General features: G+C 38.4%; 6 protein-coding genes across 11 annotated transcripts; 2 read left to right on the forward strand and 4 right to left on the reverse strand.

Moving 5' to 3' along the window:
- Positions 1-22,768: 22,768 nt before the first annotated feature.
- Positions 22,769-610,550, reverse strand: Trpm (transient receptor potential cation channel, subfamily M). 3 transcript variants are annotated; one of them, XM_083130634.1, is made up of 20 exons: positions 610,362-610,550; positions 525,235-525,384; positions 478,707-478,786; positions 183,154-183,316; positions 162,150-162,363; positions 151,591-151,747; positions 151,281-151,417; positions 149,778-149,934; positions 137,196-137,343; positions 135,093-135,279; positions 101,462-101,592; positions 76,621-76,748; positions 54,707-54,899; positions 51,934-52,123; positions 50,925-51,136; positions 43,476-43,673; positions 37,006-37,062; positions 33,102-33,299; positions 30,457-30,614; positions 22,769-26,701 (listed from the first exon to the last, which is right to left on the reverse strand). In XM_083130634.1, the coding sequence occupies exons 2-20, from the start codon at positions 525,271-525,273 to the stop codon at positions 24,379-24,381; spliced, it is 5,070 nt and encodes a 1,689-aa protein (XP_082986760.1). In that variant the 5' UTR covers positions 525,274-525,384; positions 610,362-610,550; the 3' UTR covers positions 22,769-24,378. The 3 variants fall into 3 exon arrangements, with proteins under 3 accessions (XP_082986760.1, XP_082986761.1, XP_082986762.1); XM_083130635.1 differs by lacking the exon at positions 37,006-37,062; XM_083130636.1 differs by lacking the exons at positions 183,154-183,316; positions 478,707-478,786; positions 525,235-525,384; positions 610,362-610,550 and adding an exon at positions 165,740-165,797.
- A 30,257-nt stretch (positions 610,551-640,807) lies between these two features.
- On the forward strand, positions 640,808-667,133 carry LOC145994600 (tubulin polyglutamylase complex subunit 2). Of its 4 annotated transcripts, XM_083130642.1 has the most exons (6): positions 640,808-640,874; positions 648,738-648,829; positions 652,675-652,842; positions 662,551-662,993; positions 665,508-665,621; positions 667,022-667,133. In XM_083130642.1, the coding sequence occupies exons 2-6, from the start codon at positions 648,754-648,756 to the stop codon at positions 667,058-667,060; spliced, it is 840 nt and encodes a 279-aa protein (XP_082986768.1). In that variant the 5' UTR covers positions 640,808-640,874; positions 648,738-648,753; the 3' UTR covers positions 667,061-667,133. The 4 variants fall into 4 exon arrangements, with proteins under 4 accessions (XP_082986768.1, XP_082986764.1, XP_082986765.1 ...); XM_083130638.1 differs by lacking the exon at positions 667,022-667,133 and having other exon boundaries at positions 665,508-666,213; XM_083130639.1 differs by lacking the exons at positions 640,808-640,874; positions 667,022-667,133 and adding an exon at positions 640,917-640,935 and having other exon boundaries at positions 665,508-666,213.
- Positions 667,134-667,178: 45 nt separating this feature from the next.
- LOC145994599 (neuronal acetylcholine receptor subunit alpha-7-like) lies at positions 667,179-714,268 on the reverse strand. The gene is made up of 10 exons (XM_083130637.1): positions 714,176-714,268; positions 698,522-698,974; positions 696,593-696,741; positions 694,992-695,036; positions 691,356-691,465; positions 686,754-686,967; positions 677,244-677,424; positions 672,992-673,144; positions 669,792-669,961; positions 667,179-667,364 (listed from the first exon to the last, which is right to left on the reverse strand). Exons 1-10 carry the CDS (start codon positions 714,249-714,251, stop codon positions 667,179-667,181), a joined length of 1,737 nt encoding a protein of 578 aa, XP_082986763.1. The 5' UTR covers positions 714,252-714,268.
- A 35,850-nt stretch (positions 714,269-750,118) lies between these two features.
- On the reverse strand, positions 750,119-807,398 carry LOC145994601 (acetylcholine receptor subunit alpha-1-A-like). The gene is made up of 10 exons (XM_083130643.1): positions 807,311-807,398; positions 798,106-798,552; positions 796,334-796,503; positions 793,063-793,107; positions 789,180-789,289; positions 760,446-760,662; positions 754,973-755,159; positions 754,229-754,381; positions 752,257-752,426; positions 750,119-750,839 (listed from the first exon to the last, which is right to left on the reverse strand). The coding sequence occupies exons 1-10, from the start codon at positions 807,384-807,386 to the stop codon at positions 750,645-750,647; spliced, it is 1,770 nt and encodes a 589-aa protein (XP_082986769.1). The 5' UTR covers positions 807,387-807,398; the 3' UTR covers positions 750,119-750,644.
- Positions 807,399-835,714: 28,316 nt separating this feature from the next.
- LOC145994602 (limbic system-associated membrane protein-like) lies at positions 835,715-1,013,745 on the forward strand. The gene is made up of 6 exons (XM_083130644.1): positions 835,715-836,593; positions 892,092-892,324; positions 942,252-942,353; positions 964,684-964,792; positions 989,182-989,460; positions 1,013,091-1,013,745. The coding sequence occupies exons 1-6, from the start codon at positions 836,449-836,451 to the stop codon at positions 1,013,267-1,013,269; spliced, it is 1,047 nt and encodes a 348-aa protein (XP_082986770.1). The 5' UTR covers positions 835,715-836,448; the 3' UTR covers positions 1,013,270-1,013,745.
- A 79,811-nt stretch (positions 1,013,746-1,093,556) lies between these two features.
- LOC145995357 (uncharacterized) lies at positions 1,093,557-1,093,976 on the reverse strand. Its single transcript, XM_083131965.1, has one exon. It carries the CDS (start codon positions 1,093,974-1,093,976, stop codon positions 1,093,557-1,093,559), a length of 420 nt encoding a protein of 139 aa, XP_082988091.1.
- Positions 1,093,977-1,153,433: the final 59,457 nt, after the last annotated feature.

Genomic DNA, 1,153,433 nt, shown 5'->3' on the forward strand with positions numbered 1-1,153,433 from the left:
AAATATATATAACTTCACCCTGACATATCTTGAAGATGAAAGTGACATTAGCTCTCGAAAGCTCGGAAGCCTATCCAAAAATCACCTGGCTGATTGCCCAAGAAAACCTCTTCAATTTTCACTTTACGTTCAAAAGTGATGGGTATTTCATTGAGATGGAACACAATATGGTCCAATGCTTCAAAACTTCACAGAAAGTTTTGTTTTAAAATTGAACATGCAAAATGTGATCGCTTTCACTACATTGTTTTGTCAGGTGAAGGGAACTGCCAGTTTCAAAAGTAACCAATCCTAGCTGGAGTTCAAACGGTATGCTGCCATATTAATGAATTCTGGATTTAGAAATATTTTGAGGTGTAAATTCCCACTGCTATGCTTGACTGGTTCTCTAAAACTAATTTCACTAAGGAAGATTTCAGACCGAAGCAACACGATGCTTGGGAATGAGCCAATCAGCAGCAACGTTTCGCACCATTGCAGTATAACAGGCCACAATTAGTGAAATCCTCTAAGCAACAAATGTTGCCTGTCACTTCAGTGTGAATTCTTCCTTAACCTCTATTACTTAATGTCAAACTTACTTGCTTAAGCTAACGAATGCATCTGGCACGTCTTCTCAATCCTTCCTTCAGATGTGATGCAATGAAACCAGCAGCAATTGGAGTTGAAAGTGCAGCTCCTAAATTTATGCATTGTCACAAGGTGTCGTCATATTGCTGTGGATGCTGGGAAAATACTGTTGTCACTTTGGATCTTCTGTAAACAAGAAAGTGGCTATTATAGTAAACAATTAACAAAATTGGCATTTATTGCCAAATGAAACAGTAACAAGAGTATTATTTTCTTTGCATGTAAAGTTATTTACACAAATGATGAATGCAATGTTAAAATTGTGCATCAATGTTATATTTCAAGGAAAGAAAAATACAAGCAAATTAATGTACTGAAATGAAATACTCACTTGTGTATAAAACTGGTTTATTTGATGTTCTATTAACTTTGGTGGTGGCAGCGGCTACCGAAATTAATACATCATAAAAACCAGTCTCACCAATAAATAAGTACTTCTCTTTAGTATAGAACTCAATTATGGAAGATTACTTCCTAAACTTAAACTATTGAGATAGTGCGATTCAAAAAGTGTGAAAATCTAATTTTTTCAATATTTGCCCACTAATATTCCAGACAAGTTATTATTGAGAGAATTAATTTGATTCACCCTGTACTATAAATACATCTCTAGAATACTTTCAGTGCAGCAGTTGTTTTTGTTATTCTGGAACTTTTTTTTTAATACTGCCACTTTCATTTTTTTTTCAGTTTCTCAAACCATTCATAAAATTGTTTTCTTATTAATTATTAACATAGAGCTGTAGCTCTTTCAAATAAAAAAGGATGAAATGTATCACCTTTCAGGCTTAAAAACAAAATATCCCAATTCAACCACAAACTAACGTATGTGTTCTGCAACAGTGCCGATGCTAAAAATCTGGTGACGTCAATAGTGCAAGCTAACAGTGTGAAATTAGCTAGCAGTGACATAGTGGACATGTACAATTCAATCCCCATAGTCCTAGCTCTGCGTTCAGTTGAAAGATGGTTGACAATAAACAGAATTCCTGCTCTAGAAGTACATGAAACAACCAGGCTGCTGGAAGTTTGTTTAAAACACAACTATTTTTCAGTTTTGCGAATAACTTCTACAAACAGTCCGAGGGCCTTGCCATGGTCAATCCGTTATCAGTTCCTTTAGCAAACATAGTCATGAACTTAGCTGAGAAAGAGATACTCCAGAACTGCAATACATCTGATATGGAAGGTACGTGGACGACACAATAGTCATACCTGTATACAAAAAGGCAGAAGAGCTCAATCTTTTAGTGAAGAAACTAAATAGCATCCACCCCAGGCTCATTCACCACAGAACAAGAGAAACATGGCAAGATCAACTTCCTGGACATCACCATCAACCGTAAACTTAACAAATTCATAACCACTGTCTACAGAAAACCGGATGCAGGCAACCAGTACATACACCATCCCCCCAAAACAAAAAGCTAATGTGTGGCTGAACTTTTATCGAAGAGCCTTCTCCTACTGTTGCAAAGAAGAAGATCTACATGAAGAGATAGCCACCATCACCGATCACACCACATCCAACCGCATATCCAAAGCCCTTCTCCCATATGGTATCAAAGGTGCTGATAAACTAAACAAACACAAACGGTACTTCCTCTCCCCCTTGATAACCCAGGTGTATACGATGCAGAGTGTAAGTGCAAGGCACATTACATTGGCAGGTCCATCACATCTGTCAATGAAATAATCCAACAGCACCTAACAGGTCATTAAAATATCAGCTCTTCATATAAGTACTTCATGCTTACATTTTGCCTCCATTTTGCCCCTGAAATATAATGTTTTAACAGGTTAACAAAATATACAAGACAAGATAGTTTAGCATTTAGCATGTGGTCTACTATCAATTTATCTATCGAATTTAAACTCTAAGTTGGTCGATTTTGTATCAAATTTGTCTCATTGCAATCAGTCACTCCTATTGATGAAATTACTTTGGCTGATGACACGTCGAATTTCCTTCTTGATTTCTGTGATAGGGTTCAGGGATTGTTTTGATAAACTTGCACATTCACATACCCCATTTCCACCCTAAAGAAGGAAGTAACAGGGTGTCAGGTCACATGACCTCGCTGGTCAGTTCTGGTCTCATTAGGTGCACTAACATTATGACAGAGGATCACACAAAGCCTCTGCTTAACATTCATCATACTTGTATTTAACAGTGCTGCCAACCAACTACAACAAGACAATGGCACAATTCAAATCTTTCATTATTTTTGGGATACCCTTTAGTTAACCATATTTTTTCACCCTTTTGGAATATTAATAATTAGCAACTTCTTCCTCATTTCTTGTGAAGACATTCCAAGCACACCCAACCCTGTGGCCGAGTAGTTAGCACATCGCGCTGCGACGCCAAGGGTCCCAGGTTCGAATCCTGGTCGGGCTTGGTTGTTTGTGAATGTCCATTCATCAATTTCATCATTTCATCAGTCATCCCCATCTTCGCAAATTAGCCAAGAGGCACAAAACGCAAAGTAAAATAAACTAAATCAATCGATCAATCAATCAATTCCAAGCACACAACAACCACTACCTGGCAGTGAGCTACAGTGGCGACTGCAGAGGAGTCTTGTTCAGATGGAATAAAACAGCCTCCCAGTTCTACATGACCTGTCTCTGGGCAATGTCAAGAAGTGGAAGGCTGTTAATGTTGAAGGAGGAGTGTATGTGGTGATGTCAGGACATGATTCACCAGATTGGGAAAATGAAGGGGAGAACGTGTTGCACTTTGATGGAGACAAGTTCCAGGTGAGGACAATAAGTTATGTAGTACAGGGTGGCTACTCACAAGGAATTCCAGGAATTGTGGGAATTATGCATCAATTATTGGCTCCGGAAATTCATTGTGATTTTTTTCTTTGTAGGCATGAAAATTGCAACTTTTATTAATCCAACCCATTGAATTTATACTTATTTGTAAATGCCCTGAGGCAAGTTTTTCACAGTTTAGCTCTTAATTGTATAGAGGAACTAAAGTAAAGCTGCATGGAAGATACAACAGAATTCTCTCGATCTGTTTACTTAGATTGTTCTGAAAAGAACACTAGCAATCTGAAAAATGGAAGATTATTACAAGATAAGATATCATGAAGTTGATTAGGTAAATTTGAGTTTGAAATTCTTACAAAATTAAAAAAAAATCATTTGCATTTGAGACTTGCGTTTTTAGATGTATTTAGTCTGAGTATGTGAAATGGCACCTTAAATTAAATATTTTAAATATGTAGCAGTTTTGAATTTAATTAAAAGATTTTTTATAGAAATTAAGAGTTATGAAGAGGGGATAAGTAGTTGAGTTCTCCCACGCTATGTGGTGTCAAGGCTGTGATTCAGAGAGCATCGAGAATCTGCTCAATAGTTAAGCCGGTTCCTTTTAACTGATTGCCCTGTAGAGAAGGGTGTGTGATAGAAAAGGCAGCTTCCAAATGTGAATAGCAACCGTGAGGACGTTCTCGAGTCAGGGCCGGAAGGGTGAAGTGACTTGCAGCCCAAGCTGGTAACAAGCTGCAAACACCTTTTGTTCTACTTTGAGTGCAACAGGAAATGTTTTCATGACAATGGCAGTCCAAATTTGAATGGGCATCATAGTCTATGTAGTTTGCGCAGCAATTTTCATTATCAAATATATTGAAGTGGAAATATTCTGATTAATTTGAATTCGCTGGTGTCCGAAATGGAAACAAACCAATGAAAATTACCACTAACCAAATTAATTAGTGATTGATTTGTTGTCTACTTTATGCACAGAAAGACTAATCGGGACTGGACCTACAGTTTAAAGTGGGATCCAAACCACTTATGCCACCACCCGGGACCCATTGATTACAAGGCAACAACATTACCATTACGCCATCGGGGAGGCCAATTAATTTAGTGATATTGACCAGAGGAGACAATGTTAATTAATTTAAATCGAATTTTATATTTGACAAGAAGCCTAGACATAATCGAACTAATGCTCTCTATGATTATGCCATAATTTATTTATTTATAATAAATTACAAGAGTAGGCATTAACGTACAAAGTTTAAAAATTGTAAAGCTACTTACGAGTAGCCAGACCACGGGCTCACAAAGGTTGAAAACCACTGCTTTAGGATGACTGAACCAGAGAACCAACCCTGATGGGAGAGACGACCAGGCTGGGGTGAGTACTGTGCATGTTTTCTTTCACCTTCTTACTTGTTTCGGATGTCCTGTACTGTTTATTGAAATGTGAACACTTGAAAAAATTTATTTCCTTTTAAAGTTTTAGGCACACCTCATAACTACTCTGCATCATTTGGGTGGGATGAACAATTTTATATAAATGAATGAATACTTGAAGCTTATCATACGGAATATTAAGTAAGAAGACAGTTTCTATCTTGTATCCACAAAATGACAGTCTTGCAGTTAAAGTTAGAAATATCAAAGCGCCAATCAGACATGACCAACAAACGTAATGCAATGATCGAAGTAGCAGCAGGTGGTTGAGTATTTAACGAAGCATCAAGATTGTTCGAGGCTACGTAAGTACAAGTGAGCATGTGCACTTACAGAGAGGGTGAAACGGGGTCAGTTGACCCTCCCCTTCTTGGAATAAGGTTAAAATGTCTATTTTTCTATCATCTTTATTTGTAACTCTTTTGTATCATCCTTTCATTGCATCTTCTTTCTATCTTAAGATCTATTCTCAGTTTTAGTTCCCCTTTGTTCATGTTTACACAGGGAGTCGTAACGAAATGAAGCGGTATTTCCATTATGGTTTCCGTTACGTTGCTACCAGAAACAGAGTAACTTTTTCATAAACAGATATGTTACCTCAGGTATATCAAACATCACGTTATAGGTGAGCATAACGGTACCAAACCATAACTGATCTGTAGTCCTCTACAGGTAGTCCTCTTAGGTTGTTACGTGATGCTTTAATGTTACATCCTTTGGTGGTAACCAGTAACGTTACAGGGTAAGAAAGGGGTTAGTCACGTATTGACCAGTAACTTTAGTGTGTGTGGAAACTGATAGTAACGTTACAATTAACCAGTAACTTAATTGTGGTCACGACTGTATAAATGGTACACTCCTTGCTCCAAAGCAATAACGTAACTGATAGCTGGTATCATACAGATGTTCTAATATGCAGTACCATTTCTGATGCTGTGTTCAGGGAAGAACTTAGGTCTGTTTTGTGTTTGTTGCTTTGGTAATGATTTCACACAAATTGTTTTCATAAAATGGAACCACGTATGTTATGAATAGCAAATGCCATTTTTGAAGTTTTGCGCGGAAGCATAGTAACGTTACAGTATTAAAAGTCATTAAGTGATAATATTATTTTCGTTTCGGTTAACCGTACAGAGTATTTCCGTGAATTTGTTCACATCTGTGTAACTACACAATATGAATTGTACGTGTGTGTTCACTTTTAACAATAGGAAAACATACCAATAGTGTGTTGAAGTCAACAATTTCCTTCCCCCCACTTCTCTCTCCCTCTCTCTCTCTCTTTCTTTATCTGCTTTTACGTTAAGTTTATAAATATTTAGGTTATACGTGAAGATGAGGATGAATCATGCAGACATTAAATCGACAAAGGGTCAAACATTAAGAAACATCCATGACCTAGCCAAAGAATCATCGGTACCACATGTTAGGTCACTGAAGTGGAATGCAAGCCCTTTTCTACAGTGGAAGGCAAAGATATATCGCTTGCTGTGCGACCTTGAGATAGTGAGATGATAATTCCTCCACAGAAGCAACACTTTTGAAAATCCGAATACTTAAGCTTTGCTCACATGGCATTCATTAAATAAGCATCCGAAGAGACATAAAAGGCAGTTGAAGCACTGCAATGTTAATAACAGACAACAGAAACAAAATGATAGCTACGAAACAACTGAAACCACGTTTGTGCAACAGGCCTACAAGAATTGTATGGAAGGTGGTTTCCGCAGGAAGTGCATTGAACTCTTATTAGAAAGACGCATAGAGCCAGAGCTAGGGGGTGCTCATTCGTGAGCGCAGTTGTCTGTGGATGCATTATGTCACCGAGAGGAGGCTCGGTGCAGAGTAAGCAGATTGTTGATTAAGGATGTTGGATTTCTATTTAATGTACTGTGTCTTCAAAATATTTTTTTGTTGTTGTCAACTGAAATCATGCCTACTTGTCCTGTGGCCAAACTGTGAAAATTATATTCTCAAAAGGACAGGAGGTCTCAAAGGAACACGAGGTCTCAAAAGGACATAAGGTCTTAAAAGGACTGGAGGTTTCAAATTAACAGGATGTCTCAAAAGGACACAAGGTCCCAAAAGGACAGAAGGGCTTATAAGGACGGAAGATCTCAAATGGACAGGAGGTCTCAAGAGGACAGAAGGTATCAAGAGGATAAAAAGTTTCAAGAAGACACGAGGTCTCAAAATGACAGGAGATCTCAAAAGGACAGAAGGTATCAAAAGGACAGATGGTCTCAAAAGAACTGGTGGTATCAAAAGGACAAGAGCTCTCAAAAGGACAGAACGTCTCAAAAGAACAGCAGGTCTCAACTGGTCAGAAGGACTCATAAGGACACAGGGTCTCAATAGGACACGAGGCCTCAAGAGGACACGAGATCTCAATAGGACAGAAGGTCTCAAAAGGACACGAGGTTCCAAAGGACAGAAGGTCTTAAAAAAGACAATGTCTCAAAGGGGCATAAAATCTCAAAAGGACATGAGGTCTCAACAGGACAGGATGTCTCTAAACAGAGGTCTCAAAAGGACAAAAGGTCTCAAAAGGACAGAAGTACTCCAAAGGACAGAAGGTCTAAAAAAAACTGGTGGTCTCAAAAGAACTATTGGTCTCAAAAGGACAGAATGTCTCAAAAAGACAGGAGGTCTCAAGAGAAAGAGAATGTCTTAAAAGGACAGGAGGTCTCAAAAGGACAGGAGATCACAAAAGGACAGAACATCTCAAAAGAACAGATGTCAAAATGACAGAAGGTCTCAAAGGGAAATAAAGTCTCAAAAGGACATGAGGTCTCAAATGGACAAAAGGTCTCAAAAGGACAGGAGGTATCAAAAAATCTCAAGAAGACAGGAGGTTTCAAAACGACAGGAGATCTCTAAAGAATAGGAGATCTCAAGACAACAAAGGTCTCAAAAGGACACGAGGTCCCAAATTGACAGGAGGTCTCAAATGGAGAGAAGGTCTCAAAAGGACATGAGGTCCCAATGGACAGAAGGTCTTAAAAGGACAGAATGTCTCAAAAGGACTGGAGGTCTCAAAAGGACAGAATGTTTCAAAATGACAGGAGGTCTCAAACGGAGACAAGGTCTCAAAAGGACAGAGAGACTGTAATGGACAAGAGTTCTCAAAAGGACACAAAGTCTCAAATAGACAGAAGGTCTCAAAAGGACGGGAGATCTCAAAAGGACAGAAAGTATCAAAAGAACATGAGGTCTGAAAAGGACAGAAGGTCTCAAGAGGACAAAAGGACTCAAAAGAACAGAAAGTCTCAAAAGGACAGAAAGTCTCAAAAGGACAGAAAGTCTAAAAAAACAGAAGGTCTCAAAAGACAGTATGTTTCAAAAGAACAGAAAGTCTCAATAGAATAGAATGTCTCAAATACAGGATGTCTCTAAAGGACAGGAGGTATCTAAAATACAGGAGGTGTCCAAAGGACAGGAGGTCTCAAAAGACCTCAAAAGGACAGGAGGTCTGACAAGGACTGGAGGTCTCAAAAGGACAGGAAGTCTCAAAAGGACAGGAAGTCTCAAAAGGACAGAAGGTCTCAAAAGGACAGGAGGTCTCAAAATGACAGGACGTCTCTAAAGGACAGGGCATCTCAAAGTAAAAGAAGGTTTCAAAAGAAGAACAGGAGGTCCCAAAGGAGAGGAGGTCTCAAAAGAACAGGAGGTCTCAAGAGAACAAGAGGTCTCAAGAGGACATAAGGTATGAAAAGAACAGGAGATCTCAAAAGGACAGAAACACTCAAGGGAAACGAGGTCTCAAAAGAACATGAGGTATCGAAAGGAAAGAAAGTCTCAAAAGGTAAGGAGGTGTCAAGGACAGGTCTCAAAAAGACACAAGGTCTCAAAAAACAGGCCACAAAGGACAGGAGGTCTCAAAAGGACATCAGGTCACAAAAGGTAAGGAGGTCTCAAAAGAACAGAAGGTCTCAAAAGGAGAGAAGGTCTAAAAAAGGGACAAAAGGTCTCAAAAGAACAGCAGGTCTCAAGAGAGAGAACAGAATGTCTGAAAAGGACAGAACGTCTCAAGAGGAAACGAGATCCCAAACGACAAATTGTCTCAAAAGGACAAAATTTTTCAAAAGGGCAGAAAGTCTCAAAAGAACTGGAGGTCTGTAAAAGACAGAGGGTCTCAAAGAGACATAAAGTCTCAAAAAGACACGAGGTCTCAAAAGGACAGAAGGTCTCAAAAGGACAGGACATCTCTAAAGGACAGGATGTCTCAAAGTAAAGCAAGGTTTCAAAAGAAGAACAGGAGGTCCCAAAGGACAGAAGGTACCAAAGGAGAGGAGGTCTCAAATGGACACGAGGTCTCAAGAGGACAGAAGGTATCAAAAGTAAAGAAGGTGTCAAGAAGACACAAGGTCTCAAAACGATAGGAGAACTCTAAAAAGACTGGAGGTCTCAAAAGGACAGAAGGTCTCAAAAGGACAGGAGCTCTCAAAAGGACAGAAGCTCTGAAAAGGACAGGAGTTCTCAAAAGGACAGGACGTCTCAAAAGGACAGGAGTTCCCAAAGGGCAGGAGTTCTCAATTCAACAAGGTATCAAAAGGACTGATGGTCTCAAAGGGACACAAGGTCTCAAAGAAGAGAAGGTCTCAAAAGACAGGACATCTCAAAATGACAGAAGGTCTCAAAAGGACAGGATGTCACAAAAAGACAGAATGTCACAAATGGACAGAAGGTCTCAAAAGGTAAGGAGGTCTCAGAGAACAGAAGTTCTCAAAAAGACAGAAGGCCTCAAAGGGACAGAAGGTCTCAACATAAAGTCTCAAGAAGGACAGAAGGTCTCAAAAAGATGGAAGGTCTCAAAATAACATGGGGTCACAAATGGACAGGAATTCGCAAAAGAACAGAAAGTCTCAAAAGAACAGGAGGTCTCAAAAGAACATTAGGTCTCAAAAGAACAGGAGGTCTCAAGAAAACAGAAGGTATCAAAAGCAAAGAAGGTATATAAATACAGAGTCTCAAGATGGTCTCAAAAAGGCAGAAGGTGTCAAAAGGACAAGAGTTCTCAAAAAGACAGAAGGTCTCAAAGGAACAGGAGGTGACAAAAGAACAGTCTCAAGAGGACAGAAGGTCTCAAAAGGACAAAAGGTATAAAAAATACGGGAGGTCTCTAGAAGGTCTCAAAAAAGGCAGGATGTGTCAAGAGGATAAGAGTTCTCAAAGTAAAGGTGGTCTCAAATGGACAGGATGTCTCAAAAGGACAGGAAATATCAAAAGTACAAAAGGTATCAAAAGGACAGGAGGTCTCAAAGCGACAGAAGGTCTCAAAAGGACAAGAGGGTCAAAAAAGAACAGTAGGTATCAAAAGGACAGAAGGTCTCAAAGGGATAAAGTCTCAAAAGGACAAAAAGTCTTGAAACGACACGAGGTCTCAAAAGGACAGAACGTCTCAATGTAACACGAGGTTTCAAAGGACAGGAAGTCTCAAAAGAACACGAGGTCCCAAGGGACAGGTCTCACAAAGGAGAGAAGGTGTCAAATGGACATGAAGTCACAAAAGGACACGAGGTCTAAAGAGGACAGAAGGTATCAAAACTATAGGAGGTGTCAATAAGACACGAGGTCTCAAAACGACAGGAGGTCTCTGAAGGACAGTAGGTATCAAAAGGTCTGGAGATCTCTAAAAGACAGGATGACTCTAAAGGACAGGAGGTCTCAAAGGGACAAAAATCTCAGAAAGACACGAGGTCTCAAAAAAACAGGTCTCAAAAGGACAGGACATCACAAAAGAACAGGAGGTCTCAATAGGTCAGAAGGTGTCAAGGGGACAGGACATCTCAAAGAAGAGGAGGTTTAAAAAAAACAAGAGATCTCAAAAGGACAAGAGGTCTCAAAAGAACGGTTGGTCTCAAAAGGATAGTAGTTCTCAAAAGAGCAGATTGTCTCAAAAGAACAGGCAGTGTAAAAAGGACAGGCGGTGTCAAAAGCACAGGAGGTCTCAAATGGACACAGGGTCCCAATGGACAGGAGGTCTCAAAAGGACAGGAAGTCTCAAATGGACAGGTCACAAAAGGACGGGAGGTCAGAAAAGGAGAGGAGGTCCCAAAAGGTAAAGAGGTCTCAAAAGGACAGAAGGTCTCAAGAGAACAGAATATCTCTAGGTCAGAAGGTCTCTAAAAGACAGGAGGTCTCAAAAGAACAGAAGGTCACAATAGAACAGGAGATAACAAAAGGTAAGGAGGTCTCAAAAGGATGAAGTCTCAAGAGAACAGGAGGTCTCAACAGGAGGTCTCAAAAGGACAGAAAGTATCAAAAATACAGGAGGTCTCAAAAGGACAGAAGGTATCAAAAATACAGGAGGTCTCAAAAGGACAGAAGGTATCAAAAATACAGGAGGTCTCAAGAGGATAGAAGGTATAAAATATAAAGGTCTCAAGAATGACAGATTGTCTCAAAAAGACAGGATGTGTCAAAAGGACAGGAGGTCTCAAAGGGAAATTAAGTCTCAAAGAGACATAAAGTCTCAAAAGGACACGAGGTCTCAAAAGGACAAAAAAAGGTAAAGTGCTCCCCTGTGCATAGCACCATGCCATGAAGGCGTATAGGGGGTGTGGGGGTAACGCCACACACTTTCTTGATCCGGTCGTGAGTGGGGGTGATGTGATCAGCATCACGCCCCTGACCACCTTTACCCCCCAGGGTTACCCCAGGAACCCATGTTATTCGACACTGGGTGGGCGCCGGGGCCGCTTCCAACGTTAGAAAAGTTCCCGGATTTGAACTGGCTTGGGATCGAACCCGGGACCTTTAGCATGGTAGTCAGATGCGTTACCGACTGAGCCACCACAGCCAAGTGGTCTCCAAAGGACAGGAGGTCTTAAATGGACAGAGGTCTCAAAGGAACAGGAGGTTTCAAAGGAAGTTATGACTCAAAAGAATGGGAGGTCTCAAAAGCCAGGAGGTCTCAAAAGGACAGGAGTCACAAAAGGACAGGACATCTCAAGAGGACAGAAGGTCTCAAAAGGACAGAAAGTCTCAAGAGTACAGAAAGTCTCAAGAGGACAGAAAGTCTCAAAAGGACAGAAGGTCTCAAAAGGACATAAGGACTCACAAGAACAAGAATTCTCATAAGGACAGTGTCTCAAAAGTACAGGTCTCAAAAGGACATGAGGTCTCAAAAAAACACAAGGTCCCAAAAGGACACGAGGTCTTAAATGACAATCTCAGGACAGGATGTCTCAAAAGGACACAAAGTCAGAAAGAGGAGGAGGTCTCAAAAGGCTGGAGGGTTCAAAAGAATGGCAGGTCTGAAAAGGACAGAATGTCTCAAAAGGAGAGGAGGTCACACAAAGACTGGAGGTGATCAAAGGACAGAATGTCTCAAAAGAACAGAGGGTCTCAAATGGACAGGAGGTCTCAAAAAGGACAGAAGGTCTCATAAGGACAAGAGTTCTCAAAAGGACACGAGGTCTCAAGAGGACATTAGGTATCAAAAGAATATGTGATCTCAAAAGAACAGAAGGTATCAAAAGGACAGGTCTCAAAAGGACACGAGGTACCAAAGACAGAAGGTAAGGACAGGAGGTCTCAAGAGGACAGAAAGTGTGAGAAGAACAGGTCTCAAAAGGACAGAAAGTATCAAAGGACACCAGGTCTCAAAAGGACAGAGGGTCTCAAAAGGTAAGGAGGTCTGAAGAGAACAGAAGGTCTCAAACGGACAGAAGATCTCAAAAGAACAAGTGGTCTCAAAAGGACAGGAGGGCTCAAAAGGACAGGAGGGCTCAAAAGGAAAGAAGGTCTCAAAAGAACAGAATGTCTTAAATGGAGAGGAGGACTCAAAAGAACATGTTTCAAAAGAACAGGAGGTCTCACAAGGTCGTTTCATGAGAACAGGTCTGAAAAGTACAGGATGTCTCAAAAGGATACAAGTTCTCAAAAGGACAGGAGGTCTCAAAAGAACAGAATGTCTTAAAAGGAGAGGAGGACTCAAAAGAACAGGTGTCAAAAGGACAGGAGGTCTCACAAGGTCGTCTCGTGAGGACAGGTCTGAAAAGTACAGGATGTCTCATAAGGACAGAAGTTCTCAAAAGGACAGGAGGTCACAAAAGGACAGATTTCTATGACATATGTAGTCAAAATTTTTCGATTTCTTAATCACGTTGGCACTACCCATCATACTAGTTGCCAGCCGCCACTGGCAGCATTCATAGGGCAGACACTAGAAATGAAAGTCCAGAAATTGTTTGTGTAAGCTGGAAACACTGAAATCTTATACATTATTAATTTTTCCCCAAGAAGTATCAGCCAGCTTTAAACAAAACTTTGCACGGTTGTAGGAATGTACCACTGCTACGTACTGCAATTTTTTTATTCACTTCAATCTATTGTCATGGCCACAGGGGCATGCCAAATACCAATTTCTTTGTTCAATTTAGATTTTCCTCCTCTTTTTCTTTCCTTTATTGGGAGGTATATTGTATAAACTTCACCTCTGCTAAAAATCCTGTTATTCCGGAAGAAATGAAAAAAAAAATTTCATCCGTTTTGTTTTGTTTTTTTGTACTCCACAAGTTTGAAAAAGCACACTCCGTGAAATGTCCCTTCCGGAGAAGTTATTCACATGCATGAGAGACTGTCCAATAAAGGTTAAGATTATACCCCAATTTAACAGATCCATTAAGTATTCAGAAGAAGATAATTTGATGTGCTCTTTTTCCAATGCAGTTCTAAATTAATTTATAACATATTGTAGGAAGTGTTGAATCAGCAGCATGTTTGAAGCACACTACTGTTCTCTGAAATAATAGATGTTTATTTTTGCTGGACAGAAATGACAGCATGCAGTGGTTATTTTTCTGTAGTTAGTTTTTAAAATTGTTGTAAAACATTTTAGTTAAAATGTCCCTTTGAACACTGTAAAGGTGTGAAAATTATTAACTACAAGGTTCATTCAATGTTGACCAAGACTTTTATTTCTAGACAGGAAATGTACTCTTCACAACATGTTCATTGACTTTCAACTAGATGAAAAACGCTGTGGTGAAAGGTTTCCAATTTCGCACATTCCATGAATTTATAAACTATAAATCGCTAATATAATACACAATCAAACAGGAGTAAATAGAAATAAGAATAAGAATCTTGTGGAATTGTAACAATTTTGCGTGCTCGACATGAAATCACATAGGTTTGAAACACTGAACAGGGGTTTTCTCCACCTGGAGAAAATCGCCATCAAGTTTGAGTAGAAAGAGGTAAATTTCTGAGGAGTTTCTGCGAAATTTTATTTACAATACCCTGCGCAATATCGAACAGTTCTCAAAAAAATCATTTCTTTCATGACTTGTGGAGAAAACATGCTGAAACACAGGAAGGTCGATTTTATCATAAACGTCAACTTGTTTTTAAGGGGATGTTGTCAGTAATTTAATGTAGAACAGTTGGTCCGACGCTGGTATTCTTATTCTTCAACATGCTTGAAAGATCGCGGGTTCAAATCCCACCCTCTTTTTATATATATATAACAGTTGGGCTGAAAAGTTCGTAGGCTAACATAGTAAAAAATATTTTTTTGACAAAATTCGATTTTATTATTCAATATAGTTGCGTTCGAGGGCGATACAACGATTATAGCGGTCATACAATTTTTCCATGCCATTTTTATAGTACGATTTCTCTTTAGCCTCAAAATAGGCCTCAGTTTCAGAGATTACCTCTTCATCAGTGCTAAATTTCTTTCCAGCGAGCATTCTTTTAAGATCTGCAAACAGGAAAAAGTCACTGGGGCCAGATCTGGAGAATATGGTGGATGGGGAAGCAATTCGTAGTCTAATTCATATAATTTTGCCATCGTTTTCATTGATTTGTGACACGGTGCATTGTCTTGATGAAACAGCACTTTTTTCTTCTTCAAATGGGGCCGTTTTTTCGTGATTTCATCCTTTAAACGCTCCAACAACGCTATGTAATAATCGCTGTTGATGGTCTGGCCCTTTTTGAGGTAATCGATGAATATAATACCATGCGCATCCCAGAATACTGATGCCATAACCTTGCCAGCCGACTGTTGCGTCTTTCCACGCTTTGGATTCGGTTCATCACGTGCAGTCCACTCGGCTGACTGTCGATTGGACTCTGGAGTGTAGTTATGGAGCCATGTTTCATCCATTGTAATATATCGACGGAAAAATTCGTGTTTATTACGGTTGAATATCACTAAACATTGCTCCAAATCATCAAAACGTTGTTGCTTTTGATCGATTGTGAGCATGCGCGGCACCCATTTTGCACACAGCTTTCGCATGTTCAAATATTTATGCACAATATGTCCAACACGTTCCTTTGTTATTTTTAAAGTCTCAGCTATCTCGATCAACCTCACTTTACGATCATTTAAAATTATTTTGTGGACTTTTTTGGTGTTTTCGTCAGTAACAGCCTCTTTGGGGTGTCCACTGCGTGCATCTTCTTCGATGCTCATTTCGCCTCGTTTAAATTTAGCAAACCACTTCTCAACGGTTGATTTTCCTGGTGCAGAGTCCGAATAATGTTTATCAAGACAAGCCTTGGCTTCAACAGTATTTTTTTTCGCCAAAAAGCAATGCTTTATTAACACATGAAATTCTTTTTTATCCATTTTTTCACAATAACAAAAGCTGCTTCACTCACAATGCTATATCTCACGAACTAATTATCCGGCAGCTGTGAAATTTATACAGGTATCTTTTGAAGGTTAGTACTAAGTAAAAATCACATGGATTTAATTCAAGTAACGCCATCTATGAGTCAGCCTATGAACTTTTCAGCCCAACTCTTATATAGCTAAACAGACACAGTTGATATTTCAACACTGTAAAAATATCTGATGCAGATTTCGAGGGATGTCTCTTCTGCACATTATTTCCCTAAGAATGTTAATGCTTATTCAGTTGCTTGACAGGATTTAAGGTTAAAACCTTTTGTATTTTAGCTATTCTTCATAAGCTGAGTTAACGCACATAATGACTAATTTACATATCATATATATATGCATTCAGGATGCTGTAGGTAATGGTATTTAATCCTGGGTTCGAAATCTGGTCAATCATGGGTGTTCTTTGTAAGTGTTTTTTCATAAATTTCATTATACCATCTCCCATTCTCATCTTCGCGATTAACCAAAATTGTCACAAAGGCGAAGTAAATTAAACGAAATCATCAATCATGTAATGGAATTTAAGATAAATATTGTGTATGCTCTTCACTGCACATCTAAAACATTAATTATTTCGAAATACTAACACACAAATACACACAATTATAGTAGGAAATAATCCACTACATTGATGTAGTGAATTTTTGTAACGAACGAGAGAGCTTAATGTGTTCAATTCGCAAAGATTGGAATGCAATACAAGAGAATGATCATTAATTCGCCACTACTTTATATCCAAAATACTTGTCATATTTCAACAAAATATTTGTGTTATTTCAACAGAAAGTATGTCTAACGAACTTTCCACCAAATTCGCAATATTCAAAACAACCACCCTCAGATTTTCCTATACGTTAATTGATTCTGCCATTCCACATGGCACGTGATTGCATAATATCATTGAAATGTTGTTTCCGGAAATGCTAAACGCTTCATCATTACATCCATCTCGTGAAATACACAGAGATATCATCCAAGAAGAGTATATATATTTTACGTCCAATGCCATACTCCTTTTGAAAATAAAATTCTGCAGCATGAGCACCACACTTACCAGGAACAAGCACGTTATCAGTCATCACTTCAATCCCTGAAGATAAAAGAGCTCTCAAAACCTCAGAAGCCTATCCGGAAATAACCTGGTTGATATCCCGGTAAATTCTCTTCATCAAAGTCTAAGCAAAATTTGAACTAAAGTACACTGCACAATACCGGTCATTTCTGTAGAGAGCAACTTATCCACAATCTGTGGCAAATAAATGTTTGGAACACTGGCAGGTGGTTGTTGCCGCAACCGTGTTAGGAAACTTTTCGTCCATTTCCTTGTAGAATAATAGGTAAGAGGCGTAAATGTTTTTTTTTAATCTAAAATGAAAGATCACAGGTTCAAATCCATTTCTTTTCTGTAGAAGTGAACACAGAAGTACGATATTTACTGAACACAAGAATTTTGAAATAATTTAACCTTGATTATAACATAATATATATTATATTTCTGTGAAAAACTGTTTATCGTTCAATTTCTAACATGAACATTGAAACATGAATGTTTTGGTGATGTTGCATTGAGAGCCGAAGGAAGGAATTTTGTTGGGTGGAATAGATTTTTATGTGAATAAATATGATGTTTCAATCATTGTCTTGGGGAAAAGATCGTTTAATTATTGCTTTTCTTGTTTGTTGTGGACGAAAAAATTGTGACAAGAAATTTACATTAGGTATTACATAAAAAAAAGTGGAAGCTGACCCGGTATTGAACCAACACATCAAAGAGAAAAGATGAACGTAAGAGGTATGATCGTCTGACACGTTACCACTATACTTCAGATGTTCTGAGCGTGTGTGCGTGTTTAGTAAAACCAAATACTTTTACACATGGACGTAAAGGGAACTGCTCGTTGTAGCACATTTGTCATAATTATTCTTTATTTGTTCATTAAATTAAACTAATGTAATTGTACATAATGGTTAATTTATTTTATTATTCTTGACATATTTTTCTGGTATGAATTCGTACGAAACTTTTCATGGTTGAATGTTGTCTTTGAACCAACTTCAACATAACGTGATCAACTATACCAATAGAGGACCTTATTTCCCTTGAACTATGCTCTAAACAGAGGCATGCAACATTTCTTTCTTCAATCTCGAGAAGAATGGAGCTCTACGACAAATCCACACGAGAAAAAGTGATAGGTTTAATCGCTGCCACTGAGCATGAATCACATAAATATTTAAAGTAATATCATATAATCTTATATTACATTATTACAACACTTAGTACTTGGTAAATAAAATGGAAAAAATAATCAGGAAAGGGTGGGATTTGAACCTACGATGTTTCGATCATGACGAAAACAGTAAAAAAAAAGTGTCGTCATCTAACTAACTACTCCAGGAGATTACTAACGGAAGACTCAGTAAAGCACGTTGATCTCAGTTGAAGCAACCTTATGCCGGAGTTTCGAACCATTTTTCGCCAAGAACCAAGGAAAAGACACACTTTGCAGAATCGTTTGGTGTTGTGCAAGGTATCTTTACTACAGATTTCGTATAAATCATCAGAAATTTGCCTCTTTGCATTCAAATGTGATGGCAATTCTTTCCAGGTGGATGAGAACCTGTTCAGTGTTTCAAAATGCACATAAATTTTCCTATTTTCAAATTCAGAGCAAATAATTGTGAAATATTTTCACCATTTGTATTTCTACTGAAGTTTTGTTTGTCAACTCATGTATTTTATTACTGCCTTTGGGTATCTTAACTTAATGGAATATGAAAGTATGAAAAAAAAATCACAAGAGCGTTTCTATTTAGGAAGAAGAAATGTTGCAAAGTTAGCTAGTTTTAGTTGGCTCCGAAGGGCTATGCTATCAAATTTACGAATTCCGGACTTTGAAATTTTTCAGGGCGGTCAAATAAGATGTTGCGAAGTGTACATACATAGAAGCACCAAACTATGTCGGTTATTCAAAGTTTTCCCCCCGAACATCTAGACACTGTTGCTATCGTTGTGGAAATTCCTTGATGCGTTTGGCATCTGTCTGGAAGTGCATCCTGCCCAAATGCTCCTTTTAAGAGCCCCAAACAAGTGGAAATCACTGGGGGCTAAATCTGGACTGTATGGTAAAACCTCCCAGTGCAAGTTGGCCAGTGTTGTTTAAGTTTGGACACCCATCTTGCACAAACCTTACGGAACATTAAATGCTTGTGAATGATTGTCTATACACTGCCAACACTGATATTGACTGTATGCACTATATCATGTACTGTTACTCGCCGGTCTTCAAGGATAACTTGCTCAACATGCACGATATTCACCGGAGTGACTACAGTTGGGCAAAAGTGTCCGTGGGTTCATTTGCTACCAACTCCCGCCCTTCACTGAACTGTTGACACCATTCGTACACTCTTGCCAGTGACAGTGTTTGTTCACCATACTGTGCCTGCAGTCTATGCCAAATTTCAGCAGGTTTCAACTTCGCCTTCACGAGAAATTTCATTATACACCGCTGTTCCACAGCAACAGATACACTGCCACCATCTTTGTTTACACTACAAATGCATCGCAAAGGATCATGGTTACTCGCAAGGAATCATGGTCTGTCCTGCCGAAGTAATACAGCACTACATTGATTCATTAATAGTTTACACACGAAAGTCTTGGTTAACCTTGAATGACCCTTGTAGTACATGCAGGTATTGTAAAAATATTTCATATGCCACGATTTTCACAGGTTCGAACAATTCTACAGAATTTCCCATTCTTTCATTGATGTTTCTTATCTAAGAACATTAATTAATTCAAAGTTAATTTCCTTATCTTTCCTGGAGTTACTGTAAGGAAACCTCATAATATGGCAAGAATATCAGGACATTAAATAAGAATGCTTTAGCATTTTTAGGAATTTTATTGCTGAATAACAATTGGGTTATAAGAATAAATTTCAGTACATATTGAAAAACAAAGTTAATTAAAAAATTCATTATTTCTTTTATGTACATTAAAAGTAAATATCCAATAAGATTTTGATGTTTATTTTTTAAAAAAATTAAATAATATTTACAAAGGAATGTGGACCCCAATGTGCATTATTATTTTTTTTACAGGAATAACTATTATTCCATTATTAACTACTATACAGGTTTGTTGATGTATTCAACAAATTTAATTTACAGCACTTTCAAAATTGACAGTTAGATAGTTTGTTCACACATAGAAAAATAGAAGACAAAATAAACAGGCATATTTATTTAGCAAGAATTACAAGTTTGCTAAACATCATGAACTACATTTGCTAACAAATTGCCAACCTATAGAAAGAGTTATTACTAATACATATTTTTAATCATCATCATGACACATTCTAAAGCAATATTATATACTGCTCTACAACATTTGATTGTAGTTCTGTTTGACTTGGGAGTTTATATGTATTGCAAATAAGAGCCTTCTAAGTAATAACATTTACAAAAATATCTAAAGTAAACATATATTCAATTTATATCTTCACTCACAAGAAAATAGCCCATGTCATATTTTTATCAATCTCGCAGCAAACATTAATATTACCAAATTTCTGCATTTAAAGAATGTGCAAAAATTTACATCTGTAGTATCTAAATCAGCACTTTCAGAAAATTCAATTAAAAATAAATATTCAAAAGATTTCATTTCAAAAATAAAAAAAATGAAAAAACTCTTCTATCACATAAGATAAATTAAGAGAATGTGAAATGCAAAGTAGAAATCTTTGTATCAGAATGGTGAAGGTTGAATAAAATATTTAATCAAAAATGGAATTAGATAGAGAAAATAGGCATTAAAAAAACAACTGAAATCTGGAACACAACACAGATAATTATACTTAGTTTGAACATTGAACATCCATGTGTCGTTAAAGTAAATAACCACTGCAAGCTAAGCTATGATGCCAGAGGTTCTTGGTTCAAATTCCAAGCAGGACATGGGTGTTCTTTGCGAGTGTCCCTTCATCATATCATCACCCATTCTCGTGATTAGCCAAAAATATCAGAAAAGCAATGATAAATATGAAAAAGTTGAAATTAAAAGCAGATAACTAAAATACATCATGCTAAAACTTTGGAGTAAAATTTGACGGCACAGGGAGCGGGTCTTTACTGCATGCAATCCCTTTCTTAAACTTAAAAGACTACATAACTGGCAATGAAAAATCAGAAAACATGAATGGAATGCTCCCTTGAGAAGCAGAGAGAATATTTAATCAAACCCTAGCTCCAATTGGTGTATTGCTTAATTATTCTCAATTGTATACACAACTGACGAATTTCCCATTATCCATTTTGAAAACAAGGAAGTTCAGTATTGCATGTTGATTAAAAAAAACCTTAATTGATTTGAAAAAAATCCTACTTCATAGTAAAACAAACTTTGAATCACCATCAGGGACACGATATTTTTAAAGGAATGGATATACAAAGGCTGTTGCAGAGAAGGTGAGACAGATTTTTTCCTGGCTTGGCAACACTGCCTATGATTTCGGCACTAGTCGCGTCATGTAGGATGACTCATTCTGTTTCCGTAGCAAGTTGTCACATGTTGCGAAACCGAGTTAGTGAGCAGCTGTGTTGATTTACGTGGAACGTGTTTCGTTTACCCCTCCAGGTTTTTGTGTATAACATTGCTTTTCGTGATGAGTATTCAAGATGAACAGCGACATGCCATAAAATTTTGTTGGCATTTAGGGAAAAGTGCTGCGGAAACATATGCAATGTTTTAACAGGCATATGCCGATCAAGTCAGACTGAGTAGAGCCACAGTATTACCAAGGAGTCATTGAGACTCTGCACCAGCACATAGGAAAAAAGAGGCCACATTTGAAGAACTCCATCATATTACACCACGATAACGCATACCCCGCATACCGCACGGGCTTTTCAGGATTATGCGATGAAGAGAAAAATATAAATTTTCCTGCATCCAGCATACAGCCCGGACCTTGCACCCTGTGACTTGTGGCTATTTCCACTTTTAAAGGCCGCTTTACGTGGTCATCATTTCATGACGAACAAAGAAGTGATCACTGCTGGTAAACATTTTCTTTAGTTCACAACCTGACGACGAATTTTCAAAGACATTCACAAAGTGGCAGGAGCATATGGACGCTTGCTTAGCTGTCAATGGTGCCTACTTTGAAAAAGATGTACGTCTGCTCAATATGGCTGATTCTGAATAAAAATTTTGTGGTTTGTAATTGTTTTGTTTCATTTTTATGATTCTTGGAGGGGTCCATGTACATGCTTGTCTTTTAACTGCTACACAGTAACGACTTTTTGACCTATTGCGCTCATTTTGGTCTCAATCGGCAGCTAATGAATCAAATTTGCACCCTAATACATTTGCTAGCCAATGGAGATCGCTGTTTTCCTATACAGGAATTAGTCTCACCTTCTCTGCGACAGCCTTTGTATATATACGATTTGTATACAAGGGAAAGTCACTAAATAACTATGGGAAAGTTGATAATTGTAGTTTGTAGTATCGAAAGTTCTCAGTTTATATCAGTAAAACCCAGTTTCATACTATATTAAGTACAAGTAGCAGATGCTGGATATTTGCTACACATGTACAACTCAGTATGACATTACATATACATAGAGGCACATATTTTTGGTAAATAAAAAAGAAAAATTTCGGTACAAAAACAGTCAATTTTGGGTTTAAAAGCGGTACATAAAATGAAATTTCGCTGTTATAGCGGTGAAAAAGCACCATATAAAATGACATTTTGGTTTTAAAAAATTTGAATATAATCCCAAATTTGATTTAAAAACTGCACTATTACACAAAATAAACATATCCCTTCTAATAGCACATTAAATCATTACCAGAATATTAAATTTATTCCTGTATAAAGGGGTACATTTTTGCTTCTCAAATATTTACAGCAGAATTAATCAATTTTCCGTGAATTGTGTAACTCACAGGATACTTCAGACTTCAGAAAATGTAATGTCTGTATATAACGGTAAATTTCGTGTTTAAGAGTCTATTTTGCATTTTGAAGTTCATTTCGCATCATTTTGTGACAAAACAGGGTAGGGAAATGCACCTCACACCTTTCAGAAACATGAAAAATTAACATTAGAATGTGTTATTTCAAATTTCGTGTTATCGTCAAAAACAAAATATGTATGCCTCTACATATACAAGGGCCGGAAATGTTGTAACCAAAGAGAATGTTTCGTGGGGAGGGGGTAAAAGAATTTACTGCAAAGGATATTTCTTAAAAAAAATATTCCTGTTTCATGTGGGGAAGTGTTTAGCATGCAGAGATGCACTTCTGGTTCTATAAATTTCCTCAAGAATTTTCAACAGTTCCTGATGAAGACTGGCCTGTTGAGATTGTGATGCAGATGATTCCAGATGATAAACAGTTTACAGCAGTCAGTGTAGCAACTGAAATAGTATGTTCTCATGGTTTAGCCTACAACAGAATGTATTTACAAAAATGTGATCAGTTCTCATGGTGGGTGCAGTGAAGGCACCACTGGTGGGGTTAGGCAGTCAAGAGTGTGCCTCATCCGAAGCAAGCATTTTTTGTATGCTACTACCTTCCCACTCATTTTCCTTTCTGGCACCATTGCTGCATGGATGATGAAGAGATTGAGTGTGATGGACACAGCTCAACAGAAGTGAGTCTTGAAGCTTGTCTGGCGATGAATGATGAATAAATTCTCTCAGGTCAGTTCTGGAATGGTTTCCAAGCTTTCAAGAGATAACGTCACTCTCATCTGCCCTGAAGATAGCCTGAGAGAATTGTGGATATCTGGGCACTGGTAAAGTGATCAACATTGGTGGGGATTACGCTGAGAAATAAGGATAGAAATCTGATAATAAACAGGTTTCAAGTTTGTATCTGCTTTAGTAATTTTTACATAGCTATTTACGACAATTACTGACATGTCCTTGGTATTTTAAAATAAATATATCAAGTTCGAAGAGCCTCTATCAATAAAGTAATATATGCTATGTAGCTTATTTTCAAAGTAGTGGCCACATGTTAGATATCAGTAAAATTCAGTGACTGTGGCAAAGGTGTGGATCCCCCCCTGCACCCCTCACTCCAAGAAAACTACAAATAAATGCCATTTTAGCTTAAATATGCATTTTATGTGAGTACTCCAAGAAAATATTCTCCCTCTGCCTCATCACTCTTTCTTTCCTGGCTCTGTCACTGATTAAACCCAACCTTGCAACTCAGTATGCAACTTGAGTATAATATTGGTGTTAACTTCAACTAATATTTGAAAAAAAAATATGCACTATCTAGATTTGCATTTTGAAGAGAAAAAAAGGTTGAAATTATTATTTAATATTACAATTTATGCAACAGAAAGTTTAAATGTTTTTATTGATTAATGCATCTATTTTAAACTGAAAAATTATTCTTGCATGTAAAATTCTACTTCATGAATGTAATTGGAAATATTGAAATATTGCTAAAAACCCCAAATCTTACAAAAATATTTGATCGGTTAATCAAGTAATGTAATTTCAGATCATGTAGATTAGTTCATTTTTCATGATTAAAAATAACACTTGCTTACTTCAGTTAAGAATGATTGTTATATATTTCAGACACTCTCATACATTTCTAATGCACACTGTGTGATTAATCTTTCCATCACCAACTGTAGTTTCATCACATGTGATAGCTTGTGTAACAAGATAGAAAAAGAGTTCAATTTATATTTAGCAGGATAGAAGTATAAATATACAACACACACTTGCTATGTACAGAGTGACACATCACTTGCATTGAAAATCCACTTTTAAAGCTGTCGCTACTAGCAACATTATAAAATCTTCATATGGAGGTAACTAGATTATCAACATATTAACATGAGGTTTCTACTACAAGGCTGGGTCTGCTTCCACTTTTACTCTCATTCGAGGGTCTGCGTTCTAAGCTCTGTCCATCTGGTTTATTGTTATCACTTTTATTATCATCTGAATCTATGTATGTGCAGAATATAGAAGGACCCTGTCCATTAATATTAGTCTCATTGTGGCTGGCACTGTCGCTGCCATCATTTATTTCAATGGCACTACTTCTGCGTAACCGAGGTGGGAATCTAAATTCTGGTACATCATGTTGTACTGTTAAAAACATTTTTCCTGAACTTTGCGGAGCACACTGTGTTGGTGGACAAAGATCTTCCAGTGAATCTCTTATGTTCTCTGAGCTCGGGTGGAATCTTCGATGTATCATCCCTTCAAGAAGCTGGTAATCGCTCTCTTCTGCCTCTCTAAGGTGTTCCTTTTCCATGTGAATAGCAATTTCTGGATTGTAAATATTAGGAGGTCTCTCATTAGCTTCATCAGGACGGGGAGGTGAAAGAAGGCGAGGTGTTCTAGGTGGGCTCAGTAAACTGCAAACTGTCTCTAGTTCATCTGTGATGCTTGTGTATTCAGAGTGCATTGCCATTAGCATATTGCGAGCTGGTGGTATAACTTGTATCTTAGGTTCGGCCCACGTCACGTGTGGTGATTCAGCTAGCGAGACACTCCTTCCTACTCGCTGTCTTTTGGTGTGTATATCAGTGTCAGGTTCTGAATGTGTTAGGCTTAGCTGGTGACGTGGTCCTTCGTCAGATAATTGACGCTCTTTGTGGCTCTCGCTGCTACTCCTCCTCGGCAAAGTGTCTCCAGATAATTTTCTCTCAAATGTTTTTAGATCTGACGGCATTTCACTTGGTTCTTCAATTTCCATACTGGAATCGTGCCTCGGCTCATGCTCTTCCCTTGAAAACTCCTGGTCTACTTCAGTTTGATCATGCAAGGAAGATTTTGACAAAGCGAGCTTCTTGTCATCCAGAGACAACTGTTTGTGGCTTCTCTTGCTGTTTGTTCTGGAAAGCTGTTTCTCCTGGTCCTCGTGTGTGCTGCTTCCGTACGATGCTTTTCTTACATTTTCCACAGGTGCTTGTTCCGTTGGTCTCATTTCATCAATTGGTTTAAAAGCTGCTGCAGCAAGGAGCAAGGAATCCAAAAACGAATCTGGTCTCACCTCTGTAAGGGATCTAGTTGGCCTCCTTTTTGCAAGGTAACTAGATGTAGGACGTAGAAGCTTATCGTCTCCAGAATCAGTCAATTTTGTTGGCACTTCCAAGGTTTCTACATCAGGAAATGGATTGTCGTCTGTCGTAATACGTGTAGCCATAAAACGATGTATAACAGCAAGGTGACTTATGGTCTGCTCTGCCCGCTCTTCCAATTTCCTAAGACGAAATTCCAGAGTTTGCATAGAAATGCTTTGAGTATTTTCTTTTTGATTAATATCCTCAATTTTCTGAGACATATTTTCGACTCGGTCAGTTGTTACTTTGATTTTCTCTTCCGTTGATTGCTGAAGCTCCCTTTCCTTTTCTTGGAAGTAACCCTCGACACATTCTTCTTCATAATCATATAAGCGTTCTAAGTCAATGTCTTCGAGAAATAACTTTAGACCACCATTGTCATATGTTTCCTCCAAGCCCTTCACTTTAGCTGTACAGTACTTGTACAGCAAATAAATGTGGCAACATATAATCAACGGAGGTGGTAAAACTGGCTTCTGCTCGTATTCCATCACAACAGTAAATCTCTGAAACATCCACACTTGATGAGACACGGCGTTCACTTCAATAAAAATATTATTAAAGACTGCAATTAAAAGATTAATGAGTAAAATATTGGCAACAAGGAGATAAATTGACATGACAGCTGGTGTAATCCAAGCACCCGTTTGACAGTCATCCTCTCCTGGTTTAGTACCACATGCAGGATCAATTTCACTTGCAAACACTTCTCCGTACAGCATGAAGTAAGGTTGGAAGAAAATTTCTTTGGCCAAATTCCAACTGGGCTCACTGTTTGGATATCGTATTGACTGTCGACATATACCAAAACTCATGAGCACAACAAGTAACAACACGACAAAATATATCATGTTTTTCACCATTTTGCCCATCATTGTCACCAATGGACCCAAATACTTATTCACACCAAGAATGTTTAGAATACGAAGGTACCAATACACGACGTCAACACAATAGATAACACGGCCTACACTTTTGGATGATGGCTCTAATCGAAGACTAAATCCCACTAAGAAAAATATTATTGCCATTGCATCACAGGGATTCCACATGTTCGAGGCCCAGACAGAAAACTTCTGACTAAAATGAAAGTAGAAAGAAAAGTTTTAATGCATGTACAATATCACATAAAATACATTATCTAGAAATATGGTTGTTTAGCACATAATATTCAAAATTCTGCATTTAGTTTATCTGAATTTTCCACTTTAACATTTTCTACAAATTTAAATTACGAATTAATAGAATTCTTAGCTCACATTTCCCTACCATTCCTTGAAATAAAGGCAATATGTATGTAGCAAGTGTGGTGTGAAAGTCATTAAAATATATCCCCGCTGTACATTTCATCATTGTTTGGAAAGTTACTTTTTAAAAAGGTATCTACTTGTTTTTCAAAAGTAACTGTAAGTTAATTTTACAGTTACTTTCTGCTGGAAATTTTCTTGCAAACAAATTACACACATCAATCATTAGTAAAATAATTTGTGAAGGCTTACATGTGTTTTACTTATGTTACTGATACATAGGTCTTCATATATATTATCAATGTATTTAAGAAATTTCCAATTGGGGGGGGGGGATTCTAGAAACTGCACAGAAATAGCATGATTTTTACCATCTAACATACCGGTTTCTCTCACTCACTGCTCACATGTTTGTGTCTTTGTGCCTGCTAGAGGGATCCAGGGGGTACTTCGACAATTTACAGGGGTTGAACATTTCCGTTTTACGAGTCACTTAACTTCAAATGAAGCTTTGTTTTAAAATATGGTCATTTTTTTTAATAGTTGAAAATAAGTTGCTGATTTAAGTTTGTATGCTGACTAAAAAAAGTTCAAGGCTAATTTACAATCAGAACAGTTGCAATGACTGGGAGGCCGGTTACTGTGTACATAATTTCATAATTCATACCTGTTCTGAGGTATGCATATTGCTTTGGGTATTTCAGGACTATCTAACGAAAGATTAAACATGTGATAAACCTGTCACCCTGGCACCTGGAGCCTACCGACTGGCCACTGACAGGACACAAATTTAGTTTTGTAAAACTTTCTCTCTTCCTCTTCATCTATTGCTTGCAAGAATTAATGTAACAGAGGATGGCTTTTGTATCACAGCAGATACTGAGTTCCAGTCCTAAATCGCCAAAAATTTACAACACTTACGTAGCAATTTAAATGTCGTAAAGTAACTGTAAAAGTAACTGTTTCTGTTGAAACATTGCTTCTATCAGAAAAAAGTAACTCTGTTACAGTTACAGTTACTTACTTTTAGAAGTAATTAGTTACAGTTACAATTCCTCAAAAAGTAACTGTTACTTGTAACTAGTTACTTCCAAACACTGCATTTCATACATGTAAATCAGTTAATTATTATTTTTTAACTAGTGAAAGTAACACACAACATATACGAAAATATATTTCCACCATGTGCCAGATCTCATGTTCTAAGTGTATTCACAATACACCATTTTTGTTGATTTCAAACTTAACTAAATCTTTGCTTGAAAAATTGTTAAACTTTCCATGAATATCTCACATTTTACAATGTATTTCCTTTTATCCTGTCATATCTAACTGCACACCACTATAAAAGTAAAAGAATGAATGTAACAAAAGTACTCCAAGTAGGAAATAATTCTACACAATTCCAATTCTGGCTCATGTGCAGAAATATAAATATAAATGAAAATTACAAAGAAAAACAAGTTTGACATTTGAATTTTTTATCTTTTGACTTCAAAATTAAATATTTTCCAAATTTTTTTTTTTTCCTTTTTGGATTGCTACCTTGATGTTAAAATCTTGTTTAATCCCTTGAAAATTTAAAAATTTGTCACGAAAGAGAACAATATGCAAATTCCAATAATCTTGAATTACTGATCACTGTGAAAAACTCACGTTTTTATGGTTTATATGTACAACATGAATAGGAAATAATTAATGATTGATAATTCAAGTTAAACTTTCAAAGAAAATTGGCCTAACTAAGTACCAGAGATAGCAGAACAACTCAGGACTGTAACACAGTCAACATTTTCAGAAATACTACTACTACCACAAACAATAATTTTCCAATGCAGTAACACTAATATCAGTCTCATGATAAACTAATCCACAAAGGTGGTGATATTTTTTTTTTATGTAATAGCAATTCAAAGGCATGCTCATTCACGTTCTTCTGCAGCCAGGAATAATTTTATACCTTCCGTTACTACTGCTATGATGATGATAACAATAATAACAACAATTTAAAACAAGTTTGTGAAACAAAAACCTGAAATAAAAAAAAGGAAATGAAAGAGTTCCAGTCAGATATACATTATTGGCCTACAATTTAAAATGTTGCATTACAACAACAGTAGTAAAAAATATTCAATATTAGTGGTATATTTATATAAAAAAGGGCAGTCTTTTGTGGGTTGGGAACACATTTATAAATTTAATACATTGACTGCCATGTGAGTTATATTTAACTCATGCTAGTTTTTATTTAGTGATGCTGTTATTGTTACATTTAATAATAATAATAATAATAATAATAATAATAATAATAATAATAATAATAATAATAATATCGTCTTTATTGAGAGGGCGTGTTTCGGCCTCGCGGGCCGTTCTTACAACAAACCCTTAAAAAAAAATAACACATATTACAATTGACACTTTAACACTTCTTGAAAAATCATTGTTGCAGTAGAAAGAATAAAAGTAAAAAATAAAAATAAAACATTCATACCTATAATGTAAAACAATTAATGTACTGAAGGTACAGACTTAAATCTAAAACCACAATTAGAATAGAATTATTACAACTAATACTAAAACCAATACCTCATTCCTATTCATTACAGAAAAGACAAATCCAGACACTATTGTTTGGACAGTAGATGCTTCTTTAGATTAATTTGTGTGTTCCAGGGTGAAGCTCCCCTGAGGTCAGTGGTGGGGGGAGGTTATTCCATTCTTTTATTGTGGTGACTATGAAAGAGTTTCCATAGAATGTTGTTCTGTGTACAGGAATCGTGAATTGTGTTTTTTGACGAAGATTAATTTGTTTTCCTCTCTTCCTGTACGGAGCAATTTTATCATATAAATATCTTGGTTCCTTATTGTACAGGATCCTGTACAATAACGACAATGCCAAAAATGTTCTCCTATTCTTAACATTTAACCAATTAAGTTCCTGTAAGTACGGGGAAATATATTCTCCTCTTTTGACATTCAGTCAAAATAAAAACAAGCGTGGATCAAACGAATCGATGTATATTAACTTTTTCTTTTATATTTATTTTTGCCTTTAAATATTACTTAAATTTAACAAGTAAACAAAATAACATTTTCACTCATGAACTATTTTCAAGTTTTTCTCATTGTGCACTTGGCCTTGAATTATTGCTGGCCAGCTCCTCGAATGATGTCGATACAATAGTATGCAGCAGAATCATGTTACAAATAACAAGAGAGTCAATGTTCAGAAACATACAATAACAATACTCAGAAAAAAACAATAAGGATGCTTGAGAAAAACAATAAATATAACTCATATGTCATGCAGCATAATAAATTATTCTAGTGCCACATGACTCACGCACATAAAATAAAATTAAATAATGAAAAATAACAAATTTCTCATCTAATCATCAAGAATTAAATTGCTTTCAACATTTTTATTATATTCTCGCAATAAAACATGGTGCCTCCACGGAAAAATATTGTTTTTCTATTGTGGCAGTCAATGTGTTAAATTGAAGAAATTACATGTAGAAATGTGAAACTTCTCCCTTAATTCAAACTAAGATTAAGTAAGATTAAAAAAAGAAAAACATTTACTTTATTGTCACAGGCTCCGATGATGCAATTTCCCGTATCTTCTCACAGCCCAATGTACATATATAGGAAACGATGAAGAGCTCTTGCCAAGTCGGTAGCTGGGCCATCTTTACCAATACAACATAACTGTAGAAACACAGGAAGACCATGTAGGCTATCTGCAATCAGTGAAAAATGTTTTAGTAATCAATCATCATTTCAAACGTTACAGGTTAGAATTGATTAATGTACAAACACATGATGTAAAGCAATCATACATGGAAGAGATGAATCTACATAATTTAATTTAATCTCCATAACTTTATATTCTACAACAAGTATATATTCAGATGTAGTGAAACTGAAAGTAAGTGCAGTTTGTAGTAAATTACAGTCATGGGTGTAGCCAGAAATGTTTGGAGGGATGGGTTCAAGCAATGGATGAAACTTGAATAGTACATAATAATAATAATAATAATAATAATAATAATAATAATAATAAATAATAATACACAATAATATTTATTATTACTATTATTATTATTACATCCTTGGGGAGACTTTTCGAAGTCGATCCATCAAATTTGTAAATATCCAGCACAACTGTTATTTGATATTTCCTTTTTACATTTCAAACAGTGTACTGAAATGCATAGTTATTCTATTTCGTTATTAAGTTTTAAACACATCATTGAAAAGTAAAATTTAAAAGCTAGGAGGACATTTTAGCCACAGAGTTTGTTGTGCCCTCTCACAAAGTCTAATTCTTAACATTTTGATAAGTGTGAAGCCATTTACTTTTTGGTTAAAATAGCAGAAGATGTAAAAATATACTGGTTTCTTTATTTTTTCGATTTAATGCAATGCAGCTAACTGAACTTACTCTAATAAGAACTAACTGAACTTTATATCGGTTAGTAACAGTAAAAGTAACAAAGTACAGTTCCAAATCAAGAAAACCTACAACACAAAGGTTTTTCAAATTTGTTTATTCAAGTGTTGGCAGAAAAGTCTTAATGCAACGCAGCTAATATCATATAACACATAGTAAATAGTTCTCCTAATTAATTTAAGAGTATAAATATTTTATTTGGGGGGTAATGGATGACTTTCTGGCAAGGCATTCAAACGTCAACCTCTTCCTTATAGTACACCAAGATAAACTGCATTTGTGCAGACAAGGCTCTGGCATCTAGAACCACAGCCAGTATAGTCCTTTGTGAGATTGTGTGTTGTCCTCTTGAACTTGATAATCCTCAGAACAAGAGAATTTTTAACCAAAATCGACATATTTAACTACAGCGTGAAATTTAATAAAAAGTGCAACTCATAATAACTATTGACAAGAAGTTTAGCCTGCTCTAAGAAGCTATTGCCTTACAATTAACAGATTTTTCTCAAATGGTTTTCTCAAAGAATAATGTTACATAAAAATAAGCAAATACTCTTTTTAAAGAATAGCGTTTTTTAATTATATGAATGAAATACATGAAAAGAAGGAAAATAAATGGCAAGCTTAAAAATACAGTGGAATCTCAATTTTACATTTTTTCAGGGACAAAGCTGAAAAATCTTAAAATGCGGGAAAATGTAAAATTGAGGAAAAATTTAATGTAAAATTGAGGAAAAATTGAATGTAAAATCCAGGAACGTAAAATAGGGATTTCATTGTATTTGCACCACCCTATAATGGAACTGTAAAATAAAGTTTGTAATAACATGCAATTAAAATTTCCAAAAGCTGATATATTTTCTTAAATAGAAGTACTCGTAGAATACACAAGTTGCTCCCATGATGGGATTGTTGATTGTTGAACACTGACATGCAATTAATTCTGTAATTAGGGTAGACCTGTGGCTAAAGTAATACATCCACATTTACATTCACAACTATGCAATCAATGACAGAAGAAAATGGTTACTCATGAAGGAGGTAAATACATAATGGTAAGCTAGCCTGTACTTTACATATTTCATTTAAGCAAATTAAAACTGACATGCATCATTCATTATTTATGGATTTTTCTTGATGGTACTGATTGGCAAATATCCCAATTCATATGATTTTATAATACAAAAAAAAAAGAAACGTTTAAAATTTCATGTTATAACATTGACATATAAATTTAAATGTTTTCCCATTACCCTGCAGATATTTGATTTGTAATTTTCTGTGTTCATTAAAATGACAAATTATACTAACAGTAATATTAAAAGTCATATCTGAATCAATGTTTTCAATTTTTCCTACCCTAAAACTGGCTTTTTTTAAATGAATAATTACATTCCTATTTTTTATTCTCTCATAACATAGATTTATGCCAAATTGCAGTTTAAAAAATCAATAATATGAAAAGGGATTAGTTTAATTGTATAATTCATATTTTAAACAGTTGCATAATTATGCTAACTACTAATATTGTCAGGAAAAATCAGTTTTTAAAAAATATTGGTCAATGAATGTGTAGTGTAGAACTGGGTTGTAAACAGCTATATTAAAAAGTCAGTATAATCCTTTGTGGTATTGTGTGCTGCCCTCTTGAACTTGATAATCCTTAAAACAAGAGAATAATCAAAATCGACATATTTAACTATAGCATTGTGAATGGTTTTCTTTATTTTGAATATTCCTGCTTGCACATTAAAAGTATTATTAAGAAACTCACTGAATGGGCCCAAAACTTGGTAATGGGAGATGTGTAGAACTCATATAATTTCTTCTTTAGTCTCAAAGGTCTGTGTTTTTTCACTTCAAAGTAGTCCATTGGAAAATGATATGGTTGAACCCCATTATCTTCATCTGCATGAATTTTCCCGTTTTCTTGTACATCTTTGATCATAAAATGTTCTTGGGTTATTAAGGCCTGAAACATGAGACAACATTTAGTGCACATATTTTCATTGAAACATACGAACACCAAAGTCTTCAGTGGTTGGAAGTTTCCAGGGTAGGCTGCCAAGCAAGTAATATGAAAAGTAATTACTTGTTTTGAATAATTCATATTATAAATAGTTCAGTGATTATGCTAACTCCCAATACTGTGAAGTATGAGAGATATAAACACACACACACACACACACACACACACACACACACACACACATATACACATGTGTATACATACATAACTATACAATTAATGACATTGAAAGCTGAAGGAAGGAGGTCAATACACAATGGTAAGTTAGCCTGTACTTTATTTTATTTAAGAATAGCTCTAAGCTAATTTAGTACAGTTATGTGCAGGATGTGTTAATATTTGAGTTATATAAACTGCTAGAGCAACTAAAACTTGTAACAAAAATTCATGCACAAAGCAGGTGAAAGAGCAGTACCTACACATTGCATTGATCTAGAAAGAAGAAAATCAGAAATTTTGAAACATTTTTGAGACTTCTACTCAAGAAAAGCCACACCCAAAAATCACCATTCTTACACAAAATATGTATATGAAAGCATTGTTTACAAAATTCCTTTGCTGATAAATCTATTAGCATCTAATCTAAAAGCTTCTCTATCTTTCCATGAAATTCTAAAATATATAAAAAAAAATATCATTTGTATACTCAATTTCTTCATTGCAGTTTATTTTCTACTGTTTAATTTTGTATACTGCTATAACTTATCATATTTGTAGGGATAAATTTATGTACTTCTAGCTCAATAAACTTGAAGAGTCCTCACTTCAGAATAAGTAACCATAGCACTTTTTGTTCACCCAAACACCAAATGTTTAATTAAATAATTAAAAATGTTGAACAAAATTTACAATAAATATATCTAGCAACGGTAGAAAAATTCTCAAAGCTTGTATCACTTGAATAATATGTTCAGCACAAGGATAAATCTTACAACTGTAGTCTGTCCCAGATAACTGTGGAGCAAGGCCGTGCATAGCGTCAGAGATGCGACGGAAATAAAGTGGCAGTCTTCGTTACTGATGCACCAGCTAAATGCACTCCAACAATCTGCCGTATGGAAATCCAATAGGTCTCCCATTTTATATAGTGGGCAAATCAAAAAGTAAGTTACACCCGAGCCAAGTTCCTGTACTAAAAAAAAATAATCACGCTTAGTGGCAACACTGTCTGGAATGTATTCTCATACCCAAAGCAGCCATGCTGCAGCTGATTTAGTGTGCGAGTAGTCACCATGTGAGTATGGCACGACATATTGAGGTAACGTGCAACATTGAGGTGCACTCTGTCATGTAATTTTTGTGGGCACGAAGGCATAATCGAAAGGAAATCCATCGCAATGCAATGTCACACCCCATGGTCAGGAAATGGTGCCAGATGTTCGAAGAGGAAAGAACAAACGTGAACGACGAACAGTGTGTTGGGTGGCCTGCAACTGTGAACACTATCGACAAAACGGAGAGTGTGAATGCATTATCCTTGCCAACTACCATGTCAAAATTAAAAGAGACTGCAAGTGAGCTGAACATATCCTACAATAGTGTGTCTATGCTGATTCATCACCAGTTGGCTGTATGGTAAACTGTGCTCTCACTAGGTGCCACGATTGTTAACTGATGAGCACAAAAGTCAACTCAATTGAAATTGGGTGGAATTTTTACACACAAGAAATCAAAAAACTGGTCACATGTTTCGAAAAGTGCTTGGAATACTTTAGTGACTATGTCGAAAAAAAGTTAAATGTTCATACCTTTATGTCCAATAATTATTTTCTTCCTAATGTATCTTGTTTGTTTTATACAGGGGGGAGGGAGTGTAACTTTCTTTGTGATTTGTCCTAGTAGCTTTACATTTGTTATCACCACATTTGAGCAGTGCTGCCAACTCAGAACGAATTTGCTTTCCCTTACCAGTGTGATTCCTTTAATCTGTCCACCTCCTGTGTGTTTCATATGTGAGTGGGACAACAGAGCAAGGTCCCAGCACTGGCATCACAAAGATTGGCCAACACGACTAAGGAATATTGAATTCAAAGCATTATGAAGATCTATCTCATGCTTCTTAGCCCCTTCACAATTTGCCAAAGCCTTAAGCGAGGAGGGTGAGTGCTTCAGGTACATTTGTGAGAAGTTCCCAGTCTTAGCAAAACAAAAGTAAAGGAAGACATATTTACAGGCCCAGGTACCAGGAAGCATGGCAATCATTTTGAGATATTACCAAGCTTTTGGGTAATGGAATTACTTCACGGAATTGGGATACAACTTATGCTCTAAGGTCTGTATACACTCACACTTGGAAAATTTCCCCTAGATACTTGGGGACTTAAGTGAAGAGCACGGAGAAAAGTTTCAACAATAACTGCCACCTCTTCGTGTTGCCAGGTGATCCCTTCATATACTCTTGATGATCTCCTTCTGTTACATCTTGCTGGTAAGCATCACTGGAGACAGAGGAGAAGGTGAAGGTGAAGTGAGCTGGGCTACCCATTAGGGTATTATGCTTCTGCAGGGGAATCTTCGACTGTCGGACTTGACCTGCTAATGCCTGCCAACTTGTCACTTGATGACACTGCTCACTACAGTGAGAGGCACCAAACTACATCTAGCATTTCCTAACATCCTTAATTAAACCTAGCTAATCTGGGCAGACAGAGCCAGTGAGTCCCAAACTAGATTCTACTTTTTATTTTACTAAGTTTCCCCCAAAAGAATCAATCCCCCATACCAAAACCCAGTGTCATCTTAAGACACGTTTTTCGAGTAGGCCTCGTCACCAGGAAAGTATCAACTCTGGGCAAGCTCCGGCATCTACTGACCTGTTGGGTGAAAATGAATCAAAGCAGAGCTCCCCCCAAAATAGGCAATAGTTAGGCTGGAACTATGAACTAACCGATCTCTAACTGAAGTGTTCTATGAAACCTGGTGTCTACATTTTTTATTATTTTCAGCAATAATTATTATGTAAGTCAAATTGTTTGTGCAACACAACTGCTTTAGCACCGACTTCTCCCTTTCTTCGTGATTTACAAGGATAATAATGTACTACTACTACTATATGAAAAATAATAACAATAATGCCATTATTATTATTATTATTAATGACACGTTTATTCTGGTACTCCCCCCCCACACACACAGACAAATATTTATGGTTGTGTGTCTGCTAAAATTTCATGCTTTCTTTATTTTCAACATCGCACCCCTAAATTTTATTCTGCACCCCCTCAGAACCTCCAGATGATTAATCCTGGCACCACCACTGCCTCATGGTCAAGTAGGAAAAATACTCAATAAATATCTAATAATATTAACCTATTTTGTCTGCACTCTAATAAAGAAAGCAGCAACAAATTTATCAACATATACCAAAGTAAGTTGTACATGAAAGAAGAATATTTAGATAAGAATTCTCAGTGCATTGCTTCTAGAAAGGGGATAGAACAAGAAAATACATCGGAATCAGGTTTCACAATTACTTGAAAGAAGGGAAGAGAACTCCATAACCTAAGAAATCTTGCTATGAAGTAAATAGAATTAATCAGAGGAAAAGGGTACATTCAATGACAAATGAACAACATTGGGGAAGCTCAACACCCAAGGGTACTCTTGTGTGTGATGCAAAGGTCATTTGTGTTATACAAAGATGAATTACCTTAGCACCTTGTTGACTGGGTGATTTTCGCCTGATGCTTATACCCCTGGGCCATTTCTAAAAGAAATTTTTCATTCACATATAATTTACAAAGAAATTAATAATTAGGACAAAATTCACTTACTGTACAACAATTTATATTAATAACATATATACAAACAAAAATATAGCAAAAATGAAATATGTAAAATTTCCCTGAGATCTTATGACATTTGAATCTGCAGTAGTCACAAAGGGATTATATTTGGAATATTAATTAATATCTGCTTCTACTATAGGTGAACCATGGCTAACTGATTGATAACAGGAGAGTGTTGAACCAGTAGGTACACAGGATTTTTATGAGACTTGAAGGAGGGTGAATATTATTCATTTTCTTGGTAGCTAGTATAATATTTTTTCAATCTTTTCATGTACGAATTTTTAAAAAGAAAATTGAGCTCAAGAGGAGTTTGGGGAATGTTACTGATTTTGGTATATAAATACAGGATGGTGCAAAATAAGTTGATGGATTTGTTTTCTATGCGATTGTTGAAAGAAATGAAATATGTGAACCATCTACATGGCAAATGAAAGCTTTATTCTTCGATATTTTTTCATTAAGGATGGAAAACCATGTTGGTCAAATGACCTACCCCTTCCTGATTGCAAATCTATGCTCTTCTCATGGCATTTTATATGACACCTCTCAGAGTTTTAGGAGTTATTGCATCTCCCTCGTTCCTGATGTTCTCATTCAGTTCCTTGATGGTTTGCAGGCTGTTTTGTTTCTTTACAGAACCACTTAATTGAAAATGTGGTTCTTTGTTCATTAACAAATTTGCAAGAAAGTTTTCCTCATCTCTGGGATTAAGGGCTTGAACTAATTTAATTTTATACGGAAAAAGTGCAAGTCTTGCTCAAAAATTAACGACAGATCTCCAGCTCCGACGAGCGCCTTCTGGTGAATGTTTGAGATTGAATTTGAACACTGCCGACACGTTCAATGTTTTGAACTGATCGACCACTATGAGGTGTTCTGGTATGTATCCTACAGCTTCTGTCTTCACACTTTTTAACTAGACTGACAATTGTGTTTAGGCCCAGCCTTACGTGGGTGCAGGGCCTGGAACATACAATATATGCAGGACCTATAACCAAAATTTTTCAGAGATCTGAAAAACACTGAGATTTTTGGTCCTTAGTATGAAGTACAAGTGTCCTACATAATCACAATATTAACATTATTACAATTAATAAACAATTAATTTACATATTTTGTGTAACGGCCTAAGAACAAAAAGAAGACCATGTTTAAGATTAAAACCGAGAATTATGGGAGGCTAATAAGTTTCTAAATTAGTACTATTTTCATTTCCGATGTTCCACTGGTGTGACGTCCATTATACATCATTAAAAAAACTGAGAATGTTCAATATAAAACTATTATTTTACCTATCAAAGTGGCAACTTTTAATCATATCCAATAATGTAGTGAATTTACAATTTGTTTCAAATGAAATAATATTTTCACTTCATAATTTCATTCTACAATTAAACTAATAGTGCATATGAACTATTATTGAGTGAAATATTTTAACACTGTTATATCGTTTTTATAATTTGGGATATTTTTAAGTAAGTCAAAACAATCCATGAAGTCAGGAAAATACCTTTAGTTGCTTAATACGAACCACCAGCATCCTACAAACTCGTAATAAGCTTCACACAAACAATTATCTGGTGCAGGGCCTCAGGTGAGTGCCCTAGTTTCCCCTCCCTAGGACCAGGACTGATTGTGTTCCTAGTCTGTGCCATGCAATCATTATAAAATCATCTACGTGCTAGTTGTTTTAAAGCTATCAACTGATTATTTTCTAAGAATATTGTCACAATTTTGGTTTGCTGAGCATAGTTAAATTCCCATATCTTACATAAAAGAAAAACAGAAATGAAAAATTGTTAGTAGAGGCATCCACATTCAGTTTCTTATGGATACAAGAAAAATGAAATAACATGCTGTAATGTTCATTTTGACTTTTTTTGAAAGGTGAGAGATACATTTTCCTATAATATTTTGTCGTGAAATGATGCGAAATGAACTTCAAAATGAGAAATAAACTCTTAAACCCGATTGATTGATTGATTGATTTGTTGTTTTAAGTCCACTTTATGCACAGTAAGGCTAATCGGGACTGGACCTACAGTTTAATGTGGGATCCGAACCACTTGTGCCTCCACCGGGTATCGACGACTTCTTATTAAACACGAAATTTGGAGTTTATTTACCAATGTGACACTTCCTGAAGTTTGAAATATCCTGCAAGTTGTGATAATCATGGAATATTGATTAATTATGCTGTAAATGTTTGAGATGCAAAAGTGGACTCCTTTACATAGGAATAAACTTGACATTATGACTTGATCGATTGATTTAGCATTTTAAGTCCACTTTATACACAATAAGGCTAATCGGGACTGGACCTACAGTTTAAAGTGGAATGCGAACCACTATGTGCCTCCACCTTGAACCTGGGACCCCTTGATTACAAGGTGACGACACTACCACTGCACCATCAGAGAGACCCTTTGATATTCTGACAACTACATAAACATACCATTAGAAGGGAAAAGTTTATACTGTGTAACACTTAGGTTGGGTCAATGGTGGTTGCCAACATTTTCCCAACCATGGAAAAGTGAGTCAAAATCAGTTTTAAAGACAACTTTTCATGCTAAGACAACTTTCATGAGTATGCTTTAAATTCTAGCGTATAAAATAAGTGACATGTAACAGTGTTCCTTTTTGAATATTTCAGTCACAGCACATACTGGAAATATATTTTTTTAAATGAAAGTATAAGCTATTTTTAACTTGCAGTCACTCATCAGTCCTTTGTCAGCTGCCATGGATGAAAGATGTGTTGGGAATTGCTTACTGTTTGTCTCTTTAGCTGTAGTAGAACAAGAACATTCTCACAGGTATTCTTATGAAAGTGGTTAAGCAATGTTGTGTGCAGACTAAATTCCATGGAAAGTGGAAAACTAAGTAAACTCTAGAAGGTTTTTGTAACACTTGAAGGTATGGTGCCTTGAAAACAATGATGCCATGTGACTGAGAAAGTGCTGGATTTGTTTTTATTTTCATAAATAATTTGTAGTATTTTTTTACATTTGGCCTCAATAAATTATGTATATATCAGAACACAAACCTATCATTAGCTTTCAGTATGTTGGTCCAACGTAAAACCATATGTTGGCCCAACATAAAACCACACGTTGGCCCAGTGTAAAAACAATGCATTGGGCCAACGTTCGAACCACGGCCAAAATTACCATTGCCCAATAGTATATTCTTGCATTTTGCCAACCATTTTCAGTACAGTTGGCCCAAAGTTTGGCCAACCACTTTTGGTTACTTGGGAAATGTGCCTAGTTTTTGTACCGAAATCTTGATCCGTTATTCACCATAAATATGTGGCTCTAATTAAATTAGTAATAACGTAGATAGATTTATAAAAAAAAAAAAGAAACACCAGCTTATTTTGCACCACCCTGTAGACATATAAATATTAAGTAATGCAAGAACTTCTAGGATATTTCAGAAGCATTGTCACTGTAACTACATATAATACAAATAAATAATACATGCATAGACTTTGAGTAAATGTTTATGCTAGTAATGCAATTAATACGAAATGCATTGTTCATTTCTCTATCTGTTTATTTCTAGTAATTTCACATTTCATGTACTTGTGCATGCAGTTTCAAATGCTTATAATTCATACAAAAAAAGCACTATTATACATTAGCAACCAATTGACTACAATGTTTTTACAGTCTTAATAAGCAGCAATACCATTCTTCAAACAGCAGAACACGAATCAGTAAATTGCTCAACATGCAAGCCTATATATAGCAAAAGCTCATTTTATAAGCCATAAATTAATGATTATATTGACTTTTCTACATACAAGTAGGTGTATAACTTAGCTTATCATTTGTATGCAAAATGTACTTTCTGTCAGAGAAAGCTATTGAAGGCACAAAAAAAAAGAAGTACTGTACCTTCAGAATTACCACCTGATACACTATTCTAAGTGAAGGAGCACTGACATTATAACTTTCCTTTAATGCATTTCATACTTTGATCCCATTTGATCAGAAATTTCAAACACATTAAAGCAATTAGGTCCACCCAGTCCCAATGCACACAAGTGGGATTTTTATGCAGCAAGTTTGCCGCAAACTCAAGCTTGCATACAGCTTTACACATATTGGAACAAGATTTTTCCCACTCATTTGCAATGCTCTGAAAGAACCAGTGGAAGCGAAGTGCAAGTACAGGTTCAGAGCAAACTAACTGCACCATGTGAACTGGGACTTAAGTGGATATTGCATCAAGTTTGAAACATCAACATCCCTAAACCTTAGAATTAATAATCATTTTCTCCCACCCATACCAACAAACCTCCATCAACAATTGAGAGATAACAATCCTTATTGAATTGAGTTAAACTGTAGGCTACATTGGAATTACACAGATCCAATATTTCCTCTATTTCAACCTTACTTATTACCGCCCTTCCCAACCCACACAAATAAAGGATCTGTGTAACTCTAATGTATCCTACAGTATAATTCAATTCAACTACAAGATTAATCAATCCTGATTCATTGTCAAGTGTTATATTCAGGTATTCGATTAATACTTTAATAAGAAAAAAAAACTTGCCCCACATTTCGTGAACTCAATATTTCCAGCCATGTCCCTCCATAAGATGTCCTGGGGCTCACCAGTCTCTCACCAACTGATACCTGGAGGGTAAAGGTAGCCTAGTTCTGATGATAACACTTCCAGTGAGGCCGAGATCGAGAATGCATGGAGCTCTATCCTTCACACCCTTAATATCTCTGAATTGCATGGTGGAATGCACAAGGAAAAGTTTAATCTTTTCAATGTTTCTTGTGTTACAGAAGCAATAGTGAGAAAATAACACAAAAACATACAATACTGATAAGTGTATTGTATTTATAAAATTCAGAATCATATGTTTTAAGTCTGGGTTTATCTTTGCAGAATTTTGGGACACAAAATGAGGTTCGTCCAGGATTTAGCATGGACCCTTTTGCATTCAGCTATTTCCACTAGAGTGTTTAACCCTTTATAGAATTAATTACTAGAATGAACATTGATGCTTCGAAGTTGGGCCTGGCCAACTAGATCACAAGCAACTAATTTCAAAATTTCAAAGTTCAAATCCTGATAAATTTATAATGTGCATGAAACAATACTTTTTTGTTCAAGGAAGCTTGGATAGGCCATACGTCCCCTCTCCGGGGATAGCTACACCCTGACAAGAAAATCACAATTCAATGAATTTTTGCTCTTAATATGCAATTTACTCATGATATTTATGTATTATTTTAAATGATTCTGCCAGTTCTTCCAAAAATTTCTCCACTACCCTAATCCTCAGTCACCTTTTCCTGGCATGGTTCCTGATACACTGCATCTTTCAGATTATTCTTCCTCTTGCATTCAAAAGTTTTTTCAGTAATCTTTATAATAACTAGTAAAAATTAAAGAGATGTTTATGATTGCCCAAAATAATATTTAATACACTCCCGTCTACAGGTCTCCTACTCCAAGAACACACACGTGAGGAAACAACAGACAATGAACTGATGCTAAACGTAGTTGAATTTCGGTCATAAAGGAACATGTAGCTTCGAAGCTGGAAAAAGGTTAGACTTGGTCCCATCCTATGACCTGCTATATCTCTCAGATAGATTGTTCTGTGAAGGACACTTATAAATATGCATAGATTCAATGGTATTTGGATTAATGAACGTTGCAATTTTTCACGTCTACGGAGAAAAATCCATGCAGAATTCCCAGAGCCAATAATTCACACAGAATTTCCAATGAGTAGCCACCTTGTCATAGTGCTTCCTTCCAAATACATGTACTCAATTTCTAACCCACACCAATTCATTACATACCTCCGGGATTTTATTCCCTCACCAGCATTACATATTCACCACTCATAGTGGAATCTATGCACATGAAAGAACAGAACGTTTCATACTCCTGCAATGCTACCCACATGTCTACACAGATCCTACACGTCATTGTAAATCTTCCTACCCTTGTCCGGTGGATGTTTCTTATCTCCTTTCTTTTTTTTTGTTTATACAATGAACCTAGCATATATTATAATACATTTTGTATTAGATTTGTGTGTAACGTAGAGAGGACAGGTGAAAAGTGACCAATGAAAAGTAACCCCTCCTCTCTTCACCACACAAATAATATACTAATGTACGAATTTCTACTTGTAAGTGTTTGTATGATTTTTTTATATCCTTTATGTGTATGAAGCAGAGGTTTATGTATGTATGCATGTATAATAAAATTCAACTTTATCCAGGACTTCTATTATGCTGGTACGAAGTACACAATAAAAACAAAAGCATTGAGTATCTACCTCAACATCAGCAGCTTCATTACGAAGTCCAAAATCTCCTAGAGGGTCACTAGAACTTTTCTTTTCATCAAAACTTTCATCATTATCTTCTAGCCCGAGCAAATGTTCTTCCTCTGTCTGTGGCATTAACTGCAATTCTTCTTTAGATTTGAATTCCAACTGAATAACGTAGAGAGGACAGATTAGGCCAAGCATCACCTGGAAATACAAAACAGTTTCTTGAATTCTATTGTTTGTTATTATCACAAAAAAAGCAATAACGAAATTTTTTTATAACCCTGTGCTATTTACAGCTATGAGGAAATATTAGAAACAAACTGATGAAAATTGACTTTTTATATCAAAATTTTTAAAAATATGCATTCTTAATCAACCCATTGAAAGATACACATCCAACATAGTCATAACACTTTTTTACAAAAAAAAAAGGTTAATGTACTGTAAATAAATACAATAATGGCAAAGTGTCAGTTTTGAAACATTTGAAATTTCTCTGAAATTATGGAACTTATGTTTATGACTTAAAATGAAATTGATAACTCGCCACAATCTTTGTACTAATTTTGAATCTTTTAAGTGAAAAAGAAAGGGACTACTTCATAGTATGTTCAGAGATAATATAACGGAGACCACACCTCACAAGTTTGGTCACAGTAGCTACTCACATTACATAACTCAGTGTAAATTGGAAAGAAGTGCATCCAAAAGTAAAGGGAAAATCCTATATGTATTGTTATGAAAGACATGACAAATAGTTTACTTTAACCCTTAACTTGTGAGGTGCTTATACTGGGACATACTTTGTCAGACCGCTCTGAATTTTTTCACCCCTGCCTCAACACAAATTACCAATTTAACTTTCTGATATTGAATAATAATACATTATGGGTATTACTGACTGATTTGACAGCAATTAGTGCCAGAACGTAAGTTATATAGCTACTATATTCAATAGTTTATTCATCTACAAAATATTAGCATAAATGTAAACATATTCATTTAACTTGTACTGTCAAAAATATACATAAAAAATAACCTTTTATGTTATATTTAGCAACTAGTAAGTGCAATTTAACTACAGGAAACAAAAAATGTTCAAAAATATTTTTAGTTTTTCATTTTCACAACACTTCAAAAACAGTATATTTTATAGCGTGCAAGGAAACAAATATGAAGAATGGCTCACGTTTTGTGCATCATTTCTTGAATAGAGTACAACATTGACTTACCAGAACTTGTGGCATGCAACAGTAAAATTGTTCAGAGATAATATAACGGAGACCACACCTCACAAGTTTAGATTAATTTTACGCCGATACGTCAGTCAAAATTGTCGAGTTTTCTACAAAATTTTACATTGATTGCGCATCACTCACCATAACGCTCCTTGTGAGGTACGTCAGGCAGACCGCACTTGGCAATAAACAAAGCTTCACTCCTTGCAAGCAATAAGCTGGTGCTGTGAGGAGGGCCAAGTATACTATTGTGTAAGGTAGACGGAGGGTGGTAACACTAGCTTGAACGAAAGGCGGTAATCTGAAACTTCCAGAACCTCAAGTGGTCTGTGAAACCGCACGTCACAAGTTCAGGGTTAATCCTAACATACAAATCTGTGTGAAAATTACCAGTGCTACTTGATGACTAACTTTTTGACGAGTTCCCCAAATTTCCATGTGAACATACTACATGCAATGTAGAGACCAGAATTTTGATATTACTCTAGTCTTATAAACTACAAAAACAAACTGCATTTGCTGTGAAATGTAAAGTTGGTATTAAACATTGGTAAGGTTTTAATTTTAAATGTGCTTTACTTAGGTACTCTATTGATGTTGGCTGATATAGGCATATTGGTGTATTGCTTTACTGATAAATTTGCCTCCCAGCAGTAGAAGCCTCTATGAAGCTATTTTCCGATGCAAGCCTCAGCAACTGGGTGGGTCGCAGGTGGTAGATAGCGAATGGCCACCAGATATGGTGGTTAGCTGGGAATAAGGCAATGCCAAATAAACAGTCCCGGACCGAGGCAACAATGCAACCAGAGTCTGGGGAGGATGGTCTTTGGCAGGTCCATCCTCAATAAAAACCCAGAAAAGCTCGATGACAGCATTGTGACATGGCGAGGAACTGCCGCCATTAAATAAGCACTGCCCCTACTGCCTTGTAGGGAGGGGAGGGATCTCCAAAGGCTAAGGGAAGGAACCCTAACAGAAAACCGGCCAACGGCTCTAGAGATGAAAAAGACGGTAGAGTCCCAACATCCTAAGAGGCGGAAGATCCACAACCCCACTGCCTTGTGGTAAGGGGTTTGACCCGAAGGCTATGGGAGCAAACCCAGAAAGAAAACCAAGCAAGGGCAGAGGCTTAAAGGGAGCACTCCTCCCACTGCCCTAGCTTCATCGTAGGGCTAATAACCCACATGAAGTGAAATAATACATATTCAGAGAAACTCAGGAATAGAAGCCGAACAGAGTAAACAACGACGACAATGCAAGGTAAAATGGACTATGAAATTTGGAACCTGGAACATCACCTCCCTCTCAGGAAAGGAAGTGGAGATTGTAAAGGAAACGGAGAAATACAAACTAGAAATATTAGGAATTAGTGAAGTCAAAAAGAAAGGATCAGGAGAGGTAGACATGGAAAATGGACATGTTCTCAGGTATTCAGGAATAGAAAGAAGGAGTAGAGCAAAAGAAGGTGTGGGAATTATTATTAGCGAAAGATTGAACAGTAGAGTAACTGACTGGAAAGCAGTTAACTCTAGGATAATAAGACTGAACTTGGAATTGGAATTAAACCGTAGGATTCCCATTGTACAAGTATATGCTCCTACAGAGGATCTAGAAAAATAACTGTATTACAACTCCCTCCAACAAACATTAGATGAGGCTAGAAATTCAACGAAAACAATAATCATAAAAGGAGATTGGAATGCTAGAGTGGGGAATGAAATTAGGTGAGGACATGGAAGTTTGGGAAGATATGGTGCTGAAAAGACCCGAAACAGCAACGGAGATAAAATGCTTGAGTTTTGTATTGATAACGAGTTCCGCATCGGAAACTCCTTCTTCCCTCATAAAATAATACATCAAATTACATTCGAAGCAATCAGCAGAGGAGTACGGAGTACAATAGATAACTGCGTATATACAAAAAAAAAAAAAAAAACACCCACTATGATGTAATGGATGTAACAGTTTTTCGCAGCGCTGAAATTAGTACTCAACATAGATTACTAGTAATGATGACCCAATTCAAACCACTACCAGCACCAACTAAGATAAACCTTCCCAAACTCAAAATATCAACATTAGAGAACCAAAATAAAAGAAAGAAATTTCAGAGGAAACTGAAAGAAAAATTTAGAGAAAAAGAACAAAACAATAGACAAGAATGGAACGTGGAAAATAAATGGAAAGTAATGAAAGAAAGCCTCATTGAAGTTGCAAGAGAAATATGTGGAATAGTAAAGATAACAAATAAAACGAAACAGACAAGATGGTGGAACGACAATGTGAAAGAAAAAGTTGCAATTAAAAAGAAAGCATGGCAAAAATACATGGAGGACAAAGAAGCACATATAGAGGCAAGAGATATAGCAAAATAGATAGTGAGAACAGCGAAGAAGGAAACCTGGGAACAATTTGGAAAGGAAGTATAAGAAAATCATAAAAAGAATCCAAGAAAATTTTTGCATGTGTTGAAAAACTTGAAAGGAAAACGAGGAAAGAAAATAAGGAATATCAAAAACAAGAATGACGAGGTGAAAACCAATATGAAGGAAATTTTATATACTTGGAGTGAATATTATGTGGAAACCTTTAGAGGAGAAGGGGAATTGTAGGAGGAAAGACCCATGAGTGAAGAAAACGAGAACGTGGAAGCTGAGGAAGAAATTTAACTAAAAGAAGTACAAGAGGCAATTAAATCCTTAAAAACTGGTAAAGCACCCGACTGGGATAATAACCATCCACAATTTATAAAATATGGAGGAAAAGAAATAGAAAAATGGATATGGGATTTATATAGACTAATCTGGGCAACAGGGAGGATACCAAAAGATTGGGAATATAATAATCCCTATACATAAGATATATGCTCAAATTATAGAGCAATATGCTTAGCACCAGTGGCCAAGAAACTATATTCACACATTATAGATAAAGATTAAGGCAACAAGTGGAACACAAATTGGAAGAAGAGCAAGCAGGCTTCACGCCTCATCGCCAAACTCAAGATCTAATCTTCTCCCTCAGGAACACAATAGAGAAGATATTAAGCAGAGGGGGAGAACTATTTACCTAAAGTCTGCCTTCGACAGAGTACCAAGAGGACAAATATGGAAGGCCCTTGATCAGTTCCAAGTTACATAATCAATGTAAACGAGACTAAAGTCATGCATTTTACTAAACAAGAACCAACGAAGATGGGCATTCATTGGAATAATAAGGCCTTAGAACAAGTAGAACAGTTCAAATATTTAGGATGGGAAAATGGACTCTGAAATTAACCACAGAATTCAGAAAGTAAATAATCTGTACTATAATATTAGTAACACAATTATAGGCAAAAAAGGAGATTAGTAAAGAAACAAAAATGAAAATATATAAAACATCTCCCTACGCTATTATATGGATCAGAAAGTTGGATAATGCAAACCAAATCGGAGAGCAGACTTACTGCTACAGAAATGAAATTCTTAAGAAAAACAGTAGGAAAGACAAGGTACGAAACACAATATTAAGAATAGAATGCTTGAATCAGGAACCATTGATTGAAACCATCGAGAAGAGGGAATTAGGCTGGCTGGGACATCTCATTAGGTTGAAGGAAGAGAGAAAGGCGGCAGACTTTTATGATGCAGGTATACAGAAGTTGGTCCCACGCTTTGACAAGTGCCTGAATTCCGGCAGCAATTATGTTGACAAGTAACTGGACAAGTGCTGTATCTGTGGCAATAAATCATTGAATGAAATAATGTTTCCTTTTTGTGCACAACCCCAGGGAAACTTACTTTCTGGATGCGCCTAGTAGTACAAAAATCTTCCATTCCATTAGACATTTTAATCAATATAAAACATGCCTGGGATCCACATCTCCATAAAAGCATGTCAGCCAATATAACACCCATATCCAGAGGGAACCAATCACAGGACAGATTTTAATCTCCAACTCGCCATCCACACATATTTAATCTCACACTTTGTATGCAATTAACATTGCCTGATGAAATGTATGCTCTTGAAAAGTTGGATGTTTACACAGACTTAACCTGACAGGTAGGGATGTGACGAAGCTGAAAATTTACCGATGCCGATGTACTCACCAATAATTTTTGGAACCGATGCCCATATTTAACCGATTCCGATACATAAGATTATTAAACAGAAATGGAATGTTATTTTCAGCATGTCAAAAATAAATTTGCTATGTACATTTCTATTGCATATCATACGTATATACATATATATTCTCAAGAGATGCGAATGTACATTTGCATCTACAAAATATTATGTGAACCTTTAAGAAGAACATGGATTCTCAAGAGATTTAACATTAGTACACAAGCAGTATGCACAATGAATTCCTGTTCTGCCAGATTCAACTTCAGAAACACGAGATTTGGAAGCACTTCAGGAAGTAACCTACTTCTTCTATTATCGCATATCTTCTCAGCAACACTGAACACTCAATCACTGAATACTGATGCAGCAGGTATCCCCAAGTATTTTCTCAGCACTTGCTTCAGGTTTGAATATTCATTTTTGAATTTCCAATACAACACCAGATCCTGGTTCAGCAATGTAATGTTTCATTTCCGATTTATAGTTGATCCTCTGAATGAGAATTTGCAATAATTTTATTACAAAAAGTTTACAATAATGACGATTCATAACCAAATTATCAATAAATCTTACAAAACTAAAGTATAAAACTTATTAGAAGGTAAAACTCTAGTATAATCTGTACCGGTTTAAATATCGGATTTTTGCCGATGCAGATGTGTCAATTTCTGCCGATTTTCATACATCTGTAATCGGCTTCGGCACATCCCTACTGACAGGTAATTCAAGAACAATTGTTTCAATCATGTACCCAGGAAAGCTACAATTCATGTAATTTTATTTCTCTTCCTCAAACAGTTTTTTCAAGAAAATTGACTCCTTATGTGTGGAATTTTCTGAACAAGTCACTACTGGAAAATGTAGACTTTTTAGCAGAATTCCATTGAACAAAATTACCTGAAGTAAAACACCAGTATTTCCTATATTATTTTTTATCAAACTGCTTTCAAATTTCACAACAAATGCAAATAATACAATGATACACAAATGCAATTATACAATAATACAAAAATTCATAGCATGTCGGCATGTATGTACTTCAGGTTTATGTAGAATAAATATTTCTAGTGTGGAAGTCTTTGAAACAAGTGCAAGCAAGAAGAAATAAAAAGCAAGCTTAATTCAGGAAATGCATGTTACTTTTCTCTTCAAAAACTTTTGTCTTCTCGTATAATATCTAAGAAACTAGAAGTTAAAATATACAAAACAGTAATTTTGCCTGTAGTATTATATGGATGCGAAACTTGGTCCCTTACATTGAAAACAATGTATTTGAAAATAAAATCCGTAGAAAAATATTTGGACCTAAAAGGGATGAGGAGACAGGTGAGTAGAGAAGGTTACATAATTTAGAACTACATAATTTGCATTCATGTCCAGATATTATTAGAAAGATTAAATCATGAAGACTTAGGTGGGCAGGCCATGTGGCACAAATGGGAGAGGAAAGGTTAAGTTTACAGGATTCTTGTTGGGCAACCTGATGGTAAGAGACCAGTAGGGAGGCAAAGACGAAGATGGACCTAAAGGAAATCGTAGGGATGGAAAAAAGGTTGCTCAGGATAGGGACAGATGGAAGGTCTGTGTTGCTGCAGCCATAAACCTTCGGGTTTAAGAAGGCTAGAGAGGTAGTTGGTTAGTTAATTAATTAATTAGCAAGCAACTCAATTTCTGTGTCACATAAACTTTGATTTTGATCCATATTTTGGTTTTCTATTACACACAAGCTATATCACATGAGAGCAGACAAAGTTTCTTATATCTAACTTAATATTCGCTTTCTTCATCATCTTCTTCTTCTTCTTCTTTTTCTGCTGTTTTCTTTTTACTAGAGCTAATACAATCTCACAAAATATAATATTAAGTTCCCAACATCTGCAGTCAAATCTAGTCAAAGCAAACACAAGGCACCTTCCACACTACAATAGCACACTGTGGATGCCATCCACACTTAAGGGGTTAAGCAATTCTTTTAACATGTAATAAGGAGGAATGTGCATGGAAATATCTCTATGGATTTCCTTTGTTAGATTATGTGTTGCATTAATTTACGAAAAGAAAAAAAATCAAGTGTTTTCAAGAAATATCACAGAAGAATTACCTTGAGATTGGTGTTTTTTCTGGTACGAAGTCCTCCCATCCACAAATCAGCGAGAATTATCTGGCTACATGGATGAGCCAACAAGGCACGGTGATTAGCTGCCACAGCCAGACTAAGACATGTTTGTCCACTCCAATTTTGTAATTCACAAGTTAACAATTGCTGTGCCTGGACATCGTCTTGTCGATAGCAATAGTCAAGTAATTCCAGCGCTGTAAGATACATTAGTAAATTTATTGCATAAAATGTATGAAAGTATGATCTAAATTATCTATCTAGATTAGAATTTTAGTACAGTCGCAGCAAAAATCTTTAATGTGAATTATCTCTGATAATATATATTGTGTAATATGGTGCTACAGATATCTCACAAATATGTCATCAGTTTTGCCAACCTGACGTAGCAGTCACAGAATTATATTACACAAACATAATAGTGGCAAAAAAAGTTTTTCTTTGAAATGTGTGTTAGTTATCTACATATAATTACTTTTATCTTTCTTGTAATAAGATTAATTATTAGTTGAACACACTTTGTGAGATATGTTAGGCTAGGATATGCACAATACACAGGTTAATACTGTACCAAACATTGATCATTAGGTGAAGTAGAAAATGTGCATCTTTGTTTTTACACGTGATTATGACTGAAAGAATAATGTTGAATCATATCACTGAGTTGTACCAATCTTCAATTCTGAACATGATGAGTTAAGGACACTATTTGTTATTAATTCTAGATATTGTCTTTAGTACAATGTCTGACTGTCATGCGGGACACGCAGGTTTGATTCCTCAAGATTTTTCCACCAATGACCATGCATGGAGTGACTTTGAGGTTCATGCTGCATCTAATAAATGGGTACCTGGGGACAACCTCCACCCCTCTCCACAAGGTGCATGTACAGGGGTGACTTTACTTTTTATCTTATTGCCTTTAGCACAAGCCACCAAGAACTCATACACAGCATTTATGCTGCTATTTTGTGATAAAAAGAAAAATAAGAACCTATATTTTCAAACTCCTTTCCATAGTTTCGTAGCTCCTCATAAACTTCTGTTTCCAGATCATCTTCTGCAGCTTCGTGGGCCATAGCTTTGTACAGTTTGCAGGCAACAAGGGCTTTGGCCAGAGCTTCTTCTCCATGTTGCCACATTAACAGTGCCATCTGCTGTCTTTTCGTAAGAACTGCCCATATCTAAAAATAAGAAAAACAATTCTATTATGTTTCTATTTTATCATCACTTAATCTATGAATTTTATATTTGATATCCTGTAAACAGACATGGACGTCTGGAAGGAGGGCCCATGCCCCGCTCCCCTGGAAAACGAATGTCCACCTAAAATGTATTTATTTCACACATAATTCCATTTCACTCACAGTAATTTATGTTAATTATTATAAAGATATTGAAGAAACATGATAATTTCAGCCTAAAGCATGTTTTTTTGAGGGGGAATTATGGGGGAAAATGTGACTTCTTTGCTCCCCCACTCGAAAAAAAATTACCTTGCTTGCCCTTCCCTGGGAAAAATCCTGCGGATGTTCATGTAAACAGATAATGTTAACTTGAAATGTTAACTTCAAATCTAAAAGCAGGAAGTAAAATAATATAAAGGTAGCCAAGAAATATGTTAGTTTCTAACAATAAAGAACGTAATGAATCCTACACACTGCAAGTTCCAAGGTTAGACAGATTAAGACAATAGTAGTTGGTGGATGTATACACATTCAACCAGCAAATGATGGTCAGTGCAGTGCAACATGAATGTCGGATCAAATGCGATAGCAGCCAGCAGGATAGAAAATATACCAGACTTTCATCAATGATGTGGTGAATGACCGAACAGTGCAATGTTGGTTAACAAGATTCAGGAACCATAATGAATCCTTTGAAGTTGAATCATATGCTGGAAGACCAACAGCCATAGACGATGCTCTGCAGTTGGCTATTGGGTAGATAATGGTCAAATATAGGACAACTCTGAAGAAGAATGCAATATCAGTGCAGAAACCATTCAACACTACCACTCCACTTTGATTGATTCATTTGGTTAATTTTATCTTCACTTTTCTGCCACTTTGGGCTAATCATGAAGATGGGAATGAGTGATGATGTAATGAAATTGATGAATTGACACTCACAAAGAACACCCATGCCCAGGCCGGGATTCGAACCTGGGACCCCTGTCATTACACCACAGTGTGTTGCCACTCCACCATGGAGGCTGGCTTCCATTCTCATTGAAAATGTTATAAGCTGGGTCGATGGGTTCCACATGCCTTGACTGCAGCTCAGAAGGTGATATGACCAGATGCCCTGTTTCCTTGCTGAAATATTTGGAAAAGGATCCAGAGTGAGACAGAGTGCTGGCATGTGATGGGAAGTGGGTTCTCTCCAATACTCCACAGTGCCATCATCATATGAACCCATTTCAAAACAACCAAAATCATCGCTACATAAAAAAGATTATGCTCTGTGTTTGGTTGACTTCTCAGGGTATACTGCACTGGAAACTGCTGTCACCTGGCCAGACATTCAATGCAACATGTACTCTCATCAGCTGGAACTTGTTCGTGAGAAACTTCAAAACATGGGTGTCAGCACTCATGAATCGCAAAGAGGTCCTCTATTTGGTGGATAATGTGAGGACACATGTGGCCATTATCTGTTCCATTCACTTGACAACTACATTAATCGACAACAGTTCTTAAAACCTAGACGAGGTGCAAACCACACTTGATGACTTATTTGGTTCATGTTCCACAGAGTTCTACCACAATGGAATCCATGGTCTTCCAGAATGTTGGAGACCAGTCATTGCTGCTAATGGGGACTGTGTATGACCTGTCACATCCATTTCACATCACATTTTGGCATTTGAAGGTTATAATCTTGGTTACATTTATATAAAAGCGAAAAATAAGAACACTGCTATATCCATTCTCAAGAATCAGCATTTGGCTTTATACATTTTTATCTTTCCCTCTTTTTCAATATTTCACACATATCATTATAAAGTTTTAAAAAATATAAATTAGACCATGTACCTGAAATTTTGAGTACATTACAGAATATTTCATCACATTCAAAAACCTTTTTAAATTGGGAATACATCTGAATTTTTGAGCCTTCAAATTTTTAACACCAGAGTTTGATATTTCAACTCATAATGGAACTTGCTTAAGGTCATCTTTTAACAAACAGAACTCAGATTTTACATTCCCGGATTATATGTTTTCCCGCATTATACATTTAATCTTGATGGTTCAAACATAGCAAAATGCTGTAACATTTTCCTCGATTTTACATTTCCCAAATTTTAAGTTTTTCAACTTAGTCCCATGAAAAACGTAAAATCGAGGTTACTAACTAACTAACTAATTCTCTAGCCTAATTAAACCCGAAGGTTCATGGCTGCAGCAACATAGGCCTTCGAGGTTCCACTGTGTTATATATAAATAATAAATATAATAATTATAAATTATACTCTTAAGGAAGAGAGGTGGCAAGGGAGGACTCTACTGGCATGACCCTTTCCAAATGGTTCAATGATTGATTGAATTGTTGTTTTAAGTCCACTTTATGCACAGAAACGCAAATGGTTCAATGACTGTAGGCTCATCTGTATTCTTGAAATCCGTTCTGAGGATTATTCTATGGGATAAAAACAAAAAGTTCTTTGCCATGAAATGAATGTACAGTATAATGGCAGAAAATCATGTCATTGATAAAGTAGTATACAGGTATATAAGTACTATTAAAATTTTGTAACTTACCAAGAGCTCATTGAATGGGTATTCAAACAATGGCATTTCCTTTGAAGCTGGAAGTGCTTCTGCTAGAAGACTTAGTGTTAAACCAGCATGGCCATAATTACGGATGAAGGATGCACTGTTTCTATGCACATGTGGAGACTTCTTCATAACTTTTGCATAAATCAGTCTGAATTTTCGCCTTGTATATTGTGCTCTATTTGAAACAATGAAAAATGAAGAAAATTACATAACCGCTAAACAAAAACGCACACATTTTTCATTCACAAATATAATTCTTAACCCTACATCAGTCTCTGAGATACAAGCAGTTAAAATTTTATATTTGGTTAGTAACTACTAGGTGTTCCATTTAGAATGCAAGCCGGAGTTGTGGATAGTACAACTTTTGAACCGGAAGTGGTACACATATAATCCTTATATCAAATTACAGCCTTGCTCATGCATATGCACATGCACACCACACAGGAATGGAATTTTCAGATTTACAGCAGATACTTGAAGTGCCCGCAGTTTTCATCTAAAAAATGTAATTTCATCGCATGGTTGCCAGGTGCATGTACGTAACACTATTTTCATGAAAATTTTCAAGTTTCTTTTTTGTTGTTTTGGGTAATTGCATGATGTATACAGTTTCAAAACACACCTTTTGTGGCACTGAAACACCAGCAGTGTTGCCAATGCACAGTCTTAATTACTAAAAACAACGATTTTTCTAGTTACCCCTTAAAGATGCCTCATCCGATTGCCTATCGGTAGAAATGAACATTTCTTTTTTCACTGCCATAGATGCCAAGCTAATCCACCTAGCCAAACTGAAAATTACTGTCGGCATGTCCGTACATGTGTGTTATGTGCCACTTTCCATGCTTTGTAAAAAATTTCATTTACACTTCCCATTACATCTGGCAACACTGCATGGACACTAAAGAAATCCAATCATTGTTCCCTGGTTTAAAAATATATGCATGAACAAGGCTTCAATTTGGTATAAAGATTATGTGTGTACCACTTTCGGTTCAAATGTTGTACTATCCCAACTCCAGCTTGCATTGTAAATGGAACACCCTGTATTAGGCATGTGGTTCGAAGCTTCTTGGTTGCTTCTTCTCTCTTTATTTGAACATAGACAACCACAGGCTCTGCCCAATGCCACTTCATGTCTGAGCTTGGTAAGCTGTTTGTATCTGTGAGATATAAAGCAACCAATTTCGCTTGGGTTAGTGGTAACACAGTCTGCTTGCAGAATGGACCATCTCGATCCAGAAAAAAAAAAATGCTGGACTCATTCCTTCCATGCTCTGCAGCAGGGATGGGGAATCCAGTGAAGATGATTATGTCAGTCAGCGATTGTGATAATGTAAAGAGAAAGTAATTAAGAGACTAAACTGGAATGTGATGGCAAATGTGGTGAAGAACAGAGTGACACAAGTAAATAAATGATTGTAGGGTGACAATAAATGTCATATTTAGTGCTAAAAGAAGGTTTTTAAGATGTTTAAAAATAATTATATGTAGAACCAAAATAAAGTACACTTACACAGTTAGTAAACAGGGTTGCTACGATTTTTGATTATGAAATTCTCTGACATTTCCAGGTTTTCCAGTCCAAAAATATTTTTTTCCAGACATGTTTATCATCAAGATTTTTGCTTTTTAGCAAATTTCATTCTACACACACAAGAGCAGGTGAAAATTCGAAGAGCAAAATGTAAAATTACAATCGGCATCAAATGTATTGGCTAGGCTAAGGTAACAAGAGGTACATTATTCACCATAACAGATCTCCACAATAAAGAACAACAGAAAAAGTTCATAAACCATACACAATATTTCATTTTCTGGCAGATTTATAGTGTCGTAGAGAATGCTGAAAAACTAAATATGCTGACCAAGGCAGTAATTTATTTTATTAAAAACATAAACTAACGTAACGTTTCAACCTTCTAGCAAGGTCTTCTTCAGACTCTGTATCAAGTACAAAAGTAACCAGATACAACAAGAAGGGTAATATATATACACAAACATTACTCCCTCCAGACTATTTAGAAAGTTGTTTTGAACTTTCTAGCAGATGACTTTCACTTTCCAACTTTACTTTCACCTAAAAGGCTAAACACAATTACTTCCATATAGAATGTGGTTGGACTTTTTAATCTCACGCTCTTTTCCCTTCATTTTTCTTCCTTCTCCTCTCCTCTTTTTCTCTTGTCCTTTCCACTCTTTCCAACATCTTCTTCCATTCTTTGTTTAACTTCAGTCCCCCATTCCAGTTCATTGTGTCTTCTTCGCCTTTCTTCTCTATTTCCTTGGCTTCCTTCCATTTTCTCACTAGCATTCTCTTCTCCCTTCCTATTTGCTTAGCCTCATCCCACTCTATGTCATGTCCTGTTTCTCTCCTGTGTTTAAATATTGCATTTCTGTCTCTCTTAAGTCGTACATCATCCCTATGTTGTTTCAACCTGTCTTTCAGCCTTTTTTTCGTTTCTCCTATGTACACACTCTGACATTCTTTACATTTTACTTCGTAGATAATCCCTTCTTCTTCCTCTTCTCTGTTTTCCTTTTTCTTGTTAGCATTCCTCGCTATTCCTAAGATGCTTCTCCCTCCCTTCCTGTAAGTTTTAATTCCTGCTTTCCTAAGTACTTTGCATATCTTTTCTGTGGTCTTCCCCATACTCCTTATTCCAAACCTTCTCTCCTCTTTTTCTTTCTCTGCCAATTCTCCCCTGCCCGTTTTCTTACTTCTTCTGTTTATGTCCAGTCTATCCTGCTTCTCATAGCCATTCTTTTCCAGCTGTTTCCATAGGCTATTTATTTTGCCTTCTTTTTCACATTCTTTCATGCATATTTTCTTGATTCTGTCCTCCATATTCTTTATAAAATTTATTTTTGTCACCTCACTTACATCACTTCTTTTGTGGCAGAATACCCCTGCTGCACACTTCTTCTGATGCCAAGCGGTTTCAATTTCTTGTCCTCTTTTCCTTTTCATCAATATATCTAGATAGCTTAACTTGTCTTTTTCTTCTATTTCAAGTTCCAATAATATCCCTCTTTCTTCATCTTGAATTTCTTTGGCAAAAATGTCAAGCTGCCTCTTCGTTCCCTTCCATATGCCAAAACAGTCGTCCACATATCTGCAAAACAGAATCATTTTGTCACCTCCCTTTTCTATCACTTTCTTTTCCCATTCATTCATAACCAATTCAGCCAATGCTGGGCTTAGACTGGAACCTATATTTAGTCCTTCACTCATTAACATTATTTTATCTCCCATTATACTGTAACCGTTATTCCAAATGGTTTCCAGCGCCTTCACTACCCTTTCACTATCCCATTCTCCTATAATTTCTTGTCCCATTCTCTTTTTAATAATGTCCAAAACGTGTCCCCTCTTGATGCTCGGGAACATACTTTTCACGTCTAAGCTGGTAGTCTTCCTGTCGTCTTCATCTCATTTAACTTAAGTCCTTTTATGAGGTCTACTACTTGTTCACTGTTCTTAACTGCTCTGCTTTCTTGCTGTGTTACTAAAACGTCAATAACTTTCTTTAATTTCTTTTCTAAGGGTTCCAAAATATTGTTTCTGCAGTTCATTACTGGTCTTAACTTTATCTCCTCTTTGTGTATCTTTGGAAAGCCTTTCAAACTTGGTAGTCTTCCTGTCTCCTTTATGCATTTCTTGAAACCACTCCTCCTACAGTCTTTAATGATTCTTTCTTTTATAGTTTGTTCTTCACCTGTTCCACAAATCTCCTCATATCCATTTTCTTTTAGGTCTTCAAACTTCCTCTCGTACCATTCTCTTTCCATCACCACAATTGCTCCACCTTTATCTGCCTGCTCTATCACCACATCATTTCTTGTTTTGATTTTCTTCATCCCTTCCCTTTCTTTTTGACTCAAATTATCTACTTTTCCTTGTTTTGCCATTTCTTTCTTCAGTATGGCTGCTGTTCTTCTTCTAATCTTGTCTCTTTCTGGTTCTTCTTTTATATGGAGCACTGCTTCTTCAATGTCATATATAACTTCCTCATAATCTACATTTCTTTCTTTAACTTTGAAACCTCTGCCTAGTTTTAAAAAAGCTTCCTCTTCTTTTGTTAGATCTACATTCCCTATTACCACAACTCTTCTTCTGGTATCCTCTTCTTCCTCCTCTTCTCCTCTTTCTTCTTTCCATCCTAGTCCCTCTCCTTTCTTCTTCAATTTTATTTTCATTTTCTCTCTAAATTTCTCCTGCCAGATTTTCATTTCATGAAATGTATATTCTCTCGTAAAAATGGTGAGACCATCTTCAATAGCTTTTTCAATTCTTGTCAGGTTCTCCTTTATTATCTTTATCTCCTTTCTTCTTGCCCTTATTTCATTCCATATCAGTTCTTTTTCCATTTTCTGAACCAATATGGATATGAGGAGATTTGTGGAACAGGTGAAGAACAAACTATAAAAGAAAGAATCATTAAAGACTGTAGGAGGAGTGGTTTCAAGAAATGCATAAAGGAGACAGGAAGACTACCAAGTTTGAAAGGCTTTCCAAAGATACACAAAGAGGAGATAAAGTTAAGACCAGTAATGAACTGCAGAAACAATATTTTGGAACCCTTAGAAAAGAAATTAAAGAAAGTTATTGACGTGTTAGTAACACAGCAAGAAAGCAGAGCAGTTAAGAACAGTGAACAAGTAGTAGACCTCATAAAAGGACTTAAGTTAAATGAGATGAAGACGACAATGTTTAGCTTAGACGTGAAAAGTATGTTCCCGAGCATCAAGAGGGGACACGTTTTGGACATTATTAAAAAGAGAATGGGACAAGAAATTATAGGAGAATGGGATAGTGAAAGGGTAGTGAAGGCGCTGGAAACCATTTGGAATAACGGTTACAGTATAATGGGAGATAAAATAATGTTAATGAGTGAAGGACTAAATATAGGTTCCAGTCTAAGCCCAGCATTGGCTGAATTGGTTATGAATGAATGGGAAAAGAAAGTGATAGAAAAGGGAGGTGACAAAATGATTCTGTTTTGCAGATATGTGGACGACTGTTTTGGCATATGGAAGGGAACGAAGAGGCAGCTTGACATTTTTGCCAAAGAAATTCAAGATGAAGAAAGAGGGATATTATTGGAACTTGAAATAGAAGAAAAAGACAAGTTAAGCTATCTAGATATATTGATGAAAAGGAAAAGAGGACAAGAAATTGAAACCGCTTGGCATCAGAAGAAGTGTGCAGCAGGGGTATTCTGCCACAAAAGAAGTGATGTAAGTGAGGTGACAAAAATAAATTTTATAAAGAATATGGAGGACAGAATCAAGAAAATATGCATGAAAGAATGTGAAAAAGAAGGCAAAATAAATAGCCTATGGAAACAGCTGGAAAAGAATGGCTATGAGAAGCAGGATAGACTGGACATAAACAGAAGAAGTAAGAAAACGGGCAGGGGAGAATTGGCAGAGAAAGAAAAAGAGGAGAGAAGGTTTGGAATAAGGAGTATGGGGAAGACCACAGAAAAGATATGCAAAGTACTTAGGAAAGCAGGAATTAAAACTTACAGGAAGGGAGGGAGAAGCATCTTAGGAATAGCGAGGAATGCTAACAAGAAAAAGGAAAACAGAGAAGAGGAAGAAGAAGGGATTATCTACGAAGTAAAATGTAAAGAATGTCAGAGTGTGTACATAGGAGAAACGAAAAAAAGGCTGAAAGACAGGTTGAAACAACATAGGGATGATGTACGACTTAAGAGAGACAGAAATGCAATATTTAAACACACGAGAGAAACAGGACATGACATAGAGTGGGATGAGGCTAAGCAAATAGGAAGGGAGAAGAGAATGCTAGTGAGAAAATGGAAGGAAGCCAAGGAAATAGAGAAGATAGGCGAAGAAGACACAATGAACTGGAAAGGGGGACTGAAATTAAACAAAGAATGGAAGAAGATGTTGGAAAGAGTGGAAAGGACAAGAGAAAAAGAGGAGAGGAGAAGGAAGAAAAATGAAGGGAAAAGAGCGTGAGATTAAAAAGTCCAACCACATTCTATATGGAAGTAATTGTGTTTAGCCTTTTAGGTGAAAGTAAAGTTGGAAAGTGAAAGTCATCTGCTAGAAAGTTCAAAACAACTTTCTAAATAGTCTGGAGGGAGTAATGTTTGTGTATATATATTACCCTTCTTGTTGTATCTGGTTACTTTTGTACTTGATACAGAGTCTGAAGAAGACCTTGCTAGAAGGTTGAAACGTTACGTTAGTTTATGTTTTTAATAAAATAAATTACTGCCTTGGTCAGCATATTTAGTTTTTCATAATCATGGAAACAAGGCTTAATGGAGTTATAGAGAATGCTGCTTTTTTACTTACATTTATAAGTACACATCATCTGGATAAATTTTTGTTTCATGTAGGAATTCTATAGGAAATGTCAACAAGAATAAGATCTATAAAATAATAGATGATAACCTCATCTTCATCAACCTTTTCGATAATTATGGTCCTATCGTCAATGTAATTTAGTTATCAACCAGATATCTGGACTGCAAGTTTTACTTTGATATTCTTTCTAATATCTAGTATTACAAAAGTGAAAATTTATTGCAGAAATTCGAAGGAACCATAATTTTTCCAAAAACTGAGAATCATAAGAACGAAAGAAGAAAAGTTTCTAAACTGAATATTTTTTGGGAGTGGAATCACAAGAACCAAATCCAGAATTATGAAAAACTAAATATGCTGACCAAGGCAGTAATTTATTTTATTAAAAACATAAACTAAAAGTAACGTTTCAACCTTCTAGCAAGGTCTTCTTCAGACTCTGTATCAAGTACAAAAGTAACAAGATACAAAAACAGGGTATTATATATACACAAACATTACTCCCTCCAGACTATTTAGAAAGTTGTTTGGAACTTTCTAGCAGGTGGCTTTCACTTGCCAACTATACTTTCACCTAAAAGGCTAAACACAATTACTTCCATATAGAATGTGGTTGGGCTTTTTATCTCACGCTCTTTTTCCTTCATTTTTCTTCATTCTCCTCTCCTCTTTCTCTCTTGTCCTTTCCACTCTTTCTAACACCTTCTTCCATTCTTTGTTTAACTTCAGTCCCCCCTTCCAGTTCATTGTGTCTTCTTTACTTTTCTTCTCTATTTCCTTGGCTTCCTTCCATTTTCTCACTAGCATTCTCTTCTCCCTTCCTATCTGCTTAGCCTCATCCCACTCTATGTCATGTCCTGTTTCTCTCGTGTGTTTAAATATTGCATTTCTGTCTCTCTTAAGTCGTACATCATCCCTATGTTGTTTCAACCTGTCTTTCAGCCTTTTTTTTTGTTTCTCCTATGTACACACTCTGACATTCTTTACATTTCACTTCGTAGATAATTAATTCCTCTTCCTTTTCTCTATTTTCTTTTTTCTTGTTTGCATTCTTCGATATTCCTACGATGCTTCTCCCTCCCTTCCTGTAAGTTTTAATTCCCGCTTTCCTAAGCACTTTGCATATCTTTTCTGTGGTCTTCCTCATACTCCTTATTCCAAACCTCCTCTGTTTTTCTTTCTCTTCCAATTCTCCCCTGACACTTTTCTTCCTTCTTCTGTTTATGTCCAGTCTATCCTGCTTCTCATAGCCATTCTTTTCCAGCTGTTTCCATAGGCTATTTATTTTGCCTTCTTTTTCACATTCTTTCATGCATATTTTCTTGATTCTGTCCTCCATATTCTTTATAAAATTTATTTTTGTCACCTCACTTACATCACATCTTTTATGGCAGAATACCCCTGCTGCACACTTCTTCTGATGGCAAGTGGTTTCAATTTCTTGTGCTCTCTTCCTTTTCATCAATATATCTAGATAGCTTAACTTGTCTTCTTCTTCTATTTCAAGTTCCAATAATATCCCTCTTTCTTCATCTTGTATTTCTTTGACAAAAATGTTGGGCTACCTCTTCGTTCCCTTCCATATGCCAAAACAATCGTTCACATATCTGCAAAACAGAATTATTTTGTCACCTCCTTTTTCTATCACTTTCTTTTCCCATTCATACATAACCAATTCAGCCAATGCTGGGCTTAGACTAGAACCTATATTTAGTCCTTCACTCATTAACATTATTTTATCTCCCATTATACTGTAACCGTTATTCCAAATGGTTTCCAGCGCCTTCACTACCCTTTCACTATCCCATTCTCCTATAATTTATTGTCCCATTCTCTTTTTAATAATGTCCAAAACGTGTCCCCTCTTGATGCTCGGGAACATACTTTTCACGTCTAAGTTAAACATTGTCGTCTTCATCTCATTTAACTTAAGTCCTTTTATGAGGTCTACTACTTGTTCACTGTTCTTAACTGCTCTACTTTCTTGCTGTGTTACTAACACTTCAATAACTTTCTTTAATTTCTTTTCCAAGGGTTCCAAAATATTGTTTCTGCAGTTCATTACTGGTCTTAACTTTATCTCCTCTTTGTGTATCTTTGGAAAGCCTTTCAAACTTGGTAGTCTTCCTGTCTCCTTTATGCATTTCTTGAATCCTCTCCTCCTACAGTCTTTTACGATCCTTTCTTTTATAGTTTGTTCTTCCCCTGTTCCACAAATCTCCTCATATCCGTTTTCTTTTAGGTCTTCAAACTTCCTCTCGTACCATTCTCTTTCCATCACCACAATTGCTCCTCCTTTATCTGCCTGCTCTATCACCACATCATTTCTTGTCTTGATTTTCTTCATCCCTTCCCTTTCTTTTTGACTCAAATTATCTACTTTTTCTTGTTTTCCCATTTCTTTCTTCAGTATGGCTGCTGTTCTTCTTCTAATTTTGTCTCTTTCTGGTTCTTCTTTTATATGGAACACTGGTTCTTCAATGTCATATATATAACTTCCTCATAATCTACATTTCTTTCTTTAAAAGAAATAAAATCGACGCCTGTTACAGTTGCTTTAATTAACGGAGCCCTGGGTAAATTTTCCTTTCTAACTGCCTGTTGTAGTGCTCTATCTAAACTTTGTTCTCCTTCATTGAGAGTCAGCACAACAAAAAGATGATTATCTTCACTATTTATAATGCTATCATGTGTTCCCAGAGAAGTCCAAGATTTTAGCCCAACCATGATCGGGAACGAAGAATTCACGTTGGGTGACTGGCTAAATCCGACTGCATACCACTCGGATTAGCACTAGTCAATGGTGCCCAACAAAAGTCTCTTGTTATGTCGACGCTTTGACTTTGCTCGTTTGTCAAACGTGAAGCAGAAGGCTCAAACGGAGGTGCCGTCGCTCTGAAGTTACTGGGTTACGTGAGGAGTCACGGGAATGGTCTTCTGGATCAGATCTGGAACGACGTGGCCCACGTGCGTAGTTGTTCCTGCCATCCCTTCTCGGAGGATTACGCCGCCTGTTGTAATTGGAATAACCATTTCTATGGTTCTGCGTAACTTGTCTGACCCGGTGGGGTTGGTTTCCAATTCTATTTTGTCTAGGAGCATTTCCCTGACCAGCACCTTCTCTATTCCACACCAGCTTCCAACTGTCCTGCTCCTCAAGCACCTCGAATCTTTTCAAAAAATCAGCACGCTGTCGTACAGTTCGAGGAGAATTAGCCAAACTCAAACTGCTGGCTCTATATGGAAGCTGGGAGATGATTAAGTTCACTATCTCTGGTTCTATTATACATAACGGGCAGACAGATTGCGGTAGGCTGAGTAAATGGACCATGCGTATTCTTCCATACTCATATCAGACTGCTTTGAATATCTGCGAGATCTCACTGCCGTCAGCTGCCTCTCTTTGGCCTCTTCAGAAGCATATTGCTTGCAAAAACGGTGGCAGAAATCAGAATAGGACCTGAACTCCAACTGATTTGCTCGAAACCAATGCTCAGCCTGGCCTTTGAATAACCGAGGAATAATTTCCAATCGGTATTCGTATGGAACTTGCATTAAATTAAAGTTGATATTAAGTTCTTTTAAATACTATTCAGCATTCTGGGCTTCCAGGTCTCCCTTGAACTTGGACAAGGAATTAAGGTCTGCCATCCTTGGGGTTCCTGTCATTCCTGATTGCTGAGTTCGCGGTGGTGACTCATCTGACCCGCTCCTCACATTTCCATGCCTTCGTGTTCGCTTCCTGATATTCGCTTGACACTGAGAGTCAGAGCTGGTGCTGGAAGAGGAGGAACTGTGATCTTTCTTCCATTCTATATGTTTCCTCTTTGCCCCTTCTTCATAAGGACGATGCTGTGCCCTGTGAGATTCATGCTCTCTGTAACCTCTATCATCGCCCGAAAGACTAAAGGTAGGTGGAACAGCAGATGCCACTCCATTAGCTCTTGAATCAGCAGTAACTCGTGGGTGACAGACTTGTTTGTCTTCTCTAGTTCTCTCTCCACCGGCTCTGTCCATCGCTTCATTTAGTTCAATGTTCATGGTTGGCAACGCTGCACTCTCAGCAACTGCAGACGGATGACCAGCTGTTCGCGATCCAGTTTCTGTTTCTGTTTGCCGGGTGACGTTCATAGTCTCTAACTGATTCGTAAGCTGTTCTACTTGAGTCTTTATTTCTCAACGTCCTTGCTTCTTTGAGATACAACCACGGAAATCTGACCAATATTTTCTTGAACCTCAGATCGAAACCATATTTTGTCAGTCTCGGCCTCGGCCTCGGCCAATATCTGTTCCATTGTCAGCTGTTTTTCAACAATCTTATGGCACTCCTCAGTGAATCTCGAATTAATATCCTCTACATCGATGCGAACACTTTCCGTGGCTTTATTAACATCAGCTGCTAAGCTACGCCGGAAGTCATCAAAGTCTATCTCCATAGCCTGCCGGATTTCCTCAGAGAATCGCATCCTAGTTTCCTCCTTCTCAGACTTCAGTTGTTGAATCTCACAGGCCATCTCGCCTATTTCAGCTCTTAATACTTTTATAGATTCATTGTGCTGCTTACCGATATCATCCTTTAGCAATGCACATTGTCTGAGGATATCTTCCTTTAATATGTCAGATTGTCTACAGATATCAGCCTTCAGTGCTTCAGACTGTTTACACATATCAGCCCGCAATGTTTCAGACTGTTTGCAGATATCAGCTTTCAAACTGGTAATGGAATCAGCTTGCTGTTTAATAACAGCCTGCAATGTTTCAGACAGTTTGCAGATATCAGCTTTCAGTGCTTCAGACTGTTTACACATATCAGCCTGCAATGTTTCAGACTGTTTGCAGATATCAGCTTTCAGTGCTTCAGACTGTTTGCTAATATCATTGTTAATATCAGCCTTCAAGTTATTAATGGAATCAGCTTGCTGTTTAATATCAGTCTGTAATGTTTCAGACTGTTTGCTAATATCAGCCTGTAATTTTTCCATACTTTCGACTTGTTGCTTGCTAATTCCTTCAATCATGGCTTTTAATGCTTTGAACATATTTAATGGATCAGATGAACTCTCCGTAGACAATGATTCACAATCTTTACAAACCAAATTGGTAGCATCGTGGCTTTCAGTTCGAATATCTAAGCCACAACATTCATAATGTAGAAGCCTTGTACATTTCTTGCATACAAATGTGGTTCTTTGTTTATCAATGGCCCGACAACAATCGGGAACATTAAGCTCTGAACTTGAAGTAAGATTTTTATTTGCGCTACGCAAATGCTTCTTTTCCATTTCGAAACGAAATAGCTCTGTGCTTTTCTACAACTATGAAAGTTCAGTGCTCTTGCACAATTAATCTCAACTTTAAACAATTGTCTTGCCCTTGTAAACTACAATATCGAGCCAACACGTTGAGCTGCCACTTGAAACGTTCTTGCAATTAGACGCGTCGTATTGTTATACTATTAATATTAACTTAATAATACTCAGCGGTGAACGATGAGACTTGGTGAAGTACCCAGACTCCTCTCAGGTACAGGGATAATGTTAGGCAAAGACAATATTCACAGCACAGAGAAATAAAACCACATTACTGCAGTATGTATAAACTGAAAGGTTTTATTCTTTATTTATTGCAATTATAATGCAAATATACTTGAGATGAAGGCGAGGACTTCGCTTTGTTGATGAATTGACTCAACTAAAACGCATAAACTCAATGCGTGGCTATCGGCAAGCCTATGATCACATAGACCTAGCTTGCGCCCCGAACTACCACACCAAGAGATATGCAATGATAACTGAGCCAATATTTGCTCTTTAGCCTTTTATTTCCAAATTAATCCTTAGGCTAGCTTTATTATTTAACGTAGAATGCTTGCAGTATTGTGCATATCATCAATGCATGGCTATCGGCGTACCTATGATCACATAAGCCTAGATTGCGCCCCGAACTACCATACAAAGATGTATGCACAACCATAGGCGTAGCTAGAACTTTATATTTGGGTGTGCACAAAGAAAAAAAAATGAGGTCTTGTACCTTTTTAATATCATATTTTGCAACACAATCACTTGGCTCTTTAACTGCACCGATGTTTGTAAAGGAATATAAATTCACTAAATGACAGTGTTGAAAATTTCTGAATATATGTAGTAGAAAAAATCAAATTGCCTAGAAATTACACACACACAAAATGTTCATAAATGTTACAAACAAATACATCAAAATACACGTCACCTATAACAAGAGACGTCTGTCAAACGGTACAATGTTCTTAAACTCATCAATAACTTCATTTACATCAATAGACTAAGCTTTTTCCTGTTCCACAAATAGCAAGAGCAGAGCTTCCAATCTATCCTGCTTCTGAGTTGCACTTAATTTAGTCTTAACTTGCGTAAGCTTGGAGAAAGCTCTCTCTCACACGTCTTGTGACAGGTATAGAAGAAAAGCGCTGTAGTACAGAGTATAATTCAGTAAATATCTTCTTTCTCCAATGACATAAAAAAATCGAAAATCTATAGACACTCGTTTCATCAGCGATAATGCACACGTTTGTACCAAGTAATGACATCAACTTCTTACAAACTGCCGCTTATTTTCTCTCACATTGAAATATATTACTTTAATTCTCTTTGATAAAGCAGCCCATTAGGGTGTGCCTAGGCACACCCGGCACACCCCGTAGCTACGCCTATGTGCACAACACCGAGGAGTTCTTTTTAATTTTAAAAGCTTCGTCGATCCGTGGCGAAAAAGTGTTATATTTCTTACGCGATATCCTCGCTTTTATACTATTTTCGAGAACATAGATTATAGTACAGATGAATCACTCACTATCTACAAAAGGATACTATCAACAAAACTGACATCTATACATCTTTAGAAATACAAATTCGTATAGTGCACTCTCGCAAATATGAAGATACATTAAACTACTCATAACAGAGCATAAAATACAATAAACATTAAACAAAAGATATACATTACAAACAGGGTGCAATATTACATATAATAACACAACATTTACGTGTCCTTTTATAAAAGTATAATATCAGTGACATATTTTAAAGTTGTGATGTCACATAAAAATATGGATCGTATCACGTATTTAAAACTCAGTTTATCTTATGATGGATTGATTGATTGATTTATTTATTTTATTTTACTTCGCATTTTGTGCATCTTGGCTAATTTACGAAGATGGGGATGAGTGATGAAATGATGAAATTGATGAATGAACATTCACAAGCAACCATGCACGAGCGGGATTCGAACCCGGGATCCCTGGCATCGAGTTTATCTTATGAATAAATGCAACTAATATCCAAGGCATAAAGGAAAGAGAACTATATGGGGAGGTTACTTTGCTCCAAGGAGTTACACGTACCACACTAAAAGCCACTATGAAATGATAATGTGATTAATTCTGAAAGAGTGATGCTGTTGGGCCAGTGGGTGGTGGGGACCAAATTGATATAAATCATATTTCATATACAGAAAGTTGTTCGGGATATAACAGAAGGGCTTTGCGATGCCACTGCCATCTGTGGGATTGAGCTGGAGTGATGGTGCAGCTATTATCAGTCTTATATCACAGCTGGAGTGTCGTGCACATAGCTGTCATATGGCACCAAAAGTGAACCGTTTTTGAGAAGCGTACATCATGGCCTTCTTTCATGCAGATTTCTTGTATGACCGAATAGTAAAAGAGTATCAGGAGAATGGATTATCCATCGGGTAAACCACAGTGTCGTGGTGCACACAACAGGGGCCCATTGATAAACATTCGTCCACAAAAGGCACCCGCAAGAGGACACCAGTGAAAGAATCGCTTGTTGTACTCCGAGACATTCGGCGAGTGGCATGCCAGGAGGGTGCATATGGCTCCTTTCACTGTGAACATGACCATCCATAACCATCTCAGGCTGCGGTGCATTCGTAAGGCATGCATGCACCACCTCCTTTCGTGCCACATTGTCGAACGAAAGATCAACTGCAGAAAAACACAAAAGACACCTGGCAGGGTCCAAATTGAAGACTGTGGTCACAAGGAATGAAGCATACATTTATATTTACCTCACTAGCAGTAGTTGCATTCGGTCGCTTATGTACAACAATATTGATGGCAAGGGGTGCAGGGACAACTTTTCCAAGGTTTTGTCACGAGATTCAGTTATGAGGGAAAGTTACAGATACGTAAGGTGGAGAGAAATGTGAAGGTATATGCTGCCTACTTTCAGTCATTTATTATGACCCCCCAGCTTCCATACAGACATCCCTTGTTTGTACGGAGGACACTCGACAGGAGCGCATTCATATGGACAAGGCCTCAAGCCATACTGCCCGAACATCTCTCCACTTTTTATCAGGAGATGGAGTGGGAAACAGAGATTCACGTTATCTCATTTCAGGACATTGAGATGAAAAGTTCTGATGCCAGTCCTATGGATTCCTGTGCATTTAGACTCTTGAAATGACGTTTGAAACATCCACATCCATGCACCTCCCCTGTTTTTGGAAAGCCTACCGAGAGGAATGGGAAAGGATTCTCTGCTACTTCTCCAATGTAGCTTGCTACAATCGAAACTCCAATGTAGGGTGATAGTCCACAATGTTGGTAGTTTGATAAAATACAACCAATGGTGGCAGGTTGGCATTTCATGAGGTCAGTATGCCTTGAAAGTTGTTTGGATATATCCTGAACGACCTTCTGTATATATCTTCCCTTTGGGTGCAGAAAGTACCAGCTCCCTCCTTTCCAAGTCTGCATCCATGTTTTATGGTGCTAATTCTCTCCATATCTTTTATTTCATGGTTACTTGTGCAGTAGTTTAGGAGCAATGTGTTCTCACTTTGTTGGATCTATCTTGCGATGCAATTTTTGCACTCCACATCAAATACCAAATTTATGACTACCAAATAGATACAGATGCTTTCATAAACAATGCATTCATTAGATACATATACTTTGGATGCTTGCTCTGAAAGAATAGTGGGAAATGTTGTTGCCTTGTAATCAAGAAGTTCAAGGTTTCATTTCTAACGAAGATATGCTTTTTTTAGGAGATATGGAACCTATTTAAATCTGTAAACCCAGACCAGATTATTTACCTTAAAAAAGCTATGTGCTTTTTAGAACTTATTTGCAGGTATCAGGTGATATTTAACAAGAATGTACTTTTTACAGTTATACTCCCATGTTCACATGAAACATTCCTTGAATATGACTGGTGCGTGCAGATGGAATCTACCCTTAAAACAGGGTGGCTACAGACAAGCAGAAATGAAATTCCCTGACTTTTCCAGGTTTTCCAGGACAAATTTTAAATTTTTTGACAATTATGAATTTAATCCATAATTTAGTAAATAGATATAATAAAGTCATACAGATCCAGGTAGGATTAATTAAGTAATAATATTATCTTCAGAGAAATTAACTTCATTTCTCTATGATTTGGATTCAAATGGCAAAAGAGTGAATTTGGAAAATTATTACAAATCACAAGCAATTCGCAGCTTATTCAATGCACACATGGGAACACATAGTGTCTGCTTGGCACCAATACCCCTAAAATCCCTTAAACCTGATTATCGAGAGTAAATGTTCTAAAAGTGATACAATGTAATTGTACAAAACAAGGTGTCATATTGCCTTGTATTATCAATAGAACTTCTCCTTCAATACAAACATTCACAGTATATCCAGGTACTGTAAAACTGACAACACACAGTTATACCATTATTGCTGGCGAAAAGGGTATTTACATAAATGGTATATACGTACTAAAAATTTAAGGCAAGATAATTATAGAGGGGAATCTACTGCATTGTTGTACAGGTGCCTGATTTAGTTAATGAAATATTAAAACAAAAACACGCTGTTGATAAGTTTCTGAAAGTTTATATACGAGGGGCATCGAGAAAATAAATTCAAATGGCGTTTGTACGCGGCACTAGTGGTCAGAGCAGGAAGTTTCGAAGTCTAAGTTTTACTATTCTGTTAATTTTTCAAATTTCGCATTTTCATTTTAGTGCATTTTCTAGCAAATATATCTTCACGGTGTTTTGAAACTAAAGGGTGACCACTCTAGGACCATGATAAAATTCAAGTATAATTTCCGGTTTTCAAGGCGAACTTTCCAAAAATTCAAGGTTAAAAGCAGATGTTTTCTCTATTTCAACCTTGCGTATTACTGTCTCTCACCACCTCCTGACCCCTGCCTCAAATACAGTATAATAACAATAGAAAGGGTCTTTGAGATTCCAATATATCAAAAATTTCTAATTCAATTCAATAAAACTGTATATATATTTAAAATATTTAATTTCAGGTGCAGAGTTTACATTTGCCATTTCACATACTCAGACTCGAAATACATCTACACACACAAGTCACAAATGTTACGGGATATACGAATCTACGAAAAATTGTTAATTATACATGAATTTCAAACTCAATTTTACCTAATCAAATTCAAGATATCTTATTTTGCAATAAGCTTCCGTCTGTCAGATAGATGTACAACAAAGTAAATTGATTGAGAGAATTCAGTTTTATTTTCCTTCCTCCATAAAAATAAAAGCTAAACTGTGAAATACAGGGTGGTCCATATTGATGGGACACATTTCAAATGTATATTTATTATGCACCATGTGAAATACAGAGCCAAGATATGGGAGTTTACTGCACTGTTCATCATTTGAATATACATCCCGTAGATGGGCACCACTTTGAGGAGAACTTTCTGGGCTTTCAAAGTCATACTGTCCATACTGTTGCAGCATATCGGTCGGAATGGCCTCTATCTCCCTCCAGATGTTTCCCTTGAGTTGAGCAGCTGTTTGGGGTCTTGTTGTGTGCACGTCCTTTAGTTAATCCTGCAGGAGTGGTGTTATATATGGTCAACTGCATGACCAATTGATATGGCTGAATCTGGAAATGAGGCGATCGGGGAAATTGTCTTGAAGGGTTCTCACTGCCACTAATCGTGTATGAATAGTGACACCATTTTGTTGCATTCACATTAAATGTAAATACAAATTTTGTGTAGGACCCAGCCTCATTTAGGGAATGAAAAACATGATTAACATGACGTTGTGGCACTCAGAAGTAACTGCTACAGTTAGGGTATTGCTCGGCTGTATTCGCCAGGTGATCACTACGAGATGTTCAAGGTCGTCCAGGTGAACGTTTCCAGTCGGTATTAGCTGCTTCATGGATGTTTTTCACAGCATGCAGGATTACTTCCTGAGATTGTTCTTTGCGCTTCTCGAATTTTTTTTCTCAATCGCCTTTGTGATGTAATGATGATGAAGCTTCCAATAGTGAGGAACGATTTCCCATTTAAGCAATTTCAACCGGAGTCCACAGCACCATACTTCATTAGAACAATATAATGTAAATTGAATTAATATAAACTCCCAAGCTCAGGTTTCCAAATACTATGCATTAGAAAAATGTTGAAATATTCATAATGTCTGAAAAAACAAAGTAAAATGTGACCCATCAATATGGACCACCCTGTACTTCCCTCAGGGCATTTATAAGTATATATAAACTCAATTGCATTTGGATTAATAGAAGTTGCATTTTTCATGTCTACCGAGAAAAATTCACGCAGAATTCCTGGAGCCAAAAATTCACGTATAATTCCCGGAATTCAAGAAATTCCTGGTGAGTAGCCACCCTGAACTAGTGTTTTAATTTGTATGTCACATGGCCTACCTGTTCATGAGAGTGATATGTTGGAACTGATAAACTCAATTGCATTTGGATTAATAAAAGTTGCATTTTTCATGTCTACGGAGAAAAATTCACGCAGAATTCCTGGAGCCAAAAATTCACGTATAATTCCTGGAATTCAAGAAATTCCTGGTGAGTAGCCACCCTGGAGAAGTGTTTTAATTTGTATGTCACATGGCCTACCTGATCATGAGAGTGATATGTTGGAACTGATAATTGATGTTATTTTTCCATTATTTCCCGGTTGACAAATACTGAATGTTACGGCTCTTGTGTGGCGGTAGATAAGCACTCGATCTCCTGTCAGAACCCCGTCACTTTGCTCTGTGATGTAAAGTGTTCCGATAGAAGTTGAAAAATCATGGGAAACACGTGGTTTCATGTAGCTGTCGGAATTATTCAATGTATAACATGTATTATACTTTTCTCTTAGTTAAATTGTTGGAAAACGTGCACATTCTACATGTACAAATGTGGCACATTTTGTTTTTTAAGCCTAAAAAACACAAGAGTGTTGGATTTCACAGTATTTTTAGTTGTTTGATCACCTTTCTTTAAATTCGTGAAAAACGCAACAACTCAAATTTTATGCCAAAGTCATGTTATTTTGACATTTCGGATGGGTGAAAAATGTGTCCAGATATTACTGCAGATTCATAAACACTAGTTTTCATCAATTAAAATTTTTCAATGTTGTTGCGTTTGCGAAAAATCAAGATCCCTACCAATCGGAACTTCCTTTCTGGACTCCCCTTGTATAAATCAATACAAAGAACGTGAAACTTTAGCAGGGCTGACAGAGAAACATCGATTACTGAAGAAAGTGATAAGCTTTTAGGATTGAAGGATTCAAGTAATTACTATATTAAAATATTTACCTATTTATTATTTTATTTCATAACGTTGGACATCAACTTCACTCAGTGCCAGATTAACAATCATTTCTCATGAGTTTAAATGTACAGGGCCGGGGGGGGGGGGGGGATGAATTGTAATGCGAGTGTAGCAGAATACTGAGGTTCGGAGCATGCAATTGTCAAATGTTTATAACGTTTAGGAATGCATATATCTGTTTGACTTTGTCGCAATATTATTCAACAGATATATCCCGATTTGTTGGATTCTTCTTGACATCGAGTAACAGTTCAATGTCATTGTAACCATATGTAAACCTGTGCAAAACCAGTATTATGCTGGGAGGGGGGGGGGGGGAAGTGAAAGAAAACCTTCATACGCATTGCTACATTAACCCTTAAAACCCCAAGCTTAGAGAAATGACCAAGGTGGATCCACAGGACCACCTATCCCCTTTCTAATGTTTAGAGATCAAATTTCCTTTATTTATGTATTATTAAGTGAGCCAGGGGAGTAATAAAATCCTAGTGGCATAGTGAAGCAGTGTAAGGGTTCAGTTTATGAACGTGATTTTTGTTGGATGTTGCATCCGACAAACGTCGTAAACGACCGACAAAAAAAACAACATACTGGGACATGTTGAAATATTCATAATGTCTGAAAAAACAAAGTAAAATGTGACCCATCAATATGGACCACCCTGTACTTCCCTCAGGGCATTTATAAGTATACATAAACTCAATTGCATTTGGATTAATAAAAGTTTCATTTTTCATGTCTACGGAGAAAAATTCACGCAGAATTCCTGGAGCCAAAAATTCACATATAATTCCCGGAATTCAAGAAATTCCTGGTGAGTAGCCACCCTGAACTAGTGTTTTAATTTGTATGTCACATGGCCTACCTGTTCATGAGAGTGATATGTGGGAACTGATTTTTGATGTTATTTTTCCATTATTTCCCGGTTGATTTGTGTGATTTGTGATTTTTGTGGGATGTCACAGATGACAAATTTACTTATTTATTTATCATAAGATTCTAAATACGGAATGAACTGACAACCGAAAATAACAAGAAAAATAATAACATGAACTAATATTACATGTGATGAAGTGACATATATTTTTAATCAACAGCTTTCAAAAATGTGCCCGATTTTCAAAAATGTCTATTTGGATCATTAAGTTATTGAATTGGCTGGGCAGTCTGTGGAACAGGGAAGAAATGTCCAACTGTTATGACCGACAGAAATTGCATGCATAAAAAGTTTGTTCAATGAACTGTGGTACCACACCCGAGAAACTAGAATGTACAGTCGTGGACACTTCTGGGTTGTAACTATCCCACTGAAAGTCAATGAATCAAGACTGCTTAGAACTGTCTGTGACTGTACAAGTCTCTATTTATGCATGCGATTTTTTCAGATGTCGCAGTCTGAAGACATCAAACAAACATTAATTCCATAAGAGTGCCATGCATGCAATTTTTGTCGCATCTTGTAGCGAGATATTGTGTCAAAGTTTGACATTAGTAAACAGGCGATATAGCACAAAAATCACATGCATCAATGAAACCTAAATGTTTGTCCGACAAGTGCTGTACCATGACATTCGACAAATTACAGGGTTGCATAATGTCCTTATTTGTCTCCATGTTCTTTCAGAATGTCTCAAAAAATGCCGTACCATGAGGTCCGACAACTATCGGATGACCCCACAGTGATGGTGCACCCCTCCCCCCCTGCCCACCATTTGTTGGCAGCTCTGCCCCCTTACTCCTCCCATACAGACAAGGGAAAAAAAATTAATTCAATGCATTTTTCATCTAATATTTATATTCAGACGCTTATCAAATGTTTCCGCCCTCCGGACATTTCTCTCTTCCCACCTCCCATGGTGGCTGTGGTGGCTCAGTTGGTAACGCATCTGACTACCATGCTAGAAGTCCTAGTTTCGACCTCCGGCCGGTTCAAATCCGGGAACTTTTCTACCATTGGAAGTGGCCCCGGCACCCACCCAGCGTCAAATGACATGGGTACCTGGGGGAAACCCTGGGTGGTAAAGGCAGTCAGGGGCATGATGCTGATCACATCACCCCCACTCACGACTGGATCAAGAAAGTGTGGGGCGTTACCCCCACACCCCCAATATGCCTTCATGGCATGGTGCTAAGCACAGGGGAGCACTTTATCTTTTTTTTTTATCTTCACCTCCCATCACCGGTTTCTGGCACTATGGTTGTGTTGCGCATTAAAGGTTACAAGGGATCTAAGAGTTGACGCCGAGACTTGGCAACAAGATTTCCTAAGATTTCCTGTTCCCATGCAGCGCTTCATAACATCTTTCATAGAAAATGCCTGGGACATTCATTCAATCACTTGAGAAAAAAAAAACCCTGACATTTCCCTGACTTTTATTGACCTCCCAAATTCCTTGACTTTTCCCGGTTTTCCAGGTCTCTCACCACTCTGTAAAAGAACCTGACAACTTGGCTACATTTCCAACATTAGCACTCACTGGCATGCAGTTGCTATTGGGGATAAGCAAGTTATTGTAAGAATCGTGGGCACTGTAATTAAAATAAGTGTTTGTGAAATATCATAGATTTAAAATAATAATGATCCCTGGGATGAATCAATTCAAAAAATATTGGGAGAGAGGTTTGGCGGAATCAAGTTCTAGCAACAATTTGTCCTTTCGTGAAGGGTATAATCTCCATCTCTCTATATATCACACACGGACACATGGCCAGAATACATAGAAAGAGAGAGAGAGAATGTAGTCTTTTATTTGGTGCAAGAAGATAAATATATAAAACTATAGAATATTTCTATTAATTCCCTATTTGCTATTGTGTAACTAACACTTTTTTATAAAGTCTCAAACATTTTGCTATTAAGCAAAAATTGTGTTAACTTAAAAAGTTTATAACAGTGTTATAAAAATTACTGAACCTGTAAGCTCCTCCCATCAACTTGTTTATGACGAGTCCAATATCATGAAGAGTATAAATGTAACCTGTTGGTAAATGAGGTCGAACATCCCTTAGAATGTATCTCAGGGTGTTGGTGGGACCTTGTTTCTGGAAATAAAAGAAAGCAAACTGTTACAATCTCAGAAATGATTTTTAAAAAGGGGGGGGGGGGTTTAATTTACAATTAAATAAAAATTAATAATGCAAGTTTATTAAATTATTATGTATACTAAATGTATGACATAATACATACTTTTGTTTTAATAAAATATTTTGCACATTACAATGATATACTATTAAGTAAATTAAGGTCGTAATGATTATACATTTTACTCATTCACAAAATTTTCTCCATGTGCACACTATGTATACAAAAATTAATACAATACCAAAATAAGTAATTTGCATTTTTTTCTTTTGCTGTATTTTATATTTGGATATACAATACCACCAGGAATCAAACTGAGGGCCCCTTACTTACAAAGGAAGGATACTGTTTTATAAGTTTTGCTTCTTCTAAATTTGAACTATGGTTAATATGCAACACCCATGGAAGACATGCCAAATATTTTGTTCTGCTATAAAGTAGAGGAAAAGAATCAGATTGACAGCATGGAAATTCCAATTAAATTATATTTATGTCCATCAAAGGAAAATCTACTTCAAGAAAATTTGTTCTTGATCCTAGAATACTAATACGTTTTTGCCAATAATTAACAGTGAATTTTTCTGTTTTTGAATGAAGAAAATTCGCAAAACAAAATTAAAAACAATGTACTATCGAATTTCAGTACATTACCATCTTAAACAGATCTGCTTCATAAAATTCAATTTTTGACAATCGCTAAATATAATTTTTTCTTTTAAAATTTGCACAAAGGTTATGATGATTTTGGAAAAACAGTATATCATAATATATCCCCAGATTTTCAAAGAACTATTGTCCTGTCTTTTCATGACTTTCCCTGACCAAATGCATCAAAAATCCCTGACCTCACTCAAATTACATTGTCGAGTTTTCATAAATGTGCAATGCTCATATAATTGCATTGATTAAAAAAGAAATCCTTAAGTCAGTAGGGTTTTAGAATAGTTACAATAATATACTATAGATCGATATTATTTGGACTTTTTTTTTTGTGTAAGTTCATACATGAAAGACATTATAACAAGAATAATACATTGCTTTCGAACACAAATTGTACCATAGCCATAGCAAGAATGTAATGCAGTCATTCCAATAAACACACTGTAATAAGAAAAAAATAGAATACTTGATGGATTTATACTATTCAACAATACTATCACAAAAATGACACATCAAATTTCTTCTTCAAATATGATATCTTCATCTGCAATGCTGCCTATTGCAACTCTAGTTCCCTCCTTACTTTTTCTTGTTTTGTTGTGTTTCATTAACTTCATTATCCAGCTTTCTTTTTTCTCCCCTTTGTGTTCTTTCTTCCTCCATGCTAAGATCACTTTTTCTTGTTAATTCAACGTGATTCAAAAAGAATATACTTATTTTAAAGAGGTATATTTTAGAAACCGTAAATAGTAAATGCTGGAGATGCGCATTCTGCTTTGAACCTGCAGAATGATCTATTGTTGCCAATCTGAAATATTACTTTTTAAATTTGGTGTATTTGCATCCACTGCTCATTATAATGTTATCAGAGCTTCAGAGAATTTATACATGATATATAAAAAACTAGTATACTTGTATCTGTAACATTCAAATTATTCAGTATATTGCAGACCTCTGTGACAGAATGGTTAACACTGCATGCTATGTTGTTAGTTGTCCTAGGTTCAAATCCCGGAATGGTCATGGGTGTTCTTTGAGAGTGTCCCTTTAGCAATTTTATCACTCATCCTCATCTTCGCGATTAGCCAAAAGTGGAAGAAAAATGAAGTAAAATAAAGCAAATCAATATTTTAACAAACTGCTGATGAAGATAATTTTCATCATAGGAAATTAGCATTTGAGTGTGATTTCATTCACACACTACATGAAGCATCAAACTTTTTAAAATTTATAATAGAGATGGCCAATACCAATATAAAATTTACCGATACCGATCTGATATAAAATTCTAAATGTTCCTTGAAGAACCTGAATAGTTCATTGACCCAGTAAGCGGCTTCTGCCTATTCGCATGTGCACACCCAAATAAATCTGTAATGCAAATTTTTTATTATACTTATTCACTGAACACAGGAACAGTCGATCAATGTAAACACAATTTTGAGTAGAGTATAGAGTCTGTGCTGTCGTAGACTGTGGTGAGTTTGCTTATTATTAATTGTAATTGTATTTAAAAAAAAGTCAACCATGAACAGGCGATCCAAGTCCGACAGTTTGTAGAACTGTACCGTGAATATGAGTGTCCAAACAAAAGAAGCAACGGGTGTATGAGGCCATAAGTTCATAAGATGAGATTTGATCAGGCCCGTAGCTAGAGGGGGGCAGGGGGGGGGGCTTTGGGAAATGATTTCGCAATTTTTAGTATCTAGAACAGTTGTGACATTTTGAGAAGTCTTGTATGAGTTTGTGTTTATATTGTGTTATAGTTGTGATGTGTTTGTGTGTGTCTTGTGTAGTAGTTGTCCTGTCTAATGTGTTTGTGTCCATCTTGTGTAGTAATTGTGCTGTCTAATTGTGTTTGTGTTTGTCTTGTGTAGTAGTTCCTCCATTCATGTTGGGGGTTAGGCGTAGAGCTGACAACTCTGCACTGTAAAAAGACATGTCAAGAAACAGCAATATAAGGCCATGGATGTTCCCAAGGTAAAATATTCCGGAGGTAAAATAGTCCCCCGTTCGGATCTCCGGGTGGGGACTACTTTGGGAGGTCCCTGGACTAAGGATGAGATCTACGTTAGGAATAAGGATATTAAATTAGGCACCTGGAATGTTCTGAGCCTTTACCGGCCTGGGGCATTTCAGTGTACAGTTAATCAGATAGTTAAGTATAAATTAGATGTAGTAGCTGTCCAGGAAGTTAGGTGGCCAGGAGAAGGGAATTGTAAAACAAAAAATTATACTTTTTTCTGGTACTGAAAATCATAATTTTGGAACAGGCTTTTTCATTATCTCGACTCTTAAAACAGTAGAATTTATTAATGATAGGATATCATATGCAGTTTTACAGGGTAGGTGGTGTAACATTATTTTAATGAACATACATGCACCAACGGAACATAAAGATGATAATACTAAAGATGATTTTTATGCAGAGTTAGAACAGGTCTTTGATAAGTTTTCTCAGTATGATATGAAAATTCTGTTAGGTGACTGTAATGCACAGATTGGCAAAGAAGAGACATTTAAACCCACGATTGGTAAAGAAAGTCTTCATGAATTAAGTAATGATAATGGTATAAGATTGATAACTTTTGCAACCTCAAAGAATTTAATTGTGAAAAGTACCACTTTTAAACATAAAGATATCCATAAATATACCTGGTCTTCTCCAGATGGTAAACCTCATAATCAGATAGATCATATTCTCATTGATAAGAGAAGGCATACTAGTATAATTGACGTTCGTACACATAGAGATGCTGACTGTGCCAGTGACCATTATTTAGTAATTGCTAAATTAAGAGAAAGACTCTCAGTGATAAATCATAAGCAACACAATCTAAAAGTTATAAAATTTGATACAGGAAAGTTTACTGATGAAAGAATTAAGAAAGATTACCAAATTAAACTGTCAAATAGATTTGATGTTTTGCAGGATTTAAATGATGATGAAAATATAAATGAAACAGACGTAAATAAGAATTGGGAGCACATACGTAATGCAATAGAATCAGCAGCTAAAGAAAGTATAGGATACCATAAACCGAGAAAAAGTAAGCCATGGTTTGATAATGAATGTCATAATCTAATAGAAATAAGAAATCAGGCTAGACTTAGGTGGTTAAATAACTCTGATGATACAAATCTAAACAATTATAATAGAATAAAGCGAGAAGTTAACCGCACGTTTAGAAGTAAAAAAAGAGATTACTTGAAAAGCAAAATTAACGAAATTGAAACAAACAGCAAAAATAAAAATATCAGAGATTTATATAAAGGTATAAATGAGTTTAGAAAGGGGTGGCAACCTAAAGTAAACTTGATAAAAGATAAAGACGGTGATTTTCTAGCTGACCCAAGCGATATTCTAAATAGATGGAAGAACTACTTTAATGACCTTTTAAATGTCCATGTAGGAGATAAATCAGAAGTAAATGAAGTACACACAGCAGAACCTTTAGTCCCAGAACCTAACTTGACTGAAGTTAAAGATGCTATTAAAAGGCTAAAGAATAACAAAGCACCTGGCATTGATTTAATACCAGCTGAGTTAATTAAATATGGTGGAAATTCATTAATTTGTCAGATTCATAAATTAATTTGTTTAATATGGAATAAAGAAGAAATCCCTCAACAGTGGAAAGAATCCATAATTGTTCCTGTGTTTAAAAAAGGTGATAAAATGAACTGCAATAATTACCGTGGAATTTATCTACTCTCAACAACATATAAAATATTATCTAACATTCTTTTAACAAGACTAACCCCATATGCTAATGAAATTATAGGTGATTATCAATGTGGATTTAAACGCAACAGATCAACTACAGATCAAATTTTTCACATCAGACAGACACTTGAAAAAAAGTGGGAATATAATCAAAATGTCCATCAGCTATTCATTGATTTCAAAAAAGCATATGATTCGGTCAAAAGAGATAAATTATACATATATTAGTAGAGTTTGGAATACCTAAGAAGCTTGTTAGTATGATAAAAATATGCACCAGTGAAACAGAAAGTAAAATTCGTGTGGGTATTAATATGTCTGACAAATTTACAATTCATGATGGGTTAAAACAAGGAGATGCATTATCTCCATTGCTCTTTAATTTTGCCTTAGAATATGCTGTTAGGAAGGTAAACGAAACTAAAGACGGACTAAAATTAAATGGTGTGACTCAGTTGTTAGCATATGCAGATGATGTAGACTTACTGGGGGATGATGTGAATACAATTAAGAATAATGCTAAAATATTTTTCAAAACTGCTAAAGAGATAGGTTTGGAAGTTAACAGAGAAAACTAAATATATGCTTACAGGCCGAAACCAAGTGTTAGGTAATAATCAAAATCTAGTTATTGATAACAACTCATTTGAACCAGTTTCCAAATTCAAATACTTAGGAGTAATATTAACAAATGAAAATTATATTAAAGAGGAAATAAAAAGTAGGCTTAATTCAGGAAATGCATGTTACTTCTCTCTTCATAAAATTTTGTCTTCTCGTTTAATATCTAAGAAACTAAAAGTTAAAATATACAAAACCGTAATTTTGCCTGTAGTATTATATGGATGTGAAACTTGGTCCCTTACATTGAAAGAGGAACATAAATTGAGAGTATTTGAAAATAAGATCCTTAGGAAAATCTTTGGACCTAAAAGGGATGAGGAGACAGGTGAGTGGAGAAGGTTACATAATTTAGAACTACATAATTTGTATTCATGTCCAGATATTATTAGAATAATTAAATCAAGAAGACTTAGGTGGGCAGGCCATGTGGCACGAATGGGAGAGGAAAGAGGAGTTTACAGGATTCTTGTTGGGAAACCTGATGGTAAGAGACCAGTAGGAAGGCCAAGACGAAGATGGAAGGACAACGTTGAGATGGACCTAATGGAAATCGGTAGGGATGGAAAAGAGTATATAGAACTTGCTCAAGATAGGGAAAGATGGAAGGCCTGTGTTGCTGCAGCCATGAACCTTCGGGTTTAAGAAGGCTAGGGAGTTAGTTAGTTAGTTAAGTAGTAAATTTGTGAAACTTTGTACATAGACTCACAAACACTACAAGTTTTATCTACAGATGTTCAATATGTTCTCCACCAGCGGCACGAACAATATCACAGCGGTAATCAAGTTCGTCCCAAACTCAGGCAAGCATGTCTTTCGTGACTCAAGCAACCGCAGCACTGATTCAATTTTTCAGCTCATCCAGTTCATTTATGGTAGTGGTGGTACGTAAACGGTTTCCTTAAGGTACCCCCAGAGGAAGAACTCATATGGATGCAAGTCTGGTGACCTTGGAGACCAGCTGCAAAGTGCCAAGTCGTTAACTGCCTGACGACCAATCCAACCTCTTGGAAGAGTTTAATTGAGAAAAGTGTGCACTTGGCGATGCCAGTGTTGGAAAATTATGTTCTAAAAACCTTCTTCATGCAGCCTTGGAAACAACCAATTTTGTAACATAGCAAGATAGTTCTCACCATTAACTGTTTGTTCATTGAAGAAGTACAGACTGTACACAGATGAATGGGATATTGCACAAAAGACATTGATTTTTGGTGAATCTCTTTCATGTTCAATATACGCATGTGGATTTTGTAGGCCCCAAATTCTTACATTCTGTTTATTAACCTTACCACTAAGGTGGAAAGAAGCCTCGTCACTAAACAGAAGTCTTTCCATGAAACTGTTATCCTCTTCACCAGCTTCCAGTATCTTGCCAGCAAATTCCATTCTTTTTCCCTTGTCCTCATGCTCCAGCGCCTGTAAAAACTGTAACTTGTATGGCTTCATCACCAAACGACGCCGCAAAACTCTCCACACAGTTGTCTGAGGCAGTTGCAACTCCTGACTTGCATGACATGTTGATTTGGAAAGCCTATGTTGAAAAGACGCTTGGATTCTCACAACATTTTCTTCAGACACACGTGGCCTCCCAGTGCTCTTTCCTTTACATATGCAACCAGTATTTATGAACTGTCTATACCATCTGCGAATGTTCCACTCACTTGGAGGATTCACTTGGTAACGCAAGCGGAAACGTCTTAGCACTGTAATCACAGAGTTACACTTACCGAACTCGACAACACAGCATGCCTCTTGCTGCTGCATCACCATTTCGACTCGAACTGAAATAGCGGGATTGAGAGAGCACAAGTGCTGCACTCGTGATCTAGCAGCAATTGAACAAAACTATGTGCAGTTATCTTCCGTTCAGAAGCGCTGGACTGTAATCCAATGAGTAGTTTCAACAGCATACTGGTTTGTAATATGTATATTCTTCTTGAACCACTGTGTATAATCCTCACATCTTTGGAAGCTCTTGAAGAAAGTAGTAGTCTCCAGTTACAGCAAACTTTTAACTGTCGTTGCTCCCCTCCATCACCAAAATCTGCTCGTGCCTCCCCTCAATAATAATACATGTAGTTAATACATGTGATATGACCATAAAAGATCAACACAAAATCTCTTCATGTAAAAATATAATGTGTGTAATGTGCACAGGTGGTGTAAAATTGTTTATTGATAGTAATCTGGTGTCAATTAATGTGGCGATATGATATTCATGATATAAAAAGGATAAATCCAGATAGTAAGAAAAACTGGATAATAGATCTTTAAAACGACATACAACAATGTTTAAATTTCTTTCAATAACTTGCTCAGTGTACAAAATCACTTACAAATGCTTTTATCTTTAAACTTTCTATTACAAAGCAGCAACTTCCTTTTGAAGGCTGACACCTTGCCTGAACATTCAGTTTGTGGAAATTATCAGAACAGTATGCCTGCCCATTTTTGTACAAAGGCATTATCAACGAAGTTTTCAGCATTTAACAACTTTCTTCTAGAAATTACAAATGTTGTTCCTGTCTCCATTCAAACACACGATAGATGACATTGCAGGGAACAACTAATGAGAGATGCAAATAGAGAAGATGATATTGATTTTTATATAACACATTTTAAACTTTCAGAAAAAGAAAAGTTTTATCGGAAGTTCTCGTGCCTCCCCTGCGAAAATTCGGCACCTCCCCAGGGAGCCATGCCACACAAATTGAATACCGCTGAGTTACAGTAATTGTACTGTGCTGTACTTCTTCCATATTTGAAGGCCATTAAGGGATTCCTCCAATTGTTTTTCCACAAGAAACTTATTCACAGAAAATCAACCTTCCACTGAAGCATTTCCATGAGACTTAATGAGACAGATTTTTATGACATCACATAGATCACTGAATTGATTTCCATCATCAAGTAAGGCTACAAATCAACAGAGTCATCATGATGGGACAAAAACTCTGACAACTGAGTCTTTAAAATGTTATGTGCTTGCAGGCACAACAAAGTTTAACATATCTTAGCCTTTTCAGCATAATTCCCTGAAATCCAGTTTGCTTCCACTGAGTAAAACTTCGAGCAAAACTTGCTCTCCTTTGTCCTAGACTCAGCTGGTGGACAATAATTGGATCCAAGTTACACCATGAAGAGGTTGAGAATTTAGGAGGCTTTTCTTATGAAGCTTTTCAGTCATTCTGATGAGAAGCTCTCTAAATTCAAGCCTAAATTCTAATTTCCCCCTTTCTGATCACACTACTTTTTAGATCCTGAACAGTTAGCACGGAACCCCAATATCATTTTTTGCAGCTGGTAGGATATTTTCACATATTGAAAGATCTAAAGTTAACATCTTTGAAACAGTATTCGATTCACCCAACTTGTCAGCATTGTACCATCAAATTTTTCATGGGGTATGTGGGATCAGTGTGAAGCAAAGGAATTAAAGGTTTGTGCTTTGGAACCTTCTCAAAAGACTGCCTGACGTCTCATGTTGCTGAGCTTGAATGATTTAGAGCATACTTTACAAATTGCTGCTTCGTTGTCCCCTTTCACAGCAGGTACCCAACCAGATAGCTCAGGATATAGTTGCTCATCCAACCACTTTGCATTACGTATACACTGCTGCTTCCATTTTGACTTTCCCTTTCTGATATAAAACTACAGGTTTATGTACCCCAACTTACATCAATTGGCACAATTTTACACAACTTTCCAGATTGAGAACGCCTGTAATATTTTATGTAAGTGAAATTTTTTTTTTTTCAAATCACATTAAATACAATTTTACAAAACAAACAAAAGAAAATATAGAAATTTCCCAAATTATAAGGCTAGAAAAATGTGCATATTTGGAGAAATTATAAATGATTTTCATTCTCAGATTCCCTTCAGCTATCTTCTCTACAACTGATGTGTAAGATGAAACAGTGACGTCAGGAATATTTACAATTTCAACATGGACATATTCTATGTATTGGAGCACTGGAGGGGCCAGAACAAATTTTTGGGGATCTACTATTCCATAGGGCTTTGGCAGAAGTTGCCTTTCTTATAAATTACTAGGTGTATATATGGTTTTGTATGAAATGAGTGGAGAATATATTTGGAGCATTTACTACCAAGGAATGTTTTACTCTCTCTTTCTGCAATACTTTTATCTGATGACATATCTCCTTGCATGGAATGGAAATCTGTATCTTCATCCAATTCCCTTGCAGTAAATTAATTCATTTATATCTCAAGATCTTCCATCATTTTAAAACATTTTATTCTTAATTTTCAATATCCTTTTCCAGTTAATCTTTACACTGTTACTGCATATCCAAAAAGGTAAAAGATCATCACATCACCACCATCATATCATTTACAGCATTAACTTCACTAGAAAGTCTTCAATTTCTTTATGACTTAAGTCATAACTGTGGCAAAAAGTTTTTGTCATACACGGATTCTCAATGTAACTTGCAAACAAGTTACACAAATACTAACATGGAGAGAAAATCACCCACAAGGCATAGATGCAGAGAACCACATTGTACACAGACTACTTTCTCAAACAGTTGCAGAAGAAATAGACTGAAAAGTGTGAGAATGCTTGGAGTCACAACATCCTGCCATATATGGCAATTTGAAATTTCTTCTGGGTGAATTTTCACTCACGTCAGTATTCTAGGATTCAATTATCAGATTAGAAAATTTAATAAAATGGTAATGAACTAAACCTTGCATGAATTATTAAAAGCAACTCAAGCACGAAGACAAAAGTTTAGACAAAAATACAAACAACAAAGTAACACAACATTTTTTGTGTACTATTTAAATTTAAATTGAACTGAAATTTTATAGTAAATTTCATAACTACAGTTTGTAAAAAAGTAATAGCGACACATCATCCTCTGAGCAGTTTTCATGAATATCAGTATGTAACACCAGCATATAAAAAAAAACAAATGAAAGCAGAATACTGTTGGGTTTTATGGGATGTCTTTGCCCATGAGTGGTTCTAGTCACTTTTTTCTGTATTGTTAATACATCCTCCAGATGGTGCTGAAATCATACAACCATTCAGTTTCTGAGAAAGCAGTTGCTGTGAAGCAGTAAGAAGTCTGTATGAGGAGCTTTCTGTATTGGTGTTTACTGACCGCGTGGCGACTTTCTATCGTTTGTGCAGTGACTGCGTATTGCTTCAACAGTGTTGCTTGATAACATTGTTGCTGTTTGGAAAGTGTGAATGAGCCGAAATGGATAAAAAATGTGACATTTCACCTCGTAAGCAAGGGCAAATCCTTGCTTTGCGTAGTGAAGGCAAATCCCTGAGAAGATTGGTGGAATACTGAAAATTCATCATTCAACAGCAGTCAGAGTTATTAAAAAACATAATAAACATCACAAATCGTCTCTCCGACAATGTTGTGGCAGAAGGAAGAAAACATCACCTAGGGCAGATTGCAAAATAAAAACAACAGCATTGAAGAATTGAAGACTGAGTTCCAGCCAAATTGAGTCTATTTTGCGAACGGACCTTGGAATTGATCTCAGTCATACCAGTGCAGTGTCTCGATTGTGAGAAGTGGGTATTACCAAGAAAATATCACGCAAGAAGCTGCAGCTGACACAGGCCCAGGACAGCAAGACGTGAGTTTGTGAGCCGATACGCAAGCTGGACTAAGGATGACTGGAAACATGTGATTTTCTAAGTTGTGGTTAAGAAAGGGCGAGGAACTTCAAAATGATCGTATTTCTGAGACACAGAAATTTTCTGGGGGAGTAACGGTATGGCTTGTTTTACAGCTAAAGCTGTCAGAAGGATCAAGATATGTGAAGGATCAGTCGATTCTCAAAAATATCTGCACATTCTACAGCACAAAGTACAGGTAACAGCCAGAAATCACTTTCCTGGGTCAAATATGGAGTTATAGCACAGATCGTGAGGTTTTGGTTTCATGAAATTGAGGGTGAACTTTGCCGTAATCTTGTTACAAGCATGCCTCGACGATTGTATGCATTGAAGAAAGCCAAGGGAGGCCTACTAAATACTAGTGAACTGTTTTGTACCTGTTGGTAAACCAATTACCGTGTGTATTATGAGCAAATTGCTCCTGATGATTTTCAGTTGATGTTTTGATGTTTATTTGCAATTTTAAAATTACACCATATTGTATTATTATACGCCACATGCATAATTACATATATATGCATATAAATTCAATATCATGTGTTCATTTGTTTCAAATTGTGGTGTAAATGAGGAGATTGTAACGGTCATTGACAATATACATTGTACTGTGATCAAAAATCCCTGTCAACCTTCATTGTGGGTAATATATCCTCTGTAAACCATGTGCGAGCTAGTGTCGCTATTTTTTCTTTACAAACTGTAATATCAGAAACACTAAGTTCAATTTACCATGCATTCCTTCCAGAAAAATGCATTCTCAAGAATTCATTTCAAATATTTCATGTGCATTTTTCAGCAAGCTTTATGCAATTGTAAAGTACTTGTTTACAGTAAGGATAAAGTTTCATGCATTCAACATTAAGGATAAAGTTTCATTCAGTTCCCTGGTTTGATTTATTTCGTGAAATAAACTTACTTGAAAATTAATGCAGAACATAATTATAAACTATATACAGAAAAAGGTTAAAGATTAATTTTAAAAGAATGGTGGAAGCAAGTATAAAATTTATTAAAAAAATCTAATACCTAAATGTAAGACAAATGAGATAGAATTATAATATTAATTCGAATCTCTGGTCTTGAAGTAGAATTTCAAAGTGCATATTGTTACTATAAGCAATATTAATCTGTCAAAAAGTATGAGCGAGACAGTGAAGAGCATCTGCAAAGGAGTGGGCAAAATTATATGGTGTTCAACTTTTGTAAGGTTTTTAACTTTTACATGCGTATGTGTGAAAGCTTTTCATGGCCAATTTAATGTGAACTTTCTAAGGTTCTCTCTCTAGCATTTATAGAGCTTTAGTCTTTTTTAACATTCTACTATTTAAGTATTTAATGCCTTATCAATTAAAAAAGAAACAAGAAATCCATATTGTTTGAAAAAATACATTAAGAACCTATTCTATCTTAGCAATGTTCTACTCTCTCGCCATCTATCACTGGTTGATTTTGTTACACTTAAAAAGGTAGTATTTTCTATTTTGAGTTTCACCAGTATATACCAATGCTTTGATTTTCTGATGCTAAACTGCATAATATAAAATATTTTGCCCGATTTTGATAACATCAAGAACACAGAAATACAAACAGATAATAATTCAAGACAGACAAGAATAATAGATTGAAGCATAAGTAAAGGGAGAAAAAAAATAGTAAGGAAACAAATATGACAGAAAAAGGCATGCACAGTCAGAATATATAAATTCCAAACATTCTTCAAATGAACATAGTACTTTACTGTTTGTCTCGAATAAGACTCATCTTGCTGTGGCGAATGCAAAGTCTAGAAAAAGAGGACAAACGGGAACTTGTTAGAAGGAATGCATATCTTTATTATTTCCAAAATAATATTCTCTTTATTATGAAAATATATTGAAAACTTATCGTTTTAGTACTCATGTATCTGTCGACTTACCACTGTGTAATGCTGCAAGAGGTTTTTGTACTTTATTGAATCTAGCATATTATGTATTTTCAGCAAGTCTTAACCTCAGTCTAAACAATTAGTTCAGATGTATGAATGTATGAGAGTAATACTACATTCACTAACGTAACTTATGTTATTAGTAAAATATAGATATTTAAGAAAATGTCTGCTTAAAGTGAAATGTAAAGTCTGCTTCCCTTCCCTAGCTAAGTTTTCAATAGCCTAGACAGATATTTTGTGCTCACAAAACATGGTCCTGGGTTTGGATTCCATCTCTGCAAAAATGTACTAAAAAGTACACTTTTGAAGGTAGTTATCTACAAGCCTCCTCTGTATCAGAAGTACATTTCTAAGTTGTAGTAGTTAAAATCATAATGTCAAAATTTACAAAATCTCAAAGTACACTACGATTATACCTTGCTTCTCCAGGAGTGGGAAGTCCTTTCCAAAGGAGGGATCATGTGTGTGTGTTATGTTTCTGTACACTGCCTTTGTTTAGATATTCACAATATTTTCGTGGCTATATAATCTTATCGTATCATACCCAAGGCGTTGGGTAAAAGTGACAAGTCTGCTATTATCCTTAACATAGCAGGAAGCAGAGAAAGGAATGCTTAATGAGGAATTACGTAAACGTTAGGTGACTGACTTGAGAGATGGCTCTGTCTCGGGACTAAGACAGTTGGCGAGTGAATGGGTTTGTGAGAGGATCAGGGATGAAAAGTGCAAGGGTGTGAGGAGAGTGAATTGTGACAGGGGGTCAGATATGTGACAATTGAGATGATTGAGAGGACGATCAGTGGAAATAACCTACATCTGGACGAGAGGCAGGTAAAGTCCTTTTCCTAATTACATCCATATCGGTTCAATCGTGGAGAGTAATAAACCCATTTATTGTACATGTCAATTCTTGCCATTCTTCTCGAGTACAACCTCTCGCACATCATACTTTAGGCCAAGCGAGTGATAACCATCTGGAAGATGATTGATGAATAGCTACGCCACCCAGGAGACAATTCAGGGTCTCTAGTTCGATCCCAACGCAGCAACAAGGTTGCGTTATGTTATTTAACAACTGTGACTATCTAAACAACAGCGAAGACAAACCACATGGAGATTCATGGGAAGGCTCTAGAAGGAATTCTAAGCAGATGTTATGTTTCAGAAATTTGAATATCGTAGCAGGGCTTCGAAAGGAGAGAAAATTTCTTAAACTGCTTTCGCTGGCATCTGTCGAAGGCCCTGCTGAGCCTTAAGTCTTATGTATATTGTCATGGGAATTCTGGTGAGGACTTGAGTATTACATTTTTGGAGAAAACATCCAGAATTTGAATATCAATCTCAGGTTGTCACTAGATTTCTGTTAGGCACTGCATTTTTTTGACACTCCTGGAGCAACCCCTGGTACACATGACCTCCATTGTTCACACATTGTTAAGTTCCACACAGTCTGCTCTTCTATTTGTACAGGGTTTTCCAATAAGAACAAAATGATTTTACAATTAAATAAAATAAAAAAAGTGTCGGCATCTCCGTCAGCGCTGCCCGCCATGCTTCTCCCGCTCTCTCGGCTGAAGATCAAAATGAACGCACAGTATTTCAGATACAACCAAACTTTTTATATTGTTTTGAAGCATAGTTTATTACATTATGTTTTGAATAACACATCATTTAAGTGTCCACCTTGACTTCATGCACACTAGTGAATTCGATGAATCCAATTTTCGATGACTTTGCGCAATAACTCGGCCCTAATGTCACGAATGCAGCGTCCGATGTTCAATCTTAATGCATTAAGGGTTCGTAGTCTGTTTGCATAGACTATAGATTTCAAATAACCCCACAAAAAAGCAATCTAAAGGAGTTAAATCACAACTTCTTGGAAGCCAACTAACAGTTGCATTTCTTGAAATTATCCTTTCACCAAACTGTTCTAGCAATACGTCAATAGTGGCATTAGCAGTGTGACATGTGGCACTGTCTTGTTGGAACCACATGTCCTCCAAATCAATTTAATCTAAATTTGGCCAAAAAAAATCTGTTAACATCAAACGGTACTACTCACCAGTCACTGTAACTGCATCTTCTTCCTCGTTTTGAAAAAAAAAAATGGTCCGATAATGTCACCATGCCATAAACCACATCGTACAGTGACCTTTTGTGGATACAAGGGCTTCTCGTGAATCTCTTATGGATTGTTTTCACACCAAAAACAACAATTTTGTTTCTTAACATATCCACTTAACCAGAAATGAGGTTCATCTGAGATGATAATTTCTTGCCCAAAATTATGATCCGTTTCAAGTTCAGTAGAATGTATCTTTTCCTAAATTTTTTGGATAATAACGAAACTTCCTTGAAGCATGTATTAAGCCATGATGAATTGCCACAGTATACTAAACACAAATGACAACTAGTGACAGTTATAACATTTCAAGCATAGTTGCCAGTTCATTTCAAAATCATATCATTCTTATTGGAAAACCCTTCATATTTTGAATTTTTGTGCCTGTTCTGGAGTCTTGTGAAAAAAATAGTTGCCATGACTTGCCCTTGTATTAAGGATGTGTATTTGGATATTTCCTAAGATAGTCTTTTTGTACATTATATATCATAAATTTTCTTCTTTTTGCTTTTTTTAAAAAAAATCTGTCACAAGATTTTAGGTTCTGAAATGGTGTCGGACAACCCTTCCCAGGTAGTTGATTGCAGGTGCGAATTTTTCCATCAATGTCTCTGCAAAGCTGCTCTGGGTATCTGGGGCAACCTTTAAAAGTAAAGGCTGTAGGACAGCTTATTGAGGATGTGCAGACCCATAAACCTCAACATTTGCTATGTGCCTTCATGGTACAAGGGACAGCTTTACCTTTGCACCTCTGAAGCATTCCGGAATAATGTGTATTTTTATATACAAATACATATGGGACTCTAACATTAAGTCCATGAAACTGGAACACTATTAAGCTTTCGGATATTAAGAAAATGTCATTGGAGAATTGAATTAAGGAAACAAAGAATTACCGATTATTACAAAATTGAGAACCTCCCAAGTTACTGATTTATCGCGAAAGGTGATTTCTATGTAGACTAAAGGATAAATTAATTTCTTTTATTAAAAAATTACCATTTGTGTCTGAAAAGAAGGTCTGAATGAATCAAAATATAAAAAAAGAACATGCACTAGTAAGTGATGGCACGAAGGATGTAGAAAGATGCTATTTATAGGTGGAACATTATTTAATTAAAGTAACTTCAAAAGAACACCAATTATGACATTCAAAGCAGGTTTTATATGATCACTTTGCCTATGCATTCAAATTCAATAGTTTAAGCCTGTTTGCTCGATGCCTGACTTTTACTATTACTAAACACTCTATTAAAAGAAATGATTACTCTATTATCTGTGCCTTAATTTAACAAACAGTATGAGCACAACATCAAAGAATGATTTTCCGGAAATTTTCAATCTCCAAAACATGATTAAGATTTCTTGTTGTTACATAACCAGCATAAGCACGTATCCTTCCACGATAATCTTTCCGTGGGTTGCTTGAAACAACAAATAAGCATTTTATTACCTTCACAATAACACAATAATCAATTTATCTTGAGACTCCAAGAGATAGATGGCCTCCCCGATGGCCCAGTGGTAGCATCGTCACCTTCTAATCAAGTAGTCCCGGGTTTGATACCCATAGTAGTTCGGATCCCACTTTAAAATGTAGGTAAAGTCCCAATTAACCTTACTGTGCATAAAGTGGATTTAAAACACCAACTCAATCAATCAATCCAAAGGTAGATACCTGAGATTTCTGTCATCCCTAGAAGTGATCCACAAGATTCACCCTTCACCAGAGGAGTTGAACACAACTCTTAACTGCACAACAATGGGGGGAAAAAAATCCCATCCATCTGCATACATATTGATGATGCGGTGCAGCATACACAAAAGACTTGGAAAAGAGTGATTTTGCCAATACACTATAGTGATAACATTTAATAAAGCAATTACGTGCAATTGAATTGCTTCCACAAGAACGCCACACATTCAGGCGATATTTAGGCGTACATCTTTAAATGTCCCACACGCAATACAAATCCACAGGAACTAAATTCACTTCTTTGAACTGAAGCCTTTTTCCTATCAAACATGCTATTCTGTTCAAGTCTATACAATACTGGCTTCTCTTTTTCATGTTCAAAAAACACAATTGTAGGAACTCATTGTTGAAGGGATACATTTATGTAAACACTGGATTCAATTCCACTATTGTTTGAATGTAACAATGTTTAACTAGCGCTCCAAGGTGGAAGATAAAAATAAATCACAGTGATATATTTTCTTTGAAATCTTGTCCAGAACAAATGGTTCCCGTAAAAAGGCACCTGCACTCCAACTTTTATTGTATTCTACATCAGGACATAATTTGAAATTCTTTACTTAAGTGATATTGTCACACTACAAGAGTAACACATGAAAGTTTCATGAGCATTTTCAAATTTCTGCGTGCAGTTTCTCTTTCCTTAATTATTTTATGCATATGTCGCATGCGTCTGCGGAGCTAATGTCTGGTTGTGGGGGAGGGGGGAGGCTAAGGCCCCTTAGCACCTACCTAACTACACCCATGTATACAACAGAGCCATAGCTAGGGGAGAGGTGGGGACTTGGGAAAGTTATCCTGTTGCTGAGGCAATAGAGGCATTAAAGGAGTGAAAGGAGAAAAAAGTTGTAAAACAGTGAATGTTGCAATCCCATGAAAGTAATGAAAACCCTGTTCAATTAATGCAAAAAATAATCTAAAATGATTCCTCCCCTCTTTGCTCACAATGCGATGAAAATAAAGAAATAATATTTGGCATTTTGATGAAGTGGATGTGAAGGATTCTACTGTAGCTGCATTGTGAGACATAAGTCATTCCATGCCAAATCAACACAGATATGTGCAATTTTCAACCCGACCTTCTCCTATTTTCATGAAATTTGGGGAGTTGAAACTATGGATGTAACTTAGTAACTATGAAAATTTTGAGTCTCGTTTGTCATGTAATTGAAAAATTATTCAAGGTCAAAGGTTGAAGAAATTGCCCTTTCTGAATTCGTTTAGCTATACTAAATGTGCTGAAACTCTGCTCCTATTTGGCCTAGAAAGCTGAAATAAAGTTGTTGTTTTTTTGTGCAGGGAATGGAGCAAGCTTTCCAATGATATGTAACATGCCTACCTTTGGATAAAAATTAAATTTTGTCACGTGACGTTGAATATCTCAAAACATGTCATCGCCAAAAATGGTGAAAAAAATATATTTGGTACACTATGTTATGCTCTAACACACATGAAAAAATCAAACTGGGACTGCAAATGGGATCAGAAGATACAAAATAATATGTATATATATGTGACTCATAAAGGCTTCATGAAAATGTACTTGGGTGAGTCAAAAGACCCTTAACACCCCCTATAAAATGTAAATTATTTATTAATAGAAAGATGTTAGGACCAGGGGGAACCATAGTTGTGTGTGTCAAGATGAGGTCCGTCATTTTTGTCCACCATATTGAATTCAACTCAAACATTTTCAATGGAAATGAGGTGATGTGAATATCAAATCACGGTAGAATTTCATGAGGTTGAATGTGTTTGTTTCATTAAGACTTTCAGAACACACCCACAGACAGGCCTGTACCCGAGAGGGGGCGGCAAGAGGGTCATGTTTCCCCTTCGAGCCATGGAATATTTTTATGCAAGCCTACAAAAATAACATGGATCATTTTCAAGATTTTGCAAGAATTTAGATTTTCTTCTTGCATAAATGAATGGGTTGTCTCTGGAGAGAGGCAGACTCCTGAAGTCTACAATTTGCTACATTTAGTAATTTTAGTTTTATAAGCTTTTATGCGAAGCTACTAAATATTCCAATTTGGTCGGGACAGTTTGCCACATTTACTCCCTGTTTTGACTTTTTCGAACTGTAGTCTTGATGAGAAAATGTCCTCTTTTTGCAGTTAATTCACATTCAGACATGTTCTTCATTATACGGATCATTCCATTGCGTTGTTGCCATATTCACGGTATGAATTCCCACCAACAAACTTGTTCTATTAAAATTTTTCCCTCTCATCAAAACTTTCCAAGGGTAAGAGTTTATGTTATAACAACAAAGATAAGCAATTAGTTTGGACTTCAAACATATTTTACTAAGAATAACATCATAAACGCATACAAAGAAGGAATAACAAAGAATGATGTCAGCCTGTGTGTGAATGTTGGATACATCTCTTGTTCTCTTTCTCTCTCTCTCTCTTTAGGGCTGGTAACAGCATGGGGTAAAAACGTACTTCTAGAGTCATAGATAAGATTTTAAAATTATATCAAATTGGACTAGTAAGAAATGGAGCCGTAGCTGCGAAGGTGGTTGGCATTGTCACCCTAGGCCCCTGGAACATAGAAATTAGATCGACCTGTCATTTCTCCTCCATTTCTCACCTCCTTTCGTCGGGAATAAAACATAGCACTTGCATGTTAATTTAATTGGAAACGAATGTCTTCTTAAAGTTTCTAATTTTTTGTCCCTCCACTTAGTTATCTTTAATTTGCAATCGAATTTGAACAATAACACACACTGCTTCAATGAAGATGGTGTGGGATGCACAACCGAATGTCCTTTTATTAGCCACATTTCTTGAATGCTAAGTTTTCTTTTCATCCGATTCAACGGAAAAGAGTAAGTACATAAAATTTCTAACATGTCTAAGTATGCCAGCTACATCTAGGAAAGGGGGATGCAAATTCGGTGCAGGGGGTGCAAATATCATTCTCGTCCTAGGTCCTGAAATCTCTAGCTACAACTCTGATAAGGAAATGTTTCCTTTCGAGAGACCATTAATAGATTTACACCATTATAAAAACATCAATACAATAAAAATTTGAACATTTTGGAAATCTGTGCGTTTACTCACTAAATATATTCTTTTACAGTAAAAAAAATAAAAAAAATGTTAAAAACTTACGTGAGTGAGTATAATGGTTGCAGACGACGTTTCGCGAAGCTACGCATCGCTTCTTCAGGTCTCTTTTCAGTATATAAAATACTTCATCATATAAGTAAAAAATCCAGGATTAGGTAAAAGAGGGTGATGTGATATGGAATTTAAAAATAGATGAAGTTAAAAATGCCATGAAGGCTAAGAGATAATTCTAAAAGACCGGTGTGCCCATATTACCATATAGAATGAATGACTACTGTAGCGTACGAATGCTACATCCCCTCCAATGAGAACTCCACAGATTCCGACGCAGCGCAGGTCGAAGCGAAGCAAGCGTAGCTTCGCGAAACGTCGTCTGCAACCATTATACTCACTCACGTAAGTTTTTTACTTTCTTTTTTTTTTTACTGTAAAAGAATATATTTAGTGAGTAAACGCACAGATTTCCAAAATGTTCATTACTTCCGATACGGGGAGAAAAGTGCGGCTTTTTCAGAAATCCTGGATTAAATTGGTACATGTTATCAACAGGGTGTGGTTTCTTAAAAGATGTAAGAAATTTGACATAGTACCACAATTCTTAAAATGGGGATACCGACCATTAAGTCAAAGGGGAACTGAACAAAAAAATGCAATATTCAGGTTAGGATGTTAGGGAAATGTGTTTGTGAGGCCTGCGCCGAATCTGAAAGGTTAAATAAGGAATGTTTAGAATTATATTTCCAACTTAGCGGGGAACTTGACGGCTTGACATGGAACAGGGTTGAGGAAAGGCACAGTAAATACGTAGAAGCAGTGAAGATCCAAAGCCGAATAACTGTTTTGAATAAGTTTAATAGGTTAGTAAGGAATAGCGAGAATAGTGGTGAAACAGGGAATATGGGAATAAATAGCTCGAGAGAAGGGATGAATGGGAATAAGACCTATAATGTTTTGAATCTGACACAATACGAGCTGCCTCGTGAACTATTCGAAATAACTGATAAGGGACATAAATTTGCTATAGGTCAGAATAAAATAGAGAAGGGAGAATTTGTTATAGCCACCGAACGTACCATAGGCATTTTGTCAGATAAGAATGAGAAAAATGAACTTAGGCATAAAATGCACGACTTCATTGAGGAAAGGATTAGGAAAGAGTTTAGAAAGGAAAGGGGAAGGGGGAAAATGAGAAGCCATAGGGAGGAACGGCATCGAATCCTAGGTGAAAAACTTAAACGAGTGAGGGTGTGGGTCGACAAACACGATTTATTCCTTATTAGATCTGATAAGGAAAATAAATTGGTAATAATGGAGAAGAATACTTATAGGGAGAAATTGGAAAGATGTTTCACTAATGATGATTTTGAAGTAATAGAACGAAACCCAATAAGTAAAGTAAAAAATGTAGTTAGAAAGGGAGTAGAAACCAGTTTGACAATTTTGAGATCAGAAAAGAAAAAACTTATTGAATACTGTAAGAGGGGTGAACTTCCTACCGCTTTCGGTATTCCGAAAACTCATAAGGAAGGGATCCCGATGAGACCGATTATACCCATGTATTCTCACCCTGGGTATAAACTGGCGAAAACATTAGTAGAGAGGTTAAGGGAGGTTGGGGGGAAGACCGAATTCAGTGTTGAGAATTCTTGGAAAGTGAAGAAGGGATTGGAGGGGATAAACCTAGACGAGTAGGATGAAATTCGTAGTTTTGATGTCATTAATTTGTATCCTAGCGTGCCTCGAGATAAAGCCGCGGATTGTCTTCAGAGGTGGGTTATGGATAAGGGAACTGAGGTTGTGACAGCCTGGGAGTTCGTTTGGTGGTTCCATTTAGTATCAGGATATAATTATTTCTGAACAGGTTTTAGAATTTAATCACAAGGTTAGAAAAAGAGAAGTTGTAAAAAGAGTTCATAAACAACCTGATATGAACGTTCACGAGGCTGCAAATATTTGTGTTGATAGGGGGATGACGGTAACTTGAATGAAGCCTGGATTCACTTGTTTAAACGGTGGGGAAAAAATAGTGAAGAGTCTGTTAAATTCCATGTCACGCCGGAAGTGACCCGCGCTACATCGGAATCTGTGGAGTTCTCATTGGAGGGGATGTAGCATTCGTACGCTACAGTAGTCATTCATTCTATATGGTAATATTGGCACACCGGTCTTTTAGAATTATCTCTTAGCCTTCATGGCATTTTTAACTTCATGTTATTTTTAAATACCATATCCCATCACCCTCTTTTACCTAATCCTGGATTTTTTACTTAAATGACGAAGTATTTTATATACAGAAAAGAGACCTGAAGAAGCGAAGCGTAGCTTCGCGAAACGTCGTCTGCAACCATTATACTCACTCACGTAAGTTTTTACTTTTTTTTTACTGTAAAAGAATAAAAGTTTGAAAATTTACTTGTCACTTTTAATAAAAGCAATAATTAAATAATATCTAACACCTATTAAAAACATTACACCTACCTTCTAATTTCTTGACATTTTGAACCAGTCGTTAAAGGAATTAATTTGCTAGTTTATAAATGTAGGAATTGATTTGTTTATATATGTTTATAAATATAAATATATACATAAATAAATAAATAATGATATTAATTAATTATTTAATAACTGACATATTTATATACATACATAATATATATGTATATATATAACCAAGGTTTCGAGCTTGTCCCCCACCCCTCAAAAAATCCTGGGTACGGGCCTGCTAACAGAAATACATATTGTTTTTTATCTTCTGATCCCATTGCAGTCCCAGTTTGATTTTTTAATGTGTGTTAGAGTATAGCATGGTGCACAAAATATATTGTGTTTTCACCATTTTTGGCAATGAGATGTTTTGAGATATTCAAGATCACGTGACAAAATTTTAATTGGAAAGCTTGTTCCATTCCCTGGACAAAAAACTTTATTTCAGCTTCCTAGTCCAAATAAAAGCAGACTTTCAGCACATTTAGTATAGCTAAACGAGCTCAGAAAGAGCAATTTCTGCGAACTTTGAACTTGAATAACTTTACAATTACAAGACAAAGTAGACTCAACATTTTCATAGTTACTAAGTTCCATTCATAGTTTCAACTCCCCAAATTTCATGAAAATCGGAGATGGTCAGGTTGGGAGCTGAGTTGATTTTGCATGGAATGACTCATAAACAATATTCTCAGTAATGATTATTAAAATCAATTCTAAAAATATAATACTTTATGTTGGTAAAGCAGGTACATCATTTTAATAATGTTGTTCAATTAGGAATATTAGTGAATTATCCAATCAAAGTGCTATTCTGTGCTTGCAGAGATTTGAAAAACTATAGAACATAAATTTTAAACATTTAACAGACTATTGCATTAAATTAGAAATCAATTAATATGTACAGTGGAATCTCGATTATTATGCTTCTCAGGGGACCATGCTGAAAAACTTAAAATATGGGAAAATGTAAAATCGAGAAGAATTTTATAAATTTTGCCATCTTATACGTACCCAATAGGACCAAGTAATGTAAATAGTTTGCCAAAGAGGAATAGAGATGGTAGCACCAAGCGGGCAAGATTAAGAATTAACATAATATATGTGAATAACTTTATAAATAAGAACAAAGCAGATTGGAAAGATGAAAAACAATAGTAGTATAAGAAGATAAAGAATAAATATAAAAGAAAGAAATTAATATATATATGCGATAAATCAAACCAGTGATCATATGTAAATTGATCAGAAAACTAAAGAAGTCAAAGTACTGATACAAATATGTGTCTTTGAACAGATATTGCATCTGTCTGATTGATTTACCACTCCCACAGCAGAAATTTTGTTTACATCAGTGGCGGCACGTTCCAGTCGACGACCCACAGCACTTTTGGGTGCACGTTTCAGCCGTAGCACCTACTTGGATGCGCGTGTCAGTCATTTGGCACCAAGTATACACTCTGTTGTGCCCAGTTAGTGTTGGCACATTCCCATTGCAGCCACAAGGGAGGAGATTAGTATATTTCCCAAAGCTTAAGGGAAAAAGGATATACGAATTTATAAATCATCAAAAGCTGAAATAGAAGGAAATCCAGATGGAAGTCCAGATCCAGATCTCTCCATTAAGAAGGAAGTCCAAATCCAGATCTGTCCATTAAGAAGGAAGCTCACGTAGGAAATCCAGAAGGAAGTCCAGACCTGTCCATTAAGAAGGAAGTCCATATCCAGACTTTCCATGAAGAAGGAAGTCCAGATAGAAGAATATACAAATTGAAGAAAAGAAATAATAAAAAAACATATTGAGATAAAATTTGACTGTAGATGAGAATTGTAGAGAAAAGTAGTTCATCATGTAAATATTCTATTTCAATGTATCCTTGTTTATATAATACATTCGTTTAAATGTCTCCATTGGAAGGCATCCTGTCTGGTTTCGGTGTCTACAAAGAACCCTACCCTGTAGATATTCTAGCTGAGGTTTAAAGTTAAGATTTATGCACCTTGTACCAAATGGAGGCAGCACAATTGAATGTATTATGTGGGAAAATATAAAATCCAGGGGGAAAAAATTGGGGTCTACTGTATTTATCAAAACATTTTTGGGGAGATTGGATTGAATGATTTTGGGAAGAACTACATCCATGATCTTGGAATATCGTGGGGATAGACACCCCTCCCAAAGATCACAATGCAAAGTTTGAAGAATTAAAAGAAAACCGACAAAGATAGAATTAACACCTTGATGCACAAGCATCAGCACAATTCCATTTCTTAAAAACACAGAGGATACAAGAGAAGACTTAATGAAAATAAAGTGAAAAATTAGCCTAGCATTATTTTAGTATCTCCAACTGTACTTAATTCTTTGCATTTTACCTTGAAAGTGAATATTTTCCATTAAAAGTATTTAAATATCATTTTCTAAACATTATATGGCATTTATCCCATAACCAACTGTAAATTACTTACCAGGTATAAGTCTTAGAATCACGTATTAAGGAAAGCAATTACCACATTGAAATCTTGATAATTTATTAGGAGAATAAAAACTAAAGTGCACCAGAAACAAATATACAGACAGATAGATTTTGGCAAAATAATAATTTTGAAAATGTTTACCGTATTGTAGAGCTCTTCTAGCCGAGGGATTGAAAGGAACTTTCTCATGCTGACCCCATTCTCTAAAAGAAGCTTCACAAAGTCAATTCGGTCATGCTCCATTGCTTCCATCATAGCTTCATCCAGAGCACCTGACATTTAGAGGTAACAAAGCACAATCAAGCAATAATCTCTAAAACACAAGGAAAACTATGTTATATACTACTACTATAAAGCATGTAAATTGGAAATAAATATCTGCAAAGTGTGGTCATGTGAAAGGAATACAATGTTTCATATACAAACTATTTTTAACTACTAATTTGCATAATACTTGAGAACATTGCTAAAGTTGACATGCTTTGCAGAATTTCTTAAGACTGCAGACATGGCTGGTCACATAATTTTTGTGTTGACAAAAATGTTTATCTCATGTTAATCACCTTTGCTTACATCAAGAGAACGGATTTTTAGGTGCTAAGAACAACAAAAATATGTGGCTAAAAATCTGAAATATTTTAATTAAAAAACTGTTAAACAAATAAATAGATATTCACAAGTGAGAGCAGGACGTTACATACTTGTATTCTATTTATTACAATGCACAACAAAGCACATTTCAATTGTCCATTGAAAATGAATGCTGATTATCTCTGAACAATGTCTTGCATGGTGAAAAGGACCTTTCTACATCGCACACAATCAGATGAGTATATTTGAAGTGAAGGGTGTCTGATTGGTCTATCCGAACCGATTGGTCTATTCGAACTGATTGGTCAATTGTAATGAATCAGTTTCTATTGGAAAATATTTTATTGTTTTCAGTATATTGCTTATGAAAAATTCTTATCTAAACAACTGTAAATGCAATGGAAAAATCATATAAAACAACTAACATAAATCTCTGGTAAAGCATGTGGAATTTGTAACTTAGAAAAAACTTTCACATACAAAAAAAAATTTCAAATATATGAACGTTTTAACTCTGTACCTTCATTGTGTTTAACACACATATAGAAAATCAAAAAACGTGCTGCTTCAGTCATAAACTGACATGTTGTTCTTCCTTTATACATGAAAAAACAGCAGAAAAATTAGGTTAAACAAGGAATCTGACCCACAACACTTGAAAAGGTGATGAACAAACAAAACACTGTCGAGATAGACATAGTTCATCAAAAGATTGCTCATTTTTCCAATTGCATTACATACACATAAGATTAACCATGGAAATTCCACATTGAAAAGAAACCAGAACTAATGTGAACATTTATTCAAACTACTAGCTGCTTTCAGGTTGAGGAAATAATTCTTCTTAGCTATTTATTAAGATAAATCTGACTTCAGTAGTATGCATTAGAATTCAGAAGAAATTCAGATCAAGTGTGTTGTTTTTCCAAATAACCTCTAAATTACAGGAAATGTGGTGTCAAAAATTAAACTACATATGCTTTGAGTCAATCAATCAATTAATAACATATTGATTTTACAATATACACAAACTTACAATTGGATACAATTCATCAATGGAAATTTTCTTGATTTTCCAATTGGTTTCAGTTCAGATTCCAATTGAAACAAATATATTCCGATAGCTGTATTAGGCATCCGATAGAATCAGCTTCATTCCAATTGGAACCAATAGAAAATTCCAGCTGCAGCTACTGTACTCTACAATGGACTACTGTAGTGTACAGTAAGGCTACTGTACTGAAAAAACAATATAAATAATAATGCATAATACACTTGCTACAATATATTATAAAATCATGACTCCAAGAATAGACAAATTAATTCTTGACACCATATTTTCAGTTATTTTGAAGTGCATTGGAAAAACGGTACATGAACTGAATTTCTACTGTTTTCTAATGAATACTACTGAAGTCCGATATATCTTAATGAATAAGTTACTACAATTATTTCTTAAGAAATAACTCAACCTTAAAGCAGCTAGTAGTTTGAATATATGATCATATTTAGTTGATTTTTTTTTCGGCATGGAATTTCCATGGTTATTATTATATCTGTGTAATGCAATTGCAGAAAGGAGCCATCTATTGATCAATGTAGTCAACATTGTGTGTTTGTTTTGGTTTTTCAAGCATTCAGGGTCAGGTCTTCGTTTAAACTAATTTTTTGCTGTTTTTGTGTGATTATAGGAAGAACAATATGTCAATTTATGTATAAAACCATGTTTTTCAATTTTCTACAAGTGCGTTAACCACAATGAAGCTACACACTTAAAACGTGTTCACTATATTTGATTTCTTTGTTGTATGAATGCATTCCTAAGTAGCAAATTCCACATGCTGTACCATTCATTTATTTTAGCTGTTTATATGATTTTTCCATTGCATTTTCAGTTGCATAGATAAGAAAATTTTCATTACTGACAAGAGTACTGTTTTCAGACAGCAATATACTGAACACAATAATAGAAGTTAGTTGTACAATCATATTACTGAAAACGTTAAGAGTACAGTTTAACTACTTAAGATAGAAGAAACAGTTGGACTACAGTAGTAACAATAGTAGTACAGTTCAGCTACTGAAAACAGTAGAAACAGTTGGGCAACTAAAAACAGTAGAAAACATTAGCATTACAGTTCAGCTACTGAAAACAGTAGATGTTTCAAAACACCCCATTGATCTACTGAAAACAGTAGACAGAATTTTAAGTAGGGAAATGCATATTTCTGTTGTGACGATGCGATTTTATATGTAAAATTTCGCATCGACACAGTTCATAAAAAGGAACTTACGTCATATAGTTGTGATGGCACCTGATGGTGACAGGCTGTGCATATTTCTGTACATGTATCTACATTTATTAGGCAAGTGTCGCCTCCATATATACTGTATGGTGTAAAAAGCATGCTGAATTAGCACTGATTTGATTTTACACTTGAATCTTTCCACTTTTGGTTCATGTCCTAATTTTTTGGATAACTTGTTATTCAGTTGAACTGTTGAGTGTTTTGTCCCTTCTAATAGACACAAATTTTATCTTTATTTCTGATGTTACAAGTTATATATACCGTCATTAGTTTCACAAGTATTACTATTTTGTTTGATGTACAGTAGGCATTCATAGATATATAGACAGGGCATGAATATTTCCCAATGACACTTGCCATAATTTGTGAGTGCTCTTTTCTATAATGAAAATACTATACAGCTATGTGCCTTGTTACCCCAACTCATAACTTCATACCTTATTACTGAATCAAAGTTTGCTACATAGAGGCTTCTTACCGGTCAATAGCTAGAAATGTTTACCATTACATGGAGTGCAAAACAGACTTTACTTAATTTTTGTTGAAGCATGTTGTTACTGACCCAAACATTCACATTTATTTAATTTATTATTTATTGTTCTATTTTGTGTTTAATACGCACCATATAATTGTGTTATGAATTTCTATTTTGTTATGTTTGCAAAACGTGATGTATAATTAATGATGATCACATTATTGATAATGTAAAATTATGATGTATAAATTTCTATATACATTTTGACCATAGCAACGATAAAGAGAAAAAAAGACAGTAGATCAGTAAGTGAAAAATATGTATATTGGAATTTTATATAGTGACGTCAGAGTTTTCTTTCAATTTAGCAAACTGTAAGCAGACTTGGATAAAGGAAAATACTAGGATGTTTCGTTGAAGTGTGTACGAAAGACTTGATTCAATGTTAATGTGGTTTGTGTATTTCAGATGTTGATCCAACATAATATCAAAAAATTTGGCTTCTGTTGTTAACATTAGGTCTGAACTTTGTGACTTTACATTAATATCTAAGAGATTTTTTGTTCAAGATGATGTAAAATTTATGCAGTGTGTTTTGTTTTATTGAGTCAAATTATTTCTTTAAAACCAGCTATCTTACTTTTGGTAAGGCAAGTTCACACATACAGTTAATATAATGTTTGTATATATATATATATATATTTCTGTTGTATGAATATATATATATATATATATATATATATATATATATATATATATATATATATATATATATATATTCATACAACAATATATATATAAAGGAATAACTTTTAAGGCTCTGTGATAAAAGCATCGAAGTTGTAAGTGGGCAATATAAATGAAAGTCATGTTAGGGACTGGCGTTAAATTATGTATTGAGATTGCAGTGTTGACCACTGGTGAGTTTAATTGGATTTTCTTGCTGAGCGAGAATACAATTTAGTTTTAAGCAAAATTATAGATGCTGTGTTCTTAAAGTTTTTGAAGTGCCCTGAAAAAAAATTAACCAACTTATATAATTGTAAAAATAGCATTTGTTAATTGAACGCACGATGCATTGTTTAATACAGAAAAGGTATTCCATTAGGTTTATTGAAGATTATTGATTGTAACATGTGACGGTCCTGTGGATCCTCACAATATAATTAATTATATGTTTATTGAAATTATTAATTTCATATTATACAAATCACTTTATATTAACGGTTCAAAAAAATGTATAATTATTACTTTGTACAACGTTAATTATATTTTATGTTATTCATTGCACTATACGCTGTATAAACGAGATATTTGGAATTCTAACGTTGCTATAGCAACGAGAATCAATAGTCATTATGTGATAGTGTGTCTGACAAAAATGGAAATATAAGTACTAGTGAACTGCATATTGCTCAGTTATTTCACTAATATATAGACCCATAGAAGTTGTATCTTCACCTTCACGTTTTAGTTTCAAATATTTATGAATGAAATATAATCATGCAAATGATTGAATTGTGAACGTCACAGTATAATTGGTGGTCCAGTATTGTGGAACGTTATCAGCACGATCTTGAGTGATGTGTTTTGCTTGTTAACTTACACCATTGTTCTCGTGAATCTAGTTTGTACATAAAGTTATATTATGTACGCATCATGTAATCCTTATAATCTGAGATCCAAAACAAGTCTTACAGCAAGATCTATCAATTGTGGTGATGAACCTGATGAATCACAAAATAAGAATGGTGCCATGAATATGGTGAAGTGCTGCAAAGATCCCGATAAGGAAAGGTTGGTAGCTTGTGAAAATTGTAGCCATTGGTATCATTTACAATGTCCGATAAGCACTGGGAGTTATACCAGTTAAATGAAAATTATTTCTGTACAGATTGTGATCCATCTTATGATCCGTTCAGTATTGAAGCTTTTGTGCAATGGAAAAGAAGTCAAGAAAATGTTCAAGAAATTGACATTCGTCCTTCTGTGTTGGCAGAGACGTCAACGGAGCAAAGTAATGTTCCTTTTCAAATGTTTGATCTGCTGGCAGAGTTAAGAAAAATCAGCGAGTCACAACAGATGGAATTTACAAAAATTAGGGAAACTCAAGATTCTATGAAGCAAACTCAAGATTCTATGAAGCAAACTCAAGAGTCTCAACAGCTTGAGTTTACAAAAATGAGGCAAACTCAAGAGTCTCAACAGCTTGAGTTTACAAAAATGAGGCAAACTCAAGATTCTATGAGGCAAACTCAAGAGTCTCAACAGTTTGAGTTTACAAAAATGAGGCAAACTCAAGAGTTTCATCAGCTTGAGTTTACAAAAATCAGGGAATCTCAACAGGAAATTCAAAATTCACAGCAACTACTCAAGCTTGACTTCCACGAATTGAGTACATCGTTACGAAAGGAATTAGCTGAAGTTGCCGAGTCCTGCAAATTAGCAACACGTTCATTACATCAGGAAATGGAAAGAGAAGTGCAAGGACTAACAGAGAAAATCGAGGAAGTCAACACTACTTGTACAGAGAATTCTCATAAACTTGCTGGGTTGAATGATCAGATTACAGAATGCCAGAACAATGTTTCAGGGTTGTCTTGGCAAGTTCAAAGACTTGAAGTCGTTGTGAGCAAGGATGAAATAACTAAGCACGTGGAAGCATGTGAGGAAAATATTACTAAGTTAACATCTAATATTTCGACTAATGTTGAATCAAGTAATCCTGTACAAGTTTACAGTTCTCATGTGAATAGTAACTGTCAACCTGGTATTCCTGCACGGAACCTAACCTCTCCTAAATCATCTGATTCTTCAGCGTGTGATGTTTCTGATGATGAACACAATCACATTGCTTCACAAAGACACAAACGTTCTAGAAATAATCAAGTGAGAACTAGTAATACTAACAAGTTATGTCAATCAAACCGTTCTTTATATTCTGATGGTTCTGGTCAGGAAAGAAAGAGGCAAGTAAACCAAAAGTCAGCAAATCCGCAGAATCATCGATGTGACTATCCTGACAATTGTATGCGTTTGCTTACTCAGGAACCTCGACGGTTGGTAAGATTGAATGAACTTACTGTTCTTCCTAAATATTCTGGAGATCCTGAAAAATCAAGCCCACGTAAGTTTATTAAAACTTTAACGTCCTACTTAGACTTACTGCAAGTTCCTGACATGCAAAGGCTTGAATGTATTACTAATTGTTTTCAAGGACCTGCAGAAGGTTGGTATAATACTCATGTCGATTTGTTTACATCGTACAAACAGTTTGTTGACGAATTTCTGAATCACTACACGTCTTATTCGTTAACTCAGGCTCAATTATCTGAACTTAGAAGTCGTAAATATGATCCTAAATCGACGAGTAGTATGGAAGTTTTTGCTATTCGTATGCATTCAGCATATTATAATTTAGTTGATCGTCTGAATGATGCAGAAGTTATTGATATTTTAATCAATCAGTTGCCCACATCTATTGCACAAACAATATTAGCTGCTAGATTAGTTAAAATGGATGATGTAATTGCTTTACTAAAGAGGTTGGATTTAGTGAATTCAAGATCAAACAAGAGTTTTAATGTTCATGATAATGTACGTGAAAAAAATTTCCGACATGATGGGAATAATTCTAAAAGTTTTACCGACAATAATAGTGCAAGGGCAAAACTGAGAGTTCAAAGTGTTGCTAAAAGTTCATCGTTTGTGAACGATGATGAACCTAATGGAAATCAAGGTTTAAGATGTAACGTAAGACCTAATGATAGTGTTCATTTTGTTTCTTCTAGCGATGAAAATAAAAGAATTAAGATTCCACGTACAGATGTTCCATTTGTTGCTGAAAACCAACAATCAAACTCCAGCCAGAAGACGATGATATTTAATAGAAATAATAATTTTGGGAAACCTAACCTAACTAACAGACCATATAATCGTTACAGACGTAATGGTGCAGGAACTCAAAATTTCCGGCAAAATAGAAGTCCACAAAGCTCACGATACTTCAACAATAATGGTAGATTTATGAGCAACAGTTTCAATGCCAGAAACGAGCAAGAACAACAGCAATTTACACTGCATCCTAACTCTCAGTTCTCTAACAATAATTTCCACTCATTCCAACCATGCAGTGTATGTGCCAATTGCGGATATTTGTCTTCTCAGTTGTCAACGGGAAACAGTTGCAATGCAACTGCAGTGGCGAATACTCCATTAAATGAAAATGCTCCATCTTTCGATCTAAGAGAAACTTCTTGTAAACAGTTCATTTCTTCTGTCCCTGAAGCAACATTAAATGAACGTCGCGGGTGAACGTGGACCAGTTTGCTCGCACCAACATAATGGAGGGTCCGTCTAAATCATGTCGTAGTAATAATATAGGCACAACTTGTCAGTATGCTGTATTAAGTAATTCCGTTTTATCTGAAGTTGATCATTGTTATCCACTTTCAATATTTTTTCAATTAGATTGGTACGAAGATGAACCTACTTGGATTTTAAATGATACTGGTATACCTACTCCTATTACTGATCAACCTTTGATCACAGGAACAGTTTGCGGTATTACCATACAGTGTGTCATCGACAGTGGAAGCCAGTGTAATGTAGTCAGTTATGAATTATGGTGTAGTATAAAATCAATTATTCCGAGTGCCAAACTGGATACAGTGGATCAACTTAAGTTATTGCCGTTTGCAGGACATCAGAAGTTTCGTGTTGCTGGTCGGAAGATTATAAGTATTTCAATTAACTCGGAAGTGTTTTCTTTGGAGATGTTTGTATTGAAGCAACTGCATGCTGAATTAATTCTCGGAATACCATTTTTAAGGCAATACAAAGCTGTACTCGATTTTAGAAGAACAAAATTAGTTTGATGGCGTCTACAGGTTCCGAATTGGTTCAGCCATTTAACTCTAGCAAAAGCACAACTGATAGGGATCGCTGCCAGATGCAGGAAGTTACTATAGTCAAAGAAGCAGAAAATTTACTTGTTTCTCTAGATCAGATCACAACGAAGGTGCGGTCGTGTGAATCACTCAACACGGAGCAGCAGTCTCAGCTTGAGAATCTAATAATGGAATATCATAGGTTGTTTTCTGATCGACCCCGATCTGCATTCGTAGAACCTTATCAAATTGAACTAGACACAAAGGAACCAATCAAGGCACCTATATATCCGGTACCGTTCGCCAAAAGAGCAGCGTTAGAAAGGGAACTAGAGAAATGGAAGGCCTGGGGAATAATTAAAGAGATGTCTTCGCCTTATTTAAACCCAGTACATATCGTTCCAAAATCTAACGGTGAGTGGCGTCCAGTAGTAGATTTTCGTCGCCTAAACCAACATGTAATTTCACCACTTACCCATGTTGAACCTATAAACGAGCCACTTCAACATTTTAAGGGTGCAAGATATTTTTCTTCGATTGATCTCTCCTGTGGATATTTTCAAATACCACTTACGCCCGACTCATATAAGTACACAGCTTTTTCGTATCGAGGACGACAGCACGTGTTTTGTTACTTGCCATTTGGTATAAAATCAGCTGTTTCTGTTTTTGTTGAAAGAATGAATAAGGTGTTTGGACCAGAGACTCATTCATTTCTGATGATATATGTGGATGACATTTTAATATTTAGCCCAACAATAGAGAAACATTTTGAACATCTTGATTATGTTCTACAGACATTGCAGAAGACGAACATGTCCATAAAATTTGCCAAATGCAAATTTTTCCGAACGGAAATTAAGTTTTTGGGTCATGTGGTGTCTGGTTCCGAGATTAAGGTCGATCATGATAAAGACTCAGCTATTCTACAGTTTCCTGTTCCTCAAAACAAAAAGTCACTTCGCAAATGTTTAGGACTGGCAAATTGGAGGAATCGTTTTATACAGGGATTTTCAGATATCGCTAGTCCATTATATCATCTTTTACGCAAGAATGTGCCATTTTATTGGACACCTCAGTGTCAAGAAGCTTTCTTGTTATTAAAGAATGCTCTAATTTCAGCACCAGCATTGAGTCAACCCGACTTTGAGTTGAGGTTTTGTGTTTCTGTTGATGCAAGCCAGAAAGGATTGGGTTGTGTACTTTGGCAAGTTGATAATGATGAAATTCGTGTCATACAATACAGCAGTCGTGCTCTTAGGGGAGCAGAGATTACATATAGTACACACGAATTGGAATGTTTAGCTATATTATTTGCTCTGGAGAAATTTGCTATATATCTTAAAGGAACTGATTTCAACTTATATTCAGATCATAAGTCGTTATCTTGGCTTAAAACTGCACAATCACTTAATTCTCGTCTTACGAGATGGGCTCTCAAACTGCAGTGTTTTGATTTCACGTTATATCATGTACCAGGAGTTTCGAATAATATTGCTGATACGTTGAGCAGATTTCCGCCTTGTACTACTTATTCTGCAATTGATGATAAATTATATATCAATCAAGTAATTGTGGAAGATTCACAAGATGATACTTCTTCTATTTGGTTAAAAGCTCAACGAGCAGATGAAAAATGCAATAATATAATTTCTCACTTGGAAGATAGTGCAACTGATAAAAACTTTTCAAAGTATCTTCTTCACAACAAAATTCTTTTTCATAAACCCAATTCAGATGAAATTTGTAAACTTGTAGTGCCACGTGAGCTTATACCTTTGGTATTACACAAAATGCATGATTTAAATGGACATTTTGGTTATCAGAAGGTTTTAGCAGCTTATAGAAGGGCATATTTTTGGCCGTACATGAGAAAATCAATTAGAAATTACCTGAAAGATTGCTTAGAATGTGCACGAACAAAGATTGTAGGTCGGCCGTTGCGGAGAGATGAATATCACGTCGTTTCTCACCAACCTCACGATTTCCTCTCTATTGATTTAATCGGAAAATTACCAAGATCACGTACATATGAATATCTCCTCACAATTGTAGACGTTATGTCAAAGTTTGTTATGATTTATCCATTAAGAAAAGCGACTGCCAGGGAAATTATCAATCGTTTTGAAGAACATTATTTTAAACATTACCCTGAATGTAATGTATTATTATCAGATTGTGGAAGCCAATTTACATCAAATGAGTGGAAAGCCTACATGGATTCAAGGAAAATTAAGCATATTACTACTACTACATACAATCCGAAATCTAATCCTATTGAGAGGTACAATAAGGAGATTGTTAGGTTACTGCGATTATTCTGCAATGATAATCACACCAGTTGGTATCCAAAAATAAATTCTATTATTCAGTTATTAAATCATTCATGCTCTTCAGTTACCGGATTATCTCCTAGTGAACTTTTCTTACATGAAGATATGAAGGACTCAATATTTGAAGAAATCAGCTGGCCAGAACAAATTAAATCTTTGCCATGGAAACGCAAATTGTTTTTAGCAGAAATCAGGATTAGACAATCTAGAAGAAGTAGAAAGATTAAGAATGCATTGAACTCGATCAAACTTCAAACAGGAGATTTGGTTCTGATAAAAAATAGGCAAGCTAGTTCTAAAATTAACAGCCAGATTCATAAATTGTTCAACTTGTATATTGGGCCATTCCTTGTTAAGGAAATTAAGGACAATAATGCAATTCTTTACACAATGAACCAGCAATATTATGACAAAGTGAACTTTTCAAATCTTCGAGTGTTTAACTGTTCGGAAGAAAAGAGGAATCAACTCTTGTCTGAAAATTAAATTTATGAGAGTAGAGAGTAGATACTGAAAAATTGAAACCATTCTGTTTATTATTTTGTACAATTGAATGTTCTATTATGGTCTGATTTGTAATTACCTGTTAGGCACTAATCTGTTTATGTGCACATTGTTGTCGAATGTCAGATAATATTGTGCATTTGTAACTTGGTTTTAGTTATGTTGATAAATATCTGACTGATTTTTAAATGAAAACTCCTCCTTGCTGTTTCGTAGTTTTCATTTTCCCGGAGGAGGGGAATGTTGTGACGGTCCTGTGGATCCTCACAATATAATTAATTATATGTTTATTGAAATTATTAATTTCATATTATACAAATCACTTTATATTAACGGTTCAAAAAAAATGTATAATTATTACTTTGTACAACGTTAATTATATTTTATGTTATTCATTGCACTATACGCTGTATAAACGAGATATTTGGAATTCTAACGTTGCTATAGCAATGAGAATCAATAGTCATTATGTGATAGTGTGTCTGACAAAAATGGAAATATAAGTACTAGTGAACTGCATATTGCTCAGTTATTTCACTAATATATAGACCCATAGAAGTTGTATCTTCACCTTCACGTTTTAGTTTCAAATATTTATGAACGAAATATAATCGTGCAAATGATTGAATTGTGAACATCACAAACATTAACATTGTTACTCGCCAAGAGGGAAAGTCTAGAATTGTTGCTTGGTTAGTGTAAAAAAACAGCAAATCTGAAATTTATGATATGAATGCATGTTTTGCATCAGAATATTGATGCTTGTAAAAAGAAGTAATGTAATTGTTTTAAAGGTACACATCACTATTATAATCTTGCTGTTGAAGGATAATACATTTTTTAATAAATTTGTTATTGAGTTAAAAAAGAAACATGACTACAGTAATTTAACCTTACATAACAAATACTAAGTGTGGCCTAATTTTATATGTGTGCATATATTTATACATGTGTAGATACATAATTGGTAACCAGTGCTAAATGAAATTTAGTTGTAAGGAATAACAGTACATTACGCATGCGCAATTTTGAAATTCTTGTCGCGACACTTATTTTGCAGCTGGACGTAAAACCCATACGAGAACATAAGCATAAGGTATTATCCCTTTTGTACAAATTGCATTTTATGTATTCTGCAGTATTTGGAGATATGACTTTTGGGTCCAGCCAAACAATGTTAATATTGATGTGCTGTGAACAACACGCCTTCATAGCGTGGTGCTATGCACAGGGGAACACTTTACCTTTACCTTTTGTGAACAACACGGCGAATACATCACGTAAGTTCCCCTTTATTTTCAGCAATTTTGCACGGTCTTGCTAGTAATACTTTTCGATCCCGGCCTCAAGCCATTTTTGTAATTTTGGTAGCAATATTATTATTATTATTATTATTATTGTCCTAGCAAGTCAACCGTTACATACCTAAATGTTGCATGTCCAATTGAAAAGAAATATATATATTAAAATAAAATAAACAAAATAAACAAATATTGGGTCTCAAACAAAATTCTGCAAAAAAAAAAATGAACTAAAAAGCATCCATGACAAATTCATATCTACCAAAGAGAAAATTATAATGACATGTATAAAAGTAAGAAAAAATAATATTTAAAATTAATTAAATCTGAGAAAGCTCGCCATGACCCAAAAACTATAGCAACAATATTCAATAACTGTCTTGAGAATGATAACCCAAACACCAGATTGCAAACAAAACACAATGAAAATTTGGGATGACACACTAATGCCATTCAAAACTCTATGATACTGGAAGAAATAAGTATAAATGACCTTGAGAAAGCTATTAATTCCATAAATAACAAGAAATCATGTGATATTGATGGTTGGTCTAACCATCTGGTAAAAAAATGTACACCCTGTCTACTCCTGCCTCTACAATTTGCTATAAACTCAACATTAAGAAATGGTATTTTCCCAAAGATCTTAAAAAAGAGTGTCATAAAACAGATTTACAAAAAGGACCCAAATCCGGGAACTTTTCTAACGATGGAAGCGGCCCCGGCGCCCACCCAGTGTCGAATAACATGGGTACCTGGAGAAATCTGGGGGGTAAAGGCGGTCAGGGGCATGATGCTGATCACATCACCCCCTCTCACGACCAGATCAAGAAAGTGTGGGGCGTTACCCCCACACCCCCTATACGCCTTCATGGCATGGTGCTAAGCACAGGGGAACACTTTACTTTTTTTTTTTTTAGGGACCTAAAACGGGCACCTTAAATTACAGACCAATAGCAATTGAAGGGTTTGTTGCAAAAAGCAGGTAACTCCAATTTGATAAATTATTTGCAAAGTAAAAAAAAAAGTTTAGAAATCTGAAATGAAGAGTTATTTGAACAAAAGTTGTTTCAATACATTCTGTAGGTCTTCCTTCAGAATAGGGACATCTTCACCCAAAACATATGTTCTAGATGACCTGGTATATGTTTTGTTGGTGGAGCTACCTCTTTGTTGCCACAAAATGGATGATCTGCTGATTTCTAGGGAAAAGATTGGTGCAAACAAATGATACCATGTGTAATGTTGTATTGGAAATATACAAGAATACAGTTGTATAATGAAGTCAGAACAGAAAATAACTATTTTCAGTCATCGAATTCCCCTTCTGTAACATCTGGCTCATCTGGTGCGTTGTCAGATCAAACACGTCCAAAGACCATGGGTTCGATACCCGGCGGAGGCACAAGTGGTTCGCATCCCACTTTAAACTGTAGGTCCAGTCCCGATTAGCCTTACTTTGTATAAAGTGGACTGAAAACACCAAATCAACCAACCAACGTCCGAAGACCCCGGGCTGCACAGTCTTTCCACTTCAGAATCATTCATAATCAGTCTTTTCTTACTATTGAACGTTCACAGCAAGGATTAAACACACTATACTGTAGATGCCTAACATCTACCCTTCATTTCAACCAACCACACCAGGCATTTTGGCGCAAAACACAGGCAGCTCCAAGGAGGTACCTTCTTCTTGCACCAAACCAACATGACAGACAGCTCCATCTTGCGAGTAACGCGAGGCAGCTCACGTACATACATAAAGAGTGTTCACACTACAGAAAAGGGCTGTTAGACTTATTGCAAAACACCATCCAGATCCACATGCAGAATTTCCTTTCGCGAAAACAAAATTATGACTGCATACTCGCTCTATGTTTATAAATCTATTATCTATGTACTTAATGACAAGACACAAATAAAAAATGAAGAAATTCATGGACATAATACAAGACAAAGACAAAATTTCCATATCCAGACTAATAGATTAACTCTGACAGACAGATCACCATATTCTTCAGGTTTAGAATTCCACAACAACCTTCCCCCTTGGATAAAAAACACCACTCCCTTACAGAAAAAATTGCAGCTAATCAAAAAATACCTCACAGAGGGAGCTCTGTATGACATTATTGAACTAAAAATTAGACAGGGTACAAGTATCAAATATACAATGAAATTCAATAATGCCATAGAAGGAATAATGTATCACTAATTTAAAAAAACCATGCATGTACTATATATATATATATTTTACAAGTATATATCTTTATCCTTGTTTTCAATATTGTGAATATAATGTACTATTTCTGTAAACTTCTTTATCACATATGTGCAGCATGTAAAAATTTTTGTAAAAGATTAATTTATATTATATTTTCATGTATCTTACGAAATCCATACCCACGCAAAATGGGTCAACGGATGAATAAAGATTAAGATAAGATTAAGGTGCTTTTGTGTGTGTTCCACTATAGTAATTATAGTTACGATAAAATTGAAGTCATTCAAAATGAAAATTCAGTTTTCTAGAGTGCTACTATGCCATTTCTGAAGCTGAACATCCTCAGTAGAATGACAGTCCAAACAAGAAAATAATTACTTTCATTCTGAGATACAAATTACTTTGCTCCAAAGCAAGTATATTGATTTTTTTAATGTTTGCTAATTTGATGGAAGAAACAAATGGAACATATAAGGAGCAACTACTGCATCAGGTTAGAGCATTCCCTCCCTCCTTTCTCACTAAACCATGAACTTGGTCTGGTGTGCATCACCACCACCTCCATGCAGACATGAAATCAGGACAGTTGAAGTTGCAACCACTGGAGGACTTCCACAACATAAATTGTGTATGTTGTGCAAAATTTCCTTACTTTTAGGCTTTGTGTCAAAATATTTCACTAATTCAAAACTTTTGGTTGTTATTAGGGATATGTACTTTGAAAACAAATTAATTAAACTTGTAAGTTGTGGTTGTAAGTTTTACTTCAGTAGTAAGTAATGCAGATGAAACAGCTCTTATGTGGAAAGGTAGTTGAGATCATTACTGTTGGATCTCATATATTAAGTCCATTAATATGGAGCATTTTGATCTTGACATGCTCTTCAGAAATATTCATAGGTTTTTCCCATGTATTTGGTTTAGGAATTAATTCGTGCGGTTGTTACGCACACATTGAAGCTGTAGTTCAAACACAAAATACATAAATACCTTAAGAAAAATATTGTTCATCGCGAGCCACCACTTTTGCCCATCTGTAAGGCAAGTTACGGATTCCATGGCGAAAGAAGTCCTAATCCTTTGAAGCAATCCAGTCAGAGACCCATTTTTCGATATCTTCTGAAGAAGTGAACCGCTGTCCAATCAAATCATTATTCATGCAATCGAACAAGTAGTAGTCCGAAGGAGAAACGTCTGGTGAATACGGCAGGTGGGGTAAAACTTCCCATCCGACATTTTCTAAATAGGTTTTGACCGGTTTTGCGACATGTGGGCAAGCGTTATCATGTTGAAAAATAAGTTTATCATGTCTGTTCTCCCATTCTGGTCGTTTCCTGGCCAGAGCTTGCTTCAAACACATTAATTGTCGTCGTTCTCCATTAATAGTTTCACCCGGTTGCAGCAGCTCATAGTACACCACACCTTTCATATCCCACCATATGCACAGCATATCCTTTGCACAGTGAATATCTCGTTTCGGTTGTGATGGACCTGGTTCACCTGGCTTCACCCAGGCCTTTTTTCGTTTCGGGTTCTCGTAATGGATCCACTTCTCATCGCCAGTAACAATGCGATGCAAAAACCCCTTTCTTTTCTGTCTTTGAAGCAGCAATTCGCAAATGGTTTTTCGGCTTTCAACGTCTCTGTCTTTCAATTCATGTGGAACCTAATGTGACATCTTTTGAATCATTCCCATGGCTTTGAGGCGTTTGAAAACTGTTGTTTGATCAACGCCTAATGCTTCTGCAAGTTCTTCCTACGTTTGACACGAATCCTGATCGAGCAATGCTCTCAATTCTTAGTCTTCAAATTTTTTTGGCTGTCCAGGTCACTCTTGGTCTTCCAGGCGAAAATCACCACTTCTAAACCGTGCAAACCACTTCTGACACGTTCGCTCAGCTAGCGCATGGTCACCATACACTTCCACCAAAATACGATGACTTTCGGTAGCATTTTTCTGCATGTTAAAGTAATACGCCTATACTCGAAGGTCAGTGGCGAGTTAGAGGAAGAACAGTTTGGTTTCAGGAAAGGGAGAGGTACAAGGGATGCAATTGGTTTACTGAGGACCATTGGGGAAAGATATTTAGAGAAAGGAAAGGAGGTGTTTGTAGTATTTGTAGACCTGGAAAAAGCCTTTGATAGAGTGAATTGGGTTAAACTTTTAGAAATTCTGAAGAAAATTCGGGTAGATTGGAAAGAGAGGAGACTTCTAAGCAACTTATACATGAATCAACGAGTTAAAGTGAGAACAGGAGACGAAATGACAGAAGGCTGTGAAATTGGAAGAGGAGTATGACAAGGATGCTGCCTATCACCTACTTTGTTTAATATCTATTTAGAAGACATAGTGAAAAATTGTTTCCAGGGAACAGGAGGTATCAAATTGGGAGGAAGAAGAATAAACTGCATAAGATTTGCTGATGACATGGCATTATTCGCTGAGGATGAAATAACCATAAATAGTATGTTAGAAGAGTTAAACAGCAGCTGTGAGCAGTATGGGATGAAGATTAATGTAAAAAAGACAAAGGCAATGGTTATAGGACGGAAACCAAGGAATATTAATGTCAGAGCAAACAGTGAAAGAATCCAGCAAGTGGATAGCTTCAAGTACCTCGGATGCACTATAAGCAGTGACATGAGCTGCAAACAAGAAGTGAAAATGAGAATCGCAATAGAAAAAGAAGCTTTCAATAGAAGAAAAAATGTTTTTTGTGGACCCATGGACATAGGTCTAAGGAAGAGATTAGTGAAATGTTTTGTGTGGAGTGTAGCACTATATGGTGCAGAAACCTGGACGTTGAGAAGAAATGAAGAGAAACGACTCGAAGCTTTTGAAATGTGGACATGGCGAAAAATGGAGCGTGTAAAGTGGACGGACAAGGTAAGAAACGAAGCCGTACTGAAAAGAGTTGGTGAAAAAAGATCTATACTGGAGACCATCAAGAAGAGGAAAAGAAACTGGTTAGGACACTGTCTAAGAAGGAACTGCCTGCTAAGGGATGCCTTGGAGGGAATGGTTGAAGGAGGAAAAGTCCGTGGAAGAAAGAGATATCAGCTTATGGATGATATTAAATTAACTGGGTCGTATGCTATTACGAAGCGTAAGGCGGAGAATAGGGAAAGCTGGAGATCGCAGTGAAAAACCTGCCAATTAGGCAGAAAACAATGAATGAATGAAAGTAATGAAGCAGAACACCCCGCAAAAACACTTTATCTGGCACGAACTGCACCATGCTGTTGTTGACGCGTCAATCAACTGCCCTATACTACGAACGATGCACGCTGACAGGAGTTTTCAACGCATGTGTGGATACACGGAACTGTGGGACGATACGCTCGTTATGCCATCTCTTGTCCAGGCGCACGAATTAATTCCTACACAAAATATTTGGAGATCATTCTGGTGAAGTACTGTGCAAACATGTGAAAATTCCAAGATAATTTAACTTATTTGAATTTTTATTATACATATTTCATTAACTTATTTGCTACAAAATAGGTAGCAACATGAATGTGCAAATATAATCAAATATTAAATATATGTAATACTTAATGATTTATTTATTTAATGTCACATTTCTTCCATTTTTGGGGCCTCCCCGATGGTGAAGTGGTAGCATTGTCGCCTTGTAATCAAAGGGTCCCAGGTTCGATACCCAGTGGAGGCACATAGTGGTTCGGATCCCACTTTAAACTGTAGGTCCAGTCCCGATTAGCATCTCTGTGCATAAAGTGGACTTAAAACAACAATTCAATCAATCAATCAATCAATCTTCCTTTTTTGGCTAATGTGATGATATATGTAATACCATCCTCCATTCAGTAATATAGATATTTCTTTAAAATTGATGTTAAACAGCATGCCCTTTATGAAAATCCAAGATTCACCTCTAAATCCAAGATTCACCTCTAAAATGTATCTTTCAATGATCAAACAATATTACAGCTACTGAAGAACAAAAGGAATTTATCGCACATTCTTGTAAATACATATTTCTACCTTCTATGTGATCATGCTGCATTTTATTACAATTTTAAGGATTTTAAGGTAAGAATCACTCCTGCTAAATATGTAATCTTTGGTCTGCAGCACAGAATTATTATGCATTATCAATGTTATGGATACTTCAGAGAAAATGTACAGGTGGTGGACATTGAAACTGAAACGCCAGTAATTATATAACATGCTGCTGGAGGGCTACCTGCCCCTCCTGTTGGTCATGCACATTGTAGCGGGCATTCGAGTGTATAGGTGTGTGCCTGCCAGCAGTGACATGTTGTGACGTAGACACTTGCGGTAGCAATCAGTTCCCCCCCCCCCACCCCTTTAGGGCCTAGTATTCCTAAAAAAAGAACGTCAAAGGTGGGGAAAAGATTGCAAATTGAGGAATGACTACTAAAAAAGGTACATGTAACTCCTATTTCGATAAACAAAAGAGATTTGATTTGACTACTAATCCATAAATTCTGGGTTCGAATCCTGGCCTGACCATGGGTGTTCTTTGTGTGTGTCCCTTCATCAATTTTATCGTATCATCTTCGCGATTAGTCAAAAGTGACAGAAAAGCGAAGTAAAATAAACCAAATCAAACAATCAATGAGTGATTTTATTTTATTTTTGTTACTTAGAGTCACTTTTTGTTACATTTGATTAATTGTGATGATGATACAATAAAATTGATGAAGGGACACACACAAACAACACCTGTGGACAGGCTGGAATTTGAATCTGAACCCGTACTGTTGTAGCACGCTGTGATAACCACTCCCCCACAGATTCAACTGCATTCTTCCTCAGTGGTATTTTACAATTGGATTTTTGAAACACCATCTTTATACGAGATTAATGTTCTTTGAAAGAAAAAATGAATTGCTTGATTTCCCTAATTCCTACATCACATGATGTCATTATTGAAGGATTCAGGTTTGAGCCCTGGCCTGTCCATGAGTGTTTCTCTTGTAACCAGCCTTCACCCATTCAATTGAATCTACATTCATTGTCATGGCAGAAATTAGGTAAAGTGATGGAAGAGCTGCGTTAAAAAAATACAAATAATTTCTTCCCAGTGCATCTGCAGTGCACTGCAAAATCAGAAGTCCAGAGTTCTTTGTTCACGACTGTCCCTCATGAACTGCAGGTGAACTGCAGGTTTTACTAGAACAGGCACTACAGCGTAGAGATCTAAAATTGGACCTTGATGAGGTATACAAGGACTTTGCCAGGGGATATGGAAGAGTTGTTCAGGACACCAGTAAACCATGGCCATCGTGGACTTCGATATTAAGGCATTGAAGGAAAATAAAATAGGCTGCCTACAGGTGAACTTAAATGGGGCTGAGCTGGCCACAGAGGAAATTTTCATCTATGCCAGAAGAAACAATGTGGATTTACTAATGTTGCAAGAACCCTACACTCGAAATGGTAAAATAATTCATGCACCACTTAGTGCCACAGCAATATACAACCCATCTTTAAACGCAAAAGCAGCAATAATCTCACTGAACAAGAAAATTAAAATCTTAAAAATTGCTCAATTATCAGACTCCCATGTCAATTGTGTGGAAATTTGCTATGAAACAATAAACTTTATAATAATTAACTGTTACTGTCAATACAGTCACAATATTGACAAGTACATCGCCTGTATAAGAAGAGCCTATGAAGCCTACCCTAACAGGAAAATTTTGATCACACTAGACAGCAACTCTTCCTCCCCCCTATGGTTTGGTAGGGTAATCGATGCCAATGGAGAGAAGATGATGGATCTCATTGCTGAAACTAACCTAAATATAGAAAATCAACCAGACAATCCGCCAACTTTTAGAGGTAGAGCTGGAGCATCCAGCAACATCGACCTAACACTATCAAATAGAAGTATGTGTCCATTAATAGAAGGATGGCAGGTACTGGACATGATCACGACCAGTGATCATAATGCCATACATTTTAATATAAGACTGGATGCTATTCCAAACATCCCAAATGCTCCAACAGGGCAAAATCTTTCGTACAACTGGAAGAAAACAAACATGGAAACCCTCCTCGATAGTATTGTGTTGCCGGATTATCCTGGACCTGAGCATAGTCTGGATGAATGGGCAGAGATACTTACTAAAGAACTCCAAACTGCAATACAAACATCCACCCCAATGAGAGGTATGGCAATACAAAAGAGACCATGGACAGAAAAACTCACAAAATTAAGAGCAAACATGCGAAGATGTAGGAAGGCATATCAAAAATCAAATATTCCAAACACTAGAGCGATCCTACTCGATGACTACCGCAGGGCCAAGGCTAGGTACGCAGAGGAGCTCAAGGATTTTAGGAAGAAAAATTGGCAAAAATTTGTAAATAAAAATCTCAATAAGGACAAATGGGGAATACCGTACAGGATTGCAACAAATAAAATTAAACAGGATTCAGGAATTACTACTCTCAGGAAACCTGATGGGTCCATAACCATGGACTTAAAGGAAACTGCCATAGCATTGCTGTATGGACTATTGCCAGATGATGATGAAGACATGGACAACGAGGTTAATGCCATAATTAGAAGCGAGATGGGAAGGTACCCAAATAATAACCCAATTCTTCCTTTTACACCTGAAGAAGTGTTGAGCGAACTGGCTACAGTACGAAATGGCAAAGCTCCAGGGCCTGATGGCATTCCGGCTGAGATATTAAAAATGTCTCTCCCTAAGACGCTTCAATTCATTACGTCACTCTTCAACTTGTGCCTAATTGAGAAACAATTCCCTACCCCATGGAAGGAAGGGAGATTGATAGTAATTAAAAAGGAGGGAAAACAAGATGAGCTGGCATTAAAAAACCTATAGACCTATCTGTCTCTTAAATAGTATTGGTAAACTACTGGAAAAGCTTATAAATAGAAGACTTCAGGACTTCCTCAAAATGATTGGTAACACTGGAAATCAGTACGGCTTCACGAAGGGTCGCTCCACCGAGGATGCCGTAAATGCACTAACAAAAGCAACAAGGGAAATAGATGGAAAATATATCATAATTATTTTTGCCGACATCAGTGGAGCGTTCGACAACTTATGGTGGCCGCACCTTTTCTCCACACTATACAAAATGAATTGTCCCGTGACCATAATCCAAATCCTGGAGAGCTATTTCAAAGACAGGAAAGTTAAATTAAATTTAAATGGCGAAACTGTGTCCAAAATGTCAACAAAAGGATGCCCACAAGGATCAGTGTTGGGACCACATTTGTGGAATATAAACCTCGAGCCCTGTTTGAGACTATTAGGAAGGAACAATAATGTCGATAGAGTCATAGCCTATGCAGACGATGTTGCCTTCATTTGTTCGGGAAACACGAGAGCTCAGTTGGAGAGAAAAGCAAATAACGCTCTAAGTGAACTAAACGGGTGGTGCCGTAATGCTAAACTTGAGATATTGGCTGCTAAAACAAAGTATCTGATCGTCAAAGGTCGCCTCAGCAGAAGTAGAAATCCAACAATCAGAATATCAGGAAAATCTATACAGCGAGCAAATGCAGTAGAATATCTGGGAGTAACATTGGAAGAGGGGCTAAAATTTGGAGCTCATATACAATCTATTACAAGTAAAGGGGAGCTAGCCATGAATAAACTGACAAGGTTGGCCTCCCAGAATTTTAATCTACATCCTAGCATTATACAATCTTACATTAAATCCATATATGCACAAATAGTAACATATGCGGCTTCAACGTGGGTAGATGGCCTAAACAACCAAAAAAATTTAAGGACACTAAGAGGCTCACAACGAAGGATACTTTTAAGAACGACAGGTGCCTTTGGTACAACATCGACTGAGGCGCTTCTGGCTGTCACAGGACACCTGCCAATGGATCTGGAAGCGAGATGGAGAGCCACTAAATACCATTTCAAGAAGGGCAATGAAAGAGACATAATAAGAACTATAGGGACCTTCCACCCGACACTCCAAGAAATTCACGACAAAATAACCACGGACTGGCAACGAGAATGGGAAAGAGCGAAAAACGGGAGAAGAACATATGAATTCATCCCGAACATAAGAGCCAAAATTCCTACTGGTGATCTCCCCATAAGAGGACTTATTCACCTGCTGACAGGCCATGGTCCTTATGGAGTTCACTTGCACCGAATTGGCAGCAGGCAAACAACAGTATGCGCCACATGCGGAGAGACAGAGGATACTCCAGAACATAAGGTCTTCTTCTGCCCGGCAGCTGGAGACTACATCAAGAATCTGAGGAAGGAACTACCAACGACGAATATCAAAATCCTTCTCTGTCAGCAACAAATAGACAAATTGAAATGCTTGACAAACGCAGTTTCCTTGGAGGAAATGAAACGGTTCAACTCACAGCTGCAGACTCAACCTACTACACCTCTCATTACTCCCAGCCAGCCTCAAGATAGAAGGGTGACGAGGTCCCAAAATGCTCTCTCGACGCGTAGAGATCACCCACAGTAGTTCCCGGGGAGAAGAGCGATAAGGAGGACGCACTAGTAAATGCCCCCAGAAGGAAATTCTTCGTGACATCTACAGGCAGAAGTGAAGCAGCCGAAAGAAGAAGATTTCGTCTCATGTGAATGCAAGGAGAAATACACAAGGACTACCTTCTGAGGGAGACAGCCTCAAAACAACACTACCCAAATTCATAAAATTATCAAATAAAACCCCTCTGTAGATACACGTACTGGTACGCCAGTAAGAACATAGCACCGGAAATCCGGAGCTTCATAAACCATTGTATTCATTATTAATATTCATAATAATATAGTATCTTATTTTTGTATTATCATTGTTATTTTCATTAATATTTTATTAAAAGTTATTTTACTTTACATTTACTAGTTATCTGATTGTAATCATACACGTCGCCATGAATTAGCTGAAGTGCACACATTTCGGCCTACACATACACAACATGGCGACGATTTTTTCTTTTATTTTATCTACAACTTCTGTTTTTTTTTTTTGTTTTTTTTTCTCTTTCTCACTACAAATTGCAATACTCCACTATAGTGATGGAACTCGAGTGCTCTATACCTTGTCCACTTCCTCCTAAAGGAAACGGGACGGGACACCGAGGGCGGAACACCTAGCCTCTGGGGTGGAGCAAACGACGAAACAATACAAACTAAAATGGTCTTCAACCATCAACTCACCCTCTCTCGGTGGCTGGTCCAGGAGCCTAATCATACCTTTAAAAAACCAATTATATTAAATAGAGAACTCGAGCCATACAAATCCTCAATTTCTTAGATTCTGGTACCACAGAATCCGGTACTTACAGCCATACCAAACTACAATAAACTGCAAACACTTTCATACAGAATCTCCATCTCACGAAGAAATAATTGTGTACTGTAATACTGTGTCCATACACTATTTTATGTAATAATTTCATGTATGTAGTAATGTTATTTTCTTGTATACTTTCAAATATTGTAATGGGAAATTTAATAAAGTGGTAGAGCAAAACAATAACGGGGGAACCGTAATTCGAGCAAAAGACGTCCCAGTTTATTCACAGAGGCACTGGGACAAAGCGTATGCCCTCGAATGCATACGGGTGGAGGTTTGGTAACATTCGGGGGTTCCCCCTTTAATGTCCCTCATGACTTCCATAAGCTCATTAGCTACTTATCGCGATTAAATCTATACAGCTAGAAAAAAGTGATGGGAGGTGGCAAAAATTCAATATATTCAAGGAGGATAAACTGGTAACAAAATATACTTTTTTGTAACACAATTAAGCCTTGTTTCCATGATAACCAAAAACTCAACATGCTGACCAAGGCAGGATTTATTTTATTTTAAAACATAAACTAAGCGTTATATTTCAACCATCGAGCAAGGTCTTATTCAGAGTCTGTACCAAATACAAATGAAATAAGGTACAAAACAGGAAGATATATATATATACACACAAAAATAACTCCCCTACAGACACAAGATTATTAGAAAATTATTTTTCTGGAACATTCCTTTCCAAGTGTTCCAGCAGGGACTTCTCCTTCAACTGTTGTTTCATCTGACAGGCGATTTAGATAAATGGGAGGGAAGAAAACATCAATATTTAGCTTAGATGTGAAAAGTATGTTCCTAAGCATTGAGAGGGGACACGTTTTGGACATTGTTAGAAAGAAAATGGGACAAGAAATTATAGGCGAATGGGACAGTGAAAGGATAGTAAAGGCGCTGGAAACCATTTGGAATAACAGTTACAGTAAAATGGGGGATAAAATATGTTAATGAGTGAAGGACTGAATATAGGCTCTAGCCCTAAACCCAGCATTGGCTGAATTGGTTATGAATGAATGGGAAGAGAAAGTGGTCGAAAAAGGAGGTGACAAAATAATTCTGTTTTGCAGATATGTGGACGATTGTTTTGGAATATGGAAGGGAACAAAGAGCCAGCTTGACATATTTGACAAAGAAATATAAGATGAAGAAAGAGGGATATTGCTGGAACTCGAAATAGAAGAAGACGACAAGATAAGCTACCTAGATATATTGATGAAAAGAAATGAAACCACTTGGCATCAGAAGAAGTGTGCAGCACAGGTATTCTGCCACAAAAGAGATGATGTAAGTGAGATGATGAAAATAAATTTTATATAGAATGTGGAGGACATAATCAAGAAAATATGCATGAAAGAATGTGAAAAAGAATGCAAAATAGCGTATGGAAACAGCTGGAAAAGAATGGCTACAAGGAGGAGGATAGACTGGACATAAACAGAAGAAGGAAGAAAAGTGGCAGGGGAGAAGATGAAGGGAAAGAAAAAGAGGAAGAGAAAGGAAAAGAGAGGAGGTTTGGCATAAGGAGTATGGGTAACACCACAGAAAAGGTATGCAAAGTGCTTAGGAAAGCAGGCATTAAAACTTACAGGAAGGGAGGACGAAGCATCTTAAAAATATCGAAGAATGTAAACAAGAAAGGAAAACAGAGAAGAGAAAGAGGAAGGGATTATCTATGAAGTGAAATGTAAAGAATGTCAGAGTGTGTACATAAGAGAAACAAAAAAGAGGCTGAAAGACAGATTGAAAGAACATAAGAATGATGTATGACTTAAAAGAAAGAGAAATGCGATATTTAAGCACACAAGAGAAACAGGACATGACATAGAGTGAGATGAGGCTAAGCAGATAGGAAGGGAGAAGAGAGTACTAGTGAGAAAATGGACGGAGACCAAGGAAATAGAGAAGAATGGGGGAAAAGACAATGAACTGGAATGGGGACTGAAGATAAACAAGGAATAGAAGAATGTGTTAGAAAGAATGGAAAGGACAAGAGCGAAGGAGGAGAGAAGAAGGAAGAGGAATGAAGAAAGAAACGATAAGGAAAAGGAGCGTGAGACAAGGAGTCCAACCACGTTCCAGATGAAATGAAATGTTTGTCTGAATCGCCTGTCAGGTGATCCAACTGTTGACAGGAGAAGGCCACCTGCTGGAACACCAGGAAAGGAATGTTCCAGATAAACAACTTTCTAATAATATTGTGTCTGGAGAGGAGTGATTTTTGTGTGTATACATGTCTTCCTGTTTTGTACCTTATTTCATTTGTATTTGGTACAGAGTCTGAAGAAGACCTTGCTAGAAGGTTGAAACGTAATGTTTAGTTTATGTTTTAAAATAAAATAAATTTTGCTTTGGTCAGCATATTGACTTTTTTGTAGTTCCTTCAATAATATTCATTTGGTTTCTTAAGTTCTGGGATACATTTTTCATTTCAAATTATTTCATTATTCACTGCAGAGTACAACACATAGGAACAATAATTCATGCTCGTCATGGGTTCGAATCCTGGCCTGGACATGGACGTTCTTTGTAAGGTCCCTTCATCAATTTCATCATATCATCACTCATTCTCATTTCTGCGATAACGAAATGTGACAGAAAAGTGAAGTAAAATAAATAAAACCAACAACAATAATAAGAACATGCCCAAATAAATACATCCATATTTATGACCGTTAGCTAACCCATTTTATTTTTAATGGAGGTCAAGACTACTAAGATGACAGCAAGAGAGAGCATGATATTTGTTCTCTCTTCCATATTTAAAAAAAAAGTGAGAGAAAGCAGAACATTTCCAAGTATTATTGTCTGCACATAATATGTTCCCATTTCATAAACAATAAAACTATATTCTTACATTCCACTTTATACATACATATTATAAAACGTGTATAAATTTGTGGTGTAAATACAGAGAACGTAAGTACTACAGAAATTTCTCCTCTGAGTTCTTCAGAGGATTTATAAAGGAACCGAAGGGAAACCAATCCCCTATCTGTTCCTATAGGAGATAGACCAGGGTACCTTAAACAACGACCTTTCAACCAATGCAGCAGGCTGCAAGGTGGCAAGAGAGTTAGATACAGAAATTTTCCCTTTCCCTTCTGACGGATATTTCTACCTGAAACTGGTGAGGTGGAGGAAAACCTAGCTAGAATAGCTACTTCCAGTCTTACCGAGGGATGAGAAGGGCATGAAAAATGAAGTGTTGTATGTGAACTGTGGCTTCAACAAGACAATAAATATTGTGATTTGAAAATAATTAGAGATGCGAGATTGATTGATCTATCTCTACTATACTAGCTACTCCTCAGTGCACGTCCCTGGCTGCCAGTCACATTGGTACAGTAGTAGCAGGCTGCACATCAAATATTTGGTTTTGCACAGAAGAAAGGCGGACATATCAAAGTTCCAAAGAGGGCTTGTTTCGCTGGTGTACCAGTAACGGAAATTGCAATAATTTGTAGGGAACCGATACACACTGCTAAACAGGTCACAAGAGGCACAGTATCAAGAGTCATGGCAGCATACCAGAATGAAAGATGAACCACATTCAGGAGTAGTATCTGTCGTGGCAAGCAGAAGCAGTTTGACAAGGACGTCAAGGTATTGAAGAGGATTGTGCCCAAAAAGCGTAAAAGCACCACTGCAAAAGTCACTGCAGAATTGAATACACACTTCACTGAACTTGTTTCTATCAAAACCATCTATCAGGAACTTCATAGATCCAACATCCATGGTAGAGTTGCTGTACTGAAACCCTTGGTCACCAATGCCAAAAAGTGGGTTGACTGGTGTCAGCAGTGCAAATCGTGGACATTAGAAAACCTGAAACATGTCATGTTCTCAAGATGAGTCCACCTTAACTGTTTTTCTGACATCTGGAAGAGTTTATGTGTGGAAAAGTCCATCCAAAGCATACCAATCAGACTGCTTAGTGCCCACAGTGAAACATGGGGTTGCAACCATGATGATCTGGGGTGCAATATCATGGCAGTCTTTATGACCACTGATCGTTGTAGAGGGACATGTCACTGCCAACGACTATAGGGCCATTCTGGAAGACCATCTGCACCCTATTGTGCAAATATTGTTCCTGGATGGTGGTTCAGTAATCCAGGATGATAATGCACTGACACATACTGCTAAACATGCTGCAACTTTCAGCCACATCAATGCCATATGAAGTAGTACACACATGTTTACAGGTACATGTAAAGTAAATTATAATCCTGATTAGGGATTATATAAAACAGTGGCATATTGAAAACAGAATATTTTCAACTTCTGCGTGACATTTCCAAAGGAAAACAAAGGTGCCTATTTTGCAATGGACTGACTCATTCAAGAGCATGAAGACAATAACAGTATTCCAATGCTTCCTCCTCTATTCTCGCACATATTCATTGATAATATACCATGATTTTTCCTTACTTCATTGTCGGTTTGCAAAAGGAAATACTGAAATAGTAAACGCCGCACAAGCACAAGAAAGATTCTCAAACTGGGTGATAGTCCCACATTATTGATTCCGCCCATTTCAGAGCAGGATCCTGCTTAATTTCCCACCTGTTGTGTGCGAAGTTCCTGTGTGCAAAAGTTATGTAATATATTGAAAGCTATGTTATACATTGGGCCCCTATAGGGGGAAGGGGAGGGCAAATGAGGAGTGGAAAGGCCTGGGCCCCTATAACCGATGTACCAATTACCAGTTACAATTACCATCGGTCTTTCTACGCATTTCTCCCAAAGATCTCATTTTTCTGCTCTCCGAGAAAAGGACAACAGTCTCAAACAAACCAGTATTCTTTCCCATGAAGCCCTGCATATATCACCGCCCCTACTTCGAGATAAAGAAGCCAGTGTGTTCCCGCAATAAACCTTGGTATCCATCCAGTCCACATTCGGCTCACATCACAATAAATTCAAGTTCAGCGTGATGGTTGAAATTTAGAGATGCAGCTAATCATGGAACTTCAGGCATTTTAAAATTTAAAACCCCCAACGAAGACTCTCACCCTCGTCCTGAACAAGGACCCTCTGTTCTCAAGGGAGTTCGCAGCCGGCCAGGCTCAGAATCAGAACAATAGGCTTACACATAACAGGCTCTCGCAGATGGACATAACTTCTATGAGTGTGCCAACCAGTCTGGCTCAGTGACAGTGAAGTGACAAGGATAAATAGTATGGAATCTAGAACTACAACCCTGCCCGAAAATATCTCTTCGTATCTCTTCGCCTCAGTGAAGTTTCGACAGCCACAGAAGCATAACTTTTAACAAACTGTCTGCATAACTCTAACGAAGTATCCGAGTTGTGAGCAATAAAAATTAATTAGAACGAGATACTTTTCTCCTCGAAATCAGCTCTCAAACAAGGTGTTATTGTGTTTTTGTGCTACGCGATTATCACCCTTCATGCCCTTCAGAGTATGCGATTCTCACCCCTTCAGTGTAAACATAATCACGTGTGGGAGGAGTTAAAAGTTCGACGACCAATAGAGAAAAGGAACAATTCTTCTGGGAACGAAGGAACTCGAAGGAAAAGGAAGAAGTAGGGACTTGAGATACACAGTTCAACTTTCACATTCAGACTCTTTTCAGCACCTTTACAGGTCGGGGAGGAAATTATTTTCTCCTCTCTTGACAAAGTCTAGATTCTTAGCTTTGAACTTTCAACTTTTAACTTTTTAACTTGTTAGGAAAGGGTGCTCAAGTAAAGACTAGTGTTTGCGTGCAACGCGGACCATCAGCGGTCACTGCTGCTAAATTGTTTATACCCAAAAACTTATGGGTCGGCAATAGTGTTTTGTCCGCATGGTGCGTGTGTAGATGAGTTGCAAGGTGTTGTAAGTATGTCAACTGCAGTGCATTAAATACTATGTCATAATATGTTTCAGTGTCTTGATTTCTGATTTCTTCTTATAATAATAATTTTGGCATGTACTTGGCTCGTAAATGAAGACCAATGTATAAGGAACCTGTGCATTCTTGTCCATTGGCCGAACTGATTGGACCATCGACACGACGAACAATACCGTGTCTTAATTGCTTTGGTTCATTTATTTCTTTTACATGAGTGAACATCTATGCCTAACTAACGTAAGACCAGATTCGAACCAGAAACAACAGCCATGAAGTGTGGAAATGTCCTATTGTGTGGCGACTTCAATCTTTCAATTGACTGGGAAACTCCAACCACCGGAAGTGCAAATTGCTCAAATGACAAATGGTTTATCGACACTTTCATACACGGCATTGGTTTGAAGCAACATAACATGCACAAAACACGAGGTGAAAGTAATTTGGACTATGTGCTGGCAACACTGTGTGAAATGGAGATAACTCCACAAAGGAACTTGCTACCCTCAGACCATGCGTCTTTAGATGTCGCTGTGCACCTCCCATCCGCTGAGAAGGTCAAGAACCTCCAACCCCAGAATGGACCTCGCCGCCTGTGGCGAAAAGCCCCCCTGGAATGAAATTCGCAGAGCACTAGATGCCTACCCCTGGTTTCTGCTGGAACAGGAAGAGATCAACGACGCCGTGAAGATGTTTGTGGAAGTTCTGCATGCTGCAATAAATGACTTTGTTCCCACCAAGAAAGCATGCTCTGCGAAGTACCCGGTTTGGTTTGATAGTGAACTAATTCATATTTTGAAAAACAAGAAATAGGCTTGGAGCTTGTGGAAACAGTGCCTTAATGAACACACTTATAAAACATTCTGTGATATTCGGAGGCACTCAAAAAATCTATTCAAAAATAAGTATATTGATTATGTAAATAACTTAACATCAGAGTGTATGACTGATCCAAAGAAGTTCTTTTCGTTAGTTAATTCAAGAAAGCAGAACCCGCGTGTGCCGATGGAAATTGTGCATAATTCTACCACCGCTGTACAAGATGAGAGAGCGCAACTTTTTAATGTGTTTTTCCATGAAAATTTCTCCTCAGAGACAATTTCTGAACCTCTTCCTAACGTCAAATCTGTCAGTTCACACACTCTCTATTCGATTAAAACCTCCCTTGAAGAAGAAAAATCTCTCCTCTCCTCTTTGCCGTTTCGCCGGTCATTAGCCCCTGATGGAATTCCTACAATTTTTCTTCGTAAAACTGCTGACTCCTTGGCTCACCCTCTGTGCCTCTTACTTAATAAGTGTTTTTCTACAGGTGTGGTTCCCGGCTTTTTCAAACGTGCCAATATTGTACCTATCTACAAATCTGGAAACAAAAATTCCACAAATGCGTACAGACCGATCTCTCTTTTGTCACCTCTCTCCATTGTCTGTGAGAAAATAATTAAAGACAGGTTGCTAAAGTTTACATCTCCCCTTATAAATACTGCTCAGCATGGTTTCCTTCCAGGCAGCTCTTGCTTGACCAATCTATCCATATTACTTTCACATGCTACTCAGTCTATCTCAAATAATTCCCAGCTTGACGTTATATATTTGGACATTTCAAAAGCTTTCGATAAAATAAATCATGATCTCCTTCTTCATAAATTACAATCCAGATTTAACATCCATGGGAAATTTCTATCCTTACTACAAGACTATCTGAGTGCACGAGAGCAGCGTGTTATCCTTCCTGGCACCTCTTCCAGCTTTCTTCCTGTTTTGTCTGGAGTTCCCCAAGTGAGCGTCTTAGGCCCACTTTTGTTTCTTCTTTACATGGATGATCTCCCCGACAGACTGTCCTCTCTCTCTATAAATATACTACTGTTTGCCGATGACTGTAAACTCTTCACAGAAATCTCATCAGAACACGATGCTTTAATCTTAGAGCAAGCTCTTACAGAACTGCTTGTGTGGTGTCACCAGTGGAAACTTCAATTGAATCCTAAAAAATGCTCCTGCTTCACCATTTCCCTAAGAAGGAACAAACTCGATTCTGCTTACTATCTTGAAAACAATCCCATCAAAAAAGTTTCCTCTCAAAAAGATCTCAGAGTTATCATCGACGAAAAACTAAACTTTAATGAGCACATTACGAACACTACTAAAAGAGCAATGCGTCTTCTCGGTCTTCTTTACAGGTTCACTGAAATACAAAACCAATCATCAATCAGCATATTTTATAAATCCCTTATCTCCCCCATTCTTGAATACTGCTCTCCTATCTGGACCATGGCTTCAAAAACAAATCTTTCCCGGATTGATTCTGTTCTCAACTTTTTCCTCGCCATTGCTCGCCACAGAATACCTTCTCTGAGGCACCTTCAGAAAACAGATATTATGTCTGTCTTCAATATCCAACCACCACACACTCGTCGTGAATTAGCAGACATGAAATTCTTGCACACAATCATGAATGGTAAAATTAAATCCGAATTTCTGCTCAACAAATTTCATCTATGTGTTCCCACACGGCCAACCCGCAATGTTAAGCTATTTCACAATCCCACCACAAGGCTCTCCCTTCTACAGCGGTCTCTTTTCTACAGGCTTCCTCACTCATATAATAACCTGCCTCCAAATGTGGACATATTCTTGCCAGAAAAAAGTTTTAGAAAATTGTTAACAATATATGTATAATTTTGATTTGTTTTCAGTGCCATCTTGTACTCTATTTTGTTGTTGTTGTTATTGTTGTTTTCCTGTTGTTACTGTTTCAGTGTAAAATGGTCATTCAGTACTGTATCTGAAACTTTAGGTAAAATAAATAAATAAATAAATAATGTGCCTTCATGACATGGTGCTATATGCACATGGAACTTTAACTTTACTTTTACCTGTATATATTGTATTTATTTCTGTACCCCTGAGTAAACTATGTTCATTTCTTACATATGCAAATATGAACCTTCTACTATGTCAATGGATGAGGGGCTCCTAAAGGCTTACTTGTCCCCCCCCCCCCACCGCACTGTGGGGTTTTGCAGCTTGTAGATCCCGCACTGGTGCGGACACACAATGGTTTGGATCCCACTTTAAACTGTAGGTCCAGTCTGTTTGTTTCCGTTTTTGTTTTAAGTCCATTTTATGCACAGCTTGGCTTATCAGGACTGGACCTACAATTTAAGTGGAATATGAACCACTATATATCTCCATTGGGTTAGGTCTAGTCTGGATTAGCCTATTTGTGCATAAAGTGGACTTATGTGCAACAAAATTGTGCAGAAGAGTGAGGAGGCGATTTTTAAGGGAATTCCCCACTGTTTCTACTCCAGACAGAAATATTGCATGTCATAATGTTATTAAATTTGGATAAATTACATCTATTCCTGATAGAAAGCTGCAAATAAATCACCATGTGCTTACTAAGGAAAAATTTGACAAAACCCCAGCTTTGAAAGATGCGAAATGCACTGTGTACTTGAGTTGAGTGGATACATATATCCAATTTCACCAGCTAGTGGCATAATTCAAACTGCTAGGGAGGCTGCATTATAGCGACATAACAAAATGAATGTGCTGTATTTTAAAACTCTTGGTCCCAGTTTGAATAAATTTACATCCATCAAAGGACTTCTTCAAGCAAGACAATGCCCCTTTGGTTTCACAATTCACCAGTTGGCAGATATCAACGTAGAGCATCTCCGGGATCAAGTAGGTTGTCAAGAAACAAATCAACATCAGAAATCTGAAAGATATGCATAATGCTATACTATCTGCTTACCTGAAGGGGAGTTTGAAAAATCTAGAGTGCATTCCTGATATCACTGAATCTGTTCTTGAAATGAAAGAGTGTCTTACTACTTATTGTTCCGTGTGTTATAAGCAAATATGTGCTAATCAAATTATGCCATTGACTGATATCTGTATTATCATAATTCCATAGAGGATAAAAAAATAGTTATACTTTAAATATTTTGCAATTAGTACAAACCTGGAGGCCATTCTTGTCCATAGACAAAGATTTCAGATCTGGCGATATCTACCCTGTTCCAAGTAAGTGCAAGGCTGAGTTGCTCTGAAGGAGTTAAATGCTGGCTCTTGAAAAGGGCTGTCAGGATTGTTTGATCCAATTCTTGTGCTTTCTGCTCTCCTCTATCTGTGATTCTGAATACTGTTATCTATGTTTGGGAGAAAAAAAATATGAAAATTACACTTTTGCTCTAAATGCAAAAGGCATTACAACTTTATGGTATGATTTGTTTCTTCTTACTTTCTTACAAAAAAGACAAAAATAATTCAAATTATTCTATCTTCTATTTATGTTAGAAGAAGATTTAAATTTTCAACCAACTTTATCAAGAAAAGTTATTAAGCGTTCAAATCCTCTTTAAGCTTTCAGATAGAACACACATTATTATTTATTTCAAATTAATAATACATAAGTGTGAAGAAAGAAAACCTATTTTACTTTATTATTACTTTCTTGATAAATAGGACAACTGGTTGATGATATCAGGAGCTTCATCTGGTTATATATATATGCCTGATTAGCACTCTGTTAGGCACATGGGGTAAGTGTCCCCATCCATATTTCTTGAGAGATTGCAACACTGTGAATGTTGTAGTGTTAGTGGTGAAAGTGAACATGAAAGTGACTGTGTGACTGAAGGTGAACATGACACTGCTTTGGTTGTTATGTACTTAGGCACATGGGGACAACTGTCTCCTGAGCATGCAACTGACATTAACTTTATATTATTATGTCACTTAGGTAGTGCAGCATAAAATTGCAACTGATCTTATAAGAAAGACAAAAAAAGAACATTTAGCATGTAAAGTAAAGTAAAGTGTTCCCCTGTGCTTTGCACCACGCCATGAAGGCATATAGGGGGTGTGAGGATAACGCCCCACACTTTCTTGATCCGGTCGTGAGTGGGGGTGATGTGATCAGCACCACGCCCCTGACTGCCTTTACCCCCCAGGGTTTCCCCCGGGTACCCATGTTATTCGACGCTGGGTGGACGCCGGGGCCGCTTCCAACGTTAGAAAAGTTCCCGGATTTGAACCGGCCGGGGATCGAACCCGGGACCTTTAGCATGGTAGTCAGACGCGTTACCGACTGAGCCACCGTGGCCACCTACATTTAGCATGCATTCGCAATATAATTCACGGTGTATTTCATATCTTAAAGGGTTGGGGGGCAGGCATATCCCATACGCCTATGTATGTTACAAAAAATTACATGCCCTAACACAGAGTTAAAAAAAGGTAAAATGCTCCCCTGTGCTTTTCACCATGCCATGAAGGCATATAGGGGTGTGGAGCTAGGGCCCCACACTTTCTTCACCACAGCAGAAGGTGGGGGTGATGTGATCAGCACCACAGCCCGGCCGCCTTTACCCCCAAAGTCTCCTCCAGGTACCCACTTTATACGATGCTGGGTGGGCGTTGGAGCTGCTTGAACAGGTGGAAAAAAATCCCGGTTCTTCCCTGGCGGGGATCAAATCCAGGTCTCTCACATGATAGTCAGATGACCTAATGACTGAGCTACCGTGGCTTCAGTTAAAGGAAAGTTTAATTAAAAGATATGAAGAAAGAGTGCTGGTATTCTGTTATATTATTACTCTCAAATAAATTTAAAAGTTACAAAAGGAGAAAGAATTTTACTTTTTCAGTTTCCTAAGAAATACAGATTTTAGTTGTATGTGACTTCTAAGTACTTTAATTTTTAATGTTCTACTTTATTTGCACAGTTCTCAAGATATTGCACACTTGCAAATATTTAGGGCACTTTTCTACCCCACATACAAATAAAAATCCGACAACTGCTTTGAATTTAAGTAACTGAAGAAAGAATTCTCTGGAAACATAGCATTACAATAAGTATAATTCCAAAGCACTAGACAACAGAGAATGTCTAACACTGCATGCTCATGGCTAACAATACTTGATGTTGGAATAGGTTAGTGTTGAGGCATTGTACTCTGAAGGTCAAGGAGAATGAGATATCTTTACACAAAATATATCATTGCATTATTGCTGAACAGACTATTAGCTTAGTTTTAATAAGAGAATCATCTTTTAACCTTCTTACCATATTTTTCTTGCGAGCACACTGAAGAAGTTCTACATACAATTGTTCTGCTTGTTCTACACCTACTTCAAAAGTACGAATGATTGTCATTATGAGTTGGTCCTTCATACTCTCCAATACTTTCAGCTCCCCAGTATCTGATGCATATCTGCAATAGAACCAATAAAAATGCAAATATAGAGTTCACACTAAAAAAATTCTACAACCGCAAACTTTTAACTACAAAGGATATGGAGGAAAATCACTAAGGAAGAGGAAAAATAAAATGAGCAGTTAGGGAACTATGGATAACTTGGAGGGGAATTTTTCAACATCCAAAGGTAAATGAGACTACACCACGTGATATGGAAACCAATTAAAATACCAATTAATGAAACTATAAAAGGCAATTTTACAAAGGGGCATTAAATTCTCAATTAGCTGCAAATTTTAAAATCAACACTCTTCCAAAAGTTAAACACGTGATGGTAAAATCAACAAAAATGGAAAAGTAAAGCTTGCTTAACACAAAATTGCACATGAAGGTAGCAAATGTGTTTATGCATTAAAGAAAACAAGAACTGTGTACAAAGATGAAAAAAATATTTACTTTTCGTAAATACCTTCACACAAGCATTACAACGATTTTCCATGCATTCAATGAGGTGATCAAAAATCGCAGATGCGAGCAATGGCCATTCCTCCTTTAGGGCAGTTTCCAACTCCCTGAGACTGGCTGGAGGAGGTAAACATGCAGAGACAGCATGCCCGAGGGCATCCCAAAGGTTTTTAATGGGATTAAGGTCGGGGGAATATGCTGGCCACTCCATACAAGAAATGCCCTCACTTTCCAGGTACTCGTCAACGATGTTGGCTCGAAGGGGACGGGCATTATCGTCCATAAGGAGGAAATCAAGACCAACTGCTGCAGCGTAGTCTCACAATGGGGTCTAGGACTTCATACCAATACCACGCAGCCGTCACAGAACCGCCTTTAAAGATGTGCAGCTTGGTGCGATATCCCATTGAAATTCCAGCCCAAACCATGATGCTGCCACCTGTGAATGTGTGATGTTCGATGATGTTCTTGGCCTGATTGCGTGTGCCTTGTTGTCTAAAGACCTTTACATGCTTCTTATCAAATCTGGACTTGTCCGTGATGAGGACGTTGCACCAATCTGAGACAGTCCAATTGACATGTTGACAAAAACCACTTTAATCTTGCCCCTCTGGCTTGGACGGTTAGTGCAACACAAACACGTGGTACTCGGGCATACAATCCCTTCATGTGGAGCCTTCGGCGCACAGTACTGGCAGATATTGTCTTACCAAGTGCCCAAGTGCCGCTCCAACCATGGATGTAACAGTTGTGGAGGTCGCTCGTCGATTCAGCTTGGCTACTATAGCGATATATCGATCATCAGAGGGGCGGTAACCCTTGGACGACCGGGCACAGGTCTCCGGACAACTGTTTGACTTGTTTGGAACTGTTTCCATAATCGAGAAATTACCAAATGATTGACACCAAAGAAAATAGCGACATCTTTGATTGACTGTCCTGCTTCAATGCGTCTGACAGCATGCCAGCGCTCACTATCTGTCAATCGTCTTCTTTCAGCCATAGAAACACGAATATTATCAAAAATAATCCTACAAAAGTTATAAACATTTCGTATCAGCTTTTAAATACACCTCAAACCCTTCAGAATGCTGGCGTCTTCAACGAAAGTGTGATGATTCTTGCACGAAATCCTCGCTTTTATGCTATTTCAAGAGCACAGATTAAGAACCTAGGTACAGATGATTCACTCTCTACTTACAGAAAGGAAGCTACACATAAAAACTGACATCTACATCTGCAGCGATTTTCAGCCAGTAAAATTCAAATACGCTTTTGAAAATATGCATTGCGTGCTTAACTTTTGAAAGGCAGTGTATTTACAGAAACAAGCTTGTAAATGCACCCAAATTCATTCAAAGGTTACAATTTATTATTTAAATAAAAAAGGAAAGAAAATAGCATAAAAGTCAGCTCCTCTATGAATAACGTAAAGGTAAAAAAAAGGTAAAGTGTTCCCCTGTGCTTAGCACCACGCCATGAAGGCGTATAGGGGGTGTGGGGGTAACGCCCCACACTTTCTTGATCCGGTCGTGAGTGGGGGTGATGTGATCAGCATCACACCCCTGACCGCCTTTACCCCCCAGGGTTTCCCCCAGGTACCCATGTTATTCGACGCTGGGTGGGCGCCGGGGCCGCTTTCACCGTTAGAAAAGTTCCCGGATTTGAACCGGCCGGGGATCGAACCCGGGACCTTTAGCATGGTAGTCAGACGCGTTATCGACTGAACCACCGCGGCCAGTATGTATAACTCATGAAGAATTTAAATCTGTGTTGATTAGTTTTTGGTTAAATTTTATTTCAAGCTTTAACCATGACTAAATACTTCTACAGCTGTATTAATGAAAAACTTGTTACTTCTATATCATGTTGGATGAGAGGAAAACAAACACTAATTCAAACACTGCTGTTTTCACTGCCATTAAATAGCTTGTCAAAGCTGAGAAATGGCAGGAGGTGTACATCAAGAAATAGCAAGAAAATGTTAAATGTAATAGATTATTTTAATCAAAAACCAAGAAAGAAATATTCCAATTATAGAGGTTTCATGCTTACTTTACGACTATTGTTATTAATCAACATTAATCAACTTTCTGTGTTGTTCACCACTTAGGGAAAAATCCCCTCCCATCGACCTGCTTAGAGTTAGACGTCTGATCCACGAGTCTCTGCTGCATGGTGCAACATAACACGAGAATCAGTGTCGCTAATGGTACAGAAAGAGAAATCGCTACAGTGCACCAAAGCACAACTGTTACGTAGAACAAGGAAATTAGATTGAGTTGGTTGGTGTTTTAAGTCCACTTTATGCACAGTAAGGCTAATCAGGACTGGACCTACAGTTTAATGTGGGATCACCTACAGTTTAATGTGGGATCCTGTGACGCACAACGGGGAGAGGCGAAAGGGATGGCATGAGACTCTTTATGAAAGTTTACGTAGGTGTTAACCCTTTCCCCACCTCGCCGCCGTGAGCACAATAAGATGTTCAAAAAAAACAATTAGTACAATAATATTTATACAAATATTGAATTTATTATTTCTGCGTTGTTGAAAAAATATGATTAAATGATTGTGAACATTATAAGTATATACTTTTGCTTCTTGTTGTATTTACAGTTCCGTCTTAGTTATTAGAGGCCTCTACTATTTGTTTTGTTTACCCCATGCACACACACTAACTAAGTCCCGGCGCCTTACGTTGGGGCCCTTATTCACTGCACTCTCACCTGCATATTCCTTCTAAGCTAGTCCAGTCCTCTTCTTTACACACTTTCTTTCTGCGGCTTCATTCTTTCACTGTGTCCAATCCTTTCCTAAGATCCTTGCTTCGATATTACACATGTCAAAAAATCCTTATCCGCACTATTTGCACAATGCACACTCGCACACTCTCTACAGGCTGTTTTACTATGTCCTTCTATTCCGCCATGTTATATCTTTGTTGTCTTTTTGTAGCCTCTCTCCTCGAAGAGAGAGAAAAAAAAACATACAAAAAAAACTTCCCCCTTCTCCCTCCTGGGGTGGTTCTTGGACTGACCGGCAGAGGGGGTGTCCAACAAGAGTCCTTTTTGGTCAGTCACACGAGGTGCTGCCCTCTTGCGTATTTTGTTACACTACATGTTAAAATTCCACATCTAGCTGCCCGTAATCTGTTATGGACCGTATATGAGGGTACACTGGTAGTACTGGACCTCAACTAATCCCTAACTATAACCCAAATATCCCAGGAGAATAGGAATAGATTAATATTTAATATAAACCCAAGAAAAAATATATAATTAAAATACAAAATTTCTACCCGCACCTTCTCGCCAGAGTCCTCCTTGACTGGATCACCTACACTCCAGAGAAGAGCGCAAACTACACACGAAACACATACAAAAAAAAATAATATGTATATAATTATTGAAAAAGAAATACTAAACTGGTGGTTGCCTCACATCCCCCCTACGTAATCATACAGTAGGGCAAGCCCTCTACAGTATGATTTCGTACTCCTTGTAATTTAATAAATGCTAATGTTATTATTATTTTTTTTTTAGGGGGACATAGCCCCTGCTACCTATAAGACTACGCCATAATAACTAATTAGAAATATAGATGTAAATTGATATTACAACATTATATTACACACATGAACAAGATTATAACACTAATATTCTTTAAAATTGTGAACTTTATTTTGTTTCTCCTTTTTTTTTTCTTTTTCTTTTTCCAATGCCAGCGGCACAATACGGTCCCTTGTATGACCAGCTCTTCTCACTTCGACCCTCCTTGGCTTTCTCCGGCTGTTTCCTGGGCCGTGACGTAGGGCTTTAAATGGCTGCTGTTATAAACCCCGCCGTCTTTGTCGTTTCTTATGTCCCACAGCTGATAGGAATTAACTCTTACAACATTTCTGACCGAAAAGGGCCCTTCGTACAGCTGGGCGAACTTCTTAAAGACCCCTTTTGCAACCTCCGAGGACACGTTGGTCTTGCGGAGAACTAGATCACCAGGTTTGTAGGATATTGTATGATGTTTGTCATATATTCTCTTTCTTCTCTCTGCTTCTAGTTGTATGTTCCCTTTAACTTTGAGAAGTTTATACTCATATGGAGGGGAAGCGTTCAGCTGAGGCAAGCGAAACAGCTTCATGAGTTCCTGATCAGGTTTCCGGTTGAAAAATATTTCATACGGAGATGCTTTTGTGCTTGAATGTGTAGCCATGTTGATGCATCTGGCAATATCTGGAACGTGCAAAGGCCACTGCTTGTGATTGTGGCTCGTGTAAGCTCTAAAGAGGCGCCCTAACTCCTTCATTACTCTTTCCACCGGGTTTGCTTTCTGGTTTCTTACGCTAACAAACTGAGCTTCTATACCTCTATCGGCTAGCGACCTCTTCCATTTATGCGCCTTGAATTGAGTTCCCTGGTCTGTTATGATTGTTTGTACATTTGGGCACAGCAGTAAAAACTCATTCAACACTTTGTTAAGTATGGCACTGGTGGTAACTTTCCGCATTGCGTAGATTGCAACATATTTACTGAAAACATCACAAAGAACCAAGCAATATTGCAAGCCGTATTTTGCCTTAGGCAGGGCCCCGTAGACGTCGGCGGCAATTAGAACTCCTGGCTCCTCTGCCAACACTGCTTGCATGGGTCCTTTCAGCTCTTTATTAGGATGTTTTGTTCGTTGGCACAAATCACACTCCGAAACAAATTGCCTGATTTGTTTTCTCATTTTCCGCCATGTGAAGTGCTCTGAAATGGCCATGAATGTTTTCCACTCTCCAAAATGACCTCTTTTGTGGTAAAAGTCTATCACTTCTCGCGTAATACTTCCGGGCACACACATTTTTAGCAAGTATCCTTCCTTTCTACACAATATGCCATTCTTGATGGTGTATCGAAACCCCTGCCTCACTACATCTTGACACCCTTTATCAACATATTCGTTTATAATATGACCTAATACTGGATCATCCGCCTGCAGCTTAGGCAACCTATGCATGGATTGCACAAGCTCTGTCGGGGGGTTGAAATGCACGGCCGCCACGACTATTCCAGGGGCCTTCAGATCACTACAGGGACCCTTTCTTACAGCACTAGGGTATCTTGACAAGTAATCAGCCATATTTTCCGACCCTTTGATATACTGTATTTCGAAATCCAAGCCTTGCAAAAGAAGAATCCAGCGCGTTATCTTTGCATTTGCGAGTTTGCAGCTTAACAAGAATTTCAGAGCTTTGTGATCAGTTCTTATTATGAAATGCGTATCTGTCAAGTACAATGCATTTTTTTGTATGCCATAAACAATGCTCAGTAACTCTTTCTGTGTAATTGTGTAATTGCCCTCACAATCATTTAGAACCCTGCTACAGCAACTTATTATACGAGGTTCACCATTATCGTCTCTTTGGTATAAAATCGCTGAAATAGACCTGTCACATGCATCGCATTCTAGATAGTACTCTCTATCTTGCCACGGCTGGTGCAATATCACATCACGTAAAAATGCCTCCTTTATTCTCACGAATGCCTCTTCCTGACGAGATCCCCAAATAAATCTCTTATTTTTCTTCAGTAGTTCTACCAAAGGTACAGTCAGCTCTGCATGATCGTGCTGGAATGCTCTGTAGAAGTTCAGAAAGCCAAGGAGACTCTTTAGCTCCCGCACATTTCTTGGCCTTCGGAAATCTTGCAACGTTTGCATTTTTTCTGGGTCTTTTCTTATGCCCTGTGAAGATACTTTCATTCCCAACAACGATACTTCCTCTTGAGCGAAACTACATTTTCTTAGCTTCAACGTTAGTCCACTATCCCTCAACTTATTGAAAACAATCAGCAAATGACGCAAGTGCTCTTCATAGTCATCATCAGCAACAGTAATATCGTCACAATATGCGTCGCAGTATTCTCTAACATCTTCACCCAGTACAGCTTTCAAGCATCGAACTGCACTCGCCATGCTAGTTTTCAGGCCAAAACACATCCTCTTGTAACAATATGTAACATTATTATATATGAATCCAAGATACTTCTGATGTTCTTCCTTGACAGGTATTTGAAGGAAAAACGAGGTCAAGTCAATGCAAGTAATGTAGCGTTTACCTTCAAACTTCTGTAAAATCTCCATTGGAGTGGGCGGGGCGTCATGCTGTGCTTTCAGCACTTCATTCGCTCTCCTTGCGTCAAGACAAATTCTAACATCATTCGTTCCGGGTTTCTTCACGCATACTAGAGGGTTCAGGTAGCATGTTGGTCTCTGCTCTATTATTCCCCAACGAAGCATTTCTTGAATTTGCTTGTCAGCTTTCTCTCTATGTTGCATGGGTATAGGATAAAGCTTCTGTCCCCAAGGTCTATCATCAGTAATTTCAAGCTCGTGCTCATAATTCTTGACCAACCCCGGCTTCTCATCGAAAATATCCCTAAATTCTATTAATAGACCTTGAAGCGCTGCTTGTTGATCTCCGGTTAGACCTTCTGTAGCCATAACGTGATCCTCAATCTGTCGTCTTGTAGCTTTCGTGATATTGTCTTCCATTGTGCCCACGTACACGGCAGCCTCAGTCACTTGAGGTTTCGCTTCCTTAGAGTTCATGTTTTTTGTTAAACTGTCATTTACATAACTCCTTAACGATTTGATCTCTGCCTCGTCACAACAACATATAGGCTCATTGCATTCATAAGATAGAAAAAGGGTCGGCACCCCGTCGGCTATTTGCACCTCTTCCTGCGACAAGAATTTAATTTCAACACCTTGTTGCTCTATTGTCATCGCCACAATGTTTCGATCATAATCAATGACAGCTCGACACGCCTTCAAGAAATCTGATCCTAATAGAATTGGTTTCACTAGATTTCGAATTACAAGACACACGACATCAGTGGTTACTTCCCCAAATGACAGCGGAACGTATGCTTGCGTCACCACCTTTGATGCTTTGTTGCCGAAGGCTGATATTACTTTGATGCTCCCTACGCTTAACTGAGGGATATCAGGCTTCCATTTTACTATTTCCAACCACACTTCTTCTGATAAACAAGTGACCATAGCCCCTGAGTCGGCCAATGCTTGATAATGGCTTCCACCTATACCAACTGAAATAATAGGCATTCTTAGCACCTCGCTTTTCGAAACTTCATTTTCATTCGGAATGAGCTGGTCAAATATCGAACAAACAACGTCTCCATTTCCATTGTTATCGTGGTCAATATTTACTGCATCTCTTGTATGAACTTGCATTACTTTAGTTTCATATTCTTCCATTTCATCCTCACAATTTGTATTTTCTTCCCCAGATAAATCAAAAGATTCATTTATCGCAGTCCGGTTTCCTAAGTGTCTTTCCGCATTTCGGATATTTCCCTTTTGTCATGCTTCATTATTGGAGGGACAGTCTTCCTCATTTTGCCTTGCCACTGATACACTGTTGGCAGAAAAGAACCGCGAGCTCTGTTGTCCGCGACTCGCCTCTTCCTCCCCCCTAGACCCGTGGTTGCCACCATTACGTCTGCCGTAGCTCCCCCCTCCTCGGCCTTGCTGCGCGAAGGGTCTGGGGCCCTGAGGCGGTTGCCTCTCGAACCTATTGACATTCCTCTCATTGTCGCGAGAATAACTGGCACTTGGGCTGACGTAATTGTTCCGTCTGTCTCTAACAGTTTCTCCGCCACGCACAGAATTTACCTGTCTCATCCTCGCTCTATTGTTCGGTTGAAAAGTTGCAGCATGCGACGTTTCTTGGATTTCCTTAAGAAGGCTAATTAGCTGCTTACAGGTGTCGACCGGTGACCCAATGAGGCACCTCTGAGCGTACGCAGGCAATTGCTTGATAGCCATTTTAGCTAACATCCTGTCATCGAGCGGCGAAGGTAATATTGCGTTCTTCTGGACAAGGGTCATAACATATTCACATAAAGATTTCCCGTCGACTGGATTGTATCGAGAAGTAAAGAGCTCAGCACGCAGTCTCAGGAGTCTCTCTTCACTCAGGTACTCTTGAGAAAAACAACTTTCAAACCCCTTGTAATCCGTAATATTGCCTTTGTGGATAGTAAACCAATTAGCAGCCGCGTTTCTCAACGACAGCCCCGCGACCTGGGCTTGTTGCTCATATGGTACCTGAGACAACGCTAAATATGTCCTCATTTCTTGCATGTAATTGTGAGTTTTTAATTCATCCTCTGTTCCGTGATAGGTGGGCAATTTCAAATCTCTATGTAAGTATGCATTATTGCCATTGTTAGAGGGCGTAACTGAGCTTGGCCGTGAACTTTGCCTCTCACCTTTATCTATGAAAGTATCTAATCGTCGAGTGACCGCGGAGATAGCCGATTCTGTATCCTTTCTTACAGATACGATGTCCCTTTTAAGGCCCGACACTTCCTCTCTCAACAAAGCAACCTCTTGATGGAATGCGTCATACTGTTGCTGCAGTGCGTTGTTGAATTCTGCCATCGCTGCTTGTATTACATTTTCTGCAGTTTTCTCGCAGTCACCTCCTGTGTGGATGCGTATATCCTCCGTTATATTATTGTGGAGAGTGGTGACCCTTTCCTCTAATTTATTTGCCCTATCGCTTACGCAATCTATTCTGGAGCCAGTGATCTGATTAATCTCAATGAATTCGCTCTCAAGCTGACCCATCCTTTCCTCAACAACCCTATTGGATTGGGACAAATCTTTAAAATTTTTCTTCACTTCCCCTTTTAGTTCTTGGTGACCTTTTTCCAAGCGTTTTACATCATCTTTTAAATTGTTATGATTTTTCTGGAGCTCTTCCTGATTTTTTTCTAACCTCTTCCGTGTTTCCTGCTGATCCTTTTTCATTTCCTCCAGGGTACCTTGGACATTTTGGAGTAAGGCAAAAATTTCTTCATTAGTTATCTGGCCTCCCCCCAAGCAATTACCACCGACAGATTTATGAACCGCCCCTGTGCAGTTAGCACTCCTCTCTGGACCCAGCGTTCCCTCCACAGCGGTGTCTTTAGGAGGACCCTTTGGAGAAGGAATAAAACTAGACGTGACATTATCTCGCGTACGCCTCCCCATAATGCTAGTCATGAATCTATTCCTTTTCTCACTTTAAATAAAACACTAACAACAACACAAATTTAGAAATACCCCACAAAAATATAAAATTGCTTAAGTCCTGAAATAAAGATTTAAAATTATCTATAAAATTTACTTTCTATTCTACACTACAGCATGCATCCTCACATACGATCCATGGCAGATACAACGGAACTGGCATTTTGATTTTCATTTTTTCAGATTTAAAACTGTGTTACTAATCTATTGTTTCCTTCTTTTGACTTTTTCTACAGTTTACGTGGATTCGCGCCACGCTATTGGGCGCCATGTGACGCACAACGGGGAGAGGCGAAAGGGATGGCATGAGACTCTTTATGAAAGTTTACGTAGGTGTTAACCCTTTCCCCACCTCGCCGCCGTGAGCACAATAAGATGTTCAAAAAAAACAATTAGTACAATAATATTTATACAAATATTGAATTTATTATTTCTGCGTTGTTGAAAAAATATGATTAAATGATTGTGAACATTATAAGTATATACTTTTGCTTCTTGTTGTATTTACAGTTCCGTCTTAGTTATTAGAGGCCTCTACTATTTGTTTTGTTTACCCCATGCACACACACTAACTAAGTCCCGGCGCCTTACGTTGGGGCCCTTATTCACTGCACTCTCACCTGCATATTCCTTCTAAGCTAGTCCAGTCCTCTTCTTTACACACTTTCTTTCTGCGGCTTCATTCTTTCACTGTGTCCAATCCTTTCCTAAGATCCTTGCTTCGATATTACACATGTCAAAAAATCCTTATCCGCACTATTTGCACAATGCACACTCGCACACTCTCTACAGGCTGTTTTACTATGTCCTTCTATTCCGCCATGTTATATCTTTGTTGTCTTTTTGTAGCCTCTCTCCTCGAAGAGAGAGAAAAAAAAACATACAAAAAAAACTTCCCCCTTCTCCCTCCTGGGGTGGTTCTTGGACTGACCGGCAGAGGGGGTGTCCAACAAGAGTCCTTTTTGGTCAGTCACACGAGGTGCTGCCCTCTTGCGTATTTTGTTACACTACATGTTAAAATTCCACATCTAGCTGCCCGTAATCTGTTATGGACCGTATATGAGGGTACACTGGTAGTACTGGACCTCAACTAATCCCTAACTATAACCCAAATATCCCAGGAGAATAGGAATAGATTAATATTTAATATAAACCCAAGAAAAAATATATAATTAAAATACAAAATTTCTACCCGCACCTTCTCGCCAGAGTCCTCCTTGACTGGATCACCTACACTCCAGAGAAGAGCGCAAACTACACACGAAACACATACAAAAAAAAATAATATGTATATAATTATTGAAAAAGAAATACTAAACTGGTGGTTGCCTCACAGATCCAAGCCACTATGTGCCTCCACCGGGTAATGAACCCGGGACCTCTTGATTACAGGACGATGACGCTGCCACTCTGCCAATGGGGAGGATCCAAGGAAATTAGAGAACTCAGCTCTATCTAATGTTTAACTTTAAACACCATGCATTATAACCAGGGCTGGGATCAATATGTATTAACAAGTGGCGGTACATACATATGGACTAAAACTTCGCTAATATGGACTAGAATATGAACTAACACATGCATAAAATTACCCAAAATGGTGCAAAGAAGACTTCTTCATAGTGATTCACTATTTGTCTAATTTCAAATAAAGTAAACAAAGTATATTTTTTCCATTCCATTAATTGACCTGGTTGTATTTTATCTGTTCACTCCCAATAAGCCCTTCCACACTGGTACTGGAACTGCAACATGTGATACACGACTGACACTTCCACTGGTTTGAGAAATAATAACCTGCGAACGTGTTAATCCTCAACAATTGGACCACAAACACCCCTTCTTAAGCAGTATTATTGCCTCTCTGTGATGGGTGACAGTCGGTTGCTTTTGTTGTACATTTACAAATGATGCCAGCTTCCGCAACAAAAACAAGAATAACAAGTACATACCAGATGATAAGCCACATGGCATTTTCTTTTGTTATGAACCTGTCACCCATCAAAGCATGCCAACTTGAACAAAGAAAACAACATGCATCGCATTAAGCAACAAAAATAACAGCTTCCTTCATACAATTCCTACAATAACATGTGCCGGAGCCAAGAGTTGAAATACTCATGCATCCACATAATTTATTTCTTTTTTGCAATTCTAAAGTGATGAAATATGAACAATATTACTGGAGGCATTATGGAATTTAACGTTCACTAACCAAGCACATGCACTTTCATACACACACACACACAATGTCAAACTGCTCAAATACTAAAAATAAAAATATGGTGCTTACAATCCAACAAAACTCACTTTGTCTTTCTCCTTCCATGACAGAAATGGTGCCACATATTTACAGTTGGCAACACTAGTTACTAGCTAGGCAATGAACATGCACTGCATAAAAGATTGATTGATTGATTTGTTGTTTTTAAGTCCATTTTTTGCACAGAAATGCTAATCGGGACTGGACCTACAGTTTAAAGTGGGATCCGAATCACTATGTGCCTCCACCGGGTATCGAACCCGGGACCCCTTGATTACACTACCCCTTGATGTTACCACTTGATGTTACCCCTTGATGCTACCACTGCACCATCGAGGAGGCCCACTGCATAAAAGAAGCAACCACTACAACATACTATATTGCCACATTAACGTCCCTGTCGAACAGTGTGAACTGAGCTGGAGCGCTATTCAATTGTTTTCAATTATGTTTGCGTGAGTGTGTCCAGGAATGGAATGACAATTCGCAACAATGGCGAAGGTGGGCGAAGGAAACACGTGATGCTAAGAGGGAGGGAGACGAAACAAAAAATTGGGATATGCGCCGCAGCCGAGGCTGGTGTGTCGGCCTCTAACTACCATTCAATGTTCCATGCTTCACATGGATTTAAACCACTTACTTGTGTGTAAAGGCAATAAGGTCAGCAGCTCGCCCTGATCCATCACAGACAACCACAGGCACAGGGGGAGAATCTGTAACATACTCCAGCACAGCCCTGACAGTGTTGGTCCCCCCTTCGATGACCAAGCACACGACAGGAGTACTACAGTGACTAGCTGGAAACAAAACAAATGTATTTTGTTAAGTAAGGAAGAATTCACATCTTTTTTGTAAGCTACTACAAAAAGTAACTTCAAACTTGCAAGTCAGCTGACTGATTAAAGATTAAACAGTACATTATCTTACATTGAGAATAACTGCAACTAAATCCTCTGTTCTAAGTAAGAATTATTTATTGTTAGAAAATGGGCATATGTTAAAATTAGTATTGTTAGAAACTCATGCAACAAAATACCATAATCTTTTCAACAGTAGTGGCGATTAGGTGGCAAAACTGGGAGGAGTAGGGGATGGGGCAAGGATAGTTTACTTTCTCTTGGTAGATAAGGATTAGTGTTAAGTGCAGGGATAAGGGGTGGCGGAGAGTTGCCCTTGCACCCCCCCCCCCCTTCTTGCGACCCTGGTTATCAATTTCACCTCGTTTCTTCTGGATTTGTAGTAATGTAATACAAGATGCATAGCACTATAGTATACATGTCTCTCAAAGCCATTAGAAAGATGGAGAAATCAACCATTTTAGTATAACAATACATGAAACCATGGGCGAGTGAAAATCAGGTTTATGATATCCTTGTAACAAGCCACTTTCTTTTAGGTACAACAAATTGTACAATCTTGCTTTGAATCCATACAATGTACAGTGTGTTTTTAAAGTCCAGCAGGATTCTAAAAACCTATAACTTTTAAAGAAATAGGTTTATTATAACGAAATATTATTTGTTACCCATAGGAAACTTTAGAAATAATGTTTTATGTGATTTAGTTAATCGCCAGATCTCCAGCTGGGCACCATTCACATCCAAACACTCTTCCAATCTCTGTTTGAATCTTAGATATTATGTTCTGACTGATCATCCAGAAAGTTGTAAATCACAACACTTATCTTGAACTTCAGTTAGTCAAAATATGTCTGTTTCTGTGCATACACCTGAGTCTTGACATGTCCCCACAGCCAGTAATTGGAAGGCATAAGGCCCGTGGTGACCTTGGAGGCTAAGGTGTGGGACATGCATAAAAAGTTGCACTTTTTAGAATCCTGCAGGATGTTTAAAACACGTATATTTGTACATGTATTTCATGCTATTCTGTTGTGTTTTTATCTTTTTAAGGTAAAATGATAATGTATCTATTGATTTCAATTAGTCAATTAGGGCCTCCCCCATGGCGCAGTGGTAGCGTCATTGCCTTGTAATCAAGGGGTCCCGGGTTCGATACCCGCTGGAGGCACAAGTGGTTCGGATCCCACTTTAAACTGTAGGTTCAGTCCCGATTAGCCTCACTGTGCATAAAGTGGACTTAAAACAGCAACTCAAACCAAACTCAATTAGTCAATTTTACTTACATGGATGTACTCGTTGATTCGATATGTATTTTTCAAGTCTTCTTCGCAGAATGATTTCAGCTCCATACCTCCCAGCAGTTCCGTTGTCCACCAACAAGAAGTAGGCATGGCGATTATTGAGCACAGCAAGTTTTGACCTAGAAATTTTATTAATTTATAAATTGTCTACAAATTGTCACATCTGCATTAAAATGTTTGTAAATTATTTGAAACTACAAGCCCAGATCTACTGCAAATCAATTTTACACTTTCCTCATAAGACCAAATATTTTAATCGAAAATTTGCCAGGGAAAATTATAGTTTGCTTACCTTGGAGATGAAATTGAATGATATGGGACATCCCTGTTGTGTCCAATGAGCTCGTGGTTGTTCTCAAGGATGCCCCAAGGAGCTATACCGATGCTGATGATACCTCCACTTCTTTGAGAGCGTTCCAGAAGAGCATCGCCAACATGGCGTGTAACACCTGGAAATTAATGGGAAATAGCACTTTATAGCTAATGAGAATGAGCATTAAAGAAAAGTTGAATATAGTGGAACCCCGATTTTACATTTTTCTGCATTATACATTCAATCTTGAAGGCCCCAACGTAGCAAAATGTTACAAAATTTTCCTCCATTTTACATTTCCCTGCATTTTAAGTTTTTTTCAGCTAGGTCCCTTGAAAAACGTGAAATCGAGGTTCCACTGTATAAGTAATGTTTCACATGAAAAATTCCGTAAGACTATATAAATATACTGTATATAAAAATACTGTAAAAATATATATTTCGTTAATAGTTTTGTGTGTACTTTTGGAAGTAATCTATTCCCAATTCTATGGAATATGGGAGATTATTAACAAACAAGCAAATAATGACAAACTTGGTCACTGAAAATATTTCGTAGACTAATAATAATAAGGAAATTAAAGAACATAAAATAACTACATCATATACTTGAGTTTTACCTAAAAATTTTCATTGTAAGTCCATATTTAGTGGGTTGTAAGGGTAAATTTAGTCAAAATGGTCATAATTTTGGCCATTGTGAAAAACTCATGGGGTATGTTGAGGAATTTTTTAAGGGAGTGTTGGGATGTGTGGAAAAATCACTGTTATAAATGCTACAACAATAATAGTGTGTTAAAATGAAACACACAAAGAGAACAAGAAACAACAAAAAGGAAAACCCTAAGTACATACACACACACACACACATGGAACACCATCCCTATCAGCTTTCCAGGACCAACTCAACCAATTCCGTTCCATAAAGTTCATCTGGACCCACTCCCCCAACCAGATCACATGTGGATGTGCACATCAAGGAGAACATCTGAAAACCTCAATCCACACAAAACCCACCAACCACATGCAATACCTGCACTTCTCCAGTTCCCACCTGTTCCACACCAAGAAAGCTATTCCATTCTCCATGGCCCTCAGGGGACAGTGCCTCAACACTTCACCCACCTCCCATCAAATTACAACCTCCACCTACACCAAGCTCTGGTCAACCGTGGATATCCCTCCACCCTGGTCACCAAACAAATATCCGGAGCTGCCTCACACAGCACCACCAAGGAACCTGCCACCAACTCGCCTGCACTCATCACCCAATATCACCCCGACTTCAATGCCCCCCCCCCCCCACAACCTCCAAAACATCCTGGTGCAACCATCCTAGGTGTAAAACCTGCCCATTCTCATCACCTCACACCCTCCAGGTGCAAAGGGCCACTGGCAAATTCACCCTCCACCCCAAAGGAACCTGCCACACCTCAAGCCTAATTTACATCCTCATCTGCAACATCTGTGGTGACTTTTACCTGGGGAAAACATCAACTGCCCTCAACCTCAGGATCAATAACCACTGCTCCTCCACCCACAACCTGGACTTCACTGTCGCTGTCCATACCAACCACCACAATATCCTTTTCAACGACTGCTTCCAGGTAGCGATCATCCATATCTTACCCCAATCAGCCAACACCTCAGTTCACAAAAGATGGGAGATGGCCTACATATCAGCCATGAGTGCAGCCACACCGCCTAGCCTGAAAAAGGCCACCCAGTAACTTCCCCACCCCAACAATCTCACCACCCACACCCAATCTCCCCCCTGCCCTCACCTCATCCCACCACTCACAGTTTTCGACAAGCCTGGTGACAGAATAGTGTTTCTTCTGTACTTCTACTTCTTTGATCAAGACCTGTCAACTCTTCAGGTCTCTAACTTCCGGTTCAGTCTTTTCTTTTTCAACTGATGATGCAGCTCATGTCTTCAAAAATTTGACTATTTCTACTGTATGGTGAGTGTTTCCTTTCTCCTTCTTTGCTATATATATAAACCTACATTATTCCAGAAGAAATAAATGTTTAAGAAAATGAGATAGACATAAAGAGTTTAAACAATGAGAAAATCTATGTTCAAAATGGATTTCAAATTGTCTAAGAAACAATTATCTACTCTTGGCCTTGCAATTTGCAAATAATTTGTTTATTGAAAATCATATTTTATCACTTGCCTTATAAGAACCAAAAAATATAATTCATTAAAAGGTATCAAAAAGTCATTTCCATAAGAAGTTGGAGAAAGATCCACCAGATGGGAAGAGTATTTGGCGATCGTGTGACAAACTTGTGAGCAGTGGTAGCTTTGTGTAGGAGCAAATTCCCTGGTCAGCCATCAGTGTCAGAGAAAACAGCTGATGTCCACAGAATAAAAAGAGGAGCACCTATCGACCACTTACATATATGGTGAGTGAACAAACTTTTAGGGTGTGTGAAGAAACTTTTTGTGTACACCTCCACCCCTTGTGTTTAATTTTTCTCTCTGTTTTGTGTAATGTGTGTAATAAACTTTTACAATCAGGGCACTAATTTTGATACATGATGTATATAAGTATATAAGCTAGTTCACTCTAATATACTTATGGTTCATTTTTCCATGTTGTGGTCGATTTCACAACCTGTCTTGTAGCTTCATCAAGCATGTACTGTGTGGAAAAATGAACCATACGTTTCTTACTCTCTGCATAACGGCCTAACAAATATCTACAGATACAATTTCTTAAAAACCAGTTATTAGAGAAAGGCATACAACCTTAAGAATCATTCGGACAAGAATCATAGGTGGCAGGGGCATCTGGAATCTAGGGTTGGGAATAGTGTGTGTGGAGCTTACCATGAGAGGTGCAATATTTACATAATCAAAAAGACATCATTTTTTACATACTTAATTATCTAATATCGCCGTATAAGAACCAGAGAGACATAATTCCAATTTATCAAATTTACACAAATCAGAAAATTGGAGATATGAGACTCAACCTTACTGCTAAGGACGAAAGAAAAGGAGATATTTAGATCTGACTTCAGATGAGTTTATTTAAACAAAATTTAAAACTGAATTTTTGGTTACCTTCCTCTGGTTCTCATACGTCAATATATAATATGCTAATACTGTATGTGCAAAATATAAATAATGAAAAGGGGCGGTAACATAATCACAAGATTTATTATGATTGTTACGTATGTAACTTTGTAACTAATTTTTATAGGCCTACTAACTGTACAAAACAAAAAAAAATCATATCTGGTTAAAATTGATTGTTTTTTAATGGTAGTTGGATAAATGAGACTGGAAGTACACTTTTGGCATGTCTATTGGGTTGGTGCGAATGAAATGTCCGGCCCAGGTGCGTCATTGCCAAAGACCAAAAAAATCAAAACTACAATACCTGGTTAATTAAAATAGTCGCCGTCTGCAGCCACACACTTTTGTCATCGCTCAGCCAACAATTGGATTCCATGGCGAAAGAAGTCTGGAGTCTGCGACGCAAAGATCTCCTCAACGGCATGTTGCACCGCCCGATCATCAGCGAAGGTCTTCCCTGTTAGGAAGTGATCGAGATGCCGGAAGTGATGGTAGTCAATGGAAGAGAGGTCGGGAGAATATGCTGGATGAGGAAGGGTTTCATATTGCAACTCATGGAGAGCCTGCACCGTCCTTTGCGCGACATGTGGGCGAGCATTGTCGAGCAACACGAGGACACCATGTCTGTGGACCATTGCTGGATGCTTGTGGAGAAGTTTGTGGTGCATTTCATGGAGTTCAGCACTGTAACAATTTGCATTGATGGTTTCACCTCGCCTGAGAAAGACATGATGGATCACACCCACCATAGACCACCATACCAGCAACAACACCTTCCGTGGGTAGAGAGGTGGTTTCGGAAACTGCCCTGTACGTTGATCACGATTCAACCGTTGTCCTGATCGTTTCTGATTGTCATAGCAGATCCATTTTTCATCTGAAGTGACAATCCGATGCAGGAAACCATCCAGGTTATTCCTTACACTCAGAATACTGCACACCTCAAGACGGCGAGTCTTGTTGACCGGTGTCAAATCATGTGGTACCCATGAGTCCAACTTTTTCACTTTACTGATCGCAGGGAGCCGCCAAACAACAGTGGTATGGTGTATGCCTAACTCGTCTGCAATGGCACGAACACTTTTTCTAGGGTCCGCTTCCACGGGGTTCCTGAGGAGCTCATCCGAACATGATGTTGTTCGATGGCCACTGGGTTCATTTTACATATATTTAGACAGCCTCCCCAACTTCTCCGATTTGCACCAAAATGGTGCCAAACGTTAGTGCATCGTTTGTGCACGAATGTGCACGCAAAAATTTCGTTTGTGCACAAGGGGAAATCCGAGATATTAACACCTTAACTTTTGGGGTCAGCCCCCCCACCATCTCCGATTTTCACTAAAATGGTGCCAAACGTTAGTGTATCGTTTGTGCACGAATGTGCACGCAAAAATTTCGTTTGTGCACAAGGGGAAATCCGAGATATTAACACCTTAACTTTTGGGGTCAGCCCCCCCACCTTCTACGATTTTCACTAAAATGGTGCCAAACGTTAGTGCATCGTTTGTACACGAATGTGCACGCAAAAATTTCGTTTGTGCACAAGGGGAAATCCGAGATATTAACACCTTAACTTTTGGGGTCAGCCCCCCCACCTTCTCCGATTTTCACCAAAATGGTGCCAAACGTTAGTGCATCGTTTGTGCACGAATGTGCACGCAAAAATTTCGTTTGTGCACAAGGGGAAATCCGAGATATTAACACCTTAACTTTTGGGGTCAGCCCCCCCACCTTCTCCGATTTTCACCAAAATGGTGCCAAACGTTAGTGCATCGTTTGTACACGAATGTGCACGCAAAAATTTCGTTTGTGCACAAGGGGAAATCCGAGATATTAACACCTTAACTTTTGGGGTCAGCCCCCCCACCTTCTCCGATTTTCACCAAAATGGTGCCAAACGTTAGTGCATCGTTTGTGCACGAATGTGCACGCAAAAATTTCGTTTGTGCACAAGGGGAAATCCGAGATATTAACACCTTAACTTTTGGGGTCAGCCCCCCCACCTTCTCCGATTTTCACCAAAATGGTGCCAAACGTTAGTGCATCGTTTGTACACGAATGTGCACGCAAAAATTTCGTTTGTGCACAAGGGGAAATCCGAGATATTAACACCTTAACTTTTGGAGTCAGCCCCCCCACCTTCTCCGATTTTCACCAAAATGGTGCCAAACGTTAGTGCATCGTTTGTGCACGAATGTGCACGCAAAAATTTCGTTTGTGCACAAGGGGAAATCCGAGATATTAACACCTTAACTTTTGGGGTCAGCCCCCCCACCTTCTCCGATTTTCACCAAAATGGTGCCAAACGTTAGTGTATCGTTTGTGCACGAATGTGCACGCAAAAATTTCGTTTGTGCACAAGGGGAAATCCGAGATATTAGCACCTTAACTTTTGGGGTCAGCTCCTTCACCTTTGTGTTTGTGGGGGCGAGGGATGAATGACTTATTTGAATTCCTCCTGGTTAATATTCTTTATTCTACCAAGCTAAAGGTCCGGGGTTCGATCCCCGGTCGGTTCAAATCTCGAAACATTTCTAACGTTGGAAGCGGCCCCGGCGACCACCCAGCATCGAATGACTTAGGTACCAGGGGGTATAGCGGTCAGGGGCGTGATGCTGATCACATCATCCCTAGTCACGACCGGTCAAGAAAGTGAGGTGTTACCCCCACATCCCCTATAGCTACGCCTTCATGGCGTGGTGCTAAGCACAAGGCGGCACTTTACCTTTTTTCTTCTTTTTAATATTCTTTATAACTGTGATTTGTAAGTTAACCTATATTGTTTATTTGTTCTATGCGACCTGTTTTGCAGCTACAGGGGACGAATGGAACGGTTGTCGATGTAAGGTGAGCTCAGACCGAGTAAAAAGATAATTTATATAAGATAGTGTCGATCACTTTGTCTTAGAGCCACTTGATTTTCTTTTGCGCATTATTTTAATAATTTGCAAAGTAGATGAAAGGAAAATCTTGTTTCTTTTGCTCCTGAAGCAGCTGTTTCGTAAGACACCTGTATGCCTAATAACTCCACACCACGGTATCAGTTCTTGATACACACGGTGATTCAAAAGTCCGGTGCAGAAAGCGAAAAATGTAAGGACGGAAAACGTGTCGTTCGGAAATATATTGTTTTCAGTCTAAAGCAGTGGCGGCGATTAGGGGGTTGAGGGGTGCAATTGACTTCCGCCACATTTTGCCACCTTTGCCCCCGCACTATGTTAAACCTTATCTAAAAAGGGAAATATACTGTCTTTGCCCCCCAGTTTTGTCATCTTGTACCCCGGTTTTGGAACCCAGTCTCCACCACTCGTCTAAAGTGATTGAATTTTCAACTTTGGTTCAGCGTGGAGGTTGTATATTTGTACGAGTTTTAATGGAAGCAGAAAATGTCATGTTGCCACATGCTTCGTTCGAAATACCGTGCATCGTCGCAGTAGCGTTCTGGATAAATTAAGAATTGGTGACGATTATTATGGGCAAAGTTAAAAATTAATCAACGTGATTACTTGAACTGTTACACGCGCAGATCCTCCACCCCTCCTCCCTGCACCACCGCTATTAGAAAAGGTGGAGTGTGTTTCATGTTGTAATTTTACGAATGTCTGTGGCGTCAACTTTTAGTTTTGCATGACGTCGTCTGTCTTTCTCTGCGATTAAGCAGACACTTATGGAGTCAGCCATTTATCACGGGTGTACCCATATTATCACTTGTGCGTGTTTAGTCTTTTCTAGTGTACGAGGGAAGTGGAGGGGGATGCACGTGTCACATGTTTATTTCTCACTTTTTACAGTGCCTATGCTTATTGTCAATAATTATTAATTTAGCCAGTACAGTATATTGCAATAAATATGATATTCTGGACAAAGCACTTGGCAAAAAAGTGAAATAAAAGTAAAGTGCCCCCTCCTGTGTTTTTCACGACGCCGTGAAGACGTATAGGGGGTGTGGATCACGGTCGAACGTGGGGGTGATGTCATCAGCATCACGCCCCTAGCTGCCTTTACCCTACAGAGTTCCCTCCACTTTACACGACGCTGGGTGGGCACCGGAGCCCCTTGAACAGGTGGAAAAGAATCCTGCCTCTCCCCGTCGGGGATCGAACACGCGACTATCGCATGGTAGTTAGATGCCATAACACCTGAGCTACAGTGGTGAAAATAAAGCACGTGGCAAAATTGTATTTTGGACTACCATTGAGACTCATAGCATTGTACAGCTCAATTGTGAAATGTTTAAATTCAAGCACTTCATATTTAATCCAGCATATTTTCAACAAATTTACACTTTCAATTTTTCACTGTACTAATAACAGAGTTGGCCTAAAGGACCGTTTTAATCACTTAAAAGATCGGTTGCGAAGCTAAATTAGTTCAAGGGTTAGCTGCGGCTCTATAAAAGCGGCAGTCCTCTACGTAAACCGCAAGTTTTCAAAAAAGGCTATTTCCAAGATTAATATGCGTAATGTCTTGAATATTACCACATACAATAAACTGTTTTAACTTCGAACATTTGAGAGGTTTTGCGTACTCCCGTCTCCGTCTTTGGTCTCGTCGTCGTAACTGATATGTACAGCTTTTTGAATGGGGCTAGCATTGTTTGCTAAAGAGTAAACAATATAATGTTTGGAAGTGGTTTGGTTAACCAGGCACTATCCCTGTGATCGGCCATACGCCGAGAATTCACCGCACCTTTGAATTTGGACCGACATGTTTGTGTCGGCAAAACTTTGAAGTGTGAAAATAATCACATCAATTTTCGGTGTATTATGTGACTTACACATCCGGTGTTAATATCTCTGATTTCCCCTTGTGCACAAACGAAATTTTTGCGTGCACATTCGTGCACAAACGATACACTAACGTTTGGCACCATTTTAGTGAAAATCAGAGACGGTGGGGGGCTGGAATTGAGACAGCCCCCCCAAATTGACTTGCTAATTTTGGTGTTTCCGTTTGTGCACAAACGAAATTTTTGCGTGCACATTCGTGCACAAACCATGCACTAACGTTTGGCACCATTTTGGTGCAAATCGGAGAAGGTGGGGGGGGCTGACCCCAAAAGTTAAGGTGTTAATATCTCGGATTTCCCCTTGTGCACAAACGAAATTTTTGCGTGCACATTCGTGTACAAACGATGCACTAACATTTGGCACCATTTTGGTGCAAATCGGAGAAGGTGGGGGGGCTGACCCCAAAAGTTAAGGTGTTAATATCTCGGATTTCCCCTTGTGCACAAACGAAATTTTTGCGTGCACATTCGTGTACAAACGATGCACTAACATTTGGCACCATTTTGGTGCAAATCGGAGAAGGTGGGGGGCTGACCCCAAAAGTTAAGGTGTTAATATCTCGGATTTCCACTTGTGCACAAACGGAATTTTTGCGTGCACATTCGTGCACAAACGATGCACTAACGTTTGGCACCATTTTGGTACAAATCGGAGAAGGTTGGGGGGCTGACCCCAAAAGTTAAGGTGTTAATATCTCGGATTTCCCCTTGTGCACAAACGAAATTTTTGCGTGCACATTCATGCACAAACGATGCACTAACGTTTGGCACCATTTTGGTGCAAATCGGAGAAGGTGGGGGGGCTGACCCCAAATGTTAAGGTGTTAATATCTCGGATTTCCCCTTGTGCACAAACGAAATTTTTGCGTGCACATTCGTGCACAAACGATGCACTAACGTTTGGCACCATTTTAGTGAAAATCAGAGACGGTGGGGGGGCTGGCATTTAGACAGCCCCCCCAAATTAACTTGCTAATTTTGGTGTTTTCCGTTTATGCACAAACGAAATTTTTGCGTGCACGTTCGTGCACAAACGATGCACTAACGTTTGGCACCAGTTTGGTGCAAATCGGAGAAGGTGGGGGGGCTGTCTAAATATATGTGAAATTTTTGCGTGCACATTCGTGCACAAACGATGCACTAACGTTTGGCACCATTTTAGTGAAAATCAGAGACGGTGGGGGGGCTGGCATTTAGACAGCACCCCCAAATTAACTTGCTAATTTTGGTGTTTTCCGTTTGTGCACAAACGAAATTTTTGCGTGCACATTCGTGCACAAACGATGCACTAACGTTTGGCACCATTTTGGTGCAAATCGGAGAAGGTGGGGGGGGGGGGGGGCTGTCTAAATATATGTGTTCATTTTGCAATGCTGTGTCACCGGAACGCAATTTGACAAACCGGCGGCGAATGGTGCGTTCATTTACCATTCCTAGCCCAAATGCACTGTTAGTGTCTTTGGCGGCTTGCTGAGCAGAATGTCCAAGTTTGAATTCGTAAAGACAAATCACTCGCAATTGTGTGTTCTGCATGGTGCACTTTCAGATGACCCTGTTTAGCAACATACTGCCTCCTGACTGTCTGGGTGCTCCAGCCTGTTTGCTGGACGTATACAGAGTTTATGACGTTAGACCTGTGACCTCAGTCAATACCTGTGTTGTGTGGTTGAGCTGAGTTTCCGACCAGACGTCAAAGCAGACATTTCATTCGCACCAACCCAATATTAACATTAAAAGCTGCATTATGTACTATAAAAATGCTTTCATATATACTGTATACGGTGGTCCAAAAAAGATTTTACAACTTTGAAGTGTATAGAAATGTAAGAAAACTTGCAGAACTGGCTGTGGTGTCATTTTGTAAGGAAATATATCAAGTTTGACTAGCGTTGTGGAATAGTACTGAATTCTGCCACCACAAGCGCCAGTGGCAGTTCCATTAAAAATGGCTGCTTTTACAAGTCAAGAGCGAGCTTGCTGAGACCATTGTGCAATGGAACTTCCATACCCGCTATGGAAAAGATCTTCCCAGTAGGCTTACCATTTACTATTGGCATCAGTGTTTTGTTCTGTTTCACATAACAAATCCCCAGGATATCCACATGTTTCCGATGCTATTGTTGAGCAAGTGAGGGAAAGCTTTGTTAGTGACTACCTACAAAGTCAACCCAGCATGCATCTCATGAGACCGGGATTCCACACATGACAATCTGGAGAATTTGTTACTAACTTGGCAGCTATCTTGAAATCTGCCATTTTAAGAATCTCAAGAAGTCATGTGACATGAAAATGGGCTAAAATTTCATGAGAAAATGGTGGTATGATTAATTTCAATGCAACTTATGCCACATGAATCCCAAATGTTTTTCTTTACACATGGCTTGATTAACAATGATGTTATTCAAAGAAAATGGTGGATTTCAAGATGGCTGCCAAGTTGGTAACATACCCTAACAAATGCATCCTCTTTCTATATTGCCATCTTGCATTCAAGGGGTATGGGCCAGGCAAAATACCCAAGTCTAATGTGACAAAGATCCTCATCAGATACTTTTCCTTCTAGTTCTGGAAATTACTGATCAGAAAACTTGAGGAAATATTGAAAGACATTTGCATACTCACAGTTGATGGTACTTTACATTTTTGTAACTCACTTACCCGTATTTGTTCCACCAGTAAAGATCCAAGCACCAGTTGTTTTTGCAGCTTTCAGAAGTCCTTTCCTTAGAACCTTCTTTAGTTTTGGTTGAAGTTCGAAGTTTGGCTTTCCTCCCTGAACAGTGATTAACAATTTTGGAAGCTCTAGATTCCACTCGCGAGTGAATAGCTGCAGAATAAGTTCAGGTCGTGTGTCATATGCAAGCCGAACATACTGTGAAAAAAAAGATAAACATTGGAAAAGGAAGAAAGAATTTCAAAATTTTCACTATAAATCAATCAAAATATAAATAAATTTCAATAAAACATAAACAAGAATACTTTCTTATATTATTAGAACATTCTGTTATCTATCATGACTGTAGAGGGTAGGCCCTCATTCTATTAGGTAAGTTTTCAAAGTACTGAAGAAGAAGCATCAGGAAATAAAATATAAATAACCATTTACTTTCAGGGAATTTAATGTAAGCGGTGGTGGCAGTGGTTGCCCCCTCTCCCTTCCTAACTTTTTGCCACTTTTGTCCGAGCACTATGCTAAACATTATGTACCAATGGAATGTAAGCTGTCCTTGCACCCCCCCATTTTGGGACTTTGCCCCTCCAATTTTGGAACCCAATCGTCACCACTGAGTGTAAGTCTTAAATGAACATAGGGATGTAAGGGGTGATCTTCCACGTAGTACACCCTGGACTGCATTTTGCAGACAAACGAGGCTCTGGCGACTGGCCCTATGGCCAGTATAATTCTGTGTGTTGTCCTGTTTTTTGTCCTTATGTGTGCTGAGTGCCCGTTTACAGTCTCAGCCTTTAACGGAAGTCAGAATATTTTAAGATTTTAGTTACGCAACGTTAGAGTTGTTATTTGTAACGGTAAGGGGCTGGACCCCGTATAATGTGATGGGTGCAAAATAGCTAAAGTGCTGATGCAACCAAAATTTTAAAATCAAACTAAAAAAAATTAAATTAAATAAAGAGAATAGTGAAAAAAAAAAGTTGTGTGTTTTTGTGTGGACTTGAATACGTGGGCAAATCAAAAAGTAAGTTACACCCGAGCCATGTTCCTGTACTAAAAAAGAGATAAATAATCACGTTTGGTGGCAACACTGTCCGGAGTGTATTCTCCCCATACCAAAAGCAGCCATGCTGCAGCTGCTTTAATATGAGAATAGTCACCCTATGAGTATGGTGCATCGTATTGAGGTGACGTCCAAAATTAAGGTGCGCTCTGTTGTCAGACTTTTGTGGACACGTAGGCGTAATCACAGTGAAATCCATCGCCAAATTGTCGAGGTGTACGGCGAGAATTTAATGTCACACCCCATTATCAGGAAATGGTGCCAGATATTTGAAGAGGAAAGAACAAACTTGAAAGACGAACAGTGTGTTGGGCAGCCTGCAACTGTGAACACTCTCAACAAAACTGAGCATGTGAATGCAATCATCCTTGCTACCCGCCACGTGAAAATTAAAAGAGATTGCAAGTAAACTGAACATATCCTACGATAGTATGTCTATGCTGATTCATCACCAGTTGGTTGTATTGTAAACTGTGCTCCCACTGGGTGCCGCGATTGTTAACCGATAAAAACAAAAGTCAACTCAATTGAAATTGGATGGAATTTTTACACACATGAAATAAAAAAAACTGGTCACACATTTCAAAAAGTGCTTGGAATACTTTGGTGACTATGTCGAAAAAAGTTAAATGTTCATACATTTTTGTACAATAATTATTTTCTTTGTAATGTGTTTTGTTTGTTTTATACAGGGGGTTGTAACTTACTTTTTGATTTACCCTAGTAATTAATATCATGTGATATTATATATTTAGATGAAGTAAACTACAAAAACGTGGTGTTTAATGATTTGTATCAGGGTTGTTCAAGGTCCTGGAATTTTAAATTAATTCCATTATGGTCCAGAAGAGAAAATCAGCAAGTATAATTGGGTTCTGCTCTGCAAATAATCTTTTTTTCTGGATCAATTTAAATATGGTCCAGGAACCTTCTTTCCGGATCAATTCAAATATGGTGCAGGAACATTTTTTCCAGATCAATTTAAATATGGTCAAGGAACCATTTTTTCCGATCAATTAAATATGGTCAAGGAACCGGTATAGGTGTAGTATGTCCCCACATTTAATCACGGCAGTATGTATCCACATTCTCGACATACGAAAATCGGAAGGACTGATCCTTTCTTTATTTTACTTTCACGTAGGTAAGGCTAGGTTAGGTTCGGTTAGGTTAGGTTAGTAGTGTTCACTGGTGATAACTTTTCTGTCATGTTTTGGAAGTCTCTTAATCATGTTCTTTGCAAACATTTTCATCATTCTTCTAAAAGTCCTGATTCAGTCAGTTTTCTGATTTGCAGTGTTCACTGAACACTCCTAACCTAACCTATGTGCAAGTAAAATAAAGAAAACATACAAAAATGAAGAAATTCCTACCTATTCATATGTGGAGACATACTACACTTATTGTCTTTCTTCTTCTTCCAATGTGGAGACATACTACACCTATACCCCAGGAATCTATTTTCCAGATCAATTTAAATCCGGTCCAAGTTCGATATTGAAAAATGAAACAATATGCAACTTGGACCGAATTTAAATTGTGCAAGAAAAAAGGTTCTTATCCTGTTGCAGAACCCATTAGAATTTATGGTTTCCTGGACCTTTAACAGCCCTGATTTGTACAATTTTAAGATTAGAAAACAGCACTGTACCACTGACATGGACGTCCACAGGATTTTTTCCAGGGAGGGGCAAGGAAGGTATTTTCTTTCCAGGGGGGCAAACAAGTCACATTCCCCCCCCAAATAATGTTGTTCCCTAAAAAAACATTGCTTAAATTTGAATTTATGGTGTTCATGCAATAATTAACACATATTATTATATGGCTAAAATAAAATTTTATGTGTGAAATACATAATTTTTGGCTGACTTTAATTTTCCAGGGGGGGCCATGCCCCCCCCCCTTGCCCCCCCCTTCCGGACGCTCATGACCACTGAGTAGGCTATCATTATCATCAATAATCCGAAATGTGAATACTGCAATTAATAAATAAACGAGGCATTGATCGGAGTCTAATATATAGGATCAGTGGCGGCGATTATGGAGGGGCGAGGGGTGCAGTTACCCCCCACTTTTTGCCACCTTTGTCCCCCGCACTACGCTAAAACTTATCTAAAGTAATACGTCTCAAGGCCTGCTGCAAGTTAACATGAAACTTTGAAAGTTAACATGAAACTTGCAGCGGCAGCTGGTGGGTCCGAATAAGGTAAAGAACTAGTATGAAAAAATGATGTATTAGAGAAAACTAAATTAATTTTTACACATACTTATTACAAAACAGGGTTTCTAATGAGTGTGTGTAACTATTCATCTAATTTTCTGTATTACATCATTTTTTCCACTAGCCCTTCACCTAATTTGGACCTATTGCCTGCAGCAGGATATAGGTAGAGGTGGAAATCCAAATATCCCACCTCACAGACCCTATTATCCCTGGCAGTCACATTTTTAACCAATATTGACAATTAGTTCTAAATCTAAGCACAAATGGGACATAAAACTGACAGTAGCTACTTTTTGATAAAAGAGTAACATATTAATATATGCAAAAACTGTTTGTCTAAAAGTTCCATTCCTTCATTCTATGTACACAAAGCATATAAGAACTATATTTTGTAATTCTTATGCACAGATCAAAGAAACCAAAGAGAATCCCATTCTCTTTGAAAGAAACCGTGCGCGGTTTTGCATTCTTGTTTCATTTATGAGCAATTCTTCTTTGATTAATGAGCAATTCTACATGATCAAAGTTTTAAACTTTGGGCGCGTTCCGAAAGTCGCACGAGTTTAACGCGTTAAACGAGTTATGGTAACTAGCCGTCCCATAAGTGCTTCCGTGCGTTTCGTGAGGTTCATTATGCTGTCCAAAAAGTTGCATTCCGTGCGTCTCGTGAAAGAACGAAATTCACCAAATGCACGAGCCAGGAGGCTGGTTTGTTCTGTGAGAATCGTCTGCTACCTGCAGACAACGCGAGTGCTTGTGCCTTCAAATTACACTAGTTCGGGAATTGTATTATAATTTTAACAGAGAGCGATATGAAGCAACATGCACAAGACGAGTGTGGCTCAACTGTTCTTACAATGTGATTAGAATGAGTAACAGTGTTCACAGTAGAATTTATTTCTGCCAGAAGGAAATGTATTCCTCAGGACGCCATGCGGAGACTCAAAACGCTGCGCCTGCGCTTTCGTCTAGAGCGTCCCATGAGTCTGTAAAATAACTAGTTTCACCAGGTTCACGAGGCCAGTTACTTTCGTTCGATTCGTTCGTTTTATATGACTTTCGAAACGCACCCATATTCATTCTATCTTGGCCAGTGGCGGCTGCTTAGTATAGTGGAACCACGAGCAAAACAACCTGCGCAGACCAGCGAGTCATGTGCACCGTACCCCCGCGAGTAGGGGAGGGGGAGAGTTGACCATGCTACGTTATGGACGTATATTTAGACAGCCCCCCCACCTTCTCCGATTTGCACCAAAATGGTGCCAAACGTTAGTGCATCGTTTGTGCACGAATGTGCACGCAAAAATTTCGTTTGTGCACAAACGGAAAACACCAAAATTAGCAAGTCAATTTGGGGGGGCTGTCTAAATGCCAGCCCCCCCACCGTCTCTGATTTTCACTAAAATGGTGCCAAACGTTAGTGCATCGTTTGTGCACGAATGTGCACGCAAAAATTTCGTTTGTGCACAAGGGGAAATCCGAGATATTAACACCTTAACTTTTGGGGTCAGCCCCCCCACTTTCTCCGATTTTCACTAAAATGGTGCCAAACGTTAGTGCATCGTTTGTGCACGCAAAAATTTCGTTTGTGCACAACGGGAAATCCGAGATATTAACACCTTAACTTTTGGGGTCAGCCCCCCCACCTTCTCCGATTTTCACTAAAATGGTGCCAAACGTTAGTGCATCGTTTGTGCACGAATGTGCACGCAAAAATTTCGTTTGTGCACAACGGGAAATCCGAGATATTAACACCTTAACTTTTGGGGTCAGCCCCTTCACCTTTGTGTTTGTGGGGGCGAGGGATGAATGACTTATTTAAATTCCTCCTGGTTAATATTCTTTATTCTACCAAGCTAAAGGTCCCGGGTTTGATCCCCGGTCGGTTCAAATCTCGAAACGTTTCTAACGTTGGAAGCCGCCCCGACGACCACCCAGCATCGAATGACTTAGGTACCAGGGGGAAACCCTGGGGGTATAGCGGTCAGGGGCGTGTTGCTGATCACATCATCCCTAGTCACTACCGGTCAAGAAAGTGAGGTGTTACCCCTACACCCCCTATAGCTACGCCTTCATGGCGTGGTGCTAAGCACAAGGCGGCACTTTACCTTTTTTTCTTCTTTTTAATATTCTTTATAACTGTGATTTGTAAGTTAACCTATATTGTTTATTTGTTCTATGCGACCTGTTTTGCAGCTACAGGGGACGAATGGAACGGTTGTCGATGTAAGGTGAGCTCAGACCGAGTAAAAAGATAATTTATATAAGATAGTGTCGATCACTTTGTCTTAGAGCCACTTGATTTTCTTTTGCGCATTATTTTAATAATTTGCAAAGTAGATGAAAGGAAAATCTTGTTTCTTTTGCTCCTGAAGCAGCTGTTTCGTAAGACACCTGTATGCCTAATAACTCCACACCACGGTATCAGTTCTTGATACACACGGTGATTCAAAAGTCCGGTGCAGAAAGCGAAAAATGTAAGGACGGAAAACGTGTCGTTCGGAAATATATTGTTTTCAGTCTAAAGCAGTGGCGGCGATTAGGGGGTTGAGGGGTGCAATTGACTTCCGCCACATTTTGCCACCTTTGCCCCCGCACTATGCTAAACCTTATCTAAAAAGGGAAATATACTGTCTTTGCCCCCCAGTTTTGTCATCTTGTATCCCGGTTTTGGAATCCAGTCTCCACCACTCGTCTAAAGTGATTGAATTTTCAACTTTGGTTCACCGTGGAGGTTGTATGTTTGTACGAGTTTTAATGGAAGCAGAAAATGCCATGTTGCCACATGCTTCGTTCGAAATACCGTGCATCGTCGCAGTAGCGTACTGGATAAATTAAGAATTGGTGACGATTATTATGGGCAAAGTTAAAAATTAAACAACGTGATTACTTGAACTGTTACACGCGCAGATCCTCCACCCCTCCTCCCTGCACCACCGCTATTAGAAAAGGTGGAGTGTGTTTCATGTTGTAATTTTACGAATGCCTGTGGCGTCAAATTTTAGTTTTGCATGACGTCGTATGTCTTTCTCTGCGATTAAGCAGACACTTATGGAGTCAGCCATTTATCACGGGTGTACCCATATTATCACTTGTGCGTGTTTAGTCTTTTCTAGCGTACGAAGGAAGTGGAGGGGGATGCACGTGTCACATGCTTATTTCTCACTTTTTACAGTGCCTGTGCTTATTGTCAATAATTATTAATTTAGCCAGTACAGTATATTGCAATAAATATGATATTCTGGACAAAGCACGTGGCAAAAAAGTGAAATAAAAGTAAAGTGCCCCTCCTGTGTTTTTCACGACGCCGTGAAGACGTATAGGGGGTGTGGATCACGGTCGAATGTGATCAATGTGTTGGTCACTATGGATCATACTGAATTCTCTCCTTAGAATAGCTATTTAGTTATATGATGATTACGCCAGGAGAAGACTTACTTCAAGAGATCATCAGCTGTGAATTGCCAAGTTCTTGTTTATAGCATATAATCTGAAGATAGAGAAACAAGGATAGAAACTTGCATATTTTCATTTTCTTGATGCATATCATTTTTTTTTATTTTGAACTAAATTCTTCAGAAATAGTAATCAATAAAAAGTTTTAATGTAAATTATAAGTGTATTGTATTTACAAATTAAATCTGGTATATAAAAATATGAATCAAGTAGTTAAGGAAAATGTGCTAATTGAAACATAGGCACATATTATGTATAAAACACAATTCAATATTACAATTTTAAGTTAATTGATCATTTATTATTGTTGTTAAAGACGAATAAAATTTATTACATTGATGCAGTGAATTTCTCGTTTCTTGTTAGTGTATCTCATTAAGAAATCTTTCATATCATTCTTCCAGTCATCATCATTATAAAATTATTTCATATTATACTTGCAGTTTGCAAACTAAGTAATGTCAATATATCACACTAGATTTGATATATTTTTTTTATAACGGCATACGCATATACCTGTGAGTAGATGCAATATTTATGCTACTAAACAAGTAGAAGAATTCTAGGATTATCAGTTTCATCTAGAGTGATCTAGCATGCTAACTGATATGAGTACAGGTTCAATCAAGCAGGAAAATGTATTACTTGCTGGAAGTATGGATATGTAGGTGTACACATGGATAGACGTCATTATTGAAATTGATTTTTCATATTTTTTCCGTAAAGGAAAAAATGATTTAGTGTATTTTACTTCTCTCTTAAGACACTTTCGGCTAATAGAAGGGGATGAGTGATGATATGATGAAACTGATAAATGGACACTCCCAAGAGCCCATGCCCAAGCCAGGATTCGAACCGTAGACCCCTGTAGTCTATCCATGTTCTAACCACTCCAACACTGGGCCCGGCGTAAGAGAAAAGATATCGTGGTACAGTAGCGAAGCGTAGTCTTACGAAGGAGGCAAGCAATGTTTCAGTACAACACAACATGTAGTACAATGGCACGCCAAGAGGGGGATTAAAGGTTTATAGCCTCATTGGCCCGGTCGCTGGATTTGTCAAAATATCATAATAAAGTGACGGTTCTAAAAATAAACCATATGATCCTCAAACGTCACATTTACTTTCAAAATTCCAGGTAACGTTATTCGTATGGTAGTAAACGTCTTACATATGCGAACTTTCCGCATACGACTAAAGGGGTACGTATTTTCTTATTTATATATTAGTACTTTTATTTGTTCATAATTTTTTAATGTGGACAAACGGTGACCAAACGGATTTAGGTAAAATAACTCATTTATTTAATTTACACTGCGTGATTGTAATTTAGGATTTGTGGGCACCCTAAAAATCGCATTCGGAGTCAAACATTAAAATAAAAAGTTAAACACAAACTTTAAAAAATCCATTTCAAACAAAAGAAACACATGCATAGACGATGTACTCACCACAAAGAATTCCAAACTCCTTTGCATATATAGGAAATTTCCCGCTATCGAACAATTCAACAAATCTTAGGGCTTCAAGGTTCTCAAAACGTGAAGACACTCCCATGCTCTTTCCACAACTGGAAAGCATCCACGCAAGATCACTTTGAAAATCTCTGAAACGACCGAAATTGATACCAACCTATTTCCTTAATTTTAACCCTCATGAGAAAGGAAAGATATATCAGTATGGAGATAGAAATTAAGCGGTGGAATCAGAATCATTACAGCAGAAAGAGTATATACATAATATTTAAGTAATAAAGTGTCATACAGAGGCGGGGCCGGGGGAGGGTTGCCCCCCCTTTGGCCCAGTATTCCTAAGAAAAGGAAAGTCAAAGGCAGGAAAAGATGACAAAATGAGGAGACTACTACAAAAAATCCTGGGAGCACCACTTGTGTCATAATAATAAAACTTAAAACATGTTCTTGTGTTCATATTGTGTACAATGTATACGATTTAATTGTGCTGTGTAAATATCAGTAGAGAGTTCTTTTTAGATAGCTTTATTTTCACCCCAAGTTTTATTCAAAAGCAGTCAATTTATTGAATGTAGTTGTAAAATTTGTGAAAAGCTCACTTGAATTACTGTGTAAATAATTTGGCAGTTGCAAACACTGGTGCGGTCAACACTTTTGACGTAATTTGAGCTGGACCGAGCTGGACACAGGCTGCAGACCAAGGTTCGTCGAATCTTCCCTCCCTCCCTGCGGAAACTCTGGGGTGCAGACATCTCACTTCCTGGAAACACAAACCCCCGCCCTTTACCATCTCGCCCGAACTCCCAATATCCATTTTTTTACGCGTTTTACAATTCGCGAAATCTAAAATAAATTGTAATATAAAATGATATATATATATATGGAATTTAGAACAATGATAATAACTTATTTTAGTTATTTTATGACTAAGAAATATTTTTATATTCCCGATCTTATTTACGTGTTCATGAAGACAAATATTCTTTACTCCTAGTTTTTGGTGGCAATACTATATCCTTCTGCTTTCGGTTGAGCTCGGCTATTTTCGGGAATAACGCAAGCTCAGCAAGCAGAGCTTTTGGTATAAGCGTTGTGGACGGGTTCCACTCGAATTTCAAGCTTCGCCATGTGACTCCTTCGGGTGCGTTATTTTCCCGCAGAGCAGCCGCAAGCATTGAGGCTGGTGCTTGCTACAGAGCTGCTGAGGGAGTTTGCGGCCGTAATTTTTCGCTAAATCGAGTGCGATGGAAACGAAATAAGGCTAAAACATTAAGTACATTAAATGATATTCGAATAGTGCAAGCAGTACTTGCATTGCTTGTACTATATCTTCGCCTCTGTCGTGGTACAGTGTACCAAGAATATAACCGTGCAAATTGTCCATAACCATCTTCATTAATTTTTATCTTATATCTTATGTGATTTTAAGCAATGAATTATTGTGTGTGCTCGTGCAGAAGTTGTCAACAGTTTCTTTGGACTTTTTTTTAAACTTCTTGAAGCTCTTATTGCCTCGAATAAATTGCACCAAAATGGTGATGGACAATTTTTACGGTAATACATATGAATCCCATTGCACATGTATTCCATATCGCACACATGAGATAGAATAGATGTACGCAAATTCACAAACGATGCACGAACGTTTGGCACCATTTTGGTGAAAATCGGAGAAGGTGGGAGGCTGACCCCAAAAGTTAAGGTGTTAATATCTCGGATTTCCCGTTGTGCACAAACGAAATTTTTGCGTGCACATTCGTGCACAAACGATGCACTAACGTTTGGCACCATATTGGTGAAAATCGGAGAAGGTGGGGGGGCTGACCCCAAAAGTTAAGGTGTTAATATCTCGGATTTCCCGTTGTGCACAAACGAAATTTTTGCGTGCACATTCGTGCACAAACGATGCACTAACGTTTGGCACCATTTTGGTGAAAATCGGAGAAGGTGGGGGGGCTGACCCCAAAAGTTAAGGTGTTAATATCTCGGATTTCCCGTTGTGCACAAACGAAATTTTTGCGTGCACATTCGTGCACAAACGATGCACTGACGTTTGGCACCATATTGGTGAAAATCGGAGAAGGTGGGGGGGCTGACCCCAAAAGTTAAGGTGTTAATATCTCGGATTTCCCGTTGTGCACAAACGAAATTTTTGCGTGCACATTCGTGCACAAACGATGCACTAACGTTTGGCACCATTTTGGTGAAAATCGGAGAAGGTGGGGGGGCTGACCCCAAAAGTTAAGGTGTTAATATCTCGGATTTCCCGTTGTGCACAAACGAAATTTTTGCGTGCACATTCGTGCACAAACGATGCACTAACGTTTGGCACCATTTTGGTGAAAATCGGAGAAGGTGGGGGGGCTGACCCCAAAAGTTAAGGTGTTAATATCTCGGATTTCCCGTTGTGCACAAACGAAATTTTTGCGTGCACATTCGTGCACAAACGATGCACTAACGTTTGGCACCATTTTGGTGAAAATCGGAGAAGCTCGGGGGGCTGACCCCAAAAGTTAAGGTGTTAATATCTCGGATTTCCCGTTGTGCACAAACGAAATTTTTACGTGCACATTCGTGCACAAACGATGCACTAACGTTTGGCACCATTTTGGTGAAAATCGGAGAAGGTGGGGGGGCTGACCCCAAAAGTTAAGGTGTTAATATCTCGGATTTCCCCTTGTGCACAAACGAAATTTTTGCGTGCACGTTCGTGCACAAACGATGCACTAACGTTTGGCACCATTTTAGTGAAAATCAGAGACGTAGGGGGGGCTGGTATTTAGACAGCCCCCCCAAATTGACTTGCTAATATTGGTGTTTTCCGTTTGTGCACAAACGAAATTTTTGCGTGCACATTCGTGCACAAACGATGCACTAACGTTTGGCATCATTTTGGTGAAAATCGGAGAAGGTGGGGGGGCTGACCCCAAAAGTTAAGGTGTTAATATCTCGGATTTCCCGTTGTGCACAAACGAAATTTTTGCGTGCACATTCGTGCACAAACGATGCACTAACGTTTGGCACCATTTTGGTGAAAATCGGAGAAGGTGGGGGGGCTGACCCCAAAAGTTAAGGTGTTAATATCTCGGATTTCCCGTTGTGCACAAACGAAATTTTTGCGTGCACATTCGTGCACAAACGATGCACTAACGTTTGGCACCATTTTGGTGAAAATCGGAGAAGGTGGGGGGGCTGACCCCAAAAGTTAAGGTGTTAACATCTCGGATTTCCCCTTGTGCACAAACGAAATTTTTGCGTGCACATTCGTGCACAAACGATGCACTAACGTTTGGCACCATTTTAGTGAAAATCAGAGACGTAGGGGGGGCTGGCATTTAGACAGCCCCCCCAAATTGACTTGCTAATATTGGTGTTTTCCGTTTGTGCACAAACGAAATTTTTGCTTCCACATTCGTGCACAAACGATGCACTAACGTTTGGCACCATTTTGGTGCAAATCGGAGAAGGTGGGGGGGCTGTCTAAATATACGTTCCTTATGGCCCTAGGTGGAGGGAAGAAGGGAAAGTTGCGCGGGGACTTCTCGTCCAAAGGTTTTTTTCCTTGTGGTCGATCTATACGTGCTACCGCACGTTGCTAAATTTGTTACAGTGAAAAGAAAAAAAAAAGCAAATCTCACAGATTAAAGAAGTTTAATGAAGCCCTAAAGTGAAATGAAACTTCTCATGTTAAGAGCCTCAACATTTACCAGCAGCGCCACGTATTTCTCTCACGCTGTGGGGGCTATAAGGAATACCGTACCGTGCTAGAATCTCAAAAGCACGTTTTCGTCCGGTATTCGCCACTCCGCGAATGAATACTGAACCCCCCCCCCCCCTCGTGGATCCGTACGGCGGATAGGGTCTCGGCCCGGGAATATCGTCGGCTAGCATGCTAGAGGAAAACTCAGCACGGTAAGTTTGCCATCTCAGGATAAGAAGAATGTATACGACAACTTATTGCCTCTATAACAACGTTTTTTAATGTCATTTCCAAACGTTCTGTATATTATTAGTGTAGACCAGCCATGTCAAACTCGCGGCCCCCACCATCCCTTGGCCCTGCGTACAATTCATGCATGCAATATTATTTATACAATTGTAGGGCCTCCCCCATGGCGCCGTGGTAGCGTCATTGCCTTGTAATCAAGGGGTCCCGGGTTCGATACCCGGTGGAGGCACAAGTGGTTCGGATCCCACTTTAAACTGTAGGTCCAGTCCCGATTAGCCTTACTGTGCATAAAGTGGACTTAAAACACCAACTCAAACGTTATACAATTGTAGTTATCCCGCACTTTCTTATGTCGAAAGACAAGCCCCGACTCAACCGAACTTCGCAAGATTCACCTATTTTTCCTGGGCAGATACATTCTTGCATTCCATTAAGGTGAAGCAAATTGTTTGATAATTTAGTTATGGAAGTGCAATAATATATTGCTGGTTGGGAGAAGGAAGCGTGCATACTTTCGGTTGCCAATGAGTCAGTATTTCCACTGTGAAGGGTTTGTCTAGAAGGAACGTCATTTTTTAAAAAAAAGTTTCAGACAACCATGTCGATTCCTAAGCCTTGTGGTAGTTAAAAAAAAAAGAGCTATCGAACTGGAACGTAGACTTTTTCAAGTAAAATGGAAGATTGACTACTTCTTTTATAAAGTAAATAGTGAAGAGCGTGTACATTTTGTGCCCTGATAAGTGAATTAATTCAGAAATATTTCTTTCTCACTAAATACAGTTGCCAATCTCCGTGGCGGAAGGTTAATACAGCGTTCTACGACACCAGCGGTCGGGTTCAAATCCCAGCCTCGGCATGGGTGTTCTTTGTGTGTCCCTTCATCAATTTCATCTAATAATTGCCCATCCTCATCGTCACTATTAGCTAAAATTGGCAGAAAAGCGACGTTACATAACAAAAATCAAAACAAAATTAAAAACAAAAGAATCAGAAATACAGTTGAGGAGAGGATTGATGACTTAGCAGGCGATGGCAAGGAACAATTGAAAGTGAAAATTGTTGCATTTGTTGCATTTTCGCTCGCAATGGATGAAAGTATTGGACGTCTGTGGGGTGGCTAAGTTAACTGTATTTATTCGTGGATGTGATTCTCATGTAAATTTGACAGAATATCTGCTTGATATAATTTCTCTCCTTAACACAACGGAAGATATTTTTAAGGAAGTGGAGGCCATTTTGCAAAGGTACAGTCTTCCTTCATCTCAGTTAGCAACATATAATTTATAATTGCAGTCATTTCCCAACTTGTCAGGAATATCAGTGGTCAATCTGTGAACCTCGTTTAAGTCAATACTTGTCCAAAGTAAATATACTACTTAACGAGTTTGAAAATAGGTTTCAAGACTTCAAAGAGTGCGAATGGGAATTTCTTGTTCACTGCTCTGCTCTTTTCTCTTTTGATGCTGCGAATGCAAATCCGACATCCAAATGGAATTTATTGAATTACAATGTGACTCGTATTGATAGAGAAATATCTCGGGGTAGTTCTTTCTAGATCTTTCTCAAATCTCTCAGAGCAGTAACCTCCGATTAGAGATTTTGCTGTTGGAGTTTTAGTGATTTTGGCAGCACTTGCCTTGGTTGGTTGATTTGGTGTTTTATGTCCACTTTATGCACAGTAAGACTAATCGGAACTGGACCTACAGTTTAAAGTGGGATCCGAACCACTTGTGCGTCCACCGGGTATCGAACCCTTGATTACAAGGCGACGATGCTACCACTGCGCCATCGGGAGGCCACACTTGCCTTGCTGAACTGCTGTTCTTCATTATGAAGATTAATAAAATAGCCCAACAATAAAAAATTACTGATAAACATTTGTTGTCTGCATTAAGAGTTTGTTGCTCACAAAAGAATAATGCGGACATTGAGAAGCTAGTTTCTAAAAAAATGTGTCAAATCTTTGGGAAACGAAACTAGAATTATCCATAGAAGGCTTCTTGCCAAAATGTTTGAACAATTGTAATCACTTTATATAAACGCGCAACCTGCAACTCTTCCACAACCCAACCACTAGGCTATCCCTTCTACAACGCTCCTTGTTTTACAGGCTATCAGAAATCTACAACAAACTTCCCCTGGATGTAGATATTTTCCTTCCAGAAATAAGTTTTTGTACATTACTGACTAAGAACATATACGTGTACATCTATCCCATATTGTTATTGTTTTTATCTTTCGTTATCTTTTCTTTCTACTTTATGTTGTTTCAGTGCAAAATGGCTAAATAAGACTGTATCTGAAACTCTGAGTAAATAAATAAATATAAAATACTATCACAGACTACGAACAAATATTTCAAATTAATATATTTCAATAAAACCAATAAGTATTGTAATTAAAATATTTTTACTATAATTACACACATCAGCACACACACATACAAGTAATCGTGCAATTATTCACTTCTAAGCAGGGTGGTACGTGAAGAGGAATTAAGCCTTCTGGTTTTTGCATCCCCTGCAGTTGCTTATTTATGGCACTTAGGACGGGGAGACTGTGCATATTTTTTACAACATATACCGATTCTGCAATAGTAATGACTGGAATCCCCCCTGTCAAGGGCGACTCCTTAGTTTTGGATTTTAAGGGGTTGGGGTTCGAGATATGCGGCCCGGAGAGTTTTGACATTAACGTCATGCGACCCTACTAATAAATTGAGTTTGACATGGCTGGTGTAGACTTATGTAATGTTTTAACATGTCGTATACATTAGCATCAGCTGCAAAAAGTTGGAACCCGAATGAGGCTGTTCATTGCCAAACTTTTTCGCTTTTCCCTGTTGTATCCCTAAAGAATTTCGTTCGTCATCTCGTTGCCCTAAGCTTTAGATTGGAGCGCGATAAGATGGCTATTCAAACATTATTTTCAACGAAGGTAAGAATTTCTCGTGTAAATTGATAGCAAAAATGTGTTTAGCAAACCTTTACGATTATGTAGCAATTCATAAGTTACCGAAAATTACATTCTCCTGAATCTAAGAATTATTATATTAAAGCGCAACGGCAGGGTAGCTCCGACGAGCTAAATATGGTGTGTTTATGAAGATAGAGCATTAAACTTGACGTAATTTGGGTCGTGCCTAGCTGCCCGAAAATACAAAAAAATTAATTTTTACACTACGCTTTATGTTTTTTCTTGTTGCGAGTATGTGTAATTCAACGGGGGAAGTACGGTCCGAAAAAACTCTCTAAATTATAAAGAAAAATGTATTAAGTGCGTAAGCGCATTATATGTTTATTATAATACACTATGCCCTATCAGTTAATTTAATATTAACGTATGTTTTCTTGGTATTAAATGTGCTTTATGGTCAAGAAAGGCTATTCGGAATTAGCCCCACACTGTGCAATATGCCTCAAAAGAAGATCGAACATGACGCCTTGAAAAAACAGGTTTTTCTTTTCTTTGCTTATTTACTTTATTCCTCATATCTAATCGTTCAGTTTACCGTGGCGATAGGGGGAATTACATAACACATAATAATTACCATCTATGTAATGCAAAAGAAAACTGTAATATCTAACGCATGGAAGTTCCTCTTGACAGTAGGATAAATATTGTTTACATAAAACAGTGCAAGTGTAGGTTAGAATTGATTCTCGGTGAGGCGAGGTACCCAACTGGAATTTGACCCTCCCAACTACACTGCGTTCGTTTTGACTCTGGGCCGAGATAGCGCGTGAACAACTTTGGAAAACTCTTATAACACAGGTTAGTACTCGTTATGCAATATAAATATAATGGTCTACACGCTAAAGATATGTGCGTAAATAAGCGAGACGTTAAGGAACGAAAATGCTCGCATCTGCGCCATGTCACACTATCTCGACCCAGAGCCAAAACAAACACACTGTATAACATCTGGATCCGCCACTGACCGGGATATACACGAAAAGGAAATAATTAGAATGGAATGGCACCGTTGATGATAATTGATCGGTGGTTAGGAAACGCTATTCGATTCACTTCGCTTTCAAGCCTGGTTCCTAAAACAGAAAAAAAAAAGAAAAAAAAATCGGAAACAGCTTAGCTTTAACATTCGCGAATTTATCGATTGCCTCTTCGCGTTAGAACGTGGAGTACCAGACCTTCAACCAAAGATATACACACTAATGGTCTATGTAGATTCTTCATATATCAGGACTCGCAGCGTATGCTCTTTTTCAGAATCAGTTCCAAAAAATTGCAACCACAAATTTTGAGGTCTCGTTGACTACATTACATTAATCATATGGACATTTTTTTTCTAAATTCCTTAATTCTTCCGATGTGCTCTACACAGACTCGGTTTTCAATTACAGATGTACTGCTCTGAAATTTTAGTGTTATGTTTGGTGGTTTTCAAAATCGGCCCTAGGTGGGTTCAGGGTTTAGAGTAACTAATGTGAACGGAGATTTTAACCATTTTTTCCCCAGAAAATTCAATACATCCTAAAAATCTAAGATTTTGGCTCCAGATTGAAACAATTTGATATTTAATAAATAATTAATTTATATCTTAGGTATATTTACCGGGGACTCAATAACATAGAGAGTCGCGGTGGTCTAGTCAGTAGGGTGTCTGACTGCCACTCTGGGACCCAGGTTCAATTCCCGGGGTGGGTGATCTAAGGTCGGAATTTGTCCCCGCATAAAGCGGCTCTGGGGCTCACCCAGCCTTAAATCAATGGGTACCTGAATGTAACTCTTGAGGTAAAGCGGCCGGAGTGTGGTGCTGATCACATCACCTCAAAAATGTCCGCGATCGAGAATGTGTGAGGCCTTACCTCCACATCCCCTAAATGTGTCTTCATGGCACGGTGCTATATGCGCGGGGAACTTTAACTACCAATAAAACAAGTGGAGGAATTTTATCGCCGTTAATAAACAATATTATACACTTCTCATTTTGACGGAATAATCATGCATGAAAACTTATAAGATTAATCCTGTTAAGAAACGTATCGGAATGCAAATTTCTGAGCAACGCTTGACAGTCTCCAGAAAAATTCAAGCGATTTCGCACTTCCTTCCATAACCACCGATGACACGTGGATGCACCACTATACGTCAGACACAAAACAATAAAATTGTATTTGTTTGCCACCTTCAAAGAAAGTAAGGCCTGCAAGATCCGCTGGAAAGATCATAACTTATTGTCGGATTAAAAATTATGGATACTTGAATTTGGACTCCAATTAAAAATTAACCAGCAAACATACATAAAAACGAGTTGCATCAAAATTTAGCTTATTCAATTCTACGTTAATCTATGCTAACCAACTTTTTTTTCGGGCATGCCTTCAATTTTGTATGGTCGAGAACAAAAAAGTGTCTTTTTTTAGTATTGCAAACGATTATTTTGCAAATCTGTTAGCATCGTTGGTGAAAGTATAATGGCGCGAAGGAAGAATAATGTTTAGAACTTTTCAAACAATCTTGTACATATTTACCAATGAATTTACTTACATATTCGTATCTTCTTTATATATATATCAAAGAATAGTACATGGGAATTGGTTTTGATTGTCTGATATTTCGTTATGCTTTTAGTGTAATACTTTGATAAGAATATATTTTAGTGCAATGATACGTTTAGAATATGATTTCGGTAATCTTGCGTATTTTAAAGTGTGTCAAAAAAACTTCTATTTTGGTATGTTTACAGTGAGGACATCCCTCTCACCGGCAAAATATTCTTAAGTGAATACTAAAATTATTCATATATACTTATATTTTCAAAAATCGTTCATGAAAAGTATTTTCATATTTTTGATTATCACCACCAGAAGTCAAATTAAAGTTTTCAGACTCGTAACATTCACCGTCCACTATTAGAAGATTAAAATAATTTAATTTTTAATGTTGTTTATTTACAAGTGAAACAGGTTGATGCTTCAGCAAATGTCAGTAGATATGAATGATGAAGTGCTTCTGAACATGGAAAATTGTTTCCGGGGGAGAGGAGAGCGGTGCTTGGAATTTTTTGAACTGCTGTGAAATAAACGAGATTGGGTAAGGAATTTGGCATTGACGAAAGCGCAATTTCACGCTGTTCATTCTCATGCTTTTCTGTGCAAGTAATCAGGACATTCTCCAGACCCTTGTGTCTGTTAGGTGTTAAATTACACTCCATCCAGAAAGACTATCCGGCAGCTAGCTATCGGAACTTCTGGGTCAATAAGGATGATTGTAACACTATGTAATCGACGATAGAACCGTCGTTATAGGTAGATTCTCGTAAAATTGTTATCTTAAATTCACACAAAAATCCCGAAAGAATTTTTCATTAACAAATAAGCAGGTGTCTCAGCAAATACTTTACATACCTTAATTAAAAAATAACTCGTTCACAAGCACTTTTATCTTTACAGTAGCACCAAGATTTCATGATAGCTAATATGGCAGTCATTTTGCTGGGCTGAAAGCTACAAATAAGTAGAAAATAATTTTTGTAGGTGGAAATGCAACTACACGTGACTTCAAACGTTTCTTTAAACATGTTTGACGTTAAACGAGGAAGTTGATTTCAACAATGGGAAGGTGGGAATGAATTCTAAGTTAAATGTATAAATCAGTGGCGTGCGGTGCTAAATCAGGCAGGGGAACAGGTGACCTGCACTTGCCCCCCCCCACCTCCCATGCCTGTCGTAATATAATGCAGAAGACCAAGTAAAATTCAACCCTTACTGAAATGAACTAAATAAATATACGATACATATGTTACAAATTGTCAGAAGTGACATACATGAAGCACGTTAAAATTATGACAATAACATTGTTAAAGCAAATATAATATAATGTAAAGAAAACATTAAGACACAACAAAGAAAAAAATAATGAAAGCAATATATGAGTGATCAGAGGAAATAAATGTTTGGTCGAATCCTTTTTCATCTCTCTATTTGTAGATTACGTTGACATTTTTTTTTTTTTGTAGAGTTGAGCATTCTTGTAATTCAACGTCCTCAATGCAATAATGGCAATCAGATGGCAGAGTTTTTTCATGACGTCCGCTAGATTTGTAGAAATTGTGACAAAACCGGAACTGTTCCAAACTCCCTTCTCAGGAACAAACAAGGACAACAATAATTTGCCACTGAAAGAGTATCCAGTTAATCATTTACAGAGTTGTTGTAACTTGTTTGAAAATGATGTGTGTACCATTTCGTTTTAGTTTTTAATTCGGTTAGGATAGGTGTTGGTTTGCTGTTTTTTCTGTAAAGTTCAATGAACTAAAAGCTTTCGTCTTCGTCTTCAGCCGGTCGATCATACAACATTTGCAACCCTATGCTCGGAACATTCGCTTTCTTGTCCTGCCGCTGCGTGCGTCTTGGGCCTTGGCTTGGGGCTGGTGGAACAGATGGATGCGAGCTGTTCCCTCGGAAGCTATTTCGCAGCGTTTAGCCAAAGCATTTAGCAGACGCTTAGACTATAGAACATTTTTCCAGTTCGTTATGAATGACAGACGCAATTTTGCAATGAAATTAGGAAAATATGGACTTAATACACTCAATACTATCACTACGACGCAATTAAACTTTAGCACATAGCAAGAATTCGAAGGAAAAGGAATTCGCTATGTCTCTCGCAGGGAACAGCTAGAGAGTTTAGCTTCCGTGGTGAGGATCGTTTACCTTCGCGCGTGGTCGGAAATACTCGGCATCAGGCCGTAGAGGGATGAACGACGAGGGTAGGTGAAGTAAACAAATGCCCAGTCACGGTGAATGTTTATCTTCGGCGTTACTTTGGAAATGTTGATTTCGGGAGAAAGAAGTGTTCTTATTATGTTAATATAGATAATTTAAATAGCTTCAATGGGAGATAAGTAGGAGGGAACAGCCTGTTCCCTCTGTTCCATGGAGGGACCGCCACTGGTATAAATATCCACGTGGAGATCAACTGATTATGTTAAATCTGTGAATGGCGATTGATGGGGAGGGATTATGCTCAATCCAGGGAATCTCTACAGCAAGCGAGCGAAAACGAGTCTCTGTGCAAGTAGTGACTCGAGAAGGCTCGACCAATGAGTGCGTGGGAGTGGAAATGCGGCTGCAGCTATCAGTCGTTATCAGCAGCGCGTACTGCTTCGCTCCACCCAATTGCCTTCTTCGCTTCACTATCGTTATGCTCGGCCTTGCTCCACAGATTCCCATACAGAGTATAGTCGGCAGAGCGTCTGGCTGCAACACGGGAGACTCGTGTTCGATTCTTGAGGTGGGTGATCTAATGTCGGAATTTTTCGGCCTTGTCCCCGCGTAAAGCGGCTCTGGGGCTCAACCAGTCTCAAATCAATGGGCACCTGGGGGCAACCCTGGGGGGTAAAGGCGGCCGGAGTGTGGCACTGATCACATCACCTCCAAAGTGGCCACGATCGAGAATGTTTAGGGTCCTACCCCCACAACCCCTAAATGAGCACGGGGAGCTTTACCTTCTACTTTATGATATGTTATTAACGATTCCTTCCATTTACTTAGAAGCGTTTTCTACCCTGTATGAAGATAACACTCCAGAGACATTAAATGGACAAATAGTAACAGAGTATATCTTCACTGATCAAAGTTATCAACAAATATTTCGTTCGCATTTTGAAATATGAGTTTATTGTGCTCATTTATGTGAAATAACGATAGCATTTTCCCTCAAATGCAATTATCGTATCTCTTGCAACATCTTTTAACAGCAAAAGTTACCATTTGAACAAATTTAATATTCACATTTTTTCACACAGCACGTATCCAAACACACTCTACGAAGCTTCCAAATAGAAGAAGAGAAAAATTACCTGCGCTTTGCTTGGATGCGGTCCGCCTTGGAATTCGATGATGCCATACGCGTCCGTCGGCGAGGGTTTGGTGTGGCGAGGAGGGTACCACAGCTCATCAGGCTGCACGTTTACATCGATCCCTGTTCCCGAGTGGAACGTGAGCGAGAGGCCACAGCAACACCTGCGACAAAAGAACAAACGAGAAATATTACTCTGCGAACTGGCGAAGATGTCGTCACACAAAACATTAGCACAAAGCTTGGAAGCAATGGATCGGGCGCTTCCTGGTGCACCCAACGGCGAAAGAAATAGTAGGTGAATTGTCCACCACCATTTTCATTCGCTCTGAATGACACAATATGATAACTAGACCTCGGTCGGATTTTAGGTTTTTAACCTATTTTCCCTTTGCAGGTAAATAAGAAATAACAAGTTATATCGGCGTTTCATAAAAAAAACGAAACAACTAAGTTTCATAGTGCCTAAAATAACCTATTTTGCTTGTTAGAACCTATTTTAGGTTTATGTGCCAAAATTAAACCTTTTTTAAAGTTTTTATACATTTTTTAGGTTTTACAGGATTTTTATATCTCACAGAGGTATTTACTAGGTTTGGTGGCGAAATAATTCAATGACTGGCATGTTTGAAACATGTTTTCTGTCGATTTCCCTCCCTCCAAGTATATGATGTTTATCAAAGCTTTAAACAAAACAAAATGTCTGACGTCACTCTTACCTGCAGTCAGTGGCGGCGAAAGAGGACAGTTCCCCCCTACCTTTTACCTGCACTATAAAGTAAACTGTCCTTGCGCCCCCCTCCTCAGTTTTGGCACCCAATCGTCTCTACTGCCTGCATAGTCCCAGGTGCAAACTTCTGATCTGTGTGGCCTTCCTCACTTTCGCGTCACTTTGTTCCTTTTTGGCATTCACGCCTTGCGAAGTAATATTTCAGCATTCAAATTAGAACTACTGAGTATGTTTCTGTTGAAAGATAATTTTCAGCACATGAAATGATACTCGCAGACAAAAGGTGGAATTTGAGTGTGTATAACGCAAAAAGATTCATGGTGGTCACTAGGACCATGATAAAATTCAAGTATAATTCCTGGTTTTCAGGTGAAGTTTCCAAAAATTCAAGAATACGAGCAGATGTTTTCGCTATTCCAACCTTACGTATTACCGACTCGCACCCTCCATTCCACACACAAAAATATTGACAATATAAAAGGTTTGGATGATTCCAATGTAATAAAAAATTTACCTAATCAACTTCAAGATATATTATTTTGTAATAATCTTCCGTCTGTCAGGTATATTGTTCTGTAAAAGACACTAACAAAGTAAACGGATTGAGAAAATTTTGTTTTATTTTCTGTGTACCTTTCTTTTTCATCCTCAAAAAAATGAATGAAATAAAAGCTAAACTGAGAGAAACTTGCCTCAGAGCATTTATAAACATGTATAAATTTAATGGGATATGGATTAATAAAAGTTGCAATTTTTTCACGTCTACGGAGAAAACAATGGAATAGAGAAAACATCCGCTTGTACCTTATTTCATGTCTTGCCAAAATTCATGAATAATTTCCAGAGCCAATAATTCACGCATAATTTCCGGTGCCAATAATTCACGTGTAATTCCCGAAATTCAAGTAAATCGAAGTGAGTAGCCACCCTGATATTGTGCAGCAAATCATACATACGTAATTCATTTTTCATATCAACAAGTAACTTTTTCTAACAGCACAAGTGCAGCATTATAATATTACAGTAAGGTTCTTCGCTTTATATCCGACCATTTTTGACGGGTACTCACCTTAAGAGATACCGCGCCGCCACCACCGATCATGTTCTATTGGACCCCCAGCATTGTATAAGGTTTTGAGAATCTATTTTAGGATTTTTAGAGCCTATTTTAGGATTTTTAGAGCCTATTTTAGGAACCTAAAAGCACACTTTTTAGAACCTAAAAATCAGAGGTGTAGTGATGACAATGAATCGAAATAATGACTTCAATAAGCAGAGAACAATGCCTGCTTCGAACCAACATTGTTTCAATTCCTTAAAACAACACAGGATGTAGAATAAGGAAGTAATTAAAATAGCGGTGCACAATTTGCCTACCATTATCTTTGCCGTTGACTGTACCTAATTGTCCTAGTCGAAAATTCTGACATATTTTGAGTAAACACTTTTGAGTCAATATGTAAAACGATTGTCAAAATTAGTAATTTGGACTTTGATACATACATTTGTAAATCACTTCAATTGAATTTGGTTATATGTTGTTTTACATTTTTGTTGTTCATATCTATACTCTGTACCATCTCCAGTGGCGCAACCACAGCGGGCATTGTCCCCCCAACCTTCGACGGAAGTCAATTCTAGTTGGACCAACATTGACGGCCAAGGGCACCTGTAGGGTGGCACGGAGGAGCAATTATCCCTTTCCTTTTAAAATTTTATGCAAATAAAAATACATTTCGTAAAATTTTTCTTGCTCGCAATACCTAGGCTACTTCTCTCATTTTCGTCAAGTTCAGAGCCGTAGGTAGGGGGCGACGGGAGTCGGCCATGGGCGCTGAATAATCTAAATGAATAGAAGTTGTGTGAGAGAGATAATGCCTTGGCGATCCGTGATATTATTTGCACCCTATTAGGGTCAAATAGGGGAGGTCAAGGGGAACAAATATTGACGGCCAAGGGCAGCCGCGGGGAGGGAGAAGAAACAATTGCCCCTTTCGATTTCAAATTTTATGCAAATAAAAATACATTTCGTAAAATTTTCTTGCTCGCTTCGCTCGCAGTGCCTGCTTTTCTCAGTCTTGTCAAGTTTAGAGCCGTAGGTAGGGGGCGGTGGGAGTCGGCCATGGACGCTGAATGATCTAGATGAAAAAAAACGTTGTGAAAGAGAGAATGCCATGGCGTTCAGTGAAATTATTAGCATCATATTAAATCAATATTGCTTTCAATTGCAAAAGTTGAATCTAAAAATGTTCTTGTTCGCTTCGCTCGCAATATGATTGTTTTCTGTAATGTATTTAAATAATATGTGTTGTATATATGTATTGAATTAACTTAGAATACGTATACAATTTAGTGTTAGCATATATGTTTTCTTATTTTATGTCGCTCCATGTGTAAAACATACGTTGTACATGAAAGTTATGCATGCTATACCTACAAAATGAATTATCTTCGGAATGCATTTATCATTCATTTTCTGCCATACAGTTTGTGTGCTTGTTTTCTATTATTCGCTAATGTGAAATTGACGGTGTTGAAAAAATATTTTAAATTGTTTGTTCCAAATAAATGCTTTAGCACCGACTTCTACCCCCTTTTGCAGAATTTATAAGGATAATAACGTCCTCGATACTACTACTACCAGTAGTAGTAGTAGAAATAATAATAATAATAATAATAATAATAATAATGACATTATTAATGTTTTTGTTATTATTTTTGTTTCGTTTATCCTGATACTTGCCCCCACCCAAACAAAAATTCGTGGTTGCGCCTCTGCATCTATCTCTGCAAGTCTCTGCGCAAGTAATGATGCGAGACTGCCCCACCAATGAACACGTGAGAGAGAACGGGACCGCGTAGAAGAAAGAAAGCAACTGCAGTTACCAGCCTTCGCAGCAGCATATTCTAATATTTTTGTTTTTTTAGCGTCGCTTTTCAGCCACTTTTGGCTAATCGCGACGTTGAAGATTAACGATGATATGATAAAATTGATGACTGGACACTCACAAAGAATGCCCATGACCTGGCTGGGATTCGAACCCGCAACCCCTGGCATCGTAGCGCGCTGTGATTACAACTCTGCCCCGGAGATCTGCTCTAATATTATTACAGTTAAACCAAACAATATATTATGTGGACGTTTTGAACATCCGTGTCAAGAGTTTGCTGTAAAATGTATATATAGCAAATAACGTTAATGTCGCAACGTCATGCATAGTTGTATTGTAAGCTCATATAATGTTTATTCAACCGGAAGCATTAATCAGAAATGTGAGAATGTTCCTGATATTTTATGCGAAGATAAGAGAAATTAGTAGACATAAAATTTCCTAATCTTTCCCCTTCATTACAAAGGTGGAAAATCCCTTAAAGAACCAAAATAGGAAACATAAAGAGTAGAAGGTTTTCCGTACATTGCACTCTCGTGGGGCAATTACCTGCGGCCTGCACTGATGTCATTTTGCGTATGTGTGACGCTAAGAGTTTCTGTGATGTGGTTGGGTGCATGTATTAGCGGCTCCATTTAGACCAAGCCTTGGTCTTGCTCCTACAAGAGGTAAATACAGACGGTAAGGCGGTCAGTGGTTGCGGTGAACTCCTTCTCATTTGACGGCTTGCCTAGATCCAGAGCGCGTGTAAATATACGAGGTGGTATCCAAAATTTCCAGGAATGGTGCTATGAAGCTCGAAAAAACTCACCGTAGGCCTTGGTGGCCGCCGCTTTCATCCTCTAAGCGGTCCACTCCCGAACGTACACTTGGCCCCTGGTGGTGCTTTCGTTTTTGGAAGACGCACGGAAGAGTGAAAGTCACCACCTGCGATTCTGACTTAATCTTCTCAGTGGTGCTGAAAGTATGACTTTTCATGTTGGCCTCATTTTCGGGATTATAAAGAGATGTTGTACACAAAGTATTCTCACAAAAAAAGACGAGATAAAAACTTGCATTATTTGGCGAAATAATACTATACTCTGTCCCCGGAATCTGTGAAGCAAGGTCGCGCATAGCGCCAGAGAAGGAGTGTGGGGGTGTGAGTGGGCAGAGTAAAGCAGTACACGCTGCTGCGAAGGGTGGTACTGCAGTCGCATCCCTTCCACGCAATCCCATTCTCTCTCTCGTGTTTTCATTGGTGGAACCGTCTTGCGTCACTACTTGCGCAGTTACTTGTTTTCATTCGCTTGCTCCAGATATACCCGGGACAGAGTATAGTTGTCTATTAGCGAAGTGGAACTTGTATGGCAGAAAAAAAGTATGAAAATTTTCCAGACGTATGACACTGTACCATGAAGAAGACACAAGCATTGGAGATACAACCTGGGCACGGTTAGAATTCAACAAAATGTATAGTTTGAACGGGGAGGGAGGGGGTGAGAATTCTGTTCTATATTTTCAAATGTTTATGACCTATTTAATAAAATTTTATTCGTATTGTGCCTTTACAATAGTAATAAAGTGTACTATTTAAAGTAATTTGAAAATATAATTTATAAATTACAGATTTCCAGGAGTTTCATTATTTGCACGAAGATTAGATATGGCAATTGTACTTTGCTACTTATTTATCTTAAAATTAAGTTCCAACACTAAGAATTACTATACATTTGCAGAGGATGAAAATTTTATTTCCGCGCGGGGAAGAAAATTTAGAAGAGGGAATCGCCCCTCCCCCTCCAACTCGAGCAGAACTATTTACTCCACGGTAATCACTGAATTAAGTCTGAAAAGACGCCAGAGATGGTCTAAATTAATAATAATAATAGGGCAATTTTACAGAATGTCAGAACTAGTCCAGTGTATTTAATGCCAAAACCACGATTCGAAGAATAGCTTATTACCGACATTTGCACAGAGCCATAGAGGGCCTTCTCTTACATTGGAAGTAATGATCAATTAGCCGATAAGCTGGAGCAACCTTTTATTATTTTCGTTTTGTTACAGCAGGAAAAAAACAAGGTTAAAGATGTAGAACAAAGCAAGCCTATGTAATGTAATTCTTTCCTTCCGACCACTTCAAAGTCCAAACTACTAATATTAACTTCACGGTTACTTCTGCTAATCTGTTTGAAATTCGACCTACGTAACCGCCTTGAAATCCTCCATTAGCTGTGCTAATATTGAATTTACACAAAAGTTGGACAGTTAACCCGATCGCTCGTGTAATTCAGTTGCCTAAAGAAGGATATTCTATTATTTCGAAATTTAAAATAAAATAATTTTAAAACAGACAATCACTGCAGATATATTATATTAATGTCTTAAAAACATAAATGTAAGCTACAACGATCGTATAAGTGAGCAAATCATGTGCAAGACTGTGTTTTTCTGCAGCTTTTTACGTGAGTAACAATAATATTTTAAGGTCTGTTGTCTGGCATGATCGTGATAGAAGTACACGTTTTGTTCAGATAGGCCAATCGGGACGAGCTGCAAATAGATTCAAACTACTGTGAAATGTCCGTCCATTGGGAATCGAACCCGATATAGGCTATCGAAAAGGCCCGTTCAGCAACATTGTAAGCAAGCATATCAGAAACATGGACCACTACATGTGAAGTAAAGCGACCATCTGTTACCATCCCTCCGATGTTGAATAAATTCACAGCACTTGTTCTTCCAGTCCCCTGAGCATTCACGCATTTTACGAATTACTTCATTTCAGGTTTATGGAAAACGATATACGCTTTTAGTCGATTAGCTCTGCTTCTAAAAGACAGGCCTCCAGAGAGAGGAATTTAGAGCATTTGGCAAAACCAAAATTTCGACATTTTTAAAATTGTGTACATTATTCATCCCTCTTCCGATAAAGTGCCCCCTGAGATATCTGTAAACACTTCACACAATTCGACTAATGAAATTGTAGCGTGAAAACATGGGCGCGAGGTACCGTTAAAGACAGTAGACAGTAGATATACGAGGAATATGTAATAAAAATAAAAAATAAAAGAAAGGGCCGATAATTTTTTACTTGGGACTGACAACAGTGACGAAGCTACGCGTGCACGGAATCACGCTTTAGTATTCTGTGCCTGCAACAGAGGTATATTTCTCAGTGTGGAGGTGCGTACGTGCAAGTATCAGGAAGTTGAAATGGCTGCTGTAACAGAATATCCCGCCAAATTCGAAGGTGAGGTCGGTGATTACATTTCTCAACGCAAAAGGACTGAGTGCAGCTGACATTCATCGGGGATTGTGTGCCATTTACGGACCAACAGTAATGAGTGGAGAAAAGGTAAGACAATAGTGCCGTGCTTTTCGGGAAGGACGTCCAAATGTTCATGATGACAGCGGAGCGGCAGGCCTAGTGTTCAGACGGACGACCTTGTGCAACGTGTTGATGAGAAAGTCCGATCCAATCGCCGTTTCTACTGATCTAGGCAAGGAGTTTCCTGAAGTGTCTGATAAAACATTGCGCCGAATTGTAACGGACAATCTGGATTATCGCAAACTGTGTGCCAAAAATGTTGACAAACACCCACAAAGATGAAAGAATGAAATCAGCACGTGATTGTTTGACCCGCTGGGAGAAGGATGGGGATGACTTGTTTTCTCGCATAGTGACTGGAGACGAAACCTGGATATCGTACGTCGCTGGTGAGTCGAAGCAGCAATCCATGCAATGGTGTCACTCCGGTTCACCGAAACCGAAGAACTTCAAGCAAACACCATCACATTGCAAAATCATCAAAATCATGGCAACCGTGTTTTGGGATCAAAAAGGTGTAATCCTCGTGGAATTCCTGGAACCGGGACGAACCATCACAGCAGATGTGTATTGCCAAACACTGTAATCTGCAACGTGCCATCCGAAACCGGTGAAGAGGAATGATATGGTCTGGAATTCTGCTTATTCATGACAACACCCGCCCACACACAGCTGACCGTACTCTTGCGACAATTCAAAAATTCCAATGGGAACGTTTTAATCACCCACGTGCAGTCCCGATCTTGCCCGAAGTGATTACTTTCTGTTCCTTCCTCTAAATAGTGGCTTGCTTCGCAACGTTTCGATGATAGTGAAGTTCTCAAGATATCATTTCTCGACTGGCTGAGATCCCAGGCGGTAGATTTCTACGAAGAGGGTCTACGTAAACTTGTCCCACGGTACCAAAAATGCTTGGAGCGTCATGTAGAAAAATAGCCAGGGTATGCACTTGTATAGCATCAAAATAAAAAAAATTCTCGCTTGATTTTATTCTCTGTAATAAACAATCGGCCTTTTTTCTCTACATGCCCCTCGTATAATGTTTCTTTGAGAAATTTCTTAACTGGGGAAGGCATCACCCAAGGCCCCTACCGCTTTGAGTGTTGCTGCCTAAAGTGGACAGTGACTGCCCTATGCTTCCCTAATCGCCGCCACTGCGTATCATTTAATTTATACTCTGTCTCGGGAATCTCCGTAGCAAGACCGCGCAAAGAGGCAGAGAAGGGGCGGGCATCGAGTGGGCAGAGCGAAGCAGTACACGCTGCTGCGAAGGCTGGTAACTGCAGTCGCTTTCCCCCTCCGCACAATTCCGTTCCCTCGCGCTTGTTCGTTGGTGGAGCGTCTCGTTCGCCTGCTCAAGAGATACCAGGGACACAGTATATAGTGGAACCACGAGCAAAACAACCTGCGCACACCCGCGACTCCTATGCACCGTACTCCCGCGAGTAGGGGAGGGGGAGAGTGGACCATGCTTCCTTATGACCCGAGGTGGAGGGAAGAAAGGAAAGCTGCGCGGAAACTTTTCGTCCCAAGTTTTTTTCCTTGTGGTCGATCTATACCACAATGTGACTAATTGCTCTTTTTAAAAATCACGTTACGATTTCAAGTTATGTGTTTCGAATTGCAGAAGTGGTACAGCCACGTACACTTCTGGGTTGAAACAATCTCATTGACTTTCAGCGACATAATTTGTCACCTTCCAACTTCTAACGAAACTTTTGTAAGAAGTGCCATTTGGAGACAAGAAGCAATGCCTGAATCATACGAGACTAGATTTCCTGCTGGCTTTTCTAGTTGGACTTGGACACCTGCCTCACACGATACTCGTTACCGTACTTGTCGGTATACTTTTGTGTCCACATGGCATTGCGCAGAGCAGACAAGCTATAAAGATGAACGAGCGATTTAAAGAACGTTGTGAATGAAGCAGCTTGTTTACTTTAAAAATTAAAATTAAGGCGAAGAGTGACAGTTTTGCACCACGTATGAGTTTATTTCAATATCGTCGGAATAGGCACTGCTACTGAAAGAAAACATAGCAGAAGAAATTCTTCCTATGTTGCTTCGGTTTTTTAAGTTATTAAACTAGATACGATCTGTAAAAAATCAATGAATAACTATTTATAAACTCCCGTGTATTCCTTATGGACAAACAAGTTCAAGTTACGGCTAATCAAATTGACGTTTCGACTTTTCTTAACACAAACAAAATCTTCCATATGTCCTGTTCTAGCTGATGTGTTTTTCTACACCATCGGAAGTTTCGTATCCCCAAGAAAATAAGTAAAATAATACTCCTATAAGAGCAATGCATTTCTATGACGCACAACTCCTCTCCGCAGTAGGGTTACCAACCTGATGCGCATTAAAGAGTTAAATTTCATCTTAAATGGAGCTAAAACTGACTTTCAACGAGCTAGGTTTTTGAAGACTCGATAAAGTGCCTCCTAGGGTAATGTGAGATGTCAAGGGGGCGGGGGGGGGGAGTTTTCACCGCCTAGATCTGGCGGCATCACCCATTTCAATAATCCACCGATGGTCATATGAAATCGAAAATAAAGGATTCCCGAATAACAATATTATGTCATCTTCACGACAGCCACGGCGATAAAAAAAAGTAGCTGGGGAGATAAGAGGTGGTAGGACGACACAGCCAATATACTAATATCACGTGCAAAATGTATATTTATGACAAATGTTGGTCTATGTGGGTCGGAGCCAGTGATGGCACCATATGGTGCAGGGGGTTCACAGCCAAACGAGTACACGAAGGAGCCAGATCTGGCTCCGAAAGAGCTAAGTTGGCAACAGTGCTCCCAACTGCTGCCGAGAGAAGATCCTCGCGGAAACCCTCCCTCATGCACTTTAGTTCGAGAAACGCAGTGACGTAGAGCCTTAACTAGTCTTGTCTCTCTGGTTCCAATATTTTTACCCCCCGGGTCATACTCTATAAAAAATACCTGTGCTTCCAAAGAAGTTGCCGAGTCCTCAAGTTTTCACTGGTATAGTGGTTGTATTCGTGCAGAAGTGGATGTTGTGGCAGTGCGTATTGCTCAAGATTTCTGCAGAGCGTTTTCAGTACTAGGAGGTTACCGGGAGAGCTGAATTTGTGTGCATGCTATGTATACGCTCAAAACATTGAACGCCAACGCCGATTTAACCTGGCTGGTAACCTGAGAACAACAGTAGTTCAAAAATAATTTAGTTTTATTGTAGTACAAGAATTGGAAATTATTCCATTTGATAGCCTTGTTTGCACGAATGGATGTTAAAACTTTAGATGGTTCATGAAACTGACACTCCATGGCGAAGTAGCCCTCTGACGGCCAGTGACCGCCAATTGGGTTTTCATTGGACGACATGTGGTCAGCGCATCGTGTCCCAAAGATAGGCGCACGAGTGGGAAGATGCCCCCTCCCCCCCTCCCCAATGCACTCAGTTAGAAATTTAGTTTAGAGTAATCTTACCTCAAAAATATAATGCTCTTAAAAATTAGTATTTTTAAACCGATGAAAGTTACATGCAACTACGGACGGGGAGGAAGGTGCATTATCCCCTCTAGAATTGAACTATCCAACTTCGTTCCCTGCCAAATTTCATGTCATCAACACTCCCACACGTTTAATTCGTTAGTTGTAATGATAAATATTGAGTTTGGTTTTAAGTACACTTTCTGCACAGAAAGGCTAATCGAGACTGGACTTACAGTTTAAAGTGGGATCCGAATCACTTGCTTTATCTCTATGTGTTTGCAGAGTAAATTATCCATGCATTGGAAATCAATATCGGCCATTGGGTGACAAAAGTGGGGAGGGGAGCAAGGACAGTTTACTTGTTCTTTGTAGACAAAGCTTAGTATAGAGGCCATATTGCGGGGGCAAAGAGTGGCAAAAACTGTGAGGAGTAACTGCTTCCCCCCTCCCACGCCTCCCTAATCGCCGTCACTGTTGGAAATGAATAAATTGTGTGTAGTTGTTTTGAATCTGCTGTTCGAAACCATTTTTGCATGTAATATAGTATCTGAACCACAAGAGGAGAAATAAAGTAGGGGCCAAATGTGGTGCCACTGAAGTTTGAATTCTTTTAATGCAGTGATTTTCGGCCAGTTCGGACACACACTACGCCCCCGTTCCATACCCTTCAATACAATAAAGCAGTGAGATGAAGTGAGGGTTTTCTTTTTCCGATTGAACTTTCATCAAGGCTTTTGCCATCCCCCAAAATTAGAGGGTCTCGCACGCCATATGGTTTTCTTCTTTTCAAGTAGCTCCCCAATTGTCCACACGATGCTGGGGCAACACCTAGAGCCTCTACCGGGAATCGAATCCGAAGCAGTTCGCGCCAAAGCGAGAGTAGTAACCAGTTGGCTACGCGGGAGCCCACACGGTAATGGCAGAAAAAATCGGGAGAAGTTTAGACAGGATCAAATATACTTTTACTTTGCATTAGAGCTGGTCGACTCTAAATTCTTATTAATTTGGTGGCATTACTGCTTTTTAAGTTTTTATCCAAACACAGGGCACAACGGTTGCATAACAATTTTTGGAATGTCATTGGTAGGGTGGCCTTGAGTAAAGTATCACCCACTCCCTACAAAAAGTTAACCCGTCGGCAACGTTAGTATTTCATTAAGCTAAAGGTTACACTGGATTAAAATAAGCTCAGTTAAAAAGCAAAGCCATGGATTCATTAACCACTGACTCTTCGACTTTTCTTATGGATTTGTGGAGAAGCTATTAGTTTAGAAGAGTTGGATTCACACTGTAAATTATTATTATCATTCAATTAATTACACATAATTTGTTTCTCATATCTTTTAAAACTCAAAAACTTTGTCTAAATATGTGTAGAATACTTTGTACTTTTTCGTGATGTTTTTAATCAAAAAATAATATCTTGTGCCGCCATCTAGGGTAAAAAAAGAAGTTTCTTGTATTTAGAGCGTAATTTCATTGTCAAATATTATCTAAAATCTACTGTGCAGGTTGAAGATAATAGTATAAACTATGCTGTTCTTGTAGCAAGGGTGTATACTGAGTCTATATTTTCGGCGCCTTTCTTGAGACAGGGCGGCATAGTACAAAGTAACCATTTTTGACGTCCCATTAATCATGCACTCACAGAGAGGAAACGAAATGACGCACGTGCCTGCCAAGCGATCGAGAGTTAGTCTGACCATCGACTGTCAGTAATCCAGGCACGTTGCGCACACACAGCAGTCATAGCTCGTCCAGTGTCGAAGATAAATGGAGGTATCGAAGCAGCTTGTTCGCATGTGTTTGTTGTATGACTTTAAAGTGGGCCTGTCAGCTGTCGCATCAAGTCGCCGCATTTGCCAGGCATTTGGCGAGAATGCCGTGAACGAACGCACTGCCAAGCATTGATTCCAGAAATTCCGTTCGGGAGATGTGAGCCTTTCGGATGAACCTCGCAGTGGACGACCACATGTGTTGGATGAAGAGGCCCTGAAAGCAGCCATCGAGGAGGACAGTGGTCTAACGTGTGATGAACTTGCAGAAAGGCTCAATGTTTCCGCTGAAACAGTCAAACTGCACCTGCATGGGACAGGGAAGTCATACAAGTTAAGCAAGTGGGTACCCCACACATTGTCGGCAGCCAACAAGGAACAACGAGTGACAGCCTGTTTGTCCTTGCTCACTGGACACCTGAACACACCCATATTTGATCGCTTGCTCACTGGTGACAAAAAGTGGGTCCTCTATGACACTCCCAAGCGTACCAGACATTGGTTGTCGCCACGTGACCCTGTTCCTCACACCTCAAGAGCACCTCTGCACCCTCAAAAAGTTATGCTCTCTGTATGGTTGAATCGTCGGCAAGTGGTGCATTACGAGCTCCTTCCACCTGGTCACTGTTGACCGCTACTCTCAGCAGTTGCAAAGGGTGCACCGTGCATTGCGGCAGAAAGAGCCGCCATTGGTGAATCGCGAGGGTGTGCTGTTCCTGCACGACAATGCCAAGCCACATGTGGCAAAGAAGACCCAGGAGACCCTTCAGCAACTTGGCTGGGAGACACTGTGCCACCCACCATATTCACCGGACCTTGCACCAACAGATTACCACCTGTTTCATTCCCTCGACAACCACCTCCGTGGGAGATCCTTCGCAAATGAGGGAGACCTGCGAAACGCACTCACGGACTTCTTTGCATCCAAGCCCGCCGAGTTTTATCGCCAGGGTATTGTGCAGCTGCAGGAACGTTGGCAAAAGGTGTTGGATGCTGATGGAGATTACTTCGAAACCTAAAGGTACGTACCGTCCACTGTATTGCTCTTTGTTTATCACAGCTATAGAATGGCAAGAACTGTTTTGGTTACCTTGTAAAAGGAATCTTGACCTGATTGGCCAGTCCGACCCTGCTACAGACCGAGTAAGTAAAACTAAAAAAAACTTTGTACGCATATAACGGCCATCTTGCCCTGATAGCACATTTCGAAGACATTTTGAACGTAAAGATTCCACAAAATATCTTCGTTATATGGTTCGTAGAAATTCTACAGAGAAGAAATGAAGTAGCAGACATTCATGTTGGAAACTGCTTGACAAAAACTGTTTCCCGATAACTAGGTAACTGATTTCAAGGTGCAGCAAATTTTTGCACTTTTTCGTGAGATTAGCACATATATCCCCTTCTACCCCCCCCCCCCTTTTCTTTGATGCTTGAGCATCTTTATTCTTCCTTTTCTTTCATGTTTTGTTAGAAAATTGAACAGAAAAATTAACGATTTTCACTCTTCTTGAGCAGCTACATAAAATCCTATAGTCTCATTTTGTAGAGAACGAGAGCTATAAAAGGCTATAAAATAATCATTGCAGCCCCAATAGTTCCCAAGATAATACAGCAAAATCCGCGAGAGAAAACAAACTTCAACAAAAACTTATTCGGCAGAACCAGTTCTCTATGCGGCTCGTGCTCATCATATTATACAGAAGGCGCAATTGAGGAACAATCCGGATGTGAAAGCCTTAGAATCGTCGACTGAACTCCCTTTTCGTGTGCTCCATTGGTTTCAGTGGATGTTGAGCGGGGTTTCTCCACATATGAGGATCTCCTGAGCTGAAAGTGTCAGCGACTTACATTCGAAAACAGAGATGTTGAGCGTATAATCCAGTATACGAAGTTGGTTGAAACGCAGTAAATGTCGCATTTACTTCCTCAATATTGATTACTTTATGCAGTTACTAATTATGTTATTTGCTACAGTCCTGAATAAAGAACGTTAATGTAACTGTTTTTGAACGTGAGTAAAGGCATCTTATCAGCACCTTTTCTTGCACCTTTTTGGAAACATGATGACGCCAATGAATTGGAATGGAATGAAATCAGCTGTTAGTCGCCTCAAAGCTCCCTCTATACAGCTATTTTGCATTCATCGATTGATTTGGTTTATTTTACTTCGCATTTCTGCCACTTTTGGCAAAGCTCGAAGATGAGGATGAGTGATGATGTGATGAAATTGATGAAGGGCCATCACAAAGAACACACATGCCCAGGACGAGATTCGAACCCGGGACCCCTGGCATCGTAGCGCGCTATGATAACCACTCCGCTTTAAATGTTTGAATAGTATTACTGCTATGGTTATGGAGTGAATAAAGTGTGAGGGATCATGTTAAATTCGAATACTTATTTAAAATGTCTAACAGAAGTAATACACGCATACACAACGCACTGAATTACTTTCAAGCAAACGATTGAACTTTCTTTTTGAAAGCTCTATAAATACCCTATTCTAAATGTAATGTGTCTCACGAATTCAATAAGGTTGGAATTTCTTCCTTTTCAAGATGGCAGGAAAGTTTTCACTAGCATAACTGCTATACATTCATTGCTAATCCTTGAACTAACGTTTCCGTTTCAACAAAAAACAATTATTGCATAATACATTCAGACAAATTAACGTTGTATTATTATATTGACAGGTGGCATATCTACAGGCATATTCTATCATTTTATCGACAAGTGTAGACGAATTGTGTCAGTAATGCTTTCTCCGAGATCCTCTGAATCCAAAAGGATATGGGATTGATTGAAATGATATTTTTGACGATTTTATCAATGAATCACTAATGGGTTTTGGCATTGTGATGAATTTAATGATCAAATCATGATTTGCAAACGGATATCTAATCCTGCTATTCAGTGAACTAACAAAATTGTTATCTTTCTAACGATTTCATGTTCGACCAACGAAGCCTTAAATCACTGACAATGAGTAGCATTGAAATTTGGAAACTCCACGGTCATCATAATCATCATCATCATAAAAAAGGGGGGGAAACTTGTGAAGCTTTTCAATCAGTTAGGTTCTTCCAGTGAAGAGGAAAGTTCAATATCACGAAACTATTTCTCTACTGCATCTCAAAATAGGGGGAAAATTTCCTGGAAGTTGTGTCTTAACTCAACCCATCCCGAATTTCCAGGTTCTGCGCTAATGTATTGAGCGTGAAAGACCTCCTCCTTCCTGTGACCATAAAAGTCGCCCTAGAGCTCTTCGGGTCTTCACCAGAGATCAAGAGATTCCCTTCGGCACAAAATCATCTCCCTCCATTGTTAATGTGCTGCATTTATTACATCGCAAAGCCCCTTCCACGAAAGATCACGGTCTGCAGAAAATTTTGACACGACCACAAAAGAAAATATAAGAAAATATCGGACTTATGCACCCATAATGGTGCAGAGTGGAAGCTGACGGCAACAGCGAAACGCTATTATTCGAATTCTATGAAGATTTCCTCATTATCTTTCTCGCGTTTCATGTCCTGTTTTTTATATGCCTCATCTTAAATGCATGAATAATTGATTGATTGATTTTGCTTTATTTTACTTTGCTTTTTGTGCCACTCTTGGCTAATTTGGGAAGATGCGGATGAGTGATGAAACTGATGAATGGCACTCACAAACATCCATGCAAAGGCCGGGATTCAAACCTAGGACCCCTCCGCCACGGAGGACGGCTAAATTCATGAATAAGAAATCAATTTATCACTAGTGTTCATTTCAAATGTAAAGTAGGTCACATCACACAAAGAGCATCATGGGGTGCAAGGGGGGAGGGTCATTTGAGAAAACAGCCAAAAGTCAGCCTCACTTGCTCCAGTAACTACCTCTTGCTTGCAAGAGGTGCCTGAACCCAAGGCCAGTATCATGTATTGTCAGACCCCTTACCAACCACTAAAGGTCTCTTCTACTGTTACAACGGGCGCCCTACATGCTGGCAAGGGAAGTGGGAAGCGGGGAATGCGCAGCAGACCAACCAGACAACAGCAGTGGCTCCGAGAGTTACGACGTCGAGTGGATGAAGTTTTGCCCACACGTCGTTCTACAGGCTGCTGCGTTTCTTATCGCGCTGGATTGGTCGTTTTGCCGCTCCCAACTTGCCTTGCCAGCATGTAGAGCGTCCGCCGTAAGACTGGAAAAGAGCTATAAAACCAAACGTCTCCTTGGATAAAATTTCCATACCTAGGTTAGAAGCTGAGGCTGTAAAAGGGCACTCAGCACCCTTACGGAAAAAACATGGCCTCATAGATGATTATGTTGGCCGTGTGTTCAGCCTTGTTTCCCTGCAAGCAGTAGTTACGGTACGGGAAAGAGAAGGATGACTTTTAGGTGAACACCCTATATTGCTAATTATTCATTTTTTTAAAGGACTGTAAAACTTTTTTAAAACCAGCATGCAATGTAGAACTACAGGTGTTAGAGAACAACTAATATTTTAAACATAATTTCCATATTTTACAGCTTTCCTCTAATAAAAGTAATGTCGCACGATATCACTATATGTCTCATAACTCCCGTTGCTTCTCGTAAGAATAGAAGACTTCGTGGTAGCTATTCATGGTCACATCAGAAACGGGGATATGGTGACAAGGGTGGTTATGCATTCTTTCAACACTCACTCCTGTATTATACCATATTTTCACATATTGAGGACGATATTTCTTTTAATATCATTGCATTAAAGTAGAGGTATCAAGCCGTCAACGAAACCCCCCGACTACGCCACTGTTTACTCGGCACGAACAATAGTTCATATTAAGCATCTGATACCGAACCTCATTCCGAGGATTTCGATTAAACAGACAAGTTGTTGTTGCAGTTCTGTATTCTTGCAATACAATCATTTAGGATAGCAATTCCCAATATTTGCACCCCGTCCATACACACATGCATGGTTTATTCTATCATTCGAAATATGATGTGATGTTTGTTCATGGGTTTAATTGCATTTGTAAGTTATTTTACAAAGGAGTACAATTTTTCGGATTTTATGAAATATGAAATTTCAATTCGATGAGGCTCTGCCAAAAAATTCTGATTTTTTTCTGTGAATATTATGGACAAGACGCAACTTTTTCCCCATATAAGTCTTTGAATTTCCAAAAAGAAAGTCGATACTGCCGAGTCCACACTTTCTCGATGTGGGCACAAACAGACCTTATGTGATCAGTAACTAAAAGAAGGATGGGAAATTCTGCCCCGGGGAATCTCTGGAGCACGCGAACGAAAGCAAGTCTCTGCGCAAGTAGTGACTCGAGAGGGCTCGATCAATGAACGCATGCGAGGGCAGGATTGGGTGGAGGAGGAAAAGCGACTGTAGCTACCGCCCGTTTGCATGAGCGTGTACTGCTTCGCTCCGCCCAATCGCTTTATTATAGTTCAAATCCTGATTGAACGCCACTTTACTTCAAAGAAAGTTATAGTCCACGCGTTTACTTCGTTAACGTCGAAGAACTAAAGAATCCGCCGCCAGAAACGTGGGTGGGGATAAATAGCGGGCGAGTTGTTTTCGTCCAATGACACTCAGTCTTCGGCCAATGGGCGCAGCTGTTATTCTGCTCGTCTACTCCACGTGGAGTCTCAGTCACATGACTGCGGATACCATGGGAAGGTGGTTGTGAGCGGAGGGACAAGGTGGCTTAGAGTAGATGTGTGGCAATACTGTGCGTTGAATGTGATTGTTGCAGCTAGTGGGCGCGCTCCGTCGACTTCAAAGCCAACCGGTCGTTAACGTAGCTAGCGAGTCACTATACGAGAGATCAGTTTCTCTCTGACAACCATATGTCAAATGCACGTGATGTCCAGTAGATCCTCTCCTCAAACCTTTCCCGCCAATAGCGTCCGTTTTAGGAACTGGCAGTACAAGTTCACGTGGAGTAAAACAGGAGCTGGTTCGAAACGAGATACGAGTCCCGTCGGCTTCCTCTCGAACTATGTCAAAGATACCGAACTGGCGTTTCAATCAGGACTTCAACTATACCTTCTCTGTCGTTATGCGTGGCCTTGCTCCAAAGATTCCCGGAATAGAGTAAACAAATAAAGCTCTATGATATTAATCCAACACATCCAGTATATTCAGTTTTACAGTATATTCTCTGCAACTGCGGAGCAATGTATTGCACAGGAAAATGACGTTAATTTGCTATAATTTACAATTGTGTAGTAGACACATCGAAGGCTCACCGAACCGGAAAGAAGCGAGATTTCAATAACGTAAATTTAATCTGCGCCAGGTGGAGCTTGGGGCACAGTCAATTTTTCATTAGCTGCAGCACAGAATGGGTGGCTTCGACTCTGAGCTGGCAACTGGAAATAATTATCTCGAGCAACGGTTGCAGGTTCTGCATTTACATAAAAAAGGGTCCGTTCTTTTTTTCATTTCACAACTAGCTGCGTAAAGCGATTAAAGTGATAATAGGAAGATTATCTCGGAAATGGGACTTTGCAGATGGACCCCATTGAGCTTGTTTATGACGTTTCAATAAGAGCCTAAACAAATTCATCTCAATGTTATGAAGTTCTACAATATAGGGGAGAGCGAGTATGGTAATAACACTTTTTGATCTCGAGTATATTGTCGACGTATACATGGCAGTACATAAACGAAATTCTGAATACATTGATGTATATATATTTCAACTTTAAAATTATACAGTAACTGCAAACAAACTATGAACCGTATGTGAGAATTTAAAGAACAAAAGTAACCTTGCAATTGTTATAACCTACACAACGTACACAAAATACTTGGAAAAGAGTGATTTCACCAATCAAATGTAGTGATCACCATTTAATATCAACCTTCTCATGGTGTAGAAAAATGCATTAATGGAAAGAGGACAGGTTGAAGGTTTTGGGATAGGTTGAAACTTCCATTTGATTAGCTGTAACTTGAAGGTGCTTGTCCATAAGGAATACATGGAAATTCTGTAGATACTTATTCATCATACATCTCCTGTGTGTGCCTAATCTTCAATAATTATCATTTTTGTCTGAAAACAAGATCTGAATGAAACAAAATATATAAAAAAGAACATGCACTAATAAATGATAGCATGAAGGATACAGAAAGTTGCTATCTATAGGTCAAATATTATTCATTATCCCGAAAAATAATCTTTTAAATTAGGATCGTCAACCAAATAACTTCAAAAGACACCCGATTATGACATTCCAAGCAGGTTTTATATGATCACTTTGCCTATGCATTTTTTAAATTTCTTTCTGAAATACAATAATCTAAGCTTGTTTGCTCGACGGCAGACTTTTTTACCACTAATAAACTCTCGATTAAAAGGAATGATCATTCTATCATCTGTGCTTTAATTTCACACACATCATCATCAAGTAATTATTTTACGATAATTTCTAAACTCCAAAAGATGATTAAGATTTCTTGCTGTTATACAACACGCATAAGCACGTATCCTTGCATGATAATTTTCCGGTGTGTTACTTGAAAAATAGATAAGCTTCTTCTTACCTCAAGAAGAATCAATCTATCCAGAGACTCCAAGAGATACCTGTGATACCTGAGATTCCTAGAGCAGCATCCCTAGAAGTGATCCACAAGATTCACTCGTCACCAGGAGAGTTGAGAACACAACTTTGAACTGCGTCGCCTTAGTGCAATGTAAAATCCATATAAACCTGGCACATCTGCATACATATTGGTGACGCGGTGCAACGCACACAAAAGACTTGGAAAAAGAGTGATTTCGCCAATCAACTGTAGTGATCTCCATTTAATAAAGCAATTATGCCCGATTGAATCGCTTGTACAGGATCGCGACACATTCACGTAACATTTAGGCGTATATCTTTAAATGTCCCGCACGCAATACATATGCGCAGCGTGTAAAAATCATTTGTTCTTATACTGCAGTTGCTTGTATGCCATACCGTATATTTTCATGTATCTGGACGAAATCCATACCCATAAAGAAATGGGTCAACGGATGAATAAATATTATGATTATTATGACAAATCCACAGAAACTATTCACTTCTTTAAACTGACGCCATTTCCCCCCCTCCCCCTATCGCAACTGCTATTCTGTTCAAGTCTCTACAATGACGGACTTCTCTTTTTCATGTTCGAGAAAAACACAACCATAGGCGCCGACTCCATGGGGCTTGAGGGGGCTCGAGCCCCCCCCCCAATCTTAACGATGTGGGGGCAGAGCCCCCAAATAATTTTGCTTAAGAGGATCTAATGTATTATTTTGCTTCTCTTGTAAAGTTTACTCTGAATTGTGTCACATGAACATAACATTAAATACACATTTGAAATGTTCTAGACCATCAACGTTGGGGGGCTGAAACCGCTAAACCATCAACTTTCAGGTTCCTATGACCAGAGACAGCAAATCACATGACTTATTACTATATACTAAGTATAAAATTATGAGTATTGTTAACATTTTTACTAAAAAAAAGTTTCAAAAGAAGATGTGCATGAACTAGGGAATTGGATGGGACATTCGGGCTACAAATGGCTCTCACATGACATTCAGAACGAGATCATTGATATAAGGGAGATCTGTTTTACGCTCCGTGGTAGAAGATATTAAAAGTCGGGAATATTTTGCTATTATGGTTGACGAAACTTGTGACATATCCAACCGTGAACAATTAACATTTTGCATTCGAACTGTAAATGAAAATGTTAATATTTTTGAGGAATTCATGGGCTTTTACGAGATTCCGAACACTGAGGCCAAAACTTAAAAACGGGAGTGAGCAGTGAGCAGAGCCCCCCTAATAATTTTGACAAGTCGGCGCCCCTGAACACAACTGTAGTAACTCATTGATGAAAGACTACATTTATGTAAACACTGGATGCAGCGGCGCCACTTCTCTCTGACGCCGCTATTGTTTGAATGTAACATTGTTTGCCAAGGTGGAAGGTCAAAAGAAATAACGGTGATATGTTTTCTTTGAAATCTTGTTCGAAACACATGGTCCTCGTAAAAAGACACATGCACTTCAACTTTCTATAGACCCTATATTCTACATCAGAACATAATTTGAACTTCTTTCCTTCTTTGTGACTGCCACCACAAGAGTAACACATGAACGTTTCATAAGAATTTTCTAATTTTTGTAACACCATTAAGCCTTGTTTAATGTTTAATTAAAATAAGTTACTAATTTTTGTGTGCAATTTCTCTTTCCTTAATTTTTTTATGCATATGTCACATGGGCTAGTTCAGGGGGGCTAATGGCTGGTTCAGGGGGGCTGATCCCCCTATCCCTACCTAACTATGCCTATGGGTAACACACGACTGGAATGTTCTGTTTCTCAAAGTAGTAAGTAATAGTAATTTTATAAAGATTTCTTCAGGCACAAAGACATAACTGAAATATTCGTAAATATGCTATTTTTTTAAAAAAATCAGAAATGCAAACTACGAATCTTTCATTACTACAGAATATTATTTTTCATGAATTTTTATTTGTTTCCTTATTTCAAAATTTGTACGATGTAAATACAACAAACCATATCATAAGAAGAAAATATCGAAGGAAGCACATAAAATGTCACTGGGAATGGGGAAGTAGGCGGGGGGGGGGGTACCAAACCACAATTCTGCCTAGGGCGCCAGATTGTGTAGCTACGGTGCTGAAGAACACCCATGCCCAGCCCGGGTTCGATGCTCGGACCCCTGGCGTCGTTGCCCGCTGTGCTAACCACTGAGTCACGGAGGTGGGCTCTCGTTTTCTTATATCAGATCAAGCAATTTGAATTTTGAGCAGTGGAAGTGGACATTTGGGATATGTTACCCACGATATCTTCCCTGGGGATTCATCGGCATTTGAAGTGGCTTTCAAATTTACAGGCTGAAAGGACGAAAGAAACGCCTTTGGCCGAAACCGCCCACTCGCAGTTGGAAATGTTACTTTTTTCCCCGTGGAGCTGTTTTCGCAGATGCTCTTTAATTGAGCGTTAAACGAGCAGCAGCCCTCGTTAGCCTCCCGGCTGCGACGCTCCGAGCGCCTCGACGCCGAGGAGACGTGCTGGCGTCTCGGGAGACACATCGCTTCCGCGGGAAAAGGAATGGAGCCAAAAAAGGACACTCGGTCCAGACCAAGGCACCATATTAGTTTTCCGCGAGCGAGAATAGCTTCTACAAGAACAATTTATTACTGAAGACCTACTCTGGATTTTGATCATGCACTCGCACTTTAGTTCTTCTGTCTTCATTTGCTCTCTGTAGCTTTGACATGGCTTAATTTAATATTCTATTATTTTTAGTTTTAGTGGAATTTTTTCGTCTTTTTAGGGTATTCAAAGCCATCGTCACTATAGCTCACCTTCGAATCGGAGTTGCAAACTTATGATAATGAATTTTCACGCTGTATTGGGATCAGTAGTGGCTTCTGCCTATTCGCACATTTGCACGTGCACACCCAAATAAATCTGTAATGCAAAACATTATTATTATACTTATTTATTGAACTATCTCCTTCGAAACATCAAGCGTTCCCACGCCGCTTCACCAAGAGAGATGGTGGAGAAGCGTGCGATCAGTGATATCAACCTGCGTCGACCGAGTCGCGCTTGGGGCTTGAACGCAATGTTAGTTTCGCTCCCTATGACGCTGTTGAAGCAGTCGCGTAGAGGACGCTGATTGGGTCTTTTGGCTTGAGCGCCGTGTGAGGGCAGGTTCCATCATTTACGAAAGCTGTGAACGCAGCGATCGGTCTGCGAGCAAATGTAGTGTTGCAAACCCATTCCATTAGAGATCGTGTAACAGAGTCGAGCCAACCCATACATCATTGCAAATTGAGGGATTTTAAAAGGGAAATTTCGATGGTATATTTTCCCTCCGCTTGTGTCCCGTGCATGATAGGAGAAGAAAAGGGGGAAGGTGAGGAGGACAACTGAAAGCGAGACGGGCGTTTTAAACATGCCTGATATTGCCTTTGCTTAGTGCATCTTGGCCAAAATAAACGGTCTCTATGGCGCAGTAGCCGAATTATAAACCCACGAGGAGGGAGCGTACATCAATCAGCCAGCTGTTTTGCATCGTGTGTTTCTGTTACTCAGTTGCAACATTGCATAGCACTGTCAAAAGCTCGTACCTGTTTCAGTGCACATTGTTTGATTTCATGATGAATAGAGAAACTGTACATAGCAAAAGCAAAGACTTAATATTTAACGTTGTTGAATTTTTGGAGGGAAGTTAGCTACAAAGCCTGTAGCAACTGCAGCAATATATAGATACGGCTGAAGGGAAGGAAAAATTCTGACGTACGAAGCAAGGCAGTGTGAACCGAGTGAGTACTGTAATTTTCTTTAAGATTTATTATTATCTTGATTTCGCTAGATTTGCTTGGTTCGATCAGTCTTGTCATTAGAAATAAACAACAGCTAGATAGTTTACAATTGATTTCCTCCATGTCGTATTTAATGGTGTACGCCAATGTTATTATTTCCTTGTTCAGCGGAGCAGAGGAGGAAGTTTTTATGAAATATTTTGCAATTCGACAATAGTATTGATATTGTATATTGGTATTTATATGTATTGAGTGATTTTGTCAGATTATCGAATGCTGAATTACATATTGGACAATAACATCGCTCTTATCGTGAATTGCTGGATAATTTCAGAAATATTTGAAATTTGTAAAACATCCGTTTCTTCTAAAAGAAAAAAATATGAAATATAACTCTATCATAGCCTCATTTTCAGTGAAAGTTTATCAAAACTTGGGTTTCCAATATATTAAGCATCAATATGTGCTCAAAAACGAGTACTACTATTTGACAGGGGTGTTATAACACTTCTGGACGCGAGACTAATGTGCACACCCATAGAGCCAGACCACGAGCAGCCACTGATTGGGATATTCATTTCCCTCTTGCGAGATATTAGATTTGCTACTATTTTGTGATATCTTGCTTCTACCGCCCTTTACTGGTTTCTTATTCACTACTTTCTGTGTTTTTGCAAACACTAATTCTTCTTTGGAAGCATCTTTTCTGGCCTCGTCCGTGATTGGTCGATTGACCTGCAGCTCTCCTTCACGTCCGCGCTTCATTATACACTAAACCCTCTCTCCTTTTTTGCTGAGGCGGGGTTACAGGGGAAGGGGAAGCGACCCCAACTGATCTCCGGGAGGTGCCGGCCGTGGTCGGGATAGCTCTGCGTACCACCCAGTCACTTCTGACTGTCCACCGAAGGGGTACGAATACCCAGACTGACCTGACCCAGACTCCTCTAAGTCCGACAAAGACGCCTATCTCAAAACTCACATTAACCCATCCCAAAATTACACCAAACCAACCAATCATGTCAACCTAATAATACCAACCAAACCAATTAATAATAGTTTTTAGTTTCATACCCAATTAGCTTGAAATAATTAGAATCTCTCTTCATAGGATACCTCAACTACCAAAACCTACCTCAATCCATCCTGACCAGGGGAAACTCGCAGGGGTAAACAACCACCACCTAACCAAATTATATCATCCAAACATAAAGCCACCGTCACTGTAACGCCCAGGTTTTCCTCCCTTCTTCGGGAGGTTTTTACTGGATTAAATAATCTAAAAGTATACCCGCACACGAATGTTGCGATTAGTTACATTTGGAGGTTTTTTACTGCCAATTTATGCATGCGGCAGGTTTTTTCCTCTGTCACGCAAAAAGCTACTTGTATCTTTCCTCTCTTCTATCTTCACCTTCACTTTCGCCTTATCCGGTAAGTGCCACACCAGGCAGACACCGTTTGATTCATACACACTAGGTGTGCTTTCTAGGTATTCCCTAAGAAGCATGCTATGGAGGGCCCCGAGGGGGAAGGACTCACTCTGAGAACCCCGAACCTTAGGGGGACGCTTACAAGACGAGGCGTTGCCCCAGACCTGTGCTGGGCCCCACTCATCCCGGCGGGTCCTTTGGGGGCCGGGAAAACTTAAAATTTCTGATTTCTGAGCTCATAGTAAACACATTCGCCGCTCGCCTTGCTACCTAGAACAGTATGATCATGCAACTTTACGATACAATTTATATCTGTGAAACGGATTTCAGTCTTACTGTTCTTATTTACTACGTCGAGAACATATATGATGATAATTCAGAATTGGCCGATTAAAGCTAGAACAACAAAAGTTGAAATATCACACAATATATAGTCAATAGTTGATGTGAAAGATTGAAAAAGAGAACTCCCAGAAGCTTCCTTAACTTACGACGTAAAAATAGGAAAGGTACAAATATTGGTCAAGATTCGGAGAAAAATCAACTACAACTTGAAGTTGTTTATTCTTCATGTCAATGTGTGTTTTAGGTCGACTTTATGCACAGAGAGGTACATCGGGACTGGGCCCACAGTTTAAAGTGGGTTCCATTGTATTTTGTTTATCCTTGCAAATAGTTTCATGTAAATGAAATGCTTCGGAGGAAATCGGATCTCGCGGGAATTCGGGTCGTTTTGAATTTACGCGCTTATGACAGGCAGATCAAACGGAAACAGTTTCCAGATACAACATTATGCTTACAAATTCTTAGAGAAATGAACACTTCATGTTACGAGCCCAGGAAGAGCGTGAGTTGAGGTTCGTCTGCCTTCTTTCTTGGTGGCATTCTCGAACAGCATGTGAAAAAACAGTCAATATAAGAGTCATTCCATGCGAAATCAACACAGCCTTTGACCTGACCATCTCCGATTTTCCGAAATTTGGGGAGTTGAAACTATGCATGGAACTTAGTAACTATGAAAAATTTTAGCCTCATGCGTCTTGTAATTGTTAAATTATTCAAGGTCAAAGTTCGCATAAACTGCCCTTTTTGAGCCCGCTTAGCAATACTAAAGGTATTTTAACTCCGCCCCTATTTGACCTAGGAACCTCAAATAAAGTTTATTGTACAGGGAATTGAACAAGCTTTCCAATGATATATTACAAGTCTACATTTGGGTAAAAATACAATTTTGTCACGTGACCTTGACCTTTGACCTTGAATATCTCAAAACACGTCATCACCAAAAATCGTGAAAAATATATATTTGGTTCCTCATGCCATACTCTAAAACATATGAAAAAACATTCTGGGACTGCAATGGGATCAGAAGATACAAAATAACATGTGTAGCTATGTGACTGATAAAAGCCACATTTTGTTATTTTTTGTCAATCTGAGCAATGAATTGGTGTAATTTTGTTGTTAATTATATTGAAAGAGACGAAAATAATATCATTCCAATATATACTAAACAATGATGGTCGTAATTAAGGTCACTCAATGTGATCTTTAATAATATCCCATTGCTCTTATGGTCAATTCCAATAACTTATAAATTTTGACTACTCAAATAGCACACATTCCTATTTCGCCTAATTACAGTAAGCTTGCCATGCCAACAAGCCAATCATAGGCATTCTTTTTTTCACCAATCGCAGCGAGCTAACAATGTCACTAAGCCAATCGCAAATATTCTTATTTTCACCAATTACAAGAAAGCCAATCGCAGGAATACCTAACTTACCACATATTACCTGTCAGTCAATATGTAGTCAGGGTTCCAGAAATAGTATTTTTAAGTTACACAGGACACAGCAGTTAAGCTGTTAGTGAGAAAACAAACCCAGAAAATGGATTTTGAGAAGCTGCTATACTGTTGTAATCCTTTCCGGGAAGATGGCCACAAAAGATACAAGAAATATCTACGTAATGTGCAAGTGTGGATGGTTCGTATAGCCAAGGGTATAAGTATGGAGCAAAAGATATGCGACAAATGTCGAAAGAAATTATCACAAATGAAAGGGCCATTGTCATCTTCAAGTACATCCAAGGATGCAGGAAGCACAGAATTGCAGGACGCTTCTAGTCCACTGTCACCAGAGACGTATGAGACTTATGTAGCCTCAAGTGTTGCTTTAGATTCATTAAATGCAAGTCTTACATTTCTCGTTGAGTCGCCAGTAAAAAGGAAGAAATTGCAAGGAAAACAATATCCAAAGGAAAAGTTTAAGAGAGTTACTCAGGTACTGACAAATACGTACGTATCCAATGTGGAAAGAAATGAAAGTTGTGAAAGAAATGTGGAATCCGAAATCGTGAATCAATTGAAAGAGAATTTCAATAGTAGTGTTACAAACAGTGAAAAGGTTGAGATATTGACAGTTCTTCCAAAAAGCTGGAGCATTCGACAGGTTGAAAACGAATTCAAAGCTTCAAGCTATTTAGTAAGGAAGGCGAAACAGTTAGTAAAAGAATGTGGTATACTAGCAACCCCTAATCCTAGACCTGGACGAGTCCTAAGTGAAAATATTGTACTCGAGGTGACAGCATTCTATAACAATGATGACATAAGCCGATGTTTGCCTGGAAAGAAAGATTTTGTGTCCATGAAGGAAAATGGAACCAAGGTTCACAAGCAGAAGCGTTTGGTTTTAGGAAATCTGAAAGAAGTCTATCGAGCATTTAAAGATGAGAATCCGGAACTGAAAATAGGACTGTCTAAATTTTGTCAATTACGACCCAAGAACTGTGTTCTGGCTGGTGCAAGTGGTACCCAGTGTATGTATTTGCACTATACACCAAAACGTGAAGCTAATATTGCAGGATTCGAGAATAAGAGAGTTGACACGGGATGCACACTGGCCACTAAACACGTATAAACACTGTCTTGAGCAAATAATATGTAATCCTGCACAGCCAAAATGCTACCTGTCATCGTGTGAGAGCTGCCCTGGTACATCTCATTTAATAGAATATATAGCTCAATTGTTTGAAGTAAACGGAATTGATGAAATAACATACCACATGTGGACATCTAGACAGGACAACTCTCCAATCAGTTATCTCTCCTGTGCAAGACATTTTGGAAATTCTTGAAGAAAAATTGCAACAGCTCCTGCCTCATTCTTTCATTGCAACCCAGCAGTCTCGCTTCCTAAGGGATTTGAAGGAGAAGGTTTGCGACATTGAATACATTATTTTGTGTGATTTTTCAGAGAATTATGCATTTGTTCTTCAGGATGAAGTACAGAGGTTTCATTGGAACAATGCACAAGCAACTATTCATCCTTTTGTTGCTTATTACAGAAATTGTGAAACCTGTGCATTAGATCACATTTCTTTTGTTATAATATCAGAATGCCTTCAGCATGATACTGTCAGTGTGCGTCTTTTTCAGCGCCATTTGATAAAGTTTCTTATATCCCACTTCAATAGAACACCTAAGCATATTTATTACTTTTCTGATGGTTCTGCAGCCCAGTATAAGAACCAGAAGAATTTTGTTAACATATGTTACCATTATACTGATTTCAGTGTCTCGGCAGAGTGGCATTTCTTTGCCACATCACACGGCAAAGGAACATGTGACGGTATCGCTGGTACTGTCAAGAGACTTGCTGCCCGTGCAAGTTTGCAGTCTTCATACAACTCTCAGATCATGACACCAAGACAGCTATTTGAATGGTGTTCACAAAATATTACATTGTGTTATTTTCATTTCACCACTAATATGGAATACGGTGAACAGGCTTCCTTCCTTCAACAGCGATTTGAAAAGATTCTGCAATTGCAGGTACACAAAAGATACACTGTGTTGTGCCAGATAGCCACACTACTATTCATGTAAAAGTCTTCTCACATTCTGTTGACATGAAACAGGAATCACTGACGAGAAAGCGACATGAATCAGAGTCCACTGATATTAGTGGGTTTGTTACGTGCATGCACGATGGTCACTGGTGGCTAGGATGTGTGTTAAATATAAACGAAGATACACATCGGGTTACACTCAGCTTTCTCCATCCTCATGGGCCATCCACTTCGTTTACATATCCTGAGAAACCTGACATATTTGCTGTGGACAAGATAGCCATCCTTACAAAGGTTGATGTCAGAGCGCCAACAAGAAGAACTTACGTTATGACGCCACAAGAAATACAAAGGGTCGAATATCTTGTACGTCAGTATTGATGTTGGTGTAAGTTCTGTGTGCATTCTCTTATTTTTTTAGTTAGTTTGAACTTGAAGTTATTGTTCATACCTTCTGCAGTTTGAAGGTTCATTTTAAATGAAATATGTTTCTTGAACTTTGATATTCTGGGGATTCATACCAACTGTATTTTTGGCATGTTTTGTAATGTATTTTTATATTATTTATGGTCAAACGTCCAGTTATGTTACTGAAATAGTTATAGTCACAAGTGTGTTGTTTAATTTACTTCTCATTCTAGTTGGTTGTCCATTGTAATCGCTAATCACTTTCAATTCATTTAGTTAATTTAATGCTTTAGTAAATACCTCAATAAATAAGCTGCTGCCTTATGCACCAAACATCTTAAATTTTCTATTTGTTACCTTCGAATCCTTGCATAATAGTGTAATCGGCCCTGAATACCACAGTGCTCCTGGCAAATGGTGTCTTACTTCTTACCTTCCTTGGTTTGCAGGATATGTGGATCTTTCCAAACATTCGGGCCACATTCTACAATGTAGTAATTAAGCATTTATTAGACACATAGCTACACATATTATTTTGTATCTTCTGATCCCATTGCAGTCCCAGAATGATTTTTTCATATGTTTTAGAGTACGGCATGAGGGACCAAATATATTTTTTTTCACGAATTTTGGTGATGACATGTTTTGAGATATTCAAGGTCAAAGGTCAAGGTCACGTGATAAAATTATATTTTTATCCAACTGTAGGCTTATTATATATCACTGGAAAGCTTGTTCAATTCCCTGTGCAATAAGCTTTATTTGAGCTTCCTAGGTGAAATAGTGGCGAAGGTACAGCACATTTAGTACAGCTAAGCGGGCTCAAAAAGGGCAATTTACGCGAACTTTGACCTTGAATAATTTAACAATTACAAGACGCACGAGACTAAAAATTTTCATAGTTACTAAGTTCCATCCATAGTTTCAACTCCCCAAATTTCATGAAAATCGGAGATGGTCAGGTTGGAAATTGCACATATCTGTGTTGATTTAGCATGGAATGACTCATAAGTTTTACGTGTACGAGGGACATCTTCGTTACAAAGTGTTGGAACTGGAATGGAATGAAAACTGGTCGAAACAACCAGGGAATTTTTTGTATTTTTTCTGTGCCATATTTATTATTTCATTATTATTATTATTATTATCATAATTATTATATGGTACTTACTAATTCATGTTACATTTTCTCTTTCCCATAATATAAGGTCTGTATTAGTTTTATGTAACTTTCTCCGTGTTTGTATTATTGCTACTTATTAATCCTGTATTTTTTCTGTTATAATTCCTCCTGTATTTTTCCTTCTCCCTCACTTTCTTCATGAGAACGGTTAGTTGTAAGAGCAGTCTAAGAGGTCGAAACACGCCTGCTTTAAAAGAAACTATTATTACCATTAATGTGTAATGCCAGTAAAACACTGTATGTTATAGAGAGAAAGAAATATGAAAACGCACACTTGGCTTTTCGGCTTCTATTTATAAATCTGACGAGAGATGGAATTTATCCAACGATACTCATGTTATGTGAAATAATCAAGTCACCTGAACTCGTGGTTCGATGGCGTTTCGAGAACCAAGATTTTTCGTCAAGCTGTGAAACATAGCTAAGAAGCGCCTTCATTCCCGTCCATTACTTAATCCACTCAATTTCTTTTCTAATAATGTACCAAGTTGGATGAGCGACGAGAATAAGTTATTTATTACGTCTTGTTTTCAAGGCGAAATTAAGGCCGTGGAGCCTTTTCCTATACTTAAACATAGTGACATCTACTTCTTTGTTCTTACAGTCGGCGAGCTATATCTTTGCGGGTGACCTTGGCAAATAGATACGAGATTATTTTTTGTAGTTTTCACCTCCTCGCTGTTTGAGTTTTCGACAACCGGTACAGAACGCAACGAGAATGACTGTCAGTGGCTAAGGCAGCCTGCAGCTCCTCCCCTTGCTACTGCTCAGCCGGGTTTGCACAGGGTTCACCCGCAAAGATACAACTCGTCAACTTTAAAATTAACAGACTACAGTTACGTTATTACATAAAGGATATCCATAAAAAAATCATTACAAAGAGAAATATATATATACAAGAATAACAGTGTAACTTACACGCATGGGCACTTAACAATTAGGGCTGAGCCGATACAGATTTATTTTCCGGCAATTTGGTCTTTTACGGAATCCACAAAAATGCTGTGCGATACTTTCGCGAAGTCTAATTAATTATCCTGGAAATTATGCAAAATTCGAAGTTACTTTTCATTACGCACCAGTTTTGTGTGTAAAACTGAATTTTGTGATACCATAACATGTAATTCAATGTTCTGATGTAATTATTGAATATTTTAAAGCTAAAATATTGGTAAATTGTAGAATATAATTAAAGTGGAATACTTGAACACTAATATTAATCAATATTTTGAACATTTTTTTAAAATTATTAGAATTATCAAGTATCGGTATCGGTGGGAATAGGTGAGTGTATCGGTTCAAAGTGGTATCGGCTCAGCCTTATTAAAAAGTACTAAAACGCCCGAACGCACAAGCTCAGGTATCCCTAACAAAAAGCTGGAATATTATGTTGATTCACGAGTTCCAGCTTTTTCTGCAATTATACGTATTCAATTTGATCACAGCGTAATCGTCGGCTTATGTATTAACCTTAGCTTACTCGTGCCGTACGAGATATTTACTTCCCTAGGGGCGGGAGGAGGGGGGAGGGTGCTCACAGGCCCACTAAAATTCAAGAAACCATTTTGTTATCGAATGAATGCTTTCTTTCTTGTTTACATAACTTTAGTTATTTATTAATTATACCAATTACAAAAAATACAATAATTAATAAACATTAATAACTAATTATTGCATGAGTGTCACATATGGTTACTAAAACGCATTAATTTTTTATCAATGCTCTTTGTGTATATAGGTGCAGTTTTATATTAATTATAGTAATGACAAAAATTACCTATATTACCAACCAATTGAAGACTGTCACTGGCACCCCAAAGGGGGTGCTTAAGAGACCCACCAAGTAAGTTTTGCCCGCTATGAGCGTTACATTCATATTTTTATGAAAACAACTAATACATAAATACTGGGAACATCCTATGGAACAATGCAATTTATTTTCATTATTTTCATAGTTGAGAAATGAAAAACATTGTGGTGGTGCGTTTGACAAGCGGCCCCCCTCGGGCAAGCTAAGGTTAACTGTTTGTGCCCAGTATCAGGGCTCGAACCAGGACCGCTGGCCAAGTAAAGTGCTAAGCATTTAATTAACTAACCAATAGCAGAGAGAGAGAGAGAGAGAGAGAGAGAGAGAGAGAGAGAGAGAACGACATTCAACTGCTCTCAGTTTGGTGATTTGGGTATTTACTATCTTTCCCGTCAGTCTGAACTGGAGCAACTGAGAAGGCGTTAATGACCGGCATTGCGGCAGGAAATGCGACGATAAAAGGCTTAAGTAATTCGTCTAGATTAGGCGACGTCCTGTGGCCGAGGTAGCAGGTGTTCACGCGAGTTCTGACGTAACATGAAAATTCTCAGAAACGTTATTCCCCTTCTGAGAACCAAGGGAATTTCTATCCACTCAATTCGACGGAATGTACTAAATTCTGTCCCGCGAATCTCTGGAGCAAGCAAACGAAAACAAGTCTCTGCGCAAGTAGTGACGCGAGATGGCTCCACCAATGAACACGACAGAGGGAACGGGATTGGGTGGAGGAGGGGAAGGGACTGCTTCGCTGTGCTCACTCGATTCCCCCTCTTCTCTGTCGCAATGCGAGTCCTTGCTCCGCAAATTTTGGGGATAGAGTATAGGTCAGTGCTAATGAACATTTCTACCGTCAACGAACAATGGCAATTGCGCGGTATACAGTGACGGTGTTCGAATAGCTAATACACTTGTTTCCAGCGTGAGGAGCTATTTATTGAGATAAAGTTCTTAACATTATGTAGTATACGGAGCGTGTTTATGGAAGAATGGTTGAGTCTGACGGGCGTATATTTTCTGCACTACTTACCTTACACATTTATGGTATCTCGATCGAAAGTGAAACTATGAAGGTGTGATGTGAATTGCTCTAACGAAGATTTCAGACCGAAGCGAGACACGACAGACGACACGTGTCGCTTGGAAGCAAACCCTCAGTAATCAATGCAAATTTCGAACCTCGTAAGTGGCAAGACAATCTGCAGGTCTCGCTTGCGTGTCGCTCGGACCGTGCAGTTTTCTCAATATCGTGCATCGTGTCGTCTGTTGTACGCGCATACGCATTGAATGTTTAGACTGCACAGGATTAGGGCAACGCCTCACATTACGATGGATATAGGAGGAATTTTCGGAGTCTGCGCCTCCAAAACAGCCTTGCGAATAATGAATGCATGCAATTACATTACGGAAGCTGACGCAGTCGCACGTCTCTGAAACTTCTCGATTCCTTTATAAACACCCTGTATAATATCTAAGAAGGAATGTCTTAGACACAAAGTGGCTCTTGATGATACGGGAACTCAAAAGTACATTTCTGTGCGTTGGTAGACACGATTTTCCATACTACAAGTAAAGTCTCTTGAATTCAAATTTTTATGTCAAGATGGAAAACACTCATCCCTTTTTGTTGATCTAAATTGGAAGCTTTCATGTACAGATCATACTAAGTGTAGGATCTCACGAAGGCAAATTGATACTTTTACGTGTAGGTAGGTAGGTAGTATGTTGAATACAGACAATTTTCTAATTCACTGGTTCTTCTTCAACTTTCTATAACCCATTATGATTCAAATTACTAAGAAGAACTCAAAGAAAGGAGCGTCTCAGAAGAATGGCTGAATTGAAGGATATCGGCGCTTCAGATTGGCAGCGCCTCCGTGATCGAAATTCAGCCAGCTTATTCTAAGAGCATTTTCTTCTTCCTTCTCTTCGATCGGGTGGCAAGGCGGCCTTTTGTGAGGCTCCCGGTGCAAAAACACAGTTCCATCTTCCTCCAAGCTCTTATTGATATGATTATGCGATTTCCTCTCTTCTGCAGTGAATCTCGGTTGCCAAGTTCTGGAGTTTTCAGGATCACTTCCAGGAACGAACTTCCGCACGTGTTGCTGAATCAGGAACATGAAAGGGAAAGATAGCGAGTGACAAACGGCAACACTTTATCTATTCAAGCCATAAGCCTCGTAAGGAGAAAGTTGTTTTAGACGTAGAAAATATTCATGTAACATCATGATAATAATTCGTCCTTCCGTAACTGTTCGTCGTTTTATGCGGATCCTTCCGAAACTTTTGGGCACTGTTTGGGCATATTTCATGCTGCAGGAACTATACAATAGTAAGATAGATTCAATTTTGCAACACTTCAAGCGTTCTTCTTGAGACTAGTATTGAGTATTACAGAATATTTTCCTGTAAAATTAAAATGATAGGTATGCTCACAGTTTTCTTTACAGGCAGACCTAGACCTAATTTTATATAGATAATTTTCCCCATACAAATTAATCAGAAGTGAGTTTTACATGCATGTACTAATTCATCTGTATCAACACATTAGATAGACCTGTACTTTAGCTACTCTCCTTTACAGATTCACAAACACGAAGTTGTATTGTTCAAAAAACACTATTTGAATTAGATTACGATCAAATTGCTATCAACATACAGTTTTCGTTCAAATGGTTACAGACTTAGAAAAATGCATCGGGTATGTATAATAGAAATACTTAATTTGCTAAAAAATATAGAGAAAAGCGGGGAAAGATCAGTGATGGATATTAGTCAAGTGTGCCTGCAGGGGATAATTACCGCCCACAACTTCAAATTTTAAACAAATAAAAATACTTTTCGTAAAATTTTCTTCCTCGCTTCGCTCGCAATGCCTGCCTGCTTTTCTTAGTCTTATCAAGTTCAGAACCGTAGCTAGGGGGCGGCGGGAGTTGGCCCTGGCGCCGAATGATCTAAATGAAAATAAGTTGTAAATTTAATTGATTGATTTGTAGTTTTAAGTCCACTTTACGCACAGAAAGGCTAATCGAGACTGAACCTACAGTTTAAAGTGGAATCCAAACCACTGTGCCATGTGCCTCCACCGGGTATCGAACCTGGGACCCCTTGTTCACAAGGCAACGATGTTACAACTGCACCATCGGGGAGGCACAATACTTGTAAAAGAGAGAATGCATTGGCGTCCCGTGAAATTATTTACGCCCTATTAAATCAATATTGATTTCAGCCTGCAAAGAAATTGCATCCAAAAATGATCTTGCTCGCTTCGCCTGCAATGTATCATTCTTCTCTGTAATGTATTGTAAATTACCAGACAGAGAAATAAGACTTGTCTTAATTGATTTTGTTTTAAATGCATGAACAATTGTTTCGAGGAAAGGGAGCGTGCACATTTGAGAGACAATTTATGTAATTTTTGCTGTTGGTTTATTGTGAGATAGATGAATTGGTTGTGTAATGTATTTAAATAATGTATGCTGTGTATACCTGCATTAAAGAAACTTTGAATACGTACACAATTTAGTGTCCACGTCGCTCCATGTTGCATAACGTGAAACATGTATGGTGCATGAAAGTTATACATGTTAATGTAAAAAATAATTATATTTGGAATGCATTTATCAATATTTTTCTGTCTTTCAAGAATAGTTTGTGTGCTTGTATTCCATTATTAATGTCATATTGAACGTGTTGAAAAAATAATTCAAATCGTTTGTTCCAACACAAAATGCTTTAGCACCAACTTCTACCCCCTTTTCGCATAATTTACGAGGGTAATGACGTCTTTGGTACTACTACTACTACTACTACTACTAACAACAATAAAAATAATGTTGGTCCCGGGTTCGAATCCCGGCTTGGGCATGGATGTTTGTGAGTGTCCATTCACCAAATTCATCATACCATCATATCATCACTCATCTCCATTCTGACAAATTAGCCAAAAGTTGCGCAATAAGCTAAGTAAAATAAATCAAATCAATAATAATAATAATGTTATTATATTTTTATTATTATTATTATTGGTACGTTTATCCTGGTACTTTCCCACCGGACCAAAAATCGTGGTTGCGCCTCTGGAATCCTCCCCCCTAAAAAATAGATTTCAATATCAACAAATCTTAAAATGATAGTAATTTGCTCAATACGTGCGCAATCCTTGGTACAAGGATCAATCAACTGATACAACAGGCCCATAATGAGGGGTAGGTTAGGGGTGCTGAAGACTAAGGCGGCATTCGAAGCTCTTTTTTCATAAAGACAACAAAATCAGAACATGCGACGGAGAAACTGAAACTTCAAATATTCTCTTTCCCAAAGTAGTAATAATAATATGCTTTAAAGATGTACTTCAGACACTAAGACTTAACTAAAATAATCTTAAATATACTACATTTTTAAAAATATTTACATGCACCCTATATTTTTTAATGAGTTTTCTTTATTTTGTCATTTCAAAATGTCACAAACTATGATCAAGAAGAAAATGTAGGCCTACTAAGCTAAGTTGACATTTTCAACACTCAGTCATGAATTATTTTTCTCATTTCTATTTATTACATTGTTTTGTATCAGTTCCATCGGACGCGAGGCCCCGGGCGGGCGCCCACTTAGCCCACCCCTTGCTAATTCTCGTATGGAAGGGAAATTTAGAGTCAAGATGACCATAAATTGGACCTTTGAGAAATTTTAGGGGGGCGTTAGGATTTTCGGCATGATTTAGGGAGCGTTGTGGGTATATCACTAGTCCGAACCTAAAATTTCACTTTTCAATGCGGAATTTACTCTATTATTTAAAATTTATTTCGAATAATAAGTTGTTATTTGGATTACATAATAACAAAACCAATATGAACACGCAATTTTTCTGTGAAAATTCACATCACCAAAGTCATTGAAAGCCGTATGTTAACCGTCCCATACAGAATAATCTATCGCCGCCACCGGTTGTTCCCCCTCCTCCTCAAGGCTCTGTCCGAAAGGTACAAAGTACATACTTGAAGTATGGTCTTGACGGAAGTGACGTCACTAAGTACAGTTCGAAAGCGTCATGTTCGCGAGGTATCAAGACCACAGGGCCGACCACACGAAGTTGGAGGCTTGGTCACGTGACAAGTAGACTTGTTGTTCATTTGTTTGAAATCGCGGAGGCAGAAAGCCAGCAAGTTTGTTGCAGTTCTTCTAATGTGTGGAAATGTATGTCAAATGCTCTGTGATTTCTGTGGTGAAAAACAAGTGTTTAAAACGTGGAAAACCAACGTGTCCTCGGTTATATATCTACTGATCGTATTTGGCGCTGCAGTCGAAGTGCAGTTCGAAAGATCTTCACTTCCAGTCCACGACTTCAAGAACGCCCTGCGAGACCATTCTCGAAGTATGCTCGCTTCAAGTACGGTCTTGCAACTTTCGGACACGGCCTATGGGTACTCCCTCTATCCAACATAATACCAGCTGGAAGCAAACCAGTGCCTAGCTTACGATTGACTTAATCAACAAGAGTGACGAGCATTTTATTCCTTAATTTTATACATACCGGGTGGCCAGAATTAAAGTTACCAAACTCAGAGCTCTCTGTAGCCTGTTTGAGGCATCGTCGAATTCTGAAATTTGCTGAATCCACTATGCAGACCATGGGGAAGAGGATGGCGATAAAAAAAATAGTTCGATTTTCCGCCACCAGGTTGAAATGTGCTGCTGTAAAAATGAATATTGAAAAACATAAGTGATTTAGCTGAGTTATTAATTAGAAAGACATTTGTTAGTGGCTGGAAGTTGCAAGAAAATAATCTCTCGTTTATTGCAAGATTGCAAGGTAGAGGCAAATCCATAACCAATTGGAGAAGTTTACGTCATTATTACAACCCATCATGGAAGTACAGCGCCACATTTCAACCTGGTGGCGGAAAATTGAACTATTCTTATCGCCATCCTCTTCCCCATGGTCTGCATAGTGGATTCACCAAATTTCAGAGTTCTACGATGCCTCAAACAGGTTACAGAGGGCTCTGAGTTGGGTAACTTTAATTCTGGCCACCCGGTATCTATCAGCTTTCAATCAATCAAAACCCAAACTGGCGAATAAGCTAAGTAAAATAAACTTTAGTGAGACCCGGTTCACCTACTCATGTTGTATTGGTAGAACTACCCAAGTTTTTTCACAATATTGACAATATTGATAAGAACGGTTTTTTGACAAATTTTAAAAATCTGAAAATTTAGAAATGATCGTTTGGGAAACTGAAAAAAACTACACTTTTTTGTTCTCACGACGATAAAGCATACTCGAAAGAAATGGTTAACATAGATTAAGGTAGAATTGAATAAGTTAAATTTTCATGTAACTCGTTTTTATGTATGTCTATTGGTTAATTTTAGAGTCCAAACTCGAGTATCTATAATTTTTAATCCGACAGAATATTACTCGAACGTACATAGATGGTCATTTTCGTTTAACCTCCCTAACCCTCACGGCTTGCCTTCACCCTCACAGCTTTTCCCTCACGGCTCGGACTCACCCTAACAAGTCATCAGAGGGTGAGGTCTGCCCTGATTAAATTCCAGTATGACATCTTTCAGGCTGACTCATTCCTGCCAGCCTAACTTCCAATGGGACACGAATATTTGCACCTAGAACTTAAATCGTGCACATTATATTTAATATTTTTCTATTATACTTACTTTTTTCTGTGTGCTCATAGACTTAACTTTGGATCAAACTTGGTAGGGGGGGGGGGGCAGAATCGAACTTTGAGCTTAATTTTGGATGGCAAAATAAAAAAGTTTTCCCGCTCATAAAAATATCATCTAGACTATTTTGATAAATAACTGTTACATTTGAAAAATCATAAAAAATACTAGTTACTTTGCTTTTCACGTCCCAGGAGGTTAACAAAAGTGCCATTAACTTGTAAATTTTCATAAACCTGAAAATTTGAGTAGAAGTTCCCCCCTTGCCCCGCCAAGTTACGCCTATGTATGTACTCATTGAACATACGCTTTAATATTTTCATTACGTGTTCCCAGTAAAAATACTTTTGGAAATAAATGAATATGCAGCTGAGTAATAACGAATACCCTGAGTTTTAATATAGACAGTACTTGGAAAGTTGAGTAACCAATACGTCATTTATTTTGTCCCTCAAAGAAAATTCTGCGTCTATAACAATTTAGTGTCAAGGCAGTACCACGTTGGAATTTATTGGGATGTAATAATTTTATCGACAAAGAGCGTCTTTTGTCCTCGAGAAGGTTTTTAGGTAATGTACATACTGCATTTATTCTTCGTAGTTTCTATGCGAGTGACGATGTTTATTTCCTTAACGGAGATCCATAGAATCACTGAGAATACCTGTGTGCTTATTACATTACCCCATTAAATCTGGGGTTCTTAAACATTGTCTACTTGAATACGTACCGTCAAACGAGGTAACTTCGTCACGAGACTGATAGATGTCGGTTGGAGTCAGATGCTGGTGGAACAAAGGGAGTGTGAATCCCACACACGTGTAGTTGTGGAGCGGACATCAAGGGAGGAAGAGTGTTGTGTGCAAGTGCATTGGCGCGTGTTGCTTATATTTTTGTAACTACATAGTTACAAGAAATATAATAAATATATTTTCACTTGCTTTTTATTAATAGATAATACCTCTGGAAAATTCTGCTAAACGAATTCTAAATCAGGATATGGACAGTATTTTATGCTCAGAACCTCCGTGGCGGCCATCTTGGATTCCCAATGCCATGTACCTTCTCTTAACACATTGTCCAGCAAAACACCTAGTATTATACTTATGATTGCATGCCTCATAACGAAGGCATTCTCCATACACATGTCTTCCCTTCATTCAAAAACCCAACAAACCTACAAATGGTCAAAATTACTTCTGAAGGAGATAAGGAGACATGGTTGATTTTCTTTGGTAATGTCTTCAGAGGCAGTCATCTTTGATGTATAAAGTCACACAGGCCATGCGCCACAATAGTAGGCATCAACATAGTATCACAGCCAGTAATTGTTCTGCCCTTTATATGCCAGAATGTCAAGTAAAATGTAAAATATTTCTTAGAATCCTTGTAGAAAAGGGTACGGAATTATTTCACTGGGTATGTATCTCCGTAACAGTGCAAAATATGAAAAACACTGTAAGAATATTTTTGTTCAGTATTCCATTCTGGGCAAAATATGTCTCTATGCAAAATTGTTAAAAAACAATTTTAAAGGAGTTATGATCGATTTCATTTGTAGGTGTTTGGTGAAGCGGTGACCATCTTGAATTTATGGGCCCCTAGAAATCTTAGGCCCGGTATGCCAGATGTCTACCCAAGATTTGTTTCTTTCTTTAGGCATGCCCTAACAGGATCAAAAGAGAAAACTCGTCCACATCAAAAATTTATGAGGGTCTTATGGCCAGTTGCTGGCAATATAAAATATTGCTTAGAATCCTTGTAGAAAAGGGTACGGAATTCTTTCACTGGATATATCTCCGTAACAGTGCAAGATATGAAAAACACTAAGAATATTTTTGTTCCGTTTTCAATTCTAAACAAAATATATATCTATGCAAAATTGTCAAAAACTAATATTAAAGGAGCTATGATCGATTTAATTTGTTGGTCCGTGAAGCGACAGCCATCTTGAATTTAGGCCCCTAGAAAACTTGGGCCCTGTGTGCCAGATGTCTACCCAAGATTTTCTCCTTTCTTTCGGCATACCCTAACAGGATCAAGAGAGAAAACTCGTCCACCTCAAAATTTCTGCGGGTCGTATGGCCAGGGACTGGATTCATTCTAGTAGTCTATGCGTCTGCTCTTCTATACTAAATAGCTGTGCTGCAAAACTATAACTTTAAGGATGACTCCCAATTCTTTATGAAATCTTTCCACGCGTAAACCAACATATACCTGCTTTACAAGAAAATGAACATACTGTATCTTGTAACAGCATATAGGATACAATCTCAACAATACTGTAGCGATTTCCAGTGTTGTGCATACATAAGCATTAAGCGATGAGGCTTTTGTTCCTTTGATTTGCTTTCGGAGCGTTTGAACGAGCAGTCACGACAGGGCAGGTTGTATGGAATCTTATGCACGAACCTCCCTCAGAATCCAGCGGAATAATTTCGTGCTTTCACGCAAGGCCTGGTAACAATACAAGCTTCACAAATGCGCGACAGGCATGAAATATGTATGGACAAGCCGGTTGCAGCATGGTTACGGTCGAGGAACAAAATGATGGATGCGCAGGAAGGAGTAATTTCTGAACGCTTAATTAATTCTTTTTATTTAATGAGTTCCAAATACAACTGGGCATGTCTACATAACTCTTATGACCATCATATATATATATTTTTTGAATATGCCACAAAATTTACTACACGTGAATCAAATCGATATTCAGATGCATATATACGGGGTGTTTCACTCGCTCTCTGCCCCTGCTTTTGGCTTATAAAATCAAACTATTGGCCATAATGAAATTTGCTGCTGACATACCATGGTGTATGAAAAGCATGGTGACGTCACAGCGAGTGTTGAAAGTGGTCGCCATTAGCATCAATGCATGTCTGCAGTGCACACATTGTTTCCAGTTTCTTCACCAAATATTGAATGGAAGACTTTTCAGGTGGTATCCTGACTCCAAACTGTGCAATAGATTGTCGCTGGCACGCCTTTATGAACTCCGTTTTCCAGTAGGTGCGAACGATAAGCACGAGCTGTTCCACTGAGTACGAACTCATAACTGTACTGCTTTGTTACTGTACTGTAATCACAAACTACTGATTGTAAGCACGAACTTTCAACCGAACCGAAGAAAAACGAACCACTATCAGGTGGGCAAGAACAGCAGGGGCAAGAACCTAGACTGAAATCACACGTCCGTACGGTTGGCAAAATCGCCCAGCTGCACGCGCATGTCCACGCAAGAACTAAAGAGACTGTGACGCCATCTCCAAAGACGTCACCACACACTCATACATCAAGGTATGTCCGTAGCAAATTTTATTACATTATGACCAATAGCTTGATTTTTATAAGCGAAAATCAGGGGCCGAGAGCGAGTGAAAACCCCTGTAGAATTTATATACACCTATTCAAGCAGTAAATTTGATGAAAAATTGAAATCTACATCTGATTATCATAAGAGTAACTTAAAACGTGACCAAGTGCCAACATGCACAAAGAATATGGAAGTCTGAGAATTGTATCATATATTGCTTTGTAATGAAGGTATGAATTTCGATTCCAGGTGAGAATAAATTCGTCATTCGAAAGTGTGGGGCGTTACCCCCACACCCCCTATACGCCTTCATGGCGTGGTGCTATGCACAGGGGAACACTTTTTAAATTGTAGATTCAGTATCGAATAGCCATCTGTGCACACTTAAAATAAAGTTCTTTTCGGGTTTTGTAATTTTGGTAAAATATATGTCTTGTGGATTCCCCATCTTTTCGGGATCTTGTTTCCTCAATTCCCTGTCTTCTTGGGTTCCTGTTTTCTTGATTCCTTTTCCTTCTACTCCCTGTGTTCCGGTTCCTTGTCTTTTCGATGCACTGGCTTCTCAATGTCACATACAGAACGTGCTAATTCATTGATTGATTGATTGGATTGAGTTGGTGTTTTAAGTCCACTTTATGCACATTAAGGCTAATTGGGACTGGACCTACAGTTTAAAGTGGGATCCGAACCACTATGTGCCTCCACCGGGTATCGAACCCGGGACCCCTTGATTACAAGGCGACGATGCTACCTCTGCACCATCGGGGAGGCCCATTGATTGATTGATTGATTGATTTGGTTAATTTTTCTTTGCTTTTCTGCCACTTTTGACTAATCGCGAAAATGAGGATGAGTGATGATATGATGAAATTGATGAACGAACAATAACAATATACACCCATGTCGGGACTCGAACCACGGACTCCTAGCGTCCTAGTGCCCTGTGCAAGCCACTTCGCAACAAGGTGTTAGTTTAAGAAAATCTATCTAATTGATATGAGATAATGGAAACGTGCTAGGAATGGGGTGATAATTACAGCATTTCTATCTATAGCTGATATTCCAAAGCCCACATCGTAAGGGGAGATTACTTGGAACTTCCGTAAACTTAGAAGTAAGTTCCCTTCTCCATGAGAACATTCAACTATTGTATTCATTGGCGGCGATTTTTCGACATCCACTTTTCGACACTTTTGCACTCGCACTATGCTAAACCTTATCTACAAAGGGAAATATACTGTATTAGCCCCGCCCCAGTTTTGGAACCCAATCGCCACCACTGATTGTATTTATTTGTATTTTTGCTATGTTACTTATTTATACTTGAACTAAATGTAAATAACCAAAGAATCCTCTTCAGAGGAGTGTATCGACCCCCAAAAACAGATTATAAAAATTTCTGGAAAAAATTTCAAATTTTTACCATTATTCGAACATTGTGTTACCTCAGGCGACCTGAATTTCGACCTGTGCTCAACAAACCAGAAGTACGGGATTAGAAAGACACTACATTGTCTCTCAACATATCAGTAAGCCCGTTAAACACTATACATCGGTTCCAACAAAACGAGACTCTTATTAACCATATATTAACAACTAACCCACTAAAAATTCTAAATTTGTAGCACCAACATTCACTGACTTTTCTGTAATTTGAGAATATTTGTTATGTGTGTGTGTCTGTTCATGTTTTATGTGTATTCTTTCTACTTTTCTACCAGTATATATCGTGCGCTCCTCTTTCTTTAGATTTATGTTGGCGTTTTTTCCCTTTTCGCCAAATATTTCTGATATTGAGGTGCTAGCTACCAAAACTCTTCATGCGAGGTGGATTACTCGTCGACATTCAGCCGCTAGGACACTTCTGTGAAACCGGTATGGATAAACTTGGCAACGTTGCACACTGATAACGCATTCTGCTAAACAGGAAGTAATCGTGTATATGTGTTTTTTTCTGTCTCTTTCTTTTCTTTTTTCCTTTTTGTGTTTGTTTTCTTTGGTATATTAATGTTTTTAGTTTTTATATATTTCGCAAACTGTTAGCTGTTATAATTAATTTATAAAATGTAAAGTAGAGATGGTTAAGTGGAAGGAAAGGATTGTGCCTGAACTTTGCCATCCAAAACAAGAAATAAGTAAATACATAAATATTAAAAATTTTCCGTCCCTTTTTGCTAATATGAAATTGATGAAAGAACACGTGCATATAAACAAATACCCATCTGGGATACGAACTCGAGAACGTTTCTAGCAAGATATGAAATAAGATACTCGTATTGTCACCAGCATGCTATCTACACTATCCTCCATGAAGGTGTAGTGGTAATGTCGTCGCTTTGTAATGAAAGTATCCCGGGTTGGATACCCAGTGAAAACACATAGCGATTCTGATCTCACTTAAAATTGTAGGACAAGTTCCAATTAGCCACTCTGTGCATAAAATGGACTTAAAAAAGAAACTCAAACACTGTGATAAACCAGTTTTAACTTTTCAGTTCTACCTACTTTCACTCTTCTGTCAGCTGAAAATCTGAAATATGTTCGAATTGTAATTCATACTGTTGCAATTTAGAAAGAAATGAATAACATAAAATTAAACGGGAAAATATTGGGAATAAAATTTCAACCAATGCTGTATTGACTGTTTTCTCGCCTTGTTCTTCGAATGAAATGTGAGCTCTACTTTGATGTAACAGAATTGGAGGAAAGCCTTTCAGAGAGAGGAAATGTACACATCAAGCAGTGTGTCTCTTTTAAAGGGAGGAACTCGAGATATATTTTGGAGGCTGCATTTTAATGAAATTAGCATCATTTCTGCAAAGTTCCATGTAAAATGATATCATATTTCGCTCTCTCTGCAGCAGAGGTTTCAAATTACACCACCCTCCACTTTTCCTCGTTACAGGTTTGGTTTAATTGGCATTATGAATATATGGCACGTATCTCTTCTTAATTTTCTTCAATCACGTATTAATTATCCATAGTGCTTGCACATTAAGTCTTGGAATGATACGCAACAACAAAAAAACTAGTTCATTTTTAATTTACTGTGGTAAACTTTGAATGGTGTATTTAAATGAGGGTTTTTAAAGGTCCAAGAATTTTAAATAAATTCAATTCCGGCCCAGGAGAGAAAATCAGAAGTGTAAATGAGTTCTAGACCGCAGAGAACCTTCTTACCTGTAAAATATTTCAATTCGGTCCAGGAATCTTTTTCCGGATCAATTTAAATACGGCCCATGGAACCTTTTTTCCGGATCAACTGAAATACGGTCCAGGAACCTTATTTCAATGAAACAATACGCAACTTGGACCGAATTTAAATTGTGCGAGAAAAAAGGTTCCGTCCCGTTGCGGAACCCAATAGAACTCATTAGAATTTATTGGCTCCTGGGTCTTTAACAACCCTGATTTAAATAAATGACATACTTGTATAACTTGCCTGTTAATATAACCAAAGAACAATGTCGCCACACAAGTTTCGAGGACCTGGCCTGGGCAATTCTGAGTGTACACTAATTTCTTCTAATCATTTTCATCCTCGTCGTCGCGAAAGTCGGTGGGGTTGAAGCATCCCTGACTCTACGTTGGTTTTGTCACCTTCTGAGTTTTGGCTTCGTATTACACACTGTGGCTAAATTCAGAACCTTCGAGCCCTGTAGTAAAAGGTAAGAGATTTGGAAGTAGGGGAAAAGGGGGGGGGGAGAAAGAAAAGAAAATTGGAACAGACTGTGGAGTATCATCCAAACACGGATATTATTCTAAAGAATGGTTCCACGTAACCACAAAGCAAAAATCGAACTGGATAGGCTGGCCCAAGAGCCTCTTCAAACGAGGCCGCTTTTCGAACAGGGTTGAGGTAAACCTGCCCAGAAAATGAGAAAGGAAGGGTCGATTGTGGGAAGGAATTTACAGAGTCAAGTGTCTATCCCTTGGAAAACTATTTGAATTTCAAGCTAGGTTTCATTTATGTGCTACTAGTAAAACACGAATTTGGTTGCAGATAGTTCACTTATTTTATCGAATAACTGCATGTAAAGATTAACACATCCTTTTCCAGTTGGACGAGTATATAATTGTTAATGTTATTTGTAATTTTTGTAACAAAACATATGATTGTTATTTTGTTTCTAAAAATTTAGTCGGGGGTGTAAGGGGTGATCCTTCCATATAGTGAACCTAATTGTCAACCTCACTTCCACGTAGTACACCCTGGACTGGATTTCGCAGTCTCTGGCGTCTGCCCCTATGGTCAGTATAATTATGTGTGTTGTCCCGATGTGTGCTGAGTGCCCCTTTACAGCCTCAGCTATTAATCCAAGTCAGAATGTTTTAATATCTTATTTGTACGACAATACAGTTATTTTATTTTAGTTATGGAAAACGTATAACGTGAAGGGTGCAAAATAGCCTTACTGCTGACGCACTCAAAATTTTGATTTCAAATTCAAAAGGTTTACTCCAATTGTGATGACGTCAGAGTAAGTAGGTAAATGTATCTAAATCTCTACATCTTGGGATGCCTCCCCGATGGCGCAGTGGTAACGTCGTCGACTTGTAATCAAAAGTCCCGGGTTCGATACCCGGTGGAGGCACATAATGGTTTGGATCGCACTTTCCAGTCCCGATTAGCCTTACTGTGCATAAAGTGGACTTAAAACACCAATTCAATCAATCAATCAATCTTCATCTTGTAACCTTCTTCTCATGATAATGGATGATATTCAACTTGACGTCATCACGCAGTGTACTCTGGGAAGAAATCGGGCAAGCAGATTTACGTGTGTTAAGGAAAGCGTGTGGAAAGTCTTTTACAGCAAGAAAATTTGCATTTCACCACCTTACATGCTTTTCACTGTTTCTGTAGTGATTCCGAAAAGGTAATAGGTAGGCTATACATTTCTCATATGATCATAATAATCATCATACCTTGAATCACTTCGGCAAAGTGTCATCGCCTTGTATTCAAGGGATCCCGGGTTTGTTACCCGGTGGAGGCACATGGCACGGTGGTTCGGATTCCACTTTAATCTGTAGGTCCAGTCCCGATTAGTCTTCTGGTGCATAAAGTGGACTTAATGCAACAAAGCAATCAATCAATCAACTTCGGCAAAGACCATACGCACAATGCTTATCCGGCATGTTTTCAACGCAGGATTTGATCTGTTTGCTCAAAATATGGCGCAAGGAATTATGGAGGAAGTTGTTTCCCGAATATCATTCATTAGAAGGTCTTTTTGTTTGAAGTATAAAGTAAGGAGTATGGATTAATGTCGTGAAAACGAAATGTGTTGTTTTGGAAAATAAGAGCTTTAACACATGAATTGCGTGTTCTACAGATGAGGGTGGAGCGTGTTAACAAGAGAAATGCAGATACTAAAATTCCTTAAAACTTGGATTGAATTTTTTAGTAATCGACAAGGGAAGAATTTTCCACTCGCTGAGTGGCATCTTGTGTAGGCTATGTAGTCTCATCTTCGTGTATTCTTGTGTTTTAAAATAAGTGTGTTTTGTAAAAGGAACGTGTCAAACAACGTGAAACTAGTTCTAGTTACAATTAGTTACAATTAGTTTGAACTAAATTCCGGTTACAATGCTACGACATACGCGTTTATATTGATTGATTTGCTTTATTTTACTTCGCTCTTTGTGCCACTTTTGGCTAATTTGCGAAGATGTGGATGAGTGATAACATGATGAAATTGAAGAATGAACACTCACAAACATCCATGCCCAGGCAGGAATTCGAAACCGGCCCTCCTGCCGTCGTAGCGCGACGTGCTAAACACTTCACCACGGTGGCCGGCGACATACGCGTTCAGAAAGACACATCCAGATGCATGTGCACTTTTTTATCTCTTACCCAACATAATCCTTTCGAGAGTGAGAGATTAGTTTTCGGTTGGACGTGTATAAAAATTGAGGTTGTGAATAGAAGGCCGGGTTTTTTAATGCCCTTTGATATTTTTATATACAGGGTGATTCTAAAGGTAGGGTACAAACGAAAACCACAGATGCCTCCCATGAAGTAGAGACGAAAGTGCCCCTTCCACTTTGCCGAGAGATGCCTCCGTGAGGAGCTAGACAACGCCGAAAACGTGTGAAAACGAACTTCACACAGCTGTACAGCCAGTACCAGTGAAGATAGAAAGGCGGAACAAAAGAAGTCAAAAGGAACACCAAAGTCGCCCATCCGAAAAACACCAGGCGGCAGCTGCGCAACGCATGCGCATGGGGTATCACAAAGGAAATAGGAGTGTCCCGCAAGACAAGTGAAGGGAAAGGGTAGCGATCGACAACGGTAGGGACAAAAGAAGCAATGAAGCATGAAGTAACAATTGCACAGCGGGAAACAAACACCATGACTGAAGCAGTGCAGTCGAGAAAAGTAGTGCGAGGTTGCAGAACCACGGGAGGACGACGTAGGACGAAGAAACACACCGAGAATGCAAGCAAAGTGGTCCGTGACACTCAACAGGCAAGAGACGCGTACATGGGTCGGGGCAGAAATGGCGGCGCTGTCGGTGCAGAGCATGGGGAGTCCCCAAACATAGTGTACAGACACCGCAGCAAGAACAAAGCACGGTGCAACAAAAGAGAAAGAGGACCGGACGGGGAATGGTACCTGCCAAGGAGACAACAAATGCGGGACGAGGGATTCCCCGTAGCAGCACCGAGGGGATGTCACACAGAGGTCGTGCGCCAGCAGGACAAACACAGCAACTACGGGCACAGGAGGTTATTGTCAATGAAAAGTGCACGTACAGATAGGACCACGTTCCTCGTACAGACGTTGTTACAAACGTCGTGATGGGGCCCAATCAGCCTCTTAGAAATGAAGCCGGAGGCACATAGCTGGGTGGGAGGGGGCGAAAGGCTGCTGGGTCGTACGGATCCCACCACTCCACTTTGCTTGCATTCTCGGTGTGTTTCTTGCTTCTTTTGTCTACCGCTACCCTTTCCCTTCACTGGCCTTGCGGAACACTCCTATTTCCTTTGTGGAACCCCATACGCATGCGTTGCGCAGCTACCGCCTGGTGTTTTTCGGATTGGCGACTTTGGTGTTCCTTTTGACTTCTTTTGTTCCGCCTTTCTATCTTCACTGGTACTGGTTGTACAGCTGTGTGAAGTTCATTTTCACACGTTTTCGGCGTTGTCTAGCTCCTCACGGAGGCATCTCTCGGCAAAGTGGAAGGGGCACTTTCGTCTCTATTTCATGGGAGGTATCTGTGGTTTTCGTTTGTACCCTACCTTTAGAATCACCCTGTATATATATGACACCGTAATTATTTCAAATCTGGAGCCTCTCCAATGGCGTAGTGGTAACGTCGTTGCCTTGTCATCAAGGAGTCCCGGATTCGATGGATGGAGGCACATTGCACAGTTCTTCGGATTCCACTTTAAACTGTAGATCAAGCCCCGATTAGCCCATCTGCGCATAAAGTGAACTTAAGACAACAACTCAATCTATTTCAAATCAATGTGTGTTAAAATAGTAGTAATATTGCATTTAAATTACCCTAGTGACATTTATAGATGTTACTACCATTCAATGGTATATTGAACAATGTTTTTTAATTTACAATTGAAAAGCATAAAACTATTACTTTGAGTTTTTTACACTTCATATAGGCAATGTTACTTTTCGGTTTTGGGTGTGAATACGAGGCCAGGGTTTATAATGTCCCTTGATATTATTTTTATATAATTGCACACTACAATTATTTAAAATCTTACCAACGTGCGTAACTCCCATCTCACTGATGGGAATTACTTTTTTTGGAGACTCTTTTTCTTAGAAGGTAGGAAATAAGTCATGGCGATACTAGCGACAAAGCAACAGTCATTATATTATTGTAATTATAAAATACTAATAAACAGTCTTATTGGTAATTTTTCTGGTATGATTATCATGGGAAAATCACCATGCTTTGTAATCGCGTACTAATTTCTTGTATAGAAATAGTTATAATCTGATTAAATATAACAGTTTTTGAGAACTACAAATATGTTGTGCTACGAGTCACAGATTTGAAAAGTTATATCTGTATTTATTTAATATCATATGTTGAAGACGTGTCAGTGAAAAGTAATTTGCATGAAAAGGAACCCGATTTCAAGTATCTTTCCACACACAGCATTTTTCAACCGCAATTGATTTACCTTACAAAGTAACGTACGATATATCAATTTGAAATACGTTATATCAGATGATGGTAACAGTTCACTGTACCGGTTCGAAATCCATGGCTCAATAGACAGGAAGGTGCAATGGTCCATAAAATGTTACGCGCCCTGGGAATATCAGTCGATACAGCAATCCGTGTATCTATGACTTTGTGAAGTGAATTATAATTTCCAATTTGTTTCCGGGATGTCGGACATTACGTGCTCCAATAACACTGTATTGAACCACATCAATTCAAAATGAGGTTGGGGACTTCGTGTTGTTCGTGTAGACAAAATTTAAAATTAACATCGTACATCGTAGATGTAGACAAAATTTAAAATTAACATTGAAAGATGCATCTTAAAATAAAACACCTGTCTTTATCATTCTATTGATTGAAAATTTTAGCAAAGGAAATTTCACCTAATAGAAAAATCTCTCAGGCATGAATACATGTAAACATAGAAATGAATTATATACTATAGAGAATACTCATATATTAGTGATTTCACTGCAGAAGTTTAATAATGTGGTGCAGAAGATTTTTACGACTCGGTTATGCCCAAATTGTGGCAGATCACACGACTCTAAAGAGATTTCAACCTAAGGCATTATATTCCAATTTAACCATGTACGGTTGTATGTATGTTATTTAGCGTCGCTTTGTTTCTATTTTTAGTAATCGCGACGATAAGGATGAGTGATGATTATCTGAAATCGATGAAGGGACACTCACACATAACACTCAGACCCAGGACGGGATTCGAATTCGGGAACTTCTGTGGCGAGTCCAAGAGTCATCCACCTAAACGCACTCGATCTCAGCACTGCCCTGATTTTTTTTAAATATACATATATAAAAAAAAAGGGACCGAATAAATACCGTAAAAATAAAAGATAGGCATATCTTTGGAATACTAATTAAAAGTATTCTTATGGTTTGTCTTGTCTACTTACTAAAATAAATATTTTTTGGTTTCGTCCTGGCCAAGGTGAAAAAAATAACCAAATGCTATAAGGAACTTAGTAACTAGTCAAAAATGCTTATGAAAGTTGGGAATTTATTTACTATTTTCTTGATTGTTTCTTTCACTTCCAAGTGATGTTTCTAATCCTTTCTAGAAATTTACAAAATAAAAGGTGCCTTTTCAACGGTTTGATGTTATTGCACGGTTTAGCAATGGAGTAAAATATGTGCATTACCGACGACACAAAAATGCTCGCAATTCGCCAGAGGGAAGGGAGAAACAAAGCGTAGCCTGAAATCTGCAAAAGGCATTAAAAAAGGAATCCAGGAGAGAATTGTGAATTGTTCCGTGTGTGCGTAAAGCCCCCGGCAAAAGAGCATCTCGACAAAGCACCAGAGAAACTCCGCTTGCTTGGCTTCCAACATGCATGAGTGGGGGGAAGGGAGGTCACGACGTTCGCTTCTTCCTAGCTGTAGAGAAATTTGTAAATAATTAATGATGCTGGGGAAAGGCTTATGCCTAGTGTTACTTCCTCCCATTGGGTGCTTTTCCGAGCGGCACTCTCTCAGCATTGAAGTATATTTCAAAGGAATTTGATATTTTTTCGTAATTTCCTTTGTTCTATTCATGCATCGCCAGGAAATAGTCACTTTTGCGTGTAGATGAATTTCTTTGCATGTAGAATTCAGATGTAGGTGTGTATATATTCAAAATGAAGAAATATATATGAGATATATTTATTCTCCAGATCCTACTATATAAGTAGAGATATAATGTCATTAGATTTTCACATTATAATTTGAAATTGCAATTTTTTTTCGATTGTTACAATGTCAACATTTTCAGCACATTTATGAATTACTAATATGAGCGTTTTTCTTATGTTAATTATAGAGTAAGAAGAATGTTCCTTTATTCTGGACAAATTAGGTGTACAGGTTCACCTTAACCGATATGAAGTTACGCCCGAGTTTAGACAAATTTGTGCCAATTTTGGGGAGAGTGAAATTTTGGATATTTGCTTTACATACGAACTTTCGAAAACTCGTATCTCAGTAACCAATAAAGGTAGGAAAAAGCAGTATGCCTCTCTTTAAAGTACACGAGATGTGCAATTTTAGAAGTCTTGGTTGGAAGTTTCAATGAAAATTTACAAAATGCATGTTTTTACAAAACTTGTGGCATAACTTCATTATGGGTGAAGGTGAAACTTTACACCAAATTTCATCAACATCGAAGATGATAAGGGTCACTTTGGCGTGGAATTACTTGCGTGAATTTTGTTTCATTTCTGAAATGTTAGCAACCAATAATAATAGTATTTACTACCAATAGTATTTTACAGCCGCCCGTTATTTGCTATATCAATTGCATGCAACTGAACTAATCGCTAACTTCCTATGACTATTTCGGTTATAATGTATGGTTTCGCTACAATTCAAATTAAAATATCTTGTTAACCTACTATTGACATGTTGCGAGATATATATGAATTTTCATTACTCACACAAAATTAAATTTGATGGATCGAGCTATACGAGTGTTTTATTTATGTTATTAATGTAACAAATATTATTACCACAAATATATTTGAACGTAATTGTGCCAATAACACTTGTTTTGTGTTTATTTTGTTAATCTTAGTTCTGTTTTCTAGGACTTCCCGATGGCGCAGTGGTAGCGTCATCGCTGTGTAATCAAGGGGTCCCTGGTTCGATATCCGGTGAAGGCACAAGTGGTTCGGATCCCATTATAAACTGTAGGTCCAGTCCCAATCAGCCTTTATGTGCACAAAGTGGACTTAAAAAACAATTCAATTCAATTAGTTCTGTTTTGTGAGTTTTATAGAATTTCGGAAAAGCCGAAACATTTATGCTTCGTGATTTTGTTTCAAATTCCTAGTTTGGTAGTTTATCTAATTATTAGCATATATTCTTCGGTAATACCTACGGCCGCTAACAATTGTAAACTGGCCTTATATTTTTGAAAACATCACTTGACTGAAGTTTTAGTCTTTTATGTCGTATCAGCATGTATTTGAAAAGCAGGCAGGCACAAAGATTTAGGATTTTAAGCTCAATGTTTAGATTACCAATGTAAATTAATTTTATTAAAATATCAGACAAATACAAATGTATTCAACTTATTAAATAGTTTAGGATGAAATGTGCATTTTTCTCCATCTGAGTCCATCTACATTTGCAAAAAATGTTATACTGTTTTATCTATAAATGGTATATAAGAAATTATTACGTTCTGTTGTTAGAGATTGATTACATCTCGTTGTTTATTTCTCTTAATTCTTACAGCGCCAATTGCCCATTACAGATTCACGACAATGATTTAAACATACTCTCTTCTAAGGATAAGACGGAATCACGAAAATCCAGTTCACACAACACAGCAAGAAAAACTCGTTGAAATTATTGATTTTCTGAATTAACGAGGCTGCAGGAAAGCATTTCGAGACACGCTTGGATCAGGGAGAGGGGGGGGGGGGCTTTTCGGTCCTTGGCTATCCCCAAGTGAAGTTTGATCTTACACAATGGAAACTGAGGAACGATTGGTTTGCCAACTCAACTGAAATGCGGAGTCATTCTGGTTGACCTTTTCCTTTGTGATCGTGCCGGACAATAGACCGACACATTGAATCCCCAGTAGTTGGTTCCTATGGCTGATAGCAAGGGCCGCGTTCAATGGGATAACACTCCTGTGAAAGAATATGGATGTTCAGTGAAAGCTGGATGACGTGCTTGGTTTTAATATTGGCAATATTAAAAGATCGAATACACAATTTTAAAAACTTTTGAAATTTTCTAAAGAAATATTGACCTTATGATTACCACTCTGTTCCACAATAAATTATTTTCACGTTTTCCTATCTCTGAAGAAATGGCATCACCACACTGTTCTTCTTACAATTAATACTCGAAAATGCTATTGAACGTTGTGTGAAATATAATTTTCCTTGCTTTCAATCGCTTTTCTATCGCTTAAGATTAATCGTGACGATGAGAATCGTTGAGTCGATGAAATTAACGGAGTTATACTCTATCCTAGGAATCTCTGGAGCAAAGCCGCGCATAAAGGTGGAGAAGGGGAGAAAGCTAGTGTGCGGAGCGAAGCAGTACTTGCTGCTGAAAAGGCTGTAGCTCAGTCACTTTTCCCCTTCCACGCAATCTCGTTTCCTCGCACGTGTTGATTGGTCGAGCCCTCTCGAGTCACTACTTGGCAAGAGAGTTGGTTTCGTTATCTCGCTCCAGAGAATTCAGGGACAGAGTATAGTAATTAGAAAGAGACAGGAATGCAGTTTTGTCAATAAAAGATCGTGAAATGACAAAAAAATATAAGCATTACAGGTATGTGCAGCACATTACATCTATAAAAGTATATGAAGCAGCGGTACATTTTATATTCTTCAAGTAATTATACTGTGTAAATAAAGTTGAATCTTAGTACAGAATGTTGCTGTCAAATTCGAAAACTGAACGTAATGAGAATTGCTTGAATTAACAGCTGCAATATATAATCATCGTGTAAATGTAAATACACTGGGTGTAACATTTAATTCTATTGCAACTTTTTGCACATAAATTTGAGTTTTGTTTTTACGTCCACTTAATGCATAGGTGCGCTAATAAAGACTGAACTTACAGCATAAAGTAGGATCAGAACAACACTGTGCCTCCACCGAGTATAATTCCGGATCCCTTAATTACAAGTGACGACTTTACCACTACGTCATCGGGATGCGCTAATTTTTATTTGTACAAACAACGATAGTAGAGAGGCAGCACTTCGTTCCTACGCGTCAGCAAAAATTCGATGCGACTGGTGTTATGTTACATCCGGTGTAGCGGGGTACGAGCTGTTTTATTGTTGAGTCAGCAGAACGTGTCTGATCACGTTGAAGACATCGGAAGCGGTGGGGGGAGGGGGTCAATGGATTTGTCACGTTGTTTCTTGATGTATGCTAACCTAACACGTGCGTATGTTTGTGTGTGTGTGGAGGAAATGCGCGCGCAACCATTGCGTATGATTCAAAGACATGAAGAAATGATTTAAAGATGGCGCCGAAGGTGCTTTACCCCGAAAGCTTAGCGGCTAAGGTTATTGCTCTGTAAAACAAGAGGCGTCGAGGGTTCGATTCCTGGTAGAGTCAATATTGATTGATTGATAGATTGAGTTAGTTTTTTAAGTCCGTTTTATGCACGGCAAAACTAATCAGGATTGGAGCTACAGTTGAAAAGTGGTGATTCGGACCACTATGTGCCTCCACCGAGTATCGAACCTGGGACCCCTTGATTACAAGGCGACGATGTCAATATTGAATGGTCTCGATTAGCCTGTGTGTAAATAAAGGCAACAAAATGGTTGAGTTCGAAAATCGAGTTGGGTTAGTGGTTAATGTTGTCACCTGGCAATGAAGAGGTCGCGGGTTCGATTCTCTAGGTAGTTAAATTAGGCCAATTGTTTAGTCCCGCCATTATAGGTCCCCGATTAGTCCATCTGTGCATAAATAGTGTTTGAATAAAATCAATATGGCGGCCTTGGGTTAGTGGTTATTGTTGTCGCCTGGTAATGAAGAGGTCGCGGGTTCGATTTTCTAGGTAGTTAAATGAGACCAATTGTTTTGTCCCGCCATTATGGGTCCCGATTAGTCCATCTGTGCATAAATAGTATTTGAATAAAATCAATATGGCGGCCGCGTTTTGTGTTTAGCGGCGGCGGCACGGCGCGGGGCGGAGCGGAGCGGCGCGGCGCGGGGGGTGTTTTTTATCCCGCGAGATGTTTTAACCAAGTGGTTGAGGGTTCGATTCCCAATGTTGGTGAAAATTGGATATTCAATTGTATTTGTTTAAAAGTTCCGATTAGCTTTTTGTGCACAAAAGAGAAAATGAACTAATTGGAAATAGGATGTTTATGCTGTAATGAAAAGGTCCCGGGTTCGATTTACAATGTCAAATTGGCTGATAATGATCTTGTTTTTAAAATAAAAAAAAGAAGTGTGTTGAGTCCCCATTAGTATTTATGCAGGAACAGATATTAAAAATCAAAACAAAATGGCTGTGACTAGTGTTTAGTATTCGAAAGGTTCCAAGTTCGAGTCCAAATGTTGGCTAATTTTTAATTTAATAGTTATAATTTTTTTTTTAGTTTACAGAATTCTTCCCCATTTATTGCATTTTGGCGAACATGTCCCAACCCCCTTTGTGGCATTTGGACATGATGGAGATATACATAGAAATTGTTGTCAAAGTGCCTAATAATGTTTTTCTGTTTAAATAAAAAAAAGTGTGTTATCAGTCCCGATTAGCATGAACAGATATTCAAAAACAAAACAAAATAGCTGATATTGTTGTTTAGTATTCAAAAGGTGTTGGGTTCCAATGCTGGCAAATTGCAGAATAACATTGATTTGTTTAAAAAGTGAGTTACTATTCCCGATTATCCTTGATACACAAATAGAAAATGGGGGTGTTTTTGGAGTTTTGCAACCAACGGGGGTCGAGGGTTCGATTTTCACTAGGGGCTAATGTTGGCGTTTTTTACGCAGTCCCGATTAACCGTAATGCATAAAGCTGTTTCAACGAATATCGAACCTGGAACCTTTTGATTACAATGCAAAGATTTTACCACTAATGTATGCTATGTTTTAAAACCAAAAATAAATAATAGTATCGAATTTTTTAAAAGATGCGTTACCACTCTCGATTAGCCATTATGCACAAAGATATGTGTTTTGAAACCAATGGGGTCGAGGGTTCGATTCCAACTGGGTATGTGTGTTGAGGAAACTAAAGGTCAACAGGCATGGAAAGTTTTTACTCGCCATCTGAAAATAAGTTTTTGGGCTTGGTACAGGTAGCTTTTCGTAGAAAGCCCCACAACGGCATCAACGTGGCTACCATCTGTGGGGGCCTCTTTTTTTTAAGTTGGAGAGGGGCACAAGGCCGCTTGTACCATACAACGTTGCACCGAAGAACCAACTTGTCAACTAGTCACTCACTCCATCATTAAAGTGCACAACATAATATCAGATTTGCACTGATAATAAGCAAAGAATTATAGCGGCTGCATAATTATATTTCAATGACAGCAAATGGTTTCAAATGAATGGTTTTCATTTTATTTTTCACTAAGTAACAGATTTGATAATGAAAAGCTTTAACATTTGCATATAATGTGAGATTTCTTTTGCTATCCAGTTTGTATGTTTACCAAATCATAGATATACTATTACTAAGGATAGCATTAACTTAATCTAATAAAAATATATTCCACTGCATTACAAAATTAACTCATTCTGTTTTCTGTTGTTTGAATCCATATGGTAAAGTCTCGAAACTTGATGCACATCTTTTTCTTTTGGTATATACCACCTGAAAAACCCTTATTTCCGGCTTACTAACAACGGAATGTCTTTTTGTGCGTACGATTTTGTTCGAGTTGAGTAAAGTTAAAGAGGAGGTGTTGTTGAGAATAGCATTGGTGAGTGATTCGAAATTGATTGTGCTGCTGTTTTTATGGTTTAGACATATGCCTTTCACCTTGCAAACAGTAGTAACATTAGTATTGTCTGGATTTACTACCTCAAATGCATAACTTTTCGGCCCACTGGATGAAAATGCTCTGATATAAGCATTTTTCCCATAGAGTTCTAGTTCATTTGTCAACTCCCCTAGGTAGTCTCCAACAGGCAGATCAACATCACCTGGCCTTTGAATATAAATAACACTATCGGTATCATAGTACAATACATTTTCGCCTAATGTATCCAAATATTCATAAAGCTCTAATCGTGCATGGGTTGTAGTGTATGCTGCAATAACTACATTTACAGTCGATAATGGAAGTGCAGATTCTTCGAGATATTGCCAGTGAACTATCAACATATCTTCATTTATAGGTATAACTTGATGTACTTCAACATTGGGACTTTCTAGTTTATCGAAAAAATCCTTAGGATTGTTGATAATACTAACTTGACCAGGGTTTTCTCTCTGTCCAAATTTACCCAAAAATGAATTCAGCATAAGTTTTGCTAAGCTTCGTAATCCAGGATTAGCACATATTCTGTTTTCATCCAACAACACACCCTCCTTTTCAAAATAGTCAGCTATGTATTTTTTTTTGGATTCTTCATCAATACACCACAATGGCCAGCCGCTTGCTTCAACTTTTGCTTTGAGAAATGTATTGATGTACTCTGCAAAAACATACAAACTGGATACCAAAAGAAATCTCATATTATATGCAAATGTTAAAGCTTTTCATTACCAAATCTGTTACTTAGTGAAAAATAAAATGAAAACCATTCATTTGAAACCATTTGCTGTCATTGAAATATAATTATGCAGCCGCTATAATTCTTTGCTTATTATCAGTGCAAATCTGATATTATGTTGTGCACTTTAATGATGGAGTGAGTGACTAGTTGACAAGTTGGTTCTTCGGTGCAACGTTGTATGGTACAAGCGGCCTTGTGCCCCTCTCCAACTTAAAAAAAAGAGGCCCCCACAGATGGTAGCCACGTTGATGCCGTTGTGGGGCTTTCTACGAAAAGCTACCTGTACCAAGCCCAAAAACTTATTTTCAGATGGCGAGTAAAAACTTTCCATGCCTGTTGACCTTTAGTTTCCTCAACACACATACCCAGTTGGAATCGAACCCTCGACCCCATTGGTTTCAAAACACATATCTTTGTGCATAATGGCTAATCGAGAGTGGTAACGCATCTTTTAAAAAATTCGATACTATTATTTATTTTTGGTTTTAAAACATAGCATACATTAGTGGTAAAATCTTTGCATTGTAATCAAAAGGTTCCAGGTTCGATATTCGTTGAAACAGCTTTATGCATTACGGTTAATCGGGACTGCGTAAAAAACGCCAACATTAGCCCCTAGTGAAAATCGAACCCTCGACCCCCGTTGGTTGCAAAACTCCAAAAACACCCCCATTTTCTATTTGTGTATCAAGGATAATCGGGAATAGTAACTCACTTTTTAAACAAATCAATGTTATTCTGCAATTTGCCAGCATTGGAACCCAACACCTTTTGAATACTAAACAACAATATCAGCTATTTTGTTTTGTTTTTGAATATCTGTTCATGCTAATCGGGACTGATAACACACTTTTTTTTATTTAAACAGAAAAACATTATTAGGCACTTTGACAACAATTTCTATGTATATCTCCATCATGTCCAAATGCCACAAAGGGGGTTGGGACATGTTCGCCAAAATGCAATAAATGGGGAAGAATTCTGTAAACTAAAAAAAAAATTATAACTATTAAATTAAAAATTAGCCAACATTTGGACTCGAACTTGGAACCTTTCGAATACTAAACACTAGTCACAGCCATTTTGTTTTGATTTTTAATATCTGTTCCTGCATAAATACTAATGGGGACTCAACACACTTCTTTTTTTTAATTTTAAAAACAAGATCATTATCAGCCAATTTGACATTGTAAATCGAACCCGGGACCTTTTCATTACAGCATAAACATCCTATTTCCAATTAGTTCATTTTCTCTTTTGTGCACAAAAAGCTAATCGGAACTTTTAAACAAATACAATTGAATATCCAATTTTCACCAACATTGGGAATCGAACCCTCAACCACTTGGTTAAAACATCTCGCGGGATAAAAAACACCCCCCGCGCCGCGCCGCTCCGCTCCGCCCCGCGCCGTGCCGCCGCCGCTAAACACAAAACGCGGCCGCCATATTGATTTTATTCAAATACTATTTATGCACAGATGGACTAATCGGGACCCATAATGGCGGGACAAAACAATTGGTCTCATTTAACTACCTAGAAAATCGAACCCGCGACCTCTTCATTACCAGGCGACAACAATAACCACTAACCCAAGGCCGCCATATTGATTTTATTCAAACACTATTTATGCACAGATGGACTAATCGGGGACCTATAATGGCGGGACTAAACAATTGGCCTAATTTAACTACCTAGAGAATCGAACCCGCGACCTCTTCATTGCCAGGTGACAACATTAACCACTAACCCAACTCGATTTTCGAACTCAACCATTTTGTTGCCTTTATTTACACACAGGCTAATCGAGACCATTCAATATTGACATCGTCGCCTTGTAATCAAGGGGTCCCAGGTTCGATACTCGGTGGAGGCACATAGTGGTCCGAATCACCACTTTTCAACTGTAGCTCCAATCCTGATTAGTTTTGCCGTGCATAAAACGGACTTAAAAAACTAACTCAATCTATCAATCAATCAATATTGACTCTACCAGGAATCGAACCCTCGACGCCTCTTGTTTTACAGAGCAATAACCTTAGCCGCTAAACTTTCGGGGTAAAGCACCTTCGGCGCCATCTTTAAATCATTTCTTCATGTCTTTGAATCATACGCAATGGTTGCGCGCGCATTTCCTCCACACACACACAAACATACGCACGTGTTAGGTTAGCATACATCAAGAAACAACGTGACAAATCCATTGACCCCCTCCCCCCACCGCTTCCGATGTCTTCAACGTGATCAGACACGTTCTGCTGACTCAACAATAAAACAGCTCGTACCCCGCTACACCGGATGTAACATAACACCAGTCGCATCGAATTTTTGCTGACGCGTAGGAACGAAGTGCTGTCTCTCTACTAACGATACTCTATCCCGGGAATCTCTAGAGCAAGGCCGCTCATTGCGGTAGAGAAGGGGAGAAAACGATTGGGTGGGAAAGAAGCAGTACACACTGCTGTAAAGGCTGTTAACTGCGGTCGCTTTTTCCCCTCCAAGCAATCCCGTTCCCTTTCACATGTTCATTGGTCGAGCCCTCTCGAGTCACTGCATGCGCAGATACTTGTTTTCCTTTAATCGGTAAGTATTATCATATTTCCGTTTTGTGTTTAGTTTTTATCGAGTGCTGTAGGAACATGAAGTTTGGTTCAGAGGAAAAAATAACTGAAATGTTGACTGGTCAAACTCTCTAAATTTATCCTGCTTTTGCGACTTTGTGTAATGGATTTACAAGGTTCACAGCGTTGTTCTTTCTACATTATGAGCTCTCATCTAGCTGGCATTTCATAAACTTTTTGAAATGTTAACGGTGGAGAGTACTTTTTCCACTTGGCAACAATTTACGGAAAGTTTAAAGTAGTAAAGGGCAGAGCCTCATTGTATTTCTCCGGATTTTTCTTCTTGTGGTTAGTTTAGAGATTAGATGTTCATTTTAAGGGTACTTTTGCTTGATTATTTTAACGTTAAGGGCTACAGTATACGCAGAAAAGAAGAAAAAATTGGCAACTTTAATTTCTCTTTCTTTTTCAGCGACTCCAGTGCTGTATTTGAAGTAAGGCAGGTTGCACAAAAGAGGCACTACAGGAAGAAGCAGGAAAAAACGAAGCCAGAAGCAATTAAAGTGAGAGCGCGCTCTCCGTTGGGCGAGAGCTTGAAGCAGGGGGAGAAGAGAAGCGACGCACGTGTCCTTCACCTCAGGTATTACTCTTGAGATACCAAAACAGAGGAGGAATTTAAAATTAAACTAATATTACTCTGAACTTTACGAAAGCCTGCCGACCAAAGATCAAAGAAGTATTCACGAACCTGACCCCGGAGATTCTTTTCATAATGAATGAACATTTGTAATTTTTCCAATACTTTAGGTCGGACACGAATGAAAGATTTCTTGATGACGTATACGAACCTCAACTACTTCCATTTTCCAGCAACATAAACCACAAAGAAATTCAATATTCGTAGCAATGTTTGAGATCAAGTATTAGTAAATCTATCTTTCCAAAGTTACTTTTTAAAACTTAGTGAGTTACACATTTTAAAAAATAACTTAATTGCAGATACCGTTACTTCAAAAGTAACTAAGATAGTTGTTATAGTTACCTCATTCTAGACAAGATATAAATCGAATCATGAATTTTCATTAAACTATAATTAAGTCCATATATTTTAAAAATGAAAATCTAGAAGTAAGAAAATTGAAATTAAGCCCGTATTTCGAGATATTGCACCGTGAAAATTAACAGTTTTTATTGATTGAATATTTAGGAAACCATAATTCAGTATTACAATGAGCTAAGAAGCATTGTCACATCCAGGATGTATACTCTGTCCCGGGAATCTCTGGAGTGAGTGAACGAAAGCAAGTCTCTGCGCTGGACCAATGAACAGGTGAGAGGGAACGGATTGTGTAGAGCGGAGAGAAGCGACTTCAGCTATCAGCCTTTTGCACCAAGGCGTATTATTAATTGGACGCTTAATGAAGGCCACCCGCAAGATTTTTTCAGGGGGGAGGTTAGCAGTACTTAAAGTGGAGGAAAGGTGGGGTGATGGTTTTCTCCAGTTTAGAGAATTCTCATATAGCGTCCCAACTACTAGGAAAATTTGCATAGGTACTTAATCTGCTGTCTTTCACCGCACCCCATCGTCCACGTTTTCACACAAATTTCAAAATTTGAATTGTATGAGGTCTTTCCAAATATCTCCTCCCCCTCTGCGGGCGCCATTGCGCTTAATATACATACATGTATAATCGAACAGAAACCAATTCCATTCTAAGTTTCGTTAATTCAGATAATAGTTCATTACCACCTATTGGCAAATCAGAAACCATATAAGCAACGTATACGTTTTGGCAACATTTACTTAGCAGCGACGTATCAACACAAAAAAAAGAAGAAAATGCTTAACGAAATATTGTGTATTTTGATATGTAGATACATATGGGGCTCAGAAAGTAGGTGCACTAAACTGGAACACTGTAAGTATCATGACGCTTTCGGATCTTAAGAAATGTCTATTGAAGAAGTTAATTAAGGAAACCAAGAATTACGGCTATTACAAAATTGAGATCCTTGCAAGTAGGCTTAAGGATAAATTCATTTTTCTATTAAAAGAATTACCATTTGTGCCTGGAAACAAGATCTGAATGAAACATTAAATATAAAAAAAGAACATGCACTAATAAATAATGGTATGGCAGATGTAGAAAGTTGCTATAGCTGAAATATTATTTAATTATCCTGAAAACTAGGCTTTTAAATTAGGATCGTCGACCAAATAACTTCTATAGAACCCTGGCCAAGTGACTTGAAAATAAAACCGATTGACATTCGAAGCAGGTCTTAACATGATTTTGTCTTGCATTCTTTAAATATATTTCAGAAATTCAATAGTCTAAGCTTTTTTGCTCAACGCATGAATTTTACTATTAATGAACTCTCTATTAAAAGGAATGATCATTCTGACAGCTGTGCATTAATTTCACAAACAGTATGAGCACAACATCAAAGAATGATTTTCCAATAATTTCCACTCTACAAAAGTTAATTAAGACTTCTTGTTGTTATTCAACCAGCATAAACACTTGCCCTTCAACGATAATCTTGCTGTGGGTTACTTGAAAAACAGATAAGCTTCTTCTTACCTCCAGAAGAATCAATCTATCCAGAGACTCCAAGGGATACCTGAGATTCCTAGAGCAGCATCCCTAGAAGAGATCCACAAGATTCACCCGTCACCAGGAGAGTTGAACACAACTTCCAACTGAACGCCTTCGTGCAATGAAAAATCCAAATAAACCCGGCACATCTGCATACATATTGGTGACATGGTGCAACACACACAAAAGAGGAAAAGAGTGATTTCACCAATGAACTGTAGTGATCACCATTTAATAAAACAATTACGCGCGATTGAATCGCTTGTACGGGATCGTGACACATTCACGCGACATTTAGGCGTACATCTTTAAATGTTTCCCACGCAATACAAATCCACAGAAACTTTCACTTCTTTCTTTGAACTAACGCCTTTTCCCTATCAAAATTGCAATTATGTTTAAGTCTCTTTTCTTTTGCATGTTCGAAAAACACAATTGTAGGAACTCATTGTTGAAAGACTTCATATAGGTAAACACTGGTTGCAACACCACTATTGTTTGAATGTAACGATGTTTACTTAGCGCTCCAAGGTGGAACATCAGAACTAATAACGGTGATATATTTTCTTTGAAATCTTGTTTCGGAACATGGTCCCAGTAAAAAGGCACATGCACCTCAACTTTCATTGTATTCTACATCAGGACATAATTTGAAATTTCTTTCGTTATCTGTGACTGCCACACCATAAACGTAATACATGAAAGTTTCATGAAAATTATCTAATTTGTGTGTGCAGTTTTTCTTTCCTTAATTATTTTATGCATATGACACATGCGTTTGGGGGGCTAATGTCTGGTTATGGGGGGGCTTAGCCCCCTAACCCCTACCTAACTACGCCTATGCTTGTCACAAGAATGTTTCTGCACAAACTCTAGAATTAGTGTCACTTGCAGCATTGCCTGTTTCCCATATTTCTTCGTTTCAATCTGATCATCTGGTGGACCTTCTCAACATTATGTCCCCATCACGTGAAACAGCAGAAGGCATATTCTAATGAGTATGGTTAACCAGAGGGTATACGGTGTATTCCACCGTATAGCCTTGACTCATGGTGGAATGACAAAAAGGTGGATGCACGCGCATGGCAGGGGGTGCTCGTTCGGCGGCGCAGATCGTATGCGCAGTTGTCCGTGGATGCATGACGTCACCATCGAAACACTCGGCACGGAAAAGGCTGGTTCCTTATGCAAATATTGAGAAATTTGACACCGAATATCTTCTAAAATATAGTAGCAAGGGAAAAGTTACAACTTTTACTCTTAAGATTCATCCTTTCTAATCAATTTATCACAAAGTTGATTCAAATGTGTAAAGTGGTTTTCAAGGAATCGTGTTACGAAGGAACCCCTGTTTTGTTCTCTCCAGGCTTACAATGTAAGGGAGTTTTAACTTAAGCGCGTTGGATTTCTTTTTGCTCTATGTTTTGAAATAAGATTATTTTGTTCTTGTCAACTGAAATCATGCCTAAATGCTATGGAAAGCTGTGAAAACTATTATCAGAAAACTAACGGAAGAAAACTAAAATATCACAGCTTGATTGATATAAAAAATGCGAGATTGCCTATTTTTGTGAAAAAGGCATTGTGCGAGATCTAAAAGCAGAACTTTACAATATTGTATGTAAATGTAAGGGTGTAATAAACGTAACTGCTTCCCAGGCACGTATCCAAGGGGGGGGCTTAGGGGGCTCAAGCCCACCCGAAAGTTTTCGGTTTACACAAGATAAAATGAGATTTTTTGTTTCTTGTGGTGTCAAATAAAATAATGCGACGTTAATTTAAGGAGAGAAATAATTATCGAGGCAAGACGGAGAATATTCTATAACCCTGTTATTGGTAACAGCTCGTATCCAAGGTGGGAATCAGGGGGCTCAAGCCCCCTTCAGAAAATTTTCAGTTTACGCTAGATAAAATAAGGTTTTTGGCTTCTTGAATAATATGGTGATAATTTGAGAGAGATAATTATCTAGGCAAGACGGAGAATGTTCTATAAGCCTGTTATTGTTAATAGCGCGTATCCAAGGTAGGGATCAGGTGGTTCGAGGCTCCCTCCCCCCGCTCCCCAAGGAAATTTTTCAGTTTACACTGATAAAATTAGGGTTTTGACTTCTTGAATAATGTGACGATAATTTAAGGAGGGGAATAATTATCGAGACAAGACGGAGAATGTTCTATAACCCTGTTATTGTTAATAGTGCATATCCAAGGTGGGCATCAGGTGTCTCGAGCCCCCTCCCCTAGGATATTTTTCAGTTTACACGAGATAAAATTAGGTTTTTGTCTTCTTCAATAATGTGACGATAATTTAAGGAGATAAATAATTATCGAGGCAAGACGGAGAATGTTCTGCGGACCCTGTTATTATTTATAGCGCGTATCCAAGGTGGGGATCGTAAGTCGTGGACTCCCCCCACCAGGAAAGTTTTCATTTTACACTAGATAAAATTAGGTTTTTGTCTTCTTGAATAATGTGACGATAATTTTAGGGGAGAAATACTTATCAAGGCAAGACGGAGAATGTTCTATAACCCTGTTGTTGATAATATTGCACGTAAACTTTTCTTACGCTTTCGGTGTTGTCGTAGTGAACTTGAACACTATGTAGAAGAGACTTGTCAGCATTTGGAAGCTGCACAACAAAGGTAGCGCCGCAGCGATTCGGATTTATTGTATTTTTTTAATCTCTGGAAAGCGCGAGAGGGAACGTTCTTGAAAAAGAGAAGGAGTCGAACTACTGGCAATATTTACGAATCGTGATATCTGCGAAACGTTCTAGAATATAATGAGGATATTAATACGCGGCTTCAATTTCCCGGTTGATCTGTACAACAGAATAGGTGGAGACTTCAGAGGTAAGTGTGACAATTCATACAGTCGATTAGTGATCAGTCAGTGTCCATTGGTTGCTTTATAAGTTCTAGTGATTCGAAAATGAAATGGACTAAATACCGTAAAGTAACGAAGTCTACTACTAGTTCCAGTTCGGTCCAAAAGCTAAAGACATTGACGACAGCGGAACTTCGAGTAGTGCTACGAGTAGTTCGGTTCGAAAGACGAAGAGATCGAAGGTTTCTCTCTCTAAAGTGAATATTTCGGAAGTATTGAGCTGGGCATTAGAGCGATTTATTAAAAAAGAAATAAGCTGCACAGATCAACTGAAAATCAAAGTTTTGAGTGATGATTTGGTTGTGCCAGGACCAAATTTTGTGTATGCAGTCCGAGAATTTCATGGCATAAAAAAATACTTTTGTTTAAGGCTAGTGGGTTCGACACACACTCAACAGACAATTTTGGACACTTGCAAGTGCTTAGGCTTGAATCTGAACAATTTGGTGGGTTTCGGCTTTTATAAGAGCTCCAAACATGGGAGGACAAGACACATTAGTGGTGTTCAGGCTCGAATGAGAGAGAAATATTCGTGAACTGTCTGATTCCAGTTCCCTGCACACAGTTTGAATCTTGCGTTGTCGAGTGGATTGTGCATTCCGTGCATGTGTAACACCTTCGTAAAAACACTTCTGGTACATAGATGTTTTGATGCCTGATGAGAAGAAATGGACAAACACACATACTGAGATGGTTCCGGCACACAATATTAATGCATGGAAACAGAGGAGTTGAGTGGTAGAAAATGTCCCGATTTCACGTTTTGATTAAAATGACAGCCTTAAACAGTGGCGACGATTTAGGAGATAGTTGCTCCCCATTCTTTTGCCTCCACACTATTACACTATGGCCTCTTAATGCTTGTCTCCTTGTCCACCCCCCCCCCTACATTTTGGAACCCAATTGCCACCACTGGCCTTAAACATACAATTGTGATACCCCTTTAAAAAATGGTGTTCAGCCGCCGCCCCGAAAGGAATTCCTGGATACGTGCCTGCTGCTTCCCGTAAAATATCTCTCCACGTTTCTCTTCTGTCTTTTCTTTGGCGCCGTGAATAGCTTCAACACGTTGCTTTCTTTATATATATATTTGTCACATATTTGCTTTAATTAGTATTCTGCTCGTTCCGCCACCTGAACGCAGCAGCTAGGGCTCAAAGGGCAGTGCAGTCACACCGGAAGAAGTCTCGGAAATGGCAGGCTTTAGAAGTTAACTCATTCAAATTCAATTAAACAAGTAGGTGCTCTCTCTAAATTTAAATCATAGTTCACAAATAATTTGATTAAAAGTTTTAAAAGTATCTGTTTCATTTAATAGCGTAGTAATTGGTGCATTCTTCTCCATCATAGCTATAGGCAATGACCACACTACAGGGGGTGGGGGAGCAGGAAGGCCCACCTATTCACGTTCGACAATTTCTCTCTCTTTCTTATCTGCCCCCAGTAAAACGACAAAATAAATAAATGAATGAATGCTGTTTTAGCCAAAATATGCATTTTTGTGTCGTATGTAACGGAATAATAAAAATGATTGCCCCGGGAAAATATGATTTACCCCTCCATCTTTACTATTGCGCTGTCACTAGCTACAACATATTTTGATTTCTATTGTTCCCACATATTTATTTTAATTTTAGTATTGTGAATCATATTCCACTGTGTTACCTCACGTAGCCCCCCCCCCCCCACACACACACACGTACGACTTCAGTTGTAAGTTTTAGACTAAGCTTGTCAAATATCCTCTTATATCTTTGTATTCTTGAGCCATTTAAAAAAAAATCATTTCGCCCCTTCTTCTGGACTATTTCATAGGAATGTTTTCCCACTGGAAGCCCCTTTGCAGATCGAGATCTATAGCCTTCCCAAGCCAGCGTCCCCTCCAAATATTCTCTTGGCCTCATGAAAGACAAATATATGTATTTCTACGAAATATTAATTTGACTTGGCAGTTTCTCTTTTCGAACAGGAATAAGTTTTAAATTTTAATAGCTTATAAATTTACACTAGCAATTTTGAGTAAAGGTTTTGCGTAACCCTAAAAGTACATTTAGAGACTGCAAGGTCAACTCTCGATATTTCAGATATATATTAATAATTTTCATCACAACGTCTTGTAATAATTATTTGTTACTTCAATAACCTCCTCGCAAATGTTTCTCGCATATTAAAACATAGATGCCATATGATTGTCATTTTCTGTTTATTTCTTTGTAATGCTGACCTCCGTGGTGAAGTGGTTAGCACAACGCTTTAAGATGCCAAGGGCCCCCAGGTTCGAATCCCCGCCCGGGCATGGGTCTACTTTCCTTTCTTCAATTTCATCATATCATCACGCATCCTCATCTTTGCGATTAGCCATATGTGACAGATAACCGAAGTAAAATAAACTAAGTCTATTAATCAATTATTTTTTTAAACTCTTTAATTCTTCTTTAGCATGCCACGTTTTTGTTAAAATTATATTACGATTTGTAAAATGACGAAATTCTAAAGGAGAACACGCAACTTTCTTTGTAGCGCATCGGTCAGAAAGTTTCAGGAACATGGATTTTCAAAATACATTTTTTCACATGTACTTTGCCCCCTTTTAAAAGTAGCGCGTTTTCAATTATGTTACTAATCATTAAAAGGATGCCTCGATACCATCTTAGAGGATGACAATTATTATTTCCCCCCTCCTAAAAGTAATAATATACTTTCGCTCTCTCAATCTCCCATTTAAGTGCTAGGGGCCGTCTGCTTCAGCCGAGCTCACTGCTTCTCCGGTGACGTCACGCGTTCGTGCAAGATCGGCAATCTTCGGATGGCTTTACCTAATCTCTATATTCCTTGCGCGCATGGCTCTCAGCCACATAGTGGCCACAGCCAGGAGGTGGGGTGCTTTTCAGAGGGTGACCAGTGGAGTTTCGGGTTTTGTTCTTTTCTGTAGACCATTGAAGAGTGTTTCTTTTTTTGTCGTCTTCGTTTCACTTCTAGTGAGAAGAATCTAAAATCTAAGTGCATTGCGAAAGAAAATATGCCTAACTGTGCTAGCTATTTGCGACTGTAGCAATCATTACAAAAAGACGAAAGGCACGAATATCAAGTATTTTGGATTTCCTGTTAAAGAAGAAGAATTTTGTCACAAATAGGTATTAGCTTGCAGGCGGAAGGACAAAATAATCCTCAGAAATGGTAGTTTTTATCTCTCTCTCCTTATATTTATATGTGCATATATATATATATATATATATATATATATATATATATATATATATATATATATGTGTGTGTGTGTGCATGTATTATGTATTATGTGCTTTCACGTATCACATTTTACGTTGTTTTTGCCTACTGAGGCTAATTGCGGTGATAAGACTTGATGATCATATGAAATTTGATCAAGGGACAAACACAAATACTCTTACCCAGTTCAGGATTCGAACCCGGTAACTTCCGTGGCAGTATCACGAGTCAAGAACCCGGCGCCCTCAGTCACCGAAGCGACTCACGTATATGCAGCCTGTGTTATATGTTCTTTCGAGCCTCAAATTTATTTCTAAGTTCGCCGTGCATATAGTACCGTACCATGAAGGTACATTTTAGAGGATGTGGTAGGTAGGGACCCCCACATTCTCGATCTCGGCCATTTTGGAGGTGTAATCAGTACCACGCTACAGCCGCCTATACCCCCTCCCCCTCATGGTTGCCCCCAAGTACCCATTTATTTAAAGCTGGGTGAGCTCCGGAACCGCTTTATGCGGTTACAAGACAGGAAATATTCTGAACTTAGATCACTCACCTCGGGAATCGAACCCGGTTCTCCTGCGTACCAGTCAGATTCCATACCGACTATGAAAATATATCGTATATTTTATGTTCTCCATGGAGAAAATCAGGTACACGAAGATAGGCAACAACTTCCAGTCCCCAAAATGAAAAATTGGTTCTACACATTATCACATAGAAATGCTCAGGAGGTGGACTTCACTATTTGATATCTTGGTGTAGTGACCTGATCATCACCATAGGTTCAGAGAATGTATCAGTGTACCAAGAGGATCGAACCCACATTCCGTATGGAAACTACCAACTTGACCATCCGAATTATGGCTGTTTCTAGGCTGTGAAGTGAAGACTATAATATTTTTCTCGCCTTTACTGTGCTTACTTTTACTGTCGACAACCAGCCTGTGCAGCTGTAATGAGAGTAACACTACACGAAAATAGGTTTCCAGTGCTTGATTTCTGTTTAGATACGAATGTGATTCTTTATTGTTGTTATCTAGCGTCGCTTATTTGTTACTTTTGGCTAATCGCGACGATTTAGATGAGTAATAATTGGATGGAGTTGATGAAAGATCACTCACAAAGAACACCCATGCCCAGACCGGAATTCGAACCCGTGACCTTTGGCGCCACAGCGCGCTGTGCTAATCACTCCGCCACGGAGGTCAGTAGGTACAAATTTATGAAGAAATTGAAAAAGACTTGTATGATACCGTAGATATTTTCTTGCTATGTAAATAATGTTAAAGGCCTCTATTTTTTTTTGTGCTGTTAAAGATTTGTAAAAGTATCTCAATTTTCCATAAAATTCCTGAACTTCATTTTTTCGAACAAGCAGCAAATGTAACAATAACAAATTCTTCAGAAAAGTAAATTTAAAAGCTTAATTTTCCATTTACATATTGCTTTTCCATTAACTAACTAACTAACTCTCTAGCCTTCTTAAACCCGAAGGTTCATGGCTGCAGCAACACAGGCCTTCCATCTGTCCCTATCTTGAGCAAGATCTATATACTCTTTTCCATCCTTACCGATTTCCTTTAGGTCCATCTCAACGTTGTCCCTCCATCTTCGTCTTGGTCTTCCTACAGGTCTCTTACCATCAGGTTTCCCAACAAGAATCCTGTAAACTCCTCTTTCCTCTCCCATTCGTGCCACATGGCCTGCCCACCTAAGTCTTCTTGATTTAATTATTCTAATAATATCTGGACATGAATACAAATTATGTAGTTCTAAATTATGTAACCTTCTCCACTCACCTGTCTCCTCATCCCTTTTAGGTCCAAATATTTTCCTAAGGATCTTATTTTCAAATACTCTCAATTTATGTTCCTCTTTCAATGTAAGGGACCAAGTTTCACACCCATATAATACTACAGGCAAAATTACTGTTTTGTATATTTTAACTTTTAGTTTCTTAGATATTAAACGAGAAGACAAAAGTTTATGAAGAGAGAAGTAACATGCATTTCCTGAATTAAGCCTACTTTTTATTTCCTCTTTAATATAATTTTCATTTGTTAATATTACTCCTAAGTATTTGAATTTGGAAACTGTTTCGAACGAGTTGTTATCAATAATTAGATTTTGATTATTACCTAACACTTGGTTTCGGCCTGTAAGCATATATTTAGTTTTCTCTTTGTTAACTTCCAAACCTATCTCTTTAGCAGTTTTGAAAAATATTTTAGCATTATTCTTAATCGTATTTATATCATCCCCCAGTAAGTCTACATCATCTGCATATGCTAACAACTGAGTCACACCATTTAATTTTAGTCCTTCTTTAGTTTCTTTTACCTTCCTTACAGCATATTCTAAGGCAAAATTAAAGAGCAATGGAGATAATGCATCTCCTTGTTTTAACCCATCATGAATTATAAATTTGTCAGACATATTATTACCCACACGAATTTTACTTTCTGTTTCACTGGTGCATATTTTTATCATACTAACAAGCTTCTTAGGTATTCCAAACTCTACTAATATATTATGTAATTTATCTCTTTTCACCGAATCATATGCTTTTTTGAAATCAATGAATAGTTGATGGACATTTTGATTATATTCCCACTTTTTTTCAAGTGTCTGTCTGATGTGAAAAATTTGATCTGTAGTTGATCTGTTACGTTTAAATCCACATTGATAATCACCTATAATTTCATTAGCATATGGTGTTAGTCTTGTTAAAAGAATGTTAGACAATATTTTGTATGTTGTTGAGAGTAGAGAAATTCCACGGTAATTATTGCAGTTCATTTTATCACCTTTTTTAAACACAGGAACAATTATGGATTCTTTCCACTGTTGAGGGATTTCTTCTTTATTCCATATTAAACAAATTAATTTATGAATTTGACATATTAATGAATTTCCACCATATTTAATTAACTCAGCTGTTATTAAATCAATGCCAGGTGCTTTGTTATTCTTAAGCCTTTTAATAGCATCTTTAACTTCAGTCAAGTTAGGTTCTGGAACTAAAGGTTGTGTTGTGTGTATTTCATTTACTTCTGATTTATCTCCTACATGGACATTTAAAAGGTCATTAAAGTAGTTCTTCCATCTGTTTAGAATATCGCTTGGGTCATTGCTTTTCCATTATAATTTCTAATACTTTCTCTTTCGATTCTACTCATGTGGTTGCAATAGCGTACCGAATATTTTGGGGGAAGCTGAAGCTGGAGACTATTTTACCTGTAGGAAATGCTTGTAAAATTATCAAGTACGAATGAATTTCCCCATCCTCTCTCTCTCTCTCTCTCTCTCTCTCTCTCTCTCTCTTCCTCTATCTGTATTTTTTCTAGCCCTTAGAAAATCAGATAACAACTGTAATGGGATTCAATACGCTAATATGAAAGAATTAAAACTACTTTTCAAATGTAAGAGAGGTAGTCAGAATTGTGACAGTGTATGGTTAAAACTTGAATTTGCATTTTCCAAAAACAAAGAAGAACAAGAAGAAGACATAAAGGTAAGACTATCATGATGACGAGAATTAATTATGATACATGAAATCCATTAGAGAACACTGAAAGGAGTGCCCAAGTCTGGACTGGATGTCGAAGCCTTCGCTAAGTCTGACACTGAACATGCTTGGACACGAAGGTTCCTGTGCGTGTGTAAGACTAATAGGAAACACAGAAGAAAGCTATGCACTAGGCTCATGCTGACCAGTAAGGCTGAAAAGAGATTTATTACTAAACGACACTTTTTCACAACATTGTATTTGATATTTGCAAGATACGCACATTCTTAACTATTCCCTTAATTCTTTCTCAATTTCTTGGTTCGTGCATTTGGACGGCTGCAACCACATCACGCCCTCCGATCGGTACACTATTATATGGTTATTCTGCCAGCCTGTTTTGAAGTTATATTGAGTCTGTAGTTGAAATTTGTTTCACAAAGAACGCTTCACTGTAGAGCGAGCGGACTCCCCGTAGTCCTCTCCGGCAACGATGATGACGTCATGCGCCGGAAGGGACAGTTTTCAGGATGCCCTTGACTACAGCCCAGATTTTAGGTTAGTATGATACCTAGTGTTACCATAAATACTGTCACAAAGTTTTAAGTAAATTGACACAAAATGCTGAGAGATATTGTAATATCCTAATAACATTACTGAAATGGATGCATGACAAATCAAAATCACAAATCAGTATTCTTAATGGCCGCCCTTAGCACGCACACATTCCGTAATCCTTTGTGGCCACGCATCAATTGAATTACGCAACACATCGACTGGAAAATTAGCAATCAGAAAATCAGAAGAGACCGACCGCTTTAAAGTTTCAATATTGGGATGTCTCTTCTTACAAGCCATCTCCTGAAGCTTGGACCACAATTTGTAGTCCAAAGGGTATAGGTCCGTACTTGCAGAAGGCCAATCCGAAGTGGAAATGAAGTCTGGAACATTTGCTATGAGAGCACGCTCCATTTCTGTGAAAAAGGGGTCAAAACATCAGCCAAAGTGTACCAGCAGACAGTGCTTGAGAGACTAGTCAAGAATGTCAACAACACTCTATTCCATGGTCAGAACTGGAGCTTCTTGCAGGATTCAGCCTCAACATATGTGGCCCGAACAACACAGAAGTGGCTGGAGGCAAATGTACCAGACTTAATTTCCACTTCGGACTTGCAAGAAGAGACATCCCAATATTGAAAGTTTAAAGCGGTCTCCTCTGAAGGCAGTTGCTCATTTTCCAGTGGATGTGTTGCGTAATTCAATTGATGCGTGGCCACAAAGACTTACGGAATGTGTGCGTGCTAAGCGTGGCCATTTTGAATAATGATTTGTGATTTTGATTTGTCATGCATCCATTCAGTAATGTTATTAGGATATTAAAATATCTCTCAGCATTTTGTGTCAATTTACTTAAAACTTTGTGACAGTTTTTATGGTAAGACTAGGTACATATATATATATGCACTACTGTGTCTCTAATGTAGGCTCTTGTGAGTTTCATTATTTAAGAACTGATGAAAACGAAATGCAAAATTCTCTAATGGCAAGTTCCAGAATTCGTCCTCCAATTCCCAAACTTCTGTTCAAACACTCTTAAGATGACCGGCATTTAATTAAAACCTTGTCCTTCATTGAATTTTGTGAGAAAAAGATCGACGGACGTGCAGGCCTCACTTTCCGACGAGCACCCCTCAAAAAAGATGGAGCCGTTTCTTCCCAAGATGCAATTAATGGAAAGGGGGGAAAAAGCAAGGCGCTAATTGCCTATCTCCCTGCAATTTCATATCAATTTCCACGAGACGAAAAGAGAGCATTCATAATTGAAACTGACAATTTCCCCCCGTCGTCGGGGTTGCGATAGAATGTACATTTTAATTAATTAGCATGTTCCGATTCTATTCCTCGTGCTAAATGGAGTTAACTCGGATACTGAGTGAACTTTTGACGATAAGGAAAAATAATAAAGTGAACTCTTGTCAGTAATTATTTGATTACTGTGGTGCTTTTTATGTTAGTTTCTTTATGCATCTTTGATATTTTTCAAGTTAATAGGAACGATGAGGATGAATGCTGATTATACTCTATCTCGGGAATCCCTGGAGCAAGGTCTTGCAGAAGGATAGGAAGGAGGTGGACGAACGGAAGCAGTACACGCTGATGCAAACAGCTGCAGTCGCTTTTCCCCTCCAGCAATCCTATTCCCTCTCATGCGATCATTGGTCGCGGCCTCTCGAGTCACAACTTGCGCAGAGCCTTGCTTTCGTTCGTTCGCCCAGAGATTCCTCCAGGGACAAAGTGTAGATGGAAAGGTATGGTGAGCGAGCATACAAGGCTGGGACTCGTACGAGGGACCTTTGGAGACAATATCGTTGAGGTAACACTCATTGAGTCCAGTGGCTAAGCAGGTGAAGATGTAACTTCATGAAATTAATATCTGCAGCTTGGGGTAAATTTAGATGTTGGATTGCACATATTAAGTAAGTGCGAAGGCAATGTTGAAACATGTGCCTGCAAAAATCAATTGATCCAGCATAATCCAACAGCGTTAATTGATCAAAAGCTTAAGTTGTGCCTGGAAAATCGAAACCATTGCCAAATTACCTTACGAAATTAAAGTCGGCACACGTAATTCATGCAGAAGATGGTGTAAAACTTGCAAATTTACGTCGTTGAGTTTTACGTCCGGCCAATATTCTCCACTACTTAATACGCACATTATAGTGGGTGTTTGTCAAAGGTTGGAAAAGTTAGTTTTAAGTCCATTATTGCTCACATAGGCTAATCGTGAAAGGATCTGAACCACTGTACACAGGGAGTCGATCCAAGCACTCCCTGATTACAAGACGGCAGCGTTAACTACCACTCTACCACCGAGAGCCCATTGCGTGGTCATAAGAGTGGCTTTACTATAAACCAGATTACATTTTGGCATTAAACGTTTAGTACTTGATTAGGCTTAATACAGAGAAATAGTAGTTTCCTTCGAACAGTATACGATTTTTCCACTTTTGTAAAGTCACCGAGGTTTCCATTTAAAATGGTTTTGGACATTAATTTCTTTGGTAGGACAGTTGCTTTTATGCAAATTTTAGTGGTCTTAACTAGACATAAGATAGAGAATGAATATATGCTCTTATATCTCTATTCTTATATCAGAATTTTACGTGTTCATGTAATAATAACAATTACTAATTGACTATAATAATAATATAATTTTATTAACTTATTAATTATACATTGTTATGATTATTACAAGTGAGGCACTTGCTTCGAACCCCTTTCCGAAATAGTGTTCTAAATACGTGCCTGTTTTAAGAGTGGTTTTACTATATTCTATCCCAGGAATCTGTGGAGCAAGGCCGCGCATAGCGGTAGAGAAGAGGTGGAAATCGAGTGGGCAGAACGAAGGCTGCTGGGAAGGCTGGTAACTGCAGTTGCTTTTCCCCCTACATCCAATACCGTTCCCTCTCACGTGTTCATTGGCGAGACTTGTTCTTGTAGGCTTCCTCCAGAGATAACCGAGACAGGCTATAAAACCAGGGTTACAAATCCTCGCATATCGCACCATCCCAGCTGCGATCATCCATTTGAAGCGAGGGGAGGTAAAGTTGCGTGTTAGCGAAAGAGACGGAGCTGCAGGATTGGCTGATTCCGACCGTTGTGCAACAGTTGGAAGCTGGAGTCCAGGAACCTCTCTGCCCGCCCTGGGAGCAGGGCGATCGATTTAAGGTTGTTGGAAATTTCGACCCAGCGCAGGGACCCGACAGGCACAATGACCCTTGCCTGGTCAATTACAGGCACGGACGTATTAAAAGGCCCTTCGCTCGCTGATTAGGTTATCGTTTCTTAATTGCGTTTCGAACCTCTTTTCTTCAACGTCTTCCCGAGTTTCTCTGCTCCCTTGCAAAACTCGTCTCTTTTAACGGACGAAAATCAAATTACCTCTCAATCGACTGGACATCATCCATGACATTTGAATTTCGGAACGGATGACATTTCACCAGTTCTACTAAACGTGAAGTATCAACATCATTACTTGCTAAAAACAGTTCTTTTGTTTATTGAATTTTAAAAAAATAGCAATCTCATTATGTTTGGAAACTGTGTTTGAAATAGTACGATATAATGGAGCCAAACAGAGGTTAAAAAATTTTGATCAATATGGGGGTAGAAAATTATTACCTGGTGCCTAAATTTTCAAATTCAGTGCTAAAAATATGAGTATATATATATTAATACTTCGAGTTTACTTACAGAAATTTCCATCACCATTTTTTTTAAATATAGAAATAACGAATACAGTATGTGTTTCTTTAATGTTTGTGTGTTTTCTGTACCGCGTGTGCCATTAAATGAGAATAATAAACATGTGATTATAATATTTTTTCACTGTTTCTAGCCAATTTTAAAATCTGCGGTGATATGGTATTGTCGGCAACATATTAGAATGTATTGCACAGTTATTCATGCTGTTTCCAGTTGAGTCTTCTTTAGGAATGCTACTGTGGCGAAAGAATTAATTACTTTTAATTCATTAGTAAATGAAATATTTTAAGATCACATATCTAAACGTGTAGCTTTATCTTAGTTGGATTCATGGCTTTCTTAGATCACATTTGAAAAAACAAAAACAAAAAAAAAGCTGGGTCCTGAGAAGAAAGGGGCTGGCGCCTGAATTTGTTTTAGTTTCTTCTACCACTGACCATAAGATACTCGGAAATGAAATTATTTATGAAGTGAAGGAAGTATTGAAAAAAAGTAGTGCTCGAAATGGTGGAACACTTGTGATAGTCCCCAGTCAAAAGAAAATGATTAAAGCCTATTGCCAACTAGAACAATTTGCTTAAGTATTCCCAACGTGATTCAACGAATCACCCCCACCAAGGAATTTTCACTTCGAGCACCAAAATATAAAAGAAATAATGCGATTGTGCAAAATTAAAATTGCAATGATGAGGAAAAGACCAAGTAAAGGATAAAATTAGAAAAATAATAACTGTTTCACTGGAGAGGTGATAAAAAACTAGAGATAATATTTTTAACTCATCAAACAAACACATCTTCATAACAATAATTTAATGAAAGCTGGCAATAACGTGAAATCTCTTGTGCTGTTATTCTCATTTGCAAACGTTGAGTTTCTTGCTGAGGTTGATTCTCTGTCTACTCTATTGGGTACGTCACCAATGATTTACAGCCATTAGTCAGCTCTTTTAGTACCACTTCCACACGGCGAACTACATTACAAACCAGCTCAGGTGCACACAAAGTCATTAATGTCCCATAGAAGATACTTCCAATATTTTATGAAGTTTACTGTTCGCATCTATTAAACATCCCGGGTAAAAACAGCCTCCACATATCGTACATTGGCTTGGGGGACGGGATTGTGGGAAGGAACATATAATTTTTCACTAATGTTATCATGAAACCTACAGAGTCAGTAATTTCCAAAAAATGAAATAATACAATTAAACATGAAAATCTACTATAAATATCAACATGACTATTAAAATAAATTGTAGGGCCTGATTTTTTTATATAACTTGTCACGCTATGTAAAATTCGAGTGGTGGCAGAATTAAATTTAACACTATTTCAAATTTCAACAAATTTCCCTGAATACATTCAATTTGCAATTGTGAAATAAAATTTACAAAGGTTTGTTCAAGTTCATTACATTTACGCATTTTCAAAGTTATACACACTTATACACCGATTTGAAATATAACGAGCGTAACCGTATGTACGATTGTGTGTTACAGTTGAAAAAGAGACTGTACCAGAGCTCGAAATGAACCTTACCGGACCGGAACGCCGTTCCGGTCCGTATATATCTGCACCCATTCCGTTCCGGTTCGTTTAATTTTTTAGATATTGCACTACATTTTCCTTTTGAGCCTGAGTAAAATTGTCAATACTTTCTAATAATACATAATAGAGCATGCATGTAAGGCAGGAGCGGATGCACGGAGAAAGAGACAATGGCGATAGCCGCTCACAACTGACATATTATTATGCCTAATATTTTTGTAAAGCTTGATTTATGTTCACTACATGCTCATGATAAGCTAACCAGAACTAGACATCCAGTTTAAATTTGGTTCTGGTCAGTGCCGGATCTACAAATCTTGCCCCCCCCCCCCCCAACCGCAAAATATTACCAAAGGCCTCCCTCAACCTACCTATCCCCCACACACAAATTATAAATATATGATGCATGCGTGTGTGCAATTCTTGATCTCATGTTGACAAAGTCACATACAAGGGCCTACAGGGTTATTCAAACGTCCCTTAACACACCCTATAAAAAGTAAATGAGTTAGGCTGGGTAGAATTAGTCATGAACGTCCGCCATAGTGAATTGAACTCAAAATTTTTAAATGGGAAGGGGGTGATGTGCATGGGTGTCCGGAGGATTTTTTCCAGGGAGGGGCAAGCAATACTGATTTTTTTTTTCCTGGGGGGATCAAGGAGGCATATTTTCCCCCATAATAGTTATGCCCGCATAATAGTTATGCCCCCTGTAAAAACACGCTAAAGTCATAAATTACTGTGACAAATGAAATTGTGCGAAATATGTAATTTTTAGGTAGACATTCATTTTCCGGAGAGCGGTGCCGTTGCCCATCCTTTCCCCCTCCTTCCGGACGTGCATACTAATGTGCATATCCGCCGATTTCTTTATAGATGGGGGACAAATCTAAGTAAAGCATAAATACTGATTTCATTCTGTTTGCGGGGGGGGGGAGTTGCTTTATTTTTTTATTTATTTTTGTTGGGAACTAATACACTTGAGTTAACCTCTGAAGAATTGTAATTGCAATAACCAGCTTTTGCAACAAAACATATATATACTTTACATGTAACTTTTTACTGAGAATTTGGTTATCACATTCGGTTTATAATACTTATTCTTACATCCCTCATAGGAGTTTAATATCTTGACAAGTATTTACAAAAAAAAAAAAAAGGATGGCCCAAGAAAAAATTTTCATCCAGACGAGGTCGAATTTTGGCATCGCAACTGTCCACCCAGTCATAACATACCATTCATAATATACATGCGTTTTTCTTGATTCATTGTCGGTTTGAAAAAGGAAATACTGAAATAGTAAACGCACAATCACAAGATATACACTCAGACTGAGTGATAGTTCAACATTATTGATTCTGTCCATTTCAGAGCAGAATCATCCTGCGTAGTTTCCCACTTGTTGTGTGCGACGTATCTGTGTGCAAAAGTTATGTAGCTAATATGTTGAAAGTTATATATTGTGCCCATGGACGTCCGGAAGGGGGGGGGGACTAGAAATTATATATTTCACACATAATTTCATTTCAGTCACAGTAATTTATGTTAGATATTATAAATTCATTGAAGAAACATGATAATTTCAGACAGAAATAGTGTTTTTTGAGGGGGCATCACTATTATATGGGTGAAAATATGCCTCCTTGGTCCCCACTGGAAAAATTTCCTTGCTTGCACCTTCCTGGAAAAAATCCTGCGGACATCCATGATTGGGCCCTCTACAGGTAGAGGGGGTCGCAAACGAGAACTAGAGGGGCCTGGCCCCTACGGTTTAGCCCGTTGTGACGTAATATATATGTGACACAGTTTTATTTTATCACAACTGGAAAATGATACATTTGTTACAATCATGCAGTCATAACTTTTCCTGATAAATAAGTTGAAGAAACCTTCATCACTGCATTTCCCGTGAAATTCTAGCCTGCGAAACCGGGGTGGGAGATCTAAGGTCGGAATTTTTCCAGCTTTGTCCCCGTTTAAAGTGACTCCAGGGCCCACCCAGCCTGAAATCAAATGTTTTGGTTTGGTTTGATTTGCTTTATTTCACTTCGCTTTTTGTGCCACGTTTGGCTAATTTGCGAAGATGGGGATAATTGATGATATGATGAAATTGATGAATAGACACTCACAAACATTCAAACCCAGGCCAGGATTCGAACGAGGCACCTCTGGCGTTGTAGCGCGATGTGCTAACCATTCCGCCACGGAGCCAGTTGTAATCAAATGGTACTCGGGGGGGGGGCAGGGGGTAAAGGCGGCCGGAGCGTTGTGATGATCACATCACCTCCAAGATGTCCGACATCGAAAATATGTGGGGCCCTACCCCCACATACCCTAAATGTGCCTTCATGGCACGTCGCTATATGCACAGAGAACTTTACCTGTATATATTGTATTTGTTTCTGTACCCCTGAGTAACTACGTTTATTTTTTTACATATGCAAATACGAACCCTCTACTGTTTCAGTGGCTGAGGGCCCCCTAAGGGCTTACTTGTCTCCGGGCCCTCCCGCACTGCGGGGTTTTGCGGCTTGTAGATCCGACCCTGGTTCTGGTGCCTTCCCAGACGGAGCACTGAAAACTTTATCGTCTTCTAGTAATCAAGACGTCTTGGGTTCAATACCGGCTGGAAGCACCTGGTGTTTCAGATCCCACTTTAAACTGTAGGTCCAGTGTCGATTAGACCATCTGTGCATAAAGTGGATTGTAAACGAAAACTCAAAAACTAAAATTTTGATCCGAAACACTGTGCAATATGCCTGAAAAGGGAATCGAAACCGAGACCCCCTGAGAAAATAGGTTTTTGTTTACTTTATTTACTTAACCCATATCTAATCTTTCAGTTTATCGTGACAATGGGAGGAATTATGATAACAACACCACAATAAGAACCGTATGTCTATTCCAACCCTGGATACCTATTTTTGCAACACAATACTCAAATCCAGTGTGTGCCGGCCAAAGTGGTGGAGTGGTTAGCACATCGCGCTACGACGCCAGGGGTCCCGGGTTCAAATCCCGGCCTGGGCATCGATGTTTGCGAGAATAATTATCTTGGAAATTAGATGAATTCCAACCGATACCGATACCACAGCTCTACTTTTTAGAATTAAAATGTTTTTGAATTTGAAATATGTGATTATTTTGTAACTTCAGGCAAGCAACCAAACCACACTAATTGAGCGTTGCAAGTGTTTGATATGCCTATATTCTGACTTGGGTTCCGCGAAAAAATCTGGAAACACTAAGGGCGCCGTGAAACGAAATAGTTTGGGAAATCCTGCTCTAATCTCCAGAAAATTAAAGTCAAGTGGTTCCTGTTTACATTACGACATATTGTTTATATATAGAACAGTGCAAGTGTAGGTAAGAATCGATTCTCGGTGACGTAAGGTACCTACCTGAAACTCACACCTCCCAACTGTAACTTCTGGATCCGCCACTGAAATAAGGTCACCTTCTAACGTTCTTACAACATGATTTTTCGCTGAGAAGACGTTCTGAAGAACAACGCTTGGCCAACGTAAGCGAAGCAGTTTTCTAAATTTCCCCTTCTTTCAAAAAAACGCCGTGAAAAATTACACCTGGTTAGAATTTCTTCTAGAGCATTTACGTGACTCTTTATGTGGCTATCTTTTACTGTTGTCTAGATCTTCTTAAATGTTTAATAGGATTACGTAGCAACGAAGAAAATACGTAAGAGCAACTGTAAACCAGCACCCTATGTACAATATTTCCTTTTTTCTTGAGTTTCCTTTTGTCATTGTTACTCTGTTGGGTGCGGGGATTTTGCGTCGGTGGTTGCGCCGCTTAGAATTTGCGCCGGGATGGATTTTGCGTTAAGTGTTGCCAACCCCACTTACACTCCTTTACCTGTTCTACTCATGTTTTTCTAGGAATAGAATTGGGTAGGCCAATAGAAAAACACCTGTCACTTTTGCATACGAATAGAAATACACGTCTCACTTTTCCTATGCATAGAAATACGAACAGGACAATATATATAAAGACCAGACTTGTAAGTACTTCAATACTTGTATCGTGTGAGAAATTGAGTTCGAAGTAACGGAAACTACCAGTGGGAAGCCACTGCTCATTCGCCAGGGGCATCAATTTCGCCTCAAATGGAGATCAGAGATATGGGCAAGTTTCTTTAAAAATTGTAATAATCATCTCTTTGTTTCGTTGTAATTAATAGAATTAACCAATTAATTAATAGATACCGTACACCATACAAATATTTTTTAAATTTTATTTCAGGCCTGCCTGAACAAGAAGAGGGGATGTCGGGCGACAATATCAACAAATGGAGAAACTATTATTTCGCAGAAGGTCCATACCTGTGTACCAAATATAGCATAAGCTGAAGTGAGGAAGGCACTGACTGTTTGTAGGAAGAGAGTACGGGAAGATGTAGGTGTACCTGTTCCCGAAGTGTTCTCGCAAGAGATGAAAACTGTACAAGATAACAGTTACGAAATGATTACCAAACTTCCCCTGTATTCGTCGGTAAAATCGGGCTTGAACAAACTACGGAAAACCTCTCTGGGTGTCAGGAATGAACGAGAGAAGGCAGAGGAAATTATCATCCAAGAGGAACAAATGAGGTTTTTGATGGAAAGGTTTTCTGCAGTTTGATTCGACTGATGGCTCCAGAATTCTCATGTTTGCTACGGAGGAAGTAAGGGAATTTTATTGACATTTTTTTAACAAGTATTATTATTGCAAAGTGTTGAGTATATGTAACATCTAATTCAGAAATTTTCCCTCAAGTTGGGCAAACTCACTACCATTCACGATTTCCGTCTTTTAAAATTTTAAAAAGAGAAGAACATTTCAGAAGGTTCGTGTCCAATGTATTTTTTATTAATTGTAATATTAACTATTATTAATTATAGTTCAGCACGTCATTTCACTAGTCGTTAATCTGGTCGCTGTAGTAATCAGAGGCAAAAAATGGAAGACAACACAGTGTTTTAAAGTAATGCGTTCCGTTTCGTGAAAATTTCCATTTCGGGCCCTGGAATACTTATAACTATACTCTGTGCTGGGAATCTCTGGAGCAATGCCGCACATAGCGGCAGAGAAGGGGAAAAAACCGCTTTTGAAATGGCTGTAAACTGCGGTTGCTTTTCTCCCCTCCACGCAATCCCGTTCCCTCGGACTTGTTCGTTGGTCGAGTCACTACTTGCACAGAGACTTGCTTTCGTTATCTCGCTCCAGAGATTCCAGGGACAGAGTATACGAATAAAATATGATGAATGTTAATCTTTCCAGTTAAATATATTACCGCTATACAATACAACAGGAGGCTATTATTGTGTTACAACTACTTTTTAAAATAAATATTGTGCGAGACCCACAATACACTGGACAGAACCCCATCATTATTGACCTGAAATGTCTGTAAACAAGCGACCCATCTTCGAGAACAACTTCCGTGTCCACACGTTCCTTGTCAAGATCACGTGCTGTTCCGGTGGAAGTTCTTTAACAAGTTGGGAGTTCTTGGAGCACCTGTAAACTTTGTCCATTAACCACTTCTGGCTGGGGGCTCTCTCAGGAAACCAATCGCTTTCAGATATCTCAGGATTCAAGTGTCTTGTTAGATTGTATTTCCTACAGTCGGAAGGGCTACTTTAGAGTAAACATCAATAATTTACTTGGCTGCTTTGTTTGTAAATTGCAGATTCCTTTCACCTTCTAAAGTGCGTTCCTTAAGACAAAGTCTTCGCATCATATCTTGAGTGCAGTTCCTCTCGTTTGTACGCAGCAATGGACACACAAGAGGATTCTCGAATATACCCCAATTTGCTCTTGTATTTTCCAGAAAATTATTGTATTGATAAGTTGCCTCCTTCTATCTACCAGTATAATGAGGGTGAATTGGAGCATAAGATTGGCACAAACATTTTAAGATTGGATTAATTTATAATACGCTAGGTTTTCTTTTTATCTTTCTTCCTACTCCTGGATATTTTTTAACTTTCTCTTTTATTCTCTCGAAGAAGAGAAAAATAGAAGAGGGGAGAAAAGGAATATAAATACATGAGAAAAGGAGATTTCAGTAACATCTTCATGTGTTAGGACAGTTAATCTCTCGTCATAATTTAACACATGGTAAGAGTTGAGTTTCAAACTATGAATGTTATAATACTCAGGTTGAAGAAATAATTATAAAAATACTCCTCCACTATCTCTAAGACGGAACCTTCGCTAGGATGCAAAAGTCGATATATCTCATACAGCGCATCCTGATAGGACATATTTGCATCTAGAAAAAGTATATTTAATGCCCAACAGACAAATTATCTTCTGTCAATACTGGTATTTCAACTATAGATAATAAATCAAGCTTATATACATCATCCATCTTTATTGATTCACCGGAAGATTGAATTTTCGAGGAACTAGCGCTATAAATTAAAGTTTCTGCAATGAGTAAACCACATATAGAGTTAAAAGGCACTAGGTACCCTTTCATCATCATGAAGCTTATTAGCCAGCATTGAGCTTCAGCAGCATTGAGCAACGAGCATTTCATGAGCATTACCTTTCAAAATATAACCTAACTCCCTTAAACCTGTCGCGAATGAAAGGTATTTTCCAGCCATCCCTATACTTTATCTTTTCATAAAATGTATTGAGTGTCATTGTTCGGTAGACCCAATGCCTTTAATAAAAGAGGAAATGAGGGGAAAATATTATATTCTCCCTCTCTCTCTCTCTCTCCCTCTTTTCTCCCTTCCTCATCTTTCTCTCTTTCTCTTTTAGAATTCCACGGTAAGGCATAGATGCTAATATTTGTTTGCTCATTATTGTTCGGTACTGACAATGAATGGTATCATATATTCACTTATAACACCATTAAGCCTTGTTTCCTGATATGAAAAACTCAATATGCTGACCAAGGCAGACATTTATTTTATTAAAAACAAACTAAACGTAACGTTTCAACCTTCTAGCAAGGTCTTCTTCAGACTCTGCACCAAGTACAAATGTAAAAAGGTACAAAAAATATATATACACAAAAATTACTCCCCTCCAGACTATTAGAAAGATGTTCTGGAACATTCTAGCAGTTGGCTTTACCTTGTCAACTGTACTTTCACCTGAAAGGCTAAACATTTTTTTTGCTCTCTGGAATGTGGATGGACTCTTTACCTCACGCTCTTTTTCCTTCAATTCTTCTTCCTTCTTCTCTCGTCTTTCTCCCTTGTCCTTTCCACTCTGTCTAACACCTTCTTCCATTCTTTGTTTATTTTCAGTTCCCGATTCCAGTTCATTGTCTTGTGTCTTCTTCACCTATCTTCTCTATTTCCTTCTCCTCCTTCCATTTTCTCACTAGTATTCTCTTCTCCCTTCCTATCTGCTTAGCCTCATCCCACTCTATGTCGTTGTCCTGTTCCTTTCGTGTGTTTAAATATCGCATTTCTCTCTGTCTTAAGTCGTACATCATCCCTATGTCTTTCAGCCTCTTTTTCGTTTCTCCTGTGTACACACTCTGACATTCTTTACATTTCACTTCGTAGATAATCCCTTCCTCTTCCTCTTCTCTGTTATCCTTTTTCTTGTTTGCATTCTTCGATATTCTTAAGATGCTTCTCCCTCCCTTCCTGTAAGTTTTAATGCCCGCTTTCCTAAGAACTTTGCATATCTTTTCTGTGGTCTTCCCCATACTCCTTATTCCAAACCTCCTCTGTTTTTCTTTCTCTTCCAATTCTCCCCTGACACTTTTCTTTCTTCTTCTGTTTATGTCCAGTCTATTCTCCTTCTCATAGCCATTCTTTTCCAGATGTTTCCATAGGCTATTTATTTTGCTTTCTTCTTGACATTCTTTCGTGCATATTTTCTTGATTCTGTCCTCCATATTCTTTATAAAATTTATTTTTGTCACCTCACTTACATCACTTCTTTTGTGGCAGAATACCCCTGCTTCATACTTCTTCTGATACCAAGTGGTTTCAATTTCTTGTCCTCTCTTCCTTTTCATCAATATATCTAGGTAGCTTATCTTGTCTTCTTCTTCTATTTCGAGTTCCAACCATTTCCCTCTTTCTTCATTTTGTATTTCTTTGGCAAATATGTCGAGCAGCCTCTTCGTTCCCTTCCATATGCCAAAACAATCGTCCACATATCTGCAAAACAGAATCATTTTGTCACCTCCTTTTTCTACCACTTTCTTTTCCCACTCATTCATAACCAATTCAGCCGATGCTGGGTTTAGGCTAGAGCCTATATCAGTCCTTCACTCATTAACATATTTTATCCCCCATTTTACTGTAACTGTTATTCCAAATGGTTTCCAGCGCCTTCACTACCCTTTCACTATCCCATTCTCCTATAATTTCTTGTCCCATTCTCTTTTTAGGAATGTCTAAAACGTGTCCTCTCTTGATGCTTGCGAACATACACTCACGTCTAAACTAAACATTGTCGTCTTCATCTCATTCAACTTAAGTTCTTTTATGAGGTCCACCACTTGTTCACTGTTCTTAACTGCTCTGCTTTCTTGCTGTATTACTAACACTTCAATAACTTTCTTTTCTTTTCCAAGGGTTCCAAAATATTGTTTCTGCAATCCATCACTGGTCTCAACTTTATCTCCTTTTTGTGTATCTTTGGAAAGCCTTTCAATCTTGGTAGTCTTCCTGTCTCCTTTATGCACTTCTTGAATTCTCTCCTCTTACAGTCTTGTATGACCCTTTCTCTTATAGTTTGTTCTTCTTCTGTTCCAAAAAATCTCCTCACATCCGTTCTCTTTAGGTCTTCATACTTCCTCTCGTACCATTCTCTTTCCATCACCACAATTGCTCCTTGTACCTTGTTACATTTGTACTTGGTGCAGAGTCTGAAGAAGACCTTGCTAGAAGGTTGAAACGTTACGTTTAGTTTATGTTTTTAATAAAATAAATTTTTGCCTTGGTCAGCATACTGAGTTTTTACATATATTCAAATTGCTTCTATAAATATGTATAGTCTATGCCATAGGATTGCCAGAAGACCTTTTGAAGCTTGAAATGGATATAAGTACTGGAACAGAAACTACATTGTTCTGAAAATCCATAAAAATATTTTTGTTATATGCAATAGATAGGAAAATTGCGCAAATATATAATTTTATGTGGTAGTACGAAATCGTCAACCCTGCTAGAATGTTTTAGTTAAGCCTACTTGGTTTCTCCAACGCTGATGTAAATAGATTTTAGGAACTCTCTTGGTAGAAAACAACCTGCGTACGTGATGTGCACCGCAGCAAAATGCTTTGCAAGAAGCTTACATTGGATTAGCTGCATGAGCTTGACGATGATGCTTACAGTCTCCTGTGGGGCGACGATCGAACATCGTGGCAGTCGGAAAATCGGATTGCAGGCGTTAACAACCTCCAAATTCAGAACAGATAGCGCTGCTTCAGTGAAGGGGGGCAAACCAACATGTTTACAAAGAAAAGTATACATCTATGTAAAGTTCACAGACAGGAAATAGAAAGTTTGGAATCGTGGCGTGATGGGAAGTTTGAGAGTAATAGTTATGCAGTATATATTTACAAGTGGTTCTTAATAGTCCATTATCAATTATAATGTGATATGAAGTGCATAGTGGTAATTATCTGACTTCCTTAACAGGATTAAACATCTTGTATAATGATAAGTTGTACGACACTGAGAAATTCATCTTCAGGTCTTCTACCCCCTTAACGTCTCGCCTTTATATGTCGCGTGCTGAATACGGATACCCCCCCCCCCACCTTAAATAAAATTCTGGCTACGGGCCTGTCCAATGCATATTGTAAATGATGTAAGGTTGTATAAACGCTAATTTTTACAAGTCAAGTGTGCATATCTACGTGAAAATGCTATTTGTGTCTGCGTAACCGTCAGACAACTACGACTCTGGACATAGACATTTTCATTCACTTTGTTCAAGCTAATGAAAGGTTCAAGGATTGAAAACAAAAGACAACGAAGCATTGGACACCAGTATCAGTTCGATTCCATTCCTTCGAGACCTTGACGCAAGAGAAGAAGGAAGGAAAATAGCGATGAACAATACTTATGTATCGCACGGTGCAAGAAAAGCAGGCGCTGTGTTAAACAATGCTACTGCTTGGCGTTGAAAAAAGAAGAAAAAAATCACATTTTCCGCTCGGACCGCTAAATCAGCACGCATCGATTCAGTCTGCCGAATGCGAAATTGCTTCTCGGCGGAAGCAAACACAGCCTTCGGTCCCTCTGTTTGTTTCCATGCCGTGACTTCGTTTGTCGCCGGAAACTGTTGCCAGTCCCAGTTCAGTCCAAAGCAGCAGCGCGTTTCATTTACACGACTTTTTTTGCTCACGCCGGTTATTCTTACAATTACGTTGTTCCGGACTTGAATCCCGACCCTGGCATGGGTTTCTGTTTGAGTGTCCCTTCTCAATTTCATCACTCGTACTCACCTTCGCGTTTGGCCAAAAGTGGCGGAAAAGCTAAGTAAAATAATCCGAATTAATCAATGAATACAGTGATTGTAGCATCATATGAAGATATGTATTTTCATATAAATTCGTTCTCTGCTTATATTTTACATTCTATCCCGAAACACAACCTGGAATCGTAAATTCCCTCTTGACTCTTAAATACCTAGGTAACTTGTGTGCAAAAGACAGATATGAATTACAGGAAGTATTACGATGTTTAATTTAATTTAGTTCGCTTTTTGTGCCTCTTTGGGCTAATCGCAAAGATGAAGTTGATAAAAAAATCAACCACCAAAGCACAAGGACAGAACAAAACACAAGTTCCACACAGGATATTGGCTGTCAGCCCAGACGACAGAGCCTCGTTACTATGCAAAATGCAGTCCAGGGAGTGAATAATGTAATAATGTAATTTTCCTACTGCGTGATACGTAATGAAGGCAATTTTCTCTGTTTCACATTTATTACGCTCACGAAGTCGATAGAGATTGTACAAGTGAAGCAACTAGATTAATTAACTCCTCATTTCTGCTTTCTTGATTCGTTATTTGTACAAATATTTTGAGGGTAGTTGAACAAAAGTGACGAAAATGTGACCGGGATCGATAGCAGCTCTCGTCAAAAGTGACATACCATTTCAAGATTCGTTTGGGGTATCTGAAGGAACAAAGTAAGATAAACACCAGCCTTAATAACTGGTCGTGAGGTTTTAAACGGTACATGAATGAAATATGCGGATACTCGTCACTGGCGAATTCAAGATCAAGTGATGTGGCAAAAAGAAAACAAAAAAAAAAACCTCTTTCCTTCCGAATTGAGACAATACAATGTAACGAACCTTCGTTGCTATAATGGAATATTTCATCCGCTCGAGAGGAACTGCAAGGATTTTAATTTCAAGCAGAAAGTCATTTTCATGATCGCAATCTCCACGGGTTTCCACACAAAAGTTATGTGATGAATACAGTGGCAATTTCAGTTCTTTTATTACGTCAGCGCTAACGTTGATTAAAATATCTCGATTCGCTTCTTTCTATGTTTTCTATCTCTGTGTGGGCCATATTATGCAAATAGTGCTGCCCGAAGAGAGAGAGAGACAGAGAGAGGGAAAAAAGCTTCTGGAATACAGCGAATTCAAGTCACTTCACGAAACGTATTTCGATTAAAAAGCGATAGAGTTTCCCAGGATTTACATCTTGATTTCGTGACAGCAAATATCCTAATAACCCTGTCTAATTCGCTGCACTTTTTGACTCTCTCTGCACTCACGCGTCTGGTTGGTTACACGGTGCAACACAAAAGCTTGAAACCCACTGAGACGCGGCAACAGAACGCAACATACGCGTTTCCGATGTCTCAGTGGGCGATAACCTTTAATATAATCTGCAGACTTCTGGCACGGAAATTCACGCTTCGGTTCCGCGCGCTTCCCTGAAGTGGGCGTTACACTATTTGATTTCAATAGAAACATACAACAGAAATTCTGTTTCTTTCTGTTGCTGCGTTTCTCCGCGTCTCGGTGGGCGTTAAGCTTAACTCGTCTACACTCTGTCCCAGCATCTCTGGAGCAGGCCAACGAAAACAAGTCTCTGCGCAAGTAGTGACTCGAGACACCTCTACCAATGAATACGTGAGAGGAAAGGGATTGCGTGGAGGGGTGGAAAGCGACTGCAGATACCAGCCTTCCCAGTAGCGTTTACTGCTTCGCTCTCCCCACTCGACCCCCCCACCTTCTCTGCTTCCTTGATTTGGTGTCAAGTAGTGTATTTGGTGTCTGAACCGTTTGCACTACGTTCTGGGTGTATGATCACGTGGTGAGTGATAACGTTTAAAGTAGCAGACAGGTATTTGTTGAATCTTCTGAACTTGAACACCGCTATCCGTCTACTTGGTCGAACGTCATTTCCTTGCACCAGCCTGACACCGGGACACACCTGCAGTGCACCTAATGTCAAGACGTGCAGCGAACTAGATGGAGCTAAGAGTTACTGATTTCGTTGTTGTGGTCACTGAACTTTAAAAAAGCTGAGAAAGTAATTGAATGACTCGGATGTAAAGCATGGTGACATTTTGATCGTTTTTGAGTTACAAAGTAGAATGTGCCATCCTTCAATTTTTGAGTGGAATTGCCATGTCATATAATTTACATTGGACTAAGTGAAGCCTTCTGAAACACAACACAAGAACAATTGATCTACAGTATAGCTTCTAATAGCCTTTTTCTTAATGACCTCAGAAATGACCAAGATGTCACCATGTTTTACACCCGAGCCCTTGAATTAATTAAACAATTTATTCATGAGAAAGTCAACCAATATTTCCGTGAGATAGGATCAAGATTAAGAGAGAGAGATTGATTCATTTTCCTTGAGTGCGTACTTTGATAAACTAAATGCATTGTGTGATGTTACAGCACTTGGTGAAAGAAACATATGTTTCTGTTACGAAAGCTAGAATTCTTTCGAGGTACAGTCAACCACAATGAAAATGCAACACCTATATCCTGAAATACCCGGCTCCCTGCAATGCGTTACGTGTTGCCTACCTCTACGGCGACGAACCAACTTGAATAGCAACTTTTCCTTCAAACGTATGCAGGGAAACCAGTATTTCAGGATACAGATGTCCCATTTTTATTGCCGGTGATTGTACATCCCGCTCGGAAACAAAACGAAGTGTGGCTGTGTACATAATATAAATTTAAAGTAACGTCCATTCTCATAACGACCTCTCCGATGGGGCATGATAGCGTCGTTGTCTTGTAATGAAGGGGTCCCGGGTTCTATACCCGTGGAGCCACATAGTGGTTCGGATCCTACTTTAAACTGTAGGCCCTATTCCTTAAAACATCAAATGAATGAATGAAACAATCATTCTCATATCATAAGACACGCTTCAGCGAAAACTAAGGTGAGGATAACACATATGTTAGTGAAATATCTTAGATAGTTTAATTTTTTGTACTTTCATTAGCCGCAACTGACAATCGAAATGTAAGATTTCTAAGTGAGAGTGAGTCTCCCATTTTTTTTAAGTAACTGACGGCTTTGTGGCCGAGAGCGTTTGGTGATCGATTGCGGATCTGGCCAACGAAGTTCTCGATAGCTCCCTGGTGTGAGTGCACCCTCATCACTTTCAGCTAATCATGACTCATGTTTATTCTTCGATTAGGCAAAGTGGTAGAAAAGAGACGTATACCAATATTTCAAATGTGAGGTATAATTCTATTTATTATTTCAGAAGTATTATTTTTCGTATCATTCTTTTGAGCATTTTTCCATAGAAGTTTATCCCCAACAATTGAACTAGGGATATTATGACCACCAAGGGGAATCACTCCATTTAATCCGTCTAAATTTCGAATAAGAGGAGAGAGAGCAAAGACTTTGATCTACTCCGTTTTTAGAGACAATTTGCTCTAGTTATCCCACTGAATCAATTTAAGGGAGCTTTCAGAACAAATCGGCAGGCTGCAAGCGACAAGCTATACGTGTCATTTAGAAACGAAAGTTCAGAAATTTATGCAACTTTTTGTACCGCACCGACACGGCAAGCTGCACTGGACCGTTTTCTCAATATCGTGCACTTACTTCGGTCTGATCGTCGCGCATGCGCAGTGAGTGATAAAAAGAAAGCTATAGGTCAATTGTCGGTGCCAAACCCCCTAGTTACGTGCCTTTTTTGTCCTTGAAGCCCCAAGCAGGGTGCGAATCATTGAAGGCTTGGCGGGGGGGGGAGTCTTAATCTGCACACACACACACAAGTTCTTATATTCAGCCCGTATCCATCAATCTCATTTGTAATTTTTCTCGTATTTTTCAATGTACACCTACTCTTTACTCCATCTTATTACAACAGACTCTTGCCCCCTCTAATAAAGACGAATTTATTATTATTATTTATTTGTCACGAGAACGAAGCCATCTTAATATTTGTTTTTCACGGCTTCAGCCGCGAACAGGATGATGAAACAATGAGGAATTTTGCATCAGCTTGCCAGTGCACTCGTGCCGACTTAAAGGCGCATTGCGTTATGAGATTGCAGACACACACTGTGAAGGCCTTTGAAATTAATCCCATTTGAAGGCCATTCCAGGTAAAGGCAAAATGGAGCTTAGTAGCTGCATATCGATTAGCAGAACATGAAATAAAATGCATCAAAGCTCCTGTCATTTCCGTCAATATACGTATCTTCAGGTGCAATTCCACATATGTCGTTGTCCTGTTCCTTTCGTGTGTTTAAATATCGCATTTCTCTCTGTCTTAAGTCGTACATCATCCCTATGTCTTTCAGCCTCTTTTTCGTTTCTCCTGTGTACACACTCTGACATTCTTTACATTTCACTTCGTAGATAATCCCTTCCTCTTCCTCTTCTCTGTTATCCTTTTTCTTGTTTGCATTCTTCGATATTCTTAAGATGCTTCTCCCTCCCTTCCTGTAAGTTTTAATGCCCGCTTTCCTAAGAACTTTGCATATCTTTTCTGTGGTCTTCCCCATACTCCTTATTCCAAACCTCCTCTGTTTTTCTTTCTCTTCCAATTCTCCCCTGACACTTTTCTTTCTTCTTCTGTTTATGTCCAGTCTATTCTCCTTCTCATAGCCATTCTTTTCCAGATGTTTCCATAGGCTATTTATTTTGCTTTCTTCTTGACATTCTTTCGTGCATATTTTCTTGATTCTGTCCTCCATATTCTTTATAAAATTTATTTTTGTCACCTCACTTACATCACTTCTTTTGTGGCAGAATACCCCTGCTTCATACTTCTTCTGATACCAAGTGGTTTCAATTTCTTGTCCTCTCTTCCTTTTCATCAATATATCTAGGTAGCTTATCTTGTCTTCTTCTTCTATTTCGAGTTCCAACCATTTCCCTCTTTCTTCATTTTGTATTTCTTTGGCAAATATGTCGAGCAGCCTCTTCGTTCCCTTCCATATGCCAAAACAATCGTCCACATATCTGCAAAACAGAATCATTTTGTCACCTCCTTTTTCTACCACTTTCTTTTCCCACTCATTCATAACCAATTCAGCCGATGCTGGGTTTAGGCTAGAGCCTATATCAGTCCTTCACTCATTAACATATTTTATCCCCCATTTTACTGTAACTGTTATTCCAAATGGTTTCCAGCGCCTTCACTACCCTTTCACTATCCCATTCTCCTATAATTTCTTGTCCCATTCTCTTTTTAGGAATGTCTAAAACGTGTCCTCTCTTGATGCTTGCGAACATACACTCACGTCTAAACTAAACATTGTCGTCTTCATCTCATTCAACTTAAGTTCTTTTATGAGGTCCACCACTTGTTCACTGTTCTTAACTGCTCTGCTTTCTTGCTGTATTACTAACACTTCAATAACTTTCTTTTCTTTTCCAAGGGTTCCAAAATATTGTTTCTGCAATCCATCACTGGTCTCAACTTTATCTCCTTTTTGTGTATCTTTGGAAAGCCTTTCAATCTTGGTAGTCTTCCTGTCTCCTTTATGCACTTCTTGAATTCTCTCCTCTTACAGTCTTGTATGACCCTTTCTCTTATAGTTTGTTCTTCTTCTGTTCCAAAAAATCTCCTCACATCCGTTCTCTTTAGGTCTTCATACTTCCTCTCGTACCATTCTCTTTCCATCACCACAATTGCTCCTTGTACCTTGTTACATTTGTACTTGGTGCAGAGTCTGAAGAAGACCTTGCTAGAAGGTTGAAACGTTACGTTTAGTTTATGTTTTTAATAAAATAAATTTTTGCCTTGGTCAGCATACTGAGTTTTTACATATATTCAAATTGCTTCTATAAATATGTATAGTCTATGCCATAGGATTGCCAGAAGACCTTTTGAAGCTTGAAATGGATATAAGTACTGGAACAGAAACTACATTGTTCTGAAAATCCATAAAAATATTTTTGTTATATGCAATAGATAGGAAAATTGCGCAAATATATAATTTTATGTGGTAGTACGAAATCGTCAACCCTGCTAGAATGTTTTAGTTAAGCCTACTTGGTTTCTCCAACGCTGATGTAAATAGATTTTAGGAACTCTCTTGGTAGAAAACAACCTGCGTACGTGATGTGCACCGCAGCAAAATGCTTTGCAAGAAGCTTACATTGGATTAGCTGCATGAGCTTGACGATGATGCTTACAGTCTCCTGTGGGGCGACGATCGAACATCGTGGCAGTCGGAAAATCGGATTGCAGGCGTTAACAACCTCCAAATTCAGAACAGATAGCGCTGCTTCAGTGAAGGGGGGCAAACCAACATGTTTACAAAGAAAAGTATACATCTATGTAAAGTTCACAGACAGGAAATAGAAAGTTTGGAATCGTGGCGTGATGGGAAGTTTGAGAGTAATAGTTATGCAGTATATATTTACAAGTGGTTCTTAATAGTCCATTATCAATTATAATGTGATATGAAGTGCATAGTGGTAATTATCTGACTTCCTTAACAGGATTAAACATCTTGTATAATGATAAGTTGTACGACACTGAGAAATTCATCTTCAGGTCTTCTACCCCCTTAACGTCTCGCCTTTATATGTCGCGTGCTGAATACGGATACCCCCCCCCCCCCCCACCTTAAATAAAATTCTGGCTACGGGCCTGTCCAATGCATATTGTAAATGATGTAAGGTTGTATAAACGCTAATTTTTACAAGTCAAGTGTGCATATCTACGTGAAAATGCTATTTGTGTCTGCGTAACCGTCAGACAACTACGACTCTGGACATAGACATTTTCATTCACTTTGTTCAAGCTAATGAAAGGTTCAAGGATTGAAAACAAAAGACAACGAAGCATTGGACACCAGTATCAGTTCGATTCCATTCCTTCGAGACCTTGACGCAAGAGAAGAAGGAAGGAAAATAGCGATGAACAATACTTATGTATCGCACGGTGCAAGAAAAGCAGGCGCTGTGTTAAACAATGCTACTGCTTGGCGTTGAAAAAAGAAGAAAAAAATCACATTTTCCGCTCGGACCGCTAAATCAGCACGCATCGATTCAGTCTGCCGAATGCGAAATTGCTTCTCGGCGGAAGCAAACACAGCCTTCGGTCCCTCTGTTTGTTTCCATGCCGTGACTTCGTTTGTCGCCGGAAACTGTTGCCAGTCCCAGTTCAGTCCAAAGCAGCAGCGCGTTTCATTTACACGACTTTTTTTGCTCACGCCGGTTATTCTTACAATTACGTTGTTCCGGACTTGAATCCCGACCCTGGCATGGGTTTCTGTTTGAGTGTCCCTTCTCAATTTCATCACTCGTACTCACCTTCGCGTTTGGCCAAAAGTGGCGGAAAAGCTAAGTAAAATAATCCGAATTAATCAATGAATACAGTGATTGTAGCATCATATGAAGATATGTATTTTCATATAAATTCGTTCTCTGCTTATATTTTACATTCTATCCCGAAACACAACCTGGAATCGTAAATTCCCTCTTGACTCTTAAATACCTAGGTAACTTGTGTGCAAAAGACAGATATGAATTACAGGAAGTATTACGATGTTTAATTTAATTTAGTTCGCTTTTTGTGCCTCTTTGGGCTAATCGCAAAGATGAAGTTGATAAAAAAATCAACCACCAAAGCACAAGGACAGAACAAAACACAAGTTCCACACAGGATATTGGCTGTCAGCCCAGACGACAGAGCCTCGTTACTATGCAAAATGCAGTCCAGGGAGTGAATAATGTAATAATGTAATTTTCCTACTGCGTGATACGTAATGAAGGCAATTTTCTCTGTTTCACATTTATTACGCTCACGAAGTCGATAGAGATTGTACAAGTGAAGCAACTAGATTAATTAACTCCTCATTTCTGCTTTCTTGATTCGTTATTTGTACAAATATTTTGAGGGTAGTTGAACAAAAGTGACGAAAATGTGACCGGGATCGATAGCAGCTCTCGTCAAAAGTGACATACCATTTCAAGATTCGTTTGGGGTATCTGAAGGAACAAAGTAAGATAAACACCAGCCTTAATAACTGGTCGTGAGGTTTTAAACGGTACATGAATGAAATATGCGGATACTCGTCACTGGCGAATTCAAGATCAAGTGATGTGGCAAAAAGAAAACAAAAAAAAAAACCTCTTTCCTTCCGAATTGAGACAATACAATGTAACGAACCTTCGTTGCTATAATGGAATATTTCATCCGCTCGAGAGGAACTGCAAGGATTTTAATTTCAAGCAGAAAGTCATTTTCATGATCGCAATCTCCAAGGGTTTCAACACAAAAGTTATGTGATGAATACAGTGGCAATTTCAGTTCTTTTATTACGTCAGCGCCAACGTTGATTAAAATATCTCGATTCGCTTCTTTCTATGTTTTCTATCTCTGTGTGGGCCATATTATGCAAATAGTGCTGCCCGAAGAGAGAGAGAGACAGAGAGAGGGAAAAAAGCTTCTGGAATACAGCGAATTCAAGTCACTTCACGAAACGTATTTCGATTAAAAAGCGATAGAGTTTCCCAGGATTTACATCTTGATTTCGTGACAGCAAATATCCTAATAACCCTGTCTAATTCGCTGCACTTTTTGACTCTCTCTGCACTCACGCGTCTGGTTGGTTACACGGTGCAACACAAAAGCTTGAAACCCACTGAGACGCGGCAACAGAACGCAACATACGCGTTTCCGATGTCTCAGTGGGCGATAACCTTTAATATAATCTGCAGACTTCTGGCACGGAAATTCACGCTTCGGTTCCGCGCGCTTCCCTGAAGTGGGCGTTACACTATTTGATTTCAATAGAAACATACAACAGAAATTCTGTTTCTTTCTGTTGCTGCGTTTCTCCGCGTCTCGGTGGGCGTTAAGCTTAACTCGTCTACACTCTGTCCCAGCATCTCTGGAGCAGGCCAACGAAAACAAGTCTCTGCGCAAGTAGTGACTCGAGACACCTCTACCAATGAATACGTGAGAGGAAAGGGATTGCGTGGAGGGGTGGAAAGCGACTGCAGATACCAGCCTTCCCAGTAGCGTTTACTGCTTCGCTCTCCCCACTCAACCCCCCACCTTCTCTGCTTCCTTGATTTGGTGTCAAGTAGTGTATTTGGTGTCTGAACCGTTTGCACTACGTTCTGGGTGTATGATCACGTGGTGAGTGATAACGTTTAAAGTAGCAGACAGGTATTTGTTGAATCTTCTGAACTTGAACACCGCTATCCGTCTACTTGGTCGAACGTCATTTCCTTGCACCAGCCTGACACCGGGACACACCTGCAGTGCACCTAATGTCAAGACGTGCAGCGAACTAGATGGAGCTAAGAGTTACTGATTTCGTTGTTGTGGTCACTGAACTTTAAAAAAGCTGAGAAAGTAATTGAATGACTCGGATGTAAAGCATGGTGACATTTTGATCGTTTTTGAGTTACAAAGTAGAATGTGCCATCCTTCAATTTTTGAGTGGAATTGCCATGTCATATAATTTACATTGGACTAAGTGAAGCCTTCTGAAACACAACACAAGAACAATTGATCTACAGTATAGCTTCTAATAGCCTTTTTCTTAATGACCTCAGAAATGACCAAGATGTCACCATGTTTTACACCCGAGCCCTTGAATTAATTAAACAATTTATTCATGAGAAAGTCAACCAATATTTCCGTGAGATAGGATCAAGATTAAGAGAGAGAGATTGATTCATTTTCCTTGAGTGCGTACTTTGATAAACTAAATGCATTGTGTGATGTTACAGCACTTGGTGAAAGAAACATATGTTTCTGTTACGAAAGCTAGAATTCTTTCGAGGTACAGTCAACCACAATGAAAATGCAACACCTATATCCTGAAATACCCGGCTCCCTGCAATGCGTTACGTGTTGCCTACCTCTACGGCGACGAACCAACTTGAATAGCAACTTTTCCTTCAAACGTATGCAGGGAAACCAGTATTTCAGGATACAGATGTCCCATTTTTATTGCCGGTGATTGTACATCCCGCTCGGAAACAAAACGAAGTGTGGCTGTGTACATAATATAAATTTAAAGTAACGTCCATTCTCATAACTACCTCTCCGATGGGGCATGATAGCGTCGTTGTCTTGTAATGAAGGGTTCCCGGGTTCTATACCCGTGGAGCCACATAGTGGTTCGGATCCTACTTTAAACTGTAGGCCCACTTCCTATTAGCCTTACTGTGCATAAAATGGACTTAAAACATCAAATGAATGAATGAAACAATCATTCTCATATCATAAGACACGCTTCAGCGAAAACTAAGGTGAGGATAACACACAGGTTAGTGAAATATCTTAGATAGTTTAATTTTTTGTACTTTCATTAGCCGCAACTGACAATCGAAATGTAAGATTTCTAAGTGAGAGTGAGTCTCCCATTTTTTTTTAAGTAACTGACGGCTTTGTGGCCGAGAGCGTTTGGTGATCGATTGCGGATCTGGCCAACGAAGTTCTCGATAGCTCCCTGGTGTGAGTGCACCCTCATCACTTTCAGCTAATCATGACTCATGTTTATTCTTCGATTAGGCAAAGTGGTAGAAAAGAGACGTATACCAATATTTCAAATGTGAGGTATAATTCTATTTATTATTTCAGAAGTATTATTTTTCGTATCATTCTTTTGAGCATTTTTCCATAGAAGTTTATCCCCAACAATTGAACTAGGGATATTATGACCACCAAGGGGAATCACTCCATTTAATCCGTCTAAATTTCGAATAAGAGGAGAGAGAGCAAAGACTTTGATCTACTCCGTTTTTAGAGACAATTTGCTCTAGTTATCCCACTGAATCAATTTAAGGGAGCTTTCAGAACAAATCGGCAGGCTGCAAGCGACAAGCTATACGTGTCATTTAGAAACGAAAGTTCAGAAATTTATGCAACTTTTTGTACCGCACCGACACGGCAAGCTGCACTGGACCGTTTTCTCAATATCGTGCACTTACTTCGGTCTGATCGTCGCGCATGCGGAGTGAGTGATAAAAAGAAAGCTATAGGTCAATTGTCGGTGCCAAACCCCCTAGTTACGTGCCTTTTTTGTCCTTGAAGCCCCAAGCAGGGTGCGAATCATTGAAGGCTTGGGGGGGGGGGAGTCTTAATCTGCACACACACACACAAGTTCTTATATTCAGCCCGTATCCATCAATCTCATTTGTAATTTTTCTCGTATTTTTCAATGTACACCTACTCTTTACTCCATCTTATTACAACAGACTCTTGCCCCCTCTAATAAAGACGAATTTATTATTATTATTTATTTGTCACGAGAACGAAGCCATCTTAATATTTGTTTTTCACGGCTTCAGCCGCGAACAGGATGATGAAACAATGAGGAATTTTGCATCAGCTTGCCAGTGCACTCGTGCCGACTTAAAGGCGCATTGCGTTATGAGATTGCAGACACACACTGTGAAGGCCTTTGAAATTAATCCCATTTGAAGGCCATTCCAGGTAAAGGCAAAATGGAGCTTAGTAGCTGCATATCGATTAGCAGAACATGAAATAAAATGCATCAAAGCTCCTGTCATTTCCGTCAATATACGTATCTTCAGGTGCAATTCCACATATGCACGGTTCCCAGCTGTAATAAATTATTCCGTTAGGTATCGCAGGAGGAGGAGTAATGGCGACATGAATTTTTCGTTCCTGTATTCTTCTGAAAACCGTAAGAGACACACACACAACGGGAGTGTGGTGAATCGAACGCAAGAAAGTTCGAGAAAGCTTTACATGTTACACAATTTAATGACATATGAAGCCTTAGAACTTTGGTGCTGGGTATGAGTACGAAATTTAGGTAAGGCATGTACTTCTCAGCTACTTAAAGTTGAGGGGTGTAGTGAGCGAACATTTCAGAGAGCACTCAAATGTCGATATCGCTTGCACGTAGTACACCCTGTCAATGCCATTCTTGAATGATAACGGGGCTCTGGCGAATGAAACCACCACCAGGAATTTGTTGTGTGTGTCCTTTCGTGAATTTCATATCACCAGCCTCGTAGTCGCGATTTGGCAAAAGGTGACAGAATACCGACATGAAATACTAAAAATTGTTTGGTCCTCATTAGAACACAACGATGTTCCTTAAAATAATTGCATTATAAGTTTTCTACAAGAACGTACGACATTTAAAAAAAATGAGAGTTTTGTAAATAACACAATGGTCGTATTTGGTGTAGCTTAACACTTCTTTGGTATTACGGCGAAATCGGTGTGGTTCAGCACCAGTGCCACCACGGTGTCTTGTTGCACAATTGGGCTGCCCAACAACATGGGGTGTAGAAGAATTTAGCAGTCGATTAGGTGTTCTGTAGCACAAATTATGGTGAATTCCAATTATCTCTTAAAAAATATCTCCAGTTTCTGATTCCAACGGGAAGTTGACTTACTGGCCGAAACCTGTCTGTTGTTCCAAAATTTGCCGCATGAGGACAATATGTTTTGCTATAGTTTAAAAGGCTTTCATTATATATTTTGGCCGAAAGCAAACAGAAATACATCTATTTTTTTTAACCCAAACCACTCAATTATGTCTTCCTCCTACATACAATGTTTAATACAAATGAATACAGAGAAGAGTGAAGTTCTGAAATCTCCACATTTCTCTCTCGAAATATGTAAATGAAACATTAATTAGGAACAACTACTGTTCAAATTTTGGATTTTTTTTCTCGCGCCGACCTCCGTGGCGAAGTGGTTATTACAGAGCGCTACGGGTTCCGGGTTCGAATCCCTGTCTGAACATGAGTATTCTTTGTAAGTGCTCCTTCATCAATTTCGTCATTTGGAAGAAAGTTATTCAAATGGCAAAATAAATTATATCAAATCTTTCACCTCGGAGACTGAAAATCACGAAGAAAGATTCTAATGATTTGACTCAGGATTCATTCTTGGTTAAGAACTTCCAATTACCTCAAAAATTTACAGCAACGCTCTTACACACGTGGACCGATTTAAAAAGGCTGTCCAAAAATTAAACCATCAGGACGTCCCTCATACTCGTATAAATTAATCTTATAGGTTCATTTTGTTTCTTGTTGCAAGAAATTCTTGGTGATGTCTTTGATTATTCAAGTCTCGCATATCAATGAAATCCAAACATTTTCCAAAAATGCCCACGGCAACTTATGGTGACGCAGACAGCCCCAAAACGCGAAACGGTCATCAACTGCACAACAGTACACGTATTGTGTTGTTTTGATGCGACAGAGCTCTACAACATATTATATTGCTCCAGAGAAACCATATTGTTGATTTTGCGTCTGGCGGACTCGTAGCATATGGCGAACATTATGACCAAATGGCAAAGCAGCTAGAACAAGATAGTTAAATACGTGCGACAGCTGCCAGATGACGTAGTCAGGTAAAGTAGGAAGCTGGAACTTTTACACCATGTATCAATTAATATCGACTTGTGTTTCCACTGTTCCTCGCAGTTTTCTTGGTATCATCATTAGCATATTATTATTACGTGCATACGCGTACTTTTTGTGGATTTCCACGCAAAATTTTAGAATCAGTACTCGTCCATGATGTGACGCCAGGCGCGTAGCCAGGGGAAGGGCTCGGGGGGATGAATCCCCACTTCTGAAATCCTACGAATATATCTAATTTACGTAGATAGTGTACAGTGGTAATTAATTTTACTTCCTTAGCAGAATTAAACATCTTGTTGTTGTTGAGTTGTTGTTTTAAGTCCACTTTATGCACAGTATAAGGCTAATTGGAACTGGACCTACAGTTTAAAGTATAACACCATTAAGCCTTGTTTCCATGATATAAAAAATTAAATATGCTGACCAAGGCAGAAATTTATTTTATTATAAAACATAAACTAAACGTAACGTTTCAACCTTCTAGCAAGGTCTTCTTCAGACTCTGTACCAAGTACAACATTTTTTTTAGTTTAAAGTAATATCCGAACTTCTATTTGCCTCTTACTTGTATCGAAACCGGAATCCCTTGATTACAAGGCAACGATGCTACCACTGCGCCATCGAGGAGACCCTTAAACATACTGTATAATAAGTTGTAATACACTGGGAAATTCATCTCCAAAGCTCCTACCCTCCACTTTTTCGCCTTTAGATTGCGGCTGCTGAGCCCCCCCCCCCCAGCGCCCCTTCGAAATAAATAGCTGGCTGCGTGACATCACCACTTTCTGCATCAGACAGCATTAACCACTGTTGCCAAAACTGGTTACTAGAATAATTACAACTTTCAGACGTCATTTATGTTGTACTCTTGCATTGTGGACTCGACTCTGCAGTTACTTACTGTAAATCTCGCGACAGAAAATTTGACTAGACGAACGTTTTACTACACCGCATATTTCTTCCACCAACGATAAAGAAATGTCTACAAAGTGTCGCTATTCAATCGTGTATGTAGGATCAGAGCAAATCGGCGCTTTTATGGAGATCGAGAGTTTTTTGTGACTGGCAACTCGCTCTTACGCTGCTGCTGGAAATCAGATTGTCTGAGAGATGTAAAAGTTAGCATCCAGTTGTTCGAAGATAAAGAAAAGAAAACTAAATAATAATTCAATTGCGCAGTGGTAGCGTCGTCGCCTTCTAATGAAGGGGTCTCGAGTTCGATACCCGGTGGAGGCACATAGTGGTTCGGACACACTTTAAACTGTAGGGCCAGTCCCGATTAGCATTACAGTGCATAAAGTGGACTTAAACACCAACTCAATCAATCAAAACGATCAACAAGATAATATTTAACAATTTTGCATTCAGCCAACTCGGTGACCGAGAGCGTTAATTGGTCGAATTTCGATCTTTCCAACAAATGTCCCGGGTTCGATTCCCAGCCTGGGCATCGGTGTTCTTTGCGAAATTGAATTTAATCAACATTCATCTTTATCGTCTCGATTAATCAAAAGTGGTGGAAAAGCAACGTTAATTAGAAAAATCAAATAACGAAAATTACATTTTCGTTCCAGAGCAATGTAGGGACGAAAAATACAATTTCTTGACATTGCAGAAGGGAAATATACGTTATTTCCTGGCGATTTCAATCTGGGCAAATATTGTGGATATTTCATAACACTTCAGTAATTTTCAATTTGTACATACTATTTCTCTTAAAAAAGAACTTGCCTATATTCGAAAGTTTATCAAAGTTGTAAGGCGGAAAACTTTTGAAAAATCCATCATTTCTACAGTAATGATATATGAACTATTCTAAATTTTCCACTGTTCGAAATGGCGAATTACTTTGCCGAAATCAGATTGACACAATTTCTTCTCGATCTGTAACCAATGATTTGCTTACAGGTAAATCCCTAACAAACACATTTTGCTTATAGATACAGTAGAATTGGCAACTGCATATAACCATCCCCGTTGTTAATTTCTTCATACTTATTGATCGGAATCACTACCTACAGTCTACGAATGTCGCAAATGTTTGAAATGTTGGAAATCGTTTCGAAATCGACAGGAAAGACAACCTTGGGAGCCAGCTGTGAAATATTGAACGTTTTCTCCGTAACGGTCGCGTCAGAAAATTTCAATTTGTCATTACGACACCCATAATGCTCCGAGATTGCATTCATGCAGTCAATAATGCATTTTCCGATATCTTGACTTCTAACATTTCTCGGATAAGTCGTGGAACTAGAAGGTAGAGACTGCGAGAAGATAAGTTTCTGCGTCGAATGTTACCTTATTCCAGAGTGCGAAATCCTGGGGAAGACAGGATGGGATTTCCCCCCACCAACAGTCTTGGGCTCAAAAATACCCCCCCCCCCCCCACCAAAAATGACCAGGGGAAGAGAGTTTTTGTTAAAACAACATAAAATGAGCAATTACTGTAGTTTTTATTTCAAAAATACTTTACTAAGTATAATATCGAAAACACGCACAAAGTAGTGTGTTTGTGCGTGTTGCATGCTCTCTCCCTCTCACACACACTCGGTCATTAACAGATCTACACAATAACAATATACGCGGTTCAATAAAATGAAAACAAGCTTGAAGGAAATTCATAAATATGAAATCTAATTGATTTGTATTAATTGATTGTATTGTGTTTTAAATTTTTTAGTAATTTATTTGCAAATATAACATTATAAATACGTATATAATAACATTATAAATAAGGGAGAGAGGAGGAACATGAAACAGAGGTAATAAGAAACTGATTTTTTTTTTTTGGAAGTATACACAAGCTAGCGCCATTAATTGTCTATTACTGTAAAAAGAATAATCAAGAAGATTGTGGTTATGATTAAGATTATTCCTTCATTTGTTTATGCTTGTGTGAAACTTTTCCATGGGAAAGTAGTGTTTTCACACAAATAGAGTATACATTCTTGATATTTTTTACGTAATTCTGTGGACAAAAGATAGGATTTTCTGGTATATTTTGTTAATTTTATGTCACAAAAATAGAGAGTGATTATTGTCATGTATCTTATTACCCCAAATATGAAAAGCTACTAAAGATACTAATGTATCTTATTACCCTTTCTGAATGATGAGGATGATGATGTCGACTTTGATTCCTCATCATGACAAGCAGAACAGTCATCTCATGAAGATCATGAAGATAGTGAAACAGATACTATTATGCCAAAACGATACTATGCCATTTACTATGACATCAGCTGGTATGTGGGACGAGTTACTAAAGTGCAAGAAGACAGCTGCATAATCAAGTTCCTCAAAGATTCTTTGGGTACTTTTAATTGGCCTTCTCACGACGACGTACAAAGTGCACATAAAGACTTTATCCTGTGTGGCCCTATATCTTTAAACGGACCATTTACTATAAGCCGCTCAGACCCAGTTCGAATCAAAACATTATATGCAAAGAAGAAAAAAGTACCTTATAAAGTCACAAATATGTTTTTCTTGTTTTGTCTTTGTTCATTTACCATAAAACCTATTGGAAATAAGCATTTGAGATGTCAGTTGATTTAGCTTTGAAAATATAGATCTGTATAAAACCTTTTGCCATTACATTTATTTTCTTGCATTTTCATTCCTTTGTAGTAAAAAATACAAAAAAACAATATGCACAAAAATTGTTTAGTGTAATTTTTTTTACTCCAGCCAGTTTAATAGATAGAATGCATTAAAATACACAGCTTGTTTCTTATTACCCCTATTGAGGTAATAAGGTGAAAAAAATATATAATTTTTGTGTGCTCTTTCTATTGCAGAATTGTACTCATTATTTTTTTCTGGGTACATTGGGTTACCAACTATGCAAGAAAAAAAAATCAATGCTAGAAATTTAAAATTGTTGGCTATGTTAATTTTTCATGTTTCTTATTACCCCATGTGTTCCTTATTCCCCCACTCTCCCCTACGTATATATATATGTATTTATAATATTATTATATATGGAAATGAAAATAAATTACTAAAGAATTTAAAATACAATACAATCAATTAATACAAATCAATTACGCGTAGATTTCATATTTATGCATGTGTTTGTGTGTGTGGTGTGAAATGAAAAAAAAAGGTTACATGTTAATATGTTAACATCTTCTGTAGGCAACTTACCAGTACTGAAAACAAGGAAAGAAAATAAAATGAAACCTTTCTTGATCTAAATTTGTAGGACAAACACCGACCGACTTTTCTGTATTTTAAGTATATTTGTTATGTATGTGTTCATGCTGTACGTGCATTTTTTACGTTTCTTACAGCATATATGTGTATTTTTGGGTTTTGTCTTTTTGGGTTTTTTCTTCTTTTTTGTGTTTTTTTCTATTTTTCTTTGGTATTTTGATGTTTTATATTTCGCAAACTGTTAAGATATTTCAACTAAATTTATAAAATGTGAAGTAGAGATGGTTAAGTGTAAGAAAAGGCTTCTGCCTTAACTTCGCCATCCAAAAGAAGAAGTAAATAAATAAATAAATAAAATAAATAAATAAATAAATTATAGCACATAATTGTCTAATGTTTGTTGCTTTCGTCTTTAGTACATATATATCTTTCAGTAATCCGGAAAAATGAATAATATAATAATAATAATAAAATTGTAAGATTAATATGGACGCAGTTGCTAGTTGCTACAGTAGGTGTTCTTATGATTGAAAAGTTGCTCGTGATTAAGTGTTTTGGTGCCTTGCTAATAAATAATAGATTCTTTTTAAATAGCTTATGGCTTTTGATGGATGTTAGAGAGGTTCGGGGGAACCACATTCTTTATTGGCAGTTACGGTATACGATTTTCCGTAGGAGGTTGTAATATGTACTGTGAGTGACAATACATTTTTCGTCGTGTTACAAAGTGGATGTCCCAAGCAGGACTATCCTAAGTAGGAATACGACTCTGTTTCTATCGTGATGATGATATACTTTTCCACATTCTTATAAATACGGTATACTTAATCAGCTCCGTGACGCGCCGCCACACTAAAGGCCATCTTTCGTTATTTTGGTCGTGAGTTCAACTGTAATTCATATGTAACAGTATCCACATCTAAGGTATCCCCAGAAGCCTTGAAAAGGCTCAACACTGATTCGCGTTATAAATTCTGGACCGGTTCATGCAGTGGGATTGATTAACGCACAGCGTGGAACTGTACACATATGAGCTTGGAACCGCAACGTCAGAAGTTCTGGCAAACAGTCCCCAGAGAACCACAGTTCTGTGTGATGCATCGATTGCCAGACGAGAAGCAAAATTGTCGTTTGCAATGCATGCAAATATAGCGCTCGTGAATATATAGCTTGTCCATTTATATTTCGACTACAGAAACTATTGGCGGTTCCGTATACGACTAAAAAATACAAAATTTATGACTCTGTTACACGAGTAGGAAAGTTTCAAATTTTTTTACATGTTTTCTCCCGCATTTATTTCCGAAAATCATGACGATTTTAGCAGTACATGGATTCATGTGGAGGTTCTATCCATATCGCTTCCTTGAGTTTCTTGATAGCAATTGTGCACGTACATGGACGTTGTGGCAGTTACTTCCTATATAAGTTCGAATGTTGTGATGATGCTGAAGCATGACTTTAAAGGTAAACATCTTCAACTAGATTCTGCCGAGGAGCTTTTCAAAGATTAGACCACAAATTGCGACCTTAATCTATGGGAATGCCTACAGCATATTTTGTCACATCGTATATCAGCTCCGATGCTGCTTTCTCCAAACACGAAACGTACGTTACACAATACGGTAGAAAAGCCACTCCCTGAAGAGCAATACCTTTAGTACAGAATTGCATCAGGGAATTCAGAGAACGAACGTGCACCGACACATGTCTCTTTCCTTGATATAGCAAAATTCCCTGTGGATTTGCAGGAGAAGGCAAAACAATTTACATATGGACAAACTTTCAAAACCGAGCGAGGTTGGTAAATGTAAGCATACAGAGGCGTAACTTTTCTTTCTGATAGAAGTTTATTTTTTAGATGACGCAAGAGATCACTCACGGAATTAGCCTAAGATCAGTAGCTCTTCAACTGGCCTGTGTTACTAGTCATGAAGAGTAATTCGTTACTGCTACAATGTATACATGTGTAGTTTACAACATGCCAATCCTGGAACATATATCCAGCGCTCTGCTTGTACCCTATCTTCTTATATTAATTGTCTGAGATAAAAGAGCTTCCGAAAATTATTTTCAAAATATTTTAAATGAAAAATGGATGTAATTAACTTAAATTAATTAGGCATCCACAGCCGATGATACCCAGGCATGTCATAAGTTCTAATACAAAGTGATCCTGTCTGCTGGCACTGCAAACCCAGCACGATCTACTGGCAATATGGTAAAACACACGTAGACACATAGGTTTTGCCTGTTCAAGATTGGTGTAGTCTGTAAGAACTACGAAAGTGTGTCAAATGGACATCGAACAGAAGCGTGCAGCAGAAGTTGCAAAGAAGACGCCGCTGAGATTTTCAAGGACCTGAAACATCTGGGCATTAACAGATTATTTGTTAATCGCACGATCAAAAGGTCTGCTGAGACCAATGGATTGCGGACCGTGTTAGAAGTGGTCGTCTGCGGTCAGTCCGAACACCAGCTCTCGTCAAAGTCGTCAGATAGCGAAATGGACGGAATCCCTGTCGCAAGAAGTCTCTCCTTGCAAAGCAGATGAATGTGTCGACAAGAACAATGTGCCGCATCATTAATGAAGACCTCAGACTCAAAGGTTATCGACGAACAACTGGGCATTTCCTCAAAGCAGGCCTACAGCGTAAGCGACAGCTGAAAGCAAAGACACTCTTCCGCCGGCATGGTCGAAACAGCCACAGAATAATCCTTTTTACGGACAAGAAAATCCTATAACCGCCAGAATGATCGTGTGTATGCTCGGAGTGCTCAAGAAGCTAAGTAGAAGAAGAAATGTGTGCCGCGTTCCCATCATCTTGCATCCATAATGGTGTGGTGGGGCGTTAGCTTTGAAGGCGTCACACAGCTGCACTTTTGTGAGAAAGGTGTGAAAACCACTGCAAAAGTGTATCAAGATACCATCTTAGAGCCTGTGGTAAAGCCCCTCAATGAAACCTTGTTCCATGGAGAGGATTGGACGTTTCAACAAGCCTCGGCCCCGGCACATAAAGTGAAGACCACCCAGCGGTGGCTCAGGAACAATGTCCCCACTTCATACCAGCTGATGATTGGCCCACGAGCAGTCCTGATTTGAACCCACTGGACTACAAACTTTGGTCTGTGTTGGAAGGCAAGGTCTGTCAAAAGAGTCACCCTAATTTGGAAAGTCTGAAATGGACCTTGACGAAAGCAGCCGCTGAAATTCCGATGGAGGTGATCTGTGCCGCAATAGATGCATGGCCAGACAGACTTCGGGCTTGTGTCAAGGCAAAAGGTGGCCATTGGTTTTATTACTGTACATCTGAGAGGCACAATAAAGCTCTTTGACCTTTCAGTTGTCAATCTGCATGTACTGTGTTTTATTTCTACTCCCTGGCATGTGTATCAGAACTTATGGCACAACTAGGTATTAATTAATCGGATTACCCGAAAATAACATAAGAAACACGAAAGATGCTGACCAAGATAATCTTTATTACCTAATAACACACTTTACACGTAAAGTTTCAACCCTATATTAGGGTCTTCTTCAGACTAAGAGCAAATTCCAGGAACGACTTCCAGGATATATTTTAAAAATAGCAAAATCGCTGGTACCAGTGTGTACGTGCGGTAGCGAAGGGGAAGAGCTATTTGGATTGCGACGGTGGCCCAAGTTGAGTTTTTGACCAGATGGTTGCACCAGTCCCGAAAATTCTAGATACCACTTTCTGGGACTTAAATTTTGTTTAACTCCACTTAATGCAGAGTTAGGCTAATCGGAACTTGGCCTCTAGTTAAAAGTGGGATCCGAACCACTATGTGCCTCACCGGTTATCGAAGCCGGGCCTATTTGATTACAAGACAATCCCGTAGTGTATGAACGAGTAAAATATGGTAATAGTAAGCTACATGGATAATAATAAATAATCCAAGTATTATTGATAACGTCTGTGAACGTCCGATCATTAGTCTGGCCACAATATCTTGAATGCAGAACGGAAGAATAAATACAGAAGAAAGGATTATGCATGAGAAAAACAAGTTCGTGACAGAAGTCAGGAGAAGGAGGCAATATTTTGGAAGAGGTCAAAGTCTACACAGAACTTGTTTCATTATTCTGAAATTTCAAAGTCGTTTGTCATTTATGTACTAAGTATTATATCATACCGTTATCCAACAAGATTGGAAATCTCACACGTTTCTACGCATATCACGTGTTTTGTTTTTGCCTGCTACATTTCTCACGTTTGCAGTTCTGAAATTGGCACAGGAATCGCTAGGAGTTGACTGTTCTAATACAGTAGATCTCACGACCTTCTTCTGCATTATAAAACAAAGACAGAGCCCTCTATCTAAATCTCCACACGGGCGTTCCCATTATCTGTTAATTTTCTGCAAATGCCTTGCGTTGTTTCAACACAGAATCCTCGAGGGCACAATCAATGCTCTTTCATCTTGCTTCTTCAAATATTGCCTGTCCGGTCAAGTTTCTGCAAATCCAACACAGACCAGAAATTCTATCTTCGGCAGGACAACATTACAAACCCCAAGAGCGAGTTTGCTGTCGAGACGTGCGTGGGAGTTGAAGGTAATGTTTTCTAGACCTTAACACTAATTAGCTGAGAAAATATTGCCTCATTAATCACACCCAATAATTAGCTTTGTATTAGATGCTCTCAACGTACATAATGAAAATTCCACCTGATTTTTATACAGGGTGCGGCAGAAGTAAAGCCATTTTTTTCGGGTCATATTGTCGAGATGTTTTGACTGTAACCGGCGTATTCAGCTACATTCTGTCCCGGAAATCTTTGGAGCAAGACCGCGCATAACATCAGAGAAGAGGAAAAAGCAAATGGGGGAGCCAAACAGTGAGGGAAGCTGCTAACAGCTGGTGCATGCAGCTGTATTTTCCTTTTCATGTGCTCACTTCCCCTGTCGCGCGTTGAGCCCTCTCAAGCCACTATTTACACAGACACTTATTTTGTTTACTTGCTCCCTGGATAGAGTATAGTAACCTTTGTTTCCCACGTTTCCTGAAGTAAAATAGATACGGCGAATTGGGCCACTTGATTGACCGCCTCGATCGCCAGATCTAATGCCACCAGATTTCTTTTCGTGGCATGTCCTTAAAGATCTTGTATGCCAGACCAAATCTCGGAATTATTGCTGATTTGCATGACACAATTCTGGACAAAATGTCTGATAGGAACGAAGAATTATGTTGTAAGGCTTGCTCGAGTGTAGTTGGTACAAGAATTGCAGACATAATAAATAATTCCAAGTGGTCAAAATACTGAAACGCGAAATGTTTAAAACACCTCTGTAAGGCACGCAGTTCAATTATTTTTCTCTACTTTTCTTTTTCCCTGGTACTTTGATACTTGAATTTTCGTTCAGTGCTCAAGTTAACCGTACAAGCCGAGAAAATAGGTTTTTGCTTCATTGAACATAAATTGGTCAAGCCCCGTGGGTGCCCTGAATTTGTTTGTTCGACTGCAAACTCCCTCCAAATGTCTCTGGGACTTGTTCATTCACTTCGGTCTCTCGTTTGAGAGGACTTGAACCGAAACTTGATTTACTACAAAGTTGACTCTCAATTCACTTAGCCAAGGGCGAAAGGTTTAGGGACAACTTTTTGTTCAATGTCTCTTGCAAGAAATATGGTACGTCTACCAAAAGATACAACCAAACTATAAATATTTCTTCGTCGATCTAATGTTTCGTGAAGATAGGGGCTGCAGGAAAATCCACTTGGTCGATACATTATATAAAGAAGTAAAAGCGGTGTCGGATGCTTTCAGAACGTACAATAAACCAGACAGACACGATGCCAGGAGGAGGGTTCGCGGGCAGAAGCCCCCTCCGAAACCTAACAAATATCTAATTTAAATAGTCTATTCTGCGAATTAATTTTACTTCCTTTGCAGGATTAAACATCTTGTATAATAAGTTGAAATATTTATCTTCAGAGCTCCTATCCCCCACTTTTTCGCCTTTAGATGACGGCTGCTGATAAGGGATGAGCGAACCTCCCCCCCCCCCCCCGAAAAAAATTCTGTCTACGGGTCTGAAACCAGATGACGAAAAATGTTCCTGTAGATTTTATTTTCGTCTACTGTTTTTTTAGTCTCCAAACTTCTATTATACATTTTCCTACCCGTTTTATTTGCATTGCCATGTCTATACCGTCACCTTGGAATTTTATTTAACTTCGTATTGAAAAAAATGTTAGTGTTGCGCAACGCTCGAAGCTTACAAATAATGATACACAAGTCTATGAACTGGACCTTTCCGATGTAGTAGTAACGTCGTTGACTTGTATTTAAGGAGTCCCAGGATCAATCGCCGGTGGAAGCACATAGTGTTTCGATATTAATTTTCAACTGTGGGCCCAATCCCGATTAGCCTTTATGTGCATAAAGTGGACTTAAACTCCCCTTTTCCGATCTCGTTATTCCTTCCTTTGTTTATCTCTTCCTTTATATCCATCGATCTGTATCTTTTCCTCTCTCTTTCCACCTGCCTCTCTCCCTTCTTTAAGAAGCAAACGATCCGCCTTATTCTAATTTCCAATCGAAAAAAGAGAATATTTGCCTAAATATTCAAGTTACAACGGTATTGATTGATTGATTTGATGTTTAAGTTCACTTTATGCACAGTAAAGCTAATCGGGACTGGACCTACAGTTTAAAGTTGGATCCGAACCAGTATGTGCTTCCATAGGGTATCGAACCCGGGACAGCTTGATTACAAGGCGGCGACGCTACCACTTTGCCATCGGGAAGGCCCTTACATAGGTATACAAACTGAATAGTAATTTATTAATAAAAATTATACAAGAATCGTCAGATGACTGAAAAGTAACTAATGGTCTCTTAAACCAATAAATAGTAATTTAACAAGTACTTCTGATGAAAAAAATAGTTAACAATTATAACATTGGAATGTCAAACTTAAATTATCCATAAAGATGCTTTTCAATTCCACAAATATATCCGCTATCTGTTGGGAACAGACGCTGTGCTGTCGTCACTAGAGTGAGCAGGGATCCAGCAACTGACGGCCTGTTGATCCACCTGACAGTGCAGCGTGTTCTCTGAAACTCAATAAGCATAATGAGATTCTGTTTTTTTCTCTTAGCGACAAAACGAGAATCAAACCGATACTGAACTGGATTTGTTGCAGACAATTCCACATTTCTGCGAAGGTCTACCGCGATATAATTCGAATCATACTGTCTATTTCCAGGCAGGAATCAATATAAACTAACTCACTGTAGGCTCAGAGTTCGATTCTGTCCATGCTTGTCCCTTCGTCAGTTTCATGTAAAATCATAATTTATCATCATCGTTGCGTGTAGCCTAAAGCTTGACGCCCACTGAGACGCAGAGGAACGCCGCAACAGAACGCAGCAGACCCATTTCCGGCGCCTGAGTGGGCGATAACCTTCAAGATAACCTGCAGACTTCTGGCACGGAAATTCCCGCTTCGGTTACAAGCGTTTCCATGTACTGGGCGTTACAACATTTGATTCCAATAGAAGCCGACAACAGAAGTTCTGTTGCCTTGTTTCTCCGTGTCTCAGTGTGCGTTAAACTTAAAGCGATAGAAAAGAGTCGTAAAATAAGAAAAATATGAATGCTGAAATAGCTGCATTTAAGGTTCTGATTTCGCCTTCCTAGAGACGGGTATCGCAATGTAAGTGCAAGCCATCGATCTGTGAGGAAATTCTGTGATACCCAGCTGATGCCAAGAATGAAAAGTGTGAAAGTACAGACGCCTGTTTGTTGAAGTGCCTCAAGAGGGAATAGAGGACAATGCAATGTGAAATCCAACACACAGGCTCGGGGAAACTTTCGATCTCGGTGCCGAAATTACCGGGTTCGAGTTCTGGCCTGGACATGGTAGTCTTTTGCGAGTGTCCATTCATTTTCCCTTCTCTCCCTTCAAATTCATCTAATCATCACCCATCCTCATTGTTGCGATTAGTCAAATGTGGAGAAAAGCGACTCTAGAAAAAACCAATATAATTCCCTACACAATGTGGGGAAAAGGTGTTGCGAGTTATCGTCCAAATTCCAGTCTGTCAGCACCACCCATTTAGTAAGTGCAGAACGATTCCGGGTTAAAGACAAGAACGTGTCCGGAGGTATTAACTCATATCCACTCCCGATGGCGAGCGTTGAGAAACTTACAACTTGCAGAGACAGAGGACATTGCTCCGCACATCAATATCGCCAGTGGTATGCGTGACTGATTAATAACAACGCATGCCTTTTGGCACTCATCAATTGCCGTTTCTTCAATACCGAGTCCTCGTCCATAATTTGACAAGTTATTATGGAACTTCAGAGGTCACACTACTCGAGCACGACGTCACTGTTTACGTCAGAGTTGAACTGAAATTATATTGAACCTTAACCCATGTCTCTTTCACCATCTTCAGAACATGCGGTCGATCTATAACGCGCATCATACCCATATCTTCTTTCTACCAGTTGTAATACTCTTCCTTAGCATCTGCATTGTTCATGATAAAGAGTTCAATATTTCCTCCCTTTCTTCTGAAGTGAAAAGTGGAATAACAGGCGTGAAATAATGGACACGTAATTTACAATTTTATGTATTTAAAACTATATTTTCATTTCCAGAGCACTCAAAAAAATTAAAGGACGCAACTGTTTCACGGTTTGAAGATCACCTGTTGGTATCGAGACACGGAAGAACACATTCCACCTGGCTCGGCGCACCTGTTGGATCCTCTGAAGTGGGACAATGGGACTTGGCGATCATCCAAATCCTCTCATAAGGTAAAAATTCAGCACAGATTCCAAGCTTTATCTAGAAGGAAGAAGGGGCTATAGTAGTAATTATGAGAAGTTTTGTATAATGTCCAAATTAACTAAATTGGTCATGAGCCTTTTATTCGAAACACCGTTTCAATTTTTATTTAATTTAATGCAGAAGCTCCGAGGCTTCAAACTTTCTACTTCAAGCCAAATACTTCTTCGTTTTTTTGTCTCTGGGTTTGTTAATAACAAAACCTATTTACTGAAAACAAATACCATAGATATAAAGGTATTTATTCGCAAAGTAATATATTAAACTCATGGATGTAAATTCACCAGCGTTCTTCCTTTGTATACCCTGTATCAGTTAATTCTGGAGTAAGGGCGCGCATAGCATCAGAGAAGAGGAGGAATTCCAGTGAGCAATACACGCTGCTGGGAAGACTGGTAACAGCAGTCGCTTCCCTCCCACGCAATTCCGTTCCTTTCACATGTTCATTGGTGGAATCGTCTCGCGTCACCACTTGCGCAGATACTTTTTTTCGTTCGCCTGCTCCGGAGATAGTTGGGACAGAGTATATCTTATCTAACGTATTCCTTTATCGATTTTAATATACATTTGGTATCATGAGAATATTTCGAAATGAGCTACTATCAGTTTTCAAGTAATTAATTGTGTGAATTCTATTTCGTATTAGCGAAATTAGCCTGTGGAATATGTATTTTTAAAGAACTTCTTAGCAGTTAGCAATTAAACATTTCCCAACAGAGCCCAACCTCAAAAAAAAAAAAAATATCTTCCAATCAAGACTCGGGTAAAAAGCGAGAAGCATGCCTAACCAAATCGTCCAATATTGATTGGAAGAATGCTTTGTCTGGCAGCAATTTAAATATCTGCAGCCGTGAAATTGAGAGGAAACGAAACTGTTAGGGATCTGGATGGTTAGAGAGGTGGAGCGAGGGGTCGGGGTAGTAATTTCTGAACACGAATTCGACAGGCATTTCAAGACAACCTTATAGCATCGGAGAAAAGGGGGGAAGAGAGAGGGAGAAAAGGGGGAAGAGAGAGAGAGAGAGAGAGAGAGAGAGAGAGAGAGAGAGAAAGAAGAGAGATAGAGTTTATGTGCATGGGAGGAGGAGAAAAGTAGCGGCCAACCCTTTTTTCGAATACTGTGAAAATTACTCTTTTTTGTGTGCAGTCAATTTCTAGTCAACGAATTTATAGTACTGTAATAATTTTACAGTGCAATTTTGATGCGCCCATTTAACGTTTTGTAAAATTAATTAGAAAAGTTTGAACGTTCACACATAATAGAAAATTCTACGAAAAAAAAATAATTGAAGAATGTACGTCGAAACTGAACCTTGGATTTTGATTGAGTTGGCGTTTTAAGTCCACTTTATGCACAGTAAGGCTTATCCGGACTGGGCCTACAGTTTAAAGTGGGATTTAAACCACTATGTGCCTCCACCGGGTATCAAACCCGGTATCCCTTGATTGCAAGGCGGCGACGCTACCACTGCGCCATCGGAGAGTCCCTGATCCTTGGACAAACATTCTGTATAAAGAAGCGATTTCCAGCCCTACGCAGAGAGACGAATACTTCTACTCAATTTCTCCTCCAGCATATTCATTCATTTTTTTGTGTGCAATGTGGGTTTCAAAAATTGAAACAAAATCTTCGCTAAAGCAAAGGGTACTCTCCATAACTCCCACAGTCCGAGTCCTGGCCTTGATATTAGTTTCTTTGAAAGCGTATCTTCAATTTCATCCCATCGTCCCTCATAATCGTGATTAAAGAGAAGAAAACTGACGTAAAAATGAAAAAAATACAATTTTTGGAGTTCAAGTCTTATTAATCAAAGAGCAATGTTTTAATAATAACAATAATAATAATTTGGTGCAATGCTGTTATTAACTACATAAATAATTTAGTCTTAATAAGCTTGATGAAATCACATGTAAAATATGTATCTACCGGCTCAGAGTTTTGATATTTTTGTTACAAGATACAAAAAATAGATATTCCTTTTCTGTACATTTTAATAACAGTATTTTTTGTCTTGCTTTTTTCATTGTTGACAAAATGGCCATCTGTGCTATATGTGGAATTTTCTCAAAAAATAAATAACCAATCTTGTTACGCACATATATGTACGTATGTGCTTGGAAAGGCGGACTGTTGCCCAGTTTTAAAAAGGGGGGTGGCATAAAATTTCAACATCAAATACATTATCATTTTGCCTACGTTGAAACATAGTGTTCTTCTGACACTATATAGAAGTATGTAACAAGGCTAAATTAATGGTTGAAGAGGCAGCGTCACCCTCATTATATTGTGCCACTGCCGTGTTCCAAACGGGCCAACCAACCACACGACAATTAAATCAATCGATAGGGACAGAAAACCTTACTGATGAAAATAACCAACGGTTATAATTAATTTTAATTATTATCCATGAGGCTTTCAAATCGCTTTCAGCACCGCACAGGTGAGATGCTCTTGCATATGATATTTTCAGATTTTCTGTACGAAAATCTGTAATTATAAACATTTCATTACATTGTTATTCCTTTTTGCCTTACATTAATTAAAAGCAAAGCAATGTAACCTCGTTTAAAATGTGATAGATTTTGCCTGCTGCTTTTTGCTTTCTGCTGCGAAGCCAAGGTTAACAATTACTATTGTCTATCCCTCATCCATCATCCTTTCCGTTTCAATATACTTTACGTATATACAGGGTGAACAATTTAAGTTGATAACTCGAGAGATCTTAGATACGAAGCGTTTTCGAATGAAATGTTTCAAATAAAAGTTAAATAAATATTTCGATGCTTATGAAATAAAACCAATTTCTGTTACCACTTTTTACTTGTCAAATATCTGTGAAACTACGCGATGAATAGAAAAATTGTTTCTACAAAAGTGGTTTATCAAGAAGAAAAAATATTAAACAAAAATGAAACAATTTAAAACATTTGAGTGACCTTCAAATTACCTTAAAAAATGCCGCTTACTAAAACATAACATAATTGCATTCTCTTTCTCCCTTGAAGTCAATTAACTTTTATTTTAAACATTTCTCTCGAAAAAGCTTCCTTTGTAACACATTTCGAGTTATCAACTTAAATATAGTTAACTCTATATATTATATATATATATATACACACACATCTGTGCATACACACATATTATATATATATATATATATATATATATATATATATTAATATAATGTGATAGAGAATAGATAATGAATTCATGGAAGTGATAATAGTCAAGGAGAATTGTTGAACCTAGGGCTTCATTTGCATTGGGATTTGAACCACTGAGGATCGAACCAGGGAACCATAGATTAGAAAGCACCGGCTACAGATCAGAGGACTGAGGTGTGTATCCCCGGACGTCATGAAAGGAAAATTGTCAATGCTCGCTGTGCACACATTTCCTCGATCACCTACAGACTTTCCATGCTCACAGATTTAGTTCCGTAGTGGAACACGTAAAACATACATACTACAAACTTTCAATTTGTAAACATTACCAAGAAGTTTCTTCCATATTCATTAAAGTTTTGCTCTATGTTTCTGTACTCTGATTTATCTATGTCTCTAATAAGTGTATAGATATATCCTATCATAAAAATCAGTTTCCCGACGTATTGCTTACTGTCTTGAAAGTATGCTAGTCATATTAGGCAGTGAGATAGAGGAATACAGATAGAGTAAAAGTGTTTTCTATAGGCCCTGTGGCTTATATTCATTCAGAGGTGGTGCCAAAGGAAGGCCAGAGTGGGCCATGATCCACCTGTTGACCAAGCTTGTCAAAATGTTAGAGGAAAATTCCGTGTTTATCATGAAATGAAAATGTATACATAACATGAATATGATGAGAAACCTCTGAAGATTCGAACCCAGGATATCTGGACCTAAAATTTAACCCATTTGCACGGCAACCTTTGAATCTGTATAATTTTTGTTTACTCCGATTGAAACTTCCATTTATTTGATAATAAATCCTTGTTTGAATCATGTAGTAGCAATGTGAATATCAAAATAAATTTTTATTTCATATTGTGGTTCACCCACATATCTTCAATAATTACCATACCAGACAGTCGGGCGTCATCACTGATAGTCTGTTCTCTTGGCATTTTTCCACCCTGTATTCATATTTTCATTTCAGATCTTTCACTCACTTTTAGGACGATATTGTTTGTACTCTCAGTATCTGAGATCTCAATATGTTAACCTAGGGCTGAACATAGCGTTTGCATTGGAATATGAGACGATGCTGAGACTAAAATAACAACGAAAACAAGTTAATATGATTTTACCAACTCCTTTTTTTCAAAAGCAAGTAAGTTTCTCATACTTTAGTTTCTCATAAAACCTACTGAAATAAATAAAATAAAAATTGCATATATTACAACGTTGAGTCTGTGTGTGCCATTTGAAAACAACTCGCATTAATACGCACTGTTGAATGTTTGCCGGGAATATGCAATTGCAATGTCAACTTCAGGGCTTTGTTGGTTCAACCCTGTTTACATGCTCCACGACTTTTTTTAAACAGCGCTCGAAATGCAGAGCAAATAATGAAACCGTGTACGCAGCAAATCAGAATAATTGAATTTAAAACAAGTTACAAACTGTCGATGGGGCTGAAAATACTGCCTCTCAAAATGCTATCTTGACAGCTGTAAAAGGCCAAAGAATCTTCAAATTCTTTGAAATTAATTCAAAACCAATAAACAGAAAATAAACCATGACGAAAGGAAAATACCTTTCAAAAGTTTAGCACGCAATGCAAATTTTCGAAAGCGTATTTGAATCTGTGACGGTTGCGTGGTATCGGGATGAAGTCATAAACCCCATTGTGAGACTCTACGCTGCCCGTCCCCATCGAACCAACATCGTTGACGAATACCTGGAAAGTGAGGGCATTACTCGTATGGAGTGGCCGGTGTATTCCCCCGACATTAATCCCATTCAAAACTTTGGGATGCCCACGGGCGTGCTGTCTCTGCACGCTTACCTCCTCCAGCCAGTCTCAGAGAGTTGGAAACTGCCCTAATGAAGGAATGGCCATTGCTCGCATCTGCGATGGTTGATCACGTCATTGAAAGCATGGAAAATCGTTGTAAAATTTGTGTGAAGGTCTGGGGTGGTCACATACCATATTAATGTAAGTTTTGTTTGGTTTGTTTGGATTTGAACATCTTTATGTTAATGACCCAAATGTGACGTCATAATATAACGTACGAAAAGTAATTTTTTTTTCATCTATGTACACAAATCTTGTTTTCTGTAATTCATAAACACATTTGCTACCTTCATGTTTATTCAGAGCATTACTTTTCCATTTTGGTTGATTTTACCATCGCATGCTTAACTTTTGGAAGCGTGTTTTATTTTTAAAATATTTTCAATGAAGCTGGTTATGAAGTTGGAAAGTAATTCTAAAAAAATGGTAAAAATTTAAGAAAAACAGAAAATTAAAAGAACTGAAAGTAAAGAAGCAAGCATAAGAAAGAGGTAGATAATAGGAGATAATAGTAGGAACGGGTCAGAATAAAGATTTTCCAAAATACAAATGTAGAAATTATGTTAAAGATAATAGGAATATTGGCACAGATGTTTACGAGAGAAATGATAGTTGTAAAAAGGTAGTACACAATACAGTATACTGAGAGGAGTTGAATATCTGCTAATAGCTGTAAAACTATACAAATTTAAAATTCACAATAAAGTGTGTGAATTATAAAATGATTCTAGAAGTAAAACTTAACATTATATTGTAATAATCAGTTTAAGAAAAAAATGTTTTTTCGTGAGCTAGCCATTGGTTCCGAAGTTAAGAGTTCATAATCGGTTATGCCAGTGCTTTGTGAACCTTACTGCTTAATTCTATTAAGGATGGAAATCAGTTTATCTAAGTGGGTGGACGCGCTAGGAAGGGGCTGCCGTGAATATTCTCAACAAGAATCTGATGGAGGCATGCGAAGTTGATTATTTATTAGTATTCTACACACACACACACAGAGGGAGAGAGAGAGAGAGGTTTAAAAGTGGGAGAGAAAACTTGGGGAAGAAGAGTTCGGCTCAGTGTAAAAATTGCACTAATCAAGAATAAAATAAAGTTGTGCACAAGTCAAAATTGAAATGACAGTAGTTCATCTAGTGCGTCAAAACTAGGAGACACTTTTACGCTTTGACAAAGAAACGGCAGTAGTTAAAAAAACATTACCTGGTGCTACAATTTACTTCTAGGTCAGCAGCTTATGTACTTGTATTTTGCGAGTCTCTCTACTAGCGTAGTTGCCTCCTAATCAAGAGGTTCCGGGTTCGATCCTCGGAGGATTATTACGCAATGATACATATCCTACTTTAAATAGTACGTTCCGAGTCGAAGTGAACATAAAACAAAATATGCGAAACTTTTTACTAGTATTTTTATTGTTATTTGGCTTTTCATGAAAACAATCGCGACGATTTGATTGATGAAGGAACAAACATAAAACATCTGACTCTGAAGCGTGTGTTATCTTGAGTATAAGATAGGTTTGTAGGAATGGACTACAAACGGCAGTAGAATTTTCTGATACGAAGAATTTGAGTCTTTCTTCGCGGACGGAAGAACAAAGCGACCCGAGAGTGGTTTTCTGAGCATCTCGATCTTGTTAGCAGGAAACCTCCATAAAGAAGTATTGATCAACGATCGACCTGTTCTTAGCTGCAATCAAGGTTTCTTCCGGTTCGTTTTTCTGGAAGTAATTCACTTCCAACGGCAGAATATGAGCTCTATCTTTCTGTAATCCAGAGAAGAAAGGAAAATCCGATAAATCCGCTAACAGTGAAAACCTACTATTTCAGGTTTTCGAATTATCCGATTCACATCTTAGCAATCTCCTGATTCACTTGAGAAGATTTCAGGATATCAGAATTCAGAAAATTGTCAAGAGGCAGAAGGAGAGTCGAAATTAAAATATTTTATCCATCAAATAATAGGAATTATTATAAATTATATGAAAACCTTTATGACGTGAATATTTTTAACACGCAAGCAGTGACAACGTCGGGAAGCTTATATTTAAGGATGGGTAAATGCATACATCTTGTAATACTTTTAAGCAATAGTATGTCACAAAAGATTATCCTTTTTGTGATTAAAATATATCTACAGTCACCAATTTCCGTTTATCCTCACTCTAAAATAATAAGCATACTTGTTGGTAATGTTTACAATCAAAATAAAAAATACAAATACAATAGGCTATCCCTTGGGGGTTCAACAACGGAACTTAGGGAGATTTCACACGGAAGCGACAGGCGACAAGTGTTTCTTGGAAGCGAATCCTCAGGAATCAATGCAACCTCTCGAACCGAAGCGACACGACAAGCTACACACGTCACTTGTATGTCGCTCGGACTGGATCGTTTTCTCAAAACCGTGCATCGTGACGCCTTAGTTTGTTGTTCGCGCATGCGCAGTGAATGCTTCAACCCAACCAGTTATATTTAAACTCTAGAAGAGAGCCCAACCGGAAACCTTACAACATTTTTGAACCTATAATTTGTGGATATAATAAAGTTTAAATATGTATAATGTTACATGATTTAAACACAACGTTATTTTTGCTTTATGAATCTCGTTGGCACAGTAACCGGCTGTCTTTTGCCTCAAAATCATTTAAAGACGTGTTTTGGCCATTTAGGAAATGATTGCTTTTGTTTGAAGCAGCCAGCGTTTGAGGCACGTTAGCCCAAAGTAGGTTAGTCAACGTGGTATTTCTCAACCGCCGGGCCGCGGCTCGGTACCAGACCCTATATCTATGTTTTTGTTGCGTGAGAGGTTGTGTTGAAAATGATTGTCCAGTTTATGCACAGACTACTCAAGACTGAATCTGCAGTTTAAAGTGGGATCCGTGTGCTTCCAACGGGTATCGAATCCAGGATCACTTGATTACAAGGCGACGCCATCATATTTTTATATTTGTTAACATGCCTAATCGTAATCAAACTATTTTTCTTTATGATTATGATTACTTATCAATATTTAATTTCAAAGGTACATGTTAATTTCAGTGGCGGCGATTGGGTTCCAAAACTGCGGGGCCAAGGTGACAAAACTGAGGTGCAGGACAGTTTACTTTCCCTTACTAGATAAAGTTTAGCATAGTGAGGGGGGCAAAAATGGCAAAAGTGGGGAGGGAACTGCCCCCCCCCCCTAATCACCGCTACTGGTTATTTCATTTACGAGTATAACATTTTGAAAATTGGAAAGGTATTCGCGAGAAAAATTCTTGGAATCGGGATATCGACTTTTTAACAAATAATTTACCGGGCCACGGTCTCAAGACGGTTGAGAACAACTGCTCTAGTGTTTAGGTCTTCGCTTTATCCAGGCTGGAAAGGAAAACGAAAAGTCAAGCGTATACAGTTTGAGGGTAGTGCATAGTTTTCTCGTGGACAACATACCTCTACAGAGTTTCAATAACTTGAGCAAATTTTACATGATTTCTATGTTGCCGATGGGAGCTGAGCAGAGAAACAAGTGTCGCTTGCAGCTTGTAGCTTCGGTGTGAAACTCTCGTGTCGCTTGTCGCCTGTTTGCTTCGGTGTGAAACCTCCCTAAGTCTGAAGGCGACTGAGAAAATGTGAGCACAGCGATGTGTGACGAACTTGATGGATGGCAGAAAATTGAAGTTTCCTTTCGCGTCATCCGGGGACACGCACCTCCTCCGTCCTCAAAGCTTTGGCCTGGCCATCGAGTGAAAGATGCAAGATCAAAGTGAGTTAATGGACCTTTGAGGAACGTCGTCATTCCGATCCTCTTTGTGACCGACCGTTATTAGGTGGCCAGGTCCTTCGGCGGATGCATCGGCTGTTTTTGGAAGCAAGTAATTACAGTTCGCTCATTTTCTACTAAAGAAAGGAAAGGATCGTTCTCCTGAATGGTCATCTAAACGTACATTACTGAATCTACCGCACTTCCTTCTCAAGCATAAAAGGCCAAGACATTAAGTAAATGTATTGCAGAAATGTTTGAGGCATCATAAACAAAAGCGTAGTAAGAGAAAATGGGCCATCGATGTACACTCCAAGCTTTTCGAAACAAGTAAGAACGAAAGAATCAAGATAATAACATTGGCATGTACATGATTCTAATGGTCTAAAAGGAGATAACAAGCACTCTTTATCTTGAAAATTAAACTTATTCCTCACTCCAAGCATTGGCATTCTTATTACTGGGGCGCCTTGTAATCAAGGGGTACCGGGTTCGATTTCCGGTGGAGGCACATAGTGGTTCGGATCCCACTTTAAACTGTAGGTCCAGTCCCGATTAGCCTTACTGTGCATAAAGTGCACTTAAAACACCAACTCAATGAAAAATATTACTATGGCCAGGATAATTACATAACTAAATCCTTTTTGTGTTAACAATTCAGAACAAATTAGTGAAATGGCCTCCCGACGACGCAGTGGTAGCGTCGTCACCTTGTAATCAAGAGGTCCCGGGTTCGATACCCGGTGGAGGCACATATTGGTTCGGATCCCATTTTAAGCTGTAGACCCAATCCCGATTAGCCTTACTGTGCATAAAGTGGACTTAAAACATAAAATCAAATGAAATTAGTGAAATGTTTTAGTTTCGTGTTAAATAGCACCTAAAAACACTGCATTTTAAAGTACATAAAATTACATACAGGGCGTCCGGCTTAGACCTTTAACATTACAAAAGAGCATAATTTTGCAGAGAAACCCAATTTTATTACCAAAATATACATTTTGGTAGAAAAACTAATGCATTTTTTTGTCCCAGCACCAGCACTTCACACAACCCCGATATGAGCCCCCCTGTGGCACGGCAGATGTCGAACCGATATTCCAATTCCGTCCAGGTATTCACTAGCAATTGAGGGGTCACATTGATAATCGCCTGACGAATTCTGTTACGCGGATCTTCCAAGTTCTCGACGGGCATACTGCAGACTTGCTCCTTGATGAACCCCTAAAAGAAAAAGTCTAGGGGGAAAAGATCCGGCGAGCGCGGAGGCCAAGTAAGTGGTTTAGAACCTCTTCCTATACATCTTCTAGGAAAATGCTCATCGAGAAATTCTCGTACAATGATAGCAAAATGTGACGGGGCTCCGTCTTGTTGGAAAATGGTTTCTTGAGGCATTTGAGGCACAGCGTAATGCTGAAGCATGTCTAAATAGTTCGTTCCTCTCACTGTTTCTTTAGCAAAGAAGAACGGGCCTATTATCGTCTCTCATAATTTCACGAAACTCATGAGGATTGTCACTTCTCCAAATACGGCAATTTTGCTTGTTAACTTTGCCACACGTGTGGAATGCAGCACACCTTGTCCAGAAAAGCATTGTTGTTGTTAACATTTTGCCCGGAAACGTCTGTCTTTAGGCTTATCATCAGGATAAATTCCTTGATGTAACTGGATCTTGTACGCCCGTAGACGTAACCTTTTGTGCACAACGTCATGGATAGTACACCGAGGAATGTTGAGCTCTAAACTTGCACGTCTTATTGATTTTATTGGACTTCTTGTGAATGCAGTGCGAATCACTTCAATGTTTTCCTCTGATACCTTCCGCTTCGCGTACTTCACGCCCACTGACACAACAAATCCAGTTTCTCTTAGTTGTTTATTCCACTTAGCAATACTCAAATAGGAAGGAACATTGTCGTGACGTTGAAGATTGAATTCACGCCGAAAAGCACGTTGAACAAGCTTCACAGATTTTTGTTTTCTGCCAGTGAAAGAACGCAGAACACTTTCTGCTGAACCGTCAACTCCGCCATCTTGGAATTTATGAGTTACACGCGCATGCGCGTCACGTGAACTCGAAGTGCTGGTGATTCTCGCAAATGGCCACAATTGCCAGTCCATTACAAACAATAAGTTTCGTTTGAAATTGAATGTAACTAAAGTTATACTGTTTTGTAATGTTAAAGGTCTAAGCCGGACACCCTGTATTTCCTGACATTTTCGTATTTAACCCACAACTTAACCATTGATTGATTGATTGAATTGAAAATGTTCGGTGCGTTAGCACTTAGGCTATTTTGCAGCCGACACATTATTCGGGGCCCAGTCACATACCGTAGCTATAATCTCCTTACCTAGTTAGAAGCTGAGACTTTAAAGGGGCGCTCAACACATTATAGGGTCTACCAATTTGAACGTCATATAAGGACAAACACAGGCCAACACAACCGTACAGAAGATTATACCTGGATGTACTTGAGTGAGTTTGACTTTGGGCGCCTTCTCAAAAGGTCATCCATTATAAATGTAATTTAATTTGATAATTTCGAGATATATTTGCTTTATGTGTACAGGACGGAATATATTATTTCTCATATTAGACTAGACAGCCGTGAAATTGATCACTCAACAATCGCTTCTCAGGAAAATTTGGAAGCTAGTGAAGAAGACGTTTCCTTCAGTTTTAGAGAAAAGCCCAGGATTGTAGCAGGGTTCTAATTAAAGGGCTGCATATTCTGCCTTTTACCTACCCACTGCCCGCTTGCTCGCGTGGACAGTTATACCTGCTCGCCTGCCCGCGGCAACGAGTCGACTTGCGTCTTTACCCGGGTTCTTGGTCTTCAAGGCGCTCTGCGCTTACAAGGTAACTGGGCATTTAACAAGACCCGGGCGCCTGCAAAACCTGCTGGAAGGAAACAGCCCTCCGGCAGCGTGTCGCTCCAGGTGTTTCATCACCACGTGGACGGCTGCAGCCAGTGTTGCCTACTTACGTAGCTCCTAAATCCTACGAAGTCCTAGGAGGAGCTCTCTGCTTTAAGGAGAATTTACAGTATATACTTAGTGATTTCAGTTCATTGTAAGCAGTTTTTATCTTATTGCCAGGAAATGCACGCAATATTACAGCTTCATTTATCTAAATGAATGATCGAGCAAACAAAAATCTCCTCACTGAAAACTAATTGTTTTTCATTGCATGGTGCCTTAACCAGGCACGCAGTGGCGCAACCAGAGGGGGGCAGGGGGCATTGCTCACAACCTTGGACGGAAATTAAGTCTAGCGGAGGGGTCAGGGTGGGGGTCAAACATTAAAGCACAAGAAAAAACAGGCTAGCAGAATTAAAGAGTAGCAGGGCTAAAGGGTACTCAAGATGGAATTAAATTTCATATTTTTCTTGCATTTTCCTTCCAGACGTCCAAGGGCACCTGCAGAGGGGGAATGGAGGGGTAATTGCAACCCCTTGTTTTCAAATTTTATGAAAGTAGAAATATATTATAAAATATTATACAGTCTCATCAAGTTCAATGCCGTAGCAAAGGGGAAGCGGGAGACGGTCCTGAGCGCCGAACGATCTAAGTGAGAAAAGTTTTAAAACAGAGAATGCTATGGCGGCCCGTGATATTATTTGCTATTAATGTTGGTTTGTTACGAGTTGGATGAATTCATTATGTAATACGTCGCTCCATGTGAAAAGAAAATATTGTAGATGGAAATTTTACATGCCATATGTATGTACATTCGGAATGCATTTATCATGCACTTTCTTTCTTTCAAAAACAGTTTGTGTGCTTGTTTTCCATTATTAACTAATGTGAAATTGACGTGTTGAAAAAAAATATTTCCAATCCTCTGTTTCAACACAAATGCGTGAGAACCGACTTCTACCCCCTTTTTGCATGATTTATGAGGATAATAATGCCTTTCATGCTACTTTATTACTATTATTGTGATTGTTGTTGTTGGCACGTTTATCCAAGTACTTGCCTTCCCCCCACCCCAAACGAGGGTAACGGCAATGCCCCTGGCTGGCTACGGCCCTGGTGTTCGCAGTAGAACAGTGTGTTGTTCGACTCGCGACCTCAGCGTCGAACGTGACATGTTTCAGTCCTGCACTATATCACTATATATACGTATATTGGTTGTTTACGACATATACTTATGTATCCTGTGCCACGCAAAACCTATTTCAATGTGTGTGTGTGTGTGGGGTGGGGGGTAGCAACATTCGTAAATCTCATTTCATTGGTGATGTGGCTTACGAAGCTTTGAGTTCCCTTTTTTAAGTAGTGAAAATCTATTGCAGTTGGCAACACCGCAGAACGGTGTGGGCCAGGTGCAGTTTCTACTCGAAGCAACTACGTCATGCAGAGGGAGGGGCCTGCAGTTGATGGAAAGAACGAACTGAGACCTACTAGGTATCGTAAAACTGCGGGTACCCGGCGGGTCTACAATGCCTGCCAGGAACGATCTGGGCAGGTGAGCATACAAGCTGCTCAAGCGAGGGTGTTGCGCAGGTTGCATGGTATTTTAGGAGCGATGTCTCGCGAACGGGTCTGCTCCAGGTCTTGTGCAGGCCTCTGGTTCTAATTGGAGGCAGCTTAGACGCCTTGAAAACTGAGTAGGCTGAACACCAGAAGATTAGTGCAAGTTAAAAAATGCATCATTAGTTCGGGCGAAGTGGAAAGTTCATTTTGTCAATAGTGCCCTACTACGCGATAGCAGAAGTTTCGCATTGGAACATATGAAATACATTTTTGTCCTTCACAGTTGTATGGGAATTGTGTGTAACGTGAATATGTAAAATATTATGATATATATTATATTTGATATATTCTTATCTTCGTTTGTCTCATTTGAGAAACAATAGGACGGAAATTTTGGTAATATGATGTTCTTGATGTTACATATTTCTTACTTTTGGAATGGTTTCAGTACATATTTTTTTATTATCAATATATATCATAAATGTATATATTTTACTGTTTCTTACTCCATAATTGTCCGAACTCTACCTATTTGTATTATCAATTCCACCGACAATAGTTACTGTATATTCTTTGTTTTATTATGTAACTTGACTATTGTAAGTATCTACTATATCTAGTAAAGTCAAGTGCTAACCTGTCCTTTGCACCACGCCATGAAGGCTTATAGGGGGTGTGGAGTAAGGGTCCCACACTTTCGTGATTATGGCCGAAGTGGAGGTGATGTGATGTGATAACCATCATGCTCCTGCTCGCCTTTACCCCCGAGAGTTTCCTCCAGGTGCCCACTTTATATGACGCTGGGTGGGAGCCGGAGCTGCTTGAACAGGTGGAAAAAAAATCCCGGTTCTCACCCGCCGGGGATCGAACCCGGGTCTCTCGCATAATAGTGAGATGCCATATTAGAATTTGGAACACTCTTGCAGGAAATCCAAACATTATACATTAATCTAAGTTAACAGTTGTTAAATCAATATTCACATAAATGGCTATTACAGAAGCTAAATGTCACGACATTCCAGAAGAAGTGGCGGCGATTAGGGTGGAGTTGGGGGAGCAGTTGCCCCGCACTATGGTTTCTTAATGCTAAACTTTGTCTACCAATAAAAAGTAAACTGTCCGTATCCCAAAGTTTTGACACCCGATCACTGCTACTGTCCAGTAGTATCGCATAAGTTGCTTGGTTGGCTTCAAATGCTGTCTTTTGGTTTTGCACTGCATACCTTGAAGGCGAGGCTTCATTTTATACCTCGCAAGATAAAGTAAATGCAGCAGGACGTCATAATAGTAAAAATATAACCACTGAAAGTATTGCATTAAAGAACTCACTGGTACGACAAAACAAGAAAACTCTTTTGGCCTTTTTCACCGTACATGATATAATAAGCTATTTTCCAAATAAATGTTTCTTCATTTTATCAATTGTTCTGGTTTATTCAGTATTCTGTGCTTATAACAAAGTTTATGGTGTGCACAAGTAATGTATCTAATAACATTTATTGAACAAGCAGTGCCAATGACCTAGGGGGAATGTGCGTGCAGAAATGTACATGCGATGGATGACTGAAGATTATTATCGTGTGTGTAGGGAGGATGAGGTACCGTACGGATTCGAAATGCTCGTATCCTATGTGTCAACCATTTTCATGGAATGTTTTCAATTATTCATGTGTTCTACTCAACCTTCTCTGGTGGTTGCAACCAACATTCATCTTAGGGGAATTCCTCCAGTCGGAATAGGACTTCGACCCCTCCAGTTCCTGCGGCTGCCTGCAAAAAAGTGTTTCATTAGTATCAGAAGCACGGTCTTGCATTCGTCGGAATTGCCTGAACACACAATAGTGATTAATCTGTGGGTGCAGCTGCTCGTAAGTTCCTTCCCCTCTCTGCTCCGTACGACGAATTTTGTCGCACCTGTTTCCTCTTTGCAGTTCAATATCTCGGCTTTAATTTGAGGCACATGCGCAGAGACCACCCATAAGTTCTCCGTTTAGGATTTGGCCGCAAACTCATTTAAGTTAGGTGAAGCACCGCATTTCTCCAGCAAAAGCCTTCGAGATTACGGTAGCTTTATCATCTTGCGTTCTCGAGTAATATGTCCTCAAAGAAGCATACCTTATACATCAAACGTCCAACCTGCCTATCTCCCAATTCTGAATTCAAACTTTAATAAGGTTACACTACATTTAACAGAAAAACTGGGTTGTCTATTGTCAACAAAATACAGTAATATTATAACTATAACTACTTCTTCCTCTTGCAGATCTGGCTTTTCTGGAACTACAAAAAAATTACATTACATCGGCGATATTGTCTTCCTAAATGTTTTATCCCTTTAGGATTGTTTTTTAAATTTCTTCCACCATTGCTTCGACCTTCCATTTATTTCGAATTTATTCACTTCTAATTTTGTCTTGTAAGGTTACTCCACTTAAAGACCGCCAAAATCTCATTTGTGAACAATTTATTCTTGTTTTATCATGTTGACGAACAGTCCAACATTCACTACCATGTAGAAGAGCCGGATGACTATCTCGTCGTCTGCAAATATTACTCTTTGTAGTATTGTATTTTCGTCAATATATATTTCTGAGAACTTTAAAGATTTCCATTCCTGAATTATTTTAACTTATTTTTAATGATAAAGGTCGTCAGATACTGTTTGACAAAGTGTTTGTTAATAACAAATAAGTATTTTCACAAAATATGGAAAGAAAGAATCTCTGTTCATAATAATGATGACGTACATAACATGCAGTAATACTATAATATATTAACGGAAAATTTTACATTTGCGAGAACATTACATTGCAAAAGGTTTATGAAATGCTCTCGACACTGAAAAATAAAAGACTTGAGGGCTAGAAGGCAGAAGGGTGGTGTTGGGCGCCATCAGACCTTGGCAAAAAGTTCAACACTACAGCAGGGAGAGCGGCGAAAAGTTCACCAATATAAGCTAACTGTAATCAATCGTAGGTATGAAAAGTCAAAGTGTGTCAGGGTGATGGTTAATACAGTGAATAAACAGGAAAACTATAGCTGCTCTTAAAAAACTTACAAGTTTATTGAAGAGCAAAGAAGTGTGCGAGGCAATTTACAAATTACGATTTAGAGCCCAGTTTTACCTAAATTCAACACAAAGTGTATCAAAACTCTGATTTTCAAGAAAATGCAATCAACTGTCAGTTCTCCCTATATAAATTTATCTCAAGTAAATAGGGTTTAACTCTTGGTTTAAAATTCATGTCATATAGGGGAACCCTGGGCAGAAGGGGGCACGTAACTTTCAGTGTAAATAAAAGTTACACTATTAAATTTAAAATTATTAAAAAAACTAATAGATTTCTGGCACAAACCATTAGTTACAAAAATGCATTGAAAAACTTTAAGAATATAAAGTACGTTATTATTATTTTTTTTTAAATATAAGAAACTATGCAAATTATCTCTGATTTTTGAGCGGGGTAGAACTGGGTACCATGCAAAAATTCAGTTTTATGATGCACACAATTCACAAGTTAATGCCGCTTTGTCGTCATCACTCTCTACACCAGCACACAAAATGAGTGACTACTTTTTACATAGAATACACGACACCCAGCCTTCCGAAGCAGAGTAAAAGTCTCCACACTAAAGACATGCTGTATCTTCCTGATCATCATCTTCATTTGACTAACTGTTCTAATAGAGCCTTCTTCTTCATTCACTTCTTTTCAATTGTTCTATATTTTGGTTCTTCGAAAAGTTTTCTTCTTTTTCCCTTCTTTCATGTTCTTACTTTACTACGCCATTCTTCCCCGGGTGTTGTTGTTTGGTTATGGTAACTAAAAATCAGTAATACCTTACGTTAAAAATAACTATTTGTCATAATAGAGAGCTAATAGTATTGGGATTTACATCCTGCCATTGTTAGGTATATAGTATTAACACAATTCAGTTTACCTGCAAGGAGATATTCTTCAAACTTATAAAAATTCATAAAAAAGATACGAAAAGCACAATCCTCGTATACGAACAACTCTACAACACGATTCACGACTTCCCGTGATGCAACAGAACAAAATAATGAATTGCACAGTCTCCACAGGATGCATAATCTACCAGAGGTTTTAGGCAGGATACCCCGTTCTGCCCCGGCTTCCGCTATATTTCCAAAATCTTTAATTTAAAAATAAACATTTTTATAAAAACCTCGATTGGACACTATTTTTCAAACCTCAGATAAATATACATCCGTTAAATGAGAGAGGCCTACCCTCGTAATAATACCAAAAAAAAGAACACCTGCCAGAGGATTTGAACTCTTATACCACGCAAAGTAACAAACATTCCATAAGAAAAATACTTTATTGACAGCGAGAGAGAAGAAGGTTACGTAAAAGTTTGGACGTCCGTTGAAGGGTCCCATTACCGGGAACGAAGGGTTAAGAACATGCAAGAAGAATTGATTGGGGAGATTCGCAGGGTTGGGGGATCGTCGCCCTTAGGTTGCACCAGGCAACCATATTATTCGCGGTTGAAATTTGACAGTCAACTGAGCTCCACCGCTTCGATAGGCGCGCTGACGTAAATGGCTAGTGAAACTACTACTGAATTAGTCTTGTCTAATGCAAAACATTTTCATCTATAACCTATCACTAGTGAATTGCACCATGCCTTGAAGGTACAGTCACCGGCAATACAAATGGGACACAGAGATCCTGAAACACTCGCTTCACTGCAAGGCATTACGCGCGTTGCCTAATTCTACGGCAATAAGTGGATTTTCATAGCAAATTTTCTATGACAACTTCTACCACCACTTTATACAGCGCTTGTAGTTAGACAACACACATAACGCCTTGCAGGGAAGCGAGTATTTCAGGATCTAGGTGTCCCATTCTTATTGCCGGCGATTGTACATAAGGGTGCGGAGGTAGGGCTTCATTTATTCTCCATCGCGGCCGTAGGGCGACCATACCCCACTCCGGTCACCTTTACCCCCCCTCCCCAAAGAAACCGAGTGAGCCTCAGAGCAGTTTCGTGCAGACTGAGGTGCGCCAGTCCGGAGGTGACTCGCGTGGCTACCTACTGAACCATCCCGGTTCTTTTGTTTTCAATGAACTACACAAAATAAACAAATTATAACATTGCTCTTGACATTAGAGCATCCATTCGATTGGAAAGGCTCGTTGGCGTGTCTACGGTCCGGAAAGCGGGTTGGGATTCGCATGCAACATCCAACTAAATAGGTCACATCTATTTGTTTCATGCAGAAGCCTACGCGTTTGTAACTTGTTATGACCACGCATATATCTAGCGTCCAAGGTAATATAATGCGTGTGTGCATTATGCAGCGAAGCTGTTGCAAATCGATACCACGTCACGTGCATAGAAAACATTCATACGGCAGATCGCATTCCTTACTTGAAGGTGGTGGCTTTAGTGCGGACGCTCTTCGAACTGCCTCCATTCGCACTTTGGGTCGAAAAATAAGAACTAGAAGCTGAAACGATAGAGAATAAAGGCCAAGTGAGAAGAGAAGCCAAATGTTTCTTTTTTTTTGGGGGGGGGATATGGGAGAAAATTCTGGAATGTAACCCACGCAGCTTGTTGTTGCCGGCCCCCGTTGCGGAGTGGTTAGCACATCGCGCTACGACACCTGGGGTCTCGGGTTCGATTCCCGGCCTGGGCATGGAAGTTTTTGAGTGTCCATTTATCAATTCCATTGTGTCAAGAATCATCCCCATCATCGAAAATTAGCCAAAAGTGGCACAAAAAGCGAAGTAACATAAATCAAATCAATCAATCAATCAATCAATCAATAGATGTTGCCATTCAATTGACAACCGCAGATTGCTTTTAATAGGGAATCTTCTGAAGTAAATGAACGCTTCTATTTCGAGATACTATTTAAGTGTGATGTTTCCATCTTATATCCCTTCACTTTTCTTCAAATTGTAGGCCTCTCAATACGTTTCGCATAGTTACAAATAAGAATCTTTTGTTCTGGAAATCTAGTAATAATAAAGCAAGGCACCAAACTTACCTGGAACACACATACCTACACACGTTTAATTGTTATTTTAAATCCACTTTATGCACATATAGGCTAATTGTGACTGGACCTACAGTTTAAAGTTGTATCCGAGCCACTGTGCAATGTACCTCCACCGGGTATCGAACCCTGAACCCCTTGATTACAAGGCGGCTACGTTTCTACTACGCTATCGGGGAGGCCCTACGCACACACATGATAGCTATCTCTGTTAAACGATATTAGATTTCGATCATACCAACTAACTACATCATACTAAGATTCTCTCTTTTCAGGGAAACAGATATAGGAATGAAAACCAAGCACGTCCTCTAGTATATAGACAGTAAAATATATCGGAGTTCTAAGCAAATTGGTCTACCTTATCCCCATAGTTACACTCCTACTTCATTGTGGAACAAATCCTAGACATTAGTGATTACAATAGTCGAACTAAAGCATATGTAGATCATAAACCTTAACCATATTATGGTTTCAAAAAACGTCATCAAAGAACACAGAACTGTCCAAATATGCGTCTATCTACCTGTTCAGACCCAAGATCGATATCACAAAAACGAAATCTATGTATCATAAATGTTAATATACAGATCCATTTTACCTCGTACAAGAAGTGTCGACTCCTTGCAAAAAAGAAAGAAAGAATAAGCACGATTCACATGTTTTCTCCTCGGCACATTTCCAATCTCTCAGAAGTAGGCAGCAATCCAGACAAAGCAATATCCGCCTGGAAACTCGGCATCATGTAAGAAGAAGTAGATAAACTTCTTATCGGGAGACATGTAGTCGGGCGGGTCCCAAATTTACGCCGAAGGAGGACGCACGGTGGACAGGAAATCTATCGCCCGTTCTGCTCGGTTGGCTCTCAAGAAAACTATGAGACAAAACTAGGAAGAAAAGTTATCTTCAGGGAGAACGAGGAACGAAGATGCCAAGGAAAAATTTAATCCGAACTTTCCTGGGCGAGAAATTGGGAAGTGGATGAAAAGTTGTCCCTCTGCTGCTAACAAATGGACCGATTTATTCTGCACGCGCACCTCGAGGGAGCAGAGTCGCAGTTCGAACCAGAAGGAAATCCATGATTCGTGATCAAAAGAAGTGGACTTCAAATTGTTCGTCAATACGTATGAATCAGCCATGATGCTATAGGTTATTCAACTTGAGGGAAGAGGGAACAAAGTTCCTTCAGCTTCCAGTATTAATTCCACTGTTTTAGGAGGACAGAAGGATATTATCTGGAAAAAGAATTGCTTTGGAAAAATGCAAGCCAACTGAAAATCGCAGGTAATTGAAGCAAACTTTTCTTACAAAAATGTACTGCACAACAATCAAATATAGATTATGTATGGACAATTATTTGCGAATTGTGGTTTAATACACAAGTATACACTGTCCCATCTATATCTGGAGCAAGGCGGGCATAGCGTCAGAGAAGCAGAGGAAATCGACTGGGCAGAGCGAGAAAGTACACGCTGCTGCGAAGGCTAGTAACTGCAGTCGCTTTCCCCCCTCCACGCAATTCCGTTCCATCTCACGTGTTCATTGGTGGAGCCGTCTCGCGTCACTATTAGCGCAGACACTTGTTTTCGTTCGCTTGCTTCAGAGATGCCTGGGACATACAAGAAATTTCATGTAGAAACAAAACACACCCTAAATATTTTTACATCGTCATGCTCTTATACAAACATAAAATTCCTACCAAAGTAGGAGACTAAGTGGTGTGGAAGTGAGGTGCAAAGTAGAGATAAGGATTGTTCTTTGAAAGATGTAGAAAATTAGTCCAATACGAGAATGAAGTAGAAACGTAGGAAAATGGGGATGTAGAAAAACAGAGAAGTGGGAAAATGAAGGAACAAGGCAGGGAGGAAGAAAAAACAGGAACCGAAAATTCACATAAAGATTACACATGCAGTTAATACGAGCTGTTACACAGCAGCATCAAAGTTGTACGTCATGTAACTAGCGCTTGCTGAAAAATTATCAAGTTTGGGTGAAGTGGGTCCGAATGTGGAAAAATTGGCACATTTGGAGTTATGTTACTATACTTTAAGTACTTATCTGAACGGAACGGAAGCACTACAAATCAGAAGATGAACACTTACCTAAAACAGAAGAGAATAAAATAAATTAATTTTAACAATGATAGTCAAGGAATCGAAATATGATCAATAAAACTTAGAATGTAAAATACTACTGATGTAAATTTGAAATATACATAATTTCAATACACTAATACAACGCATGATCTAATCGATTCATTTTAAATTTCCATTAAAGTAAACACTAGTTCAATATCAAGTGTAAGTAATTGTTCAACAAATAAAAGCAAGTAACAAACTGTAACTTTTATGCATTTCAAAATACAAAGGAAACTTATAATGAACGATGAATTAGGTAATATGCAATTCTGAGGTGAACTATGAACAAAAGTCCTGGAAAAAAGCAACAGAAAACTTAAAATGTAAATTTTGTGCTTGTAAAATTAGAATGTATGGATCGATGGTACCATAAGTGGAAGCCACGACACTTTTCTCAACCGAGAAATATTGTGCACACATAGTCATAGACTCATAGTGTATTATAATAATAAAAATTATAGATACGTAATCTGGAAATCGTGGTCGGAAAAGAGTGAACGAATATTCATAAATAGCATATATGTGATTTCCGATATAATGATACATGCTGCTATTCATTTTTAAAACTGACAGGATGAAATTTTGCTAGAATCCATCTGCAGTGGATTTCGTTGATTGGTTTGGTGTTTTAGCGTTATGCGCAGTAAGGTTAATCGGGACTGGACCTACAGTTTAAAGTGGGATCCGAACCACTATGTGCCTCCACCGAGTATCGAACCCGGGACCCCTTGATTACAAGGCGAAGATGCTAACATTGCGCATCCGGGAGAGGCCCCCATCTGCAGTGGAGGGGCAGCAAAGGAAAGTTCTCTTTCCTGGTGAGCTCGCCCACTGCAAGAAAGGAGGGGATTCTTTTTTCATTTCGAGACACGGCAACGGTTGTCTATGCTGAGGAAGAGGCAACAGATATGAAGAAACTGACAAAGGTTCTCTTGACGAACTAGTTTTTATGCATCGAGTGTTAGCACATGAAGAGAAGGACGAGGGAATTGAAAAGAAGAGACATGAAATTAACACTAGAATGGCCGAATTAGGGGAACTCATCGTCCATTTCCAGATCATATTAAGGACGTAAGAAAGTTAAGAAAATGTCCAAAGAATTGTGAATTCCCCGCCCTGATATGAAATAAAACGGAAGAACGTAAAATGAAGAACACTTTTATTATGCTCTCTGACATCCCGAGACTTCCCCAATCAAAAAACCTTGTTCTCATCGTCGCACGCTTGTCTCAGTGATTGGTGGATTTTTTATTGTGTTTTCTTCAATTAACGTTCTACCATACTTGTCGCTTCGCCTCGTCTCTGTTCTGTCCCATCTTAACACATTCGGTGACACTGATATCGCATAGCGCTGCAAGGTTACAACTACAGAACATTCCACTGAACAGTACATACAGTATGCGAAAGATGAGCAGACTTTTACAAAATGTTAAAATTGAATTTCAAACCCTCTGTGCTCAACTGGGTCTCCATAATACAACCTTGGTGACAATGAAATTCGACCAGAAAGGAATACGTGATTAAATGCACAGAGGCATAGGCGGTGGAATGGGTGACCCGCAGAAGTGACGCATGTGTGTAAGAGGAGGCGTGTGAGCAGGCAAGAATCGTGATCCCAGCATGTTGCACCCAAGGTCACGTAAAGAACGAAAACGGGGAACTATACGCGTGACATTGAACTTCGACCAGGCACCAGACCCATGCGGTAAATTCCAGATAGTGGCGCATTCGACGGAAGCATGACGTCACGGACACGATAAGGGAGTCCGCCGTATATAAGCGCGTGCTGTGCACCCAGGAACCGCAGTGCATCATCACCATGGCCAGGGGCAAACCTATTGACAACACCGTGAGGAGAAGAGTGGTGGAGTTGCAACGGGATGGACTCAGTGAACGGGAAATAGGGCGCCAACTGAACTTACCCAAGTCAACCGTCCACTGCATCATCAAACACCACCAAAATATGGGTACTACAGAGCCAGGTAAGGTCCCCGGTCGAAAACGCCTGCTGAGCGTGCGTGACCTACGGATATTTAGGCGCTTTATCCAGACCAACAATCATGTTTCTGTGGCCGAATTACGACTGTGGACTCGAGAACGCTTTCACATTGAAGTGTCAACCAGAACCATTCGCCGTTACCTACGGCGATGCGGTTACCGAGTGTACAAGGCGAAACGTAAACCCTTCCTTTCCATGTTGAACAAAGGCAATCGACTACGGTGGGCACGAATGTACCGGGGATGGACATTTCGGCAGTGGAACAGGGTTTTGTGGACGGACGAATCCATTTTCAATGTTGCGTATGGGAAAATACGGAAAACAGTCATTTGTCGGAAGGAGGAACAGAATGAAGCAAAATGTTATGCACGTCGGGTACAGAAACCTGCGTCAGTGATGGTATGGGGATGCATGACGGCATCTGGGGTTGGCCCACTACACGTCTGTGAGGGCATCGTGAATGCACACGCCTATACACGCATACTGGAGCGGCATCTTCCCACAGTGCGAAGGCACCTGTTCCACAGGCGGCGTCTCATCTTTCAACACGACAATGCCAGGCCTCATACAGCGCGGCTGACAAGAGAATGTTTGACTCGCCATCACGTGCGAACTCTGCCATGGCCACCATCGAGTCCCGACCTCCCGCCCATTGAGAATGTGTGGCGTGTTCTTAAGCGACGTGTGCAACAGAGGGGTCCCACGACAGTGGCTGCTCTTATCGCCTGCCTGCAGGAGGAATGGCACCGCATCGATGTGGAATACCTTGAACGACTCGTCCGCAGCATGCCCCGACGCATTGTCACAGTTATTCGCCGACGGGGCGGCGTCACACCATGGTAAACAGGATCCCCTCTAACAGTGGTCGAACTTCAATGTCACGTGTAGATGGACGAAAATGTTTTATTTTGTGTGGACACCATACATTGCTGCGTTCCAGCGGAAATGTATGTTTTCCTTTGTTCCATGTAGCCTGCTGAATAAAATATGTTCAGCATATGCATGTGTTCTCCTTCTTCCACAACGCACTCCTATATTTGTGACTGGTCGAACTTCATTGTCACTAAGGTTGTATTTATAACTTAGGTTGCAAGAATTTAAATGACACAATTTAACTTCTTAAGGTATCATTTCACTTTAAACAATCCGATATAAACTCGTTTGCAACTTCTAACACAAGACATTTTAAATCAATCTTCCTACAAAACAGAAACGAATCGAAATCAACAACTCTTATAATATTGACACTGATACAGCGTTCTTAATCTCAATGGCTCCCTGTTAATTTTATAAACATATATGTGCACAGTGGCGGCGATTGGGTCCCAAAACTGGTGTGGGGGTCAAAGACAGTAGCCTATATTTCCCTTTGTAGATAAGATTTAGAATAGTGCGGGGGCAAAAGTGGCGAAAATTGGGGGGCACTGCCCCACCTCGCCCCCGCCCTAATCGCCTCCAAAGTGCACATACAATAGAAATAAAGTAAACACTTGAGCTGCATGTGACCTTTCATGTCGCTAAGGTGACAAACCTTTCTGTTGATTGGTTCATCCCCAGGTGACACGTGCCACTTCGATGTGAAATTTCCGTAACAGTTTGTGGCAGTAAAAAGTGAGTAAACTTTAATCAGATGGAGCAGAATTTGATTATACGTTTCAATGTTAATATTTTCCGTGCACATTCGTAAGCGCAAGCAGGGCAACGGCATGAAATTACAAGAAGAAATCTACATGGTGGTTCCCCACAGGTACGTCCGCTGCACTTCTATCAAAGATAACGCGAAAGAACAGGAGCAAACATCATTAAACTAGTTTCATTTCTTAATGCTCAAGAGAATGCACCAGTCTTGGAAGTTGTTCTGGTGGAAGAGGAACTTGTAACTTGCAGCCAAGGAACCAGGGGAATATGCTTGCAATCAGCTGCATTTCGCACTGCCCAGAGGCGTAGAAAGCCTCTCACTTCAAGGACCAGGCTTTGAAGAGAAACCAGGAGCGAACGTTGCTGTTATGATGAATTAGCGGCGAGGTAAATCAGAGTGAAACTACACTTCCGCATCAGTCAGTAACATTTTTTGCTGCAGACGTTAGGTTTCGTGCAAGATGATGGAAAATCGATGTCGAAGATATAACGTTACGGTCAGTTTGAGCCAGACAGGCTTGTTCCCAGCAGTAACAAAAGAAACGTACTAGGTGCGGAAAATCAACAGGGAAACAAGATAATTGATCTTGTATGCTGCTGGTCGTTGGTTCAAATCTGAAATATTCACCCAGTGTGTACAGTCCCGTTCACAACCACTATCACATTGGGAAAGGTTAAAGAGGAGCGACTTCATCTGAGCAGAAGTGCATCTTTAAGTGTGATAGTATGGTGAGTTATTATTAAATTACATACAAAAGCCGAGATTTATTTGGATTAGAATGATATTTCAAGACATATAAATTTTTTTGTGTAAATCGCATTGTGATGGCCTACACATTTAAGAAAATCACAGTCTGGTATTGAAGGATGTTTGAAGTTGTCATAGTGTCAAGTAATGGAATATATCGCAATGGATGAGGCTTTATAATGCAGAAACACTGGTATAAGTATATCTTGCAGTTTTCGTATTATAAACGATCAAAGTTAGGGTTGCACGACATTTCAAACACACTGCACAACTGCATTTTTAACTTATTGACACGCACCTAATGACTTTTGTGTAAATTGTCATAAGTTTGCTAAAGTCCCTCAATCAGGCATCTCAGCATTTTTTTGTGAGGCAAAGAACTACGACAACTTAAGTTACATAAACTCCTATGCGTGCAGGGGAAAAAATGTTACTTTCACAAATAACCCACTTCAAACACATTTCAACATTTTCCTTCCTCTATTCAGAGAAACCAATATTCTTGTACCCAATATTACCTTTTATCAACGTTAATCACATTAAACACTGAAAAATTCATTAACAAATGACTTACAGATTGTTATTTTAATTTCAATGTCGTCTGTACCCGCCAACATTCTAGCCTTTGGTATCGTGTTAACTGTGCGTCGTCAGTGAGCGAATTTCGTATCACGTGTATGTGGCGCAGTACCGGACAGTAGGTCGGCTCCCAGTATCGGATAGATGAAAGTAAACACCATTCGTCTTGGAATTGTGTAATTGGGAGTTTTTCTTTGTTTGAGTTGGAATATCACATTATCAATGAAAGAGAGAAAGAGAAGTGTAATGAGGAGACATGAAGAGTGCAATAGAGAAAATCAGGACAAATGTTTTGTCGTTTAGGAACACGTGAACTTCCTGACTGCATAGGTCTGCCTGAGGTTCTCGCAAAATCTGCACCTGGACCGTCCACAGTGTCTACTTCAGATCATCTTCAACTTGAAAGAAATTGTTCTCTTGATTATGAACACTCATCTCCTGTGACAACACAAACCAATCACGACAGCCCTACTTCATTTAGACACAACACCCAGACGCCTCACGGACGTACCCAAGCACTCCACCAACCTCTTCCCACTTGTAACATGCCATCAATGAAATGTCTTCACTTTCATCCAATTCTATGAGAAGGCTGACTGAAAGGAAAATACTTTGTGAAACAAGTGAACTTTTGACGTCAAGCCCCTACAAGATAAACTTGAAATTAAAGCAGCCGAGGCCGAACAGAAGAAATCAAATTCTGAAACGAGGAGAACCCACAGAGATCGAAAAAGTGAAGAAAAAAATCCAAGTGCCAACACAGAAACCACTCGCATTAGACAAGAAAAAGAAGGCAGCAACAGGACAACAGGTCTCACTCAACAGGAGTTCAAAGGACACTACAGTTACATATTGATGAAAACGTAACTATACGACGCACGCTTTTAGAAGCGATATCGGGTGGGGCCACGCAGAGGGTGTGCGTGGCGATCAACCAATGGCAGGAGTGCAACGTTGTACAGTTAGGAGACTGCGGCGCGGAAGTTAAAAGCCGTGTTCTGTATTTTTCTTGTGCGCAAGAAGATTTCATAAAACTCGCCACTTTAAGGTTCATCATAAGATGGGGAAAGACATTTTGAACCTGACTGTCCAAATCCCATGAATTTCCGTCGCCTACAGCCGGAGTTATCGTTCCTTGCAGAAACAAACACCTTTCATTTCCTTCAGCCTGTTTTTTTTTCGCTGCCACCGTGTTGACGCAGCTGAGTTGTTGTGTCTAGCGAAAACTGTGGGTGTTAAATTCGCCTCGATATAAACAATGACCCTTCATTGTTCTGGGCGTTCTCGAACATTGCAAGCCTGGGTCAGTTTGAGTTCAGCGTTTTCGTAGCAAGGCCGGTGTAAAATTATTCGCTTATCGTTCACTCGTGCGCCACAAAGAGCAGTTTGTGAAAAGATTAAATATAGCCCTTTCGTGCGATAGTGTGTGTTCCGTGTGTTATTTTAATTTTAAATAATGTCACTCTCAAAACTAAGCACCAGTAGTACAGGCACCAAGGGTGCAAAATCTAATCATTAACCTCCAGGAGAGTGATTCGGAAATGAGTGAAATCAGTGACACGGAGACCCATGGGCGTCCGGGAGGGGGGCAAGGGGGGCCGTGGCCCCCCCTGGAAAATGAAAGTCAACATAAAATTATATATTTTTCACATATAAATTCATTACAGCCACAATAATATGTGTTAATTATTGCATGAATATGATATTCAAATTTAAGCAAGGTTTTTGAGGGAACAACACTATTATGGAGGAAAATGTGCCTTGTTTGCCTCCCCCTGGAAAAAAGCACCTTCCTTGCCCGTCTCTGGAAAAAATCCTGCGGACGTCCATGCGGAGACCGAGGAAGACGACGAGAGCGGTTGCAACGTCCCACCTACACACAATTATCACACTCTAAACACATCACTTAGGAGGACGGCAAAAGTCTACCCATAGGCGCTAACTTTTTGTCAGCCGTAGAACATGGACTCAGAAATATCTCAGGGCTTGCTGGGTGTAAGGAAAGACTATACCAGCTTAATATATATATATATATTTATATGTTTATTATAGTCTCAACACAAGGGTGTCCGTTTGCACACTTACACACGTGCTTTTACCTGTACCACGCACGTTCTTTTACCTGTACCACCTTTGGTCTCGAAGAGATAAGGGGGGGCAGGGAACATCCAATTTATTCCTCGCTGTGAGGCGCCAGAGGGAGTATGGGGACCTAATTTTATTTAGGGCCTTGGTCGCCGCTGACGTCACGGGTTGCCCTGTAAAAGAGAGTAGGTTGTGCGTAGTACCCCAACCACAGCCGGGAATTGGCCGAAACCAATCTGTACTCCCGAATAACGGGCGCAGGGTAAAGGATTAAAGGATGCCGCGACACCCCCGGCGTTAGCTGGGAATTGGCAAGCCAACCGGTGTCTCCTATGAAGGGACGGCAGGTTAGAAAGGAAGGTCCGGGTGCTCCCAGACAAGCCGGGCAGGTAGAACCTGGGCACCTATCAGCCTAAGCGAGCGGACCAGGTAGGTAGGTTGCTGCTAGGCTCTTCTTCTTCTTTCTTCTTTCTCCGTCCTTCCTTCTGGGATGGCTTCTAGTTCTCAGGCTGGGAGGCCAGTTAACCCTGGATGTTTGCCTGTTGACATCAGGGAGCCAACTGAGCTCCGGGCCTGGCTGCGCTGGCTTTATACTCGCAGGGGCGGCGCATTGGTGGTGAAAATTTTAACTACAAGTACGCGTTGCTAACTCATTTTTTTACATATAGCAACCTTCGTACTGAGAAACATCCAAGAAGTGACATTAAGAAAACACTAGTTGGAAAATCACTAGATGCACGCGTTAATATAAAGTAAAACTGTGTGCATTCAGACAATACAATTTATAATGAGCCTCGCAGGACTCTGCAATTTTAAACAACGAGTTGAACAGTGTAAATGACAATAATTAATAACATTTACTGAATACAGCAACCACGCAGGGTCTAATAATAAGCAAAACTAATAAACATAGAGGTGGATCCGTTAACGTTTACAGAATACGGCGACCACGCAGGGTCAAATAATAAGCGAAACTAATTATCGTAGAGATGGATCCGTTAACACATTTAAACTAAAAGCGTACGCCTCGCAGGGACATTTAGCATACATTCTTTATCCAAATCTTAATAAAATATAATATGGCGACCACACAGGATCGTTAAATGTGGCGACCACGCAGGGGCGTTACATACGCCCCTTCCTCGGGCAAAAATTTTGTAGAAATTTAAAACGTACAATTTGTGGAAAATTTTTCTGGAAATATTAACAAACTGGTAAGAGTCTCTGTCTCTTCTACGCTTCAGTCACTTGGGCCTCTTCTTCCCCTACTACTTCTCTTCTTCGCTCCGGAGAACATCTGTAGAGTCGAAGGTTGTCGAAGTTGACTCTGTCGACTGGGTTCTTGGTCGTCGGGTTCAACAGCAGGGCAGTGTTGCTTCGAACTTCCGTGGCGACATAGGGGCCAATAAACACCTCAAATAGCTTGGCGATTGTTTTATTCTTTCTGGAACTCAGCTTATGGTTCCTGACAAGAACCAAGTCACCCTCTTGCAACTGGAATGCATTTCCTTTTACTTTAAACTTTCTTTTCTCAGTTTTGGAGCGTTCTCTAGTTCTTGTCATGAATAACTTTTGATCCCAGTTGTCTATTTGGGAATCGACTTCGTCGATTGGCCAGTTGAAGTGGTCAAGAACTTCATTAGGCACAGGCCTGTTAAAGAATAACTCTGAAGGTGCATATCCTGTAATGTCTGAAACAGAGTTGTTTAGGAGCCATGAAATTTCGGTTAGATACTTTGACCAAGACTGGTGCTCACGATGACAGAACAATCTGAGTAACCGCACTATTTCTTGGTTCATTCGTTCGATGGTATTACTGCTGGGGTGATAAGCGGTGGTGAAGTAATACTTAATCCCTGTCTTATCTAAATACTCCTTCCACAATCCAGAAGTAAACTGTGTTCCTCTATCAGATAGAATTGCTATCACCTTTTTGGAAAATGGGAGAAATATCCTCTTTCCATTACATTAAGGATTTCCCTGGCCGTTCCTCGTCTCAGAGGGTAAGTGGAGACAAATTTGGTCCCTACATCTACCATGGTCAAAATATACTGGTACCCATGAGACATAGGCAACTTTCCGATTAGGTCAACTGATAAAAGTTCATGAGGACTTTTCTGATTAATGTGTAGCTTATCCTTCATAATACCTAATTTGTCCATTTTTGTTTTAGCGCAGGTGAGACAATCCCTAACATGTTTGGTTATATCCATCTTCAATTTAGGCCAAAAATATCTACTCTTAATTCTCTTAAGGGTTTTAGCCATGCCAAACTGACCTAGCTCGTCGTGGTTCTCCTTTAGGACCCTCTCCTTCAGATTCTCGGGGACACACAATTTCCAGGAGACTTCATCTCCAGATGTTTTCCTAAATAAGAGGTTTCCATACACTTGATACAATCTTTTCATCCTGGATTCAACTGGGGAGTCGTTAATTTCCTCTTGCCTCAGAACCTTTAAAACCGACTTGCAGAAATCATCCTTTTCTTGGGCCTGGGTCCAATTCTCTACATCCTCCACTTCTCCCCTTTCTTGCCAAACGTAGTTCACATGGAAAAATTTGGTGTCCTCATCCTTCATGCTCTCTTCCGCTGGATAACGGCTGAGTATATCGGGAACCGTGTTTTCTTTTCCTTGTATATAAATAATTTCAAAAGAGTAAGATTGTAGTTTCAGGGACCATCTGGTGAGTCGACAGTTCCAGTTCCTGGAATTTTGGAGCCAAACTAACCCTCTGTGATCAGTGTAGATTTTGAAATGTCTCCCGCGAAGATAAATCTCAAACTTGCTTACTCCAAAAAGTATGGCCAGGCATTCCAGTTCGTGAATGGAGTAGTGTACTTCATTGTTCTTTAACTTCCTGCTAGCATACTGGATTACAGCTTTCTCTCCGTTCTGCTCCTGAAATAAGACACATCCTAAGCCTTTGGTCGAAGCGTCACATTGTATGCAGAACTCCTGGTCTAAATCAGGTTGAGCCAGGGCAGGAGCGGTTACCAGTTCTTGTTTAAGCTGGTCGAAGGCGGATTGCTGCATTGAACACCAATTCCATCTAGCGGTTTTAGAGAGTAACTTCAGCAATGGTTCTGTCTTAAACGAAAAATCTTTTATGAATTTCAGTCTCCAATTTGCGAGTCCCAAAAATTTCCTGACATCTTTCTTAGTTTTAGGTTGTGGAAACTTCAGGATGGCTTCGTTCTTTCTCGGGTCTATTTTAATCTTATCTCCCGAAATTAAATGGCCTAAATAAACCAATTCACCTTTTGCAAAGTTACATTTTCGAAGTTTCACCTTAAGTCCAACCTCTTCTAATTTGTGGAGCACCTCTTCTATATGTTGAATATGGCTGTCGAAATCCGCATCGAAGATCAGAAGATCGTCTATGTACACAGTCAGATAACTTTCAGTTTCAGGTCCAAAAACTGTATGCATAACCGACACAAAGGTAGACACAGCATTAGATAAGCCGTAAGGCATCCTCAAAAATTCGTACTGGCGACCTTTGTACGAAAAAGCAGTGTATTTTCGGCATTCTTGTTTCAAAGGAATTTGTAAATAGCCTGAAGCTAGATCTAAACTTGAAAAATACTGGGCTTGTTTAAATCTCTGCAATGACTCATCAATAGGTGGCACTGAGCTTTTAGGAACAATCATAATAGCATTTAATTGTCGAAAATCCAGGCATGGTCTTACACTGCCATCGGGTTTGTCTACTACTAGTAATGGATTTAGATAGGGTGATACCGATGGTTGAATAATGTTCCAGCTTTTCCACAAGCTAAGTTCTTTTTCTAGAGCGGCCCTTTTCGAAAGCGGCACTGGATATTGCGGGCGATGAACTGGTTCGGTACTTTTTAAAAGGATCTCACATTCTGCACTTTCCATGGTACCGGGCTTCTTTGAGAACACAGCTATATATCGATTCAGCACTTGCAGCAACTCCTGTTTCTGGGAATCATTCAGAATGTCTATAGTCTCGACCTTCTCCTCGAGGTCTGCCGGTTTATACATCCACACTTCGTATCTTTCTTGGACCTTTTGGATGTACCGCACAATCTCAACATCCAGTGGATTCCCTACATCTTGATCCGGAGTTTTTCCAAAATACAATTTTACCGAGTCTCTTCTGAAATTTATCTCGGCCTCGTGCTGCTTCAAGAATGGCATGCCCAAAAGAAGATCTGTACCAAAACCTCTGAATATAAAAACTTCAGTACTGAAAACCATACCTTCAATCTCCAGTTCCACACGTCTGCTGCCAAAGACACGCTTCCTATGGCTTCCAGAAAAATCCACCAATCTTATCTCTGGAACCTTCTGTACTTGAATACCTGGTATTTGTTCCTTTAATTTTGTCCAAATTTCATAACTCAAAATAGAGCATTCGCTCCCAGTATCTATTACACAAGTCACTGGTATATCTATTAACTTTGCCGCCACTGCTGGTGATTTGTATCTAGTCCTTGATTCCCTTGCGGATTTCAGTTCACTCTGTAATTTTACTTCTTCTGTTTCAGATAGTTGAAAGTTAACCTTCAGTTCTTGGATAGCTGTATCAGGTCGCTCCTCAGAGGCCCCTTGCCTAAATGGGAACGAAGCACCTAGACAAGGATCTAGTTTGTTTGGCAGGATTGAGACCTTTGATTACGCAGGAAGTCTCGGGTTGTTTCTAGGGCTTCCTCCTGCTCAAAGGTCATAACTTCTCTGGAGGGTGACTGCCTTCCACTTGGTCCCGTGTCTCTAGGTGAAGGTCGCCTAGGTGAATTGGGATCACTGCATTCTTGATTGTTTCTCCTCCTATCGGGAAATCTAAGATCTGGCCCTAGATTTGGTCGATAAGGTTCCCATCGGCCATCCTGGTTACGGTTCTGTCCTCTGTTACCTCCACCCCTATTAAAATTTCGAGTTCTCCAAGAGTTTTCTGGTCTAGTGTTACTCCTGGTTTCAATGCTTCGCACTTTGAAATTCTTATTGGGAAGTTCTTTACCTTTGAAGTCCTCTTTATTTCTCCAGAAGTCGGGGTCATCATATATTCAAAGTCCTTGAGGAAGCTGGTCAATTCGTCAACTGATCTGGGAGCGTGCGCAAGGCAGAGATTTCGGGTTCTATAAGGTAACTGACCTATAATTAAATTCAGCACCTCACTCTCGCTGAAGTTGTTCGCTTAAATTCCTATAGGCGGCGTAAATGCTCCAAGCGAAGCTCTCCATATTTTCATGTACCGGACGGGAATATCTTCTATTTCTTACTGCCGTTAATTGTCTCTGCTTAGCCTTGTCGGAGGCAAACTCTTCTTTAAACTTTATGCAGAAATCAGCATAGCTAACAAAACTGTCCATGTTACCTGCCAGCCAATGTTCAGCTTTACCTGTGAATACTCTAGGTAGCAATTCGAGTCTGTAATTGTCAGGTACTTGCATGAGCTCGAAGCTTACATTGAGCTCACGAAGATATTTCTCTGCTGACTGAGCTTCGATATCACCCTTGAACTTGGGGATGTGTGCGATGTCAGCCATTCTAGGCATCTTAAATCCGGTTCTTTGCCGAGGAGATGTCCCGTCGAAACTATCTGCTTCTCTAGGCCGCTTACGCTTATCCGATTGAAGGGTTCCCAGATAGAAAGGATTCTGCACCACTCCAGGAGGCTCATAAGAGGCTGCTTCAGGATTCAAATTTCTATCTCGTTCAATGGAATCTGGAAGAACATCAGAATGGACCCCCGGTTGTATCTGTAACCGTTCAATCTTATCTTGCAGTTCGCCTACTCTTCTGACTATAGACCCAGTCTGCTCATGAATTTCGTGCCGAAGAGATACTTCCAGTTTCTGTGTCTCTCGGCGAAGAGAGTTCACCTTTTCGCCGGTTACTTTAGCCATCGTTTCTGCAGCTACTTTGTGTTCTTGGACCGCCTTCTCCATAACTACGGCCTGCTCACTCAGAGTCTTTACTGCTGAACTTATGCTTTCTACCGATGCCTCTATCTGCTTAACTCTCTCTGGTTCTTCACTTCCACTTTCCGTCGTAGACTGCGCTACTAATTGTAGACAGACATCTAAATTTTTATTCATTTCTTCCTGCTCTTGCTCCATTTCACCACGCCAGACAGCTAAAGGTTGTAATTGTTCCTCTACTATTCTCACTACTTCCTGCTGACAAGAGATGCTAATTTTATCTAATTCCTCCCTAAGACTTTCTAACTGGTCTGTCTTATGTTGGGAGAAAAGAGTCTGTAATTCTGCTCTGCTTCTTTCAGCTTCTTGCTGTCTCCTCTCGTCTTGACCTTGAACTAAGGCATGGAGAGTTTCTAATTCTCTTTCTCTCTTCTCTTCAGCTTCTCGTTTTTCCATTTCTCTTTTCTCTTCTGCTTCTCGTTTTTCCATTTCTCTTTTCTCTTCTAGAGACTCTATTAGAGACCTAAGTTCTTGTGTCTCTAGTTTTCTTTTAGCTTCTTCTTCTGCTTTTTCAAGTGCCTTTTTAGCTTCTTCTTCTGCTTTTTCAAGTGCCTTTTTAGCTTCTTCTTCTGCTTTTTCATGAAGCCTTCTCTCCTCCATGGACTCCACTACTTGTCTTAGCTCCATTACCTCTTTCTTTCTAACTCTCTCTAATTGAGCCATATCTTTCTTTCTCTGTTTCTCTTCCATAAGTCTACGCTCTTCCTCCTCTCTAGTTCTCCTTTCGGCTTCTTCCGCTTTCTCTATCTTCCTCTCCTCTTTATCTCTAATCAGCCATTCTAATAACCAATGGTCTGATGGGGTCGTACTAGGAGCACTTGGTTCTTGCCCGGAAGCCATCAAGGGTACTGATGAGCAAGTCTTGCATCTGGACTCTGCAGTGGACACTGAGGTCTCTTCTAGCCCCTCACATCTCCAATGGAACTTCTGGAGACATTGGCAACACTGGAAATACTCCATCTCTCCTCCGGTATCCTCACAGCATCCGAACCCAGTCTCTTCATCTAATGTTTTCCTCCCTCTGCTTCTTAAGTTCATACTTGACACGTCCCTTTCCATTTTGACACACCGTCTATGGTTTCTTCCCCAACACTATATCTTCTCCTTCGTGAATTCTTTGGACGAACACTAACACTGACACTTATGAGCCCCTTCTAGTCCTTGCAGCTAATAGGACCCCACTGGCTTGCTGGTTTCAGTCTTTACAATCGGGCCCCACGTTAAGGCGCCAAAAACTTTTGCAACGTCCCACCTACACACAATTATCACACTCTAAACACATCACTTAGGAGGACGGCAAAAGTCTACCCATAGGCGCTAACTTTTTGTCAGCCGTAGAACATGGACTCAGAAATATCTCAGGGCTTGCTGGGTGTAAGGAAAGACTATACCAGCTTAATATATATATATTTATATATTTATTATAGTCTCAACACAAGGGTGTCCGTTTGCACACTTACACACGTGCTTTTACCTGTACCACGCACGTTCTTTTACCTGTACCACCTTTGGGCTTGAAGAGATAAGGGGGGGCAGGGAACATCCAATTTATTCCTCGCTGTGAGGCGCCAGGGGGAGATGGGGACCTAATTTTATTTAGGGCCTTGGTCGCCGCTGACGTCACGGGTTGCCCTGTAAAAGAGAGTAGGTTGTGCGTAGTACCCCAACCACAGCCGGGAATTGGCCGAAACCAATCTGTACTCCCGAATAACGGGCGCAGGGTAAAGGATTAAAGGATGCCGCGACACCCCCGGCGTTAGCTGGGAATTGGCAAGCCAACCGGTGTCTCCTATGAAGGGACGGCAGGTTAGAAAGGAAGGTCCGGGTGCTCCCAGACAAGCCGGGCAGGTAGAACCTGGGCACCTATCAGCCTAAGCGAGCGGACCAGGTAGGTAGGTTGCTGCTAGGCTCTTCTTCTTCTTTCTTCTTTCTCCGTCCTTCCTTCTGGGATGGCTTCTAGTTCTCAGGCTGGGAGGCCAGTTAACCCTGGATGTTTGCCTGTTGACATCAGGGAGCCAACTGAGCTCCGGGCCTGGCTGCGCTGGCTTTATACTCGCAGGGGCGGCGCATTGGTGGTGAAAATTTTAACTACAAGTACGCGTTGCTAACTCATTTTTTTACATATAGCAACCTTCGTACTGAGAAACATCCAAGAAGTGACATTAAGAAAACACTAGTTGGAAAATCACTAGATGCACGCGTTAATATAAAGTAAAACTGTGTGCATTCAGACAATACAATTTATAATGAGCCTCGCAGGACTCTGCAATTTTAAACAACGAGTTGAACAGTGTAAATGACAATAATTAATAACATTTACTGAATACAGCAACCACGCAGGGTCTAATAATAAGCAAAACTAATAAACATAGAGGTGGATCCGTTAACGTTTACAGAATACGGCGACCACGCAGGGTCAAATAATAAGCGAAACTAATTATCGTAGAGGTGGATCCGTTAACACATTTAAACTAAAAGCGTACGCCTCGCAGGGACATTTAGCATACATTCTTTATCCAAATCTTAATAAAATATAATATGGCGACCACACAGGATCGTTAAATGTGGCGACCACGCAGGGTCGTTACACGGTGATGAATAAATAAATAAATGCCTTCAAGCTTCTTTCAGGTATGGGTTTCTCGTATATGCTACAGTGATATGATATTATAATCATGTGTAGAAATATTCACTATATTATTTCACTGTACTCATATATACCGTGCATGCATTATCAAAAATAATGGACACATCGCAAATTTTCTGTCCTTCCCTTGCGTTAGCCGTTAGTTTGGCAACAGCGCAGTAGCACTGGCTGGGTATTGGCAGAATTCATGTTCCTTCTAAAAGCGTGCGTCGTATAGTAGAAATCAAACTACATGCATCATTTGCCAAGAAACTTTTGATGAAGACTGCGTTCAGTGTCTTAAGTCTGAATGTATGGGCCTATGTTGAATGTGCTGATACAAAACATATTTGCTTTTATACTTGTGATCATTGCCAGGAGTGTCTTTATAATATAATAAAACACAATTTGCTTACTTTTTATGTTTCATAATGATGATGATAATGACGACTTCATGTTTGATGTCCGGTACTGGGAGCCTGTTTCTTAAATTTGTCAATTTTCACTTGAGTTACAACCACTTATTTTTGTCACTTCCTTTGCGTCTAACATTTGTGTTCATGATAGCTAATAAATAACTTGTGTAGCTATCGTTTGGTAATTTTTCTTTTTAGATAAACAATATAGTGTCTGAAAAATACTTTAAACACCTTAGGTGCCCGATATTCTTCTGAAAGTACGTTACTTTCCTTCCGTGCGATTAACGGTTAACGTAGAACGCTAAGAAATCATGGTTCATATTTCTATGCGAGTGTGCATGTTTGTCAGACCATTCATTACAAATCTATCTCTCAGCCAGTCTATTGGAAGAAAAAAAATACAAACCTTCCTTTCTTTCTCGACGTCCAGAGAGAAAGCGCAAAAGTTGTATCATTGTCTTATTTGTATTATTTTCCTTGAAACCAGTGACAGCGCCAGAGTGAGGCACTACCACGAAGCCGGGGGGGGTTATAAAATTTGGACTCCTAGGCTATCCTTTGTTCTTTGGGCCCTGCCGACATATTATTTATTGACAGTTTTGTTATCATGGCACTTCAGTCCCACTAATTTCATGCTCTGCATTAATAACACTTGTAAAATTTGAAACATTGACACACATCTGATTAAAAACTATTCATTTAACGTCCTTTTTTGCTTTATAAGCATTATGCGTTTCGCCACACAACACTAATACTGCACACGCACCAAAGGAAAAGAAACCGACACCACATTACGGTAGTCACACTGCCCGCAAACTGAGAAACATGGACGTTTATTTTAACCATCAATATCCCTACACTTGACTTTCAATTGTTGGCAGTCAAAATGTTTACATTCGCTTTTTCGAGATTATGATGTAAGAAGTTATTTAAACGCTAGGAAGTTCTTCCTTCTACCTTCTGTCATGAAATAAGAAAGTAAAAGGACTTGACATGTTGTTTTATTTTGCTATTATCACAATATTAAGGAATTTTATTAGTCAATGGTCTTTGCCACTTCTGCCCATTCTGTCTCTTATTTTTGTGCGGCCCCCCTAGACATGCGGCCCCTAGGTTATAGTCTACGATAGTCTAGTGGCAAATCACCCTCTGCCACTAAGCACCATACAAAAATGTAAATATCGGGTTAAATAGTTTGCTCTTGCTTGCTGAGGAGGGGTTGAGTTTGAGAAAAGGAGTCCTCGGGGGGGGGGGTTAGTCGCCTGCCCCCTCTGACCCCATTATTGTTTCAGAGAATGAGCCATTTACATAACTGTGATTAAGCAGGGAAACTGTGTCAAGTAGATAGTATTTGTAGTCGCCTTCATATTGTGAAAGAGAATGGACGTAAGAGCAACCAGGTTGTTGACGTGTAACGCTAACTACAAGAGACAGAGATCTGCACTTCATGTGCTGAAACAGGACCTGCTAAAAGCGACATCTATTTTTAAAGATTTTCCGTGTATGTGACGTGTTTTGCGAAGGACGTATTACCATATGGTTTTTACATGTTGCAGCATGGGTGTGGCGAGTGATGAATCTCCTCTGTTCCCATTTCCAGGAACGTGTGCCCAGCATGCGACGATGTAAAACATTTGCAGTGACAAGGGAGTAATCAGCAGATTGAACATCACTAGCTTGTGCAGATGCTTGCCTTTGTGCAATCTAATCTGAAGGCTGCAATCGTGACATGTAGTAAGAGGACCGAGTTAACAGTTTATAAAGATTCATATAAGACTCGTATAACTGCAAGAATGTACAGATAAAATATCCAGATTTAAAAAAAAATACCATACCAAAAGCTCTTCATCTTCGAAAATACCTAAATATGTCAGTACTCTTGACAATTTCCATTTATTTGTAAAGGTTTGTTTCCAAGCGACATGTGTCGCTTGTCGCTTCGGTCTGAAAGCTCCCTAAGACTATCACAGCTGTTACCTAGATATTTCCAATTGTTTTATGGCTATGCAAGTCTGTTAAACTATTGATAATATATACGCAACACCGAAAGCTTACCACATGAAGATTCACTTGAATGCTCTAGAAGGAATTCTATGGATAATATGTAATTTTTTCAGATTTTAGAATATCATAACGGATTTTCGAAAAAGGAGAAGAAAATTGGAAAACAGCTGCCCTGGCGTCGGCGGAAGGTCCCGGCGAGCCTGAAGGTAGTTGTGCCACGAACAGAAAGCGTTTCAAGGAACAATTTTCCACGAGCTGAACACGTTCCTACAACAAAATCCGAACACCTGTTTTAGTGGAATTTCATGTTTTATCAGCGGTGTACGAACTTTCCCGACAATTAAATTTTTCAGTTAATTTTTTATCGAGAGATGCTACTGAGATATCTCCAGAAATAGTTTTCAAATAATGCTCAATGCACATAAAGCTATTTATTTAACCTTGTTTACATTCCATTTTCTCATTCATTATTAACAAATGGTGCCTCCCCGATGGCGTAGTGATAACGTTGTCGCCTTGTAATCAAGGTGTGCCGAGTTCGATATCCGGTGGAGGCACACAGTGGTTCGCGTACCACTTTAAACTGGAGGTCCAGTCCAGAATAGTCTTACTGTGCATAAAGTGGATTTAAAAAACAAAATCAATCAATCAATCGATCAATCGACCCCTTCAACTTTCAACGAGATACTCGTTCGGCACTTCACGAGGTTGCTCCTTCAATTAGTTTATCCAATCACTATTAATTTTCATCGTACTGTTTCAACTAACAGAAGTAGAAAAGTGACGTTAAATAACAAAAAAAGTACAAATACATTATCCTTTATTTGAGAATATTTACCAAATTGAGTTAATTTATTTTATTTCGCAAATAAACATTTTAAAATTGTAAGTTTTGAAGTATAAAGAAACTACCGTTTACGTTCACTGTATGTTAATCGGATAATCGGAAATGAATCTACAGCTTAGGTTGGATAGGAATCACCGTGCGATGTGCCTCCACAGTGATTCGAACCGGGGACAAATGATTACAAAGAATGGGTATTAATCACTATGCTGTAGAGAAGGCTCTGATTATGATTCTGACATGTCAATTTTTAGGTCTTTCCTCCCATTTTCATCGTATGTGTTTTTTTTTGTCTTATTCAGGATCGTTTATTTTTGTTGTTATACTAAGAGCCATGAACTAAATGTGAAGAATGTGATATCTTAAATTCCAATCACGAATGATTTTTTAAAATAACATGGAAATTTGAATTAATTTTTCTAACTTTAACAAAATATAATTCTAATGAATTATATATTTGCTGTTTTATATTTTTCAACGAAAGTTCTGCATAACAGAATTAAGTGAACAAAAGTATTCTAAACACATTAAAAATATTTTAAAATAATGTCCTTTATAAAGATTTATCGCCTTGTACACAAAATCTGGTTCTTGTTATTTTTTTCCTTAGTAAGCCAAACAAATTGAAAGAAATCTTTGATATATTTTTTAACTACGTTGAAGCTGCCGAAAGGATGTAAGGGGTGTTTTGGAGACTCCAATTACATTAACTCTTTACTCAATTCTTGAAATAGCATCTCGGAAGAAGTTACTCGTCAGAAATATGAAGCGCAGGTATAGAAAATTAGTCTTTCGTCGCTGCACGTCAAGTGCCTGCTAAATGAGTTTAGCTCAAACAGGATATCAAGTGAATTTTTAAGGAGTGCGAGAAATGAATGATAACGTTGACCGCCAGTTCAAGAGAAGAATTATTGAAATTTGTTGTTTATCTACGATTACGTATTACGTGAAACGAATTCATTATTATTTTAGCTAATTTTACGTCAAATTTACAAGACCAATCAAACGAAAATGAAATGGGAATCTCAGCAGGTATGAACATTATGCAACTAGGGAGATAAAAGGATTGCCAGGTGAGTTAACTTTTCTCTTCAGTAATGAGACATTAGACATATAATCTTCTAAATACTCTGATTTTCTAGTAAGTTGTAACTCAGAGCCAATATTCAATTCATGAAATATTCCCAACTATGTGCATCACTTATAATGAATGTATTCTAGAAATAGTAGTTAATGTGTAAAAGATGTAAACTAGTTGAATCTCACCTAAAATTCTAAGGTTTATTGTTTAAGAAATCTCAGATCTTGACACCGGAAAACACGAACTTATCTTCTTGTGATTAATTCTTCAAAGTGCTTAGTGATAGGAGACTGGCAGAATGCCGAATAGTTAAAGGAGATTAGCAACAATTCCAGGGAATAAGGATTTAATATTATCGCAACCAGTGCACTAGACTCTCCTTTGATATGTATTGTGTTTAATTCAATTTTGATTATTTTCATGAATCGATGAAAAGGGTGAATGGATAAACACGCTAACCAGATATCGAACCTGTAATCTCAACGACGCACGTACAGTCACGGACTCTTCTGGACTGTATCGATTTTAGTGACTTTCAATGGAGTTGTTACAACCGGATTGTGTCCGCCACTGTACATATATACTTGTACCGTCGCTGTTATCCGGCTTTTGTAGTCCGGTATTTTACATATTAATACTTATAATTTTTAAAAATTTTGAGTATAGATTACGATTTTTACTGATCGTACTTAAGAATTTGCGAAACAAGTTAACAGGGAAACAAGCTTCTTGCAGTCCGGATTAGTTCAAGCAAGAGTGCTCCCTCGTTTCTCTTGTTTGCATATATCCCCCCTTCTTGTGCTTTGATATTATAATTAGAGCTTGGATTTCAGGAAATCCAGCGTAAAAGATCTGAAAGTATCCAAACTCTAAACTGCACAGAAAACGAGAAAGAGAGAGAGAGAGAGAGAGAGAGAGAGAGAGAAAGAGAGAGTCAGGGCAATACATTACCAGATTACGAGCCTTCGAAATGCTCGAAATACCTTCGTTGACATATGCAAATGTTGTCTCCACGGGAAAGACTCCTTCGAAACTAGAAGCTTAAGTGCATTTGACTGAGAAGAGGGTAAAAACTGTGCGATTTCCCAGCCAGTGGAAACCTGTTCGAATACAGTTCGGAGTACACAGCAGGACATAAACACACTATTACTTTACACGTTGTTCTTTCATATATTTAAATTAAGAAGGTAAAGAGAACAAGATACGAGGTTCACAATGTGGGTTTAGTCAGAATTCTTTTTTATTCGACTTCATCCTCAAGCGATTACGAATCAACATTCGATGAAAATTAATCTCCATTTCAATGATATTGTCTAAGTTGTAATATGAATCACTGAGTGATTGATTGAATTGGTTTATTTGTTCTCCGTTACTTTTGCCTAATCGCAAAAATGAGGATAAGTGATAATATGAAGAAATTGATGAAGGAATGCTCACAAAGAACACCCATGCCCGGGTCGGGATTCGAACCCGGAACATCTGGCACTGCAGTGTGGTGTGCTAATCACTCCGCCACGGAGGTCGTCACTAACACGAGTCGTGCCATGCGCCCTAACTGATATGATTAACATTTGCGTTACTTCTTTCATTCATTATCAATTTCCTATCTCCTCTTTTTGTGTTTTCTCCTTCTGTCAACCGCAGAGGTTTGTTGCTTTCCTCTTTACTTGCGCTTACTAATGTCGTGACTTCATGTCTATTTCAAGGAGCATAAATTTGTGTATTTGTATTTGAATTCTTGTTATTTATTCTGCCACTTTTATCTAATCTCAACAATGAAAATGAGTGATGATTAAATGAAATTGATGAAGGAGAAAACTCATCTTTGGTGGCGAGATCGAAAGGCGACCACGTAACGTGCACGGACACCTAGCCTGCGAGGATAAATTAGTTATAAACAAAACTTTACTTTCAAGTCAAATTCACTGCTTCTTGAACATTTTATTGTTAAAATCGAGAATATGCTTAAAGATGTTCTTTCACGTAGTAGCCGTCATCGTAGTAGTTCAAGTGCCAGTTTCACATAAGGCTCCTTTGGGTAATAACGTCGTTAAGGTTCTGTCAATTGTATCTACTTCTGAAAGCTCTTTTTCACAAACAAGCACAGGGTAAAATAGAGTAGCTTACGTAGTACACACAGAAGAGCAAAACTGTGGTTAGAATCCAAAACCAAGTCTTGTAGGGAACTTTAAAGAAAACGTTGCAAACTGGCGTTATTACTAAACTATATGGGTAATGACGCCAGGTTCTTAATTTGAATCCTAATCAAAAGTACTATACTTGGATGCATTTCGGACAAATGCCAATTATTTGAACAGGTTATATTTTAGGATTTTCTGTAGTGCAAACATCGCGAATGAAATGCGAAGCATTCATTACAAGAGATCTTTGCAGTAACACTATTGGATAGTAATAATTGCCGTCTATGTACGTAAGAAATGAAGACCAATGAGAGACACCTTATTTTTCTCCTTTTTTGTTAATCCAATAAAGATTTTATGAACATAAACGTTGCACATTAGATATTTCTCACATCGAGAACTTTGTCCTCACAGCAAACTAAACCGTACCATGATTCGACAGCTTATTTCGACGATATTTTTAGTTTTTAATGTGAACTGTTTTTCTTCTTTTGAGCAGTTTCCAGTAGAAGTTAATGAATGATTGATTTGTTGTATTAAGTGCACTTTATACACAGTAAGGCTAAATCGGGACTGGACCTACAGCTGAAAGTGGGATCCGAACCACTATGTGCCTCCACCGAGTATCGAACAAGGCGAGGACGCTACTACTGTGCTATCGGGGAGACCGTAGAAGTTGATAAATATGTACTACCAATCACATGGAAAGTCTTCTCTTTTTGGAAGATATCTGTCTTTAGAATTGTGGGAAAACTATCAACAGTAGCGTAGCGTCCTAATACGCCCATACGCCCGGCGTTCCCTGATTTAAAATTTTAAAAATGCGTAAATGCTGTAAATATAAAGTAAAACGTGACTAATTATATACATGTTTGAGCATAATGGCATTATAAAAGCTATTTTTCGCGATCCGTCTACAACGCTCCACTAACAGCTCTCCTTGTAGCATTTCTCTAATGTCTTTGCTTGCCGGACGCCGGCTAGGTTTGGCGTACAGGACCATGCCTGCCTGTAGGCAGAGAGAAGGAGGGAAAGCTCGTGGCTTGGATCTCTACAGCACGGGCGAAATGCTCTCGCCATACGCTGGCGTACGGAGCGGAGCACCTGATTGGTTCTAGGGGCCATGTGACCTTTCCTGCCTTCCGATTCAAGGCTGTACTTCCGATGCAGACGACAGAAGTAGAATTTCTACCCGGTTTTTCGTGCTCGTGCCTCTGCTCGTGCTGTGTGATGCTACAATACGCAACATTGACTGACGTATCTTTAATGACCACTGCATTGGGTAATTTATCGCAAGAACAGTGAAGTGCATTAAAAATTAAAAGAACAAAACAGTTTTTGTCAATCAAGTTGATAAAGTCCTCGTGGTAGAAGTTCAGCCTGTGGCTGCTCTACCACCTAACCCACAAAACTATTTATTTTAAAAAGATATTTTTTTCGTTAGTATCTAACTGCCTAATATTGTGCGAGTGGAAATGTTTAGCATTCGTTTCAAAACTCTTAACATCGTATGATCTCTTGACAAAATTATTTTAAAATGTTTATCAGCATTCTCAAGATACAATAAACAGTGGTCTGAAACTCTGAATTACTACTAATAGGCACTGTTACGTCAGTAGAGTGTACGATTGTTGGATCATCCACCCACCTTCGCGTCAGAGTGTTTTGCACAGCGCGCTAAGACGCCAGAGGTTTCAAGTTCGAATCCCGGCCTACGCATGTTCTTTGTGAGTGTCTCTTCATCAATATCATCACTCATATTCATATTTGCGATTAGCCAAAAGTGGTAGAAAGTGAAGTAAAATAAACCAAATCAATCAATAGTTGTATCATCCACAACAATGAAGTCTACTGTTGTTCTAGAGGCGCTTGTGATTCAGGTAGGTTTTTTTAATTACTTGCGTCATGCCGAAAGGTTTCCTTGATTATAAAATACTGTTTTGCTACACATGTGTTACGTGTGGAGCAAAATACTCCGAATGGTGTACGGTGTTTCTGACTTGAGCAATCTAATTAAAAATGGTATAAAACACCAGTGCTCCAAGCATTTATTGCACACTGAGGCATCTTATTTTCTAGATAAAACAAGCATGGGTCATGTTTTATCGGAACCCGTCTGACTTAATGTAATAAACACAATGAGATTTTAAATAGACAATACATATGTCGGCTAATTCCATAAGTAAACTCTTAAGCAAAAAAAAGAAGGCCTACCCTTCCTTCTAACTTGGCGTTCCCATCCGAAATGCTCAAGCTACGCCACTGACTATCAATAACCTCTAGCACCTCTTCGGGCATGCAGTCTGACAATTTTATTTTTTGTAGATTATTGGCATCTAAAATAACAAAACAACACTGATTTCAGGCTCCCAATTTCATAAACTGAAAGCATCGAAACGTTGAGCTATTACTCCATCTCACTTATTACACGTTCTATATCAAATTACGAGGTCGTTCTTGAACACATTCACGATCACTTAGTACATAACGATATTAAATATACTAGTAATATATGTGCAATGTAACTGATAGACATTTAAATTACAGTCTCACATACGCCGGACTTACTTTGGCTATTTTACAACAGACTGGAAATCAACCGTCTTCTGCACAGCATAGAGATATACTGGCGCCACAGAAAATATTCCAGAACGGGTTTTGCTTTCGTGACTTCAGATGCTTCAATCAAGTTACTCTCGGATTTCTTCTTTACCAGCACTTTGCGTTATTACCCCAAAGGGACCTTAGTTTGTTTTAAATCCCATTTTCTGCACAGAACTCAGTTGACCCCAAACTGAATTGAGAACAGAAGCACGAATTTTAAAGTTTCTAATAGGGATACGGAATTTGCGTAGAGAACTACATGCGGTCAAACCATAGGGTCCCCTAAGGAAACACACCAAGGAACGTTCGATTACGCTTTTTACCGAATTGGAACATCTCTACTTGATGAACAGAATGCACTGGTGACTAATTATTTTCGAACCATCCATTCGCTTTAGTTAAGATGTCATATTGTGTATGTGGGTGGATATGAAAGGTTTTCAATTGTTAGTCGGGGTGTGAGGAGCGACCTCTCTATAGGGCACAGGAGACAACGTCTCTTCCACGTCGCACCTTGTTGCAGACTACGGAGGCTCTGGCGTCTGGCCTCACAGCCAGTATAATCCTCTATGTCACACAGAAACTCGACAGTCTGTCTATGTGTGTTTGAGATTGTCCTTTCGTCAATTTCATCTTATAGTCATTCTAACTTTTCGCTCGAGAAATCCGTATTTCCCAGGAAATGGAAAGAACTTTGATAACACCACTCCCTAAGACGACCCGACCAACTAATATAAACGACCTTCGACCTATTCGTGTTCTGCCCGTGTGTTCAAAACTACTAGAAAAAATAATCTATAAACAGACATTTAGCTTCCTTGCCCAAAACAATATTCTTCCACCCTCACAGTCAGGATTTCGGCCGGCACACAGCACTGCTACGGCTTTGCTGAAAGTCACAAATGACATCCTACAGGCTATGGATAAGAAATTCCTCACTGCATTAATATTATTGGACCTGTCCAAAGCATTTGATACGGTACAACATAAATTACTGCTCAGTAAATTGAAATATTACAGTTTTTCACAATCTACCCTTAACTGGTATTTTTCATATCTAAGTAACCGAAATCAACGTGTAAAACTGTCGCCTACTTTGTTATCTAATAATTTATATATTTCATCTGGTGTTCCACAAGGATCTATACTAGGTCCCTTATTGTTTACGATTTATATTGCAGACCTACCCTCAGTTGTCAAATACTGTAACGTACATTCATATGCTGATGACACTCAACTAACCAAATCATTCAATCCAACAGAAATTGCCATAAGTATTGAATACATAAGTAATGATTTCGGTGCGATAAAAACATGGTGTGATGCAAATGGCCTTAAAATTAATGCTAATAAGTCATGTTATACATTTATTGGAACTCGAAATGCTATTGGTTCGGTCGAGCACACTAATACAACAATTACAATAAATGATGATGTCATACCTAGAGCTCAAGTAGTTAAAAGTCTTGGACTGATATTTGACACTCGTCTATCATGGAATGAGCATATTAGCCGCTAAATCAATAAATCATTTGGAACACTTAGATTCTTATTTAAATTTAACAAACTATTATCTTCAGAAATCAAGCAGCGATTAGTTGAAACACTTATATATCCATTTCTCGACTATTGTGACGTAGTGTACTCTGGTAGAATAAATAAAACTTTACAAGCAAAGATTCAAAAATGCCAAAATGCGTGCATGCGGTTCATATTTTGCATCCCGAGACGTGAACATATTTTACCTTCCATAAATAATAAGAATATCCTCAATATGTACCGTAGGCGGCTACTGCATACATATTGCCTTATACATAAAATTATTACATCTGGCAAGCCGTCGTATCTGGCAGACATGTTGATCCCTCGCACCAGTATTCACAGCCATCATACAAGAAATAATTTCAAATTTAACCTTCCACTCTGCAACACACAGGCATATCAGTCGTCGTTTTCATATTTTGCTGCAAAAATATGGAGTGCCCTACCTAAGACCATGTCGAGCATATCTAAAATAGAATCTTTCCGAAATGAAGTAAACAATTTTCTTTTGGCAGAGCAGAGATTGTGTTCAAATACTATGATGTAACTTGTATGTTTATGTTATGTATTTTGTCTACATGTTATTATTTTTACTTATTTTTCATTCATTTTATTTTATTTTTATGTAGTTGTCTTTCACAATTTTTGTATCATTTTATTCATACAATTATTACTATTATTTTATCAATAGATTTTGTAACTAAATCATACAGTTTATTGTACACTGTATTAATACTGTAATAACATAAGAAATGTAAATTTAAATGTAATCGATGACACGGGTTAGGTGGCAGAACAGCCTCAGGCTGAACCTCGGCCACGTAACAGGCCCGTAGCCAGGAATTCTTAGTAGGGGGGGCGAAGTCAATCCTAGAGGGGGCAAATTTTTAATATATTGTGTTGCATTGACAGATATAGCAAGGTACAGAGAGGCACTTGCCCCCCCCCTCCTCCAAAAGTAATAAGTAACAGGAAAGGGATGTTATCTTGAAACTCCAAGGAACAATAAAAGTTCAAGCAACATCAAATAGCAATATTTCGATTATAACCTTTCGGACTACCAAAGAATACAAAGATAAAGTTTAACATAAATAGGCTAATCGGGACTGTATCTAATATTTACAGGTCAATAATGTTAACAGATGATTAATATGTACCAACAACTTTGGGCTTCTCTGCAGAACTGATTAAGGAAGTCATTTATAAATCGTGCTTCATAATGTCTCCCACTAGTTTCCAGTATGCAAGATTTTTATGCACAAAGGAATCTAACGAGAATCCAACAACACCATTGTGTTGTGTTATGCAAGAAAAATCGAATTAATTAAATAAGAATGGTTACATATTATCTAGACTTTGATGAATTGTGTAAAAAATTGTAATAAATTGTTTGTAGGCCTACTTGCTAAAACATTGAAACATGGGTCTCTTAGTCCACCACGGATGCTATTTGCATCAAATGAAAGACTCTTGCATCACTACAGACAATGTTTGCCTACTGGTTACGTTAACCATTTTGCAAAATATTGTGTTGTTGAAATACATGTGTTTGACACCTGACAAACATATAGGAATCCCTTGATTGATCTATGACTTCTTGGATTACAGCGTCATCATTAATATTTCATATCAAGTTTTATAGAGGGAAATGTTGTATCCTCTTTACATTATGAAAAATACCTTCCTTAATGACTATGGTACGAAACCGAACGATATAAGGAGCCTCCTTCGCCTTACCCCATTTCCGCGGCACGAGGCCTCTGGGCTGCTTATCGTCACCACTTTTTGAGCAGAAGAGTACAAACCCCAAACATCAGTTTCTTTATACTGATACTCTTCTCAGTCACTATTTACTTGTATAATTCTACTTTCGATGTTACAAGCAATCGAAATATGGCATCTTCTGTTCTTAATGTATGCAATCCCATTGATAGCTTCGCAGTTGCAAATGGCATTAATTTTTACTACCGTTTAAAATTCTGAGAGCAATATATAACATAATATGGAAACGATATCATGCAAACAGTAAGGGATGAAACTTAAATTTTCCTTTATAAAATGGATATCATAACACACACCTATGTTGCTTATCATATTTGATGCGTTTGCATAGAGAAATGATTCATAAGATTTGAAATTGATATTTACACTCCATAAGATGCTTAGTGTAACTCTTATCAAACTACAAATTTTATAGTTTTCTAACCGAAATAATAAATGTAAAACACTGTCACATTTTCATCATGTTTGATAATAATTTGAGCCAGTAAGCTGTCCCACATCTTTCATTAGCCGACCTCCAACATAACACACAGGTTCGAGCCTGGGCAATGAGTGTTCTTTGTGAGCAGACGCGAAACCACAAATTTTTATCTCGAGAGGGGGTCAAGTACCATGACAAACGTGCCAATAATAATAATAATAATATAGTGCTGGTAGTGGTAGTAATAATAGTAGCATTAAAATACGTTATTATCGTCGTAAATCATGCAAAAGGGGGTAGAAGTCGGTGCTAAAGCATTTGTGTTTGAACAAATTATGTGAAATATTAGTCCAACACATTCAATTTCATATTAGCTAGTAATGGAAAACAAGCACGCAAACTGTATTTTTCAATGACAGAATATGCATGACGGACATTATTCTTTTTGTACATATGACACGTACAGTATAACTTCCATGTACACTTCATTTAGATCGTTTTGGCTCCCAAGGCTGACTTCCGCCGCCCCCTAGCAATGGCTCTGAACTTGGACTATATGAACAGTAGGTATTTTTATTGCGAGCGAAGCGAGCAAGAAAATTTTACGAAATGTACTTTTATTTGTATAAAATTTGAAATCGAAGGTGCAATTGCCCCTCTGTGCCCCCTGCAAGTGCCCTTAGCCGTCTGGAAGAAAAGTGCAAGAAAGACTTGAAAATTAATTCCATCTCGAGTATCCATTTGTCATGCTGTTCTTAGATTCTGCTAGTCATGTTTCTTTACTTCAATGTTTGCCCCCCCTAGATTGGACTTCCGTCCAAGATTGGGGGGACAATGCCCCTGCCACCCTGTGGTTGCAACACTGTTTGTGAGTGTCTCTTCATCAATTTCACGTCATCACTCATTGTCACGATTAGCTAGATGTGGCAGAAAAGCAACGCTAAGTAACAAAAATCAAATATCCGCTCCCTCTCTCTATCACATGAATCGCTATTACCAAAAGGTAGACTTGGGAAACAAGAAATTATGCAGTTCAAACCTCATAGCAACACATCCAAGAAAAACACCCAAACACATTAGGCACCTTTAATACAAGACTACTCAAATTGTCACAACTGTTCTATATACTGAAAATTGCGAAATCATTTCCCGAAGTCTGAAACTGGAAGGGAATTCTTTCTCCCCAATTCTGATACGACATTATACGGAATCCACCTTCATAAATCACAAAATCAATAAATGTTTTTGTTATGTTGCTAGAGTAATACAGAATATAATTGTAAAGATTAGTGAGAATTCCAGGTAGGAATATGTTCTGTATTTTTCACAGGGGGGGCAAGGCGGGCTCTCAGGGGGGGCAGTTGCCCCCCCTGCCCCCCCTCTAGCTACGGGCCTGCCACGTAAATAAAGAATTTGAATTTGAATCCTGATCGTCGCAATTAGTCAAAAGAGTCAAAGAATCAACGTCAGATAACCAAATAAATCAATCATATTAGACACACTAAAAAGTAACGAATACTTCCTTTCTGGAAACTTTGTTGCCAAGAATAATCTTTGTGCACAAGAAAATATTTTCTTGTTAAAGAAGCATTCCGTTTACTACAATAAATTAATAAATTACTACAATAAATTTTCTTCGCGACGAAGTTTTCAAAGAATATTTTGTAAAGTCCTTCGTTATACTCTTCAGAGTGTGGGTAGTAAAAATGACGATATTATTTATGTTACTTCAGAAAAGCTGAAAATCTTTGTTCAGCCATTCATTATTTTGTTCCACAAATACCATTGAATTAAATTCTCCTTAGCCTAAAACAGGCACATGCCTACAATTATTTGTCTTATCTAACCCCGCAAAAGTGTGTATGGTAATGAGGTAATAACAGGTGAAATGACTGCGTGTCTCGGATATTTACTTCCAAAGCATGCAAGTACTTCAGCTATTCAAGTTGTTGCTGAAGATTTGAGATCCTTAACTACCATGCATTATTCACGGTTTTCTGTATTCATCATGCCACGTCACGAATTAGCAGCACACAAGAAGCCAAGGACTGTTGCAGAGGAGCGCTTTGTAAAGTTACAGCTTAGCGCCCACTGAGACGCCGCCACAGACCAGTTTCCGGCGTTTCAGTGGGCGGTAACCTTCAAGATAACACGTAGACTTCTGGCACGGAAATTACGCACTTCGGTTCCGCGCGTTTCCTGAAGTGAGCGTTACACGATTTGATTTCAATAGAAGCAGACAACAGAAGTTCCGTTGACGCGTTTCCTCTCGTCTCTGGGCGTTAAGCTTTACTGTGTTGACTTCTCGCTACAAGGGAAGATGTGAGTTCGTCGGCAACAGCGTCCACGTGATTTATTGGCGGGAATCCAACATAGTAACGTTGAAAGTTTTGATTCTTTTCTTCTACTTTTGGTTAATCTCAGTCATTAGAATGAGTGATGATATGATGAAACTGATGAAGGAACACTCACAAAGAACATCCATACATTGGAAGCCTGAAAATCTGAGGCACGATAAAACGTCAATCATTTAATGCTTTCGAACGGACAACAGGCTTAATGCGAATGCTGTTAACATCAGCCTGCTTCAAGCTTGAACACAGAGTTGAAACTATTTTGTATGCATTTCGTGCAAATTAAATTTCATGTGATATATTTCCATGTATACTGAAAATGTATATTTCTCCCTCCACAAACTTCAAAGATAAACATAAAAGAGAGCTACAGAAATGCTGCATAGAATTAGCCGAAGTCAAGGCATACCTACAATATCAAGGTGTAAATTTAGGCAAGAACAGTTTTTTTTTACTTGCTCACTTCCTCAGTAGCTGAAGCCCAGTATAAAATAACGTAACAAAAACATTAAAGTACAGAGCCTTTCAGATGGTGTTCTCGTAACACCGTCGTCTTTTAATCAATGGGTCGTGAGTTCGTTCCCCGGTTAAGGCGTACGGTAAAGTGGTTTGGATTCCACTTTGAACTATAAGTACAGTCCCGATTAGTCTATTTTAGCACAAAGTGGACTTGGTAATTACCAAACACAAACATTCAAATCTATAACAGAAACGTGCGAAGTTTAAGGGATGACTGCAACCCAGTTCTAAGCCACTTGAAATGAAGTTTTGAAGGTTTATATAGGTATCAACATATTTACATAACAATTCCACAATATTCTATTCAAGTGATTTACATTTCATTTATATGGTAGTCAAGTTATTAACAGGAACTGCCAAAACAATTTTAAGAGATAGAGCTCTCATATTTTGTCATGAACGCTGTGTTGGGTGTTGGATCCTGACTTTTGTCATCCTCCCAGTCACGAATAACTTGCGAAGAACGAAATACAAAGGGCAAGATATAAAGGAAGAGAATTATTAGTTCTTCAGAGTGGATTTGCTGGAAATGATACACTGGGAGTTGGTAGTCCAAGTTATGGAGTATATTATAGACGCGGGCTCGACGCAACTTGCGACGTCCCCGCTCCCGGCAGAATGGTTTGCACTGGGCCGAGCGCAGAACCACTCACGCGTCCGCACGGCGGGACCCGATGCGTGGTAATCGATAGAACTCGCCGGAACACGCTCCTTACATAATCATATAGTTCTCGAATAATTTTGTTTATTTATATATTAACTTATCATCCAAGGCAATTTAGGCAAGAGTATTATTATCGTGTCCGCACCATACCTTTAGATATTAATGTAACTTGCAGCTATTATGTTTACCTCTTCTTTCCCAGTGTACGGATATGGAATTTTTAAAACAGATGTTTCATTAGTCGCTATATCCAAAGTTGAGCCTGTTTTCATTCCACAACGAAAATCATTTAGAATTTCTATCTTACTACAACCGGCAAGCGGAACTAGTAATATCTGTCAAATTTTCTTACAATAACCTATAAATTATATCATTTTATGACATATTTTCCTTCAAGAACAAAGCATTTCCTTCAAGAACAAACATAATTGGCCTCCCCGATGGCGTAGTGGTAACGTCGTCGCCTTGTAACCAAGTGGTTCCGGATTCGACAGCCGGTGGAGGCGCATTCCGCAGTGGTTCGGATCACACTTTAAACTATAAATGCAGTCCCGATTAGCATACCTATGCATAAAGTGGACTTGAAACAACAATTTAAACCATAATAAAAATAAACTCATTTCAGTTCCTCTGAACAAAATGAGACAAGTGTGATATGTTTCTGCTTTAATTCAATTCAATTTTATGCGCAAATAGGCCAATTGGAACTAGCCTTATAGTTGAACATTGAATCAATGAGGTAGAATAACGCAAACCATGCAAAGCTTTGAGTCTTGATGAGCAAGGCAGCTTGTATTTGAATGGTTAACTCTGTCGCCTAGTAATTAACGAACCCAGAGTTCGATTCTCGGTGGAGACAGTGGTTCGTAACCTACTGTAACTATACTACGGCCACCGTAACAACCGGTTCCATTCACAGCGCAAAACTATTATTTTCACAAAATCCTGCTTTCCTGCTAGCTACTTCTGGCAGGAGAGATTGCAAAGTTGCTGCTTTTTGCTCAAACAGGGGAGCGGCGGTAGGCCTCATTGGATGCTTGACCACAAATTCTTTCGTAGGTAAACGCGGCAACAGCAGATGACCGATAAGAACGTTCTCCGCACCGGCTGTTATCGTGATGACAGTATAATCGTATCAGTTCTGTTTAGACTACAGAAGCATAAAGTGGTCTTATACCTTATATCTCCTTTTGTTTTATTGCACCAGAGAACTTCTGACAATCTCCATTTGCAACTCAAACTATACCGTGTCCCATCTATCTCTGGAGCAGGCGAACGTAAACAAGTATGCGCAAGTAGTAACGGCACCACCAATGAACAGGTAAGAGGGAACGGGATTGCGTAGAGGGGGCGGGGAAAGCGACTGCAGTTACCAGCCTTCGCAGCAGTTTGTACTGCTTCGTTCTGTCCACTTGATTTCCTCCCCTTCTCTGACGCTATGCACGGCCTTGATGCAGAGATGATTGGGACAGAGTATGCAACTGTAGAACTTGAATCCCCAATTGCAAATGTACAATAGTACATACCACTAGGTATGTTACAAAGCAGTACCATCATCTAATAAACCCGGGTACCGGGTTACATACGTTCCAGCGGAGAAGTAATTTTGGCTCTGAAGTTGCACCATCATGAATTTGTGTTCATCCACCTCAATTCCGAACAACGTCGCTGTAATCAATGGCATTGTTATATGCTCTTTCAGCAAACTCGCGCAATACATTGGACGAGGGGCAAAGTCCTGAATAGCAGGAAACCATTCTTCGGTGATTTCAGGGAGCGTTGCCTGGCGCAACGCTGTCTTCGACTCTCAGTGCGAAGAACTTAAAGACGACGTGCTCTCGTGAGCATAGCTTCTTACATCCGGCCATATGAAGATTTACAACCGATTAATATATTAAACATTTCTATATGCATGCATGTGTGTGTACATTCATACAGAGAGACAGACAGGCGTACACAAATTTATAATACGTTAACCGTTTGTAAATATGGAATCTATTTTATCTTGATAGAAAATAATGGAAAATATCTAATAAAGTGTTCAAATGTTTACCCAAATGAAATTCTTCATAATTTTATTGTAAAGCCTACGGTACATTTCCTGAATAGTAACTACATAAGTGTGCTCAGTTTGATAGAATGAATGTGCATAAAGTTCGTAAGAGTAAGATGTAATTATGTGACAAAATTTGTCTTTGATACATATTCTTTTCAATAGGTATCATTTTTACATGCTATTGTCGGAAAGTAAATTAATCAGTTGATAATTTAAATTGCACTGAATGTATTTCTACTCTAAAGAACAATTTATATCCACGAGAGAACTTTTCTTGGAGAAAATACATGATGTAATAGTAGGAAAAAATTTTAGGAACATCAGACAGTGTTGAAACAAAACATTCAGAAGAGAACGTCCAAGTAACAATGATCGGCAAACATGTTTATCATAATATACTAGAATGTATGGAATACATAACGTTTAGAATTAGACTGTTTTGCACTTAAATGACGCGATATAAAATATTGAAATAATTACACTTTTGCAATTTTCAGCTTTGCAATGTATTTTCTTCTACGCGTATAACATGGTTAAGCATTGTATTTTAATTTAAAAGAGGTGAACGGTGAAGTAAATATTTTCTGCAGCCAAAGTGAATTTTCGTTTGTCAGCACCCCATGTTTTCGTTTTGATCGTCTAATAAAATGTTTATTAATATACTTCCATATTCGATCCTTGAGCGGCGTCGTTTTGTATGGAAACCGAAAGACGTGTAATAAGTTGGAAGCAACGACAACTTGACCAGAATCACGGCAGCCCTTGCTGTCTTCCTCATCCGCGTTTCCCTGCGCCCTCCAAATTGTCTTTTTCCACAGAAGAGGTATTTCATTTATTTTTCCTATGGCGTTGCCCATCCATTTGTCTATCTTTCCATTTTTTATAACTTTCTAATTTGGGTTTGAAATCAGGACATGTTTCTGATATTACTTTTCGTTTTCTTAAATACAACGTGTTACGCTTAGAGGGATCGAGAAAGAAATGCTCACCGTTTAAAAACAGAGGAAGATATTGTTATGATTTTCATTTTACAAGATACAGAAACTATCCGAGTTTATACACTAATAGTTAACACACGTGCTTACGCATGCGCAAGCATTGCAATCGCAGCTGAGCTAGTCACTCCGCAGATGCTACAGAATACTTGGCGGGAACTTGAATACCGTTTAGATGTCTGCAGACAAACTCAAGGCGCACACATAGAGTTGCATTGAGCATTTTCCTGAACTCGGAACGTTTATACATCAAAGTATGTAAAAAGATGTGTTAATAAATCATTATTTACACTTCAAATTATCAATTCTCGATCCGTCTAAGCGGAACACTCTGTATGTCATGAGTTCATAATCCAGCATCGCATCAGGTTAGATTACTAGTTTATTGTATTTCTTATTTTTTAACATAGAGCCGCTTTTCTGCCACTCCTGCCTAATCGTTTAATTAGATGAAATTCATGTACAAAGAATACCCGTGCCCAGGACGAGACTCGAACCGGGAATTTCGATGGCTAAATCGAAAGTGGATCACCTAACATGCTCGGCCACCGACCGAATATCAACGAATTGGAACGATGGAACTAAAAATTTGGATCCAATATAATAAAGAAATATCGCCTCAGCTTAACCCTAGCTTACCCGTGTCGTACGAGAAACTTACTTACCTGGAGGGGGGGAGGACGCACAGGCCCACAGTTTTTCTTATGACTAAAATTCAAGAAACAGTTTTCTTATTGAATCATTGCTTCCTTTTTGTTGATTATACAACTATTGTTATTTATTAATTATTACAATAATTACCATCATTAATAAAAAATAATAACCAATTTTTGCATCAGTGTCACATACATACTTTATCATTCACTAAAACTCGCAAAGTAAAAGTAAAATAAAGTGCTCCTTTGTGTTTTGCACCACGCCATGAAGGCGTGTAGGTAGGGTGACCATACGTCCCGTTTTGACCGGGACAGTCCCGTTTCGGAGACATGTTATGTCGCGTCGCGGTTTTTATTCTTTTATGTTGCTTCCGTTATTTCTAGAGCAGTGAATAAGAATTAACAAGAAGCGTACGTGTACTTTCATGTGGATCTACACCAAGAACTTAAATTCCTGGGTCTCGAAACAAAGTCAAAAGACAATCCTAATAAATTAATGAATGGTAATATTTTCTAGAAAATAAGGTTTGTTTATTGGATAAATAGGTACAGATTTTTGGTAAGTTGGAATTGGATCACATAAAATACGACGCCCTTCTGAAATCTGTGTAAATGGTGTTAGGCTTGCCTAGTACATCCACTCCTGTTGAACGTGTTTGCTCAATCCTGAACAATATGGGAGCGCATAAAAAATCTTGCTTACATGTATCAACAATGAAGCCTATCTTGTTGATACCAGTAATTTTTACCAAGAGTTAGGGGGCGGGGGTTTATGAACAGTTCTGGCATTCTTAAACTTCAGCATAGGCCTATGATCAAGGGTTTATCAGGAGAGAAGGAATCACTATATGTCATACTGAGATTACAATTATCCTTTGATAACGGGATATCATATTCTATTTGTTGTTTATAATGTAACAATACTTAAAAATAATAATGATACTTCTGTGATTGCCGATTTTTCAGGACGGGGTAAACCGACTTCATTGAGACGTCCCATTTTTTGGTCAAAATATTATGGTCACCCTACGTGTAGGGTCTCTCAGTTTTTTCATCACGGCCGAAGGTGGGGTGATGTGATGAGCAACACGCGCCTGGCCACCTTTACCCACCCAGTTTCCTCTAGGTATCCACTTCATACAACGCTGAGTGGCCGCCGGAGACGCTTGAACAGGTGGGAAAAAATCCTGGTACTCCTCTGTAGTGCCGGATCTACAAGCCGCAAAAGCCCGCAGTGCGGGGGGGGGGGGGGGGCGGACACAAGTAAGCCTTTAGGGGGCCCTCAGTCATTGACATAGTAAAGGGTTTGCGTATGTAAAAATAAACGTAGTTACTCAGGGGTACAGAAACGAATACAAAGGTAAAGTTTCTTGTGCATATAACACAGTGCCATGAAAGTACATTTATGGTATGTGGGGGTAGAGCTCCACATATTTTCGATGTCGGACATCGTGGAGGTGATGTGATCAGTACCACATTCCGGTCGCCTTTACCCGTCACCGGGTACTATTTTATTTGAGGCTGAGTGGGCCCTGCAGCCGCTTTATTAGGGGACAAAGCCGGAAACATTCCGACCTTAGATCAAATCCGGCTAGAATTTCACGAGAAATCCAGTGGTGAAGGTTTCTTCAACCTATCTTTATTCAGTAAAAAATTATGCCTATATGATTGTAACAAATATATCAATTTCCAGGTATAAGAAAACAGTGTCATACATCAAATCACCACTGGCGCCGAAATCGGTGGTCCAGGGAGTCCTGGGCCCCTCCAGTTCTCGTTTGCTCCCCAAATGTATAACTTTCAACATATGACATAACTTTTGCACACAGAAACTTCGCACACAACAGGTGGGAAATTGCGCAGGATTCTGCTCTGAAATGGGCAGAATCAATAACGTGGGAATTTCACTCAGTTTGAGTATCTTTCTTGTGCTTGTGCGTTAACTATTTCAGTATTTCCTTTTTCAAACCGACAATGAATTAAGGGAAACGCATGATATATTATGATTGAATATGTGTGAAAATAGAAGAATCATGGGAATACTGTAGTTTTCATGCTCTTGAATGAGCCAGTCCATTGCAAAATAGGCACGTTTCCCTTCGCAAAAGTCAAGCTGAAGTTGAAAGTATTCTGTTTTCAATATGCCCCTGGTCTATACAATCAGGATTTTTTTTTACATGTAGGCCGTAAACATGTGTGTGCTACTTCATGCTGCATTGATGTGGCTGAGTGTAGCAGCGTTACATATTTATACTAATGCTTAACCAACGTTCAAAACAATACGTGTATGTGTGTGTGTGGGCGGCTTAAGGGCCTGGCGGCCCACGCGATTCCCGGGGCACCGCCAGACCGGGACGTCCCGATTTAGTATAGCCAAATCCTTATTTCTGGTTACATAAATGTGGATATTTTTTTTATAAAGATTTGATTTGTGTAGAGAAAAATTAATTGACGTTACTTCCCAATGAAATGTATATTGCAAAATCATGTAGGAATTTAAACTAAAATACTATTGTTATTTTGATATCAAGCTACAATATGTGTTCCTTGACATTAAGGCATTGAAAAACAAGGCTATTATTTATCGTCATTAAAACCGTAAATATACAACACGGTCATTTTTTTTCTTGGCCGAAGATGGAAAGTAGTGGGATCAGGGTAAGAAGTTGAGGCGGGGGTTGACAGGGTGGACAGTTGGCTTGCCAAAAATCGACCTCGCCTGGATGAAAATTTTATATGTGTGAAGATATTAAACTCCTGTAAAGGATTGTAGTAAAAGTTACATGTAAAGTATTATGTTGTATAATTACATAATCAAAGTAGTAGAGTGAATTTTTTGTCCACCTAATAATGTTCGATGTACCTGATATATATGTTATGTTGTCAAAGATAGTTATTGTAATTACAATTATTCAAAGGTTAACTCAAGTGCATTAGGTCCCAACTTTAAAAAAAGAAAACTTTGCCCCCTCCCTCCGCAAATAGAAAGAAATCAGTATTTATGCTTTACTTAGCATTGGGGTCCAACCAAATCTCTGAAGAAAGCGGTGCCAATGCACATCACTCCCTTCTCATTTAAGAAAAAATGAGTAGATTTCAATATGGTGGACGACAGATTGGAACACACCAATGTGATTCCCCCTAAGCCTAACTTGTTTTCCTCATGACCAATTATACCCAGCCTAACTTCTTTACGTTTCAAATAAGATGTTAGGGGACTTTTGAATCAGCTTGTAGGCCCTTGTATATTACTTTGTTAACATGAGATCAAGAATTACACACATACATTATACATCGTGAGCACAAAAACACTCCCTGGTTTTGAAAGGGTATAACTTTAATACCAAAATTAGTATTCTACAGAAATGTTCACAGTAGTTGTAAAAACTCACAAAGTTTTCGTGGTGTTCATTGGAATTACAAATGCTCAATGTGCGCGCCACCTGTTACGCGGGAAACATCGAGACGATAATCCAGCTCCAACCACACCTTCTCAAGCTTATCGGGTGTGATGAAGTTGACAGCTGTACTGATGCGTTCCTGAAGATGATTCAAGGTTGTGGGTAGTGGAGTTACATAGACCTGGTCACAAAAAAAGTCACAAACTGTATGTCCGGTGATCGTGGGGGCCACTTTCATAGGTTTTGACCATTGAGTCCAGCTCGTCCTATCCAACGGTGTGGGAGGTTGTCATTCAGAAAGCTGCGTACAGATTGACGCCAGTGTGGGGGGCGCTCCATCTTGTTGTAGAATGTAGTCACCTCTCTCTGCAGCAAGTTGAGGAATTAACCAGTCACGTAGCATTGTTAAGTAGCTTTCACCTGTGATTGTTGGCCCCTCAAAGAAGAACGGACCGTACACTCGACGCTCTTACACTGCACAAAAAAAATTCACCTTGGGTGAGTCACGTTCCACATCAAGAGTGGCATGCGGATGCTCGCTTCCCCAGATCCTAACATTATGCCTGTTCACTTTTCCACTCAAGCGGAAGGTCGGCTCATCACTAAAAATGATCTTTGTCAGAAAGGTTTCATCGTCCTCCATTAAACTGTGGATAGTCTCGCAAAACTCACGTCGCTTTACCTTGTCTTGTGGATATAACTTTTGAACCAATTGCAGCCGGTACGGCTAGAATGTTCTTTTCTTTGATCACAAATGCATCCTCTCTCAACAAATGTTTTATGCCACTGCAGAATGGATTTGTGTGTAGGTGGATCAACATTAAACTTCCGTTTAAATGCACGCTGCACTCTCACAACACTGCTTGTTTTGGCAAATTCTAACACGCACCAGCTTCTTTGCTGCGGAGTGAAGGCCATTTTCGATGTTACTGCCCTCTAGCTACCGAATTCACAACTAGCGATTCTGAAAAGAAAGATATTAAAATATTTTGAGTTAACTGAGCTTTGGATATCAATTTTGGTATTATATCAAATACCTTTGGTATTATTTTGTGGGGGCCCAAAATTTGTAGATCCGGCACTGCTCCTCTGCCAAAACTCACAAAAAATATACTAATTTTTCATCAATACTTTTTATCGTTTATATAGTTGCAATTATATACTAATCCTAATGATTATAAAAAAATACCATCATTACTAACCAATTGAACAGGAGTGTCATAGGTAACACACATTCAAAGGCGGTAGCTGATAGGACCACCAAGTGAAATTTTCCTCCTATGTATGCTACATTTGTGTGTTTTGTGAACAATAGTAATACTGAAATACTTGGAACGCCCTAGGGAACAACGTATTTTTATATATATAAACATGTTCACATTTGAAAAATCGAAATACTAGATACGGTGGACCTGACAGCCCCCCCCCCCTACCTTTCGGGTAAGCTAGGGTTAAGGTTCATTGAATACAAACCAATCAGCATTTCCTGTGCAGTGGCAAAAGAAAAGCAAGAAGCTGTATATTAACTCCGGTTTACCTATTATGGCTTCTTCATCCCACATGTTATTCGATTAAGTGAACCTGTTCATTTGTCATTTTAGTTGGAACCCATTTATTTCATCAGCTTTGCTCACAAAATAACGCTGTTCGCCTAGTGCAGATAAATACCTCCCCGCAAGCTATATAATTTCTGAGAGTGGCACGAGAGAAGATGAAAAGCCAAATTTGACATGAGCCGCGTTAAACTTGGTTCTCGGGGCAAGTGATCGATGATCAAAGGCAATTAGGCCGCCGAGTAATTGGACAATTAATTTACTCAGTGATCTCTCAGTCTCCTAAACTCACCAGGGTATCTTTACAATAGCCACACATTACAATCCACGTCAACGATGTAATGCCATCTCCCTTGTCAACATCAACGCATAAAGTATTAATACTTGAAAGACTAAGAGTGGTGGAGTGAGGAAGAACTTCTTCAGAGAAATTAAATGCGTGAGAATTGGCCTTGCATTACGCAAATGGAGGCATCTATCTTGGGTAGAGTAATGTACAGCATTAAGCACCAAACATCTACGTGATATCCATTTCCATCTTTTCTCTCTTCATAATAATAACTCGTGTCTTTACAGCCCTAGAGGCGCCTTGGCCTATCTCCCTTCCACAATCCTACCTCGAGGTGTGGAAATCTTCAAATAGTAATGGGGTGACGGGGTCAGCACGTCGAACCCTCAGCCGTCCCGCAGTCGGAGTCCAAAGCACAGCGCCTAAGACCACTCGGCCACGGAGGACTTTCTCTCTTTATGTTGAACCGATATTCCGTAATGTATTGTTCCATACTCACACAATATATATTTGTAAGTTTCCCCAAAAGACCCGAATAAGCAATACTTTTGGTCCATACAACCATTGGCGAATTTAACTGGAGGGGCACGGGGGTACATGCCTCTCCCAAAAATAAAGACTAACTATTTTTAAAAATATTGATAGTAGAACAATGTTCGAGCAATCCTTTTTCAGACAGTAAAGGAATAAAGAAAAGTTTAGCACAAATATGCATTAATCGGAATTATATTAGTCGACACCGCAAATGAAATCCAGGGAGTGTTGATTACAATGCAATAACGTTAACCAATGGGCACGAGAGCATTCTAGGTTAAATATTTCCCATGTTTTTGGCCTGAGGAAAAAACTCTCAAGCTTATCTCATTCTACTATCATTGTTAATACGAATAACTTAGAACTGTTATCTACTATCGTTATCACCTTATAATTAAAAGGTTTTGTGTTTGTTTTCTTGTGAACGTTCGGATTACACTTTGAAAGTCTATTCCCGATTATTTCATCTGACCACAAATTGGACCTAAGACAAGCCATTGACGTAAATACGTTGTGCACAAACTCATGTGAAATGTGTGTGCATGAGGTTGTGTTAATATGTAGAAGATACATTAGTGTTACGATGTGTATCATATGCTTACAGCATAATTGTGCCCCTTCAAGAAAAAATTCTATCCGCCTAGGCACATAGCAATTAATAAGATAATAAATTATACTGTTGCACTGCGTATCAAGTGAAAGTAAATCTTGATACCATACCATCGTAAGTTAATATAATAATGTTGCCGAACATACTGTAAGTTACACGATGCTTCAGTCGTATCGTCGAAGAGTTGTACGAGTATTGGGGGTAGTGTGTTAGTAAACCCCTACAATTAGAAGCATCTCCATCATCTTTTCCACCCCAAATGTATTTTCCAAAGTTTCGAGGGCTTAAATCCGCCATCTTGAAACTCGTGGGCCAATTTGACTCAAATGCAATGAAAAATCAGTTTTCTGTGGTATTTCTATACTGTAAGAAGATCAGTTCGAAAGCTCCGAATTTACGATAATTGTGAAGGCTACAGTGTTAAAGACTGGAATACAATATGCACCCCTTAATCACAGACTATTTCTCGATATGTTTATTACCGCTGATGCCTCAAAATTGCTGAGAGTTGAGTTTGTTAAGATCTTAAAATCAATTTAGTAAAGTAATTTCTGCAAGTAGTTAAACCATTCTACCCTGAGGCGCTCAAACAGTGATTGCCTAATCTGCTTTCAAGCAATTCAAGAGAAACCATTACAAAAATCGTGTCCAATTGATTCTTGGAAACATCAGTTTTCATAAAACCAATTAACTATTTTGCAGAGATAAATGAAACTGATGCTGGAAACAAATAAGGCAAGATAGGCAGGAATTCCCATTCTTACTGGTAGCGACTACCAGTTTCAATTTCACCCCAAAAAACTATACCTGATGCTCAAAAAAGCGAAGCGTTTTACTTTTGAAACTTACGCGGCTGAGGAAGCGAAAATTGCGAATAAATTGGCGACGATGATTGCTGCAAACTTTCTTTAATTAAACCCCGTGTTAATGAAGTTGCTTATTATGAGTTGCGACGAGAACGTCACGGCTCACCAGCGCACACGTTTGTTCCATGTTGAAGTTAGATATTACTTCATTAACAGGATAGAGGGAGACGGGTATAACCCTACCCTAAACAACGAAAGCCTTGATTGGAAGTTGTGAAGTGATGCAGCGGATCTCGAGTCTTCCCGACTTCGGAGAACAGAAATGATCTGAACAATGAAATGTAGGCTAGTGGAAGAAATACGGTCAGTACAATTAGGTAGTGGTGGATGCAATGACACGTATTATTTCATTGAATCAATACTCAATCGGCGAAGGGACGTTTAAGGAGCGTCCTGAGAAGGCATCCAATCCTCCTTTCACGTACACAGTACACAACGGTAACTGCAGTCTTACAGGCTAACGAAGCTCTGTTGTCTGGACTCGCGGCCAGTATAGTACTCTGTGGGGTCGTGCATTCCTGTGTTTTTCCATACGTGAGCTGAGTGCCCTTTACAGCCTCAGCATTTAACTACGGTATGGATATATTATCCTCGGAGACAGGATAGTTATATTTGTTGGCAAGGAGTTTCCAGTTTTAGATATTGAGTGAGTATTATATGTAAAATTACTGAACGCAAGTAGCCTACGTTACATTTTAGAACAGTTTATAGAATCTTGCAAACCGCCTACAAATAGAAAACTGTTTATGTACATGAAGAAGTTTGGTATGAAACGAATGTGGCAAAAGCTGGAATATGTTGATGAATATACATAGATTAGTGTGGCAATAATTTCAAAACTTATTAACACCATTACACATTGTCAATTTTCAATTATGCACTTTGTAAATGTTTCCTATCTTGGAGAAAGAAAACCGATTATATTTTCACATTTCCATTCCTCATAATAACACGAATTTCATTCTGAAAGCATTCCCTTGGTTCTGTCTTCAAGAACCATGAATTTCAGGAGAGAATCTTAGCGTCGAAATTACGGCCAGAAGATGGTGCACCAAGGAGTTATCAAGGTTTCCGCTCGGAAAAAGGGGAACAGAGGGATAAGATCCCATCCTCTACAACCTCATTATTCCTTGGGATTTGAAGCAGAAGAAAGTCAACATGGCCGCCCGAGGAGATCCAAACATTTTTCACCAAATTCCATCCCTCTCTGGACTTCAAAAGTTCTAAGTTAATAAGAAGCGGGATTATTATAAAGAACGCAACAAGGATGAGTTGAGCTATGACCTCTAGGTATTCGCGATCCGTATTGTGAAGTATGTAATTAGGAAGGGAATTTCACAGAAGACATAGGCTGGAATCCTTCTCACTTTTCAACACCCCTCTTCCATCAGAAGAATTCCATGATAATTATGCAGTGAAGCATAATTCACAGTTGTACTTCAAACTTTCCTTTATCCTCAAGTTCGTAGAGATACGTAGAAGAACTCTCCCAAACAACGCTATGCCTCACAGATAAATTATGTAGGGCTGGCCTTTTTGTGAACAATTAAAAACATCCTCCAAATCCACGTTGCGAAAGTATTTGAAAGGCGTTGCTTTAACCTTGCAGACTCAAAAGTCATTTTTTTAATTTCTCGCAATTTGCATTAGTTGATTGATTTGTTTTTTCACTTCGCTTTTCTGCCACTTTGAACTAATCGCGGGGATGAGGATGAGTGATGAAATTGAACACCAATGCCCAGGCCGGGATTCAAACCCTGGACCCCTGGCGTCGTAGGGTGCTGTCCTAACCGCTCCAGCGTCGTGCATTAAGAATTGTAGCAACGACTCCAGTATGGGTCACTGAAATCAAAGTCAAGATTTCACAAAATTCCCCAAATATATTTATTACAAGGTATATTTATAGCTTCGTAAAACCTTATAAACACTTTACAGTTTCATTTGTTTGTAAAATACTCAGGCGATCATTCCTCATCATGCACGATTCTACTCAATCATCTTATAGAAAATATTAAAATCCTTAGAAACATATTTGGACCTAAAAGGGGCGAGGAGACAGGTGAGTGGAGAAGGTTACATAATTTAGAACTACATAATTTGTACTCATGTTCAGATATTATTAGAATAATTAAATCACGAAAACTTAGGTGGGCAGGCCATGTGGCAAGAATGGGAGAGGATTGAAGAACTTACTGGATTCTTGTTGGGAAACTTGATGTAAAGAGACCTGTAGGAAGGCCAAGACGAAGATGGAGAGGCAACTTTGAGATGGACCTAGAGGAAATCGGTAAGGATGGAAAAGATTGGATTGATCTTGCCCAGGATAGGAACAGATGGAAGGCTTGTGTTGCTGAAGGCCATAAACCTTCGGGATTACGAGTGCTAGAGAGTAAGTAAGTTATAATCATTTTATGCAGCAATTTTATCTGTTTAACGACCAGGTGAAAACTCCAAATTTGAAGTTAACGTCACTCAAGAAGCTGAAAGGAATTGAAGTCCCTTAAGACGTTGAGCGATAATAGGTTCCAGATTCGAGCCTTCTTTTCCAGCCTTTATCTAGATGTTGACCCAGAGAACCTCTTCATTACCAGTCGCCATGAAATTTGCTGTTCGTACTTCATTTAATAGTTTTCCTTGAAAACGTCTTATTCTCTAACTTCGTTACTTAGCCAAAAGCAACCCTTGGTTTATGAAAGCCTTCATCTCACCTTGAAGTTCAATTATTTTCATTCCATAACATTTAGACTTCCACATTTTTGATCCGTGGTTCTAGTTTACAGAAATCAAAAATTTAACAGTCGCTAATTATTCCATATTTACTTTGGATAATGAAAAATTTCAAATCCGCTGGTTTGGACCTGACCTCGACAAAATAAATTCACCGGGTCGAATTAATAACCTCCCCATTTGCTCCGAAGCGCTGAGAGAAACTTCGAATCGCGAGACGCCTTCAGCAAAAGCTCGACGGGAGCTATTGATTCAGCCAGTAAGTCGACTGTGAACAAATTTCACGAGGTTTTGGGTTGAAAGCCCGCTGGGAATGCGTCACGCTATACTGATTAATATTCTCGTTACAATCGTTGGTTTCTTTCTAGAGAAAAGCTAGGCGACTACACTACTATCTTTTTAAGTGCGTCTTTGTGACTGTTAATAGTAAGTGTATTTTGCTACAATACAAAAAACCCAAAACAGATTTTTGCCATGCTAAAACACTTCTCCTTACACGGCACATATTTACATTATAACCTGAATTCACTAACGCTATGGTAAGGAGTGAAAGTTATCGCTGGAAAAAAGGTTGAATCAACCATTAAAAACACCTACGTTTCCTAAGATTCTTCTGAAAACTTGCAGTCTGATTGTACCGGAAGCCCGTTAGAGCTGTGTTTACTGCCTAACCACGAGATACTGCACGCATCAGAATCTGTACCATCCACATGTTACCAACCGATTGTTCTGAGTTCAGTACTGTGCCATTAAACTGACAGGCACTCTTTAGATAGATAGCCAAAGGGCGGTACACGTCAGATAATCATCGGCCGACTCTCCGTCAATCAGCAGCTAATCGGGCAGATGATTTGAAACCAAACAGTTAATGAAAAGTAATTATCAACTAACAACGATAACAGATTTTACAGGAAACTATTTTGCAGAGTATTCCCACTGAATTGCACGTAAGCATGGAGAAATAATTTTGTGGGTTGAATTCCGGCTGGATGTGCGCTGGCAGAAAATCGGTGGCCGGCCGCAAGCTTGCATTTTGAGGGGAATTAATGGATTTCTCTCGGGGGGGCCCAGAGCGAAAATTACTCACAAAGAGAAAGGCCTGGATTACTCCCGGATCCAGCCAGCCACGAGGCACACGTGGAAATTTCTTACCTGATTAAACCATGAACATTGAAATCTGGAACGTGAATACTTTTAAAGGGATCACTCGAGCGGGTTGAAATTACGCGACTGTTGCAGTCTCGGGCGTCGAGTTATAATAAATTCAAACGGGTGGACTTAACAGTACCTCGCTGCTCAAACTCCATATACCCAGGGGTAGTGCGTGCTATACCTGTCCAACGGGTGGGTGGTCAGCCGTAATTAACATTTTTGTCAAAACAGTGGGTGTGAAAAGAAAGATAAAGTGCCATACATACATACTACGAGTATATGCTCGATATATGAAGGGGCGAGTGTTCTCAGTCGTATTGTCGCAAGTAGTGTAATCAACCCGGTTCACCAACATTAAGTGAGGATCAGTGTTACCAACCCACCCCAAAGAAAATCGCACTAAAACCTCAAAAACGCACTTTCTCTCCACGTTTCGCGCCTCATTTATTGCGCTGACGATGTTTCACAGCGCAGAAAAAAGCCGGTACGAGTAAATGCACTGAAGTGAGCCACAGTGTTGCCAACCTACGAAAATTTCATCAAATCCTCAAAAACTCACTTTCTCTGCACGTTCCGCGCCTAATCAACCCGGTTCACCAACATTAAGTGAGGATCAGTGTTACCAACCCACCCCAAAGAAAATCGCACCAAACCCTCAAAAACTCACTTTCTCTCCACGTTCCGCGCCTCATTTAATGCGCTGACGATGTTTCACAGCGCAGAAAAAATCCGGTACGAGTAAATGCACTGAAGTGAGCCACAGTGTTGCCAACCTACGAAAATTTCATCAAATCCTCAAAAACCCACTTTCTCTCCACGTTCCGCGCCTGACGATGTTTTACAGCGCAGAAAAAGCCGGTACGAGTAAATGCACTTTCTCATTCTTGAAGGATGAATGCGCCTTATCGTAATTTTCCAAGTCCGGGACACCATGTTTATATATCGTGACCTTTTGTAAACCTCTCGGGAACGATGTGCCACACACACACACACACACGCGCGCGCGCGCGCGTGTGCCTGTATTGTGATGCAAGCAAACAAACCTACGAAAATTTCATCAAATCCTCAAAAACCCACTTTCTCTCCACGTTCCGCGCCTGACGATGTTTTACAGCGCAGAAAAAGCCGGTACGAGTAAATGCACTTTCTCATTCTTGAAGGATGAATGCGCCTTATCGTAATTTTCCAAGTCCGGGACACCATGTTTATATATCGTGACCCTTTGTAAACCTCTCGGGAACGATGTGCCACACACACACACACGCGCGCGCGCGCGCGCGTGTGCCTGTATTGTGACGCAAGCAAACAAACAAATAATAATTGTTTTTTTTAGGATTCCTGGCCCCTATAACCCCGCCAGGAGTGCGTGGTGCCCAACCAAAAAAAAAGGTTCTAACGGCTGCGGTTATAGATAACCACACCTCTGTAGAGTTTCACGCGTTTTTTTTTCTCAAACTTCCATGAAACTCTACAGAGGACCTCCGTAAATGCATGCAACGTGTACTAACGACTCTAGTGTTATTTGATGATGTATTTTTTTTTATATAAAGTTTTATTTGTGAGATAGATAAAAATTATGTTTATTATAATATTTTCTTGATGAAGAAGGAGAATGTGTGTGTGTTACAAATAAAGTTGCATGCTTCTTTTTTCTAGTGTGTGTGTGTGTGTGTGCTCGTTGTTCTGCAGCACCTGAAATGAAAAAAAAAATTCATTGTCTAGTGCTATAGTGCAAACTGATGAAAAAAAAAAGACATTGTAACTGATAACTGGTGAAATTGACATTGTAACTGATCTGAACTAGTGAAATTCGTATTATTATTGTAACTGATTGTGATAGTACAAAATTTTCTTATTGTAACTGATTGTGCAAGAAAAAATGTTAAACCTGTTAAAACTGCTCCGTGACCCTCTCGTTCTTCAAGTCGTGGATGAAGGACTTCTCGGCGACCAGGATGACGCTGCATAGAGTATCGGCAGGCAAAGCATCGTGGAACTCGCAGACGATCTTGATGTTGGTTCGATCGTTGACCACCACCTGCTTTCTCTTAGATGTGTTGATGACGAACATCGGCCTGCGTGTTTTGAATTCGCTGGGCGTGTAGTACATGTCGATGTTTCCCTCGGTCACGCGCTTATAAGCTGTGTAAGCTTCGTAAAGTTTTAGGTAATCATCTTTGGTCATGTCGAGGTTGTAATTTTCGCGCGGGAACACTTCGTTGCGTCCATTCTTGAGATAAACATTTTTGATCTTGGAGTCGTCGAATTTACTGGAATCTTTTTCCTGATTGTTATCGCGTCCGGTCTGAAAGAGCACTACGACGAAATCTGGCATGTCGAACTGTATGTTGTTGAACTGCGTCGTCACGTCGAATTCCATGTGACTTCCGGACGCTATCTTCTGCACGCACTGGGAACCGTGAAAGTGAATGGGCACCTGTGGACTTTTCAAGATCTCCGCTTTGTACTTGAGGGCGTAGTTCGTTTCGTATTCCACGATCGGCATTCTCAACTCCATGCTCCGGATGACGCACTTGGCTGCTTCGGGTAAAGTGTTGGCTATCGGCGTGCCGTCTGCGTTCAAGTTGGTGTATCGCATCAGTGCGTCGTTGTCGTTGGCCGCTCTTCGAAATGTGATCCTCAGTCCTCCCTTCCACATGATCTCCTTGTAGTCCGAGAAGAATCCCGGGAGTAGACGCATGGGAAAGAGCACCGTGTGACTTCTCGTCGATATTTTGGTTCCCGCTTCGAATCCTCCCGCTTGATAGTATGCTGCGTCCGTTTTGGATAATTTCAATGTTCCCACTGCCGTCGACGTGATGCCTGGATAATCGATTCTGTCGACGGTGTTGTGTTTCCTCACCTCCACCTGCGAGAATAGGTGAGGAACGAAGTTGTCCACGAGTATCAAATTTGCTGCAGCGGGGAACGCGTCTCCGCTTTCTTTCTTCACCACGTCGAATTGAAGGTAGAGGTCCGCTCTGTGAGGATGAACGAACCCGTCGCCTATGTCCACGTCGTATTCGATCTCCCTGTTCGCTTCGTTCAAATTGGCGAACGTGCGACGGTTCGGAGGGAAAGATTGCAATTCGTAACTTTCGATTTGCTCCATTTTACTATGTGTTATTTATTATACGTTGATCTCCAGGATGGCAGTGGTCGTGGCACCTGCGAAATCCACCACGTCTCCTTTCACGTCACCAACTCTATGTTGTCTATGCGGTTGCGACATACTGGAAAATAGATTGGCGAAGAGGGTGTGTAGATGATCGGTTCCATGAATTCGGAACTTGGTTTGAACGTGGCTATGATTCCCGTCTGCTTGTGACTTCCCAGCAACCCGTCCGAGGATTTCGTGATCATTCCTTCCGCTACGTTGCAGTGAACGTTCAGAGTCTCTATGGCCAAGAATTTAGGAATGTTTGTTGCCGTATGTTTGATGCCAGCTTCGAGTTTTGGGTGATTGTTCTCGAAACCTAAAAGTTCTCCTATGGTGCCCAGGTCCACGGTCTCCGTCGCCGATACGATTTCCACTCTGTGCGTGACCGAATTTTGAGAAAGGTACGTGCCTTTGGGTAATTGAGCTTGCAAAGTAGAAAGATTGTATTGACCTGGCGTGACGACGATATGTTCGCTTCCGACGCTAATTTTGTTGTTGTGCTGCGTGACGTTAGGTATGAGGTACATGCTGTAGAATGCACGCAGAGCTATGGATTTAGGATAGACGATGTCGTCGTGCAGCGTGAGTTTCAAGATCGAAGATTCGCTCGTGAGATGGAACACGCCCGTCGTGATGCTGTTTCAGGTTCCACAATGCTTTCTGGAAATCTTTGATCGTAGGCTTATTTATTTTAGAGAGAAACGCGAGCATGGAGAGACAGAGATGACCGCAGTTCACGTCTCCGAAATTTTGAATGCGTTCGTCGTTGTAGTATATAGGATTGTTCGTTTTCAGATAATGAACTAAATTTGTAGGTGGAACACCTCCGAAAGAATCGAAAACGAATGCTTTGTTATTGTTTGCATTTTTGTGGTAACATATCCAATGCGTGCCTGGATTTTCTTGACTGTCCAAGTTGACTACTCCACATTCTCTATTCCTAACGGTTGAAGGTAACGAGTCGGACATGAAAACGCCTCTGAAGTGTTTGATTTGTAATGGTTTGATCAGAGATTCAATGGCTCGGTTGGTGAGTGCTGTTTTTTTTTTTTTAAACTTCATCATGACCCCCTTCCCTTTCTTCTCCATGGCCAGATTGTGACGTTTCTGTTCTTCCAATTCCGCCTTGTTCTTCTTCGAGTCGATGACGGTTTTCGCGATGGCGGCGCTACCCCCAGCCAAACTTCCCACGGCCCCCAATGCTGCCAGGATGGCCGGGATGCTGAATATGAAACCTCTGATCTTTTGCTGTTTTCGCGAACGCTGCAATCTTTTCAATTGAGGTGTGCTGAGAAGAAATTTCATTCCGTGTCCTTTCGACAAGCAAGAACGTTTCTTCTCGCGTTGTTTCTTGGTGAGTAAGCCATCGAGGGCACCTGATTTTTAGATTCGAGTATGGTATCTGGTACACGACACCCTTGGGCTTCATTTTTTTTTTGATGCTATATGTTATCTGGGAAAGAGAACAACTTTTTTTTCCGTTAGGTTTACGATGTGTGTTATTTATATCGTCTCACTCAGAATAGGTGGCGATGTGTTATTTATATATATGTATTCTGGGAAAGAAAAAAGTTTTTGCTTCGCCTAATGCTATCATGTGGTTTACAAGATCGACAGTTTCAATGTTCGACGCGTACCAGTCTTCGGTAAATCTTCTTCTCCCCTGCCTCCACTCGTGCAGCTCGTCTAACCTATCGTCAATTTTTTTGTTTGCGGCTCGAAAGAGAGTCTCTGCGGATCGGAACATTTTTTCATTCCGCTTATTTCTCGGAGGTGATCCATTAAAATCATTTTGCACGGTGAACGAAATTCTGGCGTTACTTTACACAAGTCTATGAGTTTAGTTACATCCCCGTCGAACGTGAACGTAAATATTTTGTGCAACACTTCGGGAGGAAGTTGAGTTATACAAGTTGTCATTTTTTTCATGGTATGTTATTTATATGTACCGTATATTCCGGGGGTGGGTGTCTGTGATTAAACAAATTCTATGACGTGCTTCGTTTTCTTGCCAAGAAGTTCCTTTGTCCCCTTGTACACGATTTGAGTTTTGTTCTCGATTATGACGACGGGAAGTAATAAGAATCAGTTTCCTTGACTTACTATTTATTCAATACGAACACGTAATTACAGGTATTATACCCCGTACAAACGTCAAGGCACTGCTCGATTCCCAGTCCGACGTCAAGCGATCTGCCGTTTCAACAGCTAGCCCCGCCCCCTTTCCACCTCGCTCGAGCCACGAGGCATGAGGAGCTCTGAGGTAGTCTACCACGTCACAGCGACGATCCTACCTCAATACACTCGAGTACAAAATTAATCAAATAATACAACTGTCATAACTCCCCTCTCTTGGGAGAAAAATTTCCTTCAAGTGAAATTTTTACAAAACAAAATACCCATTTATAATTTACACATTGTTATCTTATCTACACTCATACTTTGTGTAGTTACAGTTAAACTGGTATACATCATGATCAAATACACTGGGTATAATCAATACCGCAACATTTATGTTAAAGAAAATATAAAAATAGCAAATAAATATAAATAATTTGAAACGAAATCTAAATCTTTCTTTGATCTACCCAAAACAAATGTTTGTACAATTTTGGATTTAGTTTTTCCAATTGGCTTAAATAACAACTTCTCTTTTCAATGGTACAATTCCAGATTTTTAGATTATCACTGTGATGGTTACCACTGATATTGCCAGTTTTCAAATCTATTACAATGTATACATTAGTTGCTTGTTTGTCAATTACCATATACGGGCCTTCATAGACCTCACAGTACTTTTTAGTGCGATTTTCTAGGAGGCTGCTAAGATAATGTGTTTTTACAAATACCAGGTCTTTTATTTTAACTTCAGGTCTATTTTCTTGTTGTAAGTTGTACTTGTCATTTTTTCTCTTCCTTGCTTGGAAACCTTTTATAAAAGCCATGTATAGTTTGTCTTTCCACAGAGAAATTTCATTAGGCGGTAAATTAAAATGATTCAAAATACATGAGTTAAGATCTCTGTTTAGTTGTAACTCTGAGGGAGTAAATCCTAGCTGTGTGTGTACACTATCATTTAATAAGCTTACCACTACATCTATATATTTCGGCCAATCTTTGTGGTTGTTTTTACAAAAAACACGCATAAGCCGGTTGAGTTCGGAATGAATTCTCTCAACTAAATTAGAACTAGGGTGATATATTGGGGTATACGCCAATTTTATACCTAAGCTTGTTAAAGTGTCCACATATTTGTTAGAATGAAACACCGTGGCGTTATCACTAACCAACCTGTGTGGAATGCCAAAATGCCTGACATATCCTTCTAGCAAGGCTTTTACAATACTGTTGGCTGTACTTGACCTCATTGGATAAGCGAACAGATATTTAGTGTTAGCATCTTGTAAGGTTAGAAGAAACCTTTCTCCTTGTGAACCTTTAATTAATGGTCCTTGTATATCTAAAAACAAAATAGTTTCACCCTGGTTACAATGTTGTTGGAATATGCCCTTGGGCGGATGTCTACTCGGCTTCGTTCTCATACATAGTTCACAATCTTTGATATAACTCAGAATACCTTTTCTCATACCAGGCCAAAAGTACAGTTTCCTAACTCTTCTGAGTACCTTTTCACAACCAAAGTGGCCCATATTGTCATGATAATTCCTCAGTATTACCGAAACTAAAGATTGAGGTATACATATTTTCCAGATGTTCTCAAAGTGAAAATCTCTTATCATCAAAATTCCATTGCATACTTTATAAAACTTTTTCCAATTTCTACACCTTTGAGGTAAACTTACATTTACATTTTCACAATTGTTCAAATAATCAATAATAGGTTGAAATAGCTTATCATTGTACTGTTCTTGGACTAACAACTCTACAGGTATATCTAATACTTCATTTTTAAACCTTACATTAATGTTTATGTGCATCAAGATCGGCTCTGATTCTGAAAATTGTCTGGACAATAAGTCCGCTAGACCATTGTCAGATCCTTTGCAGTATTCTACAATGAACTGGTATTTTTGAAGTTGAAGGGACCAACGCAATAAGCGAGGGTTCCAATTCTTCGAATGGTTCAGCCAAGTGAGACACTTATGATCACAAACTAAAGTAAATTCTTTACCCAAAAGATATTGATTACAATTCTCAATACAAAATAAAAGACTTAAACATTCTAGCTCGGTTATGGTGTATTGTTTCTCATAACCTTTCAGTGTACGACTTACATAACTTATTATTCTTTTCTCACCATCAATTATTTGATACAAATATCCTCCGATGCCAAGTAAGGAAGCATCTCCCTGGACATAAAACCTCTGATTAAGATCAGGATGAAATAGTTTAGCCTCATTAGAAATTTCTTGTTTGAGCAAATCAAAACTCTCTTGTTCCTTCTTAGTCCATATCCATTTCTTACCTTTCCTTAACAATTCATATAAAGGTGCACATATGGTAGCAAAGTTTGGAATGAATCTTCTCATCCAAGAGAAACAACCTATTATTTTTTGAAGTGTCTTTACATCCTTCGGAGTAGGAAGATTGAGAATAGCCTCTACTCTTTCTGGATTTACTCTTATACCTGTTTTGTCAATAATGTGACCCAAGTACAATAACTTTTCTTTACAGAGGAATGTCTTTTTGAGACGTACAGTCATACGAGACTCTCTTAATTTAGAAAATACACTTCTTAAATGTTCTATGTGACTTTCTAAAGATTCACTTCTAATGCATAAATCATCAACATAAATGATAACATTCTCTGACAGAATGTCGCCTAATACTTTGGTCATTGCCATCGTAAATGCTTGTACTCCATTACATGTACCAAATACTAAACGTTTGTATTGGTATTGTCTACCTTCAAACAAAAATGCAGTATACTTTTTAGATGACTCTGACAACAAAATCTGGTGAAATCCAGAGGACATATCGATCAGTGATACATATGGTCTACCAACAAATCCTTGTAACGCCTCTTCAATATTAATTGGTCTAATTTGACTAACTTTTTGGTGTTGATTAATATTCCTGAAGTCGGTACATACTCTTACACTTCTATCAGACTTAGGAACTATTACTAGTGGATTTAAATAAGGTGAATCAGAAAGTTCTATAATGTCCCACTCAAGTAATTTTTGAATATGATCTCTAACATTTTGTCTGTAATGATAAGGTATTCGATATGGCTTAGAAACTAAAGGTTCTGTTGTATCTAATTCAATATGATGTTCATATTTAGTACATAAACCAGGTTTTTCATCAAACAACATCCTAAATTCAAGTAACAAATCAAACAGTTGCTTCTTTTCATCTTCATCGAGTATTTCAGCTTGCATAGCTTTTAATTTAAGATCTTCTACACTAGCAACAGTTATTTCCTCTTTTGACTTTCGTTTTACATTAAGACAACTACTCTCTGCCTCTTCACTCACATCAAAAGTTGGACAAGATATAGGTAATAATTTAACTAACCTTTCACCTTGTTTGGTGTGTAACAATAAAGAATTTTCCTTGAAGTTTACAAGAGCCTCTACATTATACAAAAAATCTAAACCTAAAAGAATTTCTACTGTCAAATCTTTGACGACAACAAACTGAACAAAAAACATAATATCTTCAATTTCTATATCCACACAAAATTTTCCAAGTACTTTCTGTTTTCTTTTTCCAGAATAGTCAACCAAAATAATATCTTCTATTGGCTCTAATTTAGGTCTGGTGACTTCGCTAGTAATACGTTTCCATTTGTTCTCTGACATTAAACAAATGTCACTACCACTATCTACTAAGCATTTACTCTCTATCCCATTAATATTTGCAAAGATAGAAGTTGTATTCTTGACTTTGTTCCTGAGGTTTACAGGTAACATTAAGTTATTAGAACTATATTTCGCTTCATCTTCTAACAAGTCTTCATAAAAATTAATATCTACCCTACATACATTTTTAAGGCATGATTCACTGTTTGATTTACTAGAATTTTCATTACAAAGTTTGTTTCTTAAATCTTCAGTATTAAGATTGGCTACTGACACAATATTCTCATCTTCGTCTATGCTATTCTGTGTCACAATAACAATAGACTCACTATCTAGTTTAAAGGTTGTTCAGGTACAAACCAGGGCGCATTCACTCTAAGTGAAGACCCACCATTACCATTTTCTATTTCTTCCCTAGTACTAGATCTAGGTTCACTTCTTTGAGGATTGTTTTGAACATCATCGTGTGACACAGTGTTTGTACTAGTATTTCTATACCTAGGCCTACTATTATCAGCATTTATACGATTTTGGTTACTATAATTGTATCTACCTCGAAAGTTACTATTTCTATAGTTATTACCAGAATATGGAAAACGGTTTACTCTCCAAGACCTTTGACCAGATCTACTATCATTACTACTATTATTATCAGTGGCATATCTCCTGAAATTACCAGAATTCCTTACATTAGTCTCATGGCTTGTATTAGAATTTTGCATATTGCTTACTCTAGATTGATTATTTCTTTTAGTTTCATTAACAACTTGTACTTGTCTAATACCAACAGGCCTTCCATCTCTCCTACTTTCACCTTCAACACTTGCATACAAAGCTTCGTGACGCGCAACCAATTCCGCAGCGGTACCAAGACTAATATTAGGTTGATTTAAGATTGCTTCTCTAACTCTATTTGGTAACTGTTGGGCTACTAAAATAGTTTTTTGCTGTTCTGGCATGTCTGGCTGAATGGAATTTAGTAAATTAATCTGTGACCAGAAATAATTTAACAGAGTTTGTCTACTTTCTTTGCTGTATCTCTTGCACAAGACATTTGCAAGACATGTTGACTTCCACGATGCACTTTCAAAGGCATTAAGGAAAAGAACCTTAAAAGAACTATAATCTACAATGTGTAGTTTCTCCTGAGAGAACCAATTTTTAGCAACACCTTTCAAAAGCATTGGTACATACTTCATGTAATCTTTTTTGGGAACATTTAACATATCCAGGCGATCCTCAACCTCTAGAAGAAATTGTGACGCCAAATAATCCATCCTAGTTGCAGTAAATTTAGGTAACCTATCTAGATCAGAGTACTTAAGTGTACTAGGTACAAACTTCCTTCTGTAACTACTACTTTTGTGATCAGTTCCACTTTCCGAACTACTATCATGAAATTTATCTCTTGACATGCTTTTCGCAACTCTACCTGTCTTATAGCTACTTACAGATTTACGTTTAAGCCCCCTTAACTGAACTTTAGTTTCAGAGCTAGAAGATTTTACATCTGAATCAGATTCTCCTTTACGTAATGGTCTTTGCTTTCTAAACGTGATATATTCAGTTTTTTCAATGGGTAAAGAAGCTTTCCTTGCTTCCCTTTGCTGTTCAGACAATCTAGAAACATCAGGACTAACTAAGCCTTGTACTCTAGTGTCTAATCCTAAAGAAGATTTTGCCGGTTCAGCACTTACTCTAAAAATGGAAAAATCATTCGTTAAATCTCGAACTTGATACCGAATATTCTCCAGCTTATCATCTAGAACCTCATATTTGTTAGTAATCTCTGTAAGTTGTTGTAAGCAACCCTTAACAGTAATGTCATTACTAGATATTTTCTGTTGAACGGTTTGAACGCTCAAGTTTAGATCTTGAATAGTTTGTCCAGACTTAACACTAATTTCGTTAAATTTACTATTCAACTCAGCAATAGCAACTTCATGTCCACTAATGTTATTAAACAACTCCTTCATACTACTTTCATTTCCATGTACAAGGTTGACTAAACTTTCAAACTTCTTTTGATTTATTTCGAGTGTTTTCTTAATTTCTACGCATTCATTTTCTACCTGTTTTACATGAGAATCGAAAACCTCTCTCAATTTTTTATGTTGATTTACACACGTAACAGAAACCTCGTTTATCTTCTCTTCCAATTTCGTGCTCAAGTTGACCACTTGTTCCTTTAGTTCATGGGCGCATTCTTTTGTTTCGACCAAATTATCAGACACTTTCTTTTCGACTCGTGCTTCCAATAATTCGAAGTCTTGCCTTAAGAGACGTATACTGGTGCCTACATTACTTACACTGGCCTCAACACTATTAATATCCGCTTTGACGTTCCTTTCAACACTGTTAATATCAGCTTTGACATTAGCTTCAACACTATTAATATCAGCTTTGACGTTAGCTTCAACACTATTAATATCAGCTTTGACGTTAGCTTCAACACTACTAACTTGTTCCGCGAGTCTAGCTTCAAATTGTTTAAAGAGAAACTCCAATTCCTTTTTTGTAGCCATTTTCAATTTCAGTTACTGCTAGCTAAGAATTTTAGTCGCCGTATTCAGTACAACTATTTTATAGTTTCGGTGCTACAATCACAGCGCGATAAAGTTATTCGTCATTCTTCTTTTCCACATAGAAAAAGTTCAGTACTTACGTCCCAACATCACAGACGAAAAAGTTGAATTCTTCCATCTAACAGCTACAACCAGATTCTAACGACGTAGACGATCGAGTCCTCCTGTTCGTGCGCCATACTTATGACGACGGGAAGTAATAAGAATCAGTTTCCTTGACTTACTATTTATTCAATACGAACACGTAATTACAGGTATTATACCCCGTACAAACGTCAAGGCACTGCTCGATTCCCAGTCCGACGTCAAGCGATCTGCCGTTTCAACAGCTAGCCCCGCCCCCTTTCCACCTCGCTCGAGCCACGAGGCATGAGGAGCTCTGAGGTAGTCTACCACGTCACAGCGACGATCCTACCTCAATACACTCGAGTACAAAATTAATCAAATAATACAACTGTCATACGATTAAAATAGCTAGCTTCTCGTCGGATAACATGATAGCGTATCGATCTGGTAAAAATAGACTGTATTGTCCGTTGAGCAACAGACGCACCTTGGGACCATACTGGGTGGAAACAATTGAACCGGAAGTTATCGTGTAAGGTTTGTCCACTTCCAATTCCTGAATTTTTACATATTCGACTGATGAATTTAGCATTTGTTTTAATGCTTGGGCGTCTAGTGATTGTTTACTCATTTTATTTTTATTATAAGATGACAAACACAATTGGAGTTTTTTTTCACGTAGTGTTATTTATATACCGAAGAAATTTTTTTTCACGGTTCGATAATTTTTTTCATTTCTACACACCCCATCCAAATTTTTGTTTCGTGTTCATGGCGATGGTGGTGCCCAGTGCTGCAACTCTTTCACCCAAAGAAGCGTCTCTGCTGACGAATCTTTCGAAAGCGGCATGTTCCAATTTCTTGTCTGCTTCGTGACGTGCATCCAGATCGGTGCGAGTGTTGTTGTAAGCGATGTCGTGATCTTTGCATGCCGCGTCCAACGGATTCAAACCCTTGTATCCTCTCTCCAATCTTTTCTCGAGTTTGGTACCCGGTCCGCAGTACTGGTAGCCAGGTAAATGCATCTCGAAAGGTAACTTGTTGATGATGTCGTTCACGAGTCCCTTTCCTTCGGCCACGTTCCAGAATCTCGGAGGCAGCGTGTTGATGATTTTGATCAGGTAACCGATACCCTAGTCGTCGTTCACGATGAAGTTGGAAAGTTTGGCGCTGATCATGTGCACGATGCAAACCTTCTCGTTGTAAAAATTACGATTGCCTGCATTCTCTTCACCGGCTATCACTAACAATCGGTCCACGAGCTTCCTCACGTCGTCCACCCAAACGAATTCTTTGGGTAACGTGTTGTAGCGTTTGACGCCGCTTCCGCTCTTCACCTCGTTCTAAATCGGTTTGATGAGATTCCTGTACTTCTCACCGCTGCTCGATTTCACCATATTCTGCGAGGCATCGTTGTTCTGGTACATGGCATCCGTCATGATTAGAATTTCCCTGTAACTCTGGTAATCTTCGTCGGTGTAATCTTTCGGCTGCTTTTTGGCAACGAGTTCCCACAGTCCCACCGTACCCGGATACCTGGTCCAACTGTTCTTCTCGCCTAAATTAACTTTAATGTCGTTGCCTTCAAAGGTTACTTTCGATTTCCCAATCTTCCACCGACACACTCGTTGGTTTCCATGCTCGGATACAATCCGAACAGTTCATCCTTGTCGAACTTCCCCGTGCTCAAGTATCGTGCCAAAGGTCCCAACTCAATCTTATCCGAAGACGACGACGTGCTACCTATGGCTTGACGTCGTGGTACGTATATCAGTTCGAACGGCGTCGAAGGAATGCTCGAAATGGGCGTGGGTACAATGTAACTTTTAGCTGAAAGTGGTACGAGTTCGTTGATCAAATTTTTATTTTGTTCCGTGACACTTTTAATTTCTTTACCTAGACCGCTGATGGCATCGATCACAGGTTGACCTTGACGTTTCTTCTCTTCGTAGGATCCGCGATTCTCGGATTTCCAACCTTTGAAGCGTATCACTAGATATTTACGCAACTTGAAATTGTCCTCTTCTTGAAATTGACGTTTTGACATTTTTCTATATACGTTGAAACGTTTCTGAAACGTCGAATTCTCAGCCTATACGTTCGGTTCTCGTAGTTTTCTGCTGTCACCCGCTTGAGACTATCCACTTTTTCTAACACTCACTTTTTGTTGTAATGGTTATTTTATATATGCTTGTCAGACGTTTGAAAAAAAAGAACGTTTTTTCAAATTTTATTTTTTAGATTCTCGACCTTTGATTTTTTTGAATTTTTTTTTTTTTGCAAATCTGAAATTGTCCTCTTGTTAGCCTTTGAGACGTCTAGATAAACGTTTATTTTATTCCTATATTTTCCATGGTTTGCTTTTCGAGTCATGTCAATGGTCACGAATCCGAAATCACCTTGGTTCCAACAGTGGGAGCAGAATTTAGAAAATAGATTGTAATTCATGTCAGCCCCTACGTAATCATCGTGTGCGTGTTTTAAATTGGTGTGGTCTTGTCGAAAGAAGCAAATAAAATTAGCATTATCGCGTAGCAGTTGTTTCGGAACCTTGGAAAAAGTTTGTGCCAGGTAGAAACAATCTAATCCTTTGAGACGACCTCGAGTGAAAAAATTACGAATCTCGTTTTGATTTTCCAAGATCATGTCGTCGAACACCACAACGGAATTCTCGAGACAATCGTCCAGTGGAATGATTTCAGATGCGAAAGTTGCAATGTCCAGTCCCTCGTACAGTTTCATAAGTTGCTGGTATTTCGGTTGTTCGAGACTTTTCGAAAATACGTAGAGGTGTCTGTTTTCCCAGTCTAACCAATTGGGTGCGAGGATAAAATTATCAATGAGCAGTGTCTTCTTTCCGCACCCCGAAGGTCCTACGATCAGACACCGTATGCTGTCGGGAAGCAATTCCCCGTTCCTTTTTTTCGTTCGACTTTCCGAATCAGGTAAACGTTTCACAACATTCCATGTACTCATAGAATCACTTCGTTCGAATCGATCCAACTCGTTTCCGGAAGTCCCAGCCTTTTCACCAAAAGTTTGTCACCTCTCTTACGCAAAATGTTTTCGATAAGGTACATGTCGGGGTATTTAGTTTTAGAGAGTTCCTCCTCGTAGAAGCGCCCCAATAAAATTTCACCGCCACTGCCCTTTATTATATACGTGTGACGGTTCCCGGGTAAAACTCGAACCACGGTAAAAAGTTCCGTGCTCCAATTTCGTGTGAAACCCCTGTCGAACGTTCGCTTCAATTTACTGATCCTCACCTGGTCTCCAATTTTGTATTTAAGTCTTTTTGTCGTGGGTGTGTACTTTGGACAGTAAACGGTAGAAATTAAACGCTGCTCGTCGGATTTCGTAACGTCAGCTGGCTTCATGCCTATCGTTCTGTGCCGTGTTTGATTATAGTCGTTAACGAGTTCCGGAAGAATGTGACCCACTTGTAGCTTCCCTGAAGCGTAAAGCGTGACCACATGCGCGATTTCAGAGTGCGATTAAATCTTTCCACGATGCTGGCTTTGACGTCACTCAAGGTCGAATAATGTTGAACGTCGTGTTTCCGAATAAACTTTTGGAATACGGCATTGTAGAATTCCTTCCCCTTGTTCGTGTGCAGAAACCGAGGTCGGCTGCCGCTTTCGCGAAAAATTAATTTGAATGCTTCCGTGATGCATGTTCCCGTTTTCGCCTTCAAAGGTAGAGCCCATGCGAATTTCGAAAATGTGTCTATGACGGTGAGGAGGTACTTGTTGCCCTTGTTCAATTTATGTACGTTTTTTAACTTGCCGCTACTCATCTCCACGAGGTCACTTTCCCAGAGGTCGTCGATGCCCTTGGTTACCACAGCCAAACGTTCGTAGTTGCGGCGTGCAGGTTTATGCAATTCTTCGACGATGGCTTGCCTAGACATTTTGAAGATTACGTTTGAAGAGAAGCACGAGCGTGATGGGATTCAAAGAGGGTGCTACCTCGCTCGTGTTTTGAATGATCAGCTTATCGCCGGCACTCACGTCGAAAACGGTAAGATCTTCGTCTTCGTGTATTTCATATATGTTGCGCGTTTCATTCCAACGTGCCAGAGGAATGTTTCCTGCTTTCTGGACACCACGATTCGATATCAACGTCATGGTGGGGACGCTAGCTTTTCTGCCGTGAGACCAGTACGAAAATTCGTTTATCTGAATCGTGCCATCGAGGAGAAACTTGTAATACGGATGATAAAGATGTAACATGTACAGTTTGTTACCTTCGACGAACGTGGAGATTCTCTGTTGATTGGGTACGCTGTTGATTTCGATGGCTTGTAAGGTGAACAATTTGGCGATTTTAGTATCGACGCTGAGCAGATTACTGTGAACGTGTCCGAGTTTATTTTCAATGGGCAGCAAATGCTCGACTATGGTATCCGTTACGGCAGAAAATGACGGTTTGATTTTCACTTCCACGTTCAACTGCTTGTAGTTTTCGTTCAGTTCTTGCAACTTGGCACCGAAAGAGGCCAGCGTCGATTCCTGCGTGGATTCCAGCACTCCAACTTGATCTCTGATGTTGACGACAATGTTCTGAAGGTTCTCAACTTGATTCAATTTCGAACTTTTCTCGGTAAGATCGTTCACGATGCTTCGCATTTTGGTAAACTGCGTGTGAAGATCCGCGACGCTCTGCGAAGTGGGCAGCGTCGACACCAGCGAAGTAATTTCATCTCGAATCTGTTCCACGTTTCCCGTTTCCGTTTCTAGTCGTTTCAGCATTCGAGATATGTTCCTTTTCAAAGCGTGTAATTCTTTGGAGGTGGGGAGATTGGCCACTGTACTTTCGAGATCGCTCAATGAACCTTTGATGTCGCTCGAATCGGATAGTGCCGTCACCTTCGTTTTCAATTTTTCCAAATCTTCCTTCGAAGGCACGCTCGTCCGTAACGATTCCAAGTCACCCTGTATGTTGTCCAGTATGTGATGAAAATGAGCAAGGTTCGATTCGACGTTCAAATTTTCTAAATATTCGATCTTCTGCTGAACCGTGCTTAACGTGTCTTGGATGCTCGTCAACGCACTAGCTTGAACGTGAATATTTTTAATTTCTTCGTTGATCAACTCCAAAGACGCCTGAAGCGTAGCGATGGTGGTTTGAATGTGTTCGAAATCTTGATAAGCCTCCAATTGAATTTTTATGTTCGCAACGCTTTTACTGATGACCTGCAGTTCGTCTGACGATGGTAGGTTCGTCATGGTATCTTCCAAAGTCTGTAAATTGGATTTAATTTCTTCCAACGTGCTGGTGAATTCTTCTTGTAATTTGGAAACGACGACATGCAAGCGTTCTACATCAATATCGTTCACGACGGTTTGAAGTTCAGAGAAATTCTTTACGATTGCGGAAGTTCGTTCTTCGATTTCGAGTTTCAATTTTTCCAAATCTTCATTCGATTGAAATTGCTGTAATTTGGCCAAATCATTTTGAAGCGAATCCACGCTCAACTGTATATTTTGAACGTTGTCGTAAGAAGGTACGTCAACATAATTTTTTATGAGCGTTTTCAGTTCGGAATCGATTTTCAGAATAGGATCGAGACATTGCGTTTGGAGCGTAGCGATCTCTGACTCTAAACTTTTGTTTAAGGTCTCCTGCAAAGCGATCAAATTGCTCCTCAACTTTTTAACTCGAACGTCCAACATGAGAATCTCTTCTGCGTGGTCTACACGCTTGGTGTGGCCGAAAATGTCGTTAGGCATTTTGTTAACGGTTATTTATTAAAGGATAGACGATTCGTAATTCTACGAAGAGAGGAATGAGCTTGTCGTAATCTCCTAGGAGTTCCACGTATAAACAATCTCCTGCAGAAACATCGTATGCCATGTTAGAAAATACCTTGTCGTGCTTCATTCGAAAAATGTTCTTGCCGGTAGAAATTTTGATTTTTCGCCCTTCGTTCTCCGGATTCACGGTGATCCGAAGTTTCCCGTCGATCGGAATTTCGTAGAAATGTAAATTGTTATTGAAGACGTAAAACATCTTGCCCACATCATCATCCAATTTCTTCCAAATGCTGTTGAGGTGAATGATCAGTAGACCGTTGAGTTTAGATAACACGGAAGGTAAGAGGTTATTGGAATTTTGTGGTGCAGTTTCCATGATGGTCTGCTTTCTGTATCCGAACAAGTTCATAGGCATGGTTATTTATTTTTTTGTACGTGCAAGATTTTTTGTCATTTTCAAATTTTTGGTTTGATGTTAGGTATACTTTTTTCAAATTTTTGGTTTGATGTTAGGTATACTTTTTTCAAATTTTTGGTTTGATGTTAGGTTTACTTTTTTTTGTCATTTTCAATTTTTTTTTAGTTTGATGTTAGGTTCACTTTTTTTATGGACATTTGTAACATTTTTTCCCATGTCTCAAACGGTTGTGTCCCCATGGGAGTGTGTGAATTCCACATTGGAGAACGCACCTCTTGTCGTCGTTGGGATCCAGGGCAATCTTCCTCACCTCGTTGGTGGTCAACACATGGTCGACGCTCTGGATGCGCTGTTCTGCTCTTAGAACCGACGACCTGGTCTTGAGGCAATCGACGAAGTCCTCGAATGTGAGACGCTCCCGAACCACCTGTCTGCCGACACCCTTGGCCTTCTTGGTAACGCTGCCCTCGGCTTTGATGGCATAGGCCTTGGCGCGAAGACCTGCAAACTCAAGAATCACGTCTCCGTCCTTCTCGTCTTTGAGTTTGCCAGGCACCTTCTTGTTGCGGGCCAGGATTCCGTACTTGTTTTGCTGGGGATAGCCCGAGGTGTCGAAGAGGTTAACCAAAGATGGAACTGTGGCTATATCCCTGTACGTATCGGCTGAGCGGACGTGGTACACCAAGCTGTCCGTGTCCGTGTAGAGAAGCGAGATGTTGTGGCCGTAGTGTGGACGTAATATGTCGTAGTACGTCTCGAACATGTGTAGCTTGCTCAGATCCAGAACCGTGGCTCCAACGTAGATGGACTTGGTGAGCCTCACCTCACCTTGCTTCATGTGAATCAGAGCCAGCTGCTCGTTGTAGATTGTTCGAGACTTGAACAATGGACTCGCGACAAGCTGACGACATCGCTCTTTCCTCGTCACCAATTTTATGTCCACGCGATTCCGCACATTCTCCATGGTCTTGCCAAACACCGCATTATTCATGAGCTTGAAGAAATCCTTATCAAGCTCGGACGTGGCTGCGGTGCGGTATTTAGTGTTGACTTCAATATATGGACGCAACCATGGAGAATGGTTGAATTTGAGGATGCGGTGAACTGTGTGGACCGTGACCCCTCGCTGCATCAACCACCGGAGATTCTGGTAGTGCAGGACGTAATTCTTCTTGGGTTCGAAATCCATGACGAGCTTCGTCTGGTTCGAATCGGGTGGACACTTGAACTCGGGTGCAGGGGGAAGATCGCAAAATACATGATGTAGCTTCTCGGAGAATTGCAGATCAACCTCGGCGTAGAACCCATGTTCCGAATCGTCGAAGCATTCGATGTCGAAGTTGGAAGGATCAGTAAACTCGAAGCTTCCGTAGGGAAGTCGCTGCATCATGGAGTGCCCGTACAAGTTATTCACGTCCGTGTGCATGATGTAGCTCGACGGTTGGGAGGAGTCGTAGCCAGTAGCCATGTGACGGTTGTTGGCGCGCGCGTGCCGTTGCGACACCTGGACCATGCCACCCAGGATAGCGCGTTCCACAAACAGCACCATGTCATAATCAGAAAGAAGCTCCAGCTCGATTTTCGTCACCAGAAACATGGCTGACCACGCCAGTCCGGGGAGACTATAGAAGTATGCGGGGTCCAGCTGGTAGATCTTCATTGCGGTCGCACGGGACGTCTGGAACACGTCGGCGAGGAGCGTCACATCAAGTTTGAGGTAGGCGTCGTGGTAGTCCCCGAGAGTTCGACAACCCAGCTCGCGCCACATGGACTGGGCATGGTGATATTCTTCGTCGGTGATGTTCGAGCCTCGTAGCTGACTGTAGAACTTCGCCTGGGGAGGTAGCGACTCTTCTTCGAACTTGGCAGGGTCTGTGACATATTCGTAGGGGTAGACCCCGTTACGCCTGAAGAGACCGGCGTCCAAGTTCGGAAAGTTTGCAGAGGTGATGAGTATTTGCTCGTCGCTAAGCTTCCCCGCGAGAGCATCGAGGCTTGCCGGGAGGAACCTCAGGGAGTGGAGGAAGCGAAGCTCGACGGTAGAGCGTGATCCCGGGATTGACACTCGTTTGCTCACACTGATATAACGCTCCTCGTTCTGGGCGAGAACGTTGGTTCCCTCGTTGTCATACCCAAGATGCTTGATCAGGTGGTGAAAGTCGTACCCCGAGCCGTTGTGGAAGAAGATCGGAATAAATCGCGGGTCCCGGGCCATGAGGTTGAATCCGTTGCACCAAGGACCAACATACCTACCGTTAAAGTGATCGTGGTGTTGGACTTTACGGTTGTTGGCGGTGTACTCCTTGACGCAGACAGGGCAAGCGATGGCCTCGTCGTGTCTACGTTGATCGTCGGGGGACAGTGGGAGCATAGACTTGGGGGCCAACAGTACCTTCCCTATCTCGATGGCCTCGACAACCATCCTCTCGAGGAAGTGTTTGGCTGCGTTGGGACCACGGTACACGTAGGGCTCGGGGGCAACACGTCGGTCTCGCCGCACCACAACGTAGGCGTAACTCGAGGCCTCGTGGAGTTGGTAAGGGGTGGTGGAAGAAACTTCGGGATCGGGATCGCATGTGGAGATAGGTTTGAGGAAGGCCTCGAAGTCCGCTACAATAATGGCACAATGCTCTACCGTGGCACCGTGCATGTTGAAACGCTCCACGGTGCCAGGTTTGGGCAAGACTGCCACAGCCGGCTCGTTGGCATTGCAGTAGAGCTTGTGGCGAGCGAGCTTCTCGGCAGCGATGTTGGAGCCTCGAACATGTTGGTAATTGCGTTGATCCTGTCCGTCGAACATTGACAAGCACCTGCGACACACCTCGACGTGGTGACTATCACTGCTCCGTTGGCTCGAAACAAGCCGAGAGAGCGAGCGAATGAGGGTGTAGTGGTGATGGGTCTCGTCCTTGATGAGCAGGAGGTGAATTTCCTGCGCACCATCGTCGTCTACATCGCTCACCCGGATAGGGTACACCACATTTTTCTCAGTGAGGCCATAAACGTTGATGGGCAACCGCGCACGAGCCTCAAACTTTCGAATGTCCGGGACCTCCACCGGGTAGTCGATCCCAGCCATCGCATCTTCCAGCTCTGGCTCGTAGGGTAGGTAGTGGTTAACTCGGTGTGGTTGTTTTTTCCAGTCGACAGGGTGCAACGCTGCAAGCACCGACCAGAGAAAGCACTTGGCGTCACTGTTCTGAATGTTCAGGACGGCCTTCTTTGCCGCAATGGTAGGTGGTAAGGGGACGTAGCTGGACGCGGAGAGAGGCACAAACTTGCAAAGTTTGATGCACAGTTCGTGAGGCTCACCACACAGCGAACCTCCCGAGCCCTTAGCTTGAAGTTCTTCTTGCTTGGTCACCAGTTCATCCGCAAACTCGTTGTAGATGACCTCGAGGTTGTCGACATCAGCCAGATGCAGCGTCTTCGCCTTGGTGTTGTGGCAGAAGCTGTAAATTTCATCAGACGGCTTCTTGTACTGGCAACGTAGCGATGCGTAGAATTTGCTGGAGTGCGTTGCGAGCGCATCGCTGAGGATGGAAATAATTTTGGCTTGCTCGTTCTCCAAAAAGCTACGCACGTCACATGAGCCCTCCGAAGTGAGAACAAAGTCCTCTAACAAACGCTCAAAAGCAGACTGGTTCGCTTTCGCCACAGGCTTGACACGTTTGGCGGATGGTGGCGAGTCGGCTTCCGCTTTCCTCTTGGTCGAGCTGGTCGACGGTTGTAGAACAGGTGCTCCGACGACTTTGCATGATGTTATATGCTTTTTCACATTATTAATAGTTATATGTTTACCGCACCTGGGACATGGTTTTGTAGCGGTCACATGCTTACCAGGTGCGCAGGTACGACAGTGCCTTTGGAAATTTTTCCTTGAAACACCAGTTTCACACGTAGGGCAAATTTTCACAGATTGCATCTTGGTGAAAATATTTGTGGGTATGTTTAGTGGAGTGTCAAAAAATAAATACTTTTGCAATTAAAAGAATCTTGGAAGGCTAATTCGCTATAATGAAATATTTGTGGGGTATGTTATTTTATATATTTAGTGGAGTGTCACAAAATAAATGCTTTTGCAATTAAAAAAAACTTGGAAGACTAATTCGCTATAATGAAATATTTGTGGGGTATGTTATTTTATATATTTAGTAGAGTGTCACAAAATAAATACTTTTGCAATAAAAAAAACTTGGAAGACTAATTCGCTATAATGAAATATTTGTGGGGTATGTTATTTTATATATTTAGTAGAGTGTCACAAAATAAATACTTTTGCAATAAAAAAAAACTTGGAAGGCTAATTCGCAATGGTGCTGATATTGTTGCTCCGTAATCAATCCTGTAAATACATGGAAAAAAATATGTTTGTGGATAGAAAACACAAAAAATATTATGTGTACATAATTCTATTTAAGTTGTTCTACCAAACAATCTCTTTCTAACCCTCAATCCTCTTGGCGTATGAAGTATAAATCATAATTTCAGAAAACAGAGTTATTTCCGGTCGCCATTTTTGAAATCAAACCATAAGCATTATTTATGTTTATAGTATTCGTCGAGCAATAGCAGATAGAGCAAGAATTGTTTTCCTACAACTCATAGTTTATGAATTACAAAACATCTTAGAAATTACATCTTGAAATTTTAATCTAAAATAACTCGGAAACAGCTAGCACTAATCATCATCCCTCCAATAAGTTGTAGAGTCTTTCCAATTTTTTTATCGAATGCTATTAAAATTTTTGAATTAGGGTCAAAACTAAGCCAAGACATTTTACAATACGTTGATTATCTCGACTCCTATGGAACCTAGAACCTTGTAACTTTGGTCTATGTATATACTAGTGCTTTTCCAACATGTTCACAAAACCTTAGAACCTTCACAGACAAAAAGATAAAGTTTCCCCCTGTGCACATGTATAATTCGGATCCCATTGTAGGTCCAGTTTCGATTAACATTACTGTGCATAAAGTAGACATAAAACAACAAATCCAACCCAGAGTATCAAAAAAATACAAAAAAGATAAAGTTTCCCCCTGTGCACTTGTATAATTTAAAACACCAAGTTCGATACCCGGCGGAGGTGGTTCGGATCCCACTGTAGGTCCAGTCCCGATTAACATTACTGTGCATAAAGTAGACTTAAAGCAAAACAAATCCAACCCAGAGTACATGCGTCAATACCAACCACCATGAGTAAACTAATATGATCATAATCATCGTCCCTCCCCTCCCTCCGATTGTTACCTCGCTTTTATGTTATTCGCGATGAAGAATAGTTTTTTCAAGCGCACGTTATGTATGCTCATATTTTTTGTTTAGCGTAAATGTCGATGTTTAATCAAAACACCACTTCGTGTTCACTAACGCAACTCGCAATTATTATTATTAACACACACACACACACATGCAAGAGAAATAACAAGAAAAAAAAACTTACCTACAAAAAGCTGCTAGCTATTTAACACACACACAAACCGGTTGTATAATCGCGTACAGTTGCAAAAACGTTACTCTTCTGTACAGAAACTTTCACGCTACTGTGTTTGATCTGACCTACATCCACACCACAAAACGAAAGTCATCTCTACCACACCCGTCGTCACATCCGATTGCGATGACAATATAAGCAAAACTAGGTCGTATCAGTATTGCCAACTCACTAGGCCGTATCAGTGTTGCCTCTGAGTTTCGGGGCAACTCGAACTGGACGGCATCGAAGTGGTGCGTTACCTTTTCGGGAACCTCTCCTCGTACACGCTGAAGTACGTGTCGTTGTATTTCAACCTGGGAGAGAAAATGATGCCCGAGGGCGAAACCGTGCAGACGCTCTACGAGAAAAACAAAATAGACGAGATGCTGCAATACAACGTCCAAGATTCCATGCTGGTGCGGGACGTGTGTTTTTTGAAAAACGGACTCGTGCAAACGATCGTCTCCACGTGCTGCCAGAGCGTGTTGCGTGCGGACCAGGTTCGAGGGGACCAACTCAACTTGCATCTCTCGCATTATTATTTCAACGAAGCGTTGCAGAACAGGCGATGTTTGTGCTTCCCACGGCAGCATCTCGAATACCACCACAAGTTGGCCGGGGGATACGTGCACCGCAACCCCCACATGAACGTGGCGCTCAAGAACAGGACCGAGAACGAAATTATTTTGGTGCTGGACTTCACGTCACTCTACCCGAGCGTCATGGTCGCAGCGGGACTTTCTCCCCCTTCAACGTGAACTGGGAGTGGCGCGAATTCCACACCGGAACGTCCGTTCCACCAGGCACGGAAGTGGATGTTTATCGCGGCAGTACGAATCCCCAACCGGCTGCACGGAAGCGGATCTCCACGTGTATTTTTTCGCCCGATACGCCCAACGCCATGTGCATCCGCAAGATCATGACCTTGCGTAAAAAAAATCAAGGAAGCCAACAATTGCAAGAAGACCTTGCCGCCGGGCAAAAATTGCTCGAAATGGACGCGAAACAGAATACGGCGAAGTTGATGATGAACAGCATGTACGGTCAGATGTACGAGTTGAAAGACATTCCCGAAGAAATTCGCGCTCACGTGAACCAACCTTACGTTCGAAGGCCGTACGGGAAAACGTTGGGGGCTCGTTCGTTTCGAAGAACCCCGCTTGTGCGTTCCCATCGTTACTTTTCTGTCGAGAAGTTTGAGAAAAAAAAACACGTGAAACTCTACAGAGGTGTGGTTATCTATAACCGCAGCCGTTAGAACCTTTTTTTGGTTGGGCACCACGCACTCCTGGCGGGGTTATAGGGGCCAGGAATCCTAAAAAAAAACAATTATTATTTGTTTGTTTGCTTGCGTCACAATACAGGCACGCGCGCGCGTGTGTGTGTGTGTGTGTGTGTGGCACATCGTTCCCGAGAGGTTTACAAAAGGTCACGATATATAAACATGGTGTCCCGGACTTGGAAAATTACGATAAGGCGCATTCATCCTTCAAGAATGAGAAAGTGCATTTACTCGTACCGGCTTTTTCTGCGCTGTAAAACATCGTCAGGCGCGGAACGTGGAGAGAAAGTGAGTTTTTGAGGTTTTGATGAAATTTTCGTAGGTTGGCAACACTGTGGCTCACTTCAGTGCATTTACTCGTACCGGATTTTTTTCTGCGGAGGCGCGGAACGTGGAGAGAAAGTGAGTTTTTGAGGGTTTGGTGCGATTTTCTTTGGGGTGGGTTGGTAACACTGATCCTCACTTAATGTTGGTGAACCGGGTTGATTACACTACTGTCGCACTTACTATTCACACATTTCCCCAGAGAGTTTATCAAATTCATATATAGGGGATCAATTGTGTACTGAATGGTCTATACGGAACACGTTTTTCTTGATTGATTTAGTTTATTTTACTTCGCGTTTTGTGCCTCTTGGCTAATTTGCGAAGATGGGGATGAGTGATGAAATTGATGAATGGACATTCACAAACAACCATGCCCGAGCGGGATTCGAACCCGAGACCCTTGGCGTCGCAGCGCAATGTGCTAACCACTCGACCACAGGGTCCGGACGTTTTTCTTGAAATTGAATATAGAAAAATATTTCATTGTTGGTTCTTAATTTCAATGAATTTCAGTTTCACTGTTAAACCCATAATTATTTGTGAAAATTAAAGCGAAAAGATCAAATTAGTTAGTTTTTATATTGAAACTAATTCCCTAGAATAATGGACTCTGACCACAGCAGGATTTCATTGTCCCTCTGTATGGTAGATCTTGCTTCAAGCAGTTGACGCAGAAATTTGAGATATGGGCGGGCCCTTTTAACAGCTACGTTACACTCTGTAGGCTAATGGAAGCGATGACGATGAAATATGATGAGGTGAAATTGACGAAGGAAAGTCCAGGCCGAGTATCGAATGTCGAACTTTTGGAGATGAGTGGAGAGACGGGGGTGAGATATTTAGTTTAACATTCATTGCTCGCTGCCACTGAAGCAATTACTAAAAGGTTCACTCCCGCTTATCTGCACGCTATTATTTCCATCTCACGTCTGGCTAATATTACAACGTGAGAAGTTGAAAACAAAGTATCAAATCACCTATAAAGAACGGTAGAGGAAACTATCATATTAGTTCATTACTTAGACGCTGCTCTATATACAAAGTATTTGACATTGAACAATTTCTTATTACTAGGGAAAGGATTTGAAGGTGCAAAATTATGATAGGGAAGGAAAAAAAGGTTCTGAAAATGGTGCAGAAAAAGGTGCTGATAAAATGCCTTTATTCAATGCGCCCTTTTTTCTTTTTGCGCCTTCTGTGTAGGGTGGCACGGAGCCGACTGACACATTTGAAAGTTGAATATATTACGCATGCGCGATAGTTTGAAGTGGATTGCGGTGGAAATGAGAAGAGGATAGGATGCCATTTCATATGAAGACAGCAACAGTCATAAAGGACCGTTGGAGCGTTGAACATCGCGTTTTCTGTGTTCGTAGTTATTACGAAACGAAGTCAGTAGTTAAAGTTCTGCGATTGTTCAGAAAACAATTCATTGTTAGCCGACATAATAACGTACAGTCTCAGAATATCATATTGGCTTTGGTGAAGAAATTTGAAGAAACTGGATGTGAAACATGGAGCTCCAACAACAGTGCGTACGCCCGAGAACTTGCAGAGAGTGAACGTAGTCCACAATGCTCGGCACGCGAGCAGTCTCTGGGGATTCTTGAAAGACCGTGTGTTCAGAAGGCATATTACGACTCTTCAACAACTGATAGAAGCCATTGTTGAGGAAGTAACGGCTATTGATGAGGAACTACGGAGATAACTTCCGGAGACGTCTGCAACAATGCATTCATACCAAAGGAGGCCACGTGTCTGATGTAATTTTCAAAAAATGAACTTGTAAGTTGTTAGTAATAAAATTCCATACTTCAATGTACCATTACATACGGTTTTCCTTATTCTCCTTCCTTTCTTTCATCATATATGAGCATATCAAATGTGTCAGTCGGCTCCGCGCCACCCTGTATAATGCGCGGACCGCATAGAGAACTGTGATTCTGCCCAATAGGTTCTGTTCAAGATCGTGTTTCTCTCGCGGGTTTTGCTACATTATCTTGCGATCTAATGCGGCTGCAATAGCATTTGAGAGTTTTCGTTCTGCTCTACAAAATGAGACTATATGATTCTATGTAGCTCCTCAAGAAGAGTGAAAATCATTTATATTTGTGTCCAATTTTGTAACAAAACATGAAAGAAAAGGAAGGAAAAAGGTGCCGAAGTATCAAAGATAGGGTAAAAAGGGGATAATTGTTCTAATCTCACAAAAAGGTGCAAAGAGGTACAACAAAATATGTTCATTTTACTTGATTTCATGTCATAAAATACATATCTCAAACGATCGGTATGAAAACAACTAGCCTATATTTTTGGAAAGGTGCTGCACCTTAAAATCCGTTCCGTACTTATTACTAAGCAGGTGTGAATTCTGGCAACAAATATTTAGTCCAGCCCGAATCACCGTTAGACTGTAAAGCGTCTTTAACATAAACACATGGAAAGTCAGTATCAAATATTAGGACTCTTGGTTCACCTGTAAACACATACACAAATGTAAGCATGTGCAGATCTTTGATCTTTGCAAATGGAAACAAGCCTCACAGGTTTCTGTAAATGTTGGGACCGGTGGGTTCCAGGCATAAAGGACGATGATGAAAACATGTCCAGCTCGAATGAAACCGTCAGAAGCCTTCCAGAAGGGAACGCTCTTCACATGTACCGTCAAAGAGAGTGTATGATGAAAAGTGTTGTTAATTCTGAAACATTTCTTTCGCTCAGTGAGCACAATAAATCATTTTTTCTCATGAAGCATGCATTAACTAACGCTTCAAAACGGAATGTTTTCTTCCGACATATGCGCCGAGTACATTTGTTATTCCTTGTCTGTGTAGTTTGCTTATCGCAACGAGAACGTATTCTTTGACAGAGAAATGAAAAAGAAAGTTTTCTTTCATCTCTGTGTCACACGCAGAACAACTTCCTGTGTTTAATATTTTGTTGGGTTATGATACTCGTACGGTCTATATAACTTCCTGAACACACGACCACAACTCACTTTCAGAAGCAGGAAACATAATTTAAATGCATTAAATCCATCCCACAAAATTCAATCTGTGAATTCAGTATTGAGATAAAGTTAAGAAAATAATAACTATCATAAAGAGCAATACTATTGAAGGTAACCTCAAGTCCAAAGATACTCATAGATGATCTATACAGTACATTTCTGTGGAATGTATTCTCAGAAGCTACAACAATATGAAAAATGACTTTTATGTGTTTTCCTCTCTCGAATATATCGGTACAGTAGACTAGATACTACATCTTTGACTTGAATTTGATTTTTGTTATTTAGCGTTGCGTTATCGTTCTTCCACCTTTGTATAATCGCGAATACGAGGATGAGTGATGGCAGGCCTGTTCCCAGAGGAGGACCCATGGGGACCATGCCTCCCCTTCGAACTATGAAATATTTAAATGTGAACCTAAATAAAACTACGAAAATAATATCAACGATTTTTTTTTCAATTTGTAAAAAATTCGATTTTTTCCTCACATAGATTAATGTGTTTGTTATCTAGAGAGGCAGGCTCCAGAAGTCTGAAGTCTGCGATATGCGGTAGTTTTAATTTTATAACCATTGATGCCACATGTTCCGATTTAGTCGAGACAGTCCACTCCTTTTAATTACTGTCCCAAATATTATCGTACTGCAGTCATGACGCTAAAATGTCTCGTTCGTTTGTTAACTCACATTTAGAGTTCTCTATTATAATAATAATTGCTAATACGTATAATTTAATTTATAAATATATTATTTTCCAAACATAGAATTATCATGAGTAGTGGGGTTTGTGGTGGGGACAGTGCCACTTACAAGTGTAGAAAAGGCGAGGCTATTTGATTGAACAATCAGATTTGCTTACACTTAAAACAATGCCAAGATGGGGCCTGTACCCCAATTCTTCAGGTGTGATATGCTCTGATTTTTAAGAAATTCTGAATTTCTAGTGTAGAAAAGGCGAGGGCTCAACAGATAGATTTACCCATACTTAAGACAATGGCAAGAGGGGCTTATACCCTAATTTTTCAGGTGTGGAGGTTTGGGTTTAAGTCCTCATAAAATATGAAGCCTCCCCTGATGGCAAAATGATAATATTGTTGTCTTGTAAACAAAAGGCTCGGGGTTCGAGTCCTGATAAAATATTTAAGATTGAAATACATGTGGCAAAATAATATGTCCACAAGTGAGATTTTGAGAATAATTACTGCTAGTTGATAGCCCCCAAATCTGAACCCCCCCCCCCTCCTCTGCTCAGACAGATTCGGCCATGTGTGTAAAAGCTATATCTGTGTGATTGTTGTTTATAAACTTGTCAAAAATATGGCCTTTTTGGCAATATTTCTATGCTCTATAACTTACAGATCTAATTTAATATACAAATTTGAGCTGTTGCCTGCTTTTTTCCAATCTCTGATCAATTCCATTGCTTGGGGTAAGCAATTATAGCTCGGAAATGCATGAATCTATCAAAAGACTAATGTTTTGCCTCCATGCCTTGCCGGCACGCAAGAGATAAAATCTACACGCTAGAACGGAACATTAATGATTTTTCTGTACGATTCACTGAAGGGGCCATTAATCTTTCTGTGCGACAGGGGGAAAAAGTGTAACATGTCTGCAACATGTAAAAGTGTAACAAAGATTATTGAGATAAAAATACATATTTTCACACAGTGGCAATGAACTGCCCCCCCTTCATTCTGAAAGCAATTCTATTCTGATAATATGAGCCTAGGCAAAGACTTAGAAAATATTATGGCAGTTCAAAATCCAATTTTGTCTGCATTAAGGTCTCAGAACCCAGTAAAATGTGGGCATATTCCATATTGAGAAGTGTTAATAGTGTTGCATTGTAATCAGGGGCTTTGGGTTCGAGTCCTGATAAAAGATTGAAATACATACAACTGCCCATACATAAGATATTCACTGCTAGCTGATAATACAGTTGAGGTTTCAAAGCTGGTAGAGTGTCTGGGGCCTCTCTGACAGCAAAGTGTTGGTATTATTGTTTTGTAATCAAGGGCCTCTGTGTTTGAATCGGATTTCTAGAATTGCTCCGTGACTCTCTCATTTCTTACATCACAAACATATGATTTTTCACCTATGAGAATAACACTGCATATGGTGTCATCGGGTAATGCCTCGTGGAATTCACAGATAATTTTAATGTTTGTTCTGTCATTTACCACAACTTGTTTCCTTTTTGAGGTATTGATTACAAACATGGGTCTCCGTGTTTTGAATTCATCTGGTGTGTAATACATATCCGTATTGCCTGTAGTGACCCTTTTGAAAGCCGAAAAAGCCTCATATAATTTAAGAAAATCATCCTTGGAAATGTCTAAATTGTAATTTTCTCTAGGAAAGACCTCATTTCTGCCATTTTTAAGATATATGTTCTTGATGTTGCAGTTATCAAATTTACTTGAATTTTTTTCCTGATTATTGTGTCTTCCAGTCTGAAACAATACCACTACAAAATCCGGCATGTCATATTGTATGCTAGAGAATGAATTTGTAGCATCAAACTCATAATAGGTACCAGTGGCAACCTTCTGTACGCATTGATATGTATAAAATTGCAGAAGAACCTGTGGATTTTTTAGGATATCAGCTTTGTATTTAAGAGCATAGCTGGCCTCATATTCAACAACCGGGATTCTTAACTCCATAGTCTGAATAATGCACTTGCCCTCATCAGGTAGGGTATTAGGCAGAGCTTCTCCTGTAGGGTTTATCGCACTGTACCTCATCAAAGCATTATTATCATTGGCAGCTCTTCTAAATGTAATTCTTAACCCACCCTTCCACATAATTTCTTTGTAATCCGAGAAGAATCCTGGCAACAGGCGCATAGGGAACAGCACTGTGTGGTTCTTGGTTAATATCTTATCACCAGCCTCAAATCCACCGATTCTGTAGTATGAAGCCTCGGTTTTGGATAATTTTAGTGTGGCCAAAGCTGTGGAGGTAATACCGGGATAATCTATTCTGTTTATAACAACACCATGCTTTCTGATCTCAATTTCAGAGAACAGATGCGGTACAAAATTGTCCACCAATCTTATATTTGAATTTGCCGGATAATCTGTTCCATCGAGCTTTACAACATCAAATTTGATGTATAGATCTGCTCTGTGAGGGTGTATAAAGCCGTCCCCTACATCAAGATCAACCTCGATTTCTGTGTTGGGTTGATTTAAATTTGCAAATGTCCTCCTGTTTGGAGGGAATGATTGTAGCTCATAACTCTCAATATTTTCCATTGTATGTATTTTTATTTAAATGTTAATCTCTATGATTGCAGTTGTTGTGGCTCCAGCAAAATCAACTAATTCTTCTTTTTCATTAGTGACCATCAATTCAATGTAATCTATTCTATTATGACACACAGGAAAATATAATGTTGGGGATGGATTGTAGATGATTGGCTCCATAAATTCAGAATTAGGTTTGAATGTTGCAATGATGCCAGTTTGTTTGTGAGTGCCTATGCCATTTGATTTGGTGATCATACCCTCAGCCACATTACAGTGAATATTCAGAGTCTCTATGGCTAAGAATTTAGGTATATTCATAGCAGTGTGTTTGATTGCTGGTTCAAGTTTCGTGTTGTTCTCAAAGCCTAACAGCTCTCCTATAGTACCCAGATTCACTGTTTCCGTAGCAGATACAATCTCTACTCTGTGAGTGACAGAATTTTGACTTAACACTACACCTCTGGGTAATTGAGCATTTAGAGTGGACAGATTATATTGCCCTGGAGTGATGACAATATTTTGATCCCCTACTGCAATTTTGTTGTTGTAGTGAGTAATATTGGGTATCAAGTACATGCCATAAAATGCTCTGAGAGCTATTGTTTTGGGATACACTATATCATCATGCAATTTGAGTTTCAATATTGAATTTTGGCTGGTGAGATGGAATACCCCCATGATGTTTTAAATACCACAAGGCCTTTTGAAAATTTTCAATTGATGGTTTATTTATTTGAGACATATATCTGAGAACAGATAAACACAAATGTCCGCAATTAACATCTTTGAAGTTTTGAACACGGGCATTATTGTAATAAAGATTAGCTGATTTTAGATATTTTACTAAATTTTCAGGTGGAACACCTCCAAATGAATCAAACACAAATGCCTCATCGTTTAAATATTTAAGATAACAGATCCAGTGAGTGCCCTGATTTTTGTACTCATCCAAATTAACAATGCCACACTCTTTGTTGAGTGGTTGTTCCGGTAAAGAATCAGACATGTACACACCCCTAAAATGTTTGATGCCCAGTGGCTTGATCAAAGCTTCAATATCTTGGTTTGTAAGCGGCTCTTGTTTTTTTTAAACTTATTCATGGCTCTCTTAACACCTTTGCCTTTTTTCTCCATGGCCAGGTTATGGCGCCTCTGCTCATCTAATTCTGCCTTATTTTTCTTGGCATCTATTACTGTTTTTGCTATGGCAGCTGATCCCCCAGCCAAGCTCCCCACAGCCCCGAGAGCAGCTAAGATGGCCGGGATAGTAAATATGAATCCCCCCACATGTGATTTTTTTCTTGATTGCTGTAATTTTTTTAATTGGGGGGTACTAAGCAACAATTTCATACCATGTCCCTTTGCAAGACAAGAATTTTTTTTCTTGCGCTGCTTTTTGGTCAAAAGACTGTCAATAGTTTTAAGAGATTTGAGACCTGCATAAGGTATTTGATACATAACACCCTTGGCCTTCATCGTAGGTTTATTATATATATATTCACAACCCCCACCCCAGTTTTTGTTTGGTGCTCATAGCTATGGTGGTTCCCAATGCTGATATTCTCTCACTTAAAGATGCATCTTTGCTTACAAATCTACCAAATGCAGCCTCTTCTAATTTCTTGTCTGCAACATGTCTCTTGTCAAGATCAGTATGTGTGTTGTATGCTATGTCATGGTCTCTGCAAGCAGCATCTAGGGGATTTACACCAGGATCACCTCTGTTTAATCTATGCTCCAATTTTGTGCCTGGACCACAATACTGATAGCCTGGAATATGTAGTTCAAATGGCAGCTTGTTTATAATGTCATTAACAAGCCCCCGACCCTCAGAGACATTCCAAAATTTAGGTGGTAGAGTATTAATAATTTTTATAAGATATCCAATCCCCTTAGGGTCATTCACTATAAAATTAGACAATTTGGTGCTTATCATGTCCATAATTCCAACCTTTTCATTGTAAAAATTGTGGTTCCCAGCATTTTCCTCCCCAGCTATCACCAGCAACCTATCCACAAGTTTCCTGACATCATCAACCCAGACAAATTCTTTAGGCAGGGTGTTGTATTGTTTGATTCCACTGCCAGTCTTCATTTGTGACCATATTGGCTTGATTAAATTGTTGTATTTTGCTCCACTGCTAGACTTGACTCTTTTTTGTGTGGGATCATTGTTCTGGTATAGAGCATCTGATTTTATTAATATTTCTTTGTAATGTTCATAATCTTGATCTGTATAGCTGCCAGGCCTTTTCCTAGTCATCAGTTCCCACAATCCAGGTGTTCCGGGGTACTTAACAAAAGCACCTTTTTCTCCGAGACGAGATTCTGAATAAACAATCAGATCATCCCCCATAAAAGTTACTCTGAAATTGCCAATTCTGTGTATGATGCTGCCATCAAGCTCTGTGTCAGCATATAAGCCAAACACCTCATCTTTGTTGTCTTTAGATGTGGTTAAATATTTTTGAGCAAGAAGACCCAATTCAATAGGATCCTGAGTAGCTTCAATTCTTCTAGGAGCAACAGGACTAGGTGTATGAATACTGGAAAGTGGGGTGAATGGATAATCTAATATGTTCCTAGCAGCTACAGGTACAAGCTCTGTGATCAAATTTTGATTCTGCTCTGTAACAGTTTTGATATTCTTACCTAAATTATTAATAGCATCAATTACGGGCTGTTCTGTTTGTTTGTGTTTTTCATAAATTCCCCGGTTCTCTGATTTCCATCCCTTAAATCTTTTTACAAGATAATCTCTTAACTTAAGATCATCAATGATTGGCCTTTTCATGGTTATTTATATACGTCTCAACGTCTAGAAAATCGTTGATTTTATTTCTGTATTTGCCACTATTGGGTGTTCTTGTCATATCAATTGTGACAAACCCATAACTGTCCTGATTCCAGCACTTGCTGCAAAACTTGGAAAAATCATTGTAGCTCAAGTCCCCACCTACATATTCATCATGTATGTGTTTGAGGTTGGTATGATCCTGATGAAACACACATATAAAATTGCTGTTGTCTCGGATCAGTTGCTTCGGTATTTTTGAAAAAGTCTGTGCCAGGTAGAAGCAATCAATGTTTTTGTGCCGGCCCTGTGTGAAGAAATTTCTAACCTTGTTTTGATTATCCAGTATAATGTCATCAAACACAACAACAGAATTATCGAGACATTCATGAAGTGGCTTAACTTCTGATTCAAAAGTGGCAATATCCAATCCATCATATAGCTTCATCAGCTGCTGATATTTTAATTGTTCCAAGCTCTTAGAGAAAACATACAAGTGCCTGTTTTTCCAGTCTAACCAGTTGGGTGCCAATAAAAAATTATCAACCATTAGTGTAGTTTTACCACAAGCAGATGGCCCAACAATAAGACACCTAATATTATCAGGCAGCAAGTTGCCATTTCTCTTATTCTGCTGTTCAGGTTCTGGCAGCCTTTTTATAACATCCCAGGTGCTCATATTATCACTTTGTCTGCATCGATCCAGCTGTGTTCTGGAAGTCCTAGCCATTTGACAAATAACTTGTTGCCTTTTCTGCGGATGATTTTTTCTATGAGATATGTGTCAGGCTGTTTAGTTTTGTTGAGTTCTTCTTCATAGAACCGGCCTTTGAGAATTTCTCCTCGGTGGTCTTTTATTATTTATGTGTTAAGGGTCCCAGGTTTAATTTGAACCACTGTAAATAATTCAGTGCTCCAGTTTCTTGTAAAGCCTTTTTTGAATAAGTGCTTATATTTGCTGATTCTTACTTGATCACCCACCTTGTATTTGGCCTTTCTTGTTGTTGGCTGGTATCTAGGATAATAAACAGTCCTGATCAATTTTTGCTCATCAGATGAAGTTACTTCAGAGGGTTTCATGTTGATTGTAGAATGGACCGAGTTGTTATATTTATGTAGAAGTTCTGGAAGAATATTAATCCATTTATAATTACCTTGAAGTGTAAATTGTTTATACATAAGATTTTTTAAGGTTCTGTTGAATCTCTCTACAATTGAGGCTTTGAGGTCACTGTAACTCGAGTAATGTTTTATTGCCCGGCTTTTAATAAATTGTTGAAACACTGAATTATAAAATTCTTTGCCATTATCTGTTTGCAAATAGCGCGGTGATCTTCCACTCTGATTGATGATTGTCCTGAGGGCTTCTGTAACACATTTTCCAGTCTTGGATTTGAGTGGCACAGCCCAGGCAAATTTTGAAAATGTATCTATGACAGTGAGTAGATACTTGTAGCTCTTGTTGATTTTGTCTAAGTTTTTCAACTGCCCACTTGCCAACTCAATCAAGTCGCTCTGCCATAAATCATCTATGCCTTTTGTGACTACTGGAAGTCTCTTAAAATTATGTCGGGCTTGTCTGTGTAATTCATCAACAATAATTTGTCTAGACATAATATGAAAACAAGAATATTGCAACTATGGGGTGTTCAGCAGCTGATACTACAGGATTTTCTAAATATAATTTGTCTCCTATTTGTATATTAAATTCCAGAGAGCCTTCATCTTCAGTATAGGCTGTTTCTAATGTATTGGGGTCTGTAAAATCCTCTAACTCTACACTGGTGATTTTCACTTTGTTCTCAGCATTTGTTATTGATAAGGTAGGGTAGTGGTGTGCCTGTGGCTGATGCCAATATTTGATCTTGATTGGTCTCAGTGTGCCCCCAACAAAAAACTGGTAATAAAATTGTGCAGGGGACAGCATATATATTTTGCCACCTGGTGTAAATGGAGAATCATATTCTTTGTTGGGGATGCTGTACAATTCAAGAATTACTGTATGTTTTGGATTCTCGATTATGCCTGTTATTTCCTTTTCTGCTGTGAGCAATCTGCTTGTTACAGATTCAAGGTGCTCATTGATGGTCCTAACAACATCATCATGGCCTGGCTTGATTTTTATGTCCACAATAAGTTTCTTGTATTGTTGCACAATTTCTTGAAGCTGGGTGGCAAAAACAGACAGAGCATTTGCTTGATTGGATTCCATGGTCCCTAGCTGTTGCTTGATATTAGCTACAATTTGTTGCAAATTTTCAACAACTGCCAATTTTGAATTTTGAGCAGTAAGATCATGGACCTGTCTTCTTATATCTTCAAACAGGGCATGCAGTTCATTAATATGTTGATTGGTTGGAAGAGTGGCCACTGTCTGAGTGAGATGTTTGATCTCTGTCTGGATATTCTTGATATCTTCTGATTTCAATATCCTATTCACTGCCCTCTTAATATTTTTAAGTTCCTGTGATGTAGGAAGATTTGACACAGTATTCTGCAAAGATTCAAGTGCCAATTTCACATTGTTTAATTCAGTAGCATCAGCCACATTTTGCATAGCATTTTGGAGCAGGGCTATATCTGCCTGAGAGGGTGTTGATTGTTGTAAAATTTCAAGCTTTGTTTGGATATCATCTATCAAGTGATGAAAATGAGATAGCTCAGATTCAGTGTTGAGGTTTTCAAGCTTTGTGATTTGTTGCTGGACACTGACAAGGGTATCTACAATTCCAGGCAAGCGGGATTCTAGTACATTTGCCAAATCACTTTGCACTGCTGCTATTGTACCTTCAAGATGGGTTATGGAACTTTGAATTTTTCCAAAATCTTCATATGTTTCAAGTTGCAGCTTGATGTTTGCTACACTCCGAGTTATTGCATTCAAAGCATCAGAAGATGGCAAGTTGTTCATAAAATTTTCAAGTGTCTCAATTTTTTCTTTAACCTCGGCTATGGCATTGTGCAGAGGATCCAGATTAGGTATCTGGAGGGATTGAATCTGTTCTTTTAGAGTGGAAATCACTAGATCAAAATCTTCCTGTGATTTTATGCTTTTGACAACTGTTTGGAGCTGTGCCTGGACATTATTTATTTGCTCTTCCAATTGTTGTTTCAATTGCTCAGAGTTGTTAGCCTGGGTCTTAAATTTGGCTTGAAGAGCTGCTACAGCTTCTTCTAAACTTTGAAAATTATCTAATGTTGCCAGATCAGTATATTTCTGAAGCAGCACTTTGAGTTCAGAATCAATTTTAAGAAGAGGGTCCATGCATTGTGATTGTAAATTTGTAATTTCTAATTGAAGACTGGCATTGAGTGTGGTTTGTAAAGCTTGCAAATCACTTCTTAATTTCTTGACTCTGACATCAAGCATCAGAATCTCATCACTGTGATCTTCATGTCTTGTATGGCCAAATATATCATTAGGCATTTTTGTTTTACTGGTTATTTATTATAGAGTATCTGATTCTTAATTCTATAAAAAAGGGTATAAGCTTGTCATAGGATCCAGGGACCTCAATATATAAGCAGTCACCAGCAGAAACAGTATATACAGTGCCAGAAATCATGTTTGAGTGCTTAATTCTATAAATATTTCTCCCTACTGAAATTTTAACATCACCCTCAGGGGTTGTAATAAATTGCAATTGCCCACCTATAGGTAATTGGTAATAATTTAAATTATTGTTAAATATGTACAATGTTTTACCTGTTTCATCATCATTATCTGTAAGTATGCTGTTCAGATGAATAATTAACAAGCCACTCAGTTTAGACAGCATATCAGAAGAGGGTTGTGGTGTTGGCAGCTCCATAATAGCCTGTTTTTTGAACCCAAATAAGTTCATAGGCATGTTTATTTATTTCAAATCATGCTCTGTAATTGGGCATTGTTTGCCATTTTTCAAATCGCAATGACCCCAAGGTAAAGTATGTATGCCACATGATAAAATACATCTCTTATCATCATGTGGGTCCAGAGCCACTTTTCTTACAATATTTGAAGTCAGCAAGTGATCCACACTCTGAATTCTATTTTCTGATGTTCTGATTGAATTCTGGGATTTGATGCAATTTTTATAATCTTCAAATTCAAGATCTTTTTCCACAGCTACTTTGCCAACGCCCTTGGCCTTTTTGGCAGCAACACCACTACATGTTTTAAAACTGTACACCTTGGCACTTAACCCAGCAAATTCCACAATAACATCACCAAGTGTGGCATCTTTTTGTTGTGGGGTTGAATTCTTGTATGTTCACTGGTATCAAAGTATTGAAACAATTCAGGCTGTGCCATATCTTGATAAACATCTTCTGTTTGAATATCAAGAATAAAACTATCCGTGTCCATGTACAATAATTTTACACGATCACCATAAAAAGGTTTCAGCACATCATAATACAATATTAACATATGTAATTTGGACGATTCCAATATTGCAGCCCCTACATAAATAGGTTTATCAAACTTAATCTTTGTTTTCATCATGTTGAAAAGTGCCATGTGCTCATCATAAATTCTTCTATAATTGAAGTTGGGCTTTGCAACCAATTTTTTGCTCCGGCTGGGGTCAGTAATTATTTTAACATCGGTATGTTTTCTGACATTTTCAATAGTTTTACCATACACAGAATTCACCATCAATTTAAACAAGCCCTTATCAAATTGGCTCTTTGCAGATGTTCGAAGCTCCGTGTTTGTATCAATGTATGGTTTCAACCATTCTGAGTGCCTGAACCTCAAAACTTTGCCAACTTTGGTCACTTGAACACCATGTTTCATCAGGAACTGGAGGTTTTTGTAATATGCAACATATCCCTGTTTCGGCTCCAGAGTCATCATGAGCTTCTTCTGTTTAGAGCCAGGTGAGCACTGAACCTCGGGAATTGGGGGCAGATCAGAAAATTTATTGTGCAAATAATCAGGAATTGTCAGATCAACCTCTAAGAAGAGGCCATAGTCACTGTCATCATAATTCTTAAGATCCTCAATATTGAAATCTTCAACCCATTCAAGCCCTGCATATGGCAGTTTATCCATCATGGCATGACCATAGAGGCTGTTTGCATCTACATACAGTATATAATTTGATGGCCGTGCTGGATCATAATCAGGCAGCATAATATGCTTGTTATTTGCTCTGGCATATCTCTGGGAACATTGCACCATCCCTCCTCTTATACATTTCTCCATAAACAGATACATATCTTGATCGTGGATCAGATCCAATTGCATTTTAGTGTTCAAAAACGTTGCGGCCCATGCTAGGCCCGGGGCACTGAAAAAATATATTGGATCCAGTCCATAATTTTGCATGGAAGATTTTCTGAATGCCTGAATTATATCAGCTAAGAGAGTGACATCAAGTTTAAATATGCCATGTGATAATCATCAAATGTCTGGCAATTTAAATTGTTCCACATCAATTGGGCATGGTGATAATCTTCATCAGTGATTCCAGATCCTCTGATTTTACTGTAAAACTCTTCTTGTGGTGGCAGGGAACACTCATCAAATTTAGAAAAATCTGTGACATAGTCATATGGATATACACCCTTCCGCCTAATTAATTTCAGGTCCTGATTTGGAAACAATGCACGTGTGATTTTGAATTGATCATCAGATAATTGAGTGGCCAGTGTATCCAGGCTAGCTGATAAAAATCTGTAAGAATCAAGAAATCTTATGTGAATAGGAACACCATCAACTTTAATTATCTTGCTAATAGATATATATTTCTCATCATTTTCAGCTAAAATATTTAAATTCTGCTTCTCAAACCCCTCGTACCTGATCAGATGATGGAAATCATAATTGGATGCTCCATGGCAAAATATGGGGACAAATCTTGGTCTCTTGATCTTAATATTATAGCTATTACACAGGGCCATTAAGAATTTACCATCTGTATGAGAATGGTGATGAACCTTGATATTTGTATCTGAAAATTCACAATCACATACCGGGCATTTTTCTGCATTGTTGAAATCTTCAATCTCTTCCTCTGTTAAAGGCAACATGGGTTTTGATTTTAATAAGATGTTATATGCTATGTCACGGCACTCATTTTCTATTCTATGTGCAAATATTTTGATGGCATCTGGTCCCATGTATGAAAATTCTTTACTAACAACACCATCCTGTACAACCACATAACAAAAGCTGGAAGGTTCATGTAGCTGGTATGGTGTAATTGAAGATTCTTCGGGATCTGGATTGCAGGATGCAAGAGGATTGACGTTCGATTCAAAATCACAGACAATATATGCTGGGTGTTCCAACAAGGCATCATTCTTTTTGAATTTGCAATTTTCACTTGGATTAGGCATCACCATATGAACAGGTTTATGATTGCCACAGTATTTCAGATGCTCAATTAACTTGTTTTTGGCAATTTCTGCATTCACTTCCCGAACCCCTTTTACCATTTTTTGACCATCAAATACAGTTAAGCATCTTCTGCACAACTTGAATATTGTATTGGATTTGTCTAGTTGTGTTCTCACTAAAGCTTCAAGACTGTGTATCAGAGTATAATGATATGTGCCATCCCCTTCAATTAAGAGCAAATCAATCGGAATAGCAGATTCATCATCAATTGTACTGATTCTGAGAGGTGCTATCGGGCAATTGCCAGTGGAACAAGTAAATACATTAATAGATAATTGTTTGCCATTGATGTGCCTGGCCCTTTTTTCAAATTTATCAATATTCTGAACAGACATTGGATATTCCAAACCCTCCATTGCATCGTCAAAATCATGTTCATGCTGTTTGTAATAACTTATTCTCTCAGGATGCCTTGAAACTAGAAACAAAGCAGCTAATATACACCACAGAAAACATTTCTGGTCGGTATTTTCTATATTAACCACGGCTCTTCTGTTTTTGATATTGGCAGGTAATGGCACATATGTAGATCCTTGTAATGGGCTGAATTCAGAAATATTGACATATAACTTGTGCGGAGAGCCGCATAGGCTCCATCCGGACTCTTTTGCCGCAAATTCAGAGTGTTTGATATTCAGTTGATCCATCAAACTGCTTATTATTTTGTCCGAATTTGCATTTGAATATACAGGTACAGTTTCTGTTATGTGGGGCTGCGTAAATTTTGTGTCATTTGGTTTCTTATATTGTACAAACAATTTAAGGGACAGTTTATAAGAGCCATTTTGTGCATTAAGAATTGCCTGCAGATCAGAATTTATACTGTTCAAGAAATTCTCAATGCCACATCTTGGCTCTGATACAAACCGATAATCCCTAAGTTGGGCATTAAAACTGCTACGGATAGGTTCATGGCGTGGCTGCTTTGCTGCTCTGGCATTAAGAGGTGCTTCGTGCCTTCTTTTCAGACCAGATGTTGATGGTTGTGGAGGCAATGTTGATAATTGTACAGAGCAAGTATCTTTATGTGTATATGTGAAGTATTGCATGTTATATTTTCTATGGCATTTGGGGCAAATTTTTGTGGGAGTTCTGTATTTGTCTGGGTTACAAATTTTTTGGTGTCTGGCCCAATTAGAGCTGGATATATTTTTATTGCACTGATTACAATATTTTTGATTTGGCATTTTTGCTGTTGTTTATTATATACAATTTCCTGGGTTTCAATTCAAAACTTTATACTGAATAAAAAATATCAGTTGGGTTCAGCTGTGTGATTTGTATGTGTATGTATGTGTGTATGTGTGTATACACTTAATATTTTTGGCTTTGGTATTTATATACAATTTCCTGGGTTTTAAATCTAATCTCTATGCTTATTATGACAGGTTGTAAAGCCAATAGCCCACAAGTGTAAAAAGAGAATAAATATTCATTCACACCAACCTTCCGCAAATGCCTGCACGGACATGCATGTATAGAATGGCAATAACCTTGTTATGTATAACAGGCTGGGACAAATATAAGCTTGACTCTAAATATGAGTGGATTACAACAAATATCAGATTTTATATTGTTCAATATGAATTTAAACCAGTAAGTATGAGAAGCACTGTATCAACACGTCTGTTCTCCTCAGTCAGTCTCACAATACTGGCTGATGCAATATTCGGGAATTTCTGTAAATACTGGCGCTGAGGAGAACATGCAAAACAAAAATCAATACTACCGTCTCGGGAATTCCACACACTGACACAGAGAGGAAACATGCAAGCAGAGGGGGTCTCTGCATATTGCATTGTTTTAATATTAGATAAGCAAATTGAATGGTATCCAATTAAACTTAAACCTGAAGTAAATATGTGTATGTGTATGTATGGATACAAGTTTATAGACAAAAATCTGCTTGAGGGGGGTTGATACTTTCCGATTACAAAACTCTTGGGTTAGGCAGGTACTACACTTGAACAAATGAACATGTTGAGCAAGTTTTAAGTATAGACAAATCAATCTGAGAAAGCTCTTCCTTTCTGAAAAATTCCCGAGGGCATTTTCACAAAAATCTTGGATTAGGCAAGGGTTCCACACTTGAGCAAAAAGCTCATATGGGCATGTTGAGCTTGTTTTAAATATAGCAAATCTGCATGAGAAGAGCTCTTCCTTTCTGGCGCTCATCCTATTGTAAATACATCTACTATCATGGCTGTTCAATGGTGCTGGTAAAAGAAAAAAAAGTCTGAAACGTTTCAATTCTCAGTATTAGAATAGTTCTGAGAATTGAACATAGCTGTACGCCGTGTGACAACCTTGGTCTGTAAGCGACTGTGTAGATGATTGTTAGCATGAAGGGGCGGGTGGGGGGAGCCTATATCGGTGAGTTGATTTCTTTAACCGTTACTTTGGACCATAATGTTGCAGCTCTACAATTGTACGTTTAGCCTTAACAGTAATATTTCCATGGCATTAGTGGTCATATCTAATACTCCAAGAGCATTTCACAGACAACAGTGGCGAAGTGCTTAGCACGGCACGTTATGAGGTTACAGGTTCGAATCTGTGCATAGGTGCTCCTTGTGAGTGTGTTCCTTCATCAATTTCATCATGTCATCTCTCATTCTCACCCTCAAACTTGGCAGAAAAGCATCGCAAAATAACCTAATTCATTAAACCTCACAGCATATCTGATCGTCTCTTTGTTGCACTATTTCGAATTTACCCTCTCCCCCTTATAAAATTCTGAGTACGGGCCTTATAGCAACATATACAAAATAAATATAAAACACGAATGCAAGACTAATGTACGTAAGTATGAAATCTTATTGATCCTTATTAATAGAAAGGAAGAATTATATAAAATATAACACTTAACAATAACATTTCGAGTATTTTCAAATATCTTTACATACATACATATATATACATTATAATGTATGCAATGTATGTATGTACACAAAACATTTTCGAATCTGGCCCCTCTCAAAAAAAAATCTGGATACGGGCCTGAGGGATGGAAATTGATGCATGAACGCTGCTCGAACGACCTTTAAAACGAGGTATTACTCGACCCCCCTTGCCATTTGAAATTTTCGAGTTTTTCCCTAACTTTACACTCGCTTTTTTGGGTCATCCGGTTTCATCCTTTTTAGTCCCGCAGTCATCATGTGGCATATCGTTGGAAAGCTTGTGTCCTGCACTTTCCGAAACTGTTATGGTGCTGCACTTTTCTTAATTGTTCAGCTCGGTATACTCGATTTGGCTCACCTTCCTTTTTTTTGCAAAACCATCTTCTACACGGAAAACGGTAGGTGGCACAAACAAATGTTTCATATGACAATCGTATTTTTTCCCCGCCTTTCCGAATCTGCATTCCAAACATACCCTTCCCATTTGAAAATCGCACGAACGGGGCATGTGCTCCCCACTAAAACCACAAAGGGTGGCTTTCGGGCTGTTGCAAATACTTTCTACGGATTCTTTGGGTCCAACTTAGTGGTGCATTTTTTTGTTTCAACTTGATACGATCTCTCGTTCTCGAGGAAAAGGTAGTGTGTGGTCGTTCTGAAACACCCTGTATACCAATGAAATAAAGAAAGTTTGAGAGTTATAGAAATTTAGAAGAAAGGAAAGTGTAAAGGTGTGTGGGTTTTGATATGAGTGTGTATGGAATTACTGTTCGAAGTAAAGTTCGATGAAAATTTTAAAATGTGTGTGTGTGGTAGGAATGGTGGTGGTGGGGGAGGGTAAGCACTGAAAATAATATTACTGGAGTTAGAATTTATATGCAAGTGAACGTAGAAGACGACAGAACTGCGTTTTGCTGGTACTGAGTTTGACCTTCGTCGGGAGTGAATTCCAGGTTACCGCTGCTAGGTACGAGAAAGACTTCGGACCAAATCTGCTTTTTTCAGGTTTGGGTATCTGGTGACGATCTGGTGTTTTGGTGCTGAACTCAGAGCGGAACTTAATCCTATGATGCAATGGAGATGATTTGTTATGTAAACTATGGAATACCTTATTCAGGTAGATGTAATGTATTCTCGAAGCGACCGTGAGTATGTTGTAAATCTTGCGCAATTGTCGGGAATTATTTTCTTGGGGGTGCATGTAAATGGTTCTTAAGCACCATACTCGAATGTGCTAACCACTATGCCTTGGAGGTCGGCAGAGCTAACATCTTAACAAGCAGATAATAAAAATCCGTAGAGAATATCAGGATTCAAATCTTGCCACGTATTGATTGCACCAAGCTGTTACCGAAGAGAGTATCAAATACAAACACACTGTTCTTCAAATAGATACACATATGCACGTTCTCATTTTTTAATTTTATTTTTTATTTTTTAAAGTTAGCGAACCCACAGGACACACTGGTAGTTATCAATTTTAAGTGTAGTAGGGGTTTGATTGCTACTACGTGCCTTGATTAGTAGCAGTGAGAGAGCTTCTGGAAATACGGATCCTCGAAATAGGCAATATTTCCTCCAAACGACCACGCTTCCCTTGAGAAAGGCGGACAAACACATTGATATTCCGTGGACTCTCTAAGGCCACTCGCTCCACTGTGTCCGGGCGACTTAACGCTTTAACGGATCGGAAGAGAAGAATGGATGCAACTCTCGCTCTCTCTCTTTTTCCATGTTGACGTAGAATTTGCAAATGTCCCATGAAAGGCTTGAATATTTGGAGACCACCTCTTTGGCTTTAGTCCAAGGCGACAGTTCCCAGCTCAACCATTCGGATAAAAACTCGATGTTGACTCTGGCCTTGATTTGCGAACGCTTCAGTGTCGACATTTTCCATTTTTGCTAAGGCCTTTCGGTTTGGTTCCCAGGACGATACTTTCTGCTGAATTTGCAACCAACAAGAACAGAATACTGCAAGTTTCCCTTGATTTTAGTAAGAGTCAAGGTTGGAGAAGTCGTTAATGGTGAATTAATGAAGTAGGTGAAGGACAGAACGAATCTTCAATTCTTAAAGTAGTTTCTGTTACCACATTTGTCGACGTACAATTTTTTTAGGAAAATTCTTGATCACTGAATTTATAATCGATTCACAGTATTTCAAACAAAGTAATATATAAGTCTACTTTCAAAAAATAACTTACTTAATCTAACTAATACATTTCAATCTTCTTCGTCACACATCGCAAGGAAGCAAGAAAGACACCATCTAACTCAGAATAGAGAAAATTTCCATAAATGAATGTAATAGAAAAACCGAGTATCGGCGTGCAAGACGCAACCTGTTTTTCAGACCTATTCTAAATGGAAAAAGTGCGTCTTATACGCCGGCAAATACGTAATAACCGGAACGCCAATCACAAATGAATGGACACGTGTGCTACTGCTGCTGCTGTTGTTTCTGCTTCTGCTACTACTACTACATCATCAACTAATAATAATAATAAATAATAATAATAATAGTAATATAATATGACATGCATATTAAAATAACAATGTTTATTATTATTAGTATTATTAGTTGATGTTGTAGTAGTACTAGGAAGGAAGGCTTCGGTACTCTTCAAGTTGGTTTGTTATTATTATTATTATTTATTGTGTTCATCTTAATATCTACTCTAAATACTGTGTTATGCTTATAATAGTGCATCCATGTAGATACACACATCGTTAAAATGTTTTTTTTTGTTTTATTCTCGCCTATAAAAAGATGTGTGTAGGGCAATGTGGTTAACACACGACGCCAAGTGTCCTGGCTTCGAATCCAGGTCTTGGCATGAGTATTCTTTGTGAGTGTCCCTTTATCACTTTCATCATATCATCACTCATTCTCATCTACGTGATTAGCTAAAAGTTGCAAAAAAGCGAAGTAAAATAGATAAAATCAATCAAACGGCATATATACGGCATATATACTTGCAAGGCCAGAAACAATATTGATTATTATTATTATTATTGCATCAAAAATAAATATATAAACACAAGATTCATCATTCTGTCATTTCAGGAAATTATGTTTTCATTTACACCTTAAACGAATTATTTTTCTAAATTTCCGGACGGGACAGGAGACAAATTTAGAACAAACACTTTCTCTTTTTCTCTTCATCTATTGTTTACAAGAACTAATGTAACAAAGGATGGACTTTTGTATAGTGTATTATGCAAATAAAATCGGTTCCCTATGTCACAGCAGGAACTGAGTTCTGTCACCAAGCTGATTTGCCAGAACAGAGTTTCGTTGCGTTCCGGCTCACTTTAAGCCTTGCATACCTTTCCCATAGCTTGAACACTCGACCCCTGTCTTCGTAACCAATCTGCCATCGGAATTGACAGATGTTCGCTGACAATAATTACGATTACTATTCTTTTATTTTTCACAACTATCTTCGAAAGATTATTGCAATAGTACAAGATATTTCGTATTAAAAGCACGGCCAAGAAAATAGGCGGCTGGACAGAATTGCGCTGGTGAAACATAATATGGGAAAAGAAAAGCGAGAGCGGGACAAAAGTCGCTAGTTCCCGCGCACCGTGTAGCAACGTCAACCGGGCTGCGTCAGACCATCTCTCCGGGGCATTTTTGTGTCATCCCTGACCTTTCGAACAAATACTGCCAGTTTTTATCACATGGGTTACAAAGACCAACTCTACAACGAGATCTTTCATTCTCTTAAACCCCCAAACGCACGGGGTTGTGCTCCGATGTGGCAACAGCGCGAACTTCTGTCACCCGCCTAGTTTCATAGCCGAGCATATTACACATTCATTTCTTCGTGAAGTGACTGAATTTTGTAAATCAATTCCTGCATTGAGTTCAGTCGTAAAGTTCCAGACCAGATTTCCTTCCACTACATTCAAATAGTCTAGTAAGTTTTAAAGGATGCTTTTGTACTTTTAAATCCGATATCTACTTCTGTGTTCCAGTGTAGATATCATCCACTTCAAGAAGGGACGCACATCACACAATACGCTCTATCGAGAACTCTGTGCTACCCTTTATGACCTCATAACCATATCGTAAAGCTGAAAGTAGGTCTAGGTACACATGAAACCAAGGGATATTAGGTTCTTCAAGTCTCTCGTATAATCGATCACCCAGGCGTTCTTGAGCTGCTTCCACTGTATGTAAGCATCACGGCTGCAGTTCACCTCGCAGGTAATGACGCGAAGGAAAGAGTAGACTTCACGCATCACCGAGCCTTTCTTCGTATCTTTTCACATATTCAAAGCCGAGATTATACCGTATCCAGCGTTCCTTATTCTGCAGATTGCCCAGCCAGTTCAACCGTGTTCCAAGAGACGTATACACAATCTCACTAATGAAAGATGCTTTCATTGTTAAGTTAATATATGTTGTGGCGTTTGTGGTTTATTCCGTAAATTAGCTTAAGTGCTGCATTTGGAATTTTGTTAAATATAATTTAAAATGCGGCGCAGTGTGTTTTGATTTCGTCCCACCTTTTAATTTCTTTAGTCTGAGTTTTTGTCTGTGCATGAAGTCCACTTAATTCACAGACAGGCTACAGAGCCATGCTTAGTTTCTTTACATAATTTTTATCACCTTCTCGTAATTAATTCATATAAGCCAGATACTACATTAGATGCATTGTCACTACGCCTATAAGTATTATATGGGTCAAGTGAAAGCCTTAAAAGTCTGACAAAATTTACAGGACAAACTGTATAGAGCTCAAATTTACACAAGGTATCAACTGTTATTTACAAGACAATTGCATGGCTGCAGCACTGCTCAAGTGGCTTCCAAACGCTACTTTTGTCATTTTAAATATGGCGCCTCCTCTACACGCTTGCACCAGTTAAGAGAAGTTATTTCTTGCCCTCTGTCACCCTAAAACTTACAGAAATGTCTCGACAAATGAAAATTCAATATCTCTGTGCATGTTTAACGCACCAAACACAACAGGAAATTGACTAACGGAGGAGAAAGTTCGACAATGGCCTCAGTTCGCTGGCAGATGGGTGGAAAGGCTTTCGAAGTGGCTCATCATAGGTAAGTGACTGCACGTGGACCTCAAGGACATACAGGCACTAACTCTAAGTTGTATATATAGCTAGGTCAGCAATAGATCTGTAATAAAATGCAGCAAACTTGTACAACCCTACGTACAGAAATCTACTAAATAAGAAACAAAAACAAATTAACGTTTTCATTTTACTCTCGCTCGTACTCCCATCTTCGTAGTAGTTAAATGTCTATGGGAGTGTGTTCTCTATCTTTGACTAAAATCTTCAACTACTCGGAGAAAAAATCAAGAAAACTCGTAAGAGTGCCTAAAATAAAATAAATAAAATAAAACATTGAAAATGGTACGTGAATCTTTCCTTACACACCATGACTTATACAAATACTTCCCTATAATTTACAATGCTTTAACGTAACTCGTGATTTTTACAGCTTGCTTCGTGCTATCTCGTTTAACCTGTTTTCTCCCTCCGTTCCTTAAGAGATGACCTGTTGTCCTGTGGCAGCAATCACCTTGGATAAACTTTAAGCGCCTGAGAAAACTTCCGACCTTTCCTCTTCCAGCGAAGAGGCATTTTGAGAACTTGCTCATTTTTTCCGCCCTGGGCATCAGGAGAGAAAAATGGATTTTTAATGCCACGAATTTTCTTGTCCTTTTTTCCAGAACAGTCACTTGGTCCAGACCGTAAATATATTCTTATGGGAACTTTCCTCAAGTGTTTAAAGCCATGTCCATCAATTAATTACATCGCTAATATTTTAAAAACTGTTAAAGAGGCGACATTGCCACGTTCAGGAAAACTATGCTTAACAGAAGTGTAGGTTAACGTATGTTAAAAAAACAAAATCAACATTTTTGAACTTATTGTCTAAATCTTTAGGCTCAGACGCAATTAATGCTCACGTTACTTATGATTCAATATTCGAAGACTAACTCGAGGAAAGCACAGGATAACTTAATATTTTCATGTTTAAAGACGCAAAATTTCAGGCAGTCTTAAAAAAAATAATCGAGTAGTATCCACAAAATATGTAGTTCACCATTTTTCTAAAACGGTTACACTTGATCATATAAACATTTTTAAAGAAGTTCCCCGTGCAATTTGAAACGCGGCATAAAGGGAGACGTAGAGGTAGGAACCCACATATTCTCGAAAGTTTTGTAGGTGATGTGATCATCACCACACTGCGCCGTCTTTACCTCCATGGTTGCCACCAAGTTCCCATTTATTTGAGGCTGGGTGAACCCAAGAGTCGCTTTCTGCAGGAATAAGGTGGGAAAGATTCCTACCCACGTCGGAAATCGACCGTGGATCTCCCGCCTGGCAGTCAGACGCCCTACCGACTAAACCACCGCGGCTCCGGTCATCTGACTAGTGTACAATTTAAAATAATATTTGTTAAAACTGCACGAACGAATAAAGGCCGAATCACACGGAACTGGATTCCAGGAATGTGCTGGAATGGCTACCGGTCTGAAAATTATGGCCGCCGGGCTGGCTGCTAGACTGGTTTTGACGACTAGACTGTTCTAATTGCAACTGGGTTTCTCTGCTATATTCTGTGGAACAGGCAAGATGAGCTAAAGTTTGGTCATGTGAAGATAAGATAAGAAAAAAGTTTTTTTTTTTATTTCTGTGTTTTTCGTGTGTTGGTTGTTTTCTTTTTCGCTGCCCCATGAAAGGAAAAGTAACAGAAATGATGTGCATTCGTGTTCAATAATATTTAGGAATTTATCGAAAGCGATGAGATTTGTACACGACAGATGTGATAAGCCGATAATGTCTCATGTATGAATATGAGAGTTCATTAAAAGTTTGTTGAGTATACCTTCATTCCATATTTTGTTTCGAGCAATTATATAATAACAGTAATAGCGATTCTACTACGAATTTCTTCCTCAAGTTGCTCGTCCATATTTTTAGCTTGTCTGCTGTGCGCAATGCCTTGTGGGAACAATAGCATACCGTCAATTATGGTAACGAGTATCGTGAGAGGCCAAAACTAGCAGATGAGCCACTACCACAGAACTAGTCCAAGTCCAACTGGAAAATTCAGCAGGATATCTAGTCTCGTGTGATTGAGGTATTAGTTTTTGAAATGCGGGTAAATATGAGTACATCTAGTAGAAGGAAGTTCGGATTTTACTTTCTTTCACTGAGTGATAATGGAATGACTAAATTATATTCGGAAAAAAATCCTCTACGTTTCAGTTCTTTGTGTTCGAAAATGCACTTTTTACAAGATATAATTTCTGCAAAACGTGCACCAGAAGGAATTTAGTTATCTTGCAAGAGACAACCACTGCGGAGGGAGCGAAGGAGCTCCTCTTAACATCTCTAAATTTGAAATTCCAATTAATTTTCAGCCGTGTATATCGATCGTTCCTTAGAAACCGGAGTCGGACTGGAGGATGGAATTGCAGCTGGAACTAGGTGGAATGCAGGAACTTTGTTTCCTCTGGAAGCGTAATTAAAATTCTTCTGCAGAGAGGAAGATGGACGGAACTATTTTTTTGTCGACCTGTGCGTTTGCGTATTGATACGATCTAAGAGGAGTCAACGGGAGATGGTGAAACTCGACCCAGCATCGTGCATGACAATACAAGTGGAATGTGATACTTCGGTGAATTACCAGTAGACCTAAACTACAAAAGGTTTTTGAGTTACCAGATAAATTATTTGCAATTTTGTTATGTGAAAGTTTCAAATTATTGTACGTACCTATGTCCTCTGACAAAGACACTTCACAATTTAATCTACAAGATAAATGTCGATTATATTACTTAAAAAGGGCGTTTCGAAGACATGATAATTATTGAATATACGCAAATCAAGAGCCAGTGAACAAAGCGAACAGGAGAATAGATCATAAGCATAAACACCACCTTTAACCATTTTATGTTCATGTTTCAGTCAATTTATTCACGTATTCTACACAGTAGAATCGATATTCTCTTTCTGTTACATGTCATACATCTGTTACATCTTGTTTTTATTCATCGTAGCATTTTAATATGCAAATTGTTTCTTATAGATGCTTTTTCAATACCTACACTACGTATATCTAAAAACGTTTAGCTTTAAAAAGAGAATACGAAATGTTTAAGCCACTGAAACTAAATACTGATTTGCAATCATCTCCTGTTGCAAATACGCGTAGATCAAATCTTCAGATTTCATGGCCTCCCCAATGGCGTAGTGGTAACGTCGTCGCCTTATAATGAAGGGATCCTGGTTTAGATATCCTGTGGAGACACATAGTGAGTCTGGTCATAATTTAATCCGTAGATCCACCCCTGGTAAGCCTTTATGCTCATAAAATGCACTAACAAGGGAGGTTATCTAAGTGACCCCCTCCGATTTCCATGAAACTTGGCAGGTGTATAGAGGGGCCCAAAGGAAGAAATACGTGTTTTTTTGATTCGGCTAAGAAACGGTTTTAGGGAGGCGAAACCCCCGTCAAATGTCAAGATGAGGACAAATTGAAGTGGGGATTTGATCCCTGTGCCCCCCTCCGATTCCCATGAAACTTCGGAGGTGTATAGAGGAGCACAAAGGAAGAAATACGTGTTTTTTGTGTTTCGGCTAAAAAACTGTTTTAGGGGCCAACCCCCCCGCCTCAAATGTCAAGATGAGGAAAACTTGAAGTGGGGATCTGACCCCGAAACCACGTAAATATGGCATAGGAAGAACAGCACAGAACTGTAGGATTGTCGGTACCAAACGCAAGTGATATCGTAAAGGACGATGGCGGTTAAAGTTCTATGCTAATAATACTGACAGATACACAAGTGGGACACTTGAGATATGTAGTGCATATCACTGGCCAACACAGCTCTGTGCTGGTGCTGTGTGTGTTCCAATTGTATGTGCGTGTTCTTCCTATGCCATATTTAAGTGGTTTAGGGGTCAGATCCCCACTTCAATTTGTCCTCATCTTGAAATTTGAGGTGGTTTTGCCCCCTAAAACAGTTTTTTTTAGCTGAAACACAAAAACACATATTTCTTCCTTTGGGCCCCTCTATACACCTGCCAAGTTTCATGGAAATTGGAGGGGGACACAGGGGTCAGATCCCCACTTCAATTTGTCCTCATCTTGACATTTGAGGGGTATTTTACCCTTAAAACAGTTTTTTAGCCGAAACAAAAACACACGTATTTCTTCCTTTGGGCCCCTCTATACACTTGCCAAGTTTCATGGAAATCGGAGGGGGACACTTAGATGGAGTTCCGACATTTCCGACACCGTCATTTGCGACACTAAGGCAAAAACTGTTTTTTTTCCGTCATAAGCGACATTGCTTGGATTTTCCCCTACGATTTCTAATTTGATCACCAGAATTAGCGACATTTGCGTACGTGCAGCAGCAATAGCGTCTCTGAGGAAAGTATTTCCCGAGGCTCAGATCAGTGGTTGTAATTATCACTTTAACCAATGTTTGTGGCGAGAAATGCAGGAGTTGGGACTGACAAACGATTACAAAACAGATCCAGACGTGCGGCTGTGTATAACAATGTGTTGAGAGAATACAAAGAGCGTTTGCCGACTATGAAATGCATAGAGTTCTTGAGCGCTTTTTGAGGAGAATGGCGTACGTTCAGAAATTAGAATGAAAATAGTAAGATGTTGGTTCAACTACAAGAGAAACGACGCATTCTACATTTCTACATTGACAAGGGATTGCAGTCTGCTCCTATACTGACAAGGGACCTAAACAATCCGTCATTGACAAAGGATAAATACATCCAGCTTTTAAACACCCAGCTTCCATGGTGCCAGTGTGAAGGAAAACTAATAAAGGTTTTAAAAAACACCAGCTTCCATGATGCTGCCAGTCCTAAGCCTGGAAGCTATTTACACTTTGTGTCGCAGATGACGGTGTCGCAACTGTCATGGAATATATTTTCCATACAGTGTCGCATATGACGGCAGAAATGCTAGTGTCGCATACGACGGTGTCGCAAAAGTCGTGGGTTCCACTTAGATAACCTCCCTTGTAAGAAGAAACGCCAATCTTCAGATATCCTCCTTCTGCCACAGAAATATGCTCAACTACAATTGAATCGTACGTACAGCAAAGCTCTATACATGGACATAAGCTGAACTTAAAAGCATCAATGGCAAGGGTGTTTTATTCCAGATTTCATTTTAATTATTGTGCACTCCTGTTCACATAAAGTGGCACATTTTATAAGCATGGACAGTTGACTTCATCTGAACAGGAGTGTAACTGGATTTCCGACGTTTGGTACATGCAATTGGTACAATTTTATATCACACGCATTCTTTAATTATCATCTTCTCCATATTTGTTCATGTAGCTACTATCAGATACCAGTAAATAAACTGTTTTTCAATACAGGAGCATTTCGATTTTTATAGGACATTAATAAAACAGCCGTGATTCACACTTACTTTGTATTTCCAAGTACGACAAAGTGAATAACTTGTGTAACGTCAAAAGTTTGTTTCATTGTAAAAAAAATATAAATACACGCTTCAATGCCTAAGAAACTATTGCAGAAGGGAAATAGAATTCAATAGCATTTCCGAGCACGTACGGAACCGTCGTCAGCGCCTTTCGCACCATTGAAAGACCTTTTCTCAACGTCTACCGTCGATGGCTACGAAAGAAAATTCTGAACGGGACCATCTTCAAAATGCGAATCGCGTGTTTGAGCTTGTTTAGATACGGCTACGAAACTTCTCTACAGTCAACCAATTTCGCTTCAAGGTAAAGGCAATGTTCCTCGTGCCACTGCGCCGAGTCCCGAAGACCAATAAGGGGACGTTGAGGTAGGGTCCAACGTATTCACGATCTGTACCATGTTAGAAGTGATATGATCAGCACCACGCTACGGACTCCTTGCTCCCTAAGTTTGCCCCCATATACCCATTTATATTAGAGGCTGGAGGAACTCTATAGCCACCTTAAGCAAGGACAAACTTAAATTTCCCACCTCCATGATCGAACCTGGGGCTCAGACGTAGAAAGACATCTCACTGACTGAACCGCTGCGACTTAAAAATTAAGTTTTTACTAACCTGCAGAATGCAACTTTTTGTCGCCGCATAAAGCGGCTCTAGGGCTCCCCAGCCTCAAACCAATGGGCACCTGGGGTAAAGGTGACCGGAGCGTCGTATTGGTCACATGACCCCAAAATGTCAGAGATCGAGAATGTGTGGGGCCCTACTACCCCCACATCTCATAAATGTGCCTTCATGGTACGGTGCTATATACACACACCTTACCTTACAATGTTACCAGTAATTATTTATACAAAGAAAAATCAAACCTGAATCAAAACTTCAAGCAACATCAAGTTGAGAACAATTATGAAAGAAGAAAATTAGTAATGGACGAACCAAATTAATTAATTCTTGCCAAATAGAGATTCTTCCTTTTGAACGTTTTGTGTGTGCATTTCAACTTTCTTTCCTCGTTTTTCCAATGTCTGCTTACCTCTTCATCATGGAATAAATGAACAACATTGATCAAAATAACTTGTCTTCAATGGCGCACCAGATCTTTGTCAATCATAACAGGAAGCATTTCATTGCACGTCAAATGTATCTGGCTTTCGGAACCAGAACACGCTTCAAGCACATTCCTCATATTTAGCAGAAATGCGTCATAATTTACAATGAATAATGCAATCATACGCAGTAGCAGTATTTGAAACGGGAGTGTCGAGATTATTAATTTTATCGAATGAAGTTGTAACAAACCCAATAAGTAAAAATATAACACTGTTTTGTAAACGATTATTGTAAAATAATAATGGCTTCCGATAATTGAATGATGCAACAAAGATCTAGCACAATATCTGACTTCTTGTTGGATTTGATACGATGAGAACAACCAGCTGATCTTCAGTCTACCGTTATGATCCGTTGAAATGTCGATTTAAATTACTATTAACTCAAGTCAGTTACTGCAAGTCGATGAAAGTAACCTTCATATTTTAATACAGAAATTATAATACCCTGGTAACTATGTCATGAATCTTATCCTTCAATACTCAGTATTTTCAAAGTGTATGAAAGTTAAGTGTGTTCTGTGTTGAATTCCTGGCTGGAGCATTAATGTTTGTGAACGTCCCTTCTTGATTTATTTTGGGTTTTTTTACTTCACTTTCCTGTAACTTTTGGCTAATTGCGAAGATGATGAGTGACGATATGATGAAATGGATGAATGGAAATTCACAAGAACACTTATGACCAGCCCGGGATTCGAACCCGGGACCCATGGCATCGTAGGGCGAAATGTCCCTTCTTTATTTCATCAATATCATAATCGCGATTAGACGAAAGGGGAAGAAAAGAGAAGCAAAATAGGGGAAAATTCCAGTTAAGTAAACTAACAGTACCACTGGTCATACATTGTTAAGAAACTCACGAGATACACCTTAGTTCTTGCCAGCCTCGACGTCAGACTCCAATGCATTCACCATAATCCGGTGACCTTTTAGGTACAAAATTCAAAAGGCAAACAGAAACTTAAGCCGGATTTCACAGCATCGATCTACAAACACCAACCAAAGCCTTGTCTCCAGGTCTCAAGCAGCATTTACCTCCGTAACAAAAGAGCAAACAAATATCTGAGGCTGTTTCCAGTAGCTCTCTTAATACAAACCATTAGAGAAAGCGTACAACAGCCTAAGGCACAGTTTAATCTTTTAAATGAAATTCAGTTTTAAAATGAAGTTGCTTAAAAAGTCAGTTGGTGGAATAATCTTCGCTCCATCAAATCCTCTATCTCTGGTGGATTACTTCGCACGCCAGACAGGTGTTCCTTTTTCTGACTGGCTTCTCCTCCGGTCCTGGCTTTCTTACTTAATATTTCATTTTTTGAGGTAGACGCTATTTCATTTTGACTCACCTCCCTTCACTAACTTCTCATGAATATTTAAAAATGCTTTTCCTTCCCAACTTCTCAAGACATTTTATCAGAGTATATGCTGGGTAAACCTTTCTGTTAGAAAAACTCAATATGCTGACCAAGCCAGAAATTTATTTTATTATAAAACATAAACTAAACGTAACGTTTCAACCTTCTAGTAAGGTCTTCTTCAGACTCTGCACAAAGTACAAATGTAACAAGGTACAAAACAGGACGATATATATACACAAACATTAGCCAAAGCAGGGAATCAAGATTTTTCTGTTGGAAACAGAGGGTAGGTGGAGATTCGTTGTCCATGGTACTTCCTACGCTCAACTCGTATAAGTGAACATGGGACGTACCTTCGCGACACTCGAAGATTTCCCTTGCTCCTTTCGCAGTAAGCAAGACTACTCTAAGGCTTTTCATGTGTGGAAATTTACTGAAAATCATACATTAACTTTGTTATCTCACTTGCACAGATGAATAATAATATTCTATTTCACTCAAGTTCACTCACTAGACACCGTAAAACTCAAAATTGTTCATGCTTCATTTCCCCATCATCTTGACAATTTTTTTCTTCAAAATCGCCAGGCAGGCATTACAACGAGTAAGGATGTTGACGTCACCGCAGCAGTGCTTGCCGTAATTTTAAATTATTAGTGAAATTAGATAACTATACTCTATCCTGGTGATCTCTGGAGTAAGGCCACGCATAAAGGCAGAGAAAGTGAGATAGTGAGTGAGCGGAACGAAGCAGTACACGCTGCTGCAAAGGTTGGTAGCTGCAGTCGCTTTCCCCCATCCACGCAATCCCGTTCCCTCGATCTCGTTCATTGGTCGAGTTTTCTCGAGTCACTACTTTCGCAGAAACTTGCTTTCCTTCGCTCGCTTTAGAGATTCCCGGGATAGAGAAAAAATAATCTTCCGTCTAAATAATGTTGTCTGTGACACAATACAAGAAGCAATAAATGTTGAATTAACTGAAAATTCCAACAAAATAAAACCTGAAACTTCGAGTGTTATGTTTAAGGGCATCGCAAATAATTTATATTTTCGTATTCTTATGTTGAGTCGCTTTTTTGCCACTGTTAATTCATCGTGACGATGAGGATGAAACGGCGATTATGTAAAACTGATAATGGGATAACGAAAAACAAATATCTATATCCAGGCCAAGAATCGAGCATGGAATCTTCGGCAGCGAGATCAGTAGACGACCACTCAACGCATTCGACCAGCGGCATGCTTTTACAGGAAAACATATTAATTTCAAAATTGAAAATGATTGAATGTTATTCGATTTTATAATTTCCATGGTCTTGTGTTTTCCAAATAACATAAAGCTGTCTTCGTACGGCGTGCTCACAATGAAAAAATGCTATTATTACACATTTATCCGCTACGATTGTTCTGACTATTGCCACGCGTGTTTTATGTATATACAACCGTCAACACTTGTAAGCATATAATTGCTTCGTTTCCATGACCATTAGGGCTTACTTGTATCAGCAGTATTCTTTTTTAAAAAATTGTATCTCTTTCTGCATCGGGAAGGATGAATAATGATTACACGAAATCGGATTTTTTTTCGGGATGGGCTTTAATTGTAAAGGTGTAAAGTACAGTGCGTCCATTTCGATCTTCAGCCGAGAGATCGGGAGAAGCGTGGCGGGCGGCGCTGGCGGAGATGCCGACATTTGCAGCCTGTAATGCCCGCTTATTTTTATGGACATATGCAGATATTTCTATAAATATTGCAAAACTAGCACTAACCTGTGTTATAATTTATCATCTGTAATTCATCCAAGTTCTGCCCTTATATACACAAAAAAATAAGCTTTAGAAACGATGTTAAGAGCCACAGATAATAAAACATTTTAATCATAGTTTTGACCAGTTACGTCCTGCTTAAGTTTATATCCTTGAAAGAGTTTTGTGTCGATGGGGATCGTTTGGAGGTTTCGAATGTGCAACACTGTATCAAGATTACGCTGTAGACGAAACCGTTAAAAGTCAATGGTGTTCGTGAGCTTCCTTGCAATCCGAAATCTCCGAGCTCGAGTTTTTTTTGTTCCTTCCCGACAGAGCTATGAATATAGTGGCGAGCAGATGTAAACCAAGAGCGTGTTAATTTCGTACTGTGCGCAAGAGTGTTATTATTGGTTACTTGCCGTTACTTGTTTGTGTTATTGCAGTGTGTATGTGTGTTGTATCAGTAAGAGGATTGGAATGCCAGCCGCAAGGTTCACGTTACGAGGGGGGCTGATAAGTTCTCGGCCCGACCTAGAAGGACTTTAGCTACAGGCACGAAAGTTTCAGGCTATTCAACGTATTCTCCCCGAAAGTCTACACACTTGGCACTTGGTGGATATCAGTTTGAACAACTCTTATAACACAGGTTAGTGCTCGCCATAAAAATAAGCGGGCATTACAGGCCGCAAATATCGGTATCTCCGTCAGCGCCGCCCGCCACGCTTCTCCCGATCTCTCGGCTGAAGATCGAAATGGACGCACGGTACATAGCTTCGTTCTAGGGGCCTGGATACACAATCAAATATTTCGTTTTTGCTATATTAAAATTATACCCGAACACAGAAATGATAATCCAGGTCATTTGAAGGGGATTTGCATTTATACCTTTCATTTTTTCGAGTTCTTAATGGATTTTCATTTGAAATTTTATTTTCCTCAAACTTTCGGAATGGGTTGTAGCCCCATCAGTCCTGCGTACGGCAGTGGACGGAATGGATGAATGGTCACAAAATAATACTCATATCCAGAACCAGGGGCGTATTTAGGCAGAGGCCGACTAGGCAGCAACCTATGGCAACAGATTTGGAGAGGGAGGGGTGGCAACTTTAAGCTAGTATGTTTCATTACTAGATAATTCTTAAAATCTCTTTCTGTGAGTAGAGAGGTTTATCAAGAGGAAAAGAAAGGTTAACTCACATTGCAAGGGAATATCTATGATCAAATCAGAGTTTATATACATACAACAGCACTCCCTTTATTACGCAACATTGTACCTGTACTGGTATTGCAGTACATTAATTGTTAAGCAACATTACAAACATGAAACTGATCTCCTTTACTGCCGACAAAAATGAAGACTTGGTAAGTAGGAAGCGTAAAGCGACAGTGAAATCTTTAGGGGCCAGACAGCGGTGATTCAGTTAATTTATAACGTTCAAGAGTGCAGTTGTGTGGTTTTAATTTTCGTTCGTGAAAAATGAGCAACATTCGAAAAATAATAAAAGAAAACCTTAGTGATTCTCAATACCGGAAATTGGCGAAGGATATGGCAATATAAACTATGGAGGTAGTAAACGAGTGCAAAATTCTCAGCGCTCTTTAAAAAAAAACACAAAATTTTCCTTGCCTGACCTACTTGGCGAGTCAAAACCTTCTTGCAAAAAAGTGGGGTGCAACCATTATGCAAAGCCTTTTTCAAAAGAAAATTGTGTCGGTATTACCTACAGGTACTTAAAAATATTTTTTTGCAAAACTGTCTTAGGTGCACGGAATACTTGTAAATGTACGTTAAAATTGAATCCGGTAGTCAAAATTGACGTAAATAATATCTTCATGACAGTTTAACGAACAATTTTCCGATTTGAGAAAGTTAACACTTATTGATTTGACATGTAAGTCAAAATATTACACTCCAAAAAATTTACTACAGTGTTGGGAAGTACCGACTTACAAAATTGATCTTCTGTGTTCAAAGATTCTCGTTTGGTTTCATTGGTTTCGTTATCTGACTCTAAGATTACGCGATGAGAGGTTACAAAATAAGTTTTGAACTGAGAAAAGAGGGTTCGACGAATATTCGGTGAAAGATGGTAATATTAATTTCTAAATAAGGGGCGGCAAAGTTTTCTTTTGCCTAGGGGCGCCAAGTAGCTAAATTCACCCCTGCCCCGCACAGGAGTCGAACCTGTAACCTTCGTGGGCGAGATAGGAGTTTATCTCGGAGGCGGCTCTTATCAGAATGTGTTACTTCATATAAGGTTTGATGTGGAATGAAGAGAACATTCCTCATGAGCGGAAACTATCGATTATTACCAAGGTCTTCAGAAAAATGTTACGGTGGAATTTAATCATCCAGAATTCTATCGAACATTCTTGCGCAACGACTGACCAAGCAATGGAATGTATAGTCAATTATATGAATTATAAATGTGGCTGTAAACATGGTAGAGTTTCAAGCGAAGTACTTTTCACCTTTTACTTAAGCTTCCTTCTGCAACCAAGTTTCGTGTTAGAAACTCATTTCATTACGAACTTAGGTGACTCGTACTTTCATTGCAGTTGAAAGCTGAAACTTGAAGCTAAAACTTCATAATTACGCACTGAATCTTTAATTATAAGTTAGCCAGTTATTCCCGACCCGAGTGCCGCGAGATCGGACTAGGGGTGTCGACAGATATTTTAGGGACAAACGAATAAAATATTATTAGGAAGTAGGCAAAATAAATATTAAGTCAAGTTACAAAACAATGGACGTACTTTTGTCCTTTTCAACTTCATATTCGTGCGAGCAATCCTTCTCTGCTATGGCGACAATAAAATCCAAAGCAATAAATATACTGCATAACCTTGAGGATGATATGCGTTTGAATTTGAATTTTGAATTTAAAATTTTGGGAGCGTCAGCACTTAGGCCATTTTGCTCCCGTCACATTATACGGGGGCCAGCCCCTTATCATTACAAATAACAATTCTAGCGTTGCATAACTAAAAATGTTAAAATGTTCTGACTTCTGTTAAAAGCTGAGGCCGTAAACGGGCACTCAGCACACACAAGGACAACACACACAAAATTATACTGGCCATAGTGCCAGTCGCCAGAGCCTCGTTAGTCTTTATTCCAGGGTGCACTACGTGGAAGTGAGGTTGACTTTTGGGCGCCTACGTGGAAGGACACCCCTTACACCCCGGATGATATGCGTGTTTCGTTGCCAACTGAAATGCTTGATATCAAACATTTGTGCTTTAATCAGTCTCCTCACATGAATTAAAGAAAACTGTTTTGAGTGATTTCCATTTATTAAACTGTATTCTATTCTGATGCTTGTTCCTTATATTATCTTTCAATAAATGAATAACATTAGTACTGGAGTACAATAAATTTAACTTGTTCGACGCGCTAGCTTCGTTAACGACCGGGTGGCTTTGAAGTCCACGGACCGCGCCCACGAGCTGCAACAATCACATTCATTGCACATTGTTGCCACACATATACTATCCACATCTACTCTACGCCACATTGTCCCCCCCCCGCACTAGCACCCTCCCACAGTTTCCACATTGAAGTTGAAAACTACGGCAACAGCGTATCCGCAGTCATGTGACAGACTCCACGTGGAATTGACGAGCAGAATGACAGCTGCGCCCGTTGGTTGAAGGTTGAGTGTGATTGGACGAAAGCAACCCGCCGCTGTTTAACCCCACCCACGTTCGTGGCGACGGCTTCGTTCAGTTCTTGGACGTTAACGAAGTAAACGCGTGGACTATTAACATATTCCACTTCGATTTAAGATTGAAAATTGAAAACAAAATTCTAACAAGAGCGTCATTTCCAAGGGTGCCGTGAACGTGAAAAGGCTTGGAAGATCTGAGTTTGACGTTAGCATTCTGCAAAAGGATCATACTCTCATTCTTTTCACCGGTAGCCATGCGATTTACTCATAATGGCGACACTGTGTGCGCAAAATCAACTAGCAACCTAACAGTCTGGTGAGCTTATTATTAAATTGTGGTATCTATTGTATTATGTTATAATTATATATTCAATTTTGTAAATTTTATCTCCTATTTTGACAGTGATGTACTTAGTTGTTATACTGTGTTCATCACTTAAATAAATAAATACAAAATATTAATATTATTTAGGATTACCTCATTTTGTAGTTTTTTCCCATAATTCAGAGGAACTTAGATGGTAAATTCTGTTGCTTTAACCCGCAGTGGCTCGTTTGCATGCAGCTTGATGCTTACAGAACTCTGAATTGTTACGCTAGTTTATTTTTTTATTCAATTTGGATTCACTGCTCCCGTTATAATTTCGAATTTTGAGTTGAATTTCGAGTGGATGTTTACGTCGTAGGAGGAAGACACCCCTGAGCATTCAGGTTTCTAGGTCCATGGGATTGGGCTCTATGTTGATGAGTCAGTGAGGGATTGAGTAAAATATACGTATATTCGTGTCCTAGAGGATAAATTCTTTCATATAGTAACGTAAGAACGTATTTACTAAATATACGTATATTCGTGTTCTATGTAGAAAGTGCACAGGATTTTTTGGGAGGGGACCAGAAAGTGGAACAAAAATATGATCTGAAATGCTGTGGGGTTGATTGAATTAGGTTGTTTTACGTCGATTTTCTGCAAGTTTGCCTAATCATGAAGATGAGGATGAGCGATGATATGATAAAATTGATGAAGGAACACACAGAGAATACCCATGCCCAAGCCGAGATTCGAAGCCGGGTATCCTTGTATCAATGGTTATAAAACTACCCAATATTGCAGACTTCTGGAACCTGCCTCTCTCCACATTCATTTATGCCAGAACAAAATCGAAATGTTTACAAATTGAAAAATCATAGCTTCATAGGTAGATTCACATTTAAATAATTCACAGATCGAATAAGTGGCATAGTCCATTCTCTGTGTTCATATTCCAACATGAGTGTCTCCGAAATGTCTTTTTCTCGATTAGAAAACGTACTCAAAAGGAACGAAATGAATGAACAAATACAAAAACAAATTGGTAAAGAAAATTTCTGCTTTGACATAGCCTACATATATGGGATATGCACTATGTATTTCTACGAAGGTAAGAAATGAAAAATATATGTCAGTACGTGTGCTTCAAGCCTACGAAATTTGAAAAGACAAGAGATTTGACGATCATTTAATTAAATTAATTAAACTATAATTTCGAAAATATAAAATCGTTAGAGCTTAATTCTTGGTTATACGGCGACACACGTCTTCCTAAACCAGTACATAACAAGCGTTAGTCCTCATTGGTCGTTATCAACGTTCCCAAAGGAAACTTGGCAAACTCCAGCGAAGCGAACGCCTTTGTGACGAGGCGCTTTCAGCTTTCATAAATACGACAGATGACGCCAGCCGCGGAATCCTCGAGAACAAAGCAAGAGTCTTTAGTTTTTTCAATATTCAAGTAGTGACAGCTCTCAGCATTGCAAGAGGAACCGTCTCGTATAGCCAAGAGCTCTTAAAAGCACTCAATGTCAAGATGAATATCTGGTTGCCTCCTGTATCGACCTTTTGCAGCATCAGAGCCATTTTGCATCTGCAGATACCACAAACCCATAAACTCTCGTCCTGTGGATCGATTCCAAGGTATTTCTGATTTTTTACGACAGCCATTGTGTGGCCACAAGACCATGGTTATCAGTTTTAATGCCATTCTGCTTATCAATATTTAGCCTTTCTAGCTGGTGGAGCATTCATGAAGTTTGCACTGGCAATGCAGAGGTACTTCATTCCCTTCACTCTCGCAGACTTTTAGTACGTCGCATTCTATGCAGAACGTTATATCAGTGTTCCTCGTTATCATTTGCACAAAGTGTATCTCATTACGAAAATGTCGGCTGCGTGGGATGAGTTGCAAAGCTCCATTGCTATTTGAAACTGATTTTCAAACTTTTACTTTGAATAATTTGTTTCCATTGCAACGTCTCTCGCACACCATTACCATTCTCTCTCTCTCTGCTCTGTTTGTATTCCATGAAAGCGAGCTCGACTACATTTGTTCCTGTAATATATTTTTGCAAAAGCCATGCAGCCATGGACCGAAAGTCATAAATTCAAATTGTATACATACAGTATTTTTTGTTGTTGGTGTAATGAAGTTATAGAAATGAACGAACCGAAGTGTTTAATTTGGTATTATACAAATTGATTGATTTGCTTCATTTTACTTCGCCTTTTGTGCCACTTTTAGCTAATTTGCGAAGATGGGGATTAGTGTTGATATGATGACATTGATGAATGTACACACAAGCATCCATGCTAGGCCAGCAACCGAGCCCGGGACCCCTGGCGTCGTAGCGCCATGTGCTAACCACTCCGCCACGGGGACCGGCTATAAAAATTGTGTTAATAAAACACAATATTAAAGAGTATGAACATGATTGTCCCCCTAGTAGATTTTTTTTCATATATAAGTAACTCCTGAGAGAAGTTTCTGGTCATGCGTATATCATGCTCCTTAAATAGGGGAGCGGAGCTTTTAATGATGTTGTGAAACGTAGCTACAACGCCACACGTCGTTTCTGGAAGCACAAAGCATGCCGTTAGAAGAAAACAAATGTTAACATTTACGCTGAGGTAATGCAGCGCTATGTGACCTCCGCATGCGACCTACCTTGAAGTACTAAGAAGCAGGTGATAGATAAACTTACCACACAAATCATAATCTATCTATGAGCGAAGTGTCACAGCGGAGCGACAGGCGAGAAGCGACACGTATCATTTGGAAACGAACCTTCCTAAATAAATACAGTCTTTCTTCCCGAAGTGGCATGTGTCACTCGGACTGGGTAATTTTCTGAATGTCGTGCATCGTGTCGTCTTGGTCTATTGCGCATGCTCAGTGAATGCTTCTTACAGGCTGGAGGTGTCCTTGTCGCTTCGGTGTGAAAGCAGGGTCTCTCTTGTCTCTATGGTCTAAAAGCTCCCCGAGAGAAAACTATCGTGAAACTAAAGACGAGAACCTATTGTTGAAGAAAATCCCAAAGACCATATTTTTTTGAAAGGTCACTCCTACATTGTCGGTTAATGTACATAATTTATTTGTGTCACAAAATTATCAGCGAACATAAAATAAAGAAATTGAGAATGTGTCACAAATTCGAAAACGCTGTACTATAACGAGGTCTGTTTTTTCTTCTTTCCAAATTAACTTAACCGTAGCTTAACTGAATGGGAAGTGGGGGTACTGTCAGGTCCAACTCTGAATATTTTTAGAAAAAAATGAAAATATATTACGTTGTTGCCTACCCAATATTTCTGTATTACTTTTGTTCATACAAACATACATACATACATAACGTACATAGGAGACAAAATTAACTTTGTTGGGTTATGAGGCATCCCGTTTGTTCCAGGCACCTATGCCAATGACAGTGTACTGCAAATGGTTGGTGATGGTAATATTTATAGTTATTATAATAAATACATAAATAAAAAAGCATTGATGATAAAATAATGTTTTTTGTGAGGTTTAGTGAATAATAAAATATGTGTGTGTGACACTGGTGCAACATTTGGTTATTATGTTTTACTAATAATGGTAATTTTTGTAATTAATATAATTACTAATATAACTGTACTTACATAAAAAACAAAAGAGGCAGTGATTCAATAACAAAATGGTTTGCTAAGAGTGTGGACCTGTGAGCGCCTGTAAAATGACAAGCGCACGTTGTGTACAAACAAGCAAGTCAGTGGCGGATCGAAACCATGTGTTAAGTGTGCATAATATCTGAATCGATATTCAATTGTTTGTAAAGTTGTTATTGATAAAATGGGAAGTACAGCCATCTTAGAAATGGTTATTGTAAGTTTAGTATTAAATCGTTATTTTGTATCCTCGTTTTTATCCTTATACTGTGAAGTACGCGTACCTACGTGTGCGAATCAATTAACCTCTGCGTGTGAATACACGTCAGAGATTTATACATGGCGACGAGGATTTAGTTAGAAAACGAGGATACAAAATAACGATTTAATACTAAACTTACAATAACCATTTCTAAAATTTATTAGGCACGAATATAAAGAGTTATTCGACAATGATTTGTCGCAGCCAATTAAACATTTTACTGCCACGATTCCAATGAAACAAGGCATTACATCAATTTTTAAGAAATTTTATAATGTTCCGTATGGTTTACGTGACAAAGTTAAGTCTGAATTAGACAAATTGATTGAGCAATACATTCTAGAAAAGATTGACTCAAGTGATTGGGCGAGTCCTATGGTCGTTGTGTGTAAGAATGATGGTAATTTGAGGCTTGGGTGCGATTTCAAGAACACTGTGAATAAATATGTTGAAAACGTAACTTATCCATTGCCCAGGATAGACGAAGTGTTTCCAAAAGTTAATGGATGCGATGTATTTGTTACCTTGGATCTCAGAAGTGCTTACCTTCAAATAAAACTTGATGATCAAGCCAAACAGTTACTAGTAATGAATACCCCATGGGGATTGGTACAACATACTAGATTGCCATTTGGTGTACGGATTGCATCACAAATATTTCAAAGAACTATTGAAGGCATACTTCAGGGATTAAATTTTGGCATTCCATACCAAGATGACTTACTTATTGTTAGTAAGGGTTTAGAACAAGCAGTATCCAGAACACTTGAAGTTTTAAACCGTTTGTAATGACTACAATGTTAAGGTTAATTGGAGCAAGTGTTCATTCTTCAAAAACAAAATTGATTATTTAGGATATTACTTTAAGTAAAGAAGGAATACATCCTTCTGAAAAGAAGCTGCATGCATTGATACAATGTCCAAAGTCTTGCAACACCAAACAATTAAAGGCTTTCCTTGGAGGTATTAATTTTTACAGAAGATGTGTGCCTAGTCTGTCAGTTATCTTGTCAGATCTTATTGAAGAAAAATGTGCGATGGCAATGGACAAATGATTGTCAGCGGCAATTTGAGGCAGCTAAACTGGCTTTGCAAAATACCAAGGTCCTTGTTCCATACGACCAGAATAAAGAGGTTATTATACAGTGTGACGCATCTCAAAATGGATTAGGTTCGCAATTATGCCATAAAGTACAAGGGGAATTGCGTACGATTGAATGTATTTCATTCATACGTTAAATAAGCATGAGGTTAAGTATCCTATGCATGAAAAGGAAGCTTTATGTATCATATATGCAGTGAGGAAATTCCAAAAATACGTACAAGGTAGATCGTTTTAAATATGGACAGATTCAATGCCAGCTAAGCAATTGTTAGCTATGGAAAAAACAATTCCTATTATGGCGTCGCCGCGCATTCAAAGGTGGTGCTTATTTTTGGCTTCTTTCACATATAAACTAATATGTACTAAAAAGGTTGAACTTGCAGACATGTTATCAAGGTTGCCACTTCCTGACGTACATGATGATGATCCTAGGCAAGAAGAATTTGTGTACCAGGTTACACTTACGCCGAATGCAAAGCAGGCAATTTTGCCGTATTTGAAACGAGATGAAATTCTTAAGTTAACGAAATCTTATTGCAAGAATGGATGGCCACAAGATGTGAAAGGGTTCAAAGGAGATGAATTGAAGGAACTGTTGGCGTACAAGAGAAGACAGGCAGAATTGAGCATTACGGATGAGTTACTGTATTGGGGTCGGAGACTGGTTGTTCCCAAAGGAGTGCGAAATTACATTATACAGAGAGCCCATGAAGATAATTGTGGTATTGTAAAAATGAAAGTAATGCTCAGAGAGAGATATTGGTGGCCAGGAATAGATAAGGCTATTGAAGAGTAAGTAAATAAATGTGAAGTTTGTGCAGCAGTCAAGCGAAATACAAGTGCTAAGAACTATAGTGCATGGACTGAATGCAAACATCCGTGGGAAAGGATGCATATGGATTTTTTTGTGTATAGAAGTATTATTTATATTATAAAAGTAGATGCCTACAGCAAATGGGTAGATTGTGATAGAGTTTCGTCTACTTCATTTAAAGAAGTAAAGCGTTATCTAATCAAACATTTTGCTATTTTTGGGCTACCAAAGTGTATTATGGTAGATAATAGTCCCCCATTCTCATCTTCAGAATTTAAAACATTCTGTGATGAACGTCACTTCAATTTGTATCATTCTCCTGCGTACCATCCTGAAAGCAATGGTCAGGTCGAGCGCTACATGCAGACAGTGAAAACAAAGCTAGACTGTGCTGTACGGGAGCAATTGAATAAGAATACGCATGTCAACGTTGAAGAATTGTTGCAGAGAGTATTGGTAGCTTTGAGAAGCGAATATAACGCATCAGGTGACAAAACGCCACACCAAATGATATTTTCCTACATTCTCAGGAATAAATTTGATGCCCAAATGGAAGAAATAATAGATCAAAACTGCGAAAGGGATAAAGGAGAAACAGATGAATAGGTGAACCAAAGAGGCGATATTGTATGGGTTATGTTACCATTTAAGGACAAGAGGAATGCTATGAGGTATGTCAAGGGAAAAATTATAGCACGGAAAAGCAAAGTTACATGGCTGGTGAATGTTGAAGGTAGAAACCGGGTCGTGCATGAAGGTCAGTTAAAATGGATGCAAGACAAGAAAGATAGATATCATTTTGGAAGTCAGAAGAAGGAGGAGAAATAATGATGAACGAATTCATGGACCAGATACAGGTCAAGACGGCGAATCAGTTTTCTACGATGAAGACTTATTCATTACAGGGAAAAGTGGAAGTAATGAGAGTGGTTCTGTGGCGCCGGAAGCTTCTACGCCAAATGACAAACCGTCTACATCGTACTTGGATGATTCCTGCAGCCAACATCAGCGACAACAGCAGCATCAGTGTAGGAGGTCCTCTCGACAGAGAAAACCGCCTGATAGAATGAAATATAACTAAGTCAAATAAGGAAGGGGGGAATGTTAAGTATGCATAATATCTGAATCGATATTCAATTGTTTGTAAAGTTGTTATTGATAAAATGAGGTGTTCAGCCATCTTAGAAATGGTTATTGTAAGTTTAGTATTAAATCGTTATTTTGTATCCTCGTTTTTATCTTTATACTGTGAAGTACGCGTACCTACGTGTGCGAATCAATTAACCTCTGCGTGTGAATACACGACACCATGCATTCGCAATTATCTCGCAAACGGTACGTTTGAGACCCCATGTTTACTGAGACATTTTTGCTTCTACTATCGTGTACTTTTCACCGTTTCCGATTGCGCTATCACTTCTGATACACCCTGCATATGTGGGATATTTCATAGAACACATTGATATAGCGATTCTGCTCCATTCTAAAGACAAGTTGGTGCTTAGAATGTAGATCTCTAAAACTTTTCCAGCTAGGTGGAGAAAACAAACTAGATGTACCTGCTTTATTTGAGGAGAAGATGTGTCACAAAACTGTCTCTTTAAACGAAACCTCGCAGCTGCCGGTGACGTCCGGCAAGTTGGAAGAAACACCTTGATGCTCCACGAGATCCCTCGGCACATCAAGGATTTACGAAGTTTGTTACGAGGGGTTTAACAGCCCTAAGTTTCACTTGGTCGTCACACTTGCCGTGACACGAAAAAGAATGCGCTTACGAGAAAGAGGGGAGACTTAAAGTCAGTAGATGGAGAATAAAGTGTAATTAAACGTACTTGAAATGACACGAAAGGACTACTACTGCAAACATGGCGGAAAAACAAAACACGCACGACTGGAAATTAACTTGCGCGTTGCCTAATCCGAGAGAACATCCAAATCCGCGAAGTAAATTAGTAAACATAATACAGAATACATTTCTATTAATGTAATCATTTTAATTAAATTTAATGGAATGCCGAAATATTAATATGAAGTGTAACCTAACAATACATTAAAATTAATAATTTGTGTCAATTACAGTATCTTATGCAAGTGAGTGCGCTTGAACACAGCCTGGTTGAAGTTTTCATTAGAAATTACTGACAAATAATAAAACAAGCTTGCAGAAAAAAAAACTGTGGCCATGATATTACCAAAGAAGGGGTTTCATTGGCTTTTCCAGCACAATACGTACGTAAGGTTAGTGGCGTGTCAGAGTTTCCATCCACTTAAAAAAAGACAAGTCTGATGTGTGGAAATATGATAAAAACAGCATTAATTGATAATAACAAAAATTGTAACCAAGCTACTTTCTACAAATATACTTGTACATTTATAAATGAAGGTAACGTTGATAGGCCTGTCAAATATTGAAGTTGGTATAATTTAAACTTTATGATAGAAACAATAAACAATAAAGTTCTGTTTTTCGTTCCTATGTTCGTATTTTAATGACAAATTAAGAACAATGTGATTTGAAAAAACAAGAGTCATAATTTGCAACTATCTTCATTTTGAAGTTTCTTAAAGTCTACTTTATGTCCAGACAGGCTAATCGGGATTGAACCTACAGTTTAAAGTGGGATACGAACAGTGTGCAGGGGGGGAAGGGGGCAAGGGGCGAAGGGAGAGGGGTTGTGCACATTTGTGTTAGCGGAAAAGCAGGTAATTTCGAAATAGCCAATAACGTCTCGAAGTAAAAAATGAAGCTACTTTTACATATCCAAATATATTGTACATTGACTTAAATGGGTCATTCTAAAATTTGAAAAAGTTTCAATCAATCTCAAACACGCACACCTTTGATCCGTTAAGTCCAATGTCACATCGCGAAGATATTGGAGCCTTCGTCTCGGACTGAGTATACGTGACAGGAACAATCTCCCCCTCAGAACGAATGAATGCAATTTCCATTTCTGTCACAAACGGTTCTTTCCCCATCTAACGCTGTGATGAATTGCTGTTTTTCCTGTCTACATTATTTGCTTTGGCTGTCAGTCCAGAATCAGGAAATAGGGGGAAAACGAACAAACAGTAATAGCGGCCTAGCGACACGTCTATATCTCCACGAACTGCACATGAGCAAAAGAAAAGACAGTATACAGTCCAGTGTTACTAATTCGAACCCCGGTCATCCTTACGCTACTCTTTTCTGTACAGTAATTGTTTTGTTCATAATGGGTAACTGCACCATGTTTCTTCTCTCTATTAGTTTTCCACACTTTCTTCTCTACTGTTCTTCCATAGTCGGCGGTAAAGGTAAAAATATTACATAATTGAAGGGCTCGAGTGTAAAACATGGTAATTGACATTTTGGTCATTTCTGAGTTCATTAAGAAAAAAATGTTATTAGAAGCTATACTGTAGATAAATTATTTTCGTGTTGTGTTTAACAATTGCACAAAACTTCACTGAGTCCAATGCATATTGTATGACATGGCAATGCCACTCGAAAATTGAAGGATGGCACATTTTACTTTGTAACTCAAAAATTACGAAAATATCACCATGTTTTACACCGGAGTCCTTCAATCAAAATATTAAATTGAGAATATTTCAATTCTGAAATCTAAATGCCTCTTATACGTGAGAGGGACACCCAATTTTCAAGTTCCCTTGCGTTCCCTTCTGTATCACTTAAATAAGAGAGAATAACTAATACTTCTCCCGCACCGTGTCTGTGTAGTCTAAGGTTTCGGCTACGGGATGGGAGCAGGTTCGAGTCTCCTGGGGGAATAAAAAATTAAAATGCTGACGAAGACAAACTTTTAAAGTATAAAAAATATACATAAATACGTAGATGAATATTCACAATTGTAAAGACCATGTTAGAGGGTGGAAACATTACGTTTTTATGTATATTTTTTATACTATAAAAGTTTGTCTTGGTCAGCATTTTAATGTTTTATTAACATGGAGCCAAGGCTTCACAGTGTTATCCAGGGGGAAGCGTAGCACTTTTCTCCTGAGATTTACGCCTGTGTATGGGACCGATGGGCACCCACTGAGGAACTTGGAGAGCTACGAATGACTAACGTAGCCCGTCACGAAAATCTACATGAACGACTCGAGATTCGTCGTGCTGACCACACGTCACCCTGTAACTGTTTCGATGATCTCCCACCTCGGTAGGTGGGAGCGAGACCGGTAGTATGTAGGTAGGCCCTGGCCCTCAAGGGCTGTTGCGCTACAGGTAATTATATTATTTATACTCACTACTTGCTTGTTAATTTATGATTCAATAGCTCATTTTCGATGGTACTGAGGCAAGACGGTACTCAAACTACATAAATGTATACCATTGCAGCAGATTAACACTCCCCTACGTGCATTGTTTGTAATACAAGGAACGTAAAGTGGAATTCCTTCCTCTTTATGGTGAATGTGAACTGTAACGACTTGCTATATTAGGCAGGAAACTCATGAAGAACGGTCGGTGAGACTCGGCTCTCGGCTCGGTAAATCCATTTTAAGGTGGAGGGTGACTCATTACGAGCGCTCATTCGATTCTGTAGACTGAGCTTCAGCTCACAAGAGGGGGCGGTCAAAATGCCTCCCCGAGAATTAAAACTAGTACCGGGAGTTCTTCCAGAACAGCCAGCTCCACCCGGACCGCGCTGGTGCAGATTCTTTCTTCACTGTATACGTACGTCATTGTGCTGTTGTGTGAAAAAAAATTGGCAGGAAAAGTGATGATTGGTCTTTAATAGAAGCCACGAGATACTGCCCCGTCCCCTAGCAGATGTACAAATTCACCACATTCTCTCCTCGAAACAAATAAGGATATCATTAGCCGATACATGTGTTTCTCTTTGCGTCGTGTTCCCATTCCTTTCCACAACCACTAGCATAACTCCTCTTCTGAACTTCTCCGTTGCAACTGCTGGCCAGTGTTGCCACAATCTAAGGGCACAATTTCTCTTTCACAGGTGAAACATTTCGCTTTTTCGCCAAATTTTTCCCCTTATCTACATTAGTACTGTATTATACGCAGGAGTAGCAACAGTGTTACCAATAATTTCGATTTCCCTTGTTTATGTACACGAAAATGTGAAAACAAAAGTAATCACATACCTACTTATACCCAGCCTCACTGCTACCTGGTCAGATGTGTCAGCATCGAACTCCGGTCAGGCATGAATATGCATTTGTGTCTGTTCCATCGCTTATTTAATAAGTTTATCATACATCCTATTTCGTCGCTTTTAACCGAAGATGTAGAAATGGAACGTAAGAAAATAGAAATACATGTAGGAATATAAGCTTACACTCAAAGATGTTGCATCAAGAAAATTAAATATAAACTGGAAGCTAATATAATCTGTACTGATCCTGAATCTGAAGTTTTCAAATTTCCCTGAAATTTTGGTTATTTTTCTTCGAAATTCCCTTTTCCCTAAAAAATGTGGTCTGAATTTCCCTTCAAAATGGGAAATTTCCTTCATGTTGCAACACTGCTCCTGCCTGGTCCATAAGGTTCATAAGGTTATCCTGCCTTGGCATGAACTTTCTTTTAGGAAGGATCAAACTTGAACTGTAGCTAGTACATTTTAGAGCAATTTGCTCATAGAACTTATGGACCATATTAGTGGTGACGTCAACAGCAGCCAACTGAGCACGATTGAGTCCAAACAATGTTGCCAAGTGGTTTTGGCCTATTCTATAGTATTAGAGTTTTCATCGCAAGGGGTATCTTTAAGGATTGCGACAGCAGTTATGAAACAAAATTGTGATAATCATCGTACATGCCTGTAAAGATGAGATTTCGGAGAATACGTCGATTCTATTACACATACCTTGCAGAGCATAAGGTAAAGAATAAGTGGAATAACGAAATCGTGCATTTTTAAAGAAAGTTTAGCCATTCTGCTTCCGAACACAACCGAAACTCAACCGAGCTTAACTCGTAGCCAACGTAAGTAATGCTGCCGATAGGGATGATGGGAATTCAGAAGCCTCACGTGGCTGCAGCGGCGCCGCCTATTGGCTGCGGTTCCTGATCGGGCGCCGGCTAGGAGCATTCTCTTTATTCGGTTTCTTACTCCAGTTATTCTTTACCTTATCATCTGCAAGGTATGTGCAAAAAATATATAGACGGATTCTCCGAAATCTCATCTTTACATTGAAGTACGATACACATCACGATTTTGTTTCATAACTGCTGCCACAATCATCAAACCTGCCCTTTCCGATGCAAAATCCAATGCTATCGAATACGGAAAAAACACGTGACAACTTTCTTTGGACTCAATCTTGCTCAGTGACGTCACAGTAATATGGTTCATTGCCGCATTGTGAGTTCTAGGATCGCTACGGCAGAGATTTTCACTTTATTCTTCCCGAGCTCCCTCCTGAGTCTTCGCTCGAAGCTGTGTCGGGTTTTGGCATTATTGATGGTTGGTTTATAACAAATTCAGGCTCCTAGGCACACACGAGAGGGTGAACGCACTCCCGATACGATTTGGAAGCCAGAAGGTCTCCTGGTAATCTCATTGGAACCTCTTCGCTCCTTAGCCACAATGGAGAAGGCGGGGAGGATCAGCAGCGGATGGGGTCGAAACGAGAGATTCAACGAAGCGCTTTTGAGACTCGGTTGCAGAGATAGGGAGTTGATGCGCAGGAGGGAACCCAATGGGAAGCTGTCATTCATTTCAACACTCTCGGCTCGAAGAAAGCAATCCAATCGGAGGAAGTCGCTCTCCTCGTCAGTAAACGGCCGTGTTCTTTGCCCAACTTCGGCATCGCCAATTTTGAAAGCACATTCCGTTACGTGGCTACTTTAGGACATCGTTCAGCGGGGCTGTTTCTTAAGATACTCCGCGGGGCTTCCCCATTATGAATACAGCAACATCCTTAAAAACGGAAATCCCTTTACTGCAGAAGCTATACCAATTTCAGGACGCAATCTCTTGGATATCCAAAGTCGTTAAATTCGTCGGAGTGCTTAACGGGGAAGACGGCGAGAAGGATGACGATTATCACCTTACAACAAAATTGGTTTCTGGAATCTACACTTTCCTTAAGCCTTTTTAGAATGGCGCCACTTATCTGGATTTAGTCGTATTTACATCACCACCATAAGCACACGAAGAGGAAGGGTTATTTATGTAATCGTGCTTTTTATAAGCTTGTTAACCATAGCAATATGTTTTATACGTTTTCCACACATGGTTTATCTCATCCTTGGACGTCTGGGAGGTTTAATTTGCAGCATTTTAGTTACCTGGCGTTACTTTCTTTTACGTTTTCTTAGCAGTGATAAGGAATTGATAAAATGGATGAAACAACCACAACTAAGTAAAGCTAAGTATCTTCCGGTGTTTGATAAATTCCTGAGTTATTAACAAATTATGCTGTTTCTTTAGTGACAATTTTAGAACAACTATTGTATTATTAGCATCATGAAGGTGGTTTCAATTCTCTCTATAAATTCTATGTGAAAAATATTTTGCTCAACTCTCAGATATGTGTGTGTGTGGGGGGGGGGGCTGACAGAGAGAGAGAGAACAAGGAGTGAGAAAAAAGGGGAAAATAGAAAATAAAAGGAGGAAAGAAAAATACATAAAGGTAGTGTAAATTTTATACTAAAGAAATATAAGAAGAATATTAATGGAATTTCATCACTAGAGATGAAAGTTAGAAGCTTTCTTTCAATAACATACTCCCTTAACTGAGAAATAAATTATTTTTTATTAACAGAAGGAAAAAAATAATAAGAAAGGGAGAGGAGAAAATTTTGACATTTCATATAAATTTATCAACTTTAATAATTATTATTATGATATAGTAAATCAACCAATGACCAAGAATTTGACTTTTACCTGCATACAATTTTAATGACATGCACCACAGAAATATTAAAGCGAATGCCACTAAAAAGTTGACCTTGAAGGTAATTTAAGGTCATTGCGACCCAAAAAAGGTCACGTCACAAAGTCATCCAAGTATAGTCATGTAATATATCGAAAGATAGGTATGGACCAAACAGTTTGGTAGGATTATAAATTTTAAAATATTAATATTGACATTCAGACAAGAGCCATTACCGAAGGAGAAAACGCATTTCTAGGAATTCTCGTCGCCAGAAGTCTTAACCGACAGTTGGTACCTCCGAGTTAATTAAAGCGTTACCTTTTTAGATTGAGAGGAGGATGCTTTATAAGAGATAATGCTAGACAAACACTTGCATGATGAATGCAATAACTTGAGACGACTCGCGCGTCGTAATTGCACGGTGCTGTTAGAAACTGAGCCCCAGAATTTCTCCATCTTCCGAAATACGAAAGATAAGGATTTCCATTTAGACGTCCTGCTCTTCGCTCCCTCGATCCGGGAGGTGGGAGCAGGGGATGAAAGCAGCCTGCTCCTGCTCTCATGACAAATCATTATGCGCCGCTTAACGTGCAGAGGGAAGTGGCTGAAGAAGAACGCAGAGAAACGAAGATGGAAAGGTTACATAGGGTGTTCCCATGTGGCTAGTTAAAGATGAACTACCTCTCTATATGTGCTATCCACCGGACGGAGGTGTCATCGCGCAGACGCAATAGTTTAGCACGACAACTTCCGGTTCGTAGGTTCACTACATGTAAATAAACGGAGAGTGTCATGTAGGAAATAAAACGAAAAGTTGTCTGGCAGTAGTATGTAAAATTCGATCAGGGTTAAATTTTTTTTTTTTTGCAGATGCACCTTCATTAATTTCCTCGAGATTTTGAAATTATTGGTTTCAAGTTGCCAAGCGTGAAAATTGGAAGCCGACAAACAGCAGTAGAATCTGATGTAATCACTATGGATGTGTGGAATCTCGATACTGGTGTCAGAAAAAAGTCATCCGGATTCCGACTTCCGGGACAGAGTAGAGTGCATAAAGAGGATGATGCGGCTACAGCTACCAGCTGTTACCAGCAGCACATAATGCTTCGCTCCACTGACTTCCTTTCTTCCCTTCACAACCGTTATGCGACACCTTTGCCCACAGATTCCCGGGACAGAGTATAATCGATTTATTGCCCCATTCCATGTCTCTTCCCTTTCAAATCGCAATTCAGAATAAGCAAATTAAACATACAAGAACCACTGAAATATGTAGGTTAGATTACTATCAACTAGTTAATTAATACAATCACGAGGTATATTTGTAAAATAACTGATTGATTTGCTTCATATTACTTCGCTCGTTGTGCCACTTTTTGGCTAATTTGCAAAGATGGGGATGAGTGATGATATGATGAAATTGATGAATGGACACTCACAAACATCCATGCCCAGGCCATTATTCGAACCCGGGACCCCTTGCGTCGTAGCGCGATGTGCTAACCACTCCGTCACGGGGTCGGCTATTTGTAAAATATTTGGCAGGAAACCGTAAATAGGTCATGCAGAACAACCCCTGAGCAAAATATGTCACGAAAGGAGCACCAGGCATGCACAAAATGACAATTAGATGTTGCTGTATACAGCGTAGCTTTAAAAGCTCCTGGCAAGGACTGGGACAAAGTACGCACGGCATTTCCTGCGAGATCGGGCACGCAGTGAATATGGGCACATCCACTTTACGGCAGGTATCCGCAGTGCGTGCAGCAGGTAGGCTGGTGTAATCTGCCGAAGCTGCCGACGTTTGCATCTGCCCGCGAGATGCTAAAAGGGACGGCAGCGAGGCGTTTCCGAGCGAGCATGACTCACCCGCAGCGGAAAGCTCGTTGTGACTTATTCATCCACAACTTTTTATCACTTGTCTTTCGAACATGTTAAAGGGAATCTAGCGAGTTTGTCCGCTGGAATTTGGCAACCCTTGCACGCAGAGTTCATTAAAATCTTCTCCTTGCCATCAACCTTAGCCGCGAGAAAGGACAAAAAATGCTGATTAAACGTACTTGTGCCATATTTCAATAACCTGCTTCATTTCACTTCGCTTTTCTTCCACTTTCGCTAATTGCGAAGATGAGGGTGAAAGCTGATAACCAGGGAACGGACTGTCCTATTCTAAAGCAAAGTTTAGAGCATTAGAGGCGAGGCAGACTCCTGTCACATGAGTTCCTACAGTTTTCAATGTATATGATACAACAATAAAAGAAAAATCGACCTTCGTCGAGTTTGCCCTTAATATCAATTATTATTTTAAGACTTCTTAAATGTAAAATTCGTAAATTAAGAGATTCACACCTTCACTTTTGGATATGGCTGCAATAGCTAAAAGCGACGGAAACCTGTTTTCCAACGCAAGTAATGATAGAACATTGACGCATGTAGCAACAATTTATTTATTCTTTTTCTTTTATGAAAACGTTCCAAGCAACAAGACGGGTGCCGCTTTTAGCAATCCCCAATAGCAATTTCCTCCACATACAATTCTTGTTCGTTGGCAAGAACTTCTGTCGTTCAAGCCAAGGACATTTGCTAAATGCATGGAACTAATCGATACGATGGAATACGTAGAGGCGTGATTTCTTTCTTTCAAGAGCTAGAAAACTCCGAAGGCAATTTATAAAGCTCAATTTACCACAACAATGCAGCCGCCCCTTCGCAAACATATCAGAGGACTCGACACTCAGCAGCCCTGCGAAGGGAAGGAGATGTCAGCAGCAGAAAGGGACGACAGAATTGCCTCCACTGGATCTCTTTCACCAGAGGAAAAATTTATTTCGTTGCATTTCGTGGACCTTCGGAGATTGTGAGGGAAAGGAGAGGAAATATTCTTGCGTTGGCAATATGTGTGGATTGGATTGCTGCTATTTCTCAGTACTCCTTTTAAAGTAAATCCATTTTCTACGCAGGCACTTTGTAAACAGGTGTCTAGTGTATGTAGATTCAAGGAAAACAGAATTTCTGCGAACGTTTTTCCTGAGCAGACGTTCAAATCCTTATGCTGACGAAAGAGTAAGCTAGCAATTGCAAACCAAATTTCTACCACGTTAATGGGGTCTTCCGATGCGTAGTGGTAATGTCATCGCCTAGTAATCAAGGGATCCCGGGTTCGACACCAGGTGGAGGCACATAGTGGTTCGGATACCACTTTAAACTGTAGGTCCAGTCTTGATTAGCCTTCTGCGTTTACGTGGAGATTTTTATTCAAAAGTGAAAAATTAACCGATTTAAATAATAAGAAAAGGCATTTAGACTATCACTTCTTTGCTTGAATGTTGACTGAATTCAAAGTCTGCTGAAGTGGCTCCGGTGTCACAGTGTAGAACGTCCGCAATGTTCATTGTGAACTATCCCTCTTCATAGTAGAATTTCCCCCTCAGTAAACACAAGGTGGACGAAAGACAATAAACACTATAGGTTTTAATTATTGTATATCTTCCTCCCGGAAATTCTACCATATTTGGCCCATGATATTTCGTCCCCTTTTAAATTCATAGTTTGACGTCTAACAGTAAGAGGACGTTTTACATCAGTGTACTTTATCTCCCTAATGTATGGCATCTCTTCCGAGGGACATTTTACTTTGTCCGGGGGAACATTTACCACGGGGACATTCTACACTGTGACACCGGACATCGTGGTTCAGCAGTTTCTTTTCATTTGTTGTCTGGTCCCCTACGAGAGTTTATTTATTTATTTATTTATTTATTTCGTCTTCTTTTACATGGCGAAGTTAAGGCTGTGGAGCCTTTTCTTCCACTTGACCATGTTTACAAAAAAAAATTGAATATGAAATAACTAAAATATTGAAAAAAAATAAAGAAAAAAATATAAAAATTACAGAGAAATAAAAAATACAAAGAAAAATTACATATAAGAAAGGTAATATAACCTATAGATACGGGCACACACACTCACACACACACATACATATTTTTGCCCTTACACACGTACAAGCATATACATAACACTACACTTTCTTAAGCAGAGTCCAATATTAACCATACTTAAAACACAGTCCAAAACGGTATACTTTGACGATAATTCATCTTAACTATTACGCTAAATAATTTTTGTGCCTTACGTCCTTCTATCATTCTCTGCACCCGCCAGTTCATTCAGTCGATCGTGGAGATGTAGAAAGGGGAGTATTATAAAAATTGCAAAGGTTGTGTTCACTACGTTTCAAATCAGAAACAGCTATCCGTGCACTCTCTGCCTGCCTGTCGTTGTGACCAACATGTAAAGTTATTAATACGTATATTAAAAGCAAATACTCTCTGTCAGGGTTGTTAACGGTCCAGGGACCCATAAATTCTAATTGGTTCTATTAAGTTCCTCTGCAGGACCGGGACCTTTTTCTCGCACAATTTAAATTCGGTCCAAGTTGCGTATTGTTTCATTTCAATACGGAACCTAGACCCTATTTAAAATGAACCGGAGAAAAGGTTCCTGAACCGTATTGAAATACTTTACAGACAAAAAGGTTCTTTACGGTCCAGAACCCATTTACGCTTGCTGATTTTCTCTCCTGGACCGGAATTGAATTTATTTAACATTCCTGGATCTTTAACAACCCTGCTCTCTGTATCCCTAAACTCATTATTTCTTGTTCTACTCGTATTAAAATCGGCAGCGGCTATCGCCATCCATGAAGCAACCTCTTCCGGGGGCTACCAAAATTAATAGAACAATCAATAAATCAGTTTCGTAGAGTACTTTAAAATATTACCCCCCTTCCCTTTTCCGTTACTAGTTTCTAACATAAAGAACAATTACTTGACCTACATGTGTGCGAGAAGTACAGTACGTGAGTGTTGTGTGGGAAACCAATAACTTCATACTTATCTATAGGTACAATTTACATCAGAAACTGTCTAAATCATTTATAGCAGAGTTAGATTCGCGGAAACGTACAGAGAAATAGAGAAAGAGAAAAATAGAATGGAACAGGGAAAGAAAGGAAGAGATATAAAAGACAGAGGAAACAAGGAGCATAGCAAGAATTCAGAAAATGCGAGAAATAAAGTGATAGAAGAGAGGAAGAGAGAAGAGATAGAAAAGAGAGGAAGGCGGAAAGAAATGGAGACAAAGAAAGAGATAGAAAATAAGGTAAAAAAAGAGAGATATGGAGGGAGAGAGAAGAAAACAGATAAACAGAGTACAAGAGAAATATAGGCATAAAGAGAGATAGAAGAAAATAGAGAACAAAGAGAAAGACATTTAAAGAATGAGAGCGTAAAGAAGATTGATTGACTGAATTGTTCTAATTCGCCCTTCTGCCACTTTTGACTAGTCGCGAAGATAAGAGTGAACGGTGAAAATATGAAATAGATGAAAGGGCAATCGCAAACATCCAAGGACAACACATAACGTAAGTCCCACAGACGGTTATAGTAACTGTGAATCCACTCGCCAGAGCCTCGGAAATCTGCAAAATGCAGTCCAGGGTGTACTACGTGGAAGAGGTTGACATTCTGGAAGGTCACGCTCAGGGACGGTTCATGGGCCGAGCGTCTGCCCTAGAGAGGGCATCGTACTTGAGTAGTGGTACAAACCACACTTTTCAATAACACAAGTTCGAAAGAAAAGTTTCAAAAAAAGAAACAAAGATGGCAGAACAAGATAAAAGAATATAAATAAATTGTTGGTGGATAAGTAAAAATATGATAGGAATATGTGGGAAAAATTACAGCAACGTACAAAAATTTGACAATAGATGGAATGAAAATTTAAGTGGTTTCCATTATTCAACAATTTCAAGCCCATAGTCAATTGCTAGACATGCATCAATAAATAGGCAAGTAAAACGTTTGAGAAGCACAACTCAATTTAGTACTCTTTCTTCTTTCCAAGAAGAAAATCATTGAATTTACTGCAGCATAATTTAATAGATACATTGCAAAATTATCTAGCAATTTCAGTTAAGGGATTACTGTTATTTTGATATCATTATGTAGGTATTAAATAAATGCACACCTTCATTAAACATATTCTTTAACAGTAACACGGAAAGTATTTAAAAATAACGTTATAACTTTTCTTATTTAAACCCGTAAATATGTAATCTGGTCAAGGTTTTATTGGGAGTGGAAAGTAAGTAGACTACGGTGGAAAGTAGAGAGGGTGAAAATTTTGTCGAGTCGCTCATGGTTACACTTTAGAGAGACAGCTGAAGTGACTAAGCAGATACGAGATTGGGGGAGACTGACAAAATGAAAGACGCAGGGAGGGAGGAATGATTAATAAACGTAGCCATGATCATCGAAGCAGGACCCACCTTGAGCTGTCCAGACCACAATACCTTGGCGACCAAGCTAATATAATCAAGACGTTTGTATGCTTCAATAGGCGGCTCCACGAGACTCGACTCCCCAACTCTTCCATCCAGATACACGTTTCATGAAGAACGACCCGCAATGCCTAGATGAAAGCGCCCGCAAGTGTCGCATCCGACCATCAAGCTGCACCGAATTAGCGTCTGCACAATAACCTCCACAGACCACCATTTCTGCCGGGTGCCATAAACAGCGCAAGTGGCCAATAAAGGCGTCGAATAGCATTCACAGCCTGTTCACGCTTCGAACTGTTGAAGTTTCGAGAAAACAGCACTCCCTCCCCTCCTCCTCCTCCTCCTCCTCCTCCTCTCTCTCTCTCTCTCTCTCTCTCTCTCCCCCCAGTGCAACCAGTTATACGGTTTTAAATCCCACAATACTCTGTCTCGTTAATCTCTGGAGCAAGGCCGTGCATAGCTGCAGAGACAGGGGAGGAATCGAGTGGGCAGAGCGAAGCAGCACACGCTGTTGGGAAGGCTGGTAACTGCAGTCGCTTCCCCTTTCCACGCAGTCCCGTTCCTCTCACGTATTCATTTATGGAGCCGTCTCGCGTCACTACACACTTCGCCAGCTCCAGAGAAATGTGGGACAGAGTGTAGTTAAATATTCGGTTTATGGTTCCCCTGAGAATGTTCCGAGTTTGAATCCTGGCATGAGTATTCTTTGGCGAGTGTCCCTTGACTAATTTCATCCAATCAGCATTGATTCTTATTGTCACAATTAAACTAAAGTGCAAAAAGCAACGTACAATAACAATAATAAAAATTAAACCGCAGCGAATCTCAGCCTGGTTCATCAGCCAATGTGCAATTCTCTCTATTTATGTCGGTGTTTCTGCTATTTTTAGGAGTCGCGGTGCTCTGATCGGTATGGCGTCTGACTGCCACGCGGGAATTCCGGGTTCGATTCCCGGGGTGCGTAATCTAAGGTCGGAATTTGCTGATGAAAGAATTAAGAAAGATTACCAAATTAAACTGTCGATGTTTTGCAGGATTTAAATGATGAAATTATAAATGAAACAGATGTAAATAAGAATTGGGAGCACATACGTAATGCAATAGAATCAGCAGCTAAAGAAAGTATAGGATACCATAAACCAAGAAAAAGTACGCCACGGTTAGTGTTGCCCACGGGACGAGACGGGACAGGCTTTTAAAAATTCGAGACGATACGAGATTGATCATGTGTCCCGAGACAAACGAATATTTTCGAGACGAGACTGCATTTCCACGAGACGAGACAGGCCAAAGTCTCGTCCCGTTGGCAACACTAGCCATGGTTTGATAATGAATGTCATAATCTAATAGAAATAAGAAATCAGGCTAGACTTAGGTGGTTAAATAACTCTGATGATACAAATCTAAGCAATTATAATAGAATAAAGCGAGAAGTTAACCGCACGTTTAGAAGTAAAAAAAGAGATTACTTGAAAAGCAAAATTAACGAAATTAAAGAAACAGCAAAACAAAAAATATCAGAGTTATATAAAGGTGTAAATGAATTTAGAAAGGGGTGGCAACCTAAAGTAAACTTGATAAAAGATAAAGATGGTGATTTTCTAGCTGACCAAAGCGATATTCTAAATAGATGGAAGAACTACTTTAATGACCTTTTAAATGTTCACGTAGGAGATAAATCAGATGTAAATGAAGTGCACACAGCAGAACCTAACTTGACTGAAGTTAAAGATGCTATTAATAGGCTAAAGAATAACAAAGCACCTGGCATAGATTTAATACCAGCTGAGTTAATTAAATATGGTGGAAATTCATTAATATGTCAAATTCATAAATTAATTTGTTGAATATGGAATAAAGAAGAAATCCCTCAACAGTGGAAAGAATCCAAAATTGTTCCTGTGTTTAAAAAAGGTGATAAAATGAACTGCAATAATTACCGTGGAATTTCTCTACTCTCAACAACATATAAAATATTATCTAACATTCTTTTAGCAAGACTAACCCCATATGCTAATGAAATTATAGGTGATTATCAATGTGGATTTAAACGTAACAGATCAACTACAGATCAAATTTTTCACATCAGACAGACACTTGAAAAAAAGTGGGAATATAATCAAAATGTCCATCAGCTATTCATTGATTTAAAAAAAGCATATGATTCGGTCAAAAGAGATAAATTATATAATATATTAGTAGAGTTCGGAATGCCTAAGAAGCTTGTTAGTATGATAAAAGTATGCACCAGTGAAACAGAAAGTAAAATTCATGTGGGTATTAATGTGTCTGACAAATTTACAATTCATGATGGGTTAAAACAAGGAGATGCATTATCTTCATTGCTCTCTAATTTTGCCCTAGAATATGCTGTTAGGAAGGTAAAAGAAACTAAAGAAGGACTCAAATTAAACGGTGTGACTCAGTTGTTAGCATATGCAGTTGATGTAGACTTATTAGGGGATGATATAAATACAATCAAGATTAATGCTAAAATATTTTTCAAAACTGCTAAAGAGATAGGTTTGGAAGTTAACAAAGAGAAAACTAAATATATGCCTACAGGCTGAAACCAAGTGTTAGGTAATAATCAAAATTTAATTATTGATAACAACTCGTTTGAACTAGTTTCCAAATTCAAATACTTAGGAGTAATACTAACAAATGAAAATGATATTAAAGAGGAAATAAAAAGTAGGCTTAATTTAAGAAATGCATGTTACTTCTCTCTTCATAAACTTTTGTCTTCTCGTTTAATATTTAAGAAACTAAAAGTTAAAATATACAAAACAGTAATTTTGCCTGTAGTATTATATGGGTGTGAAACTTGGTCCCTTTCATTGAGAGAGGAACATAAATTGAGAGTATTTGTAAATAAGCTCCTTAGGAAAATCTTTGGACCTAAAAGGGATGAGGAGACAGGTGAGTGGAGAGGGTTACATAATTTAAAACTACATAATTTGTATTCATGTCCAGATATTATTAGAATGATTAAATCAAGAAGACTTAGGTGGGCAGGCCATGTTGCACGAATGGGAGAGGAAAGAGGAGTTTACAGGATTCTTGTTGGGAAACCTGATGGTAAGAGACCTGTAGGAAGACCAAGACGAAGATGGAGGGACAACGTTGAGATGGACCAAAGAAAATCGGTAGGGATGGACAAGAGTATTTAGATCTTGCTCAAGATAGGGAAAGATGGAAGGCCTGTGTTGCTGCAGCCATGAACCTTCGGGTTTAAGAAGGCTAGAGAGTTAGTTAGTAGTTAGTTACTTTATTGTGTCTGCTAACAAATTTAAAAGGACTTCACTATGGTGGCAAAGGCTGAATGTATGAAAAGCATTAACAAAAGTGAATTACTGTGTCAAACTTTAAAAATGTAGCAAATTTTGACTTCATTTGTCTGTGGGGCAGATGCTAGTAACTTTCATTGGTGATATGTGCAAATCACATGCATTCACAAACATCTAAACCTTGATGAAATTAAAAACAATAATAATTGCCATATTAATTCGTTTTGTTACTTACATGGAGTAGGACCACTGTTCGTGGAATGCCCCAAAGAGTGGAATCTATATAAACTAATTTATTACTAGGTAAACTGTGTTTGGTGCAAGATTAGGATCTGCGGAATTCTCTGCATATACGTTACAACTGAATAATCGAAATCGATACATGTCGTTTGTTCGTGGCAGTTTAGATAAATTTTTCCCCCTCTGAAAAGGTTAACACAATAGTTATTATTGATTTGTGCATTATAGTCGAAATATTGCACTTGAGAAAACTTATTATGGTGTTGCGCAGTACGAACTTTAAAAAATTATCATCTTTTTCCGTCGCTATCATTGGTTTCGTTATCTGTCGCGACGATTACGCGATGAAAAGTTATAAACCAACTTTTTGAATTGGTATTTGCATATTCCGAACATTCAAGAAACATTGGCCATAGAAAAAATATACGAATTTAAGGTTATCAAAGTTAAACAATGCAATATATTGTAAAGTGGGAATCCTAGATTCTAGCCCTGTAAATTCATACCCATTGCCTCGTATAACTTACAAAATTACAAAACCTACGTAATATGATTTCAATATTACAAATATAGCATTCCACATAGGGTTTTATAGGCGCCGTGCTTCAAAGCAAACATCTTTGGAAAAATGGTGGATAAAATCGAACCTGTTGCTAGAGAGACAACTTGCCTACAAGAAGTTCTTGCCCCGAAGGGTGGTTCAGAAAAATTGTCTCTTTAAGCAGCTAACGAGGTCCCGTCCCGTCGGAAGGGAGTAAATGAAAGCAATTACTCGTTCATTAACGTGATCCGGCGCCGGGACACGAGAATTTGCCGATGAAAATGCAGACCCGTCGACCCCGACCTAACCTGGGCAAACTGTTTAAAGAGAAATTTAGCAGACACATTTATACATAATAATCCAATAAAGGATTAAACGTGTGAAAACTCTTGTGTCCCTGCACACAAGCTATTTGTATGAAGTATCGAAGTGTTGCAACTAGGAAGCTGATTTTTAGGTGAAAACAGATATATTTTCGCGTTCCTTCAGAAATTAGCCATATTCGGTGGAAGTGCCGACCATTTGGCTGCAATGTAATCTGCGGAGTCTTATTTCACATATTTTTTTTTCCTTTAAAAATTTTAACTTTAGCACATAAAACACATGCAAAAAAACCTAAAATGTACGTATTTTAGACATTACAGACAAAATAAAGTTTCCAAATGTTTGTGAAATACATATTTTAGAGTTAATGCATAAAATGGACAAAATATGCGGTAAATTAGTAACTTATTAGGCTATCCTATTTTAGACTTAACAACACACCGGACACTACTGCCCTCTACCGGAGTCATACTGAAGTTCACAAACGTTTTGCTGTTTAGCAGATTGCACATTTTGGAAGAAACATGCGGTAAATTAGTAAATTGCTATTCTGTTCGAAACTTCACAATATACTGGTCACTACTGCCAGTGTTGTTTTTTGTCGACCATGTGGCAAGGCAATTCATGCAGAGTAGCATTCCTAAGTCATCCAAAGGCGGACCCAGTAGCGGAGTGGTGGTTAGCACATCGCGCTACGACGCCAGGGGTTCCGGGTTCGGATCCCAGCCTGGGCATGGATGTTTGTGAGTGTCCATTCATCAATTTCATCATATCATCACTCATTCCCATATACGCGATTATCTAAAAGTGGCACAAAAGCGAAGTAACATAAAGCAAATCAATCAAGTCATCCAGTATGTCAGGAAACAAACATTGAGATGCACCTATACACGTACGTTCACGGCAAGTGGTAATAGGAGCCCCAATATATTTAAAGGAAGCACGTTCTAGTGATCGCAATATTATTTAGAATTAAGTAGAGCATTTGTTGCAATAGTCATCCCGCTGAAGAAAATAAACCATCCGGTTCTGAAACAACTTTGTCAAAATTCATGCAATTTGCGCTACCCGATGAATCCACGTTACGTAAACAATACATCTGAATGTGTTAAGAAGAAACTGTGCAAGAATTTAGCTTTGTGCGTGAACATAAAAAAGTGTTGGTCATTTTGAATTAAAGTTTTTTTTACTTAGCTTACACTGTTTTTATAAAAATTAAAAATACACATTTTTCAGTTTTTTAGCACCTAAAAATCCGCTCCCTTTCCTTGCATTTCTGTCTGTCTGTCTTGGTAATCTTTACAGCGAGCTACCGAAAGCTACCTCTGTGCACGCAGTGACTGAAGTGGGCTCATCAAAGAACAAGTGCGAGGGAACGGAATTGCGTGGTGGAGGCAAAGCGACTGCTGTTACCAGCCTTTGCAGAATTGTGGACTGCTTCCTTCCGTCCACTCGCTTTCTCCCCTTCTCTACCGTTATGCACAGACTTTCTCCATAGATTCACGGGATTGAGTATAGTCGACCGTAAATAGATAGTTAGCAGATGCTCCATCCACGACCCTTTATAAACCATGCCTGTTGCAGTAATTGAAGATAAAGAGTAGATTTTTCTATAAACTAAGCAATGAGTATGCGACGAATTATTGTATTTGATCTCTCATCAATATGACTAATACGTATTTAATCACCATAAATAAGGAATCATTAAATTGATTGATTTGCATTATTTTACTTCGCTTTTCTTCCACTTTTGGCTAATCGCGAAGATAAGGATGAGTAATAATAAGATGAAATTGATGAATGGACACTCGCAAACATCCATGCCCAGGCTGGGATTCGAACCCGGAACCCCTGGCGTGGTAACACGCTGTGCTAACCACTCTGCCACGGAGATCGATAAGGAATCATTAAACTCAGTGTCGCAAATCAAAAAATAAGTTTCTCGAGCGTATATTTATAATAATAATCTCCATTTTGTTTCTGACAGTTGTCATCCAATCAAATATTTTCTGTTTCCCTTCGTTGAAAACAACGTCCAAATCAGTTGCAGTGTTGAGTGTTCCGTTCCAACTGACAACTACGATGCTTTTCCGTCGCTCAATTTACACCACGTGTTAATTTGACAGATTACCAATCATCTCCTAAGGGGAATCGCAAATGAACGCTAGCAAGCTACGCACCTTTGTTTCTGATAAGTGATTTAATGCTTGTTTATGAACCCAGTCAAGGATTCGGAGTGTATGTGTTGCTTAACGGACACTGCAAATATCCCTTGACGTTTTCATGGCGGCAAATAATTAAGAATTCTCTCGGGGTATCAGCCAGGTCAGTTTCAGATATGTTCCAGCTTTAGAGAACTGACGTCACTATCACATTCAGGGATTGAAGTTGAGCTGAGAGTGACGACAGCTATCGAAAGCTGACTAATATCACGAGAGCCTCTTCACTTAAAGTAACCAATTTCTGAATTGTCAATGTTTTATGCATAAGTTAGAAGGTATATTTTTGTCAAAAACTAACACCCGTCCGTATTGCATTGTATTTGTATGCTATCATGATGATAGAAAACGTCGGTATGAATAATTGAAAACCAAATCATCAAGTTCAAGCCACGTTGTCCAGATGTAATGAATGAGTAATTATGAAGCATTAGATTCGTACAATACCAATCTGTATCAGAAATTTGTATTCGTAACAAAAATAGGCGTCCATAATCCGTTCATATTGATATGCGCAAGAGAGAACCATGTCGAGATGTATAATACACCCAGTGCCATCTTTCCAGAGCTTTTGTTTACAGGTATTTTCATTTTTCTATGTCTGGACTATCAACGTATCAAAATGAAAACAGCTTAACGCCCGTTCACCTTTGGGACAGAATCCTTCGTAGTAAGTGCTTACGTCATAAGAGGATAACACACCTACACTCGGAGTGAGTGAGAAAACTCCTCTAAATTAAGATCAAAAAGACACTATTGGAATGTCAAACGATATCTGCATATTATATACTTAGAGAGCCAATTTTTGTTGTAATTATTGAATGATCTGCAGGGAACGGATTTATATGTAGTAAAAATGTGCTAAATATGTAAATACATATTTAGTTATTTTCACCAAAATATGGAGTTAAATATGGACTTAAAATTTTAAAAATGTACCTTTTTAATATTACAAGACACTACCCGAGCTACATAAAATACAGTACGCTTACATTGACATTAACTGTAAAACAACACAAAATGTGTTTTCTGTTTTCAAAACAATGAACAACAAAATTGTGTTGTAAGTGTTCGAGCGTGAATTTCTTTCTGTTGTCTCTTAAGATGGATTTATATTCACTAAAACTGCGTTCAATATCGCAAGAAGTAATTGGAGCGTATTTTAATTTGTTAGTTATTGACACGAAATTCACCCAAATCTTTCGATCACACGGAGACATGTAGTTATTGCGCGAACATGGAATATATGTTGAGAAATATTGTGAAATATCGAAATAATATGTAAAAAAAAAAAAAAAATATGTAAATTATGAGCTAAAACTTAATATATGTACAAATATGGAAAATAAAAACATAATTTTTCAAAGTGTACATGCGCTGTTAATACAAAATATAGCTGATTTCAGCTTCGTACATAAATATATACTTACATATAAATCCGTTCCTTGATCAGCAAAGGGAATACAAACAAAAGTCAACTGTGAAGGAATAAGTTGCATTTGATCAACTTGAAGTTTCAGCTCGTCGTTGGAAACTCCAGACGGAGGAAGTTGTTGCATTCATATCCTGGCTAACGTACAAAGTCGGCTCGTTGGCCCAGTCGATCTTCCCACCGTAGTTCCTAGGTTTTTATATTGTGGGGAGTCTCTATTCATCAATTTCATCTAATCATCACTTAACCTCATCGTCGTGATTAGCCGAAAGTGGAAGAAGAGCGATGTTAAATAACAAATACATCAATAATCAAATCTTGACTGTGACTCACTTCAGCAGTGCGTAGAGTGGTTTTAGTCAATAGCTGGAACGCCAAGCACACATGAATAGATAGATACGAGAACTACTACTGCCAATAATAATAATAATAAAATTAGGGGAAGGGGTACAAATATGGAATACCATTATGTCTCGCCTGGTAATTGAGTAGTGGTATTGATACTACGGACAGCGCGAGAAAGGAAGAGCACCTCTCCAGCAGCTTTGGCCATACTTAAAACAAGCTCAACATGAGCATATGAGCTTTTTGCTCTAGTGTGGAACCCGCCTAACCCAAGGATTTTTGTAAAAATGCCCTCATGGATTCCATGAGAAAGGAAGAGCTCCCTCAGATTGTTTTGTCTATACTTACAAAAGGCACTTCTGTGAGATTGTTGTCCATAAACCTGTCAAAAATATGCCCCTCTTGATATTTTTTTTGGCCACACTTAAAACTAGGCCACCTACACCCATACACACCCACATACACCCACACCCACCCACACATATTTACTTCCGGTCCACTTCCGGTCCACTTCCGGTCCACTTCCGGTCCACTTCCGGTCCACTTCCGGTCTACTTCCGGTCCACTTGTGGCCAAGTTGTGGCCTATTTCTGATATTTTTATCCAGCATAGAGTTTTGATTTGAATCCCAATAAATTGTATATAAATACCAAAGCCAAAAATATTAAGTGTATATACACATACACACACACTCACACACACAAAGCACAGTGATGAACCCAACTGATATTTTTATCCAGTATAAAGTTTAGAATTGAAACCCAGGAAATTGTATATAATAAACAACAGCAAAAATGCCGAATCAAAAATATTGCAATCAGTGCAATAAAAATATATCCAGCTCTAATTGGGCCAGACACCAAAAAATTTGTAACCCAGACAAATACAGAACTCCCACAAAAATTTGCCCCAAATGCAATAGAAAATATAACATGGAATACTTCACATATAAACATAAAGATACTTGCTCTGCACAGTCATCAACATTGCCCCCTCAACCATCAACATCTGGTCTGAAAAGAAGGCACGAAGCACCTCTTAATGCCAGAGCAGCAAAGCAGCCACGCTATGAACCTATCCGTAGCAGTTTTAATGGCCAATTAAGAGATCACCGGTTTGTATCAGAGCCAAGATGCGGCATTGAGAATTTCTTGAACAGTATAAATCCTAAAGTGCAGGCAATTCTAAATGCACAAAATGGCTCTTATAAGCTCTCCCTCAAATTGTTTGTACAATATAAGAAACCAAACGCTACAAAATTTACACACCCCCACGTAACAGAAACTGTACCGGTATATTCAAATCCAAATTTAGACACAATAATAAGCAGTTTAATGGATCAACTAAATATCAAACACTCTGAATTTGCGGCAAAAGAGTCCGGATGGAGCCTATGCGGCTCTCCGCACAAGCTATATGTTAATATTTCTGAATTCAGCCCATTACAAGGATCTACATATGTGCCATTACCTGCTAATATCAAAAATAAAAGAGCCGTGGTCAATATAAAAAACACCGACCAGAAATGCTTTTTGTGGTGTATATTAGCTGCTTTGTATCCAGTTTCAAGGGATCCTCAGAGAATAACTTATTACAAGCAACATGAACATGATTTTGACGATGCAATGGAGGGTTTGGAATATCCAATGTCTGTTCAGAATATTGATAAATTTGAAAAAAAGGCCAGGCACATCAATGGCAAACAATTATCTATTAATGTATTTATTTGTTCCACTGGCCATGGCAATTCTTTGATAGAACCTCTCAGAATCAGTACATTTGATGATGATTCTACTGTTCCGATTGATCTGCTCTTAATTGAAGGGGATGGCACTTATCATTACACTCTGATACAAAATCTTGAAGCTTTAGTGAGAACACAACTAGACAAAACTCATACAATATTCAAGTTGTGCAGAAGATGTTTAACTGTATTTGATGGTCAAAAAATGGTAAATGGGATTCGTGAAAAAAATGCAGAAATTGCTAAAAACAAGTTAATTGAGCATCTGAAATACTGTGGGAACCATAAACCTGTTCATATGGTGATGCCCAATCCAAGTGAAAATTGCAAATTCAAAAAGTATGAAGCCTTGTTGGAACACCCAGCATATATTGTCTGGGATTCTGAATCAAATCTCAAATCTCTTGCATTCTGCAATCCAGATCCCGAAGAATCTTCAAGTACACCATACCAGCAACATGAACCTTCCAGCTTTTGTTATATGGTTATACGGGATGGTGTTGTTATTAAAGAATATTCATACAGGGGACCAGATGCCATCAAAATATTTGCACATAGAATAGAAAATGAGTGCCGTGACATAGCATCTAATGTTCTATTAAAATCAAAACCCATGTTGCCTTTAACAGAGAAACAGATTGAGGATTTCAACAATGCAGAAAAATGCCCGGTATGTGATTCTGAATTTTCAGATACAAATATCAAGGTACATCACCATTCTCATACAGATGGTCGATATAAACAGGCCCTGTGTAATAGCTGTAATATTAAGATCAAGAGACCAAGATTTGTCCCCATATTTTGCCATGGAGCATCCAATTATGATTTCCATCATCTGATCAGGTACGAGGGGTTTGAGAAGCAGAATTTAAATATTTTAGCTGAAAATGATGAGAAATATATATCTATTAGCAAGATAATTAAAGTTGATGGTGTTCCTATTCACATAAGATTTCTTGATTCTTACAGATTTTTATCTGCTAGCCTGGCTACACTGGCAAATCAATTACCTGATGATAAATTCAAAATCACAAGTGCCTCGTTTCCAAATCAGGACCTGAAATTAATTAGGCGGAAGGGTGTATATCCATATGACTATGTTACAGATTTTTCTAAATTTGATGAGTGTTCTCTGCCACCACAAGAAGAGTTTTACAGCAAAATCAGAGGATCTGGAATCACTGATGAAGATTATCACCATGCCCAATTGATGTGGAACAATTTAAAATGCCAGACATTTGGTGATTATCACATGGCATATTTGAAACTTGATGTCACCCTCTTAGCTGATATACTGCAGGCATTCAGAAAATCTTCCATGCAAAATTATGGACTGGACCCAGTATATTTTTTCAGTGCCCCGGGCCTAGCATGGGCCGCAACGTTTTTGAACACCAAAAAGCAATTGGATCTGATCCACGATCAAGATATGTATCTGTTTATGGAGAAATGTATAAGAGGAGGGGTGGTGCAATGTTCCCAGAGATATGCCAGAGCAAATAACAAGCATATGCCTGATTATGATCCAGCACGGCCATCAAATTATATACTGTATGTAGATGCAAACAGCCTCTATGGTCATGCTATGATGGATAAATTGCCATATGCAGGGCTTGAATGGGTCGAAGATTTCAATATTGAGGATCTTAAGAATTTTGATGACAGTGAATATGGCCTATTCTTAGAGGTTGATCTGACAATTCCTGATGATTTGCACAATAAATTTTCTGATCTGCCCCCAATTCCCGAGGTTCAGTGCTCACCTGGCTCTAAACAGAAGAAGCTCATGATGACTCTGGAGCCGAAACAGGGATATGTCACATATTACAAAAACCTCCAGTTCCTGATGAAACATGGTGTCCAAGTGACCAAAGTTGGCAAAGTCTTGAGGTTCAGGCACTCAGAATGGTTGAAACCATACATTGATACAAACACAGAGCTTCGAACATCTGCAAAGAGTCAATTTGATAAGGCCTTGTTTAAATTGATGGTGAATTCAGTATATGGCAAAACTATTGAAAATGTCAGGAAACATACCGATGTTAAAATAATTACTGACCCCAGCCTGAGCAAAAAATTGGTTGCAAAGCCCAACTTCAATTACAGAAGAATTTATGATGAGCACATGGCACTTTTCAACATGATGAAAACAAAGATTAAGTTTGATAAACCTATTTATGTAGGGGCTGCAATATTGGAATTGTCCAAATTACATATGTTAATATTGTATTATGACGTGTTGAAACCTTTTTATGGTGATCGTGTAAAATTATTGTACATGGATACGGATAGTTTTATTCTTGATATTCAAACAGAAGATGTTTATCAAGATATGGCACAGCCTGAATTGTTTCAATACTTTGATACCAGTGAACATACAAAGATTCAACATCACCACAACAAAAAGGTGCCTGGCAAGTTAAAAGATGAGACACTTGGTGATGTTATTGTGGAATTTGCTGGGTTAAGTGCCAAGATGTACAGTTTTAAAACATGTAGTGGTGTTGCTGCCAAAAAGGCCAAGGGTATTGGCAAAGTGACTGTGGAAAAAGATCTTGAATTTGAAGATTATAAAAATTGCCTCAAATCCCAGAATTCAATCAGAACATCAGAAAATAGAATTCAGAGTGAGGATCACTTGTTGACTTCAAATGTTGTAAGAAAAGTGGCCCTGGACCCACATGATGATAAGAGACGCATTTTATCATGTGACATACATACTTTACCTTGGGGGCATTGTGATTTGAAAAATGAAAATCAATGCCCAATTACAGAGCATGATTTGAAATAAACAAACATGCCTATGAACTTATTTGGGTTCAAAAAACAGGCTATTATGGATCTGCCAACACCACAACCCTTTCCTGATATGCTGTCTAAGCTGAGTGGCTTGTTAATTATTCATCTGAACAGCATACTTACAGATGTTGATGATGAAACAGGCAAAATATTGTACATATTTAACAATAATTTAAATCATTACCAATTACCTGTAGGTGGGCAATTGCAATTTATTACAACTCCTGAGGGTGAAGTCAAGATTTCAGTAGGGAGAAATATTTACAGAATTAAGCACTCAAACATGATTTCTGGCACTGTATATACTATTTCTGCTGGTGACTGCTTATATATTGAGGTCCCTGGATCTTATGACAAGCTTATACCCTTTTTTATAGAATTAAGAATCAGATATTCAATAATAAATAACCATTAAAACAAAAATGCCTAATGATATATTTGGCCATACAAGACATGAAGATCACAGTGATGAGATTCTGATGCTTGATGTCAAAGTCAAGAAATTAAGAAGTGATTTACAAGCTTTACAAACTACACTCAATGCCAGTCTTCAATTAGAAATTACAAATTTGCAATCGCAATGCATGGACCCTCTTCTTAAAATTGATTCCGAACTCAAGTTGTTGCTTCAGAAATATACTGATCTGGCAACATTAGATAATTTTCAAAGTTTAGAAGAAGCTGTAGCAGCTCTTCAAGCCAAATTTAAGACCCAGGCTAACAACTCCGAGCAATTGAAACAACAATTGGAAGAGCAGATAATTAATGTCCAGGCACAGCTCCAAACAATTGTCAAAAGCATAAAATCACAAGAAGATTTTGATCTAGTGATTTCCACTCTAAAAGAACAGATTCAATCCCTCCAGATACCTAATCTGGACCCTCTGAACAATGCCATAGCCGAGGTTAAAGAAAAAATTGAGACACTTGAAAATTTTATGAACAATTTGCCATCTTCTGATGCTTTGAATGCAATAACTCGGAGTGTTGCCAATATTAAGCTGCAACTTGAAACATATGAAGATTTTGGAAAAATTCAAAGTACCATAACCCATCTTGAGGGTACAATAGCAGCAGTGCAAAGTGATTTGACAAATGTACAAGAATCTCGCCTGCCCGGGATTGTAGATACACTTGTCAGTGTCCAGCAACAAATCACAAAGCTTGAAAACCTCAACACTGAATCTGAATTATCTCATTTTCATCACTTGATCGATGATATCCAAACAAAGCTTGAAATTTTACAACAATCAACACCCTGTATTACACACCAGATGAATTCAAAACACAGAGACCCATGTTTGTCATCAACACTTCAAAAAGAAAACAGGTTGTGGTGAATGACAGGACAAACATTAAAATTATCTGTGAATTCCATGAGCCATTACCTGATGACACTATATGTAGTGTTATTCTTATAGGTGAAAAATCATATGTTTATGACGTAAGAAATGAGAGAGTCACGGAGCAATTCTAGAGGGTCTCTGCATATTGCATTGTCTTAGTACTAGATATGCAAGATGAGCCTGGTGTCCAATTGAACTTAAACCGGAAGTAAACCGGAAGTGGACCGGAAGTGGACCGGAAGTAGACCGGAAGTGGACCGGAAGTGGACCGGAAGTGGACCGGAAGTAAATATGTGTGGGTGGGTGTGGGTGTATGTGGGTGTGTATGGGTGTAGGTGGCCTAGTTTTAAGTGTGGCCAAAAAAAATATCAAGAGGGGCATATTTTTGACAGGTTTATGGACAACAATCTCACAGAAGTGCCTTTTGTAAGTATAGACAAAACAATCTGAGGGAGCTCTTCCTTTCTCATGGAATCCATGAGGGCATTTTTACAAAAATCCTTGGGTTAGGCGGGTTCCACACTAGAGCAAAAAGCTCATATGCTCATGTTGAGCTTGTTTTAAGTATGGTCAAAGCTGCTGGAGAGGTGCTCTTCCTTTCTCGCGCTGTCCGTAGTATCAATACCACTACTTAATTGCTGCACTCTAACAATATCTACGTGAAATGCTGGCCAGTGTCCCTCACCACCACATAAAGCGGTTAGTTCGCAGCTCGAGGTTCAACAGTGCGCGTTAGAGCGATTATTGTGTTTCCCGCTCTAAGTTAAAAGTTTGGAGGTAAGTACCTTCTTGCCTTGTGCTTCTTATTGGTGGTATACAGAATTAAAATACATAGCATACAGTTTTGTAGCATATCAATCGGACTTTATTCTGGTATATGTATGTACATTGTTGGGTTGAGTTTTAATACACTTTTGGCTTTTGATTTTCGAACGTAACAGTGGCTCAAATATGGAATAGTAGTATTCAATATTTATACCGCATTTATGTAAAAAAATATTAAAGTAAAAACAATGGATTTGTTGTTCCGAAGACAGTACTTGAACCGCATGGGAGTCCTGCAATTAAGAAGAGGCAAGGAAGTAGGGGAAGGAAAGCAGGTACCTCTAATTACCTGACTTCATCACCATATAAGAATTCAATTGAAATATCCACTGCTGTTAAGAAACAGCCTGTTAAAAATAATGAAAAAAAAGGAAAACGCCATTACCAAAGGACTGCAAATCATCAGAATCGGACAGTGTCGGCGTATTCAGCGTTTCTCATCTCAGGATGTCAGATGGCAGCACACCAACTAGTGACGATGCTGAATGTTATTTACAAAAATTACCATAATGTTAAGTAGTCTAAACCTTATATTCTATTAAAGAACTGATAAAGGAAGAGGAGGGTAGTTTCTCACATAATTTGTTTTTAAAATGTGTCGTTGAATGGTTAACAATAATCTGGTAATCCATATTTATACCCCTTCCCCTAATAATATTCATGATAAAATAAAATGGTATTTAATATTATTATTATTAACTCTTTTTTTCTTGGAAGAAAGGTTTCGGTACTCTCCAAGTTAGTTTGATTGATTTGGTGCCTTAAGTCCACTTTATGCACAGTAAGACTAATCGGGACTGGACCTAGTTTAAAGTTGGATCCGAACCACAATGTGTCTCAACCGGGAATCGAACCCGGGACCTCTTGATTACTCCACGTTGGTTTGTTGTTATTATTATTTGTTTTTGTGTTCATCATAAGAAGTCCTCTAAATATTGTGGTATGTTCATAATCGTGCATCTATATATACACGCGCGCGCATGTACACACACACAGAGAGAAAGAGAGAGAGAGAGAGAAATAAACACACACTATTATTTCTTTCGTTAAAATAAAAATGTTCTTAATTTTATTTTCACCTACAAAGAGAAGTCGGTAGGGCTTACAGTTGCGTACCGCCAGAAATAGAAGCACCGATTATTATTATCATTGCATCCGAAGTAAATGTATAAACACAAGATCTATTTCGTCTGTCTGACTTACGAGCGACACATCCAAACGCACACTGGAAATCACAATGTTTAAAATCCCGCCACATCCTTCCGGAACACCACGCCAAATAGAGCGGAACCGCAGCGGAACGAAGAGAACTTTTCGCCTTCATAGCCTTCTCCAGCGGAAGAAATTCTTCTCGGCCGCTTCGCCTCCATGGCGACTTCCGCTCCGCTTCTCGTCTTTTCCGCTTCAAGGGGCGCTCAGCATTTGTCCAAGAGCCCTATCTGATTAAAATATTCACAAAAAATTTATTGTGATCCTCGTCATGGGTCTTCCCGTCATGGTCACGATGAAAAATTGTGGAGTCTTAATATTGACGACATTAGGCGCAGGGTAAACCTTTAAATTTGATGTCTAAATTTAAGAGTTCAGTATGAAGCTAGAATTTTAAAAAAATAACCTCTGAAAAGGTACAGGCAGGTCTACTTTAATACTTTTGGTAACTTCCTCACAACAAATTCATTTGGAGGGTTTCCCGGTTCTCAGAAACTAATAATTGAGAACAAACAAGGAAAGAAACAAGCCAAACATGAAACTAATTAATTATTCGCCTACGTCAAGCTTATTCAAGAAGTGCAAATTGCTTCAACGGTCAGTTTTTCGCGGCATGTCCAGGCAGTGCGTACATTCTATCACATTCAGTTTCGTGTACGAGAGCAAAATTATAGAATTATGAAGCTGTTTTACCCTGGATTCTAACCAATCGTATAAATTTTTGTATAATTTCAGTATTGGCAGCAGAATGAACTTTTGGAAAGAGGCTTCATTGATTGATTGTATGGTATGGTTTACTTTACTTGACTTTTCTACCACTTTTGGCTAATCGCGAAGATGAAGAAGAGTGATAGGGGCACTAATAAAGAAAACTCATGCTAGTGCCGGGATTCGAACTCTGGATCCCGGACGTAGTAGAGTGCCGTGCTAACAACTCCGCCACGGAAGTTGATAGAAAAGAAAACTTTGTGCTGGGTACAGTAACACGCTGTAAAGAATATTTTCATGTTTGTGTAAATTTATGATTTACATACTGATGGGAATTTTTTTTAAAAGTTCTCAAAACATTATTATAACATTATAACATTACAGAGGAAAATATATTTGGAATTCTAATGCATATAAAATGTCAGCATATCATTTAACACGTTCTGCTATAATAACAATCCTTATAAAAGAGAGATAAAGGTGGAATATATAGAGCCTCTTTATCATGATCAATGTCAACGACCTGTGTGAGAGAGAGAGAGAGAGAGAGAGAAAGAGAGAGAGAGAGAGCAAATGAAAAAAGGAGATAAAAGAAAATGTGGAAAAGGCGTAGGATAAAAGTAATCAAGTTAGGTGACCTAATTTGACCTTCCTTGTTCGTGCCCTTGTAGTCATGGGCATCGCCAGAAATTTTTGTACGGTGTCAAACAACAGATGAAACTTGAATAGTAGAAATAATAATAATGTTTATTATAAAATAACTATTTAAACTAATAAATCAAATTTAATTCCAAAATATTATGTTGTTGTTGTTATTATTATTATTATTATTATATCTTTAGGGAGACTTTTCTACCACGATCCAGCAAATGAGTGAATATCCAGCACAACTGTTTTTTTGTTACTTTTTTGTATTTACACAGTTAGTGCCAGAATACAGTTATGCTATTTCGTTATTAACTTTTAAACACCTCGTTCAAAGAAAAAAAGCTTTAAAAGTTAGGAGAAAAGTTTAGGCACAGCGTTTGTTGTGTGCCCTCTCACATAAAAGTCTAAGTTTCGGAATTTTGATAACTGTGAAACCATTTCTTCTTCGGTTTCAATGGCAGGAAAAAATATACCGGTTCCTTTACTTTCCCCCAATTTGTTTGATTTGTTCTTTTTTTTTTACTTTGTTAATCTGTTCGAATAAGAACTAACAACTTTATTTCGGTTATTAACAATAAGAGGAACAACGTTTCTGTCTTTTTGCGACTCGAAGCGAACGATGGCAATTTCCAACCCGGGGGGGGGGGGGGGGGTGGAGGGGACGTAGTTGAACCTGTTCAACCCTCCCTCCCGACTCCTATGCTTGGAGTTCAAAATATTGCTTTTTTTCAAAGCGTGAAGAATATTATTTGAATTCCTGCTTGATATTCCAGTGCCTTTGCAAAGGAATTCAATTAGACTCGAAAGCCGATATAAGCGAAGACACCAAGTGCATTTCTCCAGTTCACTGTTGCGAGTAGATTTGCCTTATGGGGTTGTCTCGAAGGCACGTGCTGCAAATATTGAACGGAGCGGATCCATTTCGTATTCCGGCCAGCCGTAAAGGCAGATCTTCCATAACAGATATTTCCATTGGGTCATTACAGCTGTTGCTGTCATTATGTTTTAAAACAAAACTTTTCGACTGACCTACTTAGGTTCTTTTAATGGTAAAAACAAAAGGAAGTAAATCCCACGTAATCGCAAGCGAACATTATTCTGTCTGAATTGTTTTCAGTTTTCTGAAGAAGTCGAAGTATGTCGGCGGGAGGGGGTGGGGTAGTATTTCGCATCCATACTGTTCCACCATCTCTATTATCGTTCAGAAAACACCCAGCTTGGCGTTATCTTGCAAAATGTCAACATCTGCAGGGAACATATTCGCTTTCCTTTGCAAATCATCGTTCGTATGACCTTCTGTAGTGAAAGGCCGTTCCAATGGTCTCTTAGGCACTTCATTCTTGACATTGACACCCCCCCCCCCCACACACACACACATCATTGGTGGTCTCATTTCTTCGGAGGAAATATGTTCATATTCGCAGAGAGGGACCTGCGATTTCAGTTCTGTTATAAAATCTCTCATTTCAAAATTATGGCACTCCACTATCCCCCAAACTTCAACCAAAAACATTACGTTACGTTTAGTTTATGTTTTGTAATAAAATAAATTTCTGATTTGGTCAGCATATTTACTTTTTCAATATCATGGAAACAAGGCTTAATGGTGTTATAAAAACATTATGTATTTCGGTGCTGATTATTTTCCTAAGTGTCAATTTTAATATAGGATCACTGATCGCTAGTCAAGATCTAACTTCACCGATTTTCTTCTTCCATTTCCAAGCCAAAGCTTATCGGAACATGGCAACTTAGCCAACAAGCATTGTAGATTAAAAGATTATTAGCTAACGCAAAAATCTAAGATATTTCGTCATCAGCCTGCATCACTTTTTGATTGATTGATTGATTGACTTGGTATATTTTACTTCAATTTTTCTTCCACTTTTCGCTAATTTGCGAAGATGGGGATGAGTGATGATATGAAGAAATTGATGTCTAACCCGGGACACTTGGCGTCGTAGCGCGATGTGCTAACCACTACGCCACGGGGCCTGGCTGCACCACTTTTGAAATGGCGTTCGTACATAATACATATTTCTGGATAATTCGAGATACAAACCACTGAAAGCGAGTATGTGACATATTATGTTGATGCATAAGTTCCTAGCATTTGTGTTTGGTATGGCAACACTGCGGTGTTAGGCGTTAGTTTATCGTTTAATGTTCATCAATTGGAGTGGTATTGTTGTGCTTGTGAATACGCATTGAATTTTACAGATTTGAAAAAAAGACTGGGTTACTTATGGGCTTAAGAACAATAAGTGTTCAGTGGGGGAAAAAAATTCCAACATGTTCTTCTGTGTGAGTTTAACATAGGGGCAAAGGCAGCGGGGAGAATGCCAACGGGGAAAGCAGGTAAGAAAATAGTTTTGTCATTACTAGACCTCACATTTAGGCTTTTAACCTGTTTTTTCCTGTTATGTCAGCGTTTCATTAAAAACAAAACAAATGACTAAGTTCTATAGTGCCTAAAATAACCTATTTTGCTTCTTAACAATTACTTCGGAAGTCGGAACATATAAATATCGATTTTACTGTATTTGTATATCTTGTTTTACGCCACTTTATATTAATCGTAACAATTAGAATGAATGATGATTACATGAAATTTATAAAAACTCCGAAAGTGACACCCATTCCATTCCTAGTACAAAACTGGCTCCTCCTGACTGCAGATATGCTGAGTCGATCAATTAATGTGTTCTAGTAACGAGGAGACGTGTAAAATACGAAGATCATAAAACAGAAACTATAAAAAATATTGTGCTGGAAAATAATTATACAATAAGGAATAACCAATGTTTTAAGCTCTGGAAGTCCTAGAAGTATCACGAGATTAGAGAGAGAGAGAGAATTGATAGAAACGACATAATACGACTTTACATTAATTAATTTAGCCTAGCACTTCCAGTTCATGGTACTGGATCTCATTCACGAAATGTTACAGTTCGATTTGGTTATGGTGTGAGTGTTTCATTGGATTTGGTATTTGAGTAATATTCTATAATCATCCTTCTCTCGCTTCTTCGTGATTACCTTCGATCAGTGGCGGCGTGGAGGGCAGTTGCAACCCCTCCCCCCTCCTTATTGCTCCCGCACTATGGCCTCTTAATGCTAAGTCTTGTCTAACCCATCCCCCTTTGTTTTGGCACCTAATCGCCATTAGTGCCTTTGATAAGTAGAAAACTGAAGATAACGCTACGAAATGACCAAGTTCTGTATTTAGTATTATGTTAATTTTTTTTCAGTTTCTTCTTTTAGTTTGTGACATTTGAGGATAAATTTATTTATATATTATGTAGGATATAGGTAAAAGAGTTGTAATTTCAAATTTTCCGTTTATCGCACTAAAAATACTGTTTTAAATATATAAATAGAACATTGGTCTCAAATCAAAGATTAAATACAGAAATTGCTCTTTTCCAGGCAAACGTTTCGTATCGTATCCCCACGAACTTCTTCCTGTTCTGTATGCAACCAAAATTGCATCCATTTTCTCAAGATATGACTCGGGAGGTCTGAGGTACCCTGGGAAATTCAGAGACAGACTTGGACTGAAATTTCCATCATTCCAGAATGAGATAAAGTTTTCTCATAAGCTGACGCTAGAAGCAGCAGACAGATAAACGGATTCAACAAATATTTAAACGAAAGCAGGAAGTTGGTCTTTTCACCTCTTTCTTCCGGATTTCCGGGTATCGATTCTCTGCGGAGCTTCCAGTTTTGGTGTATATTTGACAGCTCCCTCTACTTTACGTTGTTCAAGAAGATATGTGGACCTATATAATACACAATGCCTCTTTATAAAATTCGCACCTCTCCAGTTACTTTTGAATAAGCCTACGTCAAATGAAGGTTTAAAGATCATAATGCCATTTTGAAAGTTTCATAAATGCAATTCAAACATTTCATCAATATTAATATGCTTATCCAATATGACTTATAACGATTACATTAGCAAAAATCTAAACTTGAATTCTATACGGCAATATGTTATATCCAAGATCTAAAGCAGTTGTTCACAAAGTGTGCGCCGCGAAATGTTCCAATATTTTCACTGAAATGACAATTCACGGTACTTGTTAGTCTACACAGTAGCGTACGCAGGATTTCATCAAGGGGGGTGTTATTTCGAAAACTTTCTACAAATTCACATTACCATTGTTTTATTATACTTTAATTAATTAATAATAATAATAAATTAATAATTCTTATAATTAATTAATTAGTTTAATTACTACTAATAATTACTACTAATTCAGCTGCTATTTATGAAAGAAATAGAACAAAATTACATTTCTTTTGTTTCAAAATAATTGTCTAGTCAACGGTTATTTGTATATGATAAGTGAGACATTTTAAGTGTGAAGAAAATCCATAAAAACAAGCAAATATATTAAATTTATTGAAATAATCGAATAATGAAACTCATTCAAGGAGCCGCGCTGGTCTAGTCTGACAACTTCGTGGGATATTCGGGTTCGATTCCCGGAATTGGTTGGAATTTATCCAGCCTTGTCTCCGCACCCAGCCTCATAGCAATGGGTACCTGAGAGCAACCTTGGGGGATGAAGGCTGCCGGAGCATGGTGCTGATCACATCACCTGCAAAATAGTTCGAGATCGAGAATCTTTGGGGCCCACCACACCACTATGTGTGCCTTCATGGCACGGTGCTATATGCACGGGGGAATTTACATTACCTTTACCTATGGAACTCACCCAGGATGATGATGAAGCGCGAGAATACATGTTGCTAAATTCCACTGAGTCTATGTTTTCGTTGAAAAGTAAATTTATAGACATTCCAACACATTTATCACTTCTAGGTGATTCACAAAGGACTTCTTCAACATTATTTAATGATTTGGATGTAGACTCAGCATCACTTGAGAGTTCACAAGGGGATGTGAAATCAGTACCGGGAAGAACGTTTGCAATAAGGACGAAGCAAGGAATTTTCACAATTCTCGCGAGAGTCACTGCGCGACTTTTTGCAAAAAAAATTGCAAAATTGAACTTTGCGGCCGCTTAGATTGTGTTTTTCTTCATGCTACATGGGAATAATAATTTAAATTATTATTATTATTATTATTATTATTATTATTATTATTATTATTATTATTACTGTCGCAGATCTTTGACTGTGATAAATTAGCCATTTTTAATTTTTTCTACAGCATTTTCCAGAATATTTCAAAAGCTCAAGGGGGGGGTTTAAACCCGGTAACCCCCCCTTGCGTACGCCACTGAGTCTACACATGCTTTAAGTACTTTTTACATACAAAATGTTTCTGTATTTGAAATATGTGTTTAGTTTTTAACTTAAGGCAAGGAACCTAACCACATTAACTGAGCGTTGCAAGTGTTTGATAGGTCTACATTCTGACTTGAACGCCGCGGGAAAATCTTGAAACACTAAGGACACCGTGAAACATAAAGGTTTGGGAACCACTGATCTAAAGAATTATTTTGCAATTACTAGACTCTGTATAGATAGTTCATACGTATAAAACATTTTGGGAGAGGTAAAAGCCAAGTGTCTCACATGTAATAATAAATAATAAAGCTTAAATTGATAAGTTAATAATGTTAATTCATACATTAAAAATATAATATTAAAATAGGTCAAGCAATAATAATTGCTATTGTTATGACTTGAGCATGTAAAAATATGATGTAAGAATATATAACACCATGTATTCATTACATAGTTTTCGCCTTAGTTCTAGTCTTATGTGCATAAATCAAATTTGTCATCTTTTGAAATGGCTTTTATTGAATACCAGAAAGGCTGTTAGGCCTAGCTGATGAATAAATGTAAAGTCCCCAAACATTATTTTATACCTACATTGCTAGTAGTAGTGGTGGTACACATAAATTTTCGTGGGCGCTTTCAACGCAAAGTCGTAATATCACAATCTAACCTTTATTATATAAGAGTAAACTATTATTTTGCTTATTTCCTTTGGATTTCGTAAGTATTTCGTGCGGTTCCCATGCCGGGATTCGAACCCACGAGTCCTAGCGTCGTAGCGCGATGTGCTAACCACTGCGCAACGGGGGCCGGCTATCTGAGCACGAGTTTACACAATATATTTATACAATTACATTAAAATTGCTGTCCATTATTTCTTACTAGAGCAGTGCATTTGACACTGTCGCATATTACAGAGTACTGAAACTCTCCCGCAGAACAAAGACCCATTAATATTTCATCTACCCTTTGTCATGTCCCGAGGATCGCATCGCTGCGTTTCAACAAGTGAATATATTGACAGGAGGCGCCTATTCCTTGTGTGTTTATGCTATTCTATGCTTCATTAGGAAAAGGGATGGGGGCTCTGTAAACCCATGTGAACGATATGTGCTGAAATCGGAAACGAAACCAGACCCAGGATTCTCTGCAAAGAGCTCAATCTACCTTCGAAAACGTCCTGTGGTTTAGTCAAGCAAAGTGTTTTGATCCGAGTCCCGAAAAATAATCTTCATATTGAGAACATTTCACGGAAGGCTGTCTAGTTTCATCAATGGATGATATTCAACTTGACATCATCACGCAGTGCACTTTGGGATGAAGCAGCATGAAGTCGGGCAAACAGATTCGCACGTGTTAAGGAAATCATTTTAGAAGCTTTCTTACAGCGAGAAATTTGCTATACTTTATACGTAAAATTTCCTCATATGAACATGATAATCATACCTTGAATCACTTCAGAAAGACCACTTGCACAATGCTTACCCGGCATGTTTTCAGCGCAGGATCTGATCTGTTCGCCCAAAATATTGCGGTGGAGCGTGATTTCGTGCAATGAATTGTGGGAGAAGTTGTTCGCTGAATATCATGCACTAATGTGGCCAGATAATAATTTATTGTTGGTACGATAAATGATAAACAGCGCACCCCAGGTTTGCCACGTACACGCGTTCGGCTCCATTGGACAGCACAGGTATCGTTACCTTCTTTAATCGGACACTGTTCTTGGCTAAGGTAACACATAGACCGTTGCCAGCGATACAGGTAGGAATCTTCCGTCCTTAATACTTGAACGGCTTGTTCTATTTATTGATTAATAGATACTCGAAATTGTTGCTGCTTTCACGATCACAAATCTTTGTTTTGATATCACCAGCTTTATGTGATACCGCTATTCCAAGCTGTAGTGTTGCGTAGGATATCTTGAAGTTGCTGCTGCCTGCGAAAAGACCAAAATGCTTGTTAGCGGTGAGAAAAAGGTACCCGAGTGAAACCACAGGTCGCCTTAGTACAGACTCGGCTGGTGATTATCAGTCGAAAGGTCCTGGTTGGGTTTAGGTGAAAACCTCGTTCCCCTTCCAGGTTTCCGAAGAGATCCTCAAACAGCGATGTTTTCAACCAACGAGTAAAAACCCAGTTGTCGGGTTAGTTTGGGTGGAGACCACACGAGTAAAAACCCAGCATGTCTCGATATATGTATAATTTTTTTCGCTTTTATAGCGAAAGTTTGTTGATTTTATTGCCATTTGACTTTCAGCTGTTTGAGGTAACTAAGGAAGAATTTAGCTCAGTCATTCTGACTATTCATAATTTATAAGTAATATATCAATATTATCCGTCCTCCTCCGTAGTCGAGTGGGTTAAGGCGTTCACTCGTCTTGAGATCGTTCGCTGCGGGATGGCGTAAGTTCGAATTCGGCTCTGGTCGGAATTTATTCGGCCTACGTATAGGGCCGGTGGCAACCCACCATCGTGAGGAAATTGGGAAGCTCCGAGTGAGTGAGCGTAACCCGATCGAGAAGACCTGCAATGGCTGGGGGCTCGTCGGGCTGATCCCCCGACACTCCAATACTGGTCTAAGATCTCCACGCTACAACAGGTGACGGAGGAACAGTGTGGGAGGGAGACCAGCAGTCGGTAGGTAAGCCAAGGCCCTCATCGGGCTGTAGAACTATGGGTTATTATTATATCAATATTATCCTTTGAATTTTATTAATCCTTTAAACTCATAATTTTATTTAATATTGGCAGTGTTATTTGTTCTGCTAAAATATAATTTCCATGTTTTCATACTGATCTCCATAATGTTGAAATTTGGAAAGCGACCGTAATAGAGGAGCGTCCTGAACATATATACTAGATAAATCGGCGTTCTTATAGGTGAATCCTCATAACTATAAAAGTAACTCTCTAGAGGGGTACCTGTCGGGTTGTAACAGCAGAACATTCACTGCACAGGGAATCTGACAGCATTAACATATAGGTCAGAAGGTTTATCCTAAAATCGCTCCCGTCCAGAGATATTTTGTCGTCCACGGCCCGTTATGTGCAAACATGGCTTAGGACCGTTCTGTTGCTCGAGATCTTTTAAAGGGCAAACAAATAATATCATTGAGCTATTCAAGCCGTTAGAGGGAAAATTCCTTTCATCTCGCCATCTAAATTCATCCTATCTGTGTTGCCTGCCCCTCCTTTCGCTATGAAGCTGTCTCAAGAGCTCCTCTTAGTGGGTGGAAGTTCTCACGTGGCGGCTGCCAAGGTCTTCCAGCAGACAACCGAGTGGCGGGAGCGGTACTAGCCCCGTCTAGGTTTGCTGCACTTTTTTCTCTCTGCGCTCACTCGTCTAGTTGATTATACGGTGCAACACCGACTAGTCTACTTCGTTGAATTGGTGTCAGATAGTGTATTTGGTGTCTGCACCGTTTGCACTACGTTCTGGAGTGGTGTAGCGTGTGGTATTTGTTCAAGTGGCGCGTGCTAACTAATCAAATAAACGTTTAAAGCAGCAACAGGCATTTGTCGAATCTTCTGAACTTGAACACCGCTATTCATCTGCTTAGTTGAACGTCATTTCCTTGCACCAATTGGGCCTCCCCGATGGCGGAGCGGTAGCGTCGTTGCCTTGTAATCAAGGGGCCCCGGGTTCGATACCCGGTGGAGGCACATAGTGGTTCGGATCCCACTTTAAACTGTAGGACCATTCCCGATTAACCTTACTGTGCATAAGGTGGACTTAAAACACCAAATCAAACCAAACCAACCCTTGCACCAATCTGACAACGGGATATGCCTGCACTGCACCTAGTGTCAAAAAGTGCAGATAATTAGATAGGCCCACTATAAATCTTCTAAGCTATAGAAGCTAGGAAGTCCCTAGTGTATACGCATGCAAAATTAGCCACATAGCAAATACAGCGGAGTGGTTGCATACGATATTCCATTAAATATTTCAAAGTGAAAAGAATCCCTTTTCTTATTCGTACATGTAGTTTTCAAACCATTTGCTTGCCTACAATTGTAGGTAAGTGTTTTACTTTAATATCAAGAGAATTCTCGAGAGGTTTCCTTTCTAATTTTGGTTATATTACGTTGCTTTTCTGCCTCGTTAAACTAATAGCAAGAAAGTAGCATAGTCCTCATATTCAATAACGGGACACGATTCCTGATGGGGATATTCTTCCTTTCGTGTCCAACTTTAGGTCTGATCCTCATTAGCTTTTATCCAGATAAAATTTTCTGAAGAAAAGCTTTACCAAAACTTCGGCAAGCGAAATCGAATTCGATACCTTCAACGCGGTTGGCTCATTCTGACAAAATTTTTGCATTAATATCTGTAATTTGATATGTGAGCGAGTGTGTTTGCCAACCGGGCCCGCATTTAAATTTGCAGCATCCCAAAGGAAGAGGCATCTGAAATTGTTCCGGAGCGGCCAGAGACGCATCCCCGAGGGACATAATATGCAATTTCCTGAATCTTCTGCAGCAAAATTCGAGGCACCACAGGAACATTCACTTTTTGTCCCTATTTCTCTGCGGTACTCGGAGACAATCACCAAGAGGTCCTTTGTTCGTGAGCGGGCACAGGGGGGATCAGGTATCAAAGCATGGTTCCACCGCGCACGCGCCGAGGCAACGAAAGGTAAGGAGCAGGGATCTCTCACTCCTCCTCGCTTCCACACGCAAGTTCTTTGGGCTATGAAAGGTGGAAGGGGTTGACCTTACAGAGGAAGAGGACGAAGCCGCTCAATTTTTGAGGACGGAATTCCGCATCTTCGCATTGATCTCCGAATGTCGTCTGGAGGGAATGCGTTTTGAATGGAAAGATCAATTCCAGAGAACGCCAGTCTCACAATACCAGTTCCTCCAGTCGCATCTTCGGAACTTTTGATGAGTGCTGCTTCGTCTTTTAAAATGAAAACAAGAAAAGCGTAAACAAAAACGAAGAGAGAACTAGGTGGAGAATATTCTCAAAAGGAGCAAAAACGACAACACAGAAATATTAGAATGGAATGCAATTTCTCTTATGGAAAAGGACATCCTGTCAAGCTCTTGTGGAGCAGTGAACCGAAATTAATTGATGCGACTAAATAGAGCTATGCATTCCTATTGCAACTGTGATTATTTTGAGCTCCTTAATTTGAAGCCAGAGTATAAAATGATACCTTTGAAAGTCTTGGCTTCCATCAAAGATCCTTACATCTTCACATTCCATTCCAACTGCTTCGTCCCGTTTACTTTATCGAGAGAGCATTTAATTTTTTTCCCTTGCTCTCTTCTTGTGGTCCAATAAACCTTGTGCAAGAATAATAAACATCGCAGAAGCAGTAAGGAAACTTAAGCTTCGTAAATAATTCATTTGGTATACGCAAAGCGATCCTAACTCCACACTCCCTTTACGCCTTCATGGCGTGGTGTAAAGCACAGGGGAGCACTTTATGTTTTTTCATAGACAAATGGATTATGAACCTACAGAGTTTTCCAGAGAATTCTCTGGCTTGAATCTAATCAATATATTGACACGGTCGTGCCAGGTTCAACCATAGGATATTAATAGCAATACGAATATATTTATCTCAATACAAATTGAGAATGAGCAACATGAGACTGTATATTGGTATACACATGATACCTCCCAGGGCACGGGAAAATATTAAGATTTGCAGTAAAAGAACAAAACTCTAGACTTACGTTTTAACATATAGATTCAGAATCTATTTATCTTGATTATGCAATTAAGAACAAAATTGTACATTATAACGAAACGCACTAAAAGTCACAGTAACAGCAGCACAAAAATTATCACATGCACTTCCATCAACTTCCAGCAACAAGATTCATATCTATCAGGCGGGATGATGTACTTCAACAGTCTGTTCATACGTCCGGGAAGGACATGTCAATATTTTAATGCCTTTATGAACACGATATGCACCGCATTATATCATGCCATCTTTTGAAGTATAGGATGGGTGTTGTAAGCAATGTTAATTAAATGAAACGTTCAGATACAAGTACAAATGTTAAGTCTATGACAGTGGTATCCTTGTTGACAGGGGTGTCAGTATTGAAGCATAATTGAGAGTTATCTCTAAAATTTGATCACGTATTATCTCTACTTTCCACAATTTGTTGGAAGTTCATTACAAACTTTACTTACTAAAACATAGATATTTTGCATTCTAGAATTCTATAAAAGTTTTAGGCCGAAAATTACTGTAGTATTTGTTAGAAAACAATGAGAGTCGACGGTTGCCGTGAATCCCTTGTATACATAGCACACCACGTAATATCCAGATAGTGTAGCTTTTTCATCATAATTCATGTACGAAACCAAGTTGACCAAGTTATATATGCAATGTCGTACAATATGTATACATTGTTGACTTTGCCCAACCTGATCAAATACTAGTTTCAGCTTTCCGTAGTTACATTCTAGAAACCGATATTCAATGCGAAATTTCCGATGAAATTATGACAGAGCTTTCAACTTACCTGTGTGGATCTTTGGGGTTTGGTACGAACTTGATGCATTCTCGCTTCTGGAAGTTTGCTTCAATCCAACTACGCGCAACCTGCAATGAGAAGATATACAAAGTTAAAAGGATATCGTCGCCAAAGACTTTGCATTGAACATATTTTTTCTGCAGGAATGGTGACCACAATGTAGCACGAAGATAAATTGGAAAAAGGACAATGTTAAAAGTCAAAATGTCTAAGTGGTTTGAATCGCAAATAATATGTAAAAACGAACTACAGATGTGTGCCTGATAGGTAATACTAGGATCTAAGCTTCGGCTACATCGTCCATTCATACTCTAATAATTACTAATATACTCGTACATCGTATAAGACAATTGAAGGGTTTATAAGTTCGTGAATGTGACATGGATTTGCAGGTTATTATTGGGAAAACAAGACAACAGAACCGCACATTGAAGAAAGAACACATTTGAATCGAAAACTGTACGTAAGCTAGAGACATTAACCGGCATACTACATATTTAACTCCACACTGAAAGACAACAACAGAATATATCTATATATGGTTTCTTTCCTTATTTCCTAGTAAGCAAACCCCGTAGCTTGTACAAATTCCAGAACCGTATGAACAGTTTTCAAGTTTTGATAGGTGTTAGAAAATAGACAAATAGTTTTGAAGCAAAATAAAACTATGAAAGACTTAAAGTAAAATACGTTAAAAATTTATATACGTATAAGTAAGGTGAATACATTACCATGTAAACTAAAAGCATGTGTAGTGCTCCAAGTGGTGGGGGTGAGGGGATATCATATCTCATTTAAGGAAATGTGCATCAAAGATTATAAGGGTAAGAATCTCCCTACTGTTTTATTGTCTCCGTGTAACCATATTATCCCCAAAATCGATTAACCATACCTCACCTATGAATTTCCACTTTGGGCAATGTCCACATGTGCATTTCACAAGGTCCTCACCAGTCCTATATACTATGAAGAAAAGCGCCAATGTTCATAATATACTGATAGAAATAGGTATCCAGAGGCCCACGTTATTTTAGATTGAACTTACAGAATCGTTTAGCTGATATGTATCTTCCACGCAAGTGAGGGAATCTGTCGTTTTCATTAAAAGCTGGAAAGATCGAACAGCAAACACCTGAAGGCCTTGACACACAGAACTGCCTCAGTCATGACCCGCAGTCTTTTGCTTCCGCGTCTGTTGCAAAATTCGATACGTTGTGTTTAATTCTCTTATTGCGGTTGAGGAGGAAATATCTCGAAAACAAGTGAGTGAATTCTGAACACGGAAATTGCAAGACCATCGCCATTCGATTACTAAGTACTGTGTTTTGTTTCAGTCGCAAAACTCAACGTTGAGTGTTTTCGTCTCTTTCTTCTTAATTTTAATAAAGTATTCACAGATTATTATATGAAACCGAACTTGTACTAAAGCAAAGAGTTTTTCGTGATAATTTTGTTTGCATGATTATCCAAAATGCTAACATATTTTTTTTCAATTTTATGAAATTAACGGCTATGTTATAGCCGTCAATCAGGTTAGTCGTAAAGCCAAGATTTAAGAAATGTAATTCTTGTAATACTAGTGTAATATTTGAGAAATATTCATCAACGAATTTATATGAATCTTGAAAAATAATACGTTATGAGGCAACGACAGCCGGCCTGAGTGGCGAAGTGGATAGCCCAGCACGCTACAACGTCCAGGTTTAAATCCCGGCCTGGGCATGAATGTTCTTTGTGAGTGTCCCTTCGTCAATTTCATCATATCATCATACATTCTCATCTTCGCGATTAGCCATAAGTGGTAGAAATGCTAAGTGAAAAAACGGAATTAATCAATCAATGGAGCAGCGACAGAAATGAAGTTCTTGGTTGTTACCTCACTTTGTAGTTCCTGATTGCATTCACATCATGAGAATAACATACATACTATGTGTTTACCGTCAAGGACTCTAGTTACATAACAAAATTATCATTATCATTACACTATTGTATGAGGTAAAGAAACTAAATTATTGAAAAAAATGTGCAAAAGTATGGAGCATCAGCTTCTGGCGAAAGTTTAAGCTTGCCAACACTCTCTCGTATCATTAGCAAGCTTGAGAGACCATAACATTTTTAATGAATTTGAGATTTGAATGTTACAAGCATTGGTTAACTCTATCGTCGCGTATGGAGCTCCAATATGGACATCATAACTAAATAAAGTAATAAGGATCAACAAACTTCCATCTCCTCAAAGGAAGGCGATTCTATGGATGACTGGAGCCTTCCGTCACGACATAGACACTGGCACTTCTAGTTATTACTGGTTTGTGGCCGATAGATAAGGTCGTCAAGATGAGAGCATTTAATTACTTTTTCAAGAAAGAATCAAATATAAAATAATCGATATGATTGGAGCATTCACCCCAACAACTCTTAATATTAAAATTCAAATCATACGGGAATGGCAGAAGGAATGGTCCCACGCTGATCGGGGCAGGAGACTGTTTAATCTACTACCAGATGTCCAGGAAAGGCTCTCCATGGATCACTTTGCACCTACAAAAGAATTGATTAATTTCTTAACAGGTCACTGACCTTATGACCAATACCTTTACAGATTTAACTTGAAGAGAACGGAGTATTTTGATGACTGTGTAGACGTGGTAGACACCCCGGAACACAAAATACACGAATGCCTCTTCAATAATCCACAAATTAACCAGTTAAGACAGGCCTTACCACAAAAAACCCTTACCAAATTATAAGATCAGAAACCTTCAACCTTCTCAATACATTAGTGGACCTAGTGTCTAAAGAAAAACTTACCAAATTCCTATCCCGAAACCCCATATCTCCCCCACCTACCCCACCACCCCTCCCTCGGCAGCAACAGGGACCCAGGAGATCTGAAGGACTACGCAACCCAGTACCTTAGAGTCCGCTACGTACACCAAATCAAGAGCAGGAAATCGACCCTGAAGGACACTCCAGAGAAAGACAATACGTGCCTTCAACCTGAAGACAAGAGGCTGCTAAGGAAGACGAGTGGTGGAATGTTACAGGGAATAATTGGACAGAATTCAACTGATAATCAATTGTGTATCTTAAACACTAAGCATTCATTACTTTTACCAACTTAGTAATATACGTACCCTACCATTTAACTTTTCGCTAATTTCAATAACCAACATCTCATGTGATAACATACAACTAACATATCTAATTTGACTAAATTATAATTTTTTACCACTTGTTCCACAACTGAATTAACACTTCACCAAACTTCCTGAAGCTCCCCAGGACTTCTATCCTGAAGATTCCAGGAACATCTAATAATCAACAATAACCAATAATAACCATCTACAATCCAACTGATGATTATTCCCAGTTAGATTATCATCATTTATTATTATTATTTTTAATTTACTTATTATTTTATTATTTTCTTTCTTTTTTTTATCTTTCTTGCTGGCTTCCAGTAGATATACTTCCTTACTTCTTGCATTAGCTAACTCGATTTTGATCTTCTTTTTCTCCTAGATCACTATTCAACATTTGATATAATCTCATTTCGTACTTTTCTTATCCACTATCAACTCAACTACTAACAATAGTCAGTATATTGTTCTGGTTACCCGAATATCCGATCCAGTATATTATATTGTTTTGTGGTATCATTGTGTTGTATTTTATTGTACTGAATTATGAATTTGAAAAAAAGAGAAAACTAGGAAACCGTAAAATTCCGCGGATATGACGCCCTGGTTTATTTTAAAGACACCAGGGCACTAAGTGCATACCCCTGAATGTATGCGGGTGGAGGATGGGCTACTTCGGGGGTTACCCCCTTTTCCTGTCTATTTCAAGCATTGGTTAAGAATTTCAGTCAATACTTTATTTATCAAAATTATATCGTTTTTGTATATGTTGTGAGGAATAGTTCAAGGAAATTAATTTATTGTAATGCTGTTATCGAATATTTCATTATCTTTTTAGACTTAAACATATATCAAGGTTTTGAATTGAACGAAAAACACACTCACTCACAGTTTCTCAACTCAGAAATTCTTTCCACCGGTGGATCACACCCATTATTCCAATTAAACCTTTCCATGCAAGTATCTTCATAAATATTATATATGTATTTAAGAACGTTCATAATGTAGCCAGCCAGCAGTAACTGTTTTGAAAAACTCCAGTATTTTCGTTTCTAATACTACCAAATTCCTTAATTGTAAATAAAATATGCATTGTGCAATATTTGTTCAACAAATGGCAACTAACCCATTTCTTTACCACGTTGAGTCAAGTTTTCTTCCAGAATTGAAGTTCTGTCGTCTTTCTTTGCCATTCTGTTCCATAAAATATTCCAGCCTTTGCTCGAGGTAAAAATGCAGCAAGACCTCTGAATAAGTAAGCGTATCTCAGAGAGCGTTTCAATTGATGCGTGAAAACAGAGGCTCCCGTGGAGAAAGAATTTCAGATGAGTTCCTATCTCTGGAACAAATAATGTCTTTCAAAACTGAATTCATGTCTACCAACTATAAACGTTATATAAATAAATAAATAAATAACAATAATAATAATAAAACAGATCTACCGAACATAATTATGGCTAAATTAAATTGTTTGCCCTTCCCACATAGATTAATGGTCTTACAATGAACGATTCGTGGGTTTGATTCTCGGCTTCAAGCAATTCTTACAGCCGATTGGATCTCGATTACAATTGTATGATTCTCTTTGACTAGCTATTACACCTTTGCATAGCATGAGTAATTCGACGCTTAAAATGTTAAACGCACGGCCATGAAAATAGGCGGATGGGCAGAATAACTCAGTAGCTCAGTGATGTCGGCCTCCGTGGCGGAGTGGTTATATCAGCGCGCTACGACGCCAGGAGTCCCGGGTTCGAATCCCTGTTAGGACATTGATGTTTCTGTTTGTCGAGGGATACTACCGCATATGGGTATTCCTTTAAAACAAAAAAAAAAGTTGTTAAGAGTAATGGCGTGTTCGAGTCCTGGTCGAGCCTGCATTTTTCGTTGAAAATTCTACCGTGTAATTTGTATGGCGACTCGTTAATTAGCAGTAGATAAATTTAGCTCTGCTCTTAATCCACCTGACTTCAGTTGTGAAAAGTAATATTACACTAAACAGAACAACTGAAGAAAAACAAGTTGAACTTTTGAACTTCAAACTAAGCTGTGAACCTTGTGAGAGTCATGCATCATTGTTTGAAGGAATTTGTTGCAAGAATAGCCAGATATTTTGTGTTTTTGTTTTTCAAATCTACGTCTTTACTAATCAACTTACAGTTCAAAGTTGTATAAGAGACTGAAATGTGAATTGAGCCGCGGACTCTACAATCATAAAACATAACTAAAACCGTTACTGAATCATAAATTTCGGGCCACCTCGATAGCATAGTGAAAATATTTTCACTTTGTAGTAAAAGGATACCGAGTTTGATCCAAAGTGGAGGTACAGTGGTTCGGATTGAACTTAAAACTGTAGGCATAGTCCCGATTAACCTATTTGAGAATAAAGCGGGCTTGCAACAAAAAAAACATAAATTCCGTTCCTGAAATTCGAACCCATGACCCTTGACCTCTCAGAGTTATTCTATTCTACTTGACATTGTCTACTTGACAATGGGAACCTCAAGATGAACTATTAGAAGTGTGAACCACAGGCGTGCCTAGAAATATCAGGAGAGTTCATTTGCGATTTACCCCACACGCTCTTTAGTGAAACATCCGTCTGGAAGTTTTATCAAAACCTTACACATGAAAGGCTTTGGTGTTAAAAATAACTTCTGCACCTTTACAAAATTATCCTATTACCGCCAGTGTAAAAATCTCTGATAAACCTCCAGAATACATCAATTCTACCTGAAAAAGGTTTACTGGAAATAGAGTGTTAGCCTTCTCCTTTAACACGTGGAAATGAAAATTCTATGCTTCCGCCCAAGACATCTTTTACCTTTAGGTCTCATACCCCCATCCTTATCTTTTATACTTATTTTTCTGAGAAGAAACCGCAGACTACAAAGTTACTGCTTCTGACAACATACTGTTGTAATTAGTATTATATACCCCACATTTGGATCTCAAGAAAACCTCTGAAAACTTATGTCTTGCTCATAATTAATTGCTCTTTCCGCAGCACATAGGGTATTTGTGTTGCAATATATTGTTTAAAAACACTTCATGAAGTATATTAACTTACTAGCTACTCAGGGGATACTCTTCGATCGTCCACCAGCCACTCCTTACGTCACCCTTGCTCTGAATAACCAAAAGAACATTTTGAAACTCTGGTTCAATAACTACGCAATATCCGAGCTTTAGCAATGGATTCTGATTGACTCATTGAAATTTGAAAAAAATATGAAATCAAAGAGAAGTAGTGAAGGCTCCCATTGAAACCAGACAATTTGTCTTTTAAAAAAAGTTGATTGACTGATTGAAATTAAAATGTTGGGTGACTTCAACACTAACGCTACATGCATATACAAGGAGAAGCGCCTTATCAATAACAATATGAATGACAGGTCTTTAAAAAAAAAAACTCTTAATTAAAACTCTTTATGTGGAGATAAACTGTTTATCCAGACTAAAAGAAATTGCATACCTGATGGCTAATATGTTAACATTTACGTGAAATGCTGAGGTTTTAATGGCCACTCGGCACACAAAATGGATAAAAAACAATACAACACATCCCTACAAAGGATTATACTGGCGTGACATCCTCAGTTCATTTTGCACGATTTCGGTTAGCAGGGTGTACTACTTGGAAGTGAGATCTATTTTGTTTCCGAATTCATCCTTTGAAAATGAACTGAGGATGTTCGGCCTCTTCTAGAACGCTTACATAATATATGGAAGGGCATACATGATGTGGTATAATCAATAAACAAATACAGACAGCTCTGCCTCTACGTGTAAAATCCACTACAGCGATACTTACAATTTTCTTGGAAAGGCCCACATGCAAAACGATCTCCGAATAGGATTTCAATTCACTAATCCAAGTATTCATGGTTCTGGTACGTCTTTCTCTCGTCATCGCGAAAACTTTAGGCACAAACAATATATTCGAGCACGACTCAATCCTTGCAGACCTCTAGGTTCCAGATTACTGAAGGCCAACACGTCGAGGCGTATTTTCGTTTCGCTTGTAGCAGATAAGTGGACAAGTTGACAGGAAATGAAGAAACAAACGTGACGTTCTAGTTTTACCATCCAATAGGTTATTTACGGCATATATATCTAGGTTATGTACGATAATGGAAATGTGCGAGCTTGTCTAGATAAATCAAAACGATAACATTTGACATTTATGTTATATGATTTGTGGTATTATAAACTCAACAAATGATGAACCCCCCTCAGGCAGATTTGGCTACACTTAAACCTTGCTCAAGATGAGCATATGAGCTTTTTGCTCAAGTGTAGCACCCTGTCTAATCCAAGATTTTTGTAAAAATGCCCTCGGGAATTTCCCGAAACTACAGTGTACAAATGATGAGCCCCCTCAGATTGATTTGCCCATACTTACAAAAGTTGCATCAGCCAGATTGTTGTCCATAAGCTTGTTAAAAATATGCCCCTTCTTGATATTGTTTTGGATACACTTGAAATTAAGCCAAAATCCTCATAAAACACACACCCACACACACATATTTACTTCCGGTTTAAGTTCAATTGGACACCAGCCTCATCTCATATATCTAGTACTAAAACAATGTAATTCTTCTAGAATTGCTCTGTGACTCTCTCATTTCTTACATCATAAACATATGATTTTTCACCTATGAGAATAACACTACATATGGTGTCATCAGGGAGTGTATCGTGGAATTCACAGATAATTTTAATATTTGTCCTGTCATTAACCACAACTTGTTTTCTTTTTGAAGTGTTGATAACAAACATGGGTCTCTGTGCTTTGAATTCATCTGGTGTGTAATACATGTCGGTATTGCCAGTAGTGACCCTTTTGTATGCCGTAAATGCTTCATATAATTTAAGGAAATCATCCTTGGACATGTCTAAATTATAATTTTCTCTAGGGAATACCTCATTTCTGCCATTTTTAAGATATATGTTCTTGATGTTGCAGTTATCAAATCTACTTGAATTTTTTTCCTGATTATTGTGTCTTCCAGTCTGAAACAGTACCACCACAAAATCCGGCATGTCATATTGTATACTGGAGAATGAATTTGTAGCATCAAACTCATAATAAGTACCAGTGGCAAGCTTCTGTACACATTGATATGTATAAAATTGTAAAGGTACTTGTGGATTTTTTATTATATCTGCTTTGTATTTAAGAGCATAACTGGCTTCATATTCAACAACTGGGATTCTTAGCTCCATACTCTGAATAATGCATTTGCCTTCATCAGGTAGGGTATTGGGCAGAGCTTCCCCTGTAGAGTTTAATGTACTGTACCTCATCAAAGCATTATTATCATTGGCAGCTCTTCTAAATGTGATTCTTAAACCACCCTTCCACATAATATCTTTGTAATCTGAGAAGAATCCTGGCAACAGGCGCATAGGGAACAGCACTGTGTGGCTTTTAGATATAATTTTATCACCAGCCTCAAATCCACCTATTTTGTAGTAAGAAGCCTCGGTCTTGGATAATTTTAGTGTAGCCAAAACTGTGGAGGTAATGCCGGGATAATCTACTCTGTTTATAACAACACCATGTTTTCTGATCTCAATTTCAGAGAACAGATGCGGCACAAAATTGTCTACCAATCTCATATTTGAACTTGCCGGATAATTTGTACCATCGAGCTTTACAACATCAAATTTGATGTATAGATCTGCTCTGTGAGGGTGTATAAAGCCATCCCCTACATCAAGATCAACCTCAATGTCTGTGTTGGGTTGATTTAAATTTGCAAAGGTCCTCCTGTTTGGGGGGAATGATTGTAGCTCATAACTCTCAATATTTTCCATTTTTTTTGTATGTATTTTTATTTAAATATTAATCTCTATGATAGCAGTTGTTGTGGCTCCAGCAAAATCAACTAATTCTTCTTTTTCATTAGTGACCATCAACTCAATATAATCTATTCTGTTATGGCACACAGGAAAATATAATGTTGGGGATGGAGTGTAGATGATGGGCTCCATAAATTCAGAGTTAGGTTTGAATGTTGCAATGATGCCAGTTTGTTTGTGAGTGCCTATGCCATTTGATTTGGTGATCATACCCTCGGCCACATTACAGTGAATATTCAGAGTCTCTCTGGCTAAGAATTTAGGTATATTAATAGCAGTGTGTTTGATGGCTGGTTCAAGATTTGTGTTGTTCTCAAATCCTAATAGCTCTCCTATAGTACCCAGATCCACTGTTTCTGTAGCAGATACAATCTCTACTCTGCGAGTGACAGAATTTTGAGTTAATACTATACCTCTGGGTAATTGAGCATTTAGAGTGGACAGATTATACTGCCCTGGAGTGATGACAATTTTTTGATCCCCAACTGCAATTTTGTTGTTGTGGTGTGTAATATTAGGGATCACGTACATGCCATAAAATGCTCTGAGAGCTATTGTTTTGGGATACACTATAACATATGTAATCTAAGTTTCAATATTGAATTTTGGCTGGTGAGATGGAATACCCCCATGATGTTTTAAATACCACAAGGCCTTTTGAAAATTTTCAATTGATGGTTTATTTATTTGAGACTTATATCTAAGAACAGATAAACACAAATGTCCACAATTAACATCTTTGAAATTTTGAACACGGGCATTATTGTAATAAAGATTAGCTGATTTTAGATATTTTACTAAATTTTCAGGTGGAACACCTCCAAATGAATCAAACACAAATGCCTCATCTTTTAAATATTTAAGATAACAAATCCAGTGAGTGCCCTGATTTTTGTACTTATCCAAATTAACAATGCCACACTCTTTGTTGAGTGGTTGTTCTGGTAAAGAATCAGACATGTACACACCTCTAAAATTTTTGATGCCCAGTGGCTTGATTAAAGCTTCAATATCTTGGTTTGTAAGCGGCTCTTGTTTTTTTAAACATATTCATGGCTCTCTTAACACCTTTGCCTTGTTTCTCCATGGCCAGGTTATGGCGCTTCAATTCATCTAATTCTGCCCTATTTTTCTTGGCATCTATTACTGTTTTTGCTATGGAAGCTGATCCCCCAGCCAAGCTCCCAACAGCCCCAAGTTCTGCTAAGATGGCCGGGATAGTAAATATGAAACCCCCCACATGTGATTTTTTTCTAGATTGTTGTAATTTTTTTAATTGGGGGGTACTAAGTAATAATTTCATACCATGGCCCTTGGCAAGACAAGAGCTTTTTTTCTTGCGCTGCTTTTTGGTTAAAAGGCTATCAATAGTTTTAAGAGATTTAAGACCTGCATAAGGTATTTGATACATAACACCCTTGGCCTTCATTGTAGGTTTATTATATACATATTCACAGCCCCCACCCCAGTTTTTGTTTGGTGTTCATAGCTATGGTGGTTCCCAATGCTGCTATTCTTTCACTTAAAGAAGCATCTTTGCTTACAAATCTACCAAATGCAGCCTCTTCTAATTTCTTGTCTGCAACATGTCTCTTGTCAAGCTCAGAATGTGTGTTGTATGCTATGTCATGGTCTCTACAAGCAGCATCTAGGGGATTAACACCAGGATCACCTCTGTTTAATCTATGCTCCAATTTTGTGCCTGGACCACAATACTGATAGCCTGGAATGTGTAGTTCAAATGGCAGCTTGTTTATAATGTCATTAACCAGTCCCCGGCCCTCAGAAATATTCCAAAATTTAGGTGGTAGAGTATTAATAATTTTTATAAGATATCCAATCCCCTTAGTGTCATTCACTATAAAATTAGACAATTTGGTGCTTATCATGTCCATAATTCCAACCTTTTCATTGTAAAAATTGTGGTTGCCAGCATTTTCCTCCCCAGCTATCACCAATAACCTATCTACAAGTTTCCTGACATCATCAACCCACACAAATTCTTTAGGCAGGGTGTTGTATTGTTTGATTCCACTGCCAGTCTTGATCTGTGACCATATGGGCTTGATTAAATTGTTGTATTTTGCTCCACTGCTAGACTTGACTCTTTTTTGTGTGGGATCATTGTTCTGGTATAGAGCATCTGATTTTATTAATATTTCTTTGTAATGCTCATAATCTTGATCTGTATAGGTGCCAGGCCTTTTCCTAGTCATCAGTTCCCACAATCCAGGTATGCCGGGATATTTAACAAAACCACCTTTTTCTCCAAGATGAGATTCTGAATATACAATTAGATCATCTCCCATAAATGTTACTCTGAAATTGCCAATTTTATGTATGATGCTACCATCACGCTCTGTGTCAGCATATAAGCCAAAGACCTCATCTTTGTTGTCTTTAGGTGTGCTTAAATATTTTTGAGCAAGAAGACCCAATTCAATAGGATCCTGACTAGCTTCAATTCTTCGAGGAGCAACAGGACTAGGTGTATGAATACTGGAAAGTGGGGTGATTGGATAATCTAATATGTTCCTTGCAGCTACAGGTACAAGCTCTGATCAAATTTTGATTTTGCTCTGTAACAGTTTTGATATTTTTACTTAATTCACTAATAGCATCAATAAAAGGCTGTTCTGTTTGTTTGTGTTGTTCATAAATTCCTCGGTTCTGTGATTTCCATCCCTTAAATCTTTTTACAAGATAATCTCTTAATTTAAGATCATCAATGATTGGCCTTTTCATGGTTATTTATATATGTTTCAATGTCTAGAAAATTGTTGATTTTATTTCTGTATTTGCCACTATTGGGTTTTCTTGTCATATCAATTGTGACAAACCCATAACTGTCCTGGTTCCAGCACCTACTGCAAAACTTGGAAAAATTATTGTAGCTCAAGTCCCCACCTACATATTCATCATGTATGTGTTTGAGGTTGGTATGATCTTGATGAAACACACATATAAAATTGCTGTTGTCTCGGATCAGCTGCTTCGGAATTTTAGAAAAAGTCTGTGCCAGGTAGAAACAATCAATGTTTTTGTGTCGGCCCTGTGTAAAGAAATTTCTAACCTTGTTTTGATTATCCAGTATAATGTCATCAAACACAACAACAGAATTATCGAGACATTCATGGAGTGGCTTAACATCTGATTCAAAAGTGGCAATATCCAGTCCATCATATAGCTTCATCAGCTGCTGATATTTTTATTGTTCCAAGCTCTTAGAGAAAACATACAAGTGCCTGTTTTTCCAGTCTAACCAGCTGGGTGCCAATAAAAAATTATCAATCATTAGTGTAGTTTTACCACAAGCTGATGGCCCAACAATAAGACATCTAATATTATCAGGCAGCAACTTGCCATTTCTCTTAATCTGCTGTTCAGGTTCTGGCAGCCTTTTTATAACATCCCAGGTGCTCATATTATCACTTTGTCTGCATCGATCCAGCTGTGTTCTGGAAGTCCTAACCATTTGACAAATAACTTGTTGCCTTTTCTGCGGATGATTTTTTCTATGAGATATGTGTCAGGCTGTTTAGTTTTGTTGAGTTCTTCTTCATAGAACCGGCCTTTGAGAATTTCTCCTCGGTGGTCTTTTATTATATATGTGTTAAGAGTCCCAGGTTTAATTTGAACCACTGTAAATAATTCAGTGCTCCAGTTTCTTGTAAAGCCTCTTTTGAATAAGTGCTTATATTTGCTGATTCTTACTTGATCACCCACCTTGTATTTGGCCTTTCTTGTTGTTGGCTGGTATCTAGGATAATAAACAGTCCTGATCAATTTTTGCTCATCAGATGAAGTTACTTCAGAGGGTTTCATGTTGATTGTGGAATGAACCGAGTTGTTATATTTATGTAGAAGTTCTGGAAGAATATTAAGCCATTTATAATTACCTTGAACTGTGAATTGTTTATACATATGATTTTTTAGGGTTTTGTTGAATCTCTCTACAATTGAGGCCTTGAGATCACTGTAACTCGAATAATGTTGTATTGACTGGCTTTTAATAAATTGTTGGAACACAGAATTATAAAATTCTTTGCCATTATCTGTTTGCAAATAGCGCGGTGATCTTCCACTCTGATTGATGATTGTCCTGAAGGCTTCTGTAACACATTTTCCAGTCTTGGATTTGAGTGGCACAGCCCAGGCAAATTTTGAAAATGTGTCTATTACAGTGAGTAGATACTTGTAGCCCTTGTTGATTTTGTCTAAGTATTTCAGCTGTCCACTTGCCATCTCAATCAAGTCGCACTGCCATAAATCATCTATGCCTTTTGTGACTACTGGCAGTCTCTTATAATTATGTCTGGCTTGTCTGTGTAATTCATCAACAATAATTTGTCTAGACATAATATGAAAACAAGAATATTGCAACTATGGGGTGTTCAGCAGCTGATACTACAGGATTTTCTAAATATAATTTGTCTCCTATTTGTATATGAAATTCCAGAGAGCCATCATCTTCAGCATAAGTTGTTTCTAATGTATTGGGATCTGTAAAATCCTCTAACTCTACACTGGTGATTTTTGCTTTGTTATCAGCATTTGTTATTGATAAGGTAGGGTAGTGGTGTGCCTGTGGTTGAAGCCAATATTTAATCTTGATTGGTCTAAGTGTGCCCCCAACAAAAAACTGGTAATAAAATTGTGCAGGGGACAGCATATATATTTTGCCACCTGGTGTAAATGGTGAATCATATTCTTTGTTGGGGATACTGTACAATTCAAGAATTACTGTATGTTTAGGATTCTCGATTATGCCAGTTATTTCTTTTTCTGCTGTAAGCAATCTACTTGTTACAGATTCAAGGTGCTCATTGATAGTCCTAACAACATCATCATGGCCTGGCTTGATCTTTATGTCCACAACAAGTTTCTTGTATTGTTGCACAATCTCTTGTAGCTGGGTGGCAAAAACAGACAGAGCATTTGCTTGATTGGATTCCATGGTCCCTAGCTGTTGCTTGATATTAGCTACAATTTGTTGCAAATTTTCAACAACTGCCAATTTTGAATTTTGAGCAGTAAGATCATGGACCTGTCTTCTGATATCCTCAAACAGGGCATGCAGTTCATTAATATGTTGATTAGTTGGTAGAGTGGCCACTGTCTGAGTAAGTTGTTTGATCTCTGTCTGGATATTCTTGATATCTTCTGATTTCAATATGCGATTCACAGCTCTCTTAATATTTTTAAGTTCCTGTGATGTAGGCAGATTTGTTACAGTATTTTGCAAAGATTCAAGTGCCAATTTCACATCATTTAATTCAGAAGCATCAACCACACCACGCATAGCATCTTGGAGCAGGGCTATATCTGCCTGACTGGGTGTTGATTGTTGTAAAATTTCAAGTTTTGTTTGGATATCATCGATCAAGTGATGAAAATGAGATAGCTCAGATTCAGTGTTGAGGTTTTCAAGCTTTGTGATCTGTTGCTGGACACTGACAAGTGTGTCTACAATACCAGGCAGGCGGGATTCTAGAGATTCTTGTACATTTGACAAATCACTTTGCACTGCTGCTATTGTACCCTCAAGATGGGTTATGGTACTTTGAATTTTTCCAAAATCTTCATATGTTTCAAGTTGCAGCTTGATGTTTGCAACACTCCCAGTTATTGCACTCAAAGCATCAGAAGATGGCAAGTTGTTCATAAAATTTTCAAGTGTCTCAATTTTTTCTTTAACCTCGGCTATGGCATTGTTCAAGGGGTCCAGATTAGGTATCTGGAATGATTGAATCTGTTCTTTTAGAGTGGAAATCACTAAATCAAAATCTTCTTGTGATTTTATGCTTTTGACAATTGTTTGGAGCTGTGTCTGGACATTATTTATCTGCTCTTCCAATTGCTGTTTCAATTGCTCAGAGTTGGTGGCCTGGGTCTTAAATTTGGCTTGAAGAGCTGCTACAGCCTCTTCTAAACTTTGAAAATTATCTAATGTGGCCAAGTCAGTATATTTTTGAAGCAGCAATTTGAGTTCTGAGTCAATTTTAAGAAGAGGGTCCATGCATTGTGATTGTAAATTTGTAATTTCTAGTTGAAGACTGGCATTGAGTGTTGTTTGTAAAGCTTGTAAATCACTTCTTTATTTCTTGACTCTGACATCAAGCATCAGAATCTCATCACTGTGAATTTCATGCCTTGTATGGCCAAATATATCATTAGGCATTTTTGTTTTAGTGGTTATTTATTATTGAATATCTAATTCTTAATTCTATAAAAACGGTATAAGCTTGTCATAGGATCCAGGGACCTCAATATATAAGCAGTCACCAGCAGAAACAGTATATACAGTGCCAGAAATCATGTTTGAGTGCTTAATTCTATAAATATTTCTCCCTACTGAAATCTTGACATTACCCTCAGGGATTGTAATAAATTGTAATTGACCACCTACAGGTAAGTGGTAATGATTTAAATTATTGTTAAATATGTACAATGTTTTACCTGTTTCATCATCAACATCTGTAAGTATGCTGTTCAGATGAATAATTAACAAAGCCCTTAGTTTAGATATCATATCAGAAGAGGGTTGTGGTGTTGGCAGGTCCATAATAGCCTGTTTTTTGAACCCAAATAAATTCATAGGCATGTTTATTTATTTCAAATCATGCTCTGTAATTGGGCATTGATTACCGCTTTTCAAATCACAATGACCCCATGGTAGAGTATGTATGCCACATGATAAAATGCATCTCTTATCATCATGTGGGTCCAGAGCCACTTTTCTTACAATATTTGTAGTCAACAAGTGATCCACACTCTGAATTCTGGATTCTGATGTTCTGATTGTGCTACATGATTTGAGGCAATTTTTGTAATCTTCAAATTCAAGCTCTTTGTCTACAGTCACTCTGCCAATGCCCTTGGCCTTTTTGGCAACAGCGCCACTACATGTTTCAAAACTGTACATCTTGGCCCTTAACCCAGCAAATGCCACAATAACATCACCAAGTGTCTCATCTTTTAACTTGCCAGGCACTTTTCTGTTGTGGTGTTTAATTTTTGAATGTTCAGTGGTATCAAAATATTTAAACAATTCAGGCTGTGCCATATCTTGATAAACATCTTCTGTTTGAATATCAAGAACAAAACTATCTGTGTCCATGTACATCAGTTTTACACGATCCTTATAAAAAGGCTTCAACACATTATAAAACAATTTTAACATGTGTAATTTGGCCAATTCCAATATCACAGCCCCTACATAAATAGGCTTATCAAACTTAATTTTTGTTTTTTTCATGTTGAAAAGTGCCATATTCTCATCATAAATTCTTCTGTAATTGAAGTTGGGCTTTGCAATCAATTTTTTGCTCCGGCTGGGGTCAGTAATTATTTTAACATCAATATGTTTTCAGACATTTTCTATTGTTTTGTCATACACAGAATTGACCATCAATTTAAACAAGGTCTCATCAAATTGGCTCATTGCAGATGTTCGAAGCTCTGTGTTTGTATCAATATATGGCTTCAACCATCTTGAGTGCCTGAACCTTAAGACTTTGCCAATTTTGGTCACTTGAACACCATGATGCATCAGGAACTGGAGGTTTTTGTAATATAAGACATAATTCTGTTTCGGCTCTAGAGTCATCATAAATTTCTTCTGTTTAGAGCCAGGTGAACACTTAACCTCAGGAATTGGGGGCAGATCAGAAAATGTGTTGTGTAAATTATCAGGAATTGTCAGATCAACCTCTAAGAACAGGCCATAGTTACTGTCATCAAAATCCTTAAGATCTTCAATGTTGAAATCTTCAACCCACTCAAGCCCTGCATATGGCAATTTATCCATCATAGCATAACCATACAGGCTGTTTGCATCCACATACAGTATATAATTTGATGGCAGTGCTGGATCATAATCAGGAATATATTTGTTATTTGCTCTGGCATATCTCTGAGAACATTGCACCATGCCTCCTCTTATACATTGTTCCATAAACAGATACATATCTTGATCCTGGATCAGATCCAATTGCATTTTAGTGTTTAAAAACATTGCAGACCATGCTAGGCCCGGAGCACTGTAAAAATACATTGGATCCAGCTTATAATTTTCCATGGAAGATTTTCTGAATGCCTGTAGTATATCAGCTAAGAGGGTCACATCAAGTTTTAAATAAGCCTTGTGATAATCACCAAATGTCTGGCATTTTAAATTGTTCCACATCAACTGGGCATGGTGATAATCATCATCAGTGATTCCAGATTCTCTGTTTTTGCTGTAAAACTCTTGTTGTGGTGGCAGAGAACTCTCATTAAATTTAGAAAAATCTGTAACATAATCATATGGATATACACCCTTCCACCTAATTAATTTCAGGTCCTGATTTGGAAACAAAGCACATGTGATTTTGAATTGATCATCAGATAATTGAGTGGCCAGTGTACCCAGGCTAGCAGACAGAATTCTGTATGAATCAAGAAATCTTAAGTGAATAGGAACAACACCATTAACTTTAATTATTTTGCTAATGGCAATATATTTTTCATTATTTTCAGCTAAAATATTTAAATTCTGCTTGTCAAACCCCTCGTACCTGATCAAATTATGAAAATCATAATTGGATGCACCATGGCAAAATATGGGGACAAATTTTGGTCTCTGGATCTTAATATTACAGCTATTACACAGGGCCATTAAGAATTTACCATCTGTATGAGAATGGTGTTTCACCTTGATATTTTTATCTGAAAATTTAGAATCACATACCGGGCATTTTTCTGCTTTGTTGAAATCTTCAATCTGATCCTCTGTTAAAGGCAACATAGGTTTTGATTTTAATAAGATATTAGATGCTATGTTATGGCACTCATTTTCTATTCTATCTGCAAATTCTTTGATGGCATCTGCTCCCATGTATAAATCTTCTTTACTAACAACACCATCCTGTACAACCACATAATAAAAACTAGAAGGTTCATGTAGCTGGTATGATGTAATTGAAGATTCATCAGGATCTGGGCTACAGAATGCAAGAGGTTTGAGATTTGATTCAAAATCACAGACTATATATGCTGGGTGTTCCAACAAGGCTTCAATTTTTTTGAATTTGGCATTTTCATTTGGGTTAGGCATAAGCATATGAACAGGTTTATGGTTGCCACAGTATTTCAGATGCTCAATTAACTTGTTTTTAGCAATTTCTGCATTCTCTTCACAAACACCATTCACCATTTTTCTACCATCAAATATAGTTAAACATCTTCTACACAACTTGAATATTCTATTAAATTTGTCTAGTTGTTTTCTTACTAAAGTTTCAAGACTGTGTATCAGAGTGTAATGGTGTGTATCATCCCCTTCAATTAAGAGCAGATCAATCGGAACAGCAGAATCATCATCAAATGTACTGATTCTGAGAGGTGCTATGAAGCAATTGCCACGGCCAGTAGAACAAATAAATACATTAATAGATAATTGTTTACCATTGATATTCCTGGCCTTTTTTCAAATTTATCAATATTCTGAACAGACATTGGATATTCTAAACCGTCCATTGCTTCATCAAAATTGTGTTCATGCTGTTTATAATAACTTATTCTCTCAGGATTCCTTAAAACTGGAAACAAAGCAGCTAAAATACACCACAAAAAGCATTTCTCATCATTATTTTCTATGTTAACCACGGCTATTTTGTTTTTAATATTGGCAGGTAATGGCAGATATGTAATGGGCTGAATTCAGAAATATTAACATAGAGCTTGTGTGGAGATCCGCATAGGCTCCATCCTGACTCTTTTGCTGCAAATTCAGAGTGTTTAATATTCAATTGATCTATCAAACTGCTTATTATTTTGTCTGAATTTGCATTTGAATATACCGGTACAGTTTCTGTTATGTGGGGCTGTGTAAATTTTGTGCCATTTGGCTTCTTATATTGTGTAAACAATTTGAGGGACAGCTTATAAGAGCCATTTTGTGCATTTAGAATTGCCTGCACATCAGGATTTATACTGTTCAAAAAATTCTTAATGTCACATTTTTGCTCTTATACAAACCGGTAATCCCTAAGTTGGCCATTAAAACTGCTATGGATAGGTGGTGCATAGCGTGGCTGCTTTGCCGGTCCAGCATTAACAGGTGTTTCATGCTTCCTTTTCAGACCAGATGTAGATGGTTGTGGGGGCAATATTGATGACTGTGCAGAACAAGAGCCTACATGTCTATTGAAATATGCCTTGCTAAATATTTTATGGCATTTGGGGCATATTTTTGTGGGAGTTCTATATTTGCCTGGGTCACAATTTTTTTGGTGCCTAGCAAAATTGGGGCTGGATATATTTTTATTACACTGATTGCAATATTTTTGATTTGGCATTTTTTGTTGTTGGTTTATTATATAAGATTTCCTGGGGTTCAATTCAAAATTTTGTACTTAATATATATATATATTTTCTTCAGCTGTGTGCTTTGTATATTTCTTGTGTATATTTAATATGTTAATATTATGAATTTTTATTCTCGGTTTATTATACAAAATGTTTTGGGTTTTAAATCAAAACTCTATGCTTATTATGACAGGTTGTAAAGCTAATAGCCTACAAGTGGAAAAAGAGAATAAATATTGATCTACACTGACCTTCCGCAAATGCCTGCACAGACAGGCATGTCCTAGAAAGGCAATGACCTAGCACTGTGTTATGTATTGATTTTTGTATAACAGGCTGGGACAGATATAAGCCTGACTCTAAATAAGAGTGGATTACAACAAACAAGCTGGATGCAACAAATATCAGATTTTTTATACAAAATATAGGCCCTTTTTGTTCAATATACCAGAAATATATTTAATATGAATAATAAGAAATATTATATATTAAACCAAACAGGCCTGTAAGTATGAGAAGCACTGTAACAACACATCTGTACTCCTCAGCCACTCTCACAATACTGGCTGATATGTAATGCAAAATCTCTTTATATACCCTAAGCATGGATTAAAACATCTGAAACAACAAAGCAATCAGAATATAACACATCATCACATTATGTCATAATTAACCAATCAGAAAACAACACATGCATAATATTGGATAATAATTTGTTGCACAGCATGATGCAATAGAAATATACCAGAAGTAAGCATGTGTGTGTGTGGGTGGGTGTGTGTGTGTATGTGTGTGTGTGTGGGTGTGGGTTTTATGAGGATTTTGGCTTAATTTCAAGTGTATCCAAAACAATATCAAGAAGGGGCATATTTTTAACAAGCTTATGGACAACAATCTGGCTGATGCAACTTTTGTAAGTATAGGCAAATCAATCTGAGGGGGCTCATCATTTGTACACTGTAGTTTCGGGAAATTCCCGAGGGCATTTTTACAAAAATCTTGGATTAGACAGGGTGCTACACTTGAGCAAAAAGCTCATATGCTCATCTTGAGCAAGGTTTAAGTGTAGCCAAATCTGCCTGAGGGGGGCTCATCATTTGTTGAGTTTATAATAGGTCAAATCATACTACTTACGTCGCAGGGCAGAAGGTTTATTCTCGCAAGCTGAGGTCTATCTTCTGTGGGCTGTTCTTGGCAAACATATGTTTGGTACATTAATGGCGACCAAATGTTATTTACAAGGGTCGTTCGAAAGGTCAGGCAAAAATTGTGAACAGAGGCGTCCCCCTAGTCCCCCCCCTTTCCATTATTTTCCGTGGCTTTGGTAGGTAAAATTAAAGTTCCCGGTGCACATTGCACAGTTCCACTAGGGTACATAAGGCCATATACAGGTGATGTGATCAGCACCACGCTCCGGCCGCCTTTACCAGCCAGGGTTACCACCAGGTTAACCAGCAGGCAGGGTTGTTAAAGGTCCAGGAATTTCAAATAAATTCAATTTCGGTCCAGGGCTAATCGAACCCGGGTTAATAATAATAATTTAATATATTAACTTAAGTAACTACTGCTCCATATTAATGAATGTGTAGGAGGCTAATGCATTTTGTAGCGAATGCTAATAACATATACATGTAGTAAACAATATATACTTTACATACCATATCAAGTTATAAAATATAATTACATATACAGGGTCCCGTACTCACTTTCCGCAACAATCGCCTACTCCCTTCAAAAAATAATAAAATAAATAAACATTCACATTACTTAATGTAAAACAAACTAGTTCACTCCTCATGTAAACTAAGCCTGGACTGGTTACCAGAACAGATTTGGTAATTAATTAGAAAAAAGTATTGTAACATTCTGTAACCATATTAATAGTTAATAATAAAAAGTTAATAATAATAAACGGGGGAAACTTACAACTTCCGCGGCACAGACGTCCTGGTTTATAATATTAAGGCACAAAGACAATAAGGGCACACCCCAGAATGTGTGCGGGTGGAGGATGGACACAACTAGGGGGTTCCCCTCCCCCCTTTACTTATATACAGGCTGTCGCAAAACAACTTCAACAATGGTTGGGTGCTGGTAGTTATCGTAAAAGCAAAGAACTCTTTCTAATGAACATTAACTCGAAAAGCACTTAATTTCTGCGCTATAAGCGTTTAAAATCCAACCTGTGTGCATACAACCCAACGCAGCAAATGATCGCTCTTCCATAATTTCCAGGGACGCGTGCCAGGCTTGCCACTAGCTTCTCTTGTTAAGAAAACAACAGTTTTGGAGTCTAACCTGATCAAAATACAAAGGAGTAATTGAATTTGCGATGTTGTATGAAGTATTTACAGTATATACAAAAAGACCAAGACAATTTCCAACTACACGACTCGACACCTAAGAAACTTCATCTGGACAGATTCTCAAAATCCATATTCCTGTCATCCTTCAAAGTTGCTTCTGCATATTGTTGGAATGCGCTGCCACCAGATGCTACCTAGTGTGCGACATACAACAGCTTCAAAAGGACAGTAACATAAATACTTCTACATGAGCAAGGACAGAGCCTCAGTACACATGACTAGATTCAGCATGCTTACGTTGAAATCAAAACAAAAAATGAGCAGATTTGAACCCAAGATGAACATTTTGATGTGTGTGAATGAGTACAATTGTTTTTATCTTTTTAGAGTGTTAATTACTGAAATATTTAGAAGTGAAAATGTAATGAAATTCCTATGTTATAGTAGTAATTGTATTTTGTTTGTTTTATTGTACTAGATTTTGCGGATTAAGTGATAGAGCAGCCACAGGCTGAACTTTGCCCATGAATAAAGAATTTCTAATTCTAAATGCGGACTCAAATTCAAGAGTGTTTATTCTAAAATGCCTCCATCCTGTTTCCTGTATCATTCTGTTGAACGAAATATCTTATTTACATGCAAGTAAAATATTCTATGGACATTCGGCGAAACAGGATTTTTGGAAACGGGAGTAAATTGTACGGTACGAAGAAACCTCGGGGCTGGAGTCTACAGCGCCGCGTAAGAAAAACAGTGCAAAGCGTTATGAGGCCAAGATCACAGAATAACCAACATACCGGTACAATAGGTACAGTCACGGACACTGCCGGCTTGTAACGATTCCATTGAAAGTCAATGTATTCATTACAAGCCGGCAGTGTCTGTGACTGTACGTATACTAGAAAACAGTGGCAACAAGGATTCACTAAACACGTACTGCCTAAAAACTTCATTCATAACTTGAGTGACAACTGATATGCATGTGAGGAAAATTATTTGGTGTTACAAAAGTGCGTTTCAAGAAATGTACACCGATATTTGTAATAATAGGAACATGCTCAAAGTTAGATCAAACTCAATCTTAGCTCGCGCTCTCGGTCTACCTATCTAGACAAACTGGGTCATCTCAAATGCTCTATTCATGAAGCTATATCAAGAATTTAATTTTTTATCGAAACGAATTATAGAGAGTTCGGTGTCTGTGCGTGTTTATTCAACAATTCAACTTTGGTTCATACACAGAGATTCTCGTAATTCATACTGTATTTACATGTGAGAATTAGTTCCCTAATTTTGTGTTACTGTAGCTGATTTTTAAATCGAACGAGAAAGATTGTCAAGCAAAAGAAAACTATTGAGAACACGTCTTAAATTGTTCATATTTTTCATTAAACATTGGAGTGTAAGGGTGACGTTTTCGAAAGGCGCCCAAATTTCAACCTTTAATTCACTCTGTTGCAGAAGACGAGCGAGTTTGTGACAGACAAAATAATCCTTATGTATTTCTAATTTTCTCATTATTCTTAACCTTTCTGCTTTTTCAGGTAACTCGCAACCACGACGACGAATGATTCAGTGACACCTTTCTCCAGGCAGGATCTCGAATCCGAGACCTTGGGTAGCGAGATCGTGTGTCGATCATTAAACGTAATCTGTCACTGAGAGCCGGCACAAGAATATTCCTTTCCGGGGTTTTGTGTTTTGTCATTGTGCATTTGGAGCACCCTGTACAGCTCAGCGCTTCACATAAACATGGATGATTTGGCTTTAATTCTTAATAAGGATCCCTTTTATTAGTTTTATTTTGAATTAATTAATTTTTATACGACCTTTTTAATTTTATTGCAAGAGCCCTAAACATTATTTTCATTTCAGTAAAGAACATGTCCCCGTATTATGTGACCGACTCGATTAGAATTGCACGAACATATCTACGTATAATTCCCAAATAAATAAATTGTCATAATATTCAAGTCTGCGTGTTCGAAACGAGGCAGCGAACACATTATCATCAACATATATCGCATGTGTCTATTGCCATTATTGATATTGTATTATACTCGAAACAGGATTGAGACATTTTAGAATGAACAATTTTGAACGTCAGTCGTCATTTATTGGAAATTATTTGTCTTGGTCTGTTTGTAAATACCGTAAATACTTCTTACAACATCACAAATACCATTACTCTTTTGAAAAAAAATATAAGGCATTAGATTTTATTTTAGATGTCTGTCTCTCTCTCTGTTTTCTCTTCTCTCTTCCCCCCAAACATTGTGAAATCGTTTACAACGATAGAGGCTTATTTGTGTATTTACATTTATACTCAACAAGAAGATTGTAGTGGCAGTCGAAACCACACACACACACACACACAAGAAAAATAAATGCAAACCAATTTGTGGACTAGCTCTGTGCAATACATGCTAATAATAGTGGTATAATAACTGTAAATAGTAATTATGAGAAGTACATTTTGTCGGGTAAGATGGACAAAGATTTTCTTTGACAATGTATCTTTTAGTGGATCTAATGTGATAACTAACACTCAGATAATGTAGACAGGTGTACCTATTAGTTTATGTGAAAAATGTATTCGAAATTACGATAATTAGGCTAACCTTATCCAGATAGAGAATTGAAACCTTACGGCACCCCCAAATAAAGTAGTCTACGTACGCCTATGCAGAGAACAAAGCACGTGCTGTCTCTATCGTTCCTGTCAGTGGGTAGAAGCATCCTCGTGATAGCAGGCAAGGTTTTCCAGTAGAAGACAAATCTCTTACTCGCGGAAACTGTACCAGGAAAAACATTCTGGCCTGTAGACCATGTTACTATGCATTCGGGAATGGATTCTTGGTTGAAAAAATATTGCTCTACACTACACTTTGCTGAGGCACACCTGTGCACGAAAAGTTTGATTTACTCTGTACATAAGTCTTATGTTATTTCACAGCCTGAAGATATAGCACATCTCATCATCATCATCATTAAAAATTCACTATGAGAGTTATTTGAGCTCATATATTTCATGCCACAATGTACACAGCTTCACACGTGATTTAGTAAATGTCGTTTCAATGATTGTGATTAATCCTGCACCGCCAAAATTACTCGTGTGGTAAACAGGCTCACGCCAGGTCATAAATAAACGCTGTCGGATGATTTGTGAGGCAACAATTACAGAGCATACAGAATAATTGTTTTTGTGTTTAATTTGGCCCTAAATTTTATTTGCACACGCTGAAAAACAGCTAACAAAATGTAGGAATATTTCTGAATTTTCCAATGTCAGATAAAGTAAGGTGAATAATAAAGTTTATATCATTCCTAATTTCGAATGGATCTGGAGAGTAATACAATATGAATTACTTGAAATTATTGAATGAAAAAAAAGACTAATTTTCAACTGTTTAGGAAATACATTTGCCAATCCGAGCTTTGTCTACTTGTATCACGGGGCGCCGGATTCCACTTTAAACTGCAAGCCCAGTCCTGAATAGCCTTTGTGTGCGTCAAGTGGACTTAAAAACACGAACGAACAATCAATGCATGTGCTGAACCTCATCAAGCGATACAACTTACTGTTGTGTTGCTTTCCACCGACCGTGACAATCAAAGAAATATCATATCAATATCACAGAAATCAAGTAATAGTCTAGATTGGTACATCCTCGTATCAAAATCAAAATCAATCAATCATTCATAGGTGAAATTATTCACTTGCATTTTAGTTCATCGTTTACGCGATATTATCATTACATTGAATATCCACTGAGAATGTAAATGTTCCATGTCCATTTTTTCAGGAGAGACCTTTAAAGTTCGATGATGTTTGTCAACATTGCGCTGAAAGTTTGTATCATTGCAAAGGTTGATATATTGAAGCCTCTCTAAGAAGCAGAAGTTGTTTCGTTTGGAACTTATGTTGTAATTAACTATTGAAATTTCAGACAGAACAATTGCACACAACACTAAAGTCGATTTGAGAGTGCCATGGTTCTATCTACCAGAGAGAACACTACATTTTAGAAATTAGGTAGTTGTTGTGTTTCAGGAAACGACCATATGCGGAGAGGTGAACCCCGCAATTTTCTCAGTCAAGCAATGGAACACGCTCAGTGCCGGATCTATGAACCGCAAAACCCCGCCGTGCAGAGGGATCCGGAGATGAGCAAGCTTTTAAGAGGCCCTTTACATACTCAAATATGTACGTGTAAAACAATAGACGTAGTAATTTGTCCAGCGCCGCCTACGACTATAGGATGAAATTGATGTATGAACACTCACAAAGAACACCCATACCCAGGCCGGGATTCGAACCCGTTACCGCTGGCGTCGTAGCGCGCTGTAATAACCACTGCGCACGGAGGTCGATATACCTCTGTAGTTCTACAAGAATAATTGTACTTTTCATTTAAATTAATATTTTATTCAAGAAAAATTGTAACGATTACCCAAAAGTGACAGAAACGCGACGCTAAATAACTCAAATTAAATCGAATCTTTCCAGAGGTGACATTTCCTTCCTCAAGTACGTGTACGTATTTTTATATAAGAGGCCTTCAGTACGTAACATTTTGCGGGAGGGAGAAAAATTTGTAGACCCGGGATTAACTGATCCACTAACGACGCTAGCATAGTACTCAGAGTGGATGTAAAGTAGTATAAAAATATCATACGTACAAACAATGCATTTATATGGATAATTGGAAGGATGTTTGCCCCAATGCCCCCTCTTCCAATATCCGTGCATTCCTAACACTCTGGTTACAAAATGAACCCTTCGCTAACCGGGCTACATCACAGGTATCTTTAATTAACCATGTCAGAATAAACACAGCCTTCGCTGTCATTTGACGTAAACATGCTCCAGCGTAGTCCATGTTTGTTTTAAGAACGCCAGCCAAATAACATTCGTTGGAGGAAATGTTTGCAACGAGTACAGCCTGACACTTCGCAAATATGTTTCCATGACCTCTTCGTTGGAGGAATTTAAATATTTATAGATGCGGCAGAGTGAGGTAAAACCACAATCGATATTTGGGGTTGTTATAGGCAAAACATTCTTCTCAGGAAGGGTCATATTATTGGTTGTTAGGATTATCGTTAACGTTCAGCTACCGGCTAAAAAAATGGAGCACCTAGATCCTGAAATACTCTCTACCCTGCAAGGCGTTATGTGTGTTGCCTAACTCTACGGCGATACTTGAATTTAAAAGCAAATTTTCAATGGCAACATCTAACATCACCGTAGGTTAGCCAACACACAACAACACCTTTCAGGAAGCAAGTATTTCAGGATCTAGGTTTTCCTATTTTTATTGCCGGTGCTGTACGTCTAGCATCAAAGACATGAAGGAGGAGGCAGTAGTACCAGATATTCAAAATATAATCTTTTTCATGATTTGTCAATTTCGTTGTGAAGTTACTATTTTTGTAACTTCATGTTTTTAGATATAGCACAGAAGAACAATGTTACCGGAAGATCCGAATTAGTCGGGGAAGTCCTTACCATTTACACAGTGTGTAATCCATGTCCAGACATTTTTTGCTGTTATAGTCAGTTGTGGGTAGGCAGTTTCATCTATGCAATTTTTGTTACAAGAGCTCGGATGATATGCACCTGTACCATTAAAAAATTGTAATTTTAAATAAGTTAGTTCAAACGTATGAGTGGAAAATGCTGAACTAAATTTGTAGTTAAATAAAATAATTTGAACTTCGTATTTGTTTCGTCGCTCAACAGAAAATATATCACAAAAATGAGCGATAACTTCCTCTTCTATTCAAATCGTTTTCAAGAAAATTAATTTATTGTAATGCTGTTATCGAATATTTCATTATATTTTTACACTCAAACACACAGGTTTTGAATTGAAATAAAAACACACTCACTCAACTCAGAAATTCTTTCAACCGGTGCCTTGTTCATTTCGCGTTATAAAAGCAGAAAGTTAATATTTCACGATTTATTTCAGTGATGAGCATAGTCTTACTTCAAAGTGAAATAAATTCTTCTGTGTGAGTTTAACATAGAGGCAAAGGCAGCGGAGGCGGCTCGAAACATTTGTCTCTTGTACGGGGAGAACGCCAACGGGGAAAGCAGGGCAAGAAAATGGTTTTGTCATTACAAAGAGGGCATTTTTTACTTAAGCGTTTCTCCACGTTCAGGAAGAACATTGGGCTTTAATGAAGATAGTTTAAACGCTTTAATCCACGAGGATTCACATAAGTCGACTCGAGAATTAGCAAATGTGATGAACTGTGACCATTCAACCATTGTGCGACATTTGCATTCCATGGGTAAGGTTCAGGATACCGCACACGCTTTAAATGAAAACAACCAAATCAGTAGGCCAGGAAGACAACATCAAGTGCTGCGACAGGATAATGCACACACACACTCCGCTAACATGACAAAAGCTGTTATCCAGGGGCTTGGTTGGGTAAATATTCCACATCCTCCTTACTCCCCCCGATCTTGCGCCCTCGGAATGTTACCTTTTCAGCTCTCAATCCATCAATTCAAGGAAGCTCCTTTGGTGACGAAAATCTTCTTCAAACTTGGCTTGACGACGCTTTTAACCCCGAATCAGCTGATTTCTTCAGGCGTTGAATTGAAAAACTGCCCCATCGTTGGTAGACAGTCATAGACAAGGAAGGAAAATATATTACTGATTAATGTATGTATTTTGTTCATCTCAAATTAGTATCAAATAAAAATATTTTTGCCACGGTGAAAAAGACGCTACGAACGTATCCATCAACCCAATAGAATAGCAAACATGTCATTTCATTTTCCCCCTATGTTCTTTACCATACTCCACCCTCAGGTTCGTCGGGTTTAACATATATTGTATTTGAAAGGCGGAGTTCCTAAGTAAATCCTGTTTCCATTTTTTCGAAACTCTCACGGATAAATGGTAATGTTTCCATTTGTACCGCAGCTACGATAGCGGCTCCCTTTATATGATTTTGCTGATTATATTTTATGATAAAGATGGACATTACAAAGCTGTACGGAAAGGTCACTACTTGGTGGGTAAGGGTGGTTTTTAGCCTACCGTGAAAAATCTTGGTCCCTCGTTCTGCCTACACAAAATGTAAGAGGGGGGCAGAAGAAGGAACGAGAATGAAAAATTGAGAAACCTAATAAGGAAGAGAGAGAGAGAGAGAGAGAGAGAGAGAGAGAGAGAAAGAGCTCAACCAAGATAAGAAGAGCACTGAGAAACATGTGAACTAAAGTGGACGGTCATTTATTTCTCTTCTTCTCTCGTTTTCCATTGGCTTATGACCGAGTGTCCCGTGTTAGTTCAGTCACGGACACTTTTTGGTTGTAACATTGAGTTTCCATGGGAATGTTACAATCCACAAGACTGTCCATGTATAACACTCTTGCTTCGTTGTCAAAAAAATTAACGAGGTAGCTGTTTTCGCTGTGTACGTTTTTCCCTTCACGAAGATACAAACACTTGGCACTGATGTATTGAAGAACGCCGCACATTTTGGCAACGCAGGGGCAGGATTATGTGATAAACAGCTGATTGCATGACCAACGCTCCCTTCGCTCGCTTGGGGTTGAAAATTCTCCGACAGCGCCAGAGAGTTTGTCTTTTCTTGGATAAGTTGTAGCCATTGCCACCAAACTAGGCTCCACCTGAATGTATATCACCCAACTTTGAACCCCACTGATTTCATTTTGGTGGTGCCACTGACGCTGCATTGGCAATGCATTGTAGGTAGTAATACATCAGACAGAGTTGTTGAAGGTTCAGAAACCCATAAATTCTAATGTTTTTTTGGGGGGAGGGGATCCGTAACAGGACCGAGCCTTTTTTTCACATAATTTAAATTCGGTCCATGTTGCGCATTGTTTCATTTTACGTAATACCGAATTTGGACCGTATTTAAATTGATCCGGAAATAGGCTCCCGAACTCAATTGAAATACTTTAATGATAAAAAGGTTCTTTACGGTCCAGAATCCATTTATGCTTTCTGATATTCTCTCTCAGACCGGAATTAAATTTATTTACAAGTCCTGTACTTTTAACATCCCTGACATCAGAATCTACGATTTCTACCTTGAATTTGTTGGATGATATTGGGCATTTTTGGTATGCCTCTGTTTCGAATGCATATTTCAAGAACAAGAAATTACCAGTGCGCAGTTAGAGTCAGATATCGGTTAGTTCATTGAACTTTCCAGCCTAAATATTGCCTACTTTTGCGGGAGCAGGAAAAGGTGTATTATCCACTTGCCTTGACTCATCTCTCCCAACAAGTCGTTAGGTGCCGGGGCTTGCGCTTGCCCGAGTTGATAGCTTCCTGGAGATGAGGCCTGCTCGAAAAAGGTTTATTGTTATCTCATATTTCAAGTACAGACAATGATACGAAATATAGGGTTCAGGCAAGACATTGGGCTCCAAAAGACATGGTATCTAAAATACAGGGATCAGAAAAGACATCGTCACTGAAAGATAGTCAGAATAGTCGTTGGCACTAATAGACAGAAACCAGTTAAAACTTTTCTTTCGGAAACGATGTCATACTCGGTCTTTGGCGACCACCATGCGTTTCGGAGACCCTGTCTTTTTTAACATAGGTTAGCTTAAGTTAGGTTGAATTCGTTAATTTGGTTTAGGTTAGTTTAGTACAGAAAAGAGATGTTAAATAACCAAATACAAACTTCAAGCGTATACTTCGGTTGATTGAAAATACTGTTGGGAGATGGTTACGAGGATTGAGAGACTCCGTCCACCATATTGTCTCCTGTAGGAAGTAATTTAGTATTGGAGAAGCTATATTGAAGAACACATCCAAAGTGGCATCGGCGAGTAAGTAGACTTATCCAAAGAATAGTTTTCATCTTTTGCCTTTTTTAAATGTCTAAAATACACTAATTACTAAATAAAAAAAATCGGTTCTATTCGAACCTGCGAACTTCAGACAACTGGACCAGCTCTTTACCACTTTATCACTCAAATAAACTAACTTAAAATTTTGTTTTAAGTATCGTCAGCAATCTTGCAAACTTTGTTAACCTATCTGCTGTTTCTCATTAATTTATTTTTACAAACCGGAATAGACTTGAGGTATTCCAGTCAGAACTAGACTTCTGTGGTAACTAATTCTCTCCAGTCTACTCTAATGTGACAAATCTCGTGTATTGTAAATGCAAAGTGGCATTGTTACATGTTGCAAATAATTTCTCATACCAACGTTAGTTCCAGATTTAGCCACAGGCGCCGAGCATTTACATTCTGGAATACACTGGGTACAGTTCGTCTGTACGTAACCTCATATTGTGCTCATCTTGCTACGCCTACACGGGTCCATTGGATTACATGAACAGACAAATGAACACGGTCACCTACACCTCAACTGCTCTCTGTTGTTAACCTAATTCTCGATATGTTATCTCACATCGCGACCGAGGAAGGAAGCGATTTGCAGTTCCGATTGGCTCCGAGTGATGGTTGTCGATTGTTTATCTTGCAATTAAAGCGCTTGCCTTTGTTTAACTTGACAACACAACCGGATGCACACCTTTTTGTAGTTAACTGCACAGAGTATGCAATTCATGAAATATATAGTGGGTGGACGAAATAGCCTCATTTGCACAAGACAACAACATTATTTATTTATTCAAAGGGACTACACTGGGAATCCTACTTCAAGATCATTTTCAAAATCACGTAGAATCCATCCCTGAAAGAATTCTACACTCTGTCCCGGACATCTATGGAGCAAGGGCGCGCATAGCGGCGGAGAATGGCCGGAGAAATGGAGTGGGTAGAGCGAAGCACACTGCTGCGAAGGCTGGTAACTGGAGTCGCTCCCCCTTCCTCCACGCAATCCCGTTCCCTCTCACGTGTTAATTGGTGGAGCCGTCTCGCCTCACGACTTGCGCAGAGACTTGTTTCCGTTTGCTTACTCCAAAAATATACGGGACATACAGCTGTTCTAAAAGTAAAATGGCCCTGTTCTTTACTACGTAACACTCTTATCAATGTTGCCTCTGAATGTTCTAATACCTTCCTTAGACAGGCCACGAAACACATCAGCCCCTTCTACGTAGTTCGCTACACTTCTTGACACCAGGTGTAATGCAGGTGCATCCCAGTGTCAGGCTGGTGCAAGGTTTGGTTTGGTTTGATTTGGTGTTTTAAGTCCACTTTATGCACAGTAAGGCTAATCGGGACTGGACCTACAGTTTAAAGTGGGATCCGAACCGCTTGTGCCTCCAACGGGTATTGAACCCGGGACACCTTGATTACAAGGCGGCGACGCTAACTGGTGCAAGGAAATAGGCTTCAACCACAGACAAATGTATATATATATGTGCGGAATCCGGAAAAGTCCGGATCGAGATCGGAAAATGACTTCCCGACTTTTCGGGATCCAGAACAGTCGGGAAATACCGAATAGTAATTTTAAAAAGTCGTTAATTCTGGACGTTTTCTGCACTTCTGGAACGTATTGGAAATGGTAAGTTTTTGTACCAGAAATGCAAAAACAATCAGTGAAGGTGAAAATGACGTGTAGAATTCGAGATTTTGAGAGCGTCGGGAAATTTCGAACATTTCCCGTCCCGAAAGTTTATCCCGTCCCGAATATCGGGAATTTAAAAATTTCCCGTCCTGATCTCATTCCGACCCAAAAAATTCTGTCCCGCACACCCCTAATATATAAGAAACTGTAGTTCAACCAAGTACATCCTGTACATAAACTGTAGTTCAACCAAGTACATCCTGTACACAAGTCTAGCGGTGCAGATTCAACAAGTGTCTGCTGCTTTAAACGATTAGCACGCACCACGTGATTATACACCACACCGTACACCGCTCCAGAACGTAGTGAAAGAGGTGCAGACACCAAATACACTACGTGAAACCAAATCGCCGAAGTAGACGTCTCGGTGTTGCACTTTGTAACCAACTAGACGCGAGAGTGCAAAGAGCAAACTAGACGGGCTAATTGTGATCGAAGAGTAGGTAGCTTCACTGAAAAATTAACCCTTATACCCTGTCCCAGACATCTCTTGAGCAGGCGAACGAAAACAAACTCTGTGCAAGTAGTGACACGAGACGGCTCCACCAATTAACACGTGAGAGGGAACGGTATAACGGTATTGCGTAAAAAGGAGGGGGTCGACTAAAGTTAACAGCCTTCGAGCAAGCGTCTTCTGTTTCGCTCTGTCCACTCGATTTCCTCCCCCTTCTGTGACGCTATGCACAGTCTTGCTCCTGAGATAACTGAGACAGGGTATAGTAACGTTGAGAAGCAACGAACCATTCCTTGTGCCACAATTGAAAAGTTAATGCTGAACTGTTTGTGTCCTTCAATTGGTAGAAAGCGCTAAATTAAAACACCAATTGACAAGGCTTTTGGACGTCATGTGTACTTAATAGCCCATTGACAACCGTATCGCGACAGATTTCTCATCTGAAGTAACAGCTCTGAGAACTTTGTGCACATCTGCTGACCAAAAGTATATAAGGATTAAGCACTTGTATCTTGTGGAAAGTTCTAAATGGCCCAGCTGTTGCAAGAGAGAAAGATCTCAAGCCAAGGCCATTCCAAGAATAACAGCTCTCGAGCCCTTACGTCTGTGTTCGGAATTCCGCCGGTGCCTTTTAGTACTCGCAACATAAGTTCCCTCAGAGAAACTAGGGATTACCATTGTTAATTAGCTTTTGCTGTCAAAGCCAACAGAATTCTTATAGGACAGTGTAAGCGGCTGAAAAAGGTTAAAGAGAGAAATCTCGAAATGAAAAGCTCATCTTGAATAGCTACATGTAGTGTTATTAGAAATCCCTACAAACTTACATACGGAAGATTGTAACAATGTTTTATTATTTCGGATGGACGTTGCCACCACGTGGTAGAGGTCGCACTCTCTACCCACACAGAGAATTTGAGAATTTTTCAGATTTATTTACACACACAAAACAGAAATGCAAGGAGAGAGAGGAAAATAGATGTGGAGAAGAGAGAAGGAACTAGAACAAAAATAAAGGGGGAAGTGATAGAGAAACAGAAGAAGAGAGAGAAATATGAAAAATAAAGAGAGAAGAAGAGAGAAGTGTAGAAAATAACAGAGATGGAGGTAAAAAGAGAAACAGAAAGAAAGAAAGAAAAGTACAGGAGAGAAAGAGAAACGGAAGAAGAAAGAGAAATATAGAAACAAAAAATACGGAAGGACAAACAGAGGGAAAAGGGAGAGACGTACAAAAAAAAAGATATCGAAGAACAGACGGAGAAAGGAAGATAAAAAAGATCCAGAGAAAATGGAAGAGAAATAGAAAAGTAGAAAAAAGGAACAGACCGAGGAAAAATATAGAGAAACAGGAAAGAAAAACTGCTTAGAAACAAAGAAAGGAAATAAAAGGGGAGGAAGAAAAAAAGACAAGTTAAAAAGGAATCAGAGGAAGATAGAAGTTAGAAAGAAACATGAAGGGAAAAGGGAGAAACAGAATATGAAAGAGAGATGTACAGAAATAATGAGAAAAATTAAGAGAAACAGAGGAAAGAGGTGGAAAGTAAAGCAAAGGAAGAAAGAGCCAAAGTAGAAAAAGGGCGATAGAAGAAGAAAGAAAACGGCCATGACAGTGAACGAAATTATTTTGGAGATTGCACTCCTCTTTCGCAGAGGGTACATTTTTTTCGTAACTAATCTGCGGATGCTTCAAACCTTTGAAAACTGATGCTTCTAACATGTTTCGTGTTAAATACGAGTAAATGTTGGGGTGAACCTGTAATACAGATTTCAATAGATGAGAGGAAGATTATATTGCCGAGAAGCAAGAAAGTTTAGGTTTAATTTCGGACATGGCAACTGTAGTCTTTTCATTTGTTATATTTTCTCTGGCTGTAGTGACTGATTCAGATGAGTCCAAGAAGGACGCGCAGTATCAAAAGAATAATCCTATACATTATGAAATATATCCGCAGGAACTTTTCATATCCATAAACGAACATAAAGCAATGTACAATGTAGTGTTTTCGTGTACGCCAAGAAACTTTTACAAGAAGGAAGGTAACATTTTTAGAATACTACGTTGAAATGTAGTTTCACGAAAACAGCTAATTACATTATTCTTTCACTTTTGCAACGTCATAATTGATGCTATAATAATGATAACACTAGAGAACAATTTGTTTATTGCATTGATATCAGCAATTGTTCTAACCTAATTTGGGTGCTCTGATCTCAAATCTGAGGTTAGTTTTTCTCTGTAAGCTCTAGTTTTTTTTGCAATTCAACATTTTAATTTTGCCGGAACTTTAGTATTATACGGACTACCTTATAAGAAAAACAGTGGTAAGACGAGGAATGCCTATGAGGTTAGGTTAGTCCTGTTAGGTTAGGTTCCATTAGCATAAATACAATGAAAAAATATTATTTAGGCTAAGAGAACTAAACCTAGCTAGCCTATTTTATCGTAGACAAATAAGGTAGTCTGTATAATACTAAAGTACCAATTTTTCGCCTTGATATTCATTTTACAAAATTCAATTCAACATTTTAAAGTTAGGTGCCATCTTGGATATCATCCTGGCGATGATATTCTTCATGTATTCACAAACACGCGTAAGTGCATCACAATATGCATTACAGTTTGAAAATATGGCAAGATAGAAGCACTTTTTGGAGTATTAAACGTGTATTCAATGTAGTAAAATATGAGTATGAATTTAAGGCTTTTTTTAAAAAAACAAATAACAAATATGTCTACATGCAGAAGGAAGGGAATATAAGAAATTTGATAAGAATGGCATGCAAAGTTCAAATAGGTTTTATTCAGGCAAGAATTTGAGCCTGTAGCTCTTGCGTTGTGGACTTGCTCAGGGCAGTCTCGCTGACAGCAGTAGTCTGCCATAATATTCTTGTTCCATCGCCTTTGACATGTTCTTTTATGGCATTATGTTCTTCTGGCAAATGCACCGAGTGACCAACTGGAACTGTTCCATAAACATTCCCGTTGTGCAAGAGAACGCACATGATACTCTGCTTAGAGCTATCGAGAAATAATCACCATTCTTTGGACTGTACGAGGTAAGACCTAATTGGGCGTGAAGACCTGGGGTATTATGGCAGTAAACAGAATGCTTGTCTTCTCAAAAGTAGTCCACAAATATCTGTTCTAACTTTCTGAAATATGACACTTTTGCTTACCCGTGCAGATATTTTTTTATTGCAGCCTGGATGGTAATAACAAGACTAATTTCTTATATCCAAGTGAAGATGATCCGATATGTAAAACCGAAAAAGAGGTGTTTCAGGCCCTCACCAATGACGTAGTGGAAAAGTCGTCGCCTTGTAATCAAGGGGTCCTGGGTTTGATACCTGGTGGAAGCACATAGTAGGCGGATCTCACTTAAAACTTTGGGTCTCGTCCCGATTAGTCTTTCTGTACATAAAGTGGAGTTAAAAACACTCAATCAATCTATCAATGGTTAAAAAACACTAAGTTGCTGACCAAGGCAGTTTATTAAGATTTAAAAACACTTAACATGTAACGTTTCAACCCTGTATCAGGGTCTTCCTCAGACGAAGATCAGTTTAGTTTAGTTCTTCGTCTCAGGAAGACCCCTGATACAGGGTTGAAACGTTACATGTTAAGTTTTTGGTTTGAGTTGGTGTTTTAAGTCCACTTTATGCACAGTAAGGCTAATCGGGACTGGACCTACAGTTTAAAGTGGGATCCGAACCACTTGTGCCTCCACCGGGAATCGAACCCGGGACCCCTTGATTACAAGGCAATGACGCTACCACTGCGCCATGGGGGAGGCCCCGTTACATGTTAAGTGTTTTTACATCTTAATAAACTGCCTTGGTCAGCAACTTAGTGTTTTTTTTAATATGGAAACAAGGCTTAATTATATTACAACTATCAAAGGTTGTTTAGCGCGTGGTTAGGGTACATCTAAGCGTCGCTATCCACAATGTAAATACCAATGGGTGTCTTTTTTTCGCAAAAGTAAAAGTTTCAAATTGTATGATAACTATAGCATATACGGGAAAACCTGTTTTATATTTGAAATCAGCGTTGAAAAATTACATAGAAACAATTGAGAAATCAAATGCAGCAGAAAATGAGAAAAAAATATTTCTCTGTGTAATCATTGTATTCGTTCTCTGCTAAAAATCCATGGTCAAATTGAAAACTCGGGTCCAAACGACGGTGTAACAGAGCGCCCGGCTGCGTTACGTTGAAAGGGTGTGTTTCTTCCCTCGCTGCAGCCATAAGCGTAAATCTCGCGCCTGAGACAAGGGGAATCCTGGAACGACACTTGTTGAGGTGCGAGGGCGTCAGGAACCTCGGGGAAATTGATTTAGACACGGAGGAAACCTCAGACTCCCACAAATGGAAAATACAAGGCGAGCGTGAATCAGGACTGATGTTTGCAACTCTTTATATTTAAAGACGGCAAATTCCTCTCAGGAGAACTACTTTCTTCTCGACACATTTTTACCAATACAAAAGATCGCCGAAATATAAGACATTTTACGCCATTCAGCTGTCAGTTTCGAGGGCTGTATATCTCTATTGTCTCGAAGGGTTTAGTATGTTCTAACCCAACGACTTTCATCTGACTTATTTTACTTCGCTTTTCTATCACATTTGGTTAATCGCGAAAATGAGGATTAATTGTGACAAGATGAAATGAACGAAGAGACAATAAAAAAACAGAACACAAACCCTACAAAGATTTACACTGGCTGTTAGTCCAGACGCTAGAGCCTCTAGAGTATGCAAAATGCAGTCCAGTGCATAATACGTGGAAGAGAGGTTGACATTTCGATGCCTTCACTAAGGGTCACCCCTTACACCTCGAAGCTTCATCTGCTACATCACCCAAGAATTCCAAAGAACGAGTTTTACTATTATAATTGGAAAAGCAACAATTGAGCGTTACGACATTTACATCTACTAAGCAAGAAGGAAACCAAGTAGCAAGTATTTTGCGAACAGTTTCATCACACTACGAATATTTCAAATTGTGTATATATTATTTTAGTCACGATTTTGAATGAGTGAATGTATGTGTGCATGGGCTTATATATAGTTCACGTAAAGAGAACGGGGTTCAACTTTTGAGTTGGTTTTTTAAGTCCACTTTATGCACAGTAAGGCTAATCGGAACTGGACCTACGGTTCAAAGTGGGATCTGAACCACTGTGCCATATGCCTCCACCGGGTATCGAACCCGGGACCCGTTGATTACAAGGCAACAACGGGGGTCAACTTTTGGTAGGGTTCCTATATTTCATAAGTGAAAATCCGGGACATTGCTGACCGGAAGCTTGTTGAGGAGCGGGGGGGGGGGGGCGGGCTGGACGTGAAAAACTTGTATGTATGAACAACATAATTATTATTTAAATTTCTACAGTCCCATTATCATACTATTTACACTTCTTAATAAAAAGAACAGAAATTCACTTCGAAATCAGTAACCTTGCATTCCTTTTCGGTGCCATAATGAACTAAGCTACTTTCTCACAATGTTCGAACTTTATTTGAAAGGTCTTTAAAGTAAGCAGGTTACAATACAATGGAAGAGAATCGGAACTGAAATTCAGCCCAGCTAGCAGACGGCGGTGCCATCATGGAGTCAAATATATTTGCAGCATCTTCTTGTAACTCGATAACTCTTGTATTATTTAGAGGAAACGGTTCATTAAGATGGTTTTGTAAAATGAGCATTTTAAAATTACGTCCACGCATTTAAATATAACTACAGTTCAGAAAAGCAAAGTCTTAATGATTTCTTCTTTCGCACCCGATCCCAGGACATTTATGCATCCCGAAGAAACTATTCAAACACCGGTACAAATTATACCATTCCGGGATTGTCCCGGAAAATCCGGAACGTATACCACATCACCCCTAGGCTATCAAAATTCAATCTGCCACCACATGAAAGGTCAGAACTTTATTAAATTAAGTCCATCTACGAACTTCAAACTTCTCCTCATAAAATGAACAGACAATGCTTTTGGAAAGTTATTCCAACCCTCGCTTTCAAAAATAATTACAATTTTAGAATTAGTATTTTCCTTATTGCTACAAAATTGAAAATAACATCATTGGTGTTGTTTTAATTCCTACGTACACTTAACAGTGCATGGTCCATAAGTCGAGAATCTCCCGTTGACTTGAAACATTATTTCAACAACTTTAATGTTGATTGAACCCATCTCTCGGGTGTTGAAGTTGAAACTGGCAGTGTAGCCGAGATCACCAATAGTTTGTACACATTTGGGTAAAAGAGCTTGTCACAATTTTCCACTGCCTGTTATGCTGACCCTGGACGTGTCCTTTCAATTACTGTTTGCCACTTTCTCGTCATTTATATTATTATATTATTGTCTTATAACTTGAATATTTAGTATATCAGTACTTTCATCTCAAGAAAGACGATGGAATATAAAATGATAAATGTCTTCCAATACTGAAATTGAAATACGCTACTAGAAACAACGCAACTTGCGGCAGTTCCCACGAATAAAAAAAGAAGAATTAATGCCTTTATTAAAGCGAATCATATTGAGATTAACTCGTAATCAAAAAGTAAATTTAGACAGAAAACGTCCACTCTGAATAATGGAGAAACACAAAACACCATACATAAATATAATAATAATAATTATTATAAGTATTATTATTTATATTATTATTATTATTATATTTCGAGTTCGGGCGTTTTAATGTGACTGCCCCCCAACAATATTTTGTCGCCCCCTTAAGACGCACCCAGTCACTTTTCCCTGGCGCCGTCACTGCTTCACACTCTAGTGTAACGTATGTCTTCATCCAGGGCCTTCCTCTGCCATTAAGCGTTAACTTCCGGAAAGGCGACTCTGGTAATAGCGTTTGAAGGTCAACACTGATAAGATTCCTGTTCAGTTTCATACCAAAGTCACGCTTGAACCTGCTTTTCTCAGCCTTCAGATTACTGTTTACCCTTGTCATGTTATCATCTCAGCTTTCCTATTGTAAGTAGGCCTATTCAAGTATTCTCAATATATTCAATGAAGTGCCATATATACGACTTTACTTTGGTGGGAGCTAAGGTTTAATATTAATAGTATATTTATGGAACCAATTAGTGTGCGTGGCCTCAGTTCTGCATTTAGGGGACTTGGAGGTCCCTATCTGCAGAGGGCCCTCGACTGTGGGGAAATTGCTTTGGCAAGACAAAATATATCAATTAGATATCTCCTAGGTACTTGTGTGCTGTATGGCTATTTAGTGCACTTATGAATTGTATACTCTACGCAGTGATTCAGCGTGTTATTTCTCTTGCCCTACATATTTGTGAAATACAAAATGAAGGCTACATGCAGGATTTTTTTTCTGAGGGCTAAAATTGGGAGAAACGTTAAGTGACGCTTTCCCCCCATTTAAAGAATTCTCATAAATCATCTCCAGCACTAGATCTTTCACTGCACCCATCGCCCATGTTTTCACGCTACATTTTCAGCATTGAAATTGCATGAAGTCTTGGACAGGATATAATATCCATTAACTTCTGACCTATGGAAGAAAACGTACCGGTACGAGGTAGTGACAAAAAAATAGATATTGCTTATAGTAAAATTAATTTTCAATACACTTAGTGCGACCTTATCTTCTGTAAAAGTATAGATATCAATTTCACAATGTAATTTCAAATCACAATTTAACAGATATACGTATTTTTTTAAAAATGTATCGGTGTTATGATTAAAAATAATATAGACATTCTCCTGTTGCTCACTAAAATTTCGCTGATTTAAAAATGTTTTCCATTAAACTAGCTAAGGCGAAACTGGAATCCCTATTGCAGATAACTATCAAGTTCATGTTTTTATTTTTGTTCGTTTGAGTTGGGTTTTAAGTAAACTTTATGCACATATAGGTTAGTCGGGACTATGCCTACAATCTAAGTAGAATCTGAACCACTAAGCAATGTGCCTCCACCCGGTATCTATGCCGGAACATTGATTACAAGTCAAGGACGTTACCACTACGTCATCGGGGAGGCTCAATCATTTTATTCTGATAAGGTGAAACTAGTTGGGGGGGACTGAAAGCAGCCCCCCAGTAAACGTAGCATTCGCGTAGTGACTTCGAAGCGTCAATGACCTCTAAACGTGGTTGTAATCGTTCGTGTCAGACAGAGGCGATTAAGAGTGTTGTCGAGGAACACCAGTTGCTCCCAATGCGCGTCGCGTGCGCCTGTTGAGTCTGTGATTCCGCCGTCGCCCTCAGCTGGTCACAGCGACCGCGCCCCGTTCCTTTCTGGTTCCGTGACCCAAGGCTTTTATCGCCTTATCTGTGCGAGGAAAGGGCGTCGCCCGTGTGCCATATTAATCAGAAAGAAAAATGACTATGGAGTACCGCTCCAGATTGCATAAACTCTAGATTCGCTAACATTATGGGCGCAAAAGTTTTAGTCTTGGCATAAAAGTGTTGAAGATTGACATCTTTGCTATGCTAACTGTGCATGTACAGAAGAATTTAAAAAAATAATCATATTTCAAAAAGTCTATCATTTCAGATTACACTGCAAAGATTGGTCACGTAACAAATCACAAAAGTAGCCTCTTCATTTTACGTTTCTTTAAATTGAAATGGTGATTTCTAGAATTACGATATGCGTATATATACGTATATTTGCAAAAAAATGTTCTAGTTTTTCTTAGTTTTAAGTTCAAACTATGCACCTACATGCATGGAGACTGGGTCTACGGTTTAAAATGAGATCGGAACCACTATGTGCTTACACCGAATATCGAACCCTGGGCCCCTTGATACAAGGCTCTAATAGCATGTTGGACGCAAGGATTCAACATTGATTTATTTATTTAGAGAGGTTATTTTATGTCGCTTTTCTGCCTCTTTTGGCTTATCGCGACAATGGGGATTAATTGTGATGAATGGAGAATCAAGTACGTATGGAGGATGGGTTTGGGTTTGTGTGTAGAAGGCTAATTGGGACTGGACCTATAGTTTAAAATGAGATCCGAACCACTATGTGCCTACACCGGGTATCGAACCCGAGCCCCCTTGGTTACGTATGGACGACACAACACAATTTCTACAGAGGATTACCAAAGTGCCAGAGCATCATTAGTCTGCAAAAAACAGTCCAGGGTGTACTACGTGCAAGAGAGGTGGTCATTTGGATGCCTTTAGAAAATGATACCCCTTACACTCAAGAAGGTTTCAGCAAGGGACGCATCATCTCAGTTATTCTCCACAGGAAAAAAAATCGAGAAATGGAATAACGGAATTTGGTATAATACCTGGAATATCTCTCTCTTAAATTATGGTCAGACCTATTCATAGTTACTAAGTGTGAATCAAGCGTTTCACAATCAATATGATTTAGTTTTACAAACAATTCTTATTTTTATAGCAACTGCGGTTCGTAAGGCACAATAATAATCTAAGGTGTATTATGTATTAATTTCATTTTGTGTATTTTATTTATATTTCTATGTTGGTTTACGCCACTTTTCTATCTCTTGGTTAATCGCGAAAATAAAGATGAATGATGAGACAAACAGACTGAAACATTCTTAGCTGACCCAGGATTCGAGTTTAGGACAGCAGGGCTCGCAGCTTGATACAGATAAAAGGAATTTGTTTGGATTAAGAAAAATAGTTTGTTAATATTCTTGCTAATCATAATCAATTTGGCAACATTTACTACAATTGTTAATTTTCTTCAAATTATTTGGCAAGTGTAAAAACAATGTGTAAGGTTACTAAAAAAATGGTTCCGGTGAACGATCATTTTATTTGTCTTCCATTTAAACAAAGATTTGGTTACCAGAAACTTTTTTTTTGTTATTCCAAACTTTTTTGTGAGTGTAACCATTCTTCCTCAGAAACAGATAGTTTTGTGTTTTTCTTCCATTTATCCACCAGCACGGTATTCTCAGTTTTCTAGCTCTCCAATGGCTTTGAACTAGGAAAGAGAAAAATAAAAATATGGAAAGAAATGTGTCGTAACATTATAAAGAAAAATTAATGGACAATGGAGCTCCAGTCTCGTATAGCACTTTAAAAATAGAACATAATTTTAGACTCTCGGGGTTCATTGTGTATGTAATTACTGCTCATGTAATACATTGCGAAAACCTTTCAGTGCACTTTGATTTGTCTGATTAAATAATATTACAAATATGCGGCCAAATTTATTGGTTTTCGTCTATTTGTTATTATACCGCAAATAACGTGCACGGTTCTATAGCTTGTATTGATGTCAACTTGTGTCGCTTTGAACTGGAAGCTTCTGGAATGCACAAAATGTGCTTTATGGTAAAAGCAGTCTGTGTTAGCAAGCACGCATGAAAATAAACTCACTTGTGTGTTCTTTGTTGCAAGGCAAATTGAAGTATATCCCGAAGGGTCGAATGTTCAAACACAGCGTAAATGGATTCTGCGGAAACCATTAAGAGAATGCACACTGCGGGGAGAAGAGCACAAACAATCATCAGATCCTTTGAAAAGGAATGAAACGCTGGCTGGGTGATAACAGATGCTTCTGGCACCCAAGTGAATACGCGCAATCTCTCTCTCTCCTCCCCTCCTCTCTCTGAGCTCAAACGATACAAATATATCTTCCCATGGTTGCCACATTAAATAAATTACCGCGGTCAATCGGAATTTTATTTAGCATCATTAGTCGGCTTTCCTGGCTTCTGTTAATTACCAACATCCTACAAACGTCCCCAGATTTTCGCACCTCTCATATTTTTCCAATGCTGACGACTCTCGACTACTTTAGTCCCCGATCGAAGTACTCGTACAGATGGAATTCACACTCACTGGTGCAGGAAAGAGGATTTTGCCATCCCAAATTTCTGGAAGGGCGTAGAGTACGTTACGTTCCTAAATCATTCGATCAAAATTGCACCTCTCGCAAGTAATTTAACAGAAGTAGAAAGCAGGTCTCGGAAACCTATTGCACTAAATTATGGTTCTGTTAAGATCGATTTATCTCTGCATTCTAAAAGCGATGGAAAATAGTTTAAGACGAGTGCGACACATGAAATAATATAAAATTTAGTTTAAAGTCACTTGTGTAAATAGGGGAGTACACACGTCTATAATATCACCAATTGAAAGATTACTAAGTAAATCGGCAACTGATTTTCCCTTCCTCAAAAGTTTGTGTCCCTCCTATAGAACATAGTTTTCATAACACCATTAAGCCTTGTTTCCATGATATGAAAAACTCAATATGCTGACCAAGGCAGAAATTTATTTTATTACAAAACAAACTAAACTTAACGTTTCAACCTTCTAGCAAGGTCTTCTTCAGACTCTGCACCAAATACAAATGTAATAAGGTACAAAACAGGACGATATATATATATATACACAAATACTACTTCCCTCCAGACTATTAGAAAGCAGTTCTGGAAGATTCTAGCAGGTGGCTTTCCCTTGTCAACTGTACTTTCACCTGAAAGGCAGTTTAGCTAAACATTTTTTTTCATCTGGAATGTGGTTGGACTCTCAATCTCACGCTCTTTTTCCTTCATTCTTCTTCCTTCTTCTCCCCTCTTTCTCTCTTGTCCTTTCCACTCTTTCTGACACCTCCTTCCATTATTTGTTTATCTTCAGTCCCCCATTCCAGTTCATTGTGTCTTCTCCACCTTTCTTCTCTATTCCCTTGGCCTCCTTCCATTTTCTCACTAGTATTCTCTTCTCCCTTCCTATCTGCTTAGCCTCATCCCACTCTATGTCATGTCCTGTTTCTATCGTGTGTTTAAATATCGCATTTCTCTCTCTCTCTCTCTCTCTCTCTCTCAAATCGTAAATCATCCCTATGTTGTTTCAACCTGTCTTTCAGCCTCATAGTTTTCATGTATTTCCAATATTTTTGGCATACATGGAGAGAGAGTCATAGGGTCAATTTTGTACAATCCAAAACTATAAACGTTTTTGGGCAATTGTATATACCTGCTAAAAAGGACAGCACAGTGGAACCAGCACTTGAAGAGGGAGAGTGGAGAGTGTTTGTTCGAGCCTTAGGGCTAGCTGAAGGAGATGCTCGTATAGTGAAAGTGAGGACGCTAGGGAATTGCTTAGTATAGATTTTCCTTGCGGGCGATACTTTCCCAGCAGTCTGTATTACCGACATGTTTCGTGGGCCTTTCAGAGGTGAAATACGTCGCCAAAGTCCTGCTTTGATCAGAGTGGCAACTCCAACAAAACAATTCACTTGCAAATGCGTTGACTTGTATTGGCGGCGATTGGTTCCCAAAACCGGGAGGCAAGGTGCCAAAACTAGGGGGGGGGAGACAGTACATTTCCCTTCGTAGATAAGATTTAGCATAGTGCGAGGGCAAAAGTGGCGAAAACTGGAACGGGGGGGGGGACTACTGCTGCAAAGCATCACATTTCCACATGTGCAACAGCAGGGGCGGCGCCAGGGGAATGCGAAGTAGTGCTTCCGCACCTCCTTCAGCATCTCTTTTTCAAAACCAATTTTCAACCGAAAATACTGTTAATTCTTCACAGAGGAAAAAGTATAAAATAAGCAAAAATAGTTATCTGGCAACCAAACACTTGTTTAAACAAGCAACAATCAAATGACTATTCACCAGTAATAAATGCTCTTTAGTAATCGAGCACATGTGTTAATACTTAATAGTTACCAAAGAAATTGTTCAAAATTACCGACTTTAATAAATAGTACTATATTTATTATTTACAGTTAACAGATAGCTTAACCAAATGTGTTGTGTTAATTCAACCAAATTGTTTTTCTCTGTGTTGCAGTGTCTTTCACTTTATGACTTAAGAAAACAATGTCGTCGTGACCGTGTCTAATATTGACTATTGAAGAGAGACTACTATTATTGTATACTACAGGCAAGCTATTGATACTAATCTCAAGAACATGTTGTGGTCAAAGCAAGCAAGGAAAAATGAATGATGTCATTGGCATATTTTCATAGAAACCTACTAAATGTTGATTGGTATTTGATGTAGTGGCTAAAGCGCACATGCATGTTTCATTGTTCCTTTATCTTCTGAAGGGGACTATTATGAAGGCGATTAATTTACAGCTCTATAGCTCTAGTAATGTTAAAAGCAAATCCAGTCCGGATACTTGTGGTTCACATCTTGCATGAAAAATAATATACAACATTCAGTCATGGCTTCCCTGTCCATAAATATTCGAGAAACAGAGAGTCGCATCCACAGTTTGCTCTTACGACAGCTTTCGAAGTAACTCTATCCCGAATCAATAATCTGCTTGTTAACCTCAGTTCCCTAAAAAAAAAAAAATAATCACATTACCATGATAAGAAGTTTTGTGTAATGGACAGTATTTATTTATGATGTACATGAATAAATAGCACGTAAAATTTATATACAACCTGGAGTACAATCATAGTTTTAATTTCACACATCACATTATATTAGTTAAATAAATGTTGCAAGAAATACGAATTTAATTGCTGTTTTAACATGCACATAGATACGTCCTTGGTGGCAGTGCGTTGAGCTTGCCTCCGAAAACTAAGCTGGACACGTGTGTTCCTTTTTCATTATTTTTTATGCACATTCATTTAATCGTCATTTATTTTCATTATCGCGATAGCAGAAAGTAATGCTAAGCAAGAAAAATATTAAGATCACTAGAATTTTCAATAAATTAACCAATTCATAATTAAGTAACTAAATATATCCTGTTCATCTATATTTGGTAATAGTAACTCCTGGCAACATTTTTAAGTTACTTAAAACGAGCAAATAAATTTTACATGCTGCATACGTAATTCGAGACACTGTAAAATATTAGTGTAAGTATAATTACTCACAGTTTTCGACTTGAATATTGTAGATCTTTTGTTCTTCATTTCTAGTCTCTCTAGATCCAAATATTATTGCTAAGAAATTCCCAAGAAAAATCCGTAGCATCGTTTCCACACCAGTTATAACGTTAGCCTTCCTTTGCAGAAATGACTTATCTGTAAAAAGAAAGGGGAAAAAAGCAGTAATAATGAGGTGGGCTGAGTGAAAAAAACGAACATTGAAATATCGTCATACAAGCACAAGAAAACGTACCTAAATACAATTAAATTGTCTATCATACTGTTGTTTTAGTTTTTAAATCCATTTTATGTAGAGATGGGCTAATCGGGACAGGATCTACAGTTTATAAAGAGGGATCCGAACCAGCTTCATATTGTGTTAAAAGTGCACAATTAACAGTTTTCATTTCCTCCATCACGGAAAGACAGAACTAACATGTAAAAAAATAATAAGTGCAGCAATGGTTACCTTACCATAAACCCACGAGTAACGTCTTCTATCTCGCCAGATAAAATAATTTCATCGTCCTTACTATCATACCATTCCCTCATGATCTCCTTCTATCTTTTTATCAACACCCAAAGTTTATGTATGCCACGGACTCGCAATAATAATTACAAACCTAAACAATCAAACGACGAATTTCAAATTGAATACATACTACACAGCATGGAGAAAATATGAAGGAATCTATACATTATGTGAACAATTAAGAGTTTGAACTTCCAGTGAAACTTATAATAACCATTAACCAACGGATACCAACCCAAGAATGGAGAATATTATATTATTGTATTTTTTAAAAAATATGATAGTCCTGTTGATTATTACAACTTGTTTTATCTGTGTGACGTCATGCAGCAAAACGCCATGGGTTCATGTCAAGTACATTACTAAATAAGAGGTCGAAATTCAAAAAATGTTAACGATAACTTAAATTAAATTGCAAAGTTTGAAAGGTTTTATGACCTTGCGTATTTTACCCACATGTCTTGATAAACGTTTTTGCGGTTTTTGAGTGGCAAGCGGTTAAAATTTACATAAGTAAATAGGTTTTCTTAAGGTTATGCAAAATGCATAACCTACCAAAAACTACATGTAGTAAATATCGTTAATTGCTGGTTTTTAAATACTGATTTGAATACAGAACCACTGAATATATCCTGAGATATGTAGTGTTTCAAAATGTTAACATTTGCGCGTCACAACTTCATCCTCCCTCACAGGTAGACGTTACTCCCGTGTAAAAGTTAATCAGAAGAGCATAAAAAGTATTGGGAAGATACATTCTAGAAATCTAGAAACTGCTTGTAATAGCTAGCGCCAGCTGATGCTCTGTATGCATCATGGCATCCTTTTGAAAATTCAGAACATCTCTGGAATCTTCATTTCCCTGGAGTAATCCAATACCTCGTGCATAACTTTCTTTGTCAAGGAAGATACGAACACAACAAAAGGCTTAACCTGAAGTTTTTTTTCCATTATAGCCACATCCCAACTCAAAAATAATAAAAACAAATGAAGATTCCTTGCTAACTCACAGAATTTATTACATTCCTCTTGTTTGTGAAAAAGCCAATCAGTTTCTATCAGGCACACTGTAAATTTCCGCGTCACTTTGGAGCATCATTACTTTAAAAGATATGTTTTTCGTTTCATTTTAAGTTTGTTTATTTGCAAATAGTGGATGACCCTTTCGTTTTGTGTGTGTATTATACATATTTCCTTTTTGGAGAATACAAAATTCACTTTCTCTTGTAGGAGTGCGTTTTCTACTCTTAGATAAGCTGCGGCGATGAATATGAATTGGGGAAAAACGGAATGGCAAGAAAGACCAACTTTAGGGAGCCTTCAGACACGGGTGACACGCGTCACTTGGAAACAAACTTACAGATATAAATGCAACCTTTCATACTTAAGCGACAGAGGAAGCTGCATATGCCACTCGGACTGGGCCGTTTTCTCAACCGTGTGTCTTTTATTTATCCCAAGAATTTCCTTAGCATCCCTTGACCACGAGTACGCACGGGAAGCGAAACATTTCTCTTCACTACGCTTCTGCTCCATTGGGCGCCTGGCGTAAAGAACTGCACGCAGAATGTTAGGCAGAATTTGAGCCAATTAAATGTGAACACACTCGCAATAGATAACTTACATCTACATGCCGATAACTCGGGTAAATCCTCTGTTGAGAAAGAAGAGCTGTCAGCTGAAAGTCGTTTTCAGCTATCGATATTCGTCGTCCATTACATGTTCAGTGGACCGGACTAATTTCATTATCGTCATTCGCTTGGTAAACGTCGACTAAATTAAAGCAGTGATATCTGGAACAATGAGGTTCCAATGGAGCCAAATGCTGTAATCTATAAAATAGTGCAGCGAAATAAAATCTCTTAGGATATAATCCCTAGCGTGTGCATTTTGTCCACCATGAAATGCCCAACGTTATCAGTTTCCATCTGTCAAGTTGAACACGTGTTTCTTCCAGCATGGGACATTTGCATGGTACAGGGAGGAATTGGCACCTGAAGAAAATTTGCTGCGGGTTTATCCAAATTGAGTAATAGTAAGCGGTACATGGAAGCCTGCCTTTACGAGGCACATTATGTTCTTACTTTGAATGATGGATGTCATAGCATGCGGTGAAACATATCGGGAGATGTGAAGGTAGGGACTATAGATTGTCCAGCGAAAAGAATAGACTGTTGCTTCAAATGGGCTTTTACTTTCCCTACATCCCCCCCTCTTTTTAAATATTGTTTTCACTACTGAGCGCAAAGGTGAACACACATTTGCTTTTCTTTCGAATGCAAAACGCTATTCTGGAACTGGTTAAGCTTTCAGACCAGCAAAAGTTCCTTCCAGCAGCGCGTGTTTTTAATTTTGTTCGTGCAGGGGCACGTGAACGGAGGGGAACGGCGAGCCCAGCGTTGTCGACTGTTTTCCACCCCACCCCCTCAGCCAGTACCGCGGTAGACAAAATTTCACGGAAGGAGAGGGTGACTGACCGTTGGTTTCGACGAGGAATGACTGTGGCGGATCTGTGCTTTGGGTTGTGTTGTGTTGTGCTGTAAAAAACTGTTGGTTTTAATACTGAAATATGAGCGAAAGTAGTGTAAAGAAGAGAAGGCGTGGTGAGGTTCTCAAAAGTAAAGAAAGGCAAATAGTAATGAATATTTTTGTTTATTTAAAACAGAAAAATCCGGATCGCAGTGTAAGTTGGTTAGCCAGCGAGACGGCGAAAGCAACTGGAGTTTCTCGGGCTACTGTGTATAAAATTCGGGGCGAGGTTTCTCAAGGTCCTCTTGAAACACCAGGTAAGAAACGACCCAGGAAAAGATCGCCAATGACAAGTAGAAATGTAAAATATAATGATTTTGTCAGAAGTGCTGTGCGACGTAAAGTTCACGAATTCTTTTTTAAAAACAAACCCCCAACACTTAATTCTGTTCTTGTTGCTGTTAATTCTGACTCCACATTACCGAATTTGAAAAGATCAACGTCTCGTGTCTTTCTCAAAGAAACTGGCTTTTCGTATGAGAAAAGGGGGAACAAATCCACGTTAATGGAAAGAGAAGATTTAATTTCTCTTCGCCATAAATATTTATGAGAGATTAGGAAGTTTAGGCGTGAAAATAGAAATATTGTTTACACTGATGAATCCTGGGTGAACACCGGAACCTCAGTCAATTATGAATGGAAAGACAAGACAATTACAACTGCAAAACAAGCGTTTCTGACAGGTCTTTCCACTGGTTTAAAAAATCCAACATCTCGCGGAGCGCGATACGCTTTAGTGCATGCGGGTAACGAACGCGGTTTTCTGCAAAACGCCCAACTTGTGTTTCAGTGCAAAAAGAATACAGCAGATGCCCAAGATGAAATGGATGGAGAAACGTATGAGATGTATTTTCGGGAACAGTTGCTCGTCAATCTCCCTCCAGGATCTGTTATTGTTGTTGACAATGCCTCTTATCATAGCCGCAAGCAAGAGCCAATGCCGACAACCTCGTGGAAGAAGAATGATTTAAGAGAATGGTTGAAATCTCATGCCATACGTTATGATGACGACATGTTACGGAAAGATCTTCTGGAACTTACAAATATTCATAAAATTAAGTACGATAAGTATAAGATCGATGAGATGGCAAAACAGATGGGGCATACGGTGCTTCGTTTGCCCCCATATCATTGCGAACTGAACCCGATTGAACTTGTGTGCTCACAGGTTAAGCATTATGTGCGGTGTAACAACACTACATTCAAAACTAAAGACATTGAAAATTTAATCACTGAATCATTTAAGACAGTAACAGTTGAAAACTGCCAAAATTACGTAAAACATGTCATGGACATAGAGAAGGAAATGTAGAATGCAGATGAATTGCAGGATGACGTTGATCATCCACTTGGGTGAAGATTCCAGCGAGAGTGATGATCTGACAGAAGAAAATGATTCTGGTAATGATTCTGCAATGGAAGGAATTAACCCCCTGGAGTGACATGTGAGAGAAATGTAAGTTCATTAAGAATTATTTTTTTCAGTTTATGTAATTTTGTGAATTTGTTTCTTGTTTTTAATAATAGCTCACCGTGAACTTATTTCTTTAATTTGTACGTACCCGCGATTCAAGCGCCACGCACGTTTGTTTGGTCTTGTACTTTCACTGCCAGCAGGTCCGTTACTCGCCCCTGCGGCAAGCGGCAACGCTGTTCTCATATACCCAACAGTCTATTCTTTTCGCTGGACAACCAATAGAGTACTGTATTGGACCACTCTCGCTCGCTCAAACTCGATCGAACGCTCGAATATATAGAACATCAAATATCATTTCAATGTGACAATAATCGTACAGATATATGTGTAAAGTTTGTGCTGGTAGTTTCAGCCCATAATCCTTTCCATATATTGCTATGTATTGGTAACATAGGCTAAATTACATTTTAACAAGGAGACGATGACTATGTTCACTTTAGTTTCAATTTCACTGCGTCTTTCACTTCACGAAGCATATATGAAGGCCCACAACCACAGACAAAAGCTTATACATGAACTACTGGGCTTCGAGGGTATACCGCTCGTTTGAATGTTCGAGCATTATTCGCTCGAGAGAAGAAACAGTCGTGTCCGTAACCCATCTAGCGTCATCCGTGCGAACTATTACACGATCGAGCAAAATAGCCTCTATGCAGCACTCTAGTAGGGACCCATATACCTAGGTATTCACAATCTCAGTCATTTGTGCATGTGACATAATCACCACCACGCTCCGGCCGCCTTTACGCATCAATGTTGCAGTATCCATTTATTACTTTGGGGAACACCACAGCCGCTCCATGGGATGTTGGAAAAATTCCAATTTGAAGTCACTCACCCCGGAAATCGAACCCGGGTCAACCGCGTGACAGTCAGACGCCGCATCGGTTAGACCACAAAGGTTCTTATTATTATAACCATTACTCGGGTAAATTAAAGTATTGAAATGTACAAATCAACAATACCACCATTCACTGCTCTGTCGATTTTTTTTTAAAAAATCAGCTGGTTTCTAATTCAATATCATCTGAATCAGAAAGGAGACTTTAAAATGTACGACAAATGAACAACAACATCCAGAAGGTTCATCTAAGAGCAGTACGAGACACATACAAAAAAGAGAGACAAAATAAATAAAAATTGTGAGTGAAAGGGACGAAAAAAATATAGACAAGGATAAAATAGGAGAATAGAAGGAGACAGCGAAGAGACACGGAAGAAGAGATGTAGAAAGAAAAGAATTAAGCGAATGAGGAAAGAGATAGACGGAAGATGAAGATATAAAAGAAAGGAAAAATGAAGAGAGAAAGAAGACTGAAAAAGTCTTGAGAGAGAAAGAGATGGAAATAGAGTAGATACAGGGGTGGGGAAAAGTTCGTGGTCCGACCATGTTCCCAAACGAATTGAAGGAAGGTCATATTATGCCTTGAAAGTTCATATCCTTGTATGTTCAAGTACCAAAAGTCAAAGCATTAATTAAGCATTTTTTAAAGTCCTGTGAAGTGAGCGTATCTGCCCAGCAGGCGAGATTTACGAACACAGCAACCAGGGCTGTGATGAAGTTATCGTTTCTCCAGGCCAAGTTTCCAAAGGAGATCCATGGGGAAATGAGAAAACCCTACAGGACTATGCTCCTTCATACGCACCTGCGAACAAGTGGTGGCGGATTAAAGACGTTCTCTCGGAGGGGGCGGGCAGCCATTACGACGCCCCCCTCCCCCGAACTTTCGGCGCCAAGCACACTTCCCTCACAAATTACAGTCCTACCATATGTCATAAAATCACTGTCGTAACTAAAATGTTGGATACCCAGCCGTGTGTAATGTTTTTTAAAGACACAAAATGCATGATAAATGTATTTCGAATATAATTATTTTTTTAACACATAACATATACCGTGCGTCCAATTCCTTGCGAAATCTGGAGAAGTGTTGAGGGCGGCGTTAGCGGAGATGCCGACAATTTCGATCAGTAACTCCCTAACTACGGCTCGGTACTTGTTAACAGTAAGGAAAGGAAGCACTGCCAGAGAAGCGAGCAAGAAAATTTTACAAAATGTATTCTTATTTGCATAAAATTTGACATCGAAAGGGACAATTGTCCCTCTGTGTCCCCCTGAAGGTGCCCTTGTCTGTCAATATTTGCCCTCCCTAGAATTGATTTTTTTTCAAGATTGGCGGGCAATGCCTTCCTTCACCCTGTTGTTTCGCAAATGATGTAATATAGAGCGACGTGAAATATAAAATACACACGCAACATGTGTAACCTAAATTACATCAATTTTCTCTCTTCCAAACAATTGTTCATGCATTTTAGACAAAATCAATAAAGAGAAGTAAATTACAATGTGTTACAGAAAAGAAAATACATTGCGAGCGAAGCGAGGAAGAAAATTTTTAGATCCATTTTCTTGCAATCTGAAAATAATATTGATTTAATAGGGCGCAAATAATTCTACGGGTCACCATGGCATTCTTTCTTTTACAACTTTTTTAATTTAGATTGATCGGCACCCAGGGCTGACTCCCGCCGCTCCCTAGCTACGGTTTTGAACTTTATGAGACTAAGAAAATTAGGTATTGCAAGCAAGAACATTTTACGAAATGTATTTTCATTGGAATAAAATTTGAAACCAGGGAGGTAGTTGCCCCCTACAGGTGCCCTTGGCCGTTAAAGTTTGCCCCCCTAGAATTGATTTCCGTCCAAGTTTGGGGGGAGCAATGCCCTCTGCCTCCCCTGTGGTTACGGTAACTGTCGGGAACAGTGGAGCAGTTTAACCCATGTCTTGCCCCAAACAGGCAAGAAGAGCACTGCTGTGTCACCTTCCATGGCTGCTAAGCTCTTGGGTATCTCATAAAATGCCAAAATGTTTGATACATTTCGTTCCAACTTTGTGAATTTATCAATATTTTTTTTAAAAAAAACCTCTTGCGAGAGGCGCAGGAGAGAAATGATTGCCCCCTCAAGCCTTTAATTCGCCCTTGCAGCAAGCTACTAAGATTGAAAGTTGTAGTTCGCCTATTTTTTTTCCTTGTCACCCTAGTAGCGCTGGGGTATATGTAAGCTGTTCTCTCTCCCTGGCTATGGCCTTTCCACAGTGACTGTGCATGAAAATATGAGTGAGAAGGCAGAGGTGGCGGGAATATTTTCTACATCCTCTGTGAAGGGGTGGTCACCTCACGACTCCTTTGATCCACACTAGTACCTTCATCTTAAGTTTATTTCATGCTTATCTTTCGTCGCCCCTTCCTTCGTCATCCTTACCTTTATTCGCCCCTTCTTCGCCTCCTATCTGTCGTCTCCCTCTGTCGGCTGCCATCTTTCATCGCACGCATCCATCTTAATTCTTATGTTTGCCCCCTGTCTCTTTTGCTCCTTTATCATTCGTCGCCCCTATCCTTCGTCGTTCTTATCTTTGTTCACCCCCAGTCTCACGTTGCCCCCTTATCATTCGTCACTCTTATCTTTGTTAGCCCCCTGTCTCTCGTCGCTCGAATCTTTCGTCATTCTTATCTTTGTTCGCCCCCTTACCTATCATTCGTTGCCTCCTATCTTTCGTCGACCCTATCTTTCGTCATTCTTATCTTTGTTCACCCCCTGCCTCTCGTTGCCCCTGTCTCTCGTCGCCCCTACCTTAGTCACTCGTTACACTCGCCTTTAAGCTTTCTGCTCCCTATAATGGTAGTTCTTCGTAAAATACTATAACGTTTTTTCTTTGGTTTTGCTAGTGTATTTTTTTTTATTCTGCCGTCGAACAACTTCAATAACACAAAAGGAGACTAGCAGTGAATTTTTATATTTAACTATCTAAGTATTCATGCACCACAAAATACAGTATTAATATTTATTAAAGGCCCAGGCACCTGACGTCTGTGGTTTACAAACGATTCCGGAATACACAGATTAGTCAGCTTCCGGTGTGAATTTGTTGAGATATTAGACCAAACTTAGTGGTTACTTCACTGACTACTTACGTCTTCGATGTAACTACTTAGGTATTCAATTCACGTGGCGATAATCACGCTGTAAAACACTAACGCTGAACACTTAGGGGGAGTTAGGGGAAAAGCACAAATCTTGCTGATAACGAGTTCGACGTCTTCAATCTTCTAACCCTCCTGTCGTTAGTTCATAATAAACATGTAGCCTCTCTTCTTTAGTAACCTTTTCTCAGGTTCTGGTAGAGATACTGCACAGGCCGATAGTTCACTCGCAGTTTATTCTATAGACACTATCTCTCTTTCCGGCTGAGATCATGACCGTTAGTTCACTTACAGTTTGTTCTTTGGCCCGCGAAACCAATAACCAACGTAACACGGATCCCAACCGTGTCAATGCTTGAGCCGGACTGTCTTCTCTGCAACGCACATCAACCGTTCATCAGAAACGACGTTAACGTCTCTTGCCGCCCTTTTTTCCCCCCAGCAAGGGCGGGTCAACTTTTATAGGGGTGCGTCAACATCGGTTACAATACAACAATATATGCCATATTGAAGAAATAATATGAGATCCTTAAGGGTCTGTCGCCCCTCCGTTCCCCCTTTTTCCACTCTTGTATGTTTCTTAATTGACACTACGTCTGATATATTTCATTCCAACTGTGTCTCGTATTTATCAGTATGTGAAAAAATAAAATAAGTCGCCCCCGACGCCCCCTCAAGAGCCGCCCCCCTTTAATCCGTACTTGAGTGGGTGGCATAATTTAGACATGGTGAACTGCCAACAGATGATACTCCCAACGCAGGAAGACCAAAAACCCAAAAACAGTGACAGTTCCGCAAATCGTCGAACAAATTCATGACCCGATTTTCGCAGACTGCCACATATCAGCGAAACGTGTGGCAGACACACTGGGCATTTCACGCGTTTGTGCCATAATTCAATATGATCTTCACATGACCAAACTCTCAGAGAAATGGGTGCCAAAACAATCTGTCCGCGGTCCATAAGCGCGAAAGAATGGAGGAATTCAGAGAAACCATGCCCCATTCTAACACACCCAACAATTCGTGTCAAGATTCGTTACCATGGAAGAAAGAAACCTGGTTACATTACTATGATCAGGAGACAAAGCAACAGTCGATAGGATGACTACATCGAGCATTGCAAACATAGCTGAAACTGGGTGACTTGGTCTTTTAGTGTCTTGATGATATCTGTCTGTTAGACTACCTTCTCCTACCCAAACTAAAAAAAAAAAAAAACATATGAAGGGACCCCATTTTGCACCCGATCTGCGGAACGTTTGTGAGAGGAGCGAACTTCCGATATTTTAAAGCGGTCTTTTCAGCACACCTTAATAAAAAGTAAAGAAGTAATATTAACAGAGAGAGAGATGAAAGAAGAGGAAATAAAAACGAAAGAGAAAGAGCGGAAAGATAGTAAAACTATGAATAGGTAGTAAGTAAGGCTGTAAGAAGAGGGAATAGGGAAGTGAGAAAGCAAAGATGAAAATGTGGATGGAAGAAAAATGGGACGGATAAATGAGAAGGGTGTAATTGGATGGCATAAGAAATGGAGAAATCAAAAGAGAGGAGATGAAAAGGGGGGAAAAATCAATCTATAATTTTTGTGTCTTGAGCTCCTTTCTGCGAAAATGTTTTCTACCATTCGAATGTGTCTGCCCCACCCCCAACCCAACCCAACTGCATGGTTAGTATTATGAACATTGTGTAGAATGGTCACGTGAAATAAGTGACCGGGCCCACCCAATTCCCATTTCTTTCTTCGCATCACATGCCCCGGGACCTATATCGAACCCAAGTACACACTTCCCAAATGAGCGCCATTAGGATGCAACATAAATTCCGGCAGCTCTCTCTGCCGAGGGACATTTCGCGATAAAACCCCCCATTTTCTTTCCACTTGCCTCGGGGCTACATTTGCACAACCGATGTTTTCATTTGACAGCTCATTCCTTTAGGTGCATCCAGGGCTTCCTCCGGGGACTGCTTTCGGCGTGATTTATCGCACAGATTTAATGCGTGAACATACTCGCGCCTCGACACCCTGGCCCAATGGGAAGGCATTTCTCATGCTGGACGAACGATCGAAGGCTGAAGAAGGAAGAGGAACCCAACTGAAGATACGCAGAGTGAAGGGTGGTGGAATAACCGCGAAAGGTTTGATTGATTGATTGATTTAGTTTATTTTACTTCGCGTTTTGTGCCTCTTGGCTAATTTGCGAAGATGGGGATGAGTGATGAAATGATGAAATTGATGAATGGACATTCACAAACAACCAAGCCCGACCGGGATTCGAACCCGGGACCCTTGGCGTCGCAGCGCGATGTGCTAACCACTTGGCCACAGGGTCGGGCTAACCGCGAAAGGAACAAGAGCGAAACGGAATAAACGCGAAGGAACGAGCGCGAAAGAAATTACAGCGAATCGGATTAATTCCGAAATCAAAATTGAACATAGGAAGAAGAGCGAGACGATTAAGCGCGAAACGGATTGAACGCGAAGGAATAAGCGCGAAAGCACAACTACGAAAATGTCACTTTCTCGCTTAATCCCTTTCACGATTGTTCTGACGTCCCCAGAGTGACACTCACGTGCTTTCCTATCAGCGTTGTTGAAAGTCTAAGAATTGTAAATATATTGAAATCTGATCCGGGAGAGAAGATGAACAAGCGTAAATGGATTCTGGACCGTAAAGAACCTTTTTATCTTTAAAGTATTTCAATTCGATCCCCAGAACCTTTTTTTCGGAATGAAACAATACGCGACTTGGACCGAATTTAAGTTGTGCGAGAAAAATGTTCTGGTCCTGTTACGGAAACCAATAGAACCCATAATAATTTAAGGGTTCCTGTAACTTTAACAACTCTGCATTCTGTCATAAACAAGAAGCTTAGGCTTACAGCCTGAGAAATACGCAATAAATTTACAGAAATAATTATTATGTGTTTTTCGTAATTACATTCAAATAAATGAAATATATGTACGATGGAGGGTGTCAATCTCATTTCCTTGGATTGAATATCTGTACCTGCTAATGGAATTTTGTATTACCTTCTCTAAACTGGCAGACGAATAAGGTATAACAACACTTTACATTGTGGAGAAGTTATGAATTACAAGTGGAATTTCTTCGCTATTCATTTCAATTGGTTGACTAACTAAAACACATTGAAAATCACAGATACAGTAGAACGTCGTTTATCCGCATTAACTGGGACCGAAGGTTATGCGGATAACGATTTATGGGGATAATCAAACATGTGTTTATTTTAGAAAGAAAAGCACGTACAGTACAGGTTTATTTTATACATACAGTACACAATACTACATACGTATAGAGTACAAGAAAACAAAAGACATGAGAAAACACTCGTAATATACGTACAGTACCTACCTAAATTACAGTACTGTACCTGTTATTTGAGTATGCGGATAACTGACGTTGCGGATAATTGATGTGCAGATAAACGACGTTCTACTGTAATGTTATGAGCCAGTACCTAAAATGCGTTATTAGATTTTCTTTTTCTGAAATAATTATCTCATTAATACATTTAATTTAAAATATTCATTTGAGCTTCTAGAATGTTCACCGTTAAGATGCTTGAATTACAGAGCATTTTTTTATCAATTTGTCTTGTGTTTGTGTGAGCCTGAGAGGACAATCGATACAAGACAATCGTAAAAAATCTAACCACACGTTGCCCACATCGGATTCCTCCAGGAGATGAACCAGCATCGTTCGCTTAGGTCTTCCTTCATGTTCTCCTAAATTTCTACGAGAACAATGTTTGGATGAAAGTGGCAAAAAAAAGTTTGACACTCAAGTGCACTCAAATGTTTTATCGAGATCAGACTTAGTTCCACGTTGGAACAATCTACTGAGATCCAACAATCAATCGTAGCTACGCCACTGTGACCTTTTTACTTGTATGTTCTATCTACTAAGACATTGATCCATTTGAATTCCTTGTTTATGGGGTCGAAACTAGTTTACATAGTCTTGCACAAAGGAAAGAAAAGGTGCGTCCTGAGAGAAGTCTTTCTTCCAAACGCCCTTTTATCCTGAAGTATTGCATTTACTAGAATTCGCTTTCACTGTATGCCACTGACTTGCTAGCTCTATTTACCGAGCTCTCCTTTCATCTCGACCTTTCAGCATCTTCAAGAGTCTCCGAATGGAATCCCTGAAACACAACATCGACATTCAGTTCACCCAACGTATCTCTGCTTTAACGTGAAGATTTAGAATTCGTTGTTCAGCGTGGCATAAGAACTCCATTTGTCCAACTTTCGCTTCATGGTTAAACTTGTGGCACATATGAACAAACAAAAGTGACTTGTGGAAATAGGCAATGAGGTAGAATAATTGCAATTGGTACAAGCGCGGATCCACGGGGAGGGCGATAGGGGCGATCGCCCCTCCCAAGTGCCATGTTTTGGTTTATATTATTATAAAGTCAAATTATCATTATTATTACACAGTCAAATATAAAGCTCCTTTACACAATTATTGTAAACCAATCACAGCAAAGACATACTCGTGGGACACTATCTAAATTTCAATGTTAAAAAATGTCCTCCGGACTGCGAAGTAGTCCTCCTCAACATCCATTGTCAGTATCCTATCAATCGCACGAACACTACGAAGTGTAACAATCAAATTGGTCTTAGTGCAGGAGAAAAGTCAATAACATAGACATTAAGAATCATGTGATATTCCCAAACAATATACCGTATACACGCAAATATGTCATTAGTGGATATGTCAACTGAGGGAAAAATAATTGTCTGGATTAAGCTATGAAATTAATGCTGTAGTGTTTATTATTGATGGTAATTAAAGTAAGAAATTAAATGGATACGTAAATAGAAAATTAAGGTCTAAATAGGAAAAATAAGTAATTTCACAATTAATTCATATAGGAAAGGGGTAATGAGTTGAAAGAAAACAAAGATCTAGATGTTTCTATCTGCTTAAAAGTATACTTAATTTTCAAATGTTCATGTTTATCCCATTAATACATCAAAGCTCATTCTCAAACAATTTAAATTGTTCTGTTTTAAAAATAAACAAATGTTAAATTATCAATAAAATTTAACATTTTTCAGTTCTGAATCCTGTTAATGAGAATCACAAAGCTTCAAAACAAAACGTCTTATTTGAACACATTGTGATTGTTTCTCCGACAATCGCTTTACCACCATAAAGAAAATAATGTGCAAGTATAAGGGAGTTTCTCAATCAATAACTTTTAATGCTCCTGTTTGCCGGCGAAATCAGTGTTTCCATATCTGAAATCCTGGTCCGAGGGTGAGAGAGGGCTGGGGGGAAGAGGAGTGTGTGTATTAATAATTCCCATTTCGACCCCTCATTTTCTCAACCAAGCAAAGATAAAGCAAAGGATTTATCTTCTGAATAAGTTATTTGAGGCAGCCGCAATTCTCGACTTCTGCGATGCCTCTGACACGTGTCTCCCCTTCGCCAATTACTTCACCTCTCACCCGAAGCCTGAGAAACATTTCACCTGAAAAGAGATTTATGGCGTTAACGTCACAAAGTGGAGCCAATAAATCTCTTCTGGCTTTTCTATTGGCTTCCAAAGACTTCGATTTGCTCGACAAGGTAACAGGTCGATCCATAGGCGTGGGCAGACCCTCTGATTAGGGGGGCAAAGCCTTGATGAAGTTCAGTCGGGAAAGAAAAACCTCATTTCTTCTCACTAGTTACTATATACATTATATGTATACACACACACACACACACACACATATATATATATATATATATACACACACACACACACACATTATATATATGGTCTAATGCAGCAACATAGAGGCACCATAATGAATAAATAAATTGTCTCTGAAATGAACTGCGCTCCTTTTCCTCCAAGCAATTGTGTTCAATTCTTCTTTGTAGATGATCAGTGGTGATTCGTTCATTCTTATTTTTCGACTTTTAACCACTGTGTTATTTTTAAAATTACCAACGTTTCTGAGACTGATTCTGCCTCCTGAAGACGGAGGCATAATCAGCATCCGAAACGTCGGTAATTTTATAAATAACACAGTAGTAAAACGTCTAAAACTAAGAATGAATTATGTTCATGCATTTTCATGGGCATCCGGAAGGGGGGCAAGGTGGGCTCCCGTGGAAAATGAAATTCAACAAAAAATTGCGTATTTCATACATATAATTTCATTTTAGCCACAATAATATGCGTTAATTATTGCATAAACACTATAAATTCAAATTTAAGCAATGTTTTTTAAGGGAACAACACTATTTTTGGAATAAATATGCCTAGTTTGCCCCCCTGGGAAAAAAAATAATTTCCTTTCCCCCCCGGAAAATATCCTGCGGACGTCCATGTGCATCTAAGACAAAACTGTTTACCAGCAAGAGCCTGAAGTATTTGGTAGTTATAACTTCTCTCTCTGGTAATTTACAATGCATTACAGAAAACAACGAAAACTGCGAGCAAAGCAAGCAAGAAAATTTTTAAATCCACATTTTTGCAAACTGAAAACAATATTGATTTAATATGGCACAAAAATTTCATGGGCCACCGTATCATTCTTTTACAATATTTTTCATTTCGGCGACCAGAACCAACTCCAGCCGCCCCTAACTACGGCTCTGAACTTGAGTAGACTGTATGAAAAGCAGACATTGCGAGCGAACCGAGCAAGAAAATTTTACGAAATGTATTTTTATTTGTAGAAAATTTGATATCAAGGGGGGCAATTGTCCCTATGTGCCCCTGCAGGTGCTCTTGGCCGTCTGGAAGAAATAATGCAAGAAACACGTGAAAACAAATTCCATATTGAGTATATTTTTCTCCTGCTATTCTTAGATTCTACTAGCCTTGCTTTCTTTTACTTCAATGTTTGCCCCCCTAAAATTGATTTTCGCCCAAGGTTGGGGAGGAACAATAAGTATAATATCGTTTAATAACGGCGATGAGATTCCTCTACATTAAATTTCTACGTGAAAGTATAATAGTGTAGAGACATAAACGTCTGGAAGGAGGGTCAAGAATGGTCACACCTCCTCCTTACAAATCGAATGTCAACCTAAAAGCAGTGGCGTAGCGTTATAGTACGCCCGTACGCCCGGCGTTCCCAGATTTAAAATTTCAAAAATGCTAAAATGCTGTGATTATAAAGTAAAACGTGACTAATTTCAAATATGTTTGACCTTCATGGCATTATAATAGCTATTTTTCGCGATCCGCATGCAAACGCTCCACTCTCAACACTCGTTCTAGCATCTCTTTTCAATGCCTTTCCCGGCCGGACGCCGAGCAGGTTCGGCGTACAGGACTCCTATATTCCTTGCTGCCTTTATGGAGGGAAAGCTTCCATTTCTACAGCACGCGCGTAAATGGGCTATCTTACGCCGGCGTACGAAATGTCTACCGTGATTGGGTCATGTGTCCCTTCCTGCCTTCTGAAGCAGACGACAGCGGTAGAATTCCTACCCGGTTCTTCGCTCTTCGCGCTCATGCAACTCGTGGTATGTGATGCTACAGTAGTGTAAGTGTATTGTTTCAAAGTCGCACTTTGTAGGTATGCATTTGTAGCCTCTGTTTTTTACCAATCGAATATCAGTAGGGGAAGTGCCCGGGTTCTGCTACCGAAAATGGGGCTCGCCTTAATGGATTTCTCTTGTAAGGCATGAGCCCCATTTTCTCGCAGTGTTGCCAACTCCTCACTCGAAAAAAAATCACCAAGGTTTTTTTTGGTCTAACCTAACCTAAAGCAAGGAGCTGGCAATCTTGCTTGAGGCTTCTTAATGGTTTGCTCTTGTAAGGCATAAGCCTTATTTTCTCGCAGTATTGCCAACACCTTACTCGAAAAAAATCACCAAGGTTTTTTTTCGGTCTAACCACCTAAAGCAAGGAGCTGGCAACTTTGCTTGAGGCTTGTCTTACAGTGCATAAAGCAAGGTTGCCAACCTACTGCTTTTGCCATAGCTTTTTACAAAAAAAAGAGAGAGGAGAGAAAGAGAGGGAAGAGTTAAACAACCGACAGCCTACCTACAGCTTTTCTTGGTCTAACCTAGCCTCAAGCAAGGAGCTGGCAACTTTGCTTGAGGCTTGGCTTACAGTGCATAAAGCAATTTTTGCCAACCTACACACACTGGGCAAGGAGAGTTGGTACTGCCGTAAAAGAGAGAGATGGGCGGATGGCAATACAGTATGTGTGTGCGTGTGTGTGTATAATAGGTAGCATTATTAACTAGAGTTTGTTGGCAAACCACCTGCAACTAAAAAATAGAGATGTCAACGTTGCTGTAAGATGAAGAGAGAGAGAGACCTACGGCTGGCAACAGTAATAAGCGAATGCGCCATATCGTAATTTTCCAACTCCGTATATCGTGATTTTTGTAAACCTCTCTCGGGGGAACGATGTGCCACACACACACGCACACACACACGCGCGCGCGCGCACACACACACTTATATTATAACACAAACAAACAAACAAAATAATAATAATTGTTGTTTTTTAGGATTCCTGGCCCCCATAACCCCGCCAGGAGTGCGTGGTGCCCAACCAAAAAAGTAAAGGTTTACAAATAGGAATTGGCAACACTGACGAGGCTCGAATTATTATTTGAGGCTCGAAATTATTATTTGATGCTCGTCGGTGTTGCCTACCCACTCTACAAAAATTCTACTATATGATTTTTCACAGGCTAAGCTAACCTACAAATAGGAGTTGGCAGCACTGACTTATAAACCCACTGGGTCCTCTTGGCATGTTTTTTCATGATGTGTTGCTAGGCTATTGAGCATCTTGGCGTATACAATGTATATATTTTGAGAGGGGGGGTTATAGCTTTTTATGCTGTACGAATACTGGAAGCTTGACAGTGACAACCAACAGAGTAGGTAAACCTACATCCAGGAACTGGCAACACTAGTTTCTGATAGTGAATTTGAAATAAAATATTAAACAAATAGTACCAGTGTTATGCCCCTCCAACTCCAACTGGGCAACTGGGGGAAATAATTGTACAACAATTTGTACCTAACTGTACAATACTTGTACCTAATTGTACAACATACATATACGCAGGCATAAAAGAAAAAGCCTTCCCGTAACTTACTTCATGTACAATTTATATGATTTTACAACTGTGAAAAGAAAGCATAAGTGTTCTGAATGCACATATTTATTCTTATTTTTCGAAGTTGAATGAAAGCACATGTTTTTACGTTCTCGTAATACTAACCTTGCTCCACTGATTTTAAATTGCTTCCATCCGCTTTTTTTTTCTGTGTTATTTCCGTATGCACGCAACATTCGCTTTCAATAGTATAATGAAACACAGAAGGAGTGTTAGTATAGCAGGCTTCGAGTTTACAATTTATTAAATTAAACAATAATTTATGTAAGAATATACTTGTACTTACCGAACACAAAATAATAAAAGCACATGTGAATGTTTGCGTGTGTTCATGTTATATGACGACTGAGTAAAAAAATAATGTTGACTCCCCGAAAGATAAAGTTCCTAGTTCGACATCAGATGCATGCAAATTTTATGGTTTGCTCTCCAAAATCTTGATTTTATGTTTGTGCTATTTGTCATACAGCAGAGGAGGAGGAGAAAGAGGGGGGAGAGGAGAAGAGGGGGGAGAGAGAGAGGAGGTACTATCAGCGCCATCTATTAGGAAACAATAGAAATAAAAAAGTAGGTCAAACTTTTTCAACACCCAAACATTTTAAACGTCCTCACTTAGTAATACGATCTAGCTGAAGACGTTTAAAAGAGTACTCTTAGTCGACGAAGCTAATTGCTAGGGCCCTTATATTACTAAAATATTCTTTAATTTGCATATTTCTCATACCGCCATATGTTGTTCTAGTTGACTTCTTCCAAAAAAATGCTAATTAGCGAGAGTTAATTAAGCAAGGCAAGTAAAAGAAGCAAAATAGAACAACATATGTGCCGGCGTGAGAATATGTAAAAATTCGATTCAGAGGTGGATCGAATTAAAATTGGGGATATTTTGCATTTTTTCCCTATAATGTACAAAACATTTACCGTACATAATCTTATCCATTTACAACAGTATAAAATAAGAGGAATGTGTGACAATATCCATATTAATTAGGAAAGTATGTTGTATGCTAGGTTAGCTAATTGTGTCTTCTACAGCTTCACTGTATAGAGGGAAGATGGAAAAAGAGAGCTCTACGGAAACTGACGCTCTTAACAATATTGTACGCCCGTGAAAATTATATATAAATAAGACTTAAGCGTATTATCTGCTTTCATGTCAGATTTTGCCAACCTGTGAGCTGTAGTGTTTAGGTGACAAGCGACCTGCTCAAATATGATACTGTTGACAATATTGTACGCCCGTGAAAATTATATATAAATAAGACTTAAGCGTATTATCTGCTTTCATGTCAGATTTTGCCAACCTGTGAGCTGTAGTGTTTAGGTGACAAGCGACCTGCTCAAATATGATACTGTTGACAATATTGTACGCCCGTGAAAATTATATATAAATAAGACTTAAGCGTATTATCTGCTTTCATGTCAGATTTTGCCAACCTGTGAGCTGTAGTGTTTAGGTGACAAGCGACCTGCTCAAATATGATACTGTTGACAATATTGTACGCCCGTGAAAATTATATATAAATAAGACTTAAGCGTATTATCTGCTTTCATGTCAGATTTTGCCAACCTGTGAGCTGTAGTGTTTAGGTGACAAGCGACCTGCTCAAATATGATACTGTTGACAATATTGTACGCCTGTGAAAATTATATATAAATAAGACTTAAGCGTATTATCTGCTTTCATGTCAGATTTTGCCAACCTGTGAGCTGTAGTGTTTAGGTGACAAGCGACCTGCTCAAATATGATACTGTTGACAATATTGTACGTATATTGTATTGTATAGGAGACTAGAAGCATATAATTTGGCGAAAAAAAAACAAAAAACCCAAGTAAGGTCATAGAGAATAGTTTAAAAAAAGTGAACAATTATATTTTGCATTGCACAGCATTGGATATTAAATAACATACCCTCAAAAAATCTCTGCATTATACGTTCTGTAAAAAATATTGACCTACGTACCAAACTGCTGTGTCAAGTAAACATTTTCAAAGGCACTGTCGTACTTGTGTGCCGGGAAAACAAATATGTGCGACCAAACTGTGCTGTAAGTGTGGAAAAAATATTTCTATTGCCAACTTCAAGCGACACCAGCTTACTTGCCACTTACACTTACTTGTAGCTAAAATAAGGTTGACTAAAGCGCATATTTGAGGAAGACAACACCACCCATATATAAATAAACCCCCCAAACTAACGCTAATTAGAATTAGCTTACAAAATTTTTCTCATAAGGCATTTTTCGTAAACACTCTACCACCAACAGATCACATATAAATAAACATACCCCCAAAAAAATGCGCTCCATGAAAAGTTGCCCTGTGTGCAAAACAAGCATATCAAGCAAACATTTTGCAAGACATTGTCGCACCTGCGTGCCAGGCAAGCATTTGGCTGCCACCGAACTGTGTTCCGGATGCAATAAACGCATCACAATTGCGTATGCCAAGAAGCATAAGCTTACTTGTCTAAGCGAAAGTACATCTGGGGCTCAGCCTTCGACCTCCACCAAGAGGAAGGCAGAAGCAGCCTCCATCAATGCACCACCCACGAAACGCGTCAAGCCTGCGATGAAAGCGAACCAATCTGCTTTCGAGCGTTTGTTGGAGGATTTTGTCCTCACTTCGGAGGGCTTATGCAACGTTCGTAGCTTTTTAGAGGAGAAGCGAGCAGAGATAATTTCTATTCTTTGTAATGCACTGGCTACGTACTCCTCCACCAAATTCTACGCATCGCTACGTTGCCAGTACAAGAAGCCGTCCGATGAAATTTACAGCTTCTGCCACAACACCAAGGCGAAGACGCTGCATCTGGCGGATGTCGACAACCTCGAGGTCATCTACAACCAGTTTGCCGAGGAGCTGGTGGTTAAACAAGAAGAACATGAAGCTGAGGGCTCGGGGGGTTCGCTGTGTGGCGGGCCTCACGAACTGTGCGTCAAACTTTGCAAGTTTACGCCTCTCTCCGCCTCCAGCTACGTCCCCTTACCACTTTCCATCGCGGCAAAGAAGGCCGTCCTGAACATTCAGAACAGTGACGCCAAGTGCTTCGTGTGGTGTGTGCTTGCAGCTTTGCACCCTGTCAACAGGAAAAACCAACCACGCCGGGTTAACCACTACCTACCCTACGAGTCGGAACTGGAAGATGCTATGGCTGGGATCGACTACCCGGTGGAGGTCCGGGACATTCGCAAGTTCGAGGCCCGTACACACAACCCTCGGTTGGCAATCAACGTTTACGGCCTCACTGACAAAAATGTGGTGTACCCCATCCGGGTGAGCGATGTAGACGACGATGATGCTCGGGAAATTCATCTTCTGCTCATCAAGGACGAGACCCATCACCATTACACCCTCATTCGCTCCCTCTCTCGGCTTGTTTCGAGCCAACGGGGCAGAGACAAAACCCGCATAGAAGTTTGTCGCAGGTGCTTGTCCACATTTGATAATCGAGAACAGCAGGATTACCAGCGCATCAGAGGTCCCAACATCGCTGCAGAGAAGCTCGCTCGCCACAAACTTTATTGCGATGCCAACGAGCCTGGGGTGGCAGTCTTGCCCAAACCTGGCACCGTGGAGCGTTTCCACATGCACGGTGCCATGGTGGAGCACCCCGCTATCATCATCCCGGACTTCGAGGCCTTCCTCAAACCCCTGTCCACTTGCGATCCCGATCCCGAAGTTTCCTCCACCACCCCTTACAAACTCCACGAGGCATCCAGTTTCGCCTTCGTTGTGGTGCGACGAGACCAGCACATCGCCCCCGAGCCCTACGTGTATCGCGGTCCCGACGCAGTTAAACACTTCCTCGAGAGGATGGTTGTCGAGGCCATCGAGATAGGGGAGGTACTGTTGGCCCCCAAGTCTATGCTCCCACTGTCCCCCGACGATCAACGTAGACACGACGAGGCCATCGCTTGCCCTGTCTGCGTCGAGGAGTACACCGCCAACAACCGTAAAGTCCAACACCACGATCACTTTAACGGTAGGTATGTTGGTCCTTGGTGCAACGATTGCAACCTCATGGCCCGGGACCCGCGCTTCATCCCTGTGTTTTTTCACAATGGCTCGGGATACGACTTCCACCATCTGGTGCATCACTTGGGGTACGACGACATGCGAATCAACGTCCTGGCGCAGAACGAGGAGCGTTACATTAGCTTGAGCAAACGAGTGTCGATCCCGGGATCACGCTCTACCGTCGAGCTTCGCTTCCTCGACTCCCTGAGGTTCCTCCCGGCCAGCCTCGATGCTCTCGCGGGGAAGCTCACCGACGAGCAAACACTCATCACCTCTGCGAATTTTCCGAACTTGGACGCCGGTCTCTTCAGGCGTAAGGGGGTCTACCCCTACGAATACGTCACGGACCCTACCAAGTTCGCGGAGACGTCGCTACCTCCTCGAGCAAACTTCTATAGCAAGCTGCGAGGCTCGGACATATCTGAGGATGACTATAACCATGCTCAGTCCATGTGGCGCGAGCTGGATTGCCAAAATCTCGGGGACTACCACGATGCGTACCTCAAACTTGATGTGACGCTGCTTGCTGACGTGTTCCAGGCGTTTCGTGCAACTGCGAAGACCATCTACAAGCTGGACCCTGCATACTTCTACAGTCTTCCCGGACTGGCTTGGTCGGCCATGCTGCTTCTTACGAAAATCAGGCTTGAGCTTCTTTCGGACGTGGACATGATGCTGTTCGTGGAACGTGCCGTGCGGGGTGGAATGGTCCAGGTGCCTCTGCGATACGCACGCGCCAACAATCACCACATGGCCACCGGTTGCGACCCTTCTCAACCGTCCAGCTACATCATGCACACGGACGTCAACAACCTCTACGGATACTGCATGATGCAGCCACTCCCCTTTGGAGGCTTCGAGTGGGCCGATCCCTCCAACTTCGACGTTGAAGGTTTCGACGATTCGGAACGCGGATTTTTTGCCGAGGTGGACCTCGAGTTCTCCGAGAAGGTGCAGGATTTGTTCTGCGATCTTCCGCCAGTCCCGGAATTCAAATGCCCACCCGGCTCGATCCAAGCAAAGCTCATCATGGACTTTGTGCCCAAAGAGCGTTATGTCCTGCACTACCAAAACCTCCGGTGGTTGATGAAGCGAGGGGTTACCGTCCGCACGGTACATCGAGTTTTGATGTTCGAGCATTCTCCATGGATGAGGCCATACATCGAGCTCAACACCGAACATCGCACAGTCGCCACTTCTGATTTCGATCGCGATTTCTTCAAGTTAATGAACAATGCGGTGTTCGGGAAAACTATGGAGAATGTGCGAAATCGTGTAGATGTGAGGTTAATATCAAACAAAGCACAATGTCGCAGGCTCGTAGCAAACCCGTTATTCAAATCAAGGACCATTTACAATGAGCAGCTGGCTCTGATTCACATGAAGCGAGGTGAGGTGAGGCTCACCAAACCAATCTACGTTGGAGTCGCGGTTCTGGATCTGAGCAAGCTACACATGTTCGAGACGTACTACGACATATTACGTGCACACTACGGCCACAACATCTCGCTTCTCTACATAGACACGGACAGTTTAATATACCAGGTTCACACAGCCGACGCGTACGAGGATATGGCCACGGTTCCATCTTTGGTTAACCTTTTCGACACCTCGAACTATCCCCAGCCGAACCGATACGGCATCCTGGCTCTCAACAAGATGGTGGCCGGCAAAGTCAAAGACGAGAAGAAAGGTGATGTGGCTCTCGAGGATGTAGGTCTTCGCTCCAAAACCTATGCTATTCAGGCAGAAGGATCCATCACGAAAAAGGCTAAGGGTGTGGACAGGCGAGTCGTCCGAGAGTTACTCGAGATAGTGCATTACCGCGAAGCCCTTATAAATGGGACGTCAATTGCAGGAGTGGAGCAGCGCATCCAGAGCGTCGACCATGTGTTGACAACCAACCAGGTGAGAAAGGTTGCCCTGGACGCACGCGACGACAAGAGGTGCGTTCTGAAATGTGGGATTCACACGCTCCCATGGGGCCACTATCATCTAGAAATTAGCTTAGAATGTGGTAAATGGCATGTATGTATGTATGTATGAAAAAAAAACAATTTATGTAACAGAAGTTCTAATTTAATATAGCCAAAATATTAGAACAATAGTGTTTATCTTCAAATGCCAAAAAAAAAACAGGTGGAGGTTTGGAATTTTTAGCGGGACTAACTCCCTGCCGCGCCCTACGGGGTGAATATGGGGCACACGCAGGGCCAAAGGGGAAGTTCCTTTGTGCGTTCAAGTGTGATTTATTATAAATGCATTAAAATTATTTTTTATTATTATTATTTTTTTATTACAGATTATTCTCACAAATGTAAGAAGGTGTTCCTCGCAGTACATCCTAAACATTGCGTTGCAGGTTAATCTAATATTTGAACCTACGGTCAGTATAATTTTTTGAGAATTATGTGATTTTTTTTCTTGTACTTAAAACTGTTCGGTCACTCTTTCATTTTTGACATCATACACAAAAGACTTCTCTGCAATCAGGATGACGCTGCACAGAGTATCGGCAGGCAGCGCGTCGTGGAACTCGCAGACGACCTTGATGTTGGTTCGATCGTTGACCACTACCTGCTTTCTCTTAGATGTGTTGATGACGAACATCGGCCTGCGTGTTTTGAATTCGCTGGGCGCGTAGTACACGTCCACGCTCCCCTCGGTCACGCGTTTGTAAGCCGTGTAAGCTTCGTAAAGTTTGAGGTAATCGTTTTTGGTCATGTCGAGGTTGTAATTCTCGCGCGGGAACACTTCGTTCCTACCGTTCTTCAGATAAACGTTCTTGATCTTGCAGTCGTCGAACTTGCTGGAATCTTTTTCCTGATCGTTATTGCGTCCGGTCTGAAAAAGCACCACGACGAAATCTGGCATGTCGAACTGTATGTTGTTGAACTGCGTCGTCACGTCGAATTCCATGTGACTTCCCGATGGCACCTTCTGTACGCACTGGTAACCGTGAAAGTGAATCGCCACCTGCGGACTTTTCAAGATCTCCGCTTTGTACTTGAGGGCGTAGTTCGTCTCGTATTCCACGATCGGCATTCTCAATTCCATGCTCCGGATGACGCACTTCGCCGCTTCGGGTAATGTGTTGGGCAGCGGCGTGGTGCCGTCCGGACCCAAAGTAGCGTATCGCATCAGTGCGTCGTTGTCGTTGGCCGCTCTTCGAAACGTGACGCGCAGTCCTCCCTTCCACATGATCTCCTTGTAGTCGGAGAAGAAACCAGGCAGCAGACGCATGGGAAAAAGCACCGTGTGACTTGTCGTCCATATTTTGGTCCCGGCTTCGAATCCCCCGGCCTGATAGTACGCCGCGTCCGTTTTGGATAATTTCAACGTTCCCACTGCCGTCGACGTGATGCCTGGATAATCTATTCTGTCGATGACGGTGTTGTGTTTCCTCACATCCACCTGCGAGAACAGGTGAGGCACGAAGTTGTCCACGAGTATCAAGTTTGCTGCTGCGGGAAACGCGTCTCCGCTTTCCTTCTTCACCACGTCGAATTGAAGGTAGAGGTCCGCTCTGTGAGGATGAACGAACCCGTCGCGTACGTCCACGTCGTATTCGATCTCCCTGTTCGCTTCGTTGAGATTGGCGAACGTGCGACGGTTGGGAGGGAAAGATTGTAATTCGTAACTTTCGATTTGTTCCATGATGTATGGTTATTTATTATACGTTGATCTCCACGACGGCCGTGGTCGTTGCACCTGCAAAATCCACCACGTCTCCTTTTTCTCGTTCGTCACCACCAACTCTATGTCGTCTATGCGGTTGCGACATACTGGAAAATAGATCGGCGAAGAAGGTGTGTAGATGATCGGTTCCATGAATTCGGAACTGGGTTTGAACGTGGCTATGATTCCCGTCTGCTTGTGACTTCCCAGCAACCCCCCGTCCGAGGATTTCGTGATCATGCCTTCCGCTACGTTGCAGTGAACGTTCAAAGTGTCGATGGCTAGAAATTTAGGAATGTTGGTTGCTACGTGCTTGATGCCAGCTTCGAGTTTTGTGTCGTTCTCGAAACCTAAAAGTTCTCCCATGGTGCCCAGGTCCACGGTCTCCGTCGCGGACACGATTTCCACTCTGTGCGTGACCGAATTTTGAGAAAGGTACGTGCCTTTGGGTAATTGAGCTTGCAAAGTGGAAAGATTGTATTGGCCTGGCGTGACGACGATATGTTCGCTTCCGACGCTAGTAGACCCAGTGTCCGGGTACTGAAACAAGATTTGGGGCTCGGTGGGGCTCGCAGTGTTGACAACAGTTTACTCGAAAAAATCACCAAGGTTTTTGGTCTAACCTAACCTAAAAAGCAAAGGAGTTGTCAATTTTGCTTGAGAGTTCACAAACCGGAAGTGGGGCTCGATCGCCTTAATGGATTTCTCTCGTAAGGCATGATCTCCACTTGATGGCGCAGTGTTGTCAACTTCTTACCCGAAAAAATCACCAAGGTTGTGGCGCTCGTTGTAGCTTTTTATGATGTATATTTTGAGGGGCAGAGTTGGCAACACTGTGGGCTCACTGTAGCTTTTTATGAGGGGGGGGGGTTTATTGCCCTCTGTTTACATCTGGCAACACTACCGTAGATTTTTTGACAGTGTTGTTAACCTACTGGGTTTTTCACTGTAAATTTTCATCAAAGGACCTGAGGGGCCTATGTATTTTTTATGTCTGGCAACACTGTTGGGGGCCTAGTGTTGGCGACACTGTGGGTTTTTACTGTAGCCTTTTATGAGGGGGGTCTATTGCCCTCTGTTTACATCTGGCAATTTTATTGGATGTTTTTTTTTTTTTGAGGCTCGTTGGTGTTACCTACCCATCCGAAGAAAATTCCACTATATGATCTTTCACAGGTTAAGCTAACCTACAAATAGGAGTTGCCTACCCACTCTACAAAAATTCCACTATATGATATTTTAAAACTTTTGAATGCAACTTATCGTAATTTTCCAACTGTGGGACCAAATATTTATATATCGTGACCTTTGTAAATCTTTTTCGGGGGACAATGTGTCGCACACACACGTGCGCGCGCGTGCCTGTATTGTGACGCAAGCAAACAAAAAAATTTTGCCTGTTATTACAAAAAAAAAACTTTGACCGTATTCTTAAATAACTAACAAAGACAATGAATCTTTTTGGCTTCCGCAAACAGATCAACATGGAGACTGCACCACCAAATTCCAATAACCTCTTACCTTCCGTATTATCTAAACTCAATGGTTTACTGATTGTTCATCTCAACAGCATTTGGACGAAACTGAATGACGATGTGGGCAAGATGTTTTACGTTTTTAATAACAATTTACATTTCTACGAAATTCCGATCGACGGGAAACTTCAAATCACTGTGAATCCGGAAATCGCAGGCGAAATCAAAATTTCTACCGGCAAGAACATTTTTCGAATCAAGCACGACAAGATGCTTTCTAACATTACGTACGATGTGTCTGCAGGAGATTATCTTTACGTGGAACTTCTCGGAGATTACGACAAACTCATTCCTCTTTTTGTAGAATTACGAATCGTCTATCCTATTATAAATAACCGTTAACCAAAAATGCCTAACGACATTTTCGGCAACACCAAGCGTGTAGACCACGCAGAAGAGATTCTCATGTTGGACATTCGAGTTAAGAAGTTGAGGACCGATTTGATCGCTTTGCAGGAGACCTTAAACAAAAGTTTAGAGTCGGAAATCGCTACGCTCCAAACGCAATGTCTCGACCCCATTCTGAAAATCGATTCCGAACTGAAAACGCTCATAAAAAATTATGTCGACGTACCTTCTTACGACAGCGTTCAAAATATACAGTTGAGCGTGGATTCGCTTCAAAATGATTTGGCCAAATTACAGCAATTTCAATCGAAAAATGAAGATTTGGAAAAATTGAAACTCGAAATCGAAGAACTAACTTCCGCAATAGAAAAGAATTTCTCTGAACTTCAAACCGTGGTGAACGATATAGACGCAGAACGCTTACATGTCGTCGTTTCCAAATTACAAGAAGAATTCACCGGTACGTTGGAAGAAATTAAATCCAAGTTGCAGACTTTGGAAGATACAATGACGAACCTACCATCGTCGGACGAACTGCAGGTCATCGGTAAAAGCGTCGCGAACATAAAAATTCAATTGGAGGCCTATCAAGATTTCGAACACATTCAAACCACCATTGCCACGCTTCAGGCGTCCTTGGAATTGATCAACGAAGAAATTAAAAATATTCACGCCGAAGCGAGAGCGTTGACGAGCATTCAAGACACGTTGAGCACGGTTCAGCAGAAGATCGAATATTTAGAAAATTTAAACGTCGAATCCAATCTCGCTCATTTTCATCACGTACTCTACAACATACAGGGTGACTTGGAATCGTTACGGACGAGCGTACCTTCGAGCGAAGATTTGGAAAAATTGAAAACGGCGGTGACGGCACTATCCGATTCGAGCGACATCAAAAGTTCATTGAGCGATCTCGAGAGTAAAGTGGCCAATCTCCCCACCTCCAAAGAATTGCACGTTTTGAAGAGAAACATATCACGTATGCTGAAACGACTAGAAACGGAAACGGCGAACGTGGAACAGATTCGAGACGAAATTACTTCGTTGGTGTCGACGCTGCCCACTTCGCAGAGCGTCGCCGACCTTCACACGCAGTTTACAGAGATGCGAAGCATCGTGAACGATCTTACCGAGAAGAGCTCGAAATTGAATCAAGTTGAGAACCTTCAGAGCATCGTCGTCAACATCAGAGATCAAGTTGGAGTGCTGGAATCCACGCAGGAATCGACGCTGGCCTCTTTCGGTGCCAAGTTGCAAGAACTCAACGAAAACTACAAGCAGTTGAACGTGGAAGTGAAAATCAAACCGTCGTTTTCTGCCGTAACGGATACCATAATCGAGCATTTGCTGCCCATCGAAAATAAACTCGGACAAGTTCACAGTAATCTGCTCGGCGTCGACACTAAATTCGCTAAACTGCATTCTCTGCAAGCCATCGAAATCAACAGCGTACCCAATCAACAGAGAATCTCCACGTTCGTCGAAGGTAACAAACTGTACATGTTGCATCCTTATCATCCGTACTACAAGTTTCTCCTCGATGGCACGATTCAGATAAACGAATTTTCGTACTGGTCTCACGGTAGAAAAGCTAGCGTTCCCACCATGACCTTGATATCGAATCGTGGTGTCCAGAAAGCAGGAAACATTCCTCTGGCACGTTGGAACGAAACGCGCAACATATATGAAATACACGAAGACGAAGATCTCACCGTTTTCGACGTGAGTGCCGGCGATAAGCTGATCATTCAATACACGAGCGAAGTGCCACCCTCTTTGAATCCCATCACGCTTGTGCTTCTCTTGAAACGTATTCTCTAAAAAAAAAATGTCTAGGCAAGCCATCGTCGAAGAATTGCATAAACCTGCACGCCGTAACTACGAACGTTTGGCTGTGGTAACCAAGGGTATCGACGACCTCTGGCAAAGTGACCTCGTGGAGATGAGTAGCGGCAATTTGAAAAACGTGCATAAATTGAACAAGGGCAACAAGTACCTTCTCACCGTCATAGACACGTTTTCGAAATTCGCATGGGCTCTACCTTTGAAGGCGAAAACGGGAACGTGCGTCACGGAAGCATTCAAGACAATTTTTCGCGAAAGCGGTGGCAGACGACCACGGTTTCTGCAAACAGACAACGGTAAAGAATTTTACAACGCCGTATTCCAAAAGTTTATTCAAAAACACAAGATTCGACATTATTCGAGCTTCAGTCACATCAAAGCCAGCATCGTGGAAAGATTCAATCGAACCTTGAAAACACACATGTGGAAATGATTCACGCTTCGGGGAAATTACAAATGGGTCGACATCCTGCCGGAACTCGTCGACACCTATAATGATACGGCACACAGAACGATAGGCATGAAGCCAGTTAACGTTACCAAATCTGACGAGCAACGTTTAATTTCTACCGTTTACTGCCCAAAGTACACTCCCACGACAAAAAAAGCTAAATACAAAATTGGAGACCAGGTGAGGATCAGCAAATTCAAACGCACCTTCGAGAAGGGATTCACAAAAAATTGGAGCACGGAACTCTTTACGGTGGTTCGAGTTCTACCCGGAAACCGACACACGTATATAATAAAAGATAGTAGCGGCGAGATTTTGAAAGGAAGATTTTACGAAGAGGAACTCTCTAAAACGAAACACCCCAACACGTACCTCATCGAGAAAGTATTGCGTAGGAAAGGTGACAAACTGTTTGTCAAATGGCTGGGACTTCCAGAAAAGAGTTGGATCGACGCGAACGAAGTGATCTTGTGAGTACGTGGAACGTGGTGAAGCGTCTACCGGATCCGGAAAGTCAAACGAAGAAAAAGAACGGCGAGTTGCTTCCCGACAGCATCCGCTGTCTGATCGTAGGTCCTTCGGGGTGTGGGAAAACGACACTGCTCGTGGACAATTTTCTCCTTGCACCGAATTGGTTAAATTGGAAGAACAGGCACCTGTACGTGTTCTCGAAAAGTTTGGAGCAATCCAAATACCAGCAACTGATGAAACTGTACGATGGTCTGGACATTGCAACGTTCGCCTCGGAAATAAAACCACTCGACGATTGTCGTGAAAATTCAGTTGTTGTGTTCGACGACGCCATCCTGGAAAATCAAAATGAAATTCGCAACTTTTTCACGCAAGGTCGTCACAAAGGAATGGATTGTTTTTACCTAGCTCAAACGTTTTCCAAAATTCCAAAACAGTTAGTGCGCGACAACGCTAATTTCATATGTTTGTTTCGCCAAGATCACACCAACCTCAAGCACGCGTACGATGACTACGTAGGCGGAGACATGAACTACAATCAATTTTCGGAAGGCTGCTGTTCTACTTGCTGGAACGGTGACGATTTCGGATTCGCGACGATCGACATGACGAGGAAACCCAACGACGGAAAATACAGAAACAAAATCAACGATTTTCTAAACGTTGCAACGTTGTGAGAAACGACGTGTATAAATAACGTCATGACGAAACGAAAAATCGAAGACGAAAATCTCAAGCTTCGCGATTACCTCGCGAAACGCTTCAAAGGTTGGAAATCCGAGAATCGCGGATTCTACGAAGAGAAGAAAGGTCAGGATCAACCTGTGATCGATGCCATCAGCAGTCTAGGTAAAGAAATTAAAAGTGTCACGGAACAAAATAAAAATTTGATCAACGAACTCGTACCGCTCGCAGCTAAAAGTTACGCCGTACCCACGCCTATTTCGAGCATTCCTTCGACGCCGTTCGAACTGAAGGATGCACCGGCGCGACGTCGAGCCATTGGTAGCACGTCGTCGTCTTCGGATAAAATCGAGTTGGGACCTTTGGCACGAGACTACCTGAGCACAGGGAAATTCGACAAGGATGAAGTGTTCGGATTGTATCCCAGCATGGAAACCAGCGAAGGCGGCGGTGTGGTGTGGAAGATTGGGAAATCGAAGGTGACCTTCGAAGGCAACGACATTAAAGTCAATTTAGGCGACAAGGATAGTTGGAACAGGTATCCGGGTACGGTGGGACTGTGGGAACTCGTTGCCAAAAAGCAGCCGAAAGATTACACTGACGAAGATTACCAGAGTTACAAGGAAATTCTGATCATGACGGATGCCTTGTACCAGAACAACGACGCCTCGCAGAATAGGGTGAAATCAAGCAGCGGCGAGAAGTACAGGAATCTCATCAAACCGATTTGGAACCAGGTCAAAACAGGCAGCGGGGTCAAACGCTACAACACGTTACCCAAAGAATTCGTTTGGGTGGACGACGTGAGGAAGCTCGTGGACCGATTGTTGGTGATAGCCGGCGAAGAAAATGCAGGCAACCGTAATTTCTACAACGAGAAGATTGGCATCGTGGACATGATCAGCACGAAACTTTCCAACTTCATCGTGAACGACGACAAGGGCATAGGTTACCTCATCAAAATCATCAACACGCTGCCTCCGAAATTTTGGAACGTGGCCGAAGGAAAGGGACTCGTAAACGACATCATCAACAAGTTACCTTTCGAGATGCATCTACCTGGCTACCAGTACTGCGGACCGGGTACCAAACTCGAGAAAAGATTGGAGAGAGGAGACAAGGGTGTGAATCCGTTGGACGCAGCATGCAAAGATCACGACATCGCCTACAACACCACGCAGACGGATCTGAATGCACGTCACGAAGCAGACAGAAAGTTAGAGCACGCAGCTTTCGAAAGATTCGTCAGCAGAGACGCATCGTTGGGTGAACGGGTCGCCGCACTGGGTACCACCATCGCCATGAACACGAAACAAAAATTGGGGTGGGGTATATAAATAACATACAGTAAAAAAATAAACATGTCTCGTATAACTGATTTGCCGCACGAACTACTATCTAAAATATTCAAAAAGGTAGTTAACGGAGATGTTAATAAACTTCTAATCATGGCAAGAACAACGCCGGAATTTCGCATCCCTTGTGAAATGGTTCTCAAGGACCATCTTCGGGAGATCAGCGGCCTGAGGTGCAGTGATCTCAACATTCTGCTTTCGGCTGCAGGGGAGAAATTAAACGAGAGGTCGGAGGAACTGCACGAGGCGATGCAGGGAAGAAGACGGTATACTGATGATTGGTACAAGTCTATGCAGGAGAAGGAAGATATCATTACGCACATCATCGCGTTTTCCGAAGCACGGACTTTCTTCCTCTGTTAAAAAATAATAATATATACGCATCAAAAAAACTTGATATATAAATAACGCACATCGTGAAAAATATAATCTTCGGTATATATAAATAACACACATGGTGAAAAAAAACAATTAAATTTCCCTAACACACACACTGAAAATTTCTCTTCTTCAATATGACAACTGAAAAAATAAGTGATCTCCAAGCATTAAAACAAATGCTAAATTTGTCAGTCGAGTATGTAAAAATTCGGGAATTGGAAGTCGACAAACCTTACACGATAACTTCCGGTTCAATCGTTTCTACCCAGTATGGTCCCAAGGTACGCCTGTTGCTCAACGCACAATACAGTCTATTTTTACCAGATCGATACGCTAACATGTTATCCGACGAGAAGCTATCTATTTTAATCGAGAACAAAACTCGAATCGTGTACAAGGGGACAAAGGAACTTCTTGGCAAGAAAACAAAGCACGTAATAGAATTTGTGTAGCGACTGCGAGGCCTTGAAAATATATAAATAACATACCGTAAAAAACTACACAAGAAAAAATCTCAGAATATATATAAATAACATACTGCGAAAATAACGCATAGAGCATCAACATGAAGCCCAAGGGTGTTGTGTACCAGATACCATACTCCAATCTTAAAAATCTAGGTGCCCTCGATGGGTTACTCACCAAGAAACAACGCGAGAAGAAACGTTCTTGCTTGTCGAAAGGACATGGAATGAAGTTGCTGCTCAGCACACCTCAATTGAGACGGTTGCAACGTTCGCGGAAACAGCAAAAGATCGGAGGTTTCATATTCAGCATCCCGGCCATCCTGGCAGCATTGGGGGCCGTTGGAAGTTTGGCCGGCGGAAGTGCCGCCATCGCGAAAACCGTCATCGACTCAAAGAAGAACAAGGCGGAATTGGAAGAACAGAAACGTCACAACCTGGCCATGGAGAAGAAGGGGAAGGGCGTGATGAGAAAGTTTAAAAAAAAGAAACAGAAGCACTCACCAACCGAGATATTGAATCTCTGATCGAACCGTTACAAATCAAACACTTCAGAGGAGTTTTCATGTCCGACTCGTTACCTTCAAGCGTTAAAAGAAGAGAATGCGGAGTAGTCAACTTGGACGGTCAAGAAAATCCAGGCACGCATTGGATATGTTACCACAAAAATGATGATAAAGCATTCGTTTTCGATTCTTTCGGAGGTGTTCCACCTACAAATTTAGTTCATTATCTGAAAACAAACAAAACCTCCATATACTACAACGACGAACGCATTCAAAATTTCGGAGACGTGAACTGCGGTCATCTCTGCCTCTCCGTGCTCGCGTTTCTCTCTAAAATAAATAACCCTACGATCGAGGATTTCCAGAAAGCATTGTGGAACCTCAAACAGCATCACTAGGATGGGCGTGTTCCATCTCACGAGTGAATCTTCAATCTTGAAACTCACGCTGCACGACGACATTGTCTATCCTAAATCCGTGGCTCTGCGTGCATTCTACAGCATGTACCTCATACCTAATGTTACGCAGCACAACAACAAAATTAGCGTAGGAAGCGAACACATCGTCGTCACACCAGGCCAATACAATCTTTCTACTTTGCAAGCTCAGTTACCCAAAGGCACGTATCTTTCTCAAAATTCGGTCACGCACAGAGTGGAAATCCTATCCGCGACGGAGACTGTGGACCTGGGCACCATAGGAGAACTTTTAGGTTTCGAGAACAACACAAAACTCGAAGCTGGCATTAAGCACACGGCAGTCAATATTCCTAAATTCTTGGCCATAGAGACTCTGAACGTACACTGTAACGTGGCCGAAGGCATGATCACGAAATCTTCGGACGGATTGTTAGGAAGTCACAAGCAGACGGGAATCATAGCCACTTTCAAACCAAGTTCCGAGTTCATGGAACCGATCATCTACACGCCCTCTTCGCCGATCTATTTTCCAGTATGTCGCAACCGCATAGACGACATAGAGTTGGTGGTGACGAACGAGAAAGGAGACGTGGTGGATTTCGCAGGTGCCACTACGACGGCCATCGTGGAGATCAACGTATAATAAATAACACACATAGTGAAATGGAGCAAATCGAAAGTTACGAATTGCAATCTTTCCCTCCCAACCGTCGCACGTTCGCCAATCTGAACGAAGCGAACAGGGAGATCGAATACGACGTTGACGTAGGCGATGGGTTTATTCATCCTCACAGAGCAGACCTCTACCTTCAATTCGACGTGGTGAAGAAAGAAAGCGAAGACGCGTTTCCCGCAGCAGCAAACTTGATACTCGTGGACAACTTCGTGCCTCACCTGTTCTCGCAGGTGGAGGTGAGGAAACATAACACCGTCATCGACAGAATAGATTATCCAGGCATCACGTCGACGGCAGTGGGAACGTTAAAATTATCCAAAACGGACGCAGCGTACTACCAGGCGGGAGGATTCGAAGCGGGGACCAAAATATCGACGAAAAGTCACACGGTGCTCTTTCCCATGCGTCTGCTGCCTGGTTTCTTCTCGGACTACAAGGAGATCATGTGGAAGGGAGGACTGAGAGTCACGTTTCGAAGAGCAGCCAACGACAACGATGCACTGATGCGATACGCTACTTTGGGTCCGGACGGCACCACGCCGATAGCCAACACTCTACCCGAAGCAGCCAAGTGCGTCATTCGGAGCATGGAATTGAGAATGCCGGTGGTGGAATACGAAACAAACTACGCCCTCAAGTACAAAGCGGAGATCTTGAAAAGTCCGCAGGTGCCGATTCACTTTCACGGTTACCAGTGCGTGCAGAAGGTAGCATCGGGAAGTCACATGGAATTCGACGTGACGACGCAGTTCAACAACATACAGTTCGACATGCCAGATTTCGTCGTAGTGCTCTTTCAGACCGGGAGGGACAAAAATCAGGAGAAAGATTCCAGCAAATTCGACGACTGCAAGATCAAGAATGTTTATCTCAAAAATGGACGCAACGAAGTGTTCCCGCGCGAGAATTACAACCTCGACGTGACCAAAAACGATTACCTCAAACTTTACGAAGCGTTTTCGGCTTACAAGCGCGTGACCGAGGGAAGTGTGGACATGTACTACACGCCCAGCGAGTTCAAAGCCCGGAGACCCATGACCGTCATCAACACATCTAAGAGAAAGCAGGTTGTGGTCAACGATCGAACCAACATCAAGGTCGTCTGCGAGTTCCACGATGCCTTGCCCGAGGATACCCTATGCAGTGTCATCCTGATTGCAGAGAAGTCCTTCGCCTACGACGTGAAGAATGAGAGGGTCACAGAGCAGTTTTAACAAGTTTTTAACATCTATTTTCTTGCACAATAAGAAATTTTCTGCACTAGCACAATCAGTTACAATGGCACAATACGAATTTCACTAGTTCAGATTAGTTACAATGTCTTTTTGCACTATAGCACGAGACAATCAGAAAATTTGCACAAAAAAAATTTGTTGTTTTTTTTTACACATGAAAATTAACAATAAAATTTCTTTTTTATCATTTCAGATGCTGTCGAAACGTCAAAAACACATACACACACACTAGAAAAAAGCATGCAACTTTATTTGTAACACGCACACATACATTCTCCATCTTCATCAAGAAAATATTATAATAAACATAATTATTTTTATCTATATCTCACAATAAAACTCTATATCCAAAAATATCACAACATCAAATAACACTAAAGTCGTTAGTACACGTTGCATGCATTACGGAGGTCCTCTGTAGGGTTTCATGGAAGTTTGGGGGAAAAAAAAAAACACGTGAAACTCTACAGAGGTGCGGTAATCTATAACCGCAGCCATTAGAAAACTTTTACATTTTTGGTTGGGCACCACGCACCCTGGCGGGTTAGGGGCCAGGTATTCTAAAAAACAACAATTATTATTTTGTTTGTTTGTTTGCGTTACAATACGGAAAATAATAAGAGGCATACGCGCGTGTGTGTGTGTGTGTGTGTGTGTGTGTGTGTGTGTGTGTGTGTGTGTGTGTGTGTGTGTGTGTGGGCACATCGTTCCCTCCCCGAGAGAAGAGGTTTACGTAGGTCACAATATATAAACATTTGGCCCCGTTGATTCCAGCACTCCAACTTCATCTCTCTAAAATGTTGACGACAATATTCTAAAGGTAGAGAGAATGAGAGAATGAGAGATTGAGAGATTGAGAGAATAAGAGGATGAGAGAAGAGGTTTACGTAGGTCACAATATATAAACATTTGGCCCCGTTGATTCCAGCACTCCAACTTCATCTCTCTAAAATGTTGACGACAATATTCTAAAGGTAGAGAGAATGAGAGAATGAGAGATTGAGAGATTGAGAGAATAAGAGGATGAGAGAAGAGGTTTACGTAGGTCACAATATATAAACATTTGGCCCCGTTGATTCCAGCACTCCAACTTCATCTCTCTAAAATGTTGACGACAATATTCTAAAGGTAGAGAGAATGAGAGAATGAGAGATTGAGAGATTGAGAGAATAAGAGGATAAGAGAAGAGGTTTACGTAGGTCACAATATATAAACATTTGGTCCCAAACTTGGAAAATTACGATAAAGTGCACTCATCTTTCAAAAAAATAAGAGAATGAGAGAATGAGAGAATGAGAGAAGAGGTTTACGTAGGTCACGATATATAAACATTTGGTCCCAGACTTGGAAAATTACGATAAGGTGCACTCATCTTTCAAAAAATAAGAAAATAAGAGAATAAAAAAATGAGAGAATAAAAAAAAATATAAGAGGATGAGAGGAGAATAAAAAGAGAATGAGAGAACAACGAGAAAGATGAGAAAGATGAGGAGGATGAGAGAACGAGAGCTCATCTTTCACTCATCACTGCCTTTTTGCCCCCGTGAAACGTCGTCAGCGCACTAAATGAGGCGCGGAACGGGGAGAGAAAGTGAGTTTTTCAACTTTTTGTGGTCGTTTGGTCAAGAAATCAAAGTTGGCCTGGGAGTCACAAAAATACTCTACTGACGCTAATTTTGTTGTTGTGCTGCGTGACGTTAGGTATGAGGTACATGCTGTAGAATGCACGCAGAGCTACGGATTTAGGATAGACGATGTCGTCGTGCAGCGTGAGTTTCAAGATCGAACATTCGCTCCTGAGATGGAACACGCCCATCGTGATGTTGTTTCAGGTTCCACAATGCTTTCTGGAAATCTTCCACCTGTGGCTTATTTATTTTAGAGAGAAACGCGAGCATGGAGAGGCAGAGATGACCGCAGTTCACGTCTCCGAAATTTTGAATGCGTTCGTCGTTGTAGTATATTGAGGTTTTGTTCGTTATCAGATAACGAACTAAATTTGTAGGTGGAACACCTAAGAAAGAATCGAAAACGAATGCTTTATTGTCGTTTTTGTGGTAACATATCCAATGCGTGCCTGGATTTTCTTGACTGTCCAAGTTGACTACGCCGCATTCTCTTCTTTTGACGGTTGAAGGTAACGAGTCGGACATGAAAACTCCTCTGAAGTGTTTGATTTGTAATGGTTGGATCAGAGATTCAATTTCTCGGTTGGTGAGTGCTGCTGTTTCTTTTTTTTAAACTTTTTCATCACGCCCTTCCCCCCTTTCTTCTCCATGGCCAGGTTGTGACGTTTCTGTTCTTCCAATTCCGCCTTGTTCTTATTCGAGTCGATGACGGTTTTCGCGATGGCGGCACTTCCGCCGGCCAAACTTCCAACGGCCCCCAATGCTGCCAGGATGGCCGGGATGCTGAATATGAAACCTCCGATCTTTTGCTGTTTCCGCGAACGCTGCAAGCGTCTCAATTGTGGAGTGCTGAGAAGTAATTTCATTCCGTGTCCTTTGGTCAAGCAAGAACGTTTCTTCTCGCGTTGTTTCTTGGTGAGTAACCCATCCAGGGCACCTAGATTTTTAAGATTCGAATATGGTATCTGGTACACGACACCCTTGGGCTTCATGTTGATGCTCTATATATTTTTTTACGGTATGTTATTTATATATATATAAATGTTCTGAGATTTTTTTGTTTCCCTCTCGTGTAATTTTTTTTTCGGTATGTTATTTATATATAAATGTTCTGAGATTTTTTTTGTTTCGTGTAATTTTTTTTTCAAGGTATGTTATTTTATATATACTCCGTGCAGCCGTTACACAAATTATATTACGTGCTTCGTTTTCTTACCAAGAAGTTCCTTTGTCCCCTTGTACACGATTCGAGTTTTGTTCTCGATTAAAATAGATAGCTTCTCGTCGGATAACATGTTAGTGTATCGATCTGGTAAAAATAGACTGTATTGTCCATCGAGCAACAGACGCACCTTGGGACCATACTGGGTAGAAACAATTGAACCGGAAGTTATCGTGTAAGGTTTGTAGACTTCCAATTCCTGAATTTTTACATACTCGACTGACAAATTTAGCATTTGTTTTAATGCTTGGAGGTCACTCATTTTTTTTTCACTCATATCGAAGAGAAAAATTTCAGAGTGTTAGAGAAATTTAATTTTTTTTACACGATGTGTGTTATTTATATATAGGCTACTTTTTTTCACGAGATTTTTGAATCGAAGATTTTTTTGTCTGTGTTAGAGGAAGAAGGTCCGTGCTTCCGACAACAAGATGATGTGCGTAATAATATCTTCAGTCTCCTGTTTAGACTTGCGCCAATCATCCGTGTATCGTCTTCTCCCCTGCCTCGCCTCGTACAGTTCATCCAACCTATCGTTTAATTTTTCCCCTGCAGCCGAAAGAAGAGTGTCGAGATCACCGCACCTCATGCCACTGATCTCCCGAAGACGGTCCTTGACAACCATTTCACAAGGGATGCGAAAATCCGGCGTTGATCTCGCTATGATTAAAAGTTTATTAACATCTCCGTTTACTGCGTGTTTGAATATTTTATATAGCAGTTCGGGTGGTAAGTCAGTTATACGAGACATGTTTTTTTTAACTGTATGTTATTTATATACCCCACCCAAATTTTTGTTTCGTGTTCATGGCGATGGTGGTGCCCAGTGCCGCAACTCTTTCACCCAACAATGCGTCTCTGCTGACGAATCTTTCGAAAGCTGCGTGCTCTAACTTTCTGTCTGCTTCGTGACGTGCATCCAGATCCGTGCGAGTGGTGTTGTAGGCGATGTCGTGATCTTTGCATGCGGAGTCCAACGGATTCACACCCTTGTCTCCTCTCTCCAATCTTTTCTCGAGTTTGGTACCCGGTCCGCAGTACTGGTAGCCAGGTAAATGCATCTCGAAAGGTAACTTGTTGATGATGTCGTTCACGAGTCCCTTTTCTTCGGCCACGTTCCAGAATCTCGGAGGCAGCGTGTTGATAATTTTGATGAGGTAACCTATGCCCTTGTCGTCGTTCACGATGAAGTTGGAAAGTTTCGTGCTGATCATGTCCACGATGCCAACCTTCTCGTTGTAGAAATTACGATTGCCTGCATTCTCTTCGCCGGCTATCACCAACAATCGGTCCACGAGCTTCCTCACGTCGTCCACCCAAACGAATTCTTTGGGTAACGTGTTGTAGCGTTTGACGCCGCTGCCTGTTTTCACCTGGTTCCAAATCGGTTTGATGAGATTCCTGTACTTCTCGCCGCTGCTCGATTTCACCCTATTCTGCGAGGCATCGTTGTTTTGGTACAAGGCATCCGTCATGATCAGAATTTCCCTGTAACTCTGGTAATCTTCGTCGGTGTAATCCTTCGGCTGCTTTTTGGCAACGAGTTCCCACAGTCCCACCGTACCCGGATACCTGGTCCAACTATCCTTCTCGCCTAAATTAACTTTAATGTCGTTGCCTTCGAAGGTCACCTTCGATTTCCCAATCTTCCACACCACACCGCCTTCGTTGCTATCCATGCTGGGATACAATCCGAACACTTCATCCTTGTCGAACTTCCCCGTGCTCAGGTAGTCTCGTGCCAAAGGTCCCAACTCGATCTTATCCGAAGACGACGACGTGCTACCTATGGCTCGACGCCGTGCCGGTACGTCCTTCAGTTCGAACGGCGTCGAAGGAATGCTCGAAATGGGCGTGGGTACAGCGTAAATTTTAGCTGCAAGTGGTACGAGTTCGTTGATCAAATTTTTATTTTGTTCCGTGACACTTTTAATTTCTTTACCTAGACCGCTGATGGCGTCGATCACAGGTTGATCTTGACGTTTCTTCTCTTCGTAGGATCCGCGATTCTCGGATTTCCAACCTTTGAAGCGTTTCACGAGGTATTCCCGCAACTTGAGATTTTCGTCTTCTTGAAATTGACGTTTTGACATTTTTCTATATACGTTGAAACGTTTCTGAAACGTCGAATTCTCAGCCTATACGTTCGGTTCTCGTAGTTTTCTTGCTGTCACCCGCTTGAGACTATCCACTTTTTCTAACACTCACTTTTTGTTGTAATGGTTATTTTATATATGCTTGTCAGACGTTTGAAAAAAAACCGTTTTTTTCAAATTTTATTTTTTTAGATTCTCACGACCTTTGATTTTTTTTTTAGGATTTTTTTTCTTCTTGTTGCAAATCTGAAATTGTTCTCTTGTTAGCCTTTGAGACGTCTAGATAAACGTTTATTTTATTTCTATATTTTCCATGGTTTGCTTTTCGAGTCATGTCAATGGTCACGAATCCGAAATCGTCACTGTTCCAACAGTGGGAGCAGAATTTAGAAAATAGATTGTAATTTATGTCAGCCCCTACGTAATCATCGTGTGCGTGTTTTAAATTGGTGTGGTCTTGTCGAAACAAGCAAATGAAATTAGCATTATCGCGTAGCAGTTGTTTCGGAACCTTGGAAAAATTTGTGCCAGGTAGAAACAATCCAATCCTTTGTGACGTCCTCGAGTGAAAAAATTACGAATCTCGTTTTGATTTTCCAAGATCATGTCGTCGAACACCACAACGGAATTCTCGAGACAATCGTCCAGTGGAATGATTTCAGTTGCGAAAGTTGCAATGCCCAGTCCCTCGTACAGTTTCATAAGTTGCTGGTATTTCGGTTGTTCGAGACTTTTCGAAAATACGTAGAGGTGTCTGTTTTCCCAGTCTAACCAATTGGGTGCGAGGATAAAATTATCAATGAGCAGTGTCGTCTTTCCGCACCCCGAAGGTCCTACGATCAGACACCGTATGCTGTCGGGGATCAATTCGCCGTTCCTTTTCTTCGTTTGACTCTCCGAATCAGGTAAACGTTTCACGACATTCCACGTGCTCATAGAATCACTTCGTTCGAATCGATCCAACTCGTGTCCGGAAGTCCCAGCCATTTCACCAAAAGTTTGTCACCTCTCTTACGCAAAACTTTTTCGATAAGGTACGTGTCGGGGTATTTAGTTTTAGAGAGTTCCTCCTCGTAGAAGCGCCCCAATAAAATTTCACCGCCACTGTCCTTTATTATATACGTGTGACGGTTCCCGGGTAAAACTCGAACCACGGTAAAAAGTTCCGTGCTCCAGTTTCGTGTGAAACCCCTGTCGAACGTTCGCTTCAATTTACTGATCCTCACCTGGTCTCCAATTTTGTATTTAGGTTTTTTTGTCGTGGGTGTGTACTTTGGACAGTAAACGCTAGAAATTAAACGTTGCTCGTCAGACTTGGTAACGTCAGCTGGCTTCATGCCTATCGTTCTGTGCACCGTGTGATTATAGTCGTTAACGAGTTCCGGAAGAATGGTGACCCACTTGTAGCTTCCCTGAAGCGCAAAGCGTGACCACATGCGCGATTTCAGAGTGCGATTAAATCTTTCCACGATGCTGGCCTTGACGTTACTGAAGGTCGAGTAATGTTGAACGTCGTGTTTCCGAATAAACTTTTGGAATACGGCATTGTAAAATTCCTTCCCCTTGTCCGGGTGCAGAAACCGAGGTCGTCTGCCGCTTTCGCGAAAAATTAATTTGAATGCTTCCGTGACGCATGTTCCTGTATTGGATTTCAAAGGTAGAGCCCACGCGAATTTCGAAAATGTGTCTATGACTGTGTGGAGGTACTTGTTGCCCTTGTTCAATTTATGTACGTTTTTCAACTTGCCGCTACTCATCTCGACGAGGTCACTTTCCCAGAGGTCGTCGATGCCCTTGGTTACCACAGCCAAACGTTCGTAGTTGCGGCGTGCAGGTTTATGCAATTCTTAGACGATGGCTTGCCTAGACATTTTTTTTTTTTTAGAGATTACGTTTGAAGAGAAGCACCAGCGTGATGGAATTCAAAGAGGGTGGCACTTCGCTCGTGTTTTGAACGATCAGCTTATCGCCGGCACTCACGTCGAAAACGGTAAGATCTTCGTCTTTGTGTATTTCATATATGTTGCGCGTTTCGTTCCAACGTGCCAGAGGAATGTTTCCTGCTTTCTGGACACCACGATTCGATATCAAGGTCATGGTGGGAACGCTAGCTTTTCTGCCGTGAGACCAGTACGAAAATTCGTTTATCTGAATCGTGCCATCGAGGAGAAACTTGTAGTACGGATGATAAGGATGTAACATGTACAGTTTGTTACCTTCGACGAACGTGGAGATTCTCTCCTGATAGGGTACGCTGTTGATTTCGATGGCTTGCAAGGTGAACAATTTGGCGAATTTAGTGTCGAAGGTGACGAGATTACTGTGAACTTGTCCGAGTTTATTTTCGATGGGCAGCAAATGTTCGACTATGGTATCTGTTACGGCAGAAAACTACGGTTTGATTTTCACTTCCACGTTCAACTGCTTGTAGTTTTCGTTGAGTTCTTGCAACTTGGCACCGAAAGAGGCCAGCGTCGATTCCTGCGTGGATTCCAGCACTCCAACTTGATCTCTGATGTTGACGACAATTTTCTGAAGGTTCTCGACTTGATTCAATTTCGAGCTTTTCTCGGTAAGATCGTTCACGATGCTTCGCATCTCGGTAAACTGCGTGTGAAGGTCGGCGACGCTCTGCGAAGTGGGCAGCGTCGACACCAGCGAAGTAATTTCGTCTCGAATCTGTTCCACGTTCGCCGTTTCAGTTTCCAGTCCTTTCAGCATTCGAGATATGTTCCTTTTCAAAGCGTGTAATTCTTTGGAGGTGGGGAGATTGGCCACCCTACTCTCGAGATCGCTCAATGAACTTTTGATGTCACTCGAATCGGATAATGCCGTCACCGCCGTTTTCAATTTTTCCAAATCTTCGCTCGAAGGCACGCTCGTCCGTAACGATTCCAAGTCACCCTGTATGTTGTCGAGTACGTGATGAAAATGAGCAAGATTGGATTCGACGTTCAAATTTTCTAAATATTCGATCTTCTGCTGAACCGTGCTTAACGTGTCTTGAATGCTCGTCAACGCGCTTGCTTCAGCGTGAATATTTTTTAATTTCTTCGTTGATCAACTCCAAGGACGCCTGAAGCGTAGCGATGGTGGTTTGAATGTGTTCGAAATCTCGATAAGCCTCCAATTGAATTTTTATGTTCGCGACGCTTTTACCGATGACCTGCAGTTCGTCTGACGATGGTAGGTTCGTCATGGTATCTTCCAAAGTCTGCAACTTGGATTTAATTTCTTCCAACGTGCTGGTGAATTCTTCTTGTAATTTGGAAACGACGACATGCAAGCGTTCCACATCAATATCGTTCACGAGGGTTTGAAGTTCAGAGAAATTCTTTTCTATTGCGGAAGTTCGTTCTTCGATTTCGAGTTTCAATTTTTCCAAATCTTCATTTCTCGATTGAAATTGCTGTAATTTGGCCAAATCATTTTGAAGCGAATCCACGCTCAACTGTATATTTTGAACGTTGTCGTAAGAAGGTACGTCGACATAATTTTTTATGCGCGTTTTCAGTTCGGAATCGATTTTCAGAATGGGGTCGAGACATTGCGTTTGGAGCGTAGCGATCTCCGACTCTAAACTTTTGTTTAACGTCTCCTGCAAAGCGATCAAATCGCTCCTCAACTTTTTGACTCGAACGTTCAACATGAGAATCTCTTCTGCGTGGTCTACACGCTTGGTGTTGCCGAAAATGTCGTTAGGCATTTTGGTTAACGGTTATTTATAATAGGATAGACGATTCGTAATTCTACGAAGAGAGGAATGAGTTTGTCGTAATCTCCTAGAAGTTCCACGTAAAGATAATCGCCTGCAGACACATCGTACGCCATCTTAGAAAGTACCTTGTCGTGCTTCATTCGAAAAATGTTCTTGCCGGTAGATATTTTGATTTTTCGCCCTTCGTTCTCCGGATTCACGGTGATCCGAAGTTTCCCGTCGATCGGAATTTCGTAGAAATGTAAATTGTTATTGAAGACGTAAAAAATCTTGCCCACGTCCTCATCCAATTTAGTCCAAATGCTGTTGAGGTGAATGATCAACAGACTGTTGAGTTTAGTTAACACGGAAGGTAGAAATTCATGATCTGTCGTGCGGTGTACAGTTTCCATGTTGGTTTGCTTTCGGAAACCAAAAAGATTCATTGTCCTTGCTAGTTACTTATTGTGTATGTGAGACAGTTAAAGTTTTTTTTTTCATTTGCATTGCCTACAATTTTTACTAATTTCTAAACGATAGTGTCCCCAAGGCAACGTGTGGATTCCACAAGACAAAATACATCTTTTATCGTCATGCGGATGTAATGCACTTTCCTAACTTTGTTTGTTGTAATCACGTGGTCTACACTTTGGATTCTTTGTTCTATACTTAGTATCGTCGATTGTGAGTAAAGGCAATCGACGTAATCGTGTAAGGTGAGTTTGTTCTCCACCGTATTCTTGCCCACACCTTTTGCTTTCTTCGTGACGCTACTCTCTGTTCTCATGGCATACATCTTCGAACGCAAACCCGCGAACTCGACAATAAGATCACCGTTACATTCATCTTTCAGTTTACCTAGGACTTTTTTGTTCAGGGAAGGAATCCCAAATCTGTTGGGTTGAGGATATGCAGAAATATCGAAATACTCTAGCATGGAAGGATTTTTTATGTCTTCATAAAGGTTAGGTGTTTGTATGCTGTAAATGAAGCTGTCGGTGTCCGTGTACAAAAGTGATATCTTATCATTGAAGAAGGGTTTCATCACGTCGTAATGAAATTCGAACATGTAAAGTTTCGACAAGTCGAGAACCGTTGCGCCAACGTAAATTGGTTTTCTGAATTTCATCAATTTTATATCTAGATTGAAAAGTGCCAAATTCTCATTGTAAATTTTTCTCGACTTGAATCTAGGATCGGCCACCCACTTCATGCATTTATTTTTATCCGAAACCAATTTCACGTCTACGTGATTCCGCACGTTTTCCATCGTCTTGCCATATACCGCGTTATTCATCAATTTAAAAAATCTTTGTCTAAATCGGAAGTGGCAACCGTCCTATGTTGCGTGTTTGTTTCAATGTACGGTTTGAGCCACTCGGAATGTTTAAACCTGAGGACTCTTCTAACATTCGCTACCTTAGCACCCTTCCCGATCAAGAATCGGAGATTCGAGTAATGAACAACGTATCTCTTTTTCCCCTCTAGAGTCAATAAAAGCTTGCATTGATTAGAATGAGGCGAAGATTTGCACTCGGATGCCGGTGGTAAATCGCTGAACAGATCGTGTAAATGGTCGGGGAATTCGATATCCACCTCTGCGAAGAAGCCATACTCACTATCATCGAAATTTTCTATGTCTGTTGATGCCCATTCGAATCCCCCGTAAGGAAGTTTCTGTACCATGGCATGCCCGTAGAGATTATTGACGTCGGCGTAGAAGATGTAATTCGATGCTCGATTTGAATCATAATCTTCTTTCATGTGCACGTTGTTGGCTTTTGCATATCTCTGCACACATTGTACCATCCCGCCCCGAATCCCCCTCTCGATGAAAAGTAACATGTCCACGTCCGATATCAGTTCCAGCTTGACCTTTGTCTGGAATAACATTGCCGACCACGCTAATCCCGGTAGGCTGTAGAAATACGCTGGATCTAATTTATAAATATTCGTTGCCGTTTTCCTGAACGCTTGAAAAACATCCGCGAGTATCGTCACGTCTAATTTTAAGTATGCGACGTGGTAGTCTCCGAGTGTCATACATTCTAATTTCTCCCACATGAGTTGCGCGTGTTGGTATTCTTCGTCCGTGATTCTTTTTTCTCTGAGTCGACTGTAAAATTCTCTTGGAAGTGGGAGAGCGTCGTCGTTAAATTTAGAATCATCACTAACGTATTCGTAAGGATAAATCCCTTTACGTCTAACGAGTTCTATGTCTACGTTGGGAAAACTAGCTTTTGTAATTTTGAATTGTTCGTCTAAAAGTTTGCTGGCAAGAGCGTCCAGGCTGGCAGAGAGAAATCTGTACGAATCCAGAAACCTCATCTCGATGGTATTTTTAGTCTCGGGAATCATAACTTTCTTACTTATGGAGATGTATCGTTCTTCGTTTTGAGCAAGAATATCTATTTTTTGAGCGTCGTATCCGAGTTTCCTAATTAAGGGATGAAAGTCGTAATTAGAGCCATTGTGAAAGAATATGGGGACGAATTTTGGTTTTTGGATTTTGAGGTTGCACGCATTACAGATTCCGCCTACGAAGCGACCGTCCGTATGCGAATGGTGAAACACTTTACGATTGTCGTCCGTGAAGTGGTTATCGCACACGGGACACTTGACGGTGTCGTAGTAATTTTGAAGTTCGGAAGCATCGGTTTCGATGTTTGCAGCATGCATCCAATTTTCCCAACCTCCTCGATCATCTTTTCGAAGAAGCGTTCGATTGCATCGGGTCCTCGGTATACGTACGGTTCATCTATTTTATCCCGTCGCACGACAACGTAACCGAAACTGTTTGGTTCGTGTAGCTGGTAAGGTGTGGTGGAAGAAACTTCGGGATCCGGATCGCAGTACGAGAGTGGTTTGAGGAACGCCTCGAAATCAGCAACGATGATGGCCGGATGTTCCAACAATGCCTTGTGCATCCTGAATTCTTCCACTTCGTTCTTTTCGGGCATCAACATTCGAACCGGTCTGTTGTTGCCGCAATATATTTTATGTTCGACATGTTTATCGATAGCAATCTGACGTCCGGTGTAATTTCGATAATCGGATTGTTGTCGATCGTTGAACGTGGTTAGACATCTCGGGCAAACTTCGATGTTGTTTGCATACTTGGTTGATTGACTTCTGACCAAGCGTGATAGTGAACGAATTAGTGTGTAGTGATGAACACTGTCGTTTGAAATAAGAAGAAGATTAATCACACGAGCATCGTCATCGTCGACATCGCTTATCCTGACGGGATGCACGACATGTTTATCCAACGTATAGGAATACACGTTGATGATTAAGCGTTTTCCTTCTGCATCTCGTGCTCGTGTTTCGAATTTTGATATATCAGAAATGGTCACCGGATATTCGATGCCAGCCATTGCATTTTCCAGTTCAGGTTCATGCTGCTTGTAATGATAAACCTGTTCTGGATGATTTGACCAATGAATCGGATGAAGTTCCGCCAACACACACCAAAGAAAACACTTGTTATCGCTGTTCTGTATATTTAACACAGCCCTCTTGTGTTGAATGTTCGGTGGAAGAGGAACGTAGCTGGAAGCGCGAAGAGGCGAGAATTGGTTCACGTAAACAGTTAACGTGTGAGGACTTCCACACAGAGACCGTCCCGACCCTTTAGCCTCGAAATCGTCGTGTTTCTTAACCAGTTCATTTGAAAGATCAGAATAAAATTCGTCCAAATTATCGACGTCCGCCAAATGAAGAGCCTGGTTTTTTGTTCGATGATAAAAAATACTTGTTGTACCGTCGACTTTTTCGTATTCGGAAAATAGATCAACGTATACTTTTATGGAATTATTTTTCAATTTATTTTTTAGAATATTTATCACGGATGTTTTCGTTTCACGCAAGAAACTAAGAATGTCGCAGCCTGGTTCCGAAGTAAAAGAGAAATCCTGAATATGACGGTTGAATGCAGATCTAATCGGTTTGCGTTCATCGGATAATTTTACTTGTTTGGAAGTGGAAGCTTCCGTTTCTGGATCATCGATTTTTCTTTTCGATGTTCCTCGTTCGGTCGATGGTTTGCAAATTTTCAGGTGTTTACTTAAATGTGTAATGCTGATCATCTTTCCGCATCGAGCACAAGGCTTAGAAGGTAACGAACGATTAATTCTCGAACCTGTTTCGCTACATCTTGCCCTGTGTACCGACAAATTGTTCCTTGAGATTAGCTTCCCACAAGTAACACATTCAGTTTTATCATTTTTACGATTGAAACTGGTGGTGGATGCCATTATGATTTCTCCAAAATCACAGAAATCAAAAAAAAGTCTAGTATATAATAGTGATACAACTTTCAGATATGTTATTATTTTATATAGAATTTCTTGGGGGTGATTACAAAACTCAAGAATTCAATCTATACAGTGAATAGAATTTTCAGGTATGTTATTTTATATAGAATTTCTTGGGTGCGAATACAAAAAAAACTCAAGAATTCAATCTATACTGTGAATACAATTTTCAGGTATGTTATTTTATATAGAATTTCTTGGGGGTGATTACAAAACTCAAAAAATTCAATCTATACTGTGAATAGAATTTTCAGGTATGTTATTTTATATAGAATTTCTCGGGGTGATACAAAAATCAAAAATTCAATCTATACTGTGAATATAATTTCCAGGTATGTTATTTTATATAGAATTTTCTCGGGGTTCACATACGCTCCCTCTACCCGAGCGTCATGGTCGCAGTGGGGCTCTCGCCACTCCAAGTTCACGTTGAAGGGCGTGAATTCCACACCGACAAACGTCCGTTCCACCGGGCACGGAAGTCGACGTTTATCGCGGCAACACGAATCCCCAAACCGGCTGCACGGACGCGGATCTCCACGTGTATTTCTCTCCCGACACGCTCAACGCCACGTGCATCCGCAAGATCATGGCCTTGCGTAAAAAAATCAAGGAAGTCAAGAACTGCAAGGAGAAGACCTTGCCGCCGGGCAAACTGCTCGAAATGGACGCGAAACAGAACACGGCGAAGTTGATGATGAACAGCATGTATGGTCAGATGTACGATCTCAGGTGAACCAATTTTACGTTCGAAGGCCGTACGGGAAAACGTGGGGCTCGTTCGTATCGAAGAATCCCCAGCTTGCGCTTCTCTAGTTACTTTTCTCTCACGAACCATCTTATTGAAATCGCGCGACGTAGTTGAAAATTTCCCCTCGAACCCCAGCGTCCGCGCATGATGTACATGGACACGGATTCGCTTTTCATCCTCATGGAGAAACGCCATCAGGCTAACCTGATCGATCACCTGCACGAGCGGTTGGTTCCCGAACTGCGGGTGAAGGTCGAATTCGTACTGAAAAACTTTTTCGCGCTGACCAAGAAAAAATACGTCGTGCAGCTGGCCGACAGCGACGAGGTGCAATTTAAAGGGTTGAGGACCGCCATAGACGTGCGAGAGAGGAATTTTTTACTTACAATCTTGAAGAAAGCGTTGGGGGCGAATACTTCGACACGGGATATCGAACCACCGACTCGGTCGATCAGATCGTCACGAGCATCGTGTGGCCCACGGCGAAGGCTTACTTGGAGTTCGTGGAAAGGCACGCGACTCAATTCGATCTGGGGAGGAAGCTCGATCTGTCAGCGCTCCGCTGGCTAGTTTCAAAAGCGACTGCATCAACGCTCTGGCTTGGCGTCACGTTTTCGAGAAGGTTTTCGGAAAGGATCCGGCCATGTACCTGCGAACGATTTTTTCCGAACACCGTCTGCGACGGCCACGTTCTGAACGAATTCACGTGGACGACCCAGCATCGTTTCCACACGCATTACTTTCTCGGCTGGGGTCTTATATATCGATTCTGCTGCATCATCCCGACGTTCTTCATCATACACTGCAACATCAATTACCTGGTGTTGCATTATACGGTTCTGGAAAACAAGTTGAACGTCCTGAAAGATTTGTACCAGGACGTAACCGAAACTGACGCGTTCAAAACTCAATTTCTGCGCCTCCTGAGGACGGAAAAGAGAATATCGAATCAGTACAAAACCTTCGAACGGACGATCCTGCCCGATAATTTTCGTTTCCACCAGATCGTGGAGGGTGGCAGCGAGCAGCAGCAGCAGCACCACCAAGTGTGGTCGTGGGCCGCGTACATCGATTCTCTCAACCTGGACGCGAGCAAAGAACGCTATTTTCCCAAAAAGGATTCCGCGTTCGTTCGGGAGCGTATCGAGCTCGTAACGGAGGGAAGCGTGGACGTGTACTACACGCCCAGCGAATTCAAAACACGCAGGCCGATGTCCGTCATCAACACGACGAAGAGGAAGCAGGTGGTGGTCAACGATCGCACCAACATCAAGATCGTCTGCGAGTTCCACGACGCGCTGCCTGCCGATACTCTATGCAGCGTCATCCTGGTCGCAGAGAAGTCCTTCGTCCACGACGTGAAGAACGAGAGGGTCACGGAGCAGTTTTAAAAAAAAAATCCTAAAAAAAAATTGTCATATACTAAAAAAAAAATCAACAAGGTTATATAAAATATAATGTAAGTTAGTTCGGTGTGCAAATAAAAAAAAATGATAGGTTAAGTTATATCACTGAAGATCGTAAAAAAATTCGTAAGATAGGTTAAGTTATATCACGTAAAACCATTAAGGCGAGCCTCACCAAGGCTCACTTCGAGGCGCAACCCCAAATGAGTAAAGTGAGTTTTTGATGTTTTGGTGCTGTTTTCTACGCTGCGAAACATCGTCAGCGCAATAAATGAGGCGCGGAACGTGGAGAGAAAGTGAGTTTTTGAGGTATTTTTGATCCCCACTTGATGTTTGTGAACTGTCCATTTGGGTCTACTCTAAAGTAGGTCAAAGCACGTAGAGGCTCTCGTGTAGTTTTGCACGAAAAAAAAAATAAATAGGTTAAGTTATATCACGTAAGATCGTGGTATACCTACAAATGCGAGTGGGGAAAAAAAGGGAAATTTTACTAAAACATCGCTAAACGCTAAAACATCGACAAAAAATTGTCAAAATATGTCAAAAACTGATATTCAATTGATAAAAAAAGAGGATACCTACAAAGTGCTGCGTTGAAACAATCAATTTACACTATCTTGCGTGGTATACCTACAAGTGTGAGTGGGAAAAAAAGGGAAATTTTACTAAAACATCGCTAAACGCTAAAACATCGACAAAAAATTGTCAAAATATGTCAAAAACTGATATTCGATTGATAAAAAAAGAGGCTACAAATGCATACCTACCAAGTGCGAGTGGGAAAAAAGGGAAATTTTACTAAAACATCGCTAAACGCAAAAACATCGACAAAAATTGTCAAAATATGTCAAAAACTGATATTCGATTGGTAAAAAACAGAGGCTACAAATGCATACCTACAAAGTGCTGCGTTGAAACAATACACTTACACTACTTGCTACAATACGCAATATTGACTGACGTAACTTTACCAATCTCAAATATACTGCTTCTTAATGGCCACTGCATTGTATGATTTATCGCATGAACAGCGATGTGCATTAGAAACTAAAAGATCAACACAGTTTTTGTGAAGTAAGTTGGTGAAGTCCTCGTGGTAGAAATTCAGCCTGTGGCTGCTCTACCACTTAACCCGCAAAACTATTAATTTTTTTTATTGTATTTTTTCGTTATTATCTAACTGCTTAATATTGTGTCAATGGAAATGTTTAGCATTCATTTGAAAACTCTTAACATCGAATGGTCTCTGGACAAAATTATTTTAAAATGTTTATCAGCATTCTCAAGATGTAATAAACAATGGTCTGAATTACTAATCGGCACTGTTACGTCAGTAGAGTGTACGATATTTGGATCATCCACTCTGCTTTGCACAGTGCCCCAAGACGACAGAGGTCCCTGGTTCGAATCCCAGCGTGAGCACGGGTGTTCTTTGTCAGTGTCCCTTCATCAATATCATCACTCATATTCATATTCGCGATTAACCAAAAGTGGTAGAAAAGCGAAGTAAAATAAACCAAATCAATGAGTAGTTGGATCAACCACAACAATGACGTCTGCTGTTGTTCAAAGGCGCTTGTGATTCAGGTAGGTTTTCTAATGACTTGCGTCATGCAGAAAGGTATAAAACACCAGAGTTCAAAACATTTGTGGCATAGTGAGGCATCAAATTGTCTAGCTAAAACATGCATGGATGATGTTTTCTTGAAAACCCAGCTGACTTCAGGCAAATAAACAATACATGTGGCGACTAATACCATAAGTACGTTATTAAGTAAGAAAGGGCCGACCCTCCTTCGGACTTGGCGTTCCCACCCGAAATGTCCATGCTACGCCACTGCCTAAAAGTATATATATTTCACACGTATCATTTTATTTCAGTCATAGTAATTTACATTAATGCGAGAATTTTAAATTCAAGTGGTGTTTTTTTGAGCGGTCAACAGTATTATCGGGGTAATATGCCCCATGGAAAAATACCTTGCTTGTCCCTCTGTGAAAAAAATCTGCGGACGCCCATGATCAGGGGGGGGACAATTGCCTCCTCTTGCCCCCCCCCCCCCCGTTCGCACGCCTATGTTCATTTCTTAAAGCAGTCCTCAGTTGGCCAGCGGATCTGCTCGAAAAGAAATGGTCACTGTTTTTTCCTGTCAGTGTGAAGGTAATCAACTACAAAGCTACGTGTGAATACCTTTACCAACACATTCCAAAATTGCTGAAGCAATATACTTACTGATAATACCGCCGATGTATTTCCATTACGAAGACACATTTGTACACGGCAATGTGCCTGTCATTCGTGTTTACAGGTGCAAGCCAGTGTCGGCGCCAGAATTAATCCACTAGGGGTGCCGAGAGGGTGCGGAATGAAATTTTGTGGGTGCGACCTTGAAAATAAAGAAAACATGCATGCTTTAGCCATTACATCAAATGCCAACCAACTTTTAGCAGGCTTCTATGAAACGATGTCAATGAGACTGAAGACTACTATGGTGACTTGCTTCATTTTTCCTTACTTTGACCACAACAACCACATGTTTTGTCATTTAAAATGAACAAAGCATGTTTTGGCATGCCAATGGCGAAAGAGAAAAAGGAGCCCCTGATCGAATCTGTCCTCAGTACAGGAAAGTAAATGCGGCTTCTTTTTCAGATTATTGATATGGTTTGTCTTCTATGCAATAACAGCAGCCTCACTTCAATACCACACATTCTACGCTCAATACGACGACATGGTTTTACTGTCATGACGTAATTTATGACAATGGAAGAGTTAATAATGTTCTCGGTTTAAAAATATGTTTTGAAAAGGGGGTGCGCAAGCAACCCTTCGCACACCCCCATAGCGCCGTGCCTGGTGCAGGCCAAAGGCATCAATCAGCAATACCTTGATCCGTAGTGCTGCAAACACAGTCAACTTCAGTGCATATGTGATTGTGATTGCACATAAAAAGTGAAATAATGATTACAATAAAATATTATGGAGCCGCGGTGATCTAGTTGGTAGGGCGTCTCACTGCCACGCGAGAGACCCGGGTTCGATTCTAGAGATTTTTCCGGCCTTGTCCCCGCAAAAAGCGGCTCGTCTAGTTTCAAATCAACCTGGGGGTAACCCTGGTGGTACAGGCGGCCGGAGAGTGGTGCTGATCACCTCCAAAGTGACCGAGATCGAGAATGTGTGGGCTCTACCCTCACATCCCCTAAATGTTCCTATATGACACGATGCTTAATGCACGGGGAACTTTACCTTTACAATAAGATATTTTTCTTCTGACTTGTCAAAAATACTGCACATTTATGATTAACATGTATTTATATCGATATCATGCTTTATTTACTCTCATATGGATTTGATATTTGTACAAATTGTGTAATTAATCTTAGTGTTCATCGACTATTGTGCGATGTATTATATGTTTGTATCTGAAAGTATTTAGCAGTACTCTGTTGTGATTGTACTATATTGTGTTTGTATTTTGTTCTGTTACTTTGTGTAACATACCTACTGCCATTTTTATCTTTTTATCTTTTTTTATCTTTTTCTTGTATTTTGTAATATTGTAATTCTGAAGTTTTGTATTTTTGTAATTTTTAAAATGTATTTTTAATCTTTATTATAAATGTTTTTAATATGATCCTTTGTATTGGAACTATTGGTTCTGTTAAGGAGTTTTTGCTAAATAAATAAATAAACATATCAACGCTCTACAACTGCACAATAAAAAGAATAAAATAAATAAATAATAGCATTTCTGTCACCGAAGCTGATGCCAAATGTATTTAGGCTACGACTACTTTTTCTGGAGACAAGCTCTGGAAATGAACAAAAAAAAACCACATGATCTTCGAAATCGGGTCACCGAAGCTGTCTCATAAAATGGCCTTCGGCGGTATCACCACGTCTCGTCACCAGTTGAATAGATCGCTGACAGTCTTTTTCTTGTAACTAGAGCTCTGAATGACAAAAGTTCTGCAACTTGGGCATGAGAAATTGTTCTCGCAGCCTCCCTCGCCTTGTCTTGGTAAAAGAGAAGAAGAGCGCTGAAGATCGATGAAGACAGTTGGAGGAAGTTCTGATGGATGGAGCCTTTGTCAACAAATTTCAAGTTAGTGACAAGGTCCTTCGAAGAAAGCGTAATTAGGGCACTCCTCTAGATTTTCTTCAATTTCCAATGAAATATTTTATGAAAGAAACATTGTGCAGTCACGGATACTTCTATAGATAGCTAGATAATAAAAACTCCATGAAATTCAACCGGGCTGGTAAAACCCACAAATGTCTGTGAATGTACTCTGCGGTGTTTCTTAAGTTATGTCCACCGCTCGAAACACCGATAATTAAAGAAAAACGTTCCAAATCCTAATGCCATAGTATATTTATATAAAAAAACATAGGTTATTGTTTATATTAATTTTATTTGAGCCTTGGCCCATGACTTGCACTACTATTGGAGTAGATGCTACCACGCAATATCCCTTACCGAACCTCCGCTTCACACACGTAAACTAATTTTAAAATATGTAGTGAACCGGTTGGATAAGTGAAGGCGTCAAGTGGTCGACATCGTCACAGAGGTTTCCGGATTCGAGTCCCGGTCTGGGCATTCTTTCTGCATCAATTCCATCTCATCGTCGCGAATAGTCAAACGTTGCAGAAAAGCGACATTAAATAACCGAAATACAAACAATGAAGATATTTATTTATCTACTTAATACTTTGTTGAAATGTATACAACAGAAAATGCTATAAATGCTATGTGGCGGGTATAATATGACGTTTGCCTCCTCATGGCGCTATAATACTTCAGTATATTACAAATTCTAAATTGTACAGAAATAATACAATTTACTGAATGTATTCTAGATTTTATATGATAGAAAATGCATGATTATTGAACTGCACACGTGACAGTTTGCTGTTATGAAATCGATACAAACAATTATATCAGTCCCAAAATGTCCATTATTTGTAACTTTGAACGCGCTTAGACTGATCGAGGATAATCATCATTTCATGACTTCACCATCTCAAATTTTGGATTAACCATTTTGTATTTTTAACAGAGAAACTCTTAATAGAGAATCACGTTACAGGCGATCAAATAAATACATACATACATTTATTTTGTCAGAATGCATGGAAGTTAAGAGTTCATACATTATATCAATGTTCCAATGCAATGTTATACGTCTACTTTGAGATCGTACAGACTAGCTATTCTTGTAGAGTTGCGAATCTCAACCTAAGCCGGGAGAATGTAATTATTTTCCCTCACGTCTGGTGTTCGAGAAAGTCCAGATTCCAACTATTCTTCCGAATTGTCCCATTCCGTGCTTTTAAAGTTCCATTTACTTCTTCTTCGTCCACGAAATCTACTTACATTGCTCTGGAGAACCAACAGAAGTCCCCAGAACGAGAACTCCATTTCGAATTCAGGTCTTCTCGTGCAACAGACAGCGGTTTGAGGGATGCTCGCGAAAGTCTCAAATATCCAAGATGTGCCACGTTACCAGGGCAGGAACTAAGGGGTGCAGGGTACATAGTATCCTCTGAAATTTTTAGAAGTGGATACCGTATTTCACCGCATGATCGTCGCACACTGTTTTTTCAGTGCAAAAATTGGTTTATACTTTTTCATCGCGTAAACGTCGCATCGGCGTGTCAGATAACATAACCAATGATAGGGACGCACTACGCAACACTAGTAAATTTTCTCAAGAATGCACAAATCAATAGCAACTAATGCGTTAACTTTTTTTCAGACCGGAATAATGTTCGCTAAACTGTCGCGAAGAAATTATCTTCGTCGATTTGAATTACATTCCATTTTAACATATATTCACGAGTATTCCCTGCATCGCATCCTAATCTTGCACAAAAGACAGTTTATTACTAAATTATTTTTATGTACCAGTAATATCGGCATATTTTTTGCAAAAAAATAAACTTCACATAATGTTCGCAACCTACTTTTTCGGGGGGAAAATTTTACATAAAATCTTCGACGATGATACGGTAAAATACGGTACTTCTTACAGATATCAATGCAAATTATACCTGACGATGAAAACACTACACTTAGAAAAGTAAGGTTTAGCAATTATAAACATAATTTGGGCACAGAGTTATTTCAGCCACGAGAATTCGCATACTTCCATTAAGATTTTTTTTTTCAAACTTTATGGCATATTTTTAATATAGTAATTTTTTGTGAGAGATTTAAGTCAATCGATAAAATGTGATGAAGGAGTGAGGTCTGAGCTAAGTTTAAAACTCAAATAAGCCGAGTACGTACTCTCCAATTTTACTCTCATAGAAGTTACGCCAGTATTTTTTAAATGACAATCACCAATACGTGGTACGAGATTTTACTATAGTGGCAGCAAACTGTTTTCGCAAATTATTTTAAAATTCGAAGGAGAGAAGGTGCTCTCTCTCCCCATCACTCTCTATCTGTCTATGAACGTGCGTGCACGTATGTGCAACATTTCATGTGCTCCATAAGTAGAAACGCTCCTGCGTCACCGAGTAACTACTACTTAATGACGTAACAAAGCTCCATCTACGTAGAGATTAAATCCAAAGCAACATTTTTGTTTTGGCCACCCATCTCCTTGACGTCATAGTTCGTCCTTCTCCATCTGCGGTCCACGTGAAAGCAGGATTATGCGAAACAAAATAACCATATAAGCTCGTTCCGGTCCTTGTTAGCTTCCAAAGCTAATGGCTCGCAGCAGACGTTCGCGAGCGCAAACTCTCGTCGTAAACATGGCTGCCCGAGCATAAATCGTGCTAAAACTGACGGGATTTGCCGAGGGTTGCGCTACAGAGACAATTAACGCTTATAGCTGCCATAAAATCTCTCGCTCGTGTCCCTTCTGATGCAAAACACATTTCGCCACTATTAATCCTTCCAATTGACGTGTCCTGCCAATAATTTGAATCTATCAGATTTTACCCTGTGTTACAAAACTACCTTGTTTGTTCGGCCCCACGTGAACATTGAACACTGCCCTACTGGTCATTCAAACCATTAACAATGCTCATCCCGATTATAACATTGTTTCGTCGCGGAGAGAAGAATAATATGTTTCATTAAACTGTGAACTTGAATATTGAGTGTTTTAGATAGTACTTGCAAACAACTATGATACTTGTTATTCATGAATCATGATTTTCGACTGTTGAGGTGTGGAAACTCCATATATAAAAAGGGTAAAAAAAGGTTAATGTGACACTTCCATCCCGGAAAGGCTTCTGTAAATGAGCTGCTTCTTTCATTTGTGTCATTGAAGTTCTGAATCTAGTGGTCTCGTTGGCGTAATGGTAATGCTGTTGACTTGTGATCAAAGGAGCAGGAATCCATCCCTGGTGGAGGAAAAGTTACTTACTTCTTTAAATTACTTACTTTTATTCTCACGTTGAACTATAGGTCCTGTTTCAATTAGCCTATTTGAGCATGAAATGAACTTGAAACCAACTTCAAACATCTCAAATGATCAAAGAAACAAGACTTAGTACGAAAAGTGCATGAGGCAGTTTTCATAGTCATTACGGCTCTCCAAGGAAATGTAATAACACGTCAATTTCTGGTTAGTAAGTACATAATGTATTTTAATAATCAAAGAACAAATAAACTAGTCGGTGACTTTCTTTTTCAAGTCGATTACGTACCCACATTTTCTTAAAAATTTCTACTCCCTGGAAATTTATCGTACATCATCATCATAGCCATAAATTAAAATCTACAATAATTGAGAAAATATTTCCCAACATTCAATAAGAACTGCGAGATTTTTTCAATTAATATATTAAAGTTAGAGGCAAACTATAATTTTGTGCATGAATTTTGTGTCCGACACATGTAACTGGTAAAATTCAAGAGTCGAAATGGTTAAATGATAATCTCACTTATATTCATATTTATATTATTTATGTTATATTAATGCCTCTGTAATTGGAAATATCCTTCTCTGTAGATGGCAAAGAAATAAATAAATATTAAGAACTAGAAGAGTTGAAGAGAGCACCTAATTTGAACTTTGCAAAATATTTATCGATGTGTGGTTATCATATTTATATTTTGAAACATTTTAAATATGTTACGCATAAGCTTTGAATTTGGCTTCAAAAAATTTGTTTCTTTCTTTTCTTCGCACTTATTGACTGGTGAACGCACCCAGCAATTACCGTTACTACATTTCCTTTACGTGCAGACGATTAGATAACAAAACTGGCTTTGATAAGTGTCCTCGTGAAGCAAAGGAGAAAATAATTAGGAATGTTTTTTTTCCCAAAGATTAGCAATAGGTATAATTTGATTGAACTAAGTTCCTTTTTGGAAAAGGAATCCTAGTGTAGATATACTTTCATAGTTTCCGATGCTTGTTTGTATGTGTGATATCACATAACGTTGTCGACTTCATACAAAATAACCCTTTTATACAACGTGTCTTCAAATACTTTCCATGGTTAGAAATGGGCACAATTTCGTAGCGGCAGGTAGGTTGCATGTTGCAACGTTCAACGCAGCCCAGTGTGTGTATGTCGCCATGACCTCGTAAACCTTAATGCAAATGTTCTTTTTTTTCTTTCTTAGTACCAGTTGGTAGCACAGGAATCAAGACTTACTGGATATAAACTTTATTAACGAAATAAGTCTTTTTTGAGTTTGAGTTTTGGTTTCAAGACCACTTTATGCACAGGAAGTGTAATCGGGACTGGACCTACAGTGTATAGTGGGATCCGAACTTCCACCGGGTATCAAACCAGGGACCCCTTGATTACAAGGCGACGACGTTACCACTACGCCAACGAGGAGGCCCTAATATTAATTTTTTATGCTTCGAAACTACATTAAACACCAATAAAATAAGTTAGCACGATCTGGTATAGCTATTATTTCGATGTACTTTGACACCTCTAGACCTTCCGTTTACTATGCACTGTTCACTTGACGGTGAATGGTCTCTTCATATCCTGGTCTCGACGATGGGAGTCAAAGCAGTAAGGGAATTGAGTTATGGCATCAGTTTTTATGGAGTCCATACAGGCCTCAGTTGCCGAAGATCGATTTCATCCTGTATAATTTCTCTGATCCAGCCGTAGTTTGGTTTCGTTCAATCGCCAACAATGAGTTTGCAATTCGTATGAGAATTCATCGTGGGGATCAATCAGCGCTTGTATCCCCCAAAGAAGTGCCCTGGTTCCACTCCTCTTCTCTCTGTGTATTATTCCTGGTGCATTCGAACACTGTAAATATCCCATTTATGTCAATGATGTTCAGCTGTATTTGTCCTTTCGTCCAAATATTGAAATTTTATTCGCGATCTAAATTATGATATAAACGAATTCAGTACCTGGTCAGCTAATCATTGGCTGCAAATTAACCTTTTGAAAACCCAAAGTGTAATTGTAAGCTCACAAAAAATGCTTTCTGTGTTTGAAGTTTCGTCCCTCCCGGCCATAAAGGTGTTGGGGAAAGACATACAATTGACCAAAATAGCAAAACTTCTGAGCCAAATATTTAATCAGCATCTCTCCTGGTCAGATCATATAAATTCAGCTAGTAGAAGAACTTTCGGGACATTACACCCCTTGTTCGGCTTAAACATTTTCTACCCTTAAGAATGAAGCTTATCGTTCACTGAGACGCGGGGAAACACGGCAACAGAACTTTTGTTGTCTGATTCTATTGAAATCAAATACTGTAACGCTCACTCACCCGTGGAAACTAAGCGGGAATTTCCGTGCCAGAAGTCTGCAGGTTATCTTAAAGGAGACGCCGGAAACGCATCTCTTGCTTTCTGTTGCCGCGTTTCCCCGCGTCTCAGTGGGCATTAAGCTTTAAAATCAAACTCGTCCAATCACTTGTCTTTCCACATTTCGATTTCTGCGAATCTGTCTACTCCGACCTACACTGTAAAAAATGTTGCTGTTAAAACGACACAGAGTGTGGTCCCTGGAGGTCTACACCACATTTTGGTCAACGTTTAACCTCACTGCTGTTGAAATAACACAGACAACTGGTTGCAATCAACACCTTTTTGACACCACTAAGGTTAAACGTTGACCAAAATGTGGTGTAGACCTCCAGGCACCACACTCTGTGTCGTTTTAACACCAACAATTTTTTCAGTGTATCGGCTCAACATCTTCAGAGAGCGCAAAACGTCTGTATTCGCTTTATCTACACAAAACTTAATTGGCTCAAATTAATTGATCGGCGAAACATACACAACCTTACCCTCCTCTACAGGGCAATCACTTGAAAAGAACCTGCTTTTCTCTCGAGCAGATTTTGGTGCTTTCTGACTCCCATAGCCTCGTCACCAGATCGCGAGAGAGATCTCAACTACTCATTACCCCCCCAAAATTCCAATTTCTACTAAAAATCTTTCACCATTTCCACTTCCCGTCTTTGAAACTCCGTACCCCCCGATATCCGGAACCCACCTGCGGTACACCTTTTCAAGACGCAAGCGAAACACTTTTCACTAGGCGCAAATTGAATTTACTGAATTGCACGAAAGTGCTGAAACCCATAATTCAACACATCTTTCCAAAATCCATACTATTGTCAGGAATGTGTGAGTGTGTGTGTGTGTGTTTCCTTTGTTCTTGTGTGCCGCGTCTATAAATGAGACTTCTATACCCTGTATATAATATTTTATTTGTTTTATTTATTCCTTTGTATTTTTTAGTGTTCTTTTTTTAATATTTCAATGTAGACTACTAAATTCCATATTCAAAAATTGTGTAAACATGGTCAAAGTGGAAGGAAAGGCCACACAGTCTTAACTGAGCCATGTAAAACAAGACGAAATAAAAAATAAATAATGGAATCCATCCCCATTGATGTGCTTGGAGAGTGGCGTTGCACAGTGATCCGGAATGCGAAAAAAATTGCAAAAATCAGGAGCTCGCTATTTGACCCCTAAATCAATGCAAATGTGAAAGATTAGCAATTTTAAGGAATAATTCACACTGTGGGTTCACTGAATTCACATGAGATTGATAATTTTGATTTACAAAAAGTATAATTTTGACCTATTTTAATACACACTTGGAAGATCGAAATCCATTTCCAGAAATAGATAAATAATAACAAAAATAATGAGAATAAGGATTATAATGATAGTAATAAAATAATAATAATAATAATAGTAATAAATGTGAGAAGTATAGTTAAAATAAATTTATGTACAATACATGTTTAAAGCGAGGAAAACAGACTTCCCATCAAATCACTTTCAAGATAAATTAATAAGTTTTAAGGCATTAAATAATATTTACTAGTTCCGATATCTTTCCTTCTTCCTTTAAATGTACTTTGGTGGTGAATGCGATTTCCTTAGATGCATTTTCCCGGCGAAGCTATTCAGTTTCTCGCCTATTATTCCTGTCGCTACTTTTTTCAAAACTGATAATCTGCTCTTAAGATTGCATAGAGTGAAGTAAAAAACAACTACAAACACCACATTTTTTAAAAGTCAACTGAAATTATTTTAAAGAAAAATATATTCTTTTCGGCAACAGTTTTCATATCCTTAAAAGCTTTGCTACGGCACCGTGACACATCAACACTATAGGTCTTAACACAATCTTAAGCGATATCTTTAAAATTTATAGAATCTAACACGATAGCACAAATGATTAATCTGATAGTTTCTATCTTCATCAGATTTTTCAGGAATAATGTTACGTGGATTTCCATGACACACCATAACCCGCAAGGACACGTGAATGGGTAAAAATGACCCAAAATATTTTGAAATATTTATTTCATCTTTACCAATGAGTGTGCCTGGGAAGACCCTTCTCAGTACCTTTCCAGTAAACCCTTTCGAATGTCATGATGACCTTGAATCAACTATGAGACTTCGTTAGTTCCCCTCACACGGCCTTAGAAACATCGCCTGCGTAAATTTCACCTAGACGTGCGCTCTGCGTTTCAGCTTGGTATTTAAACATGATATTTTCTCTCATTTTTATCAATTGTGAAATACAATAAACATGTTCAAAATTAATACAATTAGATTAACCAATAAGGTATTGTTAATCAAATGCTTTAATGTAATTATAACTCGGATTTACGAAGTATTTTTGCTTCTGGGTAATATTTACACAGCCGAGTCTTTGGGGAAAATTTTAGGGAGGATGTTGATGAAGGTTTTGGGAAGTGTTAGGGGTTGTTGGGGACGTTTGAATAAATTTCTGTTACACTGCTCTACTTCTATATGTATTAAGCATCAACTGAGAGCGAAATCGGAGACGATCTATTCCCCTAGCGCGCGCAGACGTGACCACGTTTGATTCAGGGTTGCCAGCTGACTTATTAACAACGGAGCACACGTTCACAAATAAGCTAAATTTGTCAAAAATAGCAAAGATTTTTTCTCCCGTGCCGTTTTCACAATTCTTTAAAGTATCCTTTGCTTTAGAAATCGTCGCGGGAAATAGCGGCGAAAGCTATGTTAACTCAAGATAACTTTTGTATTTTCAAGTCAAAAATAGTAACATTATATGTTATTGTAATTCGAATATGTGTTCTCTTTCTGTGCATTACTGAGAAGTTGTGAGTCTACCTAGCACAATTATATTGTCCGGTGAAAAAATAAATGCTACAACGAATCTTGAAAATAAGTACAAAATATAGTCCGAAAATTCAATTATCACGAACCGCCATTTTGAGGGCCGAAAACAAGAACAAATAATCAATTTAGAGCAAAATGTATATGGCAGTTTCATGCCCAATTTAGGCCATGTTTTATCCCCTTACCGAAAAGTCTTTTTTTTTTTTTTGCCGACTTTTTGGCATTCTGGAGCACTGTGCGTTTGCCCGGATATCAACTTGAATCCTGCCACGTGGCAAATGTATGTACTACCTAGCGCAAGCACGAAAGTCTCTTATAGGAGACACCAGTTTCCAATGCATATACGACCAACGACATTTACGCCATTCCTGCTTCTATTCACGAAGGACGCCTTGTATTTAACCACACCCACTTCTCTATATACATGAACCACGTAGGATGCAATTAAGCGTTTCATATTCCATTGCAATTTACGGCAGAAAGTTATCCAATTGCTATCACGTACACGTTAATCAAGAGGAGATTGAGTACAGTGGATGCATGTAGACCCTCCTAATTGATGTATATTCTCAATGCATATAGAATTTGCACAATCAAATCTATAAAAATCACTGTGTTGTCATGGATATTGATGAATGTATTTAACTCATTGGGAAAGAAGAGAAGAACACGGGTGGATATTTGAAACTACTGATGGGTTATTTCCTGGCTTGTTAGTTTCCAATACTTTTAATCCAACATATTTCTTGTAAAACAGAGAATCGTGCAAGATTTTAAGTAAAATAAAATATCGAAAGCTTTTTTTTCTCTTTTTATGAGAAACCACTTCTATGAGGCATACCGCACGAGTATTTGGCAATTATAAAGAACTTCAATTAACTGAGAGATTATCAAAATTGCACTTCTGTTTTGGGCATATCTGGAATGCGAGATCAAACGGTTTCAGCAGCAATATTAGGTTTCAATTTAGAATTTGCGTTCGTAATTCCATTCGCTTCCTCGTTGTCTGTAATACATGTTTATGAATCTGTGGGTGAGAGCCTTATTACTGCGAGGGCCTACAAGAAGGCTTCTCATTGGCTGAGGCATAGAGTCCCATCACAGCTTTCTAGAGCCGTTATTTATTTTCAAGTAGTGATGCAATTGTCCTCACCACAGACCTCTAGATAACAGACTGGAAACGTGTGCCTTTTAACATAGGTCAACTTGTAACCAAAAATTTCAAAGCCGGGGGACATTATCATGGCTGCGAACATACCTTCATATTTGTAACAACTATTTTGAAGATTGTGAGTCATTACATCACACAAGATTACAATTTTTAAATTTACTAAGAAGGATATAACTCTACATTCCACTCCACATGTGAGAAATAATTTCTTCATAAATATGAAAACTATAAGATGCTATAGTGCGCAGCTCCGCCATGTTTCTATCCCCCTGGCTATGCTGAAGCGAAGATGCGCGGCTTGAAACAAAAGCGCATTCTTTCCAGTCTGTATTTAGCTAGAGGTCTGTGGTCCTCACGATGCTAAGTCGACAACGAAATTTAGAATATCCCAAGAGGCAACCGGACCAATCGCTCCAAGGCGAGATCGTTAAACATTCATCTACAGGGCAGATCTATTCTGTCATCTTTGATGTATTCTAAATAGTTTTTGTTTCACCTTTACTTTCGATATTCATATTTCTTCAGAAAGTATATTTATTTATCTATCGACAAGAAGGAAGAGAGGATGGAACGAGAAAAGAATGAACTCTGCAAAATGAAAACTCATTCGTTAACTAGGTCATAATCCAATTGCACTAAAGAACGCAGATAATATTTCCTGAGGCAGAGGCATTAAAACCACAAACAACTTCCCAATTACAAAACTACAATACGACTTCGATTGGTAATATTGATTGCAGGTCACAGTCCGGTAAAACATGGTTTCATTATCTTGATATTTGTCATTCATGAGCATGCGAAAAGTATCTGCTCAAAAAAATAAACTGACAACATATCTTCCAGGACACATATTTACATACACTGTTAATGATCGAAAAATTAATTTATGAGCGATTCTGAGAATAGCTCATTTATAATAAAAACAATAATCGTAACTAAAATTTTATGTACAGGGTGAGTCAGAAATATGGCAACACGTTTGAACTAAATGTGATGTGTTACTGTACAATATAGAGGGAAATGGCGGATGGTATACTAAAGTTGAAACTTCATTCTTTCATTTCAGATAAGAGTCACGCGCCCGAGTTTACGTTATAACCCAAGATGGCATTGAGCATGCAGCAGCAAGTTATTGTATTTTCTCATTCTGGCATTTTACCTAAAATCTGCAACGGCAGCTTCAGAAGAAACATCAATATCTTCTTGAAATATTTATTAAAATGTTTGCTTACTTTAGACAAGTCTGACAAAAATTGGTCTTAAGTTTGCTTTTAGATATGATCATGGGAAATGGTAAGTGAATTTATACTGGGATCGGAAGAACCGACGTGATCAAACAAGGGGACTCCTCGAGTGTAGGGGTAGCGCTTGGCTCTGGGGAAAACTGGCGTAAGACAAGCTAATTCTCATAGATAAACAAGCATCTTTCCAACTCGCTACATCCGCATATATAAAACGCTTCTCCTTGCTAGCATCTACATAATACAGTATAGCTGTCGATTCACTCCACGTCTTTCGATTACGAAGACAAGCTCCACCTCCACGAAAGACTTCAAAGAGTCTCATTAACTAACGAGCGCCGTCCTCTCCTCCGAGTGCGCGGGTGGCGCTTTGATCTTTAGGTATTTGAGTTCTCGATCGATGGAATATTATCAACTGGTATCAAGAAACACGTCGAGGCGTCTCTGGGGGGAATCCGAGTCCCCGCAAAGCTCCCCAGGGACGCCTCCGAACAAGGGATCAATCGAGCCAAAAAACTGGGTTCAAATGAGGATGCGTCCACAGGATATCACGGGTCGCTCCTCATGAAAACTGCCCATTTCTAATCTCTGTTTGGAAATGCATCCTGTTTTCTCTTTTTTTTTTTCAGAAACTATGATTTCTAACACATTCCTAGAGCTTCTTCCTATGAGGTCACATATCCAATTCGCAACGCGGAAACACGGAACTTTACTTAGGCAATATTACCGCGTTTGCAGCATCCATCATGAAATCAACATCTGTTTTGGGATTTTCGATCAATTGATTTATTTATTTATTTTACGTCGCTTTTCTTCAACTTTCGGCTAATCGCGACTATGGGGATGAATGCTAATTTCACAAGCACATGTGGACGATACGAACTCCTCAGAGAATCATACCGGCCGTGGATCCAGGCGCCAGAGCCTCGTTGACCTGCAGCATTGCAGTTACCGATGTGTACTATACCCTGTCTCAGGTATCTCTGGAGCAAGGCCACGCATAGCGTCAGAGAAAGGGAGTAAATCGAGTTTGCAGAGAGAAGCAGCACACTGCTGCGAAGGCTGGTAACTGCAGTCGCCCCCCTCCTCTCACGCAATCCCATTCCTCTCACGTGTTCATTGGTGGAGCCGTCTCGCGCCATTACTTGTGCAGAGACTTGTTTTCGTTCGCGTGCTCCAGAGATAGATGGGATAGGGTATACGTGGATATCAGATTGACTTGTGGGTGCTTTCTCAAATGCTGCCCCATATGTATTGCGTCCTGCACTTTTATTAATTTTTGATGCTTTTCTTCCAATTCTGACTAATCGCGACGATGATGATGATTGGTGATGAGTTGGAATTAATGAAGCCACACACTCAAAGGAAGGCCCGACTCGAGCACGGAACCTTCCGAAGAGTAATCATGAGGCAAGCCACTGCTGAGCGAGTTCACACTTGAGCTCTTCTGCACCTCGATCTCAATTCAAAGGCCCTCAACTTTTGTTTCAAGTCCACGATATCCACATATGCACAGAGAGGCTAATGGAAACTGGTTACACTTTAGTGTGAGACCTGAACCACTATGTGTTTCCACCTGGTATCAAACCCGGGACCCCATGATTACAAGCGGTCTCAATTACAGGAGACTAAGATGCTCTCGATATTTACACCATCTTGGCTCAGAATATTGATCTGAACTATGGTAACATCGCACAGAGGATAGAAATACAATATGGGTACATGTGTGACCTATCACGTATTAGACCGAAATGTCGTGAGGACCTTGACAGTAATTTCTTTCAGTTCTTTTACGTCGATTTTCTTAACCTTTGGTTAATCGTGACGTCGAGGATGAAAGATAAACAAAGAAATTGTTGATGGGACAAACAACACGTACGTCAGTGCCTCTGGGCCTAGTGGTAACGCTATTACCTTGTTATGAAAGAGTACTGGGATCAATCACCGATGGAGCAACATTGAACGGTGATTCCCTTTTTAAACTGTGGGTTCAGTTCCGATTTGTCTACATGAGCATAAAGTGGGCTGAAATCAACTTATGCCCAACTTTACATTCGTGCCTTAGCCAAGGTTCAAACTTGAAACTTTTCGGTTCGAAGCTTCGTAGCTATGCTAACCATTTCGCCACAGAGACTAGCACCTTTGTTATTGCAATATGTAACGACAGTGACAGCGACCATGAAGCCTTCAATAACATGAGGTATTTGTACGACCATCTGGTTAACAACTAACCTGCAAGTTAGCTAAAAAAGAAAATGATTTGGTTATTTTTTGGTTTTTTGACATGTATAAATTGTTAGTGAAAAAACAAGAAATGTAAGTTGATGTCACCTCAGTAATTAACTATTATGAAATTGACGTTACTCACTGTGCTTAAGATATTAGTATTTGTTGAAATTTCTTTAAAAAGTGGAAGATTAAAATATTAATTATTATTGGGAATTATTCTTCTGCATCATGTGAGAGAGGTAACAATGTACAGAAGAACTCAACACGAGTACGTAAATATTATATCTACACGTTATAATTTTCCTGCACGCATAAAAGGTAATATAAAGAGAAATTTTCCAGCTCCTCGACTAAAAAATCAGAGAAATCGGATTATAAATCATCAAAATTCATAGAAACTTCATAAAGATCCTTACATATGTATCAAATATTACCTAAGTATACAGGGTGTGCCATAAAAATGGATTTATTTTCGTTGAGAGGGTTTCTGTGAGGTGTCGATTCCCAATGTACACCATTCACATAGATGGATCATTTCAGAGGTGCTCAACATTCTGTAGCAGTGAGGGCGTTCTATGTAATTGGCGAATCTGTTACCGTTGCGAGACGAGAATATAGACTTTTTTTTAATGTCGGGAGACATGATATTATTCCATTGACCAATGCAATCAGGATGTGCCTAAAGAAACATTGCTATTTACGCGTTGGAATGTGCCATGGACGATTTGGCACGCAGATTAACCAAGTGTCAACGACGAAATGATGGTCACCTGCAGAACGTAATTTTCAACACATGAACGTGACTGTGAGTGTACATATTTTGCAAATGGCAATGCATAATGGTGTACTTGATGTGCTTATATCTTTGTCTAATAAAACTTAATTAGTAGGAGTTTCGTTGCAATTATAAAAGCCCAATTTTATGCCACATCCTGTACATGTGACTTGCATCCTTGTATTTCGTACTTTCTCAGACTCTAAAAAACCTTAGATTTAGAAACCAACAAACGTGTTGTACGTAGATAAGAAACTTAAACATCAGTTTTTCATTTTTACCTTGAAAAATAAAAACAAAAAGCGAAAAAAGAGATAGCATGCGGCAGAACTTACGTAATGAAGAAAGTCCATGTATCAGCAGAAAGTAACATTCCCAGATTACACCTTGTTCAAAACGTTCGAAACATAAAACTTTTAACACTGAAGACAGTTTCGGTCAGTGAGATTGCAACACTTCAATAGTCTCCCAAAAGGAAACAGTATGACTATTTTGAAAATCAGAACCACAAAAACTGACGTTCTTTAGCACATCAGAAGGTAGTTACCTGGCCATATTATAATGTTGTATTTAGGCAAACGTTGCTGAAAGAGACAAAGCAACGTTCAAAAACTAATACTGGAGCCCGGAAGAAAGATTGTCAGAAAGTACTACTTTCACGATTATTAATTCTCGTTTATTTTATAAATTGGAAGTATAAAAATGTTACGTGGCTTTGAATTCAAAATTTTAAAAACAAAAATATCCATAAATACGATATTATTGCCATATTCCTTATATCAATCCTGATTCTGCAAATGTAGGCTTATCAGAACTGGATCTACAGGTACAAAGTAGTATCCGAACCACTATATGTCTCCATTGGGTATCAAACCTTAATTAAAAGGCGATACGTTAACACTACACCGTCGAGGAGGCCCTATGACTGCCATAAATCAAAGAATTGTGCCTCATGCATTCAATTTTTCATTTCTTGAGGTTAATCTTTGTAGTGACCAACGAGGTTTAATTATAATTAAAATAAGTGTGTGTGTGTGTGTGTGTGTGTGTGTGTGTGTGTGTGTGCATTAATAAAACGATTTACTACTGTTCAGGGCCACTGAGGTGTCATTAAAGTGAAGTCACAACATTCCAAAAAAAAAATGAAAGTGCACTTTAAACTAATTTCAGACATTATATTCAATACAGTATTTATCCCTTAAAATTTGACGTTATCACTGTGATTCGCTTTTACCTCATCTGCCATCAAGATTCTAAAAATCCGACTACTAAGCTGCAAGAATTACTATCCCAAACTAAGTATCATAGTAAGCAATATTAATATCACCCTGGCTTTAATCAGGTACCTTAATATTCATTAATCATTGTTGGTAAGAGGCCAACCGGATTTGTAATTAAAAATTCCAGAAAACAGAACATTCCCCAAGTCATCAAATACTTGATTTCAAAATTCTTGATTTATTTTTCAGTCTAATCTTTCTGCTACACATCTTGTCATCTTTACACATAAGTGACGGAAACGAACACTTTAAACCTGTGCAAGCATATCTTTATGGCTACTTTCCTACCACAGCTACCGGAATAGCAAAAGTATTGGAGAGCAACAGGCGATCTTATTCATCTGTTGAATCCCGAGGTTGCACATGGTCTCCCCAAGCAACAGGTGAGGGTTCGATCCCCGCTGGAAGGGCTGCTTTCCGTCAGTTACAAATTTTGCTGGACAAGTTCTGACAGTGTTTGGTCAACTGGTGCAGATAAACCTTAACGTATTTTGAATATTTATCTATATATTGCAATTATAAACGCGATTTAAAAAAAGAAAAAATGAAGAATGCAGTTGGTTCATATAAAATGCAATTGAGATAAAAAAAAATCTCATTACATCACAAACGAATTGTATCGAAAAATAGCTGACAAATCAGAATTCAATTTGATAAAGACACAAATGAATTACTGTGGATTAGACTATATTTAAATTGATGTTACGTTCCACTCTATGTCTAGGCATTCTCGTAATTTTAAGAATACTTTATGACGAGGTTAGTTATGAGAGCTATCATACATTTATGTTTGAGTATAAAGTCCACTTTATGAACAGATAGACTAATTTTTTTAAGTCCACTTGATGCCTATCCCTACCGTTTAAAGTGGAATCCGATCTACTAAATGCTTTTATCGGATATCGATCGTAGGCCTCCTTGACTGCAAATAATAAAGGTCAACAGATAGTCATGTTCGTATATGTTATGCTTCTTCGGACCTTTAGTTAAAGAACCGATAGCAAATATGTAATAACTACTTTCTGCATCCTTAAACCATTTTCCATTTAGTACAAAATGATGTTTTACTATAAACAATGTTTCCTTTTTGGTTAGCTACAGTTGGTTCTAGAAGTAAAAAATTATAATTGGAATAGGTAGATGATAGCAAAATATTAAATACCAAAGCATTTGTTCCCGTACCAGCTATTTAATCCTACATTACAACTTCATTTCTTCCGGTTTCTGAAAGTTATCTATATTTTTTATATTTCAATCTTCGTTAGTTTAGAGCGGTTATATACCTGCTAGATTAATCGCAATGATGAACTGGTGAAGTATAGAATATGCCGAAAATATATATTCTCTTAGGTTGGTTTACTTTTATGTATGCTTCCAGTAATTGCACATACAAACTTCGTATTTGATTACATAAAGCAGATGAGTTATTTGTTTATTCGGGCTTCATAGGCGTGTAAAGGGTTACATATTGATATAGCACCCAATTGTCAACCTCCCTTCCCGGGTTGGAATCCTGGCCTGGGCATGGATATTTATGAGTGTCCGTTCATCAATTTAATCATATCGTCACTCATCCCCATCTTCGCAAATTAGCCAAAAGTCGCACAAAAAGCGAAGTAAAATAGAGCAAGTCAATCAATCAGTCAATCAACCTCCCTTCCACGTAGTATATACACCCCGGTAACTGCTGTCTTGCAGGCCAACGAGGCCCTGGCGTCTGGACCTACGATCAGTATAATCGTCTGTAAGGTTGCGTGTTGTCCTGGGTTTTGTCCACATACTTATACTCACTCTATCCCCGGAATCTGTGGAGCAAAGTCGCACATAGCGGTAGAGAAGGGGTGTAATCGAGTGTGCAGAGCAAAACAGTACAAGCTCATCGCTCAGTAGGTGATGATCCCCAACGGAAGTATAGTGACGTAGCGACAGGCGACTCCACTATTGGGGTTGGGGGAGTGCAACCTGAGTGAGAAGCACAAGAGGGCTCGCTGTAACCGGTGCAGCGACGAAAGTCGTTTAGGGTTACAAGGCGTCCTCTTTTACCCAGACAAAACCACTTTTTCAGGTCCTAAAAATGGTCCGGGCCGGTTTTTAGGAAAATTTGGAAATATCCTCTTTTCTGGGATAAAGACAACTGCTCAACTTCAAGATTAGTAACAAAATGTTATTAGTAAATAATTGTTAATATTGTTTCAATTTTCAATTTCAAAATAAAGAAATACAACACACACAGTTGCAAGCGCAAAGACAAGAAATTTTTCTTCCAACAAAAAAAGAATTTTCGACATCTACCGCGGCTTGTGATGAACAGCAGGTTTCTAACAATAAGTAAGAATATGCGAATCGCCGCGACTTACTTTGATTTGAGTTTCATGACAGAATTCAGAAATAAACAGTAATTTTTAACTGCCGTACTCTTAATTGTTACATGGTGGCGGAGAAGTTAAGTTCTGTCGATCAGCGATCTAAACCATTCCGAAACACTGATGTGTTTTTTATGACGACTTACAAAAACAGTTTCCTGACTTAAGGCCTGGAAGAAACAACTCCGAGGCAAAATGCCAATTTCTGTTATTCTTTTGAAGGAAGAGACCAAGTTTCACAACCGTATAATATTACGGGCATAGTGAATAAATATTAGAATGTTCAGACATTTGTCTATAATGAGGCCTATAAACACTTATACGGAAACAGTGTAAAATTGTTTTACAGGGGTGTATGCTCTCATCAACAAAACACCAGTAAGAACAAAACGTGTGTTCAGTGCTGCATCTTCGTCGCAAATTAGCTTCTTGTAATCTAAAAATGTCACCTTTTTTAAAGTTTTTTTATCTGGTAACCCTAAAGTCGTTGCCGTATATTCTTTTATAAATTCTTTGAAATACAGTCTATACGTATAATACATAGAATAAGCAATACAAAAGTATTCTAGACACTGGAAAAAAAAAGCAGCAACATGTTCCTACGCACTTCCGAAAGGACACTACACCGCACTAGAAGAATACTTTCTTCTACCCCTAAAATCTGCAAATGGGCCGGTCCTTCCCTTTACCCCCGCATCCCGTCTCCCCTCGTTCGGGAATCTTCTGGTGAGCCGACTGCGTGTACACCCTGCTGCGCTCCCCGCTCCAGGCAATCCCGTTCGCTCTCACGTGTTCATTGGCAGAGCCGTCTCGCGTCACTACTTGCGCAGAAACTTGTTTTCGTTCGCTTGCTCCCGGGACAGAGTGTATGTGCTGAGTAACCCTTTACAGCCTCAGCTTTTAATCTTGGTAAGGAAATTTTAGTCCTCAGATGTAGATGTTGATTCTAGCTAGTTTAAGGGGACGAACCCTGTTAATGTGAAGGTTGAAAATAGCCTAAGTGCTGACACACCCACAATTTTAATTTTAATCAATCAATGAATGGTGCTTCATAGCAAACTGAAATGAAATTATCGATTATTAAAGAAAGGCAATCTAGTTTTTACTCATCAATTATCCGTCGTTGAAAATTGGAAATTACTTAATTCCTTCTCATATATCATTTCAGATAAGAGTATTTAAATGTACCAAAAATTATTAAAATATATGTCAGAAAATATGGTAATCAATACACGATTTTACTGCGTTGACTCTAGTACATGGAATTTTAGAGGGAAGAAGGCCGTTCTCGAACTGCGTAGGCTTCTACTTGTCGATAGGTCGCACGTAAGGCTAGAAAATTACAAGTCTGGGTAGGCGTAATTATTTCCCCATCGATTTTTAAATTAAACGTGTCATTGTGTGTGATGTATGTATCGTTCGCGCTTCAACTAGTTCAAAGCAAATGATACATGAGAAAATACTTATAAAGGACTACTTGAGGAAATGCGGATGTGTTCCGGTTCCAATCCAGTGACGTGTTAGAAGGGGGGGGGGTGAGCTGAGGCCCTACCTAAACCTTTACGTCTAACAAAGACAAATAGGAGTTAGTAATTAAAGCAGCTTTTACGTCCTCCTGTTCAGATAAAGTGGCTACTCTATCGACTGTGGTGGCGCACGGGTGGCTCGACTCCAAAACAATCAACGTGAGGGGAAGCTAAACTCTCCAATCCCCCTTTCCATTAAATTTCAGCTTCGATCTTTTCACCTCTATTTCTGGAAACACGGATATAAGAATTTCCTGCCCCCTCTGTCCTAGGGCTGAGCAGATAACATTTTGAACCTGTACCCTTGTCGATAGCAATACCGATGTTTGAGAATTGTAACAATTGAAAACAATCGTAAAATACTGATTAACAGTAACGGGTGAGTATTCTACTCCAATTACGTATAAGCATCAGTTTACCATAGATTTGCTACAAAATATTACAAGATTACAAGACAATACAAAAATACCTGTTAAGTAATCACAAAATACAGCTTTTTCACATGACCCAAAATCAAAGTAAACGCAATAACCTTTGTGTAACTTTCAGGTTAATAAGACTTTGCGAAAGTGTCGAGCGTCATTTTTGCGGACTCCGCGAAATTGCCGATACATCGGCATCGGAGGTGCCATTTTGATTCCACACTGACCGTCTCGGAAGTTTTGATTGTCAACTGGCTGTTGGACTAATATAGTAGTGCTTTAATATGTAACTTAAAATACAGGTTTTCTATTTTCAGAATGTAGAATCAGATGTGATTTTCCATGAAGCTTTCCTGTGTCCCCAAATCTCTAACACATTCTAAATCTCAAAATAATCATTTACATCATGCACTTCTGTTTGGCAAGACGTTAGAGTTTTTCAGATATCTCAGGGGGGTGGGGCACGTTTGGAAAGCGTGTGCAGTTACACGTTTTACACGTTGCTTATACTGTATACTTCAGACTGAAGACGGAAATAGAGGAGCTTTCAGACCGAAGCGACAGAGACCTCATCCGGTCTGTAGGAAGCATTCACTGAGCATGTGTTTCCAACAGACCGAAGCGACACAATGTACGATATCGGCCCAAAGTGTGTAGTTTGTCGTGTCGCTTCGATGCGAAAGGTTGGATTTATTTCTGTAGTTTGGTTTCTATGTAACACGTGTAGCGTGTCACTTGTCGCCAGTCGCAAATGGCTTCGGTCTGAAAACTCCCTACAAGGCAATATTTTATATCGAGTGGCACGACAAGCTGCACGTGGCGCTTGTCGCTCGGGTTGGGCAGTTTCATAAAAATAACTTGCATCGTGTCGTCTCGGTCTGGATATCGCGCATGTGCAGTGAAGGTTTTTATTTTTTACATATTGGAGGTGTCCGTGTCGCTTCTGTATGATACCACCGTGTTGCTTGTCGCTTCGATCTGAAAACTACCTAAGTGCTTGAGCTTCGCCTATTTGCATTAATAAATAGCTATCTCACTTTACACGATAATATATATATATTTTTTAGGAAAAAATGAATGTATAAACCACACAAGAGTGCCATTTAATTTGATCAAAGTCGCCATTTTAAAACATTTAAAAATTATCAATACATTAACACAGAATACTTCAACGAGTGCGATAGACCAATACTAAAAACGTATTTCTCTAATTATATCCTTTCTTGTAGATAGGCTTACATGGAAAGAAGAACTCTTTCCAGGAGAGTGATTCATCAGAAATACGCTAGTATTTCAAAAAGCGAGGAACTTAATTAGTTGCCACACCACAATGACTTGCATTGTACTCCACCTTGCAAAACTAGACATCTGTGGGTGAAGTGATTTATAGGAACGCCGTTCGAGACAATAAAGATTACACCCTTGCCTCGGATTCGCAAAGAAGATTATGAATCATAAATGATGAAGGAAACGCTTGAAATTAAAGCTTCTTTCGCGTTATTTATCGACAGTGGTGTGACAAGTTTGCAGACGATCTAAATGTGTTTTTTATGTACTATGAAATGTTGATTTGTTACTGATATTTAAATTATGAGCACGTCAGCACACAGATTATTTTGTGTCCGTCACACACTACGAGGATAACTAAAACAAAATTGATCGATTTGTTATTTTAAGTCCACTTTATGCACAGATAGGCTAACCGAGACTGGACCTGCAGTTTAAGTGGGATCCGAATAACTGTGTTATGTGCCTCCACCGGGTATCGATCCCGGAACCCCTCGACTACAAGGCGACGATGTTACCACTACGCCATCGGTAGTAGTAGAAGACAGAACCCTAAGTAGAAAAATAAAATATGTCTGTTGAAAGCTTCCTCGCCGAATTCCTACAACTAATATTTGTCTTAGACTCCTTACCAACAACTGGGTCTTCCGGATGGTGCAGTGGTAGGGTCATTGCCTTGTGATCAATGGGTCCCGGGGTCGATACCCGGTGGAGGCACAAGTGGTTCGGATCCCACTTTCAAATGTAGGTCCAGTCCCCATTAGCCTTACTGTGCATAAAGTGGACTTAAAACAGCAACTCAAACCAAACTCTTTACCAACAACTAAACAGTACAAGTTGAAGCTGTGAAGGGACACTCAGCACATGCAACGACAAACACAGGAGAGCACGACCCCAGTGGATCCAGGCGCCAGAGCATCGTTGGCCTGCAAAACTGCAGATACCGTGGTGTACTACGTGGAAAGAGATTGACTTTTAGTTGTCTTCTCAGAAGGTCACTCCTGACACGCCTTGCACTATTAAATAAGAGCTAAAGAATTATACAATTAATGTTCCCATCTGGATATATCAAAACTGCCAGAATTGAAAATACAAACTTCATTGATGGAATAGATCAATGCCAATATCAACTAACTCGATTTGTCCATTCGTCTAGTTGTAAGAAACAACAATCCATTGAAAATATCCTGTCAATATTTGTGAAAGAAACAAACGTGGAAGCTATGGAATTTCCTTGATCTCATAGTTTAACTGAAAATTGTCAATTCATTTCCCTGCCTAAAGCAGCGATTCTTAACGAGGTTCGTGAAAAGTTATTAAGAGTTTTAGAAAATCAGCCAAGATAGTAAATAAATAAGGGAAAATGGGGTAATAGATAACAGGTTTTCTGCTTTGATTTCTTGATAAGACTGATCCAATTGGTGTCGCCACTTAGCTTTTTGTCACGGAAAATGTGTTAAGCTCTTAGCGGCGTCATTTTTCTGTGAGACATCGAAGCCAGCGGATAAAGATGTTTTGGTTTTTTAATTTGCTTGTAATTTGTGTTTTGTATTTACTTCGAGATATGTGAAGACTGTTACATTATTTTTATGTTGTTTAGTTTTGTAGATTGTACATTTATTTAGGCAATTTTCAAACACACTGGAATGCTCCTATATTATACAGCACTTGTCGTGATATTGAAAACAACAAGACGAAGAAAGGGGTAATGGCGAACACGTGTTCGGCATTACCCATAGCATGTTAGCTTGTTATTCAAAATCGGCTTGAGTTGTACAAATTCAAGAAATATATCAGAATCATAGTGCCTTGCGTCTACATTAGACTTCAACTCTTAAAAAGGAAAAACTTGCACAAATGATATGAAGTTAAAAATGACCAAAGTAAAAATTTGACAAAATAAAATTCTGTATTTTCTTAAAAGCAGGATCAATATCCCTTATTTTTGCATTAATTTGTCTTTATATAAATTATTTTTCATGAGGGGTAAGCTAACACGATGTCCGGCATTATCCCGAAAAATCCAGGCAATACCAAACATGACAGCTGCGTCTTTTTCTTAGTTTCTTGTGCAAAACTGGGAACATTGTTACACATTTGATTTTGAAGGGAATATATTAGATTTCCTTAGAACCTATGCAGTGTCTAAAATGTTTTCAAATAAGTCCGTAATTCACCATCACAGCTTAATTGTTCGGAAATACCCCGGTCTTCCCTATTTAAAATATTATTTGAAAAATTATGTTCCATGTAATTATTTTAAGGTGATTCGCAGAACGAAAAAAGTAAAAATTAGAAACCACTGATCTGGGACAACAACATAATAATTAGTATTGAGATACCCTCGAAGCTAAAAATAAGAACTTTAGTGAGAAAAATAACCATAAATTATCTTTACACTTTCCGTCCATTTGTCCATTGTATTCAATAATCGAATCAATCGGTCGATGTACCAAAAATTCAAAATATGAGGATCGAAATGTTCACTTTAAACTGCAAAGGTCTGTGCATAAAAGTTCACGTATTCTGATTGTTGACGTATATAAGCCAAGCGTCAGGTTAACCTTGCAGCAGGTTTTATGTATCAATCCGCGCGAGAACTGAGCTCAGAATCTTCCGTGCCAGTCTTTCCTCAACCGCCGAGCTGCTTACATCGGAGACACTGAGAAAATCTACAGTATTGCCAACCGCACAACACATCAAAACCCGCATGCATGTCAAGTGGATTGTATTTTTGCTTCTCTTTGTCTCCTGAAACATAACATTTTAAAAGTACTTTCTGCGCATATATTATTTAATAAATGTGTCATTAATATAAGAGCGAAACAACTTCTAAACATGAGAGCATGTGTGTATATTTCGAGCACGCAAAAATAAAAATAAACAAAGATAAAAGTAAACAACGATAGGCCCCTCTTGAATTTAATGACAAATTATTGTTTTTGGTTTAGAAAGAAATAGATTTATGAAAAACTTGGTTGCTTCGTTCGCAATACATCCGTTACAGTAAGACACACGCACTTCAAGTTGTACCACCAAAAAAGCATGATTTGTTATTGGTGATATATACAATCAGGTGCATTGTCTGTCGCTATTACTCTGGTTTCAATTTATGAATCACTTCACTAAACCAGGATTCAAATCTTGGTCTGTCTATTTGTTGCTGATAATCACCCTTCCCTTTCTTTGCGCTGAAAAGTAAATATGCGCCTTCAACAAAGCTTTCATTGCCGCCAGTGGGTGAAACAATAAGCCTCCCCCTTCCCCTCATCGTCGGTTTCTTCAGCCCTGGCGGTGGTTTTGCATGGTGGTATCCTTCCATGGTTTATTCCCCCTTCCCCCACTCACCGAGTTGAAGGACGTCTCGTCCAAATAATAAACATGTTTCTTCTCACTGCGATATATTTTAATACCGCGGAGATTCTTTTGTCGTCAAACAACAAACAATCGTTTCCTCTTGCTAAACTCAAACCGCAAATCATTCAACACCCGTGATACAATTCGTGTGCACATTGACGGCAAATCACCTCACGCCCTGTTTTACTTTGATCTTGTTGCCGCAAGGAGGATTATGCATTTAAAACAAGTTGCTTGACTTTGAAGAACATTTCCTTTCGGATGAAGCCCAAAATAACATTCGGGTAAAACCGCGCGCTGAACAGGAGATTCAGCCATTCTCGCCGCTCTACAATAAACATAGGGTTAAAATAGTGGGATGTGCAACACTGGTATCAGCGATTTCACGCGCTCTGCAACGCATTCAGTCTCGCTCGACTCGCTCTAAAGTTTCAATGTCTCTTCAACGCAATACAGATTCGAGTTGGCGAATCTGCGGTTCTAAGTTCGTCTGCACAGTGATTGCAACCAATTAAGTCCATACCTGCTAATCAATGTATTATTTTGTCTGTATATTACAAATTAAATAACTGTTTTCTTGCAAGTATGCAGTTGTGTCGGAATAGAACCCGTCTCAGTGGAACTATATTCTTGCGCGCACATTTGGATCTACATATGCTAAAACCTGCTGCAAGGTTGACCTGACGCTTAGCTTAGAGCACCTGCAAATTTACTCTTGCTGTTTCTTGCTTGACATGTGGATCTATTACGCTATTGTTGTCTAAGAGTGTGTTATGGTTAAAATGGTCACAGAACAATTTAGCAAAGTTAGTTTTTGCTTCAGTGCTTTCAATGTCTATTTGAATGAGAGAGAGAGAGAAAGAAAAGCTGAAGGAAGATTCTAAGAGGTAAGCAGAGAGAAGCTGGATAAAAATGAGGCAACAGAGAGAGAGAGAGAGAGAGACAAGTGAGACGAAGTTAGCAGGAAATAAACAGAAGAGAGTAAGCGAAAACAGAAAAGAGAGCAGGAGGAAAATAGTATAAGAGAAAAAGAGAGGGAGAGAACGGGAGGATGATAGTATGAGAGAAAAAGAGAAACTGGAAGAAGCTAGAAAATGATAAGAGCAGAGGAAGATAGGAAGACAGAAAAAGAGAGAGAGAAATACATAGAGGTAGAGAAATCAGGTGGAAGTTAGTGACAGAGAAAGAGAAGCTGGAGGATGATACGTAGTATGATAGAAGCGGAAGGAAGATAAAGAGAAAGCGGGAGGAAGATAGTAGCAAGATGGAAACAGAAATAGAGAGAAAGCGGGTGGATGATAGAGGGAGAGAAAGGAAGCTAGAATAAGAGAAGAGAGAGATAATTGGAGAAAGGTAGTCCTAAACAGAGAGAAAGAGTAGCGGAAAGAAGATAGCAGAATGAAAACAAAGAAAGGGGAAATTGAATAGCAGAAGAGAAAAATCCACACACTAAAAATGGTGAAATAATCAAAATATATCCTACCTTTCATTTAGAAATTGAATTCGTATGTTATCTATTTAAGCTTGCCATCTTTTCCATTGTATGCTATATGCAATTTTGATCAGTTCTCCTTGTTCTTTGGAAATCCGGAGAATTATTTTGGAACCAGAGAGTTCAGGGCCATGATCATGGTGAGAGGTATAAACTGGCAAATGGATGAGAAACATCTTCCAGTTCGTACAGAGAAAACTCGGGGGAAAATACGAGGGGGTGGGGGATGTGTGTGTGTGGATTTAATATGAAAATTATATTCTTGCACTACAGTATTTCAGCGTAAGATACATGAGATATTGATAAGGAAATATATTGAAATATATTCTCTAACTCCACACTGCAAGAAGCGAGGTGTGAAAATAGAGAGAACGGGAGAGAAAATGAAAAGCACGAAGTGATTGACGACTAAGTGCCGTTGCAGAGGATATATGTTTCTCGGTTCATTTCGTCGGCTACACGGATACGCGCGCCTCTGCCGATTTTCACAATGTAAAGAAGAAATATCTCTCCTCCAAGTTCCAGGCTTGCAAAGTTACATCTCAATCTTACAGCTACAGGAAGCTCAGCTATTTATATTCGTAAATTGTACGGCGGACTGATTGCTTTTCCTCCACTTGTTCTAGTCGTGGTTTCAAATCACATTCCGGAGACGTCTCCAACTACGTTCAGGCAGTCAACGTACAGTTACGGGCAATATAAATAGGACACATAAATACTCACTTCCCTGCAAAGCATTGTGTGTGTGGGTTTTAATAGCAAACTTTCAATGGCAACTTCTACCACCGCCGTAGAGTTAGGCAACGCACAAAACACGTTGCAGAGAAGCGAGTATTTCAGGATCTAGGTGTTCTAGTTTTATTGCCGGTGACTGTACAATCGAGGAACAGTGCAGCACGCGCAATGGGGGAACAATATGCTCACAACCATTCAGGGACCGACAGTTGCGTTGCACGTAAGCGGCATTAGAGAAGATTGCACCAATCATTTCTAAGTTCATTATTCTAAGGCCGTGCAACACGTTACTTGAAGCGAACATACTTCGAGAATGGTCTCGCAGTTCAGTCTTGAAGCCTTGGACTGGAAGCAAAAATCTTTCGGATTGCACTTCGACTGCAGCCCCAAATACTTGTTTTACACCATAGAAATAGCTTTTGAAAAAGTTATTGTACTTACATTTCCACACAGTAGAAGAGCTACAACCAACATGTGGTTGACTTTCAACTTCCATGATTTCAAACAAATTAACATGAAGTACACGAGTCAAGTATTCAAGCCTTCAACCTCGCATTCTGCAAGCTGGGGTCTATTGCTCGTTTACTTGGAGCTTTCGAACTGAAGTAGGTGACGTCACCTTCGTCCGATAAGACCATACTCCATGCCTGCTTTTTGGACCTTTCGGACAGAGTCTAATTGTGAAACCCCGGACTACTCTGACATGGTGGAACCTGGGCCATCACAAAAATAATCACTCCCTAGCACTCTGTTTCCTCCGGTCATTTCAATTTGCCTCTAAGCCACCAAAGGAGGTCTGCCTGCACAGACTACTAGACAAGATGGAACCTCGGCCACTGCTACCTAATCCTCCTAGGCATTCTCTTGTCTCTACTTTTATGGCTCTAACTGTCCATATTGACGCCTTCCCACAAACACGTGCGTTCGGAGACTAACATTAATGTCAGCATATTATCAATGATCCTCATAGTCGCGAAATTCAAATTTGAGCCGCGGTAGTCTTGTCGGAGGCTGCTACGCGGGACCCGGGTTCGATTCCCGGGGTGGGTGAACTGAGGGTCTCGTCCCCGCATAAAGCGTGACGCCCACCGAGACGCGGAGAAATGCGGCAACAGAACGCAGCAGACCCGTTTCCGGCGTCTCGGTGGGGGATAACCTTCAAGATAACCTGCAGACTTCTCCCACGGAAATTCCCGCTTCGGATCCGCGCGTTTCCATGCAGTGGCCGTTGCACCGTTGGATTTCGATAGAAGTAGACAACAGAAGTTCTGTTGCTTTCTGTTGCCGATTTCTCCGCGTCTCGGTGGGCGTTAAGCTGAAAGCGGCTGTGGGATTCACCCAGCCTCAAATCAATGGATACCTGGGAGCAACCATGCGAGTTAAATACTTTAAACATAAAAAAGTTCTTTACGGCCTAGAACCGATCTACACTTGCTGATTTTCTCTCCCGGACGGGAATTGAATTTATTTACAATTTCTAAACCTTTAACAACTCTGGGGTTTGTTAGAGATTCAGGAATCCATACATTCTAATGGATTCCGTAGCAGGGCCGGATCCCTTTCTCTCGCAAGATTTAAATTCTGGCCAAGATGGGTATCGTTTCGTTTCAATACCGAACTTGGACCGTATTTAAATTGATCTGGAAAAAAGGTTCCTGGACAGTATTTAAATTGTTCCGGAAAATAAGTTCCTGGACCGAATTTAAATACTTTAGAGATAAAAACGTTCTTTACGGTCCAGAACTCATTTACTATTGCTAATTTTCTCTCCTACACCGAAATTGAGTTTATTTAGAATTCCTGAACCTTTAACAACCCTGGCTGAGGGTTCCACTCTCACTCTGTGTGTGTTTCAATCGCGACAGGATTTGTGTGTTTCATCTAAGAATCATCATCGTGGTAATTAACGTAATGAGAGACAAAACAAAAACAATATTTTGTGAGTTTGTAGTGTTAAATTAACGGTAACATGGACAATGTTTATGAATGTGGTAGGAAAATTACTGATATATGCAAGGTGAGAGGGAATAAACAATTTTCTTCCTCTCGACCTTGACAACACAGAGATAAGAGACTTCTTTTGGTTGAGCGACTGTTCCCCTGAGAGTGGGGAAGGCTCATTGAGTCCAGATACAAAACTTGCTGTTGCCTGTTGTACGTACAACTGTATACGCAAGTGGAACAATGAACACGGATGTGTTGAAAAAAGTAAAAACCCATTTATTGTTCCGGTTATCGTGCAAAGAAACTTGGAACTACAGAAGCTGTGCGAAAAAAATAAAAATTTATGCAATGTACGTGCATATAATATTGCATTAAAATGAACAATTAAATAAAATATTGTTTGCCTTCGTTGTATATCGGTTACCATAACGCATCGCTACATCAATAAATTTGTCACTTCGTTAGCCGAGTGCTTTACGCGGTCAGCTCAGGATATGAACAAAGGTTCTGAATTTGAGACCTCACCCCTGGGCATGGGGGTTTCCTGTGTCAGTGGCGCTTCACTAATTCCATGTACAGACAATTCTGCACCGCGGTTAGCCAAAGTGACGAAAATACGACGTAAAATGGGAAAACTGCAAATCCAGGATTTTCATTTCAAGACCATGAGATTTTTTGTCAATCTGAACATATGACGGTGTTAAATTTATTAACCGAAATGATTAGAAAGTTATACGAAATATCACGTTAAATTATTTTATCAAGGAAAGTCGGAAGATAATTATTTCGCGGTGCTTTCCTGCCACTCGTGGCTAATCACGACGATAAGATCAATGATTATTGGATGAATTGATACGAAAAACACAAATTCTCAGGAGGGGTCTCTAACCAGGAACCATCGGTAGCGAGATCACCAACTATCGAAATATTACTAAAGTAAACCGAAATCTTATTTACTTTTACAGTAAGTTCCACGAGATCATTTCTATACAAAACTACAACAGTACAATATGAAATTCTTCCATTGGTTATTGTAATTAAGAAGTCTCTGGTTTGATTTTATTACATGCATAGGCACATTGCGCGGTTGTTTGATAAGAAATTTGTTTCAAGTCCACTTTATGCACAGATTGGCCAATCGAAATTAGAACTACCGCTTAAAGTGGGATCCAAACCATCAAGGCCGCGCACATGATTTTTACCTCAGGGCAGTGCTTAAAGTGAGGGAAAGGGGGAGGGGTGCTTTCGCCCAGTTAAGAAACTTCTCATAAAGCATTCCCACCACTAGGATAAATTGCATAGGCACTTGATCTGCTGTCTTTCGCGGCACCCCTCGTCCATGTTCTCACGTTATAATTTGAACATTTGAATTACATGAAGTCTTTTTAGATATCTCAGGGGGGCAAGCGCCTCCTGGTCCCTCTGCGGGCGTCCTTACGAACCATCATGTGCCTGCACCGGGAATCGGACCAGGGACCCCTTGATTACAAGGCGACGACGTTACCATTAGGCCATCGGTAGTCCCTACAATGGCTCGGATCCCACTCTAAAACTGTAGGTTCAGTCCCGAATAGTTTACCCGGACATAAAGTAAATGTTAACAAACTTTGTTACCACTACCAAAGTTTAAGCAATGCTTAAATTAACTTTATGCACAAAAAGCTAATGGGAACTTAAACTGGACACTGACTTGGACTCTCCCGGGCATCAAGCGAGTTACCTCTTGATGTCGCGCTAACAAGTCATAAACATGACCGTGGAAAAAAAAAAAGCGGTCAACTTCCTGGCAGCAAGAACCGGGCCAAATGGGGAAGGGTCGATAATTTTCACCTGAACGTTCGAAGCCGGCGAAAACCCAAGCACGCACAATTACTCACCTGTCGCACATTGTCCTGGTCTCGGCACCTCAACGAAAAGCACACACAATGCAAATGTCACAACCTCCGAAAGCTTGCCAGCGCCCCACACTGTTCAGAAACGCCTCCGCCACTTGGTAGCATTAAACATACCGCGGCACGAATCCCGGAACAACTCGAACAGCGTTCGTCGGTGTTGAGCGAGCGCGTCGACTGGCGTCCGTCCCCCGCCGTAGCAACGCTACCCCAGCGCCATTGATTAAGTGGCCGGCCACAAACAAACTCTTGCAGTCTTGCACAACACTGTGGAAGGTGACTCGCGGGTAGGGTGACGAACTTTCTGCCATGAATTTAAGGGAGATATAATCGCGACAAATTTTGCGGACTTTTAGCGACGTAGTGTGATTCCAGCAAATGTTCGTGGAATGCATAATTCGCGTATTAAACAAAGCAAATGATTTACATTGCGTTTTGCGTATGATATACGGGTTACCAGTGCCGGCGATTGGGTTCCAAAACCGAGGGGGCAAGGTGCCAAAACTGGGAGGGGGGTAACTGCCCCTCGCCCCCACTAATCGCCGCCACTGCAGGTTACAGTATAGAATAAAAATGTGCAAATTTGAATATTTCTTAGTCTTGACCTAAATGTAAGATTTTATTTGTCATGAGCTGCTTAATCCTGGCTAAAATGTGCGTTCCTGCAACAATTTATCATGAAATTCACAGAAACAACCACACAAAGTAATTACCACTGATAAGGATAACATGCTTCATCCAAGTCAATCCTACGTATAATTGGTTGATCGATTTAGTTTTTTTTTACTTAGATTTTCTGCCACTTTTGGCTAATCGTGAAGAAGGGGATGAGTGATTATATGATGAAATTGATGAATGGACACGTTCCTAGACCAGAACCCGGGACCCCTGACGTCGTAGCGCGCTGCGCTGACCACTCCGCCACGGAGTGCAATCCTATAACACCAATAGTATCCGTATACTGAAATGTAACAAGGCAAGATACGAATCAAAATCCCTATCATCCTTGGCAAGTGAAGTGTGGACAACTACCTGTAATCTACAGAAAGGAGATAAATATGGTCAAATTGAAACGAGAAATTAGGAGATTAATCTACGAATACTGACACCTTGCATCATTTACCTCATTGCCTCCTTCTTATATGCTAGTTGCGAATCTATTTATGTACTTTTCTTGCTTATGTTTTTAATTATTTAATTTGTAATTATCTCTAGTCTGTATATTATTAATTAGCATAACTGTATAAGTTAATAACACATTAATGTATGCAGGGCAAAAAGCTGTTTTTATAGTACAGTTAGAGAAGCAGTACAAAGTAAACTATAAGCTTAACTGTAACCAAGGGAGCCTGCAGAGGGCCACCCTCCTTCAGATATCTCCAAAGACCTCATACAATTTGAATTGTGTAAGTGTAGCGTGAAAACATGGACAACGGGTGCCGTGAAAGCAGACCAAGTACCTATGCAAAATATCCTGGAGCTGGAGATGATTTATAAGAATTCTCTTAACTGGGGGATAGCATCACTCCACGTTTCCCCCACTTTAAACATTGCACCCCCCCTCCTCGCCGAGAAAAATCCTGCGGGCGGCCTTGACTAGCCCTACTGCAAATAAAATAATAATTAATGCTGGAGAAGTAAGTATGTTTTAAACTTTATTATACAAACTTAAAGTAACTATCTTGTGACCTACGAGCAAGAATTTGTCCTCAAATTTTGTTAAGTACAAATAAATAATAATAATTCACCAATAAGTCCGTTAGTCCGCAAAATGCAATCCAGGGTGTACTAACTGGAAGAGAAGTTCATATCTATGTGTCTTTAGGGACGTAAGTAACCGAAATAGAAGGACGGAAAGAAAAATTGCCTCCCTTGGAATCGATCCTGGACCTCCAGCTTGGCAGTCAGACATCCTGCCGAATACCAACTACGGTTTCACTAGGTAACCGTATCTTTCGTAATTGTACATTGTTTACAAAACTTGATTCACACAGTTTTGGAGAGACTAATACGTACATGTTATCGCGTATTTATTATTTTGTATCATTGCAAGTTTCATGAAGGGGGTCCGGAGGGAATGAGGGCAAGGGTGGCGTTTTTGTTTTGTTTGTGAGTTTGTTGATTCTGTAGCGGAGGGATCCAAGATAGAGGCTGCACATTGAAGTGTTTGACCTTAATGTCATTATGGTAAATCAAACAGTGGTAGTTCTGTTTCAAATAAAGGTATGCGTGCATTTTTCACCAAAGTCATTAGCCAGTTCACAATGAAATTGCCGCCCTGGAAAATGAATCTCAGCCTCAAGTTATACAGAGTGTATCATAATAGAGTAAACAACTTTAAGAATTTATTTAGACTAAACTGTATGGAATACAGCGATGATATTTGTTGTGTATCAATCAGTAACACTTCAAGATTCTATGAATGTCTACAAATGTTCACAAATGTTCAATGTAGCTTCCACCAATTATACAACACACATTCCATCCAAATTCTAGTTTTTGTCACACTTTTCCCAAGAACTCCTCGTCCACCAAAGCAAGGGCGTTTCTTATTCTCTCCTTTAGCTGTTGCATATTCTGTGGCATAGGTGGCACATAGACTTCGTCTTTCACAAAGCCCCATGTGCAGAAGGGTGTAAGGTCTAGGGACCTGTAAAAGCTACTATTTTCATTAACACTACACCAGCGCCACAATGACCGTGTTTACAAAGTCTTGCACATGAAAATACAGGGTGTCCCACGAACGGCGCAACTGGGAATTAAGAGTGGCGTTACTTTGTAACCGAAACCTGTACATACATAAGTCATACACCAAATGTTAGCCCTGTCCAAGTAGATATTTTTAAACATAGAAACAACAAACGGGGTGCAGTGTTGTTCATGCAGTGTTGCCAAATGTTAGTGAAAGTGTAAGTAGTATCCATCCCCGCCAGTGGCTGTTTGTGCCCTCGGGCGTTTAATATTCGCAATTCATTTGCACGTACTTATAACTAATTTGCACGGGTTTTAATTAATTCGCATGTACTTAGAATTAATTCGCATGTACTTAGAATACTTTACATTTATGTATTTGCATGTTTAGAACTTTTTATGAATATATAATTATTTATTTTATGAAAAATATGTATATAGAAGGTAATTAGAGGTATTAAACGCTATGCATATGGTTTTATATTCATTACTGCAAAGTATGTATTGTATAAAATGATAATAATTAATGTTTATAGTATTGAAAATAAGTTTTCTATGGTTTATGAACCGCTATGAACGGTGGTAATGATACGAAAGAAGACGGTCCCGGTACTCGAACCCACGATATGTAATATTATTAATTATTGCATTATATTATGAAACACGATGGTGCAACACGCTAGACAGAATACTGTCTTAGAATCTCGACTCGGCTCTGATGCCAGACAGAGAATGAATTAATATTCAGCGCAGGTAGAGAAGAAAGGAATTTTGGGGAAGCGCGGTGATGCCAGACAGAGAGAATAAATTAATATTCCGCCCAGGTATCAAGAATGAAGCCTCTGTTAACGTAGGTCAAGGCGAAAGGGTTGTGGATGAGACGGGATGTTGTTGTTGTGACGGGGCAAATACACGACAAGTTATTTTGGAGAAAATAAATTGGTTAGAGAAACGAACCGCTTCGATTTCAGGTGGAAAAAGAAAATGTATCACGGGGTGATTGTGTCCCTTGAAAGAAAACAAAAGATTGTAAAATGCTAATTTTTTAAAAGTCTCCCGCTAAGCGGAAACTCCCTCTCTGTGTGGGTGTGGTGGGGCGATACGGACTTTAAAATAGTAATCGCCAAGGCAGGTACAGAATTTGGACGAAAAAAAGGATTTTAAGTTAAAAGGACATGAGTGGAAGGTGATATAATTCAAGGCGGGTGGATGTAAGGAATTTATCTAATGGAAAGAGAGGCTGAGGGTTTTAAATTTGGACTCGTAGAGTTAACGAGGCAGCGTGAATTTAAAGGGAATGTTAGTTTCCAGTATGGAAAATAGGGGCGGCCCGATTGTGGGGTATTTAAACTTGGGAATCCGAATTTGTCCGCACATTTTTGTTATTTTTTCTACGGTGTTTGTTGCTGTGTTTGTCTTTTGAGTTTTCTGTTTTGAAGATGATGATCCATATTGTAAGTATTGCATTTTTTTATCTAAGTACAAGAGTTATACGAGAATGGAATTTGACTAGTGTTTTATTGTAAATACAAACTAACTTGTCAAGTTCTATCTCGGTTGTGTTTTAGCGGCAAAGTGTTTAGCGTGGCGAGACGGAATAAAAGTGAATTCTAGTAACAGTCGCGATTAATGTATTTGAGATTTGTGCAAGATCCCTAACAAGGATCGAACCTAGGACCGTTTGCACCAACAATATTAGCTTTTTTACTCTACATATAACTATAAACCTTTTATTTTTTAAAAAGAAATAAAACGCACAAGTCTACTACATACAAGTTTATTGTTCTAAAACTAATCTACTACAAAATAAATACAGAGTCAAATTAATTTTACAAATTATTTATACATAGCGTTTACACAACGCTTTACAGTTTTTTATAAGTCAGGTTATACATATACAGAATACATAGCGTTAACACAACGCTTTACAGTTTTTTATAAGTCAGGTTATACATATACAGAATACATAGCGTTCACATAACGCTTTATATTTTCTCAAGCAAAATTGTACATATACATTTATATATAATGAGTTTTACATAACTCATACAGCTTTAACACTACGCTGCTATATTTATACATTATAACTACTCTAAATTACAATGCTTTTAAGTTGTTACTTTGTGGAACAAATAGCTTCCCAGAACTTGTTCTCCAAAGAAAAATCATATGAGTGAAACCGGTGCGAATCCAACGCACATATACATTCTGGTATATACATATATCCCTGCCCACAAAAGTGAAACTTTTTTGTTGGCTTTTCATTATATTTAAACACACAGTGACGTACGGGATTACCGTACAATTCTCTTCTGCGTAATGTCTGCACTGGCGCCCCAGAAAAGTACACTTTATTATTATTACAGGTGATAAATTCATTTATATACATTACACCTTTTTGTTCTGTTTTTGATTTGTTTGGAGCCCACAAATCATTGCATGTATATGCAATATGATGATTATTATAGAAAAATGTACTATGCAGAAATTTAGTATACAGTTTCATAACTAGTTCGATATCTACACTGTCCACTTTTGCATCGAACGCCTTTCTGTCACGTATAAATATTCTTTTATGAGCCTGCTGGAAGTAGCAGCAAATAACACCCTTGTAAGTTTTGATCAACTGTTCCATTTTCTTTTTTTCTATGCACTCAAGATTTAGACATTTGTGAAGTTCTTCTTTTGGTTCGCCAAGTTCACATTCAGAACATGTAGGGTTGGGATAATTTTCTACTATTGCTTGTGCAATAGAGAAAATAAGACACTGGTCTTCGATGCAGTATTCACTGCAGGCACACTGTAAATTAATTAAAGGCACTTGAGAATTTTGTCCATACAATTCTGTCATTTCTTTTTAAGTTTGTTCCAAACAATGACAGAAAATAGGTTAGGGGTAACTCACGGCACATATAATGTAAAAACATAATACAATAAATTCCACACATTGATGAGTTCGGGTTTTGAACCACCGTTTCACTGATGCACCATGATATACAGTTCTTTTTTATAAATTTTAGTACATTTGCACTAGGAGGCTGACCAAAACTATCAAAGTACATGGCCTCCTTATCACTGTTTATAAACAAACTTGTCCAGTGTATTCCTGGTCCAGATTCATTGTCGGTGTTAATAATCAATGCAGCAGGCAATTGCACATTTTTTGGCAATGTGTTATTAGCAAAAACACCTCGAAAAATAAAAGACAGACATTTGTCTGATTGAACAGTTTTTTCAATTTCAATGTTATTCATTGTTCACTATCCGAAAATGCACTGTTTTCGGAAGAGCAACCTTGCTCGGATAAGTAATACACACTTGATGCGTCGTTGTAAAACGAAGCTAAAGAAGAATATCCACTGTCTGATGTTGAGGTGTTCTGTTTAGGTGCAGTCCTTGTGGCTTCTCCTATAATATGCTGTTGAAGCATGAAGCTACGGAGATAAGATGCGTATAAATGTGCGTCTCTAAGAGCACATTTGATTGTCCTTAATCTGTGATAATTGCGACAGCAATTTTGTGCAGGGAAGGCTAACAGTGACGCTTTAGGGCATCCTAGGTCCTCGAGGTTAACCACAGTGCGGTGAAGTACTGTAATCAGAAACTTGCATTTGTCAGCTCCAAAAGCATAAATAACTGATGCGTTTCTGGTGTACTGGGAAAGTACGGAAACCAATTTTGAATAGCAAAGTTCACCGATAGGCCATTCGAGAGAATGCTTGTTTTGTGTTTGCCACATATTTTCGTTTTTTGCTCCAATATCTAAAGTATCCCATTCGTAAGGTGGTAGAAATATCCATGATTGCATACTATCTGAGTCTGCATCGACTATAGCTAGTTCTTTAGGAATAAAGTTGCCAGAATTGTCTCGGAATCCTTGAAAATCAACGACAGCCCTCATATTGTGATCCGTACTCCTTCCTGGCTGGTACTCAACTGATTATTATTTTGTATTATCTGGGAAAATACCTCTATGGCTATCTATTTGGAGAAGAGAATCGAACTCTCCATAAATAATGCACGTGACCGCCGTAGGCAACGGCGCAGAGAATGACAGTTTAGCACTTACACTCCCATCGCGTAATATGTCCCAAGTAGAGTCAATTTCCATTGTGGGTGAAAGAATAAAGGGATACAAAGCAAATCCATTATCAAAATCTTCTCGGGAGAGACCGTTTCCTGTATCCTGGTAATGTATTCCCGTTCCAGAGAATAAATTGTAATATGCTTGGATAATATTTTTGTCTGTGAAGCTGGGGCAGAGAGGTTGGTTTGGAATGGTTCTAGTTCCAACTTGGAGTTGAATTTTATTCAATCCGAAATGATGGAAATTAAAGGGGTTTTTATGTATTTGACCATTGAAAGCTGAATTTTCAACAAAACCTAATATTACACGTTTAGGAACAGTACCTAAAAATATATTATCTAGATTATAAGAAGTAATATTTTGAGGGATAGTTATTGATTTTACTTCCACGCGTGTAATTGGGTATTTAGCTGTAGTAGTTTCAAGAGCATTTGCATGAGCAAGACCTATATCTGGAGATACAGTAACTCTTTTTACATAAAGAGAAATGTCCTGTATTTCTACACGATAAGAAGTATTCTCGGCGGCCATCAATGAAAATGCATCGTTTGATCTATGTAATTTAATTCTCATGGACACATTGTTCAAGAGAAGGCGAGGTTGGCACATAAAATCAGAATACAGTCGCCCGTACATGTCGAATGACCGACTTTGCGCAGCAAAACTCATTCGTTTTTCAATTCCTTTATTTTCAGTTAGATTTTCTAACTTTCCAGGCGTATCGCGATACCAGAGAGCAGCAGTGAGATGAGATTTTTTAGCCTCATTAGAATAGTTGAGTAATGTTTCAATGTATGCCCTGTAAGCGTAACACCCTGCAGAGGACGAAATCAATTTGTCATTTAACGAAACGTCGACCTGACTGAATGCTGTATGTAGAAAATTGTTTCCGGGGGCAACCAGGTTATCGGCAGCTAAGGCCGTACCATCTGGTTTAGTTATTTTACATTTTAGGTACAGATAAATGTGTGCTGGATCAATGTATTCCCCACTGTCTCCAGTAATGGCAAACTCGACTGGACTGTTACTAGTTAAAGATGAAATGGGACGATACTCCACTAAACAAGAATTTTCAATGCTAGTTTGAGTTAATGGCAGAGAAAACAAATCCAATTCTGTATTTGTGCATTCCGATGAGTTACAGTTTACTAACGACATGGTAGTTAATTAGCGAATATATCTCTGTGTACCCTTCGCCTTTTTTTGCGTGACTGGCAGGTAATAAAGGGTGGTTCGAATTTTATACTTTTAGCTTTTCTTTTTTGTCTGCCTTTACCTGAAAGAATCTGAGAAATTTTTCTCTCGCCTTTTTCACGAAGAGCTTCTCCCGCCTGATTTACGCGATCTCTGAAAGATTGTTTGAGAGGCCTGTTTTGTAAAACATCCCCAACAAATTCCATTCCCGAATGTAAAGCTTGCTGGCCAATTGCTTTAGCACCCTGTTTTAATAAAGGCGCCGCAAAACGAAACAAGCTTTTAAATATTGAACCGAGGGCTCCGTGGCCTTTTTGATAGGGAGGACCAGAAAAATAAGGTAAACCTGTTCCCGCCTGGTTGAGATAATAATCTCGATACAACTGACGTCTATCGTATCTCATTGTCGCTTGAAATGTAGTTTAACACTCAGATCTCCGAAGGCAAATGAGAGTTTACGACCTGTGTTGTCTCTTAAAACTATTTCTATTGTATCAAATAAATATTTCGATACAGGCATATAATGAACGGGGTTAAATATTATAGATTGTGACCGGCCATAAGGAACCGAAGAAAATGTAAACATTCTTAAAAGAGGTGCCTTTGTATCTCCTACAAACTGGTAACTGAGTACATTAGTGTATACTAAAACCTGCTGGGGATAACCAATATTTAGGTTGGTCTGTTTCGAACTATGCTGTTGTTTAACAAGATTTCTATTTGGTTCGAATCCTAACTGCAGAGCCAAAATATCAGAGAGGTTCAGTGTAGATAATTGTGCATTGTATTTTCCCTCAACAATATTGCTGGACGGGTTATAACCGAATCGAAATAGCCCTTCTCCAATATGATCTTGATTTAAAACTTGTAAAACAGACTCCACACTTGAATAATATCCAGGGGGAACGATTGTTTTACCGCTCTGTTTACTTGACTGATCCGAGTCTTGGTTATAATAAGTCCACATAATTTCATTTTGTCCTTTTTGAATATTAAACAGACTGTTTGTGAAATGAATTTCAGACAGACCCACTAACCAGCCTCCAGACTCGAGCTTAACAGCATTAGAAAGTTTAGTTAAAAAATGAGAAGGTGTATTAGTCGGAAAAATATTTTTGGATGCATTTGAAACCAAAGTTACATAGTAATCATTATCACTGCCTTCAGAAATCATTATTCCACTTTTTTAAAATGTAATGTAACGCTTGACGCTCCAAACTCAAATGGAAGCAAAGTTCCATGCTCTGTTTTTAATATAATTTCAATTGTTTCAAAGTAACGCTTCTCTACTTTTAGATACTGCCTGGGCTCAAATATATAACTTTTTATTGCTCCATATTCATAATCAACCACACTAACCGTTCGTATTACGGGACCTATATTTGCTTGATATTTGACAATATCTGTGCATATGTTGATTTCACGGGGGATATGATAATCTAAATTACAAGGATAAATAGAACTTGATCTTGCCGTACCTGGACCAATAACCGAATGTATAGATATTTCTAACTTGGGAGTATCCAACGAAAAACCAAACACTGGAGCTAATTGTGGAGATATATACAATTTCATAATTTCATCTTCCTCTAGCGTTGTTTGTGTATACATACTATGCGTGGACAAAGTATAGCCAAATCGGACATGTTGAGCAAGCAGTTTTCTTTTTGAAGGGGGAATATTGTTTAATAATAATTGAATATTGGAGTAGTAACCTTTAGGAACTATACTTTCACTATAAAAAATCTGGTCCTTTTTTTTCGGTTTAAATTGATATGAAATGCTATTTGTATCGGAAACAATATTATAAAAACTCCAAGTTAAATGAAGCTCTGTGGCCGCCACCACCCATTGTTCATTTAATTCTATTGGTTCGCTCAGCTTAGTACGGTAATGTGCTATTTTATTATCAGGAAACAAGTTCAAGTTTACATTGGAAGGTAATGTAACATAGAATTCGTCCAGCGGCATAATGGCAACTAATCTAAACACGCGTAATATCTGATTTATGTACATAACTTGCACATGCGAGGGGGTAGTTTTTCCATTTTACTAGGACAAAGTCTCCCTTTCGTTTTAGAATTTTCTCGATAGTAAATGGCTTGTCTGGATCAAGTGTAATTTTTTGTAATTCTGGTTCATAGAAAATGCCTTTGACAGGATCGTTACTCCAGTCTTTTATACGATATGTAGGGGGATCAGTACTCATACGATCGCTAATTATAAAAATTTCCTCTGTCCAACTAGGTAGATATCCTTTCTCGAATTTCATTTTGGCTTTACTTATCCTTACGTAGTTACCGATATTAAATTTAAATTTGATATTATTGGTTTTTTGACTTGTATTGTTTCTAGACTGAGACCAAATCTGCAGCGCATTATTTTCGCTCACCTCAACAGGAGCCATTTTTATAGAACGGTGATACGAGTGATTATATGATTTTACTACAAGGGGGAGAATATCTACATAACGATATGTATTATTGGCTGAGAAGTGTTTATACAATTTTGATTTTAAAGTACGAATAAATCGTTCCACTACTGCTGCCTTTAGTTCTGAATAAACGCTATAATGAATAATATTGTACTTGTCAAACACTTTTTTCACTTGGGCGTTATAAAACTCTTTTCCTTGATCTGTCTGGGAGTAAACAGGAGGATATTCTAACATGTTTATAATCTTAGTGATTGCTTTTGCCATAATTTCACCCGTTTTGCTTTTCACTGGTATACAGAACGCTTGCCTTGAAAACACATCAATTGCACAAAGTATATAGCGCATACCGTCATTGTACTTGGCGATATTCTGCATATCTGCCAAATCCATTTGCATAAGTTCCAGGGGAAAAGTGGTTTCGTAACGTTTACGTGGGAATTTTTTTCTAACTGGAACATGTAAAGTATATGCATCTTGTTTTGATAGCCACTCAGAAATATTCTTTCGTGATTGCGTAGAATGTTTGGATAATTTTTCAGTATTGGAAAATGAAGTCGGTAGTTCATGTGTATAATACAATGTTTTAAGATCCATACTTTATATATCTTCCCATATAAACTCAGCTTTCCTATTTCTTGAAGGGGGTGGGGGCGTGCGTGTAACTATATATTCTTTGGGTATGTTTAGAGAATGAAGGATAGATTGGAACTGATCTCTCCCGACAGGATCTCTACTTTTCTTACGGGGGCGAACAGAATCATTTATCAGATCTATGATATTTGAACCCTGAATTCTTTTTCCATTTATGTACACTGTTCCATATGCGTCCCAATTTATATATTGAGAAGAGAATAGTCTTTTAAGTAAAAGTTCTGTTTTCTTCTGAACAGTTTTCGGTACTGAAGCAAGAATTTCTTCCCTGAGAGTAACACTAGGAGGGGGGTCGTCTTGTTGCACTGGTTCACTTATTTGTGGCAGCTTATTTTCTTCTTCGATCAATGGTAGGTGTGTGGGAATAGGCTTAGTAAAATTAACAAATTGTCGAAGTGCCTGTTGGTAAAGTTTCCATTTTTCACTTTCCCCTATATCTTCACGTGCTAATATTGTACGAATATTAGAATCTAATCTTGATTCGTGTCTCTGAGCTTTCTCAACGGAGGCATGCATATTAGTGGCAAAGTCCTCGGGAACAAGAATCATTTTTCTCACGCTCATTGTGAAAACAATGCACTACCTAACGCTGATATAATCGGACCGATTAAAAATGGCAAAAAGCCGGCGCCTTTTTGAATTAATATTTTCTTTTTATTTTTGAGCGAAGTGCCCTTCGCCGCTAGTTTACGCAAACTGGCCTTATACTTTTGAAGCTTAGTTTTTTGTACCCCTGAAAGTGGAATATTACCGCGTACTGTGTTGGCTGCACATTGTCCTAGTACACGAACTAGTCCTGGTGTTGCTCGTTGCAAAAGGCGTTTCCGTTGAATAGGTTTTAATTTACACAATAATTTAAGTGCCGGAGCATGTTCTTTTAGTTGTGATGTCATTCTGACGTTCGCACAAGAAATGGTTTGTTGACATGCTTTCCAGTGGCATAAATAGCCATTTGTTCATCGGGGAAAATATGCGCCCTCATACGTAAAATTTCAGGTGTATTTTGTGTTAAATCGAACATTAAATAACTGTGGGGTGTTTCAGTTGCATTTTGAAAAGCTTCCAAAACACTTTTACTATTGTCAGGTTTGAATTGTCGTGCTAAATGGTATATTTGGTGTTTGTCACGTGGATTTTTGAATATCACAAGATAGTGTGAGTTGAGGCTTATGTCTCTCATTTTAGCACCTTTGTGAAATAAATTTTGTACTATAAAAATAACACTTATATTTTTGTGATGAGAATATTTCGTAAATATATCTGCAACAGCGGAATCTTTGCTGCTTTCATTCATTAGATCATCAATGACTATTAATCCAGGAGTTTCAATATCCATATTTGCTACATCAGGGATTCCTTCAATAAAGTGAATATTTGTATTTTGGCTTAATTTTAATCTGGGAGGAACCGCACCATACGCCCATATTACTGTTTTTGGAACTTGTGTAAACATTTTATGTTTATAAAATAGAAGCTTATCCACAAAAGTGGTTTTTCCACTTTGTGAGGGCCCACAAACCATCATAGCAAACGGGTGTGTAAAACGCAGTTCCATGTTGAACAACACACGTTCTCTGCTTGAAGCGCAGACACACAATGGCCCAAATATATACCACAAATTAATTTTATCTTTTCTTTTCAGGATGAGATCAAACAGGAATGCGAAATTTGTTGGAGAACGGGCTTCAGGGGGAAGAAGGCCCTTATGGACCATATGAGGGCTGAACACCGACTTCGACCGGTCTCCCCTCCCTCGTCGCGCCAGAGGCGAAGAAGAGAGGGGAGATGTAGTGTCTGCAGAAGACGGAGAATCGATGGGGAGTGCCCCTGGATAAATACACAAATTGAAATTTTGCAGACAATTTTGGGGCTGTAAAAAAAAAAAAAAAACAATAAAAAATAAAAAACACTCGTTTTTTTATTTAGCTACCATATGGAACCGTCTCAAAATTTTCAATTTTTCTTCGTTTCGTGTGCACTGCTTGGTGTGTTTTCTGCTCAGATTCAGAAACAATTTCAAAATTGGCTTTTCGTTTAATTTTACGTGGGTTCTCAACAACTCGCTTTTCAATTTCCCCTTTGACCAGTTGCTTAAAATAATCAAAATTAATCTGGAGTCGAGTTCTGTAATTCATGGTAATGCCCCTTACTTTAATAACATGTTTCTCATCCTGAGGATCATGTTTGTTTACCATCTTATATGCATAGTTTTTGGGACCACCACCCAAAAAGCATGTAATTTGGTAGGGCTCTTTAATCTCATCCGTCATTTCACCAAGAAATGAGCCTGTAGGAATAAGTTTTTCATGTTCTCTTTCTACATAGAACACAGAGTCCGTATCCACGTAGTGAATACTTTCCTTGACTTTGTCCATAAAAGAATATAAGTGCATTCTTCCATAAGCAGTAATAAACGCAGAGACAAGTACATTTGAGAGTACTAACGGTTCATTTTTGCTTTCCAGATCAATATAATTCACTAATAAACAAGATTCGGAAATAGGAACAACATTACTGATTTCATACTGTGGATTAAACACTATATCATGGAATTTCTGTTCTGTATTTACGAAAATAGACTTAGTTTTTAAAGGATTTTGGGCAAATTTCCCGAAAATTGAATTCAGCAGAATTTTGGAAATAAAACGAAGCCCTGGGTTAGGTGCAATTTCATCTTTTACAAGTTGAATTCCCTCACGATCGAAATAATCTTGAATATACTTGTCTTTGTCATTTTCTGAACTGCAGCCGGAAGGATATCCTGAAGACTGTTGTTTCAGTCTAAGAAATGTGTCTACATAGTCTTTGAACACATTATCATTCTGGTGAGCCGAAGGAAAATCCCAAATTTCATATGTTTTGAGTATTTTGTACCCTTTTTTTACAGCTAGTTTCAGTTCTTCCGATACCCAGGTGCCATGTAAGTATCTTTCTTTATCTGTGTGTGAACATTGTTCTTGATTCTCGCTTTGTGCACAAGTTCTGCATAAAGCAAACATTAATTTGTTATTGCATGACATGCCCAGTACTGGTAAATATAAATCTTTAGGGGGGAGAATATCACATTTTACAACCCCAAACACATTATCCAAGGTGGGAAACTCTGACGTGTAAATCACTGGTTTCCCTGTAGGCATTTTTCTTTGCTTCATCATTGCAGGGTAAAGGGAAACTACATCTAGCAGTTTCATGCTCGTATTTTCATTCTCTTGTTTTTCATAAACTGCCCTGAAAAGTTCAGTGCGTCCCCCATTAAAAGCTTCTTTTGGGATAAGTGGGTTATTCAGGGAATAACAATTCTCAGCAATAAATTTGCGTAATTCTGGATCTTTTTTAATTTCCTCATTGAATTCACATTCCCATTTTTCTACAACTTTGTACCCCATTTGCTCTAACATTTCTTTACGGGTAACAGTACGTTCGTACCTATGGTCTAGGGTCTCGCCAGTCTCGTTAAGAGGCTTATCTCTGTTTTCAGGAAGACAAATCCTGCAAGCATGGTAGTAGCACCCTTGGAAACTATAAACAGTTTTGCTTTCTTCATGGAGCCCGTCCAACTTATAACGTCCTATTTTAGCCTCCCCGAGATTACCTGCGTGTCTTAGAGTGATCTTTTCAGTATTTTCTACCCACTTTAACCACTTTAATGCAATTAGAGACTGTTGGTCTTGTTCCCGAAATCCAAATGGCGGAACTTTAATAAGCGTGTTTTCTTTAAGATATTTACTTCTAAATATCAAAGACGCTAACGACGCAAGAGTCGCGCAGCGAACAAAGCACTGTATTCCAGTCAGATCTTCGATCAGATTAGAGAATTTAATACATGCAGCAGCAAGAATTTCCACATCTTTAATACAGTATTCGCGCAACTCTTTTTGAAAATCAAACATTTTCCCTGCTTGGACAGTTTCCTCGTGCCATTTTAGCATCTCTTCTCTTTCTTTGGGGGACTTGGAATCTATATCATAATATTGAATATCAGGGAATGGACCTACATAATTCTGATTTGCAGGGGTTGAAAACAAATACGGAAAATCGCCTTTCTGCAAATCTTCCGCTAGTCCCAGACTTGCAGGCAGATCTTTCAATTTCATGAGCATGAAATTCAACGAGTCCCTGAACACTACTTTCTTGGTAATAGACATCTCTATTATTTTTCTGCCCTGCATAATTACGGAGGGGGTAATATTCTCTTTAGTAATCAGGTAATTTAAAACAAAATGTGAATCGTATCGCCCTGCATTATGTGCAATACACACGATTTTATCAAACCCTTCCCTCGGAGTTTGGATATATTGCATAAATTCTTGAATATTGGGGAAAATATGGACACGGGGACCGCACGTCTCGCAGAAATCTACATCAGTGTCTTTACAGACATGACAGGCTTGCTTAGCAACAGCCAGATTGACTTCGTGTTTCTGGTCATTTTCTCTTTCTACCAGCATACACTCAAAGTCATAAAAAATGTAAAGAAACTTTGTACTTGGTTCGGGTTTTACAGGGTGAATATAGCATTTGTGTGCTGGTTCTACAAAAGCATTACAGCTTTTACAAAAGAATTCATCGCATTTGTGTGGTGTTTTGCGATTTCTCTTGTTCACTACTTTGTAACAAACGTTACATTGGTGTATAGTTTGACAAACACTGGATTTCCGCCCTTCTGTGCGCAAATGATTTTCATAACATTCCGGGGACAGAAATTTCCTATTACATGCAGTGCATTTTCTGGGAATAGTGTTAGTGGCTTTATTGCCATCATGAGTGTATTCGCACAATGAACAATATCTCGTGCATTCAGTATGTTGATATTTATTATTAAATCCGACTTGGCATTTGGGGCAGTAGTACTTCTTCACAATAAGTGTGGGGACAGAATTAACTATATCAAAATGTTGATCGTGGTACAGTAAATTAATCTGTTTAGGGGCGAACGGAGTGGATCGAATAACTTCATACTCCCTTTCTCCCTCTTTCATTGAAAACACTACAATTTGGTACTCTGGTCCCAAATAATTCTGAAATTTAACAATGTCCTCTACTGTGCACCCATTGGTTGGATCAACGCCTGCTTCATAGCATAACCGTAGAGCGGCTTCTTTCAATTTATTGTCATATCTACGAAACGAGTCGACTTTCTTAGTGTTCTTGTCAATTTTGGCTTGGGCAAATGCAATAGCGCGTGGCAAGCACAGATTGTCATCATTAGTCATAATAGTAAAAGCAGTCTGTCTCTGGTTAGGATTGTTTATTGATAGTAAAGGGGCATATTTTCTGTAAAGGGGGTACTTTTTTTTCCCTCTACCGCGCTTGGGTTCGACAATATGAGCCATGCATTTCAGAGAGTTATCTACAAAGAAGGATTCATTGCTGTTCAGCACTTTGGTCACATAGTGTTGAATAATTTTAGGATTTAATGCCGAAAGGCGGCGCCAAGGGATATAAATATCCTTATTGGTTTCATTGCCGAAAATAATCAAACCAACCTGACTGTCCGGTGCCACATCAAAGAAAATCTTTTTCATTAAAAATTGGAACATGGACCCAACCAAATATTCAGGGTCGCCCACAACCTGATTAGGTATTTCAATAGATACCTCCCGTCCTAGCATTCCAAATCGTCTAAAATATCTTTCTCTTTCATCCACAATTGAAAACTGACTTGCCCCCACCCCTAATTGACACATTGCTGTGTGCACTGTCTCGCAGAAAAAAGTCGGATCACATGAAGGGATATCGTCATGGAAAATAACTCTGTCACACATATCATAGTATGCATTAACGAGTTCTAGTGGGGAAGTGTACTTTCCAGAATGAAAATTACATATAATTTCGTTCGAAGTACTCACCGCAGTGTGGTTAGCCTCGTTTGTGGAGCTTGAAGACGCCATCTTTCACTAACAGATCCTTCCAGTCGCAGATACACAGACAATAGAATCACCTGTAAAAATAGAAAAAATAGTTGTAGTACTTGTTCACATTACGCATATTTGTTTCTTGCTTCGGTTCATTATTTGGTTTACATATTATTTAAAAGCACCATACATATATGTAACAATTCACTTACCTTAATTATAGCTTCTTTTGAGTTCTTTGTCTTCAAATCTCAGACAATAATCACAAGTTGATATCTTTTCTGACACAATGGTTCAGAAATTCTTCTCAAACTAACATCTTCTCGCATTTACGCACTTTTTTATACTTCATAAACAAAACTGACGCGTTCTCTGATTGGTTGAAATAAAACCGACGCGTTTTCTGATTGGTTGAAATAAAACCGACGCGTTTTCTGATTGGTTGAAATAAAACCGACGCTTTCTTTGTTCTTGCGTTCTAGTTCACCTTGAACTCCTTCCCATCATCCTTTGTTCTAGTGTTCTCGGTAACCTTGGCATACTTTGACAGAAACATGTTGTAGCCTGCAAGCGACGCGCAGTTTCAAAAAAAAAAAAAATTTGACCCTTGCTGTGCATTCTCAGACATCCTTTGTTGTCTGGTTGAATCCCTCCCCTGCCCTACAGTATTGCATAGCTTTCCCCTGTTATTGCGTACTGGTTAACCTTGAAAAAACCGGTTCTGAAAATCTACCGACGCGTTCTCTGATTGGTCAATCAGATTCCTTCTTTGTTCTGACGTTGTGACGTCATTTGACCTTGAACGCGCTTCCCCAAAATTCCTTTCTCCTCTACCTGCGCTGAATATTAATTCATTCTCTCTGTCTGGCATCAGAGCGGAGTCGAAATTCTGAGACAGTCTCCTGTCTAGCGTGTTGCACCATCGTGTTTCATAATATAATGCAATAATTAATAATATTACATATCGTGGGTTCGAGTACCGGGACCGTCTTCTTTCGTATCATTACCACCGTTCATAGCGGTTCATAAACCATAGAAAACTTATTTTCAATACTATAAACATTAATTATTATCATTTTATACAATACATACTTTGCAGTAATGAATATAAAACCATATGCATAGCGTTTAATACCTCTAATTACCTTCTATATACATATTTTTCATAAAATAAATAATTATATATTCATAAAAAGTTCTAAACATGCAAATACATAAATGTAAAGTATTCTAAGTACATGCGAATTAATTCTAAGTACATGCGAATTAATTAAAACCCGTGCAAATTAGTTATAAGTACGTGCAAATGAATTGCGAATATTAAACGCCCGAGGGCACAAACAGCCACTGGCGGGGATGGATACTACTAGTGTAAATTTATTTTTCCACAAAGCATGGAAAATTGCATGTCAAACATTCGTACGGAAATTTGGACGTCAATTTCCACCTCGGATAGGTGGACTATTTCGCCATCTACAGTTCAGAGAAGAAAACCGATCGTTTTCGCTTATAGCCAATCCTGAAATGCCTCGTAAAGGCGCACCGGTCCAAATGGGTGTTTTAAAAAATTATGAGGTACAGTGGCAACACTGTTGATGTTTGAAGGCAACAAAAGGTGTGTTTAGTGATGGTCTATGACATGGAAATACTGGAAACAGGAAAAAAAGAAAATAAAAATTATGTTGAAAAAAGTGTTACTTACCTACTCCTGGCAACCATGGAATGCGATAAGAGCGCCCGCCGAACGAGAACAAAAGAATCAGTTAGTTGTGTACTCAGAACTGTTTGAACCGTGCATTTCGCATTGTTCGTAGGGGAAGATTAGAATTGTTCTGTGAAATGAAGTACTCTTTGGAAGAGAGGGTGTTCATTGTGGAACATTATTTTTGTTCAAAATCGTACCCTAGTGTAAAAACTGTGTTTCGTGAGAAATATCCGAATAACAGTGTTCCAGAAAATTCGACGATATATCGACTTGTTTCCAGATTTCGTGAAACAGGATCAGTTAGTGACAAACCCTACCACAGACAACCACCAGTTTTGACACAAGGAATGCTGCAGGATGTGGAGCAGAGAATATCACAATCTCTCAGGAAATCTGTTCGTAAACTTGCTGCACAGTCAGGTGTATCAAAAACAACAACTCACCGAGCGTTAAAACAATTGCACCTACGTGCATATAAGGTACAGGCTGTGCAAGAACTGAAGGAAGCAGACAAAGGTGCACGTGTAAGATACTGCCAGTGGTTTAGAAATTTTATTAGAGACAATGGTGTGAATATTTTGGATAAGGTTTTTTTCACGGATGAAGCATGGTTCCACTTAAATGGATATGTCAACAGTCAAAATTCTCGACACTGGTCAAGTAACAATCCCCATTTGTTACATGAACAATCACTTAATCCACAAAAGATCGGTGTGTGGTGCGCGATTTCGCGGAGAAAAATAATCGGTCCATTCTTTTTCAACACAACAGTTGACGGAATAGTTTATCGTGACCTTATCACACAGTTTATTTCTCTGTTGGAACGTGATGAACGTGATTGTTGGTTTCAACAAGACTCCGCAACATGTCACACGTCTAATGAAACTTTAGACATGTTGGCAGAGTTTTTTGGCGATCACTTTATAAGCAAAAACTTATGGCCCAGTCGCTCCCCGGATCTGACGTCTGCAGATTTTTTTTCTGTGGGGTTATTTGAAACAAACAGTTTACATTAATAACCCAAGAACACTTAATGATCTAAAAATAAACATTTGCACAGCCATTAACAATATAAACCAATCAACCTTGCATAAAGTTGCTTCCAACATGATAAAACGTGTTGATGAATGCCTCAGGGAAAATGGTTGTCATTTTCAACATCTTTTGTAAAGCTACACTGCCTGTTACGCGCATTGCATGGTTGCCAGGAGTAGGTAAGTAACACTTTTTTCACCATAATTTTCATTTTCTTTTTTTCCTGTTTCCAGTATTTCCATGTCATAGACCATCACTAAACACACCTTTTGTTGCCTTCAAACATCAACAGTGTTGCCACTGTACCTCATAATTTTTTAAAACACCCATTTGGACCGGTGCGCCTTTACGAGGCATTTCAGGATTGGCTATAAGCGAAAACGATCGGTTTTCTTCTCTGAACTGTAGATGGCGAAATAGTCCACCTATCCGAGGTGGAAATTGACGTCCAAATTTCCGTACGAATGTTTGACATGCAATTTTCCATGCTTTGTGGAAAAATAAATTTACACTTTCACTAACATTTGGCAACACTGCATGAACAACACTGCACCCCGTTTGTTGTTTCTATGTTTAAAAATATCTACTTGGACAGGGCTAACATTTGGTGTATGACTTATGTATGTACAGGTTTCGGTTACAAAGTAACGCCACTCTTAATTCCCAGTTGCGCCGTTCGTGGGACACCCTGTAAAACTTGAAGATTTTCTCATTGTTGTGTTTCAGATAGTTTTTTAACAATACACCTGATATATATTGTTTACTCTCTTATTATATACGCTGTATATTTCACAGATATAATTGCAGTCACAGTAATTTGTGTTATTATCAACAATTGACAGTTACAAATAAGACTGACACGGTCGTTACAGAAACACGAGAATCTTAAACCGAAGCAATGCATTGGTTAAAAATGTATTCCTTTCTCCCTCCTTAAATCCCCCTGCGAAAGCTCTTGGAAGCCGGATAGGTTTCAGAATTGGTTCAAAGTTCTTGCGAGCAAAAGCTAGTAAAGAAATGAAGTGAGACGAACGAACAGTAGATGAAAGATCTCAAGAGAACGTTGCGAAATGGAGAGATTAGAATCTCAAGGGAGACGAGAGATCGATTTAATTTCAAGGATCGCTCACAATGGCTACCTACTAATGAAAATTGCTTACGTAAATCATCAGACTATTGGAAAAGAACACCGTTAGGCACAAAAGAAGCTTTGAAATTTAATGAAATCTTACTTTCATCTGCTAATTGCACTCTTCCTGTCACCCCTCTTGAAATTAGCAGAGTTACTTTTGAGTTACAATCAGTAGCGAAGCGTGAACTGACGAAGGAGGCAAGCGATTATATAGTCAGCTATTATATATATATAATTGTTGATTCAAATTTTCCCTCCCCACCCAATTCAAATTAAGGTGGCGCTTCTGACACAGGGGACATAAACATTAAGATCCCCATCCAAGCAAAGAAACACATGCATGGTCGACGTAGTCACCACAGTAAATTCCAACTACTGGAAGTGTCGCACAAACCCTCCATGAGATAACTTGTTTGTTGGTCGCCTCGCTTCCACGATTTTCATTTTCACACTTTTCTCTCTCGAGCTAAACGAAGCAGATTTAAATTGCTAAGTAATACATACACCCCTAAGGCTTCCCCGATGGCGTAGTGGTAACGTCGCCTTGTAGTCAAGGGGTCCCGGGTTCAATACTCGGTTGAGTCACATTATACGGTAGTTCGTATCCCACATTAAACTGTAGGTCCAGTCCTGATTTACCTACTTGTACAAAATGTGAACTTAAAAATCCAACTCAAACAATCAGTAAAACAGCCGCACTTCGCCGTATCAACCGTTCCCAAAATCATGTTCGTTCCGATTAATTCAGAGCACGAACACCAGCAACAAACCCTCACTTCTTCACAAATTCTTTCCCCAACTACAAAGGAAGCATCCAAACAAGATCACTTTGAAATGCTCAGAAACGACAGAAAGTGATACCAACCTATTTCCTTAATTTAAAACTCACGTGAGAGAAGATATATCAGTTTGGCGATAGAACTACGCTGTGGAATCAAAAAGAGTATGTATGCAATGTTTAAGTAATAAAGTGCCATAATAATACAAAATGTTTCTTTGTTCTTAATGTGTACAATGTATACGATTTAGATTGTGCTGTTAACAAATATCAGAAGATAGTTCTTTTTTCAGATATTTTTTTCCACCTCAATTCCTATTCAAAAGCAATTAATTAATTAAATTTATTTGTAAAATTTGTTAGACATTTAACTTGTATTACCGTGTAAATAATTTGACAGTTGCCAACACTGTATCTGTCAACGGTGGTGACGTATTTTTTTTAAAATTCGAGAAATACAAAATAATTTGTAATTTAAGTGACCTACATGGAATTCAGAGCAATGATAATAGCTACTTTACTTCTTTATGTGCTCATGAAGACACACATTGGTTATTGGTCTGCTAGCAATGTTTCCTTCTGCTTTCGGTTGCTATAAAAGAAGCACTACGATGCTCAGCTCTTCTCCGAGGGTTGAGGCCCATTTTTCCAAGATTTCACGCGTCGCCATGTGATCCTTTGGGTGCGTTGGTTCCCCGTGTCGAGGGCCGCAAGCAGAGAGTCTACCAGGGTAGACAGTTGGGGGACGCCAAAAATTCACCTCTCCCGGGTGAAAATTTATCTTGAGCCGCCCTTGTGGGGCGCCACACATTCACGGTCTTGGACATATTTTGGAGGAGATTTTATCAGCACCACGCTCCGGCCAACAGAGTTCCACCTTACTTCACCCACCCCGCGAATCGAAACAGGGCCTCCTGAGTGGAAGACAAACGCATTATCGACTGGACCTCAACTGTTCAGCCAAGACAACGCAAAATTGCGAGAATGGATCTCCATTGAACAGGGCAATTGGGAGCCTACATTAATAATTTATCAACATAAGCTAACAACTCCAACCTCAAATGTTTTAAGACACCCTCTAACGTATTCCAGAAATTCTTGATTTACGATCATTCTGTTATTGAATTTACCATTACATTTACTCTTCCCAGCCATCGCCGCATTTTTTTATCAATGTAAACGCCGTATTTGCGTTATTTTTTGTTTGCTGCCACATGATGAAACACGCTGCTACGAATAAACGAATAAATAATATTAATAATAAAATGATTTTGATTTTTTATTTTACTTCGCGTTTTGTGCCTCTTGGCTAATTTGCAAAGATAGGAATGAGTGATGAAAGGACGAAATTGATGAATGGACATTCACAAACAACCAAGCCCGAGCGGGATTCGAACCCGGGACCCTTGTCGTCGCAGCGCGATGTTCTAACCACTCAGCCACAGGGCCCGGCTAATAATAAAATGAACTGAACACGATAAAACCTTCGTTATGATTAAGTCATGGTAACGTTCTCGACATATTCAGTTTGCAGATTGCACGAGAACTGATTTCTAGATTATTGGCTACAGCGGGATTGTGCCCATTTTTCCGGTTTTATCAGTGGTATCTGATAAGCCGTTGACAAGCTGTCACAATGTACAGGATTGCGCACAAAAAATGAGGCGATGAAATGTTCTCAAGCCGTTCTCACTTCTGTTGTGTTTAACCTAACCTAACCTAACCTAACCTAACCTAATTTCTCTCTCTCTTTTCTTGTCTAAAGAGAAAACAGTTGTTTTTTTTCAGTGGTAACGTTGGATCAAAATCTGTGGGCAAAACAGGTCAGTGGGATTTGTGCGCAATCCTGCATCTAAAGTGTGCGCAATTCGGTTGTGGCGAGATTATTTGACTGTTCCGCCTTTGGTTAAAATCGATATTTAGTACTGTGACTCACGTGACGATCACAACATGCGCACTTTGCTTCAGTGGTGCAAACTTATCCTTCTTGAACCAGGCTTGGTCTCTTAAATGAGATATCACTCACTGCTTCACGGAGAAGATTTAACGCTTTTAATACCAGTGTGCGAATTAACGGACGGGATGCCGGGGATTTCCCCCACAAAAGAAAATTATTTTTATCCCTGCCAGGAATAACGGTATTGAAAGCATGTAGGCATTTCTGAACTATGTAACAAACACAATTGAAAAATCGTTCGTGTCCATGAATGGACCAGTCATCAAAGATTTCCCTGCCTTGTAGATTAAAGGAGGACACCATTCTGCAACTGACCAACCTTACCTAACCGTAACAACACCAGGCTGTTTTCCACTTAAGTTTTCACGAAATAGTCCTAATGTTTTGCATATATGTTCGAACTTGGCAATAGAAATTTGGTCAAGTTTTCGGTCTTATTAGTTCGTTAGCTCTTTACGTGTATGAGTTTGAGTTTTTTAGAATGTAAATACAGTGTTTCTAAATTGCGTGTAAATATTATCTTAAGATTTAATGACCTAGGTTATAACTAAAGTTCTAAGGTAGCTACTTAGAACCGCAAGGCAATAGTTTACTGACTGGTAACATGTATACAAATTTGCATAGTCCCCCCAATAAAGTACCTCCCAAAATGAAACCACAAATACGCTACTGAGTTGGAATCGCCCCAAGGCAAGAAGCTTAATTTGCACAGTGCACACACACATACAATTTCCAACTATATTTACGGTCATTATATTAATCGCAGAGAATTACATACAAGGATGATAAATTCATACCTTCAGTTGCTCACACATTTTTATTGATTGATTATTATTGTGACGACACTCCGGTGGCGAGGTAAACCCCAAACCCACAGAAGTTACAAGAAACCCCAAATCCAGGCACCGACCTCCCCAAAATTATACAAACTTTGAACTTTCCTCCCTTCAACGGTTTCTCGCACGTCTCCCTCGTTAGCCCTAGGAGTGCAGACTGAAGGGTTACAGTTTTAAGGAAATCCAACATGTAAACTATCAATGAATCATAATGCACCCCTTGAACCCATAAAATATTTGTTTTACATGGGTTTCCACAATCTAAGAAAGTTCATGACCCAAAAACTTTGAGAACACCCTGTTTATCTCATTATGTGGTTGAATGGAGCGAGCAACCTTTCTCCCACTACCCACTATGAAAATACTTAAGAGTAAACCAGAGAAACTCCCACGACTGTATGTGTTACAAATTTTGCCTGATTGCCCCTTGTAAGTTATGCAATCGGTGAGACATTCCTGCCTTTATTCAATAATGGCTATTAATGCCTAGAATACGCATGAGAATCCCCCCGCTGCAAAAGAATTTACAATATTAGAATACAGATAACAGCAACTGGAAAACACCATGGGTTGAATCATGAAAATTATGAACGCGGGTTTACAGGCTACTATAGTTTATTATAAACCAACAACACAAAAAAAGACAAGAGACAATTTTCCAGGAGAATGTAAATTAATATATTAAGGAAAAATAAAGCAAGAAATAATAAGTTTTGATGTTCTGAGATGTAATCCAAATAGATATGCCCTAATAATCACGTGACGTTTATACCCAAACGTTATTAGGCCTATTGTTCTAACTCAATTGAAATTGATAAAATAAATTTATACAGAGTGCAATTGCTCTTTGTTTCAATATATTTACATCACGGTGCACCGCAGTAATTCTTTCTTCAAAATTTACTGTAATGGTAATTAGTAGGGCTAGGATTTTTATGACCTAAAAATCATCAAAATGTGCAAAATAAAATATGCTCTTATGAACTAAAATTTGACAAAATATACACTATAATTTAAAAAAATTGACAAAATATACACTATAATTTAAAAAATATGCCCTTATAACTAGACTCACATAGCCTATCAATATCTAACTTAAGCTGTAATATTTTCATCCAGCTACATACTATTTTTAGTTCACCTTATGGGCCCTGATGAGTTGCAATGCACAATCTGTCAATTTTCAAATAGGTAAAAATGAAAAAGATTTTGCTACAGTCAAGAAAAAAAACTCGAGTGTACATGAGAGTAAGAACGAATCCACTTGGAAAATTACTGTATATTTCTTGAAAAAGCGAAAATATGCTGAATTTGAACGAAAATCCTTCAAAATATGTTTTGTCACGTAGAAATGACAAAATATGCCAAAATATGCCATTAAAAAGCACCTAAATTCAATTAATTTCTTCACAATATGAATTTCTATATATTTAGGAAACACATCACCCTTACCAAAAAAATATGCTAAGTCATAAAAATCCTAGCCCTACTAATTAGGCTACAACAACGCTATACAGTTTTACATTGTAGCGTACAATTGTTTGAGTAATCCGTCTCTTTCAACAACCATGAAAGCCATACGTACACCCAACGGCGAAAGAAACAGCAGGCGAATTGTCCACCACCATTTTCATTCCGTTTGTATTACACCATGTGATGACAATGATGAAATAATGACGTCAATAAGCAGAGAACAATGCCTGCTTCGAACCGACATAGTTTCATTCCTTTACATAGCACAGGATGTAGAATAAAAAGTAATTAAAATAGCGGTGGACATTTTGCTTACCATTATCTATGCCGTTGACTGTACAAAGCTATTTACAAATACTTTTGACAAACCACGGATCGTGTTCATGATACGTAAATAAGTAACTCCATGAAGTATTCACATGTCTTGGTCGGATTTACTTTACAGATCAGACGAAAACTTGGTAGGTTTCCAATCTGCGAAAGCGATATATCGAAGCATCCATCAATTTTACTAGCATATGCTAGGTTGCAAATTCAATGTACCGAAGAAACTGCGTCAGATGTGCATTACTGGTTGTGCATATGCAACTTTTCAGATTAAATATCTTAATTATTTCTTCTCGAAATAAACCCGAATATGTCTTAGTACTTATTCTGTACAACGTGTACTTTCATAACACACAGAAAGTCTTGTTAATTATATCAGATCACAAGAAAACCTTTATTTTTTAAAGATGGCGCGTCATCCATTTTGTTCTCACCCATGCCTTTTCTGCAACATTTCGTATGCTGGCTTCAGCGAAACTGCACAAATTTCACTCGAAATTCTGAACCAAGCAGCGGTAATCATATTTCAACTTTCTGCGTTATTCCCATGTGCTTTCAGGCGACGGTATCCACGAAGGAAAACTCTTAGCTCCCTTGCAATCTACTTAGCATGGCGACGGAATCCGAGGTCCTTGACCGCTCAATCAGCTGTTTCGCTTCCCCAGACATCTAGTGATGATTTCGCAAAACATTTAGGTCTTTATGTTCGTAGTCCGTACGCTAAGGACATATGTTGTTGATCATGGAGACGAAATGGACTTGAAACTTTGTGAAAGATTTGCATTACCAATTTAACATAATACATACGATTAATATCATCACTATCATTTTGTTTTTACAATAGATATTATGACAAACTATCGTCATATTATTTTTTTACGTCGCTTTTATATCTTATATAATGATACATCCATGCCTGACTAAGGTTCGAACCTGAAATCTCTGGCTTCTTTACGCTTTACCCTGGCCGCTCCGACACAAAGAGCGACAGTTGACCCCGCCCCCCTCCCGGAATGTGAGCAGAAAACTCACAGAGTGGTTACCGCCATAGAAAAATGCTTTTGTCGCTAGTTCGCTTGTTTTATTAAATAACTTAGCGGGGGCAAGCGGAGGGATCACTTGCCCTTCTAAAATCTGCAGCATTATTAAAATGGATCAGTTAATGGCACTTTTGTTTACCTCTTCAGACCTGGGAGGTACGGCGACAGGGGTGAGCACGGTGGGCAAGCGCCCACCCAAAAATTCCTGTGCCCACCGATTGCCCACCCAATCAAATGCAATACATATATATAGGCTAATTAGGGATATGTTAACGGTTCTGTAAGTATAGGCTGGTCCTCACTCAATGTATATTTTACTTGTGAATATTGTAGATACTAGAAAGTTCACAAGTTTCATCTCATAACAAGCTTTCCTGTCATTTGGCGAAACGTTTGTCTAATAAGTAAGTTTACGAAGATTAGAGCAAATATGTATCTTGTTGAATGAAATTAATTTAAGCTTTTCTTTCTACTTCCTTAATTTTGTCATTGGAAAGCTAAAGGAACTCTCAGAACTCTTCTTTAAAATGTAATCTAATGAACACTGCTATGATTAGAAGCAATCAACAGGATTAATAAGCTTTATGGGATACTCAGAATTATGAGGTATGTGTCGCTATATGATCAAGATTTCATCAGGCTTTAGGAGGATTTGGAGGGTTGCAGCTCGCAGCCTTCAATGGGGAAAAATTGTTTTAAAATCAGCCACATATCGAAGAAAAAAGATATTAGGAATGTGGAAAAATATTAAAAAGTATAACTAACCATCTGACATGACTTGGGCTAAAGGCTATAGACTAACTGAAACTGTGCATAGATGGGAGTGAGTTCTTGATATTGTCAGCACCGGCCCTCCTCATAAATCTCGGCCTGGGTATGATCAAAGTAATAAACAATAAACAAATAAAAACGTCTTCTTTGTCTTAATCAAAATGATGAGTATGAATGATGATGTTGGAAGTGATGAAGGGACACTCACAAAAACACCCTTACTCAAACCGGGATTCGAACCTGGGACAACTGGCGTCATAACGCACTGCGATAACCACTCCGCGGGTAATTTGATGTGTCACTTTTTTTATTCTATCAGTTTTTTTACACAACTGTCATCTTCAAATAATGCAATGTTTCTAAAATTCCAATTTTTAATTTGTTGTAATTAATAACGAGTATTCACAATCACAACCATACCGAGGTGAGCAAATTTTAATGTAACAGTTTGTAGGTTTGGAGAAAATCTACAGATTTACTGAACTGATATAGGCTAATTAGTGGCTAGCACTATTTACAAGTTATCTTCCAACATATAAATTTTCACTATCAGTTATGCAGTTCATATGATTAACTGCGTGAATTTCAAAGAAGATGAAGAAAGGGGTGGAAAGAAACCTTGACTCGAGGTTGTTTTATATTATTAGAAAGATATTTTTTTACAATTATAAGTCCATATATTAAACTCCATATTTTGATGAAAATAACTAAATATGTATTTACATATTTAGCACATTTTTACTACATATAAATCCGTCTCCTGGTAATGAGTAATGTGTGTGATTTCGCAAATTTGACAGATAAATTAGCAAAATAGTCATGGACGCTATTTTTATTGAAAGGAAAACATTTGGACCCCCCCCCCCCCAGTTAAGCCACAAATTGGATTCTGCTTCCACATCCCCCCAAAATTAGGTCCCAAGTTTTAAATTCAATATTCGTTTTTAGAGACACGAAATCCGGTATGAGTAAGTGGGATATCAATTTTTCATACTAGAATCGGATTGGGGGTGGGGTGGAAATGCCCTTCCGATCCCCATTTCGGAAAATAATTTCAAAATTTTCAGAAATCCGAAATTAGAAAGACTTCTAACAGACATAAAATCATAGCTCTTTTGAAACCTTCCGTACTATCAATTTTGGAACTTTCGAGTAATTGCAGTTGTTATGCAAGAAATCAAACAGAAAAAAAAGCGACTATGTCTTAAGTATTTCCATCAAATGCTATTCACTGGTGTCCTGTATAGTTTGAATTGTTATTTAAAATCCACTTTATGCATAGGTAGGCTAATCGGAAGAGAACCACTATGCAATGTGCCTAGTGTTGCCCACGGGACGAGACGGGACAGGCTTTTAAAAATTCGAGACGAGATGAGATTGATCATGTGTCCCGAAACAAACGAATATTTTCGAGACGAGACAGCATTTCCACGAGACGAGACAGGCCAAAATCTCGTCTCGTGGGCAACACTAAATGTGCCTAACCTATTGAACCCAGGACCTGCTGGTGTCCTGTGTAGTAATGATATAATAACTGATATGATATTTAATTAACAAATAATTACGTTTTATATTATAGGCCCTATCGTGCCTGTGGGAACATTTCCACTACATGGAATAAGTTTTAAATTCATCCATTTTACGGATAATGACCAAATGCATACACAAAACATTAAAATAAGAATAAAATTTTACGAAGTCAATTGCAATATATTAAACAGGGACAGTGGGATGCTATTCCCCCAGTTAAGAAAATTTTCATAAAGCACGCCCCCCTCGTATCTCCGAACTCGACCAAGCATGTCTCAACTAAAGTCCGCCCCGCCAGAGAATGGACTTGAGGAAATCCAGACTTTCCGCCTACAGTTCAGGGGGGGGGGGGGGTGTTGCTACACGTCTGATTTTTGTCCAGTCGAACACGACAACTCTTCCTGTCAACAAGCCCCTTCGCTCGCATTTCAGGGAGAGGCAGGGAATCGGAGACCCATTCTCTTGCTACGTCGCGGCAACCATTAGGCTTCGCCGTGCTGGCTTTGATGAGGGTGTAATCTGTTTCGAAAACGACCCAAAACGAAAAAAATTGGAAACGCAGAATACCACGAGAATTCCCCCTCTCCACGGCAATGTGGTAAAGCCGATTGGTTCAGCTGTTCATGTGACCCTCCATAGCTTTCGACAGAAAAAACAAAACTAGAATTTCAAAGTCCGTTCTTTTGCCGGGACCACGGTATGAATTTCCACTGCGAGCACTGGCAGGAGTGCTGAAAAAAATCCTGTCCCAAGGACTTCTGTCGGAACATTGGGACAACTCAATGAAAAACGGGACGTCAGGAAAACCTATCCAATATATGCGCGTAATAACGTGAGAGAAATTTTCGAAATGAAAGGGAATTTTACCACCTATGAGGGAAATTGTTCGATATTACCATCACTGGTAATATTTAATAATGTGGCTTGGAAACACTGATTGCCTTGGCAACGTGTATGCATGTGTGCTTGTAGCAGTTGGTAGTCTGTACACAACTCAGTGTAAGTAATTTTTACAAACAGTATATGTCACGCATCTTACGTAGTGATTTCTTATAATTGCGTAAGAGCTCAGATATGTATTTTATAACTTAAGATTAAAAATTGTTCTCTCAGTAATTTTCAAAATCCTGACAAGCTGTTATAAAATTGCATAAAATTGAATTGTGGGTACTATTATAGTATAAAGGGAACACCTATAAATAATATATTTCGCACTTTTTTACATTGCTAACGTACTATTCTGCATTGCGGTACATTTCCTAAGGTGAAATAATGATTTTCTAACGAAAATAATGTCTATTTTTACATTAACGAGTACTTACTGTTGTTCCTTATTTCCCTCGGTACTATTATCGTATGAGGGAAACACCTACGAATCATATATTTCGGACTTCTTTACATTGCTAACGTGTTATTTTCGAATGCGGAACATTTCTTAAGGTGAAATAATGCATTTCTAACTAAGATAATGTCTATCTCTTCTATTTACGAGTACTTACTGTTACTTGTTGTTTCGAATCTGTAACACATTATGGCCGTGATAGCGTACTGGTTTAAGGGGCGTTCTGAGAGTGTTTTGTCGATTTATGCAGTGTTGCAACCTCGTTCATCGGAAAATATCTACATTCGTGCCCGGATTTGAAATTATGCTAATACGTCGCAAACCATTGACGTTAGCCTCACAAACCATTCATGTTAGCCCCAAAAACCATTCACGTTAGCCCCAAAAACCATTTTCCGTAAGGTTATGTTAGGCAAGCATAGTTAAAAAAAAATTAAAAATACTCGACACGTGGTTCTAGTGAAAACACGGCGAGGCTGAAACACTGGCTACAGGGTTGCATCATCTTAACACACGGAACATTGCACTCTCATGCAGAAAGCAAATGGCGGGAGCAGAAACAGCATGTCGGACAGAGATTTTTGCAGAAAACAACACGCATTCACATTAAAATGGATCAAATCCATATTCAGGAACTTCCACAACGCTAAAGAAAATTATTTCCGTAAGTACTTTCTCCTGTAAATTTGAAGGAATCCGTTTCCCTCATACGATAATGTTACCAATGTTAGCCCAAAAATTAACGATAGCCTCACGAACCATCATGGGGATGAGGTATGCCTACTAGGTTAGGTTAGGCCTGTTAGGTTAGGTTCCATTATTACTCCTTTCGTTCAATTTAGGGTCTCACTGCAGAACATGGGCTGCTTTTTTCCTCTAAGTAGACGAACAAAATGTATATCCCCTGAAAGTACCTACCTTCTACTTCCATTTTCCGGTGTTCCTTTAACGATTACTATTATATTATTGCGCGTAAAAAATGTTTTTACTGCTACTAAAAGCAATGCATTTCTCCATTTGTTCGCGTCCATATTGTTTACGCGCTCAAGTGTTGTGCGATAAGTGAGACCCTTCGTTTCGCGGCATTCAAGTTGTTTTGTCGCTCCGGATTCCACCCACAGACGCACAGTTTATTTAATTATTTCAGACGAGGAATGCTTACAAGGTTAGGTTAGGCCTGTTAGGTTGGGTTCCAATAGCATAAATACAATGAAAAATGTTTTCCCTGCTACTAAAAGCAATGCATTTCTCTATTCGTTCGTGTCCATATTGTTTACACACAGTTTCTTTCATTATTTCTTCGAGGAATGCCTACAAGGTTAGGTTTCATTAGCATAAATACAATGACTAATTATTATTTAGGCTAAGTGAACTAAACCTAGATACCTAACAACATAGGCATTTTTGCTTTCACTAGATTTGTGCAGGAATATGCCTTTTCCTTTGTTGCTACGATTTCAATACCGCCCAACCTGGACACATTTTTCTGTTGTTTTTTTTTTTTTAAGAAAAAAAATTTTCCTCGCCTTAAAACTTACTTTTCCCGATTACTAACTATAAAACGTTACCCAAAAATTATGAACCGCGTTCCTCCTAAGCAGCCCATATTCTGCAGTCTTACCGAAACAGCATGTCGGACAGAGATTTTCGCAGAAAAGGACATGTTTTCGCATTAAAATGGATCAGCACTAGATTCACGAACTTCCACAATGCTACAGAAAATGATTTCCGTAAGTACTTTCTCCTGTAAATTTTAAGAAATCCGTTTCCCTTATGCTATAATGCTACCATATGGAGTAACAATTTACATACCGAGTGGTGGTATATACCTTGCTTGAAAGGTTGACAGCAGTTCATGCCCAGACATTTTGGAAGGAATATTACGAAAGAAAAGTGTAACATGTATTTTTCTTCGGTAAAAATCTTATATTCCCCTGACACCTATAACTTCTTCGTTTTGTCAATTTTTGACATTTGTACTTACCTATCTGCTTCGTGGAACCTTCTTTCTTTAACGTGTATTCACGTTTTTTTGATCAAAGTAATTGCTATTTTTTTTAATTTTTTTTAAAAAAGTGTTTTTGTAAATGAAGAACGTAGGTTTCCGCAAATGATTCGTGGGGCTATGTGTCAATGGTTCGTAAGGCTATGCGTTAATGGTTTGTGAGGCTATGCGAGAATGGTGTGTGGGGCTATGCATATTTTTTTCGAAACCAATTTTTAACTATTGTAACCTATATGTGACCCTACCTAACCTAACCTTACCGGAAACGGTTCGTGGAGGTATGCGTCAATGGGTGAATTTCCACTATGAAACATTCCCACATCACACAAAACATCTTCCAGATACTAGACAATGCTACAGAAACTTATTACCGTAAGTAGTTTCTTCTGTAAAAATGAAGAAATCTGTCCGGGGAATATCATATTAGTACTGTGTGTTCATTAAAGTTCAAAGAAAGTGTGTATTGCGATTGCTTGACCTTCTGAACAAGTAACTTTACTTTGATTCCAAAGTTTCTTCACCTTATTTCTTTAAAGTAGAGGTCGTCCGTGTCAGTGACCTGCTCAGAATGTGTGGCTATGGTTCTTTTTTAGTGCAGCAGAAATGTCATGTCAAATACTATGGTGAATAAAACATAAAACCTGCCACAAAAAAGATGAAAACGTACTAATCTGATATTCCCTGGACAGATTTCTTCATTTTTACAGAAGAAACTACTTACGATAATAAGTTCCTGTAACATTGTCTAACATCTGGAAGGTGGTTTGTGTGATGTAATTGATTTCTTCAAATTTAAAAGTATGGTGCTCGTTTGGGGGCAGGTGACTCCGGCCAATTTCTAACATGCCTTTAACAGGCACTCTATAGATAAAGCTGGGGAGCCGGAGCGGAGGTGGGGCCACGTTAGCAGTTGGGGGCGGTAGGTCAATTACCCCAGGGGCGGAGCCCGGAATCGGTAGGAAATTTGGACTCAAAAATTTCAAACAAAAAAAAATTTTTAGTTTAAATTTACCACCGATTCCGGGATGAAAAACTTGAATACACCTTAAAGAAGGTTCCGCGAAGCAGATAGGTAAGTACAAATGTCAAAAATTGACAAAACGAAGAAGTTATAGGTGTTCGGGGAATATCAGATTTTTACAGTTATTTTTTCACAATGATACTTCCTTCCTGCTCTTTTTTACATTTATGTGCGCAGCCTGAGCAGATCAGGTTTGGTACTCTTTACATCATATAAGTTTACAATGTTATTACGTATTTTGAATAGGGATTGCTGCTTTTCCTAACTGCACTACTTGCCAATTGTTCCAACATTTGTGGTTCATTATTATTATATTTTGGAGATGATGTAATATAAACGATTTTTTTAAAAATAATATCAAAATTTCGGTAAAAATAAGGAAACATTACCATATTATAGGGTCCTCCCCGATGGCGCAGTGATGGGGTTATCACCTTGTAATCAAGGGGTCCCGGGTTCGATACCCGGTGGAGGCACATAGTGGTTCGGATTCCTCTTTAAACTGTAGGTCCAGTCTCGATTAGCCTTACAGTGCATAAAGTGGACTTAAAACACCAAATCAATCAATCAAGTACCATATTATAATGAAATACACCATGATGCATAACACAGTTTTTAGTGATAATAGACCAAAAATGTGTTTTTGAACATAATATTATAATGTGAGTCACTAATAGACACTAGAGGCCTGGTAATGGCAAGAGAAAACATGGACACAAGTTCTATACTAGACTTGTGTATCATATCCAAGGACATCTGCATGGTTTTTCTAGGAGGGGAGAGAGGCAAGCATAGGCTTTGCTATATTTCATGAGTGAAAATCCGGGAGGCTGCTGACCGGAAGCCTGTTGGGGAGAGAGGGAGCCTGACCCAACAAAGTGATATATATGCATACCATAATTATTATGGATAGTCTCATTATTACTTTCTTTCCACTTCTTAATAAATAGAAATTCACTTCGAAATTTATCATTGAACTTACACTTCCTTTTTGGTTCTCTAAAGAACTAAGCTGCTATCTCACAATGTCGTATCTTTATTTGAAAACTGCAGACTGAACAGGTTAGGCACTCGATCACTGCCTGCTTACTGTACATTGGAACAGAATCAAGTGAAATTCAGCACTACAAACAAAAGGAAATGTCCCCACACCATGGTCATGCAGTCTAAGGCATCATGCTTTGAGCTCTGGCTACAAAACAGGTGCAGGTTCAAGTCTCCTGTGGGAAGCATAACAACTTTTCTCCTGAGATTTCGGCCTGTGTATGGAACCAATGGCCACCCACCATTGTGAGGAAATTGGGAGCTATGAATCAGTAGCGTAAACCAGTTATGGAAACCTTCAACAATGACTAGAGGTTTGTCATGCTGTCCACATGTCACCCCATAATTGGCTGAAGGACCTCGCACCTCGGCATGGTGGAATTGAGGCCAGCAGGCAATAGGTAGGCCCTGGTCCTCATGGGCTGTTCCACCTTGGGTTATTATTAAACAGAAGGAAATAAAATGTAGCATTATTACTAATTGTTGTTGGCAAGTGCATTATGCTGTGTAGTGGTGGAGTCAAGATCTCTCCAGCACATTCTTGTAACTCGATATCTCTTGTATTATTGAGAGGCAGCAGTACAGCTTTCCCACCAGATTCCAGGACATTAGTGCTTCCTGAAGAAACTTCTGGGACACTGAGAGACAAATGATACCATTCAGGGACTGTCCCGATAAATCCAAGACACACAGCAAATCTAGGCAAGCAGGCATTTTTACTCCAAACATTGCTTCATTTTGAAGGTACCATATTCCTGCAAGGATCCGTTTCTGGATGCCTATGACCATATATAACGTCTGTGATGTTAGCATGGAATTGGAAGTGAGTGACATGAACGCATAGAATGCAACGCTAAAGCTGGGAAGCGCAGGTTGCCAGGAGTCCATACATATACTATCAACTGTTGAAACCTACATACATCATATTGTATTATGTATTGCATAGCATTGAGTTTTCGTTACATATTTTCATAGCCCATACATATAGATCAGGGGTGGCCAACGCGTCGACTGGCAAGCAGCACGGTGCTCTGTCATATTATACGGATTTTATTATGCATAGTCACAAAACATTTTATTACCTACCTCTCTGTATTTTCAACTGTTGTATCAGGAAAAGAGCTTTGTTGTAACAGTTAATTTCTTTCTTTGTTGAATCACATAATAATAACCATAAAAAATGTAAATATTCTTTGCCTTCTCCATTCGGAGTAACCAACAATTCATTACTGAATGACTGAACAGTGGGGGATCCAAAGCTTTCTTCTCCTACACTACATTGTTGTTAGCCACAAGGCCGGTTTGATTACATTGTTAGATGCACCATTGTTTGCACAAAATACTGGGCCAGTAGGCAGTTATTCACAACCTTGTGGAATGTTGTGACGTTTGTCGAATGTTTTCGATCGTAAGACTGTAAACTAGCTGTGAGGCTGCTGTCGGCAATTTATTAGTCGTGCTACAAGCCACCAAGTCATGATTGAACCAGGTAAGAAGAAACAAACGACTTACCACTATCATAGTGAATAGGAGCATGAGTTGTTATTTATTATGGTGAAAGATAAGTGTGTCTGTCTTCTTTGTAATGCAACTGTTGCGCTCCCTAAAAAGGCCAATGTAGAAAGACATTTCTGAACCATCCACCAGAAATTCGCTACAGAATTTCCCATGGGTAGTGAAATTCGAAGAGCCAGAGTTTCTGACCTGAAGTCAAAGATGATTGCCCAACAGTCCATTTTTATGAAAACCGGCAGTAAGAAATCATTTGTAGATGGAGAGATTATTAAAGGAAGCTTTCTGTAAAGCTGGTGAGGTACTTTTTAGTTATTTCAAAACTAAAAATGAAATACTCTCTGCTATAATAACATATCTCTTTCACGGAATACAGTGCTGAGAAGAACTAAAATCATGGCTACGAATGTGGAGGGCCAGTTGGGGGAAGATCTACGTAAGTGCAGTTTTCTGTCTCTACAGTTCGACGAATCGACACATTTTACTGACACAGTGTATTTTTGTCATAAAGGTTTTCCCTGATATGAAAAGATGCTAATGATGAACTGTGGAGATATGGCCTAAAACAGGTGCCAGGCCCACAGTACTGAAGCGAAAACTTATTTAATAAAAAAATAAATACATACATAAAATAAAATAATCAATGTCAATTTTATGGTGTTGGCCCTTTGCTTCCTTTTTTAGGCTCTCATTGTGAGGTCTAATAAGATAAGTAGACCGCCAGTGATTCTTGAAATGTAAATTAGCCCTCAAACCAAAAAAGGTTGTCCACCGCTGATATAGATGATGCTTTTGTAGTTCCAATGCACATTGATCGTCTCTCATAAAGTCAATATTAGCCACATTGAGAATATGTACTTTCAAGAAAATATTACTGGTCTATTACAATCTGTTTACATCACTACATGTGGCCATACAGTATGATACAAATTGACTTGTATTTATTACCAAATAATGGACCAAAATCCAGACAGTTATGTATTTTATCCACAATGGGAAAAGATGTATAATAAGTGGAAATTGTTGCATGTTTTTCTTTATTACTATTTTTGTAATTTTATGACATCCGACTGTTATGTGAGAGACCCAAGCTACAGGGTTGAGCATAATTAGCTGACAGTTTTAAAATAGCAGAAATAAAATGAACATGTTTCACTACATCATATTATGTAAATGGAATAAATTCTACACCTCTTTGGGCCTCCCCGATGGCGCAGTGGTAGCGTCGCTGCCTTGTAATCAAGGGGACCCGGGTTCGATACCCGGTGGAGGCACAAGTGGTTCGGATCCCACTTTAAACTGTAGGTCCAGTCCCGATTAGCCTTACTGTGCATAAAGTGGACTTTAAACACCAAATCAACTCAACTCTACACCTCTTTGAGATTAAATCAAGAAACAGGAACCTGTACTCTTCTTGGAAATTAATTTAAACAACAAAGTTGTGTTTTTAAATGACAGAGTTAGACTAGGTGCCATTATTTTCATTAATATTGTGTAAACGAAATACGAGGGATGTTTCGATAGTAAGTCATTTTTTTTTCACAGGGAAGCTTTATTACAAATAGAAGAATACAATGTAATAACAAAATACAATCTTTTGGCTATTTTTCCACATAGTCGCCACCGACATTGATACATTTGTCGTAAGGTGAAATCAATTTCAAGAGACCCTCCTGGTAAAAATCGGTGCCCAGCGATGAAAATATTCTGGGAAGTATTTGAAAAAATCTAAGCAATGGGCACTTGTCCCACCTCTCTTCAGTGCTGCTTAATAGCCTACTCCAATCCCCATTGCAGAAACTAGACCACCCTTCCTATAAATAGGTCATTCTATATTTTTATTATTAAATTATGCTGGCAAAATGCATAAACTATACTGTAATTATTGTTCTTTGTCAATTACATCAAATTTATAATGGACATGGTATTCTGTCTCAGATTTCAGAAGCTATCCATGTCTTTGATTATTGAAACTGTTACTGAGGACTCTTTCTATGACAATTTGACACTTGGAATTGTGGATGTTCTAGGTAAGTTTTCAGTTGTACTTTTAAAGTATTCTTTGCCTCCTTAGCTATCACATGTTTGCACATATATTTCGACAGCTTACAGGATGTTAAAGCTGGCATTGATGGCCTAGGCATAACTACAGAAGAATACATGAAAATACTAAAGAGATTCTCTCAGGATATGAGTTCCCGTTAGACCTATCTGGGGCTGACCTGGTTGATATCCAAAGAGAATCTTTACGTCATTCGCTGGCATAATTCACCTCAAGAATTATTTAATGAAAAAACTGTTATGAAAGTTCTGTGGTTTTTCAGAAAAATTAGAGAAGCATATTACATATTAAAGAATGTGTTTTATTAAGCATAATTTTATTATTATTAGTGGTGAAACGACATAGGTAAACTTGAAACTTGAATTGAATACTTGCCTTATACCCTGATTTTGGCACAATGGCATGCCCAAGAATTTTGTAAGGAAAGGGGGATCTGGCTTTTGCAATGTTCAGTGTTATATTTCACCATCTTTTCATATTTCTGATCTTCCTTCTTGAAGATCATCATGTAGAGATGATTTCCTTGAAAATAATATAATGATGTTACATTTCCTGTGTGTGTACAGGGTGAATAAGAAATATGGCTACACGTTTGAAGTAAATGTAGTGTGATACTGTTCAATGTAGAGGGAAATGGTGGATGGTATATTAAACTTGAAGCTTCATTGTTTCATTTCAGATAAGTGTCATGTGCCCGAGCATGCATCATTAGCCAAGATGACACTGAACATGCAACAGCAAGTTACAGTTGCAGTGTGGGCAATTCTATAATTCTATACCAGAATGATTGTGAGACTGGCGATACGTGATTTTAACATAACCTGTGGGAAAGTGGATAAAACGACTACTTACATCAAATTCTTTAGTTTTAAATCTATTACTGTGCTCACGGCTCTCACGATCATTCTGGTATGCAATTACCAACACTGCAACTGTAACTTGATGCTGCATGTTCATGATGTAATAATGATGTAAGCTCGGGCACATGACACTTATCTGAAATGAAACAATGGAGTTTCATGATGAACAGATTCTCTCAGGCTATCGACCAGGTGAGTTGTGGAAATGATTCCAAGCTTTTGAGAGCTAACATCATTCTCATCTTCAGGGTAGAAGTAAGGTTCTGAGCGTCAACCCGGTTTATATACGTTCGTGAAGGGGGGGGGGGGGTATCCTGGTGAAGATGGCGGACCAATCGAGTGTACGTGTGCGTTTCTGGTTAACTAACGCTAACCAGGCTGGGTCCAGTTCGAGCCCCGTGTCGCGATTAAGATTGTCTTTTTCTTCATAAATGGCTATTGCTTCCTTGATAATACGGTCCCAGTACTTTGAAGTTTTGGCTATGATTTCTGTGTTGCTGAAATCTGGTCTATGTCCCTAGTTTATTGAATGTTCTGCTAGTCCCGACTTTTCAGGGTGGAAATACTTGATGGAGCTTTGATGTTCTTTACAGTGCTGTTCTATTGTCCTACCCATTTGCCCAATGCATGCTTTCCCACATTTGCAGGTAATATGGTAGACTCCCGGTGTTTTGAATCCTAGCTCATCCTTGGAGTTGCCTAGTAGGCTTCTGATCTTTGGAGGTGGTTTGTGAATGGTTTTTATGTTATGTTTCTTTAGAATTCGGCTGATAACTCCGGAGAGATTTCCGGTGTAAGAGCTCAGAACTGCATTTCTATCCTGAAGGTGAGAGTGATGTTAGCTCTCAAAAGCTTGGAATCATTTCCACAACTCACCTGGTTGATAGCCCGAGAGAATCTGTTCATCATTCGTCGCCAGGAAAGCTTCAAGTCTTACTTCATGGAGTTTCAAGTTTAATATACCATACACCATTTCCCTCTACATTGTACAGTAACACATTTACTTCAAACGTGTAGTCATATTTCTGACTCACCCTGTACAAAACATTTTCTTTCATTCTAAGAAATGAAAACTTGGAAACAACAAAAACTTGCATGAACATAATACATGTCACAAGCAATCTCTTCATGTAAAAACGTGAAATCATTATTATCATCATCATCATCATCATTGCAATATAATCTTGATCAAAGGGCAGCATAACCTCCACCCACATCCATTGCAAAAGGCAACATATCTACATAATGGTCCCAAATTAGCTGCATGAAATTACATGGGAAGTTTGGAATTGGTACATTACAATACTACGGTATACAATAGGTTAATCAGGATTGGGCCTACAGTTTAAAGTGGGATCCGAACTGCTGTGTGTGTCTACCAGGTATTGAACCCGAGCGATGATTATATGAGTAGTTCAAACCAATGACTAGTGTTTCTATAGAAATCTTACCATTTACATAAAACAATAATCGGATATCATTAAATCAATTTAAGAGTAACATTATTGTTAATACTTCCTTGAATTTTCACATAACCACTGTTTCACAAAAATAAAATATTGAAAAGTACTTACAAGTGGTTTTGCATTCAATATGACATTTTAGGTCTGTTTACTAGGCCTTTTTCAGGCTGTCCAAGAAGTTTAAAATGTTTAAAAAAACTCACAGTATCAGTCACGAGATAAAATGCTGAAAAGGATAAATAAAAAGACGAGAGGATGTCAGCAAACTAAGGAGTGCCCTGTCATAGAAGACCATGTGCAGATCTCGCTTCTAGACATGTATGACATCATCTCAACAACACTGGGCCTGCTTGTCTTATCTGATGCATCTTAGATTCTATTTCTTCCTTCTCTACCTCCTCACTGAAGCCATTGAGTAATCTCATTCAATCTTTAAGGTAAATGACTGATTTTACTCTTGTATTTGGATATGACTGATGCAGTGAGCATATTAATATTTTTAACTTCTCAGACAACCTAACAGACAAGACCAAAATGCCAAATTGCCCGACCCTGTGGCCGAGTGGTTAGCACATCGCGCTGCGACGCCAAGGGTCCCGGGTTCGAATCCCGGTCGGGCTTGGTTGTTTGTGAATGTCCATTCATCAATTTCATCATTTCATCACTCATCCCCATCTTCGCAAATTAGCCAAGAGGCACAAAACGCGAAGTAAAATAAACTAAATCAATCAATCAATCAATCAAAATGCCAAATTGGATACAAAAACAGTCATAAGTGTTTTTTTTTTTTTAAATCCTATATCTGTAAACAGTCTTGAATTCAAACTTTAGTATTAACGTAGCCTGATTTTGTAAAATAAATGCCCAAATAAACAGTTATCTTTTGCTAAGGCAAAACCCTTCTTATTCTTGGTCACATGGAATAATTAATTAATTTAAATTGATTTGGCTTTTCATGAAACATTTATTATTTGATAGATCATTACAGTATTGATTATTTGTAAATATTACATCTGTAACTTCGGTATCCGTAAAAAGAAATCTTTGTAAATATTCTGTATATTTGTGAAAAAGAAATATGAGCATGCAACTACTCACAGCAGTATGTGTGGGAATGTCTTCTGTATGTACTTCATATTATGCATCATGCAAAGATTCATTGAAATGAAATCTATCGTTAAGACATTTGTCAAAATTGTAAGTATGAAAAATGAGTAAATTAATTTTGCTGGAGAGCAGTCGAAGAGTTCATGCAGGACACACTATACCAACTTAATATATCTCAAGATAATCAAGTATGTTGTTAAAAAGGGTTCAATTGATTTCTGAATTCTAGTAAGGTATGGAGATATCTGTGCCTATAGAACTCTTTTGCATTTTTTTTAGGTTGTTTTTTTTTCAAATTTTTCATTTTAATAATATTTTCATGTAGCAAAAGTACAAAGCTCTTTATTAATTTGCAGAGTAACTTATGTTCCTAAAATTTTCAGCCAAGATTCCAGGCATCCAAGATGTGGTGCTGGAGAAGAGAATGCCTTGTGATAGGCACTCTGTAAATTCATGGGAACAAAGAAATGACTGTGCACTTCCAGAAGACCTGAAGCAGTTCTACTTGTCAACCGATGGATTTAAGCTCGAATGGAACTATAATTATGCAGGTAAGCAGTTTACTGTGTTGTTAGTGATAAGTGGATGAACAGTTTTACAGTGGTTTACAAAAATGCAACATGAGATGATTATGCAAAACACATCAACAGAAAATAGTTATGAGTAGTCCAAATAGAAGATAAAGTGGATGTATTTTTCCACTCTTCATAGCAAGTACCTAGTCTGGCCATAAATACTGTTACAAACTTTCGGCTTGGACTGTACATCCAGTAGTCAGGCTCATGAACCATGCTTGTACTGAAGTTCACTCCTGACCATTGTGTGTTGAGCTGTGAAAGAGCAAGTGTGTATCTTCCTGTGCTTAGTATGGAGAGGGGTGAATATGAAACAGAGTAGCCGTAATTGCTCTGCATATGGTTGGGAAGTCACTCACTGAGATATTCCAGCCCCTAAAAATCCCGAAGATCAGCAAAAGGTTTGTGTATCAGACAATCCAGAGTGTCACTGACACTGGTAGCATGAAAGATTGCCCAAGAGTTGGTCGACTTCACACCGTATGAACAGCTGCGGCTGTTAAATCAGTGATGGCTTGCATCCGCTGAAATCCCATCCGGAAGCAAGTGATAATGGCACAGGAGCCGGACATTTCACAACAATCAATGTACAGTGTACTTAATGAAGACCTTGGAATTGGAGCTTACCGGTGGACTACTGGAAATCTCCTGACGGCACAAGTGAAGAAGCAGAGGGAACTGAAATCAAGACGGCTCTTGCAGCAGTACGTTGCCAATGGGCATTGCAGGATTCTCTTTACTGATAATAAATTGTTCACCACTGAATAAAATTTTAACCACCAAAATGAAAGGGTGTATACTTCAAACTCTCGAGAAGTTTCTGAGAGAGTTCACAAAAATCAGAGATGCCACCAGCCCTCCTCAGTCATGGTTTGGGGAAGGGGGAGCTATGAGAGTTCCACCAGGCCTCAGTTTTGAGTGTATGTGGAAAGTGTCCTGGACCCTCTCGTGACACTGTTGAACCAAACAATGTTTCACAATGAATCCTGGATGTTCAAGAAATATTCTGCCCCAACTCATAAGGCAAGGATGACGCGATGGTGACTGGAGACCAGTGTACTCAATTTCATCTCCACTTTTTATTGGCAATCTGATAGCCATGATCTCAGTACGTTGGACTACAAACACTGCCCAGATCCAGAGGAGACTGTCTGCAAGAAGGGCAGACTTTCCCATTAAGACCATCCATGCTGCAATAGATGCCTGGCCAGGGAGACTTCGAGCCTGTGTGAGGGCAAAAAGTGTACATTTTGTAAATTGATTGGTGCTATTTGTGTGTAATATATGTAAGTGCAACATACTAAAAGAACACTTAGAAATCTGAAACCATATTCAATTTATTCACAAAGTAGTGTGTAACAGTATTTATGTCCAGACTAGGTATATTGAATTCGGTAACTTTTCATAATTCTACAGTTTCAAAAGTCACGCAACCCAAACTTTGAGATATTTACACCGGGTTTTTGCATTATAAAGCCTCATTCATTGAGATATTGTTCAATGCTTAACATTATCACTTTACTCGATACAGAAAATCAGATAAATTAATAACTGGCAAAAGGCAGTGTTAAAAATTTTCCAGAAATGCACTTTTGAGCGAGAAAAAGGTATAAGAAATTATCATAGGCTCATAATTAGATGTCTGATGACTGATGTCATATCAATCTGTCATTTGCGATCAATATTGATCATGTGCAGCATTTGATGGATTTATGACTGGCGATGTAATGGGTTGAATGAAAAAGTGCCATTTTTGGGACATATCTCCGTAGCTGGCAACACTAGCAGGTCGAAATTTTGTCAACAGATGCATGCAACGTGTGCTTAAATATTGGCCATACATTTACGTGAAAAATCATAAATCATGATTTTGTACCAAAATTGAACTCTTGAGGGAATAAAAGGCTGCTCCTGGCTACCCTGAATTATATCCCCTCTACATCCGCATTTATGAATCACCCTTACCATTTCTACAGCACCTTGAATAACGTAGTGTGGAAAACGACCCAAGAAACTGGTTCCCCAAGATGATGACAAGTAGATGGCAGTGCGATCGACCCAGGTGCTAATTTTGTTATGAAAGTAATGCGGCTTAGTTAGTTTTTGGAATATATTGTGTAGATTTGTTTCTCTAGAAAGGCGGTAAGTGAATTGATGGAAACAGTTATATTTGTGGGGTGATTTGCAGTCACGAAATGGCATTAATTTGGAAAGAAAAGTAAAATAAAATTAATAAATAAATAGCATGCGTAACACAAGAAGAAACATCGTAATGTGATTCCGGACGTCAGGTCTTGGACTGTGTATTAGAGTTTATTTTTCTATGTTATTAGAATATAAATTGTATCCTGAGAGATATTTCATACCGAGGCGACAAACCACAAATGTCGCTTGAAAGCGAGCAGTCGGAAATCAATGCAGCCTTTCGAACCGTAGGGACAAAAGCTCTGACTGCACCGTTTCCTCAAAGAGATTTTACACCAAAGCGACACGCGACAAACGATACGAGGATTTCACACCAAAGCGACACGGGTCATTCGGTCCAAGGCAACTTTCATACCGAAGTGACACATGTTGCTTGGAAAGGAGCCAATCAAGAGCAACATTTCACATCGTAGCAGCATGACGGGAAGCACAGGCCAACGTTCGGTTGGTGAAATCCTCAAGCGATAAGTGTCGCGTGCCGCTTGTCGCTTTGGTGCGCAATCTCACTAAAGCAAGACACTCATTGCATCGCGTATGCGCGAACAACAAACCACGGCAACATGTTGCAAGCTATTGAGGAAATGGCCCAGTTTGAGAGACGCAGAAGCGACAAAGCGACACGTGTGGCTTATCGTGTCGCCTAGATCTGTTGTTGTAATGTGGGGTTTATCGTGTCGCCTATCTGTTCGCAAGCAACGCTTGCTAATAGACTGAAGGCACCATCTCGCTTGTCACTTAGTTGGGAACTCCCCCTGTAGCGCGTCGCTTCGGTCTCAGCACCCTTCGTTTAAGGAACTTTCCGACCGAAGTAACAAGTAGCACGCGAATACGCAATATGAACGTGTCGTTTGCTGTTTGGACCCTCACGTGCAATGAATACTATTTTACAGTCTGGAAGTGTGTGTCACTAGTGTGACAGTGTGAACATCCCCTGTCGCTTGTCCCATTGGTTTGAAAGTTGCCTTACACTCATGTCGATGGCACTAAGAAGGTTTTGTGGTGTTCCCTTTGTCGTTTCATGCAATCATCATTATCATCATCGCCGCGATTAGTTTAAAGTGGAAGAAAAGAGACAGTAAATATCCAAAATACAAATGCTTCAGTGTGTATATCTTTAAAAGAAATGATGATGATGATAATAATGAACCTAATTCATACACAAAAATTTAGTTGCCAAGAACATTCCACGCGTATTTTTTCTCCCGTATTATTAACGAAAGTATGACGATAACAGGATGTGGTCGACTGTCTAGAATGTTCGTTAATATCTTCGCGACCACTGTACCAAATATCATAGCAATTATCACATTCATAGAAATGCTTCATGTAAAAGAATCAGACATTGCAGCGAAAACTCCATTTACTTCCATTATAAGCAGTCGAACACCAAGCACCGGGCCACAGAGCGCAGAAGCATGTCGTTTTCCACACTACGATATTCTAGGTGCTGTACCATTTCCTAACAAGCTCAGTCAGCTGTGTTTGGAATGGCAGGGTTCCCAGGTGCATAGAAATTTACACTTAAAGTCAAATTTCGGTGCAAAATTATGATTTTGATATTTCATGCAAATGTACGGTCAATATTTAAGCACATGTGTGCATCTGTTGACAAAATTTCGACGTGTTAGTGTTATTTGCTTGCTACTTATGATGACTCAAATACCAAAGAATCATGCTGGTATAGCATAAAAAAATACAACAGTATAATTAGCAACACTTTTAGCAGGGTAGGCAAGCCCATTTCTCTCATAGCATTGTGCCAAACACTAGAGGTAAATGAAACGGAAAGGGATATTTTCCAGGGTAGAGATATATTGGAACATTAATACCACATATATAGGGTTTTTCATTAAGAGTGATATTTTTTAAAATTTGAAACAAAAAAATAAACCAATCAACGTATCAAAGTAAATTGTGCTTTATTTTGAAGCTTAGACATTGCAGTTATGTTCTGAACAAAATATCGTTCAAATGTCCACCACGGCTTTGAACACACTGACGCACACGATGGCTCCACTGATCCTGATTTCAGTGGAAAAATCATCTTCTCAGACGAGGCGCATTCAAAGCCATGGTGGACATTTGAACGATATTTTGTTCAGAACATAACTGCAATGTCTAAGCTTCAAAATAAAGCACAATTTACTTTGATACGTTGAGTGGTTTATTTTTTTTTTTCAAATTTTAAAAAGTATCACTGTTAATGAAAGACCCTATATTTGGATAATAAAGGGAGTCAATCTCAAAAATACTGTCAACCAGATTGTAATTATGTTATAAATATTATGTTGCATTGCTTATGGGTAGTGTCACCAGGTGACAGGTGTTGTTCTATAGCAGACTGTGAACTGATTTCAACTGGTTTTCATTGCTGCAGTAGGCAAGTATGAAGTGGCTGATATAAACAAGTGTCTGCTAGTGCTTGTGTTAATTTTCTGTAGAGCACAATTATGATGCATTGGGGATATTTTTTAAACCTTTTTTTCAGGATAATGTCTTATGTGAAATGTCTACAGATGTACAGTCACAAACACTTCTGGATTGTGACTACGATTTACGACATGATGACAAGCCACATTTTCCAAACCCATAGATACCCATAAAAGGTTATGGGTAAGGGCAGGGGGGACTAGTCTGCTGTGTAGATAGAGTAATTGGACCACTGTTTATTGAAGGCACTGTGCATGCAACCAGTCCATTTCGCCAGCCCCTGCGTGGCAGAATGGTTAGCACATTGCACTGTGACACCAGGGGTCCCGGCATGGGCATGTATGTTTGTGAGTGTCAATTCATAAATTTCTTCATATCATCACTCATCCTCATCTTCGCAAATCAGCCAAAAAGTGGCACAAAAAGCGAAGTAAAATAATGCAAGTCAATAAGCAACCAGTCCATATCCCAATTGAAAGAGAACGAATGTGGATTCTGATTTCAGTAAGGCAGGGCAACTTGTCACATTCCTGTGGCAATTGTACTCTGAGGAAAATAACGATTCTGGTTGATTAACTCATGAGAAAGATACATGTGACGTGCTTAGAAAAACATTGGAGAAACAGAAAAGTTTTTTAGCTTCAGCTATGTGCACATTATTTTAATAATGCTAGGCTTGCAAACCTAATGAGATCAGACTTCTTCCTATAGAAGAATACAGGGTACAGAAGTAACCCCCACAATATAGAAACCAAAACCAAATCCCACTGCAATCTAGAATATAAGTGGTGAAATGCTTTGAAACATTGCTCGAGATATGGTGAGACCTATCCAAATATACACCTGCTGCAAAATGACTTCCGACCTCATAACAAAAGCACAGAAAATTCATGTGAAAGCTATTATTTCGGTTTCCGTAAAAAAATTCATTCCATGTCAAATATTTAGGCTTTGTTTCCATGGAAACCTTTCTAACAAGGAAAGTTCAATCTCATTTTTAACCATTGTTGTTGTTTCCATGGAGATGATTTGAAATAAACAATTACCTAATTTCAAACACCTATATCTCTGTTGCTAATTAAGATAGAGAAATGATTTTACACGTAATGGATTCAGCTAAATGCCCTCTATCGGATTTCATAGAAAATTTCATTCCATGTCCAATATTTAGGCTTAGTTTCCATGGAAATCTTTCTAATAATGGGAAGTTCAATCTCATTGTTAGGACCTAAATTACTTCCAAAGTCGTAGTCATTCCATGCCCACGCGCATCCAAATGGTTCTCAAAAGTAAAGGCAACATGACGCCGTATGCATTTTTGCTGTATCTAATAGCTTATCACATAAATTTTCTGTATTTTTTGTGCTTTTGTTATGAGGTCCGAAGTAATTTTGCGACGGGTGTATGCAGAACAGAATAGAAGCCATTTTCAGCATTAATATCCACTGTTTAGTTTTAGGCTGAGCACCCTGTATTTTAATACATGTACAGTCATGGACACTTCTAGGTTGTAACGATCCTATTTAAAGTTAATAGAGTCTTTACAACCAAGAAGTGTCTATGAAACTATGTGGTCCAGTCAGTAGGATATCTGACAGCCATGCTGGAGACTAAGGTTTGATACCAGTGATCTCAGGACACTCCATTAGGATCAATTTTGAGAAGGTATAGACCCCCAGGGTTCCCACATGAACTTTAAGTGTATTTTCCCTGAGATTTCCATTAGTTTTCCAGAATTCTCAATTTTTTCCAGAGCACGTAAATTTATTATACGATGGTCCCTTCCATTTCCTCTCATAGCCATACCAGCCTTGCGATATAATATATTTATAAATAGCCTGTAATTCAGAGCAATATTACACCATTTTGTTATTATTTTTATGAATAAGACCACAATTCATGTCATGGTTTTGTAAAGCAAATGCTTAAATGCGCAGTTTGTTTTCAAAGGCAAAATCAATTGCAGTCACCTGCTTGCATAGATTAATAAAGGAGATGAATTAACCATTCATGTTCTTCAAGGAACATTTGCAATTTTATATTGATTTAGTAGAATATTGATTGTATCAGTAACTTTTATATCAGTAGTTTATTGGTATTGTATCAATACACTTTGATTAGGTTAGGTTAGCTCAGTCGTTAGGGCATCTGACTACCATGCGAGAGACCCGGGTTTGATCCCCGGCAGGGGAGAATCTTGACTTTTTCAACTTGTTCAAGTGGCTCTGGCACCCAACCAGCCTCGTATAAAGTGGAGCCTAGAGGAAACTCTGAGGGGTAAAGGCAGCCAGGGGTGTGGTGCTGATCACATCATGCTCAGCTCTGCCGAGATCAAGAAAGTGTAGGGCTCTAACCCCACACCCCTTATATGCCTTCATGGTGTGGTGCAAAGCACAGGGGAGCACTTTGCTTTATATATATATATATATATATATATATATATATATATATATATATATATATATATATATATATATATATATATATATACAGGGTGTCATTTTAATGGCGCCCACGGACCACGGAAACGTATAGAGGACATCAAAACAAACAACTTTTTTCAGTAACATTTTTCTCGTTGGAGCGTCGTTTCGGCGCTACAGTCGTTCAAAAAAGCCCGTTTTGCCGCCTGAATGCTGGCAACCACACACAACATTTGATTGCATTTGTGACGTCATATCCCGTCGTGAAGCGATGCGTTACAGGGCTGCCAGGATCACACATATTCTGTGAAAAATGACATAACTACAATCAGCCACATTATGTATCGTAAAACAAAACGAGAAAACACGTTCTGTAACCTAACAGGAAGTAAACAAACGATAAGAAATGGTAGAAAGAAAATAGAATTCAAGTGGAAGTGATCATATCGAATTTTGTATCAGCTTGTATGTCAAATATTTGCAAATCTAGTTACCAAGTTGGCATCTACAATTTAGTCTATCCACTTCGTCCTTCTGATACTAGTTGTCTGTGACACACTGAACAGATGACAAAATAGAAATGAAAGAACTCAAAATTCCAAAGGTAAGCAACACATAATATAATGTATATACAGGGCATTATGAGGCAAGTGACAAAAATGGTTGAAAATACAGGGATGTAAATAGTAGTAAAACAAACTCTACGACGACTGTATTTATCTACGCAGCGGATACACATGTAATAGTTTGCAACTCTGAACAGGGCAGTATATTCGCTACTGATCATCATTATGTGGTTGTAAGCGTTTTAGCCGTAATGTAACAACGTGAACCTCAGATACTTCCGTTATCAGCACAAAGTACCACAAGGCATCTGGACACAACCTGTAGATATCAACCTTGTAACGAGATTTGCAAATATAATTGACATGTAGCTGGGCGTAAACAGCCGCATGTAAGTTGTAAGTACAATAAAAGTTATTGTTGTTGATATTTGACATGTAGGCTGAGACAAAATCCGATATTGACTCTTCATTTTGAATACGTTTTTACCATTTCTCATATCGTTGGTTCACTTTCCCCTTCCCCTGAGATGACTGCTGATCTTCTGGCTGGTAGGCTATAATGTTCGGTTTACTGGACGCGTTTCTCGTTTCGTTTTACAGCTAATAATGTGGTTGGTAGTTTGTCATTTTTCACAAAATTTGTGTGTTCCTTGCAACCCTACCGTGCGCTGTTTCGCCGCAGGAAATGACGTCACAGATACGATCAAATGTTGTGTTGGGTTGCCAGCATCCAGGCGGCAAAACGGTCTTTTTTGAACGGCTGTAGCGTCGAATTGATGCACCAACGAGAAAAATGTTACTGAGAAAAGTTGTTTGTTTTGATGTCCTCTACACGAATCTGTGGTCCGTGGGCGCCATTAAAATGACACCCTGTATATATATATATATAACTACACTTTCTGATAGCAAGAGCAAAACTAACTCAAGAATAAAATGTCATCTCTGTGCATATAATTAAGGGCTAAGGTTACAGTTTTGCGGGAGTTAAATGTGTTGTCAAACCGTATTACAGTACATAATACTTAAAACAATTACATTCACACTTTTCACAAACAATAGTTTACTAATTGACAATATATATTAATGTGTAATGTAAATTATACATACTTATATCTAAATCCTTCAAAGTAGCTTGTGTAAAGTAGAAATCTACTTTATTATTTATTTAAATATTATTTAAAATTTTATGCTCTAAAAATTTGCTTCAATGATATTTTGAAGCTAGATTCTTTCCTGTAGCCATTTTAAAAAAAATTCAGAAATAAGTTGTCATATTTTCAGAAGGAAAAGCCATCAATTTTATTTCTGGGTAAGTTAAACTATATATCTAAGATCATTATAAAAATATTTGTGTTGGTGTTGCACCTTTCCCTTTCTATGATTATTCAAATTTTAGTAAACCATATTTTCAGTCCAAAAAAATCACATAATAAAATTTTATTAATTTATTACTGTACTAAAACATAAATATGATATGTTGGCATATTTTTTTCTGGAATCCTTATTGTTTGGTTAACAATGATGTAAAGTTTCAAAAAGATTGAATAATTTATAAGGGAGATAGAATTATTTTTCTAAGACAGTGTAGCTCACACTTGGAGGCTCTGGGAATAGAAGAAAAGATGAATCACTGAAAGTTTGAGGGGCTATAAAACGAAACTGAACAAGTTAGAGACAAAAAAATTGATGTGATTTCTCACCACCATGGAAGGATTAAATGTGCCAAGTTTCATCAAAATCAGAGCATGGCTACCATGGTCTGGTTGAACTGAGATGGAATGACCTTATTAATATATGTATATTAGTTGTAATTATTATTATCAACAGGTAGGAGCATATTCTAGTCCTTCAGATGTAATTTATTGGTACATTTGATGATTTTCTCTGAGATTTCCATGAGATTTCAATTTCCCTGAGATTTCCACGTTTTTTACATCCACACCCCCTATGTACTGTCATGACATCGTGTAATGTACAGAGTATTGTTTTCTTTTGTTTCTCATGTGTAGCTACCTCTTTCCCTTAATCCGAATTATTATTACTTGGATTTCTGTTTACAGGAAGCATTCGACCTCTGGGAAGCATGTTTATCAACCCTCTTTCTGAAGTCCAGCGTCTAGTTGGCACAAAACCTGCAGAGGACAGTGATGAAGAAGGGACACCATCAGCATCTGACATCGATGGAGAGGAAGAGGATACTGAGGACAGGACAAAGGACATTGGGGTGAAAAAGGGACCTGACTTCGGACCCAGATGCAAAACATTTGAACTGGATGCCTCTGCAGACTTTGGGAAAGTGTGCCTGGTCTATTTAGAGAAAGAAGATGCGGAATCAGATACAAAAAAGATTGACTGTACAGAAATATGGCTTCTGGACAGAACTTTCCAATGGCATTTTCTTACAAAAACTTTTACAAAATATTTTCGAATGATGTTGGTTCATCACGGATTGCCTCAGTGGCAGTCTAAATTTACACCTATGGGTTTAAGCCCATATGCACACGTAGGTTTCGGAGATTTATTATATGTACAAAGGTTGTTTCGAAAGTTCTAAGAATGACAAAGGAGAAACACAGTTTCCTGTTAAAATGAGTTTTATTTTACTACATAGTCTCCCTTGAGAGCAATGCATTTTATCCAGCGATGTTTCAGCACCATGACCCCATCACGAAATGCAGATTCCTCAAGGCTTGCAAAATAGTCCTCCGCTGCTGCTTTCGCGTCTTCGTCTGATGAGAATTGCTTTCCACCAAAGAATTTTTAAACTTTGGTAAGAGATGAAAGTCTGAGGATGCCAGGTCAGGCAAATAAGCAGGATGTGGCAGTAAATCATACTTCAATTGATCGATTTGTAACATTGCAACAACACAAGTGTGTGGCGAACATTGTCCTGATGCATGATGATTTTCTTCTTCTTCAATCCTGGTCTCTTTGCACAAATATTTGTGTCCAGTTGGTCGAAAAGTTTAGCATAATACTGTCAATTGAAGGTGGATCTGGTTGGGAGGTAATTTATCAAGAGGATTCCATTTCCATCCCAAATAATCGATGCCATGATTTTTCCCGCTGATTTAATCGCCTTCGTCTTCTTTGGTGGTGGTGAATCATGATGCTTCCACTGTTTTGATTGTTCTTTTGTCTCTGGCGAATGGTAGTGTATCCACGTTTCATCTGTAGTTATGAATCTTTGCACAAAATCTGTTGTGTTCTTAAAACGGACCAGACTTTCATTGGAAACTCGCATCCACATACACTTATGATCAACTGTTAACAGATGTGGCACCCATTTTCCAGACATTTTTCTCATGCCCAATTCTTCCGTAAAAATACAAAACACCTGTTGAGCTAAGATTCCTATTGCTTTAGCAATTTCATGCACCTTCAGAGGACGATCCCCCCACACCATACCATGGACCTTTTCACTAATTTCTGCCGTCATACCTGATTTTGGCCTTCCGCTACGTGAGTCATCTTCTAAGCTCTCACGGCCACTTCTAAATTCAGTAGTCCACTTTGTCACAGTGGCAAATGAAGTGCAGAGTCCTCTAAAGTGTCCTTCATATCGGTATGAATTTCTGTCGCCTTCATTTCCTTTCTCGCGAAGTACTTTTATCACTGCCGGTGCTCAATCTTATCCATTTTGAACTAGTCACACCTGCTCAGCTGTTCCTGTCTCTCTACACAAAACAAAGGAAGGCACTCTGGTAATAATGTGCACATGTTCCCTTGAAGGGTGGGAGATTCCACTGGCATGCATCGTTCCGAACTACTGTGGACATCTGTTGGTGATTCTTAGAACTTTTCAAACGACCCTTGTAATTTTATATCTGAAAGTAATTGCAATTGGTTGGCGGAAGTAATAGAAATTAAAAATGAGATTTTCAATGATTTTGATAAAGTATCCATAACAAAACCCTGTTCCATGTTGATCATTTCAAATTCTAATGGTATTTAGTACACTGAATCTTAGATATGTCAACAAATTTTGAAGTTGTCAAATTTTATCCGAAAATGAGCAAACAACATTCATTAAATTTGCATCTCAAGCTCATCTAATTGAGTTAAAGATCTGGAAAAAGCTTCAATTTGTACCTCCTTTTTATGGGCTTTAATATGACACAACACAATGGAATTTATTATAATTTTTTTAATCAAAATAAAAGAATAATTTTTTTGATGTTTTGCACAAAATTTGACAAATTGAAAGGATGTTAACTTGAGCATTTTTTAAAATTCTATTATGGTATCAATAAGATTGACCTATTTCCAGTGGCATATTCTGAAAATTGGACCTGGTTTACCACAACAATTCTTATTGTATATATTTATTATATATTAATTTGATACATTACAAATAAATCATCAATGAAGACATGCAAATAAAATAAGAGCAGAAGTCTAACAATTTCAAATTTTCCATGAATTTCTATATATACTGCTGGACAAAAAAAACCGGACACTTGCATTTTTTGTGATAACGCAATGGGTCGATAAAAGCTCTGGTACAAGGGCTAACTAAATGTTGCAGAAACTGAATTAAGTATGAATGCATAAACAAAGTCCGAGCCTATGAATGTTGCATATGGTACTACATGATCTGCCGAACATTCTGTAATATACCTGCGAGCTGTTATTGCAATTCAGATGTGAAATATTAAAGTGTCCGGTTTTCATTGTCCAGCAGTATATATGAAAAAAGTTGTTTTACCAGCGGTAAACCAGATAACATTGGAGAATACGCCACTGCTTATTTCATCAAAATCAATTATAGTAAAGCAGAATTTGTTTATAAATGTGTTTATTTGATGTGAAGACCTTTTGGTATTTTATGAACTCCTTGGTGTTCATTTACTCCAAAAAAAGTATTGCATAGCAATGATTATCAAATTCAAAACATTGCTTTCCAGTAACAACTGATAATGGCATAAAAAACTACTAACATTATATATAACTTGAATGATATATTAAGCTCTTAAATTATTGCATGTGATCAGATCAGTACTTCATTTCATTTCAGCAATATTTCCTGTTGATTGCCCCACATCTTATTCACCAGGACACTATGTATTTGGATGAAAGCAGAGAGTGGATTGATCCAACGAACAGTCAGCTTGACCCAAGCATTTTCAAAGTAAGAAGCAAAAGCTCAAAACGAGAGAAAAGCACAGAGTCTTCAAAACAAGATTAGGAGTTAAAGTTATTTAAATGTTCAAGTGTAGATATGTTTTTTAATGCTGTTTTGGTGCTATTTTTGTTCTAGGAGAATTTCATAATTTGTGTTGTCAAAAACCACACTATTTTGTAAAGTCAAAGGTCAATGGTGATATTAAATTAACATGATAAGGTCATTGTTATCATTTTCGCAGCCTTGCAGTGTTAATACAAAATTGTAATTTGAAATATAATGGCATTTCACTTATTTATAAATTGAAAATGGTCGTTTAATTCTAATTATTATTACATACATATAAACATATACAAATACAATTGCATAAAAATAATAGATATGTTGATATATGTTTAAGTCTGAAATAAAATGCCATTTTATCAATATAATTTAGCACTTTCTTCACGCATGCACTGGTAATAGTAATATCACCATTTTTTACCCTTTTCTGAAAATTAATTACTTTGTACTTTACAGACATTAAATTTTGCTTACAAATACAATATACAACCGTTTTCAATATCAGTTACAAATACTGTATGCAATTTTCTTCAATTGCCACTGTTGCAATCCCAATAATATTCAGAAATATCTCAAACAATTTTTTTGTTTGTTCATTCACTATCTTTCTAAATATTCAGTGAATGATGGATATTAATGCCAATCAGGCAACATTTATATTTATTCTGAGGTACAATCTTACTTTACCTTACCATCTGGCTATACAGCCCCTGGTATGCCTTGGCCTGTTCCACTGAGGTACAATCAGTGCTGCAAACCTAAAACAGTATCAAGGCAAGCGAAAATTAGCACTCATCTCAGCCATTGTGTCAATTGAGCAAATGAATAGCACACGTTCCGCATGGACAACTAACTAGAGCAAAAACAAAGAGACAGCACTGGTGTTGCCATCAAGTGCGCAAGTTATGAATTGAAATGCCAAATGTTTGCAGCACAACAATCTGCAAATGAGACAGAAACATGCACTAAAAACTAAGAAGGTATATCTATGTTATTTGCAATTTATACAAAATTGGGACAAATGTAGTTATATATTCTCTGCACCGAAAGCTTTAGTATTTATCATGCTCAGTTATTGGTTATAAAGAGGAAGGCAAGCTTTGTACATTGAGTTGAAAGATCAGTGATGACATAAACAGGACAAAAAGACAATAGGGGAAGTTATTGTGCTCCAATGTATTTATATTTACACCGCCACTCATAATGACTGTACTAGAGTGATAAAATAATTTAAGGATATTGAATGATGTATGTAGGATTTCTTTCTGATTTAATGGATTTCATATTAACGATATGGATGACACATACCACATCTAATTTAACACTGTTTTATTTGTCCATAGGAATGTTCTACATTTTATTTGAATGCCACAGTAACTTAAAGCAGATTATGAGGTTGAGACAGAATGCTATAGATTCTACTTCAGCAAATGTTCTGATTCCTCAAGATTCCCAGCAGTAAAATTTTTAATTATCTTAACTGTAAACAATTTCTGACGTTTACATGTATTGAGCAAAAATAACACCAAATATAACACAGTAAATCAGAAATGTAAGCCTGTCTATAGCCATACCAAGGACAAACCAATGCCATTGGAAATCTCTCGGTGGTGAATATCCAACTCGTGTGTTGTCAGATTCATTAGCACCTTGACAGTCATCCAAAGTACTGTACTTCATGCTCATCTGAAAGAAATTGATGAAAGTATTTTATTGTATCTTTGTTACTAAACATAAGTTTTCTGTATCTTTAAGTTAAAAGTGGTGATTGAATTGAACAATGCTGGCCGATACTTTTCTGACATTTTGGTTTCGCACTGGGTGTGCAACAATGCCACACAGCACTTTTTACAGTCTAATTATCCTTGAAATTATGCAAAATTGATACAGTTAATTGGAGTGTATACTTACATGCTAATATTAACCAATATTATTTTGAACAACTTTTAAGTATTACAATTTTCAAGCATCAATCAGTAGGAAACAGTATTACTTGATTACTTGCTTGATTACTTTTTATCATTATGGCTAGGATTTTTATGACCTAAAAATAACCAAAGTATGCAAAATAAGAAATGCTCTTATGACATAAAGTTTTAAAAAATACGCACTATAATTTTTATTACTCTTTACAACTGAACTGTTTCAAACATAAATATTTAACATGAGCTGAGATATTTTCACATACTATTTTTAGTTCACTTTACAAGCCCTGAGTTGTAATGTATAATGAATACTTTTTGTAAATTTTCAAATAGAAATTATTGCCTCTTGTCAGCCAGAAAAGCCTTGTACTGAGGAAAGCTTATTCCTACTTTGGCCGACACAAGAGCAGCATATTGGGTTGTTGAGTGAAAATGGGAGTAAGAAGGAATCCACTTTGAAAATGGCTGTATATCCTTGAAAAGGAGAAAATTTGCTGAATATAACCGAAAATTATAAAAATTTACTCTATCACATAGAAATTGCCAAATATGCCTAAATATGCCCTTAAAACACACCCTAATTTAACTAGTTTCTTCAACATATGAATTTCTAACCCTTACAAAAAAAAAAAAGCTGTCATGAAAATCCTAGGCTAGGTATGTATGAAGAGATAATTGTGTTTTATGCATTGTGACGATCGAGACATATTGTAAAGCATATTATAGTACGTATTTCTTATTCATGAACATAGGCATGTGCAAGGGGGGTGGGCACTTCCCCCCCCTAATCACGGACGTTCGCAGATTTTTTTCCACGAAGGAACAAGCAAGGTATTTTTCCATGGGACATATTACCCCGATAATAGTGTTGCCCCCCTCACAAAACACCACTTCAATTTGAAATTATCGCATAATAATAATGTAAATTACTATGACTGAAATCAAATTATACATGTAAAATATATACTTTTAGGTTGACATTCATTTTCGAAGGAGGAGGGGTGGTCATCCTTGCCTCTCATTCCAGACGTTTCATGCCCCTATATTATTGTACTTTCACTTAGTGTAGAGGAATCTTATTGCTGTTATTAAACAATATTATACTCAAAGAAAATTAAGTATTTTCAAGCCGATGAAAGTTCGAAGCAACTACGGGGGAAGGAGGTTCAGTGGTGATACCGCAGGGGGCATTGCTTTTTCCCAACTTTGGACGGAAATCAATTCTAGGGGTACAAACATTGAAGTAAAAGAATGCAAGACTAGCAGAATCTAAGAGTAGCAGAACAAAAGGATATTGAAGATGGAATTAGTTTTCACGTCTTTCTTGCATTATTTCTTCCAGATGGCCAGGAGCACCTGCAGTGGGGCACAGAGAGGCAATTGCCCACTCGACTTCAAATTTTATACAAATAAAAAATTCATTTCGTAAAATTTTCTTGCTCGCTTCGCTTGCAATGTCTGCTTTCTTTACAGTCTTGTGAAGTTCAGAGCAGTAGTAGCTAGGGGGCTGCAAGAGTTGTCCCCCTACACCGAACGATCTGAATGAGAAAAATTGTAGACGAGAATGCCATGGCATCCCATGAAATCTTTTGCGTGCCATTAAATCAATACTGTTTTCAATTTATATAAATTTGGATCGAAAAATTTTCTTGCTCGCTTCGCTCCCAATTTCTTTATTTTCTGTAATGCATTGTGAATTACCAGAGGGACAAGTAAGAACAACTAAGTACTTCAGACAGTTGCTGCTATAGGAAAAGGAGCGTTCACATTTATATCATTTTTGCATTTTTGTTATGGGGTGAATGAATTGATTATGTAATGTATTTAAATAATATGTTATACACACACACACACACACACACATATACATCCATCAATGCTATAAAACTAAAAGAGTGAGAATAGAATAGAATAGAATGGTCTTTATTTAAGCAGGCGTGTTTCGGCCTCATGGGCCTCAAGGCTTTTGCCCCACCCCCTAATCAGATGCTCTGCACACGCCTATGTTCATGAACACTTATAAGAACCTAGTAAAGTATTCGTACCATTTTATGTTAATTGTACAATAGCACCAAGCCTGAAAAATGATGTAATATACTGATAATCATCAGATTAGCTAGGTGAGTAATGTCAAATAGTTACAGAACTTTTCTTTTCTTTCTAATTTGTAGAAGTAAATTGTATTTACCTCTTCCTTTGTGTGTGGTAAACACAGGATGTAACTGGTCCATCCTGTTAGCATGTCCTTCAGCATTGAAGGCACTGGATGTGCATGTTCATATCGTGTCAAGCAGATCACAATAACAGAAGTCATTAAAGATACAACTATCATTATCATTCCACTTGTATACAGGAGGACTGCAAAGAAAGATAATTAACATAATAAAATCAATGCATATCATATATTTTAAGATAATGTAATATAAATGTTTTTATTGCGTTAATTTTATTTTTCAGAATACTTGTACAAAATACTTGACCTCAGTGTAGAAGTTAGCCAATAATAATATCAAAGTAAAACTTGTTTCTTAAAGAACTTGTATATTTTTATACTAAATTGCAAATTGTAATTGTAACAATAAAAATTGATTCTGTCTCGATGACCGAGCTCTTGAGTGGTTCACTCATAAGCTCAACACCGATGGTACTAGATTTGAGTCCTGGCCTGGGCATAAAGCATTCATTTGTAAGCATATATTTATTAATTTCATCTAATCATCACTTAAGTGTCAGAAAATTGATAAAATATAAGAAAACACAATAAAGATGAAAGCTACATTGTGCATTCTTCATAAAAAATATTGAATTTTTCAACCCACAAAAGTAATAATGATTGCAAGGAAAGTAAATGATTTCAAGGTGAATAACTCAAGAAATTCTGGCATATTTATTGTTTCTTATGCATCCGTTTATCTGCTTTCATTCCTAATTTCATCAACTATTTCATGTTCAGACATATAAATATTTTCAACACATCACCATAGAAATATTGAGCTGAATTAAAAAACAACAGGCTTGCTTTATCATTTAGTTATCACGATAATAAAGCTGGCTGGCACACATTTTTAACATTATTGTTTCATCTTGGTGAAATATTTTAGAAAAGCATTCTTATTTGTATTCTGAAGTATTTTTTAGCAATTGCATGTGTAATTAACAGAATACATGGAAAGATGAAAATTTCCTTCACAGGAAAAATGTGAATATTTTATGAACTGATATGGAAATTAGGAATGGGACTGATTAAACGGTAATATATAGGTATTGCTTGTTGCAGGCACAATGGTGTATCGGCTTATCATGTATCAATATTGTTATATCTGTAAAGAGCCTGTAATTTAGCGCAAATTTATGCCATTTTGTTTATATTTTTATAAATACAAAATTATGCCATTTTGTTTATTTTTTATAAATAAAAATTATGCCACTTAGTTACTATTTTTATAAATATAAACGCAATTTATCATTTTATAAACTACGTTTAAGTCTAAATATGCAGTTTCTTTTTCAAAGGCAATAGTCACCTAGTTATAAGCATTAAGGAAATTAATATTCTTCAAGGAACCTTTGCAATACCATTAAATCAGTATTTGGTATAAGTAAGTTTCAAGTGAGTACTTGACCGATATCTGCAAAAATATCACATCAGTCTACCCATTGATGTGTAAAGTAATTCTTCAGTTACTAATATTTTCTAATGGCATGATTATAATAGTGAACATACTACTATAGTTAAGATACAAATAAGTTTTAAAAGTATTTCACATTGCATTTAGTTCTTCCAGTTTCTCTTCCTGGTAATGATAATACTTAAGATATTTACTTTGATGCTATCATGTGTATAACCGTAGGACAAGGCCCTTGTTATTTGTATGTCAGAAGCCACTTCAGTGGCCTAGTGCATTAAGCGATTGACTTACAGTCTCGCCGTCAAGGGTTCGGTCCATTTTGCGATACAGAAGAATGTGGTATAAATGATTATTTTGAGGTTTAACATGTACTGAATAATATGAAAAAGAAATACACTGAAATGTCACGATTTTATATGTAGTACAGAGATCAGGGAACACAGAAAAGCTTCATGAAAAAATCGCACCTGATTCTACATTTGGACAATAAAAAAATACAGGCTGGTCAAAGTCTTTCCAACATTACAAAGTTCTATCACAAAGAAACTATTAAAGTTAAAGCTGGCTTGTGACAAAAGAAAAAGAAACTCATAAAGTGTTTTCCCTTTGTTCTGGATAGAGTCTGAGTTGGTATAGGAGGTGCTGCATTCTCTGGAACTAATAGTATCGTCAGTTCAGGTGAAAGCTCGATGTGTTTTATGGTATCGTGAGACCTGCCGGCCCCCTGAGGTGGAGTGGGTAGCACATCGTGCTAAGATGCCAGGGATCCTGGGTTCGAATCCTGGTCTGGGCATGGATGTTTGTGATTGTCCATTCATCAATTTCATCATATCATCACTCATCCCCATCTTCGAAAATTAGCCAAAAGTGGCACAAAAAGCAAAGAAAAATGAATCAATCATGAGACCAAGTCATGATTGCTAGATGTAACTCCCCTTGACTTTTCCTGTGGAATTGGTTGGTTGGTTGGTTGATTTGTTGTTTTAAGTCCACTTTATGCACAGTAAGGCTAATTGGGACTGGACCTACAGTTGAAAGTGGGATCCAAACCACTTGTGCCTCCACCGGGTATCGAACCCGGGACACCTTGATTACAAGGCGATGACGCTGCCACTGCGCCATCGGGGAGGCCCTCCTGTGGAATTATATCAAGGACAGAGTGTATGCAATATACGTGATCTGGACATACTGAGATGGATAACTGCACTGTTGCTTGTGTCACCAAAGAAATATTGCACAACACGGTGTGAAATTGAATATCGCTTATACGTTCTGCGGGTGACAAAAAGTGCACATGTGGAAGTGTATTAACATTCTAAATAAACTATAAGTTTCTCTTTCTTTTGCCACAAGCCACGAAGCTGTAACTGTAATAGTTTCTTTGTGATAAAACCTTTGTAATGTTGGAAAGAGTTTATGGCCATCCTGTATAGTTAAACCAGATATAACATTACCATATTTGTCCAACAGTCATGTGAAACTCCCAAAGCAGTCAGCATGAAAACAAGGGTGTGCTTCAGGGTAGAAAGTTAAGCAATGAGTGGTATGATGGCATGGACCTGACAAGAAAAAACTGGGAAATTCTTGTACCATATGTGCCACAGTGATAAGAGTAACCCTGAAAGATAATGAAGATTAGTGAGCTCTAGCATGCCCACATGATAATTGATTTCACTTCGTTTTGATGTTGGGTCTATCCACCCTTCTGCCAGCTGTCAAGAGTAAAAGTTAATTGTTTGCTAAGAGAATTAATACTTACCTATTGTTGGAGCATGGTTCAATGAAGCAGGAACTATAGTAGCCAAGAGCACTACCAGCATTGCCATGATGATTAGTGTAAAGCAGCCAATTATTATTTTCCCACTGCCATGAGGAGACACCCAGAAAGATGACAAGACAATCATTCCTACAGCTGAAATGAAAGGTGTGAAACTGTTTTATGCAACATATTCTAATTGTTGGAAAAATTCCTGCGGACATCCATGTGCACACCTCATTAGTTAAAGACATTGTCAGACTACCAAGTGGCCAGGTGGTATCATATCAGTTTCATGTGCTGAAGATTCTGCATTTGATTCTCATTCGATTGTCCCTACTTTTTTTTCTTTATTAACTCGAGCAAATATTTATTGCGAAAACTCATTTTTATTTGCAGTGTGTTGTGGAGAAATATTTTGTTTTTTACTCTTTTATGATAATTACCACTCTGGATTATTTACTGTAAAATGATGGGAAAATTAAATGAAACATTAAAAAAAAAGAGTATTTTTTCCTTCAAAATTTATAAATTCTTACTTCATATTTATTTCAATAAATTATTAAATAAAATGTAATAAACAGTTGCTCGAGTTAATAAAAAAAAAGCATGACAACCAAATGGGAACCGAACCCAGAACCTTGGGCATGTGAATCTAATACACTACTACGTGGTCACTGGGCCACTTGACAGTCAGACATTATGAAAAACTTCGAAATTTCTTTCTTTGAACTGGCTGGCTACTGCATATTAGTACCTCGCCATACCACACAGAGTGCCCCACCCCAAACTCAATTTCCCAAGCCATGCCCACTCCTTGTAAGATTAATATAGTTTCAAATATGAGGTATTCTTAGTCAAATGTTGAAAGCAAATTTCTCAACAAGTATACATTTAATATAGTACACACTGAACATGTTTGCACAGTATGAGGGGCATTCAAGCAAAGCTTTATTGAAGCACATTTATTGAAGTGGAAAGTATATTGTTTCTTAATGTATTCTGCACAGAAAGATTTGTCAGGGCAGCAGAGCTAGAATCAGACAGTTTGCTTTACTTTGACACAACTACCGAAATTTTATCCTCTCAAGAACAGTTCTATTGATCAAAAGAAGTGGAAATATCTTGCATAAGTGGGGATGAGATTATATCTCCAGTCAAGTTGTAATAGGTAGGTAGTTTAGAGAACAGTACATCCTGCAGAAGTAAGATGCTGTTAGATTTTCTACTGCACAATTAAGTTTTCTGTCTCCTGCAAGTTCATAGCGTGTTTCATGTCTGTTATACATGCTCCTGTTATACATGCTCAACCATCACGTCCTCGATTGTCAATCATGGACCTTGACTAACATTTTAAAATGTTTTAACCATCAGATGTTTTATGAGGTAGATTGTTCCATCAATAGACTGTACTTTAAGTATTTTGTAGATGTCTGCCTATTTCATAAACCCTCACAACAAAGTTCATCACAATTCGATGCTCCATATTGTAATGGGCAAAATTCTTTATTGTATTGGCAATAGTGACACCAATCTCAAACAGTTAGTTGCATTAAGTAAAATCCTTATTGTGCAGGCTTCTGCCAAACAAGCCACAGAGATAGCGAGTCCGATATTTCCTCTAGGAAAAGTCAAAGGAAAGATACCATCTTTCCCTTATTCTGGTAAACAACACAGTTAAATAACAGGATGTGGCCTAGCAAACGCAAGAGTGAGATAATCTGTCATTAGAGGAGACAAGGTCAGATAGCAATTGCTAGTGTCCTCAACCAAGGTCTCCACATGCACATGTGGTCCCCCCAACCCCTCCACGTGCATGAGATAGTGATCGCCCTGATAGCTTGTCCTCTGAAGGGCAAGACAGTAGGAAATGGACTTATGCGAAAATGGCCACTGGAATAGAGAAGGTCTCTTGAAGGTTAGGGCAAGTATCGAGACACGCTGACTGAAATTGTATAAAAAAAACCCTTTTAGGAAAACAGCATCCTGTACCAGGGGAATTGCTGTCTGACGCTGATGGTGTCGCTTCTGCCAATCTTACGTAAAAAGGACTTTACTATATTCTTCTATAGTATGGCACCTTAGATTATCTCCATTCAGTTACTTATAGGATTAGAACTTAGAACTTAGATCTTATAACTCAGTATTTTAGAACACAGTGTCTTAGAGGTCGGACATTATGCTACATGCGCATTACTGGTCTTATATATCCGAAGTTGAGGAACCCTGTGTAAATTAGAGAGAAAATAAACATTAGAAAAATGTATTATTGAAGTATCCATGAACCACCCTGAGCATAACCCCAAGTGACGTCAAATCCCCCTTGGCGTTGCAATATATGTGTCAACACTGTTGCCTGTCATTTTCAAAAACCCACTATTGATTGGCCCGTGTTACTTAGCAGAAATAGAACGCACATGTCCCTTACTATCAAGAGTAACACGTCACAATTATATTCCTAATTGTGACTTGGCTTTTAATCTCCCACCCCCTTTCCCTTTCATAATATATATTCAATGTGTTGTTGGTAGGGACACAAATTTATGGTAAATAAAAACTGAGGAGAGCGGTAAATAAAATGTTAGATCATCGGTAAAAAAACAAATTGGCACACACTTTTTCATTATGAGAGGAAACAACATACAAAAGAGCTATAAATTGATAAACTTCTTCATTTTTATATACTGTACACATACACAAGTACTTAGTTGTCCAACCAAAAAGAAAACATCAACACAAAATCACTTCATTTCTAAATTGCATATATCTCAAGTGATTTATTCATTGTATGTATTTAAAGGATATCCTTGCTGTCCAACAAATAAAATAATCTAATCACTACTGCACATACACAAACACATGTTGAAAATCACATGATAAACAAAATTCATTCATGACCAAATGACACCATTGTTTCCCTTGATGTGCAGAACAGACTAATCTTATCGCTGCTACAGCTAGCAAGTTAATGAAACTGGAAGTTGAATAGACATTCGGGTGAAGAAAGGAATGCAGCTTGACAGGGAGTGAAGTTTTCGAACTGAGATTATGTGCATGGGAAATCCCAATTTTCAGCATCTTCCTGATGTGATCGAAGATAAAACGTTCTTCAGCTGCAAGTGGTAGGAAACTTTAGACAAACGTTTCATTACAAATCGACAGTTTGGGCGCACAACCTAGATTGCATGTTTTCTACTTAATTTGAGATATTTCACGAAAAAGCGTTCATTTCGTGGAAAAGCACACATTTTGCATTACTTCGCGAATAAAACTCATGCATATTTCATCATTGGGGGGTGTAGTTACGTGCAGAATGTTCAAATTTGCATCTTTTTTCACATTTCGCGATTTCGTGCATCGCGAAAATTCAATGTCCCTAGTTATTGGGTTTCAACCGAAACAAAATATATTTGTAAACTTTAAAATAATCTCAAGATTCCTCACTATTGCCTGCGTTACCACCACCAATTTGATATAATAATTAATTCAAAGGCCTCTGTCCATGCAGTGTTTTGGTCTTCGTCAGGCATATATACAAAGAAGACATTGTATATAAGTTTATGAAAAATTATCATGCTTTACAAAAAGATTATCAGGAAAGGTAGACCCTAAAATATATGTGAATCAAGATATTCAGATATGATTGAAGCTATGTAACTTTTATATTGATAACATGATTGAAGCCTTAACCACTTGTCAGCCATGATCAATTTACTAATGCTGTAAACTAGCGAGAAACAAAGCGAGAGAGAAATACTAACTTTACACAAAACTTGAAGTTAGGATCCCTAATTTGGTTGTTCACTTTTAATATGGCAATCATGACTGAAACTCTTTTTCTGATAATTTTAAATTAATGTTTGACACAAACCCTCCATCTCCCAACCCCATGTCATTATTTCATGCCTCAAAGTTTAAATAAAGTGAACTGTTAGCAAAAGTTGACTCTCCGTGGCCAAGTGTGTTAAGTTGCCAACTTTCGATCCTACCACCGAAGTTCCAAAGTTCGAGTGTCAGGTTGGCCATGGGTGTTTTTGTAAGTATCCCTTCCTCAATTCCATCTAATCATCATTCATCTTCATTGTAGAAATTAGGCAAAAGTGGGGAAAATGCAATGTCACATAGCAAAAGGAAAATTCTTGTTACCAAAATTTGACACTTTCTTTTAGAAGTATAGTCCTGGTATATAGCCCCCACCCCTTTCCCCAACCAATACCATCACCATTATAAGATCCATTATTTACAAACAACTCACCAAAAAGTGGGAGGCAGAATATTATTTTGTGAATAAGATTCTGTCTGCGAAGGGATATGTCTACAGTGAAGGACGATGTCTCTGTTGTGTCTGATACTTCTTGCCATGAGGTTTCTATCCATTCTGTTGCTGCAGATAATCCTGTAATTTTCCACTGAGTACCAGTATAGCCTGTGCTCATCTGCAAAGAAAGCCATGAGAAGTTTAGTATTTTCACTTAATTTTGTGTAATTCATAGAGAAAATAAATAAATAACACATCAAATATAAGTGAAATTAAACTTTAAGAGCTATTTCATAAGATTTTTTTTATCTCCAGTAAACAAAGAGAGATAAATATTTTACACTCTTTCCATCACTTCCTCTCTGAACAACATATTACTTTTGTTTAATATTTATTAGCTGCACGTAGGTAAGCAATTAATGTAAAATGTCTCTGATTACTGATTAGAACTAGAAGTTTAGAATCAGTATTGTACTTTTTCTTACTTTATATCGCCCTTCTGCCACTTTTAAATTAATGATAATTACATGAAATTATTTATCTTGTAATTAGTTTACAGTTCTTACAAGTAAACACAATTTTCGATGTAATACTTCGGGACAGGGGCACCACCAGGGGTGCACAAGGGGTTGCTTGTGCACCCCTTAATTTTCTTCCCTACCCCCTATCCAGAACCTATATTCTACCGAAGATATTACCTCTTACAGTGTCATATTATGTCATGTCGTTGTCATATTGAGGGCCGAATGTTAGGTATTGAAGTGAGACTGTTATTATTTACAACAGGCAAGCATTGATCCTACTCTCAAAGAGATTCCACATTTATTTTCCTGTACTGTAAGATCAGCGGCCCTTGTCTTTATTTATTCAGATTTGTTGTTCGTGTCTGTGTTTTTCTAAATGTATATAGCTGTCAGGCTAAGTGTCAGTTGTATGTTTTCCTTTGCACTGTTGATACACGGTTTTGTTGTTCGCCTACTTCATCTTCCTCTTTTCTTCAAGTCGCATTGGAACAAAAATTTCAGTTGCTTTCAAGTATCATCAGGTCATTCTCGGGAAATTATTTACACGAGTTTTATTGTGACGGTAGTGTCCTTGTTAATTCGTTCTATTTGTTCTAGTAAACGTACGATTTTAGACTTTTTCAAAGACTGTTATGAAGAGGCCAAAAATTCGTTATTGGGGACAGTGAGGACCAAGGGATTTTAACTAAGAAGGTGCACTTATAGTTTTGTCCTGACACCACAGCATCTAGGCAGGCAAAAGGTAGGTTATGCATTATGTAAAACGAAAAGAGGAGTAACAAAGCAACGGAACCTTTTCAGAAAAGAGAAGCAGTCCAAAAAGAGTGAATTGATAATTACATGAAAGTGACTACATAATTTGATATTTATTGTGTTATTTAACTTATTTTCTTTTTCAAATTGCAGAAATTTAGGTTGCATAGTAGCCATTTAACTAATGCACACAAACTGAACACTCAGCATATCTGACACTTGAATTTTGTACCTCAATTGGTTGTGCCTTGTAATCAAGGGATCCCGGGTTCAATATCCCGTGCAGGCATATAAAGGTTCGGATCCCACTTTAAATTGTAGGGCCAGTCTCGATTAGCCTATATGTGCATAAACTGAACTTAAAACAATGGATGTCAATCTAAAAGTGTACATTTCATGGTCACTTATGTTAATTATTACACGAGTGCTTCAGGAACATGGTAACTTCAAACTGAAGTACTTTTTAGATTGAGTGAGCAACAATATTAGGGGTGAAAATATACCTCGAGCCCTCTCTGTGGAAAAATCCCTTGCCTTGCTTGCCTCTCCATGGGAAAAAAATCCTCCAGTCGTCCATATATGCCATTGGTCTTCCTTGAACAAGCTGTTCCTTTCAAATTTCCAAACGTCGTTGTTGTGCTAAAATCAGGCAAAAATGAAGCAAGTCGCTAATATTCTTCAGTTTCATTAGCATATTATTACAGATGCCTACTAAAAGTTGATTGATATTTGATTTAGGGACTAAAACATACTTGCATATTTCATGTTTTCTTTATTTTCTACATCGCACCCCCTAAATTTCATTTCGCACCCTCTCAGCACCCCCAGGTGATTAATCCTGGCACCACCGCTGCTTCGGGAGAACACATGCTCTCTTCATTGGACATTATTTTTGTTTGATTAATGTTACCATGCAAATTTAGTCCTACAGGAGAGATCTTTGTAGGGAGGATGATGATTTTGTATTGCCTGATGATATTTGAGATCCATGACTAAAATTTGATATCTTCATTTAATATAATAATAATATTTATAAAAAAAATGTTTTACAGTTGTTGTTATGTTTCAACAATGTAAGATTATTGGCAAGATTCATTGCATAACTGCTTCTTTTTATTTTTGTTAAATTTACTACATTGCTATAACTGCAACATTAATCAAACAAGAATAATTGTCTGATGAAGGGAGCATGTGTTCTCCTAAAACATTACTTCGAAAATTGTGTTTATGTGCTTGTAAGAACCGTAAGCTACAAGATAAGCAATTCTACATTGAAAGCATTACGTGCTTACCAGTGGCGTAGCATGGACATTTCGGGTGGGAACACCAAGTCCGAAGAAAGGGTCGGCCCTTTCTTGCTTAATAACTTACTTATGGTATTAGTCGCCACAGGTATTGTTTATTTGCCTGAAGTCAGCTGGGTTTTCAATAAAACATCATCCATGCATGTTTTAGCTAGACAATTAGATGCCTCACTATGCCACAAATGTTTTGAACTCTGGTGTTTTATACCTTTCTGCATGGCAAGTCATTAGAAAACCTACCTGAATCACAAGCGCCTTTGAACAACAGCAGACGTCATTGTTGTGGTTGATCCAACTACTCATTGATTTGGTTTATTTTACTTCGCTTTTCTACCACTTTTGGTTAATCGCGAATATGAATATGAGTGATGATATTGATGAAGGGACACTGACAAAGAACACCCGTGCTCACGCTGGGATTTGAACCAGGGACCTCTGTCATCTTGGCGCACTGTGCAAAGCAGAGTGGATGATCCAAATATCGTACACTCTACTGACGTAACAGTGCCGATTAGTAATTCAGACCACTGTTTATTACATCTTGAGAATAATAATTTTGTCCAGAGACCATTCGATGTTAAGAGTTTTCAAATGAATGCTAAACATTTCCATTGACACAATATTAAGCAGTTAGATAATAACGAAAAAATACAATAAAAAAATTTAATAGTTTTGCAGGTTAAGTGGTAGAGCAGCAACACGCTGAATTTCTACCACGAGGACTTCACCAATTTACTTCACAAAAACTGTGTTGATCTTTTAGTTTCTAATGCACATCGCTGTTCGTGCGATAAATCATACAATGCAGTGACCATTAAGAAGCAGTATATTTGAGATTTGTAAAGTTACGTCAGTCAATATTGCGTATTGTAGCATCACATAGCACGAGTTGCATGAGAGCGAAGAACCGGGTAGGAATGCTACCGCTGTCGTCTGCTTCAGAAGGTAGGAAGGGTCACATGAACCAATCACGGTAGACCTCTCGTACGGCAGCGTAAGAGAGCCCATTTACGCGCGTGCTGTAGAAATGGAAGCTTTCCCTCCATAAAGGCAGCAAGGAATATAGGAGTCCTGTACGCCGAACCTGCTCGGCGTCCGGCTGGGAAAGGCATTGAAAAGAGATGCTAGAACGAGTGTTGAGAGTGGAGCGTTGCAAGCGGATCGTGAAAAATAGCTATTATAATGCCATGAAGGTCAAACATATTTGAAATTAGTTACGTTTTACTTTATAATCACAGCATTTTAGCATTTTTAAAATTTTAAATCTGGGAACGCCGGGCGTACGGGCGTACTATAATGCTACGCCACTGGTGCTTACAAGAAATATTTTACGAAATTAATGAAGAAACTCTTAGAAGGACCTGAGCCTGAAACAAAGATTGTGAGTTTTTCTGTTCAGTGTGCTTGTCTAATGAGGGAACTCTCTGGAACCAAAATAAAAGTTAATCTTTTTGGCTGTCTAAAATCTCAATTGTTATTGTTTTGTTACATTTTCAATCATCCATGATGTTTGCATTGCATTTGAACATTTAATTATAGCTGAAAGCAATTTTTGAAGCATGATATACTTTCAACAGTTGTTATTTTTTTGTAATATTCATGAATGAACCAGTTTCATCACCATGCAAATTAAACATTTTGCATAGATATTTCACTGTTCAATTCACATCTAAGCAAAATGCATAAGCTGTAATAGTCAGGGCTTGAAATGGAAATTTACATGAAATGGAACACTTTATTTTCATTAAGATGCTGTATTTTTTTTTTTTTTTTTTTTTGTCTGGTTTTAGAGCAACAAGAAACGGCTAGTGTAGGAAATTATGCACTGTATTACAATTAATACAATACAATGAAGAAACTCTTACAAGGACCTGAGCCTGAAACAAAGATTGTGAGTTTTTCTGTTCAGTGTGCTTGTCTAATGAGGGAACTCTCTGGAACCAAAATAAAAGTTAATCTTTTTGGCTGTCTAAAATCTCAATTGTTATTGTTTTGTTACATTTTCAATCATCCATGATGTTTGCATTGCATTTGAACATTTAATTATAGCTGAAAGCAATTTTTGAAGCATGATATACTTTCAATAGTTGTTATTTTTTTGTAATATTCATGAATGAACCAGTTTCATCACCATGCAAATTAAACATTTTGCATAGATATTTCACTGTTCAATTCACATCTAAGCAAAATGCATAAGCTGTAATAGTCAGGGCTTGAAATGGAAATTTACATGAAATGGAACACTTTATTTTCATTAAGATGCTGTATTTTTTTTTTTTTTTTTTGTCTGGTTTTAGAGCAACAAGAAACGGCTAGTGTAGGAAATTATGCACTGTATTACAATTAATAATAGTTAATATTAAAATATTTACATAAACACCAAATAGTATGTGATACCAGTTTCTGGAATTTTCTTCCTTTTTAAAATTTAAACAGATGGATATTGTGGATGATAGTTAGCTAGTCCAACATGGGGAAATTGCTTTAATTAAATGTAAGGGCATAAGGTTAGAAAAAGAGAAGTGGTAAAAAAAAGAGATCATAAACAACCTGATATGAACGTTCACGAGGCTGCAAATATTTGTGTTGATAGGGGAAAAAACTAAATAGGGATGATGGTAACTTGAATGAGGCCTGGATCAACTTGTTTAAACGGTGGGGAAGAAAGAGTGAACAGTCTGTTAAATTCCATGTCGCGTCGGAAGTGACCCGTGCTGCTTCGGAATCTGTGGAGTGCTCATTGGAGGGGATGTCGCATTTGTACGCTACAGTAGTCATTCATTCTGTATGGTAGTATGGGTACACCGTTCTTTTAGAATTCTCTTAGCCTACATGGCTTTTTTAACTTCATGTATTTTTAAATTCCATATCCCAATACACTTTTTTACCTAATCCTGGATTTATTTTTACACATATGACGAAGTATTTTGTATACTGAAAAGAAATACCTGAAGAAGCAAAGCGTAGCTTCGCGAAACGTCGTCTGCAAGGAGTGTTACGACTATTATACCCACTCACGTAAGTTTTTTATACTTTTTATACTGTGAATATATTTAGTGAGTAAACGCACAAATTTTCAAAATGTACATTAAATGTACGAGGCTTGTCCGGAAAGTAAAGATACAAACATATTTGCACGTTAGGAGAAAAATGTGTACCAAAGTTGGCAACCCTGGCAGTAACCGTGATCCATACGACGAGGATTGGGAGTGAGTTCTCAGTGCTGCGCTGAGTCTTGTGCGAGGAACATGCGTTGGAAATTGCAGCAGCAATACCGAATCCCGCGAAGTCCGTGCCGTGATGAGGTTTTTGCAGGCACAAGGAAAGTGTACATCGGAGATCCACCAAGAAATTGTGACTGTGAACGGGAACGTAATGAATCGTCAAAATGTGGCGAAATGTTGCCGAGCCTTCGCAGAAGGTCGACGTGATGTTAATGATGAAGAGAGAACTTCGAGGCCGTCCGTGATCACTGACGACCTTCGCAATCGTATTGAAGCAGAGGTGCGTGCGAATAGGCGGGTGGCAATTCGAGAATTGTGTGTGATGTTTCCTGACAGTTTCAAAACCACTATTCATAAAGTTGTGAGTGGGTTAGGGTAGAGAAAGTTGTGTGCACGCTGGGTCCCAAAACATTTGACTGACGAACACAAAACCAAACGACTGGGATTTGCACTGGATTTTCTTAGTCGCTACGCAGAATATGGAGATGCATTCCTGGACTCCATCATGACAGGTGATGAAACATGGGTGTTCCACCATATGCCTAAATCCAAGCAGCAGTCACTGCAGTGGCGCCGTACCCATTATCCAAAAGCCAAAAAATTAAAATGTCAATTTCAACCCGCAAGTTGATGGCAACCGGTTTCTGGGACTGCATCCTGCTGGTGGAATTCATGCCGCCTGGAAGAACGATTAATGCTGAAACCTACTGCCAGACTTTGAAACATCTTCGACGTGCAATTCAAAACAAACGGAGAGGCATGTTGTCAAGTGAATCCGCTTTATTCATGACAATGCCCGCTCCCGTGCAGCGAATATCACCAAGAATCTGCTTGCACAGTTTCAATGGGAGGTCCTTCACTATCCGCCATACAGCCCCGACCTTGCACCCAGCAACTACCACCTGTTCCTGTCAGTGGCGAAGATATAGTACAAGCAATGCAAGCACTGCTTGCACAATTAAAATATTATTTAATGTACTTAACGTTGAGTGCATTATTTATTTTCTATCGCACTCGATTTCGCGAAATTTTACGGCCGCAAATTCTCTCCGCAGCCCGTTGGCAAGCAGCAACATCTCTGCTTGCAGCCACTGTGCGGGAAACCAACGCTTCTCAAGTATCATATGGCGAAGGGTAGATGCTGGTGAAGGTACGGTCCCCAAACCACTAATAAAAGCTCTGCTTTTCGGAGCTTTTCGGCTTCTCGAAAACACCCGAGCCAAGCAGAAAACAGACACTACTATCAGAAAACATATAAGTGTTAACATGATCTCGAAGATTTATATTTGCTTTATTATAAACACAGAATTATTGAAATAAATTATTATAACTGTTCCAAATTCTATGTAGATAAACTTTAAAGCATTACTTTGAGTTTCAAGATTTGTAAAACGTGTCAATAATGTCGACGTTCAGGGATAAGACAAACATGGTGTTCCGGCACTGGGGAGCGCTGGAATCTGCAGAACAGCTGGCTGTTGTCCGCTTCACACTTCTCTTGTCTCAAATTACAACGCACGCCAGTGTTGACAACTACCAAATAATTTACACTATATGTATCGTAAGTTTTCATACAAACAATGAACTGATGTTGTTTTTCGATAAAACGTATGTAAAAAAAAAAGCAATGAAACTCTCTTCTGAGACCTGCAAATAGCAAAAACGTTAAGTCATAAAAGCTATCCAACTCGAAATATTATTTTTATTAACATAATACATTATTAAAAAGAAGAAACAGTGCATGTTCTTCCTATTGTAATGGCCTATTATTCGAAAGCTTAATTAATTTTAAGCTTCAAGTCAGTTCTATTACTCCCCCGTGAACATTAATTTTTACAACGAGGTTGACATCGCTTTTCTGTTAGCTTCTGAGCTTTTCGGAATATTTTCCATTTATGTGGGAAGAACGAGTGGTTGAAGTGAGTGTTCTCTTTTGTGAAACAAACATGAATATTTCAAATTTCGTACGGGAAGCTGTAAGTAATAGCAAGTATTTTATTATCAATAACGTGAAAAGAATTTTGAACTTAGCAGTATGGCCGTTGAGAGAGGAGTTCATGGATATATTATTATTATTTAAAATGTCCTTTCTTTCCTAGAAAAACTGGGGCAATGGACTGTATAATTTATATACCCCCCCCCATTTTTCGGAGTACTGCATTGCTTTCCTTCCTCTTAAGACCACGCTTCGCTACTGGTTCCTGTACCTCAAGAAAAATCTTGGTGGAAAACACTTTGCCGACGACGATGAAGTCAGGGAAGAAGTCAAACTTGGTTCCAGGTGCAGGAGGTGGATTTCTACGATTCAGGGATACAAAAACTTGTTCCGCGTCTGAACAAATGTTTGGACAATGGTGGCACTTATGTGGAGAAATAGCCTCTGCATCAGTGTATCAAGTGTAACTTTAGTTGCGAGCAATACATTTCTTTTATATCTTATTTTTGGTTTGTATCTTCACTTTCCGGACAAGCCTCGAACATATTCTCAATATTACTTATTAAAAAAACAATTTGTGCAAGCGAAAGATATTTCCATATTGTTATTTTGATTATGAGTAGAGATTTGGATTTACTGTATAACTGACTTGAAATTTGGCTCTTGGGTTAATCTGTCAGAACAACCAAATCCTCAAGACACAACAACAAATAAAAAAGTGAAAATGAAATTCACAAACCACTTAATAAAGATGAAGGCAACATAGATGCCATTCACCATACTCTGCATCAAGAACGCATCTCCATGTAGAGGCGGAAGCTTATATGGATGCTATAATATGCTCTATTAAAAGTATTCACACTCAAATGGAAAATGTAGTGAAATATTTAAAAATTTTAAATGAACTGGAATGGTCTGTTGCCATTTCTGACAAGACAGAATGGAAAGGTTTCAGATATTCACCAACCGGAATATCTGCTCCATTTCGATCCCTGATAGTAATTCTATTAATATTTCTAGTTATCTTATAAGGAGGCAATCAAGTGTAATGTTAGTTATAATATGAATGCATAAAAATGCATTAAAATTGTGCACTCGTTGCACTGTCTACAGCATTGCCACACTGTTCCTTCGTTACTTGCAGAGCATTAATTGTTGCTTCGTTAGTTGAAGATCATTAATCGTTGAAGCATGGCGGAACAGAGGACAGACTTTGATTAAAGGTAAGTTTGGCAATGGTGTTCAAGCGTTCTTCTACAAAAATGGCATCTTGGGCAGTGAGGAAGCTAGTGCTACAAAACTTATATTTTATTACAATATGTGCTCATTGGCAAAACATTTAACTGATATCCCCACAAACCATTTTTGGTAAGGTTAGGGTAAAAAAGGATCTCGAAATTTCATTAATATTTGGTATATTAACTACTTTTGGCCTTCTAATCAGTACATTATGCATGGGCAGCATTCATGGATAGCCCCACAAACCATTTCCGGTAAGGTTAGGTTAGGATATGTTAGGCAAGCTTAGTTAAAATTTTGTTCCTAAAACAATGCGATACAGCTGTAAAAAAAAAAAATCTGCTTACATCTGTTTTTTTTCGCTATTTCCACATGTGACCCCCGCATTTTAACAACAGATTTGTGATTACAAAGCCAAATTTAGTTAGTATACTGAAAAATAACAACATTGGAGACATTCTCTATATTCTTCATTCGCTCCGTTTATCCAGTCATTTTTTATGACACTATATTGAACCATCACTCACCTGACTTCCATTTTCCAGCAAAGCAAAACCAATTAAATCTTGCTGCCCTGAAAACCCTAGATGCAAGCTACAGGTTTGAACATCAAGAGGCCAATGTTTGAGATCTAGATTGCAGAAAGCCTCGAATTTCACAGGAGGGTCCCAAAACACTGAACCACTGTATGTAACTCTAACAAGCACATTTCCAAGAGGATCAACTGATGTCTCGCCAGCACTAACAGAAAAAAATTAAAAACTGTTTTTAAGAAAACATTAAATTACGTATAGTGCATTTACTATCTTAATCTACCATGGGTACATTTCATTCAATTGAATTCATACATTTATATGGACATATATGATATTTTTTCACTACTTGTTGCAAGAATTTATATTTTTTTCTGGTTGTGTCTTTTCATCCTATTTTGAAAAGTTCAATAGTTTTATGAATGAATGAAGAACATCAATATCACTAATCAAGAATATTGGAAAGTATGGAGCAAAAGTTTCTGTGGCTTGCCAGTGGCATATACTGGGTACAGAATCTGGGCTATCTCACTACATCATAATGTTCAAATGGACAAAAATTTGCTTCAGTGGAAAAGGGGGGGGGGAGGGGCTCTTCTTTGCTCATTTTTTGGGATTTTAAAGTGATGTGATATTGTGAAATATTTATGTAGGCCTAGACACGAGAATAAAATATATAATAAACTTCTTACCTTGTATACTTCTTTTGAAGTGTCTGAGACCTACATATCTTCACGAGTTGAAGCTTGGGGCCTCCTCGTTGGTGTAGTGCAGCGTTGCCACCTTGAAACTAAGGGGTCCCAAGTTCGATACCCAGTAAAGGCACATAGTGGTTTGGATCCCACATTAAACTAGAAGTCCAGTATGCACAAAGTTGATTTAAAACAAAAATTCAAAAACGATTTGAAACTTATCGTCATACGTAAGCCGAGTAAATTGCTCATTAATTATGTCACTTATTTTAGTTCACTACACAACACAGTACATATCATTCACATCGCACACCAAGGAAATGAACCCAACAAGTATCCACTATAGAACTAAGTACCTGGGGTGGGCCTTTGTCAGTTTGGGTATTTTTAGTTGCGGTCATAACCATACTCAAGCAGCCAAAAAAATCCCCAAATTCCCCTCACCCCCGGATCTACTCTGGTTGTTTGAAGAGGTCAGCAGCCCCTCGCTCTTCTCCTAATTGTCTGCAAGTGGTGTTCTTGGCCTACAGGAGGAAATTCCCTGTCATAAGCAACCCCCTTCCCCTTTCCTTGCTCCAAAATTTCCCGTTTCTGTGAAGATTCCACTATGGGAACAGAGGGTTCACAACACTGACGGAATTCATGCTAGATGACCGGCAAGCTAAACTCATGGGACTCCTTCCACTTTCAAAGAAAGTGGGCAAAATTGCCAACTTGTAAGAAATAAGTGTGCCAACTCCTGAGATGCCATCATCTTGTTATTAAAATGAACAATTTATGCACATTTTCTGATCGATTTTTCTTCTCTTCTGGCCCTAAGCTACGCAGATAGCCTAGAGAGCCTAGAATATACGCCTCTGCTTGAAACCATGTTTCACATTACAAGTTACATTTCTTACTTAATTTTCATAAATTCTGATATATGGCTCTACTTTACATTGACTGCAGAGAAGGAAATACCTACAGATCTTGCATTTTGTTTATCTCACATGATTTCCTGTCTCCAGTGTCAAAACTAAAACAGAGAATGTAACAATACCTTGAAATCTTAATATGTGGTAACTTTTCTGCTAATAGTACAAAGGTCATCCTGAAATTAATGCATCCACCTTAATAACTCTCCATATTGTTATCGGATTGCAATGAAACTTCACACACATATAATGCGATATGTTAGTAATGCACACAATTTTTCATTTCCAGTAACGAAATAAACTACATGGATAGCACATGAAAACAAAGAGTTGTAATTCAGTTCTTGCAAATAGAGGGTTGTCGCAGGCCATTGCCAAAATGAGGTGGTCAGTAATGCCCCAACCCCCATACAGTGTTGATTTAGCCCCTTTGTTTGCCCTTCTCAAAAAAAAAACCTTCATGGACAGCATTTCTAGGGCATGGAAGACATTAAAATCACTGTGAATGCATGGGTCAGAAAACAACCTCAGATTTTTTTCCAGAGTGGATTTCAGCATTGATTTGAATGGTGACAGAAATGTATTGAAAGCAATGGACAGTATTTTGAATAGCTTTAATAAGTACCCAACATGCATATCTATTTTCACACAAACTTTCAAATTGTTCCTCCTTCACATAAATATTTTACTTTTTACAGCAGAAGAGGTATTAATTTGAGGTAAACCTGTGAACATTACATGAAAATGCACCACAAGAACCCATGAAGGAGCGATTGACATTTAAATTGCTTGAACATGATTACTTCTTGCCATAAACATCAGGAGTGATGTCGAAGTAGTTAGTTGACCCCACCCTGGAAACTAGCATTGTTCACATTGTGTCTAAAGATCTCCGTTTGGTAGTTATGCGATGATTCATTCTAATGAGGTCATGTTTCATTTTTCCATGCAGTTTTTTTTTTTTATCAATTTCGCCACCTGTCTGGTGGCTTTGTCAGGCATGTACATGAAAATTAAATGTGAACTCATTAGAATGAATTAGCATTGTTCATTTCAAATGAGAAAAAAGCAGAAACCTTATTATTTTATGTCAATAACAGAAATAAAGTCAGTTAATTATTATTCCAGCAGAACAACAAAATGAATTAATATATTACATGTAAAATGGAGGAACCATGCCAGAACTTTGCATTCTACCACTTAATCCAAAGAACTTATGGTTGCACAAATTTTCAAAATTCAAACTTCAAGATGTTAATCTGAAAGGTCACACAATGTAAACTACATGACAAAAATTATCCTCTAACTTTCAAAGAATATTGTTGATTGAAAAATGGAAAAATTATAATATTGAAAATAATAAATTGGAAATTAACAATTTTTTTTACAAATGATACAGTAAACGTTACTATTAAAGCACTTTTTATTCTTGCTGCAACATTTCATTCTGGTTACCCAGAACTTTTTCAAGCTTACACTACCAGGATACAAACAAAACAAACACAGAAAACCTTAAATGGCTAGTCACGCTTCACTAGTCAACTGTCTTCCTAGGAATATTGATTTTTCCATCTGTCTGTACCTGTTGTTGAGTCACACCAGCTTCTTTCTCCCCCTCCCTCCATCCTGTGGTCTACCATCTTAGGTCCCCTCCTCCTCCTACTGGAACTAACCTCCATCATTTCTCTTATCTGGTCTTGCAAATTAAAGTCTTCTACTATTGTCCTGAAAGCTGAAGGTGGCTCTAGAAACCTAACCAGTTTCACTTCCACATGCTTTGTAATTAACTCTATCCATCTTGTGCCAATTTCTCCTTTGTTTATTTTCTCTCGCTGTTAATGCAAATATGCTTCATTTGTTCCACTTTTCTCTCTGTTTCATTCTCCCTACTGACTTTCATTTCTACTTACATCAATTTATGTCAGTACTTTAACATATGCTCACTCACTGCTGTTCTTGGATCTTCCTCTCTAATGTCTCTCCTATGTTCTCTAGTTCTTTCAATCACAGATAGAAAAAAGGTTGTCTAGGATGCAGCCTGGGAGAGGACACAAACTATTCATATTTTGTTGTTAGCATAGAGTGACTAGCCATGTAAGTTGTGCACATGCATGTGCATGTGTGTGTGAGGGTGAGAGGGAGGGGTGTACATTTTGGTACTATAAGCTTGAAAAAGTTGTGAGGAGCTGGAATGAAATGTTGCAACAAGAATAAAAACCACTTTAATTATAACAATTACTATGCAGTATTTTGTAATGTCCAACTGTTAAGAGGAATATTGATCAACAATACTTTATTGTTATTAGTTCATAATGATGAATATTATCGATACTATTGAACTCTATATCTTACTTGATGGTAAGAAACCTGTAGGAAGGCCAAGACGAAGATGGACGAATAACATTGAGATGAACCTAAAGGAAATCGGTAAGGATGGAAAAGATTAGATTGATCTTGCCCAGGATAAGGACAGATGGAAGACTTGTGATGTTGCAGCCATAAACTTTCGGGTTTAAGAATGCTGGAGAGTAAGTAAGTTCAATTCTATGTCACCGACCTGACCCATGCTACAAAAATTTCCAGCGATGTCCAATGCTTCTTGAATCTTGTTTGAAAATATTAATGCCTTCAGGACAAGAATTATGATTTGCAGCATACTTGTTTGTATTATTCATTATTAAACACTGTTTTCTGATTTCTTAGGCTAATTAAAATGGCAAGAATAAAACTGATGCAAGAACAAAGAAACACTTGTGCCCATATGCAGACTTGAACACTTTGTTTTCAGCCACAAAAGCAGCTAGAAAATGAATGGTTAATATACTTTTTGTCAAGTAAGCCACATAATAACTATTGTTGATATTTTCTATGGGAATAGTAGTAATTATATGGAATTGTTAAAGTTATAAAATCTGGAATTGAATGCTTTTAATATGCATGCTTTCTAGGTATAAAATAAAAATGAGAATATTGAATGCAACTGTACTAACTTATTGTAAAGAATTATATCTGGCTGCCATATTTCATGATCAGCTGCTCGCATTGTTGATATTCCGCTGTAATTTGTAGGATCCCAGTTCAATTTATCATCCTGCCACCTCTGGAAAGAAAAATAGGAAATTCTTGTGCTCTTTACTTGATCAACTCATCATATATGTAAGAAGAATATCAGATTTATTTAGTTCTGATCTTATGAAATGGATTATTTCAATTTCAGTTTCAAAACAAAAATTAGTAAAAGGTGCAGTCTCTACTGAAATATAAAATAATTTTGATTGTTTTGTGTAAAATTCACTATCATGGGAATTAAAAATCTGTAATATAATATATTTGGAAATAATTTCATGGAATCTTTGCTTCAGATAAAAATAGGAAAGGAGAAGAAACAAACAAATATTGAACAAAGGTTCTTATACAATAACGAGTGAAGTAAGTCAATTGTTTGAAACAAAAGACAGCTTTGAAGAAAATATGTTTCTGAAAGTAGTCCAATAATGCATAAAGGTGTGAAATTTTCACATGTGTTTATGAGTGCTTCTGTTTTACACAAAAAGTAATGTTTTCTACAGAAAATACTGATCCATAAGTTGAAGTTCAGTTCAACATTATCCTAAATATTGTAATGCATCGAGTTTAAGTACATTTTGAGTATATTGTTTGAATTTGAGGGAGATAGTCAACACATGTGGCTTGGGAAGGAGCCAATCAACAACAGCATTTCACACCAAAGCGGCATGGCAGATTGCACAAACTGTGTTTGATTCATGAAATCGTCAAGCATTGCATGTCGTTGCATGTTACTTCGGTGTGAAATCTCCCTTATATCTTCAGCAACCTAGGTATCTGTAGCCTAATTAGACTAAGAAAGAATTTTAAAATGGTTCGGAAATGACTTTCATTTCTTTAATTACTGTATCTATCGAACCAGCAATAATTGAAAATTTAATATTTAACCTAATAAATAATTGTTAATCACAGTTATTCCTATTTTTAAAAAGTTTTTAAACAGCAGATATTTATCTTCACATTAGGCACGTATATTCTAGGCTACCTAGGCTATCGCCGAAGCCCAGATTAAATACAGAAAATAATCGACTATCAAATGTGACTAATGCTTCACTCTCAAACAACGACCGCAGGAAAAAATGATAGTATAAAACCCACGACTCCTGTGGACCATGCTTCCTTATGCTTCTTTGAACGGAAGAAAGGGCTGCTCCGGGATTTTTTGTCCAAGGTTTGTTTTCCTTGTGCTCACTCTATACATGGGGATGGACTCCTTTCCTTTAACACTACCACCAGGCTTCAGCAGTTAAATTCTTCCCCGATCAGCACCTGTAGGAGGTCAGTGACGTATTTGTAGTGGCTTCTTAGACAAGGAACTTTTTGTTTTACAACAGTGGTAAAACCTTACAGCGATGCCAATGCATAACCAGCATGGGATTTTCCCAGGTAAGGGAAATTTTGAAACTAAACTACTATTACAGGAACGGGAAAAGAGTGGCTGGCATGTGATAGGGAATTTGTCCTCTAGGCCAAAACAACACTTTCCCATCGAACACATGCAAAACTCGCAGGCCGCTGACCTTCAACCAAACACGCTTTACGATGTTTCCAACCCCTCTGCTGCTTTGTTTATGACTGGCTGAGGTAGACTGACTGGCCAGAGATGACAAAAGCATTTTGCGAGTGGGGTGGAAATCGCGTTGAAGGAAGTTTAAGAAAATTAGGTTTCTTACTGTGTGGATTTTCTTAAGTGTATTGAGTGAATGAATTATGTATATATGTTTTGAATGATCTGTGCTGCGTCGTGTAGTGAACGAAAATGAATGACATAATTAACGAACTATTTGCTGAAACAATTTACTCTGCTTTTGCATGAGGATAAACTTCAAATCTTGAAGATATGCAGGCCTCTGGCATCGAAAAGAAGAGAAGAATGGATTTGATTTGTTATTTTGCATTGCTCCTCTGCCACTTTAGCTAATCGCGACGATGAGAATGAGTGACGATACAATGAAATTCATGAAGTGTCATTCACACAAATACCCATGTCCATGCCTGGATTTGAGCCCGGGACCCTTGGCGTCATAGTACGCTGTGCTAATAACCATTTTACCACAGAGGTTGCCAAGAGAAGAATGGAGTTCCTGTCCAAATTAAATATTCAAGGTAAGAAGTTTCAAATCCGGGAACTTTTCTAACGATGGAAGCTGCCCCGACAACCACCCAGCATCGAATAACATGGGTACCTGGGGGGTAAAGGTGGTCAGGGGCATGGTGCTGATCACATCACCCCCACTCACGACCGGATCAAGAAAGTGTGGGGCGTTACACCCACACCCCCTATACGCCTTCATGGCGTAGTGCTATGCACAGGGGAGCACTTTACCTTTTTTTTACCTTTTAAGAAGTTTATTATACGCGTATATTTTATTCTCGCACGTAGGCCTACATAAATATTTCACAATATGGGCCTCTATATTTTATAAATAACCATGAAATATTTGAAATGCTTTCCTTATTGTTTTTATATTAATGAAACAGTGATATTTTTATAATTATTAGTAAATTGTAATGTATATATTTTAATCGCAATGTCACATCACCTTAAAATCCAAGAAATTGAACGAAAAAGAGCCTCCCATTTGAACAATGATAAAAAGAGGTTTTTAACCCAGCATACGCCACTGCTTCACATCAGTCTTAGAGAATTACCATCATGACTACTGGAAATGTATATTCATTAAATTGTTCCCAGATTTCATATTACTTGGTTGAAATTCACATTAGATTGATTACGAACAAATGGCCATCTAGGTGAAAGCATGCCTGCTCTATCAAAAGTGATTATTATATATGCATAACGATGGAGATTACTTTTCATGCATAGGTGTGTGCACAGGGGGAAGGGGCAAAGGAGACTTAGTAGCCCTTAGTATTTTCATTTAGAAATTTAGTGTGGACAGATCTTATCATCATTAAAGAACAATATTGTAATCAAAATGAAAAAAGTGAAGCATTTTCAAGCTGCTGAAAGTTGCAAGGAACGAGGAATGTATGAGCATCATGGTGGAGGTGTTTAAAACTTGTACTAATTCAACATAGGCCTGGATTTTTTTGTTTGGCTGAAGTTCATTCTAATTTTGGATAAACATTCAGTTCACAAGTGAAAGTTTTGGTTTAAGAAGAGCCATGCATTTTGTTTAATTTCAGTTTTCCTTTACTTTGAGTAACTATTAATTCCATTTCCTCATCAGAAGTATAACATGCATGTAATTATGACTAAAATTACACTAAATGTATACAGGAATGGTATTTTCAGAGGGTCTGGCCCAACTCTAGATACATCCCTGTTTTGTCCACAATGTAGTTCAATAAAGAGTTTGTAAAACACTGAGATGAAATGTAGTTTTTCTTGGTCCAATGGAACTTTCATCAAGACTCCCCCCCCTACCCTTTAGAGGGTGTGTACACATCTATGTTTGCATGTATCTTGCATACAGTATTCATCATATATTTGAATTGAATATGTTTTAAAAGAAACCTAGTTTATTAAATGCATAGGTCTTCATTAATGTTTTGAAATCTTAATACATGTAGTTTTGATTACATCATGAACTTACCATTTCCAGCTTTCCTTGAAGGATTAGAACAAATCTCTGCTCATCCTGGAAGAAAATGAAAAGTTTGAATTATTCAAATAGCATTTTAATGGTGGGAAATATTCTGTAATTTACCATGAGCTTGTAGCAGGGAGTAAAATAAGCTCTCAATTAAATGAACACATCCACATGCATATTCTTTATTACATAAATTAAAGTTTACCTATATTGTGTGTTCTGTCATGTTCATTCCAGTGTTCAGGTGTTGTGTGGAAGTGATGACATCCAACGCAGAATTTGCAGTTTGTGCAGATGTTGGTTTGAGAGCATGTATTTATAGTACGGGAAAAAATATCCCAATGGAATAATTTATTACCTTCCTAGTTAGTTGCAGGAATTGGAAATGAACAACTACTGTCCTTCATCAGAAAACTAGTTTTCATGATAGGGTAATGTGGTCCACTCACATTGTATTTATTCATGACAGACTGAACCACTTTATATACTATAAAAACTATATCCATTACAATTTGTAAATATATAAATTAAAAAGCTATTAAAATGCAAAATATAACTACATAAAAATACAAGTGCAGAAAAATTATATAAAAGCATAATACTATAAGCACACACTTAAACACACAAACATATTGTCACTCACATACACCATATGTTCAAAGGACACACAAGGTATAATTTTAAATTGGTACATGAAATGTAATACACTAACACTGAATTTTATAAGCCCTGCTGGAAATTTCTACTGTTTACAGAAGACAGAATTTACTGATATCAATTGCACTCTAGTGTGTTTCTCAGATATCTGCTGAAAATCAATGGTCTCCTACTCAATGGTTTCAATGGTTTATATTACATATAACATTGTATGTAGTGTGTCTAGCTTAACATGCTGGCTGTAAATATTACATTTCATTCCTCTTTTTTTAATATATATATGTATGTTTGAAAATCTAAACACAGTACATGTTTCAAAACATCTATTGACGTCCTAACTGAAAATAGTAGATGTTTCAAAACATCAATTGATCTTCTGAAAGCAGTAGACAGAATTTTCAACAGGGAATAACTTGCATCTGACTATTCCCATTGAGATTTTGTGTATGATCTCACACAACTCTCAGATATTTAACAGTGTGTGACAATCTGGCAGGTTTTCAGTCAATCAATGAACCAACCAGAAAATCACGAAAGGGGCGGTTTTTAGTTTTCTCTACATTTATGCATAATCCAGGTGCTGTGATCAATTGCAGGTATTGATAATGCCAGAGTTAAGAACAAATTCGATATTATTCAAGTTAATTATCTCAAGAGAATTTCTCAAACTAAAAGTAAATAAATGAAGTCACCTTGAAATTGGGAGTGTCATATTTTTAATTTGCAGTAAGTTGCATTTCAATTTTTCTACCCTTACTTAATTTCAAATGCAGACTCAAATAATCTATTTCAGGGAACAGATTAAAACTGCTAACCCTTTGTTAGTTATTACAATCAAAATTCATGTTGAAAATAAAACAAGTTTACATTGCACCTTATACATAATTTGGATGCCAATATTGTGCCAAAAACAAAAGTTATCACCAATAATTGAAGTTAGCACTTACCACATCAACATGGTGTGTAATGAGTTGAACATGCACTAAGGTAGGTTCATCATAACTGCCCACAGGTATTGAGTAGGGATCATAAGATGACAGTAAATCAGAACGGAGTTTCTCCAATGGTGATAATTCTCTTTGGACAGGTTCAGATTCTGGAAATTAAAAGATGGTATAATTTTAAGTCAATTTACAAATTCAAAAATAAGTGAACACACAAAGTTTAGCTAAGAAGATGAATGACCTACACTTCTCTTGAAAGTTTAAAATTTATTCAATTATTTATTTTAATTCATGAGATTCATGTTGCTGTTGTTGCTCTTTGACTGTTATGTTATTTTTGTCTCAGAAATGAACTATATTATTTGACACAATTTTCTCTATAACTTTTGAAAATGTAGCTGTTTAATGTTTGAGGTCTATAGTTTCTTACATCTACAAATACTCTACTTCTCAATGATGCATTTAGAGCATATAATAGTGGTTCTGTAATGTATGGAGAACAATATTTGTCTGGTTGGACTAACTGCTGCACTGGCCCAACAGATTTCTTACTTTTTTATTGTTTTAACCCCTTCCCTGTGGCGACATTGAAGACAAGTGCTTCCAAAAAGCAATCATCTATATTAAATGGATGCAACCACAAATTTGTTATATATTCATTCTAAATAATAACTATAAAAAGACTTGCTAACGAAACTATAATAAACTGCCACAAATTGTAAAATACAGGAACACACTTATTTGAAAGAACATAATTTTCAGGAACTGACAAGCATGAGCAATGGATTGTTTGCCCACATAGACTAATACAAGCATAAAAAAGTGGTATCTATAAAAATGACTTGCTGCAAAACTGTTAGTTTTGAAATACCATCTATATATAGAGGCATAGCAAAATAGAACCACTTTTAGCAGTGGCGAAGCGTGACATTTTTATGTAGTCATCGCAAGACTTGTCAAACGTCAGGGTCGATCTTTCCAACCTGGAAGAGGAGGGATGGGGAGGGGTGGGGGGTTGCACAATATTTTTTCTCAGTAAACGCCAAAAATATTCCAAGCTTTTGATAGCTAATGTTACTGTAACTTCTACCATGAAGATGCGAGTGAAAGCTTGGAATCTTCCCCACAACTCACCTGGTCGATAACCCGAGAGAATCTTTTCATCAAAGGAGAAAATGTCTTAATTAAAAATATTGTTTGAAATCATTGCAAAAAGAGAACAAATCCATACATTGTGCACACCTGCCTGGTCCATTCCAGTTGTCATCAAATATTAGAAAAAAATGTCAATTATTGCCTCCCTGTACTGTTCAACTGTGTTAACTAAGCGTGACACCACCTATGTAGGTTGTGAAAAGGATGGGATGGTTTTCTTTTAACGTTCTTGTGTGGCAAAGTGGATAGGAATACATGGTATTTCATTCATTCCCTGGGACAGCACTACATCTATGCTTGAGTGTAGGAATGTGTAACTAATGCCTTCAGGTACTCGTCCTGGACCTTATTTTGCAAATCCACTAAATGCCCCGACAGCCTGCCAACCCATCATAAGTTCGAGCAATATTAATGCCTTCGGGTATATGGATGCTGCAGGAACATGATAATTTCAAACTAAAGGAATGTTTTTTGCAGGAGCAACACTATTATGGGGGAAATTAAGCCTCTTTTGCTCCTCCCCCATGGAAAAATTACCTTGAATGCTCCTTCCTGGAAAGAGTTCTGCAGACATTCCTGTTAAGGACTACTTTGTATTACAACTAATGTACTAGGGTATAGTGTTACCATGTGTAAAAGATAAACATTGTTTACTTGATCATGGGAGTATTGAATCATTGTCAACTTCAGAAATATAGAGTTTATTTTCATAATACATTTGATTTTGTTGTTTTGATGTAATACAATTAACAACATAACACTATTAATAATACATACCTGGTTTTGAAGGTTCACAGTCAAATTCCCACTTTCCAACAGCATTACCCCAAGTGCAGAAGCTGAAGTAATGTGGAATCAGTGGGTCTGGATCTGTGTAGAAAATAACAGGAAGATCATCTCCCTCCTTTCCAACTTTAACCAATCCATGATCGTAAGATATCCAGAAGCCTCTCATATCTATTGGTGACACTATGTCTTGTGTTTTTGCAGTTGCCCGAGTTTGGCTTCTCTGTCGACGTCTTATATCGGAGTAAGTATTTCCACCAGCTCCAAGCACAATTTCATAGACAGGAGTAGTTTGAATGGGATTGGGGATAGGAGAGAGAAGAATGTGTGCATCACTTTTTGACCTGACTTTAAATCTCAGTACAAATGAGTTGTTTCCTTGTCCTGGTAGGATGTGGTAAAATTCATTATATCCATATCCAAATGTAAAAGTTACTTTACACTCTAGAAATAAAGAAAGATATGTGTCAATCATCTAATATAGTAACACACAATGCCTTCATTTTGTTATTGTGCTGTTTAAAACGCAGCCTGTGTAGGAGCTGGAACCATGCTGTTTGCCAGTGAAATGAGATGATTGTATCAGTGGTGTATCCTGAAAATTTGCCTGCTTTACTGCAACAATTCTTATTTATTATACACCTCCTATCTATGTAAATTAGATATAATAGAAATAAAACGCAAATGCATGCATGTAAATTTTTCATAAAATATCAATTTTCACTGATTCACCAAGGGAATTTCCCTTCATATAGCAACAATGCCTCTGTGAATCGTGGCACAGAAAGAGAAAGGAACATGCAGTTTACTCCCAGCATACATGCAAGCTCCGTGTTTCTAAATTGTAACTTGCTTTGATTCCCTCAGCCTCCCCACGTACAATCAGGGAGGAAATTCAGTTATCAGAAGTGTGTGTTACATAAACCAGTCAAATTGTGTACTTATATTAAAGCTAAATGTATAAAAAATTATGATAATAATTGGTTTACCAGCAGTAAACATGGTAACATGGAGAATATGCCACTGGTATATATCCCCTCAACTCAGAGTGCATTTGGTAGATTTCCAAACTGAGGTTTCTCTCTGTTAATCACATGATGGATTTGATTGATTTGTTTTATTTTACTTCTTTTCTCTGCCACTTTTGGCTAATTGTGAAAATGGGGATGAGTGACGATATGATGAAATTGATGAATGGGCACTCACAAACGCCCATGAACAGGCTCGGATTCGAACCCGGGACCCCTGGCATCGTAGTGCAATGTGCTAACCACTTCGCCACGAAGGCCAGCTATCACATAATGGAACACTGCAATAGAGCTAACTCAGATCAACAACATGTTATCAACAACAGTATGTGCCATCAGAACGTGGCACTTCTCTGTCCACCTGTCTGCCATGAATGTCAGTATTTGTTTTCATATGGATGGATGTGTGTAGAGGAAAGATTTATATTTGCTTCTTTCTGTTTGCAAAGGTGATAAGTAGTAAATCAATAAGTGTTGAGTGTTGATAAGTGGTTTTAGTGTTGTTGTAATGTTGCAACATAAGTATACTTTTAGAACAAAGAATTTTTATGTACGATTCTTATGTGAAACAAACTCATACAGAAGTCTGAGGAGGGAATCTTTAATGGAACTTTCTCAAAGATTTGAAAAATGTGTAGTAGGACAAGGAAAGCATTTCCATCATCTGTGACAAAAGGACATTAATACTTTACTTGTAATTGTGAAATATTTATTAAAAGAAATCTATTGTCTTGAATTGAGGGGTTATGCACATCCAATTTTGCATGCAAGCAGTGTAGTTACTCTAACCAAATGAAGGCACTGTATGTAACATATAAATACATATGATGCAGTGTATATACAAGTAGATTAAACTTACATGTAACTGAATAAACTAGCTGATCACACTCACCTGAAAATATGATTATTGCATGTCAGTACAAAATTGATAAAATTGGGGAAAATATTACAACTAAACTTTTAATTGCTTCGATTAACCAATCAAATCTACAGCCCTACTGGAAATACATATCTAAGAGATACAAATCAAGCATAAGAACTGCACTATAACTTAGTAATGGAGTTTTCATTACTCGCTCAGAATATATTATAGTGTATAGTGAGTGTAAGCTGTAAGAAATATTGAATAATTCATAATCAATGTACCAGTAAAACAACATCCACCAGAACTTGATCAGATGACATTTTTTACCACATGTTTAATGGATATTTATTTAGGCATGTAAGTGTGATCGTTTATTATTATGTAAATATTAATATTATGTTAACTGACGATTTATCATGAGTTTCAAACTTCAATGAAAAGTATCATTGCCATCCCACCCCCTTAATATATGTAATATTCTTATGGTTAAAATAAAATGCCAAGAATTGTGTAAGTAATTGACAGGGTAATGGCTATCCAAAGGAATTCAAACTTATGTATGATGCTTTTGGAGGAGGGGAGAGAATTTGTTTTCTAGACTTGTTATTTCTTCGTAGAATAGGACTAACAAATATTGTAGTTTCTGTGATACGTAGGACTCGATCTGTGGAATTTTGTTCTTGCGTAAGTTACGTACTTTCATTTTCTCTTCAGGAATAATAAAAACAATAATAAAATTTGTTTCTTTACCAAGCATGTATTGGTCTCAGCCTCGTTTTACAGCATACCCTTGTTAGTGTTAAATAAGAAACAAAAACGGAAAAAAAGGAAATATAAAATAATATAAAACGGTGGAAAACAGTTAAATGTAAAGTTAATGGGTAGATACATATTCCTCATGTTGATTACATTGATTTTGTAGTACACATATAATATATACTATGTTGTACAAGTGAGAAAGACAAATGATATTACGAATACTGTCCATGATAAAGGTAAAACAGTAAATATGTAATGATTAATGTAATGTAATAATGTGCAGGTTTTCATCCTACTCCAGCACAAAAGGTTGCATTTATTTCAGAAGTTTTGTTTCCAAGCGACACGTGTCTCTTTGGTCTGGGTTGCTTTCTGTCCTCACCAGGGCTCGAATCCATACTTTTTGGTGGACTGAGAATAAACAATACACCTATGCAATAATTGTGACATCCTGTATCATGGGTGTCAACAGACATTTTTGTAGGGGAGGGAGGGCAGGTCATTTATAAAACCTGAATTCTAGAAATAAATAACAATAATATTACAAATTATTATGCCAAATAATTTATAGTTATTTTAAGTGTTTTTTATTTTATATTTCAAAATGGGGGTTTAACAGGTACAAAGGAGAGAAGGAGAGTGATGATTTGGCAATGGCAGAGGTATATGCAGTAGTATATGGCAGACGTGGAACCTAGTATGTATAGGAGACTGGTGGAAGTATCAACGAGAGAATAAAGGAACATAAATCCCGTGGTGCAAAAGGTGAAGCATGGTCAGCAAATCGGATCCCATCGGCACTGACCAGAGTCCACTCACTACTTCTACTTTTCAAGCAGCTTCCCAATTGTTCTCATGATGCTGGGTCAACGCCAGAATTTTGGGGCTGAGAGCACTAACCACTTGGCTACATGGGAGCCCTATTATTAAGAAACATAGGAGAGACATTAAAAAGGAAGATCCCAAGAACTGCACTGAGTGAGCACATGGTGAGGTATGGTCACAGGATTAAGACAGTGCAAATAAAAGAGAGAAGGGAGAATGAAATAGAGAGAAAAGTTGGAGAAACGAAGCACATCTGCATAAACAGGGAAGAAAAATTATCAAGAATGAAGGGGAAATTGTAACAAAATGGTCTGAGTGTGGGGCTTATAAAAAAGCATGTGAAAAGAAAATTGGTTAAGTTTCCAGAGCCACCTTCAATTTTCAGCACAAAAGTGGAACCTAGTTAACTTGAGAGACCAGTTAAAAGGAAAAAGTAAAAGTCAGTGCCATCAGGAGGAGGAGAAGGGTAGGTTGCAGGATGAAGGAGAGGGGAAGAAACAACCAGTCATGACATGGGGGGAGATAGAACAAGGCAGAAAAACCAGGACACAAATTACATTCCTTAGAAGTGTAGAGTGAGGTTCTGTCTTGTGTGTGTGGTTATCTTCCATGTTCTATCTATCAGATAGACCATTGCATTTTAGAAATGAAAATAGGTAGTTGTTCTGTAATCGAGATGAAATAACTTCATTACATATCGTATTTGTCATTCAATAGAAAGTCAAATAAATAAATTCAATCAATCAACTACTTTGGTCCCTCTGTAAGTCAAAATGATGGACCCGATTACAGAAATTTATTCTGTGAAATCTAAAAAACATATGTTATTGTGAGACATGCACTTCGAAAGGTTAACTTTCAAAGTTTAGTTTCCATGCAGTGTTTCCACTTTCTACCGCTAGGAGTCAGCAGCGAGCAGGAAAATAGCGTTGACTGGAGAACAGAGATCTTTCTGTGCGCTTGATTATCATGTGAACAAGTCTGTGATTAGTGTGCAACGGCATTTCCGTACCAAATATCGGAGAGAACCACCTATGGGGAAGGCCATTCGCAAGTGGTATGAACATTTCAGAGATTCAGGCTGCATCTGCAAACGAAAATCGACTGGCCGTCCGTCGACTGGGGAAGAGACAGTGGAACGAGTGCGCATATGTTTCGTGCGGAGTCCACAGAAGTCCACCTACCGGGCAGCGAGAGAACTTCAACTTCCACAGAAAACTGTCTGGCGGGTTCTGCGGAAACGTTTACAAATGAAATCCTACCGCTTGCAACTAGTTCAAGCCTTAAAATACACTGATTATGCTTTGCGTGCGTCCTTCTGTGCTGATTTCATCGCATTAATGGAAACGGGTGAGTTCTCTGAGAGGTTAATTTACAGTGATGAAGCAACCTTTCACCTTTCAGGGAAAGTGAATAGACACAACGTAAGGATTTGGGGAACTGCTAAGCACCATGAATTTGTGGAACACGAACGCGATTCTCCCAAAGTGAATGCCTTTTGTGCCATTTCCCATGAAAAGATTTATGGGCCCTTTTTCTTCTATGAACGTACTGTGACAGGACTTGTTTTCCTTGATATGCTGCAACTATGGCTCCTTCCACAGCTTGCAGAGGATAGCGCAGATTTCATTCTCCAATTGGATTTTGCCCCTGCGCATTACCATGACAGCATTCGGGACCATCTCAATGGGGCATTGGAACAACGTTGGATAGGCCGTGCATCTCCGGAGAATCGACCTCTCCTTCATTGGCCACCTCGTTCCCCCAACTTGAACCAATGTGATTTCTTCATGTGGGGTTTTGTCAAGGATCATATTTACGTACCACCACTTCCAACAACATTGGCGTGTGCCGTGTTACGCAAGGTGCTCAAATAGAACACTTGTGATTTATTTGAAAAAAACTTTGACAGTTTACCTTTCTTAGCACATGTCTCACAATAGCATTTGTTTATTATATTTCACAGAATAAATTTCTGAAATCGGGTCCATCATTTTGACTTACCCTGTATTATTTAAAATTTGTCTGTTAACTACAAAAGTAAGAACCGAAGTCCACTAGTACTTCTATAAGCAGCTCCAACAAGTGACTGAGGTTTGAAAGCAAGTGGTTTATCTCACACTCAGATGGCGCTTGTGATTGGTTGATGGAAATTGTCATAAGGTTTCATTGGCTGTTGAAGATTTCATTCTTGTGGCTGCTTCCAAATGTAGATGAATCAAAAACAGACTCAATATATCAATAATGGTTGTATGCAGTATCAGGGGATAGCAGAGATTAATGAAACAATTGCAGCCTTAATATACAGCCAAAAGATATGTTTTCAATTTGAAGATATAGCATTTTCATTCTGAATAAACAATATGTATGAACTTTAAAGGTAACGTAGGTAAAGTTCCCCGTACGTATAGCACCGTGCCATGAAAGCACATTTAGGGGATGTGAGGGTAGGGCCTCACAGATTCTCGATCTCGGTCATTTTTTTATGAAAAACTAAATATGCTGACCAAGGCAGTAATTTATTTTATTAAAAACATAAACTAACGTAACGTTTCAACCTTCTAGCAAGGTCTTCTTCAGACTCTGTATCAAGTACAAAAGTAACCAGATACAACAAGAAGGGTAATATATATACACAAACATTACTCCCTCCAGACTATTTAGAAAGTTGTTTGGAACTTTCTAGCAGATGACTTTCACTTTCCAACTTTACTTTCACCTAAAAGGCTAAACACAATTACTTCCATATAGAATGTGGTTGGACTTTTTAATCTCACGCTCTTTTCCCTTCATTTTTCTTCCTTCTCCTCTTCTCTTTTTCTCTTGTCCTTTCCACTCTTTCCAACATCTTCTTCCATTCTTTGTTTAACTTCAGTCCCCCATTCCAGTTCATTGTGTCTTCTTCGCCTTTCTTCTCTATTTCCTTGGCTTCCTTCCATTTTCTCACTAGCATTCTCTTCTCCCTTCCTATTTGCTTAGCCTCATCCCACTCTATGTCATGTCCTGTTTCTCTCGTGTGTTTAAATATTGCATTTCTCTCTCTCTTAAGTCGTACATCATCCCTATGTTGTTTCAACCTGTCTTTCAGCCTTTTTTTCGTTTCTCCTATGTACACACTCTGACATTCTTTACATTTTACTTCGTAGATAATCCCTTCTTCTTCCTCTTCTCTGTTTTCCTTTTTCTTGTTAGCATTCCTCGCTATTCCTAAGATGCTTCTCCCTCCCTTCCTGTAAGTTTTAATTCCTGCTTTCCTAAGCACTTTGCATATCTTTTCTGTGGTCAAGAAATGATGTGGTGATAGAGCAGGCAGATAAAGGAGGAGCAATTGTGGTGATGGAAAGAGAATGGTACGAGAGGAAGTATGAAGACCTAAAAGAAAATGGATATGAGGAGATTTGTGGAACAGGTGAAGAACAAACTATAAAAGAAAGAATCATTAAAGACTGTAGGAGGAGTGGATTCAAGAAATGCATAAAGGAGACAGGAAGACTACCAAGTTTGAAAGGCTTTCCAAAGATACACAAAGAGGAGATAAAGTTAAGACCAGTAATGAACTGCAGAAACAATATTTTGGAACCCTTAGAAAAGAAATTAAAGAAAGTTATTGACGTGTTAGTAACACAGCAAGAAAGTAGAGCAGTTAAGAACAGTGAACAAGTAGTAGACCTCATAAAAGGACTTAAGTTAAATGAGATGAAGACGACAATGTTTAGCTTAGACGTGAAAAGTATGTTCCCGAGCATCAAGAGGGGACACGTTTTGGACATTATTAAAAAGAGAATGGGACAATAAATTATAGGAGAATGGGATAGTGAAAGGGTAGTGAAGGCGCTGGAAACCATTTGGAATAACGGTTACAGTATAATGGGAGATAAAATAATGTTAATGAGTGAAGGACTAAATATAGGTTCCAGTCTAAGCCCAGCATTGGCTGAATTGGTTATGAATGAATGGGAAAAGAAAGTGATAGAAAAGGGAGGTGACAAAATGATTCTGTTTTGCAGATATGTGGACGACTGTTTTGGCATATGGAAGGGAACGAAGAGGCAGCTTGACATTTTTGCCAAAGAAATTCAAGATGAAGAAAGAGGGATATTATTGGAACTTGAAATAGAAGAAGAAGACAAGTTAAGCTATCTAGATATATTGATGAAAAGGAAAAGAGGACAAGAAATTGAAACCGCTTGGCATCAGAAGAAGTGTGCAGCAGGGGTATTCTGCCACAAAAGAAGTGATGTAAGTGAGGTGACAAAAATAAATTTTATAAAGAATATGGAGGACAGAATCAAGAAAATATGCATGAAAGAATGTGAAAAAGAAGGCAAAATAAATAGCCTATGGAAACAGCTGGAAAAGAATGGCTATGAGAAGCAGGATAGACTGGACATAAACAGAAGAAGTAAGAAAACGGGCAGGGGAGAATTGGAAGAGAAAGAAAAAGAGGAGAGAAGGTTTGGAATAAGGAGTATGGGGAAGACCACAGAAAAGATATGCAAAGTGCTTAGGAAAGCAGGAATTAAAACTTACAGGAAGGGAGGGAGAAGCATCTTAGGAATAGCGAGGAATGCTAACAAGAAAAAGGAAAACAGAGAAGAGGAAGAAGAAGGGATTATCTACGAAGTAAAATGTAAAGAATGTCAGAGTGTGTACATAGGAGAAACGAAAAAAAGGATGAAAGACAGGTTGAAACAACATAGGGATGATGTACGACTTAAGAGAGAGAGAAATGCAATATTTAAACACACGAGAGAAACAGGACATGACATAGAGTGGGATGAGGCTAAGCAAATAGGAAGGGAGAAGAGAATGCTAGTGAGAAAATGGAAGGAAGCCAAGGAAATAGAGAAGAAAGGCGAAGAAGACACAATGAACTGGAATGGGGGACTGAAGTTAAACAAAGAATGGAAGAAGATGTTGGAAAGAGTGGAAAGGACAAGAGAAAAAGAGGAGAGGAGAAGGAAGAAAAATGAAGGGAAAAGAGCGTGAGATTAAAAAGTCCAACCACATTCTATATGGAAGTAATTGTGTTTAGCCTTTTAGGTGAAAGTAAAGTTGGAAAGTGAAAGTCATCTGCTAGAAAGTTCCAAACAACTTTATAAATAGTCTGGAGGGAGTAATGTTTGTGTATATATATTACCCTTCTTGTTGTATCTGGTTACTTTTGTACTTGATACAGAGTCTGAAGAAGACCTTGCTAGAAGGTTGAAACGTTACGTTAGTTTATGTTTTTAATAAAATAAATTACTGCCTTGGTCAGCATATTTAGTTTTTCATAATCATGGAAACAAGGCTTAATGGAGTTACATTTTTTTATGTGATGTGATCAGCACCACGCTCTCGACATCTTTATCCTCAGGGTTGCCCCCAGGTTCCCACCCATTGATTTGAGGCTGGATGAGCCCCAGAGCCGCTTTATGTGGGCACAAGGCCGGAAATAATCCGACCTAAGATCACCCTCTCCGGGAATCAAACCTGGGTCTCCCGCATGGTAATCAGACACCCTACCGACTATACCACCGCGGCTATGAACTTTAAGGATACTGCTAAAAATTATACATGCCTTCTTTCTTGCCAGTTATTGTGAAATATCAAATGCAATTAAGCTCTCGGAAAACTTTGTCAGGAAGTAAAACTCTTCATCTCTCTCTCTATCTCTGTGTGTGTGTGTGTGTGTTTGTGTGTGTGTGTGTGTGTGTGTGTGTGTGTGTTTGTGTGCGGATTGAACTTTGTATCCTGCATAGGCGTAGTTAGGTAGGGGTTAGGGGGTTAAGCACCCCCCAGAACCAGACATTAGCCCCCAAACGCATGTGACATATGCATAAAATAATTAAGGAAAGATAAACTGCACATAGAAATTAGATAATTCTCATGAAACTTTCATGTGTTACTCTTGTGGTGTGTCAGTCACACATAAGGAAAGAATTTCAAATTATGTCCTGATGTAGAATACAATGAAAGTTGAAGTGCATATGCCTTTACGGGACCATATATTCTGAACAAAGAAAACATATCACCGTTATTTCTTTTTTTATCTTCCACTTTGTAGCGCCAGGTAAACATTTTTACATTGAAACAATAGCGGCATTGTATCCAGTGTTTACATAAATGTAGCCTTTCAACAATGAGTTCCTACAATTGTTTTTTTTAACATGAAAAAGAGAAGCCGTCATTGTAGAGATTTAAACAGAATAGCAGTTTTGATAGGGGAAAGGCGTGAGTTTATAGAAGTGACTTTAGTTTCTGTGGATTTGTATTGGGTGGGAGCAGTGGCGGCGATTGTGTTCCAAAAGTGGGGGCGATGTGCCAAAAAACTGAGGGGACAATAACACTTTACTTTCCGTTGGTAGTTAAGGTTTAGCACAGTGCGAAAGCAAAAGTAGGGGACATTTAAAGATGTACGCCTAAATGTCATGTGAATGTGTCGCGATCCTGTACAAGCGATTCAATCGTGCGCAACTGTTTTATTCAATGGCGATCACTACAGTTCATTGGCGAAATCACTCTTTTCCAAGTCTTTGTATGTATGCCTTGCAACGCGGCACCAATATGTATGCAGATGTGCCGGGTTTCTTTGGATTTTTCATTGCACGAAGGCGGTTCAGGTGAAAGTTGTGTTCAACTCTCCTGGTGACGGGTGAATCTTGTGGATCACTTCTAGGGATGCTGCTCTAAGAATCTCGGGTATCTCTTGGAGTCTCTGGATAGATTGATTCTTCTTGAGGTAAGAAGAAGCTTATCTGTTTTTCAAGTAACACACCGGAAAATTATCATGCAAGGATACGTGCTTATGCGTGTTGTATAACAGCAAGAAATCTAAATCATCTTTTGGAGTTTAGAAATTATCGTAAAATCATTCTTTGATGATGATGTGTGTGAAATTAAAGCACAGATGACAGAATGATCATTCCTTTTAATAGAGAGTTTATTAGTTGTAAAAAAGTCAGCCGTCGAGCAAACAAGCTTAGATTATTGAATTTCAGAAATAAATTTTAAAAAATGCATAGGCAAAGTGATCATATAAAACCTGCTAATCGGGTTTCTTTTGAAGTCATTTTGCCAGGGATATATAAAAGTTATTTGGTCGACGGTCCTCATTTAAAAGCAGTTTTCAGGATAATTAAATAATATTTCGCCTATAGATAGCCATCCTTCATGCCATCATTTACTAGTGCATGTTCTTTTCTTTATATTTTGTTTCATCCAGAGCTTGTTTTCAGGCACAAATGGTAATTATTTTAATAAAAAGAAATATCCTTAAGCGTACATCGAAACCAAGAATAGTGCACCTTTCACGATAATTCAGTAACTTCCGAGGTTCTCAATTTTGTAATAGTCTGTAATTCTTCGTTTCCTTAATTCACTTCTTACATATACATTTCTTAACATCCGAAAGCGTCATAATACTTATAGTGTTCCAGTTTAGTGCACTTAATTTCAGAGTCCCACATGTATCTACATATAAAAATACACAATATTTCATTAAGCATTATTTTATAGTCGCTACTCATTAAATGTTGGCAAAACTTAAACGTTGCTGTTCATTCTTATTTGGTTTCCGATTTGCCAATAGGCGGTACTGGACTATAATCTGAATCAACGAATGATCTTAGAATGACATTGATTCTGTTAGATTAGATATTAAGCACAAGGGCGCTCTCAGGAGGGGTGGAGATATCTGGAAAGACTTCATATAATCCAAATATTGAAATTGTAGTGTGGGAACATGGACGAGGAGTGCCGTATAAGAGAGCAGATTAAGTATCCCCTGTTTGATGTAAGTGCATCGTGAAAAAGTCCCAAAGAAGCATAGAACTATTCATAAACAATTTAGAGATCTTTATGGAAGGCAAATAAGGGAATCCACTTTCTATTTAAATAGTGGACTCAAGCCTGAAGAAAACATTTTAAATTCAATTTCAATTTTATGATTTGTAAAATAATAATAGTAACAATTAACGGTAAAATATAAGTTTCTATGACTGAAGAGCAAGATGTGAAATTTTACTCTGCCCCCCCCCCCCCCCGGAGAAAAATCCTGCAGGCGCCCTTGTAGGGAAGAAGGGAATTTATATACACGAGAAAAATCCAACCTTAGCGAAATTGAAAGAGTTAATCCAAGAAGGGATATCCAACTCTCCGGGGAAAAGTGATATTCGTACAATGTAGTATATATCGTGTGCAAACTATACAAGGTTGTGGATTTTGTAGCATAGCCACTTTTTTTATTACAGTCTGCGAGTCAGACGTTGCTCGAGTTGATTTCTGAGTATTTGAAAGTTATATGTTATGCCCTTCCTGTGTTCTTCGATTCTCTGGCAATTCCACAGCTGATCAAAGCAGGGACGGCGCTACAGGGGGGCTGAAGGCCCCCCAAACCAGGCCTCAGCACCCCGGTAGCCCCCCTAGATTTTTGTAGTACGGTAGACACATTTCAACAGAAAACTTAAAAAGTAAAATTTCCATTTTCCATTATGAAACTTCCATTGGGGCAAGTACAATGTTCAAGTACATTTTCTAGTTCGGTTAGATCGCAATTACTTTATTACGATGTGTTCTGAAATCAGTGGGCCACTCACTGGTCATTCAATACTAAGAAATTTGCCAAACTTGCTACGAAATCATCTGCCTGCCTTAGGATGGATGTATTCAGTGGCTGTGAGATTGTTTTGTGATTCTTGTTGGGAGCCTCTGTAAATCGTATCACTATATTTCGGAATAGGTCTAACAGGTGTGACAAATGATTTTTTTATAAGTAGGACGACGTTCAAAATCTAAAGAAGCGTTATGTTTCCTTTCTATTTGTTAGTTCCTCATTGGAGTACCGACAATTGCACGAAGATTAGAGATGTTCTCTCATTGGTTCCATCGTTATATCTATTCTTAAGTAACTAATTCTCCAACATTCTTAAACCCGAAGGTTTATGACTGCAGCAACACAAGCCTTCCTATCCTTATCACTGCAAATATTCGAGAGAAAGAAATACGAAGTTAAAGAATGAAAGAGTACTCAAACTACCTAATTCCTAAATGCTAAAACATTGGAAATATTAAAATTGGCCTCCCAGCCCCCATTGTCTAGCGATAGAATTGCTGCCTTAATATCAAGGGGTCCCAGGTTTGATCCCGGTGGAGGTAACATTTCATTAACTCATTCAGATTCCACTAGAAGGGCTTCCCCTATGGCGTAATGCCAACGTCCTCGACTTGTAATCAAGGGGTCCCGAGTTCGATACCCGGTGGAGGCACATTGCACAGTGGTTCGGATTCCACTTTAAACTGTAGGTCCAGTCCCCCCGATTAACCTATCTGTGCATAAAGTTCAAAAAAACATTCAATTCACAGAGGCTCTCGTCCCGATTAGCCTCTGTGCATATAACAGACCTTAATACAAATTCAATCAAGTAATCATTGAAATACGGTGCGAATATCAGCAGGCTTGGGCAATTTTCTTGCTCGCAGTCCTAGTCCTACATGTTAATTAATTATAATTTGTGAGGTTAGGAAATAATTTCTGCAGTGCCACTATAGTGGACAAACTTGATTCTGTGCAGAAGAATCAATCTTTGAAGCACATCTAAAACTATTGATCCAATTCTGTGCAGTATTTATGCACAATATATTTCGAAATAAAATTAAAATCTTCGGCAGTTATTTTCAATAATAAAAATGCCCAGTGCAAGAGTTGGAACTCTATTTATTGCTTTTATGTCAATGTATTTGTCTCCTAGTGGAAGTGAAATTGTTGTAAAAATATTCTTTTGCTTATCGTACCCCTTGTTCACGAATCCTGAAACTGCCAGTGCGTGTTAGATATACCTATAATTGATATAAAAGAGGTACATTACAATTACTTTTCGTAAGTGACGACAATTTGGGGGCAGTAAATAGAAACAAGAATATTGTTGAGACATTCGCATGAGTTTACTCGAAACTTAAAAATTTCAGGTCATCTTAAGTCAAACTTCCACATTGGTTTCGATAACAAAAGGCACATCTCATATTACTCAAGACCTGCGCGATGAGGCCAACCAAGCTAACAAAGGTTCTGATAAAATTAACTCTACGCAAGGCACGTAGCCAGCGGGAGGGCTAAGTGAGCTGAAGCCCCCCGAAATCCTACAAATATCAAATTTTAATGTTATTTTTATTGTTAGTAACAGAAATAAAGTTATAACCACAGTAAAAACTTGATTACATCAGAAAAAATAGTGTATAATAGAGGAAGCAGATTTTATATTTATATTCTACCTTTTAATCCAAAAAATAAATGGATCCACAGCTTCCAAAACTTAGTTTTCTTTGTGAGAGGTCACAGAATATAAACTTTTTGAGTAAAATTTACCACAAACTGTTAAAGTCTTTTCTTGAACGATTGTTTAAAAGTTAATAACAAAATACAATAACTATGATTTTCAGTACACTAACTGTACAAAATATTTAAAAAATTAGATATTCAATGATACGGTTGATAGAGTAGCAAAGTCTGTCCATTTATGTAATAATAACAATAAGTTTGGATTGAAATTGGTATATTTTTAATAACTTATAATAGTTATTATTGTAAAATAGTAATTATTATTGTCATTATTATTTGTACTAATCAAGTTTTATCCATGACCTGACCCCCTCTACAAATATTTTTGGCGACGCCCGTTCTGATAAGGAATGAGTCCCTCAAAATTAAAATTCTGGCTACGGGCCTGCTCTACGCACTTCTTATATAATTATAGCAATGAAATGATGGCGATAAAATGCCGACGTGCATCATGTATTTACATCTTCTCCCCTTCTCAACATTGATTCCGATCACATAAAACCAGGAATATTTGACCATAATAAGTAGAAAGTATACGCATTGTAGCAGAAGGTGTACGCTAATGAGCAGGGAACGGATTTATATGTAAATACATATTTATGTACGAAGCTGAAATCAAATCAGTTATATTTTGTATTATCTTTGCGCATCATGGTATGTAGACTAAAAATTCCGTTTTTATTTTCCATATTTGTACATATTTGGCTCATATTTTAGGCTACATATTTTAGTTATTTTTACACATTATTTCCATATTTCAGAACATTTCTCAACTCCATATTCGCGCAATAACTACATGTTCCTGTGACCGAAAGAGTTGTCTTATGTTATTAAAAAGGTAATTTATTATAACTTTAAGTCCATATTTAACTCCATACTTTGATTTACGGCCGTATATCCTCGACCAGTGGCGGCCGCTCATGAAGACAATACAGACGCCGCAGTGCCGTGTGTAACCACAAGTGAACAGACGTTACATTAACATCTATGTATAGTTTTCGCATTATCTGCATTGCAAATATTTCGTTCCTCACAGATATCGTTCGGTAGTTGGTTTTGTATTATTTTCATCCCGCGATAGTTGTGAAGTTTGCAGGCCACTGCGGGAATGCGAGAGAAATCTGGCGGGGTGCAGCACTCACCCTCTGGCGAAGAGCGAGACGAGGTAGCTGGGAAGAATAACACGTCGTCCGATATCCCAGCCCCTACTGAAGCTGCCCTCTCTTCCCGGAGAAATGTTTACAAAGAAGAGTTGCCAGAAGCAAGGACGTTAACATAAGAAAAAAAAATACCAACAGTTTGGAAAAAAATCCTTATTCCACTTATTCACTCATGGCATTAGCGTAGAGTAATAAACAAGGTAATTTTCAACGAGGACGAAATAAATTAACTGAAAGTCACTGAAAAAATACAGATTTGTTAGATTTTTGTTATTTAGCGTCGCTTTTCTGCCACTTTTGGCTAATCGAGACGAGGATGTGTGGTGATTCTACGTTAAAAAAAATTTCTGAAAATGTGGTAAAGTTGCCTGGTAACTTCCCCTTTGTATTTCTTTTTCTCTGTTAGTTAAGTTAGAAAATGCTACGACGGCTAACTGCTAGCATTCTACTTCTTTCATATTTCATGATGCTTTTAATATTGTTAAATAAAAAGTGCTGCTAAGATGTAAAACATAATATTTGATAAAAAACGAATATCACAATTTATCATGTTAGCTGTTAAATAAATTAGAAATTCGTCATTGCTTGTCGGCGGGATATCGCGCCTCCAGTTTGGTTTACCAAGAGCCGCCACTGCCCTCGACTAGTCTACAGCCCTGGCTACAATATGTGCTGGATAAGTCTACTTACTCGAGGAGGGGTCCGAGAAAGTGAGCCCATTTGCACAGGAGGCCCAAACCGTCAGAATCAGCAAAACGAAAGACATGCTACCCCAGCCGCTGGTCGGCGACAACTGATACCGAGTTTCAACTATCTGAGTCACTTCCGCTCTTGCTGGCTCATCTCTTCCTTTCAGAAACCAAATCTCGCGAGTCCAGATGCAACGAGACTGATTAGCTAAGCAGTCATTATCCCACAGCGCTGCGTTTGGAACACCATGTTGTCTTTCAGATCGTGAATGCTGTCGCACTCAATAATTTGAATGTAGAAACTGAAGCGACAAAATGCAGGCGCGACCAGTACTCGAACCAGGGCCTCTGTTATCGTGTACCGTGTCATTTCTCTACCAACTGAGCAACCGGGCCAGCCCTGGCTTACACTGACTTTTATATTCCACTGTTTTACTTGCGTGGTTGGGCAATGGCACAATGTGCCAGAGGCCTGGGTTTGAATTCTGATCAATCCTGCATTTTGAACGTAACGTGTTGTAGCGTTACCAAACAGGTTGAGTCGGCGTTTGCGTCCAACGTTTCGAGCCCATACATTGCTCTCATCACGAGGGAATTCCCTGCACTGCGATTTAACCCTAGATTACCCGTGTTATACGAGAAACGTATTTACCTGAAAAGGGGCCTCACCACAGGCACACCCTTTTTCCATCATTAAAATTCAAGGAATCATTTTGTCATTGAATCACTACTTCCTATTTTGATTACATATGTGAAGTTATTTATTAATTATAATAATTATGAATATTATTATCCTCAATAAGAAATAATAACCAGTTATTGCATGAGTGTGTCACACATTCACTAAAACTAACAAAAAACAATTTTTCATTAATGATTTTTGTTTATAGAGGTTTAGTTGTTCATTAATTGTAATAATTAACAAAATTACCACCATTACCAAGCAACTGTGCACTCTGACTGGCACGAGTGTCTCGAATAACACGCATTCAAAGATGGCGCCTGATAGGCCACCCTACTACATTTTACCTTCTATTTATATTACAGTTATATTTTTATGAACAAAAGTAGTACAGAAATATTGGGAAAACTCTGGAGGACAATTTAATTATTTTCATTTTTTATAAAAAAAAAATAACACTTGAAAAATTGAAAAAAAAGAGGTGGTGGGTCTGACAGCCCCTCGGGATAAGCTAGGGTTAACCTGGCTGGTAACTCGAGAACACTTGTTCGAAAGCTATATTTCCAACTTGACTGTAGTTTGAGATCATCGCAGCACCTTGGCTACAAAGGGGCCAGAAAGAGGCGGTCGCCGAGGTGAAGAGGGCACTGAAATAAAAAACCAGGAAAGGTTGGGGAAGAATAAACGTCGCTGCGCCTTGTGAGAGTATTTGAGCCTTATTAAATTAATATTATTATAAATTTGCAAAGAAATAGTACTAGAAATTTTCTGTCTCTATTTGCTCGGTAATCAATAAATCAAACGAGCATAACTCTTTATGGAAGTCAAATGCTGTTCATATTTATTACTTAAAAACCGATATTGGCATACGATGATGTGATATACAATTTTCAGCAGTGCACAGAGAATATTCTACGTCACACTTGAGAGCGCGCACACACACACGCATGGTGTAGAAAACCTATACAATAGCTTGTAGAAACAGAGTTGAAACACAAAACCCAAACATCGGACAAAATAAGGAAACGACATCAATCACACACATACATAGCTTACATATAGACTAACTAAAAATACAAACGAAATGGTTATCAGTGATGTATAATTTGATTACACAATTAAACTATTGAATTGAATGATAAAAATATACATTAAACCGTATTTTAGTGTTAAGTTGATAGTGACGTTGAAGTAACCTAAGGAATATATGCCAAAACAGTCTTTGTTATGGCTCTAGTTTTGTGAGGAGTTGGGTTTACGGAGCCAACTTGTTAAGGTGAATTTCCTACCGGTAGCGGTGCGCACCACGATCCTGCCGTCTTCGGTGTAGCATGCGCCGTGCCCACACTTCTCTTTCACCGCTCAAAGTATCTCCTGCCCTGCTGGAGTCAGCATCGCGGTTATGTAGATTCGTGACAAGGCTTCTTGTAGGCTTTTGTCTTATAATATCATTTTATTGATTCTCATAATCTCAATCTTAAAATGATAATTAACTATACCTAATTATACTTAATTTAATTTAATCACATATCAGAGGTAACGGCAGTGGCGCAACCACAGGGGTGGCAAAGGGCTATTTCCCCCCTCAACCTAGGGGCAAACATTGACATAAGAAAAAAGACTAGCAGAATCTAAGAGTAGCAGGACAAAGTATACTCAAGATGGAATTAGTTTTCACGTAATTCTTGCATTTTTTTCTTCCAGACGGTCAGGGGCACTTGAGGGGGCACAGAGGGACAATTGTCCCCCCACCTCAACTTCAATTTTTTTAAAAATAAAAATACATCTCGTAAAGTTTTCTTGCTCGCTTCGTTCGCAATACCTGCTTTTCTTACACTCTACTCAAGTTCAGACTGTTGCTGATAAACAGTTTTGTCTTAAATGCTCAACAATTGTTTTGAGGGGAAGGAGTGCGCATTTGAGAGAATTTATATCATTCTTGCTGTTGGTTTGTAATGAGGAGGATCAATTGAAATGATTATGCAATGTATTTAAATAATATGTTATATGTACAGCCACCGGCAAAAAAAATTGTGACACCTAGATCCTGAAACACTCGCTGCCCCGTATGGCGTTATGTGTGTTGCCTAACTCTACGGTGATGTGAGAAGGTCGTTACAAAGTGTTCTTTTTACACTCAAGTGAGAAACCTAATATGCAGTGTTTCAAACGTCACGCAAAAGCCGTAAAATATACTTACACCTGGATTTTTATGTTTCTACGTATTTATAATACTTTTATTTACCAATTTATGCCTTGTCCAAAATATCAATTTCGTGAGAGAAAAGTCTCTCCACGATGGCGCAGTGGTAGCGTCGTTGCCTTGTAATCAAGGGGTCCTGGGTTCGATACCCGGTGGAGGCATATAGTAGTTCGGGTCCCACTTTAAACTGTAGGTCCAGTCCCGATTAGCCTTACTGTGCACAAAGTGGACTTAAAACACCAACTCGATCAACCAACTCAATCGTGAGAGAAAAATAAATTGCCATAGGATCGAAATTGAAAGTTTGTTAGGACTTGGGAAAGTAAAAGTAAACAGGCCAGTCAACAAGGGATGCTTTTGGGGTCCAATAAGGGAAAAAAAATAGGGAAAGCTGGAACAAATTTTATTATCTTCATAGAAGGGTTCTTAACAACATACTAATTTTGCACCCCTCTACCACCCCGGATTTGGCCGCCGTCTTGGAAAAATGGCGCCCAAAATCAGTTTTTTGCAAATATCTCGCTTGGAAAGCATTTTACAGACTATGACAGTAGAGGTTGAACGCGATAAGGACGGTCGCTGCATGGGTGGTCTTTAATTTGCACGTACTTAGAACTAATTTGCACGGGTTTTAATTAATTTGCACGTACTTAGAATTCATTTGCAAGTACTTAGAATACTTTACATTTATGTATTTGCATGTTTATAACTTTTTATGAATATATAATTATTTATTTTATGAAAAATATGTATATAGAAGGTAATTAGAGGTACTAAACGCTATGCATATGGTTTTATATTCATTACTGCAAAGTATGTAATGTATAAATCGATAATATTAATGTTTATAATATTGAAAATAAGAGTTTACGGTTTATGAACAGCTATGAAAGGTGTTAATGGGTGTAGGTACAGGTCCAATTACGAAAGAAGACGGTCCCGGTACTCGAACCCGCGATATGTAATATTATTAATTAGTACTATGTAATAATAAAGTATGTTATTATTGTATTAAAGACGATGATCTCAGACGCTAGACAGAATACTGTCTCAGAATCTGAACTCCGCGCAGGTAGACGAGAAAGGAATTTGGGGGAAGTGCGTTCAAGGTCAAATGACGTCAGAACGTCAGAACAAAGGAAGAACCTGATTGACCAATCAGAGAACGCGTCGGTAGGTTTTCAGAACCGGTTTTTTCAAGGTTAACCAGTACGCAAGAACAGGGGAAAGCTATGCAATACTGTAGGGCAGGGGAGGGATTCAATCAGACAACAAAGGATGTCTGAGAATGCGCAGCAAGGGTCAAATCTCTGAAGCTATGCGGTTTCCGCCGCCAATTAATATTCCGCTCAGGTTTGCCTCCAAGGCACAGGACACTTTAGCGCAGGGTTTTTTTATCTGTACTATGAAGAAGGGAGAGCTATTAGGGACGGGGCCTACAGTTTTCACCATTTGCTTTTATTACGGGGTAACGAACCTAGGACCCTTTGATTATTGATTTAGGTAGTAAATGTATGTTAATGTGTGCTATTTAACTTAATTTTGAGTTTATTTTTTACCAAACTTTGACTTTATGTCAAACATTTTCACAGCTTATCCTTATTTTTACAAAAATAACACTATTTGTACTATTCAGGCAACATTTTTTATTAAATTTTGGACTCGCAAAGACATTTTTTCAACTTTTAATTTATTATTTTACAATTTTATGTTAATTTTTTACCAAAATAACACTATTTATACTATTCAGGCAACATTTTTAGTTACATTTTCGATACATAACTTTTAACTTATTATTTTACAATTTTATGTTAATTTTTTACCAAAATAACACTATTTATACTATTCAGGCAATATTTTTTATTAAATCTTGGACTCACAAAGACAATTTTTCAACTTTTAACTTATTATTTTACAACTTGATATTAATTTTTTACAAAAATAACACTATTTGTACTATTCAGGAAAGACTTTTAGTTACATTTTCGACACACTAAGTGTGCGTTCTCAACTTCTATCTGTTTATTAGGCTTATTATTACTCAAATAATACAATTTCAGCTGTTCAGGCAACATTTTTTATTAAATTTTGGACTCACAAAAAGACATTTTCTAAACTTTTAACTTATTATTTTACAACTTTATGTTAATTTTTTACCAAAATAACACTATTTATACTATTCAGGCAACATTTTTTATTAAATTTTGGACTCGCAAAGATATTTTTACAACTTTTTAATTTATTATTTTACAATTTTATATCTATTTTTAACCTAAATAACACTATTTATACTATTCAGGCAATATTTTTTATTAAATTTTGGACTCACAAAGACAATTTTTCAACTTTTAACTTATTATTTTACAACTTGATATTAATTTTTTACAAAAATAACACTATTTGTACTATTCAGGAAAGACTTTTAGTTACATTTTCGACACACTAAGTGTGCGTTCTCAACTTCTATCTGTTTGATTGATTGATTGATTTAGTTTATTTTACTTCGCGTTTTGTGCCTCTTGGCTAATTTGCGAAGATGGGGATGAGTGATGAAATGATGAAATGGATGAAAAAATGGACATTCACAAACAACCATACCCGACCGGGATTCGAACCCGGGACCCTTGGCGTCGCAGCGCGATGTGCTAACCACTCGGCCACAGGGTCGGGCTTCTATCTGTTTATTAGGCTTATTATTACTCAAATAACACAATTTCAGCTGTTCAGGCAACAATTTTTATTAAATTTTGGACTCGCAAAGATATTTTTACAACTTTTTAACTTATTATTTTAAAATTTTATACCTATTTTTACCTAAATAACACTATTTATACTATTCAGGAAAGAGTTTTAGGTATATTTTCGACACACAAAGTGTGTGTTCTCAACTTTTATCTGTTTATTTCACAAGTTTATTCTAATATTTTCTCAAATAACACGATTTGAACGTGTTTTTTATTACATTTTGGACACACACACACACACTTACACACTTGCACAGACACACACACACACACACACACATACACACACACACTTACACAGACACACACACACACACACACACACACAGAGAGAGATATATTTTCCAAGTTTACAGGATTATTCTCTAAGTTTACTCAAATAACACATTTTAAATGTGTTTTGAATTAAACTTTGTACACACGAAGTGTGTTTCGTCAATTCAAGAAAGTTTTCAATTATATTTTGGATGCAAAAGTATGTTTTGTCAAGTTCTACCCTTTTATTTTACAAGTTTAGGCTTATTATTATTCAAATAACCAATTTCATCTATTCAGACAACATTTTGTTTGTTATATTTTACTCACAAAGACATTTTATCAATTTTAAATTTATTATTTCTCAAGTTTATGTAATTTTTTTTATTCTAATAACACAATTTTAACTATTCAGGCAACATTTTTGTTGCAATTTGGACTTACAAAGAGATTTTTTAAATCTTTGTATTAAATTTTCTATTTATTGCGTTTTGTATTTCACATTCGATATTACAAAGTTCTAAGGTGTGTATAATATTTCAAACTATTTTCAGGGTGTATTTGTTAACGCATTTGGATAATAACTATTAGGTTTTTGGATGAACTAATGTTAAGAATATTTCAACCAATCAGAAAATGTGTCGTTTTTATTTCCACCAATCAGAAAACGCGTCGGTTTTATTTCATCCAATTAGAAAACGCGTTGATTTTATTTCAACCAATCAGAGAAGGCGTCAGTTTTGCTTATGAGGTATAAAAACTGCGTAAAAGCAAGCAGAAGCTATTTTGAGAAGTATTTGTGAAGCATTGTGTCAGAGAAGACATCAAGTTGTGATTATTGGTCGTGAGTTTCAGACAAAGAACTCAAGAGAACCTATAATTAAGGTAAATGATTTTTATTATGTAGCGTGTTTTTAAATAATATGTAAATGCTAATATTGAAACGAAGAAAACGTCAATACAAACCAAAAAGAATATGCGTAATGTGAACAAGTACTACAACTATATTTCTATTTTTCAGATGCTTCTAATTTTGTATGTGTGACTGAAAGGGACCATTAGTGAAAGATGGCGTCTTCAACCTCCACAAACAAGGCTAACCACACTACGGTGAGTACCTCGCAAGAGATTTTACCATTGGAATGTATATTTCTCCACTAGTTTTTTGAAATAATATATAAATCCAGAAAACAAAGAAACGAAAAAGTAAATACAGAAATGAATATGCGTAATATAAACAAGTACTACAACTGTGTTTCTATTTTTCAGGTGTTCTTATTTGTGTACCTGTGAGTGGAAGGATCTATTACTGGAAATAACGTCAACGAAGTAACCGACAAGGGCATGAGTAACATGATTTCAGATGTTATCCATAAGGATTCTGTGTTGGAGATTTTGAAGAGGTATACACCTAGCAAGTATATTATATGCAGGGGTTGTTATCTAAATGTAGGCAACCATTTTTATGAGTGCGAGTGCGTATGCTGTAAAGATGAATTTCTGATTTCCGAATGTTTTTCTATTTGCCAAGGGGAAAGCCGTTTGTATGAATGCCAGCATTGTGTTGAGTGGATGTGCGAGAGAATCCAGTGTTATTTGCAGGATCAGGACAATACAAAACATATTTTTGATTTTTATATTACTAACCATGAGGATGTTGCGGATGCTTTGACGGCACACGAGGTACAGACAGAATACAAAGCTTTTTATAGTGTGTTATGTGAAATTTCAAACAATATCGAACTAGTGAAAACTCTTATAGATTCTATACGCTCAGCAGAGCTTACTTATGGTAGCACAGGATTTTTGTGAGAGTTGAATAAAGAGAGACTGACTAATAACAGCGAAAATGGTGCAATACATTATTGATGTACAAGGATTTATTTATAACAGAAAATTTATATTGCGTGAGATTTGTGTGAGTTCTACAAATTTGGACACTGTGTACTATGCGCTTGTGAGTGTTCCCGATTATTTCAAAGAGAACAAAGAATCGCGCTGGGTTAAAGACAATCTCCATGCATTAATGTATGATATTCCTTGTGGATGTGAAATATACTATGTCCGGAGGGCAGTTAGGAACTTGAACTGTCAAGGTGGTACATTTTTCTGCAAAGGAAAATCCCAAATTATCAAAGATTTGTTTAATATTGATAACATTGTTGATTTACAAACTGTAACCTGTCCATCCCTTAAGAATTTGTATATGTTTCAAGGAGGATTGTGCAAGTATCATTCTGATACTTCTCCCCCAGCTGAACAAGGTTGCGCATTCAGAAATGTTCAAAGACTTGTATGTTGGTACAATAATAAAAATATTAAGGTGTAATGTATTTTAGTGCAAATAATAAAGATTTGTGAAAAATAAATGTTTTCTATGTTGTTATTTAGTTTTAAAGCCTGCATTCAAGGTATTTTCAAGTATTACTGTTTTTTTTTTTTTGAGTGATTGACTTAATACCAGGAGTTATACGAGCCGTATTTTAACTACAATCACTATATGTCTATGAGGACTAAAATCCACTGATTGAACCTTAAAGCTTAGGCTTACTATGTATATTGATTACTCACAGGACAACACGAATCTTACAGAGGATTGTAGGAGGCATAGGCCCACACGCCAAAGCCTTATTAGCCTGCAAGAACAACTTATATGTTGAATTGTGACTGTTTAGAAATAATATTTATAAAGTTTAAATCATTTTCATTAGATTACATATATATTTTGGATTCAAATAAAACACTCAAGTTAAGTTTTTTAAGTTTATTTCTATTTAATATACAAATATAGAATATATCAAATTTACATATATGAAAAATTCTCTACCAAAGAGCAAAAGTCACATAGGGATTACAATTTAGCCGATGCTGAAATTCTTCCATGAGGGATTTGTAGTAAGAGAGAAATTTTTGCCATTGGTTAAAGTTGAGGGTGACTCCACCAGAGATGTTGGTGATTTCCACTTTTATGTTTTCTCCACTGCCCTCGAAGGTGAAGTAAAGTTCTTCTATAATGTTTATAGATCTGAACCTGTCTTCTTGTGTGGGGAATCTGTTTTTGTAAGTGTCGAAGATCGCATCTGATTTGTACACGCATGATGGGTACTCTTCTCTATTTAGGACAATGTAATTTTTTCATGTTTCAAAATCAATTCAGTGTTTGTGAAAGTACCTCGAATAATGATATCCATGTTGACAACGATGATGAATCTGGTTTCTGGTTTTATGTTGTTCATTTGGTGGGTACCTCGGATAGACTGCATTTTGGTTTGCTATCAATAAAAAGTTTTAAAAATATGCAACTAGTGCTACAAAAGGAACGGAAATTATCCACAATTTCTGGATTATAACTAAAATTCAGTTTGCCTTTTACATATCCAATATTTACAGACCAACACTAACTAGACTTCGATTTATATAAATGTAGCGGGAACTATATTTCTGAGAATCAAACTATATTAGGATTATATGTTAAACTTATACAAAACCAGATTATTCTATGTAAGTATATTTATATTGACTGGATTATTTAACAGATCAAACAGAAAGAAGGCAAAATTCACTAAACGTAGGTGATTGCATGAAAATAACTAGGTCAAGGAGTGACCAACAGTGAGCTGAGGTTATATATAGAGGGTCGCTCTTCATAATTCTTACCTTCGCTGGATCGGCGAAGGAACGCACTTGTGGGCGGTAGAACCTGAATGGGGTCCACCAAGACATCGGAGACTCGAAGCAGATGTCTTGGTGGATGAACCCAAGTAGGGTCATAGGCGCTAGGGTCAATTTGGTCATTTCTTCTTGTATGAGGAACCAATTTGGCCAACTCCCAAATTAACTTACATTGCTTATAACTAATTAAATTTGAAGAAAAATTATAATCTCTTAGACTGTAAACATATTTTATATTTAGGCTGCACAAGATCCAATGATAAAATTAAAAAATGGTAACCGCCCAGACAGGGACTCGAACCCTGGACAGATAGGTTAAAACCCTAATGCTATACCAACTAAGCTATCTGAGCACAAGGTATTCTTTTTTTGAAAAGTTAGTTATGTTAAGAAATATCGTTTGAGAACACTTTTGGTCTGGGTCGACAGAGAAGGAGACAGCATTTCCAAAATTTTACAGACTGGATGTATTTTACCACCACTATAGAGGTCTTTACTATATGTAATTCGAAACGCTAGAGTTCAGTTAGCTTTCAAAATTGAGGTTACATAGTACAATATGTTGAAGATTTTGTGTTTGTCACGCATAACAAGTTACACTATATCTAATTACGGACATATAATACTAAAACTTTGCTAGTAGTTGATGAGATGACAGTAAATTTGAGAGTTTTAGTATTATATGTCCGTAATTAGATATAGTGTAACTTGTTATGCGTGACAAACACAAAATCTTCAACATATTGTACTATGTAACCTCAATTTTGAAAGCTAACTGAACTCTAGCGTTTCGAATTACATATAGTAAAGACCTCTATAGTGGTGGTAAAATACATCCAGTCTGTAAAATTTTGGAAATGCTGTCTCCTTCTCTGTCGACCCAGACCAAAAGTGTTCTCAAACGATATTTCTTAACATAACTAACTTTTCAAAAAAAGAATACCTTGTGCTCAGATAGCTTAGTTGGTATAGCATTAGGGTTTTAACCTATCTGTCCAGGGTTCGAGTCCCTGTCTGGGCGGTTACCATTTTTTAATTTTATCATTGGATCTTGTGCAGCCTAAATATAAAATATGTTTACAGTCTAAGAGATTATAATTTTTCTTCAAATTTAATTAGTTATAAGCAATGTAAGTTAATTTGGGAGTTGGCCAAATTGGTTCCTCATACAAGAAGAAATGACCAAATTGACCCTAGCGCCTATGACCCTACTTGGATTCATCCACCAAGACATCTGCTTCGAGTCTCCGATGTCTTGGTGGACCCCATTCAGGTTCTACCGCCCACAAGTGCGTTCCTTCGCCGATCCAGCGAAGGTAAGAATTATGAAGAGCGACCCTCTATATATAACCTCAGCTCACTGTTGGTCACTCCTTGACCTAGTTATTTTCATGCAATCACCTACGTTTAGTGAATTTTGCCTTCTTTCTGTTTGATCTGTTAAATAATCCAGTCAATATAAATATACTTACATAGAATAATCTGGTTTTGTATAAGTTTAACATATAATCCTAATATAGTTTGATTCTCAGAAATATAGTTCCCGCTACATTTATATAAATCGAAGTCTAGTTAGTGTTGGTCTGTAAATATTGGATATGTAAAAGGCAAACTGAATTTTAGTTATAATCCAGAAATTGTGGATAATTTCCGTTCCTTTTGTAGCACTAGTTGCATATTTTTAAAACTTTTTATTGATAGCAAACCAAAATGCAGTCTATCCGAGGTACCCACCAAATGAACAACATAAAACCAGAAACCAGATTCATCATCGTTGTCAACATGGATATCATTATTCGAGGTACTTTCACAAACACTGAATTGATTTTGAAACATGAAAAAATTACATTGTCCTAAATAGAGAAGAGTACCCATCATGCGTGTACAAATCAGATGCGATCTTCGACACTTACAAAAACAGATTCCCCACACAAGAAGACAGGTTCAGATCTATAAACATTATAGAAGAACTTTACTTCACCTTCGAGGGCAGTGGAGAAAACATAAAAGTGGAAATCACCAACATCTCTGGTGGAGTCACCCTCAACTTTAACCAATGGCAAAAATTTCTCTCTTACTACAAATCCCTCATGGAAGAATTTCAGCATCGGCTAAATTGTAATCCCTATGTGACTTTTGCTCTTTGGTAGAGTATTTTTCATATATGTAAATTTGATATATTCTATATTTGTATATTAAATAGAAATAAACTTAAAAAACTTAACTTGAGTGTTTTATTTGAATCCAAAATATATATGTAATCTAATGAAAATGATTTAAACTTTATAAATATTATTTCTAAACAGTCACAATTCAACATATAAGTTGTTCTTGCAGGCTAATAAGGCTTTGGCGTGTGGGCCTATGCCTCCTACAATCCTCTGTAAGATTCGTGTTGTCCTGTGAGTAATCAATATACATAGTAAGCCTAAGCTTTAAGGTTCAATCAGTGGATTTTAGTCCTCATAGACATATAGTGATTGTAGTTAAAATACGGCTCGTATAACTCCTGGTATTAAGTCAATCACTCAAAAAAAAAAAAAGAACAGTAATACTTGAAAATACCTTGAATGCAGGCTTTAAAACTAAATAACAACATAGAAAACATTTATTTTTCACAAATCTTTATTATTTGCACTAAAATACATTACACCTTAATATTTTTATTATTGTACCAACATACAAGTCTTTGAACATTTCTGAATGCGCAACCTTGTTCAGCTGGGGGAGAAGTATCAGAATGATACTTGCACAATCCTCCTTGAAACATATACAAATTCTTAAGGGATGGACAGGTTACAGTTTGTAAATCAACAATGTTATCAATATTAAACAAATCTTTGATAATTTGGGATTTTCCTTTGCAGAAAAATGTACCACCTTGACAGTTCAAGTTCCTAACTGCCCTCCGGACATAGTATATTTCACATCCACAAGGAATATCATACATTAATGCATGGAGATTGTCTTTAACCCAGCGCGATTCTTTGTTCTCTTTGAAATAATCGGGAACACTCACAAGCGCATAGTACACAGTGTCCAAATTTGTAGAACTCACACAAATCTCACGCAATATAAATTTTCTGTTATAAATAAATCCTTGTACATCAATAATGTATTGCACCATTTTCGCTGTTATTAGTCAGTCTCTCTTTATTCAACTCTCACAAAAATCCTGTGCTACCATAAGTAAGCTCTGCTGAGCGTATAGAATCTATAAGAGTTTTCACTAGTTCGATATTGTTTGAAATTTCACATAACACACTATAAAAAGCTTTGTATTCTGTCTGTACCTCGTGTGCCGTCAAAGCATCCGCAACATCCTCATGGTTAGTAATATAAAAATCAAAAATATGTTTTGTATTGTCCTGATCCTGCAAATAACACTGGATTCTCTCGCACATCCACTCAACACAATGCTGGCATTCATACAAACGGCTTTCCCCTTGGCAAATAGAAAAACATTCGGAAATCAGAAATTCATCTTTACAGCATACGCACTCGCACTCATAAAAATGGTTGCCTACATTTAGATAACAACCCCTGCATATAATATACTTGCTAGGTGTATACCTCTTCAAAATCTCCAACACAGAATCCTTATGGATAACATCTGAAATCATGTTACTCATGCCCTTGTCGGTTACTTCGTTGACGTTATTTCCAGTAATAGATCCTTCCACTCACAGGTACACAAATAAGAACACCTGAAAAATAGAAACACAGTTGTAGTACTTGTTTATATTACGCATATTCATTTCTGTATTTACTTTTTCGTTTCTTTGTTTTCTGGATTTATATATTATTTCAAAAAACTAGTGGAGAAATATACATTCCAATGGTAAAATCTCTTGCGAGGTACTCACCGTAGTGTGGTTAGCCTTGTTTGTGGAGGTTGAAGACGCCATCTTTCACTAATGGTCCCTTTCAGTCACACATACAAAATTAGAAGCATCTGAAAAATAGAAATATAGTTGTAGTACTTGTTCACATTACACATATTCTTTTTGGTTTGTATTGACGTTTTCTTCGTTTCAATATTAGCATTTACATATTATTTAAAAACACGCTACATAATAAAAATCATTTACCTTAATTATAGGTTCTCTTGAGTTCTTTGTCTGAAACTCACGACCAATAATCACAACTTGATGTCTTCTCTGACACAATGCTTCACAAATACTTCTCAAAATAGCTTCTGCTTGCTTTTACGCAGTTTTTATACCTCATAAGCAAAACTGACGCCTTCTCTGATTGGTTGAAATAAAATCAACGCGTTTTCTAATTGGATGAAATAAAACCGACGCGTTTTCTGATTGGTGGAAATAAAAACGACACATTTTCTGATTGGTTGAAATATTCTTAACATTAGTTCATCCAAAAACCTAATAGTTATTATCCAAATGCGTTAACAAATACACCCTGAAAATAGTTTGAAATATTATACACACCTTAGAACTTTGTAATATCGAATGTGAAATACAAAACGCAATAAATAGAAAATTTAATACAAAGATTTAAAAAATCTCTTTGTAAGTCCAAATTGCAACAAAAATGTTGCCTGAATAGTTAAAATTGTGTTATTAGAATAAAAAAAATTACATAAACTTGAGAAATAATAAATTTAAAATTGATAAAATGTCTTTGTGAGTAAAATATAACAAACAAAATGTTGTCTGAATAGATGAAATTGGTTATTTGAATAATAATAAGCCTAAACTTGTAAAATAAAAGGGTAGAACTTGACAAAACATACTTTTGCATCCAAAATATAATTGAAAACTTTCTTGAATTGACGAAACACACTTCGTGTGTACAAAGTTTAATTCAAAACACATTTAAAATGTGTTATTTGAGTAAACTTAGAGAATAATCCTGTAAACTTGGAAAATATATCTCTCTGTGTGTGTGTGTGTGTGTGTGTGTGTGTCTGTGTAAGTGTGTGTGTGTATGTGTGTGTGTGTGTGTGTGTGTCTGTGCAAGTGTGTAAGTGTGTGTGTGTGTGTCCAAAATGTAATAAAAAACACGTTCAAATCGTGTTATTTGAGAAAATATTAGAATAAACTTGTGAAATAAACAGATAAAAGTTGAGAACACACACTTTGTGTGTCGAAAATATACCTAAAACTCTTTCCTGAATAGTATAAATAGTGTTATTTAGGTAAAAATAGGTATAAAATTTTAAAATAATAAGTTAAAAAGTTGTAAAAATATCTTTGTGAGTCCAAAATTTAATAAAAATTGTTGCCTGAACAGCTGAAATTGTGTTATTTGAGTAATAATAAGCCTAATAAACAGATAGAAGTTGAGAACGCACACTTAGTGTGTCGAAAATGTAACTAAAAGTCTTTCCTGAATAGTACAAATAGTGTTATTTTTGTAAAAAATTAATATCAAGTTGTAAAATAATAAGTTAAAAGTTGAAAAATTGTCTTTGTGAGTCCAAAATTTAATAAAAAATATTGCCTGAATAGTATAAATAGTGTTATTTAGGTTAAAAATAGATATAAAATTGTAAAATAATAAATTAAAAAGTTGTAAAAATATCTTTGCGAGTCCAAAATTTAATAAAAAATGTTGCCTGAATAGTATAAATAGTGTTATTTTGGTAAAAAATTGACATAAAATTGTAAAATAATAAGTTAAAAGTTTAGAAAATGTCTTTTTGTGAGTCCAAAATTTAATAAAAAATGTTGCCTGAACAGCTGAAATTGTATTATTTGAGTAATAATAAGCCTAATAAACAGATAGAAGTTGAGAACGCACACTTAGTGTGTCGAAAATGTAACTAAAAGTCTTTCCTGAATAGTACAAATAGTGTTATTTTTGTAAAAAATTAATATCAAGTTGTAAAATAATAAGTTAAAAGTTGAAAAATTGTCTTTGTGAGTCCAAGATTTAATAAAAAATATTGCCTGAATAGTATAAATAGTGTTATTTTGGTAAAAAATTAACATAAAATTGTAAAATAATAAGTTAAAAGTTATGTATCGAAAATGTAACTAAAAATGTTGCCTGAATAGTATAAATAGTGTTATTTTGGTAAAAAATTAACATAAAATTGTAAAATAATAAATTAAAAGTTGAAAAAATGTCTTTGCGAGTCCAAAATTTAATAAAAAATGTTGCCTGAATAGTACAAATAGTGTTATTTTTGTAAAAATAAGGATAAGCTGTGAAAATGTTTGACATAAAGTCAAAGTTTGGTAAAAAATAAACTCAAAATTAAGTTAAATAGCACACATTAACATACATTTACTACCTAAATCAATAATCAAAGGGTCCTAGGTTCGTTACCCCGTAATAAAAGCAAATGGTGAAAACTGTAGGCCCCGTCCCTAATAGCTCTCCCTTCTTCATAGTACAGATAAAAAAACCCTGCGCTAAAGCGTCCTGTGCCTTGGAGGCAAACCTGAGCGGAATATTAATTGGCGGCGGAAACCGCATAGCTTCAGAGATTTGACCCTTGCTGCGCATTCTCAGACATCCTTTGTTGTCTGATTGAATCCCTCCCCTGCCCTACAGTATTGCATAGCTTTCCCCTGTTCTTGCGTACTGGTTAACCTTGAAAAAACCGGTTCTGAAAACCTACCGACGCGTTCTCTGATTGGTCAATCAGGTTCTTCCTTTGTTCTGACGTTCTGACGTCATTTGACCTTGAACGCACTTCCCCCAAATTCCTTTCTCGTCTACCTGCGCGGAGTTCAGATTCTGAGACAGTATTCTGTCTAGCGTCTGAGATCATCGTCTTTAATACAATAATAACATACTTTATTATTACATAGTACTAATTAATAATATTACATATCGCGGGTTCGAGTACCGGGACCATCTTCTTTCGTAATTGGACCTGTACCTACACCCATTAACACCTTTCATAGCTGTTCATAAACCGTAAACTCTTATTTTCAATATTATAAACATTAATATTATCGATTTATACATTACATACTTTGCAGTAATGAATATAAAACCATATGCATAGCGTTTAGTACCTCTAATTACCTTCTATATACATATTTTTCATAAAATAAATAATTATATATTCATAAAAAGTTATAAACATGCAAATACATAAATGTAAAGTATTCTAAGTACTTGCAAATGAATTCTAAGTACGTGCAAATTAATTAAAACCCGTGCAAATTAGTTCTAAGTACGTGCAAATTAAAGACCACCCATGCAGCGACCGTCCTTATCGCGTTCAACCTCTACTTATGACAAAAATTAATCTACATAAAATTCTCTACAAAAACTATTCTGTGCATTTTTCTTCTAGGAAGCACGATTATGGCGCTAGAGAATCTAATATTTTCACCTTTTTCCCGCTCCATTGTGAAAGAGTGAAACTCAAGAAAACGCTTTTACATGGCACCTTGAAGCCTTATTTCTTATTAAAACGCCTATTATAAATGTTCTAAGGACTCTTCTTGAAAATGTATTCTCAAGTGGTAATTTATGTATATTAATTAAAACATAATTTTGTAATATTTAACACAAAACAAATGAACAAAATGTCTGTATTTCTGCTACTGTTAGAAACCAAAACATCGCTTGTCTTCTACCAGCAAGAATCCATGTAAATGAATGTGGAATAGATCATCAGAATTGACGTGAGCTTGCAGATCGAAGCAAAAGCGACAAGCTACAATCTACACAGAGATTTCAAAGCTAAGTGATGACACGGCCCCCTTTAGTCTAAAATATTCACCGTGTATGCGCGCACAACTGACGAGGTGCTACAAAGCACGGTATCGAGAACAAGGCCCAGTTGGAGTGACACGTGCAGCTTGCCGTGTCGCGTCAGTTCGAAAAGTTGCATTTATTTCTTAAGATTGGTTTCCAAGAGACATGTGCTGCTTCCATCTGAAAGCTCCGTTCGTCTTCTATACTCTGTCCCGGGAATCTCTGGAGTGAGCGAACGAAGACAAGGGTCTGCACAAGTAGTAACTAGAGAAGACAGTAACTTGACCAATGAATACTGTATGAGAGAGCGAATATAATTGCATGGTGGAGGGAAAACGACTGCAGCTACTAACCGCTTACAGGAGCGTGTACTGCTTCGCCCTGGTCACAAGCTTTCTCCTCTTCTCTAATGTAACACGTGGCCTTGTTCCAGAGATTCCCGGGACAGAGTATAGTAGTATATAGTATAGCTTTCAGACGGAAGCAGCACGTCTCTTCGAAACCAATCTTAAGAAGTAAATGCAATAGTGTCAGATTTTGAACACGTTATTGAACACTTTAGCACAATTTTTCTACAGCTACAAGTCCCCTTGCACAATCTTTAAGGCGTTTACAGGGTAGGCTATAATGCGAAGAATCTGGCGGTGCAGCATCTTTGTCTCTCAGCGAGTGGTACAAAGAGGATAATTAAGCGAAGGCTTCTTGGTTGTCCACATCCCTACCTCATCAGCTATAACTGGTATGGAGCAAGTTTGTACTTAAAGTTTTCTCTGAATTGGTCTTGTGATTTTTTATTTAGTAAAATAATTTATTAAATAAAAACTCTGGATCAACTGGATACAACACATCTGATTTTCCCTTCAGAAGTGACCGCTCCAGTGATTAACTCTCTTCTTCTTCTTTTTTTGTTCAAACTTGACATTTGCCAAATTTTTACCAACAATACTCAACATTGAAGACATTCCAACATCATAAGCATCAGAAGGATTGGTTTTCTTAATCCCTGTTACTTCTGTAATCATTAACTTTATGCCATCAAAATCAGGGAATGGTGGGTCCCTTACATTGAAAGAGGAACATACATTGAGAGTATTTGAAAATAAGATCCTTAGGAAAATCTTTGGACCCAAAAGGGATGAGGAGACAGGTGAGTGGAGAAGGTTACATAATTTAGAACTACATAATTTGTATTTATGTCCAGATATTATTAGAATAATTAAATCAAGAAGACTTAGGTGGGCAGGCCATGTGGCACGAATGGGAGAGGAAAGAGGAGTTTACAGGATTCTTGTTGGGAAACCTGATGGTAAGAGACCTGTAGGAAGGCCAAGACGAAGATGGAGGGACAACGTTGAGATGGACCTAAGGGAAATCGGTAGGGATGGAAAAGAGTATATAGATCTTGCTCAAGATAGGGAAAGATGGAAGGCCTGTGTTGCTGCAGCCATGAACCTTCGGGTTTAAGAAGGCTAGAGAGTTAGTTAGTTAGTTAGTTAGTTTGGTGGGTGAGATGAGAATCACTGACAAAAGATTGATTGAGTTTGAGTTTTAAGTCCACTTTACGCACAGTAAGGCTAATCGGGATTGAACCTACAGTTTAAAGTGGGATCCGAACCAATGTGTGCCTCCACAGGGTATCGAACCTGGGACCCCTTGCTTACAAGGAGACGACGTTATAACTGCGCCATCGGGGAGGCCTCACTGACAAAAGAACTGAAAGTCTTGCTTATCCCTTGATATACGAGACTATCGTGCATCGACATGCTGCTCATCTATTTTTCTGCAAACTAATGAGCATGCCAAAAAATCCACTTAGCATTGACTCTGGTCACTCCTCTGCCAGTCCCAACAACTCTTAATAGAGCGCCGGGTTCGATACCCGGTGGAGGCACACAGTGGTTCGGATCCCACTTTAAACTGTAGGTCCAGTCCCGATTACCTTACTGTGCATAAAGTGGACTCAAAACACCAACTCAACAACAGCAACAACTCCTAATGAAGCGCATAACGGCTCAGTTGTTATATCTGACCAGAACTTTTCGGATCATTTTATTATGGTTTGAATTGTTGTTTTAAGTTACCTTTACGCACAGTAAGGTTAATAGGGATTGGACCTACAGTTTAAAGTGGGATCCGAACCACTGTGCAATGTGTCTCCAATAGGTATCGAATCCGGGACCCGTTGATTACAATGGCGTTTTATTGTGAAACAACCTTTTTGGACAAAGTCAAGATGCTCCTTTGGAGTTATCTTCTCTTTCAGACCAAACATATTATCTCCTGCACAGAGATGACATAAATAACTGCATGCAATGATAAAAGCAATTGAACGCATAAATGATATTCTGTAAGAAAGAATAAATGTAATAAGTACAGTTTTATAGAAGATAAATACTACAAAACATCACGGAAAAGACGTTTTCGTGAGTTCCGCACTTGCAAAACTGGGCGCCTTCAAGGTGCCAGACGTAAAAACGAAATTCACTGTTCATACATATAACTGGTGCATTCTGGGTACAAAACCTGGCCACCTCACCATACCATGTGTTTGAATGGATAAAAATTTGCTAAAACTAACACTAAAAAGCTGACCATCGCAAAATTTATTGTAAAATAAGACATTTTCCTAAATTCTTTGAATTTATTCTGAATCTTTGTCTGAAGAAGACACTGTTAGAGGTGAAAAGGTTACGTGTATAGTAACTCATTTTTCAATAACATTTACCTTGGTCAGCTTTTTAGTGTTTTATTAAAAAAATGCTGGTTCACTCTTCCTTGTTCACTTTTTGGGGTTTTGAAGTGATGTAACATTGTGATTAAAAATACATACCCACAAACAATTATGAAAATGTATCCTTAAAAAAACATTAAGGAATAGATTTCTATTATTTAATGCTTGTTTATAAAAAGAGTGAAATCTTGTATGCCTATAGGCATGTATACATGCTAATATAAAATACATATAACTTATCCTTATAATAAACTTCTAAGATTGAATTCTGAACAGTCCTATTCTTTGTCACTTTTTTATTTTTAGCTGTGGCCATAAATCACCAACGATCTGCCATCTCTCAAAAACTTAAAAATAAAAATTATTCCTCACCGCGAATACCTGACCAGTTCAGGAGTCCCACAGGGGTCGAACCTTGGTCCCTTGCTATATTTAATTTTCATAAACGATTTGGCAGAACTACTTACAAAATCTGAGACATTAATCTCTGCTGATGATGTTAAAATCGTCGTTGATCGTCGTTGCATGGCCGAGTGAACGTGTGGAAGTTGCGCTCCCAGAATTTCGTTATACAAAGGCAGGTGTAAAGAGGATAAGCGGTGTTGTTTCATAGAAATTGTTTCGTAAGTGATAGTGTGAATGATTTCTGTATAGATATACTTTCCCACCCCAGTCACTCTATCGAAATATTGAATAGTTTCTCTGGCTTGTGAACGCGAACAAAGCAGCCAGCAGCCATGGCGCCTAGAAAACACGGAGCATCAGCAGCAGCTGGAGGTCAGTCACCCCTGCAGGACACAGCGGCCTTCGTCAGGGAGATCTGCGAGGAAGTGAAATCAGCGGTGCAAACCTCAGAAGTGCTAAAACTGATCACAGATTCCATAATTGAATCGATCACAAAAGCTGTGGTGGATCGTTTGACAGAAACGATGAAGTTCAATGGACATTTCCACTTTGACATGAAAAACGTTTTAAATCCATTCATTTTACAGATAATGACACAAACATGAGATGTGCAAAATATCTCGGCGATATTTGTTTCGGTTCTAGAGAAACACGCCTTCAAACACCGCTGAAATTCACCTACTACGTCACGGATTTGAAAACGTCCTCTCCACAGACAGGAGGTCCTCTGACGTCATCACTTAGAAATGCGTGCAGGCGGGGCTTCTGCTCGTCCTGTCAACCTGTGCTGTCAACTTAGCATGAGCCGCGGAAGCGACAGAAAATTCACTTGTTACTGTGTAAAACAAGTATCTTACAACTTCCAGTGCAAAAATCTGTGCTCCATTTCTTGGAGATGAATTATGGCCTAGTAAACTCCCTTCGCGCGGAACTCGTGGACAGAGACGAAAATATCCGAAAGTTGCAAGAAAACACAGAGGATCTGGAACAATACCAAAGAAGAAATAGCATACGTATCTTCGGAATTCCAGAGACCGAAGGGGAAAGTACCGACAACATCGCCCTGTCTCTTTTCGAGGAGCATTTAGGGGTTCACGTAAGCAACGGTGATTTGCGCCGCACGCACAGGGTAGGACCGAAGTCTCCCGGGTCGCACAGAGGCATCATCGTGAAATTTACCAATTACAGGGCAAGGTCGCTAGTTTTCAGGTACAAAAGAAAACTAAAAAACTCGGGAATCTCCATAAGAGAAGATCTCTGCAGTGCACGACTGCAGCTTCTCAGGAAGGCCATCGAGAAGTTCGGTCTCAAACAGATGTACACGGAAGATGGGAAAATAATGATCAGGAAAGGTAACACGAAACACTACGTCACATCGTGTAGACAACTACCAAACCTGTAAAACAATCTAGCCGTAATACGCGAAAAAAAAAACACAAGAAAAAACTCTGGGATAGCAGCAAGTGCCTCCTATGTTGCTCGTAGGAAGTGTATTCTACAAGAGCCATGAAAACTAATAATCTAAATATGTTTAATTCTAGTATTTTGCCGTTAAAATATTATGTGTTTATGTCTTCGTCTCAAGCAATAGTGTGTGTAAATGTGTGTGTGATTGTGTGTCGTTGTTTGTGTACTCGTTTCCACCCGATGAAGAGAAGAAATAACCTGGATGTGTGTCTTAGAAATTTTCGTATAAGTCAGGTAAGTGCTTGCCTTGATATATTGTTCGCTTTTTCGATCAAAGAATGTCCCCACAGCTACGTATTCCGATCGGCCGCAGAGAGAGGGGAGGAAAGGAGAAACAGTAGCGCCTTTTTCTTTCAAGAATGGGTGAAAACGTCATGAGAGAGAGCCACCCCTACCCGCCTGACCATCAAACAGTTTCAACCCCCGTTACTCGGTCAAAGACCCACGGCACCCTGGTTCGGAAGCAGAGGTTGCCAAATTTATCCGACCTCAGCATAGCACACGCAAACGTTCGTTCTTTAATCCCGAAAATGGACGAACTGAGGTTCGTTGTACGCCAACGTGCTTACGATATCGTAATAATAACGGAAACGTGGCTCTGTAGCGCAGACGGGACGAACGAAATCAACATCCCCGGTTACTCGGTTTTCCGTAACGACAGAAACAAGAAAGAAGGCGGGGGCATTGCCATATTTATCCGCTCGGCGCTGGCAGTAAAATTCGTAGACTTCCGACCATCCGAAGCCAATGATATTGAATATATTAGCATGATAGTTAGTGTAAGTGACTTAAAACTTGGTATTTGCGCGTTTTACCGTCCACCAAATGTACCCTATACAAATCTCGACATCATAGAAGAAATTATTTCAGATAACTATGCCAGTGTAGACACTTTCCTTATGCTAGGCGATTTTAATTGCGACATGCTCAGCACACAAAAAGCGGAGACCCTGTTTCTTAAAGATATTATAAAATCGTATAGTTTAACACAATTGATTGATAAACCCACTAGAATGACAGAATCTTCCGAAACATTGTTAGATTTAATAACACTGGTCTACGTCCATTTTGCTGACTGGAGGCTGATGGTTGTTCTTTAGTAATTCGAGGGTGGTAAATCCAAAACCGAAATCCGTTTTTTTCTATCACGTCAGGTTTCGGAGGAAAATAGAAAATTATCTAATATTAGGGATGTATATTTAGAGTAATGAAACAACGTAGTCCGTAAAGAGGTCACAAGATGGCAGCACATGGAATATTATAGTGATTATTATCTAAATCAGTTATTTGAACATTGTTAACCTCAAAACAAAGGACAAATATTACTAACTTTGTAAGGAAAGCATATAGTGCATATTTCGGAATTAAATTGGGTGACCAAGATAAATCCTGGGCACCTCATAAAGTATGCAGGAACTGTGTAGAAAAGAAGGAAAGAAATATATTAGCGTCTGGAACAACCTTCATGTATCTGGACAGAGATAGGCATCTATTAAGATATTTTCAAAGGGAGGAAGAATATGTCTATTGTACAGATGTGAAGGGACTAATTGAAGCTATGGGATGTACGTATAATGCAGGAGAATGGAGGCTTTTATTGATAGCAAGAGGAGTTTGAAGTGTGTGTTGATGCATAATGGCAATAAGTTAGCATCCATTCCTGTTGGCCACTCCGTACATTTGAAGGAAAGTTACGAAACAATGAAAGAACTGCTTCGAAAGAAAAAAGTATGACAGTTGGCTTGTGTGCTGAGATCTCAAGGTCATTTCAATGTTACTTGGTCAATAAGCAGGTTTCACGAAATATCCATGCTTTTTGTATTTATGGGACAGTCGAGCAAGGAACGAACATTGGGTACGAAGACTGTGGCCTGCCAGGAAAAGCTTTGAAGTCGGGGCGAAAAACATCCAGAACAAGCCGCTTGTTGATCCTAAGAAAGTGTTACTTCCTCCACTGCACATTATTTTGGATTAATGAAGCAGTATGTAAAAGCTCTGGATAAGAATGGGGCTTGCTTTAAATACATTTGCTCAAAATTTCCTGCATTGACGCCTGAGAAAGTAAAAGCAGGTATTTTTGATGGTCCTCAGATAAGGATGCTAATGAAAGATGAAGAATTCTTACAAACAATGAACCGCACAGAGAAAGATGCATGGTGTGCCTTTTCTGATGTCATTACAAACTTTCTTGGAAACTTCAGGGTGCACAACTACGAGGTTCTAGTTGAAAATTTGTTGGTGACGTTTCAAAAGTTAGGAGTAAATACGAGTGTCAAGCTTCACTTCCTGCACAGCCACTTAGAAGTATTTCCGTCCAATCTTGGTGCCGTAAGTGAAGAACAGGGCGAACGCTTCCACCAAGACATAAAAACCATGGACCACCGATATCAGGAGAGATGAAATGAAAACATGATGGCCGACTATTGCTGGTGCTTGCAGCGTGACGTTCCTGAGGTCACGTACTCCATAAAATCAAAGAAACGAAACATTTTGCCTAAGTAGGTACGCATGTTGTGCTATTATGTGGTGTATGTTAAGTTTAGCATAAGTACAGGCATCAGGTGCTTACTGTATGTGCTCGTGAAACAAATTGATCAATTTGCAGGAATTACCTAAACATTTTGTCCATTAAGAACTCCCTATTGAGAAAATAGAAACGTATGTTTGTTCAACAACGTGACGTGATACTCTGCATGAACATCTGACTACGTCGCATTCTCTTTGCAAGTGCTGTTGGAATGTAGCCGGATATAATTTTCTGAAAATTTTGAAATGTGACTTGTCAAACAATGCAACTTAATACCTGTTATCAGCTCCGCCACCTTATGTATAGTCCTATAATTTCATTATGTGCAGATATCTATATGGAAAATTGGTGGAGTTTAGCCCAGTATTATAATATTGTGAAAATTTTCAAATGTGATTTGTGAAAAATTGTGACGTGATACACTTTTTCTGACTACATATTTGGAATCAGCGACCTCAAATTATATAGAATCAGTTATAATATGTAAGTCAGCAGAAAAAGAAATTTCATTATGTGCAGATATCTATATGGAAAATTGTTGGAGTTTAGACCAGTATTATAATATTGTGAAAATTTTGAAATGTGATTTGTGAAAAATTGTGACGTGATACACTTTCTCTGACTACATATTTGGAATCAGCGACCTCAACAGTCAACAGAAAAAGAAATTTCATTATGTGCAGATATCTATATGAAAAATTGTTGGAGTTTAGCCCAGTATTATAATATTGTGAAAATTTTGAAATGTGATTTGTGAAAAATTGTGACGTGATACACATTTTCTGACTACATATTTGGAATCAGCGACCTCAAATTATATAGAATCAGTTAAAATATCTAAGTCAACAGAAAAAGAAATTTCATTATGTGCAGATATCTATATGAAAAATTGTTGGAGTTAAGCCCAGTATTATAATATTGTGAAAATTTTCAAATGTGATTTGTGAAAAATTGTGACGTGATACACTTTCTCTGACTACATATTTGGAATCAGCGATCTCAAATTATATAGAATCAGTTAAAATATCTAAGTCAGCAGAAATCTTTTTTTCATATGTAGACCAGTGTAATTGTTGACAACCCCAACATTGTATCGTCTTTCGAAATCGCGAGTCCAATCGGAACTTCAGACCACTGCTTGACGAGCGTGTCACTGCATTGCGCAAAACCCAGGGATAAAGCCAAGTACGTTACGTACCGAGATTTTAAGAAATTTGAATATGAAATTTTTTGTCTAGATGCTGTAAACATCAATTGGAATGAAACGTTTAAACTTGGAAACATCGATTCTAAAATAGAATTTCTTGAGAAAAATCTCGTCGACCTGTTTAACGTTCACACCCCATTACGAACGGTTAGGGTGACGAAAGAGCCAGCGCCGTGGCTAACGGATAATCTTAAACTGCTCATGAAACTGAGGGATGGTGCGCTGCGTAAATACAAGCGAAGCAAATTAATTTTACATTGGGACGAATATAAAAGATTAAGAAATTTTACCACCTCTGTTATGAGGCAAGAGAAAAAAGCTTATTTTTCTTTTATTGTCAATAACAATAAGAGAAATTCAAAGAATATGTGGAATAGCCTGAAAACAATTGGTATCGGTAGCAAACGGAACGCGGGAGAACTTCCGCCTCACCTGAGCAGTCCCTCTGAAATTAATAAACATTTTGGAAATGTCTACGACAGTGTTCCTCGAGACAACGCCATTATTGCAAAGGAGTGTAAGTATTTCTTAGAGAACTGCTTTCCAAACGATGCAAAAGAATTATCCTTTCGCCAGGTTCAAGCATGGTTCAAGATTCTAAGGTTGAAAAGGAAGTATACAGCATTCGGTCAAATGCTGCAGGAGTGGACAACATTATGTGCAAAATGCTTAAACTGGCCCTTCCCTTCATACTTCCGGCACTCACGCATACTATAATTTTTTCTCTGAAAACCAGCCAATTTCCAAATGCATGGAAAGAAGCTAGAGTTATTCCGCTCCCCAAAAAGCAGACGTTAACCTCTCTAAGCGATTTAAGACCAATCAGCATTCTATCAATATTTTCAAAAGTCACAGAAAATATAGTATCTATACAATTAAAAGAGTACATTGCAAAATATAAAATCTTACCTGACTCTCAATCAGGTTTCCGGACTTCTCATAGTACAACCACGGCATTGTTATCTGTCACAGACAATATTTTACGTTCGATTAACGATAAAAAACTAACTATACTAGTATTATTAGACCTTTCTAAAGCTTTCGATCTTGTCAATCATAACCTTCTCCTAGCAAAAATGAAATACTACAGTTTTTCGAAGCCTGCAATAAACTGGTTCCAATCATATCTACGCGAAAGAAGACAAAGGGTTTTTTACCCTGTCGACACCGGATCATCACCGATAACATTAAATGGAGGAGTCCCGCAAGGTTCCATTCTGGCTCCCCTTTTATACACCTTATACGTCGCTGATATATCAAACACCATCAGCCATTATAATATACATTGTTACGCGGATGATACGCAGTTGATGATATCGTCATCACCATCGGATTTGTTAAACAAGATAGATAATCTAAACAATGATTTACATACCCTTAACAAGTGGCTCACTGCAAATGGGCTCGCAATTAACCAGAATAAATGCGTATACACAATTTTAGACTCTAACTATTATCTTGAAAAAGTAAATTATGATACAATTAACATCAAAATTAAAAACCAAAACATAATTTATGCATCAACGGTTAAAAATCTAGACCTTACTTTTGATCCCAAACTTTCCTGGGCAGGGCATATTTCAGTGCAATGCACAAAATGCGTTAACAATAATGAGATCACTCTACAGGAGGAGAGACTTTTTCACTAGAGAAACAAAATTATATCTCATCGAAACTCTAATATATCCTATTTTCGATTACTGTGATGTGGTGTACGGCACGAATTTACAACGTAAAATATCGAACAGAATACAAAAAATACAGAATTCTTGCATTCGTTACGTTCTCTCGATCAGGAGAAATCAGCACATCCTACCCTTGCTCAATACATACAAAATTCTTAACATGTCTAGGCAACGCCTCCTGCATCAGTGTTCTACAATATATAAGGTATTAAAATTGCAAACACCTATCTATCTCCACGAGAAACTGACATTTAGAAATTCCATACATCCATACAATACTAGAGGTCGGCGAAAAATCGACATTCCCCGCCACTCTGCTGTCAGTTTCGAAGGCTCCTTCTCCCTCTGGTCTGCAAAGGTTTGGAATGCTCTTCCCGATTATGTTTCTTTTGCTACAACACCCAAAAACTTCAAAGAACAAGTCATATTATTTTTATTGCAAGGACAACAATTGAGCATTAGCTCGTACGGCTAATGAACAGGAATCCACTAAAGTAAAACCATGTATTTTGCAAACACTTATCTGACACAACGAATATTTCAACCTGTGTGCATGCTATTTTAGTATCGATTTGGAAATTGCGTATGTACACGTGTGTATGTGTGTGCATGTGTGTGTGTGTGTGTTATTGTATTCTATTATAATTTTATTATTTTTCATTTATGTCAAATTCATTCATGTTATGTTATATATTTGATTTAGTATTATAAATATATTCATTGTAACTTTTATTCACCAGAGTTAGGTGGTAGAGCAGCCCAAGGCTGAATCTCGCTCTGTAGTAAATAAAAATACCTTTCAATTCAATTCAATTCAAAATACATAAAAATATCAAAAACTCTGATGACTGTATAATATTACATGAAGAGCTGGATAACTTGCTTCACTGGTGTGAAATTAATAAATTCAGCCCAAACTTAAAGAAATGTAAACTTGTATCATTCACCCGCAACAGACACCTAGTCAATATTCATACACTATTTCTAATGTGTTAGCACAAAGTGAGAATATCGGTACTGACTTAGGGGTCACTTTTGACCAAAAGTTAACATTCCAATCACATATTCTAAGCGAAGCACACAGAAATTTGGAATTTATAATGAGAATGGGTACTCAATTTAGAAAAAAGGAAACATTTCTCATGCCTTATTATATGCTTGTCACATCTAAACTCAAATATTCTTCTCTTGTTTGGAACCCACAATTCAAGAAAGATATCAAAAAATTAGAGAAGCTTCAAAATAAATTTCTCAGATATCTACTATTTAAACTTGATGGTACATATCCAAAACTCACTCCTAACAACATATTACACAACATTTTTAATATTCCGTCACTCGACAAAAGGAGGCAAACAAATCAAATAACTTTTTGCTCCAAGTTTCTTAATGGTAAAATAGATTATTTTAATCTGTTGTTGAATATAAATTTTTATGTACCAAACTGTATGTTAAGGCCCAGAACTGACCTCTTTCAAATCCCCCTTGGAAGAACCAAAATATCCGAAGTGGAACCCATGAGGAAAATGTGCAAATTATTTAATTCAGTTTCTAAGATTAATGCCAGTATAGACCTATTTAAATGTAATTTGTAACATAAGATCTATTCGCTGAATTTCTGTATGTTTTGTTTTGTTCATTGAATTTTGGTTTTCATTCAGCTTGTAAGGTTATATCCAACAGTTTAGCGTCATTTATTATTGTATTATCACTGCATTTCCTTTGTCTATATAATCTAATAATTAAATTCTTCTCACAAGTGTTCTTAAATATTAAATGTATATTGCGTCATTCATATTTCATGTTAATTTTCTTAGTTATGTTCTTGTTTATGTAATGATGTCATCCTAGATTGAACACTCTGTGCCTGTTGTGTTTCAATTAAATGAATAAATAAATGTACTTTAGTTGTTTCAAATGAAAAAAGTGAAGCATGTATTTTATTGAGCACATTTAATCACAGCTTCACAGTACAAAAAGGATAAAAAAACTTAAGTGAGTGAGTATAATGGTCGTAAAACTCCTTGCAGACGACATTTCGCGAAGCTACGCTTCGCTTCTTCAGGTATTTCTTTTCAGTATATAAAATACTTCATCGTCTGCAAGGAGTTTTAAGACCATTATACTCACTCACGTAATTTTTTTTTAGTTTTTAGTGAGTAAAGGCACAATTTTCAAAATGTGTATTTAATCACAGGCTACAGTACAGCATGTTATTGTATTTTCTTTTCTTTGATATTGTTCTCATTAATAAATCCTGGTAATAAGTCAAAACTTGGAAGAAAATACTTTTAGAGCCATAATACTTACTTTGAGCTGTATGAAAAAGCACCAATTCTTATTATTTTTTTTTCCTTCTCTGTCTTTTAAACTGAAATATAAAGATTTCAATTTTGTCACGTTTAAAGATACGAGCATTTACAGTCCACTGCCAGCCAATTGTTGCAGGAAAGAGAACACACACACACACACACACACACATACATATATATAAACAAAAAAAAAACTGTTTCTCACAGGGTTTTCTCAAACTCAAGTTATGGTAAGTCAAATTTCTATGTTCCGTTGGCTTTGATAAAGGTAGATCTCATATTTCTCAAGACCTGCACAGACCAACTAAGCAACCACAATTTTTATCAAAATTAACTGTACTATTGTGTGCATTTCTACAAAATTATTATAGTAGTCAAAATATGTCGATAAAATGCTGATGCGCATTGTGTATTCATACCATATCCCCTTCTCAATATTATGTTCCCGATCACATTAAACCAGACCGAGTTAATCTCACTGCAGTTATCGCCAAATCACATAAATAAATATAAATGAAAGGGAAATAGTAGGTATACGCATTTTAGCAGAAGGTATATGCCAATGAGTAAGGTTAACCAGAAGGTATATGGTGTATACCTTTGACTACAGCCCTGCCATTACTGTGACAATTTTGAACGGCAAATGTATTTGTATTCTACACCTCCAGATTGATACACAAAACATGTTCCAGGACTCAATTACATAAATGGATGTTCTTATTACCCTGAAGGAGCATCCATACATCTAGTGCTGATATCAACAAAGGTCGTGTACTGTGCAGATCTCAGCTAAGCATGGTTTTGCTTTCTTGGACAGGGGACATCCTTACTGACCTTTAGAAATGTTTTTGATTTAGAAGTCACACTCAGATGTTGATCTCAGGTGTGTTTTGCTTGCTTTGGGACAACTGTTCAATCGAGAATATTCTATCCAGAAGTTCATTGCTGGCATTAAGGAACATTAACACCTTAAGTGTGGTATTTTCTGAACAAGTCACTACTGAAAAACTATGTTTTCTTTAAAGCAACATTCCATTTCATCACTCTCTTCTTCTCATTCTTCATCATCTTCTTTATTTTCCAATTCAGATTCACTGTCATTGCTTTCAGAGGTCAACAACAAATGCTGCTTGGGCTTCCTGATGGCATAGTGGTAACAAATTGTCACCTTGTCATCAAGGGTTTCCGGGTTCGATACCTGGTGGAGGCACATTGCATAGTGATTCGGATCCCACTCTAGGTCCAGACCTGATTAGCCTATATGAGCATAAAGTGGACATAAATCAAAATTTCAAACAAGTGCAATGTTCGCATCATGCATATTTTAGCCATATTTTGGTTTTCTATTGTGCACAAATTACACTGCACAACAGCAGACCTCTTTTCTTACTTCTAACTTATATTCGCTTTCTTCTTCTTTTTCATCTTATTCCTCTTTTCTATTGTTTATGTTTTTACTACAGCTAGCACAATCTCACCTAACATGATTGTTACGTTCTCAATGTCTGGGCGTATATATACACCACCCACAGTTGAACCTTCCACACCGCAACAGCACATTATGGGTGGCATATATATGCACCAACCACACTTAAGGGGTTAAGATTTAGCACACATGGGAGATGTACTATATAGAAATTTAGGCCAAATATTAATGTAATTTACATTTCTACGCTGGGAGAAACCAGGAAACATCGATGTCTACAGTGCTTCAAAGGCAATAGATTCCATTGCAGTAGCACTGACATAGACGATTCCACACAGGTAAAACACAGGCAGAGAAAAATCAGGTTCAGTAGCTCAGTTGGTATAGCAATGGCATGGCATACCAGAGACTTGAGTTCGAGTTCTGGCCAACTGGTCGAGCCAGCATTTTTCGCTGAAATTTCTACATGTGACATTAAGCAAGTTGGTGAACTTAAATGATATCACATTACAATGTGAACTTCTACTCACATATTCAAAATGTGACTGTGCAGACTTCATACAGCTATTCAACTGAGAATGAAGTATCCAGAGTTTGTTATCTGTTGTGTTCACATCCTGATGTCAACTCTAGGTCTACACATATAGAGTAAGTAGGTTGCAACCTTGTGTAACTTGAGAACTTTGAAGAACTCTGGAGGTGGGAGATTGAATGCACACAATGTTTTTGCTCAAATCATTTTAATATTCATATCTCTATACATCAAATAATTTTCTATATACCTTAGATGTGTCAGATTTCAAGGTTTCAGGTTGTAAGTAAAATCAACTCTTTTAATATTACTAATATATTGGATATAAAATTGTTACATTATCTCATTTGTAGCTTTGATGATGATGATGATATCAACTTTCAATGTTGGGATGTATCTAATTCAATCATAATGCATTGTTTTGAAAACACAGTATGCTGTCATTTAATATCAACACGTTAAACTTCAATGGATTACACACTAACAGCACCACTGTAGCAGTGGTGTTGTGGGAAAGAATATGTATGAGGCATTGTGGATATTAGGGGCGAACTTGCAAAATACAAGTTGCAGAAATCTGCAGTTTTGCAAATATCTGTCCTATTCTAAAGCAAATTTGAGAGTATTAGAGGTGAGGCTGACTCCTGTCAGAAGTGAATCATAAGTTCGTACAGTCTTCCATGTATATGGTATTTTAAAATTAAAGAAAAAGGTCAACCCAACCCCTGTCGAGTTCATCCTAAATATCTGCAACGCCTCATATGTTTATATTTTGTCTTTGTTTCATTTAATGTAATCAAATGTAATATATATGTTGAACAATTGTACTCAACTTTCAAAATTTGGTTCTTCAACCCTAGAAATTGACGACACGTAAATATAAAAAGGTTTCCACCACCCCTTCTTACCACAAGATGTGCTTGACACCCTCAGTACCTTCAATTGACCTTGAAATGTGGAGGGAGGGATAATGTCTCTGTTGAATTGATGTTCTATTGATAAATTATTTGGTTTTATTTTCCATCTGTATAGTTGTTCTGACAATGCTTTAACATAAGCAAAGTTGGCACATCTACATTTTATGTCGACAAGGAAAAACTCACTTGTGTCACACAAAGCAAAACTAAACATTGTGGTTTTGTTGATTTTGACAACTCATGGCACAGCGTCCATCTATCAAACATCAGAAAAACCTGTGATAATTGAGTTTTACTACTCAACTAATGGCACAGTGGACATACTGAATGAAATATGTAATCGAATGACTAGCAGCAGAAAGACAAAAAGATAGCCAGTCTCTGTCCATTATGGCATGGTAAATGTTGCTTTGGTGAACAGTTTTGTGATTAACACACACACAAGGTCATCAATAATGATGAACCACTGAATCGGTGGCAGTTTGGAAAGAATTTCTACTCTTAACTTATGAAGCCCTGGATGGCGAACCATTTTGCAATGCAGCTTAGCCAGACGCGCATATTCTAAGCTAGCTATGCTATCTCTGAAGCCCAGACTAAATTCAGAAAATAATCGACTAGCAAATGTGACTGATGTTTCACTCTCAAATAACGACAGTGGGGGAAAATGATAGTACATGGGTTTCTTTCCTTTAAAGCTATCACCAGGCTTCTTCGTTCCCGACCAGCGCCTGGAGGCGATCAGTGACATATTTGTAGTGGCTTCCAAACCCAAGCTACGGCACCTTACCCAAGCATTGGACAGGGAGGTCTTCATTTTACAACATGGTGAAACCTTACAGCTATGCCAATGCGCTAATAAGCAAGGGATTATTCCCAGAAGAGGGAAATTTTTACAAGGAACTACAATTACAGGAATGGGAAAAGGTGGGAAAGTAACAAGGATTTTTTCTTTCCTCTAGGCGAACACTGTCCCATTGAACACATTCAGAAGCGAGAGCAAGGACCTTCAACCAACCATCCTTTACAATGATGACAAAGTTTTGAACCCCTCAGCCTCTATTTATGACTGGGGGAGAGTGGCTGACCAAGTTGAAGGAAGTTTAAGAAAATGATGTACCTTACTGCACAGATTTTATTTAGTGTAATGAGCGACTGACATATACGTTTTGAATGATCTGTGCTGTATAGTGTAGTGAATGAACATGAGTGACATAATTAACAAACTATTGACTAAACAATTTAGTACTCTGCTTTTGTATGGAGATAAGCTTCAAATCGTGAAGATATGCAGGCCTGGCATCCCAAAGAAGAACAGAATGGATTTGATTTAGTTTTGTTATTTATTGTCGCTTTTTCTGCACTTTAGCTAATCGCGATGACGAGGATTACTGACGATACGAGGAAATTGATGAACGGACATTCACAAAGAATAGCCATGCCCAGGCCTGGATTTCAACCTGGGGGCCCCTTGCATCTTAGTATGCTGTGCTAACTATTTTACCACAGACGTCGGCAAGATAAGAATGGAGCTCCTGTTCAAATGAAATATTCAAGGTAAGAAGTTTATTATGTATTTTTTCTCGCACGTAGGCCTACATAAATATTTCACAACATGGGCCTCTATATTTTATAAATAACCATGAAATACTTGAAATCCTTTCCTTACTGTTTCTATATTAATGAAACAGTGAATTTTTATAATTATTTGTAAATTGTAAGGTACGTGTTTTTAATTACAATGTCACATCACTTCAGTGGCGGATCCAGAAAATACAGTTGGGATGGACGAATTTCAGTAGTGTGCCTCACCTCACCAAGAATCATTTCTAACCTAAACATGAACTGTTTTATATGAACAATATATCAATCATACTCTAAACAGGAATCTGGAGGTACTTGGCACAGTGTTTTGGATCGGATCCCACTTTAAACTGTAGGCCCAGTCCTGATTAGCCTTACTGTGCATAAAGTGGACTTAAAACATCAAATCAATCAATAAACATGAATCAATGATCCAGAGATTATAGTATTGTTTTGTATGCAAAGATAGGGAAGGACCCAGTAGATGGTTTGATTGATTTGGTTTATTTTACTTCGCTTTTCTGCCACTTTTGGCTAATCACAAAGATGAGCAGGAGTGATGATGATATGAAATTGATGACGGATCCCTAGATGGTCATTAGTGTATGTTGTTATCATAATTCCTCCTATTGCCACCATAAACTGGTCGATTAGATATGAGGAATAAACTGAATCAACAAATAAAACAAAAACCTATTCTCTCAAGGGGTTGTGATTCAATCCCTCTTTTAACGCATATTGCACGTTTGGATCAAAATTAAAACTGTAAGTGCAGTTCCGATTAGCATGCCTTGAACACAAAGCTGACTTAAATCAAACTTCAAAAATATTATCTAGCCTGTGAAACTTGGTGATAAAAGACAGAATATTTGAGTATTCAAAATATATCCAAATGTCTGGTAGTTGGGAGGGGCGATCGCCCCATCATCTCCCCCTTTGGATCCACACCTACATCACTTCAAAATCCAAGAATTTGAACAATCAGTCGGTAACGCGTCTGACTACCATGCTCAAGGTCCCGGGTTCGATCCCCGGCCGGTTCAAATCCGGGAACTTTTCTAACGGTGGAAGCGGCCCCGGCGCCTACCCAGCGTCGAATAACATGGGTACCTGGGGGAAACCCTGGGGGGTAAAGGCGGTCAGGGGCGTGATGCTGATCACATCACCCCCACTCACGACCGGATCAAGAAAGTGTGGGGCGTTACCCCCACACCCCCTATATGCCTTCATGGCATGGTGCTATGCACAGGGGAACACTTTGCATTCGAACATTACGGTATGAAGAGATAGCCGGGGTTTTGAACCCAGCATACGCCACTGAGCTTAGAGTTCTTGCTACATTAGTCCATGGCGAAAATATTATGTGTGCATATGCCTGCAGATGAAATAGAGTCCAAGGATAGAAAGAAACACACTATCTGCATCCTTCTGTCCATACATGAGAAGGAGGATGACAAAAATGTTTTGCAGCCAATGTTTGAAAGGAAATTGTAGAGAATAGCAAACAAATTGTTGTTTTAAATGTAACTATGGACATTATATCATGTCAAAAATTTTTTGTTTGTCACTAATACTTTAAGAAATAAATTTATGTTATTAACCAATTTTAATTGCCAATAAAAATCTCCTATAAAGCAAGAAAGTAAGGTTATCAAAATGACTATGCCTTATCTTTAGCATTCCTGATTTTCCACATTAGCTCTTTAGGGTTAACACTCACCTTTGTATTGTCACTGCTTCACATAAGTTAATAGTTTACACATAGCCACTTCTAAAAATTTGTTCAATCCAAAAGAAAAAAAAGAGAAAGAACTTTAAATCCTGTGAATGCTGTGAGTTTTACAACAAATAATTTTTTACTAACCATATTTCTTCATGAAAATTATGTTTCAAAATGGAATATTTACCTATACTTGTCTCGATATCAGACAGACTATTATTAGATTTTTTAAAAAAAATGCTTTAGAAATATGCTGTACTGAAATGTCTTAGTTATGTAGCAGAAAGGAAGACAAATACCTTGAATTCATTTTTCAACTTGATTTCAACCACCACAATGATGTCCTCAATACAAATAAACAAAATTAATTGATTTAAGAAGTGTACTAATATGAACAGTGCTAATAAGTAAACATTTTTTTTAAAATTTAATAAATATACTACATTGAAACATATTAATATTTAATAATTCAATGTAAAACAATACAATGTAAAACCATTTCTTAGATTATTTATGCACCAAACATTAAATGAAAATTTGAAGTAAATGGCAAGTATGTGAAATGAAAAGGCATTGCCATGTCTTACTATTTACTACCTAAGTTGAAATGCTATATTAAGTCACTTAAACATGCAGACAAGTATATGGTATTCAATTAATATTTTGCTTGTCTATTTAGCATGAAAGATATTGTCTTTGTACTTTCTCAAATACTTTATACTTTGTACTTTGCAAACAGAGATATCAATGTGACACAGTAAACTAAAAATACAATCCTATCAATTGCTACACCCAAAACATACCAGTACCACTTCTCATCCATTCTTTGTGAATGTTCAGTTGTAGATTGTGCTATGTCAAACACTCCAGTGTTATTCCGAGATGTATCCACATTTTTATACATGCTTCTCTAGAAGAAAAAGGAGCAAAAAGAAATAAACTTTTTTTCAGTTGTAAAGGTTAAAAATAAATAACGTTATATTAAACCATATTTACAGATGAAAATTGATGCTGGATACCCTTAATTTATTATCAGATATGAGCAAATAAAGTTGTGTATAAAATTTGCGGTCTTGACGAGGTAAGTCTTGAAAAGATTCTCTTGGGCTATCGACCAGGTGAGTTGGGGAAAGAATTCCAAGCTTTCTAGAGCTAATGTCACTCTCATCTTGTTTTTGTCTCAATTATTTAATTAATGACAATAATGACGATGCTGTCATCATAACCATTAGTACTATCAATAATAATAATAGTAATCCTTGGTTCTGCAGATATTATGTCTGTCTTCAATATCCAACCACCACACACTCGTCGCAAATTAGCAAACATGAAATTCTTCGCACAAAATTATGAATGGTAAAATTAAATCCGAATTTCTGCTCAATAAATTTCATCTACGTGTTCCCACACGGCCAACCCGCAACGTTAAGCTATTTCACAATCCCACCACAAGGCTCTCCCTTCTACAGCGGTCTCTTTTATACAGGCTTCCTCACTCATATAATAACCTGCCTCCAAATGTGGACATATTCTTGCCAGAAAAAAGTTTTAGAAAATTGTTAACGACATATGTATAATTTTGATTTGTCTTCAGTGCCATCCTGTACTCTATTTTGTTGTTGTTATTATTGTTGTTTTCCTGTTGTTACTGTTTCAGTGTAAAATGGTCATTCAGTACTGTATCTGAAACTTTAGGTAAAATAAATAAATAAATATCCATGGGGTTAAGAAACTAGCTAGATTTCATTCAACAGCATATAGTCAGTACAACAAGTTCATGTCTTTTATGTTTTATATGTAGTTTTCTCAATGATTGTCAACAATGAAAAAAAAAATGGTCTCTCTTAGGAAAAAACACACCAAAAGCAACAGAAGTAGGCACTAGACTATTTGGAGGATCTGTTACAAAAAATTATACACAGTAAAATGTTGCTACGTTGCCATACTTCAATACATATTACATGGAAGTTATAAATGTTCACAGCATGCATGTACCTGCATTTGAAACTGCAGTTTATACTTTTAAAAAAAGGTCATTACTTTTGTTGCTATGGGAACTGGGTGAGACAAAGATTGGTTGTTTTTTATTCCAACGTTATTATTATTATTATTATTGATTTTAAAAGCCTTGAATAAGCAAGAATCTGAACAGTCCAGTTTATTGCACTGTTTCTGGAAGAAGCAGTGCAATACTGGTACTAGAGCAACACAGAAGAAGAATAAGAAGAATGACTCTGATTGTTCAAATTGAATAGGTTGTTAATAAAGACATATTTCAAATTCTTATATAGCTTGATTTTTATACTGAGAAATTAAACTTAGCATACCTCAAGTTTTTCACGTGGCAAAAAAAGTATGTATCTGATCCAGCCTGTTAATGCAATCTTCAGTACATGAGGCATGGCATATGCATAGTCATATCGAGTGAAATAGGAAACCATCACTGCAGTTATTAAAGATGCTGCTATCATTACCAATACACTAGTGTATAAATGCACTGAAAGAAAAATAATATTTATAAACACTGAAGCATTTAAAGAAATACAACCTGAGAATACTTGTTCGAATGCAAGTAATATTTTTCTGATTATATGTTTTTCATGAAATGTTGTAATTGAGAAAGCAATACTAACATGAGATCATAGGTATAATTCAGTGAGTATACAGTTCAAATTGGCATCAAGTTGCAAGTGAACAACAATGTATGAGTATTTTATTGTAATCAGATTATTTAATCAAGCATGGTCATATTATCAAAATATGTAATTGTTAAGAAATGCAGAAAATACATTTTTGAGTAACATGTAATTTTTGTTATTTAATTAATCTGAATTCATCAGCAAGAATCACACACAAAAGGGATATTGGAACATGAAATTTTCATTATAAATATAACAAATAAGAAGGAAAGTGGAAACACTATCACCAGGCACAGGAAAAATTTAAATTTTTGCTGTTGCCAGCCACATCTTCTGTTTCAGAGAAAAGAGAGATGGCAGAAATGGGAATGACCCGCAAGTAGCCAGGTCTTGATATAGTTGGCAGTTATGTTCAGGTTTTGGGTGGGAGGGTAGTGGTTGTTGATCCTAAGGTTGAAGGTTGTGGATATTTCCTTGCAGCTAATAATAATTGCAACATCTGTGGTGACTTTGTGCATTTATCTATTCTAATGTGATCATTTTTTCACAAGTAATGAATATGAATAAAACATTCAATAATATTAAATATTTCGAAACGCAAGGCCCCTCAAAGCACGAAGCCCTGTGTGGTGGCATGCATCGTACACCCCTAACGGCAGCCCTGGACACTACACAAGTTAACATTCCAGCAATAGCGGAAGCATATGACATCAGTAGACACTGCATTCTTCTATACTACTGGGTTCAAACCATCATCGACTGGCGAATCCGGAAAAGGTGAGTAGGCAGCTAGGAAGCAAACGTCAGGTGCTTAAGAGAGGTATCTGACAGAATTTGGGACCTCAGAAAAAGACCGGCTACCAGATGGAGACTTCCTGCTCACTATTCAGATCCCAAGCAAATCTCGGGATTCTGAGCCACCGCAATCACCGAGAGGAACCGCTACGTCTCGATGCGAGTTAGTCATATTCAGTGCCGTGGCTCGTAAGGTATCAGTTGCCTGCTCAGACCGTCGTTCGGACGCCTTCCCAAGAACTGCATCCTCTTAGAACCAGTGCAAGCTTCGTCGCCCTCACAGAAACGGAAGACTGTGGACCGCCAAACCCAAGACTCCTTGAGCTGTCACCAGATGTCTGCTTACATCCACTTCGCCGAGAGGTAAGATGTACAACAATGACATCCCTTGATTCCTTCCACTCTCTGCCGAGGGTTTGTTAGGGAGATTGTATGGGAAACATAATCCAACCTTGCTATATCTTCTGGTCCCTAAAGTGTTTCGCTAGTTCGATCCCTGCATTTTATGCTCATTAATCCAGTGAATGCATCAATATATATATATATAGTATAACATCATGGAGTAATGATTAAATGTAACAATTTGCTCATTCATATTCTTACATTTATATATATTTTTGTTTTAAAATTTTTTATGTGATACAAGCTAATATCAGAGTTATTATATTTGCATATTTTCCATGTTACTAATGAAAATACTGCTGATGATGCTGTAAATAAGTCTGAGAGAAAATAACAGTGTCAATTATCTAATATTAGTGGAATATATGATATGTAAGAATGTGATGAATGTATCACTAAAAGTGCATTGAAAAATATCCTCCAAAGCAAATGTTTAATTTATAAATTGTGTGTGTTCACTTACCAATCAGCGGAGAATGATTTGTTGTTGTAGGAATGACATAAACTAAAAGCACAAGAAACATTGCCATGATAATAAGATTGCAACAGCTAATCATTATTTTTGTATGGCCTTTAGGTGACATCCAAAAAGAGGACAAGGTTGTAATGGCAATACCTACAAGCAGAAAAGTATTAATTAAATTATGTATCCCAACTTAGCTACTATTATAATTTCATGTTATAAACATACATAGGTATATACTTGACCATGCTAGCTCCTGTTTGGTATCATTCTAGCAAAATTATTGTGCAAACAGGTTAAGTGGTTGACTTTTGTTCTCCCCACTGAAGTTCTGGGTTCAAGTACTGGCCTGGGCATGGATGTTTTTTGTGAGCATCTGTTCATCAATTACATCCAATAATCACTAATCTTCATGATTAACTAAATATAGCAGAAAAGCTAAGCCAAATAAGTAAAGTACAAATAAATCCAAATGAATATTGCCCCCTCCTTCTCCAATATTGATTTGAAATAGCTCTATTGCTCATATGCATGTACATTTTTTGAGCAACTTAATTAAAGTGGAAAAAAGACAGAGATAGAAACAGGGAAGGAGGGAGAGAGAGTGAGAGAAATGGAGGGAGGGAGGGAGAGAGAGATAGAGAGAGAGAGAGAAGATGCATTTTAAACCCATCTTAAGTTTCATTACTTTTAATATAGCATGGAGTTTTATTTTTCTAGTTATTGCTGTATACATATACTTACCAAAGAGTGGTAGATAAAATATTGCAAAAAGTAAGGTAGTCTGTCTGTGCAATATTATTTTTATAGTGAAAGCAGCATTTGCATTTGGAGACAGGCCACTCACATCTAGCCATGGTGATTGGCTGACAGAGTTGTCTGCAGACAACTTCACAATTTTCCACTGTGATTCACTGTGATGCATACTTATCTGAAAATAAGTAGATTTGTTTACAATGATTTATTTTCAAGGTACCTTGAAAACTCTGTTGGATATGCAGCACAAATCTCCAAGGGACATCTATAGGATATCCACAATAGGATAAGATAGGATCCATAGCATAGGCATGTGCAGACCCTCTGATTAGGGGGGGGGGGGGCAAAAGCCTTGATGAAAGTTCAGCCGGAAAAGAAAAATGTGTGTGTGTGTGTGTGTGTATAAAACATATTAGTCAAATACATTACATAATCAATTTATCTGCCCGATAACAAACCAAATGCAAAAATGATATAAATTGTCTTTGAAATGTTCATGCTCCTTTCCCTCCAAACCAAACTGTTATAGCAGCAACCGTCTGTAGTACTTAGTTGTTCTTACTTGTCCCTCTGGTAATTCACAATGCATTACAGAAAAGAAAAAAAGTGCGAGCGAAGCGAGCAAGAAACTTTTTTGATCCAAATTTATATAAATTGAAAACAGTATTGATTTAATAGCACGCAAAAAATTTCATGGGATCCCATGCCATTCTCGTTTTCAATCTTTCTCATTCAATCGTTTGAACCCCCTTCCCCCGTAGTTGCTTCAAACTTTCATCGGCTTGAAAATACTTCATTTTCTTTTTAAGAGTATAATATCATTTAATAACAGCAATAAGATTCATCTACACTAAATTTCTAAGTAAAAGTATAATAATATAGGGGCATGGAATGTCTGGAAGGGGGGGGGGGCAAGGATGGCCACATCTCCCCCTTCGAAAATGTATGTCAACCTAAAAATATATATGTTACATGTATAATTTGATTTCAGTCATAGTAATTTACATTAATTATTATACGATAATTTCAAATTCAAGTGGTGTTTCTTGAGGGGGTAACACTATTATCGGGGTAATATGCCCCATGGAAAAATACCTTGTTTGTCCCTTCATGGGAAAAATATGCGAACATTAGTGATTAGGGGGGGCAACTATCCCACCTTGTCCCCTGTGCAATATCCATGGATCTGATCTGGACATTGTGGATATCCTATGGATGTCCCTTGGAGATTTGTGCTGCATGGATACCCAACATGTGATATGTGGTATGACGTCCACTTGTCATTAAAAATTTGACATAAATGTTTGATATCCACATAAAGATTCATTCATAGTACCTTGTCTCAAATTAATTATGTTAGAACTCAAACTCTGCGATATAGTAATAGTAGCATCATCGCCTTGTAATCAAGTGGTCCCGGGTTCGATTCCCAGTGGAGGCACATAGTGGTTCGGATCCCACTTTAAACTGTAGGTCCAGTCCCGATTAACCTTACTGTGCATAAAGTGGACTTAAAACAACAAACCAATCAATCAATCAATCAATGATAGCATTGAGGATATTGCCTTTCTTAGCCATGGTAGTGAAGAATAAGCTCTGCATACTCTGCTTATCACTGACAAGAGTGTGAATAGAAAGCATTTTCCGGATATGTGTGTGTGTGTGTGTGTGTGAGAGAGAGAGAGAGAGAGAGAGAGAGAGAGGGAGAGAGAGAAAGAGAGAGAGAGAGAGAGAGAGAGGACCCAGAGCTCCTCTCTGCGAGTCTGAGAGACTGGGGGTGACATCTGAACAGGAGAAGGAACACTTGGAAATCCAACACCCACGGAAGCGAGGACAGGCTTCTATTGACATTCGTCCATGGGAAATCTCGAGCAGAATTGTGGTTTGGATTGTCTCATGAAAGACAAATACTTCTTTTCAGCTGAATTCTTGGAAGGAATTAGTGTTTGGTTCTCGCACTGAAACTCAACCCTTCTAAGAAAAATGCTTGAGATTTCTACATATGCTTATTCTCTGGTGTTTTCTGCGAGATAGAGAGAGAGAGAGAGAGAGATAGAGAGAGAGAGAGAGAGAGAGAGAGAGAGAGAGAGAGAGAGAAAGGGAGAGAGAGAGAGAGAGAGAGAGTAGTAGTATATTTGTTATAAATCAGATGCGGATTTTAGCCTATTTGCATTTTTTATTCCTGTAATAATTTATTACTAATACAACATAGACTTTAATGTTTAAAGTTCGTTTCATGGTGTTTCTAGTCTGAAAACACATTTTTATAGTGCTTATAAATGCCTATTTTGAGGGTTAGCACCTATTTTGCTTAATCGCGCCTTAAAGTTCCTATTCTGCAATTTTTGTTTACTTCAGCTTTTTTTACACGACATTGGCTCTCCCTACACTAAAAAATGTAAGCCTTTGGTTATGTTGAAGTGCCTGAAATCTGGTATTCGCCAGATCTGAGATCTCTGGAAATACCAAATGTCCCTTAATCAGAGTAAGCAAACTGAATAACCTGTTGATGAGTCATACTTGGACAAAATGACGCCAACCCACCCCTTAGTTCTTTCCACCTGACAGCTTGTAGGAGTCAATCAGTATTCATTCACTTTGTTGTGTTTGTGAAAGAAGTAGATAGTTATCTGTGGAGATATCCTGTTCATGTGCTTAAAAATGCCAAACCACAAGGCAGCCAGAAGAGTATTATTTAAAAAAAAACAAAAAAAATACAAAAAAAAAAACCGGATTGCTGCAGAAGCTTGTTTTGCTACCAACGGGAAGTTTGGTTTTTGTTATTCATCTTCCATTTTTTTCTCTTTTGGCTAATTGCAACTATGAGGATAAGTTATATGATTAAATTGATGAAGGGACACAAAATGATTTTCTACCTCTCATGTTATTCGGAAACAATGATAAATGGTGAACATTGCACACTATGACGGGCTGCCATCTTATATTACCTCAGTTCTGAATTCAACAATGCTAAGTTATGTAAGAAATTTAGTTTATTAGGCTTGTGTTGCATATAGAGAATTACACTAAGCAGCCCTTGAAATAGAAAATGTTAGCTGGGGAAGGTTTTTTTTTTTTTTGGTGGACCCTTGTTGTTAGCTGGGATGATGCTTGTATGGTTTAACATGATGAAAATGAGACAGCCCCTTTCCCTCACTTCGAGCACTCACACTAAGTCAAATGATATTATTTATTCTGAAATTTTATGTGCATACACAGATAAACAGATCATATAGATGGGGTTCACAAATACTGCACAATGTACCATCGTCAACAAGGTTCAATTCACACTCTTGAATTCTGTATGTGCAGAAAACTGGCATCCATCGTGGCTGCTTCAAGCCACAATTCAGCAGTTTGTGACATAGGTAAAACACATCTTGTTCCAAAAATATGCAAGTGCTTAAAATTAACCAGGTTGTGTTACCCTAGCTTCCATGCAAATAAGGATTTCAATCAAACTATTGTCAATTGTTTGTGAAACATTTTTGTGCAATTAGTACAATGGGTATCACAAGTTCATTTCTTCAGAGACATTTTAATTAGAACATCGTATAAATATTTTTTCAGTTAAAATGGTGCAATATTTTTTTCATAACTTGTGAAAATTGTGCATGCAACTGGAACATTTGTTCAAACTGGCACAATTATTAGCACACGTTCTTTTGGTGAGAATTACTTTAACTGATGATTCACCACAAATGTGTATTTCGATCAAAATAGTACTAATAGTTTGTTAATCATTAGTGTACTTTCATGTATCAACTGACATGCTAATACAGTATAACTATGCATTGTAAAATGAAAATTTAAATAAGTTCACGTTCATTGCCTATTTTAATGTCTTTCTCTATTTTAGGGTGCCTTTTAAGTGCCTTTTCTTAGTTTATAGCACTTTTTCAAGCGCCTATTTTCATCAATTTTGATGCCTATTTGCCTGCCTATTTGAGAGGTTTTTAGTGCCTATAAATCTGCACCTTAGTTATAAGCATATGTGTACCCGAGGTCTTTGATATGTGTAAATCTAGTCCAGGAATGTTCTTTTTGTATCCAAAGTATGTGCGAGAAATATTAGCATAATGTCCAAATTAGATACAATTTAGTTCAGAATATATCGTTATACACAATGAAATAAAAACACCCAGATAACATCCCGATCACATGAACCCATGTCTGAAACATGTACAAAAGTCATCCATAGAATGTCCAAAATGATCCATATAATGTCCAAAACATGCCCAAAGATAACTTTCATAATGTCCAAAACATGTCAAAAAATTATCTGCAAAATGTCAAAAACATATCCTTCCTGGATATTCATGCCGACGAATATCCAAAAGACATCCATTAGACATCTCCTGGATATTTGTGTGCTGTGTGGGTATTGGAAAAAAATAGCTGAGATTTTTTGAAGCTGGTTCTTACAGTTTGATCTAGGTTGAATCACATTCTTCACTTTAAGTTTCAAAGATTAATAACTGTAGTTTGAAATATGATTACTAGTTTTTGTATATCTTGTGGAAACGAATACTACCAAAAAATCTGGTATGAGTTAATTAATGTATGAAGTGTTTGGAAATGAGGAGGTTGAGTCGCATCCCTTGTCATGTTCCATTGGAATTTAAACTGAAAGGATTAGAAGCATGTAGCACACACAAAGCTTATTTTTAGCAAATAAGAATCTGTGGTCAACCTTCTAATACTTTATCAACTTTTCATTTGAAACTGTTTTTATGGTTTTTCGAGGGTACAGGTGAAGATCCATGAACAGAAATAAACATTTTCGTAATATGGATTTCTTGGAAATGGAGAATGAGAAATTGTTTTATCTATAATGCTAAAGGGAACTTTGGAACATGGCAGGTGATGTGATTCAACCTCTCCTATTTTGTCAGACAATTAAGAGATTTTTTTCTTGCATTGAGTATTTGAATTTTTTCCCCTTTTTTTCAAAGAACAAAATAGACAAAAATGCATTTGTAAAATAACTTATGATCATTGTATTTTTTTAAAATCTACTCATGGTCATTTGCTGATACTGTTATTTCTTGTGGAATTGCTTTGAACTAATTTGCTGCCTAACAAACTAGGGAGTTCCTAATGAATTAGAACAAAAGTACATAATAAGCAGTCTGCTGCCAAGATTAATTATAATTATAATTTATGATGTAGGAGAACAAGAGGCCACTTGCAGTTCATGCAAAATATATATGTATGTATTAAGTTAATTATCACAATTACAGTAAACGTAAAACTAACACATGGTTACTTTTTAAAGTAATGCAGTAACTGCAGCTCGGTATCTTTTAAAACATAAGTTTTCGTAGACACACACATACACACACACTTTCTAGTTTATGTCAATAACACTTGTCAATAATACTTGTCAATAACACTTGAAAACATTCATTGATTTTGATAACGAATGAAATTAATAATCAGTAAGAAAACAATTACATACCTGAGTTGCATTTTGAGGGAATGAAAAAATCACCGAACTCTGCTGAGATTCAAAATACAGTTTGCAAGTTTGTGTATCAAAAGGCCAAGAAGTGAAATCAAGATTGCAGAAAGCTTGATATTTCTTTATTGGACCCCATGATATAATGCCTTCATGTGACACTATAACTGAAGTCGAGTGAATGGAGTACTCAGAAGCTTTTGTTGCATCCCCAGCACTAGAAATATAGGAGCATTATCAACATTAATTGTGTGTAATTTGTTCAATTTAATATTAAATCAAATAATAAATGTAGATGTGATTTTTGAGGAATAGATGTCAGTTTTATGTGAATGTGAACTCACTCATTGAACAACAACATGCTATATGATGACTTAATGTAATGAATATTCAACATATTAAATAAATATGTGTAAATCAGGGACTTACATAGATAATTATTAAACTTATTTTGTAGAGAATAATAATTACATAATGTAATCATAAGGTAAATTTCTTACCGAGCATTTCCTGTTGTTGTGTGCCCAGGCACGGGTTGGAAACCTCTGTCTTTATGCATAGTGGGGTGTGTATATATGTACATATAGCTAATTTTAAATTTTGATTGCAACCACTAATGTTCCAAACTGCAAGCCACCACTGGATTCTAGCATGCACGGTTTGTGGTAAAATGCATATTTTTCATATTTATAGTTCAATACTTTGTATTGCGGAACAACTGACAAAAAGAAACTACACTGCTCCACAAAACTTAAGGAACACCAAGGGAATAAAAGGAAACAAACACAAAATCAGGGTTCACCCTGTATACCATTTTGCAATGTTGCTGGTCATTCTCGTTGCATTTTCCATCTGCACCTTATTGGTGTTCATAAGCCTGGTCAAGAGCATCCCAAACATGCTTGATAGGATTGAGGTCCGGTGAGCATTCAGGCCATTCAATATGGGTGATGTCTTCTGTTTCCAGGAATTCCGACACAATATGTGTGCGATGCAGGTGAGCATTGTCATCCATAAACAGGGACTCCAGAGCAAATGCTCCATGGAAATTGCAAACACATGAATGCAAATGTTGTTTCTCTCAATTTCGGATGGGGCCGAAGCCTTATCAACCCCTCTCTGCCTATGCCAGTGTGGTGTGACAAAGCTTAAATAAACTTGGGATGATGATATGCAGAAGAGATATTTTATTGTAATATTATTCTCAAGATTTACAATATTCTCTAATACTCTACTTGCTCTCATAATCCCTTGGTGTTCCTTAAGTTTTGTGGAGCAGTGTAAAATGCATGTGCACATAAACTAAACTTTGATTTAAAATTCATCATTACATGCTAAAATGAAGTACAGAATTCTCCTTATTGTCATAGAATTCACTAAGGTAGAATGTAAAAAGCATCTATTTTGTATGTGATATCAAATGTTTATGGAATTCAGCATTTTTTGTGGAGAGTTGATTATGTTTTTATTCACACAAGGTTTATGCATTTTCAAAATATTTAAGACAAGACATACAAAATACAGAACAAATTAAGAATCTTGGGAAAATACACAGTCAGTTATTGTTTAACAATCACTATAGTTTTATTGTTTGAAAGCAATAATGAAATTTGTTTCAACATCATGAGCCGCGGTGGCTCAGTCGGTAACGCGTGTGACTACAATGCTCAAGGTCCCGGATTCGATCCCCGGCCGGTTCAAATCCAGGAACTTTTCTAACGGTGGAAGCGGCCCCGGCGCCAACCCAGCGTCGAATAACATGGGTACCTGGGGGAAACCCTGGGGGGTAAAGGCGGTCAGGGGCGTGATGCTGATCACATCACCCCCACTCACGACCGGATCAAGAAAGTGTGGGGCGTTACCCCCACACCCCCTATACACCTTCATGGTGTGGTGCTATGCACAGGGGAACACTTTACCTTTACTTTATCATGAAATGGGGGTGTAATGAGACACTTCCTCTCGGTGAATGTTATTCACAACAGTCAGGCTTATCCTAGAGTATTCTAGTATATTCTAGAATCCTAATTGAACAAGTACATTTCAGATTCAAACTCACTACTGCTCATACTCAAATACATATTCTTTAGACTGTAAACTACTAACTCCTGCCCAGGATAGAACACGAGCCTGGGTCAAGCTTACCATAGTTTGCATATATCTTGTCAAAGCTAACATGATAAGACATGGAAGTTTGTTCTTGTGCCATATTCTTACCAAAATGAGATTCTAGTTTGCACAGCCAAGCATTGCAAGTATCCCTTGGCAAGATTGCTGCCCAAGTATGATGCAGCTAATGGATTCAAGGTTGCTGCAAGCTTATAACATGCAGAAATAAGCGTTAAACAAGTTTGTTCCCATGGTGCAAAAACCTGGAAGAGGGTGTTTCCTCTCACAAAGAAAAAATTCTGGAGGGGAGAGTTTATGTTATAAGGATGAAGACAAGCAAACAGTTTTAACTTCAAATATACGTAAGGCAAGGTAAAGTTCCCTGAGCATATAGTACTGTGCCATGTTGGTACATTTGGAGGATGTGCAGGTAGGGCCCCACACATTCTTGATTTCAACTATTTTGGAGGTGATGTGATCAGCACCATGCTCCAGCAGCCTTTAAGCCCCCCCTCAGGGTTTCCCTCAGGTACCACTGATTTGAGGCTGGGCAAGCCCAAATCAAATATACAGTACTAAGAAATAATGAAAAACACCTAGAAAGAACGAAAGAGAATGTGTGTCTACGTGTGTGTTTCGGAGTGTTGCACCAATAACTAAATATGCACAATAAAGGTGAAACAACAATGCAAGACAAATATAAGAATGAAATTAATTGATTTATATTAATAAAAAGCAAAAATTAAACGAAAACTAAAACACAATGAAAGAATTTAAACTATTATGTACTTTATTGAAATTTTTCCCTGCTGGCAATTTCTACTGTTTACAGTACACAAATTCTACTTTTTCTACCTTCTACTGTGTCTATGAAATGTACTGAAACACAATTGTAGGTCTACAGTACAGCTACTGTACTGAAAAAAAACAATGTGAATAATAATGAATAAAACTAGCTACAATATGTTGTAAAATCATTTATTGACTCCAAGAAAAGATATTTTAATTATTAACACCACATTTTCAGTGATTTAGAAGTGCATTGGAAAAACAGTACATGTCATCACTCATCCCCATCTTTGCAAATTAGCCAAAAGTAAAAATAAAGCATATCAATCAATCAAGTACATGAACTGAATTTCTTCTGATTTTCTAATTAATACTATTCAAGTGGCCGCGGTGGCTCAGTCAGTAACGCGTCTGACTACCATGCTCAAGGTCCCGGGTTCGATCACCGGCCGGTTCAAATCCGGGAACTTTTCTAACGGTGGAAGCGGCCCCGGTGCCCACCCAGCGTCGAATAACATGGGTACCTGGGGGAAACCCTGGGGGGTAAAGGCGGTCAGGGGCGTGATGCTGATCACATCACCCCCACTCACGACCGGATCAAGAAAGTGTGGGGCGTTACCCCCACACCCCCTATACGCCTTCATGGCGTGGTGCTATACACAGGGGAACACTATTCAAGTCAGATATATCTTAATGGATAAATTAATAGAACTCTTTCTTAAGAAATATCTCGTTCTTAAAGCTGCTAGTAGTTTGAATACATGTTCATATAATTTTTTTAGACATGTAATTTCCATGGTTATTATTATGTCTGTAATGCAATTGCAGAGATGGACACCCTTTTGATCAATGTAGTCGACAGCATTTGCTTGTTGGTTTTTACAAGCATTGAGGTCAGGTCTTTGTTTAAACTAATTCTTTGCTGTTTTCGTGTAATATAGGAAGAACAAAATATCAATTTATGTATAAAACAGCATGTTTTTTTAAAATTTTCTACAAGTGTGTTAACCACACTTAAAAACATGCTTACTATAATTGATTCTTTTGTTGTGTGAAAGCACTCCTAAGTAGAAAATTGCACATACTTTACCATACATTTATTTTAACTGTATATACGATTTTTCCATTGCATTTTCACTTATATTGATAAGAATTTTTTCATTACTGATAATAGTAGGGGAGAGTGGGGCAAGTGAGACCCCTTAAGAAAAGAAAGGTCATATTGTGCACGTCATTATTTTACCAAGCTACACGTAGAACAGTTATGAACATTTTTATCTAGTTTAAATACAAAAAAAAAATAATTAACTTCTCTGTTAAAAAATTGAAATAAATCAACTCTGCATGTGGACGCACTTGCCCCACCAGATGGGGCAAATGAGACCAGCTAGATACAGAAATTGAACACTGAAACATGGCAAATAACTTTCACCAGATAAACGTTCTAACTCACTTAAATCATGTGTCCAGATTAATGGAAATATAACTGTCAGATAACCCTTGTAGGAAGCTGATTTTATCGCAACTATGACACACAAAATTGATCTGTCCAGTTTTCTCCTTTTCCATTTCAGCTGTGAATGTGGGGTTAAATCTTCCCATATTTTGTACCCTTCCAACAGTGCCTCGATTTATTCTTGAGATGAGAGTTGTCCGAGGTATAATGTACCTCACCACTTTTCACGACTTTTGCCCTCGTACTATGCTAAAACCTATTTACGTAGGGAAATAAACTGTATTGCGCCCCTCCACCCCAGTTTTGGCATCTTGTCCCCCCTCTCCCTTCCCCCTGGTTTTGGAACCCAATCGCCTCCACTGTACCTCACTGCTGGTTTTCTCAATGACAGACTACCATCCTTCATATTCTGCAGACTCAAACCATGTCTGAATGAAGGTAGAGGGATATAAGATATCACAGCAACTATGAATTCCATGACATTGGATTTTCATTACAAGACATAAAATGAAACCCTAAATCAGGATATGAATTTGACAGGAAGCGATACCAGGGAGTCCTTCCGACAACAAAATTAGCTGGCAAAAGAAATGAGTGGGAATTTCCCAGAATGGAAATTTAGCATGCATACTGCTCAATACATATGGAGGCATTGTCATCAAGAATAACCTAATGGTAGTAAAGCAACGAAAAATAACCTATTAGCAGTGGCTGCAATTGGGTTCCAAAACTGCAGGGGAGGGTTGGGGGGGGGCAAGGTGCCAAAACGTGGGGGGCAGGGACAGTATAATTTCCCTTGGGAGATAAGGTTTAGCATAGAGTGGAGCAAATGTAACAAAAATAGTGGGGCGGCAACTGTTCCCCCTCGCCCCTCTAATCGCTGCCACTGCCTATTAGTGAATCAATCAATCTGGAGCAAGTGGGACCGTCTAAGATTCTAGGTGGACGCTCTTACCCCACCCTACACGTTTTATTTACTCGACCCCTGAATGCGGGTAATAATGTTACATTCACCGGATGTCAGTATGATGTTCGTAATGAGATATATTATGCAATAAATATATTACAAGTGTAAAAATGTATTGATGATATGTAATGCAGGGTTCTGTATACACCATAATCCTTATAAAGATAACACCGAATATAAATATATACCTATAAAATCATCAATTCCCAAGAGAGCGTACAACTGTTTCCATCACACCAACTAGCTTCTCGCAGTTTTATTTCCTGTTGTAGTCTGCAATTCAGCTAGGGTGGATGCACTTGCCCAACCTGTTTCACTTGCCCCACCCTCCCCTACTGTATACTATATATGTTGAATACTGTATTGAGGGTTTCAGTATATTTTCAGCATTTTAAATTACGCAAAATGAATAAATAAATTCTAAAGAAAGTAAATTTTTCAGCTTTCCACTTACTCAAAAGGGCTGGCTCTATTATTTTTGAAATTATCATAAGTTGAGACTTGAGAGCTCCATTCTGTCATTATAATTGTCCTTATAAGCAGTGCTCGAAGTGATGGGGCACCCCCCCCCCCCCAGCTACCTCATTGTCAGCATGTTAAACCATAGGAGCATCATCCCCAGCTAACCCTTAGGTTCGACCTAACATCCCTCCAGTTAACATATTCCACTTCAAGCACTGCTTATAAAGGCATAATTCATTTACCATCTGTTCATTTCCTGAGAGAAAACACACACACACAAGCACATTCTCTCTCTCTCTCTCTCTCTCTCTCTCTCTCTCTCTCTCCCTACCTTTTAATTGTTTCACACACTTTTCTATGTATATTCTGGTTATTTTTCATTGCTTTTCTACCTTGTCAGTTATTGAACTGATGACATGGACAATGGTGACATTATTACCATACACAGGGTTCAAACCTGCTACTTCTGGCTTCATAGCACATACACAGTCTGTCCAGTGGGAAAGGTGACTAATGAGAAATGAAAGAGAAGACGTTGTGGACTGGTAGTTTATAATAACGTTTATTCAAAATAGACACCTTGTGAGTCAATACATGCACTGAAGCAGTTGTAGAACTTTGTGAAGCAGTCTTGGTACTCCTGTTTTCTAATTGCCTCCAAAATCGCGGTCGAAGCCTTTTGGATGTCTGGAATGGTGTCGAAACGCCTTCCTTTCAATGCCAATTTCAGTTTTGGTAATAGACAGAAGTCGCATGGAGCTAAATCTGGAGAATATGGAGGGTGATTGAGCTCCACTATCCCTTTTTTGGCCAAAAACTGGCGTACAAACCTGCTCTTGTGCACGGGCGCATTGTCGTACAACAGAGACCATGAGCCCTGTTCCCGATATTCAGGCCGAACTCTACGAATCCTGGCCAATAGACGATGCAAAATACCCACGTAATACTTAGCGTTCACAGTGTGACTGTCTGGAGTGAATTCCTTGTGGATGGTGCCTTTGGAATCGAAGAAAACTGTGAGCAGGGTTTTGATTCTGCTCTTCTCCATGAACACTTTCTTTGGTTTTGGAGAGCCTGGACCCTTGATCATCACGAAATCTTGCATACTACTTAAACACGTTCTTATGACTCAATGCCTCACTACCGTAAACAGTTTAAATTATTTGAAACGTCTCTGTTGCACTTTTACCCAATGTGAAACAGAATTTAATGTTGGCACATTACTCCGTTTCCGACCGATGTTCAGCAGGTACTCTCAGTCACAAGATCCATATGCATTGACCGTTCATGCTAGTGCTTTGCAACTTTGCCGGAAGAAAGTCAAAATTTGTCCCTACGTAGTACATATACTTCTCCATAGAAGGCACTGGTGGTTCCGTGGCAAAAAAAATCAGTCACCTTTCCTACTGGACGGACTGTGTATACTGACCACTCTGCTACAGAGGTTAGTGGATCTTATCTACTCTTATCTGACTTGACCTGAGCAGTAATTTGATATTTTATATCAGCTGAAACTATGCAAGAAGAATGAATCAGCAGTGGCGTCGCGTGCGGTTCACATACGGGTGTTCACAATAAATTTTTTATACTGATTGGAGATTTACTACTCTCCCTTGTAACTTCATCTTCAATATTGAAGAAGTAAGAATAACAGTTCAACTTATTTTCAACAATTTCCCCCCAAAATCATGCTATATCTGAAGTAATACAATACTTTTTATTCAATTAACACCCTTTTAATTACGTTATTTTCAATTAGTGATGGCTAATTGCAAACTAATTAGTGTAACATGCAATCTCAGGTATGTACAACGCAAGATTATCATACTTCGCAATATACTTTGCATTACACAGACCATATGTTAACCAACAACATTCATTCAGCATTGAAAGCACATGCATCGTTAGCGGGACAGAGAGGAGGATGCGTCCAGTCCAGAAAAAAAATATCTTGTATATATAAGATATATGGTCTCGGGGAGTGTTCGGATGCTGATATGAGCACTCTGTAAATACTGAGGAACGCCATTGGGTATAACAACTACCAATACTACCAACAAATCCTACCTCCACATCCCCGAAGGCTGTTAGCCGCGTGACCCCTGGGCAATGCAGCAAAAAAGATCATACGGCCCGCTTCGGCGGGCCGATGCTGTAGCAGACGGAGAAGGGTGAAGGCGAGTATCCAGCACCTAAACTGGGTGTTATCAGCTAAGGGAGTAAACCCTAACAGAAAATCCTGGTCCTCCAAAGAAATGGGGATTGAGCACTAGGCCAGCACCCTGGTCTCATAAAAATAACCTTCCGCTAAAAGAGCTCAATTACAGAAAGCCAGATGGATTAATGGAAAACGACCTAGGCATATGAAAAGGAATAAGAAAGATATAATCTGTGTAGGAACATGGAATATCATGACTATGCTGAAACCGGGAAAAATGCAAGAAATAGCTGACCAAGTCTTAGCAACAAAGTTGCAGATAGTCGCATTACAGGAAGTAAGATGGAAAGGGCAAGGAGAAATTAAGAAAGACAAATACTCTGTGTATTACAGTTGTAAAGAAACTACGGGTCAGCACGGAACTGGATTCCTAGTAAAGAGAGAAATGGTAAAACATGTACTAGGGTTTGAACCGTGTAGTGAAAGAATATCTAAACTTAGAGTGAAGGGAAGGTTCTGTAATGTGACATTTATAAACGTGTATGCTCCAACAGAAGAGAAAGATGATGACATTAAAGATAAGTTTTATGAAGAACTACAAGTAGTGCAAGATAAAACCCCGAGACATGACCTGATAGTCCTGTTGGGAGATTTAAATGCAAAAATAGGAAAAGAGGATGCATGTAAAGAAGTAACAGGTAAACATACATTGCATGAGATAACCAATAATAATGGAGAATTAGTCTGCAACTATGCTATTGCAAATAATATGACTGTAATGAGTACACAGTATGAACATAAAAAGATACATAAAGGTGTCCCCAGATGGGAAAACTACCAACCAAATTGACCATGTTTTAGTAAACGAACATAAAAAGGAAATGGTGCGGGATGTAAAAACAATGAGGGGTCTGAATTGTGATTCGGATCATTTTTTGGTCAAGGTAGTAATTAAACAGAAATTAATACCTGTACGAAAAAGTATTCCAAGACAACAGATAAAATGGAATAAAAGCAATATGCATAGTAAAGCAATTCTGAAACAATATAGAAAAAAAATGAGCCAAAATTTGGAAAACTTTATTGATACCCAAGATATAAATGAAGATTGGAAACAACTCAAAGAAGTCATTCTGAAAACAGCAACTGAAGTAATACAAAAGCAAGATGGAAAACCAAGGAATGAATGGTGAATGAATATAGTGTCTGGATTTGTCTTTCCTGTAATGAATGGGAATGAGGCATTGGTTTTAGTATTAGCTGTAATAATTCTATTCTAATTGTGGTTTTAGATTTAAGTCTGTACCTTCAGTACATTAATTGTTTTACATTATAGGTATGAATGTTTTATTTTTATTTTTTACTTTTATTCTTTCTACTGCAATAATGATTTTCAGGAAGTGTTAAAGTGTCAATTGTAATATGTGTGTTTTTTTTTTTTAAGGGTTTGTTGTAAGAACGGCCCGCGAGGCCGAAACACGCCCTCTCAATAAAGACGATATTATTATTATTATTATTATTAATGGTGGGATAATGAATGTAAAATGGTAATAAATCAGAAAAATGCTGCACGGCAAAGATGTTTTCAGAGACACAGAAGGGCAAATTGTGAAGAGTATGAGAGAAAAAGGAGAATTGCCAACAATGTACGCAGAAAGAAGAAAAAAGAATGGATAAATGATAAAATCAAAGAGATTGAGGAATACCATAGAAGAAAGGATTCAAGAAATTTTTGTAGTTCTCATGTAGGGAACTACAGTCATGCAACTTCATTATGTAAAGATGCATCTGGAGAATTAATATCTGAGAAAGAAAAAGTATTACTCCGTTGGAAAGAGTACTTTCAGGAATTATTAAATTACCGTCTGAAGATGAAATATCCGAAGAATTGGAAAAGTATACTGAAACTCCAATACCAACATATGAGGAGGTAAATAAAATCATAAAATCCTTAAAAATGAATAAATCACCTGGTTCAGATAATATCACAGCAGAACTGATAAGACATGGAGGTTATATGATAAGGAATAAAATTTATAATTTGATACTCAACATATGGAATAAAGAGGAAATGCCAAGAGAATGGTTACATGGTATCATTTGCCCATTTTTTAAAAAAGGAGACAGGTTGAAGTGTAATAACTACAGACCAATTACGTTTTTGAATGTCGCATACAAAATCTTTGCAATTCTTCTACAAAATAGAATCTCCGAAATTACAGAAAACAAATTGGGCGAATATCAAATGGGATTTAGACCAAATAGATCTACAGTTGACAATATATTCATACTGCAACAAATATATGAAAAATGTTATGAATATAATATCGAATTGCATAACATATTTATCGATTTTATGCAAGCATTTGACTCAGTAAATAGAAATATAATTCCTACATGTCTAAGGAAAATTAATGTTCCAAACAAACTAATAAGATTAATAAAGATGACATTACAAAACACTACAGCAGTAGTAAAAGGAAACAATGATTTTAGTCAGAAATTTGCAATAAATAGAGGAGTAAAACAAGAATATAGAAAAGGAAAGTTAAAAATTGTACTTACGTATGTGAGTACTCACATACGTAAGTACAATTTTTAACTTTCCTTTTCTATATTCTGGATTTGTGAGTAACACGCGACAAACCTATAAAATGAGTAAAACAAGGAGACCCATTATCAGCAATTTTATTTAGCATAGTCATGGATGAAATAATTCAGAAGTTGGAAATCAGAGGAAACATTTCAACAAGATTAAGACAGGTCTGTGCATATGCAGACGATATAGTAATTACTACAAGAACTAAGCAATCAATGGTGGACTCACTAGTGAAACTAAAGCAACAGGCAATGAAATATGGATTAATGGTGAACGAAAAAAAGACAAAATATATGAGGTGTACAAGAAGAAAAATCCAACAACAAAAAGAGGATATTGATACAATGCACATAGAGCAGGTACAGTCATTTAAATATCTCGGGTCAATAGTAAATGGAAACAATGAAATCGAAGAAGAAATTAAAGAAAGGATTGCAGCTGGAAACAGAGCATTTTATGCAAATAAGAGGATATTCCAATCCAAACTAGTTACCAGAAAAATAAAATTAAAGCTGTATAAATCCATAATAAGACCTGTGGTTACATATGGGTGTGAAACCTGGGTGCTGAAAGAAGATATAATTCGAAAACTAATGATATTTGAAAGAAAGATATTAAGGAAAATATATGGCCCAACGAGACAATCTAATAATATATGGCGAATAAAAACAAACGAAGAGCTTGAAATATTAATAAAGAGTAAGAATATAAGAAGATTTATCAAAACACAAAGATTTAGCTGGTTGGGTCATATTGAAAGAATGCCCGAAGAAAGAATTGTGAAACAAATTTACAATTGGAGACCTGTTGCTACAAGATCACAAGGAAGGCCCAAAACCAGATGGATAGACGATGTCAGAAATTACATAAGAAAACTGAGGATACAGAACTGGAAGAAATGTGTGTTGAGTAGAGAAGAGTGGAAGGATGTAATTGAGCAGGCCAAAGCCCATAAAGAGCTGTAGCACCTTATAAGAAATAAGAAGAAGATATAAGATATTTGGGTATTGTACTGAATGTCCCCTCACCCCGCCCACAATAACTAGGTTGTGATGCTTGTGATTGAAGTATCAGTCAATGTGACATTGCTTGTATTTCTTCTTTCCTAGTGTTTCGTATTTTTCCTCCTAGCCATGGTTCAGAGAGAGATTGATTTTCGAGCATTTAAAGCAAGGGTTCCCAAACTTGTTTGCTTCACGGCTCCCTTAGTTTTTTCAAGACTTTACCGTGGCACCGAGAATGTAGCCCTCTCTAACACTTGCAACACTCAGTTACTTGTAAGATTGCTTGTCTTAAGTTAAAAATTAAACACGTATTTCAAATTCAGAAACATTTTATATGTAAAAAAAAAGTACTAAATAAGCAGATATTTGAAACATTCATAGCATTGACTAACGATTCAGTGGAAATATTGGAAAATTTTGTAGCGCCCCTGTAAGCTAATCACGGTGCCACAGGGTGCAGCGGCACACACTTTGGGAACCACCGATTTAAAGCGTATAGTAACATCTGTTCGTCATTGTCATTAATATATTTACCCATTGTCACCTTGTGATCGAGGTGTCCCGGGTTTGAAACCCGGTGGAGGCACACAGTGGTTTGGATCCCACTTAAAACTAGGTCCAGTCCCGATTAGCCTTACTGTGCATAAAGTGGACTTAAAGCAATAAATAAATAGTAGTGGTATTTGTGGTAGGGACAGCACCACTTACAAGTGTAGAAAGTATGAACCCCCCTCAAGCAGATTTGCTTACACTTAAAACTAACTCAACATGCCCATATGAGCTTTTTGTTCAAGTGTGGAACCCCCCTCTAATCCAAGATTTTTGTAAAAATGCCCTCGGGAATTTCTCAGAAAGTATGAACCCCCCTCAGATTGATGTGCCTATACTTATAAAAGGCACTTCTGTGAGATTGTTGTCCATAAATTTGTTAAAAATATGCCCCTCTTGATATTGTATGATATCTTAAGTATAGTAACTGTTATAGTGCCCTAGCATGTATAGATTTCAAAATTTTGTTAATATTGTATTTTTCAGAAAATTCTATTTATAAAAATTATAGAGACATAAAATATAGAGAATCTCGAGTAGAATATGTATACAAAATTTCAAGTTACCCCTGTTGAGAACTGCCTGCCCGCCGGGGGAACCAATATCTTCTGACCTAAGTTCTCAACAGCTCCCAGTTTTATTGCCGGATTAATACTTGTTGGAGCAGTTCCTCAGATTCCCGCGGTGCGGTGCTGCCAGTACCGAGGTGGGGTTAATACTTGAGCAAGTTCCTCAGATCCCCGCAGCGCGGTGCTGGTAGCGGCAGCAGTAGGATCAATATTTGGAGCGGTAGTTCTATTGCCTCCTGAGTTTTATTAGCAGAGCTCCGGCAGTTCTATCAGCAGTCTTATTGACATCGATTAGTTCCAGAGAGTGCCGCGCTGGGGCATGGCGCTGTAGGATGGGGCAGGAGGATCAATACTTGGAGCGGCGCAGCGATCCTTTACAAAATTGATTAGTTCCGGAGAATTCCGCCGCCCCGCCGGGAGGCATGGCGCTGCGGTATGGATTGCGTGTACGCTCAGCAGAAAAACGGGATGTACGCCCAGAAGAAAGTACTTCATCAAAATATTAGAGAAGAGTTCATGTTTCTGAATGCACCCCCACACACCCCCAACACACCCCCACCCACCCCCAACCCACCCCCACACACCCCCAACACACCCCCACCCACCCACACACACCCATACCCACCCCCAACACACCCACCCACCCACATCCATACATATTTACTTCCCGGCACACTTCTATTGCATCATGTTGTGCAATATTAATTGATTAAATGGTTATGACATAATGTGATTATGTGGTGTTTTCTGATTGGTTGCTTATGACATAATGTGTTTATGTGTTACGTTTAAATAAGCAGTGTTTCTATTGGCTCTGTAAATCTATATAAGCCAGGGCACAGTGCAGATTCTTCACCATTGCTGGATCGGCAGTGGAACCCACAAGTGGGGGGCAGAACCTGAACAGGCTCCACCAAAGTATAGGAGACTTGAAGCATATAATTTGGCGGAATAACCCAAGTAAGGTCATAGAGACAATATACACTGATACAATAAAAGCCAATTTTTGGCAGGGGGGCCAAAGTGGTTCCTAAATACAAAATAATTAATATCTCAAGAACTAATTGACATAGAGCTATGCAGTTTTTTTTGTCTGCACTGGAATAACCCAAGTAAGGTCATAGAGACAACACTGATACAATAAAAGCCAATTTTTGGCAGGGGGGCCAAAGTGGTTCCTAAATACAATATCTCAAGAACTAATTGACATAGAGCTATGCAGTTTTTTTGTCTGTACTGAACCCAACTGATTAAGCATAGAATTTTGATTTGATTCCCAAGAAATTTTATATAAATACCAAAGCCAAAAATATTAAGTGTAAACACACATACACACATACACACAAAGCACAGTACTGAACCCAACTGTTATTTTTTATTCAATATAAAGTTTTGAATTGAATCCCAAGAAATTGTATATAATAAACAACAACAAAAATGCCAAGTCAAAAATATTGTAATCAATGCAATAAAAATATATCCAGCCCCAATTGGGCCAAGCATCAAAAAATTTGTAATCCAGACAAATACAGAACTCCCACAAAAATTTGCCCCAAATGCAATAGAAAATACAACATGCAATACTTCACATATATACATAAAGATACTTGCTCTGTACAGTCATCAACACAACCATCTGGTCTGAAAAGGAAGCATGAAGCACCTGTTAATGCCAGAGCAGCAAAGCAGCCACGCTATGAACCTATCCATAGCAGTTTTAATGCCCAACTTAGGGATTATCGGTTTGTATCAGAGCCAAGATGTGGCATTAAGAATTTTTTGAACAGTAAAAAACCTGATATACAGGCAATTCTAAATGCACAAAATGGCTCTTATAAGCTGTCCCTCAAATTGTATACTCAATATAAGAAACCAAATGGCACAAAATTTATACATCCCCACTTAACAGAAACTGTACCGGTATATTCAAATACAAATTCGGACAGAATAATAAGCAGGTTGATAGATCAATTGAATATGAAACACTCTGAATTTGCAGCAAAAGAGTCTGGATGGAGCCTATGCGGCTCTCCACACAAGTTATATATTAATATTTCTGAATTCAGCCCATTACAAGGTTCTACATATCTGCCATTACCTGCCAATATTAAAAACAAACAAGCCGTGGTTAATATAAAAAATAATGATGAGAAATGCTTTTTGTGGTGTATTTTAGCTGCTTTGTTTCCAGTTTCAAGGAATCCTCAGAGAATAAATTATTACAAACAACATGAACATGATTTTGATGAAGCAATGGAGGGTTTAGAATATCCAATGTCTGTTCAGAATATTTATAAATTTGAAAAAAGGGCCAAGCATATCAATGGCAAACAATTATCTATTAATGTATTTATTTGTTCCACTGGCAATTGCTCGATAGAACCTCTCAGAATCAGTACATTTGATGATGATTCTGCTGTTCCGATTGATCTGCTCTTAATTGAAAAGGATGGCACATATCATTACACTCTGATACATAATCTTGAAGCTTTAGTCAGAAAACAACTAGACAAATCTAAGACAATATTCAAGTTGTGCAGAAGATGTTTAACTGTTTTTGATGGTAGAAAAATGGTGAATGGGGTTCGGGAAGAAAATGCAGAAATTGCTAAAAACAAGTTAATTGAGCATCTGAAATACTGTGGCAACCATAAACCTGTTCATATGGTGATGCCCAATCCAAGTGAAAATTGCAAATTCAAAAAGTTTGAAGCCCTGTCGGAACACCCAGCATATATTGTCTGTGATTTTGAATCAAACCTCAAACCTCTTGCATTCTGCAATCCAGATCCTGAAGAATCTTCAATTACACCATACCAGCTACATGAACCTTCCAGCTTTTGTTATATAGTTATACGGGATGGTGTAGCTAGTGAACCACACTTATACATGGGACCAGATGCCATCAAAATATTTGCACATAGAATAGAAAATGAGTGCCGTGACATAGCATCTAACATCTTATTAAAATCAAAACCTATGTTGCCTTTAACAGAGAAACAGATTGAGGATTTCAACAATGCAGAAAAATGCCCGGTATGTGATTCTGAATTTTCAGATACAAATATCAAGGTGAAACACCATTCTCATACAGATGGTAAATTCTTAATGGCCCTGTGTAATAGCTGCAATATTCAGATCAAGAGACCAAGATTTATCCCCATATTTTGCCATGGAGCATCCAATTATGATTTCCATCATCTGATCAGGTACGAGGGGTTTGACAAGCAGAATTTAAATATTTTAGCTGAAAATGATGAGAAATATATATCTATTAGCAAGATAATTAAAGTTGATGGTGTTTCTATTCACATAAGATTTCTTGATTCTTACAGATTTTTACCTGCTAGCCTGGCTACACTGGCAAATCAATTATCTGATGATCAATTCAAAATCACACGTGCCTCGTTTCCAAATCTGGACCTGAAATTAATTAGGCGGAAGGGTGTATATCCATATGACTATGTGACAGATTTTTCTAAATTTGATGAGTGTTCCCTGCCACCACAACAAGAGTTTTACAGCAAAATCAGAGGATCTGGAATTACTGATGAAGATTATCACCATGCCCACTTGATGTGGAACAAATTAAAATGCAAGACATTTGGTGATTATCACATGGCTTATTTGAAACTTGATGTGACCCTCTTAGCTGATGTAATACAGGCATTCAGAAAATCTTCCATGCAAAATTATAAACTGGACCCAGTGTATTTTTTCAGTGCCCCGGGCCTAGCATGGGCTGCAATGTTTTTCAACACCAAAAAGCAATTGGATCTGATCCACGATCAAGATATGTATCTGTTTATGGAGAAAGGTATAAGAGGAGGGATGGTGCAATGTTCCCAGAGATATGCCAGAGCAAATAACAAATATATGCCTGATTATGATCCAGCACGGCCATCAAATTTTATACTGTATGTAGATGCAAACAGCCTCTATGGTTATGCCATGATGCAAAAACTGCCTTATGCAGGGCTTGAGTGGGTTGAAGATTTCAATATTGAGGATCTTCAGGACTTTGATGACAGTGACTATGGCCTATTCTTAGAGGCTGATCTGATAATTCCTGATGATTTGCACAATAAATTTTCTGATCTGCCCCCAATTCCCGAGGTTCAGTGCTCACCTGGCTCTAAACAGAAGAAGCTCATGATGACTCTGGAGCCGAAACAAGGTTATGTTACATATTACAAAAACCTCCAGTTCCTGATGAAACATGGTGTTCAAGTGACCAAAATTGGAAAAGTCTTAAGGTTCAGGCACTCAAGATGGTTGAAACCATACATTGATACAAACACGGAGCTTCGAACATCTGCAAAGAGCCAATTTGATAAGGGCTTGTTTAAATTGATGGTGAATTCTGTATATGGCAAAACTATTGAAAATGTCAGAAAACATACCGATGTTAAAATAATTACCGACCCCAGCCGGAGCAAAAAATTGGTTGCAAAGCCTAATTTCAATTATAGAAGAATTTATGATGAGCACATGGCACTTTTCAACATGAAGAAAACAAAGATCAAGTTTGATAAACCTATTTATGAAGGGGCTGCAATATTGGAATTGTCCAAATTACATATGTTAACATTGTATTATGATGTGTTGAAACCTTTTTATGGTGATCGTGTAAAACTGATGTACATGGATACGGATAGTTTTATTCTTGACATTAAAACAGAAGATGTTTATCAAGATATGTCACAGCCTGAATTGTTTCAATACTTTGATACCAGTGAACATACAATAATTCAACCCCACAACAAAAAGGTGCCTGGCAAGTTAAAAGATGAGACACTTGGTGATGTTATTGTGAAATTTGCTGGGTTAAGTGCCAAGGTGTACAGTTTTAAAACATGTAGTGCAGTTGCCAAAAAGGCCAAGGGTATTGGCAGAGTGACTGTTGAAAAAGATCTCCAATTTGAAGATTATGAAAATTGCCTCAAATCCCAGAATTCAATCAAAACATCAGAATCCAGAATTCAGAGTGTGGATCACTTGCTGACTTCAAATATTGTAAGAAAAGTGGCCCTGGACCCACATGATGATAAGAGATGCATTTTATCATGTGGCATACATACTCTACCATGGGGTCATTGTGATTTGAAAAATGGAAATCAATGCCCAATTACAGAGCATGATTTGAAATAAATAAACATGCCTATGAACTTATTTGGGTTCAAAAAACAGGCTATTATGGATCTGCCAACACCACAACCCTCTTCTGATATGCTGTCTAAACTGAGTGGCTTGTTAATTATTCATCTGAACAGCATACTTACAGATGTTGATGATGAAACAGGTAAAATATTGTACATATTTAACAATAATTTAAATCATTACCAATTACCTATAGGTGGTCAATTGCAATTTATTACAACCCCTGAGGGTGATGTCAAGATTTCAGTGGGGAGAAATATTTATAGAATTAAGCACTCAAACATGATTTCTGGCACTGTATATACTGTTTCTGCTGGTGACTGCTTATATATTGAGGTCCCTGGGTCATATGACAAGCTTATACCTTTTTTTATAGAATTAAGAATCAGATACTCTATAATAAATAACCACTAAAACAAAAATGCCTAATGATATATTTGGCCATACAAGGCATGAAGATCACAGTGATGAGATTCTGATGCTTGATGTCAGAGTCAAGAAATTAAGAAGTGATTTACAAGCTTTACAAACCACACTCAATGCCAGTCTTCAATTAGAAATTACAAATTTGCAATCACAATGCATGGACCCTCTTCTTAAAATTGATTCTGAACTCAAATTGCTGCTTCAAAAATATACTGATCTGGCCACATTGGATAATTTTCAAAGTTTAGAAGAAGCTGTAGCAGCTCTTCAAGCCAAATTTAAGACCCAGGCTACCAACTCTGAGCAATTGAAACAGCAATTGGAAGAGCAAATAAATAATGTCCAGACACAGCTCCAAACAATTGTCAAAAGCATAAAATCACAAGAAGATTTTGATCTAGTGATTTCCACTCTAAAAGAACAGATTCAATCACTCCAAATACCTAATCTGGATCCTCTGCACAATGCCATAGCCGAGGTTAAAGAAAAAATTGAGACACTTGAAAATTTTATGAACAATTTGCCATCTTCTGATGCTTTGAATGCAATAACTCGGAGTGTTGCAAATATTAAGCTGCAACTTGAAACATATGAAGATTTTGGAAAAATTCAAAGTACCATAACCCATCTTGAAGGTACAATAGCAGCAGTGCAAAGTGATTTGGCAAATGTACTAGAATCCTGATTGCCTGGAATTGTAGATACCCTTGTCAGTGTCCAGCAACAAATCACAAAGCTTGAAAACCTCAACACTGAATCTGAACTATCTCATTTTCATCACTTGATAGATGATATCCAAACAAAACTTGAAATTTTACAACAATCCACACCCTCTCAGGCAGATATAGCCCTGCTCCAAAATGCTATGCAAAATGTGGCTGATGCTTCTGAATTAAACAATGTGAAATTGGCACTTGAATTTTTGCAAAATACTGTATCAAATCTTCCCACATCACAGGAACTTAAAAATATTAAGAGGGCTGTGAATCGCATATTGAAATCAGAAGATATCAAGAATATCCAAGCAGAGATCAAACAACTCACTCAGACAGTGGCCACTTTACCAACCAATCAACATATTAATGAACTGCATGCCCTGTTTGAGGATATCAGAAGACAGGTCTATGATCTTACTGCTCAAAATTCAAAATTGGCAGTTGTTGAAAATTTGCAACAAATTGTAGCTAATATCAAGCAACAGCTAGGGACCATGGAATCCAATCAAGCAAATGCTCTGTCTGTTTTTGCCACCCAGCTACAAGAGATTGTGCAACAATACAAGAAACTTGTTGTGGACATAAAAATAAAGCCAGGCCATGATGATGTTGTTAGGACTATCAATGAGCATCTTGAATCTGTAACAAGCAGATTGCTTACAGCAGAAAAAGAAATAACAGGCATAATCGAGAATCCAAAACATACAGTAATTCTTGAATTGTACAGCATCCCCAACAAAGAATATGATTCTCCATTTACACCAGGTGGCAAAATATATATGCTGTCCCCTGCACAATTTTATTACCAGTTTTTTGTTGGGGGCACACTGAGACCAATCAAGATCAAATATTGGCATCAGCCACAGGCACACCACTACCCCACATTATCAATAACAAATGCTGAGAACAAAGTAAAAATCACCAGTGTAGAGTTAGAGGATTTTACAGATCCCAATACATTAGAAACAGCCTATACTGAAGATGATGGCTCTCTGGAATTTAAAATACAAATAGGGGACAAATTATATTTAGAAAATCCTGCAGTTTCAGCTGCTGAACACCCTATAGTTGCAATATTCTTGTTTACATATTATGTCTAGACAAATTATTGTTGATGAATTACACAGACAAGCCAGACATAATTATAAGAGACTCCCAGTAGTTACAAAAGGCATAGATGATTTATGGCAGAGCGACTTGATTGAGTTGTCAAGTGGACAGTTGAAAAACTTAGACAAAATCAACAAGGGCTACAAGTATCTACTCACTGTAATAGATACATTTTCAAAATTTGCCTGGGCTGTGCCACTCAAATCCAAGACTGGAAAATGTGTTACAGAAGCCATCAGGACAATCATCAATCAGAGTGGAAGATCACCGCGCTATTTGCAAACAGATAATGGCAAAGAATTTTATAATTCTGTGTTCCAACAATTTATTAAAAGCCAGGCAATAAAACATTACTCGAGTTACAGTGATCTCAAGGCCTCAATTGTAGAGAGATTCAACAGAACCTTAAAAAATCTTATGTATAAACAATTTACACTCCAAGGTAATTATAAATGGATTAATATTCTTCCAGAACTTCTACATAAATATAACAACTCGGTCCATTCCACAATCAACATGAAACCCTCTGAAGTAACTTCATCTGATGAGCAAAAATTGATCAGGACTGTTTATTATCCTAGATACCAGCCAACAACAAGAAAGGCCAAATACAGGGTGGGCGATCAAGTAAGAATCAGCAAATATAAGCACTTATTCAAAAGAGGCTTTACAAGAAACTGGAGCACTGAATTATTTACAGTGGTTCAAGTTAAACCCGGGACTCTTAACACTTATATAATAAAGGATCACCGAGGAGAAATTCTCAAAGGCCGATTCTATGAACAAGAGCTCAGCAAAACTAAACAGCCTGACACATATCTCATAGAAAAAATCATCCGCAGAAAAGGCAGCAAGTTATTTGTCAAATGGCTAGGTCATCCGGAAAACAGCTGGATCGATGCAGACAAAGTGATAATATGAGCACCTGGGATGTTATAAAAAGGCTGCCAGAACCTGAACAGCAGAATAAGAGAAATGGCAACTTGCTGCCTGAAAATATTAGATGTCTTATTGTTGGGCCATCTGCTTGTGGTAAAACTACACTAATGGTTGATAATTTTTTATTGGCACCCAACTGGTTAGACTGGAAAAACAGGCACTTGTATGTCTTTTCTAAGAGCTTGGAACAATTAAAATATCAGCAGCTGATGAAGCTATATGATGGATTGGATATTGCCACTTTTGAACCAGATGTTAAGCCACTTCATGAATGTCTCGATAATTCTGTTGTTGTGTTTGATGACATTATACTGGATAATCAAAACAAGGTTAGAAATTTCTTTACACAGGGCCGACACAAAAACATTGATTGCTTCTACCTGGCACAGACTTTTTCTAAAATACCGAAGCAGCTGATCCGAGACAACAGCAATTTTATATGTGTGTTTCATCAAGATCATACCAACCTCAAACACATACATGATGAATATGTAGGTGGGGACTTGAGCTACAATGATTTTTCCAAGTTTTGCAGCAGGTGCTGGAACCAGGACAGTTATGGGTTTGTCACTATTGATATGACAAGAACACCCAATAGTGGCAAATACAGAAATAAAATCAACGATTTTCTAGACGTAGAGACATAAATAAATAAACATGAAAAGGCCAATCATTGATGATCTTAAGTTAAGAGATTATCTTGTAAAAAGATTTAAGGGATGGAAATCAGAGAACCGTGGAATTTATGAAAAACACAAACAAACAGAACAGCCTGTAATTGATGCTATTAATAATTTAGGTAAGAATATCAAAACTGTTACAGAGCAAAATCAAAATTTGATCACAGAGCTTGTACCTGTAGCTGCAAGGAACATATTAGATTATCCATTCACCCCACTTTCCAGTATTCATACACCTAGTCCTGTTGCTCCTCGAAGAATTGAGGCTACTCAGGATCCTATTGAATTGGGTCTTCTTGCTCAAAAATATTTAACCACACCTAAAGACAATAAAGATGAGGTGTTTGGCTTATATGCTGACACAGAGCTTGATGGTAGCATCATACATAGAATTGGCAATTTCAGAGTAACTTTTATGGGGGATGATCTGATTGTTTATTCAGAATCTCGTCTCGGAGAAAAACGTGCTTTTGTTAAGTACCCCGGCACACCTGGGTTGTGGGAATTGATGACTAGGAAAAGGCCTGGCAGCTATACAGATCAAGATTATGAGCACTACAAAGAAATATTAATAAAATCAGATGCTCTATACCAGAACAATGATCCCACACAAAAAAGAGTCAAGTCGAGCAGTGGGGCAAAATACAATAATTTAATCAAGCCCATATGGTCACAAATTAAGACTGGCAGTGGAATCAAACAATACAACACCCTGCCTAAAGAATTTGTGTGGGTTGATGATGTCAGGAAACTTGTAGATAGGTTATTGGTGATAGCTGGGGAGGAAAATGCTGGCAACCACAATTTTTACAATGAAAAGGTTGGAATTATGGACATGATAAGCACAAAATTGTCTAATTTTATAGTGAATGACACTAAGGGGATTGGATATCTTATAAAAATTATTAATACTCTACCACCTAAATTTTGGAATATTTCTGAGGGTCAGGGGTTGGTTAATGACATTATAAACAAGCTGCCATTTGAACTTCACATTCCAGGCTATCAGTATTGCGGTCCCGGCACAAAATTGGACCATAGATTAAACAGAGGTGATCCTGGTGTAAATCCCCTAGATGCTGCTTGTAGAGACCATGACATAGCATACAATACACATTCTGATCTTGACAAGAGACATGTTGCAGACAAGAAATTAGAAGAGGCTGCATTTGGTAGATTTGTAAGCAAAGATGCATCTTTGAGTGAAAAAATAGCAGCATTGGGAACCACCATAGCTATGAGCACCAAACAAAAACTGGGGTGGGGGTTGTGAATATGTATATAATAAACCTACAATGAAGGCCAAGGGTGTTATGTATCAAATACCTTATGCAGGTCTTAAATCTCTTAAAACTATTGACAGTCTTTTGACCAAAAAGCAGCGCAAGAAAAAAAGCTCTTGTCTTGCAAAAGGCCATGGTATGAAATTGTTGCTTAGTACCCCCCAATTAAAAAAATTACAGCAATCTAGAAAAAAATCACATGTGGGGGGTTTCATATTTACCATCCCTGCCATCTTAGCAGCTCTCGGGGCTGTGGGGAGCTTGGCTGGGGGATCAGCTGCCATAGCAAAAACAGTAATAGATGCCAAGAAGAATAAGGCAGAATTAGATGAGCAGAGGCGCCATAACCTGGCCATGGAGAAAAAAGGCAAAGGTGTTAAGAGAGCCATGAATAAGTTTAAAAAAAACAAGAGCCGCTTACAAACCAAGATATTGAAGCTTTAATCAAGCCACTGGGCATCAAACATTTTAGGGGTGTGTACATGTCTGATTCTTTACCGGAACAACCACTCAACAAAGAGTGTGGCATAGTTAATTTGGATGAGTACAAAAATCAGGGCACTCACTGGATCTGTTATCTTAAATATTTAAAAAATGAGGCATTTGTGTTTGATTCATTTGGAGGTGTTCCTCCTGAAAATTTAGTAAAATATCTAAATTCAGCTAATCTTTATTACAACAATGCCCGTATTCAAAACTTCAAAGATGTTAATTGCGGACATTTGTGTTTATCTGTTCTCAGATATATGTCTCAAATAAATAAACCATCAATTGAAAATTTTCAAAAGGCCTTGTGGTATCTGAAACATCATGGGGGTATTCCATCTCACCAGCCAAAATTCAATATTGAAACTCAAATTGCATGATGACATAGTGTATCCCAAAACAATAGCTCTCAGAGCATTTTACGGCATGTACCTGATCCCCAATATTACACGCCACAACAACACAATTGCAGTAGGAGATCAAAAAATTGTCATCACTCCAGGGCAGTATAATCTGTCCACTCTAAATGCTCAATTACCCAGAGGTATAGTTTTAACTCAAAATTCTGTCACTCACAGAGTAGAGATTGTATCTGCTACGGAGACAGTGGATCTGGGTACTATAGGAGAGCTGTTAGGCTTTGAGAACAACACAAAACTTGAAGCGGCCATCAAACACACTGCTATGAATATACCTCAATTCTTAGCCATAGAGACTCTGAATATTCACTGTAATGTGGCCGAGGGTATGATCACCAAATCAAATGGCATAGGCACTCACAAACAAACAGGCATCATTGCAACATTCAAACCTAATTCCGAATTCATGGAGCCCATCATCTACAATCCATCCCCAACACTATATTTTCCTGTGTGCCATAATAGAATAAATTACATTGAATTGATGGTCACTAATGAAAAAGAAGAATTAGTTGATTTTGCTGGAGCCACAACAACTGCTATCATAGAGATTAACATTTAAATAAAAATACATACAATGGAAAATATTGAGAGTTATGAGCTACAATCATTCCCTCCAAACAGGAGGACATTTGCAAATTTAAATCAACCCAACACAGAAATAGAGGTTGATCTTGATGTAGGGGATGGCTTTATACACCCCCACAGAGCAGATCTATACATGAAATTTAATGTTGTAAAGCTCGATGGAACAGATTATCCGGCAAATTCAAATATAAGATTGGTGGACAATTTTATACCGCATCTGTTCTCTGAAATTGAGATCAGAAAGCATGGCGTTGTTATAAACAGAGTGGATTATCCCGGCATTACCTCCACGGCTTTGGCTACATTAAAATTATCCAAAACCGAGGCTTCATACTACAGAATCGGTGGATTTGAAGCTGGTGATAAGATATTAACCAAGAACCACACTGTGCTGTTCCCTATGCGCCTGTTGCCAGGATTCTTCTCAGATTACAAAGAAATTATGTGGAAGGGTGGGTTAAGAATTACATTTAGAAGAGCTGCCAATGATAATAATGCTTTGATGAGGTACAGTGCAATAAACCCTACAGGGGAAGCTCTGCCCAATACCCTACCTGATGAGGGCAAGTGCATTATTCAGACTATGGAGTTAAGAATCCCGGTTGTTGAATATGAGGCCAGCTATGCTCTTAAATACAAAGCTGATATCCTAAAAAATCCACAAATTCCTCTGCAATTTTATACATATCAATGCGTACAGAAGCCCGCATCTGGTACATATTATGAGTTTGATGCTACAAATTCATTCTCCAGCATTCAATACGACATGCCTAATTTTGTGGTAGTATTGTTTCAGACTGGGAGACACAACAATCAGGAAAAAAATTCAAGCAAATTTGATAACTGCAACATCAAGAACATATATCTTAAAAATGGCAGAAATGAGGTTTTTCCTAGAGAAAATTACAATTTAGACATGTCCAAGGGTGATTTCCTCAAATTATATGAGGCTTTTTCGGCTTTCAAAAGAGTCACTACAGGCAATACTGACATGTATTACACACCAGATGAATTCAAAACACAGAGACCCATGTTTGTAATCAACACTTCAAAAAGAAAACAAGTTGTGGTAAATGACAGAACAAACATTAAAATTATCTGTGAATTCCACGAGGCTTTACCCGATGACACCATATGTAGTGTCATTCTCATAGGTGAAAAATCATATGTTTATGATGTAAGAAATGAGAGAGTCACGGAGCAATTCTAGAAGAATTACATTATCTTAATGCTAGATATACAAGTTGAAGCTGGTGTCCAATTGAACTTAAACCAGTGTGTGTGTGGGTGGGTGTGGGTGGCTCATATAAGCATCTTGGCTTAGTTTTAGGTGTGGGCATCAAGAGGGGCATATTTTTAACAAATTTATGGACAACAATCTCACAGAAGTGCCTTTTATAAGTATAGGCACATCAATCTGAGGGGGTTCATACTTTCCGAGAAATTCCCGAGGGCATTTTTACAAAAATCTTGGATTAGACGGGGTTCCACACTTGAGCAAAAAGCTCATATGGGCATGTTGAGCAAGTTTTAAGTGTAGACAAATCTGCCAGAGGGGGGTTCATACTTTCTACACTTGTAAGTGGTGCTGTCCCTACCACAAATACCACTACTATAAATCAATCAAACATATATTTACCATCCTTGATCTTATACAAAGCACAAAACGAATCGTTCCAATTCAGATGCAGTCTCTTTTTAAGTGAGTCGCATGTGCAAATGATAACAAACACCCATCATGTGTCCTGTGTTTGTCCATGAATTGCCGCCTCCAAACAATAAAGGAAAACAAAATTGCACGTTCACAATGTTGAACCCACATAACCAATTGTACTTCATCTACCAGTAATTTTTGAATGTTTTTTTAATAACGCATTTGGGAGTACTTACCTCTTGTACAATGTAGAGGTCCGGCTGGTGAGGGCCCATCCTTTTTACTTGAGTTCGTTCTGCTTCGCTCAATCGCGAAAATTACTTTTCTTTCAAACTCTTAACTAAACACAACACTACACAACACACACACCCACGTCTGAAAGCCAGTGTACATAATTTCACACAACCGCTTGTCAGTAGATATCTTGCTCTCGACATCGACACTAACTAACCGCCTTTTACCTGTTGCTGCCAAAGAGCATAGGCTTTTTTGTTGCCCCGAAAAACTAACGGTACTTCACCTTTCCAAAACAAACGTGCCCCCTTACAGTTCTTCCACAGCAGTAGTGTTGCCAACAATTGAAACGCAGAAGTTGCTAAATCTTTAACATGCGCTGACTAAAAATCGCTGAATCAAATTTGCTGGTGAAAAATGCAAAATGTATTTTTGAAAAATGCTGTGGGGAACAACTTACACCAGGTTTATTCAAAGTATGTGCATTTATATACACATTAAAAATGCATTTAATTTCAATTGTGATAATTTAAATGCATATATTATTTCAACTTTCTAACTTCAAAAAAGAAAATATATGTGTAGCAAAAATACAGCTCTAGTTTTCTGACAGTTATATTTTGCTCTTTACAATAAGCATATTCTAATAACGTAGAGAATAGTAAAAATGATTTACTAATATCAATTGATAACTTTTTTCGGTAACAACTATTTAGGCCATACGACACCATACTATTCTGAGTATAGTTACCAGAAAAATGCACGTTGATTTGATGTAAATGTAGTTGGCACTTTCCTTTGCAATTTAAGTTGGTGAGAGTTATTTCCTTGGCATGAAAAACGTCGATTACTAAAGAAAGTTGCACAGTCTAAATTGCCCTTAGACGCACATGCGCAAATCATATAAATTTTGAAAGATATTATGTAACTCCTGCAGACTAGTTTCTAATGAAAAGTCGCTCGTCACTATTCCGTGAATTTTAGCGCCCACTGGAATTTAAATTCCGGCAGGTTAAGCGACTTCTCACTGAAGGTTGCAACTATGTAGCGTGGATCTTTTCGAGTCCTCCTAGACATGCCTTGTATATGCTGCACCCTGGTGCCGAATGTAAAAAGTATTGCCGCTTGGATCAGGGTTTGCACCACAATGTTCGCACAGTGCAGTGAACATTTTCGGGCTATAGTGGCCAACATCACCTTAGCTGCCAGTTCACAACACACAACACAGCAATTGTGTTCATCGCAATCCGTGGAACACCGTGGGAGTCAGTCTATCTAAAAAAGTTATCAGACGTGAAAGACGTCGTGTCAGAGTAAATTGTGTCTGTATACTCGAACATCAAAAAAGTATTATTTCGAAAATATATGTGTGTGCATTTAATATGTACGTAATTTAGAACATACACATGAGTGTTCACGTGCTCATGTGAACATTATCAGGTGACGCGCCTGTGAATCAGAGAGTACCAGTACCAAAACATTTCACTTTCAGTACACTAAGAGTTAGTTTGGAGAGGGGACATACTTTCTGACTAATACATACTCAACACATCAGTGCTCCAAGTGGATGGGGGACAGGGAGAATGCCAACACCTCAGTTAAGAAAATATTTCATAAACATGCCCCTTAATTCATTGTCCCCATGTTGAACCATGCAAGAATCTTGGCCTACTTAGGAATTTCCACTCCAAGCACTGGTGGACGTAGTTACTTAATGATGCATTTTATATTAAATTAAGTTTCTTGACCCAAAGAATTGGTTGTGTACGATCATAAAGCATTTTCCTTAACATTTATGCCATGACCAAAAAGCTACCATGTAAAGTGAGAAATGTTATGGCATTTCAGATGCCATGGCATATTTCATGGCATTTCTCAAGGATAGAACTGGCTCTATTTCTATAGCATTTTTCATAGCATAACCCATCAGAAGCGACCTCATGGTCAGAAGTGCAAATGTAATGGTGGTCACGTGAGATGTAAACAACTTATCACTTCACACTTTTAAACGACGACAACTATTCAACAAAGAGGAATATCGCTTCGTATTAAATGGTTTTAGGTAGAGAAGAATGGTGCTGATTAAATACATACTTTACAATGTTTACTGTACACATATGGAAGAATATTTTAGCTTTTTCAATTGTAAACACTGTGCACTGAGCATTGACGGTGTAACTCGACGTGTCTTTCATGCTGTATGTATTGTACATTGTAATTGAAACAGCTAAACGAAATGTTCCATAAAATCCTTTCGTGTAAAGTACTATCTGTTATAAGATTTTTGGAAGCATTTACATAGCATTTATGCTAGCAAAAATGTTAAAGGAAATGCTTTCGTCTAAAGCCGGTTTAATAGTTCAGATGATCTACTTACTCATTATAGAGTATAATATTTGGATGCCAAATATCATATGTTTCCATGTTAACTTTGGTCACTCCACTGTAATTCTTAGGATTCCATTTTAGTCTGGCATCTTCCCATCTCTAAATTTAAAAAAAAAATTACATAATAAATTTTAACAATATTCACGACTTTACATAGAATTAAAATAACTTAAATAATTATTTCCAGTTTTATTTCAGAAAAGTATAGTAGATAATAGAATACATTTTTTGACTAAAGGAATGAAAATGAACATGCATTTCAATCCTAACTCAACTTACATCTAGTCAGTCAGGACTGAAATGAAGACTTAAATTAGGACTGAAGGCAGTAAGTAAGTCAGGATGGTCAGGACATACGTGACGAAGGAAGTAATTAAGGACTCAAGTGAGAACGTGATGCAAGACATGAAGAAGTCAGGTTAGGTTGGATTGGGTTGAATATTCAGTGATGTCAAAGACATTTTCTTGTTTGAGAACTATTGTCCAACCCAACCTGACCTCACCTGAACTGAACTGAACCCAACTAAACCTAAGGACCTAAGTGAGGGCTGGGTCAGTAAAGTGAGGAATGAAGTGAAGACATGCCTTCAGCAGGTATAGAATATACCAGATCTACAAATCTTGGGCCTCCCTGCAAAATATTATGAAAGGCCCCATCTACCTACCTACTTTTACACAAACACACACACACACACACACACACACACACACATACTCAGTATACATACACACACACATATGTGTGTGTGTGTGTGTGTGTGTGTGTGTGTGTGTGTGTGATTCTTGATCTCATGTTGACAACGTCACACATAAGGGCCTAGAGGATGATTCAAAAGTACCTTAACATCCCCTTTAAAAAGCAAGGGAGTTAGGCTGGGTATAATTGGTCATGATAGAAACAGGTTAGCGGACTTCCGCCATATTGAATTCAACTCAATTTTTTTAAATGGGAAGGGGGTGATGTAATTGACAATCTTGTCTCACACCTGGGAATGATATATTTGTAACAATCATGCAGTTGTAACTTCTTCCTGGTTAAAGATAGTTGAAGATACTTTCACCACTGTATTTCTCGTGAAATTCCAGCCTGTTTTAATTCTAGTCTGACTGGCAAAGGCGGCTGCAGCATGGTGCTGATCACATCACCTCCAAGATGGCAGACATCGAAAATATGCGGGACCCACACACCATAAATGTGCCTTCATGGCATGGTGCTATATGCACAGGGAACTTTGACTTTGCCTATACCTGTATATATTGTATTCGTTTCTGTACCACTGAGTACCTACGTTTATTTTTTACATATGCATATAAGAACCCTCTACTATGTCAATGGCTGAAGGCCCCCTAAAGGCTTACTTGTCTCCAGGACCCCCTGCACTGTGGGGTTTTGCGACTTGTAGATCCGGCATTGAATATAACATAATAGATTTATTTCATCCATGAATCACATACTTGCACTTACATGCTGTGATATTGGACATGTCAATTTGTGTTTACAATACTGTAAACATGACAATGAAATATAATGCATGGTTGTTTACAGTGAAATATAATACAGGGTGTCTGAAAAGTCACAAAACCGAGACCTTGAATGTATTGTACACAAAACGATAGAGACATGAACCTTGCACTGGGTATTAACTTTGTCTATGTGGATATTTTTTAACAGCTAAAATTTGCATTGATTCAAGCCATAAAAATTTAACAGATTCTTCAATGTTTTCAATGTTGATAGATTGTTTGTGGTTTGTTCTTTATGTGATGAAAATGTTGCAGCTATAATTTTATTAACATTCAGATTTAGTTTGTTGAGAATCACAAATATATATATCACTTATATCCTTTATTGCGACTAATATTAAAAAGAAGTTCACTGGTTAAAACAGTCACAGCAATACTTTCAATGTCAGCATACAATTTAAATCTCGATGAGATAAGGTTTATTAGTTAGTCCTTTGTATACCCAAACAGTATTGGTCTCAGTATAGATTATTGGGGAACCCAGCATGATACTTTACATTGTTCTGAGACACATGTTGTTGTGCACCTTTTTATTTTTCTTCTACGTGTGTGTTATCTACTACTTGGGCACAGTTTTGTAAGTAGGATCAAAACCAATTTTTTGCTTTACCTCTTATTGCATACTGATTTAGCTTCCTTAGTAGATGATCATGGGACACTAAGTAAAAAGCTTTTGTCAAATCAAGAAACAGCCCTACACATTAGTCACTATTGTCTAACAGATCCCTCATGCATATTCTAGGTATTCAAATATGGCTGATATCGTTGATTTCCCTCTACAAAATCCATGTTGAGAAGTGTTGATAATATTATTTTTATTAAGAAATAGTGTGATTTGTTTATACAGCATGTCCCGCTTATACATATAATAAAAGAAAAATTCATAACTTCTAAACAAACTGTTAGAATGATGTGATTGTTGTTTCATTTTAAAGAATGACTGAGAATTTTTTTTTTAGCAATGCATTCAGTGGTAGTTGCGCATGCGCAGTAGCCAGAATGTCTTGAAAACTGATATTATCAGTTTCTCAGTAGCCATTCGTCATGTGGTCACCACAAGAAAAGGTGTTTTGTGTTTTAACGTTGCCTGAAGTGAAGTCTGTGACACTTGTGCAGAGATGATTTTGTTTAGGTGGTAAAGAAGTAGTTCCATCGTATATTTCAATAAAGAAATGGGAAAACCAGTTACGCGAAACCGGTTCATTTCTCAAATCTCGTTAGAGACTTCCTGGATGAGCATTTTAATAGAAAATGGATAGGAAGAGGTTCGAATTTTATTGAATGGCCCCCACGGTCACCAGACCTCACTGTGTGTGATTTTTTGTTGTGGGGGTGTGTTAAGGACAAAGAGATTTGCAAGACTTGTGTGAAAGAATTATGGTTGCAGTAAGCAACATTACCCCGCACATGTTTCAAAACGTGTGGCTTGAGGCTGACAACCGGTTTGACATTTGTCATGCCACTAAGGGTTCACATATGGAAGTGCGCTAGCTTTCTTGATTTGTAAAAAAAAAAAATCTGAGTTGTTACATGTTTGTACAAAGTTTGGACAAAAAAAATATTGGTAAATAAAAAAGTTGTGATTTTTTCTTTTATTATACGTATAAGCGGGACACGCTGTATATGACAGTCTCAAGAAGTTTAGAGAATGGTGAGAGTAATGAAATTGTTCTGTGGTTTCCATGTTTTGTTTATCACACTTTTTCATTTCATTTAGAAATAATCTTGTTAAGAGGGACAGATTTATTATGTGACACAATGGCTGGGCAATGTGGGATTTGCTCTCTTTGATAATTTTAGAAGGTATTTCATGTACACTGCAAGACCACTTATCTTTTATTTCATTGGTAGTGACTGGACACACGAACATTGTTTTGTAACATTGTTATACTGTATTGGGTAGTCGTCGATTTTTGTGCAACTTCCACTGAACATTGTTGCTACATTTAATGGATATTTTACACTTTCATTGTTTTACATTAGAGTGATTTTTTTTAAAAAATATTACTCTTTACTATGTTCCACATTGTTTTTGTTTTATTGTAAGAGTTTCTAAAAAGGTACTTGTGTGTTTGTTTAGCTGATTTTAACTTATTATTGGATTCAGATACTCAGAATAGTACTATGTCTCAAATACAGCAGTCGAATTTCCCTCCCTTTTAAGTCAGTTTAAGAACTCCATTCTCAAATGTGGAATCCCTTGTTTACAAGGCGACAATGCCATCCAAGGGGCTTTCATGAAATTCAGTGTCTTTTAATAGTAAGAAAGAATGAAAAGGAGTAAGTGCTATAATTTTAAACATGTATTGAAGCATTGCTACAATATTAAACATACATTAAAGACTTACCATCTCTAGGATTCCTGTAACTGATATAGACGATTTTATCTCATCCTGAAACAAAAAAATAATAATTATCCTGTTTTTCAATGTTGTGACATAATTTTTAAAAATAAATTAAATCTCAAGATAACATCAAATTTTAACTTAGTGTTCTGACATATGGGCCGTTACATGTCAAATCAACCAATGGCCTGAACCTTGACATCTCAGAAATTGATATTTGGTGCAGTGGTGGTACCAGTAACGTTAACAAACACTGCCAAATTTCAGATTTTCGGGCAGTTAGTTTTTGAGTTGCTGACTTTCAAAGAATCCCAAAATTTGATGACATTTTGAAATCCTTAAACAGCTGTGGATCAAAAACTATTTTACCTAGAGAGCTCAAATTGTCAAATTGGTATCATTCACTTCTGCTTTTAATGAGCTTTAATTTGAAATAGAACATGATTGTGCAATTTGAATTTTTCAAAAAGTAAAGGAACATTTTTTTGAAAATCTCAAAACACCCCTTTTAATTTTTTGAAAAGAAAATATGTTTTGAAGACATTAATTACTATTTATGTGCAAAATTTCATAATAGGACAGCAAAGGGTTCCTATGGAAATTAATTTTTGTATATTGTAATCTGTGTGAAATTTGCTAAATTTGTTAACTTCTATGTTAAAACCATAACTATAAGCTGAGTGTTTGATGTTCAAGTCTTTATGTTAATCTATTTTATAATTTTTGGGTTATTAGTAATGGAAAAATACCTAAAATTGATCACTTTTAATATCAGATAAGCAAATTGAAAAATTTATATTTGTGTTTACATTTTAGAATAGAAGCAAGGTTTACAAGGTTTTAATATCAAAATCATATACGCATATACACATAATATTCGTAATAAACTAAACAATAATTTTTATCAACCACAGACCACACATTAGTTTATTAACAATTAATTTAAATTATTTCACTTTAAAAGCATTAACTTTGATAGTATGAAAAACAGCTACTTTACTTAACCCTTCACAAAAGACAACCGACTGAAGATTACTGTAAACAATTGGTGATCTTCATTTAGGTATGCCGAGTCTAGCAGTGATAGATCAATTGGTCTCACATCTCTAATCTCAGTAAGTGACACTCTTTTTCACATACTTCTCACCCTCCACTATGATAAGCTGGCAAACTGGAAGGAGTTACTCAACAGCTTTTGCAACAACCTTAGGGTTTCAGGTAGAGACTGCCACTAAAGGAAAACTGAATTTTCTATTTCTACCTCCCCACCCCCTTACCTTTAACTCACCAGATTGCAAAAAAATTGCAATATTTACATCAATTTTTTTATTGAAACAACAATAAAATCTATGCATTTGTGTGTGTGTGCTGGAAAAGGGGGGGAGGATGAGAATGCATGATGCATTAAATATTACCCACAATCAGTTGCTACCCAAGTTCCAAGGTAACCATATATCATTGTAAACAAACAAGAAGTACCTAGTTATTCATCTTGAGACTTGTTCCTTTTCTCTCATGACTCTTGTAAAACTGACTGGAATACATCACATCTCAACAATCATTCTGTAGTATTATGAGGCATGATTTAAACACTTCTTATTCTTCAAATATCTGTAAGGTGGATCTCAGACCAAAACAACAAGTGACAGGTGACAAGCGACAGTGAGGGCTCACACTGAAGTGACAAACAACAACCAACACCGGCCCTTTCAGTCAATAAGCAAGCATTCGCTGTTCATGCACGGACAACAACCTAAGGCGACATGATGCACTTTATTGAGAAAACGATGCAGTTCGAACAACATGAAAGGGACAAGCAACATGTGTCACTTGTTGCATGTTACTTTGGTTTGAAACCTTCTGAAATTTTAATATTATCATACATTTATATATTAAAGTTGTTATATACCACGAGAAATTAAAATAAAATAAAAACATGTACAATTACATTATTATTAAAAGTGATAAATTTTAGGTATTTTCATATTATTAATAGTCCAGAAATTATAAAATAGATAAATATGAAGACTTGAACATCAACTAATCAGCTTGTTATGGTTTTAACATTGAAGTCAAAAAAATTAGCAAATTTCACACACATTACAATACAAAAACAAAAAAAAATTCTGTAGGAACCAATTGCCATCCCATTATAAAATTTTACGCAAAATTAGTAAATTGATGTCTTCAAAACACATTTTTTTCAAAAAATTTAAAGGTGAGTTTTTGAGATTTAAAAAAAGTTCTTTTGAGTTTCTTTTAAAAAAAAATACAACATTCAAATAGCACAATCATGTTGCATTTCAAATTAAATCGCATTAAAAACAGAAGAGTATGACACCAATTTGAGCCCTCTAGGTCAAATAGTTTTTGATCTACGGCTGTTTGAGTGGCCGCGGTGGCTCAGTCGGTAACGCGTCTGACTACCATGCTCAAGGTCCCGGGTTCGATCCCCGGCCGGTTCAAATCCGGGAACTTTTCTAACGATGGAAGCGGCCCCGGCGCCCACCCTGATTCGAATAACATGGGTACCTGGGGGAAACCCTGGGGGGTAAAGGCGGTCAGGGGTGTGATGCTGATCACATCACCCCCACTCACGACCGGATCAAGAAAGTGTGGGGCGTTACCCCCACACCCCCTATACGCCTTCACGGCGTGGTGCTATGCACAGGGGAGCACTTTACTTTTTTTTTTTACCTTTTTTCTACGGCTGTTTAAAGATTTCAAAATGTCGTCAAATTTTGAGATTTTTTATTTTCTGAAAATCAATAACTTAAAAACTAAATGCCCAAAAATCTGAAATTTGGCAGACTTTTCCCACTAGATAGGTACAATGAACAAACAAAAAATCTTAGAAAAATGAATCCTAAAAGTTCCAAAATATGTATTTATTGATTTGATCCGTAATGACCCATATAAGAATCATGCTCTTAACCTTACATATTCTATTTAGTACAAATTCATATTTCTACCTTTTGAATTTCCTATCTACGCTCCATCTTTTTTTGTGATTAATTGTAAGTACATGTATAAAATCTGATTAGCATTTTAGAATATGATGCACAATAAATGTTGCTAAATAGGTCCCATGTCATTACAAGAAAATGATATCAAAACTGGCTGTACCACTATTTGAACAAGATTATAACTGACCAGTTAAGTTTGAATTTCTGCAGAATTCTGCATTTTTCTAAAATATTTTCTTACAGACATATATTTACTTTACACAGTAATGAATGCACAAAATGTATGTAGTTAAGATGTTGATACATACCAACTTAACATGTTCAGTAATAAACTTTATGTACACTAGTGTGTGATTATTATTGCTGTTTGCAGGCTGTAGGTATGGGTTGTAAGTATACAGCAAATCCTCAACAACCCGTAACTGTGGGATTCTTCTCTCTCTTGGAGTAGTTTCAAATGCAGGTTCAGTTGAAGTTTCTGAAAAAAAATATATGTTAGTGTTTATCTTCTATTCATATTTAGTATTATCTTACAATTTTCTAGTTCATCTATTAATTTTAATTCGAAATGTGTGGACAACATGCTATTTTCTTGGTTGATGTCTTTCAGTTCTCATTTATTGCCAATTTTTGCTTCCAGAAATACTTCAAGTCACTTGGTCGAGTGGTGGCTCACAAACACATCAAGAACAGATACTTATACACGTTCCTATCACTAGGACCACATCTAAATTGGTAGATGCTGTCGTCCACTGTTCCACCTGCAGATTGTCTGAAGCTGCACCATAGGTGGAGTTGGAGGGAAGAGGTGGAAGCCACAACAAATGCATGCTTCAACTCATTGTAGCCCTATGCTTGGCAGCCATATTGCAACTTTCACTTTGCATAGATAATATTTACTGAAGAGATAATGTAAAACTCAATGCTACTTGGATATTTTGTTGATAATGCTGTATGTAGAAAAATTGGAATAGAAGAAATAGCATGACACATTTTTTATATGAGTGGTAAATATGTGGGAACATTGTCATGTTTGGTTGGGATCTGCCTTCTGCTTCTGTATATGCCTGAGTTACAGAGCACGATGGGTGATGATCGAGCTGACACCTGGCAGAAAAGTTGCAACCATATTACAAGGCGGTATGAAGATTTAGACGACTTCGATGGCACAAGAAACCAACGGGAAACAATGGAACGTAGCACTTGCAAATTAGGACATGGTCCAAGACACGCCCCATATCAATAAAAGATGTCTATCATATTCTAGCACAAGAGAGCACCATCATGAAATAGTCTGTCAGGAAGATGTGTGAACAATAAGTTCTACAATATAGCACTGAACTTATATATTTTAAATTTTTCATTGCCTTCAGAAGAACCATCCAGTGAATTGAGAAATAAAATAAATATAAATTGAAATTTTGGTATGTGTATACTTGATGTCTCATGATAACTATGGGTTGTGAATTCATTTCTTTAGTGATTATGAACAGTTTTATTCAGAAATGTTGTAATTGCTTGTATACATTGTATAATTAATGCAATAAAATCAAAATGAAAACCAACAAAATTGCAGACTTATGTTACAAGGGATAGTCGGAAAAAAAGTTTCCGGCATGTGTATTTCCGGAAAGCCCGGGAAATTTGGGTTGGAAATATGTTGTGGTTATACAGGCATCTTCCTTCTTTTGTTGTCTGATGCACAATCTTTTCCTTGCAGAGGGCGTTAGCATACTGCTGTTTCGAAAACAGGAATAGTTGAGAAGTGTGTGCCTAGCAGGCATGGAGTACAGAAGTGTGTTGCAGTCATGGACAAAGGATGATTTTTCTTAACATTGAACCAGTCTCTTCATCCATAAACAGGACACACAGTTTTACAAACAGGGTTTCTTGAAACTTGTCAAGCTTTACGACAAGTGTCTGAATTGTGCTGGGAACTATGTGGAAAAATAGTGTAATGATGCCTCTGTCTGCTCATGTCATGTTCTTTCTCCAGAATAAAACTCTCTGCAGATGGCAGACTAGGGAAACTTATTTTCTGACTATCCCTTGTACTATGATGCTATCGGTGCATATTTACCTGCTTCCAAGCGTTTGCAGTCATATTTCCATTCTGCATATACATTATTCCATGATCCAAAACTGAAGTAGTGGGGAAATAAAGGATGCGGATCTTTCCAGTAAATATAAGGAAATTTATCACCTTCTCTTCCCACTTTAATAAAGTCATAATCCACGGTAATCCAAAAACCCCTAAATTGGCTTACTGACACTATTCCTGATTCATGTATCCTGGTCTGATCCAATCCAGTTTTCCTTATATCAGACATTGTGTTGCTTGAAGCTCCTAGGACAACTTCATATGAAGGACTGCTTTCAGAAAAGGATGGAGTTGGAGACAGCAAGATGTGTGCATCACTTACTGTTTTCACTTTAAAGTTGAGTTCAAATGAAAATCTCCTTTCTCCCATCATAATTGGGTAAAATTGTGTGTAACCATACCCATAAGTGGAGGTATTCTTGCAGGCTGAAATCATGAATTAGTTTAGTCAGTGTTTATCTTTGTAACAAACACAGTTATATAAAATCAAAAAATGAGATTACTTTATAATGCACTACCAACTAATGTTAAATCTATAATAAGTTATAAGTTTCAAAATTAAACTTAAAGAAAAATAGCAGCAGAACTAGAAATAAAGTGACACTAAACAAACTACATAACACTTATATTCTATAACTGTAACTATTGGTGTATTTTGTTACTATCATTACATTATTTTTCTTTTACTTAAAGGAAACCTTACATTAACCTTCACATTTGTATTTTTTCCTCAGTTTTTCTACATTGGTAATTCTTTTTAAATCTTCTATTTTTGTTCTTTCACATTTGTATTATTTTATTACTACTATTACTATGAGTTTATTTGTAATTGTAGATATACGTATGTGAAATTCTTTAGTTTTAGTCATTCCATCTATCTGTATTCATGTATTATTACATTATATATTTATTTTCTTATGTAGCATGGCAAGACTTAGGTGGTAGAGCAGCCCACGGCTGAATCTCACCCAATAAATACAGGAATTATTATTATCATCATCAATGTTCTAAAAATATATATTTACACATCTCTCAGATTTTGCAGATAAATATTTTCAATTCATAGTTTATTTTTTTGGTACTTTTCCATCTAAGGAAATTCACCTTGCAAATGTCTTTAGTGTAGGTAGAATTTGAGGTTTACAAGGTTTACATAGGTACGGAATGAACTTTTTTTTAAAAAAAAGCCGAATTTCTAGGAAGTAGTTTTCATGAAGGCATGTAAGTCAATGTGGATGTAAACCATACACATTCCACCAAGTGGGGTCAATGTGGACATTGTCAGAAAAATTCCCACCTGAGAATCGAACCTGGCTCTTCTGTCTGGCAGCCAGAGTAAAAATGTAATGTTTTAGTTTTGAGCACCCAGCTGGAATTTTCTATTGGTTCCAATTGAAATTTCAATCGGATTCTATCGGTTTCAATTGGAATGAATCGGATTCTATCGGAATGTAGCTATTGGTTTCAATCGGAATCTCAACTGAAACCAACTGGAAAATCAAGACAATTTCCAATTGGTGAACTGTATCCAATTATAAGTTTGTATATATTGTAGAATCAATATGTTATCAATTCATTTATTGACTCAAAACATAGGTACTTTGATACTTAGCCTTACTGTGCATAAAGTGGACTTAAAACGCCAAATCAACATCAACAATTCTTGACACCACATTTCCTCTGATTTAGAATTTCTTTAAAGAAAAGCACACTTGAACTGAATTTGTTCTGAATTCTAATGCATACTACATAAGTCAGATTTATCTTAATAAGTACCTAACAAGAACTCTATCTTAAGAACGAACTCGACCTTAAGGGAGCTAGTAGTTGGAATAAATGTTCATATAAGTTCTTGTTTTTGCAATATGAAATTTCCATGGTTGTTTTTATGTGGATGTAATGCAATTGAAAAAATCAGCAATCTTTTGATCAACTAAGTCAACCTCAACAGTGTTTTGTTTGTTTATCACTTCTTCAACTGTTGTGGTTCAGATTCTTTGTTTAACCTAATTTGTTGTTGTTTTCGCATATATAAAGGAAGAACAACATGTCAATTTATGGCTGAAGCAGCATAGTTTTAGATTTTCTATAAGTGTGTTAATCACAATGAAGCTAGAGAGTTAAAACGTGTTCATATATTTGAAAAAGTTTTGTATGTGCAAGTTTTTCTAAGTTACAAATTCCACTTGCTTTACCAGAGATTTATTTTACTTGTTTTATATAATTCCCTTAATTTCCAATAGAAACCAATTCATTACAATTGACCAATCAGTACTGATAGACCAACTGGTTCCGATAGACCAATCAGTTCCGATAGAGTGTTTAAAAACTCATATTGACCAATTGGAAAAATTTCCAGTATCTATAATTTTAAAACAGAGTTCATTTGCTCGGAAAATAATATTACTACCTCTTCCCCAAAAAGTGTTGAAAACTCACATGTGGTACAAAATAAGATTTCAGGAATATTTGTTCAAAACCATAATAACTTGCATAATCAAACAATTTATATTTATCTATTATTAATTCTCCATACTTCGAATAAAATAATTTAAAATTTCTTCTTTTGATGCTGTTTTCTTTATTCAAATATAATTTTCAGGCAAATCTAATAATATTGTAAAAGAAAAATATAAATAAATGTAGTAGATTTCATTGTACTATAATATTTAAATCTATTTTATTAGGAATTAATAGTAAGTGTAACTAATAAATTAACAGTCAACATGTAAATTACACACGATAGAAAGCGGGTTCCGGGTTTCATATCCGGTGGAGGCACATAGTGGTTCGGATCCCACTTACCAACTCAAAATTACACACGATATATATATATATATATATATATATATATATATATATATATATATATATATATATATATTCGGTGCATACGTTCGTAGCAGGAATACAATAATTAACAAAAGTACACAGGTGGTAAGATGAAACATTGTTATTGTAGCATAAAAATACACAGTCACAACACTCACTCCTATAGATCGACCACAAGGAAAAAAACCTTGGGACGAAAAGTCCCCGTGCAGCTTTCCCTTCTTCCCTTCAGCTCGGGCCATAAGGAAGCATGGTCCACTCTCCCCCGCCCATCCTTGTGGGAGTACGGTGCACAGGAGTCGCGGGTCTGCGCAGGTTGCTTTGCTTGTGGTTCCACAGTCTCCTCCATTGCCAATGACGGGTCTTCCTTATCGCACAACACTCTTGCTACCTTGCGTTTCGACGTCAGCAGAGGCTGCTTCTTTCTTTTTAGGCTAAATGTCTACGGTAAATTTTTTCCCGATAATAATACTTTCCAAATTAGTGTTCTTTTAACTTACGACGTGCACCTGTATCGACGTTCATTATAAATATTGACAAAATTGGGTATGTTCAATATCTATCAAAGTGATATTTTTTAATCATATCCAATAATGTTCTCTATCACAATCCTTTTTTTGTTTAGTTTTCATTGAATTTTGACACTAGTGCATCTACATTCTTTCATATAAAATGATATCTCATATTGCAGCCTAAATCTTGGAAAGAAACAACCATTCTGTCCACCATTTGTTGTAGTCTCGATCCTTTGTTTTGACATAGTGCATCTACATTCTTTCATATAAAATGATATCTTAACTTCGTGATTGATTGTATTCTATAATTAAACTAATAGTGCATATTAACTTTTTCTATTGAAATAATTATTTCTAAGTATTTTTATGTAGTAAGGTAAGTTACCGCAATAAGGCCCGGACCACAATAAAGCCCACTGATTTTTCTCTGAAACTATGAAGAGCGAAAACGAGATGGCAACATTGTATGAAAGCTGAAAGTACTCAAGGAAGAACATTACCCATAATTCCCGTGTAGTATGAGTCGTCGCGGAACTGGAGCAGTCGGAAGTTTTGTTGCTGTTGCAAAAAGGTGAGATACGGTATAACTTTCAAACCACATACTCGTCTTATAATTATATGTTCATATAGTGTAGACAGTAGGATAATACTTGCTCTGCATGTAACAACTGTGTCCATTACAACAACAAAGTGTTTCCCGTTGTACTTTTATTGTACTGAGCTGAGCTGTAATATTACGAAACGGCATGTCGTGCCATGTTACACAAGAAGGCCCGAGTGGGTATGTGAGAGCTTGTGTGGAATGCGGGACATGGTGTCATGTGGAGTGTGCTGGAATACTACCTCAGGACAAGAACATTTTCACTTGCCCTCGCTGCTAGATGGACTGAAACTGAATTGTAAGCTTAGACTTTTATTTCATAAGTGGTTTAATTTTCGTCAGCTTAGTAACAACTGAGGACTAAAAGTGGTAAACGTTGTAAGTGCCAAAAGTATTGGGAAATCGCATCGTTCAGCACATCAGCCCGTAAGAACGTTCACAAGTGACCTCTTTACACGCCCTTTGAATTACTTAGAGGGCTACCCGCCCCCCTAATCTCCGCCACTGCTGAAATCATATTCTAAACAAAGTAAGGTAAGTTACCGCAATTAGGCCCACCTAATTTTTTTTGCCTTTGAAACTGTAAGTAAACAATTTTGTGTCACGGGTGGGACAGACGAAACACTCTTTACTTAATAAGAAATTTATTTAATTTCTGTGAATTTTCAATTGATGAAAAATGAATTATTTAAGACAAGGAGAGAAGGTAATTGACCTTTCAATATTCTAGTGGAGTTGAGGGGAAATGCAACAGTTAAAGGAGAAATTAATTGTTTTTTGGTGCCACGGGCGGGACACAATACAAGACACAAGTAAATCAAAAAAAGTTAAAATAAACGAACAATATGTAAAATACCTTCTACCTTCTAACTTAATTATGTACAAGGTGAGTCATAAGTCTCCATACAAATTATGTATATTGAATTTTTATGCACATGGCAATATTAGATTGTTCACACACAATATAGGATAAAGTTACAGTATTGCATTTAATTTTAAAAATTGAGATTCAGGGACACTTTAACATGAAATGCCCCTAATTATAATCGAAATTATATTCAATACATATATTCTTCTCTTGTGTTCTGTTCACCCTGTTTCGAAAACCAAGTTTACCGAATGTTATCTCAGATGTAGATACAGCTTGTTCGGATAAGCAAGTTCACTAAGCTCTTCAGAGACTGACGTTATCATTACAGATGTATCTGCAAGGTCCCGTAGGAACAGAACTCAGGCGACAGTATTATTCTTTCCCGCGATGGCAACTTCTGGCAACGTCCGCAGCAAAAAATAATTTCTGCTTTGTGAGCAACGAGTGTACCCAGAACATGACAAGGTGTCCAACTTTGATCTCTTGGGTATTCGCTTTCCCCGTAATCCTCTAGGTTTATTTCTTCTATGCATGAAACTGCTGAAGGAACAGTTTGATATTCTTTCCACTCCCCTAGCCCTCATTCCCTTCTTAAACTAGGCATTGTACTTTAAAGGAAAATTGTAGCATTGTGATCCAATAAATGCTCTGAAAGTCCTACAAATTTGGTTCATTCCACAGCGAAAAATGTACTTATTCGAATGCAATAGTGTTCCGACCATTCAAGGTAATTAGCTGCAGAAACAATTTTGCTTAAATGACAACTAAATTTACGTAAGTCATTGTGACCACAAAAATGTATATTACTTGCTCCTTTTTGCCTCAAGATCGCAGTGTTTGAAAGCAACTAGTAGGAATTTTAATTGCAAGAAGCTACTTTTAAAAATTAAAAGTAATTGCAACTTCGTACCGTGCTGTGCCGTGCGCTGTGCTTTGGACTCCGACTGCGGTACGGCATGGGTTCGAGTCCGCCTGGGTTCAGTCTCTGGGTTTTCGGCCTGTGTATAGGATCGGTGACAACCTACCATCGAGAGGTAATTGGGGAGCTACGAGCGAGTAGCATAACCAGGTCTGGGAAATCTTCTATAACGGCAGAGGGTTCGACGTTCTGACCCCACATCATCCCATTACAGGTTGAAGATCTCCACTGGGATGGTAAAAAAAATCCGGAATCCGGATTCCGGAAAATTTGCTATCCGGATTTCGAAGGCAATCTGGATTTCGGAAGAAAACGGATTTCAGAGACAATCTAGATTTCGATCCATTTTTTAAAATAATTGTCGCATGAATTAAACAATATACTCTAATCTAATGTCAGCCTTTCTTCCACTTGGTACACCCTGGACTGCATTTAGCACACTAACTAGACTCGGGCGTCTGGACTCACAGCCAGTACAATCCTATAATTAGCTTGTTTTGTGATGTGTGATGTGTGTTTGTGATTGTCCCTTCGTCTACTTCATCTTATCACAATTCATCCTCATATTCTCGCAATTAGCCAAAAGTGAGAGAAAATCGAAGTTATTAAAACAAGTAAATCAAATCAATTAATGTAATCTGTCGTTCACCTAACGAAGTATGGACTATGATAAATTTCTTCTTAATGTAAGAGGATAAGATAAAATATCCCCTTTATAAATCGAAGTACACAGTGAGCAATTGAAGGGAGAAATAGGGAGGTTATATCAAGATTGACACCAAGGGTGCCCGCAGGATTTTTTCTCAGGGGAGCAGAGTCATAGAAACTTTTATTATTATTATTATTACTGCTATTGCTTTTCTTCATCTTCTTTTTATTATTATTACGGCTTTTAGTTTTGATATTATTACTATTATTATTGTAGATGGCTAAGGATGCGGGTGCAGAACGTTTGCTTGCTAGTGTACTTCACATCCGCTTTCCTCCGTCTCCTGGAATGCTCCTACTTGCATAGGACAATTCCACAAGAAACGGAGGTTGCAAAGTACAGCGGAACTGGCAACTATATAAGCGAAGGATGCCCTGTAGCAGGCCCTTATTTTAGTTACGAATTAGTTGGTAGATCATTGATAGTAGCAGCCAGTTCCGCCGCCAGGAAGCAGAGGTAAGTGCTGGCGCATCCCTCAGTCACCTACCCGTCTCCTCCTACTCTTATTTGTTTAGCCCAGTAAATGGTAAGCACCATCTGACTTATTCTCATTTCTCCCGAAGTAAGTGCTCAATCGATAATGGTAAAGTAGACGATTTAAGTGGTGGAGGCTTGGCTTATCGGTTTTAAACCTTTCCTTTTCTCTTTTGGCATCAACCTCCACCCCCCCCCCCTCCCAATTGGCATGTCTATTTCCATTTGCCAGGCAATGAGTGCTCAATGAAGAGGCTCAATGAAGTAGAGGATGAACTTAATCGCACCCTCGATAAACTTCATTCATTAGCTGTTTCGTCTAGCCCCATTCTCCACACCAATCGGCGAGTTATTACCAGATCTTTAAGTAGGCAAATATAGACTATTGGAATCGATGCAATAGCTGATTCGCACTGTCCAAACAACCCCGAAGAGTCCTTAGGGCATCAAGTAAATTCGTGCGACTTTGAGGTAAACATGTCGAATACCTCATCTTCTGAAACGCCCTCGTTTTCTGGAGAGAAACGAGACAGTATCCATCAGTTCTTGTTGAAATTCGACAACCTGGCGGAATTTTACGGTTGGAACGACCAGCGAAAGAAAGCGGCTCTGGCGTTAGCGTTGAAGGGAATCGCCCTGGAATGGTTTTCTGGCATAAAGCTTTCCCCAAACTTTGCTACATTGTCCTACAACGATCTCAAGGACAAATTAAAAGACACATTCCCGGAGAAAGGTGACCTCAGGTTAGCCGAGGACAGGATACGTGCTAGGATCCAAAGGAAGGATGAAACGGTGATGAATTACGTAACGAGCAAATCCGCTCTGGTCAGGAAACTCGTTCCTGGCATTCGGGAGGATAAGCTCATGTATTCCATCATAAGTGGCCTCAGGGTAAATACCTGGAAGCCGCCGAAAAGGAATTCGCAAATTTGGAAGACCTTATTGGCTGGCTCCGACGCGTGGAGAAGCATCGAGTCATCGCTAAAGCACGCAATCGGCAAGAAAAAATTAATACAATGTTTGGTTCTGATTCCGACACGTTGTCATCCGATTCCTTCTCGTCTGACTAGGAGGAAATCCCTGCAAAGTCAACACGAAGGAAACACGTTCACAAGCACGAGCTTGCGAGAGCAGCAGCTCCCACGATGGAAACAGCTGCCAGTCCAGTCGAGTCAGGCAGAGCGACGACCGTTCAGGGCGCCTCTGTTCCATGCACGGCCGTTCCAAATAGCACCGCTCAGGATAATCAAGACGTTAGCCTTCTTGCAAACAAGCTGCACGACATGATAATTTCACACCAAGAACTGATCAATACTGTGACAAATAGCAACAAGATAATCCAACATCCGCACGTAGAGGGACACCACCTATGGAAAAGGGGGTACGAATTAATGTCGCACTGATTATGCAAAATAATCTATACCTGGTCCACGCTACACTTGGTAACAGTAAGGAAAACTACCAACTGTTGCGTCGACCTAGGTGCCATGACATCAATTTTCCCAGATCACCTAGTAGCCTACCTAAAAAAACAAAAAAATTGCAAATAAATTGTGTTATCTGGGGTGTCACGGGGAATCAAATAGCAATAAAGGAAATCGCAATTATTAGATTTCGTCTAGGAAATAAATGGTTTCTTCATCCATTTAGAGTCGTCCACATGCAATCCATGCTGTCATTGTTAGGCAAAGATTTCTGGATGATACATGACGTAAGCATAAATTCCTGTAACAACACCATGCAACTCACTCGGTATGGGAAACCACCTAAGTTCCAAATTCCCAAAGACAAAATTGAGGCGAATACGTTACCCGAACACGTTATTCAGAAAATTACTGCTGATAATGTCCCTCAAGTTTTATTAGTAAAGAATGTTCAAATCCCTCCCTGGTCTAAAATGTTTGTTCCTGTAAACATTATTAAAACTTTTGACAAAGACTGTAACATTTTCGAGCCAGAACCGTCTCTCTTGAAAAGAAGCCTGCTGGTTCCTAGAGCGTTACTAAATACAGAAAATTCTGTAAATCACATAATTAACCCCACAACTCATGATATAAAAATCACAAATAACAAAGTGTTAGGTAACCTATCTACAGGGGAAATTATAATACCCTTCCCCCCAACAAGGAACGATATACAGAATGAGCAGATATCAGTAACAAAATTTCAAACGTTGGTTCTATTTCTCTTCACGATTTGCTGCCACGTCAAAAGTGTCAGCTTGCTAAATTACTAAGAAATAAAAGTTGTTTTCTTGACTTACCTAACTCTGCTTGACCGTTGGCCTGGGCTTCTGTGTACGTGGTTATAATCAGGAGCGCAAGGAAAGAAAGCGCCATGCTGCTTGAATGGCGGGCTGCTGAGGACTGATTCTGATTAACACTGGGTTTATCTGTTTTCTTCGTTACTTCCTTCTAGTACGCTTCGCTTGCATTTATCATCTTGAAATGCTGCGCGGAGAACATTTAGCAACGTCCACAGTAACATACAGCTTCTCACGTTACAAAAACGAACTATGAAATACTGACTACAGTTCTCGTAAATACTGTGTGTCTGGAAATAAGAATCAATTCAGCGAAGTTATAGCTCTCAATTTGTTCGACGTCATAATGAAAATATATAATATCGTTTGATTTATTTGCTTTATTTTACTTTGCTTTTTGTGCCACTTTTGGCTAATTTTCGAAGATGGGGATGAGTGATGACATGATGAAATTGATCAAAGACACTCGAAAACATCCATACCCAAGCCGGGATTCGAACCCTAGATCCCTGGCGTCGTAGCGTGATCTGCTATCCACTTCGCTATAATATTGTTTTTCAATCTTTACTTTCGATTATATAGGTTTTACATTCCAATATTCAGGGCTACTACGTATAAATGATTTATTCGATTTCAAAACACTGTATTTTTCAAAGCATTGCATATACAGATATGAATTATACATAAAAATCACTGTAAAGTCACCAAGTTTGCATCGTGACACACCAGTTAGCAGCACGAGTGCAGTGCCTGTATAAAATTGCGACAAACCGAGAAAATAGTCCTTGTGTGTTAGAATATGCGAGATGTTCATCCGTTATTGCAGTCTAGCGTGCATTCAGAAGAGGGTACAGAAATGAAGCACCATGCAAACATATCGGCAGTTTAAGGACACTGGATTGCTACAAAATGTATGGGTGGAACTCGACTACTGCTTGGATGTGTGTCGTGTGGCCAGAGAGGCACACATAGAACATTTGTAGAATGTGAGGAAAACTTGGGGAGATTAGTAATTTTCATGTTTCATTCATATCTGTATGTGCAATACTTCGGAAAATACAGTGTTTTTAAATCGAATTAATCATTTATACGAGTCGGGAATCTCTGGAGCAAGGCCGCGCATACCGAGAGAAAGCGAGTGGGCGGAGCGAAGCAATACACGTTGCTGCAAAGGCTGGTGACAGTTGTTTTTCCCCTCCAAGCAAACCCCTTTCCTCGCACGAGTTCATTGGTCGAGTCCTCTTGAGTCACTACTTGCGCAGAGACTTGCTTCTTTCGCTCGTACCAGAGATTCCCGGGACAGACCATACGTTTGCAATTTGAAGTACACTTCGACATGTTATCTGTGCATAAAGCCGTAGTAATACATGGCCTCTCGGACGGCTTTGCGAATGCTGTCGCCTTGTAATCAAGGAGTCCCGGGTTCGATACAGTGGAGGCAGGTAGTGTTTCTGATCCCACTTTAAATCTAGGTCCAGTCCCGATTAGCCTATCTGCGCATAAAGTGGACATTAAACAAACTTTGTCTTTGTCTTTGTAGAGGTGCTTTTTTATTGAAGTAGTAGATTTCACATTTTTTACCACTAGGCCTTAAAAGTCTTGTAAAATTATCAATTTGGCACCGATAGAGGGGGTAGTACTTCATATAGCCAATGATATTGCTTTATTGACGTACGGGATGTAAAGATGTTTTTTACCTCTGAAGACCAGAGTGTATTTGGAGCATGTTGACATTTGGTATTCCCGTATTTATATAAGATTTTAGAAAAGGATCACTGAGCTAACGACTTCCGAAATCCCCGATGGACTAATAATATGCCCAGTATTATTACTAGCTTTTAAGGAATAAGTATACATTAGATGCTACTAAAGCTGATCGCTCAGGAGAAGATCCCTGACGGAAGTGAAGTGACGTAGCGGCAGGCGAGTCCACTATTAGGGTCGGGGGTGTGCACCCTGAGTGAAAAACACATGTGGGCTCGCTGTAACCGGTGCAGCGACGCAAGTCGTTTAGGGTTACCAGAAGTTCTCTATTACCCGAACAAATCCTGTTTTTGGATACTAAAAATGCTCCGGGTGGGTATTTAGGAAAATTTGGAAATATCCGATTTTTTGGGGGTGTAGACAACTGCTTAACTTCAAGATTAGTAACAAAATGTTATTTTTAAATAATTGTTAATATTGTTTCCGTTTTCAATTTCAAAGTAAAGAAATACAACTCAGTTGCAAGCGCAAAGAAAATAAACTTTTCTTGCAAAAAAAATAAATTGTTAGACTTTTGCGTCCCTTCTGTTGTCACCACCGCGCCGCGCGAGGTTTTGATTTGAAAGCATTTGTGACATCTACCGCGGCTCTTGGTGAGCAGCAAGTTTCTGACAATAGGTAAGAATATGCAATTCGCCGCGGCTTACTTTGATTTGAGTTTCATGACAGAATTAAGAAATAAACGGTACTTTTTAACTGTCGTACTCTTAGTTGTTACATGGCAGTGGAGAAGTGAAGTTCTGCGATCAGCAATCTGAACCACGCCAAAATGCAATGTGTTTTTAGTGACGACTTACAAAAACTGTTTCCTGACTTTCGGCCTGGAAGAAAAAACTCCGAGACAGAATGTCAATTTATGTTATTCTTTTAAAGTAAGAGACCAAGCTTCACAACCGTATAATATTAGGAGCATAGTGAATAAATATTAGAATATTAAGACATTTGCCTACAACGAGGCCTATTATTAGTTATACGGAAATGGTGTAAAATTATTTTACAGGGGTGTGTGACTACAAGCTCACCAAAACACCAGTAAGCACAAAACGTGTGTCTTCGTCTAAAGTTAACAACATTTTGCAATATAAAAATGCCTTCTTTTTTAAAGTTTGTCATCTGGTAACCCTAAAGGCGTTGCCGTATATTCTTTTTAAAATTCTTTGAAATACAGTCTAAATAATGCACAGGATAAGCAATACAAAAGTATTCTGGCCACTGAAAGAAAAGCAGCAAACTGTTGCTGCGGACACACGCTCTGCGTGATTGAGGCAAATCAACTCCCACGCACTTCGAAAAGCTGCAGGGGAAGGCTTTCTGCTACCCCTAAAATCTGCAAATGAACCGGTCCTTCCCTTCACACCCGCCTCCGTCAGCCCTCGTTTGGGGATCTTCTCGTGAGCGGTGAGCTGTTCTCTTATAGAAACGTTTGTATGCGAACCGATCTATTCCTTTGCGTAGAAACAACCAAATTAATTTAACTGGGCGTCATCACTTGCTCGGGGCACTGTTCTTTGCAACTCTCTTTTTTACTCAATTGGGGCTGTGTTCGTTCCACATTTTACCAGCCCAAAGAGGAAGTTGAAATCACCCTGAGATGATTCCAAACAGGAAGTCGTCTGGTACAACTGGCCATTTGACTTTTTTAAGTTCTGCAGATTGCATGGTACGATATGATAATTAAGAAGATAAGCAGAAATGTCACGATGAGGAAGAGTAACGTATAAATAGCAACATGAGATAACAGGATGCTTGACGGAAGTCATGCTAGGAAGAAGTTGATGTCCGCTAGCGAATAAACGCCCAGAGCTCTTTGATTCCTTTTAGAAAGATATTCTCTTGATTGTTTAAATTCGCTTTATTCACAGATAGGCTAATTGGGACTGGACGTACAGTTTAAAGTGGGACCCTAATGCACCCAAGGTCTCCTTGATTACGTCACTACTACACCATCACGAAGACCCTTCATTCTTGTTTAAAGAAGTTATTCAATAATTTCGAACGTTATCCAAATCGTGAATTTGTTTTTGGTTATGTTCCTATGAGCGTTGAATGATTTTATACAGCGTGGACCAATAGTCTCGATCGGATACTTTTTATAATACAAGAACGTATTACTCGCAACAGGGGTGTTCATCTCCCCTAAAGCCAATGGCGCGTCCCCCCACCCTCAATAATGTCATACGTACCCCCATCATGTCATAATTCTCATAATATTTGATTACGACAGCGTGTCTATCCAAAGAACCTTTGTTTTACCTTCACTTAACACTATACTCGATCCGCCCCTCCCCCCTAAACAGGGTGTCCATCCCACACAAGATCGTTGACACATTATCCCACAAAATAGTTTGGATGAATACGTAATAATTTTTTTTTTTTTAATACAATAGCACATTGAATGGTAAATTTCATAAGATATTCTCAAATGTAGTAAAGTAAATTACATAAATATGCATTTAAACAGTTTCTGTCGGTGGAGAATGAGATAAAAAAACACAATTTGAATACTTAACACTAATTGTTACACAACTTAAGATAGAAAATTCAACATGAGGAAACCAAATATAACGTGCTGTAGTTGTCTGTTAACCCAAATTGTTCGTGTGAGCGATTCAATTATTGTTTCACGAGACACACAGAAACCTGGCTGGAACTAGGATCAAAGAAATCGCCTCCTCTGCTTGGGGTTAATATAATTATTTTAGTAATCCATAGCTATAATTACATAGATTTCTACGAGTATCTTAAGTACAAACTTCCCTTGCTAAAGTAAACTTGTTCTGCAACAAGAAGTTAGAAATGCAAATTTGATATTATTTATTTTTCTTTCCTGCCCTAAATACTTCCTTTTCTTCATCTAATGGATTGAATATAGTGCACCTGAAAGGGCCTCGCCGATGGCGCAGTGGTAGCGTCGTAACCTTGTTATCAAGGGATCCCGGGTTCGATATCCGGTGCACTTAGTGTTTCGGATCCCACTTTGAAAACTTTTTAATTTTAGGAAAAAATATATAAATGTTGAATTTTATGTTATTTTAAGCAAGGAATCCCCCCAGGAAAAATTTGGATTGCGCAGTCTGCGCCATAAACATCCCCTGTGGACACCCCTGACTCGCAAACGAAATTGGTGTATTATAAAAAGTTGTAGGTTAAATGTTGAGAGGAATGTTTAGCTTCCTCACATGCGATGTGGTAATAATTCGCCTGTTTTTCGATAGAGGTCAGTCATCGTTACGATGAAGATGAGTGACGAGGGGATGAAATTGACGATGGGACACTTACAAAGAGCATACATGAACAGGCCGGCCGGGACTCCAAGCCGGTAACTTAGGTGGCAAAACAGAAAGTCATCAACTTTAAGGCTCGGTTTTTAAGAAAGGTGTTGCGGAAATGGGGGGTGGGAGTTGTGCACAAATCGCTGGTTGCTACCCGCATAAAAAGCGGTACAAAACAAAACAAAGCATGAAAATGCGTGCCCGAATAGAATAGAGGTTACAATTATGAAACGCTTCAAAACAGTTGCCCGAGGGTCTTCAGTTCATAAAGAGCGAGGGGAGGGTGATGGGAGGTGGGGGGGGGTCACATTGAAACTAAAAAGTCCGCGGGTCAATTGCGTAACGTCCGTCGTGCAGCCGGGGAGGGGGAGTCCCATATGGATAACTCCGCTGGGCGCTGGCCACCGTTTGCTATCAGGTGCAGGGTTTAAACTTTGTTCGGTTGAACTGCAGCGATCGCAAATTAGGGTGACATACGGAGAGAGCATACGGTTTCCAGGGCAGCCGCGGAATTCCTGGATTAAGTCCTGATGGCATAAAATTGTTACCACCGCAGTGCAACAATTCTGGCGCAACTGTTTCACACGAAATACTTTTCTTTTTTCGGATCTGGGAAATGGTATAATGCCTGAATCACACCAGGCTGGATTTCCTGCTGATTTTCCAGTTGGACTAGTTATGTAGTACTGCCTCACCTTCTAGTTCTCGCCTCACTTGACACTTGTTACCATACTTGTCGGTATACTTTTGTTCAGTGCCGGATCTACAAATCGTAGGCTCCCCGCAAAATATTATCAAAAGCCCCCTCTACCTTTCTACTTTACACCCTCACCACACACACACACACACACACATACATGTATACATACACACATGGGCGTATATATAGTTCACGTAAGGAGGGGGTGTCCAACTTTTTGTATGATTAGGGTTGCTATATTTCATTAGTGAAAATCCGGGACACTGCTGACCGGAAGCTTGTTGGAGAGCCGGGGGGGGGGGGGAATGCTGCACCCGATAAATTGTGTGTGTACATATCCATTATCATATTCTTTTCAATTAAAAAAAAACAACAGGAATCCACTTCTATATCCGCCAGTGATCCAGGGACGCTTGTTGGCCCTAACACGAAACGTTTTCATTGGCGCATAGACATCAAGAGCTTCTGTTATAAATGACTGCAAATATGTTACCTTATCGCTTTTATCCGGCATCATTGTTGTTTTGTAAAAGGGTAGACAGGAACAATGATCAACGAATTGCTGTTGAGGGACATTTTTAAATTAACACCTAGTTACTAGTATTCTAGGAGATCTTTGTGGCCTCAGGTTAATTGTTGTGTATATCAGAAAATGATCGCTTAAATCATGCATTGTCACAGCAGATGTAACATGTATTTCTTCTTTGTTAGTAAAAATATGGTCTATGAGACTTTCACTTGTGTCTGTCACGCGTGTCGGCAGACGAACGAGCTGCTTGTACCCCGCTGATTCCATCGTGTCAAAAAATGTATATTATCCACTGCAGTAGGTTTGATGACGTCATGATTTGTATCTACGACGTGGACCGAAGCGTGGCAAGCCGGAAAGGATTTCAAAATGGTTTCTTATTTTTCACTACAAGTGACGGCGGCCTTGGGATGTCTATACAAGCATCCAAGAATTAAGGGTTTGTCGTTTTGTTTGAGTTTTAAAGACACCCACAATCCTTCAATGTTCACATCCGACACAGAATAAATAAGTTCCGATATTACGTCGGGTTTCGCATAGACAATAATAATAATAATAATCATAGAACAGGTAATCTGGTAATTTTACTGAACCAAAAGGGCGGGTGGACCCGTTAACCTCCCGCTTAAATACGCCCATGCATACACACATTTATAATGTATGTATGTGTGTGTGTAATTCTTGATCTCATGTTGACAGTCACATATAAGAGCCTAGAGGGGGATTCAAAAGCCCGTTAACACCCCCAATAAAAAGTAAATGAGTTAGGCTGGGCACAATTGGTCATCATAAAAAACAAGTTAGGCTTATGGAGAACCACATTGATGTGTTCCAAGCGGACGTCCGCCATATTGAATTCAACTCAAAATTTTTAAATGGAAAGGGGGTGATGTGATGACACTGTTTTCTCACGACTGGAAAATGATACATTTGTTACAATCATGCAGTCATAACTCGTGCATTTCTCGTGAAATTCTAGCCTGATTTGATTCTAGTCTGGCTGCCACACGGGAAAAACAGGGTGAGTGATCTAAGGTCGGAATATTTCCGGGTTTGTTCCCGCATAAAGCGGCTCTAGGGCCCACCAAACTTCAAATCAAATTGTACTCGGGGGGGAAGGGGATAAAGTCGGCCGCAGCGTGGTGCTAATCACATCACCTTCAAGATGGCCAACATCAAAAATATGAGGGGCCTACCCCCACATACCCTAAATGTACCCTACTATGTCAATGGCTGAGGTCCCCCTAGAGGTTTACTTGTCTCTAGGCACCCCCGCACTGCGGGTTTTTTCGGCTTATAGATCCGGCACTGCTTTTGTTTTCACAAGACATTGTGCAGAACAGGCAAACTAAAAAGATGGACGAGCAATTTGAAGAACCTTTGTACTGCTGTTATTGAAAATGAAATAAAGGAATTAATATAAATGTATGGGCTATTAATTGGCTCGAAAGAAAATATGGCAATCAATGTGTACCCAACAAGCTTTTTAATCCTTATCATTACCAGTGTATTGAATGTTTTGACGTTGTTAGAATGGGCTATTTTGATCCACTTTTGTCAACATGAGGATGTTAGAATAATACAATTTCTGGATCATGAAAGAACGTCCACAGTCACAGGGTTATCATCTTTGTTATAAGTGGCCTTGTTGTCAACCCAGATCTGCTGATTTCCAATGGAGAAGTACAGAGAGACAGTGGTTCTTAGATACCTCAATGGCTGACAATACTATGTACTTATGGGTGATAACTACAGAGAAATAAAAAAATACACCGCAAGCAGACAGTACACTGGACGTTCCAAGTGTTGAATGAAAAATCTTGCTTCCACTACATCATGCGAATGTGAAGAATACGATTTTGAAACCTGATCAAAGAAGGGAGACGATCTTATGAAGAAATTCATAACAAAATATTTTCTAAATACACTCCTCACAAAAAGTTTGGAATTTTGTTGCGCTAGATAGACACGGCCTTGGAATGCAACAACACATGGTATCTGTCTGGTGGACGTTCTCGTCTTTTCGCCGACATATGTCACCGTGCCTATCACCTATTGCCTAATATAATAATATTCCAAACTTGTTGTGCCTAATGTAAACATATTCCAAACTTTTTGTGAGGAGTGTAATTTCACTATTTTCGGAATATGTATTTTTCTTTCAATCCGTTTCCAGAAATCAAATTGGGTTGTATATAAATTGTATTTCTCTTTAAAATATTATTACATATAAATTTATAAATATAAAAAAAATCGTATGTTTAGGGTTCAGTTCGTCTAAAGTCTTCTAACAAACATCTCGTAATCTTACAAGATATAAAATACTATTTTTTTTATTCGAGAATTATTAAGACTTTCAACTTGCAGTTATTCACATAAAGTATTATAAATAGGGAGATTTTCTACAAAACTATTATTTTTTATTTTACAAAAATATATTTATTTACACTATTTGCAACATATCTGAAAAAAAAACGGAAGTTTATAGGTGCCACCTTTCCCGAGATATATCAAATCAAAAATATCCAATATGGCGAACTCTAAAGATGGCGGCTGTCAGAACGCAGATGCCGATTGGCTACTCCACTCAACATATCTTAGGTGGTACAACAATTAATTCTAGCAAGCCTCTTGCTTTTATTAAAAAGTCAATGAATCCGGACTTAACCGCCGGACTGTGATAAAGAGACACTTCTTTGGTACTATCCTCCATTTGGATACATATTTGATGGTGTAGCCTTTATTAAAATATATAAAAACTTATATCGTTTTAAAGCTTATAAAATGAGCTACAACGTTTTTCGAAACAATGTCTTGAAATTTAATTTGTTCAAAAGTTAAAAGGCAAAAACTTTAAAAAGTACTACAAAAATTTAACTATTTCAAGATAATTTCTTAAATTACGGCAAAACCACCGACATTTTCGAAAAGTTAAACATAATCTTTTTTGTAGCCCATCTAATGAAGATTAAGATTAAAAAAGGTTACATTTCTACGACGATTAGTAACGGAGATATAAGTCAATAACTGAAAGTCTGCGAAATTGAAGTTTGGGGGATGGACGCTGGGGGGGGGGGGGGGGAGCACCGCGAGGAGGAGCGGGGACTTTTGAAATTTTGTACTACTAGTAGTGTTCTAACAACTGACCAAAATTCAGCTTTTACGGAATTATTCCCGACATTGGCCTTTGTTTGTCCTTCATTGAGTGGGCTATTAGCAACTGAGCTCGGTTGCAGGTCACTTGAACGAATTGAAGGTCAGGTCACGTTCGCAGAATTTCCACCGTAACTCCGAGATTCAAACTGGTTTTGGGCATTCCATGATTCCGGCAATTGGAAACTTTCATGTTTTCCATTTGCGCCTCCGAAGCTTCCTAGAAGAGACGATAGAAGAAAATGAAACTCGAGGAGTTTATTTTTCCAACTTGTGTACATCAAAGCGGTAGTCCGTGGGAACTGCAGCTACACGCAGTACTACGATCAGCTTTGGGAAATGTGCCGTGGAATTGAACGTAGTGCCTGGAAAAGAAAATTTCGCTTCGGAGAAAATTAAATCTCCAAAAAAAATGCCTGCGCTTCTTCTTTCCCCGTGATAGCGCCGGGACACGCAATTGAGTGTTTAGATAAAGCAAGGACCTTGCTAGTCTGCAAGAAACCCGAGACGCACAATCGAAGCTGAAAGTCGAGGAACCATAACAACGAATGCAAGGTGATTGAGGCCGCTGGCTGCTTCTTTTCATGTCTTTGGGAGCGCTGTCTTGCCCCGGAGTATTGCGTAGGTTTTCTCATCAACTTCCATTGTGGATGGTTCTCGTAAGGTGCATGTTGCAGCATCACATGTAGGCCCTTGCTTGGATAAGCTTACTCCTCCTCAGAAGAGAGAGGTGAAATAAACAAGAAAATTTTCTCTTAAAGGCGCCGATCAACAGTCATATTTGCATCGGTACAATTCATCTTCCCCTTATTTTTGTCCATTATTCACATTGAAAATTCTGGGTATTTCAAATATTAGCTTTGTTTTTGTTACTTTTTCGTTTCTTTCTGCCACTTTTGGCTAATCACGACGAAGAGGATAAGTAATTGTTCGATGAAATTGATGAGGGGAGACTCGCAAACAACAGGGGGGAGGGGATTTGCCACTAGACTATCCTAGACTATAACCTAGGGGCCGCAAGTCCAGGGGAGTGCACAAAGACGAGACGCTGAAGGGGCAGAAGTAACAAACACCATCGGCTAGTAAAATTCCTTAATATTATGATAATAGCAAAATAAAATAACAAGCCAAATCCTTTTACATGCTTATTTCATGAAAGAAGGTAAAAGTAAGGCGTTTCTAGTGTTTAAAATAGTTATTACATTATAACATTATTTTCAGTACTGTTTTTAAATAGGAATGCAAGTCTGTATGGCATACTGCAAAGGAAGTCTGGCGCCGTAACGTAACAGTGCTCAAATATACACGATTGTTCCTCGAAGAAACAAATGTAATCAATTTGAAATCCAACAATAAAAGTGAAGTGGAGGGATATTGATGGTTGTTGTTTCTCAGTTCGCGGCCAGTGTGGCTACCGTAATGTAGTATCGGTTTCTTTAACTTTGGTGCATGGGTGCGGTATTAGCGTTGTGTGGCGAAATGCGTAGTGCAAGTGACGCTTGTATATGAAAAGTGAAATAAGAAAAGCATCTTTCTGAAATTATGAAGAAATTACTTAAATTAAATTTATTTTTCTGTTCGGAAAGTGTTTCTAAAGTAAACAAAACTGTAAATAATAATAATAACAATAACAATAATAATAATATCGGCAGGATATCCCAAAGAATAGCCTAGGGGCCAAAATTTTAAAAATCTCCCCCTTGACTCGAACATCACTGTTAAGTCGCAACGAAGTCAGAAGTCCAAGGTTCGAACAATGGACAAGGTAAGGATATATCACTGCTTTTGTCCCTTCATTAATTTCATTAATTCATAAATGGTCGTTATTGTCGCGTTAACTCATTTAAAAAGTGACGAAAAGCAACCGAAGTGGAAAGATATAAATACCTACATTTTTCTGTTGGAGAGGATAAAGTTCAAAATGTACAATAAATGTTAATGTAAGAGTTTTGTTCTGTATGCAATTTGCACTCAGGCAGATACGAGTGTGTATCAAAAGTTACAAGACTAATAGCATTTTTAAAGACTATTAGATCTCTTCATTTAGCTGAAATTATAAACGTTCAATATAGCCCCTTCCTGAAATGATACACTCATTCCAATGTTCAATCCACTTTCCAAAGCAATCACCAAAACTCTTCTTTGAGAGTCTGTTTAGTACACACGAAACAGCGATTCTTCAGCTCACTATCTGAATAGAAATGGCGTCCACGAAGATCTTTTTTGACATGTTACTTCAGTAGCATCAGAGTAGTACTGTGCAGTGACCGTAGACTGTTTACGAACCATGTGATCGTGAACAATTCCACTTTAGGCAAACAAAACCTGATTGACACATCCTGCTGTAGCTTCAAATCCATGCTGGATACTAGATACACGCCCTACAAGAGTGGCTGCTTCTTGCCAACTCAATAGTTCCAGAAGAGTGGCGCTTATCTCACGAAGACATTTAAGGTCAAACTTTTCTGTGACGACTTACGGACACGAGCTCGCGAGGATTTAAAGAGATCAAAATCGGTCCTGTCTTTTTCATACACCCTCGTATATTCAGGATAATTAACCTCAGCTAGCCAGTTTATTCAATTGGAAGCACGAGGATTGCCCCACCAATTAATTAACACCCTGGTCCGTGAAAAATATCAGTGAAACTTATGTGTGAACTTATCAGTGAAGAAATGGCTGTAAGTAGCTGAAACGCTCAATTGTTTCCAAACGTGTTGTTACTACAGCAAATAGCAGGACCTGAAAGGTCGAACTGATGCAGCGCTACATGCTGATTCGCAGAAGTTAATAATGACGAAATTATTAGCTATCGATCCGCAAGAACAACAGCAGGAGTTCACGCTGACCATGGTCCATGACTCTTTCATTGTTACGCAAATTGAATCGGTACGCTCTGCAGCGAAAAATATCCATTTTTTTTGAAACGGTAGAATGGAAAATTAAAAAAGAGAGGGACAATTTCGCCAAATGTAACGCGTGGAAAAATTACGTCGATTCACAACGTGATTAATCCGAGAGCGTAGGGGGCTGCCGTCGCTTTGTGGTGGAAAAATGGAAACTTGCTATTTTCAGATAGTAGCCATTGTTGGCACTTGGTTTCGTTTAGTTTACCTTGTAATTGTGGCTAAATATCTGCTTGGATTCTTGGAAATTCATAGTTTTAGATCTTGTTACATACACACTTTATTTTTTTGACACTTGAGCTGCTTTGTTGGTTAGAAAGTTTCTGGTAAATGAAAATGACTAAGGCATACATATTGCAAATGATTTCCTTATTGCCATTATGTAAGTTTAGCAGATCATTTCGTAGAGCATCCGCAAATGAGGAATTGTCTTTGCGAAGGACCAGGTGCGGATTCGTGGTGAGATCGATGGCCTGGTTGCTCCTCCCAACTGACGAGATTAAGTTTTTGAATATATTCTTTACATATTTGATTTAATCAATATAGTTTATTTCATTGGTGTAAGACATTATGTTTGTATTCAGTAAGTCTTGTACATGGTTTGGATTGAGTTTCGTTTTAAGTCCGCTTTTATTCACAGATAGGCTAATTGGTACTGGACCTGCAGTTTAAAATGGGATCCGAACCACTATGTGTCTCCGCCGGGTATCGAACCGAGACACTCTTCTTGTTATTTCCAATTTTCATTGTTATATTATAATAATAATAATAATAATAATAATAATAATAAATATTATTATCATGTATTACTAATTCCTTAACCAAGCCTTAAGGCTATAATTACCATTTAAAATCAAATGAAATTACCAAAAAAATAACGATCCTACTGGAATATTTTAACATTTCTCAGCTTAAGCTTAAGCGTCTACCTTTGGTTAGGGTCCGCTACGATATTCCTTAATCTGAAAAATTACACCTTCTTAATATTCCTTCTAGAACATTCACGTTAACCTTCGTGTAGTTTGGTTTTGCTGTCATGTAGATATCTGCAATAGTTTTGCCTATTATCACAACAGGATTAAACGCGAATGGAACAAGAGCGAAACGAAACAAGCCCGAACGGAATAAATGCGAAGGAACAAGGTCGAAACGGTTTAATCGTGAAACCAAAATTGAAAACCGGAATAAGCGCGAAAGGGATAACCGCGAGACGGATTAAGCGCGATAGGAATTAGAGCGAAGGAATAAGAGCGAAAGGATTTAGCTCGAACGGAATAACCGAAAAGGAATAAGCGCGAAAGGTACAGTACAACTCCGAAACTGAATAACCGCGAATATTTCACTCTCGCCCTTAATCCCTTTCGCTGTTATTCTGGCGACCCTACAACAGAACAATAGGAGCGACAACAATATTAAGAAGAAAAAGGCACTTGCTTCCTTCTTTTCCCATTTTATGTCTTGTCTTAATGTTCATGGTTTTATCCCTACAATGGTATAATATGATATCAAGGAGAAAGAAACATCCATGGACACCAAGGCCGGCAACAGTTTCAGACAAATGTAAAGAAACGCGGACCTTATATTCCTCGCAATCTTGACGAAGCGTGAACAGGCGTGTGAACACTACATATCACTTTGATGTTGCCAATTGTTGCAAGGACACCCACGTGGACATATGGTGGCCACACGTGTCTTTACGTTTCGTCAATGAGCAAGATAAAGTCCAAGTTTCTTTACGTTTGCGCAGAACTATAGGTCCATGTTTGTAGTAAGAAAAAGCTATGTACAAAAAGCAATTACAGAAACTATTCAAAGATTGATTACAATAGAAATTCGGCCCAAAATTGCCCCATAATCGTTGATCCACCAAACTCGCGTGACATTATATCAAGAAAAGAACTGATACGATAATCTGGACTACAGGAAGGCACTGCATTGACGTTTCCATATCTCCACTTGTTATATTAGTAATACATTCAAGTGAGAGGAAAGTATTTAAATACTTTTAAAGCACAACGGAGCCATGGGTGGAAGAAACTACATCCTACTTGAGCACTACCTTCAAAAAGTTAGTGCTCCGTCTCATAGATGGCTCTGGTATCGCTTTCTCATTTCTCTGAGGAACTGGGCTGGCTTGGAATAAATGTTGCTGTAAGGGAAGGGGGAGGGAGGGAGGGAGGGAGAGAGAGAGAGAATACACACACACACACACACATATATATATATATATATATATATATATATATATAAGACTCGATATCATTCACTAAATGAGACATGGTGGGAATTCTTGTTAATCAGATCCATGTTTTGAAGAATTTAAATGGGTTTATTTCACTTTTTACCAAGCGCGATATGCATATGTATTATACTATTATACTTGTGCTAAATTATCACTATTTACAAGTTAACAAGTTTTGTATAACATTAATTCATAGCTCATAATCTTTACTTTTTCACAACTCCGCCAAACCGAAAGAAAAACAAAACAAAATATCGTAATCCATATAGCAAAGGAGTTCCCAAGATGTACATACATAAACATTAAATCACTATTCTCTGACATCAGATATAGGTTAAAATATGCCAAGTCTCAGAGATTACACAATAAGTATTATTTGTCTAAACAGAAAAAAAAAGTGTATCAACTTACGATGACTCTTTTAGGTTCGATTCCAGGCCTGGGCATTGATGTTCTTTATGAGAGTCCCTTCATCACTTATATCTAATCATTACTCATCCTTACAGTGGAAGAAAATCCACGTCAAATAACAAAACTATGACTTTTGGGGGTGGCGGCGGTTATGAGGATGTAACGTCATTTTTAAATGTCACGCATTATGTTGATGAACATTTACTGTTCGTTAAACCTTAAGATGATATCTACTTAACTTTGGTCCATAAAAGAAAGGAAACTATCTTCTTTATGTTGTACACTATATTGAAGAGAACTGAAAATTATTTCAAGAGTCAATTTTTGTGTTCAGCTTCAGCTACAGACCTAATACCTTGTCGAACTATATTTCGAATCGCGACCTTCTGATTGAGAACTTGTACTGTGGCACTGTAGTACTGTGTACTGCATACACTCGTTATTAGAGTGAGCGAGGATTGTAAAGAAATAAAATTTGAGGCATTGACGATGAATCCTAGTTATGCCTGCCCTTTCTCACAATTGTTATCTTTTACTTTAACAAAATATAAAATTCTCAAAGAAACACAATGTTTCAAAATAAGAATATTCATGTGATCATTTCTTAATATAAATAGTTCATACCGATTTGTTCTTACTATTTCATAACTGATCCATTAATTCCCTATACTGCGACTTGACTTATTTACGAAATTTCCTCAGGAGTAAAACTGTTGAAAGTAAATTTTTACATAATAAAATTAATCAAACAAGCATGAAATGGTCACTAGTATAACATAAACACATTTAGAAAACACCCATCTCTGCATTAAAGTAACATTGTTCAAATACTGTCGTGTTTGTACTATGCCATCGTCAACGTCACGATTTATTGCTCGAGCGACTGAGAATAGTTCTAATGTATTGCAGGATTATTATTATCATCAGCAGCATCATTAGTGTTTTTTCTCACATGGTTATAATATACGCAGACAGTACTGTCCCATCTCGTGTGTTTGTGTTCATTTGATCGAAAAATCTTTCGTCTCGATCCTAAATATATTTCTTTACGTAGTTGATTATTCATGGAATCATTTATGAGTTTCCTACATTTTAATGTCTCAAAATGTAGAAACAAGTATTTGGAATGACACAATTCTGGAAGCTTTCCCGGCGGCGAATTATTAAGAGGTTTTCTCTGGATATCAACCAGGTGATTTCTGGAATTTGGAATGTCCCGTGCATTCTTAAATACAATTATTGAATGTTACAACTCAATTACAAATAAAGAAATCAATCAATTGCTAAGAAATACAAAGAAACGCTGCGATGCAGGCCCATAGTGGTTCGGCTCACACTTTAAACTGTAGGTCCAGTCCCGATTAGCCTTCTGTGAACTTAAAAACACAACTCAATCCAAGAAACGCCTTACTGTAACCGCCAGACCACGAAGGCTGTTTGAACGCATTTAATAGCAGTATTGATATAAAATCTTATAAATGTCCCCTTGTGTTTTTAAGTTTCAGTTTTCTGACTCTAACCCTTTTCGGTACATTTACAAATCAATCTTACAAGGAAAAATACAAAATATTTCATCAATCAATCAAAAGCTTCTGTTTTCTGTGTGACGGCCAGACATTTCTCGTATCATTATTTTTTCTAGTATTTCTCATATTATTCCTTGCCGATAGTACATTACTACAGTTGAAAGCAGGCCAGGATGTGTGCAGTGGAAATTTACATCATCATGACGTCATTAGCAATACATTACCTCCTGCGTAACTCCCGATATATCATATGGATGGAAGTCCAATACAAGATTTTTCCAACTACCGTTCCTTTAACCCTTAGAGAGTGAGAGTTCGATAACGAAACATGGTACCTTTCATGTCGGCCGACGCCCCGTTACAAACGGTTCCATGCGTGATGAACGCACACTGCAATTCTCACGCATCGAACGGGGCAAAGGGGACGTTTCTGTCACGTGATGCTACCGAGAAGAGGACAAAAACTAATGAAAAAAGCATAAAATCGTGTTTTGAAGACGGTGGTAATTGAAGGGTACAATTCCAACATGCAGAACTGCCATTATTGTGAAATATTAATATGTGCGTGACCATCAGATAAGATATTTATGGCATTTTTTCATATACTACGCACAGTCTTCTTGGAAATGCATCCAAAAAACTCTGTAAAGAATTTAATACTTTGTGTACATTTGTTATATTTACAGATTAGCGAACAATAATGAACCTTATCGTAAACTGTCGTTGCTTAGAGACCGTTGGGAATTAAAAGGAAACATTTGTTTGAGAGATTTTATGTCTCAGCATATGACCAGTAATGTATTGGCTTGCATCAGAGACCCTGAGATGCCTTAAAAGTAAGCTCAGCCAGAATATGTTTTCCTTTGCCAATTGGAACATACTTTTGCTTATGATTGCGTGGTCTTCCAACGGTGAACAGGTCATCAATATCTCATCTTGACCCCTTGCATGTACGCAACCCAGAGATACACAGAAGTTAATTGCGTTGCAGAGCCTCCAGGAAATTAACTTGTTGAACCTCTCGAGCAGTGCTCGTTTCAGGGGAATCCATCAACAACGGGCAATTGCAGATATAGTTCGCGAGATGTAACTTTTCTTTTCCTACAAAAAGCCTCACACCACCAGCAAGTGTTTCACTATACACTGTGCTACCTTCATTTGGTGCAAAGGTACATAAACCTTAAACTTAAAACTCAGCTAGCTTATCTACAGGGTAGGGTTCTTTGTAGACAACGAAACCAGACAGGATGCCTTCCAATGGAGACGTTTAAACGAATATATTATTTAAACACAGGATACATGGAGTAAGAATATTTACATGATAAGCTACTTTCTTCTATGCTTTTTATTATTTTATTTTCTCTATCTGTATATTCTTCTATCTAGACTTCCTTCTCAATGGACAGATCTGGATCTGGACTTCCTTCTTAATGGACGGTCTGGATCGGGACTTCCTTCTCAATGGACAGATCTGGATCGGGACTTCCTTCTCAATGGACAGATCTGGATCTGGACTTCCTTCTTAATGGACAGATCTGGATCTGGACTTCCTTCTTAATGGACAGTCTGGATCGTGACTTCCTTCTCGTCTTTTTTGTTAACTTCCCTATGGATTTCAATTTAGGTTTTGACTATTTAACGAATTCCTTTAAGCTTTGGGAATAATACTAATATCCTCCCTGGGGGCTGCAATTGGAACGCGCCACCACTAACTAGGTACGTACAACAGAGTGTATACTTGGTGCAGCCGATTGACATGCGCATCCAAGTAGGTGCTACAGTTAAACTGCGCAACCAAAAAGTGCTGTGGGGCGTCGATCAGAACGCGCTCGCCACTGATGTAAACAAAATTTCCCCTATAGGAATGGTAAATCAATCATGCAGATGCAATATCTGTTCAAAGACACAAACTTGTATCAGTGCTTTGACTTCCTTAATTTTCATATTAACTTACATGTGATCATTGATTTGATTTATAAGATATATATATATTAATTTACTTCTTTCATATTTATTCTTTGTCTTCTTATAATATATTCTATTCTTTTTCATCTTTCCAATTTGCTTTGTTCTTATTTATAAAGTTATTCACATATATTATGCCAATTCTTAACCTTGCACGCCTGGTGCTGCCATCTCTATTCGTCTTTGGCAAACTATTCACATTACTTGGTCCTATTGGGTACGTAACACAATATTCCCCCCATTGGCCATAAAAAAAATTTGTCGTAATATATATATATATATGCAGATACATTTTTTTTTCAAATTATATATGTACAAGTCTATTATTTCTTCTTGACGCTTTCTTTCTTCTCTTCTGTACAATTATATCTTCTAATGTTATCTAAATTCTCTCTCCTTTCTACATCTGTTTTTATGTGCTTTAGAAGAACTGTATTTCTAAAAGTACTTATCACTTCATATGGGCCTTCATATATGAAAAATAACTTTTTGATAGCTTTCTCTGCTTACATTGCTTTTCACTTTCACTGTGAAATTATATCTCCTGGCATGCAGCATTTTTCCTCATCTCTCGATTTATCTCTTCTTTCTGTTTTCGTTCCTAGATATCTTTTCACCGTTCCGGAAATATTCGTGACATCTTAAGTTATTTCTAGATACAAAATATAATTCTTCAATAGTTCATCTCCTGCAAGTCTGCTCGTCTGTTCTCTCCAAGATAGTCTTTGCCTGACGATGTCCTGCCAAAAAAGTAATTTTCATTTCACCCTTTTCTTCTTTCAGCAATCTCTCTACAGATTATCAGTTAGCTCAGATTTTTCCGTTTCAAAGAACTCTCTCTCTTCTCTAAGTTGACCATCTAAGTGTTTCTATCAGCTACCACAATTCTTCACATCAGCCTTAATTTCATATCAGCATGTATCTAGATATATTTATTTTCTAGGATTACAACCGATTCTCGGAATACAACCGATTCTTCTTTAACTTCTGGGATTACAACCCGTTTCATTTGCACTTTTCTAAATACACGATGACTTTTAATCGTCTAAGCTTACAAAGAATATGTTTTACTGATACTATTCGATCTTCTTTCATATTTTCTTCTCCTTTCCCTGAGAGTTTTCTTCATGATTAACTTCCTTCTGTGCCTAACTGTTCTCTTCTTTCTCTTCTGTTCGTACAATTGAAAAGTTTATTTCCATTTTCCATATTACTTTCTTTAGCATTTTTCCTTTTACAGGTTCAGGTTTGATCTTCCACTATCGGTCTCATTGTTAGATTGAGTGGTGATATAAATTAGCACATATTATTCTTTCCTAAGATATTACTTGCAGCATAGATTTTCCTCCAACGATGGCTATCATATAAATATCTTTTTACAGGAACTAACATTAAAGAACTAAAATTTTCTTCTTTCAAATAGATCATTAATATTTGCCCAAACCAATAATTCCACGAATTTTTCTTCTGATGAACTGGAAGTTCTTCATAGAACTTTAATGATTTTAGAAACGTACGCTTGCCAGTCTGTAAATCATAACATCTCCTTCCTTTGCACTATTCAGTCTTATTTGTCCCTTCCGATTCTTTCAAATACTCGTCATTTGTCAATATCTTGTTTTCTTTTTCTCTTCCCCTTTTTCTTCTCTTTCTTCTATTTTCCTTTCTATTCTTCTGAAGATCCTTCTTCCTCCTCTTCCAACTTTCTTCCAATAAAGACATTATTTTCATTTGTCTCTTCTTCCAATCTGGTTTCTGCCAAGATTTCTTCTTATGTTCTACATTTTCATCAAATGCATTATCTCCTTGTCTTTTCCGTTTCGTCTTCTTCTTCCTTCTCTTTGGCGAAGTAGCATCAGAATCCATTTGATCTATGCCGACCCTTTTTAGCATATTTTTAACTTTCTTCAGGTTCTTTTCTATTTTTAATTCCTTTATCTTCTTCTTCTTCCATGTCTTTAAGTGAATATATCTAAATATCATTTTACTTTTCTTCCTTCTTTGTTTACATCTTCTGCTAGGCTTATGCTTCTTTTCTTCCTTCGTCAGAAACTCAACACTGGAACTTTCTTCTTTCATGTTCATTTCGACATGGATCTCTTCATCATTACATTGACAATTAAATTTTTCATCCCTTTCTGTTCCTCTTTCTTCTTCTTCTATTTTCTTATCTGTCTCTTCTTTGTTTACTTCGCTTAACATTATAGCATCTTCTTCTACCTTGCTGTCATGCTCGTCATTGGAACTCTCCTCCTTCATCTTCCAACTTCTATCTTCTATAAGGACCTTCGCTACTCCTGTCTTGCTTTCATTTTCTTCTATTCTGGAAATAGCTACTTCTATCTTGTCTTCGTTTTCTGCTATTCTGGAAACATCTACTTCTGTCTTGCTTTCATTTTCTTCTGTTCTTGAAACAACTACTTCTATCTTGTTTTCATTTGCATCTACTCTAGAAGATACTGCTTCTATTTGCGATTTATTTTCAACAATTTTTCTTTCCATACTGTTGGTTCTATGTATATTCTCCTCTCTAAGTTTTGAAACTTCTTCCTCGATCGTCCTATTTATATCCAAGCTTTTGTTTTTAATTAGCAATGTTGTTTCTTCTATCTTCTTTTCCAATGATCTTCTATTTTCTTCACATGTCTTGGTTATTTTCTCGTACATTTTCTTGCTTTCATTTCTTACTTCTTCTAATTTTCTACTATTTTCATCGAGCCTTTCTTTCACCTCCTTGTTATTTTCTTCCAACTTTTCTTTTACTTCTTCAATCTTCTTCAGTTCTCTGTTATTTTCATTTATCTGCATTGACAGCTTTTGGAACATTTCCATCAAGTTTATTTCTTCTGTTTTCTTCTGCGTTTCTTTTAGCTTTTCCTTCTTGCATTCCTTACATGTATAGTCTTCTTCCCTTTTACTTATTGCTATGTATTTCTCCTTTCTTATTCCCTCGCACGTCCAATGTTTCATTTCTTTACATGTGACACAGAAAATAATTTCTTCCTTGTTTCCTTCCTCTCCGCAACAAATGAAAGTTTCCCTTTTTTCTCCGTCTTACTTCATTGTAGCTTCTCCATTCTCATTTCCATCTTTATCCTTTTCCTCCATTTTCAATTATTCTTTCTCTCTTCACTGTCTGGTTCCTAATTCTCTAGCCCCAAAAGTTGGTCGCCATTTATTTATGCTACCTTCATTTGGTGCAAAGGTACATAAACCTTAAACTTAAAACTCAGCTAGCTTATCTACAGGGTAGGGTTCTTTGTAGACAACGAAACCAGACAGGATGCCTTCCAATGGAGACGTTTAAACGAATATATTATTTAAACACAGGATACATGGAGTAAGAATATTTACATGATAAGCTACTTTCTTCTATGCTTTTTATTATTTTATTTTCTCTATCTGTATATTCTTCTATCTAGACTTCCTTCTCAATGGACAGATCTGGATCTGGACTTCCTTCTTAATGGACGGTCTGGATCGGGACTTCCTTCTCAATGGACAGATCTGGATCGGGACTTCCTTCTCAATGGACAGATCTGGATCTGGACTTCCTTCTTAATGGACAGATCTGGATCTGGACTTCCTTCTTAATGGACAGTCTGGATCGTGACTTCCTTCTCGTCTTTTTTGTTAACTTCCCTATGGATTTCAATTTAGGTTTTGACTATTTAACGAATTCCTTTAAGCTTTGGGAATAATACTAATATCCTCCCTGGGGGCTGCAATTGGAACGCGCCACCACTAACTAGGTACGTACAACAGAGTGTATACTTGGTGCAGCCGATTGACATGCGCATCCAAGTAGGTGCTACAGTTAAACTGCGCAACCAAAAAGTGCTGTGGGGCGTCGATCAGAACGCGCTCGCCACTGATGTAAACAAAATTTCCCCTATAGGAATGGTAAATCAATCATGCAGATGCAATATCTGTTCAAAGACACAAACTTGTATCAGTGCTTTGACTTCCTTAATTTTCATATTAACTTACATGTGATCATTGATTTGATTTATAAGATATATATATATTAATTTACTTCTTTCATATTTATTCTTTGTCTTCTTATAATATATTCTATTCTTTTTCATCTTTCCAATTTGCTTTGTTCTTATTTATAAAGTTATTCACATATATTATGCCAATTCTTAACCTTGCACGCCTGGTGCTGCCATCTCTATTCGTCTTTGGCAAACTATTCACATTACTTGGTCCTATTGGGTACGTAACAACTGCACGTGGCTCCTTCTGTAGATATCGTGTATAAACTTATTATTTTATTTGTTACGCATTTGTACATTTGCGTAATATTTAAACATTCAAAGAAACTTACGGACAGTGAAACCCCTATTCACGGATTTTACATTTCCCTGCATCATACATTCAATCTTAATGGTCCCAACAAAGCACAACGTTGTAAAATTTTCCTCGATTTTACATTTTCCTACATATCAAGGTTTTTCAGCTTGGTCCCCTGAAAAACGTAAAATTGAGTTTTCAATCTAATACTAAAATGTTATTTGGAATTTTTCATATTTAGTAAATTTCATATTTCTGATGACGTTATACAGTTGATCGTACTGTATTATTATATTAAACTGTGATACTTGTGCATTAACTGAACAGTTCGGGCAAGATCAGATGGGCATAAAGGAAGAAGAGTGGATAAAATTTCCTGGAAATTACGAAGGAAAGTGACTCATTAGATGCTCAGTTTGATACAGGGGACCATTGACACGCATCAGCGTAACATTTGTAAGAGTGCCGTGAAAAATGAAAAAAATATTTTCAATCACCAATTATTTTATTAGCAAAAGAAACTTATTTCTCCAATTGCCTCCCCAATGTCGCACTGGTAAGGTCATCGTATTGTAATGAAAAGGTCGCGGGTTCGATACCCAGTGGAGGCACATAGTGATTCTTCTCACTTTAAACTGTAGAACCAGTCTCGATTAGCTTTTTTGTGGATGAAGTGGACTTAAAATAAAAACTCACCATTTTATGATCGCACATGTAACATTGATTATGTGGTATGTTACTTATTTTGTCCTGATCATTTAATTTATTAACTAAAATGTACATGTCATAGTTTTATATAGAATCTCAATTGTTTGCAAAGATGATTAAATTGTGATAATTGAGGGTTGGCGTTTTAGACCTTTAGTTGAACATAATTTAAGAACCGGTCTCTGACACCGTGCGCGACCATCGACGTAATTTTTCTCGCGCAATCCACGAAGGGTTAATGCCAAGGCCCGGTTCGGGACCATGGCCAGGCTGTTGAGGTCCCAAAGAACTACAATTTTCAGTTTCGTAGATGACCAAGCACCTATCAGCTTGAGATCCTACAGAGGCTAAAACTCCGCTAATCACGTAACCGCAAACACCACCTGTGACTTCCTCCTTGCAGATTATTATCGCCTGCAGGGAGGATAATAGTTCGAGCTCCCTATTCCGGTAGTAACGAAAACAACTGGCGCAGAGCCAAACACCTCTTTTTTTCCCATCAGTAATTACCTACCTAGAGCTGGTCAACGGACATCAATAAGCCCAAATTTATTGGAAAATCGGTTCACCGATCTGCGAAACCGACATTTGGTGCATAAATTGCTCAAAACGTTCGTTCGGTCGCCTTCTTGTCGTAATGGTCGCCGAAATTGTCCCCGACGGCTGCACCCTTCGATCTACGTGAAGCCCCGTCAGGAAATCATGGAGTTTGAAAACCGTATCGCTCCCTCGCCCCCCTTGTCCCCTCGTCTCTCATCCACGTCCCGAACCTTGGAAACCTTTCTCTTCAAAGTCAGAAATCGTCTGTTCTTCTCAAGTGCTTCTAGAGTCTGTCAGTGTCGTATCCAAGATAATATATGTGGCTCTCAGAACAACAGTTTGTCGCCCATTTAGACAAAGTATAAGTCACGAACACTCATTTTGGATTATTAAACGTAAACTCTTTTTTTTAGATAAAGCGCAACTTACAACTTACACCACATGCCATCATTTCACTAAGTAGCAGAAGTTAAAAAGGTCCAGTTTTGGCACGTTCCAACATATTTTACTCAAATTTCGCCACATCATGTGGCTTCAGGAGTTAGGATAAGAATCAATGTGGCTGCCTAGCTGACTGAGTAAAGTTAGCAGCACTTCCTGTTGGCCGTTTGTTATTGTGACGTGGCCGTCATCTTAAAAACACCAGAAAACTTGAATGAACATGCGGGACCTTTGGATAAAGGACGGCAATTATTATTGGAAAGAACTACCAACAAAAAATGCAATGTTTCTGTGTGGAATCCAGATAAACAAATGGCATCCATACCACAATAAACAAACAGCCAACAGGAAGTGCTGCCATCTTTACTCCTTGTCAGCTAGGCAGGCGTATTGATTGTTGTCCTAACTCCTGAAGAAGCCACATGATGTGGCGAAATTTGAGTCAAATAAGTTAGTACATGCCAAAACTAGATCTCTTTAAGCTCTGCTAAAACAATTTTTTTCTTTGGTCTGTTTATGAGGCGACGACAATCAACATATGTTTAGGTTGTACATTATTTTAATTAATTTTAGATATTTTCACCTCTAAGTTGGTCATTGTGGAGAAGTGAGACGAAAGTGGATGGAGAGAGGCGAAATAGGAGGAAGCATACTTTCCTTGGAGTCAGTTCGGTGGAGGAGCCTGTTAATCGATCGCCTTTAGATCTTGCCACCGAAGTTTCCGAGTTCGAGTCCCGGCCTAACATGGACGCTCTTTGTAAGTGTTCCTTCATAAATGTAATTTAATCATGCTCATCGTCGCGATTAGCCGAAAGTGGCAGAAATGCGACATAAAGCAACATACATACAGAATACGAGTACAGAAAGAAAGTAAAAACTTCATACAGTCGACCGTGAAATTTGAACTACGACCACCTAAGAGAAAATTGTTCCTCAAACGATGTAAATTTATTTTCCCACTTTGTCAGAAAAACTTTAGAATATCAATGATAGCCCTCACAGCCAGCTTGTTCAACCTTTCTCTCAAGGCAGGAAAAACTTTGAGTGATTTTGCTCCAAATGTGATTATTGCATGTCGTATTCAGAGCTATTATAAAATATTATGTGACTACGCAATAAAAAAAAGGTGCCATGATAGCGAACAGTCCTGATTGATAAACGTTCAGATTTTGAACCTGGATTAGTTTATCTTTTTGACACGTGAGGGAAACACATATGAGTCCAGACGCTGGGCTTCGTTAGCAGAGGAGCCTCGCCGATGGCATAGTGGTAACGTCGTCGCCTTGTAATCAAGGAGTCCCGGGTTCGATACTCGGTGGAGGCACATCGCACAGTGGTTCGGATCCAACTTTAAACTGTAGGTTCAGTCCCAATTAGTCTTCCTGTGCATAAAGTGGACTTGATTGCAAGGCAACGACGCTACCACTGCGCCATCGGGGAGGCCCTATATATGTGCTATATTATGTACTATTAAAGAGTATTAACAACTTAGTTCACACTGAAAAGCAAAATGTAGTGAAATATGTAAATAGTAAATAAATTAATTACACGAACCGGAACGCCTTTTCGGTCCACTCCGGTCCATTTCGAGCTCTGCTCGTTAGTCTGCAAGAATGCAGTCTAGACTGTACTACGTGGGAAGAGGTTGAGATTTGGGTGCTTTTAGGAAAGTTACCTCTGGTACCCCGCGAACTAATTTAAATACTAACGTTCGTTTGTACTCAATTTCCATTGTTTTATTCTCAATTATCGGTTATTATTCCCTATATCCACGATTCATGCTATGGACGAGAATAACGTATTTCTGCCCCACTTTAACAGGTTTGATTCAATCGTAGTTACCCGCTTTGAGAGCAAGGTAGAGAAGAGCTCACAGAACAACTTCTGGGAAACACTTAAACAAAATCGGAGTTTTGTGTGTCCAGCCGCACCACAAACACTAGGTCTCAACTAACAAGGAAGTTCCAGCCACGCTCCACATCCAGAGACTTCCAACAGCTGGAGCCATCTGTTGGAGCCGAGATGAAACTAGTTTCATCTTTGTTATTGCGTCTTGAAAGTTGAAGGGAAAATTCTCAACATAGTAATTTAGGTATTTGAGAAAGTTTGTTACTTCGTATGACCGAGTAAATCTGCTTGGAGCATTGGTATTACAGTTTGCCTATCTTATCCAGCACGGTGCCGGACCCTGTGGCCGAGTGGTTAGCACATCGCGCTGCGACGCCAAGGGTCCCGGGTTCGAATCCCACTTGGGCTTGCTTGTTTGTGAATGTCCATTCATCAATTTCATAACTCATCCCCATCTTTGCAAATTAGCCAAGAGGCACAAAACGCGAAATAAAATAAACTAAATCAATCAATAAATCAATTATCCAGCACGGAGAGGGATCCCGGGATCGAATCCCGACCTGGGCACTGGTGTCCTTTGTGTGTGTCGCTCTCGGATAGAACCCTGAAGTTTGGCAACGTGAAGAAACAAATATTGTGCACACACATTAACATTGCAAATAATAGAGAACGTAGAGGATTAGGGGAATTTAACAATATTTCACAACTATACTTTCATACGTATGTTATGCAACACAAATCGCATACTTTTTAAATAGTTTGCGTTAAAGCTCGGCTGGATCCTTGTCCAACGCCAGGGCAAATTTTTAGAATTTTACTTTCCTTTCCAAAACCGCTATCATATTCCAAAAATCTGAATGTCTTCAAGAGCATTGTTTTCACTGTTGTCTTGATATTATCATTAGTTTAATAGACTTACGTAACCAGGAAACTATTGAGAATATTTAGGCAACTGCGGAAGCAAACCACATGAAGATTCATGTGAATTCTTTCTAAGATGAATGCAATTTTTCGGATTTTGGGATATCAGAGGATTTTTGAAAGGAGAGGAAAATTCGAAAAGAAAAGGACCAACCGAGCCTAAATCACCATAGTTTTGTTCTCTTCTGGGGAAAAACTCGGTGGAGACATCTGGCGCAGTAGTTCGGTTGGTTGGTTGGTTGATTTAGTGTTTTGAGTCCACTTTATGCACAGTAAGGCTAAAATAAGTATGTGTGTGTGTAGTACTGGTTAGGATAATTCTCTGCGGGGTTGTGTTGTGTGAGTCGTATGTGTTTGCGACTGCCCTTTCATTCGTCTCATATTATCACCATTCATCTTTATTCGCGATTAGCTAAAAGTGGCAGAAAAGTAACAAAACGAAATCAAACCAAATTATTCGCCTCGTTAAAAGAAGGTAGAGGCAGAATAGCGATGTTAAATAAGAAAATGCAGAATTTCGTATTTGCTTTTCTATCGACTTCTGTGACGGAGTGGTTAGGTACGACGTTAGGGGTTCCGTGTTCGAATCCAGCTCCGGTAATGGGTGTTCATTGTGAGTGTTCCTTCATAAATTTCACCATATTATCACTCATCCTCATCTTTACAATTAGCCGAAAGTGGAAGCAAAGATAAGTAAAATAAACCACATTTCTTACTGTTAACGTGGGGATCCAGAAAAGCGGCGTAAAGTTCTGAAGTAAGATGTAGTGTGGTTGTGTTCAAAGGATAAATAACCTCATATGACGCTTTGCATTTCCTCTTTTTGACTCCGCGAGGTAAGTTCATTGGAATCTATTGAAAGAAGAGAGGCTGTGCGCTGGGTGCCGGTCTGCCGTGCGTCAACGACGCGAGAAGTTCTTTATAGCGCAGCGTCGATCTGTGCAAACTCAGGGCGAGAAGAATTCCTGTTTTCTTTTCTTCCTGAGAAGTCCTTGTTAAAAGCAAGGAGAATCCTGCATGGCACAAATTCGTAGTAAATTTGGAGAATGGCAGAAATGATTCATCTGACGTGTGGTGGTGCGTGCGGCCCGGCAGTTGACGATGGGGTATTGATTAGGGTAGGCTCCCCGTGATATCTCATGCCGAGAAGAGCGGGCGGCCTCTCAGTTGTTCGTGGGCCGGGAAAGGGGAAAGACACGGAGCGGTTTTTCGGTGCGACGCGTTTGTCTTCTTTTTTTTTTGGTGACCCCCCACTGAAATCAAATTGGTGCAATTTCGCGGGAGGGGAACGCACGATGACTCCCCCTCCCCTCCCTCGCTTCCGTTGAAACTACGCGATGGATGCGGACAGGAAGGGTGCTGAAAAGTTGACGCACTGGAAACTTTTTTTGCGGCACGTGAAAGGGTTGTCGAGATAAGATGCGTGCGGGGTAGTGGACCGTCGGTACGCAGGTACTCCGTGTTCGAGTCTCGACGGCCACCGTAGCAGTGCGGAGACGCGCAGTGAGTTCTTTGGATGTAAAAATGGATCATTTTCCTTAAAAACCGACAATATCAAGGATACATTGCTGCAGCCTCCTGAATTTTTCCAAGACTGTGAACTTAAAAATGGATGAACGTAACTTCAGCGATAGCTAACATTTAGAGTTGTGATTTGATAAATACCGGCATTGTTTACAAAAATTATTGTGGCAAAAATTTCGCCGAACGTTCTGGTACCCTCATCGCCCCCAATACAGTACACAGTGTGATCAGTGTCCAGGGAAACTTGACCCCTTCACAGTGTTGTGTTAAGTGTGCATGTGTTGAAATGGATCCGTTGATCGTGAAATGTGGTGGAGCACACCAGGAGCTCGGAATAAGGCCCGGATAGTTAGCAGTAGCCGCAGTGAACCGACGACCGCCGGCCTTTTTTAATGTATTTGACCTCCCAGCTGCTGTTCTCCAGGGACCCCGCAGTCCGATCTAGAATGGCACGATGGTTGGTGTCCAGGATGGCATCTTGCGTGGGAGTCGCCCTCGTCCTGCACCTCGTGCTCATCGCCGTCGTCGCTAATGAAGGTAAGTCAGGCGCCGTAAACTCCGTTATGAGGTCGGTTCCCGCGTAATGCCAGGCAATAAGGCACGCTTTGGTTGTTCGTCGAGAAGAGTGACATCGGGGAGAAATCCTCTTTACCGTCAGAATGGCATCAACGTCCGTTCTTGAATTCCGACGTAGCATTCCAGACAATTAGTCAAACATCTAGGTTCCCTCGAAAGATTTGAAACATTTAAAATGAGGTCCTAACCACCACCGAGTATCGATCCCGGGACCCTTTGATTATAAGGCAACGACAACAATGTCCAATATCAGCAGTCAGAAATCATGTTTTGAAACATACAGACCTCAAAGGTCTAAAGGCCAATTTTATCATCAAACAAATACACAAACCTTGTCTTAGAACTGATCCCAGCCAGAAAAGTACGCTTTTACAAATTAAATTGTGTGTGTCTTCTCTCTTCAGTAGGTTGGCATGAAACTTAGATGTTGGTCGACATCCAGATCTGGATAAGTACTAAAGCAATTTTAAAATATTTTCATTATCTGTACCATTTGCGGAGAGAAGCTAGTGTTACAGTTCGCGAAATGAATGAGTTTTCGATATTTAACATCAAACAGAGGGTAGATGAAATGAGTGGAAAATAATCAAAAAGACACATAAACACTATGCCCATGATCCCAACCTCAATGATTGTTTTTCCAGCGTTCTCCTTAACCAATACACCACGACAGTGACACACACACAAATAACACGAGGATGTCATTTCGTATGCATCGGACTTAATTTAATATAATAAAATTAAGCAGGATTGATTTAGTTAATGTTTGCACTCAAACGGCACATGGTTCGACCACAAGCATTAGCATCGATATTGTGTCAAGAATGACATTGCATTGCCAGTTGAAAATTATCCTCATCTTGCCAGTGATTTGCTTAACTTTCTGAGCAGTAAATAAGCCGGCAATGCACACAAGTTTGTTGTTTAATCAAATCTGCTATTGGTCTGAGAACTATTTACTTCGATATATATATATAAATTGAAGTAAATACACATAAAAATACACACACAGGAATTTTAGTATTTTAATAAATTTTTAAAAATGTATTTGAATTTTGGAAACCAATTTGATCAATTTGATTTACTTTCATTACCAAACATGGTGGATTGCAGGGCATTCCCTTTTTGAAAAACCCAGTGAGAAGAAACCTCATTCCGCCAGAGAATTCTCCTGTCGTCAAAATCCGAAATGTCAGCCGGCTGGTAGTAGAACAGTGGCTATGCGTGGGCGCCACGCCCTCCAGCGATTTCGCACAGAAATATCCGGTTTCGATTCTCTACTCGTGCATCAAAAAACGAGTGATAATGAGCATAAAGCCTCCAGTGAGTTAATATCTAGCATGATATAAATACTTGCACTGTGGCAAGTTACCATTTTAGCTCCTCGTGAATGTAGCCACCAGTAATTCGAGAGAGATTTGTTGATGTTAGCTATATTCTCTCTGATTACGCTATGAACATTTATTCCCTCACTATTTCGGTACAGGACTTACACCATAAAAAAAGTGGCTTCAGGAGAAATTAAAACACTTCTATCGACACACTTTGGATGTTAATTTAAAATTTACACAGTGAAAAACTTTGCTTGGAATAAGAAAAGAAACAATGTTTCTCGCAAACAAAAATTTGTTTAAATATAAACGAACAAAAGAACAAGCAAAGAATAAATTTTTGTCGTGCACGTTTGTTAACCAAAAAAATAGACAAAGATACTAAAAAGCTTAACCAATCAAGTATTTCTGATTCATACAAATTGTTTTCCTGTATGGGTTTCGCACATAAATATTGTTTAAAGAAAATTAATCACAAGGATAAATTAAAAATATCGAGATTTATAAGAATGTTGGAATTTTATCACGACTATGGCAAAGTCGATGTATTGTGCGGACATTCAGCAGTCACGAGGAAAGAGCTGTTGTCAGCAAAGACACATACACTCGCACACACACACATACACACACGCACATTCGCTCATCATGAATATTGTTTTGTCAGCCGCAACTGATTATTATACAAACTTCAACCCAATTTTGTTCGAAATAATTACACTCAAATAGGGAGCTATTATTGATTCCTTTAAAACTAAAATTTTGTACCATCTTTATTTAAAAATAGTATTCCTAATAATAATAAAATTAAGGTGTGCGGTCTAAAATATATAAAAACCCTTTAGGACATTTTTTTTAGATTCCCGCCGTAGCTCACTGCTGTCCGGTTTAAGACGGTAGCCATCTAAAACTGGAATGTTTTGTCATTCGAGTTGAGGCGGAAATCTACACTTTCTGCTATTTCATCTCAACATGATATAAGGGGAAATTTCCATATCAACAATGTAATTTAGGTCTCGCAAATTTAATGAAAAAAATGACTCGATTAAAACTACCATACGGAGATGGAGTCCTTACTAAGAATAAAACTGATAGAACTATCTGGGGGTAAATTTCTTTTTTCCGAAGATGAACTTCTCACCAATAGAACTCACCTGGGGCAAAATTATAATGCGAAAATAAACTCCTCACCAATAATAAAATAAATATCTGAGAAGAAAATTGTTAGACGAAGATAAAAACCGTACAAAAAATATTTTTTAGCAACAGACTCAGATGAAGTCTAAAGAAGCAGTCAACACACAGGCCCACGGAGGATTAGCCTGGTTGTAGTATTTTCTGACGCCATGGCATCCACGAATGAGGTTTAGAAAGTTGCGTGGAAAAGACGTTGACACTTGAGTGGCTTTCGCTCCTCAAATGAGGCACGATTTTATGACATCCTAGAGTGCTCGCGGCTGTAAGTGTAGAGACTAAAGCATTGCATAGTGGATTCCTGAATTAGTCGGTTACTCTATCGACTAGGAACAGAACATGCCTCTTTAAAGATGCCGAAGCACATTACGGGCGCGGGAAATATGCTAGGTGAAGAGATCATTGAGCTTTGCTGTATCAGGTTGTCGCTCTCGTCCTTGTTCTATCTCATTAACAGAGGAAATACTTTATAAGAATAAAACTAATAGAAACTTGTGAGCACTGAATTCTCCATCTCCCGGCGGGAGAACCAAAATTTCGGTCGCATGGTCAATGCAACTCCGGAGGTACCTGAAGAGAAGGCAGAGCGGACTTTGGACTACAAAGCCAGAAAACTGAGTCGACGGAGCTTGATACGCTGACCACCAGGCCTGTAGCGAGGGGTAAGCTAGGGGGCTCAGGCCTAGAGCGCCATGGACAGAGGCGCCAAAGCTTTTTTTTTAAAAAAAAATACCTAACTGAAATATTCTTTAATATGCAAAATAAAAATCAGAAATGCAAATTACGAATCTTTAAATACAACTTATATTATTTTTAATGAGTTTTTTTTGTTTGCTTCATGATTTCAAAATTTGTAGGATGTAATATCGAGGGCCGCTCATAAAATGCCGGCATTTGGTAGTATGGGTGAAGGGGGCGGGCGCCCAATCACAATCGTCCATAGGGCGCCAAAAATTAGCTACGGGATTGCTAATATATTTACTTTGCACACGTTGGCTCTCAAGGACGCTCGTGCCAAGGATGTTTACTAGTTACAAGATAGAATGTTTTTACAGCACGTTGGGCGAGCGAACTTTTTGCTCTTATATTCGTTTCAGTTGTTTCATGTATAACTCACATAGTCCTTATGAGACTGGTACAGAATTCATAGCAGACATTTTTAATGAAGTCACCAGTGTTTCAGGTGTACGAACACGGGCCTCCATGATGGTGTAGTGGTAATCCTACCGTCTTGTAATTGAGGGATGCAGGGATCGGAACATTGCACAGTGATTCGGATCTCATTCCAAACTGCATCTCTACTCCCGGTCAGCCTATCGAAGATTACAGCGGACTTAAAACAACATTTGGCAAACTTTTTATAGGCATTCGAAAATAGAGCAGCAAAATATGACGGACTGAATATAAGTTAGGCTTTCCCTGTTAGGTTATATGGATTTGTTTTGAAAAATTACATACCGTTATCCAAAACAGATAGTTGTTCCCGGAAAAGTAAGCGTATGTGTTGTCCTTGTTGATACTGGGTCCCCATATACACTTATACAGCCTCGGGTTTCGTCATACAGAAGACAAAGTTTTAGTCCATTGGAAAACGAGGTGATTTCAACCGTTTAAGAAGCCTTGTATTATTTTACTGAGCGAGAAATGTCCAATGTTAAGGGTCGGAAAGTGACTAAGCGGTGATGGACTCTTACTAATTTTAATACCAAATCAAATGTACATTAACATATTTATAAGTGCTTAGTTTGTAACGGATCCAATCGTCAAGTTTGTAGTAGATTTGAAGAAAGTTTCCACGCCATAAAATTTTGGAAGGCTCGAAAGGTTACTGATAAGAAGTCGAGCACTCAGCATAATGCCTTTACCGAAGACGCATTGGACGATGTTGCTCTCGATCTCGTTTGAATTACACTCAAGAATCCATTAGTCGCCTTCCCCAAGCGAAGCGAGTGAAGGGTAGTTGAAAAACACTCATGGGAAACGAAATCGTGAAATAAATGCGTACAAACAGCAAGGGCTTACGATTTTTACTCAAAGGGGCAGAGTAAGATTTCGCATCTTGTTCTTCAGTCATAGAGACAAATATTTCACAGTTTATTTTTATTAGAATATTTTGCATTTCACTTGCTTACTTTCCATAAATATCTATAAATTGTTTATGAATATATATCTTTGTCTTTTTGTACTTTTTCACAATGGGGCACAGATATCAGAGACAACTCAATCAACTCTCCTTCATGGTACCTGATCCATGTTTTAAGGTGTGCCGAAGGGCAATCTATAAAAGCAATTCAAAATGACGGCGCGTGAATTGTCATGGCCAGATCCCGTCGAGAAATTCCAAAGTATCGTATTTCAAATTGGTTAATTCTTGCTATTTTCTGTACTATAAGTATCTGAAATTTCTTGAAATTTGAAGTGTCGAAACAATCACTTGAGGGGGAAATATTTTTTAGAATTCGAGATTTTTACCGTGTCGACAAATGACGAATTTTTTTTCAGACCCGAATGTCGGGATTATAAAATTTCCCTTCCCAATCCCTTCCCCCACAACCCTAGTAACAAAAGTGCATATGATTCTAGTGTCTCTGGTAAAAATGTTCTCTCGTTATTTTCTTAAACGTGGCATGTAATTCCTATATCACATAAATCAATATTATTTGTATTATAATATCGCTGTTATTTCATTATTCGAATTACATTGACGTTTTCCAGATATCTCTGGAGTGGGGGGAAGTGTCCCCTTTGGACACCCCCCCCCTTGTGGGCGCTCTTGATACTTAGCTCCGATAAAAGAGAAAATACTTTGAACCTTCCTATTTGACAGTAAAATCCAAATTAATGTAGGTGCATTATCTTAAGTATTATTGAGCTGAGACCTTGTAGTTCGTTTTGGAAAGACGTTCATCAGCGGATTAAATCAGCCGGTCGGTTCAAAATCTAAGTATATCAATTCTTTTATTATTCTTTGTGCGAACATTCCTAATTTCTAAATGATTTTCAATGACGGCTCAACAAATTTCCACCTTACGTATGTTCGTGTCAAGTGCGCAGGTCTTATCCACATATACTAAAAGTGCCGATACCAGAACCTGTGTTGGATTTCGATCGGCCGCTTCTTTGCTTTGCGGGGAAGAAGTGAAGGCTATCGTGCCGAGTAACATCGCGTGTCGAGTTGCAGGAAAGGATCTTAAACACTGTTCCTTGTAATTAACATCAAGGTCCGTTCCATAAATAACTCAATCCCTTACCAAGGAAGCTGAACAACACATTGAATCATTACTGCATGCCAGTATTCTAATCCAAGGAAATTGAATTTGCAAATGAAAATTGGTTAAGACGAAAGTAATTATTATTTGTAATAAAAATATGAATCTACGTTGTTCAAAAGTCCCTTGTGAACCAGTCTTTTCGCTGGATAAGGCATCGTTCCAGTTTCCGTTGCCACTGGTATCTGGCTTCCTAACCAAACCTGGCTAACCACTGTCATTGTGGAAGAAAGGTCTCGTTTTTACGTGTGTACTGCTGAGTGAGCAGCGGTACTGTAGCGTTGTAAGAGTGACAGGGAGCATGGAGGGAGCGGGACAGGAGACTTCGTAGATCGCGTAGGGTACAGTGGGAAGGGAAAACGCTCGCAGAGGAGTGGTCGCTGGAGTCCACAAGTTCAAACGGATGACCTTTTCTAGGCCGAAGCCCGCTAGAGCACCAAAATTCCATGATCCTGCACTAAAAAAGTAAATTTCTGTAATCCCCTCCAGGAACCAAACCAGGAACAATTCACTCCACGAACGAAAACGCTAACCATTCTGCCAGGCCGAGTCAATAATTTATTTTGTGTTCCTCATATTTTGCATTGCCTTTCTTCAACTTCTGCGCGACAATGAAGGTGAACGACGATTAGTTGAAAGAGAACTACGAAAGATAGGATTAATTGATTGAATGATTTGGTTTATTTTGCTTCTCTTTTCTGCCACATTTAGCTAATTGTGATGATGAGGATAAGCGATATGATGAACTTTATGAAGGAACAGTCACAAAAGAACACTCATGCCCAGGCCGGGATTCGAACCCTCGTGTTGCAGCACGCTGTGCTAACCACTCCTCCACGGAAAGGGAGATCCGTGCACTGCCGAGACTCGAACCCGAAACCTTTCGATTAGGAGATCGTGGATCGAGCTCTCAACAAAGTTGGCCACAGAGGTGACTGATATAAATCATAATTAACATTGCAAAGATAAGTGTGACACTTATCTTTCCAGGCTCTCTCCCGATGGCGCAGTGATAACACCAAAGGGTTCCGGGTTCGGTTCCGGTGAAATCATATTGAACAGTGGGTCGGGTTCCGCTTTAAACTGTAGTTCCAGTTCTGTTTAACCTGTCTGAGCACAGAGTGCTTTTAAAACAAACTTTTGCAAACATTTGGAGCTGCGAAATATGACTGGCTGAAAATAATTTACGTTTCCCCTATTTAGGTTTTCTGAATTTGCTTGAAAAAAATATATTGCCATCCAAAACAGAACTGATCAGAGTTGTGGGTCGTTCGGAATGCATTTCCAGTTAACATAGACTACGCAACTAAGTCGTCACGTGGATCGCTTTCAAGCAGAAACTTTGGTTAATGATTGCCCAGCGAGGCTCGGTGGCCCTGCCAGAGCTGAATTACTCACGAGAACGTGGCTCTTTACATAGAGGAGTTTCGAGGGGCGCAGGTTAGGCTTCCCACACACTCTCGATCACAGCTCCGCAGGGAGTTCTGTGGTCAACCACCGGAGCTCGGGAGCTGACCGCAGGGCGCACGTGATGGAGGACCTCGATTGCGGGAACGATAAAGAATCGATTCTTCACACCTGCACCTGGGATCGAACCACGTGCCACTGCGATCCGGAGTTAGCATATTTCTTATTCCATCCACTATCCAATAAAATGTTGTTACTACTTGGTCAATTTATGTACAGTGAAACGTAGGGCAAGATGTGGTACAAGTGTCTTTTCAACCACGTTGCACTATCTCTGACTTAACTCCGAGGCGTCGTTTCGTCATTTCCATGATTTGTGTAGTCACCGGCAATATAAATGGAACACCTAGATCCTGAAATACTCGCTTCCCTGCAAGGCGTTATGTGTGTTGCCTAACTCAACGCGATTAAAGGATTTTAATAGCAAATATTCCATGGCAACTTCCACTACGGCCGTAGACTTAGGCAACACACATAACGACTTGCAGGGAAGTGAGTATTTCAGGATCTAGGTGTTCCATTTGTATTGCCGGTGACTGGACATTCATTGCACTGTTTTACAATAATTCCATTTCATATTTGCTGTTTTAACTAGATACGTATTATTTGGAACACTTTATTTCAGCATGATTTCCTGATTTCCCAAAACAGTCGATATTTTGATTCTCAATGCACAAGATTTGCGTTATTATGACGTAAACTAAAATGTTACTTCGGGAAAAGACAGGGTATTACTCCACTTTGCCCCTTAATGTCGTTAGACGGCACACTACTCTGGTCTGTTATAGAGTTCGCCCGATATCGCTCTACATATTTTTTGGTTAATATCAATTAACACAAACTTATGAGCTTTACCTCAGTAAATTATCGATAAAATCCGAGCTCTCTAAGGTAATTATAAAGTTATTACATTTGAAAAATAAGAATTTACAAGCGACTAAGCGCCATTTTTGAAATATTAGATATTTTCCTGTCTTTGAGACTAATGGAGTTTCTTTTAAGTTCACTTAATGCTCACATAGGCTTATCGAGGCTGGAGTTAGAGTTGAAAACTGTATCCGAACCACAGTGCATGTTCCTCCACTGGAGATAGAATACCGACAACGATAACACTCCACCATAGGGGAGGTATGTTCTATGTAACAAAACCAATACCCCCAATATCTCCTCCGTTAGTGTCGTCCTGTAACCAAAGGGTTCTGGTGTGTATCCGGGTGGAGGAACATTACACAATAGTTCGGATCAGGTGCCTGCAGTCTCGTATCACTCCTTGTTTTCGTTTTGAAGCCAGGCGGCGGAGCTTAAGTTTGTCTGCGTAAGATGACCGCATCTACTTCAACCAATAACATCAACAGACAGAAGCACGCGCACGCGGCTGAAAGGAGCATGGAAGTAGGCTCCAACTACAAACGCAATTTCTAGGTTTACTTTACACTTAAATACTACAAAACAAACTATAACTAGCGTTATTTGCTTATGGAATATTATTCCTTCGGGTTTGCTGTCGCTTCTGTTAGTACAACCGTGTGTTGAGCAGGCACCAGTGCTTCCTAAATCTTATTCAAAAGTACACAAAATTACATGCTTTCTTACGGCGTCTTCAAATGTTTTGGTCTGACTTCTCCGGTTCTGTCACGTGACCCAGCTTCAGAAACAACGCGCAGGGCTTACTCCTCTCCCTTTCTTACCTCCATGGTTCGGATCACACTTTAAACTGTAGGCCATGTCCCGATTAGTCTACCCGACTTTGGTGTGTGGTCTTTGAAACTAACAACAAAAGTCTGGTTCTGTTGGTACGATTGATAGCTATCAATTAACTATATTAACTATAGTTAATTAGTAGAAGCTTACAGCCTCACTGTCCAGTAGTTGCATGTTCGATTCTACAGCTGGAAGCTCTTTTCTCTCGATTAGCCGATCTCAACATAAACTGGACAAACACAAACAAGCTAGTTAATTAGTAAGACCAGAATGGTATTTGAGGAAGGGGTGAGGGGGAAATCCCCCTTTAGTTTCTGTATCCCCCTTCTAGCTGCTAATTGTGGCTCTTGGGAAGATCTATATACGTAATGTCTATAATATTCCGATGTTTCATAGTAGCTGCTGCAAATTTTCCCTTACTGAAAATTTTTCAAATACAACACCGAGCAAGACTAAAAATAAAAAGATTCCTGTTTCGAGTCCTGACTAGCATTCAATCAACAATTCCATCCATGCGTATATCATCGTCGCGATTATCCAAGAGTGGACAGAAATCGAAACTAAATTTGAAAAAAAAGAAATAAATCTAATCTTCAGTTCTTCGCGGTATCACATAGCGATAAAAATGTGCAACACAAGTTTAACTCCAAAACACAACAATAATAATGGATTTTCCAATCAATTTCTTCTATGGGGGAACCCTTTGGAAGCTGCATATTGAATATCGGTGTAGCCAACGGTTGTGGGAGATGGTGATACGTGGAACTACTTCAATTATGCTCGTTGAAGCATTCATTTGCCATTTGCCGCAAATCCCATCATCTGCATTTGAAAGCAGGTGACATGAATAGAGTGGTCCGGCTAGCAGCCTGGAGAGAGTTTGCACTAGAGGGGAGGGATTTTGCAATATCCACTCTCACCGAGTCCCACCCACTGTAATACGAAACCGACATCTTCCTGATAACTTCTGCACACACTTCCCAAGGTAAGGTAAACAGAAATCCGTGTTTACATTTTGAAAAATATGTAAAAGCTAATCTTAAAATTTTGTTGAACATTAGCTAAAATAAAATCCCGATAAAAGTGTTCAGCATTCGTTCTATTAAACAAATTAATGAAAGTGCAATACAAAGATACTGAGAAAAACTTTTCTTGAAAACGTTTGTTGTAATGTTGCAATAAAGGTTGTTAAATTTTGCGAAGTTTTTAGATTTGATCATCAATTCATTTAAAAGAGTGTTTCTTACGTTTTTGTTTTTGACCAGTTTGTAGATTACTGTACGGAATCTGATTGATTGATTGATTGATTGATTAATATTCCTTATTTTACTTCGCTTTTTGTGCCACTTTTGGCTAATTTGCGAAGATGGGGATGAGTGATGATATGATGAAATTGATGAATAGACAGTCACAAACATCCATGCCCAGGCCAGGATTCGAACCCGGACCCCTGGCGTCGTAGCACGATGTTGTACGGAATCTAAGAAATAATGATAAACACTTATTGCCTCCGGTGTTTTAGAATAGCGTTTCCTCATTAGTTAAGAACCGAAAAGCAGCCATTTTTCTATACCAGTGCACAAAACATTTATTCTTGAAACTTGAAATATATGCATGATATTCGCTTGCGAGTCTGTCCGAAATGATATCAAATGACCAGTACTTCAATTTTTCACAATATTGTTGAAACCACTACACACGTTCTCTATAATGCGATTGGAAACCTTAAAAAATGTTTAAATATCAAAACTGTAAAATACGTGAAAATTTCATAAACATAGAAAAATTATTTCACCCATACCTTGAATATTAAATCCTTTAAATTTAATTTAAATGTACGATTTGTGACATATCCGTCCCGGAAGAGCCTAGAGATGGAACCAGTGTTTTCAAAATATTATTTCAAACAAAATATATATTCTCCCATATATGCCAACTTGTGAAACGATTTTTATTTTATGGTCGTTGTAGTACAAATTGCATCGCCCTTTCTGTGTAAAAGTGCATTTTCTTTTGTTATTTAATGTCGCTTTTCAACATACCCAAGTTTAAAGTGACGTTGGGGATGAATGGTGAAAACATGGAATACATAGAACACTAAAACCTTTAAGTACTATACCCTGTCCAAGCTAACTTTAGAATAGCGACGCCCATATCGGCAGAGGATGAGGTGGAAAATCAAGCATTGCCTGACCGTACATGTACGGATGTATGGTACAGACCTTAGTCCGTACGCTAAATGCACTGCTTGTCAAAATTTGCTCTTGCAATTTTATCCTTAATATTTCCCTAAGAAATTCTTAAACCAATCGTACGGACCTGAAGACAAAAATACGGTCCGTTTGCCGTGTGCATTCGGTATTATCCTTTTCAAAAGTTTGCAACGCTGCATAACGAAGGATGAAATCTGGAAAACTCCCGTCGTCCATTACAAAATCCTATTTCTCCGACTGTTCATTGGTGGAGCTGTCTTGAGTCACTACTTGCGCAGAGACGTGTTCTCGTTCGCCTGGTCTACAGTTAGCTGGTACTGATAATATATCTTGAGCACTCAAAGCGCTCGGCTACTGGGTGGGACAAATATTTTGATAAACTAATGTGAACATACAACACTGACTCGGAAGGATGGTATGCTTCTCAGGTCTTCCCGATAGAATAGTGGTAAAGAAGTCGCTTTGTAATCTGTGGGTCGAGATCAATCGGGTTCGATCTCAGGTGGAAGGAAATTGCGCAGGGGTCGGCTCAAGGTCCAATAATTAAACTTTGACAACACTGTACAAATATATAATCATTAGGACAATAATAAGGTTAAAAAGTAAATAATAATAGTTCAGCTGACCGATCTGTGCAAGTTATTAAAATAAAAAATGGCCATATCGAACTATTATTAATACCCTTATCATTATTATTAATATAAACTTGTTGACCCTCCAAATACTACAAACAGTGTTATTCTTAGCACTGTTGATGCAGAGCTGAACTTTCTACGCTTCGAGAACTCAAGACAATATAGATACTCGCTTAGCTAAATCAGATCTCTAAGGAACGATCCTCCTTAACCTTTCCCTAGTAGGACAAGCACACAGAAAGATAATGATCTTAATGAAAAGAAACTCCCTTAAACAATTCATTTGCAATTATTGCAGAGACCGCCGAATGAACAGGATTTCCATCATTTATGCACGTGATGCGGTGCACGAAGAATGCTCCGAAGTCCTTCCCCGCTGCCCACACACTCGCTATTATGTGTATGAGCGTAAAATGGTCTCCGTCTGCCCTTTGAATCATAAATGAGAGCGGGGAGGTCGGACTCACAGTTCTTTCAGAGCCGAAGCGTCCGCAGAGAGGGGGGGGGGGGTTGATGCGGAAACTCCGAAAGGCATCCCCCACTTTGTGTCTGTCTGGCAATTCGTGCGTACGCACACTTTTCATGACCTGCTCTCATGAAGCTGCATCACTTTTTTAAAAGCATTGTTCGTGTTTCAGAGGAGGAAAAGTTCTGTAAAAAGGAAACTCATTAATATACACTTACACTCTACTGACACCAAATTGCCAAATATTCTCAGACATTTCTTTACCTGGCTTGGTTTGGTTACTTAGCGTCGCCTCTCTTCCACTTTTTACTAAATCGCGACGATGATACGATGCCAAGTAATGAAATGACAATCACCAAGAACACCCATCCCAGGCAGGGATTCGAACCCGAGATCCCTGACGTGATAGCACGCTGTGCTAACCACTCCGCCACGGGTCGGTATCTGGCTTCCTATTGCATTGTCTTATTACTTATTTGTACAATATCGTTTAGATTAAGCCAACCTCCGTGTGGGAATGGTTAGCACAGCGCGTTACGACGCCAGGGGTCCCTGGCTTGAATCACGACCTGGGCATGGGTGTTTTTTGCGAATGTCCCTTCATCAATTTAATCATATCATCATTCATCCTCATATTCTCCACAATCAATCCTTTAGATTAATCAAGACGAAGCTTGTCAATGATGACTATATGGAATGGCCTGGATATTTTCGCATCCATTCCTGAAATTCAAGCCAGATTTCTTGGCTGTAACTTTATTTAGATAGGTATTAGCAATATATTTTTACGCGCTGTTCTGTAATTTTACTACAGTAGAAATTTGCATGGAAATCCTTAATCAAAATTCATATTTGGCGGGCTCAGTCCATACTCTGTCCCAGTAGTCTCTGGTGCAAGCGAATAAAAACAAGTTCTTAGTGCAAGAAGTGACTCTAGAGGGCACGACTAACGCACGCGTGGAAGGAAAGGGATTGTACGGAGGGGGCAACGCGACTGCGGCTACTAGCTGTTTGCAGCAGCGCACACTGATTTGCTCCACCCACTCGCTTTCCCACCTTCTCTAACGTTACGCGTGATCTTGCTCCACAGACTACTAGGAAAGCTCTATAAGATATGAACTGTATTCCAGTTACTTGATTATCCATATAACGACCAGCGAGAAAATCGGACCACGGGAATAATCCCTAATATTGAGATGCTGTAATAAGTAAACTCAATGAATTCCTTCCTGCTGTGCACTTCGTTGGAAATCCCGCTTCCGTCTTCCTGTGAATTCTCTTACAAAGTGAGCAGATTGGATCCTAGAAGTTGGTACAGCGCCTGGGGAGGGATCTTGCTTTGTAAACAGAACCGAATTTTCCAGCCACTTGCCTCTGGCATCTCAAGAGATGCTATCGATTCCTGATGAAGAGAAAACCAAAAAAATATGTAAGAAATAGGACAGCCTGGGCGGATCGTACCGCTAAACCTTGCAGATTTTGATGACGAAATCACCTTCGGATGTTTCAGCCAATTAAGCAAGAAATTTGTTCGCTCAATATTTATCAAAATAACATTATGGGATCTCAGTATCCGTGATGGTCCACGCTGCATCCTGAGTTCGATTCTCTGAACAGAGAGTGGTTCTACAGACATTCTTTCATTACTGCATAGAGCGTTACGCATGTTTCTTAATGTTATCCGTTCCCCGTTATACAATACCCTTTCTTGACTGGGGTGAAACCTACCGGTATAAGACAACGTTAAGGTTGTCGGCTGATGGTACAAACATATCCACCTCATTTCGCCAACATCCGTGGCAGAGTGATTTGAACATCGTGCTACGACCACCGGGTCAAATCCCGCCCTGATCATGGGTGTTTGTGAGCGTCCATTCATCAATGTTCATATCATCATACACCTCCTTCTTTGCGATTAGCCAAAAGTGGCAGAAAAGCGAAGTGAAACAAACCAAATGTATCAATCCACCTAATTTCACACAATTATATTTCCGTTAGTTATTTTAAAAAGTACCCTTCGTCTTGTAGTTTTTGTTCTTATTTAACGTCACTATATGCTACTCTGTGTAATTGAGACGATGAGGATGAGTGATGATTAGACCTGGACTTGAACAGGGAAACTTTGGAGGCGAGATCAAAAGTCGACCTAATTGGTCGACTCATCGGTCACCTCGAACAATATACACATACGTAATAACAACTTCTTCTTACTGATGTCATATTTGTCCCAGATCTTAAAGAAAGACAAAAAAGAAAAGATACAAACTTACGCAGGACTATTTTCGAAGTTCTTTACAATAATGCTCATCCGGTGATAGTCTGCATCGAGTTCATCTCCTGAGTTCCTTCAGGACTTTACAATGACAGGTGGATGGAGTGAACGTACTAGTCCTTTCTGTATCAAGGGTGATGTTATACCAGGGGTGGCCAACGCGTCGACCGGCAAGCAGCGAGAGGTATCCCGCGGTGCTCTGTCATATTATACGGATTTTGTTATGAATAATCACAAAACATTTTATTCCTTACCGCTCTGAATTTTTAACTGTTGTATCAGGAATAGAGCTTTCTTGTAACAGTTAATTTCTTTCTTTGTTGAATCGTATAATAATTAACCATAAACAATGTAAATAATCTGTGCCTTCTCCGTTCGGAGTAACCGACAATTCGATATTGAACGACTGAAAAATGGGTGATCGAAAGTACAAAATAGTTGTTGATGATGCCCAGCAACAAGTGAAATACTTTTGTTAAAATGAGTGGCTCAATCGGTAACGCGTCTGACTACCATGCTCGGTTCAAATCCGGGAACTTTTCTAACGATGGAAGCGGCCCCGGCGCCTACCCAGCGTCGAATAACATGGGTACCTGGGGGAAACCCTGGGGGGTAAAGGCGGTCAGGGGCGTGATGCTGATCACATCACCCCCACTCACGACCGGATCAAGAAAGTGTGGGGCGTTACCCCTACACCCCCTATACGCCTTCATGGCGTGGTGCTATGCACAGGGGAACACTTTACTTTCTTTATGAAAGGATAAAGTTGTAGTAATTATGTTTATGAAAAAAAAAAAATTTTACCGTTTCATTAAAAGGATGAAATGATGCTAATGATGAACTGGGATGGCCTAAAACAGGTGCCAGGCCCACAGTACTGAAGCCAAAACTTATTTAATAAATAAATAAGTAAATAAATACATACATAAAATTATCAATGTCAATTTTATGGTGTTGGCCCTTTGCTTACTTTTTCAGGCCCCCGTTGTTAGGTTTAATAAGATAAGTAGACCGCCAGTGATTCTTTGTTGTTGATTGCATCGTTGCCAAGTGACATATGTCGCGTGTCGCTTCGGTGTGAAATCTCCCTACAATTGGGGAATGCTGTAGTTAATCGGAGGCAGACATTACGTCACTCTAGACTAATTCTTTTTTAGAAGGGTTATTTCATTTGGATTCACACACATACACTCGCCGCGATTCGTTACTGTATACAGCAAGATTAAAAGTTCGACCGATTTTCTGCAATTATGTTTAAGTAAAATTTTCTATTACTTCCTGTAATTAGTCTTTAATTGTTGTTTGAAAGTGTGAACTTTTCTAATTAATTTTACAAAACGTTGAAATGAGTGCATCAAAATCGTGCTGCATAAAGTACACAGTACTACTAAATTTGTTGACTGTACCTGTTGTCAGGAACATGCAGAATATACTGTCAATAACCTTTCACAGTTTATTGCAATCAAATCTACAGCTTTCAATTTTCATTGCATCTTTTTCACCATTAGGAGCCGCGGTAGTTGCTATAACAGCTGACTACTTTGCGGGAGACCCAGGTTTGAATACCGGGCCAGGCGATCTGGATCAGGACAATTTGCAGTCATTTCCCTGTTTCTGCGCGGCTCTGGAGAACATTCAGCCTCGAATAATGGGTACCTGGGGCAACCCTGGAGGATAAAGGCGGCCGGGCGTGATGATGATCACATCATCCCAACTATGGCCGAGATCAATAATATGTGGAGCTCTATACTTCCACTTAAGGCCATATGCCTTCACGGCACTCGTGGACAAACACACAGTTTTACCTATCTTTTTCACAATTATCCTAATTGTAGCGATTAACTTAAACATGTAGAAAGGTGACCTTAAATACAAACACGAACAGTAAAATTAAACGTCGTGTGACCTTACACTCAAATATTTTTTATTCTTACTCACAATTTTTAGAATCAAAATATGTCTTCAAGGAGACTGTGTGTTTCATGGCTCTATATAAGTAGTTTTGTTTATTTCTTCTTTGTCTTCTGATATCTCAGCATTCCTTTCCATTCCCGAGGGAATTCCTTACCATCTGGCATAACATAATAGGGTATCTTTGCTAATTTCATGCTCTTAAGCTGTTTTTGCCGCCTTGGCTTCCAAATAGGTTTCTTTCCCAGACAGCCACCGTTTAATTTGCAAACTTCTGTTTCCTAAGCAACAGACTCGTTGCTTCATTATCAACCTCTTCTCAAGGAGTGGCTCAATTTTCAAACCACGACCTGGATGAAGATGGAAACAAGCAAGATTCTACTGTCTTGGTATTGTTCATTAACTGCTTGAATTCCTTTTTTGTTAGTTGTTTTGTTAGAAGCTGCCTTGTTTGAACCCCACCTATCTTCAATCAATGCGTGCTCAAGTGTCTTGAGGTGCTGTAGATGCATTTGAGGCGCTCAGAATAATAACTGCAGATCCCAACCAAAGTTCATTTTGAGAGAAATGACAATATCTGTTTCATTTCAAAACTCAGGAGAATTTTAACATTATGATGTAATTTTTTTAGGTTCTTTTAAATATGGTTTCTCAAGATCATCTTGATCATTCTTGAATAATTGTGGTTAATAGTTTCACAGATTTTGTGCTGTTTACTAGGAAAAAATGGGGTAAAACTTTATGTACAAGAAAGAACCCAACCGAACACCATGCACCTCATGTCCCTACCGTACGCAGGATTTTCTTTTATAGAAGAAGGTGGAATTTCACTTCACCGTAACATGATACTTATAGGTAAACTTGCACCTACTTTCGTCTCTCATTATTCTGTCCATTGTGTATGCCTTTCGAGGTTCATTTTTCTCGATTAAATTAAACAAATATACATTCTGCTTTTTATAATCACCAAGGTCATAAAACTCTAAAAACAATGTGTCCTGCACATCGCCAGACTAACGTTGAAACTCGCAAGTTGAATCAGGAAAGTTGCAGCACTTTTCTAATGTTCAGTGGTGTAATCGCAGTTTAAAAAAGGACGCGGAAGATCTTTTCTTGCTCTGAAATTGGCCAAAATCAGTAAAACATACGTCGAATTGCATGTAAACAAACAAGGTAAAATATAACAATACCTAGGTATAACCTCACTAGGTAACGTAATGTTTAAAACACATAAACCACTTACTCCTGACTGAGTGTGTTGTTATGCCAGAATCTCCGAAAAAGAAGGTAATGACGTACGTTAATACCAAATAAGTTAAGGAATGCCATCTGACACAGTGATATGTAATATCCACCTTTGCCATATTGTCTACAACGCCACCGAACGCGTAGCGGACGTAAACAAAAGCACACACAGTTGTAATATGTCATTTTTACTCTGATAATATTTTCATTTTCCTTACGGACGAATTTTAAAGGTGGAATATGAGAGTTTTGGCATATCCCAATTCTTTTGATACTTCAGCACATGAAAAGTAGGTGGCAGCAGTAGACCGTGATACTTGTATCTCAAAATTCGAGGTCGGTTGGGATCTGTCGTTATTATTCTGAGCGCCTCATTTATATGCTGTTCATGTTTTCTTGTCTATATTTTAAACATATTTTCTCATATTTAGGGAGCTTTCGGACCAAAGCGACAGGCGATAAGTGTCTTTGCAACCAAACCTTGAGAAGTAAATGCAACATTTTGTACCATAGTAACACGACAAGCTGCACGTGTAGCTTGGATGTCGTTCGGAATGGGCTGTTTTCTTAACAGTTAGCATCGTGCCACCTCTGTATGTACTTTGCCCATGCACAGACAATGAACGTTTACAGATTAAAGGGGCCAGTGTCGCTTGTCACTTCGGTGCAAATCTCCCATGCGGGATGTCACTTGTAGCGTGGCACTTGTTGCTTGTCACCTTTCGTTTTGTCGCTTGTCTCTTAGGTTTGAAATATTCTTAAGGAATGAAAGTAAGAATTAGGCCTATTTAGAATATTATTCAAGATGCAATTGTGATGTTTTTTAAGAACATGGTGCGTAGTTATGGGGCAGAAAGAACTAGGATGTAATGGCATCAGAAGCGGCTCGTGCCTAAAATAACAGGTGAAGAAGTATATTTATAGGCAATGAAAACAAATAGTAAGTGCCAGTGCCCCCCCCAATTTAAAACGTCTTTTTTGTCTTCATCCGTCCATCTGGAAAATGGTGTCTGCAACAAATTACACACTAAGTCATTTACTGGGTTCATTGTAGAAACCACAGCTCAACACATGAACACAACACACGATAGGAAACGCGAAACACACACGCGGAACAAGATCTCGCGAGAACGCGAAGATTTTGCCACAAGCACTGGATGCGATGTTTTCTCCGACGAGAGAACTGCTTCATCTAGAAGGCGACACCCGTTCAAGGCCAACGCTAGGTGACGTCACCGTTGCCATGACAACCGGCTAAGTTTTCCGCAACCTAGCGGTGTTTGCTCTTGGGTTGGGACGAACTCAATACGTGCGTAGCGCCGAGCGGCGTGTTATTTGAGTATTATCGTGTGCGTTCTGCTGGGAAATAGTTTAATTTAACAAGCAAATGAAAAATGTCAATATTAATTTGAAAATTAGGTGAAAACATCTGCACTTGTTGCACTTGGCCAGCCGCCACTGAATGGCATACATATGTATGAAATGTACGAGATGTTAGTGCATAAATGCAACATTGCAACTACAGTAACTTATGCAAATTTATAGCTTCACTTGAAATACAACAAATTGTAACTACGTAACCGTTCTCAGTACTTCCGACTTGTTGTAAACACACAAACACACTAAATAACTTTAAGAGATTAAGAGTTCGATGTGTCATGGAATTTCAGCAAAATCAGTCATTGAATTTCAAGATGACGAACTATAAATCTACGAAACTCTGGAAAGTACACTTTGAACTTGCTATAATTTTTGTTTAGAGTAATGTAGAACTACCTTCATGCAAAATATTTCAAATGCAATTACATGAAAATCAGTTACCGATATTATCAAGACAGAGTTTTTTTGATAGATTATACTACAAGACCGAGTTGAATTAGAAATTTTGAGCGTAAACGTGGATTTTATGAACTTAAAAAAAGACTGTTTGTCACAAGTACGACAATGTGGATTGGCACTATCTTGTTCCGCCACCTCAAGGAAACAACAGATGGCATTTTACAATAGATTGATATCTATCCAACACCCTACACGTACACGGACCAACTGTTTGTTCATAAGCATTCAGGCAGGCTTAAATAAGAGCCCAACAGCTAACCACCATCGAAGCCTGGCAGAGAATCAATTGTTGATGTAAATTAACCGTTATTCCTCGCTTTAAAACCTGGACACGTGCGGATCCAGTATCTGGAACAGAATTAGCAGAGGCGATTCTCCTTCCGTTTCCGATAAAGCGACGAATCCCTTGTTACTTTTGGGTAGTGGAATCTGACGGACTTTACAGCCATAAAAAAAAAGAACGGAAGTTAAGAGTGGACAGATAAAAAAATGACCACGAAGTTTCGCGCCAAGCTCGTTTCCCGCCCTTGCGTCGAAGTCATGTGACCAAGGCCTCGGCCATTTCAGATGTTATCAATTGGGGCAGCTCGTTTAAATGAGTCCCTTTTTTTAAAATTCCCCCATTTCGTATCTGCAACATTTCGGATCTCTCATTTTTGTTTCCTCTGAGATATTTTCTAAAATGTGTCGTGAGGTTTTTCCCGCCTTTATTGATGAAAATTGCTTACGGTGGATTCAGGAAGTTAAGTGTATATTGGTGAGTCGTGGTGATCGTCTTCCGTGGCGGAGAGGTTAGCACAGCGCACTACGTCGTCAGGGGTCCCGAGTTCGAATCCCGACTGAATAGATATTTGTGTTTATCCTAAATTTGAAAAGTGGACAATTGAGTAAAGATGATATGTAACAAAAGGGAGAAAAAGAATGACAGGAGAAACTGCAGCTTAGGTGTTTTCCTTTAATTAAAAGAGTTCGTGTGGCGTCTGACTACCAAGTGGGATGCTTACTAACTAACTAACTCTCTAGCCTTCTTAAACCCGAAGGTTTAAGGCTGCAGCAACACAAGCCTCCCATCTGTCCCTCTCCTTGACAAGATAAATAAAATCTTATCCATCCAAAACGATTTCCATTAGGTTCATCTCAACGTTATCCCTCCATCTTCGTCTTGGACTTCCTATAGGTCTCTTACCATCAGGTTTCCCAACAACAATCCCGTAAATTCTTCTTTCCTCTCCCATTCGTGCCACATGGTCTGTCCATTTTCTTGATTTAATTATTCTAATAGTATCTGGACATCAATATAAATAATGCAGTTCTAAATTATGTAAGATTCTCCACTCACCTGTCTCTTCATTCCTTTTAGGTCAAAATATTTGTCTAACGATTTTATTTTCAAATACTATAAATTTATGTTCTTCTTTTAATGTAAGAAGCAAGTTTCACATCCACGCGGGACACTCAGGTTTGATTTCAGGGGTGGGTGATCTAAGGACGGAATTTTCTGGCCTTATCCTTGTAGCAAACGAGTGTGGGGTTCAGAAAGCTTCGAATAAATTGGCATCTGAAGGCAATGCCGGGATGTACAGGCGGCTGGAGCGTAATGCTGATCACATCATTACCAAAAATCGATCGAGAATGTGTACGTCCCTATTTCCACATCCGCTATATACGTGCCTTTATGGCATGACGCAAAGTGTTCGAGGAACTCTACTTTTACGTTACATTATAATTGTAAGTGTCCAGTTGCATATGCTACGAGAATGCTTCAACACTAAGGTATAAAATATACATGGATATCGTTTTGTTTTATTATTATCATTATTATTATTGATTTGCTCGAAACAGGACACATTTAATTATGCTGAATAAAATATAATATTCTATATACTAATATTGACATACCAGCGTACTATATACACACAAGAATGAACGTGAATATACATTATTTGGCTGCTTGCTCAGTTCTGTGTTTATGTGCTTTTAGCTATTTACAGATTTTGATTTTATTAGTTTTTTTTTATACTGCGTTTGCCTGTGGGTATGTTGACGTCCACAGTCAACAACAGATCGTTGGGTGTGTACTACATTGTCACTGCCTGGAGGGTGTGGTAGGAGAACTAGTGTACATTTGTCCTTGATCTTGGTAGTATTAAATAATCTCCTATTCCTTTCTCTGTGACGGGCTACGTTAAGGCATGTGGATTCTAAACATTTACCCCATTTCCATTAATTCCTGGTCCAGTCTCGATTGGCCTTACTGTGCATAAAGTTGACTTAAAACACCAAATCAACCAACCAATCCATTCATTCCTGATCAGTTTCCTCTATAGTCTATTCCGGTAATCTCAGGAGCAAGCAAACGGAAGAAAGTCTCTGCCCAAGTAGTGACACGAGAGGGCTCGACCAATGATTGCACGAGAGGGCAAGTGAGTGCATGAAGAGAGAAAATGAGGTCGTAGCTACCAGCTGTTAGGTGCAGCGTGTAGTGCTTCGTTCCGTCCACTACCGCTTCCCCCCATCTCTGTTGTTATGTATAGAGTAAAGTAAATGATTTCACTGACGAGCCTCCTATTACTTAATTACTTAATGCGTCCAATCCAAACTGCTTAAATAACTTATTGTAGTCCTTTCTATGGTAGGTAATAGCACAGCTATTTAACTAGCTATATTTGTAAAATATTCACTTCCTCTTTGCCATAGTTTGTGCTGTCAAGTACTGGGCACATGAATGTAGTGGCATCGTGGCCACAGATGAATTAGACAGTTCCTTCTAATGAACCCAATTAATTTCATACTTCGTTTCATCGTGTCCTGATAATGAAGTGAAAAGCACACCGAGATCAGTGATTCTAATTTCATGCTTCATAACCGATTTACCTATTTAAAAGTCGTGCTTTATACTTGTGTTTTGTAGAAGTTATTACGTTTCAACGTTTATGGCCATTTGAGCCTGCCTACACAAGTTTTCGAAGACATTTAGGTCTTCCTGCAGCATAGAACAGTCATGAACTGATCTGATTGGATAGACCAATTTCATATCGTCCGCATACATTAATATGTTGGCACTTTGTAATTTGGGATACCATAATAAACAGTAGAAACAGATGTAGACTTAATTTGGGTCCTTTGATAACGAGGAAACCTTCCTCTCGAAAGATGGGAAGCCGTTTATTACTACTGATTGAGTGCAATTGAGAGCTATTGGTTAATTGTTTACCGATATTCCTGCACTGAACAGTTTCTGTAGAATAATGCGGTGACCTATTTTATGAAATGCTTTACTGAGGTTGGGACAGATAATATCTACCTGGATTTTCTCACTAATAGCTACAGTTTTCAATGTTTTGCACTATTATGGCAAGATTTGTTGTTGTGGATCTCCCCTAATCATAACCGTTCTACCGTGGATGTGTGAGTGTTTAAGTTCTACTTGAAGCAATCCAAAATCCAGGATTCAAATATTTTAGAAAACATTTGCAGAAGAATGAAGTTCGGAATTATTAAAAACAAATGATATTTATCACCGCTTTTCTGCCATTATCAACATTATTGCTCACTTTTTCCAGCTTCCAAACCAGATAAAAGATTCGAGAATTTTGGTATTTTCACACAGATCTAAGCCTTTGTAACTCATGTAATCTGTCATTTCGTCACTGTGATCCCAAATATCGCCTCATTTTCCCAAGTTTTGTAACCAAGTGAAACTATCAAGATGTTCAGGATTTTCTTGCATAATTAGGCCCTCAAAATGTAATCTGTTATTTCGACAGTAGGATACAAGATTTCATTATTATAGAAGCATGCGTTCATTTGCTAATTTTCGTGTGGACCCACATTTCATATTTAATGATCTCTCCTGACAAACTTTCGAAATTTCACGTAGTGTACTGCATGAAACTGTAACCAATAGGCGGAAGTAATGGCAACTTTAATTGCACAGTTTCAATGAAACGACATACTGCATTGGCTGCGTGGATATAAAGCCGTGTTGGTGACAAAGAATCAGTTGGCAAATTTCAACAACAAAGGTGTACAAAGCCTGTGTCTCAGTTCTGACCACTAATTTGTGACAAATGTGTGTTTTTTTTTCGTAACAGCCTACCGAAACTTATTTTCTAAATACTCCTGTCCTTGCACTGGAAATTTATGGTCTCAGAAAGTGCACAACTTTAGAAAAGAAACGAACCTTCATGTTTCTCCTTTGGAAAGCAAATCTGCACATTTCTTCTACCTCTCTTGACAGTTAGTCAGAGTGAAATCTACCTTCCATCATGCGTTACGTCCAAAGGCACAACCCTCTTCCATTTCCAAAATCCACTTTACATGACATAGACAACAATGCGTAATCCTCTCTGCATTATTATCTCAGAACAAAAGAGACAAAACTGAAAGCTGAAGCATTAAATGTTAAGACTACCACCGTTGACATGAATTCATCCTTCCTTCTCGCCCATCCATAAAGAACGTAGGAAAATACACAGAGAGAGAGAGAGAGAGAGAGAGGAGAGAGAGAGGGGGGAGGGAGTAGTAGGAGGAGGATTAGCGATAGTAAAAGCAGCAGAGAACCCTGAAATAACACATAACAAATGGCTCCCTTCTTCGTCGCGAAATATGTGCTATTGTACACGGAGGGCTAGTTTTCCGTCGGAGATAATTTTTGCATGAGAGACTGTGATTAGCATTCAGTCTTCCGCGCGAATTGTTCGGGGGACAATGCCTCTCGGCGGACCTCGTTAGGGAGAGTGATACCGGGGAAGACGAGGAGCATCTTGAGCGAATGGTCCAGGCACCCGGATGCTGCGAGGGGCTCGTGTGCAACGCACGTTCTCATCTTTTAAGTGGCCCAGGTTTTATCTCCGTCCCACGCAACAAAAAGTGGAGGTAATGGCTGCATCATGCTACGAAGCTGTGTAAGAAGAGGGGGATTAAAAAATGCACCACGACCCTCACATCTGGCGTGCCATTTGTAAAATTTAAGGTTCAAATGTGGACTTGAATCCTAAAACGTCTTGTATTTGTTAAAGTTTCCACGACTGAACCTTTTCCGCCTTTCTGGATTTTGATTACACTGGTCTACAGTAATTTTGCATCAGAAGAACCAATAGCCAAACTTTAGTAATTTGAGACTGCTGACCTCAAAAACTTTGGGTTAGTAACCGTTTTCAAGTTGCAACCTTGTATCTCGCTCTGGATCCTGGTGTTCATTTTGGCTGCTGTCGCGTTTTTACGGAGTGGGTTCCAGGTGTGACGGAGCAGGAGTCCCACTTCCGTGTTAAGATTGGTGCTTTCCCCTGAAACAATTGTATCTTCCTTTATTCGTCGGTCCCAGTAACCGCCACATTTGGCTATTATTTTGGTTCTAATAATAATATCCCGTATCCCTCGGCGATACTGTGTTCCGCAAGTCCTGACTTTTATGGTTGTAATAATCTGATGTTGCACTGATGTTCACTACGTCGCTGTTTAATGGTGTGTCCTGTTTTTTACATTCCATTGCATGATGATGAGAGCAATGAATCCGCTCGAAACGTTGAAATCTAAAGCCGATTTAACCTGGCTGGTAACTCGAGAACACTTGTTCAAATCACGTCGTAATGAAAGGTACAATTCCTATTGCAGTGTATTTATCTTTCATCTTGTGTCCATGCTAAGTAATCCAGTCCCTGGCCATAAGACCCGCAGAAATGTTAAGGTGGACGAGTTTTCTCTTTTGATCCTGTTAGGGGATGCCTAAAGAAAGGAATGAATCTTGGGTAGACATCTGGCATACCGGGCTCAAGTTTTCTAGGGACCCATAAATTCAAGATGCCTGGCGCTTCACGCACCAACAAAAGAAATCGATCCTAACTCCTTTAAAATTGGATTTTGACAATTTTGCATAGAGACATGTTTTGTTCACAATTAAAAAATGAACAAAAGATATTCTTACAGTTTCTTTTTATATCTTGCACAGTTATGGAGATATATCAAGTGAAAGAATTCCGTACAATTTTCTGCAAGGATTCTAAGCAATATTTTATATTGCCAGCTCCTGGCCATAAGACCCGCAGAAAATTTTGATGTGGACGAGTTTTCTCTTTTGATCCTGTTAGGACAGGCCTAAAGAAAGGAAAAATCTTGGGTAGACATCTGGCATACCGGACCTAAGTTTTCTAGGGGCCATAAATTCAAGATGGCTGCCACGTCACCACGCACCAACAAATAAAATCGATCATAACTTCCTTAAAATAGATTTTGGACAATTTTGCATAGAAACATATTTTGTTCAGAAGTGAAAACTAAACAAAAAAACATATTCTTACATTTTTTTTATATCTTGCACTGTTATGGATACATATCCAGTGAAAGAATTCCTTACCCTTTTATGCATATAAAGGGCAAACAAATTACTGCCTGTAATACTATGTTGATGCCTACTATTGTGGCGCATGGCCTGTGTGACGTTATACACCAAAGATGGCTGCCTCTGAAGACATTAACAAAGAAAATCGACTATGTCTCCTTAACTCTCTCGGAAGGCATTTTGACCATTTGTAGATTCATTGGGTTTTTGAATGAAGGGAAGACGTGTGTACGGAGGATGCCTTCATTTTGAGGCATGCAATCATAAGTATAATACTAGGTGTTTGTTGGAAAATATGTGAAGAGAAGGTACACGTTGTCGGGAATCCAAGATGGCCGCCACAGAGGTTCTGAGCATAAAATAATGTCCATATCCTGACTTAGAGTTCGATTATCACATTTTTCCAAGCAAGTGAAAATATATTATTATAATTTTTGTAACTACAGTAGTGTCCAAAAGTCAAGCATGACGAAGATATGAGAAAATGTGTTATTGATGAAGTGTCAGAACTGCACAAAATATAGTTAAAATTAATCAAAATGTTATATGAATTAACAATTGTTTTAATGTGAAGACAAAAACTTCAAAAATAAGAAAATTGAAGATACTTCCTTAACAAGAAGATTATGTTTGTAGGGGGCGTGATCATCCCCAACAGCTACACAGCCTTGCAACGACGTAAAAGTTGGTTCAAGATCTCTACATTTACAGTGGAGCCAGCACCACCAAATTTGGACCCTGAATGGCGGAACATGCTCTTCACAGATCAGTCCAGATTTAGTGTGCAAAATGCTTCCCGTCGCGCATTCATCTGGAGAGATCCTCAAGAACGATTTAATCCCAGGAATATCGTGGAAAGTTTTCAGTTTGGTGATGATGGAATACTAGTGTGGGCTGACATCACATTAAATGGACGTACAGAGCTGCACTTTTTTGCTGGAGGGACTGTTACTGCTCAGATGTACAGAGACGAGGTACTCCATCAACTTGTGCAACTTTTCAGAGGTGCAGTCGACCCAGATTTAATCTACAAGGGTGATAATATATTTGCGCATCGAGCCAAATTGTTCGATGACTTTCTTGAAGATGAAGACATCACCGGATGGACTGCCCACTGAGGTCTCCAGGAATAAATACTGTAGTGCATTAAGGAGAAGAGTTGCAGCCCGCCAAACTCCAGCAAAGACATTTCTAGAGCTACGCACTGCTCTTCGTGGGGAATGAAACCAGGTGCCTGTAGAGCTCTTGAACCACCTTTTACGTCGTTGCAAGGCTGTGTAGCTGTTTGGGATGATCACGTCTCATACAAACCTCCTGTTTTTGTTAAGGAAGTATCTTCAATTTTCTTATTTTTGGACTTCTTGTCTTCACATTAAAACAATTGTTAATTCATGTAACATTTGATTAATTTTCACTATATTTTGTGCAGTTCTGACACTTCATCAATAACACATTTTCTCATATCTTCGTCATGCTTGACTTTTGGACACTACTGTGGTTACAAAAATTATAATAATATATTTTCACTTGCTTGGAAAAATCTGATAATCGAACTCTAAGTCAGGATATGGACATTATTTTATGCTCAGAACCTGTGTGGCGGCCATCTTGGATTCCCGACACCATGTACCTTCTCTTCACATATTTTCCAACAAAACACCTAGTATTATACTTATGATTGCATGCCTCAAAATGAAGGCATCCTCCGTACACACGTCTTCCCTTCATTCAAAAACCCAATGAATCTACAAATGGTCAAAATGCCTTCTGAGAGAGTTAAGGAGACATAGTCGATTTTCTTTGTTAATGTCTACAGAGGCAGCCATCCTTGGTGTATAACGTCACACAGTCCATGCGCCACAATAGTAGGCATCAACATAGTATTACAGGCCGTAATTTGTTTGCCCTTTATATGCTGGAATGTGAAGTAAAGTGTAAAATATTGCTTAGAATCCTTGTAGAAAAGGGTTCGGAATTCTTCACTGGATATGAAAAGAAAGTAACAATATTTTTGTTCAGTTTCCAATTCTGAACAAAATACGATGTATGTATCTATGCAAAATTGTGAAGAACGAATTTTAAAGGAGTTATGATCAATTTCATTTGTTGATGCGTGAAGAGGCATCCAACTTGAATTTATAGGCCCCTAGAAAACTTAGGCCAGGTATGCCAGATGTCTACCCAAGATTTTTCCTTTCTTTAGGCCTGTTCTAACAGGATCAAAAGAGATATCTCTCCCACCTCAAAATTTCTGCGGGTCTTATGGCCAGGGACTGGACTAAAGAGCCTTAGAGCTAACATGCCTAACCTAACAGCGAAAGCAATCCGCACTGTAGACGAAGGAGCTCAATACGGTGTGCAATAAGTGGGACCCGTTTTGTACTTTCAAGGGAAAGTAACCGAGCATGAGAAACAAAAGCATATCCGTGCCCACTACTAAAAATATACTCCCACATGACATTAGGATGGGGAGGGAAAGTGAGAGTACTCAGACGTTTCATAGTAAAGTATACATTTGGTATTGTATGGCTATTGTACTCTAGAAGTACATCGACCTAACGTCAATGCACTGTGTTTCTGCCGTTAGTGGAACATTCTAAGATTTCTTTCAAGAAAAGCCGTAATCAACTGCATGTTTTCGGGCTAATTTTCAGTGATTTCACATCAAACCAAATTTGTTACAACATATTTTTCCTTTGGCACAGAAAAAGGTTGAAACTTGTACACCACTTTTACCGTTGTTAAGAGTGAGGATGGTAGAGAGCATACCTTACCAGCAACAAACCTTCAGATTTGGAAATACCAGAGAGTTAGTGATGAGCACCTCGAAACTAGAACAAAATGGCCTCTTCATTCCAAAGACATTTGTGGATTGTCCAATGCACTGAACTCGTAGTAGAACCTTCATTACTATGAATTCTTCAAGCATGTTAAAATTTTCTGAGGCGAAAAAATAGCATATCGCAAAATTTGCAGTAAAGATGTGAACAAATATTTGTAAAGCGTGATGTTTATGCTGAGCATTGATGGGATGTCCTCCGATAGCACGCCGCGTTCGGCCGTTGCTGCAACTTGTTTCATTTTATGACGTCAACGTTAAATCAGCCATGACGCTTCGGATGGAAGGAGAAATCCCGAGCGTTGAAAAGTGGAGAAAAGTGATTGCCTGCTCCCACGGTCGCGTATCCGGCGTACATTTCACATGTGTTCTCCGAGAGGCCATAACACCATGTGAGCACTTTAATCTGTATGTCATGCGCTTCGGTTGGACCGGGAGGTAAATGCCTGCAATTTGTCTCTTCTAGCCCGGACCGTGCTTTTTTCTGCCATCGGAAAAACAGAAATGTCAGGTTCGATGAAATCTGACTGCGTGTTCGTTCCCTTGCTTTGGTTGTGCAATTTTCGAAGGACTTTGCGTGCTTCGAACACGTCTCTCCACTAAACACATCGAATTCAATTTATGCAATTCCTTGCAAATAAAAAAGGCGCGTATTTTGTAAAGCACTGAAATAGTGTACTTTACAAGGAAGCCACAATGTGCAGACCGTTCGTAAAGCCAACGAAACCTTCAAATGGCAACTGACAACCTTCCCAACTAGAATCAAAAACAGTGAGAAATGGAGAACAATGTAATTACGGCAACATCTGCCTTCCACGATGTTGTTTTCAAAATGGCATCCGGATAGGTTGTGGCAGTTTTATCTCTTAATTTCAGTTGTAATATTATTTTCTTTAGTGTCTGTTATTCCAAAATATACAGGGTGTCCGGAGTGGGACTGACAGTTTTTAAAAGTGTGTTATTTTAATATGATAAGGAGTAGCTAGAAAAAAAGCATACATTTTGAATGCAAACTCAAGAAGTTTTATTGGAAGCAGTTACAGCTCAGTAGAGCTCGACATGAGCTCCGTTTGTTGCACGGAGAATGTCGCGCCTGTATGCTATTTCCCTCCCCGTGTTCTGAGGGATTACAGATGCAAGATCATTCCGAATACGGTCCTGCAATTCTTGGAATTCATCTATCTTTTGGCCAGAGTATACAATTTGTTTGATGTACCCAAAGAAAGAAGTCTAGAAGGGTAACGCCAATCTTCTCTAGAATGCCAATCGCAAATGAATGCCATTTCGGCTTGTCATCTGGCTAAATTTCGTGCAATAACTGCACCATGTATGCATGCAAACGTAACCTTTTGTGCACGACGTGGTGAACAGTGGACCTAGGAATTCCTAGTTGCCTGCTTGCCTCCCGAATCGACTTCCATGAGCTACGCGTGCTTTTTCCAGCACCGACGCCATTTTTGTTTGAGCGACACTAGCGCTACAGCTAGTTGTATATGTATGAAAATTGGCTGAATCAAACTCAAAAATGTACTGTTGCTTTTGCAATGCTTTGTTAACCAAAAACTTGGTTTGTTTAAATGTAAAATCTATTTAAAAACTGTCAGTTATAATCCGGACACCCTGTATAACGCTCTGAATTTTTTCCCACTTAACGGATCTTTTTTAATTGTAATGTAGAGATAGATCAAATTTCTCGTCAATTTCTATGTTTAAGTCATGGAGATGGAAAGGGACAAAGTGCAAATTTTCTGCAAGTCCACTTTGTGCTGAGGTAGGCAAATAGTGAGATTCGAGACACTGTGCAATGTGGCCTCACGCGGTATCGAATCCAGACTTCTTATCACCACGCCATATAGGTATTAATAACAATTGTGTGCATTCATTGTCCCAAAAAGTGTAGATTTTCTCTCGTTACAGGGAGAATCAAGCATCGGATTGCTCCTCCGGAAAAAGAAATAATATTCAAGTTGCACTGTAAGTATTTCAACATTTCGCATCGTATTCTCTTGTGGTGTCACAAACCGAAGGACATAGTTGATGCTACAAACGTATATGTTTAGAAAATGGAACTCACTGGCACTTCTGGGATTTCGGAATAATCCTAGTTTTCTGCGTGACTTTAGTATTCATGTGTAACCCAGGAACACAGGAAATAATTGTGATGAATCTGTAATTGCAAGAAGTGTTATTTCGTACTTCAGAGCATGCACCAAATTATTACCATGTAAGTCACGGACACTGCAGGCTTGTAATGAGTACATTGACTTTCAATGGAATCGTTACAAGCAGGCAGTGTCCGTGACTTACATCAACAGGAATGATCACTGAGGTCCCAATAGAAAACTGTTACCCACATCGTGAAATGTTTCTGGCAAGGTTTGCTTGAAATCAAGAGATATATTTTTGATTTGATTTGGTTTAATTTACTCCCCTTTCTGATACATTTGTCTAATCGCGAAGATGAGACTAAAAGATGAAATTGATGAACAAATCTCAAACACACGCATGGAAAGGGCACATCATGAACGCCAGTGACTCGTTAGTCTGCAAAATGCAGTACAGAGTGTGCTACTTGGAAAAGAGGTTGATGATACAATGTCTTCAAAATTGGTCACCCCCTACAAATAATAATGATACACGCATATGAGAAAATATAATCCTATCCACTAATGCAATACAACAATTTATTTTATCTTCCGTTCAGACAATATTAGTTTGTTAGTACGTTACAAACTCACCCGGTTATTTGGAATTCCCGCACGGCAGATACCAATAATGTCGCGTACCCTCCCTGGCCTCATTTCAAATTTGCGCTCCTCTCCTGGCTGTCTAACTTGTCTCCAGGGGACACAAAAGTAGGCAATACAGAGATGCGATTATTAGCGTTAGAGTGTGCTGCAAGCAACACTTATCGTCGCGCTAGTGTTTGCATTTATTCGCGAGGCTCCGCGTCAAACACTTCGCGAACTCCCTTCGCATCTGCGACTAAACTTTACCCGCTCCTTCGAATCAATACCTTCTCCCGGCCATGTTTATTGTTTCACTTCCTTCAATTATCTACGCATCGCGTACTCTATTCCTAACGACCTTCTGAAATATCGTTCACGGCCGGGGCCCGGAACAAGGAGGGCTACAGAGACGCGACGAGGACTTTTGCAAGCAAAGAGCATGTCGCCTGCGCCGAGAGGGATGTTTGGAGAGGGTGCCTACCTCTTCCACGAGAGACTTCTGCGAGTTGCGAACTATTGGAAATGTGGTGTGAAGATGGAAAGGTGGATTTGATTGCAGCGAGACACAAGGGAGGAGACAGTCGACGCTCTCGAGACAAAGCTGCGTTGTAAGCAGATGTTGAGATCCGGGGCTGTGGATGGAAGAACACTCCTAGGCGCGGGGCGGATGGAACATTAACTTTGTCATCAGCTGGGTTAAAGCGGTAGAATTCAATTCAAATTCTGTTATTGAAACGGTAGAATGGATGGTCTGAGACACTTTAACTACGTTTGTTTACGTCAAGAGAGGTCCCGACTACAACAGGACAGTCCTTTTTCATTTCTGAATCGTCTTTGTCTGACTGCATTTGGGACCTAATGTTTTTCTACACATTCACGCATGTTTTACGTATATTGTCTTTCATTATATGAATCACAGTTGGGGTATGGTATTAAATTAATTCTAATTTTAATTAGTACAAGACTTTGAATGGAAACACTGAAACTATTTTGGCTCTTAAAATAATTTAACTCTATCTGTTTTTGCTTTTTTCTGAATGCATCAGAAATGTATATGTTTCAAAAATCATAGATACACAAAGAATCAATATATATATATATATATATATATATATATATATGTGTATGTGTATGGGCCTCCCCCATGGCGCAGTGGTAGCGTCGCCGCCTTGTAATCAAGGGGTCCCGGGTTCGATACCTGGTGGAGGCACAAGTGGTTCGGATCCCACTATAAACTGTAGGTCCAGTCCCGATTAGCCTTACTGTGCATAAAGTGGACTTAAAACAGCAAATCAAACCATATATGTATGTGTGTGTATATATAAAGTTACCCGTGCATATATCAACGTGTCATGAAGGTACATTTAGGGGATGTGGGGATAGGTAAAAAGGTAAAGTGCTCCCCTGTGCATAGCACCACGCCATGAAAGCGTATAGGGGGTGTGGGAGTAACGCCCCACACTTTCTTGATCCGGTCGTGAGTGGGGATGATGTGATCAGCATCACGCCCCTGACCGCCTTTGCCCCCCAGGATTTCCCCAGGTACCCATGTTATTCGACGCTGGGTGGGCGCCGGGGGCGCTTCCACAGTTAGAAAAGTTCCCGGATTTGAACCGGTCGGGGATCGAACCCGGGACCTTTAGCATGGTAGTCAGACGCGTTACCGACTGAGCCACCACTGTGGGGATAGGGCCCAACACATTCTCAACCTCGGCCATTTTAGAGGTGATATGATGTGATCAGCACTAGGCGCCAGCCGCTTTTACCCCCAAGGGTTGCAACAGGTACCCATTGATTTGAGGCTGAGTTAGCCCCAGAGCCGCTTTATGTGGGGACAAGGACGGAAAAATTCCGACCTTAGATCACCCACCCCGGGAATCGAACCAGAGTCTCCCGCTTGGCAGTCAGACTGCCTACCTAACTGGGATTCGATCCCGGGACCCCTGGGCTTGTAGCGCGCTGAGCTAATCAGTCCACCACGGAGGCCGACATTAGATCACTGCGGGTCTTTATATATATTGCATGTTTCATTCCACAATATATATGTGTGTGTGTGTGTGTCTGTCTATGTGAGCGCGCGCCCGCATGTTTTGTGGAGATTTCTCGCTGGGTTAATGGTAGCATCGTCGCCTTGTAATCAAGGGTGTGCCAGGTTCAATAGTGGTTTGCCTGGCACTTTGAAAAGCGACAAGGCAACAAACATTTTATGAGGCACTTTTCGATTGATTAGCAACGTAATAACCATTTGAATTGCCAGATTGGGACGACTTTTATAAAAACAAGATATGCGTTATTGCTGACATGTGAGTTGTGTGGTTAACATGACGCTTTGCAGGTTGAAGACATGGACGGTGTCGTTATTTTCCCCAGCCTCCACTCCTTTGGTTCCCCATCCATTCTCATCGCTGCGATTAATTCAAGAGGTAGACATGCAATACGGGCACACAATATCATATTATCTCAGCCGCTCATACTCGACAAGAAAGATCCTCCCCCACCCCGCTCTTTAAAATGCAACCAACTAACGTTCACTAAAATGAAAGAGGCGCATCCACCGAACGGGCAGAGATGTTTATGCCACGGAAGCCGCTTTTCCGCACCAGCGCATCTCATTTTTCACCACCGCTTTTTGCATTCGTTCCTCGGGGCAGGTAATTGCGTCCTCCTAAAGGTTTAGCTGCCGCGTCCTATGCTAACTGGCGGAAGGAACCCGTCTCCGCTAAAAGGACAAATCTTGACATTTAGAAATCGGTGAACCAAGGCATTTCTGCGGTATTTCACAATGGGCCATCACCATGTCAACTTCCCCCATCTCCTTCCTAAAAAAAGAAAATCTGAAAGAAATTACGCGCGTCTTCTTTGTCAAAGCGTTTCTTAACAATGGGGGAAACTTTGAGGGAAAAGGGGGAGGGAGAGGCTTTTGAAATCCCTGTCAGACGACAATTTTCTTTATGGAAACACAATTAAGTGTAACGAAGGAATTTTCGATTCCTCAGGATGCCTCTCACTCAGGAGCACAAAACTTTTGAGTTCTTCCCTTGGAGATGCTCGTTAGGCATTCTTAAAATGCAAATCGCATATACGGAATTTCACGATTCAAGCCATAGATCGTTACTAGAGGAAGAAGTTGCCTTGACAATCTATAATCACAGTTAGACACAGCTTGATTTATTTTACGTTACTATTATTTCATATAGTATTGCACAATACGCCAGATAAAACTCATATTCTTAAACTGATTGCCAGAGGTTGTGATTTTAAATTTAGTTCAACGTCGTACACATCCATGATGCTTATTACTTTCAGTATGGTCTCCGTAGATTCAGTGTTAATGCTGCCCAATAGATTGAAATTTTGTACCTTCTACAGCGCGATGAATATTGTCAATGGTGGTGTTTCAATGCGTGTATTTTATATCCAAATCTAAGCTTAGAAATTCCTAAGCAATTCCCTCCCAAAACGAGAATTAAGTTTTGCTTTTTTGATCAAAATGACTATATTTTTAGTTAATTTATGGGAACTCTTGATGGCTAGTCGATACAAACTTACAGTGAATTCTAGGGATGAGAATTGTTATAAACTATTATGAAACATAAATAATTTAGTGAAAGTATTAAAGAAAGCGCAACACAATTGAATAGTTAAGAGGGGAGAAACCTGGTAAGCCCAATTTTATCGATTTTCTGTTGTCGATGGCATTAAATACGTTCGTCGTTGTTGTTTTTTATGGTTTAACTATAAACGAAAATACCGGTAAGTCCTGAGAAATGTGGAAGTTCAAATAACAGGGGAAAAGTAGTGAGTCTTGAACTTTTGCATTTTTTCTCTTTTAGAAACAGGAAAATGTGACTTATCAAGTTTTTCTCCCTGGAAAATTAATTTCTGCTTAATTTCTCTGGAAAAAAAGGTCTGCTTCATTGAGTCGTTTCTTAGTGTACAATGCTCTACTTCCTGAGTATTCTATCGTAATTTTCCTCACATAATTCTGCAAGTGTAACGTCATGGGTATTTTCTATGTTAATGAAGGAATTTTAAGGATTTGTTTGTTATTTATTTCCATCCATTTTAACTAAGAGTTACTAGTTGATATGCAGGGGGAAGCAGAAAGTGAATCCCCCCCAATAAAGCGCCAATACAGTTGATTAGAGCAATAACTACGTATAACCACTACACTGTATGTTACTAGGATGTCCTTTGTGTGAGAGTGCAGGAACTTCCTTCATTGGTTGGATCCAATCTTTTTCTGTTCTTCTTTGTAGAGCTTCTCACGAAATAGAAGCAATGTCTCCTTCCCATTTTCCGATTGATGTTGCTCCGTTTACGAGAAACGGCAATCAAGGAAATTCCTCTGTCATTGGCTCGCAGTTCCCCCAACCACGCAACAACCGCTCCCCAACCACTGGCAGTCGAGGCGTTGGTCATCTCTGCTTCACAAGCGCCGCATTTCGCGGACGCTCTCGGCTCTCGTCTACAAAACCCTTCTGTTTATTGCAGTCTATACACTAGCTCTCAATGTCCCTCTGAGTATACGGCACAATTTTAGTAAGCCCTCTGCACTTACAGGATGAAATGCGTCCGCGAGTTGTGTTTTAATGTAGTATCCTCCATACCAATTCTTTTTATTTGAGATAATGTACGTGTTTTGATCAAAGGGGTCAGATTCTGTGCTTTTTAAAAACTTAAACCCATTATAAGCCGGTTTAGTCAAAGAACACCGACTTATTTGACTCCTAGAATATATACTTTTCGTTCTCCTTATATTTAATCCGTAGAGGGTCAAGTGTTTTTAAATAGTCGTATATCCCATCATAATGACTTCTGGATGTCAAGTTTATTTGCTAAACTTATGCGATTGAGGAAGGCAGCAATACAAGTTTCAAGGGAAGCAGTTAATTCTGTTAAAAATAGTTTCTCTGTTGGAGCATAAAGTGGTAGGCCTCTCATTTTCGCATTATGATGGCAATCCTAATTTGTATAAGGTCTTTATTTCAGACCACTGGGCAGTGTAACACCCATGATAAAATAAAGCCAGATGTTCATGAATATTGTACCACATTGCATGTATCTGACATGTTGTGGTTTTCCAGGTTCAATCATGTATGTCTGACCGTGCGGGCGTTTGGCTCCTGCTACGGGCAGCGCGCAGGTTCGAGTCTCCTGGGGGAAGCGTAACAACTTTTCTCCTGAGATTTCGGTCTGTGTACGGTACCGGTGGCCACCCACCACGTGAGGGAATTGGGGAGCTACGAGCGAGTAGCGTAAGCCGGTCATGGAACACCTGCAACAACGACTGACCCTTACGTCACCCCGTAACACATCTTCACATCTTCCCTCTCGGGTGGGTGAGTGAGTAGGATCAGGTGGGCTGTGAAGCCTGCAATCGGTAGGTTCCGCCACGGGTAATTATTAATTATTAAATATATATTATCAATGCAACAAAAACACTACCACTTGTGTACTAAAAGCTAAAATGAAACCGATCTACAGAAGGAATAACAACGATTTCGATTTGGTTTATTTTAAGTTGCTTTTCTGCCACTTTTGGATAATCACGGAGATGAGGATGAATGATAATATGTTGAAATTGATGAACGGACACTCACAAAGAACACTCATGCCCAGGCCGGGATTCGAACTCGGGCCCCCTGGCGTCATAGCGCGCTGTACTAACCACTCCACCACGGAGATTGGTTGGATGCGGAACAAATAACACAGATTTTTTCAGGAAGACAATGAAAATTTTATTTAATAAATCCTTGATATTAACATTTCTCTTGATTCAACCATAATTTCTATTGTTTTAATACGTAGTTAGAGTCCTAAGACGCCATATTTGTTTTCAAAATATATATTTTCAAGAAAAAAGTGCATAGTATGCTGAGAGTTAATGAGAGTATGGTTTCCTCAAATGGTAAAGGAAATAGATTGGCGTGATGGAACTTGTAAGTTGAGCATATTTGGATTCGTCTGTACTCGTAAGTCGTTAATAGACCGATTGAACGAGGCCCTGAATTGTAAGTCGAGAACAAAGAGACAAAAGAGGCATTAATTTGCAAGTCGTAAATAAACGGGAGAGAGGGTGAGGAATTTCTAAGTCGAGAATAGATCGACAGAAAGAGTCAAGGATTCTCTAGTAGAAAATAGACCAAGGGAAAGAGGACTGGGTTTGAACTTAAAAATAAACCGAGAGAACGAGAGAATAGACTAAGAGAAGGAGGCAGGGATTTTGTATATCTAAAATGGAAGCATGGGCTGAGTCCAGAATAGTACAAGGGAGGGGCAGGAATAGTTGCCACAATAACAATTATGGAAGGAATACATTTGAGAAGGAAATGGCAGCGAGTCAATTCTTAGAGCTAGAATTTGGGAAAAAATAGAAATAAGAGGGTACCAAGTTGAAGATAACAAAACAATGGCAGATGACAGCAACAACGAACGAATCATTTAGACTGAAAGAACATAGTTAGTGTTAGCACTTTTAAAATGTTGACTGTTAATATTAATGTATGTGTTCCATCGTCCTTCCAAATATCTATAATTGTATTATCAATAGGGAAAATCAAGTCCTTGGGTTGATTGATCTACTAACTAACTCGCTCTCTGGCTTTAAGTTCAAAAGAAGATGGTAGTCAGGCACGTCAGTTCCTAAAATGACTGAGTCGTCTACTCACAATGTTGTTTCAGAAGTTTCCAGTATCGGGTCCAAGTCTAGGTGTGGATGTTGCTTTCAATTAATAAGCTTCCACCAATCTTTATTCATTATCGTTGTGATTAGCCAAAAGTTGCGAAATAATGGACGTAAAATAATGAACTTGTAAATACACTAAAAACCTGTTTCTCTGAATTTGATGATCCCATTTGGGATAAAAGAAAATTTTATAATACGGAATACAGTATATTTGATTAAACATTTACGGCATATTAACGCATTACATAAAATACGAAACAATAAACTATAATAGGCAGAGCATTAACCTAATAAAACTAGTATTGCTGTAGTTAGAGTTTAGTTAATGTAATGGTGAAACAACTTTTCAATAATATTATTCTTTTTTTTACTTCGGTTATACCAAGTCGGTTTTCTACAAGACACAATGACTTGCCCTGACTTCTGACTTTATAGCACGTAACACATACCACACCGACAAATGTTTAGAGTTACCGTGTATATTACTTGTAATTAAATATAGCTTATTTGTATTTTTGTATTTTTAAACTTCACTTAAGATCGTTTCGCATAAATAAGAGTAGTGTAATTGTCTATAATACTGGCGCGAGAAATGATGAGCCCCTCTCAGGCAGATTTGCCTACACTTAAAACAAGCTCAACATGCCCATATGAGCTTTTTGCTCAAGTGTGGAACCCCGTCTAATCCAAGATTTTTGTAAAAATGCCCTCGGGAAGTTCCTGTGAAATGATGAGCCCCCTCAGATTGATTTGTCCACACTTACAAAAGGCACTTCTGTCAGATTGTTGTCCATAATCCTGTCAAAAATATGCCCCTCTTGATATGTTTTTTGCCCACGCCTAAAACTAAGCTAAGATACACACCCACACACACCCCTCACACACACACACATACACACACACACACACACACACACACACCCACACCAGCCTCAACTCATATATCTAGTACTAAGACAATGTAATATGCAAAGATCTTTTAGAATTGCTCTGTGACTCTCTCATTTCTTACATCATAAACATATGATTTTTCACCTATGAGAATAACACTACATATGGTGTCATCGGGGAGTGTATCGTGGAATTCACAGATAATTTTAATGTTTGTCCTGTCATTAACCACAACTTGTTTTCTTTTTGAAGTGTTGATTAAAAACATGGGTCTCTGTGCTTTGAATTCATCTGGTGTGTAATACATGTCAGTATTGCCAGTAGTGACCCTTTTGTATGCTGTAAATGCTTCATATAATTTAAGGAAATCATCCTTGGACATGTCTAAATTATAATTTTCTCTAGGAAATACCTCATTTCTGCCATTTTTAAGATATATGTTCTTGATGTTGCAGTTATCAAATCTACTTGAACTTTTTTCCTGATTATTGTGTCTTCCAGTCTGAAACAATACCACCACAAAATCCGGCATGTCATATTGTATACTGGAGAATGAATTGTAGCATCAAACTCATAATAAGTACCAGCGGCAGGCTTCTGTACACATTGATATGTATAAAATTGTAAAGGAATCTGTGGATTTTTTATTATATCTGCTTTGTATTTAAGAGCATAACTGGATTCATATTCAACAACTGGGATTCTTAGCTCCATAATCTGAATAATGCATTTGCCTTCATCAGGTAGGGTATTAGGCAAAGCTTCTCCTGTAGAGTTTAATGTGCTGTACCTCATCAAAGCATTATTATCATTGGCAGCTCTTCTAAATGTGATTCTTAAACCACCCTTCCACATAATATCTTTGTAATCTGAGAAGAATCCTGGCAACAGCCGCATGGGGAACAGCACTGTGTGGCTTTTAGATATAATTTTATCACCAGCCTCAAATCCACCTATTTTGTAGTATGATGCCTCGGTTTTGGATAATTTTAGTGTGGCCAAAGCTGTGGAGGTAATGCCGGGATAATCCACTCTGTTTATAACAACACCATGTTTTCTGATCTCAATTTCAGAGAACAGATGCGGCACAAAATTGTCCACCAATCTTATATTTAAATTTGCCGGATAATCTATTCCATCGAGCTTTACAACATCAAATTTGATGTATAGATCTGCTCTGTGGGGGTGTATAAAGCCATCCCCTACATCAAGATCAACCTCAATCTCTGTGTTGGGTTGATTTAAATTTGCAAATGTCCTCCTGTTTGGGGGGAATGATTGTAGCTCATAACTCTCAATATTTTCCATTTTTTTGTATGTATTTTTATTTAAATATTAATCTCTATGATTGCAGTTGTTGTGGCTCCAGCAAAATCAACTAATTCTTCTTTTTCATTAGTGACCATCAACTCAATGTTATCTATTCTATTATGGCACACAGGAAAATATAATGTTGGGGATGGAGTGTAGATGATTGGCTCCATAAATTCAGAATTAGGTTTGAATGTTGCAATGATGCCAGTTTGTTTGTGAGTGCCTATGCCATTTGATTTGGTGATCATACCCTCAGCCACATTACAGTGAATATTCAGAGTCTCTATGGCTAAGAATTTAGGTATATTAATAGCAGTGTGTTTGATGGCCGGTTCAAGTTTTGTGTTGTTCTCAAAGCCTAACAGCTCTCCTATAGTACCCAGATCCACTGTTTCTGTAGCAGATACAATCTCTACTCTGTGAGTGACAGAATTTTGAGTTAATACTATACCTCTGGGTAATTGAGCATTTAGAGTGGACAGATTATATTGCCCTGGAGTGATGACAATTTTTTGATCCCCTACTGCAATTTTGTTGTTGTGGTGTGTAACATTAGGGATCAAGTACATGCCATAAAATGCTCTGAGAGCTATTGTTTTGGGATACACTATATCATCGTGTAATTTAAGTTTCAATATTGAATTTTGGCTGGTGAGATGGAATACCCCCATGATGTTTCAGATACCACAAGGCCTTTTGAAAATTTTCAATTGATGGTTTATTTATTTGAGACATATATCTGAGAACAGATAAGCACAAATGTCCACAATTAACATCTTTGAAGTTTTGAACACGGGCATTATTCTAATAAAGATTAGCTGATTTTAGATATTTTACTAAATTTTCAGGTGGATCACCTCCAAATGAATCAAACACAAATGCCTCATCTTTTAAATATTTAAGATAACAAATCCAGTGAGTGCCCTGATTTTTGTACTTATCCAAATTAACAATGTCACACTCTTTGTTGAGTGGTTGTTCTGGTAAAGAATCAGACATGTACACACCTCTAAAATGTTTGATGCCCAGTGGCTTGATTAAAGCTTCAATATCTTGGTTTGTAAGCGGCTCTTGTTTTTTTTAAACTTTTTTATGGCTCTCTTAACACCTTTGCCTTGTTTCTCCATGGCCAGGTTATGGCGCTTCAATTCATCTAATTCTGCCCTATTTTTCTTGGCATCTATTACTGTTTTTGCTATGGCAGCTGATCCCCCAGCCAAGCTCCACACAGCCCCAAGTGCTGCTAAGATGGCCGGGATAGTAAATATGAAACCCCCCACATGTGATTTTTTCCTGGATTGCTGTAATTTTTTTAATTGGGGGGTACTAAGCAACAATTTCATACCATGGCCCTTGGCAATACAAGAGCTTTTTTTCTTGCGCTGCTTTTTGGTTAAAAGGCTATCAATAGTTTTCAGAGATTTAAGACCTGCATAAGGTATTTGATACATAACACCCTTGGCCTTCATTCTAGGTTTATTATATACATATTCACAGCCCCCACCCCAGTTTTTGTTTGGTGTTCATAGCTATGGTGGTTCCCCATGCTGCTATTCTTTCACTCAAACAAGCATCTTTGCTTACAAATCTACCAAATGCAGCCTTTTCTAATTTTTTGTCTGCAACATGTCTCTTGTCAAGATCAGAATGTGTGTTGTATGCTATGTCATGGTCTCTACAAGCAGCATCTAGGGGATTAACACCAGGATCACCTCTGTTTAATCTATGGTCCAATTTTGTACCTGGACCACAATACTGATAGCCTGGAATATGTAGTTCAAATGGCAGCTTGTTTATAATGTCATTAACCAACCCCCGGCCCTCAGAAATATTCCAAAATTTAGGTGGTAGAGTATTAATAATTTTTATAAGATATCCAATCCCCTTAGTGTCATTCACTATAAAATTAGACAATTTTGTGCTTATCATGTCCATAATTCCAACCTTTTCATTGTAAAAATTGTGGTTGCCAGCATTTTCCTCCCCAGCTATCACCAGCAACCTATCTACAAGTTTCCTGACATCATCAACCCACACAAATTCTTTAGGCAGGGTGTTGTATTGTTTGATTCCACTACCTGTCTTAATTTGTGACCATATGGGCTTGATTAAATTGTTGTATTTTGCTCCACTGCTAGACTTGACTCTTTTTTGTGTGGGATCATTGTTCTGGTATAGAGCATCTGATTTTATTAATATTTCTTTGTAGTGCTCATAATCTTGATCTGTATAGTTGCCAGGCCTTTTCCTAGTCATCAGTTCCCACAACCCAGGTGTTCCAGGATATTTAACAAAACCACCTTTTTCTCCAAGATGGAATTCTGAATATACAATTAGATCATCTCCCATAAATGTTACTCTGAAATTGCCAATTCTATGTATCATGCTACCATCACGCTCTGTGTCAGCATATAAGCCAAAGACCTCATCTTTGTTGTCTTTAGGTGTGCTTAAATATTTTTGAGCAAGAAGACCCAATTCAATAGGATCCAGAGTAGCTTCAATTCTTCGAGGAGCAACAGGACTAGGTGTATGAATACTGGAAAGTGGGGTGATTGGATAATCTAATATGTTCCTAGCAGCTACAGGTACAAGCTCTGTGATCAAATTTTGATTTTGCTCTGTAACAGTTTCGATATTTTTACCTAATTCACTAATAGCATCAATAATAGGCTGTTCTGTTTGTTTGTGTTGTTCATAAATTCCTCGGTTCTGTGATTTCCATCCCTTAATTCTTTTTACAAGATAATCTCTTAATTTAAGATCATCAATGATTGGCCTTTTCATGGTTATTTATATATGTTTCAATGTCTAGAAAATTGTTGATTTTATTTCTGTATTTGCCACTATTGGGTTTTCTTGTCATATCAATTGTGACAAACCCATAACTGTTTTGATTCCAGCACCTACTGCAAAACTTGGAAAAATCATTGTAGCTCAAGTCCCCACCTACATATTCATCATGTATGTGTTTGAGGTTGGTATGATCTTGATGAAACACACATATAAAATTGCTGTTGTCTCGGATCAGCTGCTTCGGTATTTTTGAAAAATTCTGTGCCAGGTAGAAACAATCAATGTTTTTCTGTCGGCCCTGTGTAAAGAAATTTCTAACCTTGTTTTTATTATCCAGTATAATGTCATCAAACACAACAACAGAATTATCGAAACATTCATGGAGTGGCTTAACATCTGGTTCAAAAGTGGCTATATCCAATCCATCATATAGCTTCATCAGCTGCTGATATTTTAATTGTTCCAAGCTCTTAGAGAAGACATACAAGTGCCTGTTTTTCCAGTCTAACCAGTTGGGTGCCAATAAAAAATTATCAATCATTAGTGTAGTTTTACCACAAGCCGATGGCCCAACAATAAGACATCTAATATTTTCAGGCAGCAACTTTTCATTTTTCTTAATCTGCTGTTCAGGTTCTGGCAGCCTTTTTATAACATCCCAGGTGCTCATATTATCACTTTGTCTGCATCGATCCAGCTGTGTTCTGGAAGTCCTAGCCATTTGACAAATAACTTGTTGCCTTTTCTGCGGATGATTTTTTCTATGAGATATGTGTCAGGCTGTTTAGTTTTGTTGAGTTCTTCTTCATAGAATCTGCCTTTGAGAATTTATCCTCGGTGATCTTTTATTATATATGTGTTAAGGGTCCCAGGTTTAACTTGAACCACTGTAAATAATTCAGTGCTCCAGCTTCTTGTAAAGCCTCTTTTGAATAAGTGCTTATATTTGCTGATTCTTACTTGATCACCCACCTTGTATTTGGCCTTTCTTGTTGTTGGCTGGTATCTAGGATAATAAACAGTCCAGATCAATTTTTGCTCATCAGATGAAGTTACTTCAGAGGGTTTCATGTTGATTGTGGAATGGACCGAGTTGTTATATTTATGTAGAAGTTCTGGAAGAATATTAAGCCATTTATAATTACCTTGAAGTGTAAATTGTTTATACATAAGATTTTTTAGGGTTTTGTTGAATCTCTCTACAATTGAGGCTTTGAGATCACTGTAACTCGAATAATGTTGTTTTGACTGGCTTTTAATAAATTGTTGGAACACAGAATTATAAAATTCTTTGCCATTATCTGTTTGCAAATAGCGCGGTGATCTTCCACTCTGATTGATGATTGTCCTGAAGGCTTCTGTAACACATTTTCCAGTCTTGGATTTGAGTGGCACAGCCCAGGCAAATTTTGAAAATGTGTCTATTACAGTAAGTAGATACTTGTAGCCCTTGTTGATTTTGTCTAAGTTTTTCAGCTGTCCACTTGCCATCTCAATCAAGTCGCTCTGCCATAAATCATCTATGCCTTTTGTGACTACTGGCAGTCTCTTATAATTATGTCTGGCTTGTCTGTGTAATTCATCAACAATAATTTGTCTAGACATAATATGAAAACAAGAATATTGCAACTATGGGGTGTTCAGCAGCTGATACTACAGGATTTTCTAAATATAATTTGTCTCCTATTTGTATATGAAATTCCAGAGAGCCATCATCTTCAGCAAAAGATGTTTCTAATTTATTGGGATCTGTAAAATCCTCTAACTCTACACTGGTGATTTTTGGTTTGTTGTCAGCATTTGTTATTGATAAGGTGGGGTAATGGTGTGCCTGTGGTTGAAGCCAATATTTGATCTTGATTGGTCTCAGTGTGCCCCCAACAAAAAACTGGTAATAAAATTGAGCAGGGGACAGCATATATATTTTGCCACCTGGTGTAAATGGTGAATCACATTCTTTGTTGGGGATACTGTACAATTCAAGAATTACTGTATGTTTTGGATTCTCAATTATGCCTGTTATTTCTTTTTCTGCTGTAAGCAATCTGCTTGTTACAGATTCAAGGTGCTCATTGATGGTCCTAATAACATCATCATGGCCTGGCTTGATTTTTATGTCCACAATAAGTTTCTTGTATTGTTGCACAATCTCTTGAAGCTGGGTGGCAAAAACAGACAGAGCATTTGCTTGATTGGATTCCATGGTCCCTAGCTGTTGCTTGATATTAGCTACAATTTGTTGGAAATTTTCAATAACTGCCAATTTTGAATTTTGAGCAGTAAGATCATGGACCTGTCTTCTGATATCCTCAAACAGGGCATGCAGTTCATTAATATGTTGATTAGTTGGTAGAGTGGCCACTGTCTGAGTGAGTTGTTTGATCTCTGTCTGGATATTCTTGATATCTTCTGATTTCAATATGAGATTCACTGCCCTTTTTATATTTTTAAGTTCCTGTGATGTAGGCAGATTTGATACAGTATTTTGCAAAGATTCAAGTGCCAATTTCACATTATTTATTTCAGATGCATCAGCCACATTTTGCATAGCATTTTGGAGCAGGGATATATCTGCCTGAGTGGGTGTTTAATTGCTGTAAAATTTCAAGTTTTGTTTGGATATCATCGATCAAGTGATGAAAATGAGATAGCTCAGATTCAGTGTTGAGGTTTTCAAGCTTTGTGATCTGTTGCTGGACACTGACAAGTGTGTCTACAATACCAGGCAGGCGAGATTCTAGAGATTCTTGTACACTTGTCAAATCACTTTGCACTGCTGCTATTGTACTCTCAAGATGGGTTATGGTACTTTGAATTTTTCCAAAATCTTCATTTGTTTCAAGTTGCAGCTTGATGTTGGCAACACTCCGAGTTATTGCACTCTAAGCATCAGAAGATGGCAAGTTGTTCATAAAATTTTCAAGTGTCTCAATTTTTTCTTTAACCTCGGCTATGGCATTGTTCAAGGGGTCCAGATTAGGTATTTGGAGTGATTGAATCTGTTCCTTTAGAGTGGAAATCACTAGATCAAAATCTTCTTGTGATTTTATGCTTTTGACAATTGTTTGGAGCTGTGCCTGGACATTATTTATCTGCTCTTCCAATTGCTGTTTCAATTGCTCAGAGTTGGTGGCCTGGGTCTTAAATTTGGCTTGAAGAGCTGCTACAGCTTCTTCTAAACTTTGAAAATTATCCAATGTTGCCAGGTCAGTATATTTCTGAAGCAATAATTTGAGTTCAGAATCAATTTTAAGAAGAGGGTCCATGCATTGTGATTGCAAATTTGTAATTTCTAGTTGAAGACTGGCATTCAGTGTGGTTTGTAAAGCTTGTAAATCACTTCTTAATTTCTTGACTCTGACATCAAGCATCAGAATCTCATCACTGTGATCTTCATGCCTTGTATGGCCAAATGTATCATTAGGCATTTTGTTTTAGTGGTTAGTTATTATTGAATATCTAATTCTTAATTCTATAAAAAACGGTATAAGCTTGTCATATGACCCAGGGACCTCAATATATAAGCAGTTACCAGCAGAAACAGTATATACAGTGCCAGAAATCATGTTTGAGTGCTTAATTCTATAAATATTTCTCCCTACTGAAATCTTGACATTACCCTCAGGGGTTGTAATAAATTGCAACTGTCCTCCTACAGGTAATTGGTAATGATTTAAATTATTGTTAAATATGTACAATATTTTACCTGTTTCATCATCAACATCTGTATATATGCTGTTCAGATGAATAATTAACAAAGCACTTAGTTTAGATATCATATCAGAAGAGGGTTGTGGTGTTGGCAGGTCAATAATAGCCTGTTTTTTGAACCCAAATAAGTTCATAGGCATGTTTATTTATTTCAAATCATGCTCTGTAATTGGGCATTGTTTGCCACTTTTCAAATCACAATGACCCCATGGTAAAGTATGTATGCCACATGATAAAATACATCTCTTATCATCATGTGGGTCCAGAGCCACTTTTCTTACAATATTGCTAGTCAATAAGTGATCCACACTCTGAATTCTGGATTCTGATGTTCTGATTAAACTCTGGGATTTGAGACAATTTTTATAAAATTCAAATTCAAGCTCTTTTTCCACAGTTACTCTGCCAATGCCCTTGGCCTTTTTGGCAACAACACCACTACATGTTTCAAAACTGTACATCTTGGCTCTTAACCCAGCAAATTCCCCCAATAACATCACCAAGTGTCTCATCTTTTAACTTGCCAGGCACCTTTTTGTTGTGGTGTTGAATCTCTGTATGTTCACTGGTATCAAAATATTTAAACAATTCAGGCTGTGCTATATCTTGATAAACATCTTCTGTTTGAATATCAAGAACAAAACTATCTGTGTCCATGTACATCAGTTTTACACGATCCTTATAAAAAGGCTTCAACACATCATAATACAATTTTAACATGTGTAATTTGGCCAATTCCAATATCACAGCCCCTACATAAATAGGCTTATCAAACTTAATCTTTGTTTTTTTCATGTTGAAAAGTGCCATATTCTCATCATAAATTCTTCTGTAATTGAAGTTGGGCTTTGCAATCAATTTTTTGCTCCGGCTGGGGTCAGTAATTATTTTAACATCAATATGTTTTCTGACATTTTCAATTGTCTTGTCATACACAGAATTGACCATCAATTTAAACAAGGTCTTATCAAATTGGCTCATTGCAGATGTTCGAAGCTCTGTGTTTGTATCAATATATGGCTTCAACCATCTTGAGTGCCTGAACCTCAAAACTTTGCCAATTTTGGTTACTTGAACACCATGATGCATCAGGAACTGGAGGTTTTTGTAATATATAACATAATCCTGTTTCGGCTCTAGAGTCATCATCAATTTCTTCTGTTTAGAGCCAGGTGAATACTTAACCTCGGGAATTGGGGGCAGCTCAGAAAATGTGTTGTGTAAATCACCAGGAATTGTCAGATCAACCTCTAAGAACAGGCCATAGTTACTGTCATCAAAATCCTTAAGATCTTCAATATTGAAATCTTCAACCCACTCAAGCCCTGCATATGGCAATTTATCCATCATAGCATAACCATACAGGCTGTTTGCATCCACATACAGTATATAATTTGATGGCAGTGCTGGATCATAATCAGGAATATATTTGTTATTTGCTCTGGCATATCTCTGAGAACATTGCACCATGCCTCCTCTTATACATTGTTCCATAAACAGATACATATCTTGATCCTGGATCAGATCCAATTGCATTTTAGTGTTTAAAAACATTGCAGACCATGCTAGGCCCGGAGCACTGTAAAAATACATTGGATCCAGCTTATAATTTTCCATGGAAGATTTTCTGAATGCCTGCAGTATATCAGCTAAGAGGGTCACATCAAGTTTTAAATAAGCCTTGTGATAATCACCAAATGTCTGGCATTTTAAATTGTTCCACATCAACTGGGCATGGTGATAATCTTCATCAGTGATTCCAGATGCTCTGATTTTGCTGTAAAACTCTTGTTGTGGTGGCAGAGAACACTCATCAAATTTAGAAAAATCTGTAACATAATCATATGGATATACACCCTTCCGCCTAATTAATTTCAGGTCCTGATTTGGAAATGAAGCACATGTGATTTTGAATTGATCATCAGATAATTGAGTGGCCAGTGTAGCCAGGCTAGCCGATAAAATTCTGTATGAATCAAGAAATCTTAAGTGAATAGGAACACCATTAACTTTAATTATTTTGCTAATGGCAATATATTTCTCATTATTTTCAGCTAAAATATTTAAATTCTGCTTGTCAAACCCCTCGTACCTGATCAAATGATGAAAATCATAATTGGATGCACCATGGCAAAATATAGGGATAAATTTTGGTCTCTGGATCTTAATATTACAGCTATTACACAGGGCCATTAAGAATTTACCATCTGTATGAGAATGGTGATGAACCTTGATATTTGTATCTGAAAATTCAGAATCACATACCGGGCATTTTTCTGCATTGTTGAAATCTTCAATTTGTTCCTCTGTTAAAGGCAACATAGGTTTTGATTTTAATAATACATTAGATGCTATGTCATGGCACTCATTTTCTATTTCATCTGCAAATTTTTTGATGGCATCTGCTCCCATGTATAAGTGTGGTTCACTAGCAACACCATTCTGTATAATTATATAACAAAAACTAGAAGGTTCATGTAACTGGTATGATGTAATTGAAGGTTCATCAGGATCTGGGCTACAGAATGCAAGAGGTTTGAGGTTTGATTCAAAATCACAGACTATATATGCTGGGTGTTCCAACAAGGCTTCAAATTTTTTGAATTTGGCATTTTCATTTGGGTTAGGCATAAGCATATGAACAGGTTTATGGTTGCCACAGTATTTCAGATGCTCAATTAACTTGTTTTTAGCAATTTCTGTATTCACTTCCCGAACCCCATTCACCATTTTTCTACCATCAAATACAATTAAACATCTTCTGCAGAACTTGAATATTGTCCTAGATTTGTCTAGTTGTTTTCTGACTAAAGCTTCAAGATTATGTATCAGAGTGTAATGATATGTGCCATCCTCTTCAATTAAGAGCAGATCAATCGGAACAGCAGATTCATCATCAAGTGTACTGATTCTGAGAGGATCTATCAAGCAATTGCCACGGCCAGTAGAACAAGTAAATACATTAATAGATAATTGATTACCATTAATATCCCTGGCTTTTTTTTTCAAATTTATCAATATTCTGAACACATCTTGGCTCTGATACAAAACGGTGATCCCTTAATTGGCCGTTAAAACTGCTATGGATGGGTTCATAGCGTGGCTGCTTTGCTGGTCCAGCATTAACAGGTGTTTCATGCTTCCTTTTCAGACCAGATGTAGATGGTTGTGGGGGCAATGTTGATGACTGTGCAGAACAAGTACCTTTATGTTTATATGTGAAATATTCCAGATTATATTTTCTATGGCATTTAGGGCATATTTTTGTGGGAGTTCTGCATTTGTCTGGATTACAATTCCTTTGATGCCTGGCCCAATTGGGGCTGCTTATATTCTTATTGCATTGATTACAATATTTTTGATTTGGCATTTTTGTTGTTGTTTATTATATAAGATTTCCTGGGGTCCAAATCAAAATTCTATGCTTAATAAAAAATATCAGTTGGGTTCAGCAGTGTGTTTTGTATACCTAGTGTGTGTGTGTATGTGTGTATGTGTGTTAATATTTTTGGCTTTGGTATTTATAAAAAATTTCTTGGGGTTCAAATCAAAACTTTATACTTAATAAACCTATGACAGGTTGTCAAAAATTCTGTATATTAAATCAAATAGATTTGTAATTCAATTTATACAAATCTGCAATATTTTTGTGTTTAAAAAATATGAGCAGCACTGCAACAACACACCCTTACTCCTCAACAACTCTCACAATACTGGCTGATATGCAATGCAAAATCTCTTTATATAGCCTAAGCACAGACCGCATTGAAAACATCTGAAACAATAAGCCAATCAGAATATAACACATCATCACATTATGTCATAACCAACCAATCAGAAAACAACACATGTCTAATAATTTGTTGCAAAACATGATGGAATATAAATAAACCAGAAATAGGCCACAAGTGGACCGGAAGTAGGCAAACCGGAAGTGGACCGGAAGTGGACCGGAAGTGAACCGGAAGTGGACCGGAAGTGGACCGGAAGTAAATATGTGTGTATGTGGGTGTGTGTGGGTGTGTATCTTAGCTTCGTTTTAGGTGTGGGCAAAAACATATCAAGAGGGGCATATTTTTGACAGGATTATGGACAACAATCTGACAGAAGTGCCTTTTGTAAGTGTGGACAAATCAATCTGAGGGGGCTCATCATTTCACAGGAACTTCCCGAGGGCATTTTTACAAAAATCTTGGATTAGACGGGGTTCCACACTTGAGCAAAAAGCTCATATGGGCATGTTGAGCTTGTTTTAAGTGTAGGCAAATCTGCCTGAGAGGGGCTCATCATTTCTCGCACCAGTATTATAGCCAATTACACTACTAATAAATTTCTAATGTGCAGGTAGGAAGAAGATGATGTACGCACACTGCACACTTTGTACGTACACTTCCATCACAGAAGAGAAGTGTTTTTCCTAGCTTCCCATCCTTAGGCTCATTCACTTACCAAGAGCCCTCCACACTCGCTTCGAGGTCAAGAAGATTAAACTTGAGGGGAAAATTAATCGAAGCCGATATCATCCAAAGTACATATTTGCCAAGATCTCAGCAAGTGCGTAGGAACGCACAAGGGCCTTTTCTCTCGCACGCGGAGAACTTCATAATTTTGAGAACACTTGATCCCAGCTTTTGCAGTTTGGCTGTTAAGCGCCTGCTCAAAGACTCCAGGGCAAACTTTGCTCGGAGAGAATATGGCGAGGAGGAGGATGGGGGATGGAAGAATGACTATTTGCCTGGCAAAAACCAAGAAATGGTTGGCCTCTTCGGTTTCTTGTGCGTTCGGTCAATAAACATCCACCATCCCTTCCTTGTGGTTCTTAAAGGCAGCGTGTGCTTTTATTTACACAGCGGTTACCTTAAGTGGCAACATGGCGTACTGACAAACTTTATAATTAACATAAATACTTAACTAACGGATCTGTAAGGCCAGCCGCACACCGGGTCCGATACAACGCGACGAAACGCAACAGGACGAGACACAACGCGACACTACACGACGCGGCAAGACGAGTCAATTTGTTGGTTAAAATCTGATAGCAGATTTCGTCCATGTACGCAATAGGTCTAGGTCTGTCTTTCTAAAATTTGGAAGCGGGTAACGATGCCTTTTTTTATAAGTATAACAATTTAGAACAGAATCAGGCATCAATATTTGTGCAGAATTGATGTATCAATTTATATAATTTGAATTGAATATATTTCTAGCAAATAATTGGTTAGAAAGTACAATATTAACCATGTAATTTAAGATTCAATGACTACATTTAATTGCTGGCTTCAAGTTGCTCTCGTTTCCGGTTTGTAATTAGGGGTCAAGTGAATGGATTCGCGCATGCGCAGATCGTTTCATCGTAAGCTGCTCCACGCGAGACAAAATTCCATCGATCTTAGATTTTTGTTGCAAACCGTCTCAACCCGTCGGAAGATGACTCGATTGATTGATTGATTTGGTGTCTTAAGTCTACTTTATGCACAATAAAGTTAATCGGGACTGGACTTACAGTTTAAAGTTGGATCCAAATCACTATATGCCTCCACCAGGTATCGAACCCGAGACCCTTTGATTATAAGGCGACGACGTTACAACTGAGCCATCGGGAAGGCCGGGAGGTGACTCGAGCCAAATGTGTCGTCCGGTGTGCAGCCGCCCATAAGAGACAAATGTTAGATATTCCCTGAAACGGCTTGCTGCAAGAATGACTAGTCGTTGGTTGATTGGTTGATTTGTTGTTTTAAGTCCACTTTATGCACAGGAAGGCTAATTGGCACTGGACTTACAGTTTAAAGTGGGATCCGAACCACTTGAGCCTCCACCGGGTATCGAACCCGGGACCCCTTGATTACAAGGAGAAGACGCTACCACGGCGCCATGAATGAATAGTCGTGTCGGATCCGGTGTGCGGCTGGCCTAAGACAAGCGTAAGCTAATCGCCTTGCAAAGAAGGAAAGTCAGCTGTTGTTCCCAGCAGAGTCTGCATTTAGAATACACGTACCGTCACGGACACTTCTCTGTTGCAACAAACAGTTTGAAATATTTCAAACCAATTCGGTCGTTACAATCCAGAAGGGTCCGTGACCGTACAACAGCTTCGACCTCACTTAGCGTTTTCAGACCAACGACAGTGCAGGTCAGAAAGCAACCAGCCACCATATTACCGCATCTCGGAAACAAGATAAACTAGTAAATATGCACTTTTTAACCTAAATACGCTTTTGTAAAGGGTCTTTCATTAAGAGTGATACTTTTTAAAATTTGAAAAAAAAAAATAAACCACTCAACGCATCAAAGTAAATTGTGCTTTATTTTGAAGCTTAGACATTGCAGTTATGTTCTGAACAAAATATCGTTCAAATGTCCACCACGCCTTTGAACAAACTGACTCACACGATGGCTCCACTGATCCTGATTTCAGTGGAAAAAATCATCTTCTCAGACGAGGCGCATTGTTGTCTTAGTGGATTCGTCAATATGCAAAATTGTCGTTATTGGAGCGAGAAGAACCCACAAGTGGTCCATGAGGTGCCATTGCATTCAGAAAATCGCACTGTGTGGTGCGGTTTATGGCGTGGCGGCGTCATTGGACCTTATTTCTTTCAAGATGATGAGAGAAGAACCGTTACCGTCAATGGCAACCGCTACAGATCCATGTTACACGAATTTATGTGGCCAGAACTTGAGACCATAGATATTGAAAACATGTGGTTCCAGCAGGATGGCGCTACGTGCCACACAGCTCATGCTACGCTCGATTTGCTGAGGGAGAAGTTTGGCTACCGGCTCATCTCAAGACGTGGGTGTGTGAATTGGCCGCCACGGTCGTGTGATTTAACACCCATGGATTTTTTTCTTTGGGGCTACATCAAACGCCAGGTCTATGCTGACAAGCCACGAACTTTGGAACATTTGGAGGCGAACATTCGTCAGGCTATCGCAGACATAACGCCACTAATGTTGGACAGAGTGCTTAACAATTGGAGCCATCGTGTGCGTCAGTGTGTTCAAAGCCGTGGTGGACATTTGGACGATATTTTGTTCAGAACATAACTGCAATGTCTAAGCTTCAAAATAAAGCACAATTTACTTTAATATATTGAGTATTTTTTTTTTTTTCAAATTTTAAAAAGTATCACTCTTAATGAAAGACCCTATATGCTATACACTGTATAGGGAACCCGGGAGCCGAATCCTGGGTGTTTTGGACCCGAAACATTTTGATTGATTGATTGAATTGGTGTTTTAAGGCCACTTTAAGCACAACAAGGTTAATTGGGAATGGACCTACAGTTTAAAGTAGGATCCGAACCACTTTTCCTCCACCGGGTATCGAACCCGGGACCCTTTGATTACAATGTGACGGCGCTACCACTGCGCCATCGGGGAGGCCCCAAAACATTTTGATTTTTAGTTTATTTTATTTCGCATTTCTTTGACTTTTGGATAATTGCGAAGATGAGGATGAATTATAATATGACGAAATTAATGAAACGACACAATCGGGAAAAACACTCATACCCAAACAGTAATTGGAACACGTGATTCCTGGTGTCGTAGAGTACTGTGCTAATCACTTCGCCACGGAGGTCAGTGATTCTTCGAAATTTAGAATGTGTAAAATAGAATGGAAAAAAATGCCCTGAAAAGCAACCATTTCTCATACAGTACGGGGAACAGAAAACACAGAAAATCTCCATGTAAAAATCACATCGGATTCTACATTTTGACAAGAGTACTGCATGGGACCATTTTGGTTTCCTTGTACTCGTTCCAGTCTCCCACTCTCGAGCGTATCCAATGCAATATCATTTTAATGTGACAATAATCGTAAAGACATAAATGTAAATTATCTTCCTTGGTAGTTCCAGCCCACAACAATATTATTATTTTCACACACTGTATGTATCACTGTGTATTGGTAAGACTATGCTCCCTAAAGTTTCAATTTCACTGTGTCTTTCACATCACGATCCGTATTTGAGGGCCCACTACCAGAGACAAATGACGGTTATACATGTACTACTGGACTGTGATTGTATACCGCTCGTTTTGTCTGTTCGAGGGTTATACGCTCGAGCGAAGAAGTTGTCGATTCCATACGCCATCTAGCGTAATCCGTGCGAACTATTACACTCTCGAGTAAAATTCTCTCTCTTTTTTAGCACTCTAATTTCGACATTAAAACACACAAAATCCGGAAAATTTAGTTGCATTTTGTTCTATTGGGACCATGAATATTGAATGTAGTAAATAGGAATTGTAGCTTTTCTGACGACGTGATTCGAACAAATGTTCTATACTTATCAAAAAGGTTAATTCGATGTTAGCGTCCAACGTTTCGAAGGCATACATTGCTCTCATTATCAGGGAATGTTTAAAACATTCACACTCACATATATAACTTTATAATGGTCTCAAATTCAACATTCTCTGATGATTAGAACAATGTGTGCGCTCGAAACGTTACATGTTAACACGGAGTTAACCTTGCTAATTACCCTAAAACACCTGTTCGGATTGAATGTAAAATGCTGAAGTGTGAAATCTGGGTTCCACTGTATTTTGTATTACTCGACTTCCTTACAGTTAAACGACCCGTTCTCTTCTCTTGCAGGGCCAGCGTACGACGCCCCCGTCAACAGAAAACAGAGGAACTACGAGGGCTACAAGGGCGCCAAAGACAGGGCGACGGTTGCGAGCCTCCCGCAGGCGCTATCCTCCGAGGTGACGGAATCCCCGACGCCCGGACAGGTGGAGTTCGTCACCGAGAACTCGACGAGCGTCACGGCGCAGATGGGGAGCACGGCGCTCGTCCCCTGCGTCGTCAGGAACCTTGGGGATGGAATGGTGAGTCACTTTCTCTTAACCTCGCCCTGATTTACTACCGGGAGATGCGTAGAAGCTCAAATTCTCATTTTCTTCTCTAAGGCAACGTCCTATTCATAGTTGAGACAGAAATTTACGTTATGACAATGGATGCTGTTCTGATACTTCCAGGGAGGCATATCCAAGTGATAAACAAGTAGAACTGCGTTTATACCCAAAGAGTAGTAATACAAATTAAGTGATTAATAATGTAATTCTTTATTCAGGGTGGACCACTTAGGTTCAAATTTTGGAATATCTCACAAACGAAGAAGTTGTTTATTTTTGTAAGAGCAATGAAAATATTAAACAAAACAAAAAAGATTTCCATTTTTAAAAATTCAGTGACATTCAAATGACCTTGCAAATATCCCCCAACTATTACATATATAATGCCACTCGCTTTCCCTTTTAAAGTCAATTAACTTTTATTTTAAACATTTATTTCTAAAACGTTTCGTTTGTGAAATATATCGCATTATCAACTTAAATAGTCCACCCTGTATATTCTCCTAAACTGGTCAACTGGACATACTGTTTAAAGTGGGATCCTTATCACTATGTGCCTCTAGGTAAGTAATAAAAGTATTGATATAGCACTGACGAGTTTTTTGCGGCCAGAGATTTGATCTGTCAGTCCGTCAAATTTCCTCTTTGTAGTTTCTGAGATATCAATCGTTGATACGAACCAACTGGTAGACGGATAAGAACAGATACACGCAAAATACATTAAAGATAAGGGTTCAATTGCTGTCGTGGATTATAAAGGATAAGGTAACAAAACGTGGCAAGAAATGTCACCGGTCTCTTTCCATCTTTCACCAACTATTTTCCGCGCCAGAATTTCCGTGAAGTAGGTCAGGTTAAATTTCCCTGGGAGAAGAAATATGAGGATGATGTGAGCAGGCACATTAGAGGAATGGAGCCTTGACTGTTATGGGACGATAACAGGAGATAAACTCTTTCCGTATGCAAGGGTCGGCGATATATGAGGACTTTGCAGCGAGCAACGTAAGAAATATATTATGTTCTCCTATGATTGAAGATGCTCGCACAAAATTAAATTTCACACGGAATCAAGGACTATATCAGAATCACAACAATTCTCAACATGAACAATGTCTGATAAAATTTTAAATTGACACAGTCATTCGCTTTGTTGGTTTAAGTTAATTCATTCGGAAAAGTCCTATTCGAAATAGACTTCATTATTGTTTAAATAACAATTAAATCCAAAAGAGTTTTATATCTAACTAATAATGAATGCCATTCTTTCTTAATTAATACGAGCATTTTTGAATATGCTTCCTTCCTTCTTCTTTGATTGGCACACACCGCCTATGAGCGATTTCTTGCCAGGGGTCCTACTTGGTTTGTTATGAGAAAGTTTGTTTACATTCCAAGTATCTGTTTGTTTATGTTACCATGTTGTGTTTGCGTGCAAAGCTGTACAGTATCCACATGACATCAGACCGTGGTTCGTAGAGTAGAGTCGACAGGGACATCGGGAATGGAATACCCACACGTTGTAACTGGTTGTATAGAGTATTGCGATGTTGTTGTCGAATTGGGCATTGTAAAAACAAATGTGTGGTTGATTGTATAGGTTCTCCACACAGACAGGAAGTTACAGGCACGGTATATGAACTGGGATGTATAACAACGTGACCTGTACGCATTCGCATGGTAAACACTAAAACTGCACGGGGTAGGTTAATGTGTTGAAACCAAGGACGTTTATTGCCGACTTGTGCATGCCATCTATATGTATTGGTATTCAGGAGTTGCTGGGTGCACCAATCTTCCCATTGTTGTTCTACTTTGATTTTTACCCGTGGGAGGAGGTCAGTGTACGGCAGGCGCATCGGGGTAACAGTTTCTTTCGTTCTTGCTTGTTTAGCCATTACATCAACGCGATCTTGATATTTATTAAGGTCACTGTGGGCGCGAATATATGTGAAGGTCGCTGACAGACCCTGCCGTTGAATGTCTAGCATGATTCGGAGAATAAGATAGGGAAATACCGTTAATTTATATGCTGCCCGACCTGTTCGTGCTAACATTTGAAGTACGCTCAATGCGTCCGTAAGAATATGCATTTTCTCTATTCTGCAACTATGCAAACGTTTGCAGTTATTTTTTTAAAATATATCAACAATTGATCACGATGGACGTTGTGCTGAAGATATGAATTTCAAAAATGAAAATAATTGTACCTATCGTTGAGGTAATCTTTGAAAACAGAAATACATTAGGTTTTCTTAAATGGTAAATAAGCTTGTTTGAGAAATGAAGCTCTCTTTTGGAAAGTATTATTTTTATTATTATTTAAAACACGAAAGAAATATTTCTAAATTTAATCATTAATATCATTAACTAAGAATAAAAATTCTTCAAATATCCCCCTTTGCATTTTTCAATAAGGAAATGAAGTGTGGGATGGGATGTCTATTCGTTATTATATTGCATTAGTTTTAGGGTAAACTAGATCCCCGGTGGTCTAGTCGGTAGGGTGTCTGACCTGGGTTCAATTCCCTGGGTGGATGATGTAAGGTCGGAATTTGTCCCGGCATAAAGCGGTTCTGGAGCTCATCCAGCTTCAAATGAAAAGGTACCGTACCTGGGGGCAACCCTGGTTGGTTAATGTTGTGCTGATAACATCACCTTCAAAATGACGGGGATCGAGAATGTGTGGGGCCTTACCCCCTCATCCCCTAATCGTGTCTTCATGGCACGGTGCTAAAAGCACGGCAAACTTTACCTTTTTATGGAAATCTAACACTAATCCAAAAAATGTTCAATTTTCAACATTAAGTCCAATTCATGTATGCTTTTGTGAATGAAACGACGTTTGGTTACGTACCATCAATTGAAAGACAATTTATCATTGCTGATTGAGCTATATTGTGTGCGTTGAAGGCTTTACAAGCTTTATGATTGGTTTCATACACACACAATATCCACCGAGATGCAGTAATGGGTTGCACTTTCATGTCATGATAACAAGGAGAACAGTAATTGGTATCTGAAATGTGTTGTTTGGGACTAAATATAGCTATATGACAGTTGCTATGTGCGGCGGAAACCACAATATACAAAAATAATGTCAGCCGCCGCGATAGGTCATTACTATGCATGGCGGTTACTCGCAGTGACCAATGCAACAGGACTCCCCGTTTGAGATGACATCAATTGGTGTGAATTTCAATAAGAGTAATCGAACGGCGAACTGCTTGGATGGAGCCGATGACGCGCTCTCCCGGCGTCCATGTCCGACCGAAAGCCTCCAGCAGTTAATTACCAAACTCGTCCTTGTTTATGAAGTTTAAATGACCGATCGCGACACTTGCAAAATCCCTGCGGGTACGGGAATCGAATGTTCTGCAGATGCGTAAGCCGTTTAGTGGGTGATTATTTTAGCTCAAGCTCACTGGCTTATAAGTTTCTGTGGGCGAATGAATAAGATTGCATCGACCAACGAAGAGACGACGTCAAACGTTCTGCTGTCGTCCGCTCCCATTTCGATTACATGGGAAATCAGTCTAGTAAATCCTTTACAGTAATGGAAAAGAAATGTCGTCGACGTCCATTAAGCACAAATGCGCCTCTGGCGTCAGACTTTATAAATATAAATTGAGGCATGGACGACATAAACAAATCTGTGTGTACCGTAACCGCGAAATGTTCCATGGGTACAAATCAGAACATTAATAAATATACACTTTATTGGTTACGGATTCTGTTATGATCGGCTAATGATGTTAATTCAATCTGATTTCATAACACACATTTTTATATTTGTTCCCTAAATAAACATATAGAAGACTAAATCTTTTTATAAATATGGGGTGTCCCAATAAAAGCGACGGATTTAATATGCTTAAGAAAATACTGTATATTTACAAAATGGCAAATATTCTTACATCATTACAACGGGTAAATGTTCCGATTTAAGAATGAAATATTTTTTGGGACCCGCAATAACACTGTCACGCACAATAACGATGTTCTCAACAGACCGGCTAGATTGAGAGCGCGGTGTTTTGATGTCTGCTGTCGAACCTGTTTCCTCAGATTTCTTGATCAACTTGCGAACTTACTCGCACTAGGTACACATTCACGTCCAAGGATTGCACAAAGCTTCCTTACAGTCTCTGCATAATACTCACCATTCTTGTAATGAATTTTCACTATCAAAACTCGATGTTCCTTTGTGCAACCTTCCATGTCAACTAAGCTGCAACAATCACTGATAAAGGTATTATTAGAACGTGTTGCGTAAATAAAAAAAAGCATCCTTAAATCGGAGCATTTACCCGTTGTGATGATGTAAAAATATTTGTTTATCTTTTTCTGTCCATTTTGAATACGTAGCTGTTATCCCAATAGTTACTGCAAATTTTTGGCTACCATCGACAGACTGACTGATCTATCAATGTAGATCCTGTTACACTAGAAAGTGACCTTTGTATCAGTCCTCAAAATGTTATCTTTCTTTTTGTGGTAGTTTCCGAGCAATGAACACATATTGAATGGTTCGTATGCTAACATGAACCGAGAAATACGCGAAAATTTTGTAAAATTAAATTGGTACTTTATATATTCCGGTGCAACAATTTCCATGCACGGCACCCAAATGTCAAACTATCTCCTCCACGTAGTGCACCTTGAACTGCATTTTGCAGACAACGAGGCTCTGGCGCCTAGACCTACAGTCAGTATAAACCTCTGTGTGACTTGTGTCCATGTTGGGTTGTGATTGTCGTCCCATCAATGTCATCTTGGCACCATTCAGCCTTACCTATTTTTCTTTCAATTTGTCAAGACTTGCATTTTATTTTGTTTAATAATCTACGAAGAAGGATTTCTTATACCCTGAGTGGCCTCTATAGCTGTCGTATGTTCTTATGGCGGACGGCCTACATGCTGACAAGGGAAGTGGGAGCGGGGAAGCGACCAAACCAGCGCGATAAGAAACACATCAGCCTGTACATCGAGGTGCGCCAGTACATTCTCCAGCGACGTCGTAACTCTCGGCCCCTCCGCTGTTGTGTGGTTGGTCAGCTGTAAATTTCCCGCTCTCCACTATCCTTGCCAGCATGTAGGTCGCCCGCCGTAAGACTAGACAAGAACTATTGTGAATGCTATCTAGCGGCAAGTACATATCTTGTGTTTTATAAAAAAGTAATGTTCTTTTGTTCAAGGAAAGAACGTGTCATTTTTTCCTCATTAGCACACTGAAACCAACCAAGGATTAACTTAGTAAAATAAAAATGCAACAAAAAAAAAAATAGAAAAGGACAAGACCTAGAATTGAAAAAAAATATTTTACGATGACATTATTATATTATTATTAAGTTAAATGGAGAAAGTCATGCGAACCAAATTACAAGTTCGGCAGTTTAGAGATTTGATACAACTTGCAAAATGTTAGAGTAAGATGAAAGGTGTACAGAAGTATGTAAAACACAAACATTTTAAAACAAAAGTTAATTTAAGAATAATTACACATGGGCCTCTGTAAACGGAAAAACAAAGCACATTAATGTAAGATAACGACGTAGAAGTTTACAACGAGAACAATGGTGAATCCCAGCGGATTTATCTCCATAAGGATGCAACCGCTCCACGTGTATACAAAATGTGAAATTTTCTCCACGTGCACAATTTAGCCTCGAGATATTTTATTAACACCTTGAGTGCGAAACCAGCAAGAACAAAACGCCACCTGTTCCGTAATTCGTATTCCGCGACGTCCCTCTGCCGGCCTGGATACAGAGCAAGAACATCGTTCACGGGCGTTTACCTCTCTCCAAGTTCGAAATTGGCCCTTTTGTTACACAATGCATCCCCAACAGGGATTGTAAGTTACACCTGATTAATGAAAAGCACGTTGGCATACCAAGAGCCTCGCGAGGGACTAAAGTGGGATCCGTCTATTACGAGAACAAAGCGGTATTGTTGTAAAATCCACGCAGACAAAAGATTGGACGCGACCGCAACTCTCCCAGGTTTGCATGCGACCAACGGTAATTCGTTCGCATATTTTGCGAGAAGGGACAGGAGGTTCTTCCTTAAATCACCAAATATTATTCTGCAAGATAGACGTCGCATGCAAATTACACTATACTCTGTCCCTGGAATATGTAGAGCAAGGACGCACGTAACGGAAGAGAAAGGGAGAAAGCTGATGCAAATGGCTGGTAGCTGTAGTCACTTTCCCCTCTCACGTGTTCATTGCTCCAACCCTCTCGAGTCACTACTTGCGCAGAGGACTTGTTTTCAGAGATTTCCAAGACAGAGTGTAAAGGGCCGTGTTTGATCGAATCATACAGAAAAATCTGACTTGTTTAAATGTAGAAAACATATTTGGTTAAGATTTTTGACAACCTTAGAAAATAATTTGATATTGTTTACGAATTTTATAATTTTAATCGAATCATTTGTTCATTCTATACAACGAAGTTTGCACTATTACTCCAAAAAGTTCGGTTGTGGATGATTGTACGGTGAACAATCAATTGTAGTATTTAAGATCTTCGTTAATTAAAATCTACAGGAGACGAACTAGAAAAGACTAGTGAAGGAATTCTAGGACTGAATTCAGGAAAGTTATTCGTGCATATTCTTTCATAGAATTTATTATTCATTCTTACTATCACAGTGCACAAAAATAACTCAAAGTAACAGTAATGAGCCAAGCGGAAAGAGGGTACAAAATAAAACGTTAAGAAACATGGAATTACAAATTTAATATCAACCTTCCGAAAATAAGATTGTGACGTTTCTTTTTGGTCGGGAGACAGAGGATCATTTCGTCACGATAGTTGTCCAATCTCAGAATGGAGCAGAGTTATCGGACTCTCCTTTTAGGTTACGGCTAAACTGGTCCCTCTCAGGACGTGATGTTGAAAAAATTAAAATATAATTCCTTACCTTTACCTAAATTTATTGTCGTGTTTCTAATTAAGAACAATCACAGCAATATGAAAGCACTATTATCACAAACACAATTGTTGTATTGTATTCCACAATATCACATCTATTATATCTCACAATCAACGTTCTGTCTTCTCATTTACTGCTGTCCTGGCAACCGATTCATCAACAGATACATCTGTGCCAGACTCGATATTTTTAGAAATGTCTAGAAACCGGAAATGTTTTCGGCTTCCGGTATCACCTTTAATCCACATAAATCCAAAAACTATAAATTTGATATCACAATGAAATGAAACATATTAATGTTAAAATAACAATAAAATGAAACATATACATGTTACAAATAAACAAGGCGTAGCATATTTCTGATTATCTTTACAGTCAAACTAATGTTGACCTTGCAACCTTGCATTAGGTTGATTCAGCATTTCGATAGAGATCTGCCATGTGCCTGCCGCCCTGCCGGGAATGAAATGTTCTGAACTCTCGACGCAAAGATTCACGAAAGATTTATAACTTAGAAGAAAAACGGGTACTCTCAATTTCATATTGATTAGGTAAGCTTCTTTAGTCACAGGGAACATTCTTCGGAGTATGAAACTTCCCTTTCCCTCTGGTGCCCTTGCGAACTCTTTTTGTCGACAAAATTCAACTCGGAGTCTTCGAATTTCATGTTCCAAATGTATGATTCTGCTTGTCATTTTCATATTGACTATGCTGTTTCATTTTTAGTATGAGGTTTGGATACGTTTACGTCCTTAGTGCAGTAGCTATGATCAGGTTCTGCAAACATGGGTTGCTTACTTCAAGTTATTGGTTCAGTTCTCTTCGTGATTTTTACATCATATATTTCACTGCTTCGTCATTCATATTCACAATTCGCGATAAATCGAAGAGACGAAGTAAGAAAAATAAATAAATGCACGATGTGTGACGAAACAAGGGATGTGCACTAAGCAAAATGTCATACTTCTATTGTTTAGGATCACATATGTAATGTAAAGTTATAATATTCTTAAGAAAAATTTGTGGATTTACACAAATAATTTCTTCTCCACGCTATAAATATACGACAGAGCAAAGAGCACTCGTATATCCTTCGTCGCTAAAAATGTACATACTGAAGAATGATTCTCTACTACAGATGCCATTTAGTTTAATAGTTTTTTGCCTTGACGCAATGACTGTAAAATAAACATTAGTGTTACATCAGAGTAATAATTAAGCCAAATATTTAATAGATTTTAAAATCTGTAAATAAATAGTTCTATATCAATGTATGAAATGTGCTCTTCTAAAACGATAAAAATATTTAATTTTTTTGGCAATATATTTCTTGCCTTTGCTTGAAAAGCACGGACAGATATTGCTAAGTTTTATACGATTTCCAGCGTTTGGACTTGAAATGGGTGAATTTGTTTACTGTAACTCAAAACAAGAAATGAAAAATGAACAAATATACGAGATGATGTTATTGGGCAATGAGAGAGTGCTTTCAGGAGTATTTGTAACGAAAAACAAAGGCATTCTCTTTATTCCACCTACACCCATCAGATTACTGGGGCTCGCATAACGTTGATATATCCTTCGCGAATCAGAATGCATGAAAATGTTAAAAAGAAAAGTAGAGAAAAAGGAAAAGAGTTTGGGAAAACTAAATTCTTAGAAGAATATTAGTCGGAATAAAATTATTTGAATTCTTCTCTGAATAATGATGGATTTGGCCTTGAAGTACGATAGTCGCAGTCTATGCTGTGTATTCTCTTCTAAAAAATATCCATAACTCTACGAAAGCCGAAAGCAATTTGATCGGCTCAACTCAATAAGTGTAGGAAAGAAAGGATGACTTTCTAGTTTTGTCTCAGAATTTCATATCTTCCGTCTTAACACCGAGTATAAAATAAATCTAAAAAAATCAATCGGATGATTGGGTGCTCAACTGCGAGGGCTTACGCTCGCTGTTGCTATGCGACCAAGTCTTCCGAGTAAACAACACTCAGCCTTGATATTTTGACCAAATATTTATTGTGGCTTTCCTTGGATAAAGTACGTAAATTCGTGGAGGATACTTATAACAAAGATTTCTTTCGTTCCTTTTGTCCTACTTGGAATCGAGGGATCCAGGGTACTATTCACGAAGGACGGTCCAGTGGTTTCGACTCGATTTTATATTTTAGGTTATTTCTTGGTTAGCAAGAGAGCCTCTTCAGTGGTGCAGTAGAAACGCCGTCGCTTTGTAACCAAGGCGTTCCGGATTCGATACCAGATGGAGGCACATAGTGGCTCGGATCCTACTTTAAACTCTAGTTCCAATCCCGATTAGCCTATATGCGCATAAACTGGACTTTAAAAGAAAACCTCGATTAGCATCTGTACTCAAAGTGGAACAAATTTCACCAAAGCTTCAAATTCTTTTATCATGGTATCGTTCAATTTCACCTTTTAACTATCAAGGTTATTCTGACAGTAGAAACACATCACTGATGATTATTCAGATTTTTTGCGGTAGGATATATGAAAATAAAATAGTAATCAAAGAGTCCTGGGTTCGATACCCAGCAAGGCACGTTTGGATTTATCTTTAAACTGTAGATAGAGTCCCGATTACCTTATCTGTGTTTAAAATTAGCTTAAAGAATTCAAACGTACTATTTTCTTCAAATGTGATAAGTATACCTCGGGTTTTAAGGTTCTAAAAGTGTTCTTTAAGGTTCCTAAAATAGGCTCTAAAATCCTAAAATAGGTTCCAGAAATGTTAACATAGGTCCTAAAATCTTAAGATAGGCTCAAAAAATCCTGAAGTAAGTTCCAAAAACTTGAAATCGTTCACAATTACTGAAAAATATTGATGACGTACAATAGTTAAAAACAAAATTTCAAAATAATCGCAATAAAGTTTAATAGTTGAATACATAAAAAGCAAATATTAATTCTCTAACCGAAATTCTCATTTGTATACATCATTATTTTTCAAAATTATCCACAAATTTTTGTAACACTATACTTGCGCTGTTAGCAAAAGTTTCTTGTTTATATGAAAAATGAAGTATCTATAATTTGCTGCACAATACCACAGTGGCTACGCACTGGAAATTCCTTGAATTCTGGGAGTTATGCGTGAAAAATTGCAACTTCTATTACTCCAAATCCCATTGAATTTATACATATTCTTAAATGCCGAGGCAAGTTTTTCAAGATGAAGGAAAAGAAAGCTGCGTGGAAAATAAAACAGAATTCTCTCAATCCGTTTGCTTTGTTAGCGTCCTTTGCAGAACACTCTATCTGACAGACGGAAGATTATTGCAAAATAAGATGTCTCGAAGTTGATTAAGTAAATTTGAGTTTGAAATTCTATTGTATTTCGAGCCTGAGTACGTGAAATGGCAAATGTAATCTCCCCATCTTAAACTAAATATTTTAAATATATGTACCGTCTAATTGTTTTGAATTAGAAATTTTGGATGCATTGGAATCACACAGACCTTTTATATTGTTAATATATTTGTTTGTGCAGGTGGTGAGAGGCAGTAATACAACAGGCTGAAATACACACAGAACCCAAAACGTGTCAATTGATACATATATTTTGATTTCAATAACACATTAACGTGCATAAACTGCAAATGATGCACCTTTTAGTGTGTCAAAATACACATAGGAATGTATTAAAGGGTATTTTTATCAGATGAAGTTCCATGTGATGCACTAAAATGCATCAATTTGGAAGATCAGACAAGATCATTTCGAAGATAACAAACTTTCACTTTTAATGCATCAATTGACACAGCTAAATGTGTAATTTTGTTATCTTCGAAATGATCTTCTCTGATCTTCCAAATTGATGCATTTTAGTGCATCACACGAAACTTCATATGATAAAAGTACCCTTTAATACATTCCTATGTGTATTTTGACACACTAAAAGGTGCATCATTTGCAGTTTATGCACGTTAACGTGTTATTGAAATCAAAATATATGTGTCAATTGACACGTTTTGGGTTCTGTGTGTAGGAAAATCATCTGCTTGCATCTGCCGTCACGACTACATAATAATATGTTTCATGTTATCCACAGTCAAACTCTGCCTTTTGTCTGTAAGGATCATACTATATGCTGAAAAAGATCTTTCAACAGAAGCATTAGCAGTAGCGCAAATTTTATTTTTTTAGAAATTTGAAGTTTGCATTTTGTACTGTGCAGGTAGCAGTGGTGCCAGGCATGTTGTTAAAAACTTTGAAGAACCCCCGTGGACTTGTGGGGAGGTAAATCGACAGAGAGTGTGTTTCAGTCACGTTAGTCACTGCATTTTTCATCACGAAACGGAACAAATGCTTCTGCGCGATATAAAAATCCTGAGAAAAACATGAAAATTTAAAAATATGGTTTGATTTAGGTCCATAAACCTAAAATAGGTTCTAACAAGCAAAATGGGTTATTTTAGGCAATATAAAACTTCACCAGTTGTTGCGTTTTTTAATGAAATGCAGACGTAACTTGATATTTCTTATATACCTGCAAAGAAATAAAAAGGTTATAACCGATGTTTAAGGTTAACGTGGGGTGTAAAGGGTGGCCAATTTCGAAGACACCCAAGTGTAAATCTCACTTCCACATGGTACACCCTGGACTGCATTTTGCAGACTAGCAAGGTTCTGGCGTCCGGTATGACGGCCAGTATAATTGGGTCTGTGTTGTGTCGTTCATACATGTTTGCCATTGTCCTTTCATCCAATTCATCTTTTCCTCATTCATCCTCATCTTTGCGATGAGCCAAAAAAAGGCAGTAAAGCGAAGTAAATAATTCAATTGAGATAAACTTACATTTTCTTCTACTTCTAAGTTACCCAATTTAATCATTGAGTATATGGGACAGCATTCCCTCGCTATCAAAAGTGCGGTGTGTATATATATATTGTACTAGAAACGTGCCTTCTGGGCCTAGGTTTTTATATGGCCTGCAGTGACTGACTGTCTGTACAATCGAGGAAATTACCTCCAGATGTCTCTTCAGACGTAAAGTCAATATATTGAAATTACCCGTGCTAATTATCGCGAATGGTATTAGCAGGTTTCCCGCAGACAATGCCTCCGAACTTCAAAGGCGCCGTCGCTTTGTTCCTTGACAGGCCATTGTGCAACATCTTCCCCGCGCCAAATATCTGCTTAGTGCATTTAGCTGTGGGAATCAGAACACCTGAGATCATTATCTGCGTCGAGAAGGAGTTTATTTCCCCGGGCCGTGCCACGTATGGAAGGGCTTCAAAGCGCCGCCTTTCTCTTTGGCTCGAGGAAACGGAAAAGTTCAAATATAATCCTTTGAAGTGCGGCACGTCTTAAATAAACACGCGTGGCTTGGAAGGAGACGCAGCCGCCCGTTTCAATATGCTAATTTCCTCAGGAGGGTAGATGCGGAAAGATACGAGTATCTGAGTTGAATAGATTGTTACATGGCTTCCAGGCTGCAATAGCTAATATTACATAACTTTATTTAGATGAATAGTACTAGTAGTTGAAAGAGGAACATAAATTAAGATTATTTGAAAATAAAACCCTTAGAGAAATATTTGTGATGGGGAGACAGGTGAGTGGAGTTACATAATTTATAACTACATAATTTGTATTCATGTCCAGATATTATTAGAATTATTAATTCAAGAAGACTTAGGAGGGCAGGCCATGTGGCACGAATGGGAGAGGAATGAGGAATTTACATGATTCTTCTTGGAAGACCTGACGGTAAAAGACCAGTAGGATGACCAAGACGAAGATGGAGAGATAACGTTGAGATGGACTTAAAGGAAACCGGCAGGGATGCAAAAGTGTAAATAGATCTTGTTCATGATAGAGACAAATGGAAGGCCAGTGTTGCTGCAACCATAAACCTTCGGGTTTAAGAAAGCTATAGAGTTAGTAATTAGTTACTAGTAGTAGTAAGGTTGACGTTGACGTCATAACCGTCTGAGTTTCAATTCCACTGTATGCACAGACTACAAATTATATCAAGAAGACTTAGATGGGCAGGCCATGTTGCGCGAATGACAGAGGAGAGAAGAGTTTACAGAATTCTTGTTGGGAAAGCTGATAGTTACAGAACTGTAGGAATGCCAAGACGATGTAGGAATAACGTTGAGATTGACCTAAAGGAAATCGTAGGGACGGGAAAAAGCTTGCTCAGAATAGGAACAGATGGAAGGTCTGTGCTGGTGCAGCCATAAACCTTCGGGTTTAAGATAGCTAGAGAGTGAGTTACTTATGCAAAGACAAGCTACCGGGACTAGACCTAACGTTCAAAGTGGGACCTCATTCACTGTCTACCTCCATCGGGTATCGAACTCAGGATCACTTGATTACAAGATGCCAACGTTACGACTACGCCATCAGTGAGAACCGATCATAACATTTTATTTATGTGCATGAAGAGCTCCTATTGGAAAACTAAAATTTTAATTTGATTTTTAAGAAAATTTGTATCTCCTCTATTAATCACACACATATAGATTGTTACCAGTTGTGAAATATGAACATTTGCTATTTAATTATCATAGCGTATATACAGGGTGTTTCGCTGACCGTGTCACAGACTTACAGGGATGATGGAAGGAAACAAACGCAACAAAATGAGTTATGAAACACTGGTCCGCAAATGCCCCAGTCAAAATTACAAGCTAAAAACTTCGAAGAGCAGGCAACCACCACAACGCGGAGGAGAACGATGAAAGTTGTCTGGGGAAGTGGAAAACAAACACACAGGAATCACTGTAATGTCTTTAACAGCGACGCAATAAGCTCTGTCCCATCCACTCTAATATCCCAGGAGTCGTTCGGACCAGATCACAGGCTGCAAGGATTCTTGCCAAGAGTTCATCTACATTACTCACATGAAGGGCCAGGGGGAAAAACGATGAATGTCGATTTTTCGCCCATTTTGAGATCGCAGCGCCATCTGATAGTTCAGTAGCTGTACTATAAGAATGAGAACGGCCTTGGTTGGGAAACGATGAGAAGTGCCTGAAAAACGCATTATTATTTTGGCATATATTAACGTACTTATGGAAAGAAATACTTTGTTTTTCATTTCCTGGCAAATCGTCTCGAATGAACATTCATCGTTTTTCCCCCTGGCCCTTCAGTTGTCTCGTAGACAACACTTTTTTTGACATGACCCCACAAAAAAAGATCAACTGGTGTTAGATCAGGTGAACGGGCAGGCCAAGCAACAGGTCCGCCTCTCCCTATCCATCGCTGTGGGAAGGTCTGCGTCCGAATATCACAAGCACCAGTTACGAAGTGGGATGGGGCCCCATCATGCTGAAACTACATGCGTTGACGAACGAGAAGTATGACATGTTTAAATAACTCTGGGAGAATATCTCTCAGAAACACAGTGTACACTGGTCCAGTTAATCATGGCGGCAAAAGATACGGACCTATTAAATGTTCGCCGACAATGCCCGCCCACATGGTGACAGCAAATCTGTTTTGATGGCTCATGGAATTGAGGTTGTTTCCCGTAATCGTTGGAATAGTCTGGGAAACGTGATTTGCTCTGGAAGTCTGCGCCGTGGATACGTGGTCCGATACAGCCTTTCTGCTTCCCTAGAGTTCCCATTTGTTCGTCAATATTCAAACATATCGGCCAGTTCCTCTAACGTATACTCCAATGCACTGATTGCATCCGTGACACTCGTGCGTGTAGATTATACACGTCAAGTTTGACGTTACGTCTTCTCCAGGGCATTGGCGGTGGATTCTTTCCCCTTTCTTTTATGGTTCTCCTCCGCGGTGTGCGTGCTTGCCTGCCCTTAGAAGGTTTTGGCTTCTAACTTTTGACTGGAGCATTTCCGGACCAGGGTTTCCTATACCATTCTGTTGCGTTTGCTCCCTTCCATCATCCCTGCAAGTCTGTAACACAGTCACAGAAACACCCTGTATATATTTTGATTTTTCATAAAGCCAAATTTTACTTCATTATTTTGCACATACTGAGATACACTACGTAGAATTTCCATCGCAAGACCAGGAGTTGAACCATGTTCTCTGTCATACATTGTCATTTCCGTACCAACTGAGCTACCAAGTCACTAGGCCATACGAACAAATTTTATGTGTTGAAAGGGGTTTGCTGAAGTTAGGTTACTGCTACAAATGATAACCGTCAATATTACGAAATATGAAACAGTAGATGTGTCTTAGGTATTTATAGTGATGCAGGTTCTGCTGCCTACATGTAGTGTGAGAGTCCCTGATCAAAAACATCGGTTGTGGGGAATTTCCTGCGTTTAATGTAACGACCAACGCTTCACCACACCGTTGGTGAGATTTTATTAAGGTGGGCCATAATGAGTCAGAGAGCAAACTTTGTCGATCTGTCCTCTGTGGAGTGTAAGGCAGCGTAAGCGGAATATCCTGCGCTTCATGCAACCACATTTTCATTGACGTCGAAGAGGTTGCATAGACAACAGGCTTGAAGCGTATGAGGAAAACAAAGGAAAGCGAGCGAGCTTCATAGACAAAGGCGTTCGGAAGGGGTGGGGGGACTAAGGGGGTGCCCGTGGCTCCCACTGGAAAATGAAAGTTAACAACAAATTGTGTATTTCACACATATAATTTCATTTTAGCCACAATAATATGTGTTAATTATTGCATGAGCACCACAAATTCAAATTTAAGCCGTGTTTTTTTAGGGAACAACACTATTTTTGGGGTAAATGTGCCTTGCTTCCCCCCCTGGAAATAATACCTTCCTTGTGCCTCCCTGGAAAAATTCCTGCGGACGTCCATGTTCATAGATTTCGAATGTATTCGTGAGAGTCGGGCTTGTTACTCTGGAACGGATTTATCCACTCATTTTTGTGAATCATCATTAAAATAACGCAATCATATTGATAAATCTTCGATTCCAGATCTGAAAATGAGGCTTCACTCTCTTATTAATTGAGAGAAATTAAGGTAAGGCAAAGCTCCTGGTAAAAGAAAGATCCTAATTCCGAAAAAATATTATCTGTTTAGAATTCCTTTTGGAACATTCACGTACATTTTCGTGTGACTTGCTTTCGTTGTTGTATAACGAAAAATAGGCTCACGAAGCCACGAAAGAAACGATACGAAGTTTCAAGTGAACGCTCTAGTATAAGGAACTTTAAGCGGATTTAATTTTTCAGAATCCTGAATATCAGAGATGATCTGTGAAAGGGCCTTAATTATGTCCAGTTGCGGTTAACCTATCAGAACATAAAGTGCACTTTCAACAAAAACAAAATATCCGTGGGTCTCCCTGATGGCACAGTGGTAGCGTCGTCGCCTTTTTTTCAAGGGGTCCGGGTTCGATAGCCGATGGAGGCACATAGTGGTTCGATTGGTTGGTTGATTTGGTGTTTTAAGTCCACTTTATGCACAGTAAGGCTAATCGGGACTGGACCTACAGTTTAAAGTGTGATTCGAACCACTATGTGCCTCCATCGTGTATCGAACCCGGGACCCCTTGATTACAAGGCGACGACGCTACATAGTGGTTCGAGATGCCACTTTAATTCTAGGTTCAGTCCCGATTAGCCTTACTGTGCATAAAGTGGACTAAAAACATCAAATCAACAACAAAATCTCCGTCATTTCTTGGAGGTGATGTGGTCAGCACAACATTCCAGTTACTTTCACTCTCAAACATCCATTTATTAGAGTCTATTACAGCACTATTATGCAGGGGCAAGGTAGAAAAAATTCCGACCATAGGTCACTCAGCCGAACCGAACTCGGTTCCCCCACGTGGCAAAGTTCTAACGACTGTTGTTAGAAATACATGTTATTCAACACACTCGTCGATTCGAAGATTTTTTTCTCCAACATTAAAATGTGAACTCAGAATCCGAGACTTTCTTACGTGTGTCTAATTCTGATCACTAGAGCTGTAGACGAATAAATTAAGTTTAAAAATTACATTCAATAATTCTTCAAACCGTCCGTTATAAAAGCCAAACAACAGAACACCTTTACCCTAGTTTGCATTCACGGAACAGGCAGGGAAACACATTTCCATCCATGTGATTACAGTGAAATTGTTTCCCGTTTGTCTCCTAATTTGTCTCCCCAACAATTTTCATCGCCGATTCGCTGAGTTTCACTTAGGACGTTTGATCCCCCCTCTCCTTCCCTTTCGTTTTCATATTGCCACTCCCGGCCAGGCAAATGCATAGCCATGAATGCGGATCACGTTCCTAAAACCCCTGATTGTGTGTTTTCCATGTCAATCAAAGCATTAAACGAAGATCGATACATTTCCATTCTGCTTTGGCGTGTGGGTCCCCGCAAAAAAAATCGTGCCGAGTTTCGACAGTTCCATTGAGGTGACTGAATGGAGGTTCCATTTTTCAATCTGCGTGTTTTTTTGTTTCCCAACACCCCAACCCCCTGCGCTACGCTAAATGCTTGGCGGCGGATTGAGGGCATTTCTACTTGGAATGCCTGACGGGTGGCCCCTGCGGCTGTCGCTTTTGTCGCTGAGCTGCAGTTCGAATTCAAATCGCTGCTTTCATGTGTGGAAGTACTTTTATTGACCCAACGCACCATTTAAGCAATAATTTTGCTACTTTTCAATTCTTAGCAACACACACAGGAAATGGACCCCCACGGAAAAATTGTCCACCTCTATTCTGCTCTATATGCGTTAACTTCTGGAACTTCTTCATATTTAGAATGTGCTATATGCTATTTAATCGAACATTTCAACTTTGAATACCAATTGTAGATTTTCATAATATGGCTATCTGGAAGAGAAAAAGAGGCGGCTGATACAACCGATTCTTCAAATTGGATATTTGCATGATACATTTCAAGTTCAAGAAAGGAAGAAAGCTGGTTAATTTTATTGCTAATATCAAAATAATTCAGCAAGTATTCGAACAGAATAATCAATTTATAAATTATGTTACATCGAAAAATTGAGTGTGAAATGCAAGAACCATATTATGTTTCCATATCTAAAATTAAATCAAAGAAGTTTATTTAAATATTTCCACAGTTTTCAAATGTTCCAAAAATCGAAGTTGTTTTGTGAGAGGTCACAAAATATGAATTTTTTGACTAAAATACTCCCTAAACGTTATGTGTAAATGTTATGCTAAACATTCTCCCATCTGGTGGACCGAGTTGAAGAATCCCTACGAAAATATTATACTGATAATACATTTGGAATAGGTTTATTTTTATTACTTTATACTTTTTAGTTATAATTGTAGAATAACAATCATAGCCATAGGAAAAATTACATTATTATTTTATTTCTATTACTCAAGTTTTATCTATGGCATGAATCCAATTTACAAGTATGTAGATTTGTGTATACTCGTATATAGACACATACATGCACACACACACCATTTGCATGCTAAATATATTAAGAAAGGATTAATGTTAAATGTCCATACATCATGTTGATGTAGAAACATGTACTGAGATGGAGATAACGGGATATGTAGCCATTCTGTAGCTCCCAACACTGTCAAATTATTCAGTGAGGGTTCTGAATAGAGATAATAGCATAATGTCATATAATAATTATCTGCTATTGTGCGATCATCCACATTACATTCTTTGAATATTCGGTTGCAATTCGCGTGTTGAAATTTGGACACATCCTTTGGCTTCTAAAGACGGGATCACAGAAACGCAGAAGCCATAGCGTGACTGGGAACAATAAGGGTCAGGAACACCTCAAAGAATGTAGAACAGATGTGTATCCGATTTCCTATCACGCTCTTTTAATTTAAAATGCATGAATTATTAGATCTTATGAGATAAGAGTACCAAAAATGCTCGTCTTACCCAATTCCCACACAATTCGACTGCGGACAACAAGAGAACCTGTCTCGGTTTTATTGCAGCCAATCCGTTGCTAGAATGTCTACCAGTCAGTGGATGGTACTGGCTGTTCTTTGCTTGCATGACGAAACCCCGTCGAGAGTAGCCTACGTGTCAAGATGACCGATGTCTCCATCATAGGAGCCGGAGTATGCAATTCGAAACGAACGACATACAGAAAGAGTTATTCTCATTATGCCAGAAACCTGGTAGTGTCAAGGATGATGGGAATGAATAGAAGAAATGAACCGTGATCTAAATTGCACTGATTGCATCTTCCACATTTTTACCATTGTAGGAAGTATATGTTGTGAATTGGTTGACAATCTGAAGAGTGTATTTAGAGTTAGGTTCAGGGGGTTAGGATCCCCGAAAGACTTACATAGTCCAAATTAAATACGCAAAATACTTGTTTATTCTATCATATGAAATTGATTTATTTCTGCAAGACGTACACAGAGGTAAGGGTTAGATTTTGATTATACAGTTTTCCGTTGACACTGTCTGAGAAAATTCACACGTACCACTACTAATATGCACAAAATAATGATCAAGGACTTAAGTTTCATCAGCTGCACTTAACAACTATTTGGTATTGTATTACTCATTTTAAAATTCTTGACGAAGTTTTAGGGTTGGACAGCTTATTTTATCCAAATTTTAATAATTTTAGCTATACTCTGTCCCAACTATCTCTGCAGCAAGCAAACGAAAACAAGTCTCTGGGCACGTTGTGACGCAAGACGGCTCCAGCAATGAACACGTGACAGGGAATGGGATTGCGTGGAGGGGGGAAAGCAACTGCAGTTACCAGCCTTCGAAGCAGCGTGTACTGATTTACACTGTCCACTCGATTTACCTCCTTTCTGCAGCTCTGCGCGGCCTTGCTCTGTAGATAACCGGGAGAGAGTAGAGACAATCTAGATAATGAACACGTGCTATTATATCTATATTCTTGTATCACCTTTTTGTCTCTTCATGCAATAATAACGACAATAATAATTATTAATTGACCTACTATGTTAATAAGGTTATTATAAGTATACATATTAATCTCAATAACCTACCTATTACAATTGTGTTCTTCACCTTTTTCTTCTTGAAACATTCGCAGAGTGTCTAATTGGAAGTGGACCTGCAGTTTAAAGTTCTATCCAACCCACTATGCACCTCCGCAGCGTATCAAACGCGTGTTCCATTGATTACGACGCGACAACGTAATCCACTATGCCATCGGTGAAGCTCCTATTTCAAACGTAAATGATGAAGTGACAAAGTAGAGACAAACAGCCATAATAATAGAGAAATATTCATCCCTTATTCATGATTTAAAACCAGGATGGCTAGCTTCGAAGGGTATTACGAAAACCACTCCTGCAGGAAGGATTTTGCAACAAACCTGCCTCTGCACACACTTCCAGTATAGAAACGTCCACATTAAAATCTGGAACACAGGAGGCATTTGAAATCAAATAGCTGTGTGTTTCCAACAGTTTGTGCCCACTGGATACATCTGGAATATTATTCACAAGGGACGTCATAAACCACCAATTCCCCCTATAATACAATTGAATTTTAATCGAATAACGTGATAGTGTAAATGAATTGTTTATCAACAATAGCTTTACTACGATATGGGTTAATGATTTATTTGTACCGCTATATCAGCTGGTTTGGTGCTATATTAGGAAGGGCTGTTCAAAGTCTACCGGGCACGGGCAAGTTATTCTACAACAAAATTTTAAGTATATTAACTCAACTCATTAAAGAATGAGCTTGAATAATTAGAAAAAAAGTAAATGAAATTTCAGACAAAAAGGCATACGTAGTAGATGTTAACAAATATCCACGTATTGTATACTACATGAAAGTACATGGTTAATAATATGTTGACCTTTTTCTCAATATCATCTACTCATTACTTTTTTTTGTTTGTGCTGCAGCGTTCTGATTTGCTCTTAATTGACTACATAAAATCTCTTAAGTTTGATAAGCATGCTTAAGACCTATCGGACAAAGTGCATGCGAAATTTATTGAAAAAAGAAACTGAGATCACTAATGTATTGTACGCTATTCGCTACTTGATTAACGGATTGACTTGGTTTATTTTACTTCGTATTTCTGCCAGCATTTGCCAATTGCAAAAATAGGAATGATGAATGATGAAATTAATGAAGGGGCACTCAGAATGAACTCCCTTGCCCGTGCTTAGTGCTTACGGTAATTTTTTAAGGTCGTGAAGCAGGGGAAACAAAACATGAATATTGCACAAGCGCCATAACAATGACACGACGAAACATAATACAACTTTACTCCACCCGCCCTATTATCCTGATTTGGTACCTGCGGACTTTCTTTCTGTTGCTCAGGATACAATTCATTCTGAAAAATCGCCATTTTCAGACGATAGAAGGTTTGATTGATTTATTGATTTTGCTTATTTTACGTCGTTTTTCTGCCACTTTTGGCTAATCGCGAATATGAGGATAAATTGTGATAAGATGAAATGGATGAAGGGACGATATATACACACGACATAAAATAAGCCCACACAGAGGATTATGCTGACTGTGGTCCAGACGTCAGAGACTTGTTAGCCTGCTAAAATGTAGCCAGAGAGTGTACTACTAGGAAGACACGTTGGCATGTTAATGCCCTCAGCGAACGTCACCCTTCACACCCCCGAAAAATAGAATATATTAATGCAGCGATTGAAGTGGAAAATATTAGCTGAGGGGATGCTTGGTAACCTTGAGGATAGCTGCAAAATGCTTGTATGGTTTAACAAGTTGACGGTGATACAGCTGGGTATGCTTGAGAAAATTTTCGTAGCTTGGGGGATACCATCCCCGACACCCCCCTTCACTTTGAGCACTGGATTAAAGACAATTAGCCACAAAATGCATTCCAACAGTGGAAGAAACGCTGGGAGCAGTGTGTTGACAGCTTTGAATAGATAAATATGATTAAGCTGTATAACAAGTAAGCAAAACAATTTTGAAAAAAGCTTGTTGTGCTTTTGAACAGACCTCGCACGATAAAACAAACAGGACTCTAACCTGTTCCGGAGTCAATACAGTTTTTCTAAGTTTCCGAAGAGCCCATTGACCAAGAGTGTTAGAAATGCTCTTAGGCTTCAATATCGCAAAGTTTGGGAGCATGGTGGACAATATCTCTGGAGGAAAAAAGAGCAACGTTAATTCTGTTTCCAGACTCAAACATCTGGCGGAGCGAGGAGGCGGCTTCTCTTTCATAAGTGATTCGATAATCTCCCGTAAGTGTTGTTGTGCCGAGAACCATCGCGTCGCAGATGTCGACGGGTGCTTACGTTCGGCTTCCTATCCCTATGACGTCATTTGTGACAGCTGCGTGCATTCGGGCGGAAAAGCCCAGTCGACTTGGAGAATGTCAGAAAATCGCCCAATGCAGAGGCTGTTGTCGACGTATTTGCGGGGCGCGAGCAACCGTGGAATGAAGCCATATGTATACATGCGCTAGAGCCTGGAGAACATTCTTCTCATTTTCATTTTTTCAAGCAAAATTTACCGCGTGTTCCAAGTACGATTTATTGCGCAATTGCAATAGATAATAACAATTATATTTGAATTGAAGCGGAACTATATCCTATCCAGGGCATCTCTGGAGCAAGGCCACGCCTTATGGTAGAGAAAGGGAGAAAGTGAGTGGGCGGGGTGAAGCAGTACATTTTGCTTCCAAGGGTTGGTACCTGCAGTCGCTTTCCCCCTCCACGCAGTCCCGTTTCCTCGGTAGCTGTAAGGAAGCTACTTTTAAAATTAAGCATTCTGATCACTGATAAATGTTTCCTGTTGCAATAACTCGAGCTGCAACTATCTCGCCGCCCTCTTTAATGTTTCCATGCAATTTCTATGCCTGAGAGTACAGTTCTGAACAATTTTCCGAACATACGCTTACCTTTTACTACAGCTGATGATTCTCGCACTTCCTGCAAACTCTCACGAGTGGTAATTCCTGAAACAAATATATGTAATTAATTTATTACTCTTTGCACTTATACAAAGAAGAAATAACTCCAATTACAGAAGGTGTGGACTGAGCTTTGTTGATACAGAACAAATTATATTAGGAAATAAGTTTGTAAATAATTTATATCTATTGCCCACTGTCAATGTAACTTCAGAAATATATATTATAACACTGATATTTAAATATCCATATTCTATCAGTATTTCGTAGCTTCTTTTTCTTCTCCATAGTATTCATTCTATTATTCGTGTCAAGTGCAAGCAAAATTTACAAGTGCTTAGTAGTAAGGATACTGTAGCTGTGACACATTAAGTTTTTTTAGACTATTTTACATTTCTTAATTTTTGAAATCTTATTGAAGTCAGAATATATCTATTACGTAGATTTTTCTTACATTAAATTGCATTCTAGGAAAATACCATTAATTGTTTTACACAAGCATACCATAATAAGCCTATTAAAACCAAAATATTTCATGGAGATTATTATAATTCACTTTATTTTGTCGTGGAGATATATTATATTTTTTGAGTAACAGATGTGTAGGAATTGCAATGTTCCAATGACTGAAGTAATCCTCTTCAGCTTCCAGAGCTCGCAGCCAGAGGAGAACTTGACAATAGCACAGCACATTATTTTTTTCACCGCATTTTTGCAATACAATTCAATCATAATGACAAAGTCAGTTTCAGATACTGTAAAGACAGAAGTTTTGATGCGTTAAACTATAAACGACGAGTGGCTGAACAAATTTGGAATTCAATTTTGTTGATTTGTCTCTTTATCACAAGTACGAAACGTTATTCGGCACTATGTTCCGACCACTTCATTCTGACATTCGATTAGAAAAATTAAATTTAGATATAGATGTAACTGTATTTTTATTCTCCTTCCGTCCATTTTTCTTCCTCTTTAGGCTAACCGCAACGTTAACGTGACATGGCGCATTGTCATTCTGGAAAATCCCATCGTTGTTAGGGTACATGAAGTCCATGAAGGGCTACAAATGATCACCAAGTAGAAGAACGTAGTAATTTCCAATGAATGACTAGTTTAATTTGACCAAAAGACCCTGTAACGACCGCCATGTTAGGCAGATTTCAGTATATATTGGCATTTATCTTATTCGTATACTTTCAAGTTAAGAACTTGGATTAAATTATTTATACTTAATTGTTTTCATAATTCATGTATATATTTACGTTTTATCTTATGTTATAATATTATTTGCGTATTTTTGCAACATTTATTCAGAATTTATAGGCTAATAATTATCCCAAATAATATATGCAACGTTTTCATTATTTGTTAATTTCCAAGATGGCTCAGATTATTTCTATCTTCCACGCAAATTTTGTTGTTTAAGCACAAGTTAAATACATTTCGTCTTAATATCGATTTTTGTTCAACGATGTACAAGATTGAAGTAATTTGTCTTCGTTAGAAACTAAATCTTTATTTAATCATTTTTATGTGCAAGGGCAAATATGAATTATTTGATAAAATCAGTTTAGTTATTTCTATATAGTTTAATATTGTAATATTATAGCAAAATATTTCTCCCTCGTTTTCAATAAAATATCGTATTCCTATTGGCTGTTTATGTTAGGAGTGGGGGAACCACGCTACGTGTTTTTGGCGATGTAAAATCTTCCACGTTGGCATTTTTAATTGTTGCCAACCTGAACTTTAGCTTACTATTGCTAATTAACATTGATGTGTTATATAAATTATCAGTTTTTCTTGTGTTATTTTATGTTATGAGTTCGTATTATTGTAAGATAGAACAATCTGTTATACAGAGCCTCGAGCTTGAGGTGTGCAGCTGAGGTCTTGCTATTAACTGTGAAGGCGGTGCGCGGACTCTTGTGTTAAATAAGTTGCTTATCACTGCCTACGAGCATGCATGACCCAACAAAATATAATTTTAACTTGTGCGAATCAGTATGTACGCGCGCGATTCGTGATTAAAGATTTTGGACATTTTAATTATAAAGTATTTGAATGTTATTTACTGTCACGTGTCGCAATTCGGTGGTTTCCTTCCTGGAGGAATGTGGATCGCCTTAATCTCGATCCCTGGGTGAGAACTGGTGCTTCCAACTGACCAGCCGGAGCAAGGAAGCAAGGAGCGGTGTGTTGCCAATTCTGATATCCATACCCTGAAGTTACGAGCGGTGGCACGTTGCAACCCAAACCATACAGATTTGGATAAAAGCAAGTTAGATCAACAAATACACGTATCCTCAAATCAGGATTCGAACCTGAATCTTCTGCCACAGAGAGGCACGAATAAAATGTCCCATTTTATTTTTATTTGTTCAATTGATTTATCTTACATCGCTTTTCTGACACTCTTGGCTAACTGCGACGATGAGGATGAATGTATGAAGTGACGCTCACTAACACATATGGACAGGAAGAAAACATAGGCCCCACAAGAGGATTCTATTGGCTGTGGAGCCTCGTTAATTTGCAAAATTCAGTCCAGGGTGAAAGCGTGGATATTTTGGTGTCGTCAGGAAGAGTGAGCCCTTTTATTTGTTCCAAGAACAAAAACATTACTACAAAAACTCTGTTATTTGGTGTTCTCGACTATCAATTTTTGATTCAAGATGTTTGGGATTTTATTCTCTATGTCTCCATAAGCTTCTTCTCGATTTGACATAGTATATGTGGCGAAAATTGTCCAAGGATCACAAAGATCGATTTGCAAGTGCTGTTTGGAGTGCTGTGATGCAGTTACGAAGTTAAATGACCTGGGAGCGATCTTTCAGAATCAATGAGTGAAGAACAAGGAAGACATGTCCCTGAACCTTACACGTTGAAGCGAACAACGAGGCTTTCCAAAGACATTTTCACGTGGCTATGGTTTTGAAACGAAGCCTGACGACCCACTGACAGCTGCATTTCCGAGGCTTAGCGAGTCCTTCTGGGAAGTCGTGGGAGCGAGCACCTGGGGAGGACATTTGCAGCCACGGGCAGCTGCAAAGTAAACGAGAAGTTTCGGCTCTCGGTTCAATAGGCTTTGTTTGCTTTGAACTTTCTTTTGTTCCAGCCGACGAACAAAGAAGCAAAGGCATCGAATTTCCGAGAACATCGACGATGAGAATAAGTAATCGTGAAAGCTTATCTCTGCCTTGTTGTCCCGATTATAGTAATGAGCCATGGTATTTATTACGGAAGATTAGCTGTTCATTTCTTTATGCAAGTGCAAAGTTGAAACAATTAGCAATGATATACAGGGTGTTCCATGAATGTTAAAACATATCTAACGTACAGGTAGAAAACACGACCCGTTATACTTTATCCAGACAATCTATGGAGCAAGGTCGCGCATAATGGTAGAGAATGGGGAGAAAGCAAGTGGGCGGAACGATGCAGTACACGTTCCTGCAAACAGCTGGTAGCTGCAGTCGCATTTCGCCCGCTACTCAATCCCGTCCCCTCTCACGCGTTCACTGGCCGAGCGATGTCGAGTCACTACGTGCGCAGAAACTCGTTTTCGATCGATCGCTCTAGAGGTTCTCGGGACAGAGTATACGTAATATAGGATGTAGGGAAAACTTGTTGAGACATGTTACCAACCTATCTACTGTATTGAATTCCGCTATCTTCAAATTCCTTTCTTAATGCAAATGTTGTCATGTGACGTATAAAAAAGGGGCTACAATTTGACGAGACGAACTTTTAACTATTTTAACTATGTTATCGTTAATTGGCTAAAAGGCTTTCCGATATATCGATACCGAGTCGATATTTTAAAAATATAGTTTCGTCGATATTGTAAATATTATCTGGAAGGTGTCTGCGTTCGAATTTCAGCCTGGGTATAGGTGTTTCATTGCATATGCCTATTCATAAATTTCATTAGATAAAAGTGGAAGAAAAAGAATCCAAAATATAGAACAAGGTAATAGAATCTTTAAAAATAACACGTTTCATTAACACTACGAAAAAGTAAATAAAATTGGAAAACAATAAGTAGTTTCTTGTTGCCATAAATGAGACATTGACCTGAATAAACAGGGCTGCTTTGAAGCTCAACTTCACCATCACGAAATATCATTGTGAGTAAAGTCTTTTGGTCATTATTTTGTCACTACGTCATTATTTCCACGGTGAAAGTGATTTACGCACCATTCTGTATGCGTTCTTAATTTTTTGAGTGCTTGAGAAGAACGGAACTGTCTGAATCACACATTTACGGATACAATCTCACATTGAACGCATCTCAAAAATTGTATGTTGATTCTTCGCAATCCTTCCAAGCTGCCACAGGAATTCAACTCCGCGCTCTTCCATTCTCAAGAAACGTTCTCCGCAGCGCCACAACTTATATCGGAGATTTATTCCAAGGTGCCAGACGGCATATATCAGCGATGGGTGGGAACCGCGGATTCAGAAGCGAGAGTTGTTGTGCACGAAATATTCTAAAATGTTCCCAGGATCGTCGAATTTATCACCTTCTCAAGCCATCAGGGGAAGAGCAGAAATGTTCTTTCCCACTGAGTTTCCACCCTTCCCTGCTTTCTCAGGCATTACTACTTTCTCAGACGTCTCGTTTCTGCTACAAAAAATGCGAGGAATTCAATCCATATATACACAAACACACACATATATGTGGATATATGGATCTTTCCCATTTTCTCAATATCTATTTTATTTTCGTTTATTTTATTTTTACTCGTTACTAGTTGAAGTTATTCCTATATCCTATAACTTATTCGAAAACAAAGAAGAATTACAAGGTAATAATATTATTATTATTGGTCATTTCAATTTACCATATATTGTAGATTCAAGTTATAATCTGCAGACAGGAGGACTTTCATACAGAACTTTAGATAATTTTTGGAGTCTCTACGACATGCATTCTATTACCCGTAATAGCATAAAAATAAGAACACTAGAACACTTGATCTGATTTTAACTGTATATGGGATTGTGTTACAGTCAATCAGACGAATTATCTTTTGTAAAGAAGATATGCACCATCCGGCATTCATTAAAAGCGTGAATTACACAATAAAGAACAAAAAAAAGTCAAGAACTAATCCAGTTGCAATGTAAATTTTGAAAAAGCAAATTTCCGCCGAATGTATGAACTGTTACGAGACACAAATTGGAAACCCATTAGTAATATGAATAATGTAAATGACGCTGTAGAATATTTCAATGTTAACGTTAACTCGGTTTTTAATTCTACAGTACGAACAAAGAGAATCCACTCAAACAGTAAATATCCTCAATGATTTACCCGAGAAATTAAGGATATGTTACTATGACAATAAATTTAATATATTGTCACATTTGATTTGAAATGGTTAGGTTAAGTTAAGAGTTCCACATTTGTGCAATGATAATAATAATAGTTTTGGTCATATGATTACTCCAAATTTGTTCATAGTATAATGCAATTAAATGTGTCTGGAAATACTATTTGAACTAATTTTAATAAATATTATGTTTAAAAAGCCAAATTAATATTAGGACAAAATTATGAACTTGTGCAATATTTTGAATTCATATTTATTATGGTTATTTTTTGACTGATAATGTCAAAAAACAATATCTTCGATTAATTTATTCATTCATTCCTTTATTTTGAACGTAACAGCTTTTATGCCGTTTTTTGTCCATTACAATACACATATAACATGTACATAATTGTTCTACATTAAAATTATCAGTCTTTCGTCCCTACTTTACAGATATTAGATTAAAAAAAAACACTTTGCCTTTTACAATTGTATGTTACACTTCCTTAAAATTGATAACAAACTATAACCAATCCGCACATCTGGATTAAGAACCAAATTTAACAAATTTGTTGGAAACTAAACCTTTAGATTATATATTACATTATACAGGGTGGCTCAATAAGTCACTTAACCCCCCCCCCCCAGTACAAGGCCACTGCGGCATGGAACGTGAAAATGGCGATGAACAATCGTTGCCTGGCCAAAGGGGAAAAACATTGACGTCACCCGCATGGTCGGCAGCCATCTTGATGTCTGCCATCTTGAAATGAACTTCAGAATTTTAAATAGGAAGGGGGTCGTGCGAAATATCAAAATGGGCTAGAATTTCACCAGGAAAACAACTGACATGTGTTTTCACCTAACTTGTTGCAGAGTTAACAATACCACAAAGTTATAACACATGCTCAATATGACGTTTGGTTTGAGTTGGTGTTTTAAGTCCACTTTATGCACAGTAAGGCTAATCGGGATCCGAACCACTGTGCCATGTGCCTGCACCGGGTATCGAACCCGGGACCCCTTTATTAGAAGGCGACGACGCTACCACTTCGCCATCGGGGAGGCCCCTCAATATGACGTCCCTCTTGCGCAACACACACGTGTAATCGTCTCTCCCATGACCTTACCACATTCTGAAGAACATCAGGAGTTATTGCAGTACAGGCATCCACAATGCGTGTGCGCAAGTGGGCCAGATCTCTGATTTTTGTAGCATACACCATGGCTTTCCACCATCTTGCTGGAACCATTCAGGATAGCTTCCATCCTCGGACAGTAAGGATGGTAAGATCTGCTCCCGTAGCAGAAGCAAGTAGCCCTCTGCATTTAAGTTGCCCTCAATGAAAAATGGACCAACAAGTCGGGAACCCCAAGTACCACACCACACCATTAGCTTCCCGCCTCCCGTCACCTTGCTGGGATCTGTCCAATGTGGATTTTCGGGTGACCAGTACCGCAGATTTTGCTTATTCACCTCCCCGGACACATAAAAATTAGCCTCATCACTGAACAGAATCTTGCTACCGACGGCAGGGTCACGTTGCAGTTGTGCTATAGCCCACTCACAAAACTGCAAACGCCTGTCTGGATCGTCCTCACTAAGGTGCTGCTGCAGATGTATCTTTACGGATGCCAGTGGTGGTCACGTACAATCCTTTGAATTGAACCCCTGCTGACACCTCTTTCCAGCGCCAGTCTCCCTGTGCTACGGGTTGGGGACTTTGCAAATGATGCCAACACCGCTACAGCAGTACCCTCATCCGTGGCTGTTTTCGGACGTCCATGTCGCGGCTTGTGGTACACAGATCCAGTGTCTTGAAACTTTGCCAGCAACTGGCTGACGGCCACATGTGACACCGGTTGTCTTGCAGGACTGCGGTTATTGAAGTCTGCGGCAATGGCACGCGTACTTCTCTCTCCTGACATCAATATGATGGCAATCCGTTCCTCACGTGTTAGTGGCATTTTCGTTCAGATCAGTGAAAAAGGAAATGTGCTACTCTTGACACGATCAATTCACATCATCACTCTTTTAAACTTTTATGTAAAGACAAAACACAATCGTAATTCCCATGTCAACCAATACTACAAGAAATGTACATACCGGTAAGTCAATATCCGGACATTTTCAGTGATTGGTATAAACAATAAATACCACATAATCACATACTAGTGATAATTTGAACAATAAACATTTAAGCAAAAAGGAAAGGACGTGTCACTCTCCCTTGCGGGAATCGCCCATAAATTTAAAGTTAGGTAAAAACAAATGCCACAATTGCTTTCCTGGTGAAATTCTTGCCCAATTTGATATGTTGCACGACCCCCTTCCCAATTAAATTTCTAAAGTTGATTTCAAGATGGCGGAAATCAAGATGGCTGCCGACCATGCGGGTGACGTCTATGTGGTCCCCTCTTGGCCAGGCAACGATTGGTCATCGCCATTTTCAAGTTCCATGCCTCAGTGGCCTTGTACTGGGGGTGTTAAGTGATTTATTGAGCCACCCTGTATATATTATATGTTTGGCATCTGCACTTTCCCAGCCACATTCTCATTTATTATTTTGTTATTCCAATTCTGGATAAATGTTGCCTAGTACACAAATGGCCGTTCTCAGTGTATTAATGAACACAATTACATTTCTTGTAGCACTTACATGATGAAACCATGGTTTGTGTGTTTTGAATTCAGCAAATGGTCTCCAACTGTTGTAAGTTCATTTCGACACCAATCAAAGCATTCATTATAGATTTTCTTGTTTACTCTTGGGAGAAGATCCATATAGAATAATGTTATGTTCGTAATATTTGGAAGACACACTGCTTTCTTTGCATTCATCTACATGAGAATTGCCTGTAATATTACTATGTGCTTCAACCCAAGTAAACTCAATGGTTTTTCCAGATTTTTGTATTGTTTGGACTAATTGTATACAATTTATAATATAAGGGATAATTTGTAAAGACTCTTGTAAGAAGATTTAATACACTTTGCGAGTCAGTTATTATTTAGAACTTTCGGAAATTTAATTTTTGGACATATTAAATCTTGGTAAATTGCGTAATATTCTGCTGTAAATATTTAACAGTCTTGTGGAAGCAGAAATAATAGGTCTGTTTTATGTTGTGGATCGTACACTGCACATTTAACTCCTGACTCACTTTTAGATCCATCTGTGTATATGAAATAAAAACTTTGCCATTGAATAAAATATTCCGATATGTACGAATAACGAGGGAAATGAATATTATCAACGAATGTTGAGGAAATTCTAATGAAAAAGGAGGTCGTGAACTCATCTGTAGAACATCCTGGTATTCTTGACAAAACGAATTACACAATTATATCCATATGGCAGCTTTTCTGTTTGTTATTTTTCCTGTTTCATGTAAGTGTATCATATTTTTTAGTACATTGTTGAAAGGATGCTCAAAATATGATTTCACTTTGAAGAGCATATTTGCTGCTGACATCTGTCTACATGAAATGGAACATTCACCCACTTCCATGTATACTGCTACGTTTGGAGTTTTATCCATAACGCCTAAATATCTTCTCAAGAATTTCCTTTGTATGACATCAATGGAATTCAATTTTCCTTCTGTCAGTTACACATTACCAATAAAGAATATTCTATCATAGGCCGGAAATAATTCTTGTAAAATAAAAGCATAACTCGAGGATGACATCCCCACTGAGTATTTGCTATTGCTTTGAACAAATTAAACACTTTTTTCTGATTTGACTTGTATGGCTTTAATTTGGTCCTTCCAAGTTAGTTTTTCATCCAAGATGACACCTAAATCTTTTACTCTGTATGTAATGGGAATTCTTGTTTCTCGAGACATTGAGAGAACTATTGGAGGTGTTCCCTTTTAACTAAAAAATGTACTATTAGATTTTTCCATTGGAATTGAGAGGAATTTTTTACTTTCAAACCACTTTTGCACTTCCAATATTTGTTCCTCTAAAACAGGAAAATCAGTATGAATTTGTGTCGTGGACATATAGATACAGATATCATCTGCATATTGAAAATAGTTGACTGTTGAAATTAATTTATTTTCATCCCGATCATATATATGTTCAATATCTTCAAACATATGTGTTATTGCAAAGAGGCAAGATCAGAAACACTCATATTTATAATTAGTTTTATTGAAATTGCATACATTGGCATTGCATTGCACGAAGGTTTATACCTAGGTATACAAAGATCAACTCTTTAAGATTGTTCAATGTATAATATGATGTCATTCTTGGTATTTTGTAACAACATACAAAACAGGGTAATTGTAATTTCTAGATATGTATACAAAATAGCTGTAACAGAGCAAATATGTTAATTTACTTCAGAAACATCAAGGCTGTTAAGCACTTAATGACCAAAATATTAAAAAAAAGAAAACAATTGAAAATGACACATGGTAAAAAATAATTCTGGAACTAATTACTCTGATACTAGTTGTCTGTGGACTTGGAAAAAATCTGATGATGGAATAAGGATAAGTACAAATGTAGCAATTTGTGATGGCTTTATATTTGTACAATTATATATATTTTTAAAAGATTATACTTTACAAGTTAATCTTAATAGTTTGTTTAATCTATATAGATACATTTTTTTCTCATAACTAAATCTTGAAAGAACTTTGATAATGGCATATAATCTTTAAAAGTGCCAAGTTTAATTTGAAGCAGGGAATTGTTATGTGCTTTCATCTGCATTATCGCATTATCAAGAAAGCATACAAATAATGCAATACCTCAAATTAAAGTTTTGAGGAATAAGACATAAAGTGATATAAACATCTTCTATTACTATGTACACCTTCTGTCATTGGAGGATATACCTCTGTTGCAGGTAATAATAAATAAATAAATAATAATCAACTTTCATAGTATCATCGCCTCTCTCTTGTACGATTGGAAATATATAATAATTTATATTTTTCATGCACAGTATTATTAAATAAAGAGACGATTAAATTAAATAACAATAAAAATTTAAATTATAATATTTTTGTACTGGATTATTCATATTTTCATCATTTCAATATTCATCTAATTGTTGAGAAAACTGTTACTATTGTGTACTCGAGAAAATTAATCAAATATGTGCGCACAGTCGTTGAAAATTATTTTCCCATTCTAATTGAAAATGTAATTATACTTTAATTGCTGCAATTCCAGGGGTAATGTACTAACACGCTCATTAAGTTGTTAAGTCTCTAACTGCTAATTATGAACTTGATTAGACTGCCAATTTTCACATGTAGCTTGAATTTTGAACGAAGTTGAAACACTCCTAAAGTGAATACGAGTTTCTCTTAGGCATATTTAATATCTTTAGACAAATATTATGTGAGTCGTTATTAATCTTTACTCTGAAAATAAATACCAGAGGAAACATTTTTGACCTTATTTTTTATATAATCTTGTCCGTTTTATCTCTAAGTTAACACACGAGGATTAATAAAATATCAAAGGAGAATGAAATGTCATCTCTTCTTTCAGAAAAGATTCTGTTTTCAGGAAAAATACTTGAAGGAGTGTTCATATTTAAGTTTTTTAAGGATGTAAACAGGTATGGTAACGTTGCCATCTTGATTGTGTAGTAGGAACATCGTAGGCTTTTAATCAAAGGATATCGTGTTCGATACTCCAGTGGAGGCACATAGTGGTTCTAATCTCACTTTAAATTGTAGGTCCAGCACCGATTAGCTCATTTGTGCACAAAACCATCCAAAAATTCAGGTAGGGTAATACCCAATATATATCATGCATGTAATCACTACGGAATGCAACATTCTTGCGATTTTATTCTTTTTAACATCTCCAAAGAAGAAATTCATGTTTCTGTAATTATATCTTAATGTTAACATTATGTTAAAGACATTTACTTAAACTTTTAAAGTAAGTTAGTATAAGAATACACACACATAGTATCGGGGAATTTACAAGTAGACGTACACTCAGACGCATAAGTGGTTTAACATTCCAACAGTCAATAACCATTTCCCGCGTTATTATATTTATGCCCCTGATGATATAACTAACGTCCAAATATGTTATTCATTATGAGGTTGCCTGATTAACTTAAAGAGTTCCTCATTTGAAAACACTTGATCAACGAAAATATTTTAGCGGAACGTTTGCCTGCGGTTTTAACTATGCTTCACGTAATACTGTCGTAGGTGCTTCATAACCTACATACAGATTAGAAAAATACTCAGCTCTTCTTTGAACAGGCCATTAAGAAGGAAGCCAGCCCTTTGGTACTGTCACGTGTACAAAGTGTTCTTGACGTCGCATGCAAAGCAACAATCAATCTTTTCTAACAACCTTGTAAGTAGTAGAAGATTTCTAGTCACGAAGAGAATTTGAATTTAAGAGAAATTGATCTTAGAATAAAGTTAAAAACATTTCTTGAACAGCGTAAGTAAACACTGTGTTATGCATAATAACTACTATAAATTGGTTGTAGAGTTCGATCAAAGCCAATGCATACTTAACAACCACTCAGAAACTACTTGAGGTGGAATAATAAAACTCGTTGACAGAAAAGTATCTTTAGTACGAAAATATTTGTCCCCAGTGACAAAATAATATTCGAGGAAAGTTTTGTGGAGTGAAATACGAATTGGTTGCTGAACGAGTTAAGTGGTTTATCTCACTATCAAAGTTTCGGGTTCGAGTTTTCGCTACTTTTAAAATATTTTGGCTACTTTCAAAATATTTTCGATACTTTTAAAATATTAAATAAAGACATTCTTTTGCCATATTACGACTTCAAATTTGTTTTGAGGCCAATCTGTAATTCAGTCCAATAGTTATTGACTAACCTGAAAATTTCTTTCTGGTTGCTAAGAGAAGTTAGTTGTTGATTAGAAGGATAATAGGTGTAAGCTGATTAAAATATATGATTTCGATAATGTAACTGAAAACAAGTTTTCAAGGGTAAGGCTGTTTTTATCTAAAATCCGTGTTTTCATTGTGAGTTTAGTTTGTGAAGAACTAGCATCAGTCGAAGTTGACTGACAGGTTGTTTGCACACTTATTCTAAAGTCTGAAAGTTTATCCCACGTTTAAGATGGTCTTTGAGCAGGATTGAAACAACCCGTTGTCCTCCGCGAAGGAGTCAAGATAAGTTTCTTACTGTGATAAAAACTGGGCAAAATGACAGATTGGGTGTTCTTTATGAGTATCCCTTCATAACTCATCCTTATCGTCGCGATTATCAAATGTGGAAGATAGCGACACAAATAACAAAAGTACAAATCCTAATCGGTGGACTACGTGATAGAATCTTCGTTTTCTTGTTACACCGCACATAATCTATAAAAGCCAAGGTTTATCACGTTAATTATATGCAGTTATGTGCAGTTTTCTTCTAGAATGTGCCGTTTAGGTGCTAGAGAAGAGAGAAATTCCACATTTTCCCGCCACTCCATTTTGCAAGAGCGAAACTCAGGGAAACCGCTTTTTCAAGATGTTGAAGCATTTTTCTTCTAGAAAAACTGGAATTATTACATTACGTTCTTTCTTACAGAATGCCATTCATGGGCTCAACTGGTTTTATCATTGCACACAGTAATTCATAGGAAATATTTAGCGTCATCTCTGTGTAGGATATGTTTGGTCTCAAAGAGAAGATAACCCCAATTAAATACTTATGTTGACTTTGTCCAAAAAGCTTATTTCACAATAAAACGATGAAAAAGTTATGGTCCGGGATCTCGTCAGATATTACAACTGAACAGATCGTGATGCGCTCCATGAAGAATTGTGGTTAATAGCAGAGGAGTGACTGACTCAGTGCTAACTAAGTGGAATCTTGTCATGTCTACTAGTTTACAGATAAAATAGAAGAGCAGCATGTCGATGCACGAAAGTCTTGTATATCAATAGATAAGCTAGGCTTCCAGTTCCTTTGTCAGTAATTCTCATCTCAACTACCATTCACTGATTTTCATGGTATTGAGTCAACAATTACAGGAGTAAAAGGAATAAGGAAGTAAATTCTCCTGCCCGTTTCCAGTGATGAGGTAGAGATGCGGAGAACCAAGAAGTCATCTTTTTATAACTACTTTTTACCACTCTCAGAAATTAAAGAAGTTGGAGATGCTACGCGTATCTACATCCTTGATGGAGAATTTTTGATTCACAGAGATGTTTTTCAACAGCGAGAAATATTTGATACCATTCTAGGTAGGTGCATTAAGTTTGAAAAGAAACACTGCAAGAAAAATACCATCATCGTCTTTGACGGATACCGTGCGAATGTGGCAGAAAAAAATTCCAAAGCTGCTGAACATGCTCGTCGTCTAATATTCTCTTTTAGAGAGTTCAAATTTGATGAGACCACGACTGCGACAACGTCAAAGCACGTGTAATTCAAATTAGAGGAACAAGGGCGGGCTCATCACGATGCTGAAGGATCAAGTAGGCTGACGAAGATGTACGCACATCAAACACTGATATTGAAGCATCCTCTACGAGTCAGTCAGTGAAAATTGTAGGAGACGATGTTGACTTTTCTTTATTCTTGCTGCTTTAGTTGGGTCAAAATCAAACATATATGTACTTCTTAAAGCAAGGAAAAGCGGACATAAAAAGAAGTGTACACGCCTAGTTCCATGAAACACGTACACGGAAAACATGCATTTCATATTACGTTCAGCGAGGCTGATATTGCTTCAGCGTTTTTCACGCACGGAAAACTAAAGTTTGCTAAGTTATTAGGAAAAAAGTCCGGAAATATTTGAAGCTGCTGCCGATCCTTGGAATATTGCAGATGTCGGAAGACGCTGTGTCCTTCAACTCTGCGGTGGGGGTGATGGTGAATCTCTTCGAGAGTTGAGATGTAGTTTTTTTTCTTTTTTGCAAATCACTGAGTAGAAATAAATTTAATCTGGCTTCTATGTATCCCACAGAATTTTCTCTATAATACCATGTCTCTTGAACAAATCACCAAGTACAGAATGGATGGAAATGACTTGGATCCAATTAAATATAGTCAGCCAGAGCTTCTTCAGTGATGTGTGAACACTGCAATGGCGTCCTCAAAATCTGACAGTGTTCTAGAAGATGAAGGAAGCTTTCAGAACAAAGCGAGAAACTTAACGCGTCGCTTATCGCGTGTGTGTCGCTCTGAATGGGTCATTTTCTAAATACTGTGAATCGTGTCGCTTTATCTGCTGAGGTCCATCTTATTCACAGTTAGGCTAATCCGGACTGGACCTACAGTTTAAAGTGGGATCTGAACCACTATGTGACTCCACCAGTTATCGAAACCGGGACCCTTGATTTCGAGGCGACGACGTTGCCACTACGTCATCAGAAAGGTCCTCGCCTCGCCTTTCTTCGCGCATTCACATGTTTTGCTTCAGACTAAAGTGGCCCCTGTCGCTTGCCGCTTCGGTGTGAAATCTCCGGACAACTATCATGATCTTGTTGTTGTGCACTTAGAAGAATTCTTTCTGGTAGATGTCAGGAGATAAAGAGTATAAAAAAATGGATTTGGTTAGTAACACTAGTAGAAATACAATTATTATGTACGTTTGTTTTACATGAAATACAGGGTGATGTACAGAAAACTAACACATTTCATTCCTAATTTATTTCAACAACAGAGTAACTTTTGGAGATTATACCCTCTACAGCAAATGCTGAAATTGTCCTCCCTGCTGCTCCAAGCGCAACGCAACACGTCGTTCCATGTTACTGGCCGCTCGTTGGAGAACGCTGTTGTCAATACCATTGATATTATGTACAATGTTCTGCTTCAAATCGTCCAAAGTCTGGGGGCGTGTGGCGTAAACTCTGTCTTTTACGTAACCCCATAGGAAGAAGTCCGGGGTTGTCAAATCCGGAGATCTCGGTGGCCACAGGTTCTTGGAAATTATCCGGTCGTCAAAACAACATTCAATGAGCTCCATGGATTTGGTCGATGTATGGCATGTGGCGCAGCCTTGTTGAAAATATCCTTCACCCAGCTCTAGCCTTTACACCGCTCTGTGTCATTCAGTTTCTCAACAAACACCATGAAAATATGAAGCACGTACTATATCCTTTCAATGACTGAGCCAGTTTCAGCGACGAAGCTACCAAATTCTGTACAGCTGCGTACTCTCTTGAGGATGTATGAATCTCCCAGATGTCCTGCGTCATGTGAAACTAACTTGGAGAATTACGAGGTATTTTTGTTTCAATAAAACGACAAAGAAATGTGTTAGTTTTATATGAATCACCCTTTATTACAAAATTATTATTTAATTACATAGAGATATTACAATTTGAAAATATATTTTTCAAGAAACGTCATTGGAATATTTAGAATAGGTACATCTCTATTTTAATGGGAAATAAAGACCTCAAGTTATCGTTCAGAAAGATGTTTCCCTGAGTTCGCACTTCAAAAATGGGGTGGGGAAAAGAGCTGAAATTTCTCGTTCCTCTAGTACCTACACGGCACATCGTAGAAGAAAAATGCACAGAACATATGTTGTAGAGAATGTTTTGTAGATTAATTCGCGTCATAACCTATTTTGCTGTAAAATGATTTTGAAACAAGATATTTTCAGAAAACTGATTTTTGGCGTTATTGTTCAAAGATGGTGGCCAAAGCCAGAGTGGTAGAGGGGTTCAAAATTAATATGTTGTTAATAACACTTTTGCAAAGATAATACAATTTGTTCCAGCCATCCCGGTTTTCATCATTATTGTACCTCCTTTTTAACTGGTTTTTAAATTGATTTAAAAATGTGTAACTGTTAGTGTACTAAAGCAAGATTTTGGAAATTAATACAGCTTTACCTTGAACTAGAATTTTATTTTGTGAGTGCAGATTGTCGTATATAATATCAGCAGCAGTTTTATGAGGTTGTGACTGTGTAAGTGTATGATATTTTTTTAAAAAGCCTTATGCATCCCACTTTTAAGGTGGCCTCATAATAGGCTTGAACGTCTTGTGTTCTCCGCAAAGGAGTAATAGTAAGTTTATTTAATGTGAGATGTACGGGGAACATAACAACCTTGATTCATATATATAGGAAACTAGTGGATATATGAAGATACAAATATGTATGTTATGTGCGGAAACATACAACTAACTGTTGAAATGTATATATATATTTGCATCCGTCAATAGAGCTTCAATTTCCGTGCTGAGCGAGAGATGGCTAACAGTTTGTGGTGTTTAGTGATAGTTACAATGTAAGTTCTCTGAAACTGATCCGATCACAAAGGACAATTACCTGTTAAGTCAGAGTTCACACAAACCGGCTGATGAGGATTATGTGGAACTTGGTTGTAGGATTTGGAATGGCGATCAGGATTGCTCATTAACAAACCCCTCGTGGAAAGGCATTAGGGACTACGCCATTAGTCAATCCGTCCAACATTATTGCAACCAAGGTATCAGTACATGGGAATTAGCACATGGATATTAAAAAAAAATATCTTGTTGAAATCTAATTATTAGCGAGAGAATCTCAACAATGGCATACAAATCGTGTAATATTGGTGTGGGTACCTGGGTAGTTGAAATGTATGGGTTTCCTAATATAATGTACCACGAGAAGATGAATGGAATATTTGAACTTACCTAGGTATAGGAAAAAATGAAACTGTTTAAATTTTCCCTTCTTAATTTTGTTGTTATGTTTGTCAATTTGGATAAATGAAGAAATGAAAGTCCAACTTCCAACAAGAAGTAGTTTTAATCAGCACACGTGTAAATCTAAACGAAAGGATTACATACTGTGCGTATCATTTGCATACGCTGCATAGGAAGAGACGAGATACACAGAATATTGATAGACACAAAAACTGTCTGGTCACAGACTACTAACAAATATTATACATGTAGTATTTCATCTCTTGAGAATCTGACTTTATGTGTTGTTGCTGCATAACAACATACCAAATTTGCTTCATTGTTTTAAAAAAAAATCATTAGAATATAAACTAGTCCCCGGTACTAAATGTACTTACATCATTAGATTTTATTAGAACGTTGGAGTAATAAGATAGATATTTGCATAAAGGGAAAGTAAGCAATAATTTGTAACACGCAGATTTGTCATATTCTGAATGTCGTCTGCGTCACATTGTATCTATATACTGACTGAACTTACGATAGCTAAGTACGAACTTTGGGTTACGAACTCATACTTCCAAGTTCCTCCCAAAGATTTTGCTAAATTACATCTACTTAATACCTTCTTTATTTATAGAAGTGAATAATACAGTAAACGAGGGTTAACTGAAGTATTAAAGAGGTTAATTACAATTATAGTGTAATTATCCCTCGCTTAGGCTAATCAAATTAGCCATACAACTTGTTTATAAAGGGAAACTAATGGAAATATAAGAAATCAAGAGGAAAATACTGGAAAAATGAAAAATAAATCAGGGATTCCCAAATCGATTACACAATCTCCTTGCAATTTATGCATTCAAACTCACTCTCCATTGGTACGCGTAACATTCCCTTGGACAAAGATTGTTTAAATTGTGTATTGTAGTTTGCACGAAACTAAAAATTTCGACTGACATTATCAATATAACTAGCAGAGAATTTTAATTGCTTAACTCAATTCCTGAACAACAAGAAATTTCGTCATCGGAACGGTTTCACCTTGTACGCACATTCGATGATAGGTGAGAATTGAAGTTTCTTCCATGAAGAGTAGTGTAGTAGCCTGAGAATATGTAAGTGGAGAGTAAAACAAAGAAGCTTTATTTGTATTTGTGCTTTATGTAATTAGTAGATATCTGCACGTAGGTTTCCACACGTTTGCTGCCTTTTAGCATGCACCCGTTGCTGATCTGCGATGAGTTGATGCCTGCATACTTCACGAAGAATAATCTTTCTTATACACGAACATGTGTAGTCACTTATGAGCCACTGCGAAGTTCTTTCAGTCCATTTGCCTACGAACTGAGGCCATTGTCGAATCTCCACATCCATTCGAAAACTTGCTTGTGTGGTAAGAGTCGTTATAATTGCCAGAGAATTTCTATAAGTTTTAGGCTTTAGGAGCACAAGAAACCACTGTTCTTCACTGGTGCAAGTGTGTAAAGGACCACCATCTTTAAAATTACAGAAATGTAGTTTTCAAACTCACTTGAATAGTATTGCAGCCTTGAGGTCATTTTCTAAATAAAAGTTGATACCTCATGTGAATTTGAGCTGCATACAGTCTGATCTACTTATAATTCTTGTAGGTATTTTAAGGTTTTCGTTGAACTTTTCTTCGTAGATACAAGAAGGAGAAGGAGCTTTACACGTGTTCTGGGAATTTCTTGATAAGATTCTCACACACTGCAGGGCTTTATCGAAAATGTGGTTGGCAACATCGATCGGGAGATGCAATTGATTTGTTTGTGGGTGCAATAGTGCTCCAAGATACGCCGAGAGAGAGAGAGGGGGGGGGGAGAGACTCTCTCTCACAATCGGAAATCGGTCTTACCTGAAGGAGAAAGATTGACGAGTGCTTAGATCGAACCCCGTGAGACCAAGAAGAAGGACTTCAGAATTCCGTCTGTCTCTGTGCCAGACTTAGACAAAGATTCAAATTTTCACAGTTAAGTTTTATTTTCCTTAAACCCATTTTTCCAGTCTTCGCCAACTTTATAAATATATACTAAATCAAGTAGACGGTCCCTTTACCACATATTTAAGTTAAGGCAAATTAATGAAATGAATTGTTACCAAAATTTTCAACCCAACTATAATGTTAGAAACATAAACGCGAATATGCTTGAATTTCCTTAATTTCTAATCTGCCTTTAAAGGACAACTTGGCATGCTCTCTTAGGTATGTTAGGGCGATATTATACATTCTGATGAAAACAAAAAAATTGTGTAAGTAGCCTTTTAAAATTCCTCAAATATTTTACAGACGATTGTGTAATTACAGGCAACCGAGATGGAATTTTCATTTTAAAACATTCTTAGGGAACGCGGTGATTCGGTAAGAAGTTGAAATTCTCTTCGTCAGCGAATATCTATCTGTTTCCATGGATACAAAAATTGATTTCCACACTCTGAAACACAGAAGTGAGTAACCGTGATTTTTCTATCCTCTTCTTTGTTTCCAAGGAAACATAGGTCGAGAATATTGGACAGGAATGAAAAGCAGTAGGCGATGTGTAATATTGTAGTAATACTGAACGAATCGAGTGGTTAGAAATTCGAGTTACAGGTTCTTTTCTCCGAGGGAGAGGATTTTTATGAGCATAGTGGACATGTATCATAAAATTGTATGTTGATTGTAATGAGTGCATGTTACTTGATATACATTTACGTACAGTCTCTGCGCAATGTGTCGTGCTGTGTGTCGAAACGTTCAAAGCGGAAATTTTCTACAAATGTTACAAAAATTTACTGTGCCATGATACAAAATGTGCACAGAGTAACGGGGAGTAAAGTCCAGAAGTAGTAACTATTGCATTCATATTATACAGGGTGTATAGACTAACCAGTAACTAACCTGCCGAAACGACTTACAATACGCTGATGATAGTGAAACCAAATATAGAGAAACTTGCAAAAAGGCAAAGGCAATAATAAATAAGGCATATCGTATATTTTTCAAATAAAATTAGGAAAACATTAACAATAATGTAAAACCTTTTTGGAACTATGTACATAATAGAAAAGGTACAAATGGGATAGCATTGAAAGCGTTCGAATTCCAAGAGGAGCTTCATTCTACTGTTTGATGTAGACAAAGCTCAGAAACAAAGCTAAGTCAGTTATTTTGCTAATTTCTCTTGGCTCAACTACAATGGATGCAGAAATTGGAATATCTTCAGCACATAGATACCTTTGCTCAGCCACACGAAAAGGCTCGTTTCCACTTCTTCCTCCAAGAAACAAAAGATAGAGGAGCATAACTCCTATATAATCATCCCTTGGTTGCTGGACATGAAGAGTATGTGGAAATTAATTTACCATCTCTTGATTCAACATTCTGAACATCGAATGCATTTAGCTAGTGAAGATCTCACAGTAGATGATGACATAATGGATCCTCAAAAAACAAAATGTGTATAATAGTGTAAGTCAGTACCAGAGGACAAAAATATTATATGTGGAGAAATGTTTTGAGCTACTTTAAATTTTGCTATACTTATTTGGAACAACCTAATATATACACATATATATATACTAGCAAGAGTAAAAATTATTATATATATTATAAACTAATTCAGGCGCTAGCCTCTTTTTTGAGGAGCCAGACTTTTTTGGGCAAATGTGGTCAAATGAAGCCATGAATACAACACAGATAAAACAAAAAACTTTGAAATATTACCTTAAAGCTTTTAATATACGATTGGAATACATATAAATAATTATTGCTCCAGAGTGGGCTTCTTAAAGAAGACCCAACTGGTAACAGCAGTACATACTTACTAATATATGGCCGACTCTACCATATCACCGCAGATTTTATAATGCGGCTAGCATGAGTGAAAGAATGACATGTTCATTATTCTCATTTAATTATGCACACGATACAGAAAACACACAAACATTAAAAAACACAAGGGGTATAAGGGGTGACCGTCCACGCAAGACACGAAATTGTCAACCTCACTTCCACGTAGTACACCCTGGACTGCATTTTGCAGACTAAAGAGGCTCTGACGACTGACTGGCCCTATAGCCAGTATAATTCTGTGTGTTGAGTGCCCCTTTACAGCCTCAGCTTTTAACAAAAGTCAGAATATTTTAATATTTTAGTTCACGACATTACAGTAATTGTTATTTTAGTTATGTTAAGGGGCTGGACCCCTTGTAATGTGAAGCAATGAAGTAATGAAAATAGCCTAAGTGCTGACGCACCAAAAATTACAAAATTCAAGTTCAAGGTCATTAAAAACACATATTGTACTGGTTATTTTAAAATAAGGCCATGCAAATTTCCACAAGCGAATTCGAAATTTTAAGTAAAAATCCTGCATATATGTATGTATGTATGTATGTGTGTGTGTATATATATATATATATACAGAAACGCGCGCGCGCACACACACACACAAAAGAAAACCACACACACACACACACAGAGTGCTTTTTTCTGCGGTACAGAACGGTACGCCGTACCGGCAAATTTGTAGGTGAGAATAAAATTTATGATATTTTGTTTAACGAAATAAATGTGTGTGTGTGTTACTACATAGATGCCTGATCATTTACGAACATACAGCACAATATTTTAAGGAATGCTTGTAATAAGCAAAGTAACAATAATAAACCCTTTTGAAGAGTACCGGAACCTTTCTTCCCAGAAAGAAAGAAAAAAAACACTATTAAAGATACTAATGTCTGTTTGTAAAATGCGAACTTGGAAAAATAATCTAAAAGAGGAACCTTGGACTGCTCAATGCAATTTCTCCAACTAGGCCGTTCTGTGAGATCGATCTCACCTTGTGCTGGTTCACAGTCGGCCACACTGACGGGAGTGACATGATCTGAAACCTAACACGATGCATTCACCGCAGATACGTTCTACAAACACAATTACACAACGAACACGAAGGTGCAAGCCAGGATTGCACGTCGACCATAGCACACGGAAACACAAATTCGCGAGTCGGGTTTAACGATTCAATTCAAGCGAGGGATGCTAATTCAATAAGTTGTCTGGCGGATCTTTAGGGTTTCTTCATACAGGTCGTTGAAATTCTAATGTTGACTTTGAAAGGCAAAATAGTTATGTAGAATGGCGGTCCTGGGAGGAAATTGTGTTTGGATACGAGCTGGGGGACTGCGACACGTCGAGCGAAAGAATAAAGTGGAGCTGCGGTGCATGCTGATGGTGGGACGAGAAGCCACAGCACATGGCATTGCGGATTGCGTCGCAGAAGGACGACGGAAGTGGATGTGGAAGTCTCGACAGGCGTGTCCGACGAACAAGGCCTACAATGTAATACTTTTAAACAATGTTATCTCAGACCATGGACACTCTTAAATTTTCAACACGGGGTCAAAGTTTGAGTTCGTTTGCTTCTTTCAAATCATGCACAGCAAGGCTAATCTGGATCGGGCCTACAGTTGAAAGAGGGATCCGAACCACTAAAGCCTGTTCGGCGAAAGAACAAACTTCAAAATTATGTTTTCCGTCGAAAGCCAGGGAGGGTCACATGAACCACTGAACCAATCGGCTTGGTCCAGTTGACGTGGTGGGAAAGTCTCGTGATATTCTGAATTGACAAAATTTTCGTATCGAGTCGCTTTCGAAACAGGTGGCACCCTCAACAAGGTCAAACACGGCGAAGTATCAAGCGAATAGGTCTCCGATTCCCTGCTTCTTCCTGTAATGCGAGCGAAGGGTACATGTTGACAGCAAAGGTGTCGTGTACGACTGGACAAATACCCCTCCATGAAACTCTCACAACCAGAGGCGAAATGTCTGAGTTTCCTGAATTTTATTCTTTGTCCGGTCGGGCTTTATGTGCCTCCATCGGGTTTCAAACCCGAGACCAATTGATTACAAAGCAACGACGTTAACACTGCGCCACAGGGAAGGTCAAAAATGGGGTAAAATCAAAGTTTTTGCCTGAAGAAGAATATATTGAAGCCTTCGTGACGCAATGTATAGGAGTCTGGGTTCGAATCATAGATTCATATAATTACATATAAATGCTGCCTAAAGCTCTTTTCCAGTCTTCCGGCGGGAGCTCTATATGCTGGCAAGCAAAATGGGGAGCGGGGAAGCGAACAATCCAGTGCGATAAGAAAAGCAGCAGATCGAGGGTGACATACTAGTTTTTCCCCTCGACGTCGTAACTCTCGGCGCCACCGCTGTTGTCTGGTTGATCTGCTGCGTATTCTCCGCTCCCCACTTCCCTTGCCAGCATATAGAGCTCCCGCCGTAAGAGTAGAAAATATCTACAACTACAATCAATTGATTCGTAGCAGCAAAGGAGAATCGTTTTAGTGTGATTGAAATTAACCGTCGCTCATCAGAATCTGTAAGTATGACACGAACATCGAGCCTGGTCACTAAGCCGTCTCAAGAGGCAACTTTACTCGCCTCTATACTCTGTCCCGGAAATCTCTGAAGCAAGCGAACGAAAACAAGTCTCTGCGCAAGTAGTGACACGAGAGGACTCAACCAATGAACGTGAGTGGATGAAGAGGATAATTCGGCTGCATCTACAAGCTGTTAGCGGCAGCACGTACTGCTCCGCTCCGCCAACTTCTGTCACGTGTTGCTACTATACAGAGGTTAGTGGTTGCGGATGCAGATATGACATCAGAACTGAACCTACAGTTTAACTGGACCACCAGCCCCGTCTAGGTCGCTACACAGTGCAACACCAACTCGTCTACTTTGCTGATTTGGTGTCAAGTAGTGTATTGGGTGTCTGCATCGTTTGCATTACGTTGTGGAACAATGTAATGTGTGGTGTATGGTCACGTGGTGCGTGCTAACTAATCCAATGAACGTTTAAAGCAGCAGACAGGCATTTGTTGAATCTTCTGAACTTGAACACCGCTATTCCTCTACTTGGTTGAAAGTCATTTCCTTGCACCAGCCTGACACCGGGGCAAAACTGCAATACACCTAGTGTCAAGAAGTGCAGCGAACTAGATGACATGCCTCCATCGGATATCAAGCACTTAACCCCTTGAATACAAGGTGACAAATTTACCACAACGCCATCGGGTAGGTTCGGAAACTGGGTCACCTGCCAATGGAACCGCACGCTACTTGTTAGTTCATTTTGACTTGAACTTTAGTCTCTGTGTGAATTTTTGGTCACCAGTTGGACAGACGAGTGGCATTTAATTGTTACAGATAATTGTAGTTTCTGCAGTAAGACCGAGGAAGGTAAAAGAGAGCTCATGGCTGTTTGGTACTACTAAATGAACCATAGTTACCACGTCAGATTCTTTTCGGCTACAATAAGGGAATATCGACAAATTTTTGAACGAGCCTCGTACATATGTTCCATGTACAAACAAACTAGAATTACCGTTAACAAGATTGTTACCCGACTGTTAATAATACCGGAGAAAATTTAGATTTGTCGCCATTCTTGTAAAGAGGATAGAAGATGCGGCATAAGCATTTTCGGGCTCGCAGCCACTGACACGAACACGCACTCGTGTACATCCGGCTGTGCAACATCCGGGAATGAGGCCGCAGAGCGAAATAAACTGCCTTGCTTGTTTAGTGCTCAGCGTGCTTAACATGTGAGTAATGCCTCTGTCTGCGGATCATATTTCAGCTAATAAGCATCTCTCGGAAACCACGCCGAAATGCCCGCCCCGCGCCGTAACCTCTATTTTTGGCATGTTTATGTCCCTACAATAGTGTCACATGCTCCATTGCATCATCTCTCAGCCTGGTATTTTGCATTTTGTTTCGCCAGTTTCACAAACACCACGTTCATAAGTGGTTGATAAACGATTTAGAATTTTTTTCGCAGACAAATTATCCAACAGAGATATAAAATTTTGGAAGATGTTCGTCTTCCACTGCTCTTTATATCCTTTCTGTTCATCTCTCTCTCTCTCTGGGTCTCCTCTCCCATTCAGCCGACTACCGTGGGGGAGTGGTATGAACAACACGCAACGACGTCAGAGAACTCGGGTTTTAATCCCGGCTACGGCATGGGTGTACTTTGTGAGTGTTCCTTCATCTATTTCATCATATCATCACTCATCCTCATCTTCACTATTAGTCAAAAGTGACAGAAAAGCAAGATAAAACAAATCAATCAATTCTCTTCCATTAGTAACTTAGTAACTAAATAAAAATATTAGCCTATTAGTATCGAGGTTCTATCTTGAATATACCTGGTGAATCGCCTAAAACTTGCACCCAAATATTTCACAAATGGAAGGTGCTATTGATATGCTGTTTTCACAGAAATGTAAGTGTAACCAAGGGCTCATAACTGTAGCCCATACACAGATTTTTATAATTATTAGAATGTGTATTTATTTTAGGAAGTTACATTTTTTCAAATGGAACAATGCCTATTGACAGTAACAAAATGAAACTAGAGTAAATTAGAATGTCAATGGTGTTTCTCTCAGGATTACAATTAGTTTTCGAGCTATCGTAGTTTGAAAATTGTACAGACCGGCAGTTGTCTACGACATGTGTCAGCACTAACGTAAGAAAAAAGTGAATAAATAAATTCGTTGGATTCTGAAGAAGAAAGAGAATTGGTCTTCGAAGGTTGTGTTCAAAATGACACCCACCAGCTTCAATACGAGGTTCCAGTCTGCCATGCATGTAAAGACTGATGCACACGTTCTAGCATTTCATCAGAAGTTTCAGCGCAGGCAGCAGTAATACGTCGTTTCATATCATTTGGTGTAGTCGGTATTTCCTTGTAAACAGTCTCTTTTAGCTTACCCCAGAGAAAAAAAATCAAAAGGGACAAATCAGGTGAACGGGCCGACCAAGGTACAGGCCCCCTTCGTCCAATCTAACGATTTTGAAACAATCGGTGAAGACAAGGTGTAGTACGTCGTGCACTATGCGCTGGACAGCCATCATGCTGATACCACATCCTAGTCTGCAGTGGAACGTCTTCTAACATCTGTGGAAGTTGGTCTGTTAGGAGGTTGAGATACTTTTGAGAATTTAGTGTTCCTTCTATGAACAAAGGGCCTATGAGCTGATTGTTCACTATTCCACACCACACATTTAAACTCCATGGATGCTGACGTTCCACCTGACAAAGCCAATGGGAATTGTTGACGGACCAATAGTGCATGTTTCGATGGTTTACTTGGCCATGATTTGTAAATGTTGCTTCATCACTAAACAAGATACATGATAAATCTGGTGTATCTTGTCTTATTGCACATGTGCAAAACTTAACACAATTCTCGAAATCGTTTCCATGCAGCTCTCTTAGGAGAGAGACATGATACGGATGGAACTTATGACGGTGGAGAACGCGTAGTACAACATTGCCTGACTCATGCCACTTCCTCGTGCGATTGGACGGGAACTAACGTGCGGATGTACAGCAACAGCAGCGAGACCATTAATTTCACACTCTTCTCCAGTAACTCGTTTGTTTCTGTTACGTTTTCTAGGTGTTACACTTCCAGTTTCACATAATTGGTTGAAGTGGTTCACAAATAATTGTCGCGATGGGTGACGTCTATTGGGATATTGTTCCGCGTACAGAGCAAAAGCACTAACAGCATTCCTCCTACATTCTCCATACACCATTAACATGTCGGCTTTTTCAGCATTGGTAAACACCATCTTCCATCACGTCCGACTTCTTGCACTATCACCACGTAATTGACAAGAAAGTCGCAATGCAATCAGTGGACTGTAAAGGCAACAAACATACGAACATCAGAGCCTCGTAACTAAGCAGTTGAATGGAGCAGACAACTGCCGATCTGTACAATTTTCAAGATAGCTCGAAAACTACTTGCACTAGAATCCTGAAAGAAACACCATTGACATTCTAATTTACTCTAGTTTTATTTTGTTACTGTCAATAGGCATTGTTCCATTTGTAAAAATATAACTTTTTAAAATAAATACACATTCTAATAATTATAAAAATCTGTGTATGGGCTACAATTATGAGCCCTTTGTTACACTTCATCCCTGTGAAAACAGCACATCAATAGCACCTTCCATTTCAGAAATATTTGGGGTGCAAGTTTTAGGTGATTCACCCGGTATAAGTTTTAAAAAGAGTAAGAGAAGAAATATTCGTAAACATTTGTTAGAGATCTAGTGCATAGACATCCTGTATATTTGTTTTCTTTTATTAATCGGTTCTATACATCTACCAATTTCATTTATGTATTTCATTGTTTCGTCTTTCAGGTATCCTGGATACGAAGAAAGGACTACCATCTCCTCACCGTTGGGCTCAATACATATAGCAGCGATGAGAGATATCAAGCAGTTCACGCACAACATTCTGAGGTACGTAGCCATTTCTTTACAAAAGTAATATCTTATATCCTCTTTGAAATTCGTACAAAAGTACTTACTTTGTACTTAACATGATTTCTTTTTAATGAGATTCATTGAGAAGCATTTTATTACCTTTCTCCTGGACGTTAAAAAGTAACCCTTCTCTCCTTCCGTTGAGAAAATAGACTCCATCATAAGTCTACGCTGAGGCTACCTCAGGATCATGGGAACAGGAAACTCCAACACAACTGCTCCAGTAATACAAACCAGTTGATTGGAGAAGACAATTTACATGGATTGAGGATGGAGTAAGAACTCAGATACTTCCGCATGGAAAACTGGGTTCTCAAAAGCTTAGTCAGGACTCGGCTAGCGATTCCAGCCATAATTGGGGTGTAAGAGGTGACCTTCCACGTAGAACCCCCAAGTGTCAACCTCTCTTCCTCGTAGTACACCTTGGACTGCTTTTGCAGACTAACGAGGCTCTGGCGATTGGCCCTATGACCAGTATAATTCTGTACGTTGTCCTGTTTTTTTATCCTTATGTGTGCTAATATGTGTGAAGTAATAATGTTTTAAGATTTTATTTATGCGACATTACAGCTGTGCTAATTGTTATGGCAATTGGCTGTACCCCGTATAACGTGACGGGTGCAAAATAGCCTAACTGCTAAAACATCCAAAATTTTAAATTCAAATTGAAAGATTCGAGCCGAAATTATTCTAATACTGGAGTTCCAGGTCCTAGACCGCGTTATATAAGCCACCTGGAGTTCCAGGTCAACTACTTCCTCATTTAATGCGCCTCGGAGAATTCTTGGGTGCATTATTGTATTATACGAGGAAATAGCAGTGCTACCAATTTTGTTGAAATATCGAGGTTTTTATACCAGAGGTTTTAATCAAGACTAACATTGATTCCAAGTTTAATACATTATCTTTAAATAACATAAACACAAATTATTTGATTATATATTAATTGAATAGTACAAATTTTAAAAATTGAGATTATTATAAATTTACAAATAAAAAAAATTCTAACGTCCAACTACTTGTGTACTACATTTGGTTGGTCTTTATAGATTAATTAAACATCGCCTTCTGTGTCACATAAAAATTATCGACGTAACATAATACCAAAACACTTTCTGTAACTTTGCAGACTTGATATAAATGAATGCTTTCATTTAAGACAACCATGCAGAAGAAAATAGACAACTTGGAAACACTATTCACACAAACACACACACACACACAGAGAGAGAGAGAGAGAGAGAGAGAGAGAGAGAGAGAGAGAGGGGGGGTTACTGTATATAAACATGTTGACCTTTCATTACATTTCTGCGGACAGACGACCGCACACCATCTAGACACACATCTGCATTTCTACCGCACAGTTAAAAGTTGCCGTAACACTTACCCTATTCTACCATTAAAACTTAACAGCCTGCCCCTTAATGTACGAAAACGCTCACGGCAACCGGTATTTTTCGTGAACTTAAGCGCATTTATGTCGTCACCTCTCTGTACTGTGGTTACAAATATACATGACGTCGGTAACCGCTTGGAAAATTAAGCACACACTCATAAACATGCTATGTAGCCCATATACATTAGTACGTACAGCATTGAGACATTTGAGTAGAAACTTTATATACTCTGTCGCTGGAATCTGTGGAGCAAGGCCGCGCATAAAGGATGAAAAGGGGAGAAAGCGAATTGGCGGATCAAAGCAGCGCGCGCTGCTGCAAACAGCTGGTAGCTGCACTCACTTCCACTCTCACAAGTTTATTGGTGAAGTCCTCTCGAGTCACCACATGGGCAGAGATTTGTTTTCGTTCGCTCCCTCCAGATATTTCCGGGACAGGGTGTAATTTGGAATATTTTGCCTTATGCTTTATTGTTATTTGCTATTGATATTACCTTTCAATGAAAAATAGCTAATGCTGTATTTGAAATACTCCGTTATATAAATGAATAAATAAATTGTATACAAATAGGTAGGGAAATTGAATTTTCGCGATGCGCGAAATAGCGAAATGTGAAAAAAAGATGCAATTTTGAACATTCTGCACGTAACTGTCCCCAATGATGAAATATGCATGAGTTTTATTTGCGAAGTAATCCGAAATGTGTGCTTTTCCACGAAATGAACGCTTTTTCGCGAAATAACCGTGTAATATCATCAAATTAAGTAGAAAACACGCAAAAACCGGCAATCGAGGTTGTGCGCGCAAACTGTTGATTTGTAACGAAATGTTTGCCTAAAGTTTCCTACCACTTTGCAGCTGAAGAACGTTTTATCTTCGATCACATCAGGAAGACGCTGGAAATTGGGATTTCCCATGCACATAATATCAGTTCGAAAACTTCTTTCCCTGTCAAGCTGCATTCCTTTCTTCACCCGAATGTCTATTCAACTTCCAGTTTCATTAACTTGCTAGCTGTAGCAGCGATAAGATTAGTCTGTTCAGCACATCAAGGGAAACAATGGTGTCATTTGGTCATGAATGAATTTTGTTTATCATCATGTGTTTGTGTATGTGCAGTAGTGATTACTTTATTTGTTGGACAGCAAGGATATCCTTTAAATACATACATGAATAAATCACTTGAGATATGCAATTTAGAAATGAAGTGATTTTGTGTTGATGTTTTCTTTCTGGATGGACAACTAAGTACTTGTGTATGTGTATAGTATATAAAAATGAAGTAGTTTATCAATTTATAGCTCTTTTGTATGTTGTTTCCTCTCATAATGAAAAAGTGTGTGGCAATTTTTTTTCCACCGCTGGTATATACCGTTGATCTAACATTTTATTTACCGCTCTCCTCAGTTTTTATTTACCATAAATTTGTCTCCCTACAAATAGGTAATTATTATAAGTTGCAGTTTAGTGTACCGCAAATATATTTTTAAAACCTCCATTATAAAATTACATTCATTACAGTAATTTAATTAGTATATAATAACCGTTACGACTTCAAAAACAGCCTTGGCTATTTTCTTTATGATAATTGGATTGCAGCGGGAATTGACGATTTAGACTGCCGTTTTGACAATGCACTCAATGAGAAAGAGGACATTCTCTGTCAGACGCCTTATTTATTGGCAACCCAAATTACGATAGAGATCAGCGGGATTGCATAAGACTTAGGATCTCTCCACACGAAGTTGACAAGCGTCACTTGTCTAAATTGTTACAATTTTGGCCGAGATGTTTATTTTCTTAAAAGTAGTAAAGAAGGATATTAAATGAATTTGGGTATCGCGATTTAAGCAAAGGCATGATAATAAATCCAGGAGTAACGAAGGAAAAATGACGGAATCAGCCAGTTCACAACTCCACCGTTAGCGGCTTTCACAAAGGATGTCAGCTGCATGCAGACATGCTAATCTTACGCAAATGGATGCGACAGACTTTCAGAAAGAAACGAAGAATTAGAAAATGTTTCTCCTGCAGCTGACGCAGACTGAACATCACATAGTCGCTCATTTTGGAATGGATTTTACCACCAGTGTTTGCACAGGACGACGAATGGTCACGAACAGAGGTGGGCTGTAAGTGGGACAGAAACAATAGCGAACTGTTTCATTCGCCCAGCCCTTACATACAGCCAAACGCGTAGCACCCAACAAACTGCGGCATTGTGTTGCAAGCAGGATATCCGTTGGGAAGAACTGCCCGAGGTAGGTTCTCAAACCAGATTCGCCCCTTCTTCACGTGACATCAAATAACAATAAATCACATGTAATAATATTAATAATAATAATCAAATAGTTTATTTAAAGTACTGAGCAGAGTACAGAACCTAACACAGTCCTATCCAAGGAATATCTGGAGCAAGGACACCCATTAAGGTAGAGAAGGAGAAAATGGAGTGGGCGGAGCTAAATAGTAAACGCTACTGCAGTCGCTTTTCCCCTTCCACACAATCCCGTTCCCTCACACGTATTCAGTGGTCGAGCACTCTCGAGTCACTACTTACGCAGAGGCTTGCTTTCGATTGCTCCAGAGATTCCCGGGACAGAGTATAAGCCAAGTAAATAAGTACAATATTACTCGGATAAAATGTAAGATGTAGAATAAAATAGTGAGAGCAGCGTCTAAATTTCAAGTTATAGTTTTCAACAAGATCCCCTACTATACCTCCTGAAATAGTAGTTCTAGATACGAGCATAGAAGTAAATTAGACGATGGATCATCCTTCTCAAACTGGTTGTCCGTGATATTATTAACATTTAATGTAACAATAGAAGTCCTCTTAAACTGGAATAATTAACACTTAACAAAATAATACACGACATCAGTCAAAATTCCAAGAATATGAAGCATAAAATCCTAGCGTAAAGATTAGGACATTACAAGTTATGTTGTTATCAACCTTGACGTGCGTCACGTCGTTTGTCAAGTAGGCTGAGTGGTCGAATCAAGATTTTCCTACCCTTGGTTCCAAGTTCGAGTCCTAGCAGGCGTGTTTCCTTGCGAGTTCATGAAATTCATGTAATGTCCATGTCATACTCATGTTACGTACGTACATACGTACGTTTTGTGTCTTTGATATCCTCCTTCATTGTGTTCTTGAAGACGCAACCGAAAGACATTATTCTAAAACCAGAAAAAAATGAAACGAAGAATAAGAAGATTACTTCTGAAATAATAAATAAAATTATTTCAGCACCAAGATAGAAAGCAGCTGAACATCTCCAGCATATCTGGTGAATCTCGCGCAGAAAGAAAAACATGACGAATCGAAGTTCAGCGGCGTTAATCAGAATGTCTTTGTACAGTCGCCCCGAGCACGTTCTGATATCGGCTCCCTAGATTGAAAAGATTTTTCAGCTTCCCTTCGGTGCGTACGGCCAACCAGCTGCTCCTGACGGCTTCATATATCCTTTGTATTTTGCAGGTCCCAAGAAGAGCGCCAGAGAAATAAGAGTCACTCTCAAGCGGCGGTTATCATTTCTGTCTCAACGGCTCTGGCCGTGTTTTGGGAGAATGAAATGATGGCGGTTCTTGAAATGGAGTAGAAAGAGGATGCCACCTCTTCTATACATGAGAGGGAAGACACATTAATCTTGCTCTCTACAGAAACACTACTTTTTTACCTCTTACCTTTTCCATTTGTCTTCGATCTTATTTCCAACGTATTTGTTTCTCTCGTATGATGTACGAAATGTCCTAATCGTTACGCCATGGTCCTCCCTATACACTTTTTAGCAGTGACGTTCTGAAGCTGTTTCAAGACTTAACTCCGTTGCTGTTTCAGTCAAGCCTTACCCGTGACTCATTTATAATGCTGTCTCCTTGTAATCGAGGGGCTTCAGATTCGATCCCTGGTAGAGGAAGATTCCACAGTGATTCGGACCCTACTTTAAATTATAGATTATTCTACCCTAGCACTAAAAAACTGATTTCGACAGAAGCATGCATAATTATTTAATACAGGATATCCGGTTACCAGTGTTAAAGAACAATTAGATTGGAGATGGCTTAGATAAATTAAGTTACCATGTGACTGAGCATCATTCAACTCATGCTAACTCGTGACGTGATATTTGGTGTTTTCTAGCCTGTTAGTGCATTCTAATGCAATGTTAGGAATGGTGTTTCAACCACTTTTCTTTGAGTTGCTTTTCTGGAACTTTTCGCTAATTGCCACCAGAAATATAAAATACATTTAATAAGATAAAATAGATGAAGGATACAAACCGAAACACCCAAGCCCAGACCGGAAGTCGAACTCAGAACCTTCGATGCTGTTGGTTCTGAAATAGGCTTTTAGGGGGTCTTAAATATTTTGAACATTTCAATTCTTTATAGTTCAGAAAGTATCGATAGGCCGCATTAGGTCGATTGTTGTCTCTTAAAGCCAGAGGGACACGTAGCGAACTTAATATACAGTGCACTCATATGGTTATTGTGTGGAAATCTTTTAATTTTATTGTCATACAATATTTCTTATACACTAGCACGTTTTTACATAAGAATCGTACATAAAAATTATTTGTTCTTAGATTGTGACATTTTAACAACACTCACGAAACTTGTTAACACTCAACGTTTATCACCTTACCTTACCACTTACCACCTTAGGAATATACATATATACTTTTGTAAATTCTTTTTCAACACGATACATCCGCTCGCATAAAAGCAAACACTGACATTCACGGTACGCAAGAGAGGTGCCAGGTTCCGTGAATTTGTTTGATTGATTTATTTGCTTTATTTTACTTCGCCTTTTCTGCCACTTTTAGCTAATTTGCAAAGATGGGGATGAGTGATGACATGATGAAATTTATGAATGCACACTCACAAATATCCATGCCCAGATCAGGATTCGAACCCGGGAGGCCTCGTGTCGTAGCGCGATGTGCTAACCACTTCGCCACGGGAGACGGCCGGTGAAGTTGTTTGTTTGTTTTATAACATGTTGTTGATCAGATTGCGGGTTTCGCAGTGTGCTTAACGACGAGAAACTGAACGAAACCTGGGCTTGGAAAGCCACCAAATGAATGCGCTATGCGCTTCAGCTGAAGGGATGACTATATCCGATTTCGCCGGCAAACGGCGAGATTCCGGACGCTATGCGGGAAACCGTTCGTTCGTTTGGCACAAGAACCAAACGAAAGCACTGTCTATGTTGCGTTAAGGTGCTATTTGGCAGTTATAACAATCCACCAAAAAAGGACCTTTATATGGCTCTGGTAATTTTTTGAGATGCTCATAGTTTGACACGGACCGTCACTACCAGGGTATTATGATACTCTCTAACGCTTTGTTGATTGGTGCCTTAAAAAGTAAAGAGCAAATACGAAAAAAGAGAATTTCGAGAGTTTTAGGTTCTGATTAAGACTATTCATTTTAAAATATATTGAACTGTGGGTTTGTTTATTAAATTGAATGGGACTCCTTTCATCCGTTCCACGATAACAGTACCTCATTTACTAATGTAGTGGCTGGCTACTATATTGTGTCATTTTGGTAGCTCGTGTTGTGAATGTAACCCATTCATCTTTCTCTCAGTAATTGACCGCTGTAAACAACTGCATGTTTCCTTCATTCCATACACCCAAAGCGAAATCGAAATAGGTAAGCTGATTTTTAAAAAACATATTCACAAAAACTGTTCCAACTGAAAGCTAACCGTATACGAATTAAATTATTCTACACTCTGTCGCAACAACGGCAATTAAAATATACACGACCTGCAGAATTGAAAACTTTGTGGATGAAATTACGTTCCGAAACGAATTCCTGGTTTATTATCTGCTTGATGAATCTTGCAGATGACACAAGAGCTCGTCAAGCTACTGGAAAATGTACATTTCGCCGCTTGGCGTATCTTTTATTAGCAGCAAATACAATGCGAATGATTAAACAACCGGATTCATTTTTCATCTTCCTTTTTTTAAAGCACCACATTCTCCTGTTAAAAGGGAATGTTTAAAAGGGTTTTTTGGTGAGTGAGTTTACAATTTGATGCCATAAAACAAACAGTTTTCTCCTTTATTACTACTATTTATATTTCAGTGACAAATGTGTTCCCGGTTTGTGTCCTTTCACATTTTCAGATTACTTTGTTAACATTTATTTATTTTTCACTGCAATATTGTCCAACTAATTATTTCCATGTTATTGACAAATGTGGCATGTTGGTTGTGATTCGCAAATTAATTTTTATTGTGTAAACTGTGTTGACCTGGAAATACATCGTTGTAATTAAATATGAATCATGCGAAAACAGTAACAACTTTATTAATTGTACTTTATTTTATCAATGTATGCCAGTTACAGTGCTCTACAATATTTTGCTATAGGTATTTCGTTTGAAAGTAAATATTTTATTGCTTCCAAGATTAAGTCACAAAACGATATATAGCACCCGTCAGGGATTCAACAAAGAGTTGATTGATTGAGTTCTTTTAAGTCCACTTTATGCACAGTAAGGCTAATCGGGACTGAACCTACAGTACTTACAGGAACTTAATTGGTTAAACGTTAAGAATAGGAGAACATTTTTGGCATTGTCTTTATTCTACAGGATCCTGAACAATAAGGAACCAAGATATTTATATGATCAAATTGCTCCGTACAGGAAGAAAGGAAAACAAATCAACCTTCGTCAAAAAAACACACTTCACGATTCCTGTACACAGAACAACATTCTATGGGAATTCTTTCATAGTCACCGCAATAAAAGAATGGAATGACCTCCCCCCACCACTGACCTCAGGGGAGCTCCACCCTGCAACATACAAAATAAATGTAAAGAAACATCTGCTGTCTAAACAATAGTGCCTGGCTTTGTCTTTTCTGTAATGAATGGGAATGAGGTATTGGTTGTAGTTTTAGCTGTAATAATTGTATTTTAATTGTGGTATTTAACTCTGTACCTTCAGTACATTAATTGTTTACATTATAAGTAGGAATGTTTTTTTTAAAATTTCTTTTTTTTGTATTTTTATTCTTTCTACTGCAACAAAGATTTTCCAGAAGTGGAAAGTGTCAATTGTAATATGTTATTATTTTTTTTAAAGGGTTTGTTGTAAGAACGGCCCGCGAGGCCGAAACACGCCCTCTCAATAAAGACGATATTATTATTATTATTATTATTATTATTATAGTTTAAAGTGGGATCCGAACCACTATCTGCCTCCACCGGATATCGAACGCGGGACCTCGACAAAGAGAGATTTGATTGTTCTTTAGCGTCGCTTTTCTGCCACCTTTGACTAATAGCGACAATGAGTATGAGCGATGATATGGTAAAATTGATAAAGGGACAGTCACAAGAACATCCATGCCCAGGTCGGGATTCTAACCGGAACCCCTGGCGACGTAGAGCGCTGGGTTAACAATTTTTCTACAGATGTCGGCTCGACGTAGCAAAGTTAGATCTCTCACAAACGTTGAAACATTTCAAGTTTTACTGGAAGAAAGTTAATAAAAATATTGATTTCTTATTTTATGATAATTAAAGAAAAATCACAGTTTGTAATTTTCAAAAGGAAAATTTGCATAAAGCTGCTTGTATGAGTTTTTTGACACAGTAGTATGAATATAGGAGAATGTTGCTTAAATCTCACCAGTGCACTGGTATGGTCTAACAAACAAATGTACCGAATATTGGTTGAATATGATGCCGGTATTCGTAATCTCGGGCATGCTTAAGAAACTGTCAGTTGTGGTTGTTGGTGAAGCGATTTGTTTAAAGAAACGACATGCTATTTTGTAACCATTTCACAACAGTATAGAAGATTTATTTAACGTTTGTGATATATGCTAATTGTGTTATTTTCAGAATGTTTGAATTGTGGTATGTTTGTACCGTGAGACACAAGAAACATTTTTTTAAAATGACGGAGGCTACTAAAACGTACCGAATTGTTTATGTAGGGTTACGCAGGTTTACTGCATTTTACCATAGACGCATTGCTCATATATCAACATTTTCAAGTCTCGGTTAGTGCTTGCGTACTTCAAGAAGAAGAATCTTTCGGATACACGTGTTTGAGTCACTGCCAAGGTGTTTCCACCCTAGGTTATTGTCCACCTTTCTCCTCCATTCGTAACTTTGCTGGTGTGGTGAGCGTGGAGAAACATATAGAAGTTTTAAACTTCCAGAGGTAAAGAAACCACTGCTCTTTATTGAAGCAAACGTGTGTAGGAGTTGCCAATTTTAAAAAGATACAAATGATGTTTTTAAGCTGTGTTGCAGCCTTGAGGTTGTTTTCTAAATAACAGTTGATACCGCATGCGAATTTCAGCTTTATACAGGCTGCCACATAATATTTTTGCTTTAGCTGGACACTCCCTCGTATAATGCTGTGCGGAGATGAAAACCTACAAATGTGGGGTCGAAAGTGTGGCTCAGTGAGGTTGTAATGTCAGAGATAGTCCTCGGTGCATCGGCAGGAAAAACCTAGGATAAAGGGAAAATGGCATATCAGCTGCAAGTTCTATGTGCTGTGATTTTCAATTTCATGTCTTGGATACATTTTAATTAGTAACATTAGTACAGCACTCCACGCATTACATTCTCCGTGGCATCCGACTGTGATGATGTAATGTTTTTCCACTAAAATCTTTTATGTGACGATCACAGACCGTGAAAACATATAATATCAACTTGGAGCTATAAAGCTGGGGAAACGACGTCATGTGTCCGCGCTTAAAACTTTCCCCCAACCGTCGAGAGAGCTATGTACGAACGCTACCCTTACGTAACGGCATAAAGTCCCAAAATAGGGCACTCAGCCCCTAGAATGGTTGTCCCTTTCGACTGTAAGACAAGAACTGTAGTGCCGTGGTTTTGGTTTTAACAGGCTCCAATTTCAAAAGTTTTCTTTTCACGACGAACTCGAGCAAAGTAAGGACGTTGAGACTTTTAAGGACGTGTTGGGTATCCACGTACATCTTGGGATAATTATATCCCTCATTTTACACCGATGTACCAATCTCTTGTCCATGGTGACTTTTTCTGGGAAAGGATAGAGTTGCAAAAGTAGTCACGCAGAAAAACCTATTAGTTTGAGCTTGGTTTTACTATTTTGTTATTATAAAGAAAATGCATGGTTCAATTCGCTAAATTTGGTCATTTCAACTATTTAGAACATCTAAACACGGCTTGATTTAGCCAAAACTGGAAAATACTGTAGGGTCACTAGTATCATTTTTTGAGTTATTCGAAACATATTTCTGTGTATAATTCATCTACAGTACTTTTTAAATATAATGTGGCAATATTATCAATTGGTGCAGTCAAAATAGGAAAAATAAAATAACTAATTCACGTCAAGCTGAAATTTGGTACGTAGCATCTTTATAGCATTTATAACAACATACCAAAAGTACCCAGTGATCACCCGTACGCTAAGTCCGCCATATTGAAAAATGGCGGACAATAAAAGTTATCACGAATTAAGGGAACTATAATTTATACCAAGCTGAATTTGGTATATAACATTTTAGTAACATTAATAACAACATGCCGAAGTCTCCGGCGATCACCTGTACGCTAAGGCCGCCATATTGAAAATGGCGAACTATGAAAGTTTTTGCGAAATAAGGGAATTATAATTCATAAGAAGATGAAATTTGGTGCATAGCTTCCTAGTAACATTAATAATAATATACAAAAAGCCCCCGGTGATCGCCCTGCCGCTAAGTCCACCATATTGAAAAATGGCGGATAAATTCTAGTTTTCACTAAGTAATGAACTAATTGACAATATCTTGCTGTTTGATATATCTCTCTCTTATAACAATAGTAACATCAATTACAACATTTTAAGTTTTCTGCAGATCATTGACACGGTAGGTAACGGCGCCATGTTGGAAGCACTGCGGATAATTTCAATATTTCGCATGAGAATGGAATTGACTTGTAACAGAATGGGATTTGGCAAATGTGTTTGGTATGTAAGGTATGACAACATTATGTAATATTTGTCGTCTCATCAGGCGAGCTATTGTTTTCAGTGTCTTCATTCCATCTCAATTTTTTATTGTATTGATGGGTACCAAGCAGGGGCGTATATAGTGTGTGTCAGAACCCACCAAAAATTAACCCTCTTAATTTTCCTTCTCTGTGGTTCAGACTAATTTACATGTAAACATGATTTCGTACAACAGATTCAAAACAACTACACATAATCTATTCATTTCAATGTGTGGCCAATTTCTTCTGCGACCACATAGTGTAACACAACTAGTAATTTTAATAACAAGTAATTTGCTGGAGAACGAAGTGAGATAATCTAATTGCATAGGAAGTAAACCATCTGTAGTTGCTTAGAACTTTTGTCGGCTTAAAAATGCTTTGTTTTTTATAGATGTATTGCTTAATGACGGTAATAAGATTTCTCTACACTAAATTTATAAGCAAGAGTATTATGATGGGGCAACTGTCCCTCCCCCGCCCTCCACGTGCGCACGCGATAGTTTATATTATATGTTTTCATTCGGTGCTAACCTGTGACTATTATTAAGTGTATATGTCCTTAAATGTGCCCCTTAAACACAACTGCCCATATTCCCCACCACCGTGCTCATATTACCCCCATCAGTGGGGGACTGTGGATTTTGCAGACCTTTCTTTGTGCTCCTTTACAGAGAGAGATTTTTACTCATGTGTACTACCGGATGCAGTGCAAAGACTGACCTTCATTTTGAAATGTGAAACTTATTTTTATTTCAACAAACATGTTAATTATATTTTGTTTTATGTCAGTTTATGCTAAAGGTCCCGGGTTCGATCCCCGGTCGGTTCAAATCCGGGAAATTTTCTAACGTTGGAAGCGGCCCCGGCGCCCACCCAGCGTCGAATGACATGGGTACCAGGGGGAAAAGGCGGTCAGGGACGTGATGCTCATCACATCATCCCCACTCACGACCGTATCAAGAAAATGTGGGGCGTTACCCCCACACCCCCCATACGCCTTCATGGCGTGGTGCTAAGCACAGGGGAGCACTTTACCTTTTTCTTTTACCTTTTACCTTTATGTCAGTTTATATATTTTTCACATATAGTGGCATTTTTTCTTGTACGAGGCTGATTTAGAGACAAACCCAATGTGCATGTTGAGTCTAAAAAACAACAATAATAATAATATTGGCACAAAGTACACGGATAGACAAGATAAAGGTACAGAGGTGTAAGGTGTGACCTTTCCGTAGGTATCCAAATGTCTCTTCCACATATCACACACTATAACTGCATTCTTGTAGGTCAACAAGGCTCAGGCTTGGCCAGTATAATCCACTGTGGGGGTCATGTGTTTGTGTTTACAAGTGCCGAGCTCTCTTTTATATCTTTTATTAAAGGTGTGGAGATTTTAGTATTTGACTGAGTAGTAGTTTTAGAAAATGAGTTACTTCTAAAATGAATTTTTATTTTTCTGGAATGTCCTATCTTCGACTTTGATTTCGGTAAGAGCCTTTTCTACATTCTAAGTGACGGGAGCAAATAGCCAATGTGCTGACGCACTCACACTTTCAACGAATGAATCGAATTTCTTTAGCCTTCAAGAATACAGTTTCTAGGCCTACACTTCAATAACGCATGCCCTTTACCCAAAATAAACTATTTTAAAATACAGCAACTGAATAATGCGTTCATATAAACACGATTATATACCTACTTGCAAATTTAATTCTAATTTCTGAAAAATTCAGTAAAAAATTTCGTTACAACAAAGGAAAAAAAAATGTTGGAGTGAATTTGAAAATAAAAATTAAAACCACTGAATGAGCAGACAGGCTAATTGGCACAAGGTTTAATTAAGATCGACGCTATTGATCTTTTGATCGCAAGGGGCAACACTCCGGGTAGAAGTATTCGAAATGCATTTCGTGAATCTTTCCAACCATCGACATGTTGATCGCCCTCTAAAAGACAAGGAGAAGGAGCCCCAGCTCGCAATTATACGGCTCAGAAAATTCCTTTGTACGCTTAGAGCTCAACAAATGCTAGAAATTAGTTTTCATCTCAAGTTCCGCTTAATTAAGTTCCAGAGGAACAATAACAAAGTCCACGAGTCCAGTGGCGTCACAAAGTTGTAAACTCTGCTAGGGCGCACATCTCAACAAGCGTCTCTGCAAACCACTTCAAACGTCTAGACTTGTAAGTATATTTCAAACGATGTTAAGTATTCGTTCTCAGACCAGGGAACAGGGGAATAAGCTAACTGTACATTCAACTTTTAGATCATTTAATGTGATACAGAAATTATCATCTATTAACGTGAATTATTTTAATATAAATCTTAATATCTAAAAGAGTTTGATCTCAGTTACTTTCTCATCAATGCGCAGTAAAAACCGATGGATCTTGAATCCTGTACATTTATTGGTGCTTTTCAATTATGACGTAAGTACCTACTAAACTAACTAAAAAAACTAACTCCCTAGCCTTCTTAAACCCGAGTGTTCATGGCTGCAGCAACACAGGCCTTCCATCTTTCCCTATCTTGAGCAAGTTCCATATACTCTTTTCCATCCCTACCGATTTCCCTTAGGTCAATCTCAACGTTGTCCCTCCATCTTCATCTTGGCCTTCCTACAGGTCTCTTACCATCAGGTTTCCCAACAAGAATCCTGTAAACTCCTCTTTCCTCTCCTATTCGTGCCACATGGCCTGCCTACCTAAGTCTTCTTGATTTAATTATTCTAATAATATCTGGACATGAATACAAATTATGTACTTCTAAATTATGTAACCTTCTCCACTCACCTGTCTCCTCATCCCTTTTAGGTCAAAAGATTTTCCTAAGGATCTTATTTTCAAATACTCTCAATTTATGTTCCTCTTTCAATGTAAGGGACCAAGTTTCACATCCATATAATACTACAGGCAAAATTACGGTTTTGTATATTTTAACTTTTAGTTTCTTAGTTATTAAACGAGAAGACAAAAGTTTATGAAGAGAGAAGTAACATGCATTTCCTGAATTAAGCCTGCTTTTTATTTCCTCTTTAATATAATTTTCATTTGTTAATATTACTCCTAAGTATTTGAATTTGGAAACTGGTTCAAACGAGTTGTTATCAATAATTAGATTTTGATTATTACCTAACACTTGGTTTCGGCCTGTAAGCATATATTTAGTTTTCTCTTTGTTAACTTCCAAACCTATCTCTTTAGCTGCTTAGAAAAATATTTTAGCATTATTCTTAATTGTATTCACATCATCCCCCAGTAAGTCTACATCATCTGCATATGCTAACAACTGAGTCACACCATTTAATTTTAGTCCTTCTTTAGTTTCTTTTACCTTCCTAACAGCATATTCTAAGACAAAATTAAAGAGCAATGGAGATAATGCATCTCCTTGTTTTAACCCATCATGAATTGTAAATTTGTCAGACATATTAATACCCACACGAATTTTACTTTCTGTTTCACTGGTTCATATTTTTATCATACTAACAAGCTTCTTAGGTATTCCAAACTCTACTAATATATTATATAATTTATCTCTTTTGACCGAATCATAAGTACCTACTAAGGAAGGATTTTCCAAAATCACCTCCTAAGGGAGTAAAAGGGATATTGATATTTTTTTCTTATTTTGATACATTTACAGCCCAAAACCTTTGCATTAGAGTTTTGAACACTTACAGGTGTATTTATCTTATGACGTAAGCAAAATCTAAGAAGTAAGTTTCTAAAAGTCAACCCGTAAGACGGAAAAAGGGACGATGACCTTTTTCTTATTTTCATACGATTACATTTAAAACCTTTTATATTATAAAGTCCTCGGTGGACGTATCTGCGTGTATTAAACGTCTGGATATGGTTGTGTTTTGCAAAGATGTACATAAACGTACTAAAGACCACGCCTTGTATTACGAAAAACAGCGCGAACGAATTCAAGGATGGTGCAAAACACGATAAACATTTAATTGGATCCCTGAAATTCTTTATTCGTATTCTCTCTGTGCATGTTGGTGTCATTTAAACTTTTTTACACAATTGTGCACCACTATAATTAATGTACAGGCTTCCCACTGCGAGACACGATGGTACTCATGAATCAGTTTTAAAACCGATATATTGATGGTAGGTATAAGTACGAGGGATATCTGAAAAATAAATTTACAACATATGTAGCGCGCGATATAGTGCAGTAGAATAGAGTGAGTGAGTACACATTTCGTTCGTCTCGGGGTTATTCGCACAATAGCTACCATGCAATATATGTGCTTCAATAAGAAGCAACTAAGAATGAGATTTCTTAGTTGAAACTATAAATCCGTTGATATTCATTTGCAACTGTGGGGAGAACGGTGGCAGATGTGGAATTCCATTTGTTCAGAAATAGCAATGAATATACATGATGAGGAAAGAAGTGTCTGTCATAAATGAGGAAGTCAGGCAGAAGATTTAAGAAAAGTTAGGAAAAACCCACAGGATTCATCAATACTGAGCTTTCTGTGAGTTTCTGCAAAATTTACGCAAAGTTTTTCTGAAGCTATCACTGAAACGTGGGCTGCATAATGTTGATTTAAATGGCAGATCAAATTTCGCAATTTGGCTCCAGAAGAAAGCATGGAATCATGTTTGCAACGTGTGAATAATGAAACTACGGCAACAAATTTGTCGTTTCTGTAAATTAGGTTACTTTCCGAGGAGCCTTAGTATTTTCCATACGAGACCAATCAGATCACATCTGTGGTTCCGGCCAAAGAACGGACTTGGAAATTCTATTTTTGTCTTTTCTTTCGAAAGCCATGGAGGGTCACATGAACCGCTGAACCAATCGGTTTGATTGATTGATTGATTTGGTGCTTTAAGTCCACTTTATGCACAGTAAGGCTAATCGGGACTGGACCTACAGTTTAAAGTGGGATCCGAACCACTTGTGCCTCCACCGGGACCCCTTGATTACAAAACGATGACGCTACCGTTGAACCATCGGAGGTCCTGAATTAATTGGCTTTGTCCAGTTTCCGTGGTGACGCGTTGCCAAATTTTTCGTTTTGTGTCGTTTTCGAAACAGGTGGCACCCGCAACAAAACCAAGCACGGCGAAGCTTAATGGTTGCTGGAAGTAGCAAGCAAATGTGTCTCCGATTTCCTGCCTCTCCCTGAAATGCGAGCGAAGGGGAATGGGGTGTCGTGTACAACTGGACAAAAATCAGGCGTGTAGCAACCGGTAGCAACACTGCTTTCCCCTCTTGAACTGGAAGAGGAAAGTCTGGGTTTCCTCAAAGTCCATTCTTTGGCCGAGCGGACTTGAATGATCTGCATCCTTCAAACATACCATAAACCATTCTGGTGAACAGCGAGGCTTGTTGTATGCTACAGTTTTTGTGTTTTGTTTTCCTACAGTAAGCAAAGTCTTCAGCACTTGCCATCCTAAAAGTTTCAAAGTTTTTGAAATTGAGCAATGTGAAAAATCATTAACGATCTAACTGATACGACGCGTGATAGATCTGCCAACATATCTAAGCAGACCGAGCCTCGGACTTCAACAATAAGTGCAGCTTCATGCTGAAGCAATCAGAACGGCCTTTCGCAATCCTGCTCACGTAGCAAAACTAAATTTTACGACTCGTTTTAGTACTTTCGTTATTCAATTTCAGCGAGTTTTCCTGCTCATTTTTCGCTAACTGCGAGCAAGATACGTTCTCTCTTATTTGTCTCATCGGAGTCAGCTTTCCTCGCTGAAGCTTCGTGTCGCATACGAAATAGATTTCCTCCGTAACAAGATGAGATCAACTTTCACGAGGATCCTCCAACGAGAAGGGCGTCGTTTCTGAAGCAACGAACATCTAAGTCCATAAATTTGATGACAATTTTCCGGTCAATTACCGATATATGACACGTCTTGAAGTTCAAGCAAGGAGATTTCCTGATATGAAAACACAGGTTTAGAGATTTGTACAATTTAAGGGGTACTAATGATGATGATGATGATGATACTATTAAATTTCATATAATGGAAACGAGAGACGCGGTAGTATATAACTACAGAGAGACGTAATTCTCACGGTTTCCGCGAAGCTGTTTCTTGTTTTCTCTATTAATTTCGATGGCCTCTGCCACCATCCTCGTTGGAACTTTCACGAACCAAGTGGCCACCGAAATTAATAGAGAAAACAAAAAACAGCTTCGCGGAAACAGTTAGTATTAAATTCCTCTGTAATTATTAAATTTAATTTTGTACTTCCCTTATCTACACTATAAAACGTGTGGTTCAAAAGTAACACCAAATCTGTTTCGATAAATACCCAGACTTGGTGAAACAGAACACTTTCTTTTGTGTTAATAAGGAATTAAGGTTGTTTAGCATTATATTTGGTGTCCTGTTACACCGTTGGCTGAAAAACCAAGTTTGCTCTTTGTTCATACTCAGATAGACTAATCGGGACTAGTCATATAGTTTAATGTTGGATCAGAGTCATTGTGTGATGTGCCTATATCGAGCACTGAACTCAAACTCCCTTCATGAAGGCGACACTTTTACCACTAAGTCATCGGGGAAGCCCGAACACAACACCAATTCTAGGGGCCTTTAAAACTCAATTACTTGTTGCACCACACCAAATATAGTATACTGTGTTTCGGGCATCTCTGGAGGAAGCGAACGATGCAACTTCCCACCTACACACAATTACCACACTCTAAACACTTCAATTAGGAGGACGGCAAACGTCTACCCATATGCGCTAACTTTTTGTCAGCCGTAGAACATGTACTCAGAAATATTTCAGGGCTTGCTGGGTGTAAGGAAAGACTATACCAGCTTAATACATATATTTATATACGTGTTTATTCTTTTACCTGCACCACCTTTGGTCTCGAAGAGATAAGGGGGGCAGGGAACATCCAATTTATTCCTCGCTGTGAGGCGCCACGGGGGAGTATGGGGACCTAATTTTATTTAGGGCCTTGGTCGCCGCTGACGTCACGGGTTCCCTGTAAAAGAGAGTAGGTTGTGCGTAGTACCCCAACCACAGCCGGGAATTGGCAGAAACCAATCGGTACTCCCGGTTAACGGGCGCAGGGTAAAAGGATTAAAGGATGCCGCGACAGCCCCGGCGTAAGCTGGGAATTGACAAGCCAACCGGTGTCTCCTATGCAGGGACGGCAGGTTAGAAGGGAAGGTCCGGGTGCTCCCAGACAAGCCGGGCAGGTTGAACCTGGGCACCTACCAGCCTAAGCGAGCGGACCAGGTAGGTAGGTTGCTGCTAGGCTCTTCTTCTTCTTTCTTCTTTCTTCTGGGATGGCTTCTAGTTCTCAGGCTGGGAGGCCAGTTAACCCTGGATGTTTGCCTATTGACATCAGGGAGCCAACTGAGCTCCGGTCTCGCTGCGCTGGGTTTTATACTCGCGGTGGCGCATGGGTGGTGAAAATTTTAACTACAAGTACGCGTTGCTAACTCATTTTCTTACATATTGCAAACTTCGTACTGAGGAATATCAAGGTTTTGACATTGAGAAATAACTAGTGGGAAAATCACTAGATGCTCGTGACAATATAAAGTAAAACAGTGTGCATTCAGACAATACAATTAATAATGAGCCTCGCAGGACTCTGCTATTCTAAACAACACGTTGAACAATGTAAATGACAATAATTGATAACATTAAAAATAATATAGCGACCACGCAGGGTCTAATAATGAGTGAAGCTAGTAAACGTAGAGGTGGAACCGTTAACGTTTACAGAATACATTTAAACTAAAAGCGTACGCCTCGCAGGGACATTCCGCTTAACTCTTTCATCCGATTAAAAGAATATAGCGACCACGGAAGGTCTAATAATAATTGAATGGCGACCAAGCAGGGTCGTTACAATGAAAACACGTCTCTGCGCAAGGCTACACTAATGAACATGTGAGAGGGAATGGGATTGCTTGGAGGGTGGAATGACTACAGTTACCAGCCATCGCAGCAGCGTGTGCTGCTTCGCTCTGCTCCCGTTTCCCTTCCGCTATGCGCGACCTTGCTCCAGAGATAACAGGGACAGAGTATAGGTACTGTGTTGGCATTACTCAGAGTATCCTCCAATATTTTGAGGGCATGTTGATTTCGATGGTTGAGAATGATACAAAACACATTAAAAATCGAATTCAAGTCACCGTACTCCTTATGCTTAACTTTTTAAATTAAACTTTACATGATATGCGTATGCATATGAATCTCAAATAAGTCTATAAAACTGCCTATAAAATGATCTTAAAATTACTAAGAAATGACTATTTTTTTTAAAAAAAAAATACGTAAGTTACTTTAGAACAAGTAGTTTGAACAAAACTAAAGAATAATGTGCTTGTATTTGAACAATTCTACAGAACCATATGTTTGGGGGTTTAAACCACTGAATCCAATGCAACTGTAACAATTACTTTAAGTGGGCCTGGACTGGCCATTTACAGCTGCCTGCCACATTGTGCTTCGATTTTTTCCCTTTCTGTCGTTATGTGCGGCCAGGTTCTCTTTGTATTTTAACCAAAGCAAACATTCTATTTTCCGTTGTTGAATTTTGGGAGATTGTGCAATTAAAATGCACAAGACGACAGCGAAGTAGGAAAGTGCAGAAAAACACTAAAATGATACAAATGCATTAAATGCCTCTCAAAATATTGAAAATGTATCAACAACCTGGCCAAGTATCCAAGAAAGGCAAATTACATATGCAAAAAACAAACAAATTCTTTTTCGATATTACCTTTTCTCATTCTTGAAGACGAGCGATAAGATGAAGTTGCACTCGCAAAGAACACGCACGTCCAAGCCGGGATTCGAACCCGGGACTTGTGGCACGGTGTGCTAACCACGCCGCCACGAAACGTTGGTTACCATTTATTGATAATGAGTTGTAACAATTAAATACTATCTCCTCCTAGTTAGTTGCACCTTTTTACACTAGGTGATGTGCAGGTACATCCCGGTGTCAGGTTGGTGCAAGAAAAGGACGTTCACACAAGTAGACGAATAGCGGTGTTCAAGTTCAGAAGGTCCTCTCTCTCTGTAGCTGTCGGCATGTTGTTCTGTCCCCGTCCTTCACGTGCCGATGTGTCTATAACTCGGCGGAGGCAATTTACGGCCGTATCAGGGGGAAATGCTCGGCCCCAATCCTGCAGCTGCCAACTTGGGTGATCGAGAGCAAACCGTAATCTTGGCTGATTGTGCCTCGCTCCAGAGAGGAGACCTGGTAATAGGAACACTGGGCCCCGTCTCCTGTTGTTGAGAACTGTTTTTCCTCCCCCCCCCCCCCGTCGGCTCCTGACAGCGTCTTCCTTCGAGGCGAGAGATCCTTGATAGCGCATCTTACGTCATTCCCTTCCTAAAGGCTCTGACGCGGTGGGGGCTGCTGGAGAAACAACGGCGGGGAACGGGCGAAAAATTGCTTTCCATACTGAGGGCCGGTTACGGTGTGCTTCTACGAATCAAAGAGGCTGACGTTATGGACGTATCTGTTTTGCACCGCTAGGTTAACCGCGAGTATGACAGCGGAGATTGTTAAAATGGGTCAAAAAGTGGATGGAAGCGATGATGTTCCCACTACGTGAGAAAAGTGTGGTAATTAAACGTGTTACTTTCGGAAGAGGAGCAGACGCCAACCAAATGTAAACTTCGGGTGAACTTTCAGTGTGCACCTGGAACGCCAACCGTGTATGCACTTGAAGTGCCAACACTCGCTTGTGGACCTGGAATGCCAATACTCTGCTCGCTTATGGACTTGGAGTGCCAACACTCGCTTGTCGACCTAGAGTGTCAACACTCGCTTGTCGACCTAGAGTGCCAACTCTCGCTTGTTGATCTGAAGCGCCAACACTCGCTAGTGGACCTGGAGTGCCAACAGTCGCTAGTGGACCTAGAGTTCCAACACTCGCTTATCGACCTAGAGTGCCAACTCTCGCTTGTTGATCTGAAGTGCCAAAACTCGCTAGTGGACCTGGAGTCCCAACACTCGTTTGTTGACCTCGAGTGCCAACATTCGCTTGTTGACCTGATTTAGAGTGTATGCTGTGAGTACATAACCTTGAGTAAGAACTTGGTAGTGGGAACTTAGGGTGTGAATTTTTCCTCCACGAATGCTGACTAATAAATGATTTTCGATCTCGCAAATCTGGAATTTATTACGGAGATTGCTTAGAGTTTCCAAAATTATCTAAAATACAAAAGTGAAAGTCTGTTTTAAATTTTATAATACAAATAATCATACCTGAAGGGACAGAAATAAACAATAACTGTCGTCTGAAAGTGTTCACTGAACATTATAATGTTGCAATATACTGTAAACGAGTAGCGCAGTAAATTGTCGACTTTCGCCAACGATGTCCCCGGAATTCGAATCCCGACCTTTGCATGAGTTTTCTTTGTAAGTGCCCTTTCATCAATTTTATCTAATCATCCCTCCTCCTCATAGTCGTGATTTGTCAAAAGTGGCAGAAAAGCTACGATTAATATGAAAATACAAACAATGCAATGTGTGTGTTTATGTGTGTGTGAGTGTGAGAGACAGAGACAGAGAGAGAGAGAGTTGAAATATTTTCAATCGCTGTTGTGAAATATTAATCAGGGATGTGTGTATGAGTACTTATTAGTTTTAATGGATATAAGCAATCATAATGAATATGTATTTTTAAAAAATAAAGTTATAACAATAAACAAATACAAATATGGTTTTATTGTGTACTCTCAGAGATGAAACAGTAACCTGTTATTTATTTCTACTCAAATAAAACGAAAATATTTGTAATCCTGAACTTCTAGAAGTACAACAAAGTTTGTATACGAGAAACGTTGCAGTTTCTTTCAGTTCATATCCGAACATCTACAAAGTATTAAATTGATTCTGGTTTCTCTTCGTTGCAGGATTGGACTCTTCAGATCAAGTTCGTCCAGCAGCGAGATGCGGGCCTGTACGAATGCCAAGTCTCATCGCATCCGCCTACTAGCATATTCATTGAGCTCAAAGTTGTCGGTAGGTACTGAAAGTTTTATGAAGAAAAATCTCCTCAGTTTCTTTCTCAGGGGCCAACAGAAGCTACTTCCAGCAACGATCTGGGCAAGATTTGACCGGAAGGAGAAACAGCGAATGGAAATTCCTTTTTCTTTTCCATCTTCGGTAAGTGGGACTCTACCACTTGACTTCCTTCTTCATTTCCATGATGGACAACAAGATGGAAAAAAGTACTTTGTGGAGGGCCTATCAGCTACTGGGACAAATAATTTGCGACTTTGATGCCACCCCGCCGGCTGAGTGCACTGGCGTACACAAGGGCTACTGATGAGTTCCGGCCTCATTCGAAATTCTGAAATGATCATAATTTTCAATTGCCGTTCTGTGCACCAAGTGGTTCGGATCGCACTCTAAACTGTAGGTCCACACTCGATTAGCCTTTCTGTGCATATAGAGGACTTAAAAACAGAATCGGCAAAAAAAATCGAATGAAAGCAGTAATCGACTAGATTTTGATTGATTGATTTGGTGTTTTAAGTCCACTTTATGCACAGTAAGGCTAATCAGACTGGACCTACAGTTTAAAGTGGGATCCGAACCACTGTGTTCCTCCACTGGAAATCGAACCCGGGATCCCTTGATTGCAAGGCGACGGCGCTACCACTGCGCTATCGGGGAGGCCCTAATAAACGACTCGAGAAAACCAAAGTGTAAAATTCAAACCCTTCTTAAAATTACCCCTGATTACCAATCATATCTCTGAACAACTTTCAAAGCTAAGGTTCAAAACGGTTATTACGAGATATTTTATTGAGATCTCTCTCTCTCTCCCTATACTCTGTCCCGGGAATCTTTGAAGCAAAGCCGCGCATAAAGGGAGAGAATGGGAGAAAGCGAGTAGGCAAGGCGAAGCAGTACGGTCTGCTGCTAAGAGCTGGTAGTAGCATCCTCATTTTCATCTTCGTGCACGAAGCGAGTTCATTGGTCGTGCCCTCTCGAGCGGAGAGACTTGTGCTTGCTCCAGAGATTCCCTGGATACAGTATAGAATACATACCCTCCGAAAAAAATTCTGGATACGGTAGTGATCGAGTTCGTTGATTTGGTCAACTCGCGATCTAGCTACGAATGATCCGGGGTCTAGTCCTGGCCTGCACATGGTCATTCTTTACTGATTAAACAAAAGTGCCGGAAAGCATTCCTTGTACATAAATCATGGAAAATGCAAAATACTTTTTCTTTCAGCACAAATTTCGTCAATAAATAATTGGTTATACCGTAGAAAACATTGTATGGATACATGTCAGATATTCTGAATTTGAAGTTTGAATGTCGCCATTCTCAAAAGCTCGCTTCTGCAGTTTAAAACTGCTGGATCTAAATTTGGAAGTGGTATCCGATCTACCAGAACGTGCTTCAAAACAGTTCTCTCTAGATTTCAAAGGATACTGTTGAGCACTACGCTATAGAGATGTTAGAACTTTCACAGATTTCAAAAAAAAAATCAGTATTTTGACACCACTGGATAAAACAACTGAAATCCTGCGAAGTTCCTCAGCATAGGGACTTCTTCACGTCCGATCAAAAGCAGAAAGCAGCATAAGGTGGTGCTACACTGTTACTGAGTTGATGACCAAGTAAATAATTCTAAAAAAACAAAAGAAGGCGAAATTGATTGATTGAAGATTTGGTTATTTTACGTTGCGTTTCTGCTACTTTTGGTTAGTAGTGACGATGAGAATGTGTGATGATATGATGAAATTGATGAAGGGACACTCGCAAAGAACACCTATGCCGCGGCCGAGATTCGAACCGGGTATTCCTACTTTCCTGCCATCAGAGAAGTCTTTATATATGCTCACACTTTTTATCATTATGTTATCCTTAAACATTAAGCTATAGTCTAGAAGTTTCCACAATTACAAAATATATCAATAATTTGAAATCATTGGATAATCAAATAAAATTCTGCAAAGTTCCGGTACATTGGCATAGATAGAGGCGGTGTAGGGAGAGGGAGAGAGAGAGAGAGAGAGAGAGATAAGCGAACTCACATCCCACCACCAATCCGGAATCATGTAAAAGGGCTTTTGTGCTATGGATTCAGGCAATCTGATCACATTATCACGTTTTGGAAACTTCAGAGTTATCTGCTTCCAGTGGGTGACGTCAATCAAATTGATCTTCTGAAGCGACGCACGTGGATGCTATCCTGACTTCACGATAGGAAATAGTTCATCGACCGCGGATCAGTTTAGTTCAGATTAACGCAGGTGTTGCTCTATTGTTTATTTCTTTCTCTCTGTGAACATTCAAAATATTTCTGAAATGTGCGAATTGTGTAGACAACTGGTTTTACGGAAAGTGACATAAGGAACAAATCAAGGAGATAATTTTTTTTAAAAATAACTGCTTGACATATTCAATCCTGTAAGTTTCTAAACTGCCATTGTTGGAGGATATTTTAAGTTTCACTAGGCAATTACGTTGTCACTACACCATCGGGAAAGCCCTACATTATTAACATTTAACTTTTCTTCTTTAGACTGTAAGATCCCGTCCAACATTCTCAATTATAAAACCCCGGAAAATTTACAATTAAAGCTTGTGGGCCGAGTTCCCCTTGTTGCAATATTTATAAGTTTTGTGCCCTGCTTCATTGTCAAACCCTTCGAGTACTAAGGTCAAAATGTTACGTAAAGTACCAAGACTGGGTAATTTTAACCCAGGCACTATTTTTTTAAAAAATGCATTTAGTTGGATGCAGTGAGTTATAATTGGGATGTACAATAAACAGGACAATGTGCCTTATTGTATCATGTATATGTTATATACATATAATACAACAATATGTATTGTCTATATGAAAGTAGATAAGCACATACACATTTAGTGTGAACACAAGAGATGCAATTTTTAATGTACTCTATTAATAGCAGTTTTCACTCCAACAATACTTGAAATATAATAATTTAAAGTTAAAAATATAATCATGCAAATAAGATGTCTCTTTTAGAAGAAACTGATATCACATATTCCATTCTGATTACACTTGACAGAGCGGTTCGCTGATAAAGTGTGCTTTGCATACAAACTTATTTATTGGTATTTTATATACCAACTTTAGTGAAATGATGTGCAAAAGTAAAAATGCATGTTAAATGAAGAATACCTATAATATTATGCCACTACGGCTCTTTAAAATAGTAAAATTCTTAACAAAAAGTCATCTGGGTCAAAATTGACCCAGTCTTGGTACTCGAGAGGTTAAGAACATTCGCGTATTACTTCCTTTACTCTCGGTCTATATAATGACACACATACAGTAGTTGACCCACACAGCACACAAATATCCAGAAGACATCTTATGGATATCATCAGGATATTCGTGTCGAATATTCACAGGATATGTGGGAGCGTAACTCCCTGGGTGAGATAATGAGCATGTAAACCACGCGATGACATGGGAGGAAGTTTGTGAATTATGTGAGACTGGCTTACAGATACTACCTACTCCTCTAGATGTCGAGGTCGGGATGTCCTCTAGATATACAGGTTGGGAATTCCTTTCGATGTACAGGACAGAACGTTCTCTGGATATCCAGAACAGGACGTCTTCTGGATATCCAGGGCAGGACGTACTCTGGATGTCCAAGACAGATCGTTCTCTGGATATTTAGGGCAGGACGTCTTCCGGATATACAGGGAAGGACGTCCTCTGGATATCTAATGCAGGACGTCTTCCGGATATACTGGGCAGGACGTCCTCTGGATATCCAAGTCGGAACATTCTCTGGATATACACGACGGGATATCCCACAGACGTCCTGTAAATATCCATGACTGGATATCTTGGACCTGATATCCTATGAACGTTTAACGGATATGCACAATATCCATTTATCTGATCTGGACATTTGTGGATATCCTTTGGAGATTTCTGCTGCATGGCGGGTTGAGGAACGACGCGAATTCTGGCAAACGCACGACTAACCTTTGCTCGCGATTGAAAATTCGACAACAGCGCCACAGGGTTTTCTCGTCTTGGTCAGTCTATACATATAGTATTTTATTTTAATCTTTTTCATTTCACAGTCGTCCACGGAACGAAAACTTCAGCCCACGGTTTGTCTGTATTTCTCCTCTGTGTACCTTCTCTATTACCTGTTTCGCACTGCATGTAGAAAAGCCCTTCTCTTAATCCTACGTGTACCAGACGTGCTCCCCTTTCATTTCTCAGAATCCGGCTGCTGTTTACTCTATTACTCTTGAAATTTCACCGAATTGAAGTCGACGATATTGTTTGTATTGTTTTTCGCTAACTGAAAAGCAGGGTTGTTAAAGGTCCAGGGACCCATAAATTCTAATGGGTTGTATTGGGTTCCGCTGTAGGACCGGAACCTTCTCTCTCGCACAATTCAAATCGGTCCAAGTTGCGTATTGTTTCATTGAAACACTCTTCCTGGACCGTATTTAAGTTCATTCTGGAAAAAAGGTTCTTGGATTGATTTTAAATTGATCCGGAAAAAAGGTTCCTGGACCGAATTGAAATGATTTAAATATGAAAAGGTTATCCACTGTCTAGAACTCATTTACGTTTGCTGATTTTCTCTCCCAGTCAGGGATTGAATTTATTTACAATTCGTAGACCAGGATTGACTGATTAAAAGTTGCCTTCTAAAAATGTTAGCGAGTACGTTTACACTGGAATGTCACACTGCGGTTGTAGAAAACGTATCCCAGGAAATAAATTATAACGCTGTTGTTTTCTCATGGGTCACGTTCAAAAACTCCCTTGTCGAAGAGTTACTGTACATTGTAGATAACGCAATTGAATATATTAGCATGATGTCACATTGAATTCAAAAAAATCCGTCACGTGTTGCTCTGGCATCCGATCCACGAATCGCAGCCAATAGGAACCGTCGATGAGGTAACGTGAGGCTGCTGTGTTCCCAGCAGATATCACAACAGGGAAGGGCAGCGTTACTACAACCAAGTGAAGGAACGCGCGCGGGAGAATGGGGCTACATTGACTGCAGCGTTTGCGTTTCGCCCATTTCTACCTTGTACCTTAGATTCTCGAGCCAGCCAGCACCTGAATTAGTTTTTCATGCTCACAAGTGGATAATTGTTTATCGTCAGGTCCGTATTCGATCCAAGTTCTGTGTTGTTTCATTTCAATACGGAACTTGGACCCTATTTAAACCGATTCGGAAAAAAGGTTCCTGGACCGAATTGAAATTCCTTAAAGATAAAAAGGTTCTTTATAGTCCAGAACCCATCTACACTTGCTGATTTTCTCTTCTGGGCCGGAATTGAATTTATTTACAATTCCTGAACCTTTAACAATCCTGCTGAAAAGCTCTAGAAATATATCCAATATCTAAAATAAAGTGCTCTAATTTCTTCAGCTCTTCAGTATCCATTAATTGACAATGAATTGTTCTTTGTAATCCAGTTTATGCTGTGACAATATTTGCTTACCTCTACCATCCGTGATTAATAATTGCACTACACATCTTCCTCCGCACAGTTCCTGTATGTGTAAAGATACACTCTGCGCATTGTAACATGCCGTGAAGGAATGTAGGGAGATGTGGAGGTAATTACTTCGCATCATGTTCACAATCTCGGTAATTTGTAAAGGTGATGTGATCAGCACCACGTTCCGGCCGCCTATACTATGTATTTATTAGAGAGTGAGCGAACTCCACGCCAGTTATCGAACCCAGGTCTCCCTCATGCATACATACCCCTCCTCCCATACCCACACACACAATACCATAATTGTTCATATTGTAACTTCCTTCATTACGTGATCAATGTGTACTCTTTGTTTAGAAAATTGATTGATTGATTGTTTTGCTTTATTTTACTTCGCTTTCTGTGCCACTTATTGGTAATTTGCGAACATGGGGATATGATGAAATTGATGAATGTACACTCACGAACATCCATGCTTAGGCCAGGATTCGAACCCGGGACTCCTGGCGTCGTAGCTCCATGTGCTAACCACTCCGCCACCGTGGCCGGCTTTCTTTAGAAAATGGAACACGCACTGTTTTTTCCTTAATTTTGCTTTCAGATTTTCTAAATTGTTTCAAGAAACATTTGCAGTCTCAATGAAGATTTCAAATTCTAAATGTTTATCCCATTAGTACGATAACAACTCATGTAAACCAACTCGACTTAACCAAAGAGCACATGAATAAAACTAGGATAAGGAATAGGAGTCATTCCATGCCAAATCAACACAGATATGTGCAATTTCCAACCTGACCATCTCCGATTTTCATGAAATTTGGGGAGTTGAAGCTATGCATGGAACTTAGTAATTATGAAAATTTTTAGTCTCGTGCGTCTTGTAATTGTTAAATTATTCAAGGTCAAAGTTAGCGGAAATTGCCCTTTTTGAGCCCGCTTAGCTATACTAAATGTGCTGTAACTCCGCCACTATTTCGCCTAGAAAGCTCAAATTAAGCTTATTGTACAGGAAATTGAACAAGCTTTCCAGTGATATATAACAAGCTTACCTTTCGATAAAAATATAATTTTGGCACTTGACCTTGACTTTTGACCTTTAATATCTCAAAACACGTCATCACCAAAATTCGTGAAAAAAATATATTTGGTCCCTCATGCCATACTCTAAAACATATCAAAAATTCATTCTGGGACTGCAATGGGATCAGAAGATACAAAATAATATGTTTAACTATGTGACTGATAAAAGCCTCATTACATGAACTATGACGAGTCAAAAGTCCTTTAATACCCCCTACAAAATGTAAAGGAGTTATCCTGGTCATGAAAGAAATATGTTAGGCACAGGGAGATCTCTAGCTGTGTGTGTCAAGCGCAGGTCCGGCATATTGTTGACTGCCATATTGAATTCAACGCAAATATTTCAAAGGAAAGTGGGTGATGTGATATATCAAATTAGGCTAGAATTTCACGAGAAATGAAGCAGCGAAGGTTTTCGCAACTTATTTTTTGGCAGCCAAACGTTATACGCATATCTTTCACTTACAATAAATGCACATTATAGTGTTGTCAATATTCCTGTGAGCACACTCATTGACGTCTCTCACACTCACATAGAACATTTGGCAATGTAGCAAGTGCAACATCATCGCAAGCAGCAACTATGCCTTCTCTCAGATGGTCAATATCAGGGACTTTTAGTGCATGCACCATTCTCTTCAAATGTTTCTGAAGGTAAAAGTCCTCCTAAGATGTTGGATCTGGGGAATGTGCAGGCCTTTTAATAGATCCCCATATGCCCATCAATCTACCTAGAAATTTACCATGAAGAATGTTCACATAGTGTGGTCACACACTGTCTTGTTTCAAAACTCTGTAAAAGTGCCATACCCCGTAAGCAAGGATGAAAAACCTGTTCACTTAACATAACACATCCAAGAAGCCCTCACCATTTAAGGTTCCGATGTTGAATATGGACCAACCATTCCAGTTCTCCATACACTATACCACATCATTAGCTTACCAGCAATATCCGTTCGGCTGGGATCTGTCTACTGTAGATTATAAAATCACAGGTATTGCGTATAATTTTTATTAACTTTACCAGGAACATAAAAATTAGCATCGTCACTGAAGAATTTTTCATTCCAGAGGAAGTGTCACGTAATTGTTTGAGATACTTTTCCCAATATTCTCCACTATTCAAGTATTTGGTGAATGTTGCTGATTAAAATCATATGCAATGGTGCGTATACTTCTTTCTGTCCCAAGATGTCAGCGAGATCTCGCCGAGTTCCTGACACGTTAGGAGCATTCTTAATACTTTGTTTTTAGCACCTCGAAAAGGAGAAAATTATTACAAGCATTCACTAATAATTTTTGCTGGTTAAATATACTTTGGAAAAACCTTCGCCGCTTCATTTCTCGTGGAATTCTAACCTGATTTGATATTTCATATCACCCACTTTCCTTTGAAATATTTGCGTTGAATTCAATATGGCGGTCAACAATATGCCGGACCTGCGCTTGACACACACAGCTAGAGATCTCCCTGTGCCTAACATATTTCTTTCATGACCAGGATAACTCCTTTACATTTTGTAGGGGGTATTAAAGGACTTTTGACTCGTCATAGTTCATGTAATGAGGCTTTTATCAGACACATAGTTAAACATATTTTTTTTTGTATCTTCTGATTCCATTGCAGTCCCAGAATGAATTTTTGATATGTTTTAGAGTATGGCATGAGGGACCAAATATATTTTTTTCACGATTTTTGGTGATGACATGTTTTGAGATATTCAAGGTCAAAAGTCAAGGTCACGTAACAAAATTATATTTCTGTCAAAAGGTAAGCTTGTTATATATCACTGGAAAGCTTGTTCAATTCCCTGTACAATAAGCTTGATTTTAGCTTTCTAGGCGAAATAGTGGCGGAGTTACAGCACATTTAGTATAGCTAAGCGGGCTCAAAAAGGGCAATTTCCGCTAACTTTGACCTTGAATAATTTAACAATTACAAGACGTACGAGACTAAAAATTTTCATAGTTACTAAGTTCCACGCATAGCTTCAACTCCCCAAATTTCATGAAAATCGGAGATGGTCAGGTCAGAGGCTGTGTTGATTTGGCATGGACAAATAAAATAGGATAAAGCTTTCTGAAGCTAGGATTTAAACGTCGAGACTCGATGAATTTTACACTGTCTGGAATTACTAAACAGACTGTGGGGATTAAATGGAATTTCCATTGTTTCTTGTGCCATGGGCGAATGTCCAACTGAACTAATTAACTCAAGTGTTTGATATGCAAGTTTTATTACGAATTTTAAACAAACCTAGCAAGCACAGTATATTTCGCATTTTTTACTCAATCGGGCAAAATATTTGAAAATGGTTGAATAAGAAATAATTCGACATAGGTACATAACGATGAGGCCCGTATTTATATATGTGAAGGCCTCTGTATACAATTTCAGTTACTGTATATATTGTATGTTACATACTTAGTTACGTATTAAAATATTTTTGGCACATTTCAAATCTCTCATGTCTTCCTTTTCTGTTTATTTTCAAAGTTACTTTTTCCACAGGAGAGGTCGCTTTGCAGATGAACGCCCGGGGCTCTGCCCCTTCCCACCCCCCGCTAAATCAGGGCCTTATAACGATATTTTCAAGTTTATCCATGACTGGTTAAATCCTCTAGGGGAAAAAAGAGAATGCTACAAATCCTTTTAGGAATAATTCGCACATTTAATATAGAGGTATTTATTAAGAGAATAAAAATTTGGTTTGTTTTTAGTGGATATTGTCTCTCTCTCTTTCTCTCCGTATATGTTAGTGTGTGTGTGTGTGTGTGCGCACAAGTGTCACACACACACACATACACACATACATTCTCACCTCTCTCTTATTTTCTTTATTCATTTTTCCATTTCTATTGTAGTCTTTGATTTCATCCATTTGATATTAAGTGAGCAGAAAAAGGAGAATTTGCCGAAATAAAAATGAAACTTCCATTTCCACCGCTAGAGGCCATCTGTTAACTGATTGTGGCTTTCCCGTGTGTAACCCAGCGCAATCCCCATCTGTTGGTGGATGTGTGAACTCAGCACATGTGGAAATGTTTTATTTATAGAAAACATGTTCAACTTTGATGAATTCAATTACAGAGAGGTTTCAACTTACAAACTGCTAGATTTCCCATCATCTAATGGGGTTCACTCTTGGTTATGTGGCACTTTGTATTACCGAAAATTAAGACGAGATTTGGTGTATGAAGATAAAGCTTTTCATGAGTAGCTGCAGGACACAGCAAAATTCCAAACCGTCTATGGAACAATTCTCTAAGCCAAATACTTAGTTCTCTTTCATCTCAATAATGAGCCGCGGTAGCTCAGTCATGTCGGTCTCCGTGGTGGAGTGGTTAGCACAGCGGTCTACAATACCAGGGGTGTCGGGTTCGAATCCCTGTTTGGACACGAATGTTTGTTTGTGTTTGTCCCAAAAAGTACAGTATTTGTAGAAAATTGATAATGAGAAAATTGAAGCAAAAGTAAAAAAAGTGATACTAACATTTAGGAGCATCACTTTTATAAGAAAAAAGTTATTAGGGAGTCCGACTACCATGCGAGATACCTGGTTCGATCACAGGAGGGGCAGAACAGCAATTTCTTCTACCTATTCAAGCGGCTCTGGCGGCCACCCAGGGTCGTACAAAGTGGGGTACCTGGAGGAAACTCTGGGGAATAAAGCCGGCCAGAGGCGTGGTGCTGATGACATCACTCCCCCTTCAGTCGTGATCAAGAAAGTGTTGGTACACTAACTCCACGACACTATACGCCTTCATGGCGTGGTGCAAAGCCCAGGGGAACACTTTTCTTTTTTCACTTATTTCTTTAACTCAAATTATGTCCTTTCTTCCGTTAACTACATTGTGGACAAAATAGCTCCTATATAGAATGTATTTACCGTACTAGTACAACATAATACTATGTGTAGCAAAAAACATGAGTATCCACAAATACTTATTAAGTTTGATTGTTTGAATTTTACTTTCAGTTAATTTATGCCGAGATTGGCTAATGTGGACTGGACCTACAATTTAAGGTGGGATCATAACCAGTATTTGCCTCCGCTGGCTATCGAACCGGGACCTCTTGATTACAAGGCGGTGACTTTACCACGAATCCATTGCCTTCTTTTCCACACGTAACATCTTATCACTTTGTTCAAGAAATGGTAATAGATACAGAACTAGTTTTTTAGTATGGAAACAACCGAATACAACTGTTAGTGTGTGCAGAATGATTATCTTAATGATCATGGTATGTGATTTCTATTTACTCAAATGCAAAGCCGCCTAAACGTAGTGAGATTAGAATTCCCTGAATGTACGTCGTCTCTGCCCACAAAGAGGAAATATGACACCACTCGCCTTCTTCAAACCATTTGTTCAATTTTCTAAAATCTCATCCACCAGCCATAGTATCATGTATAAGTAACATTCTTGTCGTCATTATGGGACGAAGTGAAAGCGCCGCTGTTGTGTTCCACGTATCTTAAGACGGTTATTTTTCTTTTGAAACAACTAAGCCACTTCTTGAAATAAGATCTTGCATAGAATTATTCAAGGGTATGGGGAACGTATAATGTACCGAATACCGCTCACATCATTTACATTCAGCATTATAGAAAATACTTCTACGTGCGTCGTATTAGTTTCCTATACGAGCGAGAAAAAAAGTTTCGTGTGCTTCATATGCGAATATTATTGGTTTCTTAAAAAGTTCATGATTTCATCTTGTACGTTATTACAACATCTATGAAACACACCAGAGCAATGATATTCCAAATCCACATATTTCTTCCCGAACACGTCAAATTTCACAGCCCACAATTCCACAGTTTCCAGAATTAAATTAGAACGCAAGTATGTTCAAATTCTGTTTGCTTCTGAATGTACTTGCGTGCCATCAAAGATCATTTTACAATTAATATAAATTGTACATTTTCAAAGTTAAATATATTTTTGAAATATGCATGAAAGTGAAAAGCTAAAGCTGTCATACTCGTTCCATGGTTGGAGAAGGGGGATGCGGGGTGGAGCACTAAGAAAAATTTAAAGGTGATTGTTGTTACACCATCCCATCTGGGGTAGCTCAATGCGCGCCAATGTCCAAAGCTTAGTTGGTACTGTTTTACAGCCAGTGGTGTAACAAGACACCAGACATGTTGCTGCATAACGCTAACTCCGCATTAGCTCCAAAAGGAATACTGTCTTGCACCAACACCGAACACTTTAAGGACCAGGCATGGTGCAGGAACTGCTTAAGGGCCGGGCGACCCGGGTATCCCCTTTGAGTGACGCCAAAATCTGATTTCTGGTTACATAAGCGCTGCTGTTTGTTTTAAAGAGAGTTGAATTTCTGTATAGAAAAATTAATTTGAATTCTTATTGAATAACATAAATATACTACAAAATCATGAAGCAATTTAAGGGGTTACGGTTATTTTGAAGTCATTATGTAGGTATTAATGAAACACCTATCTGCAATAAGCATGTTCTTTAACAGTAACACTCAAAGTATTTTTAAAAAATGAGGCTAATATTTTTCGCCATTAAAACCGTAAATATATAATAATTGTCGGTTTGGATTGGAGGAAGGTTGAAACTAGGGCGACGAGGGTAGAATGTTTGGGGAGGAAAGTGGCAGGGTAGAAAGTAGGTGGCGCCAAAAATCTACCTTGCCCGGTGAAAAATTTATCTCGAGCCGCTCCTGATATGGTGTTACTATCCACCAATTTTTTTTAGGTGTACATAATATGCCCATACGTTAAAAAAATACTGTTTTAAATGTAACAGTTTTCACCGACCATTCATCCAAAAAAGAAGACAAAACAGTCTGTAGGTCGATGTGTTTGGAAACTCCTACACAGTCCACCGGGAGAGGAAAAATCTGAGAGCTTATCCCCTCTCTTTTTACATCCCATTGTCACTCCGTGGGAATATCACGCATTCCTCTTGTTTCCAACCGCTACTATATTTCGCCTGAGACCTGCGGTCGCGATGTTTTTAACATTCGTGTGTCCCGACGGAAATTCCTGCATTGTGTCGCTTGACATTTTTGCCAGGTCATAACATTAGGAGAACAAAAACGCCGGTGTAACTTTTCAGCTTGCCACAAAAGGTAATAGTTGTGCAAGTATACAAACGCAGCGAGCAGGCTTTAAAACAAGGCACGGTAGGATTTCATTTTTCGTGCAGCAATTTAATCTAGGAAATTACTTTGGCGGTTGGGATAGTTGAAGTCGAGTGTACCGTTACTTTAACCTAGACGAATTATTCTGTTATAAAAACTGTTCTTAAAGTTAGTGAATCTATTCAGAATTAAATTGAGATGTGAATAGTGTTCATATTTTCAATCGCTTGTAACTCAGGTCAGAACTAATGTCGGATCCAGAAGTTACAGTTGGGAGGGGCGAATATGACTTGGGTACCTCCCCTCAACGATAATTAATTCTAATTACACGTGCACTGTTTTATGTAAACAATGTATAGTTATGAACAAATCGGACTTCCATGTTTGTTTCCGAAATTAGGGTATAATTTTGCAAAAATAGACTCCAGGGTTGTTTATTGATTTATTGATTGATTTGATTTATTTTACTTCGCTTTTTGTACCACGTTTGGCAAATTTGTAAAAATGGAGATGAGTGATGATTTGATGAATGGACGCTCACAAAACATTCATGACCAGGCCGGGATTCTAACCAGAGACCTCGGGTTTCGTGTGCGATGTGCTAACCATCCACCACGGGGGCCGGCGCTCCAGGGTTGGAATAGATGGTTATTATTGTATGTCATTATCATAATTCCTTCCATGAATGAATGATCAGATATTAGGACTAAAGTGAAAAACAAAGAGACAAGAATCTATAATTTCAAGAGGCATCAGTTGCAATCCACATTGGAGGCATATTACACAGTGGTTCGGATCCAAATTTAAACTGTAGGTCCAGTTCAAATGAGCCTATCATGAGCTCAGATTGAGCTTAAATCAATCTTTAGAAAATATCCTCCAGCCTCTTAAACTTTTGGTCAGACAGAACATTTTAGTGCTCAAAAATATTAGGCATAATAATATTATGGCCTAACAAACTAATAGCGACTGGACCTTCAAAGTAGACTCTGAATCACTGTAAAGACACCAGAAAACGAACCAGGGCCCTTTGATAAAAAAAAAAAATAGAATGAGTAGATTTTTGTTCTAAGTATAGTTCTTTGCAATTTGCATTGACAATGATATCAGAAAGAAATAGATAGGCTTGAGGATTATTTCGTCGGGAGGAACTATAAAAACATATTTGACCTAAAATCATCACTAAAAGATATTGTAAAGTCGAGACAATCCAACAAATATATGAGCCACATTATCTTCACCAGTAGTTGTTAACTCATATTTCAATTCCTTTTCCTATAAGTGAAGTTGGTTAAGTGGTTAATTATTTACTGTAATTTCTAGCCCTTTAGGTAAATATGAAGTATGAATAAACAGATAAAGAAAAATAAATATCCAATCTACATTTCCTGGCTGCATCCACTACACCAAACGAGAAGGTAACTGATGGACATGAACAAAAGCAAAACGAAAATGTTTTAGTCATTGATGGTCCTTTAAATATAATATCTAGTCTTTTTAGTGTAAAAAATGCAAATTTATGTGCTCTTGCATACTTGACATAAATATTATACAACTATACAATTTGTTTGCGGCTATAGGTATAGTGTTAACGAATATTAAACTAATGGAAGGTTTGTGGCCTACATCCAGATATTACGAGAATGGAGACCATTTCTTTTCTTTACACTCACCATAAAAATAACGAATCCCCGCCGCAGCGTAAAATTCCATTTTAAAGTAGAAGCAGTTGACATAGCAAGATATCAGGGAGTACTCGAGGCTGTCAAAGTTAGGAAAATGTCTCCATAGTTTTAAACTTATGAAAAACCTTCCGGGCCTTTGCAAAATTTATGACTTTTTCAAAGATGAAGTTTCGCTATGTCCAAATTAACCTGAGATAACCAAAGGCACAAAGGCTTCCAATCAGTTCTAAGAAGGAACTTCTTAATTTCAAACCATTTTTTGTTTTTTTCTGTAGCACCAAGAAAGTCACCAAAGTACTAATCAAATTTCCAGTGATACTTAATTTGATAGGACGATATGGATAGCGTATTTTTTTTTAAGAACAGTTTGCTTCAAACCCTGTCCATTCCTTCTGATGTCTTTTTGTAATGTCTGTAAATGTTGTAATATTGCGTTATGCAATCTGCGTCAATATAAACGAAAATTTCGTTAGAACTTTTACACAAGAATTACTACGTGTCTGACACTATAGCAGCCATCCCCTTTCCCTTAGGGTGTCTGACTTGTACACGGAAGACCTGGGTTTGAATCCACGGGTGAGTGATCTTCAGTTTTTGCAATAATGTCCCCGTTTTAAACGGATCTGGGACTCGACCTGCATCTCTTAACTGAATGCGTTACGGGAAAATCGGCTAGAGCATGACGTTGATGACGTCGCCACCATTAGTAATGATATAACGAAATTAGTGAAGTTACACCCACAAAGAACACACATGACAAGGCCGGGATTCGAACCCAAGACTCCTGGCGTCGTAGCGCCCTGTTATAACCACTCTACCACGGACGTCGGCTGCGTATTTAACAATAATTACAGTTACACAGACATGCCAATATCTCTTCATGTCATCACAAAGCAGAGATGATTCGATTTGTTTCATGAAATTATTTATATTTCACAGCCAAAAGTGAAAATTGATATGGAAATGATCAACAGAGATCCACAAGTATTCATGCCTTGTCTGGATTCAGTTCTTGTACGTACACCTGTTCTCCCAACAATATATCAACGTTTGAGAGCATTTGTGAGGAGCTTAATTACTGAATCATACATAGTTATACTGTTCTCTGCTTTTGAGTTAGTTTTTTTTTACATTGGATACAACATTTAAGGGTGCTTCTGATTTTTTTGACAATATCAGTTTTCGATTTTGAAGACCCAAATATCTGTTTTTGAAAACTAGAAACTGTTTTTAAAACAAAAAAAATGCAATTGATAAAATGTTATGAAAAACGCACCAGAATAACGGAATTGAAAACCAAAACGGAAAGAAACAGCTTTGGAATCGGAATAACGGTTTTACGAAATGTTACTATTTTCCCAGGCCGGTTTGGACAAAACAAACGGCACAATAGTTGCAAAGATGCTCAAATACATCTTTACTAGAATAAAGCTTTTTGCCAAGATGTTGTTAGGTCTAAATTTCTTCAAATGATCACAATTTTATCTTCAGCCATAATTGAAATCGACGAAATGTTTAAAATCTAAGTTGTCATTGACATTTTCGTGCAGACATTACTAACAAGCCATACGCCACGTTTGGACTTATCTATTTAACCAGTAATGAAATAGGATTCAAGGCAAGGGAAGTTTGAGGGAAGAATGATTGGGCAAGGGTAGAAATTTATCACCCAATTACTGCTGACTTAGGGTGATTGGTAGGCTAATTTATTGTAGGAGAACGATGCATCCTATTGCTTTTCTGATTGGACTGCAGAAGTTAACCATTCATTCCTGAATATATATAAAGAAAGGAGTTCTTACGAATTAGAGGGAAAGTTAATACCACTTATATTAGTATTAATTACTAATTGTAAATGCTTACAATAATTAATCATTAATAACACTAGAGTACGCATGATTTTTTTGGAGAAGGCTGGAATTGTAAAAATGGATATCACATATAAAATGTTCCGGGAATCTCTGGAGCGAGTGATAGAAAACAAGTATCTGCCCAAATAGGGACTCGACACAACTCGACCAATGAACATGTGAGAGGGAACGAGATTGCGTGGAAGGGTAAAAGAGACTGCATCAACCAGCCATTCACAGTAGTATCTACTGATTCGCTCCGCCCATTCGCTTGTTTTCCTTCTCTGCCGATATGCGCGGCCTTGCTTCACAGATTTCCGGGATAGGGTATAGCTGCATTCTAAGTAGGGGAGGGATACACTATAAAGTACATATTTAGCCTTCATTTTAAGTTGTTCAAGGACAAAAATAGTAATCTGGGGTTATTTTATGGGGCTTTGAATTTACTTACCACTTTGAATATTCCCGAGTTCTTTACTGTTTTCATTTAAAATTTTGATTTTCTCAAATTTTTGGAGGGCTGTAGCCCCATCAGCTCCCCTCTGTGTATGTCAATCATTAACACTATAAAGGTGACTAAGTAATTAGCAGCTCACTAACTTCCATTTGTCCTCCCCGATGCCGTAGTAATAACTTCGTCGCCTTGTAATCAAACGGTCCACGGTTCGAAATCATGTGGAGGCACATCTGACAGTGGTTCGGATACCACTTTAAAACTGTAGGTCCAGTCCCGATTAACCTACATGTGCATAAAGTGGAGAGTTTAGATGAGCCGAGCTCTGATGAATTTAATTTTTAATGTTTATTTTAAGCATGGTTGTTCATTGTGAGTGTCCCTTCATCAATTTTATCTTATCATGATTCATACTCATCGTTACGATTAGCCAAAAGTGGCAGAAAAGCGAAGCTAAATATAAAAAAAATATACTAGGAACGGTTCATTTTATTTGCACTGAGCAAACGTTCCGCTGCTGATTAAAGCAACGTATGTCAGCAATGGAATGTTTTTTTGCATTAAACTCAACTGTTGTGTAATGTTTTTGGACATTAAAGGGAAACAGCTAAATAAAGCTTTCCATGGCAACGAGCTGCGGGGAAAAATAACCACCGAGCATTGTTTTTAATGGGAGATTATTGGTCGGGGAAAAAAGAGGCAAAACAAATATTTTTGCTTCGAGTAGGAAACCGTAGCTTGGAGAGAGGGAGGGGTGAAATTATTCGTTTTTCCTTTTATAATACAGGTTAACAATCGCAGGATGGATATAGCGGCTCTTTTTAGTATTTACTTGCTTTAAATCATCGTTTCTCAACCTATGGGACGCGACCCACTACAGGGTTCCGAGGAGGCATTTGGTGGGTCGCGAAGTTGGGTTCGAAAATGTATTTACCGTGTCTTCAAAACCATACACAGTGTACATACTTACTTTTCTAGAATGAAGTATGTGTAATTTGATTAAGCAAGCGTAAAGAGGGCTTCTTAAAGTGGTCGATGTTAGCAAAAATATGATTCTAAACTGGGTGCACACCCCTGCAAGTAATTCTGCTGGCGCCCGTGCTTATGGGCCCTATGAAGTGTAATATCTTTCAACGTGGGTCCGGACTGAAAATGTTTGAGAACCACTGCTTTAAATGATATTTGTGGAGCAGTACAACCCTACATCCTTTGATCTGATTGTATACTTTGTACCCCTTCAAATAATTTGATAGATGTTCTGAGAATCTTGTGTTTATTAGCTAACTACAATAAATTATATCTTGTCTACATTATCTTCTTTTTACAAGTCAAACTTCCCGAGTTCGAATCCAGGCTTAGGTGTCAGTGTAAGTGTTCCTTCACCAATTTCATCATATCATCATTGTTCCTCATCGTATAAATTAACAGATGCTGGCAGAAAAGTGAATTAAAGTAAAGCAAATCATGTAATCAATCAAATCAAATCGAACCGCCGTGATCCTAATATCATATTCTGGAACTACAGTGAGATCACTTGGTCCGTGCTCTTGGAATTTGTTTAAGTTGTTGATTTAAGTCCACTTCATGCATCGATAGGCTAATCGGGACTGGACCTACAGTTTAAAGTGGAATCAGAACCACTATGTGCCTCCACCGGGTATCGAACCCCCGGACCCTTTGATTACAAGGCGACGACACTACCACTGCGCCATCTGGGAGCCCTATATATATATTACATACATACATACAGGGTGTAATTTTAATAGTGTTGACCTACCACAGAAACGTATAGAGAGGACATCAAAACAAACAAATTTTCTCAGTGACATGTTTTTCATTGGTGTGATACAATATTTAAAAAAAGCCTGAATGCTCGCAACCCAACACAACATTTGATAGCATCTGTGATGTCATTAGTTGTCGTGAAGCTATGTGTGGCATGGTTGCCAGGAACACACATATTATGTGAAAATGACATAGCTACAATCAGCCACATTACGTACCCTAAAACAAAGCAAGATAACGCGTTCAGTAACCCAAAGGGACGTGAACCAACAGTACGGAAAATGGTAGGAAAACAACGTATTCCAAAGGAAGTGGTAATATCTAATTTTGCTTCTTAGCCTACATGTCAAATATTTGCAAAACTCGTTACCTAGTTGGCATGTACAGTTTAGTCTATTCCCTTCATTATTCTGATACTGGTTTCTGTGACACATTGAACAGTTGCTAAATAACAATAAAACAACTCAAAATTCCAAAGGTAATTACAAAACTGTAATTATATTCAGGGCATTATCCGGCAAGGGACACAATTGGTTGAAAATATACGGATATAAGTAGTAGTAAAATAATAATCTTCGACAACTGTGTTTATCTACATTCCGGATACACATGTAATAGTTTGCAACTGTGAACATGGCAGAATATATGCCCTGCTGATTGATCATTAGGTTGTTACTGTGGTTTGCAAATATTTGGCATGTAGCTGGGCGTAAACAGCCAGATGTAAAGTGTAAGTTCAATACAATTTGTTGTTGATGATTATATTTGACATGTACGTAGGCTAAGAGACAAAATACGATATTATCACTTGATTTCGTTAATTTTCTACCATTTCTCGGACAGCTGGTTCACCTCCCCCTTCCCCTGGGATGACGGCTGGTCTTCTGGCTGGTAGGCCTTTTTTTGGCCTAGATGTTCGCTCTACTGGATGCGTTCCTATATTCGTTTTACAGCTCGTAATGTGGTTGGTAGTCCTTCATTTTTCACAAAATTTGTATGTTCTTTGCAACACTTCCCCGCACTGTTTCGCCACAGAAAATAACGCCACAGATATGATGAAATGTTATCTTGGGTTGCCAGCATTCAGGCGGCAAAATGGCCTTTTTTGAACGACTGTAGCGCCGAAACGACGCACGAACGAGAAAAATGTTACGGAGAAAAGTTGTTTGTTTTGATGTCTTCTATATGTTTCTGTGATCCGTGAGCCCAATTAAAATGACACCCTGTATATACCTTATTTAGTGTCTATCGATATCCTTTTCGTTCTCTTATTGTTTCTATGCGAGAATAATTATGGTGTGCAAACTATACCTGTTAACTTTAATAATGAAGGTTATTTGCAATGTGTTAAATAACACGTGGATGTCAGGTCACCAACTCCGTACTAAGGTTCTGTGCGTTCCCATATGCCCTCTCCCTCCATTTAAAATTCTATCTGTGCAGTAATGGAGCTCAGATCATTAACCTAGCATAATTAATTCCTGCTCCGAATCTGGAAGGATACGTGTTGCGAGGGAAATTGTTTTAATTAACGGAGAAGAGAATACACCATACATGGCCTGCCGACCAACGTGTTACAATCTCACTACTTGACCAACATCTGAAACCTTACATATTAACTATGTAGAGAGGTAAGGATATTAAAAAAATATCTTCACTTATGATGAAACAAAGTGTTTTGAAAAATAAATATTACCTACAATTTTTCAATCTGGAAAAATTAAGCAATGCACAAAGTAATAGGAAATACTATGTCAATAGTAAAACACTGAAACTATACATTTTTCTCCTCTCCCTCTGAAGAAATTCATTGAATTATTTGTAGCTTTAGAGAAATGTTAGGGAGATTTCAATCTTAAGTGACAAGCAACATGCAATACATCTCACTTAGGAATGGACCAATGAACACAAGGAATTATATTGTAGCGTCAAGCCTGCATTCGATTGGTATAAAATCTCCCGTAAGGGTGTTGATTTATTGAAATTAAAAAGTTATTTACCGTCATATTCTTCGAGTGCTCCTTTCACTATATTTCACTATTTCTTAGTCAAACAAAACTTTGCAGGTCTGACAAATATTTGCTCATAATTATATCTAATTACATTAGCCTCGTTTTGAATATTCTTAGGTTCGTCTAAAGACTGCTAATGCAATATATCTAAAGTGAAATCGAAAGCAACCATGGCATACAATTAGAGAAACTAATAACATTTCATAGCAATTTATCATGTAATTTCCACGTGCTAACACTTCTGTCTTATTTAGCTACATACTGGCTGATTACCCGGCTTTGCTCGGATGTTTAATGAATTGTATCTATAGCGTAAAATGTAACTATTTTATTTACAGGTATTTAAAAGTAAATACAGCATACAAATTATAAAGTAATATATTTTACAAATTCACTATAATATAAATTTAACAACAATTTATGAACAACAGTTTTAGTTTCACCTATAAGAGCAAAAATAAATGAATTAAGCGGCATTGGGAGTGTCAATATTCATCTTTGCCACCCCGAAAACTATAGATTCCACACTAATATCAGTCGTTTTACATGTCACCCCCACCCCTAGGGGTGCCAGAGGTGTCTCGGAGTTCAACGGCATTGGGAGTGTCCCTATTCATCTTATCGACCCCAAAAACTATGGATTCCACACTAATGTCGGTAGTTTTACATGTCACCTCTTCCCATCACCACCCCTAGGGGTGCCAGGGGTGTCTTGGAGTTGAACGGCATTGGGAGGGTCACTATTCATTTTAGCAACCCCGAAAACTATGGATTACACACTAATATCGGTCGTTTTCGATTATTTTTATATGTCATCCCCTCCCACCACCACCCGTAGGGGTGACAAAGAATCTTGGAGTTGAACCTCATTGGGAGTGTCACTATTTATCTTAGCGACCCCGAAAACTATGGATTCCACATTAATATCGGTCGTTTTCGATTATTTTTACATGTCACCCCTTCCCACCCCCATCTCTAGGGATGCCAGGGGTGTCTTGGAGTTGAACGACATTGGGAGTGCCACTATTCATCTTATCAACCCCGAAAACTGTGGATTCCACATTAATATCGGTCGTTTTCGATTATTTTTACATGTCACCCCTTCCCATCCTCACCCAGGGGTGTCTTACCCCCACAGTATTTCTTTCAAGATTGGAAGTGTGTGCCAAGTTTGGTCTTCGTGAATGTCACCAATTAGCATAGCGACTCCAAAAACTGTGGATTCGACACTAAACTTGGCCATTTTTGACATTGTAATTTTCACCCCCTCTCACCCCCCATCCCGATAGGTGATGAGCTTGAAGTGGAACGGTATTAAGAGTGTCACTATTCATCTTAACGACCCTGAAAGCTATGGATTCTACACTAACATCGGTCGTTTTCGATTATTTTTACATGTCACCCCTCCCACCCCCACCCCTAGGGATGCCAGGGGCACAGAATTTCTTTCCAGATTGTAAGAGATAAGTGTACTAAGTTTGGTTGAAAACGCTCCAGGCGTTCGAAAGTTATGCCGGAACAAACATTTATAAATACATCCACTTTTATATATTAAATTGTAAATTATGTGAGTATGAAATTCTATAATTAGTAGAGCAAAGTATTGCTACTAATACACAGTTATATTTTCAACTCACTGTAGATAATTAATAAATAACAATAATCATTATGGTGCACTTACGGCCGCCATAAAATGGCCCTAGCTATACATTTTTCATGGCTTTTAAAGTAATCTGCAACACAATTAATTTTGTGCAATTGCTCTAAATACTTAACCAAAGTTAGCATAATGAAAAGACTAAAACAGTGTGCATAAAGTTGAAATAATCAGAGGTTTACGTTTATAATTAGGTAATATTAGGAGCTCAAGGGATGTTGAAATAATGTCTTATAAACCCATCTGTACTTCTGAACTGAAGCTCAAAACTTGGAAATTCAACATATAATCAGAATCCATAAAAAATCAGAAATACATTTTAAGATAAAGTTGCTTATTTTATAGATATTGTATACATGAAAGGTTTTAGAATGTCACGAATGTACAAAATGTTTCTATAATCAAAATAGTAGTATCATGATTTTATTAATTGGTCATTGCTTGGTTTTAACATTTACTCAATTTGAAAGTAATACATGAATTGAATAAGTGAACTATCCTAACAGTGGAAAACACAACATCTCGACAAAACACAAGAGGTTGTTGATACAGTGCAAAAAGCGAGAACGTCGGATCAGGTTGGTTAAAAGTCGTATCTGATCGCCCGCCAAGGTTTAATATAGTACAGAACTAACTAGGAGATAAATACGTTCCCCAAAACAGTGCGGCTTCTAATTTTATTTTCCCTCAAACGGCCAAAGCAGAGCTTAAAGGTTGATAATTCTTCAACGAGAGCCGTGGCCGCGGAACGCCTGCCTCCCTAAAAGAGCCGAGTTGAGAACCTCGCGTGGGTTATTCTGTTTGGTTGCCGAACGACGGAAACGTGGGTTATTCGGTCAGAGATAAGGTGATTGAAGGAGCCACAGTTGCGGAGGTCAGCACATAAACCTCCGGGCGGGCGGGGTTGGAATGCAAGCTACCTTTAAAGGACGCTGATTAAACAGCGCGATAGGGGTTCTGCCAGGCGGACACTACTCTGGTGAACGGCCTTTCGGGTGAGAAATGCGCCACTTCGAGCACCTCTGCGGTCTTTGTATTTTCGTCCTGAGAATTGATGGACTCCCGCTATAGATTATGGCTTTGTTTTTCATCAAAATGGGGCCGTTTCGGTTCGAAACTTTATCCAAGTGCGTTACAGCACTTCATACTCATATATCCCTTGTTCTTAAACATTACTTATTGACTTACAGTTTCATGTTCAGTACGTTAGGATTATTTGGCATTGAAACTCTGGTACATATAAAAAAACTTCCGCCTTTCAGTCCTCTTTTTCTTTCTTTTCCTCTCGCTTTTCATTCTCTTTTCTTCTTAGAGAGAAAAAGATATATGGAGTGTACCAGAAGCGTCAACGGAATAGAAAACGATGAAAAGTACACGATAGAAGAAGCAAAACAGGCACCTCGCCTGCAAAGTGACAAGCACACCATGTGTACAAACAATCAAGTCAGTGGCGGATCGTAACCATACATTCGTAATTACCGTAGTCCTTCGATTCGAAGACGCCATCGAATCTAAGGCGCACCAGAATTCTCGCCTCATTTTTTCAGAAAAGAAAATTCTTCGAATTTAAGGCGCAGAAATATGCACAAAGACGTTCATATTTTAACATTTGCGGTGTTTATTTAAACATTTATAGGGTGCATGTTTATTTGTTTACAAATACCTATACGGTTCTTTACCTTGCAACATCGATAACTTCTGTTTCTACATTTTTTGTTAATTTAAACATCTATAGGGTACACTTATGTTGTACGTGCATGAAATACGTATATTGTAGTATATACATCGAATCGAAGACGCTATCGAAGGCGCACCTGAATTTTGGACGTCTAAAATCTGACAAAACCCTGCGCCTCATATTCGAAGAACTACGGTATCTTACAAATGATTCGTTTGCGACCCCGTGTTTAGTGTGAATTTTCTGACTTTTCTGAAATAGTTATTTTCTCTCCATCTTTTTATCTCTCTCTCTCTCTCTCTCTCTCTCTCTCTCCTCTCTTCTCTCTAGTTTTCTCTTATTTTCTAACAGGAAGAAAAAAATACTCAGCCTCTGTCGTCGTGCTATCAAATCTTCGCGATTGTTCATAGATTTGCCTTTATTCTTGGCAATCTTTTTTAAACTTTTTTCTTCAAAATATGAAAAATAATGTTCCAAAAAAGTTTGAATTGCAAGTGTTAATACATGTAATTTCACATATTAGTATATTATGATTGCATATTTTCGAGCGTGATTTACAATAAGCAAATAACTAACACACCCATTTTCTCGTTTGTTTTGCAGAAGCCAGAGCCGAAATAGAGGGACCCCCCGACAAGTACCTGAAGAGCGGAAGCACCCTGAGGCTGACCTGCGTCTTGAAGGACAGCACGCAGCCGGCAGTGTACATATTTTGGTACCACAACAACAGGATGATCAACTACGATCCTGGCGTCAATGTGACTAGTGAAAAGTACTCCAGCACCCTTGTTATCAATAATGCTCACTTGGTCAACTCCGGAAACTACAGCTGTGTTCCTAACAACGCGCAGCCCGCGAGTACCTACGTCCATACACTCAATGGTAAGTTTAACATTATTGGCAAATATTTTTTTTTATATCTCTTTCAGTTCACTAAGCATTATCATTCCGTGTTCCATATATATATATACACACACACGCACGCACACACGCACACACACACCCACACACGCACGCACACACACATTTGTGTTTGTATCTATTCATTCATTGTTTTCTGCCTTATTAGAACAGGACTTCTAAGCTGGTGTTCAGTTCATTTCTTTTTCTTTCTAGCCGGCCCCTTGGCGGAGTGGTTATCACATCGCGCTACGACACCAGAGGTCGCGGATTCGAATCCCGGACTGAGCATGGTTGTTTGTGAATGTCCATTCATCAATTTCATTATATCATCACTCATACCCATCTTCGGAATTTAGCGAAAAGTGGCACAAAACGCGAAGTAAATAGAAAAAAATCAATTAATCCTATTCATTCTTGATCACATCCAACATTGCTCTTCTGTCATCAACTATTTCCAACACATGTTTATTTCTTACTTTGTATGTCCTTTCCACACGCTCCATTCCTCGCCATACTCGTCTTTCTAAAGCTTCTATTCTCTTTTCCTCACTTTATCAATGTTGACATGATCTTCTTCAAAGAAGTCCCCACTTCAATTGATCAAGTTTCTGCAAGTTCTCAAACGCATGGCGTAAGCCATTCTTTGTAATGTCCTTCAGAATCGCTTCAGGCTATTTTAACAGTACCTTTGTGTTCACACATCATTTGTCACATGAGGCCCTGGGTTGTCATGATGAAGCCGCTATCCGTCCCAATGAAATTCTGGTCATTTCACTGCAATATGCTTCCTCAGAGTGTTCAAAATTGACTTACAATACTCTCCTGTAACTATAGCATGTGAAGGTACTTCATGTTTTGTAAATCATCCCTTTACAGTCAAAGAAGGTAATCATCATTACCTTCCCAACAGAGGGAACAATCTTTTCTTTCTTTGGAATTGGAGATGATGGTGATTTCAATACAGTGCTAGCTTGTTTGCCCTCTGGCTCTTAGTGAAGTAGCCACGACTCGAGGAAAGCATCACCGCCAAAAAACAGACGTAGCACCTCATGACATGTGTCCATTCGAACAGTCTTCTGCTCTGGAGTCAATAGACGTGCACCCATCGGGCACAAACCCGGGTATATGTAGATGATGAGGTAAAATTGGGAAAAAGTACTCTCTGTCCAAGGCTTCACCAAGTTGTCTTGCTGTTATCCGTTGATCTCACAGCAGCTGTTAATGTTGACTTCTGTAACTGCACTTGCTGACGTGCCAGGTTCATCTTACTTAACCGTCGAAGTTCTGCCTTCTTTGAACTCCTTAAACCATCTAACAAGGTAGTGCACCGTAGGCTTGCTTATGATTTTCACAAGTTTCCGCGGGTGAATGCTTCAAAAGGATACATAATTTTATTGCTGCGTACTGCTCGCCTCGCATCGACTCCATTTTTGTCAGGCGACACGCAAACATCAATCAAATAAAGGAACAGTGCTACCAATTGAAGACACGTACGTAGCTACCATCTACAGGTATTATATACGAAATTCCACTCTTTTCAGATATGGTGATTAAAAAATATAACATACAAGGGAGGTTAAGAAAAAATCAGTCTCAGTCTTTGTTGAACAGCCCTCGTATATAAGGATGTCGAATTTCGCCTGCATGCTTAAATTTTGGTACTGTAATCATGTGGGTATATAAAAATCAAACCACAGTTTTAAATCAATGTGCACATGGCAACATGCGTACCTCAAGTCACTGATGATATTCTGCTTTACCTAGAGTTGGCCAAAGCTGTATCTTTGAGGGTGACCTTGGTTACTCAACGGAAAGAGAGAGAGGGGGAGGGGGTATCCGCAGTTGAATCGTACTCACCTTTTGAGTGGTCGACAGATCTTACAAAGCAAGAGGAGAGTAATGCGCATTGGTGAAGGCACTCTTTAGATTGATTGATTCTGCGCAGCCGGGTTTGGTCAGGATTTACCCGCAAAGTTACAGGTCAAGTCTAACCTAAGCGACGGCATGTCATCCCTAATGTCGTTAAGACACTGTTCACATTCATCTTATCATCATAGGAATTTTATGTGCAGTGAGGTCATTGTTTTAGTCCACAATTTTCGCTCCTCTTTAGATTTATGGAACTCCAGATAACAATAATGCAAAAATTCAAATTTGCATTATTAATCATAACGATCATGCAAAATAGAATACTTGATAAGTATTTTAAATAATGACTAGGTTTATATGGTAAGAGGGCCTTGTATCGACAAGTAGCTGTCGCAAACGACTTCATGATTACTACCTACGGAATATATCAAAGAGTACTAGATTCTCTAATTGTTATTTCATTTGAAAGTGCGTGGGGTTGAGTGAAGAAATCTGCAGTAAGTCCTTTCAATTTTTCCTCTCTAATTCGGGAAATTGTTGCATTCTTTGAGTGGAACATATTTCCCTTTTGTCAGCATTTTCCTTCATATATGCCATCAAGCTTTATCAATTACTCCGCTCATTTGCAGAACAGAACTTCTGGTTTCAGAAAAATATCTCATGCAGGGATATCGATTTTGACATCTAACAAAACGAAAAGCTGTGCACTGGATAATATGTAGATGAAATAGTGATGAGAAAACAGATTTGTATCCTAAATCACAAGAGAAAAGCTCTTGCATTAAGAGAGTCGTAGAAGAGAACAAGGATACAAATGAGATAATCTTTTTAAGTTAGTTCATTTGGTGGAAATGCCCCCTTCGGGGATGGAAAAAAACTGACGAATACGTCTAATCCAATGTGAATGCAGTAAATATGGTAACTGCTGTAGATGTTGGTATGAATTGAAATGTTGAAATACCAGATAATAAATTAAGTGTTAAAGGTTCTTATATGATGAATATTCAATACCCGTATTTATACATCGGCCGTGATTACGTGACAATGCTAGCGTGAATGCATTTCGCTTGATGTTTAAATGTTAGTGGAGAGAAATTCCCATAATCCACTGCATCAATGTATGCTCTCTCATTAAAATGATCTCTACTCTATTGTACATGCTTCTCTTCAATTACTGATATTTCACGAAACACTGCACTCTTTGCAATCCAAAAAAATGTGTGAATGGGTATGAAAGTTTCCAAGAGTTTTTTCTATAAATGAGTCCCATAAAATTGGCACTATTTATGCTCTAATTAAGTAAATTAACAAACAAAGCACATACATTGATCACGTTTTGATCTATGGGCATGTTGAAGAAAATAATGCTTTGGGCTTCGGCTACGGGACGTGCGCAGGTTCGAGTCTCCTGGGGGAAGCATAACATCTTTTCTCTTAAGATTTCAGCCTGTGTATAAGGTCGGTAGCCACCCGCCGTAGTGAGGGATTTGGGGAGTTATTAAACTCTTATCATTATATAACTTGTAGGCTACCCGAGTGAAATAGCCCTTTGAGGTCCAAACCTTCAAAGCATATCTTTGTCTGTGGTCGCGTCTGGAGTCCCATCGCCTCTTTTATCGGAGTCTCTTTAGAATCGAACCAGATACATTAGTGTCAAAGATGAAGAGTGTTCACTTTAATGCATTAATCTATTTTTTGAATTTAATTGTATTATCTCCTCTTTATTATTTTTCGTTTATAATTTTTAAACAGCTTTAGTGATTACCCGTAGCCACCAAAACGGCAATTTCCCTTCCACGTAATACACCTTCGACTGCATTCTTGTAGATTGACGAGACTCCGACGTCTGGATTCTCAGTCAATGTATTACTCCCTGGGCTTGTGTTGCGTCCTGCTCACGTGTGTTTGTGAATGTCCGTTCATTAATCTGGGCATCCCTGATGGTGTAGTGGTAACATCACAGCCTTGTTTCAATTAGTTACGGGTTTGATCCCGGAGGAGGCACATAGTAGTAATTCGGATCCAACTTTTAACTGCAAGTTCTCTCCCAATTAGCCTATATGTGCATAAAGTAGATTAAGAAAACAAAGTAAGATAATTCGAGGACAAATCAATCAATCAATGACTTAAAACCTTTATTGTACATGAATTTATGAAAATTTAAAATATATAGCAATTTTCAGGAAGTGACGATCGTGCATGGTTTGTAACTTAACTGCAATAGGGCAGCTTCCCTGTGTGTTCTCAACAAGTAAATAAATAAATATAATATTGGTTTATGTTCCTGATTTAGTTTCTATTGGTATTGAAATAGATAGATATTTCGAAGGAAAGAACTGTGATTGACAAATATTGAAACGAAAGAGAACAATGAGAAGAATCTATAAATAGTTTCTACTTAACTTAAAAAGCAGAAGATGGCGTTCACAATGGAACCATATTTATAATTACAAAGCTTCCTTCAAAATACTTGCGTTTATTATTGGACGTTAATTATTCAGTGCAAAGTGTTTCCATTTCTCGCTTCACACGTGCGTTCCTTCCAATATATTTCTTCAGGATCAGCTTTTTTGCTGAGCAGGCCCGGATTTCGATGGGATCTCGAGGTGCCTGCTTCGTTAAAATGCTGCAGAAGAAACGAGCTCTCGCCTTCATTAGCAGAAGAACTTTCGCTGGGGAGAATTCGAGAGAGTTGATCGATACAAGGATGATGCTGGCGACTGAACCAGCTAGTCACGTACGAAGTAATGGTTTCGCATCGGCATTTTAAGCTCATTATTAGGCAATACCGAAAGAAATTCTCGAAATGCTAAGACCTCCTGCACATTCTAAGTTAACTCTCCAGGAACTGCTATATGTGATTGGAGGGTGTGGTATGTTTTCGCCTCAATATTAACTTGCCAGTTTGTCCGTCCGATTACACGTTCGAGCCTCGTTGGTAAACTCACGATCTTGCCACTAGGAGTTCCCGTGAGATTATTTCTTAGTGAATTGTATTTCATATTTCTAAGGCAGAACAGTGACGCTAAATTAGAAATATACATGTATTTTAAGTATCGCTTATTGTTTCAGGAAGTGCACAAATTAATCATTTTCTTGCCTTTGTTTGCATTTCGTTATTTTACGTTGTATTTATGACACTTGTGGCTAATCGCCAATAAGGATGAGGACGATGAGATACAGTTGATGAAGAAACACTAATGTCCGGAGCGGGATTCGAACCAGCAAATTTAGGTGGCAAGATCGGTAGTCGATTGTCGACCACTTTAGCCGGTCGGCCACAGAACAAGCTTATCTTTTGTTGGAGATACATTACATGCACTGGTGGAGTCTTAAGAGATTGCCTCTACTTATATGAGGCAACTGTTGTCGATTCAGAATTCGCGCCACCTTCCTCTCTACGTCAGCGTCCTATGCTTCTTCAACTCCTCGAAAATGGTAAAATTATGAGGTGAAAGATCCATGGTATATGAAGGGTGTGCAATACTTATGATTCTACAATGCTTTCATTTTAGCAAGGTGGAGCCTCGCATCTTCGTGCAAACACCACCACATTCTTCTACTTGATTGTCCATTATTGTGTGGCTCGCAATGAACGCTAACATTACAACCAGGCATGGATTTATAGGGGTGGGGGGTTGGAGACTACAGCCCGGAGCCTTCATCTAAAATGGGTCGCTGCTGAGAGAAAATGCATTGAACAATGTTTCAAAATGAAAAAAAGAATGAAATATTTGAATAAGGTAGAAATATATATATATAAAAAAACTATAACATAACTTGATGAGATTAGTCTCGGGCATCTACATATACATAAATCCTAACCTGACCACTTTATGCAAAGATAGGCTAATCGGGAGTGGCCCTGGAGTTTAATGTGAGATCCAAACCGATGTGTGCGTCCAACGTTTATATAACCCGTGAAGTATAAGCACCTATTAGAAAGCATTAGAAAGCCTTGTTTTATCGTTGAGTTGAGAGCGTTTGCAGAAAACCTTTTCTGTTTGCAGGCCTTCCTTTCAATTCATCGCATATGCGTAATGCAGGCAAGACTAAAACAATAATGAGTCTCGTAATAAGGATTTAAATACACCCTTACTCTCTGTGGCATAAATGAAACTTGCAATTCTAGTTAGCTCAAATAAGAGACGGGGGTTATATATTCTTGACACGTTGCACATCCTCCCCACCAGGCGGTCGCCGAACTTCTGCAGGGACAAGAACTCAAGAATGACGTCAGGAAAGATTTTTGTCACAAAGTCCGCTCGGCAAATTACCTTAAGAGGGACCGCAAACTGCAGGAACCACAGCCAGCGGAGAGGCAGGGGGAGGGGGCTCGTTTGGGTCTGAGCAAACGCTAATGAGGAAGCTTGGAGGCTGTTTGAAACGGAGCGCCTGTCCACAATACGTTTCCTGCGAACCATGCCGAGCTAACAGAGTGAAAACATTCATTGTGAGCGCGTGCATGGGCGGGTGGGCACGGGGGGAATTGAGTGGCTGGATGACGAAGAAACATCCCATTCTCCCGCGGCGTGGGTTTGCAAGAGCGTCCCCTCCCGCGGGGGTTCGATTGTAGAATTCAAATGTGTTATTGGAAGTGCACGGATAACCCCCTATTCTTCTATTGTTGCTTTTAATTGCCTGCGTTTTCTGCTACGTTGTGACCCTGGTGCCGTAAAAGCAAATACCATTTAGGGACATTGTAAAAAAAAACAACTCTCTAGCTTTTGAACAGTGGTAATATGTTCTGTGAGAATTGAGCTTGGAATTTCAATTCAGTCTCGTCGTACTTGTTCCCCATTACCTTCTAGTTGTAAGTATGTTCCTAGAATATATACTCAGGAATAATCAATGCGTGTAATACCTGGTCTCCCAGATGACGTATTGGAAAACGTCGTTGCCTTGTAATCAAGGGGTACAGCGTTCGATACTCGGTGGAGGCTCATAGTGGTTCGGACCCCACTCTAAACTGTAGGTCCAGTCCCCTACGGATAAAGTGGACTTAAAACAAATATCTAAAAAACAAAAGGAGCCGCGGTAGGGCGTCTGACTGCCACGCGGGAAACCCGGGTTCGATTCCCGGGCTGGATGATCTAAGGTCGGAATTTTTCAGGCCTTGTCTCGTCTAAATCGGCTCCGGGGCTCACACGGCCTTAAATCAATGGATACCTGGCAGCAACCCTGGAGAGTAAAGGCGGCCAGAGCGTGGTGTTGATCACATCACCTCCGAAATGGCCGAGATCGAGAATGTGTGTGTCCCTATCCCCACATTCCCTAAATGCTGTACTATGCACGGGGAACTTTACCTTCACCATCTAAAAAAAAATTCTAAACGTTAAGATAGTACTTAAACCAATTCTCTTTTTACACATTCTTAACCAGTTGAAAACATTTTCGCAATCAGCTAAAATAAGCCCCCTGCTATTCTGTTTTTCTCTGAATATTGTATTTATTGTATTTTCATGAGCCTCATTGTATGTTACCCCTTTGTGATTTTCTATTGTTCCCGCCGGCTCTGTTTTAAGTAGCGATTTTCGGTTCTTGAGAAGGGAGGGCCTTTTACGCTATCTCTGAGGAAGTTTTTAGCGTCTCATTACCTTTTCAAAGTGCTGTGTAGGTCTTGTGCAGGTTTCTATACAACCTTGCACTCTTTAACTTTTATCAAGTTTTTTTTTACACCCATTTATAAACTCTCGGCTAATGATTTTAGTTAAAGGGAATTTTCCTCATATACTTCGAAGGATGCAAAATGACCAATTTTAACTTATTCATTCGTTTGGGTGTCTTCAGAAGCCTCGTTAGTCTGCATAACGCAGACCAGAAGGGAAGCTGACATTTTGGTGTCTTTGCAAATAGTCATGCATGCATCTCTAGAATTGAGCAATTAAATGCACAAACGATAGGTTAATATGATGAAATGGAAAGATAAAAGGGAACAACCATGGTGACAAATCAAAGAAATTCCAGGTGTTTGGACCCATTTTCAAAGAAAATCCCACTTCATCCGTCAAAAGACACAATTTCATTTGAAAGTATCGTCAACTCACCTGTTATGGAGAGCCGTCAGCATCAGAGAAGATCCCAGGGATCAATTTTGTTCCGAACTGGGAGGGAAGTTCAAGTACGTAATCGCTCTCCTGGCACGTAGCTCAAGTCGAAGAAAACTCCTGCCAAAGTGCATCACATGGCATGCAAATCGCTGTCGAGAGGTGAAGCCTAACGGGACCTTCCTGTTTTCACTCACTCTTTCTTAATAACATACTCGCATTTCGCAACAGTTAATTCAAACCTGATAAATGTCAGACATCAAAAGAGAGCAGGATAAAATAGTGGAACGAAAGTAAGTTTGTCGCAAAAGATAAAGTAATTCTGACGTAGCTCTCCCCATCTTCAAACAATCTTTCAGTGAGAGACATGTCAGGCTAGTGACGTAGTACCTTTATCAGATTTGCTGTAATTTCGTACTTATTTTGCTTTTGTTTTGGAATTGAATATATTTATGTTTACAAATTAGAGGAATCTAGTACTCCTCTCTCCGTTCCGTATATCGAGTTGACGTCTTCGTTTCTAGGAAATTAGAAGTATGTTCGTTTGAAAATTAATCTCGTTGTGTTAACTGTAGTTTTATTACTAGTTTCAATACACAAAATTACTACATGCAATAAAAGGAAGATGTTACATCGCTTTTCTGCCAATTGTGCCTAATCACAAAGACCAGATGAACGGTGGAAAGATGAAATTGATGAAGGACGAACGCAAACAAACATGGACAGGCGTAACAGAAGTCGCACAGAGGAGTGTACTGGCTATGCGTCCAGTCGCCATAAGATAAAATAAGGACCTCACTAGACTGTAATATACAGGGTGGCGGACGAACAGTTGACACATTTGAAATCTAAATTTCAAAAAAATAAACTGTGGTCGGAGTTGAACAATACACAAGCGCATTCGGTAGTCCTTGGAAATACCGGTAGGCGGCCTATCGCTGGGCTGGTTGGGCATGATATAGTAAACACATCCATTTCCCGCCAGTCAGTGCAGCGCGCCAAAACAGTCCTGTTCTATGCAGAAACAAAGAACGTTACAAGTACGCAACGGCAATTTCGAGCTCATTTCAAAACACGATGGGCTCCAGCAAGAAACACAATTCTTCTTTTGTACCGTACGTTCGAGGAAGAAGCCACCGTGAAAGAAGAAAGACAACCTCACGTTGCTCCAGTTCGGACCCCGGAAAACATTGAGGCAGTTCGAGTTGCCATGACACGTAGCCCTCACACCTCACCTCACTCCACCTACCCCTCACACCACTATTGTTGTGTTGGACGTTTTGGACACAGTTTTTGGTGATAGAGTGATTTCCAATCGATATCCTGATCGACACAATGGAGGTTTCTTCTAGCCGCCTTCAAGCCCAGATTTAAATCCCTGTGACTTTTTTCTGTGGGAGTTTTGAAAGGAAAAAAAACTCTTCCCGTTCAAGCCAGCAAACATTATGGAAATGCGAGGTCGGATAGTTCTGTTGTGTGGTGATATTTACGAAGACATGTGCCGTAGAGTGGTAAGAAATATGCGCACCCGCCTTGAAGAGGTTGTTCGGCAAAACGGGGGCCATACTGAACATGTGATAAGTGAGAAAACTTTCCACGGACAGGCTATTCTGTATGTCATAATATGCACATGTAATATTCAAAAATAAATTTACAATCTAAATTTAAAATGTGTCAACTATTCGTGCGCCACCCTGTATATAAACATAGTAGAGTAGCACCCTTTTTTTTCCCCTCCTCCTAAGTGGCCGTGCGGTCTAAGGCGCTGTGCTTTAGACTCCGGGACGGCATGGAGTCGAGTCCGCCTGCTTTCAGTCTCTTGGTTTTCGGTCTGAGTATAGGACCGGTGGCAACCCACCATCGAGAGGTAATTGGGGAGCTACGAGCGAGTAGCATAACCAGGTCTGGGAAATCTCTTATAACGGCTGATCCCACGTCACCCTATTACCGGTTGAAGCCACACCTCTAGGTAGGATTGTGGGAGGGAGACTGGCAGTCGGGAGATAGGCTAAGACCCTACCAGGACTGTAGAGCCACGGTTTATTATTATCATATTATTTTTTGTTATTTAACTCGCTTTTCTGACAACGCGTTTTTTTTTAAATAAAAGGAAACCTCCAAGCGGCATTTTTCTTGTTCCTCCTCTTTCTCATCTTTTCATACGAATTTGATTAAATTCTATTTTTTTATTCAGGATAGAAACAGAAACATCCGTGTTTTACTCAGGATTCGAAACCGGGACTCCTAGTTTTATGGCGCGCTGCCCTGCCGGCTGATTACGACGGCTCGGCCACCGATCCGGCAATAGCACGTTTACAAATAAATACCGTATGAACATAAATTTTTATAAATTCGAATGGATAAATAGAAATATCCAACACTTGGAATGACCTTGTAGAGGAATAAGCGTTAGCATGCTGGTGAAAACGGAGCAGTAATTTACTTAATGAAATAACGAAATTATATATTTTTCACTCGAAAGTAAAAATGCATTTTTTATTCGCACGTATGCTCATAAACATGGAACGGTTTTATCTGTAGTAAAAATTTGTGAAATATGTACATATATATTTAGTTATTTTCACCAAAATATGGAGTTAAATATGGACTTAAAATTGTAATAAATACGTTTTTAATAATATAAGACACTACGCTAGCTACATAAAATACAGTACGCTTACATTGACATTAATTGTAAAACAACAGAAGATGTGTTTCCAAAACAATGGATAACAAAATTTTGTTGTATGTGTTCGAACTTGAATTTCTTTCTGTTGTCTCTTAAGATGGATTGTATTGACTAAAACTGCGTTCAAAAGGCAAGAAGTAATGGGAGTGTATTTAAAAGTTGTCAGTTAGACAAGAAATTCACCCGACTCTGTCAGTCACACGGGGCACGAATATGGAGTACATGTTGAGATATGTTCTGAAATATGGGAATAATATGTAAAAATAACTAGAATATGTCAACTATTAGCCAAAACCAAATATATGTGAAACAAATATATAAAATAAACTGAATTTTTCGAGTCTACATGCCATGATGTGCAAGGACAATACAAAATATAACTGATTTCAGCTTCATACATAAATATGTATTTACGTATAAATTCGTCCCTTCTCATAACTAAATGAGTTTAATTGAACTACTTCATCAACACCGTCAAGGTCACCACTACACAGCTCAGTCACTACAACAAAGCATCTATACTATTAAACACATTTTCATTCAAGTTTCATTCAAACTTCCTCGAAATGTAACTTTATTACCCATACACACAATGTGGCCTAATTATGTATTCATAGAAATATCACGGGTGAATTCGCACAAACAAGCTCTGCTTTGCAATCTCAATTTCCATTATTTCTCTTCCTCCAATTTCAATATTGTCCCTTATACGCAGGAGCTCTGGTTGGGTAGACCTGTTTTCGTGCTTGAGCGTGCACGGTTCATATTTCACAGTGTAAACATATTTCAATTGTCTGTGCAGGAAGCGAAATACCCTTCGTCGAAACAAGGAGGCAAAGTTTGCTGAAAGCCATGTTGAAAAAAAAAAAGAAAATCGAGACTTTAAATTCGACGTATCTAGGGCTTTAAACAAAGCAAACGTTTGTTGAAGATGTCCCTTGTTCTGTTTGGAGAACAGTTCGCCAGGGAGAAATGACTATTGCGTTCCACACGCATCAGACTGTGATGAACACGCACTTTTTTAAGCAGCTTTACAGTAAGTGTTTTTACCCATTTCCACATGCAGTTTTTATGAAAAACTTTCAGAGCTTTCTTGCTACTCTTCACCATGATAAGAAATAATGTTTCGATCGTTTTATTCCTAAGGGAGCTTCCTGGTTTTTCTGCTTAAAACTTTTGCTCAGTGAGGAAATGAAACTGGACAACAGAGGAGAATTTATTTGGAGTAAGAGAGTTTATGCAATGTAAAAGGAAGGAACTTTCTTCAGTGGAATGAAAATATCACGATTAACAGGCCCAATATTGTCGTCAGGATTAAAGATGCCTAAATGTTATAAGAAACGAGCTGTGATTTGAAATCAAAGGTTTATATGCCATGACTTTCTTGACATGATTTGTGAAGCAATGGTGTACATGTTGAATGCCTGTTAAAATGGTTATTTTATAATCAAAAATGGTCAATTGCGATTATATGGCGTGGTTTTATTAAAGAACATGTAGTTTCATTTTAGAGTTCTGAAAATTACTTTGTATGCATAGAATACACAAGATAATTTCAATAATTGTAGTGAGTAGTAGCTAAGTAGGTAACTTACACATTCTCACATAAAACTATCCATGTAGGATATTAATTAAGCCACATTATATAGAGGGTCGAGCCAAGAGTGGGGCCAAGCGGCCATGGCCTATACAAAAATTAGTCTGGGCCACCCTGCCAACATCTAATTGGTAGATTTTGTAATAAATTTGTAATTTATGTTTTACCCGCATTTCTTTTACCTTTCTTACAGTACATGTGTTTTTCTTTTCTTTGGCATTTTAATGTTTTTAGTTTTTATGTATTTTGCAAAGTGTTAGCTATTGTAATCAATTTATAAACTGCAAAGTAGAAATGGTTAAGTGGATGAAAAGACTTGCGCCTTAATTTCGCCATCCAAAACAATAAATAAATAAATAAATTAAAAATATACTAGAAATGTATGTAAAATGATACACATGATTCGAATTCAGAATCTTTGGTTGGGGAGCGTGGTATGCTAACCTCGGCATCAGAGATGGTTGAACATCAAATTTAACACATTGCAATACAATATTCGAATTTCTTAATTTATTTTACTGAAATACTTTCTTTCATTGGATAACAAATCCTTCTTTGCATCACGTAACAACAAAATGAATACTGAGATACAATATGGAAGAATGAAAGTACAATTGAGCAATGAAAATTGTGTGTCTCTTGTTTCGAGCCACTACCTCCAATCGAGCTTTTCATATTAACTAAATTTTTATTATTGTTTATACTTTACAGAAAGTTGTTTGCAAATCCTACTTACATAAACAATAGACCTACATGCAAGAATGGGGTCTGTAATATAAATTATTATTTTCACATGTTCTCCAAAAACTACTAGGGTGTATGTGGCGGTTACAGAGCACGAAAGCTATGTAACCGCGTATCCAACTCGCGACTGAGGAAAAATTCAAGGCATCCGCGTTCGGCGGAAGAGGATAAACCATGGTTTACCAACATATTTGTAGAGCCTGTTTTTCAGACTTTAGCCTTCCATCTTTGGTTTCTAACTAACCTTTCGGTCTCGGCTTGTTCTCTTGTTTCTGCTACAATGAATGTTTATTTGTTTGGTCGCTTTACTCTTTGGAGTATTATCCACTAATGCCTGTAGAGGGCAAAGGTATTATGTGTTCCTGAATGAAACCTCGGATCATTATAATTCCACGTTCTAAATGGATTGGATATCCTATTTCAAAGGATGAAACAGGTTTGGTCAATTAACAGATGATCGGTTTAGAAATAGGTCGCAAATGATATTTCGTTCAGCAACTACAATTTGTAAACATTTTATGTAAATTGTGATTCCTTTTTGGCCTCAGAACGCAGCTATAAACGCAATACCAATCGCGCACGCTAGGAGATAATCAATCTTACCTATTCCATGCTAGAAAAGAGGGATGCCCATCCCTCCCATGACGAATGGCGCATCCCCCACAAAATTATGTCATGCGTCCCCCCCAAATCATATCATATGTCTATCCCAAATCATATAATTCGCGCCCTCAAATTATATCGTAATCCCTACAAAGTATTTAATTACGACAGCAACTTTTTTCTTAGATTTTTTTCCAAATGATGCACCTGCTTTAAATTAAGCAGTATACCAACACTGATGTTTTTAATGAATATCGAGAATATGGCGTAAGTCTTGTAATGTAGCTATAGTATAAAACTTTAAATTCACCTCACTAAAGCGCCAAACACGAATTCTCGGAACACGTGATTGCAAGCGAAGCGAGGAAGAAAATTTTTCATCCATTTCTTTGCAGGCTTTCAAGAGTATTAATTTAATGTTTTGTCAATACTTTCTTAGGATCCCCAGATATTTAGTCTTTTCCAGCTTCTCTTTTGGCACGTTCAGGGTCTAAAAGGTGTGGATATCATATCGCTAAATATAGTCTCCAAAATTTAATGTTCGAACTCTCTCTCCACTAAAGAAATCCCTTCATAATATAAGATTTAACACTTTATCAAGAGCTACATATCCATTTATATTTAATACTAAATTCTACCACCAAAATTTCCATGCCATAATCTAAGACCTAGAAATGGATACTGTCCCCCCCCCCCCCAAGTTTAATTCAGAATCCGCTCCAGAACCCACGTCTCAATTAAGGCGTAATATGTAAGAGTTGGACATTTCTCCCCCCACCCTCCTTCGAAAATGTCCTTAAACACTTTATTTTCTTTATCTACTTGATTAAATATGGTGCATTTAAGGTGTAAAATTTTTACATGTATTTTCGAAAAATATATTAATGTTGAATTTTATATTATTTGAAGGGAAAAAATTCCCCCAAAAAATCTCCATGGCGCAGCCTGCGTCATAATCCTCTGCACGTCTGCTAGAAAATAAATTACATTGCCTGTTACTTTTGATTCCTCGTCTACTTTGGGCCTCCCGGATGGCGCAATGTTAATCTAATCGTCTTGTAATAGAGACGTTCCCGGGTGGAGGCACGTAGTGGTTCGGATCCAACTTTAAACTGTAGGTCTAGTCACAATAAACCTATCTGTGCATAAAGTGCAAAACTCAAGATACTTTAAAGATAGCTTGTCATCTTAATCCTTCGCCGTTTCCTGCCTTTGGTTGGGTGGGCATAGAAGTCAAGCTTTTCCATTTTCCTCTGGTCTTCCACCATTCTTCTCTTTCCACGGTGTTCCAATCTTGTCCTCTTCTCTTAACGAATCATTCCATGCCAAATCAACACAGATATGTACAATTTCCAACCTGACCATCTCCGATTTCCATGAAATTTGGGGAGTTGAAACTATGCATGGAACATAGTAACTATGAACATTTCTAGTTTTGTTTGTCTTGTAATTGTTAAATTATTGAAGGTCAAATTCGTATAAATTGCCCTTCTTGAGCCGGCTTAGCTATACTAAATGTGCTGTAACTCCACCCCTATTTTGCCTAGAAAGCTCAAATAAAGCTTATTGTATAGGGAATTGTACAAGCCTTTTATAATTTTCACGTGACCTTGACGTTTCACCTTGAATGTCTCAAAACATGTCATCACCAAAAATCGTGAAAACATATATTTGGGCCTTGATGCCATACTCTAAAACATATCAAAAAATCATTCTGAGACTGCAATGGGATCAGAAGATACAAAATAATATGTGTAATGACTTTCCTTTGAAATGTTTGCGTTGAATTCAATATGGCGGTCAACAATATGCGCTTGACACACACAGCTAGGGATTTCCCTGTGCCTAACCTATTATTTTCATAACCAGGATAACTCCTTTACATTTTGTAGGAGGCGTTAAGAGACTTTTGACTCGTCATAGTTCATGTAATGAGGATTTTATCAGTCACATAGTTAAACATATTATTTTGTATCTTCTGATCCCATTGCAATCCCAGAATAATGTTTTGATATGTTTTAGAGTATGGAATGAAGGACCAAATATACTTTTTCACGAGTTCTGGTGATGACATGTTTTGATATATTAAAGGTCAAAGGTCAAGGTCACGTGACAAAATTACATTTTTATCCAAAGGTACGATTGTTATATATCACTGGCAACCTTGTTCAATTTCCTGTACAATAGGCTTTATCTGAGCTTTCTAGGTGAAATAGGGGTAGAGTTACAGCACATTTAGTATAGCTAAGCGGTCTCAAAAAAGGGCAATTTATACGAACTTTGACCTTCAATTAACAATTACAAGATGCACGAGACTCGAAATGTTCATAGTTGCTACGTTAAATGCGTAGTTTGAACTCAACAAATTTCATGAAAATCGGAGTTGGTCAGGTTGTGGGCTGTGTTGATTTCATATGGAATGACTCGAACAATCTCCACTATCTGCTCCTTCCACCGACATCTTGGTCTCTCCCTTGTCCTTATTCACACTCATTGTGCATTATAAGGCTCTTACTGGCAGTCGTTCTGCATCCATCCTCTCAATGTGTCCAAACCATCTCATCTGCGCCTCATCTATTCTGTCCTGGAGCTTCACCACCACCACCACTGTCTGTCGGATTGCCTTATTTCTTATTGTATCCCTTCTAGTCTTCCCCAATATACTCCTGAAAAATTTCATCTCCCCTGCCTGCATCTTTCTTTTATCTCTTTCTGTCATTTTCCAAATCTCTGCTCCATACATAATTATTGATACATAGTATGTATTAAATATTACCTTCTTGAATTTCATAGGTTCATTCATCCCTGTTCCATATTAATCTTCGAATGCTTTTTAGGAGTCCACCTCCCATTTGTCCTCTTTTGTTTACCTCCTCATCTATTCTTCCACTTCTCTCAATTGTGCTTCCTAGATATTTGACGCTCTCCACTGCAACTCTTCCGTGTCCATCTCTATTCTTGGTACTTTTCTGTCTCTGTTTCTTGTTGTTATTAGCACCTCACTCTTTTCTGCACTGAATTTCATTCCTGCTCTTCTGATTTCCTCATTCCAACTATCAAGCTCTCTCTGTACTTCTTCACTGTTTCTGCATATCACTAGGTCATCAGCGAACAACAGGACTTTCATATTTTTCTCTCCTATATTCTTCCCCACCTCTTTGTTAATTACATCCAGTGTAATTATGAAGATCATGGGGAAAGAGCACTTCCCTGTTTCAGTCCATTACTTACACTAAATACTCTGTTCTTCCAACTGGCGTCTTCACACAGCTCTGGTTGGCCTTTTATGTGCTCTGAACTCTACACACTCTCTTCCTCTACTCCTTTCTCTCTTAGAGCCTTCCAAATCTTTGTCCTGTCCGTGCTATCATATGCCTTTTCTATATATAGGAATGTCATAATCAAATCATTTCCATACTCATAATGCCTTTCCTGTAATTGCCTTATGGTGAATATCAGATCTACTGTTGATCTGTCTCTTCTAAATCCATACTGTCCCTCTCTCATGTTCAGCTCTGTTAACTTACTAACTCTCTAGCCTTCTTAAACCCGAAGGTTCATGGCTGCAGCAACATAGGCATTCCATCTGTCCCTATCTTGAGCAAGATGTACGTATATACTGTTTTCCATCCCTACCGATTTCCTGTAGGTCTATCTCAACGTTGTCCCTCCATCTTCGTCTTGGTCTTCCTACAGGTCTCTTACCATCTGGTTTCCCAACAAGAATCCTGTAAACTACTCTTTCCTCTCCCATTCGTGCCACATGGCCTGCCCACCCAAGTCTTCTTGATTTAATCATTCTAATAATATCTGGACATGAATGCAAATGATGTAGTTCTAAATTATGTAACCTTCTCCACTAATCCCTTTTAAGTCCAAATATTTTCCTAAGCATCTTATTTTCAAATACTCTCAATTTAGGTTTCTTTTTCAATGTAAGGGACCAAGTTTCACACCCATTTAATACTACAGGCAAAATTACTGTTTTGTATATTTTAACTTTTAGTTTCTTAGATATTAAACGAGAAGACAAAAGTTTACGAAGAGAGAAGTAACATGCATATCGCGTGTTAATATTACTCCTAAGTATTTGAATTTGAAAACTGGTTCAAACGAGTTGTTATTAATAATTAGATTTTGATTATTACCTAACACTTGGTTTCGGCCTGTAAGCATATATTTAGTTTTCTCTTTGTTAACTTCCAAACCTCTCTCTTTAGCAGTTTTGAAAAATATCTTAGCATTATTCTTGATTGTATTTATATCATCCCCTAATAAGTCTACATCATCTGCATATGCTAACAACTGTCACACCGTTTAATTCTATTCCTTCGTTAGTTTGTTTTACCTTCCTAACAGCATATTCTAAGGCAAAATTAAAGAGCAATGGAGATAATGCATCTCCTTGTTTTAAACCATCATGAATTGTAAATTTGTCAGACACATTAATACCCACACTAATTTTAGTTTCTGTTTCACTGGTGCATACTTTTACCATACTAACAAGCTTCATAGGTATTCCAAACTCGACTAATATATTATATAATTTATCTCTTTTGACCGAATCATATGCATTTTGAAATCAATGAATAGCTGATGGACATTTTGATTATATTCCCACTTTTTTTCAAGTGTCTGTCTAATGTGAAAAATTTGATCTTCAGTAGATCTGTTACGTTTAAATCCACATTGATAATCAATCACCTATAATTTTATTAGCATATGGTGTTAGTCTTGTTAAAATAATGTTAGATAATATTTTATATGTTGTTGAGAGTAGAGAAATTCCACGGTAATTATTGCAGTTCATTTTATCACCTTTTTTAAACACAGGAACAATTATGGATACTTTCCACTGTTGAGGGATTTCTTCTTTATTCCATATTAAACAAATTAATTTATGAATTTGACATATTAACGAATTTCCACCATATTTATTTAACTCAGCTGGTATTAAATCAATGCCAGGTGCTTTGTTATTCTTTAGCTTTTTAATAGCATCTTTAATTTCAGTCAAGTTAGGTTCTGGAACTAAAGGTTTTGCTGTGCGCACTTCATTATCTTCTGATTTATCTTCTACATGAACATTTTAAAGGTCATTAAAGTAGTTCTTCCATCTATTTAGAATATCGCTTGGATCAGCTAGAAAATCACCGTCTTTATCTTTTTATCAAGTTTACTTTAGGATGCCACCCCTTTCTAAATTCATTTAAACCTTTATATAACTCTCTGATATTTTTGGTTTTGCTGTTTGTTTCAATTCCGTTAATTTTACTTTTCTAGTAATCTCTTTTCTTTACTTCTAAACGTGCTGCTAACTTCTCGCTTTATTCTCTTATAATGCTTTGATTTGTATCATCAGAGTTATTTAACTACCTAAGTCTAGCCTAATTCCTTATTTCTATTAGATTATGACATTCATTATCAAACCATGGCTTACTTTTTCTTGGTTTATGGTATCCTATACTTTCTTTAGCTGCTGATTTTATTGCATTACGTATGTGCTCCCAATTCTTATTTACGTCTGTTTCATTTATATTTTCATCATAATTTAAATCCTGCAAAACATCGAATCTATTGGACAGTTTAATTTGGTAATCTTTCTTAATTCTTTCAACAGCAAATTTTCCTGTATTAAATTTTAGAACTTTTAGATTTTGTTGCTTATGATTTATCACTGCGAGTCTTTCTCTTAATTTAGCAATTACTAAATAATGGTCACTGGCACAGTCAGCACCTCTATGTGTACGAACGTCAATTATACTAATATGCCTTCTCTTATCAATGAGAATATGATCTATCTGATTATGAGTTTTACCATTTGGAGAAGACCAGCTATATTTATTCAGCTCTTTTACTTCCCTTATTCTTTTCTCTAATATTTTCTCATACACCTATGCTGAGCGACACGTTAGTGCTATTCCTCTGTATTTTTTACATTCCCCTCTGTCCACCTTCTTCAATATGGGAACAATTGAGGACGAAAAGTGGTAAACGTTGTAAGTGCCAAAAGCAAAATTTTGGGAAATCGCATCGTTCGCACATCAGCCCGTAAGATTGTTCACACTAGTGATCTCTTTAAACGCGTTTTCACGTTTACCACATTATAAAGCATGTCACATTTCACAGTTTAACGTGGAAAACGGTGTTTGAATTGTTTTGTCACTTACAGCGTTTACCAATTTTAGTCTTCAATTAGTACCTTCGTCCAATATCTTGGCACTTACATGTCTTTCCAAACTACCTTGTCTGCTTCAATATTTAACCTGCTACCTTTCGAAATAGCTTTATGACAATCAGGTTTTGCTACGAAAGGCTGTTGAAATATTTATCCGCCTCGATGGGTGAGGATCATTATTTTCATCGACTAATCTCGCCACTGAAGATTTCAGGTTCGAGTCCCTGTCTGGGCTAATTCATATTCAGTCCCTATTAATCAAAAGAGACAAAATTGGTATAGATACATCCAGCACATTGAAACACACCGTACATAAATATTGCACGTTGTGAAGGTAGGGCCCTACACACTAACAATCGAGAACATTTATGGAGGTGATGTGATCAGCACCACGCTCCGGCAGCTTTAACCCCATAGTTGCCCATTTATTATAGGCAGGTTGAAACCCATAGCGGATCCATGCTGGGACAATGTTGGAAAATTTTCCACAAATCACCTGCGTCTAGAATCAAACCCCTATTGTAAACCTCTCTAGGGATTGAATTGATTGATTTGGCTTATTTTACTTCGGATATCTTCAACTATCGGCTAATCGCGAAGATGAGGATGAGTGATGATGTGATGAAATGATGAAGGCGCACTCACAAAGAATATCCAATGCCCAGGCCGGGATTCGAACCCGGGACCCGTGGCGTCGTTGGGCGCTGTGCTAACCACTTCACCACGGAGGCTGGCTCTAGGGACTGAACACTCGCGGTTCATAAAAGGAGCAAAAAGGTGACGCTAAATAAGAAGCTATTACAAATTCTAAATTTGTCAAATGTTATCCCTATTATGTTATGAAAACATTGACTCTAGAGGGCTGACTGCTACACAAATCTACCGCGGGCCCATTTAGCCAATATATACCATGTAACGTTCAAATTCCCTCACCTACTGGCACAAGAATCTTACAGAATTCAACATGTAGCGTCGTGTTGCATGCTGTTCGACGTCGTGCTTAGTGGACACTAATAAACCATTTCCATCGAAGCAACAGGTCGCGAGTAGCATGGAGCATGGGTCACCGCCTGCTGCACGTTCAGCGACTGAGAAAGGCAAAAAGGAAAGACGATCTCGCCGGTGACGAGAAGTATTTGTTGGGGAGGAGTAGCAACACGACTTGTCTCCGACATTGATCCGCTGGCGGTAGAGTATCTGGATATCATTCGGCACGGGAGTTTCGTGTGGAACGTGCACGAGAGACAAATTGAACATGACGTGTCATCGAAAGGCCCACGTCTTGTAACTTTTTGAAAGGTTGGCGGTATCAGTCACCACAACCAACTTCTCGATGGGTAGAAAATATCATACATGGTGGTTTCTAAATAGCCGGAAAACAAGTTCGGTGGTTGAGATGGATCTACAGTTTAAAGTGAGATTCGATCCACAATGTGCCTCCACCGAGTATCAAACCCGGGGCTCTTGATCACAGGTCAACGACATTACCATTACGTCATCGGGAAAGTCTTTAAACAAGATCTTGCAGAAGATATATGTTGCTGATTTCTCTATACAACTCTAAATCCCGCGCATTTCCTTTGCTCCTTAAATCCACACATATTTGGAAAGGGTAGCTAGCTGGATAGATAGACTGAACTATTGTTTTAAGTGCACTTTATGCATAGAAAGGCTAATCGGGACTGGACCTACAGTTTTTAATGCGATTTGAACCACTGTGCAATCTCCTTCCACCGGTTAGTATCTCGCTGGCATCCACACCTTTATTTCAGTTATAACGTTCAAACCCGCCTCCGTGTCAGAGTGGTTAACACAGCCAGAGGTCACGGGTTTGAATCCCGTCCTGGTATGGGTGTCCTTTGTGAGTGTCCCTTCATCATATTCAGACTATCATCACTCATTCCCATCTTCGAAATTAGCAAAAAGTGGCAGAAAAGCGAAGTTAAATAAACCAAATTAATCAATACATAAATTATAATGTTCAATAAACAGTCAAACGTTGATATATTAATACTGAATTTATTTTTGTAACAAGTGGAAACAACGATTGAAGGATCCTATACCTGTCTTGCACAAAAATGTTCCTCTTAACTGCAAGTTTTCTTAAACCAATTTTGCAGAACCTTTAGACTTAGATTAAAATCAAAAGTATATCCGCTATTATTTATTTTAGTTTCTTTCCAAATTTTATGGAAATTTTTAAGACGTGAGGTTTGAGTATGAAATTTGAATACTCGATTAATTTTCGAAACACAAAATCTTGATGACCTCATTCTGGGGTTCATTTCATGTAATTGGTTTGCTTATTTTATGTCGCTATAATGCAGCTTTTATCTAATCTCGAGGATGATCATCAATTGTTGTTAAATGAGAAGGATGAAATGATAATCACAGGCCCTAGAGTGGATTATGCTAGCTGTGGATGCCCCAGATGCCAGAGTTTCGTTCTCCTGCGAGAACACCTGGAAACATGATGGTACTTGAAGCTAATTGCGTCGGAAACAGGCCCATACAGAATGAGTCGATACTGATGCCAGTGGTATCTGTATCGGAAAGTATCGGTTGGATTTTATTTACCTATTTTGGTCGATACTTTTCCGGCATTTTAGCCGTTTTCAGGCCCCGCAAAAAATGTCACACAACACTTTTACGGAGTTTAATTATCCTGGAAGTTATTCAAAATTAGAGGCTTCAATTGATTTTGTGCCAATAATATGTGAAAGAACTACATGGTGATTCCAAAGTCCCTTAACACCCCCTATAAAATGAATGGGAGTTAGGCTGGGTACAAATGGTCATGATAGAAACAGGTCAGGCCTAGGGGGAACCATATTTTTGTCTTCCAAGCGAACATCCGCCTTATTGGTGGCCGCCATATTGAATGCAACTCAATTCTTTAATGGGAAGGGGGTGATGCAATATATCAAATCAGGCTAGAATTTCATGAAGATTCTTTTTCTAACCTGTCTTTAATCAGGAAAAAGTTATGACTGCATTGCATTTCTCGTAAAATTCTTGCCTAACTTGATAAATAACATCACCCCCTTTCCATTAAAAAAAATTGAGTTGCATTCAATACGGCAGCCACCTATAAGGCGGACGTTTGCTTGGAACACATCACTATGGTTTTCCCTAAGCCTAACCTATTTCATGATCAATTGTACCCAGCCTAACTCCTTTAAATTTTTTAATCGGGTCTTAAGGGACTTTTGAATCACCCTGTATTTTGTAATTCCGTAACAGACCATTTTATGTTATGATCTATTTTCTTATTATTTTAAAGCAGCCGCTTCCCGTGGTGGAGTGGTTAGCTAATCGCGCTACGACGCCAGGTGGGCATGGATGTTTGTGAGTGTCCGTTCATCAATTTCTTCATATGAGGCGTTGCTGATACGAAGGGCAAACTCAACAAACGTACATTGGAGGGAAATGCGTTTCAAGTTATCAGGCACAGTGCAAACTCCACAAGAACGAGGTAAGGGTAGATCGGAAAGTTTCCTGCGTGATTTCTAAAGTTTTTTTGCTGAGTTTGCCCCGTGCCTCACAACTTGAAACACATTTTCCTCTAAATGTACTCATCCCCATCTTCGCAAATTAGCAAGTGGCACAAAATGCGAAGTAAAATAAATCAAATCAATCAATCAATATTTTAAAGCAAAACTCTGGTAAATTGATGCTTTGAATATTCGTCCACAAATATTTTTTTTTAAAAAATGAAAAAAAAATCATTTTGGATTTCGGTAAGAATATCGATACCGGTATGGGTGTCGGTAGCCCTGTTTGTGAGCCGTATTGACTTTACACACACGGTTCAACTCTGTCAAAATACGAATGAGTGTACTCAAAAGGCGGTGTTTCATGTCGTATTTTCTCTGTTTGCAGGTGAAAACCCAGCAGCAATGCAGCACAGCGGCCGAGGCCTCTCCTGGCTCCGGTCGCCCTCCCTGTGGCTCCTCCTGGCGTGCGTGTTCTTCTCCGTATCCTCCTGTCGCAACACAGACTTGTTGATCCCCATCATGCTCCCGAACGCCGTCGAAAGCAGGACTTCTGGGCATTTGTAGTGGGGCAACCACGGACCTTGCAGAGGGAACGTAAACTATGGTGGGTGTTTGTGTGCATCTTTATGATGGTTATCTCTCACGTGAACATCAAGACGGACTGATCAACTTTACAGCAGAGGACTTCACGAAAGTGAGGGATAACACGGTAGGACGTCAACAAACGGAGAAAAAGCGCTCAGTGAAATTATCATAGTTGGATGATTTTTTGCTATATTTTAGTGACTATGATGATCTCATGAAAAATAAATCAGATTGTTCATATTAATTCGTTTTGTGTATAAATGTGTTGGTACCTCTCATTTTATTCCCCTTCGGTGAAAAGGTGTGGACTGTTAACTAAGGGAAACATTTCAGCTGGACTTATTTCAGATGTGGAAATAAAATTTCGCCTTTAAATTGAAGAAAAGAAAAAAGGTATCAGGTTAAATGAATCAACTTTGTATATTGTTCACTTTGTAGCCTGGGTTAGCATTAAAGAAAACACACGACAATTATTCTATAGTTGCTCATTTCAATCCCCTCTATCTATTTCTAATTATAAATAATAATAATAATAATAATAATGCATATGTTGATGAACTTTATACACATTGTGTAAGATATTTGATATAATATGGACATCTTGAGGCAGTACTTCAGTATACAGGGTTAGCCTAAAAGAAATATACACTTCCAAAATTTTACAGAAATAAGAGTTTTAATAACAGGGTTGAAATATTTACATGGTTTGGAAAGTACCTCCTGAAGTTTATATTGGTAAGTTACAAGTTTGACCCTTTTGTAACACGACAGATATCAATGCTATAGATAGTCCACTTCACCCCAAACACTACTTTCCCTCTTGCACAGACAACCAGTCTCCTTAAATTTCCTGCTCAAATCGTAGATTGACTTCTATGTTTACCATATCGTGTTCTAAAACGACGCTGCACGATAGAACCAGAATTTGTTTTTACACATTTAATCACGCAGAAAGCCTTCTCAACCTTGTTAGCGGCCATACTGCTGGGCTTACGTCAAGGATGCTCACGTAATGCTGACGTCACGAAGACAAACGAAAAGCGGAGGTCGTAAACTCGATGACTTTCTCTATACAACAGTACTAAATGCTTTCTTATGTAACAAACAAATTTCAATTTACAAGGCGTTTAAACTGTCTATTTCTTTTAGGCTAACCCTGTATTGTGGCTATCGCCGCGTAGTTCTTTATCACAAAGAAGATTCTTAAATAAAAATTAAACATTAAAGTATGATATGGGAAAACAACCCAAACGGCTAAAGATATCAACAATCACGAACTTGCTTCCTGTATCATATGACAACATCCAAATTATTTTGTTAATTAATAAAGGAATGCTAAGATATATGCCTGGATTACCTTTGCAATGTACTGAATTTTTTCGATAACCTGAAGCTCCATCTTATGATCTTTAAACGTCATAGTGTAACACAAATTATGGCAATCGGAGAATTTTGAAATTAAATATTATTGGTGAACAAATAAAATCTACTGGGTCACATTAAAATTAAAATGTTTAGTGTGTATATGTATATGTGTGTGTGTGTGTGTGTGTGTGTGTGTGTGTGTGTGTGTGTGTGTGTGTGTGTGGGTGTGTAGTGTGTGGTGTGTGGGGGATATGTATAATTTGCTGCATGCAATATAATATTATTTATCACGTTCTCTCAGAGAGTGCAGTGTTAATTCTCTCGACTTCTAATCACGGGGTCCCGGGTTCGATCACCGGTGTAGACAAATTGCCCCTTTGTTCGAATTACAGTTTGAACTGTAGATGGACTTAATCTTACAACTTCTGGCATACATTCTTTATCAATAACTTGATTTTAAAATGGAAACAGGAATTGAAGAACCCGATGCAAGAACCAGACAGCTCCAAATTATAAAAGTTTTCAGGAGACACGAAAAACTTAATAAAAGAATGAAATGTCGAAGACGTTAATGGTATTCACGTGCAATAGCTAGAAGCAACAGTAACATACATATTGAAGTGTCCGGTCCCGATAGCAACTGCTGCACGCCGCCGAGTGGCCGAACACTGAACTATAGCCGCTGCAAGAACCAGACTACTCAAGGAGCTGTCTGCTATGATGCGCCGGCAGAAACACGCCAGACAACACCTTTTCCATTCCTACTACGCAACAAATCTGTGGATCTGTTTGATTCTTGCACCGAGGTCTTCAATTTCACTTCTTAATTATGAAAATATCATTTGCATTAAAAACAAATCAAAAGTGTTCGAGCCCGACCCTGTGGCCGAGTGGTTAGCATATCGCGCTGCGACGCCAAGGGTCCCGGGTTTGAATCCCGGTCGGGCTTGGTTGTTTGTGAATGTCCATTCATCAATTTCATCATTTCATCACTCATCCCCATATTCGCAAATTAGCCAAGAAGCACAAAACGCGAAGTAAAATAAACTAAATCAAATCAAATCAAAATCAAAAAGTGTTCGTATATGTTACAGGAGTGATACTTTCTATGGTAACATACATTCCTATAAAATAATAAATAATCTGTGTAAGTGACAAAAAGTAATCAATTTTTTAGTATACACTTCAAAATCGTTGGTAGCTTATAACACAATACACGATTGGGTGAGAACTATTGAGAATTTGCGACATCCCCGAGGAGCACTGATAAAATCAGCCCTTGAAGTGACAATTTTTTAGGCCGGGGATGTTTTCTGGCAACATAAACAACACAAATGAAGCTATTGACAAAATATTTGAAGTACGTTATGGTCAATAATGCCAGACGATTCCGTGCAAACGTCAAATCGCGCCTAACTTCAATCAGTGTTGCCAAGGCTCAAAATATAAATAGTGGCCCTCGTATTAATGTTCCTCGTCACAAAATGAATAACACGAATCTAGTGCACAGGTCACTAATTAACACTGCGGATTTGTACAACTAGTCCCTGTCACTCACTCACGCAGGGTAGAATACACGGCGCGGTAGAAAAAGACAAAGTCCCGAAACTTTACTCCGACTGTCGCAGAGGTGTTGTCGGTTCAGAAACTGGCGGTAGACTGTATGTGTTTGTCCGTTCTGCCACTATTTAAAGACAACTTGAAATTTCGAAATCTAACAGACTGACCTTTAGGCACGGAAATCTGAAGTTGCGTCGTTGGTGGTCAAGCGTCCCTTTTTTGCTTGGTCCAGCTTCTTCAAGCACACGTGTTGCGTTAGAATGGGGTGAAAAGAACAGTTCTACCCTCATCCGGTACGTAACATGTTCCTCCAGTAATTGGCCTCTCAAGTGGACTTTCTGTCGCCAAATGCACAAAAGTCGCTCAAACAGTGAAAGATTTATCACAGCACACTGTTAGTTCCAAGCTCCTCTGACCGAATGGGGGAAAAGTCGACAAAGGCAGAGAAATACAAAAGGTTCAGAAACGAGGTGTTTTTCTACCGAAGCTTCAAGAGGATACGAAGGTTACAGAAAAATATAGAATAATAAAAACGTAGGTGACAAAAACTGATTGTCATACCCTGCTAATGCAAAATTTGAAATTGCCAATTATTTTGCACCACATTGTGTGAAAACCCTATTCTGAAATGACTAGAGAACTTATGCTTATAATTAAAATGGAATACTCGCCCACTGATAATTAATCAATATTTTGAATTACCTTTTGAAGCATCATTATCAGTTAGAGCATGGTATAAATGTGGGTATTGGTTCAGAGTGGTGTTTAAAAGTTCTACTACCTTATTGACACCTGGGAATGATCAGCTGGTTCCTACATCTACCATGGGATGACAACTTCAACCATGAGATGACTTTCTTGTTTCTTTCTTTCAGAATCCTCAGCATATGATGTCACATTAGGATTGTTTTTTTTTATCAAATTTGTATTTTTGTAATGTTAGCCAACATTTTTCAACAGTGCTACCTTTGTCATCTATCATGATTTAGTTTTATTTGTTAATAAGCTTTCTTAATATTTCTTTGAGTAAATGAGTTAGCACTACTGATTCTTTTCACCTCCTATAGAGCGACCACAAACAAAAGAAACTTCTGCAAAAAGTCTCTGTGCACCTCCCCCCTTTTTCCGTTCAACTCTGACCATGAGGAAGCATGCTCCACTCTGCCCCTTCCCTCCATGTGGGAGTACAGGGCCGAGGAGTCGCAGGTCTGTGCAGGTTTTCTGGCTTGTGGTTCCACTGTCACCTTCTTTATTTCGTGACAATTTCCATATTACATGTGTAGCTAATGCAGACTTTATTTTCCTTGCTCCTTGTAATTCAGGATGGGACAGATAAGCCTGATCATTTTTGAAATGATGAAGCGCGGTAGATGGAAGGAGTTCGTCTTTATTCATGTGCTGTCCATGCATCCATATGTATGCAATTATTGGTGAAAGAGAATAATTGTGATTTACACCAACACTAAGTGTGGAAAGTAACATCTTGCAAATGACATTTCAACAATCAAAGTGCGGTGCATTGCATTCCGATGGCTCCATGGTGACTGAAATGGCTGCTAGTGAGGAGTGGAATCCCCACCACCTCCCGTCCCACGACCCCACTATGAGAGGCGATGCAACAACAAAACAACAATCGGCAGGTTTTTCTTCCCCAGAAAATAAAAGTTTCAGCAACAGACTCCAGCAGTTTGTGAACCATAATGGGAGTCATTTGCAAGGTGTTATTCTCCACATTTATGCCCGGTTTGCTCAACGCGTGTTAAATTTTAAAGAAGCGTTAAATCAAGTTAACACTATATTAGCACATCGAGGCATTTCTCCAACTTTTGGTAAGGCCAACAGACCTCTAATGTCATCGTTAAATCTAAAGGCACTCTTTTCCTTCATTAGAGTGCTTAACAGCGCGTTGTGTTGTGTCGGAAATAAGATGTCGAAATTGTGTATGCCAGCTATTGTGTTGAAAGATTATCCCAAACCGATTTGAACACATTAATTGCATACCATCGCAAAACGTATACTAGTTCGATTTCTTTCTACAGCAAAAATAATTCTCCCATTTCGTATTTCATATTATAACAGGGTGGCGACAGACCTGGAAAACCGGGAAAAGTCATGGAATTTGAGGTGTCAAAAAAAGTCAGGGAAATATCAGGGAATTTCGTCGTCATTGACTTTTTTTATATATATACATACTCATACATATATACTGTATGTATACAGCATAGGCCTATATGGTGTATAAATAGTTTGTTAATTTATAATAAAGGTTGGCTCAAAAAGTCACTTAACACCCCCCATACAAGGCCACTGCTGCGCGCAACATGGAAATGGTGGACCAATCGTTATCATGCCAAGGGGGAACCACGTTGACGCCATCCGCGCCGTCGGAAGCCATCTTAATGTCCGCCATCTTGAATTCAACTTCAGAATTTTAAATGGGAAGGGGGTGATATGAAATATCAAATCAGGCTAGAATTTCACGAGAAATGCAATGGTGAAGGTTTTTTCAACGTATCTTTAACCAGTAGTAGTTGTGGTGTGTGTGTCTTTATATTGTGTTATAGTTGTGATGTGTTTGTGTGTGTGTCTTTATATTGTGTTATAGTTGTGATGTGTTTGTGTGTGTCTTGTGTAGTAGTTATGCTGTCTAATGTGTTTGTGTTCGTCTTGTGTAGTAATTGTGCTGTCTAATATGTTTGTGTTTGTCTTGTGTAGTAGCCATTCATATTGGGGGTTAGGCGTAGAGCTGACAACTCTGCACTATAAAAAGACATGTCAAGAAACAGAAATATAAGGCCATGGATGTTCCCAAGGTAAAATATTCCGGAGGTAAAATAGTCCCCCGTTCGGATCTCCGGGTGGGGACTACTTTGGGAGGTCCCTGGACTAAAGATAAGATCTACGTTAGGAATAAGGATATTAAATTGGGCACCTGGAATGTTCTGAGCCTTTACCGGCCTGGGGCATTTCAGTGTACAGTTAATGAGATAGTTAAATATAAATTAGATATAGCAGCTGTCCAGGAAGTTAGGTGGCCAGGAGAAAGAAATTGTAAAACTAAAATTTATACTTTTTTCTATGATGGTACTGAAAATCATAATTTTGGAACAGGCTTTTTCATAAATAATAGAATTATCTCGGCTCTTAAAACAGTAGAATTTATTAATGAGAGGATATCATATGCAGTTTTATAGGGTAGGTGGTGTAAAATTATTTTAATAAACATACATGCACCAACGGAAGATAAAGATGATAATACTAAAGATGATTTTTATACAGAGTTAGAACAGATCTTTGATAAATTTTCTCAGTATGATATGAAAATTCTGTTAGGTGACTGTAATGCACAGATTGGCAAAGAAGAGACATTTAAACCCACGATTGGTAAAGAAAGTCTTCATGAATTAAGTAATGATAATGGTATAGATTGATTACTTTTGCAACCTCAAAGAATTTAATTGTGAAAAGTACCACTTTTAAACATAAAGATATCCATAAATATACCTGGTCTTCTCCAGATGGGAAAACTCATAATCGGATAGATCATATTCTCATTGATAAGAGAAGGCATACTAGTATAATTGACGTTCGTACATATAGAGGTGCTGACTGTACCAGTGACCATTATTTAGTAATTGCTAAATTAAGAGAAAGACTCTCAGTGATAAATCATAAGCAACAAAATCTAAAAGTTCTAAAATTTGATACAGAAAAGTTTACTGATGAAAGAATTAATAAAGATTACCAAATTAAAATGTCAAATAGATTTGATGTTTTGCAGGATTAAAATTATGATGAAAATATAAATGAAACAGACGTAAATAAGAATTGGGAGCACATACGTAATGCAATAGAATCAGGAGCTAAAGAAAGTATAGGATACCATAAACCAAGAAAAAGTAAGCCATGGTTTGATAATGAATGTCATAATCTAATAGAAATAAGAAATCAGGCTAGACTTAGGTGGTTAAATAACTCGGATGATACAAATCTAAGCAATTATAATAGAATAAAGCGAGAAGTTAACTGCACGTTTAGAAGTAAAAAAGGAGATAACTTGAAAAGCAAAATTAACGAAATTGAAACAAACAGCAAAAAAAAAAAAAAAATATCAGAGATTTATATAAAGGTGTAAATGAATTTAGAAAGGGGTGGCAACCTAAAGTAAACTTGATAAAAGATAAAGACGGTGATTTTCTAGCTGACCCAAGCGATACTCTAAATAGATGGAAGAACTACTTTAATGACCTTTAAAATGTCCATGTAGGAGATAAATCAGAAGTAAATGAAGTCCACACAGCAGAACCTTTAGTTCCAGAACCTAACTTGACTGAAGTTAAAGATGCTATTAAAAGGCTAAAGAATAACAAAGCACCTGGCATTGATTTAATACCAGCTGAGTTAATTAAATATGGTGGATATTCAGTAATATGTCAAATTCATAAATTAATTTGTTTAATATGGAATAAAGAAGAAATGCCTCAACAGTGGAAAGAATCCATAATTATTCCTGTGTTTAAAAAAGGTGATAAAATGAACTGCAGTAATTACCGTGGAATTTCTCTACTTTCAACAACATACAAAATATTGTCTAACATTCTTTTAACAAGATTAACCCCATATGCTAATGAAATTATAGGTGATTGATTATCAATGTGGATTTAAACGTAACAGATCAACTACAGATCAAATTTTTCACATCAGACAGACACTTGAAAAAAAGTGGGAATATAATCAAAATGTTCATCAGCTATTCATTGATTTAAAAAAAGCATATGATTCGGTGAAAAGAGATAAATTATATAATATATTAGTCGAGTTTGGAATACCTAAGAAGCTTGTTAGTATGATAAAAATATGCACCAGTGAAACAGAAAGTACAATTCGTGTGGGTATTAATATGTCTGACAAATTTACAATTCATGATGGTTTAAAACAAGGAGATGCATTATCTCCATTGCTCTTTAATTTTGCCTTAGAGTATGCTGTTAGGATGGTAAAAGAAACTAAAGAAGGACTAAAATTAAATGGTGTGACTCAGTTGTTAGCATATGCAGATGATGTAGACTTACTGGGGGATGATGTGAATACAATTAAGAATAATGCTAAAATATTTTTCAAAACTGCTAAAGAGATAGGTTTGGAAGTTAACAAAGAGAAAACTAAATATATGCTTACAGGCCGAAACCAAGTGTTAGGTAATAATCAAAATCTAATTATTGATAACAACTCGTTTGAACCAGTTTCCAAATTCAAATACTTAGGAGTAATATTAACAAATGAAAATTATATTAAAGAGGAAATAAAAACTAGGCTTAATTCAGGAAATTCATGTTACTTCTCTCTTCATAAACTTTTGTCTTCTCGTTTAATATCTAAGAAACTAAAAGTTAAAATATACAAAACAGTAATTTTGCCTGTAGTATTATATGGATGTGAAACTTGGTCCCTTACATTGAAAGAGGAACATAATTTGAGAGTATTTGAAAATAAGATCCTTAGGAAAATCTTTGGACCTAAAAGGGATGAGGAGACAGGTGAGTGGAGAAGGTTACATAATTTAGAACTACATAATTTGTACTCATGTCCAGATATTATTAGAATAATTAAATCAAGAAGACTTAGGTGGGCAGGCCATGTGGCACGAATGGGAGAGGAAAGAGGAGTTTACAGGATTCTTGTTGGGAAACCTGATGGTAAGAGACCTGTAGGAAGGCCAAGACGAAGATGGAGGGACAACATTGAGATGGACCTAAAGGAAATCGGTAGGGATGGAAAAGAGTATATAGATCTTTCTCAAGATAGGGACAGATGGAGAGCCTGTGTTGCTGCAGCCATGAACCTTCAGGTTTAGGAAGGCTAGAGAGTTAGTTAGTTATGTTTTCTGGAAACTTTTGTCTATTCGTGGAGTACAAATATGATTTAACGTGTTAACAACTCGACAGCTGAAGAGGTGCTTTGTGTAAATTTTTCTAGCTGGGACATACCATTCATCTTAAACTTCCTACTTCGAGCACTGATTATCATATCAAACCTAATAGCATAATATAAAACCAATATACAGTATTACAAGACTAAAATAAAACCTTAAAAGTTTATTAAAAATTGTAGGGCATGATGTATACAGCTCAAATTTACATGACGTGTTAACTGTTATTTACAAAACGACCTTGATGCTGCAACACTGATCAAGTGAGCTTCAGAATACCATGTTTGATATTTTAAAGATGGCGTCTCCTATACACTCTTGCAACAGTGAGGAGGAGTGATTTATTGCCATCTGTCAGCCTAAAACTCACAGAAATTTATCGGCATATGATAATCAATATATCTGTGTATGTTTACCACACCAGCAAGTTTACTAATAGAGGGAAAGTTCAATAATGACCTCAGTTCGTAGGTAGATGTGTGGAAAAGCCTTCGCAGTCGTTCATAAGTGACTGCACGTGGACCCCAAAGGCTTATTCTTCTTCAGATATTCAGGCACTAACTCAAACTAAAAAATATATGTAGATCAGCAATAGATGCAGCAACTTGTGCAGCCACACATAGAGAAATGCAGTAGATAAGAAATAAATACAAATTAAGGTTTTTCATTTGACTGCCCCTTGTATAAATATAAAAACATTTTTTTTCAGTTATTAGTCTATGTAATACACTAGAAATATATAAAATACAGTAAAATTAAAATACGATGATACATAATGATTGGAACTCTTTTATCTACTATAAAGTATTTTCCAAAGCAGTTTGTAGATTTACTTTAAAGGTCTTGAGCTTTTCAACATCCTTATAAGTATTTGCCCGAGTGTCACATAATTGGATGCCTGATAAAAATGATCCTATTTGGTAAGTAGTTAAGCGAACTTACAGAATGTGAAAATTTATTCTTGTCTGGTACTTTAACTTGGTTATTTTGTTTCGTGCATAAATGCTAGTAAACATTCTGTCTACTTCGATTTCATACCCTTTCACATTAGTCAGCAACAGTGCCTCAAAATTCTCTCAAACTCCGAACAACGACATTGAACTACTTTTTCAGCGGAACATTCACGTGAAACGTTTATTCGCCATTCATGTCGTTTCAGAAGTACGGAGGAAGTTTCCCTTTATGAACCATCTGTACAGCATTGAGTGACGCTGTAAACTTTCTCTCACAGAAAACTGGCACAATAAACCACTTTCGATTCGGAGTAGGGATCCGCCGACCATGGGAAAGTTTACGTCTCCATGGCATGTACACCATAACTGTGGGATCCCGTCTGTATATAAGACGACCCGATCAATACTCATAAAAATGTCTTGGAGTAAGTTATGGATACTCAGCGTGTGGGCGACAGAGCCTTCCAAATTGGACATCGGATGAGAAAAAATTCAGATAGATCTTGTCCACACACTGGAGATTTAGTTTTTCTAATTTATCTTGCAAATCAGTGTCTTCTAATATAACTGTCTATAAAACATGGGCTATAAAAATTTGCTAAAAAAGCAGTTTATGGATTTATACAGTTCCCAAGCAAAGACATGCATAGCAACCAACACAAGTGTTTACTTTAGCAAGAATATTCGCACCAAGTACCTGAAAAAGATGTTTCGTTTCAGCTGTTCGCCTTATCTGTATATATTTTTAACAGCTACGCACTTATCTTAAGTGTGTCGTAAGCTGACCAACTCAATTTCTATCATCTTGCTACGCAGAACTACTCTCCATTGTCAAATAATGGTAAGACAACCCACCCCTAGAACATTCTCAATTTTTGGTGAATATTCAGGGTGATCCTTTGTCACTAAAAGGTTTTCCAGTTTCCTTTGAACTAAATGAAAGAATTATAATTTTGTGCGAATTAATAAAGAACAGACTAAAGCGAAATTTTAATTCATTTACTTATTACAAAAAATCATTATTCAATTGCTTTCGTAGAAACATGTGTAAATTAAATTCTAAATTTAAAAAGTTCCCTTCATTAAAAGAGGAAAGTGATGTGAGGTGTGTCCCGAAAGTCAACTTCACTCTCATGCAGTATAATCTGTAACTGCATGCTTGCAGGCGAACGAGGTTCTGGTGCCTTTACCTATAGCTAGTATAATCCACTTTGTCGGGTCGTGTTGTCCTTTGTTTTTCCTTGCGTGTACCGAGTCTCCCGTAGAACCTCATATTTGTACCTAGACAAGGAGATTTTAATCCTCAGACGCAGTTAGTTTTAATTGCCTGTAAGAAGTCTAAGTTCTAGGAATTGCGTGAGGAAGATTTTGAACAGATATTTCATTTTAGAGTTACGGTTCTGTTTTCAGATTTGTTTTAGTTAAGGAGCTTGTCCATGTTTTGCGTGACAGGCACAAATAGCCTATTTGCTGACGTGCCCATAATTTAAAAAAAAAACAATCAATCAATTAAAAGAGTAGCATCCAGTGAGATGCACATACGTATTGCAATAGAATTAGCAGCTAAAGAAAGTATAGGATACCATATACCGAGAAAAAGTAAGCCATGGTTTGATAATGAATGTCATAATCTAATAGAAATAAGAAATCAGGCTAGACTTAGGTGGTTAAATAACTCGGATGATACAAATATAAACAATTATAATAGAATAAAGCGAGAAGTTAACCGCACGTTTAGAAGTAAAAAAAGAGATTACGTGAAAAGCAAAATTAACGAAATTGAAACAAACAGCAAAAAAAAAAAAATATCAGAGATTTATATAAAGGTGTAAATGAGTTTAGAAAGGGGTGGCAACCTAAAGTAAACTTGATAAAAGATAAAGACGGTGATTTTCTAGCTGACCCAAGCGATATTCTAAATAGATGGAAGAACTACTTTAATGACCTTTTAAATGTCCATGTAGGAGATAAATCAGAAGTAAATGAAGTCCACACAGCAGAACCTTTAGTTCCAGAACCTAACTTGACTGAAGTAAAAGATGCTATTAAAAGGCTAAAGAATAACAAAGTACCTGGCATTGATTTAATACCAGCTGAGTTAATTAAATATGGTGGAAATTCATTAATATGTCAAATTCATAAATTAATTTGTTTAATATGGAATAAAGAAGAAATCCCTGAACAGTGGAAAGAATCCATAATTCTTCCTGTGTTTAAAAAAGGTGATAAAATAAACTGCAATAATTACCGTGGAATTTCTCTACTCTCAACTACATACAAAATATTGTCTAACATTATTTTAACAAGACTAACCCCATATGCTAATGAAATTATAGGTGATTGATTATCAATGTGGATTTAAACGTAACAGAGCAACTACAGATCAAATTTTTCACATCAGACAGACACTTGAAAAAAAGTGGGAATATAATCAAAATGTCCATCAGCTATTCATTGATTTAAAAAAAGCATATAATTCTGTCAAAAGAGATAAATTATGTAATATATTAGTAGAGTTTGGAATACCTAAGAAGCTTGTTAGTATGATAAAAATATGCACCAGTGAAACAGAAAGTACAATTCGTGTGGGTATTAATATGTCTGACAAATTTACAATTCATGATGGTTTAAAACAAGGAGATGCATCATCTCCATTGCTCTCTAATTTTGCCTTAGAATATGCTGTTAGGAAGGTAAAAGAAACTAAAGAAGGACTAAAATTAAATGGTATTACTCAGTTGTTAGCATATGCAGATGATGTAGACTTACTGGGGGATGATGTGAATACAATTAAGAATAATGCTAAAATATTTTTCAAAACTGCTAAAGAGATAGATTTGGAAGTTAACAAAGAGAAAACTAAATATATGCTTACAGGCCGAAACCAAGTGTTAGGTAATAATCAAAATCTAATTATTGATAACAACTCGTTTGAACCAGTTTCCAAATTCAAATACTTAGGAGTAATATTAACAAATGAAAATTATATTAAAGAGGAAATAAAAAGTAGGCTTAATTCAGGAAATTCATGTTACTTCTCTCTTCATAAACTTGTGTCTTCTCGTTTAATATCTAAGAAACTAAAAGTTAAAATATACAAAACAGTAATTTTGCCTGTAGTATTAAATGGATGTGAAACTTGGTCCCTTACATTGAAAGAGGAACATAAATTGAGAGTATTTGAAAATAAGATCCTTAGGAAAATCTTTGGACCTAAAAGGGATGAGGAGACAGGTGAGTGGAGAAGGTTACATAATTTAGAACTACATAATTTGTACTCATGTCCAGATATTATTAGAATAATTAAATCAAGAAGACTTAGGTGGGCAGGCCATGTGGCACGAATGGGAGAGGAAAGAGGAGTTTACAGGATTCTTGTTGGGAAACCTGATGGTAAGAGACCTGTAGGAAGGCCAAGACGAAGATGGAGGGACAACATTGAGATGGACCTAAGGGAAATCGGTAGGGATGGAAAAGAGTATATAGAACTTGCTCAAGATAGGGAAAGATGGAAAGTCTGTGTTGCTGCAGCCATGAACCTTCGGGTTTAAGAAGGCTAGAGAGTTAGTTAGTTAGTTAGTTAGCATCCATTGAGAGTTCTGGAAAATAAAATCGTAATAAACATATTTGGGCCAAGCAGAGAATGGTTCCACGAGTGAGTGGGGAAGGTTACAGAGAACTGAACGGCATAATCTATGTATAACCATAACTACCCCATGCGATTCTTAGAAGAATAAATTCAAGACGATTTGAGAAGAGGAGAGAAAAGTATATGCGTTTCCATTTCGGAAGCCTAACGGTAAGAGATCCGTTAGGTCAACACGATGATAGAATGACTACATGAAGAGGACCTGAACGAAATTGGTAGATCAGTTGACTGATCTTACCCAGGAAGAGGACAATACACCTTCAGAATAAGGAATGCCAGAATTTCGTTAGCGAGATATTCTCCGGAGCTAACACGATTACCTGATAACGTAGTGCCTAACGCAGTCGTCCTGTAAGGAAGAGAGACAGGTTTTGATTTACTGTAGGCACACTCTTCAGTTTTCTGGTTCCAACTTTAAACTGTAGAGAAGGAACCATTTAGCCTATCAAAACATAATGTGGGCTCATAATAAAATTGTCAAAATTTTGCCCAAATATTTAAATTTCAGATGATTCACTGTATTGTTTCCTTCTAAGTTATAATCGTACGTTTGCTAAGATAAATTACTATTCTTTTCCTATTTATTTTGCACAAGTTGAAATGAAGTATACTGCGATAAATAAATACTTACATGTACTAACAGTGGAAATGTATTATTTTTCACCATTTTAAAAGGGAATTTTCGCCCTATTTTATTTCGATTGCTTTTCAAACTAGTTCTAATTTAAAATTAAAATGTTAACTGATGAAAGACGATTCAAGGGTCACAGCAAAAGTAATGAGCAATGTTTTTCTAAATTATCATGTTTATTGAAAAACTAAATCTACAGTCCTTTGTTTACTTTTACAAATAATCTCCACTTCCTCGTACACATTTTTCCAACTGCTCTCGAAGTTTTAATGTACCCCTGTGGAAGAACTTTCTATCTTTCCGAAGACACTGCTTTTCGTTGTCTCGTATCATTGGCCTTCACAAATACAGAGAGATGGTAATCTGACGGTGCCAGATCAGGAAGGTAGGACGGTCGTGGAAAAACTTTCCACGCCATTTTGTCAATTTCTTCCGATTTGAAGCAAGTTGAGTGTGTCCGATCATTGTTGTGCTGGAGGATGATCTTTCATTCTGGACGTTTATCGCTCAATATACCACGAAGCGTGTTCAATGTGTGGACATAACGAGGAGCGTATATGGTTTGCCCAAGTTCAAGAAAATCTCCCCACCCTTCTCCTTGTTGCATTCAGTTGATGCTGTTCGAGGGCGACCGCTACGAGGCTGATCTCGAATTATCGTGCACCAACTTTAAAATGCTTCACCCATCTTCTAATACTGCTAGCACCTATGCCCATATTTGCATAGACACGCTTGAGTCTCTGGCTAATTTCTGGATCAGCGATTTACAATTTAAAGATAAAGTCAATAGCAGGATGCTGAGGAAACGACATATCGTTGCCTGCCATTTTGTTAAGAGAAATACTGGTCACGTGATGACAGCTAATAACAGATGAGGCTACCTACCACACGATGCTCATGACGTTTGGTATGACCCCCGTATTTCTCGCGAGGAATACCATATAGACAATATTAATGGAGACACTTAATTCTTTTTTAACGTAATCATTTCAGCAGGGCTTACTTTCCGGCACACGATGGGTAAGAATGCTAAATTAATGTTTTCCTGTTCCCCCCAAGTACTCCCTGTCCCGGGAATCTCTGGAGCGACTGAGCGGAAGCAGTCGAGAGGGATCGACCAATAAAAATATGCGAGGGAACAGGATTGCTTGAATGGAGAAATCGACTACAGTTACAAGCCTTTGTAGCGGCGTGTACTGCTTCGCTCCGCCCACTTGCTTTCCCCTTCTCTACCGTTATGCGCCGTCTTGCTCCAGAAATTCCCTGGATAGAGTATATGAACTTGCTACTTTTGTTCGTTCAAGAAACGAACATCGTCAGCATTTAAGAATGATTTACACAGGACCCCTATAAGTATTTATTGTTGTTTTGAAAAAAATTGAATGAAAGTGTGACGTTTTGTGTTTTTTTCTCTTTGCATTTCTTCCACGAAGAATTATTAAAGCCCTAAATGAAAACAATATACCTATTTGGGAAATAATTTCAAATTGAAAAAGTAAAGAAAAAAACATTTTGCTCTATTACAATTTGGTTAGAAATTTTATATTCGAATTTGAATAAAGATAGCTCTTTTCTGGCATTTAGTGAAAATTTGTTTAAAACTTCATGAAATATATTGGGTTGGTGCGAATGAAATCTCCGGCCCAGGTGCGTCATTGCCAAAGGCCAAAAAATCAAAACTACAATACCTGGTTTAATCAACCGTCTGCAGCCACACACTTTTGTCATCGCTCAGCCAACAATTGGATTCCATGGCGAAAGAAGTCTGGAGTCTGCGACGCAAAGAACTCCTCAACGGCATGCTTCACCGCCCGTTCATCAGCGAATGTCTTCCCTTTCGGGAAGTGATTGAGATGCTGGAAGAGATGGTAGTCAGTGGGAGGGAGGTTGGGAGAATATGCTGGATGAGGAAGGGTTTCATATTGCAACTCATGGAGAGCCTGCACCGTCCTGTGGGCAAGCATTTGCGTGCAACATGAGGACACCATGTATGTGGACCATTGCTGGATGCTAGCGACGAAGTTTGCGATGCATTACATGGAGTTCAGCACTTCAGCACTGTAACGATCTGCATTGATGGTTTCACCTCGCCTGAGAAAGACATAATGGATCACACCCTCCATCGACCACCATACCAGCAACAACACCTTCCATGGGTGGAGAGGTGGTTTCGGAAACCGCCCTGGACGTTGATCACGATCCAACAATTGTCCTGATCGTTTACGATTGTCATTGCAGATTCATTTTTCATCTGAAGTGACAATCCGATGCAGAAACCATCCCGGTTATTCCTTACACTCAGAGAACTGCACACCTCCAGACGGCGAGTCTTGTTGACTGGTGTCAAATCATGTGGTACCCATGAATCCAACTTTTCACTTTACCGATCGCACGGAGCCGCCGAACGACAGTGGTATGGTTAGCCTATGCCTAATTCGTCTGCAATGGCACGAACACTTTTCCGAGTGTCCGCTTCCACGGCGTTCCTGAGGAGCTCATCCGAACATGATGTTGGTCGATCGCCACGGGGTTCATTTTGCAATGCTGTGTCACCGGAACGAAATTTGACAAACCAGCGGCGAATGGTGCGTTCATTTACCATTTCTGACTCAAATGCACTGTTAGTGTTTTTGGCGGCTTGCTGACAAGAATGTCCCAGTTTGAATTCGTAAAGACAAATCACTCTCAATTATGTGTTCTCCATGGTGCACTTTCAGATGACCCTGTGCAGCAACACACTGCCTCCTGACTGTCTGGGTGCTCCAGCCTGTTTGTTGGACGTATACAGAGTTTATGACGTTAAACCCGTGACCTCAGTCAATCCCTGTGTTGTGTTGTTGAGGTGAGTTTCCCACCAGACGTCAAAGCGGACATTTGATTCGCACCAACCCAATATGTAACTCCAATGTTAATATGAATCAAGGAATACGTTTTAAAAACAATTTCTCTAGAACATTCGAAATGGTGTAATCAAGTTTTATGGAAAAATGTATATCTTTGCTTAGGACTCCTTTATAGTGAAATAACTCTTCAATGGTGAACAAAAATAGAACTTCGGACTTAACGTGAACAGTTTTATACAATATTCAAATTTCTATTCTAGTTTTAAGAATGTCAATCCATAATTTGACTAACTGACTAACATTCTTGATTTTGTAGAAAATCTTAACATTTAAAACCACCCTATAAGATTTGACGTGTGTGATATTTACATAACTTTTACTCATAGAAAATGTACCGAACACAAGCTTTAGTAAGTCTCCCCTGTGATAATGTTGTTGCCTTGAAATCAAGTTGTCCGAGTTTTATACCTGGTGGAGACACATAGTGGTTTCAATAACATATTAAACTGTAAGTCCAGTCCCGATTAGCCTACCTATGTGTAAAATTGACTTTTAAAAGAAATTAAGAAAGGGGTATTATTAATTAATTTTTCAATCAGATTTCAAGTTCTGCACAAAAGTTTTAAAGCTGCAAATATATATATTTTAGTTGGAATTTTCGTTGCAACCGATGTACATTTCCTTATAATCCGCTAGTATATATATATATATATATATATATATATATATTTTTTAAAAAAAATCTTCAGGTATCGATTATGTTTAATTACTTCCATACTCTTACGCTTTCATATACCTGCAGCCGTAGATTTCAAAAGAACCTTTCAACAGTGATTGCGACCCCCTGCAGTTGTCTGCGTTTAAAAAAAAGCTATAAACGCGATTTTCAATTAGATGGAATGCATTTGTCAGTGCCACCGTGCTTTGATATGATCTCTTTCCAAAAGGTCGTGGAGAAAATACGAGTCGTGAATCTTTGATTTCAATTGCAACCCGGAGCGAAATATAACATTAGACCATGTCATGTTCATTCGTCACGGGTTATTATTATTTTTTGCAATATTGCAAACTCGAAGAGGAGCGTGTATGAAATTGGGGGAGGTAAGTGCAAACCTCTTTTCAATTACCGCAAATGGAACCCGGCTCACCCTGCTCCTCAGTTCATACAATATGCTTCCTCTACGAGCTTCACCTTCCGGCAATGAACCCATATCATTTTCGCCTGACAAATGGAACAGCCGTGTGGATTCCGTTATGCACACTGCCTGGCTTTGTTTCCCTCGCTTTCATGGCTTGGCCGACATCATTTCAGGCTTTTTTTTATTTAACCTTCTCTACATTCCGTCACACTCTTGTGGCTCTTAATACATAAAATAATATCACAACAACCTGTCAAAAGTAACTGAAACAAAATTTAAATCACTATTCAACATTATTTTGCCAAAGTAAATGCAAACCCTTCCGATATGAAATGCAGCTATTGTATATACCCTTTGATACTTTAAAATTTATTTATTTGTATGTGTGCAAAAATTTTGATCTCCTCTTGGGAAACAAATTTGTCATTTGTGTGTTTTATTGAGACTCTGTTTTAAGCCGACTTTATTCCTCGGGACTTGGCCTACAGTGTCGGTGATTGGGTTTCAAAACTGGCGGGAGGGGAGCAAGGTATCAAAACTGGGGGCAAGGACAGTTTACTTTCCCTTGGTAGATAAGGTTTAGCATAGTGGCAAAAGGTGGGAGGAGGCAACTGCTGCGCTCGCTCCCTAATCGCCGCCACTGCGGTATCGAACCCGGAGCCCCTTGAATACAAGATGACAACATTACAACTACGTCATCGGAAAGGCCCTACTGCAGATCGGCCACACCAACTCCACATTTTCTTTCTAAAAGGAAACACTAGAGAATGGATAATGTCCAATTAGCATAACTTGCTAATAAAGAACCATTGAGACTAACATTCAGAGAAGGACTGTACTACTTATTGAAATTACATGCAAAATAAATTAGGTGTCACTAACTGTAGTAGTAATTTGTGTTTAAAGTACAAAAAGTACTAAAAACCTACAGAGATACAATTCAGGTACATAAATAGTAATGATTCGTCCGGAGATATTAACAACAAAGTGAATCAGCCATTTCTTTATTATATAAATACTGCAACCAGCTAAATTAAATATTCATGTGGGCTATCGTTGTAGTAGCTTCCAGATTCTGTTCGCGTATGGGCTACAGTCGTAAGCACCGTAGGTCATCTTTCTTCAGTGCTTCATCTGTCATGAATGTCTTCCCTCCCAGATCTCCTTTCTGGGGCCTAAACAAATACAAATCACAGACGGCTAAGTCTGGACTGTGAGGTGCATGTCGATAAACCTCTCAGCGCATTTCGGTCATAGTTGTTGCTGTCAAATTGGCCGTGTGGAGCCGGGCACTATCATGGAGAAGAATGAGATTTCCAAACAATATACCATGTATTTTATTGCAAATGGCGTTTCCTTCACGATTGTGCAGTACTACTTGGCATAAATTTTGACCTCTTTCTCCAAACAGGGTGTCCCGTATCTCACAACGCAGGGATAACATTGCGTTCTGATATCAGACGAGGAATGCCTACATAGTTAGTTTAGGTCTGTTAGGTTTGGTTATTTTAGCATAAATACACTGTAAATGCATGATTTTTGCTAGGAGAACAACACCTAGCTTGTCTAACCTAATAACTTAGGAATTTAGCCTAACAATAAAAGCACTCCCCGGTGACGTCAGAAAGCAAGGTTGTCCTAGCGTTGTGCCATAAGGGAGACCCCTCCAAAACATCCGCATTCAGAGAGTGTCCGTGCGGTTCATCTTCATCAACTTTTGTACTTCGTCAAACTGTGGACACCATTCCTAAACTTTTGCCAGTGACATCATTTGTTCTCATACTGTGCTTGCAATCTTATGAAAATTATCAGCTCGTTTAACGTTCTGTGATACAGCTGTTCCACAGCTGTTCCGAATGCGACAAATATATCACGCTGAGCGCTGGATACTCAAAGGAATACATTATGTTTTTTTATGCTAGAGTATTCATGATATTTTATACTCTGTCCCGGGAATCTGTGGAGCGAGCGAACGAAAAGAGGTCTATGCGCAGGTAGTGGCTCGAGAGGGCTTGACCAATGGACGCGTGAGAGGGGAAGTGAGCGTGTTTTATTTCGCTCCGCCCACTCGCTTTCTCTCCTTCTCTGCCGTTATGCGCGACTTTGCTGCAGAGATTCCTGAGATAGAGTATACGCAGAAAAGTCTATTGCAACTTTGAACAACCCTTAATAACCTTAAGCCGGCTTCAGTGGTGGAGTGGTTATCACATCTCGCTACCACGCCAGAGGTTGCGGATTCGAATCCTGGCCTGGGCATGAATGTTTTTGAGTGTCCTTCATCAATTTCATCATATCATCACTCATCCCCATCTCCTCAAATTGTCTGAAATTGGCACAAAAAGCGAAATAAGCGAATAAATTTAAAATAAAGGAAATCAATCAATCAATCAATCAGAATCTTAAACTTGTACTTTTCTTTTATAAAAATATAAAGGTGTGCGCGCTCAGTTGCTTCATATCCTGAAAACTTATTTTCATGCACCAGACACATTTTGTATCTGCGGTAGATGTTCCGTGTGTTCCACCTCGTAAAGTGCAGCACAGCTCTCCCACAGTTACAATCTTAAGGTTAAGTTATACTTCGCATTCATACAACGTTAATTAACTTGTATCTTGTATTTAGTGTTGAAGCTACACTGACATTTGAAGGGAGAGGACTGCAAAGGAAAGTTCCTAAAGAGGCCGGAAAGCTTTCCATGTAAATGTTGCAGCAGAGCGTGCAATTATCTTGTTACCCAAGTCTTGCGCTATTCAGAGATCTTGTTAAAGGATTAACTTCGAGTAAGCGCATTTGGGTGTCTGCACTTCGCCCACCACCTGTGGTTACTTCATTTTCGAACCACAAATGCATATTTAGTGAAGCAGGTGACCAAAGCGCGTTAAACTTGCTTTGCTCGGCAGACAGGTCCGCACCAAAGGTAGAACGGGGGGAGAAGAAGGAGGGGCAGAAGAGGAGAGGGGAGATGAAAGATGAGAGAGAAGCCGAGAGAAACATATAAGCTTAATCCGCGTTTCACTACTTTCGGCTCTTAGCGAGGGACGTTCGCACGTGTAAAACTAACGCATGTCCCGTGTCACATTAGAACGACCAACGCCAAGATCTCTTCTCCAAATAGGAGCACCAAATCCTCACAACTGCTTAGATAGCAAACAACTTCCTAATTAATTCCTTTGTTTCAACGATAAATGCCAACATGTGTAAAATTTAAACCCATCATCATTTTTATTTGTTTTATGTATTAGACATATTAGTCCTCTTTCTATTCTTGAAAATAATAACCTTAAGAGAAACATTTGGACCGAAAAAGAGATAACGCAACAGGTGAGTGGAGAAGGTTACATCTTACTGAACTCCTTAATCTGAATTCATCCTTGTTATCATTAAATAGCCAAATCAAGATGATTCCGTTTCTTGATTTGGTTAGTTGGAAATGTTTACAGTTTCTTGTTGGGAAACCTGATGGTAAGGAACCCGCGGGATGACCAAGACAAAGATGGAATCACAATACTAAGATGGATCTGAAGGAATTTGGATGCACAACAGTGGATGGACCCTTATACGCGTATTATAAATCATTGTATTGTGACATCATGTTTGTGTGTTTCCTATTTTTACGTCTCTTTTCTACGTATATATTTTGGCTAACCGCGAACTACGTATGATTATCTCGAATTGATGAACGGAAAATCCAAAAAAAATCTGGGACTTGAACCCGGTGGACATGGGGTGAATCGAGAACTCAATGTGTTTATTCATCTTGGGAAGTGACAGTACACCTAACTAATAATAGTTTATATTGATAGATAACATACTATAACATTATGAGAATAATGCCAAAATAATACCAGAAACTTGTTGAAATTCATCGCTTTATAGAATAACCTCCAGCATGCGTGAAAATATTAAATGTACAGAAATGGATGCTTACATGACTCGATGCAGAGAATGTGGAAACAAAGACCTTATGAACGCTTTTGTTTGGAGCGCGAGTTCTCAAAGCGCTGCCAGTGGTGGCTGCAAGGCTCCTTACCAAGTAATTTCATTACCATCAACGTCAGCAACAATTTAGGAAAACGACAGAAGGATGATCAAATCAGCACTTGAAGCTTCGTCGAAAATGCTTTTATCAAAGAAAGGACGGTAGACTTGATTTCTTTTTCAATCACGCCACAAGCAAAGTTTCGAAAAACTGTTAGAGTAAGACTCTTTTGGCTGGATTCTTCTATACTCACTCTATCTCTTTCCCATCTGCATTGCTATATTCTTAAATAATTTTTTTGAAATAACTTTTTAAAATGGCAAAAGGTAAAGAGCTACCCCGTGTACATGTGTGGGTGCCACACGGAGATGAGGAGGTAGGGCCACACACATTCCCTATTTTGGAAAAACTTCAGGTAATACTGTATGACCGCTTTTATCCATTCCTAGGATACTTAATCAGTTCAACAACGTTTCAAATAAAATCTTCAGTTCTTATTCGTATTGTATCACCAACTTACAAAACCTTGTTCATAAGTAATGCTATTGTCAAACTGATCTCTGCTTATGTTAGTAATGTTTTGTCTAGTTTTTGTTTAGTTTTTCATTTTGTTTCTAATTATCTGTTTAACTTGTTTCTGGGTTAAAGGAATTTAGTTGGAATAATTCTCACCTAAGAACCACCAACCCGGGAATCGAACAGCTATTTTCTCCTGTCTGGGAACTGTTGTAAACACCACTTCCCTCTTTTCCATAAGGAAGTCGGAGGCTGTGTTATTCTACAAGTTATTTCCAGTCTTCTCTAAAATAGAAGCAAACTCCATGCAATCACAGAGGCGGGTGGTTGATCTATCTATCTCTCTCTCGTTCACATACGCACGCACGCACGCACGCAAACACACACACACACACACTGGGCAAAATATTTGCAAGCCCAGGAGCAAGCCAGGAACTGCATACACGACCCAGCAAACTATTCAACTCGATGGCTCTTGCTGTAACAATCCACACTGGAGTGTGGGCACATCAAAGTAAGGAGTGACGTCATCAGACATGACTCGCAGAAGTAATAAGGCACGAAACGAACCAGCCACACGGGTATCCTCCTGCGTGTGGTCTTTTTCAGTTGTGCACAACATCGTCGGACCCGTAGAAACTGGGCCGCAGAACAACGTGATTGGAAGCATGCCGAGTGGAGTGAAGTTCTCTTCTCCGATGAGTCGTGCTATAGTCTGCAGTCAGACAATAGACGCATGCCGATCTTGAGAGAACGTGGAACTCGTTAACGTACATGAAGTATCCCAGCATTGCGACACCGGATTATAGCGTGGGTAGAAATCGCCGATGGCCAACGTACCGACCTCCATGTAATCCGGAACGGTACCTTGACAGCCCAGCGGTATCGAGACGAGATTCTCGTGCCTAATTTTCTGCCTCTGGCAGCAGAAATTAGCAAATCGTTAATTTTTATGGACGATAATGCCCACCCTCACAGAGCCCGGAAGGTGAGCGACGTGTTTCAGGATGAGGGCATCGACAGGTTGATATGGCCCGCTTGTTCCCCAGACATTAACCCGATAGGGCATGTCTAGAACGCACTGGAAAGACGCATATCGGCTAGTCCGGGACCTCCTGCAACTCTTCAAGAGCTGGAAATGGCCGTCTGGTTATAATGACGAAGGTTCCCCCAAGATCTTGTCGATAACCTTATTGATTCCATGCCTAACAGGTGTTCCGTTGTGAACACCGTTGTGTGTATCAACTTATTCCACCGTGGTATACTCAACTGTAGTGTGCCGTCTCATGTTTTACTTGCATAACACTCTCTTAGGCTGTGCCCTAGCTGTAATTGTTCATTATCATAACGTGACTGTATCTGTTGAGGGAAAATGCAAATAAATCACTGTTGCACCACTTTCTCGGTCGCTTTTGCTCCCTATGGCTTGCTCCTCTATTTTTTGACCAGTATATATATTAGAGAGAGGCTTAATTATCCTTCCTGGGGTTCCGGGTTTGATACCCGGCGGAGACATATTGCACAGTGGTTCAGATCCAACCTTAAACTATAGGTCCAGTTCAGATTAGCCTATCTGTGCATGAATTGAATTGTTGTCTTAATTCAAATGACCTTCCTTAAAGCAAGGCGTAACAAAAAAAATATGGCGACTGGTTTTGTGTAATACTTTTCAAAGCATACACAGATTACACCAAGGAGCCTTTTATTGTTCGAAATGCAACAAACTCTTGGAATTGCTGTTCAGGCGTTTTTTATCAATTGTTTTAAATGTCTCCATGTCGTCGATTCCTTTTACTTTTAGATCTGACTTCATCTGAGGAAAACGCCCTACGTCCCACGGAACTGAAATGTACAAACAAATGAACAAACACATGTAGTCAATGTGATCGAATGGAACATCGAAGGTGATATTATCTGGTACAGACTTGGATCGAATTCTTATTGCCAAAATTATGAGACACGTATTAACAGACTCGGTGATTTTTGATGACATCTAGTAATCGAAAACAATAAACAGGTCGCATTTCAATGAACCTTTGGAATGCAATTACTTTCGTTTTAGAGATAAAATTTTAAAACAATATTCTCTATAGAGACCAAATGGGAAGATCAAATCCATTTATGTCACAACCAAAAACAGGAAGTAAAAAAGTGACGCTTCATCAGTCGGAAACGGAAGTTGCCACAATGCCACATTTTCCAGGGAGGTCTGTGGACGGAAGTATGCCTCGAACTCCACCGTGACAAGCATATTTGAAAGGAAGCAATTCTCCCTTCCTTGAGAATTCGAGATCTGGAATGGAAAAGGTTTTGCTAATTGTAACAATCGATCAATGTAAATATTATGTTGACAAGCTTCAAGGCAATATATTGAGACAATATCCACTGAGTTAAAATAGCGCAAGCGAGAAATACGAGAATCAGGGCTGCTCGATAACTCAGCTGATATAGATTTAACACGACATGCCATAGAACTATGGTCCGAGTTCTGTTTGAGATGAAAATATGTTCCTTGTGCATTAGCAGCGTGCCAAGAAGGCAGTTTTAGGGGATGTGGAGTTAGGGTCTCACACATTCTCAATTTTGGAAATTTTTGACATGATGTAATCAGCACCGGCCGCTTTTTATCTCCCAGGAATACCCCCTTTGATTTGAGACTGGGTGAGCCCCAGAGCCGCTTTATCCTGGCAAAATCCCGGAAAACTTCTGACCTCAGTTCACCCATTACGAGAATCAAACCCGGGTCCCTCATGTGGCATTCCCTACACATCAAATATGATATCAATTAAACTAAATTCTCGTTATCATTCAGGACAGACGAACACAAACATCCATTTCCGAGCCCGGATTAGAACTCGAGACCCCTGGCGTCGTAGCGCGCTGCCCTCACAACTCCGCCACGGGGATCGACGAACCAATGAGATCACTAGACCTTCTGTTCTGTTCGAGTCGGCACTTCTTATGAAAGATTCTTCAAATGTTTTTCTCTTTTCTGAGAATAAATATAATGAAATTTCGCACTTTGTCTGACATAAATATAGTCAATGTTTCTTATCTCCACTTTATGATCAGATGAACTAATCTGGAGTGACCTCCATTTTCATAGTGGAGCCCGAACTACTGAGTCATGTTCTAGAACCAGTGTTATTTTTTAATTCATACGATACCATTTTGTTATCCATATCAGGGCTGGAAATGTACTGGAGCGGACCAGAACGGAATTCCGTTTGTGAAAATCTGGAACCGTTCCGTTCCGCCTCGTCAGACACGGCGACGGGCCTATCCGGTTCGTTATTTTTTTTTTTTTAAGATATTTTAGATGCGTTGTTGTCGCGAGGGAGCTTTGCAGCGTACGTTGCCTTTATCATTTTGTGACTTGTCATTTTCCTTTTCATCTTTTTATTTGTTAATTATTTTATTATTTGTCGTGTCTTGTGAATTCGAATCTTCTGCCAGGTTAACAGAACAATCAAATTTCAAGTCAGTCGAATAATAAATCCAATCCCTGATTATACGCAAAATAACAATATTTTGCTTGCACTTGCACAAAGTATGTACGTACATTTGATAAAAATAGAAATTCCACAGTTCGGCGAGATGACTACCATCCACGATCTCCATATCTGTATAAATTTTAAAAAGGGGAGAAAATTCCAGAATACTCGTGTGACACGCATTTGATACTACATATCAATCATACATGACTATATTATGTAAATATTTTAATATTAACTATTACAGCGCATCGTTTCGTTGATCGTTATCTGGTCGCTCTAGTAACCACAAATAAAAAAAGACAACACCATGTTCGTGAAAATTTCCATTTCGAACCTTGATCTTTATCCATTCAAGTGTCGTAACTGACACCATAATCACTTCCACGACAAACTTAGAAAGCGAGTATTTCTTCTTGCGCAGTTATGGTGTTAATAAAATGGAGGTGTTTACTTGAAGGACAGCCTCCACTCTGCGAAACAAAAGGAGGTCATAGGACGGTATCTGCACAGGCGTAATTACTGAGGAAGTTCTTTTGAAGCCCTGCCTCAAAGGGCTTTGGGCCCCGCAGGGAGGAAACCTGTCAAGGGGAACAAAGAGGATTTAAAAAACTCAAACTGGAAGTTCGAGACCGATGCGGTGTACAGCAGTGATTCTAGAAAGAAGAACGGATCGCGTAGATACGCACAGCACAGATTACTTTGTAGCTAATGGTGGTATGCTGCAGTAGACGAGTGTTCACCTATTTATACGTTTTTACTTTTCGTGGCCGAAGGAAAAAGCTATTTTTCCTATTGTGGTAATTCTGTGTCTCCTTGGAGCCAATCGCAGGGATGAGGATGAAAAAAGATCACTGCCCAAATAAGTGATAGGGCAAACAAAACGATACAGGATTCGAACTTGGAATCTCTGGCTTGGTAGCACGTTACTTTGACCACTCTGCTATAGAGACCGACTCTAAGAAAGAAGGAAAGCGGAGGAAAATAATCTACTACTCTACTCTATCTCTGGAATCTCTGGGGCAAGGTTGCCCAGAAGGATAGGAAGGAGGTGAGCGGACGCTGATACAAACAGCTGGGAGCTACATCTACGCAATCCGGTTTCCTGTCACGTGTTCATTGGTCGAGCTCTCTCGAGTCACTACTTTAACAGAGACTTGCTTTCGTTCGCCCACTCCAAAGATTCCTTGGACAGAGTGTAGGTGTACCAAGATACATTATAATTAAATGTATTTACGTCTTGTACACTTTGCAAGGACTCTAAGCTTATACGTTTCGATTGGCCTACCGATGGCATAGTTGTAACGACTTGGGCTTGTAAGTAAGGGACCTCGTGTTTGATACCCAGTGCAAGCACTTTGTGTTTCGGATCCGACTTTTAAATGTAGCTCATCTGGAGTTCCGATTAGCCTTTCTGTGCAAGATTGGAATTAAGAACAAATTCAAGACTTATCCTTTTTGCATATGTATCCAAGCATTTTATTCCATACCACTATGGTGAGGATGATTGATGAATTGGTTTCTTTTAAGTCCACTTCATGCATAGATAGATTAATTTTAAAGTTGAGTCCAAACCACTATGTGCTTCCACTGGTATCGAACTCGAGATCCCTACATTATATATTACTGGGAAATTACTAACAAAATAAATCAAATTTTATTGTCGTCAGCCATTACAGATGGTGGGGGAGAATAAAAAAAACAATATATTTTGACACGAAACCTGCAAAGGAATTTTACATGGCCATCATTTGTGTTTCTTTCTTTTCACGTCAGTCCTTAAAACCTTCTGAAGTTCCCAAGAATTACATATCCATGTCAATATTGCTCAAGTCCTGTTTGATTTGGTTCTCTTAACTCTGTCAAGGAGCTTTTTCATCAGATTTGAAGTATCACGTAAGACCTATATCCTGCACTCCATTTTTGATTATGAAAAACTAAATATGCTGACCAAGGCAGTAATTTATTTTATTAAAAACATAAACTAAACGTAACGTTTCAACCTTCTAGCATGGTCTTCTTCAGACTCTGTATCAAGTACAAAAGTAACAAGATACAAAAACATGGCATTATATATACATACAAACATTTCTCCCTCCAGACTATTTAGAAAGTTGTTTGGAACTTTCTAGCAGATGGCTTTCACTTGCCAAGTGTACTTTCACCTAAAAGGCTAAACACAATTACTTCCATATAGAATGTGGTTGGATTTTTTTTTATCTCACGCTCTTTTTCCTTCCTTCTCCTCACCTCTTTCTCTCTTGTCCTTTCCACTCTTTCTAACACCATCTTCCATTCTTTGTTTAACTTCAGTCCCCCATTCCAGTTTATTGTGTCTTCTTCACCTTTCTTCTCTATTTCCTTGGCCTCCTTCCATTTTCTCACTAGCTTTCTCTACTCCCTTCCTATCTGCTTAGCCCCAACCCACTCTATGTCATGTCCTGTTTCTCTCCTGTGTTTAAATATTGCATTTCTCTCTCTCTTAAGTCGTGAATCATCCCTATGTTGTTTCAACCTGTCTTCCAGCCTTTTTTCGTTTCTCCTATGTACACACTCTGACATTCTTTACATTTCACTTCGTAGATAATCCCTTCCTCTTCTCTGTTTTCCCTTTTCTTGCTTGCATTCTTCGCTATTCCTACGATACTTCTCCCTCCCTTCCTGTAAGTTTTAATTCCCGCTTTCCTAAGCACTTTGCATATCTTTTCTGTGGTCTTCCCCATACTCCTTATTCCAAACCTTCTCTATTTTTCTTTCTCTTCCTCTTTTTCTTCCAATTCTTTCCTGCCCGTTTTCTTCCTTCTTCGGCTTATGTCCAGTCTATCCTCCTTCTCATAGCCATTCTTTTCCAGCTGTTTCCATAGGCTATTTATTTTGCCTTCTTTTCATATTCTTTCATGCATATTTTCTTTATTCTGTCCTCCATATTCTTTATAACATTTCTTTTTGTCACCTCACTTACATCACTTCTTTTGTGGCAGAATACCCCTATTGCACACTTCTTCTGATGCCAAGCGGTTTCAATTTCTTGTCCTCTCTTCCTTTTCATCAATATATCTAGGTAGCTTAACTTGTCTTCTTCTTCTATTTCAAGTTCAATAATATCCCTCTTTCTTCATCTTGTATTTCTTTGGCAAAAATGTCGAGCTGCCTCTTCGTTCCCTTCCATATGCCAAAACAATCGTCCACATATCTGCAAAACAGAATTATTTTGTCACCTCCTTTTTCTATCACTTTCTTTTCCCATTCATTCATAACCAATTCAGCCCATGCTGGGCTTAGGCTAGAACCTATATTTAGTCCTTCACTCATTAACATTATTTTATCTCCCATTATACTGTAACCGTTATTCAAATGGTTTCCAGCGCCTTCACTACCCTTTCACTATCCAATTCTCCTATAATTTCTTGTCCCATTCTCTTTTTAATAATGTCCAAAACGTGTGTATATATAATGCCCTGTTTTTGTATTTGTTACTTTTGTACTTGAAACAGAGTCTGAAGAAGACCTTGCTAGAAGGTTGAAACGTTACGTTTAGTTTATGTTTTTAATAAAATAAATTACTGTCTTGGTCAGCTTATTTAGTTTTTCATAATCATGGAAACAAGGCTTAATGGTGTTATCCATTTTTGATGTAATTATTTTGATACCGCGTTGAAACAGATGGTCTTGTGATTCGTTTTCTAGAATATGTTGGAGGCGATGGGGTATTGGGACTTACAGTCTGACAAAATTGGATTGCATATTGTCAAATCTCCTCTACTTTATTCGATTATTTTCTTTAAAAAAATAACTATGCCACTAAAATAATTTCTTCACTACACTACGCTGATGTTTCATACTTTCCATGGTAATCCATCAATGATGTAAGGGAGTTTTGTGCAATATATTAAATTTTATTTGAATCATTGGTCTGACATTCATTAGTCTCAGTAGATTTGATAGCTTTTATTTAAGATTAAGTAAGGTTTCTTACTCCAGACTAGTACAATAATGATTAATAAATTAGCAACATTGTTGTTGTAAAATTACTGAAAGGGAAGAAGAAATGTCATCCATATTTTTAATATCGAAATCCGAAAGCCGTATGTTTTTTGCCATGGCTTTTACAACTGCTTTCACAGGACTTGAGTGATTGATTGATTGATTTGCTTTAATTTACTTCGCCTTTTGTGCCACTTATGGCTAATTTTAGAAGATGGTGATAAGCGATGATATGATAGAATTGAACGGACACTCACAAACATCCATGTCGACCCCGAGACCTCTGGCGTTGTAGCGCGATGTGCTAACCACTCCGCCACGGGGGCTGGCGTCACAGGACTTGAAAATGTAATAACTATATCACCCTTGACTTTCATCTTTTTATTTACAGGATTAAAATTGTAGTTTTTTTAGACATTTAATTGTAGTCTGGTCTTATGATTTTTTACGGTATGTTTTGTTTGCTTGTATTATTACTATTGATTTATTCTCCCCCTATTATCATACCAAGTGGGTAAAACGGAGAGAGAACTATTTTTTAAGAAAAATGTTTTGAACAACCAATATTTTAAGTAGAGCTAAAAATATCGAAAGGTTTGAAAATTTATCTGTGTTAAAAACATCATGCATTTTAAATTTTTCTGTAATTCACAGAAAACCATTAGCCTCCGGTTTTGCCAAACTCTTTTCTACTCTTATACTTTTATAATTAGCTGCTCTGTAATTAATTATCCTACCACTAGTTTCATCTGTACAGGAAACATGGGGTTAGTAACGTAATTTTCTTTTTCACTTGATTAGCGTAATTAGTAGAAAGTCCCAATTGCCAAATACACATTTGTTCTGCTATGTCTGTTAGTGTAAATACCGACTCTCTAACTCTTTGCCGCTTAGGAAATGAACGACCCTGAGAGAAGTATTTCACATGGACCTCATATAAATTTGCTTATTTATCTTTTTGGAAAAAAGGGAACATCCACATTTCACCTAAAATTCCATGCTAAAGCAGAAGGTTATGACAATGTTGTTTTTGTTAATACAGCTTATACATGTACAAATAATGAAGGGAAATCAATACAGAACAACGAATTTCAGTATAATACATCATTAGCAGACCCGACACAGATAATTTAGCGCCTCCTTGATTGAGCAGCGGTAGTGTCGTCTCCTTGTAATCAAGAGGTGGAGGCACATGCTAGTTCGGATCCCACTTTAAAGTTTAGGTCCAGTCCCGATTAGCCTTACTGTGCACGAAGTGGACTTCAAACACCAACGCAATCAATCAATCAACCGACCTCGCCAGACTCCGTGTCAAAATTGTCAGCGCAACATGCTACAAGTCGGAATATGTGCAAGACCTAGGACACCATCTTACTGAGACCATATTAAAAAAATGAACATTTTCAGTTACACTAGTAATTTCAACTTATGTACAGTACATTCATGTTCAAAAATTAACTAATATTTGCTCCCTATATTTTTTGTGAATTTTTTAAAAATCTTCCCGTTTTACTGCCTCACCCTTTACTCTTTTAATTAGCGAAATGATTTTCCCAAGTCCTATCAAATCTGCACATTGTTTTTTGCAGAAGTTTATTTCAAAATTTTCAAATATTACCATACCAAACCCCTCAAAGCCAGTACTCTGACAATAGACATTTCAATACAACTTCTTCCCAATAAGATCAAAATCTAATAAATCTGGATGAAAATTCTCAATCTCAAACACAGTTTTACATAAAAGTTCATGAACTATAGGAACTTGGAGTTAATGCCATTGCAATACTCCGATTCTCGATGAAACTAATATGTGGCGACTTCAAAGTCTAATAACCATTTATTTACAGAAAAGGCTCTTGACTTCCAGGAGATTAATATTCCACGAAATATAATTCGATACAGCTTCACGTCCTGCAATAGAGTTCTTCGACGAACAAGGCTACGGCAAAAGAGGGATACTAAAGTTAATTGAAATCGGTTTTTCACTCATCGATAAGTGGAGGCAATTCTAGTGAAACTTGTAATGGAAAGTTTTTAATTAATTGATTAAAGACAAACTTAACTTCAGATGCGTCTGTTGCAAACGCAACTCTCTGCACCAATCAATAGATGTTTTTTTGCCGCTCTAGCCCGGGACGATATTGCGCGCCATTCCAGGGAGTGAGATACGATGTCCAGTGCTACTTGCGGCCACCAAATATGATGATCGTAATATTGGGGTTGGCCCTGCCAGGGGATAAATTCATTCAAAATGTCAATAATTTCTCGCGGTTTTGGCCCGGAGAAGCATGTGAATGGTTGGCAGCGGAAACAGGCATTATCCATGCTCACTGGAACAGAAATAAAAAAAAATGGAAATGAAATTATTTCATCCCGAAATAGCCCGTGCCGTGGATGGCTTTGTTGGGTTTAGCTCGCAGAGGAAAATGGTCATTCATCCCGCAATGATTGGGAAAAGCGTCTCTTGTGTGCGGTGTACATATTCAGCTTTCGGCTGATTCATCTCAATCAATTTTATCTATTTTCTGTAAGTGACGAAGGCCTAGATTACGTACGGGCTATCCTATAAAATTTCCATTGAAACTCGTTTTATGAGCATATGGTGGATTCATACACATTAAAATGGAAGAAAGTGCATCGAAATAAGCAGGTAAAATTACAAAATAAAATATGCTATAGCACTCTTCGAAACCCATGTAATACACTTAAAACTATTAGAAATGCTTGATCGTTTTTGGAATGATACTGTTTCTGTGTATGTTGCCTCAAATGATGTAATCAAAGTTAAAGTTTTCTTATATTTATAAAAATAAAGACTGAGCTTGACGTTTTAGGTGAGAACCAAACCAGATATCGAAATCGGAGCACTTAATTACAAGAAAACAGCGATTCAGTGGAGGAGGTTTTCAATTGTTTTCATCTGTCTATCATTCTATTTTTTTACGGCGCTTCTTTCTGTTTAGGTTAATAACGTACTCCTACTGAATACAATACAATAAAGTCAATGTTGCTAGCAGAGGCTACGATTACTTAGAATATTATTCTTGAAGCTTTCCTGGCGACGAAGAATAAAGTGTTTTTCTCAGCATATCAACCATGTGATTTCCGGATAGATATCTGAGCTTTCGAGACCTAACGTCACTCTCATATTTAGGGATGACAGAGTGCGTTAAGTGATCGACTTCCGATCTCGCAAATAAGGTCCCGAGTTCGAATCCTGCTGTGGGCATTTCGCGATTAGCTAAAAGTAGCAGAAAAACGACGTTAAAATTACAAAAACATATATTAGGATAAGTGTAGTGACAATACTGGCGAATTCTGTAACATGCATGTTATAGTTAAAGTGAAACAATATGTTCATTCTCATTCTACTCTCTCGTCTTTCCCTGCCAATAGACAGGTTTTTCACTGCAACCTGCAAGTTTTCCGATTTTACGATTCATGTCAGCGTAAGATACACTTTATTTATTACATATCATGCGATTCATCTTCTCCTGATCCTTTCATTAACCATTTCTTCCTGTTCGTCTTTTCGCAGGCAGTTTCCTTTTAGCCAGAATTCCGGCCAATTTCATCTTCTTTTCTTGATCACTTTCAGCATCGCTGTTCTTTCAACAAATCTTTCCAACGCTGTTTTATTTCTTACTTTGTCTAATTCACCAGCTCCACTTTTCGCCTTAGCATCACTTCTTCGTAGAGTCCACGTTTCTGCATCATACAAAGCTGCAATGCACACGAAACGTTTCATTAACCTTTTGTTCAATTTTTTAACGTAATATGTGAAATATGTGCGTCATGATTTGCACTTGCGTTTAAATGTATAAGAAATATACATAATATTCATTTTCACTAGTAAAATGCATCCTCGGTTTAGTGATTAGATGGAAACACTCTCTCATCAATTTTCCACGCACTGAGAGAGCAAGAGTTGCTCGAATCGAACGCTCTCAATTGGAACGGGATTTCTCCAGTTCGTTACTGCATTCGTGGCGCGCGGTAACAAACTCTGGAAACGATCTCGAGGAGACGAAAGCTTTTAAAGGATGAATGCGGTTGACGGATGAAGTTGATTCATCTCTACACACGCAGTGGAATTCCCGGGAAAAGAGAGCCGTTATTCTGCATAAATTGGTGGTTTTATGCAAGAACTGGCTTCCAATTACCGATCCAGTCAAAGCGAGAGTACCCGATGCCACGTAAGTGTAAATAAAAGGAGCCAAATTTCAAATCAAATTGATACTTAAGTATTCCGCAAAAAGAGGCAAAGTTTGTATTAAAGTCCCATTACGCAACCAGACTAATCAGGGGTGGGTATAATTATGTGTGTGGCAAACTGTGGAAGTGAATTTGGGATAGCAAAAAAAAGTTGATCCCTGTAGTAATAGACAAATGCAATTCACATCCTTTCATGTAAAACAAATTGTATAACTGTATAAACAGTTTAGGTGCGAGTAAATAGTAGTTGTAATATTTCGCGCTACGACGCCAGGGGGTCCCTGGCATGTCCGTTCATCAATTTCATCATATCATCACTCGTCCCCATCTTCGCAAATTAGCCAAAAATGGCACGCGAAGTAAAATAAAGCAAATCAATAACAATAACAGTTGCGATGTTATTCTTCGAAGTAACATTAAACAGAACACATTTTTTCCTAGTCACTGTATTAGCAATGAGCAACTATTGCATGTCGCCTCGTTGACTCAGCGCATTGGGTGCTTCACTCAAGATATCCTAGGATCGAGTCCTGACATGCGCAGCAGCTTTCCTTTGTAGGTATCATCAATTACATCTAATCACAATTGTGCCTCGTTGTTGCGATTGGTCTAAAGTTCTTTGGGTTTCAAGTACACTTTATAGACAAATCGGCTAATCGGGACTGGACCTACAGTTTAAAGTGAGATCCGAAAAACTTGTGCCTCCACCGGGTATCGGACCCGGGACCCCTTGAATACAAGGCGACTACGCTACCACTGCGCCATCGAGGAGGCTCGAAAAAAAATGTTGTTAATATATTCTAACTATTATAAAGAGGTTTTCTCTACATATCAACCAGGTGATTTCTGGATAGACATCCAAGCTTTGAAGAGCTAGTGTCCTTCCTATTTTCAGATTTTCGGGGATTGATTCCTTTTACCGAACCGTCGTGGTCAAACATACGGTTTGCCATTTTACAGGGAGTATGTAGCACTGTTCAAGGACATAGCCATCAAGAAACACTTAGATACCACCAAGTCGATGATGTCAAGGGCAATGAGTCACCCTCACTCAGAGGGAAGATGGAAAATGTTCATTGCTTGATGACATGGCTTACACCTTGCCAGTTTAATCCATTTGCTGATCTTTCTGTAATTTAGTTGTGTCTTTAGTTGAAAAACAGTTGCACCAGCCTCAGCTAGCAGGGCGCTTTCAGACAGAAGCAACAGGTGACAAGCGACACGTATCAGTTCGAAACTAAACCTAAGAAATAAATTCCAAGATGAAGAAATATACGTACAATTTTTCTTTATTCCAAGTAAGGGAGGGTCATGTTAGTTAACTTGGCCCTTCGCAAAGGAGCCCATGGCTATTTTTATGTTAAAAATAATAATAAAAAAACTTGTAGCTATTCCAAATAGAATTACTCACACTAGTATCAAATTGGAACAGTCGCTTGTGGTTTAAAAAGAGAGAACAGAAATTTGAAATGCGTTATCAAGAACTGTGTCCCGGAAATCTGTGGAGCAAGCGAATAAGTCTCTGCAGAAGTCGTGACCCAAGAGGGCTTGACCAATGAAGAAGTGAGAAGGAAAGGGATTGCGTGGAGTGGGAATATCGACTGCAGCTAGCAGCTGTTTGCATCAGCACGTACTGCTCCGCCTACTCGCTTTGTATCTTTATGCTAGGCCTTGCTCCAGAGATAACCGGAATAGATTTAGAGCTTGGCAAATGGTTTTAAATTTTCACGTGCCTGGAGTGCAACATGGTTTGCTAAGAAACCAAGGTTCCAGATTTAAACCCTGGTTAAGGCACTGAGTTTAATACACCATCCATGTCATCAGTTAATCTTCCGTTGTGATTAACCAAACAAATAAAAAGTCTAACGAAAGAAAGTCAAACGTGGAAGAAATCTTACATTCTTCTGAATTCATTTCTGAAGATAGACATCTCTCTCTGGCAGAGCGAGGGAAATTTAACACATGAAAAATCTGAGTATTATTTCAATTTCCTTTTCGGCTTCGACCCTAATAGGGAGCGACATTCTGTTGTCACATCCCACTGTTGACAAGGTGAGATTTCGAAAAGGAACTGAAGAAGGAAAGAGGGGAAAGGAGGGAGCCTTTTCGATCAACGTTCAATTTGCTTTCTTTGGAACCCGTTTCCATGGATTCGGTAAATCCGAAGCTTGTTTCGCGCAGCAAAGCCCAAGACGTCAGCCCTGATGAATGGGCTCCTAATCAGGGTCAAAGGAAGAGGAAATTACGGTTCTGCTCGAAGAATTGAGGGTTTTGTTTACTTGTTCTCCTCCTATTAAGAAGGAGGAGGCTCCCTCAAGGGTCCACGCGGGATGTCTCCTCCACAATTTTATTACAAAATAAAGAGAAAAGTATCTTTTCCTGCTTTGCTATGACATATCTTTACCGGACACCAGTTCTAAACGATTTGTGGACAAAACAATAAGATTCACTGATATTATAGAAATCTATTTTATGGTGTATTTATTTTCTACATCGCAAGATAAGTTTTTAAAGTGGAAACTGTTTCTAAGTTTCTTCCAAAAGTCGATTATTTGAAACGTAACCCGTGATTTCTTCCCACCAAAATGTATTTAATTTCATATTTTTTCCTTCAAACTACCCAAGATGCATTACCTCATCACAGTTTACAGATAAGATTGAAGCAGATAATTTAGTTGTGGGAAGAAGATGTAACAATATCCAATAATACATATTTCTGTAGCGTGTTACGTCTACATTAGTCGAACGGTAGCTGGGTAATAATTTTTTGTTGGTTTCTATGCTTTTTTATAGCAGCACTGGCCAGCCTTTGCATAGAGGTCAACTAGATTATTAGTACATGTTCAACCCATTTTTCCCATCCTTCCTTCCATTATTATTATTATTATTATTACTGCACTACTCCTTGTTTACCTTTATCTACAGTAGCTCAAGAAACTCACACAGATAAGGGATCTGATAAGTTTCTGGGTCAATCAGTGCAGTCGATAGAAAACAACCAGGTTTTAAATACATCTGGTTCCAAAAACACTCGTTAAGCTTCGACCTTTGCAAAATGTAAACAAACAGGTGAACGACGTGAAGAAATCAGTGCAAGGTCAGAATCCATCTACTAGGTTAGCAGTGCGTGCAACACAATGCTTTTCTTCAGAGAGCTCTATTTGTGACTCGACTTCATTGCTGAAACTTCTTCCGTAAAGAAAATGGTATGTACAAGGCTGAAAACTAAATACGATTCTTACTCTTCTTTTCATGTAGCTGTTTCCCAGGATGATGTACTATTCGATGCAAATATCTGGCCTAAAGGGGTATTAGTAACAAGGTTTTATGGCAAATTGAAAAATGACAATATAGTTGCCAACAAAGACAAAAGTGTATCTGATACAAATAGTAACAGTAAGTCTGGAGAAAACTCAACTTCAAAAAACTAAGTGGGTCTTCCCTTACTAATAATATGATTAAATGTTTTTACCAGAATGTTAGAGGAATTAACACCAAATTTGAAACATTAGTAAATATATAAATATATAATATATAATATAAATATTGAAAATTATGATATAATTTTTCTTACAGAAAGTTGGTGTAAACAAGATAGAGATTATTTTATAGATTTAGATCCAATGTACATGGTGCTAAGAAAAGATAGAAATCTGGATTTAAACAAACAGAAATCTGGTGATGGTGGTTTTCTTTTATTTATTAAAAACAAGGTTCAGTTTATGATCTTGGAATCACCTTTTACAGAATTGGATGTAATTTGGGTAAAATTACTGTCTAATAATTCTGATGCAACCATAATAGGATTGCCTTACTTGCCACCTGATTTAAACTGTGACTTGTTTGCAAACTACTTTGATTGGGTAGTTCAAGACATGTTAATGAAACACAATAAAATAATTTTAGTTGGAGATTTTAATGCTGGTGGAATTGACTGGGCTACTGGAAATTTGTATTGCTCTAATTATTATGTTAAAAGAAAGGCTGAAAAAATTGTTGAAATCGCAACACTTTCAAATCTAATTCAGCACAATGTATCGCATGACCCTTCACTGCCTTTTAATGTTTTAGATCTTCTACTCACTAACATTCCCACTTGTAACATTAGTTTTAATGAACATCCTTTATCTAAAATTGATAAGTTTCATCCACAGTTCTCATTTTATTTTGAATTGGATAGGTCTAAAAAAGACAATACAGATACAAGGGAAAATAATATTTATAGATGTCTTAATTTCGCCAGAGGTGATTATGTGAATGTTTATAAGAAATTGTTGCATTTACCATATATGGTTGAAATATCTAATGATGTACAACAAACTGTTATGGAACTGACTAGAAATGTGTATGCAATATTAAAGAACAATGTTCCTTCAAAAGTTAAAAGAACAAACAATCAACTGCCTTGGATGACAAGGAAATTAAAGAGAATGATCAATAAAAAGAGAAGGTATCATGATAAATTTAAACTTACAAGTAAGTGTGAATATTACAGTACTTATTACCAATTAAGGAAAGATGTTAAAAAGGAATATTCTAATGTAAAGGAGCATTACTACTCCTCCTTAGAAAACAATGTTAATGGTGACAAGAATGCTTTTTGGTTTCACTTTAATAGAAAGAAGAGAGAAAATACTATCACTGAAATTATTTATGATAATGATGTACTGTTCAATGAATATGATATTGGTAATGCTTTTAGTGAGCTTTTTCACAAATATTTCTCAAAAACAAGTCATGTAAATTTATAAAATATTAATCCAAATTTATAAAATATTAATCTTCATTCATATACCAACTTAATTGATGTACCTGTTATCTTGGAAAAGGATATAAGTGATACAATTAACAAACTAAAAGGCAGGTCTTCAATAGGTCCTGATGGCATACCTAATTTTATTTTGAAAGCAAACAAAGATGTTTTTGTACCATTCTTAACTAAAATTTACAACATGTCACTTACTTCTGGAATATTTCCAGATATCTGGAAAAATGTGTTTATTGTACCTGTAACTAAAAACAAAGATGGGAAAGCCAATGATCTTAATAATTATAGACCAATTACTATATTAAATTCCATGGCAAAGGTTTTTGAACACATAATTGCTGACTATTTGTATTTTTCTTTTAAACAATATATTGATGGAAATCAGCATGGATTTTTTAGAAAAAGGTCTACTATTACAAATTTATGGGTTTTAATATACTCTCTTAAATCTAACATTAGGAAGCAATCCCAGACCGATATTTTATTCATTGATTTGGCTAAAGCCTTTGATAGTGTCAGCCATCAGCTATTAATTTACAAACTCGACCAAATGGGATTATCACCACGATTTCTGAAATGGTTTTCCAACTTTTTAGTAAATAGAAGTTTCTCTGTTAAGATTGGTGAAACAATTTCTTCTAAAAAGGAAATACTTTGTAGAGTACCTCAAGGGTCGCCACTTGGCCCAATTCTGTTCGCTGCTTTTATCAATGATGTTACATTATGTTTTAAATCTAGCACATGTTTACTATATGCAGATGATATAAAAATTTTTAAGAGTATTTTAACAAATAATGATGTCGCTCAACTTCAGGCTGACCTCGATAGAATGACATATTGGTGCAAGATTAATGAAATGGAAATTAACTTGAAAAAGTGTAAAGTTTTAAGAAAGTTCTTTATATAGTCTCGAACTATTTCATTTATCAAAATAAAATCCAAGTGTGCGACAGTCATAAAGACTTAGGAATATTAATAGACTCCTCTCTCATATTTGATGAGCACATTTCAGAAATTTGCAAAAGAGCAAAGAGAATGATTGGTTATATATTTTTCTCATGGAAAGTTTTTAAAAAGCAAGATACCTTTATATTCCTGTATAAAACGATAGTTCGTCCTATTCTTGAATATGCATATGAATTATGGTTTCTGGCTGCACCCAGTCACCTTCAAAAAGTTGAATCAGTTCAGAAACTTTTTATCAGGTTATTATGAACAAAGTTTTAAAAAAATACTATGATCAACATTACTCTGAATGGTTAACACAGTTGAATATGTTTTCCTTAGAAGAAAGAAGAAAAAAGAAAAGGATAAATTTTGTAGAGAAGATATTAACTTTCCAAGTTGACAGTGAATACTTTTTGAATAATATAGTTTATAAAATTACCAGATATTCGCATAGGTATATCTCAATTCTCACATGCCTAAACAAGGCCAGAGGTTTAGTAGCTGATCTTGTTGAAACCAACCTACAATTTGAATTTATGTTGATGTACAAGATTGTAGGATCCACTGTTTTATTTTATAATTATGTATTCAATTTTTTTAATTTTGTATAACCAATTTTGACATAGTGATATACCTTGTTGTTTAATCGTTATCATCATTTCAATAAATATGATTATTATTATTATTAGAACAATACACAGTTAATTGAACAATATTATATAACAATAAACAATTATTAGTATCAGAGATATAATAGATCTCGTTGAAAACTGTAACTTGAAGTGTAAATATGCTAACTTTTTATGTTATGTTATTCTACAGCTTACGTATTTTATTCGTGTAACTTTGTACTTTTGTATTTGACTTAGTGCTGTATTAGGTTTCATACTGTGCTCAACACTTAAAATAAACGATTATTATTATTATTTAGTAGTATTATTTATGATCTTCATTAGGTTACACTTAAGACATATAATACTTATTTTCGAACAGTGTTAATGAAAATAATGGTATGATGAACCAGATAGTGAAAAAAACATGCTTTTAAAATCTGTTACTAAGGAAACTGAAATGTCAGAACGAACAGCCTAGGAAGTATTCAAGCACACACTTACTGCTTACCAGCGACTGCGACAGTTAACAAGCCTACACGACCATAAACGATTCGTGCACTCTGTGGACGGTGTTGCCACCCTATCATTACTATTACTTTCTGCGGTGATAAGTGCGAATACATTTTAGACAGACCTCATATATATACGAGAAATATTAATATAAATACAACAGGGTCGATAAAAATCATGATTTTTATAAAAAATCATTTTTAACTTATTTTTTTAATCTGATTTTTTTTATTTAAATATTTTTTAAAAAATAAACACGCTTAAAATTGCTTGTATGGTTTTCGGCACAATACATATAGATATATTGTATGTTTTTTATAGAAAGGCTTTTTCTAGTAAACGGCCCGGTAAAATATTTGAACACTTTGATAAAAGCTAATAAAAATAAACGTAAATATACATTTTTCTGTTTCTGATACGGAAATGTTTCTTGAATGTGCAGATGAAACTATAATATTATCAGTAACTTTTCTTCCAGTAAAAATAAAACACTCTGGATGTACTCCATAATTGTAACTTAAAATATTAACTAAAACCTTTTTATAGTCTTTGTAGCTGAATTTTGGAGATTCTTTTGATCAAAGTTAGGAAAATATCAGCTACTATGTTTATTTACAGTTTAATGATAATGACACTATTTATGGTTTAACATGATTAGTATATTTCATATTTTTCTTCACAAAATGTTTGCTATTTTTGCCTGTAAATTATTAAATTTTAAATCACGATAAATGTGTGTTTACATTTCCTTTCGTATGAGCTGCTTCAGACCATCAGTGCATACATATATTGTATTTCCTTTATTTTCCTACCTTAGAACATAATAATAACAGTAGTGGTATTTGTGGTAATATAAAATCGAGAAAAGAGGAGGTCTTGCCTGTGCTAAAATTAGGCTAAGATGTCTATAAAAGTTTATTGCTCAAGTGTCCTCCTCTATCAAATTTAAGATTTTTGTACAAGAAAACTTTTTGAGAAAAGAGGACGCCCCTCTCAGATTGATTTGACTACACCTGAATCTGCCACCTACCCACCCACACCCACCCACCTACACCCACATATATATTTACTTCCGGTCCATTTCTGGTTTATTTTTGGTTTAAATTTAGAATATTAATATGCTAACTCAAATATTTTAATTCAGGACCAGGCTCAACTTGTTTATCTAACACTAAACACAATACATTGTGCAGAAGTCTTCTAGAATTGCTCTGTGACTCTTTCATTTCTTACATCATAAACATATGATTTTTCACCTATAAGAATAACACTGCATATGGTGTCATCAGGGAGTGTTTCATGGAATTCACAGATAATTTTAATATTTGTCCTGTCATTAACCACAACTTGTTTTCTTTTTGAGGTGTTGATGACAAACATGGGTCTCTGTGTTTTGAATTCATCTGGTGAGTAATACATGTCAGTATTCCCAATTATAACCCTTTTGAATGCTGTAAATGCCTCATATAATTTGAGGAAATCATCCTTGGACATGTTTAAATTATAACTTTCTCTAGGAAACACCTCATTTCTGCCATTTTTAAGATATATGTTCTTGATGTTGCAGTTATCAAACTTACTTGAATTCTTTTCTTGATTAATGTGTCTTCCAGTCTGAAACAGTACCACCACAAAATCTGGCATGTCATATTGTATACTGGAGAATGAGTTTGTAGCATCAAATTCATAATAGCTACCAGTGGCAGGCTCCTGCACACATTGATATGTATAAAATTGTAAAGGTACTTGTGGATTTTTTAGGATATCTGCTTTGTATTTAAGAGCATAACTGGCCTCATATTCAACAACCGGGATTCTTAGCTCCATAGTCTGAATAAGGCATTTGCCTTCATCAGGTAGGGTATTAGGCAGAGCTTCCCCAGTAGAATTTAATATACTGTACCTTATTAAAGCATTATTATCATTGGCAGCTCTTCTAAATGTAATTCTAAAACCACCCTTCCACATAATATCTTTGTAATCTGAGAAGAATCCAGGCAACAGGCGCATAGGAAACAATACTGTGTGGCTCTTAGATATTATTTTATCACCAGCTTCAAATCCACCTATTTTGTAGTATGAGGCCTCGGTCTTGGATAATTTTAGTGTGGCCAAAGCAGTAGATGTAATACCAGGATAGTCTACTCTGTTTATAACAACACCATGTTTTCTAATCTCAATTTCAGAGAACAGATGTGGCACAAAATTGTCCACCAGTCTTATATTTGAATTTGCCGGATAATCACTACCATCGAGCTTGACAACATCAAATTTAATGTATAGGTCTGCTCTGTGAGGGTGTATAAACCCATCTCCTACATCAAGGTCAACCTCAAACTCTGTGTTGGCTTGATTTAAATTTGCAAAATTCCTCCGGTTTGGAGGGAATGATTGTAACTCATAACTCTCAATATTTTCCATTTTATTTATTTATTTATTTATTTATTTATTTTTTGTATGTATTTTTATTTAAATATTAATTTCTATGATAGCAGTTGTTGTGGCTCCAGCAAAATCAACTAATTCTTCTTTTTCATTAGTGACCATCAACTCAATATAATCTATTCTATTATGGCACACAGGAAAATATAATGTTGGCGATGGAGTATAGATGATCGGTTCCATGAATTCAGAGTTAGGTTTGAATGTTGCGATGATGCCAGTTTGTTTGTGAGTGCCAATGCCATTTGATTTGGTGATCATACCCTCGGCCACATTACAGTGAATATTTAGAGTTTCTATAGCTAGGAATTTAGGTATATTAATAGCAGTGTGTTTAATGGCTGGTTCAAGTTTTGTGTTGTTCTCGAATCCTAATAGCTCTCCTATAGTACCCAGATCTACTGTTTCTGTAGCAGACACAATTTCTACTCTGTGAGTAACAGAATTTTGAGTTAACAATATACCTCTAGGTAACTGAGCATTTAAAGTAGACAAATTATACTGGCCTGGAGTAATGACAATTTTTTGGTCACCAACTGTGATTGTGTTGTTGTGGTGTGTAATATTAGAGATCAAATACATGCCATAAAATGCTCTGAGAGCTATTGTTTTGGGATATACTATATCATCATGTAGTTTGAGCTTCAATATTGAATTTTGGCTGGTAAGATGGAACACCCGCATGATGTTTCAGATACCACAAGGCTTTTTGAAAATTTTCAATTGATGGTTTATTAATTTGAGACAGATATCTAAGAACAGATAAACATAGATGTCCACAATTAATATCTTTGAAATTTTGAACACGGGTATTATTATAATAAAGATTAGTTGATTTTAGATATTTTACTAAATTCTCAGGTGGAACACCTCCAAATGAATCAAACACAAATGCCTCATTGTTTAAATATTTAAGATAACAAATCCAGTGAGTGCCCTGATTTTTGTACTTATCCAAATTAACTATGCCACACTCTTTTTTGAGTGGTTGTTCTGGTAAAGAATCGGACATGTATACTCCTCTAAAATTTTTGATGCCCAGTGGTTTGATTAAAGCTTCAATATCTTGGTTGGTAAGCGGCTCTTGTTTTTTTTTAACTTATTCGTAACTTTCTTAACACCTTTGCCTTGTTTTTCTATGGCCAGATTATGGCGCTTTTGTTCATCTAATTCTGCCTTATTCTTCTTGGCATCTATTACTGTTTTTGCTATGGCAGCCGATCCCCCAGCCAAGCTCCCCACGGCCCCCAATGCTGCTAAAATAGCTGGGATACTAAATATGAATCCACCTTTATGTGATTTTTTTCTAGATTGCTGTAATTTTTTTAATTGTGGGGTACTAAGTAATAATTTCATACCATGGCCCTTAGCAAGACAAGAACTTTTTTTCTTGCGCTGTTTTTTGGTTAGAAGACTATCAATAGTTTTAAGAGATTTAAGACCTGCATAAGGTATCTGATACATGACACCTTTGGCCTTCATTTTTTTGGTTTATTATATACATATTCTGGGATTAACTAGTTCAATTAAATTGTAACTAATTTACTTAATATATTACAACCCCCACCCCAGTTTTTGTTTAGTGTTCATAGCTATGGTGGTCCCCAACGCTGCTATTTTTTCACCCAAAGAAGCATTTTTGCTTACAAATCTACCAAATGCAGCCTCTTCTAATTTTTCGTCTGCCACATGTCGCTTGTCAAGGTCGGTATGTGTGTTGTATGCTATGTCATGGTCTCTGCAAGCAGCATCTAGAGGATTAACACCAGGGTCACCTCTGTTTATTCTGTGGTCTAGTTTGGTACCGGGACCACAATACTGATAGCCTGGTATATGTAGCTCAAATGGCAACTTGTTTATGATGTCATTAACTAGCCCTCGACCCTCGGAGATATTCCAAAATTTAGGTGGTAGAGTATTAATAATTTTTATAAGATATCCAATCCCCTTAGTGTCATTAACTATAAAATTAGACAATTTGGTGCTTATCATGTCCATAATTCCAACCTTTTCATTGTAAAAATTGTGGTTACCGGCATTTTCTTCCCCAGCTATCACCAGCAATCTATCTACAAGTTTCCTGACATCGTCAACCCAGACAAATTCTTTAGGCAGAGTGTTGTACTGTTTGATCCCACTACCTGTCTTGATCTGTGACCATATGGGCTTGATTAAGTTGCTAACTGCTAGACTTGACTCTTTTTTGTGTGGGATCATTGTTCTGGTATAGAGCATCTGATTTTATTAATATTTCTTTGTAGTGCTCATAGTCTTGATCTGTATAGCTACCAGGTCTCTTACGAGTCATCAGTTCCCACAATCCAGGTGTGCCAGGATACTTAACAAAACCACCTCTTTCTCCAAGATGAGATTCTGAATATACTATCAAATCATCTCCCATAAATGTTACCCTAAAATTGCCAATTCTATGTATGATGCTACCATCACGCTCTGTGTCAGCATATAAGCCAAAGACCTCATCTTTGTTGTCTTTAGGTGTGCTTAAATATTTTTGAGCAAGAAGACCCAATTCAATAGGATCCTGAGTAGCTTCAATTCTTCGAGGAGCAACAGGACTAAGTGTATGAATACTAGAAAGTGGGGTGATTGGATAATCTAGTATGTTCCTTGCAGCTACAGGTACAAGCTCTGTGATTAAATTTTGATTCTGCTCTGTAACAGTTTTGATATTTTTACCTAGTTCACTAATAGCATCAATAATAGGTTGTTCTGTGCGCTTGTGTTGTTCATAGATTCCTCGGTTTTCTACTTTCCATCCCTTAAATCTTTTTACAAGATAGTCTCTTAATTTAAGATCATCAATAATTGGTCTTTTCATGGTTATTTTTATATGTTTCAATGTCTAGAAAATTGTTAATTTTATTTCTATATTTACCATTATTAGGTTTTCTTATCATATCAATTGTGACAAACCCATAACTGTCCTGGTTCCAGCACCTACTGCAAAACTTAGAAAAATCATTGTAGCTCAAGTCACCACCTACATATTCATCATGTATGTGTTTGAGGTTGGTATGGTCTTGATGAAACACACATATAAAATTGCTGTTGTCTCTTATCAGTTGTTTTGGTATTTTAGAAAAAGTTTGTGCCAGGTAGAAGCAATCTATATTTTTGTGTCGGCCCTGTGTAAAAAAATTTCTAACCTTGTCTTGGTTTTCCAATATAATATCATCAAATACAACAACAGAGTTATCGAGACATTCATGAAGTGGTTTAACATCTGATTCAAAAGTGGCTATATCCAGTCCATCATATAGATTCATCAGTTGCTGATATTTTAATTGTTCTAAACTTAGAAAAGACATACAAGTGTCTGTTTTTCCAGTCTAACCAGTTAGGTGCCAATAAAAAATTATCAATCATTAGTGTAGTTTACCACAAGCCGATGGTCCAACAATAAGACATCTAATATTATCAGGCAACAGTTTGCTTATTTTTTTTATTTTGCTGTTCAGGATCTGGTAGTATTTTTATAACATCCCAGGTGTTCATAATATTACTTTGTCTGCCTCGATCCAACTGTGTTCTGGGAGACCTAGCCATTTGACCAGTATTTTGTTGCCTTTTTTGCGAATGACTTTCTCTATAAGATATGTGTCGGGTTGCTTAGTTTTGTTAAGTTCTTCTTCATAAAACCTGCCTTTGAGAATTTCTCCTCGGTGATCTTTTATTATATATGTATTACGAGCCCCAGGTTTAACTTGAACCACTGTAAATAATTCAGTACTCCAATTTCTTGTAAAACCTCTTTTGAATAAGTGCTTATATTTGCTAATTCTTACTTGATCACCAACTTTGTATTTAGCTTTTTTTGTTGTTAGTTGGTATTTAGGATAGTAAACAGTGCTAATTAATTTTTGCTCATCAGATGAAGTTACCTCAGAGGGTTTCATGTTGATTGTAGTGTGAACTGAATTATTATATCTATCTAAAAGTTCTGGTAGGATAGTAAGCCATTTATAATTACCTTGAAGGGTAAATTGTTTATACATATGATTTTTTAGAGTTCTGTTAAATCTTTCTACAATAGAGGCCTTGAGATCACTGTAACTCGAGTAATGTTTTATTGAATGGTTTTTAATAAATTGTTGGAACACCAAATTATAGAATTCTTTGCCATTATCTGTTTTTAGATAGCGTGGTGATCTTCCACTCTGATTAATAATTGTCCTAAAAGCTTCTGTAACACATTTTCCAGTCTTAGATTTGAGCGGCAATGCCCAGGCAAATTTTGAAAATGTATCTATGACAGTAAGTATATACTTGTATCCTTTGTTGACCTTGTCTAAATTTTTCAACTGTCCCCATGAGGGGCCATTTCCACCAAGTCAGATTGCCATAAATCATCTATGCCTTTTGTAACTACTGGTAGTCGCTTATAATTATGTCTGGCTGGTTTGTGTAATTCATAAACAATAATTTGTCTAGACATAGTATGTAAACAAGAATATTGCAACTATAGGGTGTTCAGCAGCCGATAGTACAGGATTTTCTAAATATAATTTGTCTCCTATTTGTATTTTAAATTCCAGAGATCCATCATCTTCAGCATAAGATGTTTCTAATGTATTGGGATCTGTAAAATCTTCTAACTCTATATTGGTGACTTTTGGTTTGTTGTCAGCATTTGTTATTGATAAGGTAGGGTAGTGGTGTGCTTGTGGTTGAAGCCAATATTTAATCTTGATTGGTCTAAGTGTACCTCCAACAAAAAACTGGTAATAAAATTGTGCAGGGGACAGCTTATACAGTTTCCCACCTGGTGTAAATGGTGAATTATATTCATTGTTAGGAATACTGTTTAATTCAAGAATTACTGTATGCTTAGGATTCTCGATTAGGCCAGTTATTTATTTTTCTGCTGTAAGCAATCAATTTATTACAGATTCAAGATGCTCGTTGATAGTCCTAACAATTTCATCGTGGCCTGGTTTTATTCTTATGTCTACAGCAAGTTTTTTGTATTGTTGCACAATTTCTTGAAGCTGGGTGGCAAAAACAGACAGAGTATTTGCTTGGCTGGATTCCATGGTCCCTAGTTGTTGCTTGATGTTTGCTACAATTTGCTGTAAATTTTCAACAACTGCCAATATAGAATTTTGGGCAGTAAGATCATGGACTTGCCTTCTGATATCCTCAAATAAAGCATGCAGTTCATTAATATGTTGATTGGTTGGTAGAGTGGCCACTGTCTGAGTAATCTGTTTGATCTCTGTCTGGATATTCTAAATATCTTCTGATTTTAGTATGCGATTTACTGATCTCTTAATATTTTTAAGTTCCTGAGATGTAGGCAGATTTGCTACAGTATTCTGCAAAGATTCAAGTGCTAATTTCACACTATTTAATTCACTAGCGTCAGCCACACTACGCATAGCATTTTGAAGCAGGGTTATGTCTGCCTGAGTAGGTGTCGATTGTTGTAAAATTTCAAGTTTTGTTTGGATATCTTCGATCAAGTGATGAAAATGAGATAGCTCAGATTCGGTGTTGAGGTTTTCAAGTTTAGTGATCTGTTGCTGGACACTGACAAGAGTGTCTACAATACCAGGCAAGCGGGATTCTAGAGTTTCTTGTACATTTTTCAGATCATTTTGTACTGCTGCTATGGTACCCTCAAGGTGAGTTATGATACTCTGAATTTTTCCAAAATCTTCATATGTTTCAAGTTGCAGTTTGATGTTGGCAACACTGCGAGTTATAGCACTCAGAGCATCAGAAGATGGTATGTTGTTCATAAAATTTTCAAGTGTCTCAATTTTTTCTTTAACCTCGGCTATGGCATTGTTCAAGGGGTCCAGATTAGGTATTTGTAGTGATTGAATTTGTTGTTTTAGAGTGGAAATTACTAGATCAAAATCTTCTTGTGATTTTATGCTTTTGACAATTGTTTGGAGCTGTGCCTGGACACTACTAATTTGCTCTTCTAGTTGCTGTTTTAATTGTTCAGAGTTGGTAGCCTGGGTTTTTAATTTGGCTTGAAGAGTTGCTACAGCTTCCTCTAAACTTTGAAAATTTTCCAATGTTGCCAAATCAGTATATTTTTGAAGCAATAATTTAAGTTCTGAATCAATTTTAAGAAGAGGGTCCATGCATTGTGATTGTAAATTTGTAATTTCTAGTTGAAGACTGGCATTGAGTGTGCTTTGTAAAACTTGTAAATCACTTCTTAATTTTTTGACTCTGACATCAAGCATCAGAATCTCATCACTGTGATCTTCATGTCTTGTATGGCCAAATATATCATTAGGCATTTTTGTTTTTATTTTGTTTTAGGGGTTATTTATTATAAAATATCTAATTCTTAATTCTATAAAAAAAGGTATAAGTTTGTCATAATATCCCGGGACCTCAATATATAAACAATCACCGGCAGAGACGGTATATACAGTACCAGAAATCATGTTTGAGTGCTTAATTCTATAAATATTTCTCCCTACTGAAATTTTGACATCACCCTCGGGAGTTGTAATAAATTGTAATTGACCACCTATAGGTGATTGGTAATGGTTTAAATTATTATTAGATATGTATAATGTTTTACCTGTTTTATCATCAACATCTGTAAGTATGCTATTGAGATGAATAATTAGCAAACCAGTTAGTTTAGGTATTATATCAGGAGAGGGTGCTGGTGTTGACAGGTCCATAATAGCTTTTTTTTTTTAAATCCAAATAAATTCATTGGCATGTTTATTTATTTCAAATCATGCTCTGTAGTTGGGCATTGATTACCACTTATCAAGTCACAATGCCCCCACGGTAGAGTATGTATGCCACATGATAAAATACATCTCTTATCGTCATGTGGGTCCAGAGCCACTTTTCTTACAATATTTGTGGTCAACAAATGATCCACACTCTGGATTCTACATTCTGATGTTCTAATTAACCTATCTGATTTAAGACAATCTTCATAATCTTTAAATTCAAGAACTTTATCTACAATTACTCTACCAACGCCCTTGGCTTTTTTAGTAACACCACCACTACATGTTTTAAAACTATACATCTTGGCCCTTAAGCCAGCAAATCCTACAATAACATCGCCAAGGGTCTCATCTTTTAATTTGCCAGGCACCTTTTTGTTGTGGGGTTGAAGATATATCTTTATAAACATCTTCTGTTTGAATATCAAAAATAAAACTATCTGTGTCCATGTACATTAATTTTATACGATCACCATAAAAAGGTTTTAACACATCATAATAAAGTTTTAACATATGTAATTTCGCCAATTCTAATATCACCGCCCCTACATAAATAGGTTTATCAAACTTAATTTTTGTTTTTTTCATATTAAAAAGTGCCATATTGTCATCATAAATTCTTCTATAATTAAAATTCGGGTTTGCCACTAATTTTTTGCTCCGGCTGGGGTCGGTAACTAATTTAACATCACTATGTTTTCTAACATTTTCTATAGTTTTGCCATATACTGAATTTACCATTAATTTAAACAAAGTTTTATCAAATTGGCTTACTGCAGATGTTCGAAGCTCGGTGTTTGTATCAATATATGATTTCAACCATCTTGAGTGCCTGAATCTCAAAACTTTGCCAACCTTAGTTACTTTAACACCATGACGCATCAAAAACTGCAGGTTTTTGTAATATATTACATAATCCTGTTTTGCTTTCAAAGTCATCATTAGCTTTTTTTGTTTAGAATTAGGTGAACACTCAACCTCAGAAATTGGGGGCAGATCAGAAAACTTATTGTGTAAATCTTCAGGAATTGTCAGATCAACCTCTAAGAATAGACCATAGTGACTGTCATCAAAATCCTGAAGATTCCCAATACTAAAATTTTCAACCCACTCAAGCCCTGCATATGGCGATTTATCCATCATAGCATGACCATACAAGCTATTTGCATCCACATAAAGTATATAATTTGATGGCAATTCTGGATCATAATCAGAAATATATTTATTATTAGCTCTGGCATATCTCTGAGAGCATTGCACCATGCCAAATCTTATACATTGCTCCATAAACAAGTACATATCTTGATCTTGGATTAAATTTAACTCCATTTTAGTGTTTAAAAACATTGCAGACCATGCTAGCCCTGGAGCACTATAGAAATAAATTGGATCTAGCTTATAATTTTCTATTGAAGATTTTCTAAATGCCTGAAGTATATCGGCTAAAAGAGTTACATCAAGTTTTAAATATGCCTTATGATAGTCACCAAGTGTCTGGCATTTTAAATTTGTCCACATTAATTGAGCATGGTGATAATCTTCATCAGTGATTTCGGATGCCCTAAGTTTACTATAGAATGCTTATTTTGGTGGCAAAGCACACTCATCAAATTTAGAAAAATCTGTAACATAGTCATATGGGTATACCCCTTTTCGCCTAATTAATTTCAAATCCTGATTTGGAAACATGTCACAAGTAATTTTCAATTGATCATCTGATAATTGACTGGCCAAAGTAGCCAAGCTAGCCGACAGAATTCTATATGAATCAAGAAATCTTAAGTGAATGGAAACACTATTAACTTTAATTATCTTGCTAATAGATATATATTTCTCATCATTTTCTGCTAAAATATTTAAATTCTGCTTGTCAAACCCCTCATACCTAATCAAGTGATGAAAATCATAATTGGATGCACCATGGCAAAATATCGGGACAAATTTTGGTCTCTGGATCTTAATATTACAACTATTACACAGTGCCATTAAGAATTTACCACTTGTATGGGAATGGTGTTTCACCTTGATATTTGTATCTGAAAATTTAAAATCACATACCCGGCATTTTTCTGTATTATTGAAATTTTGAATTTGTTCTTCTGTTAAAGGCATCATAAGTTTTGATTTTAATAAGATATTAGATGCTATGTCATAGCACTCATTTTCTATTCTATGTGCAAATTCTTCGATAGCATTTGGTCCCATATATAAGTGTGGTTCACTAGCAACAGCATTCTGTACAACAACATAACAAAAACTAGAAGGTTCATGTAACTGGTATGATGTAATTGAAGATTCATCAGGATCTGGGATGCAGAATGCAAGAGGTTTCAGGTTTGACTCAAAATCACAAACTATATATGCTATATATAACAAGGCTTCAAATTTTTTAAAATTGGCATTTTCATTTGGATTAGGCATCACCATATGAACAGGTTTATGGTTGCCACAATATTTTAAATGTTCAATTAATTTGTTTTTAGCAATTTCTGTATTCTCTTCACTAACCCCATTTATCATTTTTCTACCATCAAATACAGTTAAAAATCTTCGGCACAACTTAAATATTGTTTTAGATTTGTCTAGTTGTTTTCTTACTAAAGCTTCAAGATTGCGTATTAGAGTGTAATGGTAGGTGCCATCCCCCTCAATTAAGAGTAAATCAATCGGAATAGCCAAATTATCATCAAGTGTACTAATTCTGAGAGGTTCTATCAAGCAATTCCCAGCACCATTAGAACAAATAAATACATTAATAGATAATTTTTTACCATTGATATCTCTGGCCTTTTTTTCAAATTTATCAATATTTTGAACAGACATTGGATATTCTAAGCCCTCCATTGCGTCATCAAAATCGTGTTCATATTTTTTATAATAACTTATTCTCTTTGAATTATTTAAAACTGGATATAAAGAAGCTAAAATACACCACAGAAAGCATTTCTCATCATTATTTTCTATGTTAACCACAGCTTTTTTGTTTTTAATATTGACAGGTAATGGCAGATATGTCGAACCTTGTAGTGGGTTAAATTTAGAAATATTAATATATAACTTGTGTGGACTTCCACATAAACTCCATCCAGAATCTTTTGCTGCAAATTCAGAGTGTTTAATAATTAATTGCTCTATCAAACTACTTATTATTTCGTCTAAATTTGTATTTGAATATATAACTACAGTTTCTGTTATGTGGGGGTGTGTAAATTTTGATCCATTCAGTTTCTTATATTGTACAAATAATTTGAAAGATAATTTATCAGAACTATTTTGTTTATTTAGAATATCCTGCATATCAGGATTTATATTGTTTAAAAAATTCTCAATATCACATTTTGGCTCTGATATAAAACGGTAATCTTTTAGTTGGTTTTTAAAACTACTTTGAATAGGTGCATAGCATGGCTTTTTTGCTGATCTAGTATTATTAGATGTTTCAAGTTTCCTTTTTAGACCAGATAAAGATGTAGATGGTTGTACATAACAAGTATTTTTATGTTTATATGTGAAATATTCCATGTTATATTTTCTATGGCATTTTGGGCATATTGTTGTTAGTGTTCTGCATTTGTCGGGATTACAATTCTTTTGGTGCCTAGTCCAATTATGGCTAGATATATTTTTATTGCATTGATTATAATATTTTTGATTTGGGATTTTTATTATTAGTTATAAGATTTCTTGGGGTTTAAATTAAAACTCTATACTTAATATAAAATATTAATTGGGTTTAATAATATGCGTTATATACTTAATATGTTAATATTTCTTTTATTATTATATAAGATTTCTTGGGGTTTAAATTCAAACTCTATCTTTATTATAAAATATCAATTAAGTTTAGTAATATGTTTTGTGTACTTAGTGTATATATTTAGTGTGTGAGTATTTTTTTATCCTAGGTTTATCATATACAATTTTTTGGGGTTCAAATCAAAATTCTGACTATGACAGATTGTCTAACTAAAACCACTTGTGCGAAGGTAGAATAATTGGTTGGTTGGTTGATTTAGTTTATTTTACTTCGTGTTTTGTGCCTCTTGGCTAATTTGCGAAGATGAGGATGAGTGATGAAAGGATGAAATTGATAAATAGACATTCACAAACAACCAAGCCCGACTGGGATTCGAACCCGGGACTCTTAGCGTCGCAGCACGATGTGCTAACCTCTCGGCCACAAAGTCGGGCGAAGGTAGAATAAATATTGATCTACGGAAGCACCGACTCCAGAATCACTGACCTAGCACCATTCTGCAAGAGCATAGAAAGCATTGACCTAATGCCGTGTGTTATGTTTCGATCTTGTATATTGCCGTATCTACCAAACAACAAAACTTGCCCACGCGAAACCAAGCCGCGAGACTCAGCAAGTTGAGAATAGCCACGCGAAACCAAGCAGCGGAACTCAACAAATTGAGAATAGCCACGCGAAACCAAGCAGAGCAATTCTAGAAGACTTCTGCACAATGTATTGTGTTTAGTATTAGATAAACAAGTTGAGCCTGGTCCTGAATTAAAATATTTGAGTTAACATATTAATATTCTAAATTTAAACCAAAAATAAACCAGAAATGGACCGGAAGTAAATATATATGTGGGTGTAGGTGGGTGGGTGTGGGTGGGTAGGTGGCAGATTCAGGTGTAGTCAAATCAATCTGAGAGGGGGGTCCTCTTTTCTCAAAAAGTTTTCTTGTACAAAAATCTTAAATTTGATAGAGGAGGACACTTGAGCAATAAACTTTTATAGACATCTTAGCCTAATTTTAGCACAGGCAAGACCTCCTCTTTTCTCGATTTTATATTACCACAAATACCACTACTAATAACCATTAATTGATTACGAGATTAATGTACTTTCACCAAAAGTAATTCTATCTACAAAGCCTTATGTACAGTATTCTATAAATTATTGATTTAAATCTTGATTTAAATCAAGCTGATTTAAATCAATATACCTTATAAAATTATGAAAAAATAGAATGTTATATGAAATTTATGTGAGATGAAAACAGTAGGATAAAGATGGGTATAACAGTGTCGATGGAATTCATTGTTAGTGGGATGAAGATGTAGGACTAGCATATAAAAATATACAGCACTAAAATAATATTTTACTTCCAAATATTCTCCCTGCATCCTTTCGCATTTCTTGACTAGACTTGATAGCGTGAAAAGACATGTAGAGCAAATACTAAGAGTTGAGAGTCGAAAATTTTATTACCCAGCATGTCATGATATTTTCCTCCTAAGTCAAAACTGGTTCACTCCCTTCACATTATCAACTCTCCCTGCTTTTAATCTAGCCTCGTTCTTCAAATCCACATTTTTCATAATCTAGGCAAAAGAAGATCCCAAGAACAAGGGAAATACATCTCGCAGACTCTTTGTACGAGGAAAATTAGGTTGGTGTTGCGATGGACTAACCGACGTCAGCGCGAGCAATAAAACAACTCGTGTAACAATGGCAGTAAAGGCAGTAAAAGAGATGCGAGAAAAAGAACCTCCGAGGGACGGAAAAGAAGAAGAGTGCATCAGATTCTAGTCCGAGAGGCTGCGAGAGAGAGTTTTCATTCCCCTTATCAAAAGTCTCGGGAGGATCCGTCTTCTCGCGTTCTCACGTCATGTTCTCCACACGAGAAGAACTTTTTACCGGAATACGTGAAGTTTCTTTTCTTCGCGCCGCTCTTCCGCCCTTTGAAGGCACAGCCCCAAACGTCCCTCCTCCGAATCACAGGTTTGAAATAACATTTCAACTCCGACGACAAAGTTTGAGATGGGGGCGAATATTTGATATTAAACTTTTGAATGCAGATTCGCCCGGTTCAACGCCTGCTTTTACAGCACCATCTTACATGTGGGACTAGATGGAACATCTATAGGCGATGTCTTTGATAAATGTTCTTTCGCCTGTTTTTACACGAGTCAAATTGTCAGGAAACACAAATTTCATACTAGAAAATGCATTTATGAACCTCCTGATGATCTTGATAATCAAGAGGTACCATTTAGATGAGTGCGAATTTTTTTTTATTTTGGATGTAGTCACTAATTGTATAGAGGAGCATAAATTAAGTTAAATGCTTTGACAGATATTTGACAGAAACACGAATTTCTCTCTCTCTCTCTCTTTCTCCTAGTTTACTCCTGGCAATGACGATGAATGATGAAATGATGAACTGAGATACGATCATATTAATCCTAATTGGAATGTGCAACTTTGCATCACACTGAATACATACAATTCATGGGTTACGCCAAGGTTGAGCAAACTTTTATACAATTCAAAAATGAATTTCAAGTCCTTAGCGCTCAACTGAGTTTCTATAATATATAACTTACGTTGCAAGAATTTAAAAGAACACAAGTTAACTTCCTAAAGTATTATTTCTCTTTAAATAATACGATACGAACTCAATTGTATTTCTTTAACACAAGACATTTTTAAATGAAAGTTTCTACACGAATCGAAATCAACAAATTTAAAAAATGTTAACATTGATAGAGCGTTTTTAATCTTAATGACTCCATGTTAATTTCTGCACAAACGTATAATAGAAGAAAGTGAATACTTATTATTTTTTAGAGTATTTTCAAATGTTCTATTGTATTAGCTGTTCCAAAATACAACGGTAAACGATAAGAAGGCAGGGAAATTTTGGAAAGCAAGAATCTACGTAAGAATGAATGACGTTATGATACAACTGAACGCACCATCGTGTTCCTTGTAAAATTCGAAGTCATTTTGATATGTCATTTAGCCATCTTTCCAATTAAGAAAATGAAGTTGGCTGCAAGATGGCGGCCATTTTGGTAGCATGGCCTAGACGGTTTTGATTAGATTGGTGTGTGCCAGCCGGTTTGATTCATTTAGTGTGGTTCCACACTTTTGAGTGTATATATAATGTATATACATACAGTGTGATTCAAAAGTCCGGTCCCATGGGATGACGTCGATAATTGTGCACTTAGCAAAAAGTTGAGAGAGGGAAAAATTGTGGCAAACGTGTTGGTTTCAATCTAAAGTGATTGGTATTTCACCATAGAATGTTCACTTGAGGATGTACGTAAGGTAACCTCAATGGTAACCGAAAATGCCATTTTGTCAAGCGTTTCGTCCGGAATAACATGCTCCGTCTGTACTGTACTGAGTAAATTAAGAATTATGACGATAATTGCAGGCAAATTGAAAATTCCCGTCATTTCGCGGTCAGATGGGTTGAAATACCATGAGTGAAGCAGAAGTGACTGCACGTGAATCCTGAAGATTGCTTTCCTTATGTAAGTAGGTATTGAATCAACTTTTAAAAATATGCATAGAAACACAAACAATCTGTGATAAGTGCAATCTTTACATGCAAAAGCAGCAAGAAAAAGCAAAAGAGAATACGATGACAGTTGACTCAACTTCGTATATCCCCCGATGAGTACCTGGGAGAAAATTGCAAGGGGATGCAACGTAGCGTGATGATGTTCACGTCATAATTATTGGCATGAAAGGAAAGCTACACACTTGTATTTTTTACTTTCACAAAGTTTGAAAACGGTGCTTCAGTTCTCGCACTGGTTTGAGGTAAAGCCAAACATAGTACTTATGAAAGAGAGAAGAAAAAGTTAATTGGTGTTCTCTAGACAGAGAGTGGGAAGAGAAAAATGACGAACTTAATTGAAGGAACAACTTCCTCCCCGTTAAACCTCCAACAGCAATCCAAGCCTTTTTAAAGCTTCAAAAGAAGAATTTTCGTCAGTTTACGTTTCCGGTGCAAAAGAAGCCGTTGAAATCATGCGCCGATAGCCAATTTCCACCTCTTGCGCTCTCGGATATACAGACTCCCAGCTTTTGACATTAATGTCAAGTCAGAACACCCGGCTACGACCTGAATGAAAGCGAAGAAACCGAGCGAACGAGGCCATGTATTCGTGTCCTGACACGCTGTTCCTCCGGGAGAGGCCGTTTGTCACCGGCTGAAGGTCTTTGTGGCCTCGTCGAGAGCCTCTTCGCGCTCCTTCCCCGCGCGGGTAAATTGCTCCGCGCAACTAAGCACGATTCAATGCCAGGTGGTGATTGAGCCCCGACGTCGATTCCTGGTAGCGTGTATGCTGTTAAAGACTTCCTTCGTATCGCACGAGCAATACTCGAAATCCCGCGCTGAATCGTTCGCGATGAGTTTTCCTTGTAAGTGGCTGAATGGCGTTCAATCAAGCTCTCTACTGGCGACGGTATTTTCTCTTCTCACTGAACATGTTCTCCTCTGGAAACCTTCAACATCGTGGTCGGCAGCCCCCTTCTGAAAAATTGTATTAATTTGAAATTAAAAAAAAAAAGCAATAAATTATTATAGTGAGTGGCCGCGGTGGCTCAGTCGGTAACGCGTCTGACTACCATGCTAAAGGTCCCGGGTTCGATCCCCGGCCGCTTCAAATCCGGGAAATTTTCTAACGCTGGAAGCGGCCCCGGCGCCCACCCAGCGTCGAATGATATGGGTACCTGGGGGGAACCCTGGGGGGTAAAGGCGGTCAGGGGCGTGATGCTGATCACATCACCCCCACTCACCCCCTATACGCATTCATGCCGTGGTGCTAAGCACAGGGGAGCACTTTGCCTTTTTTTACCTTTATTATTATAGTGATTGTCGATAACAAAAATAAAGTTGAGTTAATCAGCATTCTAGAGTAATGCTAAAAGGATTATAAACAATGTGTACGCAGCTCAAATTTACATTAAGTACGAGACGTTACTTGCAAAACATGCGCAAGGATCACTTCTGATGTGGCCCGCAAAACATCATTTTGTCATTTTAACCTTTAACTGACGGAGCTTTGCGCGCGTGCATAGCGTTTTCGGACAGGACGTTTCAATTGTATGTTTCAATTGTATACTCCTGTTCAGAAAGAAGTGGTACATACTTTAACTGTTCAAACTTGTAAAATGTGCCACTTACGTGAACAGAAGCGTACACAAATTCGTAACTCGAGAACTACGTAGAAATGAAATTGTTCTTTTTTTTTAAAGACTGGGGATTTTACAGTAGGTGAAATTTATACATTGTACTTCCCAGTAACGAAATATAAGGGAAGAAAAAGAAGACGAAAAAAATAGAAATTTTATTAAAATATTGGCCACCTGTAGCCACCACAAAAGATCAAACTGAATTAAAACATGTAGCAGTTTTGCGATTCTACAACAAAATATCTTTGAAAAGAGCCTAGTAATTTTTAAAAGATGTACCGGGTGTCCGAGAAGTGTTTGTATGAAAACAAAAATTAACTGTATCCGCTATATGCAACATAGACATGAAAAAATAGTACCAAAATGTTCGGAAACTATTCAAGTTTTTTTTTTGTTTCAGATTTCTGTACCGTTGCAGTAGTGTAGCAGTGCCAGTGTCCAGCAAACCGGAAATGTACACAAATCAGAAAAAGGCTGAGTGTGTCCTGTGGTTTCACGAGAGCAGGTCACAAAAAACAATGCAGAGACAGTTTTAAACATCGTGCGTATCTGGGGTAAAGAGCCCCCTCATGAGGTGAGGAAGTCGACCATGGGCAACCCGAAGGTGAACGTTTGGTGCACACTGCTGCATGACAGAATAATCGAACCATTATTTTTCTGTGAGGACACCGTAACATCTGGAGTGTATCTCGACATGTTGCAATTGTTTGCTGTTCCTCAATTGCTAGAATACCACCCAGATGTTATCTTTGAACAAGATGGTGCACCGCTACATTGGAGTCTGGAGGTTCGTTCCTACCTTGAACAGACATTTCCTGGAAAATGGATTGGTCGAGATGGACCGACGGCGTGGCCTGAACGATCTCCAGACATAACCCCTTTAGATTTTTTCTATGGACTTATGTGAAAGACAATGTCTACAGAACTCCTGCATCCGATCTTGCAACTCTGCAACAACGGATAACCCAAGTCATCTCATCAATCCCTCCTTTGATGTTGGCTAATGCATGGCGAAAAGTTGAATTTCGACTAGATGTACTCCGTGCTACCAAGGGTGCTCACGTAGAGATTTATTGATTTCTTTCCTATTGCCAATAAAACTTGAATAGTTTCCGAACATTTTTTCATGTCTATGTTGCATATAGCGGATACAGTTAATTTTTGTTTTCATACAAAGACTTCTCGGACACCCGATATATATTTGATCAGCAAATGGTCAATGTCACTATGCATTTGTTTCATCTCTGCAAGCCTACGAATGGAGTAGAGAATTTGACAGCGACATCACTTCGAGGGTGCGAAGAGGTGGTGCATGAATGACTGCACGCCCATTCGAAACATTGTTTATTGTTTTCCTATATATATCCAGACACTTATTTAGTGTTAAGAAATATGTGTAGATTAACAAAGAGGTTATGTTGAAAAATGACAAAATTACGTGTAAAAAACTGCAAGATAATGGTTCTCATTTGACTTACCCTCGAGTACTAAATCGTGCTAAAATCTTAGGTTTCTTGGAAAAAGCTTGAGCATTAGATTACAAGCATGGGGTTCTCTGCAGGAGGGAATATATTGCGAACTGCATTATTGGAGATAGAAAATGCTCCATATTTTCTGCTTGAGAATTCTCCCCAGTCTTTTGGTAGGACCGAGTATGAAATATTCAGGTTTGAACTTTCCGAAGAAGCTATTGGTTCTCAGGGTTCAAAGCACTTTTCCCTCCTGAAACAAACTCTGCAGCTGCTCGGAAACTGAGCAGAGAGTAAGGGTAGGAATCATACAAGGGAAAAAGTTTATTCATATATTTTTTTCAAGATATTGAAAGTGTACATCGCTCTGAGAATTAATTCAACAATTTTAAAGTCGTTTCTTCACAAGTGCCACTCGGTCTTTATCAATGCTCTATCACTTACACTATTTTAGAAACGACATTCTTCATAGTTTTAAAATTTTCAATGTGTTTAATCTTCTGTACAATTTCCTGTTCCTTTGAAGTTTGTTTGATTGATTGATTTGGTTCATTTTACTTCGCTCTTCAGCCACTTTTGGATAATCGCGAATGATTGATTGAGTTGGTGTTTCAAGTTCACTTTATACACAGTAAGGCAAATCGGGATTCGTCCTACAGTTTAAAGTGTGATACGAACCACTAAGTGCCTCCACCGGGTATCGAACCCGGGATACCTTGATAACAAGGCGACGATTATACCACTGCGCCATCCGGAAGGTCCAAGAATGAGAGATGATATGACGAAATTGATGAAGGGACACGCACAAAGAACACCCATGCAGAGGCCGGGATTTGAACCTGGGACCTCTGGCAGCGTAGCGCGCTGTGATAACCACACCGTCAAGAGAACCGGCCGTCAAGTTAGTTTAAAAGAAAACTAACAGCAGCAAATGTATATATTGTAGCGATTTATTGCAAGTGAATTCGCAAAATCCTACAACTTCCAACTTTACGTTGAAAAAAATGCTCTGCTCAAAATATGCGATACGTAATCGCTCATTATTTAATTCCCAAGATTTACGACAGATGGCTCCACTAATTATTTGCGAGTTATCGAGTCGTAAATCACGCCACCTGGATCACACGAAGGAACAACGGAAGTGAAAGTGAGCAGACTTGTGTGTGTAGAGCAGTCAGTCGTGTATTGCGTTCGGTACCAGCAACAACTTTTTTTTTTCTCTCGCGCTCCACGTTTCAAAATGTTTCGGTAAAATGAAGTTTGAACTTTGACGCTTTGACTTACAATTTGTAACGCGCGATGAATTGGCGAGTTTGTTCGCGGAATATAGACCGAGAGTCTTTGTTGTAAAATAGGCTATTACTATTTCTTAAATTTGGTACCAGTTGATAAATGGACGCGTGGATTAAAAAAGGCCATTTGACAGTCAGCATTGGGAGTAATATTGGGAATCGACAAAATGGACTACATGTGATTCCAACCAAGACGTGCACGCATTCACGGGGATTTGTTGCCAATCAGTGAAGGAAGTCGTATCCTTTCCCAGAACTAAGAAAGCGACCACGCACACAAAAAAGGTAGGCAGAAGTGAATTTTTTGTAGTATTTTTGTGGTGAATTAACAGTGAGACAAAAAATACGAACCAGATATTTTTTTTCTTACGTGACGACGAACTATGCAAGTTTCGTACTGAGTGCGTCTAGTTGCAGAAACAAGCCTTCCTAATCAATTTGTAAATGTTCGCAAAATTGCAAATCATAAAAAAACCCATCGTCGTAAAACATTGGTTCACCACGAGGTTGTGATATGCGTCGCTCAATTTAAATGTGTGGACACAAAAAGAGTTTAAAAATGACAAATTTAAAAAAAATGTGCCTGCGTAAAAAAACTGCTTCTTGTTTAATGTGCTGCAACGCGTTTGCCTTTTTTGAAGAAAGTATTCGTTGACATTTTTGCTAAATACGTCGGAAAGTCATACTTGGAGTAATCGCGACGAAGACTTCGCCAACGTCATTTTTCCCCCCACCTCCTTTTTAATCATTCTGGGATTGGGTTAATTTGCTGGCAGAATTGTACGAGGCATAACAAATTATTTAATTTGAGAATGAGCATCTTGGGAGAGCCTCTCTTCTACGTTCAAAAAGGTTCTTGGTAAATTTTTTGCACACTTCTTTAATATGAATCTATTGTCACAATAATCGAAGGTTTATTGTAAAGGTGAAAGAACCATTTTTTGATTAAGAAAATATAATTAAAAGGTGATTAAAACTTGTGCAGAAACGTGAGTTAAATATAAATTGTGAATTATTGGCATAAACTTAACGCAGTGTCCTTTTGACATCATTGTTGTTGAATAATTGAATAAGACTGTTATTTCTAAAATGCAAGCGTTTTTTTTGATACACGCGATGAAAAAATTATTGTTCAAATGTATTGTAATTAATATGAGTTAACAATCGCACAAGTCGTTGTTTTACTTAAAATTGCGAATATTGCCCTAATCAAATTAGGAGCTTGTTAATGACGCTATATACACAATCTTGTTGCTGTAACCGTAAAAAGGGGGTTACGTTCTAAATTGTTGTTGTTGATTTTTTGGAACACATGAATAAATTACGTTATCAATTGTTAAACTTTGACTTTTGCCTATTTGACATAATTTGCGTTCATTACCTTCCTAATTCACCCATGATCTTCGACGACATGCATGCAATATAAATGGAAGTGTTGGTAGTTAGTGTTTTTGTAATTTATGGTAAAGGAATAATTGATACTAAGTAGTAAGTTATTTGCTCTGGTGCGTTACGCATTTTTTTTGGAAAAATTCGTAGCGTTACAACTTACTTATTTTTCAGGACTGAGTTTTTTTTTTGCAAACGTCATCGTGTTTGCCTTGTCTCTCCCAACCTTTATTTGAATTGCTGACAAGGATTGTGAAGTTCTGAGTAACTTTGAGGTGTTACGAACAACGTAACATTAACCTCCACCCACGTGATTTTGTGACTTGTCCCAAGGTGCTTAAATTTTCAGATCCCGGCCTTTGAGGTAACGTTATAAGAATAACGCCCCAGTTTCACTAAAAATAAAAGCACCTTGCAAAATTGGACGTTACAAAATTTTTGGCAGCCGAGCTATGGTTGAAAAAATTTTTTGGGGACAGACATAGAATTTTTTTTTTGAAACTTGTCAGATATTCATTTTTTTTTAAAGTTAAAATTTTGGAGATTTTGCAATTGATTTCTTGCTTTTGGAAATTTTGTAACGTATTATTAATCGTTTTTCTCCTCCTTATTTTTTTATAACCTTTGCTTATGCTTATACTTCTTTATGAAGTTTCACCTTCCTTTGATTTGTCTTATCATTAGTACTTCGCTTTATCGAGTACTATATTCCTTGGCTGAATCTACAAATTATAGTACCCCTATAGAATCCTTTTTTTGGCCTTTAACATGTCTCTTCCAGCAAATCTACAACAATTTAATTGTCTTCCTTCTACGCATTATGTTATGATTCCTCCTACTCCATTTATTAATCCACCTCCCATTCATAATTTTAATGAATTGGTATTACCTCCAAATGAAAGTTTTCTTACAAACCAGATTCGTTATAACACTGCAATGGATTTATTGCGGCATTTACCTTTTACTGATGGCTCCAATCCTGAACTGCTATTTCAGTTTATGCTTATTATCCATAGAATTCTTAATTTACAGCTTTTGGATATTGAATCCTTACTTTTTATTGCTTTTGCTAAAACTTTGGGACCATTTAAAGAAATCTGGTACGAGGCCTTATTGGAAAAATTTCCATGGTCTATGCTTCTTCGGCTTGTTTGGCATAGATTGATCCCCCCTACTTTTGTAAGAATGTTAATAGAAAAATATCTGTTACGTGGTCAACATCCAAAAGAATTCCCTTCTTCTTATCTGCGTAACGTTTACGAAGCCTTTCATATTTTACCGATTCATTGGTCGGAGGACAGTTTATTATATTCTATTACCATGGGCCTACAATCTTCTACACGTCTTCATTTGACCGGGTATCAACGTCCCAGATCGGTTCAGGAGTTTATGCAGATAGCAAGAGAAATTTGGTCGATGGAACTATGTTCCTATAGGGAATTACATTCCACAGCAGCAATGACAGGTCTTGTAGAGGAAAAAGAAACATCCCAATATACTTACCAGTCAAACACTGACGTTTCACCTTCTGATTTACCGCTAACAAAATCTTCGGATTTACAAGCATCTTCCTTTTCTTCAGGTTTGAAGGACGCACATCAATCGCCTCAAGTTTTGTCCTCCTCTTTACCAGATATACCATCATTTCCTCAATGCCATTCAAGTTCCGACATTATCCATTTGGATCATCCCTTTCATATAAATGAAAAGTCGGTGCCAGTGATACAAGCCTTGATAAATTCTACTCCTTTCCGTGTACTCCTCGATTCGGGCAGTTCTGTTTCTTTAATCGCTAGTGGCTTTTTATCCACTCTTCAGGTTCATCCCACTATTCTCCAAGATATTACCAAAACGCTTCACACTGTGGATAGTAAACCTTTAAACTTGACTTCTCGTGTTTGTCTCTCTGTTAAAATTAATACCTTATCTTGGAAATGGAATTTTTGGATTTCGGATGCTCTTCCGTTTCCACTTATTATGGGTGCCGATTTTTTGTCCCATTCGCATGCTAGTATTTCTTTTGCAACCTCGACTCTTACATTCCCCTTTTTTCAGGAACCTATTTCCTTTACCGGACAACATAAAGTAAACGAGATTACAAATACTCCACCTTCACCTCTTTTGGAGTCTTCTCTTGTTACTACACCTGAAGCTGTTCATGTATTGTTAAAGGAATTTCAAGATGTGCTTACAGAACGTGTTGGAGAATGTAAATTGGACCCAGTTTCCATTCCAATTATAACTGATGTACCATTCCGTACAAAACCGTTTCAATTGAATCCTGCGCAAACAGTCATATTACGTGCTCAAATTGCAGATCTTTTATCACAAAACATTATTGAAGAATGTTCAAGTCCTTATGCATCACCATGTTTTCTGGTGGATAAGAAAGATGGGGGACATCGCCTAGTTTGCTCTTATAAGCAATTAAATCGTTTAATAGCTTATGACAATTTTCCCCAGCCTAAGATTGATTTAATTTTTCAACACTTACAATCTGCGAGGGTTTTTTCATGCCTTGATTTATGTAAAAGTTTTCATCAAATCCGTTTGGATGAACCAAGCAAAAATCTAACATCCTTTGTTACCTCCTTCGGACAATACCGTTACACTAGAGTTCCTTTTGGAATAAATTTGGGCACACAGCTGTTAACACGGGCTTTATATAAGATTTTGGGCAAATTCAAATATAAGTTTTTCATAAATTATGCTGATGATTTGCTAATTTACAGTCCTGATGAAAATACTCATCTTCAGCATCTTTGATTGGTATTACAAGCTTTACGTGAAGCGGGTCTAACAGTAAACCCGTCCAAATCCAAATGGTTGCAGACAGAAGTAAAATACCTTGGGTATATTCTGCGTGAGGGCCAGCTTATTTTGGACCCTGCACGTCTTTCCGCGATTCAAGACCTTCCTTCCCCTAAGAACTTGAAAGCTCTTCAACGTATTCTTGTATTATTGGCGTATTACGCTAAGTTCATACCCTCGTACGCAGACATTTCCAGTTTTTTGACCGACAAAAAGAAAAAGGGAACCACCTTTGTTTGGACACAGGATGATCAAATTCAATTTCACAAACTTAAACGGGTGTTCTTGGAACATACTGTGTTGGCATTGCCCGATTTCTCTCGTGAGTTTGTCTTACAGTGTGATGCTTCTAGTCTGGCACTTGGGGCTACCCTCAATCAACGAGAGCCTGATGGTTCCTTGCGTCCCATTGCCTTCGCTTCTCGTAAGCGTACTGATTTGGAACGGCGCCAGTCAATTTATGAGGCCAAATGCTGCGCCATTGTTTTTGGTCTAAGAAAATTTGAAACATACCTTACGGCAAAGCCTTTTACACTACAGACTGACAACCAGGCCTTATCCTGGCTTCTTCGCCACCCGGAACAATATGGAAAATTCGGTCGATGGTTGTTATATTTGTCCCGCTTTTCTTACCTTGTTGAACACATTCCTTCCCGTCTCAATCCCGTTGCTGATTGCCTCTCCCGTATGTTTTGTCCACAGGAGTTTTAATCATCTCAACTACCTATAACTTCTTTGGCTTGTGCAGCCCCAAAACTTCAAATTATTGATTTGCAACAAAAGGACACCCAGTTATTTCCTATCATCCAAGCACTTAAGTCAGGTAGACCGGATAAATATTATGCCTTATACCAAGATCTTTTGGTATGGCAACCTCCTCGTACAAATTCGTCATTGGTTGTTGTTCCTCAGTCTTTACAGCATTTAATATGTCGTTATTATCACGACACACCTTGTGGTGGTTCACACCTGGGCATAAATAAATGTGCCAAAAAGATCAATTCTATATATTGGTGGTCTACATGTCGACAGGACATTAAGCAATATATTCGCACTTGTGATGTTTGTCAGAAAGCTAAATTGGCCTCCGGGCTTTTTGTCTTCTGAAATTATTCGACACCCTTGGCGTCGCCTGTATATAGACCTTGTCGGACCTTTAGTTCGTTCTTCCAGGGGTAATAATTTTATCTTGGTCGTAGTGGATGCATTTTCAAAATGGGTTTCATTGTACCCAATTAGTTCTGCTACATCTATTCAAGTGGTTGAAAAACTTCGTTCCTTGTTTCTTACGTTTGGCGCACCCTGTGAACTAGTTTCAGATAATGCTTCCTATTTTAGATCTCGTCTTCTCAATAACTTTCTATTCGAGTCGCAGGTCAAGCACATATACACAAGTGCCTATTACCCAAATCCATCTTTAGCCGAACGTTTTATTCGTAACCTTAAGGCATCACTTATCAGTTACCATTCTGATGATCACACAAAATGGGATATTCATCTACAGGCTATTGCTTTTGCATTTAATACTACGGTTCATGATAGTATTCAGACCTCTCCCTCTCAAATAATATTCGGCCGCGACATTGACGGACCGATGAATTTTCATTGGGAACTTCAAAGTGACTCAGAATTAGCGGGTCCTCCTTCTTCTGAACGTGCACGTTGCTGGGCACAAGCGTACCACCATTTACAGAAAGCATGGCATACTCGTAAGACGAAGTATGATCCTAAACGACAGGCATCTACATTTAAAGTTGGCGACTTGGTTCTTTTTCGAACTTTTCCACAGAGTAATGCTTTACAAAAGGTTTCAGCCAAATTACAAGAACGTTGGTCGGGTCCTACCCAAATTTTTAAATTTTTGGGCCCTGTTACTGTATTACTAGTTGATCCTGATACGCAAGTCTTTGTAAGAAAGGTCCACATTTCTCATATTAAGTCTTATCATATTCGCGATCCACCTACTTCTCCGGATGTGACTCTCAAAGTTCCTTTAGCTTCACTGTTTGTTGAGAATACTCCACCACCATTAATTAGACCTCATACATCATTAATTTGTTCATTTTGCCGCAAAGCTGGACACAAAGCAAATTTTTGTAGACTTCGAATTTCCAGGATGCGTACGCAACCTTGATATACTTATGGGTAATGACTGTACATAGAATATATACAACTAATGTTTTGGTAGATGTATGTAGGAGTGTTCTTGTGTTAAATGTTTCCTTTTTACATGAATATTTCTTTTTTGGCAAATTTAATGCTGTGTTTTGACCACACCAATGTAAAGATTTTCTAAGGATTCTCTTAAGATGAAATTAGTGTATTTATTGTATAATGTATATATGTATTCCTTTTTAATAATGTTTGCTGTAGTATGTCATTTATTATAATATGGTTTACAATACCATTTTGCATGAAATCAATTTTCATATATTGCATCTTACATTGATAACATTTTTCTTTGTTTTCTAACTAAGAGGCTTTAACATTAAATTCACTTGTTTTTGCATATATGTTTCACCATGAATTTATTAATTTTGTAAAGATGCTCATTCCGTAAATGTCCCTTCTTCAATCAATCTTTCCTCTTTCTTTCCTATATGCTCTTCTTTTCCCTATTTTAATTTAAGGTTATTTTTTTCTTTTCATGTATTTTACGGAGGAAACATTCGTCAAAAATTTATTTACCAAATCGATCCTGGCATATTTTGGGACAAACATATGGATTATTACTCCTTTTGCATCATTCTTCTGGTCATCGTTATGCAACTACATTTTCAATATTAAGATTCTATAAGGGATGTATTCAAACAATGTATATTCTACGCCTTTCTTTTTCTCTCTTTTTCAGAATCAACATCATTTTTATATGTATATATCTATATACTTCCAATGTCACGGTGTGATTATATACTTATATTTACCACAGTTAATATTGTCAATGTGAAAGTATTTTGCATCTAGTCTTTTTTTGAAATGAAAATTGCTTGTTTGGAGTATTTTATGTATACGCCATTAATTTTTCATCATGTATATATATAGGTGTTTATATATTTCTATTGTTGATATTTCCTAGGTCTTATCTATTTATATATATATATATATTTATTAATATCTATATGTTTGGTTGTAAATAACTCTGTTTTTTGAATATTTAAATTCATCATATGGGTTGGTTGATACTAACTGTTAGAGGTTCGAAAATTGTAAAGATGCCCAAGTGGGGATTTAGTTTTTTCATTGCCAGTTGGGGGAGAATTTGTAGCGATTTATTGCAAGTGAATTCGCAAAATCCTACAACTTCCAACTTTACGTTGAAAAAAATGCTCTGCTCAAAATATGCGATACGTAATCGCTCATTATTTAATTCCCAAGATTTACGACAGATGGCTCCACTAATTATTTGCGAGTTATCGAGTCGTAAATCACGCCACCTGGATCACACGAAGGAACAACGGAAGTGAAAGTGAGCAGACTTGTGTGTGTAGAGCAGTCAGTCGTGTATTGCGTTCGGTACCAGCAACAACTTTTTTTTTCTCTCGCGCTCCACGTTTCAAAATGTTTCGGTAAAATGAAGTTTGAACTTTGACGCTTTGACTTACAATTTGTAACGCGCGATAAATTGGCAAGTTTGTTCGCGGAATATAGACCGAGAGCCTTTGTTGTAAAATAGGCTATTACTATTTCTTAAATTTGGTACCAGTTGATAAATGGACGCGTGGATTGGAAAAGGCCATTTGACAGTCAGCATTGGGAGTAATATTGGGAATCGACAAAATGGACTACATGTGATTCCAACCAAGACGTGCACGCATTCACGGGGATTTGTTGCCAATCAGTGAAGGAAGTCGTATCCTTTCCCAGAACTAAGAAAATGTGAGGGGCTTAAGAACTAAACTCAAAACATTCTACCTGAGTGTATTAAATAACGATTTTGATGTAATCATGGCTACGGAAACATGGTTAAATCCATCGTTCAGTGACAGGGAAGTAATTGACGATAGATATATATTCTGTTTCGGTCGGATCCCGATGCACAATCTTCTAACAAAGGCTTGGGGGGAGGGGTACTTCTGGCTGTAAACAGGGCTTTTCGAGCTATCGAAATTGAAAGTGCGGTAATTGACCCTCTGATAAATTACTTGTTAGTAAAAATTAGCGAAATAAATATGCATATTTGTGTAGCCTATTTTCCCCCAAATACGAATCTATCTGTATACAGTTCTTTCTATCAAACTTTAGAATCACTTTATGAGCAGGGGTCTTCCCTTATTACTGCAGGGGATTTTAATTTTCCTGAGATAATTTATTTTCAATAATGAACTCAACAGGCTGGCGCCCAGTTAGAGAGTTCAGAGATACAGGTTTTTATACATGCTTCAGTGACTGTTATTTGATATTGTTTTCATTACACAGTTTTTAAATTGTATATATGGCATAGAGAACAAATCAATATTTTTGTTACGCTTTTCCAAGGCATTGTAGAGAATACGCATTCTCCAGATAGGGGATTTCTTGACAATGTTTGTTCGCGCTCTATTCACAAAAAAGGTTTGATGATTGGGTCGCGTCTTATTGTTAGGAACGCGTAATTTAAATTGTGAGATCCAAAGAGGAGAGCGAAGTTTTCCATTATATATTTTCCAGAGCAGCAGCAGGTCGCGCACTGTCCTTCGATCGTCAAGCCTGTGCATTCGGAGCTCCTCTATTAGATTACTGTACGAATCAAATTTGGGATAAATACCTTCAAGTTTATACTTCATATAACGTAACATCTTTGATTGTACTCGCTCTATTTTTGTAGTCTGTACTATACAGTCAGTGTTCCATACAACAGACCCGAATTCAAGTTTTGAACGCACTAATGAGTAATATAATACCTTAAGTGTTTGGGTGTCTCGAAAGTCTCTGCCCATTCTAATATTGAACCCGATAAGTTTGTAAGCGTTGCCTATTACTTTGTTAATATGGTGACTGAAAGTTAGCTTAGAGTCAAAATATATTCCTAGGTCCTTTGCTGTTTCAGATTTTTTTAGATTGGTATTATTAAGTTTATATTGAAAATTTAAGATCGTTTTTTGTTTAGAGTAAGTAACAGAATAGCATTTTGCTGCATTAAGAGAAAGACCGTTGCACAAGCACCACGCACTCAACCTATTTATGTCTTGTTGTAGACAGACACATTCTTCAATATTTTTTATTCTTTGAAAGAATTTCAGGTCGTCTGCAAATAACAGTTTTCTAGAATTAATCAAATGCTCTGGTAAATCATTGATTAATAGAAGAAAGAGAAGAGGTCCTATGTTCGACCCTTGAGGTACTCCGGAACGTACTAGAAATTCGCTGGATGTGTGGCCTTTATACGAAATATATTGTTTTCTATTCATTAAATATGACGCCACAAGTTTCCTGAGGGGAAGGGAAAAGTTGAAAGTGCCCAATTTACTTAGTAGTACATCATGATTTACAGTGTCAAAGGCTTTGGAAAAATCAATGTATATTACATCCACCTGCCCCCCATCATCTAGCACCGTGCTTATATAATGCAGTTTCTCGCCAAGGTTTGTTTCTATTGAGCAGTTGGGCAGAAAGCCATGCTGGTATTCAGAAAAGGTTTCTCTGACATGGTTATATATGTGGCAATATAAGATTTGCTCAAATATTTTAGCAGGGGCAGATAAAAGAGCTATAGGACGATGGTTTTGTATGTTTCTGTTCTCCGAGGATTTCGGTACTGGACATACAGCAGTAACTTTCCACCGTTCGGGAAACTGCATAGAAGATAATATCGCATTGAAGATAATAAAGAGTGGAATTTTTAAAATGTCTACACATCCTTTGAAGATGTAGGGTGGGATTTTGTCTGGCCCTGCCGACTTCTTTGGCTTTAATTTTTTTACAGCTGCTTCAATTTCAGACATACTGATCATCTGAATGTTGAGTGAATCTAGCGTTTTGCACTCTGTCTGCCCCGCCATGATCTCGAGGTTATACTTTGCCGTATTGTTTGCATACACAGATTGAAAGTATTTCGCAAATTCATCAGCGACGGTATTTAGGTTTAATATGGGTTCATTGTTTGAAGAAACTGGGCGGATCACAATCTCTTATCTTCAAACGAAGCTTGCGTAGAATTGAGTCATTTCATGTCACTCCACCTACTAAACAGCTTCAATGACATAAAAAATGATAACCAACGAACGTTAGATTTGATTTTAAGTAACGTTAATAGCATAACAGTCACAAGGGAATCCGATCCTCTCGTACCAGAAGACATTCATCACCCAGCTTTAAATATTGACATTTCCATGACTAAATTTAAATCTATCACAAAGGTAAAAAAGGTAAAGTGCTCCCCTGTGCATAGCACCACGCCATGAAGGCGTATAGGGGGTGTGGTGGTAACGCCCCACACTTTCTTGATCCGGTCGTGAGTGGGGGTGATGTGATCAGCATCACGCCCCTGACCGCCTTTACCCCCCAGGGTTTCCCCCAGGTACCCATGTTATTCGACGCTGGGTGAATTCTATCACGAAAAATTAAATTCAAGCAGAATATAACTATAACTTTAGGAATGCAGATTTTTTAAAAATGTATAATCTTATGAGAGCTGTAAATTGGAATGATCTGAAGAAATACACTAATGTTAATGCCGCTATTGATAAGTTCTATGAAATGGTGTATGACATATTTAACAAATGCGTACCTTCAACGAAAACTCAACCGAAGAAATTTCCGAGCTGGTTCTCACGGGAAATTATAAAGAATATCAGGAAAAAAGCATATCATAGGCAAAAATGGAAAAATAACGCTCCCCACGCTGAACATCATCATGAGAAATTTAAAGAACTTCGGAATATTGTTAAACGAGGGATTCAAAAAGCATATACGCATTATATTTCAAGCACAGAGTATAACATACTTCATACCCCTAATCTCATCTTCATCTTTGCCAAAAATATGAAAAAAACAAAAAAGAGCAGAACCTTTTCAATATCAAGGTAAAGTACTTTTTGACACTCTAGAAGTAACAACAGCGTTTGCTAAATATTTTCAATCGGTGTACCGGCAGGATGATGGAAAAAATAAGACTTTGAATATTCAAACTTACAGTGAAATCGATAAACTAAACCTATCAGATATTAGTCTTAAAGAAATCGAAGATGCCATTAAAAATCTTAAACCGAAAAAATCTATTGGTTCCGATAAAATTCCGCCTTACATACTTAAAGGATGCGGTGAGATACTGAAATACCCCCTGCACACACTGTTCAATCTTGTACTTTCCACCTCAACATTTCCAGATATTTGGAAATTAGCAAAAATTACCCCGATACCAAAAACAAATAAGCAAAATGATGTAGAGAATTACAGGCCAATAGCAGTCCTGGCAGCACCTGCCAACCTCTTAGAGCAAATTCTTTACAAGCACATTTCTTTTCACATACGATCAGTGATCTCTCCTTATCAACATGGTTTCTTATGTAAAAAGTCTGTCTGTACCAACTTATCAGAAATAACTCATTTTTTCGCAACCGCGATGGATAGCGGAGCTCAAGTAGATGTAATATATACAGATTTTTCGAAAGCGTTTGATACCGTAAACCATAGAATCTTAATAGAAAAACTGAAATCATACAATCTATCGAATCCGATGTTACAATTGTGTCAATCCTACTTAACAAACCGCAAACAGTACATAACGTTTCAGGGAAATACTTCCGATGAATTTGAAGCTACATCCGGAGTTCCCCAAGGCTCTAACCTTGGTCCCTTATTCTTTCTCATGTACATAAATGATCTTCACGAACATCTGAATCAATCGGGTAAACTACTTTTTGCGGACGATTTGAAAATATACAAAAGAATTTGCAGTTACAGTGACTATACCGAGTTACAGGCGGACATAAACAGTCTTGTGGAATGGTGCGAAAGCAACAAACTAATCTTAAATAGCGAAAAATGTTACCAAATGTCATATACTCGAAACACTACATCAATAAAATACGACTATTGCATAAATAAACAAAAATTAAAACGGGTAGAAACAATCAAAGATCTAGGAGTTCTGTTTGATTCTAAACTTACATTTCACGCGCACGTTAACTTTGTAACAAACGAGGCTTACAGACTTCTGGGATTTATAATGCGTACATGCAAAGAGTTCAAAAATGTCGGAAGCTTAATGATGCTTTATAATGCTTATGTTAGAGCGAAAATTGAATACGCAAGCATAGTGTGGCACCCTCAAACCCAGCAAGATGTAAACAAAATAGAACAAATTCAAAGTAAATTCTTAAGACACTTAAAGTACAAACTACAATCTTGGTGACAATGAAGTTCGACCAGAAAGGAATACGTGATTAAATGCACAGAGACATAGGCGGTGGAATGGGTGACCCGCAGAAGTGACGCATGTGTGTAAGAGGAGGCGTGTGAGCAGGCAAGAATCGTGATCCCAGCATGTTGCACCCAAGGTCACGTAAAGAACGAAAACGGGGAACAATACGCGTGACATTGAACTTCGACCAGGCACCAGACCCATACGAAAAATTCCAGAGAGTGGCGCATTCGACGGAAGCATGACGTCACGGACACGATAAGGGAGTCCGCCGGATATAAGCACGTGCTGTGCACCGAGGAACCGCAGTGCATCATCACCATGGCCAGGGGCAAACCTATTGACAACACCGTGAGGAGATGAGAGGTGGAGTTGCAACGGGATGGACTCAGTGAACGGGAAATAGGGCGCCAACTGAACTTACCCAAGTCAACCGTCCACTGCATCATCAAACACCACCAAAATACGGGTACTACAGAGCCAGGTAAGGCCCCCGGTCGAAAACTCCTGCTGAGCGTGCGTGACCTACGGATATTTAGGCGCTATATCCAGACCAACAATCATGTTTCTTTGGCCGAATTACGACTGTGGACTCGAGAACACTTTCACATTGAAGTGTCAACCAGATCCATTCGCCGTTACCTACAGCGATGCGGTTACCGAGTGTACAAGGCGAAACGTAAACCCTTCCTTTCCATGTTGAACAAAGGCAATCGACTATGGTGAGCACGAATGTACCGAGGATGGACATTTCGGCAGTGGAACAGGGTTTTGTGGACGGACGAATCCATTTTCAATGTTGTGTACGGCAAAATACGGAAAACAGTCATTTGTCGGAAGGAGGAACAGAATGAAGCAAAATGTTATGCACGTCGAGTACAGAAACCTGCGTCAGTGATGGTATGGGGATGCATGACGGCATCTGGGGTTGGCCCACTACACGTCCGTGAGGGCATTGCGAATGCACACGCCTATACACGCATACTGGATCGGCATCTTCCCACAGTGCGAAGGCACCTGTTCCACAGGCGGCGTCTCATCTTTCAACACGACAATGCCAGGCCTCATACAGCGCGGCTGACAAGAGAATGGTTGACTCGCCATCACGTGCGAACTCTGCCATGGCCACCATCGAGTCCCGACCTCTCGCCCATTGAGAATGTGTGGCGTGTTCTTAAGCGACGTGTGCAACAGAGGGGACCCACGACAGTGGCTGCTCTTATCGCCTGCCTGCAGGAGGAATGGCACCGCATCGATGTGGAATACCTTGAATGACTCGTCCGCAGCATGCCCCAACGCATTGCCACAGTTATTCGCCGACGGGGCGGCGTCACACCATGGTAAACATTATCCCCTCTAACAGTGGTCGAACTTCAATGTCACGTGTAGATGGACGAAAATGTTTTATTTGGTGTGGACACCATACATTGCTGCGTTGCAGCGGAAATTTATGTTTTCCTTTGTTCCATGTAGCCTGCTGAATAAAATATGTTCAGCATATGCATGTGTTCCTCCTTCTTTCACAACGCACTCCTATATTTGTGACTGGTCGAACTTCATTGTCACTAAGGTTGTAGATGGTATATACCCTCAAATTGAATCCCGTGAGAACCTTCTCAGATATTTTAACCTAACAACTCTCAATAACAGACGCATCATGCATCAGCTCATTTTCCTCCACAAAATTTTAAATAATCTCATCGAAGCTCCTTTCGCCCTGTCACAGCTCGACTTCTACGTCCCCTCAAGCAAATTACGACCAAGAACGCAACTCTTCAGCCTCCGTCGTAATAGAACCAACGCTCTGACAATATCCCCAATTTGGAATATGTGTAAAACATTTAATGATACCATCAAAAGTGAAAACAGTGTGGACTTATTTTGCCCGACCGCAATTTTGAAAAGGAGTATACTAAAATTACATAAATTACGATAGAACCTAAGATTTATATGTTTGTTAAATGTTTTCTGTCTATATACTACATTCATCTGTGCAATATTTCAATAATGTTATCACAAAATTATTGTATAATGAACGCCATTAATGGGTAATATACCTGTTGCGTTCAATTTCTGAAATAAATAAATAAATAAATAAATAAAAGCGACCACGCACACAAAAAAGGTAGGCAGAAGTGAATTTTTTGTAGTATTTTTGTGGTGAATTAACAGTGAGACAAAAAATACGAACCAGATATTTTTTTCTTACGTGACGACGAACTATGCAAGTTTCGTACTGAGTGCGTCTAGTTGCAGAAACAAGCCTTCCTAATCAATTTGTAAATGTTCGCAAAATTGCAAATCATAAAAAAACCCATCGTCGTAAAACATTGGTTCACCACGAGGTTGTGATATGCGTCGCTCAATTTAAATGTGTGGACACAAAAAGAGTTTAAAAATGACAAATTTAAAAAAAATGTGCCTGCGTAAAAAAACTGCTTCTTGTTTAATGTGCTGCAACGCGTTTGCCTTTTTTGAAGAAAGTATTCGTTGACATTTTTGCTAAATACGTCGGAAAGTCATACTTGGAGTAATCGCGACGAAGACTTCGCCAACGTCATCCCCCCCCCCACCTCCTTTTTAATCATTCTGGGATTGGGTTAATTTGCTGGCAGAATTGTACGAGGCATAACAAATTATTTAATTTGAGAATGAGCATCTAGGGAGAGCCTCTCTTCTACGTTCAAAAAGGTTCTTAGTACATTTTTTGCACACTTCTTTAATATGAATCTATTGTCACAATAATCGAAGGTTTATTGTAAAGGTGTAAGAACCATTTTTTGATTAAGGCAATATAATTAAAAGGTGATTAAAACTTGTGCAGAAACGTGAGTTAATTATAAATTGTGGATTATTGGCATAAACTTAACGCAGTGTCCTTTTGACATCATTGTTGTTGAATAATTGAATAAGACTGTTATTTCTAAAATGCAAGCGTTTTTTTTTGATACACGCGATGAAAAAATTATTGTTCAAATGTATTGTAATTAATATGAGTTAGCAATCGCACAAGTCGTTGTTTTACTTAAAATTGGGAATATTGCCCTAATCAAATTAGGAGCTTGTTAATGACGCTATATACACAATCTTGTTGCTGTAACCGTAAAAAGAGGGTTACGTTCTAAATTGTTGTTGTTGATTTTTTGGAACACATGAATAAATTACGTTATCAATTGTTAAACTTTGACTTTTGCCTATTTGACATAATTTGCGTTCATTACCTTCCTAATTCACCCATGATCTTCGACGACATGTATGCAATATAAATGGAAGTGTTGGTAGTTAGTGTTTTTGTAATTTATGGTAAAGGAATAATTGATACTAAGTAGTAAGTTATTTGCTCTGGTGCGTTACGCATTTTTTTTGGAAAAATTCGTAGCGTTACAACTTACTTATTTTTCAGGACTGAGTTTTTTTTTTTTTTTGCAAACGTCATCGTGTTTGCCTTGTCTCTCCCAACCTTTATTTGAATTGCTGACAAGGATTGTGAAGTTCTGAGTAACTTTGAGGTGTTACGAACAACGTAACATTAACCTCCACCCACGTGATTTTGTGACTTGTCCCAAGGTGCTTAAATTTTCAGATCCCGGCCTTTGAGGTAACGTTATAAGAATAACGCCCCAGTTTCACTAAAAATAAAAGCACCTTGCAAAATTGGACGTTACAATATTTAGACTCATGGCTGTGATTTGCATTAAACTGATTATATCAGAGCTCAAAATACAATTGTTTAATATACATAACCTATTAACCCTACTTTTGTCATACGAAGAGTAAGAATTCATTAATTGTGTGGAAACATTACATAACATAATAGCTATTATGATTCTGATTTGAACATTTTTGCTCTTTACAACAGTATTATGCTTGTGTGACTAAAATGATATGTGTAGTTATGAAGATTGATTGACTGACTTTCTTTATTTTACTTCGCTTTTTGTACCACTTTTGGCTAACTTTCGAAGATGGGGATAAGTGATGATATGATGAAATTGATGAATGGGACACTCACAAACATCCATGCCCAGGCCAGAATTCGAACCCGGGACCCCTGGCCTAATCATGAAGAGGGCCTCCCCCATGGCGCAGTGGTAGCGTCGCCGCCTTGTAATCAAGGGGTCCCGGGTTCGATACCTGGTGGAGGCACAAGTGGTTCGGATCCCACTATAAACTGTAGGTCCAGTCCCGATTAGCCTTACTGTGCATAAAGTGGACTTAAAACACCAAATCAAACCAAACCAAACTAATCATGAAGAGTCTTCGGTTGCACTGATATCGAATATTTTTTAGACAAATGAGTAGCAATTAAGGTATGGCTAGAAGGCACTCAAAGTCAACCTCACTTCCACGTATTACACCTCAGTAACAGCAGTCTTGCAGGCAAACGAGGCTCAGGCGCCGGGAATCACATGGGGCTTACGTTGGTCCTGTTCATATCTATTTGTGATTCTCCTTTCATCAGTATCATCTTATAGCTTTTCATCCCCATCTTGGCGGTTACCCAAAAATGGCAGAAAAGCACAGTAAAATGAAATCAATCAACACATTGTATAAGTACATACACAAGAATATGTACATAAGTATATTCAGCAATGACTATACATATAAGTAGTTGCAGTTATAGAAGATAGGATTGCTCCGCACACGCACACATAGCGGGTGGTCCGAACGTCCAGGAACGGTCAAATATCGTGAGAAAAACCCATCGAATCGGAAAACAAAAAAATACGTGTTTAATAAGTGAAAGAAAGCTATTCATTGATATCACACTTAATTCCTCATCCCCACCCCACCTCTGTGAAATTTGAAATGGAAACCCCAATTTTGTATTGTATAATCGGATTCTAAGAAAATAACCGGGTTTCGGTACTAAATTTCGCGTAACCCAGGAGGACGTAGTAGTATTTTGATCCCATCGGGGTGCTACTAGTAGATGAGTCCCCTCGCCTCTCCCCATCGGGGTGCTTGTAGTAGATGAGTCCCCTCGCCTCTCACAATCGGGGTGCTTGTAGTAGATGAGTCCCCTCGCCTCTCACCATCGGGGTGCTTGTAGTAGATGAGTCCCCTCGCCTCTCACCATCGGGGTGCTTGTAGTAGATGAGTCCCCTCGCCTCTCACCATCGGGGTGCTTGTAGTAGATGAGTCCCCTCGCCTCTCACCATCGGGGTGCTTGTAGTAGATAAGTCCCCTCGCCTCTCACCATCGGGGTGCTTGTAGTAGATGAGTCCCCTCGCCTCTCACCATCGGGGTGCTTGTAGTAGATGAGTCCCCTCGCCTCTCACCATCGGGGTGCTTGTAGTAGATGAGTCCCCTCGCCTCTCACCATCAGTGTGCTTGTACCAATCCACCTGTCAGGGAAAACGTTATTCAGCACATTGCGAACAATTAAAGCAAGATGAACTTGATCTCCATTTTATTGATACCAAACATTCGCGAATGCATCCTTAACGATAGTTTGTATTTCAGGTATTATCTCATTGGTCAACAAATTTACGTACTTTTCAGATGTCAAATTGCCGTCAATGAAGTATGGCCCGATAATACGATTACACAATATTCCAGCCCAAACGTTAACGTTTTGCGGGTACTGTGTACGATGCTCCCTCATCCAGTGGAGATTTTCTGTGGCCCAATACCTCATGTTATGCCAGTTGACAGATCCGCTCAACCAAAAGGTAGCTTCATCGGAGAAACAAGTCCACCACAGAAATCGATTATTTCTGTCGAATCTTAGCATCATTTACTCGCAGTATTCAAGTGTACGATCATAGTCGTCTCCGATGAGTTCATGCACTAGTTTTATTTTGTACGGATGATACCAATGCAACTTCACAATTCTAAGGATAGATGTTTTACTTACTTCGGTTTGTTGAGCTACTTTTCGCCTCGAAGTATTGGCGTTTTCTTGGAAATGCATTAGAACTTCCAAATATTTCTCGTCGTTTGTAGCAGTTTTAGGTCTTCCACATCGTGGTTCATCCCTGACTGCTCCAGTTCTTTCGAAGCGATCAACGGTTCGATAAACAGTAGATTTTAAAATAGGTGCACGATTCGGGAACGTATCGTTGAATAAATGCGCAACATCTCCGTATGATCGTTCCCTATCACCGAACCCCCGCATCATGAGAACTGTTATCCTTTCCCTCTCTGACAATGCCATCGTTGACAGAATACGAACAGTAATGGATTTTCTATTCTTTCGTATACCTATTAATACTCCAGTACGATTCTTCCTCCCCCCCCCCCCCCCTTCGTGAGTTGCAAAGAATGCACACAGGGTTACTGAAACTAAATTTGACCGCCCACTTTCACGTTCTGTAAGATCTCACCTCTTACACAAAGATCGCCTTAAGCACACGACCTTCACCGTGGTAGATTACAGACAGCTCCTCACGCCGAACCGACCTGGTGGCACGATGAGTAAGCACACTGTGTGTGTATCGTTGTTGGTTGGGAACTGCTCACGCAGCGAACTGCCGACGCATTTCAAGGTAATCGCATGCCCGCATCGAGTCGCCAGATGGCATACCAGTCGCCTTCGAGCGGCCCTATGGGAGCGCGGAAGAAAACATATCGGGCCGTTACGTTAACAATGAACAATTCAGACGTTTATGCTTTTCGATGTTGGGAACGGAGAAAAGGCGGTGGTGAGCGGTTAATTAAGTTCCTGTCACCACACAGGCGAGGGACTCACCTAAAACAAGCACCCCAATGTGAACAAAATACTACTACGTCCACGTCGTTGTTCCTGAGTTACGCGAAATGTAGTACAGAAACCCGTTTATTTTCTTACGTAGAATCCGATTCTACAATACAAAATAGGATTTCTTCGCTTGCTTGCTCCGCACACACAATCTCGTGTGAAGCGTTCTTAGTGGAAACATTTCCAACGCCAAGGTAAACCCGCCAGATGCTGATGCGGTTTGTGTAACTTGGGAAGCTTTTCAATTGGGGTTAATAATGGCGTGTTGAGTTTAGGACGTTGGGGGCTTTGTAGGTCAGCCAGGAATGAGTTATGGGCGACGAAATCGATGAACTGGGATGAGGACTTATTTGTCCAGAGTCCCCGGCCGCAGAGGATTTCTAACAGAAACGACGGATCCTGCTTCAACTGCATTCATCAAAGAGCTCCAAGAGAAACGATAAATTTTAAAATCTAGCGATCCATATGTGTATAAGACAATGTTTATATCTATCACACATACATCACACACACACATCATATGAAGGGCTCGGATGTAAAACATGGTAAGTGTCAAGAACCAGGTTTCGAGATATTGAAAGTTGATATTTAAAAAAAAATCTGAGTTACGAATTAAAATAAATTTCTAAAATATTTATAGCAAATGTAATTCACTTGAATGTTTACTATCATACACGATATTTCATCCGAATTATTTGTTTCTGTGATGCTACATGCGATTTGTTTGAGGGTTGTTCAAGGAATTGTTGTAGTTACCATTCTTTAAATACAACGATATTATCAAAATGAGTGATCAGAAATCGTTTTATTCAAGCTGACTTATAATGTCAGTTCAATAATATTTTGACAGACTTTTTATAGCAACCATAATAATGTGTAATACAAAACTGAAAGCCTTTAACAATTTTATTCAATAAACAATAACGTGATCTACTTGTCCTGACAAGTTTTTCTTTTCCTATGTCACGATATTTAGTTTTGTCTATGACTGAAATGAACACCATTTGAAAAGTATATTTATTCGATTTATTACATTAGTATTTTAAAAAAATAAGTTCTGAATGGTTGTGATTTAAAATAACTTCATTATCTCCATATGGAGATCAATATTCGTAAGATAAAGTGTTTTTATATGAACGGTTTTCAGCTTCACATATCTACCTCACTCACAGACCTATTTATTTCCTCAGCATGCCAAGCAGAATGCGATTCACAAGCCTCCCTTGATGCAAAGCTGTGTTTGGTAGACTATCCAAAATGCGTAAGTAATTGATACATAGGTTTAAATCTCTATCTTAAAGACAACAATTATGCCTCTTGCAGATTTCTGTTACTTGACATATTTGTAATGAATGATTTCAAATGTACATAAGGCTTAAGTTTTTAATAATTTTCACTGACATTTAGCTCTTATGAATTAAAATAAGTTATAATTTCGAACCAAGAAGGACGAAAATTTGCAATATCAACAATAAAATAATTTGCTTTCATCAAAGTCGCAAATATCATAAATACGAAAATATATTAAATTAAAAATAGGTAATTAGTCCACCATAAAAATATCAGAACTTTTAAAATGTGCATTACAGATTTATAAAAGGAATATTTGATAAAAAACTAAATAGTTCCGAATAATTGATACGATTCAGATCAAATTACATATTACATATTCCTCAAGTGTAAAGCATGGTATCTTGAAGCAGCCTTAAATGCGCATACCCAATTGAAAATCAAACGAATTTCTATATGAGTACAGTTAGTTACATCAAGTAGAAGAAAAGTATATGCTTCTCTACTAGATGGAAGTTCACATCCAGGTATGAGAGTAAATTTATTTCGAAACTGCCATTATGAGCACTGCTGTACGTAAACAATGTCTACAGTAGATACCACGTTTTACATGAAATAGAATGTATGTGGCCATGTACAGTTTTAGTCGCATTTTTGAGTAGAAACCTCTTCATTCTCCTCATTCTTAGTCGGTGGTATATATTCCGGATCATTATGGGGTTCATATACACTTTCTAACTCGTTCTCATCTTCGCCGTGGCCTAAATACTCGGGAATTTTCTGCGACACGTTGCAATTCATCAATCGCCATTTCTCCGCCATCTTTGTTACTTACCATACTTTACACGAAACAACTGGTAGATAAAATAACTTGAAACACGTCTAGCTCTGTCATCTGTTGACGAAGCGAAACACTACGAGTACGATTCGACTCCATTTACGATGGACTACACGATGTACTTTCTAATTCAAAAATGACCAAAATGTCACTTACCATGTTTTACACCCGAGCCGTAAGCACGTATTCCTTCTGAACATATTGATTTTACATGTATTTAAATTTTCAATAAGCCTACATATTCCTGGCATTTTCTCTCGCTTCAGCAGTAGCTTAGATTCAACATTTTCGGGATACAGCCATGAGCAAATAACTGTTGTTGCGGACTCGTTGAAATCTACACTGAAATCTTTACAACATACACATTATCCTTAAAAACAACCTTGCATCGCGTATTGCCACTTAATTCCACATTTGCTTGGATTCTCCGATTCATTGATTCATTGAATTGTTTTTTGAGTCCATTTTATACACAGATAGGCTAATCGGGACTGGACCTACAGTTTATAGTGTGAACCGAACCACAATATGCCTCTACAGGTATCGAATCCGGAACTCTTTGATTACAAGGCAACGACGTAAGCCTGGCTTCTCTGCCAACAAGAAATACATATTATTTATATTCTTAGATGCTCTTATGATTCTAAGACAACAAACGTTTTGACTGAATGTATCTACCAGCTAAGGTACTTATATATACGCTGTTTGTACGTCATTACATCAGAATCACATTTACACTCCTCCCTTTACATGTATTACAATTTCTTGTTTTCATTGACAACTATGTTATATCTATTCGTTTATGCATTTTTGAGACTTTCTAACTTTGAAACAATAATTATGGTGCGCATGGAAGTTTACATTTATCTGTTACGAATGAATAAGGAAATCTGCATAAGAGCTATTCAAAGATCCCGATGACGTAGCGGTAACCTCTTCGCCTTGTAATCAATTGGTCCCCCGGGTTCGCTACTTGGTGGAGGAACATAGTGTTCCTGATCCCTCTTTAAACTGTACACCCAGTCCTGTTTAGCCCATCTGTTCATGCAACGTACACAAAAAAACTCAAATGTGTGATAAATCATTCCATGTACGATAAAATTACAAAAGTTGATAGCACTTGTTTGTTTGTTTGAGTTTGTGTTTTAAGTCAACTTTATGCACTGTAAGGCTAATCGTGACTGGACCTACACTTTAAAGTGAAATCTGAACCACTACGCGCCTCCATCGGCTGATAGTACTTGAAATAAATGAACGTATAAAATACCTATTTGAATGTTCAAGAGAAAGTTCAAATTTTGTGGTGGGGAAAACATTTTAACATTTAAAGGGCGGCGCAAAAGTCATCATTCTATTTGAACTAACCTTTATTTTGACATCTTGTTGTTTATATCAGTAGTGTTTTGTCAGTTAAATAGAAGATACAGTAGACTCGCGATTAACCGAGGCTCAGGGTTAACCGAGGGAGTGGTTGTAAAACATCGCGCTTCATAACGCACCCCTTGTTTGTTTACTACTAGTAGGTTGGAGTCAAGTCACCATTCGCGATGCAGGTGTTCGTTACATTGCCGGTGTATCCGATTGTTACGGTAAAGGTAAAAAGGTAAAGTGCTCCCCTGTGCATAGCACCACGCCATAAAGGCATATAGGGGGTGTGGGGGTAACGCCCCACACTTTCTTGATCCGGTCGTGAGTGGGGGGTGATGTGATCAGCATCACGCCCCTGACCTCCTTTAACCCCCAGGGTTTCTCCCAGGTACACATGTCATTCGACGCTGGGTTGGCGCCGGGGCCGCTTCCACCGTTAGAAAAGTTCCCGGATTTGAACCGGCCGGGGATCGAACCCGGGACCTTTAGCATGGTAGTCAGACGCGTAACCGACTGAGACACCGCGGCCACGGTGGTGTTTAAATCTGTGTAGGCCTATTCTAAGCGAGTAATGTAGTATGAGTGGCAAACGGAAAAGGTATGTCCAGAAAACTATGAAAGACTTTTTGAAAAAGTAATCTTCACATTTATGTTGTACTAGTAATAAATAATTACTGTACAGTTTTAAGTGTTGTTTCGTCATTTACGACCTATTAGCACATTATCTCCGTATTATCCGAGTTTTCCGTATCCGAGGTAGTGTTGGTCCCAATTAGCTCAATTAATCGCGAGTCTACTGTACTAACGAAATTTATTGTGAGCGAAAGTGAAGAAGTATACCTCACAAGAGTGTGGAAAAATTGTCCAATTTTAGGTGACACTTTTCCGGACAGAGTAATATTGCATTTTGGTGATCTGCCATGGCCGGCCAGGTCCCCCGATTTGACCGTTCCAGAGTATTTTATTTGGTGATATTTGAAGTCATTGGTTTACCTGAATAAGCCAGAGACATTACAGCTACTAAAGGACAATATTCAGCATGAAATTGAAAACATATCCCCACAGATTTCCAACACGATGGAAAACGCAATAAAAAGATCCTAAATTTGCATCAATTAAAATGGTGGTAATTTATTGGAAGTTATCTTTAAAAATTGAGGACATAAAACTTACAAGTATCAATGAAAGTTTTACACAAAAAACCTACTTTGTTTAATTTAAAACCCAAGCTACAGGCTAAGAAAATCAAGTGATGACTTTTGCGCCACTTTGTATATATGGAATTTGAACGTTGTACAGATCGAAGTCAAAAACATCCCTGCGCCACCGACGTCATACCGTTGCGAGTTTTTGCGCGCTGCAAATTTCCCCAACATTCTCTGTTGACAAAGATAAAGATTACTCTTCCATCAATTTCTTCTTCCGTCCCGTATTTTTTCATTCTCTTTCATTTTCTTCCCTTGACTCCCATTCTGTTTCCTTGTTTCCCGATACGTTTTCGCCCCCCCTCCAAGTTTCTTCCCCTCCTCACCTCCAAGAAGTCATCAATCTGAGGACGGGCGCCGTGCAACTAAACCTGACAGGCGTATGCCACCGTTCATAACGCCGCAGATGCAGGCCCGGGGAGGGGGCGGCAGTCGGAAAACAAGACGTGACACCCTGGGAATGAGATCCGTTTTCGGGAGGTGAAGGATGGACGGGGAATGAGGGAGGAATATCGAAGGAAGATGCGGACGTGGCTCGGCATGAAGGCCGGGAAGTTCATCCACTTCGACAGGGAAGGTCGCGCGAAGATTCACTCCGTCGGGTGAAGTTAAGTTGAAGTTTCCCAGGCAGCGTGAAGCTAATTAATATGGTTTTTATTCGATTTTCCTCTGAACTGTCAGGATGTCGGGACGGATGAGTCTCCGGTAACTTAATACGTGAACCGAGGGTTCTGCTCCCGATGCATAATTATGAGCAGACATCGACAACGTTCAAGTTACAAATTTCTCCCCATCTGCCTTCCAGTGATTGGGAGGTTTTTACCGGTTCTGTGCATATATACTCTATCTAGGGAATCTCTGGAGCAAGGCCGTGCATACCGGTACAGAAGGGAAGAAAGCGTATGGACAGAGCGAAGCAGTACACGCCACTACAAAGGCTGATAGCTGCAGTCGCTTCCCTCCTCCATGCAATCCTGTCGCTTCGCATTTGTTCATTTGTCGACTCCTCTCGAGTCTCTACTTGCACACAGACTTGCTTTGCTTCACTCGTTCCAGAGATTCCCGGGACGGGGAAAATACTCTTTACGAAGAATCTGTGGAGGAAGACAGTGGGCGGAGTGAAGCAGCAAGCACTGCTGCTAACAGCCGGTTGCTACAGCCAGCCGCTTTTCCCCTACATGCACTCAAACCTTCATTCGTTTAGCCCTCTCGAGACCCTGGAATCTCTGGAGCAAGTTCGCGCAGAAGGATAGGAAGGAGGTGGGCGAACCGAAGCAGTACCAGTATTACCGCATGAAGGGAAATTTCCCTTTCTGAAGCGAAATTCTGACCGAATTTTAAGCCAAAAGGGAAAAGGGAATTTCGATGAAAAATACGAAAATTTCAGGGAAATTTGAAGATATCAGACTGAATAAAACACATTATATTAAGATTTACTTCCACATTTTTTTCTGTCACTTCTTATTTTCACTTCATTGAGTTTAAGCCTTTATGGGCCTGGCCTGATTATGTAATATTTCAGGATTGTTTAACATGTTTCGTTTATAGAACATGGACCAATGAAAATGCTAGCTACTACTTATTATTATCATTATTAAACATGATTTCTTAGTTGAAGGGAAAAATTAGTCGAAAAAGGGAACTTTTGCCCCTTCCAGAAGGAAATTGTGCCAAGAGATTGTGGCAACACTGAGCAGTACACTCTCATATGAACAGCTGGGAGCTGCAATCGTTTTTCCCCTCCACGCAATCCTGTTCACTCGCACGTTTTCATTGGTAAGCCCTCTCGAGTAACTACTTGTGCAGAGACTTGCTTTCTTTCATTTCCTCTAGAGAATCCCCGGATGGAGTATACGTAAGCAGGGTGATCCTTGAAGAAGCCCAACTCCACGCAAATACGTTCAAGGGTGTGCACCTGATGCCTTTATCGAATACCGGCTTAAGCCTGGGTGTTCTTCTCGAGTGTCCTTCCATCAATTTCATCATCACTCATTATCATCGTCGCGATTACCTAAAAGTGGAAGAGAAGCGGCGCTAAATAATAATAATCAAAGGAAACCAAACATGGGCAGGACACAGGACAAGCCCCGTAGAAGATTATACTGGCTGTGAATTCAGACGCCAGAGCCTCGTTAGTCTGCAACATGCAGTCCAGGGTGTATTGCGTACAAGAGAAGTTGACATTGGGGTTTCCTCACCTCTAATAGTGCTTCAAGTATGGCTTACGTGATGACGATATTATTACTATTAATGATATTAAAGTATTTTGTGTAAAGTTTATGACAAGTACAAAAGTAATTCACTCAGGGCCCTGCGTTTTCAAAGGGCGGTTTTCAGTGCCCATTGTCTCCTTCTGGAGATTATCCCTCCGAGACGAAAACCGCTTGGACCAGCAGCTAAGGGAAGTGCCAGCGGTTACTCGACAAACAGAACTATTGAACATTCTGCTCTTACCCTTTCCCTCTGGCCGTAACTCAATGTTTATTCGGGCTTTTTGTCGTGCCATTTTGACGGAGGGGGGCCGGCGTAAACACAAGCTGTTTACTTAATAGAGGAGCCAAACGTTAGCTCATTGTGGTTTTCGCTTTGTTCTGCGGAACGTTTCGGGGGCGCTCCAATTGTAGGAACTTCGTTTGCCGCCTCTGAGCACTGTTAATGACTTGGGCGGAAATTGCTTGTTTGCTGACGTGGGTCGCGCACTTACTTGGGTGAGCCGGAAAAATTGCTCTGTCTCGTTCTGTAGGCCGGCTTGATCTCAAATTCGCTCTTTTAATACCTAATTAGTGTAATGCCTATCTTACGTCATTAAAAATGAAGGTTTCGAGAAAAACAACTATCGCCTACTGACGAACCACCTGGTAGCCTGTGGAAAACTGAGGAACAGCCTTTATGTCGAGAAGCTAAAATAAGAGAGAAAAGGAGATTAGAGGAACAGGATACATTTCGGAATATGAAAGAAAAATTGAAATGTAAACTGCAGCTGAGAGAACTAGGCACCGTCGCATCAACATTAACCTCTTCTAGTTCGCTGCACTTTTAGGCACAATAGGTCTTTTCTACTCTTAAGGCGGCCGGTCCTCATGCTGGCAAGGTAAGTGAGGAGCAGGGAGAGCAACCAGACAGCAGCGGTGGCGCCGAGAGTTACGACGTCACTGGAGAAGGTGCTGCGTCTACCTAGTTCTACAGGCTGCTGCGTTTCTTATTGCGGTGGATTGGTCGCATCCCCGCTCCCCACTTCGATCAGCCGCCGTAAGAGTAGAAGAGAGCTAAAAGTATAGTGAAGGTGCATTCCGGTGTCAGGTAGGTGCAAGGAAATTTGTCTGTGGTTCAAGCAAGTAGTGGTTGCGTGTTCAAGTTCAGAAAATTCAACAATTCCTGACTGCTGCTCTAAACGTTCATTTTATTAGTTAGCACGCACCACGTGAACATAGACCACACTCTACATCGCTCCAGAAAGTCGTGCAAACGGTGCAGACACCAAATACACTACTTGACACCAAATCAACGAAGTAGGCGAGTCGGTGTTGCAACTAGACGAGCAAGGGCAGAAAGAGTAAAGAAGTGCAGCGAAAAACACGGGACTAGTGTTTCAAAGGCATCACGTTTCGGTAGCACTGACAAAGACAATTACACCGAGATAAAACAGCAAGAGTGAAAATACAAGAAGATCCAGGACAGACTCGGTACAGCAATGCACGGTCTACCAGAGACCCGGGTTCGAGTCCTGGGTGAACTTACATTTTTTATTGAAATTTCTACGTAATAACATGGCTGCAACCATTATTTGGATCTCACATTAAACTGTCATACTCTTAATGAAAAGAGGCCTCCCGATGGCGTAGTGATAACGTCGTCGCCTTGTAATTAAGGGTTCCCGATTTCAATGTTCAGTGGAGGTTCGTATCCCACTTTAAACTGTAGGCCAAGTCGTGATTACCGTTATCTGTCCAAAAACTGGACTTAAACAACAATTCAATCAAATTGAATTCTAAGTAAAAAGTCCTGGGGACAACCTGATAAGTCAAATTTTCCTATTAGGAAGGACAGGGGGGGCTCTTTCCCCTACCTTTTTGCCACTTTTGCCCTCACACTACTTTAAACCTTATATACTAAGGGAAAGTAAACTGTCCTTGCCCCCCCCCCCCTTCTGAGTTTTGTCACCTTGTTTCCCCAGTTTTGGAATCCAATCACCGCCACTGGTCCCAACTATTCGATTTTTGATCTCACCACTCAAGTCCCATGCTCAAATCCCGACCCGTGGTCACTCTCATCGTTGCGGTTAGTTAAGAGTAGCACAAAAGCATCATCAAATAATAAAAAAGACGAAAATTCGCTGCCTGGCAGGAATTGGGGTGAATTTTTAGTCACGAAATGGAAACTTTTATGAATATATCCACGATAACTCCCCGCGGTTAAACAAAAGATCAAGAAAAATGCCGCATTAAATTACCTATGGGTACCAAAGCCCGAGCAGCCTCACCTCCAATTCTCCAATTGTGCATCTTCGGTCCCTCCTTTTGCCATCTTCCAGGCGGTGTTCCCCTCCCCACGTACTCTCGATCGATGCGAGGATGCTGCTAAAAGTTCGGAAACATTTCCGCCTATTTTGGAGATCGCATCCGGGGAGCAGGGGGACGGGGGATATTACTGTACTGTAGACTTTTCCGGAATATTAACGCAGACCTTTCGCCAGAACCAGGATGCCTTTTGCTTCCTCGTAGACAGGCTGGGTGTTTCTTTTATATCTGAGATACGCTGCCGAAAGATAAGGCTTCCACAGAGATCTGGAAAAACTTACTTCACATAAGAATTCATTAGATTTTGTTCAGCGGCTGCTCTCAACTTATTTTTACTTGACGAAATCTTGGATTCTTTGCATAATTTTAGCTGAGGAAGATTGTCTGTCACATGGTAGTATTCTTGGTTATTTTTCAATTATATATTTGCAGTTATGTTTTGTGACCAACCTTCAAAGAGTTCTACAAATATATTTCTCAACTAATGTATTGTTCGAACACGTGCTAAAGTCATCTACATAAATTTACAGGTAAGCATTAAAGAATGGTTACTTCAAAGGGTATATTCTACAATAATGTTCATCAAATCTCCGTGAAAGTGTGCCCAATGCAATGCTCTACGAATCAGAGGTTCCGTGTTCGAACCCTGATTAAGGCATTGTGTTTGCCCTCTCATACACTTCATCATTTATTCTGATCGTCGTGATTAACCCAGAGGTAGAAAAGCGACGTCAAATAACCTAAATGGAAATAAATAATTATTCTTTTAGTGCCCATTTTTTTCAAACTACAATAAATTTGTACCGAATCTGAGAATCTCAAATATGTTACTATAATCTGTATATTGGGGAACGGACTGATTCAGGAGTGAAAACCAAATCTGTAGCTGACAAATACGTAAATAGAGATGGCGTCTGCAATGGAACTATGAACATCTAAAACCAGGTATAAATTATCACTTATATGAATATTAATTGTGCCCTTTGGTGTCTAAATCGTTAATTGCACCGATACACAACTAAAAATTAAGACATTGCTTACAGAAACGTCTAGCATTAACGCAACATTCCATAAACTAGCAGGTTAAGGCTAATATAATTCAATGGCCTTCCATGAGAGCCATCGTTAATCCAGCACTGTTTTTTGACACTTCAAACGTTTCAAAAGTCGTTAGAAAATTATTTTTTTCGATTCATACATTGTATCCTGCGTACGTCGCTTTTCCAGAAAACATAACATCGTGATGTTTGGAAAAAGTGTCATTAAATCCAACTCACGGAGTTATTTCTACAAATAAACAATATAAACATATAAATTATTTATTTTGGTCATACACTGAGTTTATGTTTAAATAGTCCTCTTTGAAATTCAGACCTAACTATCAATGCTGATAGTTTAGTTATGGTTACTATAACAGGGGTATTACATGTCAAATCAACTTTCCCGGGTTCGAATACCATAATGGGACTTTATGAATGTCCATTCATCAGTTTCAGCATGTCATGAATCATCCTCATTTTCATGATGAGTCGAGAGTGAGAGAAGTTAAATAAACCAAATCAATCAATCAAATCAAAGTCAAATCAACTGGCCTTCTGCTACCACACTACGATTTTGAAGAAATTTCACAATTGTTTCCTCAAGTTCCCTTAGCATGAATGAAATTTTTCCCGAGAAACCTACTCATGTTGTTACCGTACTTGGAGAATTTCAGTTATTTTCAATACAATTTACATGTTTCATCAATGGCAGTGATTAGGTGCCAAAACTGGGGTGCAACGACATTTCACTTTTTTTTTGTTATTAAAAGGCTTACCATTAAGAAGCCATAGTGCAGTGCCAAAAAGTGAAAAAAGTGGTGGAACTGGCTCTTTGCCCCCTAATCGCTGCCATTATGTTGATCAGTTCTGCATCTGAATTGAATATAGGCCTCGTAATATATTAATTTTCCATACGCATAATATTTCAGGATCAAAAATCTAAAATTTTAAAATTTTCATTTTTCTTTATTTGAACATTATTTTAAATTTCCTTCCATCATCGATAGAGTTTGGTAAATGTAATTTTCCTTTTTGACCGTGAAATGTTAAAATGTTTGTGAATTTCTATGGGTTTACTTGGAATTACCTGCTTATGCAACTCTATCCACACATTATGTAACAATTAAAAATGGACACGCATCTTAGGTACTCGTACGAAGGAACCCATTGTGTCCTTAAGATTGAAGCCGGCTTCGAGAGCCCCTCCTTTCCCTCCCTTTTACAACTTCAGCCGCCCAATGCAATTACATCCACCCACGGCAGTTACTAATTTGATTCAGGATCTAACGTGACGGGGATATAAAAAACAGAAAATTTAACATTATTTTCGTCTGGTTCCAAGTCAGTCATCCACACGCTTGTTCTTCCAAATTCCTTTTAACCCTTCCTTTTCTTTCTTTCGGCAGGGCCTTTTTCTCTTCGCGGTTTTCTCATCTGGGCGGAGAGAAAGGGGAAGAAAGCCGTAGCAGTCTTGGAAGTTTTCGTCGACGCCTGGATGTTACTAACACAGAGGGAGTGCTGACTGTCAAACCTAATTGAGCTCCCGTTCGCCCGGGCTGATTGCGCGCAGAGATGTAAGCTCCCTTCTCCCCCCTCACGGTGTGGTTTCCAGCGGGGTAGCCCGCCACCTTGGCGCAAGGGCATTCGAACTTTGGGGTAGGTATTAAAAGAATTACGCCCCGATTCTGTACAGCAACGCTACTTGGGGATCGATTGGTCAGGCGGCAGCTTTTCGTCAAATCCTCTCCTATCTGAACCATTTGCAAAAGCTCGGGCGCTCCTTAAACCAAATCGTTAGATTTACATAATATATGAAATTCAAATTAGCGCTGTTTTCTGTTGTTATTATTACTACTTTACTCCTTACTATGCTTCATTATTATTTCAACTTCTTGATACAGTTCATTGTATGTACGGTCACAGGCACTTTTGGGTTCTAATAATTCCACTGAAGACAGGGGAAGGAGAGAGAGAGAGAGAGATCAGAGAGACTTCCATCTGTTTATCTTCTTTTTCTCTTTTCTCTTTGCTCCCTCTCTTTATATTCTTCCCCTTTTTGTACCTTCCCTCCTCATTCCACTTTTCTTTTATTTTTTCATCTCTTTGTCTTTTCCTTGTCTCCCCTCTCTACTTTCTCTCTTCCGTTTCTATTTCTTTGTGCTCTCCCTTCCCTCTTTCTTTCTCTTAATTTTCTTTCCCTCTCCTTCGCCCAACATTTTCTATTATCTTTTCCCTTTCTTTCATCCTTACTCCATCTCGTTTCTTCTATCATTTTATCTTCCTTACTTTCTCTTTGCCTTTCCTTCTATACTCCTTACTCACTCTTTTTACAAACTTTTGGTTCCTTTCTCTTCCTGCTCCCTCCGTTTCAATTCTTTCCCATTCTATATCTCTTCTACTCCTTCCTGTTCTCTTAATTATCTCTACTTCTTCGGTATTCTCTCTCTCTACCCTCTTTACTTTCTCTCTCTTTCTCCCCTGAAGTCTGTGACTCGACCAGTCTCTCCACAGCATCTCTCATTGTAGCAGTTTACACTTCCGCCTTGTAATCAAGGGATTCTGGTTTCTCCGTAGAGGTATATTACATGGTGTTTTGCATCAAACTTTAAACTGTGGGTACATATCAGATGATCCCATCTGAGGGTAAAGTGGACTTTCTTTCCCGCAAACACTGACTAGGATAGACAGGGGAAAATCGAGTGACGGGAGTATTCGAGTGGAATTGAATTTACGCGCTTATAACTGGCAGACCAAATGGAAATAATTTGTTCCAGTTTCAACATTATGCTGCTACCTCCATACATAAATGAACACTTCATGCTACGAGCTCAGGAAGAGCGTCAGTTGAGGTTGCCTTCTTTCTTGGTGCCAAACTCTAACAGCATGTGAAAGAACAGTCAATATAAGTTTTACGTGTTCAAACTTTAAGCTTTTAATGCACTTGTTACAGTAATATTAAAAGTACATTGAATATTTTATCTTTATGTATACATTAGTATATAGGATCAGTGCACACATCTGCCTTTCTTGTACGGTTTCAGTGTGTAGGCTACTGACTGCACTTGTTGAACATTGTAAATTGGGGTAATTCAGGTATTTTATTGCGCGGTAAATTGAGTCATTCACTGCAGAATTACGTTCTTCAATTTATGGTCCTACATATATTAGTGTATCATTTTCCCACGAGAACAGTAAAGTATGTGTTATTTTTTACCCATGGTAGGTGAAACGTGTAAAATAAATAATTTGTGATTACAAAATGTGTAAAAATGTATTTTACTTACATTTGTTTACGTTAAAATGTGGAGGAAATAGAATAATAAATACATTTCAGAAGAAGAGACCGAAGCAGAATAAAGAAAATGAATCACTTTTTAACTTCTGCGAAATATCATACAGTGATGAAAAGAGTCAGAAGACAGGTGAGTAAAATCAATGGCAGAAATGTAGATTGTGGTATCACGTACGTTGAGTTAATACCTTTCAGCATAAAACAGTTTGTGCGTGGACTATGTATGTTCAAACTATAAACTATTTGTGTAACTCAATTTACTCCAGCACCGACGGGGTTTACCCCATATCACTAAGGAAAATCAGGTCATAACAGACTTTTGTTCAACACGTGTTATACAGAGTTAGTAATTATTTAAGGTTGTGTGTTGCATCTTGTTTAAATCCTTCAAAGTCTGTTTTTTATTGACTATATGGTTTGTACAAGAAAATATAATGTTCACCAAGATATTCAATTGTTTTGAAAAATTTACCCGATTTCCCCCGGTCTACCGTATACAAGCGACGAGACATCAAACGGGGTGAAGCGTGTTTAGTGCTGCAATTTTGTGTTCGAAGAAAATTGAAATCTTCCTTTATGGAGAGAATTAAAGGCCTTCCATAGCTAATCTCACCCTTTATCTTAAGGGAATTAACGGCGGTTGACAGCTTCTGAAGATGAGACTGACGTTTCTGGAAATGTATTAAAACTTTCCAGAACTTCCGTGATGATTAACGTAACAGAGCTCCTTCATTATGTTAGATGCAGATAGAGCTTAGTCTCGTATCACAAATTAATATAGCGTTGCAAACGGGGAGATACACAAGAGTGTTGATCAGAAAATATGTCTTAAATACTTGCCCTCCAGATACGCTGCGCAAGTCTGATTGGCGCATAACAATTCCAAGCAACTTAAAGAGGCTAAGATGGGCATCGAAAAGCGTGGGAGAGATGAAGTTGGGAAAGAAAGCTTTACGAGCGACATTGAAGAAATTCTTACTCCGCAAACAGTTAATATTGTTTTAGTTCTCTCCTCCCCCTCTCTCTCTGTCTGTCTGTATGTCTCTCTCTTTCTCTCTCTCTCTCTCACATGCACATTTCCATGTCATCCCACGAACGTTGGTTCATTGGGTGCGTTCCGAAAGTCTAAACGAAACGAACGCATTTATCGAAAATAACTGGGCTCGTGAATCTAGTGAAACCAGTTATTTTACAGACTTATGGGACACACTAGGCGAAAGTGCAGGTTTTGTTCAGAGAGAGTTTCCACATGGCACCCAGTGGAAGGCATATCCTTATGTCAAAAATAAATTCTACTGCGGACACTCTTACTCATTTTAATCACATTCTAAGAACAGTTAAGGCATACTTATCTTGTGCATGTTGCTTCATATCGCTATTTGTTAAAATTATAATACATTTTCCGAAGTAGTGCAGTTTGAATCCATCAAGCACTTGCATTGTCTGCAAGCAGCAGACGATTCTCACCGAACAAACAAGACTCCTGGCCCGTGCGTTTGGTGAATCTCGTTCTTGCACGAAAAGGACGGAAAGTGACTTTTGGGACAGCATAATGAAACTCACGAAACGCACGGAAGAACTTATAGGACAGCAAGTTACCAAAACTCGTTTAACGCGTTAAACTCGTGCGACTTTCGGAACGGGCAAATTGATTGAAACGAAACTTTTGGGTGCGCCAGCACTTGGCTTATTTGTACCCGTCCTATTATAGAGGGTCAAGCCACTAACCATATCAAGAATCTACACCTATCTGTGGTGACTGAAATAACTTTACCTAGGTTAAAGATAAGTCTGTAAAGGGGTGCTCAACATATACAAAGACAAAACACAAGAAAACACACAGCTCAGCACTTGAAGCCCAGACATCAGAGCCTCCTTACACTAACAGGGGTGTACTATGTGGATGTGAGGCAGTCGCTTGAGTGCTCTAAGTGAATATTACACTTTACAGCTCTTATCTGACGAACAACGAATTGCATCTACATTCACACATTTTATACTGCCGTTTTCTTTTATTATTTATCGTATATCACCCTTTTTTTCTAACTGTACCTCGCTCTTATACGAAGTAGAACAGTTTATGCATTCACGCAACTTCTTGCAATCCACATCATTTTCATTAGAAATTATTTTATATTCATTTACTATACAGGGCACGAAACCAATATAGTATTAATATATTTAAGGGAAATAATGTATGGTTTAATTGTTACCCTATTAAGATAACAAATAATAATAATAATGTACGTGAGAAACTCCTTCGATTTTAAGGATACACAACTGGGAAACGGAAACTGAAGTTTGCTTGTACGGAATTAAAAAATGATTCAAGTAACTCCCAGCAGAGCTGACGACAAACTATATGGAGAATGAATCTGAGATGTTGAGACAAATGGAACAAGGACCAGTTAGAAGACAAAAATCTTTGAGTCAAAAGTACCAGTAGTTTCCATGTGCAATATATTAGGAAGACAGTCCTCTAGGGAGGTCATTGTAAAGATCTGCAAGCTCGCATGCTGTGTGAATCCGGGCGTAAACAATCAAGCATCGCGATAAAGCTTTCATGAATTCATCCATGACCATGCAAACGAAAAAAGAAGGAAGCACTAAAAGGGCCGAGAGGAGCTCATCTCCATTAATTGGCTCGCCATTCTCTTTGAAGAGGCGTCAGGAAGAGTTGACTTGTAAACACCCGGACACCAGCGGGTAATAGAATCACCAAATAAATATTTCCTTGTGACAAAGTGTTCCACTCGATTTTCAGGAAGGGTGAACTCGCAAACTGGAGGCTCTTGCCTTTTATGAGGTGATTTTGCCCTAAAGCACTCTTTCCCCCGCTTTTAAAATTACCCCTCACGGGTAATGGCCTTTGTCCTTGGAAGCGATTCCACGCGATGGACGCAGCATCTCAGGTAAGTCTGTTTCCTCGGCGTAATGAAAGAATCTTTTATTGAGGTCCCTGCACTTGGCGGGGTAGGTAAGAGGGAAGTTGGCTGGTAATAAAGCTTGGCCTTTGTGATGCTGGTCCTCGAAATTTCCCGCGTCGGAGGTGAGCTCCTGGGGATGCACTTTAAGTTCGCCGAGAGCTAAGAAGATTTCGCACCCCGCATCGCACGGTGTTTCTCTCATTACGGCAGAGATCAGGATTACAGATTAGAGATAGGATGCAAGTTCTAGCAGCTAAAATTATATGCTCTGTTGGGCAGCTTAAATGGATTACCCTGTGATATGTTGAGCAACTCAGGTTCAGTTTAGATTTCAGAGTTAAATAAACCTTCGTACCTGACAAATAGATATAACCACATTTTTGGTTTAAAATTATTTAAGATGGTAACCACTTAATATGATGTTTTGTAAACGTTTTAATTTTCACCCCTGCGACAAAATTATACAAGTGAGAGTCATAGGAAAACTGTAAAAGCCCGACAAAAACTACCTGACAGAAGAGTATGCAGATCAAATTCATGTGAGGTTTCAAGGCTGAAACACTGATGAAGAGCTTCAAAACACCATTTTTATCATTTTAAATATGGCGCTTTCTCGACACACTGGAGGAGAAAGTTCGACAATGGCCTTAGATGGGTGGAAAGGTCTTCCCAGTGGCGACTGCACGTGCATCCCAAATAGTCTTTCTATTCAGTTGTGAAAGCACTATACTCTGTCCCAGGAATCTGTGGAGCGAAGCCGGGGATAAAGGTAGAGAAGGAGAGAAAGGTAGTGGACGGAGCGAAGCCGGTGTGCTGCTGCAGACTCGTCTGCCCTTTTCCTTCAACGCGTCCATTGGTTGCAGCGGCGGCGCCTGGATTAAACATCTAAGGGTGCTGAGGGGATGCGGAAAGAAATTTAGGGGGTGCGACTCTGAAAATAAAGAAAATCATGAGATACGCATGCAACCTTTCAAAACTGGGGAAGAAAGGTGCCAAAACTGGGAAGAAAGGTGCCAAAACTGTGGAAGAAGGCTGTGCCCCCCTTGCCCTCCCCCTGGATGTCCATGATGATATGTATTAAGTCTCATTTATACTCCAAGAAAGTGGTCGTACAGTGTTGCTAAACATTCAGATACACATTGCAGTCTTACTGAACTATGTAGTGAAATACAAAATGAAATTACCCTTGCATTTAAAAATACAATTTTGAACCTTTTCAATGTAACCAAAGGAGGTACAAAATACATAGTACATGGAATGGGCGTGGGCACGAAGGAAAGGGGAGTAATCTTCCCCCCTAATCATGGACATCCGCAGATTTTTTCCACAGAGAAACAAGCAAGGTTTTTTTTTTCGGAATGTTAAATAAGGCAAATTACCCCGATAATAGTGATGCTCCCCAATAAAACACCACTTGAATTTGTAATTGTTGTATTCCTGCATTCCCATTATAAAAATTAATGTAAGTTACTGTGACTGAAATCAAATTACACTTGAGAAATGTGTACTTTTACGTTAACATTCGTTTTCTAAAGGAAAAGTTTGGCCGTCCTTGCCCCCTATACAGCCCCTATATTACTGTATTATGCTTTCTCCTAGAAATTTAATGTAGATAAATCTTATTGTCGTTATTAAACGATATTTTGCTCTTAAAGAAAGTGAAGCATTTTCAATCTGATAAAAGTTCAAAGGAACTAGGGGAGAGGGTTTCATTATTTCCTATGAAATTGAAGTACTATCCAAGCTTGGGCCTGATGCTGCATACCGTCGATTTTTTTGTATACAACTAACTTTCAAGGTGAAAATTTTACTACCTGTGTCTAGGCGTCCGAAATTGGGTCTCCAAATTTGATTCTAAGATTTATTTTCAGGTTAATATAGCAAAAGAAAACTTTTCAGCTTTCGGAAAATTCTCGTCTGTTTTCATCTGGGCTTATTTCAGAAATGGGCCTAATGCTGCAGCATCAATAGCACCCACCTTAATCCGGCCCTGAAATCGGTACAATAAAATATTGAGATGAAATGAGGTTTCCTTACCCAACTGAACTTTCGAGACTCCCCCTCCCCCCTTCCCTGATCAGAATGTCTGGGCACGCCTATGGTACATAGTAAGTACATAATATGTACCTTCCGTCTGCCACTTCATGACAAAACGCGAAGTGCACAACAAGTTCGACTTCGTTAAAATTCCCTCTGCCGCACTATCCCAGACCCCAACAACGAACTGCAAAATTTATTCGTGAACACTGGGCCTCTACCTAACAGTTTTTTTAAAAAATCCTGAAATGGTTCGTTTACCAGACAAGCTACGAGGAACAAATACATAGAACATATTAACAAGAAAACTACTCTTCACGTTACAACTTGCACTAAATAATTTCCCGAGCACGACTTGGTGATACCTTGAGAGCAGCTGCAACTTTTGCTCCTGCGTGAGGAAGAACAAGCAAGTGGAAATAAAGCCGTTTTTTAACAATGAAGACAAGAAAATGAAAACAACAATTATCGAAAACCACAAACAGAGCACTTGAAGAAACAAAGGAAGAAAAAAATCATAACAACAATGCTGACGAAAGAAAGAAAACGGCCGCTGATTTTTAGAGAGGCTTCCGCCAGTACAGGAAAGTATGTATATGATATCGGCATCTCTTTCATTATGTGCCTGTTGCATACAATAATAACGGTCTTACTTCAGTACCTAACATTCGGCGCTCAATATGACATGACATAATATGACAGTGTTTTCAGTTGAACGTAGTTGGTGCTGAAGGGGGTGCGGAAGAAAATTAAGGGGTGTGTAACCACCCCTCGTGCCTTCTGGCACCGCCCCTGATTGGTTGAGCCCTCTCGAGTCACTACTTGCTTTCTTTCGCTTGCAGCAGAGATTCCCGAGTAAGACTATAACTCAGACGAGTCGATGCTAAAATTTAGCAAACTTGTGCAAACAAAGATAAATTCAGGTTTACATTAGAATTTCCCTTATATTTAATTGCAAGTAACTGCTGAATAAAGAGCAGTTTTATATAAAAAGATCCAGAGGCAAGGAACATACGAAATTACACCAAATCAATGGTTTAATAAACAATTACACTGAAAATACATCTAAATAAACGCACTCACACTAACAGAAAATGAAAAATCTTTGGGTCTTCTGGTATGATGTAAATATGGGAGTCATTTCTTCGTAGTGAGTAATATTGAAAGAACATCTTGCAAAGGCAAAGCTATCCCTTGCGCATTGCAACATGCCACACTTTCACAATGGGGGAAAGTCTTAACGAAACGAAAGAATCGAACGAAAGTAACTGGCCTCGTGAACCTGTTGAAACCAGTTATTATTATTACGGGACGTTCTAGACGAAAGCGCAGGCGCAGCGTTTTGTTTATAGAAATTTCCTGCATGGCGTCCAGCGGAAGGCATGTCCTTCTGGTAGAAATAAACTCTGCTGCGAACACTGTTACTCATTTTAATCACATTGTAGGAAGAGTTAAGGCACACTGATCTTGCGCATGTTGCTTCATATCGCTCGCTCTCTGTTAAAAAATATAATACATTTTCCGAACTAGTGCAGTTTGAAGCCATCATGCAGGCGCGTTGTCTGCGAGCAGCAGACGATTCTCACCGAACAAACCAGCCTCCTGGACCGTGCGTTTGGTAAATCTCGTTCTTGCACGAAAAGGACGGCAAGTGACTTTTGGAACAGCATAATGAACCTCACGATTCGAACGGTTGCACTTATGGGACAGCCAGTTACCATAACGCGTTAAACTCGTGCGACTTTCGGAACGGGCCCAATTTCAGATATTTGTGAAGGGGATGTGATCAGCACCCCTCTCCAATTACCCATTCATTGGAGGCTGATCCTCAGAGCATCAGCATGCATAAAAAGTTCAAATCCTTGATAATCACTCAACATGTGAACTGTACCCGAGACTCTTGTGTTGATAATTTAAACACCTGAGACATTTTTGACAGTACCCGGGGCAGGTGGTCGGGACGAGGTATTTTTTCTGTGCGGCTCTGAGGTCCATCCGGTGTCGTAAATGGGTAACTGGGGCTAACCCTGGATGGTAAAGGCGGCCTGGCGTGATTCTGATCACATCATCCCAACTATCGACGAGATCTAGAATATGTGGAGTTCTACACTTCCAAATCCAATTCCATACGCATTCGTGGCATGTGTGCACACGCACAGTAGGCACCTTTACCTTTAACTTTCACATTTTATTCAAGTTTACAACAATAAAAGCAAGTATCGATTGTTGAAGCAAAAAGCACCCCGCACTCCTTTGGCATAACCTATGAAGCTATGAAGTTGCATTCAGAAAGACTTCGTAATAATCTGTTCTTCAACGACATTATATTCACATTTCTAATAAATGAATAGATTCAAGCTTAATTTCGACTAGTACGTTCAAGAAATTCAACAAAGAAATTAAAAGCACTAAGCATATCGAAAAATCCATTTACTTGTATCTCTTGTTTGCGAAAAGGAAAAGTTTGACATGCAGGTTTTATAATTTCCAGCAATTTCTCAGGAAAACTTTCCTCCTCAAGCCAATTCAACACAAAGTCATTTATGGCTGTGCTTTACTTCTGAGAATTCAGTTCCTGGAAAAATTCCAGCTCCTTCAATACGGAAAGTTCATTAATAAAAGTCCAGCATTAAGTGACATTTCCGTCCGCCCAAGTTTCGGAACTTCAAAGGAGTTGCACGAGCGATTTGAATAAGCAGAATAATGAAGCGAAAAGGGCATTGAATGAAAATGAAAAAGAAGCTTCAGGGAATTGCAAATCTTTATCCATTGTTAAGCTCTCGTCTGACAGCAACCGGATGTGCCTATGGGTTCACGAAGAGAATGAGGTGAATGGAGTGTAATGTTTACATCCATTTGAAGTAGCAACACTTTCCGTTCTGGGGAGTGTACTGGGTAGGTAACCTGTGATCTTGAGGTTGTCGGTTCAAATCGTGAACATCGTTCTGCCATATATTTCATGTTTCATTATTATTATAGCGGATTTGTGTGTTTTTAAGTCCACTTTATGCACAGTAAGGCTAATTCGGAATGGACCTACAGTTTAAAGTGCGATCCAAATCAACACGTGCCTCCATCGGGTATCGAACGAGGGACCCCTTGTTTACAATGCGATATTATAACAGCGGTTAAGGTAGATAGGAGAGAGAGGGAGACAAGAGAGCGAATAGGGAGTATAGAGAAAGGAAAATAAGAGAAATAGAGAGAGAAAGGGGAAGACGAGAAAAAGAAAGTAGGTAGGGGAGAGAGGGGGGAGAGAAGAAGGAGCGAAGAAGGGGAAAATAGTAAAAAGGGAAGGAGAGAGAGAAAGGGAAAAAGATGAAGAGAAAGGGAAATGATATGGGGGAGAGGAGGAGAGAGGGGAGATAAAGAGAGAGAGAGGTTATATATACGTGGCACATAATTAAAGCTATACCTTTTAAATACGGTATGTGGCATATGTGGAGATATGGAGATAAGACCCCCATGCATTTACAATGTCGACCATCAGCGGATGTGATGTGCTGTGAAGTATCATCACTCTCCAGATGTATTTACCCGCTCCAAGGGTTGGCCCCAGGTAACCATTTATTAGAAACTTGGTGAACCCCAGAGCCGTTACATGCAAGAACCAAAAATAGCCTGTCTAGGGACTCACGTGTGGCAGTCACACATCCTACCGACTGGACTAACGCAAATTTTACATTTGTGGGTCTGTGTATAACCGGTATCTCCACCACGTGTTATATCCCTAAGAACACTCTGCATTCGCTTGCATAACTGTACTACAATCTACGTAGGGCATTAATGAACACGGTACATAATTTTAGTTTTTTTATTAAATATACTAGAACGTCTTAGATAATATTCAGCTGTGCACTCCTTTCTGATCACTGCCCATCCTTTTCGTGCTCTCCCAACACTTTCGACTTCCGCTGACCTCTGTGGCGTAGTGGGTAGCAGAGCGCGCTACAATGACAGGGGTCGAGGGTTCTAATCCTGGTCTGGTCATGAGTGTTTTATGTGAGTGTCTCTTCATTAATCGCATCACATCACTCATCTTCAACTCATTCTCATCACTTTTACTCTGAGACTCATACCTTCGCACTTTGTTGCAATCCCAAAATTTTCAGAGAGTATACGCAAAGTTATTGAAACGTTGAATGGATATCATGTTTGGATAAAGTTAGGATTATGTTTCCATTAAATATATGGATAAAATGATTCAATTTATACAAAAAATGACATTTATGGTAGAATGCTTATGCTCATAATTGGCATAAAAATATGTACGGGTACAATACGTAGCTAAGACATTTTTTAAATAAAAATCATGACGTGTAAATTTTAATGAACATATTTAAACGTAGAGGGCACATCATGTTGTAGCGTTTTATTTTCTTGTTTGTAGCCTATTGATTTCGTGAATTGTCAGTTTGTATATTGTTAATAACTTTAATAATACTGCTAATAATGCTTAAATGAAGACGCTCGAATATATAGAACATGAAATATCATTTCAATGTGACAATAATCGTACAAATATTCATGTAAAAATTGGTCCTGGTAGTTTCAGCCCATAATAATCTATTCATTATCATATATTACTATGTATGGATAAGACAGACGAAATTTCATTTTAAAATGGAAATGATGACTATTTTCACTTTATTTTCAATTTCACTGAGTCTTTCACTTCAAGATCCATATTTGTAGACCCACTACTACAGACAAATTACGGTTATACGTGACAGGGGTGCCCACCACCCCAAGGCCCATGACACACTCCCCCCACCAAAAGTTAGAACATCCCGCATTTATGCGGAATTAATTACTAAAATTATTTTTGTTACACAAAAATATAATACCAGAGGTGCAACCAAAGAAATTTGTCTGGGGAGGGGGCAAGTACCAGGATAAACGTACCAATAATAATAATAATAATAACATTAGTAATGGCGTTGTTGTTGTTGTTGTTGTTATTATTATTATTATTATTATAACTTGCAGTAGTAGTAGTAGTATCAAAGACGTTATTATCCTCGTAAATTACGCAAAAAGGGGGTTGAAGTCTGTGCTAAAGCATATGTTTGGAACAAACGATTTGAAATATTTTTTCAACACCCATCAATTTCACATTAGCTAATAATGGAAAACAAGCACACAAACTGTATTTTTGAATGGCAGAAAATGAATGATAAATGCATTCCGAAGATACACGTGTAACTTTCATATACAACGTATGTTTTACACATATGCAACATTGAGCGACATAAAAAAGAAAATACATATGCAACAAGCTAACACTAAATTGTGTATATTCAAAGCTTATTTAATACAAATATACAATACATATTATTTAAATTGTTGTAGAATTATCTCTAAAAACTAACCACGATATATATTTTTATATATTCTTCAATTCGCATATAACAGAACTTTTCTCTTGCTCATTTTGCTATGCATTTGTTTCTATATAACCAATTGCTTATTTTGTGTATATCCAGTGCTTTAAGAAACCTGCACTCCCATCGGTCAGTTCATATCGGGTGCGGTGCCTAGTTGCCGCCATATTTGGGCGGTAGCTTAATTCCGCCAGTGTTCGTGCAGAAGTCACTCCGGCAACAGCCGAAAGTCACCGCGTTGCGGATATTCATCAAAAACGTAAGCCTAACGTGGCTACGTTTCATTCAGCATATCAGTGAAGTGCAGTGATACGTAGTTCAGTATCACAGGAACATTACACTGCTGATATCATTCAGTGAAGAACTAGTGACGTGTTATTGTAAAACCGGCTTCCAATTTCATATAAACAGTTTACTGAGGCAGGAGTGCAGGACAGTGTAATTACGTGTTATGTGTACATATTTATTATAATATAACGTTATAGTTTCAGTAAGTGCCTTCATTTTCTTTACACCTTAAGAAGATCGCGGTGAACTCAGTTCTATAGTGATACAATCCATTCCAGGGAGACAATCAGGGTCCTACCGGGCAGCAAACGCAAACATAAATACATTCCAATTACGGAAAAGAAGTAGAATGCGAATGAAGCGAGCAATACATTTTTTAGATACAATTTTTGCAATTGAAAACAATATTGATTTAATACGGCGCAAATAGCAATGGCATTCTCTCTTTTACAACTTTTTTTAGTTCATTCGGCGCCCATAGCCGACACCTGTCGCCCTTAGCTACAGCTCTGAACTTGACGAAAACGAGAAAAGCAGATAATGCGAGATAAGCAAGCAAGAAAATTTTACAAAATGTATTTTTATTTGCATAAAATTTGAAATCGAAGGGGGTAATTGCTACTCTGTGCCCCACTGCAGGTACCCTTGGCTGTCAATATTTGTCATCCCTTGCTACCCTAGAATTGACTTCCTCCGAAGGTTGGTGGGGGGGGGGGGGCAATGACCTCCTGCCCCCCTGTGGTTGCGTCACTGTATAATACAGACATATTTAAGCACAATATGTGTTATTTTAGATACTTTATGCTCACTGTCATTGTTAGTCAATCTTTTTCTGCACAGTTTGTCTGCTCGACTAACATTGTATAAATGCGAATACCACGCCCCTCTACAACCAAACCGATTCTAAAGAAATAAGAGGTGGTGTTCCATTTCAACCCTATCGCCGCGATCACCTACAGGTAGGTAGAAAACCTGTACATAATAATCAAAACTAAAAGTTAACAACAATTCAATCAAACGACACGATCCCCCTTATTTTTGTGTGAAGTTGTATAGAATTGGTATAAAATTTTGTCCCCCTAAAAATTACCACGACGCATGTGGGCACCCCTGATGCGTGAATTATTGAGCTTCGAGCGTTTGCCTGTTCGAGCGTTATTCGCTCGAGCAAAGAAACGGAAATTCCGGAAGCCATCTAATGTCATCCGTGCGAACTATTAGCCGATCGAGCAAAGAGGCCTTGATACAGCAGCAGAAGATGTACTCTAATATATAGGGTTACCAGAGGGTGTACCCTCGACTACAGCCAGAGATGGACATTACACGATAGTCGCTCTATTTCTTGTACACTCGTGTTCACATAAAGTAGCACATTTTGTAAGGTTGGACAGTTGAAATATGTTCCACTTTATCTAACAGCAGTGTATAATGTACAGAACTAGAGCCTAAACACCAACATCTATGTCCAGGCAAATTTTGGCTTGGAAGGCGAATTTAGAAGCCAGGAAAGTAGTTCAACGTGGGTGTTACACCTTGAAACATGTTAGCATCGTTAAACACATGTTTAGATAATTTCCGTTTTCGTACTTGTTCAAAGTTCCCAACTTCCTTTCCAGCATCACTACGTCTTTAATAACGGCTCGTTTCGCACGGGGTTTGGGGGAACTGTCCTTAGAACCTGGATATTGTTTCGGGCGTTGAAGTAGAAAACTTCAAGATTGAAGAATGATATTTCACGCCGGTTTCTTTACACAGGGATGGGACCATTAATCTTTCCACTTCCCTCCGGGGATTTCGCCAGATGAATGATGAGTTATGCCACGTCACTCCGGAGACGAATGTGAGTGACAAGTAACACAAGCTGGCCCACATTTAGCGTTGCTGTAAGCGCATTTTCCAAACTGTGTTCCGTTTCACACTTTCCGAACTTTCTTCCTCGGAACGTCTCTTCGTTAGTGGTCTATAGCAGCCTCTTGGGAACTTCGTTTTCAATTGAGTTCTAGCCAGTCTCTGGAAGTTTCGTTGTTCTTAATCCTCCATTCGTTGCTCCAGATCATCCTCATCGTCCCAATCAACCACAAGACGTAGACATGGGACATGAAAATAATATAAATTCGAAAATTCGTAATTGTACAGTCATGACCATATTGTTGTTTATTCATTAATACACATCTTTCCGGGCAAAAAAATCCAGGTAATGTAAAAATCAAAAGTCAATTTGCGACACAAAGTTATTTTTCAGTATAGGGTGTGAGTCATAGGAAATTTAGCGTACATTTCAACAAGTCTCTAACAACGACAATTCTCTCCTGACAGTACAGTAAAGAACAATGCTGTGTGTACACAAATTTTAAATTATATTCATTCGGTTCGTTTCCTGCAATGTGTGGTTCAAGAATGCAAGACAAAATTAATTAAGGAGAGAATTCCTTCTCTTACGCCTGCAGTACAAACAAAATACCCCATGTAACCTCTCAGGATGTAAAAGTAAATTGAAATAATGCTTTGAGTTTGTTTCTACGTCCACTTTATTTACAGGAAGGCTAATCGAGAATGGATGTGCAGTTTGAAGTGGGATCCGAACCACTTAGTGCCTCTACTGGGTATCGAAAACGGGAGCCTTTAATTACAAGGCAACGACATTATCACTAGCCACCGAGGAGACCCAAAAATGAAAAAAATTTGCAATGAGTGTTATGTATCTTAATATGTATGTTTTTAATTACTTTTTATTAAACTGACCAATTTTAAGGTTCAGAATTTTTTGGTAATACGCGTATGTACAGTACAATACATGTATGTTAATGTGTTTTATTATATGTATATTTTTCCGTATTATATGTACATATGTTTTGCGTACACTTTCTTTCTTAGGATTGTTGAAGTCTTGGCCGTTGGGTTAGACTGAAGAGTTAGTTGCTGGAGAGCCCACCTGTGTAATTTGATTTAACGGTTTGGGTCGTTATTCAGGGGCCTATAAAAAGGCTGGTGAAAAAGAGGTGACATACAGTTTGAGCGGAGTATTGTGAGGTGAGAAGAGAGAGAGAGAGTTCTTTTTCAAGAGGCGCAGAGATTTTTTTGGCGACCTTTTCTAGATTAACCGTGATATTGATTTCTTATTTAATCCACACACTTCCTTTTTTAAATATCATTTTCGTCGGTCAACCATTTTTGGAATTGAAAGGTTACAATTACAGTGTGCTTCATAATTCCCTTCGCGATTTTCGAAGTTGATATGCTCAAAGGCGAACTCATCCACGGATAAGTGCATGCCAGTAAAGAGAGTAAATATCCATGCTGTAAAACCACCTTACAAATGTTCCTTGTTGACTTGACAGACATAAAACGAACAGACAGGCCGTGGCCATGCCCTGAGACTGTGGACCACAAAGGAACTAGAGTACAGAATTGACGTGTGTCGAGTCACCAAGGGAGGATATATTGATCATTTCTAAGGCAGGATAAAAAGTTCGATATTTACTCTCTTCGCTGACATACTCTCATCCCCGTGGATGGGTTGGCCTCTGAGCAACCTAATTCCGAAATCCAGAAGGGAATTATGGAACACCCTGTTTTTATTTTACTCGTGTGCCACTGGCTACACAAGTCCAGACATTATTCTTTCTTGCAGGGGACCGGGTACACTGAAATAGGAACCCTCTTCGTTAACGTTCAAAATGAACACCTTTTTCTGTAAACATGTACAGTGTCTCTCAAAAGTTTTAGGACAACGACATTTTAAACTAGGCAACCCAATTTACACAAGGCGTTGGTGGGTTGCGTGTAGAGTTAGGCTCAATTTCAGGGTTGCCAAATGCACAATAGATATTTATAAAATACGCGAAAGAAATAAAAACAAAGACGTGAGAGAAAACGAAAGGTGACAAAGGAGAGGAAAAAGAGAGAGCGAAAGGAGAAGAGGAAGAGTAGAAGAGAGAAGAAAGAAGGGATAGACGAGGAGAGGAGATGTAGTGAGGAGACGAGAAGAGGAGAGTGGAGAGTAAAGTAAAGGAGAGAGAAAGAGAAGAACGAAAAGAAGAGGAGAGTGGAGAGTAAAGTAAAGGAGAGAAAAAGAGAAGAACGAAAAGAAGAGGAGAAGAGTGCAGTGGAGTCGGAAATCTAAGACAGGAGAGGAGATACGAGGTGGAGATGAGTGGGATGGAGATAAGATGCGAGAAAAGTAGGGAAGGCGATATGAGATAAAAGCAGAGCGAGCAGAAGGAGGTGAGAGGAGAAAGAGAAGAGAAGAACAGAAGGGACTGAAAAGAAGAGGTAGTTGCAGAAAATATCGTCTCAGCGTCAAAAATTGATGCATTGGTCAAATTATCGACATGAAACATTCAATAACATTTTGAAATGTATTAGATCGGTTGGAAATGCCTTTTGGCTTAGTTCAGAGCAAGATACTCTATGTGATCAAAAGTATCCGGACACACCGCGAAACGTGTGTTTATCATAGAGGGTGACACATTACTGCCATCTATCGCGTGGAACACATAGTCAGCGAACTCAGTAGTCTGCAGACAGTGTGAGACAGCAGTATGGGATGGTCTGAGGAACTCACAGACTTTCAACGTGGTCAGTTGGTTGCGTGCCACTTGTGTAGGAAGTCTGTGTGTGAGATTTCCACCCTCCTAAACATCCCTTTGTCCATTGTTTCCAATGTTATAGTGAAGGGATGTGTACAACGCAAAAGCGTGCTGCCCAACCTCCCTCGTTGACCTTCAGAGACCATCGAGTGTTGAAGAGGGTCGTCCAGCATTATCGTCAATCATCCATCGCCACCATCACACAGGAATTCCGAACTGCATCAGGATCTACTCCAAGCACCATTACTGTTTGGCGCAAGGTGCGGCAACTTGGTTTCCGTGGCCGAGCAGCTGCCTATAAGTCAAACATCACACAGACAAATACCAAACGACGCCTCGTGTGGTGCAAGGAGCGTCGAAACTGGATCATAGAACAGTTGAAAACCGTTGTGTGTAGTGATGAATCACAGTACACAATGTGGCGATCCGATGGTAGGGTGTGGATGTGGCGAATGCCTGGTGAACGACATCTACCAGCCTGTATAGTGCCGACAGTGAAATTCGAAGGTGCCGGGGTTACAGTGTGGTCATGTTTCTCGTAAAGGGGGCTTGGCCCTCTTGTTGCTTTAGATGGCAATGTCACGGCACAAGCTTACGTTGACATTTTAACAGCTTTCATTCTGCCTACCGTCGAAGACCAGTTCGGGGATGACCGTTGTGTCTTTCAACATGACCGAGCACCCTTCCATACTGCAGGGCTTGTGGGGGAGTGGTTTGACGACAACAACGTCCCACTAATGGACTGGCCAGCGCAGAGTCCTGATTTGAATCCTATATAACATCTCTGGGATGTTTTGGACTGCCGACTTTGTGCTAGACCACACCGATCCACATCAATACCTCTTCACATTTTGGTGCTCTGCGAGGAATGGACTGCTCCTCAGGAAACCTTCCGGCACCTGATTGAAAGTATGCCTGTGAGAGTGAAGGCTGTCATCAAGGCTCAGGGTGGGCCAATACTGTATTGACTGCCAGCGTTCCCGATAGAGGGTTGCCCAAACTTGTACTTTATTTTCAGGTGGGTGCCGGATACTTCTGATCACATAGAGTAAAATCTTCCATGTAAGATCTTTGATTTTACCTGCGATTATACCACTAAAAACATGAATGTAATTTGAATATTTATAAGAATTATCCAATTTTTGTTCACTTCTCGGTTCGTTGAAATGGAGACTTTGCAATTTAATATTTCCCCTCCCCCATCGTTAATTCCAAACTGAATCATTCCGTTTCACACGGCGTGGACAATGAACACAATGGGATAGGTCTAAAACTTACGAAAATTTTCTGCCACCGGAAGGGTTTGAACCTACGAGCATCAGATTGACAGTCCTGGACGGTAAACACTACCCTACAAGCTTTCGCTCCTAAAAGTAAGTAGAAGGAGCTGACCAATGTGAAATGTAGATGCAACTCTCCTCCTACATGTAATGTGCAAACAATACTTGTTTGTAACAAAGAAAACGAAGGTAGTACGACTCGGCGAAAACATTTAATGGAGAATTGCACATGATGAAAACTTTTCAATCGATATTTGCGGAAGTATCCTTGCATTGAACTCGTGTGGGAAAGGGGTAAAATTAGTATCTCCTGAATTGCCACAAATATAAATAGTTATTTCATTAATATTTGTCAATGTCTTTGAAGCAGTACACAATTATCGTTAGAGTATCATAATTCACGATCTTATACATGAAAATATCCCTTTTAATGTGTGTCAATTCATTTATTTGTTTATTTTTTTATAAATTCCATCTGCAGAACAATGTAGCCACTATACACTGCTATTACAAATAATGTTACCATGCTCTTGTTTATAATAAAAGGAGAATTAAAAGAAAGAACACCTAGTATGGAGGATCGAACCTGGGACCGCTGGCAGCCCAATCGAGAACTCTAACCACTACACCACGCCCTTACCTTTGATTGGAACAACAATTTTTAAGTATTCTGTCCCTCCAATATTGTAAATGTCGTTGGGTATACATGTAGTTGACCTTTTACTTTAATTTTGAATTGCTTTCTTGTAGTATAGCAGATATCTTCGAGAAATAATTTTCGAAGTTATGAAGAAAAACTAGAATATTGGTAGTTGCGAAAATGCGAGTTATTTCTTCTAACTTATTATTGTGATTAGACATTATTAATGAAAAATATCTAGAGGCTTGTTTCCCTTGGAGTTCTTTCTGTCGCGTGAATATTGTAAACGTTATCCTGCAAAAAGAAGTTCAATACTCTGATATAGCTCTGTACTTCTAGAATTACTCTATACACATGCATTTGAAATTTAACCCTGAATTTATATCTTCGTTGTTAGTATATCTAAGCTTGTGAATATACTTTATTTGTAATTTTATAACGGTTACATGAACATCTACGAAATAGTTCCTTATAACAACCTCCGCTTGACCAATTTGCCAATATAAACAAATTGAATACAGATTGTCTTCGAGCTTACTTTGTTAAAAAGGAGCGGATACACGTATTACTATCCCAAAACTTATTCAATAAGATTTCTTGTTTGTCAGAAATTATGACTTAAACTATTGCATGTTGAGCTAGCCGCCTCTGATGAAATCTATCATTCTTCAGATTCTCTTTCAAATTCGACTCTGGTCACTTGTAACTTGCTGGGTGCGTTTTGCGATAAGAAGCGGCCTTGAATAGCGTGAGTGGGTCACTTTGAACGCGAGCAAGCTACGTTACCAAGCTTGTCTGCCATTAAAAACCAAGTCATTTTTCTTTCACCGTTTCCGAACGCGATTGCTATTGTAGAAGTATATATTCTCTCAAAAGAGCACGAAAGGAAATTTGACCAATATTCTCCCGTGTTTAAAACCAAATATTAAACGAAAAGTTCACGATTGTCAATAAACCTATCTGAGCATAAGGTGGATGTAAATAATAAAGTTAATAGAAAGATTCTCCAAAATTTCTCTCCCACTGTCTACGTCAGGCCAGTACCCAGGGGTATATGCCATGCACCCCTCGAACCCTGAAAATTTTTTTAAATGTGAACCTATCAATAACTACGAAAATAACATCGTCGATATTAGAAATGTGTAAACATTTCAATTTTGTTCTTACATAAATGAATCTGTTCTTTGCGCAAAAGTCTTCAGGCTGCAATATTGGGAAGTTTTAGTTTTATAATCATTGATGCAAGGCTACCAGACGTCCGATTCAGCGATTTAGTCAGACAGTGCGTTACTTTCAATCCCTGTCCCGACTTTTTCGAACTGCAATCGTGATGCGAGAATGTCCCTTTATTCTTAACACACAATTAGACATGTTCTTTATTGTAATAATAATTCCTAGTACGCAACATTTAATTTATAAATATATTATTTTCTAAACATAGAACTATCATGACTTTTCAATGGCGCTCGCACTATTTGAACTATTTTGTAATATCTGTCTCTCTCTCTCTCTCTTATATAATAATAATAATCCTTTGCGCAACAGCCCCTCTCTCTTATATATATATATATATATATATATATATATATATATATATATATATATTTGGGTCTGGGCCCTCCCTCAAAGAAATCCTACGTATGGGCCTGGTCTAAGTCAATGACAGAAATGCAAGCAATATTATTATTTATTTTTAACCGAATGAAAGGAATGTGGAAGAAATAAAAAAGAGCAGAACGAATGTTACTCTAGTTTAAAAATTGTTCTTCATCGAGGAAGAAAAATAAGAAGTATTTACTCCAGCACCTTAACACAGTATCCCACGAGTCTCTCTTGACTAATACTGTCAAATGTGAAGTGATTTTATGAATAAAATTTTCCGCCTGTTTACGTCTAACGTTTGGTAGTTCGCAAACGGTGTAATTATTTCGTGTTACCTTACGCAACAGCAACTACATTTCATAAGACTGTTCTGAACACGACACTTGCGTCAGTAAACAAGCATTTCGTCTGTTGCAGTATCTCAGGTAAAGAATATCGTCCTGCAATGTTCAAGCCTCTAGATATTTTCCATTAATGATGTCTAATCACAATAATAAGTTAGAAGAAATAACTCGCATTTTCGCAACTACCAATATTCTAGTTTTTCTTCATAACTTCGAAAATTATTTCTCGAAGATATCTGATATACTACAAGAAAGCAATTCAAAATTAAAGTAAAAGGTCAACTACATGTATACCCAACGACATTTACAATATTGGAGGGACAGAATACTTAAAAATTGTTGTTCCAATCAAAGGTAAGGGCGTAGTGTAGTGGTTAGAGTTCTCGATTGGGCTGCCAGCGGTCCCAGGTTCGATCCTCCATACTAGGTGTTCTTTCTTTTAATTCTCCTTTTATTATAAATAAGAGCATGGTAACATTATTTGTAATAGCAGTGTATAGTGGCTACATTGTTCTGCAGATGGAATTTATAAAAAAATAAACAAATAAATGAATTGACACACATTAAAAGGGATATTTTCATGTATAAGATCGTGAATTATGATACTCTAACGATAATTGTGTACTGCTTCAAAGACATTGACAAATATTAATGAAATAACTATTTATATTTGTGGCAATTCAGGAGATACTAATTTTACCCCTTTCCCACACGAGTTCAATGCAAGGATACTTCCGCAAATATCGATTGAAAAGTTTTCATCATGTGCAATTCTCCATTAAATGTTTTCGCCGAGTCGTACTACCTTCGTTTTCTTTGTTACAAACAAGTATTGTTTGCACATTACATGTAGGAGGAGAGTTGCATCTACATTTCACATTGGTCAGCTCCTTCTACTTACTTTTAGGAGCGAAAGCTTGTAGGGTAGTGTTTACCGTCCAGGACTGTCAATCTGATGCTCGTAGGTTCAAACCCTTCCGGTGGCAGAAAATTTTCGTAAGTTTTAGACCTATCCCATTGTGTTCATTGTCCACGCCGTGTGAAACGGAATGATTCAGTTTGGAATTAACGATGGGGGAGGGGAAATATTAAATTGCAAAGTCTCCATTTCAACGAACCGAGAAGTGAACAAAAATTGGATAATTCTTATAAATATTCAAATTACATTCATGTTTTTAGTGGTATAATCGCAGGTAAAATCAAAGATCTTACATGGAAGATTTTATCTTGCTCTGAACTAAGCCAAAAGTTAGCAAAACCAACAGACCACGGACTATTTGGAAGTTAAATAGTTTTAAAATGGCACACTCGGTTTTTGTATTAGTTCGAGATCGTTGTTCAACGAATGGGGAAGTTGTACAATAAACAAGGCACATGCAGCGCTACTTAACGCGTCTTGAGTGTCGAAGATGGTTCTGTAGAAAGTAGGAGGAGTAACGAGAAGACATGAAAAGTCCTAGGCTGTTTTCACTGTTCCTTTTCTTGAAACTTTCGTCTGTGTTTGTGGTTCAGACAGCTCATGTTCCAGATGAGTATTGGCAGTCGCTGGAAGTAGCTCACAAATTGGCATTTGGCTATGGCCACTTGACGTGGGAATGGAAGGAAGGTCTTCGAAGTTATTTGTATCCTGCAGTGATTGCATTCCTCTACAAAACTACCGAGTTTATTGGACTTGACACAGTCATTATTTTGACTTTGCTTCCTAGAATTCTACAGGCAGTCATTAGCAGTATTGCAGATTACCATTTTTGGTTGTGGATTTGTAAACAAACAGGAAGTCAGGGTAAATGGGCTGCATTTAGTGTGACATCATCATGGTTTTGGTTCTACTGCTCATCGCGGACTCTTACTAATACATTGGAAACAGCATTCACTGCTATCGCTCTCTACTTTTATCCATGGCAAGGAAGAGTGAGAAAAGGGTCTTTCAGTTTCTTATGGCTAGTCGGTTTCACCTGTGCGTGCCGTCCAACAGCTGCAATTATCTGGCTGCCCCTGTGTGGATGTCACATATTATTCTCTCAGGATAGATGGAAACTACTACTTACAGAGTACCTACCAATCATTTTTGTTGTAGCTGCTTTAACTACATTGGCTGACTCTTATTTTTATGGAAGTCTTATTTTTACTCCATGGAATTTCTTGAAAGCAAACATTTTCTCAGGTGTAGGATCATTCTATGGATCATATCCATGGTACTGGTACTTTACACATGGTGTTCCCACTGTCCTAGGAATACATTTAGTGCCTTTCCTGCTTGGGGTATGGAAGGTTGTTGAATCAAGAAAAGTCCTACCAGAAATAGTATTATTATCAGTCATTGTTTTCACAGTATTCATTTACAGTTTGCTGCCTCATAAGGAATTCAGGTTCATTTTACCTTTGCAGCCAATGTTGCTCTATATTTCGTCTGGTTGGTTGTCTCGTTGGAGTCGAACTGCTAGCAGGTTGCTGTTTTGGATTGTGACTGTGGTGTTATTTGTTGGATTTTTTGTACCTGCTGGATATTTTGGGGTTTTTCATCAGCGGGGAACTCTTGATGCCATGTCTTTTCTTGCCAAGGAAAGTGCAAGTAATGAAACCAACACCAGTATTCTTATCCTGACCCCCTGCCATGCAACTCCACTGTATAGTCACTTACATGTGAATGTTCCAGTTCGATTTTTAACGTGTGAGCCAAACTTGAGTGGAGTTCATGATTACCTGGACGAAGCTCACATTTTTTATCAGGATCCGAAAGCTTGGTTGAAGAAAGAGTTTTCTACAAAGACATCTGTTCCATCCCATGTTGTTACCTTTGATGTCCTTCAAGGACACATGGAAAAATTTTTTGCTCAACAAAACTTTACTTTGGTAGGAGAATTCTTCCATGCCCATTGGCCAGATGGCAGATATGGACAGAAAGTGTTAGTTCACCAGTTAAGCAGGCAGTAGCAAGTTTAACACATTAAGTGCTGTAATACAGTTGAAGAAAATCTCACTGTATAAGTATTTCTTTTCCAACCGATCTAATACATTTCAAAATGTTATTGAATGTTTCATGTCGTTAATTTGACCAATGCATCAATTCTTGACGCTGAGACGATATTTTCTGCAACTACCTCTTCTCTTCAGTCTCTTCTGTTCTTCTCTTCTCCTTCTCCTCTCCCCTCCTTCTGCTCGCTCTGTTTTTATCTCATATCGCCTTCCCTACTTTTCTCGCATCTTATCTCCATCCCACTCATCTCCACCTCGTATCTCCTCTCCTGTCTTAGATTTCCGACTCCACTGCACTCTTCTCCTCTTCTTTTCGTTCTTCTCTTTTTCTCTCCTTTACTTTACTCTCCACTCTCCTCTTCTCTCATCTTTGCTCCATTTTCCTCATCTCTCCTAGAATCTTTTTTCCATTTTCCTCACTACATCTCCTCTCCTCGTCTATCCTCTCTTTCTTCTCTCTTCTACTTTTCCTCTTCTCCTTTCGCTCTCTCTTTTTCCTCTCTTTTGTCACCTTTCGTTTTCTCTCACGTCTTTGTTTTTATTTCTTTCGCGTATTTTATAAATATCTATTGTGCATGTGGCAACCCTGAAATTGAGCCTAACTCTACACGCAACCCACCAACGCCTTGTGTAAATTGGGTTGCCTAGTTTAAAATGTCGTTGTCCTAAAACCTTTGAGAGACACTGTACATAGAATAAACTCCTCCGTATCTAACGGAAATCAACCGTTCCGTTATGATTTGAAGAAAATCCAAAGTACTTGTCTATAGTCCGTCTCTTGCTATTTTCAGCGATATGTAAGGTACTTCTTGTTTGCTTTGTTGGACATAAGGATTTTATAGTTAATGCTTCTGGTGCAGTCGGAGGTAAGAAGTGCCATAAGAGGTGAGAGGTAGCCTTGGTAGAGAATCATCGGAGCTGGAGTAAATTCACCAAATAGCGCTGAAACAGAATGGCGGCCATGTATCTTTGAACTCTACTGTTCTTAACAATGCATGTCACTGTAGACTTATGGAATTTAAATCCTTAAACATGTTTCAAAATATTTTATGATACTTGACACGTGCTCCAACGGTTAAATCTGTTGAGGTACATTTAAGGATGACCAAACAACAAACCGTTCCAATTTTCCTTCGTTGATTGATTTATTCAGCGTATTTTACTTAGCTTTTTTATTACTTTTGGCTCATTGCGAAGGTGAGTGTGAGTGATGATTGATTGATTATTGATTTAGTTTATTTCTCTTTGCGTTTCTTCTACTTTCGGCTAACTGCGAAGATGAGGGTGAATGATGATAAGATGATTTAGATGATGGGACATTCACAAACAGTTATGGACAGCACGCAACACAAGAGCCGCGGTTGTATATTCGGTATGTCGTCTGACTGCCACGCGGGAGACCCGGGTTTGATTCCAGGGATGGGGTGATCTAAGGTCGGAATTATTCCGGGTGGTAAATGAGACCGGAGTGTGGTGTTCATGCCGTCATCTCCAAGAATGACGAGATCGAGAATGTGTGGGAACCTATCCCCACATCCCCTAAATGCGCTTTCATGGCAAGGTGCTACATGCACAGGAAACTTTACCTTACACAACCCAGATCATGGGTTCAGAGCCTCTTTAGTCTGCAAAATGCTAACCAGGGTGTACTGCGTAGAGGTGAAGTTGACATTTAAGTGTACTACCTGGAAGGGTTACCCCTTACACACAGTGAGTGATGTATGAATGCATTTTTGAAGGGATACGCAAAGAACACGCATGCCCAGGTCGGGATTCGAACCCGGAAAACCTGACGTCCTATCACGCTGTGCTAACCACTCGGTCATGGAGGTCGACAATATTTTTCCTAGTGAAAGTATACCAGACGAGGATTATTTCAGGTCTAGTGCGATTGAGAGGACTTTCTCGATTTTTAAAATAGAAGTTAGACGATCTTCTGTGAAGTTCACTAATTGCAATCCATCCTTGAATAATACTGTTCATTAGCTTTTATTTGATATGGGACATAAAATGTTCCAGACGGAAAACTCCATCGCCAATTTCCAATTGAGATCAGAATGGGAACTAATTCACTTGATTTTCATGAATCTGAATTTTTTCGTCCCTACTTTTTTTTATCAAACACTGATGAAATTATTTCCTTTGATATCCACCAGCCTTGACTTCCTAGACTTATTATTTCGCTACGTAGTTGCCATTGAAAATATATTTGCACTATTTACAGAGGAAATGTATGCAAGTTTGAAAATTTTAGTTTATTTGATGGAAATCTTTATTACGAAAGGTGCAAAATTAGTCTATCTACATATAAAGTGGAGTTGAAAACTTTGATAAAGCCAAAATGGTAATTTTCGAGTTCTAAATATAGTGTAAATAATGTAAGAATTTGCTGTCGTCTGTTGTTACGTCTCCAGCCCCGCGACAGGTTAAGTTTCCAGCAACTTCTCGCGTATGTATACTCAAAGGTGCACGCAGAATATAGTTCAGCTGAAACGGGTACTATTCCGACATAATTGCATACTTGCAACAAAACAGTTATTTAATTTGTAATATATATAGAAAATAATACAATGGGCAGTCGGTTGCGGCGAGGAACACTGAAATTCAAGAGCGTGTGGAATCAGTGATATCACTGTTGCACAACCCACTATTTAACCCTGTGTTTATCGCGAGTCACTGCTAATCGTGTTATACAGCGGCGACAATGGCTGAATCGAGATATCTTTGCGGTTTTGTTATTTTCTTATTTTGGGTATCATCATCATTTTTAGCCTGCTCGATACATACACACACGTCCTCATGTTTCCAAGATATTTAGCGACTTATGTTAACCAATGACACATTTATTATATAATTTATGCACAGAAAGTCCCTTAAAATTATATGGTTCAGGAGACAAAAAGAAGCACAAATATGTTCCGCTTGACATGTACGTACGGGTTTTGATGTGTTGTGCGGTTGGCAATATTTCGGGTTTGCTCATTGTCTGCGAAATGAACAGCTCGGCGGTTGGGGCAAGACTGGCACGGATGATTCTGAGCACCATTCTCGCGCGGATTAATACATGAAGCCTGCTCCAAACTTAACCTGTCGCGGGGATTAAACATACATTACTCAAAGTGGCACACAGCTGGCAGTGTAATTGAACACGCAGAAAGAAATTGCTCGTGAAGGCATTAGAACGAATTATTGTCGACCTCCGTGGCGGAATGGATAGCAAATACGCTACAAAGCTAGAAATCCCAGCTTCGAACCCTACTTACAGTTCTGTATTGTGTATGCCCCCATCGAACATCTTATCAGTACTCACTCTTCAGCATTGTCGCGATTTACCCAAGAGGTGAAAAAGCAACATAAAATAACCAATAGAGAGAAAGATAGTTAATTATTTTTAGTGGAAGTTACAGATTGGTGGTAAAGCAAGGGAAATCTGGTGCAGACAGAAAAAAATAGCACTCCTATTACTTTATTAGAAGCGGTGGTATTTTTTTGAAAAAAAAAATGAGAGGAAGATTGTTAATTGTGGAAGGGAGGGTGGAGTTTCAAGAATTGGATTATCAAGTATTCTTTTTCACCTTGTTTCCACTGTCTATCGAAACGTAGATCAGTATGTCTATAAACTTTCTAATTTTCGCTCGACCCTACGAAACAAGACGTCGTTGTTACTTTTAGCCAATATTCTGGAAGTATCTCTTTGTTAACAGAGAAGATGGAGATGTGTGCCCTAAGTAACTGTCGTGGATTGTGTAAACGAGAAGTAACCTCAAAGCGAGATATTAACGCCCCACTTAGTGTGGATGGATAGTGACCAGTGCTGACCAATCGTTACTGGATCGAATGCCGATACAAAATCTTAATGCGGCCCTTCACTGGACATTGTTCTCCGCACCTATCGCGTATCCTTCAGCTCAGTCTGGGAGAGCGGTTTAATGGTCTCTCTTCATCCTACTCACGCTCAGGTTCCAAATGGACTCCGATCGTCAACTGCTCTCTCGACCGGCCACGCTGAGTGATCCTTGGGCCTTCGTGAGTGGACAGCTTTAATGGGAGATGCGATACCTGAAGAATTCAAGGATGGTCGAAGGAATCCGGTAACTGAAATAATGCAGCAGTTGGAAGAAGTCTTCATGCTGGACTAGGAAAATGCGTGCAGGTACGCAAGAAAGATAATGCATCAACGTTTTTATGTACTTCAAATGTATATATTAGCTAACCTTCGTGACAGAGTGGTTATCGCAGCGCGCCACAACGCAAGTGATTCCGGATTCGAATCTGGGCCTGTCTTCCTTTATCAATTTCATACCATCAACCATCCTCATCGTCGCGATTAGCCAAAAGAGGAAGAATAGCGGCTCCAAATAAAAAGGAACTCCAAATCAAATCGAATGCATCTATAGTATACAAACAAGTGCAGTTATGACATCGGGTTTTAATTTGAATTTCAATTGCTCTTTAAGTCCACTTTATGCACAATTAAAGAACAGCGGTGATCTAGTCATCTAGTCGGTAGGGAGTCGGACTGCCAAGCGGGAGACCCGGGTTTGATTCCTGAGGTAAGTGATCTAAGGTCGGAATATTTCCCCGCCCGCCTTGTCCCCGCCTAAAAAAATCGGCTCTGGGGATCACTGAGCCTCAAACCAGTAACTTCCTGGGGCGAACCTGAGGATTAAAAGTGGGCGGAAGGTGGTGCTGATCACACCAACTACAAAATCGCCGAGATCGAGAATGTTTGGTCCCTACCCCAACATCCCCTAAATGTACCTTCATGGCTCGGTTCTATATGCACGGGGAACTTTACCATCTAACTTTATGCACAGTTAGGCCAATCGAGACTGCACCTTCAGTTTAAAGTGGAATCCAAACAATTACGTGCCTCCACCGGGTATCGAATCCGGGACCCCTCGACAATTGGGTTACCACTACGCCATTGGGGAGACCCGCAATTATGACACGGATCACTCCGATGGCGTAGCCGCGACGTGGTGGCCTTGTAATCAAGGCATCCAGTCGCGATGAGCCTATCATATCATAAGATGGACTTAAAACAAACTTCTAACAATTATGAAGCAATACGTAATTAATCACTGCATATAAATGTATTAAATAATTTCAGATACACAGGATATACAGACTGTAAATATGGAATTATGATGTTACATGTGTAATAACTGAATAACAGAATGAATGGAATGTCACCAAAACGAGAAGGAGCACGACAATGAAGAGAATGGAGAATGTTAAGAGCACCACGACATCTCAGATGAAACATCTGCTTATTAAAGACCAGTGATGGATATGTTGTGGCAGCTAATGTTGCCATATTTCTATCGAAGTCACTAGCGTAGTGAATGTGTCTGGGGAAAATGTAGACGTTCACCATATAATAGTGGAAGTCCCAAAATATAATAGGGAAAGAAACACATCACACATAACTTCATGTAATTTAAAAGTTCAATTTCCAATAAATGTGTCAGGTTTAGTGGCCAATCCAGATGATCGACTTGGATATAGTTTGTTAACATTGATTTTATTTCTGTTCTAAACAGTCTTAATATAACTTTTGTGAGAAAAAATGAGTGAGGGGGGATATGTAACGATAATTTAAAGGTAAAGCAATTATGTATATTTTAGAAAGAAATCACGGCTAAAAAATGCTTTAAAAGTTGTAAGGTCCAAAATAAAAGATTGATTAATTAGTAAAGAACAATGATGGATAAGTTGTAGCAGAAATTGTTGCCATATTTTTATTGGAGTGACATGCGTAAGTAATTTCAATATTACTTCATAATTATCTAGCAATTAGTTTAACCATCATTTTGATACTTTCACCATACCTGTATTTTCAACAAAATATGAACTCAAATGCCACAACAGTACATTACAAACATTTCATTCTATCCCCATTCCAACAAAGATAAAATGAAAGCAATCAATTAGTTAACTCTTCATTTGCATTAGAACCGTTGGGGTGTAAACTTTTATTAGTATTGAATAATACACATTCAATTTAATCGCTTTAACAAATTGGATTGGATATATTTCATGTTTTGTAAAATGTCTGCTATTAATACATTTCACTAGAAGTTGATGTTACGGTAATCAAATTTAAACGCGGTATTAAACTCTTTTGCGTACGTAACTTGCAAGCACCAAAACTTTAAATATTCTACCTTTCTGGGGGTTAAATTCGTGTGTGTAGGGGGAAATTCACAATGTTACCTTGAGGTTTATTCATAATCTTTCCACTATAATCGTTATGTATATACCCTCTCGAGTCACTATACTCCGTCCGGGGAATCTCTGGATAGAGCGAACGAAAACTAGTCAATGCGCAAGTAGTGACTCGAAATGGATCGACCAATGAACGTGTGAAGGGTACGTTTGTGAAAATGAGAGAAAAATGCGTCTGCAGCTATCAACTCTTAGCAGCAGCGTGTATGCTTCGTTCCACCCACTCGTTTATCTTCTTCTCTACCGTCATGCCACACAGATTCCCGGGACAGAGTATACTTGTGCAGACTTGTTTTCGTTCGCTCTATCCAGAGATTTCCTAGACAGATTATACATCAAATTGAAAATTTTAACGACACCACAACTAAGAGATAATTCTCTATATAATATTGATATCCCTGCTAGATTGCAAAGAAATGTCTGAAATCTTTAGGATAAAGAAAAACATACTGAAACCTCTAAATAAATACAACTACACCGCAATGAATAATTGATTTCAACCATTCTTAAAAAATACAAATAAATGAACCAGTCTCTAACGAATAAATCGTCTGAAACATATACATCCGTATAGAAGCGAACTTTACACATCCACAATATTAAGCGATCTTAAGTTTTGTGCCAACGAGATGATTGAATAAAATTTCCCGCAGCTCCGAAATGTCAAATGCCATAAGCGCTTCTACTTTGGGAGTTTAGAAATGGTAAGTCGGCGGTTTGGAAAATCGGAAAATCTCCTTCCTTCAACAAATTTTAGCTTGTCATTTTACCTGCAGAGCACAGGAGGGGGAGCTGAGACAGCAAAAGTAAAATTGCTGATTCAAGATTATAACAGAAGGAAATATTCTGGTGCTAATTAAAGTAAAAGTACTGAAGAAAGAAATTAAGACAAAATTTAATTTAGGCTACTCCAAGGCCTATTAATTATTAAAAGGGAACGTAACACAAACACCATTTGAAGTAAATGGTCAGCGAAAGATCACTATATTACTGCAACATCAATTTTTGTTCTTTAAATTCCTTTGTAGTCACGGCGGTCCAATGAGCCATACTATATCCCTGGAATCTCTGGAGCAAGGTCGCGCGTAGCGGCAGAGAAGAGGAGAAAGCTAGTTGGACGAGTGAAGTAGAACATGCTACTGCAAAGCTCTGTTAGCTGCAGTTCTTTTCCCCCTCCATGCAATCGCGTTTCCTCTCACACGTTAATCGGTGGAGCCTTATGTAGTCACTACTTGCGTCAAGACTTGTTTTCGTTCACTTTCTCCAAAGCTTCCCGGGACACAGTATAGGCTTCAAACTGCCACACAAGTGAGCCACGTTCAAGTGGCTTTGTGGTTCATCCAGCCTCTCAAACACGAGTGCCTTAGAGTAATCTTGTGGGGAAAGTGTTGATCACATTAGTTCCAGTACGATCGAGATCTAGAATGTTTGGAGCCCACATTTATGCTCAAACTAGGGTGAAATGGTTTTTGTATTTTGATCATATTACGTCGCTTTTCCACCTCTTGTGTTATTCGCGACGATGGGATACAATGAAAACGTGAAAGTTTTTTCTTCTATATCTTACTTTTTTATCACACCGAGTACTTCAACTGTTAAATGGTCGACTATCGAACTCGGCATCGAAGTTCCCGCGCTCGAATCCCGGCCTGGGTATGTTCGTTTTTGTGAATGTCTTTTCATCAATTTAAGCTAATAATAAATCATACCCCATCGTCACGATTAGCCAAAAGTGAAAAAAGCGACAGAAGATAACAAACTTTCACAATGCGCCATAAGATTGGTGTACTCCCTGGAATGTCTGGAGCTAGAGAAAAAAAGAAAATCTCTGTACAAGTAGTGACTCGACCAACGAACAAGTCCGAGGGAACAGGATTGCATGGAAGGGGAAATGAACTGCAGTTACCAGCCTTTGCAGCATCGTTTACTGCTTCTCTCCGCCCACTCGAATTCTCTCCTTTTTGTTCGGCCTTGCCTCAGAGATTCCCGGGATAGAGGATAGAAAAACCATTGCTTGTTATCTCATGGGTCCTTCCTCAGTACTAAGCCCGAACGTAACGAACGCTGTTCCTTCCCAACATAATTAGCGGCGATTCTCGCTTGTCTCTATTTCCTCAGCCTCTCCAGACCGACCATCAAGCAAGCATTGTTTCCATTCACCAGGACGGAGTTTCTCGCCTGGCGGTGGCCCTGCTTCAGCCGTCCCCTGCTGCCGCAACGAAGCTGGAGCTAAAAGGGTCCCCGAGCCTCGCGAAAACTTTCTCAATAATTCTTCTCCTCTGCTTCCAAGAAAATTTCATTCGTTAGTGCCTTCTGGAGCTGCTTCTGAATTATAAGCTCCTTTATTTTCACTCAAAACCCGCTTCCTTACCTCCACGCTAAACCCAGATTCCTGTGCACCTTCCTGCCTTGGAAGGAGGAACAGTGTAAGTTAACGTGTATCAGCCAGCGAACAGAACTTAACAGTTCCAATATAGTATATATTTTATTTGTTCGTTTACGAATGCAATGCTCAGATTATTTTACAATGTAGCCTACAGTAAAAAGAGAATTGCTCTTCTTGTGGAATCATTATCACAAAACATAAAATTCATAAAATTTATTCTCATTGATTGATTGATTTCGTTTATTTTACATCACTTTTCTGCCACTTTTGGCTAATCGCAAACATGAGGATGAATGATGATCTGATGAAGTTGATGAAGGACCACCAACAAAGTTTGAGTTTGAGTTTGAGTTGCGTTTGAAGTCCAGTTTTATGCACAAATAGGCAAATTGGGTCTGGACCTATAGTTTAAAGTGAGATCCGAACCATTATGTGCCTCCACCTGGTATCGAACCTGGGACCCTTCATTACAAGGCGACAAGGATACCACTGTGCCATCGGGAACGCCCTGGCACTAACAAGGAACACTCATGCCCAGGCCGGGATTCTAACTCGGCGCGCCTTGCTAACTACTCTACCACGTAGGTCGGCATATCATTTATTCTGGTATTACATTTTGTATCCTAGTCAGTGAGAAGTACAAAGAAGTTAAGAGACAGTTTAGACTTATTGGAAGTGTGTGTGAGAGTTAAACATTGGAACTATTATTGATCATCTCTTCGAAAACGAGACAGGTAATATCTTTTTCTTTTTAACGCTAACCATGCCGATGCAGTCTTAAGGTCATTTAACCTTAAATGTGTGAGTTGGCATTCATTTAAGAGTTGTATAGGTTTACATTGATCTAGGTACCTCAGCAAGTGAAGATCCAGCATAAGCGATTGGCCATGAGTTAACGCTTTCCCCCTATGGTTCGATCCCAACACCGGTGAGGGTGTTGAACGCAATTGTAAAAAAATGAACTCAAAATTAATTTTTGGCATAGAGTGTAAGTTGTGGAATTTCATGGTCTTTTTTCACTAAGTTCCAAATGTTTGCCTTCACCGTACATGTTGCATACTAATATGCTAATAGGTAACTGCGAAGGGCGTTTCCTTTCAGAAATCGAAACAAAAAAAGCTTGTAGATAAATATTTGTAAGAACCAAAAAAAGTAACGATACATCGTTCTCAGGGGTGTAAGGGGTGACCTTCTGCGAAGGCGTTCAAAAAGTCAATCTCACTTCCGCGTTGTACACTCGTAACTGCAGTCTTGCATGTTAACAGTGCCGGATCTACAAGCTACAAAACCCCGCAATGCGGGGGGGGGGGAGGAGGGCGGAGCCAAGTAAGCCTTTAGGGGGCCCTCAGCCATTGACATAGTAGAGGTTTCGCGTATGTATAAAATAAACGTAGTTACTCAGGGGTACAGAAACAAATACAACACATACGGGTAAAGGTAAAGCTAAAGTTCCCAAGCATATAACACAGTGCCATGAAAGTACATTTATGGTATGTTGGCACACATATTTACGATGCCGGCCATCTTGGAGGTGATGTGATCAGTACCACGCTGCGACCGCTTTTACCCCCGCTGGAAAAAATTGATTTGAGGCTGGGTGGGCCCTAGAGCTGCTTTATTCCGGATTTCCCGAGCGTGCAGTCAGGTTAGAATCAAATCAGGCAAGAATTTCACTAGAAATGCAGTGGTGCAGGTTTCTTCAACCTATCTTTAATCAGGGAAAAGTTATGACTTCATGGTTGTAACAAATGTGTCATTTTCCAGGTGTGAGTAAACAGTGTCACACACACACACACACACACACACACACACACACACACACACACACACACACACACACATATATATATATATATATATATATATATATATATATCACATCAGCCCCTCCCCATTTAAAAAAAATTGAGCTGAATTCAATATGGTGGCCACCAAGGTGGTTCCCCCTAAGAATCACCTTCTAGGTCCTTATATGTGACTTTATATGTGATCAAGAATTATACACACACTTACATTATATATATATATATGGGAGGTGTAAAGGTAGGTAGGTGGAGGGGGCCTTTGGTAATATTTTGCGGGAGGGGGTGGGGCAAGATTTGTAGATCCGGCACATGATGTCAACGAGGCTCTGGCGGCACGACGCAAACTATAATTCTCGGTGAGACTTGTGCTGGATGTTACGCAAGTCCCTTTGCGAGTAGCTCTTCATCTACCGTGCGTTCATTTCGATCTTCGGCCGAGAGATCGGGAGAAGCGTGGCGGGCGGCGCTGACAGAGATGCCGACATTTGCGGCATGTAATGCCCGCTTATTTTTATGGACATATGCAGACATTTATATAAATATTGCAAAACGAGCACTAACCTTTGTTATAAGAGTACGGTTTTAATTTTTGTACCTTAGTGGCTGTATGTGCTGATGATTTTGACACGCCCATCTCCTGTGAAACACGGCGTAGAGGTTTGTTTGGAGAACATTCTAACGCTGCACCAATTTCATCGAGTTTTGCTTCGGTTAGAATCCGTCGTTTTTGCTTAGGTGTTTTAAAATTTAACGATCCAGTTTATCGTAATTTAAGGACAAGATGTCTAACCGTATCTCTATGTGGAGGTGAAACGCTTGGGAATTTATGTACAAATTGCCTACACACGAGTCTGTTTTCACGTAAGTGTCATACATAAAAATTCTTTGTTCTAAAGTGAAACTTGAGCTGGCCTTCCAATCGTCTCACTGACACAACACACACACACACTGCAATAACACAAGTAACGACAAGTAACCAAGAATAACACTCTTGCGCACAGTATGAAATTAACACGCTCTTGGTATACATCTGCTCGCCACTATATTCACAGCTCTGTCTTAATCTAGTCGTGAAGGAACAAAAACTCGAGCTCGGAGATTTCGGATTGCAAGGAAGCTCACGAAAACCATTGACTTTTGACGGTTTCGTCTGCAGCGTAATCTTGATACAGTGTTGCACATTCGAAACCTACAAACGATCCCCATCGATACAAAACTTTTTCAAGGATATAAACTTAAGCAGGACGTTACTGGTCAAAACTATGATTAAAATGTTTTATTATCTGTGGCTCTTAACATCGTTTCTAAAGCGTATTTATTTGTGTGATGAATTACAGAAGAACTTTTGCGTGTTATAACACAGGTTAGTGCTCGTTTTGCAATATTTATATAAATGTCTGTATTAGTCCATAAAAATAAGCGGGCATTACAGGCCGCAAATGTCGGCATCTCCGTGAGCGCCGCCCGCCACGCTTCTCCCGATATCTCGGCTGCAGATCGAAATGAACGCATTGTATTTCACCTTATCACCATTCATCCTCACATTCGCAATTAGCCAAAACCGGCATAAAGCAAAGAAATAAATTAACCAAAGCAATCAATAAATCATAGCTTGACACGTTCTAACGACTAACTAACTTAGAACGTACGCGTCGTATTATTATACTATTAATATTAACTTAATAATACTCAGCGGTGAACGATGAGACTCGGTGAAGTACACAGACTCCTCTCAGGTACAGGGGTAGTGTTAGGCAAAGACAATATTCACTGCACAGAGAAATAAAATCACATTATTGCAGTATATATAAACTGAAAGGTTTTATTCTTTATTCATTGCAATTATAATGCAAATATACTTGAGATGAAAGCGAGGATTTCGCTTTGTCGATGAATTGACTCAACTAAAACGCATAAACTCAATGCGTGGCTATCGGCAAGCCTATGATTGCATAGACCTAGCTTGCGCCCCGAACTACCACACCAAGAGATATGCAATGATAACTGAGCCAATATTTGCTCTTTAGCCTTTTTTTTCCAAATTAATCTTTAGGCTAACTTTATTATTTGACGTAGAATAGTTGCAGTATTGTGCATATCATCAATGCATGGCTATCGGCGTACCTATGTTCACATAGGCCTAGCTTGCGCCCCGAACTACCATACCAGGATGTATGCACAATACCGAGGAGTTCTTTTTAAGTTAAAAAGCTTCGACGATCCGTGGCGAAAGTGTGATGATTCTTACGCGATATCCTCGCTTTTATACTCTTTTCGAGAACACAGATTAAAGTACAGATGAATCACTCACTATCTACAAAAGGATACTATCAACAAGACTGACATCTATACATCTTTAGAAATACAAATTCGTATAGAGCACTCTTGCAAACAAAGATACATTAAGTTACTCATAACAGAGCATAAAATACAATAAACATTAAACAAAAGATATATATTACAAACAAGGTGCATTATTACATTTAATAACAAAGAAATTACGCTTTCTTTTACAAAAATAAATACATTAGTGACATATCTTTTACTGATGACGTCACATAACAATGTGGATCATATCATCTGCCCCTTCCTTTCGGAAACTAAGTTTCAGGAAGGAAGTTATCTACCTGGAGGAAACTTAGTTTTAAATTACAAATTCTTTCTTTTTGTCCTCCGAAAAACGCACCAGTTTTACGTTATCCAAGTTAACCTTATCATATAATTCTTTAGTCCTTGGAATTAGCAATGTCACAACATTATTTTCCACTTTGTCCACTAGATAAGGTCCTATCCACAACATAAATAACTTTTGAATGGTTCTATCTAATGAGGAACTTAAGGAATGGTTTTTAACCATCACGAAGTCTCCAACTGTCACTGTCTTGGCGTTTCCCTTCTGTTTTAAATCCTTCGACAGCTTCTTCTTCTCCCTGACTTGGGCTAAGAATAATTTGGACTTCCAATCCGGTTGGGCTTCTTCCCGTTCGGGCCAATTGAAATGAGTTAGGATCTCTCTGGGTATAGGATGATTGAAGAATAGTTCAGCAGGTGAATATCCAGTTGTTTCAGAAATAGAATAATTAATTAACCAAACAACTTTTGATATGTATCGAGACCAAGTCTGATGTTCTCGATAACAAAATAAACGAAGTAATCTGACTATCTCTTGATTTGCTCGTTCTACCATGTTCCCCTTTGGATTGTAAGCTGTTGTGCAAATATGATGGATACCACGGTTTTTGGTAAATTCCTTCCACTGCTTCGAGGTAAACTGAGCTCCTCTGTCGCTTAGGGTAAATGTAACGTTTGGATAGTGAGCAAAATAACCTCTCTGAAGCGTGTTTATAATTTCCGTGGTGCTGGCAGTCCGTAAAGCATATGCGGAGACAAAACGTGTACCCACATCAATAAGGCTCAAGATGTACTGGTATCCATCAGAACGAGGAAGCTTCCCAATCAAGTCCAGAGAAAGCATCTCATGAGGTTGCTTGGGACTGATATGAAGGGTCTCCTTGAGTATCCCTAATTTGTCTGGTTTACTCTGGGCACAAATTTCACAATCTCGGATGTACTGTATCACGTCATCCTTCATGCCTTTCCAGAAGTATCGTACTGCAAGTCGCTTCAATGTCTTGGATACTCCAAAATGTCCAGCTTCATCATGAATTACTTTCAAGAGAGGCTGCTTCATTACCACCGGAACACACAGTTTCCAAAGGGACTGATTGTCTGATCCTCTCTTAAATAAAATTCCTTCTTGAATGCGATAGGAACGATGCAATCTGAGGTTAGGTTCCTGAGAATTTAGAGATTGGAGTAAATTTTTGCAGAATTCATCTTCAGATTGTGCCTCTCTCCACTTGTCGACGTCATCTATTTCTCCTCTTTCGGCCCACAGGTAGTTTATTCTGAATGTCTGCTGGCTATGTTCAGGTTGAATCTGGGGTATATCATCAGCAGGATACCGAGATAAAATATCTGCCAGATCGTTTTGGCGACCAGAGACGTATACTATTTTATACTGGTACTGTTGGAGTTTTAGAGACCAGCGAGTCAAACGACTGTTCCAGTTACGGGCGTCTTGTAACCATACCAACCCTTTATGATCACTGTAGATAGTGAAGGGTCTACCTTTCAAATAAACAGCATACTTCTCAACTCCAAAGATTATGGCCAAACATTCTAACTCATGGATGGAGTAATGGCGTTCGTTCTCCTTCAGTTTTCGGCTTGCATACTGAATGACCTTTCTCTCTTCACCATCCATTTGGAAAAGAATACTACTCAATCCTTTCCCAGAAGCATCGCATTGGATACAGAATTCCTGTTCAAAATCAGGCTGTGCTAATTCAGCATCTCTTATAAGTTCATTCTTCAATAGCTGGAAACTTTGTTCTTCCTCGTCTCCCCAAATCCAACGTTGATTTTTACCTAACAGCTTGGTGAGCGGTTCAGATTTTGCTGCAAAATTTTCAATGAACTTCCGCCTCCAGTTGGCGAGGCCAAGAAATTTCCGAACATCCTTTCTAGTTTTAGGTTTAGGAAATAACTTAATGGCGGAATTTTTGTCTGGTTGGATTTTGATAGCATCTCCAGAAACAATGTGACCCAAGTAGGTAATTTCCTTTTTGACAAATTCACATTTTCGTAGCTTTACAGTCATCCCCACTTCTTGGAGTCGCTGCAACACTTCGTCCAGATGTTCGAGATGCTTGGAGAGTTCTTTGTCGAAAATCAGCAAGTCATCCATATATTGAGTTAGATACTCTTCGGTTTCAGGACCAAATACAGCATGCATGGCAGCTATGAAAATTGACACAGCACTAGAGATACCAAAAGGCATTCGAGCAAACATCCACTGACGTCCTTTATAGGAGAAGGCAGTACATGGTTGGCAGTCAGTTTTTACAGGGATCTGTAAATATCCAGAAGCCAGATCCAGATTTGTAAAATAACGAGCACCTTTAAATTTTTGTAGGGCATCCGAAATGGGCTCAACTGAATTTCGTGGAACACGTACAATTTTATTCAAATTTCTGAAGTCAATGCATGGGCGTACTGTACCGTCAGACTTGTCGACTACAATTAAAGGGTTCAAGTAAGGGGAATTACAAGGAATTATAACACCCCATTGTCTCCACTTTTCTAATTCTTCCTCCAGGAGTTTCCTTTTTGCTATAGGTATGGGATATGGAGATCGATACACAGGTTCTGTGGTGGTGAGTTCAATCTCACACTGGAAGTTTTTAATAGTACCTGGTCTCTCGGAAAATACATCTCTATGCTTCAATAAGACGTCTTTCAATTGGCTTCTACCCCTTTCGCATAAAATCTCATTCGCATTGACCTTCTGCAGAATGTCGTCAGGACTAGCCGTCCACTGATCGACATGGGAATCTTCACGGACATTTCTTACATACGTCCCTTTCGAAGATCCATTATTCACGAGGTCCTGCTCTACCGGAACTCCGTCTACGGTGAGGGATAACTTCTCGCGCTGTAGGTCAATTCCTGCTTCATATTTCCTGAGGAATGGGTAGCCCAAAATAAAGTCAGCTTCGAGACCTCTCAAGACAAACATGTCCTCCAATAAATTTCTTCCAGCAATCTCCAGATATACTTGTCTACATCCCACAACTCTAGTTTTGTTTCTCCCAGTGAAATCAGTCAGCCTAACATCTGGACATGTTTGTAACTGCAATGACGGCAGCTTCTCTTTAATCTTCTTCCAAATGGCGTAGCTCATGAGATTACATTCGCTGCCAGTGTCCAGAACACAAATAAACTCGACGCCTGTTACAGTTGCCTTAATTAATGGAGCCCTGGGTAAATTTTCCTTTCTAACTGCCTGTTGTAGTGCTCTATCAAAACTTTGTTCTCCTTCATTGAGAGTCAGCACAACAAAAAGATGATTGTCTTCACTATTTATAACGCTGTCATCTGTTCCCAGAGAAGTCCAAGATTTTAGCCCAACCATGATCGGGAACGAAGAATTCACGTTGGGCGACTGGCTAAATCCGACTGCATACCACTCGGATTAGCACTAGTCGATGGAGCCCAACAAAAGTCTCTCGTCATGTCGACGCTTTGACGTTGCTCGTTCGTCAAACGTGAAGCAGAAGGTTCAAACGGAGGCGCCGTCGCTCTGAAGTTACTGGGTTCAGAGGCGTTACGTGAAGAGTCACGGGAATGTTCTTCTGGATCAGATCTGGAACGACGCGGCCCACGTGCGTAGTTGTTCCTGCCATCCCTTCTCAGAGGATTACGCCGCCTGTTGTAATTGGAATATCCATTCCTCTGGTTCTGCATAACTTGTCTGACTCTGGGTTGTTGGTTTCCAATTCTATTTTGTCTGGGAGCATTTCCCTGGCCTGCACCTTCCCTATTCCACACAGGCTTCCAACTGTCCTGTTCTTCAAGCACTTCGAACCTTTTCAGAAAGTCGGCTAGCTGCCGTACAGTTTGAGGAGAATTAGCTAGACTCAGACTGCGAGCTCTATATGGAAGCTGGGAGATGATTAAATTCACAATCTCAGCTTCTATGTAACGAGCAGACAGATTGCGGTAGGCTGAGTAAATAGACCAGGCATATTCCTCCATGCTCATACCGGACTGCTTTAAGTATCGGCGAGATCTCACTGCTGTCAGCTGCCTCTCTTTGGCCTCTTCTGAAGCATATTGTTTGCGAAAACGACGGCAGAAATCAGAATAGGACTTGAACTCTAACTGGTTTGCTCGAAACCAATGCTCAGCCTGGCCCTTGAAAAGCCGAGGAATAATTTCCAATCGGTATTCGTATGGAATCTGCATTAAATCAAAATTGATATTAAGTTCTTTTAAGTATTGTTCAGCATTCTGGGCTTCCAGGTCTCCCTTGAACTTCGACAAGGAATTAAGGTCTGCCATCCTTGGAGTTCCAGTCATTGCTGATCGCTGAGTTCTTGGCGGCGACTCATCTGGCCCGCTCCTTGAATTTCCATGCCTTCGCGTTCGCTTCCTGATTTTTGCTTCATACTGAGAGTCAGAGGTGGTGCTGGAAGAGGAGGAACTGTGATCTTTCTTCCTTTCTAGACGTTTCCTCTTTGTCCTTTCTTCATAAAGACTGTGCCGGGCCCTGCGAGATTCACGCTCTCTGTAACTTCTGTCATCGCCCGAAAGACTAAAGGTAGGTGGAACAGCAAACGCCACTCCATTACCTCTTGAATCAGGTGTATCTCGTGGGCGACAGACTTGTTTGTCTTCTCTAGTTCTCTCTCCACCGGCTCTGTCCATCGCTTCATTTAGTTCAATGTTCACGGTTGGCAACGCTGCACTCTCAGCAACTGCAGACGGATGACCAGCTGTTCGAGATCCAGTTTCTGTTTCTGTTTGTCGGGTGACGTGCATGGTCTCTAACTGATTCGTAAGCTGTTCTACTTGAGTCTTTATTTCCTCAACGTCCTTGCTTCTTTGAGACACAACTACTGAAATCTGACTAATATTTTCTTGGACCTCAGCCCGGAACTGTATTTTGTCAGCCTCGGCCTCGGTCAATATCTGTTCAATCGTCAGCTGTTTTTCAATAATCTTATTGCACTCCTCAGTGAATCTTGAATTAATATCCTCTACGTCGATGCGAACACTTTCCGTGGCTTTATTAACATCGGCTGCCAAGCTACGCCGGAACTCATCAAAGTCCATCTCTCTAGCCTGCCGAATTTCTTCAGAGAATCGGGCCCTAGTACTCTCGTTCTCAGACTTTAGTTGTTGTATTTCACAGGCCATCTCGCCTATTTCAGCTCTTAAAGCTTTCATGGATTCATCGTGCTGCTTACCGATATCATCCTTTAGCAACGCACATTCTCTGAGAATATCTTCCTTCAATATGTCAGATTGTCTACAGATATCAGCCTTCAGTGTTTCAGACTGTTTGCAGATATCAGCTTTCAAGCTGGTAATGGAATCAGCTTGTTGTTTAATATCAGCTTTCAGTGCTTCAGACTGTTTGCAGATATCATTGCTAATATCAGCCTGTAATTTTCCCATACTTTCGACTTGTTGTTTGCTAATTCCTTCAATCATTGCTTTTAATGCGTTGAACATATTTAATGGATCAGATGAACTATCCGTAGACAATAATTCACAATCTTTACAAACCAAATCGGTAGACTCGTGGCTTTCAGTTCGAATATCTAGGCCACAACATTCAAAATGTAAAAGCTTTGTACATTTCTTGCACACAAATGTGGTTTTATCTTTATCAATGTTCCGACAACAATCGGGAACATTAAGCTCTGAATTTGAAGCAAGATTTTTATTTGCGCTACGCAAATGTTTTCTTTCCATTTCGAACGAAGTAGTTCTGTGCTTTTCTATAAATATGAAAGTTCAGTGCTCTTGCACAATTAATCTCAACTTTAAACAATGGTCTTGCCCTTGTACACTACAAAATCGAGCCAACACGTTGAGCTGCCACTTGACACGTTCTAACGACTAACTAACTTAGAACGTACGCGTCGTATTATTATACTATTAATATTAACTTAATAATACTCAGCGGTGAACGATGAGACTCGGTGAAGTACACAGACTCCTCTCAGGTACAGGGGTAGTGTTAGGCAAAGACAATATTCACTGCACAGAGAAATAAAATCACATTATTGCAGTATATATAAACTGAAAGGTTTTATTCTTTATTCATTGCAATTATAATGCAAATATACTTGAGATGAAAGCGAGGATTTCGCTTTGTCGATGAATTGACTCAACTAAAACGCATAAACTCAATGCGTGGCTATCGGCAAGCCTATGATTGCATAGACCTAGCTTGCGCCCCGAACTACCACACCAAGAGATATGCAATGATAACTGAGCCAATATTTGCTCTTTAGCCTTTTTTTTCCAAATTAATCTTTAGGCTAACTTTATTATTTGACGTAGAATAGTTGCAGTATTGTGCATATCATCAATGCATGGCTATCGGCGTACCTATGTTCACATAGGCCTAGCTTGCGCCCCGAACTACCATACCAGGATGTATGCACAATACCGAGGAGTTCTTTTTAAGTTAAAAAGCTTCGACGATCCGTGGCGAAAGTGTGATGATTCTTACGCGATATCCTCGCTTTTATACTCTTTTCGAGAACACAGATTAAAGTACAGATGAATCACTCACTATCTACAAAAGGATACTATCAACAAGACTGACATCTATACATCTTTAGAAATACAAATTCGTATAGAGCACTCTTGCAAACAAAGATACATTAAGTTACTCATAACAGAGCATAAAATACAATAAACATTAAACAAAAGATATATATTACAAACAAGGTGCATTATTACATTTAATAACAAAGAAATTACGCTTTCTTTTACAAAAATAAATACATTAGTGACATATCTTTTACTGATGACGTCACATAACAATGTGGATCATATCAAGCTAACAATTCTTAAGTAAACTTCATCAACTTTTACAACGTTTATTAATTATGTCCCTATCAACGGTGAACTTAATCTGGATGCAGCACGTATGGATGGACATATTTTGGAATCTCTGTTGTACCTCACCCACTTACGGTAACATACTACTTTATTTCGTTCACAAAGCTATTTCATAACGCACAAGTTTTCATGATGTGATGAAAGAGTTATGGGACAAACAAAAGACCAGGGTTCGAACCTGGGACCTCTCCCTTCGTACCGCGTTATGGTGAATATCCCGCAACAGAGAGCAGACAAAAAACCTTGTAAGGGAATACGACATAGTTTGGTTTCATGGATCATGGGAGGTCTAAAAAAACACAAGTTCCGTCAGAAATCCAAATCAGATTTTTTGTAGGCAAAAATGTTATGATGCAATCCGATTAATAATAAGGTGAACGATGGAACAATAGAGATGACAGGATAGGACCAAACGTAAACCTGGAGTTCCAGATGAACGATGTAGGAAAGCTGATCTCCAAAGTACGAGAACACGTTCAGGAAAAAGAAAAATCTGGCACCGTTCCACGAGTTCCTCTCGCATCAACCAATCTCTTTAGGTGCTATTGTGCATGAATTTTGAAAGCTTGCCATGTATCTCATACATTAATGATTTATTTAGCTTGCTTTTCAGATAGACACCAACAGAATAGTACAAACCGCATTCATAAGTATGACTAATGTGCGTCTCTGTGTGCATACATTTAAGCTTTCGAGCTACGCAAAAGTGTAAAATATTCTACGATAGATATATTTATTGATTGATTTGTTATTTTAAGTCCACTTTATGCACAGATACGCTATTCGGGACTGGACCTAAAGTTTAAAGTTCGGTCCACCGGGTATCGAACCCGGGATCCATCGATTACAAAGTGACAACGTTACCACTACGCCATCGGGAAGGCCAATATCCTAACATAGATTATAAAGTTAAGTGTTACGTAACCGTTTTCCACTCACCCGTTGAGTCATCTCTAAAGATAAAGTAATTCTAATTATTTTGAAGAAATTAGAAATTTTAGCTCTATCAAATGCCAAAAGTAATGAATCGTTTTATTCCAGGTGCATTTGGCGGCTATGATTTGGCTTCGTTCTTCTGCAACTTTTCGTTAATAACGAAAATGAGGATAAGTGATAACTATGATGAAATTTATGAAGGAATATTCCGAGAGGACACCAATGCCCAGGATTTGAATCAGGCACCCCTGGCGTCGTAGCTCGCTGTGGTAACCACTCCGCCACGAAGATCGGGGGCTTCGACGAGAGTAGGCAAATTCTATATTGGTATTTTCGTTCTTTTTCTTGCTCAAAATATATACACGTATTTTAAGGAATGAAAATATGCTGTTGAGCAGACCCTAACCTCTGATCTTCTCACGATTTCTTTTCAGTGCTGGAGCCTCGCATTGCAGAAAATAAGGCGGAACCAAATGCTGAGGAACAATTTCCTTACTAGTACATGTGCCTCTGGCTGTGAATTGATACATATTCTGAATAATATATCACGTGTTACTCTGAGGGTAATTTAGTTTTATGGAACGTACAACAAGAGTTGTAACAGAACAGAACGTGTTGATAAATTCATGGATGCGTTTTTCATCTCTCTACTTCAGAAATACATTTTCCAGGAATCACGGAGATCGACATTACAAGCTGACGTTACAACGAAAGCGTTTCCCGGAGTAAAGGAAGATTGCATTGTCAGAAGTAACGGGTACAGGTGTGCCTGGAGACTATATGAATCATAGCAGCAACTGAAGACTCGTCTGTAGCAAGCTGAATCAATAAATGCCGCAGGCTGCCTTTAGTAAAACGGGATTCTATCCCGAACATATTCCCTTACCTTTTTTTCCCTTCAAACCCCCTGTTCCTTAATAGGATTCCGTGACATGGCGTCCCCATCTTTGGTCCCGTTCGGTAACAAGGGCCTAGAACTTTCTTGCCCTTCTGCCTCTATTTCTCTCATGTAATAGCCGGACCCTGTGGCACATCGCGCTACGACGCCAAGGGTCTCGGGTTCGAATCCCTCTCGGGCTTGGTTGTTTGTGAATGTCAATTCATCAATTTCATCACTCATCCCCATCTTTGCAAATTAGCCAAGAGGCACAAAACGCGAAGTAAAATAAACTAAATCAATCAATCAATCTCTCATGTAATACATAATCGCATGAGAACAACTTTACAAATTCCATATATTGATGTACGAGGGGAAGTACGTAAATACGTCACAAACTGATGTGGGATAGCTGGAAATAGAAGCGAGTAGTTTCTAAAGGCGCCATTAGATGGCAACACAATGCAGCTTGATGATATTCAATTAGCAGTCGACAGATAGTAGACGCAGGCATTAGTTTTATAATGGCGACAGTACTCGAGGACTGTACGTGGAGATGATTCGAGCTGACAGGAGAGTGACGAAATAGACAGCATAGAAACTGCAATAGGGTGTTCTCATGGTTTAGCCTACAGCATAATTCATGATGGTTTGAATTTCAGAAAAGTGTGTATTAGTATTTATTTTATAAACGTTTGTGATCTACTCACTGACTTACTTTTATACGGTCGTGGGTAGAAATACTTCCCTTGTAAGACTACTCATATTAACGCTCCATGGGGGACGAACTTTTTTTTTCATGACTGTACATTCTCATTTGCTTTCAGTCATAAAAATACTGCAAACCAGGAAGAGAGGAGTGGAGGGAAGCGAGCAGTTATTGACATCAAATGTCTCTGTAAAATAAATAGAACTGAAAATGTTATATTTAAACTGTTTTTCTGGAGGAAAAACCACACACACGTGAATAAATAAACAGAAGTCCATAAATAATATCTGAATTAATTGGACCGTTAATGTATCACAATCAGGAAATAATTCTACAACAACTTTTTGTTTAAATAAATAGTTTCATTCTCTAATACACTGCATATTTTGTGAACTCGATACTCATCAATTAATATTAATGAGCTGAAATCGTACAGATCGTACAAAATGAGTTTATTGGTTGTTAAACTCTGTTCTCTATTCCTGAGCATTTGGAACGTGTTGTATTATTTTTACAATAGAGGCGGGGTGGACACCAGGAAGTAAGCCCGCCTCCACCTGCATACTTTTGAGAGCATGCGCTTAATGTCCTGGTACCTTTAAATAAATCATGACGTTAGTTCCGCTGAATTTATGGGGTTCCCTGCCTTGCTATCTCCTTTATTTTCATTTATTAATTATTATATACAAAATATATTACAAAATATTAAAATAAAATAAAGAGAATATACAATACAATGATGTTGAAGTGTTGTTGATTTGTAGTATAAATTCCATCCTGGGTAATGATCGGTAATAAGTATAATGTGTTGCTTAGTTTTAAATAATTGTATTTATTTATTTTTAGTATTTTCTTGTTGTTATTGTT

The sequence above is a fragment of the Lepisma saccharinum genome, chromosome 11 (genome assembly GCF_977018435.1).
Source record: "Lepisma saccharinum chromosome 11, izLepSacc3.1, whole genome shotgun sequence".
NCBI lineage: Eukaryota > Metazoa > Arthropoda > Insecta > Zygentoma > Lepismatidae > Lepisma > Lepisma saccharinum.

Excerpts from the sequence above, each read along its gene's own strand:
- Trpm (XM_083130634.1), bottom strand. The coding sequence starts at position 525,273 with ATGAAGAACAAAAGATCTACAATATTCAAGTCGAAAACT. Across the intron at positions 37,063-43,475 it reads ATGAAGCTGCTGATGTTGAG|AAATGGCCCAGGGGTATAAG; the intron begins GTAGATACTCAA and ends AATTTCTTTTAG. Across the intron at positions 33,300-37,005 it reads CCAGTCAACAAGGTGCTAAG|GCCTTAATAACCCAAGAACA; the intron begins GTAATTCATCTT and ends CTCATGTTTCAG.
- LOC145994600 (XM_083130638.1), top strand. The coding sequence starts at position 648,754 with ATGTCTTTGATTATTGAAACTGTTACTGAGGACTCTTTCTATGACAAT. Across the intron at positions 648,830-652,674 it reads TGGAATTGTGGATGTTCTAG|CCAAGATTCCAGGCATCCAA; the intron begins GTAAGTTTTCAG and ends TAAAATTTTCAG. Across the intron at positions 652,843-662,550 it reads ATGGAACTATAATTATGCAG|GAAGCATTCGACCTCTGGGA; the intron begins GTAAGCAGTTTA and ends TTCTGTTTACAG.
- LOC145994599 (XM_083130637.1), bottom strand. The coding sequence starts at position 714,251 with ATGTCTTTCGTTTTGCTGATTCTGACGGTTTGGGCCTCCTGTGCAAAT. Across the intron at positions 673,145-677,243 it reads ATTCTGCCTCCCACTTTTTG|CTGTAGGAATGATTGTCTTG; the intron begins GTGAGTTGTTTG and ends CTTTCATTTCAG. Across the intron at positions 667,365-669,791 it reads TACCACACACAAAGGAAGAG|ATGAGCATGAAGTACAGTAC; the intron begins GTAAATACAATT and ends AATTTCTTTCAG.
- LOC145994601 (XM_083130643.1), bottom strand. The coding sequence starts at position 807,386 with ATGGCGCTTTCTTTCCTTGCGCTCCTGATTATAACCACGTACACAGAA. Across the intron at positions 789,290-793,062 it reads TTACAGGAATCCTAGAGATG|AGATGGGAAGATGCCAGACT; the intron begins GTAAGTCTTTAA and ends TTTTAAATTTAG. Across the intron at positions 750,840-752,256 it reads TGCCACGTGAAAAACTTGAG|AGAAGCATGTATAAAAATGT; the intron begins GTATGCTAAGTT and ends TTTTTCTTCTAG.
- LOC145994602 (XM_083130644.1), top strand. The coding sequence starts at position 836,449 with ATGTATTTGACCTCCCAGCTGCTGTTCTCCAGGGACCCCGCAGTCCGA. Across the intron at positions 964,793-989,181 it reads CATTGAGCTCAAAGTTGTCG|AAGCCAGAGCCGAAATAGAG; the intron begins GTAGGTACTGAA and ends TTTGTTTTGCAG. Across the intron at positions 989,461-1,013,090 it reads CTACGTCCATACACTCAATG|GTGAAAACCCAGCAGCAATG; the intron begins GTAAGTTTAACA and ends CTCTGTTTGCAG.
- LOC145995357 (XM_083131965.1), bottom strand. The coding sequence starts at position 1,093,976 with ATGGCATTGTCAGAGAGGGAAAGGATAACAGTTCTCATGATGCGGGGG.